Source organism: Rhinatrema bivittatum, chromosome 7 (genome assembly GCF_901001135.1).
Source record: "Rhinatrema bivittatum chromosome 7, aRhiBiv1.1, whole genome shotgun sequence".
NCBI classification, from domain to species: domain Eukaryota; kingdom Metazoa; phylum Chordata; class Amphibia; order Gymnophiona; family Rhinatrematidae; genus Rhinatrema; species Rhinatrema bivittatum.
Genome location: NC_042621.1, coordinates 224,671,576 through 225,825,008, shown reverse-complemented (window position 1 = coordinate 225,825,008; position 1,153,433 = coordinate 224,671,576). Strand labels below are relative to the sequence as shown.

Genomic DNA, 1,153,433 nt, shown 5'->3' with positions numbered 1-1,153,433 from the left:
ATTTGTTGATGTTATTTTATGTGGACTTTATAATGGATTTTATCACTCTCTTTGTTTTTATTCATTTCCTTCCAACTGCTGTAACTTTTGTCACATTAGTTGAAGACCACTATTATAACAGGGATCCCTTGTTTCAGAACTAGAATGAATTATGGGAGTTGATGCCTCCACTAAAAGGGTTTCTAAAGAATGGTTCCACTCCTGAATCTCACTTTCCAAAAAATCAGGAATAAGTGTCTTGAACTTGATGCTAACTCCATCTACGGAACATTTTTAATACTACAGGTATTAAAACCTTATGCTTTGGCAATAATTCAAATCCGGTCTCATATCCAACTTGCAGAAATTCATAAAATGATTTGATAAGGATATTAATTGTGTAGATTTTAAATCAACCCTATCCTGTAAATTAGCTGTGTCATAAATCAGATCCTAGCTATGGCCCTGACTATGTGAGCTGGACTATCAACAATCAGAACATAGCTTACATCACTAAGATACATTATAAAACCCTTAGAAATACCTTGAAGTAAGGAGTCCACATGCATCCCGCTTTATATATTTTAGTGCTAATTCAGATGTTAAGATCAATAACTAATAATTAACTCTCAAAATCTGGAGGTCTATTAACCAGAAGAAAATAGAAGGGCACCTGTCTGTTTACACATACTAATAAACATTCCATCGAGTTCACTAGTCTGCTGTGCATCCATAATAACCATAATGTACCAAAATAGAATATTGCTAGTACCATCCGTTCTACCTCCCCTCCCCCCCCCCCTCAATGAATAAACCTATACACCTTGAGAAATAGATATCCATTTGGGCATACTTGCTGTAAGGTAATGGAATCTCCTTTCTTTACCCATGTTTTCCCAATAAACAACATGTGCAATTTATGCTCCTGAACATAACCTTGTAACAAAGAGAATTTATTTGCAACTGATCTAGCATTTATTAAACAGGAATCCTGCTCTCCATCCAAACTATAATTAGCAGGAATTCTGTTAGTGATTTGGCCTCCATCACCTCCGAATGGAATTGGACAATAGTCCATGTGTTCTGTGAAGACGTATTTCCTTCTGTTACTCTTGAGTCTATCCCATTTTAGCCTCATCTCATGACCTCTTGCTCTAAAACTTCCTTTCCACTGAGAAATGTCTGCTCCTTGTGCATTATTTATACCTTTGAGTTATTCAAATGTCTCTATTTATAATCTTGTAAGCTGAAAAGTGTTTCCTCTTCATACTATTACACAAATCAGGCTTTAAAAGTAAATAGAAAGTTTACAAGCTATCTCCACCACAATGCAACCAGCTCTGCTTTTTACCTTACCATGTAACTATTAAATGAGATATAGGTTCTCAAAGGGATGCTCATTTACATTTTCCCTAAGGGGAATAATAAAATGGACACGAATGAAACTATAACCCATTTACAGAGTCCACAGAATTCTGTAGTGGTCCTTAAATACTTACCCTTATTTTTATGGCACAGGTTTTTCCAAGGTACCAAAGTCATGAAAGGCACATAATTACTGAAATCTGGGGGAACACTGAATCTGATTTGTGAAAGGTTTTTCCCATATAGGAACAGAATGGGAGACTCACACAATCTCCCATGTGCATTTGGTCAGAGTTTCCTTGGGAAATGCTGGCTTGAGAGAAGTCATTTGTTTCTCTGGAAGACAAGTCTCTAGGCCTCTGATGTTTACGTTTAGGTTTCTTATACTACCCAGTTACTCTGAAAAGTAATTAGCCACTGTAGACCATTGCCATGTATCTGCTCATGTGGCCAGTTTATAGATTCAAATGTCTGTACGTGGGAGGCTTTTTTTGTGGTTTTTAATAATCATTTTATTTTTAACAGTCAGACATAGGGGTCATGCATGAATTCTACCTTTGAGACCTAGCTTACTTTCATCATGTTCTAACAAACTGCTGTCTTAAATATATGTACATATTAAAAGAAATGAAACAGAAATATAATGGAACTATTTACTTAACATTTTTAGCAGGATCAAGCCCTTAAGTGAAGGGCGAAGGGTCATTATATCCAAATTTACCACATCTAATATCATATTTACAACTATCATAATTAGAGAAATATCTTCTTATTTTGCCTGGCAGTTTCCTCCTACTCTTTTGACTTCCAGTTCAATGGGAGCTGGGGCTGAGATCTTGGACCATGAACCTTCATTCGCAATTACCCATGGATTTGTTTCCTTGCTTAATAATGTCCCAACACAACTCATCTAGCCCAGTCATGCCAGTGATGGTCCTCGGCCAGGGGCACATACAACCAGTGCTCAGACTCCACTGTATCTTGCTTAGTGTATCTTTTGTTGTCAAACAATAATACATTGAACTTAATAATAATAAATGAATGCACCAGGGCTCCTTTGGAAACCCTGTAATCATGTACCTGAAATCCAGCCACTAGGAGTTGCCATTACATGATGACTTCCTCTCCATCAGAACTGTGAATGCTACCTCTGCAGTATTCTCAGCCCTGGCTGGCCTGGTGAGCAGAAGACTTCGAATCTAGGTCCTATGAATGGCAGTAGTCTTCTTAAATTCTGATAGCATTTTTGCACCTTTTCCATCTGTATTCGGAAGCTGTTTCATGGATTTATCACCCTTTCTATGGCTAAGTTGATGGCTTTCGAGCCACATATACTATATTAAGATAATTTCTTTCTGTAGAAAAGATAGACTGGACTTGTCAAAAACATTATAGCTTCATAAAAATTTGGAAAAAATGATACTCGTGATTTGTGTTTCACTGATCTAATATTGGTAATTATAGGATAATAAACATGAATAAACAGGTCATCTATTGCACAATTCATTAAATGCAGGTATTTGTGCATTATCATAGTGCAGCGCATTCTGGCAGTAGTACAACACTACAGAGGAAGCATTATACAAGCACTGGATGAACATGCCATCAGTGTGGAAATAAAGAGGATGTGTGTCATCCAAATCCATTTGTAGAATAAGCTTGTCAGAGGCCTGCATTATAAATTACAATGTGCTGAGCTATCAAAGACAGAGGGCCTGATTTAAAAAGTTTTTTTTAACCCATAGCTACAAAATAAGAGAAAAGCCTAAGTAAATCAGAGGTAGATGGGTGAAGGGCTTTTTACAGCAAGGACAAACAGGTAGGAAATCTGCCAAAATTTACTCAGGCAAACACTTTTGTGAGGTTAGCCCTAAACTTTGAGAAGGTTGTTTTTTTTTACTAAGTAGAAGAGTTTGTCAGACTGGTCAAACAAGACCACATGTGGCTCCCAATAGTCCTAAAAGTCTAGGGCAACGTCTCCATGGATACTTAGCACAGGGGTAGGCAACTCTGGTCCCGGAGTACCAGAAATAGGTCTTGTGTTTGGGATACCAGCAATGAATATGCATGAGATATAATTGCATATGATAGAGACAATACATGCAACTAATCCTCATGCATATTCATTATAGATATCTTGAAAACCAGACCTGTTTCTGGCACTCCCGGAGCCTGACCTGTTTCTCCAGAGTTATCAATGAAAACATCCCATGACTTTAGTGGGGGAAATTATTTAATAAATCTACCCCTTTGAGTGCTTGCTTAACTTTCTTTTACACAACTATAGTGAAGATGTAGGGCAAGAAATTGCAATTCTGGTGCTATTTAGAGCCAGCACTAAATGGCACCAGATTCAGGTGTTTGGCTTACTTCAGACATATCTCCTACACGTTGTCCCCAGCACAACCTGGCACAAAAGGGGCTCATTATTAAAGCTTTGCAACAGTGAAAAAAACTGCACCAGATTTATCAACAAAAGTATCTTGTTATTTTCAGTGGGGAAACCATTAGCTCAAAACTTTAATAAAGCCTTTTTTGCCGGGGCTAAACTTTGAGTCAAGACCAGTGGTTGTGCAAAAAAAACCCCCCAAACAAACAGCTTCATTTATCCTCCTCATCGAACAGACTGACATATACTATGCAGCCATGTCTCCTTTTTACTAATTCATAGCATAGCATAAGATAAATTATACTTTAACAAGTCCCCAATTCAGCCTCATAGTCCAATTTACAGACAAACATCGGGACCTTAAGCAACTTGATCAGTGATGCAGTGAATGGTGGCAATGGGGCTTCGACCTGTTTCCTGTTTTATAACCAGGCTGCCAGCCCAGCGCCAGGTCCCGATGTAATAAAGCGAAGGGATGACCATTTGTATGTCCAGTGACAGGGGAGGAATCCGAAAAGGCGATCCGTTAGCCTAAGTGGGCAGATCGGAAGCGTTTTTCTTCCTTCTCTCCTGAAAAGGAGTAAGAGTTTTGTTGAGTGACGTGAAACAGATGCCCTTGCCAGCGCATGTGGTGCGAGTCGGATCTGAGGACGCCAGGTTTAGCGCGAAAAGAGCTACGTTCAGAACAGATTAAAGCAGTAACCCAAGCGCGATTCTACGAAACCCCCTCCTGTCCGTTTCTAGACTTTTTGCCTGATTTCTAGGTCTCTTTGTTTTATTCCAATATAGTTGGTGCTTACAAAAGTCTATCAGGCTCATGTCGTATATATATATATATATATATATATATATATATATATTTTTTTTTTTTTTTAAAGCTTCCTTCTCTTCTGTAAGCCCATGCCCCAGTTTACTAGCGTTCTGTTCAGGCTTAGGGGTCAGTATGATGATTGTCTTGGGGTCTCCCATGAGGGTCAGCAGAGTAACTCACTGGCTTCACAAGTATTAGCGGTGCCAGGGACCCTTTAAACAGTAACACGATACCAAGAACGTTAGAAAATTAAAACTTGAACGATTTTTCTGTGCTTTGACTCCCACCTGAAATGTCTAAAGTATTTTACTGCTGCTTTAAATAAATTACAGCTGGAGATGTTTTTTGTGCCGAGTCATTTTGGACTCTGACATGAAAACACCTGCACAAGGCCTTCCGAGTGTCCTTTAATGAAAATATGTTACAGACTGTAACAGCTTGCTTGGATCCATTTGTTTTGTTTTTGCACACCAAATCGAATAATTATTTGCATCCAGCTAAAAAGGGTTTGTTTAGCTTTAGAACCATTCGATTTTCCTTAAATATAGTGCTTACTTTGCAAACAATCACATTTGTCAGGCCACATTTGAAACAGAAATAACCAGCGGCTCTCTGTATGCTTCTGGTCCCTGCTGCTCAGTCGGAGGCTAAAACTGTGAATATTTTCAGTAAAAGGAAAGAACTCTGGAACTAGAAGCCCTCCGATCTGATACAAAATTCAACGGAATGCAACACTGCATGTGAAATCCCAGTTTGCTAAATACTGAACACACATTCTGGTGCACTCGTTTTTCCGAGCAATTAAATATTATAAAACGAATTCAGATGTAAACGTTCCTTTTTAAAATGAGATTTCCTTTGTCTTGCCTTCCTTTCTTTTACATTTTCCTAGGTTCCCCTTTCTCCTCGCACTGTACTATCTGCCAATGATTCACTGTTCTTCTGGTTTGTAAGCTCAGAGCTTTTCACAATCTTGAAACGTGCAAAAAATAAAATCCAGAATGTGGCATCCACGGACCTGAAATTCCGGTTCAGGCAAGAGAGGAAATATAGTCTCCAAATATTTTCCAGCACAATTGGAGAAAATGTTCACTTCAGTTTTTCATGTGCATTGCATTTCTAAAGATAACTTTTGTTAGCGTCCTACCCGATCTGCACTCCGCGAGATGCCAGCTGTCAGATTGTCTAGCAAACACTTTTAAAGCAAAACTGGTTTCAAAACAAGAGGAATTGAAACAAACAACAGAAGTCAATTGCTCGGTACAGTTATTACGAGCGTGCCAAATAGCACAAAACCCTCTGCTTTCACATGTCCGTGAGAAGGAAGATTATTTAATGCGTACCCCACGCCACACACAGCATTGAGAGATCAAACGAAACAGAGGGTCTTTGATGGCAAAGGTTCACTACATCATTTCTTGTCAGAAATATGCTCAGAGTTGTGTGGCGTGATCCAGCTGATGGCAATAGTTTTAGTCAAAACCGATGCTGCCATAGGCTTACCTCTTGAAGGGATGAAGATTTATTTGGGGATTTATAATACTACAGAAATAAAACAGTTGTAGATGGCCTCACGAAGAAGACAATGATATCATTAAATAAAAATAAAAAAAAAGAATGAATTTAAAAAATAGGAAGGCATTTGATCTGGGATTATCCGCTGGCTTTTATATTATCCTCTTTAAGTGAAAAAGAGGCTTTTTCTTTTAATTCTTTCGTTTATTCTATTCCTCTCTGTATTATTATTTTTTTTGTTTTATCGAATACTGCATAGGACCAATCCTTACACCTATATGAAAAGCCTGGACTACAGTTTAATAGTCAAGATTTTGCGGGGCTCGGAAGAAGACATCACTTAATTCTGGAATCGTTGATTCGTAAAGGCTAAATAGCACAGAAAGGATAGGTCGCTGGCAGACAGTTTATTAGTGGGAGATAATTCCACAACACAATTCTGGAAAGATGGCTTAACTCAAGCCGTCACCCGCTTCCGGTCATCCCAAGGCTCTGCCCTTGGCTTCTGTTTAGGTTATGCACACCGTGTCAGGTTAGCTTCTAAAATTCAGGGGTTTTCACCACACTTGCACTACCAACAACCACACACTTCTCGGGGCTCACAATTTCATTACACATCTGCTGTGGAAAACAAATTCTTACCAACTGATAGTAAGATTGTAAAAGCTACGTGCTCTGTGTCCTCCCTACTGTGCAGCCTTGTGCACATTTTGTTTCTATTAATGGGTTATTTCTGGAATCCTGTGAGGTTTGATTTGTTTGCAAGCTGGCTATTTCATGTTGAATCAGCACGTATGACCTTTACAGCACAACTCTGCTCTTGTTTTTAACTGTTTTATCAGGGGATTCAACTTGAAAACGGTTATCATTTAGCAGAAAGACAAACACAAAAAGCACATTTTTGTAAGCAAAACGTTAATGATTGGAAGAATTGCACCAATTTCGGCATGACAGTGTGTGATTAATCTTCTGGTTTATGTACTTATATTTTTAGTCGTTAAGTTCAATGGCCTTTGAAATTCAGATCTCTTTCTAACCTAATACGGTATTGATTTTGTTATTCGGTGTACTTTGACTCTTTAAACAACACTCACTTTTACAGGTTATGGATTTCTGCGTAATATTCGACATCACCTTGGAGTCATCATACGAAAGTCCCTTGGTCTTGTCTTATTCTCTTTTATTTTTTTTTGGGTGGGAGGGGGAAGTAAGAGAGCCCACAAGGCTGATAAGCTTGCAAGTTGAACGTAGGGCTATCGTCCCCGGACAGAAGGCAAACAGAAAGGATCTCTATACCGTTCAACTATACTTCAGGGAGAAAGGTCATTGCGCAGATTTCGGGAATCTTGTTTAAATTGTACCGATACATCAGAGAAGAGGAAAGATGCGCAGTAACCGATTTCTTGGTGGATCTGCGAAAGCTGAGGATGACGGACAAGGAAGAATTAATTGACACAGGGCAATGTACTGCACGTTGCTTTCTATGCCCCTTCTGCCTTCATGGTATTAAAAACATAAAATATAAAAGTCTTGGTTGTATCAGGATATAGTTCTTTAAAATCTCCACTAATTCCTTTGGATTATTATTTTACCTCGCTTACACTGAAACCTGCTCACGTGTACAGCAAATTAGCTTGGGATTTCTGTAAATCACTTATCACTTTCAAAGCGCAAGTCTGAAAAACTGCAAGAACCAAAGCTTTATTTTAAAATGTTAAAATGTGGTTCTTATTTGTTTCTCTTACTGCTTATCGAGTAACTGCAGTATTTGTCCAGTAAAATTGTTTATACCAAGACTACAAGGGCTTCTGTTTCTGCCACTGTCGCAGGGGGGACACCATGACACTGCAATATGAGGTTTTTATTTGATGAGTATTTGTTGTATACCTCATAAACACAGTTTTTCGAGCTTGTACGCTGATCCCATAAATTATTTCGTTTCCTTCCTGTTTTTCATCCCCTTATGTTTGGGGGAGGGTGAATTCTCTGCGGGGTTTGGGCAAATTCAAACGCATCTGCAGGTGGGTTCAGTTTACATTTCAGGTAAACTAAAACACCAAATCAACAATTGGTTGAACTGAAGACACTTTTTCTGCTCGGTTTATTTTTTTCACACTTAAGGGTGGCCGGCCCTTTGGTTTAGCGAGTCCGCAGGCATCGGAGAGGCTCCAGAGCAGTGGTTCCCCCCCACCCAGTCGGGGTTTCAGGATATCCACAACGAGTATGCATGGCAGAAAATGTGCATGTTATGGAGGCAGTGCATGCACATTTTCTCATGCATATTCGTTGTGGATATCCTGAAACCCGACTGGCAGGGCAGGGTTGGGAACCACTGCTCTAGAGCAGGGATGGCAACTCCAGTCCGCCAGGGCCACAAACAGGCCAGGTTTTCAGGATATCCATAATGAATATGCATGAGAAAGATCTGCATGCACTGCCTCCACTGGATGCAAATCTTTCTCATGCGTGCTCATTGTGGAGATCCTGAAAACCTGGCCTGTTTGTGGCCCTCCAGGACTGGAGTTCGCCATCGCTGCTCTAGAGGCTCAACTGGAAGCTGGAAGTCCAGCTCTAGATTCCTTGGACATATCCAGCCTGATCTCTCTAACTGCAGGCGCACCGAATATTTGTGGGAAGTCTAGAACAGCTCAAGAGGTTGGAGACGATCAGCTGCACAGAAGCGCCCGCAATACTGGCAGCTGGGAGCCTGAACTGAGCTCAGTCAGCGCCCACCTCTCCAACTTTGCTGTTCTCTTCCTGGTGGCACTTTTTCGGCGCACAGTCACACTGTGATTCTAAAGGGCACCCATTGTTAATAAAAACTTTCCATGTAAGCCCCACTGTGAAGTGTGGAGATTTGGTGTAATATATATTGTGAAAATCACAATATATTTCAGTCGCAAGCATACATTAGCTCCAAATGGACGGCATGTGTACATTTCTTGTTACCATAGCTGTTCGCAATACAACAGCATTAGTATACGTTTTCATAATAACTTGGCTTATTCGTGATATAGTTTAATTTTGAAATTCTTTCTAAAATAAACTATTTCATGTTGTATTCGTCTTCTCCTGCCATTAAGGAGCATGCATTCTTAAAGCCGATGATGATCTGTTTAATATTTCCATTGTCTGAATCAATATGATGTAAAACTTCCAAACCTTTTTGGATTTTCCTTTGGAAAAACTTGTCCCTACTAAAACTAAATATTTTTATAATAACAATAATAATAATAATAAAAAAAAAACCCAGCAGATAGCTGACTGACATTAAAAACAGACAGAAACAGGAACTGAACCAACAAATCTTTATTGACATGCTTGCTTATAATTTATACTTTCTTATACCTCAGAAGAAAGTTTACTTAAATATTGTTTAATAGCTGAATAATTCTCTCTAGTGAACGCTTAACTGATCGTATTTCTCTTCTATTAACAAGTTGTTTCAACCTTCAAAAGATAAGCAGCAAACGCGCTATTTTAAAGTACATTTTAAAGTAATATTGTTAAAATATTTCAGCAAACACATTGAAGTGAATAGAATTAAGAGATAAACAGTGTTGTTGAATGTGGTCTGATTTTTCCTTAGGTGCTTGCGGAATCTGCATTGCTACAGACTTTCCATTATTTGCAAACTACACCAGACTAATTGAATAAATGATTTAGAGATGGGTTCTGGGTGCTGATTTAGAAGCAGAAAGGAAGTGGTTTCTTTGACAACTGCAGTCCGCATGTTGATTTGATAGCAAGTCCGCGTGAGAAGTAAGATGATTATGGTGATGTATGGAGCTGTTGATTGTTTAATTGGAGGTTGTTTTTTTTTTTAGCTTCACTAGTCAATTACCTGATCTCATTAAGTTCTTTCAAATCACTGAAATAGCTTTTAGACTGAAGCAGCTGCCTCTTGTGACTACATTGTTTCAGGTATTAAGAAAAAGACGTCTTACTAATGATGATTAGTCATTGTAAATATTACAAGATTTTTGCGCACTCCAGCTGTTTGAGTATTAGCCCTTCCATTAACAATGTTTACTGTGTTGGATCCTTGAAGAAAATGATGAGAGTTACACGCAAACTCTATCTGGAACATTTAGCAGCTCTCCTTGTTCTCTCAATCCTGTGCTCATTCTGTCATCCGAGATTGTATTATTTTATTTAGGGGGAAGGTAATTTATAGGAGAACGATGGAGGTCACACTGAAAAGAAATGTTATTTTTGAAAATGTAACCAAACACAGTTTTGGCCTGTAAATAAATACTGACGCGAATGTAAAGCAAGTGACGTGCTACACACAGAATCCAAACACCCTCACCCCTCTCCTTCTCCTGCACTTCTGAAAATAAGCAAAACGATTCTAAATCTACCATAAAAACTCCGAAATTGGACTCAAGGCTGGAAGTCGCTTAAGTGTAATGAAACATCCGAGCACTGGATTTCCGAATCTGTGCAATGAAGAGACCCTATGAGAAGATGTCTTTTTTTTTCCTAAGGAAGATTACTGGATTTCAGATTTAGAAACTCTCTTTTTCTTTATGGTACTTTAAGTAGATTTTATTCTAAAATTTCAACATTCTTCATTTAACTTTATTGCCGTTTCTGTTTATATGCTGACATCTAAAACAATCTCATAATAATAACAACGATAATAATAATAATTATTATTATAAGAGGGATAGAAACGTAGATGTTAACTTGGTATCAATTAGCAGTAAATATCCGGGCGTAGAGGACTTGGAAATAAAGCATTAATTTAAGATCCAAACCTTGAGAAAAGATGATTATTGATGTTGGAAACCGACACAGTACCCAAACCTCATTTTCCTTCTACCCTCTATTTTTGCATTCATTTCTTCAGAAAACATTAATTTTTACACAATTGTTGTAGTGGATGTTTCCTCTGGCAGTAGGAGACCAAAACAAGCTTTGTTTTATTTATTTTTTTAAAGGGATACTAGAAGATAAGATTTGCCATACTGGGTCAGTCCAAAGGTCCATCAAGCCCAGTATCTTATGTCTAATAGTGACCAATCCTAGCAAGAGCCCAAGGGGTAGATAGATTTCAAGCTGCTTATCCCATACACGGTTTATGAACTTTTCCTCAGGAACTGGTCCAAATGATTTCTAAATGCAGCTACACAAATAGCGTTCACCACATCCTCTGACAACAAATTCCAGAGCTTAATTATGCATTGAGTAAAAAAATGTTTTCTCATTAGTTTTATATGTGTCACTTAGTAACTTCATTGTGTATTCACTAGACTTTATACTTATTGGAAAAGTAAACTGATTACCATTTACTTGTTCCATTCCACTCATTATTTTATAAGCGAGGAGTAGCCTAGTGGTCAGGGCAGCAGGCTACAACCCAGGGAAATCAGCCTTCAAACCCCACTGTTGCTCCTTGTGAGCTTGGGTGAATCACTTTACCTTCCATTGCCTCATGTCCAAAATTAGATTGTAAGCCCTGTGGGGATAGGAAATGCCTGTAGTACCTGAATGTAATCTGTGAAGTGCCAAAAAGCAGAATATATATATATATATATATATATATATATATATATAAAACCCCTCTATCCTATCTACTCTCAGCCATCTCTTCTCCAATCTAAAGAGTCCTTCCCTCATAGGGAAATTGTTCCATCCCTTTTATCATTTTGGTAGCCTTTCTCTGTACCTTTTCTATTTCTGCTTTATCTTTCTTGAGATGTGGCAACCAGAACTGCACACAATACACATGGAGCGATACAGAGGCATTATGACATTCTCTGTTTTATTCTCCAGTCCTTTCCTAATAATCCCTAGCATTCTATTTGCTTTCTTGACTGCTTCTGCACACTGAGCAGAAGATTTCAATGTATTTTCAACATTGACACTTAGATCCTTTTCCTGAGTGGTGACTCCTAATATGGGACCTTGCATTATGTAGCTATAATTTGGGTTACTTTTCCCTAAGGGCCGGATTTTAAGATGTATGCGCGGGCGTACATTTGTGTGTGCAACCCAGTGCGCACAAATGTACGCCCGATTTTATAACATGCGTGCGCAGCTGCGTGCATGTAATAAAATCCGGGGTCAGCGAGTGCAAGGGGGTGCACACTAGTGCACCTTGCACATGCCGAGCCCTATGGGAGTCCCGATGGCTTTCCCCTTTCCCTCTGAGGCTGCTCTGAAATTGGAGCGGCCTCGGAGGGAACTTTCCTTCCGCCCCCCCACCTTCCCCTCCCTTCTCCTACCTAACCCAACCCCCAGCCCTACCTAAACACCCCCTAGCCTTTATTTTACAAGTTGTGCCTGCCTCTGGGCAGGCATAGGTTGCATGCACTGGCCAAATGCCAGCGTGCGATCCCCCAGCCTAGCGGCCCCATGGAGGCCTCTGGCCACACCCCTGCAATGCTCCACCCCTTTTTTCAAGCCCCAGGACATACGCACATCCTGGGGCTTTGTGCGCGTCGCCGGGCCTATGCAAAATAGTCTCGGCGCGCGTAAATCCAGCTGGATTTACGAGCATAGGGCTTTTAAAAACTGCCCCTTAGTGCATTACTTTGCACTTGTCCACATTAAATTTCATTTGCCTTTCATTTTATTCTGGGTCCAATTTGGGTCACAAGTTCAGTAAGAAGGCAGGATGATGACACTGCCTTCCCCTTTCGTATTATACATCTTCTCAATCTCAGCTAATAAGCAAAAGAGAGACTGTCCTCAGTTTATGACTCAGATCTTAGATTTGTTTGTTGTTAGTCAAAAAAGCCCAGAAGCTTAAACAAACCAAAACAAGTGATTTATTCCAAGCTCTGTACAAATTAATTGTCAGTGTTTTATCAGTTTCTGTGACATTTTCAGGTTTCTATTTTAGAGTCTTACAGACATGTTAACAACCTGACACTTGAACAAATAACTTGTAAAGGATACCTTTTTTTTACACTAATATTTTTTGAATTGGCAGTTTCCTCCTGCTGCTCCTTTTTATTCCAGCTCATGCAGAACCAGGGCTGGGATCCGGCCCCACAATGCCTTCCTTCAGAGGTACACAGGGATTTTTCTCCTGTTCTACATTTTCCCCAGTATACCTGGTCTGGTCATTATGGTGACAGTTCTGGGCCAGGGGCCAAGCACCATGGCTCCTCAGGAGCCCTGCAATCATGCGCCTTGAATCCGGTCTCTGCACAATGACCATGACTCCCTCCCCTCCAGGGCTGGGAACACTGCACCCACAGCATCTTCAGCTCTGACCCTTTTTTCTATATATTCATGTGGACCGACATCAAACCACTTTATATTTTGAAAAGCAATTGCCAAATAGATGGATGTGTTTGAAGGTTTTCTTGCCGCTTGAACAGCAGCGTTGTTTCTGTGGTCCTAGTATTATGATTCTTTTGGATGTTGGTTCGCACACTGATGCTATCATATTGTGAACCAAGTTTTGCTAGATTCACCTTTAAAGATTGGTGGTTTAGATTACTTTGAATAACATGTAAACTGTCAGACTCAGATTCAAGCTGAGATTGATGAGCAGGTCGCAAGAATGTGAGGGTTGAAAGCAAACCAGCCTGCTTCTTGCAGCCTGGTGTTCAGCTTGTTATATTCTGAGTCGCTGGACTATTTTTACACACATGTGTTGTCAAAACATAACTTCAGTGAACTTTATGCTGTTCCATATAGGAGTTTCATAAGTAAACTGAGCAAGCTTGGGGTGGGCCTACAGGAGGTGCACTGGATTAGAAACTGGCTGGGAGATAGACAATTTAAGCTAATGGGATCTCTAATTCACTCTGGGGAAAGAGAGGTGTTGTTTAGTGGAATTCCCCTAGGATCTGTCCTGCAGCGCATTCTGTTTGATAGTTTTATGAGTAATATTGTGAAGGAGTTAGAAGAAAAAGTTTGCCTTTTTGCAGACGATGCAACAGATTGGACACCCCTGAGAAAGTAGATTGCATGAGAAGTGATCTAAGAAAGCTCAAAGCATGGTTTAATATGTGGCAATTAAGATTCAATGCAAGAAAGTGCAGAGTCTTGCATTTGGTGGGGGGGCAGAAATTCAAGGGAACGGTACACAGTGGTGGGTGAAATATTGATATGCACTAACAAAATTTACTACTGTGGAAAAGCAAGGGCAAATTTTGTCACACTTGGGACAGATTTATAGGCTTCCTCTTTTTAAGAAACTGGTGGAGAAAATACCCTATTTTCTCACTGATCACTAATGTACAGAACCCCCGCCTCTTTTAACTAGTGCCTCAATAATACCTCATAGACAGGACGATACAGTACAATACGCTCCGGCGGAGCGCACTGTTAACCTGCGTTTGGATGTGCGTTTTCGATGTGCTAGCTTTACCCCTTATTCAGTAAGGGGTAATAGTATGTCGAAAATGCACGTCCAACCCCCCCCCCCCCCGAAACTAATAGCGCCCCGCATCATGCAAATGCACGTTGATGGCCCTATTAGTTATTCCTGTGCGATTCAGTAAGTAAAATGTGCAGCCAAGCCGCACATTTTACTTTTAGAAATTAGCGCCTACCCAAAGGTTGGCGTTATTTTCTGCCAGCACCGGGAAAGTGCACAGAAAAGCTTTTCTGTACACCCTCCAACTTAATATCATGGCGATATTAAGTCGGAGGTCCCAAAGTAAAAAATAATTAAAAATTAAAAAAAATTTAAAATCGGCCCGCGGCTTGAAAACCGGATGCTCAATTTTGCTGGCGTCCGGTTTCTGAACCTGTGGCTGTCAGTGGGTTTGAGAACTGATGCTGGCAAAATTGAGCGTCGGCTGTCAAACTCGCTGACAGCTGCCGCTCCTGTCAAAAAAGAGGCGCTAGGGACGCGCTAGTGTCCCTAGCGCCTCTTTTTACCGCGGGCCCTAATTTGAATATTTTGTTTTAGTGAATCGCACGCACAGGAGAGCGGGCGCTCACCTGCTCTCCTGCGAACTTTACTGCATCGGCCTGACAATTAGTTACCTCCTCTCCTGTGAATATGTTTGACACTAAATTTAGCACTGAGGCACACTGAAATACAAAATTGCACCGTGCTTGGCCCCATACTCCCTAGATGTTAATCTAAAGGCAGAAATTTTATGAGGGTTACTACTAAAGGTATTACCTTTCATGCTGGTGCAATTCAAACATTGCCCTGCACTGTGATGGTATTAGTAATTTAGCAATAAGTAATTAATGGGGCACTGGTAATTAAAAAGTCTATGTAAACAGCATCTGATAGAGTCATAGGGGAGAGACTCAGCTAAACAAACATTATATATTTGAACCCTAAAAGCACAAGTCCACTTAGATAAAAAAAAAGTAGAAGTGAAAGTAGAGCAGAAGCACAATGTTCTGAATCTCTCTCTTTATAAATAGACTTGCATTGCCTGTCCAAATCATGCCCTTATTTTTTTCTCACAGGGTACTGTGACAAATAGATCTGGTCAGCAATCAGAAGGATGAGTTCATTATGGCAAATAGAGTTTACATTTTTCCTGCCTCACTTTTATTAAAGAAAAAAAAACAGTTTAGAGGCTAGAATCCAGGCCCTTTAATTGTCTCTTCCTTGCCTCATCAGAATTATAGAGAAAAAACACAAAATATTATCTCAGGGAATTAATTAGATAATTAGTGCAGCAATGTTATTCCTTAACCCTCTATCTCAGGGTCACATTTACAACTGCTAAATCTGACATCCATATTGAAAGGCTAGAGACTGGCTATTCCTTCCAGGTAGCAAATAACCTGTCCCACATACAGAGGAAGCCGCCAAATGCTTTGTTTTCTATCTTTTCTGCCCTTCACTTCCTAAGGACTTTTTAAGGAAGCTGAGAGGCTCACAGTTGGCTTCAATTAAATCACCTGGAGACACTCTTTTACTTATCTTTCTAAGTAGTCAAAGCTAACCAGTTGGCCAAATTAAAAAATGTGACTGTAGTTCATTTTGCCAGCCAAATGAATATTAATTGCATATGCTAATAAACAGTACACTATATCCTCCTCCTGCCCCAGCCATAAAACAAACAAACAAAGCAAACAAGCAGACACATTCTCTCTGCAGGTAAAAAGGTTTAGGTTTCTCAGTGCAGGGTTTATCCAGCCTGTCACATTCCTGCCTCCCACTGAGGGCCTGTTTGGGGCAATATTGATCTCTCCCTTCCCTGGAGAAGAAACTTGCAATAGTGTTCAATCTACCTGCCCGATGTACCTGAAAGGAAAATGGTTGCAGAGCTGGATACCAGTGAAGGATTCTGGCATTGGTATGATCAGTTATCAATGCTAATTGTTTTCCCAAGAAATAATATTTGAGTGTTTCTGCAGGACATGTTATAACCAAATACTCCTTTGCAGAAGTATATTTTTTTTTCTATTGGAAATAACTTTTCACTTAAAAGTAACACCAAGTTGTGAGAAGATGGCTTCTAGCCCTACTTCTGAGGCATCCATCTGTAGGATAACTTCTCATTTTGCAATCCCAATTTCCAGTGCTTAGTTTGCTTACCACTTTCTCAAGGTTGGGCCTTCTCTCTTTCTAAGCTCTGCCAAGCCTTGGCCCTTCCTTTAGGATATACTTTGCTAAGGAAGCCATCTGAGGACCAGCAGAGGGTCTCTCACAGAATCTTTCCTCTTCCCTTGGGTAGTGAGCTGACAGATCCCTCATCTATAATGTTCTTTTACCCTTTTTGGGTTGTATCTGTGGACCATTGGGCTGAGGCAGGACTGGTTCTACCTGCAGCCGGAAACAAAGAGAGGAGCGCTTGAAGCAACAAGCTCTACACGAAGCAGCTGGACCTGTCACTGAAGCAGTGCAGGAAGGACAGAAAAGGCTCTTTATAGGGCTAGCTGTGTGCCATGGGGCTTTTCCTGCCACGGGCCCCTTAAATAGGATGACGTCGTGTGTGCGCCTTTAAGTGGCAGCATGGCAGGTTGGGCTGGTGGCATCCCGCTGCGTAGTGTAACTGTGGTGTCTCGCTGTGTTGGAAGATGGCATCTCGCCGCATGGAGGGCCGCCAGTATTGGTCGCCTCGGAACCAGCGAGGACCTGGCTGGGAAGGTGAGTATGGCAGTTCACGAGGGTAGCCCGTGAGCTGCCGAATGCAACATTTTGCTCATGTCCACACCTAGTACCTCTGCTGGTGGCTGGGGAATCCATAGAAGCAGTAGCAAAATCCTCTCTTTTAAGGAATCTTTCTAGTAGACATAGAACCAGCTCTAGGTTGTGAACTTGTTCAAGGCTCACCAGGTAGCAATTGGGCTGAGGAGGATCCAGACGAGTTCCTCTCTACAATAGCAGTGGCACTTCCTTCCTCTGGTTTGAGCCAGAGTTTAAAGAGTTTGTATAATTGTGTTGTTACAGGTTTCACAGTGTAGCTCTTGGAATTTCTTCCAATAGCTGCTGTCAGTGAGGCTCAGTCATTGACAGATGACAGATTTACTTGCTCATAGTCAGTGCTAACCACAAGGGATAAAAAAGCACAGGCAGTCTGAACCTCCCCAGTCAGGAGAGTTATATGATGTAAAACTAAAACAGCATGATTGTTTAATTGATTAAATGTTTGATTGATTGAAGGGTCGTCATAACACCAGAGCAGTTACTTAGTACAATACTTTTAACAACAAGAAAGATCATGTGTAATCATAGGTTCAAGGGTCTTTTTTTTATAAATTCTTATTCAAAATTTGTGCAAATGTCTTGTAAGATATCAAAAGAACAAACGTCTCCAATACATCCAAAACATATGTAGGATAGAGAGAGCTTACTTGTGTTCAAGACTGGAGTTCCAATGTGCCCGACATGGCACCATGTTTCAAAGAACCTGCTTCAGGGGCTTGAATTAAAAATGTAAAATGTACCAGTCCATGAACCCACACTGATAGCATATGTAAGCTTCCATAACTTGAATATCAAAGAAAGAAACACCAATTTGTGCTCTCTGCAAAATGACATAAAAAATATGTAAGCCAAATTGAACCATTAGAAACATTTAAAATTTGAAATTTAAAATTGAAAGCTTAAAACAGGTGGGAAAAATCACATTTGTCAAAGAAAAATAACTTTGCATGGTGAGATATAGTAAAGATGAATTTACTGTCTTAGGACATGGCATTGATAGCGATCAATGGAGCTTAACTACAGGTGGCTTCCTTCTTTGCCGCCGATGCTCAAAGAATTGCTGGTGAAGTGCAGAGGTTTTTTAAAGATGGCCGTCGGGAAACACCCCTGATGATGTGCATTCAAGATGGCCATCAGGGAATGCCTTGATGATATCATCAAAAACTCTATTAAAGGAAAATGGCCCATTCAATTTCCTTGTTAAGCCCGTTAGGGGCTACTGTGTTTAAATGAAAGACCTAATCTTGTTCTTTTTGTGCAAAAGTGAGAACTCTATCCCCCTTGCCAATTTTATTTCCCATTCTCTAAGAAGGCTCAATGTATATTGGAGAAAATATGATGATGTTCTAAAAATGAACAACTAAAGGCGCTTCCATTTTACTAATATGTTCAGTCAAGTGAGTCAGTAACATGCGTTTAGTTATTCCAACATAAAATAAGCCACATGGACAACTCAGGATATAAACAACAAATGATGCTCTGCAAGAAATATCCCTGATCACAGTAACAGATTTACTAGATTGTAAAGTGATGAATTTGTCTTGAACTTTGAGCATTCACCAAAAACAATCACAATGATTTACTGTGTTCACTTGAGATTCAGGTTGATAGGAAGAAGCTTTGATCACATGATCACGTACATTATGACCCCTTGAAGAGGCAAATCTAATCGGCTCTTGAAACAGCGGATGAATCTGTTGTAAAATTGGCCAATGTTTATGGATTGATCTACAAATTAATGTAGAAATTGTGGAATGTCTTAGAACCAATGTCTGTCTATCAGATAGATCTGGTATACGTGGTTGTAACAAAAGGTCACGATTACTGTACAAAGCACATTGATACCCTAACTATCCCCCAAATTTTTATATTCTTGCTCCTCTGAAGCAGAAGGAATCTCCACATGCCGGCCGGCTGCCGGTGCGTGCTTTCCTGGGACAGCATCGAATGGTGCTAACCTGGCCCGCCCCCACCCCTCCCCTCCCCTCTCCGCCCAGACCATGCCCCCTGGCCCACCTCTTTCTTTGGGCCTGGAACTTCTGCGGCTAACAGGGGTTACACACATGGCCTGCCCTTCCGAAAATGCACACAGTGCCTGCAAGGGCCGGCCATGCACGTAACCCCTGTTATTTACACACATGGCCCTTTGAAAATTCACTTGAATAGGAGCAGTGCTTACCAAACAATGCAAAGTAAATGCCAACCCAGCTCTTCTAAAGGGTTATACTTAGTTAACTATGTCACTGCCTCTAACTTACACATTAATGAGTTAATTTGTTTGCATAAAACTTTCCTAATTGGTTGGCATTATAATTTTATCTTATATATACTAATAAGACTGGATTCTTGTAAGTCATATGATTTCTTGTAAATTGAGCCCAAAAGACAGAAACAAAACTCAATGTTGACTCTTAACATATTTTTTGACCTTTAACATACTTTTAGCGTTTCAGCAGCCTTAGCTATTCCTACAAGTCTGATCAGTGCAATCTCTATTCCTACAAGCTGATTAGCGCAATCTCATTGCTGTAATTAAGTTTATTTCTTCACTGCCACCAAACTAGTCTGGTTTCATAGAAAAACCTTCTGAAAGCACCCTTACAATGCCACACAGAAAACAAAGTTTAAGTGTTTTCTGGCACATTTTATTAAAAAGCAAATCCACTTTTGGAGACTGGGTCCCTGGCCTTTAACTCGGACTTTGCCCTGCTTCCACAGAACCCTACGTAAAGAACCAACAAAAAGCCTTTATCACTTATTTCAGGGAATTAGGAACATCCAGGGCAGCAATAAAGTCCTATAGGGGTCAATTTTCAAACTCCCTGCTGAGGTGCAAAGTAATTTCTGCCTAATGCTAAAAGGGAAAGTATGTATATACTTACATACAGAAAGATGTCCATGGGTACAAAGGACCTGCAGACTTCGCACCTGCTTTTTGTGTGGGGTTAAATTTCATTGGAAGATAATACATATACACTTGAAAACATAATCTGTGTGTATTATTTTCCTCCCCTGACATAAACACACCTTTGCCTCCTTGCAATTCGGTTAAAAGTATGCAAGTAATGAAAGACCACACTTACGTTTAGGCAGATTGTAGGTGTGCAGTTTTCAGATAGCCAACTTACCTGTGTAATGGTTTTGAAATAGCAAAAATTGGCCCATTTATAACAGGATCATGATCACTACAGAAAAGTTTGACATCCTTATTGAAAGGCAGGAAACTGACTATTCCTTCCAGAGAGCAAAACCTGATTTTCTTCTGCCCTTCAGCTCCTAAGGGATTTAAGAAAGCTGACCAGCTCACAATCAGTTCCACTGACCAAGCAGTCATGCATGTCTTCAAGTCAATGTTTTAGGCTTCTTTGAAGACACAGCTGAGATTTAGGTATATACCATCTTATCATGGTGAATGTTACCTAGTGTTGCACATTAATTATGAATTAAAGTCTCCTTTGAACTATAAAAATATAAGACTTTTTAGCCCGGATTTTGAAAGGGCTATACGCATAAATTTCGGGGTTTACGCGTGTGGTTGGGCCTTGCGCACAACTTGCGCATTTTACAACAGGCCCGGCCACACGCGTAAACCCCGGTACGTGCAGAAGTGCCGGCCAAGGGAAAAGGGGCGCCCCAGGGGCGTGGTCTGGGTGGGGAGGGGCGGGGTGGAGGGCAGACCAGGACAGCACCATTAGCCGCTGTCCCAGGGAAGCATGCGCCCGGCACACATAGATTCCTTCTGCTCCAGAGAAACAGTAAGTAGGAAAATAAAAAATCTGGGGATAATTAGGGTAGGTTTAGCAGGCGGGGAGGAGAGAAGAGGGAGGAAGGATAGAGTTAGGGGTAGGAAAGTTCCCTCCCAGTCCGCTCCTTAATTGAAGCGGACTGGGAAGGAACTGGGGGAAGCCCGATTGTGTTGCCATGCATATTTTACTAAAATCCCCCTCCCCCCGCGGGCGAAGCTAGGCACCCGCCCATACATGCGCGCGTGGACATGAAAATCCAGCACACATGTGCGCGCGGGACCCATATTTCATAACACGTGTGCACCGACATGCGCATCGGCGTTTCCATGTGCGCGTGCCAGGAACCGCACATGCATGGATGCGCATGCGCGAGTCTTAAAATCGACCCCTTTATGAATAAAACCACTACTCATGGAAATTCAAAATTTCCAGATTCAGAAAATATCCTTTAATTTTTGTTAGGTATATTTTCTCCATTTAAGGAGCTTATAATTCTATTATTCTTTTAAACTACAATTTTTAGCATGCTGATAAGCAGGAACAAAATCCAGGTAAAGTTAGCTGGATAACGTCAGCCTGATATTCTGTGGCACAGACCCAAATATGGCTTCTGCTGATTCCAACAAGTTAAATTACCCAGATCACCTTATCAGGGCGACTCTAGGACAGGAGTTTTTCTGGACAGACATCCAGCTAACTTTAGCCAGGGAGCACTGAATATCAGCACTCACCAGCTAAAATTTAACTGTATCCCTGTGACACCTCCATCACTGTCTTTTTTTTATCATGCTAAAATTTTAATGGGTAATGAGTTACCTGGACAAATTTTCACCAGACAACGGGGGGAAATATTCAGATCTTGGTTTTGTCCGAGAAACTCAAAAAGCCTTTGATTATCGACTTCCTGGAATACAAATGTAACATGCAATACTTACTCAGCTTGTACTCCTACTGCTGCCTTGCCAATTTAACAACAGATCTCATAAGCACTATCTCTCCTTAATTTCCATTATCATAAAATTACAATTAGTTATAGGCTAGCTCTTGCCATATCTGCCTCTTTATGTGACTGTTTATCTAAAATATCATAGAACTTGACTTTTCCCTAGGAAGGCAATTACCTGCAAACAACTACAGCAGTAAAAAAATTAGCAGCCACTGCAAATGGCTAGAAATTAGAACAAGGCAATGATTTCACTCTGGATGCTTTTTGTTTGCTAATACATTTGCAATGTCAGGCAGAGCTTTGCATGTTGAGCATTAGTTACAAATGGCCATCAGAGCATAAAATAAAGTCCTCATTTTGGCCATTTTAATGAGAGGAAACTCTCTCTCTTTTTTATGTAGGATATAGATTTAATGCAAAACTAAATATTTGGCTCACTATGTTCTAGACTAGTAAATTAGCCAGTGTTTGTCATCTTTTTCAAAACTCGTTGTTTAATGCCTCATTTGACACAGTGCTGCCACTCACAGATAGAAAGCTGATAAACAATCCATTTACTCTCTATTGTAACATAGGATTACGGGTTAAGGATTTATGAAGAGTTCTACTTAAGAGTCATGAGAGGAAGAGTACAGTTTCTCTCTCTCTGCCCCTCTCTTTAGTAAAACTTCAATAAACCTCTCCACATTTCAAGCATAGAAGAGCGCTAATTAAAATCCTGGTGGAAGTCTGAAAATGTTTGAAACATATTATTCTGTGGTTTAGCTCCCATCTTCATCTTATCTGGTCTCATCTGATAGGGATTTTAGTTATTCATCCCTCTCTGAAAAACAAAGGGAGAATAATATTTCAAAATTACCCTCATGCAGGTAATGCCTCTACACACCTAACTTTTACCTCAGAGACAGGTGGCATTCCCGAGGGTTGGGCTTGCATTTACATGCACACTTTTGAATTTTGAAAAGTATTCATTAAGGGGTAGATTTTAATAGAAGCGCGCGAGCGTACATGTGGCGAGCTAACCGGCGCGCACACATGTACGCCTGATTTTATAACTTGCACGCACAGGCGTGCCCAAATTATAAAATCAGGGGTCAGCACGTGCACCTTGCGCCCGCAGACGCCCGCGGGTTTCCCCCGTTCCCTCTCAGGAAGGGAACCTCCCTTTCCCCTAACCTTACCTTCCCACCCCTTCTCCTAACCTTTCCTCCCCCAGACCTACTCTAACCCTCCCCAAAACTTTTGTCCAACCTTTTGCGCCTGCCTGGAGGCAGGCGCAGGTTGCGCACCCCAGCAGCCTGTCAGCACGCGATCCTCCGATACAGCGGAGGATCGCGTGCTGACCCCGGACCGCTCCGCCCATGGACCGTCCCGCCCCCACCCCTTTAGTAAAGCCCCGGGACTTAGACGCATCCCGGGGCTTTATGCGAATCGCCGGGCCTTTTTAAAATAGGCCCGGTGCGCGTAGGCCTTTAAAATCCGGCCCTAAATTTTCTTGGAAAAATTACCCGCACAACATAGCAGCTGTAAACGTATGCAGGCAGCCTTCCTGGGATCATTTTCAAAGGGAAAGTAAGTGCAATACAGGCAATTACACAAATCCCCCCTAATTGTGGCAGAACTCTGTAGATATCTCAAAATATTACATTTGTCTGTTTCTCAACCCACCTGTTCTATTAGCCTTATTCCTAGGCCAACTTTAGCCTTTGTCCAAATAGATTGTTATAAATTTAACATTTTTGAACAAAAGGTGCTCCTGTTATGTCCATCTTACAACCCTAAAATATATTCTTTGAGCCTTAAAACCACCATTTTGGTGTAAACTGACTTCTCAAGGTTATCGGAACAGTAATACCCATTGCTTAAATTCATCACGATGGACTGGTTAAGAAAATCAGCTTTAAAAACCTTTAAATATATATTTGCTCTCAGGGATAGGGTGACAGTCACAAAGTAAAGGCAAATTTTAGAGATGTGGTCTGGTACAATTCAGACTGAATTAATTAACTTAGCATTGCCGCTGTGAGGTGTTCCTGTTCTCCATCAGAAATCTCGCTTTTCTTGTCATACACACCCTCTCCCAAAAGGTAAGCATTTGATTTCGAATTTACATTTTAGGATTTCTTATGCTTTTCTCCTTCTTTGGTTCATTTAAAGTAAAACATTTTCTGTATTTAGGAATAACATTTGAATCGCCGACGAAAGATACCGCAAATTAGATGTTGCCTGTTCTCAAAACAAGAAAGAACGTCAATAGTTTTACTGAAAATGAATCCACATAACCCGCTCCCCCAGTCTTGCTTTTATGTATGGGGTTTCACCTTCTCACCTTGTCTCCCTGCTCTCAGAAGTAAAATAATCACAGCTTACCTTCAAGCAGTAAAATGGAAGCAACATTATGCATGCTGTTGAATTCATGATGGGAAAGGAAGTTCAGGTTGCTCCTGGAAACAAGAAAGGACAGCACAAGGAACTTGGTCCATGGCCTAGAAATGATTCTGTTATCCTAGATTACACTTGGGCCTTGTTACTTCAGGATCTTGGGCGAGGGGTGGGGCAGCTGCAGGGCCTGCCAGAGTGCACACCCTGACAGACCCACTATTGCTGCCACCACCTGAAGATCTCCACCTGGCTTAGGACTAGCCAAGTGAGATGTGAGGGGTGGACTGGAAATGTAGGGGAAGAGGGAAAGCAAAGGAAGCAGCTTTTTAAAAATGACTGGCAGTACTCAACACAATTTACCCCGTCCTGGTCACAGTGAAGGATTTTGCTCAATACTGGAGGTGCTTGAGCACTCACCGCACCCACAGAGCTGGCACCTATGAAGGGGAGAACATGGTAAAGGGCCATAGGGAATGGGTAGGAGTGAGAGGACCCAGGAAGCGGCTTTGGGATTTGGAAAGAGAAAACTAATTCTTATCAAATAAATAAAGAAAATAATGCTGGGTGCTAAAGTTGTTATAAAAGTTGAAAACGATAAATGATCTGAGTTCATTATAATTTATGGGCTCCCTCCCACACAGTCTTTTCGAAACACGGCCCGTGTCGGGGGACTATTGATCTGTTGATGTAAACTATTGACTAGGTGCTGACAATTTGAACTTTTATGCTTGCTTATATACAATAAAAACCGTTCTTGGAACTTTATGGACATTGTAGAATATTTGATGTCCTTCCTCCTTTTTTTGGTTATTCATCTTTGATGGTTGGACTATCACCTATTATTATTATTTGCTCAGTGTATACTGGAACCAACTTTTTATCATGTTAAATTTAATTCTAACATTTCAGTACTTCATTCAGAAGGTATCCTGTTTTTTGTTTTTCTTGATTTGTTTTACATTGTTTGATTAGGCTAGCATAGTGAGTGTGTCATTGCTGATGAAATACAATTTGACAGCGGACATTTTTAAATTTAATGCCTATAGGCACCATAATCTAATTTAAGTCTGGCCCTGACTTAATGGCATGGTTACTGAAGAAATCAATAGGATCATTCTTAGGTGCTCTCTGGTGAAGAGTAGTGGATCCCCAGTGTCCCGGATGGAAGACCTAGCCCCCCTCAGATGGTGTATGGGGCAACAATAATAATATCTCCTTTCACAAATTAGAAGATCTAGGATAATTCCAACCTCTCCATGTTACAGATACTTCACATGGACAAATGGAAAATATAGCAGTGATAATACTATCAGTTCATTCTAGATGTATTTAAATTCAGAGCATATAGGTAAAAATTATTCCAAACTGCTTGTATGATCTGATACTATGCAGATTGTGAATACATATAAAAATAGAAATATAAATAAAACTACTTTAAAATGTCTGTATGCAATTACCAGAAGTCTGAAAAGTAAGACTGGACAGTTATAATCTAATCCTGGGGGAATTCTGTGCAAAAAAATTGAAAATTCTGCAACAACAAAATTGAAAATTCTGTGCACACATTTTCTAAATTCTGCACATTTATTTGTCAAAATAGAACAATATGTTTTGCAAATTATTCTGCATTTCACTGCAATCCAGTATTATCAAGAGAGGAGGTAAACAGGACCAGAAGCAGAGGTCAAAGGAGGTTTCACATCTCCACCAGCTCTAGGCCAGGGGCAGCAACCCATGGCACTGGACAACTGAGCAGACAATGACCACCGCTGCTACCTGAGTCAGAAAGCTAGCTCCAAGCCTCATTGCAGCAGTAGGAGTCGCATTTAACCAAACATCTCCTGCTGCTGTGGGGCTGGTCTCATGCAACAGGAGATGATGTTTGGTTAAACGCAACCTCTGCAGCGGAAGTCAGAGTCCTTTCAGCTGTCCAATGCCAGAGCCCACATGTCAAAGGCTGTAGACCTCTGGCTCAGAACAAATGGAAATATGAGTCCCCCTTCGCCACTGCCCCTGTCCCCATTCATCTGCTTTCCCCTCATACCTTGAGCCCCCATTAGAAACACTCTCTTCCCCTCCCCTCCCCTCTCTCTCTCCCTCCCCTCTCTCCCCCCCTCCAATTTTAGTGTCCTGGCCTTTGCACAGTGCAGCTTGCTAATCTCGTCCTTGCCGCACTGCCTCTGCTCTCCAAGGGGGAACCTCGCTTGCGATGCCTCTGTCCTCTGTGTGTGCGCCCATGCTGCGAGGGTTCTACTCTCCATGCGTGGCGAACCTCGCTCGTGCCGTGATGCATCCAATTTTGCTTCCTCTTCCGGGAGAGCATTTCGAAGGGAGAAGCATTCGACTGCAGAGGATTCTGCGAGGCGAGGGAGGAAGTCTGAGGGAAGAGAGAATTCTGTGCAAATTCTACATTCTGCAGTAGTGCAGAATTCCCCCAGGACTATATAATGTATGGTGCTAAAGGAAGATATAGATATAGTAGTTATCTTGGAGACCTGGTGAAAAGAGGGTAATCAATGGGACACTGTGATATTGGGGTACAAATTATATAGACATGACAGAGCAGATACAATCATGGAGGGGTGGCACTATATATTAAGGATGGCATAGGATAAAGCAAAGTAAAACTTTTAAAGGAAACAAACTGCACTCTGGAATTCTTATGGATAGAAATCCCAAAGGTAAAAGGGAAGAGTATAGTAATGGGGCTATTTTATTACCTGCCTGGCCAAGATGAGGAAACAGATTGCAAAATGTCAACAGAGATTAGACCGAATCTTAAAATGTACAACACATGGGCACTGTTTAAAATTACCATTCTTGAAGCCCAGACAAAATGTATTCTATGCATTAAAAAAGGTTGAAGGAAAACCAAACAACTGCTGGTGTGGTTTAATAGTGAGGTGAAAGAGGCACTTAAAGCCAAAAGGATTTCATTCAAAACAATGGAAAGCAGACTCAAATGAGGAAAATAAGGAAGAGCATAGGCACTAGCAAGTTAAGATGGAAAAAAGTAATTAAGAAGCCTAAGAGAATTTTAAAAGAAGCTTGCCATAGAGATAAAAGCAAGTAATAAAAACTTTTTCAAGTACAATCAAAGCAAAAAACCTGTGAGGGAGTCAGTTGGATTGTTAGATGATGGAAGAGTAAAAGGGGTGGTCAGGGAGAACAAGGAAATAGCTGAAAAGCTAAATTAATTCTATGCCTCTGTCTTTACTGAGGAGTATGTCACGGTCATACCCATACCAGAAACATTTTCTGATGGTGATGACTGAGTGACTAGATGGAATCATTGTGAATCTGGAGGACATAATAACTCAAATTGACAGACTAAAGAATAACAAATCACTGGGACCAGCTGGTATTTGCCCCAGAGTTCTGAAGAAACTAAACATTGACATTTAGACCTGTTTCTAATGATTTCCAGCCTATCACAGTATCAGAAGACTGGAGGGTGGGCAATGTGACACCAATTTTTTAAAAAAGGATCCAGGGGTGATTTGAGAAACTGTAGCCTTCTAAGTCTGATGGTAGTGCTGGGCAAAATGGTTGAGGCTATGCTTAAAAATAAAACTACTGACCACATAAATAAACATGGTTTAATGGGGATAGTCAACATGGTTTTTACAAAGGGAAGCCTTGCCCAGTTTACTAGATTTTTGGTGGGTGACAAATACATGGACAAAGGTGAGTCAGTTGATATAGTGTATTTGGATTTTCAGAAGGCATTTTACAAAGTCCATCATGAGAGACTCTTCAGGAAATTGGGAGGTTATGGGATTGGAGGCCATATCCTATTATGGATTAGTAATTGGATAAGAGACAGGAAACAGAGGGTAGAACAAAATGGTCAGTTTTCCAAATAGAGAAATGTCATTAGTGGAGTTCCTCAGGGGCTGTATTGGGACCTGTGCTATTTAGCATATCATAAATGGTCTGGAGAAAGGAACAAGTGAAGTGACCACATTTGCAGATGATACAAAATTGTTTTAAGATGTTAAAACAGCAATGGATTGTGAAGAGCTGCAGATGGGCCTTGTAAGACTAGGAGACTAGTCTTCTAAATGGTAGATGCAATTTAATGTGGACAAGTGCAAAGTAATGCACATAGGGAAAAATAATCCCAACTACAGGTACTTGATGCTGGGTTCCTTGTTCAGAAAAGAACCTCCGAGTTCTTATAGATAATTCCTTGAAATCTTCAGTTTAGTGCGCAGCAGCGGCAGTAAAAAAAGGCAAATAGAATGTTAGAAGCTATTTAGAATGGAATAGAGAACAAAACTAAGAATATCATGATGCCTTTATATAAATCCATGGTATGACTACATTTTGAGTACTGTGTGCAGTTCTGGTCAGCCCATCTCATAAAAGATATAGAGAAAGGCAAAACAATAATGAAGGGGATAGAAAAGCTCCCTTATGGAGAAATCTGAACAGATTAAGACTCTTTAGATTGGAAAAGAGATGACAGAGGGGATATGATTGAGATTTATAAAATCATGAATGGGGTGGAATGGGTAAATAGGGAACGGTTATTTACCCTTTCAACAAATCGTAGGAAGTATTTTTTTCACTCAATGTATAATCAAACTGTAGAATCTTGCTGGAAAATGTGGTCAAGGCAACTAACATAGTGGGAATTAAAAAGGGGATTGAACAACTTCCCAAAGAAAATAATCCATAAACATTTATTAGCCAGGTATAGTTGTGAAAGCCAGCTCTTATCTCTGGGAATGAGATATATGGAAACTATTGGGGATCTGATGGGTTCTTGTGGCCCAGAATGGCCACTGTTGGAGAAAGAATGCAGGACTCGATTGACCTTGGCTTGATCCAGCATGGCACATCCTATGTTCTTATGTTCTTAAAATTAGTGATTCAGTTTAATATAAAGAATACCATTGGTTGTTATCCGTACAGAAAACAAAGTGACCCATCAGAATTTTGGCACTCTTTAAACTAATTCTTCCCCTGGATTTTGAAGGGACTTGTTCACAAAAAGTCAAATCTTTAATGAGCAGGTCAAAGTATCTATACCACCAGGACTTAAATCAATACAGATCCCTATGCCAAATGCCAATAATTCAGCGGCTAGGTTCATCTATGACACAGCAGTCAATGATAGGACATAAAAAAAGCATGGAGAGATACAGTAAACGCAGGTAAACATTCCCTTTCACTAATTTATCAATCTAACTCAACATAATGCTGCTAGGTTACATAAGGTCAACAATTGGCAAAGCTAAATTCCTTAGTTGTCTGATTGTTAAAACACATTAACAAATAGCCATTGAGCTTCTTTTGATTAATCACCTCAATATGTTTTCTTTGTATAGTGTGCAATGCAAGACAACTGTCATTTGGCTTATGTTTTATAGCAATAGTTTCTAGTTAAGTATCTAATTTTATCTAAAAACTAATCAGTCAAAAAGATACTGTACTTTAATACTTGAACACGATAAAGTAATCATTAACATTTGTATATCTGAAGTATGCATGCATTTTATCATTTGCACTTTCATATGTGTTTTTTTCTGTCAGTGGAGGGAGAGATAGAAGGAAGTGAGGAACATAGAAAAGCCTAACAGTGTAAAAGAAAGCAGCTTTCATTAACGATAATGAAAGTATTGATTTCAAAGCAGGACTACAGATTAATTTTTTAAAATTTTTGTGAAATATATTGCTAGGGGGGAAAGGAAGGCCATTTTCCCCCTATTGGGCTAGCTCTATCATTATCTGGCCAGAAAAGATAACTTATCACCCACATAATTGTCATGGAGAAAGATTTGAGAAATTGAAATAATTCTTTTATATTGAGTTTATTTACATACTGCAATGCTGTGGACTAAAAAAGCTAATAATGCCAGAGTTTGACTTCTAACCAGAAGTCAATCAAAAGAGCCAAAAAAAGTCAAAATTCTCAGCTTTATCTGAATAGCCTTCCAGGTCTTTATTTAGTACAGTGGAGCGCATATTATAGCTACACACAATCTTCACTGAGGAGGATGTAAGAGATACCCATGCCAGGAATGATATTCAAAAGTATTGATTCAGAGGAACTGAAACAAACCTATATATACCTGGAAAATGTAATAGGGAAAATCGACAAACTAAAGAGTAGCAAATATCCTGGAACATTAAGATATACAGCCCAGAATGCTGAAAGAACTGAAAAGTGAAATTGCAGATCTACTATTGGTAATTTGTAAACTATCATTAAAATAATCTTTGGTACCTGAAGACTAGAGGGTTGGCAAAGTAACACCAATTTTTAAAAAGTGATCCAGGAAACTACAGACCAGTGAGTCTGACATCTGTGCCAAACAAAATGGTAGAAATTATTATAATGAACTAAATTACTGAACATATAGAAAGCCAACATAGATTTAGTCAAGGGAAGACTTGCCTCTCTAATCTGCTACATTTTTTTGACAGCATAAATAAACATATCGATAAATGTGAGCCAGTTGATATAATGTATCTGGATTTCCAGAAAGCATTTCATAAAGTCCCACATGAGAGACTTCTTAGGAAATTAAAAAGTCATAGGATAGGAAATAGTATCCTATTGTGGATTGGAAAATGGTTAAAACATAGAAAATAAAAAGTAGGGCTAAATGGTAAATTTTTCCAATGGAGAAAGGTGAATAGTGGAGTGCCCCAAGGATCTGTTCTGGGACTACTACTTTATAACTTATTATAAACAACCTGAAAATGGGAACAATGAGTGAAGAGATCAGATTTGTCAATGACACAAAATTATTCAAAGCTGTTAATCACAAGAGAATTGTGAGAAATTACAAGAAGACCTTGCAAACCTGGGAGACTGGGTATGCAAATGACAAATGAAATTTAATGTGGACAGTGCAAAGTGATGCACTTAGGGAAGAGTAACCCAAATTATAGCTACACAATGCAAGGTTCCACATTAGGAGTCACCACTCAGGAAAAGGGTATCATTGTTGAAAATACATTGAAATCTTCTGCTCAGTGTGCAGAAGCAGCCAAGAAAGCAAATAGAATGCTAGAAATTATTATGAAAGGATTCGAGAATAAAATAGAAAATATCATAATGCCTCTTAACCAATCCATGGTGGGAGCTGGGGGTCCACAACTTTATGGGGGACCACTCAATCTTCCACTGGGGTCCACGCCCTCCTGGGGGACCACTTGATCAGCCACTGGGGTCCACACCTTTGTGCGGTCCGCTTGATCTGCCACTAGGGTCCTTGCCCTCCTGCGGGATGACTCGATCTGCTGCTGGGATCCATGCCTTCTTGGAGGCCCACTCAATCTGCCGCTGGGGTCCCCTTACTCAAGGGGGATGCAGAGTCACTTCCCAATCTGCCACAGGGGTCCCCACTCTCTTGGGGGACTGTTTCATCTCTGGATCTGCCTCTGTCCTTTGGTTCCTCTCCCTTGGTAGGAGGGCTTTTGTTTACAGTCCCACTAGGCACATGGCTTATTTAGCGTTCAATGATTCAGGTCCTTCATGGTCTCAGCTTTTAGTGATTTTAGCTCCACTAAACTCATGGCTAGTCACCCGCTGTTAACCAGCCTGGATGGGTCATTTTCTCTCAGACAAAAGGCCAAGACCAGGCAGGACCACGGAAAAAGAATGTGTGCACACCCTTTCATCCTGCTTGGCTTTTTTATTGTTGTTGTCTGACCCTGGATGGTTACCTTCTCTCAGGCAAAAGGCTGAGAGAAGGTAACCAGGTAGGACTATGAAAAGAGAATGTGTGTATACCCTTCCATCTTGCCTGGCATTTGTTTTTCTCTGCTGTCTGAGAACTGGGTACCCAAGGGTCTGACTCCCCTTGTTAGTCAGGGTGAGAATCTGTTTGTTTTCTAGGACTGTTTTTTCAGTACATTTCTCTCATAAATCCCTCTCATTCAGAATTCTCCAATGTAGGACTTTTCCAGTCATATTTCTGTATGATTTTAAAAGTGATATTTCCTGCAAGTTCACAAGAGTAGTCCAGAGGGCTGTGAAATGCAAATTCCCCTACCTGAGTCTCTGATTCATCTATTCAATGGTCATTTAAGCACCTTCACAGAAAGAGGTCTGGCAACCTTTTCAATCTCATTCTGGGTTTCCTGTTCTGGTGGCTCATGTTACATAGCTGCATTGTCCTCTTTTTTTTTTTCTCTGTTGCAGTTCACTTAAATGGTAGCATGCTCTTTAACCTCCATCTTCCCTGGGAGCGGGGTTTCATGAGGACAGGCAACAGAAATGGCTGTGTTACTAGCAATATCCAATCTAGCCAATTTTAGTGTTGGGACTTCAAGTAAGTTCTTGTTAGTGGAGCGCAAATAACTTGTGGGCTCGTAAAAGTAGTACTCAGCCATTTTGAGGAGTCATTATAAAGTAGATTATGAATATGGGTTAACACTTTATATTGGATTTGCGATTGGAAGCCAATGATGGAAGGCGTAATATGATTTCTAAACCTTGTGCCAGTTAAGATTCCCTATGCAAGTATTTTGCACAATTTACAGTGGACGGATTGCATTTGCGGGGAGATCAAGATATAGTGAATTACAGTAATTGAGATGATTCAGGACCAAAGATTGCAAAACTAAACACAAATCTTGAGGTTTTAACAGTGGCTTCATTCTTTTTAATAAATGCAGTTTTAAGAAAGAAGATTTTGCAACCAAATATGATTTTTCATAAAAAGGTTTGAATCAAGTGTAACACTCAGATTTGTCACTTACTGAACAATTGGAAAATAGTGCTTTGAAAAGTGAAGGTGGTGGGGATCTTATAAAATGGCGATTTAATCCCTGAGAGTAATAGAATTTCAGTTTTAGAGAAATTCTATGAGGTGTTGTTTGTGGGGTAACCAACACCTCATAGAATTTAGGCATATGGTGGCCAGGCTTAAAGTATTGGCCCAAGAAGTGTTATATGGGTCAAGAAATTGTATGTCATCAGCATACATTTTGTAATTCACACCAAGACATGCATAGTAGGGCCAAGTATATAAAGAATAAGTTGGCTGATAATGCGGAGCCTTGGGGAACCCCAGAATATACTGTAAACCAATTGGAGCAAACTGAGCCTATCCTGACTTGCTGTCAATTAGGTATGATGTAAACCACTTTAGGACAGTGCCAGATATTCCAAGACAGTAACCTTGAGAGAAGTATTGTATCATGACTCTTTGCCATAGATCAAATGCTCCATATTTATAATCCTCCAAGACTGCTGCATTCCTCTCAGTGAGGCCTTCTTGAGGTACCTTCTATGTGCCAAATCCATCTTGTGGACTCTTGAGCGCGGATTTTTTTCTGTGGCGAAGCTTGTTCTGTGGAACTAGCATCCCTGAACTAAGGATGGCTGATTACACCAAAAAAGCTGTTGAAGACATTTTTTCCAGCAGGTGTATTATGACTAAGCTGTTCTGTGGAATGATTTACCCATGGAACTAAGGATGGCTGATTGCACTAAAAGTTTTAGGAACATAAATGGCTTTGAAAATTACCTCCAATAAGTAAAAGTGCACCTGAACTACTTTGGTCTATTCTCTTAACCTGCTTCAAAAAGATTCATTTACAGAGGACAAATGAATCTTGATCTAGTTTTTTTGGTTTTTTTTTTAAACAATGCTTGAAGAAAAACACCATAATAATGTTTATAGCAGGGATTAATTTCCTGTTATAACAATGTGGATCACAGAGTCAGGATGTCAGGGTCAGCAAAAGCAGTTCCTGTTTTATTTTTTTCTACATCAGTTTAGCAAGAAGCTTCAGAAAGGAGGAAATGATTGGTCTTCCAAATTAATGTACCAGAAAGGGCTCAAAACCTCCTCAAGATAATCCACTACCCCTCTATCCCTATATTAAAAATCCAAGTCTTTAAGCCCTTACTATTTCAGTGAATGACTTTATAAGAGGCTGGCTGATCTGAACTGTTGCCTCCAGAGATAAACGCCAATCAGAGTTCTCTTTGTACCCCTTTTAGTGAAATATGTTAGATAACAGAAGCTGGAATGAAGGCTTATTCATAGGTCCTACACTGTGTGACAACTCCAAGGGAACTGCACATTATACAGGTTTATTTAGGATTTAGAAAACAGGCTAAACATCGAAACATAATGGCAGAAAGAGACCATAGGACCTATCTAGTCTGCCCATCCACACCAACTATTCAGCTTTATAAATTCCTACAACTCTCAGAGTTCCTCTGTGATAATTGTATGCTTTCTTGAATTCAGATACTGACCTCATCTCTACCACCCCCACGGGGAGGCTGTTCCATGCATCCACTACACTCTCTGTAAAGAAATATTTCCTAGGATTACTCTTGAGTCTACCCCCTTTCACCTTCATCCCATGACCCTTCATTCTAGAGCTTCCGTTCCTTACAAAGAGGCTTTCCTCCTGTGCATGGAAACTTTGCAGGTATATAAATATCTCTATTATATTGGCCCACCCCACCTTTTCTCTAGGGTATTCATATTGTGATGGTTACCATCTACACCAGGAGGGGTTGGGTGAGGAAACCAGCAGGAGAATCTGAGCAAGAAAGAAAACCCAAGTGGATCCTTCAGAGCCAAGGAATCCTCAGGTTAGGAGAAAAACGTCCTCACCTAGAAGACCTGGGGTAGGGGGAGGTTTGGAGAACAAAGAGGGAGTGATCTCATCAAGGAGGAGGGGACTCCCAGGTGTACTGGGAGGAAGGGGAGGAGGCCTGAAGAACAGGCCAGACAGGAACAGGAAGGACCCCTACTAGAGGCAGAGGGCAGTGTTGCCAACCTCGCTTATTTCCTGTGAGTTTGGGCTTTTTTTCTAGTGATTTGCTTCTTTTTTTTTTTTTCCAATTCGCGGGTTGCTTCTTATTGGGCATTTTTTTTCTGCCAATTGCGGTTTTTTGGGCTTGGTGGGTGGGACTTGTGCCCTGCGGTTGCTGTGATTGGCTGCTGTTGCCGATGAGGCAGCCAGCCAGAGCTGCAAAGCTCACAGGAGCATGTAGGCAGATCCCACACGGCAAGTAACAGCGCTGGGTGACCAAGGAAGCTTTTATGCAGCACAGCAGATGTGAATGCTGAAGGGAGAGTAGCATTCAGCTGGCTACAGTCAAAGAGAAGAGGTATCAGGAGGGTAGGAATGAGTGTGCTGGGAGGGGAGAATAATGTGTGGGGCCAGAGATGTGCATGGAGGGGATGGGGAAGGAGGAATGAGTGTGTGGGGCCAGAGATGTGCATGGAGGGGATGGGGAAGGAGGAATGAGTGTGTGGGGCCAGAGATGTGTTTGGAGGGGGAGGGGGAATGAGTGTGAAGGGGCCAGAGATGTACTTGGAGGGGAGAATGAGTGTGAGAGGCTGGTGTTTTTTTATTTTATCTACACCATTTTTTATTTCATCTAATTATTTTTTTTTTATTTCTTCTCCCTGCAGAGAAGAAATAAAAAAAAAAAATGCCTGTCCATACCTGTTGTCTACAGGTAAAAAATAATGTGACATGGAAACCTGTAAAGGCGTTTTTTTAATTTGTTCTACACTTTTGATTTCATCTAATTTTTTTTTTCCATTTCTTCTCCCTGCAGAAGATCACCTTTGTAAGAAAGCCTGTCCATACCTGCTGTTTCTGTCATTGGCTGCTACTTTACTAAGTGGTTTTTATCTACTATGGTTAAAGTAAGGAACAGGGCTAAGTATGGTAAAAGGTACTGCAAAGCATGGGAAGAGGAACGTGAACTAAAAGCATGGATTCAGCCCGTTGTCTGCAATGAGAGTAAGGCTATGTGCAAATTTTGTAAATGCAAAATTGTGTGCATCATGCAGACCTCCTGCAACTTGCTAAAACGGAGAAACATGCAAAAATTTTAATCTCACGTGTTTTGGGCTTGGTTTTTTTTTCGGAAATTAGCACTTGCTTTTTTCATGATAACCTGGCAACCCTGGCAGAGGGGGACATGAAGGTTATGGAGGTAGAGGTGTTGGAGGATCATGAGCCAGACTCAGAGCCAATGGATGTGGGAGACAAATGATGGAAACCCCCTCAAGGAGACCTGGACTGCTAAAGCCATACAGGTTAGAGTCCAGTAGACTAAACTGCTGTGGGTGGTAGTAGTTGTGGTTGGGCAAGGCAGAGTGTATGAGTTTCCCTCTACAAGCTATGGTGGGTGGTGGCAGTGGGGCTTGATTTCTCTCAAACTAAACCCACAAGAACTAGAAGCAGTGCTTGAAAAGACATTTTTGGTCTTGGCGAGAAAGTGTGTTAAGAAACAGAGACTGTGTCTGAAACAGGCAGGGATAAGCCCTGTGGCAGAAGCCAGAGACTGTGTTGGTGCTGGACAGGTGGACGATATACTGTAAAGGGCCACAAAAAAGGTGGCACCAAAAGGCAGAACCCACTGGAGAGACTGACAAATAGGCAGTTTTCTCAGCAAACTGATCTGTGCCAAGAAGGATGGACCTACTTTCTTAAGTCCTGCCAGGAACTGGAATATTAAAGTAGATAGAAGTGCTTTACTCCCTGACTTTGAGCTTCTTGCAGAGATAAACCATCTGCTAAAGCACAGGCTGGGTTTGGAGTTTACCTCACTACATTGAAGAATCCTGCAGAGGAGAACCATTTACTAAAGCATCAGCTGTGTTGGAGAACATTACAATTTAATTTCAACCCACAGAAAGGTTGGGATCAGCACAATGTTTAAATCAGAACTGTAGACAGTATCCCAAATGATATCTCCCTGGAGACTTATACAAGGCAATATCACCTCATTTGTTCTGCTCACCATTCCTTTCCCTTTGCAGCAAAGTAGCTTTCTGGCTTTTGCTGTTGCCTTAGCCATCTGTTTGGCCGCATTAAGGCCATCAGTTATGACATTCCCCATATCCTAGAAGAATTTCAACCCCTGTACTGTACCTCTCCCTTGGATTTTTGCAGGCTAAAGGCATAACTCGGCATTTTTTAAGTATTAAATCTCAGCTGCCAAACGCTAGAACATTCTTTGAGCTTCACTAGATCCCTCTTCATGTTTTCTATAGCTTGCTGGCTGTCTACCCTATTGCATATTTGGTATCATCAGCACAAAGAAAAACCTTTCCCAATAATCATTCCTCAATGTCACTCATGAAAGTGTTAAAACAGAATTGGCCAAGGACTGATCCCTGAGGCACTCTGCTAATAACGCCCCTCTCCTCAGAGCAAACTCCATTTACCACCATCCTTTGTTGCTTGAGCCCTCCTCATGTTTTCTACACCTTCCTGGCTGTCTACCCTGTGGCAGATTTTGGTATCATCAGTGAAAAGATAAACCTTTCCCAGCATTCCTTCTACAATGTCACTCACAAAAATCTTGAAAAGAGCTGGTCCAAAGATCAATCCCTGCAGTAAGAGAGGCAGCCCTCCAGCTGTACCTTGAGCCTTTTCAAACTGTTTGGAGATGGGCATAATGTATATGCATCCTTTGGGCCAGTGCCAGAAGAAGATTGTCTAGTCTGCATGCAGACTTACAGCAGTCAGCCAGCAGGTGACAAGCCACAGTCCAGGCAAGAGGTAGGCAAGAAGTGATACCCAGGCTGAGGTCAAGGCAGGCAGCAGGCAAGGCAAGATCAGGAACAAACCAGGGTCAGGACCAAAGGCCAGAATCCAAGGTGCAAATATTCAAGCCACATAGGAACAGAAGCTGTTGCTCAGGCATCACCCAGCTGAATGAGTAAGCATATACAGGAAGCGTAATGACATCATCAGGGTGTGCCACAGCAACTCCAGGATGCTAGACCGATAAAACCAGGAAGTGAGGAGAGTCTTGAGCATAGCAGGAAGCAAATAAGGAACCAGTGCTCTCACAGGTAGCAGAACTCAACACTGAAACCAGAAACGTGACGCACTGGGTGCTCTTCTGGGACCAGAAGCCCATGGCTGGAGGTATGTTACATGGCATTACCATTAGTAAAGCCCACCTCCTCGAAGTGAACTCAGTTTACCACTACCTTTTGTTGTCTCTCATTCAACCAGTTTCTAAACCAGTCAGTCACTCTAGAGCCCATACCAAGGGCCTTCAATTTATTTACAAGTCACCTATGCAGAACCGTTTCAAAAGCCTTACTGAAATCCAAGTACATTACATTTAGCTCTCTCCCATGATCCAACTCTCTAGACACTCAATCTAAGAAATTGATCAGCTTCATCTGACAAGACCTATCTCTGGTAAAACCATGATGCCTCGGATTTTTCAATTCATTGGATTCCGGAAACTGCACTATCCTCTGTTTAAGCACTGATTCCATTAATTTAAACATAAGTACATAAGAAATTGCCATACTGGGTCAGACCAAGGGTCCATCAAGCCCAGCATCCTGTTTACAACAGAGGCAAAAGCAGGCCACAAGAACCTGGCAAGTATCCAAACACTAAGAAGATCCCATGCTACTGATGTAATTAATAGCAGTGGCTAATATCTAAGTAAACTTGATTAATAGCAGTTAATGGACTTCTCCTCCAAGAACCTTTTTGAACCCAGCTACACTAACTGCACTAACCACATCCTCTGGCATCAAATTCCAGAGCTTAATTGTGCATTGAGTGAAAAAGAATTTTCTCCGATTAGTCTTAAATGTGCTACTTGCTAACTTCATGGAATGCCCCCTGGTCCTTCTATTATCCGAAAGTGTAAATAACCTATTCACATCTACTCGGTCAAGACACCTCATGATCTTAAAGACCTCTATCATATCCCCCCTCATCCATCTCTTCTCCAAGCTGAACAGCCCTAACCTCTTCACCCTTTCCTCATAGGGGAGCTTTCCATTCCCTTTATCATTTTGGTTGCCCCTCTCTGTACCTTCTCCATCGCAACTATATCTTTTTTGAGATGCGGCGACCAGAATTGTACACAGTATTCAAGGTGCAGTCTCACCATGGAGCGATACAGAGGCATTATGACATTTTCCGTTTTATTAACCATTCCCTTCCTAATAATTCCTAACATTCTGTTTGCTTTTTTGACTGCTGCAGCACACTGAGCCGACAATTTCAAAATATTATTCACTATGATGTCTTGATCTTTTTCCTGGGTGGTAACTCCTAATATGGAACCTAACATCGTGTAACTACAGCAAGGGTTATTTTTCCCTATATGCAACACCTTGCACTTGTCCACATTAAATTTCATCTTCCATTTGGATTCCCAATCTTCCAGTCTTGCAAGATCCTCCTGTAATGTAGCACAATCCGCTTGTGATTTAACTACTCTGAATAATTTTGTATCATCCGCAAATTTGATAACCTTGTTCGTCGTATTCCTTTCCAGATCATTTATAAATATATTGAAAAGCACCGGTCCAAGTACAGATCCCTGAGGCTGTTTACCCTTTTCCACTGAGAAAATTGACCATTTAATCTTACTCTCTGTTTCCTGTCTTTAACCAGTTTGTAATCCATGAAAGGACATCGCCTCTTATCCCATGACTTTTTAGTTTCCTTAGAAGCCTCTCATGAGGGACTTTGTCAAACACCGTTTGAAAATCCAAATACACTATATCTACTGGTTCACCTTTATCAACATGTTTATTAACCCCTTCAAAAAAATGAAGCAGATTTGTTAGGCAAGACTTCCCTTGGGTAAATCCATGTTGACTGTTTCCATTAAACCATGTCTGTCTATATGCTCTACGATTTTGCTAATTAGAATAGTTTCCACTATTTTCCCCAGCAATGAAGTCAGGTTCACTGGTCCATAGTTTCCTGGATCACCCTTGGAACCCTTTTTGAATATTGGGGTTACATTGGTCACTCTCCAGTCTTCAGATACAATGGATGATTTTAATGATAAGTTACAAATTTTAACTAATAGATCAGAAATTTCATTTTTTAGTTCCTTCAGTTCCCTAGCATGCATACCATCCGGTCCAGGTGATTTGCTACTCTTTTGTCAATCTGGCCTACTACATCTTCCAGGTTCACAGTGATTTGGTTTAGTTCATCTGACTAATCACCCTTGAAAACCATCTCCGGAACTGGTATCTCCTCAACATCCTCATTAGTAAACACAGAAGCAAAGAATTCATTTAGTCTTTCTGCAATGGCCTTATCTTTCCTAAGAGCCCCTTTAACCCCTCCTTCATCTAATGGTCCAACCCACTCCCTCACAGGTTTCTTGTTTTGGATATATTTTAAAAGGTTTTATTATGAGTTTTTGCCTCTACGGCCAACTTCATTTCAAATTCTCTCTTCACCTGTCTTATCAATGTTTTACATTTAACTTGACAATGCTTATGCTTTATCCTATTTTCTTCAGATGGATCCTTCTTCCAATTTTTAAAGGATGTATTTTTGGCTAAAATAGCCTCTTTCACCTCACCTTTTAACCATGCTGGTAATCGTTTTGCCTTCCTTCCACTTTCCGTAATGCGTGGAATACATCTGGGCTGCGCTTCTAGGATTGTATTTTTGAACAATGTCCATGCCTATTGAACACTTTTAACCTTTACAGCTGCACTTTTCAGTTTTTTCTAACTATTTTCCTCATTTTATCAAAGTTTCCCTTTTGAAAATTTAGTGTTAGAGCTGTAGATTTACTTATTGTCCCCCTTCCAGTTATTTTTTTTTTTTATAATTTATTCTTTATTGATTTTTCATGACATTTACAAAGTAAAATCACATTTCTTTTACATAATACAAGGAAATTATTATAGCAGCCTTATATTCCAATGGATATACCGAATAATACAAACTCAAAAACAACATACTGCTATAATTATCTTATAATGTGGGAGCCCTTTAACCAATAAAAATACCCTACTAATCCAAATCTAGAGAGAGGGAAAGATATTCTACTATCTTATTGGGCTAACATTGATGATACCTCATTTTCCAATTGAACCTGACTCTTATCTCTGAGAAAATTTTCCAAATGAGACGGTTGGGAAAAAATACATTTTTTCCCCTGATAATTAATAAAACATTTACTGGGGTACTTTAAAAAAAAAGTTGCCCCAAGTTCTAATGCTCTATTTTTGAGGGCAAGAAACTGTCTTCTCCTGACCTGAGTTGGTCTGGAGACATCAGGAAAAATATAAACCTTATGCCCAGAAAATAAAATATCCTTATTTTTGAAAAACTTTTCCATAACAATCTCTTTATCTCTTTCTGAAATAAAAGACACAAACATAGTTGCTCTTTTATTTATCAAGTCCACAGATTCCTCTAAAAAGGAAGATATTCCTGGTGAACTTCCTCCCTCCTTCCCAGGAACATCTCCCATTTGAGATGGAAAATAATAAATTTTAGAAATAGCTGGGACCTCGTTCCATGCTAAAACTTCTTTTACGTATTTAGCAAACATCTCAAATGGTGACAATAATCTTGTCAATGGAAAATTTACAATACGCACATTTTTTATATGCATTAGATTTTCCAAATTAGAATGTAAACACTATAATCAGATATATGCATATTTTCCAACTTTTTAACATTTTCCATTTCCATAGTCACATTCTGAACAGATGTTTCTATATTGTTCAAACGGTTCCCTTGTTCCTGTATAAGAATCTTATTTTATTTACTACAGCACCTAAAGAGATATTCATCTGTGATACATTGGAGTTCAATTTAACCATCATCCTCCTCCACAAGTCCCCCATAGTCACATTGGTTGCATCTTCGGCCTCAAGGCTGACGCTATCAATGTTAGGCATCAAAGGTCCCACACCTGTTCCTTGCTGTATTAGCTCTGGACAGGGGGAACATGCAATATTCAGTGGTTGAGAAAAAACTTCAACATCACTTACTATTGCTGACCTTCTGTTGGTTTCTCCTGATGTCTCCAATGGGGGTTGAAGAGGTGTTGACCCTGTGCCAGGGCTTAGGGAAACTTCCAAAGAATCCCTATCACCGTCCCCTTGAGGCGATAACTTGTAGACATGTGCGTCCATAGGCCCTGATCCAAACGGGGCTGGAGAGGATGAAACGATTTTAGCCTTTCTTTTTCGCCCCATAAAATTCAAAGAAGTTCAAATCAAACAATCAAAGCGATCAAAGTCGATCTAAGTCGCGCGCACGCCAAAGGGCGTGCGCGGCTTAGACAATGCGCCGGTGGCTCGGTGCGCCGCAGTCCCGCGGTCTTTTCAGCACAAGGGCGTAGGAGTGATGTCACCGGCAGAGGGTCCACAGCTGTGGTAGGTCTTAATTTCGTCTCCGCCTCCTCTCACTGGGCTGCCTGCGTCGGCTTCTCTCCCTCTCTCCGCTGCTCTCCCGCGGTCTTTTCAGCACACGGGCGCAGGAGTGATGTCACCGGCAGAGGGTCCACAGCTGTGGTAGGTCTTAATTTCGTTTCCGCCTCCTCTCACCGGGCTGCCTGCGTCGGCTTCTCTCCCTCTCTCCGCTGCAATTCAGGCTCCATTCTCCACTGCTTTCCCGTGGTCTTTTCAGCACATGGGCGCAGGAGTGATGTCACCGGCAGAGGGTCCACAGCTGTGGTATTGCCTGTAATTGCCTTAAGTGTGTCTCCCAGTCTCCACTGTAAATGACGATGTCGTCCAGATAGACCATGGCATAACCCTGATGTGGGCGTAGCAAGCGGACTACCAAGCGCTGGAAGGTAGCCAGAGCCCCATGAAGTCCGAACGGCAGGACCGTAAACTGGAAGTGTCCTTTCGGTGTTGAGAAAGCAGTCTTCTCCTTCGCAGTTGGTGCCAGGGGAACTTGCCAGTATCCCTTTGTCAAATCAAGCGTGGAGATGAACTGGGCAGTTCCCAAGCATTCAATGAGTTCATCCATATGGGGCATCGGGTATGCGTCCAGCTTCGAAGCCTCATTGACCTTCCGGAAGTCAATACAGAACCGGATACTACCATCCAGTTTAGGTACCAGTAAAATGGGCGAGGACCAATTGCTATTGGATTCCTCTATGACCCCAAGTCAAAGCATTTCTTTCAACTCAGCTTCTACAACCTGCCTCCTGGCTACAGGAATCCGGTAGGGTCTTTATTTAATTATTACTCCTGGGTTTGTAATAATGTCATGACATGCTAAGTGAGTTCTCCCAGGCATAGTCAAGAAGACATCTTTATTCCGAGTCACCAGTTTATCTAGGTTCACTTTCTGTGTTGTGGAGAGTTGCTCCCCATATGGGATCATCTGGGGCCCGGAAGTTTGTGAAACGTCTGGACCAAAGTCTGCTTCTTGGACCAGACTGCAAGTCGGAGCAACCCATTTTTTTAATAGGTTCACATGGAAGATCTGAGCCTTCTTCCGTATGATGGGTTGGGCCACTTTATAATCCACCGGGCCCATCTTCTCCAGTACCTCATATGGACCTTGCCAACAGGACAGCAATTTACTTTCTGAAGTCTGTAGTAACACTAGTATGCGGTCTCCCGGCTGGAAGACCCGATGAACAGCGGACTGGTTGTATTGCCGGGCTTGGGTAGCCTGGGCCTTTTCCAAGCATAATCGGGCAGCCTCCCCTGCCCTCCATATTCGGTCCTGCATCTGGATCACAGAGTTGGGTTCCTCCTCCCAGATCTCTCGTACTACATCCAGGATTCCCCGTGGTCTTCTTCCATACAATAATTCAAATGGGGAAAACCCAGTCAAACTTTGAGGGACTTCTCGAATGGCGAACAATATATATGGCAAGAGTAAGTCCCAATTCTTGCCATCTTCCGCGATGAACTTCCTCAATATCTGCTTGAGAGTTTTGTTAAAACGCTCCATGAGTCCATCAGTTTGTGGATGGTAAACTGATGTCCGCAGGGTTTTTACCTGCAATAATGTGCAAACTTGCTTCATCACATTAGAGACAAACGGGGTCCCTTGGTCGGTTAATATCTCTTTGGGTAACCCCACCTGGGAAATCACCTCCACCAAGGCTGTGGCTATTGTTTGAGTCTTCTTATCTTGTAGGGGAATAGCTTCGGGATACCTGGTTTCATAGTCGAGAATGACCAGGATATTTGTTTCCGCGGCTAGACTTCTCTAAGGGGCCTACCAAGTCCATAGCGATTCTCTCAAAAGATGTCTCTATAATTGGCATGGACACTAGGGGAGCTATGTGCATTGCTGCCGGTCTGGTCAGCTGACAGGTAGGGCAGGACTGACAGTAGTCCTGAACGTGTTGATACAAGCCAGGCCAATAGAACTGGGCTAAAATCTTTTCTCGTGTTTTCTCTTCCCCTAGGTGGCCCCCCAAAAGATGACTATGGGCAAGCCGCAACACTTGCTGACGATACTGCTGGAGAACCAAAAGCTGCTCAACCGTTTCGCCCTCCAGATTCCCCTTTGCTATTCTGTATACTAGATTTTTCTTGAATACAAAAAAAGGGGGGGGGGGGGGGAGGCTGGCTTTTGACCCTTCACCCCAGAGACTAATTCCCCATCTATCTCCCAGGCCCCTTTTAGTGTCCCATCTTCTTGTTGGGCCCGCCTAAAATTCCTGGGGTTTCCCTCGCCTATCCAGTCTGAGGGAACCTCTATGGGTTGGGGTGCGCCCTCTAACTCTACGACTGCCTCTAATCCTTGGGAATAATTATGCTTTTCTATTCTACGTTGTCTACGAGGCTTGGGTGTTTTAGGATTATTAATATATAAGTCCATGTCTTCTAACTGAAAGACCTCCTGAAATGAGGTCTCTTCCTTGCTGAAGTCATCTGGGCCCCTCATGAGCCGGGCCCAAAGAGTCCCAAAGTCTGGATAATCTTGTCCCAGTATCACCGGATATGGTATCCAGGGGATTACTGCCACTTCTACTGTAGCTTGTCCCACTGGAGTCTTCAACAGGACCTGACTGATTGGGTATTGTCTCTGGTCTCCATGTATGCAAGCGAGGGTAACTGTCTGTTCATAATCAATCTGTGTTCTTTTGACCAGTTCCCTCCGAATGAGAGTTTTTGCACTTCCCAACTCTACTAAGGCTTGGGTCGTGTCACCATCTAGCTCCACCAGAACCATGAAGGTTGAAAACCCCGAGCGGGGAATGTCCACAAACGAGCAGGAGTGAGGGGGCCACCAAATTGACATCCATCAATTCATCCTCCACTTGATAGCAGTCCCGAGCAAAGTGCCCCCTCTCTCCACAGTTGAAGCAGGTCCCTTTGGGCATCACTGTTTCTGGATGTTTACTCCTTCCATCCTCAGGCCCTTCTAATGCGTTATTGGGGTCTTGTGAGGTAGGGAGACTCTCCACTTCTCAGCTGATATAGCGGCTTAGGGTTCTGCCCCTCGATTCTCTCCTTCCTTTCTCCAAGCCCTTTACCCGGAGCTGTTGCTGTCCCTCCACCAGGGCTTGCAGTAGCTGCTCCATTTCTCAGGGAGGTTCCTGCAGAGGCTATTCTGAGCTCCTGCCCCTTCAAGACCGGAAACCTTTCCCCTTCTTCCAAACAAAAGAAAAGCCTGCTTCACCAGCCCTAACTCACTTCTTCTGTTCCCTCCCTCCAGTGGAGCTTCTCTCCTTAGCCGGTACCAACAAACAACAACAACAACAAAAATCATGTGTGGCTGCCGTTGCAGCCAGGCCCCCCCCCCCCCCAATTTTTTTTTCTAGTGTGGGTCCCTGTCTGTGCAGACCCTTAGAACAGGTAATCCTGCTTCTGCCACCATATATGATGCCCTTGGAGCAGTCTAAGACAGGAGAAGGTCGGAGAACAGACCAGGCTGGAGTCTGTTCTCCTTTTCAACAGTTTAATTACAGAACGTTCAGCAAGACAGAATCAAAATGGCTGCTTACCTCAGCAGACTGACAATGCAAGAACAGTTTTTCCAAAAGAGCACAGCACTCCATTACAGCTTCCTTCTTCTCCCTGGGGCCTCTCTAATTCTCTCAGGGCCTCACCTTTGTATCCCTTACCTCAGGGAAACGCCCCCACCCAAAGATTCCTTTCCTGTCTGTCTTAAGGTGGATCGGGCCAGATAGCTGGAGCCGATCCGTTAAGGCAGTCTGAGGCTTTCTGTCATATACTCTATCACAGTCTGTTTTTGTGAAACTTAATAAAAAGATTTAATCATAAAAAATTGTATAGATGGGTTTGCTCAACTTTTACTAAGATATGAAAAGTCTCAGATTCATAATAGTCAAATAATATTAATAAAGATTTATTTTTAATTGTTACTATATTACTCACACAAGTGCTCTTTTTTCCATTCTTTTGGAGTGTACTTTGGTCTGTTTGTTGAGCACCTTATACAGGGTGGCCCATGGAAAAGTAGCCCGCCTCCAATACCAGTGCCGGGAGGCATGTTACTTTTCCATGGGCCACCCTGTATAATTACATATTACCTGGTTTTTTTTTGTGTGGTGTATATATGTGTGTGTGTGTGTGTGTGTGCATATATGTATATGTGTTTATATGAAGTATATTTTTATTTGTAGAAATAATTCAGCAAATAACTTTCTTTTGGAAAATTTGTAGGCCCTGCTAGCCAGGTGACTCTGTGGCAGTGCTGTGCACTGGTATGCAGGGGCACCTGAGTTGAATTCCTGGCTCAGTGCTCCAATTCCCTGGGCTAACAAGGGCTGAGGATGCTGCAGAGGCAGCGTTCATAGCCTGTAGGGAGTGGGACTCTCAGGCATTATTCAAAGTTGACACCTTCTGGCTGGTCTTAGAGTGGCCCCTACAGCAGGCTCTTGAGGGAGCTGCAGTGTGTGTCCCCTGGCCAGGTACTGTCTTTGCAATAGCTGGGCTAGGTGAGTAGGGGAGGAGAAGTTTGAGGAGGAGGTTTCTAAAATCTGGCTGCTTGTGAACAAAGGTCATGGTGTAGTAGCCAATACAGTTTGGATCTGATTGAGCTGGAAACCCAAAGGAGCAGAGGGAAAGCTGCTGGGACAAAAAAAAAAAAATTACAAATATACCAGAAGAATGCTGGAGTCCCACCATATTCTTGATGGAAGTATCTTGCCACAGGGCTTCTTAGATCATTATTTTGGTTGGTACATTGTGTTCTTGGAGCTTGGGGAAAGGCTTATTGAACCAGATCTCTTTCCTTCAGAAATTGAAGGTTGACAGAGAACATTGTTATATTAATTCCTAGAATAGCTAACATTAAACTAGATGTGCAGGTTTCATCATCTTTAGAGGAAAGAGATTGTGGTATAGTTGGGACGGTAGTGGTGGGGGGATTTATTTAGTTTTATTTATTTATTTAAAAGTTTTTATGTACCGCAAAATAGGACAGTAATCTGACCGTCTAAGCGGTTTACAGTAGGACATTCATAGTTAAAAACAAACCAAGCAATCATAAAATACATCACATTTACAATAAATAAACCTAGCCCCTCCTACCCTCCTGCTCTACCTATACTCCCTTGAAGCCACCTTACTCCCTTTACACCCCTTTATGTAGCCCTGCCTCTCACCCCCCCTCCACTACTTCATCCCCTACTTTTGCGTTTTATTAATTTTGTATCACTGTATAATCGCCTTTTAGTTACCACAGGTATTACTTGTGCTCTGCCCTCAGCTGTACACAGCCTTCATTGTATATAGCCTTCAATTGTTCTCATAGTTTGAATTATCTATCCTCTATACTGGGATATGACATTCGCAGTTTTTTATAACCACTTAATCTGGTTTTCAATTGTTTTTCCTTTCTGCGTTCCTAGTATTTCTCTTCTTAATCCCTTCCCCGCCTCCTCCTTTTTCTAGCCTGCCCCCTTCCCCCTTCCTCGTTCATTGTAATTTTCCATTCTTTTCAGTTCATTGTAAACCGGCATGATGAGTTTTACGAACGTCGGTAAATAAAAGTTCATAAATAAATAAATTAATAAATAAATAAATAAATATAGACTGGAAAACGGTCTCCATTATGAGTAAGGGGTCATAATTATTGAATATTGTAAGCGGAAGTAAAAAGGTAGGCTTTCAAAGCTTTCTTAAATTCTTTGGTGTTTGCGGTTAGTCGGATATGTTCAGGGAGGGAGTTCCACAGGGTCGGGCCCGCAACGGAGAAGGCTCGCTTTCGAGTTAATGCTAAACTTGCAATTTTTACTGACGGTATTTCTAGTGTACATTTGTCCATAGATCGAAGTTGTCTAGTAGGTTTGTAGATTCTCAGTAAGGAGCAAAGCCAGATTGAATTAGAGTTGTATAATGGGTTGTGGATGACTGTCAGAATTTTGTAGGTAATACAGTGGGATACTGGTAGCCAGTGAAGCTGTTGCAAAACAGGTGTGATGTGTTCTCTACGAGGTAGGTTAAACAGAATCTGAGCTGTAGCATTTTGGACAATTTGCAAAGGGTGAATAGTGGATGTGGGTAGCCCTAGATTAAACAGAGTATTAAAGCTGTAAATTATTCTTGCACAGGAAATGCTCCTGATTGTCTCTCTGAACATATTTTTAAAGCAGCAGTACCAGCTAGAGTCATCAAAATATCAACTTCCTTGTTTCTAGGCTATTCCTCATTTTGTTATTCATGGATCTCATTTCATTTTTTATTTAATATATTTTCTCATATGTTCCCACATATTTTTTTTAATAAAAGGCTGCACCTGCCCTGCCCTTTATTAAGAAAAAAAATCAGCTTTTTATGCTCTGTTACATATAGGAAGTCAATGAGAAACAACACAGCAGCACTCCCATTTTATTTAGATTCAAAATGATGGAAGAGGAGTTTTCAAATGCTTTAAGCACTGATATTTGAAGGATGAACACAAGAGAGATGTAAAAATGAACAATATGCTTCTCATATTATTCCTCTAAGGGAAGGTTAGATACATTTCTGATGACTGAATATCTTGGTTGATTTGGTTTTGGGTGCTGACCCAAGAAGATAGTATTTTGTGGTCATGAAAGATGCTGTAAGAAACACGGAACTTCTGGACAGACAGCTGAAAGCTGAACATTCTCTTTTGTTCTCCATTTATCCTAACTCTTAATAGTAATACTCTGAATGTTATTATAGCTGAAATGGCCATGAAAATATTCTCTATGTGCCAGGATAGCATGGGTTTATTATATTCAAATAACTGACATATGATATCTATGCTATTTTCCATTAATGTTTGCTTGGGTACATTTTTTAAAGTCTGGAAAGTAGATGGAAAATTATTGCAGTATATGTGTTACATGATTCATTAAGGCTTATTTTTCCAATTCTATTTCTGTAGAAAAAGACCTTGATGTAAAATGTGCACTAAAAGCATGTGTAACTGCACATTATTGCAGTACATTTAATATGCTGGTCCAGGAGTGGCTAACTACTGTCCTAGAGAGCCACAAATAGGCCTGTTTTTTGGAATATCCACAATGAATATGCATGAGATAGATTTGCGAACAGTGGAGACAGTGCATGCACATCTATCTCATACATATTCATTGTGGGTATCCTGAAAACCTGACCTGTTTATGGCTCTCAAGGACTGGAGTTGGCCACCTCTGTGGTAGTCACTAAAGTATTTTACCATAAAAATTTAAAGGAGTAGTTAAAGTTTTGTGTTAATGCGATCTGTGTTGAATTTAAATATGTACAAAATTATACTAATCAAATTATTTAAATTTTAATGAAAAAATCCACCTTAATTCAAAAAATCTCCGTTACTATTAATGCAAATTATTTAACACATGTTAATGTGTGCTAAGTGTTAATGCAGGCATTTAGCGCATGTAAATGCATTAATGTCATGTAGTAAATAGGCTTCCATGTAAATTAAAATAACTCCATGCAATGGTACAGTATTTTTCAGAGAACTGTTTCTAAGCTGTTTGGATATATTGATTTCAACTCATCTGTCTTTGAAAATAAAATATATTGTTATTAATCAATATCCCATTACATATTACATATTATTATTTATTTATAAGCTGTTTTTACTTAGGTCCCAAGTGGCGTACACAAGAACATACACAATCAAATCAAACCGACAACATCCTAAAAAATAGACATCAAAAGAGTTCAGGATGCTGCCAATTTAACTGCAGAGTGATCAACAGTCATCATAAAAATGAAGGTTTGGAAAAAAATGTCTTTGTCATGCTCCTGAACGTCTTAGAGCAGTCCATCAGTCATAATTCTTGCGGCAATGAGTTCCATGAAATGGGGTCTTCTTCAGAAAATGCATGCTACCTCGTATCAATTAGCCGGGCTTGCTGTACAGAAAGAATGTCTAGTAAGCCCTTTTAAGTGGATTGCAAAGTCCTTGTAGGGTTATATATCCGAAGCAGGGCATTCATCCAAGGAAAGACCAGCAGAAATATGTCCATTTTGCAAACCATGCTAAAGCTTAATGTGATATAATCACAACACAGTTAATTAAAGCTCCTAAACTAGCCAAAGTCTTATATCTGTTGACCACTATCTCTGTTCCTCTACCACACAACCCTTACTGGCATTCAAAAATGGGTTCAAAATGAACAGCTTACAAAGTATGAAGCATCAATGTCAACATCCTTATCCTCTGTTTAAGGTCTTTGAAATATTTGCATGGTGTTCTGATGCCTTATTTGCTAAAATGATGAAATGGTAGCAGGGAGGAGACCCTAATGAGGAGAAAAGTAGGAAAAAAAATCATGGAAAAAACATTCCCATAAAAGAAAAAGGCATAACATGTAAATACCCCTCCTGAAGCAAAATAAGTGATCTAAGTACTAGTACTCACATTTAGGGGAGAAGAAGACAAAATCCGTTTCTTAGAATCTATAAATAGTTGTTCAGGAGCAAAAAAGATATAGCAATCAGCATTTAGTTTCACAATATATTTGCAGGGATATCTCAATGTAAATGATGCACCCAAAGACTGAGTTTCCTGACGCAGGGCTAAAAAAACCCTTTCACTGCTCCTGAATGGCTTTAGCAAGGTCAGGAAAAATTTGCACAAACTGACCCAAAAAATTAACCCCCATATTCTGAAAAGAATTGCGCATAACCAAGCCTATGTCTTGTTCATACACAAATGAAACCAGTAATATCGCCCTTTCAGCAATCTCAATAGTTGAGGATTCCAGGAACGCAGTTAACTTCTTCAAATCTGTGGAGATTGCACCTCATTAACTCTGGAAAAATGAAATGGAAGAAAATAGACTTTATTAAAGGAAGGAATATTTTCTGGGGAAATATGTAATATTTCAGGTAAATACTTCCGTAAGGTAATTCTTGGCAATTCTCCAAAACTCTAGGAAAGTTTAAAAAGTGCACATTTAGATGCCTTAAACGGTTTTCAATAAATTCCACTTCGTTCCTGGATCATAATAGCATTAACATTCTGGACACATTTCATGTTGTCTTCCAAAGTTTGAATCCTATTGGTAAGCTGTCAATTGGGAGTTATGATCCTGAGTTAGAGAGTCCAGTTTTAAAGAAATTGAAGAAATCTTGGTAGAGCACTCGTGGAATTCAAAACCCAGTTTGGCTACTAACTCCCAAATGGAGTCCAAAATCACCACGGCTGGCTTGGAAAATGTTGCTACAGACTGTGAATCTCCCGCATGATGTAAAGAAACAGGAGGGCACTGAATCGCCATAGGAACAGATAACATGGACTCACCACCTGAAGAAACACCAGTATGCAAGGTTCCCAGGCGTTCCACTATAGAGCTTACTTCCTCCAATGTCAAAACTGTATTCTAAACATATTCTAAACACTCCATCTGCAGTAGCTCCCTCTGACCAGCTTTGATGAGGTCATCAGTCAGGAATACGAGTGCCATGTCAGGGGAAGAGAAACGTTGCGCTGGTGGTGGTCTGAGATCAAGGGGATTCAAGGATGCTTCCCCAGACGAGATCGACCTCCTTTCGTGAGCCTGTCAATGGGGATCGTGTCCCCTGAAGCAGGAAGTTTGGTAGCAAACTCGACAATGGAACACAGACCTGGGAGAAGCTGGGTGTCGGGGGAAAAACCTAAACTTTCCCTTTTTGCTTAGATGGCATAGTAATATCGAAGGTAATAAAGCCAGTAAGACAGAGCCAATCAGAGCCATGCTACCATCATGCCGCCATCTTAATTTCTTTATTTTTTTTTATTTGTTGAGATCAGTATTGCTGAAAGTAAAATGACTCTCTAGCTATTTTAAAAGAATGTAGCCCATACAATCAGAGAGTTTATTTGGGATATTAATGTTAGACTTGATGCGATGAACGCATACAAACTGACTGAGTTTTTGTGTTGTATGTTTTCCATTATGCTCTGAATCTTTGAGGCTTATACAATAAAAGCATAAAAAAAACTCTGCAAATGCACTGATTACAATTATAGATGCCTTATACAATACAATGTTTAGTATAAGTAACACTTCCTGTTTTTATAAAATTTGTCGGACAGATGTAGCTACACAATAATTGTTCATACTGCCCATCTGACCCTCCTGAAGAAGAGCATTCACTGCTTAGCAAACAAGAGCATAGTTATACCACCCAAGTTAATATTCAGCAATGCATGGCATTCTGTCAGTAAGCAAAAACACCCCTCAAAGGACATCTATATAAATGAAAACTTAAAAAAATATATATAAACTCACCCATCACTGTTTCAGTTCAGTGGGTGGGACTGGACTGAAACTGTAGTTGAGTTGATGTATTACATTTTTTTTTTTTACATTTATCAAGGTGGGCCTGGTCTGGAGTTTTCTCATTGATTAAAGCACTCCCAGTTAATGATTTGTTTGGAACAGAATTCTTGGAGTGCTCTCTATTCCAGACACATTTGATTCAGTCAGTAAGAACAGGATGAACATGTGCTTCATGAAGCTTATTTTCTATGTATTTTTCAGCTATTACCATCAGAACTGAAGGGGAGGATGTTCGAGGCCAGAGAAGTATTTGCTAAGTTGTTTTGTTTCCTTCCTACAGTACAAAAGATAAGCACAAATTTTTGCAAAGAATTGTTGAGGGGAAGTAAAGAAATAAGGAAGGTCTTTCTGCACCAAGGGTCAATTCAGATCTTTGGAGATATGCGGTTTTTGATATGGGCTGTCTCAAGAATTAGTGCAACAACGAGAGTCATGCTGCGTATGAGCTTAGCAGCTGGGAGGTTTCTCAATCATAGGCAGTCCTACATAAAAATTGCATAGAGAGATTTGCCTCCTTAGTTTACTGCATCCTGTCTACCTGCACAAACCTGTATCTATCCTAGCATGGCACCTGCTCCTCCATCAATAGTATCTGAATAGGGAGAAATGATCTCTTGGGCTTCCTATCACAAATCTGATTATGGGCAAAACCATAGATGCAGCAGTCATTAGCAGACAGCTCATCTGCTTCTGTTCACATATATTCACAGCAGTTCTGTAAATCACTTTCTGCTGTGACAGCTGTGCTCTGCATTACTTATGAAACGTTCAAATACTCAAAAATCACGTTTCATTTCCTAACCAAGGAAAGGCAAAAATGTACATGTTTGTATATTTTAAATAATTCACAGATGGGGACGTAACTTTTAAATAGGTGCACACTGCTGAGTGCACGCACATCTACATAGTGTTTAAGTGGGCATGCACGTGTGCCGTCATTGGCCTATTTCCCAGTTCGTTTCCCAGTTCGTTCCCAGTTCACCCAGTTAAGGGGTAAGACTTTCAACCCCCCCAGGTTTAACAGCCTCCTTTCCGCCATTAGCCCTGCCCCTTAAAACCCTGCTGACATGCCTAGATTTCTTTTTTATTACTTTCACGCCATCCATGGCAGAAGTAAAGTTACGCAGCAGGGGTCCCTGGTGCACACTTGTGCGTGTAGGTATTTACGAGCTGCTTTCAATATGAAATCCAGGAATGCTCATGACCAGCCTAGACCATGCCCATGCCTCGCCCCTTTTTGGAAAAAAATATGTGTGAACGCAGCAGGAGATAGGCGCGTATCCGGACAGCATTTAAAGACCTCTCAGCATGAGTCAGCTCGATATATTCGTTTAGCTCCTGGTTTTGGCGTGTATTGGGCTTTTAAGTCACCTTATAGACTTTTCCCATTTAGCAAATTCACAGGGCCATTTATCAACTTGCGTTACGGCGTTTTTGCATGTGAAAAATGCCTTTACGCATGTGATAAGCACTATAATGCATGGTACGATGCAAATTTTTAAAAGGGGAGGGATTTCTGCAAAAGTGGGCTGGCTTTGCAAAGCGATAATGCATGATATCACTGAAAATAAATATACCTTTTTCAATTGCGTTCTCATGCATTATGCTCATAATGCAATTTGTTTGCAAATTATGTTTTGGGCATTTTTGGGCTGGGGAGGGGCCTGAGATGAGGGGGGGAGAGAGAGAGCCTCTTGGGGTGACACCATAGTAAGCACCTATTTATGCTATTATAAAAGAGGCCTACCTAGTAACTCGAGGTAAGGTTTAGGTAGTAGTGTAGGCGTTAGGGGCCACTTTTACATGCAGAGTGAGACGTACGAACAGAACAGTATACTCTTGTGAAGATTTGATGTCCTTCGGAGTGAGGAAACTCACACAATGATGAGATTTATACTATGTTCTCTCATCCTAGCTTGATGTTATCCAGGTAGAGAGTCCATTAAGCTAGGTTGAGAAAACATTGTACAAATCTCACTCCAAAGGCCATCAAATCTTCACAAGAGTGTACTGTTCTGTTCGTACATCTCATTCTGCATGTAAAAGCGGCCCCTAATGCCTACACTACTACCTACACCTCACCTCGAGTTACTAAGTCGGCCTCCTATAGAGATATAAATAGCTAACTACTACAAGGGCCTATTAGTTTCTCTCTCTCTCTCCCCTTCCAACTGCAGAATAATTAAACAATCGATATCCAGCTTCTAGAACCTTTGCATATAATCCAGTTTTTCTATTTTTATGGTACCATCATATTCTGAGGTCAAACAGCTTATACTAAGTCAAAATACCTTAATTTTCTAATCCTAGGTCCACCAGTTTTACAGTAGAATGTTTTGAAAATGTTTTTTTTTTAATTATGAACTAAAAATTGTCCATAAAGTCCTAGCTCCAGACTTATCTTTCTGATAACACTGCACTAAAGACAGTCTTTAAGGCATTTGTCATGCCTGCAGGTAGAAAATGGTGTTACTTCTCTTTATGTTGCTGTTAGTTCATAGTCCAACAGGAGGGGAGAAGCTGCACGGAGAACAGTTGACCAGACAAAACAAGAAGCTATAAGAGAGAGAGACAGAAGAGCCTAGGCTCTGTATTGCATCTTTCTCAGGGCTAGACTAAGGGGACCAAGCTGAAGGCTATAGAGGAGAGTTGCTCTGTTGAACTAAAACTCTGTTATTAAAATTGCAGGTCAGCAAGCTGTTGAATTTTATAGTCCCTGATGCAGATACTGAATCGAAACAATGGACCCATGTCAGGTATTTTTCTTCAAAAATATTTTTTTCTAACTAACTGCTAATACTAGAGGGTATGAATACTGAAGAATGAAGGAATTGGAGTATGAGGTAACCTTAACATTTTCTACCTGTAGGTGTAACAAGTATCTTAAGGACCATCTTTAGTGAAATGTTATCAGAAAGTAGATAAGACTGGAGCTAGGACTTTATGGATAATTTTTAGTGCATAATTAAAAGAAATATTTTCAAAAATTCTACTCCTCCTCATTTTCTTCCTACCTTGTCCTTCCTGAATAAATTGTAGCCTGGTATAACTATGTCCCAGTTGTGGTTGCTAGCCATGGCCACTATATCCAAGTCAGCCTTTTCTATGACTGCTTCTAGTTCTGGGTCTTTATCATCCATATTATGAGCAATAGTGTACATAGCTTTCCAGATGTTCCCCTTTTTTCCCATTTCTCCATCAATGCTTAAAGATTCACTTACCCAAGTACTTATGCTTAAATTAGAGTTTTGTTCACCCATCTCCAATGATCCTCCTCAGTAGGTTTGCCAGTCTACAACATGTCACACTCCTTCTTCAACAGGTGGATCCTATATCTGCTCAGCAGCCCTTGAAACTCATCCCATAGTACAGGAAGCAGAAACGCTCTCATCAATACCATCTATATAGCCTTTCATTTATCTCCAGAATGCAAGGTTCCCTGCCTTGGCCTTTATCCTTGACTGGGAGGATTGAGAATACCACCTGTTCATCTATCTGTTTTATCCTCTCTTCCAGAACCATAAAGTCACTTTTGATATGTTCTGTGTGGTACCTACCAGTATCATTTGTGCCAACTTGGATGAGCAGAATCGGATAGTAGAGTCAGTAGACTTGAGTATCTTCAGCAGTCTCATAATTTGGCATCTGGAAGACAGCACATTTTCCAGGACAACATGTCTGGTTGGCATATGGATGCCTTCTCACCCCTCAGAAATGAGTTACCTATGTTCAGTGGTTGTTAAAACTGAAGCTTTTGGATTTGCAAATTTCAGTTCCTCCTCATCCTAGGATGGTTTCTCCTCCATCAAAAGGGATAATTCCTTCAGCTGAAGGAAATCAGATACTGGCTGTAGTAGTCTGGGTCCAGATGCCATCTTGGGGTCCAGATTCACCTTATCCTTTGCTTGAGTTTTCCCTTTTTGATGCCTCATTGAGCATTTCATTGATGCAATCCTCATTCTCCTGGATGATTCTGTCTTACTTCATTTTTGAGTTCTGCACCTGTTTCCTGAGGGTGTGAACCTGTTCCTCCCTGTGAATCAGGATATCTGTCTTGACAGCATAACTAGTAATAGTGGTGACAGCTTTAGCAATATATTTCCCTGCCATCCTTCGTCTGTTAAGAGCTTCTGGTTCCTGCTGAAAGAAATGAGAAAGACCTACTAAGTCCTAGCCTTTTCCTCAGCTTTCCAGTAAGTAAAATTAGCTAGTCTGTGGAATCTAACTTCTACCTCCACACTCAGAATCTCTGTTTATAGTCCCATTTTCTTGGTTATTTGTTGCTTTGAAGTATGAAGTGCCTTATCTTATCCTTTCAGACTATAATGTATGTTTATATATTTATGAGGTGTGTAGTTTAGTGTAGCTCCTTTTGTAGACTCTTGTTGCTTACCAACTAATTACTACAAAAATCTAATAAGATGCTACCAATCAAACTTCCCCAGGGATTAACTTAATTTTGTGTTCTGTTTGCAGATGACAAAAATATGACCTAAATCACTTACTTATTCTCCCCTTCCTGGTACAAAGCAGTATTTCTCCAACTGATGAGTAGTATTTTTTTCTAATCTGTTTACATATGATCTCTAATAGAGCTACTATGTCTTTTAAATTTTAGTTTGGGTTCATTTTGCACTTGTAAAGCCACCATTTGATATGATTAGATGCAATTATTTCCCCAAGCTCCCTAAATGGGCAGTACTCTATATACCAGTGTTGAGTAAGAATTTATTTTGCACATATTGTTCAAAGGGCTAATTATCTCCTATTATGTAAATCTTCTCCTAGTCCCCTAATTGGGGGGGTCTGTAAATGTCCATTTGAGATGGAGTATGGATGGGTGGAAAAAAACAAGCAAGGTAACAGCTCTGTGACACTAATGAACAGAAATAAATTAACTACAAAGGCACAATTAAGCAAACTAACTTCCTAAGCAGAAAGAAATAAAGTTCAAAGACCAATCAACAAATTTCCTAGCAGAAAGAAATAGTTTAGTTGAATAAATTAAACAGACCCTAATTGTTTAGCCAGAGTCAAGTCCTACTCTCAGCAGCTCCTGCTTAGACAATGTTATAGTGACGGAACAACGATATTGATGTATACACATTGTTTATAATAACGGAACAACGATATTGAAGAATACATTGTAATTAAGATGAAGTGATTAAAATTGGATATGTAAAGTGTCGTATTGATGATATAATTCATTGTTAAAATATTTTGCGATTACAATGTTTGGAGATAACATTTTAACATGTTTTTAGCTGGATGTGAATGAGTGTGTATGTGGTAGTCAGTTTTTATTGTCTAGATAAAGTGAGGTATTCTATGTGAATTAAATAAAGTTTGTACACTGCTTTGAATAGTGTGTGATATTCTCCATAGTTTTGAATGGTTATGTATAAGGGGATATCGTTTGATGGAATAACCCCATGTGTATGATTTACCAAATTTAGACAGCAACTTCCTCAAGACTCATGGTGAAGGAAGCTTAGGAACTGGTGAGGGCTTTCTGTCATTATTTGCTCTCATATAGGCTGAAATCTTTGGTCTGGTACAGTTATTGTGCACTAGTCTCAAGCCTGGGGTTTCCTATTGCCTCTATACAGAAATGGAATTTTGTATTGGGTTGCCACTTCAGTACTGGGGTGACCCATCTGGCCATCATCTTGTATAGTTAACTTACTACTCTTTGAAGTTAAATCTGTATATCACTGAATGTTAATATTACAAGACATTTTACATGCATGTGCCAGTTCTAGTAATGTGACAAAAAGACTACTGAACAGATGGCAAATTTATATTTTAAAATAAGGCTTGACAGCAAAGCTGATTTAAATTCAAGTACACTGTATTAACAGTATGGCTTCTGCAGCTGCAGAAAATGAAATTCATTGAGATGGCTGCTTTTCTGTAGAGATATAACTTTTTTTTTTTTTTACTCTATAATTAATTTTTATAAGAAACAGAAAATAGTTCTCAATTGCATACTGAAAAAGCACTAATGCATATGTTAATTCAGAGATTCACTTGGATTGTTCTTCAGGTTTCAAGAAAAAATAAAGGATGATTGTTACTTTTTTTTACTCTGATACTTTATCCTTGCTGCTTTTTGAAATGACAAAGTGACAGGTAAGTGCAATTTCAATGACCCTTTTATGAAAACATGCAAGTGATGTGCATTTATAGGAGCCTGAGCATACAAGAACTGGCAAACATTAACTGATTTTCAAACTAATAATAAAGCCAAAACATTTTGCATATCTAAATCCATAATCTAAGAGAGTTTTTAATTCAATACTCTAAGGTATGCAGCAAATTCAACTGCCTATTTACATACCATCAAAAAACAGAATTAAAATGGGGCTCTGGTGATACAGGAGTCCAACTAACCAGTATAAGGTGTAATATTCTAGATCATGGGTGGCCAAATCTGGTCTCCCAGAGCAAAAAAAAAAAAGGTCTGGTTTTCAGGATATACACAATGAATGTGCATGACATAGATTTTCATGCACTGTCTCCATTGTAGGCAAATCAGTCTCATGCACATTCATTATATATATCCTGAAAACTAGGCTTGAGGACTGGAGTTGGCCACTCCTGTTCTAGATCAGTATTTCCCAATCTTTTTCTGGAGGTACACTTAACCAGTCTGGTTTTCACCAGATCTGCATCCATTGGGTCTCCATGACATGCAAACCTTTCTGATGCATATTCATTATGGGTATCCTAAAAAGCTGATTGGTTAGGTGTGCCTATAGGACAGGATTGAAAACACTGCTCTAGATAACCTCCATGCATTTCCTATGGCATATGTGCCAACTTGCTCTCCTCCAGCACCCTTACAAATCATTCAACAACTTCAAAATTTCAACCAGGCATCTAACAACATTAAGGGGTAGATTTTAAGACATGCGCGCACACACATGGACATGCAATTTTATAACATGCGGGGGTCGGCACGCACAAGAGGGTGCACAATTGTGCACCTTGCAAAGTAGAAGGAAGCACAGGCTGTCTTTCTCGTCTCGTCTCGTCATAGTAGATAATACATTGAAATCGTCAGCTCAGTGTGCTGCAGCAGTCAAAAAAGCAAATAAAATGTTAGGAATTATTAGGAAGGGAATGGTTAATAAAACGGAAAATGTCATAATGCCTCTATATCGCTCCATGGTGAGACCACACCTTGAATACTGTGTACAATTCTGGTCGCCGTATCTCAAAAAAGATATAGTTGCAATGGAGAAGGTACAGAGAAGGGCAACCAAAATGATAAAGGGGATGGAACAGCTCCCCTATGAGGAAAGACTGAAGAGGTTAGGGCTGTTCAGCTTGGAGAAGAGACGGCTGAGGGGGGATATCATAGAGGTCTTTAAGATCATGAGAGGTCTTGAACGAGTAGATGTGACTCGGTTATTTACACTTTCGAATAATAGAAGGACTAGGGGGCATTCCATGAAGTTAGCAAGTAGCACATTTAAGACTAATCGGAGAAAATTCTTTTTCACTCAACGCACAATAAATCTCTGGAATTTGTTGCCAGAGGATGTGGTTAGTGCAGTTAGTGTAGCTGGGTTCAAAAAAGGTTTGGATAAGTTCTTGGAAGAGAAGTCCATTAACTGCTATTAATCAAGTTTACTTAGGGAATAGTCACTGCTATTAATTGCATCAGTAGCATGGGATCTTCTAGGTGTTTGGGTAATTGCCAGGTTCTTGTGGCCTGGTTTGGCCTCTGTTGGAAACAGGATGCTGGGCTTGATGGACCCTTGGTCTGACCCAGCATGGCAATTTCTTATGTTCTTATGTTCTTAAGGAACAGTAGGGATGTGCATTTGTTGAAACAAGAGTAAAATAAAACACATGAGTCCATTTTGTATTTATTCATGGACTCCTGAAACAAATGGAGGATACCTACAAATTTAAATCAAAATCTTTGTCTGTGTTCCATTGAAGTCTATGGCTGTGCTAAGCATAAAACAAGTGTAGGGGCTAACTGGTGCCTGTGTGACATCACAGCTTCCTGGGAGCCTAGGTGGGACAATTTAGCAAGGAGACCACGCATAAGACAAATAATGAAGTATCTTTTTAACTAGCCTATAGCTGCCATCTGTATCAAGTGATGCTGACATCCTCCCACTGAAAGGTCTGATCATGTGCAAGAACTGCTACAAATCTGGTCAAATGCCAGTATTTTTTTGAAAGTATAAATACATCAGGAAATAACACCAAGACGCTACTTTCCATAGTGAAATGACTAACTAACCTCCTACCTAAACTCACCATATATCCCCCTGCAAATTCTGGTACGAGTCTGTGTGAATCTTTTACAAATATTTTTTCATCTAATATCATTTATTTATTTAATCAGCTTTATATACCGACATTCAAATTAATTTCATGTCGGTTTACAATAACAGAATTTGCTGTAGCAAAATTCAACATAAAACAATTATAATAAACCTATTTATTTATTTAATCAGCTTTATATACCGACATTCAAATTAATTTCATGTCGGTTTACAATAACAGAATTTGCTGTAACAAAATTCATCATGAATCTTTGTGCAAACTCTCCACCATATACTCCTTCTCTTTCTGTTGACTCCTCTTTGTATGATCTTTAGTCAGAATTTGAGTATATATCACAAACTGAAATTCTAAGATAATTAATACATTAAACTTTTGTTGGTGTCCCCTTAATCCATGCTCCACTGGCCTCCTAAAACTTGTTTCCCAGGATATCATTGATCCAGTCTCCAAAATTCTCAACTTGTCTCTATTGTCTAATTATCTCCCCCATAATTTAAAACAAGCCTCTGTACAACCAATTTTGAAAAAGCCCTCTGCTGATCACACTGACACAAGAATTTCCATCCCATTTTATCACTTCCATTTTTATCTAAGATAATTGAATCTGCATTTGTCAAACAACTCACTCAATTTTTTGATGACAACTCAATTCTAGACCAATACCAATTTGATTTTAGAAAGTTCCATAACATGAAAAAGTTACTCCTATCCAGTTTTTGATTCCATATACAGAGGATTTGGTTCTGGCACTTCCTACTTGTTAGTTTAGATGAATAAATCAAGTTATCCATCTAAATGGCAAATGTGGCATGTTCAGCCACTTATCCATCTAAATTATAGCTATAATTTAGCTGGATAAAAAAGGGGCATTTTGGGGGTGTTCCAGAGAGGGGCTGAGATATCTGGTTAACCAAGCCAAATATTGGATATATCCAACTAGGCTTAGCCAGATAATTTTAGACCTGCTTTCTGAGCAAGTCTAAAGTTATCTGGCTTTGTGGGGCAGGATAACATGCAACTTAACCAAATATCTTTAAAAGATATCCAGCTACGGTAAGTAGTGATGCCATTACTTAACAAAATAAAGGTACAGGTGTTGGCTAATCCCTTCCCTTCCCCTGCCCAAAGTGTGATATTAAGGCCCGGTGAGGCTGAATTCTCCTTCCCCTCCAAACCTTTTAAAAAATTGACGAAGTGCCTGGCATTGTATGTTGGGCCCTGGTCCCCAATCCCGATTGTCAAACACATAATCAGGCTGCATCCCTGCCTTCCTCCCCAGCCACCCACAAAAAGAATCCTAGCACCTGCCTCCCCTCCCCCAGATGCTCCCCATCCTGCCCAATTACCTTTTTTATCTGAGCTGGGAGTGACGGACCCTCTGCCCCACTCCTGGCACTTCCAGCGCTGCTCCGACACAGTGCTGGAAGCATAAACTTCAACGTAAGCTATTCTTATCATAAGGATCATCCAAAAGGCACAAAATTTAGGAGTGTTTCTAGACTCTACTTTATCCATGTGAGAGCATGTAAATTTAGTTGTCAAATCATCTTACTTTAAGTTAAAACTCCTCTGCTCCCAGAAACCACTACTTGACTGTCACAACATCAAAACTGAATTTCTGCAATTGAAATACTTACTTCGCTAGACTACTGCAATTCTTTATACATCAGTCTTCCTCAAAATACCTTTAGACAGCTACAAATAGTTCAGAATGCCTCTACGTGCTTACTCTTTGGAACCGATGCACACACAAACTGTATATGTATATGATGTATGCTTATATGATATATTCAAAACAGCATCATATTCAATTAATTAATAATATTAAATAGCTGTTCCCTTGTAGTCTTGTGTCTTCCGTTCAGAGGTAACCTCATAAAACTTTGGCGGGCTTTGCTTCGTTTGCCCTAATTGCCAATCTTATACTCGTGCAGTCGCAAGGTAAGTCTTAGGACCGTCACCGGTTAGTTATAATCATCGGTTACTCTGCGGAAGGACCAACTTTTTTAAAAATATTTTTCATTTTTGTAATCTTTTAGAAACCAGGTTGTATTACCAGTATCCAGGCAGTGCAATTATGCTATATGTAGCAGGATTGGAGCAGCTCAGATATAAAAAATGGCTCTGGCCCGACACGGCTCGTGTTTCTGTTACACTTCCTCAGGGGCCGAGAATTGCCAAATCTAAATTTAAAGAAACAAAGTTTACTTACGAACCACCAGAGGCTGACCATATGAACTGCTATAAGATATATACATACGATTCCACCGTCTGTCCAAGAATCACTTCTGCTACCAGGATGCAGCTTTTACCGGACAACTGGATCCGCCATTTAACTGAGGGCTTTAAACCTGCTGGCTTCTTGAAAAGGAACCAATCAGCGAATGAGGTTAGGTAGACTGGGAGCCAATAGCATGCTAGAAGAGCGAGGACCATTCAACCGTGTCATTGAGTCCATGGGGGGATTCAGAAGCTAATGTAAATATCCACCATTGTTCACGATAGTTTAACAAATAGCCATGGTCACCTACGCGGGGATGCATGACTATTTGTTCCAAAACTGTCCATTGTAATTGATCAAAAGTATGTCCAGCATTCATACAGTAACTCACCATGGAGGCACCCATGGTTCGTAAGTAAACTTTGTTTCTTGCTACCATAATTCATAATCTTCTGAGCAATGTTACATCTCAATGGTTAAGTACAATCCTCAGATTCCATATCCCCTCCAGAATGTGCCACCTCTCAACAGTTTCTCGAAGTTCTGTCTCCATGACTAACTCTGTTTATCTCACACCAGTAGAGGAGTACCAGAAGGCTCATCTGCATACTGCTCCCAGCATCCCCCAGGAGAGGAGTCCAGAGGTCATCGCAAGCGATCCAGGGATTGACTTCCACGCCCCAGCTTCCAGAGGCCCCACAAGGTTTGCAGTAGAGGAGGACCGGAAGGCTCATCTGCATACTGCTCCCAGCATCCCCCAGGAGAGGAGTCCAGAGGTCACCGCAAGCAATCCAGGGATTGACTTCCATGCTCCAGCTTTCAGAGGCCCCGCAAGGTTTGCAGTAGAGGAGGACCGGAAGCAAGCATCTAACGGCGCGCGAATCTCAAATCCCTCCTTTGACTGAGTGAAGATTAATTTAACCGTGGTTTAAGAGGATTGGTAAGTATAGTTTTCAGAAATCTTTGGGCTTATAAAAGTTTGGTGAACGGTGAAATTAAGGGATATATTCTTTAGAGTTTGTGTGTGTCTGAAGTAAAAAGCAAGTTAATTCTAGTGTCTGTCTTTCCCACCCACTCAACCCCTGATTTTTAGGCACAAGACACTTTCTCATTAAAAATCAATCAGGGTCTTATCTAAAACATAATATTGTACCAGCCCTTATTGAAAGTTTAATTATCCCCTTGTAGGACACTAGCTGATTAATTACTAAATTCACCTGTAAATTTAAAGTACTCTCATTCCAACTCCCTTAGTATCCTAAACTTAACTAGGAACTCAATAATACTAAGATGAAGGCAGCAGTCCAGCAGCAAGAGGGGGGCTTTCCAGTGTTTTGCATTGAGTGTCACATGTATGATTTTTTACCCGCCGGTGAGAGATTGTATGTCTGCACTCGGTGCAAAGAGCTCCTGGCTCTCAGGGAACAAGTCCGATCTCTGGAGGCTAGAGTAGCAGACTTGGAGGAGCTGAGGGAGACAGAGAGGTACATTGACGAGACCTTCAGGGACATAGTAGCCAAGTCCCAAATCCATTCTGGCAGCCCCAGTGCTGCCTTGGATCAGAAAGGTCTCCCAGTGGGAGATCATCACCCTGGTGTAGTAGGAAGTGATCCTGTAGCAAGGACCTACTCTCCAGGTGATGTATTGTCCTCTCACACTGAGGACAAATCTCCCAGGGCTACTGCCCAGGAGGGAAGGGTTAGGCCGGCCATCATAGTTGGTGATTCAATTATTAGAAATGTAGATAGCAGGGTGGCTGGTGGACGTGAGGACCGCCTGGTAACTTGCCTGCCTGGTGCGAAGGTGGCAAACCTCACGCGTCACCTAGATAGGATTATAGACAGTGCTGGGGAGGAGCCGGCTGTCGTGGTACATGTGGGCACCAACGACATAGGAAAATGTGGGAGAGAGGTTCTGGAAGCCAAATTTAGGATTTTAGGTAGGAAGCTGAAATCCAGAACCTCCAGGGTGGCATTCTCTGAAATGCTTCCTGTTCCACGTGCAGGTCCCCAGAGGCAGGCAGAGCCCCAGAGTTTCAATGCGTGGATGAGACGATGGTGCAGGGAAGAGGGATTCAGCTTTGTAAGAACTGTGGAAACTTTTGGGGAAAGGGGAGACTTTTCTGAAAGGACGGGCTCCACCTTAACCAGAGTGGAACCAAGCTGCTGGCACTAACTTTCAAAAAGGAGATAGAGCAGCTTTTAAACTAGAAAAAGGGGGAAAGCTGACAGTCACTCAGCAGTACATGGTTCGGAGAAATGTATCCTTGAAGGATACTAATGAAACAGGAGGGTTAGGGCATCCCAACAGAGAGGTTCCATCAAAAGCAAACATAGTTCATATGCCTATATGTAAAAAATCACCAAAGCTAATGATTTCCGAATTATCCCAAACAACTGAAAAGCAGGTTGTTAAAACAAGCAAAAACCACACTTTGAAATGTCTGTATGCCAATGCCAGAAGTCTAAGAAGTAAGATGGGAGAGTTAGAGTGTATAGCAGCAAATGATGAGATTGACATAATTGGCATCACAGAGACTTGGTGGAAGGAGGATAACCAATGGGACAGTGCTATATCAGGGTACAAATTATATCGCAATGATAGGGAGGATCAACTTGGTGGGGGTGTGGCACTTTATGTCTGGGAGGGTATAGAGTCCAACAGGATAAAATCATACAAGAGAGTAAATGCTCAGTAGAGCACATGGGTAGAAATCCCATGTGTGTTGGGTAAGAGTATAGTGATAGGAGTATACTACCGTCCACCTGGACAAAATGGTCAGACAGATGATGAAATGCTAAGAGAAATCAGGGAAGCAAACCAATTTGGCAGTGCAATAATAATGATAGATTTCAATTACCCCAATATTGACTGGGTAAATGTAACATCAGGACTTGCTAGAGACATAAAGTTCCTGGATGTAATAAATGATTGCTTCATGGAGCAATTGGTTCAGGAACCAACAAGAGAGGGAGCTATTTTAGATTTAATTCTTAGTGGAACGCAAGATTTGGTGAAAGAAGTAACGGTGGAGGGACCACTTGGCAACAGTGATCATAACATGATCAAATTTAAACTAATAACTGGAAGGGGGACAATAAGTAAATCTGCAGCTCTAACACTAAATTTTAAAAAGGGAAACTTTGATAAAATGAGGAAAATAGTTAGAAAAAAACTGAAAGGTGCAGCTGCAAAGGTTAATAGTGTTCAACAGGCTTGGACATTGTTTAAAAATACAATCCTAGAGGTGCAGTCCATATGTATTCCGCACATTAAGAAAAGTGGAAGGAAGGCAAAACGATTACTGTCATGGTTAAAAGGTGAGGTGAAAGAGGCTATTTTAACCAAAAAAACATCCTTCAAAAATTGGAAGAAGAATCCATCTGAAGAAAATAGGATAAAACATAAGCATTGTCAAGGTAAGTGTAAAACATTGATAAGACAGGCGAAGAGAGAATTTGAAATGAAGTTGGCCACAGAGGCAAAAACTCATAATAAAAACTTTTTAAAATATATCCAAAGCAAGAAACCTGTGAGGGAGTCGGTTGGACCATTAGATGACAGAGGGGTTAAAGGGGCTCTTAGGGAAGATAAGGCCATTGCAGAAAGACTAAATTAATTCTTTGCCTCCGTGTTTACTAGATGGTTTTCAGGGGTGATGACTCAGATGAACTGAACAAAATCACTGTGAACCTGGAAGATGTAGTAGGCCAGATTGACAAACTAAAGAGTAGCAAATCACCTAGACCGGATGGTATGCATCCTAGGGTTCTGAAGGAACTAAAAAATGAAATTTCTGAACTATTAGTTAAAATTTGTAACCTGTCATTAAAATCATCCATTGTACCTGAAGACTGGAGGGTGGCCAATGTAACCCCAATATTTAAAAAAGGCTCCAGGGGCGATCCGGGTAACTATAGACCAGTGAGCCTGACTTCAGTGCCGAGAAAAATAGTGGAAACTATTCTCAAGATCAAAATCGTAGAGCATATAGAAAGACATGGATTTACCCAAGGGAAGTCTTGCCTCACAAATCTGCTTCATTTTTTTGAAGGGGTTAATAAACATGTGGATAAAGGTGAACCGATAGATGTAGTGTATTTGGATTTTCAGAAGGCATTTGACAAAGTCCCTCATGAGAGGCTTCTACGAAAACTAAAAAGTCATGGGATAGGAGGCGATGTCCTTTCGTGGATTACAAACTGGTTAAAAGACAGGAAACAGAGAGTAGGATTAAATGGTCAATTTTCTCAGTGGAAAAGGGTAAACAGTGGAGTGCCTCAGGGATCTGTACTTGGACCGGTGCTTTTCAATATATATATAAATGATCTGGAAAGGAATACGATGAACAAGGTTATCAAATTTGCGGATGATACAAAATTATTCAGAGTAGTTAAATCACAAGCAGACTGTGATACATTACAGGAGGACCTTGCAAGACTGGAAGATTGGGCATCCAAATGGCAGATGAAATTTAATGTGGACAAGTGCAAGGTGTTGTATATACGGAAAAATAACCCTTGCTGTAGTTACACGATGTTAGGTTCCATATTAGGAGCTACTACCCAGGAGAAAGATCTAGGCATCATAGTGGATAATACTTTAAAATCGTCTGCTTAGTGTGCTGCAGCAGTCAAAAAAGCAAATAGAATGTTAGGAATTATTAGGAAGGGAATGGTTAATAGAACGGAAAATGTCATAATGCCTCTGTATCGCTCCATGGTGAGACCGCACCTTGAATACTGTGTACAATTCTGGTCGCCGCATCTCAAAAAAGATATAGTTGCGATGGAGAAGGTACAGAGAAGGGCAACCAAAATGATAAAGGGGATGGAACAGCTCCCCTATGAGGAAAGGCTGAAGAGGTTAGGGCCGTTCAGCTTGGAGAAGAGACGGCTGAGGGGGGATATGATAGAGGTCTTTAAGATCATGAGAGGTCTTGAATGAGTAGATGTGAGTCGGTTATTTATACTTTCAAATAATAGAAGGACTAGGGGGCATTCCATGAAGTTAGCAAGTAACACATTTAAGACTAATCGGAGAAAATTCTTTTTCACTCAACGTACAATAAAGCTCTGGAATTTGTTGCCAGAGGAGGTGGTTAGTGCAGTTAGTGTAGCTGGGTTCAAAAAAGGTTTGGATAAGTTCTTGGAGGAGAAGTCCATTAACGGCTATTAATCAATTATACTTAGGGAATAGCCACTGCTATTAATTGCATCAGTAGCATGGGTTCTTCTTAGTGTTTGGGTAATTGCCAGGTTCTTGTGGCCTGGTTTTGGCCTCTGTTGGAAACAGAATTGACCAAAAGGCAAAGACAACAGTCCAGAAGTGACGTAATCTAACTAAATTGGGTGTGACTCAGACCTGTGCAAGGTAATCAGAGCAAGGAAGGGAGCCATTGTTAGCCATTGTTGTCCTGAGCACATGCTAAAGGGATTTCTCTGGTGGAACTGTTTACTGCATTGCAAAATCTTCATTCTGGCTAAGTATTTTCTGCTTATTTTTACTTATTTTTGCTTATTGATCTGAAGTTGTGTAGAAAGCTTGTGTAGAAAGCTTCTGTGATTATTTCCTGCCTGTGTTTTAACTTCTTTATAGTCTGTTTCATTTTGTGTAGAAAGCTTGTGTAGAAAGCTTCTGTGATTATTTCCTGTCTGCAAAGCTATCAGCTTTTAAACTGGTAAAATCTCTCTAGTTTGGGGTTAGCTGGCACAAACAAAAAAACTGGGGCATAAAGACTGTTTTTTAAAAAAAGAATTGACCAAAAAGCAAAGACAACAGTCCAGTAGTGCCCTGCTTTACCCAGCTTGTCCCAGGCTAAACTGTTTGACTCCCTCTCACCCTACCCCTCTACCCACCCACCCCTGGGGCTTGTTTCTACTAAAGACTGCCTAGATTACCATTGGCAGCAAGATAAATTAGTACATTGGTTACAGTCAAGGAAATAAAGTCACAAATTACCAAGATGAGGACTATCCAATGTAACTGCTGTGGAGCCTTTATTCTGAGGGAAAGCATCTGGAAACTTAGAGTTTGCCCAATTTGTGCACAACTCTCTTCCTTGAAAATGGAGCTGACTGTGATTAAAGATCAATTAGCTTCAATTAAAAGAATTACACCCACATTGCATTACTCAGAAAATAATTCCCCAATACCACAAACAAACCAGGAGTCAAGAAAAGGAGATCCATTAGGCTCAGGTAGGACCCACAGTCACCCATTCTTGACAGAAGAGCAGCCAACAGGTATACCGCCCCACTCAAACAGGTCATTAGGAAATTCTTTAAAAACCAGGAATACAGTTGGCTCTGGTAGAATTAGACCTGTGATGAGGAGACACACAATGTACCAAATGCAAAAAGAACAACAAGCCTTCTCTAAAATAAAAACTGAAGAAGTTCTTGAGAAAAGCATTGCAGTATTACCAGAAAAGAGAGAGAAAACACAATGCATGCAGTATTTCAAGATCCATAAGCAAAAGAAAAATCTAATTGAGATGGATAACTCTGTCAACAGTGGCACTACCGCAAAAAGAAATAGTGAAGTGAATAACAAATCTCAACAAATATCTCACAAGGAGTCCAGGAAATGCAATAACCGTAAAGAGAGTACCTGGAAGGCTATGACCACAAATGCTCATAGTTTGGGAAATAAAATCCCAGATCTGCAGGCCCTAATGGCTGACGCAGAATTTGACATTGTTGCTATCACAGAAACATGGTTCACAGAATCTCATGAATGGGATACAACAATACCAGGCTACAACTTGTTAAGGAAGGACAGAGAGGATAGAAAAGGGGGAGGTGTGGCTCTTTATGTCAGAAACAACATCCAAGCAACTGAGCTACAAGGAAGTTGGGGTATTGAAGAAGCTCTATGGGTCGACCTAAAAAAAGATGACGGAGCGTCCATTTATATTGGAGTGGTTTACAGGCCTCCAAACCAAAAGGAAGAGCTGGACAGAGATCTGGTTGAAGACATCCATAAGATAGGTAAGAAGGGAGAAGTGGTGATCGTGGGTGACTTTAATATGCCAGATGTAGACTGGAAAATCCCATCTGCAGAAACTAAAAATAGTAGAGCGATAGTGGATGCCATGCAAGTATCTTTGTTCAAACAAATGGTGTTGGAACCCACGAGAGAAGGAGCTATACTCGACTTAGTGCTCACTAATGCAGATAATGTCTCAGATGTCCAGGTGGGCGCCCACCTCAGCAGCAGTGATCATCAAACAGTATGGTTTAATATCACTAAAAGAATAGGGAAAAGAACCACAAAGACCCAAGTTTTACAGTTCAAAAACACAGACTTTGAGGAAATGGGGAACTACCTGGAGGAAGAACTTAAAGGATGGGAGAACGAGAGAGATGTGGATCAGCAGTGGACCAATCTAAAAGGAGCAATCACCAAGGTAACTGCTCTATATGTTAGAAATGTAAAGAAAAGCAAAAGAAAACTGAAACCTATCTGGTTCTCAAAGGAGGTGGCTGACAAAATTAAAGCTAAAAGAACAGCATTCAAGAAATATAAAGGATCCCAAAGGGAGGAGCACAAAGAAGAATATTTGTATCAACTGAGGGAGACAAAGAAATTAATCAAGTTGGCAAAGAGTCAAGCAGAAGAGAGGATTGCCAAGGAGATAAAAAATGGTGACAAAACATTTTTCAGATACATCAGCGAAAAGAGAAAGGTCCAAAGTGGTATAGTAAAATTGAAAGGTGGTAATGATCAATGTGTGGAGAGAGACGAAGAAATGGCAGAAATATTAAACGAATACTTCAGCTCTGTGTTCACTAAAGAAGACCCTGGAGAAGGACCATCTCTAAACAACAAGAAACTGGAGGGAAGGGGAATAGATGAAAATCCTTTTACAGTAGAAAATGTGTGGGAAGAACTAAAGAACCTGAAAGTGGACAAAGCCATGGGGCCTGATGGGATTCATCCAAGGATTTTGAGGGAGCTCAGAGATGTTCTGGCTGGTCCGCTGTGTGACCTGTTCAATAGATCCCTAGAAACGGGAGTGGTGCCGAGTGATTGGAGAAGAGCGGTGGTGGTCCCGCTTCACAAGAGTGGGAACAGGGAAGAGGCAGGCAACTACAGACCGGTTAGCCTCACTTCGGTGGTGGGAAAAGTAATGGAGTCACTGCTGAAAGAGAGAATAGTGAACTATCTACAGTCTGGAGAATTGATGGACCAGAGGCAGCATGGATTCACCAGGGGAAGATCCTGTCAGACAAATTTGATTGACTTTTTTGAATGGGTAACCAAGGAATTGGATCAAGGAAGAGCACTAGATGTCATCTACTTGGATTTCAGCAAAGCTTTTGATACGGTTCCGCACAGGAGACTGGTGAATAAAACGAGAAGCTTGGGAGTGAGTGCCGAGGTGGTGCCCTGGATTGCAAATTGGTTGACGGACAGAAGACAATGTGTGATGGTAAATGGAGCCTTCTCTGAAGAGAGAGCGGTTTTAAGTGGTGTACCGCAAGGATCGGTGTTGGGACCGGTCCTGTTCAATATCTTTGTGAGCGACATTGTGGACGGGATAGAAGGTAAGGTTTGTCTTTTTGCGGATGACACTAAGATCTGCAACAGAGTGGACATGCCGGAAGGAGTGGAGAGAATGAGATGGGATCTAAGGAAACTGGAAGAGTGGTCGAAGATATGGCAGCTGAGATTCAATGCCAAGAAGTGCAAAGTCATGCATATGGGGAGTGGAAATCCGAATGAACTGTACTCGATGGGGGGGGAAAGGCTGATGTGCACGGAGCAGGAGAGGGACCTTGGGGTGATAGTGTCTAATGATGTGAAGACAGCGAAACAATGCGACAAGGCGATAGCAAAAGCCAGAAGAATGCTGGGCTGCATAGAGAGAGGAATATCGAATAAGAAAAGGGAAGTGATTATTCCCTTGTACAGGTCCTTGGTGAGGCCTCACCTGGAGTACTGTGTTCAGTTCTGGAGACCGTATCTACAAAAAGACAAAGACAAGATGGAAGCGGTACAGAGAAGGGCGACCAGGAAGGTGGAGGATCTTCATCAGATGACATACGAGGAGAGATTGAAGAATCTAAATATGTACACCCTGGAGGAAAGGAGGAGCAGAGGTGATATGATACAGACTTTCAGATACTTGAAAGGTTTTAATGATCCAAAAACAACGACAAACCTCTTCCGTAGGAAAATAATCAGCAGAACCAGGGGTCACGATTTGAGGCTCCAGGGAGGAAGATTCAGAACCAATGTCAGGAAGTATTTCTTCACGGAGAGGGTGGTGGATGCCTGGAATGCCCTTCCGGAGGAAGTGGTGAAGACCAGAACTGTGAAAGACTTCAAAGGGGCGTGGGATAAACACTGCGGATCCATAAAGTCAAGAGGCCGCCAATGAAGAGTGGGTGACTCGCCAGAATGATGGCTATTGACACAATACCCTTATTAAATAAACATACACATGCTTACTGTGACTCCTACATCGCTCTAAGCTTCAACAGCAAGAGGTAATGGAAAAAAGGATTTGCACTCACAAAGAGGGGAGTAGCTGGCTTGTTACGGCGGTTACTACCCCAAACCAAATATGCCTGATACTTCACTTTCAATGCATATACAGCATAGCTCTCTGCTTCAATGACAGGGGAGAAGAATAACTGATACTTCACACATCCAGCAGAGCTCTCTGCTACAACGGCAAGGGAGAAGAAAAAGGGTTCGCACTCAAAAAGCGGGGAGTAGCTGGCTTGTTACGGCGGTTACTACCCCAAACCAAATGTGCCTGATACTTCACTTTCCATGCATATCCAGCATGGCTCTCTGCTTCAACGGCAGGGGAGAAGAAAAAAAAACCAACAAGGGCTGTACAACATAGTCTAGGTAAAACAAATAAGCATGGGTGTAGCTTGCTTATCGCGGCGGTTACTGTCCCTACTACCCCTAACTAATCAAGCTAGATATTTCACTTGGATGCAGCTCCATCACTGCTCTCTACATTAATGGTGGGGGTGGAAGGGGAATAGAACCAAGAGCTAAGAGAAACAGATAAGAATGAGAGAAAAAATGTGTGAGGCTTGCTGGGCAGACTGGATGGGCCATTCGGTCTTCTTCTGCCATCATTTCTATGTTTCTATGGATGCTGGGCTTGATGGACTCTTGGTCTGACCCAGCAAGGCAATTTCTTATGTTCTTAATGAAAGAACTCTCTCGATATCTGGTCCACAGTCAAAAAGATCCCAAAGAATTTAAGAACGAATTAGCTGCTTTCAAATGTGGCTCCTTAATCAGCACTACCGTCCTCACTTGCTAAACTGTAATATCATATGCTATGCTCAAGATTTTTATAATCTGTTTTCTCTCGCCCACAGTGGGCCACAGGCAGTAGTCAGCCTTTTGAGCAAATTTCATATAATCATTTATTGCCTCAGGGAAATGATTGCCCTAGATGCCCAGCTCCTGCAGATAGTGGAGAACATAGGCTTTAAGCTGCTGCATATGTTAGCCCCAATTACAAAGTGCCCTCCAGGACTACATTTAGTAGGCAGTTTAGCCCCACCCTGTACAACCAGTGCCTGTTATAAATCTCCTCCTGAAGAGGGAGGAGTTAGCAGTCTGTTATGGAACTCCTCCAGAAGAGGGAGGAATTAGTAATCTGTTATCAATCCGCTGCTGGGAGTTAGCGATCTGTATAAGTCTGCTCTATTAGTGTAAGGAATGAACACTTAATGTAAATTGGTGAATCCCTGGGCCGATGGCAGATGGCAGATGACAGCGCCCCCAGGAGGATATCCTGAGAGGGACCACTGGCTAGGCTGGGGTATGGAGACAAACACAGATAGTTCTTTTATTAGACAGGAAGTAGAACTACCAGAGGTGGCAGTAGTGAGCTGAAGTCCCTCAGATACTGGAATTGCGGTCTCTGGGTTGCTGAGCTGTAGAGAGAGACTATCGGTAGTGAGTAGACAGGGTATGCTGGATACATAACCAGTAGTAGATGATACACTCACAATTGTAGATATCTGAAATGGCTTTTATGCAACAGAGAATCTTCAGTATATTCAGGAACAGGAGCCGTAGGCGAGTGCTGGTTCCTATATGCAGTCTGGAATGAGAACTCACAATATCTGTGTATGAGATGGCTTCTGGAATAGCAGAGAGTCTTTGGAGAGTTGTAGGAACATAGGCCCTCGTGGAGCGAGTACCGATTCCTATCTGCAATCTATAATAGTAATTCACAAGATATAGATATGTGATAGCTTCTGAAATAGAAGAGAGTCTGTAAAGGGTTCTAGGAACATGGGCCCTCGTGGAGCGAGTACCGGTTCCTATCTGCAATCTGAAATAGTAGTAGGGATGTGAATCGGGTTTCGGATGATTGAAAATATCGTACGATATTTTCAAAATCGTCAGAAATCAGGGGCTCCCCCAAAACGATAGGAAAACCCCACGATATTGTTTGTGGGGGTTCTCTTATCGTTTTGGGGGAGGGTGGGAAAAACGGCACACAAAAATAACCCCTAAACCCACCCCGACCCTTTAAAACTAATCCCTTAGCTTCCCCCACCCTCCCGACTCCCCCCAAAAACATTTTACAGGTACCTGGTGGTCCAGTGGGGGTCTCGGGAGCGATCTCCCGCTCCCGGGCCGTCGGCTGCCACTAATCAAAATGGCGCCGATGGCCCTTTGCCCTTACCATGTGACAGGGTATCGGTGCCATTGGCCAGCTCCTGTCACATGGTAGGAGCACTGGATGGCCCGCGCCATTTTTAAAGGCCATCGGCGCCATTTTTATTAGTGGTAGTCGACAGCCCGAGAGCGAGAGATCGCTCCTGGGACCCCCACTGGACCACCAGGTACCTGTAAAATGTTTTTTGGGGGGTCGGGAGGGTGGGGGAAGCTAAGGGATTAGTTTTAAAGGGTCGGGGTGGGTTTTTTGTTTATCGGCTCGGGCGCAGCCGATAAACAAAACCGAGATCGGGCCGGACGAAAAAAAACCCACGATGTGAATCGGAACCGGAATCTGAACCGATTCCGGTTCCGATTCACATCTCTAAATAGTAGTGCACCAGGTATAGGTATGCGATAGCTTCTGAGATAGAAGAGAGTTGAGAAGGGTTTTAGGAGAAGGCTGAGGGGGAATATAATAGAGGTGTTTAAAATCATGAGAGGTCTAGAACAGGGTTTAGACTGTGGCCGACCCGCGGCCCTGGAGATGCCCAGAGGTCTTCCTCCACGGTGGGAGTGCCGCCAAAGCCACACCCCCTGATGTCATCTGGACGTGCGCGGCGACGTCAGTCCTTCAATTAAAGGGTCCAGTGCGGGAAATACCTGGGGCCAGCCCCGGAAGTTCCCCACCCCTGTGGAGTTTTTAAACCTGCTCTCTTTCTCTACTATTTGAGTTAGCAAGGACTTGATTCCGGATATGCTCCGTTCCTGTCTACGCTACTTTGCCGCTTCCGTGCTGCCGCTGGAAGTTCTCTCTCTGTCCTTCGGGGTAACTGCTAACCTGGGTACCCGCTCCTTGGGGGCCCTCTGCTTTATTTCAGGTGGCTTACAGGGAACAGGTACCTCAAGTGCCTGCTCTCCCTGCCTCGGTGCCTGTACTTTCTTCTACAACCTGGTGGAATCGCCTATCTACAGCAAACACCTAGTAAGTACTCTAAATCTCAGTCTATCTCATCCACAGTACTTCCTTGCTGGGAAACCTGCTTCGGAACCTTCAAATACCAACGGGGTGAGAAGGGCTCCCTCTGCCGAGGTCCCTGAGACTGCAACTACCAGACTGCCTCACTACTGCCACCTCTGGTGTCACTCTTCAAGCTGTTTAATAAAGACTAACTGTGTTTGTGCGTTCTGAGTCTAGGCTAGTACTGTGGCTCCTCACGGGACTCCTCCCCATGGGAGTGGTCACATGCCACAGTACCCAAGGACTTTTAAATTGCAACTGTCAAACTTATGACGGATTCTTCTAACGCAATATTTCAAAATACCATCATGTAACTCCGAAGATAGCTCTAGCCTAGTATATTTTTATATTGACAGTGAGACCTCATATATTATGGCGGGCTATTAATCCGTTTGCCCTTGAACGCCAATGTCAATATTATGCGGTGATATAATTTCAGCTTCACCGTATCAAAATGTTATAATCATCGGTCTCTCTGACAATTGTTAGTAGTAAGTCCTTGTGTCAATGTACACCATATTATAAAGGGCAGTGGAAAAGGTGAACACTTATCGTGGCACAGTGTGCAGATGTGCAGCAGGGTTAAAGCTCTGGCGTTGGCCCGACACGGCTCGTGTTTCTGGGAACCTTCTTCAGGGGCCGCAGTATGCCAGTATTTTTCCCAAGACTGCCGGTATGTTCTGCTGTGGGGCTGCCCGAATATCGCTGCAGCCCCACAGCAGAACATACCGGCAGTCTTGGGAAAAATACTGGCATACTGCGGCCCCTGAAGAAGGTTCCCAGAAACACGAGCCGTGTCGGGCCAACGCCAGAGCTTTAACCCTGCTGCACATCTGCACACTGTGCCACGATAAGTGTTCACCTTTTCCACTGCCCTTTATAATATGGTGTACATTGACACAAGGACTTACTACTAACAATTGTCAGAGAGACCGATGATTATAACATTTTGATACGGTGAAGCTGAAATTATATCACCGCATAATATTGACATTGGCGTTCAAGGGCAAACGGATTAATAGCCCGCCATAATATATGAGGTCTCACTGTCAATATAAAAATATACTAGGCTAGAGCTATCTTCGGAGTTACATGACAGTACCCAAGGAGCCACCCAAACACCGCTCATTCATAATACTGTGCTGCACACCTAGGTGATGAATAGCCCTCTATTTGCCATAAGAAAGATGTTGAAGGGATGGTAGCTAGACTAGCGAGGCAGGAGTCTTCAAACAGGTTTCTTTGTGCAGAGAGCAGGAAAAATATAAGGGCAATGGAAAATGGGAGCATTTGGAGAATCCATTACTTTGTATGCTTGCTGTTCCTGGCAGTGATATGCCCTGGGGCTTGGGCCCAAGGACCATAGGAATCCAATCCTGAAGGATCTGATAGGAAGATGCAGGAAAATAGTGAGGCATTTCTATCAAAGTGTGAAGTTGGGGCAGCTTCTCTGTGAGAAGCTGTACGAATTTGGGATGTCTGAGGGGGGATATGATAGAGGTGTTTAAAACCATGAGAGGTCTAGAACAGGTTAATGTGAATCAGTTATTTACTCTTTCTGATAATAGAAAGACTAGGGGACACTCCATGAAGTTAGCATGTAGCACATTTAAAACTAATCGGAGAAAGTTCTTTTTCACTCAACGCACAATTAAACTCTGGAATTTGTTGCCAGAGGATGTGGTTAGTGCAGTTAGTGTAGCTGTGTTTAAAAAAGGATTGGAGAAGTCCATTACCTGCTATTAATTGACTTAGAAAATAGCCACTGCTATTACTAGCAACAGTAGCATGGAATAGACTTAGCTTTTGGGTACTTGCCAGGTTCTTATGGCCTGGATTGGCCACTGTTAGAAACAGGATGCTGGGCTTGATGGACCCTTGGTCTGACCCAGTATGGAATGTTCTTATGTTCTTATGTTCTTAAGAGTCTGATTAGAGATGTTGGCACCTGCTGCAATTCCATCTATCTGATGCTTCAGAGTTTAGTGGAGCAGCAAACAACCCTTCATGATCTGTCTCTAGAAACAGAGATAGGTGTGGATCGCCCATTAGGGCATCATGATTATGTAGTGTTAAGGCAGCTGATAGAAATCCTGAAGCCCTTCAAGGATGCCATGGAGGATGTGAGTTCCAGAAGTGCCATCTTGGACAGGCCATCCCTTTAATAAATATTCTAGAGACAAATTATATATGTATATATAAGAAATAAAAAATTATTAGGGGCTCAGGCTGCGCATGTATGCACGTAACACTCACCTGCTGCAATGGGAGAGGAATCAGGCAGTAGAGCAAGGAGCAGCAGGATCAGCATAGTGGGAATACCGATAGCAGCAGCAAAAAGGCTGGTGGTGTTTCTGAGGCCCCACTAGCAGCAAGGAGCTAATTTCTGAGGTCCAAGGTGGGAAGAATAGAAGGGTAAGAGAAAAGAGAAAGGGAAGAGGGGAGGAGCTAAGAGGAGTGCCAGAGTAGGTGTTGGGGTGGGTGGGGGGGGGGCATCTGAGGGAAGCATTGGGGAACAAAGGGGAAAAGAGTGTATCCACATTCACATAGGGAGGAAAAGGTGGAGGATGGACAAAGTGGAGAATGCAAGGGGGAAAGAGTGTCCCACAAATTCACCTCCCCAACACTCACTCCCTACACACTCTTCCCCACACCTCCCTACAGAGATCTTCTGTGTTTATCCAATGCTTTCTTGAATTCAGGTACTGCTTTTGTCTCCACCAGCTCCACTGGGAGGCTGCTCCATGCATCCACTGCCATCTCTGTAAAGGAGATTTTCTAAGATTACTCCTGAATCCACCCCCTTTATTTATTTTTTATTTCCTGTTTTTTCTAGACCGATGTTGGTATGAACCTTCACACCGGTTTACAATGTTTCTTTACAATAAATTCAGCATAACATACAATAATTCATAAAAACACGGAAAACAATCATAGAACCATAAATCTAACTTAAAACTAAATACACATTAAAATTTTAATTAAGAACTAAACTTTATGCATAACTAATAAAATAACATCTTCCATGATATTTCGTTCTAAAGCCTCCTTTTCATTGAAAGAGGCTCACCTCCTGTGCATGGAAACCTTAGAGATACATAAATGTCTCAAATCATATCTCCCCTATCCTGCTTTTCTTCTAGAGTGTATGTGTTTATATCTTTAAGTCTGTTCCCATATGCTTTAGAATGAGGCCCACTAACCATTTTAGTAGCCATCCTCTGGTCTAACTCCAATTGGTTTATATATTTTTGAAGGTACAGTTTCCAGAATTGTACACAGTATCCCAAATGAGGTCTCACCAGGGACCTGTACTTGTCCCTTAGGTTTTTGTATTCTAATTGCATAACTCTACATTTTTTAGCATTAAATCTTAGCTGCCAGACCCTAGGTCATTCCTCGAGCTTCGCTAGATCCCTCCTCATATTTTCTTCACCTTCTTGAGGGGGAGAAAGGGAAGGGGTAAAAGACTGACACATCCCCTCTCACTTTCCTGACTCACACAACCTCCCCTCAACCCCTACTCAACACATATACAGCCTCTTTCACCCCACCTTCCCACCCAACACATACATACACAAAGTGAGGAAGGAAAGCGGTGGAGGAGAAAGTGACGGGTGTGAGGAGTAGAATCTGCACACACATCCATGGGGGGAATGGTTGCCACCACATCATACTCTCACATCACACACCCCCTCTCAGTTCCCTGACACACACAACCTTCCTTCATCCCTCACCCAACACATACATAACTCTTCTTGCTCCCCACCCCATCCCTATCCAACAATCAACACATATACACACAATCACACACACAGTGGTGAAGGAAAGATTGAGGGAGAAACTGGAGGGTGCAAGGGAAAAAGAATGCACACACATACTTCTGACATACACTCACCCCAACCCCCTGCAAATCACTCATCTCTACTCTGACTCGCATTCACCCCAACCCCACAATACATACCCCATACACATAGAGGGAAGAAGGGGGGAGAGTAAACCACGCAAGGAGGAAAGCATGGACACCCACAACACATCCACTCCCACACATACCCCTCTTACTAACCCCACAGCATACATCCCCCCCCCCCACACTCTCTCTCACATACACATGGGGAGGAGGAGAAAGTGGAGAGCAGGATGGGGAGGACAAAGTGGAGAATGCGAGGCAGAAAATATGTGCATGCATGTACACACACACCCACCCATGGGGAAGAAGGGTTTGCCCCCGAACACACTCACTCAACACGCAGCCCCCCCATCCCACATATACATCACATCACTCACACCAACCCCCATGATACAACCCTCCATCCCCATAAACATTGGAGAAAGGGAGAAAAGGGGAGTATACAAAGAAGAGAGTGCACACATCCTTCCTAAAACACATACACCCCCACTCTCCTCCTGTAACATATACTCCCCACCCTCACCCCCACCCATAGAAAGTAGAGAGGCCAGCAGGAAAAGAGTGTCCACTCCATCCTGTCACCCCCTCTGACACATACACATGCAGACACATACACCTTCTCATCAAATGCACAACCTTACGTGCACACATAGGAGGAGGATAGAAAGTAGAGTGCACATGTATACACACACCACTCCCTTCTTATGCCGCCCACATACTCCACCACAACCATCAAGTGACCCCCCTACTCACCCCCTCACCTCTCTACCCAAACACACGGAGAGGAATGTGGTGGATGAGGGGGAAGCCCCACCCCCACACCAACTTCACACATACACCCCCATCCCTCCCCACCCTTCAGGAGGTAAGGAGTAGGGGGAATAGAGGGATCAGGAGTGAGGAATGATTGATAAGGGTATGCAATCAATATATGTTTGTGTTCTTGTGCCATTTCATCTTTTCATCTTTTCTGATGTTTTGTAATAAAGCTTGCAATAACAAGTATTTTTCATATTAACTAAGATAGTGGTGACATTACTTACCTTTCTATAGGGTTCATTATTGGATATTTTAGTTTAGGTATTCACATATTTTTATCCAAAGGCAGGCGTTAATTTCAGACGGCACCGGGCAAGTATACAGAAAAGCAGAAAAAAGTCGGAGGCCCCCTCCCAAAAAAACAACTTCTTTAAAAAAAAAAAAAAAATCTGCCTGCGGGTTGGAAAACGAACGCTCAAATTTGCCAGTGTGCGTTTTCCGAACCCGTGGCTGTCAGCGGGTTCAACAACCAACGTCGGTAAAATTAAGCGTCAGCTGTCAGACCCGCTGACAGCCGCCGCTTCCGCTAATAAGTAGGCGCTAGGGACGCGCCTTATTAGTGCGGGCCCTAATTTAAATAAAGAACCGCATGCCCAGGAGAGGTGCCTGGGCGCGCGTCGGGAGAGCGGGCGCTGGCCTCGGAGCGCCGGCTCTCCCGCGGAGTTTATTGCATCGGCCTGTTAGATATTAATTGAAATATGCAGTTTGACCAGGTGTGTGTCTATCTATGCATCTATACCTATGTCCTATGTATGTTTATATCTATCTCTCCAGTAGTATCTTATATTTGTAATCACTGGGACCATGGTTGTTCTGGGTAATAGATATCTATATATCGTAGAAGTGCCCCATATATTTTGGTTAATAAACATTCTTCCACATAACGGAATGGAAATGTTTATTGAATACTTGAGAATTTTAAGATGGATGTTTTTCTGACTATTAGAACATGGGCCAAAGTCATCATTTTTTTTCCCATGTAAGGGAATTTTCAGATAAAGGAACTTTGGATATAAGATGTTTTACTACCGTTATATATCTGTATGTGTTCAATGTTTCTCATATTGTCTACATAGATGTTTCTCTTAACCACAGAAATAATTTCTTATGAAAAGATCTGAATAGAGTTGCAATTCAAACAAAATATTATGAGTGTGTACAATTACATAGAAGATTGTCTTGTATACTGAATGAACGTATTCCACAAAAGGATTATTGGTAAAGTATCCCATTTTCTTAGTAGCATACAAATGCTTCCCTTAATGATTTTTTAAGTAGTATTGTATTTGCTTTCTTAAACCAGAGTCACTGACGCACAAGACCCTTCTGTAATTACTGAGTCACATCAGACAAGTATTCTTTCTTTAATCACTAGAGTATGCTGCAAGGCAAAGTTGTTGTAGTTGAAAAAGCAACAATTCAGTCTTACTCAAGATACAGAGGTCAGTATTCAAAGCCATTTAGCTGAATAACTCACAAGTTATCTGGCTGAATGGCAAGTTTGAATATCCCCCTCACTTATCCAATTGAAAGTTAGCCTGATGATCCAGCTAAGATTTACTGAATAAAAAAGGGAGCATATTGGGGATGAATTATCTGAATAACTAATCTTGATAACTCCAATATTTTGAGTTTGCAAGATAAGTTATTTGGCTATCTCCAAACATGCCAGAGAGCATGTCTAAAGTTATCCAGGAACATATTCCTAGATAACTTTGCCCTTCATCAGCTATATTCAAAAGATATAGCCAGTTAAGTGCCAGTTTTTTGTTTTAAAAAAAAAAGAGACTGTTTGAGACCTCCCAGCCCAATCCCTCCACCCCGCCCCCAGTTAAAAGTATACAGGTCCCTGGCTGTCAAGCCCCCACCCCCAAAATCCTCCAAAATAAAGGTCACGGGAGACCATTTAAAAGTGTTTTTTTGGCATGCAGGAGCACAGCAATGTTATTTTTATTTTGAAAAAGATGGTGGTTTTTAATTATTTTTAACCATTACTCCCCTTTGCATTCAAGGCCTACATGAACTTGACAGTTTTAAACCGTCTTTAAGATGTCAGTCTCACTGGCTAGAGATCACTTCATACAATTTATACTTGGAGAATCAAATCAGGGCTGGTAATAGCTTTTTTGCTGCCCTGTGCGAACAATTACTGTGCTGCCCTCCCCCCCCCCCGATTCAGTCTCTGCCCCAGACCCATCAACAAAAGCCCAGCTCCCTCCAGCAATTTTACTTTTTAAATCTGACACCTTCCCCCAAATGGAACCCATGGTCAAGGGAAGGGTATTAGGTACTCTATGCAAACCTTACAGCCTTGCACAAACACACACACCCTCTATAGATACACACACACAATTCAATTATGCAGTTATAATAGATTTTACATGAAAAGGCACATTGAAGAGAACAGTCTTCTGAGGCAAAAATATCACTTACAACATGCACATTATATTTACAAGCACTGCTGTGGTGCCAGCCAGAAAACACTGCAAAAAAGGCACTTAGGACGCCTATGGAATTAGACTTTTTGTAATGCATGCTGGGTGTGGGCTTGGCACGCAGGAAGTCATGAATAAATGGAATTACCATTACAATATTGTAAACCTCCCATACCAAAACAACCCTAACTGCCAGCACTCAAACAGTAACAAGCATATCTATGAAAAGGCAACACTGCACATATTACACCGAGATCTATAACATCAATACACCTTCTATTAGGAAAACAGAACAAATCAGTCTGCTATAGATCCCTACAGATAAATTATATGGTAGCAGAATACCTCACTTCACCAAATAATTAAAACTAATAAGGATTAAAAAATCTCCTGCTCTTCATACTTGGGATCCTTTGATTTCTAGTCACCCTGACATTGTCGTGCATTGGGGGAAGTAGGCCCAAACAAATTTTATCTTCACACACTCACATACACCCACACATATTCATTCTCTCATGCATACTCCATCTCTCATATACATGCCTAAGCTCTCACAACACTCCCTCTCTCTCTCTCACAGACACGTTGTGTGTGTGTGTGTGCATGCCTGTGAGAGCCTAAAAGTGACACAAAGCCTCTCACAGGTACGCACTCACACGTAGGCTCTCACACAGACACATGAACACAAGCTCTGACACAAACAACACAATCAAGCTCTCACACAGACACACACACATGCAAGCTCTGATACAGACTCATACAAGCTCTAACAGACACATGCATACAGCTTCTCACACACACCCACACACACACACACACACACACACACACACACATGGCCTTCTTTTCTCCAGGCTCCTCGCGCGCCCTATCCATTCTCTTCTTCACTTTGGGCCATGGTGGGATGAGCTCCACCACAGCCCTGCCAGCCTCCTTCTCTCTTAAGATCAGACTATGGTGGGATGAGCCCCACCACAGCCCTGCCAGCCTCCTTGTCTCTTAAGATTGGACCATGGTGGGATGAGCTCCACCACAGCCCTGCCAGCCTCCTCTCTTAAGATTGGGGCATGGTGGGATGAACTCCTCCACGACCCCGCAAACTTGTCTTTCCTTCGGCCCCGCTGGCCTTCTTGCGATTGGGGGCAGGGGAAAGGGGCCGGAAAGCTGTGAGCACATGCGCGTGGCTAACAGAGAAAACTGCTGCAGTCTTTCCTCATCACTGTAAACTGTTAACCTGTAAACCGACATGATGTTACTAAACGAATGTCAGTATATAAAAAACTTCAAATAAATACAAAAAAATAAATCATGCCGATGACCCGCCTCTTCTTCCCAGCCTTTTTTAATTTTCATTTGCTGGCGACTTGAGCTCCGCTGGTGGCCCCATATCCTCTCCCAATGCCTCCACCCTCTCAGGTATACCGCCCCATGCAAATGCATGGTGTGCACACCTGGTCGCACCAGGCCTGGATCAAATTATAATAGGTGTTATTCCTTATATTTATGTAACTTAGCCTTTGTGTCACTGGAACCCAAAGCATGCAGAAGTGGCAACAAGATGGAAATCAATTTCTGCTGTATGGCTAGAAGGAGAGCCTAAAGTACTTATCACTAGAGCTTCACATCTAAAACAGGCAGAAGTTAGTTGGAAGGTAGGGAAGAAGAAAACAGGACTAGATAACAAGAATCATGTGGTGACCCAAAGGACAGACTGATTCCTCTTATTTCAATCTTATCTCTCCCTTGAATCTGGAAGTACTGTAGTTCCATTTCTAATGTAGCATCATGGTGATTCAACATATCTACAAATATTTGCAAAACTCATTTAAAATGGGTGCATATGCCAAACTTTGCAAGCTATTTCTCAACTTAGCCCAAGACGCATTTGTGCAGAGATGACTGCATTCCATTACCATGAGTTGAAATAATGAACCCCTGAGGGGGTGGCGGCATCAGGAGAGGAGACGGGGACGCCAGCGGAGCTCAACTCGCTGGTGGCTGAAAATGAGAAAAGGCTGGGAAGAAGAGGTGGGTCGTTGACAGGCTGAGGAAAGGCCGCGGCAGTTTTCTCTGTTCCAATGACACAAAGTGGCTCCTTATTACCCTTAGCCAAAAAGCCTGATACTACACCTCTGATGCAACTCCAACATTGCTCTCTGCTTCAACTGCAGGGGGGGAAAGGAAATTGAACTCAAACAGTAATCAACAAGAGCATGGAGGTAACTTGCTTGATGCGGCGGTTACTAACCTTAACCAAAAGGCTTGATACTACACTTCTGATGCAAATCCAACATTGCTCTCTGCTTCAACGGCGGGGGGGGGGGGGGAAGGAAATTGGACTCAAACAGTAACCAAGAGCCCTGACCTTGGCGGTCTGAGAATCTGATAAGTATGGGAAACTGATAACTATGGGAGCTGCTGGGCAGACTGGATGGGCCATTAGGTCCTCTTCTGCCATCACTTCTATGTTTCTATGAGTGGCATAGTGGTTAGAGCAGTGGACTATGAATAAGGGACACCAGGCTTCAAATCCCACTGCTGCTCCTTGTGACCTTGGGCCTCAGTTATAAACAGAGGGGCTAATGCAATAAAGTGCACACAGGTTTACATACGACTGGATACATGTTTTGGATGCGCTAGACTAGCATCTGATGCAATAAGGAGATTAGCGCATCCAAAACATGCACCCATACAAATGCGTAGCCAAAAGAGACCATCACATGTAAATTCCATGTAAATGAGGCCATTAACTATTACCCCTGATGCAGAAAATCAACAGTGCCAAACGCGGCAAATTTAACTCCAGCCCCAGAGATGGTGTAAAGTCAATCCGCGAGTCAAAGGCTCATGAGAAATTAAAAAGAATACGGTCCTCTGTGGTTCCTCCTCCTTAGTATCATTGTGACACTTAAATTTGCTGCTTGCAGTGTTGAAAAATAAATGAATATTGGCTTGATTTAAAAAAAAAAAATAAATTCTTCTGGATGCACAGTTTAGACACCATAGCAAGGGGCACTTAGCTATGGGCATCTTCATCAACCTCAGCAAAATCGGCCATAAAAAGCGGAAAAGAATGGACACTCATAATGAGCGCCTGTTGCAACTGTGGGCGCCCGATGCATTTGAGTGCTAGGGATGCACGACTCTCCCCTAGCGTGTCCTTTTTTTTTATGCAGCTGCTCATTTAAATACTTCATTGGGTGCCCGGGGATGTGGCTGCATGCGAGTTAGGAAAACGGGTGCTCAGTACAAGTGTCTTATTGCATTGGCCCCTCTAGGGATAGGGAAGTGGCAAAAAGCAAAATAAAGATATGGACCAGACCTCAGGGTAATAGCTACAAAATACGGTGTCATGATTTTTTTCACCTGGCAATTTCCTCCAGCTCTTTTTAGGATTCCAGCTCAATCAGAAGCAGGGTTAGGATCTGGTACCTTGAGCCTTCATTTGCAACTACCTGGGGATATTTCCTCTATTTGATATCATCTTGCAACTTTCTTTAGTCTAGTCATTGCAGTAACAGTGCTCAATTGGGGGCCAGGCAAGCCAGGAAGAAAGTGAAGGCCATTTTGTTTGCCCGAGCTTATCCTCATTGAATGGTATGATTTTTAGATGTTATCAGCTAATGCAGTAGTTATTGATTTTATGTTATTCTATTTCAATGTTGCATATTTTATTATATTGTATTGTATTGTTTTAAATGTTGAATGTGAAGCTGTCAACTGTGATGATTGATTAGAAATTGCAGATTCTAAGAATAATAAAATAAAATGAATGGGCTCGAAATCTGGACATTAGGCGCCACCATTCATGATGACTGGGACTGACTCTTGCTAAGGGCTGTGAATGCTGCCTCTGCAGCATCATCAGCCCCTGCTGACTAGGGGAGTAGAAGATTTGAACCCAGGACCCTCCACATGGCAATGTGTAGAGCTGTCATTGAGCCAGCCCTAAAGTTGATTTGTAAGGGGCTTAGGGAGGGTAATTTTCCAAAGCTATTTACCCACGTAAAAGGGTTTTTTGAAAACTGCCTACCTTTTTTGCAGGTAAAAGCACTTACATAATTCCCCGACCTGTGGTGGTACAGACATTCCTAGGGTGGAGTAAGGTCTAGTTTGGATTTTCACAACTAGGCATGTTGTGTTAATCGGAAAAAGTATCCACAGAAAAGCAGGTTCAAATCTCACAGCTTCCTTTTCCTTTGGCAATTATCAAAAGATGCACAATCAGTGGGTAAAGGTACTTGTGGACTTTTCATCTGCCTGCACTGTTTTGAAACTGCCCCCAAATTCCTGAAGCCAAAGACCTTATTAAGAAGAGGTCACCTTAGGAACCTGTGAGGTGTATTTATTGTTGTGGATCTGCTCTCCCAGATGGGCGGAGTTAGCAATCTGTTGTGGATCTGCTCCCCTGAGGGGGCGGAGTTAGCAATCTGTTGTAAATCACCCCGTCAAAGGGGAGGAGTAACAATCTGTTATAAGTCCGATAGGGAGTTAGCAGTCTGTTATGGATCACCCCGCCAAGGAGAGAAGTTAGAAATCTGTTCAATGCTGCTCCCCCAAGGGGAGGAGTTAGCAAGTTGTAATACTCCGTAGGCGGAGGTAATGATCTGTTGTGGGTTCGCTCCTACAGAGTGGCAGTCTGTATGATACCGCTCAGCAGTGCAAGGAATAAACACTTAATGTAATCTGGTGAATCCCTGGGCCGATGGCAGGTGACAGCGCCCCCCAGGAGGATATCCTGAGAGGGACCACCGGCTAGGCTGGAGTATGGAGACAAACACAGATAGTTCTTTATTAGACAGGAAGTAGAACCACCAGAGGTGTTAGTAGTGAGCTGATGTGCCCGGCAGGGCTGAAGTCCCTCTGATACTGGAATTGTGGTCTCTGGGTTGCTGAGCTGTAGAGAGAGACTATAGGTAGTGAATAGACAGGGTATGCTGGATACATAACCAGTAGTAGATGATACACTCACAATTGTAGATATCAGTAATGGCTTCTATGCAACAGAGAGTCTTCAGTATATTCAGGAACAGGAGCCGTAGGGCTGGCTTGACGCTATGGATCCGCCATGTTCCTGATGACGCTACAGATCCGCCATGTTCCTATATGCAGTCTGGAATAAGAACTCACAATATCTGTGTATGAGATGGCTTCTGGAATAGAAGAGAGTCTTTGGAGGGTTTTAGGAACATAGGCCCTCATGGAGCGAGTACCGGTTCCTATCTGCAATCTGTAATAGTAATTCACAAGGTATAGGTAGATGATAGCTTCTGAAATAGAAGAGAGTCTGTGAAGGGTTTAGGAACATGGGCCCTCGTGGAGCGAGTACCGGTTCCTATCTGCAATATGAAATAGTAATGTACCAGATATAGGTATGCGATAGCTTCTGAGATAGAAGAGAGTTTTTGAAGGGTTTTAGGAACATGGGCCCTCGTGGAGCGAGTACCAGTTCCTATCTATAATAGAACTCACAGTGTTCATGTCTGCGATCGCTTCCAGGCAGTAAGGAGTCTTCTGAGCATTCAGGGACGTAGGCCCTTGAGGAGCGAGTACCGGATCCTTTCTTAGCAATCTGAAATCAAGAAGAGAGAGCGGGGCCCCCGAGGAGTGGGTACCCCTAGGTAAGTTTATAGAGGCAGAGCAGCAGAGAAAGAATTCCCCTTGCTAACTCGATTCGTAGTTGCAAACAAAGACCTTTTAAGTTGGAAGTGGATGACGTCACTACGGGGGGACGCCCCCGAGGTTCGCGCCCTTGCCGGTACAAACTCTGGAGCGTGTGCGCGCGCCTTTACGTCATCAAGAACATGGCGGATCCACAGCTTCAGGCTAGCCCGGGGATTCCAGGAAGAACAGCAAGGAGAAGCCGCGGCAGCATCTGTCCTTCAGACCCGAAGGGAGTCGCCACAATGGTAGAGAGGGTGGAGCGAGGGCGAGAACAGGCACGAACGCAACATTTATCCAGTTTCACCTACTTTCAGACAGCTACTGAAAGTAGAGGAGAGGAGAGGAGGGGGTGGGGGGGGGGAGGGGGGAAGATTGGGCACTGGTCAGACCAGTGCCCATGTGGATTCTGAATGGACTCTGTGATCAGGAGTGGGCCCTGTTCTCCTCCTTTCTCTCCACATACTTCCCTCAAATCTGCTTGTGCTCCTCTTTCTCTTTCCTCAGTAGGAACAGTGATGCTGGGCTGAGGCTCCTCCTTTCTATAGCAGTGCTGTTCGGTGCCTTTTCCTGGCTTCTTCTTCCCACTTTGCTCTGTCGCCTCCACCTTCTACACCGCAGTTCTGATTTTCTTAGGAAAATCAATAGGAAAATCAGAACTACACGCAAAGGACAAAACCAGGAATGGCTCAACAAGTCCTCAGTTGTTGGTGAGTAACCAGGCCAACCATATGCCAGCCATTTGCAACCCTACAAGAGAGTAAGAGAGACAGATTATAGATTGAATTTATAAACTGTCATAAAGTGCACTATTGCCTCTACTATCCCCCTTCATTTTTAGGCATAGAAAAAGTGACATGAGAAGAAAGGGTTCAGATATATTACAAAGGCCATTTGCTCAAATTCTGGGGGAGGGGTGATGTCTGGTTACTCTGAAGGAGGTATCTGCTGATTGAAGAATCTACATAGGAGCTTAGTTCTAAGCACAGGACTTACCTTAGGGGTGCAGGGTGAATCTGCCAGAGCAAGCCCCTGTCAGGGCATAGGTGCCAGTTAAGGGTAACCCCGCCCAGGACAGAAACAGGCTGAACCAAGGGATATTACGTTTCTTCAGGCCTGGGCTGTGCAGGACAAGATCTGCCTGCATCTGCTAGCTTCCCTTCGGGTTCAGCCCACATGTTCTGATGGCAGGCAGGATTTAAGCAGAAAGGTACCAAATGACACCCACTGTGGCAGAGCTGGCTGCAAGGTACTGAAGGTGTCCATAAAAAAAAAACAGGAAACAGGGAATGCCCCATGGGCAGACAGGCTAACAACAAATACAGACAGAACAAAAAGGCCATACACAGGGTAATACATTACAAGACAACCACAAGATACAGCAGCACACAGAACAAGAAGGCCACAATAAAGACCACACACGGAGCAGAAGCTATTAACAGAAAACCAAACAAGAGCTAAGGCAAAGGCACTAGAGTGGCCACAACAAAGAGTAAAGGAGACTCCAAGATGAGGCAGGGAGTAACAATTGAGGCAGGCTTAAAAAAGCATGGCAGTGCTGAGTCATGGAGTCTTCAAGGCATAAACCTTAGCAGCTCAGAGGGCCCTCACAGCTCCTGCATGAGATTGAAGAGCAGACAAGTACCTAGCCTGCCAGCAGGCTGCTGCAACTCCTGGCTCTCTGGCACTCAGGAACAGGAAGTGATGTCAATGGCAGGGCATCTGCACCAGGACCAAGCCCTCCAAAGCACAGGGCCTGAGGCAGTCATCCTGATTCCCCCTTCCCCAAGGATAGCTGTATTTAAGAGAGGCAGCTCTAATAACCCCAGACTGGTACCTTCACCTATTACAGGGGTTCTCAGAAAGGGCTACAAACAGGTCTGGTTTCCAGAATATTCATCAGATGTATTTGCATACATGAGGTACAAGAACAAGGCTAATTTGCATAGCCTAGTTACCCTGAAAACTAAACTTGTTTGTGATCCTTGACCAAAGATGAGAACTCCTGACCTAGCATGACCAAAAAGGGGAAGTAGGAGGAGAAATTGAGAGAGAAATATTAAACAATAAGTATGTGGAAATTTTGACAACTTCTGATGAAGCAAAACAAGTTGTGGTTTCGAGTCTACAGTATATGCCTATTCATGGTTAGAGACAAAGCATAGTGCTGTTACTGGGAATGGAATTTAAATCAGATTAGGATATGCATATATTCTATATAAACACGTACAGTTTCGCTTGAAGATGGTTGTTTCTTGGCCTTTTGGTTGAGATTGAGAACCCATACAATATTGGGGTTAATGCCCTGTCATCTGACCCCATTAGGAAAATGATGTTGTAATGACCATTGCAGAAGTGGGAGGATTAACGCTATTAAAAACAAAAACACACTGCTGTCATGATTGTTACTGTTTTCCTTATTTTGTTTTTCATGTATGATTATGAATATGAATCTTGTGTGCCGCTTAGGGCTGTGTATAAGAGGCATATATGAAATTTTAAATAAGTAATAGACAGACAAAGATGAATTACAAAATAAAATGCTCTAAAGAAATGTAAGTGAGCAGGAAGGGAACCCTTAAACCAGCCCCTTAACTCCTGGTAACTGACCAGGGCCAACCAAACACCAGCTATTTGCAACCCCAAAAGAGAGTGATTAAAAAACCACTTAGAAGTTTGGGAATTCTTGTTTCTGGGCTTTTGCAATGGCCCCTGTGAAACAAAAGCACTTATTTAAGCGCCCAAGTGGTTCCGTTTTAGTTCTGTAGTAATCATGTGGTTTGTTTTTTTTTTCCAGGCCATGGAAAGTGTTATCTCAGGCAGCTTTTGTGCAGGAAGTTCTGTTTATCACTTCCCCTCAGTAGCAGTTTGTCTAGGACTTAAATATGCGATATCAGATTGCATCAAAATGCAGCCCTTTGTGTGCTTAACTCAAAGGAGTGGACCCTCAGGAGTTGGTATCACTTCACTGCATATGCAGTCATGTAGCAAAACAATGTCTATCTAAACAGCACAGACCTATTTCGGTTGCTACTACAGGCAGGCGGAGGACTGTAGGATTGGTATAGTTTCAGGTACCTGCACTGTTTCACTTCTTGTTTTTATATTTACCAGTTTAAAAATTACTATGATTTGCTTGATGTTAAAACTATTATGGGTTGCCTGTGAAAAAGAGAAAACAACCAAACACTTACCTGTTTAAACAAGCGGTTTTCACTTTTCATAATTGGATCCTGTACAGTTTTTCATTGCACTGCAAATGTCTGCAGATTTGTCTGCTTTTACTTCATTGACATCTGCAGAGGGCAGCAATGAGAAACCCTTTGTCTTACATGCCAGGGCCTACAGTGATCAAAGAACATCAGCATTAGCCATCTGAGAGGGATTTTCTTTAGCAATTCATTTTTACATTCTTGTCCTTTTTGGAAGAAATTCATCAAGTTAACAACTGCTCTTGGCTGTTACTGGAAAGTTGTATCTCTCTAAAGTGATTGTTTTCAATTCCTGACTATAGATTTCTCCCTATAGAAATGACTATCCATTGCATGTCTTCTATCAGCTCCCAAGATACATGACTGTTCTGCTCTAACAAGCTAAATAATGCTACTCAGAATACCCCAAAATAGTGAAAAAAAACCCCACCCCAAAGAAAGATGATGCTTTTCTGATTCCCTTTTAAAATTTAAAAGAGATGATTTCAGCTCTGTAGTCAATCACTTTCTAGTAAAAGCTTCAACTCCTGTGCCATAGAGAATGAAGAAAGCAATGTTTTCTGCCTCGCGTGTACCACTAGGAGCTTGTGCTTGCTGCTTGCCAGAACTACCAGTAACAGTATGCAATTGCCCACTGAAACAGTCGCAGAGTCAGCTGTCCATGCTTTAGAGATGTGACCCTCCTACTCGGTAGAAATAATCCCAATAATCTGGACTTCTCAAATGACTTCCCATGGTCTTGTCAGCTTGATTTGCATGCTTGTGTTTTACTTTTGCTGGGAAAATTGTACAAAGGAATTAGAGCACCATTTTTAAAAGTTTTATTTTAATGCAAGTAAATCCACGTAAAAATGGCTTTTGAATATTGTCCCCCTCAATGCATGCACTTTTACCTATAGGGATAAAGGGGCGGGGTTAGGTGGGGAATGAACACAGACATGGCGATTTCATTTAGAAATCACCACGCGTGCTTTCCAGAGTCGACTTCGCACCTTTCCACAGGTCCTGCTGTGTGCATGCCAGGGAATTTGTAAAGGAAAATTCCACAGAGCATTTCCCTTTGAAATTGAACTTGCAAGTTTGCATGCAAGCAGCCTAGGAGTCTGAAACTTGCCCCCTTAAAGTCCTTCTATCAACAGGGCAAGGAGGAGTAGCTTAGTAGTTATAGCATCAGGCTGAGAACCAGGGAAGCCAGGCTTCAAATCACACTGATGCTCCTTGTGACATTGGGTAAGTTACTTCACCCTCCATTGCTTCAGGTACAAACTTATAGGGAGATTCAGCAAGTTGTATTAGAGCTTGTGGGATAGCCAAGCAACTTTCTTAGGCTAGAAGCACAGACTCCAGCCTTTCTCCTTACAGATTACAGCTTTGTTAAACACAGTCAGCATACAACAGTGTACTTCTAGCTTTGCCTTCTGACAGAGAGAGTTCAGGAACTGCCTTCTCCTGGAGATAGGGAGCCTCCTAGTCCCAGCTGGGCTCCACCTCTTATCCTGCCTACCAGGGTCTTGCCTATAGAGCTCTGTCCCTCTATGGAGTTTAAGGTGGACCAAGCTAGATGCTTGGTCCCATACCGGTTAAAGGGGGGCTATAGGGCCACTCTGTTACAGGGATATAATGCATGATAAATGCTGTATATCATGTGATTATAGCCCTATGAAGTGATATCGTGCATATATTTGGCCAGATTCCCATTGTTTTGCATATTATTTGCAAGCATGAATTTTATACCTAATCCTATGTAAATAAAACAGCGTGGCTGACTTAGAATTTTGTCAGCTATGTTATTTTATCTACAGCTTTGGGAAATTCAATAATCTACCATGGGAACATCGAGATCCTAACACGGGTGCCAATGTTCCTATGATAGATTTAAAGGGCCCTGCAGCCCTAAGCAACATTGCCTTGATAAGTTAAAAAATGTCACAGGTGCTCTAACTTGACCTCCTTCCCCATCCCAGGGCCGCCAATTGAGGCAGCCCAGCTAACAAAAAGTAAAAAAAATAGATTAAAGGTTTCACGTGATGGTGAACCCCCTCCTTGCCCAAGCCCATCCTTATAGCTGAAAATCCCCTTAAAAGTTAGTCCCGCAATCTCCGGCCCCCCTTTCCATTAAAATAATAAAGAGGTAGTGTGGCCTCCACACTCCCAACTCCCAAAACATAAAAATGTGATGGTAGAGTTGCCCACGCCCCTAGACCTCCCCCAACACCCCATTACCTTAAATCTAGCACTGGTGGTCAGCGTAAGGGCCTGGGACACCTGCTAACCCTGGGCCTGGTTGGTATCCTGTTCCAAAATGGTGCTGACATGGCCTTGCAACTGTCATATAACAGGACCAAGGTCATGGGACAAGACAGCAGCCATATGGTCATTGTCCAGTCCCCGGACCTTACCCCGTCATGTGATAAGGCAAGGCTTGGTCGGCACCATTTTGGAACTTGGTGCCGACCGAACCAGGGGCTAGGGGATATCCTGGACCCTTACGTGGACCACCAATTCTAGATTTAAGGTAATGAGATGTGAGAGGAGGCCCAGCAGGGTCCAGTGGGGTGGGCAACTATACCATCACAGTCTTTATGAGTTGGGGGTTGGGGAGGGTGGGGTAAGGAGGGCTCTCTACTTCTTTACTACTTTAATGGAAAGGGGGGGCTGAGGGTGGGGGTGCTATCTTTTCGGGGGTTTCAACTATAGGGACAGGGTTGAGCAAGGGCCCCCCCCCCGGTTGTCATCCTGTGAAACATTTAAAGTATTGTTTCACTTTTTTTGGCAGGGCGCCTTGATTGGCAGCCCCCGGGTGGGGAGGAAGGTCAAGTTGGACTCCTGGTGCCATTTTTTTAATTTATTGAGGCAATGGCGCTTTGGGCCACAGGGCCCTTTAAGGTAATGGTGGCCCCATAAGATGGGGGGGCTGCCATTGCATTTTGCCAAAGCGTCTGCCGCATTGTTTTGTCTCACAGACTTTTACTATGAGACAAAACAACGTAGCGATCCTGCTGCAATATTTTATCAGGAAGGGACAAAATATTGTAGGAACACCACTCCTCCCACAATATTAGGCTCCTCCCACGATAAAACATCATGATGCAGTGAATCCAGGCCTTATATTGTAAGTCCTCTGGGGACAAGGAAATACCTACTGTATCTGAATCTAACCTACCTTGAGCTACCAACAAAAAGGCATGAGCTAAATAAGTACAAAATAAATAATTGACCTCTATGAAACAAAATGAATGCATTTATCAGGACAGGCCCAGTGATTGGTGTGATATATCATCAGGAGATCTTGGAGTGATACTGAACATCAAACATCAAATTGAAGCTGGAACCCCTCAGATATTAGCATAGGCAAAATGGGGAGGGACCTGCTTGTGTAGTCACAGAGCATATCCTAGTGACTATGCAAAAGGCAGTGCCCATCACTGATCTAGATCAGTGATTAGCAATTCCAGTCAGGGCCGGTGCAAGGGGATTTGGCGCCCTAGGCGAGCCTTCTCCCTTGCGCCCCCCCCCCCGGTCTCGGCCCCGACCCTTACCTCATTCTCGATCACGCCCGCTGACTGGGGTTTTCTGGGTCGCAAGCAGGTTGGGCACTGCTTGCGGCCTGCCAAACTCCACTCCTCTTTGCCACCACTTGCGGCTCCATATGGCTCGCACCCAGTGGCGCACCAAGGGTCTCCGGCGCCCGGGGGCCAATGCATGTGAGCCTCTCCAGCATCTCCCCCCCTTAATCCTTCTTGTACTAATGCTTAAGGTCACAGAAAATCAGTGACGTCTCTAGACAGAAGAATTGGGGGGGGGGGGGGGGCGCCAAAATGACATTTCCTCATCACCCCCACCTCTATAGCATGGATCCTGCTTTAAAATTGGTTATTAAAAAAAAGTGTTAATAAAAAAGTCCAAAGGGTCCTCTGCGTTATTTTAAAAAGCTGGCCAGTTTCACACTATAAAATTATGTTGATAGCCTCAGTCAACTGATTCTATATGGCTATGAGAGTGAAGTCTGGAATATATAGGAAGGGACAGAATGTCAATATAAATCCTGTACCTCCAGTTCTGTAACTCTGTGCATCCACTGAAATTCCCCCAAACAATGGAGCTTGGATGTTTCCCTTACAGCTCATCATACTGAAAGATATTTTCAAATTCTGGTGTCACCTCACAGTAACAGCAGCACAAACAGCTTCCACTGCCAGGCACGTTGTGAACTAACACAAAACACCACAAAAAAGACACTCAAAATCTATACTGCAATCCCATCATAACATAACAGTAATAACACCAAGGACTCAAACAACAATAACCCTACCTGTGAATAAGCAAGGGTAAATATTACACTGGGTCCTAGAATACCAATACTCCACCTACTGAGGAAACAAAACAAACCCGATTGCTATAGATCCCTATGCTAGCAGAATCTCTCATCATGGTCACACACACAGAGCAGAGACAGACCCTCACCAAATACAGAATACAAAATAAAGGAGCACAAATTAGAAAAAACTGAAATGGAAACCCCAAGAAGCCAGACTCTGTGTATTAACAATGGAAAAACAGAACCACCATTCTTCATAAAACAAATAAAATCAAGAAACATAAAGCATCAGTTATAATAGTAAAACCATACTAATAAAATAATATTTTAAAACTACTGATAAATAGAATTTCTATTAATTAAAATCATATACATTTTTTACAATTTCCTAAAACCAATAAAATATTTCAAAACAGCACATATATCAAATAACACACAATAATTAAAACTAATAAGGATTTTAAAAAGCCCCTGCTGTCCATACATGGGAGCTCTTGATTGAGGTTATCCTCTCTCTCTCACACATACTCACATGTCCATTCTCTCTCACACATACACTGTCACATACTTACACATTCATGCTCTTATACCCAACCATAACCTCTCGCTCTCACAGACACTGACACACTCAGGCTCTAAGGCACTCTCTCCCCCTCCACAAACTCTTACTCCCCTGGATTTTCTCATACACACTCATGCTCTCACTGGCTCCCTCACATACACACAAACACACACTCCCAGGCAAGCTTCCAATCGTTCTCACACAAACACACACACACACACACACAGGCAAGCTCCCAGTCATTCTCACACTGACCCCCAGGCGGGCTCCCATTCATTTTCACACCACTCCCTCCCCATCCCCCAGGCATGCACACATTCATTCTCACACCCAGACCCCCAGGCAGGCACCAATTTATTCTCACACACACACACACATACAGCACAAACAGGCAGGCATCTATTCTCACACATACAAACCCCAGGAAGACACCCATTCATTCTCATACACAGACACACCCTCAGGCAGGCACCCATGCATTCACACACATACACCGCCAGGCAAACTCCCATTCATACACATGCACACACTAAAGGCAGAGACCCCCCTCTCTTTCTTTTGCCAGTAACCTCAGAGCCTCTCTCATTCCTCTGCTGCCACTGTCACTGTTGCTGTATGGCTATTGCGGAGGTGCTGATTGCTACTATTGGCACTGAAGCCCATTCTGCTGCCTCCTCTGTGCAGGCCTCATGGTACATGGTGAGATCCGCATAGAGAAAGTGCTACTCTTGCACATTCCCAAAGATTACATGTTCCAATCAGTAAAAAATAATTTATTTTTTTTTACATTTGCTGTCTGATCTTAGTTTTCTAATCAGTTGGTCACAGGCTTTTTTTTTTTCCACCTTCCCTTTTCTTATTTTTTTGCCAATTCCTTTTATAACATATTTCTTTTCTCTCCATCTGTCTTCTTCCCTCAAACACACAGTCAGGTTCTCATTCTCACATGCTTTCTCTCTCTCTCACACACACACATACACAGGCTCTCACTCTCACATGCTCTCTCTCATACAATCATGTATACACCGTCTCTCTCTTGCACATGCTGTCTGACTCTGGCACACAGGCTCTCTCTCACTCCCACATGCTGTCTTGCTCAAGCACAGGCTCTCATTGTCACATGCTCTCTCTCATACAATCATGTATACACCGTCTCTCTCTTGCACATGCTGTCTGACTCTGGCACACAGGCTCTCTCTCACTCCCACATGCTGTCTTGCTCAAGCACAGGCTCTCACTGTCACATGCTGTCTCTCTCACACACACACACACACAGAGGCTCTCACATGCTGTCTCTGCAAACATTCAGGTCCTCACTCCCACACACAGTCTCTCAACTCATCTCATACACACTGTACAAACCCTCAGTCTCTCTCTCACCTCTGGGCCTCCTCTTCACGGCCGCTGCAGGATGGGCTCTGCAGCGGCCCCGGACTTCTCGAGCCGCGCTGCTCCTCTTCTGTACGCGGCTGATGCTCCTCCTCCTTCCTGCCCGCGCGGCTCCGGCAACATTTTTCTTCCGGGGCCGCGCGGGCAGGAAGGAGGAGAAGCTCCTGCATTGGCTGATGCTCCTCCTCCTTCCTGCCCGCGCGGCTCCGGCAACATTTTTCTTCCGGGGTCGCGCGGGCAGGAAGGAGGAGAAGCTCCTGCATTGGCTGATGATCCTCCTCCTTCCTGCCCGCGCGGCTCCGGCAACATTTTTCTTCCGGGGCCGCGCGGGCAGGAAGGAGCTGGAGCACCAGCATGTTTAGACGCGATTGTTTTCTTCCGGCCGTGGTGACTTGAGCTCCACCACGGCCCTGCCGATCTTCTTGCTGTGTGTATCCGGCGCACAGCGTAGCAGTAGTTCACCGCTCAGCCGCCATTGGGATGACGTCCACCGGCGGCCATTGGCCATCAGCGGCTCGGCGCCCCCTAATGCTCAGCGCCCTAGGCGATCGCCTAGTTCGCCTAGTGCTTCCGCCGGCCCTGATTCCAGTCTTCACAGAACACAAACCCGTCTTTAAAGATTTTAGACACTGGTTTTAAGGATATCCACAATGAGTATGCATATTTGCCTACAATGGAGGGCAGTGCATGCATATATATGTCTTGCACATTGTAGGAACAAGTGGTGATTCTCACAGATCTGGAAGCAGAAATTCAGTCTGACTCCAGCCTTTCATAAAACTTACTCTTTATTTACAGCTTCATTCAGTTGTGCTGCTTCGACTCAGCTCAGTATTTGGACAGTGTGATGCACAGGAGCTGCCTTCCTCTCGGAGACCTGGGCCTGGTCTGGTTTTCCCCCACCTGGATCCAAGCTCTTATTTCCCAGTCTCTGGTTATACCCTCAGAGCCTCACCTGCCCCGCAGGATCTTGCCAATAGAGCATACTCTCCTTAAGGCATTTAAGGTGGACCAGGCATCTAGCCTGGTCCTGCACAGGAAAATAGTGGAACACTAGGGGCGTTGCCTCATACACTCCTCTCCTCAGCTTGGACCCATTGGGCCAAGCATCCCTACTCCCTCCTGGATCCCATCCAGAAGAGTCAAAGACCTCCCAGTCCCTTTCTCTTAGGGTTACCCTTGACCACATCATGACTACCACCAAGTGTGCCATTTGTACAGTGCACATCCCCAGTCCTTTGCTGGCTCTGGGTTCAAATTCCACCCCAATGGAGCTATATGGACTGACTGGGGAACCATCAGTGCTGTTTTCTTTCTTAGCAGCTGCGCCTGCTTCCTGGTTTCTGGTATCTCTCCTTGGCTCCTCTGTATTCTCAGTTTCTGGAGTCTCTACAGCGCCATCCTCTGGGCTCTCTGAGGACTCTTCCTCCAAGTTCTCTGCAGCACCTCCCTCTGGGCTTTCCACAGTTTCCTCCTCTATACACTCTGGCCATTCACCCACGCCGGTTGCTGGCTCCTCCGCAGCCTCACTCGCTGGGGTCTCCACAACACCACCCTCTGAGCTCTGTGACCCCTCTTTCAGGGTTCTTCACAGCTCTCTTCTCTGCACTTCTCACGGAAGAGGTCTCTGAACTCCCGGTAGTGTTTGAGCACCCTACAGGTCTTCCTCAGGACCACCTGTAGCGCCATCCTATGGCCAATTGGGGTTGCAGCCTGCTAGCCACTATGTAGTGTCCCCTTTTGGGCACTCTGGTCGCCACTTCTTTTTTTTTTTATATTAAAGCTTTTATTAGCAAGCATAGAAAAGAACAAGCAGACAGTGTACACTCCTCATAATGACTCATAGCCCCAAGATGCGAACTAGTACACAAGCATGCTATACCCTATCCCACCCCCCAACTACCATACATAGAATAAACATTGAAATTGCATTCATGGAGCAATATGAATCATAAAAATCTCTAGACACTTCAACCATATACTGGGAACGGATCCTCAAAGAAGATCAGCAAAGTAAAAGAAGTAATCATACAATGCAGAACCAAATGATAACAAGAAGTGAGAATGATAATAACGAATGAGAACAAAGAGTGAGAATGTCAAGGGTGCCTGCGAGACCCAGAAACTATTGGGGATCATAAGCGTCATACCACAGATTAAAAGGTTTCCAGACGGCTTGATAGGACGGCAGTTTTTGTCGTCGGATCGCTGTAATATGTTCAAGAATTTGTAATTTATGGAGATGATTAACAATGAGTTTCATGACAGGTAAACCTGTACTTCGCCAGTTGCGGGCCAAGGCTATGCGCGACACTATATAAATCTGCTGACTGAGTCTCTGCAAGGGTGGTGGAATGCCCTCTATCGGTGTCCCAAGGAGTGCATAGGACGGATTCAAGGGCACCTCCCAGTCCACCAGTTTCGATATCCATTTAGTAATCTCGTGCCAAAATGGGATAATAATAGGGCAGCTCCACCATATGTGCAAATATGTCCCAGTTTGTCCACATTTACGCCAACAGTCGGCAGAAGACGTGGGAAACATCTTGGCCAATCGGGAAGGTACATAGTGCCAACGGTAAAGCATCTTGAAACAGTGCTCTTGAAGGAGAGCTGATAAGGAACATCTTCGGGCCCCCAAAAACCGATCCTCCCAGTCTTCCACAGTCCAAGTCAAATTAAGCTCCTCCTCCCAGGCTAGAGAGCATCCAAGTTTCGTCGTGTGCGTGCCCTGCAGTAGGGTATATATTTTTGAGATGGATTTTTGAAGGCCATAGGACGAAAAACAGTAGGATTCAAACATGGTCCTCCCCGGGGTAACCTGTTCAGTTTGTATAAGACAACTAATGAAATGCTGCAGCTGTGCATATTCTAAGAAAGGCAAGTGTACCGTCGGGAATTTAGCTTGGAGAGACAAATAAGATATAAACTTGCCTTCTTGAAGAAGCTCTCCGAGGTGGTGCAAGTCCAAGGATTTCCAAACTGCAAAGGCCTTTGGAGGCAGGCCTGGTGAGAAGTGAGTATTATGGAAAAGGGCCGAGGAAAAATAATACGATCTAGTCCCCACCAGCTTTGGTTTCCAACGATGCCACACTTTTAGGGTGGCAGTGAGTGTGGGAGGAATGATATTCACCGTTCTCCACGTATGTCGAGGTTGCCAAAACATTGCGCTTAAGTTCATTGCGCCCACCAAATACTGTTCGATACTCTGCCAGGGGGTAGCACAGCGTAGTCCCTTATGTATTTGAATTACTGCCCGCAGCTGCGCTGCCGCGAAGTACCACGCCAAGTTCGGTACTCCCAAACCCCCCGTTGCTTTAGTTCGATATAGTACCGCTCTGGCAATCCGGGGTGGTCTCTTCCGCCAGATGAAGTCATATATCTTCCTCTGGAGCTTGCGAAGGATACTATCCGTCAGGTAGATGGGTAACGTATTAAAAAGATACAGCAGACGAGGAAGGACGTTCATTTTGATGATTGCTATTCGTCCGAACCAAGAGTGGGGATCTCGGTACCAGCGAAGTAAATCGTTCTCGATAGCCTTAATTAACGGCGTGTAATTGATGTGGTATAGCTGTTGAATATCCGCCCCCAAGTAAATTCCCAGATATTTTAAAGGCTTGGCAGTCCAGCGAAATGGCAATTGGGCCTGGAGCGCTTGAACAATAGGAATTGGCACGTTGAGATTCAGTATCTCCGACTTCTCTAGGTTGACCTTAAATCCCGACACCGAACTAAATTGCTGAATAGCAGTCAACACAGCAGGCAGAGACGATTGAGGCTGGGTCAGGGTGAAAAGAATGTCATCAGCGAATAGGGTCAGCTTATAGTGAGTAGAACCCAGCTGTACTCCTGTGATAGTTGTTGTCGCTCGAATAACAGCAGTAAAGGGTTCCAAAAAAATCGCAAAGAGCAAGGGCGACAACGGACATCCCTGTCTCGTGCCTCTCTCAATGGGAAAGCTCTCCCCGTAACCGCCATTGACCTTCACTTGGGCCGTGGGATGATGGTACAATTGATGAACCCACTGTAAAAATTGCGCTCCGAACCCCAGTTTAGCTAAGGTGCGAAATAAAAAGGGCCAGTGAACCATGTCGAACGCTTTCTCAGCGTCGACAGCCAGTAGGAGGCTCGGGATCTGTTCAGTGCGTGTCCACCAGATAAGATCTATGGCTCGCCGTACGTTGTCGGAGGCGGAGCGGCCAGGTATGAAGCCCGCCTGGTCAGGGTGGACCAGTGATGGTAGTATGGAATTCAGCCTCATCGCTAATATCCGGGCCAAGAGCTTTAAGTCCAGATTAATGAGGGATATGGGCCTATACGAGCCACATAGAGAAGGATCTTTTCCAGGCTTAGCAATAACCGAGATGCCAGCGGTGTTGGACTGAGGTCCCAGATGTTCTCCAGTTCGCAGGCTATTAAACATTGCTACTAAAGGGGGCGCTAAAGTGTCCGAGAAAGTTTTATAGTACTTGCTAGTGAGACCGTCCAGTCCCGGTGCCTTGCCGGGTTTCAAAAGTTTGATTGCTTGGAGGACCTCCGGTAGTGTGACCGGCCTATCCAGCAGGGCCCGCTGAGGGTCCGTGAGGGCCGGGAGTGTCACCCCATCCAGATAACAGTCTATGTCTTGCAGCTGAATATCCTGTCGAGACGTATAAAGCGCCGCATAGAAACTGGTGAAACTGCGCTGGATGTCCACTGTATCCGTCTGTAATAGACCCTGAGCATTTTTAATTTTGGCAATACTATTATGGAGCAGGACCCCTTTAAGCCTCCGTGCCAACAGGCGGCCAGCCTTGTTACCTCCCTCGAAGTACATTTGCTTCGTGATATTCAAAGCGTGAGCAATCTTCGCGGAGTCTAGCAGATGTAAGGCGTGCCTGGCCTCTGTCAACTTCTTATAAATTGAGGCTGTGGGACGTTGCATATGTTGTTGAGATAGATCTTTGATATCCCGTAACAATTGGATCCGCTGCTCCTCCCTAGACCGCTTGCAATAGGAAGCTCGGGAGATGAACTCACCCCGAATGTAGGCTTTGGAGCTTTCCCAGATGGTCACAGGCGAGGGATCACCAATGTCCTGACGGGGGAAGTAGTCCTGTAGTAACCCCTCTACTTGCTTAGCATATTGAACATCCTCTAATAAGCTCTCATTAAAACGCCAGTATTGGGTGCCCCTAAAGGTGTCGATAACATTAAGCTCCATCCACACCGGCGCGTGGTCGCTCCAGGTTATTGGCTCAATCTCCACTCTATACACTTTATTTTGCAACTGTTTGTCAACAAAAAGATAGTCAATACGCGTGTAGGAAGCATGGGCCTGAGAGTAAAAAGTGTATTGCCGAGATCTAGGGTTCCGTTGCCGCCACACATCAACTACATTCCAAGTCTCCAGGAGAGAAAGAAGGCGACCTCTCGTTGGGCCCTGTGAGGCCGTCATCACAGTGGTGGCGTCTAAGTGGGGCTTCAACGTTAAGTTAAAGTCGCCTCCCACAAGTAACTGGTGGTCTGTTTGAAGCGTAAGGCATTCCTCAAGTCGTTTGAAAAATTGCAATTGTGTCGTGTTGGGGGCATATACATTAACAACCGTTAAAAATGCCCCCCCCAGTCTCAGGGTTACAATCGCTATGCGACCCTCAGGGTCCGCATAAGAGTGCATTACTTCATGTATGACATTCGCTGAGATCAATATAGCAACCCCTGCATATTTAGAGCCCAGAGTACTAGCTGCGTGTATCTGGGTTGGATAGTTTTTATGGTGTAAATACTTCACATGCCTGGGTCTCAAATGCGTCTCCTGAAGCAGCGCTAGGTCTATGTGAAGGGTGCTCAGTTCCTGGAATAGCAACTGTCGCTTTCTATAGGTCTGCAGTCCCTTGACATTCAGAGTTAGCATTTTAAGCATAATACCTTAAAAATCGCTGAGGTAGCGAACCCAAGAACATTCCCAGTAGTTCCCACTGATGCAGCAGTCTCTAGAACTATCAGTTTCCCATATGCTCCATAATGACCAGGGTAGTGTTCCCCCAATTGTCCCCTTACTGAGGTACCGACTGCCATACCAGTCTGGCAGAATACCCTCCCCTTGGGGGCTTTGGCACACCCAGAGACCAACATATGAAAATACGAACTCCCCATAAAACCCCACCCCCTGTAAAATGAACATGGACTAAGAGTGCTATATTCTAAGCAACAAAGAACCGCATAAACATGCAACCTCACTAACTAATACAGTGATCCGGAGCACAACCCTAGAGGCAACGTTCATAAACAGCAGATAATCAACAAAGACTCAATGGTATTTCTATAGGAAACAAAGAATAACAGCTTTATAATTAACAGTCTGTAGGTAGCCAGGTTCAACCCTGATCATCCAGGGCATTATCCTGTGTCGTCGGCTGCCTGCGAAGGCGTCTGCGCCCATTTGATGCTCTTTGCCAGCGAGGGTAATTCTCCCGGGCAGAAGTGCCTGGATGGGTCTTGGGAATGGAGAAATTAACCGCTAGCCCCGCCGACTTCAATGCTTCAGCCGCCTCCGGGAGAGACTTCACTCGATACGATGAGCCCTGGTGCGAGAAGAAAAGACCAAATGGGAAGGTCCACCGGTACCGAATCTGAGCCCCCCTTAGAACGTTAGTAGCCTCCCGCAGTTCAAATCGCTTACGCAATGTGGTGGGGGCCAGATCCTGATAAATTGTGATGTTGTGTCCTTCCCATTTCCAAGCATTTTGCGCTCTAGCTGCTTCATAAATCTGTGTTTTTTGTGTAAAGTCCCGAATACATAAAATGATGTCTCTCGCCTGATTGTCCGCGCGTATCCCAAGAGCTCTATGCGCTCTATCGATGAGAATGTCCGGTGCGGTCGCAGCAGATGCCACAGACTGTGGCATAGTGCCTCCAGATAAAAAGAACGCACAAATCCTGCGGGCAACCGCTGGCACATCTTTATATTCCTCAGACTCGGGGACCCCACGAATACGCAAATTATTGCGGCGCGAGCGGTTCTCGAGGTCCTCGAGTTTATCTTGAATAGCCTGGGTTTCATTATGCAGAGTTAAGTACTGCGTGGTGTGCGACGCCATTTTGTCAGCGTGGCCTTCTATCCTGAGCTCTAACTCGTCTACTCTATGCCCGAGTGCTGCCATGTCCTCCCGCATCTCAGACATCGTTGCGAGGAGCTCCGTTTTAAGTTGTTTCATGTCCTTGCGAATGTCCATGAACCAGCCTCTCAGCTCATCTCGACTAAGAACGTCAGCGATTTGAAGGGCCTGGCCCGGAGCCGCCGGAGTTTCCCCGTCTCCGTCGCCATCTTGGGTTCCAGGAGTCATCGCTTCCCCTTCAGCTGGAGGATCGGGCATTAGTTTTTGGTAGCTAAATTGTTTTAAATCCGCCGTTTTCCGTTTCGCTGCCATAGCGTGTGGTTCCGTGCCGTTTTAACACAGTGTTAGTGTCCAAAAAGCGATCGTTAGCGCATGTATACAGGGGTTAGAGATCTCTCGGTTGGGAGCCCCTCTCTCACACGTCCATCTCGGCGTGCGCTCAACAGCGCCCCTGGTCGCCACTTCTTGACAAGGCCATGCAACTCCATTCCAAATAGAAGTGGACGATGGCCCAGCATGCTTCCTGGCTCCGTTGTTGCTCAGCCCAGGCCTGCTGACTCCTTGTAAGGCTCTCTTGCAAACTATCTCCCTCCTGGAGATTCTGGATCAGGGCCTGCCAGCTTTTTTCCATCATGCTTTCAGACTGCTGCATTTGGGTGCTGCACATTCCTTGCAGAGTGGCTTGCTTGCTGGAAGAGGTCCCCACCCGGCCTCCATTCACTGCACTCTCAGCCTGCTCTGGCAGCTTTTCCTGGGCCACACCCTGTTCAGCACAGCCCTGATGCACCAGTGTTTCTTCCTCTTTTCTTTTTTTTTCAAGGCAAAAAAAAGGTTAAAAAAAAGCCTGCATAACCAGCATTAACTAAATCACTGTTAATTCCCTGGCTATCCTACAGCCGGGCTTCTCCTGTTAGCCGGTACAATCCCTATCACTTCCTGGCTATCCCTGCAACCAGACCCACACAGCTTTCTCTCTACCTGAAACTTTTAAACTTTGGGGTTTTTTTTCTTCAATACAGCTTTTGAGCCACACCCTTTCACACAAGCTACCATGTTGTGTGCAGCCTTGCACTCTATAATTTGTTTTAGAGCAACATGCCTTCTTCACAACTCTTTCTTTACTCCAAACATATACTTTCTTGAAGGTTGGGTTGTTTTTTTCTGTGCAGAGCTTTAGAAAAATCCCACTTCTGACACCATATGTGGGAAAGAGCATTGATTCCCACAGATCTAGAGGCAGAAATTCAGTCTGACTCCAGCCTTTCTTAAAACATACTCTTTATTTACAGCTTCATTCATATAGACAACAGACAACAGATTTTACCTTCAGACAGTGTACTCTTTCTCTACTTACTTGTGCTGCTTTGTCTCAGCTCAGTATTTGGACAGTGTGACACACAGGACATGCCTTCCTCCCGGAGATCTAAGCCTGGTCTGGTTTTCCCCACCTGCATCCAAGCATCTAGCCTGGTCCTGCACAGGAAAATAGGGGTGCTGCCTCACACATATTCATTGATATCCTGAAAACCAGACTGGTTTGTGGCTCTCAAGGACTGGAATTGCCCATCACTGTTCTAGGAGGAGGTTTCAGGTGATGTTTCTGGGACAGTTGAGCAGGGGTGCCCTCAAAGCAAATTGCAAATTATGCTTGATACCTTCCCCTAAATTCCCTACCCTCCTGGCTCAACATGCATATTGCCATAATGTTTTTTCATATGCTTTCATCTTACTGCAGCTGCCTTGGGAGAATTTGTTGTGTGAGCCAAATTAGGAATGAAAGATGGATAGAGAGTTACTAGTTGACATTCCTACAGTGATATAAATAGTTGACTTATAAGAGACCCTTATAAAGAGCCTCTCTCTCTTCTTCCTCTCTCTTCTGTCTCTCTCAAAAATTACCCTAACCATGCCCCCCCCTTTTTTTTTTATCACGAGCGCTATCAATGCGAAAATTATAGCAAAATGATGAATCTAGGCCATAGTAAGTTACAAAGGGAGTGGGCTGGTCAATGGATTTTTTTTCCTCCTTTTCTGCTCATCAGAAGGGAGTAGCAGTTTTAATTTATAAAGTATTACCATTTCAGTTGCATATGGTACTAAAATTTTATTAGCAAATTTATATGCACCAAATAAATATTCCCACAGCTTTTTCTCTTTATTAGTGTCCAAAATCACCGCTTGGACTGATTATAAATATATTATCGGAGGGGATTTCCACATCATGGACAACCTGTTAATAGACTGCAACCCTGCAAAGACCCCCAAGAAAAATCAAAGGGGTATTGGTGTAGGTTTTTTGTCACAGGAGCTTCACCTTGTTGATTCTTGGAGGTATTTGCATGAGAAAGATAAGGAATTTTCTTTTTATTCACATGTGCATCATGTATTCCAGACTGGATTACATTCTCATCTTGGATGTCTGATTTGATAGGATTGTGGCTAGTGATAAGGTTGATGTGCTCTATTCAGATCATTCTGATATAACAGTGCAAATAAAGCTGGTGAACACAGAAAGCTGAAAATTAGGGTGGAGAATGTCATCAATGTTGTACCATGTTAACATTTTTGTTAAGTTTTTGAGACATAAATGGCAAGAATATCAGCAAGAAAATAACACACCTGATATTGATGCCATGACATTGGAATACTGCGAAAGCTGTTCTTAAAGGCCACATAATATCCTATCAAATTGGCAAGTCAAATAAAAGGAATAAATTAATTCTAGATCTCACCCATAAAATAATGCAAATTAAGAGGAAGCATATACATTCACTAAACCCTAGATTACAATACGATTTGAGAATTTTCCGGCAGAACTCAGCAGAAAGCTCATACTAATCTATTATATTACAAATATGAATGCTTCCAATGGGGCAACAAATCTGAAAAATTATTAGCAAACTTGCTAAAAAAAAATTGTAATCCTAGAAACATGATTACCAGACTGACATACAATGGAAGTGGGCATCTGCTACTAATGAAATTTTGGAAATGCTTGCAGGATATAAGAATTTGTATATAGGTGCACAGTCTGCAGAGAATTCCCCTCAGGAATTTTTCAGAGATGCGAACATTCCATGTTTGTCGAGCATTCAAAAGGATGCAGTGGATGCCTCAATTCAAGAAGCTGAAATTAGAAGGGTTATTAGACAACTAAAGCTGGGTAAGGTGCCCGAATTGGATAGATATGGGCCTGAATTGTATAAGATCTTGGAGGATGGCATAATTCAGCCTCTTAAAGACATATATAATCAAGCTAGGGAGAGGGGAAGTTCAAGGCTGGACATAATCTGGCGTCTGTTATTATTTCCAAGCTGGGTAAAGATCCTTTGTTCCCGGATTTTTATAGACCAATATCCTTACTCAATCAAGACGTCTAGATGCTGGCACACAACGGTAAGCACCTCTCATTTTCATTAACTCCTCCCACTTGATTAAATTTTTCAAATTTGCATATGCATCTCGCGATGCGTTATTTATCGCATGCATTATGGCGTTATTATGGGTGATAAATGACCCCCTACGTTTGCTAATTTCTGTTTGGTTAATATTAAACTGTCCTATCCCTTGCAGGAATCTAACTGGAGCTAAGAATCTAAGATTCTGACCTTATCTTTTCTAACTACTGCTTACACAACTTTTATATGGTCCTGTAGATCTCCACATCGCTGTACCTGAGCAGACATGGAGCTGGAATAGAAGGCCTATAGCATGAAACGACCCCAGGGAGATTGATAGCATTACACACCATCATGTTTTCAGGCCAACATGGTGTCATAGGTGCCCATCTTGATTTCTACGCCAGGGGCCCAATCACTGCTAACTATGCCGCTGTAGTAGTCCATTCCGTCTCGTATCCTTCCAGTTGCAAGTAGTCATGATTCAGGAATACACTGAACCCACAATGACATCTCTGATTTCTGTATTAAATAGCTTATGATTGAGACTTAAAAGTCCTAAATATATACCCCCAAAAGAAAGGAGGAAAAAAGAAGAAATAGAAATATTCAAATTCCCCAAAGATATAAATAATGCACAAGAAGCTAGCATTTTCAGTGGGGAGGAAGTTCTAGAAGAAGTCATAAATACAGTGGAGTTCATATTTAGCTGCTGAGTGACTAATTAATTTAGCTGGATACACCTATCCAGCTAACTTAACTGGGATATTCAGGGGCCCAGCGCCACTGAATATGCCCAGAAATTTTAAAGTTAGCTAGATAGGTGTATTTGGCTAACTCTAGACCACCCCTATGGCATGGGTAGAGTTAGCCGGTTAGGTTAACCGAATATTGGAGTTATCCAGTAAACCAAACCGGCTAACTCCGCTCCTCCCAGGAATGCCTATTGCTCACCCCGTAATGCCCCCAACTTAACCGGCTATATTTTAGCTGGGTAACTCTTTATCTGACTGGAATATAGCTGGTTAAGCTTTTTTAAATAGCAGCTTAGTTATTTAGATGGATAACTTTTCAGTTATCCATCTAAATGGCTTTTGTATATCTAACCCAGTATATCTGGCCAAAGAAAACTGAAATACATTCAAAATATCAAAAGGCCAATATTCAAAGGCATTTATCTTGTGAGTTATGTGACTGAATGCCGACTTTTGAATACGTAAGACAGATATCTGGCTAAAATTTAGTCAGATAAGTCATTATCCAGCTAAAACTTAGCCAGATAAAAAAAGAGATATTCCAGGGAGGTTCCAGGATGGAACAAATTTATCCAGTTAACCCCTAGATTCATCATTCTTCTATATTTATATTCTATATTCTGCTATATTCTGCTGACGGCAAAGTACTCTGTTGCCTCGACAGCAGTTCTGTAATTAGCTTATGCTACCAGTGTTGCTGTCAAGAAAACAATTGATGCTTTCATGAACAATAGCTTGTACCATGACCCTGGCAGGTTTTGTCATTTGGAGGTGCTGGACAAGAAGGTAGCGATGAGGTTGGCAGGGGGTAAGAGGAGGGGACCCCTTTTCCAATTAGGCTCATTGAAATCATGAGAGGAGAACCTGATTTGCTTCCTCGGGCCTTTTGGCCTGATTCTTGTTTTAAACATTTTGGGGAGCTTGGAGGCCTGGGGGCATGATCCACTGGCTAAAAGTTGAAATGGTGGGGATGGAACCATGAGTTCCAGACTGGACATTTTTTTTGTGTTTGTTGGCTCTTATGTGGCTATATTCTTCGACTAGCTGCAAAAGCTTAAAGCTATCCAGCTATATTTAGCTAGATAACTCTAAACACAACCAGAAGTATTCAAAGATAGCCAATTAGGTTTAAAGTTATCTGGCTAAATGTAGTTTGGGGATATTCAGAAAGACATTCATCCTGCTGAATATCCTCAATAACTTCTCTGGAAAACTTTCGCCAATAAGTTAGCCGTTTTAGGATTTTTTTGAATATCGAGGCTAAAGGAAATAACATAAAAAGGGCCACCCTTTCCACATTAGTCCTCTAAAAGGAGGCAGGAAAAGAGAAATTACAAAGGGATTAAGAAAATAAGGTCAAGAAAAAGGTACCAAGCATTTATATCCAAGTCACTCCCCCATTACTACTAGAAGTCTCAAGGATAGCTTTAGTGATTTTGAAAGTGCAAAATATGTCACAAATTTGAGTTAGTCCAAGAACTATTTTATCTTAACCAAACCAAGATGGAAGAACAGCAAGGATTTGGGATTTTCCACTATGCTTTAAGACTTGAGAAATGTAGACAGTGCAAAAACAAGGTTATAAACTTTATTTGACAAGGACCCAAACTGTCTACATCTGGCTGTGCCTAAAGAACTCTGACACTGATTGGAAATTGCTTATCTTTAAACATTCCTGAGGCTATGAAATCACATATATAAAGATGAACTCTTAAACTTTTATAAAAATGTGATAATTGTCTGATGAAGAGCTATACTTGGTTGCCATCCCTATGCATGTATTATGACTGCTCATTTCCTATAAATTAAGTGAATGTTGCAGTCGGGCTTGGGGCCTGATTGGGAGAGATTGAACCCTTGGGCCATGGCCCAACCCCAGGACAAGGCTCCAAGGTACAGATATTGAAGATCAAGCGCTCCAATGACTCCTGGAGCAAAGAGCTGGAACAGGAACTCCAGGGGCAAAGCAACTCTTTGTGAAGACAAAGCTGAACTGCAAGAACCTTTTATAGGGCTGGCTGTGAAATGTCGACAGAAAGGACCAAAGGGCTTTTCCCACCACGGTCCTTTTAAATCTCTGGCTGAAGTGTGTGCGTGCACTTAAGGAGTCACCACAAGGGAGAGGCATGTTGGCAGCATCCAGGAAGTTAGCAGTGCTCCAGAGCCACATGGAGACAGCAGCAGCGACCCAGAGAGAGAGGCTACACGGGAGGGAGAGGTGGTGCTGGACGTTATGGTGCTCCAAGGCTGTGCTGGAAGCAGGGAATACGGACGTTGGTATGTGAACTGTTCGCGGGCCTGACCTGCAAGTGGAATCATAACGGTGAAATCCAGGAACAAAGAAAGACTTCATCAAAGCCCGCTGTCATCACTGCACACCATCACCAGAGCAGACTGCATTAGCAATGGCTGTTGACATCCTAAAGTAAATCCTTTCCACTGCTAAGAATCTGTAGTTACACGATGTTAGGTTTCATATTAGGAGCTACCACCCAGGAAAAAGATCTAGGCATCTTAGTGCATAATAGGGGTGTGCATTCATTTGCAACGTATTGGTAATCCGCAACATATAGGGCCATATTCGTTGTATTCATGGGGAAGCGAAACGTATCGTGATTCCCCACGAATACAACGAATCTTCACCGAATTATTCGGCCATCTAAAGGAGCGAATTTAAACAACCCCCCCCACCCTCCTGACCCCCCCCCCCCACCCTCCTGACCCCCCCCCCAAGACTTACCAAAACTCCCTGGTGGTCCGGGACCCATCTATTGCACTCACACCGTCGGCTGCCGGTATTCAAAATGGCGCCAATGGAGGGTCGATCTTTATAAACGAAGGTCTTTCATCCCACTCCACCCCAACCAGCCTTGCGGTACCTTGGACCGACCATCGAGTCATATCATCAATGTTAGAGATCAAGAAGCCTCTTCCCCTAATAACTCAAACAATCAACATATCAGTCAGGAAACAATGCTCAGGAGATCAACTAAGTAAACACCTAGCAAAAGAACTAATAAATCTGGACCTCACTGACGCTAACTCAGCAACCTCATCTTGGCTCAACATCACCTACAAGGTGGCAGATCAAGTGTGTCCCTTGACAACAAAGTCCATCAACCCGGATAAAGACAACAGGAAACCTTGGTTTACCACAGAGTTGAAGTCCCGTAAACACGAGCTTAGAAACAAAGAAAGCCAATGGCGTCAAAGCCCATCTACGACAACCCTCCTCAACTACAAGTCATGCCTCAATACCTACAGAAACGAAATCAACAAAACAAAAAGAGAATTTTTCTCCAAAAAGATACACCATTTCTCATTTGATTCAAGAGCCCTCTTCTCTTATGTTTCAGCCCTCACTAAACCCCCCGGACCAAACATCCCAGACGACCAAGCTCAAAAAAAGCCAGTGAACTTGCCGACTTTTTCGACAACAAAATCACAGCACTCGTAGCCCCCCTCAAAGGACTAACACCATTCACAAGCCTCGCAAACAACCACAACCAGCAATCAACTACATCAACCGCTTTTCAACCCATCACACACACAGCTGTCCTTGAATCTCTTGAACCCACGTCCACCTTAGAAATAGCGAATATCCTAAAGAAGATAAAACCGTCCTCTCACCCCTTAGACCATATACCATCAAACCTGCTGAGTTCAATCCATGACATCATTGCCAAGCCAGTTGCCAATATCATTAACTGCTCCCTCGCCCAAGGCCAAGTTCCGGACCAACTCAAGTCAGCACTGCTCAAACCTCTCCTCAAAAAACCCAACCTTCCCACCACAGATCCGGCCAACTACAGACCTGTAGCTAACCTCCCCATGCTAGCTAAAATTATGGAGAAAGTTGTCAACAGACAACTTGCTGAATTCCTTGAAGAGAACAATATCCTCACCAATAATCAATATGGATTCCGAAAGAAAAAAAGCACCGAATCCTTATTAGCCACACTAGCGGACACCATCATCTTCAATCTCGAAAAAGGCCAACCTTGTCTCCTCGCGCTCCTGGATCTTTCCTCAGCTTTCGACACCGTGAACCACCCTAACCTACTACAACAACTGACAAATATCGGCATCACTGGAGCAGCTTTTAACTGGTTTAAATCCTTCTTAGAGAACAGATCATACAAAGTTAAGATAAACAATAAGGAATCTCACCCCATCCAAGCCAAGATGGGGGTACCACAAGGATCATCACTCTCCCCCACCCTCTTCAACATCTACCTTCTCCCACTCTGTCATCTGCTTACTAACCTCAAACTCACCCATTTCCTATACGCAGATGACATACAAATTCTCATACCTATCACAGAGACCATACACAAAACCATGGATCATTGGAAAAAATGCCTCTCATCCATCAACGATCTTCTAACCAGCCTCAACCTCGTTCTAAACACCAAAAAAACGGAAATCCTCATAATAGCACCAGATAAATCTGCCCCGCCAACATCCAGCAACCCTCCAGACGCCTCAGGATACTCCACAGCACCTCAAGTCAGAGATCTGGGAGTACTACTAGACAACAGACTCAGCCTCAACAAATTCATAAATAACACCACAAAAGAATGCTTCTTTAAATTACAAGTGCTGAAGAAACTAAAGCCCCTTCTACTCTATAGGGACTTCCGCACAGTACTCCAGGCCATCATTCTCACTAAATTAGATTACTGTAATTCACTCCTGCAAGGCCTTCCAGCATACACTACCAAACCACTCCAGATGGTACTGAATGCCACTGCAAGAATACTTACCAATGCCAAAAAAAGGGACCATATCACCCCGATCCTCCAGCATCTCCACTGGCTTCCCATCAAATATAGGATTCAGTTCAAGACCTGCATGATGATTCACAAGGCCCTTCACAACATCTCCCCACTCAACCTAACTTTCCAGCTTCAACTACACTCTTCTAACAAACCAACCAGAACGGCATACCAGAATAGAATGATCACACAACCTGCAAAATCTACCCTGAGAAAACGTGCTCTATCCACAGCGGGCCCGTCTCTCTGGAACTCACTACCACCAGACCTCCGTCTTGAACCATGCCACATTACTTTCAAGGCGAAACTCAAAACTTGGCTATTCCATCAAGCTTTCCCAGAGAGCTAATAGCAATAAGAACAAACATCCAGCCTTGCCTTGCAGCAATGTAATGTTCATCTTGCTTCAGTTACATGTACCAAGTTATTTCCTAAGTTTATTTCAGTTGTTTTAAATTAGATTGTACTTTATTATAGTTTATTCGATATGTTCCATGTTCCATGTATGTTCCATGTAAACCGCCTTCCCGGCGATAGTTTTCTCTGTTAATTGTGAACCGGAGTGATATGTATTGTATACAGGAACTTCCGGTATATAAAAACCTAAAAGTAAAGTAAGTAAAGTATATCACAGGGGCTACCTGTTTCCTGATCTCCTGCATTCCTGAACTCCATTCTTGCCTCGACCAACCTTGTCTTCTAGCCTTTCCTCTTGTCCAGCCTCGCCTTGTCCTGTCTGTGTTGTCCAGTGTATTCTGTATCCTTGTCCACCCTTGGCTTGACTATCCAGATCTTGACCTCTTGCTTGGACATGACCATGCTTAATAGCCACTTGCCCTAACCTTGGCCTGTCTTTGACTCTGTTAGTCTGCTGCTTACCCTGAATCAGGCATGCTTCTGGACTCTAGTTCTCTTCACCACCCTAGGGACCCGCCTAAGTCCTGCTAGAACCCAAGGGCTCAATCTGTGGGGGAGGCAGCTTCTTTAAGCTCCAGACTGTCCTACTACAGGGCGCTTTTGACAGCTGCCGGCATAGGCCTAAGAACATAAGAAATTGCCATACTGGGTTAGACCAGCATCCTGTTTCCAACAGTGGCCAAGCCAGACTACAAGTACCTGGCAAGTACCCAAAAACTAAGTATATCCCATACTACTGATGCTAGTAATAACAGTAGCTATTTTCTAAGTCAACTTGACTAATAATAATAACATTCTGTTTGCTTTTTTGACTGCCGCAGCACACTGAGCTGACGATTTCAATGTATTATCCACTATGACGCCTAGATCTCTTTCCTGGGTGGTAGCTCCTAATATGGAACTTAACATTGTGTAACTACAGCATGAGTTATTTTCCCCTATATGCATCACCTTGCACTTATCCACATTAAATTCCATCTGCCATTTGGATGCCCAATTTTCCAGTCTCACAAGGTCCTCCTGCAATTTATCACAATCTGCTTGTGATTTAACTACTCTGAAAATTTTGTATCATTTATTTACTTATTATTTATTTATTTATTTATTTAAAAACTCTTCTATACCATCGTTAAGATAGATAACCATCACAACTGTTTACAGCAAGGCACGAAAATGAAAATATGAGTGTTATAGATTACAAATTAAACATGTGCCATCATAGTACGGTAACAATTTGGATTCACCCTCAAGGCTGCTATGCCACATCACAAAAGGTTCACACAGCCTTTACAGTTTGCTGATGCCATGAGCTCGGCTTAGCACACTGGCTCCATAGCAGGATCAGCTTAATACTATGGCCAGATATCTATAGGGCATTGCAGCCTGGCCTTCTCTGTCTTCAGCTCTGGTACCCGATATGCAGCCTGTTACTCCCACTGTCCAACTGCCTCTGCCTCCGAGTTATGATGGAAATCCACTAACCTTCTGCTCTCCTCCAGATCTGGGTCCTGCACCAGTAGTAGTCATGGAGGTGGATTGCTTCAAGCTGTCAGCAGCGGAGAAGCAGAGGCACCATAACCTTAACCTATTCTTATATTGCTCTGCATCTGGGCATTTCACAAGTCGCTGGCCAAATAAGTCAGGAAACTCAAAGGACCTAGGCCTGGTGGGAAAGACCACCCTAGGTCATCCCTAACCTCCCCACCACTGCTAATCCCAGTAAGCCTATCTCTTGTTGATGCTCTTGCTTTTTTATATACCGGAGCTAGGGGCAACTTTATCCATGAAGCTCTTGTCCAACACTAATACATACGATGTATCCCTTGGACACCTCACTCAGGATCTCCTCCATTTATGGAGAACCCTAGTCCAAACACGTTACAAAAGCCACACTACCTCTAACCATGCAAACAGGGATCCTGCATGGAGAGCAAATTAGCCTCTACATGTTGCCCAAATTATCTTGGGCCTGCCATGGGCCATGCTACATGAGTCCCACATCAATTAGACTACATTGCAAATTGCCAGATGGAGCCCTAGCTGTCATGAGCAACGCCTTGTCAAAGTCTCACCTGTGGTGCCTGTGGCTCGGACAGTTACTTCTGAGCTTCTGGGTCTGCCACCACAGTATACCAAGTTTGCTGATGTTTTCAGCAAACAGCAGGCAGAGATCCTGCCGCTTCATCGCTCCTAAGATTGTGCTATAGACTTGGTCCTGGGAAAGTTCAGCCTAAAGAGAGAGCACATAAGAACATAAGAAATTGCCATGCTGGGTCAGACCAAGGGTCCATCAAGCTCAGCATCCTGTTTCCAACAGAGGCCAAACTAGGCCACAAGAACCTGGCAATTACCCAAACACTAAGAAGATCCCATGCCACTGATGCAATTAATAGCAGTGGCTATTCCCTAAGTAAATTTGATTAATAGCTGTTAATGGACTTCTTCTCCAATAACTTATCCAAACCTTTTTTGAACCCAGCTACACTAACTGCGCTAACCACATCCTCTGGCAACAAATTCCAGAGCTTTCTGCTCCTGAAACAGAGGCTATGACTAAATATATTAAAGAAAACTTGTCAGAGGCTTCATTTGCCCCTCTTCTTCACCTGCAAGGGCTGGATTCTTTTTTGTAGGGAAGAAGGGGGTCATTACATCCCTGCATTGATTATCATGATCTTAACTTTATTACAAAGAAGAATCACAATCCTCTTCCCTTGATCTTCAAGATCTTTGACTGCCTTCAGCGTGTGCAAATATTTACCAAGTTGGACCTTCGAGGAGCATACAGCCTGATCAGAATCAGAGAGGGCAATGAGTGGAAGATCGCCTTTAACCCCCATGATGGACACTATGAATATCTAGTGATGCCCTTTCGGTTGTGCAAAGCCCCTGCAGTCTTCCAATTTATGATAAATGAGATCTTCTGGAACCTCCTCTACTCCCATGTGGTAGTTTACCGGGATGATATTCTAGTCTTCTCAAAGTCATTGTCAGAGCACCAACATCATGTGAAGCAGGTCCTCCAGAGATTCTGTGAGCATCACTTCTATGTCAAGAACATAAGAACATAAGAACATAAGAAATTGCCATGCTGGGTCAGACCAAGGGTCCATCAAGCCCAGCATCCTGTTTCCAACAGAGGCCAAACCAGGCCACAAGAACCTGGCAATTACCCAAACACCTAGAAGATCCCATGCTACTGATGCAATTAATAGCAGTGACTATTCCCTAAGTAAACTTGATTAATAGCAGTTAATGGACTTCTCTTCCAAGAACTTATCCAAACCTTTTTTGAACCCAGCTACACTAACTGCACTAACCACATCCTCTGGCAACAAATTCCAGAGATTTATTGTGCGTTGAGTGAAAAAGAATTTTCTCCGATTAGTCTTAAATGTGCTACTTGCTAACTTCATGGAATGCCCCCTAGTCCTTCTATTATTCGAAAGTGTAAATAACCGAGTCACATCTACTCGTTCAAGACCTCTCATGATCTTAAAGACCTCTATGATATCCCCCCTCAGCCGTCTCTTCTCCAAGCTGAACAGCCCTAACCTCTTCAGCCTTTCCTCATAGGGGAGCTGTTCCATCCCCTTTATCATTTTGGTTGCCCTTCTCTGTACCTTCTCCATTGCAACTATATCTTTTTTGAGATACGGCGACCAGAATTGTACACAGTATTCAAGGTGTGGTCTCACCATGGAGCGATATAGAGGCATTATGACATTTTCCGTTTTATTAACCATTCCCTTCCTAATAATTCCTAACATTTTATTTGCTTTTTTGACTGCTGCAGCACACTGAGCTGACGATTTCAATGTATTATCTACTATGACGCCTAGATCTCTTTCTTGGGTGGTAGCTCCTAATATGGAACCTAACATCGTGTAACTACAGCTAGGGTTATTTTTCCCTATATGCAACACCTTGCACTTGTCCACATTAAATTTCATCTGCCATTTGGATGCCCAATCTTCCAGTCTTGCAAGGTCCTCCTGTAATGTATCACAGTCTGCTTGTGATTTAACTACTCTGAATAATTTTGTATCATCTGCAAATTTGATAACGTCACTCATCGTATTCCTTTCCAGATCATTGATATATATATTGAAAAGCACCGGTCCAAGTACAGATCCCTGAGGCACTCCACTGTTTACCCTTTTCCACTGAGAAAATTGACCATTTAGTCCTACTCTCTGTTTCCTGTCTTTTAACCAGTTTGTAATCCACGAAAGGACATCGCCTCCTATCCCATGACTTTTTAGTTTTCGTAGAAGCCTCTCATGAGGGACTTTGTCAAACGCCTTCTGAAAATCCAAATACACTACATCTACCGGTTCACCTTTATCCACATGTTTATTAACCCCTTCAAAAAAATGAAGCAGGTTTGTTAGGCAAGACTTCCCTTGGGTAAATCCATGTTGACTGTGTCCCATTAAATCATGTCTTTCTATATGCTCTACAATTTTGATCTTGAGGATAGTTTCCACTATTTTTCCCGGCACTGAAGTTAGGCTCACTGGTCTATAGTTACCCGGATCACCCCTGGAGCCTTTTTTAAATATTGGGGTTACATTGGCCACCCTCCAGTCTTCAGGTACAATGGATGATTTTAATGATAGGTTACAAATTTTAACTAATAGGTCAGAAATTTCATTTTTGAGTTCCTTTAGTACCCTGGGATGCATACCATCCGGTCCAGGTGACTTGCTACTCTTTAGTTTGTCAATCTGGCCTACTACATCTTCCAGGTTGACAGTGCCTCAAGTTAGAGAAGTGTACCTTCAAACAAGAAGAACTTTCCTTCTTGGGATATATTATCTCTTGCCAAGGCCATCGTATGGACCTAGATAAATTAAAAGCATACTGGAATGGCCCTGGCCCTTGGGCCTTAAAGCACTGCAGCAGTTCCTGGGCTTCACAAATTACTTTAGGTAATTTATCCATGATTACTCCTTGGTGGCCCACTCATAGCCCTAACTAGAAAGGGCTCAGACACCAAGAACTGGACCACAGATGCTATCTAAGCTTTTGAGAATCTCAAAGAGGAGTTCATCCTTGATCCATGCCTACACCATCTAGACTTGTTGAAGCCATTCATCCTGGAGGTGGATGCATCTACCCTCAGAGTAGGAGGGGCTGTCCTCCTACAGCATAACCCTAATGGAACACTCTTGACTTGCTTCTACATATACATGTACCATGAATAAGTGTGTGCTAGCACAGCCTTGGGGGTTCTTACAGCAGCTGCCAGCCCCCAAAGACCCCTGGACCCATTTGGCCACTGACTTCATCACTGACCTTCCCCTCTCTGATGCAACACCACCATATGGGTGGTAGGAGATAGATTTTCTAAGATGGCTCATTTGATGTCCCTTCTGGGTCTCCTGCCATGCCTGAACTGCTAAACTCTTTGTCCAACACATCTTCCATCTCATGGGTTCCCCCTTCACTTTCTCTCAGACCGTAGAGTTCAGTTCACAGCCTGCTACTGGAAAGGCTTGTGTAGGAAGTTTGGAATTACATTGGCTTTCACTCAGCTTACCACCCTCAGAGCAATGGACAAATCAAGTGGGTAAATCAAGTCTCAAGGCTTTTTTATGAGCTTTCATGAACCAATGGTAGGATAACTGCACCTCCCTCTTTCCATGGGCAGAATTTTCCCCAAAAAACCATGTGAACAGCTCTTCAGAGTCCTTACCCTTCAACTTCATGTTCAAGCATCATCCCCCTATACCCAGACCTATTCCAATCTCTGACCCTTGCCCAGAAGCTATCCTGATGGGACAGGATCTTCAGCAACTGTGGCAGATTCATCATCTCTTGGAGCAAGTGGCAGAGCGTTTTAAAAAAAATACGCAGAAAGTAATGTTGCCCAGTGCCTCAACTTCACCTGGGAAATTTAGTTTCGCCCAGCACTAAAAATCTACAACTGAAGATGTCATCTCTGAAGTTAGCACTGCGATTTATGGGCCCATTCCCCATTGAACAACAACTGGGCCCTGTGGCTTACAAGCTTAAACTACCACCGTTTTTATGAATTCATAAAGTTTTCCATATCTCATTGTTGAAACCTGCCATTTTCTCTTGGGTGGGCAGATGTCCCCTTCAGACAGGTAACTATGGAAGAAGACACTCAATTCGAGGTCCAGGAGATTTTAGATTCACAAAGAGTCTGAAACCAGTTTCAGTATCTTATCTTCTGGAAGAACTATGGATCCGAGGAGATTTCTTGGGAGCCAGCTTCCAACTTGCAAGCTCCCCAACTCATATCTGAATTCCACAAGAGTTAACCCAGAAAGCCCAACCCCAGAGATGGGGAAGGAGCTTTAGAGGGAAGTGTACTGTTACATTTGGTAACTCACAGGACTGGCCTGCAAGCTGCCACACTCATCCCCACCACTGATGGACACTCCCAGAGGTCCCCTGCCACGGCAGAACACCACCGTTGCCAACCACCGCTGAAACTGTCAGGCTGCCGCAATCCCTAGCGTGCACATAATATAGGCCCCTCGGCAGGAAACCTTGAGTGGCACCTCTCAATGACTTGAGCCAGTCTGGGCTATTTAAACAAGGGTCCTGCAGAATTACCTCGCCTCAGCAAAGGGTTTCCTGCCTAGCAGTACATGTTGCTTGCATGTTCCTGATTCCTGTTCTCCTGCATTCCAGCATTGCCTCATCTAGTCTTGCCTTCCAGCCTTGCCTCATCCAGCCTTGCTTCGTCCAACTTTGTCTTCCAGCCCTGCCTTGTCCTGTCCATATAGTCCAGTGTCTTCTGTGTGCCCTCATCTACTATTGGTCTGACTCTCCGGATACTGACCTCTTGCCTGGGCCTGACCATGATTGTCTGCCATCTGGGCCTGACACTTTGCCTGGATCTGACCATTCTTGCTAGCCGCTTGCCCAACCTTCGCCTGTCTCTGACTCTGCTGCCTGCCCTGACCTCGGTATGCTTCTGGACTCTAGTTCTCTTCACTACCATAGGGACACACCTAAGTCTTTCTGGCAGCCATAACTCAAGGGTTCAACCTGTGGGGGAGGTGGCTGGTATAGCTCCAGGGCTAAAGGGCACATTTGCCAGTTGCTGGCATAGGCCTCGTGGGTTCACCCTTGATGCTTTGTCAACTTCATTGCAGCACAAAGGGCTCACACATCCACTACCCTTCACAATGTGATTTGGATCTTTGCCAACCCCGAAGTGGACTGACCAGGAGGAGAGAGGATTTCTCTTCTTGATAATAGAGGAGACTAAGGAAGCAGTTTTGAAGTGTTTTGTTATTTTGAGACTTCTATTTGCACCAGCTCATACAGAAGGGATCCCCCCCCCCCTCCCAGTATCTCGACAGACTGGATGTGGATATTTTTCTTGCCTCTGGCGAAGGAGTAAAGGAAAAGGTGGAGAGATATAAGATTTTGATCCTTCCAGTAGGAGTGGTTGAAGGGTCTTGAGTTTGAAAGATTAGTTTTTTGGATTTAAGGGATTTTTCCCACCTTTTCCCAGTTTGATACTGGAGTTGCAACGGGGATATTCTATCCTAAGAGGGGAAAGACTACTTGATATGGATGATGATGTAAAGGAACAAAGATCTACAAGGAAGAGAGGCATGGATTCAGGGACTATGGCATTTTGGACACTTATTTTCCTCATATTATTTTTTATATTCATCATCCTGACTTGGATTTTGATTTACAAATTGAAGTCAAATTTTGTTTTGAATACCCAATTGGACTCAAAGCCTTTCTGTTATTCTTGGGCTTAGGATCAGTAAGAAAGGAGAGAGAGAATGTTGAAGTGTTTATTGATTATTATTCTGTGTCTTTTGGCCCCCTCCAGCATCACTTTGGTACCAATTCAGAAGAACACAATGACTGTAAGTGACAATGGACCATTTATTTATTTTATTTTAATATATTTCTATACCGGACTTCATGAATGGGATTCATATCAGGCCGGTTTACATGGAACTTGGGGATTAAGAAGTGTAACCAAACAAGAAGGCCGAAACAAGCAAAGTTACATATAACAAGGGGATTGAACTTGGGGGCTATAGTAGCTAGGAAGTAGACAGAGAGGAATTAACTACATATAAGTAATATATATAAGACGGGTTATGAGATTAGTAAACATCCAATTCCTTGGGCTGAGTCTGACGAGAGATTTTTGAGTTAGGAGAAGGCTTGGAGGAAAAGCCACGTCTTAAGTTTTCTTCGAAAGGTAAGAAGGCAGGGTTCCAGTCTTAGGTCAGTCGGTAGTTTGTTCCAAAGGACTGGGCCTGCTGTGGAGAAGGAACGTTCTTTGGTGGATGTTAGACGGGTGTATTTGGTAGGTACGCCATATGTACACCATGTGTACGCCAAGGGCCCAGGAAGTCAGGCTCCCCCCGCCCCCCTACCCGCACTGGATGAATCCCGGTAACCTAGCACCCTGAGTGTAACCAACCAGCCAAACGGTGATCCTGCTACACAGGGAACCAATATCAGAGGCATAACATTTATTTCCAGCAATTTATATTCCACCTATATCGGGAATCCTTGCTAGGTGGATTACAGGCAAAAAAACAATATAGTAAAATAACACCACTATAAATAGATGTTCCTTTCCTTCTTTCTATATTAACCCTCAGTGCTGCCTCCTTACCTCATAAGCTCTGCAATTCAGTTGCTTTTTTTTTTTTTAATTTAATTTTTATTCATTTCCAACCATTACTTCAAGTACAATCCACAAATAATCAAAATAAATTTACAAAGCATCAAATTTTAACATATGAATTATTCCTCATATTTTCACTTAAATGAATATATAATATTTTAGGAAAAATAAAGTAATTGGGGCTTGTAAAAAGCGGTAAAGGAAATTATTTACGTTTGCTATCCTAGCAACTTAGCTCGCTGGCAATACAGTGGACTCTTTCTACAATGCATCAAACCTATCAGTTATTTCTTACGGGTGGCCTTCCAAAAACTTATGCAAATATGCAGGTTCAAAGAAAATATATCTATTTTCTTTATATGTTAAAATACATTTGCAGGGATATTTAACAAAAAATTTACCGCCTCATCTTTCTACTTCAGATTTCATAAGTATAAATTTCTTCCTCCTCTCTTGCGTAGTTCTTGATAAATCAGGATAGACCCATACCTTGGCACCATGAAGTGTTTAAACACCAACTATGCTATCCGTTATCAAGGTAAATGAGACAAATAATGTTTTTCTCTGTTTAATATCAGTCTCTGAAGGTAATTCTAATAATTGAGTCAGATTCAAATTATCTTGTGTCTGAAACAACTGTTGATCTTGCTGTTTTTTTTCTTCTCTTTCTGGCAAATAGTATATTCAAGTAAATACAGGAAACAATTCTTTTGGTAGACCGAAAATTTGGGTAAAATACTTTTTAAACATTTCAATAGGAGGAATCCACTCTGAATAAGGAAAATTTAAAATACGTAAGTTTGAATATTTTCCTGAATTTTCCAAATTTTCAATCCTCTATATATTTATATCCTCTACTCTAAATATCTCATTTTGATTCACCTCTAACTTTTCCACTCTTGTAGTTAGTTGGTTTGTTTTAATTTGTTGATCTTTAATTGAGGCGTCCATTTTGTGAAATTGCTGGTTTATTTCCAAAGTTATTTTAGTCAAATTGAGAATTACAGCTTCCAAGTCCTTTAGACCTCCCCACAATGAATCTAATGTTATTACTTTGGGTTTTTCCAATTGTGAATAAGATTCCATTAGTTGTTTGGCCTGGTCACCCAGTATATCTGAAAGGTCCCCAATTTTCACCCGCAGATCTCCAACCTTTTCCGTAGCTCCCTCGGAGTCTTTCTCGGAAGAGCCTTCATCAGCGAGCCCGATGGCTCTCTCAGCAGTTGTTCTTATTTTCCTTCTCGCACCACCGTGTTCTACCGAGCATGAGTGCTTCCCTTGGCTGTTCTCGTTCCTTCCTCGTTCTCCTTCCTCTACGATTGAGGATGGGGGGTGGGGTGATTGGTACGCCGGGACTCAATGTGATGTCATCAGCCAGCAGGTCTGGCTTCCGCTCCACGCCATTCTCCGCAGCGGCTCCCTCCACCGGCTTAGGGTCCACAGGCTGGGAAAAGAATGTTCGGGTAAGGGAGATGAAGATTTTGGTTCCCTTACCTGAGCTTTACGTCTTGTATGAGGCATTATAGAAACAGAAATTTTTTCCAAACGAGCACTGAGTCAAAGCGATCCTGCCCAGCTTCTCACCAAGTGGCCACCTTGCCCCAATTCAGTTGCGTTAATATTATTTTTTTTATATAGTGCCATGCCTCCCTTCCTTCCTATCCGGTCTTTCCTGAATAGATGGTAGCCCAGTATAACTTTTGTATATCCCAATCATGGTTTTCTATGTACCACATCTCCGTGACAGCCACTACATCCAAGTCAGCTTCTTTCATGACTGCCTCTAGATTCAGGACTTTATTTCCCATTCTATGATCATCAGTGTACATAGCTTTCCAGATGTTACCCTTTTTTCAACTTTTTATCCAAATATGTTTTACTTTCCTTAGGGTTTTGTTCACCTACCCCCAATGATTCTAGTTTAAAGCCATTTTCAATAGGTTTGCCAGTCTATATTGGAAGACTTGGCACCCCTTCTTTGACAGGTAGACTCTATCTCTGCTCAGCAGTCCTTGAAACATCATCTCATGGTCCAGGAAATTGAAACATGCTTGTGAACTCCATCTACACAGCCATTCATTTATCTCCAGAATGCAAGCTTCCCTGTCTGAGAATTTATCCTCGACTGGGAGGATGGAGGAGACTATTACTTGTGTACCTATCTGCTTTAGCCTCCCTCCCAGAGCCATGAAGTCACTTTTGAAATGATCTGTGTGGTACATAGCAGCATCATTCATGTCCCAAAGAATCCAATCTCACAAGAGCTGTCTAGATAGCACCAAGTGTAACCATTGGGGGCTTGATTAGAGGAGGCAAAGGTGCACCAATCAGCTTGAGTATAATTCCTATTGGATAATCTTGTGAACTCCTTTCTAGAGTCCAATACTCTCCCTTTTGTCAGGTCCTTTCTAGACAGCCATTGTTCCAGAACTCCAAACTGGAGTGACCCTCCCTTTTCTATAACCATGATGCTTGGAGGCATCTCATGCTAGGATTCAGTCTCTCGTGCAGCAAGCTGAATGGCAACGTCATCCAGTGGTACCACTGTATGAAATCTACAGCTGCCTCAGATTGCATCAGTGGTTTGTGGTCAGGGTGGTGTGGGAGGTTCTATATGAAACTTTCTCTTCACGTGGTTTGCTGCTCTTCCAGTCAAAACCACTGTAGAGCCAGGATCCCCCACTTCATTACTGGACAAAAGGCTAGCAAAAAAAAAATATATCCATAATCTATGTCCCAAGAAAACATTTTTCCTTTTATTAAAAAACAGGTGTAAAATCCAACTACAAGTCTGTTCAAAAGCAAATGTAATTAATATGGTAACTCTACTAGGTTTGTCTGTTAAAGAATTGTCCAGAACATCAACTGTTAAAGATGTCCAGAACATCAGTAAGAGTCAGAGTATCCAAAGCAGGTTGTCCCTCCTAGGTTCTAACTCCTCTGAATCACTCTGTTTTATGGGGGGACAATAATATTCCTTACTGATAGGTTGTATATATTTGAACTGAATCTTGAGTATTTCCTCAAAAGTATTTCTAGAATAGATCGATTGGTGCAGAGGTGGAGGTTTTAGAGAAAATAAAAAATCTTAGATTTTGATGCTTGCTCTGGTTTTCTAGAGTTTCCAATTTACAAAGTACCACAAACTTATCTTGAATAAGAGCCAAACTAGTGACTTGTAAGGCATCCAACCTTTGAACCATACCAGTCAATTCTCAAAAATGTTGTCTCACTACTACCTCTTGCTGTTGTATCATGAACCTGGAATTTCTCAAAGATTGTAGAAATCTCCTCCATATGCTTTAAAAGCAACTGCTTGAGTATGGTGGTAGCAGTCCAAAGAACAACTAGAGTCATAATTAGTGAGTTTCTCCATTCCTGTCCAGATACCAATAATGGACTGACAATTCTCTCCAAATCTGGAGAACAAACTTCAGTGCATGTCCCCGCATTTGAGATAATAACACTCAAAGGCAGCAGATCTTCTGGAGCCATGGTTAAGCTGCCATTTCCATTGTGGATTCCCTCAGCCCCTAGAGTGGACTGGGCCATAGGAGAAGCCGAAATGTAATTATCTGGAATGCTGCTCTGGCACCAGTAGAGGGCTGGCACATCTGATAAGTCATCCTTGTGTTACACTTTGAGCATTTATTTATTTATTTATTTAAAATGCTTATAATCTGCTTGTATGACGGTCTTTCCAAGCGGATTACAACAAAAACATAAAAATAAATCATAACAATGCAAATATACTGTATATAAAGTGCAATACAAGTTCATGGCTTTGTAAACAAGCATGATGACTTTAAATCTAATTCATTGCGAGACTGGAAGCCAGTGCAATTGCCTTAACATTAGGGTGACATGATCAAATTGTGCTACTCCAAAAACCAGCTGTGCAGCAGAATTTTGAAAGAGTTGAAAATCCGTATTTGGGATTTTGAAAGACCAATGTACAAAGAATTACAATAGCCAATGGATGAGAGAATAAATGCCTATACAAGATTTTGGAAATTGGCAGTATCTAAAAAAGGCCTCAGATGCCTTAATAACTTTAATTTAAAGTGCCCAGTTGAGATAATCTGACACAACTGCTGAGAATAAGTTAGCTCAGAATCAAACAGGAAACCAAGATTGCAAACATATTTCAGTCTGAAAATTTAATATTTTCGCCATTAAGAGTTAACGTTTCTTAAATCACTGGGTTTCTTTTTCCTTGATATCCAAAGAACTTCAGATTTAGTTAAATTTAGATGTATACTTTATGTTCTCTTTGCCTTTGTGGTCATTGGTTTATTTTGGAAGAAGGACAAATACAGAAGACATGTTCTTAAGCCATCTATTCACACCCTGTTCTACACAAGGAATGAATCGTCTTGCAGTGACACATACAGTAGTTCTCCTAATAGGTTAAAACATAATTGTGATATACCATAGATCTCCTAACCTAGTGGCATTGCCATGTAGTGTTCAGTCAATATATTAAATCCTTCTCTAAAAAAAACCCTACATATGTGAAATAGTAAATATAATCATATGTACATTTCTATGTTTAGGCGCTGGGTGACTTTACTATGCAATCAGAGCAGGTAACTCACATGGTACTGCTATTCTCAGACTTCGATCTGATGTCCTGTCTGGAGTCTCAGCATCTGGAGCTACTGTTGCGATATCATTGTCCATAGCTGGTTGGTTAGAACTGTTGTGGTTTCACTATATTCTCTGGAAAAGAGATATTTTCTTCTGGTCCATTTACACATTTTCTGATACCAACTCATGTACTCATGTATCAGCTATAACTGTGGAGATTGTAGCTTTTCAGTTAGAGCAGTGGCCTGCAAACAAAGGAAGCCAGAGTTCAAATCCAGCTTATCTCACTGCTGCTCCTTGTGACCTTTGGCAAGTCACTTTACCCTCCGTTGCCTCAGGTATAAACTAAGGACCTCGTTTACTAAGGGTTTTTTTCCCTATTCTGTGTCTCTGGGAAAAAAAAAAGTTTAGTAAATGAAGCCCTTAGATTGGAAAACCTCTGAGGCAGAGAACTACCTTCTGTACTTGATTGTAACTTGCCTGGAGCTTGAGTTTGGAAAGGTGAGTAAATTCAAGACCATTTTTCATCTGATCTCTGCATCATCTCTTTGTTTTCCTCCTGTAGACGTGTTAGTAGTTTGATTCTATGACGGCTCATCAATTGTGGGGCAGATAGCCCTTGTCCTTAGTGGTTATATTTCCTGCATAATAATACATAAGTACATACATGCATCTCATCTGATTTCCTCCATCTTTGCATAACCCCCTTCTTGTATCCTCACTACAAAGGGGAAGTACTAGGTAGGATTTTTTTCCAGAGCAGGGACCCAGAAAAACACTCTCCTCCATCAGAAAACATCTTGAGTACAAATGATTTCACGAGCAGTGTGTTTAGTAGGTGAAGAATCTGTAGATTCAATTCATTCATCCAAGTACAGCACTCGGCCAGAATCCCCTTTTGTTGCGCTCAGGGGTGGACCCTTGTCTTGTGGCAGTGGAGATGCACCTCCTGGTAGGGACCAGGAGGCAACTGCCCCCAGGGGGCAGAGCACGAAAGGAGACAGAGGCTAGGAAGAGCTTCACCACTGGACGCCTGAGGTCCCCCCGGGAGGAGTCCGTAGGGACCCGGGCCGCTTGGACTTAGGTGGACCTCACAGGGTCTCCTGGGAGAGTGGAAGTCCGGCGTGCCCACAGACAGAAGGGGAGCGCGGTGAGGTTCGAGACTGGAGATCAGGTGGAACAAGGAGGACCAGAAGAGGGTAGGTGATAACAAGCTAGGAACAGAGTCAGGATCTAGAGATGAGGTCAAGCAGGCAGAGGTCAGAGTCCAGGAGTCAGTCCGAGAAATGGTCAACAAAGCAGAGATCAGGTACCGGAGGTCAAACAAGGTCACAGGCAGGCTGGAGTCAGGAGGCAGGTGGCAGACAGGCAGGTCGAGGTGCAGACTGGAGTCAGAAGGCAGGCAGCAGGCAAGCAGGTTGAGGAACGGACCGGGTTCAGAAGGCAGGCAGGCAGGTAGACAGGTCATGTAGCAAACCGAGGTCAGTACCAGAGAGACAGTCCGGAGGTACTACCTGGGGAGACGAACAGATGAACAGGAACAGGATGACGCTGGAACAAGGAAGCAATTCCAGAATTGGAACAGAAGGATCCTGGAACGAGACTTGGAACAAGACAGGAGCAAGTACAAGCGCGGAGACAATCTAGCCAAGGCAAGGAAGTGCAGGCAGGGACTTCCTTATAACAGAGAATCAATCAGGGCACGCTGCGGAGTTAAGACCCGCCCTTGACCCTACAAGAGGTTTCCAGAAGAGCCCTGATACTCTCTGGCCCAGGATCATCACTGCAGTGATCAGATAGGTACACTGGGGCAGAGGGGAGAATATAAAATAAGGAAAACATTTCCTGGTAACAAAGGCTAATGGTGCCGGGCTCTGCTTGAACTGGAGGCCCCAGAGGAGCAAGAGGAAACTGCTGGGTCAAAAACTCAAAGGTAAAATATTTTGTTCTTGTGAGAAAAAGTGTGTTAAAAAGAAAGAAGGTAACAGAATGCTAAAAGAAGATAAATAATGTGCACATGTGTGTGTGAAAAGAAATGAGCCTCCCTCAAATCCCTTTGCTTTGCCCTCATTTCATTATGAATAGCATTGTACATCTACGAGGACCCTCTCTTCAGAAATACATCAGCAATCCACAGCCATAAAGCATCATTCTCTACCGCAGGGGTTTTCAACCCAGGCCTCAGGGCACACCTGGCTAGTCAGGATATCAAGATATGCACAATGAATATGCATGAGGTAGAGCTGCATGCACTGCCTCTGCTGTATGCAGATCTATCTCATGCATATTCATTGTGGATATCCTCAAATCCTGACTGGCTAGGTATACCCCAAGGACTAGATTGAGAAGCACTGCTCTGCTGTATCCATCCTAGGATAACATACACTGATAAATCTATATAGCACAGTACTGATCAACCTAGCACAGGAAAGGTAGGGAAGGAAGGAAACATGCCAATTCAGGACTACACAAGTGAACATTATTGAATATTGGCGTACAAGTAAAGAAATAAGTGATTGAGGTAAAAATATTTTTTAGAAAATGATTTAATAAATTAATGGAGGTGAATACCTAATAATCACAAACTAATTAGGAAAATACAATGTCAAATTGTATGAACAAGTCATGACAAAAATCATTCAAATCATTCAAAATACAAAGATCATTATTTACAGATAGTGCAATATCATGTTTGTTCTAAATGGTGTACTTGTACACTATCTGTATGTCATTCCTTCTAATCAATATGACCTGTGAACACAGTATGCATTTTGCAATGTCACAATCATTAGATTTTTTTCTGCTATCGATGTGGTCAGCTGCAAGGTTATTAAAACATAGCAATCAGTGAGGGGGGAGAGCCAGAGATGGACTGGGTTTGTGGCATTGCACCAGGAATGAAATTGGGCAAACTAGATAGGCCTAATGGTCCTCATCTGACATTGTATTCTCTGTTTCTATGTGGCTTCCCCTACTGACAATGGCAATGGCAAAGGCTGCAGCACCTATATTACATGCCTTTTTATAATTCCCTCAGCTCATCTGCCCAGAGCAGGGGTTCTCAACTTTCTTCCTATCATGTCACACGTGAGAGATGATGCTCACGTGCATGACACACTGATCACATGACCATCATGGAAGTAAATATAAATATATACTCTCACCCACAAGAGTCCCTTGCTTCCTAGCAATGGGTGCTGAGCAGAACTAAGACATTTCCCTGTACAACTTACCATACAAAAAAGATATTCTGATTCCAGTGTCATCTCAATAACAGCATCACAAGCTCCCTCTACTACCTGGTGCATTGTAAAATACAAAATCTGGAAAAAATATCCCCAAATCCCCACTCTGTACATTTCTTTCAAACCTACCATACTGCAGCAGACTAACTCCAAGAAATGAAACAGAAATAGCCCTACCCATGAAAAGGCAGCAGTTCACCATAAATGCAATATATTGAGAAAATACAATTAAGGCTGATAGAAATCTCTACATGCTAGTAAAGTACCTCATCTCAGTCACATATACAAAGAACACAGACAGACCTGCCTTCACCAAATATAGAATAAAAGATCAGAAATTACAAATGTGGAAACAAACTGGAATGGAAACCTCAAGACCACCTTCTGCATGTAGTGCAAAACTGGAGAACTAGAAACAGAATTATATTTCCTCCTACACTAAGCAAAGTTCAAAGAGAGAAGAAATGTATACTCTCAAAACTGACATAGTACGACTCTTGTACCCAGTCACTCCCCTCCATGCACCCATCACCCATCACTTCTTCCAACTACTCAAACATCCCTTCACATCCTCATATCCCTGTCCAACACTCCTGACTGCCCCCACGCCCGTATCCTCTTCCTTCTGCTCCCTGCCCTTCCCTACCCAGAATACATCTGATCACTTTTTTCCCACCCCTTCCTGCTTAGCATCCCCTGACCTCTCCGCTCCCCCAACCCAGCAGCCCCCACACCTCCATCTCTTCCTCCACTTCCATCTTTTCTCCCTGCCCAGCAGCCCTATTCCCTCCCACCTCCACCTCTCTCTATCCAGCACCCCCAACCTCCTTTCCCTCACCCCTTCCTCCCTATCTTCCCACACCTTCCTGCCCAGCACATTTCCCCCTTCTCTTGCCTCCCAGCCAGCAGAAAAAACATTCAGTCCAATCCATAGTCTCTCTCCCTCTTTACCTGCAGCAGATGAGGGCAAGAAGCATTGAGGAGAGGAAGAAGAAGAAGAGGAGGCAGTGGAAGTCAGCAGTAGATTTATACAGCATGCACCTCTCTCCCTCATTCTCCTGCTTTCATATCCAGGCCCCATGGGATGAAGAGAGCATCAGCAGTCTCATTACCAGGCTAGGCAGGGGAAGATAAAGTTGATGTCCTGCTGGGCCCATATGAACAGGAATTGGTGGGTGAAGAAGGGATCAACTTCCCACTGGGCCAGGAAGAGGAGAAGGAAGCAAGAGCAGCTTCCTGTCATACCCAATAAAGAAGTGAGCCAACCCCTGCCCAGGCTGATGAGGAAAGAGCAGCTTTCTGCTGGCTTTGTGACACATCTCCTGGGACCTTGTGACATGCTAGTTGTCCCGACACACCTGTTGAGAACACCTTGTTCAAAGCAGTACAACACTAAATGGGTCTTTTGGTGACTCCACTTAGTCAGTAAATGGCATCTTTCTCTCACTTTTATTTGTATATAACAATTACATAATGGCCTTACAGGGTCATTCATCAAATCGCGTTAGGGCCATAATGCCGGCATTATTTATCACACCGCAAGCTGAGCATGCAAATTTAAAAAATTTATTCAAATGGGTGGATTTTATGGAGAGAGAGAGCGAGAGCACCTCTGGGAAGGCTTACATCAAATTTCACTTTTTATATCCCTATAAGAGGGGTCAATAATAACTCAGGGTGAGGTTTGGTGGTGAGCTAGGTTTTGGGGTACAGTTTTATATGCACAGTCAGAGGTACAAACAGAACAGTAGACATCAGTAACGATTTAATGTGAATTGGAGTGATAAAAAGGTACAAAAAGATGAGATTTGTACAATGTACTCTCGACCTAGCTTGATGCATTCTCTACCTAGCTGCTATCAAGCTAGTTCAAGAGTACATTGTACAAATCTCATCTTTTTGTACCTTTCATCACTCCAATTCACATTAAATCTTCACTGTTGTTTACTGTTCTGTTTGTAGCTCTGACTGTGCATGTAAAACTGCCCCCAAAACTTAGCCCACCACCAAAAGCTCACCCTGAGGTAATATTGACCCCTCTTATAAGGATATAAATAGCATTCAAAAAATGGAGCCTCTAAAGAGTCTCTCTCTCTCCTCAAATTCAATAAAAACCCATCCTTGCCCCTTTTCCTTATCACAGGCATTAGGCTTGTTACATTTATAGCAAAATGATGAAGCTAGGCTATAGTTTGTAAATAGTTGATCTGCCCCATCTTTGAAAGGAATTAATGAATATGAAGCTTAGGGGTTGGCAATATTGGCTTTGCCATTGAAATCCAGCTATGAGCCACATGATTCGCACAGACTATATGCTCATGCCTCTCCAGATTAGTACAGCAATCCTGTGAGGTTTGAAAACAGTCACGATTCTGGCAATCCAAAGGGAGCATAGTGCCAGGAGGAAAGGTAGCTGGTAGCACATGTACCAGGGATTGTTGACCCTTCATAAAGTTAATGGGTTGTTCATAGATTATGTAGTTATGCCATATACATTTTTCTTTTTTCCAGGTTTTTCAGAAAGACATAGGTGCAGCCAACACCCTTAATTTTGGTGTAGAGCATTGGCTGAGGTTCTTGTCCACATCACTACAGGAAAGATCAGCTAGAAGATGGGAGGGTGTCTCCATGGCAGAAGTATAGGTTGGAAGATAGTATACACTGGATAGACACATGTAGCAGATTAGCATATTCTTTTCTTGTATACTTTGATTGCTTGCATGGTTGTGTATGTATAGATGCTCTGATTATTTTCATGTTATAGGTCTTCCTTTTTAGTGAGAACCATGATCACTCTTTGTGGTGTCATTCATGCTGCAGTCATGTATATAGAATTATCAATGGGTAGAGATTGGAATTTTGGACTCCCTCATGTGGGACAAATGGATGGTGTGTGCTTAACCTTTATAAACTCCTGCCACCATTTCAGGGTGTGGATTCTTAGTTTAATGTTTCCTGAGTTACCCTGCTATGGAACAGCCCTGTCTGTGCAGTCCTCAGTTTTGATTATTTTCCTGGCAAAAGAATCTTGGGGTTCTCTCAGTCAGAGGCCTGGGTAAAGCACTGGGGAACAGAATGCCTTAATCCTATTTTTGGTCCAGTATTTTTGAAGACCTTTTGGTTACTGAAGAAGAAATTTTTTTCATCCTTTCTGTCATTTGTTTTCCCTTTCTGAATAAGATTTTTAATCTATGTTTTCATGGATTGAGCTCCCTACTGCCCAAGGACTCAGGTTTGGGGATCCAGAAGAGGAGGTGTTTTTCACCTAGAAGAAGCAGAGATGTAGGGGTGTCGTCGAGAAGGAATGGACTCCCATCCATTTCCAGTGTGAGGGAGTTAAGAGGAATTGCGTAAGAAGTCTTGCCTGGAATTCAGGGGAGAATCTTTATGGAAGAGAAAAGGTACCAGTGCCCACCTGAGAGTGGAGTGGAGAATGTTGGAAGCCTACAGGAGAGGTTTAAGAACTGGGACTTTTCATGTTAATGATAAATTGTGATAAACTTTCTCATCATTACCATGGAGAAGAGCTGAAGAATAGAGTTTAACCTGACAAGAAATAGGAGGCCAAATCATCCAAGGGATTGGCTGAATTAATTGGAAGATAGGTTGCTGGAAAAGTGCGGTCACAAATTATTAAAAATCAGTTGCACATTTTTTTTCAATTGGAGTTGTAAAGAACCATCAATTCACTTTTACAACCTATCAGTAAAATTGAGTTGAAACCCATATAATTTCCAGAGTGTTTATTGCTACTAATCTGGTTAAGACATTATCAGTGCTGTTTTCAAGGGACTGAGAGAGTGGTTTTTGGAGAAAGCAATGTAAAAGGGCCTTTGATTTAAGCTCCCCTCCTGCAGGAAACCCTAGACACTCAAGAAGAGGTGATATTGGTATGAGAACTGTGTAATTAGGGTCCACAACTGAGATGTGAGCCTTTGGGTTCAGTATCTGGGTTTTCCCATCCAGGGGTATATAAGGTCCTATGAGGTCCATATTTAAATAATTTGTTTGGCAAAGTTCTGAACTTAGCTGGACAAACTGCAGGTTTTGAAAATTCTACTGGTTTCAATGTCCCTGACTTATCCAACTAAGTAGTTAGCCAATTAAAAACATACAGCCCGATCCAGTAAAGTCCGTGGGAGAGTGGACTAACGCCCGCTCTCCCGGCGCGCACACTGGCCCCTCGCCGGTGCGAGCGATCCAGTATTTAAATTAGGCGACGCGGTGCAAACGAGGAAAAGGAGGCGCTAGGGACACTAGCGCGTCCCTAGCGCCTCCTTTTGGCCTGGAGCGGCGGCTGTCAGCGGGTTTGACAGCCGACGCTCAATTTTGCCGGCGTCGGTTCTCGAGCCCGCTGACAGCCACGGGCTCGGAAACCGGACGCCGGCAAAATTGAGCGTCCGGTTTTCGGCCCGACAGCTGCGGGCCGAATTCAAAATTTTTTTATTTTTTTTTTTACTTTTTTTTACTTTTGGGGACCTCCAACTTAATATCGCTATGATATTAAGTCGGAGGGTGCACAGAAAAGCAGTTTTTACTGCTTTTCTGTGCACTTCCCTGGCGCCGGAAGAAATTAGCGCCGACCTTTGGGCGGCGCTAATTTCTTAGAGTAAAATGTGCGGCTTGGCTGCACATTTTACTTACTGGATCGCTCGGGAATACCTAATAGGGCCATCAACATGCATTTGCATGTTGAGGGCGCTATTAGGTGTCGCGGGTGGGCCGCGTGTTTTCCTCCCCTTACTGAATAAGGGGTAAGGGAAAACACGCGTCCAGAGCAGGGTGACAGTGCGCTCCGACGGAGCACACTTTACTGGATCGACCTGAAAGTCAGATAAGTCAGGGGTAATCTGGGGCTAAGCAAATTTATCTGGTTAACTCAGCACTATCCAGTGAAGTTAGCTGGATAAAATTGATTTGGCTACCTTTTAGATAGCCACATATATTCAGCAGTGCACCCATGCTGCTAAATATCTGATACAAGTCAGCTGTAAAGTATATCTAGCTATCTTTGCTGACTCTCTATGGCTGAATTTTGACCCCTATATATTTGTTTTCTTTGTAGTCATGGTATTTCAGGTCTTGTTTCTCTTCCAGTGCCAAATGTAGGTACAATGCATTAGTGATTTCTAAAAAGGATAGCTAGTTATGTTTGGTCTTTACTTCATGGTATGATGCTTGATCCTACAGACAGCATGTTGCTATGATCTCATATTCTTGTATTGTTTCAATTTGATCATATTTCATTACCTGTTTCTGGCTCATCTAATTGCATTACAGGATTTGATGTGGTCAATGTTTGTATCGCAGCCTTTTCATGAAGTTTAATATTCTTGTATAGTAAATTATTTTTTTCTTTATCATATATGGAATAACATCTGCAAGCCCAGAAGGAAGGAAGCAAGAGAGGAACAGAATTCTCCAACACCAACAGGAATCAGTTGGACAGACAATATACCACAGCTCTCTTACTTTCTCCATAGACTAAAAAAAAATGTTGTTGTGCCTTCTTATGTCAGGTGTTTCCTGTTTAGCTCGGTAGAGTCCATAGAAATGCATGTGCGAAGAATCTCTAAGTGTTATAGTTCTTTGCATTCGTGCTAGTTGATAGAGACGTATGTTCGATAGTAAAACTGTTAGAGCTTAATATGTATATATATATCTGCCCTAGGAAACCTTTTGTGTGACTGTTTTATATAAAAGGGCAGGATTTAATATTTGAGTGCCCATAGGCAGAACTAGAGGGTAATGGCAGCAGTACCCTCTCGAAGCTCAGACAGCAGGCGAGATCATCTCCGCAGATTTAAAAGTGGGCAAGGAGGTGTTGGGTCACAGTGCTATGGTGGTGCTTCTTTGAAGAGGCACCAGTGGAGAGCCCTAAAATAAGTGGAGGAAGGTACCTCTACAACTTGGATATTTGGTGCCTTCATTAAATTGGCATTCTAGGCAATTGCCTGCCTATATCTAAATTCAGTCCTGCTCATTGTAATTGTAGAAAGTATAATATGCTGATATGATAATATGAATTTGCATGCATGTAGAAAGTGTATAGAGTTCAAATGTGAATAGGTAACTTGTGGGAGGGTGAAGTAAAGGCAACCAAAATGGTGTGGGATCTGCACTGAAAGACATATGAGATGAGACTTGAGAAGCTAGCAATTTCATCAAGGGTCCTTTAAATGTATTAGTGTATTCACTATGGGGCGGATTTTAAAAGGCCTGCGCGCGCCGGCGCGCCTATTTTGCATAGGCCACTGGCGCACGTAAAGCCCCGGGACGTGCGTAAGTCCCGGGGCTTTCGAAAAGGGGCGGGAGGGGGCGTGTCCAGGGGCGTTCCCGAAATGACGTGGCGTTTCGGGGGCGGGCCCGGGGGCATGGTGCCGGTCCGGGGGCGTGGACGAGGCCTCCGGACCAGCCCCCGGGACTGGAGGACGGAGTGGGGCTGCCGGCCGGCGCGCGCAAAGTTACGCCTGCTTTCAGCAGGCGTAACTTTGCCGACAAAGGTAGGGGGGGGGGGTTTAGATAGGGCCGGGGAGGTGGGTTAGGTAGGGGAAGGGAGGGGAAGGTGGGGGGAGGGCGAAGGAAAGTTCCCTCCGAGGCCGCTCCGAAATCGGAGTGGCCTCGGAGGGAACAGGCAGCGCCGCTGGGCTCAGTGTGTGCAGGTTGCACAAATGTGCACCCCCTTGCGTGCGCCGACCCCGGCTACGCGCGTATCTTATAAAATCCAGCGTACTTTTGTTCTCGCCTGGTGCGCGAACAAAAGTACGCGATCACGTATTTTTTTAAGATCTACCCCAATATGTCTGGTAGTGGCCTACAGGGGAATGATCAAACCCTCAATAAGGTGTGAAGAATTCGTGAAGTGAAGTTAAAAGTCCGATTTTTATTTTTATTTATTTATTTATTTTTTTAGTATGAAAGTGGCACTGGCCTATAAATTAAAGGATGAGCTAGAGGTGGGTGGGAGGAGTTTATTAGCTACCTTAGTGACTATTTAAAGCACAAACACACTACATAATATATCCTAATATCCTAATAGTTTACTTCTCCCCAATACTTAAAAAAAAAAAAAAATCCCAAGCAAAACTTACTGATTCCTTTCTGCCACCAGCATCAGTAGCACGGGATAGACTTAATTTTTGGGTACTTGCCAGGTACTTGTGGCCTGGATTGGCCACTGTTGGAAACAGGATGCTGGGCTTGATGGACTCTTGGTCTGACTCAGTATGGCAATTTCTTATGTTCTTATGTCGTTTACCTGGATTTCAGCAAAGCTTTTGATATAGTCCTGCATATGAAGCTCATGAATAAAAAAAAGCAGCCTAGGAGTGTGCCTCAAGGTAGTGGAATGGATTAGAAATTGGTTGACTGAAAGGAACTCACGTTGAGAAAAGAAGGGTGATTATTAGAATACCTCAGGGATCACTTTTGGGGCCGTGTGAAGTGGTATATACAAGAAAACCCCAGAATACCGTAAAGGACCGGATCCAGAGATCTGGCCCAGGTCCACCTTAAGCCTCAGACAACAGGGAATCCTGGTCTGGACAGAGGCCTCTGGGAAGGGTTACATCTAGACAGGCCCAGGAGGGAAGAGGAGGTCATTCTGTCTGCACACAATACCACAGGCCAGTTCTGTTCAATATCTTTGAGAACAATATTGCAGAAGGGGTTAGAAATTTTTTTTATCTTTTTACAGATGACATTAGAATCTGCAGCAGAGTGGATATCCCTGAAGGGGTAGTCAGGATGAGAAGTGATTGAATATTTGGCAGTTAAAATTCATTGCGAGAAGTGCAGAGTCATGCATTTGGGGGTCAGGGCTGGTGCTTCCTTTAAGAATTAGGCAGTCGCCTAAAGCACCATGATTTTGGGGGCAGCAAAATCCTGCCATTGTGAGGTCCAGAGGGTGCTGTGCCAGAGCCAATACCATCAAAGAAGAGAGCACTGTGCTGGAGCTACTGCTACCAGTAGTTAAGTCAGGGGAGGGGATGAATGAGCAAAGGTTCACCTAAGGCATCCAATATGTTTGCACCAGCCCTGTTTGGGGTGCAAAACTTCAAAGGAGCAATACATGATGGAAGCTAGAGACTGATGTATACAGACTAGGAGAGAGACCTTGGAGTGATAGTATCCGATGATCTGAAGATAGTGAAGCAATGTGAAAAGATGGTGACTAGAGCCAGAGGAATATGGGGCTGTATAGAGAATGGCAAAAACCAGCAGGAAATAGGAGGTGATAATGCCCCTATACAGATCATTGGTGAAATGTTACCTGGATGCCATATCTCAAAAAGAATAGAAATAGGTTAGAAGTAGTCCAGAGAAAGGCAACCAAAATGATCTAGGGTCTACACCAAAAACCATATGAGATGACACTGAAGGACCTAAATACGTTTACCATAGACAAGGGAGATATAATACAAAATTTTAAATAACTAAAAGGTATTAATAATGCACAATAATCAAAGTTTTTTTCCAGGGGGAAAAAAGCTGTAGAATCAACGATCATGACATGAAGCTCCAAGGAGTTATACACAGGAACAACGTCAGGAAATAATGTTTCATGGAAAGTGTGCTGGATGCCTGGAATACCCTACATAAAGAGGTAGTGAAGACAAGAATGGTAACGGAATTCAAAAGGACATGGGTTAAACTCAGATGACCCTTAGTGGCTAGAGGAAGGAAAGGGGGTAACCTGCATGGAGTGGCAGTTACAATCCTAAACAGAAGGAATGGGGGTAATCTGCATGGAGTGGCAGTTACAATCCTAAACAGAAGGAATGGGGGTAACCTGCACGGAGTGGCAGTTACAATCCTAAACAGAAGGCATGGGGGGTAACCTGCATGGAGTGGCACTTACAATCCTAAGCAGAAGAAATGGAGGTAACTTGCATGGAGTGGCTGTTACGATCTTTAATAGAAAGTGTGAGGATGAACTGCACAGAGCAACAATTATAACCTAAACTCCTTAATAGGCAGACTGAACAGATCATTTTGGCCTTTATCTGCCATCATTTATTATGCTAATAAAGATGTTAAAGTAGGAAAGGTTGGTTTAGATTATAATATGGTGAGCATGATGTAGGTGAGATGGTAGACATTAGGGTGGGTCAGAGCAGTTATTAGGCCATATTGTATATCTTTTTTTCTGCTGAATATCTCCTTTTGTTTTTTGATTAAAGCCAAATATTTCCTACTATTTGCCTGCCAGAGGCAAAAATAACTTGGAGGTAAATGGAGATTGTATTGAATATTTCTCTTTTAAATTTAAAAAATCGCATACATATGAGATATAGATATATGAGAAAATATCAAATGTCCCAATTTTTCCTCCATTTGCACCAAAAGGGGGAGAAAAATGCAGAAAAAGTGCCTTAAGACAATTGTAGTCCCTGCAAAGAGATCTAGAGAAAGGTGGCCGAGTCCTTGAACTACATTTCCCATGAGCCTTAGTGAAGGAGGACATGATCATCTGACAGAGAGGTTGGGGATGGGGAAATTAGGTTACTAGGTGAAATTTGATGCACCCAGCAGTCATACAGAGCAAGAGAGGAGTTGGCCATGGGCAGAAGCAGAGCTGAGAACAGCAGTGGAATAGGATAAGGAAGAAAGTATGGAGATTGAACTGCTAGTGGTTTTGCCCTTACCTGAATTGGAATACATAGAGGATATATTAAGGGCTTGGTGTTGTCCCTAAGGGATTAAATAAGAGAACTGTTCATTGTAATACAGTGTTTTAAAAAGTAACTCTGTTCAGGCAGTGGTGGGTGTTGGTAGCATATATGGCTAAAAATTATCCAGTTAAAACCTGGTTTTAGCCAGGTAAATCTTCTGAATATCAAACTCTAAGGAAGTGAGAAAAATAAGGATGGGATGTGATAGGATCATGGATCAATCATATCGTAGAAAAATTTTTAATTGCTTGGAATTCCTCTCATGTTCCCATATCCTCTCTAGTATACACCAAGGAATTCTTGAAGCTTCTCTTCTTTGACTTTGCCTTCCCTGACTACACCATTCATATCCTGAACATCTAATAGTTCTGGTAGTTCTCTTGCAGATTAACTGCTTCTCATTAATTTTAGAAATGTGTATTTGTTTAAAATAAAATCCCAGATCTGCAAGCCCTAATGATAGAGGCGGACTTGGACATTGTTGCTGTCACGGAGACGTGGTTCATGGAATCTCATGATTGGGATATGGCAATACCGGGCTATAACTTGTTAAGGAAGGACAGAAAGGATAGGAAAGGGAGAGGAATGGCTCTTTATATCAGAAAAAATATCCAAGCATCTGAGCTGCAAGGAAGATGGGGCAATGAAGAAGCACTTTGGGCCAACCTAAAAAAAGATGGGACATCCATTTTTATTGGAGTGGTTTACAGGCCTCCAAACCAAAAGGAAGAGCTGGACAGAGATCTGGTTGAAGACATCCAAAAGATGGGAAAGAAGGGAGAAGTGGTGATTGTTGGAGACTTTAATTTGCCTGATGTAGACTGGAGAATCCCATATGCAGAATCTAACAATAGTAGAGAAATAGTGGATGCTCTGCAAGGAGCTTTGTTCAAACAAATGGTAATGGAACCCACAAGGGATGGAGCTATACTCGATTTAGTGCTCACTAATGGAGATAATGTCTCTGATGTCCAGGTGGGCGCCCACCTCAGCACCAGTGATCATCAAACGGTATGGTTTAATATCACAAAAAGGATGGGAAAAGAAGCACACGGACCCGAGTTTTGCAGTTCAAAAACACAGACTTTGATGAAATGGGGAAGTACCTGGAGGAAGAACTAGTAGGCTGGGAGAACGAGAGAGATGTGGAACAACAGTGGACCAAACTAAAAGGAGCAATTACCAAGGCATCTAATCTATATGTTAGAAAAGTAAAGAAAAGCAAAAGAAAAATGAAACCTATCTGGTTCTCCAAGGAGGTGGCTGACAAAATAAAGTCTAAAAGAACAGCGTTCAAGAAATATAAAGGATCCTAAAGGGAGGAGCACAAAGAAGAATATCTGGTAGAACTGAGGGAGATAAAGAAAGTAATCAAGATGGCAAAAAGTCAAGCGGAAGAAAGGATTGCCAAAGAGGTAAAGAGAGGTGACAAAACATTTTTCAGATACATCAGTGACAGGAGAAAAGTTCAAAGTGGTGTAGTGAAATTGAAAGGTGAAAAGGATCAATGTGTGGAGAGACAAAAAAATGGCAGAAATATTAAACGAATACTTCAGTTCTGTGTTCACTAAAGAAGACCCTGGAGAAGGACCGTCGCTAGTTAACAAGAAACTAGAGGGGAATGGAGTAGATTTAACTCCATTTACAGGACAGAATGTATGGGAAGAGCTGGGGAAACTGAAAGTGGACAAAGCTATGGGGCCTGATGAGGTTCACCCCAGGATAATGAGGGAACTTAGAGATGTGCTGGCGGGTCCACTTTGTGACCTGTTCAATAGATCCCTAGAAATGGGAGTGGTGCCGAGTGATTGGAGAAGAGCAGTGGTGATCCCGCTTCACAAGAGTGGAAACAGAGAAGAGGCTGGTAACTACAGACCGGTTAGCCTCACCTTGGTGGTGGGAAAAGTAATGGAGTCACTGTTAATAGAAGGAATAGTGAACTATCTACAGTCGGAAGAATTGCTGGACCAGAGGCTGCATGGATTCACCAGGGGAAGATCCTGTCAGACAAATCTGATAGACTTTTTTGACTGGAGGAAGAGCACTCAATGTCATCTACTTGGACTTCAGCAAAGCTTTTGATACGGTTCCGCACAGTGGACTGGTGAATAAAATAAGCTTAGGAGTGAGTGCCAAAGTGGTGGCCTGGATTGCAAACTGGTTGACGGACAGAAGACAATGTGTGATGGTAAATGGAACTTACTCTGAAGGGAGAGTGGTGTTGAGCAGAGTGCCGCAAGGGTCTGTGTTGGGACCAGTCCTGTTCAATATCTTTGTGAGCGACATTGCAGACGGGATAGAAGGTAAGGTTTGTCTTTTTGCGGATGACACTAAGATCTGCAACAGAGTGGACACGCCAGAAGGAGTGGTGGGAATGAGATGGGATTTAAGGAAATTGGAAGAAAGGTCGAAGATATGGCAGCTGAGTGTTATGGCTGCCGGCCGCGGCAAACCGCGACCGGGGCCGACCGTCATGGCTGCCAGCTGCGGCGGACCGCGGCCGGGACTGGTGACTCACCCGCGACATCGGGGGAACCCGGAAGGCCCTGCTGGTGCAGGGAGCTCCCTCAGACGTTCTTCTCGTGGCCTTGGCTGCTGCCCGGGCCAGCCGCGGAGCCCAGCGGGGCTGAGATGACTCCTCCTCCTTCCTGGCTGACTTAGGGCTGCGCGCACGCGGCTAAAGAATAGATTTAAAGGGGCCACGACAGGAAAAGTCGTGGCTTCCTTCTGAGGCTGCTTCCTCCTTTTCCGGGTATTTAAGGCAAGGTCTGCCTCTCAGACCTTGCCTTGGTATTGAGGCTCAGTTCCTGGTTTCCCGTTTGGTGTGCTGGATTCGCTTCTCATCCCGCTTCTGCTCTGCTCCCCGTTGGATTGATTCTGTGGCTCCTGACCTTGGACTGGTGGTGGTGACTTCTCTGGCTTCGACGTGGACTGGCTCTGGACCCTTCTCCCTCTTGTTCCTGGATTGGCTTCGGACCATTCTCCCGTCTGCCGACCTCTCTCCGGACTTCGACCCTTGGATTGGACTGGGACTATTCTTTAAGTATACTCCCCGATCTCTTACGACCTGCTGGAGGCGCCAGCTGTCTGGAAACCACGACCTGCAGGAGGCGTCTGCATCCAGACCATCTTCATTCTTCAGGGAGTCTCCTAAGTCCCAGCAGCCGGGCCCCTACGGGCTCCTCCTGGGGGGGTCATGAGCTTCCAGGGTGAAGTCTTCAGCTCCACTTCTTCAACAGGCCTTGCCCTCCGACAGTAGAGACCGAGAAGGGTTTACTCCCTTCCCGGTAGCGCTGATTCTACTTCGGAACAGGGGTCCACTTTCCAGATCACCACACTGAGATTCAATGCCAAGAAGTGCAGAGTCATGCATATGGGGGGTGGAAATCCGAAAGAACTGTATTCAATGGGGGGAGAAGGGCTGATGTGCACGGGGCAGGAGAGAGACCTTGGGGTGATAGTGTCTAATGATCTGAAGTCGGTGAAACAATGTGACAGTGCGATAGCTAAAGCCAGAAGAATGCTGGGCTGCATAGAGAGAGGAATATCGAGTAAGAAAAGGGAAGTGATTATCCCCTTGTTCAGCTCCTTGGTGAGGCCTCACCTGGAGTACTGTGTTCAGTTCTGGAGACCGTATCTCCACAGGGACAGAGACAGGATGGAGGCAGTCCAGAGAAGGGCGACCAAAAAGGTGGAGGGTCTTCATCAAATGACTTATGAGGAGAGATTGAAGAATCTAAATATGTACACCCTGGAGGAAAGGAGGAGCAGGGGTGATATGATACAGACTTTCAGATACTTGAAAGGTTTTAATAATCCAAAGACAACGACAAACCTTTTCCGTTGCAAAAAAATCAGCAGAACCAGGGGTCACGATTTAAAACTCCATGGAGGAAGACTCAGAACCAATGTCAGGAAGTATTTCTTCACGGAGAGGGTGGTGGATGCCTGGAACGCCCTTCCGGAGGAAGTGGTGAAGACCAAAGCTGTGAAGGATTCAAAGGGCCGTGGGATAAATACTATGGATCCATAAAGTCTAGAGGAAGTGGATGAAGAGAAGAAGCATGGGGGTGGCTTGCAGGAATGACGGCTACTACCTGGAGATGATTATCCTTATTCAATAAACATACACACAGTTAATGCGACTCCAACATTGCTCTATGCTTCAAAGGCAAGAGGAAATGTGGAAAAAAGGATTTGCATCCATATAAAAGCAGGGGAGTAGCTTGCTTGTTACGGCGGTTACTACCCCAAACCAAAAATGCCTGATACTTCACTTTCAATGCATATCCATCATAGCTCTATGCTTCAACGGCAGGGGGAATGAAGAAAAGATGTTATATATTCAGACATCTACCAACATGGACTGAATTACATAGTCTGGGTAAAACAAATAAGCATGGGTGTAGCTTGATTGTTACGGCGTTTACTACCACAAATCAAGCCTGATACTTCACTTAGAATACATATCCAGCGTAGCTCACAGCTTCAACGGCAGGGGGAATGAAAACAAGAGGATCTATATTCAAACAACCAACATGGACTGAATTATACAGGCTGGGTAAACATGTGTGGGAGTATCTTGCTTATTACGGCGGTTACTACCCCAAACCAATTAGCTGGATACTTCACTTAGATGCAGCTCCAGCACTGCTATCTACGATGGTGGGGGTGGAAGGGAAATATAACCAAAAAAACTATTTAAAGGAACAAGAGTAACAGAAAAGTATGAAAAAAAAAAATGTGAAAGCTTGCTGGGCAGACTGGATGGACCGTTTGGTCTTCTTCTGCCGTCATTTCTTTGTTTCTATTGGTTGTTATAATATTAGCACGACAATATGCGTGCACCACACGGGTCTTAAATTTTACTTCATATTTTATAAAGAATCTTTCTTCTACTGTGGTCTATGACCAGAAAAATGTTTGTTTTAGCTTTTCCTAAAGCTGAAATTACATGTCTGCTCTTTGGTAGCTGCTTTCTTTTCTTTCACTATTTCTGTAGCTGGAAACATTCATTTTATCAACTATTATAGGTAGCCCTCTAACTATCCATATCTATATCAACACTCCAGACTTTGCATAATTTTCTGACATTTTTTCCACACATCTGTGCTGCTCAGTAGCTTGTCTATAATCATTCCCTACCTTCTTTTTAATTTGTAATACTTTTCTTAAATTACCCCTAATCATTAATGTGATTATATTCACCTTTTAACACTGTCCTATACACAAGAAATACATTATTGCCCATATGTAATCATCTGCTTCCATTCAGCCACATAATTATATATGCATTGTTTCATTTGAAACCTTTCTACATAATTTTGGGGACCAAAGGGCTTTTGGTTAACAGTGAGAAACTTACATAGTTTCGTGAAACAAAGATCATTTCCTGAATCTGTATTCATTTTAGAACTTCTGTTTCTACTTTACTTTCTGGAGTTTCAGTATGGCAGTTTTCCTTATATGGCGCATACTTGATTTTCCCCTGAACAACTGAGGCCTCCCTAGGGCCAGCTTAACCATTAGACAAACTAAGTGACTGACTAGGGTGCAGGCTTCTGGAGGGCAGCAAAGTGCACTGCAGTAACAGCAAAAACAAAACAAAAAAACAAAACAAAACCCCAAATAAACAGGTCCTGATAGCCACACAAACTCATAGAGCCAGCAGTGCTTTTAATCACTTTATTACATCTTTCATGTGACCAGATAAACAGCCACACCAAGTAATGCTTTTCACTATGGCTTTGTTATTACGAATTAAGAGGCTAGAATGCAGCCACCTAAAGCGGGGGCGGGCCGAAGGTGAGCAGGAGGCGTTTCCGGGAGGAGCGGAGTTAATCGCATAACATATGCAGCTAAGTCTGGTCAGGCCGTAGGTGAGGTGACTCAGGTGAGGTATTCTGCTAAAGCGTGGAAGGATCACCAACTGTATTCTCCAACCATGAGAATTGTACAAGGCTGGGGAACCTTAGGTGTCCTTGATTGCGAAAGTTATGGAAAAGAAATTATTGTGCTGGCAGTACTTTTAAGCGTCCACTGGATGGCATTGGGATAATGTGGAGCAATGTTGTATTGTGTTCTATGGAGATGTGTTAACCTGACTGTTCATTGAGAGGTAGATCTTAAAAACATACGCGTGCGCAAACAAAAGTCGGGGTCGGCGCACGCAAGGCTGCGCAAAATCGGCAGCCTGTGTGCGTCGAGCTACGCAGCCTGCGTGCGCCGAGATGCGCAGCCTGCCTCCGTTCCCTCCGAGGCCGCTCTGATTTCGGAGCGGCCTCGGAGGGAACTTTCCTTCTGCGTCCCCCCCACCTTCTCCTCCCTTCCCCTATCTACCCCACCCCCCAGCCTACCTAAATCCCCCCCCCCACCTTTGTTGGGCAAGTTACGCCTGCTTGAAGCAGGCGTAACTTGCGCGCGCCGCCTCGGCATCCCTTGGCACAGACCGCAGTGCCGGGGGACTCGGGACCACCCTCCCAGCCCGCCCCTGAACCGTTACCACGCCCCTGAACCCGCCCCAGACCGCCCCCAGACATGCCCTGGGCATGCCCCTCCCGCCCCTTTTATGAAGCCCCGGGACTTGCACGCGCTGGCGCGTGAGTGCTCTGCACGTGTAAATCCGGGAGGATTTACGCACGCAGGGCTTTTAAAATCTAGCCCTAAGAGTTTTGGTGAGGGTTTTCCCTTAAATAAATTAGTAAGTGAGGATTGGTTGGGGGTGGCCTAGGAGGGTATAAATCCTGGGTCAGTCTGGTGGGTATGGCCTTTTCTGAGTATGGAATGAGGAAGAGAGGGACCTCCAGCCTGAATAGCCAGCCAGGAATGGAATGGGGCCCTGCAGGAGCTTTTCCTCTCAAGGGAAGAGGCCCGAGGCCAAAAGTCAGGGGAAGAGGCGATTCCTCCTCCTGAGGAAATGCCAGGAGCTGGAGAACAGGGTTGTTCTAACAAAAAGAGGGGCTGAATTAAAACCAGAGCATGGAGGAAGTCTGGGAGACTTGCATGCTGCTGGAAGGGTGAAGTCAGGATGACCAATGATAAGGATGTGTGGTGAAGGAACCATGAATAAAAATGAGGGGAAACGGTGGGAATGGCCCCCAGGAGTTAGGGATGTGAACCCCATGTTCTACATTGGAGTCTGGTGTTTAAAAGGAAGAAGAATCTGAAGAGTGGGATTCACCCGTACCATAGGTGATGAGGTGGGCCGGTATTGTGGAAAAGAAAAGGGTACCTGCAGAGTGGGGGACTTCTGGGTTCTGGATTATTAAAGAATGTAAGCCCTACATTCTGCTAAATAGTGTTGGAGAAAGGTATGGGAGTAGTGTTTAAAGAAAACATGTTAAAAGAAGGCAAAGATATCCCAAGCTCTGGAATACAAGGTATTACTCATGTTGAATGATTAACTTGAATGTGTATCCCTCTATACATTTTTGTACATAGTGGCTGGCCAGACCTTCCAGAAAATAAAGCAGAGTGTTTGATTGGACCTGGAGTGGCACCCAGTGTTCTAAAGAGTGATGGGATTCATGGAGGGGAGGCTATTGTACAGCTCACTGACTGGTCTAAGTCAAAGCACATATACCACTGCCTCTAGATGGGTCTCATTTTAAAGATTTTTCACTTTGGGAAAGTGTGGGCCACCTCGAGTAGTGGCCCTGGGTCAGCCTTGATGCCCGCTCAACCTCCCCTCTTTGCTGTAATTTTTTTTTTTTTTGATGGCTGCTGCTTTAAATGTGAGGTGGGAGGCCCAGGACCCTAACCCTAACACTTATTCATGCACCCAAATTGCATGCAAAGAAGGTCATTGTAATAGGGGAGGAAACCTGGATGGGGAGATGCAAACTATTGCGTATATCTCATGATATTGCCACGATGATGCTCTATTGTGGCAATATCACGTGATATATACGATATAACATGCTTTAGAGCACTACTGCAGCTTGATGCATCTCCCAGTAAGTTAGCTGAATAAGTTTAGACCTGCTTGTCTGATGTAAATCTGTTCTTTGACATCATCAGAAGTAAGTTTCAGCCATGTTGGCACACTACGTCTGTAAGGCAAAGCTGACTGGGACAAGCCCTTTCCCGGAGCGTGCATTGACACTGACTAGATAACTTGCCACTTATCCAGATATCTTCAAAAAGTATCCGGTAAAATGTCATCCTATTGGACCCCCCCCCACCAAACCGCAGGCCTACAAGCCCTAACCAGCCTGCCTCCTCTCTCCCACCTGAGCCTGTTGCCTTCATCCCAAAGCACCCTGCATTGAATTAAGAACAAAATATAGGGGCCAGGTTCACTGATGGTCTCTCCCCCCCCCCCCCCCCCCCAAACTCTTGCTCCTGTATTTTCATCCTTTCTTTGGAAAATCTCTATTTCCGGGCCCCTCCTACCTTCCCCCATCCCAATCCTTCACCTCCCACCCTTGCTGTACCTTTAATTTCTGTTTCTCTTAAGCCCAGAACACAGTAGCCTCCTGCTACGACCCGGGCCCAATGTTTCTGGCATAGCTAAGCAGTGGCGTAGCGAGGGGTGGGCGGCCGCCCCGGGCGCCGGGTCTAAGGGGGCGCCAAAAAGCTATTTAAATAAAAAAAGAAATTAGTATTTTAAGCCCAGATGTAAGTGTTGTTGAATACTGGCAGATCGTCTTTTTTTTTTGTTTTGTTTTGTTATGAGAGATTTATAGTAATGGTCAGGGGCGGATTGACCTATCAGGGGATCGGGCATCCCCTGGTGGGCCGGTCTACCTGGTCACGTGGTCTCGACCGCGTGGCTCTTCTTCAGCCCAGCCTCAACGCCTTCGCCAAGCCGGCAGGGGCCGAAGAAATACAAATCGAGGCCGGCGGGGGCCGAAGAAAAGAAGATCAGCCAGGTGAGCCAGCGGCGCGCGGGCCGAAGAAAAGAAGATGGGCGCCTCCCAGCCAGCCTCAAGCGGGGGCTGGCTGGGAGGCGCCCATCTTCTTTTCTTCGGCCTCCTCCGGCTTTGATTTTAATTTCTTCGGCCTCCGCCGGAGACAGCCGGCCCCCGAAGGCCGGCAGGGGCCGAATAAATTAAAATCGAGGCCGGCGGCAGCGGAGGCTGAAGCAAAGAAGATGGGCGCCTCCCAGCCAGCCTCAAGCGGGGATCGACTGGGCGGCACCCATCTTCTTTTCTTCGGCCCCCGCCGGCCTCGATTTTAATGTCTTCGGCCCCCGCCGGAGACCAAGAGGGCCGAAGACATTAAAATCGAGGCCGGCGGGGGCCGAAGACATTAAAATTGAGGCCGGCAGGGGCCGAAGAAGTGAACACCGGTCTGCTAACCACCGCCGGAGACCAGCTGTTCAGCCTTGGATCAGAAGGGTGCTTCTGTGTGTATGTGAGAAAGGAGCGGTGTGTGTGTATGAGAAAGGAATGGTGCTTCTGTATGTGTATATACGGTATGTATGTGAGAGAGGAATCTGCCAGTTTAAAAAAAAAATTTGTGCTGGTAGTGCAACTTTTGAAAAGTTGGATGAAAGATTAAATTACTGAATGTTAAGCATCCCTCTTCTAGAAAATAAAATTTAGCAAAGTGGGTAGAGACAAATACTAAAGCAAAAAAAATTAAACTATTTAAAATGTTCATCTCAGCAAAATCACAAATTTAAGATACTGATGCCAGGTTTTGGGTTTTTTTTAGCATAATTTAAGCATGAAGACTAGAATAGTTCCAATCTGAAATGGTTTTGCTATTTTTTTTAAGCCTTTAGAAAATGTATATTTTTAAATGACTAAGACTGGAATCTTGATGGAGGGAGGGGGCACCGAAGAAGTCTCTTGCCCCGGGCGCCAAATTGTCTAGCTACGCCACTGTAGCTAAGTAGCTATAATGGAAGCATGTGCTTCCATTATATCTCCTGAGCGCTACGGTAGAAGCCTGCATTTCCATTATAGCATGCCTGAGTTGCGATAGGAGGCTACCTCAAATCCAGGCTAAAGAGAAACAGAAATTAAAGGTACAGCGAGGATGGGAGGGAGGATTCCGGAGATAGAGATTTTATATATATATATAAAAAAAAAAAAAAAAAGGTATGATGGGTGGGGGAGGGGAGAGACCCTAACTCCTATATTTTGTTCCTAATCTAATGCAGGGTGCTTTGGGAAGGAGGCGGTAGGCCCGGGTGGGAGGGAGGAAGGGGATGTGGTTAGGGTTTATAGGCCCACAATCTTCTTTATTTAAAAAAAAACCAAAAAACTTTGGCACTTAACCGGCTATAGTCTTTTGAATACAGCCGGTTAAGTCTAAATTTATCCGGCTAAGAATAGCTGGATTATTTTATTAACCAGATATTCAATAGAATATCCTGTTATATTTAAAGTTATCCAGCTAAAGTTAATTGGATAACTTTAATCGGGGATATTCAATGGGATGTTTATCCCACTGAATATCCAGGTCATATCCAGCTAACTTTAGCCGGCTTACTGAATATTACCCCCATGATGTCTAATTATGTATTTTTACAGGATTGTTCTGGTAGGGGTGATGGTGGGGGTCTTTATGATGGTTGAGTTCAGCAAAATCTGGGGAGGTGGAGGCTGAAGGTTTGCCTAGGGTGTCTAACACACTTGCACTAGCCTGGGGCCTCTTAGTCTGTTTGTAGCCCTCTACCTTTCTGTTTCTGTACTTGTTTGCTATGTCTGCTGCTAAGATTGTATTTTATGTGAAAGCTGTGACCCGCTTAGCATAACATTGTTATTATTGGCGGAATATAAATATTTAAGTAAATAAATAAGATGTGCCTGGTCCTGCCTTCTGACAAGGTTCTAACAGATCAAGTGTGAAATGATTTCCTTCATCTCCTTTTCCAAAAATAAATTGCTTCACTTTACAGAATATCACCACCAAGACTCAATTTTGCACTTTAGGAGGCTGATGTAAAGGGAACTCTGAGATAATCAGAGGAAGATATCTGACAGTCCAGCTTTAAATGATATAAAATGAGTATCATATGAGGCTCAGATCTTAGGTCAGCCCTTTCTGGCCTCACGCATACCTCCACAGAGTTACTTATTACACACCACTGCTAGCAAGAACCCACATTCATGCAGGCAAAGACACAAACACTAGCCTTGCATTTCTTTTCAGTTTCATAAATTAATTACTAACTCATCACTAGCACAACTACTAAGTTTACAAATTTCAACAAACTGCTTTAGTGATCTGTAAAGTCCCTTCTTGAGTGAATGTCATGCTATTGGACTTTCCCAGTCATCTAATAAATTCTGTTCCCAGAGGACCCTGAACATGAGCAATAGAAATACCATAAACTTTCCGCTGTTAGTTTTTTTAAGCCATTGTACAAAAGAAAAAAATAAATTGCTCATCCAAATTCATACAAGAATTCTAATTTTAACATACCTAAATTTAAATTCAAAACCCACTCACATGTTGAGGACAATACTGCACTAGTAGAATCATTGCTAGAATAATACTGGATGCTGTACCAGTAGGAGGTAACAACAAATCCTCCTGCCAGCTGTTTGGGATCATTTTAGGAAAGGGTTGGGGGTCCTAGTAAGAGGTGGTGGAGATTCAGGGGAATGGGAGGGCTAATATTTTTGCGATGACTGTTGTATTTAGCGGTTTGTAGGCGAACCCCACGAACCACTGCGCTCACCTCCTGTCCAGATCTCGGCCACCATGTCCTAATGCCGGCGTCCCCATGTGGTTGGAGGCCACCAGTCCTGGGCCTCTGGGCTGCCAACTAGCATGGTTGCTGCTTTCTTTGCAGTCTTCATCTTCAGTTCTTGTCTTCTGTAGTCAGTCTTCTGCCCCTATCTTCCTGAGTTCCTGGTCCTTGTTGTCTGTCTCGTCGGTCCCATCCTTCTCTCTGACCCTCATTTCCTTTCTATTGACTTCTGGCTTTGACTTTGGATTGGACCCTGACTCTGATTGAACTCTGCCTGCCACTGACCTCTGCCCGGACACTGTCACTGAGTGAACTCTGCCTGCTTCTGACTTCAACCTGAACCTGACCTTGATTGCCTGCTACCTGCCCTGACCATTGCTGGACTCTGACCTCGCTTCTTGTCTGTGTCCTGACCTGTATTTCTCAACTCGGCAGATCTTCACTTTCACAGAGGCCCACGCCTAAGTCCAGCCAGCCCCAGCACCCAAGGTCTCACCTAAGGAGAATATGGGCTAGTATTGGTGAAGGTCTAGTTGGGCCTCTGCTTCATCCAGTTCCTCCTGCTGATGGTGGGAACCCGCAGGGCCCCTCTCTGCAGGTGGTACCAACTCCATCTCAGCCCAAGAGTCCATGCCCACAGCAATGAGGGAAAGGGGTTATTGAAACTCAGGGAGAGGAATACCATTTCTTTGTTATTGGATGCGGGAGAGGGTTTGTGGTTAGGGAATCTGGCATATATTTATTATTGGAAGCAGACTGGAGTTGGGGAGGGAGCCAGCATTTCTTTGTTTTTGGGGATCATGGCTCAGGCAACACTGGATTTATTTATATTGGGAAGTATAGTTGAGCAGTAGCTGGGCAGATTTAGGCCTGCTGTTGCAGATTTAGCCAGTTATCACTAAATAATGTGCTAACTGGCTAAATTTGAAATATCTACTTCAGGCTGGCCCCTTTTTTACTCAGCTAATTTACTGTAGTTTGCAAATTTGACCAGACAAATTTAAGGGCCAATGCAATACAGTGCAATAGAGGGATTAGCGCCTATTTAATGCATGTCCAACGCAGAGTGAATGAGATAGCGCTCATCACATGCAAATACATGCGAATGAGCCTATTACTCATTCACTCCGAATGCAAAAAGATAAATGTGCGTCTCATATGCACATTTATCACTCAGATATTAACGCCTGCCTGGAGCAGGCATTAATAGCTGAGCGCATTGAAAAGAAGTACAGAAAAGCAGAAAAAAATGCTTTTCTGTACTTCTTTTAAAAATGAAAAAAATAAAATAAAATAACTTGGCAGACTGCCGAGTTATGAAGGCCGACGCCGGTAAACTCGGCGTCGGTTTTCATAACCAGCCATCTGCCAGTAATGAAAATGGCCGCCAATAAACTTGGCAGCCATTTTTATTACTGACAGACAGGCAGGTTATGAAAACCGAGGCCAAGTTTACCAGCGTCGGTCTTTATAACTGGCAGCCGTGGTGGGTCGCGTTAGGAAGGAGGCGCTAGGGTCACGCAAGTGACCCTAGCGCCTCATTCCTAGCGCGACTTCCTAATTTCCATATTGCATGGGCCCCTTGGTAGTTACAGGTGTTGAACCCATATGAGTTGGGAAGAAAACCAGGGTTAGACGCCAAAGTCTTTTCCAAAAACTTTATTGAAGCGGAGACGTATATATTCTAAAGCCCGACTCTGGCCGAATTTCGCCGTTAGCAAACGGCTGCCTCAGGGGCTCAATGTGATAAGGACTCAGGATCAAACCACAGCAATCTTGTATGCCACACTTTTTTAACCAAGTGTAATCCACTGTGTTATTGATTCTCTTTATCTTATGTGAAATTCATAATCTTGTTATTGCAATGTGTTCGTTGGACTCCAACTCTGGCATTGCATTTATTCTGCACTGCGGTTACGAAAGCTTCTGTCTCGCGTTCAACAGCACGTCCCCACAGGGTGGTCCGTGACCAGCCCATTGAGTTCGCCCATGTCGGTGGGCTGTGTAGGGCACCCTGAGAGACAGTGCAAATGTCTGAAACTTCCCAGCTTCTCATCTCGTCCAATGTCTTCCAAGTTCCTCGTCCACATCCAGAGTCTTCTCGTCCACGTCTTGAGTCTTCTGTGTCACAAGGCCTCCTTCTGCCCTCATCCTCAGTCCGGCCTGCTGTTTCTTGCCGATGCCCAGCGGCAGGTCTGAAAGGGCTGGGAACGGTCGGAGGACTGTTCAATAACCAACATAGTGTTGTTGGCTTCCAGAAGCATGCAGGTCCGGCAGAGGGTCAGACTTTGTCTTCACCCATGCTGGGACACGTCTCGCCAACCCTCGTGCTATCTTGGATTTGTCTGGGGTCATGCCAAGGCCCATGGGCACACAACCCCCTCAAGTTGGGATCGCTCTCCTAGTGGTCCTCTCATAACAGGAAAATTGGAATTGACGGCAGAGTACACAAATGGTTCTCTTCATTCCTATCTAACAGGACATTCAAGTAAAATTGGGAAACAATATATCTGACTCCTTCCACATCAATACAAGTGTCCCCCAGAGATCAGCACTATCTGCAACCCTATTCAACATATACATGATCCCACTGTATAAATTACTGACAGATCTAGGATTAACCTTGTTCCTATACAATGACATTCAGTTCTATATTCCATTTGACTCATCATTTGAAAATACAGCATAAATACTCTCAAAACATATAACAAGAACTCCCTAACCTAAAACTAACACGAAACACAAAAAAACACCTGAAGTCATCTGGTTAAGGAGAAACTCTTCCATAGTTAATCCTCCATAGTTAATCATCCATAGTTAACTCCTCCATAGTTAATTTTAATATCACATCCTCAGATCAAATCCGGGACTTAGGAATCCAGATAGATGAAAATGTGGGCTGTGACCCAGGGAAACCAGGGTTCAAATCCCGCTGTCGCTCCTTGTTTCCTTGGGCAAGTTACTTTACCTTCCATTGCCTCAGGTACAAAATTAGATTGTAAACCCTGTGAGGATAGGGAAATACCTATAGTACTTGAATGTAATCCACTTTGATGTACACTTTGAAATGTCAAAAAATGGAATATAAAAATCTAAATAAATAAATAAATAAATAATGTTACTATGAATAGACACATAAAATAATCACAGCAGAATATGCAAAAATGTGCATCGTACATAGATTGAAACCTATGGATGAAGCACTGGCTATGTTTTCAATCCTTCCAATAGCATGGACTCTCCAGAGATTCTCCTTACTGAGACTCCTTCCTCAGATGCCCATCCCTTTCCACACATGTGATACCTCTCAAACACACGCCCTTCCTTAGGTGGATGCAGCTCCTGGTCCTTCTGGAGTTCCTCACAGGCACTACTTCCCCTCACACTTTTTTGACACCTAAATCTTGAAATTTTCCTTTGTAACAGATATCTCAGCCTTTGTCCTTATAAGTTGAATTGAAAACTTAGTAGTATATAGTATCACTATGCCATCTAGTGGTACCCGTGCCACACTTGTGTCCAGCTTTCTTCATGGTGAAGCATAAAGTCTGAGGAGCAATCTCCTGGAGCCCTCACCAACCCCTTTTCCTTGCCAGGTTACAATAGACACTTTTGTTCATTGTCCTTTAAGATCAAGTAAGGCACATCTGCTGCCACAGGGAGAACAGGAAAACAGCCGTGTGGCTAGGGCTATCTACATCATGTAGCCCAGACTTTCATAAGCCTCCTCCTCATAGCTTCGTAAGGCTGTTGCAGCAGATGTCAGATCCAGACTGCTCATTTGGAAGCAGCTGATATTAGGCCATCGAAAAAAGACATTTGTCAACTGGGAGCTCTCCACGTTGTTCTGGGGAATTGGAGATACAGGGCTTGCTGGAGAAGCATGGAGGTTCAGAAGAGGTGAACTGTGGCAAGATTGCATGCAAAGAGAGTTCTGCATGGTGGTTAAGCACTGCAGTTCCATCCTTTTCTCTACCTCCCACCACCCAAAAATCAAATTAGAGGAGCAGCTTGCTTAAGTGAGACCAAAAATCATAATCCTTGACTCTGTCTGGAAAGTCCATGTGTCTCTGGACTGCTCAGTCTCAAAATGGTCCCCTGATATTTTTGCCTTGTCAATTGATTTACAACTTAAGATCCCTGGTTTTGGGAAGACCTTTTCACTTAATACAGCAACGCTGGATAAAGAGGAGCAGCACTGTGAAACTATTAAGGTTTCTATTTGTGCCTTGAGAAAGGTAGAAGTGCTGGAAAACTAGGCTAGATTGCTCAATTTGTGCTTCATTAGCTTCCCCGAGTTGGTTACTGTATCTGCTGCTGGTGTGCATAAGAGATATTTATTGGATATCCTTAAAATTCCATCAGAGACTTTGCCTTCCTATTACCATCAGGGAAGCTTACTGGGCCCAAAGTGGAAGACAACAAGGATGGACTTTCCTTGTATAGTCTGGACCTGATAAGGTTTCTGGAAAGGTCTGCTGAGGAAGATACTAGTAATTTATGTGTTTGAGCAAGAATGTCATAACATCTTAGTTTTTGGTTTTTTTTTCATCAAATCCAGACTTTCTTTCTAGGTCAGAAGATCTGGTTTTCTCAGACCTTTGCAAGGTTACTCAAGATAGAAGAAAGACGTTTTTGCTCCTGCACCTAGAGTCTCGCTATAAGCAGCTGAAATGTTTGTTTAATTTCCCTGTAAATGTCTGCTAAATTTTGAAATGCTAATTATGTTTTTTGAGATTTCACAATTAAAGGCTTTTCTTAATGCTAAGAGGTTGATATCAAAGGCTGTATCTGACCACAATTTTTCTGTTAACTGCAGTATATGAAAATCTGTAAAAAAAAGTAAATAACTTTTGGAGAAACTTGGAAAAACCAGATATTGGAAAATTTCTCTCTGCAGCCCTAGCGAAATTTTGTCCGGTAACTTATTACCTGGACAAAATTTAACAAAATAAAGAGATTATTTTGAAGGTGTTCTGGGGGTGTGGTTAAATTTCAGCCAGTAAGCTCTGATATTCTGGTAAAAATAAATAATACCTACCTAAAGGTATCTGCTAGAGATAGGCATTCTGGAGAAACAAAATAGGAAATGAAACAACATTTCAAACTTGGAATGGATGCCTCTATTTCAAGTAAGAAGAAAGAAGACCTATGAAGAAGATCTCTGAGGTCTGGGCTTGGACCTGGGTACAGACCGAGGCCCCGCTGTCGGAACTGTGTCCGGGATGAGGCCCAATCATTGGGCACCGGTCTCCAGACCGGGCCCCAGGGTCTGGCCTGGGCCTGGACCTAGGCTGAGATGTTGGGTCCAGGCCTCCAAGCCTGGGCCTTGCAGAGGACCTAGGCAGAGGTAGCGATGACCTTTTAAAGCATAGCCTCTGCAAGGCTGAGGATTTGGCCTGGGCCTAGGTGTTGGGACTGGGGTTCGAGGCCTGTTCCAACATCTAGGCTCAGGCCAATGCCTCGGCTTTGTGTTGGTCTAGGCCATGGTAGGTAACTGCAACCTTGGCCTAGCCTTACACAAGGTCCCGACTTTGGCTTGAGTCTGGGCCTAGGCCTCATTTGCGGATCCCCACCAGTCTGGGTAAGTGGGGACTGGGGAGGAACCTGGCCTCGGCATTTTTCTGGGTGGGAAGGATGGGTATGGGGCACCATTTCTTTTTTTGGCTTTTTTTAAAAATTATTTATTAAAAACAAAAAATGAAATTAAATTTTTGCTTCTTCCCACCCCTATTCTCTGGATAACTTTATTTGGGCAATTTTAGCCAGGTATATTCAGTTGCTGACTTTTCCAGACTTTCCATTCACTAGTCCTCTGAATATCAATCTCTAAGAAATTACCCAAATATGAGACACTATAATGCAGAGATGCCTGGCCTTGGAATGGTACTTTTGCAAATTTCTAGGATCTGAATATTATATGGTTTTCTTTCTCAAGTAAATTCTTGTTATAACATTTTGAAACGATATAAATGTAAGACAATTTTAAAAAGCTTTAGCTTAACATCTACTTCCCATCAACAATTTCACCATATTGGTATCCATTGGAAAGAAAAGGAATCTTAGAAAAGAAAAACAGTCCATACATAAGTGTAACTCATGGTTACTAACAGCAATGGTATATTCCATTACCCCCATACTGAAATCAATAATGGTTCAGTTGGTGTGTTTGAATATGTTCCTGTAGAGGGAATTTTCTCTGTTTTCCGGAGTTCTCCAGTTGGAGTGAAAGAAGGAAGATATGCTGCCTGAACTCTGATAACATCATGCAGGCCTAATGCATGCAAGTCTCTGTAGAGCATGCATGAGTTCCAGGGAGGTTAGATCAGAAAAACCTAACTGGATTCCTCCTCAACTAGAGATCGACAGTAAAACTGCATGAAGAAAGTACTTTGTTATAAATCAATGAGAATAAAATGTCCAGATCTAGTAGCATTTAAGCAATGGAGTTTATCACCATATAACCATTAGGGATGTGCTTTCATTTGTCATTTCAATTAGCGTGCACTAATTTTTTAGTGGGCAATAAATCAAGTTAATGCACACTAAAATGTTAAGGGTAGATTTTCAACTGCTTGTGCACGTAAATCCCAGCGTTTACGCGCGTGGCCGGGCCTTGCGCGCACCTGGCGAATTTTCGAAGAGGTCCGGTCACGTGCGTAAATGATTGGTACGCAAATAAGTGCCAGGCCTCTTCGAAGGGGTGGGCCGGGGGATGTGTTCTGGGTGGGGGGATGGGCTGGGACAGCGCCATTGTTCGCGTTCCCAAAGACCTGGCTGAGGTAAGTGCGCATGCAACTTACCTCAGCTCAGGAGCTGAAATAAGTTGTGTAACAAAGAAGAAAAAAAGAAAAAGGTAGGGTTTAGAGGGTGGGGAGGAGAGGGGAAGGGGAAGGGAGGTTAGGTAGGGGGGGAAGGAAGTTCCCTCCCACTCCACTTCTTAATTGGAGCAGACTGGAAAGGAACTGGGGAAGGCCGGAATGCGTTGCCATGCAGAAATTGCAGAAGTCCCCCCCTTTCATGCGCCGCCCGCACATACTCGCATGGATTATAAAATCTGGCACGCATGTGCGCATAGCCCACGGATTTTCCACCATGTGCGTACTAGTGTGCGCATGGTAGAAAATTGGTGCGGCCATGTGTGGGCGCCGGGAAGCGCGCGCACATGGTCACGCATGCACAAATTGGAAAATCTACCCCTTAGTGTGCAGTACATTGAATTAATGCACATTAAATGGGTTTTAGTGCACTAAAAAAATTTAGTGCTTAAAACTGCAATGACAGAAAAAACAAAAAACAAAAATTAAATAAAACAACAAAAACAAACATTTTTGACAGCACACCCATACTATTCATTGAATAAGTTGAAGAGGTTTTGTGAACTGCTAAGTGTTATCCAAGTCTCCTTGACTGTCAAAGTATTTATTTTTTCGAGGCTTTTCTATACCGAAGTTTAGCGGGTTGCCTTCACTCCGGTTTACAAGATAACAACTTATACAAATTGGTAGTAATGGTAACTTATACAAATTATAGAACTTATACAACTTATACAAATTGGTAACAGATTGGTAACAAAATTGGTAACACTGGGGCACCCTACCAAGTACCAAGTACCAAGATTGCGCTTGTGTGTTGGAAAATAAACAAGATGATCAGGACTGAAATGGGATGTCCTTGGTGGTTTATTGAAGCTCACACATTTATGTGAAATATATTGAGATCCATATTCAGAAGCATTTAGCTGGCTAACTCAGAAATTAGCTGACTAAGGCCTGGATTCACTATTCTCTGCGAGAATAGTGAATTGCGCAGTACCGGGGGGGTGTAGTTATTTGGCACGAAACTGGCGGCGATAAGGGTCCTTACCTTTCGCCACCAGCAATGTCTCCGCAGCGTCGGCCCCGGTGCCACCCCGACACCTCCTCTCCAGGGGCCGACTCCGCCCTGATCACCCTATTGCACACGAAAAGGGACTTTTTGCGTGCGAAAGCTATTGAAAATGACCCCCTAAATGATTATTTGGGCTCTTTTCTGGTTAAATTCTAGCTAGCTAATAAATAATTTCTTCTTCTTTCCAATCAGTTTGGGCAGTTGGTAAGCTCTCTTCCAATTGATAGGGCATAGTTTTTTTAGTCAAGTTGATTATATTCAATAAACAAAGTTCCAGTTTCTCTTACCTCTCCTGTAGCTTTTCTTTTGTCCTCTCTCTCCTGCTCTGGTGATACCTGATGGGTACCTGGTTTACTCTTCTTCTCCTGTTGTCTCTTTGAGAAAATAGTGAATGTGAAGATGAGTCCACAAAACCTCCATTTCTCACCTTTACTCCTTCTTCCAGGAATGGATGAAAACCCACTCCTCCACCAGAACTAAATATAGTCCACCCGTGCTCTCTAGCTGAGAGACACTACTCCTCTAAATGTCATATACTGAGCCCCTGGATGAGTAATCAAGCATGTTAGAAAAATAAAATGTCTTAAAAAGGGAAACCAAAAAGAAAGAAAGGAAGGGTGGAACAACTTCCTTCTCAGAACAAAAGGTCTCCAAATGGTCATCTTAAGGTTAGGTGAAGGTAGTACTTTTCCTTTACCCAAGCCTCAGCCCTAGATGTTCCCTAAGTAAAATAAACAAACTGGGAACAGCATAGCAACATGCTGTCCCTTCTAGGGATAACTAAAAAGTCTACATGAAAAAATACTGGTTTGGGTTCATACAGCATGAGAGCAAACCATTTTCAATCTCCCACATGGGGAAGCTATAGGCCCACACTAAATATTCCTTCTTAACACTATTCCTCCCCCCCCCCCCCCCCGCTTTAGGCAAAACCAATTACTTCTATCAGCGATCTCGTAGATGCCCATGCAGAAAGTTACACCCAGTTCCGAACAGGGTATAACTTTCTGCACATGTCTATGCGCGCACTGTGACAACCCACAAATTTTCAAAGCATTTTTCTGCACATAAGTTCACCTTGACAATTTTGGCTAGAGTCTGTGGATACAAAGACTTTCTTGGAAGTCAGCAGCAAAACTCAAGATGAAATGAGAAGAGAACTGAGCATGCTTTTTAATGTGCATATACGGAGAGTCATTTTTCATTATTATAGGTAACTTATGTGCAAATATATGCGTAAGTTACATCAATTTGCAAAGCAGACTTAAGTGGATAAGTTCATTTTGAAAATTAGCCCAGCAATTATACACACAATTACACCTGCTACTTGGTGCTCATAATTTGGCCAAGAGAATTTGCACGCATATTCTTTAAAATGAAAAAGTATGCACAAAAGTTCCTACCCTGCCCATACTTCATCCCCCTGAAATGCTTCTCACCTATGCATGTAAAAGTATGTACATACAGTGTACATGTATGTATTATGCACGTACTGGGGCGCCAAAACAAAAATGTCTTCACTAAATATATTCAACATCAAAAGGGATGCAATGATTCTATCTATCTATACCCAATAAAATTTGAACGTGTATTGCATGATTTCACTAATATTTTTTTTAGAAGTATTAGAAAAATATTTTAAAAAATATTTTATGGGAGGGAAAAAAAGATATTAGAGGCTGACAAGTATACACTTCACTACTTGCACTATTCCAATCACTGGTCTTAGCGCCTTCTCCCTCTCTATTTCAGTTTTATTTGTGATGAGCTATGCATGAAAATTTGAAATTGCTAGCCTCTGAGGTCTTTTTTCCCTCCTATAAAATATTTTTTAATATATTTTTATAATACTTCTAAAAAAGTTAGTAAAATCAAGAATGCATATTCAAATTTTATTGGGAGAAGATAGAAGATAGAATCATTGCATCCCTCTTGTCACTGAATATAATTAGTGAAGAAATTTTTGTTTGGTTCCCAAGTGGATATTTCTTCATTATCCTAAATTTATTTGTATACTTACATGTGTACTGGTCACACAATTTTTTAAAGGGCCATTTCTGCCCTTTGTACCTGTAGACTTTAGTCCTACATGGACTGTTTGAAAATTACCCTCCGTGGGACCTAAGTAATACATTTTTTGCTAAACAAAGTTTGGCCTGGACTCCCAATATTTAGATGGTTATTTTCAAAGGTACTTCTGCAGGTAAAGTAGTATTTTACTAACAAACATGGTCCTTTAGAAAATTGATATGTCTTCTGTGTCAGAAAGGTCTTCAGAGAGTGGTATGAAAAGATATGGCTGGAGTCCGAAGGAAGCATGTAAGAAGGTGACACAGGGAGGAATCTAGATGCCCTGAATTAGAAGACCACCAGTATTTGACTATTCTGTCCTCTACAAAACATCCTGTAGAGTAAGCATTGCATTGGCCATACCACACAATCTGCTACTGCCTCAAAGCTCATAGACATGAGCCTTTCACTCAAACCAAAACAACTGGTGAGCTTCTAGAAGCTTTGGAGGTTTAGACTACTCTTCAGCCTCGCCCTCTGAATGGCCACTGTGGTCTTGGGTCACAGTAACAATGTCAATGACAGTAAAGAACTTTTTTCTCTGGTAAGCTACTGTTTGGACATATATTTGCCTTGTTTAAAGATAGGTGATTTTATTTTTTAAGTGCTGAAATCTATGTCTCTGTGTCTTTTTTGTCATTTCGCTTTCTCTGTCACTCTATCCCTCTCCTCTATGCCAGCCCTGTTCTCTTACTACCCTGGGAAAACTTTCTTTGTATGTTTGACAAGGGGTAAGGATGGAGGGGGGAGGGGGCATTCACTAATCATTTCCCACTTAGGTGAGCTCCCCTGGAAGGAGGCTCCCTGCTTTTGTGACTAGTCAACATGTGGGCCTGTGCTCTCCATCAAAAAGACCCTTAAGGATAGACCTTTTTTTGAATGCTAGCAATTGCCAGAATAACCGTAGCAGTGATCCTAAGAATTATGCAGTACCTTGCAGCCTCTCCTTTTCCATAACAGTATGAAATCTCTGTACCCTGTAGGTTGTGAGGTGTGGAGCAATAAGAGCCTCTGACATATGTCACTGTTTTGATTGAGCACACATAAACAGGAACAGTGAAATCACACTGAGTGATGGTGAAAAATCAACACAAATTGTTCATATATTAAGGGTGTCAGCAAGCCAGGTAAATGTGTAAGACCACCTAAACAGGTACTTGCCTGGACCTCTCTATCATTCACCCTCAGCCTTTAAAGAAGGCCACATTGATAAACAGAATATAGTATACTATATGTTATTACTTTTATATTAAGCACTGTTTTTGTGTATAGTCCTATCTGTTATTGCTTTCTTTTTAAGTACTGTTTTTTATGCAAATAAAAATGCATATAGGCAGCTCAGGGAAATCTACATGATAAAAGAGAAACAGAACCCCACCATCAGCTGGCATTTCAGATCTCCTGCATCAGGGGGACTTATCTTAACCAGAGTGTCTTCTTTTATTCAAACGATCGATCCATTGATCTCCAACAAGTTCAAAGAGAGGCAAACCGACTTGACCACTAAGTGCTTTTAAAGATGGATGTATATCTGGTAGTGATGTGCTTCATCACTGACGTCATTAACTGAAACAGGAGAAAACTTTATTCTTCTGAAACATAGCCACAATGCAGTAAGAATGGAAATATAATAGTTAGAGAAAAATAGTCAAATCCAGCTCTGAGTTAAGTATAACTGGTGACAAGGTATTTAAGTGATGAATCCATTGTTGTTCTATTTGCAAAAGATGTCAGGAAAAATCATCCCCATGCCAATTATGAGGTACCACATCTATTACACAAAAGCGTAATTCTTCAAATGTGTGTTCCAACTCTAGAAAATGTTCAACAAGTGGAGCCAATAATTGGCAGTTTTTTAAGCAGTTTCGATGTTCAATGATATGGGAACAGATAGCCCAAGTGGTTTTATTGCACGGACATCTAATAACGTATACCACACCTTTAGTCTGACTGATTGAAGAGTGGTGGAGGTAAACAAAGGGATTCGCTGATGAAATTTTCACCTTGTCTGTTTACATCAATAATGTGCATACCGAACAATGACCACAAGGGGCATGTACCAGTGAGGAGGCAGTGTATCTTGGCATCTCACATTGAAAATCAAAGTATACTAATCTATCTCAAAGACTGGTCCCTCATGTAAACACAAACCACGGGAAGTCCTGAAAGACAGGATGAAGTTGTAGAAGATGCCAATGTTTACGAATGACTTGACAAGTCGACCCAATCCCTGGAAAGAATGGAAACATATAAGTAAGCTGGTCTGATGGTGATTTATGACGTGGAATTGAATAGCCATTCTCTGTGTGAAAATCTAGCTTGTAAATAGGCTCTCCTAATATAAATCTTCGGATAGCCCTGAACTTCAAAATGTGCTGATAATGCTGCGGCTTGAGTTTTAAAATCCTCCAAGCTAGTATAGACTCTTTGAAGACGAAAAAATTGGCGCACAGGTAAGTTCTTTATGTGCTTGTGTATTTCTTGATCTTTTAGTGTGAAGGGTACATTTGTTTTTATTGGCATTGTATAGTTTTGTATTAATGATATCTCCTGTAATTGTCAGGACAAAGAATAGAGCAAAAAAAACATCTGGGTACAGAATTTTGTGTATTCAACTTTGACTATGTAGTTACGAAAGGTGTTATTTGCTAAGAGTGAAGAGGACAGTAAAGTAGAATTAAAAACAGAAAGAAAAAGGACAGTAAAGTAGAATTAAAAATAGAATGGAAAATGTCATAATGCCTCTGTATTGCTCCATGGTGAGACCGCACCTTGAATACTGTGTACAATTCTGGTCATCGCATCTCAAAAAAGATATAGTTGCAATGGAGAAGGTACAGAGAAGGGCAACCAAAATGATAAAGGGGATGGAACAGCTCCCCTATGAGGAAAGGCTGAAGAGGTTAGGGCTGTTTAGCTTGGAGAAGAGACGGCTGAGGGGGGATATAATAGAGGTCTTTAAGATCATGAGAGGTCATGATTGAGTAGATGTGAATCCGTTATTTACACTTTCGGATAATAGGAGGACTAGGGGGTATTCCATGAAGTTAGCAAGTAAAACATTTAAGACTAATTGGAGAAAATTCTTTTTCACTCAGCGCACCATAAAGCTTTGGAATTTGTTGCCAGAGGATGTAATTAGTGCAGTTAGTGTAGCTGGATTCAAAAAAGGTTTGGATAAGTTCTTGGAGGAGAAGTCCATTAACGACTATTAATCTAGTTTACTTAGGGAAGAGCCACTACTATTAATTGCATCAGTAGCATGGGATCTTCTTAGTGTTTGAGTAATTGCCAGGTTTTTGTGGCCTGGTTTGGCCTCTGTTAGAAACAGGATGCTGGGCTTGGTGGACCCTTGGTCTGACCCAGCATGGCAATTTCTTATGTTCTTATGTTCTTTTTATGACTTGGTGTATGTACGCTGTCAAAGGGTAAATATGAATTAGAGTCTGTAGGCTTCCTTTATAAGGGAGTCTGAAAACCAACAGGGGTTTTGATAACAATCAAGTCCAAGAAAGATAGCAGTAAACCTTAAGTGTGGATCACTATCATTAATCCAAAGAAGAAATGAATCCAACTGTTCTCAAGTGTCCTGCCATAGGAGGAGTATGTCATCTATATATAATTTCCAGAGTAGTATACAGGAAGTAAAAGGTCCATCTATAATCCAGCAGGACTTGAAATTGTCTATATTTCAATATTACACATTAGGTTTAAAGTTATCTGGATTATCCAGATACTTGTACCCAAATAGCTTTAATATTAACCAGTTATATTAAGTACTAAAAAACAAAAATTCTCTGGGCCAGCAGGCCTGATCCCCCATCTCCCCACCCCCAAAATAAAAAATATCCGAAGCCCCCTCAAAACATGTAAATAAATTGGGGGCTGTAATGCCTGAGGAGTCTTCCTACCCCCTCCTCCCATATGGAAAATGTGATGCAGGAGCCAGATCTCTTCCTAGCCCCACTCCACTCCACTTCCCCACCTAACTGCAACCCCTACCCCAAACTTCCTACCCCACCCAGAACCCCCCAAACCCTAAAGGCCACAGGGAAAGGTGTTTATGCTACAGGAAGCCATAGGAAAGTGATTAAAATGATCAGTGTGTGAATGTGGGAGTAGAAGGTGATTAGGAGAGGGGGAGATGGGTTGGGGAATAGAAGGTGATTATGCCAGGGAGATAGTGCTAGGGCCAAGGGGATTCCCCTGTCCCATTACCAGTGTTTGTTGCCTAAGGAGGTGTTCCTGAATTAATTTATTTATTTGTTGAGTTTTATATACCAACATTCGGTGAAGCCATCACATTGTGCCTTAAAGATTAATTGGAAAGCCATGCTGCTTAGAGCACATTCACCTCCTTTCCATCATCCCCCCTTTTCTCCTTGCGGTATGGTGGTGAATGACTTTCCAACTAGTTTTTAATGTACAATCTGTTCATGAGGTGCTTCCCAAGCAATGAACACTGGTAATGGGATAGAGGATCCCCCAGCACAATTTCCCCACTAACAGCAACAACAACAAATATTTATAACAAATTAAACAATATGACAGTAACTTTTAAACAGGCGTGTGGCGCACATCTGTCGGCTCGCACCCAGGGGTGTGGCCATTTTATTACATATGTGTGAACTGCACACAATTTTAAATGGGCGTGTGCCTATCTGGCATATTTTAAAAGCGCTACACACGCCAAAGCAGAGAGATATGCTCGTGACTTGGCCCGGTGCACGCTGCGTGGATTTTAAAAACGACTCAAGTAGGTGTGTATCTCCCGGTACGCACACAAATCAAAAAGTTCAAAAAAGGGGCGGGGTATGGGCAGGCCAAGTCTGTAACATGAAGTCTGCGTGTAAGTATTTATGAGTGCAAGCGAGCGCCGGGGTCCCCTTTATCATGTAATTTTACTTCTGCTATGGATGGCATGTAAGTAATAAAATAACAAAAACTAGGCTGGTCAGCAGGGTTTTAAGGGTTGGGGCTGATAGGATAAAAGGGAGGCAAGTTAGCTAGGGGGTTTAGGAAGTCCTCTCCTTTACTGGGGCGAACTGGGAACAAACTGGGGAAACAGGTAATTGCGGCGGTGCACGTATCTACTAAAATCCCCCCCATTTATGCAGTCGAGGTGGCATTTGCGTGCACATGCTCACGTCAATGTAAAGTCATGTGCACATGTAGCCAATTTTATAACAGACGCGTATATGTCTGTGATGACTTGAGCCAGAGGGGAGTCTCTGTGCTGTAAAACTTTGGGTGGTTTCCTTAAGGGGTGAAGGTTATGTTGCAGGAAGGAAACTACATTTCCCAGATGCCCTGGTGGTCAGCCCCAGGAAGGGTTGGGGGCAGGGAAACAAAGAGGCGGTGTCTTCCTAGGGTGGGGGTAGTCTATCTCACATAAAGAGAAGAACCCTCCAGAAAAGGAGGGGCAATTGAGGAGAGCTCAATGAAAGGCGAGGAGGATGGAGAGGCTGAGGCAGAAGGAGAACGGTGCCCAGGCGCACCTTTATTCTAAAGCTAAGGCAGCTCTAAGAAATCTCTTTCCCTTTTACTTCTGTGCAGCAGTTTGGGTGAATAAGAGTCGCTAGCACTGCTATGGAGTTAATTAGAGGGGCTAGCTCTTATTACTGAAGGAGCACGGCTAGAAGGTTTTATTTAAATGTTGAAAGCACATATTTTGGTGGTGGGGAACCAAGGGGGAAGTGCTGTGAAGTAAAAGAAATGTTTAAGGAGTTAACAGCACTAGGAGCTGGTAGCCGTGCAAAAAGGTTGGTTGCATTAAGCTACGGCAGCTGTTGAGAGTTGTAATTAGGGCCACGTAGCTGGCCTAGGGAGTCTCTCTTCTAATGGGGTCGTTCAGTACTACTTTGTAGCTGGGAGAATTAGGAGTTACGGTTGTATTAAACCAGCTGTGCCTGCAGGTATGTTGAAGGAAAACCTAGTAGAGCACAGGGAAGGAGCTGGTTGTTTTATGTAAACAAATCCTTGGTTTAAAGGGGGGGGGGAACCCAAGGTCATGGGGATTTGGGGAAGTGTATTTCAGGCAATGCTTATATGTTATGTGTGTGTGACTTCTCTTCTGTGAAGTTGATTTCAATAAACTTCAGAGCCTTATATGAAGCTACTGCCTGGGTGTAATATCTTACTTTAAGTTATGGCAAAGGGGTGCTATGCCGGGAAGGTGACTCTGACCTCCAGGAGGGAATGAGTACAGATCAGTCTCAATTCCCCAGCTTTATGAGGGCCTTCCTATATAAGTAGCTTTAACCAATAGCCTCCTTGCCTAAAGGTTACATTGTCAGCATTACTCGCAGGAGAAACTTCAGAGTTGACTTGGCTACAAAGGAATCTGCTGCAGCGGTCCTTGAGAGGAAGCCTCCAAGCCTGAAGTCACCCCCAAGGACCTGCCACTAGGGGCGCCACACGTCACCACAATGTCATAAAATCACTGCGTCCGTGTATGTGAGCCGGAAAACGCGCACGGGTCTTAAAATTCACCTCTATACACGCGCGCTGATGCCATTTTCAGTTTTCCTAGTTCGTTCCCTGTTTGCTCAGATAAGGGAGAGGACTTTCGAACCCTCCTAGTTTAATAGCTTCCTGTTTCCCCTGTTAGCCCCTACTTTTAAACCCGCCAATCTATTGTCTTTATTTTATTACTTACAAATCCACCATAGCAGAAGTAAATTTATGCGGCAGGGGACCTCAGCGTGCGCCTGTGCGCGTAAGTATTTACATGCAAATTTGAAATTGAAATCCAGGAACACCCAAGCCCCGCCCCTTTTATGGAACTTTTAATTTGTGCGCGTAGCGAGAGAGACACGCATAAGCAGGTGGCTTTTACATTCTGCTTGGCGTGCGCTGGACCAACATATTTGCGTATCTCCCGGGTTTGGCGTTCGCTGGGCTTTTAAAATTCATCTTTAAAAATTTACAATCTGCCATATTTTTCTCATGTCCTTCCTCAGAGGAAAGAAGGGATTGGTTGGGGGGCACAATAGAAATGTTCCAATATTTGACAGATTTTAATAAAGTAAGGGAAGGTGAAATCTTCCACAGAAAAGGAAATATTTCATTGCTGAGAGGCTGGTGGATGCCTGGAATACTTTAATCACAGTCAAATGAGCCCAATATGTGTAGCAAAATTAAACTATCTATTCGAAAACAAACACATACTGCAGGTGCAGATTTATCAAATAATCACTAACAAGAATTAACTTATTACTGGGATCATCATAGCGCCCTTTAGGTTTAGAACATAACAATGTTCAAAAGAGACCAGTGGGGTCTTGTATAATCATCAAAAAGGGAAGTAAATATTTGTATACACTTTGGTGGAAGTAACACTATATTTGAAAAAATATCATAACAATTATTTTTAAAATTGCACCGATGATTATACAAGACCTAAACCTAAAGGGTGCTATGATGGTCCCAGTAATAAGTTAATTCTTGTTGGTGATTATTTGATAAATCTGTATCTGCAATATGCTCAGTTCAAAACCAACATGCAGCAGGTCAGTCCTGAAGGAAATCTTTACAAAGATTTTGATGTAACATCACACTGAAAGGAAACACAGGTCATGGTGTTTTATAGGCGTTAGCCTAACTGAGGTGTCTGGCATCACTCAGAAATTTTCCATCAGGTCCCACAAAGCATGTAGTCATCATGGTATCCATCAAGAGAAAAACATCAAGACCTCAATAGCTAGCTGGTACTAAACTTCCTTGCCAAGTTCAATCATAATGATCTGTATCTTCTTTTTGGACCAAATCACCAGCAGTAACATGCTGGCAAGTCACAGTATACGTCTTCCTCTCTTATTTGGGATGACTGTACTCCACATAGTTCATCCTGACGTTTTGCCATAGGTCCATTTATTTACCACATTCTTTACTATTGTATGTAGCTCAGGGTCCTGAGGATCAAATCCTCTGTACCGGTGATCCTTCTATGACATCACTAAAGCTTCCTCCCTAACCCAGTCATCATGATCTCGCTCTACTATCTCCATCAACCAAGTGGGAATATAGGGGTACTGTTCCTTTCAAATATTCCACAACTGTTGCCTCACAATCCTCTCAGCTTTACTGATCTTTGTCAGTGGCTTATTTCTACTCTATTGCCCAGGCTAAATCCAAGATGTTTCATCCCATATATCGGACAGGGATTCTTTACAAAACATATCATCAATATCCTGGTCATCACCCTTATCGCTATGCTCAACTGCACTGACAGAGTCCTTTTCAGATGGTTCCCCCACTGATTTCTGCAACATAGAGGAACTGAAATTGGGCAACAATCAGCTCCTTTGGGGTTCTTTTCGGCCATCCAAACCCTCTACTGGCACCACTCTCACAGGCATCTCGCGTGAAACTCTCCCATCTTCCTGAATAGGAATGAGGGTCAGCTATACTACATACAGAGCAGGCAGGCTTGGACCAGGGGGAAAACCATTGCAATGGCATATCCATTAATGTCATATGAAGACTCTAATTCCTCAGAGTCTCCTTTAGAGATTCCTGCACTGCTTTCCACTCTCCCTGAATATAGGCCCATGGCCTCTGACACATTGCAGTGCTTATCAGAGCCACATGAATTCTGGGCAACTGTAGCCTAGCCTCCACCCTGGGTCCTCCCATTGCAAACTGCTCCACCAATACCTGTGGTCTCCTCAACATAATCTCATTCCCACGCTTACTCCTTGCTGCTCTCTTGGCCGACTCTCCGACAGCCACAATAGACAATATCCCAGCTCTAGGTCACACTGCAGCCGTTTTCCGCCACATGCTACTCCCTCTTTGGCCCTTACCCCCTCTCAGTGCACAATGCTTGGGGTACTCACCACCTCCAGGATAGGCCTCACTGTTTTAGCCTCTGTGACTTCCTCTAACACTAGCTCTGTGAGGGCCTAGTATGCCTCCTCAAAAGGCAGGGGCCTCTCCATGTCTTTGTTCAACAGTGCATCTCAGGTAGCCACCAGCTGTTGAACCTCCACTGCTTTCGCTGACTCCTGCCACTTCTCCAGGCCACATGAACTCCAGACAGAGAGGGGGACTGTATATGCCACAGCTCATTCTCCTCTTCTCTTATCTCCATCCTCTAGTTGTTTTCTTGGGAGGAGAAAACTTCTCTTCTGCTCCTGGCCAAGGACCTCTCCCCTTGAGAAGAAGAGCCCCTGCAGAGCTCACTCCATACTGGAGGGGTCCCTGGGCTCACCAGCCCTTGTGCTAGCCTCTCCAGACTCCCTACATCCTGGAGGTCTCTCTCTTCCTCCAAACCATAACCAAGAGGGCAATTCCCACCAGATTGACCCAAGTTTTATATCCTTGTAGGCCTATACCCTCCTAGGCCATGCCCCCACGAATCCAAACCTCTAACCTTCTTAAAGGGAAATCCATGCTAAAAACCTCAGTGGAAAACAATATAAATATTTGTTCAATACTGCACCAACTGGCATCCAGTAGTCACTTAGTAGTTCTGCCCGCACATAATTTTTTTTCTATATCACTCCCAACCAAAGACAGCTCGGGGTCTCCCCCACTCAAAGCTCCTTGTAAACCAAATTGCAGATGGGGGCAAAACTGGTGACAGCTCCCCCCACCCCACATTGAATAAAGAGACCCTAAAGTATAAATAAAAATGTGCAGACTAAAAGTGAACTGGAATTCGCAAAAATGGAAAAACAGAAACATTATCATTCCTCATAAAATATCAACTAATAAAATCAAGATATATAAAACAATAATAGTAAAACCATACTAATAAAAATATTTCAAAACACCCGACAAACAGAATAACATCCAATAAGTAAAAACTCGTACAAATTTAAAAAATGTTCCAAACACCAAAAAATATTGCAAAACAGCAGACAAATCAAATAATATTCAGTGATTAAAATTAAGAAGGATTAAAAAACTACATGCTCTCCAACCCTCAAAACATTTAGTTTCTAGATGCCCTGAGATTTCATAGATTAGCTGGTTGGGGGGGGAGGGAGGGAATGTTAAGGTGCATAAACATTTTCATCTCTTTCTCATATACCTATATGCACATGCATTCTCTCTCTTTCTTTCTGTCTCTCTCTCTCTCTCTCACACACACACACACGCACACACGCGCGCGTTCTATCCCATACACACTCAGTTCCACAAAGGCTCCCTCCCTCTCCCCCCCGCACACACACAGGCTCCCTTTTACTCAGAGATACACATGCACACATAGGAAGAGACAGAATAAGGACAAATGGCACTCTCCCAAGTATTGGCGCCACTCACCTCCTGGTCTTTTCTTCAGCTGCGGTGGAATGGGACCTGCCATGGCTACGCCGGCCAGTCTTCAGCTGTGGCGGAATGAGATTTCCAGTAGCCATGCTGGGCTTCTCTTATATTGCCACAGTGCTCAGGGCGGCCCTCAATGATGTCGCCTCGGGAGATTGCCCAGCTTGCTTGTGCGTTTTTTAAAATCATTTCGGGCTTCTTTTCGGGGCCCCCTGTGGGAAATTTCATTTTTCCCGCGGTTTGGGTTTTTTTTTGGGAGGGCCCCGAAAAATTCCATTCGTTTTTCGGTTTCCCCAAACCATACTGAATTAGGCAATTTCATTGAAAAACGAATGCACATCTCTAAAAACCAGTGCTGCACACAGGCTCCCCCTCATTTTCAGATACATACACATACACACTATGAGGTTCCTTCTCACTCCCAGATATACATATACAAACATATGCACTGAGACTCTCTCTCACTCTCTGATACACACATACACAAACACACAGGCTCTCTCTCTTTTTCTCATACTCACACAGGCTCCAGCTCTTTTTCATACATATGTAGGCAGCCTCTCTCCTTCATACAGGCTCCTGACCTTTCTCTCACACACAGGCACTCTCACTCCCTCAAACAAGCTCCCTCCCTAACTTGCTCATACATAGACAACCACAAACACACATCCCGGCTCCCTCTCACATCACACACACACACACACACGCGCGCTTCCTCTCATTCTCTCATGCATAGGTACCCTCAAACCCTTATATGGGCTCCTTCTTTCTCTCTCTCACACAGAGACACCATCAATCCTTCATACAGGCTTCCTCTCACTCTCTCACATATAAGCACATAGGTTCTCTTATTTTCTCACTCCAGGCCTCTCCCTGTCTTCTTCTGTGATGGATGGGATAGGCTCCACCCACAGCCCTCCCAAGGCTCTTGCCTTCTGTCTTAGCAGGATGGGCTCTAAACACAGTCTTTCCGGGCCTTCTAGTCTTCGTTCAAGGACCCGTTGGGCTGCTCTCCTTATCTTCAGCTGCAGGCAGGATGGGGTCCACCTTTGGCCCTCTTGAGCCTTCTAATCATCTTCGGCCATGGTCCAACTGAGGTGCTCTGTTCATCTTCAGTAGTGGACAAGATGTGCTCTGTCCCCAGTCCCACAAGGACTTTCTCCTTTTTGTCTTTGGTCTCCAACTAGGGGCACATGCTGGGGTTTTGCTGCCTCCTAAGAAATGCTGCTCTAGGTGACCACTTAGTTCCACCTAATGGAAGTGTCGGCCCTGTCATAAAGAGCATCAGCAGGATTTGAACGCTGGCGTCCCTTATTCTGAGCCTGCTTCTCTAACCACTAGGCTATTTTACTAAATAATTTTAGAAATGAAATTTCATGCTGTATTTGGGTTGATGGTCCCAATGTGCCACTATTAAAGTCATTCTCAAGTGATAAATACCAGAAATAAGACAGAGTAATAGTGTATTCTTGGTCTTTGGAATTTAGGCAATATCTTTTTCATTTTATCAGTTAAAACCACTTTTTAAAATATAGTTGGTTACTCCACAGAAAAGCATGCTGAGGTAGATCTTTAAAAAGTATGCCGGATTTTATAAGATACGCCCATAGCCGTGCGTATCTTATAAAATCCGGGGTCGGCGCGCGCAAGGCTGCGCAAAATCGGCAGCCTGCGCGCGCCGAACCACGCAGCCTGCCTCCGTTCCCTCCGAGGCCGCTCCGAAATCGGAGCGGCCTCGGAGGGAACTTTCCTTCCGCGTCCCCCCCTACCTTTGTTGGGCAAGTTACGCCTGCTTGAAGCAGGCGTAACTTGCGCGTGCCGCCTCGCATCCCCCGGCACAGGCCGCAGTGCCGGGGGACTCGGGACTGCCCTCCCGGCCCACCCCCGGACATGCCCCGTCCCATCCCTTTTATGAAGCCCCGGGACTTACGTGCATCCCGGGGCTTTGTGCGCGCCGGCGGCCTATGCACAATAAGCGCGCTGGCGCGCAGGGCTTTTAAAATCTAGCCCAATATGAAGCCAAAGATATAAATTAAAAAATATTGATGCCTTTAGACAACAAATAATGATTGTTCCAGAAAAGAACATACCATTTAATTCATTTAATTTACTCTCTGCACTAAATGAAAGAATAAAAACATTAATTTTGAAAGCAAACAATGTGGAAGTCATAGAACAGACAGACAGACAGACACACACACACATGTAATCCAGAGGTCTCAGTTTGAAAAAGTGACTTTTTATCATCAGAGGCCTGCTTGAGGATGTTTTGAAGGTTCCATTTCCTGTTTAATTCCATGCCAAAGCAATCTGTCTTAACTCTGTTTGCATGATTACATCCTTCCTCCCAGTAAGCATTAAATAGTGAACTTTTTAAAATCACATAATGAAGATTTGTACTCAGTGAGAACATTGCTCTAAAAATTAACAAAAGGTAACCAAGTCTGGCACCTAACCAAAAAAGGTTTTCAGCTAGTGATTCATTACTTTCTGTAAAAATAGCTATCCTGGTTTAAAGGTACTTCTATCGCAAGAAAAAAAGGCTTTCAGTTACCATAATTCATTTAAAGTGAAGGTTAAACATTTTAACCAGGACAGTGCCCTAATCCAGTGAATCTTATTTATGTCCAAATGTAGTGCTATTGGCAATAAACAGCAATTTAAGAAGTCATAACCCAAGAAAATCATTGTAGAGTGACTTTAGAGCTGCCAATAAATTTCCGCCTGATGACCTAAGCGCCATGTACAACTGCACAGTTAAATATTTGTATTAGGAGCTCCTGCATTTAACAGACTAATTAAAAGATGGAATTCTTTGATTCTATCTCAAATCATTTTACTACTAATCTTTGGTTGGCAGATTCTGCCATATAAATGGAATGAAAAGTATTTCTACTGAATGGGGGGCTTTTTGGTGTTGCAATAAATCCAACCTCTGAGAACTTAAATGTAGCTGAAGTGCTTTTAATGATGCTATTGTGTGGATGTCATGTTATAGCTCCATTACCAGAGAACTTTATTTCACATGTTACATATGCAATAAATAATTGTAGTGGGTGGGCACCATGAAAGAAGTAACCAGCCAAATGAAAGGTATACCCATAATAAGATGAAATACCAAAATCTGTAGTGATTTAAGTGTGAAAGATCTAACTTGTCCACACAAAACCTTACAGATATTTATTGTATATTTAACTTCCTTTGCACCATTGTATTGTGAAGGTTTTTGAACATAGGATATTAAATATTTCTGGTGATGCAATGACTATGATATATTGCTGTAAAAACTATTAGGTCTATTTCTTATTTATTGAGTGTGACCCACAAAGATTTATATGAGGATCTATTTAAGGTACGTATTATATCATCAGTTAATAGGTGGAACCAGTGGGCATAGATTAAAACTGATCAAGGTTCTATTTATTTTGAAATTTAGGGGAGATTTTTTTTTTTTTTTTTTTTTTACAGTCCTGGTGATAAGACCATGGAACAATCTATCAACAAAATTAAATAAAGTCAGTTTCAAACAGAGATTCTCAAGAATAAACTGAATATACTGCTAAAAACAAATGGATGTATGAATAGAAAAAACATAGGACAGCCTATTGTAAAAAGGCTGAACATAGCATAGAAGTTCTAGTGCCAATTTAAATGCTATGGCCCCAATATATGAACATTTTTTTCTCATACAGGTTAAATTGGAAAGAATCCTTCATAAATCACACCCTAAAAACTAAATGTACTGTATGCTACTATTTAGGAAGATTTCAGTGGGAGAGAAAGTAAAGATTCTCACTTTTTCTATCCTCCTATCCTACCTTTCTGAGGCTTTTATTGTGCTTTGATTTTCCTTCTACATTGGCTATATTGTCCCTAATTTTAGCCTGTTTACCATTTCCTGTTCTCCCTTTCTATGCTACTTGAATACTGTCATATTATTATCTCATAGACTTTTAAAAGTTTAGCACAATTATTTTTTTAAACTTCCTTTCTTTGTCTTGGGTTTTGATGAGCTTTATTAACAGATACATTGTGTTTTCATTCAGATCAATAGAAATAACTTGATGAATCTGTATTGTTTGGCTTCACTATAATTCTTTCTACTGTATTATAATGCTTAACTACTCAATCAATCATAACAAAAATGCTAATCCCTTGTAAATCTTATCAGGGCCACTAAAATAATGGGAATTTTGTTTACAAGGTGTCGATTAGGTTTGGAAGCTTTGATAATGACTCCAGACAGTCAATAAATACAGAGTCACTTACATTGCCAGTAGGAGTTTAACTAGAACTATCTAATCTCTGAAATGACAGACAACACAATGAACTCTGAACTTAATCCCCTCAAACACTAACGGGCTGTTCAGTACATAAAGTGCTATGAGGACTGATATAGACGATCCACTTATCAGTCTTTTTAGTTTAGATCCTAAAAAGACTTTTGTTTTAAACACACAGCCCAGACAAAACATTGTGTCTCATTTTTTTTTTAATGTGTACCTACAAATACTCATCTTTAAAGCAAAAGTTTTATAATTTGAGGAAAATGCACCTGATAGGCAAAATCTTTTCATCTGATATGTTTAATGAGGTAGGAAAAGCAATTGAGTCTCCTGCTTGCCCTGAAACTTAGATTATACCCTTAGTTACTTTTAATTATTTTTTATTCCCAGATTTATTGACCGCCTCTCCCATAGGCTACAAAGCAGTGCACAGCACAGACATAAATAATGAAATCAAATAAAGTTACAATATCACACCATATAACACAACTGAAATTAACAAAACAGAACACATTCTATTAATTAGTTAATTCATTAATTAAAAGCTTTGGAGAAGGGCCATGCCTTGCCTTGCTTTCAGAAACATGGCAGAATCTTCTATCATTCTACGAGAGTAGGGCATTAAATTCCAGAGTGAAGAGACCCAAACAAAGGAACGCCCTCTTTTGGTTGCCACTCAATATATATTCCTTGGGACCTTACAGAAAGGTTTTTGGTATTCCTTGGTTTTCCCTCTTTCTCAGAATAGTAGATTCTCATGGAGCTTTTCCTGCTTCACTCTCCTAGGACCTGTTTACATGTTTCATGCTTGTCTCTCAGTTTCTCCCCTTTCAGTTATTCCTCATGCCATAAATACACAAGGTGATTGGCAACATTAAAAACTATAAAAACAGAAGACCACTTCAGAAAATCATGAGCTCAGGAAGACCACACAGCATGGTGACACTAGTAATCTCGAATGTGTATAGGTGAATGTAAAGCAACATTCTTCCTAATAATTCTTGTCCTTTTACAAGGAAATAGGTATTAGGCAAATTAATTTAATCACAACTTCCCATTAGTAGCCTGTCTCTTCCTTGAAAACAACTGATTAATCAGACAACAGTATTATTAAATACTGAAAATTCCATCTTTAAAATCTAAAATGTTTCATTTTTAAGATTTTATTTCGAATGGTGCTAAACATGAGGGTCAAGGAATATGACTCCAAATACCATATTTAGCAGAAGTAGTCTGGCACAGATCTTGCTGGCTGCAGTCTTGTGCATAACATACTTAATGGCATGTGAACTAAATCATGATAAGTAAGGCCAAATTTCACATAATTGATACTGGCTTTCTTTATTGCACACTGAAACAACCACATTATCATAGTATGTACTAAGTTAATTATATGCAAAAATAGCAGACAATTTTCTAATCTTCCTGACCTAGTCAAAAATCAGTGACAGGTCTCTCTCTCTCTCTCTCAATGTGTCCTTGTGACAAGTCAGTGGTCAGGTGTGCAGCAAAATTCACAGATTCATAACAATCTAACAAGCACCATGAGCTCAACACTTCTGGTGTCTCCCTTATAAGTGACTTATTTCTATAGTCTGCCTTTTTCAGTCCCTACGGATCTGAGCTGGATTTGAACTGGTCACCTTGGGTAAAAAGCTCTGTAAAGCTGTGATGGTTTACTAGTCATCCATTCTGAGTGTTAACTCAAAGCATCATAATTTTCACATGATTCAACTAAGATACAATATTTATCACATGTATTCTACAGAGGTGCAATATGTATCATATCTTCTACTGAGCATGCCCAGCAAGAAAGTTTTCATCAGCTACAATCCTTCTTTCTCCTTCCACCAAATAAGTATATAACACACAGGTCAATATAGTAAAGTGCAGCCGCGGTTACCCTGCTCCTAACCCGCTTTCTACTCACTTTTCAGCCGCGTTAGTCCAACCCGCGATACACTATCCCCTTTAACCCATTCTTACCGCCTCTTTAAATCACCGGGTAACCCCTTCCGCCCGCGGCATGTATATTAGATGTAAACGATCGAATTAGCTATTCCCTCCCATACAGTAACACGCGCCCCGACTATCGCTTTTTTAACCTGCCGTTTTGCCGTGCGTTTAACCTGCTAACTTACCGCCTACCCTTACCCCTGCGTTAGAGGCAGGGGTAAGGGTAGGCGGCAAACTTTCCCCCAGCCCCCGCTCACCTGCCCTGGCTGCGTCCATGGGTGCTGGTCTCCGGGGCAGCCCCAGTCCTCTCCTCCCGAAGCAACGAAAGCGGAAAAAAGCGGAAAAAAAAAGTAGCAGCGAAGTGGATGTTGTCCTACGCTCGGGATTGCCAGTCCTCTCTCCCCTCCTCCCGAAGCAAAGCGCGTAAAGCAGCCTTGATTCGGGAGGAGGGGAGAGAGGACTGGCAGTGTAAAGCAACAAAGCGACTTACTCTTCTTGCAGCCCCCCTCCGGAGACGGACATCGGCGGAGACGGAACGCGGCTCCCCTGCCTCCAGCTGCCGGCGAAGATGGATGCCTGCATGGGCGAAAGCGGCCCCTGTGCGTGCAATTGGGCCACTCAAGACGTAACTTCACATGCCGTGACGCCAAACGTCGTGAGGTCATGCCTTGAGCGGCCCAATTGCATGCACAGGGGCCGCTTTCGCTCGTGCAGGCATCCATCTTCGCCGGCAGCTGGAGGCAGGGGAGCCGCGGTCCGTCTCCGCCGATGTCCGTCGATGTCCGTCTCCGGAGGGGGGCTGCAAGAAGAGTAAGTCGCTTCGTTGCTTTACACTGCCAGTCCTATCTCCCCTCCTCCAGAAGCAAGGCTGCTTTACGCGCCTTGCTTTGGGAGGAGGGGAGAGAGGACTGGCAATCCCGAGCGTAGGAGAACTGTCCACTTCCTGGTACCTGTCATTTCAAATGACATTTGAAATGACAGATACCAGCGTGTCCGTGAAGCGTTAGTCCAGCGCACCCCAGGATACTGAATAGCGCTCTATACAGTAAAATGGGTTGCGCGGGCCTAACGCTTCACGGACGGTTCTTGGACGCAGCTTGCATTTGCAAGCTATTTACATACAGTATCGAGCGGTAGGTGAGCCGGACTGTGGATGCGGCAACCGCGGGTGCGCCTGGCACTAACGCAGCTCTTCCTACCGCTCCTTACTGTATCGGCCCGACAGTTCGCTGTGGAAAGGTTTTGTCAGTATTTAGAGGAGGGGGGTGGTAGCTCTGGTCCTTGTCATTGGAAGATTTGGCTGTTTCTTGGTAGATATATCATGATTGTTGACTGCTGTGTCTTGCCCTTTGTCTTTCTATTCCTTCTATTCTCAGGCTTATTTACCACCTTTTTCCACAAAAAGGGTACCCAAAGTGTTTTACAGAAAATGGAATACATCAATATAATGGAACCCAAACAGTGATAATATTAAAAGTTCCTGATGCAGATCTACCCTCTCTCCTACTCTTACTATGAAAAGTGAATAGGCTGCATTACATTAAATCCAAACATTGAAATACAGAGCATATAAAAATATATAATAAAATTTATCATTAAAGCATATTAACATACAATTAAAAAAAATGTAGGGGTTATGTGCACGGAATGGCAGTAACTACCCTTAACAGATGGTGTGTGTGTAGGGCGGGGGAGGATTATAACTTGTATAGTGTGGCAGCTACCACCCTTAACAGAAAACATGAGGGTGAGGGTATAACCTGCAAGGAGTGGCAGTTACTACCCTTAAACAAAACAAACAAAAAAAGCTTCTCAGGCAGACTGGATGGACCATTGGATCTTTTTCTGCTGTCCACATCGTTAGAGTCACGACCAGCCATTCTGGGCCATGTACGCCCTTATCAAATTGCTTGAAGAGAGTGGAATGATACAAATATAGGAATCATACAAAATATCCAACAACCTGTGAAGGTGAATACCTATGCACTTAGAATCTCTAGTTCACCATATATCAATGCTGAGACATTACTCAAATGACCTTCATATACTGCAATTAAAATCACATCTTCAATATTTCTGCTTCCCGAAACTGTTCCAGTGTTTCGTACATCTGCACCAGGGGCTTAGTAGTAGCATCTACTGCATCCTGACTGAACAGAGACGCTGATAGATGAAGTAGATGCTATTACTAAGCCCCTGATGAAGATGTACGAAACACTGGAACAGTGTTGGGCAGCAGAAATATTGAAGATGTGTACACAGTCATTTTAAGATAAGTGATTTTAATTGTAACATAAAAACCTAAAAAAAGGAACTTTTATGGATGACCAGTGATTAACTATGGAAGTGGTCTTGATTCAGACTGTATAAACTCTGCTAATGAGTACAATTAATGACTTTGTCTATATGAAGGTCATTTGAGTAATGTCTCAGCATTGATATATGCTGAAGTAAAGATTCTAAGTATAGGAATCATAGCAAGTCCCAGTGAGTCTGGCCATCACATTCAAGACTTTTCATGTGCTCATCACATATCACTTACACAGTCAGGGATTGTGTTGTGCCCGTCAGTCGCAGGCGACTGCGACCTCTCATGCTCACCTCTTTTTTTTCTTGCACCATCAATCACTGGAAGAATGGCGGCCTCCGCCAACCAACGCTGACCTCCCCGGGATGGCGTGGGCGCTGCCAACCGCCATCTTACTTCCGGAATCACCTAGGCACGCGCACACGCGCAGGGCCTCCTTTTCTATACATCATGTTGGGAACCTCGGGGGTGTCCCCTCCCGATGTCAACCCGCTGGTGTATTTAAGCTGACCAGCCCACTGCTAAGACGAGTTAGCAAGGAGTTCTCTCGTTGTTAAATCCACTCCACGCTTGGATCTCCTGTTCCAGTATCTCCTTGTGGCATTCGGACACTCTGGGTAACCGCTCCACAGGGGCCCTTCCTGCCTTGGACTTCACCTGACCCGCTCCTTGGGTCTCTCTCCTGGAATTTCCTTGTGTGAGTACCTTCTTCAGTTTCCTACGATACCAACATTGCTGAAGTCTCCAAGGTGTACCCCATGCCTCGGGCCACTATCGTTCTTCAGCATTATCGCTTCTACATATCCTGAGCTACAGGGTATTGCTGTAGCTACTCAAGATCCTCTGCCTGGTTCCTGTATTTCAAGACCTCATCTACCTCATCACCTATAGTACAGTCATCCTCGACATACCTCGCACTGCGGGCCACTACTGGTTCTGCACTTCTGAGGTATCTCCACCAGCCTGCAGGAACCTCCTGGTGTACCCCGCACTGCGGGTCACTACCGGACCTTCTCATCTATAGTACCACCCTGGGTATATCTTTGTGCTCAAGAACTGTGTTATTGCATTTCCCGCTCCTCGGGTTATGCCTTATCTTTTCTCTCTAACAAAGTCTCTCTCACAGCTGTGTTCTACGTCGCTGAGACCATGCCCACTGACAGTGAGGCTCACGGGGCTCCTCTCTGTGGGCAGTGACACCTCTCATCTCGGCCCAGGGTTCACAATTTCCTACAAAACCATAACAGATTGAAAGTTCTTCTGATTGCAGTACACCATTTTCGTTACATGAGGTGTTTATGAATTTTAAAAATATTTTATTCCACAAACACCACAAATTATTCTAAGCAGATTACAGTATAAAACACATACCATCTAAATAATAAATAAACAAGACAAACTTCAATAAAAATATTTTAAATATCTTACTCAAAATTGTCCCTCAAAGTAGGTCACAGGGAGAAAAGTGGTGCCTGAGCAACAAATGTATATTCGGTTAAAGCACACATCATGATAGAATGGCTGGCAATGTCACTCAGCAAACTGGATGGAGCATCTTGGTTTTTTAACTGCCATCAAGAGCAGTTCAATCATTAGGTAGGGAGAGGCAGCTGCCTCAGGTGGCAAACTTTTGGGATAGCAGAAAGTGTCCCCCAAAACACCGTTATGACGGCGGCTTCACCCTGCTTCTAAATGGAAAACACAGATGGGGAGCTGGAGGCTGGCGGCAGTGGCACCTAATGATTACATGCTCACAGGGATCCCAGGCCCTGAGGGCACAAAAAAGATACTGCTGGCACCGTCGTTGTCTCAAAATGACAACATGGAGCCCCGCGGGAACAGATGTTCTGTGGTGCCAGCGCCGCCACAAAATGATGAGTTGGATCCCAGGTCCTGCAGGCAAGAAGAAGATGCAGGGTTCCAGTGGGTGAAATGTGAGGGAAGTGAACTGAAGAGAAGTTGGGGGTTGGAGGAGTGAGTGAGAGGGGATGGGAGGGGGTGAGTTAGAAGGGAAAGGGCAAGTGAGCGTCAGAGGAAATGTTGATTGTAAGGGGATGGAAAGGAAGGGGGTGAGTAAGAAGGCAGGAAATGGAGGGAGTGAGTGGAAGGGAAAGGAAGAGAAGAGAAGGGGATGTTTGAGTGAGAAGGAAGAAAAGAAAAGAAGGTGTCAGTGAGATGGAAGAGGGGAGTTAGATGAAAAAAGAGAGGGAGCAAAACTAACTGCAGTTAGTATAGCTATGTTTAAAAAAAAGATTGGATAGGCCGTTCTGCTTGTTCCTGAGGGTCTGCTGGAGTGCGGCCCGTATACATTCTTTGTATCCTCAGAAGCCTCGATTTTGAAGAACCCGCGGACTGTGGTGATTTCCTGGATCCGGGCCTTTGACGGGGACGTCAGGAGGAGGAGCCGGGTAGGCTTTAAAATTGAGCCGCCGCCGGCGTGCGGCTTGTCCCGGCTTAGCCTGGTTTTGAACGGAGATTAACGAACAGAGCGGCCCTAGAGAACATCCCAGCTAAGTACTTTATTTTTTGTTGTTGTCGTGCCTGTTACAATTCTGTTTGGGTAATCAACTCGCTATGCCTCACACCAAGAGGAAAGCGAAGTTAAGAGAAAGTTTATCCTCATCTACTCCAAATAAATTGACACAGCCCAAAATTGTGGATTGTTTCCAGACTGTTACCACACTCACCCCAGAGAGGGCCGCTAATGGATCAGGCCAGGAGCGGGATCTGAATCATTTGGCCAGAGACATCTTTAACTCCTGGGGCCACAGAGAAACCAGACCCACCCTCTACGAAAGCGGATGAAATCCAATCTCTAATAATAGACTCTGTTAATAATTCTGGAGACATTGTGAATGTATCTAAGATTTCTGAAATAGAACTACAGAGTCAAGATAATCTAAGAGTTAATTCTTCCGAACTAGTAGGAGGGAATATTGGGACCTTTGAACAGAATAGAGAGATGGAAAAAGCATTGGGTATTAAAGATATTTCAGTTATTGTTCCTCAAAAGTTTACTATTGAAGAACTAGGTTTTATGATGATTAACATGCAAAAATCTATCAATAATCTTATGTTAACAGTTCAGGATGCTTTGAAAAAAGATATAAATATGCAAGAAAAGATTGAAAAATTGGAGAAAAAATGTAGACACATTTGATAAAAAATTGGGGGATATTCATAAAGTCCAAGTAAACTTAATAAAATCAGTTGAGAAGTATGAAGGGAAAATTGAAATGTTGGAAAATCAAAATAGAAGATTGAATCTCAGGTTATTGAACTTTCCAAAAATCCATCTAGCAACACCAATTGATTTAGTTAACAGTTACTTGAAAAATATTCTAAAATACTCAGAAAATTCTTTACCTGTTATTTTAAAGAGTTACTATTTACAACAATCACAAGAAGGAAAAAAAGAGGAAAATAAAGCGGATTTAAATTTGACGGAGTTTCTTGAAAGATCTTTTGAGTCAAAAATTGACACTAGGGCAACGTTGTTAGTACAATTCTCATCCCCCATAGAGAGAGATACTGTGTTAAGATTACACTTTAAATATCAAAAGCAGACTTCTATGGATATCCCATAAGAATATTCCCAGATGTTGTCCGCACAACTCAGATGCGAAGGAAAAAATTTATAGAAATGCGGAATGAAGTTTTGCCCAATTTAGTTTAAAGTATCCTTGTAAATGTTTTATTAAACATAGGGAAGTTAGATATGTCTTTAATTACCCAGATCAGCTTAGGTTGTATTTAGATACACATTCCTGACCTCTATTTTATCTGTTAAAGGGGGGAAGTGTATAGATAGTGTGGGAAGACAACATCGATTTCCTTTTTGTATATACTTCTTGATTGGCTCCGAATTTGTATTGGCTGTAAATGTTCTCTAGTTTTTCTTTTAATTTCCTAATATAAGGATGGATGTTACCACCCTATTTATTCTTCTTGTTTGTAAACAATGAAATGCAATTAAAAATAAAATTAAAAAAAAAAAAAGGATTGGATAAGTTATTGGAGGAGAAGTCCATTACCTGCTATTAATTAAGTTGACTTAGATAATAACCACTGCTATTACTAGCAACGGTAACATGGAATAGACTTAGTTTTTGGGTACTTGCAGGTTCTTATGGCCTGGATTGGCCACTGTTGGAAACAGGATGCTGGGCTTGATGGACCCTTGGTCTGACCCAGCATGGCATCTTCTTATGTTCTTAACTATTGAGTGTGTGAGTGAGAGTTCAGGGCCAGTGGAAGCACAAGGCGGATTAGATAGCCACCTAAAATGCCACAGTTTTGGGAGTGGTAGGACTGCAAGTTTGTGACTCCTTGTTCTTCCCTCCTGCATGGGCCCAGAAGAGGAAACTGTGTCATCTGGGACTGTGGAAGTGGGAAGAAGAAGATGTAATCACTGTGGCTGAAACGAGTAGGATCACAGTGCCACTTTACAATGCTGCATATATTGAGTGTCAGGCTGAGCCTGATAAAGAGTATCTCTCTCTCACACACCTACTGAGGAGCTATAGCAAAGTTACACTGGCTTATGCTCTGCCACTTTTCCACCTACTTTTTCTGGACGTACATACATGAATCTGTGCATCCTTCCCGGCTATTTAAAATTCACATAGCTCCTGCGCAACCCACTTACGCGCATATATGGCCGTTTTTGCGTGAGCAAGGCTTTTCAAATCTACCTTTGTGTGTATAGGAGAGTGGACAAAGTTTGTGTGCATTCACCTTCCCCCATTAATCTAAGATAATATCATGGGGACTGTAAATGAAAAGTTCCCAGATATGGAAAGCTGGGAACTTGTAATATCCTTATTGGTTTTAATTATTATTGGATGTTATTTGATGTGTCTGGTATTCTGAAATATTGGGGGGGGGGGGGGGGGGGGGGGTTTGGAAGTTTTAAAAATGTATATATGAAACTAACTATAGAATGTTATTCTTTTTATAAGCTATTTTGTCATTTATTTGTTATATTAGAGTGGCTTTGCTGTTATGATTGATGTTTTATATTTCCTGATTTTATTGTTTTATGAGGTTTGGCGAAATTTCTGTTTTTCCATTTTTGTACTGCATACAGAGTTTGGCTTTTTGCAGTTTCCAATTCAGATTTTGTCTGAACATTTCTATTTAAACTTTATGGTCTCTTTATTCTGAGGATCTGTCTATGTTCCACTGTGTCACCAAGGTGAGGCATTCTGCTACTGTGTAGGGATCTATATCAGCCTGGCTTGTTCTGTTTCCCGAATAGGTGTATTTTTGTTTTAGGACCTGGTATATTTGCAGTGTTGCATTTTCATAGGTAGGGTTCTTACTGTTTGAGAGCTGACAGTTAGGGCAATTGTGGTAAGGGATATATTTGATATTGTAATTTGTAGTTCATTTTATTTATGGCTTTCTGAGGGCCAAGCTCCTACCCAATGAACTTTACAATAGACGTATATTGATTTATTTAATTTAAAAGCTTTTGTATACCACTACTTCCAGCTCATTGTTCAGAGTGGATTAAACAATATAGGCTGCAAGTATTTTTTTTGCAGGGTTTCCTTGCTGGCATCACAGCAGTGCATGCAAATATAATGTACATTGTTGTAAGTGGTATTTTTATCTCAGCAGACTGTACTTGGAATGTTCTTTTTCATGTAAAATCAGTTATTAGAAATGCATGGGATGGGAGCACAGGGCTATAAGATTCGCCTAAAGCACCTAATACCCTTGCACTGGCCCTCACCACTCACTCATCTCCCACTTCCCCAGGCTGCAAATGCTGGGGAAGTGTGGGAGGCAGTGGTAGGGTTGCCAGCTTCCTGGAAATATTACCACTGACTCAATCTACTACTCCTCTGAGAACCCTGATCCCTGTCTCCCCCTTTCCCCAGCATTTCAAGTCATCCCCCCTTGATCCCTTCGGTGATTTGACATGCGCCATGCCTTGAAGAGAGGGGGAAGCGCCATCTCATCCCTCGCCTCGGGCACTAGAGTGCCTTGAGCTGCCCCTGTCTGCCATCATTTACTGCATTCCTATGTTTTAATGACCTGCCCAGTATTTTCAGGGCTTGCAACACTTGAGTGAAGCAGCTAGGGAAGGAAGGCTGCTCCATTCCACCTACTACAGCCATAGTGGCTTGAAAAGACTCAGAGGCTATAAAACATATTAAGCTCAAAGTTTAACAAGCCCACGTATAGCCTGATACCTGATGTCAGAGGATAAATTTCATTTTTTATTTCCTCATATAAAGCCCTTACAGTTATGGGGATAAGTTTCAAAGCCATTTATGTGCCTAAAATCCGGTTCTATGCACACAAGTTTGTAAAAGTAGGCGTGTAACTTAGTTTTGCTGCGTTCTTTTATGTGCACTGAGAAGTGTTCTGTGGGGGCAGAGTTGGCACTTATGCGAGTACCTTTTCATTTTAAAGTGTGTAAAAATGCTCTTTGCAGAAGAGCTGTAACTTTACATGAGTGAATGTGTGAGCACACTGTGCCAATTATCTGAGTATATTCAAAACAAACTTATGTAAGTTCACTTTGAAAATTATTGGTAAAATTTGTGTGTACAGCTGTGAGCTAAACCTGTACCTGCAGATTATTCTCTCCCTAAAGATCCTGGGTCTGAGCTACCATGGCCTCAGCCTAACAAGATCCTCTTCCTCCCATCGGCCCAGGTGAGGAAGAACATTCTTGTTTTTCATCCTTTCTGCCCCTGTTATCTCTTTTTCTTTTGTGTCTTCTCCCACAGCTGCCTGCTATCTCTGCTGCTGCATGACCAACCTGTAGCCTGTCGAGTATTTCAGATGTGCTGGATCTGAGAAATAATGCCACTATTTATTTATTTATTATACCAACATTCAATCAGAGATATCACACTGGTTTACATTCAAGTACTGTAAATATTTCCCTATCCCAGAGGGCTTATAATCTAAGTTTGGACCTGAGGCAATGGAGGGTAAAGTGACTTGCCCAAGGTCACAAGGAGTGACAGCAGGACTCGAACCCTGGTCTCCTGGTTCATAGTCCACTGTTCTAACCACTAGGCTACTCCTCCTGGCAAGCAAAATTTAATGACAAATTTATTTATTTGTTTGTTTTTGTATACTGACATTCACTCAGGGTATCATATTGGTTTACATGATGTATTGTTAATTAGGCATTAGTCTATTACATGATCATTATTTATTTTTATTTATTTCTTTATAGTTTTTTATATACCGCGGCACGTAATGCATATCACCTCGGTTTACAGCAAACAGTAATTCAGCCAAAGGCTTAACAATGAACATAAGTGGAAAAAGCAAAGTGCTAATTTAAACAGAAAAACTAGGAGTATACATATCAAATACATATGTGTAACAATATTAACAAAAGTCTGTCTTGAAGGGAGTTATTTGTAAGGAAAAGGACGGTAAGGGAAAGGGGGAATCATAGTAGGGGGGAAGGGAGTCAGACCCGCGCTGCGGGTCTGACTCTCTTATCCCCCCCCCCCCCATGTAAGGGAGGAAGGGGAATCATAGGGGAATGGGAAAGGCAAGGTAGATTATTTATACATGCATATAAAAACATAGTGATATATAAATGATGTTCATAGATAGTAACAAAATAGTTACAGAAAGTAAGGCTAGACAAAATAAATTCCATGATGTAACATTTAAATAAAGGCAGCGTAGAGAGAAACTAGGCTATTGGCTGTGTAGTTTCGTTTGGATGGTCTGTTGCTTTTTGGAGTGGTGAGGAGGGTGGGCTAGGGTTAGGTTTTGAGGTAGGAATGGTGCAGGCGTCGAAGTATTAGGTGTCGGCTGGGTATGCTTTTTTGAAAAGCCATGTTTTTAGTGATTTCTTGAAGTTCTATGGTGAGGGATCTGTTCTGAGAGGTTCTGGTAGTTTGTTCCATAGTGTTGGACCGGCTATTGAGATTGCTCGTTCTCTGGTTGAAACGAGGTGGGACTTTTTGTTGGAGGGGATGGAGCGTAGTCCAGTGTTGCTGGAGCGTAGGTGTCTTTGTGAGGTGTAGGGGTGGAGGGTGTCTTTTAGCCAGTCTGTCTTTTCGCTGTGGATGGACTTGTGTATGAGAGTGAGGGTTTTGTATTGAATTCTATGTGTGATGGGGAGCCAGTGGAGTTCTTTTACTATGGGGGTGATGTGTGTGGAGCGTTTGCTGTTGGTGAGGGATCTGGCTGCTGCGTTTTGGAGGAGTTGGAGGGGCTTGATGGTGTTGTGTGGGAGTCCAAGGAGGATGGAGTTGCAGTAGTCTAGTTTGGAGAATAAGAGGGCTTGTAGTACAGTTCTATAGTCCTGAGTGAGTAGTAGCGGCTTGATTTTTTTGAGGACTTGTAGTTTGTAGTATCCTTCCTTTTTTATGGTGTTGATGTGGTTTTTAAGGTTTAGCTGGGCGGCAAGGGTGACTCCAAGGTTTCTTGCTGATGTGATGAAGTTGTTCGAGCTTGGTATGGGTGGTCCGCTTTGGTAGATCTGTTCTGGGGGTTTGTTAGAGATGTGTAATATTTCTTGTTTTAATACATATTTATTTATTTAGATTTTTATATTCCGCTTTTCGCACTTTCGGTACCTCAAAGCGGATTACATTCAGGTACATATGATGGGAATGCCTAATGACTTCATTATTCCTCATTTGCAGGAAGATTTACATATTTAAATATTACAGCATGATTCTATGCTATTTGCACCAGGCTACATCCGACCTATTTGTCATGCTTGTTTGTGTGATAAACACTTAGAGGTCAGTTGTTAAATGGTATAGGTGCCTCACTTAGGAAATTAGGCACCTAAATAAGTTCCTCTGAAAAATGACTAGGTCCTAGTCCCTAAATTTAGGGATGTATTTTCACTAGACGCCTACATTTAGGTGCTCAAAAAAGTGGGTGACTATGAAGAAAGAGTTACAGTAGAGAAAAATCTTGGGTGCTTACATTAATTTTCAGCACTAAGCGTCTCATTTAGGGGCTTATTCACTAAGCCAGTGGTTCTCAACAGGTATGTCAGGACACACTAGTGTGTCGCGAGCTCATGGAAGGTGTGTCGCAGACCCAGCAGAAGGCTGCTCTTTCCTCATCAATCTGGAGAGGAGTTGGATGATTTCTCTTTTATTGGTTATGAAAGGAAGCTGCTCTTGCTTCCTTCTCCTGTTCCTGACCCAGTAGGAGGTTAACTCATTCTTTTTTACCCAGATCAGAGCAAGATATCACCAACTCCTGTTCATATGGGTCTGGCAGGACACCAACTTTATCTTCCTCTGCCTGGCCTGGCAGTGAGGCTGCTGATGCTCTCTTCACCCTATGGGGCCTGGACATAAAAGGAGGGGCATGATGAAGAGAGGTGCCTCTCTAGAGATCCATTGCTGCTGCCTCATCTTCCTCTCCTCGATGCTTCTTGTTCTCATCTGCTGCTGGAAAAGCAGGAGGGAGACTGGCTTAGGCTGAAGGCTTGTGCTGGCTGGGAACCAAGAGGAGGGGGAAAAGTGCTGGGCAGGAAGGTCTTGGGAGATAGGGAGTCAGGAGTCTGCTGGGTAGGAAGGGGTGGGGGAAAGGAGTTTGGGGTTGCTGGATAGGGAGAGGGTAGAGGAAAGAGGGACTGGGGGCTGCTGGGCAGGGAGGAGAGATGGAAGTGGAGGCAGAGATGGAGGTGTAGGGGCTGCTGGGTTGGGGAGAAGGGAGGTCAGGGAATGCTGAGCAGGAAGGGGTGGGAAAGAGGTGGTCAGAGGTATGTTGGGTAGGGAAGGGGAGAGGCAAGGGAAGGGAGAGACAAGCAGGGGAGAGAGGAGGCACAGGAAAGAGGATGCAGAGGTGGGGGTGTCGGAAATGTTGGACAGGGTAAGAGCATGTGAAGTAGAGATGTGAATCGGAACCGGAATCGGTTCGGATTCCGGTTCACATCGTGTTTTTTTTTTCGTCCAGCCCGATCGCGGTTTTGTTTATTGGCTGTGCCCGAGCCGATAAACAAAAAACCCACCCCGACCCTTTAAAACTAATCCCTTAGCTTCCCCCACCCTCCTGACCCCCCAAAAAACTTTTTACAGGTACCTGGTGGTCCAGTGGGGGTCCCGGGAGCGATCTCCCGCTCTCGGGCCGTCGGCTGCCACTAATAAAAATGGCGCCGATGGCCTTTGCCCTTACCATGTGACAGGGTATCAGTGCCATTGGCCGGCCCCTGTCACATGGTAGGAGCACTGGATGGCTGGCGCCATTTTTAAAGATGGCGCCGGCCATCCAGTGCTCCCTCCATGTGACAGGGGCCGGCCAATGGCACAGATACCCTGTCACATGGTAAGGGCAAAGGGCCATTGGCGCCATTTTGATTAGTGGCAGCCGACGGCCCGGGAGCGGGAGATCGCACCCGGGACCCCCACTGGACCACCAGGTACCTGTAAAATGTTTTATGGGGGGGGGGGGTCGGGAGGGTGGGGGAAGCTAAGGGATTAGTTTTAAAGGGTCGGGGTGGGTTTAGGGGTTATTTTTGTGTGCTGTTTTTCCTGCCCTCCCCCAAAATGATAAGAGAACCCCCACGAACAATTTCGTAGGGTTTTTCTATCGTTTTGGGGGAGCCCCCGATTTCTGACGATTTTGAAAATATCGTACGATATTTTCAATTGTCCGAAGCCCGATTCACATCCCTAATGTGAACGGATGATTGAATAGTTGGGAGAAGAGAGGGATAATGGGGTCATGGAGGAGAATGACGGGGTACAAGAGCCATAATATGTCAGTTTTGAGAATATGCATTTCTATCTTTGAACTCTGCTCACTGTAGGAAGAAATATATTTCTGTTTCTAGCTTTCCAGTTTTGCACTGCATGCGAAGGTCTTCTTGGGGTTTCCATTCCAGTTTTTGTTTTTGCATTTATTTGTGGTATTTTATTCTATATTAGGTGAAGGTAGGTCTATCTGTATTTTGTATGTGTGTGACTGAGATGAGGTACTTTACTTGCAAGTAGGGATTTGATTCAGTCTTATTTGTTGTATTTTCTCAAAATGATACTGCACTGCTGGTGAACTGCTGCCTTTTCATGGATAAGAACATAACATAAGAAATTACCATACTGGGTCAGACTAATGGTCCATCAAGCTCAGCATCTTGTTTCCAACAGTGGCCAAACCAGGCTACAATTACCGTGCAAGTACCCAAACACTAAGTAGATCCCATGCTACTGATGCCGGTAATAGCAGTGGCAATTTCCTAAGCCAACTTGATTAATAGCAGATGATGTACTTCTCGAAAAACTTATCCAAGCCTTTTTTAAATCCAGCTACACTAACTGCACTAACCACAAACTCTAGCAACAAATTCCAGAGCTTAATTGTGCATTGAGTGAAAATTAATTTTCTATGATTAGTTTTAAATGTGCTACTTGCTAACTTCATGGAGTGCCCCCTAGTCTTTCTACTATCTGAAAGAGTAAATAACCGATTCACATTTACCCATTCTAGACCTCTCAAGATTTTAAAGACCTTTATCATATCCCAACTCAGCCATCTCTTCTCCAAGCTGAACAGCCATAACCTCTTTAGCTTTCCTCATAGGGGGGTGACCCTTATCATTTTGGTCACCCCTCTCTGTACCTTCTCCAGTGCAATTATACGTTTTGAAATGTAGTGGTCAGAATTGTACACAGTACTCAAGGTGCGGTCTCACTATGGAGCGATACAGAGGCATTATGACATTTTCCTTTCTATTCACCATTCCCTTCCTAATAATTCCTAACTATAGGGCAGATTTTCAAAGGCTACGTGCGTAACACACACGCATAACCCGAGAAAATCTGCCCCTGCGCGTGCCAAGCCTATTTTGCATAGGCTCGGCGGCGAGCGCAAGCGCCGGGACGCGCATATGTCCTGGGGCTTGCAAAAAGGGGCGGTCCAGGGGCATGGCCGAGGCGTGGCGGCAGTTCGGGGGCAGTCCGGGGGAGCATGATGGCGGTTCGGGGGCGTGGTAGTGGTACGGGGTGGTCCGGGGGCGGGGTCCAGTGCTCCGGCACAGCGGCAGCCTGCGGGCAGGCGTAACTTTTGGAGTAAAGGTAAGGGGAGATTTAATTAGGGATGGAGGGTGGGTTAGATAGGGGAAGGGAGAGGAAGGTGGGGGGGGGGGGGGGGCCAAAAAAAAAGTTCCCTCCAAGGCCGCTCCGATTTCGGAGCGGCCTTGGAGGGAATCAGGAAAGCCATCGGGCTCCCCTCGGGCTTGGCGCGCGCAAGGTGCACATGTGAACACCCCCTTGTGCACGCCGAGCCCGGATTTTATAACATGTTATAAAATCGGGCGTAGATTTTAAGATCTGGCCCATTTTGTTTGTTGTTTTGACTGCCACAACACACTAAGTTAACGATTTCAATATATTATAGAACATATATAACATAACTACTTCTCCATCACACAGGGCACAACATTATTAAATATTGATTTATTTTTTATGTAAACTATTCATTGTTTTAGATTTTTATTTTTATTATATATTTTTGTAATTTTGAGCTTTTATAATTTGATAATCTTTATGTTCTTTTAAATTTAAATCTTTATTTACATTTGTTTTTTTATTTAGTTATGTAAACCGTTTTGATTAAACACTGTTTGTAAAGACGGTATACAAACACTTTTAAATAAATAAATAAATAAATTATCAACCATGACACTTAGGGGGTCACTTTCCAAGCGGATTGTACATGAAAAGTCCCTTATCGTGTGCGATACCAAGATCGGGGCGGAGTCGGGGCGGCGTCATCCCCGGAAGAGGAGGAGTCAGGGCGGCACCGGGGCTGACGTTGCGAAGACTTCGCCGACAGCGAAAGGTACGCGTCTTTTTCGCTGCCAGTTTTGCGACGAATAACTACACCTATTATGGGTGTAGTTATTTGGTGCGACGCCAGCAGCGATTGCACCGCTGAGATGCGATCGCTGCCAGCTATCGCAGGACCACCCCCCTGTTTCACCCCTCATTACCGCGGAATTCAAAGAGCCCGGCGGTATTAGTAAATCCAGCCCTTAGATCTCTTTCCTGGGTGGTAAATCCTAATATCGTGTAACCACAGCAAGGGTTATTTTTCCCTATATGCATCACCTTGCACTTGTCCACATTAAATTTCATCTGCCATTTGGACGCGCAATCTTCCAGCCTCACAAGGGCCTCCTGCAATTTATCACAATCCGCTTATGATTTAACTACTCTGAATAATTTTGTATCATTTGCTAATTTGATTACCTACTCATCACCACAAAAACAACAACTATTAAGAAAACTATTAAGAGACCTTTCAGCACAATGATAATGTTTACTGTAAAATTACTGTAAAGTTACTCCTACTCCCCCAGTTCCAGCAACCCTGTTTTATTGTAACATTTGTTCCTTTCCACTTGTTAAATGCTTAAGGTTATTACACCCCCTGTTACCTGTAAACCGGCATGATATAATTGTATCATGAATGCCGTTATAGAAAAGCTCTAAATAAATAAATAAATATTCAGATCATTTATAAATATATTGAAAAGCACCGGTTCAAGTACAGATCACTGAGGCACTCAACTGTTTACCCCTTTCCACTGAGAAAATTGACCATTTAATCCTACTCTCTGTTTCCTGTCTTTTAACCAGTTTGTAATCCACAAAAGGACATTGCCTCCAATCCCATGACTTTTTAGTTTTCTTAGAAGCCTCTCATGAGGGACTTTGTCAAATGCCTTCTGAAAATCCAAATACACATCTACCGGTTCACCTTTATCCACATTTATTAACCCCTTAAAAAAAAATGAAGCAGATTTGTGAGGCAAGACTTCCATTGAGTAAATCCATGCTGATTGTGTTCCATTAAACCATGTCTTTCTATATGCTCTGTGATTTTGATCTTTTATAATAGTTTCCACTATTTTTCCTGACACTGAAGTCAGGCTCACTGGTCTATAGTTTCCCAGATCGCCCCTAGAGCTCTTTTTAAATATTGGGGTTACATTGGCCACCCTCCAGTCTTCAGGTACAGTGGATGATTTTAATGATAGGTTACAAATTTTAACTAACAGATCTGAAATTTCATTTTTTAATTCCTTCAGAACCCTAGGGTTCATACCATCCGGTCCAGGTGATTTGCTACTCTTTAGCTTGTCAATCTGGCCTATTACATCTTCCAGGTTCACAGTGATTTGGTTCAGTTCATCTGAATCTTCACTCTTGAAAACCATCTTTGGAACCAGTATCTCCCCAACATCCTCATTAGTAAACACAGAAGCAAAGAATTAATTTAGTCTTTCTGCAATGGCCTTATCTTCTCTAAGAGACCCTTTAACCCCTTGGTCATCTAATGGTCCAACTGACTCCCTCACAGATTTCTTGCTTTGGATATATTTTTAAAAGTTTTTATTATGAGTTTTTGCCTCTACGGCCATCTTCCTTTCAAATTCCCTCTTAGCCTGCCTTATCAATGTTTTACACTTAACTTGACAATGTTTATGCTGTTTCCTATTTTCTTCAGATGGATCCTTCTTCCAATTTTTGAAGGATATTTTCTTTTGGCTAAAATGGCCTCTTTTACCTCACCTTTTAACCATGCTGGTAATCGTTTTGCCTTCCTTTCACCTTTCTTAATGCATGGAATACATCTGCACTGCGCTTCTAAGATTGTATTTTTAAACAATGTCCACACCTGTTGTACACTTTTAACCTTTGCAGCTGTACCTTTCAGTTTTTTTCTATTTTCCTCATTTTATCAAAGTTTCCCTTTTGAAAATTTAGTGTTAGAGCTATAGATTTACATATTTTCCCCCTTCCAGTCATTAGTTCAAATCTGATCATGTAATGGTCACTATTGCCAAGTGGCCCCACCACCTTTACCTCTCTCACCAAATCCTGTATTCCACTAAGAATTAAATCTAAAATAGCTCCCTTTCTCTTTAAACTTAGACAGAATTGTGTGATGGAACAATTTTAAACTCCTGAGAGCATTTATTAGTGTAGGGGTGTATTAGATTACATGGAAAGTGGATTTGAAGATATTTCAGTGTAAGCATAGGGATATGTAGCCTCACATTAAATGGAACACTGCCAAAAGAAACACAAGACATTGCTTTACATTAAGCAATTAAGTAGCCTAAACAAAAGTTACTGTAAAGAAATGCTATAGCTTGAATAAAAGAAACAGTTTGCTCACTGTGATAAGGTATTATAGTTTAAAAAGAGATATTTTAGCAAAAGCACAAGAAACTGCTTTTAATATGCATAAGCAGTTGCTTCATTTAGATGAGCCTGAAGAAACATTATTTATTTATTTTAAAGCTTTTATATACTGGTTTTTATAAGAACATCATATCTGTTTACATGGAACTTAAACGCAGTACATGGAACAGGGTGCAAGTAACTTAGAGAGGGTTGAACGGCGAAATTTGATAGGAAAAGTGGATATACATACTTGATAGGGGTAGAGGAAATATACATTACAGTTTAAAGATAAGGAAGGGCCTTGCCTGGAAAGGCAATGATGCAAATAATGTGTATATGACTCAGGCATTGTATCTCCTTATTGGGGGGTATGCGTGTGAGCTGTAAAGAACAAAGAAAATAGGACTACATATGTAAGCCAGATCTGTTTTAGAGAGTGTAAAAAAAAGAAAGCTGTGACATACAAGCATTATAGATGAAGGAGACTCTGAATTAATCTGATTGCGAGTGCTGTGTCCTCAGCCCCAGGAGAGGAAGACTACACCCTACTCTTAGCAGGAATCACTCAAGTTGCCATTCCTGACTGAAAGAGACTGGCAGGAGATCAGAGTTCACCTGATTGCTTGCAGAATAATCACCAAAAACATATCCTTGTAAATACTTTTTTCTCTACCTTGTTTCTTTCTTTCTTTTTCTCTTTTGGGCCATTCTCATAAGTGGCTCTATATAACTACAGTTATGCTTATCAGAATATTACCTTTGCATATATTGTGTTTATGATTGCTTTTACCAGAATACATATGTACTACATATATTCACTTATCTGTGTTTGTGTGTGTCTTATTTCCACTGAGTAACATCAGACAGCACCAAAGAAATATTGTTACAAGGGGTCCTTGACCTTTATTATGAGGTTAGACTTTTCCATAAGATAAGTGATGCAGCTTGCAATACCCTCTAGAAGTGCACAGATGCATACTACCAGCAGGAAGAATCAGATGGACCCTGGAGGTTGGATAGTCTTCTGTTCTGTAAAAGTGAAGGGCAGCCAGGATGGTGGGAGATCTGCTGTTCGAGAGAAAGAGAAGTTGCAATGGGTTCAGGATGGAACTGAAGCCAGTTAGCTTGGCAGGGAAAGATTTTCCCTGAGCTTTTCTCATAGCTAATGAAAGACAACAATTTTTTTGAATGAAATCATGTCTGAAGGCTCTGGAGATATTGATTGATTATAATTATAATAATTTTATGATAGCCACTTTATAGACTATATAACTAGAATCTACTTGTGGGATGGGTTTCTAATATTTTATATATCTATCATTTGTAAGGTTTCCATCTCAGGGCCTCCTCTGGTCATCCGTTAGGCGTTCCCCAGCACACTGTCCACTTCACTCCACTCCACTGCTAGAGCTTCTCCTGCCAGATTCCCCCTGAGGGATCCCTGTAAGGAATATAAGGCCGCCAGCACTCCAACCCAGCACAGAGTTCAATAATCCCGGAAGTCATGGGTAATACCCTGCTAACAATGAGGTTTCTCTCTCAGTTCCTCCTGCTATTGCTTTCCCCAGCCCAGCACTTGAAAGGATAAGGCTCTCAAACACAGTATAATCAAAGCTCAGCTTCCCCAGTACCACTGTCTTTCCAAAGGCAGTACAAGTAGGCTGTGCTTGTTCCTGCACAGCAGAGGGTAACAGCCAATGCTCTAAAACAGAGTTCGGTAACACTTGGCTTTTCTCAGCACAACTGCTTTTCTAAAGGCAGTCCAACTCCTGTTCCAGCCCAGCATACAGTGACAGCCAAAGTTCTAAAACACAGCTCAGCAACACTTGGCCTCTTCCCAGCACAACTGCTTTTCCAAAGGCAGCCCAATCCAACTGTCTGACTTCAGGGTTTAAACTCAGTCCTGGGCACCTTACAGTCCCCTTCCCCCCAGTGCTGCTATGTAGCTGGAGGAGGATTGCTACCACCACACTCTTCCAGGGTACACAAACTGTCGGCTTACCACAAGTTCCTCAGGCTTGTGGCAGTCTGTCCCTGCACCTCCTCTAGCAATCCTAATTCCCAGTGGGCACAAGGTTCAGACTACTGCTGATTACCTGGGTAGCCTCTGCTCAGCCGCTCTCTCTTCTCTCATCCTCCTTCTTTCTGGTTCCAATGCTTTTCTTCCCCCAGTGGCTCCTCCTTCTCCTTAATTAGATCAGTACCTGAGCTTTGCTCCAGTCACTTCCTGCTCTGCAATTCAATTCATACTGCAGGGAGCTGTCAGTTTCCCCTCCCCCAACAGTTTCCTGTCCTGCTTTTAACTTTCTCAGGTCCTTTCCCCCTAAGGGCACCAGGAATGGGATGAACTACCCATTGCACAATACCATTATACTAATACAAACAAAAAATGGCCACTCCCTATCTACAAGATTATGCCTTTTTATTATTCTATTTTATTCAACAAATATTTTTACACAATGTTCTGTTCAAACCAACAAAAGTTTTACCACAATGGAGAATTCCATCTGAAACTATTAAAAATATACCATTCATAGTTATACACCACGCACACTCACAGCCACTACATAAAAACAAACCTAATGTTGCTCCAAAAATGCCTCTAAGGGTAAAGAATTTAATTATGATTTTTACCCATATAAAATGTACAATAAAGTTCTTAAAGCATCTCTTGTAATAATTCAATTCACCAACAAACACAGTCCTGGATTTAATAAGTCTTTTTTTTTGTTATGGACCATTTTTTTAACAGGTCCAAATTTATTGAAAATCCTTAATAGCACGCTTTCCACTCAATAGATGTGTTAAGGCCATTATGTTGATTATGTTGTAAGATCTGCCATTTAAAAATAAATAGCTGTTCCCTACATTTTAATCTTACTGCACAATTTTATATATCCCTATCTATCTATCTATCTATCTATCTATATAAAAAGTCTTGTGCCATGTTGGTCAGTCCATCACACTGTTGTATCTGTATTTGCCCATTAGGTGGTGGCCAGAACAGTGGAAGGGGTATGGTGCAAAGACAATCTGCTCCATATGCAGAGCCCTGTCTCTCTCTCTCTCTCTCACTCACACACACACAAACACACATACACAGATGGATACATAGACAGACACATAGTTACATAGGCTCAAGTAACCTCACAGACATAGACTTTCCTAAACACACACAGGCACATGGCCCCCACACACCCAGGCACACTCACACAGACAACCTGAGCAATGCTGGATACTTTGCATTAATATACTCTATCTATCATGCACCCACATACAGGGTCAGGCAGGCATAGGCACACTCACAGGCATGCACAAGCTCACACAAACACGCACAACTGTACACATGCACACATTAGCTCATACATATAGGTGCACACACATGGGTGCACCCAAACATCCACAAGCTCACACAAGCCCGTTCAAGAGTGCAAAGCTCCCACAAGAACTCACAGGCTTGCACACACAGAGGCTCACAGACAGGTTCCCATTCACATATACATAAATAGAGAGGCCATGTTCCTCAGGTATTGGCAGACCTCTACTTCAGCCACTATGGGATGGGGTCCCACGACAGCCCTCTCTTTCTTTGGCTACCATGGGGTGGGAACTGCTGCAGCCATCCAGCAGATCTCATCTTCTGGTGTCAGGCAGCCCTGATTACATGAGGCTGAGCCCTAAGTGGGTAGGACATGACTCACCGAGGCTCACCTTTGGCTATGTCACTGTTATGGATTGTGAATTCGTTAAAAGACAGGAAACAGAGAGTAGGACTAATTGGTCAGTTCTTTCAATGGAGGATGGTAAATAGTGCAGTGCCCCAGAGATCTATACTGGAGCCAGTACTTTTTCATTTTCCTTTATAACATTAGCAATTTAGTGCTCTCTAGAGTTGGACAATGAGAGATATCTAAAATACTGTCAATGTAATTTATAGAGAGGTTTCCTAAGTTTTTATATGCTACCTGTAACTTAACAAAAGAAAACAATATTTATTGTTTTCACTTTTGTTTGTTTTTAAAATTTATAGCTGTTTATGAACCAGACAACCTGAACGATGCTGGGCCATTTTTGCTTGTATCACCTCTAGCACTGGTTCTGAATCCTATTCTGGGACACAGCTAACCCATCTGGTTGTCAGGAGAGCCATAATAAATAAGCATGAGATAGATTTGCATATACTGGGCCTGAAATGTTTGCAAATCTATCTCATGCATATTCATTGTGGCTCTCCTGAAAACCATAGTGGTTAAGTATATTTGTAGAATAGGGCTGAGAACCCCTAATATATAAACTATAAGAGTCTAAGAAAAATGTGGTCATTCCAGTTAATGGAAACTGATTAGCAAGTGAACATTGAGGAGTATAGTCTAATCTGCTTGCCTACCTCAGTTGCTGCTGGGTTAAATCTGCAAACTGGAGAATCTTGAAATTGTAAATAAGTGAAAAAATACTTGCATTCTGTATGCCTGGTTGAAAGAAATCCCAGAAACGCTGCAGAGGTTAAAAACAGGGAAAGATAGGCTGAGAGAGCCAGCCTGTGTTTTTATCTCATCCATGCCTGATTACCTTCTATGGTTCTGAAAGGGCTGCAAAAAGCAGGTTTCAGCCACGTCAGAAGTCAGAACAGAAAGGATTCAGCTCCTGATATTACAAAGGAAGCAGGACTCACGGAAAATAAAATAAATCACTACAAAAAGAGTGCACTGAGAAGGTTGCAGTTGTATCTTTTGAATCAGCTGGGTCTGCAGGGAAGGGAAAAAGGAAGTGACATCAGCACAGATCTCCAGTACTGTAAATCACTCTGAGAAACCCAGAACAAAAGTATTGAAACCAGTGCCAGCCTAGATGTGAGCAAGCACTGAGCAATCCCTTCATATAATTTTTATTTCAAAACGAAGCTTTAAAAAAAGTTTTAGAAGATAAAGTTGGATGGTGTTTCACAGGAAGCAGTTGGAGCCAATACCAATCTATGGGAGGTCAAAGAGCTGCACCATTCAGCTGGCACCGCAAAGTTCTGCGTGTCAATAGTTCCCCTGTGACAGGCTAATTTGCATGGACGCTGACATTAGCCACAAGAAAGCCTCGCGCTTAGGTTTTTTGTGAAAAGGCTGTGGAAGAATCAAGGAGCTGTGAGTTGACAGTGTTTCATAAAAGTTTAGAATTGTGTTTAACAAAAGTTCTAAATGGATGATATTAATCCTCAGACTTCTGCTATCTTAAGGAGGTTATAAAGGATTCCAATAAGAAGTGTTTAAGGATATATTAGCATTATGTGAGGAATTATTTTCTGTTTTGTGACATCATCCAGGGCAATAATCCTCCTTGTGGAAAAAAAAAGCCATGTGCAGAAAGAGACTGGTCTTGTGCATAAGCAGGGGCTTATTGCTGGAGCTCTGCCTTGGAATCAGGGAAAAATGAGAAAACCCTGTTTGTTTGAGACAGAAATAGTGTGAACAGAGAAAAAATCTTTCATTGTTAAAACCTGAGCAAGTCAAAGAGTGGAGGAGATTGTGAAAATAAGAAAATCCACTGTCCAGGTAAGGAAGAAATACAGACAAAGTTAAAAAAAATAATTAAATGAACAATAATGTGGAATTTACCTGTTTTATTCAGGCGTGATTTACCCAGTTAAAATTTTACTGGGAAAACTGGAAAGTCAAAATTCCAAGCAGAAGGGGACAATGAAGTTGATGATTGCGGCACAGCTCTGAATCCAGTTAGTCCCAGAGTGAAACTTTTCTGCCAGAGAGGACAAAGGGGAACGAACTGGACTGAACCAGTGAGAAGTGACTTTACCCCATTTTGCCTTCTATATACTGAGATGTAATTCCACTGAAGATAAATCAATGTTTTGAGCCAGTGTTAATGCTTGGTGAACAGTCAAAAGACATTAAGCGGGACAATTAAACTGTTTTGGTTTTTTTTACCAATCCAGATAAAAAGCCAAACTTCTAAAGGAGATTCCAAATTTAGACAAACTCCTCTCTGCACAAGGAAGGAGTGGGACATTTTGGAAGAGTGACTGGAAAAATAATTAAAATATTTTCTGTTCCCACAGGAAGAGAAAGGACCAGTAGTTAAGGACAACTGCTTATCCTTTTATTTTATTAGAATTTCAGTACATGGTAGGTTCCCTATTGCACACATAATAGGGCAACATTGTCAGATTGCTGAAAAATAAACGGTGAGAGGCAGATAGATTCTCTTTTTGATTTTCTTAAAGTCAGGCCTGAGGTTCCTGGAAAGAGAAGAGGACCACAGCCACAAAACCAGGAGTGCTTCGCTCTCAATCAGTGCCACAAGGACCTATTTGAAGCATCAGAGACAATGCACCATGCATCCAACAGCCTAGGTCTGGCCAGAAACTAGTGACATTCACTCAAAAACAAAAGAAATACATAACAGAATTACAGGAAAACAATTATACATATATAAGAAAAGATACTGCAAGCTAGAGAGCAGTCCAAAGCATCAAGTTCAGAGAATGCATTGGTGTTAAATAAAATACAGTATAAAGAACAAGAGTGGACAATATTGTGACTTGCCTGAATAAATGTTTTCAATGCATCCTGCTTCTTTTGAGAGAGACTTAGAAGGAAATATTAATTACCATAGTAACTTAGGCCTGGATTCATCATTCATTGCTGAATGATGAATCCAGTGAAAACGGGGCGGGCCTGCGAAAGCCCGCAGCCTTCGCACCACCATGGTGTGCCAGCTGCCGGCTTTCGCACCGAATAGAGCCATCATGAAAGGTGATGCTATTTGGTGTGCTACTGCCGATGATAACGTTGGTAATGTTATCACCGGCAGCAAAGACACCGCTGACTCTGCCCCCTCCCCGCCCTGACTCCTCCCTTCCCCCTAATTTGCATGCTATCGCACGTGAAAAGGGCCTTTTCGCGTGCGATAGAGGCTTATCGCACGTGATACAGCTGTATCACGTGCGATAAGCCTTTGATAAATGACTCCATTGGTTGGTAAAGATTGTTCTGATAACTGTTCTCAAATCTCAATTGCACAAGATTAAAATGAATTGCATTTACTGCTGGTACACAATAGCTGTTGAATCTGGTTTTAATATCGTTGCCAGCTGGTTAAATGTTTTTATTATTTGCATTTCAAAATTGTTACCATAATAAAGTTTTTGTTAATTTTAAACTATTCTTTCCTATATAATATTTTTCTTACTCTCTGCTTCCCCTCCCAACCTCTGGGAGATCCATTGGCTGGGTGAGATTTCCCATTTCTTTTAAATTACCCAGAAGGGAAGGGGGCAACATGTGGAACTCCTTTAGTTGCAACTCGACTCCAGTACCATTGAACTTCCTCACCGCCACTCGGAAACTCAAACCACTGTGCACTGAGAGGAGAGGATCACCTTGCTGGTGGCTGAAAGGAATCAGTAAGCTTTTGCTTGGGACATTGTCTTTTTTAAAAATATTGGGGCAAAGTTAACTATTTGGTAATAATATTTAGTGTGTTTGTGTGTTTGTGCTTTTAATAGTCAGTAAGGCAGCAAAGAAACAGAAGTTAGACTGTTTGTATTTTTAAATAGTCAGTCAGTAAGGCCGCTAGTAAGCAGTAGTTAGTGTGTTTATTTTTAAAAGTCTGTAAGGCAGCTAGTAAGCAGAAGTTAGAGTGTTTGTATACTAAAAAAGTAGCCAGAAGCTAGAAATAAGCTAGGAGCAGTGTATACCTAAGTAAAAAGGTTGAAAAGTTCAGTTCAGTTACTCACCTTGGAAAAGTGTTGAGGAAGTGTGATTTGGTTTGATTAGGTGCCAACATTTGTTAATCAAGAGAGCAGTGAGTCACACTGGCTGAATAACTGAAGTTAGACTGTTTGTTTTTCCCATCCCACCCACCCCTAGCTCATCCATTAATTTATAGGCAGGTACCACTTAAAAAAAAACAAAAAACACAACACCTTATTGATCATTCCCATGTAGGCCACTACCAGACATATAGGGCCAGATTTTCAAAGGGGTACACGTGTAAGATACGCGCGTACCCCCCGAAAACCTGGCCCAAACACCCCTGCGCGCGTAAGTCCCGGGGTTTCCTGGGGGGGGCATGATGGGGGGCGTGTCGCAATCCTTGTGTCATCAAGGGGCGTGTCGGGGAGGCATGATGCGGCTGGCGCGTCATCCAGGGGCAGCGCCGCGGGTTTGGTTTCGGCCCGGGGGCGTTCTGGGGGCATGGCCGCGGCCTGCGGTCCAGTCCCCGGACTGGAACATGTCGCACGGCAGCTGGCCCGGTGCACGCAAACTTACGCCTGTATCTATTGAAATCCTGCGTACTCTTGTTCGCGCCTGGTGCGCGAACAAAAGTACGCATTTGCGCAAGTTTATGAAATCTACCCCATAGTGAATTCACTAATACATTTAAAGGACATTAATTAGACACATTCCTACTCCCATAGCAACCTAAAACTTAAGTAGGAACTGAACAAATTTGAGATGAAGGCAGCAGTCCAGCAGCAAGAGGGGCGCTTCCCAGTCTTTTGCATCGAGTGTCACATGTATGATATTTTTACCCGCCGGTGAGAAATTGTACATGTGCATGAGATGCAAAGAGCTCCTGGCTCTCAGAGAACGAGTCCGATCTCTGGAGGCTAGAGTGGCAGACCTGGAGGAGCTGAGGCAGACAGAGAGATTTATAGACGAGACCTTCAGGGACATAGTAGCCAACTCCCAACTTCAGACTGGCAGCCCTGGTGCTGCCTTGGAGGAAGAAGGTCTCATGATTGGAGAGCATCAACCTGATGCAGCAGGAAAGGAACCTGTAGCAAGGACCTGCTCCCCAGGTGATGCATTGTCCTTTCGCACTGAGGATATCTCCCCAAGGCCTACTGACCAGAAGGGAAGGGTTAGGTCGACAGTCATAGTTGGTGATTCGATTATTAGGAATGTAGACTGCTGGGTGGCTGGTGGGCATGAGGATCACCTGGTAACATGCCTACCTGGTGCGAAGGTGGTGGACCTCTTGCTTCACCTAGATAGGATTTTAGACAGTGCTGGGGAGGAGCCGGCTGTCATGGTACATGTGGGCACCAACGACATAGGAAAATGTGGGAGGGAGGTTCTGGAAGCCAAATTTAGACTCTTAGGTAGAAAGCTTAAATCCAGAACCTCCAGGGTAGCATTCTCTGAAATGCTCCCTGTTCCACGTGCAGGTCACCAGAGGCAGGCAGGCAGAGCTCTGGAGTCTCAATGCTTGGACAAGACGATGGTGCAAAGAAGAGGGATTCAGTTTTGTTAGGAACTGGGGAACCTTTTGGGGAAGGGGGAGTCTCTTCCGAAGGGATGGGCTCCACCTTAACCAGGGTTGAACCAGATTGCTGGCGCTAACTTTTAAAAAGCAGAGAGAGCAGCTTTTAAACTTGAACAAAGGGGAAAGCCAACAGTCGCTCAGCAGCGCATGGTTCGGAGAGAGGTATCTTCAAAGGATACTAATGATGCATTAGAATGAGGGCATCCCGACAGTGAAGTTCCAATTATAAGAAAAGTAGTCCAAGTGCCTGTAACTAACTAAAAACTCAGCTGAGCTAAAAAAATTCTAACTTATCGCTATCAATTAAAAAGCAGAATGAAAATACAAACAGAAAACAAACTTTGAAATGTTTGTATGCTAATGCCAGAAGTCTAAGAAGTAAGATGGGAGAATTAGAATGTATAGCAGTGAATGATGACATAGACTTAATTGGCATCTCAGAGACATGGTGGAAGGAGGACAACCAATGGGACAGTGCTATACTGGGGTACAAATTATATCGCAATGACAGAGAGGAGCACCCGGGAGGCGGTGTGGCACTTTATGTCCGGGATGGCATAGAGTCCAACAGGATAAACATCCTGCATGAGACTAAATGCACAACTGAATCTTTATGGGTAGAAATCCCTTGTGTGTCGGGGAAGACTATAGTGATAGGAATATACTACCGTCCTCCTGGTCAAGACGGTGAGACTCATAGTGAAATGCTAAGAGAAATTAGGGAAGCTAACCAAATTGGTAGTGCGGTAATAATGGGAGACTTCAATTACCCCAATATTGACTGGGTAAATGTATCATCGGTACATGCTAGAGATATAAAGTTCCTGGATGGAATAAATGACATTTTTATGGAGCAATTGGTCCAGGAACCAACACGAGAAGGAGCAATTTTAGATCTAATTCTCAGTGGAGGACAGGATGTGGTGGGGCCACTTGGCAATAGTGATCATAATATGAACAAATTTGAATTAATGACTGGAAGGGGGACAGTAAGCAAATCCATAGCTCTCGTGCTAAACTTTCAAAAGGGAAAATTTGATAAAATGAGAAAAATTGTTAAAAAAAAAACTGAAAGGAGCAGCTACAAAGGTAAAAAGTGTGCAAGAGGCATGGTCATTGTTAAAAAATACCATCCTAGAAGCACAGTCCAGATGTATTCCACACATTAAAAAAGGTGGAAAGAAGGCAAAACAATTACCGGCATGGTTAAAAGGGGAGGTGAAAGAAGCTATTTTAGCCAAAAGATCTTCATTCAAAAATTGGAAGAAGGATCCAACAGAAGAAAATAGGATAATGCATAAGCTTTGGCAAGTTAAATGTAAGACATTGATACGACAGGCTAAGAGAGAATTTGAAAAGAAGTTGGCTGTAGAGGCAAAAACTCACAGTAAAACCTTTTTAAAATATATCCGAAGCAGATAGTCTGTGAGGGAGTCAGTTGGACTGTTAGATGATCGAGGGGTTAAAGGGGCACTTAGAGAAGATAAGGCCATCCCATAAAGATTAAATAATTTCTTTGCTTCGTTGTTTACTAAAGAGTATGTTGGGGAGATACCCGTTCTCGAGAAGGTTTTCATGGGTAATGATTCAGATGGACTGAACCAAATCACAGTGAACCTAGAAGATGTGGTAGGCCTGATTGATAAACTGAAGAGTAGTAAATCACCTGGACCAGATGGTATACACCCCAGGGTTCTGAAGGAACTCAAAAATGAAATTTCAGACCTATTAGTAAAAATTTGTAACCTATCATTAAAATCATCCATTGTTCCTGAAGACTGGAGGATAGCTAATGTAACCCCAATATTTAAAAAGGGCTCCAGGGGTGATCCGGGAAACTACAGACCGGTTAGCCTGACTTCAGTGCCAGGAAAAATAGTGGAAAGTGTTCTAGGCATCAAAATCACAGAACACATAGAAAGACATGATTTAATGGAACAAAGTCAGCATGGCTTTACCCAAGGCAAGTCTTGCCTCACAAATCTGCTTCACTTTTTTGAAGGAGTTAATAAACATGTGGATAAAGGTGAACCGGTAGATGTAATGTACTTGGATTTTCAGAAGGCATTTGATAAGGTTCCGCATGAGAGGCTTCTAGGAAAAGTACAAAGTCATGGTGTAGGTGGCGATGTCCTTTCATGGATTACAAACTGGCTAAAAGACAGGAAACAGAGAATAGGATTAAATGGACAATTATCTCAGTGGAAGGGCATGTGCAGTGCCTCAGGGATCTGTATTGGGACCCTTACTTTTCAATATATTTATAAATGATCTAGAAAGAAATACGACTAGTGAGGTAATCAAATTTGCAGATGATACAAAATTGTTCAGAGTAGTTAAATCACAAGCAGATTGTGATAAATTGCAGGAAGACCTTGTGAGACTGGAAAATTGGGCATCGAAATGTCAGATGAAATTTAATGTGGATAAGTGCAAGGTGATGCATATAGGGAAAAATAACCCATGCTATAGTTACACAAAGTTAGGTTCCATATTAGGTGCTACCACCCAAGAAAGAGATCTAAGCGTCATAGTGGATAACACACTGAAATCGTCGGTTCAGTGTGCTGCAGCAGTCAAAAAAGCAAACAGAATGTTGGGAATTATTAGGAAGGGAATGGTGAATAAAACAGAAAATGTCATAATGCCTCTGTATTGCTCCATGGTGAGACCCCACCTTGAATACTGTGTACAATTCTGGTCGCTGCATCTCAAAAAAGATATAATTGCGATGGAGAAGGTACAGAGAAGGGCGACCAAAATGATAAGGGGAATGGAACAGCTCCCCTATGAGGAAAGACTAAAGAGGTTAGGAATTTTCAGCTTGGAGAAGAGACGGTTGAGGGGGGATATGATAGAGGTGTTTAAAATCATGAGAGGTCTAGAACGGGTAGATGTGAATCGGTTATTTAATCTTTCAGATAATAGAAAGACTAGGGGGCCCTCCATGATGTTAGCATGTGGCACATTTAAAACTAATCGGAGAAAGTTCTTCTTCACTCAACGCACAATTAAACTCTGGAATTTGTTGCCAGAGGATGTGATTAGTTCAGTTAGTATAGCTGTGTTTAAAAAAGGATTGGATAAGTTCTTGGAGGAGAAGTCCATTGCTATTAATCAAGTTGACTTAGAAAATAGCCACTGCTATTACTAGGAACAGTAACATGAAATAGACTTAGTTTTTGGGTACTTGCCAGGTTTCTTATGGCCTGGATTGGCCACTGTTGGAGACAGGATGCTGGGCTTGATGGACCCTTGGTCTGATCCAGTATGGCATGTTCTTATGTAAGAGAGTCGCCATTTCCACCAGTTAGAGCTAGGGGGCACTACAAAATTATTGTTACACATTACTACATATATTGAATGGTGCTTTTCTTCTGGTTTTGTTGTATATCTACTTAAAAGTAAATAAATAGATTGATTGTTTGGAAACAACAAAAAATTGTATGAAATCAAGTTATTTGCTGGTGTTGTGAGGCTGTCCTGTTTCTACACCAGAGGTCCAAGTAGGTATAGCCTCTTTGGTAAAGCAATATTATTTGATCATTACAGGCCGTGAGCCAGCATGCATTAGTATTGGACAGCTGGTGATAATTATGCTAATTATACAAGGAGGTCCAAATGAATGACAGTAAAACGTTTCTCATGTGACTGATCATCTAGCACAGTTTTTTTAAAATAAAAATAGTTGCCATGTCCTTGGACTGATATCTTTAAATAAAGGAAAAAAAGTATACCAGAAAAGAATGAAAATTGCAACTATTGGAAAGATAAAGGAAAAAAAGGAAATTATTTATCAAATTATTAAAATCATAATTTATTTCAGGAGGAAGTAACCTAGGAAATATGACACATGTTTCAGCCAGATAAGAACTCTAGTCATAAGGAGGCTTCCTACTAACCAGCTTCTCTTTCCCACAAAAATATCTGTCTTAGACTAAGAAAATATGTCAGCCTGAGCTATAGCTGGGGTTTGTGGCTTGAAAATTAAGAAGAAAATTACTGTGGTGCAGTTCTAGCTGTCCTGTAGAAAACTCGGATCATAGTAGATTATAATTCTTTTTGCAGTAGTACATGAGCTTTCAAGGCCATATATGTCCCTTCTTCTGTTGTGATGGGCAGCTGTAGTGGGGGTGCTGCAGGATGGCAAGACTGGAACTGAGCATGGACAGTCCATGAGGCTGGAGGAAGAGAAGTGCAGGCTGGGCTGCAGCTCAGGCATGGAGTATAGGCTGGGGCAGAGTGCAGGTCAAGCTGGAGTTCTGGAACATGGTGCAGTCAGGACTGCGCGCAGGTAACAGTGGCTTGAACAACCGGATAAGACTGGATCTGAGAGCAGGTAAGGGTGAACTGGAACAGACTGGATCTGAGTGCAGGAAAGAGTGAACTGGAACAGCCGGAAAAGACTGGATCTGAGTGCAGGTAAGGATGGACCGGAACAACCAGAACAGAGTGGATCTGAGTACACTAAGAGTGAACTGGAACAGACTGGATCTAATCATCTTGGCAAGAAGTTCCTTCCTTGCTGAATCCTGCTGCTCTCTCTACAGACACTGGTTCCAGGTTCCTGCTACTCCTGGGGTGAGACACTCTCGGGTACCTGCACCTCGGGGGCCCTGCTCCTATCTCTGGCTATCCGCTCCTTGGAGGGCCCTGCGCCTCAGACACTGTCTACCAGCTCCCCCGCTTCTCGGGGTTGATCCCGGAACTACTCTACTCGTGGAGACCCAACTTAGGTGTACCCCGCCCTGTGGGCCATTGCCTCACTACTCTGCTTCGTTCAGACTCAGCACTGGTGTACCCCACTCCGCGGGCCATTGCCTTTCGCATGTGACTGAGCCATGCCCCCCGCTCCTCGGGGGTAGCGCATTGTGTACCTTGTGACTGTGCCACGCTTCTCCACTCCTCGGGGCAGCACCTTGTGTATTCCTGTGACTATGCCTCGCTCCTCGGGGTATTTATTTATTTATTTATTTATTTATTTAAACCATTTTATATACCGTTGTGTGGACAAGTCCATCTCAACGGTTCACAAATTTAACACAATAAAAACAAGAAGAATAACTAGAAAAGGAAAAATACATATTATCATACAATTATCTCTAAAAAGCTAAAATTTAAAAATATAAAATTAACAAAAGTTAAAGAATAAAAGTACTACTGATTAAAAAGGATTAAACAGTAAAAAGTTAAGAAACCGCTAAAAAAACAGCCACTGCCTAACAACTCCTATATTCCCTTTACTCATCTGCATATGCTTGCCGAAAAAAACAGGTTTTTAGATCCTTCCGAAATTGTTTCTTATCTTGTTGTACTGCCAGAGACCCCTGGGCTTCCCCGCTCCTCGGGTAAGTCTATGTCATTCCTCCCATGCTGACTCTCTGTGGCTTCGCCCCCTGGGGTCACTCTCTCAGCACTCCTCCTCCATACCCTGCCTGCATTCCCTGCTCCTCAGGGCCTGCTCAACACTTCACCACTAGGAAGACCTATTCTGGCAATCGTTTCCACACCCCAGTCTCCTGCTCTCTCTGTATTCTCTGGGCTGTGTCTCCTATTGCTGTAGACCTCACCTCCCGACAGTGAGGCTCAGTGGGGCTCCTCCCAATGGGCGGTACCCATCCCTCATCTCGGGCCAAGGGCCCACTAAGCTGATCAATTTTTTTTCTTTGAGAATATGAGCAATTTTTTGTGGTACTGCATTCACCAAAAAAATAAGGTGGTTGGTGGTTAGTTAATGATTACAAAAAAATCATATACTGGGTAACCTGGATGGTACCTTGAAAATGAAAGTATGAAACAACCATTGTCCATCACTTCATATTTTTATATGGGTGTTTGAATTTATTAATCAAGCAGTCTTTTTTTCCACAATATCGCTGATCAGCTTTGAATAGGTGGGGCTTATTTTCATCTTTGATTTATTACATAGGTTTACCCACTAAGAGGAGAATCTTTTTTATTTTCATGTTGCTTGGGACCAGGCACACCTCCACAGCCTGGCTGCCCCCATACCGGTCTGGCATGTGGGTCTGTATAATACCTGTTCGCTAATGATCATCCTTAATTTTTCCATTCCATCAACGTGACGCTTGACACTGCATCCTCTCCTCCTTGTTACAGGGTGGGATGATGGCTACATGAGTGCACTCGATAGCACCTAGAACTTTGGGAAAATTAGCTATGGCATAAAAGCCTCTCTTCAATTCCATCAAGTCCTGCCTGTCCTGAGGAAATGCTATGTTGTGATTAATGCAGTCAGATACAACTGTTATGTCCTGGCCCAGACAGTAGGAAAAAAATGGTTTGGGATATTCCCCCGACAACCTCTACTGTCATTAAGAAGGAGCCAAATGCCATGAAATGCAGGGTGGTTAATGATTTAGTGAGGCCCAGTACAGCATGGGACCTTTCCGTGCCCAGATCCCCTCTGATTTCTTCATATAATTCCAGGATAGCCTGAGAGCTGAGGCGATACCTGCTAACTACATAATCTTCTGGCATGCCCAGCAATGAGGTTCGTGGAGGAAAGATGCGCTCCCTGTATCTCCTCTGCAATGGGCACCCCTGGGGGCCAGTGGCTTGGGCTCCAATGCAGGGACTTCCCTAGGAGGGGTTGGAACTTCCCTTGCTTGTTCTTGTGGTGGTGGTTGTTCTTCTTATCTGCGACGAGCATCCTGAAGCAGCCAGTATCCCCTAACAAGTAAACTTTCCACAAACATAATAGGAAGACAGTTCAGGTATGAATAGGTGTTTTTATTGGCCCAGAAGGGCATGGTAAGTGTTTATAATTGTGAATGATAATAACTGCAATCCGCGATATCTCCTCAACGTGAAAAAGAAATTGTAAATTTTACATGCGGTGATGGCCCCCACCCTCAGGCAACCCCCCTCCTCCTCTAGTGTGAATAAAAGTATTGGTGGGTCAGGGTTCCCCTGTCACATGATTTTTACAATTTTTTTTCACTTTGAGGAGTCAGGGACGTCTTGAGTGGTGGCCCTGGGTTGAGCCAGGGGACATCCCTGACCCCCCACTCAACCTTTTGTTTAGCCGCGGCACTTTATTTATTTATTTTTTTTAGGTAGTGGCTCTTTAACTTTGAGGGAAGGACCTAGAGGCCAGAAACTTTAATTATCTGATCTTTGGTGTGGGGGACACAGGATCGGGCCACAAGGCCCTCACAAGGAGATGTATTTTTATGGTAACCACTGCTTAACATTCCCAGATAACTTTAATCTTTCTGCTGCTTATGTCTGCACACAGCCAAATAACTCATTTGGCTAACTCTAAATATTGGAGTTAACTAAATAAGTTATTTGACTATCTCTGCTCCTCTTCAGAATGCCCCCAAAACATCCATACATTATCCATCTAGCCGGTTAATGACTTATCTGGATAAATTTTAAATAGATAAATGCCAGGGATATTCAAAAGTAGGCATTTAGCTGGATAATAACAGAGTTATCCTGATAAATGCCTTTGAATATTAGCCTCTTATAAAAACAATGGGCAGCTGTGAGTATGTTACACCCTACTCTGTATTTGTGATTTATTTTTTACAAAACAGGAAAATGTGCATGATTAAACATAGGGACAGCAGCAGAAGAGGATATTTCATATGAAAATATTGCTGATTACTCTTTCCCTGGAAATCGCCCCCAGCACTGTACTTCCTGCTGAATGAATCAGCAAAGACTGAGACTGCTAATGAAACTGTTAGCTGTTAATGTATAGTACAATGTTGTTTGCTCCTTATCTGAAAAGGCCTTCTTGTGATTGATGATTCACAGAGCTTTTAAATGATGATCTTCTTACCGAAAATAGTTTTTTCCTAATAAATTAACAATCCAGACAGCAGCACATACCATTCCAGCTTTATTACTCAAAGTGAGCCTTGTTGTCAGTATTTATTTAAAAAAAAAAAAAGTAAAATATCTGTATCCTGCAAATCAAAAATTCTACTTATTTTCTTTTTGTATGACAAGACTTTTTCCAAATAAACAGTCATTCAACAAAATGTGTTATGGCGTTATCGCGGGCATTATCGCATCGCAAGATGCATATGCAAATTTTTTAATTTTAGTTAAAGGGGAAGAGTTTGGGCGGGGATTATGAAAATGAGAAGTTTAACATTGAGTGCGATAACGTAACGCATGTTACCGCACGGTTTAACTCTGGAATTAACTACACCTTTTTTCCTGGCGTTAAGTTGTGCGATATGCCCAAAACAGGATTTGCAAGAGGGAGAGGGGAAAGGGAGTGAAGTGCAGCAGGGAATAAAGAGAGAGAGAGAGAGAAAGAAAGACAGCCTCTGCAGTGGCACACATATTAGGCATCTATTTATACCACTATAGGAGGGTCAACTAGTAAATCGAGGTGAGGTTTTGGTGGTGGCTAGGGTTTTGGGGCTTGTTTTACATATACAGTCAGATGTATGAACAGCACAGCACACATCAGTGAAGATTTGATGTGATTTGGAATGAAGAAAGCTACACAAAGATGAGATTTCTACAATGTACTCTCGCCCTAGCTTGATAGTACCCAGGTAGAGAGTGTATCAAGATAGGGCGAGAGTATATTGACCGGCAGCAGCCACCCCCCCCCCTTTTTTTTTTTTTCCTTTTTAAATCGAGCTTAGGTTTTTTCCTAGGCAGATTCTTCCTGCCTGTCTTTGGGGCTCAATTTCCTCTGTGACTCCCAGGAGGACATTGTGAAGTAGAAACAAGTGCCGCCCAGCTGTGGAAGAGGCAGAGGAAGAGGAGAGTTAACCAAACCCTGAAAACAGGCAGGTGATTGGAAAGCTGCCAGGCTGCCACCACTGATTGGCCCTTGGCCTTGTCTGACCGGGTTTTACTTTGTCAGGTTACTTGCAGCCCCCCCCAGACACACATAAATCTGCTTTGAAAATTCTCAAAAAAACTTTCAAACAGCTGTGTGTGCCCTCATATGTGCATGTATAAGGAGTGGAGTCAGGTGGTGCCGCGAGTGGAGCCGCTCATGGCAAAGAGGAGTAGAGATTCGTTGGACCGCAAGCAGCGCGTGCTGCTCGCAGCCCTGAAAAGCATGCAGTAGGTGGTGCGAACAAGGCAGAAGTGGCCTAGGGCACCTACTACCCTTACACCAGCCCTGAGTGAAGTAGTAGCCTAGTGGTCAGAGCAATGGGTCTTGAACCAGAGGAGCCAGTTCTCACTCAGCAATTGCTAAAGGCAAATTATCTCTCCCTGTAGAACAAATAAATATGATGAATACGATCCTTATCCAATAAGCCTTGATACTGTTGATGCAATTCCATCATTGCTCTCTACTTCAAAGGCAGGGGGATAAAGGGAATTAGATTCCTATGCAACCAACCAGGGCCCAGAAACATTGCCTCAGGTACAAACTTACCCCCTCAGTTATCAAAATGTGCTGCCGGTTTTGGTAGTGTGCAGCTGAGAGAGAGAGAGAGAGAGAGAGAGAGAGAGAGAGAGAGAGAGAGAGAGAGAGAGAGAGAGAGAGAGACTGACTAGCCATAATGCCCTCAGACTAGATAGGTATTTATATCTCTATGGGAGGCCCACCTAGTAACTCGAGGTGAGGTTTAGATATTAGTGTAGGGGTTAGGGGCCACTTTGACATTCAATGTGAGACGTACGAACAGAACAGTGCTCTCTCACCCAAAGATGAGATTTATGCAATGTTCTCTCAACCTAGCTTGATGTTACCTAGGTAGAGAGTCCATCAAGCTAGGTTGAGAGAACACTGCACAAATCTCATCTTTGGGTGAGTTTCCTCACTCTGAGGGTCATCAAATCTTCACTAGAGAGCACTGTTCTGTTTGTACGACTCACTTTGAATGTCGGCCTCCCATAGAGATATAAATACATATCTAGTGTGAAGGCATTATGACTAGGTGCTTTCTCTTTCTCTCTCAAACTGCCTATTACCATAAAACACGCCTCTTTTTCTATCGCAGGCGATATTTAGTGCATTTTGATAAATCCAGGCCTTAGATATTAAGCCCTCTGGGCATAGGGAAATACCTACAGTACCTGAATGTAATCCACTTTGAAGCGCTGAAAAAAGTGCAAAAAGCGGAATATAAATCTAAATAAAATAAATAAATATGATATGCACGAGTTATAAAATACATGCAAAACAACATTGCAGTCTGTGCGTATATATTTTTAAAAATGTATGAATAGGGAGGGAGGGGATAAGACATAACGTGATTTGGGTTATAAAACGTTGGCATTGCTGACTATACCGCACTCTGTTAAGATTTATGAATCCACTCTTTTTCTGCTGTATTGTACATGTTTGTGGTGCTTGGTATTGTACTGTTCTTTTCTATTTGTTGGAGTTGCCAATAAAAAAGTGCTTATATACCAAAAAAAAAAAATGTATGAATAAATACTGCACTTTTCAGGATAAGTTACAATTTATCTGGCTAAGTAGCAGCAAAGCACCTACTTAGCCGGATATGCAATGTATGTAACTACTGTTTTAATGTAAACCGATGTGATATGCATTTGCTACATGAACGCTGGTATAGAAAAATTCTAAATTAATTAATTAATTAATTAATTAAAATTTATCTGGATAAGTAGCATGCAACTGCTATGCTCATATATTTTTACATCTAACTTTAAAAATATACACGTGGAGATTCAACTTGTGTAATTTATAAGCATTTACCTCTCCCTCCGCCCATAAATCAGTTTCTACAAGTGTAAGTCGGGAGATTTTCTAAAATGCCTGAGGCAATGAAATTGCCAGTTTTACCAATTAATCTATCAGTTTGCTCAGTCTATCTGGAGGTCATCAAGAACCTTCTAGCTGTTCAGCCGCTCCCCATTTCACCCAGTCAGTATTTCACTTTTAAGATGTTTACTCAAGTAAGTTGATAGTATATAAGTAATTTACACATGTAGATTTGACAGCTTACTCACATATATTTATTCCTGTTCTATATGTGGAGTAAGAAAGCTTTAGAGCTTAGAGCCTCATTTACTAAGCATTTTTCCCATAGACACAGACTGGGAGAAAATACTTAGTATATTTGGCCCTTAGATTGGAGAAGAATTATTTGATGTTTCAGAAACTTTGGTAGACTGGTTCTTTCAGTTAGAATTCTAACTAGATTGGGAAAGTTTTATTTCATGCTGATCCCATTCAGCTGTTCTAATAGCTGGAGGGGTTTTAGAAATGTGAGAAGAAATTATTAGAATGTCATGAGGGAGGATGAGTTGTGTAATTTTATTTATCATGTTAAGATGCCGGTCCCTTCGGCGTTTTTTACGTATTAGACACGGCATTGACTCCGGGCGAATCGATGGTATTAAAAGTATTCAGCAGAAAGAGTTTTTTGGTGACTCTGTGTAAAGCTATGGCGACCAGGTTTAAGTCTTTGGTGTGAGATCTGGTTTCGAAAGCGGGGTCTTTTTGAAAGCAGTATTAAAGTGTGTCTTTCCGGTTGCTGCGTTTTATGAAAAGGCTGAATACTTCAAAACATTTAAAATATATAAAATCATACATCCGATTTTGAGAACGATTCAGATAAGAAAGTTATAGAGTCCAGATCTATGTGCGATTGGTATCCGTACAACACATGACCAACAATTACAAAATTTGACAATTTGGAGCATGAACAAGAAGAAATCAATATCATAAAGATTTCAGCATAAAGGCGTAATTTATGGACATTTATACGCATTTCCCTGAAGAAGCCCATTATATGGGCGAAACGGGTGTCCCGTCGGGTTGTACAAGTATTACACAGATAATGTGTGATTTACAATAATTGTCAATGGTTAAAAATTATTATAGGTATTTACCATATAGAATATACCATTGAAATTTATTATATGCTATATGTTGGGCATGTCAACATTGGGTGGTTATGGTATTGTAGTATACTAATTTTTAGGGGGTATTAGGGGTATATATGGTATGAATGGTGTGACTGGTATGATGTGAGTGATGCGTCGTTGTTGGTTTTAAACTTGTGATGTTTTCAGCACATATAATATAAATATAATATAAATTGTGAAATTCATGTTTGAATAAAAATTTATTATACACTTGATTGGCATTATAAATTGCCAAGTCCTCTGTTTTCTATAGTTTACCAACATTGCTCTCTGCATAAATGGCGGGGGTGGAAGGGAAATAGAACCAAAAGGTTACTAAGGGCCAAGAGTAACAGATAAGTATGAGAAAAAAAAAGTATGAAAGCTTACTGGGCAGACTGGATGGGCTGTTTGGTCTTCTTCTGCGGTCATTTCTATGTTTCTTTGGAGAGAGATCTGTGAAGGGAGCATTCATATATCTTAGAGAAATTTTATTGTCAAGACAGTGGATAACATATTTTACTTCCTTAGAATAGATCTGGCACTGTTAAAGATAGCATTGGAAGAAACAAAAGAATACATCTGAAATTCTTAGGATGGGCAGGGTTGTTCTACTCTGTCTTTCAGCTTTTTATATGTAACCCACTCTGAGATTTTCATTTTTTATACAGATTGGCCTCAAACTATAACTGAAACCTTTTCATCTTGTGCATTTTAGGATTAACACACTCTTTCATAGCCCAGTGCTTTCTTTAAAGTTTCTAACATGAATTATTTAAAATTGCATTTGTGTGACATCTACTGGCTGACTGCTTCCATCACAGGTATGGCGTATACTACAAGTTTTATATGGCATATAGTGGATTGCCATGTGAAGCCTCTTGAATGCATAGAATTAAAGATAAGTAAAAAGTATAAGGTGATGCCTATTTATTGAACTAACAATACACATGAAAACAATCATTGCTATCTACTTACTGCATTTGATTTATTTATTTTGGACACTATTTAATTACCCTTTAAAGGGAAAAGCAATAGCCTACCGTCACAATTTAGCACAGTGTTGCAGTATAGTTTACAGACATTCATGGGACCCTTTTATTATGAGTAATCCTATGTATGCTCACCATTAAAAGAAGACATTACCCTCTTGAACTGTCACACATTTTTTTCAAACATGTTTATCAGTATTCAAAGCAAGGAAATACAACAAACACAAAAAGTAAGAAAGACTGTTTAAATGCACAGACTTCTACAGGAAAACAGAATGTATGTGGATAATTTCCAGGCTGATGATAATAATAAATACATAGAAGTCCAATAGCTTCATCTTCTCCCTCCCCTCTCCCCCACCCAACAGTTAAGTCTATATCCCAGCACAATTCTGGATCAGAATACAGGTAACTTGATCACATAGAAAACAAAATATCTATAAATAAATCATACTCTCATTTCAACCTTCCAAATATTGTCAAACTCGTTTACACAAGGATGAGGATCAATATTATAAGTTGATTATCATGTTGTGGACTGTGAGTGAAAGAAAATCTATAAAATCCTGCCATATATCCAACATCTTGATACATCTTTTATTTGACTCTGTCTTAGCTGAAAAGAATTCAAAAGAAAGGACTTGAATATTTTGGAATGCCAGTGTATTATTTGTGGACTATTTTTTCCTGTCCAGGTAGATAAGATTACTTTTTGCGCAATCAAGCTCACCTTATCTATAAATAATTTTTTGTTTGCTAGGGCCCAACTCTATAGGAGTATCATAAAAAATCCCAAACAGCCTTGAAGTAGAGCTTGATGCTCAGCAGTCTACTGGCAATGAACCTTTGTATCAAGCTGTCGCCTCATCGGACTGTGATGAAAGTTCCTAGAGTTAGGACCATAGCCTGGAAGAAAGCAAGATGTACAAGTGGGAAAGGGGGTGGGTGGGATCGGGAACAGGGGAAAATGCAATGCAGAACTTTGCATCTGATGTATGAGACTTGACCATAATGATAAGGTTTCAACAACTATTTATTAATTACTAATATGTATTGTACAACAGTTCTGTTTTTTGTACTGAATATGAAAAGTTCATAAAATTTAAATTAAAAAAAAAAAATCCCAAACAGCCATATTTTGGGATCTCCAGGGATTGGCTTTTTAAGTACTTTAGTGCCATTTTCCCATACTTGCTGCCAGAACCCAAGAATTTATGGGCAGTTCCAAAAACCATGGAAATAAGTACCTTCCTCCGTACTGCATTTTAAACATATACTAGAGGAACACAACCTGATTTTATAAGCTTTTTCTTGAGATATATAGAATTCCTGTAGAAATTTATATTGTGTTTCCCTTAAGATCATATTTTCCGTTACTTCTTGAATTCTGGTAAAATAATGAGTCGATTTTAAGACCTGCGCACGCGCGTCCACGTGCGTGCTGTTCCTGGTGCGCGCACATGGACGTGGCTATTTTATAACACGTGTGTGTCGGCGCACACGTTATAAAATACGATATCCGCGTGCACATGTGTGGCGGATTTTAACATATGTGCACGCATGTGCGGTGGGTGGCCTCCTCCACACACGGAGGGGAGGGGGGGGGGAATTTTAAAAGGCAACGCGAAGCGAGTAAGGCTTCCCCAGTTCCCTATACCCCAACCTAACCTTCCTACCCTTTCCTCTCCTCCCCGACCCCTAACCCCTTTCTAGCTACTCACGATTTTTTTTGTTAGATTACTCACTGCTCCTCGGGCGCTAATGGCATTGTCCCAGTCTGCCCCCTGCCCCCCCCCTTTTGCAGGGCCCGGCACTTCTGCATGTAACGGGGGTTACACGCATGGCTGGGCCCGTTCTAAAATGCGCGTGACGTGCGCAAGGCTCGGCCATGCGCATAACCCCTGTTTTTTTTTTACACACGTGGCCCTTTTAAAAATCGGGCCATAAGTGAATTCTGGGACAGTTAAGGAGAAGCCTGGCCAATGAGGCCATTTTGTGTGCAATTCTTGGAGTACTTCTGTAAATTTTATACGATTTAGACATCTATTAAATTGTGCCACTGAAGATTTCTTTACCTTATCCACTTCAAAAAGCTTTTAATCTTTCATTGGAAGCTATATCCTTAAAGGGTTCAAGAGAGTTGGAGATGAAATGTCGAAGTTGTAGATAGGCAAAGAAGTCCTTATGGGACAAAGCAAATTTCTTCTGTATTTCTTGGAAACTGTGGATAATACCAGAATTCTCAGTAAATAATTGTTGAACACTTTTAAATTCCCTCCTTACCAGGGCCGGCGGAAGCCCTAGGCGAACTAGGTGATCGCCTAGGGCGCTGAGCATTAGGGGGCGCCGAGCCGCTGACGGCCAATGGCCGCCGGTGGACGTCATCCCAATGGCAGATACACACAGCAAGAAGATCGCAGGGCCGTGGTACAGTCGCGTCTAAACATGCTGGTGCTCCTCCTCCTTCCTGCCCGCGCGGCCCCGGAAGAAAAATGTTGCCGGAGCCGCGCGGGCAGGAAGGAGGAGAAGCAAGGAGGAGGAGCATCAGCCAATGCAGGAACTTCTCCTCCTTCCTGCCCGCGCGGCCCCGGAAGAAAAATGTTGCCGGAGCCGCGCGGGCAGGAAGGAGGAGAAGCAAGGAGGAGGAGCATCAGCCAATGCAGGAACTTCTCCTCCTTCCTGCCCGCGCGGCCCCGGAAGAAAAATGTTGCCGGAGCCGCGCGGGCAGGAAAGAGGAGGAGCATCAGCCGCGTGCCGGAAGGAGGAGGAGCATCTGCCACGTTCAGAAGAGGATCAGCGGCTCGAGAAGACCGGGGCCGCTGCAGAGCCCATCCTGCAGTGGCCCGTGAAGAAGAGGCCCAGAGGTGAGAGAGAGAGACTGAGGGTTTGTACAGTGTGTATGTGTGCGTGTATGAGATGAGTTGAGAGACTGTGTGTGTGTGTGGGAGTGAAGACCTGAATGTTTGCAGAGACAGCATGGGAGAGCCTTTGTGTGTGTGAGAGACAGCATGTGGTAGTGAGAGCCTGTGCTTGAGCAAGACAGCATGTGGGAGTGAGAGAGAGCCTGTGTGTGTGTGTGTGTGAGTCAGCATGTGACAGTGAGAGCCCGTGTGTAGGAATGATTGTATGAGAGAGAGCATGTGACAGTGAGAGCCTGTGCTTGAGCAGGACAGCATGTGGGAGTGAGAGAGAGCCTGTGTGTGTGAGTCAGCATGTGACAGTGAGAGCCTGTGTGTAGGAATGATTGTATGAGAGAGAGCATGTGACAGTGAGAACCTGTGCTTGAGCAAGACAGCATGTGGGAGTGAGAGTTAGACAGCATGTGCAAGAGAGAGACTGTGTATAAATGATTGTATGAGGGACAGCATGTGAGAATGAGTGCCTGTGTATGTGAGAGAGAGAAAGCATGTGAGAATGAGAACCTGACCGTGTGTTTGAGGGAAGCAGACAGATGGAGAGAAAATAAATATGTTATAAAAGGAATTGGCAAAAAAATAAGAAAGGGAAGGTGGAAAAAAAAAAGCCTGTGACCAACCGATTAGAAAACTAAGATCAGACAGCAAATGTAAAAAGAAATAAATTACTTTTTACTGATTGGAACATGTAATCTTTGGGAATGTGCAAGAGTAGCACTTTCTCTATGCGGATCTCACAATGTACGAGATCAGCATAGAGGAACTGGAAGCCCATGGGGCCTGCACAGAGGAGGCAGCAGAATGGGCTTCAGTGCCAATAGCAGCAATCAGCACCTCCGCAATAGCCATACAGCGGCAGTGAAAGTGGCAGCAGAAGAATGAGAGAGGCTCTGAGGTTGCTGGCAAAAGAAAGAGAGGGGGTCTCTGCCTTTAGTGTGTGCATGTGTATGAATGGGAGTCTGCCTGGGGGTGTATGTGTGTGAATGCATGGGTGCCTGCCTGAGGGTGTGTCTGTGAATGAGAATGTATGGGTGTCTTCCTGGGGTTTGTATGTGTGAGAATAGGTGCCTGCCTGTTTGTGGTGTATGGGTGTGTGTGAGAATAAATTGGTGCCTGCCTGGGGGTCTGTGTGTGTGAGAATGAATGTGTGCATGCCTGGGGGATGGGGAGGGAGTGGTGTGAAAATGAATGGGAGCCTGCCTGGGGTTCAGTGTGAGAATGACTAGGAGCTTGCCTGTGTGTGTGTGTGTGTGTGTGAGAACGAGTGGGAGCTTGCCTGGGAGTGTGTGTTTGTGTGTATGTGAGGGAGCCAGTGAGAGTGAGAGCATGAGTGTGTATGAGAAAATCCAGGGGAGTAAGAGTTTGTGTGGGGGTGTGTGTGGAGGGGGAGAGAGTGCCTTAGAGCCTGAGTGTGTCAGTGTCTGTGAGAGCGAGAGGTTATGGTTGGGTATAAGAGCATGAATGTGTATGTATGTGACAGTATATGTGTGAGAGAGAATGGACATGTGAGTATGTGTGAGAGAGAGAGGATAACCTCCTAATCCTCGACAATATCAGGGTGACTGGAAATCAAGAGCTCCCATGTATGGACAGCAGGGGCTTTTTAAAATCCTTATTAATTTTAATTATTGTGTGTTATTTGATATATGTACTGTTTTGAAATATTTTATTGGTGTTTGGGAAATTGTAAAAAATGTATATGATTTTAATTAATAGAAATTCTATTTATCAGTAGTTTTAAAATATTTTATTAGTATGGTTTTACTATTATAACTGATGCTTTGTTTCTTGATTTTATTTGTTTTATGAGGAATGGTGGTTCTGTTTTTCCATTATTAATACACAGAGTCTGGCTTCTTGGGGTTTCCATTCCAGTTTTTGTCTAATTTGTGCTCCTTTATTTTGTATTCTGTATTTGGTGAGGGTCTGTCTCTGCTCTGTGTGTGTGACCACGATGAGAGATTCTGCTAGCATGTAGTGTCTGTATAGGGATCTATAGCAATCGGGTTTGTTTTGTTTCCTCAGTAGGTGGTGTATTGTTATCCCAGGACCCAGTGTAATATTTACCCTTGCTTTTTCACAGGTAGGGTTATTATTGTTTGAATCCTTGGTGTTATTACTGTTATGTTATGATGGGATTGCAGTATAGATTTTGGGTGTCTCTTTTGCGGTGCTTTATGTTAGTTCACAATGTGTCTGGCAGTGGAAGGTGTTTGTGCTGCTGTTCCTGTGAGGTGACACCAGAATTTGAAAATATCTTTTAGTATGATGAGCTGTAAGGGAAACATCCAAGCTCCATTGTTTGGGGGAATTTCAGTGGATGCACAGAGATACAGAACTGGAGGTGCAGGATTTGTATTGACATTCTGTCCCTTCCTATATATTCCAGACTTCATTCTCATAATCATATAGAATTAGTTGAATGAGGCTATCAAATAATTTTATAGTAGTTTTACTAGAAGTGTGAAACTGGCCAGCTTTTTAAAATAATGCAGAGGACCCTTTGGACTTTTTTTAACAACACTTTTTTTTATAACCAATTTTAAAGCAGGATCCATGCTATAGAGGTGGGTGTGATGAAGAAATGTCATTTTGGCTCCCCCCCCACCCAAAACAAATTCTTCTGTCTAGAGATGCCACTGATTTTCTGTGGCACACAAATGCATTGGCCCCTGGGCGCTGGAGACCCTTGGTGCGCCACTGGGTGCGAGCCATATGGGGCCGCAAGTGGTGGCAAAGAGGAGTGGAGATTTGGCGGGCTGCAAGCAGTGCCCAATCTGCTCGCGACCCAGAAAACCCCAGTCAGCGGGCGTGATTGAGAATGAGGTAGGAGTCGGGGCCGAGACCGGGGTGGGGGGGCGCAAGGAAGAAGGCTCGCCTAGGGTGCCAAATCCCCTTGCACCGGCCCTGCTCCTTACCAATTCTTGAAAATAGAATTATCCATTCCAGGGGGCTGTCACACATTTTAAAATGCTGTAGTCTATATTGCCATTTGGTGCATTATTGGTAATGCTTAATGTTGTTGTTTGATTTGCGTGTGATAATATATACTTTATTTGCTACTGCTTTATAATCGTAAAATTAATCCATAACCTGGTTTACCCAATGTTACTTATACTGTCAATTATATGTTGTTGTATTACATTGAATACTTTTGCATTGTTAATTGGGAGTCTTGTAAGCTTGAAAATTTTCAATTAAAAAAAAAGTCAAACCATTCCTATAAAAACAGATTGTGCCAGCGTGTTGAACACGTAATAGGGACGATACTCCCTAAAACAGCTCCCAAATAGACTCCAGTGGGGGTTCAAAGGACAGCCAACAAGTGTTTTATCTAATACAGGCATGACAATTACAGCACGAGTCCTTTATTTGCTCTGTCTAAGGGTGTAGCGTGCTACACAGGTCACAGTATATGTTAGGTTCCTCACTGGGAGCTACTGGTGAGCTGGTGCCTGTACTCATGGAAGGCGCCCCCAGCATGGATGTGCAGGCGCCGCAAATAACGGGGCACCTGCTACATCCCTGGGGGCATCGCTTCTGCCACGCTGACTGTCCTACCTGCGAATGTGGAAGGGAGGATCCCTTCGCCTCCCCCCTTCTCCTCTTCCTTCGGTGGCAGCCGGCAATGGCGCTGGCCATGTGCAATTGGAACGCCTATGGTGCCGGCCTCCTGGGGCTCTGGGAGGCAGTGTTTGTGACGGGCACCCCCGGGTTGGCCCGGCATTGGGCGCAGTGACATCGGGAGAACGCGCCCCTATGCCGGGCCATACAATTGGCTGGGGGAGCGACGCAGTGATGTCGGCCGGGGGGGGGGGGGGGGGGGGAGGGACTGGCGGGAGATTTAAAACTTGCTGGTTCCCTCTCGCCTGGCCTCTTCTTCCTTGGCCCGGTGCGGAGCAGCACATTTTTCGTTTTTGCTCCAGTCTGACTCTCAGTGGGACTTAGACCTCGTCAACCACCGGGTGAGTTGTGCCACTCCTCCTATTTCTTTTTCGAAACAAAAAAATATATATACAATAAAATAGATAAAAGGAATTCTGGTAATTTGAATAAACCCAGCCTTTACCGGACCGTGAGGGCAGTGGACGCAGCGTGCCATGCGCTGGATTACACCCAAGCACCTGGGCTTTGCTCCTTTCTCGATTCCATGCAGTCCCCCTGTTCACACGCTCCCAAAAAAAACAAAAACAATTCCATTGGCTACAAGCTATTAAGTGAAATCTGGCACTCTGAGTTAGAGGTGCTGCCAACATTTGTCATGGATGTCCCTGAAGTCTGACTCCTCGGCTGTGGCTTGGCAGGCCCCAGCACAGTGCGCTGCAGAGGCTTTAGGTACCTCCGTCATTGAGGTGCCAATTGGATTGGGACCTGGGGGTCTCCTTCCCAGGCCCTCCCGCTCGCTAGCGTTTCTGACCAGAGGGGAGCCAGAAGCTGATGGAGAGGAAGTAGGGCATCCAGGCCACCTCAGGGAGCGAAGGCAGGCGTGGTAAGGTCTAGGAAAGATGGCTCAAAGACGGAACAGGCTCAGAAAGGCAAGCAGAACCCAGGTGGTTCCGCACAGATAAAGGGCCGCAAATAACATGCTTCAGCATCCCCTTGCGTGCCCAGCATTACGAGAGGGTGCAGCCCTCAGGCGGAGCTGTGCTACAGGTCTCCATCCTGGCTGGCCTCACGCTCGTCTTCCGAGCATCTCCACAAAAGTCCCGCCCCTTGGCGCAGGTATTACCAAAGTTTCACGGAGTATTTTTACCCCATAAGGGACCTGGGTGGCCTCAAGCATTATTGGACGGACAGGCTTTTTGAGTGGGACTCCTGGTCTATGCGGGAGAGATGGCCCGACTACTCCCCAATGTGTATAGATCCCCCCCCTACTCCTATCAGGATTACTCACCATTCCCCAATAATGGTGGGTAATTGGGAGAGCGCAGCCAATACTGCTTTGGCCGCAACAAGCACAGGCAGGGGCAAAGGGAGCATGGGGGGCTCCTGCAGCGCTTCCACCAAGTCTGCATCTATCGGGTGATGAGGAGACATGCAGTCAATGCCACTGTTATTCATCTGGGCACTCACCCAGATCCTGTAGCAGCAATGCAGATGGCAGACCTCAAACACCAAAGCCTCCAACAGGTAACCCTCGATACAGCGCCGCAGCCAACCAAGGAGCTTGGTAAATCAGCTTCTTTGAGCGCAGATAGGGCTTTGCAGGGAGAGCGCAGGGGAAGGGACAGACACAAACGGGCGAGGTTCAGGCAGTCGATGTCTTCCCCAAGCACTGGGTCTCCCAGCACAATCTCATCTACCTCGGCATCTTCTCATTTCTCCTCAGTGGCAAGTAAGGCAGGTTGGGACGAGGTTGCGCACCCCGCAGAACTGCCCAATGGGGAGCGCGAGCCGTGGAAATCAGTGCCCAGAAATCTTAGGCATTGCTTCAGGCACAGGCACTACATTGACCTGTTCCAATTGCTGGAGGGGCAGAGTAAGCGGGAACAAAAAAGGGAGTTGGAGGCAGGCAAGCCTGCACAGAGGGAAATTGTGAACTGGGTGCGGGCATTCACCAGAATGGCTTCTGTGGTTGTGTTTGCGGAACCTTCTGCTGTGCAGCCTTTGTTGATGTATCTTAGGCACCTACAAGAAGCACAGCGGGTTCGGATGGCTGAACTACGATGAATCCTTTTGGGACAGAATGGCCAGCAAGTCAGCCAGGTCTTGGGGAAGACAGGACGTCAGCCTTCGGCTAACGAAAATGACTGCACGCATCCCTGATGCCAAGCCGGGTGCATGGCTCTTTTGCAGCGAACAGGTGCAGTGTGCACAAGCGAAGCGCCTAAAAATCCCCAGTGACAACTGCTGGAGTTTTAACCGGGGAGTTTGTTCCAATGCGGATTGCAGGTACAAGCAGGTCTGCAATCAATGCGTAACACCACACCAGGGGAACAAATGCCCATGCAAGGATAAGTAAAATGCGGGCTCTGGCTATTGCCCCTACCCCCGTTAAGTGGCAGGCCATGCTTCCATGGTTAGCACGCTACCCAGACAGGGTCAGGGCAAATACTCTGCTGAGTGGTTTCCGAGATGGTTTTCTCATTCCCCATACGGGTCGGTCGCAAACTGCCAGGGTCATTAATGCCTCTTTGGCGTGCAATCTGGCCCACGTCGTCAGGGAGAAACTTGGAAAGGAGGTTCAGCTTGGGAGGATTGCTGGTTCATTCACCGAGCCCCTGCTGGACCACCTTACCTTGTCTTCCCTGGTAGTCATACCAAAAAGCCAGGAAAGTACAGGTTGATACTGTTGAGTTCATGCCTCTTCTCACCCCTCGCTCCACCCTCTCTACCTTGGGAGCGACTCCCTTCGGCTCTGACGGACAGATGCAGCCACGGCTTCTCCCTGCCTCTTGGTCCTGGTGTCCCAGGGCTGCCTTGACGCTACGGATCTGCCATGTTCCTGATGACGTAAGGTGCGTGCATGCACACGCTCCAGACTTTGTACCAGCAAGGGTGCAAACCTCGGGGGCGACCCCCGTAGTGACGTCATCCATTTGCACTTTAAAAGGTCTTTGTTTGATAACCTCTAACGAGTTAGCAAGGAACTCCAACAGGATTTGCTTCGGCAGTCCATGATACTTGCAACAACGATCCGAGCCAGCCAGGGGAATCCTTCCCTTTTCAAACTTACCAGGAGTACCCGCTCCATGGGGGCTTCACTCTCTCTTCTTGATTTCAGATTGCCGGAATACTCAGAAGACTCCTCATTGCCTGGAAGCGATCGCAGACGTGAACACGGTGAGTTCTATTGTAGATAGGAATCGGTACTCGCTTCATGAGGGCCTATGTTCCTATAGCTCTGAAGACTCCCTTCCGTCCAAGACGCTATCGCAGGTACAGAGATTGAGAGTTACATTGGCAAGATTGCAGATAGGAACCGGTACTTGCTCCACTAGGGCCCATGTTCCTAGAATCCTTTACAGACTCTCTTCTACTCTAGAAGCCATCTCAAATACAGCTATTGTGAGTTCTTATTACAGACTGTTAGAGGAACCAGTGCTCGCCTACGGCTCCTGTTCCTGAATATACTGAAGACTCTCTGTGGCATAGAGACCATTGCAGACATCTACTATTGTGAGTGTACCATCTTGTATCCAGTATACCCTGTCTACTCACTACCTCTAGTCTCTCTCTACAGCTCAGCGATCCAGAGATTATATTCCAGTACCAGAAGGACTTCAGCCCTGCCGGACACATCGACTCACTACTGCCATTTCTGGTGGTCCAGCTTCCAGCCTAATAAAGAACTATTGTGTTTATTTCATATTCTAGCCTAGCCGGTGGTTCCTCTCAGGATCTCCTCCTGGGGGCACTGTCATCTGCCATCGGCCCAAGGATTCACCATTTCCTCCAAGTGGTCATTCCTTACACTAATAACACTCTATGGGAGCTAACCACTATAGACCACTAACACCGCATACGGAAGTATTGTATATAGAGCTAACTCCTCATTCTATGGGACTTGCCAGCAGCCTATATTTAACAGATTGCTACGCCGTAGTGGAGGCATGATAGATTGCTATCTCAGTAGCGAAGTACAATATATCTACTGCTAGTGTTACAGTTTTGGCTGCAGTGCAACCGCCTCACCACCAGGGGTCCCTCTAGTGCTGGCTTTCCGGACAGGCCCAGTCCATCTTATCTGTCCACTCTGTGCTCTGGGTGTGTCCTTATAACCCTGCCTGACAGTTGCCTCGGTGCTTCGGCATCGAGCTCACCTGGGCTCCCTGCTCTAGCCCTGCGCGGCCTTCGGGTCTTTCCTTGCCCTGCGCGGCCTTCGGGCCTCCTTCCTCCTTGTTCTCACCTGGCCTGCTTGCTCTGCTTACGGTGTGTGGCCTACGGGCCTTCTGACCTGCCCTGCTCTGCTTATGGTGTGTGGCCTACGGGCCTTCTGTCTGTGTGTGTGGAGCCTACGGGCCTTCTGACCTGCCTTGCCCCGCTTATGGTGTGTGGCCTACGGGCCTTCTGTGTGTGTGTGGCCTACGGGCCTTCTGACCTGCCTTGCCCCGCTTATGGTGTGTGGCCTACGGGCCTTCTGTGTGTGTGTGTGTGGCCTACGGGCCTTCTGACCTGCCTTGCCCTGCTTACTGTGCCCTGACCCAGCCTGAACTTAGACTCTGCTCATTGCCGCCTGCCCTGACCCAGCCTGAACTTAGACTCTGCTCATTGCCGCCTGCCCTGACCCAGCCTGAACTTAGACTCTGCTCCTTGCCACCTGCCCTGACCCAGCCTGAACTTAGACTCTGCTCATTGCCGCCTGCCCTGACCCAGCCTGAACTTAGACTCTGCTCCTTGCCGCCTGCTCTGATCCAGCCTGAACTAGACACTGCTTATTGCTGCCTGCCTTGACCCAGCCTGGAACCAGACACTGTTTCTAGCTTCCTGTCTCTCTCCACCTGGAGCCACCCTGCTGGGTGGTGTTCACGCCTCCTGACAGGAGCCCAAGCGTAACAGTATGCCGAAGCCATCAAATTTCCAGGGGAAGAGATGGTCTGTGTCCTGCAGGTGAGTCAACTTTTTCACTAATTCAAGATGCCTCCTTCTTTAAAGTTTTATACCTGCAATTCCTGTCAGACTTTGAATTATCCAAGCTATCAGAACTGTCTAGCCTGTGAACTTGTTGGTCAGGAACACTGGTCTTGCAATAATTGCAACAAGAAAAATGTCTCTGTCTAACAGGAATGTTTAAACTGTCTGGCTCCTAAACCAGGGTGGTGGAAATGCTCCTGTCTTCCGTGTTTGTTACCACCAGGCAAACCCTGCCCCCGGTGTTCTGCTCTAGGACCAGCTGTGCCATTAAAAAAAGCTATCAGCTCTCCTAACCAGTTTTCTGTTTCTGGCTCAACTAAAACAGACATTTTTGCTGGCAGTTTGTGGATGGAAAAACCCAGGACTTACCTGGCCAAGAAGGCTTCTGTGACACCAGTGCTAGAGCCTCAGGAACAGGTTTCTCTCAAACGGAGAGAGTTGATTAACTCTAGCAGGGCTCTGCTGCCCACAGCTGCTGTTGAGACACTAACGAGCACATTCCCTAGACGTCCTAGAACTGCCTGTGCCTTCTCTAAACTGCTCCTCCAGAAACAAAATAAGGAGCCTCAGAGTGTGGCTCGAGGTATCAAGCCCACAGCAGTGCTACTTGAGTCTTCTATGTGCACTGCTTCAAACCTTGCTGCTCTGCCATCTGAGCCTGTTTCATCACCCCAAGACGGGGCCAAGCCTGCTGCATCGCCCCAAGACGGGGCCAAGCCTGCTGCATCGCCCCAAGACGGGGCCAAGCCTGCTGCCTCGCCCCAGGAGGGGGCCAAGCCTGCTGCCTCGCCCCAGGAGGGGGCCAAGCCTGCTGCCTCGCCCCAGGAGGGGGCCAAGCCTGCTGCATCGCCCCAGGAGGGGGCCAAGCCTGCTGCATCGCCCCAGGAGGGGGCCAAGCCTGCTGCATCGCCCCAAGAGGGGGCCAAGCCTGCTGCATCGCCCCAAGAGGGGGCCAAGCCTGCTACATCGCCCCAAGAGGGGCCAGGCCTGCTGCCTCGCCCCAGGAGGGGGCCAAGCCTGCTGCATCGCCCCAAGAGGGGGCCAAGCCTGCTGCATCGCCCCAAGAGGGGGCCAGGCCTGCTGCCTCGCCCCAGGAGGGGGCCAAGCCTGCTGCATCGCCCCAAGAGGGGGCCAAGCCTGCTACATCGCCCCAAGAGGGGGCCAAGCCTGCTGCCTCGCCCCAAGAGGGGACCAAGCCTGCTGCCTCGCCCCAGGAGGGGGCCAAGCCTGCTGCATCGCCCCAAGAGGGGGCCAAGCCTGCTGCATCGCCCCAAGAGGGGGCCAGGCCTGCTGCCTCGCCCCACGAGGGGGCCAAGCCTGCTGCCTCGCCCCAAGAGGGGGCCAAGCCTGCTGCCTCGCCCGGAGAGGTGTTCCAGCCTGCTGTTTCATCCCGAGAGGGGCCCGAACCTGCTGCACTACCCCGAGAAGAGCCTGCTAAACCGGTCCTGCTGCCACCCCCGGAGGGGCTCAAACTGGTACCACTAACAGACTTTCTAACTCAGCCATCTGAGCCTGTTGAATGGCTCCAGCTGTTGTTGCCCTCGGAGGGGCCAGATCTCATCTTTGAGTACCCCCTGCTAAGATGGGACCCAGGAGGAGGGGGAGGCCTTGAGGAGGGGGTACTGTTACAGTTTTGGCTGCAGTGCAACCGCCTCACCACCAGGGGTCCCTCTAGTGCTGGCTTTCCGGACAGGCCCAGTCCATCTTATCTGTCCACTCTGTGCTCTGGGTGTGTCCTTATAACCCTGCCTGACAGTTGCCTTGGTGCTTCGGCATCGAGCTCACCTGGGCTCCCTGCTCTAGCCCTGCGCGGCCTTCGGGCCTTTCCTTGCCTTGCGCGGCCTTCGGGCCTCCTTCCTCCTTGTTCTCACCTGGCCTACGGGCCTTCTGACCTGCTTGCTCTGCTTACGGTGTGTGGCCTACGGGCCTTCTGTGTGTGTGTGGCCTACGGGCCTTCTGACCTGCCCTGCTCTGCTTATGGTGTGTGGCCTACGGGCCCTTCTGTCTGTGTGTGTGGAGCCTACGGGCCTTCTGACCTGCCTTGCCCCGCTTATGGTGTGTGGCCTACGGGCCTTCTGTGTGTGTGTGGCCTACGGGCCTTCTGACCTGCCCTGCTCTGCTTATGGTGTGTGGCCTACGGGCCTTCTGTCTGTGTGTGTGGAGCCTACGGGCCTTCTGACCTGCCTTGCCCCGCTTATGGTGTGTGGCCTACGGGCCTTCTGTGTGTGTGTGGCCTACGGGCCTTCTGACCTGCCTTGCCCCGCTTATGGTGTGTGGCCTACGGGCCTTCTGTGTGTGTGTGGCCTACGGGCCTTCTGACCTGCCTTGCCCTGCTTACTGTGCCCTGACCCAGCCTGAACTTAGACTCTGCTCATTGCCGCCTGCCCTGACCCAGCCTGAACTTAGACTCTGCTCATTGCCGCCTGCCCTGACCCAGCCTGAACTTAGACTCTGCTCATTGCCGCCTGCCCTGACCCAGCCTGAACTTAGACTCTGCTCCTTGCCGCCTACTCTGATCCAGCCTGAACTAGACACTGCTTATTGCTGCCTGCCTTGACCCAGCCTGGAACCAGACACTGTTTCTAGCTTCCTGTCTCTCTCCACCTGGAGCCACCCTGCTGGGTGGTGTTCACGCCTCCTGACCGGAGCCCAAGCGTAACAGCTAGCTCCTCTCCTCGGAGGAATATCATTGAACAGATTGCCAACTCCTTTTCCTTGGGGAGTTGAACCCTATCAGATTACTAACTCCGCCCTCCTGGCGGATAAGCACTACAGATAGCTAACTCCTCCCTCCTGGTGGAGCAGAGCATGACAGATTGCTAACTCCGCCTTCCTGGCGGAGCAGAGCAATAACAGATTGCTAACTCTGCCCTCCTGGTGGAGCAGAGCAATTACAGATACACAATCTATCCCAGCTGGTGGGGGATTCCGTGAATGACCATATCCCCTCAGAATTCTGCTTGATAACAGTATTCATCCTTTGACACAGCATTAGAGTTGCTGAGGTCATGCAGACAAGGTGCCTTGATGGCAAAGGTGGATATGAAGTCCGCTTTCTGGCTACTCCCAGTTCACCCAAGCAGCTTCCCGTTGCTCTGTTTCACTTTTGAAGGGGGATTAACTTATGACAAGTATCTGCCAATGGGATGCTCGATCTCTTGCGCCTACTTTGAAACATTCAGCACTTTCCTTCATTGGGCTACCACAGAAGTTGCTGGGCTAGTGTTCATAGTTGATGATATCCTGTTCATAGAAAGAGGGTGTATGGCTGAATGCAGCAGGTTATTCAACAAGTTCTACTGTTTGGCGCGCAGGTTTGGCGTCCCATTGGCAGGAGACAAGACCTGGTGATCCCCTTCCCTGGGGTTCAAGCTCGATGCCACACAGATGGAATTTAGACTCCCCAGTGACAAGCTGGCGAGACTGGCCAATATGGTGGCAGTCACCATGCAAAGTGAGAAAGTCACACTGAGGCACATGAGGTCCCTCATAGGCAGTTTGGCCTTCCCAGTGTGAGTTATTCCCATGGGCAGTATCTTTCTACGCCGCTTAATCCAGTACATGGTGGGCCTAGTGCAGGACCACCACCGTCTCATATAGGCAAGGCAATCAACGAAGATCTAGCTTTGGGTCTAAATTCCTCAGGGACTTCAATGGTGTCTCAGCGTGGCTTCCAAGGCCAATTAGCAGCGACAATCTTCAGCTGTACTCTGACACATCAGGAAGCATCGGCTTTGACATGAACTTCAAAGGTGCCTGGTGTGCAGCACAATGGCCAGACAATTGGGTGGCAACTGGCTTAACCAGGAATATCACATTTCTTGAGCTATTCCCCATTGTAGTTGCCTTGCATATCTAGGGCGATGCCCTTAGTTACTAATGGGTGGTTTTATGGTACGACAACACAGCAGTAGTACAGTTGATAAGCAGACCTCCAAGCGCCTCCTGGTGTCAGAGCTGCTGAGGGAGTTCATATTATGCTGCTTGCGAATGAATACTATGGCGTGGTTAAAGCACGTTCCTGGTATGAGCAATGAGACTGACGATTTTCTCTCTCATTGCAAGTGGCCTCTGTTCAGGAAGCTGGGGCCACAAGCAGAGCTGATCGGCAGAGAGGTTCCAGAGCAACTATGGTCCTTCAGAAACCGGACGGCATACAAGATGCTGCAAAGATCACTTGCTCCATCCACCTGTAACGCCTATATCCACAACTACGACAAAGTGAAGGTGTTCCTCACTGCGAGCAGTTGGTCCAGTCGCCAGGTTCCCGAGGACCTATTGATTAGCTACACTGTGTACACCAAGCAGGGTGGGGTATCCAGGAACATGATTCATTCTCACCTGGCTGCCTTCGCGAAGTTGGAAACTGGACAAGCAGAACAGTACTTCGCAGTAAAAAGGGTGTTGCTGAGCTGGGCAAGAGAGAGTCTGCACCTGGACAAGACACACGGAGACTGTTAACCCATAACCTGCTGATGTCGCTGTGGAGCATCATGCCCTCAGTAGCATCCAGCGAGTTTGCGACTGCACTCTTTTGAGTCACTTTTGTGCTTGCATTCTTTGGCGCCCTGCGCGTCAGCGAATTCATTGCACCATTGCAGAACGCATCTCAGATGTGTGGCTTGCTGTGGGAAAACGTCAATGTCTCGAACGGCATGCTACGCCTGACCTTGAGGCAGTCAAAGACTGATCAAGGGATGCACAGTCAAGTCATCACTATGGCAGCAGTCAAGGGTCTGTTAACATGTCTGGTTGCATCTGTGACATCACACCTTGCTTTGTACCCAAAAGTGAATGACCTGTTCTTACTGCACTGGGACAAATCCCCATTAAGCAGATACCAGTTTTCTGCAGTATTCAAGAAAGCGCTGCAAAAAGCTGGGCTTCAAAGTGAATGTTTCGGCACTCACTCATTCTGCATTGAAGCCGCCTCTAGTGCTGCGACCGGCAGCCTGCCGCAGGCTGCCATGCAGCAGATGGTCCAATGGAGGTCCAGGGCATTTACGTCATACATCAGGTGGGATGATGGCTCCCCTGCACTTGTAGTGTGCCAGGTGCATTCCGAGACTTAGGTTTCCTTTCATTTGCAGCTGCCGTCCATCGTCGTTTAGTGTGATTTGTGGGCCACTCATTCATCAACCCTTATGCGTAGAAGGGCCACAAGAGGGAAATTCGGGCTTGACCTGGGGTTGACGAAACAAGCTAGACTATCGAATGGCTGGATCAGGGGGGCAGGCATTGGCACCAGCTCTGACCCATGCTGCAGCCTGAGAGAACCCGCGACACACCACCAGATTTCGTCATCATATACCTTGGCAGTAATGACCTGGGGAGCAGTGCCAGCTTCACAATGCTGAACACGATTAGGGATGACTTGAGCTGCATCACCTCAGCATGGCTGTCTTCCAGAACATGCTGGTCAGAAATCATACCCCGGCAGAAGCTGTTGGGCACTGGATGGTAGGGGGGAGATACCTCGCCAAATTCAACAGTCAGATAGCTAAGGCTTTGCAGTGCCAGGGCGGTCATCACCTAAGCATTGTGTGGATGGAGTGCATCTATCTGACATGGGAAATGATTTGTTTCTGCAAGCCTTACAGAGGGTATTCACAGGCGTAATGCAGGGGCCATAGCCGTTTTGTATGGGGGAGCCCATCCTATGGGGTCGAAGGGGTATTTTTGGCCCACACACAATGGGAACCCAATAGCGGTGGCGACTGAGTCTTGGAAGATTAATGTATTGATGAGTGCTGCATATGAGGCAGGGAGGTGCCGATAAAGATGAGAAGGGCCGAGGGGCTGCCTCTTGGCGACTGGCCATCGAGGACGTATGTCGGGCATGGGGAACAGACCCTGACAATTTTGATGGCCTGGTATATCTGAAAGGGGCCCCGGTGAGGCCTGCTGCATGGTGGCCTGATGGAGTCCCTCTGGTAGCGGCACTCCACCTCTGGACTGGGGGGGGGGGCTCGCAGGGAGCGTGATCCCCCTCTTGCCCCTTCAGATTCCACTAGGGAGGAAGGGGCGGAGTCGCCGGCACCTCCCCTGCAGTTAATAATAGGCCTTGGCACCAAATTTAGATCGCCATTGGGGTGGATGACCCAGCTGGATGGGGGCGGGTTGGAACCCAGGGTGTCGGGGTTGCCTGGTTATGTAGGTAACCAAAGCTGGGAGCAGTATGGGCTGAAGATATTGGTAAGCAGGAACAGGTATTTCAGAAGCCAGCGTTCAGAAGCAGCATAAGCAGGAGTACAGGTGCCTCAGAGGCCAGAGCTCAGGATCAGTATAGATCGAAAGGCAGAGATAGGGCAAACAGAAGTGCAAGTATTCAGAGGCCAGAGTTCAGGGGCAATATAGACTAAAGTGCAGAGATACGGTAAGCAGGAGTTCAAGTTTCTCAGACACCAGAGCTCAGCAGAAACTTAGGCTAAAGTACAGAGATTGGTACATGGACAATGGAGGCTAAGTAGCTTTTCAGTTCCTGGGAACCACTTCTCATCTCTGGCTTGGCCCTGAATACATATGCTGGGCCAATCCATTCCCTTAGGATCATGGTCTCCTGAGTGCTGTTATCAAGTACATAATCTGCGAGTTTCCAGAACAACCAGGCTCATCTGCTATTTCAAAGAATTATATCAGCCTGTTATCACCCGTTGCCCCTAGTTCAAACCCCACTATTGCCACATCTTAAAGTAAGTGATTGTACTACAGTTCTTAAATTGTTCCTTTGTCCAAACTAGTTTGCAAGTATGTTACACAACATTCGCAGGAGGAAGTTCAGTTTAGCTAAAGCTTGGAAGTTAAACTAAACTGCTGCTTAATAACAGCTCCAATAGAGACCTTTTTGTTAACAATCCACTTACATAGCAGATAAAATCTTAGCATCAACTAGATGAGATTGTATCTATAACATGGTCAGAAAATAGGTCATATTTTATTTTATGAAATAATTTTATGAGATTTTTATCTTTAAAGCTTGTTTTGTTTTACTGTCTCAATTGTAATGTTTTAGTTCATGTGCATGTTAATATTACAATCCTTTATTGTGATTTTAGGTGACGATAGTGTATTATATACTTTGTTCCCCATCTAGCATGATCTCATTATAGGTGGGCTATAAAGATGGAAATTAAATAAATATATCATTTAAGTATTTGGTAGGTTTTTGAATGTATGACAATGAGGAAATAAACTTGAAAAACATTCCTATATATGAGTGGAAACCCACAAACCTTCACAAAAATGTTAGTATTGTAAGGTGAAAACTGAAAATATTTACATTCAGGAGAAAAGGGTAACACAGACTGAGGCCAGGCCAGACTACTTTATCAAAATGCCCTGGAAAGATTAGTCCCGATGGGCTACTTTTTTTGGCCCTTCAGTTCCCCAAACTGCCTACTGTAACCATTCCTTAGGTTCTCCTCTCCCCTTTTCCCTACCATCGTCCTCTGCTTCCATTTCTTGAACTTTCCCTCCTTCTCAACTGCCTTTCACCCTGCCATCTCTCCTCAAGCCCTTCCTTCACTTCCTGCCATCTGTCCCCTCCATCTCCCTCTCTTCCCTCCCCCACAGCTGCAGAGGCTTCTTTATCTTGAATTGACTCCTTCTTAGTTGTAGGTCACAGGACCAACATGGCCTCATTCCACCTGTCTATTTCCGCTCAACTAGGGTTGCCAGCTGGCTCCAGATTTTCAGGACAGGTTGATCCAGTCCTGATTTCACCCCATTGCATGCAGGGAATTGTAGTTCTGATTTCTCTATTGACGTTCTTAGAAAAGCTAGGCTACAAATCCCTGCATGCAATGGGGTAAAACCAGGACTGGAACAACTTGTCCTGAAATTCTGGAGCCAGATGGCAATCCTAAACTCAACTCTTCTCCCAGCAGAGGTGGCCTTGAGCACTCTGTCCCCAGAGCTGTGAAAATCAGTGTGACTGGCAGCAGGCAGAAAGGAAGAAGATAGTGGAGGAGAGAAACTATACTCTCACTGTGTCCCCACTCTGCTGACTCCCTTTGCCTTCTGCCAGTCACCCTGAGTTTCATGGCCTGGGCTAGGACTTCAGCACCAGTCTATAGGGGAATTTGCTCGTGTCCTGATGTAGCAGTCTAATGCTACACTGTAGTCATACTGACCTACTATACAACTTTTGCTGGTTAAACACATGTCATTTGCTTCCTGATAGTCTGTACTCTGACAGTTGGCTTCCATCATGTTTACTTCCCTTTTTGTTCCTTTTTATCAATTCATATGACATTTTTGAAAAAAAAAATAAATTTAAACAAAGCTATTGTTCTGTGCTTTATTTCCACTTCTCAATCATATCTGATGGGCAACAGCAAATCAGTTGTCCTTCATTAACAAAGATAACTGGTTTGAGACAGTGTTGCTGAATGATAGCATCATGAACAGAATTGTGGCTACAATTTTCCTGAAACTCTGAAATATCTGGAGGAATAGAAATGTAACCACCTCTAGGTAGGTGGTTATCACATGAAAAACAGTTATATCAAAAGAAAAAAAAACTGCTCACTGAGAGGGAGGGTAACTTTCACAAGGACTTCTGCAGGTAAAATAGGGCTTTACCTGCAGAAACGACCCTCTAGAAAATTGCGCATAAAAATACACATAGCCACACTGCATGTGCCACTTTCAACAGCTAGGGGAGAGGCATTCCAGGTGGTGGAGGCCAGGCAGGGTTGGGACTTATGTGCATACTTTTTGATTTAAATAGCAGGTGTAATTGTGTAATTATGGGCACATAGTTTTGCCAGGATAATTTTCAAAGTGAGCTTATGTGCATTAAAGTCTGATTTGAAAACTGATGTAACTTTTGTGCATATTTGCTGGCTACTTTGTGTCCAGTGTTATAAAATTACCTCCTTAGTGACTGATGCAAATGTGTATGCAGCCAGATGGCTATACTATGGGGATTAATTCACTTAAAAAAAAAAAATCAATAAGATCAGTTGATTAGATTGTATACTTTTGCATATTGCTCATGTACAAAGGTTCGATCAACATTTGGAAAGCTAACAATAAAGGCATAAACATGGTGTCTAGTGAATGGAATTAAAAGCCCTGCCATATGATGCAACATTTGAATGAAGTAAAGAAGGAATCAGTAAATTTAAATGTCCTTTGCATAGGAATTTAGAAAAAGAAATCATACTGTAGAAATCCATGAAGAGAGCAAGATTAACTGTGCTGATACATTGTGTAGGATTCGCACAGGAAGGTGGAGGGTGAGGGTGGTGGTGATTGGTGGTGGTGGGGGGGGGGGGGGAAGGATGGAGGGAGATATCCTTTGTAAAAGGGTCACTGCTCAGTAACACGAGGTTATAGGAGGCACAGTGGATTCATTGCTGGCTTTGCTAACTAGGACTTTTTCTTTAACTTTAGAATAACAAAAAGAAAGCTCTCAGGCAGGACAGTTGGATACTGATCTATCTATTCAACGCCCAGACATGGCAGAAATCTACGTTATGGATGAATGCAAAGAAGATCAAGCACTGGAAAATATCTTTGCTGAAATTGAGTCACTAGAGCTACCCCTTGGAACTACATTAAGGTGGGTAATTTTTTATTTTTTAATATCAGCTTAGTTTAAAAGATTTATGTAGTTCAATGCCAATAGTGTCAGAGCAACATAACTATGGGAATGAGACTGGTTCTTCTATTCCCAAACTCAGCTGTTGGGAATATGGACTTGGCAGGAGAAGTCATGACTGGAATCTGGGACATTGAGCTAGCTCATCACTTCATTTTCTCACTATGTAAGTGGCAGGACTGAGGGTTACGGAAGAGAGAATTAACTTGTCTAAATAACAGCAGTAATCTGTTCTAGCATAACAAGCAACTCTGGTTTCATTTTAACAGTGCCTATAATTCAGCATTAAGGAATGACAAACCTGAAGCAGATAAATGCTGTACCACTTACATATAAAAATAGTAATACAGGAAACCTGTGGCACTTACTTTTACAAAAAAGGAGGCAAATTTCAGATTTTAAGCAACTAAAACTGGAATTTGAGGTAAAAAGCTCACATCAAAATTCATAATACGCAATTTATTAGATGCCTAACTAAATGTTATTGCATGTGGCTAACATCTGAGTTTATTTTATATCCAACATGTTGCAACATATACATTTTTAAGTCATTAAACAGATGTTTAATAAAAAATGTGATTTTATTACTAAAATATTTCATATTCTGCATTAAAATGTCAAAGAATGTAATAGAGGTTGTCCGAAGGCTTAAACAGTTCTTTATGTTTTATTGGTTTGGTAGTTAAGATATTTTGGGAGTGTACATGTTGTAGTTTTCATGTGACTATCTACTGGAAGATCTTACAATGGCATTTTGATATATTTGGCACAAATTCCAAGATTAAACAAACAGATCAATCTGCATTAGAGGTATATATCTATATAATAAACCACAAAGTGAATGACCTTTTCCACCCTCTAACTCACTGGAAAAATCTTTTATAGACAAATGAAGTACCAAATTAAAGTTTTTGACATGATGATTTGCAGAACCGTATTCTCTTTCATGTGTGACCTTTGATCTGACCATAAAATTGACAAAAACATACAATGTATGTGCTCTGTCAGGGAGTACGGCTCTGTCACTGGCATACTTACTGAATATCTGTTTGATTGCATTAGAAAGGCCACAAAAATCACTTGACTCAGATGTTCTGCCGGGTTATTTTTCTTCAGTTCGGGTGGGGAAAATGCATTCAATTCCTGTAACTTCTCGGCACAGCATCGCGTGAAGTGAATGAACTCACCAGCCATTGCATTTTGATCGATGTGCTTAGCGATCGTTACTTTCATACGGCAACATCCAGCCTTGATTTTTGATTATAACTTGATGCCTGCCTACCTTTCAACTTAAGCTTATTCACTAGCTGTGAATTCCATGGATTTCTGACTCTTGTGATCATAATTTTGAAATTAACATGTCAGTTTTCAGTAAGCCAGTCAGTGGCAAAGTTATCCGAATACAGGTACCCAGATAACTTTAGCCAAATATTCAACACAAATCTCCAGCTAATGTTACCTGGTTAAAGTTATCCAGGTAACTTTGTAGCTGGCTGGCTAACTGAGATTTTGTTTTATAAAAGAATAACACAAGTGGCTGAACAGCTGTAGCAGGCCCCCCCCCACCACCATCCAATCCCCTAAAATAATTAATAGTAGCAGGTGAGCAAGCCCCCTCCCTCCTGATCTCCTAAAACAATGAATAGTAGAGGCAAACAGTCCCTCTCCCTCCCGATCACCTAAAATGATGAATAGTAGTGGATGAGCGAGCCCTCCTCCTTTTCCCCAAATCCATGCCCAACACCACCCTCAACTTCCTGCTCAGCCTCTAACCCCCAAAAGTGCCAAGATAAGCCAGGAGAAGGAAGGGGGCAGAGCAGGCTGAGCAACAGTGGTGACAAAACTGTAGGATGCTGATGGCAAACAGTGGGGGGCATTGGTTCAGTGTATCTGTGCACTCAGTCCTGCAACTCTCAAGAAAATTCAGGGAAATCACAGAGGGAGGTTTATCGTAATGAAGACCAACTTTTCCACCAACTCTGGTACTAGCTGTGAACAATGTGGGCTTACAATGCCCCTCAACATTGAGAATATCCATTCATTGGGCATGCTGGTTGGTGGGTGAAGTCTGGCCAAACTGTGATCTTGTGTGTCCAGTATGCCAAGGGGTCTGTGGCTGTGAGCCCCATGGGCTTTGCAAGAATGAAGTTTGCACAGGGTCTCCTTTAGTGGGTTGGGAAACTGCTTTCTAATGCCAACTGTTGAAGCTATGGCCTATGCCAGGAGAGCCCGTCCTGTGGTGGACATGGGGCGTGGCAGCTAAAGGTGGGGGTGGAAGTGGTAACTGACAGGGTGCTGCTGATTCTGACAGTATTGCAAGGGGAGCCCACTCTTTTCCCTGTTGCATCCCCACTGCCTTTTTGTCTCTTGTACTCACATTCCTGCACCTTAGCCACCAGCTTTTCCTTCAGGTAAGTCAAACTTTTGGACTAGAGGTGATACTTCTTTCCAGCCATGAGATACAAAGGGTGGCTAGCAGGTAAGAATCCAACACAGTGAGGGGCTCTGAGCCAATTTTGTAGTTGCAACTGCAAGTAGTCCACGAGCACCAATACCTCTGGCACAATTCTCTGCTCCTGCCATTAACTCTGTAACTTCTCCTCTAGAAGAACCTCACCCAGGGTGAATGCTGATGACCTCGGGGCCTCCACAGCATCCTTGAAGGGGTTCAGGGCATGCACTGCCTGCGTTATATGTAACCAATCATGATGCTCTAGGGGGTGATCCAAACCTATATCGGCATCCACAGGCAACTCATGAAGGGATGTCCGTTGCACCATTAACCTCTGCATTATGAGAGGTGGAATTCCACCTGGTGCCCATACCCTGAATAAGGTGATTTAGAGGTGCCACCACTGCTTTCTGCTTCTGTCATAGTTGCTGCCCACCCTTCACACTCCCGTTAAAATGCCCACTATTTTCCTGCACCTCTCTCCTATAGGACAAAGCTGCTGCCTCCCTTACCTCCCAGTGCAAGGGAATCCCTTACTGCCAGGTGCAGCAAGTGCACAAAGCATCGGATCCCCTTGTAGCCCCCTTTGGCCATTGCCCTGATCATGTTGCTACCACTGATTGTAAAGAAATAAATAGGCCTATTCCTGACTCTCTGGTCTAGCTGCTTTTAAATAATTGTGATTTAAAAACTTTAGTCTGTGCATCAGTGATATCTAGGCTGGATTATTGTAATGTTTTATATTTGAGCCTTACTCTATATTCATTAAGATGGCTACAAATTTTACAAAATATGGCATCCAAGTTGATTTTTGACCTGAAATGTAATGACCATGTAACTCTGCTGTTAAAGAAACTATATTGGCTTCCAATTCTATGTAGGATAAAATTTAAGTTACTCTGTTTAACTTTCAGATCCTTGCATAGAGCTCAACCTGAATATTTTTTAAATTTGCTGGTTCCCTATCTTTCTTCAAGGATGCTCCACTCTTCTCAGCAAGATTTCTTTAGATACCATCTCTGAGATCTACCTAGAGCAGTGTTTCCCAAGTGTGCCACACATAGTGGTGTGCTTTCAAACCTGATCAGATGTGCCACAGAAAAATCACCACTGCCTGATGCTCAGATCCAGGCCAGCATCTGAACTCTGCTCTTAGTACCTCGCAGCAACAAGAGACACCACTGGTGGCTCTCAAATGTATAGGAGCTACTTTGAATATGTGTAATCATGCATGCCTCTTCTTCCTAGCCCCACAATGTGGTTATTAATGGGCATCATGCAAGACATGGATAGCTGGGCCCTACTTTCTGCAGCATACATTTCACACAGCACCTCCTTATCTTCCCCCATTCTGAAGCTCATCCTTTGAATCCTTACAGTCTCTGTCCTACCCTCAGGCTGAAGGAGATGGGTAGAATGTGACTGAAAGTGTTGGCAGCTGCAGCAGTGAAGGAGCTCTGGCAGTCGCATGCTGCTGCCAAGGCAAGACCCCCATCATGCTGAGTTCATGTGTCTCTGTCCCCTTTCTCCCTTTGTTTTAAAATTTAGAAGAGAGGGAAGGAGCTTTCGTGCTTTTCTAGCTCTTCTATTGGCTGTATGAGTTCCTTTCCATGTCCACACTGCCTGCTCCGTGGAAGCTTTTGTAACACACATTTTAATTAATGTAGGTGTGCCTTGGGCTTAAAAAGGATGGGAAACACTGACCTACAATCAACTAGGCAATCTACTTTTTTCTTTTTTAAATCAATATCTCTTTTGTGGAATGTCCTACCATTAGATATTTGATTGGAGCTAAATTATCCCAAATTTAGAAAAACATACAAACATGGCTATTCAAACAGGCCTTTCATGACTGACTTTCTGAGCTATATTATAACTTTGAGTTATGGGTGCTTAGTTTTATTATTTACATATACATTTTAGTTTTGTGTGAACCTTACACATTTCTTGTTGCTATTTATATTTATTTCAAAGGATTGGTTGGTTATTTTGACTACCATATCCTGATATTAATTTTAATGTTTTGATTGCTTGTATTATTTATGTAACACTTTCCTTGGGGTATTCCTGGACTACCAGGGCACACAGTTTCTCCGGGGCCACTTCTCGACCTGGACCTCTGCTTCTCTTTTTTCTCTTTCTCTCCACCCAGTTTTGTACTGGCCCTCCAGGGTACCAGAATCCATTCCTGTAGGGTGGAGGATACACCTCTGGGGCCCTAGGCTCTTAGGGGTAGACACCCACCTTCAGTCTCTTCACTCTGTCAGTACTCACTGTCCGTTGACTCAGATAGTAGATACTTTCTCTTGAAAAAACAGGAAGGACAAGGAAGGGTTTCAAACTTAAAACTTTACTGCAAAAAAAGTAAACAAAGTCCATAGCTCTTCATATAAATGAAAAATCCAGAGTGCCTATTATAATTTGTTCTTTGAGCCAGTATCCTTATGAGGTAGGGATCTTTGAAAAAACCCATACTCCTAGGCTACTAAAAGTGGGCTCCTATCAAAATACCAGATCTGTGTTTATAATGAAAAATCACAATACTCTTGGGATCTTGAGTAGCAAAATCCAAAAATCTCCCCAAGCACAAAAAGCTCTCCAGCCTTCTCTTCATTTCTCTTCTCAAGGGCCACTACACACCCCACTTCAATTGGTAGCAGGGCAGAGCAGCGCTTTATCTGGACTCCGTCAGGCAGGTGGGCTTCTCTCCCGAAAAGACACAGGTCCAGAAAACAAAACCTCTCTTCCAAAAAAACTCCACAATCTCTCTCTTCACTCCTACTATCTTTTCCCTCTATTGTCTAAGCCAAGGGGGGCCTAGAAAGGGATTTCCTACCAAAACTCCACAACTAGCTTCAACAGCAAGAGGAAATGTGGAAAAAAGGATTTGCACTCACAAAGCGGGGAGTAGCTGGCTTGTTACGGCAGTTACTACCCCAAACCAAATAAGCCTGATACTTCACTTTCAATGCATATCCAGCCTAGCTCTCTGCTTCAATGGCAGGGGAGAAGAAAAACTGATACTTCACGCATATCCAGCACAGCTCTCTGCTTCAACAGCAGGGGAGAAGAAAAACTGATACTTCACGCATATCCAGCATAGCTCTCTGCTTCAACTGCAGGGGAGAAGAAAAACAACCAATAAGGGCTGAATAACATAGTCTGGGTAAAACAAATAAGCATGGGTGTAGTTTGCTTATTGCAGTGGTTACTACCCCTACCACCCCTAACTAATCAAGCTTGATATTTCACTCGGATGCAGCTCCATCACTGCTCTCTACATTAATGGCGGGGGTGGAAGGGAAATAGAACCAAAGAGCTAAGAGAAACAGATAAGTCTGAGAAAAAAATGTATGAAGCTTGCTGGGCAGACTGGATGGGCCATTTGGTCTTCTTCTGCCGTCATTTCTATGTTTCTAACTATCCTATCACACTAACTCCAATACCCTCTACTCCCTGAACATGCTCAGCCCCAATATATAGGTCCAAGCTGACCAATCCCAGCCTTGGGAAGACGACACTTCTAGGGATGGTCTAAAAAATCCTTCAAGACTCTTAGTGTTGGTCAAAAAGGGAAAAAAGATTGGTATGTAGTCAAAGTATCTCTTACATTTATTATTTTGTTAACCACTTGATGAAATGAATAAAGGCGGTATATTAAGTCAAAAACTAAATTAGCCAGCCTTCTAAATATATGGGCCAAAATATAGCTCTCATCAGTCACTTGGGTGTGTACCACAGTCTACCTGTACTCTGCTGGTGTGCTCCTGCCTCATCCAGCTGCCACCAGTGTGCTATCAGGGAAAGATAGGTGTGTATAATATTCTAATTGGTTCAGATTTGCTGGTGAAATGGATGCTTCTCCTCATTACCTTGGCCAACTGTGCTAGCATCTGGACATGGTACAGAATGGGGATAATGAGCCTACTGACAATTGTCTTGGAGAACACTTTGTAATTGGGGCCTAATGGGTAGAGCAGTCACTTAAATTCCACATTTACACCCAGCTGCAGGGGAAATCAACCAAAGCAGTCATTTTCTGATGCACCATGTCACCACCTTTGATTCTGCCTGCTTCTTGCCTAGGACAGTGATGGTGTCTTGCTGCGGAAGTGAGGATGGGGGCTGCTGATTGCTGGTCTGTGACCTCACTCGGGGAAGGATCCAGGAGTTCAGCTTTGGAGACTGACTCCCCTTTTCCTGTGGCCTTCCTGTGGAAGAGAGGGCCCGAAGACTATTACCAGCCTCTCCTGAAACCAACACAAACGGGTGTTGCTTTTGGAAATGATACTGTATAGTACTGTTTGAAAGATATTCCTTCAAATAGATCCCTGAGAAAAGCAAGACAAGTCCCTGCATGCAATGGGATAAAACCAGGACTGGATCAGTCTGTCCAGAAAATCTGGAGCCAGCTGGCAACTCTACATGGGTATAGCAGCACAGCAATGCACTGAAGCACTGATAGGCTGACGGCACACTTCCTCTCAAATCTTCTTCTTTTTTTTTTTGTAAACTTGCTCTAGAACTCTTAAATACGAGAAGCTAGGAGTATGTGTGTTGACTCTGAAATCAATCAAATGGGTTGCCCAAAATGAAGCCTATTACATCTTAGCTTTCTGTTTCAACTTCAGATTAAAAACCCCAAACAATTAGGAAAGCCTGCATAGACAGGTTGAAAAACTCTTGCACGTGATTGGTTCTGTTCCTTGCCCCTCCTCCACTGGTTCCAGGCTGTCTGAATCTATGGAAAAATAAATACACTGCTTAATGCTTTCCTCTTAGATTTTAATAGTAAATAAATGAAATGAATTTTTTAGTGGCAGCACTATTTTGGTTAGTTGAAAACCAATCAAAACAAAAACATTTTTGGACATGTTTTTCATTTTGTTTTCAATGCACAACCTACTGACTACTACAGTATGAGGTGAATTTTCAAAGGAGTTAGGCATATAAATGTAACATACTATCTTAGCAATTTTCAAAAGCCATTTACCTGTGTTAAGTGCACTTAACATGGGTAAAACCTATCGGAAATTCAATGGAGAACAGATGGCTGAGGGGGGATATGATAGAGGTCTTTAAGCTCATGAGAGGTCTTGAACAAGTAGATGTGAATCGGTTATTTACACTTTTGGATAATAGAAGGACTAGGGGGCATTCCATGAAGTTAGCAAGTAGCACATTTAAGACTAATCGGAGAAAATTCTTTTTCACTCAATGCACAATTAAGCTCTGGAATTTGTTGCCAGAGGATGTGGTTAGTGCAGTTAGTGTAGCTGAGTTCAAAAAAGGTTTGGATAAGTTCTTGGAGGAAAAGTCCATTAACTGCTATTAATCAAGTTTACTTAGGGAATAGCCACTGCTATTAATTGCATCAGTAGCATGGGATCTTCTTGGGGTTTGGATAATTGCCAAGAACTTGTGGCCTGGTTTGGCCTCTGTTGGAAACAGGATGCTGGGCCCTTGGTCTGACCCAGCATGGCAATTTCTTATGTTCTTATGTAACAGTTTTCAAAAGCCCACTTACATTGATAAAAGTACATTTATACTTGTAAAAGCCAGTTTTAAGTGTGTAAATGCTTTTGAAAATCAGGCTCTATATTATTTACAAGTTGGGAGACACAGGACTGAAAAAGAGAAATCTCCACTAAGTCAATAAGTGTAGTGGAGAAGTAGTCAAGTGATTAGAGCAGCAGGTTGTGAACATGGGCAGCCAGGATTTAAATCCTGATGACATTCCTTATGACCTTGGGCAAGTCACAAGCTTTTTTTTGTTTTCATAAATCATATTTTGTGTGGAAAACATTTTGTGCACATAAGCCATGTTTTCTGTGCATAAAATATGAGTTATGTGCACAAAATATTTTTCCAGTGCAGAAAGCATTTTTATGTGCTAAATCAGTATAGATCCTGGCATTGGAACTCCAACTTCACCTGTAGATTAACATTAGCCCTGGAAACCTTACTCTACCTTAGACTAGGAGTAAAATTTCCAGTGGTATGAAAACATGAGGTAAGCCAGCGTACCTCTCTGCATTAGGAGGTAATTTTTAAAGCCTTCATTTGCATGGAATTTCTATATGAGGGCACTTACTTAAATGCACATTGTTATATGCACATTTCTGGTGTGCAAACTCCTTGATGTAAAGTTGGCAAAGAAAAAATATACACACAACTGAGAGTTAAAGTGTGCAGTCTGCTCAATGCATCTTTTTGCATCAGTTTATTAGATTGTAAGCCTTCTGGGAACAGGGAAATACCTACAGTACCTAAATCTGCCTTGAAGTGTCACAAAAGATTAAATATTAAAAACTATTATTATTAAGTGGAAATTTAGAGAGTGTAATTTTCAAAGACATCTGTGGTTAAAGTAGTGCTTTACCCAAAGAAATGGTCCTTTTAGAAAATTGCATGATTGATATACACGTACAAGTACATGCATACACACACTGTGAAGTGAAATTTCAAAACACAGCATGTGCACGCATAAAATGACATTTACGAGAGTATATGCTATTTTAAAAACTGCAACATACTCACATGTTGGGCACCACAAGTAAATCTGTGCATGTAACAAAGGGGTGGGCTAGGGGCGTTCTTGGGAGGGGCCAACATTTATGCACATAAGTTGCTATTTTACAACGTACCAAAGTGACGCATGTAAGTCTTTTACTTGTGTATATTTACTTCTGCTCAGTATCTGGTGTAAGTGATCATAACATCTCAAAAGTGAAAAAGAAAAAATGACTGGGTGGGAGATCTGAGTGAAATGGGGGGAGTTGAGACTGAGGAGCCATGAAAGTCTCAATGACCTGCAGATAGACTGGATGAACTGGTAGACTAATTGGTAAAAGTGGTAATTTTATTGCCGCGTACGTTATAAAATCCCCTGACTTTTGCATATAAAAGCCAACTTACAGGGAAGGGGGGTGGTAAATGTGTCTAAACACAAATAAAATCTATTTGTGGATCCCTTTAAAATCTGAAGTACAAATATGCGTGCATATAATTTTCACATATGCACTCCTATTTTATAACCTGCGCATATCATTTGCACACAGGTCACAAAATACAGTAATAAATTATTGTGTGCCCATATACATGCGCATGCGAGCAGTTTTGAACGTTATCCTCTCTATGTGCATAAAATGAGGACAGGTGTTTCAGGGGGTGGACAAGGTTAGGTCTTAACATGCATACTTTTTGATTTTAAAAAGTACACATGTAAATTCCCTCAGCAAAGCTATGTGCACCAAATAGCAGGTGTAATTATGTATGCAAAGATTTGCCAGGATAATTTCCAAAGCTGATCTATGCGTGTAAACCTGCTTTGAAAACTGATGTAACTTATGTGCATATTTTTCCAACTAACTTATGCACAATGTTACAAAATTACCCTTTAAATGTGACAACTCCTGGAGACTCCTCTGGAGGAGGAGAACACGAAGTTCACTTTCTTTGTGTCTTTACTACCACAGCCTGATTGTTGAGACTGGATGCTTAAAGTCTCTCTTCACTTCCAGCAAGATTTGTTCTTGTGCTAAAGAATAGAGTTCTACTCAGATATTTGCAAAGCTACTTAAACTAAATTTCGTCGATTCCTTTTCAAAGCCATTTATGCACAAAAAAAACCTGATTTTATGCCCATAAATGGCTGTACTAAAATAGCCTGAGCTAAGTGCATGTAAAAATATGCAAACCCAGTTATGCGTATAATTTGCTATGAACCAAACTGAGCTAAACTCTGGATGCCTACTCAGCCAATTACCCAAATATTTTCAAAGAAAACTCACAGGCCTAGGTTCCCTTCGAAAAGACTCAGCAAAGTCTGTGTGTGTACAATATACAGGTAGACTTTATGGCTTTTGGAAAATTTCCCCCCTTATTCCCCCGTTTTTTATTGTAAAATGCATTGAGTGGTTTTTCTGACAGAAAGGAATGACCCAAACTGAAATTATATTACAAGTTATCCAGATAACGTAGCCTTACCCCCTTCTCATTTATCCATGAAAGTTTTACTCATGTAAACAGTTTCTTGGATAAGTCAGACAAATGTGAGTGTGGTGGGACTTTAAAATCCTGTGGTTTGTCCAGACAGGTTTCAAACTTATAGGGTCATTCATCAAAGTGCGTTATGAACAATAACGCACAGCGCAAATGCAAATATTTTGGAGGGGCGGGATCAGGGAGAAGTTTGGGCAGGATTTAGTAAAATGAGGGGCAATATCGCACTGTACGATAGCATAACGCATGCTAATGCACGGTTTTAACGCTGGAAATCACTACACCTTTTTTCCTGGCGTTAGGCTGTGCGACATGCCTAAAATGACCATAACGCAATTTGTGATAAATTAATTGAAGTGCATTTTGGCCATTTCTGGGCTTGGGAGGGGAGAGGGGAAGAGTGAAGTGGAGAGAGAGAGAGACAGAGAACACCTATTTATATTTCTATAGGAGGGCCATCTAATAGGTCGAGGTGAGGTGTTGGTGGTGGTTTAGGACTTAGGGGCCAATTTCGCATAAAGAGTGAGATGTACGAACAGCACAGTACACCTTGGTGAAGATTTGACATCATTTGGAGTAAGGAAAGTCACCATCAAGCTAGGGTGAGAGAACATAGTACAAAATTTCATCTTTGTGAGACTTTCCTCACTCCAAATGATGTCAAATCTTCACAAAGGTGTACTGTGCTGTTCGTATGTCTCACTCTACATGCGAAACTGGCCCCTAAACACTAAACCACCACCACCACCTCACCCTGACCTACTAGATGGCCCTCCTATAGAGATATAAATACTTCACTACTATGAGGGCCTTGCAGATAGTGTCTCTATCTCACAAATAGTAAACTTATTGCAGGGTGTGCTAAGTTTACGCTTGCCCTTGCTGAAAATAACTTTCCACACATAAACACACAGACATGCTCACCACACATATGCACCAAAACACAGAAACTCAAACATACATAAGTATGTGAACACTCCCCAATTCATATACACACAGACATACACATAACTATAGCAACAAGCAAACACATATATAAACAGGAGAACTAAGGCTGGAGGGGGCTGCTAAGGCTGAGGAGAGGGATGCTGTTTAGGGTGAGGGAGCGAAAAAGGCTAGGGGATAGTCTCCTGAGACTAAGTAAGGAACGTAGCTGCTGGGGGGCTGTCAACTCTGTGGAGACAAGAGAATGAGTTGCTGATTCAGATTGGGGACAGGGGCAAAATAAAAGTTGAAGGGGGGGGGGGGTGACTAAGACTTAGGGAGATGCTGGGGAGGAGCAAAAACACCTGACACAGTCACACAAAGGAGGTAATTTTCAAAGGCATTCCCCACGTAAATGTAACATACTATCGAAGCAATGTTCAAAACTCATTTACTCAAGTAAAGTGCACTTACACAAATAAGTCCCATGGACAATTCAATTGTGCATATTGTAGAAATTTCAAAAGCCCACTTACTCGAGTAAAACCCAGTTTTACACATGTAAATGCTTTTAAAATCAGGCCCCAAGGGGTAGATTTTAAAAAAGTACGCATGTGCATACTTTTGTGCGTGCACCTGGTGCAAACAATAGTAAACTGGATTTTAATAGATACGCCTATAGCCGCGCGTATCTTTTAAAATCCGGGGTCGGCGCACGCAAGGCTGTGCGCGCCAAGCCGCACAGCCTGCCTCCGTTCCCTCCGCCTCCCCCCACCTAACCCATTCCTATCTAAACCCCCCTTACCTTTATTATAAAAGTAACGCCTGCTCGAGGCAGGCGTAACTCGCGCACACCGGACGGCTGCTGGCGTGCGATTCCCCGGCCTGGGAGCAGTTTCGGAGGCCTCGGCCACGCCCCCGGGCTGGGTCCACGCCCCCCGCCCCCTGAACGCCCCCAGATGACGAGCCGACTGCGACACGCCCCGGGACTTATGCGAGTCTGGGGCTTGTGTGCGCCGCCGAGCCTATGCAACATAGGCTCGGCGCGCGCAGGGGGTGGAAGGGGCAGCTTTACGGGGGTTACACGCGTACCCCTTTGAAAATCTGCCCCCAAGTGAATAGAGGACTTTTGGAAATTTTGTATACTCTATAGACTACACCTTTCCAGTCTTGAGATAGAATGGTCTATATGCATACTAAACTGTGGTATTTTCAGATTTTCAAATCCTGTCATTTATGATGGGGATTCTTTTAGATTAAATATTTAAAATCTTGTTTTAAATTCAATTGTTAGGTCTAGATGATGTACAATGTTTCTCCCATTTTGTGTTTACTACTGTACATTTAGTTGTTTCTAGAGTTTGAAGTACTGCAGAAGAGATGAAGGATAACACTAGCAGTTTCCATAACAACAGATTCAACTAAAATATAGTACAAGGGACCTTTTTTTTTTGCCAGAATCTGTAAAAAAACAGTTCACAAAAAATCCATGTTTTAAATATTATCTATGCAAGATAGTTAAGGAGGGAATGACCTGAAGACCCAGTACTGGGACAGAGAGATAATGTAAATAGAAAAGCTCCCCCCACCCCCCAGTAAGGTATGACCAGGTGTACAATGTTGTGGAATATTAGCACACTGCACCTATACTACGTTGAGAGATACAAGGCTTAGGAGTGAAGTGTGTTACTATCCTATTATTGTGTTTATCCTGGAGTGCCTTATGGCAAGGAAATCCCTACTGTACCTGATTTCTAGCATTCCTGGGGCTTGGCTTTGGATGGGTGAGTAATTAAATATAAAATCCAAATAATTGTACTATGTTTGGATCTGATCTGTAATGCCATGTTGAAATATGTCTATGGGTCAGAATGTTCAACTGCCAATCACACACCAGGGATTGTTCCCATCATTTCATAATATTTCTGGCATAAACGTAGGGTATTGGAAGTTATGTAATTATATTTTTATTTATATTCTGCTTTTTGGCACACATGGCTTTTCTACCATTCTGTGTCTATGGGAAAATACCTTGATGAATCAGGCCCTAAGTTTGTATCTGAGGCAATGGAGGATAAAGTGATTTGCCCAAGGTCACAAGGAGCTGCAGTGGGATTTGAACTGTGGTTTGTAGCCTCCTGCTCTAACCACTAGGTTTCTTCTCCTCTCCATAAAGTTAGGGAGCTGGTGTACTTAATATCCCATAAACTTCCATTTAATCAACTGTGAGGTTATGAAAAATAGCCCCATGGGAGAAATGCGAACCATGGTTTTCTGATTAGTCAAAGATCCACACTAAGCTTCTGCCGTTTGGAATTCTTCCTTGGACAACTATTACAGTGGCCACAATTTACTAGTTGGATCAACCACAGTAGAAAATGCTTTGCAATTCATTCTGAGCTATATTTTAAACTATTTTGTAAGGCTTGGACAACCTAGCTGCTGCAAAGTAATTATGGGGCTACTTTGACATCTTTACCATGGCTGCCTATGTGAGAGGCTGCTAAAAATAGACTCTTTCAATGCCTGTGTCCCTTTTGTGTTCAATCTGTCTGCAGATGCAGCAAGTTAGTCCTTTGACAATTACTGTCCACTTCTCAAACAGAAGAATTAAATACAGTATTTATTAAAGTTTTATATGCAAGAAACAAGTTAACATGAATAAAATCCAAATGTGAATGATCACATGCTTGGAAATCTTGTAGTTATATTTTAACATTATGGCTATTCTTATAGGAAATTTAAATACTTCGTACCATAAACTATGTAAAAGAAACAGTTGGTGCCTAAATGCTGTAGAATTAATAAAGGAGAAAGACCCACCAGGGATCTATTCCAGGCAGATCAGCCTAATTTTCCACTCACAGGAAGAAAGGGACCATAGAGAAAAGTTAAATTTTTGGAGTTGAATTATTGGATTGATCATGGATGTAACCCGAAGAAAATGTGTATGGTGCTAACTGATTACTATTGATCACGTCAAACAAACTTTTACTTTTTGAAACACCCCACTGAAGTGTCCAATCCATTTATTTGGCACTGGAAATATTAAAGATTAAAACACTGAGTTTACAATCCTAAATGCAGGTAGTTCACATCAGAAATTTATTTTATTTTTATTTATTTAGATTTTTTATATACCGGCATTCATGAGCAGGTCACATCATGCTGGTTTACATAGAAACAAGGGGTGCATCGAACAGTAGAACTAAACTAGTGCAAGGGGGAAGCAGTTACAAAAAACATGGGTATAATAACTGGGAGAGGAAAGTATATAACTGGGAGAGGAAATGTATATCGTCACAACAAACAGCACATGAATAAAACACAAAAATTAAAATGATAAACAAATCAGCTCTACCAAATAGTCTAATACAAAATCATATACTTGCTGGCTAACAGAATTCCCAATAAATCATATCTAAACAATGTAGGTTAGAATAATCATAAACATCATGTAGCTCTACATTAAAGGCCCAAGGCACCCTTCATAACAAAAACACTAAACTTTAATCCCCTTCACATTCTTCTTAAACTTGAGATAATTGAGTTCAGAAGGAATATCCAGCAGCAGAGCATTCCCACAATAGAGACATTTTGCACAACACCTTGGACTCTGGAAGTATATCCTCCCTCCATCTGGAGAATTCATGCCAGAGTTTGGAGAGACTTTGCCCAGATTAAGCTCTAGTACTAAATATGATCCCTTAGTTTATAGCTACAGATAGTTAGGTTCAATATTGATTATCCAGTAGAGCCAGGGGTAGATTATGGTGTGCAGTAAAATAGTGATGTGTGAGCAAGCATGTGATGTGCTTCTTTTGTAACCAGTTTGCAACTCAACTCACATCTACGTTACATTAACAACTTACAATGGTTATGTGCACAGAGCATGTAATTATACTGCACAAATGATATAAATAATATTGTGAGATCAAGACGTCTGGAGATACAACCAATATGAAGATTGTTACTTTTCCATTGACTGACGCACAATGACAGATGGGATGACCACATTGGCAGCTGGGAAAGCATATCCTACATCAGGGATGGCCGCCTCCGGTCCTCGGGAGCTACAAATAGGCGAGGTTTTCAGGATATCTACAATGAATATGCATGAGATAGATTTGCATACAATGGAAGCAGTGCATATTCATTGTGGACATCTTGAAAATCTGGCCTGTTTGTGGCTCTCGAGGACCCGAGTTGGCCACCCCTGGCCTACATGAAGCTCTAATTTAATTTAAATTGAATGGAATTTACAAATTTATATTCTGCCTTCCATGACCAAAAGGTTGTTCCAAGATAAATTACAACCAATAAAAAGAAATTAGTATTGGGCGGATTTTCAAAGCCCTGCTCGCATAAATCCATGGATAAGGGGGGGGGGGGGGGGTTGGTTAGGTAGGGGAAGGGAGGGGAAGGTGAGGGGAGGGCTGAGGGAACGGAGGCAGGCTGCGCGGCTCGGCGTGCGCCGGCTGCCCAAAATCGGCAGCCTTGTATGCGCCGATTTTACAAGATACGCGCGTAGCCGCGCGTATCTTGTAAAATCCAGCGATCGCGCTTTTTAAAAAAATCTACCCCTATATATCAACCCCACAATTAATAATAATGAAAACATCTGACCTCATGTTCATTAAATGAAACTCAAACCCTATCCCCTATGCATTATGTACAATGAACTCATTAACACATAATATTAAAACTTATCTGTAACCTTCTTTTCAGGGACTGCGGCCACATTTACTTTCAGATCTCCCTCTTCTCACACAAAACAGTCCATTTGCCCTGGGGTACTGGGGCTCATTCTGGCAGGAAGGAGGATAAACCTCCGGGGTCCTAGGCTCACAGGATGGAGACCCACCCACAGTCTTTCAGTCTCTCATTGGATATTGTCACAGGTGTACTCACTATTCCGATGTCCTTGCTTTAGAACACCTTTCACTCTGAAGAAAGATGCTAGACCACCTGTGGAGTGTTCAACAAAACAATCCAACTCCATCTGACTAAACAGCCAAGATTGTCAGTAACCATGAAATACTAAGTGAATTAATTGCCAAGAATATCATACTTGTATCAGTGATTAAGGATGGAGTGTTGTCAGTGCTGCAGTTGACTGAAAACAAGAGAAACATTTTCAATGGCTATGGGTGGCATATTTATGATGAGGATGGAACATTCTCAGTGATGAAGAGAGGCAAGGGCACCTGTTCTTTCTGACACCTCAACCACCAAGTGATGGCTAGGGTGAAGACCAAGAGACTATGCAGGACATATGCAAGACTGAGTGTACCAAGGACATCAACGGTATCAGTGAATGGTGCATGTAAAAAAAGCACAGAATGCTGAGGATGTGCCCTTTCTCTCCCCCCCAAAAAATGATAAGAAAACCACACAAAATTTCATGGGTTTTCCTATTGTTTTGTCGGCCCCCCCGAAATGCAATGAAATAGGAAAATATCATCTTTATTTCCTATTTCGTTGCAAACGAATGCACATCCCTACTTGGTACTAAACAGAAAGAACATAAGAAATTGCCATGCTGGGTCAGACCAAGGGTCCATCAAGTCCAGCATCCTGTTTCCAACAGAGGCCAAACCAGGCCACAAGAACCTGGCATGTACCCAAACACCAAGAAGATCCCATGCTACTGATGCAATTAATAGCAGTGGCTATTCCCCAAGTCAACTTGATTAATAGGAGAAGAAGTCCATTAACTGCAAGAACTTATCCAAACCTTTTCTGAACCCAGCTACACTAACTGCACTAACCAAATCCTCTGGCAACAAATTACAGAGCTTAATTGTGCACATTGAGTGAAAAAGAATTTTCTACAATTAGCCTTAAATGTGCTACTTGCTAACTTCATGGAATGCCCCCTAATCCTTCTATTATCCGAAAGTGTAAATAACCAATTCACATCTACTCGTTCAAGACCTCTCATGATCTTAAAGACCTCTATCATATCCCCCCCTCAGCCGGTTCTTCTCCAAGCTGAACAGCCCTAACCTCTTCAGACTTTCCTCATAGGGGAGCTGTTCCATCCCCTTTATCATTTTGGTTGCCCTTCTCTTTACCTTCTCCATCGCAGCTACATCTTTTTTGAGACTGGCAACCAGAATTGTACACAGTATTCAAGGTGCGGTCTCACCTTGGAGCGATACAGAGGCATTATAACATTTTCTGTTTTATTAACCATTCCCTTCCTAATAATTCCTAACATTCTGTTTGCTTTTTTGACTGCTGCAGCACATTGAGCAGATGATTTCAAAGTATTATCCACTATGATGCCTAGATCTTTTTCCTGGGTGGTAGCTCCTAATATGGAACCTAATTGTGTAACTACAGCAAGGGTTATTTTTCCCTATATGCAACACCTTGAAATTTAATGTGGACAAGTGCATCTGCCATTTGGATGCCCAATCTTATAGTCTTGCAAGGTCCTCCTGTAATGTATCAGCGGGCCTGATTTCAGTCTCTTACAGAAAGACCATGGTCCACCAGATTTTCTTTCCCAATACTTGCCAGAAAGGGTTTATGCTTGACTTCGGATGAAGCTGTTAAGATGAGATACTGAATTTGTGACAAAAGGCAAGGAAATAAACCTTCTCCCTCCTCTGCTAAGATACTCTCTATGCAAAGTTTAGATTACTTAACTCAGTTTTTCAGTTCATGGCTCCTCTGTCCCTTGTTGGGATTTTGTACATAGCTTGGCTATGAAGCAAGAACAGCTGTCTGTCTCTCTATTTCTTCAGAACACAGATGTCTGTCTCTTTCTCTCTTGATATTCCTTCCCCTTGGCTGCAGCAGTTGCAGTCTCTGTAGGGTTGAAACCCCCTTTTTGACAGGTCCAAAACACATCAGACACAGACGCAGCTCAGTTCACATTGTAAGGCTCCAATACATAAGCTTATGGGGGCAGTTTAAAGTAGCTTGTTACACAAGTGAATAAAACATTGTGGACAATTACTAAACAAGTTCCCAGAGGTCCTGATTCACAAATCAAAGGAAGTTGGTCATTCAGACACGTGTTCAGTGAAATCAATGGAATCTCTTCAGCGGGAGTGTTTTTGCTATTCTCTTGAAGAAGACATAGTTTACAATCACTGAGGAGCTGTGTGCAAATAACATGCATAATTTATCATAGCTCCAATTATTGACAATGAAGCCTATTCACTATTAATTTACATTGCACTATAGTAAAAAAACTACAATGTTGTAACATTGCCTAGCAGCATTGCCCTTTTTGTGTGTGAATAAAAAAAATGTTAAGCATCCTGTTTCTGGTGATCATGGTGTGCAATAAACTGGTTGTGTTTGAGCAAGCATGTCATGTGCCTATTTTGTAACCAATTTTCAATTCAGTTCAGTTGCATCTACATTGTATTATTAACCCTCTCCTAGAGGCATACCTAACCAGTCTGATCTTCAGAAAATCCATAATGAATATGCATAAGAAAGAATATGCTATTGCCTCCAGGAGAGCATAGGGAAACACTTACCTACAGGAATGCAATAGCTTGTGTTTAATTCATTATTTGCAGCAGTTCACACATTATGCGGCAGCGGATGGCACTGCAGGTGTCTTAAAGAGATGTCTCAGAAGACATTTAAAAAAATTCAGATAACGCTTACTATTACATTGGATGCCATTACCAGGCATCCCTACATATGTTTACATTATAAGATCCAGTACATTTTGGTTCACCTAAGGCTAATTTCAAATGAGACACGACTACAAACACCACAGTGCATTGGGATGGAAGCTGTAAGAGGCTGGGACAGCAGTTATAGCCCGCTCTCTTCCAACATATGGTGATTCCCTAACCGCTCGCAAGACTGGGAGGCGTCCCGTGCTCATACCTGCGCACAAGTGCAGCCACGGGTCCGTGTAACGCGCGGACGCTCCTCTGCTGACCAGCTCAGGTACTGCACCCACCACCAGCGCCTCTCAGCCGCTGTCGCCGCCCGCTCGTCCCGTGCTGGCAAGATGGCGGAAAACGAGAGTGTAGAAAGCGTCCCCGAGCACGAGCGGATTCTGCAGGAGATCGAGAGCACCGAGACCGCGTGCGTCGGCCCCACCCTCCGGTAAGTAGAGCCCAAGAAGGCGATAACCTGCCTACGAGAAACGTCCGCTTTCTTCCTCTCCCCCCTGGACGGGAAGTGCCTGGGCCCGGCGGCTGCGGACGAAGGTGGGAGCTCCCCGCCCCCTATGTCCTTCCGCTGCCCCGGCAACAGCATCCACGTCCCGCCATCTGGCCTCGCGCTCACTTTTTCACCTCAACCGTCATTTGGCCGCCAGCTCTGTGTGGAGCTCTCCCGGAGCTCTATGCCAGCCCCTCGTGCAGATTTTGGGAGCTGTCACAGGCGGTGGGTGTGGCTGGGTGCGAGTAATGCTGCCCGGACCTGTCTGGTGCTGAATACAAAACAAAAAGAAGTGCCCGGAGCCCATGGAGGAGAATTAATGTGTTCGGGTCGCACTGTGCACTTTTATGTAGAGGATGTTATGTCTGACTAGCCCTGCATTTATCTGTAAAGGAGGTGTACACCTGTATGCAGTTTGTTAAGGTCATCCAGGTGCGCTTAGCGGGGTTTATCTATGGGGTTGGTGGGTATTCCCACTAGGAGAACAGTGGGAGGTTTTGTTGTGTGCTCTTGGTTGCTATATCTTGGAGGGCAAAGAGCTGGAATTCTACCAGAGGAAGATCAAAGCTAAGAAAGGCAAATGAGCAGAAAAGTACAGCGCTACCGGCAAATAAAACAGCATGAGCTGATTAGTAAGTAATGTGCTATAGTTTATTATATAAAATGATAGGAGGAGTCTGTACTTTGGTTGTATAATTTTTTTTTAATAAAATTGTTTTATAATCATAATAAGGCCTCCATGGTGCCCATTCTAAAAAAGATAATTTGCATTTCTCAAGTGATTGAAAGCACAAGGCCTTGCACCTCACATCAGATGTGCTGATATGGCATAACTTCATACAACCGGTTCTAAATGCACAGTTTTGGACTAGCAGTGTGTAGGTAGATGGTGATAGACACAGCAGAGTGAGAATTTAGCCCAAATATTCAAGATCCCACTGGTATATTTGATTTTTTTTCCTTCTTGGTGCCCACCATTACCATAAAATATATCAATAAGATTTTCACTGTTTGTAAATTCACTTAAAGTTAATTTTATTTTAAATGTGGTTGAGATATATAGAAGGAGGCTATAGTTGAAAATAAGCCCTGATAGATATGATGCTACCTCAGAAAAATTCCTGTAATTAAAATCAGGAATATGAGTAGGACCTTGTATGAGATTGTTGTACTATATCACCAAGGCTGTGGTGGGCATGATCAGAGAGTAAGGGTGAGTATACAAGAAGACAGCTGGAGTCATTAGGATTAAATAATAAAAAAATACTTTATTTTTCCAGACTTTCAACTTCAGGGTCTGGTTTTAGCAGAAACATAACTTCCTTATCTTTTCACCTAGATAAGCATCTGAATTAGCCATGCTGTCTGGGTACGTCTTCCGTGCCACTAGACGGCAGAGCTCTCTGTAAGTCTAGTAAAATCTTTCAGCTAGGAGCTCCTTCCTGCATGTTGCCAGTATTGCTTCAGGCTCCTCAGTCAGTTTTTTTTCCGCACCACTGTTAGCCTTGCGGAGCTCCTCTCTCCTGAGAGAAACTGAAATTGTGAGGAAAAAGTTTGACAAAAGTTAAAAGAAAAGATCAGAAAAAGCAACAGTTTTAACATCTCTGAGATCTGCTGAGCTATGCCTCGTCCAGGTTTTAAATTTTGCTCGCGTGGCAAAATTATGTTGGCCTCAGATGGCCACTCATCTTGTTACCTGTGTCTCGGACCTCAACATGATCAAAAGAACTGTGTGGACTGCGGACACATGTCCCCACAGGCTCAAAGACAGCGAGCTGCAAAGATCCAAGACTTACAGTCCAGAGCTTCAGGCTCTTATGCCACTTCTGAGGCCTCTGTTCGCTCCTCTCCAGGTCCTAAGCGAAGGCAGAAGGACCCGTCATCGAGGAGAGTTTCTTCAATTGACCCCCCCCAGGTCAGGACACTGTCCTTTGACCGCTAGCCGAGAATTAGCTCAAGGTGCGGGGGATGCGTCGGTGGCATCGTGGTCGCATGCTTCACTGACGCATTCGACTACATCGACGCTCTGGAGATAGAAGAACTGATGCCATATTGGATTATTGACGCGCTGACACATCGACGCAAACCACATACTGCATCGGAGAACCATCGACCCGACGCACCATCGACATCGACAGGACATTGAGACGCAATTTACTTTGAGCGACGCAACCCACTCCTATCGACGCACCGGGGGTTCCCCCGATGCAGCCGACTCCTAAATTACCAAAGAATCACCATTCTGGTCATAAAGGAAGAAACAAGTTTCAATACCCTTGCCGGTAGAATCCGAGGGCGAGTTATCACCAATACACCTCTAGAACACATCTCTATCACCTGGATCATCGTCTTCTGCTTCTGTATCATCCATTGGTACACAGAGTCCAGGAAATGTTTTGCCTTCACAACCACCATTAATGCCTGCACCATCTCCACAGCCATCTATGTCGGCATTAGCGACCCAAGTAATGTCTCAAATCACTACCATTCTTAATCAGTTTTTACAGTCGGTAGCAACATCAACAGTACCACCCACAGTCTTCCACAACAACCATTATCTGTTCCGGAAGATCCAGCATTACCTAGTATGGCGCCAAAAAACCTCCCACCTTCACAGTTACCAATAACAGAGGACATTTCGGATTCAGATACTACCTCAAACTCCTCAACGGGTTACCCCTCTGATCCACCAGACTTACCTCCATAACCTTCTTCCCCTCCAGAGGACCTCTCATATTCTCAATTTATTGAGAAAGTTGGTCAGATATTGAACGTTGAAACCAAGAGGATCCCGGACCCCCGACAAGAAATGTTGGGCATCCTGAAAATATGTGATGTTCCCAATGAGCCGGTGGCTTTGCTGCAACACCAGGTTTTAACAACCTTAATGGAAAAAGCATGGGACACTCCCTTATCCACCCCTCCAACATCTCGGAAGGTAGACATTAAATACCGGATAAAAGATTCTGCCTTTCATACTGTAGTCCAACTTCCACACCAATCAGTCGTGGTTGAATCTGCGATGCAGAAAGCTCGTAAGGCAAAAATGCATTCTAACACTCCTCCAGCTAAGGAAAATAAGTCCCTAGATGAATTTGCTAAGAGGTCCTTCCAATCTGCAATGCTCAATGCCGGGATACAAAATCATCAGTTTTATATAGCCCAATATTTATTTGAGAGCTTACAGGCATTAAAACCACACCTACAACAAGGATCTCCGGATGACACATTACATATTCCATATTATAACGTGGAAGAAGGGTTAAGACACCTTTTAAGATCGGTGCACGAGGGCTTCGATATATTGGCTAAATCATCAGCAAATGCCTTAGCGGCATGACGTCTTGCGTGGTTACGCTCTAGTGCTATTCGTGATGATGTCCACGACAAGCTCGCAAATTTACCTTGTCACCCGGATAATTTGTTTGGGGACCAATTTACAGCTACTGTTTCAAAACTTAAGGAACAAAAAACTGCGGTCTTTCTTTAACAGCACCTCAACATTCCACCACAACACGACGTTAATACACTACTCCTGCTACTTACAGGAAACCATCCTTCAAATCTTATAAACCATATTATAAACCTCAAACATTTTATCCACCAAGGCAACAACTGTATCACCACCAGCACCTCGTCAGTGTGCAAGAAACTCCCGTCAACCTAGACAGCCAACTGATCCTCAGCCAGCAAAACCCACATCAGGTTTTTAAAGATTGTTCTACCACCACCACCACCAGTAGGGGGGAGATTATCCAATTTTCTTCCAGCCTGGAGCAAGATAACATCGGATCAATGGGTACTATCCATAATACAACACGGATATTCTCTCCATTTTTCCTCCCGTCCTACCCTTCCACATCAAATCCATCAAAAAGCTTTCATATCTCACAAATCTCATCTTCTGCAAGAAATACAACTTCTCTTACAGAACAATTGTATTCAGAAGATACCTTACCTAGAGAAACATCTAGGGTTTTACTCCCAATATTTCCTAATTCCCAAGAAATCAGGAGGACTACGGCCAATCTTAGACCTCCGCTCATTCAACAAATATCTTCAGACAGAGAAATTCAAAATGACTTCTCTCAAATCCATTCTCCCTTTTCTTCAACCCAAAGATTGGATGTGTTCACTGGACCTGAAGGATGCATATGCCCACATACCATTGCATCCCAATTCCAGATGTTACCTGTGTTTCCAGATGGAAAATCAACACTTTCAATACAAAGTCCTTCCATTTGGCCTTTCCTCTGCCCCAAGAGTGTTCACCAAGTGCCTAGCAGTGGTGGTGGCACACCTTCGACTACAGGGGGTGCAGATATTCCGTTATCTAGACGATTGGCTGATTGTCTCATAATAGTGCTTGATTGCCTGCTACTATCTTTTTCGAACGATTTCATGCCTAGACAATCTAGGTCTTCTCATCAACTACGAAAAATCAAATCTGGAACCCACTCAGACTTTACAGTTCATAGGAGCCCTCATAGGCACAGTCCAAGACAAGGCATTCCTGCCGCATCCGAGAGCGTTAACTCTCGCAACACTAGCTACAACTCTTCATCGCACTACGACAGTGCTAGCGCGCCAGGTCTTCCCTGTTCTTGGACATATGGCTGCATCCATTTATGTGGTTCTAAATACACGCCTCCATATGCGCCGTCTCCAATGGGGGTTGAAGCAGCAGTGGGACCAATTTCTCCAAACATTGTCGACCCCCCCCCCCCCCCCCAACATCTCATTAATCAACAGCATGAAACAGGATCTGGAGTGGTGGATACTTCCAGAAACTGCAAGCAAGCTCCCCCTTACGCCCATTACGACATCAGATCATACTAACCACAGATGCATCCCCCACAGGATGGGGAGCACACTTGAACCACTTATAGACACAAGGTCAGTGGACTTCATACGAACGGACACTGCACATAAACCTCTTGGAACTGCGAGCGATACATTACGCCCTTCGAGCCTTTGAAAACTTCCTTCGGGAAAGAATTGTAATGATTCACACGGACAATCAAGTTACAATGTTTTACGTCAACAAAGAAGGAGGGTCCGGTTCATGGAACCTCTGCAAGGAAACGGTTCAGATTCTGAAATAGGCCCACTGCAAGCTCATCTCCCTACAGGCGACTTATCTGCCAGGCATTCACAATTCAAGAGCAGACAGACTCGGTAGGATTTTTCACCCACACGAATGGGAGCTAAACCCAGAAGTGACCAGTCACATATTCTCGATTTGGGGTCTCCCATCCATAGACCTCTTTGCAACAGAAGACAACACAAAACTAAAGACCTTTTTGCTCCATTTACCCGAATCTACACAGACTTGCTCCGGATGCCTTTTTAATCAGTTGGTCACACAATCTATTGTACGCCTTGCCTCCAATACCTCTCATCGCTCAAACGATTCAGAGGTGTATAGAAGACCAAGCGGATCTAATACTCATAGCACCTGCATGGCCAAGGCATCCATGGTACAGCTACCTCCTACGCCTATCAATTTGCAATCTAATGCCTCTGGGGGACAGCGATCGCCTTCTTACACAGGACAACGGATCACTGCTATATCCCCTTCACTCTTCCCTACACCTCATGGCATGGAGATTAAGAAGCTTGCATACTAACTTTTGAATTTCTCTCCTGCTCTCCAGGACATATTACTATCCTCAAGGAAACTTTCCACAAGGCTCAATTACCAAAGAAAATGGACTTGCTATAACTCCTGGTGTTTATCCACAGGAACAGACCCATTAACTTGCTCACCAGAACAACTTCTTTCGTACCTTCATCTGCTATACAGTGATGGACTTGCCACTTCCTCTTTACGGGTACATTTAAGCGCTATCGCAGCTTACCACATCCCTCTTAATGGAGAGCCTATTTCATGTCATTCTTTAGTTTCGATATTCATGAAAGGAGTATTGCGCCTACGTCCACCTTTACAGAAACCACCGGTGCCTTGGGATATTAACACAGTTCTCGAACAGCTCATGCTTCCACCGTTCGAACCTTTAGAAACTTGTCCCTTCGTTACTTCTCATGGAAGGTACTCTTTTTGGTGGCATTAACTTCAGCGAGACGGATAAGTGAACTACAAACCTGATTCATTACCCTCCTTATCTTCAATTTCACCATGACAAAGTGACCTTATGGACACACCCGAAATTTCTTCCAAAGGTGATCTCCAGTTTCCATATTAATCAGACTATCACCTTACCTACATTTCATCTAAAACCTCATCACAATGATAATGATAGGAAATTACATACTCTAGAGTGTAAACGTGCACTGGCTTACTACAAACAGCGCACAGATTCTCCCACTAGGCCATCCCAACTATTCATTTCATTCAATCCAAATTCACAAGGACAGCCAGTAACAGAGAACTTTATCCACATGGATATCCAAATGCATCCAGTTTTGCTATACTCAAATATCACAGACGTTACCTGCAACACCAAAAGCACATCAGGTACGCGCAATAGCAACTTCAATAGCCAACCTCCATGAAGTACCAATCATAGATATCTGTAAACCTGCGACATGGTCCTTGTTACACACTTTCACATCCCCCTATTGTTTGAATAAACAAGCAGTGGATGACTCATTAATGGGATGGACTATCCTTCAGAAGAGCACAAATTCCACTAAAACGAAGCCTTCATAGGAACTGTCCGCCATTACCTCTAGTATTGAGCAAATCAAGCACTCTGGACATAACACAACTGCTCAATACATCAGCTGGGGACTCCCAGACAGCATGGCCAATTCAGATTCTTATCTACGTGAAAAGAGCAAGTTTGCTTACCGTAAACGGTGTTTTACGTAGATAGCAGATCAATTAGTCATGCTGGCCCGGCTGCCTCCCTGGACAGTTCTAAGCTAACTTACTTGCTTTGATACTGACTGAAGAACCTGAGGCAATACTGGCAACATGCAGGAGGGAGCTCCTAGCTGAAAGATTTTACTAGACATAGAGAGAGAGCTCCGCCACCTAGTGGCACGGAAGACGTACCCAGACAGCATGGCTAATTCATCTGCTATCTACGGAAAACACAGTTTACGGTAAGCAAACTTGCTCTTCTTGCTAGAGCAGTCCTTGCACGTGGGATTTCCCCTCCCAGATGCCAGAGACAGAAGACAATTTCCCCACCTGACACACACGCCCACATGCTTGCTCCCCCCTCTCCTGCAATTACACACACACACGCCCACATGCTTGCTCCCCCCTCTCCTGCAATTACACACACACACGCCCACATGCTTGCTCCCCCCTCTCCTGCAATTACACACACACACGCCCACATGCTTGCTCCCCCCTCTCCTGCAATTACACACACACACGCCCACATGCTTGCTCCCCCTCTCCTGCAATTACACACACACACGCACTCTCTCGCTCTCTCCTGCAATTACACTCACACATGCACTCTCTCGCTCTCTCCTGCAATTACCACACATGCACTCTCTCCTGCAATTACACACACACACGCGCGCATTCTCTCGCTCTCTCCTGCAATATCGCACACGCGCGCGCATTCTCTCGCTCTCTCCTGCAATATCGCACACGCGCACGTGCATTCTCTCGCTCTCTCCTGCAACATCACACACACACATGCGCTCTCTCCTGCAGTCGCACATATGCTCACTTTTTCTCCTAGGACAAGCAGGATGGTAGTCGTCACGTGTGTGACATCGGATGGAGCTCGGCACGGAAAACGTTGGTCAAAGTTTCTAGAAGCTTTGACCTGTACACTGAGCATGCCCAGCCTGCTGCTATCCATGCGTCCAAACGAGGTCCCCCTTCAGCCTCTTCTTTTCTGCGATGAAGTTGCCTCACGGATTATGGAGCTCCCAATTTTCTTGTTTTTTCTCGATAATTTTCGGGTTGTTCCCAATTTCCTAGTTGGATCCCCTTCGCGGTCGGTGCCTCCTCCATGTGGTAGGTTGTTTTTGTACCCTTTTTCCAACCTTGAGGTTGATTCCTGACTTCTCGCCTCACGATGACCGCCGGTCATAGACTGCATGCCAGGTGTTTTTTTCATGGCGTCAACCAGTTTTTGTCGGTGCCCCCAGTGCCTGCGGTCCATGTCCATCACGGATCCGCTTGAGGTTTGCATCCTCTGCCTGGGGGCCTCACATGACATCTGTGTGACCAGATGACCCCCAAAGGCCATCAGGTGTGTCTCGATAAGATGGAGAAACCTTTCAGGGCCCCAAAATCTGCTCTTCTACTCCTGCGTCGGCTCCATCAATGCCGAGAAGTCACGGGGAGCCCCTTGACACACTTCCCCTTGCTGTTCCTCTCGCCAGTACCTCCAGGGATCGCGGGAATAGTGTTAGATCCTCGGTTATTTCCCTGCTCTCCCGGATATGAGGATCTTCTGCTTCCTCTGCGCCTGGGAAAGACTGGGCCAAGCACAGAGGGAGATCCCACAAACATCACCAACGGTCGCCATCGATGCAGCCCCATCCTCCAATGCCCCTGGTAGTCTTGGGCGTTCCTCATCGACACCAGTGCTGGGCACTGTGCCGCCTTGGAGACCCGAGGAAGAGCTGGTGACACCTCGTTCCACCTCCCTTAGTCCTGGCCACTCCAGACTTTCAAGAGGAGTTGGACTGCAGAATGCAATCGATGGTGCTTAAAGTTCTCCAAAGCATTGAGCTGCTGGTGACACTGGCCCCCAATGCGGTGCCCGAGCCTCCACCATTGATGCTAGGACCCCTGCTGGAGCATCTGGACTGCCTCCTGGGTGCCCTTATGATGCAGCCGGTGCCCAAGGGACCCGCAGCAGCCACCAATGCCCTGCACCGAAGCAATCCCGGTTCTCGGGGTCCTCCAAGGAGGATGCGGCTGGTACCATGTTCCCTAGGCCACAGTTCCCTGAGCCCTTGCCGGGTCCTTCTGGCCTCCTGCGGCTTCCGGACCCCTCGATGCCAGGGTACATGTCTATTCCCACGATGCCCTCGAGACCTCCGAAGCCATCTGAGTCCAGAACCGATACCCCTGACAGACCTTGCCCATGGCACACTGGTCCCAGTGAGGAGGAAAGGCCTTACGACCCCTGGGGTGATGACTCCCTGGAGTCATCCTCTGTTTATTTGGACGACCCCCTCTCGAAGCCCTCCCCACTGGAGGAGCGGCACCGGTCACCCCCCTGAGGACTTGTCCTTCGCGGGGTTTGAGAGTGCCGTGGCTGAAGCCATTCCCTTTCAGCTGCTTACAGAGGAGGATGCGCGACACAAGATGCTGGAAGTGCTCCTATTTGTCGATGCTCCTAAGAAGATCGTGGCTGTTCCTATTCACATCTTTAAGGACTACCTTCTCTGGATGTGGTAACACTCCATTTGTATCTTCCTTGACAATAGAAAGGCTGATGCTACCTACATGGTGCAGCAGGCCATGTGATTTGAAAAGTGGCACCTCCCCCACGAGTTAGTGGTTGTGGAGTCCGTCCCAAAAAAGGCCCAGCGCTCCTGCACCCTTGCCTCCGCTCTCCCCAGAATGAGAACATAGGGAGCTTGAACGCCCTGGGCAGGAAAGTCTTCCAAGGTGCCATGCTTGTGGCCCGCATTGCCGCCTATCAGTATACATGACCCAGTATAACTTCATTCTCTGGAAACAGGCCTAGGACTTCACAGAGGGCCTGCCCCAGCAACAGCAGGAGGCTTTCTCGGCCATTGTCCTGCTGGGTCTCTAGGCTGGAAAGCATGAGGTGCGGTCACCTATGATGTTTTTGAGACAGCGGCCCGCATAGTTGCGGTGGGCATTGATGCCAGGAGAATGGCATGGCTGAGAGCCTCTGTCTTGGCCGGAGGTCTAAGACAGGCTAGCTAATATCCCCTGCACAGGTGAAAATCTCTTCGGGGATAAAGTCCGGGATGAGGTAGCGCAATTGAAGGACCATCACGACACCCTTCAACAGCTGTCCGCTAGCACTTCTGATGCCCCATCCTCAATCAGGAAGTCCTCTAGTGCAGGATCCCGGAAGCCCTTTTACAGGCAGATGAAATACTACCCTCCAGCCTCCAGGGCTGGAGGGTAGTACCAGCTCCAGGGGCCGCCCTCACCAATAGCGAGCGCCTAGTCCCCAGCCAGCGCCCTAGCAAGCCCTGGCAATGGGCTTTTGACTGGCAGTGAAGGAGCGGAAGTCAGTTAACCGTATCCCTGACATAGGATCCCCCAGTTGGAGGCAGGCTCCTGGGCTTCGCCTATTGCTGGGAAGAGATCACATTGGACTGCTGGGTCCTTTCTGTCCTCTGTCAGGGGTACCATCTAAACTTCAGCCAGCTCCCAGAGACCCATGTCCATCGTGGGGTTTGTCTGCCCAACTGGTCATACTTTAGACTGAACTATCCGCCCTCCTTGTGGGATCAGTAGAACCTGTCCCTCGCCATCAACAAGGCTGAGGGTTTTATTCAAGGTATTTCCTCATTCCAAAGAGGAATGGTGGCTTGCGCCCCATCCTCGACTTCAGGGCATTTGAACAAGTTTCTCGCAAGAGAAAAGTTCAAGATGGTCTCTCTGGGCATGCTGATCCCACTCCTCAGAAGAGGAGACTGGCTTTGCTCCCTCGATCTCAAAGAGGCTTACGCTCACATAGACATCTTCCCGGCCACCGGAAGTACCTCCACTTTGTGGTGGGGAAGGCCCACTATCAGTACAGGGTGCTGCCCTTTGAGCTAGCCTCAGCCCCCTGTGTATTCACCAAATGCCTAGCAGTGATGGCCGCCTATCTCAGGTGTCGGTCAGTACGTGTCTTCCCGTACTTAGATGACTGATTGGTCGAGCGATTCCCGCGCAGGGGCCTTGAGTGCTCTGGCCTTAATGGTGCAGACACTACATACTTTAGGATTTGTTATCAACTACCCCAAGTCTCATCTCTGTCCATCTCCCCAGCTGGACTTCATAGGGGCCAGATTGGATACGGCGCAAGCAAGAGTGTTTCTGCCCAGGGATCAAGCTCTTACCCTCACCTCACTGGCTGCCCTTGTATGGAACAGCTGGCAGGCATCCTCCCGCTTTCTGCTTTGCCTGCTAGGCCACATGGCGGCTTCCGTCCATGTGACCCCTCTCACCCACCTGAGCATGTGGAGGGCTCAGTGGACCCTATGGTCCCAATGGCGACAGGCCTTCCAGGACCTTGAGGCTCGCATTGCAGTCACAGACCCTCTGTGAGTGTCTCTATCCTGGTGGGATCTCCAATTTGGAAAGGGGGGCTGGTCCTCACCACCGATGCCTCTCCTCGGGGCTGGGGGACCCATGTGAATGGCATCCACACTCAGGGTTTCTGGACCGACTCCAAAGCCCAATATCAGATAAACTTCCTGGAACTTCGGGCCATCCGTTACGCCTTATGGGCATTCAGAGACCAATTGACCTGCAGGGAAGTCCTGATTCGATCAGATAGTCAAGTAGCCATGTGGTATATCAACAAGCAGGGTGGCACGGGTTCATTCATGCTCTGTTGGGAGGCAGTGCAAGTGTGGACCTGGTCCCTGTCCCAAGGGATGTCCCTGCGAGCCGTATACCTGCTGGGGCACCTGAATGAGCTGGCGGACTGCCGAAGCCACTCCTTCTAGACTCACGAGTGGTCCTTCAATCTGAAGATAGCTGCCAAACTGTTCCACCGGTGGGGCACACCGGACGTGGATCTGTTCATCTCGCCCCTCAACTGCAAAGTGAGCAAGCTCTGCTCCCTGTGGTTGGGGGGTGGGCTTCCAGCCTGTGATGCCTTCTTCCTTCACTGGGGGAAGGGTCTGCTGTATGCCAACCCTCCTCTACCACTCCTTTTGAAGATGTTACTGAAGCTTCAACAGGACAGAGGGACCATGACACTTGTGGCACCCTTTTGGCCCCGACAGGTCTGGTTTCCGATTTTGCAGGACTTGTTGGCATGGCCACCTGTCCGGCTGGGGATGGTGTATGACCTCATCTCTCAGAATCAGGATGCCATCCGAACCTCCGGGCGTTGGGAGCTGATGGCATGGATGTTGATCCCGTAGTCCTTCAGCCCCTGTCGCTCTCAGACTCTGTCTCCCAGGTACTGGTAGCGTCTTGGAAGCCTTCCGCCAGGAAGTCCTACAGTTTGACGTGGAAAAGGTTTCCCATCTGGTGTAAGAGGCATGACTTGAACCCTTTCTTGTGCCCCTTCCCTAGACTGTTGGACTACCTGTGGCACCTTTCCGAGTCTGGGCTTCAAATCAGCTCAGTCAGGGTCCACCTCAGGACTGTCAGCGCATACCATTGAGGTGTCACTGGCACACCCTTCTCAGTGCAGCCTTTAGTAGGCCATTTCATGCGGGGTCTCCTCCAGCTGAAGCTCCCCTTCGGCCTCTTGTCGCATCCTGGGATCTCAATGTTGTCCTGGCATGACTCATGCCCTTTCCCTTTGAGCCACTGTAGTCCTGCGCTCTGAAGTTCCTCACCCAGAAGGTCATCTTTCTGGTGGCAATTACTTTGGCTCGCAGGGTCAGTGAGCTTCAGGCTCTGCTTATATACCTGCCATACACGATGTTCTTCCACGATCATGTTGTCTTGTGTACGCATCCTAAGTTTCTGTCCACGGTAGTGACTGATTTCTACCTCAGTCTATCGTTTTACTCACCTTTTTTCTGAGGCCTCAGTCTCACTCGGGGGAATGGGCTCTTTGTACATCGGACTGCAAAAGGGCCTTGGCTTTCTACCTGGATCATACAGCCAGCCACAGGCAGTCCACCCAGCTCTTTGTGTCCTTTGATTCCAACTGCATGGGATTGAGTAAACAGACCTTGTTGAACTGGCTGGTGGATTGCATTGCCTTTTCCTATGCGCAGGCAGGCCTCCTGCTAACTGGCAGAATAAAGGCTCACTCTGTGCGGGCTATGGCGATATCGGTGGCTCATTTGCGTTCAGTTCCCGTCGTTGAAATTTGCTGAGCTGCAACCTAGAGTTTCCTTCACACGTTTGCAGCTCATTACTGCTTGGACCAGGATGGGCGCCTGGACAGTACCTTCAGTCAATCCGTCCTGCGCAACCTGTTCCACACCTGAACCCAACTCTTCCTGTCTGTGCTTCTGTGGGAACCAGACAGTCCTCAGCCGACCCACAGCATCGCAGTTGACTTGGGCCTGTTAGCACCTTGTTTGATCTCTGGTCTCTTATGTTATTGAGGACAGTCTGGAGCTTGGTACTCGCCCACATGTGAGGACTACCATCTTGCTTGTCCTAGGAGAAAGAACAGTTGCTTATCTGTAACAGGTGTTCTAGGACAGCAGGATGTTAGTCCTCAGGAATCCCACCCGCCTTCCCCATGGGGGTTGGGTTCTCCCTCCAGTTTGCTGTTTTATTTTTTTTTGCTCATATTTTCATCTATGTTATGAGACTGAAGGGGGACCTCGTGTGGATGCGCAGATAGCAGCAGGCTGGGCATGCTCAGTGTGCTGGTGAAAGCTTCTAGAAACTTTGACAAAAGTTTTCCGTGCCAGGCTCCATTCGATGATGTTGCCCACATGTGAGAACTAACATCCTGCTGTCCTAGGAGAACACCTGTTACAGGTAAGCAACTGTGCTTTCTCACAAACAAAGCCTCACACACGCACACACACTTTCTCTCTTCCACATGCGATCACAAACGCACATGCATGCACACACTTTCTCTTTTCCACATGCGATCACAAACGCCCGTGCGCAATTTCTCTCTCCCACATGCGATCACAAATGCGCGTGGACACACACACACACACTCACTTCCTCTTTCCTTTTTCCTTTCTTCTTTTTCCTTTCTTCCATGGGAGCATTACGTTTTTTTAAAACATTGTGTCCCTGGGGCATTCTCTCTGAACTTTGGCCTTCTGATCCATCAAGCCTTTTATGCTATGCAAAAACCAGGCTCAGAGCCATTACCTGTGCCTCCTAGTACTTTTGACTATAAAATATCACCCCAAAAGCACCCCGGGCATACTGTGAAAGCATTGGGGTCTCCACTCAGACTCTTACACAAGAGTCATTGGAAGCTTCATTATCTGGAAACGATTCTGGTAGATTCATTCCCCTAGGCTCTGCCAAGGAAGGGGAATGTTCTCCGAGTAGGAAGGAGAATCAGTGGTTAGCAGGCTCTTCCTTAGAGATAAACATTAGGCCCTCATTTCCAATATAATCACTACTCTCAAAATTTCAGAGCCTAAGAGGGAGGAACAAATGTAAGAGGACCCGATCCTGTAAGCAATCTGGAAGCCCTTGAAGGCTTTTCTATTGTACCCAACCTTTAGCAGTATTGTCTTAGTGCGGTGGGACATCTCACAAGGGGATTTATTTATTTATTTATTTATTTTTTATTTATTTAATTTTATATACCGGCAACCGTTTGCACATCGTGCCGGTTTACAAGTAACTTACAACAAAATATATATAGGCATAGCCTTTACAGAGAACGGTATATAACATAAACGCAGTAACAGAAAAATTAACTAAATAACTAGGGGAGGGATGGAGGGGGGTAGTCGAGACAAAAGGGGGGCAGGGGGAGGGTGCAAACAGATACATAGGGATAAGATATGAATAGGGATTCGAGGTAGAAATATGTACACTGGTTATATACAAAAATTGTATGAATCTTTAGAGGGGGAGGGTGTTGGGTGTAGGTCCTGAATGGGGGGTGTTGGAGAGAGATGATGGTTGGGCTAGTGTGTTAGTTGGTGAAGATGATGAAGAATCGGGGTATGCTTGGAGGAAAAGCCAAGTTTTGAGTTTCTTTTTGAAAGTAGGTGTGGAGGTTTCGGTGCGTAGGTCAAGAGGCATAGAGTTCCAGAGGGAGGGGCCTGCAAGGGAAAGGGCTCTATTGGTGGTGGAGATGAGTCTAGTGGATTTTATGGAAGGAGGGATAAGAGTTCCACGGAGGGAAGCACGGGTGGGTCTTGTGGAGGTATGAGGGAGGAAGGGTGGGTTTAGCCAGTTGTAGTGTTCGTTAGTAATACTTTTGTGGATGAGGGTAAGGGTCTTGTAAATAATTCGTGAGTGAATGGGAAGCCAGTGGAGATCAATGAGGGTGGGAGTGATGTGGTCTTTCTTGTTGACATTGGTGAGGATGCGAGCAGTAGCGTTTTGGAGGAGTTGTAGAGGTTTGATGTGGGTAGAAGGGAGTCCAAGTAGGAGAGCGTTACAGTAGTCAATTTTCGAAAAAATTATGGATTGGAGTACCGTACGGAAATCGGAAAAGTAGAGAAGGGGTTTGAGTTTTTTGAGGGTTTGTAGTTTGAAATAGCAGCTGCTAAGGATAGATTTGATATATGGTTTGAAGGTTAGTTGGTTATCAAGTATAACACCCAGGTTTCTTGTGTCAGAGAGAAAGTTGGGGGAATGGAGAGTGGAGAGAGTGGGTGTGGCTGCATGTCTAGAGGAGACGAGGAGGAGTTCAGTTTTTTGCGGATTGAGGGCTAGGTGCATGTCAGTGAGGAGCTGGTTTATGGAGGCGAGAATGGTGTTCCAGTTTTGGAGTGCAGTGAGAACAGAGTTTTTGAAAGGGATGAGGATTTGCACATCATCCGCATAGATGAAGTGTGTGATACCAAGGTTGGAGAGGAGGTTTGTAAGGGGGAGCATGTAAATGTTAAATAAGGTGGAAGAGAGGGAGGATCCTTGGGGAACGCCACAGTCGAGATTAACTGGAGGGGATTTAAAATTGTCGGTGAGGACTGTGTAGGTACGGTTTTGGAGGAAGGACTTTATCCAAGAAAGAGCAGTACCTGAAATTTCTATACTGATGAGAGTGTTGATGAGGATGTTGTGATTTACGGTGTCGAAGGCGGCGGAAATATCTAGCATGGCAATGAGGTAGGAGTTACCGGCATCCATTCCTTTGATGATTGTATCTGTAAGGGAGAGGAGTAGGGATTCCGTACTGAGGTGTTTTCGGAAACCGTATTGTGTTGGTAGGAGTATATTGGATTGTTCTAGGTAGTCAGAGAGACGGGAGTTTACTAGTTTCTCAATGACTTTGGAGAGGAAAGGGAGATTGGAGATAGGACGGAGGTTAGATAGATTGGAGGGATCAAGGGAGGGTTTTTTTTAGAATGGGTTTGACCACAGCTTGTTTCAGGGAGTTAGGGACCAGGCCATGTTCCAGGGAGCAGTTCACGATTTTGGAGAGTGTGGTGGCTATTGTTTTAGGAATAGCGAGAAGAAGTTTAGTTGGGATGGTTTCCGAGGGATGGGAGGAAGGTCTCATCTTTTTTAAGATGTTCTCTATTTCTAGAGTTGAGGAGGGTTCAAACGAAGTGAGGATGGTGGGTGTATGTGGGGTGGGGGGGGTTATGCTGTTGGTGTTGGGGGAGGTCTTGGTATTAGGGGTGAACTTGGCAGTGATGTTGGATATTTTGTTCTTAAAGAAGAGGGCAATTTCATTGCATCGGGTCTGTGTGGAGGGGACTTGGGGTGTAGACATGTTGGGTTTGGTGAGATTTGAGACTAGGGTAAATAGTGCCTTTGGGTTGAATTGGAGGTGGTGAATTTTCTTAGGATAATATTCTTTTTTGGTTGTTTGAATGGCGTTTCTATATGTGTGCATGAGTTGGTAATAGATGGTTTTTGTGGCAGGAGAGGGGTGTTTGCGCCAGTGTCTTTCAGCTGCTCTAAGCTGGATTTTTTGGGTTTTGAGCATATGGGTGTACCAGGGTTTTTTGGATGATTTGGTTTGTGTGATTGTTTTTCGAATGATTGGGCATAAGTTGTTGGCGATTTTTAGGGTAGTTTCTGTCCAGGAGGATATGGCACTATCTGCTGTCTCCAGGTCAATGTGATTTGGGATGTTGGAGCATGCTGTTGCTAGGGTGTCTAGGGGGCAGGTTTTACGAAGTTGGAAGGATTTAGGCTGAGGGGGAGAGGAGATGGATGGGGTTTGTAGAGAGAGGGTTGTATTGATAATGGAGTGGTCAGACCAGGGGACAGGGAGGCATGTGGGGGGGTGGATGATGTTGATGAGTGAGTTAGTGAAAATAAGGTCGAGGGTATGACCAGCTTTGTGGGTTGGGGAGTGAATAAGTTGGGTGAGGCCCATTGCGTCTAAGGATGAGATGAAGGCTTCGCATGGTGGGGATTGTGGTGTGGAATCGACATGGAGATTAAAATCACCAAGGATTATCGTGGGGATGTCGGGGGAGAGAGAGACGGTGAGGAATTCGATGAGGGGGGAGGGTCTTTTTCTAGTAGACCAGGAGGGGTATAGATTAGGCAGATTTGTAGAGATTGCGATTTGAACAGGCCTACTTCGTATTGATTGGGAATATTGCAGGTTTGTGAGGTGAGCTTGAATTCTCTTTTAGCCATGAGGAGTAGGCCCCCTCCTCTTTTCTTTTTGCGGGGAATAGAGAAAATGTCATAGGTTTCAGTAGGGAGTTGGTTAATGAGGGGGGTGTCACAGGGTTTAAACCAGGTTTCAGTTATTGCAAAAATTTCTGGTTTGGAGTCAGTTAAAATATCGTGGAGGAGGTGGGTTTTTTGCTTCAGGGATTGGGCGTTAATGAGTAGGAGAGAAATGAGGGAGAGGGTGAGGGCTTGAGAGTTAGGAGATATGGGGATGGGGGTCAGACGCCTTTTTTGAGTGTTGTGTTGGCTGTAGGGGGGGAGGGATAGCTTTGAGGGGTATCTGACTAGGTAATTGGGGGGACAGGTAGGCGGGTGGAGGCATTATTGGGTGGGGGGCTAGTAGATGTGTATTGGGGAGAGAGACAGGTTGTGCGATGCGGGCACAGTAATGCAATTGAACAGATTAATGCAATTGAAAACAGATGATTGCAAGTGATCAGAGAGATGCGGTTGAGCAGAGTAATGCGATTGAGCAGATTAATGCAGTTGAAAACAGCTGAATGCAAGTGAACAGATAAATGTAAGTGAACAGATAAATGCAAGTGAACAGGGAGATGCGGTTGAGCAGATTAATGCAGTTGAAACAGCTGAGTGCAATTGAGCAGATGAATGCAGGTAAGCAGATGAATGCAAGTGAACAGAGAAATGCAATAGTACAGAGTGGGTAGGCAATTAGGTAGAGTAGGTTATGAGATGCGGATACTGTAAAGTCATTTCCCCGAGACAGTCATTTGAAGGAGACGCACTTACGTATTATACGCTTGAGGTGAAGGTAAAGTGTGTTGGAGGATTTATCTGGAGGAGCGGTCTATGTCCTGTCTTTAGTGAGCGTGGTTCTCCTGGGGCGGGTTCTTGTTTCCGAGATGACAGGTGCGGCGGCTCCAGGCTGGGTGCTCTTGGCTTTAGTCACATTGCTGGGTACAGGTTGGGAGGTATGAGAGGATGCTGCTCGGGATGAGCGAGGGTCGAACCAGGCTGATGAGTTAGATTTCTTTTATTTTAGGAAGAGAAGAAGAATCTTAGAGTTCCCAGAGTGGATATCCTGGAGTTAGTGGTTACTCGCAAAATGACTATCCCAGTTGAAGGTCCCCAGGATAGGAAGGTTAAGGCTATTCTGAAACTAGCCTTTTCTACTAATGCTACGGCTTTGCAGGCCTCCATCTGCGGAGGCTGTGTGGCACAGTCAGTAATGCAATGGGTCCAGCAACTACATAGAGTTAAGATATAGCCAGGATAGAGTCTGGTGTGGCCTTTCTGGCCAGCACTAAGTATGATATTATTAGAATGGCATCCTGAGCTGTAGCATCAGGGGTGGCAGTCAGGAGGCTGTTCTGGCTGCGTAATTGGGTGGCAGATGCTGTATCCAAAGCATTCTTTTGAAAACTTCCCTTTAAAGAGGGCCTGCTCTTTGGAGAAGAGCTGGAAAATTTAGTCAAGGACTTGAGAGTCCAAGCCACAGAGACTCCTGGAAGTCAGATCCTGGCCAGGTGCAAAGAACTTAAAACGCTAGCACTTTCATGTAAATATGCACCTCTGCAGTCCAGTAAAGCAAAGCCCCATTCCTTTTTAAGGAGCAAGAAAGGCCAAGGAGGATTCCACCATGTGTGCAGGCTCTGGATGCCCATTTTAGTGACATTCAGTAAGTCTGTCCCACGGTTGAGGCAGGAAAGCATGAGATCAGATCATCTTATGATATCTTTGATACTGCTACTAGGGTATCTGCAGCTGCTATTTTGGCGAGAAGGTGGGCCTGGCTCAAGTCTTCTGACCTTTGCCCTGAGGTACAAGACAGGTTATCCAACCTGCCCTTGTGTAGGAGATAATCTGTTTGGCGAACAGATTCAACGGACAGTGGCGGAACTTAAGGACCATCATGAGACCCTAAGACAGCTCTCTCTGATGCCTTCCGAATATTCTTCTAAACAGCTCTTCAGAAAGTACTCTAAAAAGTCATTCTTCCCCCCAAAGAAGTCCTACCCGCCACCAACCAGATCCCGTGCCATGAGACCTTTTCAAAAAGCACAGTCTCGTCAAACACTTAAACAAAACCCACAAGCAGCTCCTCAACCAGGGCCTGCTTCAGGTTTTTTACTTCCACCTAGAGCAGCAGCCAGCTTCCACTGCCTCACATACCAGTGGGAGGTCGATTGTGCCACTTCCACAACATCTGGCACTCAATCACCTCAGACCAATGGGTCCTGGCGATAATTGCTCAGGGTTACCATCTGAATTTTCTCTCCGTGCCACCGGACTCCCCACCTCTACCGACGTGGAGAACATCCGATCACTCCATCCATTTGGATCAAGAGGTCTCCCTCCTTCTCCAGTCCAAGGCAATAGAACCCGTCCCCTACTCCCAGCATGGCCTAGGGTTCTATTCCCGGTACTTTCTAATCCCCAAAAAATCGGGAGGCGTTCGTCCTATTCTGGACCTACGAGCCCTCAACAAGTACCTCCAGTGAGAGAAGTTCAAGATGATAACCTTAGCCTTGCTTCTTCCTCTTCTACAAAGAGGAGACTGGCTCTGCTTTCTCGACCTCCAGGACGCATACACTCATATTGCGATAACTCCATCTCATTGCAAATACCTGAGGTTTCTAGTAGGCCCCAAGCACTATCAATACCGAGTGCTTCCATTCGGCCTAGCATCTGCGCCACGAGTCTTCACAAAATGCCTCGTAATAGTTGCAGCCTTCCTCAGGACCCAGATGACTGGTTAATCAGTGCTCCCACTCAGCAAGCTGCTCTGTCGTCCCTCAATCTAGCCTTACACACTCTAATTTCATTAGGATTTCTCGTCAACCACGACAAATCCTACTTAGTCCCATCTCAAACCTTGTCATTCATTGGGGCAGACTTGGACACCTTGCAAGCAAAGGCTTTCGTGCCTCGACAGCAAGCCCTCACTCTCGTGTCGCTTGCACACCAGCTGCAGTCTCAGCACTCCGCGACTGCACGCCACTTTCTCATCCTACTGGGACACATGGCGTCCTCAGTTCAGGTCACACCAATGGCCTGTTTGGCCATGAGAGTCATGCAGTGGACTCTGCGGTCTCAATGGACTCAAAGCATTCAGCTCCTGTCGACCTTTGTCCACGTAACAGACTCACTCCGTCAGTCTCTAGCCTGGTGGAAAAATTAGGTCAATCTCCTCCACGGCTTACCCTTTCAGGCTCCAGACCCTCAATTAATTCTCGCCACCGATGCTTCCAACCTCGAATGGGGAGCTCTTGTGACCAATCTGTAGACACAAGGCTCTTGGTCTCCAGAGGAAGCAAAACACCAAATAAATTTCCTGGAGCTTCGAGCAATCAGATATGCTCTCAGGGCATTTCAGGATCACCTCTCAAATCAAGTTATCCTGATCCAGATGGACAACCAGATGGCCAAGTGGTACATCAACAAACAGGGAGACACGGGCTCCTTCTTTCTGTGTCAGGAAGCTGCACAGATATGGGCTGAAGCTCTCTCCCATTCGATGTACCTCAGGACCACCTACTTGCCAGGAGTGGACGATATGTTGGCAGACAAGCTGAGTCGCATCTTTCAACCTCACGAGTGGTCTCTCAACCCCTCGGTAGTGAACTCCATCTTCCCAACAATGGGGATATCTTCAGATAGACCTCTTTGCGTCTCCTCAAAACCGCAAAGTAGAGAATTTCTGCTCTCTCATTCGCAGCAAACACTCTCAGCCCAGAGAAGCATTCTCCCTCTCATGGGCAACCGGTCTACTCTACGCATTCCCTCCACTTCCTCTTCTCTCGAAGACACTCATGAAGTTACGTCAGGACAAGGGAACCATGATCCTGATAGCACCTCACTGGCCATGCCAAGTGTGGTTTCCAATACTGCAGGATCTCTCCATTCGCAGGCACATTTCCCTGGGAAAGGACCCGCTTCTCATTACTCAAAACGACGGGTGCCTCCGCCATCCCAATCTTCACGCCTTGTCCCTGACGACATGGATGTTGAAAGGTTAATCCTTCAGCCACTTAACCTTTCTGAACCAGTTTCCCATGTCTTGATTGCTTCATGGACGCCTTCCACGAGTAAAGCTTACTCTTACAAATGGAACAGGTTCACGTCATGGTGCTCTTCTCAGTCCCTTGACCCCTTTACCTGTCCAATCATGAAGTTTTTGGACTATCTCTGGCATTTATCAGAGTCAGGTCTAAAAACTTCTTCCATCAGAATGCATGTCAGTGCGGTAGCCGCCTTCCATAAAGGTGTCGGGGATGTATCCATATCAGTACAACCCCTTGTAACATGTTTTCTGAAAGGCTTGCTTCACCTCAAGCCTCTTCTGCGTCCTCCGGCCCCTTCTTGGGACCTTAACCTGGTTTTGGGTCGGCTCATGAAACCACCATTCAAGCCTCTTCACTCCTGTGAACTTAGATATCTCACATGGAAAGTGATTTTCCTTTTGGCAATCACTTCAGCTCACAGAGTTAGTGAATTACAGGCTCTAGTTACCTATCCGCCTTACACTAAGTTTCTGCAGGACTGGGCAGTACTCCGCACTCACCCTAAATTCTTACACAAGGTAGTTTCGGATTTTCATTTAAATCAGTCCATACTACCTACCTTTTTTCCCAGGCCCCATTCCAACCCAGGAGAGCAGGTTCTGCATACCCTTGACTGTAAACGGGCTGTAGCATTCTACCTAGACCGTACAGCTGCCCACAGGAAAAGCACTCAATTGTTCATCTCTTTCCATCCTAACAGATTAGGGCAGCCTGTGGGTAGGCAGACTCTCTCCTCCCTGTTAGCGGACTGTATATCCTTTTGCTATCAGCAAGCAGGCATTCCATTTCAAGACCGTGTTAAAGCACACTCTGTGAGGGCCATGGCAACTTCAGTAGCACACCTATGATCGATGCCGCTTCCTGACATTTGCAGGGCTGCCACCTGGAGTTCTCTCCACATCTGTGCAGCCCACTATTGCTTGGACAAAGCCAGAAGACAAGATTCCATCTTCGGCCAGTCTGTCCTTTGTAACCTTTTTGCAATGTGACGTACCAACACCCTTCCGCCTGCCCAGTGGGGTTCAGGATGCCCTCGTCCAAATTTTAACCCAGTCCGAGTGCCTCGCACACCTGGGTACATTTGGTGCATTTCTCAGACATCCTCAGCTCGGTACTCACCCATATGTGAGGACTACCATCCTGCTTGTCCTGTGAGAAAGCAAATGTTGCTTACCTGTAACAGGTGTTCTCCCAGAACAGCAGGATGCTAGTCCTCACGAAACCTGCCCGCCGCCCTGCGGTGTTGGGTTTATGTTTTCTTATTTTATTTTTCGGCACTGCCTGTAGCTTTTAAACAAGACTGTATAAGCAGCAGAAAACTGAAGGAACTCCAGAAGTGACTGTCAGGCCCTTCCTGGTACTCTGTCTTATTTTGCATACCAAATAAATGCTTCTAACCTGACTGAGTACCAAGTCTGTTTATCTGTAAACAAGGAAAAAGAGATTTACTGTGGGCTCAGGTAGGATAAGACCTGTGACCCACAGACACCCATTATTGACAGCTGTGCAGCCCACTCACACAGGGCATTAAGGAACTCAAAAAACAGTCTTATAGTGGGCTCTGGTAGAATTAGACCTGTGATCCGGAGACACACACTGTATCAAGTGCAACAAGTACAAAATGCCTTCTCTGTATTAAATACTGAAGAAGTTCTTGAGAAAAAGATTGAAGTGTTATCTGAAAAAGAAGAAACCCAATGCATACAGAAATTCCAGATCAGAAACCAAAGAAAAAAGCTCACTGTGATGGATGACTCTGTCATCAGAGGCACTAATCTTTTCCCTTGCACAAATGCAAAGGGAAAAGTGGATAACAAATCTCAACTAAAGTGGTCACAAAAGGAGTCCAGGAACAGCAGTAACCTAAACGAGGAAAGCTGGAAAGCTATGAGCACAAATGCTCGTAGTTTGGGCAATAAAACCCCAGATCTGCAAGCCCTAATGGTGGAGACGGACTTGGACGTTGTTGCTGTCACGGAGACATGGTTCACGGAATCTCATGACTGGGATACGGCAATACCAGGCTATAACTTGTTAAGGAAGGACAGAGAGGATAGGAAAGGGGAAGAAGTGGCTCTTTGTCAGAAACAATATCCAAGCATCTGAGCTGCAAGGAAGATGGGGGAATGAAGAAGCATTATGGGCCGACCTAAAAAAAAGATGGGGCATCCATTTTTATTGGAGTGGTTTACAGGCCTCCAAACCAAAAGGAAGAGCTGGACAGAGATCTGGTTGAAGACATCCAAAAGATAGGAAAGAAGGGAGAAGTGGTTATCGTTGGAGACTTTAATATGCCAGATGTAGACTGGAGAATCTCATCTGGAGAATCTAACAATAGTAGAGAAATAGTGGATGCCCTGCAAGTAGCTTTGTTCAAACAAATGGTAATGGAACCCACGAGAGAAGGAGCTATACTCGACTTAGTGCTCACTAATGGAGATAATGTCTCTGATGTCCAGGTGGACGCCCACCTCAGTACCAGTGATCATCAAACAGTATGGTTTAATATCACAAAAAGAATACGGAAAAGAAGCAAAAAGACCCAAGTTTTGCAGTTCAAAAACATAGACTTTGATGAAATGGGGAAGTACCTGGGGAAAGAACTAGTAGGCTGGGAGAACAAGAGAGATGTGGAACAGGTGGACCAATCTAAAAGGAGCAATTACCAAGGCAACTAATCTGTATGTTAGAAAGGTTTCATTTTTCTTTTGCTTTTCTTTACTTATCTGGTTCTCAAAGGAGGTGGCTGACAAAATAAAGGCTAAAAGAACAGCATTCAAGAAATATAAAAGATCCCAAAGGGAGGAGCACAAAGAAGAATATCTGTAGAACTGAGGGAGACAAACAAAGTAATCAAGACAGCAAAAAGTCAAGCGGAAGAGAGGATTGCAAAAGAGGTAAAGAGAGGTGACAAAACATTTTTCAGATACATCAGTGAAAAGAGAAAAGTTCAAAGTGGTATAGTAAAATAGAAAGGTGGAAAGAATCAATGTGTGGAGAGAGATGAAGAAATGGCTGAAATATTAAATGAATACTTCAGTTCTGTGTTCACTAAACAGGACCCTGGAGAAGGACCATCGCTAGTTAACAAGAAACTGGAGGGGAATGGAGTAGAAGTAACTCCATTTACAGTAGAAAATGTATGGGAAGAGCTGGGGAAACTGAAAGTGGACAAAGCCATGGGGCCTGATGAGGTTCATCCCAGGATACTGAGGGAGCTCAGAGATGTGCTGGCGGGTCCGCTGTGTGACCTGTTCAATAGATCCCTAGAAACGGGAGTGGTGCCGAGTGATTGGAGAAGAGCGGTGGTGGTCCCGCTTCACAAGAGAGGGAACAGAGAAGAGGATGGTAACTACAGACCAGTTAGCCTCACTTCGGTGGTGGGAAAAGTAATGGAGTCACTGTTGAAAGAGAGAATAGTGAACTATCTACAGTTGGGAGAATTGCTGGACCAGAGGCAGTATGGATTCACCAGGGGAAGATCCTGTCAGACAAATCTGATTGACTTTTTTGACTGGGTAACCAAGGAATTGGATCAAGGAAGAGCACTCGATGTCATCTACTTGGATTTCAGCAAAGCTTTTGATACAGTCCCGCACAGGAGACTGGTGAATAAAATGAGAAGCTTAGGAGTGAGTGCCGAGGTGGTGGCCTGGATTGCAAACTGGTTGACGGACAGAAGACAATGTGTGATGGTAAATGGAACTCTCTCTGAAGAGAGAGTGGCTTTAAGCGGTGTACCGCAAGGATCGGTGTTGGGACCGGTCCTGTTCAATATCCTTGTGAGCAACATTGCGGATGGGATAGAAGGGAAGGTTTGTCTTTTTGCGGATGACACTAAGAGCTGCAACAGAGTGGACACACCGGAAGGAGTGGAGAGAATGAGACAGGATTTAAAGAAGCTGGAAGAGTGGTCGAAGATATGGCAGCTGAGATTCAATGCCAAGAAGTGCAGAGTCATGCATATGGGGAGTGGAAATCCAAATGAACTGTATTCGATGGGGGGGAGAGGCTGATGTGCACAGAGCAGGAGAGAGACCTTGGGGTGATAGTGTCTAATGATCTGAAGTCGGCGAAACAATGTGACAAGGTGATAGCTAAAGCCAGAAGAATGCTGGGCTGCATAGAGAGGAATATAAAGTAAGAAAAGGGAAGTGATTATCCCCTTGTACAGGTCCTTGGTGAGGCCTCACCTGGAGTACTGTGTTCAGTTCTGGAGACCGTATCTCCAAAGAGACAGAGACAAGATGGAGGCGGTCCAGAGAACGGTGACCAAAAAGGTGGAGGGTCTTTATCAAATGACTTATGAGGAGAGATTGAAGAATCTAAATATGTACACCCTGGAGGAAAGGAGGAGCAGAGGTGATATGATACAGACTGTCAGATACTTGAAAGTTTTTAATGATCCAAAGACAATGACAAACCTTTTTCCGTCAGAAAAAAATCAGCAGAACCAGGGGTCATGAGTTGAAGCTCCAGGAGGAAGACTCAGAACCAATGCCAGGAAGTATTTCTTCACGGAGAGGGTGGTGGATGCCTGGAACGCCCTTCCGGAGGAAGTGTTGAAGACCAAAACTGTGAAGGATTTCAAAGGGGCGTGGGATAAACACTGTGGATCCATAAAGTCTAGAGGATGTGAATTTATTTTATTTATTTATTTATAATTTTTATATACCGACATTCTTGTATAATATACAAATCATACCGGTTTACATTAAAACAGGAAATGCAGGAAATTAGTTACCTTTGTCAAATATATTTAACATTAATAACAATAAAAATTGTTAACAAGGGATAACAACTATGAAAAAAGAGAAAGGTAAACAAAAGTGGAAGAAACATAGAAGTTAAAAAGAAAAAAAAAACAAACGAAAAAAGGTAGCACCAAGGGTTGCACGAAGGGGTGAACAAAGGGGAGTGCCCCTTTGTCGTGCCCCTTCGGCGCGCGACGCCAGGTGGAATGGTGCCGTTTACCGGCTCGACGCTGGGCTGGATGACATCACAAGGGGCAAGACTCATGCTCACTGTTTTTCTTCATAGCGATCTCCATTCACATTTTAAAGCTGAATGAAGAGAAGAGGCATGGGGGTGGCTTGCGGGAATGATGGCTACTACCTGGAGATTAATATCCTTATTGAATAAACATACACATGGTTAATGCGACACCAACATTGCTCTATGCTTCAAAGGCAAGAGGAAATGTGGAAAAAAGGATTTACATCCACAAAAAAGCAGGAGAGTAGCTTGTTTGTTACGGCGGTTACTACCCAGAATCAATTAAGCCTGATACTTCACTTGGAATAAATATCCAGCGCAGCTCACTGCTTCAACGGCAGGGAGAATGAAGAAAAGAGGATTTATATCCAGACAACAACCAATAAGGACTGAATTGCACAGGCTGGGTAAACAAGTGTGGGAGTAGCTTCCTTATTACGGCAGTTACTACCCCTAAACAATTAGCAAGATACTTCACTTAGATGCAGCACCAGCACTGCTATCTATTTTGTTGGCGGGGGTGGAAGGGAAATAGAACCAAAAAGTTACTTATAAGGGCCAAGAGTAACAGCTAAGTATGAAAAAAATAAGTGCGAAAGCTTGCTGGGCAGACTGAATGGGCCGTTTGGTCTTCTTCTGCCATCATTTCTATATTTCTATGTTTCTATCACTGCTGGATGGGGTAGGTGGACAGGTCTATCTGTAGGGAGGGAGGTAGACCATAGGGTATCACTGTTGGCTTGTGGGGGATTTTTGTCAGTGGGGAGGAGGGGGCTCCTTTGGACTTCAGGGGTCTTTTTCTGTCACTCAGTGATGGGAGGTGGTCCGGAGGTCATCACATCCTGCATCAGGCCTTGTGTTAGCCCCTGGAGGCTACTGATGATGTGTTGTTGGTAGTAGTAATGTAGGCATGTTAATTTTGGTGGTATGCATTGACTGTATGTGCTGCAAAACCCCAAGTTTTTAGTGCCTTTGAATTCATTGGGCCTTTAAGGTGGAGTGTTGGTGTTAAGAACATAAGAAATTGTCATGCTGGGTCAGACCAAGGGTCCATCAAGCCCAGCATCCTGTTTCCAACAGAGGCCAAAGCAGGCCACAAGACCTGGCAAGTACCCAAACACCAAGAAGATCCCATGCTACTGATGCCAGTAATAGCAGAGGTGTTAAAACTGTTATTAATGTGGTTTAGTCAAAAAAGTCCAAAAACAGGAAAAGAATAATAACCCTAAATGAAAATAATTATGAAAAATTTCTAAGAATATTGTCCATAAATGTCAAATTTTATGAAGAGTTTTGTAATGGGAATATCCTAACAGTGAGCATTGTAATATATTGCAGTGATCGCAAAGTCGTCATTATTGTCCCAGACAAGCAAAGATCACTTTTTTTTAAAACAGTTTTTAAACAATTTTTTATGCACATAAAATTCACTTAACTTCTTAAACTTGATTGAAAAAACAGTGCTGAGTATGGCTTGAACTGGAAACAAATTTGGTATATTCAAAATCGTTACAAGCAAGTGAAAGCAGAAATATTCTAACACTCACAGAAATTGCCTTCACCACGTTTCTGAAATTTGAAAACCTTGTAATGGTGAATATTATTTAAATGGAGGAAAAAAATCTCAGAACCTGGCATGCACTGTTCTTTCGAAGCAAAGACATGCTATTGGGTAATGTTGTCACAGGTCAGAAAAACCTTCATAACCATCAAAACTTTACGAAAAATATTTAGATTTTAACTATTTTTCTTATTTTTTTCTTTTTTTAAATTAAAACTTATCATGTTATTGTGCTCCTGAATATAAAGAACTTATAAAATTGTGCCAATTAACCATAGTTAAGAAACAGCTTGAGGAAAGCACTTATTTATAATCTTTTACCATAATGAGATTCTCTTATATTTCTATATTTCTATTATGCATATTAAATGTCCCAAATGATAATTTCAGTAGATTAACAATTGTTAATCTTCATATATAATCCACAAGTGCTGACTGAAGTGCTTCTTGGCAATCTTTTAAAAAATACTCACAGTTCCAAGAAGTTTTCAGTGAATCAATGTATGCGCAACAGGAAATAATCACGTGACAAACTTGATGCCAGTGTTTTGGCATTCTAGATGCCTGCTTCAGGGGTGAGTTGCAAAAATTGTATAAAAACATGCCTTGTTGCAGAACAAGCACCAGTCCTTCACATGATAACTCACAGCATATATGTCAAACTTGTGCCTCAATAAAGCAAGATAAAAATGGTAGGATTATCAGATGTTTCTTTTAAAACAAGGGCTGGCTAGAAACCAACCAATCAGAACTAGATCTTCAAGGGCTTCTCTTTTTATATTAATAACATCACTATTACCTTATTACATTAAGGCTGATGTAGTAAGACCCGCACTGAAATCTGCATTTTTTCTGTGCGGATTTTTTTGGCACATGTAGCAAAAGCCAGCGACAGGGTGGGATGTAATAATGACCACATATGCTAATTAGATTTGTGCATAAAATCCATGCACACCAAACAAACGCGCCATAATATGCACAGAAACGAGTGCTCATGGCCCTATGTAGTGAGTTACACAGACATCCGTACAGAAGATTGTGTGGATACCTATTATTTATTTATTTGTTTGTTTGGTTTTCTATACCGATGTTCAACTAGTTCTGCTTCAACAGCAAGGGAGAAACACTGGTACTTCACTTGTTAAGGCGGTTACTACCCCAAACCTAATAAGCCTGATACATCACTTTCAATGCATATCCAGCATAGCTGTCTTCTTCAACGGCAGGGGAGAAAGACTGATACTTCATTTTCAATGCATATCCAACATAGCTCTCTGCTTCAATGGTAGGGGGGAATGAAGAAAAGTGGATCTATATACAGACAACAACCGACAAGGACTGAATTACATAGTTTGGGTAAACAAATAAGCATGGGTGTGGCTTGCTTATTGCGGCGGTTACTACCCCTAACTAATTAAGCTAGATATTCACTTAGATGCAGTTCCAACACTACTCTCTACATTAATGGCGGGGGTGGAAGGGAAATAGAACCAAAAGGTTACTAAGGGCCAAGAGTAATAGATAAGTGTGAGAAAAGAAAAAAAGAGTGCGAAAGCTTGCTGGGCAGACTGGATGGGCCATTTGGTCTTCTTCTGCCATCATTTCTATGTTTCTATGTTAGTTTTATCACACCGGTTTACAGCTTAAAAGTGGAATCTATTGCCATAGATTTTGTATTTTACCTTAAGACATTGAACATGGTTGGCTTTGTAACATGGTTAAACTTTGTAATATGAGTAACTATGTAACAAGTGTAACTTTGTAAAAGGGGTACTTTTGTAACAGAAGTAGTTTGTAGCCAGGGTAACTTTGTAATAGGAGTGGCTTTGTGATAAGAGTAACCACATGGACTGCGGAGAGATTTAAGGAGCATTATGTCATAGAGTGGGAGGAATGCAGTCATTAAAGTTTTGTCTCTATGCCGTAACATAATTTGAAAAGTTGTTGATATAAATTAAGGCTGGAGTGGTGAGGGGTTGTAGTTCGTCACTGGCATGGTGAGGTTATCGCAGCTGTGGTGGGACCAGTATAAATGAGTTACAGATGTGGGGAGATAACTTGATTTGCATTGGGTTGACCAAAATGGGGTTCTGCTGTGGGGAGGGGGGGGGGGGAGATGTGTGATGGTTGAGGTGGGGGCTCATCTTTGTGTGGTTGGTAGTGGGTGATGTATCAGTGTGGGATATGCTTTTTAGAAGAGCCAGGTTTTAAGGCTTTTTTTGAACGAGTGGGTTGTGGGGTCGAGTCTGAGTTGAGGTGGTAGACTGTTCCAGAGTGTTGGACCTGCAACTGATAGGGATCGCTCTCTTGTTGAGGTTAGGTGGGCCACTTTAGGTGGTGGGGTTGAGATGAGTCCTGTGTTGGTGGAGCGGAGGGTTCTCCGCGGGGTTTGGAAGTGGAGGGTAGGGCTCAGCCAGTCAAATGTTTCAGTGTATAGTGTTTTGTGGATGAGTGTAAGGACTTTGTATTGAATCCTGTGTGGGATGGGCAGCCAATGTAGGTTTTTGAGGATTGGTGAGATGTGTTCAGTTCTTTTGCTGTTTGAGATAGATCTTGCCGCTGCGTTTTTCTAGTAGTTGTAGTGGTCATAGCGAGTTGGATGGGAGACCCAGGAATAGGGCGTTGAAGTAGTCGAGTTTGGAAAATATTAGCATGTGAATACCCGTGACTGATTCTCAGGGAGAAAGCCTTTCTTTAAAAAAAAATAAAAAAAAATAAATTTGTGGTCCGGAAGTTGATGTGAAGATGGGTAGAGCAATATCTAACCCCTTCATGCATTCTCTAACCGCCAGCGAGGGCGTGAAATGCGGATTGGTTATTCTGCCTCATTGAGCAGCTGTCTTTCTTTCTACCAGTTCCATCCACCACTTGGCTGACCCGCAAAAGCATTAAAAAAAAAAACTATCTCCACACCGGCGCTTTTACTTAACTCATGCCCTGACTCAGGCGCCACAAAATCCACATTAAAAAACCCGCACTGACCTGATCTCCTTGCTAGTGCGGCTCCCTGTATTGCCCGTGGATAGATAATTGCCCCCTTTGCATGCCATTAGCATTCAATAGCTCAGGAAAAACCATGGGTCAGTAAGTGCGTTTGTCTGTGATTTTTTTCCCGTGCACAAAATCCTTATTACAAACCCATATAGGGCTTTGCGCTGGAAAATGCGCACAAATTTGCAGCAGCTTCAGTGTACTTTATTACATCGGCCTCATTATATGGCAAAATAGTGAAATGCTATGTTACAGCAGAAGAATAAATCTGTGCTTCTCAAGGTATTTAAAAAAGATGATGGATCAAGTCCCTTGTTATAAACCTTGTCATCCAGATAGAATAAAACAATCGGCCATAAGAACTCTCAAGTCGCAGTCATGTGAAGAGGTTAGCCAGTCACCAACCTGAACACTAAACAGGGCTGAGAGCAGGAGAATTTGAAAATGCTTTAACCAAAAAACTGCGTGCAGAGCCATACGTATAGGAAACCAAATTCTTTTAAAGTAACAGAGACCTCATATATAAATATATACAATGGGTGATTTTTGAATTCACTTATTTAAATTAAGTTTAACAAGTTCAAAAAGTGATCCAACACCCTTTCAAATGTCATAATCATAGGTCCCCAGATACTTTTTTGAAAAAATTGTGCTATGAAAACTCTGTTAATACTATTAGACCAAAGACACTTATCTTAATATACTGGCCCGACATGGACCGTGTTTCGGAAGCACTCCTTCCTCAGGGGCCTGAACCAATACGTTTCCAAAATCTAGAATTAGGAAGCTATTGTTATTATATACTAAAACGTAATGACTAACAAAAGTGAAATGAAATAAAATGCATATGTGTCTTGGTACAGATAAACGCCTAATTTTCATAGCGTTGTTCTATAACTGTAGCGTTTCCAAACTAGGACCCGCCATTGTTTAAAGTGGCCAGTAAGAAAGGAGTGTTTTATTGCTTCAAATCAATAACATCCACTCGATATTATCATTCATACCGAGGGGAGAATGTGATGATAGATTATAGATCCATCTTTGTTCCTTATAATTTAAAAGAACTGAGATGTTCCCGCTTCTCTCAGAGATAGTCACCATGTCCAAAATGGTCCAATGAAGTCAATCAAAAGTATGATTATGCTGTTCCTAATGTTTGACGATTGGTGCATCTAACTTCTTAGTGTAGAGTCGGCTTCGATGTTCCCTTAACCGTTTTCTTATAGATCTTGAAGTACGTCCCACATATAGTTGAGGGCATGTACATTGCAACAGATATATCACATTTTTGCGAATTGCAGTCAGTGAGGATATGCAGATATGCTTCTGATAACTGGAACTCCCCTCTCTTTCCTGCTCCTGTCACCAATCTCAATGTTTTCATCTTGAAATGGGGTATCATCCTTTTTAGATCTAATACTGTGCGAAATGTGCTTTCTTTCTTTAAAACTACAAAGTAAAGTGAATAACATCCCCTTCCTGTCTCATGCTTGGTATCAGTGTTACCACTTCCAGGATCAAGCAGCTTCTCTGCTGTAGACTGAATGGCTCCTTTCTTTATTTGGGATCGGCATGGGGACATTAGGTATTTGTTGGGAATAGGGGTGGCCAGTTCAAGGGCATAGCCCTGTCAAATAATCTCTAGAACCCATCTGTTTTTTGTAATATGGATCCACTCCTTGTAAAACTTTGTTAGCCAGCTGCCTACTGGAGGGTATAAGGAGTGGACCCAGAAAACTTCATTTGGAACCTCTGAGAGGTCCCACCACTCGGGAGGCTTTCTCTCTGCTTTCCTTCTGGCTACCTTGAAAACTTGGCCTAACTTAAGTCCTTTCCCCTTCCCCCACTAGCTGGATCTCTGTACCATTGATGTTTACTAGCAATGGTAAGCCTATCTACATACATACTCTGGTTTTGAAGTTCCTGAAAGGCTTGTGTGGAAGATCAGATCTCTGGCTACTAAACTTCTCTTTGGATTCAGAAACAGCTCTACTTGGTGTTACACATCCTTTATATTACTAAACCATCAGTGCCATGAGATCTCAATGCTATCTTGGCATAACTAATGAAGGTACCCTACAAACCATTAGAATCGTCATCCTTAAAAGTTCCTCACCTGGAATGTGGTGTTTCTAGCTGACATCAATTCGGCTAGAAGAGTCAGCTCATTATAAGCATTAATTTCTCTCTGTACCTGCATTTTTCCTCAACAGAACGGTGCTCTGTACGCATCCCAAATTTTGCTAAAAGTATTTTTGGCTTTTCATTTGAATGAAACCATTATTTTGCCATGTTCTTTCCAAGATCCCATGCATATAAAGGGGAAAAGGTCCTTCAGTCATTGGTCTGCAGGAAGGCCTTGGCATATTATCTGAAGAGAACTCTGCTGCATCGCCAGGCTTCTCAACTTTTTGTCTTTTAGAATCCTGACAGCCTGGGAATAGCTATTACCAAGCGCACATTGTCCAACTGGCTAGCAGATTGTATCACTTATTGCTATGCTCTGGTTGGCCTGCAGATTCCAGACTCTGTCAATTAATTTTTTTTTAAATTTAATTTATATTCCGATTTTTCAGGCATTTCACAGCAGATTACATTCAGATACTGTAGGTACTTCTCACAATCAAAGTTTGTACCTGAGGCAATGGAGGGTGACATGACTTGCCCAATGTCACAAGGAGTAGCAGCAGGATTTAAACATTGCTTTACTTGGTTCGCAACCCACTGCTCTAACTGCTAGCTAGCTAGACTATTCCTCCAGTCATCAAGTAAGAGCCATGGCTACCTCAGTGGCTCACCTCAGAGCTATGCCCATTGAAGACATCTGCAAAGCTGCAACTTGGTCATGTGTTTACACTTTCACATCTCATTATTGTCCAGACAAACTGTCAAGTAGTGACAGTAGCCTTGGGTAAGCAGTTTTGTGCAACTGTTCAACCAGTAATCCAGTCTCCAAGTTGGGATTTGGGCTACTTCTCTGCAAATGCTCCACTTCGCAACCTTCAGTTTGGGACTCATTTCATGTCATGGCTAATTGATACCTGCTTGAGAGAGAAAAAGCGAGTTTTCTTTCTGTAAACAGGGCTTTCTATATATAGCAGCATGAATTAGCCATGCTTTATACCCACCCGCCTCCCTGGAGAGTTGACTACCTAGCTAAAAGTAAGAACATAAGAAATTGCCATGCTGAGTCAGACCAAGGGTCCATCAAGCCAAGCATCCTGTTTCCAACAGAGGCCAAACCAGGCCACAAAAACCAAGGGGCTTAGGAGACAGCATGCAGGCACGTGGGAACCTCCTGCACATGTGTAGTGATAAAACCTTTCTGAGCTAGAAAGATGGCTCCTTTTGGCACCATTAGATAACTTCACTCATGTTTCATGGCTAATTCATCCTGCTGCCTACAGAGACCCTAGTTTACGGTAAGCAAACTTGCTGTTCACAGCAGGGCTTAGGTTTCCACCAAGTAGTGTGAATTGTTAATACTAGAGATGTGAATCGGAACCGGAATCTGTTCGGATTCCGGTTCCGATTCAAATGTGGGTTTTTTTTCATCGGGCCCGATCGCGGTTTTGTTTATTGGCTGTGCCCGAGCCGATAAACAAAAAACCCACCCGACCCTTTAAAACGAATCCCTTTGCTTCCCCCACCCTCCCGCCCCCCCCCCCCCCAAAAAAACATTTTACAGGTACCTGGTGGTTCAGTGGGGGTCCCGGGAGTGATCTCCTGCTCTCGGGCTGTCGGCTGCCACTAATAAAAATGGCGCCGATGGCCTTTGCCCTTACCATGTGACAGGGTATCCGTGCCATTGGCCGGCCCCTATCACATGGAGGGAGCACTGGATGGCCAGCGCCATCTTTAAAAATGGCATGGGCCATCCAGTGCTCCTACCATGTGACAGGGGCCGGCCAATGGCACGGATACCCTGTCACATGGTAAGGGCAAAGGGCCATTGGCGCCATTTTGATTAGTGGCAGCCGACAGCCCGGGAGCGGCAGATCACTCCCGGGACCCCCACTGGACCACCAGGTACCTGTGAAATGTTTTTGTGGGGGTCGGGAGGGTGGGGGAAGCAAAGGATTAGTTTTAAAGGGTCGGGGTGGGTTTAGGGGTTATTTTTGTGTGCCGTTTTTCCTGCCCTCCCCCAAAACGATAAGAGAAACCCCACGATCAATATCATGGGGTTTTTCTATCGTTTCAGGGGAGCCCCCGATTTCTGACGATTTTGAAAATATCGACGATATTTTCAATCGTCCGAAGCCCCATTCACATCCCTAGTTAATACTATGCTCACTTTAGTCCCTGTTATTTATGTAGATGCATACAAAGCTATGAATAACTTTTAGTTTCTTTCCAGGTAGGTTGCTATGACTGTTACCTGTGCAGGGCTCTGCCCATGTCTGATTGTAATGCTGTCTGAGAGTAGTGAATTCCTTGCTGTGCAGAGCTGAACAGGAAGACCTTTCCTGCTGCCCATACATTGTGTGAGTGATGAGAGAGCTGCTGTGCTGAACAAGATAAGAAAAACTCAGTCTGAGCCAGGCAGCTTATTACAGTGCCTTCCTTCCCCTGTATACTGAAATCAAAATTAAAGCAGCCTTGAGTTTTTACAATATTTACTTTGATTACTGACTAGCTTTTTTTGTCTTATTGGTAGGAATCTTAGCTTTTATTTCTGTTAACATAGCTTATTTTTCAGATACTTTCATTTTCTTTGGAATAAAAGGTGTGCACCTTTTTATGGCTGGGCCCCTGTTTTTTTTCTTTTTTTTTTTAAAGTCCATTCTCCAACCAGATTTGTATTACAGAGTTATCTATGTTGTCTTGGGGATTCTGATCTGGATTAGCACAGTGGCACCCCAGTTTGCTGATATTCAGAATGGTGGATGCCTGTGAATAAGAGGAAGTTTCAGAATCTTGAAACAATATCATCACTTGAGGTGTGAAATAGAATTTGAATGAAACAGGAGCATCTTAAGCACTTTCTTCATTTTTCATTGCAAACCAAATTGCCTTTTATTTTTTCCTAATGCTATTGTAAGAATTTATGTATTTAGGTATCAGTTAAGAGGAATCCCTTGGTTCCTGGTTCATGGCTTTTACAAGCTCTGCTTTTTACCCACTTCTTAGCTATATACAGAATTTAAAAGGACTCCTGAATAAATAAAATCCTTAGTACTACCAAATAACCTAAGAAGAATGAAATTCATATTTTCTTTATTATTTTTTGTTAGACCAAATCTCAAAGCTGTGAGTTGCACATGACTGAGGTTTTCTGATTCATTTACATAAATGTGATCACATAGCAGACACTTGTATGTTCCCTGGGAATAGGCTGAAAGCATCACAGGTGATAGAAATGTGTGCCTCCTGCTTTTTTCTAAAATTTAGATTTACTCATGAGTGATTAAAACCAGCCCTTTCCCCTGCAGTATCTTTGATCATGGTCCTACAGCTAGAAAAAAATGAATACCCCTTCCCCTAGCCCTTGTTTTACAGTCATTTCATATATCAACAAGTACTGTAACAGCAAAAGCTAGCAGGAAGATACGTCTCTTTGGTCAGTGCTACAAAAACAGGAAGGAGGAAGTCTGTTGCAAATCTGGGGTTCTTTGATTATCAGCTAAGGTTTGACTGCAGAGAGGATGTCCATTACCAAGCCCTGGGGTGTATTATTGGGCATGTCGAAAAGGAACAATGCCTGCTGGAGTGCCACTACAACAGACTATTGACCCTGCTTATAGGAAGTAATGTTAACTAACAAACTGTGTTCAGCCCTTTCCTGCTCATAGAAACAGGATACTATTAATGAGAACAATTCACAGAAATCGCACATACAGGAAAACAAGGCAAGTAAAATATAACAGCAGAACTAAGATTAATAAACTCTTTCCCCTGGTTTGACCTTTGCTTGAGTTGTACATTGTTCTGCTCTAGCTTGTTATTTCTTTTTTTGAAGGTTTGGTGACATATATTTGCATCCCCTGCCAGTGTGGGGAATGGTCACAGTTGAGACTAGTGAGGTGTTAAGAAATGTGCTTACTGGCGTAATGCGTGTTGAATTAAAGGAAGCACCTGGACACATATTTTGTAAAGAATTAGAAGTTTGTCTGCAGGCCACAAGAAATACATTGAGGAGAAAAACACTAGGGACTGTGCAAACAAGCAATATTTATATTGTAAGCCAAGGGGAAGTTGGACCAGTGATTCCCAGGGCATTTCTGTGACACACTTATTCTTTGTTTAATATTCCTCATTTTGGTGAAAAAGCAAGACACCTTTAACAATTGAATGTCCTGTAATTTAATTTGACTTTGTAGCATAAGAAGAAATGAGCATTACATTTCTTTGATGATGCTTCATTTGCTTTAGAAAACTTCTCTACCAAGCAGTTAAACTCCTAATGGTTTAGGCCTTGATTTATCAAACGTTTATGCTGGGGTTAATCTGCTTTTGGGCCCCAAGTGACCAGCTGTGTCTAGGGACACTGCCAACGTGTTCTACGGCTCTCAATTCCTTATGACTTGAGAGATATGGACTGTCCAAAAATATTCAAAACTTTTTTGAAAACTGTTTTATTTAGACAGGCACTTTGCTAACTTTAGCCTTTGCATTGACCTGATTTATATTTTTATCCAGATATTCATTTGTACAAATTTTGTATTTTTACTATTTGTGGACTTACATTTTATGCATTTTATTATGTGTACTTTTCTAAAAGCTGCTTTGGGCCTTGGTATAAGTGGCCTACAAATACAAATTAGTAGATATACCCCTATTTATTTATTTATTTATTTGTTTATTTATTTAAGGTTTTTTTTCCCATTCTGTGTCTACAGAAAAAATGCTTAGTAAATGACCTCCTTAGTTTGACGTTACTCATGCTACTGTCACAGTAAAACCAACTCGATGGCAAAAGCCATAGAGAAGAAGTTGCATCATACTTTCTTAGCCAGGAGAGGTCGCTGCAGTATGTGGACTCTATATGGGAGAATGTTGACAAGACAAGGAAACACCAGAGTCCCCCATGGAGCCTTGACAAACAAATATTGAGCTCCCAGCTATTTGAAACCACTTTGTTTCATGAGATCTTCAGAAACTTAATAATCCTCTGTGTTTCTTCCACCTGTTCAGAATGACACCCTAAGCAATTTAGGGCTCATGGGCTGAACAGAAGGCTCCTCAGAGGCCAAATCTTTTTTTAACTATTCATGTGGCATCTGGGATTGCTCTGCAGAGATAGTAGTTGTTTCACCCCTGATGTTTGAATACCTCATATCCATGATGGACCCATCCCCCACCAGCCCTGTCCACCTAGAGACATTAATCTGATTTTCATGTGTCATTGTGCTATGGGATTGATTCATTAATATCCTTATGCTGCCAACTTTTGCCCTTCTCCCCCATAAAAAATGCTGTGGATTGTTTTTAAGTCTGGAGAAGTTATATGAATTAGCACTCCTAATACTGCAGCAATTCCCTGGTGTGAGATGAGCAATGAACAAAGCTGTGTCTTTTTATCACTTCCTATAAGCGTTATTAGATGAAGCAAAATGTTTTATGTATTTTCATTGTAGTGTTTATCTAAATTTCAACTCTTGTAACACATTTTTGTGATCTCTTGTGTTATTGTGGTAAGAAACTATTTTGTGTAATGAGAAGGTGCCCTCTAGTGGATATCCCTATTTTTTTTCATTTGGCTTTATAATCAAAAGTCCTTGACCATGGAAAGAGTTTGTTTGCATAATTTCAAAGAAGCATGTTTCATCAGATCACGTCTTTATTTCTTCCTCTGTTTTAAGACTAAAGTTAGAATTCTAAATTTAAAGAAAAATTGGTATGAACTGGTTTTGTCATTCTTGTCCATTATTATCTATTTAGTGATTCTCACTTTTTTCTGTTGTAACACACAAATGACAGACTATGTTCATGTGTGTGACATATTACAGACACAAAGATCATGTACACACACTTTTTCTCTTGCACACAGTTGCTATTTTTCAGACAGAATTTGAGGGGGGGAGTAGTAGTGATCTGTAACCATTCTCCATCTCCAATTCCCAGTCCCCACCAGTGCTTAACTTCTAGTTGTTCTCTGCCCACTGGTGCTCAGCCCTCGGGGTCCTTTCTTTCTTGCTATCCTCCTTGTTCCCCAATGGTCCTCCATCCACAGCTCTTTTGTTGATTTCCCCAGTTGTCCTAGAGCCCTTTAGCTGCCTCCTAATCCCCTGCTTACTGATGCTCAGCCCTCGGGGTTTTTTCTTTCTTGCTATCCTCCCCTTTCCCCAGTGTTCCTCCATCCATAGCTCTTTTGTTGATTCCCCCAGTTGTCCTTGAACCCTCCAGCCACCTCCTAATCCCCCCACTGGTACTTGAGTCACAAAATCTAACCCCCCAACTGAATCCCTGGTGGTCTTTGAACCCCAGGGTGGTAACCAATTTCCTTCTTTCCTATTAACAGAAATAAAGAAGCCACCTTTATTTACCCTCTCCAGTAACTCTCCTCCTCCTTTCCCTCCCTGGTGAGTAGCTCATAACAGAAGCAGCACCAGCTGCTGAAGTTCATAGTCCATTTGGGCCTCCTCATAGGAGCCAGAATTGGCCTCTCTCCTCTTCCTCAAAGGGTGGTGAGCAATAGCCTAGTGGTTAGAGCAGTGGACTATGACCCAGGAGACCAGGGTTTGAGTCCTGCTATCGCTCCTTGTGACCTTGGGCAAGTCACTTTACCCTACATTGCCTCAGGTACAAAAACTTAGATTGTAAGCCCTCTGGGGATAGAGAAATACCTACAGTACCTGAATGTAAACCGGTGTGATATCTCAACTGAAATCAAATGTATATAAAAAACAAACCAAAAAATAAATAAATAAAATAGATTGGAGTGTTGGTGAGAGCAGTGGTTCTCAACAGGTGTGTCAAAGTCCCAGTGTGTCACAGAGCCAGCAGAAGACTGGTCTTTCCTCATCAGTCTGGGCAGGAGTTGGATGACTTCTCTCTTATTGGGTGTGACTGAAATCTGCTTTTGTTTCCTTCTCTTCTTGGCCAGTTGATTTTTAAAAAGGGCTCCAGTGGTGATCTGGGAAACTATAGTGAGCCTGACAGTGCTGGGCAAAATGATAGAAGTTCTTAAAAAGAAAGTTATTGGCTGCATAGAAAAACATAGCATAATGGGGAAGAGTTAGCATGGTTTTAGCAGAGGGAATTCTTGCCTTACTAGTTTGTTAGCTTTTTTTTTTTTTGTAGGTGTAAATAAACATGTAGTCTCTCAGGAGAAACTTATCAGGAAATTAAAGACATGAGATAGAAGGCAGTGTCCTGTTGTGAAGTGGTAACTGACTAAAAGACAGGAAACTAATGGGCTGATACAGTAAAATCGGCGGGAGAGCCGTCGCTTCGAGGCGAGTGCCCACTTTCCCAACGCGCGCCCAGGCCACTCTTCTGGGTGCGCGATCCAGAATTTAGATGAGGGCCCACGGTAAAAAGAGGCGCTAGGGACGTGCAGGAGCGGCAGCTGTCAGCGGATTTGACAGCCGACGCTCAGTTTTGTCGGTGTCGGTTCTCAAACCCGCTGACAGCCACGGGTTCTGAAAACGGACGCCGGCATAATTGAGCGTCCGTCTTCTGACCGATTTAAAATTTTTTTTAAATTTTGGGGCCTCCGACTTAATATCACTATGATATTAAGTCGGAGGGTGAACAGAAAAGCAATTTTTTCTGCTTTTCTGTACACTTTCCCGGTGCCGGCAGAAATTAACGCCAGCCTTTGGGCAGGCGTTAATTTCTGAAAGTAAAATGTGCGGCTTGGCTGCACATTTTACTTTCTGTATGGCGCGGGAATAACTAATAGGCCCATCAACATGCATTTGCATGTTGCGGGTGCTATTAGTTTCGGGGGGGAGGGGGGGGGGTTGGCCATGGGTTTTCGACGCGCTATCACCCCTTACTGTATAAGGGATAAGAATAGCGCGTCGAAAACTCACGGCCAATCGCTCAGCCGGAGCGCACTGTACTGTATCGGCCTGTAAGAGAGTAGGATTACTGTAAATGGTCTGTTTTCCAAATGGATCTGTATTGGGATGTAGGTTGTGCAACATATTTATTAATGAACTGGAAAAGACAGCTGGGAGTAAGGTGATCAAATTTGCAGATGATGCCAAATTATTCAAAGATTGTGAGGAATTGCAGAAAGACCTTGCTAATCTAGGAGACTGGGCATCTATTTATTTATTTATTATTTATTTAACACTTTTATATACCAAAGTTCGTATGTACATCACATCGGTTTACATGGAACGTATAAAGAAGAGGAAATGGAAAAGAGCAAGGTAGAAGTTACAATAAACAAAATAATTGGTTGAACAAAATGGCACTAAGAAGGAGGTTGTAATCATAGAAGTTAAAAGGATAATGGAGGAAGGAAAGGTAAAGAAGGGGGAGAAGCAGTAGTTACAACCTAACTGAATCAACATGATAAAAATAACTCAGAGAGGGATTATGTACAGGAGATTTGGGTCACGTGTTAGCTAAGGGAGTGGGGAAGAGATAAGTGAAGGCCTGTTTAAAGAGCCAAGCCTTTAATTTCTTTTTGAATGTTTGAGTGCAGGGCTCAAGTCGTATGTCGGGGGGCATTGAGTTCCAGAGGGAGGGGCCAGCAATGGATAATGCTCTGTCTTTGGTGGAGATAAGGTGTGTGAGTTTAGCGGGGGGAATGAATAAGGTGCCAGTGTAAGCTGATCTGGTGTGTCTGATGGGGGTATGGAAATAAAGAGTGTTGTTTAACCAATGCATGTATGGATTGTGGAGGGTTTTGTGAATTATAGTGAGGGTCTTAAATAGTATTCTGAAGGAGATGGGGAGCCAATGGAGGTCTTTTAGGATAGGAGTGATGTGATTGCGGGAGTTTGTGAGAATATGGGCTGTGGCATTTTGAAGCATTTGAAGGGGTTTGAGGGAAGCAGCAGGGAGGCCAAGTAGGAGTGAATTGCATTTGTTTAATGTGGACAAGTGCAAAGTGATGCATATAGGGAAAAATATTCCCAACTACAAGTATACAATGCTGGCTTCCAAATTACAGATTACCTCCCAGGAAAAGGTCCTTGGGATCATCATGGACAATACTTTGAAAGCCTCAGCTCAATGTGTTGTAGTGGTCAAAAATCGAAATGTGGTGCTGCCCTGATACCATTGACGTCCTTGAGGCCACCGAGGTGTGGGGCCACTGATGTCTCTCGTTACCACCTCGGACTATGTCTAGCTCCACTGACCAGGCACTGGATTTGCCATTGAACACCCTGGTAGTTCCTGAGGCCATCGACTTCCGGGGCTTTTGGAGGCCCCCACGTAACCTTGCAGACCTCAGGTGGCAGGGGTTTTTGACCTTGAATGGATCGAGCACAGGGGTCGCCATCTTCTCGAGGCACCCTAGTACATTGAGGCATCCAAGCACAGTGGTCTCATACCCTCAAGGCTCCTTGGGAGTGACCTCTATAAGGCACTGAGGTGCTCTGTGCTGTGTCTTCATGGCCTATGGCTATTGGACCATGGCTGCCGATACTCTCGGCATTGAAGGCCCCACCGGGATGCATACACCATTGGTGTTAATGGGCGCTAGCAAGGTTCTCATCAGCCTTAGTGCTTGTGAAGTCATCATGCTCTCAGCATTGACACCCTCGGGCGAATAAGTGAGCCGAGGGGAACAGTCGATGGTTCTGGCGGTCATCGGTTCCTTTGAGTCACCGGGCACTCAGTGTCCACGAGTGCCTGTGGTGCTGGTGATGGTGCTATATGCTGTTGAATTGATTATGGTTTGGTTAAGCGCCATTGAAGCCTGAGGTGCAGAGTTGTTGGGCACCCTTGTTGTGGCTTTGCATTGATGAGTGCGAAAACTCCATGGGCCCTACAGGCACCATCAGCGTTCTGGGCACCAGTGGCTGTGGTCAGAGGCTGCAGGACATGACCACAGAACCCCATGGGCACCTTCGGTTGCCAGGGACTTCTCTGCTTTGCTTCCCTGAGGAGATCAAAGGTGTACCATTCCTGTCGCAATTTCAAGGGCTCGCCTCTCGAAGCACTGTCAGGTACTGCAGGGGGCAATATCATAGACTGCCAACCTCCACCTTACCTTACCCAGAGCACCAGTGGTTCTGGGGATGCTGTCGTCACACTGCTCTTCTTCACTCCTCTGGGAGATATAGTGACGTTGGTACGCAGCACGCGTGGTTGGGAAAGGCTAGGTATCTACTCCAAGTGACTCGGGCAATGGCAGGTGGCGTTACCCCTGTCTGTGCAGTCTTCAGCTATGTCAGGATTCTGCCATCGTCCCATTGTGGTCTCAACCTCCTCGTCAGTTCTGCACCGCACAGTGCTGAGGGGCACTGCCGGGAAGGTGTCATCACACACTCTGTGTTTTGTCGCGGGGCAGTATGTAGCCACCAACTCTGGCACGTGATGCTCTGTCCTCGCTGTGCATGGGATTCTACCCATAGGCATGGTGCATGGGATCACAGGTGTGCCACCATCTGCAGAATGGGATACCACTGCATGAATACCACTCAGTGTGCTTTTTCAGCAGGGGCGTGTTCCTCCAGTTGCCCTCTGCCGTTTGGGTGTCTCTGTGTGTGTGCTTTTCCCTCCGGGTGTACACAACTGGTTGTGTTCTATAGCCACAGGATTGACCTAGGACTGCGTCCCTGGACAGAATCTGAAGGGAGTAGACATCGGGAGAGTGGTTCAGGAGTCCTCTTCTCCCTCAGCAGAAGAATGTGTCTTTCGACCTCTCCCATGTCCAAAACCCTTTTTTTTGTGGGGAAGCCCAATAGGCTCCATGGCTGGCAAGTTTTTCTCTGAACTGGGGCCTTAATTCTTTCAATCGGTGTGTCTCCTTGGAGGCCAGGGTTAGGGAATGGCAGTGGCGTTTCGCTGGGGCCCCCACATGGATTATGATGGCGACCTCCCCATCTGAGGTTGGCTGCCTGTGGGGTTTTAGCTGCTTCGGTACCTCAGAAATCAGTGATTGTGCCTCATCTCTCCTCTGGAGAGTTGAAAGGTCTTTTGGGATTGGGAGGCTCCGATCCCATTGCTCCCTCTCTCCTCTGAAAGGGGAGATTCGACTGGGTTCTAGGGCAACCCTTATGGGTTCTCTCCGGATGCCCGATTGTGCATCCCTTTGAGGGGTGTCCCTCGTTTCTCCATTTCTGGAGAAGGGATGGGAGTGCTCTAGCTGGTGCCAGCCCCGAGAATTGGTTGAGGGTAGCGCTCTCTCTGTCGCTCTAAGACGCAGCAGGTCTGTTCCCGAGGGAGCCTGTCCAGTATTGCTCTCCGGTGACCCTCTAGGGTTTCCTTTGTTCACGACTCACTTTGATATCTGCTGGACTCTGTGAGTGTCTTCTCTTAGGGACTACTATCGCCAGTCATTCTTGTCTGCGGGACCCTCCTCTGTGAGGAGAGTTCTAGTCCATCAAATGGATTAGCATGCTTTTCAGCCTTTCGCCATGTCCATGGCTGAGCGGGTTGGGAGCCGAATGATCCTGCAACAGAGGCACTGCTCTTTGCTCATAGTAGCGTGTAGGCTATTATTCCCCTTGCTTTGGGATCACCCTGTCTGCGGACAGAGGAGTCCTACGTCATGCAGCGATTGCCCATTGCTGGACTGTGTGCTTCCTTGGGGGGAAGTATATGCATCATTGGCTGGGTTAGTGAGACATCAGCCGGGTTCTTGGCAGTCTGTTCTGAGATCGCCCTGGGTCTACCCTGGTGGCCTTTGGGTTTCCGGGCTGGTAATGAAATCCTGTTCCACAGAAGTTTGCTCATGCGTTGCACCGGCTTCCCATCTCCTAGTGGAGTTTTCGGGATTTCTTCCCCCTGGGGCATTCGCTCTCAGTTTCTGCTGTTCCTAATAGGCTGAGGGCTATATCTTGGGGGTAACTCCCTGCTGAATTCAGCAGTGAGTTATTCGCTTGGTGTTGATAGACAACCTGGCAACTTGTGCTTGCCCCGGCAGTTTACTGGTCTGCCTCCTTGTGTTCTTCATTCCTTCCGACTTCTGGTGTTTTGTCGGAGGAAGGAGAAGACCAACTAAAGCACTCGTGGTATATCTTCTGTATACCTGCCAGAAAGGATACACCACATTTTTCACCATGCTCTGGCCAACACTGCCTTTAGCTTTTCTCATTTCTCTAGGTTGCGCTTCCTGGTCCTCTGTGCTATTCTTTGACAGGATAGATGAATTTGCTCCTGACAGGTACTCTTGGGTGAGCTTCAGGCCTATCGCATCTCTCTGCTTGGGGGTTTTGGGCTACAGGTCTGTTTTGGGGATTTCCTCTTCATTCCTGGAAACCCTTGCGCTGTCCTGCATGGTCAGCTAGACTGCTGCTTTTGCAAGCAGTGTCTGTCCCAAGCCCTGTTGTGGCTTGCTGTGTGTTTTCCAAGGATTGCTAGAGCTTTTTCTGCCCATTATGCCTACCAGCCATACCTGGGCATTCTTCTGCAGAGACATTCGGTCCTTTGGATGTCAGTGGACCACAATTTCTTCTGGTGGTCTCTTGGGCCACAGTTGTTTTTTGATTATCTTTATCTTTAACACTGAAGGAAACTGTGCGGTCTTTGTTCAAGTCTTTCTCTTGTCTACATCTCTGTGTTCTTCCTATATCCAGGAAGTTCTATACTTACTATTGTCAGGGTTTAATTTTCAGGAACCCTGCTTGTACTGTTTTCCGCGATGCAGAGTTTGCTTCTACTTGCACTTGCATCACTCCTCTCCTTAGGCACCCCCTGCCATGCATGAGGGTTTGGTCTGTCGTCTATGACGTTTCTTTGTAGAACCAAACTCTTCTCCAGCTTGGACCCCTGGTGGGTTGGCTGCCTCTCAGGCAAAAGAGGGAGGTAGTGCTTCAGCACTGTGTAGTTTCCCACTTTGTCCTGCTCAGACACCCCTATAGCTAGGGATTCACTCCATGTATCAGGACTACCATCCTAAGAAACGTGCCATACTGGGCCAGACCAAGGGTCCATCAAGCCCAGCATCCTGTTACCAACAGTGGCCAATCCAGGCCATAAGAACCTGGCAAGTTCCCAAAAACTAAGTCTATCCCATGTTACTGTTGCTAGTTACAGCAGTGGCTATTTTCTAAGTCAACTTAATTAATAGCAGGTAATGGACTTCTCCTCCAAGAACTTATCCATTCCTTTTTTAAACACAGCCACACTAACTGCACTAACCACATCCCCTGGCAACAAATTCCAGAGTTTAATTGTGCGTTGAATGAAAAAGAACTTTCTCCGATTAGTTTTAAATGTGCCACATGCTAACTTCATGGAGTGCCCCTAGTCCTTCTATTATCCGAAAGAGTAAATAACCGATTCACATTTACCTGTTCTAGACCTCTCATGATTTTAAAAACCTCTATCAAATCCCCCCTCAGCCGTCTCTTCTCCAAGCTGCACAGTCCTAACCTATTTAGTCTTTCCTCATAGGGGAGTTGTTCCATCCCCTTTATCATTTTGGTTGCCCTTCTCTGTACCTTCTACATCGCAACTATATCTTTTTTTTTTAGATGCGGTGACCAGAATTGTACATAGTATTCAAGGCGCATTCTCACCATGGAGTGATACAGAGGAATTATGACATTTTCTGTTTTATTCACCATTCCCTTTCTAATAATTCCCAACATTCTGTTTGCTTTTTTAACTGCTGCAACACACTGAACAGACGATTTCAATGTGTTATCCACTATGACGCCTAAATCCCTTTCTTGGGTGGTAGCTCCTAATATGGAACCTAACATTGTGTAACTATAGCATGGGCTATTTTTCCCTATATGCATCACCTTGCACTTATCCTCATCAAATTTCACCTGCCATTTGGATGCCCAGTTTTCCAGTCTCACAAGGTCTTCCTGCAATTTATCACAATCTGCTTGTGAGTTAACTACTCTGAACAATTTTGCATCATCTGCAAATTTGATTACCTCACTTATATTCCTTTCCAGATCATTTATAATATATTGAAAAGTACGGGTCGCAATACAGATCCCTGAGGCACTCCACTGCCCACTCCCTTCCACTGAGAAAATTGTCCATTTAATCCTAATCTCTGTTCCTGTCTTTTAGCCAGTTGGTAATCCACGAAAGGACATCGCTACCTATCCCATGACTTTTTACTTTTCCTAGAAGCCTCTCATGAGGAACTTTGTCAAATGCCTTCTGAAAATCCAAGTACACTACATCTACGGTTCACCTTTATCCACATGTTTATTAACTCCTTCAAAAAAGTGAAGCAGATTTGTGAGGCAAGACTTGCCTTGAGTAAAGCCATGCTGACCTTGTTCCATTAAACCATGTCTTTCTATATGTTCTGTGATTTTGATGTTTAGAACACTTTCCACTATTTTTCCTGGCACTGAAGTCAGGCTAACCGGTCTGTAATTTCCCGGATCTCCCCTGGAGCCCTTTTTAAATATTGGGGTTACATTAGCTATCCTCCAGTCTTCATCCATTGTACCTCCAGGTACAATGGATGATTTTAATGATAGGTTACAAATTTTTACTAATAGGTCTGAAATTTCATTTTTTAGTTCCTTCAGAACTCTGGGGTGTATACCATCCGGTCCAGGTGGTTTACTACTCTTCAGTTTATCAATCAGGTCTACCACATCTTCTAGGTTCACTGTGATTTGGTTCAGTCCATCTGAATCATTACCCATGAAAACCTTCTCCAGTACGGGTACCTCCTGAACATCCTCTTCAGTAAACACCGAACAAAAGAAATCATTTAATCTTTCCGCGATGGCCTTATCTTCTCTAAGTACCCCTTTAACCCCTCGATCATCTAACAGTCCAACTGACTCCCTCACAGGCTTTCTGCTTCGGATATATTTAAAAAGGTTTTTACTGTGAGTTTTTGCCTCTATGGCCAACTTCTTTTCAAATTCTCTCTTAGCTTGTCTTATCAATGTCTTACATTTAACTTGCCAACGTTTATGCATTTTCCTATTTTCCTCTGTTGGATCCTTCTTCCAATTTTTGAATGAAGATCTTTTAGCTAAAATAGCTTCTTTCACCTCCCCTTTTAACCATGCCGGTAATCGTTTTGCCTGCTTTCCACCTTTCTTAATGTGTGGAATACATCTGGATTGTGCATCTAGGATGGTATTTTTTAACAATGACCATGCCTCTTGCACACTTTTTACTTTTGTAGCTGCTCCTTTCAGTTGTTTTCTATTTTTCTCATTTTCTCAAAGTTTCCCTTTTGAAAGTTTAGCACGAGAGCCGTGGATTTGCTTACTGTCCCCCTTCCAGTCGATAATTCAAATTTGATCATATTATGATCACTATTGCCAAGTGGCCCCACCACCGTTACCTCTCTCACCAAATCCTGTGCTCCACTGAGAATTAGATCTAAAATTGCTCGCTCTCTCCTCGGTTCCTGAACCAATTGCTCCATAAAGCTATCATTTATTCCATCCAGGAACGTTATCTCTCTAGCGTGTCCCGATGATAAATTTACCCAGTCAATATTGGGGTAATTGAAGTCTCAAAAAGAACAACAAGTGCAGATCAACTTCTTGGATCCAAAAGTTTATTTGATGTAAACAATTCAATGGCAACTCCACTGTTAAGCTTATTGTATTATTCCAATCATGGGTAGGGGTCCCCCAACACGGACCCCGTGTTTCGCCCACTGGCTGCGTCGGGAGGGACAGCACCATATAATCAATAATCTGTAATAATAAAAGTCAATCATTTACCATGGATCCCTAAGAACAAAGGGTACATACCGACAACTAATCTAATATGATGAAACTTACAACATACCTTCAAGAAGTTCAACATCCAGGTTACAGGGAGTGCATCTCAGATACAGCATAGCAGACATTTAACGCTGAACCGTAGTTTGGCGCAAATACAGTCAACCAATCAGAAGCCGAGAATGGGGAACCAATTAGATCAAGGCAGGTAAGTACTAAGGGAATTGACTCAGGTGAAGAAACTCCATTCCATCTCACAGTTAAGGCCATTGTGGGTCACCGTGTCGAGAATATAGATCCACTTCTGTTCCCTCCGGATTAACAAATCAGAAAAGTTACCCCCCGCATCGAGGGGGTAACTATGGGGGTTGTGTATGTGGTCCTTTGTCCGTGTAAAACATTATACGTGGGTAAAACAAAGTGAATGGTGAAAACACGTTTTATAGAACATAGATCCAATATTAAAAATAAACGGGAAAATGAACCATTAGTTGAAGATTGGATACAGCACTCTATCTATTTATTTATTTATTTATTTATTTATTTATTTATTTATTTATTTAGAGTTTTTCTATACCGGCATTCATGATTAAAAATCACATCATGCCAGTTTGCATATAACAGGGGGTGTGAACACAGAAATGGAACATTAACAAGTGCAAAGAGTTCGTAAAGTTACATTACAACAAGGTTCATATAACTGGGTAGAGAATTAGAGTAAGATAACTGAGCAGTTAGGATTAACTATGAATTGACAGATCTAACTATGAATTGACAGATCTCATGAATTGACAGATCTAAGATTTTTTGTTTTGGATGTGGTCCACCCCCCGGTGCGGGGGGGGGGAGGGATGTGTGTAACTTTTCTGATTTGTTAATCCGGAGGGAACAGAAGTGGATCTATATTCTCGACACGGTGACCCCCAATGGCTTTAACTGTGAGATGGAATGGAGTTTCTTCACCTGAGTCAATTCCCTTAGTACTTACCTGCCTTGATCTGATTGGTTCCCCATTCTCGGCTTCTGATTGGTTGACTGTATTCGCGCCAAACTACGGTTCGGCGTTAAATGTCGGCTATGCTGTATCTGAGATGCTCTCCCTGTAACCTGGATATTGAACTTCTTGAAGGTATGTTGTAAGTTTCATCATATTAGATTAGTTGTCGGTATGTACCCTTTGTTCTTAGGGATCCTGGTAAATGATTGACTTTTATTATTACAGATTATTGATTATATGGTGCTGTCCCTCCCGACGCAGCCAGTGGGCGAAACACGGGGTCCGTGTTGGGGGACCCCTACCCATGATTAGAATAATACAATAAGCTTAACAGTGGAGTTGCCATTGAATTGTTTACATCAAATAAACGTTTGGATCCAAGAAGTTGATCTGCACTTGTTGTTCTTTTTGAGTACCTGTTCAAAGTGCAGAACCAGCCTGTGTGGTGTTTGGGTAATTGAAGTCTCCCATTATTACCGCACTACCAATTTGGTAGGCTTCCCTAATTTCTCTTAGCATTTCACTGTCAGTCTCACCATCTTGACCAGGTGGACGGTAGTATACTCCTATCACTATAGTCTTCCCCGACACTCAAGGGATTTCTACCCATAAAGATTCAGTTGTGCATTTAGTCTCATGCAGAATGTTTATCCTGTTGGACTCTATGCCATTCCGGACATAAAGCGCCACACCGCCTCTCGGGTGCTCCTCTCTGTCATTGCGATATAATTTGTACCCCGTTATAGCACTGTCCCATTGGTTGTCCTCCTTCCACCATGTCTCTGAGATGACAATTAAGTCTGTCATCATTCACCACTATACATTCTAATTCTCCCATCTTACTTCTTAGACTTCTGGCATTAGCATACAAACATTTCAAAGTTTGTTTTTTGTTTGTATTTTCATTCTGTTTTTTAATTGATAGGGATAAGTTAGAATTTTTTAGCTCAGGTGAGTTTTTAGTTACAGGCACTTGGACTACTTTTCTTATTATTGGAACCTCACTGTCGGGATGCCCTAATTCTAATGCATCATTAGTATCCTTTGAAGATACCTCTCTCCGAACCAAGCGCTGCTGAGCGACTGTCTGCTTTTCTCTTTGTTCTAGTTTAAAAGCTGCTCTATCTCCTTTTAAAGGTTAGCGCCAGCAGTCTGGTTCCACCCTGGTTAAGGTGGAGCCCATCCCTTCGGAAGAAACTCCCCCCTTCCCCAAAGGGTTCCCCAGTTCCTAACAAAACTGAATCCCTCTTCCTTGCACCGTCGTCTCATCCACGCATTGAGACTCCGGAGCTCTGCCTGCCTCTGGTGATCTGCGCGTGGAACAGGGAGTATTTCAGAGAATGCTACCCTGGAGGTTCTGGATTTAAGTTTCTACCTAAGAGTCTAAATTTGGCTTCCAGAACCTCCCTCCCACATTTTCCTATGTCGTACGTGCCCACATGTACTACGACAGCCGGCTCCTCCCCAGCACTGTCTAAAATCCTATCTAGGTGACGCGTGAGGTCCACCACCTTCGCAGCAGGTAGGCATGTTACCAGGCAATCCTCACGCCCACCAGCCACCCAGCTGTCTACATTCCTAATAATCGAATCACCTACTATGACGGCCGACCTAACCCTTCCCTCCTGGGCAGTAGGCCTTGGGGAGATATCCTCGGTACGAAAGGATAGTGCATCACCTGGAGAGCAGGTCCTTGCTACAGGATACTTTCCTGCTACACCAGGTTGATGCTTTCCAATCATGAGACCTTCTTCATCCAAGGCAGCACCAGGGCTGCCAGCCTGAAGTTGGGACTTGGCTACTATGTCCCTGAAGGTCTCATCTATATACCTCTCTGTCTGCTTCAGCTCCTCCAGCTCTGCCACTCTAGCCTCCAGAGATCGGACTCGTTCTCTGAGAGCCAGGAGCTCTTTGCATCGCATGCTGACTTTGTTCCATTAAACCATGTCTTTCTATATGTTCTGTGATTTTGATATTTAGAACACTTTTCACTATTTTTCCTGGCACTGAAGTCAGGTTAACTGGTCTGTAGTTTCCTGGATCGCCCCTGGAGCCCTTTTTAAATATGTTGGTTACATTAGCTACGCTCCAGTCTTCAGGTATAATGGATGATTTTAATGATAGGTTACAAATTTTTATTAATAGATCTGAAATTTCATTTTTTAGTTCCTTCAGAAGCCTGGGCTGTACACCATCCGGTCCAGGTGATTTACTACTCTTCAGTTTGTCAATCAGGCCTACCACATCTTCTAGGTTCACCGTGATTTGGTTCAGTCCATCTGAATCATTACCCATGAAAACCTTCTCCGGTACGAGTATCTCCCCAACATCCTCTTAAGTAAACACCTAAGCAAAGAAATCTTTTAATCTTTCCGCATGGCCTTATCGTCTCTAAGTGCCCCTTTAACTCCTCGATCATCTACCGGCCCAACTGTCTCCCTCACAGGCTTTCTGCTTTGGATATATTTAAAATGTTTTTACTGTGAGGTTTTGCCTCTATAGCCAACTTCTTTTCAAATTCTTTCTTAGCCTGTCTTATCAATGTCTTACATTTAACTTGCCAGCACTTATGCATTATCCTATTTTCTTCTGGTGGATCCTTCTTCCAATTTTTGAATGAATATCTTTTGGCTAAAATAGCTTCTTTCATCTCACCTTTTAACCATGCCGGTAATCCTGCTTGTCCTAGGAAAAAGCAGAGTTGCTTACCTGTAACAGGTGTTCTAGGACAGCAGGATATTAGTCCTCTCGAATCCCACCCACCTCCCCTGTGAATTGGTTTCTCCATGCATTAGTTATATCATGGACTGAGGGACTATACCTAGGGGGTACGGTGATGACTACAGCTGCACATGCTCAGTAGTGCATGTTTGAGAGTTCTAGAATCTTTGAGATCAAAGTTCCATGCCAGGCTCAATCCTACGATGTCTCCCATGTGTGAGGACTAACATCCTGCTGTCCTAGGAGAACACCTGTTACAGGTAAGCAACTCTGCTTTAACCTTGTAGCTATTTCTTTTGCAGGCTTTAAACACATATTTTCCCCAACTAACTGGTACTTACAAATTCTGATCATCCACCAGCAAATTCAGCTTCTGCTTTCAGAACTCCATCTGTTGTGGATCAAGTAAATGCTTAGAATCAGTAGCTATGAAGAAAAATCCTTTTTATTAAATTCTACAAATAATATAATAAAATATACCTTATGGAGAGTGAGTGACAGTGCGACACAAATCACCAGTATGGGGGTCTCTCTCAGATGATTTTACTGATAGCAAAGCATTTGTAATGGAGTATATATCTTCTCGCACTGAGGATAGGTCTCCAGGGCCACATGCCCAGGAGGGAAGGGTTAGGATGGCCATTATAGTTGGTGATTCAGTTAGGAAGGCTGATAGCTGGATGGCTGGTGGATATGAGGATTACTTGGTAACTTGCCCACCTGGTGCGAAGGTGGCAGTCCTCGTGCATCGCATAGATAGGATTTTAGATAGTGCTGAGGAAGAGCCAGCTGTCTTGGTGTCATAGAATAGCACAGGAGGGAGGTTCTGGAAGCCAAATTTAGGGTTTTAGGTAGAAAACTGAAATCCAGAACCTCCACAGCGGCATTCTCAGAAGTGTTCCCCATTTCACATGCAGGACCCCAGCGGCAGGCAGAGTTCCAGAGTGTCAATGTGTGGATGAGATGGTGCAGAGAAGAGGGTTTTAGGTTTGTAAGGAACTGGGCTTCATTTTGGGAAAGGGCGGGGGGGGGGTCCTTTTCCAAAAGGATAGGCTCCACCTTAACCAGAGCGGAACCAGACTACTGGCATTAACCTTTAAAAAGGAGATAGCACAGCTTTTAAACTACATGATGGGGGAAAGCCGACAGTTGCTCAGAAGTGCATGGTTTGGAATGATGATTCTTTGAAGGATACTAAGAGAACAGGGAAAATAGGGCATCCCAGTAGAGAGGTTGCAATAAATACCAAAGTGGACCAGGTGCCTTTAAGTAAAGTACAGAAAGATTCTAAATTTCTCCGGTCAAATGATCTGCAGGTTGTTAACCCAAAGAAAAAACATACTTTGAAATGTCTCTGTACAAATGCTAGAAGTCTAAAAAATAAGATAGGAAAGTTAGAGTATATAGCACTGGATGAAAAGGTAGATATAACTGGCATCTCAGAGAGCTGGTGGAAAGAAGATAACCAATGGGACACTGTGATACCAGGGTACAAATTATATTGAAATGATAGGATGGATCAAATTGGTGGAGGGGTGGCACTATATGTTAAAGAGAGCATTGAATCAAACAGGATAAAAGTTCTGCAGGAACAAAATGCAATGTTCAATCTTTATGGATAGAAATTTGAGGTGAAAAACGAAATAAAATAGTAGTTGGGATGTGTTACTTTCCAACTGACCAGAATGAACTAACAGAGAATGAAATTCTAAAATACATTAGGGAAGCTAACAAAATCAGTAGCACAGTAATAATGGGTGATTTCTATTATCCCAGTATTGACTGGGTGAATGTTACATCAGAACATTCTAGAGAAGTAAAATTCCTAGATGAAATAAATGACTGCTTAATGGAGCAGCTGATACAAGAACCAGCAAGAAGGAAAATTATTTTAGACTTAGTCTTTAGTGGAACACAGGATTTGTTGTGAGAGGTAACAGTGTTGGAGCCTCTTAGCAATAATGACAACATTATCAAATTTGACTTAATAACTGGAGGGAGTACAAAAAGAAATCTATTTTCCCATAGATAAGTAGGCTGAATTAGCCATGCTCTCTGTGATGTCCTCCTGGGTGGCCTAACAAGGAATCCTCTCAAAATATACAGAGCTGTGCTCTGTGCGCCTGCATAGCCGTTCCCACGTGAGTCCCCTCCCCCATTTAGTTTTCATTTCTCCCGCACACCTCACGGTCACGCTCCTCTTCTCTCACGCCTTTTTCTCTTTGGCTTTCTTTCTACACACGTTAGTGTACTCCAAAAAAACACTTTTAAGTGCTAATATGCCTCCAAGAACACCTAGATTTAAATTCTGCCAATGTGGCAAAATTATGTCCGTCACTGAAGGACATAATTATTGCTAGATTTGCTTAGGGCTGGATCATGACCAGACATCCTGCTGGGACTGCAGCAGGATGTCCCCGTGGGCCCAACGACAGAGGGCATAAAAGATGAAAAAATTGAGGGGTGGACCCGTCCAGGTCATACGCCCTGACCCACAGATCAATGCAGTTGCTTCCAGTAGAAAAGAAGAAAAAGTTTACCACAACTAGAAGATCTTCGTTGGAATCTCGGCCAAAAAGTAAGTTTTCCAAGGAAGCTATAAAGGATGTGATGGGCTCAGGCGATAAGTCCAAAAGACCCAGATACCTCCAAAAAATCCTTTGGGAGCAGCGTTGGAGGCAATGAGTCAGGGCAAAGACCGGGAAAGAGCGAATGACTGTGCAGACTCGGTCGGCATATCCGGTGCAAAAGGCACGCCCAATGCATGAAGCATTCAACCGGTTGAAGCAGCCCAGCCATCCAATGCATGACATGTCTACTCGCTCGACGCAAGAAGAATAGAGTCACTCAACGCCTGACCCGTCAACGTGTTTGATACATGTAGCGTTGTATTGATCAATGCATGAAGCGCAAAAGCACTTGATGTAAAAACTGCATTGATGCTCAAAGAAAGATGCAATGCATCGGTCGACACACAATGCACCACCAATGAAAATTCCTCCAATTCATATATCTAAGAAAGGAATTTCTTCGACGCAATCAGAGCACCATAAACCTAGGGACCAACCCACAGGAGGTAATCAAGGATGGTGGCGATCAGATCCACAAATAGTGTTTACTCAAGAAGAATTGGAGAGCAGTTCTGATGTAGACGTAGTTTGACTTACTGACAATTCTTCCTCTTAATCATCAAAAGGCATCTTATACTCGGGCATATCACAGGTATCAAAGTATAAATGAGAACAACCCCAGTTGTAGGAACCTCTTGTAAAAAGGCACAAATCCCACTGAGAGCCCCAGGGCCGATTGGGGTCACAGAGAAAACTGGACTCTGCCATCCTACAGGCAGCTCTTCCAAAGAAGGTTCCATCCCATACTAGCCAAATATCCCACCCCAAAGAGAGATCTGCAGCTTCACATGCAATGAATCAAATATCTGATAGTTCCCGTTGATAGGGCTGAATTAGCCATGCTGTCATTCAGGGCCCGGGAGGCGGAGCTTTACCAAGCAGAGGTTAGAATTTTTTGGTCTCTGCGGCTGCGCGTGTATTCCCGCACAGGAAAGTAACAGATTCTCCTCAATCTGTAATTAAGCTTAGGCATAGCCCAATAGATGGTCGACTACCAGGGAGGAGAGTGGGTCAGCATGGCTAATTCATCCTGCTATCTATGGAAACACTGTTTACGGTAAGCAAACTTGCTTTTTCCCATTGATAGCAGGGCTGAATTAGCCATGCTGTCATGGGAGTCCCAAGCTCCCGAGCACGCCAATTATAAGGTCTACATCTCTTGCGTGCTCTAATGGAGGTGGTAATTGACCTGGTTAAGAGGATAGAGACTGCAGGATTGCTTGCCCTATCTTCGCATCAGCAGTTGATTGTTGGTCCAGGCAATAATGGGATGTGAAGGTATGAAGAGAGGACCATGTAGCTGCTTTACATATGTCCGCAGGTTGAACATTTCGGAGATGTGCTATTGACATAGCTACTGCCCTGACCTGGTGAGCAATGGGAACAGAGTTTAAAAGTAATTTCTGTTTGTCATAGCAGAATTGGATACATTGCACTATCCAGCTTGAGATGGTGCGTTTAGCTACTGGGAGGCCAGGTGCGTTCAGGTCGAACAATATGAATAATTGAGAAGCCCGGGAGTCAGCAGATGTTCATTCTTTGTAGTATGCTAACGCCCGTTTGCAGTCTAATGTATGTAGTAAACACTCTCTATCATTAGAATGAGGCTTAGGAAAAAAGGTTGGTAGTTCTATCGTCTGATTCAGGTGGAACTGAGACCCCACCTTTGGAAGAAAAGCTGGGTGAGTCCTGAGAACTGCCTTGTGGTGGTAAAACTGTAAATATGGAGCATAGTGAACCAAGGCTTGTAATTCACTAACGCGACATGCTGATGTCACTGCCATTAGAAATACTACTTTCCATGTGAGGTACTTCATGTGTGCCGAGTCCCTGGGTTCGAATGGGGAGAGCACGAGTTGTTCCAAGACAATATTGAGGTTCCATGGAACCCGTGGTTTAGAGATCGGTGGATGAAAGTGAGTCAATTTGATGAAACGAGAAAGCAAAGGGTGATTGGAGATAGGATGATTGTTGAGTGTCCTATGATATGCTGCTATGGCACTAAGGTGAACTCTTATAGAGGATGTTGCTAGTCCAGACACGTATAATGTATGGAGATAGTTCATGAGCATCTCCGGTGAACAGTCCAACGGTGGAATGCCCTTGGATGTGCACCAGGTCGAGTAACGTTTCCATTTGAAGCTGTAATTTCGCCAAGTTGAGTGTTTTCTGGATTCCAGAAGGATCAATTGGGCTGCAGTAGAAACACCTTGCTCAGTTAAGAGGAGCCACTCAATCTCCACGCTGTCAAATGGAGGGGCGAGTGGAGCGGGTGTAGGAGCGTTCCCTGCTCCTGAAGAAAAAGATCTTCAGGTTTCAAACCCTTCGTACGCTGCTCATAGTAGATGTCTAGAGCACTCCTCCATGTCCTGGAGTGGAGATGGAATGGGCTCTCTAGTAGATGTGAGGAATCCTTTTGTCGCTTGAATGCACTCATATATGTATTGCACCATGTAGAACTGGTGATATTGTATTCGAGCGTTCAACATCGCGTTCTGGTAGATATGTTTTGCAAACTCGTTCAAGCACCATTTGTCTCATCCCGGTGGATTAGAAGCATGTGTTTTTGATTTTTTAGAATGCTGCATAGCGGACTCGACCACTATGGATGCATGTAATAACTGTGGTAGGGTGTAGTGAGAAGATTTCCGCATCCGGAATTTGAGATCGTTTTTTCTTGAAACTGCCGAAAGTGAATGTGGAGTTTCCCAAGACTTTTGCAGAGCACTGTGCAACATCTCTTGCGGGGGAAGAGACTGTTCCCCTGGAGTATCAAAAATCTTTAAAAGACCCATAGTTTCTGCTCTGGGATCAGGAAGCTTTTGTACCTCCAAGCGCAATGTCGCTCCCAACTTTTCCAGAAATTTCGGGTACGACAGGTCTTCGGGTGGGGAATATGGCTCTTGTGGCTGTTCTGGCGGGTCCGAGGGAAATCCCGTTGAAGAGGTTGGTGAAGATTGAGGGGAAATGGATTCCACGGGCGATGTAGTCCTCTGAGCTGGTGAAGTAGGCCGAAGTGGGTTTGGTGATGGTGGAGGCTCCACTGACTGTTCTCTAGGATCGTGTCCTGGTTTTGGAGAAGTGGAGGGTAGCTCAGGAGGTAGAGTAAAGGGTGATTGAAGGCTTTAAAAAAATCCTGATAAAGATTGGGAGAGGTTGAAGAACGCTTGTTGCGTTTGAAGCGGCATTTGTGGTTGAGCAGGCTGCGCTGGAGATGGTAGTGTGCCCCGTGAGTCAGAGTCCGAAGGAATAGGCTTTTTTGCTTTGGGACGAGCATGTTCTCCATGCTTCTTTTTCTTAGGAGACGGTTGAGAGAGACTGCCGTCCGCAGGTCATGAACAAGAGTGTGTCAATTGTCCCGAGACACTACGAGAAGACGATGAAGTATTGGAGAATGTAATTTGTATGACATCGTCCTGAGGTATAGGAGGTTTTTGAAGCTCGTGTGTGGTGTGACGTGTTGGATACAGAGGGGCTTAGGTCCCGTCCATGGGAAGTCTTGTGCGAGTGTGTACGTCTGCTTTCTTGGCGGTGGACATGTCTATGGTGATGAGTAGTAGAGGCTGACCCACTCCTGTCCCGTGAAAGTCGTCTACGCTTAGCGTGTTCATCACTACCCCTTGATGTTGGTGATGGGGGTGTATTGGAATGCACCCGTGTTGTCTCAGCCGAGGTGGAGTGGATTGAATGAGTCGTACTCAGAGTAATGCTTCCTCTTTCCATGTGAATGTGCCTGTTTCTGTGGTTCTTGGAGCAGCTTCTGTATTAACGACAGCTTTTGCGTCGGGTGCGCCGTCTCCTGTGCCACGTGCGTCTTCTCCCATGCCGAAACGGTGTGTTGGCTTCGGCACCATGTGCGCTCGCTCCGGTGTCGACGCTATCAGCACTGATGTCAAGGCTCGGAGTTTTTCTTTGGTGGGCTTAGGCAGACCAGGTCCCTGATCTCTGCCACCAGCCCGAGGACGTTGGGGCTCCCCTGTATCTCCAGGCCTGGAGGTCTTGGGGTCCTACGAGGAGGCCCTCTTTACAGATGGGGCCTGAGTCTTTGCTGGTCCTGGTGAAGAGTGCGCCTCTGAAGGAGGGTTGACTCGCAGAAGTTCCTTAATTTTATGAGCCCGATGTCTTTGGGCTCTGGGTGACATTCGAGCACAATACTCACAGTCACTTTGTTGATGATTCGGTCCAAGGCTTGTAAACCGGATTGATTTGTATTGCATACAGGAATTCCGGTATATAAAAAGTAAAAATAAATAAATAAATAAATAAATAAGGCAGCGGTAACAAAGGCCATGTCCATCCAACACTGTCATGACCTTTCCGCATGGACAGGGTTTAAACCCCGACGGTTTGTTTTGTTTTTTAGACATTCTTTGAAAAATAGAAAAAATACAGTGAAGAGAAAAAAGCTCCGCGTGCGATCCCGCACATGGAAAAAAACAGACTGACTCCGTAAATAGCAGGATGAATTAGCCATGCTAACCCACCCTCTTTCCTGGTAGTCGACCATCTATTGGGCTACACCTAAGCTTAATTACAGACTGAGGAGAATCTGTTACTTTCCTGCACGGGGGCACACACGTAGCCGCAGAGACCAAAAACCTCTAACTTCTGCTTGGTAAAGCTCTGCCTCCCGGGCCCTGAATGACAGTTCCCATGACAGCATGGCTAATTCAGCAATGCTATCTTCGGAAACACCGTTTACGGTAAGCAAACTTGTTTTTCTGAAGAATTTCTTTACATCACTGCCCAGACTTCTCCCACAGGCAGGATTCTTCAAGTGAACCTGAGGATAACATATCTATAAGATCTTTACCATCTTCCCCTCCAGGAGATGAACGGACGGAGGGATCCAAAGGTCATGACCTCAGCTCGGTGGATTTGGAACAGGTCTTAAATGTCCCAGCCTCTCCACCTACGTCTCCAGGTTTATTAACAGGAATTCCTTCAGATCCACCAGAAGGACCACATGAACCATCTTCACCTCCTGAAGACTTGACATACTCTAAATTTATAGAGAAGCTGGGCTCCTTCATCAAGGTTGAAATAAAAAAGATACCAGATCCAAGGTCAGAGGTTCATGGAATATTGAAAATATTCAACATGCCATTAGAACCCAAGGCATTACCCCCTCACACAGTGCTGGATTTCTCCATTTTCTATCCCTACCACTTCTAGGAAAACAGATCTAAAATTTAGATTATGCAAGTTAGCCCACTATGGATCAGTGCAGCTACCACGTGCGTCAATCATTGTTGAGTCAGCAACGAAAGAAGCAAAGAAAACAAGGTTGTACTCAAACCCACCCCCAGGTAAAGACACCAGATATCTGGACGACTTTGGGAAGAAGATGTTTTAAGGTGCTATGCTGAATTCAAGAATACTCTCATGGTTTTTAAATTAAGGAATACCCTCATACCAGGGCTAATGCACACTTCCGCCTACCGGCGTCTTTTACTTTTATGTACAATCGCCAATTTGGCTGCCCATTTCCAAGTGCAATCATAGGGTAACCTATATTTTGTTTAAAACCGTGATGAACATACTGCCGCAAATTTTTTTAGCAGTTTAAATCATTTTTTCATTTTTTTCTTTTTTTTTAATTTTTTTTGTGTATTTTTTCACTTTTTCAAAATATCTTCTCAATAACGCACCAAGTCCAAAAAACTCATTTGCTCTCTTTCATTTCAACTTGAAAAGTGCAGTATCTTTTTTAAGAAAGGCATTTATCTGGCACTTATCTTATTCATTAGAGCCGAAGTCTCAATGCTCTGCAAAAAAAGCCCGACGCCGCTGGTGTTTCGAAGTTACTTCTTCGTCATGGGCTAAACGGGCGTTTCCAAAATGAAATTCACGCGGTAATTTCACTTGGAAATACCGCGTGAATTTCATTTTGGAAATGCCCGTTTAGCCCCTGACAAAGAAGTAACTTCGAAACACCAGCGGCGTTGGGCTTTTTTTGCAGAGCATTGAGACTTCGGCTCTAATGAATAAGATAAGTGCCAGATAAATGCCTTTCTTAAAAAAGATACTGCACTTTTCAAGTTGAAATGAAAGAGAGCAAATGAGTTTTTTGGACTTGGTGCGTTATTGAGAAGATATTTTGAAAAGCAAATGCGTTATTGAGAAGATATTTTGAAAAGTGAAAAAATACACAAAAAAATGTTTAAAAAAAGAAAAAAATGAAAAAATGATTTAAACTGCTAAAAGATTTTGCGGCAGTATGTTCATCACGGTTTTAAACAAAATATAGGTTACCCTATGATTGCACTTGGAAATGGGCAGCCAAATTGGCGATTGTACATAAAAGTAAAAGACGCCGGTAGGCGGAAGTGTGCATTAGCCCTGGTATGAGGGTATTCCTTAATTTAAAAACCATGAGAGTAATGTGACCTGTATTTCTAATAGTATTATTTAGTCGCATTTTTTCCAGTTTTTTCTAATTTTGAATTCAAGAATACAACAGCACCAATTCTGCATTACTGAATACTTATTTGTATGCTTTCAGGGATGGAAACCGGGAAGTCCCTCCACTGCTGATGCTCAAAACACAAGCTCAAATTAAATCAGATATGGAGGAAGGTTTACGCCATCTTATAGGAATGGTTTATGAAACCTTCAACACCTCTGCGAGAATGTCTGCAATGGCTATAGCGGCGCGTAGAATCGCATGGCTTAGAGCAAGTGCCATAAGAGATGTCCATGAAAAACTTGCCGACCTCCCTTGCAAGGGAGACAACCTGTTTGGTGATAGGTTGAGATAGAAGGTTTCACAATTAAAGGAACAAAGTGTAGCAGTCTCATCACTCACATTACCAACAGAGCATTACCCCTCCAAACGTTATTACCTTTCCAAATGACCATTTTACCAATGTCGTCAATATAGACTGTTCATGTCTTATCGCACAGTGGCTTACCAATCTCAGAAACGACAATCTCACCCACCTCAATTAAGAAATCGCCAAAGAATACCACACCAGCAAAAACAGGCACAAGGCCTGAGCCAGAAGCCTCAACAAAATGTTTGAGCAAAGCAAGTCCACAGCCAACACTAGCAGTGGGGGGAAGAATAACTTCAAACTACCAAGAATGGTCCTCCATAACATTGGACCATTGGGTTCTCAGTATTGTGAAGAATGGATATCAACTGAACTTCCATGTAACCCCCCACCTACTTTATCCACAAAGAGATCACACAAACATGGAACTACTTCAAAGGGAAGTACAATCACTTCTGAACCAAAATGCCATTCTAGCTGCTTTCCAGGCAACACAGCTGTAGCTTTTACTACCAGTACTTCCTCATACCTAGAAAGGAGGTGTTCTCAGACCTATATTAGACCTGTGTGCTTTGAACAGGTTTATTCAGAAAGAGAATTTCGAGATGACATCTCTCAAAACCATTCTTCCATTTCTACAACCCAATGATTGGATGTGCTTGTTGGATCTGAAAGATGCATATGCTCACATTTCAATGCATCCGACCTCACACAGGTACCTTTCATTTCAAGTCAAAAAGACACATTATCAATAAACGTACTTCCATTTGGCCTATCCTCAGCACCCAGGGTTTTCACAAAATGTCTAGCAGTGGCTGTGGCCCATCTTCGCAGAAAGGCATCAAGATTTTTCCCTGCCTAAATGACTGGCTTTTAGTTTCCTGAAAACCAAAGATGATACTTTCACACCTATAGCAGACCATACTTTTCTTGAATGAGCTGGGATTCATAATCAACTGCGAAAAGTCGCATCAAGTTCCTACCCAAATCCTCCAGTTCATTGGAGCGTTAAACACCAAGCTCTGCAGAGCCTTCCGTCCACCGGAATGAATTCTGACCTTTCAAGAACTGGCCTTTACAATAAAGACTCATTCTAGTGCCTCAGCTCGACAAATTCTAAAAATGTTGGGTCACATAGTGGCAGTCCTATTTGTGGTACCACACACGTATCTTCACATGCGTTGACTTCAATGGGGACTAAAAGCTCAGTGGTCTTAACACAACCAGTGAATGACTCATCAAGTTATCCTGATTCCCTCAATGACCATGGATATAGATTGGTGGCTCTCACCCTGAGTTCTGCAGATGGGAGCTGCGTTTTGATCACAGGAATATCAAATAACTATGACAACAGATGCATCCACACATGGCTGAGGTGTACATATACTGCACCTGAAAATTCAAGGGTTTTGGTCACTGCAGGAAAAACACCTGCATATAAACCTGTTGGAGTTGAGAGCTATAAGGAATGCAATCCACATCTTTGTTCATATCCTCACTGGGAAGAGAGTAACGGTCTTCATGGACAACCAAGTAACCATGTTTTACATAAACAAAGGAGGGTCAGGTTCGTGGACTCTCTACATGGAAGCAGTGTTGACACTAGAATGGTCATTGAACCACTTCATCCAGCTGCAAGCAACATATCTTCCTGGAATAAGAAACACAGAAGCCGGCAGGCTCAGCAGGATTTTCCACCCCCATGAGTGAGAATTGAATCAAGAAGTAGTGAACAGTCTATTCAGAAAATGGGGAGCGCCCTACATAGACCTCTTCACAACTTAAATGTTGGAAAAGTGGACCCTTAAGCCAAGACGAGGTTGTTGCTACCTCCAGGGGATTGGCCCTGTAGGGCCTCCTTGTCGGGAGGCGGTTCTGGGAGGGAAGACCTAACAGGACCTTCACCTACACCAGCCCTCGTTTCCCGCAGGTTGAGCCCTGGGGTATCGGGGCTGGCAGGACTTAGGCGTGGGTATCCCAAGGATGGAGCCAGAAGACGAAAGGCAGAGGCAGCGTCAGGCGAACCAGGGGTCGAGGCAGGCAGCTGATGAGAGGAACCAGGAACAGACCAGAGGTTGGGGCAGGCGGCAATCGGCAGAGTTGAATACCAGGCGAAGAGTCAGGGCAGGTGGAGATCAAGCAGAGTCGAATTACCAGGCAAGGAGTCAGGGCCAAGAATCCAATCTGAAGGGAAGAGGAGCAAGGCAGGAACCGGAGGCTAGGATCAGGAGCGCTGGGACCAGGAGTCAGGAATGCAGGGATCAGGAATGCAGACAACTCACACTCTCTGAAGAGCAGGACCCATTGCTGAGGTGAAGTGAAAGCAGCAAGGCAGGGTTTAAATACCCGCCTAGCCTGATGTCATCACTCCAGGCCATGGGGAACTTTCCTGCCGCTGGCCCTTTAAATTCTGTGACTCGACATGCGTGCGCACCTGGGGAGATAGCCAGGAGGTCTTGGCGTCGGCGGCATTTGGGTCGCCATGAGAGTAGGCTGCGGGTGAAGGCTGCGAGCGGCGATGGAGAGAGCTGAGCCAGGCCTCCAGCCACCGCAGGTGAGGGGACTCTTGCGGGCTCGCATGGCCAAGGATCCTAACATTAAACTAACACAAAACTACCACGTTTTTGCTCCAGCTACCCCAGCACTTGCAGAATAGCTCAAGTTGCATTTCTACTTCCGTGGATGGAGAACCTGATTTACACTTTCCCACCGATATCCATGTTAGGAAAGGTAGTCCAGAAGTGCATAACAGATAAATCAGATCTCAATCTCATTGCACCAGCATGGCCCAGACAACCATTGTATACCCACCTCCTTCTTTTGACAATTCAAACACTGATACAATTGGGAAGCCAAGAGGACCTTATATCACAGGAGGGGCACACACTATTTCACCTCCTGCAGTCCTCTCTACATCTGACAGCCTGGAGATTGAAAGGAAGGCCTTAAGTCATCTCTCTTCCCCAACAGATAATGAACACATTCTTATTTCTGCTAGAAAACCATCTACACGGAAAATGTATGAGGGAAAATGGAGCAGATGCTCCAGCTGGTGTACTACTACAGCCATAGAGCTCCTTCATAGCTCTCCACAACAAATTATTCAATATCTCCATTTGATGTTTTCCGCTGGACTAGAGGTATCGTCCATTCGAGTACACTTGAGTGCTAAAGCAGCACACCACCTTTCCTTGAATGGAAAATCAATATCTACTCATCTCTTAGTATCTCATTTCATGTGTGGAGCAATAAGACATTAACATAGTTTTAGAAAAACTCATGCACCTGCCATTTGAACCACTACATTCCACCTCAATTAAATTTCTGACGTAGAAAGTATTATTTCTAGCAGCCATCACATCAGCAAGAAGAGTCACTGAGTTACAAGTTTTAATTTACTACTCTCCATACCTACAGTTTTACCATGATAAGGTTACCTTATGAACCAACCCAGAGTTTCTTACTAAAATAGTCTCAGCGTTCCATTTGAACCAAACAATCACCTTACCCACTTTTTTCCCAAAGCCAGATGCTACGGAAAGAGAAAAACCCAATCATACTTGGACTGTAAAAGGGCTTTAGCTTATTATATTCAAAGGACTCAGACTCCAAAATGTAGTTCACAACTGTTTCTTTCCATCAGCCCGAATGCACCAGGTTTGCCAGTCTCTAAGCAAATGTTAGCAACTTGGTTATTCTGTTGTATTAAGTTCTGTTACTCATCGCTTAAGGACAAGCTTCCAGATTCTGTAAAGGCACATGAAATCTGAACCACGGTGACGTCCATTGCTTACCTGAAAGATGTACCGATTTTAGATATCTGCAGAGCAGCCACATGGTCCTCTTTGCACACCTTCATATCACACTACTGTCTTAAACAGCAGACTAAATCAGGTGCAGCAGTAGGAGAAGCAATATTACGCTTTGCAACCAAAATTTAAGCTGTCCACAGACTTCGTTAATTCCTTCACATACAGTCTTCCGATTTATGCAAGACTAGGAACAATTGGAATGAACAGTGTGTTCTAGAATTCACAGCTAGGGACTCCCAGAGAGCATGGTAATTCATCCTGCTATCTACGGAAACACCGTTTACGGTAAGCAAACTTGCTTCTACGACAGCATTTAACTTTCAAAAAGATGATGGGGAAAATTGTTAGGAAAAAACTGAAAGGAGCAATTGCAAAGGTTAAGAGTTTAATTAAGGCATGGATGGTGTTTATAAATACCATCTTGGAAGCCCAGACCAGATGTATTCCATACATTAGAAAAGGTGGAAGGAAGACTAAACGACTGCTGGCATGGTTAAAAAGTGAGGTGAGAGAGGCTATAATATCTAAAAGGGCATCTTTTTCAAGAAATGGAGGAGGGATCCGAATGAAGAAAACAGGAAACAGCATAAGCACTGACAAGTCAGATGCAAAGCATTGATAAGGAAGGAAAAGAAGCTTGCCGTGGAAGCAAAATCTCATAATTAAACCTTTTTCAGGTATATTCAAGGTAAAAAGCCTGCAAGGGAGTCAGTTGGACCATTAGATGATCAAGCGGTAAAAGGGACACTTAGGGATGACAAAACCATAGTAGAGATAATTAATTCTTTGCTTCGGTATTCTTGCCTCACACATTTGCTACATTTTTTTGAGGGCATAGACAAACATGGGTAAAGGTGAGCCAGTTGATAATAACGTAGCTGGATTTTCAGAAAGCATTTGACAAATGCCCTCCTGAGAGACTTCTTAGGAAATTAAAAAGTCATGGGATAGGGGGCAGTGTCCTATTGTGGATTGCCAACTGGTTAAAAGATGGAAAACAGAGAGTAGGGCTAAATGGTAAATTTTCCCAGTGGAGAAAGGTGACTAGTGGAGTTCCCCAGGTATCAGTTCTGGGACCACTGCTTTTTGATATATTTATAAAACAACCTGGAAATGGGAGCAACAAGTGAGATGACACAAAATTACTCAAAGTTGTTGAATCTCAAGAGGATTGTGATAAATTGCAAGAGGACATTGCAAAACTGGGAGACTGGGCATGCAAATGAAATTTAATGTGGACAAGGGCAAAGTGATGCACTTAGGGAAGAGTGAACCCAAATTATAGCTACATAATGCAAGATTCCACATTAAGAGTCACCGCTGAGGAAAAGGATCTAGCTGTCATCGTTGAAAATACATTGAATTGTTCTGCTCAGTGTGCAACCAAGAAAGCAAATAGAATGCTAGGGATTATTAGGAAAGGAATGGAGAATAAAACAGAGAATATCATAATGCCTCTGTTTCACTCCATGGTGTGACCTCATCTTGAGTATTGTGTGCAGTTCTGGTCACCACATCTCATGGACCTGCCATAGTTGGTCAAACATAATCCCTCCATCGATTGCCAGATACTTGAGATTTCTCACTGGGAGGCCCCAGTTTCATTGGGAGTGCCTCACTACAGTTTCTCCACCCATGTCCGTTACCTGAACACCCAAGCCAGCCTTATCCGGATTGCCCACACAGTATGCTTTTTATGCCAATGTCTTTAGCAAGAAGCAAGCGAGGACGCTACCTCCTCATAGAACATACGACTGCGCCATTGTCCTTTTACCTAGCAAACACCCCCTAAGGTCACATCTATCCCTTATCGATGCCAGAAACTGAGGCCATGTTGGCTTATATCAAGGAAAACTTGTAGTAAGGATTCATTCAGCCATCATCCTCGCTGGCAGGGACAGGTTTCTTCTTTGTTTGGAAGAAGGAAGGGTCTCTTTGCCCCTGTATAGATTATCATGGATTGAATGCTATCATATGTAAAAACTGGTACACATTGCCTCTCATATCTGAGCTCTTTGACCAACTGCAGGGGTGAAGATTTTTATGAATTTGGATCTTAAGGATGCCTATAGTCTCATCTGCTTTTGTGCTGGCGATGAGTGGAAAATAGCTATTAATACTCGAGACAGACACTATGAGTATTTCGTTATGCCTTTTGGTTTGTGCAGTGCTCCCATGGTATTCCCAAATATGGCCAATGAGATCTTTCAGGACCTCCTCCAGTCCTGTGTGCTCATCTATTTAGATGACATCCCTATTTTCTCCCAATCTGTTCTCCAAAATTGGATGCAAGTAAGGTTGGTACTGCAGAGGTTCCAAGAGAACCATCTGTACACTAAATTAGAAAAGTGCACATTTGAGCAAGAGGAATTGACTTTCTTAGGTGTTATCAGTTGTCCCAGTGTCTACACATGGATCCAGAGAAGCTAAAGGCGATACAAGACTGGCCTCGACCAGTGGTCCTTAAGGCACTACAAAGATTCTTGGGCGTCACAAATTACTACAGAGAGTTCATATGTAAATACTCCACCTTGGCAGCACCTCTCATGTCTCTTGCCAAGAATGGAGTGGATATCAAATGTTGGCCAGGATTGGTGATTCAGGCCTTTGAACAGCTCAGTGCAGCCTTCCTTGGGGCACCCTAGTTACAGCACCTGCAAAAAACATTAATCCTGGAGGTAGACGCGTCCACCATTGGAGTAGGGGCCATTGTCTCCTAGCATAATAACAATCGGAGTCATGTCCTGCTTCTTTTTCTCAAAGAAGTTCCCACCAGCAGAGAGGAACTACACTATTGGTGATAAGGAGCTCTTCATCATACAACTTTCCCTATAAGAATGGCGTCATCTGTTAGTAGCCTCACACCTAGTCCTCATATACATGGATCACAAAAACCTTCAATATCTCCAGTAGGCGCAATGCTTAAATCCCAGGCAGGCCCGATGGTTCCTATTCTTTAATCGGTTCAACTTTGAACTTAAGTTCTGGTCAGCAGAAGAGAACAGGTGTGGGAATGCTGTCTCCCAATCTGATATCCAGGAGCCACTTTGTCACATTATCGATTCCTGTACCTTCTGGCAAAACAGCCATTTCCAAGAGATATAGAGAGGAGGTTATTCTATGGTCGCATTACTCTCATCTAGCTGGTCACCCAGGCCTCAAGAAAATGCTGGAAATACTCACTTGCCACTACTGGTGGCCCCAAGTCTCTTGGGATGTCCGGCATTGTCGAGTCCTGCCCTAACTGTGTAACTAATAAATCATTGCACGCTCGTCCCTGCGGATTTTACAGCTGTTGCCAGTTCCCTACAAACCTTGGAATCACATAGCCATGGGTTTTGTCACAGATCTTCCTCTCCAGTGGCTGCACTGTGATTTGGGTAGACATGGATCGATTCTTAAAGATGGTGCACATCATCCTTCTTGCTGGATTACCATCTGCTTCCGAGCTGGCTTGTCTCTTCTGTCAACACATCTTCTGCATCCATGGCCTACTGGAATATGTACTTTCAGATCAAGGAGTCCAGTTTACTGCCAAATTCTGGAGGAATCTCTGTCAGAAATACAAGGTCTCCTTAGACTTTTCATCCGCCTACCTCACACGACCAATGACCAAATGGAACGCACTAACCAAATTCTGACAACCTTCTTAAGAGTGTATGTTAATGGCCGGCAGGATGACTGGGCATCCCTACTGGTCTGGGCAGAGTTCTGCTACAACAGTCATGCAAATGAGTCTACAGGGTCTTCACCCTTCTACTTAGGTTTTGGCAGTCACCCGAAAGTTCCCCTTCCATTGACCTTGACAGTTACATGTCCCATAGCTAACACCATAGCCCAACAGCTTGGACTTATTTGGCAAAAAACTTGTCAACGCCTTACCTCAGCCATGGAGAGATACAAAAAACAAGCTGATAGGAAACGCTGCCTTGTGCTAAACTTCAATCCTTGTGACAGAGTATGGCTCAATATGCCTGAAGATGCCATTCTTGAAGTTCACCTGCTACCGATTATGTCAACTACACCAATACCAAGGGCTTACACTCTGACATTTCCATCACAAGGGCCCTTAGCACCTACATCGACGTAACTTGATGTCATCAGACAGTAAAACCATGTAGATATACATAAATATGGAGGTTTTAGGGCTTTCTGTGGCAGAAAAAAATCCAATTATGTATTTAGAAATTTATAGCCCATAGCAGTATAGTTGCCCCAGTGGGCAACTTAAGTCAGCTGAAAAATGGTCAGACCAACACAAAAATAATTAAAAAAAACAAGCTTCCCATTGCCTAACTACACTTCAAGTGTATCCAACACACAATAAAAGTCTAATCGCCAAACAGCCTGCTTCAAATAAAAGACCTAACCTACTTTTGGAACCTCAGAATATCCTTTTCTTGACGAAATTTAAAGATGGTGCGTTTCCAAGAGCTCATAGATTTGTATACAAACATTTCTTTTTCAAATTGATCCCTAAAAAAAAAAAAGACAGTTGATTTTATCTGAATTTATGAATGGAATTTGAGAGAAAAAAGTCTGAAAGTAAAATATGTTGGAGATGGCAGTCTCTCGCAATAAAGTTCTCCTGAAGATGCCTCCTTACAGTGAATAGATATTCTGTACTGTCAATGCAAGTAAACAGTGTTTAGAAAATGCCTTCTTGTGGAGGGGCATTTTGTGATGGCAGACTGCCAAGTAGGTGGCAAAGAAGCTTTGGGGGCATGACATTCTTTCTTACAAACTCACCATCCTTAATTAAACCAAATAGTTTGTGAATAGTTCATGGAAGATTTATATTAAAATTTATGGTAGTAAAACTAAAAAGAAAGAACATCATAACATAAAAATATAAGAATTGCTTTGTTGAGTAGGATCAAGATTCATTGAGCCCAGCATTCTGTCTCGCATAGTTGCTAGTCCAGGTTGCAAGTAGCTTGCAGATCCAATAAAATAGATCTAATTCCTATTACTCACTCCCAGGGATAGCAATAGCTTTCTTTAGTTTAGCTGGCTAATAGCGTGTTATGGACTTTTCTTCCAGGAACTTGTGCAATGCACAGAAAAAAAGATAGTGCCAGTTGACATGAACAGTTAAATCGGGGACAAATTAAAATAGAGATATAATGAGGTCTGTTACCACCATCCTGGATGTAGAATTTGGTAAACTATATGAACTGCTTGAATGCATTAAACTGACAATCACATTTAGCTCTGTCTTACTATTGCCAGGTGCTTCAGTGTGTTTTGGGGACTCTGTTAGTACAGCATCACAATGTGTGGGTCTTTAAGTCCCTTTTGGTTGTTTTGAGACTTCAAATTTTTGGGTGTAGTGAGACCTATAGAAGGTGAAAATATTGTTACTGTGACCAGTTCTCAGGAGGCAGCTAAAAAGGATTAGCACCAGCTATACTAATCTCCTGTTTCACCATGGAAGCTTTCAGCTTCTTTCTGTGCTCCAAGGTATTGGGCCTACTATAAAAACCCTAGGAGGAATATGCAAATGGTCTTTTCCTAGCGTGTAGCAGATGGACTCAAAACAAGTGGGTATAGTGTGCTCGTGCTAGCAGTTGGAGACGGATCTGACGTCAGCACGGGTACATATACTCTCACAGGAAGTGCAGCAATTCAGTAATTTCCGTCTCCAAAGCAGTTTGGAGCTACCCACGCTCGCTGAGCGTTTTTCCAAATTCTAAAGACTAAATTCCTAGACTCGGGGCCGGTAATAGATACACTCCTCCGAGCACGCAAGTTCTCCACATCACTAACATATATAAGGATCTGGAGAGTATTTGAAGCTTGGTGCGAAACTCACAGCACCAATCCACATGCCGCGAAGATCCCTATCATTTTGGATTTCCTACAAGATGGACTTCAGAAGGGTCTGTCCCTCAATTCCATCAAGGTCCAAGTAGCAGCGCTATCCTGCTACGGTCCCTGGAGTGACGGCAACAGCATCACCACACACCCAGATGTTTCACGTTTCCTGAAAGGAATCAAACACATTCGCCCGCCACTGAAGTGACCAGTACCCCTGTGGGACCCCAACCTAGTTTTGGAATTTCTAGCGGGACACGCCTTCAGACCCCTTCGAGGCCTGTCCCTCCGTTTGTTAACCTTGAAGATGGTATTCCTGCTGGCTGTATGCTCAGCACGCCGCATCTCAGAGCTACATGCACTGTCCTGCCGTGATCCGTTTCTCAGAATCACTCCAGAGGCTATCCATCTTTGTACGGTTCCTTCCTTCTTACGCAAAGTGGTCTCACACTTCCACCTCAACCAAACCATATTCTTGCCTACCACGGAAGGTTTGAAGAAGTCGGAAGAAGGTCGAATACTACACCATCTCGACATTGGCAGGCTACTGTCCAGATACCTGGAAATGTCAGAAGCAGTACGAAAGACGGGACCACCTGTTCGTCCTTCACAGCGGGAAGAAGCAAGGGGAAGCGGCCTCACTGGCAACCATCGCCCACTGGATCAAAGAAGTTATCAAGGCAGCCTACGTAGATGCAGGGAAACCACCGCCTCTACGGGTCAAGGCTCACTTTTCCAGAGTGCAAGCAGCCTCTTGGGCAGAAACTAGGATGCTGTCGCCTGCAGAGATATGTAAAGCGGCGATGTGGTCCTCCTCCCTCCATACCTTCTCCAGATTCTACCGTCTGGACGTCCAGGCCAGGGAGGACACATCATTTGCGAGGGCAATCCTGAATGGACCTCGGGCAGCCTCCCGCCCAGTCCGGGAGTAGCTTTTGTACATCCCACTTGTTTTGAGTCCATCTGCTACACGCTAGGAAATGTAGAGATTACTTACCTGATAATCTCCTTTTCCTTAGTGTATGCAGATGGACTCAGCATCCCGCCCGGCTGCCGGTATACAAGGGAATTCACCGACTCATGGTAAGCCATGTTTTTCTCTTATAATAGGGCATCCACCCTGCCGGGTGTCAACGCCTTCCGGTTGAGAACTCTGGCGGTCTCCAGCTACTATCAATCGGTCAGGGTAATCCTTTTCATTTAATCGATCAGTCAGCTACAGCTTTTGCAAGGAAGATTACTGAATTGCTGCACTTCCTGTGAGGGTATATGTACCCGTGCTGACGTCAGATCCATCTCCAGCTGCTAGCACGAGCACACTATACCCACTTGTTTTGAGTCCATCTGCATACACTAAGGAAAAGGAGATTATCAGGTAAGTAATCTCTACAATTTTTCCTCCAAGGAGTATCACCAGATACCACACATGAAGGGCTGAGTAAACCAGAACTGTAACATTAATTGGTATGAGTTGTTTGGGAAGAAAAGTGCAGAAAAATGAAAGTTTGTATTAGCTTGTGGAGATAGGAACTTTAGCCTACTTAGCTGTTAATTTCTCTTAACTGTGATGTAAGTTTGGCATTATTTTATGAGTCTCTAATGACACATGTTTGGAAGAAGTTTTGCTGTTGCTGTTTTGTAGTATAAATGGATGTACTAATTCCCTAGGATATACCTGTGGATGTGGACTCAGTAATAATATCTACTTTTGTAAATAAAATAGACTGTTGAAACATCATCACTGCCTTCAGCTGAATTACTTGTCTAAGAGGTGATCCATCCATGAACAGAGAATTTATAGGGTTCCTGTAAAGTAAATTCTAGGTCTGTGCCAAAAGGGAGCTGTGATGTTTACAGAGAGACCTGGTCAGTCTTCTCCAGTGAAGTATTCACGCTGCTTGTCAACTATACTATCTGCTCAACCACGATGGAAAGAAAGCCAGGTGCCCATGTATTGTGATTTTTCACAACATAGGGTTATACAAAGTACATGCTATCAGATGTATTTATTTATTTATTAGCTTTTTTATAGCGACATTTGTGGGTACATCATGCCGGTTTACAGAATAACTGAAAGGGGGAAAAATACAAAAAACCAGGGGGGGGGAGGGGAGCAGCAAGGAAGATAAAAGAAGCGAGCGCAGTGAGGGAGAAGAGCAAGACAGAGAGAAAAAATAGGAGCAGTACCTGATGGAGAGCAAGGTTCAGAGGGGGAGGAACAACTGAAAAAAATATACATAACATTGCAAAAATATACATTCAACAAGGCACTAAAGTCAACCATTGCAGATTATAAGTTCAAAAGTAAAAAGATATATACCATCTAAAAAGCAAAACTATGTATATTCTATCATTAGCACTAAATGAAAGCAATATACAATATTGCTATCAATAAAGGTAAGAGGTCTAGGAACAGGGGGAGGGTGGGTAAGTAAATTGCAGCAGGGGGGGAGACAAAAAAGGTTACAAGTAAGGAGAAAAGGGGAGGCAAAGTGTACGATAAAAATAGGGTTCTTTCTCTAATAGATTAAAGGGAAAGGAGAAACTAAGTGGGATCTGAATCAGGGTAGGCCAATTTGAAGAGCCATGTCTTGACCCCTTTTTTAAATTTCCGGATGCAAGGTTCTAGTCGGAGCTCAAGTGGCATAGTGTTCCAGAGGGTAGGGCCTGCAATGGATAAGGCTCTTTCTCTGGTGGAGGTGTATGCATGCAAATGAAAAATTATCTGCTAATGAGGACATGGTGTTTTGCTTTAAAGTTAAAATAGAACATTTGAATAATAAATACAGTGGACCCTTCACTTACGAACTCAATTCGTTCCAGAGGGCTGGTTGTAAGTCAAGACTATTTTTTCCATAAGAAATAATGGAAATACCCATAATGTGTTCCGATCCTCCCAAAGCACCCCTTACCTAACATTTTCATAATAAAAAAGGGTTGTATAATGTGCGTAATTACCAGAAACACCTATAATTTTCCAGTGTACTCAACAAAAAGTTATAAAATGTGCCTAGCCTACCAGAAACAACAATTTCATACTGTACTCACCATTTAAGTTGACATCTTTGGCTTGTGGGAAGGGAGGAGGGGGAGGATTCCCCCCTCCCCACCCCCTCAGAACACATCTCTGGCCCCCAAACACTCATTTCCCTCTCCCAGCATACTCATTCCTCCCCTCCTGATACCTTGCTGTAGCCAGCTGAGTGCTACACGCCCTTTCTGCTGCTGCACAGAAGCTTCCTTGGTCACCAGTGATGCTGTTGCTTGCTGCAATGCCGTGCCGGGTCTGCCTATGTGCTCCTGTGAACATTTGTAGCTCTGGGTGCACCTGAGATGGACAGGCCTCATCGGCAGCAGCAGATGTCCCACCCACCAAGCCCAAAAAAAACACGATTGACAGGAAAAAATGCCCAATTAGAAGCAACCGCATGCACGAGCGTATACACATGGCCTTGGCTGGCAATCAGGTTGTAACTCAAGACTTTGGTTATAACTCAAAACTAAAATTTTGGTTGTAACCCAAGTTCTTTGTAAGTCAGGCCGGTTGTAACTCAAGGGTCCACTGTACTCAGAACTGAAGAAACAGATAAAGGAGGCCAAGAATAGGAATTGGTGGAGATCCTAAGATTAATTGTCATCCTTGAAAAGGTGAAAAACATGAACTTGTCTTCATGTGGTAAGATGGCTGCCAGATGCAGTAATAGTGTCTGATGGATCAGCACATATTACAGTTGAGTACATTGTATGGGAGTTCTTAATTGTTTTGTACCGCATCTAGCACCCTGGGTAAGTGTAAGTAATAAATTTGTTTAAATAAATAAATAAATGTGCCTCAGAAATTGCAACTGGAGATGGCAGCATTTTTCATTTTTGCCAACATTGCATATTGAAGCATGAGCGAGCTGAAATATGAAAATTCAGGATTTTTCAGCTAAGGTGTTGGGAAAGAGGTGCACTAGTATGTTCAGAATAAATGAAGAAAAATGTAAAATGTCCTACTTTTCCCTGAAAAAGGAAAAATATTTTTCAGAAGCTGGAAAATGCCAGAATTATTAGAGGAAGCTATTTTTTTTTTTTATATAGAATCTTAGAAAAACCAGGTAATTTGCAGGGGTTAGTTTCCAATCAGTGATGCAAATCTGATGTGCTGTGAGATGTGGTGAGGTTTTATTAGTGTGAGCGGCTTTGTTTGGTTATCTCTACCTCTGCCACTGCCATCCTGTCACTGCTCCTCCTCACCAGCTCACAGCTATGGTCAGAAAGCTCAATATGCGGCATAGGAAGAAGAGATGGCCATTTTGCCTCTTGTTGTTATCTTATATTCCTCTGGAAACTCATGGTTTACTGGCGGCAAAAAGGAAATTGAGAATCAAGGAGATCCAGAGGGTTAAGTTATTTTAGTTGTATGGAACGAACTTGAAAATGCGCTTTGCAGACAGATTTGCACAAACTGTACAGTTCTGACACTACCGTGCTCTTGGGATGAGCAACTGGTAGGACTCTGTACCCGGACTGTGAGGCATGGGTTAAACTATTAGCACTGAAAGAACAATCTGATAGTTCTGTCCTTGTGAGAATCATGTAAGATGTCATCAATCAAATTTTGCACTCTAAATGCAACTAGTATGTACTGTAGTTGCCAATAAAGTGAAAGTAGCTCCTTGTCTTCTGAAAGAAACAAAATACATATATTGAGTTTCTGCAGGAAATGCACTTGGAAGTTGATGAACATGCTAAAGGGACTGCGGTGGATAGGTGTTTCTTTACTTCATATTCTAGGTGCAGTTATACCAACAGCTGACTCTTGCAGCTATGATAAAGAAGGCAGATATGTTATATTCACAGCCTCTGGTTTTCTGTGAAGCTCAGGGGTAGATTGTGCATCAAGAATTAGAAAATTCAAGAGAATATTTGTATGGATATACATTAATTTTGCATATTAAATAATGTAAGTTATTTTGCATAACAATAGACTAACGTTCTAATCTTGTGTGTTTGTATAATTACTTTGTTTTTCAGGGGTTTTATGAGTGGGGAATATCAGGTATTGATATGTGAAGGAAGAGTATCTTGGGGATGGGAATAGAAGAGGAAGAGGAGATCTCAGGGAAGTGCAAAGACAGGGAGAGGAAGAAGAGATCTTAGGTATGGGAAAAAAAGATGGAGAGGATGAGGTCTTAGAGGAAGAAGAGATTTCAAGGATGGAAGAGGAAGGAGGAGGAGGGAAATGACAGAGCAGGTTGAACTGATGATGGTGTGGCACTGATATAGAAACATAGAAATGACGGCAGAAGAAGACCAAACGGCCCATCCAGTCTGCCCAGCAAGTTTCACACTTCTTTTTTTTTTTTTCTCATTCTTATCTGTTACTCTTGGCTCTTAGTAACCTTTTGGTTCTATTTCCCTTCCACCCCCTCCATTAATGTAGAGAGCAGTGTTGGAGTTGCATCTAAGTGAAATATCTAGCTTAATTAGTTAGGGGTAGTAACTGCCGCAATAAGCAATCTACACCCATGCTTATTGTTTACCCAGACTATGTAATTCAGTCCTTGTTGGTTGTTGTCTGGATGGCATAGTATCAAGTAGGTTTATTCAAGAAGAAACAGACTACTCTAAGGACTCTCTACAGATAGACATTGTATGTCTGCAAACACAAGATGCTAGGTCAGACTAAAGTCCATCAAATCCAGCGTTCTGTCTCTGACAATGGCCAGTCTGGGTCACAAATATCTGACAGATTCCCAATAGTTGATTTATTTCTTATAACTCGCGCTTAGGGATAAGTGCTGGCTTTTCCAAGTCTATTTGACTAATAACTGTTTATGGAATATTCCTTCAGGAATTTGGCCTCTTTTGAGAGGTAAGTTTATTAAAATGACTGCTTAAGATTTAGTAGGGCCTGATTCTGACTGTTGCCTTCTCCCTCTCCTTCCCTACCTCATTTTACCTTCACTATTGCATGCCATTATTGCAGTTAAGATAGTATGTGCCAGTCTTGGTAAAATATCTATTTATAACTTATTTTAGAAATATTATTGGCAACATCCAGTTTCACAGTATTTATTTCTTAAAAGGGGGTATTTATTTCACAGATTTATAGTTAACAATTCGCAGAGCATCAATGCGGATAGAATAGGAAACTTGAAAGTTATACCTTTTATTACATCATTTAAAAAAAATTATAGTTAGATTTTGTACATTAGGTATTTGGGGTCTTATAAGTAACTTCAGATTTCTCTGAAGGTATGAGGCACCAAAAATTAATATACAATAACATTGAGCTGGAAAATATTCTGTTTTTTCTTGGATCAGAACAGCAGCAAACATTCTAATCCTTTAAAAGCTTTTTGAAAATGAAGCTTCCACAAGGTGGAGCTCTAGCACCACTTTTTGTTATATATATATCAAAACAAATTTAGGTGTATAGTCTTAACATTTTTTATTTTTTTATTTATTTAGACATTTTATATACTTTTGTTCCATTTATAGAGCACAGTGGTTTACAAAGTGATATTCATAATTATAACTCATCAAACAGACAAGGATTGGTTGCAGAGGCAGTCATTTATATAAGGAGTGGAGGAGTAGCCTAGTGGTTAGAGAAGTAGGCTACAACCCAAGAAAACCAGGGTTCAAATCCCACTGCCATTCCTTGTGACTTTGGGCAAGTCACTTTACCCTCCATTGCCTCAGTTACAAAATTAGATTGCAAGGCCTGTGGGGATAGGGAAATACCTATTGTACCTCAGTGTAATCTGCTTTGATGTATGCTTTGAAGTGCCAAAAAGCAGAATATAAAAATCTAAAATAAAATAAATATCTATCAAGTTAAATTTTCTAGTACATATTAACATTAATCTAGTACATAAAGTAGATGGTACGGATAATGAAAATATGGAATGATGGTTTTCATGTCTTAGTCAGTGAGATGTTTTGAGGATTGTGCATTCTATCGTTTGATTTATTCTTCATGGTTAAGTTATGATATTTTATCCTTCTTGTTTTTGAGGTTCTGGGTATTTTGATTATTTAAGTTAAATTATATATGTTTTTGAATAGCCATGTTTTTAATTCACGTTTAAATATATTTATGTCTGGTAACAATCGCAACACCTCAGGCAGAGAATTCCAGAGCTTTGGACCCACTATGGAAAACATTCAATCTCTTTACAATCATGGTGGCCTTCGGCTGCCATCATCTATTTCAATCTCGTGTCCCTTTTGTTTCATGACAATATATCCACTGTGGGTTTTAATTGGTGCCCCAGTTTTATGAGGACCATGTCTATCATGGATTCCCATGATAGATGTATTCTTTGCCTTAGGACATTCCTCGACATTCAAGGTTGCAGCAAATGTTTCAGGATGACCCCGAAGGGATGCAAGATCCGGCTCGACAAGATGGAGTTCCTCTTTGGGCCAGAGAAGACAGGCCTGTTAACATCGGAGATATCGGCTTTGAGGGACCTCAGAGCCACATTGATGGACACCGAGCCATCAACATCAGCAGGCTGCTGGTTCCATCAAGGTCACTGGCTGAGAGGGACTCCGGAGACTGACCATCATCTGGCTCCTCCAGGTCGAGGATGTCGGGTTCATCATCCTCAGCCTCAGCACCGGGGAAGGACCAAGCTGAGCATCAAGGGAAGCAGAGGAAGCATTCACATTGGTCTGCTGCAATGCCCCTGAAGTGACCCTAGGGTAAGGAAAGCCAGCCCTCCATTGATGCCAGGGATACACCACTGTCTCCATCTGTCCCAAGGCCAGCCACCAATCCTCCTTTCGGTTTCAAAGAGAATCTAGTTATATCTCCTGTGTCCTAGTCTGTCCTGGCATTGGCGATGTTTGAAGAGGAATTGGAGAGCTTGTGCAGCTGGCCATTGAGCAGGTGATGTGCGGCCTCAGCATCACAGCACCATTGGCACCATCTCTCCTTGAGAAGCTGCTGGAATTGCTGCACACACTTATCAGCATGTTTCCGACTTAGCCAGTGTCAGTTCCTAGAGTGGCATTGATGCCTTGCAGGCACCGCTGCTGCCTTCTTCCGATCCGGTTGTTGTCCCTGGTTCCTCGGAGGAGGAAGCCCCTCACAATACTGGAGATAGGACCTGGGCCAAAATGACCAGTTCCACTGGTGCTTGCACCACTGGTTGGGAGCCGAATCCTAGAGCCCCATCACCAGTTGATGACATCATTGACAAGGGCACCTATGATTTCTGGGGGGATGACTCCTACGTGGCTTCCAATGTCGCTTCGGATGGTCTCTCCTCAGATGCTTTTCCTCTAGAAGATCGAAGGTAGTCCCTGACAGAGGACCTCTCCTTTCTCAGGCTTTGTTCAGGTGATGGCGGAGGCCATCCCATATCAGTTGATGATTGAAGAGGATACCAGGCACAAAATGTTAGATATCCTCCAGTTCATGGAGCCTCCCTAGGAGATCGTGGCAGTCCCAATACATGAGATGCTTGTGGAGTTACTGATGAGGATGTGTGAACACCCTCTCACAGTGCCTCCTGTGAAGGCGGTTGTGATTTATCTCGTCTAAAAGGCTCTCAGATTTGACAAGTGTCAGCTGCCCAAGAGCTGGTGGTTGTTGAATTCACTCTGAAGAAGGCCAAATCCTTTCAGATCCATTCCTCTGTGCCCCCAGGGAAGGATCACAGAACGATGGATGCTCTTGGGAGAAAGGTGTTCCAGGGTGCTATGCTTATTGCCCGCATAGCAGCCTACCAGCTCTATATGAGCCAATATATGCGGGACATCTGGAAGAAGTGGCAGGACATTCCTGAACAATTGCTTCAGCAGCAGCAAGACACACTCCTGTCACTGGTGCATAAGGATCTGGAGTGTGGAAAATATGAGGTACCTATGATGATTTCGAGATGGCATCAAGGTTCTCTGCAGTGGGAATTGGCGCCTGCAGGTTCACATGGCTGCGGGCCTCTGATCTCAAACCGGAGGTGCATGATGTGCTATGTATGGGAGAGAATCTCTTCAGAGATAAAGTCAGACATGATAGCCCAAATCCAGGACCACCATGTGACTCTAAAGCATATCTCCACTGGCACTCAGGACCTGCCCTGCTCAACCATGCGGTCACCAAGGTCTGGGCCTAGGAAATCCTTCTTCCTCTCAAGGAAGTACTACCCTCTGCCACCTAGTTCCCGTCAATCACATCAGGTCTCTCGAGGCCGTCCCAGGCAACAAAGAGCCCCAAAGCCCCAGCTGGCACCTCAGTCAACTCCAGGAATGGGGTTTTGACTGGATCACGCGGACATATCCAAGTCACCCGTACCCAGAACCGATAGCCCAGGGTAACCTCAGATCATATCTCTCCATCATTTGCGAGGGGTACAAATTGAATCTGTTGGGTACCCCACCAAATTGCTCCTGGTAGTTTATCAGGAAGTACTAGTAGCATAGCTCTCCTCCCTCTTAATGGTCAGAGCAGTTAAACCCATTCTACCAGGGCTTTAGATTTACTGAAATTCAAAGAAGTTTTGGTATACCTTTCAACTAAAAAATACAATTATACATCATCAGCATAGCATTTAAAACATACATTAAAAGTTTTCAAAAAGAACATAATAATGATAAAAAGTAAATATTAAAAAGCACCGGAGCTAGAATTGAAACTCTGTGGAACTCTCACCCCCATATCAAACCATCTGGAATAAGTAGTATTAACCTTAATCTGCTGTTGTGCAGTATCTAAAATGATTTAAACCACTCGTATACTTGACATTGAATTCTTACATTTCTTAATCTAGATAACAAAATTGTATGATGGACAGAATCTAAGGCAACCAAGATATCTAAATAAACAGCTATTACATCACTCCCAGAATCCAAATTTCGTAATAGGTATCATTAACAGATATTAGAGCGGTCTCTGTACTTTGACCTTGCCTGAAGGTGCACTGATTTTTTTTTTTTGTGTTTAATCTGTTTATTGTTGTCAAAATACAGTTACAATAAAGTAAGCCGAACTGAAGTCGATTTTCAATACTATACAGCAAGAAGGGATCGTATACAGTAAACTCAGTGTGTACGGTGATATAACAACAGAAACAGACACGATCAAAGCAACAATCAACACATCATAACCTTATGTCAGCATACCATCATCATATCTTCATCATCAACATATTCTCTCCCACCCCCCTCCCCGACACAACCGGGTATAACCGTGGTTTATACAGAAGAAAAGGTTGAATGAATCTAAATCACTTGGAAACAGTGAGATAGTAATCTGAATAACCATAGGCTGGTAAACAGTCAGGCATTAACCAGGCAATCATGGAAGCAGGGAAACATATGGGAAAAGTTTGGGTAAAGTATAAAGGATAGTAAGGGTGTATTGGTCAGCCAGAACGCATAGGTTAACAGAGGAGCCTAATTTATCAAGGGAGCACAAGGAGATCAACAACCGAGTGTATACCTGGTCTTCAACAAAGCAATTGAATAAAAGTAGGGTAGTCTTGGGCGTGCCAGTTGGCGGAGTTATTGTTGGATTTGAGCGTCCAGCCAACTCTTATACGGTTCCCAAGTGCTCAGAAATGCCATCAAACGGTCCTGGTGGATAGCAGTTAACCTCCCTAATTGATAGTAGGAATGTATGCGACGTTGAATATCATCCAAGGTTGGCATGTTTGTTTGTTTCCAGTGTGATGCTATCTCTGCCCTGGCTGCAATAAAAACTTGCAACATCAATCTTTGTTTGTCTCTTTGGTATTCTTGTGAAGGGAGACCAAAAGTGTATGCCAAGGTTTTGTGTCTATAGGTGTATGAAGTAAGTGGGTTAGCCACTGAAAAACCGTTTGCCAAAATGTTTGAATTTTAGGGCAGGTCCACCATATATGATTATATGTGAGCAATTCTCCACAATCCTGCCAGCATTGATTTGAAATGGTTGGGAACAATTTATGAAGTGATACCGGAGTATAATGCCACCTGTAAAATAATTTATAGCAGTTTTCTTGCAAACCAGTGAATACAGAACATCTGTGCGCTAAGGAATACACGACATCCCAGTCATGATCTTCCAGGGGCGTCTGAAAGTCTGATTCCCACAGTAACCTATACTTAGTCATACCATCCTTCTTACCTTAAATATGGCGTGTATTTTAGAGATAACACCCTTAATGGAAGAGGCATGTTGAGAAAAGGTTTCAAATAATGATTTGGTTGTCCATAATGACTTCACCCTAATCCCCCTATGAATAAAATGAAAAATCCTGATACAGTAAAATGTCTGACACCACCTGAGTATAAGTCACTAAGGTGTTCCCTAGTTAATACATTTTCCTGCTGTATTACATGTCCCAAACGCAGAATTCCAGCATCAAGCCAACGCTTGGTGATCTTGGAGCAGTCAGAAATCGGTATGACAGTATTTGTGAATAAATGAGACATCAAGGAGTGATGCTCAGGTACCACTAACACGGCTCTACACCTGTGCCAGACCTGAAGAGTATTATGCAGTGGAAATGGAAAATGGTTGAGAGTACCCCATGTTGAACGGGATTACCATGGCATAGCTGAGATTGGGAACTTCCCTAACAAGTCTTGTTCTAGTCATACCCATTGTGGGATATCATGTGTACGGTGAAGGACTATAAGTGTCCTTAATTGGGCAGCAGAGTAATGCCACATTAAGTTAGGTAATTGTAGACCTCCCCTGATTTTAGGTTGAAATAAGATAGCCCTAGCCACTCGGGGTGGTCTTTTGCGCCAAATGAATCCACATATAATTTGCTGCCATTTTTTGAGAATAGAGGTGGGAATGCTAATGGGGATGGTAGTAAAAAAATATAGAAAATGAGGGAGAACATTCATTTTAATTATTGCCAGTCTCCCCACCCATGAATAAGTATGTCTCATCCATTTTCCCAAGTTTTCTTGTATGGAGGCTAATAGTGGTTTGTAATTTAAGTCAAACTGTTTATTCGTGTGTGACCCTAACCGAACCACCAAATATTTGAGAGATGAGGTAGCCCACCTGAAAGGGAAGATTTGCCTAATTTCCTGGACCTCCGTAGATGGCAAGGTTAAATTAAGGAGCTCCGACTTGTCAAAATTTACCTTCATACGAGAGACTGAGGAGAATGTGCGCAGCTCCTCCATTACACCCTGCAAGGATAACTTAGGTTCCGTAATGGTTAACATAACATTGTCTGTAAAAAGAGAGATTTTGGATTGAGTCAATCCCCTGGTTATACCCCTTATATTTTCAGCCCCCCTGATCCTATAAGTAAAGGGTTCTAAAAAAAGCGCAAATAAAAGCGGGGACAGTGGACAGCCTTGTCTCGTCCCCCTTTGTATTGGAAAGGAGGACCCATAACTACCATTAGCTTTTACCCTGGCAAATGGTTGTTCATAGAACTTTCGTATCCAAACTAGGAAAGACTCTCCAAATCCCATGGTCTGTAATGTTTGAAAGAAAAACGCCCAATGGACTAAATCGAACACTTTTTCAGCATCCAATGTGAGTAACACTGCAGGTATTTTGACTTGATGTACTAAATCAATAATGTCCACCATTCTACGGACATTGTCCGCTGCTAGGTGGCCCGGAACGAAACCTACCTGATCGCCGTGTATCAGTGTAGGGAGAATCCCATTCAGCCTAGCCGCTAATATTCTGGCCAGTATTTTCAAATCTATGTTTATTTATTTATTTATTTATTAATTAACTTTTTATTTACCGACATTCATGAAACACATCATGCCGGTTTACAAAGAACTCAGGCGGGAAATACAATAAAACAATATAACAATATAACATTAATAACAGAAACAAAAGCACAATACAAATGAATCAAAGGAGCAATAACAACAGGGGGAGGATGGGGGAGGGAGAGGTGGGGGAGGATAGGCAGGGGGGGGCAGGGCATGGGGAGGGAGGGAGGGTAGGGGGTAGGGGGGGGGGGGGAAGCGGGAGGGGAAAAGGCATAGCTAGATGAAGTATAAAACAAAAATAAAATAGAATAGAGGGAGACTATGTACAGTTGAGGTATGTTTATCAGAGAGATTGGGCGGTATGAACTACATTTAGAGGGGTCTTGACCAGGTTTAGCCAAAATTGTGATGCCTGCTGTGTTTGATTCTTTAGTGAAGGAGGCGTCCCCCAATAAGGAGTTGAATGCTGCAGTCAATGGGCCTACCAATAATAAGGCAAACTTACGATAGTAGGTGCCAGTATACCTGTCCAAGCCTGGGGCCTTCCCAGGCTTTAGTTTTTTAATAGCTGCTAGCACTTCATCAGATTCTATAGGCTTATCTAGGAAGTCTTTTTGTGCAGCAATAAGTGCTGGTAAGTGTACCCCTTGCAGGTAATCAGCAATGTCCCCGTCTTTTATAGAGGAGTCCTGGGAGTAAAGCTGGGAGTAAAACTCTGTGAAGGAGCTGTGAATGCCCTCCGAAGTGGTTATTATCTGCCCCTGGTCACCTTGAATTTTGGCCACTACCATTTGGGCTTGTGCCGAACGAAGTTGTCTGGCGAGGTCTTTTCCCGCCTTGTTACCCCCCTCAAAGAATTGTTTCATTAACATGAGGTGGTGGCTAACAGCAGCGTCGTCCAATGACCGCAACTGATCTTTAACCCTCAAAATTTGCTGGTAAAGCAGCCCTGAGTTGTTACGACTATGGGATTGTGTTAGAGTCTTCAGTTCTGATACCCACTCTTTACGCTGACTCTCGTTCTTTATTGCAATGAGCAGCGCGTGCAATACATTCACCCCTTACCACCGCTTTAGAGCACTCCCAGATCTTTAAAGGAGACATACCTTCCGTTTGATTTTCTGTAAAGTAATCTTTTAAGAAGGTCTCTACCTGCTTAACAAAGACAGAATCTTTAAGCAAACTGTCGTTAAGGCGCCACGGGCAATATCCCAATGCTATATCTTTAAAGAAGCACTTCACCCAGATTGGTGCATGGTTGGACCAGGTTATGCTGTCAATGTCCGTTTTTTGGACCACATTTTGTAGTGACTCAGAAATAAAGAAGTGGTTAATCCTGGTATAAGTTCTATGTGAATTAGAGAAAAATGTATATGATCGGGAGGTAGGGTGTCTATCCCTCCAAATATCCGTGTTACCCCATAAAGATTTGCCATTGTCTGCGTGTTTGTGGGTCAGAAATTTTCCCAGAGCTAGAGTCCTTAAATGGATTTTGTACGAAATTAAAATCTCCTCCCAAGACAATATCTCCCTCTGAGTGTTTCTGCAAAAGGTCATTAAGAGTGTCTATAAAAGAAGTGCGTTGTGTATTGGGGAAATATACATTAATCAAGCTTATAACCTGTTTACCAATTTTTATCTTGACAAGAACATATCTGCCCCTTGGGTCATAAACGTGAGAGAGTTCTTCATGTACAAAGGTCGCCACAAACAAAATACCCACTCCAGCATATTTGTGGTCCTTTGTACTAGCTGCCCAGTGAGTTAATGGGAATTGTGGGAAGTGCAGTAGATGTTCATGATGCTTCCGCACATGCGTTTCCTGAACAAATACAATTCCAGCCTGTTGTCTTTGAAGCTCCCTCTGGAATAACAACTGCTTCCTGGGTGTGTAAGCCCTTTAACATTTAGTGATAATAATTTAGCCGCCATTTAACCCAAGAATAAGAACTCATAAAATTCCCCTGCTTGTGTACAGTTCCCTATCATGGTATTGAGACCTATCATTGCTATCCCGAATATAGAGTCACATGCCCTCCTTATCCATCCCACAGCATATTATTTCCCCCAAGTATCTCTGCGTCCTCCTGCAGAGTCCGCCTCCTCTGGAGGGCTGCAGCCTCCCATGCTGTGTGTACCTTCCCCAACACACTAATTCCCCCCCCCAAGCCCTATATAGCAAAATATTCGTTAAAGATAACAGTAACCCAACTTATTATGAGCACTTGGTGACCTTACTGCCACCCAGAGCACAAGACAGTAAAGAGATTAACTGGTAAAAACAAACCCTCTTCATGGTGTGCTTGAAATTCAATTATGTGGACTCGCCATCTTGGCGCAGTTCAGTTCTTAAAGTTAAAGAGTTTAATCTGAAGGTTGATGCGCTTCATCCATGATCCGGAGTTGTGGGTCTTCGGGTATCTGGTTGTCAACGCAGCCTCTTGCCACCCTTGTCTGCCCGTTGCCATCTGGGTGCGTTGTCCATCTTCTGCTGGACTGGTGCTGATTTGATGGCCTGCAAAGTGATTGGGATTTGTGCCTTGTTGAAGGCCTCAACTGCCTCTTCTATGGTAGTAATCTTGTAGCTGATGCCTTGAATTTGAAAAGTTAACCTGAAAGAATAAGTCCAGCGGTATTTTATGTTCTTATCCCTCAAATGTGCTGTTACTTCCCGGAGATCAAATATTTTCTTTAAAGTGACCGGTGACAGGTCCTGATATATGGATATATTATGATTGTTATGATTGTTCCATTTTACATCTTTCAGCTGGCGGGCCGTAGAATACACACGCTCTTTTACAGGGAAACTTGTGAAGCACAGTACCAAGTCTCTTGGTTTTTTATCCCTTCTGGGGCCGAGGGCGCGATGTGCCTGCTCAAATTTAATCTCAGCAGGCGAGAAATTATGCTCCTGATCACCCTCTTTCCCCTGCATTAGTATATAGGTACATATTTGCGATGCCACTTCGCTCACCTCTGCATACTCTGGGCTTTCCAGAACTCCACGTATGCGAAGATGGTTTCTCCTGCTCCGGTTTTCAAGGACTTCCACCTTATTTTGTAGTTCCTGAATCTCTAAGGAACATAAGAACATAAGAATATGCCATACTGGGTCAGACCAAGGGTCCATCAAGCCCAGCATCCTGTTTCCAACAGTGGCCAATCCAGGCCATAAGAACCTGGCAAGTACCCAAAAACTAAGTCTACCCAGCAAGCAAGAGGTTGCTTGCTGGGTAGACAATGAATTAATAGCATCTCCGTGTCCATCAATGCGATTTTCTGCATCATCAATCCTGTTCCCGAGGGCTGCAATGTCCTCTTTTAAGTCTGCTACTGACGCCATTATTTCTGACCTGTGCTGCTTTAAATCAGCCCTGAGTTCGATGAACCATTGCCTCACTTCGTCTCTTATTTATTTTTATTTATTTATTTATTTAGATTTTTTTTATATACCGGCATTCATGAACAGGTCACATCATGCCGGTTTACATAGAAACAAGGGGTGCATTGAACAGTAGAGCTAAACTAGTGCAAGGGGGAAGCAGTTACAAAAAACCAGGGATAGAATAACTTGGGAGAGAGAAAAAAGAGGAACAGTAAGGAGTAAAAAGAACTGTATGGGGATAAGATAAATAACTTAATGATTATTTACAGTACCAAATGGTAACATTGTTACAGGAGTTGGAGGTGATAATCCTGCAGAGTTATCTGTGAGTTCCAGGGGGCTCGAGGGGTCTGTCATTACTCCTGTCTCCTTCACCTCGGGACTCGCGGTCTCGACGCCATCTTGGTCTGGCGCAGGCGGGCTTTTCTCATACGATAATTGCTTTAAATCTGCATTTTTTTCTCTTGGAATTCATCCAAGGCAATGGTATTTATGTCGGCCGTGTCGTTCGAGTCACCAAGTTTGTGAAGTTTTTAATCTGTTTTGCGGGGTTTAGGGCTGGAGGAGAATCGGAGCTGAGCCTTCACATGTCTGCATGCATCAGATGCCGACAGTACCCCCCAGGTGCACTGATTTTCATGTAACATTTCAATAGAATCCAAAATTTCCTTTATCTGCTTAAACACTATTTTTTTGAAAACTTTCCCATTTAAATTAAATTAGAGATGGGCCTCTAATTAGCAGCCTGATCTTAGAATGTATTATCTCTCTTTAATATAAGATAGACTAAGATAGACTAAAGATTTTTTTAGTCCTCTTAGCACAACTCCTTCAGACAGTGATATGTTCACTAACTGCACAAAATATTCTACAAATTCTTCTTTTAGCATTCAGAACCACCCCTCTCGGAATTAACCGCTCCCATTCAATTCCCAGGACTCCCAACCATAGCAACTTTGATTTTGTTAATATAAAAATCAACAAAATCCTAAACTGTAAGCTCCATCTTTAAATTTTTTGTTCTGATGCATCTAATATCCTATTTACTATATTAAACAACTCCTTAGGGTGATTCAAGGATGACATCAATTGGGAAGAATAATCATTTTGGCAAACTTCTTTGAACAATGCCCTATTCCTTCCTGACATTCAAGAATAAAATCTGATGTTCTGCAGTGGGAAGTTTACACCATCTCCTCTCCGCCTTCCTGAGCTTCCTGTTTCTTCAATTTAAGATCTAAGTTATACCATGGGACCCTCCCATACTTACACTTAATTACTTTCTACCCTAACTGGAACAATTCTTCGTGAAACTAATGTGAAAGGGCCGGATTTTCAAAGCCCTATGCGTGTAAATCCAGAGGATTTATGCGCACCGGGCCTAAAGCCCTGGAATGCGTGTAAGTCCTGGGGCTTGCAAAAAGGGGAGGTCTGGGGGCAGGGCATGGGCAGGGTGGGGCCAGATGCCTCCAATACAGCGGCCATTGCCATTGTGTTGGAGGATCGCGTGCTAGCAGGCTGCCGGCGTATTCAACTTGCGCCTGCCCAAAGGCAGGCACAAAAGGTAAGACAAAGGTCAAGGGGGGGGGGGGAAGGTTAGGGGAAGGGGTGGGAAGGTCAGGCTAGGGGGAAGGGAACGGGGGAAGGCAGCGCAGCTCAGCGCGCACAAGGCACACAATTGTGCACCCCCTTATGTGCACCAATCCCCGATTTTATAACATGCATGCACCTGCTATAAAATTGGGAGTACATGTGTGCGCGCCGGCTAGCGCGCACACATGTACGCCCACGCGTACCTTTTAAAATCTATTCCAAACTTTCTATTAATGATGCAGTTGAGCATTCAGAGGAACTTCTGTCTATATTATATGTGAGGACTGACATACTACTGTCCTCTGAGAACACTTCTTACAGATAAGCAACTCTGCTTTTTTCAATACATGTAGTTTCCTTTTTGACCAGGTTTGGTTTCCCCATTGCTTAGACATTGCTGTGAAAATGTGGCCTGTACCACAGATAGTGGCTGTCTTTTGATACCCCATTACATGTGAACCATGAGTCTGGCCAGTAGGTATAAACTGACTGCTGAGAATCCCTTCTTCTTGCTGGCCTGAAGCACAGGCATTGGGTCTGGGAATTGTAGGTTTCCTGCACGGCAGCACAGAGCATTGCCACTTGATCATCTTTCTAACCTGTATGGTGATATTAACCTTTTCTATAGTGCCTTTCATAAACACAGTTATAGCTGTAACTTTGATTTGGAGTCAAAAATTTGTAAAATTTCTGTAGCTATGTTTCATATATCTTACTATAATTTTTTTATATCACAGGGCTATTCTATTTATTTAATTTATTTTTATTTATTTTTATTTTTTATTTATACATTTTAAACAAAATAAACAGCAATTACAGCTTGTCAATGATAGGGTCAAGAAATAACAAAAACTATAATCATCATATTGGTAAACAATATAACAGTAGATATACAAATCAGTATACCTTAAAAGTAAAAAAAAAAGAAGGAACATTTTTTTTAACCAATACTTTATATTGTAGTAATATTCCCGTTATAAGGAAATTAGGAGATCCAGGAGTTTAACAGAGCACAAATATAAGAAATAACATTTCCTAAAAAAGGATAAATTAGGTTTAAGAGCTATACAGATTCATATAACCCATGAAAGGTGAGATAAGCATATTTATTTAGGCATACGTGCATCAAAAAAATTGCGTAATTCCAAAGGATCTAAGAATACAAATCTTTCATTATTGTACTTGACTACACATTTAGAGGGGTAATACACAACCATCTGAGCCCCGAGGTTTTTTGCCTCCTGGCTCATTTGAAGGAAATTTTTTCTGCAGTATTGTGTAGCCCTAGTATATCTGGAAATATCCAGACTTTTTGAGCTAGGTAAAGCGTATCTCGATTACATAAAAAAAAATCTTATGTATTTTATCTCTATCCAGAGTATGAAGAAATCTTATACAAAGAGTCCCCTGAAATTCAACCTGCTCTTCCATAGATTGTTCCAGGAAATCAGTCAAATTACTCATATTTTGCAATTGAGAACCTCTGTTTTGCCCCTCTAGATTCTTCTTCTTATCAGATGTTACAAAAAAGATCCTAACAATTGGTGGAATATTTTCTGAAGATATTTGTAAATTTTCCACCAAAAACCTTCTGAATTGTTCAAATGGAGAAATAAGTTTTACATTTGGAAAGTTCAAAACTCTCAAGTTGTTATATTTATGTTCATTTTCCATATCTTCTATCTTTTTTGCATTTATCATTTCTCCTTGAATTAATCCGACTTGAACTTTCTTAATCTGGGTGACCTTATTTTCTAAATTTTCCAATTTCTCCGTTTGTATTATTATTGATGGATCTATTTGAGTTATTCGGTTCTGTATTTCGGTAGTGGTTGAATTTAAACTTACTATAGACATTTTCAATTCCAGAAAGAGCGTCCAGATATTTTCCAAAGTTTTATATCCTGTGTTCTTTGTCCACTGGAATCAACCGCTATGCACATTTCACCTTTTGGGTGGCGTTCATGCCTTACAGCTAAGGCTGCCACCGTACCCTCGTTCCTCCCAGGTGTTGAAGTTAACGGTTTTAGGGTCAAGTTCTCTCCGCTGCAAATACCCTCTCCTTCCAGCGGGTCCTTAACTGTTCCCTTTATTCCGCCAGCTTTCGGTCTTGTGCCACATTCCCCGATTTTCACCCCGATGGATACTAGTGCTCCCGGATCCTCCTGAGGCCAAGGATATCGCGAGATTTGGTGGTTCCGGGGTCAAGGGTGCTCCGGGGCTCAGAAGTGTGGAGGTCCAATAGTGTCGGCATGTGCTCAACCCCAATACCAACAGCGGACGCTTCTCCTGGATTTATTACACTCAAAGGTGAGAAGAATCCCTCTATTACTGGCTGAGAAAGGGTAGAACTTGGAGTGGTTGGGGTCTTCATCCTAGTTTTCCCTTTTCTCTTGGTATGTGGCATAATTTTGCTGTATATTGAATAAAGAAATCGGAGTTCTCTCTTCTCCCAACCTACTAGTAGGCAGCCATCTTGGATCTCCTGTTTTTAAATTTTATAACCTCTTCTTCAGTAGCCAACCATTGCAGCAACAGCCCATGCTACCATCTGAACCCTGGTATACATGCATTCTGAGTCTGAGTGGTGGTGGTGCTAAGGAGTGGCTGGGATTCTCTCCCTTCCTGTGGCTGTGATCACAGCTTTCACAGTGTTCCCAGGAATTGAACTTTGGTATCCTGGAGGAGAGCTTTCAAGATGGCGTCCTGAACGGACGTGGCAGAAAGGAGCTCCCGAATCTTTCCTCTAACCTTTTTCCAATATGCCAAATACAAAGTGGAAAGCCAGGGTGCAATGTGGAGAAAGTTCCTCCACACCGACTGAAGCTTCCCAGCCACGGATAGGCAGTTTCTTTGCCACGCTTCCCCCACCAACGCCGGGAGACCAGGTCTCTGCGGGGTCAGTTGAGGAGCGAGGACTTTCCCCTCTGACCGAGTTATCTTTGAGTCCCGGCTCACCGAGGAGACCACCACCGCCGGGCCGTGGAGAAAATCAGAGGCAGTCGGATGCTACCTCCCCCTCCGAGGAGAGCAGCAGAGGGGTAGAGTCGGTAGCACACAGAGAAACAACTTTGGGACTTACCAACATGGAGCAAAGTAACCCGGATCCGAGTGGAGATGGAGAAGGAGTGGGTCTGGAGCTTGCTCTAGGACCCGGCCCGTTGGGAGTGAGCAATGGCGTCGGTGAAGCAGTAAGTGGGGGAAGGGAAGTTGTGGTCCAAGAAGCTAAAAGCATTGTATCAATGTCTCCCCAAGGGGAAATAACGCTTTCCATGATCTGGGCAGCTCTCAAATCTTTGGAGACGGCTATAGTGGGATTGACAAGTAAGGTGCGAGATATTAAAGCTCATACTAAACAAAATGCTACTGAACTGGCTAATCAAAAAGAGAAAATGGGAAAAATAGAAGAACAGATTGATGCTGTTGAGAAAATACAGATACATTTGGTACAGAGTGAAACAGAAGTAAATAAGAGACTGGAAAGGATAGAAAATAATTTAAGAGTTCATAACTTGAGATTTATTAATTTTCTAGTCTTTAGAAATATTTCACCACTGGATCTTTTTAAACTGTATGTTTCTCAGGTATTGAAAATTCCTGAAGAAATTAAGCCTGTTATTACAAAAGCTTATTACTTATTTCCTGGTGGAGCCAATCAAGGCAGTTTGGAAGAAATATCATTACCTGATTTAACAGCCCTTCTGGACTCATCGCAAGAAATGGTGGTCTCCCAAAGGAGGCCACTATTAGTTTCTTTTGCATTTTTAATGGACAAAAATAACGTCTTTAAGCAGTTTTTCCGAAATAACCAAACATTATTCTTTGGACAAAAGATATGGTGCTACCTGGACTTGGTTAAGCAGACACAATAGCAGAGAAAATTATTCCTTAACATGAGAATGGAAGTTCTCCAGAAGGGGGGAACTTTCAAATTACAATTCCCTTGCAAGTGTCACATAACGAGTGGGGAACAGAGATACATATTTTTAGAACCATCTCAGTTAAGATCCTCTTTGGATACTCATACCTACCCCATTTAAGCTTACAGCTTAGGTGTGTGTGAATGTAATAAGGTGGAGGTTTATGCAGGACGACCAATTGTTTTTGTTTGTTTATTTCTGATAGTGTATCGCTCCTTGTTTCCATAGCTCTCCCGTATTTCTTTTATTAATATTGAGTACAGTGAAGCCTATTGGTTAAATGATAATGGAAATTTTCATTTTTCTATTACTTTAATTGTACTTGAGATATTTCTTTGACAAGTGGATGCTTGTATATATTTTTAAAATGCAATAAATAAAAAATTAAAAAAAAAGAACTTTAGTATCCTGCCTGGCAGCACATTTATTTATTTATTATTTTATTTTATTTAAAAATGTTTGTATACTGCTTTTTCAAATAAAAATTTAGTCAAAACGGTTTACAGATTTAAAACATACATAATCGAATAAAAACACTTCAATAAAACAAAAATCTAGACACAAAAAACTAAAAACAAATTCAAGAAACAAATTCGGTACAAACAAACAGAGCACCTCAGAAGAATTAGGAATTAGGAGAGGATCCTAACTTGCTGATCAGTTAGCAAGGAAAGGGGGGGGGGGGAAGGAAAGGAAGCATGGTGTAAACTGATGGTATAGATTGGTATAGAATACTGAAACTAGGATTGAAAAGTAAATAATTAAATGATCAATTTGAAGAGGAAATAGTGAAAGCCTTGTGAAACAGGTTTTTAGGGATTTCTTAAATTGTTGTACAGATGATGGAAGTCACAGGTAATCTGGTAGGGAATTCCATAAGTAGGGTCCAGCCACAGAAAAAGCTCCTTTACGGGTAAATTCAAGCCTTGCAAATTTAACAGTATGTACATTTTAAGAAATTTTTTGAAAGGGATTGCAGTTGCCGAGTTGGTTTGTAAATACGTAGTGTCATACAGAGCCAAGTTGAGGAAGTGTTATAAACGAGAGTGTGAATAATTGTCAAAACTTTATACATAATTCTAAATTTGATAGCAAGCCAGTGAAGGGAGCAAAGGATTGGTGAGATATGATTTCTGCATGTTGAACCAACCAGTATTCTAGCTGCTGTATTTTGCACTAATTGTAATGGATGTATTGAAGAATCAGGCAAGCCAATGTAAAGGGCATTGCAATAATCTAGTCCAGAAAATATCAATGACTGCAGAACTGTACGGAAATCTTGTAGAAATAACAAGGGATGTAAGCGTTTCAGTAAATGAAGTTTGAAAAAAGATTTTTTGATGACCATCGAAATGTGTTTTGTCATGGATAAATCTGAGTTTATGATCACACCTAAACTAGTGACATTATTTTGAATTGGAATGGAAGTACCGTTAAACATTAGATGAGAGGGAGGACTAATTGTGGAACAGGATATGGATGATAAATAGAGTAATTCAGTTTTTGCAGGATTCAATTTGAATCTATTATGGGAAAGCCAAGAACTAACTGTAGATAAATATAATGCTATAGTTGACAAAGTGTCAGACCATGAATTATTGTAAGGGACGATAAATTGAATGTCATCTGCATAAACGCAGAACTGTATATTTAGGGCTGCAAGAATGTGACACAAAGGTAAGAAAATAATGTTAAAAAGAATCGGGGCTAGTGAAGACCCCTGAGGAACACCTGTCAAAACAGAATACTGATCTGATGATTGGTTATGTAAAAAGATTTGTTGAGAACGATTAGCTAAGTAAGATTGAAACCATTTTAAAACTATTGCTGAAATGCCTAAAGATTGCAAACCTGATATGAGAATTTGATGATCCAGCATATCGAACGCCACTGAAATGTCTAAACAAACTAGTATGAAATCGGTATTGGTGTTTGTAAGGAATCAGGTAGGCGAGAATAAGGTAAAAGTAAAATAATATGTTTATTGATATACAATCTTAATAATTCTAAGTATTAAAGGTATACAGTTCTAAGCACTAAAATATACAATTCTAAGCATATACAGTTCTAAGCATTAAAATATACAGTTCTAAACACTAAAGTATACAGTTCTAAGCATATACAGTTCTAAGCATCAAGAACAATTCTAGGCATATTCATCTGTATCCATGCACAATATTCTGGTCAATACTCACAACACCCTTTTCATCAGCCTGACTGAGAGAGAGCCCACCACAGGCAAAAGGGGTCCTGTCACTTCGTACGTCTACAAAGGACACGCAGCACTTTGCATACCAGCAAAGTGAAAGTATGTTTCTCGCTCTCCCCGTTTTGCAGCCATAGCTGTTCGTCCTTTATAGTCCAATGTCAACAAGTGTGCGTGCAGGATAGGATTACTCACTATCCCTGCCAGCAGTTCCAGTCTAAACAATATTCAAGGATAGATAGTCAGGTCATCTTCACTCCAGGCCGAATGTCAGTGCTGCAGCTGATTCTGCAATATCCCTTACAGCGTTGAAACCCCGATGTAGAGTATCCAAACAAGAAAGAAGTGTAGGGTCTCAGTGGAGTGACCTTTACGAAAGCCGTGTTGACCTGGGTGCAGTATATCATGGCCCGCCAAGAAATCTGAAAGTTAACACTGACACTGAGTTACTGGGCTAGTCTCTTTTTTATAGATTGAGTAAATTTGCACAGAAATAAACATACTATTCATATTGTATTTGCTCTTTTAACAGATCTGTATATGATGACCAACCAAATGCATATCAGAAGTTTATGGAAAAATTAGATGCCCGTATTCGTAATCATGACAGAGAGATTGAAAAGATGTGCAACTTTCATCATCAGGGCTTTGTGGATGCTATTACAGAGCTTCTCAAAGTAAGAGTAGATGCAGGAAAGTTAAAGGTAAGGGACAATAAACTTTCTGATTTTATTTAGAATTGTATGGGTTCAGTGAGCGCTAGTGAGTGGTGTGTGTGAGCATCATTTTTCAAGTGGGCTCATAGAAGCCTCATTGCTTACAGTTTGAGTCAGCTCTTTTATGTATGATTTGTACATATTATAGTTTTAGAATATTCCTGTTACTATACAATAAAACATCAAGTTTTGATTAATGATTTTATTTTTAGGTTTAATTTTTCTCAGTTGTTTGCAGCAGATTTTGTAGAAAATCAATTTTTTTACCTGAAATTATTTAGAAAAATAATTATATTGGACAATATTCCATGTGGCATTCTTCTAGTTTAAGTTTAACATTCACTAAGTGACAGGCTGGTTCTTAAGAAAATATAATATAACTAGACTGTCAAAAAGGAGAAAAAAATGCTGACAGATTATTTTCTTCTAGTAGATAGAGGGTATACATTTTGTAAACTAGCAGGCTGATTTTAAAACCCCACTGCGCATAAAAAACAGGGCTTATGTGCGCGGCTGGGCCTTGCACGTGCTGCTCGCATTTTAGAAGAGGCCCAGCCGCGCACGTAACCCATGTTACGCGCACAAGAGCCAGGCCTCTATGATGGGGCGGTCCAGGGGGCGGGGCGGGCTGGGATAGCGCCATTCATCGCTGTCCTGGAGCCTCGAACGCCGGCCAGCATGTGCAAGTTACTTCAGGTCGGACCCTGAAGTAACTTGTCGAAGAAAAGGTAAAACAAAAAAAAGCCATTTCCTAGCATATAGCTGTTATAATTAGTGAGGTTTGGGTGGACCCTTGGACACTGTGGCAGCTGACCACGCCCACGGGGGGGAAGTCCCATGAGGGGCCACATGTCAGGCTCAACTCTGGACATACAAACACAGACAATTCTTTATTTAGACAGTTTGAGAAACCACCAGAGGTGGCAGTAGTGAGTAGATGTTGTAGCCCGGCTGGGCTAGTATTCCCCAGGGCGGTGGAACAGTGGTTTCTCTGGTAGCAGTGCTGTAGTGGAGAGAACTGAGAAAGTGAGTACAATAGAACATTCACAGAGTCCCAATTATGGAGAAGCCCCGAGATAGGAAGAGCTGGCCCTCGAGGAGCGAGTACCAGATCCCTGGAGGTAGAGAAACTTGTTGGCAAAGTATTCACAAGGCGGTTCCACGTAAGAGATGGCACTGGCGCTGGAACGGAGGCAGGCCCTCGAGGAGTGAGTACCTGGTTCCAGTGAGACAGCTCTGAGGAGTAGATGATAGTAGTACTCACTGATGGTGTCTGTAGCAAATTCTTCCAAGTAGAAGAGGAGATAGATGCAGGCAGTGAGTCAGGGAACATGGACCCTCGAGGAGCGAGTACCAGATAGCGACCTGAAAGAAACAATGAGGCCCCCGAGGAGCGGGTACCCCATTAGCAGAAAGAGTCCAATGGAATTGGAAGGCAGAGTAGCTGGGTACGGAGAGCGAATCCCATCCGCAAGATCACCCTTACTAACTCAACGGCTAGCAATAAACAGTAGGCTTAAATATCCGGGCAGCGTGAAGTCATCACAGGGGGACGCCCTTGAGGAACGCGCCAATGAGGAAATAAGAATGAGGGTCGCACGGTGCGCGCACCCTAAGGTACCTGAAGAGCATGGTGGGAGGCAGCGCTCAAGCCGGTCCGGGATGCTGCAGCAGCCAGGCGTCCATGAGGAACAGGAGGAGTCACAAGAACGGAAAGGTAGGCGGAGTGAAGCCGTCGGGAAGTGACTGTCGCAACAGTACCCCCCTTCAAAGGGCAGTTTCCTCTGCTGGTACCAGGTCGTGGTTTCCAAGGATACGAGAGATGAAACTGATGGAGCATCTCTTTGTCAAGGATATTAGCCAGAGGCTCCCAAGAATTTTCTTCGGGGCCAAAACCTTCCCATGAAAGAAGGTATTCCCAAGTCTTGCCTCGTCTTCGGACATCAAGGATGGCTTTGACCTTGTATTCTAGGTTATCTTCTGCATTGATGGGAGATGGTTCCTGAGACTTGGAAGAGAACTCACTGAGAATGAGTGGTTTCAAAAGTGAAACATGAAAGGCATTGTGGATGTTAAATCCAGGTGGTAGCTTCAGACTGTAAGTGATATTGCCAAGACGTCGGAGGATTGGAAATGGTCCAACGTAGCGAGGAGCAACTTCACTCTGAGATGTTTGGTGGATAACCAGACTATGTCACCAGGTTGAAAGATAGGCGCTTTGGAATGGTGAGCATCATAAAACCTTTTGGATCGATCATTCGCTTTGAGTAGCATTTCTTTCGTCTGAGTCCATAATTGCTGGATATCATCAGCAGTGGATTGAGCTGCTGGGGACATCACTGAGAGCTTCATTGGAAGTGGCGGTGGTGGTGAACGTCCATATACCACTTCAAAAGGTATTGATCCAGTGGAAGAAGCTGGATGAGAATTAATGGCGAATTCAGCCCATGGAAACAGTTCGGCCCAGTTATTCTGACGGCAACTCACATAGGCCCGAATGAACTGTTTCAGGGTCCTATTCATCCATTCTGTTTGGCCATTTGATTGAGGATGATAGGCTGATGTATAATCTAGAGAGATGTCGAAAGGCTTGCACACGGCCTTCCAGAATTTTGCCATGAATTGTGATCTTCGATCCGAGGCTATGTGCTACGGTAGGCCGTGAAGGCGAAAGATGTGGGTTATGAAGAGCTTCACAAGCTCCAAGGCTGAAGATAAGCCAGGCAACGCCACGAAGTGGGCCATGTTGCTGAAGCGGTCGACTGTGACCCAAATGGTATTCATACCTCCAGAAAGGGGAAGGTCAACTACAAAGTCAGTAGCGATATGCTTCCAGGGCTGTTCCGGAGCTGGAAGCGGTTGCAGCAATCTCCACGGTTGGCCAAAAGTAGGTTTTGTGCTTGGCACAGTTGGTACAAGATGCTACGTAGGAGAGTGTATCTTCCTTGATAGTTGGCCCCCAATAATACTTCTGGAGCTTCAGCAGGGTACGGCGTTGACCAGGATGGCCAGCCAGCTTGGAATCGTGCGCCAAAAGAGCACTTTCTTCCTGAGGTGTTTAGGCACGATGGTCTTACCAGTGGGCACAGTATGAGTAGCCGCCAAGATGACTTTCTTCGGGTCAATAATATGCTGAGGTTCTACTGGAACATCCTCCAAGAGAAAGGAGCGTGACAGGGCATCAGCTCTGGCATTCTTGTCTCCGGGCAATATGAGGTATATCTTTAAAAAGTACGTGCACGCGTACTTTTATTCGCGCAACTGGCGTGAACAAAAGTATGCCGGATTTTATAAGATACGCGCAGGGCTTTTAAAATCTAGCCCTATTTGAGCACAAAGTCAAAATGGTTAAAAAAATAAGGACAATCTGGCTTGTCTATGGTTAAGACGTTGCTCATGGCGGAGATACTCTAGATTTTTATGGTCTGTAAACACGGTAGTTTGATGTTGAGCGCCTTCGAGCCAAGGCCGACATTCCTCAAATGCCAACTTAATAGCCAGAAGCTCTTTATCTCCGATCCGATAGTTCTTCTCTGCCAAAGAGAAACGTCGCGAGAAGGAGCAGGGACGTAAGGATTTGGAGTCTCCAGTTTGGCTCAATACAGCCCCCACACCGACATCAGAAGCATCGACCTCCACGATGAATGGCTTGTCGGGGTCTGGATGACACAGGCGTGGTTCAGTGGAAAAGGCAGTCTTTAAACCCTCAAACGCGGATATGGCCTCCGCAGACCATTTTAGAAGCATTGGCCCCTTTCTGGGTCATTGCAGTTAAGGGCACAGTTAAAGAAGAATAGTTCTTTATAAAGCTTCTATAGTAATTAGTCTCAGGGCCTTCAGGCTGGTAGGTTGGAACCAATTTTTAATACTCTAGTTTTTGGGGATCCATCTGGAAGCCATCTTTAGACACAATGTAGCCAAGAAAAGGCACAGAGTCCTTATGGAATTCGCACTTGGATAGCTTGGCGTAGAGCCGATGTTCTCGTAGTCTTCGTAGTACTTGTTTGACGTTCTCTAGATGAGTAGACAAGTCCTGAGAAAATATCAGGATATCATCTAGGTACACTGCGACACTCTTGTACAACAGGTCCCACAAGATGTCATTCATCATGTTCTGGAACACAGTGGGTGCGTTGCACAGCTGAAGGGCATTACTAAGTACTCAAAATGACCATCTCGAGTGTTGAAGGCTGTTTTCCATTCGTCACCACTGCGAATGCAAACTAAGTTATAAGCCCCCTTCAGGTCAAGTTTCGAGAATATCTTGGCAGCTTGAAGCCGGTCAAACAGCTCTGAGATTAAAGGCAGGAGATATCAATCTTTGATCGTGATCTCGTTCAGACCTTGATAGGCTATACAAGGACGTAAGGTACCGTCCTTCTTCCCCACAAAGAAGAAGCCTGCACCGGCTGGAGACTTTGATGGTCTAATGAATCTTTTCTGTAAATTCTCCTCGATGTACTCGGACATAGCCTTATTCTCTATTGCAGAGAGTGGATAGACACATCCTTTAGGAGGTTCAGTGTTCGGTTTCAGCCTTATGACACAGTCTTAAGATCTGTGTGGAGGGAAGGATGTCAGCAGCTTCTTTGAAGAGCACATCAGCGAATGATGCGTATTTAGGCGGCAGTCCTGGCATCGCTGGAGTTTTAGGTTTGCAGAGGACAGGAGAAACCTCCTTAAGTCATTTGCCATGACAACCTGGGCCCCAGTTGGAGAGTTCCAAGGCTGATGCGATTGCAACCAGGGTAACCCCAGAACGATAGGGTGCATGGCCTTCTCTAACACAAAGAAGGAAATTGACTCAGTATGGAGGGCTCCGGTGCGGAGGGTTACCGGTTCCGTGCGATGGGTCACGTCACCCGGCAAAGGCTCTCCATGGATAGATGATAAGAGCAGTGGAACTTTCAAAGTGACGAGGGGAATCCTCAAATGTTCCACTAGGCGTCGAAGTATAAAGTTGCCTCCTGCCCCTGAATCCACTAGGGCAAGAGTTTGAATTTCAACAGATCAGGGAGACTGGGAGAGAGAGTGGAGGAGAGGGCGTAGTAAGGCCTAAGAACAGTCCTCCTGCAGGATTTAGGCCCGTCAATTTCCAGGACAAATTGGGCATGTTGGAACATCGTGACCAGCTTGTCCACAGTACATACACAGGCCATGCCTCTTCTGAAGTCTTCTCTCTTTTGTAGTCAGGTGACTGCGACCAAGTTGCTTCGGTTCCTCTCCACTGGTGACAAGTATTGCTGGGATCATCTGAAGTGCAGGTTTAGCAGAAACCTCCTTGTGAACTGGTCCTTTATTAGGCTTGAGTTCTTTCACCTTATCACGAAGCCGGTGGTCAATTCTAGTGGCCAAAGCCACAAGTTCATCCAGTGAGTCAGGTGTCTCACGAGCGGCCAGCTCGTCTTTCAAGCGAGTATCCAGTCCTCTGAAGAAGAGGGTTTTCAGACATTTAGAATTCCAGCACAATTCAGTAGCAAGAGTCTTGAACTCTATTGCAAAATCAGCCAGTGGTCGGTTGCCTTGCTTCAGGTCCACCAGAGCAGAACCAGCAACAGTCACTCGAGCAGGATCATCAAACACGGATTTAAACAAATCCAAAAATCCGTCAATATCCTGCAGAATTGGATCCTTACGTTCCCACAGCATTGAAGCCCAAGACAAGGCCCTTCCATCAAGATAAGATAGAATATAAGTAGTCTTGGCATAAGCTGTGGGGAAGTGAGAAGGCTGTAATGCAAAATGCATGCAGCACTGATTTAGGAAACCTCTAGTTCTTTGAATCTCTCCAGAGAAATGAACTGGAGCAGCCAGAGGTACCATAGTCTTTATAGTTACTTCAGGTAACTGACCTTCATTACTGGAAGCAGCGCTTTGATTCTTCTGTGCGTGCAGCTGATGAAAAGCAGAAGTGAGTTTCTCCAATGCATCCTGTTGTTCAGCAATGCGCAGGGCCAGGCTGGGAATGGCCTGCAAGGCATTGAGCTGTGCCGGATCCATGGAATTAGCAATCTGTTATAGTTAGTAAGGTTTGGGTGGACCCTTAGACACTGTGGCAGCTGACCACGCCCACGGGGGAAGTCCTGTGAGGGGCCACAGGTCAGGCTCAGCTCTGGACACACAAACACAGATAGTTCTTTATTTAGACAGTTTGAGAAACCACCAGAGGTGGCAGTAGTGAGTAGATGTTGTAGCCTGGCTGGGCTAGTATTCCCCAGGGCGCTGGAACAGTGGTTTTTCCAGTAGCAGTGCTGTAGTGGAGAGAACTGAGAAAGTGAGTACAATAGAACATTCACAGAGTCTCAATTATGGAGAAGCCCCGAGATAGGGAGAGCTGGCCCTCGAGGAGCGAGTACCAGATCCCTGGAGGTAGAGAAACTTGTTGGCAAAGTACTCATACAGCGGTTCCACGTAAGAGATGGCCCTGGCACTGGAACGGAGGCAGGCCCTCGAGGAGCGAGTACCTGGTTCCAGTGAGACAGCTCTGAGTAGATGATAGTAGTACTCACTGATGGTGACTGTAGCGAATTCTTCCAAGTAGAAGAGGAGATAGATGCAGGCAGCGAGTCAGGGAACATGGGCCCTCGAGGAGCGAGTACCGGTTACCTGATAGCAACCTGAAAGAAACAATGAGGCCCCCGAGGAGCGGGTACCCCGTTAGCAGAAAGAGTCCAATGGAGTTGGAAGGCAGAGTAGCTGGGCACGGAGAGCGAATCCCATCCGTAAGATCACCCTTGCTAACTCAACGGCTAGCAATAAACAGTAGGCTTAAATATCCGGGCACCGTGACGTCATCACAGGGGGACGTCCCTGAGGAACGCGCCAATGAGGAAATAAGAATGAGGGCTGTGCGGCGTGCGCGCTCTAAGGTACCTGAAGGCATGGCGGGAGGCAGTACCCAAGCCAGTCCGGGAATGCCGGAGAGGATGGCAGGCAGACGCCGCGGCAGCCAGGCGTCCATGAGGAGCAGGAGGAGTCGCAAGAAAGGAAAGGTAGGTGGAGTGAAACCATCGGGACATGATGGTCGCAACAGTAGCAGATGGACTCAGGACCAAAGGGTATAGTGTGCTCCTGATAGCAGTTGGAGACAGTCAGATTTCAATCTGACGTCAGCCCTAGTACATGTACCCCTACAGGAAGCTCTGCTCTTCAGTATTTCTCCGTCTCCATAGCAGTTCGGGACTCTATACATGCTTGCACAGCGCTAGAGTACTCTAACCAAAGAAATCCAAAACAAAGAAGAAATCTTACCTTTACAGATGAGCCCCACTCTCCTGCGGTGATACCTACGGGTCCCTCCCCCAGTTGAGAATTCCTGAGGTTATTTCCGCGATCCCTCAGAGGTAGGCCTCGGTCCGGCAGCGGGTCCCCGGCATGGACTTAGCCCCGACAACAGGTGCGGCTGAGAGGCAGCAGGTGCAACTTCGAGCATGGCGGTGAAGGTACCTTTCCCTTTCCCCCCGCAGCCGGAGACCACCTGGAACAAGACCAGGAAACGCCGAGACAAGGTAAGTAGAAAACTTCCTAAAACTCTCCGGTCTCCGAGGCTCGAAGAGCCGCACAGATCGCCAGCCGGGCTCAGTGCTACCGGGTTGATCAGCCCTATCCGGGCTAGATCTCGGTCTGATACAAAGATCCACCCACGTGGAGACCCTCCCAGGTGGTCACCATATTGCTTGTGTGGTTGCAGTTGCCATTTTCGCTTGATCGCAGCCCTGTCCGCCGATTCGATCCATGTGCACAGAGGCGAGCCGTGCGCACAAAATCAATTGTGTGAGCACAGTGATGTGGACAAGGGTGCCGGGCGCACAGCCACACGCTCAACTGTGCCGGGCGCATAAGTAAACTCCGTACACACAGCGGCATGCGCATCTTATTGTTATGGTTTAGAGGTGTTTGAGTGGATTCTCAGGGTACTGTGGAGATGACCACGCCCACAGGAAGGAGCCCTGTGAGGAGCCACAGTACCAGGCTAGACTCAGGACTCACAAACATAGAGATTTGTCTTTTATTGAACAGCTGATTAGTTCTACCAGAGGTGGCAGTAGCGAGGCAATCCAGAGATAGCAGTCCAGGGATCCTCGGTAGAGGAGACCCGTCTCACAGAAATGGTTAGGGGAGCCTGGTTGCAGATTCCCAGAGCAGCAGACCTGTAGATGAGACAGACTGACAAGTTAGAATACTCACTAAGATGGTAGCTGTGTGGTAGCGATACCAGTAGGCAGAAGTAGATGGTTACAGGCACCGAGGCAGGGAGAGCAGGCCCTCGAGGAGCGAGTACCTGATCCCAGTAAGGCACCTGAAAGAAAGCAAAGGGCCCCCGAGGAGCGGGTACTCAGGTTAGAGAATACCCCAAAGGGCAGAAAAAGCTTCCAGTGGCAGCAAGGAAGCGGCAGAGTAGCATAGACCGGAGGCTTTCCATCCAACACGATCCTTGCTAACTCGATGAGCTAGCAAATAAGGGCAGGCTAAATACCTCCAGGAAGGGGCGGAGACCAGTGGTGGTAGGCCGGCCTTCCTGTGCTGATCTTCTTTAAAAGAAGGGCTGGCTTCGCCGTGCGCGTCTAGAGGACATCGGGGGCGGGGCTTCCACTGCGAAGGCGTCCCGAGCGCAGGGGGAGGCCTTTCGACCTCACGGTAGCCCCTGGGGGTCTGGAGCACGTCGGACTGAAGCCGAAAGGGATAGGCTTGGTCGGCCTCCTCGGCTGACCGGCATAACACTTATTGAGCACGCATCCGACCTACACGCACAACTTCGGCGCACCCAGAGCGCATAACTAAGCTTCGCGGCATACACTTGAACGCACAAACTGGAGGTTTCTGCAATCCTACACGCACAAACCATGCATCACCGGACAAGAAGCTCAAGGCTCAGGCCCCCTGCCCAGCATGCCACATTAGAGCTGCGCAGCACGAAGAGATCACGGCCCTGTGTCTACAGTGTGAGGAGGCTCTGGGTGAATCAGGTCAAGGTCCTCCCCAGCCGGTACTGGGATCCGGATCCACAGACAGTACACCGGACCTCGCTACCCCCAGCGGGAGCCTCCTTCAAACGGGGCTCCCCGGGGATGCAGCGCCTCTCAATTTAGACCCAGCATCTTTCTCCTGGGTAGAATTCTTCAAAGGCCTACATACCTTTGTCCACATGCAATCGGCACCTCCGATGACACAACCACAGCCTCCCCCAGAGGACCCTAACATCCCGGGACCCTCTAAACCCAGAGAAGTGCCTCTCCCGCCCAAAAGCTCCAACATTGGGGACATGGCCACCTCGGACGAGGATCAAGACTCCCTGGAGGAAGGGGAAATCCCTTCAGGAAAGGAAACTTACCGAACCATGAGGCGGTTCTTCGCCAAAGACGAACTTTCAGACTTCGTGGCGCACAGCTTGAAAGAGCTCGCTATCCCAGGTACAAGTGCCACAGGGGAACCTAAGACAAACCCCCTCCTAGAGGGACTCCGTCAGACCTCCCACCATTTCTCTTTGCTGCAAGCCGTCCAACAGCTGATTGAACTGGAATGGGAGGCTCCGGAGGCCACTTTCAAAGGGGGAAGGACCCTGACAGCCATGTATCCCCTGGACCCACTGCCAAAGATCTCCTGGCATTCCCCAAAGTGGATGCCATGGTCTGCGTGGTCTCAAAGCACACTACCATCCCAGTCGAGGGAAGAGCGGCACTCAAGGATGCCCAGGACAGACGTCTGGAATCCATCCTCAAACAGTCATTCGACGTTTCAGCTATGTCACTACAGATCGCGGCCTGCTGTGCCGTGGTGATCGCGCCTGCTTATCAAAGACCAGGAACGCCACCACACCCGTCGAAGCACTAGAACCAGCAGTATCATTCCTCAGGGATGCGACCTCCGACCTGGTGCGCACCGCAGCCAGAGGCGTTTCATCCGTTGTGGCAGCCAGAAGACAATTCTGGCTCCGAAGCTGGTCAGCCAACGCAACGTCCAAGACGAGACTCACGAGAATGCCTTTTAAGGGAAACCCTCCTGTTCGGAAGTGAACTGGAGAAGTTAGCTGACAAATAAGGCAAATCCCCAGTACCACGGCTACCGGAGGACAAGAACAAGAGAAGCCAGCGTCCCTCCCCCCGAACATCTAAGGGCAGGGGATTACAGTGCTTCAAACCGCACAGAAGTAAATATCAAGCATCTCGCCCCGCAGGCAGGGGCCAGTCCTTTCGGAACAAACACAGCAAAAGGGGAGCCGGCACTGGTCCAGGCCCCATCCGCACCCCGCAATGAAGATCAGCCGACCCATCCACAAGAAGAAGCCATAGGGGGCAGGCTTGCCCTATTTTACCAAAGATGGGTCGAGATAACTTCGGACAAGTGGGTCCTAACCATCATTCGAGAGGGATATTATCTGGACTTCCACAGCATCCCTCTGGACAAGTTTGTGAAACCTCCCTGCCACGACCCTTTCAAGAGGACAGCAGTGGAATCCACATTGACCAAATTGCTCGACTTAAAGGCCATACCGCCGGTGCCCACACAACAACAAAATACTGGGCACTATTTGTTATGGTTTTGAGGTGTTTGAGTGGATTCCTGGATAATGTGGGGGATGACCACGTCCACGGAGGCCCTGTGGGGAGCCACAGTATTGGGCTAGACTCGAGACGCACAAACACAGAGTTTTGTCTTTTATTGTACAGCTGATGAATACCCCCAGAGGTGGCAATAGTGAGGTGATCCAGAGGTAGCAGTCCGGGGACCCGTCTCACCGAGATGGTTTAGGAAGATCCAGGTGTAGGTTCCCAGCACAGGAGAGCTGTAGATGAGACAGACTGAGAATAGATTACTCACTAGATGGTAGTTATAAGGTTGATGATTCCACCAGGCAGAAGTAGATGGTTACAGGCACCGAGGCAGGGAGAGCAGGCCCTCAAGGAGCAAGTACCTGATCCCAGTAAGGCACCTGAAAGAAAGCAAAGGGCCCTCGAGGAGCGGGTACCTAAGTTAGAGAATACCCCGAAGGGCAGAGAGAGCTTCCAGTGGCAGCACGGAAGTGGCAGAGTAGCTTAGACTGGACAAGTCCAATCCTTGCTAACTCAATGAGCTAGAAAACAAGCGCAGGCTAAATACCCGGATGGCGGGACGTCACTCGAGAGGGACAGCCCTGAGGTTCCAGCCATGGCGTGGATAAAGACGTGGGTGGCATGCGCGTGCGCACCCTAGGAGGCCCTTAGGAGAAACATGGCATGAGGCTTTGTCATAGGCATTCCGGGGATTCCAGAGAACGCGGCTTGCAGACACAGCAGTAGCCATCTTCCCAAGGTTAGTGGGGAGAGCAGAGAAAAAGGTGAGGCACAAGGGTCGAAGCAGTCTGATACCGATGGACGCAACACTTATTCCATCTATTTTATCGTTCCCAAGAAAGAGGGTATGTTCTGGCCCATCCTGGACCTCAAGTCCGTCAACTGCCACCTGAGGGTCCCTCGCTTCCGCATGGAAACCCTATGCTCGGTCATAAGGGCGATACAGCCGGGAGAATTCCTTATATCCCTGGATCTGTCAGAAGGCTACCTGCACATCCCGGTCCATCACGAGCATCAGCGTTTCCTACGTTTCGCGATCCTGGACCACCACTACCAGTTCCGGGCACTACCGTTCGGGCTAGCCACAGCACCCCGAATGTTCACCAAAATCATGGTTGTAGTGGCGGCAACACTGAGGAAAGAAGGAATCCTCATACACCCATATCTGGACGATTGGCTGATCAGGGCAAAATCCCCAGAGGAAAGTCATCAGGCGACCACCAGAGTCAAAACTCTACTGGAGAACATCGGGTGGGTGGTCATCACAAACAAGAGCTGTCTGCAGCCCTCCCAATCTCTGAATACCTGGGAGTCCGGTTCGACACCAGACAAGACAAGGTCATTCTGACTCCTACAAGGAGAACAAAACTGATGAACCAATTGTGAAACCTGTTAAGCAGACTTCGTCCCTAGGTGTGGGACTACCTCCTAGTCCTAGGTCTCATGACATCCACACTGGAAGTGGTTCCAGGGGCAAGAGCTCATATGCGACTCCTACAGCGTTCCCTACTGTCACGATGGAATCCAATGTCCCAGAACTACTCCGTTTGCCTCCAGCTCCTGGAGGAAGTTTGAACCCAGCTACATTGGTGGCTGCAAGAAGATCATATGAGCAAGGGAGTAAGGCTCTCCCCGCCGACCTGGATCCTGCTCACCATGGATGCGAGCCTACGAGGGTGGCAACTGACTGCCTAGGGGCAGTGGGACAAGGAAGAGTGGGGATGGAACATCAACTGACTGGAAGCACAGGCATTCAGGCTAGCCTGCCTATGGTTCAGTCACAGACTCTGGGATGAATTGGTCAGAGTCATGTCGGACAATGCCACAACAGTTGCTACATCAACCGCCAGGGAGGAACTAGGAGCCAATAGGTGTCCCTGGAAAGACCCCCTAATGGCGTGGGTGTAATCAAACCTACAAGAGATCTCAGCCGCCCACATCGCGGGAAAAGACGTCACTGTGGATTACCTTAGCAGAGAAAGTCTGGACCCAGGGGAATGGAGGCTGTCAGCCACAGCCTTCCAGTTGATAGCAAACTGCTGGGGAACACCAGCCATGGACCTCCTGGCAACCCGGTCCAACACCCAAGTTCCCAACTTCTTCAGTTGCAGATGGGAACTACAATCCCAAGGGATCGATGCCTTCATCCAGGCCTGGCCACAGGAAATCCTGCTATATATGCCTTCCCTTCTACTGGGCGGGAACATCCGCAAGATAGAACACCACAGGGGCCAGTATTTCTAGTGGCCCTGGACTAGCCAAGAAGGCCGTGGTATACAGACATGCGAAGACTACTGACAGGGAGCCCTCTCCCTCTACCTCCACACAGGGATCTGCTCCAACAAGGCCCGATCCTCCACGAAGACCCAACTCAATTCTCTCTTATGGTCTGGCTATTGAGAGGACATGCCTGAAGAAGAGCTGATACTCGGGGGTGGTGATTGACACTCTGCTCCGAGCACGCAAGTTTTCCACATCTCTAACCTACATAAAAATATGGAGAATATTCGAAGCCTGGTGTGAAGACCGCGACATCCTCCTGTGGACAGTCAAAATTCCCACAATTCTGGAATTCCTGCAGAGAACGGCTTACAGAAGGGGTTGTCTCTCAACTCCATCAAGGTGCAGGTGGCCGCGTTGGCCTGCTACAGAGCCAAGGTGGAGAACGGCAGCCTAGCCTCTCACCCGGATGTCTCCCGCTTCCTGAAAGGGGTCAAACAGATCCGACCACCCCTAAAGTGGCTGGTACCTGTCCGAGACTTCCTAGCAGGAGTCTCCTTCCGACCCATCAGCGGTCTGTCCCTCTGACTACTAACATTGAAGACTGCATTTCTAGTGGCAGTCTGTTCGGCCCGTCGCATCTCCGAGCTTCAAGCACTGTCCTGTCGGGAACCGTTCCTCAGGTTCACACCGGGATCCATACAGCTACGCACGGTCCCCTCCTTCCTCCCAAAAGTGGTTTTCACTTCCATCTAAACCAAACCATCTCGCTGCCATTGCCAGACGAGCATAAGGACTCAGAAGAATCTCGCTGCCTTCACCATCTTAACGTCGGCAGACTCCTAGTCCATTACCTGGAAAGGTTGGAATCCGTACAAAAGACGGACCACCTATTCATCCTTCACAGAGGGAAGAAACAAGGGGAAGTGGTCTCATGGGCAACCATAGCCCGCTGGATCAAAGAAGTTATCAAGGCAGCCTACGTAGAGGCAGGCAAGCCTCCACCTCTACAAGTCAAGGCCCATTCCACTAGAGCTCAGGCAGTGTCCTGGGCAGAAACCAAGATGCTGTCACCCGCCGAGATCTGTCGGGTGGCGACATGGTCCTCCATTCACACCTTCTCTAGGTTCTACCGCCTGGATGTTCAGGCTCGGGAGGACACAGCATTCACAAGGGCAGTACTAAGTGGGCCACAGGCAGCCTCCCACCCAGTTCGGGAGTAGCTTTTGTACATCCCATTGGTCCCGAGTCCATCTGCTACACGCTAGGAAATGGAGAAATTACTTACCTGATAATTTCGTTTTCTTTAGTGTAGACAGATGGACTCAGCATCCCGCCCATGGCTGCCGACAAACACGGAAATCTCAGGTGACAATCTCCGAGAGCAAGACAAACACGGGTAAGCCAAGCTTCCCTCTAATTAAGACACCCATACCTACCGGGTGTCGGCGTTTCTCGGTTGAGTGCACTGGCGGTCTACAGCTATAGCCACATCAACCAGTTCAAGTTAACCACGTTAACCAAGTTATTCAAGCTAATCAAAGTTAACCAAGTTAATCAAGTTATTCAGTCACAGATATATCCGCAATTGCTTTTTGAAGAGAATACTGACGAGCAGAGCTTTCTGCAGGGGTATATGTACTAGGGCTGATGTCAGATTGAAATCTGACTCCATCTCCATCTGCTATCAGGAGCACACTATACCCGTTGGTCCTGAGTCCATCTGTCTACACTAAGGAAAACGAAATTAACAGGTAAGTAATTTCTCCAATTTAGAGGGTGGGGAGGAGAGGGGAAGGGAAGTTAGGGCAGGGGGTAGGAAAGTTCCCTTCCAGTCCGCTCCTAAATTGGAGCGGACTGGGAGGGAACTGGGAGAGCCCCGATCTCGTCGTCGCGCAAATTTGCATATTTTTACCGCCCCTTATGCGTGCTGCCCGCACATATGCGCGCAGATTATAAACTCCAGTGCGTATGTGTGCGTGGCCCACATATTTTATAAGATGCGCACGCCAGTGCACGCATGTTATAAAATCAGTGTGCGCCAGGTGGCGTGCACATGGACACACACACACATGCTTTAAAATCAACCCTTAAGCATAATGTGTTTTAAAATTGAGTAAAGTTGAGTAAAACTTTGCAACTTTTTTGCATTGGTATAGCCACATTTTTATTTAAGAATTGTTGTGAATATAAAAATGTTAGATTTATTTTATAGTAAACTTGAGCTGTAGGCTTTAGTCAAATGCCAGCAAGCAAAATAGTGACTGATAAAGTCTTTAGCTTTCTTTATACTTGGAGACAGAATGAGCATAGTTCATTGGGGTTTATGATTAAAAATGCATATTTAAAGGATATTCAGATAACAAGGGACCAAACAGCGTCAATGAGGTCATTGAGCATCTTTGTTCTGAAATTAATGAGATTTTTTAAGTAAACTAGAATGTGCTTCCTTATTATGATGACCTAATGAGTCACTTAGTATGTGGGAAAATCTGAGGTCGAGCTTTGCCTGCACCTGCGGCATTAAAATGTTGCTGTGGTTTGGAGATTTCCATGTTTGATGTTAATCAACTGCTTAGTGTTTGCATTCAGCATAGTATGAATGTTTAATTACCAGAAAATGCACTTGCCATCTCTTGCAGACAGTGAATAGCATACAGAGCTCATTGAGGTCATCAAAACGGGACCAATGGTCAATTGGGTCAGTGATTTGAATTGTTTGACAAACTTCCAGAAAGTAAGATTCAAAAATCTCAAGTAGGTTTGAGTCGTTTTCCACAGAATCTGTTAGAAAGAACTGTCATCAGCAATTAAAGTTAACAAAAGCCCTTTGCGATCAAAAGTTCAAGTTGAAGCTGTGGAGTTAATTTTAATTTGCATCCCTTTGTTCTAAGTTTCTCATGAAGCATGATCTGATTACAGGGGTGAGCAGATACATCAGAATACTTTATGCATATTTGGCTAACAAAGGTGAAATTATTTTTAAGGTTCAAGTTACTGATACCAACCGAAGACTTCAGGAAGCTGGGAAAGAGGTGAGGAGAAAGTCATTCTTTCATATACACACAATGTGGGGATGGTACTGAAGTAAGTTCTACCTACTAACCATACATAAACCATGTATTTTGATATCCAAGGTGATAGCACAAACAGAGGAGAGCATTCGTTGTAGAATTCAGCAGAGGAATATTGCAACTGTAGTGGATAAACTGCAGCTATGCCTTCCAGGTAATTGTAAATATGTCTTGTAACAAAGTAAACAAAGTTTGGCCAATTAAACTGAAGTAACAAAAGGATAAATAGTTGGTCTTTTATTATCAGCACATAATTGTTAATTTGTTTCTATTTATAGTACTGCCTCTACAAAACATAGGCAATTTACAAAATTAGCAATTCTTTTGTGTTTTCCTGGTTTCCTGTAGTTAGAGAGTTAAAGAGGCCCTTCAAGATGTGCTTAGAATTTTTGTGCTTTTTTAAGAATGCAGCTTTAATCTTCATAGATCTTCACTGCATTTTGGTGTTGCTCCTGTAATTCGAAAAATGTTGTTTTCAAGTATAATTTTAATATAGTGCTGCTCACTAGCTAAAGAGCCTTGTAAATTTTGAGGTACCACCAATCAGTGAGGCTGGCCTGCTTGGCTTCCATTGTCATGCTTAGGCTCACAGCACTGGAAGAAACAGGAAATAGATGTGTAATGCCAGAAACTGGGCAGGCATTCGGAACTGAATGAAAGGAGCCTAGAGGCTCTTTACCTGGAACAAGAAAATAGTTTTCAAATTGTTCTTTTGTTTAGTTCTCAAACACTGAGATGAAAATGTCTTAAGACATGAAGATTAAAAGCATTTGTAGAAAAAGTATGATGTACCTCTCTATTTTGTGGTTGAATTTCTAGAATTTAGAAGTGTAGTGTATAAGCTCATAATTTGTACTAAGCTTATAAAATGTAAGCGGATGAATTTATTTTGCATTCTTTTTTAAAATAATTTAGGACTAGATAAAAGAAGAATCAATGAAAAGATAAGAAGCTTTCAGCACTATTAAAATCCCTTGGACAATATCACAGTGACCTAAGTGGTCCTGAAACCTTGTATTTCTTTTTTATTAGCTTTATAAAGGTATCACTTTTACTCAACTGCTATTGGTTTTCTTTTAACCAATTGTTTTTGGGTGGGCTAACATGGGACACCCTTTCTACTTTATCACTGTGGTACTATCAGAAAAACATCTAATGCCAGTTGGGGAAACTTGTAGATTTATTAAATAATAACCAACCATTTATTTATTTATTTATTTGAGTTTTTTTCTATACCGGCATTCACGGAGTTCATATCATGTCGGTTTACATGAAACAAGGGGTGATCAATAAATTATAAACGTACGTAACTATAACATGAGAGTATACATTTACAAATTATAACAAATTATAACAAGTGCGCAGAAAAAGCAGTTACAATAAAACAAGGATGGTTCTAACTGGGAGTAGAAGAAGAGGATGATAGAAGTTTAACAAGAAGTAGAACGTGCAGTGGTTGGTAAGTCTGTGTCAGTTTAATGGGTGATAATCAGTCTTGCTGTATTTGGTGGAAGAGCATCAGTCAGGGTCCGGAAAGGCTTTCTTGAACAGCCATGTCTTAAGTCTCTTTCTGAAGGTTGGAAAACATGGTTCCTGTCGTAATTCTAAGGGGATTGAGTTCCATAGTGGGGGACCTGCTGTAGAGAAGGCCCTGTCTCTCAGTGTTATATGTTGGGTGGTATTGGCGTGTGGTACCTGTAGATATTCTCTGTACGCTTCTCTGATGGGTCTGTTGGAGGAGTGTTTTTTTAGTGCTATTTGTAGATTGAGAGGAGCCAGTCCATGAATATTTTTGAAGATTGTGGTGAGGGATTTATGGATTATTCTGTAGTGGATTGGCAGCCAGTGAAGGTCTTTAAGTACTGGCGTGATGTGATCTCTTCTCCTCTTGTTCGTTAGGATTCTTGCTGCCGTGTTCTGAATCATTTGGAGAGGTTTAGTATGGGATGATGGGAGGCCTAGTAGAATAGCGTTGCAGTAATCTATTTTCGCAAAGATTATTGCTTGGAGCACTGTTCGGTAATCATGGAAATGAAATAGGGGTTTTATTCTTTTTAATGTGTGTAGTTTGTGGAAGCAGTCTTTAGTTGTTTGATTAATAAATGATTTTAGGTTTAGTCGGTTGTCTATCGAAACTCCTAGATCTCTTACTTTTGAGATTTGTAAGTTGGCTGGCGGGTTCGTGGTGATTTTGCAGTTATCTGGAGAGATTAGCAGGAATTCACTTTTTGATTGGTTTAGAATTAGGTTTAAGCTGGATAGGAGGTCATTAATTTCTTGAAAACAGTTTTCCCACAATTCTAGAGTTTTATTGATGGATTCTTTAAGGGGGATCACAATCTGGACGTCGTCGGCATAAATAAGGTGTTTTAGGTTCAATTTGTTTAGAAGTTGGCAATGTTTTAAATAATACTGTGTAGGATCATCCATTTATATTTTCTTTTAAAAACCAGGGAGGTGCCCAGGTATGGAAGAGAGAAGCTTTAGTACACGTAATCCTACTCTTGTTTTAGGTTTGTTGTTCTTTTTAAGGTTATTGTACATTACAGTATTTGCTTTATATCTAAAAAAACAATTGTACAATTTTGTAATCTTTTCAAAATTATCTGAAATTTGAACATGTTGAGCCATTTTGATAATGTTAAGTCCTGTGCTCTGTGTGCTGGATTAATATAGACCCCTGAATGCACAAACTGCCTTACATTTCTTTGTACCCTGGGTAAGAGGGGTAGGCCTTGGCAGCAACACAATCCCTTCGTAAGGCCTCTTGCTATTTCCCAATGCTGGAAGCCATCAAGGAACTGATTGACCTGGAATAGGATGCCCCAGAGGCAAATTTTAAAGGAGGTTGAGCCTTGGAAGCCTTGTACCCTCTGGAACCAGTGACCAAGGAACGCCTGCATTTTCCGAAAGTGGACGCCATGGTCTGCGCCGTCTCAAAGAGAACAACCATTCCTGTTGAGGGAGGGGCGGCACTGAAGGATGCTCAAGATAGGTGATTAGAATCCATCCTTAAGCAAGCCTTCAACGCGATAGCAATGACACTGCAGATCGCCTCTTGCTGCGCACTGGTGGCTTGCTCCTCTCAAAAGAAGCGGATAGTTCCGAAGCGGATGCCAGAGAAGCGATTGAACCTGCTGCAGCCTTCCTGGCGGATGCAAGATCAGACCTGGTACGTACATCAGCCAGAGGAGTAGCCTCGGTAGTGGCGGGAAGAAGGCAGTTATGGTTGCGGAACTGGTCTGCAGACGTGAAATCTAAAGTGAACCTCACAAGAATGCCCTTTAAGGGATCTCTCCTGTTTGGAATTGAATTAGAGAAGTTAGCCAGCAAGTGGGGCCAATCTCCAGTGCCTTGGCTACCAGAGGACAGAGGAAAAAGATCCCAACGTTTCCAACCCTATAGAAATTCGTCGTTCCAGGCACCTCGACCATCCGGGAGGTCTCCGTCCTTTCAGAACCGACAACCTAAGAGAGGAAAAGGTCAGGGAGCGGGATCGACCCGAGCTTCCCAATGAGGATGGGCTGACCCATCCACAGGAGGAGGAAATAGGGGGGTCGACTCTCCCTCTTCTACCAACGATGGGTCGAGATCACGTCAGACAAGTGGGTACTAAACATCATACGAGAAGGCTGCTATCTGGAATTTCGCAGCATTCCTCGAGACAAATTTGATATCACTCTGCCATTCCCACCTCAAGAGACTGGCAGTGGAATCCACACTGAGAAGACTATTCAGTCTGAAGGCTATAACTTCGGTGCCTACACCCCAGCAAAATATGGGGCGTTATTCCAAGTATTTTATTGTGCCCAAGAAAGAGGAGTCATTCTGACCCATCCTGGACCTCAAGAACGTCAACCGTCATCTGCAAATTCTACACTTCCACATGGAAACTATCCGCTCAGTAATAATGGCAGTGCAACTGGGAGAGTTCCTAACCTCTTTGGATCTCTCCAAGGCCTACCTTCACATCCCAGTCCATCAAGACCACCAATGTTTTCTACGTTTTGCAGTACTGGGCCGCTATTACCAGTTCCGGGCACTACCCTTCGACCTGGCAACCGCCCCCAGAACATTCTCCAAAATTATGGTGGTCGTGGCGGCAACACTGAGAATGGAAGGGATCTTTGTACACCCATACTTTGACGACTGGCTGATCAGGGCAAAGTGTTCGGAAGAGAACCTTCAGGTGACCAGCAGAGACAAGAACCTCCTGCAGGAATTTGGTTGGGAAAGTGAACACGATCAAGAGCAGTCTGCAACCCTTTCAGACCTTAGAGTACCTGGGGGCCCATTTTGACACCAAACAGAATAAGGTCTTCCTCCCTCCCCAAGGAGGAGGAAACTGATGGAACAAGTACACCGATTGATGACCACTATGTGCCCCAAAGTATGGGATTACCTTCAGGTCTTCAGTCTCATGGCATCAACTCTGGAAGTAATACCGTGGGCAAGGGCTCACATGCGGCCATTCCAACACTCCTTACTGTCATGCTGGAGCCCCTCTGTCCTAAGACTACTTGATTCACCTCCACCTACCAGCAGAGGTATGTTCTCAGCTTCAGTGGTGGCTACAGGAAAGGCACCTAAGCAGAGGCGAAAGTCTATCCCCACCAAACTGGATCGTGCTCACCACAGATGCGAGCCTCCGAGGGTGGGGAGCTCATTGTCAGGAGCTGACGGCCAAGGAAGAAGCGGAATGGAACATAAACTGCCTGGAAGCTCGAGAAGTCAGGCTAGCGTGCCTGCAGTTCAGCCACAGGCTCCATGGACAAGCAGTTCGAGTGATGTCGGACAACACAACAACAGTTGCTTACATCAACTGCCAGGGAGGAAGCAGGAGTCAGCAGGTGTCTTTAGAAATAGACCCCCTTATGGCATGGGCGGAAGTAAACCTACAAGGGATCTTGGCCTCCCACATTGCAGGGAAGGACGTCTCAGCAGACTTCCTCAGCAGAGAAAGCCTGGACCCGGGGAAGGCACTGTCGACCAGAGGCTTCCAACTGATAGTAAATCGCTGGGGCCTCCCAGCCACGGACCTACTGGCCACATCTCTCAGTGCCCAAGTCTCCAGGCTCTTCAGATGCAGCCGAGAGCTGCACTCCCAAGGGATCGATGCCCTCGTCCAAACCTGGCCAGAGGAAGACTTACTGTATGCCTTCCCCCATGGCCTCTACTGGGCAAGATCATCCGCAAGATAGAACACCACAGGGGACTATTCCTACTAGTGGCCCCGGATTGGCCCAGATGCCCATGGTATGCAGGCATGGAAAGACTCCTTGCGGGGAGCCCTCTGTGTCTCCCCCCACACAGGGACCTACTCCAGCAGGGCCCGATCCTTCACGAAGATCCGTCTCGATTCTCTCTTATGATCTGGCCCTTGAAAGGACTCACCTGAAGAAGCAAGGTTACTTGAAGGCCGTGATCACCACCCTGCTTCATGTGCGGATGTTCTCAACGTCTCTGGCATACATATGGATATGGAGGATATTCAAAGCCTGGTGCAAGGACCGCGGAATACCCCCGTAAACTGTCAAGATTCCCATGATTCTGGAATTTCTACAGGATGGTATGAAGAAAGGATTGTCACTCAACTCCCTCAAGGTTCAGGTAGCAGCCCTCTCCTGCTTCAGAGCTGAAGTGAATGGTATCCATCTGTCAGCTCATCTGGACTTGGCCTGTTTCCTAAAATGGGTTAAGCAACTTCGCCTACCCCTAAAGTGGCCGGTCCCCCTATGGAATCTCAATCTGGTATTGGACTTTCTAGCAGGGTCTTCCTTCAGGCCAATGTGCAGACTGTCACTACTCCTCTTAACCTTGAAGACGGTATACCTGGTGGCAATATGCTCAGCTTGTCGCATCTCAGAGCTACAGGCACTATCCTGTCGGGACCCATTCCTTAGGGTTTACTCCAGGAACAATACACCTTCGCACCGTCCCCTCCTTCCTACCGAAAGTGGTCTCTGGGTTTCACTTGAACCAATCCATCTCCCTGCCATTTCCGGAGGGACATAAGGACTCTGAAGACTCCTGTCTCCTTCACCTTCTAAATGTTGGCAAACTCCTGATATGGTGCCTGGAACAATCAGAACTGGAATGCAAAACGGATCGCTTGTTCGTTCTTCACAGCAGGAAGAAACAAGGCAAAGCGGCCTTGCGAGAGACCATAGCTTGCTGGATCAAGGAAAAAGGCAGCTTACATAGAGGCAGGGAAGTCTTTGCCCCTGCGGGTTAAGGCTCATTCTACTAGGGCCCAGGCAGTATCCTGGGCAGAAGCCAATCTGCAGTCCACCGCTGAGATCTGTCGAACGGCGATGTGATCTACCCTACACACCTTCTCCAGGTTCTACCGCCTGGACGTCCAGGCTCGAGAAGACGCAGCATTCGCAAGGGCAGTACTCAGTGGGCCTCGGGTAGCTTCCCACCCCCATCCGGGAGTAGCTTTTGTATATCCCACTAGTCCTGAGTCCATCTGGCTACACGCTAGGAAATGGAGAAATTACTTACCTGATTGAAAATTTTTTATATGGTTTGTAGGTACATAAGTACCAGATTGGTTAGAAGACAAAGAAGATGACATGAAATGCGGAGATTGATTCAAACATATTCATTCTCCCAGGACAAGCAGGATGGTAGTCCTCACATATGGGTGACATCACTGGAAGGAGCCCTATCATGGAAAACTTTTCTGTCAAAGTTTCTAGAACTTTTGACTGGCACACTGAGCATGCCTAGCATGCCATGATCCCTCGAGCCACAGGGGTCTTCCTTCATTCTCTTTTTTTTCCGCGCTGCAGTTTGCCTCGCGGTTAGGAGCTCTGTGAGACTTCTCACACAAATTTCCTCACAGAAAAATATTAGAATTTCCTTCAGAAAAATATTCCTTCATAGGGGTCTCCCATCGGAATATATTTTCCTTTGGTCAGTGTGTAAAATCACTGTTCCCAGTCGGTACCGTTCCCACAGTTATCTCTGTGTCCGCAGGCTGTCAATGACTTTTTGGGCCTTAGCCTTTGCCATTATGGTAAGAGGCTTCAGAAAATGTCCCGAGTGGCCCCCGAATCATGTCGATTACCGACCCACACGATGTTTGTGTGCTGTGCCTCGATTCAGCACACGACGTCTCAACTTGTCCAAAATGTGCCCAGATGACACCAAAGGGTAGGCGGGCTTGCCTGGACAAAATGGAAACCCTGTTTAAAATACAACTGGTTCCATCAATGTCCACCCAATTGTCACCAGCAGGGGCATCGAAAAAAGTGATCATAAAACCCTGCCGGGAACATCAAGGTAGCGGTGACCGTCCATCACCGACTCTATCCAAGTCATCAACAATATCTACCTCGGCGCTGGGGAAAGACGGGGCTGAGCACCGAGGAAAACACTGACACCGGCACCGATGCGATGCTACTCCCGATGCCGGCACTGACACCACATTGGCCTCGATGGCCTTTGAGCCGCTTGCGAAAAGGACATGGGTAGAGGAGCTGCTTATAGCCTCTACACCGGAACATCCAAGGTGATCCCCACCAATATCGGTGCCAGGTACTGCGCCCCCACAGGGACCTGTGGAGGAGCCAGTTATGCCTAGCCTGCCACCTCCTGTAGCTGCAATACATAGAAACATAGAAATGACGGCAGAAGAAGACCAAACGGCCCATCCAGTCTGCCCAGCAAGCTTCACACATTTTTTTCTCATACTTATCTGTTTCTCTTAGCTCTTTGGTTCTATTTCCCTTCCACCCCCACCATTAATGTAGAGAGCAGTGATGGAGCTGCATCCAAGTGAAATATCAAGCTTGATTAGTTAGGGGTAGTAGGGGAAGTAACCGCCGCAATAAGCAAGCTAATATCAACACCAGATTTCAGGGAGGAACTGGATGGTTTTATCCATCAGGCAGTGCTCAATGCCTTCCGTGAACTACAGCCACTGGTACCGGCCACCATACCAGCATTGCCACCGGAGCCATTGATGTTCGCACCATTGCTTACCAGGCTGGATACACTGATCGGTGCCCTGCCAACACAACTGGTCCACCGATACCGAAGCAACCGATGCAGCCTCCGAAAGACCCGATTCCCATTCCCGGGTCTTCAGACGACGAATGCACCGATTCTAGTCCATTTTCACCAATGCTTCAGCCGATGCCTGGTCCATCAGGGCTCTCAGGACTGAGACGCCCGCGATTTCCATCGATGCCCTTGGTACCACTGATGCTACCATCAATGCCACCGCAACATCCATCGAGGCCATCAATGGATCCATCGGTGCTAGTACGTCCTGCAACTCCAGCTTTCTTCCCTTGTCCAAGATCTCGACCAGAGACCTTCTCTGATACATGGGAAGACGTAGACACTGACTCATCCACAGAGGATATTTTGTCAGAACCATCTCCTCCAGAAGAAAGGAGAAAGTCTTCCTCAGAAGATCTCTCCTTTGTCAACTTCATTAGGGAGATGTCAGAGGTAATTCTCTTTGATCTCATTACAGAAGAAGATACTAGACACAAAACATTGGAAGTACTCCAATTTGTTGACACTCCAAAGGAAGTCGTAGCCATCCCAGTACACGAAGTACTGGTGGATCTACAGCATCGACTCTGGGAACATCCCAGCACTGTTCCTCCAGTAAAAAGAAGAACAGATGCTACTTATATTGTTCAACACATACCTGGATTCCAGAAGCCACAACTGCCACATCAATCAGTGGTTGTGGAGTCAGCACAAAAGAAATCACGGAGACTTCATCAACATTCATCACACCTCCTGGCAAAGATAAAAAACTAATGGACATTTTAGGCCGTAAAATGTTTCAGGGTTCCATGCTGGTGTCAACAATCGCTGCATATCAACTCTGTATGACTCAGTACCAGAGAAACCTTTGGAAACAGGTTCAGGAAGTAGCTGACTCTTTTCCTTAACAGTAGCAGGCCAGTCTTAATGCCATCTTACATAAAGGCCTGGAAGCTGGTAAACATGAAGTTTGTGCTGCCTATGATTCCTTTGAGACAGCTTCTCATATGTCAGCAACAGGGATTAGTGCCAGGAGATGGGCCTGGTTGAAAGCCTGAGACCTGAGGTCCAAGATAGACTGGCGAATTTACCTTGCACCGGTGAGAATCTATTCAGTGAAAAAATCTAAGATGCAGTGACTCAATTGAAGGACCACAATGAGACTCTGCACCAGCTATCAACAATCACTACTGGGGTTCCTTCTTTGGCCAGAAGATCAACCAGAAGAGACCCTAAAAAGCCTTTTTATCGCCCTCGCAGGTATTACCCACCTGCATCTCGGGGGCGCACAACTAGGCCATCTCAGAGAGGACATCCTCGACAGCCTAAAGCATCCAGACCTCAGCCTCCTCCACAAACAGGCCAAGCTTCTGGATTTTGAAGCCTTTCCAGAAAACAGCAGCCCCTCCACAAATCCAAACTCAGATTTGCCAGTAGGAGGTAGAGTTCATCATTTTCTAACCAATTGGCTCAACATTACCACAGACCAATGGGTTATTTCTATCATATCCCAGGGATACCGTCTAAACTTTCTCACATTACCCCAGGATTCACCACCCAACCCACTGTGGATACACAAAGATCACACAACTCTTCTAGAGTCAGAACTATCCATCCTTCTGGGCGCCAGGGCTATGGAACCGGTTCCCCAAGCACAGCAGGGCAGAGGGTTCTACTCCTGCTATTTTCTCATTCCAAAGAAAACCGGAGGCCTCCACCCCATCTTAGACCTCCACAATCTCAACAAATTTCTACAAAAAGAAAAATTCAGAATGGTGTCCCTGGGCACCATGCTTCCCCTCTTACATACAGGAGATTGACTTTGTTCTCTGGATATTCAGTACGCTTATGCTCAAATTCCAATCTTCCCGCCTCATTGCAAATACCTGCGTTTCCTAGTGGGACATCAACACTTTCAATACCGGGTCCTGCTTTTCGGACTTGCCTCGGCACCCCGTGTGTTTACAAAGGGCCTAGCAGTGGCTGTGGCCCATTTACGCAAGAAAAGCATACATGTCTTTCCTTACCTAGATGACTGGCTCATAAAGAGCCAATTCAAGCAAGGAGCGCTCAAGCTCACTATCCATCTGCTACACTCGCTGGGATTTCTCCTCAACTACCAAAAATCCCACCTGACTTCATCTCACCTCCTCACTTTCATCGGAGCAGATTTTGACACCACAGTCGCAAAGGCCTTCCTGCCCAACGACCGCGCAGACACACTCTACAGACTAGCTGTATCTCTGTGCACAAAGAAAACAGCCTCAGCCCATCAATTCTTAACGTTGCTGGGACACATGGCTTCCACGGTCCATGTCACTCCTATGGCCAGGTTGGCCATGAGAATAACACAATGGACTCTAAAATCTCAATGGCTCCAAGCCATTCAACCACTGTCATCTACAATACAGATAACCCACCAGTTACTTTTATCTCTTCTCTGGTGGACAAACACAAACAATTGCTAACAGGTCTACCCTTCCAGCAACCAGTTCCGCAAGTAACTTTAACCACAGATGCATCCACCTTAGGTTGGGGAGCTCATGTGAACGGCTCGAAGCAACATTTCAGATCAACTTCCTAGAGCTTCGAGCTATATGTTATGCTCTCTATGCGTTCAAGGACTGCCTTTCACACAAGACTTTTCTCATACAAACAGACAACACAGTTGCAATGTGGTACCTGAACAAACAAGGAGGCACAGGCTCTTATCTCCTCTGCCAAGAAGCTGCGCAAATCTGGGATTGGGCCCTAACACATTCCATGTTTCTCTGGGCTTCTTATCTGGCAGGCATACAGAATGTACTTGCAGATCGCCTCAGCCGTCAGTTTCATCCCCACGAGTGGTCCCTGGATCCTCTGGTATCGGCCAGAATCTTCCAACGCTGGGGTCAGCCAACAATAGACCTCTTTGTGTCCAAATTGAATCACAAAGTGGACAGATTCTGCTCCCTACACAGGCAGCGAAACAAATTAGCGGATGCCTTTGCTCTCCCCTAGAACTCAGGCTTCCTGTATGCTTATCCCCCGATACCGCTCATAGCCAAAACTCTTGTGAAGCTTCAACAGGACAAAGGATCAATGATACTTATAACCCCGTACTGGCCTCGACAAGTGTGGTTTCCCATGCTTCTCGACCTCTCGATCAGAGAACCACATCGCCCACTCTCATAACGCAGAACCAAGGCAAATTACGCCATCCAAACCTTCAGACCCTATCCCTCACAGCTTGGATGTTGAAAGCTCGATCCTCCAACCACTCAACCTTTCAGCTGATGTCTCTGAAGTGCTTGTAGCTTCACGAAAGCCTTCCACATGAAAATCCTATTGTTCTAAGTGGAATAGATTTACTATATGGTGCACTCAAAAAAGTATAGACCCTTTTTCCTGCCCCACTCCATCTCTATTAGACTATTTCTGGCACCTTTCAGACTCTGGTCTCCAGACCTCTTTGGTGAGGATACACCTGAGTGCCATCTCAGCGTACCATAAGGGAGTAGGGGATGCCCCAGTAACAGTTCAACCCCTTGTGAGTAGGTTTATGAGGGGCCTACTACATCTCAATCCCCCTCTACGGCCACCAGTCACTGAATGGGACCTAAATGTAGTACTTACAAGGCTCCTGTGCTCCCCATTTGAGCCTATAGATTCCTGCGATTTTAAATTTCTTACTTGGAAAGTTCTCTTCCTAGTAGCCATTGCATCTGCTCGAAGGGTTAGTGAGTTACAAGCACTTGTTACATACTCACCCTATACCAGGTTCCTAATTGACCGAGTGGTACTCCTTACTCACCCTAAATTCCTTCCTAAAGTAGTTACTGACTTCCACTTGAATCAGTCTATAGTCTTGCCCACGTTTTTTCCAAGATCTCATGCTCACCAAGGCGAGAGGGTTTTACACAGCTTGGACTGTAAATGTGCACTTGCCTTTTACCTAGACCACACTGCAGTCCATAGAAAATCCACCCAACTCTTTGTTTCTTTTGATAAAAATAAACCAGGAGTTGCAGTGGGCAAACAAACTCTTTCCAATTGGATAGCAGACTGTATTCAATTCTGCTATGACAAGGCAGGCCTTCATCTCCAGGGACGAGTGAAGGCACACTCAGTACAAGCCATGGCAACCTCAGTAGCGCACAATTGTTCAGTGCTGATTGCTTACATCTGTAAAGCTGCAACATGGACCTCTCTTCACCCATTTGCAGCACATTACTGCTTCGACAAGGAAGGACGTCAAGACTCTGCATTTGGCCAATCCGTCTTGAAGAACTTATTTCCATTATAATCCCAACTCCTTCCACACCCAATCTGCTGTGATTTTCAGGTTGCCTCATTTTTCCCAACAGTACACCAGTTGTTGTGCCTGTTGCACAAGTTGTACGCTGTTGGTCCACACAAATATGAGTGAGCCTGTAGCTTGCTAATCACTCACATGTGAGGACTACCATCCTGCTTGTCCTGGGAGAAAGCAGAGATGCTTACCTGTAGCAGGTGTTCTCCCAGGACAGTAGGATGTAGTCCTCAAGAAACCCACCTGCCACCCCGCGGAGTTGGGTCTGAAACATTTTATTATTTTATTTTTTCGCTTGGACCTATTGCTGCAAACGAGACTGAAGGGAGTGTGCCAGTCAAAGGTTCTAGAAACTTTGACAAAAAAGTTTTCCGTGATAGGGCTCCATCCAGTGACGTCACCCACATGTGAGGACTACATCCTTCTGTCCTGGGAGAACACCTGTTACAGGTAAGCAACTCTGCTTTCTCCATGGACAAGCAGGATTATATCAGCAATATAAGTAGAGTGAAGCCTTTTTGAGCATGTGTAGGTCTTTCAGCACAGCTGCTGCCAATCAAGTCTCCTCAGTTTCTTTTCTTCCACTGAAGCAAAAGGATGCATTTTCTCTGTCTCCATAAATCTGCTCATATTTTTTTGGGTCATTATTTTTTGGTGGTCTTCTCATTTATTATTTTTCCAGCCTTTTTTTTTCCATTTTTTCTAAAAAAAAAAATTATTAGAGGTAAATAATTTATTTTCTTCCTATGTTGTTGATCTGTCCTAATCTCTCTTCATCATGTCAAATAAAAAGATCTTTTAAAAGATGTTCAAAATTTGACTTTAACATGTCCAGCCTCTATTTCCATGACTACTGCTTGTACTGCCTCAGCCCTTCATGTGATGTCTCAAATTATGCAGCCTGAAGCTGGACATCTCCTTGGGCTACATTTTTTAAGCTTTTCTCCTGAGAAGAAAAGAGTATCCGAGAGACCAGAACCTAAATCCAACAGTCTTAAGACCAACGCTGAGACTCTCCAAAATCACACTGGGAACACGAGAGAGAAAAAAATCTCCATTGGCACATCAAAACTTCTTCAGTGTACAAGTTATTTGCACTGACCATGTCTTGGTGTCATCCACATATGTTCTTGGATTACTAGCAGATTTTGTTGAAAGTACACAGCAAGAACAAAATACTAATATCCCTATATAGTTCCTTATCTGCCATATTATATGAGATGTCTTATTTTTTTTGTGGGGGCAGGGGGACTAGAATTGATATTTCAATATTTATGCTTAAGATAATACTGGCAGCATCTCAGGTAAAGGCTTAACTTACTGATTGGGTGGTGCTGCTCATATGCTGACTGACACACAGCAAGAAAGAAAATTACTCAAACTACTGGCTCACTAGTAAAAAACAGCACAAACCTCACATATCTGCACTTTACCAGCCTGTAAATTTTGGACTGACACCAAGTGTAAAAGTCAAGCTTCAGTGCCTCACCTTCTTCATTTAGCTGACTATATTTAAGTAATTAAAAGCAGTAACATAATTTGCAATCAAATTACAATTATTTTCTGGTTTCAAAAATACTTTATTCTCTGAAGACAAGATGAATCACCACTCATGCATGTAGATGATGTCATTGCTGCTCTGAGCCAATCAGACATTCCAGAGCTTTCCTTAAGGCATTTTGAAAAACACTTCTGGCATATGCAGTAGATCCCATGCTGTCATGATCACACAGTTGTCCTCAGCTCATTTTTTTTTTCTGCTGGCAAGATTTGATTCTTTTCCTTTCCTAGGAGCAACGTCTCCTGCTGATTTAGTACTTTATTTGGCAGTTTGATTTCAAGCTATTTTTGACTACAGATTTATTCCAGCAAGCTTTCAGAGGCCAGTGCAATAAAGTGCACCAGCGTAGTGCACAGGTTTACTCTCAGTTGGATGCACGTTTTGGACACACTAGAGTAACATCCGATGCAATAAGGGGATTAGCGTGTCCAAAACGCATAGCTAATAGTGCTCATCACATGTAAATTCCATGTAGATGAGGCTTTTAGCTATTACCCTGCAATGCAGAAAATCGCTGGTCACCCAACGCACACTTTTTAACCTGGCAAATTTAATGCCAGCTCCGGGACAGGCATTAAGTTATATGGCAAGTCAAGGGCACATGAAAAAATAAAACATATTGTTCTCTTTTATGGTTCCTCTTAATTAGTATCCTTACGATACTAAGATCTGCTGCTTGCAGTGATTAAAATGTGAGAAAATGCAAGCGTTTGAGAAAAATAAAATTTCTGGCAGCACAATATACACGCACAATCTACATGTTCCTGACCAATTTTACAGCATGTATATTGTGCATGTAAATTATTTGCGGCAGGATAAAATGGATACTCGTATCGAGTGCCAATTTTCCTGGCCCGCACACAGCTATGTCTCCCAGATTCTCAATGCTTTTGAGCACTAGGGATGCACAATTTTAACTGAGTGCTCTTTTTAATGCGGCCGTTCATTAAAATATATCATCGCGAGCCCAGGAGAGGTGGATGTACATGCGTTGAAAAAAGGGGCGCCTAGTTTGAACGCATGTTTTTACACATAATATTGCATTGGCCTGTCATTGTGTGATGTAATATGGTTGGCATTGCAAGAAGTGGCTTTTCGATTTACCCACTGGCTGGCACAATATAATGAGGGGTTATTATGTTTGTTTTATTTCTTCTTTAATAAGTGGTTGTACAGTGTCTTTGTTTTTGTTGCTTTTACTTTTGTATAGATGTTTCTGTGATCTTATTTTTTATTGTATTTTATTATTTTAGCCATTTTTATTAGTTTATGGTATATTCTTATTGTTATTACTGTGTGATTTATTTATTTATAGATGGTATCTTGTAAACTGCTTAGTAAAGGTGATTTTCGGTATAGAAATTTATACAATAAATAAATAAATACCATGGGTTCTTAAATTTTTCTTTAGTTCTTAGTTTTCCTAGTTGGATTTCTGGCAATTTAGTAAGTTTTCTTCTTTCTTTCAATGATCCTGTCAGTGAACCCACAATTTTAAAGCAAAGCTCCATGTGAGTGGCCTCTGATTGGATTTTTATTCTTTGGGTCATCTTTATTTTGGTCAAAATTTCTTCTTTTGATTTCATATCAGTTATTTTTCATGGCATGTATGAAAAGAAGACCAGCAGTTTTAAGTTTTTCCTATGCAGGCAGAAGATGTGCATTTTGTATCATTACCAAGTTTGCTTCAAATGCTTAGGAAAGGAACATGACGCCACCCTTTTTAGCATTTGCTCCAAGATATCACTAATGAGGATAAAATACCACAAGTTTAGGTTGAAACCCTAGCTTGTGAATTCAAATCCCGGCTTCACCAAACTGGCAGTGAACGACCAAGTTAATGCACTGACCATTGGCAGAACAGAAATGCTGAAGGAAATATCTGCTTCTTTGATGCCAAAGGAGAGGCCCCAGAGATGAGAAGAATCTCACTCTTAGCTCATGCTGAACATCTGGCTCTGAGTTCTTGAGCATGGAACTGAGAAGACATGGTGCCAAGAGTCTAGTGAAGGTGTAGAAACATTGGCACCAATCTTCATTAGCGCATTGCTCTTGGAGCCGGGGGATTCTAAAGGCTGCTCAGGAAAAGTGGATGCATCTGGAGGTAGCTCTGCCTCCCTTTTTTTAGGACATGTACCATGTCTGTTTCCAGATATCCAGCTTTAGGCCTTTGGGACCCATCAAAATACTGCAGAAAAAGTCAGTCCCACTGCTTTTTTGGCTGTGCAGTCTTCAAGGAAGAACTTCAAAGGAGAATAATGAAAGTGTAATAGCTTATGAAGAATTCAGAGGAGCAGGCATTGATATACTCTGCTCCACTTAGAATATTGGCTGCCTCCCCTTTGGCACTGATATTAAGTTTTCAGCCCCAAGAGCTGGGCTTGGTAATAGGCATACCAAGTTGGAACCAGACAGGCTCAGAAAAGGAAGCTTTTTGAGCTTCCGTGTGCTAATTGGCCGCAAGGCCCGGATGAGTTGGTATTCAGCACCAAAAGGCAGCTAACCTGAGAGTCAGCGCTCACTCAGACTTCTGGCTATCTCTAAGAGTGAGTTTGAGGTGTCCTGGGAATTCTCTCATAGACCAATAGGTGACTCTTCAGGCCTCATTACTTGACACACCCTTTCTTTAACCTCATAGGTGAAATGTTTGGGGTAGCCTGGAGGATTTTCCCATACTGTATCCAAGACTTGATCAAGTTCTTCATCGAGACCTAGTGTATAGGTAATAACCATAACCTTGATAGTCTAGCGCAAGTAGCTAGTAATGCTATCTGCTAGGGAGTTTCCCCACTGTATGTGGGGAAGTCCCAGAGGCTCTGTGTCCTGGCTCATGGATAACTTGAATATCTGGATACTTCAAGAAAAGTTTGGGGATATTTTTCTACTTTTCTTTTTGGCTGTAACAAAACCATTAGAGATCCAGGAAGGCAGGTCATTGTGAAATGATTGTGCCAAATAATACTACCTGTAATAATCAAAATAGGTCCTAGTTCTTTCTGAGCTTGCTTAAAAGCAAACTATAATGCTGCTATTTTTTCATACTGAGCTATGTGATTACTCAAGAGACAATTTCCATTGTTTCTTGACTTGAAAAGCTGGGGGAAATTTTCCTAATACTATGCCCATTCCAGCAGCATTGTTTTTACTGGAATTAGTGGACGTGATGGCTGTGCCATCTGTGTAAAATACTAACTCATACTCTGTCACTTATCTGAGAAGTATTAAATGTTTGTCTCCTATTGCTTCTTCTGTAGCTTTGGGGAGTGACTGCAGGTTTGGTAGGGTTGAGTCATAATGAAAACCCAATTGTGAATCTTGAAAGAGAGCTAACCACTTCAACCACTGATTTTGCAAGGCCTTTCAATCACAGATCAGTTGGAGTTGCAACCAGGTAGTTGACATTAAGGGAGAGAAGATAAATATCTTTTGCCCCATGCTAGATTTCTCCCCTTCAAGATCCCTTTAAAGATTGCAGCCATTAATCTTTCCACCAGAGTAAATTTTTTTCATCAGGTGAAAATAACCATGATGCAAATTACACCAGTGTTTCAGTATCATGGTTCTGGAAACGTACATATCCACCTGTGTCAGAGATGTATACTACCATACGTAATGCTTGGGCAGGATCATGTTCAGAGAGCACGCCACTTGATTTAAATTATCTGTTGGGGATTTTAAACTTGCTTGTGCGTCTAGAGTCCAATTAACTTGTGGTCTTCCATAAGCATCCTTTAAAATTATATAAAGAGGAGCTGTTTCTTCTGAAAAATCTTGTATAAAACTTCAACCAAAATTTAAAAATCCTAATATAGATTGTAACTGCTTCACTGTGACAGAAGGCCGAAGCTGAAGTAATACCCCAAATCTCCATCATGTCTCACAATGGAAGATTTCTTAAGGGAGACAATATATCCAGTCTCTAAAATTGACCATGCCTTCATTATTTAAATGTTCATTTTCAGTATGATTGATTGATTGATTGATTGATTGATTTATTTATTTATTTATTTATTTAACATTTTTATATACCGAAATTCATGTAGACAATTACACATCACTTCGGTTTACAGTATAACATAAACTAGCATGTAAGAATGCTTTTACATATAACAGGTATAATATAACTTGGAGCCAAGTAACAGGGTCAAAGAACAATAAAATTATAGGCTTTTAAACGAGGGGCCTTCAAATTGGCTGTCTAAAAATCTGAGTGGGATTTGGATAAATTAAGGGTAAAAGGTAAACATGGAGTCCAATTAGACAATGATCATAGATATCATCTACATAAACTGAAACTTTTGGGAGGTGTTTCAATAGGTTTGCCATATCTGCTGACCAAATGGCTAGGGAGTTTAAAAACCCTTAGGGAAAACATGTCCAAACATATTTATTTATTTTTATTTATTTATTTATTTAAACGGTTTTGTATACCGTTGCATGGACAAAATCCATCTCGACGGTTTACATTAATTTTATCATCAAAAAGAAAATGGAGTAAAAATAAAATAACAATCCTTCGTAATAATATCTAAAATCACTAAAGCATAAATTAGTTAAGATTACTACACATTCAATTAATAGCAGTCTAAAAGCCATAAATTACGGTAATAAAAAAGTACAGCATAAAAGGTTCTATACAAAGCTAAAAATAGGTTTCAGCTTTGGACTTAGCTCTCACTCGGGTATGCCTGTTGGAATAGCCATGTTTTTAAATCTTTCCGGAACTTTTTCCTATCAGATTGCAGCCTCAATTCAAGTGGTAATTTATTCCAGTGTTTGGGTCCTGCAATTGAGATGGAACAGTCTCACACTTCACATAAGTGGTCAGTTTTTACAGTGGGTATTGAAAGTAAACCCTTAATTTGATGATCTCAATTCACGCTGCGGTACATGTAATCTGATCGTAGTATTTAGCCAAATCTGTCATTTCTCCATATAATACCTTATGCATAATACATAGGGGTAGATTTTCAAAGGGGTACGCACGTAAGATACGCGCGTACCCCCCCGAAAACCTACCCCAAACCCCCCCTGCGCGCGCCGAGCCTATTTTGCATAGGCTTGGCGGCGCGCGCAAGCCCCGGGATGCGTGTAAGTCCCGGGGCTTACAAAAAGGGGCGGTTGGGGGCGCGGTTAGGGATCAGGGGCATGTCCGGGGGTTGTGTGGGCGGTCCGGGGGCATGGCTGAGTGCCCCGACACAGTGGCCTGTGTCGGGGCCTGCTGCGCCGGCGCGTAAGTTACTACTGCCTGGAGGCAGTAGTAACTTCTCCGATAAAGGTAGGGGGGGGGTCTAGATAGGGCCGGGGGGGTGGGTTAGGTAGGGGAAGGGAAGGTGTGTGTGTGGGGGGGGGTAGAAAGAAAGTTCCCTCCGAGGCCGCTCCGATTTTGGAGCGGCCTCGGAGGGAACAGGCAGCGCGCGCAGGGCTCAGCACGTGCAAGTTGCACAAATGTGCACCCCCTTGCGCGCGCCGACCCCGGATTTTATAAGATACGCGCGGCTATGCGTGTATCTTATAAAATCCAGCGTACTTTTGTTAACGCGCGTATGTTTTTAAAATCTACCTCATAATGTTTTGAATATTATTCTTTGTTCTATGGGTAGCCATGCAATTCTTTCAATACTGGGGTAATGTGTTCTTTCTTTTTTGTGTTAGTAAGAATACGGGCTGCAGTATTTTGTAATATTTGTAGCGGGCGTAGTGTTGCATTTGGGAGCCCTAATAACATTGAATTACAATAATTAGTTCCTGTAAAGAGCATCGCCTGTAATACCGTTCTGAAGTTCTCTTGAGATAATAGAGGTCTAAGGCATCTTAACATGTTTCATTTTGAAAACCTTCCTTTACTTTCTTCGAGATGTGTGATTTACAGTTTAATTCCGTATCTATGTGAAAACCTAAGTTCCTCGTTTCATTCTCTATTTTAATATTTGAGTTGTTATTAGCTGAGATAAGATTTTGTTCTGGGTTAATATGTTTTCTTTCTAGTACAATAAAAACATTTTTATCTAAGTTTAAAATCAATTTCAGTTGTGCCCCCTCCCTAAGTAAAGGCTGTCAGCCACTGGCTGCTATAGCCCAAAACCCATTAGACAAGTCCAATGTAGTTTTATAGGTATACCACTGCAGCTGCAACAAAATACTGTTGGAATGACAATTTTGAATTCCTATCAAGGGTGTGACCCTGTTCACTTCTTGATAATCTAAAACCATTCTCCAGGCCACATCTGGCTTGGGAACTGGAAAAACACTAATATTCATAAGACTGAATTTTTGGATCAAGACCCTTTGTGTGATTAAATCATCAATAACTTTTTATATAACCTGTATGGCTAGGTGATTAACCTTAAATTGTTTTTGTTTCTTAGGTAGCTATTTTCTCACAGGACAAGCAGGATGGTAGTCCTCACATATGGGTGACATCACAGGATGGAGCTCAGTCACGGAAAACTTCTGTCAAAGTTTCCAGAACTTTGACTGGCCCCTACTGGGCATGCCCAGCATGCCACTAACCCTGCAGCCAGCAGGGGTTCCCCTTCAGTCTTCTTTTTGTTCACGCAGCAGTAGCCTCACGGTCAAGGAGCTCTGCAGAGATTCCTGACAGGAATTTTCCTCACGCAATTACTAAAAGTTAATTTGCCCCACAGGGGTCCCTCCTCGAACTTTTTTAAGCCACGGTACTCCGGTAAGTTTTTACCCATTTTCCGTCGATTCCCATCAAGTTTGGCCCTTGCGACCTACTGGCCGTTGACCGTACCGCGGCTCAATTTTTTCCATGGCGTCGTGGTTCCATTGGTGCCCAGACTGTAATTGCACCATGTCCATCACAGACCCCCATAAAGTCTGTGTAATGTGTCTAGGACGTGAGCACGATGTCTTGACCTGCACCAAATGTGCCCTTATGACACCAAAAGGTCGCAAGGCCAGAATGGAGAAGATGGAACTTCTCTTCCATGGTCAAACCCCGACTCCGTCCATTGCATCTACATCATCGGAACTGGCACCGTCAACTTCATGCCAGTATCGTCCACCAACCGGTGACCGTCTGGCATCGACGACACCTCGGCCTTTGACACCCTTTACTCCCCCTCAGGACCGAGGGGATCGTAGAGACAAACATTGCCACCGGCATTGAAAGTCTTGGACTATCGAGGGAGTGAAATCATCGACCTCACCATCGTATGAGCCGCTGTCGAAGAAACCCCGTCCAGAAAAGGCACCGACCTTTTCGGCGACCAGGTCACCGAGGCAACCCTCCCCCAATGGGGCTTTGGGAGTCGCGACTCCGCCTTTAACAGTGGTCCCTCCGGCTATGCCTCTGCCTCCTTTTTTTTTTTTTTTTTTTTTAATTTTTAATTTATTGAAGTTTCAACAATTTACATTGAATACAATGTTAAAGAAAAACAGAAAATTTGTTACAGTTCAAATGCAATCCTTTAAACAATAAAGAAGAAATATTATTTTCTTTATATTATAAGAACACTAGGGGAACTAAATATTAAAGCGGTTTCAAAGAAATTGTATTTCCATTATACTTCTACAGTGAAAACTCTGTGTTGTGGACCTAACTACTTATTGTCCATCTCTCCTAGCTTCTTAGGAGTGAGAGTCCAAGTATTGACGTAACTGTGCAGGCTCGGTGAAGATATATCTATTATTCTGGTATATCAATATGCACCTACAAGGGAACCTCAGATAATATTTAGCTCCACGTGTGGTCGCTTCTCCTTTCATCATTAGGAAATTTTTCCTTTTTTCTTGCATTTTCCTGGTTATGTCCCGAAATATCCTTATTTGATATCCATAAAAAAGCTGGTTCTGATTCCGAAAAGACTTTCTTAGAATATTATCTCTATCAGTAGTTTGGATAAACGTCACTAATAAAGTTGCTCTGGTCTCAGTTTTGCTCTCGAAGGATCTCTCCAAAATTTCAGTTAAATTATCTGGCTCTTCATCATCTCTTTTTTCTTCCTTCTTTTCAGGCAAATAAATAATTTTAGAGAACATGGGGATAGAGGTCTCAGTGTAGTCCAGAATATTTATGAGATAACTTTTAAAGAAATCCTTAGCCAACATCCATGTAGATTTAGGGAAATTCAAAATCTCAAGTTGTTTATCCGAATTTCATTTTCTATAGAATCCATCCGTCTTGACAACATGCTCTCAGATTTAATCAAGTTACACTGAACTTCTTTCGCTCCCATAATCTCAATTTCAACTTTTTGCATGGACTTTTCTACCAAATGGATTCTGTTCTCCAAACCCTGTGATTTATCCATATTTTGCTTTACCACAGTAGTCAAATCACATATCGCCTTGTTCATATTTATAAGCACTTTCCTTATTTCTTCCAAAGTAAGCTTTTCAGCAATCTCCATCAGCCTTCCCACAATCACCTCAATCTTAGTCTCCTTACCTCTCCCTTCTAGGAGGCCAGCTTCGCCATTTTCCGTCTGCCTTGCTTCTTTTTCTCCCTTGGAACCCTCAATCGGGCTCACCGAAGGTGACAATTGTTCTCCGTCCCTTCTCAGGGAGTTAAAGGTCCTTGGAGCTAGGTGTCTCGGCGTTGGATCTAGTTATTCCAGTCCTACTCCTTCTGGGGATCTAAAAGGCGTTGCTGGAATTATTGGAGCCCCGGGGCTCAGCAATGTTTCCTCGGCCTGGGTGTCTGGTGGCTGCTCTCCACTACAGACACCAGCGGCACCGCCTTCCGGGTTCGGGTGCACAAAGCCGAATACCACCTCGATCCGTGGCTGTCATGTAGAAATCGTTGGGGTAGAGGTAAGGTTATCACATATCTTTGCTTTTCTTTTAGTGTGGGGCATGTTGTCTAAGAAATTCGTATATAGCAAAGAAATCAAATTAATTCAAGAAAGCCGCGGATTTGTGTCACAGCCATCTTGGTTCCCCTGCCTCCTACTTCTGTTCCGGAGCCGGGGCTGCTTGCTCCAGGTCTCCAAGAAGAACTGGACCGGATGGTTCAGGAGGCCATCAACAAGGCGATGCAACAACTCCAGGTTCCACCGGTACCGATTGCGGAACCGATCACTGACCCGATTCCGGCAGCGTTGGCACCGCTGCTCTCCAGGATGGAAGCACTCATAGTCGCTTTTCCACCGATGGACCCTGGGTCATCGATGGCGCCGGTGCCCTCCCCACTTACTCTGTCCTTGGGAGGAGAAACACTGTTTCGCATCCCTCCTTCGGGAGTTCTGCCTCAGCCATCGATGCCGATACGTCCATCGCCACTGATCCAACCATCGGTGCCAATACGCCCGTCGGCGCCACCGAGCCATCCATCGATGCCCTCGATGCCTGCGCCGGTGCCTTCGATGCCTTCATCGGTGCCTCCGATTATTCCTTCGATTCCTTCGGAGCCTAGTCCAGGACCTTCAGGTATTCCAACATCCCGTCCCCCTCTACATCCTAGAGGAGCATGTACTGATCCTTTTGATACCTGGACTGATGATTCTTCACCAGACACTGATGATTTGCCTTCACCACCTTCACCCACTGAAAGTAGAAAGCGTTCTCCTCCAGAGGACCTTTCCTTTATAAATTTTGTGAAGGAAATGTCTGAATTGGTTCCCTTCCAATTACAGACTGAACAGGATGATAGGCATCAGATGATGGAGTTGCTCCAATTCTTGGATGCTCCTAAAGAAGAACTGGGAACATCCTGGCTCCATTGCTCCAGTCCACAGGAAAGCTGACACTACCTATTTGGTGCAGTCAGCTCCGGGCTTTCAGAAACCACAATTGGATCACCAATCTGTAGTGGTGGAATCTGCACAGAAGAGAGCAAAGAGATCAAAGCCTCACACTTCTTTTCCCCCTGGCAAGGAACATAAGTTTTTAGATGCCATTGGTCGCCGAGTCTTCCAAGGATCAATGCTTATCTCCCGAATTGCCGCTTATCAGCTCTATGTGACCCAATATAACAGGGTCATTTTTAAGCAGATTCAAGAGTTGACGGACTTCCTGCCTCAGCAATTTCAAGAACAGCTCCAAACCTTAGTAAACAAAGGTTCTGAGGCAGGCAAGCATGAGATCAGATCATCTTATGATATCTTTGATACTGCTAACTAGGATATCTGCAGCTGCTATTTCGGCGAGAAGGTGACCTTCGCCCTGAGGTACAAGACAGGTTGTCCGACCTGCCTTGTGTAGGAGATAATCTGTTTGGCGAACAGATTCAACAGACGGTGGCGGAACTTAAGGACCAACATGAGACCCTAAGACAGCTCTTTCTGATGCCTTCTGACTATTCTTCTAAACAGCCCTTCAGAAAGGACTCTAAAAAATCATTCTTCCGCCCGAAGAAGTCCTACCCGCCACCAACCAGATCCCGTGCCATGAGACCTTTTCAAAAAGCACAGTCTCATCAAACACGTAAATAAAACCACAAGCAGCTCCTCAACCAGGATCTCCTTCAGGTTTTTGACTTCCTCATAGGGAGCAGCAGCCAGATTTCACTGCCTCACATACCAGTGGGAGGTCAGTTGTGCCACTTCCACAACATATGGCACTCAATCACCTCAGATCAATGGATACTGGCGATAATTGCTCAGGGTTACCATCTGAACTTACTCTCCGTGCCACAGGACTCCCCACCTCTACCGATGTGGAGAACATCCGATCACTCCATCCTTCTGGATCAAGAGGTCTCCCTCCTTCTCCAGTCCAAGGCAATAGAACCTGTACCCTACTCTCAGCACGGCGTAGGGTTCTATTCCCGCTACTTTCTAATCCCCAAAGAATCAGGAGGCGTTCGTCCTATTCTGGACCTACGGGCCCTCAACAAGTACCTACAATGAGAGAAGTTCAAGATGGTAACCTTAGGCTCACTTCTTCCTCTTCTACAAAGAGGAGACTGGCTCTGCTCTCTGGACCTCCAGGATGCATACACTCATATTGGGATAACTCCATCTCATCGCAAATACCTGAGGTTTCTAGTAGGCCCCAAGCACTATCAATACAGAGTGCTTCCATTCGGCCTAGCATCTGCACCATGAGTCTTCACAAAATGCCTCGTAGTAGTTGCAGCCTTCCTCAGGACTCAAGGTATTCACGTCTACCCCTATCTAGACGACTGGTTAATCAGGGTCCCACTCAGCAAGCTGCTCTGTTGTCCCTCAATCTAACCTTACACACTCTAATTTCATTAGGATTTCTCGTCAACTACGACAAATCCTACTTAGTCCCATCTCAAACCTTGTTGTTCATTGGGGCAGACTTGGACACCTTACAGGCAAAGGCTTTTCTGCCTAGACAGCAAGCTCTCACTCTCGTGTCTCTTGCACACCAGTTGAAATCTCAGCACTCTGCGACTGCACGCCACTTTCTCATCCTCCTGGGACACATGGCGTCCTCAGTTCAGGTCACACCAATGGCCCATTTGGCCATGAGAGTCATGCAGTGGACTCTAAGGTCACAATGGACTCAAAGTATTCAGCCCCTGTCGACCATTGTCCACGTAACCAACTCACTCCGTCAGTCTCTTGCCTGGTGGAAGAATCAGATCAATCTCCTCTAAGGCTTGACCTTTCAGGCTCCAAACCCTCAATTAATTCTCACCACTGATGCTTCCAACCTCGGATGGGGAGCCCATGTGGCCGATCTGCAGACCACAAGGCTCTTGGTCTCCAGAGGAAGCCAAACACCAAATACATTTCCTGGAGCTTCGAGCAATCAGATATGCTCTCAGGGCATTTCAGGATCACCTCTCAAATCAAGTTATCCTGATCCAGACAGTCAACCAGGTGGCCATGTGGTACATCAACAAACAGGGAGGCACGGGCTCCTTCCTTCTGTGTCAGGAAGCTGCGCAGATTTGGGCAGAAGCTCTCTCCCATTTGATGTACTTCAGGGCCACCTACTTGCCGGGAGTGGACAATGTGTTGGCAGACAAGCTGAGTCACATCTTTCAACCGCACGAGTGGTCTCTCAACCCCTCGGTAGCGAACTCCACCTTCCAACAATGGGGATATCCTCTGATAGACCTCTTTGCGTCTCCTCAAAACCGCAAGTAGAGAAATTCTGCTCTCTCATGCGCAGCAAACACTCTCAGCCCAGAGACGCATTCTCCCTCTCGTGGGAAACCGGACTACTCTACGCATTCCCTCCACTTCCTCTTCTCTCGAAGACTCTCATGAAGTTACGTCAGGACAAGGGAACCATGATCCTGATAGCACCTCACTGGCCATGCCAAGTGTGGTTTCCAATACTGCAGGATCTCTCCATTCGCAGGCACATTCCCTTGGGAAACGACCTGCTTCTGATCACTCAAAACTACGGGTGCCTCCGCCATCCCAATCTTCATGCCTTGTCCCTGACGGCATGGATGTTGAAAGGTTAATCATTCAGCCACTTAACCTTTCTGAACCAGTTTCCCGTGTCTTGATTGCTTCACGGAAGCCTTCCACGAGAAAAGGAATTATTAGGAATTATTAGGAAGGGAATGGTTAATAAAATGGAAAATGTCATAATGCCTCTATATTGCTCCATGGTGAGACCACACCTTGAATACTGTGTACAATTCTGGTCGCCTTATCTCAAAAAAGATATATTTGCAATGGAGAAGGTACAGAGAAGGGCAACCAAAATGATAAAGGGGATGGAACAGCTCCCCTATGAGAAAAGGCTGAAGAGGTTAGGGCTTTTCAGCTTGGAGAAGAGACGGCTGATGGGGGATATAATAGAGGTCTTTAAGATCATGAGAGGTCTTGAACGAGTATATGTGACTCGGTTATTTACACTTTCAAATAATAGAAGGACTAGGGGGCATTCCATGAAGTTAGCAAGTACCACATTTAAGACTAATCGGAGAAAATTATTTTTCACTCAACGCACAATAAAGCTCTGGAATTTGTTGCCAGAGGATGTGGTTAGTGCAGTTAGTGTAGCTGGGTTCAAAAAAGGTTTGGATAAGTTCTTGGAGGAGAAGTCCATTAACTGCTATTAATCAAGTTTACTTAGGGAATAGCCACTGCTATTAATTGTATCAGTAGCATGGGATCTTCTTGGTGTTTGGGTAATTGCCAGGTTCTTGTGGCCTGGTTTGGCCTCTGTTGAAAACAGGATGCTGGGCTTGATGGACCCTTGGTTTGACCCAGCATGGCAATTTCTTATGATCTTATGTTCTTATGTACTCTTACAAATGGAAAAGGTTCACGTCATGGTGCTCTTCTCAGTCCCTTGACCCCTTTTCCTGTCCAATCACAAAGTTTTTGGACTATCTCTGGCATTTATCAGAGTCAGGTTTAAAGGCTTCTTCCATCGGAATGCATGTCAGTGCAGTAGCCGCCTTCCATAAAGGTATTGGGGATGTTCCTATATCAGTACAACACCTTGTAACACGTTTTCTGAAAGGCTTGCTTCACCTCAAGCTTCCACTGCGTTCTTGGGACCTCAGCCTGGTTTTGGGTCGGCTCATGAAATCACCATTCGAGGCTCTTCACTCCTGTGATCTTCACTCCTGTGATCTTAGCTATCTCACATGGAAAGTGATTTTCCTTCTGGCAATCACTACAGCTCGCAGAGTTAGTGAATTACAGGCCCTAGTTATCTGTCCGTCTTACACTAAACGTCTACAGGACCGGGCAGTACTCCGCACTCATCCTAAGTTCTTGCCTAAGGTAGTATCGGAGTTTCACATTAATCAATCCATTATACTACCTACCTTCTTTCCCAGGCCCCATTCCAATCCAGGAGAACAGGCTGTGCATACCCTTGACTGTAAACTGGCTCTAGCATTCTACCTAGACCTTTCAGCTGCCCACAGGGAAAGCACTCAATTGTTTGTCTCTTTCCACCCTAACAAGTTAGGGAGGCCTGTGGGGGTAAGCAGGCTCTCTCCTCCTGGCTGGCGGACTGGATATCCTTTTGCTATCAGCAAGCGGGTATTCCATTTCAAGACCGTGTTAAAGCACACTCTGTGAGGGCCATGGCAACTTCAGTAGCACACCTATGATCGATGCCGCTTCCTGACATTTGCAGGGCTGCCACCTGGAGTTCTCTCCATACCTTTGCAGCCCACTATTGCTTGGACAAAGCCGGAAGGCAAGATTCCATCTTCGGCCAGTCTATCCTTCGTAACCTATTTACAACGTGACTTACCAACACCCTTCCGCCTGCCCGATGGGGTTCAGGATGCCCTCTACCAAATTCCACCCCAGTTTTTGTGCCTGTTGCATTTGGTGCATGTTCGGACATCCTCAGCTCGGTACTCACCCATATGTGAGGACTACCATCCTGCTTGTCCTGTGAGAAAGCAAATGTTGCTTCCTGTAACAGGTGTTCTCACAGGACAGCAGGATGTTAGTCCTCACGAAACCCACCTGCCGCCCCACGGTGTTGGGTTCGTAATGTTTTATTTTATTTTTCGGCACTGCCTGTAGTTTTTAAATAGGACTGAAGGGGGACCCCTGCTGGCTGCAGGGTTAGTGCCATGCTGGCATGCCCAGTAGGGGCCAGTCAAAGTTCTGGAAACTTTGACAGAAGTTTTCCGTGATTGGCTCCATCCTGATGATGTCACCCATATGTGAGGACTAACATCCTGCTGTCCTGTGAGAACACATGTTACAGGTAAGCAACATTATCTTCTGATTATCTTCTACGTATCCCAGAATCTGGTGTCTAAACAAACTGTGTTAAGGTATATCTCGGTACAGTTAGAATCTGATTTTCAAAAGCATTTATCTGCTTGAAAGTGTGTTTTACCCGTGTAAATGCACTTTACCCGTGTAAATGGGCTTTTGAAAATTGCTATTGCTTATTGAATTGTCAATAAGTTTTATCTTTGTTAAATACACTTAACGCGGCTAAATAGCTTTTGAAAATTGCTACAATAATATGTTACATTTACATGTGCAACTCCTTTGCAAATTCACCCGTTAGGTCTTCCTGCTACATAATGATGGTAAACACTATTTCTGTACAGTGCTTTGTTGACAGGTTTATGTGGTGCTTGTTTAATTTGAAGCCTTCTATGAAGTCAAGCGACCTCAGCGTGGTTTTAACAGATCTGATGAAAACCCCTTTTGAGCCTCTGTCCTCTTGTGGGCTAAAGTACTTGATTTGGAATTTCACTGTTTTTGCGGTGATCACTTCAGTCTGAAGAGTCCAAAACTTTAGTCCCTTGTAACTTATCCACCATATACTCAATATGTTCATATCAGTGTGGTATTGTGCACATATTCTAAGTTCCTACTTAAAGTTGTGATCTTCTCCTTGCTAGTGGCTAAAGAGAATCTGTAAATACTGCTTGGGGAAATTTTAGAACTTAAACGTTTTGGGGAGAAGTAAACTATTGGGGTATATTCTTTAGTGTGTTTGTTTTTCTGTATTAAATAGCTGGTCAGAAGGCAAGCAAAAAAGCCAAGAGTTTTGTGTGTTTGTATTAAATCGCTAGTCAAGAAACCCAACCTGAACCCCATGGACCCGGCCAGCTTTCGCCCCATTGCTAACTTGCCTTTTGTCGCCAAACTCTTGGAGAAAATAGTGAACAAGCAACTCTCGGAATACCTAGAGGAACATAAGATTCTAGCTCCTGCCCAATTCTGTTTCCGCAAATCTCTCAACACAGAATCTCTCCTAATCTCTCTGACGGACAGAATCCTTACAGGTCTTGAAAAAAAGACCCCTTACCTGTTGGCATTACTCGATATATCCACAGCTTTTGACACGGTGAAGCACTCCATCCTCATTAACCGCCTCTCAGATATCGGTATATCAGGAACAGCCCTGGACTAGTTCAAGTCATTCCTTGACAATAGGGCATTCAAGGTTAGAATAAACAACAAAGACTCACACCCTGTCAAAGCCACATTCGGAGTCCCTCAAGGATCCTCGCTCTCCCTCACTTTATTTAACATCTACCTTCTCCCCTATGTCAACTTCTCACAAATCTAAAGGTTACTCACTTTATTTACGCTGACGATGTCCAGATCCTGATACCAATCACAGAATCAATCTCTAAAACGTTCAACTTATGGAACAGCTGCCTACAGTCTATAAACATCCTCCTCACCAGCCTTAACTTAGTACTCAATACCTCAAAAACTGAACTTCTGCTTATCACTCAAGAGGACAACGTTCAAGTGATTCACAACCTCCCCTCACCCCTAATGACCTCCACCACTCATGTAAGAGACCTCGGAGTAACTATAGACAACCGGCTGAATTAAAAAAAAATTTGTCAATAACACAACAAAAGAATGTTTTCATAAACTACATATTTTAAAAAATTTGAAATCTCTCCTTCATCTTCAGGATTTCCGTACAGTTCTCCAAGCTATCTTATTTTCAAAAATAGATTACTGCAATTCCCTTCTAATCGGCCTTCCAGCTATCACTACCAGTGCTACAGAATTCCACAGCCAGGATCTTAACCAACACCAGCAGAGGAGAACACATCACTCCTATTCTTATGAACTTACATTGACTCCCCATTAAATTTAGAATTCTGTATAAAGTGCTAACCATGATCCAGAAATCTATCCACTCCCAAACCTCGCTCGAATTAAATTGCCCTCTTCGACATCGCTCAGCATCCAGACCAATTAGAACAATGTACCTAGGTACCCTGTATGTACCCCCTGCAAAGTCATCACTAAAGAAATGTGCCTTCTCGATAGCCGGCCCCATGCACTGGAACACTCTCCCCCCGGAACTTCGCCTAGAATCCTGTCTGCGAACGTTCAAGAAAAAGCTGAAGACTTGGTTCTTCACAAGAGCCTTTACTTAAAGTCTTTACTACCTAATACTACAGCATTGACTGTTATCCGTATTTATGCTCTTATTACTTCATTGGACTAGATCACCCCCGGATCTAAGGTCGCCGGTTAGAACGTCTGTGGCAAAGGCCCAAATATCTACGTGTTCCAGATGATACTCTTTATACTGTTTATACTCTGTGTTTGAGTTGATAGTATGCTTGTTATTATGTTTGGATGTTTTGCCTTTCTTGAGGTTCTCTTTAATCCTTATTATGTATTTCATGTTCAATGTATTCATTCATTTTGTTTGCTGTAATTTCCAATTTTTGGTTCTCTGTAAACCAAAGCGATATGTACCAGTACAGGATCTTCGGTATATAAAAGCCTTTAAATAAAATAAATAAATAGTCAGAAGGTAGGCATAAATCCAGGAGTTTGTGCGTTTTGTAGTAAATAGCTAGTCAGAGGGCAGGCAAAAACCAGGAGTTTGTGTGTTTGTCTTAACTATAACAGCTATTCTCTGAAGACAGGGGAATCACCAGTCACACATTTCCTCTTACTCCCACTCCTTTTCCACCTCTGATTTCTTTGAGATAATTAATAGAACAGACATGCACTAAACTAACACATGCCCAGAAGTATTTTTCAAATACTTTAAGAAAACATCTGATGGTTCAGCAGTGATATCACCCCCATGTGTAATTGCCGATTCCCCTGTCTTCAGAGATCAGCTGTTACAGGTAAGCAAATACGTACTGCTACGGTCGTGGACCCTTGGGCCAGCTGAGACAGTAGATGGTATGCTGCGGAGGCCCACAGCGAGTGTCACAGCCGGGAGGCAGCACGGAAGAGACTCTGAAGAGGCTTCACCACTGGAAGTCCGAGGTCCCCCCAGGAGGAGCCCGTAGGGACCCGGACCTCTTGGACTTAGGTGGGACCCTATGCGACCAAGGATCTGGGCTGCGGCCGAAGAGATGGACGAAGGATGGCTGGGCCCAGGTAGCTGAAGAGTCTTCACCTTCGGAAGCCCGTGGCTCCCCCAGGAGGAGCCCGTGAGAGCCCGAGCCGCTGGGACTTAGGAGAATCCTCTGGGCCAGCAAGTACCGGATACCTGAGGTGATGGAAGAAGCCGAAGTCGGAGTCCAAGAGCGAAGCCCGGTCAGAAGCCAGAAGTCAGAGATCCAAGCCAAAGCCAGGGACGAAAGCAGAAGACAGTCGTGGGATGGAGCTGGGTCAAAGCCAGAAGTCAGAGGATGAACCAAAACCAGGAGCGGAAGCTGAAGATGAAGTCAGGAGGCGAAGCCGGGTCAGAAGCCAGGAGTCAAGAGTCAGCGGAGATGAACCTGAGTCCAATGCAGCAACTAGAGAGACAGAGGAACTGTGTGAACCTTGTTGCAAGGCGTTGAAGGAGTCCAGGTGCAGGGTTTAAATACCCTGATGGCGTCTGACGTCATCCAAGGCAGGGCTAAAGTTTCCTGCGCTGGCCCCTTTAAGAGGGACTCCTCCTCGCGCACGTCTAGGGGGTGGGGCTAGCCGCGGCTGATCGTCTGCGTCTCTCCCGAGGAGGGAGGGACATGCTGGAGGTCCCGCAGGCCAAGGAGGCCTTGAAACGGCCCAGGCCGTCCCCGAGGTAGGTGGAGGGACCGGGGCCCTGCCCGGGACCGCAACAGTACCCCCCTCTACGCCCCCCTTCTCGGGGGTCTGGGCTTAGCCGGGTGGTCCAGATGAAACTGGTGGAGGAGACCTTTGTCCAGGATATGAGACGACAGTTACCAGGAATTCTCCTCTGGACCATAACCCTCCCACGAGAGTAGGTACTCCCACGGGCGACAGTGGAACCGAACGTCCAGGTCATCCTTTACAGTGTAGGTGACATCTGGGTCAGCCGTGGTGGTGGTGGGTTCAGGAGACTTGGCATGAAATGCTGAGAGAACCACCGACTTGAGCAGAGACACGTGCCACTACTCGCTCCACTACCATGAATGGACCAATGTACCTGGGAGCCAGACGCATAGAGGGGGTCTGTAAATGGATGTTCCTGGTACTCAACCATACTTTCTGTCCTGGAAGGAAGGCTGGAGCAGGCCACCTTGACCTGTCCGCATACCTTTTAGCCTTGTCCGCTGTCAGACGAAGTTTCTCCTGGGTGGTTCTCCAGAGGTCGTGCAGCTGTCGCGCCGTAAGTTGAACTGCCGGGGATGGCACCGTCAAAGGCAGTGGCAGAGGAGGCCTTGGGGTCTTCCCATAGACCAATTGGAATGGGGACTGGTTGGTTGCAGAGTGCTTATGCCAGTTATAGGAGAACTCTGCCCACGGTATTAAGGTGACCCAATCGTCCTGGAGGTCCCCCACGAAGGACTGGAAGAATGCCTTTAGGATCCTATTAGTGCGCTCGGCTTGCCCGTTGGCCTGGGGATGGAAGGCGGTAGTCAAGTCGAGTTGCACACCGAACTTCCTGCAAAGAGCCTTCCAATACTTTGCAGTAAACTGCGGGCCGCGGTCAGAGGCTATGTGCGAAGGGAGTCCATGTAGACGGAAGATGTGTTGCGTAAAGAGGGTAGTTAATTCGGGCACCAAAGGCAATTTAGAGAGAGGCACGAAGTGAACCATTTTCGAAAAACGGTCGTCCGTGACCCAGATCACGGTCTTCCCATCTGAAACAGGCAAATCAACAATAAAGTAAGTGGAAAGGTGGGTCCAGGGCTCGGTAGGAATGGGCAGAGGCTGAAGGAGCCCCCAGGGACGTCCGTGCAAGGGCTTCTGCCGGGCACAGGTAGGGCACGACTGAACGTAGAGTCTGACATCCTTCTTGAGCTGCGGCCACCAGTAGAACTCCGACAGAAGTTCCAGGGTCCTGGCTGTTTCTGGATGTCCAGCAGTCAAGGAGTCGTGGGCCCAGGCTAACACGTTCCTGTGGGAACGAGAGGGCACCACGGTCTTCCCCACGGGGGCTACCTCGGATGCTGCCAGAAGAACTTTGGCCGGGTCCAAGATGTACTGAGGCGGGTTGATAATATCCTCTGTCTCCGTCGTGCGGGAGAGGGCATCCGCTTGAACGTTTTTGGACGCCGGTCGGTAACGGAGAGAGAAATTAAAATGGCTGAAGAAGAGTGACCAGCGCGCCTGCCGGGGGGTTAAGGCGCTGCGCGCGACACAAATACTCCAAGTTCTTTTGGTCTGTGTACACGATTACTGGGTGTTGGGCCCCCTCCAACCATTGGCGCCATTCCTCGAAAGCAAGTTTGATGGCCAGTAGCTCCTTATCCCCTATGCCATAGTTCCTCTCGGCGGGGGAGAATTTGCATGAGTAGTAAGAACATGGCAGGGGTTTGCCTCCGTTGGACAACTGGCTCAGAACGGCCTCGACAGCAATGTCGGAGGCGTCGACCTCCACGACGAACTGGCATTGAGGGTCAGGGTGGCGGAGGCAAGTGTCCTGGAGGAACACATTCTTCAAGTCCTGGAAGGCTCGTAGAGCCGCCGGCGGCCAGTTCTTAGCGTTGGTGCCCTTTCTGGTAAGGGCCGTCAACGGGGCCACCATCTGGGAATAGTGAGGAATAAACTGCCGGTAAAAGTTAGCGAACCCCAAGAACCATTGGAGTGCCTTCACTCCCAGTGGTTGTGGCCAATCCTTGATCGCCACGACCTTCTCTGGGTCCATAAGGAAACCTGTGGAGGATACAATGTACCCAAGGAAGGGTAGTGACTCTTGCTCGAAGAGACACTTCTCAAACTTTGGTTATCTCAGAGTTTCTGTAGTACACGGCGAACATCATAGCGATGTGTCTCCAAGTCCTTGGAGTAAATGAGCACATCGTCAAGGTAAACAATTACCGAGGTATGTAACATTTCCCTCAGGACCTCATTCATGAGGTTCTGAAATACTGTCGGGGCATTGCAGAGGCCGAAGGGCATGACCAGGTATTCGTAGTGGCCGTCCCTTGTGTTAAAAGCGGTCTTCCACTCGTCTCCAGGACAGTTGCGCACTAGGTTGTATGACCCACAAAGGTCCAGCTTGGTAAATACCTTGACTCCCTGCAGCCAGTCGAGAAGTTCAGTAATCAAGGGTAACGGATACCGATCCCGCCGAGTGATGCTGTTCAGGCCCCGGTAATCTATGCAGGGTTGAAGGGACCCATTCTTCTTCACTACAAAGAAGAACCCGGCTCCAGCCGGGGACTTGGAGGGTCGAATGAATCCTCGGTCCAGGTTCTCCTGGATATAGGCGGACATGGCTTGCGTCTCTGGAAGGGACAACGGGTATACCCGTCCCTGGGTCGGCATGGTACCTGGAAGCAAATTTATCGCACAGTCGAAGGGGCGATGCTCTGGGAGGATCTCGGCCTTCTCTTTGGAAAAGACATCGAGGTAGTCTTGGTAGTGCGAAGGCAGGGCCAAGGAAGTCGTCAGGAGAGGTATCGGTGGTCGAGGAACCGCAGCCAGACAGGAGTCGAAGCATGATGGTCCCCAGGATGCCACCTGGAGGGAATCCCACGAGATTACAGGCGAGTGCTTCTGAAGCCAAGGTAGCCCCAGGATGACCGGATGCATGGACTTCTCTAGGATAAGGAAAGAGATCTCCTCCTGAGGCAGAATGCCAGCGTGCTACGTGAGGGGCTTGGTGCAGGTAGCGATGGTGCCTGGAAGGAGTTTCCCCTGAATGGAAGACACACAGAGAGGGGGTCTTTGGGGTTGAACCCCAATCTGGAGTTGCTGAACTAAGTCCTTAAGTATGAAGTTCCCCCCGGCTCCAGAGTCAATCAGGGCTTGCGTATCAAACTCCCCATCGGGGAGGAGTAAGGTCACTGGCACGATGCATGGATAGTCAGAGGTGGTGTGACCTAGGGTTAGCTCCCCGACTGTCCCTAGGTTTGAGCGTTTCCTGGACGCTCGCTACAGTGGGCAAGGAAATGGCCCTTGCCACCACAGTACAGGTATAGGCCCAGAGTCCGGCTTCTCCTTCTTTCTTCTTGGGAGATAGGCCTCCGACCCACCTGCATGGGTTCGGTGTCTTGGGCCCCCGGAGAGGCAGACGGAGCACTCCCACTTCGGGAAGGAGTGGTTCCAAAGGTCCAGGTCTATGAGCCGACCTCCTCTCCCAGAACCGATGTTGGATGCGGCGGTTCACGCGGCCCGCTAGATCAATGAGATCATTCATGTCGTCTGGGAGGTCTCTGGCCGCCAATTCATCCTGGAGTCTTGGGGACAGAATTTCCAAAAAGATACCGTGCAAGCTGTCACTTCCCCAGTTCAATTCGGCATCAAGAGTCTGGAAGTCCACGGCGTGTTCCGCCAAAGGTCGTTTACCCTGACGCAGCTGGAGCAGCTCTGATGCGGCAGTGAGTTTGCGGGAGGACTCATCGAAGACCTGCCTAAAGGCAGTGACGAACTGCACCAGGTTGTCCAGGCGGGAGTCCTGGTGCTCCCAGAGGTTGGAGGCCCACGCCAGGGGTCTCCTGTCCAGCAGAGAGAGAATGAAGCTTGTCTTGACCCGGTCTGTTGGAAACTGAAGCGGAGGGAGGTTGAATCGAATATAGCACTGGTTCAGGAACCCTCGGCAAAGCTTCACGTATCCTGAAAACCGCAAAGGTATGGGTGCTGTAGATCTGGAATTGGTCCCAGCTCCGGGTACCGAGGGACTGGCAGCCGTGGCTATGCCAACGCGGTCAGCTAATCCCTGCACCGTCATCATCAGGGCGTCGAGGCAGGTTTGCTGCTGTTGCAGCCTCTGGGCAATACCCGGGATGGCTTTCAGGCCTGCAAGATCCGCCAGGTCCATGGCCTTGCAAACTGTTACGGTCGTGGGCACTTGGGCCGGCTGAGACAGTAGATGGTATGCTGTGGAGGCCCACAGTGAGTGTCACAGCCGGGAGGCAACACGGAAGAGACTCGGAAGACGCTTCACCACTGGAAGTCTGAGGTCCCCCCAGGAGGAGCCCGTAGGGACCCGGACCTCTTGGACTTAGGTGGGACCCTATGTGACCACGGATCCTGGCTGCGGCTGAAGAGATGGACAAAGGATGGCTGGGCCAGGTAGCTGAAGAGTCTTCACCTTCGGAAGCCCATGGCTCCCCCAGGAGGAGCCCGTGTGAGCCTGAGCCGCTGGGACTTAGGAGAATCCTCTGGGCCAGCAAGTACCGGATATCTGAGGTGATGGAAGAAGCTGAAGTCGGAGTCCAAGAGCGAAGCCGGGTCAGAAGCCAGAAGTCAGAGATCCAAACCAAAGCCAGGGATGAAAGCAGAAGACTGAGTCGTGGGACGGAGCCGGGTCAAAGCTGGAAGTCAGAGGACGAACCAAAACCAGGAGCAGAAGCTGAAGACGAAGTCAGGAGGCAAAGCTGGGTCAGAAGCCAGGAGTCAAGAGTCAGCGGAGATGAACCTGAGTCCAATGCAGCAACTAGAGACACAGAGGAACTGTGTGAACCTTGTTGCAAGGCATTGAAGGAGTCCAGGTGCAGGGTTTAAATACCCTGATGGCGTCTGACGTCATCCAAGGCAGGGCTAAGGTTTCCCGCGCTGGCCCCTTTAAGAGGGACTCCTCCTCACGCGCGCGCGTCTAGGGATGGCGGGGCTAGCCGCGGCTGATCGTCGGCGTCTCTCCCGAGGAGGGAGGGATGCGCTGGAGGTCCCGCAGGCCCCGAAACGGCCCGGGATGTCCCTGAGGTAGGTGGAGGGACCAGGGCACAGCCCGGGACCGCAACACGTACTATCCAATGTTGATATTGAAAGAGATTTTATTCACTAGAGCTAGAATTGATCACATTCACTCTGCTTCACTTTCCTTTAGATAACTGTGAGTATAACTTTCAAAACTGCATCAGTGGCATATACGTTTGTATGTGGCCATGCTTAGATTTATTATAGTATTTTGTAACATGTATAATCACATACATGTGCGTTATAAAATATAGCACATATAAGAGGCAAGTGAAGGGTAATTATAAATAATAAGAAAAAAAACCTTCACCAATAAAGTGAACAATCTTTAGGACATAAAAGTTGGCTTATAGCAAAGGAGGAAAAGACCTCAGACATTGGGTATGAACATGTTTTTTTTTTCACAGAATTAGGATAAGATAAAAACAGGCTTTATATTCCAGGAAATGGATCCTTGTATTCCTGAAAAATCATATACCGTATTTTTCGCTCCATAAGACGCACCTAGGATTCAGAGGGGGAAAACAAAAAAAAAAATTTTTGTGCTAAACCGTCTCTGTCCCCGGGCTTCTGTGCGTCTTATGGAGCAAATTAGGGGAGTGCATAACTTTTTTTTTTCTCCTCATTTTGTTTTCGGGTCTGGGGAGGGCCATTTCGGTCCACTCCCCAGATCAGAAAACTTTTCTTTCTCTGGGAACCCCCTCCATCCCAACCCTTTAAATTAATTAACAACCCCCCACCCTCCTGACCCCCCTCCAAGACCTGCCAAATTAATGTACTACAACCCCCCCATCCTCCTGACCCCCCAAGACCTGCCAAAAGTCCCTGGTGGTCCAGCAGCGGTCCAGGAGCGATCTCCTGGGCTTGGGCCGTCAGCTGCCAGTAATCAAAATGGCGCCGACAGCCCTTTGCCCTTACTAAGTCACTGGGGCCGACCAATGGCAGCAGTAGTCCCTGTGACATAGTAAGGGCAAAGGGCCGTCGACCCCATTTTGATTACTGGCAGCCGACGGCCCTTTGCCCTTATTATGTCACAGGGGCTACCACTGCCATTGGTCGGCCCCAGTGACATAGTAAGGGCAAAGGGCCGTCGGCGCCATTTTGGCAGCAGACGGCCCATGCCCAGGAGATTGCTCCTGGACCCCCGCTGGACCACCAGGGACTTTTGGCAGGTCTTGGGGGGGGGGGTCAAGAGGGTGGGGGGTTATAGTAAATTAAGTTGGCAGGTCTTGGGGGAGTCAGGAGGGTGGGGGGGGGGGTTTGTTAGATTTTTATTTTATTTTTTATATTCGTTCCATAAGACGCACATACATTTTCCCCCCACTTTTGGGGGGAAAAAAGTGTGTCTTATGGAGTGAAAAATACGGTAAATGCAAAACATGCACTTATCTGTATATAATCCCGAGTCTCTGCTTTAAAAAAAAACCAAGCTTGATATGAACAGAGCTGTGCGAAGACACAAGTTCTCACTTAGGCACCCATTCACACTCACAGACACAAGCTCTCACTTATTTATTTATTTATTATTTTTTATATGCCTACATTCGATTTGAGATATTGCATCAGTTTACATTCAGGTACTGTAGGTATTTCTCTGTCGAGAGGGCTTAAATCTAAGTGTTGTACCTGAGGCAATGGAGGGTAAAGTGACTTGCCCAAGGTCACAAGGAGCGACAGCGGGACTCGGCACCCATTCACACCCACACACACCATCTCTCACCCAGGCACCCACACACACACACGCACTCTCTCACCCAAGCACTCTTTCTCTCACACACACACACACACACACACACACACACACACACACACACACACACACGCACTCATTCACACACACACTCTCACCCAGGCACTCATTCACACACACACACTCTCAACCCAGGCACTCATTCACACCCACACACACACACACACACACACTCTCACCCAGGCACTCATTCACACACACACACACTCTCAACCCAGGCACTCATTCACACCCACACACACACACACACACACTCTCACCCAGGCACTCATTCACAGACACACTCTCACCCAGGCACTCATTCACACCCACACACACAAACTCTCACCCAGGCACTCATTCACACCCACACACACAAACTCTCACCCAGGCACTCATTCACACCCACACACATAAACTCTAACCGAAAATCTTATCTTCATTCACTTCAGGGTTGGTCACCAGTTCCGCTGTGGCTTTACTCCGGTAGGCCTTCTTTTTTCGCCACCACAGGGATGGGCTCCCGTGGTGGCCTCGGTTGGGGTCAGGTTTCCTCTTCACTGCTACAGGGATGAGCTCCCATGGCGGGCTCGTTGGGGTCTGGTTTCCTCTTCACCCGCCATAGGGATGAGCTCCCGTGGCGGCCTTGCTTCATCGGGATTGGGTTTTCTTCTTCACCACCCACCCCACCTAGGGTTATGTGATGCCTGCCTCACCAGCCAATCAAAGGCTTCCTCCCTTCTTCCTACTCCCACTGGCAGGTAGAAGGGAGGAGGCTTCCGATTAGTCTGCGCGGGGGCAGGCAGAATGAAGAAGGCTTCCCCATTGGGCAGTGGGGGTAGGAAGAAAGGAGGCTTACAATTGGCCCGCGGGGGCTGGAAAAAGGGAGAAGGAAAGTACAATGGGGCAGTGGGACACTGGGAGACGCGACACACCTGCTGGTGCTTGGCAACACACTGGTGTGTTGCGACACACCGGTTGAGAATCGCTGCTTTAGGTATTCTTCCATCTGGATGAAATCATTGTTTCTCTCTTCTCTTTTGACTCTACATGCCTTAATAAGGATATGGTAGGTGTTTTTGGTTGAGATCTTAGAGCATGTTTGTATCTACTTGTTTATTTTCTCCGTTTTGGTTTAAAATATTTTCGTGCAACAGAGGATGCAATGAGGCTTGTCATATTGTAATAGTGAAGTATAAGGGAATGATAATTAGGCTAATATAGATTGAGATTTCCTGTTAATTTAGCTAGGGAAGCTTCTGTAGGTTAGAGTCACTGATTTAGATTCAGAAGGTTGACAATTTAAACCTTCAGGTACCTGATCAGAAAAACCTAATAATTATACCTAAATGGAAAAAAAATAATAATGCATATGTGTACTTTCTTATGTTATTGCCTTAGAGGCCAATTTTCAAAGGGGCAATATTCAAAGCTGAATATCTGTATAAGTTTACCAGGTAAGAGTTATCTGGCTAACTTTCGTGGGACATTCAGCAGCATGTCTGGTATTGAGCAAGTCTCACTATATATTTGAATATTGGCTCCAAGGGGTTTAGCTGCCTAACTTTTGGAGTTAGGTTCCTAAATTAGCCCCTCTAAGAATTGATTTGGCTTAAGTGGGCGAAAGATGTTAGATAAGAATAGAAAGGAGCAGTGTAGATAGAGGAGGCCAAACTAGGTGGAACACTTAAAAAAAAGGATGCAATAAATACAATACAATACATACAATATAATATATAAAAAAGAAAGAAAAGTCCATTAACCATTACTAAGATAGAGTTGCAGAACTTTACTGCTTATTCTTGGGATAAGCAGCTTGGAATCTATCTAACCACTGGGCTCCTGCCAGGTACTTGTGACCTGGACTGGCCGTTGTTGGAAAAAGGATTCTGGGCTTGATGGACCTTTGGTCTGAATCAGTATGGCAAGTTTTATGTTCTAAAATAAATAAAAAATAAAAATATTTAAAAATAGAATAAAAGCATAAATAGTGAAAAAAGGTAGAAAGCAAATAGCAATAAGGTAAAAAGTATGGTGAAAAATAATACAATATAATATAAAAATAAAACTGCAAAATATTTTTATGTTCAAAAATTATAAAAGGCAAGCAAAAAAACCCTATAAATACAAAAAGACCCAACATGACCATGTTTCGATGTGATGCCTGCTTCAGGGGAACAGTTATATAACAAAGATAAACAGTAACTCCTTTTAGTAATATCTATTTTATTGTATTTTTACAATTATTTTATATCTTACCTGTGTCTTTTGTAAGAGATGTTTTTTTTTACCATTTTTATTTATAATTACCGTAGTTATTCATGTAAACCGTTGTGATGGAATCCTCTAAATTATGGTATATAAACCTTACAAATAAAAATAAATAATAAAATAATACCTACAACAAAACCTTATAGTGAATCTAAACATAAATATCATCTAATAAATCATAAAACTGATTAACTACCATATGTACAGGAAAACATATTACTTTAAGGATATGGAAAAGGAGGAACATGTAAAATCTTTTATGATTGAGATTTAGCTGTTTTGCATAGCCTCGCCTTTTTTCAGATGCCAATCAACTTGCCTGTAATGAAATGAGGTCACCGCAGCAGACCTAATTTTTCCTATGATGGTTTTTGCACTTTGAGAAGAGAAAGTGTATGTGGCTTCTGATGTGCAAACAAGGTAGCTGTATTATTTTATTTTGGTTTTTAGTGTTAGAATTTGTTTTTTTGCTTGGTCTGTTAGAGAGAGCACATTATTTTGTATGATGGTATATAAAAGATGAAACACATGGAAGACTAGCATGTAGATATTAATCTGTTATTTACACTTTCGAATAATAGAAGGACTAGGGGGCATTCCATGAAGTTAGCAAGTAGCACATTTAAGACTAATCAGAGAAAATTCTTTTTTACTCAATGCACAATAAAGCTCTGGAATTTGTTGCCAGAGGATGTGGTTAGTGCAGTTAGTGTAGCTGGGTTCAAAAAAGGTTTGATAAGTTCTTGGAGGAGAAGTCCATTAATGGCTATTAATCAAGTTTACTTAGGGAATAGCCACTGCTATTAATTGCATCAGTAGCATGGGATCTTCTTAGTGTTTGGGTAATTGCCAGGCTCTTGTGGCCTGGTTTGGCCTCTGTTTGAAACAGGATGCTGGGCTTGATGGACCCTTGGTCTGACCCAGCATTGCAATTTCTTATGTTCTTATGGACATTTTTTATTTTACTGCATAGATGGTTTGTTAGTGCTTTCTGTCTGTTGTGCTGACTTGTGTTTTGGTCTCAGTGGCTAAGCATTGCTTGCGCCTTATGGTTTTGGTGGAATCTGGAAGAGCAATTATAAAGAGATGTTAGAGAAGTAAGGGAATTATTGTATATATGTTTATTTCATTACTTGATTTTACTTTTGTTTGGATAATTATTTTCCTTGCTCTCTTTCTTTTCCTTTTCTTCCCATTTTCTCTCCTTTACACCCCTTTTCCTGTTTTTCCCCTTCCCCTTCCCCTTCCCCTTCCCCTCCCTTTTTCCTTTTCCTTTTCCCTTTTCCCTTTCCTCTTCTTCCTCCCCTTCCCCTTCCCCCTCTCTCTTCCGCCTCCCTTTCCCTTTCTCCAAGAACAAGCAGAATGGTAGTCCTCACACATGGGTGACATCATCAGATGAAGCCCGACACGGAAAATTTATGTCAAAGTTTCTAGAACTTTGACTTGCCACACTGCGCTTGCCCAGTATGCCCTATACCATGCGACCACGTGGGGTCCCTCTTCGGCCTCTGTTTTTCCGAGGAGCTGCAGTATCGCAGTTTGTGAGCTCTTTTTGGCTTTTTCTGGAAAACTTTTCCCTTTTTGAAGTAACGCAATTTTCTTTATAGTAGCCACCTGTGTTCGAAGCCAGGACCCTCTCGGTCTTCCCCATAGCATTCCTAGTTAAGGGTTTTTGATGTTTCTGGTAAGTTACCTTTCGCGGTCGATTTGCTTCAGTGGTGTATTGGTGAGTGTTGCCAATTGACACTTGTCGCTATAGATTTTGATCTTGCCTTCTGTTTATTTCATCCCGTCATGGCTGTGTCCGGGTTTAAGCGATGTCCTCGGTAACCGAGGATCATGTCCATCACTGATCCTCATGATGAATGTATCCTCTGCCTGGGAGCATCACATGATGTCCGAGGTTGCCACAAGTGCGTCCAGATGACCCTGAAAGGACGTCGTCTTCAACTTGACAAGGACGGAGCGCCTCTTCGAATTATAGACATCCGAGCCATTGACATTGGCATCTGTGGCATCGGCATTGAAGGAGCACGGAACCACACCGATGGACACCGAGCCATTGACTTCGGAAGGACCTTCGGTGATGTTCACTGATAGAGGTGCCGGAGACCGTCCATTGTCTGGCTCCTCCAGGCCAAGGACATCGGGTTCCTTGTCATTGGCTTCGGTGACTGGGGAAAGACCGCATCGAGGGAAGAGAAAGAAGTATCAGCATTGGTTTCTGTTGATGCATGGTGCTGGGCACGGTGATGAGCCAGCTCATGCTGTGATGCCCCCAAAGTGACCCCATGGTGAGGAGTAGCAGTCCATCGGTGCCAGGGGTCCATGATGGTTTCCATTTTTCCAGGTGCCAGCCACCGATCCTCCTCTCTCTTCCGAAGAGGATCTGTTCATCCCTCCTTCCTCCCAGTCGGTGTTAGCATTGGCAATGTCTAAGGAGGAGCTCGAGAGGCGAGTACAACTGGCAGTCAAGCAGGTGATGCAGGACATCAGTTCCATGGCACTGACTGCACCGGAGCTGGCATCGTCTGTCTTGGAGCCACTGTTGGAGAAACTCCATGTGCTCATCGGCACGTTACCGGCCCAGTTGGCATCTGTTCCTGGGTTGGTGCCCGTTAGGGCACCGCAGCATCCCTCGCTGATATAGTGGTCGTGGCTGGTTTCTTGGAGGAGGAAGCTCTGCCTAGGCCAGCCAAGATGCTGAGGCCTACAGCGCCCCATCTAGCTCCGCCGGTGCCTGCACCTCTGGCCAAAGGCTGAGCTCCCAGGGCCCCATCCCCTGTCAGTGTTAGTGAGGATGAGGGCCCCTATGACCCCCTGGGGGGATGACACTACGGAGTCCTCCATCGATGGCCCTGAGGTTCTCCCCTCAGACCTTTCTCCAGAGGAGTGAAGAAGGTCTCTGCTTGAGGACCTAAACTTCACAGGTTTTGTTTGGGTGATGGCGGAGGCCATCCCTTTTTTTTAATTGCTGTCAGAGGAGAATGTCAGATACAAAATGCCTGAAATCCTCCAGTTCATGGAGCCTCCTAAGGGAGGTCATGGCAGTCCTGGTGCGTGACATCCTTAAGTAGTTACTGCTGAGGATGTGGGAACAACCGTTATGGTGCCTCCCATGAATAAGAAGGCGGATGGGGTTTACCCTGACCAAAAGACTCCCAGGTTCAATAAGCGACTGCTTTCCCGGGGATGGATCACAGTGATGAATGCTCTTGTGAGAGGTTTTTCAGGGAGCCATGCTCATTGCCCACATAGCTTCCTACCAGCTCTACATGAGCCAGTACTCGCAGGACATCTGGAAGAAGGGGCAGGAGGCGGCTAGCAGTTGCCTCACAATAGCAGGACACCTTCATGTCGCTAGTGTACAAGTTCCTAGTGTGCGGAAAACACAAGGTCCGAGCAACTTATGATGGTTTTGAAACAGCAGCGAGGTTCTCTGCAGTGGAAATCAGTGCTCACAGAATGGCATGGCTGTGGGCCTCGGATCTCCAACCAGAGGTACAGGAAAATCTTGCTGACATGCCATGTATTGGGGTGAATCTCTTTGGAGATAGGTGAAGGATGTGGTGTCCCAGCTTCGTGATCACTATGAAACCCTCCAATAACTCTCCACCAGCACTCCGGACCCATCCTCCTGTGCTAGGAGATCGGCGAGATCAGGGCAGAAGAAGTCTTTCTTTCTCCAGAGGAAGTACTATCCTCTGCCCCCTCACTCCCATCAGCAGCATCAGATCTCCCGTGGCCATTCCAGGCAGCAGAGAGGTCCCAAAGCCCAGTCGGCACCTCAATCAACTCCAGAGACAGAATTTTGACTGGTTGGTAGGGAGCGTAGTCCAGTTACCCATACCCGGGGTGATGGATCCTCTGTTCGGGGAAAGGCTGCGGTTCTTTGCGAACCAGTGGCCCAGTATAACCTCGGACCAGTGGGTTCTTTCCATCGTCTGTGAAGGGTACTGATTGAATCTATTGATTGCCCCATCAAATTGCCCTCCAGACCTGTTTTGGGGACCGATAGCACATCAGGAGCTACTACTAATGGAGCGTTCCTCCCTCTTAATGGCCAGAGCGGTCAAGCCTGTTCCATCAGGGCAAAGAGAGTGGGAATTTTACTCCAGGTACTTCTGATTCCAAAGAAATCAGGAGGACTCTGTTCCATCCTAGACCTAAGGGCTTTGAACAGATTTATCAAAAAGGAAAAGTTAAAGATGGTTTTCCTGGGCACCTTGATTCCCCTTTTACAAAAAGGGGACTGGCTATGCTCCCTCTGTCTGAAGGACACAAACACCATCATTCAGATCTTCCCAAGTTACCGGAAGTATCCCAGATTTGTGGTGGGAAAACAACACTTCCAGTATTGGGTGTTGCCATTTGGGCTTGCGTCAGCCCCACGTGTCTTTACAAATGCCTTGCCATAGTGGCAGCGCACCTCTGCAGGCTGGGATGCCTGTTTTCCCTTATCTGGATGATTAGCTGGTCAAGAGCACCTCAGACAGGGGCCGTCAAGTCCATGCGCTTAATCATCCGGGTGTTGGAGTCACGGGTACAACATCAACTACCCGAAGTTCCATCTCAGCCCATCACTTCAATCGGACTTCACAGGAGCCCTTCTAGACACGGCTTAGGCCAAAGCCTCCCTGCCTCATCAAAAGGTCATCACCCTGATGAACATTGCAGCAGAGATTCAGCAGAACCAGCAGGTGTCAGCCTGGTACATGTTGAGGTTGTTGGGCTATACGGCTGCAACTGTTCACATCAAACCCTTAGACCGATAGTACATGCACAAAGCCCAATGGACCCTGAGGTTGCTGTGGTGCCAGGACATGTAGAACCTTCAGGATGGTATCTGAATCACCTCGCCCCTCCGGATCTTCTGTCCTCATGGCAGGTACATTCGAATCTAGAATGGGGGATCTCTTTCTAAGGTCCTCCTATCCAAATTGTTGTAACCACAGATGCATCCACCCTGGGCTGGGAAGCTCATGTAGATGGGCTCAGCACCCAGGGGCTCTAGTCTGCGCAGGAATACTGTTACCAAATCAATTTCCTGGAGCTCCAGGCGATCAGGTATGCGCTAAGGGCTTTCAGAGATCAGCTGTCCAACAAAGTTGTCCTGATTCAAACAGACAATCAAGGTGCGATGTTATATGTCAACATGCATGGAGATACGGGGTCATACCTCCTGTTTCAGGAAGCGGTCCAGATCTGGTCTTGGGCCTTGTCCCACAGGATCGTGCTCAGGGCCTATGTACCTGGCTGGAGTGGAGAATGTGTTAGCAGACAGACTGAGTCATGCCTTCAGACCCCATGAGTGGTCTCTGGACCAAGGGATTGTGGATCGGATATTCCGCCCCTGGGGGAGCCCGGATGTGGATCTTTTCGTGTCTCTTTGCAACAAAACGTTTTCTCAGGACAGATGGCAAACAGCCTCAGACTCCCTTGCCCGGCATTGGGGTAAAGGTCTTTTGTACACGTCACCTCCGTTCCCTTAGTAGCAAAGACTGTCTTGAAGCTTCGTGAGGACAAGGGGACAATGATCCTCATAGCCCTTATTGGCTGAGACAGGTCTGGTTACCTCTCCTGTGGGAGTTGTCCATTCGTAGGCCGATCAGTCTGGGGACTTCCCCAGATCTCATCACTCAAGATCGAGGTAAGTTGAGCCATCCCAACCTACAGGCTTTGTCACTCTCAGCCTGGATGTTGAGAGGTCGTTATGCCCATTCTTGGGGGTCATGTCAAGGGTCATTATGTCTGAGCCATGGCAACATTGGTGACCTACTTTGGAGCAGTTCCCACAGAGGAGATTTTCAAAGCTGTGACATGGAGCTCTGTCCACATATTCACATCTCACTATTGCTTGGATAGGGATGGCAGACGCGATAGTAGGTTTGGCCAATCTGTCTTTCAGAATCTGTTTGATGTGTAGAACCCAGCTCTCTCTCACCTAGGGCCCATTGAGTTCAGGCTGTCACCCCCTCTTATTAACACAACACCATTGTTGTTGTGCCCCTTGGCATGTGGTTAAGTATTTGTTGTACAGTATAGTGTATTTTTTGACATTGGAGCATAGCCTCTTAATTCATTATTAAGTTGATGTACAGTTGGTCCCCTTTTTATGTTGGGGGACAGCCTGTAGCTAGGGATTCACCCATGTGTGAGGACTACCATTCTGCTTGTCCTTGGAGAAAGGAGAGTTACTTATCTGTAACAGGTGTTCTCCGAAGATAGCAGGATGTTAGTCCTCACAACCCTTCTCCACCCCATGGAGTTGGGTTTCTCCTGTTTTTTGATATATATCTAAGTCTATGTTATAAGATTGAAGAGGGAGCCCGCGTGGACACATGATATTAGGGCATGCTGGGTATTCTCATTGTGACAAGTCAAAGTTCTAGAAACTTTGCGCTAAGTTCTAGAAACTTTGACATAAGTTTTCTGTCTTGTGGCTTCATCTGATGATGTCATCCATGTGTGAGGACTAACATCTTGCTGTTGGTTACCTGTTACAGGTAAACATTTCTGCTTTCTCCAAGGACAAGCAGGATGGTAGTTATCACACATGGGTGAGTCCCTAGCTACAGGCTGTCCCCAACATAAGGGATCCAGCAAATACCTAACCAGGTGCCAACAGTCACAACAACAATGGTGTTGGTACAAGAGGAGGAGACAGGTAAGCAACTCTGCTTTTCACCTTTCCATTTCTCTCCATTCCCTCTCCTCTGCCCTTTTCTTCTTCCTTTTAACTCCTTTGTCTTTACCCGTTCCTTCCTCCATTGTTTTTCCTTTTATCTCTTTCCTCTCCTTCTTCATCCTCATCTGTTTATATGTATACGTGTGTGTGTGTGTATATATATATATATATATTTTTCATTATCTTGTTTCCTGTAGTTTGAATATTTGAATGATATACTTTTTATTCTTTATTTATTCTTTATCTTTTGTAGGCTTGTGATATGCGGGCCTTGTAGTTATTCCTTTTGGACAAATTTTTTTATTATTTTCTTTTTTACCTGTTGGGTTGAATTACATAGTCTTTGCATATTTACCAGTAGGGGGGCTTTTTTGCACCTCTTTATAGGAGGTATGTTTTTTTTACATTATCTTTTTAATTAACATTTTTTTTCATTTTTATCCTATTTTAAGTTCTGCTTCTTTTTCATATATTATTTCCAAAATGTACGATGTTCTACAAGTAAAATAATGGTTTTACATGCTCTTTCTTTTCCATACTCCTTTCTGTACATATGGTAGTTAATCAGTTTTATGGTTTATTAGTTAATTAGACTCATTGTTGTGTTTTGTTGTAGATATTACTGAAAGGACTTACTGTTTATTTTCTTTATATATCTGTACCCCTGTAGCAGGCATCATGCCTGAAACATGGCCATATTGGGTCTATCAATATGTATTTATAGAGTTTTGTTTGATCTTAAATTTGTTGAACATAATAAAGATATTTGCAAAACAGTTTTATTTTTAGATTATTGGATTATTTTTTACCATATTTTTTTACCTTATTGCTGTTATATGCTTTTTACCTTTTACCTTATTTTCCCATGTTAGATTTTTATTTTATTTCTAAAATTTATTTTATTTTTATTTCATTTCTTTCTTCTTTTTTTATATATTGTTTATATTGTATTTGTTATGTTAGGGAAGCCATGAGAGGCCTTGCATTCTGTTATAGATGGGAACACTGGGAAAGCGACCCCAACTTGAGGGGATAGAGTGCCCTTGAGCCTCGACACAAACCCAGACAAGTCCAAGACAGCACCGAAGGTTGGCGAGGCATGTCCCAGCATGGGAGAAGACAAAGTCTGACCTTCTGCCGGACCTGCATGCTTCTGGAAGCCAACAATATTATGTTGGTTAGTGAACAGTCTTCCGACCGTTCCAGCCCTTTCGGAGCTGCCGCTAGGTATCGGCAAGAAGCAGCAGGCCAGACTGAGGATGAGGGCAGATGGAGGCCTTGTGACACAGAAGACTCGAGACGAGACAAGAAGACACTGGAAGTGATGAGGATCTTGGAAGTCTCTCGACGAGACAAGGAACTTGGAAGACTCTTGGACGAGACGAGAAGCTGGGAAGGTTAGACATTGGCACTGTCTCTCCGGGTGCCCTACACAGTCCACCCGCGGGACTGGTCACGGACCACCCTGTCCCACTGCACGCCCTACACAACCTGAAGAGGCTGATCATGGACCACGGGGAGAGCGGGACAAGCGCAGGAAGGGAATCCAGCTGAGACGAAACTCCAATGACGAAGCTGGTGTCATCTGGAGAACCACAGGAGCTGAAAGGTCAAGAGGACTAGGAAACACAGGAAGAAATCCAGCTGAGACTCCAATGACGAAGTGAAGTGTCATCTGGAGAACCACAGGAGCTGGTGGATCCAGGAGAACTTGAAAGGACAGGGAATGGAACATCAGGAAGTCTGGATTAGGAACCTCGAAACATGAAGACATGGAACATCAGGAAGTCACGGGAAACAATGAAGACACTGGAAGCATGACGAAACATGGAGCTCCAACGAAGACCTGACGGAGCGCTGGAAGACTAGACTTCCAGAGACAAGTAACTCCAATGCGAGGCAAAGCTGAAATGCAGGAGAAGCCCTTTTATAGGGCTGACACAGGAAACCAGGAGAGCTGACTTCCGGCGGGGCAGGTGGACCCCACCTACGCTGCCCCTTTAAGAAGGGGAAGAAGACGTGGGCCTGCCCCTTAGGAAGGGGGCAGGACCTTGGAGAACAGCCATGCTGCCGCTTGAAGATGCTGAAGGAGCTGGAGAGACTGGGCCTGCACGCAGGCAGGCCCCGACGTCTGTGGCGGCTCCTGCCGCTGCCGGAGGACTTGAAAGTGGCTCTGGCCGCCAGGCGAGACCGGGGACTGCGGCCTCCAGCCACAAAGATGATGCTGAAGTCCATGGCTCCTGCCGCGGTGAAGAGGAGTGTGATGGGTGGCCTCCAGGCCGCGAGAGGCGAGCATAGTCCGCGGCTCCTGTCGCGGAGAAGGCCCGACGTCGGCGGTGTCCGGCCGCATCAGGAGATAAGCAGCATGGAAGGTAAGGACCCTGCTCATGGGGAGAAGCTCCGCGGGCAGGATTCATAACAGTATTTATTGCATTCTTGTTTTAAGAGTGTTCCACCTGGTTTGGTCTCCTATGTATATACTACTCCTTGTTAATCTTGTCTTTTTTTTATTGTGGTATTTTGCCTTTCTTTTTCTGTGGAAGGAAGTTATATACCTAGAATTGAATTTCAGTGCTAGCCATCTAACTTGGGCAGACAAATCTAGGTACTGCTAGAACAGCTCTAAATATGGCTGCTGAAATCCTCCCTCCTAGATGCTTTAAAAAAAAAAAAAAAAAAAAAATGAAGTCACGGAGTTCATAGATCCCCTTAGCATCTGCTCTTCTTCCCGTCACTTTAAAAATGTTATCGGAGCAATGCGAGATGGCAAGCTGGGAGGAGGTGAGCCTGTATCCTTCAGGCGGTTTGAGGAAGGCTTCTTGTGGATTTGTGATGGGGGAAGATGATGGGGATGGTCTGCAACACTATCCTTTTCAGTGTGCTGGGAAGGAGGGGGATCCTAGGGGATGGGAATAGAGGAATCTCCTAACTTTTCTAAAGCAGCAGGAGGAAGTGGGATGGCAGGGACCATTGGCTTCCAATTTTACATTTTAATGCAGTGGAGGGAGAAACAGCATCTCCGCTGGCAGTGGGAAGGTTTGAATTAAATAGCTGTTTTCATCCAAGGCTGAGTACCCTAAATCTAGGTTGCAAATTTTGACAAATTTTTGTCTGCAAGTTTGAAAAATGTCCTAAATCTAGGCAGCCAGATTTGGGTACCTCTATTAGGTACTCAAGCTTAGCTGAAAAACTGGCCAGTTGTTGTTTAGCTTTGTTCAGTATTATGTTTGCCTGTTGCCTTTTAAGTGGTCTCTTATCTATGAGCCTTGTTCTCTATGTTATATATTCGCAAGAAAGGATTTTTAAAAAATTGTTATTCAGGATAAGCCCACTGAACTAGAAATGCTCCACTTTTCATGGTTGCCCAAGTATCCTTTGAATTGTAGATGTGCACTAGACCTCACAGTAATAGACGTTTGCCATTTTAATGAGGTTATTCAGAGTGAGGTATAATGTGTATCCTGAGATGTAAATAAATTAGTTTTCTTCATTTCTGTTGCATTGCTTGAAGGTATGTAAAATCATGAAAATTAGCCATCTGTAGTTTAATAGCACAGCTTTTTTATAATTGTCTTCCACAATACAAAGAGTTATAGCTAGTGAGAAAGGCTATTCTCCAAAGACAAGCAGAATGGTAGTCCTCACACATGGGTGATATCATTGGATGGAGCCCAAACCAGAACTTTGATCCCAAAGATTCTATAACTTTCCAACATGCCCTACTGAACATGTGCAACTGTAGTTATCACCCTGCCCTCTAGGCAGAGTCCCTCAGTCTCTTTTTTTCCACGGAAACTTGTGGTCGCAGGAGCTGTGTGTGTCATGGTATTCAGCTTTGCTCTCTCCTCACAGTTTTTGTAATTGATGTTTTCTAAAGCTGCAGCTGTTTTTCTTTCCTTTACCTTACAGTAGTTTTATTTTATTTTCCTTTTTTCCTCTTCTTTCCACTGTCTGCCAGCTGCATGGTGGGCCTTAGTCGCTGTGCAGCCTGGCAGAGTCTAATACTATCCCTTATTAAATAAATACTGCACCTGGTAGTTTAGTATCTGTGTCCTTTCCTTGCTCTGTCTGTTTTTGTACCTTTTGTCAGGTGCTGGCAGGACTGACAGAATGCAGTCCATGGGTGATCTGTGTAGGTTGCTGAGCCTGGGGACTCACCTGAGTTCTACTTGGGCAGGAGTTCCATGTCGTATCAGCATCGATGAAGGTTTGGACAGTGAAGAGATCGAGGACTACACCTTTTTTGTAGGGAGGAGAGCTCATCCTCCCCACATTCAAAGGAACTAGTTTCTGGGATCGTCTCTGTTCACCCTGGTCACCCTCGAGTACATCGACTGCCGGGGCTCCTGAGAGCCCCAAGGTTCACTAAAACCCTCAGGCAACAGGAGTTTTGGCCTTGGACAAACTTGGTGCTGTCAAGCACTGGGTTTGCCATCTAATCAAGGCACCCTGGAGTGCCGTGGCATCCAGGCACAGTGTTCTGGTGCCCCTGAGGCTCTTTTGCAGTATCCAAAAATGGCACCAAGGGGCATTGTACTATCCCATCACTGGCCTACAGCTATCGGGCACCATGGATGCCCATGATCTCAGGGGCCCTGAGCCACTGGGATCGGGGGCATCGGAGGCCCCATCTGGCTTCGTGCACCATCGGTGCTAATGAGCGCTAGGGTTGGTGTCGAGGCTATTGTCAGATAATGCTGCTGGCAAGGGACATCATCGAGCTTGCAGCATTGACACACTGGGACGTATAGGTTAACCGAGGGGAACCATCGATGGCACCGCAGTCATCAGTTCCTTTGGGCACCAATGAGGCATATTGGGCCAGCAAAGCCTCTGCCTGCAGGCACCCCTGGCATCCTCTGTGTCTTCGGGCACTGGGGTCTCTATCAGTGCCGCTGGGCTGTCAATGTCTGCAGGCGCCTGGGATGGCGCTATATACTGTTGAACTGATCAAGACATGGTCAAGCACCATCAATACTCTGGGTGCAGCATTGTTTGGTGTCATTGGTGAGTGTGAGAACACTATGGGCCCTTCGGGTGTCGTCACCATGGTGGGTACAAGTGGAAATGGTCAGATGTCACAGGACACTATCGCAGAGTACCATGAGTACAGTCAGTCGTCATGGACTTTGCTGCTGCCGTTCCATGAGGGAAACTACATTGAGCCATTCCCGACGCAGTTTCCAGGACTGTGTTCAGCCTCTTGGAGCGTTATCAGGTACTTGGGGGTACCCTGGGGGCGACGCCATAGAATGCCACCCACCACCATGTCATAATCAGAGCCCCAGTGGTACTGGGGACGCTATCGTCACACAGTTCCTATTCACTCCATTGGGAGTTAGTGCAACAGTGGAGCGCAGCATGCACGGTCGTGTCCAGCAAGGGTCATTTACTCCAAGCGCCTCGGGCGCTGGCAGGCGGCATTCTCTTCGTCTGTGCAGTACACAGCCATGACAGGGTTCTGCCATTGTCGCATCAAGGTATTAGCCTCCTTGTCTGTTCTACACCATAAGGTGCTAAGGAGCACTGGCAAGGAAGGCACCATTACACACTCTGAGTGCTTTTTGGCAGTGAGCAGCCACTGATTCTTAACAGGTTGTGCTGTGCCATGGGAGTCTACCCAAAAGCATGGTGAGTGGGTTCGTAGGTGTGCCGCCATCTGGGCTACCACTGCAAGAATACTGGACAGCGTGCTTTTACACTGGAGGGCACTATTCTTCCAGTATCTTTCCCTCGTGGCAAGCACAACAGTAGTCGCAGTCACAGGACTGACCTAAGACTGCGTTTCTGGTCAAACCCCTATGGCAGTGGATAACAGGAGGGTAGTGTCAGGAGTCTTTCCCTTCCTCAGAAGAGGATTATGTCTTTTGACCCCTCCCATGTTAGAAAAGCCCTTTTTGGGGGGAAGCCTCTAGAGCTCCGTCCCTTGCAGGTTATCGCTGAACTGGAGCCATGATTCTTTTGAATCGGTGCATCTCCTTATAGGCCTGGACTGGGGGACAGCAGTGACTATCATTGGACTGTTTTTGCTGGGGTTCCTCTGTTGAATACCATGGGGACCTACCCATCTGAGGGTGGCTGCAAGTGGCAGATTTGGTTGCTTCTGACCCTCAGCGATCAGTGACTTTAACCCAACTCTCGCCTGGAGAGTTGGAAGGTTTTTCGGGATCGGGAGGCCCCGATTCCCATTGCTTTCCTGTCCCTTCAGGAAGAAAAGATACAACTGGGTTTCCAGGGCGACTCTTATGGGTCCCCCCTGGACGCCTGGTTGTCCATCCCTACAATGGGTGTCCCTTGTTCTTTGTTTCCTAGAGAAGAAATTTCACTGCTTCTGACTGGTAGTTGCTCTCTGTTCCTCACAGGATTCGAGAGTTGATCAGGTGGTAGCGCTCTCTTTGGTCGTCCTAAGACTCAGCAGGTCTATTTTGCAAGTGGCCATTCCAGATTTGGTCTTCCCGTTGTACTAGGAGTCTCCTCTTTGGGGTAGCTCCCCAGTGAAGATTAGGGCTTTCTTCCATCCAGAAGTCCCCATTCATACCTGCTGAGCTTAATGGGTGTTTTTCGTGGAGGACCACTATTGCCAGTCGTTCTTGCTTGTGGGACCCTACCTCAGTGAGGTGGGTTCTAGTCCATCTAATTGGCAAGTATGCCTTTCAACCTATCACCATATCCATGGCTGAAGGAATTGGGGGACAAGGGACCTCGCAACAGAGGTACTACTCTTTGGTTGCAGTGGCTTGCAAACTATGCTTCCCCATTTTAGAGATAACTCTGTCTGCGGACAGGAGAGCCTGGTTCATGCAATGGTTGTTCCATTTACTGGACTGCATGCTTCCTTGGGGGAAGTATATGTAATCATGGCTGCGATATTAATACTTAAGTAAGGTTGGTGGGCAGTCTGTTCCGAGATCATATTGACCCTGGCCTGGTACCCTTAGGGTTTCCAGGCCGGTGAAGAAATTCTGTTCTTTAGGGGTTTGCACTTGCGGCGCCCCGGCTTCCTGTCTTTTGGTGGAATGTTTCCGGGCCAGACTCCATCTAATAATGTCACCCATGTGTGAGGACTAATATTCTGCTGTCCTCAGAGAACACCTGTTACAGGTAAGCAATTCTGCTTTCTCTTTTAAGAAATATACTTCAATACTTTGTTAGATTACATGGTAATTGTTTATTTCATCCCCTCAATCAGGTCTATAATGTGTTGTGTATTGTAAAATACAGTTCATTTTGATAGATTTTATGATTGTACTTTTATTTTTTAGAAATATTTTTAATTTTGAAATTTAGACTGCTAAAAACAGGCCATTTGTTTACCCCTTATTGTTTATTGCTTGCATTGTTGATGTAAGATCTGAATGTTCTAACATCTTTGTTTTATTCAGCACTGGAAATGTACAGCAAGCTAAAAGAACAAATGGATGTGAAAAGGTAAGTTTATTTCTTATATTGTAAATAAGGACAAATATTTGGGGGGGTTTCTCTGGGTTGAGCATTTTTGATTGTTCTTAAAGGCAATGTTTCTCAAAACATTTTAGATCGTACCTCCCTTTTTCTTCTCTGTAATACTTTTAGTCTCCATTTAGTAATAAATCGCAAAATTAACTATATTTAATACATCAAACCAAAAATGTTGTGCCTTGTCCCTCCCAGGTCCATCCCCAATCATTTCCCTCAGTTTGGGAACAACTTCCTTAAGAAATAGCACTAGCCCAACTTAAGAAAGGGGGATATGAAAGCATGTAGAGCCTTGCAGAGAAGGAACAAAGTTTCCTGGCATATGCCAACTTTGACTTTCATGGGACCTGATGTAATAAGGAGAGCTAATGCATTTGCTCATTTTTTGTGTGCAAACCTTACTCCCAATTTAAGAAGATTTCTGCACAAAAAATGTGTGTACATTGCACTCCTTCATGCAAATCCCATGTTAACCAAGGCATTAATCCCTGATACAGAGAGATTTATTTATTTATTTATTTATTTATTTATTTATTTATTTAATTAATTAAGGTTTTTATATACCGGCATTCATGATACAATCACATCATGCTGGTTTACTTTTAAACAGGGGTGCAATATAGACATCAAATTGGAACTATAGTGCAGAAGAAAGCAGTTACAAATAACAAGGACTGTTGAACTGGGAGTAGAGGGAAATAAAGGAAAAGGAGAAATAAAAATAAAATAAAAATAAAGGAGATGTATAAGGTCTACTCATGTTTTCTGAACGCTTAAAATTTATCAGATTGTTAGAAGTGGAGTAAAGTTTCTGGGGTTAGTGTTAGTCTATGGGACGTTTGTGATGCAGGTGTCCTACAACTGTATGCAAATTTTAGGCTCCCCTGGTCAAATTGTATGTTTCAATGAATCTCTGAATGACCAGACACTGACACAACCTGTACAAGGCGCAAAGTTAAACATGAAATGACATTTGGAAAGATGTCAACACAATGTATATAAATACACAATATCAAAAGGATTTAGTTCCAACAATATATCAATTTTTGACTCTTTGTTGGACTATCATATTAGGCTCTACTGGTCAACTTGACCTTCATTGCTTTGCATATAATCATTGGTCCTTATGTACCAACTTTTTTTGTTTTTGCAAATAAAATTTTTTAAAGCAACTTATTTTATGATATTTTCTTAATGTATTGTAATCCCAAAGTCCTGACACGCGCTGTGTTTCGAAGCCTTTATCTGCCTCAGGGAATTGTGATGTTCAGATGGTGAACGGCTCCTCCATCATTGTTCAGTAATGTATGGTCGAATCAAGTGCTATACGCTACTGAGCAATGATGGAAGAGGCGCTCACTGTCTGTAATTATGAATTTTAGATTTGGGAGATTGGATAGAACTTTTAGGTGGAAGATGTCAGCCCTCTTATTAAAAGATGCTGATTTCAAGGAATATCTAGGTGAAAATTTGGGAAGAGTATGTGTATCATAATGGGCAGAATATGAAGGCATGAAAAGTATTTTTGGAAATGGCCAAAGCAGTGTTGCAAGGCTTTATTAAATCCTATTCTATTAAAAAAAAAAAAAGTAGTATTCGGACAGAGTGGCAATTATGGAAAGCAGAACTAAAATTAGCTGGAAACAAGTCTATAGAGAAAAAGAACTGTTTTTTGCAATACAAAGTAACTTGGATACACTGTTACACCAGTGAACTTCTACTACTTTACTTTTCTAACAGCATAGATTCTTTAAATTTGGTAACAAAATTGGTAAAGGTTTGGCTAAAGTGGTTAAATCTATAGGTGGTACTTGATGTATTCCTGTAGTGAAGGATGGGATTAAGCACAGAGAGAAAAAGGAGATTGCTATGATCTTTCACAATTTTATCAATGTCTTTATACTGCTGGTAAGGTTAGATGTAGTTAAAAGGAGGAGGTTTTTTTTAAAGATTTGCCTTTACCCTTTTCAAGTATAGAATAGTTGGATAGGTTTAATGAACCCTTCACTGAGAAGGAGTTCTCAGGAGTTAGTCAGACCCTTAAAAGCCATAAGATGTCAGAGCCCAATGGCTATCCCGCATAATTTTATAACATTTTGGAAGCTCAAGTATTGGAGCCTCTGCTCAAAATGTTTAATGACTCTGTTTAGTTGGAGCAGCTCCTACTGTTGCTGAAAGAAGCCTTTATTATGGTTTTGCAAAAAAAAAGTAAAAGATCTGGAATTATCCTCAGTTTATAGACCTATCTCATTAATAAACATGGCTGAGAAAATATATTCAAAATTGTTGGCTAATAGACTAATTTTGGTGGTTGCTGGCCATAATATCAAAGGAACAAGTAGGATTTGTGCAAAATAGAAATGCAATGATTAATATTAGGAAGGTTTTGGCTGTAGAGGAGTCGGGCTGTTAATGTCAAAAAGCTTTGACATTGAGAATGCTTTTTATCATCTGTCATGGGATTTCCTCTTTTTTGTATTGGAGTGGCTGGGATTTAGTGGATTATTTGTAGGGCACATTTCAGTGTTATATTAAGGTCCTAAGGCGGTGGTAATGTGTAATGGCATGATCTCTGAGTAATTTCCTTTGTTTAGAGGTACCCACCAGTGTTGCCCTCTGTCTCTGCTTTTGTTCATTTTTTTAAAATTAGATTTTTATTGACCATGTTTGTAATCCAACACATAAGTATATAAACTAACCAACAAACCATTAATATGTACATCCATGGGTATTTTTCCATTCATTACCTCCCCCCCCCCCCCCCCCCCCCCCCCTCTAGTCATGACTATTTCATTTCTGACTTTTGTTTATTTTAAGTATGGAAGTGGTTGCTTGAAAACTTTTGTTGGCTAATTTGGTTAGGGTCATATCATTGGGGATATCAGTGATGAAGATAGCCATGTTTGCAGATGATCTTTTAGTGGGATTATTGCACCCAAGAAGAACTTTACCTAATTTATTGAGGTTGCTGGAAATGTTTGCTATTTTTTCGGGTTTAAGAGTGAACCTTCACAAATCTCTTGCTATGGACTTGTCTGATTTGCTGCAGGGTTCTTGGCAGAGACAATTCCCAGTGGCTTGGGCAGAGGATCACTTTGTTTATTTAGGGTTTACTATTCCCAGAAAATAAGCTAAATGTGGAACCTTTTGCTGAAAGATACAGAGAAATTGCTAGAGAGCTGGCAATACTTACCAGTTTCATTTTATGGTAGAATTCAATTGGTTAAAATGATTGTGTTACCAAAGTGTTTGTATATATTGTAGCATTAACCTGTTTTGTAGAGGAGAATGAGTTGTTCTGATGGAGGAAGGCGGTTTCTAAATTTATTTGGAGGGGTAAGTGGCCGAGGTTGTTGTTCAAGCGATTACAAATCTCTGCCCACAGGAAAAGCACTCAACTGTTTGTCTCTTTCTCACAGGACAAGCAGGATGGTAGTCCTCACATATGGGTGACATCACAGGATGGAGCCCAATCACGGAACACTTTTGTCAAAGTTTCTAGAACTTTGACTGGCACCTACTGGGCATGCCCAGCATGGCACCAAACCTGCAGCCAGCAGGGATCCCCCTTCAGTCTTCTTTTTTCCGCGCAGCAGTAGCCATGCGGGTTAAGGAGCTCCACAGAGATTCCTGACAGGAATTTTCCTCATGGAATTACTAAAAGCTTTCATACCCCACAGTGGTCCCTCCTTTGAATTTTGACTCTGTGGTACTCCGGTAAGTTTTTACCCATTTTCGGTTGATTCCCATGGAGTTTGGCCCTTGCGGCCTACTGGCCGTTGACCTTACTGCAGCTAAATTTTTCAAAGGCCATGGCGTTGGGGGTTTCGTCGGTGCCCGGACTGTACTCGCACCATGTCCATCACAGACGTGCATAAGGTCTGTGTAATGTGTCTCGGGTGCGAGCATGATGTCCTGACTTGCACCAAATGTGCCTTAATGACACCAATAGGTCGCAAGGCCAGAATGGAGAAAATGGAACTTCTCTTCCGTTCTCAGACCCTGATGCCGTCTATTGCATCGACGTCGTCTGAACCGGCCCCGTCCACTTTGCGCCAGTATCGGCCACCAGCCGGTGACCGTCCGGCGTCGACGACTTCTCGGCCTTCTACTACCTCTGCTCCCCCTCAGGACCGAGGGGATTGTAGAGAAAAACATCGACATCGCAAGTCTCGGACCATCTAGGAAGGAAAATCTTCGAACTGGCCATCGTCCAAGCTGCCATCAAAAAGACCCCGTCCAGAAAAGGCACCGACCCTTTCTGCGACTGGGTCACCGAGGCAACACTCACCCGGATGGGTATTGGGAGCCGCGACTGCGCCTCTAATGGTGGTCCCTCCGGCTATTCCTCTGCCTCCTTCTTCCCTTCCGGAGCTGGGGCTGCTTGCTCCAGGTCTCCGTGAAGAACTGGACCGGATGGTTCAGGAAGCCATCGATATGGCGATGCACAGACTCCAAGTTCCTCCGACACCGGTGCCGATTGTGGAACCGACCACTGATCTGATCCCAGCAGCTCTGGCACCGCTGCACTCGAAGATGGAAGTGCTTATAGCCGCTTTTCCACAGATGGATCCTGGATCACCGATGGCTCCGGTACCCTCCCCTCTTACCTTGTCATCAGGAGTGGAAACACCGTTCCGCATTCCTCCATTGGGAGTCCTGCCGCTGCTGCAACCATCGATGCCAATGCGCTCATCAGCGTCACCGATCCATCCATCGATTCCCTCGATGCCTGCACCGGTGCCCTCGATACCTTCATCGGTGCCTCCAACACTTCCCTCGATGCCTTTGGAGCCTAGGCCAGGACCTTCGGGAATACCATCGTCCCATCCTCTTCAGGCTCCTAGAGGGGCAGGTCCTGATCCCTATGACACCTGGACCGATGATTCTTCACAAGATACCAATGACTTGCCATCGCCTCCTTCTCCTACTGAAAGCAGGAAGCGTTCTCCACCAGAGGACCTATCCTTAATAAATTTTGTGAAGGAAATGTCTGAATTGGTTCCCTTCCAATTGCAGACTGAACAAGATGACAGGCATCAAATGATGGAGCTGATACAATTCCTGGATGCTCCCAAGGAAATAACCTCCATCCCTATTCACCAGGTTCTTTTAGATCTCCTGAAAAAGAACTGGGAACACCCTGGTTCTGTTGCTCCAGTCAACAGAAAGGCTGATACCACTTATTTGGTCCAGTCAGCCCCAGGTTTTCATAAACCTCAGCTGGATCACCAATCTGTGGTGGTAGAATCTGCCCAAAAAAGGGCAAAAAGATCAAAACCCCACTCTTCCCTTCCCCCAGGTAAGGAAATAGAAATTCTTGGATGCCATTGGCTGCCGTGTCTTCCAGGGATCGATGCTTATCTCTCGCATCGCTTCCTACCAGCTATATATGACCCAGTACAACAGGGTCTTATTCAAGCAGATTCAAGACTTTGCAGAGCCCCTGCCTCAGCAATTCCAAGAACAACTTCTAACCCTTGTACACAAGGGTTTTGAAGCAGGGAAGCATGAAATAAGATCATCCTATGACATCTTTGACACACTTCCAGGGTATCTGCAACTGCTATTTCGGCAAGAAGATGGGCCTGGCTTAAGTCTTCGGACTTGCGCCCTGAAGTACAGGACAGATTATCTGATCTGCCCTGGATAGGAGACACTCTGTTTGGGGAACAGATTCAACGGATGGTGGCGGAACTCAAGAACTATCATGAGACCCTTCGCCAGCTCTCTCTTATGCCCTCTGAGTATTCCTCCAAACAGCCTTTCAGGAAGGATACTAAAAAGTCATTCTTCCGTCCAAAAAAGACCTATCCACCACAGTCTAGGACTCTTTCCACGAGACCTTTCCAAAAGGCCCAGTCTTGTCAATCTCATAAACAAAAGCCACAAGCAGCTCCTCAGCCGGGCCGTGCTTCCAGTTTTTTACTCCTGCATAGAGAGCAGCAGCCAGTTTCCACTCCGTCAGATACCAGTGGGAGGTCGATTGTGCCATTTCAACAACAGGTGGCACACAGTCACCGCGGACCAGTGGGTCCTTACCATAATCTTTCAAGGTTATCACCTGAACTTTCTCTCCATTCTACCGAACTCCCCACCTCTACCGGCATGGAGAACATCTGACCACTCACTACTCCTGGAGCAGGAGGTCTCCCTCCTCCTCCAGTCCAGAGCAATAGATTCTATTCCCGGTACTTTCTGATCCCCAAAAAATCGGGAGGCGTTCGTCCAATTCTGGACCTACATGCCCTCAACAAGTACCTCCAATGAGAAAAGTTCAAGATGGTAACCTTGGGTTCCCTCATTGCTCTTCTGCAAAGAGGAGACTGGTTCTGCTTTCTCGATCTCCAAGATGCGTACACACACATTGCAATAACTCCATCTCATCGCAGGTTCCTGAGATTTCTAGTGGGCCCCAAGCACTATCAATACGAAGTGCTCCCGTTCGGCCTGGCGTCTGCACCATGAGTCTTTACCAAGTGCCTTGTAGTGGTAGCAGCCTTCCTCAGGACTCAAGGTGTTCACGTCTACCCCTATCTAGACGATTGGTTGATCAGGGCTCCCACTCAGCAGGCTGCTCTGTCGTCCCTACGTCTTACTTTACTCACTCTGATTTCGCTAGGATTTCTCATCAACTACGCAAAATCCTGCTTAGTCCCATCTCAAACTATATCATTCATAGGGGCAGACTTGGACACCTTGCAGGCAAAAGCATCTCTGCCTCGACAGCGAGCTCTCACTCTCATCTCGCTCGCACACCAGCTACAGTCTCAGCGCCATACGACTGCACGCCACTTCCTCATCCTACTAGGACACATGGCGTCCTCAGTACAGGTTACCCCAATGGCCTGCTTGGCCATGAGAGCCATGCAGTGGACTCTAAGGTCACAATGGACTCAAACCATCCAACCTCTATCAACCTCTGTCCACATCACCGACTCACTTCATCAGTCTCTAGCCTGATGGAAAAATCAGGTCAATCTCCTCCAAGGCTTGCCCTTCCAGGCTCCAGACCCTCAAATCATTCTCACCACCTATGCTTCCAACCTCGGCTGGGGAGCCCATGTGGCCGATTTGCAGACGCAAGGAACTTGGTCTCCAGAGGAAGCCAAACACCAGATAAATTTCCTGGAGCTGCGAGCAATCAGATATTCTCTCAGGGTATTTCAAGATCGCCTTTCCAATCAGGTCATCCTGATGGACAACCAGGGGGCCATGTGGTACATCAACAAACAGGGAGGGACGGGCTCCTACCTACTGTGTCAGGAAGCTGCGCAGATATGGGCGGAGGCCCTCTCCCACTCGATGTACCTCAGGGCCACCTATTTTCCGGGGGTGGACAATGTATTGGCGGACAACTTAAGTCACGCTTTCCATCCGCACGAGTGGTCCCTCGACCCCCATAGTAGCGGATGCAATATTCCAGCGGTGGGGTCATACTCGCATAGACCTCTTTGCATCACCTCAAAACCGCAAGGTAGAGAACTTTTGCTCTCACTCGCAGCCAACATTCACAGTCAAGAGATGCGTTCTCCCTCTCATTTATTTATTTATTTATTTATTTGTGTTTTTCTATACCGGCATTCACGGGAGTACGTATCATGTCGGTTTACATAAAACAAGGGGTGATCAATACATTATAACTACATAACTAAAACATAAGAGTATACATTACAGGAGTATAAACAAGTGCACGGAAGAGAAAGTTACAATAAAACAGGGGTTATTCTAACTGGGATTAGAGTTAAAGGAAAGATAAACAAGTTTAACAAGAAGTAAAACATTGTAGTGATTGGTTTGTAGTGTCTGATTCAGTTAGAAGAGAATGTTCAATTAAATAATTGTTCTTTTAAATAAATATTTTATTTGATAGAAAATGTTCAGTATTGCTGTATTTGATTTTGCTGCAATTGATGGAAGTGAATCCTTAAGGGTCTGGAAATGCTTTCATGAACAGCCATGTTTTCAGTCTCTTTCTGAAGGTTAGGAGACATGGTTCTCATGGGCAACCGATGAAGGTTGCCCATGAAGGTTAACCGATGAAGGTTAGGAGACATGGTTCTCATGGGCAACCGATCTCCTATATGCATTCCCTCCACTTCCACTTCTCTCGAAGACTCTCATCAAGCTACGTCAGGACAAGGGAAGCATGATCCTGATAGCACCTCACTGGCTCGACAAGTGTGGTTTCCAATACTTCAGGATCTCTCCATTCGCAGGCACATTCCCTTGGGAACAGACCCGCTTCTGATCACTCAGAATGGCAGATGCCTTCGCCACCCCAATCTTCAAGCTTTGTCCCTGACGGCCTGGATGTTGAAAGGTTAATTCTTCAGCCACTTAACCTTTCGGAGCCAGTCTCCAGTGTCTTCATTGCTTCACGGAAGCCTTCCACGAGAAAGTCTTACCTATACAAATGGAACAGGTTTAAGTCATGGTGTTCTTCTCAATCCCTTGATACCTTTACCTGTTCCACTACAGATGGACATAATTATTGTTACATCTGCCTCGGGCCCGATCACGACCAGGGATCCTGTTGTGATTGTGGACGGATGACCCCCGAGCGTGCCATCAACGAGCGGAATGCATGGACTGGCTCAGGGCATCGGGCTCGTATGCCACAGCTCCGTTGACACAGTCTTCGCCCGGCCGGGAGAAGAAACCGGCGCACCATAAGCAGACCTCCTCCCTTGGACCACTGGTGGAGCCTCGAGACACGGTACAGTTGGGGCCCAGGTATCATACACCTACAGTGCCCAAACAATCAAAAAAGGGGTCGAAGTTAGTTCCCCCTATCGAAAAACAAAGACCGGCTGCGTCTTCTGGATCACAGGGATCTGTCTCCTGCTCTTCGCACCATACAACGCCGTCGCCATTGGACACTATGGCGCATGATCGCCTTACAAAGCATTTGATGCATGCTCCATCCACAATGCCATCGATGCATGTTGAGCTGTCTATGGTGCCTACGACACATCACATGGCACCCACGGCGCCATCGATGCATCTTGCCCCGTTTATGACGCCATCGATGCATTATGCACCGTCTACGACGCCATCGATGCATCAAGTGCAACCCAAAAAGTCATGGACGCATCATGTGCCGTCTAAAAAATCAGCAATGGATACGGTGCCTCCCACGACGCCATCGGCGCAAGGTGCTCCTATGACTCCATTAGCGCCACCACCTTCATTAATTCATAAGGAAAAGAGACATCACCACACACATCTGCAGAAACCACGTAGTTCACACAGTCACCGTATGCATAAGCACAAGTCTACGTCAGCTTCAGTACACTCGGGTCACTGTTCCCATTCCAGAGAATCTCTTTCAGATGTGGATGTGGAGTATCTCTCTGATTCTCTGTCCTCAAGGGCAAGTTCCATATATTCTGATATGTCATCGGTTTCCAAATGGAGGATCCGTTACCTAAAAAACATAAACCTTCTCATGAGTCTCCACCCATAAAAGTTGTATCTCCTGAAGACGTTTTGCTACCAGCAGCACCTACTCGCCCACCTTTAGCAGCAGGTCATACGGTCATGCCAAGTGGAGCTTTGGCATCGAAGGCAATGTCTCGAATCTCTCAAGCATTGTCTACATTCTTTGATGACCTAGAAACCTTGGAAGAAAATAATAATAAAAATCCACCACAAGATTCTCCACCACCATCTTCGCCTCAGGAAACCTCTCCGGTGGATGATCAGGTTCCTACAATACCTATGCCGGATCCGCCTTATGATCCAGAATCACCATTAAGTCGGTCTCGTCACCTAGTTCCTCAACGAGCCTGCCCTCGGACCCGCCGGACACCCTACGAGAGCTCTACTCCCCGCTGGAGGACCTTACATATTCAAAATTTATTGAAAAAGTTGGGGCACTCCTTAATGTGGAAACAGGAAAGGTGTCAGAAATTCCAAGCTCTGAAATGCTTGGAATTTTGAAAATATTTGACATGCCTCATGAACCTACTGCCCTCCACATGCAGTTCTTGAGAATGTTCTTCAAAAAATATGGGAAAAGCCATTTACCACTGCTTCCACCTCTAGGAAAACGGATTTGAAATTCCGCATGAGGAACTCGCTCACATATAACTCAGCCCAGCTTCCTCACAATTCAATAGTTATGGAATCCGCAATGTCAAAAGCAAAGCGACCAAAACTTCACGCTAATACGCCACCAGGTAAAGACAACAGGTATTTGGACGAATTTGGCTGAAAGTCTTACCATTCAGCAATGTTGTCCTCCAAAATTAGTACGCATCAGTTTTATATAACACAATATCTTTTTGAATCCTTACAAAAATTACAGCCTCTCTGCCTTGCAGACGACAATTCTTTACTGCAATCCTTTACCGACATAGAGGAAGGATTGCAGCATTTATTGTGTTCCATCCATGAAAATTTTGAAACTTCTGCAAGAAACTCCTCTGCAGCGATCATGGCTCATCACATAGTTTGGTTGCGTGCAAGCGCTATACTGGACAATGTCCATGAAAAGTTGGCTGATATTCCCTGCAAAGCTCAAAACCTTTTCGGGGATCAATTCGCAGAGATTGTTTCTAAGTTGAAAGAACAAAACTTAGCGGTTCTGTCTCTCACAACACCTACGGAATACCACTCTAACTCCAAAAGGTACAATCCAACTTATCGAAGAAAGTCATACTCAAGAGGTCAATTTCGCCCTTATTCCTCTTTCCAACCGCAACCATTTGCACAACCGAGGTCATCTTCTTCACAAACTTTGATTCCTCGACAACGTTCCCGTCAGCAACGATCAGCCAGACAAGGCTCAACACCCCAGCAAAAATAGCCCCTGGCTTTTTTAAATCGGTCCAACCACCATCACCGCTACAAATTGGAGGACGCCTGCAATACTATCAAAACAATTGGGAATCCATAACTTCAGACCAATGGGTCCTACAAATAATGAGGACCGGTTACCAATTAAACTTCATTACCCCCTCCCCATCTACCTCACTTCTTCAGGGATTTGAAATTAGATTCCATCCTTAAAAACGGAAGTCTCTGAACTTCTCAACTGATCCATACAACTACTGCCGAATCCTCAGAAAGATCAAGGATTCTACTCCCCATACTTCCTCATTCCCAAGAAGTCAGGTGGGTTTCGACCTGTTCTAGATCTTCGGGACCTCAACATACACATCCAGAAGGAGAAATTCAAAATGACCTCTCTAAAGAACGTTCTTCCTCTTCTGCAACAGAACGACTGGATGTGTTCCATCGACCTGAAGGATGCGTACTCTCACATTCCCATGCACCAGTCCTCCTGGCGTTTCCTGTGTTTTCGAGTTCAGAACACTCACTACCAGTACAAAGTACTACCATTTGGCCTCTCCTCGGCGCCCAGAGTATTCACCAATTGTCTAGCGGTAGTGGTGGCCCATCTCAGACAACAATCAATCCAAATCTTCCCTTACCTGGACGATTGGCTGATAGTCGCATCAGACCCAAATACACTCAAGGCGCACACGACCACGACTCTACAATGTCTCCTCAAGCTGGGATTTATAATCAATTACGAAAAATCACATCTTCAGCCCACTCAACTACTCCAATTTATTGGAGCAGTAATTCACACCAGAAACAACAGAGCTTACCTGCCCCAGCTCAGGACTCAAACCCTTTTGAGTCTAGCACAACACTTGCACAATCGAGCAAATTCCTTGGCTCGACATGTCCTACAACTGCTAGGTCACATGGCAGCAGCCATTCATGTGGTCCCTCATACAAGACTCCATATGCGGCAACTACAATGGGGCCTCAAGAGCCAGTGGTGCCAATATAAACAACTTTTATCAACAAGGGTTCGAATTACCTCAATAATGAAACAGGACATTTGATGGTGGCTCTCCCGCTCCTATCTCTCCACGGGAGCACCCTTCAGACTGCCTCCTTATCAGATGATACTCACCACAGACGCCTCCAGGAAAGGTTGGGGGGCACATCTGACCGATTTAAAAACTCAAGGTCTATGGTCACCCAAGGAGTCAAAACTCCACATAAATCTACTCGAACTTCGGGCGATCTGGAATACACTCCAAACCTTCTCCACTCACGTGGCGGGGAAGCGACTAATGATTTACACGGACAACCAAGTTGCCATGTTCTACATAAACAAGGAAGGCGGGTTCGGTTCTTGGACTCTGTCAGGAAGCCCTTCGCATTCTCCATTGCACAGAGGCGATGAACATCTCTCTGCAGGCTACCTACTTACCAGGCCTAGACAATACCACAGCGGACCGTCTCAGCAGAATTTTTCATCCACACGAATGGATGCTCAATCCGCAAGTAGCGACAGATCTCTTCAACAAATGGGGCTATCCACACATAGACCTCTTTGCAACAGAGGACAATCGACAAGTTCTTCGCTTTTGCTCCATTTATCCCAGCAAACTTCGATATGCTCCAGATGCTTTTCTTATTCCATGGACGGAGAGCCTACTATACACATACCCTCCCATTCCTCTTATCTCAAGGACAATTCAGAAGTATATACAGGATGTAGCAGATATGATTCTAATAGCTCCAGCATGGTCACGACAGCCATGGTATGCCCATATCCGGCTATCCATAGCCTCCCCGGTGCCTGTGGGAACCAACCCAGATCTCCTAATGCAGGAAGGAGGAGCTCTACTCCACCCCATGCATCATTCCCTTCACCTAATGGCGTGGAGATTGAAAGGCAAATATTAAGTCATCTTGCACTTCCAACCCACATAGAGGACATCATTATTTCTTCTAGAAAGCCTTCCACCAGACGTAATTACAAGGGGAAGTGGCACACGTATTCTCAGTGGTGCCATCACAGAAACCTTAACCCCTTTTCAGCAGAAGTGACGGACATTCTTCACTACTTACATCACCTGTACCAGTCGGGTCTAGCTACGTCATCTGTTCGTGTCCACATCAGTGCTATTGTGGCTTTCCATGACACGAACAACAGAGTTCCAATTTCGCAGCACCCTTTAATCTCACGATTCATGTGTGGATTTCTCCATTTGTGACCACCAACACTCAAACCACCAATTCTTTGGGACTTGAATGTAGTTTTAGAGCAATTAATGTTATCACCGTTTGAACCCATGGACTCTTCCCATATAAAATACCTGACCTGGAAAACATTCTTCCTAGTGGCGATTACATCGGCACGCAGAGTTAGCGAACTTCAAGCATTAGTTCGCTATCCTCCATACCTTGAATTCTTCCATGACAAAGTAACTCTGCGCCCTCATCCATCCTTCTTGGCCAAGGTGGTATCTGCATTCCATCTGAATCAGACAATCACCCTACCTATTTTCAAGCCAAAACCACATCAATTAGACAGGGACCGTCATTTGCACTCACTGGACTGCAAGCGGGCCCTAGCTTATTATAAACGGAGAACATATTCTAAGACTAGACCTTCTCAACTTTTCCTTTCCTTTAATCCTAATATGCTGGATCAACCAGTTTCAAAAAGAACGATAGCCAACTGGTTATCACAATGCATTCAGTTTTGCTAATCCAAATGTTTCTTAAAACTAGATACAAAACCTAAGGCGCATCAGATTAGAGCCACAGCTACGTCTGTAGCCCACCTCAACAAGGTACCACTATTGGACATTTGCAAAGCAGCGACCTGGCCTTCTTTACACACCTTTACATTACATTACTGTTTGCAACAACAATCTTCTTCGGATGCTGCACTAGGTTCAGCAGTCTTGTCAAACCTCCAACACTGATAAGACTGTCTACTCTCAGACCGATGGATGTCCTAATCTTTCCAAAAAACACTAGCAGGACACCATCAATAGCTTGGGACTCCCATACAGCATGGCTAAATCAGCCTGTTATCGACGGGAAAAAGCAAGTTTGTTTACCGTAAATGGTGTTTCCGTAGATAGCAGATGATTTAGCCATACATCCCCGTCCTCCTCCCTAGACAGTTAAAAAAAAAAAAAAAAAGAGAGCGTGAAAGGACTTAACGACTACGTTCTATCTTGGCTACAAAGAAACTGAGGGAGAGATGGCCGATTCGCGTGAGATCACACCATGCAGATGCACAGAGTTGAAGCTCTGTGACTCACTGAGGGAAGCTCTGCCTACGAAGGTCGCAACGCACTCCCATACAGCATGGCTAAATCATCTGCTATCTACAGAAACACTGTTTACGGTAAGCAAACTTGCTTTTCTAAACAAAATCTTGCCACTGTCCACCCACAGAGAAGAAGCAATCTAATTTTGCTTTCCCCTCTCTGAACTACCCCAATAGAACCAAACAGCCATCTCCTCTTTTTAACAGCTTCCAGAGAGAAAAAATATACAATATCTATTCTAGACCTCAGGCCAGATACAGGGTTTAGTTGAATATTTTGATTCACTATAGTGCCAGTCAAATAGAACCAAATCAATCTTTTTTTTTTATTCCGCTTTTCACACTTTTTTCAGCATTTCAAAGCGGATTACATTCAGGTACTATAGGTATTTCCCTATCCCCAGAGGGCTTACAATCTAAGTTTGTACTAATTATAGTTTCAGTTCTGCTAGGAGGGTTTGATACTCATCCTGTTTATATTTAAGAATATCAACTAGTTGTGGCAGACCACTTTTCTATTTCAGCGCTTTTTGTGTATTTGTATCTGTTGTTGCTGTCAAGTATACCTGGAGGCCTGTCATAGTAACTTTGTATATGTGATCTATTTCTATATGCCCTATACTGCCTTTAGCTCTTGGGATGTACAATCTTGGCAAAGCCACTCCCCTCCTCCCCGTGCAGATCACTGGTGACACCTCATCTGGAGTACAGTGTTCAGTTCTGGAAGTGCTAAGCCAAAAAGAATAGGGAGAGGATAGAAGCAGTTCAGAGAAAGGCAACCAAAATGATGTGAGATTTGCACCAAAAGACATAAGAGATGAGACTTGAGGTCCTAAATATGTATACCCTAAAGCAGGGGTGAGAAGACCTTTTGAGCCTCAGCCCCCCCCTTCCATCCATAAGATTTGTTGGGCCCTCCACCCACCAAAGTTGTGTTACATTGGGTATATAATATATATTTGTGTATGTATGTATATGTATATTTATGTCAGTGTTTCTCACCAACTAATCAGCTGTTGAACTGTTTGCCAAATAGCAGGCACTCATGCTGCCAGCCAGAAGCTCAAAATTCCAGTTTTGATTCTCTTCAGGTTGCTGATATGAGCAATCAGATATACACAAGCCCAAAGAGAGGCAGATACCATACCACATCCAGACAGTCACCTTACAATAGCAGCAGCACAAACTCTTTCCACTGCCAGACACATTGCAAGAAAGACACTCAAAATCTATACTGCAAACTTATAATATAACAGCAGTAACATCAAGAACTCAAACAAACCTAGCTGTGAAAAAGCAGCACTGTAAATATTACATGAGTCCCAGAATACCAATACAATACCTAATGGGGAAACAAAACAAACTCAATTGCTGTAGATCCCTGCACAGACACTACATGCTAGCAAAATCTCTTCCCTTGGTCACATGCACAGAGCAGAGACAGATCCTCACCAAATACAGAATAAAGGATCACAAATTAGAACCAGCAATAAACTGAAATGGAAACTCCAAGAAGCCAGACTCTGACTACAGTGTAACAATGACGGAAGCAGAAATTACCACTTAACTGATAATTTCCTTTCCTTTAGTGAAGGGTAGTAAATCCCAATGAGTGGGTTATTTATTAAGGCTTTTATATACCGACTTTCTTGATACAAATCAAATCAATTCGGTTTACAATGAACTAAGTAGAATATACAATTAACCAATCAACAAGAGAAACAGAGCATACAGTTACATTATAACAAGGAAGCCTTAACTTGGAGTAGGAAAATAAAGAAGGGGTGAACGGAGCAATAAATATATAAAGTGCAATAAAATAGAATAAATACTATATACAGAGGAGGGGGCAAGGAGCCAACCTCTCTTTAATGGATATTATGCATGAGAATTTGGAAAATTTTGTTTACAGAGATGTGTGGTGTACAATTCTAGATCAGGGAATGGAGTTTGTAGTGGGGAAGGCTTGGCTGAACAGCCATGTCTTTAGTTTCTTTTTAAAAGTTGTTAGACAAGTCTCCAGTCTGAGGTCCGGAGGCATGGCGTTCCACATGGAGGGGCCTGCAGTAGAGAATGACCGGTCTCTGATGTTTGCGTGGTGAACTAATTTGATTGTAGGAACGTGTAAAGATCCCTTGTAAGCATCCCTTAAAGGCCTGGCTGTCGAGTGCAGTCTGAGAGGATGAGACAGATCAAGCGGGGTTTGATGGTGGATATTTTTATGAATGATTGTGAGAGATTTATGGAGGATCCGGAAGTTTACTGGGAGCCAGTGGAGATCTTTTAGAATAGGAGAAATATGCTCTCTCCGATTGGTGTTTGTCAGGATCCTTGCCGCTGCATTTTGTAGCAGCTGGAGCGGTTTAATGGTAGAGGCTGGAAGACCATGCAGAATGGAGTTGCAATAGTCGATCTTAGAGAACAGAATGGCTTGGAGGACGGATCTGAAATCGTAGTGGAATAGGAGCGGTTTGAGCTTTTTGAGTACTTGTAACTTGTAAAAGCACTCCTTAGTAGTGTGTTTTATAAAATGCTTTAGGTTCAGGTGACTGTCGATTAGGACTCCAAGATCTCTGGCGTGTGATATATGTGGAATATTTTGTGATTGGAGAAGTATGGGACTACCTTCTGGAGTAATTAGTAAGAGTTCGGTTTTAGAGGTGTTGAGCACAAGGTTGAGGTTGGATAAGTAGTGGTTTATAGTTTGTAGATGAGCGTTCCATAACCTGAGTGTTGAGTCCAATGATTTGGATATAGGGATTAAAATTTGAAGGTCATCTGCGTAAATATAAAATTTGAGTTTGAGGTTTGAAAGTAGGTGGCAGAGGGGGAGAATGTAGATATTAAACAGGGTGGGTGATAGGGAGGAGCCCTGGGGGATGCCAAAAGGAGCATTAGTATAAGGTGATTCCATGTTTTTAATTTTTACCTTATAGCCTCTATTACTGAGGAAAGATTCGAACCATCTGAGGGCTGAGCCTGTAATTCCTATGTCTGAGAGTCGGTTTAGGAGGATGTTGTGATTTACCGTATCAAAAGCCGCAGAGATGTCGAGGAGGGCTAAGAGAAATGACTGTCCTTTATCAAAACCAATATATAGTTGATCCAGTAGGGAGGTGAGGAGGGTTTCCGTATTGTGTTCTTTTCGGAAACCATATTGTGACGTGTGAAGTATATTGTGGTCTTCTAGGTAATTTGAAAGTTGCTTATTTACAATTTTCTCCATGATCTTAGATACAAATGGGAGGTTTGATATGGGACGGTAATTGTTGAGTTCTTCCGGGTCCAGGTTGGATTTTTTGAGTATGGGTTTGAGCGTGGCCAATTTGAGTGCATCCGGGAATGTTCCTTGTGTAAGGGAACAATTGATGATATCAGCTAGATATTTGGATATGTATTCTGGGATGAGAATCAGTAACTTAGAGGGTATTTGGTCCAGAGGGTGGGTCGAAGGTTTCATTCTTTTTATCAGCGATTCCACCTCTAAGGTGTGGGTCGAATCAAAGGAATCCAATCTTATGTCTGAGTTAGGTAGGAGAACTGTGTCTGGAAGAGTAGGATTTGTGTTGACAGGTAATCTGGCTAGGGTATTGGTGATTTTATTTTGAAAGAATAAGGCCAAGTCATTGGCCTTTGATTGAGCTGTATCGTCAGGGATATTAGGAAGAGCTGTTTTGGTAAGTTCCGAAACATAGGAGAAGAGGGCCCTCGCATCATAGAGCATATCGTGGATGCGGTGAGCATAGAAATCTCTTTTTGTTCGAAGTATTGCTGATCTGTACTGGTGGAGAGTAGTTTTGTATATGGAAAGAGTGAGGGGATTAGAATTCTTCCTCCATTCTTTTTCTTTCCGTCTTAGATTTTGCTTCTGAGTGCGGAGTTCATTTGAGAACCACGGTTGCTTATTTTTATGGGAGGGGTTTATAATTTTTTTTGACAGTGGGCATAATTCGTTAGCTATCATTTCAGTGATGTTTTGCCATGAGGTGATAGCTGAATTGGGATTTGAAAGATCCAAGTTTGGGAGATTTCTGATCAGGGATTTGCCAAGATCTTCTGAAGAACAAGTTTTCCTGTAGTATAGAGTTGTAGGCTGATGAGGTGTGGTCAATCCTGTTAATGACCTGAAGGTGGAGTTGATCATAAAATGATCTGACCATGGGACTGGTAGGCATAAGGGGGGTGAGAGTGGGGTGAGATTAGAATTTGTGAAGATAAGATCAAGAGTGTGACCCGCTTTATGTGTTGGTTGGTTAATGTGCTGTTTGAAGCCCATGTCCGTAAGTGCTGATAGGAAAGCATCACAGTTGGTCGATTGAGGACTGGCATCAATGTGGAGGTTAAAATCTCCAATGATTATGGCAGGAGAGTCTAGTTTTAAGTATTTGGCTATAACCTCTATCATGGGAGAGGCATCTTGATCTAAAAGTCCGGGAGGCGCGTAGGTGAGTAAGATTTGAAGTGACTTAGATTTGAATAGGCCTACCTCAAGTTTGGGTATAGTATAGATAGGTTGTTGCTTGAGGTTAAAAAGTTATGCACCTCTGTCAGCAGATGGAGACTGAGCAAAAGCTGACGTCATAGTTTATATAGTCCTGCCCCAACATCAGCCCTCCAGTATTCTCTGGAAAAGCTGAATTGTGGACAAACCTGATTAAACTTGAACATTATTAGTAACAGGCAACCATTCGGATTTCTCAACCAACTGGAACACTGAGCTCAGCCAAAAGGAGCATAACTAGCAAACTAAGAGCTAGAGAAGCCACTTACCAGTTATCAACAAAAGCAGGAATCATATTCTGCATCGCTCGCCTGAAGAAGGCTAACCACAAAATCCAAATCTGGCAGCTGAGGGCGGATCTGGGATTGACCTACCCTTCACTAAAGGAAAGGAAATTGTCAGGTAAGTAGTATTTTCTGCTTCCTTACAGGTCGATACAGTAAAGTGTGCTCCGTCGGAGCGCACTGTCAGCCTGCTCTGGACGCGTGTTTTCCCTTACCCCTTATTCAGTAAGGGGAGGAAAACACGCGGCCCACCCGCGGCACCTAATAGCGCCCTCAACATGCAAATGCATGTTGATGGCCCTATTAGGTATGCGCGCGGGATCCAGTAAGTAAAATGTGCAGCCAAGCCGCACATTTTACTCTAAGAAATTAGCGCCGACCCAAAGGTCGGCGCTAATTTCTTCCGGCGCCAGGAAAGTGCACAGAAAAGCAGTAAAAACTGCTTTTCTGTGCACCCTCCGACTTAATATCATAGCAATATTAAGTCGGAGGTCCCCAAAAGTAAAAAAAAAGTAAAAAAAAAATAAAAATTTGAATTCGGCACGCGGCTATCGGGCCGAAAACCAGACGCTCAATTTTGCCGGCGTCCGGTTTCCGAGCCCGTGGCTGTCAGCGGGCTCGAGAACCGACGCCGGCAAAATTGAGCGTCGGCTGTCAAACCCGCTGACAGCCGCCGCTCCAGGCCAAAAGGAGGCGCTAGGGACGCGCTAGTGTCCCTAGCACCTCCTTTCCCTCGTTGGCACCGCGTCGCCTAATTTGCATGCTGGAGCATACTGGATAGCTCGCACCGGCGAAGGGCCGGTGCGTGCGCCGGGAGAGCGGACGTTCGTACGCTCTCCCGCGGTTTTACAGTATCGGGCTGTTAGTGATCGGGTAGGTCAATCCCAATGATTGGGATTCACAAAAGCTAATCTCGAAAAGGGAAGAAGGCTGCCAGCAGCCCAGTCAAAACTGCCTATGCGAAAGTGGCATCCTCCCTAATCCTAACATCCAAGTGGTAATAATTGGAGAAGGTGTGCAAAAATGACCATGTCACTGCTCGGCAAATTTCAGCAGGCGACAACAAACAAAACTGTCCATGATAGTGCTTGAGCCTTTGTTGAATGTGGTCTAATCTGCTTTGGTAAGGTAACCTCAGCAGCCACATAGGCTGCTGTAATGACCTCCTTAAACCTGCAGGCAATGGTTGCCCAAGTCGCTGGTACTCCCTGCTTACCTCCACCATGGAGCACAAACAGGTGATCAGACTTCCGAACAGTCTTAAGTCACCTTCAAGTAGCAAAGTAAATGACGTTTGACGTCCAAGGAATGCAAAGGGCGGTACTCGGCTTCATCTCTGTCCCTGTCCAAGGCAGGCAGTGAAATGGACTGATTCAAATGGAAGTCTGAAAGCATTTTGGGCAAAAAGGAAGGCACAGTCCGAAGCTGAACTGCACCCAGAGTCATACGGAGAAAAGGCTCAAGGCAGGAAAGAGCCTGCAGCTCAGAGACCCGACGAGCCGAACAGTTTGCTCCCAGTAAAACTGTCTTCAAAGTAAGCAGTTGCAAGAAAAGAGTACACAGCGGTTGAAAAGTTGGACCTGCCAAGAACTTGAGGACCAAGTTAAGATCCCACAAGGCATCAGTAGCCACAAGGGGGATGAAGATGTTTAACTGCCCACAAGAAATGGATGGGAAGACAAAGGCCCTCAACTGAATCTTCCCCTGAAACAAGCCAGTGCTGCAGTTTGAACCTTCAAGGTATTAAAGGCCAAAACCTTAAGCAAGCTGTTCTGTAAAAATACTAAAATCAAAGGAGTTGAGTGCCTCACTCAGAACAGCAGGCCTCAAAGAACTTCCAACGCTAACGTAAGCTAGATAAGTAGAACATTTCCGGGCCCAAAGAAGAGCATAATTTACAGAAGGCGAATATCCATGCTTCAATGGCTAAACTGTAAGACAGAACCAACTTGGATACTCATGTAGAATGGTCCCCTGACTTAACAGATCCGTCTGAGATGGTAGCTGTAGGGGAATGCCCATCAGAAGTCTCTGGAGATTGGCATATCACAGCCTTTGAGCCCAATCTGGAGCCAATAAATAGATGGTGTTTGACTTGCAGCCTTCTATACCAGCCTGCTTATCAAAGGCCAAGATGAGAACGCATACAGCAGGGTGCCATATGGCCACTCCTGAATGAGAACGCTATGTCCATCGCTTTTGGCTCCCATCTGCGACTGAAGAAGCGTGGAACTTTTGCTTCAGGTCTAGATCTGGTAGGCCCCAACAGTCCACCAGGAGCCGAAAGGCCTCATCTGCCAGCTCCTATTTTCCTGGGTTCAAGCTTCTCCTGCTGAGGAAATCAGCTCTAATATTGTCCTTTCCGGAATGTGAGAGGCGAATGTGCTTAGGAGATGCTGCTCCGCCTATACCATGAATGCATCTATCTCCTCCGACACCTGTCAACTCTTGGTTCTACCCTGATGATTGATTTAAGCTACCGTTGTTGCATTGTCGGACATTATCTGGACTGCCCAAGCCTCTCGCCGCTTGGCAAACCACAGGCATGCCAACCGAATCACTCGTGCCTCCAGTCTGTTGATGTTCCACTGCTCCACTGCATTCCAGCGCCCTTGCACCACCAACTCTTGACAGTGAGCTCCTCAGCCCCGGATGCTCACATCATTCATGAGTACCAAACAATCCAGCATCATCAGAGAAATTCCCTTCTTGAGATGGTCCACATGTAACCACCAGTTCAACTGGGATTTCACCTCTAACGGAAGAAGCAGCCTTACCACATAGTTCTGCAATTGTGGACTCCTTCGGGAGAGCAAGGTGCACTGAAGAGGGTGCATATGTGCTGTTGCCTAGGAAACCACTTCTAATGTGGCAGCCATTAACCCCAGAACCTGTAGATGAGACCACACAGTTGGATGAACAGAGTTCTGCAGGGATCAGACGCGCAACATTAAGTGGATCTGAGAGTCCAGCAGAAACACTCTGCCCTCTTTGTATTGAATTGAACCCCGAGATACTGCAGGGTATGAGACGGTTGTAAATTGCTCTTGGCCAGATTCACCACCCAGCCTAGTTCCTGTAGCAAGGAAACCACCCTGCGGGAAACACAAAGACTTTCTTCCAATGTCTTGGCTCGAATCAACCAGTCGTCAAGATAAGGGTGAACTAGAATGCCCTTCTTATGAAGGACTGTTGCTACCACTACCTTGACCTTGGAAAAAGTCCTGGGCGCTATGGCCAGTCCGAAAGGCAAGGCCTTAAACTGGTAATGACGATCCAGGATGGCAAATCGGAGGAAATGCTGATGTTCCTGCTGTATGGGAATTTGCAGGTATGCCTCCATCAGATCCAGAGATGTGAGGTACTCCCCTGCTTGAACCACCATTATGATAGAGCGCATAGTTTCCATCGTGAAATGCGTGACTTGTAGATGTCGGTTGATGCCCTTGAGGTACAGTATAGGCCAAACCGATCCTTCCTTCATGGGCAAGACAAAATAACTAGAATAGAATTTTGCTGAGATTTGGGAACGGGGATCACCGCTTTCAGAATAAACAACCATTGTAATGTTGCTTCCACTTCTACCCTTTTCTGAGGGGACTTGCCTGGAGAGAACATGAAAGCATCCAGAGAAATGTGGAGAAATTCTAGAGCATATCCGTTCTGAACCACTTCAAGAATATATTGATCCGAAGTAATCTGGGCCCATTTGTGATAAAACGGGATAGATGACCACCTATCTCCTGTACCATCAGGTGAGCCCGCAGACCTTCATTGGGAAGACCAAGGAGCTCTGCCTCTGGAGCCTGTATCCTTTCGAGGACTTTAGGGTGAAAGGACTGAGATCTGTGGAAGGGATGGGATCTCTGGGAAAAACCTCCCCTATAAGGCCAAAAATGCCGGTAGTCTCGAGAGCGGCCACTCACCTGAGAAGTTCAGGAACCTGGCTTCTTATCCTCCGGTAAATGCAGAACCTGGGTCTCTCCCCATTTACTTGCCATTTTTTCCAATTTACTGCCAGACAAAAGCAAGCCTTTGAAAGGCAGCATTGTCAGATTGGCCTTTGAAATAGCATCTGTGGACCAGTTACGCAGCCATAGCTCTTGTCTGGCCACAATAACTGAAGCAACTGCTCTGGTGATTGTGCATACCAAGTCACAGTGTGCATCAGCCAAGAAGGCGGCCCCTGGTTCTACCATAGGTCCTCAGTCGGACTTAATGCTACCAGACTCTTGACAAAGCCGCAAAGTAGCCCGAGCTACCAAGGCACAACAAGAATCAGTTTGCAAGTTCATTGTCACTGCCTCAAACACTTGCTTCAGGATAGCCTCAATCATCCTATCCTGAGCATCTTCAGAGCTGCATCTCCCTTTACCAGGATGATGGTACATTTCATTACAGAACACACCCACGATTCACCTTAGGGAAACACAACTTCTTTCTGGCCTGTGGATCCAAGGGGTATAAAACCGCTAAGACATATCCTCCTTTAAAAAATGCTTCTGGCGCATTCCTTTCCAGATTAATCAACTCATGGATTGCATCCAAGAGAGGGAAGAAACAAGAAGCCTTGTGCAGGGTGACCAAAATAGGATCCTTCTTATGCATCTCCAAGGAGTAAGGCCTAGCCACTCTGAAAATCTTAAGGGTCTGAGATAGCAGACCCGGCAACTCATCTCTCTGAAAGAAATGTAGAAGAGTTCTATATGGCTCCAAATCTGGGGGAATTTACCCTTCCTCACCAGGAGAGCCCCCACTGTCATCTGAATCATCCTGATCCACTTTCATTCGAGCTGTTTCAGACTGCACTGTGCTACGGCACTTGACCGTGGAGACAGGCAGCGGGGCATTCGGAGCCCCTGGACCTACCTCAGCAAACCAGTCCTATATAAATATCTGCAATCCCTGGGGCTCTTAGGGAAGATAAGGCCATTGCAGAAAGACTAAATGAATTCCTTACTTCTGAATTTACTAATGAGGATGTTGGGGAGATTCCGGTTCCATAGATGGTTTTCAAGGGTGATGAGTCAGATGAATTGAACCAAATCACTGTGAACCTAGAAGATGTAGTAGGCCAGATAGACAAACTAAAGAGTAGTAAATCACCTGGACCGGATGGTATGCATTCCAGTGTTCTGAAGGAACTCAGAAATGAAATTTCAGATCTATTAGTTAAAATTTGTAACGTATCATTAAAATCATCCATTGTTCCTGAAGACTGGAGGGTGGCCAATGTAACCCCAAAATTTAAAAAGGGCTCCAGGGGTGATCCAGGAAACTACAGAGCAGTGACTTTGACTTCAGTGCTGGGAAAAATAGTGGAAATTATTCTAAAGATCAAAATCAGAGCATATAGAAAGACATGGTTTAATGGAACACAGTCAACATGGATTTACCCAAGGGAAGTCTTGCCTCACAAATCTGCATCATTTTTTGAAGGGGTTAAAAAGCATGTGATAAAGGTGAGCCGGTAGATGTAATGTATTTGGATTTTCAGAAGGCGTTTGACAAAGTCCCTCATGAGAGGCTTCTAAGAAAACTAAAAAGTCATGGGATAGGAGTCAATGTCCTTTCATGGATTACAAACTGGCAAAAAGACCGGAAACAGAGTAGGATTAAATGGTCAATTTTCTGAGTGGAAAAGGGTAAACAGTGGAGTGCCTCAGGGATCTGTACTTGGACCAGTGCTTTTCAATATATTTATAAATGAACTGGAAAGGAATACGACGAGTGAGGTTATAAAATTTGCAGATGATACAAAATTAATCAGAGTAGTTAAATCACAAGCGGATTGTGATAAATTGCAGGAGGACTTTGCGAGACTGGAAGATTGGGCATCCAAATGGCAGATGAAATTTAATGTGGACAAGAGCAAGATGTTGCATATAGGGAAAAATAACCCAGGCTGTAGTTACACGATGTTAGGTTCCATATTAGGAGTTACCACCCAGGAAAAAGATCTAGGCATCATAGTGGATAATACATTGAAATCATCGGCTCAGTGTGCTGTGGCACACAAAAAAGCAAACAGAATGTTAGGAATTATTAGGAAGGGAATGGTGAATAAAATGGAGGATGTCACTTTGACTGTAAGCGTGCACTTGCATTCTATCTAGACGGCACTGTACTCCATAGGAAATCCACCCAACTCTTTGCTTCTTTGACAAAGACAAGCTGCGAGTTCCAGTGGGCAAACAAACAAACTCTGTCCAACTGGCTAGCAGACTGTATCGAATTCTGCTATGAGGACGCAGGCCTTCCTCTCCAGGGGTGAGTTCAGGCACATTTTGTAAGGGCCATGGCAACATCGATAGCACATTATCATTCAGTATCAATTGCCAACATGGAGCTCTCTTCACACATTCGCAGTCCTCTACTTCTTAGATAAGGAAGTCATCAAGACTCTGCCTTTGGCCAATCTGTCTTGGAAAACTTTGTTCCAGTATGATCCCCAACTCCTTCCACAACCACCTGCTGTGATTTCAGGCTACCTCATCATTGCCAATAGCACCCCAATTATTGTGCCTGCTGCACGAGTTGTCTGCTATTGGACTGTTGTAATATGAATCAGCCTGTAGCTTGCTAATCACCCATATGTGAGGACTACCATCCTGCTTGTCCTGGGAGAAAGCAGAGTTGCTTACCTGTAACAGGTGTTCTTCCAGATCAGCAGGATGTAGTCTTCACAAAACCCATACACCACCCCGTGGAGTTGGGTCCAAAACGTTTTATTATTTTATTTTTTCGCTCGCGCTTTTTGCTACAAACGAGACTGAAGGGAGACCCCTGTGGACACAGGGATCATGGCATGCTGGGCATGCTCAGTGTGCCAGTCAAAAGTTCTAGAAACTTTGACAGAAAACTTTTCTGTGATAGGGCTCTATCCAGTGAAAAATGTATGATATATGTTTTACCCTTATGTAAGTACTTGACACTCAACACCATAATTGAACAATTTAGCATGGCTGAATTTTGAGGGCTGCAGCTGTGAGCAGTATTTTTCTGCATAGTGTCTTAACTCCTTACAGAATGACTAGTCTCTTCCTTGTAGCATTGTGATTCTGAGCATTTCAGGAGGCTTATGAAAAAAATGAGAAGCTTGAGAGTGAGCGCCAAGGTTGTGGCGTGGATTACAAACTGGTTGATAGATAGAAGACAGTCTGTAATGGTAAATGGAACCTACTTTGAAGAGAGAACAGTGTTAAGTGGAGTACCACAAGAATCTGTGTTGGGACCGGTCTTGTTCAATATCTTTGTGAGCGACATTGCAAAAGAGATAGAAGGTATAGTTTGTCTATTTGCGATGATACTAAGATCTGCAACTGAGTGGACATGCCAGAAGGAGCAGAGAGAATGAGACATGATTTAAGGAAGCTTGAATGGTGGTTGAAGATATGGCAGCTGAGATTCATTGCCAAGAAGTGCAGAGTCATGCATCTGGGGTGTGGTAGTCCAAAAGAGCTGTATGTGATGTGGGCTGTAGGGTTAATGTAAATGGAGCAAGAGAAGGACCTTGGGTGATAGTCTAGCAATCTGATGACGGCGAAGCAATGTGACAAGATGATAGCTAAAGCCAGAAGAATGCTGGGCTGTATAGAGAAAGGAATAACCAGTAAGAAAAAGGGGGTGATAATCTCCTTGTACAGGTCCTTAGTGAGGCCTCACCTGGAGTATTGTGTTCATTTCTGGAGACCATATCTCAAAAGGACAGAGACAGGATGGAGGTGGTCCAGAGAAGGGCAACAAAAATGGTGGGGGGTCTCCATCAAATGACTTATGAGAAGAGGTTGAAAGACCTAAATATGTATACTTTGCAGGAGAGGAGGTGCAGGGGGGATATGATAGAGACCTTCAGATACCTGAAAGGTTTTAATGATGCACAATTGACAAACCTTTTCCATTAGAAATAAATCAGTAGAACTAGGGGTCACATAATGAAACTCCAGGGCTCAGAACCAATGTCAGGAAATATTTCTTCACGGAGAGGGAGGTGGATGCCTGGAATGTCCTTCCAGAGGAGGTGGTGAAGACAAAAACAGTGAAAGATTTCAAAGGGGCATGGGATAAACACTGAGGATCCCTAAAGGCTAGAGGATGGAAATGAAGAAAAGAGTGTATGGGGGTAACTTGCTGGTGTGGCGGTTACTATCCTTAACCAATAAGCCTTCATACTGTTGATGGAATTCCATTATTGTTCTCTGCTTTAACAGCAGGGGGAAAAGATGTGTGTCCCCGTCGCAGCAGGCCCACGATGGGCTAGCCGCTTGCACTCCCGCACCCCCGCTGCCTCCTCGGCCTCTCTCCCTCTGTGGGCTCCTCTGGTTCTCCCTGTTCTTCCACGGACTCCTCCAGTTTCCGGCAGGTCTCCCCACGTGTGCTGCGGGGAGACGCCGCTGTCCAGCGGCCAGCTTCTTCTTTTAACGGAGCCGCGGTGGGAATCCTACCCGTAGCCCCAGATAATGACATTATTGGGCCCTGCTACTTAAGGCTGGGCCCGCCACTCATTCCTTGCCTTGACAACAAGTCCCCATGCTTGTTGTGTGCTCGTTGCTTGTCCTTGTTCCTGACTTCGTTCCTGATTTCGTTCCTGGTTCCTCCCTAGCCTTGATTGGACTGATTACTGGCTTTGACCCCTGTTACGTTTGGACTATGCTTTGACTGATTACTGGCTTTGATCCTTGCTTCATTGGAACTACGCTCAGGACTGATTACTGGCTTTGACACTTGCTTCATTGGAACTACGCTCAGGACTGATTCCCGTCCTTGGCTCTCGCTCCACTGCACCTTGACTAGCTCTGCCTCCTGCCTCCTGCCTCCAGCCTGCTCTTGACTACATCTTCGGTATCCCTTTGGACTTGGCCCTCTCAGGTTCCGGCCTTCTGCTGTCCAGGCGTCACCTGCTCCTGTGTCTGGCCTTCCTTTGGCACCCGGGCCTCTGGACCCCTGCCTCGTCCGGACCTGCTTCTGTCCCTCCGATACCTCTGCTGGTCCCTGGCTGCCTGCTACAACATCCACTGGGAGTTGTCTCCTGGAGGCTTGCCTAAGAGCAGCCGACCCCGGCTCCCAAGGGCTCAACCTGCGGGGAAGGTGGGCTGCTATTGGCGAAGTTCAGTCTGCCTCCGTCTCCTAGTCTGCTCTGCCTCCTGACGGTGGGGACCCGTGGGGCTTGCCCTAAGGGTAGCGTCAACCCCATCTCGGACCAAGGGTCCACTACCAGTGCAACAAAAGAGGAAAAGGGGAATTAGATTCAGACAGCAACCAACAAGGACATTGAATTTTATGGTCTGGGAAAACAAATAAACATGGGAGGAAAACAAATAAACATGGGGGTAACTTGCTGATATGCTGTTATTACCCTTAACCAATAAGTTTGATACTTTTGATGCAACTCCAACATTGCTCTCTGCTTCAACGTCAAGAGGTAATAGGGAAATGGACTCAGACAGCAACCAACAAGGGCCCTGACTTTGATGGTTTTGGAAACTAAGTATGGGGGTGATCTGTATGGCGTAGCAGATGCTATCATAAGCTTGCTGGGCAGACTGAATGGACCATTTGGACCTTTTCTGCAGTCATTTTCTATGTTTTTATGTTTCTGTGTTTTTTCAGGTATGCTAATGAAAATGAACAGATGTTGCATGAAAAATAAATAAGCTTAATGACTGCTATAAGAAAATAATTTTTAGCTAAATAGTATGAAATTTATTACAAATATCATCAGAGCACATTGATTATGATATTTTAATATATTGTGCCATCTAAAACTATTTAAGGAAGAAGAATAAATGAGATTCATGGGTAGTACAGTTGCAATGGGGAAATAATGATCTTTTCTGAGCTGTTAATATATACTTAATCTATCATAATCCACTATAAATAAAATTTACAGTTCGAACATCAAGGCAGTTATCTTGTATGTCCTTTATGGTGCTTCATATCATCAGTGACTTTCAGTGGGCATGAGGCAGTTATGGATACATTTTCAGTAGTGCACCTAACTGCAAAGATAGGCATGTTAGTTTAAGCCAGTTCAAAAAAAGCTGATTTTGAAAACAAGACTAAAAGTGAAATCCTACACCTTTTAAAGCAATGGTGTAAGTTAGCCATGCTAGTAGCATGCCTACAATGCGCATACTTTGTTGGAGATTAAATGTACATGTGCAACTTTCATACCTGCCTCTGTAATGTTACCCAGTCCCCCCAGAATTCCTCTTTTTTTATGCAGTCAAAAGTACATGCATTATGTAAATTTTCAAGTGGCTAAAATTCATTTACTCAGAGATGGTGTTAACTTTTTTTTAAGTGCATGAAAGGCACATAATTATTTGAAAATTTACCCAATTAATGTGTAGTGTTTTTCCCCTTAATAAATCAATCAAAAACTCTGCACTAGAATCTTTGGAATTTTCACATTTGCTTATTTGGCAGTTTAAATTTTATCAAGCATGTTACACTAATATAATATAGAATCTAACAGGTTCAGAAGCTGCATGATCTTATATAATGGGATTGCAAACTCGTATCGTTGTATAATTCTTGAATTGAGGTACTCTTCACGCATACACTTTCAAGTAGGATTTCTGAGCTTGGAATTCAGTTACTTGTTATGTATGTAAACCGTTGTGATGGTATATAAACTTAATGACAGTATAGAAAAGATTTTAAATAAATAAATATTGGGGAAGGATTGTTGATTTAGTTTGTAGGGTGTAATATATATGCCTTTTTTTCTCCTTTATATAATTTAACAGTTATATATTTTTCCTTTTCATGATGATGGATTGGGGGTTTTACAATGGGGAAAGGTACCTCATCTGTTGACTAGACACCCTTATCAGTGCACTTCTCGTGCCTCACGAACCGATGATACCTCCGAGACCATCTGTTCCTCCACCGGCATCGACCCTGATTCCTCTGTCATTGGGCGATGAAGACCGTGATCCGTCGATGTTGGACCCGATTCCAGGGCCATCGGGTATATTACCAGCCAGACGCCCATCGAAAACATCAATTCCATCAGTGCCTCCACCGGCCTCGGTTCCGCCTCCACCGATTCCATCGGTGCCACCTCCTGATCCGGCTGGATTAGGACTTTTCCCTCCATCGGAAGAACCACAACGTGGAGGAGACCAACCATACAATCCCTGGACTGATGATTCCTCTGACTCCCAGGATTCTGAGGACATTGCATCGGAGCCTTCACCTCCAGAGGAAAGACAATGCTTCCCTCAAGAGGACCTCTCATTTGCAAGCTTTATAAAGGAAATGTCTGAAGCCATCCCTTTTAAGCTGCAAACTGAAGAGGATGCCAGACACAAGATGCTGGAAGTTCTGCAATTCGTGGATGCCCCTAAGGAAGTGATGGCAATTCCAGTCCACGAAGTTCTGCTTGACCTATTGCATCGCACCTGGGAACACCCAGGTACAGTTCCACCGGTGAACAGGAAAACTGATGCTACCTACCTGGTTCAATCAGCTCCAGGATTCCAGAAAATCCAGTTCCCTCACCACTCTGTATTTATTTATTTATTTATTTATTTTTAATTTTTATATACCGAAGTTCTTGTAGGGACTACAAATCACTCCGGTTTACATAGAACAAAGAACTGCTCAACAGAGAGCGGAGCTTTACATGGAACTGTAGAACATATGGAACAGTATAACTGGTAGACAATTTAACATAATGATAACTTAAAATAATAGTTTAACTGGTAATAAATAAAGAATTATATTATTTAATATAAGCAGTATAACTATTTAACGTAGAAATAAATATTAACCAAAGCCAGATATATATATGAGATAAAGTGAATTTTGAACTCAAAGATAGTTGTCCTGTTGCAGGTTCTTAAAAGTTGTACTTGGTACAGTGTCCATAATTAAAGGGATACCTAGTGATAAGGAGGTCTGTCCGTCACAGTAAAATTAAGCGTCAGGGAAAGCTTGTTGGAAGAGAAAAGTTTTCAGTCTTTTTTTGAATTCTTGATGACTGGGTTCTAGTCTAAGATCTGGGGGAAGCATGTTCCACTGGTGTGGGCCTGCTGAGGATAGCGCTCGTTTGCTCAATGTTGATTTTATTTGTGGAGCATGCAGTGTTCCTCTGTATGCGCTTCTGATTGGTCTGGAAGAAGTGTGCAGTTGGAGTTGAGAGCTTAATGTGATGGGAGCTAGTTTGTTTGTCACTTTGTGGATGGTAGTGAGTGCCTTATAGAGTATCCTTTGTTTAATGGGAAGCCAATGTAAGTTCTGAAGGATTGGGGTGATATGATCTTTTTTGTTGGTGCTAGTTAGAATTCTAGCAGCTGAATTCTGTACCATCTGTAATGGTTTGATGGTGTTGGCGGGTATACCTAGTAGCAGGGAGTTGCAATAGTCAAGCTTAGAAAGAATGATGGATTGTAGTACTAGCCTGAAGTCGGAGAAGAAAAGGAGGGGTTTAAGTTTTTTGAGGACTTGCAGTTTGTAAAAGCAGTCCTTTGTGGTATTGTTTACGAACTTTTTTAGGTTTAGATGATTATCAAGCCAAGCTCCAAGGTCTCTGACGTCAGATGAGAACATGTTTTGCGTTGGTAGAGAGAGGCTAGAAGAGATTATGAGTGGATCCTGGGAAACAATGAGCATTTCGGTTTTATTATCATTCAGTACTAGGTTGAGGCTTGAGAGTAGGTTTTTGATGGGCTGTAGGCATTCGTTCCAGTACGTGATGGTTTTTTGAAGGGATTCTGTAATCGGAAGTAGGATTTGTATGTCGTCTGCATAGAGGTAATGGGTAAGCTTAAGGTTTGAGAGTAGATGGCAGAGAGGGAGGAGGTAGATATTGAAGAGAGTGGGTGAAAGTGAGGATCCTTGCGGGACTCCTTACTCAGTAAGGATTGGATGCGATTCTTTGTTGTTTATCCTTACTTTGTAGTGGTTGAATACGCTTTGTAGTGGTTGAATTACTTTGTAGTGGTTGAATACTTACTCTGTAGTGGTTGAATACGCTCAGAAGAAAGCAAAGAGGTCTCGCCCTCATTCTTCTGCCCCTCCTGGCAAGGAGCAGAAATCTTTGGACGCCTTTGGACACAGGGTGTTCCAGGGGTCTATGTTAATGGCACGTATAGCAGCCTACCAGCTATACATGACACACTACTCCAGAAACCTTTGGAAGCAGGTGCAAGATTTCTCCGAATCCCTGCCAGAGGAGTTTCAAGAAGGACTGAATTCCATCCTCCAGAAGGGCCTTGATGCTGGAAAAATTGAGATCAGAGCTGCTTATGATATATTTGAGACTGCCTCCAGAGTGTCAGCAGCAGGCATAAGTGCCAGATGATGGGCATGGTTAAAATCTTCAGACTTGCGTCAAGGTCCAAGACAGGTTGGCAGACCTTCCCTGCATAGGGGACAACTTGTTTGGAGAGAAAATCCAAGAAACAGTTGCGCAACTCAACCATCATGAGACATTGCGCCAACCTTCTGCTGTTCCCTCTGACTTTTTGTCCACTACCAAAAGGCAGTTCAGAAGGGATCCCAGGAGGCTAACCTAAAAAACCCATAGGTATTACCCTCCTCCGTCTTGGACTCGTCCAACCAGACCCTATCAAAAAGGTCAACCTCGTCAGCACAGGCCTCCAAAAACCCAACCAGCTCCGCAGACTGGTCCTGCATCGGGATTTTGACTCCCTTCTAGAGAACAACAGTCAACCCCTGCCTTCAGCAACGTTTCCTGTAGGAGGCCGCTTGTGCCATTTTGAAAACATATGGCACATAATCACAACAGACCAATGGGTCCTTTCTGTGGTTGCCCAAGGTTACCATTTAAATTTCCTCATGCTACCATCGGACTCTCCACCTCGTCTGGTGTGGAGTTTAACCGACCATTCTCCACTTCTTGAAGAGGAACTTTCAACCCTCCTCCAGTCCAATGTCATAGAACTGGTTCCCCGTCTGCAGCGTGGGAAAGGGTTCTATTCCCTATATTTTCTAATTCCAAAAACGTCAGGTGGCATTTGTTCTATATTGGACCTTTGTGCCCTAAACAAACATCTATGCAAGGAAAAGTTCAGGATGGTAACCTTGGGCTCCATGCTCCCTCTCCTCCAAAAGGGAGATTGGCTTTGCTCTCTAGATCTTCAAGAGGCGTATGCCCATATAGCAATAACCCCTTCGCATCGAAAATACCTCAGATTCTTAGTCGGTCACCGGCATTTCCAATACCGAGTGCTACCGTTCGGCCTAGCGTCAGCACCCTGTGTGTTCCAGAGATGCCTAGCAGCAGTAATTGCGGCTTACCTAAGACAACAAAGCATCCACGTCTATCCGTATCTAGACGATTGGTTACTCAGAGGTCCATCCAAGGAGGTAGTACTTCACTCCCTCCATCTCTCTCTACAGCTATTACAATCCTTGGGGTTTCTCATAAACTATCCCAAGTCAAATCTGATTCCATCACGTACCCTCTCCTTCATCGGAGTGGATTTAAACACCATACAAGCCAAAGCATTCCTCCCAAGGGACCGAGCATGCACATTATTAATCTTGGCCAAAGCAGTACAGACTCGCCGAATCACGACAGCTCGTCATCTGCTAACCTTACTAAATCACATGGTGTCCACAGTCCTAGTTACCCCAATGGCTCGTCTAGCCATGAGAGTAACACAATGGACTTTAAAGTCCCAGTGGTCCCAATCATATCAACAATCTCCAGAACCTCAGATTACACTGACAGCAGATGCCTCCAACCTTGGTTGGGGAACTCATGTAAACAACCTGCAAACCCAGGGAACCTGGACCACAGCGGAATCAAAGCACCAGATAAATTTTCTGGAGCTCAGAGCAATACGATAAGCCCTATTTGCTTTCCAGGATTGCCTATCCAACAAGGTAATTCTAATTCAAATAGACAACCAAGTAGCGATGAGGCACCTCAACAAGCAAGGGGGCACAGGCTCTTACCTACTATGCCAGGAGGCTGCGCAGATCTGGGCCTGGGCTCTCTCCCATTCCATGCTACTGAGAGCAACCTATCTGGCAGGCATGGACAATGTGATGGCGGACAATCTCAGCCAGATCTTTCATCCCCACAAATGGTCCCTGGATCCCACTGTAGCAAACAGAATTTTCCATCAGTGGGGCCACCCGCACATAGACTTCTTTGCGTTAATTCACAACCGCAAAGTGGACAACTTCTAATCTCTACATCGCAGCCGCAAGACACCACTGAGGGATGCCTTCTCCCACTAGTGGACAGAGGGTCTTCTGTATACCTACCCTCCACTTCCACTCATCAGTAAGACTCATGTGAAGTTACAACCCGACCGGGGCTCAATGATCCTCATAGCCCCTTACTGGCCATGTCAGGTTTGGTTTCCTATCCTTCGCGACCTCTCAATCCAGCAAACAATTCGCCTGGGCACAGACCCAACTCTGATAATGCAGAACAACGGACTATTGCATCATCCGAACCTCCACTCCCTGTCTTTGACAGCTTGGATGTTGAAAGTTTGATACTGCAATCCCTTAACCTTTCCGACAATGTGTCCCAGGTCCTCGTAGCTTCACGAAAGCCTTCTACTAGGAAATCTTATCGTTCCAAATGGAAAAGATTCTCCTTGTGGTTCCTGCCCCACAACAAGGTTCCTGGACTACCTCTGGTACCTTTCGGAGTCTGGTCTACAAACATCCTCCATCCGTGTGCATGTCAGCGCCATAGCCGCTTACCACAAAGGCACAGGAGATGCCCCAGTCTCAGCGCAACCCCTTGTAGGGCGCTTTATGAGAGGCTTACTACAACTGAAGCCTCCACTGCGTCCTCTGGTTCCAGCATGGGACCTCAATGTGGTACTAGCACGGCTCATGCGACCTCCGTTCGAGCTCCTGCGAGCTACGTCATCTCACTTGGAAAGTGCTCTTTCTACTTACTTTAGCATCAGCTCGCAGGGTCAGTGAGCTACAGGCGCTGGTAACATACCCACCTTACACAAAATTTCTCCACGATCGTGTGGTACTCCGCACTCACCCTAAATTTTTGCCAAAGGTAGTGTCTGATTTCCACTTAAATCAATCTATAATACTACCCACATTTTTTCCGATGCCTCACTCACACCCAGGTGAGCGGGCCCTGCATTCCTTGGACTGTAAACGTGCGCTCGCCTTTTATTTGGACTGCACTACAGCCCATAGGAAGTTCATCCAACTGTTTGTCTCCTTTGATAAAACCAAACTGGGAGTTCCGGTAGGCAAGCAGACCCTGTCCACCTGGCTGGCAGACTGTATTACCTTCTGCTACCAACAAGCAGGCCTGCTGCTACAGGGATGCGTGAAAGCACATTCAGTAAGAGCCATGGCAACATCCGTAGCGCACCTCTGTTCTGTACCTCTTGCTGACATCTGCAGAGCTGCCAGATGGAACTCTCTCCATACCTTTGCAGCTCATTATTGTCTCGACAAGGCTGGCAGGCTTCATTTTTTTGAAGGGGTTAATAAACATGTGGATAAAGGTGAACCGGTAGATGTAATGTATTTGGATTTTCAGAAGGCGTTTGACAAAGTCCCTCATGAGAGGCTTCTATGAAAACTAAAAAGTCATGGGATAGGAGGCGATGTCCTTTCGTGGATTACAAACTGGTTAAAAGACAGGAAACAGAGAGTAGGATTAAATGGTCAATTTTCTCAGTGGAAAAGGGTAAACAGTGGAGTGCCTCAGGGATCTGTACTTGGACCGGTGCTTTTCAATATATATATAAATGATCTGGAAAAGAATACGACGAGTGAGGTTATCAAATTTGCGGATGATACAAAATTATTCAGAATAGTTAAATCACAAGCAGACTGTGATACATTACAGGAGGACCTTGCAAGACTGGAAGATTGGGCATCCAAATGGCTGATGAAATTTAATGTGGACAAGTGCAAGGTGTTGCATATAGGGAAAAATAACCCTTGCTGTAGTTACACGATGTTAGGTTCCATATTAGGAGCCACCACCCAGGAAAAAGATCTAGGCATCATAGTGGATAATACTTTAAAATCGTCTGCTCAGTGTGCTGCAGCAGTCAAAAAAGCAAATAGAATGTTAGGAATTATTAGGAAGGGAATGTTTAATAGAACGGAAAATGTCATAATGCCTCTGTATCGCTCCATGGTGAGACCGCACCTTGAATACTGTGTACAATTCTGGTCGCCGCATCTCAAAAAAGATATAGTTGCGATGGAGAAGGTACAGAGAAGGGCAACCAAAATGATAAAGGGGATGGAACAGCTCCCCGATGAGGAAAGGCTGAAGAGGTTAGGGCTGTTCAGCTTGGAGAAGAGACGGCTGAGGGGGGATATGATAGAGGACTTTAAGATCATGAGATGTCTTGAACGAGTAGATGTGACTCAGTTATTTACACTTTCGAATAATAGAAGGACTAGGGGGCATTCCATGAAGTTAGCAAGTAGCACATTTAAGACTAATAGGAGAAAATTCTTTTTCACTCAATGCACAATAAAGCTCTGGAATTTGTTGCCAGAGGATGTGGTTAGTGCAGTTAGTGTAGCTGGGTTCAAAAAAGGTTTGGACAAGTTCTTGGAGGAGAAGTCCATTAATGGCTATTAATCAATTATACTTAGGCAATAGCCACTGCTATTAACTGCATCAGTAGCATGGGTTCTTCTTAGTGTTTGGGTAATTGCCAGGTTCTTGTGGCCTGGTTTTGGCCTCTGTTGGAAACAGAATGCTGGGCTTGATGGACCCTTGGTCTGACCCAGCATGGCAATCTCTTATGTTCTTATGTTCTAGGCAGGATTCCATCTTTGGCCAGTTTGTCCTGCATAATTTGTTTCCAGTTTAATAACCCAACTTCCTTCCTGCGACACACTGTGAAACTCAGGCTGTCCTCATACCCAAAACCACCCCTGTTGTTGTGCCTGTGGCATGTCAGGTGCTTTTGGTTCACTTTACTCAGGCATGCTGTAGCTCACTATTCACCTATATGTGAGGACTACCATCCTGCTTGTCCTGGGAGAAAGCAGAGTTGCTTACCTGTAACAGGTGTTCTCCCAGGACAGCAGGATGTTAGTCCTCACGAAACCCGCTCGCCACCCCGCGGAGTTGGGTTCACTTATGTTTTATTATTTTATTTTTCGCTCGTACTGTTTGCTACAAACGAGACTGATGGGGGACCACTGCTGGATGCAGGGTTAGTGGCATGCTGAGCATGCTCAGTGTGCCAGTCAAAGTTCTAGAAATTTTGACAAAAGTGTCCATGATTGGGCTCCATCCTGATGATGTCACCCATATGTGAAGACTAACATCCTGCTGTCCTGGGAGAACAGCTGTTCAGGTAAGCAACTCTGCTTTCTCTGCCTAATCTGTGGTTAGCCCCTTAGTTGCTGAAGATCCTTTGTATAGATTAGTCAAAGAGTAAAAGTCTCAGGCTCGAGAGCAGCCAGAGAATTCACTTGATTTCCCTTCTCTCAAGAGAACTGTTTCTTTTTTGGATAATTACCTGCCTGGTGAGACCTGAGTGCCGTACCCGACGTCGGAGGGAGGGGCCAGAGGAGCATTAAGAACAGGCACTCCTGTGGCGCACTGCAGTCGCCGGGGCACCGCGCGCGCCTAAGGGGCACATGGCTTAGCTCGGAGTGGCTTGGAACAATTCTTAGTTGTATCTCATTAGATAGTTAACTTTTTCTCTGGAGCTGAGCAGCAATGGCATAGCATTGAGGAGCATAGTATCAGTACAGTTGAAAGGAATTTGACTGTTAATATGCCACCCAAAAGAAAAGGGAAAATAAGTGTTTTTCCTAGTGAGCCCTTACCTGCATTCACCCAATTGGATATTGATCGCTTCCTCACACAACTGGAAAATGAGGCTGCTGGTGAATCCATTGGAGGAGCCTGTGGAGGAGAACGGGAGTCCATCTCGGAGGAGGCAACCTTAAGCCCCAATGCACGTTTACCGCCTGAACAACGTGGCTCAGGAGAGGAAGTGATCCAACAATTTCCCCAAGAAGAAGGGGAAGTTTGTGGATCAGTAGGAGCACTCTCTGAGATCGCATCTGGGGGGGAATTTTCTGTAGAAGTGGTGAGAGCATCTATGAAAAATTGTTCACCATCTAGAGGGGGAGATAAAGAGCAAGAGTGTGAACAGAAGCCCTCAGAGCAGATAAGTCAACTACCATTTGTTGTTATAAGACCCGAAACAGTAACGCTTGAGACTATATGGGATGTGGTGTCTGGTCTGAGCTCGGCCATTAATAGGCTGGAAAGTAAAATAGATAATGTCTCCTCAAATTTTCAAATAAAGATGAATAATACACAACAACAAATGAATGATATTGTAGTTAAAGTGAATGGAAATGATAAAGCTATAAAAACTTGTCAGAAAATAAGTGCAGTGATAGCGAAAGATTAATTATATTGTTCAAAACGTTTGGAAATAATTGAAAATAGAATTAGACACCGTAACATCAGAATATTAAATTTTCCAAAATTGGCAGGAGAAATTTCCTTTGTAACTTTCAAAAGGCTTTTTAAAGAAGTCTTAGGGGCGGATTTTAAAACCCCTGCGCCGGCACGCCTATTTTGCGTAGGCCGCCGGCGCGTGCAGAGCCCCGGGACACGCGTAAGTCCCGGGGCTTCCTGGCGGGGGCGTGGCGGGGGCGTGGCGGCATGACGCGGCATTTAGGGGGCGGGGCGCGGCATTTAGGGGCGACGACGGGGGCGTGGTTTCGGCCCGGGGGCGTTCCGGGGACGTGGCCGTGGCCTCTGGAACAGCCCCTGGGACCGGACCACGGAGTGGGGCAGCCGGCCGACGCGCGCAAAGTTACGCCTGTTTTCAGCAGGCGTAACTTTGCCGACAAAGGTAAGGGGGGGTTTTAGATAGGGCCGGGGGGGGGGGGGGGGGGTTACGTAGGGGAAGGGAGGGGAAGGTGGGGGGAGGGCGAAGGAAAGTTCCCTCCAAGGCCGCTCCAAAATCGGAGTGGCCTCGGAGGGAACAGGCAGCGCGCGCTGGGCTTGGCGCGTGCAGGTTGCACAGATGTGCACCCCCTTGCGCGCGCTGACCCCGGATTTTATAAGATACGCGCGTATCTTATAAAATCCAGCGTACTTTTGTTCGCGCCTGCTGCGCGAACAAAAGTACACGCTCGCGTAAGTATTTAAAATCTGCCCCTTAATGTTTAATGATTCAGATTTCCTGCCAATTAATACATGTTTTACATTAGAAAGGAAAGGTGTTAATCCTCAAACTATACCTGTTAATTTAACCAGTTTCCTTGAAAGTTCCAGCACAGATGTTCTAGAAAGGAATACATTAATAGTATCGTTTATAACATTACAAGATGTCAATAAAGTTATGCGTAGATACTTTCAGAAATTTCCAATACAGTTTTATGGCCAAACGTTGAAATTGTATCCAGATCTAGCTCCTATAACTAGGACTAGAAGGAAAGAATTTTTAGCTACAAGACAAAAAGTTCAGTCTTAGGGTTATTCATTCCTTCTACGATACCCATGTAAATGCGAGATAAAGAGAGGTGAACAAATTTTATTTTTCTTCAAATAGAACAGCTCCAGCAATTTTTGGAGGCACAAGTACCAGTCACATCATCCCCTATGGTTTCTAATGATTAGGGTATAAATTGGATATACAGTTGTGAGTTATGTAAATGTCTTTCCTTGGATATTTCCAAATATGGCTTTCTCCTTGATGAGTTTCTAAGTATCCAAAAAATTCAGTCTAATTACAATATTTCTTTACAAATGTTATGTTATATTTGAGAAGGAAGATACAGCTGGGAAATGTTTACTTATTTAAGTAACAGGTATTAGTACAGAATGTTTTTAGCAACTAAAGATTCTAAACATTAATAAATAAATGTGCAAAATAGTATCATAGACATTGTCAATGAATAACTACAGCTTTATGTTGAATACAAAATATATGCTGCAATCCTTAAGAACTCAATTTTCATAAGCATTTTTTCAAAATTAATGCCAAGATTCCTTCAACAGTAATATATGTGAAGATGTTAAACTGAAATAGATTAAAATAACTGGCATGGGTTTTAGTCATGCAGTATGCTTCTGAGCCTGAGACTTTTTTTTAAATTCTTTATAAGTTTTTCAAATACAAATGCCATAATTCATTACACATTTTGAAATATTGAAAACATAATCTCATTTCATCAAACATTATATTTTATATCATGTAATACTGTACACATTTTTACAAAATGGAGATACTAAAAAGAATAGAGCAAGGAATTTTACTGTTTTTTTAGCATGATTTGCAATTTAAAAAGCTTTGTTTAGATCTTAAGAGTTCTAAAATCCTTTTCAATACAAGAAGGAATTAGCTGCCTTCATTTCAGAGATTTTATTGTGCTGACTACTTAGCTCTAATGTTAATGTGAATGTTGAACTTTATACAAAGCATTTCCTTGTGTTAATTATAAATAATTACTGGGTTGTAGAGAAAAAAATGAAATTAATCCTTATTCTAAAATAATATGCAAAACCCCAGTAGCTTAAATTCTAACCTGCAGATGACCTTCAAATTAAAAGGCTTCAGTGGTTTTATCATAGCAGATGTTGGAACGGCAAGGTCCTGAGTTCCCCTATATATATATATATATATAATTAGTAAGGGGCTCTAGAATGGGTTTAAAATGGATTATGTTAATTCTGATCTCAGTGACAGCAGTCAGAAAACCTTCCTGATGAAATAACCCCACTCTGATAAACTGATCTATATAATTTTGAATAAAATCATTTATATGTATTGGATGCTAATGTGGATTTAAGCTCTGAGAAAATTCACCCTGCAGTACTCCTGGACATTTGCTGTATTATAAAATAGTATGAGGATATTTCTTATCTAAACACTCCATTGAATAATATTATATTAAATATAAGCAACTTCATTACCATTGTTCACATCTATGAAACACAACAAATTGGCCCAAACACACAGTGTACTCCAGAAACCTTAAATAAAGTACAAAATATAAAAAATGGTTTGCTGGTAACTCTTTATATCAATACAATTGGCCACACCAATATTAATTAAATGTAATACATTTTGTAGTTTTGTAGGACCAATACACAAAGAGTCTGTATGTCAATCAGGCCCACATTACTTTATTTTATATTTAAGCTATTTTTAGAATTTTTTGTATATTATGTCTTAAAATGTTCCATACTGCCACAGGAGACTCAGTGCAAAACAGACTAATAAGCCATTTTGGTCAAATAATCCAGAAGTCAAAACAACCCTAATAAAATATCCATTCAAAAGAACACAGTCACAGTACTTATCTCAAGGTAAGATCCCGACGCGATCGCGTTTTGAACCAACGGTTCTGCTTCAGGGGAAACACCAAATATACGTCTTCTTCAAAGAAATCATCACATCTTGCAGAAACAATCTTCTCTTAGTGGCATAGACAGTGGCTGCTTAAGTCCTACTTCAGCGGTCTGCTTTCTGACCTGCAAAAGTGTTCTCAGAGAAAGCAAATTGGTTGTGCATTCTTTAGTGGAAATGAGCTGCTGTTTTAGATATGCTGTGTCCTGAAATTTTTTTTTAATATTGCCAGTAGAACTTTATATAAGGTACCTGGAGTTTCAAATTCATTACTTTCTTGAAAACTGTTCGGTAAGTTTGAGTTTTATCACACTTTTTTTCCAATATCCTAATATAAGTTTTGTTTTGGCCACTAATAAGGCATCACCCGCTATTCATGGAAATGATAACTTTTAAACAGTTGTGTGGGTATACATGTACGTGTGTATGGTGGCCCATGTAAATGCACGTGGTCATTTTATAACACACCTATGCTCACGTGTGATATAAAATTGGCTGTATGAGCAGTTTTGTATGGACGTATGCTTGTGCGTGCAAATGCTGGCTCTACCTCATGGGGGGGGGGGGATTTTATTAGATACGTGCGCTGATGCAATTACTAGGTTCCCCAGTCTATTCCCAGTTCGCCCAGGTAAAGGTTCCCAACTTCCTAACCTCCCTAATTAACCTTCCTTCTTTTTATCCTATTAGCCCTGACCCTTCGAACCCTGCTGACTAGCCCTGAATTTTTTATTTTAAAATGTACACACTCTTCATAGCCAAAGAAAAGTTATGTGGTAGGGGACCCCGGCATGCTTGTGCATGTAAATACGCGCATTTCAAGTGACCTTCCTGGAATGCTCATGTCCCGCCTATGTGCCACCCAGACCATTTCCATGCCACACTCCTTTTTAAATTTTTTGATTTGTGCACCTACTCAGGCACTTCTTAAAATCTGTGCAGTGTGCACCAGCCCGAGACACGTGTATCTCCTGGCTTCGGTGCACATAGGACTTTTAAAATTCTCCTTAAAGGTGCATTGCCATGTTAATGTGGAAAACGTGCATTATTAGTGAATGGTCGCCATTGAAAATGATGAGGTCTACAGTAAAAGCACCTTGGTAATGCACCTTTGTGAACAGGGATATGTGGTAACTGGAGTGGTAGAGGCTTGGAAACAGCCAGAGGAAAAAGGAGGCAGACTTTGGCTGTTCCTTAAGTACTGTTTATTTACAGTGAAAACCAAACTGAGTGTGAAGCAAAACAAACAAATTAGGCAACCCACCTTGAATTCAAGTATCTTACAATAATGAGTATCACACAAAACAGGTCTTAGCATATTCCTATTTTCTGCCTGCTCCCTGGGGCCTCTCTAACCCTTCTGGGCCCTGCCAACTTATGTTAGGCTGAGGGCATCCTCCCTGGGCCCAGAATCTCTTGCGGGACTGATCCTTAAGGAAGATCCGGCTAGATCTCTGTGTCTGGTCCCTTAAGGTAGTTTGAGGGAGTTTACGATATATTGCTTTTCTTCAGAACAAGAAGGATTTGTTTGGATCATGTAGACTTTCATCTTGTGTCTATGACAAACCTATTTTGAATTGCATTGTAAACATAAATATGAACTTATCTAATAGGTGCTCTGTGCTCATGTTTAACTGGTATGTTACACATACGGATTTGTTCAGTAAACTATGTAAAAACTGGCACATTAATGCACAGTGCTAATACAGTATTTACAAAATAGTAACATGCAAAACATGTCAGAGTGCGCAAATTGCTTATGTTAACAATGATAATGCAAAAGTTAACTGTACTTCTACAGCAGTGGGTTTTGAACCTTTTTTCCTGTTGTTGCACACCAGATGGACAGTGCTCATGTGTGTGGCACACGGCTTACTACAATCCACAGCTGAACTAAACAAAAAAAATAAACCTTGGTATTACTTTATTTTTACAAATGACACAAGGGAAAGATCAGAGTACTCTCTCTGAATACAAAATTACATAATTTTTGTGCAAGCTGCATTCTCTGTCCCTTGTGGGGCAACCGACTTTTTTTCTTCTGCTGTCATTTCTGGGCCCAACAGGAGAAGACAGAATCAGTTATTGCCAGCCTGGAAGAGAAGGAGAATTGTTATTTTGCGCTGGGCTTCTGTCAGGGATGGGAGAACAAGAGCTGTGTCTTGCCAGGCCTAGTGGGGGAAGAAGCCTGCCTTGCAGGGTCGATGTAAGGGTATTAGGTGACCTAGGTGAACCGTATCGCCCACTCCTCGGTTGCAACCTCCCTTTTACACATATAATTAAAAGCTATCGGGTAGATTTTAAAAGGGCCGTAAATTCATCCATAAATGCACGTATCTCGCCATGTGCAGAGATACGCACTATTTTATAAAGTATACACATAATGCGTGTATGTCTGCAGCTTTACGTACATATGGGTGAGAGAGAGAGCTGCATTGTACAAATCAACTCCTTTTCATCACTTATAAAGTCTAAAATTCTTTAATGATGTCAATTTTATAATGATATACTTAGTTTTTGTGTACTTGCCCAGGTACTTGTAGCTTGGATTGGCCACTGTTGGAAACAGTATGCTGGACTTGATGGACCCTTGGACTGACCCAGAATGGCATGTTCTTAATACCTAGGAATGTGTCTGTAACAACACCCCCTTAAACCCAGCCCACCTCCCGAAAATTCACCATTGTAAGTGTCCCCTTACAATGGTCCATATATAAGAGTATCAGACTGAGACTTATAAAGAGTCTTTCCCCCTCTCTCTCGCCCCCCCTTCGATGTTCCGTTGGCTGAGGAAATTTAGGGGCTATGTGCGTCAATGCTGGCTCCACCTCTGGAATGCCCATGTCCTGCCCCTTTTCTGCCTGTTTTTTCTGGGTTTGCATATATGAATGTACGCATGCCCTTCCCAGCTATTTTAAAATTCGTGTAGCTCCTCCGCAGCCCACTTACGCTCATATGTTGCCGTTTTTGTGCTCAAGGTTTTAAAAATCCACCTCTATGCATTTATAATAGATTTTATATGAAAAATGAGGTAAAATATATCATTTACACATATGTTGTATTTACATCCACTGCTATGGTGCCAATGAGAAAACCCACTTGGAACCCTTATGATATACCTCCTGTTAGGAAAGTAGAATAAACTTGGCTGCTATAGATCCCTACACAGAAACTACATGCTAGCAGAATACTTCCCTTCAGTTACATATGCAGAACACAGACAGACCTTCACCAAATGCAGAAGAAAGAGACATAAAGTAAAAGTAGAAATGTCCAGACAAAAACTGAACTGGAAACCACAACACTTCTTGATCTGAATGTTACTCTCAGCCCTGATGTGAGATGAGCCCCCAGTGATACAGTAGAGAGGAAAATGTTTCCTTCTTCCTTAGCTTCGACACCATCTGACACGAGTTTTGAGATGCTGGCAGGGAAAGTTATTGGAGGAGGCTTCTCAGCTGCTGCAGTGTTGATTCCAGAGGAGGACAGACGTTCCTGGGATATGTTACCGCTTTGTCAGCTATTAGCAGGCTTGGGCCTAACTCATTACATCTATGCAGATGGCATTCAGTTTTTGGTTCCAATTCAGGATACCATAGAAAAGGCACTTAAAATAAAGATGCTATTAACTCATATGAAATTGATACTTAACGTTAACAAAACTGAGATTCTATTAATAGAAAGAAAATTGTCCATTAACAAACTCTCGACTTTTAAAATAGAAGATAATCAGATTGAAACTGAATTAGTAAATTATACCAGAGACCTTTGGCATCTACCAGGATAGTGAGCTCAACCTCAAAAAACACATTGCCCTGAAATTTAGAGATGGATATAATAAACTTTTAACCCTCAGGCATCTAAGACATTTCCTAATTGTAAATTTTAGAACCGTATTACAAATATTATTTTTTTCCAATACAGACTACTGTAATTCCATTCTACTAGGCCTTCAGACTTATACCTTGCATCCCTTACAAATTTTATAAAATGCACCCGCAAGAATTTTAACAGGAAAAAAATATTTGATCACATAACTTCTATCTTAATATCACTTCATTGGCTCCCTATTAAACAACAAATTGAGTTTAAAGTTTTATGTCTATTACATAAGATCATTTACGGCGAGCAAACTGACTGGCTAAACGCAGCTATTGATTTACACGTTTCTTCCTTTTAGCCTTTGACTTTTTAATATTGCTTTAATGATCTTATTTTATTCTTTGTCTTTTGTAATAGCATTTTTTGTATCATTTAGTAATTTTATTTCCTATAACATGTTATTTAGCCTGACTCTGTTTTTATTATGTAAACCATTGTGATGGTTCTACTGAATGATGGTATATAAAACCAATAAAGAAATAAATGGTCGTTCCACCTGTATTGGATTCACAGATACTTGGACCTCTAGTTGGGCAAGAAATTCCTGGGCAACTCTGGAATTTACACTTGAGGAGACATGGAAGGCCTTTATTTATTTATTTATTTATTTATTTAGACGTTTTTATATACCGGTATTCGTCGAAACATCATATTGGTTTACATTGAACAGAACATAGAACGTACATAAAACAGGGGTGAAAGGAACTGGGAGGGGAACTTGAACGCACTATATACAAGAGATTCATATATACAAGGATCTAGTCATGTTATGTACAAATGAGAAGAAAAGGGTTGAACCATTATGGGGTTGAGAGAGACCCAGACTGCACTTGTTGGAGACAAGTATTAATACACAGGAGGCCTGGATTGTTGACTTTGGAATTGCCTGGAAATTGTGGAAATTCAGGTTGAACAACATACTGATACTCAGGAGGTTATTATTAAAGATACTTTTTTTTCTCCACTACAAGTTTGAAAATATGGAAATTTTGCTAAGACACTGGAATCTGCATTAGACTGGACCTTGCATCAATCTCTTCTGTAGACATTTTTAAATGTTATTTCGGGGAGGTACTAAAGATTACGTCTCATACAATGCCCCCTTTTATAAGGGGAACGACTAGTGAGGTGATCAAATTTGCAGATGACACAAAATTATTTAGAATTGTTAAATCGCAAGCGGATTGTAATAAATTGCAGGGGAACCTTATGAAACTGGAAGAATGGGCATCCAAATGGCAGATTTATTTATTTATTTAGAAACTTTTATATACCGGTATTTGTGGGGACATCATACCGGTTCACATAGTAACTGAAAGATTGGAAAATACATTGCAACAGGGGAATGTAACTGGGCGGGGGAAGAACAGAAAGGCAGTAGGAAGGATAGGAGAACAAGAAGGTAATAACCAAAACAATTTACAATGAAAGTCTCCTTAATAAGGAGGTTACCTGAAAGGGGACTGCGAGGGGGAGTGGAAGGAGTTATTCTGTGTAAGCATGGTTGAACAGGAGAGTTTTTAATTTCTTTTTGAATTTAAATGCACAGGGTTCAAGTCGCATGTGGACAGGTAGTGTATTCCAGAGAATGTGAACCAAGTGCAAAGTGATGCACATAAGGAAAAGTAGCCTATGTTGTACTTACCTGATGTTAGGATTCATATTAGGAATTATCACCCAGGAAAAAGATCTGGGTGTCATAGTATACAATACATTGAAATCATCGGCTTACTGTGCTGCAGCATTCAAAAAGGAATATAGAATGTTAGGAATTATGAGGTAAGGTATGGTGAATAAAATCTAAAATATCATTGTACCTTTGTATCGCTCCATGATGAGACTGCACCTTGAGTGCTTATGTGCAGTCATACACATTCACTGTCTCACTCATGCATGCATTTGCTCATGCTCGGTTGCACATGTGTTCTCTCACTCATGTTCAGTCACACATGCATGATTTTGCTCTCATGCTCGGTCACATACTCTCATGCTTGGTCATGCATGTACACTAACTCTCAGGCTCAGTCTCTCACATGCTTGGTCACACATTCATGCATGCTCTCTCTCACATGTTTGGTTGTGCACACATGCTCTCTCTCACATGCTCAGTTGCGTATGTGCATGCTCATGCTCACATGCATGCATTCTTTGTCACTTTTGTCTGGAAGCACAAGTGGCAGTCTCTGCCTTCTCTGGCCCCCATGGCCAAAGGAACTCTTCCTCTTTCTTGTGGCCATGGGGGCTGACGCTGCTCTACCTTCTGCTCCTGACCACTAGCCTCTGTTCCTGCTGTTCATTCTCAGTACAGGCATTAAAATAGCATATATTGTAGCAATTTTTAAAACACGATTTACGCTTGTAAAAATTTTTGAAAATTTCCTCCTATTTGTTTCAGGGCAAAGTCCTTGGATACTTTTGCCAGCAAACTTTGCACCAATTTTGAAAGCAAAAATACACACATTTTCACTTTGAAATGTACTGTGTTTACAAATTGTCTAGGAACATTTGCACCTGTTTTTCATGCAGGTACTTTTTTTTTTTTTTTTTACAAATCTCTTTATTGAGGAACATAACGCATAAGAGAAAACAGAACAAAGCAGGCGATTCCATGTAAGAGAGAATCCCTCATCATTTTCTATCAATTTTCCCTTTAGCAACCCTCAATCCCCCCAGCCCGTCCTTCACCAAAACACCTGGAGTCCATAGACCATCAATTATATAATCCTTGGGCAAAATGCAAGACAGTTCACCCAGGGGCAGATTTTAAAACCTGCGCCCGATTTTATAACATTCGCGCGCAGCCTGCGACCTCGACATTAATGTCAGGCCACCGGACATTCCAGTGCGTGCCCTCGTAATTACTCCAAGAGCACACACATCTCTCCTGATCAAAGTTTGACCTCACAGAAGCCACCAGTTAGGTGTGTTTGAACCTCTGGCCTTCACATTACCCGTCACAGCTAGCCATACAGAAATTTTGAGATGTCTGGGTGCTGCAAGGCCCTTGACTGCTATGGCTGACTGATAGTCATGTGGTGCAGTTGTATGTACGTATATATGTACCCAGAAAATATGCTGAGTATTTTGCTTGGAGCAATAGCTATTCTCTCTGAAAGTCCTGTTGCGATCTGTTACCATCCTTAAAGCACATAGGCGAGCACTCCTGCACCAAACAGCTTGCAGATAGCTCCATTTGCAATATTACTCCACACTTTTCTGTGGTTTAATGGTTGCAGGCCCTTTCTCATCCACTTGCCTGTCATAACTTGTGCCTAATGTTGGGTAAGTCACTTTTACAGTTAGTGATGAGCAGGGCAGGTGTACTCCACTGTCAGTGATCTGCTCTGTGTAAAGCATTAAGGCTAGAGAAACTGTTGTCAGCTGATGACTTCATGAGCCTACAAGTTGCCTCAATAGTACATGGCACACAGTGCTGAATGTATAGGCTACTGCTCCCAGAGGTCTCATGTGGTTGGCATGATGGCTGATGGCCTTTCTCTGTTGGTCTCTTGCCAGACACACATTTAGTGCCACCTAAGGCCTTGAGGGGCCCATTCCAGTAGCTCAGACAAAGTTTGTGTCATATATGCCTCTGACAGATGTGTTTTAGGTGGCCAGGTATACATAATCAGTGCTGAGGCAGGATTAGCAATACTTCATTAGCAATTATGGACAAGCGGCCACACACCTCAATGTTATTTGATGACCAACATTCCTGGAACATACGCATTGGGATCTGGATACTACCTGAAGGTCATCCTTACCATATACTTATTTTACAGAACCCCAAGCCACGCCAGTACAGGGGTGCCAACCAGACTCTGGAAGTGTGCCAGGTCCCAAGCAGCAGCAGCTCTCTAGGCCTTTGCTGTTGGCCTGTGGACATTCTCGACACGACAATACTCCTTCACTCCTCCTCCCTAGTTGTCCCACAGTTGCTGACACTCTGTTCCAACTATCAGCAAGTAGACATCATATTTGGTTTATTGTGAAAGGTACAAATGGTTGGGAACAGATAGCCTTTGAGGCATGACACAAGTGATGGGGCTGAAGATCAAGTCTTGTGTTATGATAAGTTCCCCTTAACACCATGCAAGCGGTACATGTACACAATATACTGTGTAGGGCAGCTAGCTACTGTCCATCTCACATATAGGCCCATGTAAGCAGGAGTTAGCTAAGAGTATGCATTGTGAAGAAGGCTATAAGAGGCAATACTAAAGTTCCCAAGTAATAAACTTCTTCTTTACCTCTTGCTGTCTTCTTTATGAGCATACACTATGCGTTCAATTGTATTGCCTAGCCCATATGGTCATGCCTGCCAGATAAGTGGCTACTTGGAATGTGTAAGGGCATTCTAGCATGCAAGGTCATGTGGAGGGCAAATCTTGTACCTAGTGAATCCTGTACTCAAAAACCACACAATGAAAGGAGCCAACCAGTAAGTGGTTTTTTTTTCAAACTAGTGACCACTTTATTAGCGAAGACATGTAGGCCACTGTTTGAAATCAAGTCAAAGTCTTAGGTAATCACAATCTGCAAGGACAAGATAGCAAATAGCACAAAATATTGTTAATTTATATGCAGAGCACATTATGTGTAGTCCTGTGCATACATTGTTTGAAATGGCATCATTACATATACATGCTTAGCATCTTATCCTTTTGGCACAACCATGATTACAACAAAGACTATAGAAAGCATAAGTGGCACCCCCAATAGCTACAGTACAGCTTTAATGTTGGAGCTGATAGTAGCCTTTCTATGTGATGGCTATGAAAAGGCCCCAGACAGTTCATGTTGAAAGAGTGCACTCAAGGGGACAGCCTAAGGGCCAAGGCAGCAGAGTTCAAGTGAAGGCAGCAGGACCAGAGCCAAAGACCACAGCATGTAGGCATGAGGCCCAGGAGAAAACACAGCAGCATGGAGGCAGGAAGCCCAGGAGAAGACTCACCAGCATGGAGGCAGGAGGCCAGGAGAAGACACAGCAGCATGGAGGCAGGTGTCCCAGGAGAAGACACAGCAGCATGGAGATAGTAGCAACATGAGCTGAGATGAGATGAAATAGCATCCTGAGCAGGAGATTAGACATGATGAGAAGAGGCAGCAGCTGGACCATGACTGGCGGGCACATCGAGGACTATGGAATACGGGCAGAACATTGACGAGGGCATTAGAGTTAGGCTGCTGGACCACAATGGCTGACAGTAGACCGTCCCTTCTGCGTGCTGACACAGGAACTCTGTAGTGAGGACGGGCCCAGCAGGCTTCTTCCATCTAGCTGGCTCAGGAACTCTGTAGGGAGGACAGGCCCAGCAGGCTTCTTCCATCTAGCTGGCACAGCAACTTTGTAGAGGGGCCTACCCATGATTGTTGGTACAACTTTTCTTATTTGGCATTCAAAGCCACAACCTTTGGTCCTTTATGGCCCCTTGCAATGTTGTGGTTTGTCACTTGGGGGAGGCCATGTTTTTTTGGGGGGCCTAATCCTCAGGCGTCTGTCAGCCTGGGGACTTCTGTAGGGTGTGGACTCCATTGGCGCTGGGGAAGACTGATGGCTGGTTGGGCATCCTTTGCAGGATCTGCATCAGCACGTTTGTCATAGTGTTGACTGCTGCTGCCAGCGTTGTTACATTCTGCATGTTTGCGGCAGTCTGATCTCGCAGAATATGGTTCTGCCTGTTGACAGCCTTGCTGAAGTGCACTAGCCCTTCCCGCATGTGTTGGAGGTGTACCCCATGCCTCCTTTCCAGCTGGTCCAGCTGCTCGTGCATGGTCTACTCTGTTGGTGGCGGGGATGTTGTTGGTGATAGTGGTGGTGCTGTGATGGTGGTGTGAAGTGCAAGAATTTGGGCCTCAAAATGTTGCTTCTGGGCGGCTCCTGGGGCGAGCTGGCTCGAGGTTGTGACGAGTCTATAGGCTCCCACTCAAGGCTCTGTTCCTTCTTGAAGCCTGAGAGGTTGAGGGGCACATTGAGTGGGCTGGGTAAACCCAGGTGTTGCAGCATTTACAATGGCATCTGAGTCTGTGTCTGTTGCTGCTCTTTCTCCTCCTCCTCCTCACTCACCTGGGTCTGGGTATCCATCAGGAAGGGCCTGTTCACAAAGGGTGCTGCGCTGCTGATCCCTCGGGCTTCCTGGCTGAGACTGGCTGCTTCGTGGGCAAGAACTGTGGAAACAAAACATAAGACATAAGTTCCAGTGGCAGCAAGTATCCTTTTTTCATTTGGCATCATAGGTGCACTTTGCTTCTTAGCATTATAAGCATCTTATGCCAAATGATATGTACACCTGTTGCTGCCTTCCCATTTACAGGTGAAGTGAACTTACCGGCTGCAGCTCATGTGGTGTCCAGCCGCTCAGCCATGCCCTCAAAGACAGCTAGTCTCAGCCTTTGGACGAGGCGCCCCTCCATGGGGGGTCAAGACGATGAGACAATAGGCTCCTCCTCTGGTCTGCCTTATATATTTATTTCTGGTCGTCACCTTGGCTTTCAGCTGCACCTTGATGTCCCAGTACCTGTGGGCCACCTGCTTCATGGTTCGTTAGACTCCACTCTTCCTGGAGATGCCCTGGGCTATGTTTCACCAGATCTGGCCCTTGGCTGCCTTTAAGAACTTGGCCGCCCGGTTGCTAAACAGCAAGGCATAATGCTCCAAGACGCCCCCAATGACCATCTCGTTATCCTGGACGCTGAAATTGATAGCCCTGAGATGAGGGCATCCTGCTGCCTGGCTTCCAGAGAGGTGTCTTCTCTTTTCTCACTCTCCCTTCTATTCCCCTCTCCCCTCCCTTTCTACCCCCCTCCTGCCCGTGCCCTGCCAACTCCCTTCTTCCTACCCTCTCTGTCTATCCCTAGCCAGATGTCCTCCCTCCACCCTCACCTGCCTATCCTCTTCCCCCTCTCACCTTCTATCTCTTCCCTCCTGTCTATCTCTACTCCTGTCCCTTCCCCTACCACTCCTGCCCTCAACTTCCCACATCCTCTCCTCCCTTCCCTTCCCCTCCTCTCCTCTCTCCCCATGCCTCACACTCCATCCTCCTCACCACAAACACCAGTCCACCACCACCACTCCTGCAGTCCTCCACCAGCACCCCTCCATTCCTCAGTCCTCCACCACCACTCCTGCACACCAAAAGATAGACAGACAAACAAACTGGACTAACAAACAAAAACTTTCACTCCAACAAAGAAGACAAAAGACCAAGGCAAAGGGAAACAGATGGCAACAGAAAATAAGACACTATAAAAAACTTCCAACTAGCCACCAACAACTACTACTTACCTCCTCTTTCCAAACTCCTGACACACTCTCAAAGTGGCAGCTGCAGGAAGCCAGGATATATAAACAAAAGGAAACGTACCATGCACTGATTTACGCTAGCTGCATAAAATGATGCGGCACGTGCTGATACAATGCCTGTGCGTTATTTTTTTTTTTGTAATACAATTTTTATTGAGTGATCCTCCGACACAATATGAAACTTTGCCGATAACAGACAAGCAAACATAATACAGCAAACGATATTGATGACACAAATCACAGAACCATGAGGAAACACTCCTCAATTTTCTCTAAAGCCACCCTAGAGAATACTCATGTCGCCAACAAACTAGGAGAGGCTGCACTCTGATACCTCCCCCAGTCTGACATATTGAACAACTATAGCGGGCTAGCTCTGCTTAAACAAGAAGGAACAGAAGTCCAGTATGCTTATCCCCAAACCCTCACCCTCTCCAAACCTCCCCGTCCCGCTTCTCCCCCTTTACCCCCCCTCCCCCCCCCCTTCCCCTACCCAAGGCCTGGCTGACAAACCAGTTGAGACATCCATGTATACTAGAGTCCAATCATAACATTGAAGGCATGGGTCTATCACTAACCCAAAAAACAAAAAAAGAAGAACAAACAAACATCAGGCATTGAGGATCAAGCTGCGAGCCCCTGTGCGTTATTTACCTATGCGATGCAGCAGGCTGAAAATTTGCGGGTGCTATTTTCACTATATTTATAGCAGTGTTTAAAATAAGGGAATCCAGACAAGGTGGGAGTCAGATTAGTTAGATATTGTAAAGTTGGCTGAATCGTGGAATTATCAACCTAAAAAGCCATGCAGGTATGGAAGGAAATTGAGTTTTTTACAGGGAAAAATTAATTTTTAAAACGAGTATATGAATTACACTTAGGAAATTTCTGAGACCAGAAACTGCATTATTTAAAAAAATAGAAGTTGTAGTCTGGACTTATTTAAAAAAAAAAAAAAAAAAACCTGAATAAGGGAAGTCAGGGTAAGAAAGTTTTTGTCCATCGGAGGAGACAAAAGCAGAACACAAATAATCAATCCTTTGGTTTACACAACAGTTAAATAGAAAAAGCAAATAGAAAGCCACCTTTTAAAAGAAAGGGACCCTTATCTGAAATGTATCTGTGAAAGCTTGAGTCTATTGTAATCTACAGTTTCTAAAGTCCTAGGCAATAGAAAAAAAAGTGAGAAAATTTAGCTTGCTATTGTAAATATTTGCTATGAAACTTATTGTGTGTAACCTAAATAAATATTTGCTAGCAAAGAATATTAATGCTTTAAATAAAATTGTTTATCTAATTCCACTCAAAAGGCGAGTCAAGTCCTTAATCCCTGCTTCCCCTAGGAGACTTTACTGGGTGGGTTATGGACCTCTTTCCTTGGTGGGAAACCCAGTAGGGTGGAGGGTATCAGAATGTGCACTTTGAGACAACACCTGAAGATGTTGTTGCCTCAAGATCACAACTACATTCTATAGTCCTCAGCCACAAAGTTGGGAGAGATCTTTTCCACAAAGGGTGCAGTTTAGAAAGATTGGGATTCTCAATAGTTGTTTTTTTGGATCAGAGTGTAATTGAACTACTTGCTTCAGCTTCATTTTAAAGCCCATGGGGACAGCCTTAAAAATCTAAATATGAATATCATAGGGATAGGGGATTTATAATTGAGACATTTAAATACCTCCAAGGTATCAATGCACAAGAAGTGGGTCTCTTTCATTGGAATGGAGGTCATAGGTTGAGGTTGAAAGAGGGTAGACTCATGAGTATTTTAAGGAAGTATTTCTTTATAGAAGGAAAGGTGGATGCATGGAACAGCCTTCCAGTGGAGGTAGTGGAGACGAGGACAGTATCTGAATTCAAGAAAGCATGGGACAAGCACAGGGGATCTCTGAAGGAGTGGTAGGGATTATATAGATGGGCAGTCTAGATAGGCCATATAGTATTTTCTGCCCTTATTTTTTATCAGTTTAATTATTTTTAGATTATAAGGATAGCAGTGGTTTTCCCAGTGACAGTGGGTTGAAATCTTGCTGCTAGGCCAGGATTGTATTGTAGTAATACATATTTTATTATATATTATTTATTATGCATTTTGACTGGATTAATTAGTATATACAATGTTTTTGTATTTTGTTTTTAATGATGCATTTTGTGCTGTTTGCAAACCACATTGGATGGTCCTTTGGTGGATTAGAAGCTGCAGTATATAAAAGCTTTGATTAGATTAGATAATTTTTTTTTTAAAATAATTAGAAAGATTGAGGCCAAAATTCATTAGGCCGTTTAGTGACAAGTTATCCGGCTAAAGTGAGCCAGATGACTTGTCTTGTATGTTCAGTTGGATAAACGTCCTGCTGAATATACTTTCTTAAAGTTATCTAGCTACATGTAGCTGGCTAACTATAAAACATAAATGGCTCAGTTAGGTGGTTAAAGTATCTGGCCTTGGTTGGTCAGATATCTTCAATGGTAAATTTAAGCTTCCAGTGCCGCTTATCAGAAGCAATACGGGAGCTGCCAGGAGTGGGTGAATAAATACTTTTGCTTCCGGCAAGGATAGGTTTTGGCCATCAGGGGAATGGGGTGGAGGACTGGAGGGAGAGGGGTGAGCCTGTTTTTGTGTGTTGCTGTTGGGGGAGAGGATGAAAGTCCAGGGCAGGACAGATTGGAAAATTTTTATTCAAACCAGAGAAAGGTTGCCATAGGGGTGGGGTGGGGTGGGGGGGAGAGGATTTGGTCATGTTTTGGGGCTGAGGGGCACTGGGCCCAACAGGGCTGTTTATATATAAGTGGGGAAGGCTCACATTCGGGGCCATGGGCCCATTGATGTTTTTTTTTTTTTGTGACATTGACAGTGCTATTTATCCGGATATCTTTGAAGATATCCGGTTAAATAGAAACTTACACAAGGCCTGATAACTGTAAGCAACCTCTGAAACAGGTCTAAAGGTATTCAGCTGACATAGCCGGATATACTCTATATTTAGCTATGTTAACCAGATAATTCAATCCCTCCCTGGAATGCCCTTATTTTGTTTATAAGGCTAAGTTATAGATGAATAACTACTTATCTGGCTATAATTTAATCAGATAAATGGCTGAATATGCTAGTTTTGGCATTTAGACAGATAATCTTTAAGTTATCCGTTTTAAACGGCTTTTGAATATCTACTTCATTATAAGAAGAAAACAATGGAATGGCATTTACATTATATGAAATTAATAGCTCTAAAGAGTGATGATGCTTGCTTTTTTAATTTGTCACTGTGAGGTTTTTTAATGTATCTTGATACTGATTTTCCTTTATTGGAAAGATAAGTGCACAATTAAATATGTCTGTGATGTGAAAATGCTAAATTATAGAAAATGTAGTTTTTTGAAGGGTGTTTTCCCTTTCTATATCTTTAAAAATAACTCTTTGAAATATTAACTAGGAAAATTGAATCTTTTACTGACTGGGCTTCTGGAAAATGATCTGCATTATTTCTTAATGCAAGTCCATAAATAGATATACTGTATACAAGCATGCCTTCTGTTTGCTGGCTGAGATGTTCAGCACTAATATAAAAAAAAGTTAGCTTTGAATTGTATATACAGTATATTATATAGCACCTGGCTCTTTCAACAACCATTTTCTTAATTCTAATCATAGACATCATACATTTTGTTTTATGATTTTATAAATACTTTTGTTGTACTTTTATTGTGATTTACATGTTTTAGTATGAATTTTAGGTATTTTATGATTATAATATTGTATTCTATTTGTGTTTTAATTGTGTATTTGACTTATGCTGTAAACTGATGTGATGTTTCCTATGAACGTTGGTATATAAAAACAAATAAATAAATAACGCATCATTTTTTGCTTTCTTTTTTTCCCAGATACTATTCTGCTCTAAAAACTATGGACCAACTAGAAAATATTTACCTTCCCAAGGTTGGCCAATATCGTTTTTGCCAGATAATGGTAGAGAATCTCCCTAAATTGCGAGAAGAGATAAAGGAAATATCCATGTCAGATCTCAAGGACTTTTTAGAGAGTATTCGAAAGCATTCAGACAGAATAGGAGAAACTGCAATGAAACAGGTGAGAGCAAATACAGACTTAATTTTCAGTCCTTTTACTAGATATAAGGTGTCTCCTCCTATGCCTTATGTCATAAAATTTTAAAATAGAGCTGTGAATAAATATTTAAAAAATGCTGTCCCATACCAGCTAAGAGATCCAGAAGGGTTCCAGTGGCTTTCATTCAGCATTGTGTACCACAGTTTGCATCTTCTGCAAGTTGCTTGTGGTGCAGAGGGGCTGAATGTTGGAAGAGAGAGAAGAAGAAAACAAATTGCTAGGAAGGTCAGACAATAAAAAGCACTGACTGAGAGCTGCTGGTACCCTGATAAGGATCATTAGCTGATACATATCATGCATATTAGAATGAGTAAAAAAAGAAATAAAGTGACTACGGGGTAATTTCAAACTGCCAGCATTGGAACAAAGATCACACATACTTTTTACCCATGGATTTTCCACCAGTTTTCATAGCTAATGTATGCATATACTTTTGCTCTGAAATTTGCTGCGTTTAAAAATACTTGCATCTACTCTTTCTGCAAGTAGATATTTGCTGGAAGAGTATGCATGGAGATTTGAAAATGTCATGAATGTGTGTCCTTTTCCTCCCTCAAGGTAAAAATAAACACCATGTTCAATGTGGCGAATAACACGTGGACTTCTAGCCACATTGAAGGAAGGCAGTTTTCAGACAAGCAATGAATGCAGGTAGAACTTTTTACCTGCTTAAATTGTTTTAAAAATTGCCCTCTTTACTTATGTGCAGTGCTGACAAAAGCACAGGTAAGATGTGGTTTGAAAAATATCTTAGCCTCTGGGATCATAGACATACATAGAAACATAGAAATGATGGCAGAAAAGGACCAAACGGTCCATCCAATCTGCCCAGCAAGCTTATGGAGCATCAAAAGTATCAGGGTTATTGGTTAAGGGTAGTAACCGCCATACCAGCAAGTTACCCCCATGCACTTTTTTCTTCATTTCATCCTTTAGTCCTTAGGGATCCACAGTGTTTATCCTATGCCCCTTTGAAATCTTTCACTGTTTTTGTCTTCACCACCTCCGGAAGGGCATTCAAGGAATCCACCGCCCTGTCCGTGAAGAAATATTTCCTGATGTTGGTTCTGAGTCTTCCTCCCTGGAGTTTCATTTTGTGACCCCTAGTTCTACTAATTTCTTTCAAATGGAGATGGTTTGTTGATTGTGCATCATTAAAACCTTTCAGGTATCTGAAGGTCTGTATCATATCTCCCCTGCACCTCCTCTCTTCCAGGGTATAGATATATAGGTCTTTCAACCTCTCCTCATAAGTCATTTGATGGAGACCCCCACCCCCACCACCACCATTTTTGTTGCTCTTCTCTGGACCGCCTCCATCCTGTCAATGTCCCTTTTGAGATACGGTCTTTGGAACTGAACACTTGTACAAGGGCATTATCACCTCCTTTTTCTTAGTCGTTATTCCTTTCTCTATGCAGCCCAGCATTCTTCTGGCTTTAGCTGTCACCTTGTCACATTGCTTTGCTGTCTTCAGATCACTAGACACTATCACTCTAAAGTCCCTCTCGTGCTCCGTGCACAGCAGCCCTTCGCCCCCCATCACATAGAGCTTTTTGGATTACCACACCCCAGATGCATGACTCTGCACTTCTTGGCATTGAATCCCAGCTGCCATATCTTCAACCACTGTTCAAGCTTCTTCAAATCACGTCTCATTCTCTCTACTACTTCCGGCGTGTCCACTCTGTTGCAGATCTTAGTATCATTTGCAAATAGACAAACTTTACCTTCTATCCCTTCTGCAATGTCGCTCACAAAGATATTGAAAAGAACCAGTCCCAACACCAATCCTTGTGGCACACTGCTTAACACTGTTCTCTCTTCAGAGTAGGTTCCATTTACCATCACACGCTGCCTTCTATCCATCAACCAGTTTGTAATCCACTCCAACATCTTGGCGCTCACTCCCAAGCTTCTCATTTTATTCATAAGCCTCTTGTGTGAGACTATATCAAAAGCTTTGCTGAAATACAAATAGATCATATCAAGCTCTCTTCCTTGATCCAATTCTTTAGTCACCCAATCAAAAAATCAATCAGGTTTGTCTGACAGGACCTTCCCCTGGTGAATCCATGTTGCCTCGGGTCGAGCAACCCACTGGATTGTAGATAGTTCACTATCCTTTCTTTCAGCAGGATATCCATTAATTTTCCCACCACTGAGGTGTGAGACTAACCGGCCTGTAGTTTCCAGCCTCCTCTCTGCTCCCACTCTTGTGAAGCAGGACCACCACTGCTCTTCTCCAATCTTGTCGCACCACTCCTGTTTCCAGAGATCTATTGCACAGGTACTTCAGCGGACCCGCTAGCACATCTCTGAGCTCCTTCAGTATCCTGGGATGTACCTCATCTTGGTCCCATGTCTTTGTCCATTTTCAGTTTTCCTAGTTCTTCCCATACATTCTCTTCTGTAAATGGATTTTCGTCTAATCCTCCCCCAACCAGTCTTGTCAACTAGCGTTAGGCCTTCTCCATGGTCTTCTTTAGTGAACACCGAACTAAAGTAATTGTTTAATATTTCATCCATTTCTTTGTTGCTCTCCCCCCATTGATCTTTGTCTCCTTTTAATTTCACTATACCACTTTGGACCTTTTTCGTTTCTCTGATATATCTGAAAAATGTTTTGTCACCTTGCTTTACCTCTTTGGCAATCCTTTCTTCCGCCTGATTTTTTTGCTTTCTTGATTTCTTTCTTCATCTCCCTCAGTTTCACCAGATATTCTTCGCTGTGTTCTTCTTTTTGGAATTCTTTATATTTCTTGAATGCTGTTGTTTTTACTTTTATTTTATCAGCTACCTCCTTTGAAAACCAGATTGGTTTCTTATTTCTCTTACTTTTGTTTAAGTTTCTAGCATATAGATTTGTTGCTCCTTTTATTTTGGCCCACTGTTGTTCCACCTCTCTCATTTTCTCCCAGTCTTCTAGTTCTGCTTTCAGGTACTTCCCCATTTCAACAAAGTCTGTAGTTTTGAAATTTAAAACTCAGGTCTTCCTGTGACTTCTCTGTATCTTATTTGTTATATCAAATCATACCGTTTGATGATCACTAGTGCTGAGGTGGGCATCCACCTGGACATTAGAGACATTATATCCCCATTGTGAGCACTAGGTCGAGTATAAATCCCTCCCTCTGTGGAAGTGGGGGGTTGATGCTTAGGCTGCTGTAAAGTTGGGGAAATTAGGTGACTATTTGTCACATTTCTTGTTCTACCAGAGCCCACTGTATACCATTTTTTCCTGTGTTTCTGTACTCTCTGAGTGAGATGTGTGAGATATTTTGGATGGTTCATGGATCAAAGTAGTAGAGAAGAAAACAAAACTAACAATATAGGGCCTGTGTTCTATAGCTTAGCATGCATATTAAGCCTGTTTCAGACAAATCAATCTCACTCTGCAAAAATAATATACTCCTATTGTTATTTCAAAAAAGTATACTTTGCATGAAACAGACCTCATAAACAAGGGCACCAACCCTGCACCGTGCTCTCCTGGTGTCTTATTTGCTCATATATAAATATGTAGTGCCATACTCTCACCCCAGTAATCCACCCCTCCCCCGCCTCCCCTCTTCATCTTCCCCCCTCCTTTTTAGTTACCTGCTCGCCCTCCCCTGCCTTCCTCTAGTACCCCCCTATTTTTTCGCATTTACTCCCCCTTCTCCCTGCCCCCCCTTTTTTTTTCCTTCTCCCCTCCGAATTGTAGATGATGCTATTTTTAGCACCCTCTGCTACATAACCTCTCTTTATATATATGTTTTCCTTGTATATAATCCTCGGCATTTTAGCCTTGTGTATCAGCCTTGTTTATAACCCTCCTTGTTATACAATCACTGTATAAATTCCTCTGTATTATGAATCCTATGTACTATGAAACCACTAGACCCTTTCACCCTCTACCCCTATCTGGTATCCCTCTTATCTCTACCTTTCTCTGTCTCCTTCCACCTTCTAGTTTTATTGTAACTGTGCTTTCTGCTTCTGTGTTAAGTAACCCGAGTTCTATGTAAACCAATGTGATATGTTTTATGAATGTCAGTATAGAAAAGTTCTAAATAAATAAATAAATATGGTTTATAAAAATTGGTCTGGATAGGATGTAAGTTCTGCAGGATCCTGACTATATTTTTGTAAGACAATTTAGGGGAGATCACGTGATGCAGTGAAGGGAGCATACATCCCTCTCCCTTCTCGGAGCCCTCCATCCTGCGTGTAGCCCCATCCGCTACCAATTAAGTTGCTGAGGCCGGTTTGCTACCTCCAGTCCTGCTTGTGGATACTACTTGGACCCTCCGGCGAGATGAGATGACATCCCGTTTGCAAAAAAGTAAGGAAAAAGACAAAGACAAGGCCCGGCCTACTGATCAGCACGCCAATGCTGGCGAACGGGCCCCTGAGCCTCTGTAGATGGCGGCTTTGGCCGCAATTAAGGTGGTGATGCAGGAATCAATTCGGCCCGAGCTCCTTATAATTTCTTCTAAGCTGTTGGAGCTTTCAGCCTCTCTTTCCACATTTGAAACGTGTTTTACTGACGCAGAGCAGCACATTTCAGATTTACAAGATGGCCAGGTTCACGTCATGGTGCTCTTCTCAATCCCTTGACCCCTTTACCTGTCCAATCATGAAGTTTCTGGACTATCTCTGGCACTTGTCAGAGTCACTTCTAAAAACTTCCTCCATCAGGATGCATGTCAGTGCAGTAGCCACCTTCCATAAAGGTGTTGGGGATGTTCCCATATCAGAACAAACCCTTGTAACATGTTTTTTGAAGGGCTTGCTTCACCTCAAGCCTCTTCTGCGTCCTCCGGCCCCTTCTTGGGACCTCAACCTAGTTTTGTGTCGGCTCATGAAACCACCATTCGAGCCTCTTCAATCCTGTGACCTTCGATATCTCACATGGAAAGTGATTTTCCTTTTGGCAATCACTTCCGCTCGCAGAGTTAGTGAATTACAGGCTCTAGTTACCTATCTTCCTTAAACTAAACTTCTGCAGGACCGGGCAGTACTCTGCACTCACCCTAAATTCTTACCTAAGGTAGTTTCGGAGTTTCATCTCAATCAATCCATTGTACTACCTACCTTTTTTCCCAGGCCCCATTCCAATCCAGGAGAGCAGGTTCTGCATACCCTTGACTGCAAACAGGCTCTAGTGTTCTACCTAGACCATACTGCTGCCCACAGAAAAAGCACTCAACTGTTTGTCTCTTTCTCACAGGACAAGCAGGGTGGTAGTCCTCACATATGGGTGACATCATCAGGATGGAGCCCAATCACGGAACCCTTTTGTCAAAGTTTTTAGAATTTTGACTGGCTCCTACTGGGCATGCCCAGCATGGCACTAACCCTGCAGCCAGCAGGGGTCCCCCTTTAGTCTTCTTTTTTCCGCTCAGCAGTAGCCTCGTGGTTTAGGAGCTCTGAAGAGATTCCTGACAGGAATTTTCCTTACGGAATTACCTACAGTTAAATTGCCTCACAGGGGTCCCTCCTCTAACTTTTTTCTAGCCGCGGTACTCCGGTAAGTTTTTTGACCGTTTTCCATCGATTACCGTCGAGTTTGGCCCTTGTGGCCCACTGGCCATCGACCGCATTGCGGCTCAAATTTTTCTATGGCCATGGCGTCGGGGTTCCATCGGTGCCCGGACTGTACTCGCACCATGTCTATCACAGACCCCCATGGAGTCTGTGTAATGTGTTTAGGCCGTAAGGATGATGTCCTGACTTGCACTAAATGTGCTCTCATGACACCTAAGGGTCGCAAGGCCAGAATGGAGAAGATGGAACTCCTCTTCCGTGCTCAGACCCCGACACCGTCCATCGCATTGACGTCTTCGGAACTGGCACCGTCGACTTCGCGCCAGCATCGACCACCGACCGGTGACCGACCACCATCGATGTCTTCATGGCCGTCGACACCCTCTACTGCCCCACAAGATAGAGGGGATCGCAGGGAAAAACATCGCCATAGACATCGTAAGACTCGGACCGTCGAGGTAGCGAAATCATCGACCTTGCCACCGACCGAGCCACCTTCGAAGAAGCCCCGTCCAGGAAAGGCACCGACCCTTCCTGCGACTGGGTCATCGAGGCCACCCTCATCCGTTTGGGGTTTGGGAGTCACGATTCCGCCTGTAAAGGTGGTCCCTCCGACTGTGCCTCTGCCTCCCTCTTCTGCTCCGGAGCCTGAGCTGCTTGCTCCAGGTTTCCAAGAAGAACTGGACCGGCTGGTTCAGGAGGCCATCGACAAGGCGATGCAACGTCTCAAGGTTCCTCTGGCACAGACACCAGCACCGACTGTGGAACCAGTCAACGACCCGATTCCCGCAGCGCTGGCACCGCACTATCCCGGATGGAGGCGCTGATAGCCGCCCTTCCACCGATGGATCCCGGGTCTCCAATGGCTCCGGTGCCCTCCCCGTTGACAGCTTCATCGGGAGGAGAAACACCGTTCCGCATTCCTCCATCGGGAGTTTTGCCTCAGCCATCGATGCCAATTTGTTCCTCGCCACCGATTCAGCCATCGGTGCTGATACGTCCATCGGCGCCATCGATGCCTTCGATGCCGGCGCCGATACCTTCCATGCCATCATCGGTGCTCCCGTGGATTCTTTCGATTTTCTCGGAGCCTCGCCCAGAGCCTTCAGGTATTCAACCTCCTTCTCGTCCTACAGGTCAGTCTGCTGATCCTTATGATACTTGGGGTGATGATACTTCAACAGACACCGATGACTTACCTTCACCACCTTCTCCCACTGAAAGTAGAAAGCGTTCTCCTCCAGAGGACCTCTCTTTCATAAATTTTGTGAAGGAAATGTCTGAGTTGGTTCCTTTTCAACTTCAGACGGAACAGGATGACAGGCACCAGATGATGGAGTTACTCCAATTCCTGGATGTCCCCAAGGTGATTACATCTATTCCCATTCACCAAGTTCTTCTGGATCTCCTCAAAAAGAACTGGGAAAACCCTGGATCAATTGCTCCAGTACACAGAAAGGCTGACACTACTTACTTAGTGCAATCAGCCCCAGGTTTTCAAATATCCCAGCTCGACCACCATTCAGTTGTAGCAGAGTCGGCTCAAAAGAGGGCAAAAAGGTTGAAACCTCACTCATCTACCCCACCTGCTAAGGAACAAATGTTCCTAGACAACATTGGTCGAAGAGTGTTCCAAGGGGCCATGCTCATCTCCCGAATTGCTGCTTACCAGCTTTATATGACCCAATATAATAGGGTCATCTTCAAGCAGATACAGGACCTTTCTGAGTCCCTCCCTGAACAATTCCAAGACCAGCTACAAACCCTTGTCAACAAAGGATTTGAGGCGGGAAAACATGAGATTCGAACATCTTAGGACATATTTGACACCTCTACTAGAGTGTCTGCAGCTGCCATTTCGGCAAGACGGTGGGCCTGGCTCAAATCTTCTGACCTTCGCCCAGAAGTACAAGACCGGCTTTCTAACCTACCATGTGTAGGAGACAATCTGTTTGGTGAACAGATCCAACGAATGGTGGCTGAATTAAAAGACCATCATGAGACCTTAAACAGCTCTCCTCAATGCCTTCAGACTTCTCCTTAAGACAGCCCTTCAGGAAGGACTCTAAGAAGTCGTTCCACTGGCCAAGGAAGGCCTATCCACCACCAGCAAGGTCCCGTATTACGAGACCTTATCAAAAGCCTCAGCCTCGCCAAGCCCGAAAGCAAAAGCCACAAGCAGCTCCCCAGCCAGGACCTGCTTCCGGTTTTTGACTTCTGCTTGGAGAGCAGCAGCCAGATTCCTCCGCCAAGCATACCAGTGGGAGGTCGACTGTGCCACTTTCACAACATGTGGCAGTCAATCACAACCAACCAATGGGTACTGGCAACCATTGCTCAGGGTTACCACCTGAACTTTCTTGCCTTGCCACCGTACTCTCCATTCTTGTGGATCAAGAGGTCTCCCTCCTTCTCCAGTCAAGAGCAATAGAACCCATTCCGCATTCGCAGCAAGACCTAGGGTTCTATTCCCGGTACTTTCTGATCCCCAAAATTCAGGAGGAGTACATCCAATTCTGGACCTACGTGCTCTCAACAAGTACCTCCAGTGGGAAAAGTTCAAGATGGTAACCTTAGGATTGCTTCTACCTCTTCTACGAAGAGGAGACTGGCTCTGCTCTCTGGACCTCCAGGACGCATACACACACATTGTGATAAATCCATCCCATCGCAAGTACCTGAGGTTTTTAGTAGGCCCCAAGCACTATCAATACCGAGTGCTCCCGTTCGGCCTAGCATCTGCACCACGAGTATTTACCAAATGACTCGTGGTTGTCGCAGCTTTCCTCAGGAAAGCAGGTGTTCACGTCTACCCCTATCTAGACGCCTGGTTAATCAGGGCTCCAACCCAGCAAGCTGCTCGGTCGACCCTCGACTTGACTCTACGTACTCTAATTTCTCTAGGATTTCTCGTCAATTACAAAAAATCCTTTTTAGTCCCATCTCAAACCTTGTCGTTCATTGGGGCAGTCTTGAACACCTTGCAGGCAAAAGCCTTTCTGCCGCAACAACGAGCGCTGACACTCATATCTCTAGCTTACCAGTTGCAGGCTTAGCAAACAGCAACAGCTCGCCAATTCCTTGTCCTTCTGGGACACATGGCGTCCTCAGTCCATGTTATTCCAATGGCCCCGCCTGGCCATGAGACTCATGCATTGGACCCTGAGGTCACAATGGATTCAAGTTGTTCAGCCTCTGTCGACCATTGTCCACATCACCAACCCACTCCGTCTGTCTCTGGCCTGGTGGCAAGATCAGTTTAAACTCCTCCGGGGACTGCCCTTTCAATTACCAGATGCTCAAGTCATTCTCACCACTGATGCTTCCAACCTCGGGTGGGGAGCCCACATGGACGATTTGCAGACACAAGGGTCTTGGTCTCCAGAGGAAGCCAAACACCAAATAAATTTCCTGGAGCTTCGAGCAATGCAATATGCTCTCAGGGCTTTTCAGGATCGCCTATCAAATCACGTCATCCTGATTCAGATGGACAGATGGACAACCAGGTGACCATGTGGTACATCAACAAGCAAGGAGGCACAGGCTCCTTCCTTCTGTGTAAGGAAGCTGCGCAGATTTGGGCGGAAGCTCTATCCCACTTGATGTACCTCAGGGCCACCTACTTGCTGGGAGTGGACAATGTACTGGCAGACAAGCTAAGCCGAGTCTTCCAACCACACGAGTGGTCTCTCAACCCCTCGGTAGCGGCCTCAATCTTCCAACAATGGGGATATCCTCAGACAGATCTCTTTGCGTCCCTTCAGAACCACAAAGTGGACAAATACTGCTCTCTTATTCGCAGCAAAGGCTCTCAGCCCAGAGATGCATTCTCCCTCTCGTGGGCAACTGGTCTACTCTATGCATTCCCTCCACTTCCTCTTCTCTCGAAGATCTTAGTGAAGCTACGTCAGGACAAGGGAACCATGATCCTGATAGCACCTCACTGGCCACGCCAAGTGTGGTTTCCCATACTCCAGGATCTTTCCATCCGCAGGCACATTCCCTTGGGAAAGGACCCGCTCCTGATAACTCAGAACAACGGGTGCCTGCGCCATCCCAATCTTCAGGCCTTGTCTCTGACGGCATGGATGTTGAAAGGTTAATCCTTCAACCTCTTAACCTTTCCAATCCAGTTTCCCGTGTCTTGATTGCTTCACAGAAGCCTTCCACGAGAAAATCTTACTCCTATAAATGGAAAAGGTACACATCATGGTGCACCTCTTGGTCCCTTGATCCCTTTTCCTGTCCAATCCCAAGGTTTTTGGACTATCTCTGGCATTTGTCAGAGTCAGGTCTTAAGACATCTTCCATCAGAATGCATGTCAGTGCACCTTCCATAAGTGTGTCGGGGATGTCCCTATTTCGGTTCAACCCCTCGTAACACACTTTTTGAAGGGCTTGCTTTACATCAAGCCACCTTTACGTCCTCCGGCCCCTTCTTGGGACCTTAACCTGGTTCTTGGTCGGCTCATGAAACCACCATTCGAGCCTCTTCACTCCTGTGACCTAAAATATCTCACATGGAAAGTGATTTTCCTTTTGGCTATCACCTCAGCTTGCAGAGTTAGTGAGTTACAGGCCCTAGTTACTTATCCGCCTTACACTAAACTCCTGCAGGACCGGGCGGTACTCTGCACTCACCCTAAGTTTTTACCTAAGGTAGTTTCAGAGTTTCACATTAATCAATACATCATACTACCTATCTTCTTTCCCAGGCCCCATTCCAATCCAGGGGAACAGTCTCTGCATACCCTTGACTGCAAACGGGCTCTAGCTTTTTATCTAGACTGCACAGTTGCTCACAGGACGAGCACTCAGTTATTCGTCTCGTTCCACACCAACAAATTAGGGCAACCTGTGGGTAAGCAGACTCTCTCCTCCTGGTTGGCAGACTGCATATCATTTTGCTATCAGCAAGCAGGCATTCCTTTTCAAGACCGTGTTAAAGCACATTCTGTGAGGGCCATGGCGACTTCAGTAGCAAACCTTCGATCGGTGCCGCTTCCTGACATTTGTAGGGCTGCCACCTGGAGTTCCCTCCATTCTTTCGCAGCCCACTATTGCTTGGACAAAGCCGGAAGACAGGATTCCATCTTCGGCCAGTCTGTCCTGCGTAACCTGTTTCCAAAGTGACGTACCAACACCCTTCCACCTGCCCGGTGGGGTTCAGGATGCCCTCTACCAAATTCCACCCCAGTTGTTGTGCCTGTTGCACGCCGTTGGGTACATTTGGTGCATGTTCGGACATCCTCAGCTCGGTACTCACCCATATGTGAGGACTACCATCCTGCTTGTCCTGTTAGAAAGCAAATGTTGCTTACCTGTAACAGGTGTTCTCACAAGACAGCAGGATGTTAGTCGTCACGAAACCCGCCCGCCACCCCGCGGTGTTGGGTTTGAAACATTTAATTATTTTATTTTTCAGCACTGCCTGTAGCTTTCATATAAGACTGAAGGGGGACCCCTGTTGGCTGCAGGGTTAGTGCCATGCTGGGCATACCCAGTAGGGGCCAGTCAAAGTTCTGGAAACTTTGACAAAAGTGTTCCGTGATTGGGCTCCATCCTGATGATGTCACCCATATGTGAGGACTAACATCCTGCTGTCCTGTAAAAATACCTGTTACAGGTAAGCAACATTTGCTTTCCATCCTCTCAAATTGGGGCAGCCTGTGGATAAACAGACTCTCTCCTCCTGGTTAGCAGACTGCATTTCTTTTTGCTATCAGCAAGCAGGCATTCCACTTCAAGACTGTGTTAAAGCACACTCTGTGAGGGCCATGGCGACTTCAGTAGCACACCTACGCTCGATGCCGCTTCCTGACATTTGCAGGGCTGCCACCAGGAGTTCTCTCCATACCTTTACAGCCCATTATTGCTTAGACAAAGCCGGAAGACAAGATTCCATCTTCGGCCAGTCTGTCTTGTGCAACCTATTTACAACGTGACGTACCAACACCCTTCCACCTGCCCGGTGGGGTTCAGGATGCCCTCGCCCAAATTTCATCCCAGCCTAATGCCTTGCATGCCTGGGTACATTTGGTGCATACTCGGACATTCTCAGCTCGGTACTCACCCATATGTGAGGACTACCATCCTGTTTGTCCTGTGAGAAAGCAAATGTTACTTACCTGTAACAGGTGTTCTCACAGGACAGCAGGATGTTAGTCCTCACGTAACCTGCCTGCCCCCCGCGGTGTTGGGTTTGTAACGTTTTCTTATTTTCTTTTCGGCACTACCTGTAGCTTTTTAACAAGACGAAGGGGGACCCCTGCTGGCTGCAGAGTTAGTGCCATGCTGGGCATGCCCAGTAGGGGCCAGTCAAAGTTCTAGAAAAAATGTTCCGTGATTGGGCTGCATCCTGTGATGTCACCCATATGTGAAGACTAACATCCTGCTGTCCTGTGAGAACACCTGTTACAGGTAAGCAATATTTGGATGTTTCCCTGAAAGCGACCCCACAATTGGTGTTGTTTGGGATTATTCCGGCCTTGTTGGTAAGAGGGAAGGGGCAAAGGACATTGTTACTGAAGGTCCTGTATGTGGGGGAAAAAGGTCATACTTCTTCAGTGGAGGACCTCTGACCCTCCTTCTTATTGGATGTGGTGGAATCACCTTCACGAAATGCTTCCGATGAACAAAGAGATGGCCAAATCCTTTTGTCAGCAGCGCTAGAGGTTCTTGCAAACATGGGAACCTTGTAGTCTAGCATTGTCGCAAAGATCCAGGGTTTGATACTTAACAATTAATGACTTGGCGAGATGGGGATACTACATCGCTCGTCATCTATCTAGGTCGGATCTTTTTGCGGACCTATAGGCCATGGGGAATTGGGGTTTCAAAGGAGAGGGCAGGGGGAGGCAGGGGAGATGTGTGGGTGGGGGAGGTTTTTGTTATGGGGATACAAAATGAGTGTTCTTTTTGACACTTTGTTGGTATAACTGCCCGTTGTTGCCTGTTTCACTCATTGTTTTGTACTGGTACCACCATTGTTGGTATTTATTCTCATTCATACTCAATAAAAAAGCGTTTGAAAGTAAGACAATTAAAAAAAATGCAAATAAAACATGTCCTTTTTCAAAAAATCATTCTTAATCGAGGAAAGCATAGTAGGGAAAGTATTTATCTTAGGGACTGATGAACTTAAAATCAAAAAAGTGCAGTCTCATCTACAGCCTAAAAGGGCTTGCTGCTGCATTGGCCGGGAATTGAACCTGGGCTTCCTGCTTAGCAGGTGAGAATTCTACCTTTGAACCATCAGTGCTTCAGCAGCATGTACCTGCATTTAAATGAAGAAATGTCACATATTAATTAGATTTTAGTGAGTACCTGGAGATGGAATGATATGCTGTCAGTCCCTAAGATATGTGGTTTGTCTACTTTACTTATCTTGATTAAGATAGATTTTTTTAAAAAGGTCATGTTTTATTTGCATTTTTTAAAAACTTGTCTTAAAAAATATAGTCAGGAACTTGCAGAAATTACTTCCTATCCAGACCAATGATTATAAACCATATGGCACTACATATTTATTTATGAGCAAATAGGCACCAGGAGAACATGGTGCAGAGTTGGTGCCCTTTTTTAATTGGAGTATATTGTTTTTGCAGAATGAGATTGATTTGTCTGTAGTAGGGATGTGAATCGTATTTCTGATGACTGAAAATATCGCACGATATTTTCAAAGTCGTCAGAAATCGGGGGCTCCCCGAAACGTTAGGAAAACCCCACGAAATTGTTCGTGGGGTTCTCTTATCGTTTTGGGGGAGGGCGGGAAAAACGGCACACATAAACAAGCCCTAAACCCACTCCGACCCTTTAAAACTGCTCCCTTTGCTTCCCCCACCCTCCCGAACCCCCCAAACGTTTTAAAATTACCTGGTGATCCAGTGGGGGTCCCGGGAGCGATCTCCCGCTCTCGGGCCATCGGCTGCCACTAATAAAAATGGCGCCGATGGCCCTTTGCCCTTACCATGTGACAGGGTATCCGTGCCATTGGCCAGCCCGTGTCACATGGTAGGAGTAATGGATGGCTGGCGCCCTAGTCTGTAGTAGTGTTTTTTTTCACTCTTGAGGGCTTTATTTGTACTATTAAGCCTGTTTAGCATGCTTAAAATATAGGGGTCGATATTTAAGGCAATTGTCAGGTTAAGTTTGGACTTAGATGGGAATACAGCGGGATTTAAAAATCCCACTGGTTTGACCAGCCCTGATAATGCCGGCTAAAAATTTAGCCAGATAATTTTAGGACTTCCTGAGATCTTTCCTAAAATTAGTGGGATAAACTTATTTGGCTAACTTTTAGATAGGCGGATATTCAGTGGTGTGCCTGCACTGCTGAATATCCAACCAAGGGGGGTCATTCATCAAATCGCATTAGGACCTTATCACAGGCATTAGGGCCCTAATGCCTGCAATAATGCTATAACTCATGTGATAAATAACGTATTGCGAGATATGTATGCAAATTCCAAAACTTTAGTCAAAAGGGAGGAGTTTGGGCAGAGTTTATGAAAATGAGGGATGTTTAATGTTGCATGTGATAGCATAATGCACATTATCGCGTGTTTTAATGCCGGAAATAATTACACCTTTTTCCTGGCGTTATGCTGTGCAATGTGCCCGAAACGGGATTTGCGCTAAATATTGCAAATCCCATTTTGGAGAGGGGAGGGGAGTGGAGTAGAGTAAGAGAGAGAGACTTAACTATTTTGCATAATTTTGTGTCATCCACAAATTTGATGACCTCACTCATACCCCTTTCCAGATCATTTATAAATATATTAACAAGCACTAGTCCAAGTACAGAACCCTGAGGCACTCCACTGCTTATCTTTTTCCACTGTGAAAACAGACCATTTAATCCTACTCTCTGTTTCCTGTGGGAGGAGTTTGGGTGGAGAAAATGGAAATGAGGGCTGTTTAACGTTGCGTGCAGTAATGTAATGCACAATATCGTGGGATTTAATGCCGGAAATAACTACACCCTTTTTCTGAGTGTTGTCACAAATCCCGTTTCGGGAGGGGAGAGGGGAAAGGGAGGAGGGAGAGTGGAGAGTCGAGAGGGAGCAAGAAAGAGAGAGCCTCTGTGCTTGATGCACTCTCTACCTAGCTGCAATCAAGCTAGGTAGAACATGGAACAAATCTACTCTTCTTTCACCTTTCATCACTCCAAGTCACATTAAATCTTCACTGATGGTAACTGCTGTTTGTACATATTTATTTATTTATTTATTTATTTATTTATAGTTTTTTATATACCGATGTTCATCAGAGATATCACCTCTGTTTACAGTATAACAGGAAAACATACGCTTGGAAGCGTTTTACAAAGAACGAAAGTTAGTAACTTAATAATAATAGTTGTGCGTGGGAGGGGGGAAGAGTAAAAAGGATTGAAATAGTAAATATTAACAAAAATTAACAGTAGTATGATAATAACAGATATTAACAATTATATACATTATGGTAAAAAATACAGTATAACATTAAGGACAATAGAAATGGCATGGTGTTTTATGTGATTTCCTGAGGGGTGGGCTGAGGAGGTGTAGAGTGTGGGCGAAATGTGCTGAGAGGTCCTAGGTATATGCTTTAGTGAAGAGCCAAGTCTTGAGATTTTGTTTGAAAGTTTTAAGGCAATCTTCCTGGCGTAACTCCACGGGCATTGTATTCCAGAGATCAGGCCCGGCTACTGAGAGCGCACGGGCACTGGTGGAGGCCAGTTTAGTGGATTTAGGTGAGGGAGTCGGCATGGTAGTGAGGTGTTGGTGTCTGGTGGGCTTAGTGGACTGGTGGAGACGAAAGGAGTCACTTGATCGAGATGAGAATGTATAAAGGGAAATGTTTACAATTGGTGTATAATATTTGACATATGAAATATATGTATGTATTTTAACATGTTAGCAATAGGTATAATATTGTATTAGGGATAGGTGCAATGTTATAACTTGTGGATGAATGTGGTATGAGTGATGAATGTTAGTAGATTTTAGATATATGTGAAATTAAATTATAAATGGTTAATAAAATTTGTGTTTGAAATTTACACAGGTATATGATTGTATATTGATTCAAGCTAAATGTAAGACATTGATAAGACAGGCTAAGAGAGAATTTGAAAAGAAGTTGGCTGTAGAGGCAAAAACTCACAGTAAAAAACTTTTTTAAATATATCCGAAGCAGAAAGCCTGTGAGGGAGTCAGTTGGACCGTTGGATGATCGAGGGGTTAAAGGGGCACTTAGAGAAGATAAGGTCATCGCGGAAAGATTAAATGATTTCTTTGCTTCGGTGTTTACTGAAGAGGATGTTGGGGAGGTACCCGTAATGGAGAAGGATTTCATGGGTAATGATTCAGATGGACTGAATCAAATCACGGTGAACCTAGAAGATGTGGTAGGCCTGATTGACAAATTGAAGAGTAGTAAATCACCTGGACCGGATGGTATACACCCCAGAGTTCTGAAGGAACTAAAAAATGAAATTTCAGACCTATTAGTAAAAATTTGTAACCTATCATTAAAATCATCCATTGTACCTGAAGAATGGAGGATAGCAAATGTAACCCCAATATTTAAAAAGGGCTCCAGGGGCGATCTGGGAAACTTCCACCGGTTAGCCTGACTTCAGTGCCAGGAAAAATAGTGGAAAGTGTTCTAAACATCAAAATCACAGAACATATAGAAAGACATGGTTTAATGGAACAAAGTCAGCATGGCTTTACCCAGGGCAAGTCTTGCCTCACAAATCTGCTTCACTTTTTTGAAGGAGTTAATAAACACGTGGATAAAGGTGAACCGGTAGATGTAGTATACTTGGATTTTCAGAAGGCGTTTGACAAAGTTCCTCATGAGAGGCTTCTAGGAAAAGTAAAAAGTCATGGGATAGGTGGCGATGTCCTTTCGTGGATTGCAAACTGGCTAAAAGACAGGAAACAGAGAGTAGGATTAAATGGACAATTTTCTCAGTGGAAGGGAGTGGACAGTGGAGTGCCTCAGGGATCTGTATTGGGACCCTTACTTTTCAATATATTTATAAATGATCTGGAAAGAAATACGACGAGTGAGATAATCAAATTTGCAGATGATACAAAATTGTTCAGAGTAGTTAAATCACAAGCAGATTGTGATAAATTTCAGGAAGACCTTGTGAGACAGGAAAATTGTGCATCCAAGTGGCAGATGAAATTTAATGTGGATAAGTGCAAGGTGATGCATATAGGGAAAAATAAAACATGCTATAATTACACAATGTTGGTTTCCATATTAGGTGCTACAACCCAAGAAAGAGATCTAGGCGTCATAGTGGATAACACATTGAAATCGTCGGTCAAAAAAGCAAACAGAATGTTGGGAATTATTAGAAAGGGAATGGTGAATAATACAGAAAATGTCATAATGCCTCCGTATCGCTCCATGGTGAGACCGCACCTTGAATACTGGGTACAATTCTGGTCGCCGCATCTCAAAAAAGATATAATTGCAATGGAGAAGGTACAGAGAAGGGCTTCCAAAATGATAAGGGGAATGGAACAGCTCCCCTATGAGGAAAGACTAAAGAGGTTAGGACTTTTCAGCTTGGAGAAGAGACGGCTGAGGGGGGATATGATAGAGATGTTTAAAATTATGAGAGGTCTAGAACAGGTAGATGTGAATCGGTTATTTACTCTTTCGGATAGTAGAAAGACTAGGGGGCACTCCATGAAGTTAGCAAGGGGCACATTTAAAACTAATCGGAGAAAGTTCTTTTTTACTCAACGCACAATTAAACTCTGGAATTTGTTGCCAGAGGATGTGGTAAGTGCAGTTAGTATTGCTGTGTTTAAAAAAGGATTGGATAAGTTCTTGGAGGAGAAGTCCATTACCTGCTATTAAGTTCACTTAGAGAATAGCCACTGCCATTAGCAATGGTAACATGGCATAGACTTAGTTTTTGGGTACTTGCCAGGTTCTTATGGCCTGGATTCGCCACTGTTGGAAACAGGATGCTGGGCTTGATGGACCCTTGGTCTGACCCAGTATGGCATTTTCTTATGTTCTTATGAAAAGAGTGTTGATTAAAACAAAACCAACCACAGTAACAATCATAAAACAGGTGTACATTTTTACCAGATATACTTCCTGGCTTAAACATTGATATTACATTGAATATCTATATCCTGGTCGGTTAAATAATAATAATAAAAAAAGGACACAAAGCATATAATTCTCAAAACCCTAGTACAATGCAATTGGGAGAGAAATCCAATTCAATTTAAGGGAGCCCACTAGGCATATATTTAAAGAAATAAGGAGGGTAACCCATATCTACTTTTTAATGCGAAAACCCCTTAGCTAGTGGTGGTATCTAGTAAACTTTAGCATCCAAAAATGATTTGAGTTCAGAAGGTTCATAATATATATATTTTACATTATTAACCCTCTTAATGCACTTGCAGGGGTATCTTACGGTGATCTGTGCTCCAATTTGTCTCGCCTTAGGGACAAGACACAGGAATTCTTTTCTTCTCTGTTGTGTGCTTTTGACAACATCCGGAAATAACCAGATTTTTTGGCCATAATAACTTTCCTGTCTGTTACGTAAAAACAATTTCAATACTAAATCTCGATCAGAAGGAAATATGAATCTCACTAATAATGTTCCACGTTTAATTACTTGTTCTTCCCCTGTTGATTGTTCCAATATAGCTGTTAAATTCAGGGCCTGAGATTCCTGCATTTCTGCCATATCTGTATATTTCCGTGGTTGCAGCTCTTCTTCTTTATTAAAGGATACATAATAGACCTTTGCTAAAGGTAGTAATGCATTCGGTTCTATTTTTAACGTTCCTTGTAATTATTTCCGAACTTGATCATGTGATGAAATATATTGTATCTGAGGGAAATTTAATACCCTCAAGTTCAGGTATCTAACCTCATTTTCTAGTTTCTTCATTTTCTTTTTCTGTAGATTTTCCTCAGAGATTAAACCTGCTTGAACCTTTTGTATCTCAGTCACTTTTTGCTCCATTTCCTGCAGCTTAACTGTATGTAACTCAGTCTGTTGTTCTGAAATCTGAGTTCGTTTATTAATGAATGTCACCGCTGTTGTCAGTGACACGATCGATTGTTCCAAAGAAGTTAATGCCATCCACACCGAATCCAGTGTTATCACTGCAGGTTCTGAGATGATATTTCCTAAAGCACCACCCGCGTATTTATATTCCTAGTATTTGTCACAGTCCTGTGAGTACTAGGAATATCTCCTCTCACCCGTGGAGTCGACGCCTGAATAACTTCATGGCGTTCTTCCTCACAGCCCAGGGAACTGCTATTGAGGGGATTGGTGTTAAATTTCCTACTTACTTCTTGCTTTGATGTTTCAATTGGGTTTCCCATCTCCTCTGCAACCGCAGGTATGGTTGCCGATATCACCCTTTCCCTGGGCTGGGTCTCTCCAAAAGTTGTTTCGCTAAAGGGTGGGGAGGGGGTAATCGGCGCCTCAGGGCTCAATGATGTCGATGAAGCTATAGATGCCGACATTAGCTCCCTTGTCAGCGTCTCAGCGCTTCCTGCTGGGGTCCTTCCGGGTTCAGCCAAGAAGAAGCTCTCTATTTTCTGTTGCGTTCCAGGCAAAGAAGAAACCGTTTCTCTCAGTTTCCCTTTTCTTTTAGTATGTGGTATCGTTTTGGGGAAAAGTCGCTGAAAAAGTAAGAAATTATTTTGCAAGCAAGAGAGATCTTCCTCCACACGTCTCCTTCACTGCACCATCTTGGATTTCTGTCCCTCATGGATCTTTAATTGTTTTTTTAAAGATATTTACATCTTTTTGCAGTCTAAGTTCCTCAGGTAATGAGTTCCACAATTTTGGCCCTGCTACCGAGATGGCTCGCTCTCTGACTTCTGCTAGATTTATTGTATTTTATTTATTTAACAACTTTTTTATACCGGTATTCGTGTGAACATCATATTGGTTTACATCAAAATTGAGGTTGGAAATTACATAGAACAAGGGTGGGGAGAACTGGGGCAGGGAGGGACTAAGTAATTGGATGAGGAAAGGCAGAAAAGAGAGCAAATAATTAACAATTATATCGTTATATGTAGATGTGCAGTTTTAATTGATGGTACAGATAATAAACATTTATTTGAAGAACAAAGGTTTCTTTGTGGTGTATGCAGATGTAGTAAAGCGTTCAACCATTCAGTTTGTTTATTATTTATAGATTTAAATAAAAATACACAACGATTTATACTCAATTTTTGCTGAATTGGTAAGGAATGTAGTTTGATAAGGGTTGGGGTGATATGATCAAATTTCTTTCCCCCACATAAAACTGTAGCAGCTGCATTTTGGAGCAATTGTAATGGTCTAAGATAAGACCCAGGAGTTCCTAAAAATAATGCATTACAATAGTCAAGTGTAGAAAAAAGCAAAGATTGTAAAACCGTTCTAAAATCATTAAACTCTAACAGAGGTTTGAGCCACTTTAAAATTTGCAACTTAAAAAAGGAGGAGATCGGATGAAAAGCACAGACATTGTTTTAGTAATATTTATGAGAGTAGGGGATCAGGCCTACTTGACTGTTGGTGGAAGGGGGGAGTTTGTGACTTAACCAGCTATATTTTAATATAGCACATTAGATCTAAAGTATTCTGGATAATTTTAGACTTGTTCTGGATCATGACCAGAATATTCCAGATAAAGTTATCCAGGTAGCAGTGGATATCAGTGCTACTTGGCTAAGTTTAAGCTCTGACCCCAGAACGCCTCAATTTTTTTTTTAATCTGGGTAAGTATTATCCTAATAATAAGTTGGCTGGCTAAAACGTATCCAATCAACAAGGGGAGAGGGGTAGGGGTCATGGTTGGGAGGGCTTGGAATATTTAAAATCCCGTTTGTTTGACTAAGTCTCAAACTTTGCAGAACACATTTTTTGAATATGGACTTCATTTATATATGTATTATATAAATATATGTATGTGTGTGTATATATAGGGGCAGATTTTAAAAGGTGCGCTACCCGGCGCCACAAATGTATGCCCGATTTTATAAATGCACGCGCAGCCGTTATCATGTTATAAAATCAGGGGTCAGTGCGCGCAAGGAGGTGCAGACTAGTGCACCTTGGGCTAGATTTTAAAAGCCCTGCGCATGTAAATCCTCCCGGATTTACGCACACAAGGCACTCCCGCACCGGCGCGCCTATTTTGCATAGGCCGCCGGCGAGCGCAAAGCCACGGGACACGCGTAAGTCCCGGGGCTTCGTAAAAGGGGCGGGAGGAGGCGTGTCCGGGGCGTGTCCGGGGGCATGGCGACGGTTTGGGGGCGGGCCAGGAGGGCGGTCCCGAGTCCCCCGGCACTGCGGCCTGTGCCTGGGGTGTGAGGCGGTGCGTGCAAGTTACGCCTGCTTCAAGCAGGCGTAACTTGCCCAACAAAGTTAGGGGGGGGATTTAAGTAGGGCCGGGGGGGGGGGTGGGTTAGGTAGGGGAAGGGAGGGGAAGGTGGGGGGACGCGGAGGGAATGGAGGCAGGCTGCGCGGCTCAGCGCGCACAGGCTGCCAATTTTGCGCAGCCTTGCGCGCGCCGACCCCGGATCTTATAAGATACGCGCGCGCATACTTTTTAAAGATCTACCTCCTTGCGCGCGCCGAGTCCTCAGGGAGACCAGCTGGCTTTCCCCGTTCTCTCCCCCTCCCACCTTCCCCTCCTTGTCCCACCCCCCAGCCCAAAAAAACCAAACAAACCCTGTACCTTTGTTTTGGAAGTTACGTCTGCCAGCTGAGTGCCGTACCAGCGCGCGATCCCCCGGCCGCTGTGCCAGAGTCCTCAGCCACACCTCCCGGTCCACCCTGCCATGCCCTGGACCGCCCAACCACGCCCCTGGACCGTCTGTCATGCCCCCGTCCTGCCCTCTGCCCACCCATTCAGAAAAGCCCTGGGACATACGCGTGTCCCGGGGCTTTACGCAAGTCGCTGGGCCTTTTGAAAATAGGCCCAGCATGTGTAACCCCCCTATGCGTGTAAATCCTCGAAAATCTGCCCCATAATGTTTGTGCATGTGTATATATAAATATATATTTTGTATTTCTCTTTTCTTCTCTGGTAGCATAAAATCACCTTGGTTATGAGTTCTATCTCCAGCATAATTGCCTTAAATCTTATTTTCAGTCCTTGCCAGATGTTAACTTGTTTCATTAGCACTTATCTATTAATGAAGCTCTCTTCCAAAGGCACTGTTGAATAAAGTACACAACTTCTGCTGCTTTCTTGAAGCAGTTTGTTTATCTCCCAGGACAAGCAGGATGGTAGTCCTCACATGTGGGTGACGTCACTGGACGGAGCCCTGTCACAGAAAACTTTTCTATCAAAGTTTCTAGAACTTTTGACTGGCACATTGAGCATGTCCAGCATGCCATAATCCCTGTAGTCTCAGGGGTCTCCCTTCAGTCTCTTTTTTTCAGCGCTGCAGTTTGCCTCATGGTTAGGAGCTCTGTGAGAATTTTCTCACACAATTTTCCTCACGGAAAAAACTTTGTCACGTAGAGGTTGGCAACATCTGGCATGATGGGCGAGCCCATAGCTACCCCATGGATTTGGAGGTAAAATTGATGTTCAAAAGCAAAAAAATTGTTGTTCAAAATAATTTCAGTTAGAGCAACAAGAAAGTCTGATGGAACATGATGTGGTCTCATCCTGCATTCTACTGTCTCTTGGACTAATGAAAGTGCGTCGGATTGCGGGATATTTGTATACAGTGCCTCGATGTCCAAACTGACCAGAAAATGACTGCTGGATGTATGAATGACAGTAGAAAGTTTGTTAAGCATGTCCGAGGTGTCTTGTATGTAAGAAGCAGCATTTTTAACAGGGGCACGAAGAAAAATGTCCATAAATTTGGCTAGGGGTTCCAGAATCGAGCCATTAGCTGAAACGATGGGACGACAGGGTGGATGAACCAAGGTCTTATGGATCTTGGGGACCCCATAGATAACCGGAATACGTGGAGACCCTACATGTAAAAAATTGTATTCTCTTGTGGTAAGAAAGCCTTGTTCATGAGCTTCTTTCAACAGGGTGACAATCTTGGAGTTTAATGCTGGAGTGGGGTCATCTTCAAGTAACCGGTAGTATTTCTGATCAATTGGCGCAGAATTTCTGCGCGGTAGTCCTGTTGATCTAAAATGACGATTGCTCCGCCTTTATCGGCTGGTTTAATAACGATTGTTGCATTGTCTGCTAATGATTTGAGTGCCTTATTCTCTGCAGAAGAGAGATTATAAAAAGTATGATGGTGTCTTGTTTCTATGTCTGATACTTCTTGAAGGACTAGAGTCTGAAATGCTTTAATTTGTTCATCCACCGCCCCCGGAGGAATCCAGCAGGATTTGGCCTTTATAATTGAGTGATCTGGTGTCGCTTCAGGACTTTTAGAGAAAAAGTGTTTGATCATCAGGAGTCTAAAAAATTTGTATAGTTGAATACGGCAAGAAAAGGAATCATGTCTGTTGGTGGGAACGTAAGATAATCCTCGATGTAACACTTGTTCTTCTAATGTCGTAAGATTGTGCCTAGATAAATTAATTATCGACGACTCTCTAGGTTCTGGGACCGTGTGAACGGTTTGTGCCATTGGGCGTCTCCTTCGGGTGGAGGTTGTTGGTGAGTCTTTCTGCCGTATGGTCTTGGAGGGCGGGATGGATAGCGGCGTTTCTCTAAAAAAGCGGACTGTCGTTGTCCGCGGGGAGCCGGTTGGTCTTCGGACCCACTCGAGGAATCTTCTGATGAAGCAAAAGCTACTTTTTTGGGGGCAGGATTTTTATCATCTTTTTTATTAAGCCATGTGTAGATGCTAGCATTGTCATAGTCACTCTTATGTCGTTTAAATTTGGTGACTTTATTACGTTTGATATCTGTTTTAAATTTCTCAATGGTAGTTTGTAAATCCTCCATGGATCGTTGCACCGTATCTGCATCAGTGGAGGCTTTGTATTCGTCTTCAATAACTACGATCTCTGCTTGAATCTCTTCGGTGACTACCTTGGTGTATTCAATGATTAAAAGCATCAAATCCAGTGAGCATTTGTTCAAGATCGCAGCCCACTTGGAAAGGAATTCCGGCCTATCGGTGAACATAAGCGGTGCTTTATTGATGCGTAGTCCTCGGGGGCTGACTTGTTGTTTCACATATTCTATCATGGTTATTCCATGAAGTTCAGCCCGAGTGTTCCTTTTGTGCAAGATCAGCAGATCTCCCAATATATCCGGTGTAATGGTAACAGGTGTGGAATCAGAGAAAAGAGATGTTTCTTGAGCAATATTAGAGACATGTTCAGCTGAATAGCTGAATATGTCCTTCCAGTCTGATGAAGCCATTGTTGTGCCTGAGAATATCTAACCATAGCAACTGTAAAAACTCAGAAATAGCTGAAAACAAGAAACTTTCAAAATAATAAACATTCAGCTGTGAACAAGAACTCAATGTGGGATGTATATTCTTGCAACCGTCATATATAGCCACAGGAGGCTTATGGCTTATAATGTCAAGCCCATGAAGCACTGGGCTTGTCTAATCATAGGTTGCAGAGAATAGTAGGTGCAGGCACTGTGTGAAATTTTACTAATGCTTGCACTTATCTTATTCCACCAAAGAGGGTAATGCTTTCAGTCCTGAAGTGCATGCTCCAATACAGCGGTGTTTCGGAGAATCTGACTCCTTCCTCAGGGAACTTCAGGGAATGGCATGTAAGTCTGTGTGGAAATATAATAGAGAGTTCTAAAAATGCCAAACTGGCTAATGCACCAACACTTGGCTCAAGACTGGAATATTGAAACTTACTGCGAATTAAGATATGGTCAGTCAAAAAGCTGGAAAACGCTTGTTTCAAACGCTGCAAAAAAATGTGACAGTGGTCATAAGTATCAGATTTCCTTCTTATTTGGCAAAGGCAAACGGGCAAACAAAGTCGCTAAGAACAATGTTGAAGACTAGAACTGCAGCAGTGATGATAAATATCACAGTCTCTTGTTGTTTAAGACGATATAACTAGAAAGAAATGCCCAAAAACAGTGTGTACTTATGTGCATTGTGGATATGCAGCCTGACAGCGATTCATTCTGCTAAACTGACAAGAGAACGCGGGCTAAGACGCCGGATTTAAAGGGGAATCTACCGTCTGCAGATCAAACCGGCAGGAAATGACGTCTTTAACACCAAATAAGGTAATGTCCATTTATGGGTAATGACGTTGCAAGGGATAGCCCTACCTTAATTGAAGTCCATAAGAGGGCAATGATGTCATACTGCGTGTGTCAGCAAAAAGTCTCGGCGTGTCACCTCTGACACGCGTGTCATAGGCTAGCCATCACTGCATTATGGCAACAGGTTTCCGAAAGTGTCCAGAATGCCCCCGTACCATGTCGATTACTGACCCACATGATGTCTGTGTGCTGTGCCTCGGCTCATCACACGACGTTTCTCACTGCCGAAGTTGTGCCCAGATGACTCCGAAGGGTAGGCGGGCTCGCCTCGACAAGATGGAGACCCTGTTTAAAATCAAGCTGACTCCATCGACATCCACCCAATCGTCACTGACAGGAGCATCGAAGAAATTAGTCATCAAACCTCGCCGGGAGCACCAGGGCAGCGGTGACCATCCGAAACCGACTCCGTCTAAGGCATCTGTATCATCTTCCTCAGTGCTGGAGAAAGACCAGACCGAGCACCGAGGGAAGCACAGACACCGGCACCGATGCAAATCTACTCCCGGTACCGACACCGCATCAGCCTTGATGGCTATCGAGCCGCTTGCGAAGAGGACACGGGTAGAGGAGCCTTTAACACCCTCTCCACCCGAAAAACCAAGTGATCCCCACCGATATTGGTGCCAGGTACTGAGCCCCCACAAGTCCCTGTGGAGGTGCCAGTAGCGCCTAGCCTGCCTCCCCCTGTGGCTGCGATATCTACACCAACTTTCAGGGAGGAACTGGACGGTTTCATCCGCCAGGCAGTTCTCAATGCTCTCCGAGACTTACAGCCATTGATATTTACATCTTTGCTACTCAGACTGGATGCACTCATCGGTGCCCTTCCGACACAGCCTGGGCCACTGATGCCAAAGCAACCCACAAAGTCTCTGAAAGTCCCGATTACCATTCTGGGATCCTCAGAGGACGAAGGCACGGACTCCAGTCCCCTGTCAACACCGATTCCGGCACCGATTTGTGGTCCATCAGGGCTCTCGGGACCGAGATACCCAAGTTTCCCCTTGATGCCTTCGGTGCCGCCGAAACCCACACCGGTGCCACCGCATCTTCCATCGAGGCCATTGAAGGATCCATTGGTGCCAACACGTCCAACAGTACCAACCTTCTTCCCTCCTTCAGGATCTCAACTAGAGACCTTTTCTGACACATGGGAAGATGTTGACACCGACACATCCACGGAGGACATCTTATCAGAACCATCTCCTCCGGAAGAAAGGAGAAAATCACCCCCAGAAGATCTCTCCTTCGCTAATTTTGTAAGGGAGATGTCAGAGACAATCCCCTTTGACCTGATTACAGAGGAGGACACATGCCACAAAACATTGGAAGTTCTCCAATTTGTTGATGCTTCGAAAGAAGTTATGGCTATCCCTGTCCACGAAGTGCTAGTGGATCTCCAGCATCGACTCTGTGAACATCCTTGTACTGTCCAGCCAGTGAATAAGAGGAGAGATACAGCTTATCTGGTCCAACATGTTCCTGGATTCCAAAAGCCACAACTACCCCATCAATCGGTGGTGGTTGAGTCTGCACAGAAGAAGGCCAGAAGACTGCGACCTCACTCTTCCACACCTCCTGGCAAAGACCAAAAATTCCTTGCTATTTTGGTCGCAAGATGTTTCAGGGCTCTATGTTAGTGACACGCATAGCTGCATACCAACTTTACATGACACAGTATGAAAGGAATCTCTGGAAGCAGGTTCAGTGAATAGCTGACTCTCTTCCCCAACAACAGTAAGATAGTCTCAACACCATATTACAGAAGGGCCTTGAGGCTGGGAAACATGAGGTTCATGCTGCTTATGACTCCTTTGAAACAGCTTCTAGCTTGTCGGCAACGGAAATCAGCGCCAGGAGGTGGGCCTGGCTGAAAGCATCTGACTTGAGACCTGAAGTCCAAGACAAACTTGCTGATTTGCCATGTACCAGTGAAAACCTATTTGGAGACAAGATACAGGACGCAGTGGCTCAACTAAAAGACAACAGTGAGACCCTGTGGCAATTATCTACAGTTACTACTGAGACCCCTTCCTCTGCAAGGAAATCCACCAGAAGTGACCCTAGAAAACCATTTTATCACCCACACAGACACTACCCACCTACATCTCACGTGAGGCCAACCAGGCCGTCCCAGAGAGCACATCCTCGACAGCCTAAGACATCCAGGCCTCAGCCACCACCACAAACTGGCCAAGCCTCTGGATTTTGAGATCTATCCAGAGAACAGCAGCCGCTCCACAAATCCAGATACGGATTTGCCAGTAGGAGGTCGAATTCACCATTTCATAACCAACTGGCTCAACATTACCACAGACCAATGGGTTATATCTATCATAACCAGGGATACCATCAAACTTCCTCATGGTACTCCCGGACTCACCACCCAATCCTCTGTGAATGCAAAAAGATCAGAATTGTCCACCCTTCTGGGCGCCAGGACTGTGGAACCTGTTCCCTGGGCACAGCAGGGCAGAGGGTTCTACTCCTGCTATTTTCTCATTCCAGAGAAATCAGGCAGCCTCCGCCCCATCTTAGACCTCCACAATCTCAACAAATTTCTATAAAAAGAAAAATTCAGGATGGTGTCCCTCGGCACCATGCTTCCCCTTCTGCAAAAAGGAGATTGGCTCTGTTCTCTGGATCTTCAAGATGCTTACGCTCACATTCCAATATTCCCACATCACCACAAGTACCTACGTTTCCTAGTGGGACATCAACACTTTCAGTATCGGGTCCTGCCTTTCGGACTTGCCTCGGCACCCCGTGTATTTACAAAGTGCCTAGCAGTGGCTGCGGCCCATCTACGCAAGAAAAACATACACGTCTTTCCTTACCTGGACGACTGGCTCATCAAGAGCCAATCCAAGCAAGGAGCTCTCGAAGCTCTCAAGCTCACTATCAATCTTCTACACTCGTTGGGATTTCTCATCAACTACCAAAAATCCCACCTGACTCCATCTCACCTCCTGACTTTCATCGGAGCAGATTTGGACACCACAGTAGCAAAAGCCTTCCTGCCCAATGGCCGTGCAGACACACTTTCCAAGCTAGCTACGTCTCTGCGCACAAAACACACAGCTTCAGCCCATCAATTCCTAACGTTGCTGGGCCACATGGCTTCAGCGGTCCACGTCACTCCTATGGCCAGATTGGCCATGAGAATAACTCAATGGACTTTGAAATCTCAGTGGCTCCAAGCCACTCAACCTCTGTCAACTCAGATTTATGTAACCCACCAGCTATATCAGTCACTTCTCTGGACCAACAAAGCCAACTTGCTAACAGGTCTACACTTTCAGCAACCAGTTACACAAGTGACCTTAACTACGGATGCCTCCAACTTGGGTTGGGGAGCTCACGTGAACAATTTTCAAACTCAAGGTACTTGGACGAAACTCGAAGCAACATTTCAGATCAACTTCCTAGAGCTTCGAGCTATACGTTATACCCTATATGCGTTCAAGGACTGCCTTTCACACACGACTGTTCTCATACAATTGGACAACACAGTTGCAATGTGGTACTTGAACAAGCAGGGCGGCACAGGCTCTTATCTCCTCTGCCAAGAAGCTGCACAGATCTGGGCCTGGGCCTGGGCCCTTGCACACTCCATGTATCTCCGGGCCACTTATCTGGCAGGCATACAGATCGTAGTAGCAGATCGCCTCAGCCGACGTTCCATCCCCACGAGTGGTCTCTGGATCCTGTGGTAACGACCAGAATCTTCCAATGCTGGGGTCAACCAATTCGAGTGGAGGAGTAGCCTAGTGGTTAGAGCAGCAGGCTATGAACCAGGAGACCAGGTTTGAGTCCCGCTGTTGCTCCTTGTGACCTTGGGCAAGTCAATTTACCCTCATTGCCTCAGGTACAAACTTAGATTGTAAGCCTCTGGGGATAGGGAACTACCTATAGTACCTGAATGTAATCCACTTTGAAGCGCTGAAAAAAAAAAAGTGCAAAAAGCGGAATATAAAATCATATATATATATAATAGACCTCTTTGCATCTGAACTGAATCACAAAGTGGACAGATTCTGCTCCCTGTACAGGCAACAAAACAAGTTAACCATGGACACCTTCGCTCGCCCCTGGAACACAGGTCTCCTATATGCATATCCCCTGATACCGCTCATAGCCAAAACTCTAGTGAAGCTACAACAGGACAAAGGGTCAATGATACTCATAGCCCCATATTGGCCTTGACAAGTATGGTTTCCCATACTTCTCAACCTCTCGATCAGAGAACCATTCACCTGGGCACTGTGCCCACTCTCATATCTCAGAACCAAGGCATGTTACGCCATCTGAACTTTCAGACCCTCTCCCTCACAGCCTGGATGCTGAAAGCTTGATCCTGCAACCGCTCAATCTTTCAACTGATGTCTCTCAAGTGCTTGTAGCCTCACAAAAGCCTTCCACAAGGAAATCTTATCGTTCTAAGTGGAATAGGTTTACCATATGGTGCATGCAAAAAGGTATCGACCCCTTTTCCTGCCCCACATCTCTATTAGTCTATCTCTGGCATCTTTCAGACTCTGGTCTCCAGACTTCTTCATGGGGGATCACCTGAGTGCCATCTCAGTGGACCACAAGGGAGTTGGGGATGCCCCGGTAACAGCGCAACCCCTTGTAAGTAGGTTTATGAGGGGCCTACTACAACTCAATCCCCCTCTATGGCCACCAGTAGAGGGGGCTTGAGTTGTAGTAGGCCTCTCTAAACATAGTACTTACAAGGCTCATGCGCTCCCTGTTTGAGCCTTTGCAATCCTGCAATGTTAAATTTCTTACATGGAAAATCCTCTTCCTAGTAGCCATTACATCTGCTCGAAGGGTTAGTGAGTTACAAGCACTTGTCACATACTCGACCTATACAAGGTTCCTACATGACCGAGTGGTCCTCCTTACTCACCCTAAATTCCTTCCCAAGGTGGTTACTGACTTTCACTTGAATCAGTCCATAGTTTTGCCCACATTTTTCCCAAGGTCCCACTCTCATCAGGGCGAGAGGGTTTTACACACTGTGGACTGTAAATGTGCACTTGCATTTTACCTAGACCGCACTGCAGTCCATAGGAAATCCACCAAATTCTTTGTTTCTTTCCATAAAAACAAACCAGGAGTTGCAGTGGGCAAACAAACTCTCTCCAATTGGCTAGCAGACTGTATTGAATTCTGCTATGAGAAAGTAGGCCTTTATCTCCAGGGACGAGTGAAGGCGCACTCAGTACGAGCCATGGCAACCTCAGTAGCGCACAATTGTTCAGTACTGATTGCTGACATCTGTAAAGCTGCAACATGGACCTCTCTTCACACATTTGCAGCACATTAGTGCCTGACAAGGAAGGACATCTTTGGCCAATCCTTCTTGAAGAACTTATTTCCAGTATAATCCCAGCTCCTTCCACATCCAATCTGCTGTGATTTTCAGGCTGCCTCATTTTTCCCAACAGTACGCCAGTTGTTGTGCCTGTTGCACAAGTTGTACGCTGTTAGTCCAACAAATGTGAGTCAGCCTGTAGCTTGCTAATCACCCACATGTGAGGGCTACCATCCTGCTTGTCCTGGGAGAAAGCAGAGTTGCTTACCTGTAACAGGTGTTCTCCCAGGACAGCAGGATGTAGTCCTCAGGAAACCCACCTGCCACCCCACGGAATTGGGTCCGAAACGTTTTATTATTTTATTTTTTTGCTTGCACCTTTTGCTACAAACGAGACTGAAGGGAGACCCCTGTGGCTACAGGGATTATGGCATGCTCAGTGTGCCAGTCAAAAGTTCTGGAAACTTTGATAGAAAAGTTTTCCTTGATAGGGCTCCGTCCAGTGATGTCACCCACATGTGAGGACTACATCCTGCTGTCCTGTTACAGGAAAACAACTCTGCTTTCCTTTATATGTTTTGTTTCTTTAGTCTTCAATGACATTTTAAATAAACCAATACCATTTTGTTAAAACAGGCACAGCAGCAGAAAACCTTCAATATTGCTTTGCATAAACAAACTGGTATGAATTACAAGAAGTCTGGGTATGTAGCAAATGACAGCGTTCCAGAAGAAGACCATAGAAGATTAGAGCAAACTACTGATGAAGAGGATGAACCTGAGGAGGTGTCTTCATTTTTTGTAACGTCCAGCTTTTCATTCCTGCTGAGCATTCAATCTGAAAAAGTGGAAATAAAATAACACTTGTCACTTGATTTTAATATGGAAGAAATAATGCAATTCTTCTGAAAATTAGCATTCAGATTCTTATATTGCCATAGATATAATCACTTTAACTTTATGTGCTGTAGGAGCAATTAAATGTGTGTGTGTGTGTGTGTGTGTGTATATGTATATATTATATCTATATATATATATATAGATATATATATACACACACATAGATAGATAGACACACACATATAGATAGATAGATATATAATACATATATACAGGGGATGATTTTTTTTTAATCCAAATTTCAGAGATTACAAGGTCTCTGTGGAACTATTACATAACCCTGCAAAATTTCAGTGTGTAAAATTCACAGCAGTTTTGAGCTAGGCAACTGCAATGATAATATGAAAAATGGTAAAAACACAGGCATTCTTGGAAGCCTCTAAGTTTAATTCTTTTCAAATTTGGCAAAATGAAATGGGAAGGGCAATGTGTGTGCCAATGTTCAAGTAAAAAAGGATTCTATAGGCAACATTGCCAATGAGTGAAAAAATCACAGTTTGACATAGAAATACTATTAGATCCATAGCTATTGTGGCACTACCACATTACCTTGATAAATTATAGGTAAAAATTAACCAATACTTTAAATTTATTTTTATGTATTCGATTCTGCCTTTCAGCCACTTCAAAGTGGATTAAATTCAGTCATTATGGAATTTCACATTTATCTTTCATGCCTATATGAGGGACTGCAAAAAACATGCACACACCCAGAATTGCTTTTCAGTTAATATAATTTGCATACACTTTGAGAGACAATAGAGATATCAAGAATTTGTTTTTAAAGAATTATGAAGGGCTGGCTCAATGGAAAGTGCTGGTTTGGATTCTCAGGTCAGGTCCTTAACTTTCCAGATCAGTGGGTCCTGGGGTTACAATGGAGCCCCTGAATGGAGGGAGTTCTAGTTATTGCACAATGGCAACATTTATTTTATTTATTTATAACTTTTTTTTATACCGAAGTTCAGGTAACAGAATTACTTATCACTCCGGTTTACATTATAACAAGTAGAAAACAATGACAACATATGTCTTACAATGAACAAGGGAGTGAACAACTTGGATAATATAACATAACATAACTAGGAACAGTAGCAGTATGCACTATTAGAGCGAGACTAGCACAACATCTAGTGGCTGAATTTACTGTCCATGATTGCAGAGTTGTGGAGGGAGCCCTGGTGAGTTAGAAGGGGGATTATAAAATAGGTGAAAAATGCATGGTTAGTTGTGAATGAAAGCTCATGATACCATAGCCCAATAAAGATCAGTTCCATTCGAACTGGAAATAAAAAAGGAGCAGGAAGAAACTGCTGAGACAAAGAATAATGATAACTTTTAGATTTGTCGTATGTCTATTCAATAGAGATGTGACATTTTTAACATACCAGGTTGTACTGCATAAAATCTTTATCCCGGTAATCAAGTGACGTTATATAAAGATCTGGTAGATATATAGTATATCATACAATATCAGTAGAATAATGATTGATATTATGTTGTGGTTTAAAGTACTAGTTTAATAATTTGTTTAGCTTTTATTTTTATGGTCAGATATACTCTGTTTTATAAGAAATATCAAATAACATTTTTTTCCCTTTCTTTAGGTTTTAACTGCCCAAGATTTAGTGGATTTTTCCCCTGTTTACAGATGCCTACACATTTATTCAGTTTTGGTATGCATTCATCCTGAAACATATTCTTTAAATGTTTTAGAAAACTTGTTTCTTTTTCCCTTCTTCCATATAATCTTTTATTGATCATCTTGTTTAATTTATACTTGTTTACAAGTATTGCCTAGAATATTTTCTGTGATCGAAATGTAAGTACATGTATGTTATACTGAAATTGAGGGGACTATAATCAAAAGTTTTTACATAGGCAATATATGTTTGCCTGTGTAAAAATGTGGTTTGTTTATTCTGCCTGCCTCCAGCCCCCTACTACTTATAAAAGTATGTGAACAGAATATGCACTTTTACCTTCATAAATAAAGTCAGGGAGTGAAAATATTTTATTCTGAAATCTCCATGTATGGCTACACATGTAATTTGTTCCTGCTTCAGGGCAAGTACAAAAGTACCTATGTTTCACAATGAGTTTCCCTTTGAAAATGAGCTTTCAGATCCACAGGTATAAACCTGCTAGTAGTTCCCTGTGGAGTTTAATTATTGCCCTCATAATTGTAAGTTACCAGTTATGTCAGTGTGTGCACTGTATGCACTTTGCTGTGAACAATGCTGGGACAATCCTGGCTCTTTGCTCCTTTATCTCTTTTCTACTTATATACACTGTTTTCCAATAGGACACACGAGTGGTTCACAGCTTCACAATATACATAGCATAAAATATAGTGTATTTCTCTATACTAACCAGCAAAATGTTAATGTACTGGTTAGCCCTGCAAAAATCTGCTCCCTTACCCCAGCCATGGTACAACAAATTGCTCTGGCCCAATGTCCCAAACTTCTTAGAGGTAAACACAAAGAAATAGATGCCTGGATCTTTTCCAACACTTTATTGATGCAGAGATGTGTCAAATAAAATCGCCCGACTCAGGCCAAGTTTCGCAGCTTTACAGCCACTGCCTCAGGGGCTCCACTCTTCCAATCAGTAAGCTGTTTCATCCAATCAATTAGTATGCCAGCAGTACAAGACCAACTTGTACACGATAATTCCAAATGCAATGCAGCATCAATAAAGTGTTGGAAAAGATCCAGGCATCTATTTCTTTGTGTTTACCTGCTGGTATCATAGATCGCCTACCTCTGTGTTTTCTTGGACCAAACTTCTTAGAGGGCAAGCAGGATGGCAGTCATAAAAACATAAGATATGCCATACTGGATCAGACCAAGGGGCCATCAAGCCCAGTATCCTGTCTCTAACAATGGCCAATCCAAATCGCAAGTACCCAGCATTAACTAGATCCCATGCTACTAATGCCGGTAACAAGCACTAGTCCTCAGACATGGGGTGATATCATCTGGTGGAGCCTGGCATGGAAAACTTATGTCAAAGTTTCTAGAACTTTGAATGAGTCTCTGTGAGTATGCCTGAGCATGCATTATACCACATGCCCACGTGGGGTTCCTTCAGTCTTCTTCTACAGAGCCCGGTGGTTTGTGGTCTGTGGGTCTCTCACTTTTTGTTTCATTTTCAGGTTTTTTCACTGATGGGATTAGTGCCTCGTCAACATGGGGTCTCTTTGTATTATCCCTAGGTACATTTTTTGGTGTTTCTGCTGTTACTTTTTGCTTTCAAATCCCTGGGGCGGTGGTGCAGACGGCTGAGGACTGAGCACTACAAGATCTGTCCCCTGTCGATGACAGTGAGGAGGACCCCCTTTACCCCAGGGAGGGAAGCTTCTCAGAGGCTTCAGCAGTCGAAGCTCTGACCAGTCTCCTCCTGCCAACAGAAGGAAGTTTCCTCCAAAAGACCTCTCCTTTGCATGCTTTGTCTGCTTGATGGTTGAGGCCAACCCATTTAATTTACATATGGAGGAGGATACCTGGCACAAGATGCTGGATATCCTTAAGAGGAACCTCCTAAGGAGATCATGGCAGTCCTAGTGCATGAGATCTTTATGGAGCTGCTGATGAGGATGTGGGAAGGATCTCCTCTCCATGGTTTCCATCAGTAAGAAGGCAGAAATTGGCTTTGTTCTCTGGATCTACAAGATGCTTACGCTCACATTCCAATATTTCCTCCTCATCGCAAGTATCTGCACTTCCTGGTCAATCAATAACATTTCCAGTATAGAGTGCTGCCATTCGGACTTGCCTCAGCTCCCAGAGTGTTCACGAAATGCCTGGCAGTACTAGCAGCACACTTACACAAGGAAAGTGTACACGTTTTCCCCTATCTAGATGACTGGCTCATTAGAAGTCAATCTCAACAAGGAGCTCTAACTTCTCTCAACCGAACAATTACTCTACTTCACTCGATGGGGTTTCTCATCAATTATCAAAAGTCCTATCTCATTCCATCTCACCTGCTTCAATTCATCGGAGCAGAATTGAAAACCATCCTCTCAAAAGCCTTTCTACCCGAGGATCAGGCAGAAACCTTTTCCCTATTGGCAAACTCGCTGCACTCAAAGAAACAAGTTGTTGCATTCATGCCTCTTCTCGCCCCTCGCTCCACCCTCTCTACCTTGGAAGCGACTCCCTTCAGCTCTGATGGACAGATGCAGCCGTGGCTTCTCCCTGCCTCTTGGTCCCGGTGTCCCCGGACTGGCTTGATGCTACGGATCCGCCATGTTCCTGATGACGTAAGGGCGCGCACACGTTCCAGACTTTGTACCAGCAAGGGTGCGAACCTTGGGGGCGTCCCCCCGTAGCGGCGTCATCCATTTTCACTTTAAAAGGTCTTTGTTTGCTAACCCCTAACGAGTTAGCAAGGAACTCCAACAGGACTTGCTTCGGCAGTCCACGATACTTGCAACAACGATTCAAGTCAGCGAGGGGAATCCTTCTCCACTGCTAGGCCTTTTCAAACTTACCAGGAGTACCTGCTCCACGGGGGCTCTGCTTTCTCTTCTTGATTTCAGATTGCCAAGACAGGATCCGGTACTCACTCCTCGAGGGCCTACGTCGAAGACTCCTCATTGCCTGGAAGCGATCGCGGACGTGAACACAGTGAGTTCTGTTGTACATAGGAATTGGTACTTGCTCCACAAGGGCCTGCATTCCTATAGCTCTGAAGACTCACTTCCGTCCAAGACGTTATCGCAGGTATGGAGATCAAGAGTTACAATGGTAAGATTGCAGATAGGAACCGGTACTCGATCCACGAGGGCCCATGTTCCTAGAACCCTTTACAGACTCTCTTCTATTCTAGAAGCCATTTCATATACAACTATTGTGAGTTCTTATTACAGACTGTTTATAGGAATCAGTGCTCACCTATGGCTCCTGTTCCTGAATGTACTGAAGACTCTCTGTGGCATAGAGACCATTGCAGACATCTACTATTGTGAGTGTAGATGTCTACTCACTACTTCTAGTCTCTCTCCACAGCTCAGCAACCCAGAGATTATATTCCAGTATCAGAAGGACTTCAGCGTTGCCAGACACATTGACTCACTACTGCCACCACTGGTGGTCCAGCTTCCAGTATAATAAAGAACTATTTGTGTTTATTTCATATTCTAGGATCTCCTCCTGGGGGCACTGTCATCTGCCATCGGTCCAGGGATTTACCATTTCCTCCAAGTGGTCATTCTTTTCACTATTATCGCTCTGTGGGAGCCAACCACTACTGACCACTACCACCACTTAAGGAAGTATTATATAGATAGCTAACTTCTCTTTCTATGGGACTTGCCAGCAGCCTATATATAACAGATTGCTGCTCCGTAGCGGAGGCATGATAGATTGCTATCTCAGTAGCGAAGTACAATACACCTATTGTTAGCTCCTCTTCTCAGAAGAGTATCATTGAACAGATTGCCAACTCCTCTTCCCTGGAAAGTTGATCTATAACAGATTGCTACCTCCTTCCTTACAGGAGCATCTAACAGCAGTTCACTAACAGATTTACAGATAGCTAACTCCTCCCCTCTGGAGGAGCAGATCATGACAGATTGCTAACTCCTCCCCCTTTCAGGAGAAAAGCAGAACAGATTGCTAACTCCTCCCCTCTGGAGGAGGAGAGCGTAACACAAGCAACAGCTCATCAGTTTCTAATTTTATTAGGCCACATGGCCTCCACAGTTCATGTCAATCCTATGGCAAGATTAGCCATGAGAATAACCCAATGGACATTAAGATCACAATGGATCCAAGCCATTCAACCACTGTCCTCTCCAATTCAAGTAACACATCAGCTACGTTCATCTCTACTTTGTGGGCGAAGAAGGACAACTTGCGCAAGGGCCTGCCCTTTCAACAACCAGTCCCACAGATAACTTAACTACAGATGCATCCACCTTAGGTTGGGGAGTTCAAATAGACAATCTCCAAACCCAGGGTACTTGGACAAAACTCGAAGCAACATTTCAAATCAATTTCCTGGAACTTCGAGCTATATGTTATGCTCTGCATGCGTTCAAGGACTGCCTTTCACACAAGACTGTTCTGATTCAAACGGACAATACTGTAGCCATGTGGTACCTGAACAAACAGGGGGGTACAGGCTCGTATCTCCTTTGTCAAGAAGCCGCTCAGACTTGGGACTGGGCCTTGACACATTCCATGTTTCTACGGGCAATTTATCTAGCGGGCATCCACAAAGTAGTTGCAGATCACCTCAGTCGTCAGTTCCAACCACACGAGTGGTCCCTGGATCCCTTAGTAGCGACCAGGATATTTCAGTGTTTGGGGCAACCAACAATAGACCTCTTTGCATCACACCTGAATCACAAAGTGGACAAGTTCTGCGCTCTGTACAGACAAAAACACCAGCCAGCCAAGGACGCCTCTGCTCGCCCTTGGAACTCAGACCTTCTATACGCATATCCTCCAATACCGCTAATAACCAAAACTCTAGTGAAGCTACAACAGGACAAGGGGTCCATGATACTCATAGCCCCATATTGGCCTCAACAAGTATGGTTTCCCATACTTCTAGACCTCTCGATCAGAGAACCAATTCGCCTGGGTGTAGCTCCCAATCTCATAACTCAGGATCAGGGCAGGTTGCGCCAACCCAACCTTCAGTCCCTATCCCTGACAGCATGGATGTTGAAAGCTTGATCTTACAACCATCAATCTTTCAACCAATGTCTCTCAAGTGCTTATAGCTTCACGTAAACTTTCAACACGAAAGAATTATTCTTCGAAATGGAAAAGGTTTACTTTGTGGTGCACGAAAAAGAACATTGACCCTTTCTCCTGCCCCACAACTTCTCTACCAGGCTATTTATGCCATCTTTCAGACTCTGGTCTCCAGACCTCATCTGTCAGAGTGCACCTTAGTGCAATCTCAGCTTACCATAACAAGATGGGAGATGCACCAATATCCATACAACTTCTTGTCAGTAGATATATGAGAGGTTTAACTCATCTTAAGCCACCAATTCGACCACCTATCACAGAATGGGACGTGAATCTGGTCTTAACAAGGCTCATGTGTTCTCTTTTTGAACCCATGACTTCCTGTGATCCTAAATTTCTCACATGGAAGACTATCTTCCTTATAGCCATTACATCGGCTAGAAGGGTTAGTGAGTTACAAGCACTTGTCACGTACTCACCCTACACAAAATTCCTACATGACAGAGTGGTTCTCCGTACACATCCAAAATTCCTTCCCAAAGTAGTTACGGAATTCCACTTGAACCAATCCATAGTTTTGCCCACATTCTTTCCAAGGCCTCATTCTCACCAAGGGGAACGCGCCTTACATACCTTGGATTGTAAACGTGCGCTAGCATATTACTTAGACCGCACTGCAGTCCATAGGAAATCCACTCAACTCTTTGTATCTTTTGATCCAAAAAAAACCAGGTAATCCAGTGGGCAAACACAATCTTTCCAACTGGCTAGCAGATTACATAGAGTTCTGCTATGAAAAAGCCTGCCTTCCTCTCCAAGGGCGAGTAAAGGCTCATTCAGTAAGCGCAATGTCAACCTCAGTAGCACACTGTTGTTCAGTGCCAGTTCTTGACATATGTAAAGCTGCAACACACTTCACACTTTTGCAGCTCATTACTGTTTGGACAAAGAAGGACGACAAGATTCAGCCTACGGACAATCTCTCTTAAAGAACTTGTTTCCAGTATAATCCCAACTCCTTCTACATCCAACTGACTGTGATTTTCGGCTTCCTCATTTTCACCAACAATACTTCAGTGTTGCTTCACTATAAAATGACTCAGCCTCTAGCTTGCTAATCACCCATATGTGAGGACTAGCATCCTACTTGTCCTGGGATAAAGCAAAATTGCTTACCTTGTAATAGGTGTTATCCCAGGACAGCAGAATGTAGTCCTCACGAAACCCACCCGCCAAGCTGCGGAGTTGGGTCTGATACGTTTTGATATCTCAATTGAGATCGAATGTCGGTATATAAAAATAATAAATAAATAAAAATAAATTAAAAAAATATATATTTTATTTTTGCTAAAGCTTATTGCTATATACGAGACTGAAGGGAGACCCCTGTGGCTGAGAATATCATGGCATGCTGGACATGCTCAGTGGGCTCAGAGTGCCATTCAAAAGTTTCTAGAAACTTTGACAGAAAGTTTTCCGCAATAGGGCTCCATCAATGACGTCACCCATATGTGAGGACTACATCCTGCTGTCCTGGGATAACACCTATTACAAGGTAAGCAATTTTGCTTTCTCTCCATACCTTTACAGCCCATTATTGTTTAGACAAGACTGGAAGACAAGATTACATCTTCGGCCAGTCTGTCTTGCACAACCTATTTGCAACTTGATGTACCAACACCCTTCCGCCTACCCGTTAGGGTTCAGGATGCCCGCTACCAAATTCCACCCCAGTCCTTGTGCCTATTGCACATCTTTGGTACATTTTTTACATTTCTCGGACATCCTCAGCTCAGTACTCACCCATATGTGAGGACTACCATCCTGCTTGTCTTGTGAGAAAGCAGAAGTTGCTTACCTGTAACAGGTATTCTCACAGGACAGCAGGATGTTAGTCCTCATGAAACCTGCCGGCCACCCTGCAGTGTTGGGTTCATTACGTTTTTCTTATTTTATTTTTTGGCACTTACTATAGCTTTTAAACAAGACTGAAGGGAGACCCCTGCTGGTTGCAGGGTTAGTGCCATCCTGGGCATGCCCAGTTGGTGCCAGTCAAAGTTCTAGAAACTGACAAAAGTGTTCCGTGATTGGGCTCCATCCTGTGATGTCACCCATATGTGAGGACTAACATCCTGCTGTCCTGTGAGAACACCTGTTACAGGTAAGCAACTTCTGCTGTATTGGTAGTGCCACAAGGCAAACTTTAAAACTTTGTACTTTTTTACATGATGGATGATTGAGGAATGAGGTATGAATGTGATATGTGTATGTTTGGAGTGTAGTTATTGAGGGGTAAAGCATGTTTGGGTAATTTTAATGGATACATTGAATATATAGATTTAGGATACAGTCCCTGCACATAGTTAACGTTTTTGTAAATTTTGAAAATCATTGGAAATAAAAAGATAATATTGGCATGAATAATTGCCTGAGACCCTCTGATTTTGGATATAGTAAGTAGTGAATATTGGTATTAGCCAGATAATTTATCTGGCTAATGCTGCTCCTCCTCAGAACACCTCCCGCTCACCCCTGGAATACCCCGCTTTTAGCCAGATAAGTGATTGAATATGCCAGTTTTAGCATTTAGACGGATAACTGTAGTTATCCATCTAAATAGCTTTTGAATATCTACCTCAGTATTTACAGTAGGGATGTACAAATCCAATCCTGAAAGGCCACTAAGCAGTTCAGTTTTTAGGGTTACTAGCATATAATCTGTTTTCTAGACCCAATCTATGCAAATATCTCAAGAATAATTATTGTAAATAGCCTGTAAATCAGGCTAGTTTGTCTCCCTTAAGTACTGGATTTGTACATCTCTGATTTAGAATGTATGCTTTCAAATTTTTTTGCATGGAGCTATATATGAAATTATCATAAACCTGTTGAATGTTCTTGATATGTGTGCCTGAGCTTGAGACCAACAAGGAGACGGCAACTGACCCAGAATCCTCTGCTATCTTAGCCTTTCTGGCTATGTGAACTTTAAATGCCCTACTGAGCCTGACCTGGAGGAATTCCAAGGACACCTGGACAATAGTTGAAGCTGGCGACAATTTGTGATGCCTAATTATAAGCGTGTTTGGCGCATATCCACAATGTTCCTTGTAACTCAATATGTTATAATCTCAATGTTCCTTGTAAACCGATATGATGTGTAAACGGTTATCGGTATATAAAAACCACTAAATAAATAAATAACATTCTATACCGAGTACTATGAAGTGCAGCACTAGCAATTATTTGTACTCTAAATCAAAACTAAACGTAACCTAAACTGCATGTAGTTGCTACCATTAAGAAAAATATGGGGTAAACCTGTACGGCGCACCAGATACAAAAAGCTTGCTGGGCAGACTGGATGGACTATTTGGTCCTTTTCTGCTGTCATTACCATGTTACTATGTTAAAACCTGGGATGTAGTTGTATTCTTTTTAACTTATGGCTCCAGTGAGCATGCAGTTTAGGTTAATTATAATTTTTTTAAACAGTTAAAACAATATATTAAGGGCTTTATTTCACATAGAGAAAGAATAGGAAAAAATCTTAGTTAATCAGGCTCTAAGTTTATTACTTTTATAGTTATGCTGGTTTTCTTTAAAATATTAGTTTCACAGCCTTGTTCTCTTTGATTTGAAGAATATAGTTCAAAGTTTACTTTTTTTCTGAGAATTTAGTAATGAAATGCTAAATAAATGTGACCAATGGATAACCTCATGCAGGAAAAACAAAACATTAAAAATGCTAAGCTGCTTTATTCTTCTTGCATACAAATTAGATTACATTCAGTAGGTATAGGAGTCAGTAGTTTCAGCATGTTGGAATGGGCAGATGGTCACCTCTGAATGGATCTCCTTAATAAGAACACCAGGATGTCTCTTGAGCTCCTCACAATGTAATCAGTGGATATAGAGAATATTTTCTTTGCCTATACTCTGAGTTCTCTGATAGAAGCTCAGTTTTCAGCAAGTATTTAGAAAAGGGTAAACAATAGTCTGCTCTCTACATTAATGATGGGGGTGGAAGGGAAATAGAACCAAAAGGTTACTAAGAGCCAAGAGTAACAGATAAGTATGAAAAAAAAAAAAGTGCGAAACTTGCTGGGCAGACTGGTTGGGCTGTTTGGTCTTCTTCTGCCATCTTTTCTCTGTTTCTATATATGTTTCTCTGTTTCTTTTGTGCAGGTAACCTGCTTTGTATTGTATTTTTAAGTGATTTATAGTTCCTTTTTTTAAAATACAAATTAGGTTAATATATTAGATAGAAAAACAAATGATTACTTTTGTAAAGCCCACTGCATTATCAACAACGTTGTGCTCCTTGCCTTAGTAGAAGTTGCAAACAGCAGGGGAATTTTCTGTTTGGAAAATGTTTAAAATTCTTACATCCTTGGGATCACTAAGCTTGTAGCTATCCTGTCAACTCCTCTCTGCTAATGTCAGGATGTATCTCAAGTTACACCTGTGTGTGATATCAGCATGCCATTTTCTTTGCTGCATAACAGCTGCAGTGTTGGTTAGTGTTCCTTCCCTTCTCTTACTGCTCCTTGAAGCCCTCCCATCACTATCTGCTGCCACTTCTCAAGGTTCCCTGACCTCCAGCTGCTGCTGCTCCTCAAGAATCCCTCCAGCCAGTGCTGCTTCTTTGGGTCCCCCAGCCACTGCTATTCCTTGGTACCTTTCCAAACTTCCAGATGTTGCATCTCCTCAGCTCCCCTAACTTACACCATAACTTCCATCTGTAACTGTCTCATCTCTCAGGAACCCTCTCCCATTGTTAGTCATTGCTCCTCAGGCACTATCTCTCATCTCCTACCACTACTACCATGTCTCCTCGGTATCCCATTAGCCAGATGTACTAAGCATTTTTTTCCATAGAGATAAAATGAGGAAAAACCCTGAGGTACATCTGGCCCCTGATCTTCAGCTGCAGTTACTTCCTCTCCTTAGTGGCCCCCAACTTCAATTGCTACTATCTCTGCTGCTCAGATCCTACCCTATCTTGCTGCTACCATCACTCCAGAAAATCAGACTATTCACATTGTTACATAGCTGTTACTGCTTATAATTTTTCCTTGAGCTGGCCCCTTCTTCCTATATCCTGCTGTATCTTCAGTTCTTGAAATCTGCCCAAGCTGGTCTCTCTTGCCTGCTTCATATAAGGAAAGGCTTTCCCAATGGAGGAAAAACACACACACACATGAACTCACCATAGAACCGTTAAATTACTTTTACCCACTAGCTCTTGCAACAGAAAACACAGTGAAACTGATTTACTAAGCTTTTCCACATAGACACAGAATGAGGAAAAATGTCTTAATAAATTAGGCTGAAAGAAACTTATGGACCATGCAATAAACTTTAATGGGTCTGGGAAGACCCTATTGTGCACATTAAAAATAGTGTGCGGTAAGGGAAGGCCTTACCATAAGAACATAAGAAATTGTCATGCTGGGTCAGACCAAGGGTCCATCAAGCCCAGCATCCTGTTTACAACAGAGGCCAAAACCAGGCCACAAGAACCTGGCAATTACCCAAACACTAAGAAGAACCCATGCTACTGATGCAATTAATAGCAGTGGCTATTCCCTAAGTATAATTGATTAATAGCCATTAATGGACTTCTCCTCCAAGAACGTATCCAAACCTTTTTTGAACCCAGCTACACTAACTGCACTAACCACATCCTCTGGCAACAAATTCCAGAGCTTTATTGTGAGTTGAGTGAAAAAGAATTTTCTCCGATTAGTCTTAAATGTGCTACTTGCTAACTTCATGGAATGCCCCCTAATCCTTCTGTTATTCGAAAGTGTAAATAACCGAGTCACATCTACTCGTTCAAGACCTCTCATGATCTTAAAGACCTCTATCATATCCCCCCTCAGCCGTCTCTTCTCCAAGCTGAACAGCCCTAACCTCTTCAGCCTTTCCTCATAGGGGAGCTGTTCCATCCCCTTTATCATTCTCTGTACCTTCTCTGTACCTTCTCTGTACCTTCTCCATCGCAACTATATCTTTTTTTTAGATGCGGCGACCAGAATTGTACACAGTATTCAAGGTGCGGTCTCACCATGGAGCGATATAGAGGCATTATGACATTTTCCATTCTATTAACCATTCCCTTCCTAATAATTCCTAACATTCTATTTGCTTTTTTGACTGCTGCAGCACACTGAGCCGACGATTTTAAAGTATTATCCACTATGATGCCTAGATCTTTTTCCTGGGTGGTAGCTCCTAGTATGGAACCTAACATCGTGTAACTACAGCAAGGGTTATATTTCCCTATATGCAACACCTTGCACTTGTCCACGTTAAATTTCATCTGCCATTTGGATGCCCAATCTTCCAGTCATGTTAAGAGTCTTTACAGACATTTGCATGGGTTTACAAAAATTTGTGTGCCTGTGCATGCAAACAAAGGAATGTTATATGCAAATGATAGTTTTGTGAGCTTATGTTAAATAGCATGTAACCCACCTTTTCTGTCATTCACTCCCTCTTCTCAAGATCTTCCCAGTCCAGCTGGTGTCCTGTGAAAGCTTACTTATTTGAGAGAAGGGTGGAGGGAAAAACTGGAGGGGCTCCATTGGCTAGTTAAGTTTCCCTGAGGGGAGCTTCCTTGCATGAGAGCCTTCCTACTTTTGTGATTATCATGGACAGACATTTAAATGTCAACAGAGGAAAAAGAGGATGAAAGTGCAGCCTGCCATGATCAGCTGCTAATTCTTCTGCAGATGGTTCACTTGTTTGTAACTAAGAATTCTCTGTGCTTATTGCAAGTTTTGAAGAGGGCAGGGGATAAGCACAGAATCCTTATTTAAATGTCCCCAGCAGTTGCTTATATGGGTAACCAGGTCATAACCTCTCCCTGCATCTGCCCTTTTACAACACAGTCCAAATGCAATAAAAGCACACTGGCACCTGAGTGGAATCAAACAGGCCACAGCTTTATTACAGTACATAACCAAGAGCCCAAGCTGGCAGTACATCAAAATGACTAACCCACAGTGAGTATCCGCCACCAACCAGCAAGATGAACACCCCAGGCCACCTGGCCTGCAGGTTACCAATATTTTGATACTGCAGCTCCCACGACCCCACCTCAGCCTAGTAAGAAGCCATGCATGGAACAACTGCACCCAATTATTCCATCCCAGAATTCCAGACATGACCACCGGTCAAGTCAGCAAACCATTCAGCATACCGCTGAACAAAAAACCGGTTCGGGCAACCCACATATATCCCCTGCTGTGTTGATCAAAAACACCCTAACAAATAACATTCAAAGAACATAAGGGCAGGTGGGTTGGATGCAGCTCCAGAGACGACAGCAGGCAAGTAACTTTTCCCCATGGGCTCCACCCCGTTACCCTACAGCCCTAGAGCCCAGCGACCAATTACATTCCTGTCTGACCAAAGTTTACTTTTAAACTAACCAGTGACTCCCTGCCCTATCCGACTGGAATTGCCAGTCATTACTCAACCTCCCCCCCCCCCCCTTCACCTGCTCCAGCCATCCAAGATGAACCTGGCACCCACATTACCCCAGGTGGCCGGGTACAAGACCCATCCTACCTTCTAATCTCACACTGCTCTTTGAAGATTCTTACTGATACAGAAATCAAAGAGTTCTAAACATGGAGTTATGTCAGTTTTCTACTCTCCAGGAGCTCTCCACTCTCCTTTGACCTCTCATCTGAAGTTTAGTAGGACTCCCACTTCTTTTTGCACTGACAAGCCAGCCCTATGTACCAGGCTAACTTGTATATATTTTGAAAGCAAACAGGACGAATCAAGAGGAAAGGAGAACTGAGTATGCTTACACTATTTAGCTTGTCCTCTATGAGTAACAACCTTATGCTATTTAGGTATTGCATGTATTTCCATGCACAGTTATAGCCTGGGTATTCTAGTTTTTTTCACAGTGTTTTGGCTTGACCACGTAAAATCATGTTGCATAGTTCATTATATGACATTAACAGGTCTGTAGAATTTTTTGTGAACCCACGGTAAGTTGGTTTTTTTTCTTGAGTTTTATTGCATCCACCCCTTAGATGGCAATTCATGGGAAAAATTGAAATTAACCCAAAAGCACTTTTCCTAGCTAGGCACTAGCAAATAAAAAATACATTAAAAAAAAAAAAAGAAAGAAAGAAATTCCTGTTAAGAGAACAGCAAAGTACTTGAGAAAACTAAATTTAGTGGTACTTGCTTCTTAATGATGCAAGTTTTTATTATTCCCAGTATCGAAGTTTTGATAGTACTTACATACTAGGAGGCCAATATAATAAGCTGTGCCACACTTTTCAAAGTTAATATGCTGTTTCACTATTGAGCATTATATGTAAATAAGTCCTGTATCTAAATAATGCATGCAGTTTATCTATGGACTTTCTTGCAAATTACTTAAGTACACTTTCTGAGGTATAGTTAAATTTGTTGCTATATAGCATTCAAGAAACAGTTTTTGTGCAAGCAGTTTTAACTGCATTCATAGATAATGAGCTGCTGTACATAATTTTGTATCACAGACTCTCAGCATTAAATTTGCACAAAAACTTGCAAAAGAAAAATTTGCATGTTAAAATCGCTGTTAGTGAAAAAAGTAAAACCATGCATTAAAAGGACATATAGCACATGTCATCCCATTTAGCATGCACTGAGAACAATTTTAGCATGTGAACTTGCCTTTGTGAGTTTTGGTACAGCTTAGTACCTTGACCTTTAAAACAGCACACTGATGAGCTAAAATAACATACATAACTAAGATGACAAAATACCATGCTAACAGATTATTCATCAAAATGCGTTAAGACGTTATCGCGGGCGTTATTTTTGGCATCTCATGATGCATATGCAAATTTTGAAAATTTAGTCAAAAGGGAGGAGTTTGTGCAGGTTTTATGAAAATGAGGGGTGTTTAGCGTTGCCTGCAATAGCGTAAATGCACATTATTGCACATTTTAACACCAGAAATAACTACACCTTTTTTCCTGGCATTAAGATGAGCGATATGCCCAAACTGGGATTTGCGATAAATATCGCAAATCCCATTTTGGGCAGGAGCAGGGAGAGGGAGAGGAGAGTAGAGCAGTGGAGTGGAGAGAGAGCCTCTGGGATGGCACACATTTGTCATCTCTTTATACCACTGTAAGAGGGTCAACTAGTAACTCGAGGTGAGGTTTTGCTGGTAGACTAGGGTTTGGGAGCCAGTTTTACATGCACAGAGGTATGAACAGCACAGTACACATCAGAGAAAACTTTTGTGATTTGGAATGAGGAAAGGTACACAAAGATGAGATTTCCACAATGTACTCTTGCCCTAGCTTGATGCATTCTCTACCTAGGTGCCTTATAGAGTCTCTCTCTCTCTCTTTCTCTCAATCTTTCTCTCTCACCAGAAGCTGCCCAAAACATGGAAATACCTGTCTGTGCACTTCTCAGGTTTTGAAGTGAAAATATCACGGGCATGATAAATTTAACGTGCATTGCGATAATTCATAAATTACCCTAACCACGCCCCTTTTTTATTATGGGCACTATTCATGCAAAGTTTATAGCAAAATGATGAATATAGGCCATAATTAGAGCAAAAGAATAAGGTTTATACATGTAATTATTGCCAACATCAAACTAGCTTACAGCATGTTTTTGAGACTAGGATTTTCCCATAATAATTCATTTATTTAGTACTTGATACGTTACCCATGGAGTTGGCTGCTTTTTGTGTCCAGTACTGCATATTTTTTCCTTTGTGATTACATTTGTCAGTGAGGAAGCTCAAGTGCTATGCAGTGACTGTATCTGGAATTATAGTAAAGATAAATAAGCTCAGAATAAATATAGACAAATAGTTTTATTTTTTGCCAAAGTGTTCTGCACTATAAGGAGGATAATTTTAATTTTGTTTCTTATATTTCAGGGTGATAAAGAAACATTTGAAAGTTATTATAGAAAACAGAGAAGGAAACAGGCAAGATTAGTCTTGCAACCTCAGTCAAGCATGGTAAGTTTCTGCCATGTTTTTTTTATAGTGTGAATATATATGTTTAATTGACGTTTCCAGAATATTATATGTCTGCTTAATTTCTTTTTATCTTTTTCTCACGGAAAGCATGAAACAGTTGATGGCTACAGGCGATATTTCAGTCAAATTGTAGGGTATGTACATGTTAATATAGATGAATTCTACCTTCGTTATTTTTTTTAATTTTTGCATTTCTTTAGCTTCAATAAATTATTATATTGTATGCTTTTCTTCTGTGTTTAATGCAGTCTTTCTCTATATTTTGTTTTAGGTTTTTTGTAGTGGAAGATCACATTTTACATGTTACTCAGGGTTTGGTGACAAGGGCCTTTACTGATGAACTTTGGAATATGGCACTTGCTAAGATCATTGCTGTCCTTCGAACACATTCGGTATGTGAAGTTCAACTCAAATCGTGTGTTAGAAAAGTTGTTTAAAATTGAATAGTGCCAAGGAGAAAAATTATACCTCCATAATTTTTTTTTTTGCAATTTAGAAATTGCTCTGATTTTGAACAAGCCTGCCAAGCTTTTGTTTTCTCTCAGCAGAATCAGGCTGTGAGCCACAGTTGTGTGCTATTTGCATAATCCTCCACTGATTTACAACTGACTGGGGCCTCCAAACATGGTTTTGGTCCAACAATTTAGAATATGCAGAGTTAATCTGCTGTTATTATTGCCATCTATTCTCGTAAGTCTGAACTGGCCTCTTCATTAGATCAGACTGAATACAGCATTGAAAGCACCAGCAGGAAATAGTTCCTGATTATCATTCCAAATACCCTATTTCCAAAATAAACTCTACCAGGAAAATCCTTAGCATTTCCTCTTCAGTATCCCAGTAACATGTGAGGATTTGCAATGTCCTTCTTAACTTAATTCGGAAGTCTGCAGAAATATTAATTCTGTCTCTGACTACACAACTATATATATATATGCTTTGCACCATCTCCTTTTCATATAAAAAACCATGTAGCTCAACTTCTTGCTTGCTTGAAAAATGAATGTTAGCTTATTATTTCACTCAAAAGAGGAGGATGCAATCAGCAATATGCACTAGTTAAAATAAAACCAACATAGTACTTGGGTAGAGAAAATGCCAATGGTTGTTTAAAGATTCAAGCTTTACAGATATTTTTGTTTTAAACATCTTTCCTTGTTTTCAGTTTTACTAATTTTAGAATTAACAAAAATGCTCATTCATAGCATAGGCAGTATGCCCACATTGCTGTTTTATGTTAGTAAATTCATAATGGAACAGCAATATTATTTATTCTTGAGCAAAAACAATCATCCATGTCAGATGATTCAAAAGTTTTGAGATTTGGGTCTTTGTGAACTAAAAGAATATTGAAATTAAGACAGCTCATCACACATTTATTTATTTATTTAAGGTTTTTTTATACCGGCATTCATGAAAAAATTCACATCATGTCGGTTTACATAAAAACAGATGCCACCTGCTGCATAAGTAGATTTAAACCCTGAACTGAATGGCCATTTAGGTAATTTATAGTACTTGCCTTGGTTGACTGACATTACCTCCTGTAAATCAATGCACAAATCAAGTCCTTGAGGGATATAAACAGGTCTGGTTTCTAATCTATTTACAATGTATTTTCATTATATATAATTTACAGATAAATTGCATGTTCTGATTACCCTGAAAACTTGTAACTTGAAGACTGGAGTTGTATACCATTATTCTAATATAAAGGATATTATTTATGTGTTCTTGAAAAGTACATGTAAAATACAATTATATAATTTGCCTTTGGTTTAAGTGTGCTCAAATAAACAATTTCTTTCCAGTCATATTGCACTGATCCTGACCTTGTCCTGGAGCTGAAGAATTTGATTGTTGTTTTCGCTGACACTTTGCAGGTTAGTGTTATATTGTTTTTTTTTTCTACACAAAATTTTAAAGTATATTTAATGTGTAGTAGAAGCATCTTAAAGGACAGGTAAAGTGGTAGTAGCAGTTACTAGTTTTAATTATGTTTTGTTTTTTTATATAAGTATTAGATTTATAGGAATTTAATAATCCATTAGTAGTTAACTTACATATGCATGCTGTCACTTTTATATTACTTTTAAGATTATGTTGGCTGTCGATATCTCAGTGATGTAAATTCAAATGTTTAGTACTGGCCTTTAAGGCAGTGGTTCTCAACCTTTTTTTGGCCGGGACACACCTGACAAATGGTTCTCACATGCGTGACACACTGAACATGTGACCATCACGGGACTAAATGTAAACATGCACTCTGCAGCCACAGGAATCCCCTCAACCCCCAGCAATGAGTGCAGAGCAGATCTAGGGCATTACCCTTTACAACTTGCCATACAAAAAAAGATATTCTGGTTCTGATGACATCTCAGTAAAAGCAAAACAATCTCCTTTTACTACCAGGCACAATAGCCTTCCTTATGAAAAAACAGTAATTTACCACTTATTCATATCCTATTGAGAAAACACAACAAATAAGATTGATACAAATGCCTACATACTAGTAAAATACCTCACCTTGGTCACACACCCAGAACTGACCTTCACCAAGTACAGAAAAATCACAAATTATAAATATGGAGACAGAAAATGGAATGGAAAACCAAAAAAGCCACTCTGCATGCAGTGCGAACCTGGAGAAATGGAAAGAGAAATATAGCACCTAACAGACTCTCAGGATTTGCAATAATGCAGACAAACTAACCCATATAAAGTTACACCTGTATTATGGAACACACTCAAACAGTAACAACCCTATCTAAGAAATACAACTATTAAACCAGGCCCTAAACACTAATACATTTCCTATTGGGAAAACAGAATAAGCCAAGCTGCTATAGAGCCCCACATAGAAATAATTGTAAAGCTATACTAAACATATTACAAAACAGCTGCTGAAGAGAATAATATCCAACAATTAAAAACTCATAAAAATTATTAAAACATGTCCAAATATCAATAAAATATTTCAAAACAGCAGACGTCGCATAATACCCAATAATTAAAATGTCAGTCAATCAAGAAAAATACATTTAAAAAGCCACCTTTACTTACCCTCTCCAGCAACTCTCCTACACCTTTCCCTTCCAGGCTAATAGCACTCACCAGAAGCAGCAAGGGCTGCTGTCCTCACAGTCCTCTTCCTTAGCGCCCACAACCAGTCACTCACACACACATCCCCAATTAGACCCCATGACCAGTCTCGGTCTCTCTCATCTTCCTGACCAGTCTCTCTCTCACATGTGCACACTAGTTATCTTCCTGACCAGTCTCTCTCTCACACAGAAACACATTACCTCGCTAACAGTCTCTCTCTCAATCACACTTATGCTCTCTTATATACAAGCTCTCAATCACACACAAATGCTCTTGCATCCATTCACACCAGCTCTCACCCAGGCCCCCATTCACACCAGCTCTCACCCAGGCTTCCATTCACACCCACACACAAACAAGCTCTCACCCAGGCACCTACACACACAAGCTCTCACCCATTCACACCAACAGAATCAAGCTCTCATCCCTTCACACCCACAGAAACAAGCTCTCACCCAGGCACCCATTCACACCTACAGACACAAGCTCTCACTTAGGCACCCATTCACACCCACAAATACAAGCTCTCACCCATGCATCCATTCACACCCAGAAACACAAGCTGTCATCCAGGCACCCATTCACACCCTCAGACACAAGCTCTCTTCCAGGCACTCATTCACACACAGACACACCATCTCTCACCCAGGCACTCATTCACACACAGACACACAAGCTCTCACCAAAAACTTCTTCTTCCTTCACTGCAGGGATAGGCTCCAGTTCCGCCGTGGCTTTACTCTGCGGGCCTTCTTTTTTCGCTGCCAGGGGGATGGGCTTCCGAGGTGGCCTTGGTCGGTGTCGGGTTTCCTCTTCGCCACCACGGGGATGGGCTCCCGTGGTGGCCTTGCTTGGTCGGGGTCGGATTTCCTCTTCGCCGCCACGGGGATGGGCTCCTGTGGTGGCCTTGCTTCATTGGGGTCAGGTTTTCCTCTTCACCGCCACGGGGGTGGGCTCCCGTGGCAGCCTTGCTTCGTCGGGGTTCGACACTGCCATTCCTCCCACTCCACCCCCGGACTATGCGATGCCTGCCTCACCAGCCAATCAAAGGCTTCCTCCCTTCTTCCTACTCCCCCTGGGAGGTAGAAGGGAGGAGGCTTCCGATTGGCCTGCGTGGGGGCAGGCAGAATGAAGGATGCTTCCCATTGGGCAGTGGGGCTGGGAAGAAAGGAGGCTTCTCACAATAACACGTTGTAAGCAAGATTTTTTCTTCTATGTGCAATATTTCATATAAGTTGATTTATATGTGGGACCATCATAACACCCACGGTATACAAGCAAATTAGCTTATATTTTAACCGCTATGGGTCATGTTTAATCTTCGGTCCAGTCTTTCCTTTAATTAGCAACTATACTTTTTTACTTTTTTTGTTTTTCTAAAATTAATATGGAACGGTACTTCCCTTGTTTATTGTGGGTGCTCCCGCACTTCAGAGGTTCAGTCCTTGTTGGAGGTGCTACCGCGCTTTGAAGATCCAATTCAGCACTACCACGCTTCAATGATTTAGGGAGTCCAGTCCTACCGCACTTTGAAGATCCAATTCAGCGCTACCGCTCTTCAATGATTTAGGGAGTCCAGTCCGACGTACGTTTCGCAAAGCTGCTTCAGGGACTGCAACAAATGAGAATCTCCAGGACTATCCGCTGAGAAGTATCCACACTATTGTTCCACACCGTTCAGTTTCATTCAAACCTTGCCGCCTTTTCCTCTTGTCGGTGTCTGAACGCCGACAAGAGGAAAAGGCGACAAGGTTTGAATGAAACTGAACAATAGTGGGGATACTTCTCAGCTGATAGTACTTCATAGGAGCAGAATTGAAAACCATACTTTCAAATGCTTTTCTACTCGAGGATCAGGCAGACACACTTTCCCTATTGGCAAACTCGCTGCACTCAAAGAAACAAGCAACAGCTCATCAGTTTCTAACTTTACTGGGCCACATGGCCTCCACAGTTCATGTCACTCCTATGGCAACACTAGCCATGAGAATAACCCAATGGACTTTAAAGTCACAATGGATCCAAGCCATTCAACCATTATACTCTCCAATTCAAGTAACCCACCAGGTACGTTTATCTCTACTATGGTGGGCGAACAAGAACAACTTGCGCAAGGGCCTACCCTTCCAACAACCAGTCCCACAGATAACTTTAACTACAGATGCATCCACCTTAGGTTGGGGAGCTCACATAGACAATCTCCAGACCCAAGGTACTTGGACAAAACTCGAAGCGACATTTCAAATCAATTTCCTGGAACTTCGAGCTATTCGTTATGTGCTGCATGCGTTCAAGGACTGCCTTTCACACAAGACTGTTCTGATTCAAAAGGACAACACAGTAGCCATGTGGTACCTGAACAAACAAGAAGCCGCACAGATTTGGGACTGGGCCCTGACACATTCCATGTTTCTCTGAGCCACTTATCTAGCGGGCATCCACAACACAGTTGCAGATCGCTTCAGTCATCAGTTCCAACCACACGAGTGGTCCCTGTATCCCTTAGTAGCGACCAGGATATTTCAACATCGGGGCAACCAACAATAGATCTCTTTGCATCACGTCTGAATCACAAAGTGGACAAGTTCTGCGCTGTGCACAGACAGAAACACCAGCCAGCCAAGGACGCCTTTTCTTGCCCTTGGAACTCAGGCCTTCTATACGCGTATCCTCCAGTACCGCTCATAACCAAAACTCTAGTGAAGCTACAACAGGACAAGGGGTCCATGATACTCATAGCCCCGTATTGGCCTTGACAAGTATGGTTTCCCATACTTCTAGACTTCTCGATCAGAGAACCAATTCGCCTGGGTGTAGCTCCCACTCTCATAACTCAGGATCAGGGTCGGTTGCGCCATCCCAACCTTCAATCCCTATCCCTGACAGCATGGATGTTGAAAGCTTGATTTTACAACCACTCAATCTTTCAATCAATGTCTCTCAAGTGCTTATAACTTCACGTAAACCTTCAACACGAAATAATTATTCTTCGAAATGGAAAAGGTTTACTTTGTGGCGCACGCAAAAGAGTATTGACCCTTTCTCCTGCCCCACAACTTCTCTGCTGGACTATTTATGCCATCTTTCAGACTCTGGTCTCCAGACTTCATCTGTCAGAGTACACCTAAGTGCAATCTCAGCTTACCATAACAAGATGGGAGATGCACCAATATCCATACAACCTCTTGTTAGTAGGTTTATGAGAGGTTTAACTCACCTTAAACCACCAATTTGGCCAACGGTCAAAGAATGGGACCTGAATCTGGTCTTAACAAGGCTCATGTGTTCTCCTTTTGAACCCATGACTTCCTGTGATCCAAAATGTCTCACATGGAAGACTATCTTCCTTATAGCCATTACATCAGCTAGAAGGGTTAGTGAGTTACAAGCACTTGTCACGTACTCACCCTATACAAAATTCCTACGTGACAGAGTGGTTCTCCGTACACATCCAAAATTCCTCTCCAAGGTCGATACGGAATTCCACTTGAACCAATCCATAGTTTTACCCACATTCTTTCCAAGGCCTCATTCTCACCAAGGAGCACTGTAAGCGTGCACTAGCATATTACTTAGACCGCACTGCAGTCCACAGGAAATCCACTCAACTCTTTGTATCTTTTGATCCAAACAAACCGGGTAAAGCAGTGGGTAAACATACTCTCTCCAACTGGCTAGCAGATTGCATACAGTTTTGCTATGAAAAAGCAGGCCTTCCTCTCCAAGGGCGAGTAAAGGCGTATTCAGTAAGAGCAATGTCATCCTTAGTAGCACACTATCGATCAGTGCCAATTCTTGACATATGTAAAGCAGCAACATGGATTTCTCTTCACACCTTTGCAGCTCATTACTGTTTGGACAAAGAAGGACGACAAGATTCAGCCTACGGACAATCTCTCTGAAAGAACTTGTTTCCAGTTTAATCCCAACTTCTTCTACATCCATCCTGCTGTGATCTTCGGCTGCCTCATTTTCACCAACAATACTTCAGTGTTGCTTCACTACAAAATGACTCAGCCTCCAGCTTGCTAATCACCCATATGTGAGGACTAGCATCCTGCTTGTCCTGGGATAAAGCAAAATTGCTTACCTTGTAATAGGTGTTATCCCAGGTCAGCAGGATGTAGTCCTCACGAAACCCAACTGCCACCCCGCGGAGTTGGGTCTGATATGTTTTATTATTTTATTTTTGCTAAAGCTTATTGCTACATACGAGTCTGAAGAGAGACCCCTGTGGCAGAGAATATCATGGCATGCTGGGCATGCTCAGTGAGCTCAGAGTGCCAGTCAAAAGTTTCTAGAAACTTTGTCAGAAAATTTTCTGCAATAGGGCTCCATCAATGATGTCACCTATATGTGATGACTATATCCTGCTGTCCTGGAATAACACCTATTACAAGGTAAGCAATTTTGCTATATGGCATTTAAAATACTGTACATTATTACTACCGCAAGACATTTACCGTATGGTAACCGCTTAACATGACTTGGTAAATGACCCACAATCAGGCCAATGCAATAATGTGTGCTCAGGAGAAATCACTGTTTTCTCCCAGGACAAGCAGGATAGTAGTCCTCACATGTGGGTGACGTCACTGGACGGAGCCCTATCACGGAAACGTTTGACTGGCACACTGAGCATGCCCAGCATGCCGTAATCCCTGTAGCCACAGGGGTCTCCCTTCAGTCTCTGTGAGAATTCTCTCACGATTTTTCCTCATTGAAAAACTTGAAGTTTACTTCACAAAAAAGTTCCCTCATAGGGGACTCCCATCGCGACATTGTTTTTTTGTTGCTCGGTGAGTGAATTCCACTGTCTTCGGTCGTTTCTTGCTCCCCTTTCCTCAGTGTTTGCAGGGCATCGATTGTTTTTGCTGCCCCTTTTTTCCATCATGGATTTTCAAAAATGTCCAGAGTGTCCCCGTACCATGTCGATTACCGACCCGCATGATGTCTGTGTGCTGTGCCTCAGCTCATCACACGACGTTCGTCGATGCCCAAGTTGTGCTCAAGTTGTGCTCAAATGACCCCGAAGGGAAGGAGGGCTCGCCTGGACAAGATGGAGTCTCTTTTCAAAATCAAGATAACTCCATCGACGTCCACCCAGTCGTCACCGGCAGGAACATTGAAAAAATCCATCAACAAACCTCGCCGGGAGCACCAAGGCAGCGGTAATCATCCATCACCGACAACATCTAAGGCATTGGCATCTTCTTCCTCTGTGCCGGAGAAAGACTGGACCGAGCACCGAGGGAAACACCGTCACTAGCACCAACGCGATTCCACTCCCGGTGCCGGCACCAACACCGCATCGGCCTCGATGGCTATCAAGCCAACTGCGAAGAGGACACGGGTAAAGGAGCCTTCAACTTCCTCTCCACCCGAGATACCAAGGTGATCCCCACTGATATTGGTTCCGGGTACTGAGCCCCCATAAATACCTGTGGAGGTGCCAGTAGCACTTAGCCTGCCTCCCCCTGCAGCTGTGTTACCTATACCAGCCTCCAGGGAGGAATTGGACATGCTTGTCCGACAGGCGGTCCTCGATGCCCTCCGGAACCTACAGCCACCATGGATGCCGGCCCCCATACTGGCACCGACACTGGAGCCATCGATATTTACACCGCCTGAACACACTCATCGGTGCCCTTCCAACCCAGCCTGAGCCGTCGATGCCAAAACAACCTATTGAGTCACCGAAACCCCCGATACTCATTCCTGGGTCCTCAGAAGATGAAGGCACGGACTCTAGTCCTCTTCCAGCACCACTTCCACCGATGCCGGAACCAGTTCCTGGTCTGTCGGGGCTCTCAGGACCGAGATGCCCATGATTCCCTTCGATGCCGCCAAAATCTTTATCGGTGCCACCGCATCCTCCATCGAGGCCATCGAGGGATCCATCAATGACAACATGTCCTGCAGTACTAGCTCTTTTCCCTCCTTTGGGATCTCAGCCAGAGACCCCGTATGACCCATGGGAGGATGTTGACACCGACACCTCTACGGAGGACATACTGTCAGAACTATCTCTGGAAGAAAGGAGATGGTCTCCCCCATCCCTTTTGACCTGGTCAAAGTGGAAGACACATTTCATAAAACATTGGAAGTCCTCCAATTTGTTGATGCTCCCAAAGAAATTATGACTATTCCCGACCACGAGGTACTCTTGGATCTCCAACATCGTCTATGGGAGCACCATAGACCACCAGTAAATAGGAAGACAGATGCAACGTATCTTGTCCAGCATACTCCAGGATTCCAAAAGCCACAACTACCCTATCAATCAGTGGTAGTTGAATCTGCACAGAAAAAGACCAGGAGACTGCACCCTCACTCTTCATCTCCCCCTGGAAAACACCAAAAATTACTGGATATTTTAGGTCGAAAAATCTTTCAGGGATCTATGCTAGTGTTACGCATAGCTGCATATCAACTATACATTTATTTATTTATTTGTATTCTTTTTTATACCGAAATATAGCATAGTGCCTTCATTCCGGTTTACAGTGTAACAACAAATTCATACAATGAACAGTTATAAAATTATAAATATAACATCAAACAAAAGATAGAATATATATATATAACATCTCAGCAAAAGCAGATTATAACATGTTAGAATGAAGGTGGTTGTGAAAGGTATATATAGATCATATCATTCTGCGTATGATTGTCTAAACAACCATGTTTTTAGTTCTTTTTTGAAGTTTTTGGGATCTTTGATGGAGCTTAGGTATCCTGGGATAGAGTTCCATTCTTTTGGTCCAGCTATAGAGAAGGCTCTATGTCTCGTAGAGGATAGTTTTGCAGAGGAGAGAAGAGGAATGAATAGTTGTAATTTGTCAGAAGATCTTGAAGAGCGGGGTGATTTGTGAATTGTAATCATGTTGTCCAGGGATGAGTTGTTGTCTTTGTAAATTTCGTTATGTAGGATGGTTAAGGATTTGTATCTTATTCTCTGTGAAATAGGTAACCAGTGAAGGTTTTTTAGGGTTGGAGTGATGTGATCAAACTTCTTTTTTCCGGTTAGTACTCGTGCAGTAGCATTTTGAAGTAATTGTAGTGGTTTTAGGGAGGATTTTGGAAGTCCTAAGAAAATTGCGTTGCAATAATCCAGACTTGAGAAAATGAGGGTCTGAAGAATTGTTCTGAAGTCATTTGGGTATAGTAGTGGTTTGAGATGTTTTAGTATCTGGAGTTTATGAAAGCCTTCTCTTGTTTGTATGGCAATGCAATTCTTAAGGCTCAGGTTATAATCAATCCAAATGCCAAGATCCTTTATAGGATTTTTCATTTGTATTTTGGAGTTGTCGATTTGGATGTATGGAATTTGAGAGGTTTGAGTAGAGAAATTTCTTTTTATTAAGATCCATTCGGTTTTATTCATATTTAAACATAGTTTTAGTTGGTTGAAAGTTTTGATTGAGTTGAGGTATTTTACTGTGAGATATACAGCTTCTTCTATGGTAGATGTTATGGGAATGAGAAGTTGAATATCATCAGCAAAAAGAAAGAAGGTGATGCCCAGATTGGAGATGAAATTACAGAGTGGTAGAAGATAAATATTGAAAAGAATTGCAGATAATGCAGATCCTTGTGGTACTCCTGTATCTAGAGGGTAGGGATCAGAAGAGACGTTATTAAATGTGACTTTGAAAAACCTGTCTTTTAGAAATGATGTAAACCAATCAAGTGTGTTTCCAGTGAGACCTATGTTGGCAAGGCTTGATAATAATAGATTGTGATCCACAGTATCGAAGGCAGCGGATAGATCTAGCATAATTAGTAAATGATTTAGATTGTAATCAAAGCCTCTTATTAATTTGTTGGTTAGGTTTAATAGAAGGGTTTCAGTACTGCGGTTCTTTCTGAATCCATGTTGAGCGGGGTGAAGTATGTTGTTGGTTTCAAGATGTTCATTTAGTTGAAGTAAAGCAGTTTTCTCGATTAATTTAGCAAGTAAAGGAAGGTTTGAGATTGGACGGTAGTTATTTAGATCATTGGGATCTATGTTCTTTTTCTTTGGGATAGGAGTAATAGTTGCAGTTTTCAGATTGGATGGGAGAAGACCTTCTTCAAGTGATTTGTTTATAATTGAGGCAAGTATAGGGGAAATAATATTTGAAATTTCCTTTAGAATTCGGGTAGGGATAGAATCTAGTTCATGTCGAGCAGGGTTTATTTTTTGAAGTATCTTTTCTAATTTATTGCTGGAAATTGGCTCAAACTTTGACCAGGGGGTTGGTGGAGAAGTATTGTGAGGTATCTTGAAATAAGGAGAGTTGTTAAAGGAGTTTGAGATTTTGTCAATTTTGTTTTTAAAGAATTTTGCTAGGTCTTGGCTCAGATTGTTGGTATTAGAGGGTTGTTTGCTAGTATTGTTGCTTGCTATAAGGTTCTTTACTATGTTGAAGAGGGAATTTGATTTATTTGTGGCGTTTTTGATTTTTGTGCCATAATAATCACATTTGGCATTTAGGATTGCTTTCTTGTATTCAGCAAGTTTTGAGCGATATCTTTGAGTGGTAATTTGGCACTTGGATTTGCGCCATTCTTTTTCTAACTTTCTGAGGTTAGATTTTAAATTTGAGAGTTCAGAGTTGAACCAAGGATTGTTTTTTGTTCTGTTATGTTTTATAATTTTTGTTTTCTCTGGATTTATGTTATTAGCAGTTTGTTTTGTTAGATTAAACCAGGTCTGGGTAGCATTGTGGATATTGGATAAGTCTAAATTTGAGAGTTGTTTTCCCAATTCTTGTTTGAGGGAGTTGAGTTGGAAAGGGGGTCTGTATTTGAAAGATGTAGGTGTATTATATTCAGATGAGATGTTTGAGGTGATTTGAGCACTACATTTAATGAGGTAGTGATCAGACCATGGTACGGGTTTGATAGATGTAGTGGGATTATAGAGGTAATGGTTGGTGAAAATTAGATCTAGGGTGTTACCCGCTTTGTGAGTAGGGTTGTTTATGATTTGAATCATGTTGAGGCTGGAGAGCATGTCAAGAAGTGTTTGATAGTTTTGGGGTTTGGGAGAGTTATTGGTGTGGAGATTAAAGTCTCCAAGTATAATGGAATGTTTTTTAATATTGATATTGGTAATGAGGAATTCAATCAGGGTGGAGATCTCTGTGTCAAGGAGTTTTGGGGGGCAATATATCAAGCAGATTTGAAGAGAATTAGATTCTAGTAGAGCAATTTCAAATTTTGAAGGGAGGTTATGATGTATTAGTTTCATGTTATAATGTTTTTTTATAAGGAGTAGAAGTCCGCCGCCTTTGCGTGTTTTTCGTGGTATGGAGAATAAATCGTAATCGTTGTTTGTAAGTTGATTTGTGAGAACCGTATCAGTTTCTTTAAGCCAAGTTTCAGTTATAGCAAAGAAATCGGGGTTCTTTGTGTTTATCAGGTCTGATATGAGCACAAGTTTCTTTGTTAGCGATTGAGCATTTATCAGGAGGAAAGTAAGGAAGAGAAAGTTTTTTGCTTGTTTGAGGAGTGGGATATTTATTAGGTGATTTTTGGATTTTTTGTAGAAGTTGGAGTGATCCATGTTGGATAAGGTTTGATTAGAGAGTTGAATGCGTAGGCTTTCCTCTTACTTGAAGTAGTGTTAGCAGTAGTGGAGATGGTGTCAGCTTGAAGCAAATATGAGCTGGAGTCAGAATGATGATCTATTGAAGAGAGTTGGGAGTTGCAGGAGGTTGAGATCGAATCGAGTGACGATTGCTAGATTTTTGGTATAAGGTTGAGCTGGGTTGAATTAGGATGATGTATGTTGAATGAAGATCAGGAGAAGTAAGCTGGGGTTGAATCAGGTTGAGAGATGATGTATTGTTGAAGGTTGTATGATGAATGTCGGTTGAAAGATGTCCGGATAATGATAGCTGGAAGTTTATTGATATTGAATGGTTCTGAGTGATTGAAAGTTGTTAGAAGAATGAAAGATGTTGATTGCAGATTGGGTAAAGGGTGAAGGTATTTTGATAGGTTTTATCGGTTAAGTCTGAGATGTGTGTGTTAGATATTGTATAAGGCTAATGACACAATATCAGAGGAATCTCTGGAAACAAGTTCAGGGAATAGCTGACACACTTTCCCCAACAACAACAAGATATCTTCAATGCCATACTACGGAAAGGTCTTGAGGCTGGAAAGCATGAAGTAAGGGCTGCTTGCGATTTCTTTGAGACTGCTTCTCACTTATCAGCAATGGGAATCAATGCCAGAAGGTGGGCTTGGCTTAAGGCGTCTGATTTGCGAACTGAAGTCCAAGACAAGCTCGCTGATCTGCCTTGTACCAGAGAAAATCTATTCGGCGACAAGATACAGGATGCAGTGGCTCAACTGAAAGACCATTATGAGACCCTGCATCAGCTGTCCACTGTTTCTATGGAGGCTCCCTCCTCTGCAAGAAGTACCACCAGAAGGGACCTCAAAAGATGGTTTTATCGCTCACGCAGGTACTACCCACCTACATCTCGAGTGAGACCAACCAAACCACCTCAGAGAGGACATCCACGACAGCCCAAACCATCCAGGCCTCAGCCAGTACCACAAACAGGCCAAGCTTCTAGATTTTGAAATCTATCCAGAGGACAGCAGCAATTCCACAAATCCAAAACCAGACTTGCCAAAACCAGACTCACCAGTTCATAACCAACTGGCTCAGCAATACCGCAACAAATGGGTTATATACATCATAACCCAATGATGCCATCTAAACTTCCTCAAGGTACCCATGGATTCACCACCCATTCCACTGTGGATGCAAAAAAATCACACAACCCTTCTAGAGTCAGAACTGTCAACCCTTCTGAATGCCAGGGCTGTGGAAGCCGTTCCCCGGATACAGCAGGGCAGAGGGTTCTACTCCCACTATTTTCTCATTCCAAAGAAATCAGGCGGCCTCTGCCCCATCCTAGACCTCCGCAATCTCAACAAATTTCTACAGAAAGAAAAATTCAGGATGGTGTCCCTGGGCACCATGCTTCCCCTTCTGCAGAAAGGAGATTGGCTCTGTTCTCTGGATCTTCAAGACGCTTATGCTCACATTCCAATATCCCCACAGCACCGCAAATACCTGTGTTTTATAGTGGGACATCAACATTTTCAGTACCGAGTTCTGCCTTTCGGACTTGCCTCGGCACCCCGTGTATTTACAAAGTGCCTAGCAGTGGCTGCGGCCCATCTATGCAAGAACAGCATACACGTGTTTCCTTACCTGGACGACTGGCTGATCAAGAGCCAATCCAAGCAAGGAGCTCTCAACGCTCTCAAGCTCACTATCAATCTACTACACTGGTTGGGATTTCTCATCAACTACCAAAAATCCCACCTGACTCCATCTCACCTCCTTACTTTCATCGGAGCAGATTTGGACACCACAGTCGCAAAGGCATTCCTGCCCAACGACCGCACAGTCACACTCTCCAAGCTAGCTTCGTGTCTGCACACAAAAGAAAAAGCCTCAGCCCATCAATTCCTAATGTTGCTGGGCCACATGGCTTCCACGGTCCATGTCACTCCTATGGCCAGACTGGCCATGAGAAATCTCAGTGGCTCCAAGCCACTCAACCTCTTTCATCCCAGATTCATGTAACCCTCCAGCTACTTTTATCGCTTCTCTGGTGGACAAACAAAGCCAACTTGCTGGCAGGTCTAACCTTCCAGCAACCAATTCCACAAGTGACCTTAACCACAGTCGCATCCAACTTGGGTTGGGGAGCTCATGTGAACAAAGGTACTTGGACACAACTTGAAGCAAAGTATCAAATCAACTTCCTAGAACTTTGAGCCATACGTTATGCTCTTTATGCATTCAAGGACTGCCTCTCATACAAGACTGTTCTTATATAGACAGACAACACAGTTGCAATGTGGTACTTGAACAAACAAGAAGGAACAGGCTCTTATCTCCTCTGCCAAGAAGCCGCGCAGATCTGGGCCTGGGCTCTTGCACATTTCATGAATCTCTGAGCCACTTATCTTCCAGGCATACAAAATGTAGTGGCAGATCACCTGAGTCGACAGTTCCATCCCCACGAGTGGTCCCTGGATCATGTGACAATGAGGAGAATCTTCCAATGCTGGGGTCAACCAACAATCGACCTCTTTGCATCCAAACTGAACCACAAAGTGGACAGATTCTGCTCCCTACACAGGGAACAAAATAAATTAGCCATGGACGCCTTTGCCCGACCCTGGAACACAGGCCCCCTATATGCGTATCTGTTTATAGACTGTTCTTCCAGGAACTTGTCCAAATCCTTTTGAATCTCAGATATACTAGATGCCTTGACCACATACTCTGGCAACAAATTCCACAGCTTAATTGTGCATTGAGGGGTAGATTTTAAAACATGCACGTGCGTCTTTTCACGAGGTTCCCAGCGTGCGCACATGGATGTGTCGAGTTTATAACATGTGCATGTTGCTCCAAATAAGAAGCGGTCTAGGAGGGAACTTTCCTATGCTCCACCCTAGCCTTCCTCCTTTTTCCCCCTATCCTCCCTGACCTCTAAACCCACCCTAACTCCTCCAAAGTTTTTTGTTTCTGAACTTATGTGTTCCTTCGAGCAGCAGTAAGCTCTGCGTGCTGGCCGGCTGCCGACGTTCGCTTCCCTGGGACAGGGCCTAATGGCCGCTGTCCCAGTCGGCCTTCTCCCCTGCCCTGTCCAGACCCTGCCCCTTTCACCAATCCTGACACTTCTGCACGTGGCCGAGCTGTTTTTAAAATGTGCTCGGCACGCGTACGGCCCAGCCAAGCACTTATCCCCCAGTTTTTATGCGTGCCAGGATTTAAAAACTTGGGTGATAATGAAAAAAATTCTTTCTCCAATTTGTTTTAAATCTGCCTATCCATTACTTTCATGGTGTGACCCCTATGCTTTGTATTATCCGAAAGACTAAATAAATGTTCCCTATTTTTTTCACCTCTCTCATGATTTTATAAATCTTAACCCCTCTTAATCATCTATTCTCCAAGTTGAAGACCCCATCTTGTTTAGCTTTTCTTCATAAGAGAGCCATTTAATCTTTATCATTTTTGTTATCCTTTTTTTGAGGTGGGACAACCAGAACTGACCAGTACTCAAGGTGTGGTCATGCCATAGGTCTATACAGAGGCATTATGATGATAACAGTTTTGCTTTGTATTTCTTTCCAAATGATTCCTAGCATTTTATTTGCTTTTATGATCACCACTACACACTGATAAGCTGTTGCTGCAAAATAGTATATTAGACTTAGAATAAATTTGAGGGAATCTGGATATCTGTAGATCATTATTTGGAATGGAGGGGATAGCCTTATGGTTAGAATAGCAGGCTGCAAACTAGGAAAGCCAGAATTTAATTCCTGCCGACACTCTTTGTAACCTTTGCTAAGTCATTTCACCCTCCATTGCCTCAGGACAGGTACAAACAGGGATGGTGACTTTGAAACAGCCGTGCTGGTGCACATATAATGCATTTGCTGGCTCGTGTCCAGAGACGCAGCCATTTTATAACATATGCGCCTATATGCATGCATATTGTAAAATAAGCTGAACATGTGTACACAATTTTAAATGGACATGCGCAAATGCCGCGTCTACTGGGTGAGTAGGGGCATTTTAATAAGGGGTGTGCACCGATCCATACCCTGTTTTCCCAGTTCATTCCCAGTTTGCTTAGTTTAGGGATAGCACTTCCAAACCCCTCTAATTTATTAGCCTCACTTTCCCCTGTTAGCCCCAGCCCTTAAAACCCTGTTGACTAGCCTAGATTTTTTTGTTTTTGTACTTACTCACAATCCATAGCAGTGATAAAGTTATGCGGCAGGGGACCCCGGTTGGCCTTCCCCCAACATGCCCATGCCCTGCCCTGCTCAGACTATGCCCATACCCCTTTTTCTGATCTTTTGACTTGTGTGCGTACCGGGAGATACGTGCATACGCTGGTGCCTTTTAAAATCTGTGTGGTGCACCGGCCCAACTTCTGCGTGTATCTCCTGTTTTTGGTGCACACTGGGCTTTTAAAATCCATTCCTTAGATTGCAAGCCTTCTGGGGACAGGGAAATACCTACTGTACCTGGATGCAATCCGCTTTGAATTGTCACCAAAGACAGAATATAAAGTTATTATGCATCTCAGTGCTCTAAATGCAACCTTTTTTTTGTATCTTTAGATAAACTTTTGGAGGGTGCATACTATAAATATTTTAAATAAATAAACGGTTGTGCAATAAAGTAGAACAGTAGAGTACGTTTTATGCAAAGATTCATTATCTAGAAATTCCCATTATCTGAAAAATTCCTTGTGGCTGGGGCTAAGAACCCTAGGAAGAAGGAGCAAAAATGGCTTCCCCTTTTTCCCCAGTGCTTTTGTCTATCCCCCCTCCTTCCCAATGATGACTGACCCAATCCATCCTCTTCTGCTGCAACCTGACCCAAACCAGCTGGTGAGTGGAGCTGACAGCTCAATGTTTCTTTAACCTACTCCTCCTAAAGCTGGTGCCTCTCTCTCCCATGCAGTTCACAGAATGAAATCAAGGATAGTATTTCCAAACTGGTTTGTTTTGCGCACAGCATGACAGAATTGATCCTCATTCATAAGCCATATGATCTCAGTCTCTCAAATTTACATATTACTTCTGTTCTTGCATTTTGCCAAAGAAACTTTTCTTCTGGAGTCCATAATGGGGTAGATTTTAAAAGGGTTACGTGCATAAGTTATGCGCGTAACCCTATAAAACCCCCCTGCGCGCGCTGAGCCTATTTTGCATAGGCTTGGTGGCGCGCGCAAGCCCCGGGACGCGCGTAAGTCCCGGGGCTTTGCTAGGGCGGCGTGTCGGGGGGCAGCACGATGTTCGGGGTGTTCCGGGGGCGTGGTTCCAGCCCAGGGGCGTTTCGGGGCGTGGCCGAGGCCTCCGAAATCGCTCCCGGGCTGGGGAATCGCGCGGCGGCAGCCGACGGGCAGGCGTAACTTTCGTGATAAAGATAGGGGGGGTGTAGATAGGGCTGGGGGGGTGGGTTAGGTAGGGGAATGGAGGGTAAGGTGGGGGGGAGGCCGAAGGAAAGTTCCCTCCGAGGCCGCTCCGATTTCAGAGCAACCTCGGAGGGAACGGGCAGCGCGAGCAGGGCTCAGCGCGCGCAAGGTGCACAAATGTGCACCCCCTTGCACGCTCCGACCCCGGATTTTATAAGATACGCGCGGCTACGCAATATATATGAGTAGCCGCGCTATTCTTTTATTTTACTCCTTTACCACAATGCCTTTTCTTGCATAAAGTTTTGTATTAGTTGGAATGAGAATGTCCAACTAATAACAACTAGGTAACATATCAACTAGGTAACATATCAAGATGCACCTGGACATTCTTTTTAATCAGGTCTGTGGCACCCAAAACAATTGTAACTTTTTCTGTACATGTCTGTCACATTTTCTTGGTCTCTGATTGAATTATTTGGTACTTGAAGATCCTCTCTCTCCCCATATATTGTACAAAATGGTCGCTTGGAAATGACTTTTCTATTAGCAATGCTATTCTTTTATTTTACTCCTTTACCCCACAATGCCTTTTCTTGCATAAAGTTTTGTATTAGTTGGAATGAGAATGTCCCAGGTGATCACAACTTCTTCATTCACAATTCTGTCAGTGTAGTAATGACATAATATTTATACAGTTTAAAGTAAATAAGCCTTGCTACCTTATTATGCCTTTCTGTACAAACCTTCTGATTTCAGTAGGTTATACCCAGCAACAAGATGTGTAATCATTTTCAGTTTTATTTTACAGAATCTGCCTTTGTTTTTTTTTACTTTTTTATTGAAATTTACAAAATATACATTCAGATAAATAAATAGAAATCAGGTATAGTGATTTTATAAAAAAATACATAGATGTACAAGAAAACAAAGTATACTATTCTCCAACACATCACAGTTATATAACTCACATGGGGGGAAGGAATATTCAATGAGAAAATTAAAGGAAGAGGAAAAGAATCAATCAATTATTTAATAATCTCTTCAAATAACTTGTGGATAGACTTTTCTCCAGCTGGTTAGGAGCATAGAAAACAAACTTTACATCATTTAAACTAATTTCAAACTTGTAAGGGAATTTAAGCACAAAGCTAGCTCCCAAGGCAAGAACCTTTTGCTTATATCTAAGAAAAACTTCCTAATTTGCTGGGTGGCCTTGGGAAAAATATAAATTTGATAATTGAGAAAACTCCTAACCCTTAACCTAAAAAGGTTTTAAATGTTCATTTCTTATCAGCCTCCAAAACAAAGGTGACCAACATTGTTGCAATCAAAGGAGAATCTCCTTGAGGACTAGAAACGGGTAGGCAAATGTCACCAACTTCTGAAACCAACTGATGGGTAAACAATTGGGATATGCATTCCCCTAACAGGTAGATAATAAACTTTAACAAAGGATGGAATCTTATCAGGGGTAACGTTCAAAATTTCAACATATATCATTTATAAAATATCCATAGCAGATATAGAGGAGATCCTAGGGAAGTTCAGAATACACAGGTTAAACTGCCATATAACATTTTCCCTGTTCTCTTCCTTTCTGTGCAAAACTCATTGTCTCTGATTAAGGCCAGGGAAGAATTCTGTAGGGTAAGCACCTGGGATTCAAAACCTTAAATCTTTCTCTGCTGTTCCTGAAACATCTGGGAATGAATATCAGTCTGTTGATGCAGTGATTCAAAAGAAGATAGAGTCCTATGGTGAGACCGCACCTTGAATACTGTGTACAATTCTGGTTGCTGCATCTAAAAAAAGATATAATTGCGATGGAGAAGGTACAGAGAAGGGCAACCAAAATGATAAAGGGGATGGAACAGCTCCCCTATGAGGAAAGGCTGAAAAGGTTAGGGCTGTTCAGCTTGGAGAAGAGATGGCTGAGGGGGGATATGATAGAGGTCTTTAAGATCATGAGAGGTCTTGAATGAGTAGATGTGACTCGGTTATTTACATTTTCAAATAATAGAAGGACTAGGGGGCACTCCATGAAGTTAGCAAGTAGCACATTTAAGACTAATCGGAGAAAATTATTTTACACTCAACGCACAATAAAGCTCTGGAATTTGTTGCCAGAGGATGTGGTTAGTGCAGTTAGTGTAGCTGGGTTCAAAAAAGGTTTGGATAAGTTCTTGGAGAAGTCCATTAATGGCTATTAATCAATTTTACTTAGGGAATAGCCACTGCTATTAATTGCATCAGTAGCATGGGATCTTCTTAGTGTATGGGTAATTGCCAGGTTCTTGTGGCCTGGTTTTGGCCTCTGTTGGAAACAGGATGCTGGGCTTGATGGACCCTTGGTCTGACCCAGCATGGCAATTTCTTATGTTCTTATGTTCTCATCAATCCTGCTTGTTAGAGAAATTTACAAGATAGGAATGCAGTCCACAGTGTCTCTAGGGCAGAGCTTTCCAAACTTTTCATGTTGGTGACACACTTTTTAGACAAACATAATTTCGGGACACAGTAATTCAGTCTACTAGTAAACCAGAGGTTAAAGGTTAAACGAACGAAACATATTTCGACAATTTATGTATGTTTCCTTAAATATATACATAAATAAAATGTTTCACGACACAACCTATCTCATGAAAACCTTAAATTTATATTAAAAATATATATTCCAAGATTCATTTTATTGTTATAATTTATGAGAAACAATAATAAAACAAATTGTCTGTCCCCCACACACTCATCTCTCTCCCCCCCCAGCACATGTCTGTACCCCACACACTCATATCTCTCCCCCTCAAGCACATGTCTGACCCCCACACACTCATTTCTCTCCCCCCAGCACATGTCTGTACCCCACACACTCATATCTCTCCCCCTCAAGCACATGTCTGTCCCCCCAGCACGTTTGCCCACCACTCACTCATCTCTCTCCCCCCAGCACATGTCTGGCCCCCACACTCATGTACCTCGTCTTTTTGATTGTTGCCAGTTAAGTGCTTCACTCCCTTCCATGATCACCAGACACTGCTGCTTGCAGTCAGTACTCTTCATGGCCAGGCCTCATCGGCAGCAGCAGCCAATGCAAGGATGGCTGGGCTCGTTCCACCCACCAAGCCCCCCCCAAAAAACGCGATTGACAGCAAAAATCACCCAATAATAAGCAACCCATAAACTGAAAAAAAAAAAGTGAATCTCTAGAAAAAAAAAAAGCCCAAACTCGCATCAGAGTTGACCAGGCTTGCGCGACACACCTGCACACTGCAGGCGACACACTAACGTGTCCCGACACACAGTTTGGAAAGCTCTGCTCTAGGGTGATGGTAGAAGGCTTTATCAGGGGTGAAGAGGCAGATAGAGGCTGTGTACCAGAATTGCCCCTAATAAAGTTGGGACTGGAACCCTACCCACCAATAGCAGCAGACCTAGGGGTAGATTTTCAGAAAGCGCGATTTGGCGTACTTTTGTTGGCGCATCAGGCGCTGGATTTTAGTAGATACGCGCGTAGCTGCGCGTATCCGCTAAAATCCTGGATCGGCGCGCGCAAGGCTACCGATTCTGTATAGCCGGCGCGCGCCGAGCCGCACAGCCTACCTCCGTTCCCTCCGAGGCCGCTCCGAAATCGGAGCGGCCTCGGAGGGAATTCTCTAACGCCCTCCCCTCACCTTCCCCTCCCTTCCTCTACCTAACCTACCCGCCCGGCCCTGTCTAAACCTCCCCTTACCTTTGTCGGGGGAGGACATCAGGACCCTTGCTCCCTCACAGAGATGTTCCAGGAACTGGCACAGGAATCCCATAGGCAGACTATGCCTTCCTCCTTCCAGTCTCCCCCATTTGCCTTTTTTACCTGATTTTTCTATGCAGGCTGTGAACCATCTTGTCCATAATACATCTTCATGTGCTGTAATCATTCTTTCATCTTCAGCTTTAAGTTCCTCTCCTTAACACATCCTTTGTCAAGTTTTGATCTACTTATGGTTGCAGAGTAACTCTGTATTTCCCACTGTATTTGTGCATTAGTCAATTGTTTTTCCTTGTTCACTGGTCCAACTCTGTAAAGAGTGCTTTTTTCCCCCCTTGCTTAGCAGTTTCTTTTGGCTCTTACTTCATATGATAATAGATTACCAATCATTCCTTTTACTCATCAGAATGATTGAGCTCAGCTTTTTGAACCATGAGTTGCTCCATAAATAATATATAAAGCACTGTATGGTTCAGACACTGATCTGACAATGAACTCTGCAGGAGGGAGAGATACCAGCTGCAGGAGGAGTAGGGTAAAGAAGTACTCTGCTGTCCACGCCACTCAACACCTGGATTGTCTCAAGTTGTGGTGGTGAGAGGCTAGGGAACGGGGAGTCAAACTGGGCCATGGCGAGGAGTGGAGGGGGAACTCCCATTTATCAGAATGACCTTAGTCCCAACCATTTGGATAAAATGTGCTATATTGTAGGATCTTCCCAGATGAATTAATGCTATGATCACCAGTTGTAAATGGAATATAAAAATTATTCCAGAGGAATAACCATGCTAGTCTGTAGTAGCAAAAACAACCCAGAGGCTGGTGGCACCTTATAGGTTAACAGATTTGTTGAGGCATAGGTTTTCAAGCACAAGAGTCCATATGTGTCCGGATACTGTCCTTTTCAAAACATTCAAGTGATAACTGTGAGGAATTACTTTACTTGTTCTATGTTTCTTTTATTTTTGTATTTCAGGGTTATGGCTTTCTTGTCAACCGACTATTTGACCTTTTGTTTGAAATCAGAGATCAGTACAATGAAACTCTTCTTAAGAAATGGGGTGGACTCTTCAGGTTTGTGAAGCTTCACTAATATGAAATGTGGTACCAATGTATAATTCTTATAATAAGTCTTTACAATACAATGTTGCTTTGTGTTTTGTGCACTGCAATGTATTATGTGAAGTAAATGTCTATCAACTAAGCATGGAACCACAAATCACCTCATAAAGCAGTTTTTTCAATTTAAATCTTTTAAATGTGCAATTAAATATCTCAATTGAGTATCTTTTTAGAAAATGTTTTTTTGAAATATTTTTTCAAGTAAATTCTTTTAGAAAAATTTTTTTTTAGCCAGAGAGGAAAGTTTCATATCTTCATTTATCACCAACCTGGTGATATTTCTCTCATGTAATCATGAACAAACCTCCACCAGCCGATTATTTTTTATTTTTTGTAAATATTAGCGTGTATATGTGTAGATTAAAAGTTCAACAGTCTGCCTTATCAATCTGTAAAATTCCTAAATCACCTTCCCAAGAAAGTGTAACTGTACAAACTTGTTTTTAATTGCTTCAAACAACTCCCGCCGATTTATCTACTTCAATTAACGCCGACTTATCTGTCCACCCGTTTTCAGTTCCCAATGTGGCCGTGTTTCAGATCCTCCCAGGAGGTGATTTGTGGTTGCATACTATATATTATACTAGCCGTTAGGCCCGTTAAAACGGGCGATATTCCGTTGGTCAGAGCCGCTCTCTTCTCCTCTCTTCTCCACAACTTCTTACCCTTCCCACTTACTCACTCATATCCTCTTCCCTTTTCCTTCCATCGCCTCTCATTATCCCTTCCACCCTCCTCCGCTCCCTCTTTTTCTCTTCTGCACAACTTCTTACTCTTCCCAATTACTCACTCATCCCTTTTCCTTCCATCCCCTCTCATCTTTCCTTTCCTTCCCCTATCACCTCATCCACAACCCCTTCCCTCTCCCTCAGCCCTCCTCCACTCCCTCTTTTTCTGTTCTGCACAACTTCTTACCCTTCCCACTTACTCACTCATCCCTTTTCCTTCTATCCCCTCTCATCTTCCCTTTCCTTCCACTATCACCTTATCCACAACCCCTTCCCTCTCCCTCAGCCCTCCTCCATTCCCTCTTTTTCTCTTCTACAGGGCCGGCTGGGAGGGACCAGGCTAAAGGAGGAGGCATTTGCTGATGGAACTGCAGCATGTTAACAGCCTGAGCCTGTCCCTCCATCGCCGTCCCTACTTCCTACTCCCTCCTCCATTCCCCGGCAACAGAGGGCCAGGCTCAGGCTGTTAACATGTCTGAGGAGCCTTTTCTTGGAGCGGTGATCTCGCGCATGCCTGACCACCGCGCTTGTTGCTTGCCCGCCCGTCGCTCAGCTTTCACCGCCGTTGCTCCTCCACGCCGCTCTCTGTTGCTGGCCCGACCGATGCTCACATACCGCCACCACTGCTGCAAAACGCCGTGTCTGCTGCTCAGACCGATGTGCTCTCTTGCGGCACGTTGGGTAGAGTTCTTTGTGCCACGCATGCGCAGTAGAGCTGCTCTCTACTGCGCATTTGCGGCACGTCAGTCAAGCCTCATTTATCTAGTTGATTTTGAATCCTTCTTAAACATGTAAGAATTTGAGTGCATTTGATTGTGGTATCAACTAATCATGAACACCTGTTTCCTTTTAATGTTTTTTTTAAATTTATTTTTAATAATGAGAAGATTTTTGTGATTATAAATGTTAGATACTATCCATGCTTGTTGGTGCTAATCACATTAAAAGCTGTTTTCAGGATCAGCCCTCCCATGGAGCTTGCAGGCCTGTGAATGCTTTCAAAGGGAAATTCCCTGCTGAGTTTCTTTGAAAATCCTGGCAGCCAGTGGAAATTTTTTACCTTCCATACTTTGAGTGGGAAAGTATGATGTGAAAATCAGCATAAAGAATGAACCAGGATTTCAAAATGAAATTCTGGTGTGTTCTTTTGGGTGTTTGCCCTAACCTTACCCAGCTCCACTCTTTTTTGTTTTGCAAGGTATGGGGAAGGGGATGTGGTAACTTTCAAAGACTTTTTCCCATAGGTAAACACATATGAAAATTGCCCCATTACATATAAATGTTGTACAATTTCCCATACAACCCTGTAAATGTAAATGCTGGGTATATATTGTAACGCTATTTGTCATTATATACATTGTCATTATTCTTTCTGTTCCACACTTGGTAATTTTCAAAAAGACCTACATACTGAAAACTGGGTTTTACACATGTACTGTAAATATACTTTACCCGTTGGGTGGATTTGGAAAATTGCAATAATATATGCCATTCAATTGTCCATAGGATATTCACGTGTAAGTGCACGTTCAACGTGTAAATGGGCTTTTGAAAATTGCTACGATAACATGTTACATTTACCTCCTATCTTCTCTAATTTCCAATTATGTTCCTTTCTGCTATCTTTGCTTTGTGTCTTGTACATTTCTGTGTACTACATTTTTAAAGCAGGCTTCTTCTTGCCTTCATACCTTTTGCCTCCTTGTCCCCTTCGTGTGGAATATACTTCCACCATTTGTTAATGTACTTTCATTAGTTATCTTCAAAAGAAAATTGAAATATACCTAGTCACTTGGGTCTATTCAAGTGACTAATTCCTCTATTTGCTTTCACAATCTCTTATGTACTCTCATGTGTATGTAGTTGATTAGTTATTGTAAGGTGCCCTAGGAAGGCCACCATATGAATGCATATAAATACATTTATCCCAGGACAAGCAGGATGCTAGTCCTCACATATGGGTGACATCAGTAATGGAGCCCTATCACGGAAAACTTTCTGTCAAAGTTTCTAAAAAGCTTTGACTGGCACACTGAGTGCACTGAGCATGCCCAGCATGCTATGATCCCTGCGTCCACAGGGGTCTCCCTTCAGTCTTCTTTTTTCCGCTCTGCAGTAAGCATAGCGATTAGGAGCTCTGTGAGAAATTCTAACACTTTTTTCCTCACGGAAAGATTTACATTTTTACTTCACAAACACTTTTCCCTGCACCGGTCTCCCTCTGTGTTGGTTTAATTCGACGTTCGGTGAGTACTATGCCATGTTTTTTCAGCAGTTCCTGTCACCTTTCTGGCTGCCAACCGACTGCGGCCTTCCCTCTCCCTATTTTTCAGTTAGTCACACATAGCCTGCAAGTGTCCCTCTGTGACACTCTGCTTAGCTATTAGCGCTAGTGGGACAGGGACTTCCATGGTTATGGGTGCCACCACAGCCTCTGTAGATTCAGGTCCTTTATTTTCCTCGGTACCTTCGTGCAGTCGATACCCCATCGCTACCGTTGGTCCCCCCCTTCAGGCCATCCTGCATTTTTTGATGCCACAGGTACCCCTCCCCCTGCGGTACCCTGATGCCATCCTCCCTACATCATTTCTATCAGTGCCATCTATGTTTTCATCCATGGCAATGATTTTTTCCTTAGCTTTTGTCGGTGCTATCGTTGCCCGGGTGGATACCATCGATGAACACCTTGTCTCGTCGCTGCCATCCATATTCGGGTCAATGTCACTGCTGCCCGGGGCACTTCCATTGCTACTGGGGTCATTTCCATCGATGCCATCCTTAAATTATGGATGCCATCAATGCCCAGGATTTTTTTATCGATTTCCATCGATGGCCATCGATACCAGGTCAATTCCATCGATGGCCATCGATGCCAGATCCATTGCATCGATGGCCATCGATGCCAGGTCCATTCCATCGATCTACATTGATGCCAGGTCCATTCCATTGATCTACATCGATACTGGGGTCCATTCCATTGATGGCCATCGATACTGGGGTCCATTCCATTGATGGACATCGATGCCCAGATGGTTTTCATTGATGGACATCGATGCCCAGATGGTTTCCATCGATGGACATCGATGACAGGTCGATTCCATCGAGGGCCATCGATGCCAGGCTGTTTTCATCAATGGGCATGGATGCCAGGCTGTTTTTATCGATGGGCATCCATGCCAATGCCATTTACATCCATGCCAATGCCAATTCCATAGATGACATTGAAGCCAAAGTGGATTCCACTTATACCAATGTCCATTCCATCGGTGAAATCCATGCCAACATCGATTCCATCGGTGCCCATGTCAGTGCGATCAATGCCCATGTCCGTGGCATAAATGCCATGGACGTCATTGTTGCCCAAGTCGATCCAATCAATACCATCGATGCCCGAGGCCATACCACAGATATTGTCAATGCCCACCTCCATACATCGATGATCTCGACACTCATGTCATTCTCATCGGTATCTTCAATGTTTTTATGGATGCGGTCATTGACTCCGTCAATGCCGGTATCATTTTTTCCGCAACCAGTGATGTTTTTTTGATTTTTCGTTGCCACATCGTTCCCATAGATACCTACACCAATGTCGTCAGTGCTCCGGCACTGTCAACATTGCTGGACGAGTCATCAACATTTTTCATATCCATTTTTACATTACTCTCGAAGCCGTTTTGGCCGCCATCGACACCGTCTATGCCGACATAACACCGCCACATAATGCCCTCCCCTGAACACAGTGCTCCATGCTTTGGGTCCTTATTAAAGCCCCATATCAGGAGCAGAGTAGGCATGCTGACAGTCCGTCATCGATCGCCATCCAGGACAGCGAGGGCTTCCATCTTGGCGCTGGGGAAAGACCAGGTCGAGCACCGTGGCATCCATCGTCACTGCCACGATGGCCGTCCCCCACTGACACCATCCAGCACATTGCTGCTATCCTTCTCAATGCTGGACAATGCTTGGACCGAGCAACATCACCACTGCCTTCGGCACTGTTCTGCACAGTTTGGCAGTCTTTCCTGCTCCAGAAACATTGGATCGAGGTCCGAAGAATTCTGCACTGGCGTCAAGAGACATCGAGCCGCTGCGACAAGGGTCGGGTTCACGAGCTCGTTAATCGGCTCCCCTGTTCCCAGGCATGCCCCACCGACATAGGTGTGGGATTTTGGCCCTCCATTCATTACGGTCTAAGCGCCAGCCACGCCCAGCCTTGTCTCCTCTATACCTGTGCCATCATACCAGGTATCAGAGTTGAGATGGACGTTTACGTCCACAGGCTACCCCTCGAGGACTTCGGAAATCCACGGAGCCAGCAATCTTCACCGACTCGTCCTTCGGCGGTTCACGTCAGATGGTAAGTACCCGCTTCTGCGGCATTCCCATTGAGATGTGTTCTCTGATTCGGGCCACATGGTTCGAAAAGTTCTAGGCCATGAACTGTATTAGTGTCACATATCGCTATGCCAGCTATGTCAGCCACAATACCAGAAGAACCTCTCTTTCTTTTCTTTGGGATTGCATCAGGGCTTCCTCCCTTTTTCTGCAACGGGGCTCTGTACTGATTAATGCTCTAGCTTTTGGTTCCTGTTTCAGAACCAGAGTTCCAGGTGCATTCGCTGTTCTGCTAAACACGAGGTCCAACAAATGCTGCCTCAAGTGCAAGTCCACCTCGAAGCCTGATACAGGTCTCGATGTCTCCTTGTACAGCACTCGGAAATGCGGGTAAAACTTTACCGCTCTCACTCCCGTGGGAGGTTACATGATATCCAGATTACATCAACCCCTCCAGCTGGACACCTCCCGGTTTTCCAACTGGCCGGATACCAGAGCAGCCACCCCACCTTGTACCAACGTTCCCGGTACACTCCCCTACATGCTATAAAGCGCAGAGGGGGGAAGAGGGGGGTTGGGGAGTTTTAATTACATTATTCTTTCAACAGAAAGTAGTTACTCTCCGCCCATCCTGGACCTCAGAAATACCAACTTTCTTCAGAAGGCACAGGTAAAATGATATCTCTCGTTCCCTGTACGTACCTGGATCAGTCCAGACCGTGGGTTATGTCCCCAATCCAGCAGATGGAGTCAGCCAAAACTTTGAGGGGGCGTCACCATAAGTAGAACTACCCCCTCTGCAGGAGTTCAGTATCTTCTGACTCCAGCAGATGCGAGTAGGGAATTTGGAGTGCTCCCAATTCAGCATAAGCTTTTCACTTTGTACTTGGCTGCCTTGTCTTGGGCTATTGCCTTTTTTCTTTGGAATCAAGTTTGAATCAAGTTTGTTTAAAAAAAAAAAAAAAAAAAAAAAAAAAAAAAAAAAAGGAAAGCTCTGATTGAGTTAATTAATTTATTGAGGGGTTCAACTTTGGGGAGGCGTGGCTTACCCTCTGTCTGTGTCTCCCTTGTTTTCTATGCACTACTGACGGGGTAAGTTGCTGTTTCTTTGACTTTTCAGCTCCCCAAACCCCTCTGGTACCTCGCGGAGGCCGACAGCACCGGCCTCTGCGCGCTTGCCACACTGTCAGCGGCCATCTTGAGCGCCTCGTGGGCGGCTCGGCTAGGCAGGCAGGCAGGTTTTTCTTCTTGGCGGGTAGTGTGGCCAGGAGGGCCCCCCCGCGCCTTCGGATTCTTCACGTCGGCGGGCAGTGCAGGCCATCGGGCCCCCCGCGGCGGCGGCGTTTCGGCTCGCGGGACCCCGAGGCTCATTTTTTTATCATTTTTGAGCATTTTCGTTTTTCGCGGTCTTTTTTCGGCACTGCGATGCCGCGGCCGACGCGCTGCGCGGCTTGCGGCGAACCGGGGTCCCGCATCTCCAGGGAGGGCATCTGTGCCCGGTGTCTTCCCGGGGGGGAAGGCACCTCACATCCCGTTGCAGATTTCTCTTTTCTCGCGCCTCTGCCCGGACGCCGGGGGCGGGCCCCTCCCACAGGTCTGGCGGGAACGGCGGCCATCTTGAGCGCTCGCCGCCCCGAGGCACCTCAGGAGAGAGCGAATGACAGGGAGTCGGAGCCAGACTCGCCCCCGACCTTGCTGCCGGAGCAGGGCCCGCAGGGGCAGGAGAGCGCGGACGTGCCCCCCTCCAGAGCCTCCGCGGCGCGACCCGGGTTTTCCCCGGAGTTCGTCCTACTTATGCACACGGCATACCTGCAGGGTCTGGATACACCGGTGGACCCCCCCCCTGCCAAGATATGCCGAACCTCGCCTGCGGCTCAGGCCCCCCCCCGTTGCGGCGGGAGCGGGGGCCCCTCGCCTCCCCGCACGTGCTCGGGTTTCGCCAGCGACAGGGGGAGCGGCGCCGGACCCAGTGGACCCTGACCCGGACTTCATCGACCTGGGGCAAGGGGACGCCACGACGGAGGGGGACGATCCGCGTACGCTGCGCCTTTTCCAGAGGGAAGAGCTGGACGAGCTCATCCCACGCATCATTCAGGAGCTGGACCTGGATCCGCCGCCTGACCCGCCTGCCCCAGTAGCGCCGGCGGTGGTCACATCCTCAAAGAAAGGAGATCCGGTCCTGGCGGCCCTGCGCCCGAGGGCGAGGGCTTTCCCCATTCACGACTCGTTCCTGCAGCTCCTCACGAGGGAATGGGATACCCCCGAATCGACTCTGAAAGTGAGTCGTGCCATGGAACGGCTCTACCCGCTACCTCAAGATTTCCTGGATCTCATCAAGGTTCCGAGAGTTGACTCTGCAGTCTCGGCGGTCACGAAGAGGACGACAATCCCGGTGACAGGGGGCACGGCCCTGCGGGATACGCAAGATCGCAAATTGGAGATCTTCCTGAAAAGAGTCTTCGAGGTCTCCGCGCTGGGTATGAGAGCAGCGATGTGCAGTTCACTCGCCCAGCGGGCAAGCCTCCTGTGGGTTCAACAACTTCTCACCTCCCAGGATCTGCCAGCGGCGGAGGCCGCTCAGGCGGACAGGTTAGAAGCTGCAGTGGCGTACGGGGCAGATGCCTCGTATGACCTGTTCCGCGTCCAGGCGAGAACTATGGTCTCGGTGGTGGCGGCCAGGCGGCTGCTGTGGCTTCGCAATTGGGCGGCAGATACGTCTTCCAAGTCGAGCCTGGGCTCCCTACCCTTCAAGGGTAAGTTCCTCTTTGGAGAGGACCTGGACCAGCTCATCAAGTCGCTGGGGGAAAATGCGGTTCACCGCCTCCCGGAGGATAGATATCGCCCTTCCCGGGCGTTTGCTTCGTCCCGGACTAGAGCCAGGGCGCAGCGGCGTTACAGGAACTACAGGCCGGGGGGCTCCAGGCCGCCTGCTTCCCGGTCCCAGCCCTTTCGCGGCCGCAGGCCCGCGCGCCCCGCTCTCGGGACAGGTAACCCCTCCTCCAAGTCTTCACAATGATGCCAGAGTCGCCCACTCCACCGTCCCCAGGATCGGGGGGCGGCTGAAGTTTTTCTACAGGGAGTGGGCACGGATTACCTCAGACCAGTGGGTCTTAGACACCGTAAAGTTGGGTTACGCTTTGGAATTTGTCCGGCCACCGAAGAATCGTTTCGTATTTTCCCCTTGTGGCTCGGCCCTCAAGCGGCAGGCGGTGCAGTCCACGCTGAACAGGCTTCAGGAGATAGGCGCTATTGCGCCCGTGCCCTTCGGAGAGGTGGGCTTGGGCCACTATTCAATCTACTTCGTGGTGCCAAAGAAGGACGGATCGTTTCGGCCCATTCTGGATCTCAAGGAGGTCAACAAGTCCCTCCGAGTGCTCCGCTTTCGCATGGAAACGCTGCGGTCGGTGATCGCAGCGGTGCATCGGGGGGAGTTCCTTGCCTCCTTGGACCTCACGGAGGCTTACTTACACATCCCCATTCGGCCGGATCAGCACCGCCTTCTGCGATTCAAGATACTGGACCAGCACTTCCAGTTCATAGCTCTCCCGTTCGGACTGGCGACGGCTCCACGCACCTTCACCAAGATTATGGTAGTCGTGGCTGCGGCTCTCCGGAGGGAGGGGATCCTGGTTCATCCCTATCTGGACGATTGGCTCATTCGCGCGAAGTCGTTCACCCTTGGCCAGGCGGCCGTGTCCAGGGTGCTACAGTTTCTGCATTCCCTGGGATGGGTGGTGAACTTCTCCAAGAGCTCCCTCGTACCCTCACAGCGCTTGGATTTCTTGGGGGCGACCTTCGACACCCGGCTGGGCAAAGTCTTCTTGCGACAGGACAAGGCGCTCTCTTTGCGGGAGCACATACGACGTTTCTCTGTGTTACCGGAACCCACCTCATGGGATTACCTGCAACTCCTGGGGGTGATGGGATCCACCATAGATATGGTCCCCTGGGCGTTTGCACATTTCCGGCCCTTGCAGTGGGCGCTCCTCTCCCGTTGGAAACCGGTCTCGCAGGACTACCAGATGATTCTGCCACTTCCTCAGAAGGCCAGGGACAGTCTGGGCTGGTGGTTGGATCCGGCGAACCTAGCCCGAGGCGTGTCCCTCGACTTACCGGATTGGGTGGTGGTAACCACCGATGTCAGTCTAGCGGGCTGGGGCGCTGTCTGCGATCGCAGCGCCACGCAAGGAACGTGGTCGGCGGTGGAGGCGACGTGGTCCATCAACCGTCTGGAGACCAGGGCGGTCAGGCTCGCCCTGCGGCATTTTCTCCCGCTCCTCCGAAACCGCGAGGTCAGAGTGCTATCGGACAATGCGACTACCGTGGCCTACATCAATCGCCAAGGAGGCACGCGCAGTCCACAAGTCGCGCTGGAAGCAGCGCTGCTCATGCAATGGGCGGAGCGTCATCTCGTCCGGCTGGCAGCGTCACACATCGCCGGGGTGGACAATGTTCAAGCGGACTTCCTCAGCCGTCAACGGCTGGATCCCGGGGAGTGGTCTCTGTCCGACGAGGCGACGCAGCTTCTCGTTCATCGGTGGGGGGCTCCCCACCTAGACCTGATGGCATCCGCTCTAAACGCCAAAGCTCCCCGCTTCTTCAGCCGGCGAAGAGAACGCGGTGCCGAGGGGGTGGACGCCCTGGCACTTCCATGGCCGGCACATCTGCTGCTCTACGCTTTTCCACCGTGGCCCCTAGTCGGCCGGATGCTCCGCAGAATAGAAGGACATTCGGGGACGGTGATCTTCGTCGCCCCGGAATGGCCCAGGCGACCCTGGTTCGCGGACCTGCTGCAGCTGGTGGTCGACGGCCCGATCAGGCTGGGGCATCTCCCCTTCCTCCTACACCAGGGCCCGGTATTTTTCGAGCAGGCAGAACTCTTCTGTCTTGCGGCCTGGCTTTTGAGAGGCGACGCCTCCGGCGCAGGGGGTACCCGGAGGCGGTAATATCAACGCTGCTGCGGGCGCGCAAGACGTCCACGTCGGTGGCCTACGTTCGCGTCTGGAAGGTGTTCGAGCGGTGGTGTGCCAGCCAGGACACTAGCCCCACAACGGCTTCGGTCCCTCAGATCCTTCAGTTCCTGCAAGACGGGGTTGACAAGGGATTAGCCTACAACTCGGTGAGAGTCCAAGTTGCCGCTCTTGGTTCGTTGTTGCGGGAGGGGGGTTCTCTCTCGCAGCACACGGACATTGCTCGGTTTCTCAAGGGTGTCAAGCACCTCCGGCCTCCGCTACGGGATCCCTGTCCCTCCTGGAGTCTCAACCTGGTGCTCCGAGCCCTGTCGGGGCCTCCGTTCGAGCCTTTGCGCTCCGCGACACTCAAGGATCTCACCTTCAAGGCGGTATTTCTGGTGGCAATCTGCTCCGCTCGGCGTATATCAGAGTTACAAGCGCTATCGTGCAGGGAACCATACCTCCGGTTCTCCGACTCGGGAGTCTCGATCCGCACCGTTCCTTCCTTCTTACCGAAGGTGGTCTCGGCTTTTCATGTGAACCAGACGGTGGAGTTGCCGTCCTTCTCCGCCTCCGAGCCGAAGTCTCTCCGTCTCCTGGATGTTCAACGCACACTGCGTATATACCTGGGGGTTACCAACGAGTTCCGGACTTCCGACCATCTATTTGTCCTTTGGTCCGGGCCGAAGAAAGGCTCCCAAGCCTCCAAGACGACCATTGTGAGATGGCTGAAGGCGGGTATTGCCGCTTCCTATGTTGGGGCGGGGCGGACGCCTCCGCCTGGCATTGTAGCGCATTCTACAAGGTCTCAGGCGGCCTCCTGGGCGGAGGCGCGCTCGGTCTCATCCCAGGAGATCTGTCGGGCGGCTACCTGGAAGTCGTTGCACACGTTCGCGAGGCATTACCGCCTACACCTCGCCTCTTCAGTCACGGGACATTTTGGTGAACAGGTTCTCCGAGCAGGCCTCGCAGGACCCCACCCTATTTAGGGAAGCTTGGGTACATCCCACGGTCTGGACTGATCCAGGTACGTACAGGGAAAAGAAAATTATTATTTACCTGCTAATTTTCGTTCCTGTAGTACCATGGATCAGTCCAGACGCCCACCGCTTTTGGGTTTTCTACTCCTGCTTCATCTTGCTCGTGGGAACGGTAAGGGTATCTGTACTTCACCACTTGTCAATTTTTCACTGTTGCCCCAGCGTCAGCGCCTCACAAGTTGACGTGTTGTCTGTGTTGCCTCCTACCGGTTGTAGGACGCCCACTGTTAGTTTGTTATTACAGTTACATGGCTTTTTGTTGCCAATTTTCTATAAACTTGATTCCATGAGGGGGTTCGGGTTTTTTCTACTCGGGCTTTGATATACTCGATACTGAACTCCTGCAGAGGGGGTAGTTCTACTTATGGTGACGCCCCCTCAAAGTTTTGGCTGACTCCATCTGCTGGATTGGGGACATAACCCACGGTCTGGACTGATCCATGGTACTACAGGAACGAAAATTAGCAGGTAAATAATAATTTTCTTTTACCATGCTTCCAAAATGCAGTAAGTACATTACCTCTATTCTTTCTATGTGCCTCATGGTGAGTCAACAATATTACAATTCCAAGCTCTGCCAGTGGCACCAACTTCGGCAACTGAGGTATTTCATTGAACCAATATCAGTGACTGCTGTTTCTCTATGGAGTCCGACATCATTCATGCTTTCCTTGCATGGACAGCTGCATAACCACAGTCAGTCCACTATCTAGGATTACTGTCACTGCTATAATTCCCTTATACACTTCTAGACACCACAGTCACAATGACCTTCCTGTCCAGCATCCGTGCAGACATTCTAATACATTCCTACATGTCCCTGCCCGCATATTCCATAACCTTAGCCCCCAAAAAATTTTACATTATCGGGCTCTGAGGTTTTTTCACTTTGCACTTCCCTCATAGAGCAAAACTGCTATGGGTTAGATTCAGTGAAATTCCATTATCAGTGGGTCTAAGCTATTCAACTGCTTTCGTCCCTCTCTATATCACGGATTTAGAACCAAAATCCTAGTCTGATCCTGCTCATGCTTGCATTTACTTCAGGTTGTAAGTTTGATGACAAATCTTCTCAACCCAATATGCGTCTACTCCGCTCCAAGCAGTTCCACATAAAGTTCCTGGATCTTCTACCATGAGTTATACCCTTATGCCTTCCAATACTGCTTCTACAACAATTCTTTGTGCATACAGACAGACAGCATAGGGACAATGTGCTTTCCAACATACAAGCATAAACAACATCTTAGCTGCAATGAAGCTGCACAGCTTTTACCTTGCTCACTCTATGTGTCTTCGGGCCACTGATCTCAGACACTTACTGAACGCACTAGCAGACCTTCTCCAGATAGGTGTCCATCCTCTCGAATGGTCTTGGACATGTGTAGAGAGAAAAATCTTCTAGTGCGGAGGTCAACCGAACTTGCCCTCTGCTTCCAAATCGAACCATACGGTGAACAGATTCTACTACCTACACATGGTTCCAATGCGTTCCCATAGATGCCTTTCTTCCATCAAGGGCCTCCTAAATGTGTATCTTCCGCTATCCCTCATAGCCAGCACTCTTATAATGCTGAACCGGGACGGAGTTCACTGTTCCTCAGGCCCACGTGCTGCCCAAGACCAGTAAGGTAATATATATACAGCTTCCCATACTTCATACCCAAAACTCTCGTGAACCTACAACAGGACAGAGGAACAATACTCCTCTTAGCCCTATACTGACCTCGAAAAGTATGGTTTTTCCATATTCCTCGACCTCTTGATCAGAGACCAATTCGCCTGGGCACAGCGCCCACTCTCGTAACTCAGGATCAGGACAAGTTGTGTCATCCCAGCCTAACAACTCTTGCCCTGACAGCTTGAATGTTGAAATTCTGCAAACACTTAATCTTTCAACACAAGTCTCTAAAGTTCTCGTAGCTTCATGAAAGCCTTCCGCATGTTAACTATACCACTTATAGTGGACTAGATTTACCAAGTGGTGAACACAAACAGGTTTTCACCTTTTTCTTGCCCCACTCCTTCTTTACTAGATTACCTATGCCACCTTTCGGATTCTGGTCTCTGTAAGGGTTCACCTAAGTGCCATAGAGGCATATCACAAGGGAATAGGGGATGCACCAATAACAGCGCAACCCCTAGTAAGTCGGTTTATGAGAGGCTTACTTCACCTTAAGCCTCCCATTCGACCACCAGTCACTGACTGGGACCTAAGTATACTACATTCCTGCGACAAGAAATTTCTTACATAGAAAGTATTTTTCTCAGTAGCCATTACATCGGCTAGAAGGGTCAGTGAGTTGCAATCTCTCGTCACATACTCACCCTACACAAGGTTCCTGCATGACAGGGTAGTCCTTTGCACTCACCCCAAAAGTGGTAACAGATTTTCACTTAATCAGTCAATAGTCTTGCCTACTTTCTTTTGAAGACCTCTCTCTAGCCAGGGAAAGAGAGTCTTATACACCTTAGACTAACAACATGGACTAGCATTTTACCTGAACCGCACGGCGGTCCATAGGACATCCAACCAACTCTTTGTTTCTTTGCACAAAAATAAACCAGGAGTTGTGGTAGTAAAATGGACGCTCTCCAACTGACTAACAGACTGTATTGAATTCTGTTATGAAAAAGCAAAAGTTCCTCTCCAAGGGTGAGTAAAAGCACACGTAGTAACGGCTATGTCTACATCAGTAGCACACTATCGTTTAGTGCCCATTATTCACATATGTAAAGCTGCAACATGGAGTTCCCTTCACACCTTTGCAGCTCATTACTGTTTAGACAAAGAAGGAAGACAAGATTCAGTCTTTAGACAATCTGTCTTACAGAACTTGTTTCCAATATAATCCCAACTCCTTCTACATCCAACCTGCTGTGATTTTGGCTGCCTCATTTTTACCAACAATGTTTTAATGATCCAAAGACAACGACAAACCTTTGTATCATTAAAACCTTTGGATTGACAAAATTTTTGACAAAATTGACAAAAAAATTGTCAATTTTTTGACAATTGACAAAATTGACAAAAAAATTGACAAAAAAAAATAAAAATTGACAAAATTGACAAACCTTTGGATTGACAAACCTTTGTATCATTAAAACCTTTGGATTGACAAACCTTTGGATCATTAAAACAAAGGTTTTAATGATCCAAAGACAACGACAAACCTTTTCCATAGGAAAAAAATCAGCAGAACCAGGGGTCACGATTTGAAGCTCCAGGGAGGAAGATTCAGAACCAATGTCAGGAAGTATTTCTTCACGGAGAGGGTGGTGGATGCCTGGAATGCCCTTCCAGAGGAAGTGGTGAAGTGGTGAACCAGGGGTCACGATTTGAAGCTCCAGGGAGGAAGATTCAGAACCAATGTCAGGAAGTATTTCTTCACGGAGAGGGTGGTGGATGCCTGGAATGCCCTTCCAGAGGAAGTGGTGAAGACCAGAACTGTGAAGGACTTCAAAGGGGCGTGGGATAAACACTGTGGATCCATAAAATCAAGAGGCCGTCAATAAAGAGTGGGTGGCTAGCCAGAATGACGGCTACTGCCTGGAGACAATACCCTTATTCAATAAACATACACATGGTTACTGTGACTCCAACATCGCTCTAAGCTACAACAGCAAGAGGAAATGTGGAAAAAAGGATTTGCACTCACAAAGTGGGGAGTAGCTGGCTTGTTACGGCGGTTACTACCCCAAACCAAATAAGCCTGATACTTCACTTTCAATGCATATCCAGCATAGCTCTCTGCTTCAACGGCAGGGGAGAAGAAACCTGATACTTCACGCATATCCAGCATAGCTCTCTGCTTCAACGGCAGGGGAGAAGAAAAACTGATACTTCACGCATATCCAGCATAGCTCTCTGCTTCAACGGCAGGGGAGAAGAAAAAACTGATACTTCACGCATATCCAGCATAGCTCTCTGCTTCAACGGCAGGGGAGAAGAAAAACTGATACTTCACGCATATCCAGCATAGCTCTCTGCTTCAACAGCAGGGGAGAAGAAAAAAGGATTCGCACTCACAAAGCGGGGAGTAGCTGGCTTGTTACGGCGGTTACTACCCCAAACCAAATAAGCCTGATACTTCACTTTCAATGCATATCCTGCTTCAACGGCAGGGGAGAAGAAAAACTGATACTTCACGCATATCCAGCATAGCTCTCTGCTTCAACGGCAGGGGAGAAGAAAAACTGATACTACAAGCATATCCAGCATAGCTCCCTGCTTCAACAGCAGGGGAGAAGAAAAACAACCAATAAGGGCTGAACAACACAGTCTGGGTAAAACAAATAAGCATGGGTGTAGCTTGCTTATTGCGGCAGTTACTTCCCCTACTACCCATAACTAATCAAGCTTGATATTTCACTTGGTTGCAGCTCCATCACTGCTCTCTACATTAATGGTGGGGGTGGAAGGGAAATAGAACCAAAGAGCTAAGAGAAACAGATAAGTATGAGAAAAAAATGTGAAGCTTGCTGGGCAGACTGGATGGGCCGTTTGGTCTTCTTCTGCCGTCATTTCTATGTTTCTATGTTTCAATACTACAATGTTGATTCACTACAAAATGACTCAGCTATATAGCTTGCTAATCACTCTTATGTGAGGACTAGCATCCTGCTTGTCCTGGGATAAAGCAAAATTGCTTACCTTGTAATAGGTGTTATCCCAGGACAGCAGGATGTAGTCCTCACAGAACCCACCCGCCACCCCGCGGAGTTGGGTCCGATATGTTTTATTTTCTTTTATTTTTTTGCTTATGCATAATGCTACAAATGAGACTGAAGGGAGACCCCTGTGGACGCAGGGATTATAGCATGCCAGGCATGCTCAGTGCACTCAGTGTGCCAGTCAAAGCTTTTTAGAAACTTTGACAGAAAGTTTTCCGTGATAGGGCTCCATTACTGATGTCACCCATATGTGAGGACTAATTCCTGCTGTCCTGGGATATCACCTATTACAAGGTAAGCAATTTTGCTTTCTTATGCATCTCTACCAGCAGATGGAGACTGAGCAAAGTTGACATCATGGTATATATACCTCTGCACTGACAGCCTGCCAGTATTCTCCATCTCCAGCAGATGGTGGACATGCATCTCCCTGCTGGGGATTGCTTAAAGTTTTAAAAGGAGAAAAGAAGGACATTTATTCACCCGGCTCTCCTGTGGTGATATCTTATAGTCCCTCCCTCAGTCGAGAATTCCTGAGGTGATATCTTTGGATCCCTCTAACAGACGAGTGCCTTGGTCTGGTAGCTGGTTTTCAGCCAGCATGGACTTAGCTGTAAAAAAACAAAACAAAAACCCAAATAAAAAAAAAACAGCTGAAAGGCAAGCGAGTGCAGGAAACCAAGCATGGTGGTGAAGGAATATGCCTTCTCCCCCAGCAGCCGGTGACTTAACTCTGTACTCAGCCGAAATGGGCTGAGCTCAGGTAAGGAGTCAAAAAAAAAAAAAAAAGAGTGGTGTAGGGATTACTTCTTCTCTGATCTCCGTGCTTGGCGTGCCAATCCGACATTCATTCCCACCTCTGAGAGAGCTTTAGGGGACATGAGCAGCCTTTTGGCTAGGCCCTGCTCTCAGGCTTTTCTTGTTCCCTGCATGGTAGGCCACGATAGCATTTTGCATGTTTTTTCCTGCTCGTTAGGCTGCCCTCTTCAGTTTGATCAGTCCTTGCTAGTGAGTCCAGTTGTGTGCCTAGTTGGATGCCTACTTGGGCACCTGGTTGGGCATCCAATTAGTTAGGGCCATCTATCTGGGCTTTCACACGCATGTGCTTATCTACGCGCACAATCTGAGCAGCCTCATGGGAGCTCAGTTTTTGGACCTTCATCAGGGCACAGTATTGAGCTTCTAAATTTTGGACATCTAATTTTTGGGCACCTAGTTTTTGCAGCGTCAATATAGCTGGACAAACACCTCTCAGATGTCTGTTAGAGCGTACTGACAGACTGATGGTGCCTATAGCAAAGAAGCCTAAGTGCCTTACCCTCTGTGTTGCTTGTCATATTCAGGCATCTCAGCCTGGCATTCCCTCTAACTTATGTCAGCACTGCTTGGAGGCTCAGGGAAAATTGCCTTTGTCTGATTTCACTAAGCCTGGTTCTTTGCAGCCTAACGTAGGACTGGGAAAAGAGCTGGCAGAAGGGTCACCTGATTTTGGAGCTCCCCTAACTGGTTCATCAGTGGGGGAAGGTAGTTCAGTAGGTAAGGACAGATGCCCCCCTGGTTTTAACATGGATCCTTCTCCCTTTTCTTGGGTAGAATTTTTTCAAGGACTGCTGTCTTTTCTTCAGGTGCAGTCCTTGGCCCCTGCCAATCTTAACAGGTCAGGGTTGCAGACAGTGAAATACCCGCATGCCTGGTATTGCGGGTAAGCGTCAGAGTACACTTAGATTTGCTGCCGGTCTTCCCGATAGGGACCCAGATGGCACGAATGATGAAGCCGATCCTTGTTCCTTGGAGGATGGGGAAATTCCTCTGGGATAATAGTCATATAGAACTATGTTGCGGAATACCGCACACCTCATGTTGCGGGTAAGCATCGGAGTATGCCTGGATTTTCTGCCGGTCTTCCCAATAGGGACCCAGATGGCACGGATGATGAAGCCGATCCTTATTCCCTGGAGGATGGGGAAATTCCTCCAGAATTGGAACCATATAAAACTATATTTCAGTTCTTTCATAGAGATGAGCTACTGGCTCTGATTTCCCAGATATTGAAGATGCTGGGAGTACCTGGAACTGAATCCATGTCTGAGCAAAGAAAGATCTCATTTTGATTTCTTTCCATAAAGCCTCATGTTTCTTCTCTATTATGGAGGCCATTCAAGAATTGTTTGATCTTGAATGAGGTGCCCCGGAAGATAATTTCAAAAGGGGACGAGTCTAGGAACAACTGTACCCCCTGGATCCAGCTGTGAGAGAGCAATTGCGTTTTTTGAAAGTGGATGCGCTTGTGTGTGCCATTACCAAGTGGACGACTATTCCTATAGAAGGGGAAGCAGTTTTGAAGGATGCACAGGATAGGAGAATTGAAGCTATCCTTTGAAGCAATGGCAATGAATTTGCAGATAGCTTCTTGTTGTTCCCTGGTGGCTCACTCTTGTTTACTTCTCTCTCAGGAAGTCAATGAATCTGGTGTGAATTCCAGGGCTGTGATGGAACCAGTAGACACCTTTTTGGCAGATATGGGCTGTGATTTAGTCTGCACTTCAGCCAGAGCGGTGGCTTCGGTAATAGCAGCCAGGCATCAGTTATGGCTGAGAAATTGGTTGGCCGATGCAACCTCCAAGTCTAACCTTTCGAAGTTGCCCTTTAAAGACTCACTCTTGTTTGGGAATGAGCTGGAGAAAATGGCCAATATGTGGGGTGAGTCCCAGGTGCTTCGGTTGCCAGAGGATAAGAAACAGGCACTGCGCTTCTTCAGCATGAGAGGTCATACTAGTGGATCCAAACGTTTTCGACCCTACAGAGGAGCGGCCTTTCGAAGGGCTCGACCTTTGGGTAGGTCTCAGTCCTTTCCTCCCAGGCAGTCCAGACGGGGCGCAGGCTCGGGTGATGGAGCCCCTCTGAGTCTCCCAATGAAAGTGTGCCGACCCACACCGGGAACAGGAGATAGGGGCCGTCTTTCTTTATCGGAGGTGAGTCAAAATCACGTCAGACCAGTGGTTCTGAAGGTGATATGAGATGCTATGTGCTAGAGTTTCGCAGTGTTCCTTGGGATGTGTTCATGGAGTCTCCCTGCAACTCTCCGCAAAAGAGACAGGCAGTGGAGTGTACATTGTCAAAACTCCTCAATCTGCGGGCTGTGGTTCCAGTGCCCACGTCTCAAGAAAATATGGGCCAATGTTCCATTTATTTCATTGCACCCAAGAAGGAGGGCTCATTTCGCCCCATCCTGGATCTCAAGGGAGTCAATAGTCATGTGTGTATGACTCGTTTTCACATGGAAACCTTACATTCAGTGATAATAGCAGTACAGTTGGGGGAGTTTCTGACATCTCTGGATTTCTCCAAAACATACCTGCATATTCCCATCCAGCTAGAGCATCAACGATTTCTGTGTTTCGCGGTTTTGGGGCGTGAACAGTTTCAAGTGCTACCTTTTGGTTTGGCCACCATGCCCAGAACTTTTTCCAAGGTTATGGTGGTGGTGGCGGCAGAGTTGAGAAAGGATGGGATCCTGGTACACCTGTACTTGGATGACTGGCTGATTCAGGCCAAGTGTCTGGAAGGAGAACCTCTGGGTTTTGTGTAAGGTGTTTTTGTTGCAGGAGCTAGGTTGGGTGATGAACCTGACCAAGAGCAATCTTCAGCCATCACAGTCACTAGAGTATCTTGCAGGGTGTTCCTTCCAGAGGGCCTTATTCAGAAGCTGATGGCGCAGGTGCTTCTATTGACGAACATAATATGCCTGACAGTTTGATCCTATCTCAGGTGCTCGTATTGATGACAGTGACATTGGAGGTGGTGCCGTGGGTGAGGGCACATATGCATCGTCTTCAGCGCACTCTGCTGTCTCATTGGAGCCCACAGTCTCAGGACTATTTAATTCAGCTTCACCTACTGATGGAGGTCTGCTCTCACTTGCAGAGGTGATTAAAAGCGGATCTTCTAAGAAAGGGGGTTTCTCCAAGATCACTGGACTGGCTAATACTCACAAAAGATGTGAGCCTCCAGGATTGGGGAGCTCACTGTCAGGAGTTGACAGTGCAAGGACATTTGAGTGCAGAAGAGTCTCTCTGGAATATCAATCGGCTGGAAGCCCGTGCAGTCCAGTTGGCATGCTTGTGGTTCGGCGACCGATTTGCAGGGTCAAGCGGTCCAGATAATAGACAATGCAATGACAGTGGCTTACATCAATCAGCAGGGAGGAACCAAGAGCCAGCAAGAGTTGCAGGAGTAGCCCAACTTATGGAATGGGCAGAAGTGCATCTTCAGGAGATTTCAGCTTCACACATTGCAGGAAAAGATAATGTAAGAGCCAAGTTTCTCAGCAGACAGTCTGGAACCAGGAGAATGGAAATTGTCAAATGAAGCATTTCAGCTAATAATGGATTGCTGGGGCCTTCCATTTCTAGACCTGCTGGTGACTTCTCACAATGCAAAGGTTCCTCACTTCTTCAGTCACAGGAGAGATCCAAAGTCCTTGGGAATCAATGCCCTCAATGTTGGAGTGGCCGGAGGGCAAGGTGTGCTATATGCCTTTTCTCCATGACCCATGTTGGGCAGAATGATTTGGAAGATGGAGAGTCACAGGGATATAGTGCTTCTGGTGGCACAAGATTGGCCCAAGAGACCATGGTATGCAGATTTGCAAAGGCTCCTGGTGGACTCTGCACTCCAGTTTCCAGCACATAGGGATCTGCTATGGCAGGGGCCTGTTCTTCATGAAGATCCAACTCGATTTTGTCGTACGGTATGGCCCTTGAGAGAGCTCGGTTGCTGAAGTGTGGATATTCTACTGCGGTGATTGCCACCTTGCTATGAGAGAGAAAATTCTCCACTTCCTTAGCCTATTTGCGGGTTTGGCATGTATTTGACGCTTGGTGTGAAGATTGAGGGGTTCTTCCTCGTCTGGTTAAGATCCCACTCATTTTGGAATTTTTGCAGGATGGATTGAGTAACGGGTTGGCCCTTAATTCATTAAAGGTACAGGTGGCGGCTCTTGCTTGTTTCTGAGGTCAGGTGAATGGTGGACCCTTATCGGCTCATCCAGATGTCGCCTGTTTCTTGAAAGGAGTGAAGCATCTTGGTCCTCCCTTGTGGGTACTGGTGCCCTTGTGGAGTCTTAATCTAGTTGGATTTTTAGTGGGCCCAACTTTTTGACCGATGCGTAACCTTTCCTTGAGGTTACTGACCTTGAAAATGGTGTGTCTTGTGGCAATTTGTTCTGCATTTTGAGTTAAAAAACTGCAGGCCTTGTCTAGCCAGGGGCCAGTTGTTCAAGTGACTCTGAGGATGATACAGCTGCATATTGTTCCTTCACTTTTGGCAAAAAGGGTCTCGGATTTTCACTTGAATCTGTGCATTTCCCTGCCAACTCTGGACAGGAAAAGAGATTCCTTGTGAAGGAATATCACTTGTTACAGCCCTTGGATGTCAAGTTTTTGTTAGTTTGTCCACAGTCGGCTTTTGCAGAGAATACTGGCAGGCTGATATCAGTGCAGGGGAATATATACCTTAATGTAAGCTTTGCTCCATCTCCATCTGTTGGTAGAGGTGCATAACCCATTGGTTCTGGATCCACTGTCTGTACTAAAGAAAAGGAAATTATCAGGTAAGTAGTAATTTCTCCCTAATGAATAACTAAATAAAACAGAATTGTGATACTGAAATTGGTCCTGGAGGAAATTGGAATTTGTGTAAGTTGCGATGACTTTGTCACATTGGAACCTATGTGATCTTGAAAACATATGACCTGCATCATCTTTTTTATTGATGTAACCTATAAAGATTGCAATATATATTAAAGCCATGTTATTTCAGATTGCATCTATCCTGCACAATCTTCTTTTAGTCTTAATTGTTCTAAATTATGTACCTCATTTACCATGGCTAGGGTATCATTTTGGGCCTGTAGAAAATAAGTCAGGTACTACATGTTCTTACGATTTCTCCAGAATTCTGATCATTAGGCTTATGACTGATATTAAGTGATTTGCTCAGTAGTTGAATTCATGTACACTGTTATTCATTTTTTTCTATTTATCTCTGAAAAGTTCAGATTATGTTGTTTGTCTCTATAGGTTAGACTCAAATCAGGACGAAAAAGAACTTATTTGAAAGACTTGTGACCCAAAAACACCTTGTAATAGAGTATGTAATTAGAAATGTGCCAATTTATAGATCATGATATTTGCCATTCAGGGGCTAGGTACAATTTAGGTATTTTTCAGCAACCTTTATCTGAGTCTTCATCTGTGACTGAAATTTTGTGATCCTAAAATAGGTCCAGGTAAAAATTCAGGTGTCCATATTCAGCTGCTGGTCACCTAACACACCCCTAGATTTATCAAAATGCTATATTTATAGCAGAAATAGCGCCTGTGATTAAAAAGGGGCATGGCTAGGCTAACTGACTTAGTCCTCACTAACCAACTTCCCACACATCTCTACGATATCATATCCCCTTCCCAGACACAAAAAAAAAGGTGGAGGCCTGTTGTTAACAGCCAAAAAAGAATTAAAGTTAACGCTCAACCTATTAACTTCATCTCCACAGCCGAAATAGGCCTCTTCAAATCCTTCCAATTACAAATCTGCCTCATTTACGCCCCCCCCAGGATTGTTGGACAACGACCCCTCTCCCCTCATTGAATGCTTAGCTGATAATCTAAATTTTGACTTCCCAACCATCATTCTCAAAGACTTTAACCTCCATGTTGACAAAATCCCACTATCCCCAAATTGTGAAGCCTTTCTTTCATTCATGTATGTCATGGGATTCAAACAAATTATTTCCAGCCCTACACATAAAATAGGGCACACCCTTGATTTAATTTTTATAAACGCTCTCATCGCCGCTACAGATTTGTTCGCCCGTACCCTGGTTGGATCATTCTCTCATAAAAATCCACCTAACCATTAAAAAACTTAACATCTCCCCTCCCCACAAAGATACTATTCACTTCAGAAAACTCTGCACCCAGGATGACCTCATCTCTTACCTCACCAAGGATATCAACAACCGAGACCTTTCCAATGCCGATTCAGCCCTGTCCTCTTGGAACACTATTACCAACAATATCGCCAATAAAATCTGCCCACTAATGACCAAGGAATTAAACCCCGCCCTTAAGACAAAAAAACCTTGGTATACTCCTGAACTAAAACAAGAACTTAGATCCAAGGAAAAGAAATGGCGCAAGCATCCTTCTGCTGCCCTACAGGCATCATACAAAACTTCCCTCCACATCTACAGAGCCTCTATTCTAAAAACCAAAAGAGACTTCTATGCCCTCAAAATCCATCATTTCCAATATGATGCCAAGACTCTCTTCTCATTTGTCTCCGACCTCATTAAGACTTCTTTGCCTTCTATCTCTGAAAAGGAAGCCAAAGGCAAGTGTGAGGAACTTGCAGCCTTCTTCCAGGTCAAGATCTCCAAGCTCCTGATACGGTTCAGTTCTTCCTCCCCCCTATACCAACCCCAATCTATCGGGAGCCCCCTTTAACTCGTTCGAATCTACATCCTCTCTGGAAATTGAAACCCTCCTAAAGAAAATGAAGCCTGTATCACACCCGTCCGACTCCATCCCTACTAAATTACTCCTGACCTTACCTAATCTAATCGCTAAACCCCTAACTGAAATTATTAACTGCTCCCTCTCCCTTGGACATGTCCCAAAAGCTCTTAAATAAGCTACCCTCAAACCACTATTGAAGAAACCCATCCTGGACCCCGGAGACCTTGCCAACTTTGGCCCATATCAAATCTTCCATTTATAGCTAAACTCCTGGAAAGGGTAGTCAACAACCAATTGACCGATTTTTTTAGAACAACAAAATGTCCTCTAACCCTCCCAATTCGGATTCCGGAAATTCTTTAACACAGAAACCCTCCTATATCCCTCTCTGACACCATCATCAAGGGGCTAGGCAAAGGCCAATCATTCATCCTCGCATTATTGGACATATCATCAGCTTTTGACACAATCAATCACAACATTCTCCTAAATCACCTCACAGAAATAGGCATCTCAGGAAACGCCTACAACTGGTTTCAGTCCTTCCTTAATGAGAGGCACTACAAGGTTAGAATTGGTAATGAAGAATCCACCCCTGTACACCTCAACTGAGGTGTCCCTCAAGGTTCATCCCTCTCACCTACAGTCTTCAATATTTACCTCCTCCCCCTCTGCCAATTCCTATCTAATCTAGGGCTTACCCACTATATATATGCGGACAATGTCCAAATCCTCATCCTCATAACTGAATCCATTACCAAAGCACTTAAGACTTGGGACCACTGCCTCAACTCAATTAACCTGCTCCTTATCAACCTCAATCTTGCTCTCAACCCAGCAAAAACGGAACTTCTTATCATCTCCCCGGACAAAAAGCATCACTTCACCCCTACCCCGTCCAACTGAACACATCGACCACCCAACAAGTAAGGGACATAGGCGACACTCTGGACGATCAGTGGAACCTAAAAAAATTAATTAACACCACTCATCCACTGCAATGACTTTCGGACCGTACTCTAAACCACTCCGTTCTCAAAAAACGATTACTGCAATTCCCTCCTTCTTGGCCTCCCAAAGAACACCATTAAACCCCTCCAAATGCTACAAAACACAGCAGCCAGAATCCTCACCAATACCCGCAAAAAGGAGCACATTACCCCTATCCTCAAGGACCTACACTGGCTCCCTATCCACTTCAGAATAATCCACAAGAGCCTCACTATCATCCACAAGACCCTGCACAATCAACACACTCGCTGGCTTAATGGCTCTTTACACTATAGTATATGTAACAGACCCACCAGGTCCGCCTACAAAGGATCCATCCACACTCCATCCCCCAAGCTATTCCACCTCACCTCTACCAAGGAACGGGCCTTTTCCTTAGCAGGCCCCAAGTTATGAAACTCCATGCCCCCAGATCTGCACCTAGAACACTGTACTGAAGCCTTTAAAAAAAAAACTAAAAACCTGGCTGTTTAAACAAGCCTTCACTTAGCCTTTTCTCAGCCACAGACCTTAAGAGAAAGCATCTTCCTCCTCTTTCCCCCCCCCCAGTATTTCCTCCCCTACCTCCCTTCCTCACCCCCCCCTTTTCCCCCCTCCCCTCCAAGCTGTAGATGATACTGTTTAGCACCCTCTGCCACATAACCACTGTATATATATATATATATATATATATATATATATATATTCCTTGTATATAATCCTCGGCATTTTTAACCTGGTGTATCAACCTTGTATATAACCCTTTTTTTTTGTTTTACAATCACTGTATAAATTCCTCTGTATAATGAAACCATCATACCCTTTCACCCCTACCCCTCTCTGGTACCCCTCTTATCTCTACCTATCTCTGTCTCCTTCCACCTCTTAGTTTTATTGTAACTTTGCTTTCTGCTTCTGTGTTAAGTAACCCGAGTTCTATGAAAACCGATGTGATATGTTTTATGAACGTCGGTATAGAAAAGTTCTAAATAAATAATTTCCCTGCTCCTGCACCTGCGCTAATTTTTACTTCGCACGCGCTGATTAATCCACCGCGGAGGCATTACAATGAAAAGGTTTTTATCACACTTTCCAAGAGACAGAGAGAGACCAATATGACACTTTACTATTTATACCACTGTAAGAGGAGGCACTTTTAATTTGGTTTGGGGGATGGTGTAGGTTTGGGGGGGGGGGCAGTTTTACATACACAGTAGGAAGTACGAACAGCAAAGTTGACATCACTGAAGATTTTCTGCTGTTTGAATCAATGAACGGTATAAGAGGAGTTGATTTGCACAATTCACTCTCTACCTAGCTTGTTTGAAGCTAGGTAAATAGTGCATCTCTCTCTCTCTCTCTCCCCCCCAAAGGCATGTGTGATAAAAAAAAAACCTTTTCACCTGGGAACGCACAGCTAACGCGGCCACATCGCACAGAAAAAAGGTGTAGTTATTTCTGGCATTAAAACCCACGTTGCTATGCATTCTATCATATTTGATGTTAGGAGTCACTCATTACCAATAACTCTGCCCAAACTTCTCCCATTTGATTAGCAGATGTCACATTTGCATGTTAGCACGTGTTGATTTATTTAACGCGTGCGTTACGGAGTTATCGCATGCATTAGGGCCTTAATGCAAAACGTTAAATGACCCCGACAGTTAGGATGATAAACTTGTCTGGCTAACTTCGCAGGGATATTCAGAGGTGTGGGTGCACTGCTAAATATACTCGGCTCTGCTAAAGTTAGCTGGGTAAGTTTATCTAGCTAACTTTAGGGGAGTTCTTCAGCTCTTCTAAGGTTATCCATCTGTGTTAGCAAGATAATGCTGAAAATTGGCATTTATCCGGCTAACATAGCTGGATAGCCAACTCTGCCATGGCCCTGTCCCTGAGTTAGCTGGATAACATTTTAAAATGTTATCCAGCTAACTCAGGGATGTCAGGAGGACCAGCTCCAAGTTATATGGCTAACTTAGATAAAAAGTTAGCCATATAACTTGGAGCTGGTCAGCCTGACATCATTTTTTAACCCTACTATTTGTTCAGCTAAATCCAAAAGTAGCTGGACAATGGGCATTGATTATCGTCCTCTGAGTGACTAATCCAATAGAAGAGGCATGCTGGAAAGTACTCGGTTAACATTCCTTTCCTTTGGTGGATTATCATTGTGATTCATAGAAGTATGATGGCAGTAAAAGACCATTATGCCTATTGAGTCTGCCCAGCCACACCAACTACTCAGCTTTACAATCCCTACCACTCCCTCAGAGATCTTATATTTATCCCCTGCTTTCTTGAATTCAGATATTGTTCTTGTCTCTACCACCTCTATAGGGAGGCTGTTCCATGCATCCACAACTGTCTCTGTAAAAAAAATATTTCCTTAGCTTACTCTTTAGTCTATTGCCTTTTACCCTTATCCCATGAACCCTCATTCTAGAGCCTGTTGTCCTTTGAAAGAGGCCTGCCTTCTCTGCATAGAAAACTTGGAGGTATTTATCTCTCCTATTATGCATTTGTCTATCCCCATATGCTTTAGAATGAAGACCACAAATCATTTTTAGTAGCCACTCTCTGGATCCACTCCAGCTGGTTTATATTTTTTGAAAATGCAGTCTCCAGAACTGAATACAGTATTCTAAATGAAGTCTCACTGCATAAGGTATTCTAAATGAGGGACTTATGCAGAGGCAATATCATCTCTTTTTTATTTTTTGCTGCCCATTCCTCTCCCTAGGCACCCAAGCATCTTTCTGGCTTTTGCCATTGCCTTAGCAACCTGTTTGGCCATCAGATACGATCATCCCAAGATTCAAAACTGACTAGATCTAATCTGAATATTGATGCAGCTAGTTAGCTATCTCAAACATTTTTTTTTTATTTAGACGGGGAGGATGCAGCTTGTTTAATGAATGGTTTACAGTTCTATATGTGCAATTTAGATGTCTGCTGTCTTATATATTATCCCAGGACAAACAGGATGATAGTCCTCACATAAGGGTGACATCATCGATGGAGCCCTGACACGGAAAACTTCTGTCAAAGTTTCTAGAAACTTTTGACTGGCACACTGAGCCCACTGAGCATGCCCAGCATGCCATGATTCTCTCAGCCACATGGGTCTCCCTTCAGTCTCTTTGTTTCCGTGTTGCATGATAGGAGCTCTGTGAGTTTTTCCTCACGGAAAATATAACTTTTCAGTCACAAAATTATCTACTCGGGTCTCCCTTCAACATACCAATTGGTGAGTACTTTTTTGAGTCAGTTTTTGGTCGATTCCGATTACCTTTTTACTCGGTACCCACGAGTCACCGACCGTTACCCGGCCCATTTTTTACCATGGCCTCGGGATTAAAAAAATGTCAGAATTGTACCCGAACAATGTCAATAACCGACCCGCATGATGTTTGCGTTTTATGCCTGGGATCCCAGATGACACCGAAGGGCAATGCGTGCCCGTTTCAATAAAATGGAGGAGCTGTTTAGAAAGATCACTCCATCGTCATCTTCGACATCGTCACCGAAGAAATTATCACCCTCTGTTGAAAAACATTGAGGAAAGAAAAAGGCCGATGACCGTCCGTCACCGGCCCCATCCGGATCTTCAATAGTGTCTTCATCGGTATCCACTAGGGAGCATCGTGAAAAGAGACGCCATCGACACCGTTCTGTCTCCGTTCCATCGGGAGAAACAGTATCCGCATCGGCACTGAAGGACATCGAGCTGATGATGAAGAGGGTCCAGGTACTAGAGCCACCATGCCCCTCTGTACGCGAGACACCGAGGCGCTCTCCACTGGGATCGGTGTCAGAAACTGTGCCACCACGCTCTGTTGTGGAAGTGCCAGTAGCACCAGTCTTACCTTCTGTGACAGTGGACTCAGTCCCAGTCTCCAGGGAACAAGTGACTTCCATGGTTCAACAGGCGATCATCGAGACTTTTCAAAAATTCCAGCCTCCCTTGATGCCAGCACCGGTACAATAGCTGACACTGATGCCAGATCAGTCAATTTTTCAACCTCTTCCAAATAGAATCGACGTCTTAATGGTGCCTTCCCAGCACCGATACCGATTCCATTGCTGGATCTCCCGATGCAACCATTGACACCATCGATGCCTAAACATCCATCGATGATTCCTTCAATTCCTATTCCAGGCTCATCGGAAGACGAGGGAAGAGACTCGGATCCCTTACCAGGGCCATCGGGTCTTCAAAATCCCCGTGCACCTTCATTACCTTCGATGCCACTGCCGGGTCCATCGATGCCTTCACGGCCTGGTCCATCGAGCGATGCTGGCCATCGATTTTACCATCAGTGCCATCAATGCCTTTCGATTCCCCATCGATGCCTTTTCTGTCTCCTTCGATGCCAAGTCAGATTCCAAGATCACCATCGAAGTCTCCTTCTAAAACAAAACATCCTCTTCCAAAAGACAACTTGGATCCCTCTGGATCACATTTTCAGTCTCACTATAATCCTTGGGAGGATGTAGATACTGACACTGATACCGAAGATCTAGAATCAGAACCTTCTCCACCAGAAGAGAGGAGGAAGTCCCCTCCTGAGGACCTGTCCTTTGCAAACTTTATAAAGTAAATGGCAGATACAATGCCCTTTGAATTACTTATTGAAGAGGATACAAGACACAAGACTCTTGAAGTGTTACAATTTGTAGATGCACCAAAGGAGGTGATGGCAATACCCATTCATGAAGTGCTTCTGGAACTTCAGCATCAATTATGGGAGCATCCTTGCTCTGTACCAGCTTTAAACAGAAGAACAGATGTGACATACCTGGTCCAACATACCCCAGGTTTCCAGAAGCCACAATTGCCACACCACTCAATGGTTGTTGAATCGGCTCAGAAAAAGGCTAGAAAGCAAAAACCACATTCTTCTGCTCCACCAGGAAAAGAAAAGAAGTTCTTAGATGGCTTGGGAAGAAAGGTTTTTCAAGGATCCATGCTGGTGTCCAGGATTGCGGCATACCAGCTATATATGATGCGATATCAAAGAAACTTGTGGAAACAAGTTCAAGATATTGCTGATAACCTCCCTCAACAACAGCAGCTGTCACTAAACACTCTGATTGCCAAAGGCCTCAAGTCCAGCAAGCATGAAGTATGGACCGCCTATGACTCTTTTGAAACATTGGCCCGTCTGTCAATCACTGGTATCCGTGCACGGAGGTGGGCTTGGCCTAAAGCCTCGGACCTCAGGTTAGAAGTCCAAGAGAGACTGGCAGATCTCCCATCTACTGGATACAATCTCTTCGGAGAAAAGATTCAGGACACTGTCTCCCAACTAAAAGATCACCACGAGACACTCCGTCAGCTCTCCAGATTGCCATCGGATCAGCCGTCCTCAGTGCGCAAACCCACCAGAAGGGACACCAGGAGGCCCTTCTATAGGCCTAGAAGGTACTATCCACCTGCTTCTTCGGCACCCCCCTACCACCCACCACAAAGAGGACATCCACACCAACCAAAGCAGACAAAAACCCAGCCATCTCCGCAAACCGGACCAGCATCTGGTTTTTGAAGAACAGCAAGAGAACAGAAGCCTCTCCATCAATCCCATGCTCCACCTACCTGTAGGAGGTTGACTCCCTCTTTTCAAAAACCAATGGAGTCTCATCACCAAAGATCAATGTTTGTTAGCCATACTGAATTGGGGATACCGTCTCAAATTCACCACAATACCCCCGCATTTTCCATCCATCCCACTTTGGACATGCACTGTCGTCACATCTCAGCTTCAACTAGAACTCTCAACCCTGCTGACTACCAGGGCTATCGAATCAGTTCCCGTGTCTCAACAAGGCAAAGGGTTCTATTCCCGCTATTTCCTAACTCCAAAGAAAACAGGCGGCCTTCGCCCCATCCTAGACCTCCGCAATTGCAACAAATTTCTTCAAAAGGAAACGTTCTGGATGGTATCTCTGGGAACCATCCTTCCTTTGCTTCAACAAGGAGATTGGCTCTGTTCTCTGAATCTTCAAGACGCCTATACGCACATATCCATTTCCACACAACATCGCAAGTACCTATGATTTGTCATGGGAAAGCATCATTAGCAGTATCTGGTGCTGCCATTCGGACTTGCCTCTGCACCTTGAGTATTCACAAAATGTCTAGCAGTGGCTGCTGCGCATCTAAGAAAAAGCAGCATTCATGTTTTTCCCTACCTGGACAATTGGCTAATCAGGAGTCCATCCAGGCAGGGAGCTCTGTCTGCCTTAAAAAGCACAATAAGACTATTACACTCCCTGGAATTTCTAATCAACTATCAAAAATCCCACATCGAGCTGTCTCAGCTCCTCACGTTCATCAACGCAGACCTCGACACCACAGTGGCAAAAGCTTTTCTTCCAAACAACCGTGCCAAAAATCTAGCACGCTTGGTGAACTCTATAACCCACTGCCAGTTCGCCTCTGCCCATCAACTTCTAGTGCTACTGGGACATATGGCCTCTACAGTACATGTTACCCCTATGGCGAAACTAGTCATGCGAAGAACTCAATGGACTTTGAAATCTCAAGGTTCCAAGCTTTCCAACCACTGTCGTACGAAGTTCAAGTCACCCACCAATTATGACTTTCACTCCACTGGTGGACAAACCAAACTGCCTTGAAAGCTGGTCTACCATTCCAGCAGTCAACTCCGCAAGTCATCTTGACCACGGATGCCTTCAACTTGGGGTGGGGAGCTCACGTCAACAACCTTCAAACACAAGGTATGTGGACTACGCTCGAAATGAAGTGTCAGATAAACTTCTAGAAACTTCAAGTGATACGTTGTGCCCTTTATGCCTTCAAAGACTGCCTCTCAAACATGACTGTGCTGATACAAACAGACAACACAGTAGCAATGTGGTACATAAACAAACAGGGAGGCAAGGGCTCTTATCTGCTTTTTCAAGAAGCAGTACAGATTTGGGCCTGGGCTCTAGAGCACTCCATGCATCTCCGAATAACTTATCTGGCAGGCATACAAAATGTCCTGGCAGACGATCTCCGTTGTCGTTTCCATCCTCACGAATGGTCTCTGGATCCCTGTGTAGCGAGCAAAATCTTTCAATGCTGGGGTCGCCCAACCATAGACCTCTTTGCGTCCAAACTGAATCATAAAGTGGAAAGGTTCTGTTCCCTCCATAGCCATCGGCAGACGTTCCCCAGGGACGCCTTTGCTCGCCCCTGGAACACAGGACTTCTATATGCGTATCCTCTGATTCCGCTCATGTCCAAAACTCTCATGAAGCTACAGCAGGACAGAGGGTCAATGATCCTCATAGCCCCGTACTGGCCTCGACAAGTATGGTTTCCCATATTCCTCAACCTCTCGATCAGAGAACCAATTCGCCTGGGCACAGCACCCACTCTCATAACTCAGAATCAGGGCAAGTTGCGTCATCCCAACCAGCCAGCTCTTGCCCTAACAGCTTGGATGTTGAAAGCTTAATTCTGCAACCACTCAATCTTTCAACTCAAGTCTCTCAAGTTCTCATAGCTTCACGAAAGCCTTTCACACGTAAATCTTGCCACTCTAAGTGGTAAGATTTACCAAGTGGTGCACACAAAAAGGTTTTGACCCTTTCTCCTGCCCCATTCCTTCTTTATTGGACTACCTGTGCCACCTTTTGGATTCTGGTCTCCAGACATCCTCTGTGCGGGTACACCTAAGTGCCATAGCAGCATACCACAAGGGAATAGCGGATGCTCCGATAACAGCGCAACCCCTAGTGGGTCAGTTTATGAGGGGCTTACTCCACCTTAAGCCTCCCATTAGACCACCGGTTATTGAATGGGACCTATATTTAGTGCTAGCGAGGCTCATGTGATCCCCGTTTGAGCCTTTGCACTCATGTGATGAAAAATTTCTTACATGGAAAGTATTTTTCCTAGTAGCCATTACTTCTGCTAGGAGGGTCAGTGAGCTACAAGCGCTTGTCACATACTCACCCTACACAAGATTCCTGCATGACCGAGTGGTCCTTCGCACTCACCCCCAAAAGTGGTAACGGATTTTCACCTCAATCAATCCATAGTCTTGCTTACTTTCTTTCCAAGGCCACACTCTCACCAGGGCGAGAGAGTTTTGCACACCTTAAATTGTAAACGTGCGCTAGCTTTTTACCTGGACCGCACTGCAGTCCATAGAAAATCCACTCAACTCTGTTTCTTTTGACAAAAATAAACCAGGAGTTGCAGTGGGAAAACAAACTCTCTCCAACTGGCTAGCAGACTGTATCGAATTCTGCTATGAAAAAGCAGGAATTCCTCTCCGGGGGCGAGTAAAAGCGCACTCAGTAAGGGCTATGTCAACATCAGTAGCACACTATCGTTCAGTGCCTATTGCTGTAATCTGTAAAGCTGAAACATGGAGTTCGCTTCACACCTTTGCAGCACATTACTGTTTGGACAAGGAAGGACGACAAGATTCAGCCTATGGCCAATCTGTCTTAAAGAACTTGTTCTCAGTTTAATACCCAACTCTTCCACATCCAACCTGCTGTGATTTCAGGCTGCCTCATTTTTTCCAACATCGCACCAGTTGTTGTGCTTGCTGCACAAGTTGTGCGCTGTTGGTCCACAACAAAGATGACTCAGCCTGTAGCTCGCTAATCACCCATATGTGAGGACTATCATCCTGCTTGTCCTGGGATAAAGCAAAATTGCTTACCTGTAATAGGTGTTATCCCAGGACAGCAGGACGTAGTCCTCATGAAACCTACCCGCCACCCCCGCGGAGTTGGGTCCAATTCATTTTATTACTTTATTTTTTTCGCTTGTATTTTTTATTGCTACAAACGAAACTGAAGGGAGACCCCTGTGGCTGAGAGAATCATGGCATGCTGGGCATGCTCAGTGGGCTCAGTGTGCCAGTCAAAAGTTTCTAGAAACTTTGACAGAAGTTTTCCGTGTCAGGGCTCCATCGAGGATATCACCTATAGGTGAGGACTACATCCTGCTGTCCTGGGACAACACCTATTACAGGTAAGCAATTTTGCTTTCTCTGCATTCTGCAGTTAATATTCATTATCTTATTGAATTGATTATAATGAAGTGCAAATAGGTTTATCATATCTCACCAACTCCAAAAAACGTGACCACATCACACCCACCCTGATCGAACTCCACTGGCTGCCTATACAATCCCGTATCCTTTTCAAGACACTCTCACTCATCCACAAAAGCATCAATAATGAAAACACTGACTGGCTCAACCCTCCCTTACTTCTACGCACATCCACTCGACCATCTCGTTCCGTACACCAAGGAACACTCCTTACCCCCTCTATCAAATCAACAAAACTCACCTCCACAATGAACAGTAGAGATGTGAATCGTGTCCTCGATCGTCTTAACGATCGATTTCGTCTGGGAGGGGGAGGGAATCGTATTGTTGCCGTTTGGGTGGGTAAAGTATCGTGAAAATCGTTAAAATCGTGAGCCGGCACACTAAAACCCCCTAAAACCCACCCCAACCCTTTAAATTAAATCCCCCACCCTCCCGAACCCCCCCCCCCCAATGCTTTAAATTACCTGGGGATCCAGCAGCGGTCCGGAACGGCGGCGGTTCGAAACGGCCTCCTGCTATTGAATCGTGTTGTCTTCAGCCGGCGCCATTTTGCAAAATGGCGCCGGCTGAAGCGGTCCAGCGGGGGTCTGGGAGCGATTTCCTGCCGCGAATCGTTTTCCGTACGGAAAATGGCGCCGGCAGGAGATCGACTGCAGGAGGTCGTTCAGCGAGGGTTCTGGACCCCCGCTGAACGACCTCCTGCAGTCGATCTCCTGCCGGTTTTCCTGCCCTCCCCCTTATACCATACCCGTATGGCCGGCGCCATTTTCCGTACAGAAAACGATTCGCGGCAGTAAATCGCTCCAGACCCCCGCTGGACCCCCAGGAACTTTTGGCCAGCTTGGGGGGGCCTCCTGACCCCCACAAGACTTGCCAAAAGTCCAGCGGGGGTCTGGAACGACCTCCTGCAGTCGAATCGTGTTGGTCTATGGCCGCCGCCATTTTGCGGCGGCCATTTTGCAAAATGGCGCCGGCTGAAGACAACACGATTCAATAGCAGGAGGCCGTTTCGGACCGCCGCTCTACCCAGGGTAATTTAAGGCATTGGGGGGGGGGGGGTTCGGGAGGGTGGGGGATTTAATTTAAAGGGTCGGGGGTGGGTTTTAGGGGGTTTTAGTGTGCCGGTTTTCCTGCCCTCCCCCTTCCCCCGATTTAGCTACGGACCGCCGCTGGACCCCAGGGTAATTTTAAGGCATTTGGGGGGGGGGGGTTCGGGAGGGTGGGGGATTTAATTTAAAGGGTCGGGGGTGGGTTTTAGGGGGTTTTAGTGTGCCGGTTTTCCTGCCCTCCCCCTTCCCCCGATTTACAATTTTTTGATGATAAATCGGGGGAATTGGTATTGTATCGTGGCCCTAACGGTTTTTGACGATTTAAAATATATCGGATGGTATTTTAAATAGTCAAAAAACGATTCACATCCCTAATGAACAGAGCCTTTTCTCTAGCCGGTCCCACCCTTTGGAACTCCATGCCACCAGACCTACGCACTGAGTCCTCTACCCCTAAATTTAAAAAAAAACTAAAAACTTAGTTGTTCCTACAAGCCTACCCATCCAACATGAACCTCTCTCCGAATGTTATCTGATCCATCCTCAGTCCCGTCCCCCCCCCCCCGCTCACCTCTCACCCTATCTTCCTATCGTGCTTACTCATCTCTACTTTCCCCCTCCTTTCCCTCCGCTCCTAATGTAATTCCACCTATTGTTTGTCAAATAGTATTATATAATGCCATTCTCAATCTTTATTAAACTTTGTGTAAATATCCTTTTGCCTCCCATTCACCTAAGCAGCACCCCCTCCAGAGGTGCTTGCTCCTTGTAAATTATAGCCATCTTCCTACTCCTTGTAAATTATAGCCATATTTATTTAGTTGTTTTTGTTTCCTTATTATCACAGTTACTGTTCAATGTAAAGGCTTCGCCTAAAGTTATTAAATTACTTGTAAACCGATGCGATGTGCAAACGGATGTCGGTATATAAAAGGTTTTAAATAAATAAAATAAATAAATATCTAACAACTCTATATTTTTTGGTTGAATGTCTTATTATTTAGTTTTTGTTTTGTGATTTTAAAATTATGGATGTTTTATTGAACTCTGTAATGGACAAGCTGTCTTGGAAAGTGTGGAATAAACATGATTTTAAATAAAGTAAAATTAAATAAATAATTATTAATGATGTGCAGACCCGATAATTTCATTTTGGTTTGTTTTTTTCATTTTTCATTTTGTTTAATGTTTTTTTTCTTTTCATTTCTCAAACCAAAAAAGAATATTAGAAAACAAATAAAACCCCAAAACTGCAACTAAAGCAAAACTGGCCTTTCAGAGGCCTTCCAACCCTGCTCCTGCCCTGCCCCTCAACAAAGCCTCAGGGGTCTGGGCCAAGCCCAGCCAGGGCCTGCCTCAGCTATTCCAACCCCATCCCACCCAGCAAAACCACTCAGGTCCTGGGCCTAGCCCGCTGAGATGAGGCGAGCCCAACTGTGGCCTCCCCAGGCCTGTTTGACCCTACCTAGCTTTGTGGGGCTGGGACCAGAGATCTCCCTGGCCCCCAAGTATCCTTTTTATGAGGGGTTGCCTTATGAGGGCAGGAGTGATGGGTGTCACTTCTGCCCCTTTCATGGGCACCCTCTCAACAAAATGGGGAGTGAATGGGGTTTGAGGGACGGGAGGGCTTGAAAGACCTCAAGAAGGCTTTTTTTGTTTTTTATTGTTTTGTTTTGGGTTTTTTTTTACAAAAATGAAATACCCAAATGTTTTGGGGTATTTTTGTGAGAAGAACAAAGTGAAAATGGCTTCATTCTTTCCATTCAGCACTTTCATTTTAAATAGGTCCACATCCCTAGTAATAATAATAAAAAAAAAAAAAAAAGAATCTGTTTTCTGGATTAATCCAACATAAATTATAAATGCTACATTATTTTGCTAAACAACTGCATGTATTCTTATTGTTTTTGTTGTATTTATTTTATTTATATTGACTGATTAATGTAAAGATCTTTTATTTCCTTATTTTTGTAATTGTTATATAGGGAAATATTTGAAGCAGATAATTACAGCCCTATTCCCATAGCAAATGAAGATGAGTACAGAATTGTAATTAGCAAGTTTCCCTTTCAAGATCCAGAACTTGATAAGGTAAGAAGAGCTAGTCCCTATGAAAAACGTTTACTTAAAAAAAACAATGAAATTGGGTAGGATGGTAATGATGCATAACTGAATGACAAGAGAGATTAATGAAGGGAGCCACTTTTTCATGGGTAATTCAACATGTGAAAATACCCATGGAAATGTGAGCAATAAACACACTTGGATCTGAATTATGGTGGCTTTGGAAGTCTGTCATGTAGTTCATAGGAGAAAATAAATTAAATCATTTGTTTAAAATACATTTGTAAAGTTAAAATAGATAATCAGCCAAATGGGGGCTCTATCCCAATAATTTTAATATGCAGTATATTTATACCTTATTTTGCAGTTGTATACCAAAAAATAGTGCCTGCCATCTTCTCACTCCAGCCGATGTATTTGAACTTTGTGTAGCTGGTGTATCATTTCTTTTCTGTTTGAGTCAGTTTTAGTGTAAGAACCTCTGATTTATTTAAAAAAATGCAGTTTAAGGTCAATCTGAGGTATTAGTAATATCTAGTTTACCATTAGTAATATGTTATGACCCTTCTGTTTAGAGCAGTTTTACAAAGTACACTTCTATTGTTCTCTATCTTAAAGTAAGTTTTATAATAACCAAATCAATGCTGCATGAAAGAATGCTTAATTTAAAATTTGTATTTATTTATTCAATAATTTTTTATAACGACATTCATGATACAGATCATATCGTATTGGTTTACGAGAAACAGGGGGTAATATTAACCTTAACCAGCAAAAGAGGATGTACAAGCAAAACAAAAGTTATCAATTTAATTTATCAATTTAATTTATGAAAATCAAATACCTTGTACTACAAGTAGTACCTTGCACAGTAGGAGGATAACTTTCAAATAACTGCACATGGCGGCATATATGTGTATAGGTGGCCATTTGTATTTTTACCATACTATTTTATAACTTGTGCATATCACAAAATAGGTATATGTTTACTCCACAGCATTGATACCACGTATTTCAGTGCTTTGAAATCATGTACTTTACCTACTTATCTTAAAAATATATGCGTGTATATTTTACACACAAAAGTAAAGTAGAACCAACTTATGTTAGTTCCTATTTATGTGCAAAGTTGGTGTATTTTAAAACATGTGAGCATCAGTGAAAATACAAGTTTTACCAATCAGTCCACCAGTTTGCTTGGTCCTTCTCCAGGTTATCGAGATCCTCCTGGTTTTTCAGCCTGTCCTCCCACCCAGTCAATACTATACAATAAACACATTTAATATCACTTAACGCCAGTGTAAAAATATGTGCATAAGTTGAAAGTGGACGTGTGCAGCTATCTTTTAAAATAGCAACATAAGCAGGTAACTGTTGGCCCCTCCTGGGAACGTCCCTAAATTGCCCCTTTTTAATACACTTATGTATTTGTATGAAAGTGAAAATATGCACATATTTTGGACTTTTATAAAATGCAGAGTACACAAGTAGAGGCAACTTAAACGTGTATATTGTTTAAGCGTGTAACGTTTTGAAAATTCACCTTTAAATAATGATGTGACAAGATATGCATTAACATGTTTCACTTCAACAAATAAAAGAATCCACTGGTCAGGATACAAATGATTTCAACAACGAATGAGGAATCCCGTATAAGAAGAACGGCGGGGGCTCTCAAAGAGACCTCATAATAGATGTCAACAATTTAAGCTGACGTAAAAGCTTATAATGGCTCAAGCTTTTCTTTGCTTGTAATCATCGGTCTCTATGAGCATGTGATGCTACTGCAATAGGTAGCTATCTCACGGCACGGTCAGTCTCTATTAGTACTCTGATATAGAGTCTCTTGATATACTTAACTTGCGATTTTCGTGTCCGTAGACAAACCAGTGTTGTTAGAGCAAGTGTAATCCGACGCTGTTCCGACACGGCGTGTTTCGGAGGAAACCCTCCTTCCTCAGGGGCTCGGATGTCACTAATGCTGGTTTTTCACATTATTTGTGCAAGGAAAGTTATGCGGCTGTATTATAGCGTCTCAAATGGTTTTCCAGTGATGCTGAACTAGCATTCATGGAGCCGTGCAAGACAGACGCTGCAAGTCAGCCGTGCAAGACAGACGCTGCAAGTCAGCCGTGCAAGACAGCACCGACAGACGTCTTGCACGGCTCCATGAATGCTAGTTCAGCATCACTGGAAAACCATTTGAGACGCTATAATACAGCCGCATAACTTTCCTTGCACAAATAATGTGAAAAACCGGCATTAGTGACATCCGAGCCCCTGAGGAAGGAGGGTTTCCTCCGAAACACGCCGTGTCGGAACAGCGTCGGATTACACTTGCTCTAACAACACTGGTTTGTCTACGGACACGAAAATCGCAAGTTAAGTATATCAAGAGACTCTATATCAGAGTACTAATAGAGACTGACCGTGCCGTGAGATAGCTACCTATTGCAATAGCATCACATGCTCATAGAGACCGATGATTACAAGCAAAGAAAAGCTTGAGCCATTATAAGCTTTTACGTCAGCTTAAATTGTTGACATCTATTATGAGGTCTCTTTGAGAGCCCCCGCCGTTCTTCTTATACGGGATTCCTCATTCGTTGTTGTTAACATGTTTCACTGCATGGCTTGCGTACATGTTGGAGCACAGCACCCAAGGCCATGTACTTTCATCACTGGGGAAATGCATCAGAATTATTTAATACACACCTTGATGTGAGTCATTTCACTGATAAACTGGATCCAAAAACATAAGTGAAGTTAGTACATATTGGACCCACTTACTCGAGTAAGTGGGCTTTTGAAAACTGCTACAATATTTATTTATTTATTTATTTATTTAAGGTTTTTTTATACCGGCATTCATGAACTCGTTCACATCATGTCGGTTTACAGAAAACAGGGGTGCGGATAATACAACCAAAAAACATAAATAACGTGATGAAGAGAAGCAGTTACAATTAACAAGGGCTAATGAACTGGGAATGTAAGAAATAGAAAGAGATAGAGGAGAATAATTATGTACAATATATGCCATTGAATTCTCCTAGGACAAGCAGGATGGTAGTCCTCACACATGGGTGACATCATTGGATGGAGCCTGGCACAGAAAATTTATGTCAAAGTTTCTAGAACTTTGACCGGGTTCAGGAGCGAAGGAGGTCTTCTCCTGAGGACCTGACCTTCACAGGTTTTGCACGTGAGATGGCTGAGGCCATCCCATTTCAGTTCATGATGGAGAAGGATGCCAGAGACAAGATGCTAGAAATCCTCCAGTTTGTGGAGGCTCCTAAAGAGATCATGGTGGTCCTGGTGCACAAGATCTTTAAGGAATTGCTGTTGAGGATTTGGGAGCACCCCCTCATGGTACCTCCTGTAAATAGGAAGTGGACAGGGTTTACCTCGTCCAACAGGCTATCAGATTCGAAAAGCGTCAGCTGGCACACCAATCTGTTGTGGTCGAATCCACTCTCAAGAAGGCCAAATGCTCTTGGACCCATGTTTCAGTGCCCCCGGGGAAGGATCACAGAGCACTGGATGTTCTTGAGAGGAAGGTCCTTTAGCAGGCGATGCTTATTGCCTATATTGCTTCCTACCAGCTTTATATGATCCAGTACTCTCACAACCTCCAGAAACAGTTGCAGGAGGTGGTGAAGCGACTGCCTCAATAGCAGCAAGACGCCTTTCTGTCGCTGGTGCATCAGGGCCTAGAGTGCGGGAAACATGAGGTGCGTTCCATCTATGATGTTTTCAAAATGGCAGCGAGAGTCTATGCAGCGGGAATTGGCGCCCGCAGAATGGCATGGCTGTGTTCCTCAGATCTCCGACCGGAGGTACAGGAAAGACTCGCTGACCTGCCATGTACTGGAGAGAATCTCTTCGGAGATAAGATGAGGGGCGAGGTGGCCCAGTTGCAGGATCATCATGATACCTTCCAGCATCTCTCCGCCAGCACTTCTGACCCATCCTCCTCAGCCAGGAAGTCTGTAATACAGGGTCAGAGGAGTCTTTCTACCGCCAAAGGAAGATCCTCCGGTTCCTCGCACCTGTTCATAAAGGGTGAGCTCCTGTGGCCATCCCAGGCAGCAGCGAGCTCCCAAATCCCAGCTGGTGCCCCAGCCAAATCCCGGGATAGAGTTTTGACTGGATCATAGGGAGCATAAGCCAGCTGCCCATACTCAATTCGCTGGACACACCCCCTCCCCCCCTGGTTGGGGACAGGCTACGGTTCTTTGTGAACCAGTGGCCCAGTATAACCTCAGACCAGTGGGTTCTGTCCATCATCCTTCAAGGGTACTGATTAAATCTATTGGTTGTACCCATTTTGGGGGCCACTAGTGAATCAGGAGGTACTGTTAAGGGAGATCTCCGCTCTCTTAATGGCCAGAGCAGTCAAACCTGTCCCACCAAGGCAAAGGGAACAGGGATTCTACTCTCAGTACTTCCTGATTCCAAAGAAAACAGGGGAACTCCGTTCCATCCTAGACCCAAGGGCCTTGAACAAGTTTCTAAAAAGAGAAAAGTTCAAAAAAGTTTCCCTGGGCACCCTCATTCCCCTCCTGCAAAAAGGGGACTGGCTATGCTCCCTTGATTTAAAGGACATGTACACCCACATTGAGATCTTCCCAAGTCACAGGAAGTATCTCAGATTTGTGGTGGGAAAACAGCACTTCCAGTACAGAGTGTTGCTGTTCGGGCTGGCATCGGCCCCATGTGTCTTTACAAAGTGCCTGGCCATGATGGGGGCACATCTCTGCAGACTGAGAGTGTATGTTTTCCCCTATCTGGACGATTGGCTGGTCAAGAGCATCTGTCAGTTGGGTGCAGATCGGTCCTTGCACTTGACAATCCAGATGTTGGAGTCACTAGGGTTCGTCATCAACTACCCAAAGTCCCATCTCAGACTGTCACCTTAATTGGACTTCATTAGAGCCCTGCTAGACACTATTCAGGGAAAAGCCTTTCTGCTGCGCTCCAGGGCGATCACTTTGGCATCCATAGTGGAGGTGATGCAACAAAGCCAGCAGGTATTAGCTCGGCATATGTTGAGGCTGTTGGGCCATATGGCCACAACCGTCCATGTTACTCCCTTGGCACATTTACACATGCGCAGAACCCAATGGACCTTGAGATCACAGTGGTACCAGGTCACTCAGGACCTCCATGCTTACATCCGCATTAGACTGTCTCTCTGGGACTCTTTGTTCTGGTGGCGGGTTCCTTCGAATTTGGAGCAGGGAATATCTTTCAAAACTCTGCCTACCCAAATTGTCATTACCATGGATGCGTCCACCTGGGGTGGGGTGTTTATGTAAACGGGCTCTGCACCCAGGGTATGTGGTCCGCCCAGGAAGCACAATGACAAATCAACTTCCTGGAGCTCTAAACGATCAGGTACGCTCTATGGGCTTTCAGAGATCGGCCTTCCAATAAAATTGTCCTGATCCAGACAGACAACCAACTAGAAATGTGGTATGTCAACAAGCAGGGAGGCATAGGGTCATACCTCCTGTATCAGGCAGCGGTCCAGATCTGGTCCTGGGCTTTATCCCATGGGATGGTGCTCTTGGCCATGTATATGGCTGGAATGGAGAATGTGATAGCAGACAGATTGAGTCGAGCCTTCAGGTCCCACAAGGGGTCACTGGACCAGGGGTTGGCAAATTGGCTCTTCCGTCTCTGGGGGAACCCAGACATGGACTTGTTTACATCCCCCTGCAACAGGAAGGTGTCTCAGTTCTGCCCCCTGTACAGGTCAGATGGTAAACCAGCCTTGGTTGCCTTTGCTCACCATTGGGGCAAGGGTCTTCTGTATGCCTGTCCTCCACTTCCTCTAGTAACGAAGACTCTCCTGAAGTTTCGAGAGAACCAAAGGACAATGATCCTTATAGCCCCTCATTGACCGAAAAAAGTCTGGTTTTCAGTCCTCCAGGAGTTGTCCCTCTGGAAATTGATCAGTCTGGGGACCTCCCCAGATCTCATCATGCAGGATCAGAGCAGGCTGCGGCATCCCAACCTGCAGGCCCTGTCACACACAGCCTGAATGTTGAGAAGCTGATTCTGCAGCTGTTGGATCTTTCTGAAAATGTGTCTTGGGTTCTCATAGCTTCTCAAAAGCTTCTACTAGAAAGTCCTATGGACTGAAGTGGAGGAGGTTTTCCATGTGGTGTGAGCAGAAGGCCCTGGATCCTTTCTCCTGCCCCACAAAAAAACTGCATGATCACCTTCTGCACCTATCAGAGACTGGCCTTAAAACCAACTCTGTTTGAGTTTATCTAAGTGCAATTGGAGCAAACCACCAGGGTGTAGATGGTACACCCATCTCTGTACTGCCCATAGTTGTACACTTCATGCGAGGCCTACTTCAGTTGAAGCTTCCCCTGAGGCCTCCCTCTATGTCTTGGGACCTCAACATGGTGCTAGCTCAGCTAAGAGCTCCTTTTGAGCCGCTGCTTAGCTGTTAGGGTCAGTGAGCTCCAGGCCTTAGTGACTTCTCCATCTTATACCAAGTTTTATCATGATAGGGTGGTCTTGCGCACGCACCCGAAGTTCCTGCCTAAGATGGTGACGGATTTCCATCTTAACTAGTCAATCGTCCTGCCAACATTCTTTCCCAGGCCCTATTTGCACCAAGGTGAACAAGCACTGTATACTTTGGATTGCAAGAGAGCCTTAGCCTTCTACCTGGAGCAGACAGAAGCCCATAAACCATCCACCCAACTTTTTATTTCTTTTGACAGAAATAGATTGGGAGTTGCCGTTTCCAAACAGACACTATCCAGTTGGCTAGCAGATTGCATCTCCTTCTATTATGCCTAGGCGAGACTGCATCTTGGGGAGTCATGTCAAGGCTCATTCTGTCAGAGCCATGGCAATATAGGTGGCCTCTTGCAAGAAGTTCCCATGGAGGAGATTTACAAGGCTGTGACGTGGAGTTCCCTCCACACATTTTCATCACACTACTGACTGGATTGGGATGGCCGACATGACAGTAGGTTCAGCCAGTCTGTCCTCAGGAATCTCTTTGAGGTGTAGAACCTAACTTTCCCTGCCTAGGGCCCATTGTTTGGGTTTAGGCTGTCTCCCCCTCTGTTATCAACAGCACTGTGGTTTTTGTGCCCGTTGATACCTGGTTGGTAGTTGTTGGTTCCCTTTTGGGGAGCGGCCTGTAGCTAGGGATTCACCCATGTGTGAGGACTACCATCCTACTTGTCCTAGGAGAAATCAGAGTTGCTTACTTGAAACAGGTATTCTTCTAGGACAGCAGAATGTTAGTCCTCACGAAACCTGCCCGCCACCCCGCGGAGTTGGGTTTCTCCTATTGTTTATTATTTTATCATAATTCTTTGTTATGAGACTGAAGAGGGACCCCGTGTGGATGCGTGCTATAGAGCATGCTGGGCATGCTCAGTGCACCCAGTCAAAGTTCTAGAAACTTTGACATAAGTTTTCCGTGCTGGGCTCCATCAGATGATGTCACCCATGTGTGAGGACTAACATCCTGCTGTCCTAGGAGAACACCTGTTACAGGTAAGCAACTCTGCTTTCTCCTTAAGATTTACCCAAGTAAGCGTACTTTAGTAGAGTAAATTGCTACAATAGTAATTATATTTATGCACATAACTCCTTTTGAAAATTGCCCCCATTGTGATTTCAAGAGGCATTCTGAAAGTTTGTGCACTATGTGGTATATTTTAAAAGCCTTGCATGTGCAGAAACAGCCACATACATGTGTAAGTGGGCCACGCGGGAGCTAAGCAAATTTTAAATAGCTGGGAAGGGTGCGCATACATTGATGTCTCTGCTAGCTGCATTGTACAAATCAACTCCTTTTCATCACTTATAAGGTATAAAATTCTTTAATGATGTCAATTTTCCAATGGATACCTCTGAATGTGTCCTTAACACCACCCCCTAACCCCAACCTACCTCCCGAAAACTTACCCCGAATAGAGTATCAGACTGATCCTTATAAAGAGGTTCTCTCTCTCTCTCTTTCTCCAAGCGCATATAAGATATGTGTGCAGAGCTGCAGACATACGCACATGAAGAGTATTTTATAACCTACACGTATACTTTATAAAATATTACATATCTTTGTGCTCAGTGAGATACACGCATTATGGGCGTACTCGTGGCCCTTTTAAAATCTACCCATATGGGTGCGATTTTTGTTAGGTAGTTTGCTAGTCTATGGGTACTTTTGTACTCACAGACATATAAGCTGAGTTTTGAAGAGAAACTTCTCTCAGTATTTCCCTTTAAAAATCTGACCTGCAAGCTTTGCAGATACAAAAATACTCACTTACTTTGCATCTGGTATTTGTGCAGAGCAGCTTTATGGGGAAAAGTACACATGGAGATTTGAAAATCAAATCCTTGCACATGCTTTCATTCTCTTGTCCAGGGGAATGTCCCTTTTCGCCATAGACATGCATGATAAAGCCAGCCACACAAGTGGGATGATGTCTTTCAACACTGAGATGGAAAACACTCTCAGAGCTCAGAAACAAAGAAGGGTTTACTTTGCATGTGTGACCCTAGCTCACACAGCTGCCTGCCATGTGAATCTGACTTTTTCATCTACTTGTGTGAATGGACATATTTTGTTCTCTGCTTTCAGCCATTTGGTTAAATTTTTTTTGCATGTTCCCTTTATTTTTCTCCTAAGTTAAATTTCTTTCATTTTTCCATTTATTTTATGAGTCTCAAAAAATAAATTAGGTGAGTTTATCAATGTAGTTCAGAATTTTCAATGCCAGGTTTCAAGAGGTGTCCTGTATGGGGGTGGGGGAAGAAGTCCCTAATAGATCAACATGAAGGAGTATGTAAGGTGTTTAGGCCCTGCTCATGATGTGTCAGATTGCACTGCCAATGCTCATATGTCCCACAGGCCAGAAGGTACAGGACCCATACACTTCAGGATTTCCTGAAGTTTTCTCAGACATCAATGGGAAAGAAGAGGGACCACGCCTAAATAAACGCATATACCATTTCCCCTCCAGTACATTGGGGAAGTAAATCACATTATTCATTGCCAAAAGAAACTGGCCCCATTCTGCCACATGGCATTGACACAGAGAAACAAAAGAAGTCTGCTGCAGTACAAGATTCAGAAAAATGATCATCATAGAGAACTGTGCTGTCAGCTGAGTCTTTCTTTGCCGCAGACATTCTATTGGTAATTTGATTAGCAAAGGCTAATGCTGAAATAGTCTTGGCACTGAGACAAAATTTTCAGTATACAAAAGTTGACTTGGAAAAATTTGAAAAGTTTTTGTCTATAAAATAAAAGATTCCATTAACTATTCAAATACTTATCCTGGAATCTGATGATGGTTCTTCAGTGATACCTCCTCCAAAAAAGGAGCAGCATCCTTGTTGAAAATATGTGGCTGGAATTCGTGAAAAAGTATTTTTCAAATATGCCACACTTGTCCATGCCTCCTCCATTTGAAGAGATGTCTCCTATTTTAGACCCAACACGGTATATAATTACACAAAGGGTATATTGAATACAACTCTCTATAATCTTGTCATAAAATTACACAAATTTAGAGAGCCAAATTATATATAGTAAACATACAAAATTTATTTAAATTCACCCACAACCTATGTAGACAATAAAAACTAAGCTAGCACACTCACACATTCATACCAACACATTAAAAAATATGTTCATTGAGATATCACATACAAAATGTAGTCTCTTGCCACGAATATATTGCACATATGTATTTTCTTTACAAACAATCAACAATGTAAATCTTATCTATTGCCATAAGTTTCTTAAACTAAGATGTATAATTCCTGATGTCCGACAAAAGTAGATCACAAGATCTCTTCGTTTCACTCCTCACATGAGGGGCTTCCTCAGGGACCAATGTAATTCACATATATTGCATATGCAGACGCGCTGCAATAAATCAATATAACAGGGATTAACCTCCAACTTAATCCAAAAAACCTTTTTCACCCATAACCAATGAAAATATCTCTTCAATTTTTTAACTCCAAACTTTAACCATTAAAACCCTGCCCAATTCACCATCACCGAACTTAAAAATTATCTCCTAATTCCCTTTATAACCCTATCCTTTAACAATGCCCGTTACAATCAAAACAATGAAAACACAATTTTTTCTTCTTTTTCCTCTTGGCCTATACTGAACCACCTGACAAACTCAGGTCAAATATATATCACGACCACACCTACCTTGAGTTATAAATCATCCAAATGTTTCACTTCATTAAGTTCTTATAAACGCCATCCCTCACAATGTTTTCGATACCTCTGGGGCCATCAATCCAAACACTTCCTTTTTTCACGGCATGTCACGCGGTGTTCCCGCTAATTGTTACAAACTGATACTAACTTCAATCCTTTTCAAGGATCTTATAGGACACACCAACCCGTGCTCTCAAAGAACATATCCTGCAACGATATAACCCACAAATTGTTTCTTATACCTAAAGAACTTGCTTACCATTCACCACCAACTACTACAATGCACAGGAAACCTTCCAATACTCACGTTCAGACCGGAGGTGACGTGCCACGTCGTCACTCACTGATGAATGAAAGTAATGCTTGTTCAAACAACTTTATATGAAGCGAACACAGATAATTGGACGCACTTGCCAATTATCTGATCACAGCCTCAACATAATGTGCAAAAAACAAACCACCCCAGTCCACTTTTATCCTAATCAGAACCCAATAGACCTTGCTGGAACTATTCAACTACCCACCTCTTAATAAAACGCATTCCATTCTATTGGACCATTAAGTCCTAACGGGATCACAGTCTGCCAACTAAAGATAAATTGTTGTTCAATCTTTCTTAACATGAGGGATAAATCTCCCCCATGTTGAAGGGTTACTTGCTTGATCACAAAAAAATGAATATCTTCCACAGTGTGGCTTCTCTCAATCCAATGGCTTACTAAAGGAGCATGTTCCCGCGATGCCTTAATACGGCTCCGATGCTCAACAATACGACAACGAATAGAGCGCGTCGTTTGTCCTATGTAGATTAAATTACACGGACAAATGATAGCGTATACCACTCCACTAGTATTGCAATCAAACAGCCTTGGAATTTTATAGGGAAATTTCAAATGAGGATGACAAAACATTTGACACCGCAGCGTCAAAGGACAAACCGAACACGACCCACAAGGCACTTGTCCATATATCAAACCTGAATCACCTGATATCTTACCCCCCTTAAGTTTATCGTGCAAAGTTTGACGTTTTTTCATGGCGAATACAGGATTCTCCATGAAACAAGGAATAGTTGACAGGATGTGCCAATGGCTTAACACTATATCTTTTATCTGAGTACTCTTCATGGAAAATGGAATGGTACAAACCATCCGGTTTAAAGTCTCTTTTGGATTATAAATCAACAAATTGTCCCTGTTCGAATATAATGCACGTTTGTAGGCTTTTTTTATAACAGACTTAGAATACCCTCTAGCTATAAATCTATCCTGTAACTGAGATGCCTGAATTTTAAACTCGGCAGTGGAAGTACATAAACGGCGATATCGCAAGAATTGACTTATAGGGATGTTATCCTTCAATTGTTTCGGATGAAAACTACGGTAATGTAAAAGTGTATTTCTATCCGTACTTTTCCTGTACACCGTAGTGTCCAACTTCTTTCCATGAACAAAAACCTGCATGTCCAAAAACGTCACAGAATGTTTATGTTTAACCACAGTGAATTTTAAATGTTGATCCCAAGAGTTCAATAAATTCAAAAATATTTCTAACTGTACCCCATTACCACTCCAGATGAAAAATAAATCATCGATATAGCGTTTCCAACATACTATATGTCGAAATGAATCAGATTTATAGACCCATTTACTCTCAAAATTTGCCACATATAACCCCGCTACACTGGGAGCCATCGGCGACCCCATGGGGATACCTTGAGTCTGTAAAAAATAATCCGCCTGAAAACTAAAACAATTCTGGGTTAAAGCAACTTCTGCGATAGTCATCAAAAAATGTATTTTCCTTTGCGGGATATCAAGCTTCACTAACTCCCCTTCAATCACTTGTAAAGCTTCCCTTTGGGGTATACTGGTGTATAACGAGGATATATCCGCAGTAAGTAAAATCCAATTCGATTGTATATCCGGCAGACCTGTCAACTGATTAATAAAATCAGTGGAATCTTTAACGTATGAAGGTACACACTGTACCAGAGGTTTCAAATAATGATCAATCATCTGTGCAAGGGGCTCCAAGACAGTCCCTATTCCCGCCACAATCGGTCGCCCGGGCGGGTTTATCAATGTTTTATGGATCTTTGGTAAAATGTACAGATGGGCCGTGGTAGGAAATGATACCTGCAAAAAGCGATATTCTTTATTGGTGATAATTTTTTCTTATTCGCCTTTTCTAAAATCTCCATAACTTGCTGATGCAACACAGGCGTAGGATTTTCATCCAATTTTCTATATGCCTGTCTATCAGATAATTGACGATGCACTTCATTTTCATAATCCCTCTGATTCATGACTACGACAGCACCCCCCTTATCCGCAGCCATTATCCGTATAGAACTATCTTCCCGCAAAATTTTCATAGCTTGCCACTGTTCCTTCGAGAGATTGTATTTGATAAAATCTCTCTGGCCTTCCATTTGATCTAAATCTCGAAGTACCAAACTTTGAAAAGTTTGAAGCAAGTGGCTAGGGGGAATAGGTGGAATCCATTTTGAAGGTTTGTAAAGCCCATCTCTATTGCTTAATCTTACCTCATCCTTAAAAAACTCCTTAATGTGAAGGCGTCTAAAAAATTTTTGGAGTTCAACCCGGGTCACAAACGAATCATATCGACAGGCAGGACTAAATGAGAAACCTTTATTTAACACCTCTAACATAGGTTTAGTCAAAACTTTATCAGACAAATTAAACACAGAGGTATCACTCATAACACCTGTGCCCTGGTCTATCGACGCAGATTGTAGTTGGCACTGTACGGTCTGTTTTTTTGAAACCTGGACCCCCGTGTTCCCCTGTTTCCTCGGGCCCGCTGCTCTAAAAAATGAGAATCAGTATGTTGATGGGACTCATGACTAGCATTGGAACTTTCCCCCTCTGCAAACCTTACCTGTCGCTTCTCTTTATTTTTCTCTTTTTGTATATCTTCATCTGTGGAATCCTCGGATGAAGAAAAGTCACCCTTTCTTTGGCTGAATCTCTGTTTTCTATTAACTTGCATCCAGTGGTATACATAACCACCATTATAATCCTTCTCGTCTCGATAAAATTTGCTGATTTTTATTTTTCTTGTTTCTTCACGATACTCATCTAATTGTTTTTGTAGCTCACTCATCTGATTAGATAATGTATCTGTTGACAGATCGTTCTGAATTTTTTCCAATTCAAGATCAATATCTTTTGTTAGTTCTTCAAGACTAACCTTAGTGGTTTCGATGATTAAAATCATCAAATCGTGCGAGCATTTATTGAGTATCGAGTTCCATTTCTGGACAAAAATCTCATCATCAGCAAATAGAGAAGGAGATTTATTCACCCTCAACCCCCGCGGGATGCGCTTCACATAACAGTATTCAGCCAAAGTCGAGGCGTGCAATTCCATCCGTATAGCTTTTTTACGATTTTTTGCATAATTCTCCCAATTGCCTGTATCATCATTTTTATTATTCTGTTGTGCCGACTCAAAAAGATGAAACCCTGCAAGAATAGTACTGGCCGCTTGTTCAGTATAGGAATGCATATTATCCATTGAACCCTTAATCTGGTAACCAACACGGTATATAATTACACAAAGGGTATATTGAATACAACTCTCTATAATCTTGTCATAAAATTACACAAATTTAGAGAGCCAATTTATATATAGTAAACATACAAAATTTATTTAAATTCACCCACAACCTATGTAGACAATAAAAACTAAGCTAGCACACTCACACATTCATACCAACACATTAAAAAATATGTTCATTGAGATATCACATACAAAATGTAGTCTCTTGCCACGAATATATTGCACATATGTATTTTCTTTACAAACAATCAACAATGTAAATATTATCTATTGCCATAAGTTTCCTAAACTAAGATGTATAATTCCTGATGTCCGACAAAAGTAGATCAAAAGATCTCTTCGTTTCACTCCTCACATGAGGGGCTTCCTCAGGGACCAATGTAATTCACATATATTGCATATGCAGACGCGCTGCAATAAATCAATATAACAGGGATTGACCTCCAACTTAATCTAAAAAACCTTTTTCACCCATAACCAATGAAAATATCTCTTCAATTTTTAACTCCAAACTTTAACCATTAAAACCCTACCCAATTCACCATCACCGAACTTAAAAAATATCTCCTGATTCCCTTTATAACCCTATCCTTTAACCATGCCCGTTACAATCAAAACAATAAAAACACAATTTTTTCTTCTTTTTCCTCTTAGCCTATACTGAACCTCCTGACAAACTCAGGTCAAATATATATCACGACCACACCTACCTTGAGTTATAAATCATCCAAATGTTTCACTTCATTAAGTTCTTATAAACGCCATCCCTCACAATGTTTTCGATACCTCTGGGGCCATCAATCCAAACACTTCCTTTTTTCACGGCATGTCACGCGGTGTTCCCGCTAATTGTTACAAACTGATACTAACTTCAATCCTTTTCAAGGATCTTATAGGACACACCAACCCGTGCTCTCAAAGAACATATCCTGCAACGATATAACCCACAAATTGTTTCTTATACCTAAAGAACTCGCTTACCATTCACCACCAACTACTACAATGCACAGGAAACCTTCCAATACTCACGTTCAGACCGGAGGTGACGTGCCACGTCGTCACTCACTGATGAATGAAAGTAATGCTTGTTCAAACAACTTTATATGAAGCGAACACAGATGATTGGACACACTTGCCAATTATCTGATCACAGCCTCAACATAATGTGCAAAAAACAAACCACCCCAGTCCACTTTTATCCTAATCAGAACCCAATAGACCTTGCTGGAACTATTCAACTACCCACCTCTTAATAAAACGCATTCCATTCTATTGGACCATTAAGTCCTAACGGGATCACCGTCTGCCAACTAAAGATAAATTGTTGTTCAATCTTTCTTAACATGAGGGATAAATCTCCCCCATGTTGAAGGGTTACTTGCTTGATCACAAAAAAACGAATATCTTCCACAGTGTGGCTTCTCTCAATCCAATGGCTTACTAAAGGAGCATGTTCCCGCGATGCCTTAATACGGCTCCGATGCTCAACAATACGACAACGAATAGAGCGCGTCGTTTGTCCTATGTAGATTAAATTACACGGACAAATGATAGCGTATACCACTCCACTAGTATTGCAATCAAACAGCCTTGGAATTTTATAGGGAAATTTCAAATGAGGATGACAAAACATTTGACACCGCAGCGTCAAAGGACAAACCGAACACGACCCACAAGGCACTTGTCCATATATCAAATCTGAATCACCTGATATCTTACCCCCCTTAAGTTTATCGTGCAAAGTTTGACGTTTTTTCATGGCGAATACAGGATTCTCCATGAAACAAGGAATAGTTGACAGGATGTGCCAATGGCTTAACACTATATCTTTTATCTGAGTACTCTTCATGGAAAATGGAATGGTACAAACCATCCGATTTAAAGTCTCTTTTGGATTATAAATCAACAAATTGTCCCTGTTCGAATATAATGCACGTTTGTAGGCTTTTTTTATAACAGACTTAGAATATCCTCTAGCTATAAATCTATCCTGTAACTGAGATGCCTGAATTTTAAACTCGGCAGTGGAAGTACATAAACGACGATATCGCAAGAATTGACTTATAGGGATGTTATCCTTCAATTGTTTCGGATGAAAACTACGGTAATGTAAAAGTGTATTTCTATCCGTACTTTTCCTGTACACCGTAGTGTCCAACTTCTTACCATGAACAAAAACCTGCATGTCCAAAAACGTCACAGAATGTTTATGTTTAACCACAGTGAATTTTAAATGTTGATCCCAAGAGTTCAATAAATTCAAAAATATTTCTAACTGTACCCCATTACCACTCCAGATGAAAAATAAATCATCGATATAGCGTTTCCAACATACTATATGTCGAAATGAATCAGATTTATAGACCCATTTACTCTCAAAATTTGCCACATATAACCCCGCTACACTGGGAGCCATCGGCGACCCCATGGGGATACCTTGAGTCTGTAAAAAATAATCCGCCTGAAAACTAAAACAATTCTGGGTTAAAGCAACTTCTGCGATAGTCATCAAAAAATGTATTTTCCTTTGCGGTATATCAAGCTTCACTAACTCCCCTTCAATCACTTGTAAAGCTTCCCTTTGGGGTATACTGGTGTATAACGAGGATATATCCGCAGTAAGTAAAATCCAATTCGATTGTATATCCGGCAGACCTGTCAACTGATTAATAAAATCAGTGGAATCTTTAACGTATGAAGGTACACACTGTACCAGAGGTTTCAAATAATGATCAATCATCTGTGCAAGGGGCTCCAAGACAGTCCCTATTCCCGCCTCCAAGTTGGACAGTCAATCCACTATTCTGGCTTATCAGTGTAGAGGACTTGATACTCATGTCTAATTTCAAGCCTACTATTTTCAAAGGATAAGACAACTTCAGAAGACCCTTCAACTGTTCTGTCTGATTCTCAGGAAGGCTCAGAGTTATCTTATACCACCTCTTCATTCATTTGAATGAGGAGGAATCCACTGGTCTGCCATCAGACTTGCAACATTAATACCCCTGGAATACATCTCCTCCTGAGGACATTTCATACCTAGATTTTGTGTAAAGAATGGAAAAAGAAATTCCCTTCAGTCTACAAGAGGAGGCAAAACCCAGAGAAGATGAGTTTTGGTGTACTCAAGTGCATTCAGGATTCAAAGCAAATGATGGTAGTGCCAGTGCACAGCCAGGGTTAGGAAATGGCCGCTCATTAATTGAGCATCCATTCTCCTAACCTGATCACTGGTGACTTTTTTAAAACAATTTTTCCTTACTACTTTTTTCTGTTCCTTCAACTTAATATCACCATGAAATTAAGTCAGAGGAACCGAAAAAAGGAACAGAAAAGCAGTATTTTCTGCTTTTCTGTTAAATTTAGGGGCTCCTCAAGAATTAACGCCTGCTCCGGGGCAGGCATTAATTTTCGTGAGTGCAAATGTGCATGTTGGACGCACTTTTTTTTTTTTTGCATCGGGTGGCGGGGGTGGCATGGGAGGGGTAGTAGCTAATAGTATCATCAACATGAATTACACATGATGAGTGCTATAAGCTATGCGCTGGATAGGATGCTTGTTTTGAATGCGCTAATCCCCTTATTGCATAAGGGGTTTTGGATGTTCGTCCAAGCACATGTTAAGCAGTGTACTTGGCTGAGCGCACTATATTGTATTAGCCTGTAATATGAGCTATTACCTGCCACTAATTCAGGAAGCTGAAGAATGTAGTAAACACCATTCAGGTTGGCCTATTATGCCTACAACACTTCTTCCAGAATCTCAACAGTAGGTATTTGAGTCAGAAGACTAGCATGCCTAAACAATTCGGGTCAATGCAAGACAATCTCTTTAGAGAAAAGGTAAAAGAAACAATGGATATCATTAAGGAGCACTGTACCACCTTCTTTACCTTCTCAATGGTTATGACTGAACAGTCCTCTACTTCCAAGAAAAATCAGCAACAGTCCTACAGAAGATAATGCTAATATTCTAGGAGAAAGTATCAGAATCTTTACTGGTGGTGCTATTTTCAAAAGCAACAACATCAGAGCACTTATAGCCTAAGGCCCTGCAACAAATACAGTCCAAGGCTGATTAAAATGTTTGTCTACAATATCAATATTTTTCCCAATTAGTATTTTCTTCAATACCCTAGTTAAATATTCTAATGTGAAATATGTATCCTTTGTCCCTGGCCAGCTTAGATATTTATTAGACTCTAAGAAGTTTTCTGGTACAAGCCCTGTTATGAAGGAAAGAGTCAATGTTTGAGGTCTATTACTATTAATCCAGTCTTCACCATTTCTTTAGGTTTTTCTTCTGAATCTACTATGTTTTTTCCTTTGTTCTCCCCCTATTGTTTGATGTCTAATTGAAGATTTCTGGGCAATTGAATAATTCTCAAGCTTGTTTTCTGTTATAGTTTATGTAATTTTGTCATCCGACTTGTATTTCTTTGAGAAGGATAAACCTCCTGATTCTACAACTGAAACTATTATAAATAAATAAAAATCTATTATATATAGGCAGCCTTCCAAAAGTAGGGAAGCTGCATTATTTCAAATCAACATGGTCTTTAGTAACAACAGACTAACAAGTAAATTTTAAAAGGTGTGCGCATTTGCCCATAAACGTGCGTATTGGGCATGCGAGCAAAAATACACTCAGTTTTATATTGGGTGTGCAAGTACATGCGTACCATTTAAATTATCCATACCACACACGTGTTGGAGCCTTTATGCACGTACTCACAAGTAACTGGCTGGAGGGGAAAGAGAGAGAGAGCAAGCCTCTTTTATAGGGCCAATCTGACACTATATCTATATATATATCCCACTGTAAGAGGGGCACTTTCAACTCAGGGTGGATTTTGTTGGAGCAGTGTTACAAGGGTCTACAGACCCTTGTGCCCTAGGCAGACAAATGTAAGACCATGCCCCCTAAATCCACCCTGAGTTGAAAGTGCCCCTCTTACAGTATCAGATTGGCCCTTTAAAAGAGGCTCTCTCTCTTGACTTGTGACATATCAGAACCAGTAGTAAAGATACTTGTGTCACTTGGTGCATGTTGTTATAATTAGCCTTGCAAAATTCAGGGGTTACGCACGTATGTCTTTGCCCCACCTCAAACGCCCATTCTCCATCCCTTTTCTGCCTCCTTATTCTTGATGCGTGCATAGGTATGTACATGCGTACTTCACAGCTTCTTAAAATACGCTTTGCTTGCACGCAAGGCCTACATACGTGTGTATGCGGCCGTCTTTGCGCGAGCAACTCTTTTAAAATCTACCTGTAAGGGTTCTAAGGTTCATAAAACATGGATACTGATTACATTTCAAATCTACTCTGAACCATCCTCCAATGAGGTACTCTTTGGATACCAAACAGCTCAGACTCCATTGACAAGAACTATTGTCCCATCTGATGACCAACTCAATAGAAGCAGTCTCACTACTAGAAGGAAAATAAGGGTTCTATTCCATATACTTCCTGATTCCCAAAAAGACAGGTGTTTTTTTTACCTATCTTGGACCTCAGGAATTTCAACAAGTTGCTAAAGAAAGAAATTCAAGATGAAATGTTTGGGTACCATCTTTACTCTGACATCACCAGGGTGATGGCTTAAAGGGCCTGGTGGGCTGCCGGAGAGACACTGACTTCCTGCTGCCTTCAGTTCCCTCCAGCTACCTCAGGAGCCCCCATCCATCAGCCTGATTCGACCCTATTGGGACTTTGCTGTGCTGTGATAGCCATCCGTGCAGCACCACTGTGTCATGTAGATTCTCCTGCCCCGCCCACATCTGACATCACCAGGGCAATGGCTTAAAGGGCTCTCTGGGCCACCAGTGCATCACACGCCGAAGGAGCATGACAAAGTGGTGCGTGCTGAAGGAGCGTGACAAAGGGGCATGCCCCTTTGTGTACCCCTTTGCGCATCCCCTTCACTATTTCTGGGACCTCTGTAACTACTTCTCAGTTAAGTAACCTTTGCCGGATCACCTTTACCTAACTCATTCTTTCACTTGTTCCCTTCCTTCATGCTAGTATTTTTGATCTGAACCCATGATGGAGATTCAGACTGTGACTGGTTATAGTAAATATGGTGATCTTGGCTGCCTCCTATACAAACCAAACTCTGTCTCTAGAAACTCATTAATCTCATTTATATCATCTGTTAAATCTGCTGCCTTAATGCTCACAACCATTTTATTGCTGATATTTAATGTTAAATCTATTAGAAAAAAAGTTCCAATTATTTGTGACTTAATTTCTCTGTACAAACCTGATGGTGTTCTAATTACTGAATCTTGGCTATATGATCACGACATTGTTACCCTCAATAATTTATGTCCATCCTTTTCTCTGAATCCAGACCAAACTATCGAGTTGGAGGATTGCTGGCCATTATGAAGGCTTCCATATACCCGTGTAAGAAACCCTTAATCTAAAAAAATCCTTATGAAATCATGCTAATTTCGTCCTCTATTGCTAATTTCTATGTTATCTATTGCCCCCCTCATTTACTAAATTTCGATTTGTCCCCACTGTTGGAAACCTTGGCAACCCTCCCTGTGGACCTATTACACACTATCCTTGTTGATGATTTCATTCTTTTTGTAAATTCCAATCCTCCTCTTCCCACTGTCTCCTCTTTCTTCAAGGTAATGGCCTGTTTGGGCTAGGAGCAGTTAATTGATAAACCCACACACAAATATGGTCATTCTCTGGATCTTGTCTTCTGTAACCCCCAATTTATACACTTATACTCCGTAAAACTTACACTTGAATCTGTACCATGGTCAGATCACTATTTAATTGCTAACTCAGGCAACACTATTTGCAAAAACCCAAATGCCAATCATAGAAGCAAAACTTTATTTAGTTGAAAAAAGTTAGCCCAGAGCTTTTTCTCGAAAGCCTTCTCCCAAACTTGCCTATCTTCACCATTAACTGTTTGGCTTCTGCCTGGAGCTCTTCAGTTACTCACACTTTAGACATTATTGCCCCCCCAAAACTTTGTCATATCAACCCAAACCCTAGTCCTCCCTGGTTCACTCTACATTTTAAAAAGTTAAAATCTGAGCTCAGATGCCAAGAACGACATTGGCGCAAACTTCCAACACCTGAGTGCAAAAACACTTTTTTTACCTGTCTAGGTAAATATAGGAAACAAATCATTAATGCAAAAATATCTTACTATGTGAATAAAATCCAAGTTCCTAATAGAAACCCCACTACCCTTTTCAATATTGTGAAATCCCTAACCACTCAGAAATCTGACACCTTCGATTATATTGACAATCCTCTTTGTAAATATATCACACAAACTTCAAAGATGAAGTCACAAAACTTTCAGCTGAATTTTCTCACCTGTCTATTCCAAACCCAAATTTACCTCTGGCATCAAGTTACTTGGTCTTCATTTGATGACATTGATCCTATATCTATCGCTTGCCTACTGTCCAAGATGAAAATTTCATCCAGTCCTTTTAATCCATACCCAGGTCATCTTTTAAAGGCTGCACATGAACACCTCTCTCTCCCTTTAGCTCAGCTGGTTAGTCTTTCACTTAACTCTGGTATTTTCCCTGATATACTGAAACAAACTTCCATTTTACCCATCCCCAAGAAGAAGAGCAAAGACCTAACAGATTTCAGCAATTTATGGCCTAACGCATCACTGACTTCACTAGCAAAGATTATTGAATCAGTGGTATTACACCAGTTGACCAACTATATCAATGAAAATGTCATTTTCTACCCAAATCAACATTTATTTATTTATTTGTTTATTTATTTAAAGACTTTTATATACCGAAGATCATGTACTCATACATATCGCTTCGGTTTACAGATAACCAGCATTAGAATTACCATATACATGGTTTACATAGAACAGTAAACAATCAACAGTGCACAGTTAATTAAACAAAGGTATACATTAAAAATGGAAATATTATGAATTAGGCATTGGAATTTTTACAGAGAGCAATTAATGAATGGGTATGCATTGAACATGATGTAATATACAAGTGAAACATTAATGTTTATGGTGTATTATAGGTAGTCTGGTACTTTATAATTAGCATGGGAATTTAAGTGAAGGCTTTGGTGAAGAGCCAGGTTTTCAGATTCTTCTTGAATGTCCGCAGGCATGGTTCTAGGCGCAAGTCCGAAGGCAGATTGTTCCAGTGATAGGGACCTGCAATCGAGAAGGCACGTTTCTTCATTGAGGACTTAGCAGGGGGTATATAAAGGGTGCCTAAATACATTGTTCTAGTTGGTCTGGAGGTAGATTGAGATCGGAGAGGGCAGGTTAATTCGAGTGTGGTTTGTGAGTGGATGGTTTTGTGTATTATAGTTAGCACTTTGTATATAATTCTGAACTTAATGGGGAGCCAGTGAAGACTCTTAAGTATAGGAGTGATGTGTTCCGCTCTGCTGGTTTCAGGAAGGGCCACAGTACAGAACCTTTTACTCTCCTCATTTGATACCATCATACATGGTTTTGACTCAAACACTGACTATATCCTGGTACTGTTGGACATCTCTGCTGCATCTGACACCTTAGATCACAATATCCTGTTAGGCCTTCAAGCGATCGGCTTAACTGACACAGTACTTAAATGGTTCAACTCATTTTTATCTAACCATCCTCAGCAAATAAATATCAGCTCATACAGCTCTCATTGATACACTATTCCCACAGGCGTTCCACAAGGCTCATTGCTTTCTATTTAATATTTACCTACTTCCCCTCTGTCATCTCTTAGCTGGGTTGGGCATAGATTTCAAAGTCTATGCCGACGACATTCTATTTTTCATTCCCTACAGTATTTCTTGGTCTCATACACTATGGGGCAGATTTTCAAAGGAGTACGCGTGTAAGATACGTTCGGGGGCGTTCCGGGGGGCGTGGTGCTGGCCCGGGGGCGTTCTGGGGGCATGGCCGCGGCCTCCGGACCAGCCCCCGGACCGGAACATGGCGCACTAGCAGCCGGCCCGGTGCACGCAAGTTACGCCTGCCTCAGGCAGGCGTAACTTTTGCAACAAAGGTAGGGGTCTTTTTAGATAGGGCTGGGGGGGTGGGTTAGGTAGGGGAGGGGAAGGTGCGGGGGGGGGGGGGGGTGGAAGGAAAGTTCCCTCCGAGGCCGCTCCGATTTCGGAGCGGCCTTGGAGGGAACAGAGGCAGGCTGCGTGGCTCGGCGCGTGCAGGCTGCCAATTTTGCGCAGCCTTGCGCGCGCCGACCCCGGATTTTAAAAGATACGCGTGGCTACATTTGGCTGGCCTGTAATCATCTAACACTCAATTCTGCAAAACTGAAATTTTGCATTTATCCACCATTCCTCAATCTTCATGCCATCCCCCTACCCACCTAACTTTTGACAGGCACTCCTGTCTGACTGACCTCCAATGCTTTTTATCTTGAAGTATGATGCAGCTTATTTGTCTCTTATTTTTGACTTGTTATGTTATGTTCTTTTCATAGCATAATAAATGATGGCAGATAAAAACAAAATTGGTTCATCCAGTCTGCCCAGTATGTTACTTAAGAGACTAATTGCCACTTCGTGCAGGTTAACCCCATGCAGAAATGTTACACCTAAAGATAACATAAGTTACACCATTTCGTCTTTTCCATCTTCTAGCCTCTAGGGATCCAAGGTGTTCATCTCATGCTCTTTTTAATTCCATTACTGTTCTTGTCTTCTACTCTTTTGGCAGGGCATCCCATGCATCCAACACCCTTTCTGAGAAGAAATATTTTCTGTCGGTCCTGAGTTGTCTCCCTTGGTGTTTCATAACATGATCCCTAGTTCTGCAACTTCCTTTCCATTGGAAAAGTTTTGATTTCTGTGCATTAATAACTTTCAGGTATTTGAAAGTCTGTATCATATCTTCCCCTGCCCCTCCTCTCCTCCAGGGTGTATTACATTTAGGTCCTCCAGAAACTTGTAGGTCTAGTGGTGCAAACCCCACACCATTTTGTTTGCCTTTATCTGGACCACTTCTATTTTATCTCTATCCTTTTTTAAAAACAATCTCCAGAACTGAACACATCTATGAGAGGACTCACCAGAGACCTGTACATGTGTATTATCACCTTCTTTTTCTTGCTGGTTATGACTCAACCTAGCATCCTCCTGGCCTTAGTCACCATCACCTCATCACATTGCTTCACTACTTTCAGATCATCAACCACTATCACTCTAAAGTCTGTTTCCTGATCCATGCACATCAGTCTTTTGCCCTCAAGCACATAGATTTTCTTTGAATTACTGTACTCTAAAAGGTGAATTTTAAAAGCTGGACACATGTTAACATCAGTAAATGGGCACACGTCTAGCACTCGCACATGTCCCCCCGATTTTATAAGGTGGCCAGATATGTGCATAAGTGCCAATGCATGATTATCTTGCATTGGCCATAAAGGGGCCGGGCATGGTATTCAGAGCATGCCAAGATATGTGCACCCAAGCAACTACATGCATCCAGGTCCAGGGCCACATACTTTTATTTCTGCTATGGATGAAGTGTAAGTCTGAAAAATAAAATTAACAGGTATCTAGGAAGAGTTTGAGGGGTCTGGGGTAAGTGCAAGCTAATGAACCTGGGGAGTTGGAGGGCCTAGCTGAACACTGTGCTAACTGGTGGATGACTTGGTGAAACTGGTCATTGGCTGGATGCTAGTCTTTTATAAAATACCCTCACTTGTTCGTCCATAAGCCAACTAATGCTGCTGGATTGCGCACAAGCTTAAAACTAGGCGCACATATACGCATACCTAGGCTATTTTATAACGTGTGCGTATGTTATTAAATTACCGTATATCAGGGTGTGTGCCGACACACGTGTATATATACACTCTTGCGCCTGTTTGAAAGTTACTGTTCTTATGCATAACTCTGCACTTCATGGCATTGAATCCCAGCTGCCAAACCTTTAACCCCTCTTCAAACTTTCTTAAATCGCTTCTCATTCACTCTACTCCTTCAGGTGTGTCCACTGTATTTCAGATCTTAATGTCATATGCGAAAAAACAAACTTTTCATTCTAAACCCTTTGCAATATTGGTTCCCAGAACGGATCCTTGAGGAACTCTACCTATCACTCTTTTCTCTTCAGAGTAGATTCCATTTACCATTACTCGCTATTGTCTGTCAGTCAACCAATTTTTAAATCATTCCATGACCTTGGCACTCACTCCCAGGCTTCTCATTTTATTCTCCATCGACGAGCAGGGCTGAATTAGCCATGAATTAGCCCCCAGCCCAGTTACATTCTCCTTGTTGAAATGTATTTTCCAAGCTTTAAGTTATTATGTGAACCGGTATGATGTACCCACTAATGCCGGTATATAAAAGTTTCTAAATAAATAAATAAATAAATAAATGGTACATGGGTGATGTCATCTGACGGTGCCAAACAGACACTTCTCTCTAGGCTCATAGAGCTTTTTTGAGAATTCCTGTATGAGCCTCCTCGGTCTTTTTTCATCTGTGCATCAGCACAGATGTGTACCTTATTCTGGGTGGTACAGGGAATTCTTTGCTAGTTACAGGCCTTTGTGGGACAATTGAGATTGATGGTGATTAACAATGCACTTAAGATCACTGACAAAAGTTGACAATTGTTATATTACTTTTCTTTTTTTTACTTTCTAGGTTTCCTTCCTCCTCTCCCTTCCTTTTATTTGTGGATTTAGAGTAGGACATATCTCTATAATTCTCATTTTAATTGTTAAAATGTGTTTCTATATAATTGTTCCTTGATTTCTGTTTGTTTTCTTTTTCTTTAAACTTAATATTTCCTTGTAATTTTTTGATAATCAATAAAAATATTAATTTAAAAAAGTCCATTGTATTGCCACATTCTTTCCAAGACCACATGCCTATAAGGTTGAGCAGGTTCTTCATACATTGTTTGCAGAAGAGCTTTAGACAGAACAGAATCCCATAAAAAGTCCTCACAACTTTTCTGTTTTTTTTTTTTTTTAGCTCAGTTTAGTAAGGAATTTCAGTTACAAAGAGTGCTTTTTATATTTGGATATCTGATTGCATCACTTATTGCTACAGTCAATCAGGACTGCATCTTCAAAGTAAAAACCTATCAGGTGAAGGTTAAAGCAGCTTCCTTGGCATGTTGTCGGCCTGCTTCCATAGAAAATATCTGCAAAGCTGCTACTTGGTCTTCTATCCATTCTTTTGCTGCTCATTATTGTCTAGAAAATGCATCATATCAAGAAAGCAGTTTTCACCAGGCAATTTTTAAAAAATAAATCTTTCAACTCTTACCTTATCAGCCCATTCAATAACACAGGTTGTATTCAAATACTAGAATTCTTAAACAACAAAATAAGCATATGCAGTCCTCAGCTTGTGACTTGTGGTTGACTTTCTCCTGCTTGTCCATGGAGAAAACTAAGTTGCTAGTCTATAACAGATGTTCTTCATAGACGGCAGAATAAGCAGCCACACAGTCTCTCACATCTCTCCTTAAGAGTTGTAGATTACCCTGTTGGCTATGAAGAACAGGCGAGTCACTTAGCTTTCCTTGAGGTCACAGCATGCTTACGTTTACCCACATTGTAAGTGTGCAGTATTCAAAAGCTCATTTTACAGATGTAACATGTTTATCCACATAAAATTTTTGAAAAATTGCTCTCTATGAGCCACATACATGCGCACATGTATGACGGCTCACCAGTGGACATAGCCATTTTATAACATACATGCATATTTATTTATTTATTTATTTCTAGTTTTTCTATACCGATTTTCCTGCATAAAATGCATATCAAACCGGTTTACAATAAAACTGAATAAGCAGGAAGTGAAATTCCTTAGTGTAATACATTTAAACATCTGTAACGAAATGTTTTGTTTTTTTTTAACAATGCAAAAAATATAATAATAAAGATTAAATTGTTAACCAAAACATATACATACAGTTATGATATAAGGAGCACAAAAGTTAGCACGAAGGGGAGCACAAAGGGGAAAACCCCTTTGTCGCGCCCCTTCGTCGTGCGACGCCCGGCGTGCGACGCCTGGTGTAATAGCGCCGTTAATCGGGTCGCCGCTGGCTGGTCATCGTGACGTGGGGGGGGGGGGGCGGGTCATGTGTAAAATCAGCTGTACGTGCATACATGCTCACTCAATTTTGTATAAACATGGTCATGTGCGCACTAATGCTGTATTAACCATGTAAATTGGGGGGATTTTATAAGGGGTGTGCGCCGAGGTTACCCTTTTCCCAGTTCGTTCTTAGGTCACCCAATGTAGGGATAGGACTTCCTAACCCCCCAAATTTTAAAGGCTCACTTCTCCCCTTATTAGACCCAATCTTTAAAACCCTGCTGAAAAGCCCTGATTTTTCTGTTGTTTGACCTACATGCCAACAGTAGCAGAAGTAAAGTTATGCAGTGGGAACCCCTGGCGCGTGCTTGTGCACATAAGTATTTACACACACATCTCTTGGTCTTCCCCTGACATCCCCACATCCCACCCAGACCCTGCCCCTTTTTTGAACTTTTTAATTTGTGCACATACTGGAAGATATGTGCGAACACGGGCACTTCATAAAATCTGTGCGGCGGATGTCGGCCCGAGACACATTATAGCAGCTGTAGAACTTTTTAAAATCCACCAGTAAGGGTGCTCAACTTTTATATGCATTATAAATAGAAAGACAGATTAAATTATCGCTGTGTTAATAAATTCTGAGTCAAAGATATCAAGAAGGCCATAGTGACAGCAGGATTCGTTCAACAAAAAATTATTTATTATTGATTTATAATAGAACCAACTAGAATGAAGAATGTTTAGCTTGCTCACAGTATTATTTTAAATCAGGTTTACCACATAAAGTTTAAAATAAATAAGTTGGACTCAAAATAATGTATATATTGTTTGGGTTATTTATGTTCATTTAAGCAAGAGAGGCTTATAATCAACTTTGATGTTTTTAAGAAGCAATCATTGAAAAAGAGACCAGCAAATATTTGTATTTTATTAGGGGTTTATTTTACCTGTTAAATTTAATAGTCTTTATTTGTAAGTTATTCTGCTTAAAATATGTTGAAGTGTATGTCTGAAATCTGATTGAGTGTTACTTTCTGTGTTACAATAGCAAACCTTTCCAAAGAAACTGCCGATGTCTCAGTCAGTGCCTCAGATTTACATGCAGGTCAAAGAATTTATTTATGCAAGCCTCAAGTTCTCAGAGTCCCTTCATCGCAGGTAAGCATAACCAATAAAATTTAAGTGCCATTGATTTTTTTCACTAAACTATATTAACACATTTCCATGCAATAAACAGTATCTACCTTGTGGTAAAAAATGTTAGTGCAGCAAAAATGGAAATGCCATTTTACCCCATCTGTGAGGGTATGTGCAGTGGGCAGAAACTATCTTCTCTCACTCCTGCCTCGCTAGCTCCATCTTGGAAAATAGGGCTGGCTGACTTGTAGCTCTCCTTTGCCCTGGCGGGGGATTTTTATTTTTTGCAAAGGGTCAGGGCTAAAAGGTTGGGTGCAGGGTTTGAGAAATGACACTCTCTTATATTTATGGGACAGAGCAAGTGTTGGGAGAGGTCAGCTATCTACGTCATGAACCAGTAGAGACATTTTTTCTAGGCTGGGGAAAATGGGGGACTTTTACTATCACTTGTGGTCTCGTTAACTGGCTGTCCTGGGATGGGGGAATACCATTGTACATTGCCACAGCTGAGATCTCAGGGTTTTCCTGGCTGTGGCAACGTGACTTAAAGAATTGCCACAGGATTTACTAAACTTCAGTACATGGATAACACAGTTTCTCTTTTGACAAGCAGAGCTAAATTAACCATGACATATGGATGATATCATCTGGTGCCACCAAACGGACTTCTCTCTCTTACAGGGTCATTCATCAAAATGCGTTATGGCATTAACGCACATGTTATTGTTTATAATGCATGGCACGAATGCAAATTTTTTGAAGGGGCAGGATGTATGAAAATGTGGGGCAATATCGCAGATGCGATAGCATAACGCATGTTATCGCACGGTTTTAAAGCCAGAAACAACTACACCTTTTTTCCTGGTGTTAGGCTGTGCGATATGCCCAAAATGGTCATAAATCAATTTGTGGTAAATTTTTGGAATTGCATTTTGGCCATTTCTGGGCTTGGGGAGGAGAGGGAGAGGGGAGTGGAGTGGAGTAGAGAGAGAGCCTCTGGGGAGGGCCTCACTGTGTGCACCTATTTATATCTCTATAGGAGGGCCATCTAATAGGTCGAGGTGAGGTGTTGGTAGTGGTTTAGGGGCCAGTTTCGCATGTAGAGTGAGATGTACAAACAACACAGTACACCTTGGTGAAGATTTGATGTCATTTGGAGTGAGGAAAGTCTCACAAAGATGAAATTTTGTTCTATGTTATCTCACCCTAGCTTGATGGTATCCTGTTATAGAGTCCATCAAGCTAGGGTGAGAGAACATAGTAGAAATTTCATCTTTGTGAGAATTTCCTCACTCCAAATGGCGTCAAATCTTCACCAAGGTGTACTGTGCTGTTCATACATCTCACTCTACATGCGAAACTGGCCCCTAAATCCTAAACCACCACCAACACCTCACCTCAACCTGTTAGATGGCCCTCCTATAGAGATATAAATACTTAACAACTATGAGGACCTTGTAGATAGGCTCACTCGCTCTCGCTCTTTCTATCTCTCGCTCTCCCCCCCCCCCAGCGCAAGGTGCAAAAATAGGGTTTATTGCATGGTGCTCTAAGTTACCGCATGGTGCGGTAATTCACAAATTTCCATACACACACCTTTTTGTTATCGCGGCCTTCTCTTTCTTCACATATTGTACATGCTAACAGTTAAACCTTAATTTTATGAGTTATATTTCAGATAAACAGCATTTTGTTAATATTATTTATTTATTTATTTATTTTAGCATTTTTTATATACCGAGGTATAGCAGAGTTGCCTTCACTCCGGTTTACATACAGAACAACATGTTACATTGAACGATGTTTGAAATTTTAAAATATCAAAAATTAACAATGATGAGCAAAGACATAACAAGGAGAATGAGTAACAGGATAACACAGGGTGGAAACCCTGAGTAGGTGAACAGAGATATCTGGGAACATTGAAAAACAGAGGACATCTGCATCATGAAACAGGGAGATTGATTGAAGGAGATATTGAAAGATAGCAGGCTATGTTAATATACTATAAGTTCTTTGAGTGCAGTCTTTAAAAGATTGGCTAGTAGCCAGGATTTTAGGTCTTTTTTGAAGGATTTTAAGTTTTCTTGATTGGTGAGGAAATGAAGTAATGAATTCCAGAGTTTTGGGCCAATAATGGAAAGGGCTCTGTCCTTTTCACATTATGAATTATACCATACAGTGCAGAGCATCTACAAATGATAATGTATTGATTTCCTCCTCCAGGCTTAGAAGTGTCAGTTCATACACTTTACTATAGGAGATGTATAAAACTATAGGGGCAGATTTTTAAAAAATACGCGAGCGCGTACTTTTGTTCGCGCACCAGGCGCAAACAAAAGTACGCTGGATTTTATAAGATACGCGCGTATCTTATAAAATCCGGGGTCGGCGCGCGCAAGGTGCACATTTGTGCAACCTGCACGCGCCGATGCCAGCGCGAGCTGCATGTTCCCTCCGAGGCCGCTCCGATTTCGGAGCGGCCTCGGAGGGAACTTTTCTTCGCCCTCCCCCCACCTTCCCCTCCCTTCCCCTACCTAACCCACCCCCCCGGCCCTATCTAAACCCCCCCTTAACTTTGCGCACGTCGCCGGCAGGGGGTCCTCTGGTCCCGGGGGCTGGTCCGGAGGCCTCGACCACGCCCCTGGGCCGGCGCCACGCCCCCAGGCCCGCCCCCAAAACGCCGGGGCCCGCCCCCAAAATGCCGCGTCGTTTCGGGAACGCCCCCGGACACGCTCCCTCCCTCCCCTTTTCGAAAGCCCCGGGACTTACGCGCATCCCGGGGCTTTATGCGCGCCGGCGGCCTATGCAAAATAGGCTCGCCGGCGCGCGTAAATCCGGAAGGACTTACGCGTGCGGGCCTTTTAAAATCCGCCCCATAATACTTTGAAAAAACACGTTACATGAAATTGACTAAATGAAGAAAACCTACATGAAAGCAGTTATCAGTGCTATATAAAGATACCTTGCAACATTTTAGAGGCAATAATCACACTTTTTACACAAGTAAACACATGTTTTGCTTATTGTCCCATTCCTCACTGCAGGTTAAGTATATTTGCTTAATGCATGCATTAATGCATGCAGGTTAAGTATATTTGCTTAAAGCATGCATACTTTTACCCACATAAAAACAAGAGTGGGGGATAGGTCAGGAAAGGCAAAGTACACACAAAGTCCAAATATTCAAATCTTTAGTCATCATTTATTGTATATACTTTATACCTGAATGGTGGGAACCAGCCAAATTTTCACAGGGAAACTCCCCAAGCAGTTTCCCTTTGAAAATGACCTTTCAGTCCCATGAGTAGACTGCAAGCCCCATGGGGCATTTCAAAATTGCCCTCCCCAAAACTTGCTGGTTTAACTGTTAGCTATCAATGTAAAGTTTCTGCAACCTGTTTAAATTGACTGTTAATTAATTTAATGCTGTTTATTCTAGTTTGAAGTAAAATTAGATTTATTTTAGTCATAATGTATTCATGAGCTACTACTATGTATCATTTCTAATGCACTGCTGTACAGATACACCTAAGAGATAGGGCTTGCTCTAAGGAGCTTGCAGCAGTCAAGACAAATATACATGGACAGCAAGAGTCTGTGGGAAGTATATTAACTTTAGAGGAGTATTTAGGATTTAAAAGTAGCTTCAAAAAGGTGAGTTTTAAGCTGGATTTGAATATGGCTAGAGAAGGAGTATGAGGAAGCCTATTCTGGGCATATGGCATAGCATGATCAGAAAGCAGATGAGCATGTTAGCAGCATGCTTAGAAATGAAGGGATGGACTTTAGCAATGTTATAGAACTAATACCTTAGCAGTGATTTGGATGTGCACAGAGTAGAGAGGTATCAAAGATGATCCCAAAGTTATAGGCCAAGAGAACTGGGAGGATGGAATTGCCATCCACAGAGACAAAAAAGAGGGAAGAAAGGAAGGGGGGGGGGGAGCAAAATAAGAAGTTCTGTCTTGGCCATATTAACTTTAAGGTGGTGATGTGAAATATAGGTGATGTCGGACATACAGGCTTAAATTTGTGACTGGATTTGTGGTGAAATTTCTGGTGTAGAGAGGCAGATGTAGAAGATCAGAACACTGAGTGGAGAAGTGTAGATAGAAAAGAGAAGAGGGCCAGACAAAGCCTTGAAGTACATAGACTGATAGTGGAATAGTGGTGGAGGAACCAGAGGATACAGTAAAAGTATGATGGGAGAGGTAAGAAGAAAATAGGGTAAAACAGAGTCCCACAGTCCAATTAAGTACAGTCTGTCAAGGAGTAGATGGTGATCAACAGTGACAAAAACAGTAGGTAGGTCAAGAAGAATGAGAACTTAGTAAAAGCCATTTGCTGTGGCCACAAAGAAGTCACTGGAAACTTTGGCAAGAACAGTTTCTGTGGAATGTAGAAAGTGAAAGCCAGACTGCAGCAGAGACCACCCGCATGGTCTAAAAACTCTGCTGCGATTTGCTAACCTGTTGGAGATTCCTGGTAGAAAGGTCGCTTGCAGGACAGCTGTTTGAATGCACATTCCTATATCTATCGCCTCCTAGCAAAGAATCCATAATCCTGTGCCTCCTTGTTTGTTCACTTAGAGCATGGCTACTTGGTTGTTGGTTTGAATGGGAATGCTCTTCTCATGGAAGATGTGAGTGAGCATTGTTAGAGCATATCTGATTGCTCTCAATTCTAGGGGGTTGATCTGAATTTGTCTTTATATGAAAGACCAAGTTCCTTGTGTTCTAAAGGGCCCCATGTGGGCCCCCCAACCTTTCATGAGAGGCATTCAACAACAATGTGACTTGAGGAAGTAGACAGAAAGCTGCTCTTTCCTGAAGGATGCAGGGGTCTAGCCACCAGTGCAGATCCTATTTCATTTCCTGTGAAATGTTTGCTTTGGTTGTCAGAGGTTGAGTTAGCTGGTCCCATTGGGTTTGGTCATCCCACTGCAGCAGGCATCAACGTCGAAGTACCTGGCACCATCAGCACATAAGTCCTTGATGCATCATGCCTGAGAACATAGATTTTCAACATCTATGGCCATTAAAGCTATTTCATCATTGAAGCATCATGTTGCAGAGCTCCCAACACAGCTGTACGCTTGCCTTTCACAAATATGAATAGGGGCAGATACCCCTGTTGTCATCAATTACTAGGACACTTTCACCAGCAAAATTAATGGAACAAGGGTTATGTCTGGAGACCCCAGATCTCATTTGTTCTCTGATACTTTTCATGTTAATCAGTCTCCAGTCCAAATATTACAGAACCCAGAAAATGTACAGAATTCTATTAAGTGACAGAAGAGGATGCTCCATTACCCAGCCTCTTGACCAAGTAGGTGAATAATTTCTTTACCTCTTTGGTGGCTAAGGATAAGGAGGATACCTCACAGTATCTCCCTTCCAAGACATCCCAGTATCCCCAGTTCATACAGATACTCCTTCAGAACCCCTGCAAGGTGGTTTGAACCCACAGCATTCACTTGCAGTGGAGGTTCAGCCAGTCAGAGGATGCACATCAGGAGTATATACCTCCAAGACAACCAAGGACTTCTCTCAGTCACTTTCTTCATCACTGATATCCTGAATTAGAATTCCTTCATCTCCAAGCTCGGAAGCGAGATTAATGGGGATCCCCTCCAACCCTCTCCCAGAGTCTCCAGAACACTCATCTCCATTGGAAGAACTTTCCTATTTCATGATTTTGGACAAGTTGGGAAATGTGCTCAGAGTTAATGTGCTAAAGGGCAAAGATCATCAAACAAAGGTATTTGAGCTCCAAACTCTGGACACTGATAGAGCCAGCAGCTCTCCCAGACCATGATATCCTGCAAAAATTGTGAACAAGGCTGTGGAAAAATCCTATTTCTTGTGCCTCGGTTGCAGAGAAGCTAGACCTCAAATATAATCCCCAGTGTTTGGAATAGTGCAATTACCCCATCAGTTGGCTGTGGTAAAGTCTACTCTTACAAGAGCAAAGAAAACAAGGATGTACTCAAATACTTCACCAGAGAAGGAGTCCAGGTTATGAGAAAAATTTGGTAAAAAGATTTCTTACAGGATAAGTAGGATGGTAGTCCTCACATATGGGTGACATCACAGGATGGAGCCCTGTATGGAAAACTTTTCTGTCAAAGTTTCTACAAAGCTTTGACTGATACTGGCACACTGAGTGCACTGAGCATGCTCAGCCTGTATTTATCCTTGTGAGCCACAGGTGTCTCCCTCAGTCTTCTCTTTTCCGCTCTGCAGTAAGCATAGCAGTTAGGAGCTCTGTGAGAAATTCTAACACTTTTTCCACACGGAAACACTTAAACTTTTACTTCACAAACCCTTTTCCCTGCACGGGTCTCCCTTCGCGTACGTTTATTCGACGCTCGGTGAGTACCTTGCCCTGTTTTTTCGGTTGGTTCCTGTTACCTCCCTGGCCTGCCAACCAACTGCGGCCTTCCCTCTCCCTATGTTTTCAGTTAGCCACACATAGCCTGCGAGTGTCCCTCTGTGACACTCTGCCTGGTTATTAGGGCTAGTGGTCCCAAAAAGCATGAAGGTAGGCGGTCTAAGAAAGCCATCGGGATGAAAACAAGGGTTAGACGCCACGGTCTTTTTCAAAACTTTATTGTAGTGGAGACGTATATATTCTTACAGCCCGACTCTGGCCGTGTTTCGCCGTTGACAGAACAGCTGCCTCAGGGGCTCAAATTTGTTGGGACTCAGAGTGAAACAACTGTGATCTTGTATTCCACACTTATTTATCCAAGTGCAATCCGCTGTATCAACTAGTTGGAGAGGGGACGCGCATTTGGATTTGGAGCAGAAGCTTAAGTAGCCACAGTACATGACTCATGCAATGTCTGAGTTGGATTCCCAATAAACGCATCGCATTAAAAAGATTATGAATGTCATATGAAATTAAAAGAACCAATGATGCAGCGGATTGCACTTGGATAAATAAGTGTGGGATATAAGATCACAGTTGTTTCACTCTGAGTCCCAACAAATTTGAGCCCCTGAGGCAGCCGTTCTGTCAACGGTGAAACTCGGCCAGAGTCGGGCTGTAAGAATATATACGTCTCCATTACAATAAAGTTTTGAAAAAGACCGTGGAGTCTAACCCTTGTTTTCATCCTATTAGTGCTAGTGTTTCTGTTGCCGCCAGGGTCCCTGTCGATTTCAGGTCCTTCGATTTCCTCGGTACCCTTGCGCAGTCGATGCCCCCATCACTACCGTCGGTACCCCCTTCAGACCATCCTGGATTCTTAGATGCCATCGGTACCCCTCCCCCCGCGGTACTCTGATGCCATTGTCCCTACATCATTTCTATCAGTGCCATCCATGTTTTTCATCCATTGCACTGATTTTTCCTTGGGTTTCCTCGGTGCCATCATTGCCCAGATGGATGCCATCGATACTCACCTTTGTGTCGTCGGTGCTGTCCATGCCCGGGTCAATGTCATTGTCACCCAGGGAACTTCCATCAATGCCAGGGTCATTTCTATCGGTGCCCAGGACACTTCCATCGATACCCAGGTCCATTCCATCAATGGGCATCGATGCCAGGTCCAGTCCATCAATGGGCATCGATGCCAGGACGATTCCATCAATGGCTATCGATGCCAGGGTCAATTCCATCGATGGACATCGATGCTAATGTCGATTCCATGGGTGGCATCAATGCCAATGTCGATGCCATCGATGCCAAAGTGGATTCCATCGATGCCAATGTCAATTCCATCGATGGCATCCATGCCAACATCGATTCCATCGGTGCCCATGTCTGTGCCATCGATGCCCATGTCTGTGGCATTGATGCCATGGATGCCATTGGTGCCCAAGTCGATCCAATCGATACCGTCAATGCCCATGGCCATGCCATTGATGTCCGTGGCCATGCCACCGATGCCGTCGACACCTGCCTCCATACATCGATACCCTCAATGCCCACGTCATTTCCATCGGTGTCTTCGACATTCCTATCGATGCGGTCATCGACTCTGTCGATGCCGGTATCATTTTTCCGATGCCAACGATGTTTTTTCAATTATTCGATGCCACATCGTTCCCATAGATACCTTCGCCGATGCCATCAGTGCTTCCGTCACTGTCATCATTGCTCTGCCCGAGTCATTGATGTTTTTTCATGTATATATTTTTGACGATATCCTCGAGGCCACTTTGGCCGCCATCGACACCGTCAATACTGACATAGCACCGCCACTTAATACCCTCGCCTGAACACAGTGCTCCATGCTTTGGGTTCTTATTAAAGCCCCGTATTAGCCTATGACACTACATAGTGCCAGGAGTAGTGCAGGCATGCTGACAGTCAGTCATCAGTCACCATCGAAGACAGCGAGGGCATCCATCTCGGTGCTGGGGAAAGACCGGGCTGAGCACCGTGGCATGCATCGTCACCAACACGGTGACCGTCCACTACCGACACCATCCAGCACATAGGTGCTATCCTTCTCAATGCTGGAGAATGCTCGGGCCGAGCAACATCACCACTGCCATCAACACTGTTCCGCACAGTATTGGCAGTCCTTGGTGCTCCAGAAACACCGGAAAGAATTCCGAAGAATTCTGCACTGGTGTCACGAGACATCGAGCACTGCGACGAGGGCCGGGTCCATGAGCTATTAATTGGCTCCCCTGTTCCCGATGTGTGCCCCACTGACATCGGTGCAGGATTGTGGCACTCCACTAATTACGGTGGTAGCGCCAGCCACACTCAGCCTGTCTCCTCTATACCTGCGTCACCATACCAGGCATCAAAGTCCAAACAGGCATCTACTGCCTCGATGACTCCTGAAATCCACGGAGCCAGCAATCGTCACCGGCTCATCCTTTGGCGATCCACGTTGGATGGTAAGTACCCCTTCTGCGGCATTCCCATTGAGATGTGTTCTCTAATTTGAGCCACATGGTTCGAAATGTTCTAGGTCATGTACCTTCCAAGAACCGTATTAGTGTCACATATCACTATGTCAGCCACAATACCAAGAGAACCTCTATATCTTTTCTTTGGGATTGCATCACGACATCCTCCCGTTTTCAGCAACGAGGCTCTATACTGATTAATGCTCTGGCTTCTGGTTCCTGATTCAGAACCAAAGTTCCAAGTGCATTCGCTGATCTGCTAAACACGAGATCCAGCAAATACTGCCTCAAGTGTAAGTCCACCTCGAAGCCTGACGTCAGGTCTCGGTGTCTCCTTGTACAGCACACAGAAATGCGGGTAAGACTTTACCGCTCACGCTCCCGTGGGAGGTTACATGATATCCAGAGTACATCAACCCTCCAGTTGGACACCTCCTGGTCTCCCAACTGGCCGGATATCAGAGCGGCCACCCCACTTTGTTCCAAGGTTCCCGGTAAACTCCCCCAGACGCTACAAAGCGCAGTGGGGGGAGGAGGGGATTGGGGAGTTTTAATTACACTATTCTTTCATTCAACAGAAAGTAGTTACTCTCCGCCCATCCTGGACCTCAGAAATACCAACTTTCTTCAGAAGGCACAGGTAAAATGGTATCTCTCGTCACCATGCTTCCATATCACAGTAAGTAAATTACCTCTAATCTTTCTATGTGCTTCATGGTGAGTCAACAATATTACAATCCCAAGCTCTGCGGGTTGCACCAGCTTCGGCAACTGGGGTATTTCATTGAATCACTATCGGTGACTGATGTTTCTCTATGGAGTGCAACATCATTCACACTTTCCTTGAATGGACAGCTGCATAACCACAGTCAGTCCAGACATGGAGCTCTAACTTCTACATGACTCACTATAAATTACTACCTGGGATTACTGTCACTGCCATAAATCCCTTATACAACACTTCTGGACACCACAGTCACAATGACCTTCCTGTCCAGCAACCACGCAGACATTCTAATAAGTTCTTACATGTCCCTGTGCACATATTCCATAATCTCAGCCCCTCAATTCTTTATTGTCGGGCCATAGGATTTTTTCACTATGCACTGTCCTCATAGATCCAAAACTGCTATGGGATAGATTCAGTGATATTCCATTATCAGTGGGTCTAAGCTGTTCAACCACTTTCGACCCTCATCCATATTGCAGATCTAGAACCAAAACCTAGTCTGCTCCTGCTAATGCTCGCTTTTACTCAGGGTTGTAAAGTTTGACCTAACCTCTTCTCAACCCAATATGCGTCTATTCCGCTGCAGGCACAGTTTCACATGAACTTCCTGGAGCTTTTAGCCATGAGTTATACCCTTATGCCTTCCAATACTGCCTCTGCAACAAATCTTTGTGCATACAGACAGCATAGGGACAATGTGCTTTCCAACACACAAGAACGCACAACCTCTTAGCTGCTCTGCAAGGAAGCTGCACAGCTCTACTCTTGGCCCTTGCTCACTCCATGCATCCTCGGGCCACTTGTCTAAGAGATTTACTAAACACACTAGCAGACCTTCTCCATGTAGGTTTCCATCCTCTCGAATGGTCTCGGACTACATGTGTAGCGGGAAAATCTTCTAACACTGAGGTCAACCGAACTTGTCCTCTGCGTCCAAATCGAACCATACAGTGCACAGATTCTACTCCCTACACATGTTTCCAATGCGTTCCCATAGATGCCTTTCTTTCATCAAGGGCCTCTTAAATGTGTCTCTTCTGCTGCCTCTCATAGCCAGCACTCTTCTAATGTTGAACCGGGACGGGGTTCACTGTTCCTCAGACCCATGTCCTGGCCGAGACCAGTATGCTTCCCATACTTCTCAATCTATCACACCAGTAACCAATTCGCCTTCTCACAAGACAGTCTCAAATCGTAGATTCACTGATGTTCTCAGGTACTGGTAGCGTCACAAAACCTTCCACATATAAATCTAACCATTCAAATGATGCATACAAAAGGATTTTACCCTTTTTCTTTTTTCTACACCACTCTTTTCTCTTGCTCCCTCGGATTCTGCTCCCCAGACATCCTCCACATAGGTACACCTCTGATCCAATTGGTGTATCGTTTGGGAGTGGGGATACCCGATTAACGGTAAACCCCTTCTGAGTCTGCTTACCATGGATTATCCACTGATCAAGCCACCTCTATTTTCTCTAGTCACGGAATGGAACCTATATCTTATCCTTATAAGTCTTATACGTTCTCCGTTCGAGCCTTTCCATTCCTCTCATTTCACAGTTTGACATGGGAAATTCTTTCCCTCATAAATGTCATTTCTGCCAACAGGGTCAGTGAGTTACATACCTTGTTACATACTCATCCGACCCTGTGTTTCTCCGTGACCGAGTGGTTTTACGTATTCAACTTCATATCCTTCTTAAGGTAGACGTTGCATCTCACCTTAATCAGAATATACTCTGCCCATTTTTCCCAACACCTTTCTCTCACCAAAGAGAGAGGGTTTTTCCACTTCTTGGACAGTAATAATGCACTTGCAGTCTATCTAGATCGCACTATATTCCATAGGAATTCCACCTAACTCTTTCCTTCTGTGGCAAGAGTCAAGCTGCGAGTTCCAGTGGGCAAACAGACCTATTCCTCCTAATTGACGGTCTGTATCTCTTTCCTACCAACAAGCAGCCATTTCACTACAATACTGTGTATAACCACACTCTGTTGCATCCGTCCCAGCCTCAATAGCTTCCCCTTGGCCGCTGCTGCTTGTACATATTTATCAAGCTGCAACCTGGAGCTCTCTCCATACCTTCGCAGCCCATTATTGCTTAGATACGACTAGCCGGCATGCTCCGTGTTTGGCCAGTCCGTCTACTCTTATTCTTTTCGGGTTACCTACCCATCATCCTTCCACCAACCCATTACGGGTTTCAGGATGCCCTCCATTCCAAATTCCACCCCCGTCATTGCGCCTCTTGTGTGCATTTGGTGTACTCTCGGGCATCCTCAGCTCAGTACTCACCCTTATGTGAGGACTACCATCCTGCTTGTCCTGTGAGAAAGCAAGTGTTGCTTACCTGTAACAGGTGTTCTCACAGACAGCAGGATGTTAGTCCTCACGAAACCCACCCGACACCCCACGGAGTTGGGTCTGTAAACATTTTTAATTTTATTTTAGTTTCACTTGCGCTTTTAGCTATAAGACTAGACTGAGGGAGACACCTGTGGCTCCAGGGATAATTGCAGGCTGAGCATGCTCAGTGCACTCAGTGTGCCAGTGTCAGTCAAAGCTTTGTAGAAACTTTGACAGAAAAGTATTCCATACAGGGCTCCATCCTGTGATGTCACCCATATGTGATGACTAACATCCTGCTGTCCTGTGAGAACACCTGATACAGGTAAGCAACACTTGCTATTCCAAAACTCCATGCTAAATGCATGGATCACCACTAACCAATTCTACTGGGTTCAATAGTTACACGATTGTTTACAAAAACTGAAGCCTTTTCTTCCACCTGGAGAAGGAAGCATGGCATATTCTTGGCCAGTCGTAGATGTGGAGGAGTGTATACACAGGGCTTAATTTGTGGGGGAAAGGCTTGGTATACAGTTCTGCCACTTCTTTTCAGATTTGAGGCAGAGCAGTAGGGGTTTTCTGTTCCAGCCCCTCTGCTTCAGGCAGCCTGCAGGGAAGAGGAGGAGAGAGGTGAGCCTGGAGCAAACAGCCACTCTACTTCCTAACCCAGCCCCTTCTTTCTTGTTGTTTCCCTTCCCCTTCTCTTCTACAAGGAACAGGAGGAGAAAGAGTGATATTGAAGCAGATGCTGCAGCACAAAACACAGGCACAAAAAGGGTTTGAATTAACACAAGTTTAAAATTTATGAGAAATAATGCTAGTTGTCAAGGCTTCAATTCTGGCCTTGATAAGCCCTTCAGCCCTCAAGTTTCAAACTTGTGGTAATTCAACCCCTTTTTGTGTGTATACCCAGGACTTAATTTTTGGCAGAACAACCAAGAATGGTGTTCTGCCACCTTTTTTCCAGGACCCAAGGAGACTGAGTGAAGCTGGCGGTAAAGAAGTTCTGGCTCCTCCACAGAAATAGTTCTGGCTCCTCCACAGAAATAGGTGGTATGGATCATTTCTGGCCCCCTAGGCACCAAAGAAAGCAGAGCAGATAGTGCTGGAGCTGCTTACCCTGAGACAAGAGCATCTACATGGCCTTGATTTTTGTACCATTTCCTGGAAAGGGTGAAGAGACATGAGGCAAATGCCTGTCAGCTCCATTGCTTCTGCTGGGTGTATTCATGTGTTTGTGTGTGTGTGTATGTGTGTGTAGAGGAACGCTTAGCTCCAACTCCACTCCCTTCTACTCTGCCTCCCTTCTCTCCCGCTTCACATTTCTACTTCCTTTTTATCTACAAATTAAGCCCTGCATATACACTATCTTATTTGATCAATCCACAAAGCATTTGATACTACAGCATACACCTCAAAAGCATTCATCTGAGCATGCCTCATGGTTTGGTTGAGAGCAATTTGCTTAAGCAATGATTTCCATGACAAGTTAGAGGTATTCCATGACAAGGGGATCACCTTGTCTGACAAAAGCTCTGAGGAACAGTTGCTCAAATGAAAGGAACAACATGTAGCAGTCCAGTCCCTCTCTGTAAGGCGCACTTACTACGCTTTTTAAAGACCGTGTTTCCAGAGACGACCCTTCCAGCAATTCTGACAATACCAGATGTTGCCTCTACTTCCACAACAGTAGCAACTTCTAACTCATGCTCCGCAGCATGAGCATAATCAACCTAAGACTGTTGCGGCCCTGGGCCGTGCCCCGGGTCCCCCACCTACCTCGAGGCCGGCCCGGGCCGCCGTGGATCCGATTAGGCCTGCTTGGGCCTCTGCCGCGGCTCTCCCTCCTTGAGGGAGACGCCGGCATTTCGCCGCGGCTGGCCCCACCCCCTAGGCACGCATGCGCGCAGGGGCTGGAGAATTAAAAGGGCCAGCGCGGGAAACCTCAAGACTGCCCCTGGATGACGTCAGACGCCCTGGCTTATTTAAGCCCTGCTTCTTGGTTCTTCCTTTACTTGCAACGAGGTTCCTCAGGTGTTCCTGACTTGTTAGTTGCTGTTTGCGCTTGGATAGCTTCTGTCTTCGACCTGGCTTGCTTCTGACCTGTCTCCTGCTTCCGTCCCTTGATTTTGGTTTCGACGTCCGACTTCTGGCTTCTGACCCGGCTCCATCTCACGACTTCATCTTCGGCTTCTGTTCCTGGCTTGGTATTGTCTTCTGACCTTCTGGCTTCTGACCCGGCTCCGTCCCCGACTCCGTCTCCTGTTTCGTCTCTGGCTCTGGTGTGGATCTCGGACTCCTGGCTCCTGACCCAGCTTCGCTCCTGGACTTTGACTTTGGCTTCTGCCTCATCTCAGGTATCCAGTACTTACTGGCCCAGAGGTTTCTCCTAAATCCCAACGGCTCGGGCTCTCACGGGCTCCTTCCGAGGGAGCCGCTAGCTTCTGAGGGTGAAGTCTCTTCATCCACCTGGGTCCAGTCATTGTCAGTCTCTTCAGCCGTTACCTGGGTCCTTGGTCGCATAGGACTCTACCTAAGTCCAAGAGGTCCGGGTCCCTACGGGCTTCTCCTGGGTGAAGCCTCCTCTGAGTCTCTTCCGAGCCGCCTCCCGGCTGGGACTCTTACTATGGCCTTCCATAGCATACCATCCTCTGTCCCAACCGGCCCAAGGGTCCACGACCATAACAAAGACAATGCAATAAATCCAGCCAAACATTGATCAAGTCTGACTGCTTTTCAAACCCAGCAGGTGGCAGAATCCAGCACTACATGGAGGAATGGTGCAAGATTACCAGAGATCACTGGGTTCTCAAGAATGTGGAGTCTGGAAATTGCTGATGATTCTCCAGGCTTCCCATGCTTCCTCATCATTCAGTTTTCAATCTATATCCATCTCACTTGATGCAGTTTTGCCTGGAGGTAGAGTCACTCATCAAACAGCAGGTGATAGAACCACTTCCACCACATCACCATGCACAGGGGTTCTACTCATGCTATTTCCTGATCTCCAAGAAATCTGGGGGAATGAGATCCATCCTGGATTTAAGAAACCTGAACAAGCATATACTCCGGGAGAAATACAAAATGAATTCCCTCCACACAATTCTCCCCTTTATAAGGGGGGGGGGGGAATGTATGCTCTGGATTTAAAGGAGGTTTATGCTCATAGTCCATTATCCCTCTGATTGGCATCACCTCCCTTTTAAGGTAGACTCTTCCCACTATTAGTATATTGCCCCACTCAATCTGTCACCAGCACCGAGGGTCTTCACCAAATACTTGGCTGTAGTAGTAGTGCATCTGAGGTGTCAGTGCATCAGAGTCTCTTCCCTTACCTGGTTGACTGGCTTGTAATGTCGAGCTCCCAGGTAGATGTACTAAACTATCTGTAAAAATCAATACAACTCCTACAATCGCTAGGGTTTCTGGTGAATTTCAAGAAATCAACTAATTCCTACCCAGAAAAACAAGTTCATTGTAGTTTGGATAGAGTCTCTACAAGAGAAAGAGTTCTTTCCATCAAATCAAGTAAACACTCTCATATCCTTTATTGCAAACTGTTGAAAATGGATCCGTTAATGGCCAGAGACATTATGGTTGTTTTGGCTCACATGACAGCTGCAATTCACAAAATTCCACTAATCCGAGACTCTGTGCTTCTTCAGTGGCTCTGCAGAGTGGTGCCTCTTCTTCAGTGCATGTTGTTTCTGCCTAATTGAGCCTGATGATTCAGCCTCTTCCACCAATGAATGAGGGAGGTATTTTTGAGGAGCATCTGCTCAATAATAATAATAATTCTATGCCCAGCGAGGCAGATGAGGCTGTGCTTTGGGAAGAGGACCAACTGCAGCTTCTGAGAGATTTACGTAGTTCCTCTGTTTTCCAGGCCTTCAATCTTTGGGTACATAGGGGCATCTGTCCACAACTGGAACAGCTGGCTTGGTCATGGTCCAGTCCCAGACAGCAGCAGCTTAGATCATGTCCATTGGTAATGAACATTCTTCTATCATGTACACAATCCTTGAAACCACTGACTTTGCTTTTTTTTGCAAGACATTGTGAAGATACATTTCTTCTACCTTTTCAGTGCTACTTTAAATAAATAAATAAATAAATAAATAAATAAATAAATAAGTAAGTGCTGTTTTGGGGCTGATGAGCCAGTGAGGCAACGTTTGACAAAAAGAAAAATGAGAGAGATAAAAGGTATATGTCTGTGCTGGTACTTGGACACAAAAAGACTGAAGGGGCTCATGAGGCAATTCCTGCGCAATAATTCTCGCACATGATCAATAAAGCAAAAGCTCTACTAATTTATAGCTAGATTAATAAAAAAAAAGTGTTACTAACGCATAGATAATTCTGGATTTCCTTACCAAAGATATTTGTTGTAGTTGAAGTAAAATAAACTGACCTATTGGATATTATTGCTTCAGTATTTACAAATACTATTTACTCTTTATTTAACTTTTATTCACTTTTTAAACTCCTGGATATTGGCCTAAATCACATAAAATAACATTTGAGGATTAGTCTTGAAAGCAGAAGTCTGGGAGCTATTCACAGCTCATCATCCAGTTCCTAATTGTTAATGAATGCAAATGACTGCAATTTCACAGATCCTTAATTGACTCTCTCTACAATTCACACTTACTAACAAGCCTCCTCATTTATCCTCATATCTAAATATTTACTCACAGGAGACAATTACAAATCTTCTTCCTACCTGTAACAGTAGCACACTTCTCTAAATGTGGTGAGTATAATTATCCAAGCTAAAATGAATCAAACAAGTGAGGTTATCTTTAACTCCCCTCAGTTCACCCAGACATCCCACCCAGCCAATAATACACTATAAACAAGTCTGATATCAATTTCATAAGATAATTGGGTGTGAAATTATGCAAGTACGGTGCCAAATGTATGTACGTAAGTCTCTCATAAAATAACAACTTATGCATGTAACTGTTGGCTGCGCCCTGGAAAGCCCCTAGTCTGCCCCTTATTTTTCATGTGTTTGTGTGCACAAAACCAAAAGTACGTACATATGTTTGATGTTTCTAAAATAGTAATGATATGAGTATAGGCTACTTGTGTGCATATATGCTAATTTTTGGGCATGGAACTCTGAAAATTCACCACATAGAGAGCACATCTGAGAAGCCTTTTATCTAGATAAGTACGGATTTACCTGAGTAAATTGGCATGTGAAAATTATCCAGCCCATACCCTTACGTGTGGCTATCAACAATGTGTATACTTTTAAAAAGTAAATGGAGCTTAGGTATGTTTAGGTTAGGGAGGGAAATAATTCACATAGATTACATTTTCAAATCTACATGTGTTGTTTTGTATATATAAACTACCTATAGAAAAAGCAAGTACAAATATTTGTGAGTACTTTTTCCGAGGGAAAGGGAAAGTTTGCTCGTACTTACCCTGTGAAAATTGGTGCAAAGCCTTCCAGAATAAGTACCTTTGCACTTTGCATCTGCATGGGCAGATTTGAAAATTGCCCCCATATGAATTAATTAGAAGGGAGTCCCTTTTAGACTATGCCAGATTTTGTAAATTGAAATAGGAACAGGATATGGTTTTGGATTAGATATATTAATTTTAGTTCACAAAAACCTTGTGACTCTGTTATCCCTCTAGTTTTATCTGTTTTATCTGTTTAATGTTATTTCAATGTTTAATGTTTAATTGTAATTATTGTAATTAACTGTTTAATGTATTTAAGCAGTATTTAAGCCGTAATTAAGCCATGTTTATCTGTTTAATGTAAAAAGCCCCGGCCTATCAAGCCCCGGGCGAGTTGCCGTTACTTGTAAACCGGATTGATTTGTATCTCATACAGGAATTTCGGTATAGAAAAATTAAAAATAAATAAATAGTTCTGACACATTATCAGTAGCTGAGCAAATGGCTTTCAGCTAGGGCAAATTCATTTCTGAATGTTTCATAATATATTAATTAACTCATAGATCTATTTCTTTTCTCCTACTCAGTAGTGTTCCCTTTTATGCTATAGGTTCAGAGTTGTTACACTGTAAAGAACAGTGAATCTCACTTACAAATCTCTCTTTATATATTCCTGGCTCATGGTCTCATCAGGTGATCTGCTAACAGCTGATATTGTGAAAAAAAAAAAAAGAAAACTAGACTTTCGTAGTTGGATGGGTACATCGATAATTGCACTGGTGATGAAGATGCCAAAGGGCAAAAAGAGCATAATTTGATTTTAAAATGCTAAATTGACTTAGGGCCTCATTTTCCAATATCGCATTGGTATCGCATGCGATACCAAAAAGGGGTGTACCTTATGCTAATAAGCATGTGTATCGCGAGTTGCATTATCACCTATGCGAAAGGCTGTTATCACAAGTTGCACTATTAGCCCAATTTGGGCTTCTATATTGCGGTTCACAATGTCTCCTGACAGGCCTGTTTCAGTATGATAGAGAGAGAGAGAGAACATTACCCAAATCTCATCTTGGAGTGAGTTTCCTCACTCCGTAGGTCATCAAATCTTCACAAGAGACCACTGTTCTGTTCGTACGACTCACGTTGAATGTGAAAGTGGCCCCTAACCCCTACACTAATACTTAAACCTCACCTCGAGTTACTAGGTGGGCCTCCCATAGGGATACAAATACCTGTCTAGATAGAAGCTGTAATATACAAAGCATAATTCAACCATCTGTGCCTTCTGTATATGCTCCCATGTATGAGATTGTGTTCAACAGAAAAGGTGAAATCATCTAATACATTAGCATAAATGAATAACTAGTTATCTAATTTTCCTTTCTGTTCATTATTTTTCTCATTGGCATTCACTGATCTCTTTCTCTCTCTTTCCCCGTGTTGTCACTTGTGACTATAATTACTACCCCTGCTCATCTATTTTGTTCCTCTTGTCCTCCTCTATTTTAATTTTGCTGATTTTGCTGTTGTCACAATCATTATTTATTTTGTGGATTAAACAGTTTATTCCTGTCTTTTTCTTCTGTCTTTCTTGTGCCTTCTGTTAGTGTGGTGACAAGCCATGTCTCTAAAGTATACCACAGCTTTGGTTTATGGTTGAGTTTTCTCAAAGAGAGCAAAAAAAAATATTGGTCAGAAAAGCTTATGAATTAAAAAACATACTGCTTTTTAACACATTTTTTTAACTGTGCCACTGAATATATAGACTAAGTTAGCTGGATAAATTTATCTGGCTAGCACAGCAGCTGAATATGGACTTCCTAGAATTCTGGGTGTTGTCATGCTTACTACTGAAACCAAGTTAAAACATTGTAGAAAAATGTAATCATTATGAGAACAATTTTTAAAAGCCATTTACCTGGGTAAATATTGTTCTCACAGGACAAGCAAGATGGTAGTCCTCACATATGGGTGACATCATCAGGATGGAGCCCAATCACGGAAAACTTCTGTCAAAGTTTCCAGAACTTTGACTGGCCCCTACTGGGCATGCCCAGCATGGCACTAACCCTGCAGCCAGCAGGGGTCCCCCTTCAGTCTTCTTTTTTCCGCGCAGCTGTAGCCTCGCGGTTTAGAAGCTCTGAAGAGATTCCTGACAGGAATTTTCCTCACGGAGTTAATTAAAATTAAATTGCCCCACAGGGGTCCCTCTTCTAACTTTTCTCAGGCCGCGGTACTCCGGTAAGTTTTTACCCGTTTTCTGTCGATTACCGTCGAGTTTGGCCCTCGCGGCCTACTAGCCATCCACCGTACCGCGGCTCAATTTTTTTCTATGGCCATGGCGTCGGGGTTTCGTCGGTGCCCAGACTGTACTCGCACCATGTCTATCACAGACCCTCGTGGAGTCTGTGTACTGTGTTTAGGCCGTGAGCATGATGTCCTGACTTGCACCAAATATGCCCTCATGACACCAAAAGGTCGCAAAACCAGAATGGAGAAGATGAGACTCCTCTTCCGTGCTCACACCCCAACACCGTTCATCGCATCGATGTCATCGGAACGGCACCGTCAAAGTCGCACCAGCATCGACCTCTGTCCGGTGACCGTCTGCCATCGACGTCTTCACGGCCATCGACTCCCGTTACTCCCCCTCAAGATCGAGGGGATCGTAGAGAGAATCATCGCCATCGGCATCATAAGTCTTGGACCGTCAAGGGAGCAAAATCATCGACCTCGCCACCGTCCGAGCCACCATCGAAGAAGCCCCGTCCAGAAATGGCATCGACTATTCCTGCGACCGGGACATCGAGGCCACCCTCACCCGATATGGGTTTGGGAGTCGTGATTCTGCCTGTAAAGGTGGTCCCTCCGACTGTGCCTCCATCTCCCTCTTCCGTCTCGGAGCCGGGGCTGCTTGCTCCAGGTCTCCGGGAAGAACTGGATCAGCTGGTCCAGGAGGCCATCGACAAGGCGATGCAATGGCTCCAGGTTCCTCTGGCACCGACACTGGCACCGAGAGTGGAACCGGCCACCGACCCGATGACAGCAGCGCTGGCACCGCTGCTATCCCGGATGGAGGCGCTCATGACCGCCCTTCCACCGGTGATTCCCGGGTCTCCGATGGCTCCGGTGCGCTCCCCGTTAACAGCTTCATTGGGAGGAGAAACACCGTTCCGCATTCCTCCTTCGGGAGTATTGCCTCAGCCATCGATACCATTTCGTCCCTCGCCACCGATTCATTCATCGGGAGCGATATGCACATCGGCGTCATCGATGCCTTCAATACCGGTACTGATGCCTTCCAGGCCGTCCACGGTGCCCCCGGCGATTCCTTAGATTTTCTCAGAACCTCAGCCGGGGCCTTCGGGTATCCAACCCCCTTCTCGCCCTACAGGTTAGTCTGCTGATCCTTATGACACCTGGGGTGATGATACTTCCACAGACACTGATGGCTTACCTTCACTTCCCTCTCCTACTGAAGGTAGAATGGGTTCTCCTCCAGAGGACCTTTCTTTCATTAATTTTGTGAAGGAAATGTCTGAGTTGGTCCCTTTTCAGCTTCAGATGGAGCAGGATGATAGGCACCAGATGATGGAGCTCCTCCAATTCCTGGATGCCCCTAAAGTGATCACTTCTATTCCCGTTCATCAAGTTCTTCTTGACCTCCTCAAAAAGAATTGGGAAAACCCAGGATCCATTGCCCCAGTCCACAGAAAAGCTGACACTACCTATTTAGTACAGTCAGCTCTCGGATTTCAAAAATCTCACCTCGACCACCACTCAGTTGTGGTGGAATCGGCTCAAAAGAAAGCAAAAAGGATGAAGCCTCACTCATCTACCCCTCCTGTTAAGGAACACAATATTGGTCGAAGAGTGTTCCAAGGGGCCATGCTCATTTCCAGACCCAATACAATAGGGTCATTTTCAAGCAGATACAGGACTTCTCTGAAACCCTGCCTGAACAATTCCAACAACAGCTTCAAATCCTTGTCAACAAGGGGTTTGAAGCAGAAAAGCATGAGATAAGAACAGCTTACGATATCTTTGACACCTCTACTAGAGTGTCTGCAGCTGCCATTTCTGCAAGACGATGGGCCTGGCTCAAATCTTTTGACTTTCAGCCAGAAGTACAAGACAGGCTATCTGACCTACCATGTGTAGGAGACAATCTGTTCGGTGAACAGATCCAGCAAATAGTGGCTGAATTAAAGGACCATCATGAGACCCTTAAACAGCTCTCATCGATACCTTCCAACTTCCCCTCAAGACAGCCCTTTAGGAAGGACTCTAAAAAGTCATTCTTCCGTCCAAGGAAGTACTATCCTCCATCAGCAAGGTCCCGAACTATGAAACCTTCTCAAAAACCTCAGCCTCGCCAGCCCTGAAAGCAAAAGCCGCAAGCAGCTCCCCAGCCGGGGCCTGCTTCAGGTTTTTGACTTTCACTTGGAGAGCAGCAGCCTGATTCCTCTGCCAAGCATACCAGTGGGAGGTCGATTGTGCCACTTTCACGGCATGTGGCAATCAATCACAACTGACCAATGGGTGCTAGCAATCATTGCTCAGGGTTACCACCTAAACTTTCTTGCTCTTCCACCGGACTCACCACCTCTGCAAGCATGGAGAGTATCCGACCATTCTGTCCTTCTGGAGCAGGAGGTTTCCCTTCTTCTCCAGTTAAGAGCAATAGAACCCGTCCCACTCTCGCAGCAAGGCCTAGGGTTCTATTCCCGGTACTTTTTGATCCCCAAAAAATCCGGGGGAGTTCGTCCAATTCTGGACCTACGTGCTCTCAGCAAGTACCTACAGCGAGAAACGTTCAAGATGGTAACCTTGGGCTCGCTTCTACCTCTTCTGCAAAGAGGAGACTGGCTCTGCTCTCTGGACCTTCAGGACGCATACACACACATTGCGATAACTCCAGCTCATCGCAAGTACCTCAGGTTCTAAATAGGCCCAAAGCACTATCAATACCGCGTGCTTCTGTTCGGCCTAGCATCGGCACCACGAGCCTTTACCAAATGTCTCGTGGTTGTCGCAGCTTTTCTTAGGAGAGAAGGTGTTCACGTCTACCCCTATCTGGACGACTGGTTAATCAAGGCTCCAACCCAGCAAGCTGCTCGGTCGTCCCTCAATTTGACCCTACACACTCTAATTTCTCTAGGATTTCTCGTCAATTACGAAAAATCCTATTTAGTCCCATCACAAACCTTGTCGTTCATTGGGGCAGACTTGGACACCTTGCATGCAAAAGCCTTTCTCCCTCAACAACGAGCGCTAACTCTCGTGTCTCTCGCTCACCAGTTGCAGTCTCAGCATACAACAACAGCTCGCCAATTCCTCGTCCTTTTAGGACACATGGCGTCCTCAGTCCATGTCACACCAATGGCCCACCTGGCCATGAGATTCATGCATTGGACTCTGAGGTCACAATGGATTCAAGCTGTTCAGCCTCTGTTGACCATTGTCCACATCACCGACTCACTCCGTCTGTCTCTCGCCTGGTGGAAAAATCTCAACAATCTCCTCCAGGGTCTGCCCTTTCAAGTGCCAGATCCTCAACTCATTCTCACCACCGACACTTCCAACCTCGGTGGGGAGCCCACGTGAACAATCTACAGACACAAGGGTCTTGGTCTCCAGAGGAAGCCAAACATCAAATAAACTTCCTAGAACTTCGAGCAATGCGATATGCTCTCAGGGCTTTTCAGGAACGCCTGTCAATTCACGTCATCCTGATTCAGACGGACAACCAGGTGGCCATGTGGTACATCAACAAGCAGGGAGTCACAGGCTCCTTCCTTCTGTGTCAGGAAGCTGCGCAGATTTGGTCGGAAGCGCTCTCCCACTCGATGTACCTCAGGGCCACCTACTTGCCGGGCGTGGACAGTGTCTTGGCAGACAAACTGAATCGTGTCTTCCAGCCACACGAGTGGTCTCTCAACCCCTCGGTAGCGACTTCAATCTTTCGCCAATGGGGATATCCCCAGACAGACCTCTTTGCGTCCCCTCAGAACCACAAAGTGGACAACTACTGCTCCCTCATTCGGAGCGAGTGCTCTCAGCCCAGAGATGCATTTTCCCTCTCGTGGGCAACTGGTCTGCTCTATGCATTCCCTCCACTTCCTCTTCTTTCGAAGACTCTCGTGAAGCTATGTCAGGACAAGGGAACCATGATCCTGATAGCACCTCACTGGCCATGCGAAGTGTGGTTTCCTATATTCCAGGATCTCTCCATCCGCAGGCACATTCCCTTGGGAATGGACCCGCATCTGATCACTCAAAACGACGGATGCCTATGCCATCCCAATCTTCGGGCTTTGTCCCTGACGGCATGGATGTTGAAAGGTTAATCCTTCAACCACTTAACCTTTCAGATTCGGTTTCTCGTGTCCTGATTGCTTCACGAAAGCCTTCCACAAGAAAATCTTATTCCTATAAATGGAAAAGGTACACTTCATGGTGCACTTCGCAGTCCCTTGATCCCTTTTCCTGTCCAATCCCAAGGTTTTTCGACTATCTTTGGCATTTGTCAGAGTCAGGTTTAAAGACATCTTCAATCAGAATGCATGTCAGTGCAGTAGCCGCCTTCCATAAGGGTGTCGGGGATGTTCCTATATCAGTACAACTCCTGGTAACACGCTTTTTAAAGGGCTTGCTCCATGTCAAGCCAGCTTTACGTCCTCCGGCCCCTTCTTGGGACCTTAATCTAGTTCTTGGTCGGCTCATGAAACTACCATTCGAGCCTCTTCACTCCTGTGACCTAAAATATCTCACATGGAAAGTGATTTTCCTTTTGGCTATCACTTCAGCTCGCAGGGTTATTGAGTTACAGGCCCTAGTTACCTATCCGCCTTACACTAAACTCCTGCAGGACCGGGCGGTACTCCGCACTCACCCTAAATTTTTACCTAAGGTAGTTTCGGAGTTTCACATTACTCAATCCATCATACTACCTACCTTCTTTCCCAGACCCCATTCCAGTCCAGGGGAACAGGCTCTGCATACTCTTGACTGTAAACGGGCTCTAGCGTTCTACCTAGACCGTACAGTTGCCCACAGGAAGTTGCCCACAGTTATTCGTCTTTTTCCATCCCAATCAATTAGGGCAACCTGTGGGTAAGCAGACTCTCTCCTCCTGGTTGGCAGACTGCATATCTCTTTGCTATCAGCAAGCAGGCATTCCTTTTCAAGACTGTGTCAAAGCACACTTTGTGAGGACCATGGCGACTTTAGTAGCACAACTCTGATCGGTGCCGCTTCCTGACATTTGCAGGGCTGCCACCTGGATTTCTCTCCACACTTTCGCAGCCCACTATTGCTTGGACAAAGCCGGAAGACAAGATTCCATCTTCGGCCAGTCTGTCCTGCGTAACCTATTTCCAACGTGACGTACCTACACCCTTCCACCTGCCCGGTGGGGTTCAGGATGCCCTCTACCAAATTCCACCCCAGTTGTTGTGCCTGTTGCACGCCGTTGGGTACATTTGGTGCATTTTCGGACATCCTCAGCTCGGTACTCATGTGAGGACTACCATCCTGCTTGTCCTGTGAGAAAGCAAATGTTGCTTACCTGTAACAGGTGTTCTCACAGGACAGCAGGATGTTAGTCCTCACGAAACCCGCCCACCGCCCCGCGGTGTTGGGTTCATAACGTTTTGTTATTTTATTTTTCAGCACTGCCTACAGCTTTCAAATAAGATTGAAGGGGCTGCAGGGTTGGTGCCATGCTGGGCATGCCCAGTAGGGGCCAGTCAAGGTTCTGGAAACTTTGTTTTCCGTGATTGGGCTCCATCCTGATGATGTCACCCATATGTGAGGACTAACATCTTGCTGTCCTGTGAGAACACCTGTTACAGGTAAGCAACATTTGCTATCTATCCTGGTAAAAGAGTCATCAGAAAATTACCCACTCATAACCTGGTTAAAAGTATGCACAAAGTTTCCAGAGCACATACTTTTATCCTGGTTAAGGAGAGGCATTCCTGGGGGCATGTTTTAGGCAGGATTAGGAACTAGCATATGTATGTTGCTATGTCCAAACCAAATTTATCCCCCCACAAAAGAAGGTGCAAAGGCCATAGATAATATTCAAAAGGAAAATACACACAGCCTTTCCCTTTGAAAATGTGTGCAAAGTCTGCGGGTGCAAAGTGCCTGTGCATTTTACATCTGGACAGTCTGCCCCATGTGGACAATTTTCAAACTGTATTGGGTCAAATCAGTTTGTGCTTTTTACCTGCAGGCATTACACCAGTTTTTAAAAGGGAATACACATATGTAATTTCCCTTTGAAAACTGGCAGGTAGACAAAGTATGCACCTACTTTTTTTGTGGGTAGATTTTTGCTGGAATAATGTGTGAAGATATGAAAATGCCACCTATACACATTTTTCTCCTTTCTCAGCCTTTAAGTGGTGTTGGGAGCCCTTCCTCTCAGTGCAGCCAAACGTTCATGCATTTTGGAAAACATAAAGACTTTTATTTGTATTTAGAGAGGCAATTTTCAGATAGCACATTACCATGGGTAAATGCTTTGAAAATGGCCTTCCTGATACCTGGTTAAATAATCCCATCATAAAAATCAAAGGTAAAGCCTGAACGATTTTAAAAGTCCTATGGGCCAGATTTTCGAATGCGCGCATGTTATAAAATCCTGGGTCGCCGCGCAAGGGGGTGCACACTTGTGCATCTTGCGTGCGCCGAGCATAACCCTTTGAAAATCCGCCCCTATATGCGCTGATGCTGGGAGGTACATGCGTGACTTGGTCGGGACGAGCTGTGCGGATTTTAAAAACTGTTGACCGGATTTTAAGAGGTACGTGCAACCCTGCGCGCACAAATGTACGCCCGATTTTATAACATGTGCGTGCAGCTGCACACATGTTATAAAATCCAGGGTTGGCGCATGCAAAGGGGTGCACAATTGTGCAACTTGCGCGTGCTGAGCCGCACAGCCTTCCTCTGTTCCCTCCGAGGCTGCTCCGAAATCGGCATGGCCTCGGAGGGAACTTTCCTTCCGCCCCCCCCCCCCCCCCCCACCTTCCCCTACCTAATCTGCCCCCCAACCCTATCTAACCCCCCCCCACACCTTTATCTTATAAGTTGTGCCTGCCTCCGGGCAGGCATAGGTTGCGCACGCCGGCCAATGGCTGGCCAACGATCCCTAGCACAGCGGCAAATAGCCGCTGTGCCTGGATTCTCCAGCCCCGCCCCTTTTTTCAAGCCCCGGGACATACGCGCGTCCCAGTGATTGCGTGCGTCGCTGGGCCTATGCAAAATAGGCTCGGCGCGCGCAGGAGCAGGGAATCGCGGTTACATGATTCCTCCGTTCCCTCTGAGGCTGCTCCGACATCGGAGGGGCCTCGGAGGGACATAAGAAATTGCCATGCTAGGTCAGATCAAGGGTCCATCAAGCCCAGCATCCTGTTTCCAACAGAGGCCAAACCAGGCCACAAGAACCTGGTAAATACCCAAACACTAAGAAGATCCTTGCCACTGATGCAATTAATAGCAGTGGCTATTCCCTAAGTACATTTGATTAATAGCCATTAATGGACTTCTCCTCCAAGAACTTCTGCCCCCCCCCCCCACCTTCCCCTCCCTTCCCCTATCTAACCCGCCCTCCAGCCCTACCTAAACCCCCTCCCCCTTACCTTTATCTTATAAGTTGTGCCTGCCTCTGGGCCAATGGCCGGCCCGCAATCCCGAGCACTGCAGCAAATGGCCACTGTGCCTGGAGGCTCTGGCCCCACCCTGCGTCACCCCCGGACCATTCCACCACACCCCTTTTTTCAAGCCCTGGGACATACGCGCGTCCCGGGGCTTGCGTGCATCACCGGGCCTATGCAAAATAGGCTCGGCGTGCGCAGGAGCGTGGAATCGCGGTTACGCACGTAATCCTTTTAAAATTCACTCCTGTGCGAGTACGTGCATATCTCTCAGTATGTGCATACAAAAAAGGGTGGGGCATGGCCAGGACATGGGCAGACCGGAACTGCACCATGAAGTCTGTACGTAAGTAGTTACACACACAAGCGCGCGCCAGGGTCCCCTACTGTATAACTTTACTTCTGCTTTGGACAGCATATAAGACGTAACAAAAAAAAAAAAAGGCTAGTCAGCAGGGTTTTAAGGGTCGGGGGTGATAGGGTAAAAGGGAGGCAAGTTAGCAAGTGGATTAGGAAGTTCTCTACTTTACTGGGGTGAACTGGAAGCAAACTGGGAAAAAGGGCTATTGCATCGGTGCACGTAGCTACTAAAATTCCCCCCACTTATGTGCAGTTAGTGTAGCTGGGTTCAAAAAAGGTTTGGATAAGTTCTTGGAGGAGAAGTCCATTAATGGCTATTAATCAATTTTATTTAGGGAAAAGCCACTGCTGTTAATTGCATCAGTAGCATGGGTTCTTCTTAGTGTTTGGGTAATTGCCAGGTTCTTGTGGCCTGGTTTTGGCCTCTGTTGGAAACAGGATGCTGGGCTTGATGGACCCTTGGTCTGACCCAGCATGGCAATTTCTTATGTTCTTATGTTCTTATATATGCATACATATAAAATCATGCACGCATGTTTAGCCGATTTTATAACACGGGCACAAAAACTTGTGTATGTTATAAAATCGCCACGTCCATGTGCCCGCCTGCGCAGAGGTCTTAAGATTCACCTCAGAATATATAACTGCATCCTTTCAAACTGGAGAGAATTCATTGAGACATTTGAGTTAGGGAAGACTGCATGAAAACCCTCCAACACAGTCTGTATTTTGCACTTGTTACCTGTATCAAGGAGGATTAATACTGAAAAGCCTCAATTAGAACTGCAAATCAAAATCATAAAATTTCAATATTTAAAAGCACTGGTCTCCACATTTCCATTGATAGTTCTATTTAAAAAATATAATTTTTTTGCCGTTCTTATGGATTTTTATTGGGCTCCCTTTTGTGCATGTATTTGATCCATTGAGGTTTTTGTTCATGTGACTGGGACGTTGAGGTGCAGGTAGCCAAGCCTACTCTTTATTTTTCAATTTCTTCCAGTATTTTTTTATCAGTAGACCTAGATATTGAAATGCTTTACATTTATTTTCAGTGTTTAAGTCAATAAACCTGTATGTCCTTAGTTCAACAGAAATAGATGACATGCTTAGAAAATCAACAAATCTGCTGCTGACCAGAACATTAAGTGGCTGTTTACAGAACCTCATTAAAAAACCTCACATTGGTTTAACAGAGGTAGGTTGTAAAATACCAACTGTAAAGGTTTCTGCCATTGGACAGTTTTAGTGAAAAGCAATTACAGTGGGCACTTTAATGATATTTATATGAAATGGGTTCATGATATATGACAGTTTAAACTGGAGGGATTGTGCTAACAAAAAGTTTAAATGTCAGTTTGTTTTAAAGACTGTTCTAAACTTTTGACCTCTTAAATAGAGTCTGCAATATCAGTTATAGACAGCCGTCACAGTCTGCTGTTAGAATCTGCAGTTAATTGTATCCTGTAATACAGTAATTACCATGTGTTAATGCAGTTGCTAGAAGCAGTAGCCTTTAAAAAATCAGGTGTCATTGAGCATCTTACCGGATATATTTGTGTTTTGTAGCTGGTGCAAATCATTATAAACACAACACACCTGGAACAAGCCTGTAAATACCTTGAGGACTTTATAACAAACATAACAAATATTTCCCCAGAGACAGTCCATACCACAAGGCTTTATGGGCTTTCTACTTTTAAGGTATGTAAACATTATTGAGGTTACAATGATGAAAATTCACAATTGTTTTAAGTAAACTAATCCACTTTTGAACAGTGGAAGTTAGAAAAATCCTAAGAATAAAGGATTATAATAAGTCTGTAGAGTGCACATGCCAGTTGCTTTTTTATCATTTTTTTTTTTTTAATTTATATTTTTATTATGCATTTCAAAATACAAGACAGCAATACCGCATGTCACAGATTGGGTAAAAATAATATTATAGGCAATTTCCATTCGTATACTATACTATACTCTGTTTGAACCAAGGAAATATATGTAATACAAACTTTTTCCAAAGAGATAATAAAGTTTAGAACAAAACAAAAACTAACTCCCGTTATAAAGTAATGGGAGATCCAGGATGTAATTTGAGCAAATACAAAGCATTTTATACTAAAACATTTAGCAGGTAAGCAGTGTATTTAAACTATTCCCTATAACTGATCTCAGCAAGCTCTAGGTAATTTTGCATCAATAAACTTTCGTAATTCAAGCGGTTCTAAAAACACAAACCTCTCACTTTGGAATTTTACCACACATTTACTGGGGTAATAAATCATAAACTGAGCACCAAGAGTTTTCACTTCTTGGCCCATTGAAAGAAATTTTTTCCTGCGTGTTTGTGTGGTTTTTGTTATGTCAGGGTATGTCCAAACTTTCTGACCCAGAAACTTTTTGTCTCTATTTTTAAGAGATAACCTCAATATTTTATCTCTATCCGCTATGTTTGCAAATTTCACACATAACGCTCCCCGTTGTTCTATTTGATCAGTCATACTCTGTTCGAGAAATGCAGTGATGTTTTCCATTTCTTGCTGTTGTAGTCCATTTTTTTCTTTTTCCCCCTCTTGATCTTTCTTTTCCATTTTTCTTTGGCTTATGAAGAAAATCTTCTCCATTATTGGTATTTCTCCTGGAGTTAACATCAGGACTTCTAATATGTATTTTTTATACATCTCATAGGTGGATATCAGTCTAATACTAGGAAAGTTTAGTATCCTGAGATTTTTATATCTAGCTTGATTTTCCAATGTCTCAATTTTCCTAGAATTTGCATTATTTATTTATTTATTTATTTATTTATTTATTTATTTATTTTTAGATTTTTATATACCGGTGTTCCTATATGAAATAAAGATCACATCGGTTTACATTGAAACAGAACATGAAAATTGCCAAAAGGCATTACATAGAACAAGGTTATGAAACTTGGAACAGAGTACATAAGTTCAAAATTTAACAATAACGTTGTAACATTGATGACCAAAAGATAAAGGAAAGAAAAAGACTTAAACAATTAAGTTGACAGGTCTTATTGAGCATAAAAATTATAACGTATAAGTGAGAAAGTCTCAAGTGTCCTGCAGCAAGAGATTAGATACCGAAGTAGGTAGTGGTATGGAAAATGGGGGTTTGTGAAGAAGATATGCTCTTGCTGGTTGGAGGGGAAAAAATGATGATCATGGTCCTGGAAAAGCTTGGCTAAAGAGCCAGGTTTTAAGTTTTTTTTGAATGAAGAGTGGCAGAGCTCAAGCCGAATGTCTGGTGGGAGCGCATTCCATTGAATGGGGCCTGCTGTAGATATGGCACGTTTATAATGCGAGGATTTTGTTGAAGGTACATAGAGTGTGCCTTTATATGCTCCTCTGATGGGTCTAGAGGAGGAGTGAGGGCGTAGTTGGTTACATAATTGAAGAGGAGAGATATTGTGAATGGATTTATGAATTACGGTGAGTACTTTATATAGGATCCTTTGCTTTATAGGCAGCCAGTGGAGGAGCTTGAGAATGGGGGTGATGTGATCTCTTTTATTCGTATTGGTAAGGATTCTGGCTGCAGAGTTCTGTAGCATTTGGAGGGGTTTGATGGATGAATATGGAAGGCCAAAGAGAAGCGAATTGCAATAGTCGACTTTTGATAGAATAATGGCTTGTAGGACCATCCGAAAATCATTGAAATAAAGAAGAGGCTTCAATTTTTTTAAGACTTGTAACTTATAAAAACAGTCTTTGGTGGTTGTGCTTATGAATTTTTTAAAATTGAGCTGATTGTCTAGCAAGATACCTAGATCTCGAACATGTGGTGAGTGATTTAATATGGGAGTGGATGAGTTGAGTAGGTCAGCTGGGTTTAGAAGTTTGATGTTGATGTCTTGATTGATGATTAGGATCTCAGTTTTGTTATTGTTAAGAATGAGGCAAAGGCTGGAGAGAAGATGATTGATCTGTTGCAAACAATTGTTCCAGTGAGTCAAGGTTTATCTCCACATATCAACCCGACCTGGGCTTTCTCTACAATTTCCACCCGATTTTCAAGGGCTTGGAACTTTATGCGCAGATAGTATCGGATCAATCTGGGTAACGCGATTCTGCATTTCTATCAGCGTTTTATTTGTTATATCAATAGATGACTTTAATTCAACAAGGACTGCCCACACATTTTCCAAAGTAATGCTAGACGTTTGTGGAACGCTTGAAAATAGCTTTTGACTCACTGTTCTCTCCGTGCAGTCTCCATGCCTCTCTCCGGAGGCCTCTGCACATCCTTTGCCTTCCTCCGGTGTTGAAGTTAGAGGGCGTCCATCCCCTCCATTCTTTGGGCTCGCCTCCTCTCTCATCGGACTTCCCTCGAAGGAGTCTGGTAAGTCTGGCAACATCGGCCTGACTTCCGTTCCCAAATCCGGGACCGTGGTGAGTCCTGGAGGCAAAGATGGCGCTTTGCTAGCAGGACGTGCAAGAGGTGAGCTCCCGAGCTGAAAGATTTTCCGCAAAAATAATGCCACATACTAAAAGAAAAGTGAGAGTCAGGGTAGAGACCCCAACAGCCCAGACTCCCACTTCATCTCAGCTCTCAATTGGGAACTTCTTCTTGCCAAGCGGTGTTAATACCCCGGGAGATGTGGCCGTTGTGAGCGCTGACGGTGAGCAAACGCCGACGCCCCCAGGCCCAAACATCTCGTTGAGCCCCGGGGCTCCCTCTAAACCTTTTTATTTAAGCAAATCAAAAAATAAGATTTCAAGAATTAACAACTATCTACAAAGATTAAATGGCAATAACCCTCAATTTAAAAAACTGTTTTCAATGTATGAGGGAAACTGTAAAATACAGTGTTAAATTCTTATTTAATTATTAAAATATCGGGAATTGGTATCAGAGTGTTCAGTGCTGTAATCTCCTGGGCTCTTGCCCACAAGGGCTACAACCCGTCTCATATACACGCACTTATTGAAACGTCATTTACTTCATCCCGTTTAGTATATTTTTTATTTATACTTCATAAGTGAAATCTATTCTAAATATTACCCTTTAAAATACCCTTAAATGAATTCTCTCAATATTTTAATACGACTTTTCTCACAGGACAAGCAGGATGGTAGTCCTCACATATGGGTGACGTCAGTGGACGGAGCCCTGTTACGGAAAATTTTTCTGTCAAAGTTTCTATAAAGCTTTGACTGACACTGGCACACTGAGTGCACTGAGCATGCTCAGCCTGCAATTATCCCTGTGACCACAGGTGTCTCCCCTCAGTCTTCTTTTTTCCTCTCTGCAGTAAGCATAGCGATTAGGAGTTCTGTGAGAAATTCTCACAATTTATCCTCACGGAAACACTTAAACTTTTACTTCACAAACGCTTTTTCCCTGCACGGGTCTCCCTTCATGTACATTTAGTCGACACTCGGTGAGTACTATGCCCTGTTTTTCGGTCGGTTCTTGTCACCTCACTCTGCTTTCCCCGGCCTACCAACCGAATTGCGGCCTTCCCTTTCCCTATGTTTTCACAGTTAGCCCCACATAGCCTGCGAGTGTCCTCCTGTGACCCTCTGCCTGATTATTAACGCTAGTGGATAGGGACTTCCACGGTTACCGTTGCCGCCAGGGCCTCTGTCGAATCCATGCATCCATCGATTACCTCGGTACCTTCGTGCAGTTGATGCCCCCATCGCTACCATTGGTACCCCCATCCAGGCCATCCTGCCTTCTTCGATGCCATTGATACCCCTCCCCCCGCGGTCCATCGATGCCATTGATCCCTGCGTCAATTATTTCAGTGCCATTGATGTTTTCATCCATGGTGCTGATTTTTCCATCGATGCCATCGATGCACACCTTGGTGTCGTTGGTGCCATCGATGCCTGGGTCGATGCCGTTGATGCACAGGTCAGTTTCATCGATGCCCAGGTCGGTTCCATCGATGCCATTGATGCCCGGGTCGGTGCCATTGATGCCCGGGTCGGTGCCATTGATGCCCATGTCAGTGCCTGTGGCCATGCCATCGATGCCCGTGTCCATGCCGCCGATGCCGTCGGCGCCTATCTCTATCTGTCGATGCTGTCGACGCCCATCTCATTTCCATCGGTGTCCTCGTTGTTCCTAACGATGCGGCCATCGATTCTGTCAATGCTGGCATCAATTTCCCAGTGCCATTGATGTCTATTCGATTCTTCGATGCCACATCGTTTCCATCGATAACTATGCCGATGCCATTGGTGCCTTTGTCACTGTTATCATTGCTCTGCCCAGGCCATCGACGTTTTTTCATCTATATTTTTGACGATACCCTCGAGGCCGCTTCTATGCCGCTATCGATACCATCAATACTGACATAGCATCTACATGCAATGCCCTCGCCTAAACACAGTGCTCCATGCTTTGGGTTCTTAACTAAAGCCCCGTATCAGCCTACGACACTACATACTGCCAGGAGCACTGCAAGCATGCTGACAGTCCATCATCATTCGCCATCCAAGACAGGGAGGGCATCCACCTCGGCACTGGGGAAAGACCGTCCGCCACCGACACCATCCAAGACATCGGTGCTATCCTACTCAGTGCTGGAGAATGCCTGGGCCGAGCAACATCACTACTGCCACCGCCACTGTTCCACACAGTGCTGGCAGTCCTCGGTGCTGCAGAATGACCGGACCGAGTTCTGAGGGATTCTACACTGGCGTCACGATACATCGAGCCGCTGCAAAGAGGGCTGGGTTCATGAGTCATAATGGCACCCCTGTACCCGAGGCGTTCCCCACCGACACCGGTGCGGGGTTCTGACCCTCCACAAATTACTGTGGTAGCGCCAGACATGCTCAGCATGTCTCCTCTGCACCTGCACTACCATACCAGGTTACAGAGTTGAGTCGACGTTTACGTCCTTCAGGCTGTCCCTTGATGCCTCCTGAAATCCACGGAGCCATCGATCTTCACCGGCTCATCCTTCTGCAATCCACAACGGATGGTAAGTACTCTGGCATGGGAAATTCTTTCCCTCGTAGTCATCACTTCTGCCAACAGGATCAGTGAGTTCCACACCTTGTTACTTACTCACCCGACCCTGCGTTCCTCCGTGACCGAGTGGTCTTACGTATTCAACTTCATATCCTTCTTAAGGTAGACGCAGCATCTCACCTTACTCAGAATATCCTCTGCCCACTTTTTCCCAACAGTTCTCTCTCACCAGGGCGAGAGGGTTTTCCTCTCCTTGGACTGTAAAAGTGCACTTGCATTCTATCTAGACCACACTACACGCCATAGGAATTACACCTAACTCTTTCCTTCTGTGGCAAAAGCCAAGCTGCGAGTTCCAGTGGGCAAACAGACCTTTTCCTTCTGATTGACGGTCTGTATCTCTTTTTCCTACCAACAAGCAGGCATTTCACTACAACACCGTGTGTAACCATATTCTGTTAGGGCCATACCAGCCTCAAAAGCTCACCTTCGGCCGGTGCCGCTTGTACATATTTGTAAGGCTGCGACCTGGAGCTCTCTCCATACCTTCGCAGCCCATTATTGCTTAGGGAAGACTGGCTGGCATGCTTCCATGTTTGGCCAGTACGTCTACTCTTATTCTTTTCGGGTTACCTACCCAACATCCTTCCACCAACCCGTTACGGGTTTCAGGTTGCCCTCTGTTCCAAATTCCACCCCCGTCATTGCACCTTTCGCGCGTCGTGTGTGCATTTGGTGCACTCTCGGGCATCCTCAGCTCAGTACTCACCCATATGTGAGGACTACCATCCTGCTTGGGCTGTGAGAAAGCAGAGTTGCTTACCTGTAACAGGTGTTCTCACAGAACAGCAGGATGTTAGTCCTCATGAAACCCACCCGCCACCCCGCGGAGTTGGGTCTACATACGTTTTATTATTATTTTAGTTTCGCTTGTGCTTTTTGCTATAAGACGAGACTGAGGGAAGACACCTGTGGTCACAGGCTAATTGGAGGCTGAGTGTGCCAGTGTCAGTCAAAGCTTTATAGAAACTTTGACAGAAAAGTTTTCCATAACAGGGTTCTGTCCACTGATGTCACCCATATGTGAGGACTAACATCCTGCTGTTCTGTGAGAACACCTGTTACAGGTAAGCAACTCTGCTATCTCTTTTCTTTTTTAACTACTATCTCTGATGTCACCTTCTACGTTGCTGCTTCTTATTGTTGCCTGCCCAATATTGACAATGTTTCGGCGTGCGATTCACGCCTGCTTCAGGGGACTTGTCGTTGTTCTTTGTAGCTGATCCTAGCTTAACCCAGCAACTCACACATATTCAAAAAATGGTGCTCTGAGCAATGACAAGTCCCCTAAAGCAGGCGTGAATCGCACGCCGAAACATTTTCATTGTTGGGCAGAGATAAGTCGTATTAAAATATTGAGAGAATTCACTTAAGGGTATTTTAAAGGGTAATATTTAGAACAGATTTCACTTATAAAGTAAAAATAAAAAATATACTAAACAGGATGAAGTAAATGATGTTACAATAAGTGCGTGTATATGAGACAGGTTGTAGCCCTTTGTGGGCAAGCGCCCAGGAGATTGCAGCTCTGAACACTCTGATACCGAGTCCCGATATTTTAATAATTAAATAAGAATTTAACACTGTATTTTACAGTTTCCTTCATACATTGAAAACAGTTTTTGGTAAAAATAAGATTTTATACATTTTTCTTTGTTAGAAGAAAAGATTATTATTTCATTGTCATCCCAACTGATATAAATTCAGTATTACTTGTTTCTTTTCAGTCAATGGCTTTGGCGGAATTGTAGTGTAGATAAATTTCAAACCTACGGAATGCTGTTGCATTATAAACAGTATGTGTTTCTATTTCATACTTGACACCTAGCACATCTTGACTGAAAAATCATACTCTTTAGACCATAATTTTCAGATTATAGGAAAGATCACTTACTGAACTGTGATGACAATTTTACATTTTGGCAGAAAAAAATTGTATTTTTCTGACAACACTTGATTGTATTAAGCATGTTGTGTAAAAAGATGTGGTAAATGAGTTTTTTTGAAATGATAATAAAGGAACTGAAATTACTAAAGTAATACAAACAAAAATAGTGCATGTAGTATAAAGAAGTGGAGAATCATAAGATTCATCAAATATGGATGTAATCAAATATATTGGGCACACCTGTTTTTACAGATGCTCTTTATTTATTAAATCTAAATTTGCTTTAATAATTTTCTGTCTTGTACATTCTGAGTATAATTTTTTTGTCTGGCAGCTTTCTCTTCCTTTTTGGGTTTTCAACTCTATTGGAATTGGCACCTACTTGAGCCTAAGGGGCCGTGATCCTTTCTTTATAGCTATCCAGGATTTTTCTTCTATTTTTAACCCGCTCACCCTCCTACATAGCCAACTATCACAGCTACAGACATTGGTCAGGAGCCACAGCTTGTAGCACCCTTGATAATCTAGTAAATGGGTACTCAGAGACTGGTGAATAGGTGTCTCTGTTATTGTGATATATGCAGCTCTATCCAAGGATGGACTGCTGCCTCTTCAACAACCACAGGCCCTGTTGACCCAAGGACCAGAAACCAGGCTTAGGAATTATACCTGGGTCTCTTTCATGACATAACTGAACTATTAGGTTGGCCCAATACATTAAATTTTGTTTAAACTTGGGACAATTAGTAGAAATCACAAAGGAAACATGGTAGTTTTGCCATGTAAATAAGAACATAAAAAATACCATACTGGATCAGACCAAAGGTCCATCAAGCCCGGCATCCTGTCTCTGATAATGGCCAATCTAGTACTTGGCAAGATTCCAAAGAATAGATGCAATCCTTCTTGCTCACAATTGGATACAAGTATATGGAGGATCCCAAATAGATCAAAACCTTCTTGCTAACACCCAAGGATAAGCAGCAATGTTCCCTCAAATTTTTGAAAGACTGTGAGGCAGATTTTTCAAAAGTACGCCCGCCCGTACTTTTGTTCGCGCAACCGGCGTAAACAAGAGTACGCCAGATTTTAATAGTTATCCCAGGACAAGCAGGATGATAGTCCTCACATATGGGTGACATCATCAGATGGAGCCCTGGTACGGAAAACTTCTGTCAAGAGTTTCTAGAAACTTTTGGCTGGCACTGTGGGCCTACTGAGCATGCCCAGCATGCCATGATATTCTCAGCCACAGGGGTCTCCCTTCAGTCTCTTTTTTTCTGCCTTGCTGAAGCAAAGCAGATCAGGAGCTCTAGAAAAAGAATTCCCTCATATTTCTCAAGGGAAGAAAACTTTTTCAGTCACATTTTCAGTCACATTTTTCTTCATAATTGGGTCTCCCTTCGACATAGTCTTGGTGAGTACATTTTTCAGATAGTTTTTGATCGATTCTGGTCACCTCACTATCGATTCCCGCCGGTCATCAACCATTATTAGGCCACAACTTTCTCATGGCCTCGGGGTTTAAAAAATGTCCGGATTGTAACTGGACTAGGTCTATCACTGACCCACATTATGTATGTGTTCTGTGCCTGGGATCAGGCCACAATGTCTGGGCTTGCTCAACCTGTGCCCAGATGACACCGAAGGGCAGGCGTGCCCGTTTGGATAAGATGGAAGAATTGTTTAAAAAGATTCCATCGTCATCGTCGACGTCGTCCCCAAGAGTAACACCTCCCTCGGTAACTAAACATCGAGGTGAAAAATGAACCGATGACCGTCCGTCACCGGCACCATCAATATCCTCGATAGCATCTTCTTCACCATCAAAGGGTCATCGAGAAAAGAAGCGGCATCGCCACCGATCCATCGACCCAGCGGATGGCAAAGCATCAACGTCAGGATCGAAATCAATCGAACCAATGCCAAAGAAGGTCCATGTACTAGAGCCAACTCCACCGGCTGTACACAAGGAACCGTGGAGCTCTTCACCGGGCTCGGTGTCAGAGAATGTGCCACCACGAATTATCGTGGAAGTGCCAATAGCGCCAGCAGTAACTTCCCCAGTGGCAGTGGACACTGCCACGATTTCAAGGGAATAAGTGACTAATTTAAGCCAACAAGCCATCGTCGAGGCTTTGAGGAATCTACAGCCTCCTACAGTGCCATTGGTACCGACACCGGCATTGGACCAGTCAATTTTTCAGCCTTTGCTGAATAGACTCGATGCCTTAATAGGAGCTTTTCCTCCGACACCGACGGCACCGATTCCAGCGATACAGCCATCGACGCCATCGATGCCGATACACCCGCCGGTGGTTCCAGCCATCCCGATTCCCGGATCATCGGAGGAGGACGGTGGAGACTCTGATTCTGCCCCAGGACCATCGGGGTTTCATCGGCATCGGGTTCTGAAGACACCCTCGATGCCTTTCAAGGATCCATCGATGCCAATACATCCAGGTCCATCGGGGGATACACGGAATCGATTTCCACCGATGCCATTGAGGTCCATTGATTCCCCATTGATGCCTTCACTACCAACGATGCCAAAACCCATACCAACAAAAGCTGTGTTTAAATCAAAGCATCATATGCAACCAGAGGACCCTGACTCAATATACACCTTGGAAGGATGTTGACATGGACACGGAGTCAGAGGAACTGCAATCAGAGCCCTCTCCACCAGAGGAGAGAAAGAAATCACCTCCAGAAGATTTGTCATTTACAAATTTTATTAAAGAAATGGCAGATACAATTCCTTTTGAATTGATCACAGAGGAGGATACCAGACAAAAGGCCCTGGAAGTCCTGCAGTTCGTGGATGCACCGAAGGAAATTATGGCTATCCCAATCCATGAATTTCTTTTGGAAGTACAACAGCGAATGTGGGAACATTCCTGCTCAGTCCCAGCAGTGAATCGGAGAACAGATGCCACTTATTTAGTGCAGCATGCCCCAGGGTACCAGAAACCCCAACTACCTCACCATTCGGTAGTTGTAGAATCGGCTCAGAAGAAGGCCTGAAAACAAAAACCTCATTCCTTTGTCCCACCAGGGAAGGAACAACGCTTCTTGGATACCTTAGGGAAGAAGGTCTATCAAGGTTCCATGCTGGTAGCACGCATTGCAGCATACCAGCTGTATATGACACAATACCAAAGAAACTTGTGGAAATATATACAGGGTATTGTGGATAACCTCCCACAGCAACATCAACTACCTTTGGCTACATTAGTTGAAAAAGGATTAGAATCTGGCAAACACGAGGTGAGAGCAGCTTATGACGTGTTCGAAACATCAACTTTGCCTCTGCAATAAATGCGAGAAGATGGCCTGGCTCAAGGCCTCGGACCTCATACAGGAAGTCCAGGAAAGGCTAGCAGATCTCCCTTGTGTTGGAGACAATCTTTTCGGGGAAAAGATCCAAGCTATGGTATCTCAGTTGAAAGACCATCATGAGACTCTCCGGCAGCTCTCCAAATTCCCAGCAGATCAGCCATCCTCCCTAAGATGGCCAACTCGCATGGACACGAGGCGACCCTTCTACAGACCTAGAAGGTATTACCCACCTGCCTCTTCAACACGTCAGTACCGTCCCTCACAGAGAGGACGTCCACGTCAGCTGAAGCAACAAAAAACCCAGCCACCACCCCAAACTGGACCAGCGGCAGGCTTTTGAACCGAGCAAAGAGAACAGCAGCCTCTTTCTAAACCCTATGCCCTCCCTACCAGTCGGAGGTCGACTTCATTATTTCCAACACCAATGGAGTCTCATCACAAAAGACCAATGGGTATTAGCCATACTAAATCAGGGATATCGCCTAAAATTCAACACGATACCTCCGCATTCTCCTCCCATTCCACTTTGGACAAACATAGTCATCACACCTCAACTCCAAGTAGAACTCTCTACTTTGCTGACCGCCAGGGCCATCGAACCAGTGCCCCGGTCTCAACAAGGGACAGGGTTCTACTCCCGCTATTTCCTCATTCCAAAGAAAACAGGCGGCCTTCGCCCTATCTTAGACCTCCGCAATCTCAACAAATTTCTTCACAAAGAAAAATTTCGAATGGTATTCCTGGCAACCATCCTTCCATTGTTTCAAAAGGGAGATTGGCTCTGTTCTCTGGATCTTCAAGATGCTTATGCTCACATACCAATTTCCATACAACATCGAAAGTACCTACGATTCGTAGTGGGAAAGAATAATTACCAGTATCGAGTCCTTACATTCAGCCTAGCCTCTGCCCCTCGAGTATTCACAAAATGTCTAGCAGTGGTGGCTGCATATCTAAGAAAAAACAGTATTCATGTTTTTCCATACCTAGACGATTAGTTAATCAGGAGTCCATCCAGACAGGGAGCTCTCTCTGCCTTGAAAACCACAATAACACTATTGCACCTTCTGGGATTTCTCATCAATTATCCAAAATCCCACATCGAGCCGTCTCAACTCCTCACATTCATCAGAGCAGACCTCAACACCACAGAGGCGAAAGCTTCTCTTCCAAGCGACCATGCTGACAATCTGGCATGCTTGGCGAACGTTATAATTCATCACCAATTCGCATCCGCCCATCAAATTCTGGTGCTACTAGGACACATGGCCTTGACAGTACATGTCACTCCTATGGCATGAGAAGCCATGAGAAGAACCCAGTGGACTTTGAAATCTCAATGGCTACAAGCTTTCCAACCACTGTTGTACACAATTCAAATTACCCACCAGTTGCGCCTATCGCTCCACTGGTGGACAAATCAAACAGCATTGAAAGCTGGTCTCCCATTCCAACAGGCAAATCCGCAAGTCATCCTGACTACAGATGCCTCCAACCTTGGATGGGGAGCTCATGTCAACAACCTTCAAACACAAGGGACGTGGACTACGCTCGAAAAGCAGTATCAAATAAACTTCTTGGAACTTCGAGCGATGAGATATGCCCTTTATGCCTTCAAAGACTGCCTCTCAAACAAGACTGTGCTGATACAAACAGACAACACAGTAGCAATGTGGTACATAAACAAACAAGGAGGCACAGGCTCTTATATGCTATGCCAGGAAGCAGTACAGATTTGGGTTTGGGCTCTAGAGCATTCCATACATCTCTGAGCAACCTATCTGGTGGGCATCAAAAACATCCTAGTGGATGATCTCAGACGACATTTCAATCCCCATGAATGGTCACTGGAACCACGTGTAGCAAGCAAAATCTTTCAACGCTGGAGTCGCCCAACCATAGACCTCTTTGCGTCTATACTGAACCACAAAGTAGAAAGGTTCTGCTCCCTCCATGGATGTTGACAAACAGTCCCCAGGGACGCATTTGCTCGCCCCTGGAACACAGGTCTTCTATATGCGTATCCTCCAATTCCGCTCATAACGAAAACTCTCGTGAAGCTACAACAGGACAGAGGAACAATGATCCTCATAGCCCCGTACTGGCCTCAACAAGTATGGTTTCCCATACTCCTCGACCTCTCGCTCTCACAACCAATTCGCCTGGGCACAGAGCCCACTCTCATCACTCAGAATCAGGGCAAGTTGCATCATCCCAACCTGACAACTCTTGCCTTAACAGCTTGGATGTTGAAAGCTTAATTCTGCAACCACTCAATCTTTCAACACACGTCTCTCAAGTTCTAGTAGCTTCACGAAAACCTTCCACACGTAAATCCTACCACTTTAAGTGGACTAGATTTACAAAATGGTGCACACAAAAGGGTATAGAACCTTTCTCCTGCCCCACTTCTTCTTTACTAGATTACCTATACCACCTGTCGGATTCTGTTCTCCAGACATCCTCTGTAAGGGTACACCTAAGCGCCATAGCGGCATACCATAAGGGAATAAGGGATGCGCCAATAACAGCACAACCCCTAGTAAGTAGGTTCATGAGAGGCTTACTTCACCTTAAGCCTCCCATTCGACCACCGGTCACTGAATGGGACCTGAATTTAGTACTAACAAGGCTCATGCGCTTACCGTTCGAGCCTCTACACTCTTGTGAAGAAAAATTCCTTACATGGAAGGTGCTTTTCTTAGTAGCCATTACATCGGCTAGAAGGGTCAGCGAGTTGCAAGCTCTCGTCACATACTCACCTTACACAAGGTTCCTGCATGACAGAGTAGCCCTTCGCACTCACCCCAAATTCTTACCAAAAGTAGTGTCAGATTTTCATATCAATCAGTCAATAGTCTTGCCAAGTTCTTTCCACAACCTCACTCTCACTAGGGAGAGTCTTACACACCTTGGACTGTAAACATGCACTAGCTTTTTACCTAAACTGCACGGTGATCCATAGGAAATCCACCCAACTCTTTGTTTCTTTCGACAAAAATAAACCAGGAGTTGCAGTAGGAAAACAGATTCTCTCCAACTGGCTAGCAGACTGTATTGAATTCTGTTATGAAAAAGCAAACATTCCTCTCCAGGGGCGAGTAAAAGCACATTCAGTAAGGGCTATGTCCACATCAGTAGCACACTATCGTTCAGTGCCCATTCTTGACATATGTAAAGCTGCAACATGGAGTTCCCTTCACACCTTTGCAGCCCATTACTGTTTGGATAAAGAAGGACGACAAGATTCAGCCTTTGGACAATCTGTCTTAAAGAACTTATTTCCAGTATAACACCAACTCCTTCTACATCCATCCTGCTGTGATTTCAGGCTGCCTCATTTTTTCCAGCAGTACACCAGTTGTGCTCATTGCACAAGTTGTATGCTTTTGATATAATATAAGAATAACTCAGCCTGTAGCTTGCTAATCACCCATATGTGAGGACTATCATCCTGCTTTTCCTGGGATAAAGCAAAATTGCTTACTTTGTAATAGGTGTTATCCCAGGACAGCAGGATGTAATCATCACAGAACCCACCCACCTCCCCACGGAGTTGGGTCCGATACGTTTTATTATTTTATTTTTTTAGCTCACGCATATTGCTACAAACAAGACTGAGGGGAGACCCCTGTGGCTGAGAATATCATGGCATGCTGGGCATGCTCAGTAGGCCCACAGTGCCAGCCAAAAGTTTCTAAAAACTCTTGACAGAAGTTTTCCGTACCAGGGCTCCATCTGATGTCACCCATATGTGAGGACTACATCCTGCTGTTCTGGGATAACACCTATTACAAGGTAAGCAATTTTGCTATACGCGCGTATCTTTTAAAATCCGGGGTCGGCGCGCGCAAGGCTGCACAAAATCGGCAGCCTGTGCGCACCGAGCCGCGCAGCCTGCCTCCATTCCCTCCCACCCCCCCCCCCCCCAGCCCTATCTAAACCCCCCCTACCTTTGTTTGAAAAGTTATACCTGCGCCGGCCGCGTGATTCCCCAGCCCAGGAGCAGTTTCGGAGGCCGCAGCCATGCCCCTGAAATGCCCCCGGGCTGGAACCATGCCGCGGCCCCCGCCCCCGGATGACGCGCCACGGCGACATGCCCCCCCTGACATGCCCCTGACACGCCCCCCCCCTGGAAAGCCCCGGGATTTATGCGTGGTCCGGGGCTTGTGTGCGTCGCCGAGCCTATTCAACATAGGCTCGACGTGCACAGGGGGAACTTCGGGCAGGTTTTCTGGGGGTATGTGCGTATCTTATGCACGTACCCCTTTGAAAATCTGCCCCGTGTGTGCAAAACTTTTCTTTATATGCTACTTTTTATAAGCCAAGTTCAAATTTGTGTAGTACAAGCCAGTATAATTCATATAATATTGAGATTTCTTATGCGCTCTGTGTTTTGCTGTGTGTGTGGGATTTATGACCTCTGTGTGTGTGCACATCTTAGAGGGAACAGTGAAAAGCAGTAGCTTTTCTAAGTCTATATGGATAATAATGCTTCATGGACTTTTCCTCCAGGAACTTTTCTAAACCCTTCTTAAACACAGCTATGCTCTTTCACCACATCCTCTACCAACGGATTTTACAATTTAATTGTGTGCTGGGTGAAAAATAAAGTAATGGACTATAGATGATACCTTTTTCAGGGTTGTGAATGTTTTAAGATGCAAGTTTTTGGGACTACGAAAGTATGTTCATCTTCAGGAATGGACCTTCATAATAATGAAGCCTGCATCTTAAAATATTTGTTAGCCTAAAGAAGGTACTGTGTGTACTCGACTGTTTGGTTGGTTTTCTTTTAAGAAATTCTAGTTTTGGTGAGCTGACATAGTACTCCTTTTACAGAGTTGTATTACAGGAATATTTAAATTGAAGGAAAAATAAATGAGCACAAAAAAATTGAAAAATGAACTGGTATACAGATAGTCCAGGAAAAACTCATATCTGGTATGGGGACACTATCTTCTTGTCTTGAATTTGCCTGTGTGCTCAGCTTTTCCTTTGGTACATATCTTACAAGTATACTTCACCAGTGAATTCTAAAGCTAGTAACTTAAACACAATAGCTGAGATGTTGAACAGTAGAATAATCCTGGAATTTAACTTGTTTCAGGATAATTGACAACCTGCCCAGACAATCAACATTCTTGAAGCTTCTCCACCCCTTCTTTCAGTCATTTGAAGAAAGCTACAGAGTATTTTCAATCTCAGCTATCTCTCTACTCTGTTGCAGCGCCTCCCCTCACAAACAGCCTGCAAGCAACAGGAAGGGACAGTGATGCTGAGTATGGAGTAGTTGAAAGAAGAGGCATTCTATTGTGTAATCCAGCCCCTCTCCTCCTGTTGTTTCTTCCCCCCCTCCCCCCATCTTCTGTCCTGAAGGGAACAGGAGGGTAGGGGTGAAGTTGGAGGACACAGAGAAAGAGTCAGAATATTTGATTCCTCAAAGAACTCTTAAATAAAACCATTATATAATTCTTTAATATAGTTCTTGGATGGAGTGATGTCCCTTTTGAAGAATTTCATCATATACAAAGTTTCTTGCTCCTGCATATATGGTCAACCATATACCAGCTACAAAGACCTGAATGTGTTTTTGGAAGGCTGCACCTGCAGATGTCTCACAGATGGCATGTAGGGCATTAATTTAAATTCATAGAAGCCTTGATGATTGGCATTACTGGTGACAAATTTCAAACTTGTCTTAATTCAACCCTTTTTATGTGTATGTTACCATGTGCCTAAAATATGTGCACATAATTTTCTGTGTAATTAACAGCATGATAAACTGCTAATGCTGAGGGCATTTTTAACATATATAAGCTTATACACTCCAATAGCTGACAAAAATATAAAAAGTATTGTTGCACTATTTCAATTCAAAACAAAAGTGACCTTTCACAGTTAAGTGTGTAACTTGTATGTCTTATTTTGATAAATTGATTTTTGTACTTGGTACGTTTTATTTGTATATAGTTTAAATATTGTTAAAAACAATGTGAATGGTTTTCAATAAAAATTACTTTTTTTGCATAGTCAGAGGTGTGAATCTTTATGCAAAATTATGCAAGTTTGCCACATAACTGCCACAGAATTTGAAAATCTGCCTCAGGAAACTGGAGGCTCTGTTTATAATTAGTTATTACCCTTCCAATTTTAGGATGCAAGACATGCAGCAGAAGGGGAAATCTACACAAAGCTGAACCAAAAAATTGATGAATTTATTCAGCTTGCTGATTATGACTGGACAATGTCTGAACCTGATGGAAGAGCGAGTGGTTATTTAATGGACCTCATCAATTTTTTAAGAAGCACGTTTCAAGTTTTTACTCACTTGCCGGTAAGTATATTAACTTCACACAGTTATGTTGTAGAGCAAAGCTATTTTTCATTTATAGTAGATTCACTTTTTTTAAGTATTTGGTTTCAGCAAGCCTTTTAAAGTTTCAGATCATTGAAATATGGCCCTTTGTATTTTGCATCTGTAAAAGATTATTAATTTAATTTACAGTATTTACATATTTAGGAAGCATTTACTTGAAAAGACCTACATTTGGATGTTCAAAACATGGCATAACAAATGCCCTCCTTTATTTTAATTTAATTCTTTATTTTCATGATTTTTCACAATTATTTAGCCAAAAACTTGACATAAATGAAATATTGAACAATTATAAGGAAACAGTTATCAATTTGTAAGACAAAACTTATAAGCAATCAGTTCTAATGAGACCTCAAAAAAGGGGACTGTCAATATTAGGGATGTGAATCGTTTATCTGACGATTGAAAATATCGTCCGATATCGGGGGGTCCCCGATAGCGATAGGAAACCCCACAATTAATTTAGTGGGTTTTCTTATCGTTATTGGGGGGGGGGGGGGGGGGAAGAAAGGACACAACCTAAAAACACAACCTGGAACTGTCCTGGCCCGCCCCTCACCACCCAGACCATGGCCTCCCAGCCTGCTCCTTTGGAATAGGCTTGACATTTCGGTGAATACCAGGGTTTATGCGCGACCAGGCCCATTGTAAAATGCACACAGTGCGCACAAGGCCCAGCCACACGCGTAAACCCCAAAATTTCCACACGTAGCCAATTTATAATTTACTTGTAAGTGAAATTCTAAAAGGCTGAAAACACAAAACTTTCCTCCTTAACTATAAAAAAGGAAAAAGGGTGAGACCTGAGAATTAAAGGCAAGTCCATTTCATGTCCATATCTCCCTAAGAATACTGGAGTTTATAAGTACATAAGTAATAAAAAGGTACTAAGGATTGTCAAGCATGGAACTGAGAAAAACAAAACCTGGTTTGTGACAAGGCAATAGCCGAAACCAGAAGAATGCTGGAATGCATTGAGAGAGGAATAACCACTAAACAAAAGGAGGCAGTGATGCCATTGTACAGGTCCTTGGTGAGGCCTCACTTGGAGTACTGGATGGAACATGTATCTTAAAAAGGGCAGAGACAGTCCAAAGAAGGGCAACCAAAATGGTGCGGTGTCTGTATCAGAAGACTTATAAGGAGAGGCTGAAGGATCTGAATATGTACACCCTGGAAGAGAGGAGATGCGTGTGTGTGGGAGGGGGGGGGGGGGGAGTGGAGAGGGGATATAATACAGACTTTCAGATACCTGAAAGTATTTAATATGCACAAACTTTTAACCATTTCCATTGGAAAGGAAAAGTAGAACTAGGGTTCACGAAATGAAAATCCAAGGGAGAAGACTCAGAACCAACATAAGGAAATATTTTTTCACGGAGAGGGTGGAGGTTGCCTAGAAGAGGTGGTGAGGACGAAAATAGTAAACAAATTCAAAAGGGCATGTGATAAACACTGTGGATCCCTAAAGGCTTGAGGATGATCAAGAAAAAAAGGGTACATGGGGTTAACCTGCATGGAGTGGCAGTTAATACACTTAACTAGAAGGCATGGGGGATTATTACCCTTAACCTATTAGTAGTGATGATTTTGACATAACTGCAACATCGTTCTCCACTTTGACAGCAGGGAGGTGAAAAAAGGATATTGGATTCTGAAAACAACCAATGTTGCGCCCCGACTTTTATAGTCTGGAGTACTGATACGCTGACACTGGGGATAAAGCTTCTATGGTCAAGTCCAAAAGCAAAGAACGTTCAAACAGCATTGTCTGAATTATCAGGAAGGCTGCTCTCCATGCAAAAATGTAGCAGTAATTTTGTATGGGTTTGTCAGATGCTTGGTTTTTGCTTATATCTATCCTTAACATAAGGCATGGGGGTAATCTACACAGATTGACAGCTAGGCAGACTGGATGTGTCATTGGGTCTTCATCTGCCAATACTATGTTACTAAGTTATATGTTTGGTTTACTGTGTTACTATGCAAATCCATTCTAATTTTCTTCTGTAGCAAAGTAGCACGCCTTGTTTATATAAGGAAAGATCAACAGTAGCTTTATATCTCAACTTCAATAATGCTTTTAACTCTGTTACACATGATATACTTGTAAACAAACATGACATACTTGTAAAATATAGTCTATACCATACTGCTGTAAGTCAAATGCATAACTACTTGAAAAATATATGCAAGGACAGCTCGTCAATGATTCCATGTCAATTTAAGAGGACATTTCAAGTGGGGTTTCACAGGGTTAGTCCTGAAACTAGTACTACGTTCTTTCGATTTAATCTAGTATTTTATTTAATCTAGTATTAAATCTAATATTTTATTTAATCTAGTATTAAACTAGTATTACGTTCTTTCGATTTAATCCCCTGCTTCTTTTCTATGCTCCAAGTTGTATTACTCCCTTGTTTTATTGTAACTGCATACCTTAGCCTTCTCTTGTTTAATGTTTTATTATTATTATTATTATTATTATTATTATTAAGATAAATATTAGTTTTTACCTTTTTTTGTTACCTATCCACTTGTTAATTGTAAACCGACATGATGCGATATCTATTGTGAATGCCGGTATAGAAAAACTTAAAATAAATAAATAAAAATACTAGTCATCATATTCATTTGTGAGTGATATGAATGTAGCCCCTCCCCAAACATCTGATCCACAAGGGCTCACATGGTGGGGGGAGGAGGGGGTCTTGGTTGTCAGTCCTTTAAGGACCTTAAGGATTTTCATTCTGGAGTTTCTCTACACACAGTCCAGTAAAAAGAACATATTCTACAATGTAGCTATTGGTCAAAAATAAAATCCTTTACTAGTGAATCCGAGCTGCAGCAACACAAAAATCACAATGAATACACTATGGTTTAGTGTATTCATTGTGATTTTTGTGTCCACTAAAGTCCACTAAGCATCACAGTCTTAATCAATAAGCCAGGTTGTGCACCCTGGCAGGTAAATATTCTAGGTCAGACACACCCTTCCGGGGCATTTCTCTTTGTACCTGCTTCTCTGGATGGTTCTCTTTCTTGCTCTGTTTTCCCTCAACATATACAAACAGATGAGTCTCTGACTGATTCCTTTATTTAGATAGCAATTCCTGGGACTTTTCCCCTTTAGGCAGTCTCCCTTTGACTCCCACAAAGTGTGAAGAGAATGGCATGCTGAGAGTCGGCAAAATTCTCTTTCACCAATCTCTGAAGGAATATGTCTTAGTCAGAATAAGGAGTGTCTAGCTGAACTCCCTTCTTCTTAGCAACTTGTTTTTTATGTTCTACCTTTTTATGACACTTCAAAGTAGATTATATTCAGGGATTGTAGGTATTTCTCTATCCCCATTCTAAGTTGTACCTGGGGCAATGGAGGGGGAAGTGCCATGCCCAAAGTCACTAGGTGTGTCAGCAGGATGTAAATCTTGGCTTCCCTGGTTCACAGTCTGCTGCTCAACACACTAGGCTACTTTCCTAAGTTCTCAGCAGATCTCAAGAACGCCTTTTGGACCCAAAGACAAGATTGCCATAGTCCTGAAGGCCTAGACACCCTAACTCCAGGCCCCAGCCACATGTCCAATAAAGGAGACAGATCTCCCCCTTTAAGAGACTACTGTCAAGCACCTCTCTCAGTCTGAGACATACCCTGAAGAGCCCTTAACCACAAGGGATCAGGAGTTTTGTCAGACTCACGACACCTCCTATTGGGAAGCGTCAGACCTCCTCTACCATTCCTACTCTGCTCTGACATCACATGCAGTGTCTGTGGAGACACTCATGCCATTATGTGAAGGGGGGGGGGGGTTTGGGACCCCCCCCCCTTCACATAATGTTGTGAAGAGTTACAAGCAACTTGGAAGAGCATCAAATTAATAATTATTTTGACATACAATCAGAAATAAACATAAAACATTCAACAAAATGCAGAATACTATGCTAAAAAAATATTACATAAATATAAAATGGGGAATGACAAGCCAGACAGTAGTATTAAAGTATTAAAGAAAAGTATCTTCAGGTTATGGTAAATCACAAAATAAATATGGGTTGGCAACAAGTACTATTATTTAAAAATGGCAAATACTGCACTGGAATATATTAACAGGAATATCCTATGTAAGACAAGTAAAGCAATTCTACTTTTCTTAACACTGCTCAGGCATTTCTTGGAGTAATGCATTCAATATAGGCAGATGTAACAAGGAAAGTCTCCTATTTTCAATTAATTTCTAATTAACTTTCTAATTTCTAATTAATTTTACATGGATATTCAACGGCATAGCCATGCCGTTGAATATCCATGTAAAAGTTGCTACTTAGCCAGATAAGTTATATCTGGCTACGTCAAACCTTTTTGATATGGTTGAGCATGATATCTTGATACACCGGCTACATAGTTTAGGTCTCTCAGGCCAGGTTTTAAGATGGTTTCAATCCTATTTACATGACAGAAAGCAACAGTTGTGGAACAAGAGGAAATGTTCTAGGATGTACAATATGTACTCAGGAGTCCCACAGTGGTCAGCCCTATTGGCATATTTATTTAACATCTATTTGGTGCCAATCGGTAAGCTTTTGGCTGGCCTCTGTTAGGGCTTTCGTATATACGCCAATGATATTCAATTTTATTTCTCTTTGGAACATTCTTGGCCTGCAATTTACAGTAGGTAGTCATCATGTATGCATGTGATTACTTCATGGCTATCTGATAATAGACTTGTTTTGAATCTTGCAAGAAGGAGATTATGAGCATCAGTAGTGGGAAGCTAGTGTCGATTCCAGAACATCTCCATATAAATGAAGCTGACAAACAAGTTGTTACTAAGGCAAAAACCCCTGGAGTATTGACCGACTATAAACTTTGTTTCGTTCTACAAATTAAGTCTGTCATGTGGCCAGGCTTTTATAAATTAGGTCTAGCACATCCTTTAAAGAGTTTGCTGAATCCCAGTGACTTTCGTGAGGTAGTTCAGGCTATGATTATGACAATCCTGGATTACTGTAATGTGCTGTATCTAGGTTTGCCTGTATATTTGAAATCACTGCAGCTCTTACTGAATGCTGTTCATCTCATTTCTGGCCGGTCTATCCGAGAGCATATCAAGCCAGTATTATCTAACATTCAATGGCTACCTGATCAATGGAGGGTCAGATATAAAGCAGCTACACTGGTACATAAAATGCTTGGGCATCCTACAACTGTTTGAACTCATGAAAGAGCCAGCAGTCTAACACCAGAGAAAGGGTGGTCCAATGACCCAGTGCCAGAGACAGTCTTGGCCCAATGACCCAGTACAAAGAGAATCTGGCCCAATGACCCAGTGCCAGAGAGAATCTGGCCCAATGGCCCAGCTCCAGCAGGGAGGTGCTGACCCAACAATCCAGTGCCTGAGAGACGCCTTTCCAGAAATCCAGTGCCCAAGTGACCCAAGACCAGCATTCTGGCCTCAGAGAGGCTCCAAACCAGTGGACCAATCTCAGAAAGACGTTGGCACAGCCACCCAGTGCCAGAAAGACTATGATTCAAGATCATTGTTCTAAAGAGATACCAGTTGAGCAACTCTGTACCCAGCATCGATTGCAATCCAAAAAAACGTAGTACCTACTAACCACAGCCCCCATGGCAAATAGGACCCAGGAGGAGGGAGTCTTGAAAGGGAAGGTACTGTCACAGTTTTGCATACTGTGCACATAAGCTTACTCAAAGCTTATGTGCCAAAGAGATCTTTATACTCTTCCCAAACAGTGCTACTAGAGGTTCCATCTCTCCATGAAGCACATTTGGTCGAGACAAGGCATCAGTCCTTTTCAGTGGCAGCTCCCGAAGATGGAATGACTTACCAACTAAAATACAATCTGTGAGCTGCATTAAAAGCTTTTAAAGACTTTTTTTTATTTGAACAAGCTTATGGTGGTTCTATTGTTTGAGTTGATTTTCTACCACTACCTTTGAATTTTATGATTAGATGAATCTCTTACAGTATTATAGGTTTTAGTATAAGTTTTTTTATTTGGTTTTATTCTGTTTTTGTCTACTGTTTAATTACTTTGATCTCTTTTATATTTTGATTGTATTTATTTAATTGACTTGGTACCTTCTTTGTTTGGTTTTAAGAATTGTATAATTCTGATGTTAGCCATCTAGGGCTTTTGCATAGGTGGATTACAAATAAAGCTAACTATAACCATAACCATAACCTGCTCTATGTCAGTTTTGCCTGCTGTGCAGACTCACTCTGTCCTGGCTTTACCTGCTGTGATGCCTCCCCATCAGCAGAGGCTTCCAGTAAGCTTCGCTCACAGTTCTGCCAGTCACAACCTCACTGGTCACACCACACCTCAGCCTCAGTCCTATTTAACTCAGTCTGCTCAATACCTTGGTGCCTCTTCATTGAGTCACCTTGCCACCCTGTCCTTGCTATTGTGCTTTGCCTTGTGGCCTCTCCTGGCCTCCTGCCTTGCCTTTTGGCCTCCCACGCCTCCTTGCCTTGCTTTGTGGCTTCCAAGGCCTCCTTGTCTTGTTCTGTGCCCCCCCCCCCCCCCCCCCCCTGGGCCTCTCTGCCTTACCTTGCAACCTCCGGGTCTGCTAGATTCACTTAGCCAGCCTTGTGCTCCATTAGGCTTACCCATTTACAGTTACCTGTTCTGTCTAGTCCAGCCCTGTCCTGGTCCTTGTCCTGTCTTGATTCTTGTCTTTGCCGTGTATTCCAATATTCCTTCTATGTTATTATTCAGCCCCAGCCAGTCCCTGTAATTGATCTATCTATATCTAGCCCCAGCCGGTCCCTGCATTCAGTTTGTATTTGTATCCAGCCCCAGCCAGTCCCTGCATTCAAGCTGTATCTGTATCCAGTCCCTGCATTCAATCTGTGTCTGTATCCAGTCCCTGCATTCAGTCTGTACTTGTATCCAGTTCTAGTCCATCCCTGCATTCAGTCTGTGTCTGTATCCAGCCCCAGCCAGTTCCAGCATTCAGTCTGTGTCTGTGTCCAGTTGCCAGCTGGTACCCAGGTCCAGCTCCCAGCTGGTACCCAGGTCCAGCTAACAGCCTGCATCACAATGTACAGCTAGAGACAAGCCCTATTGCCCCAGAACCCAAGAGCTCAACCTGCAGGGGAGGAGGTTTGGAGAGGCAGAAGACCAGCTCCATTCCTACCCTGCAGCCCTATACTGCCTCTGTGGGGGTGCTCCCAGACTCCAGCCTGTCATTCTATGACAGAATGAAGAGGCCACATAACCCTCCAGGAGTGGGAGCAGGTTTCCCTACCAACCTGATGAGTACAGAAAAGTATTACATCCTTCAGCTATAGACACTAGCCATTTTGTTTCTGCCTCAGCACCTCTAACCACTCCTGATGCTGTGTGTCATTTTGTTTGTCCTGCCTGCCAAATTTGGAATCTTTCACACTATCTAGAGTGTATTACTTGACATTTCCTAATTTTGAATTATGGGACTGTGCAGAATGCTACTCTGCATCTTTCAACACCTGTAGCAACTGTACAGCACTGTAGCCAGATCCCAAGCTAAGAATTCCATTGCCTGATGCTAAGATTATACCTCAGACTCCTGTGTATTTGAAGTGCAGGAAATGCCCACCAAAAAACTCTCATATATTCCCAGATTTATGGGGTGTGGTTCCCTTTTCCCAATCTGGTGGAGAATGCCAGTGCCTTCCTGAGTATATGCCTCTAGACTGAGCCTGCCCAACTTGCTCAGCAACCAATCCAGCTCCCTTGAAGAACACAGCGCATTCAACCACAGGCAAATTTTACTATAGAAAATTAAAACCAACATCAAGGGAAAGAAAATCTGTTGCAATACCCAGAACATCATCCTTGAAAAACACCACTACTACAGATCCAATTTTCCAAGGAAATTTTAATTCCTTACCTGTAAAAGTATAGCGTGCTTCTAGATTCAGCTCAGACTGTCTGGGATCCCCAGCACATCCAAGCACAACTATAAACAGCCAAAAGAAGTTAAAAGTCAGTTCCTAGAGGGGTAAAAACTGCTTTACAATCTGGCTCCCTTCCTGTTGTTTTACCCCTGGATCAGTTCACTACAGATTTAAAACCTGCTCCTGTGATACACACTTCTGACGTTCACAGCATGAGAGCTCTCTCTCAGCAAATATCTAGCACAGCCTTTCTTAGAAGCACAACTAAGACAGCTACAACTGGCCAAAATAGTTTTAATTCTGTACTTTTAAAGACAAATGCTTTTTCAGAATCCAGCCAGGATAATCCAGAACTCACAAATCATGTTAGATAATCCTGCTCTGATGCCACTGCCTCCCTCTGCAGAAACATTGAGATAGAAAGACTGAATTGACTCTGCCTCTAGAGCCCAGCTGCCCAGTACTTGAGACGCAAGCTCAGTTGTCCCATTCCAGAGAGATGCCAGTACAGTTGCCAAGTGCCAGAGACATGCCAGCCCAGCTGCCCAGTGACAGAGACATGCCAGCCCAGCTGCCCAGTGCCAGAGAGGCATCAGCATGTTATCCAACACCCTAGAGACCCTGAGTCAGTGGTCCAACCACCAAGACTCCCCAAGTCAGCCGTCCAGACACCAAGGGACTCTAAACCAGTAGTCCATCACCTGAGCATTGCAGGCCCAGCCACCCAGCACTCGAGAGATGCGAGCCCAGCCACCCAGTTCCTGAGGGACTCTGAATCAGCCCATTCTCAGAGAGACTCTGATCCTCCAGTCCAGCCACAGAGAGGCTCTGAGCCACCAGTCTAGCCTCTGAAGGGCCCTGAGCCAGCAGTCTAGCACCAGAGAAAGGGTGGTCCAATGACCCAGTGCCAGAGACAGTCTTGGCCCAATGACCCAGTACAAAGAGAATCTGGCCCAATGACCCAGTGCCAGAGAGAATCTGGCCCAATGGCCCAGCTCCAGCAGGAAGGGGCTGACCCAACAATCCAGTGCCTGAGAGACGCCTTTCCAGAAATCCAGTGCCCAAGTGACCCAAGACCAGCATTCTGGCCTCAGAGAGGCTCCAAACCAGTGGATCAACCTCAGAAAGACGTTGGCACAGCCACCCAGTGCCAGAAAGACTATGATTCAAGATCATTGTTCTAAAGAGATACCAGTTGAGCACCTCTGTACCCAGCATCGTTTGCAATCCAAAAAAACCTAGTACCTACTGACCACAGCCCCCATGGTAAATAGGACCCAGGAGGAGGGAGTCTTGAAAGGGAAGGTACTGTCACAGTTTTGCATACTGTGCAGCCTCAGCATACTCTGATTTTACTTGTTATAATGCCTCCCTACCAGCAGAGACCTCCAGCAAGCTTCGCTCACAGTTCTGTCAGTCACATCCTTTCTGATCACACTGCATCTCAGTTTCAGTTCTATTTAACTTAGTCTGCTCAATACCTTGGTGCCTCATCAAGTTACCTTAGCTCCCTGAAATGCCATCCTATCCTTGCAATCCTTTCTTGTTTTGTGGCCTCTTACCTTGCCTTGTGGCCTTCCAGACCTCCTTGCCTTGCTCTGTAACACCCTGGGCCTCTCTGCCTTTCAGCCTCTGGGCCTGCTAGGTTCTCCTAGTCAGCCTTGTGCCCGGTTGGATTTCCCTGTTTATTGTTGCCTGTTTTGTCTAGTCCTTTCCTGTCTTGGTACCTGTCTTTGCCGATATCCTGTACCTAGCCACAGCCAGTCATTGCATTCAGCCTGTGTCTGCATCCAACCCCAACCGGTCCCTCCATTCAGGATGTATCTATATCCAGCCCCAGACAGTCCCTGCATTCAGTCTGTATCTGTATTCAGCCCCAGACAGTTCTACCATTCAGTCTGTGTCCAACTTCCAGCCAGTACCTGTGTCCAGCTTTCAATCGATACTTATATCCAGCTCACAGCCTGCATCATGATATATAGCCAGAAATAAGCCCTACTGAACCCCAGAACCTAAGAGCTCAACCTACAGGGGAGGAGGTTGGATAGGCAGAAGGCCAGCTCCAGTCCTGCCTTGCAGCCCTGTACTGCCTCTGTGGTGGTGCTACCAGATTCCAGATGGCCAGTCCATGACACTCTATGGCAGGTCTAATTTAACTGGATAAGAGTGATCTGCCCACTGCCTGCCCATGACTATCTGGCTATCAATTGAGCTGAATAAGTAACTTATCCAGCTAAATGGCAGCCAATAAGCATAGCTAAGTATTCAGCTTCCGCCACTTAGCCGGATAAGTTATACTTCGCCAGCTAAGTAGCACTAAACATGCTCTGAATATCGGCCTCATTAGTGTTTAACCTGTTTTTTAAAGGACATTTAGGGGACTGGGAAAGGAAGGAGAGCTGAGAGGAAGTGCCAGCAGCCATTCCAGGGGAGCTGAGTCTTTTGGATCCCCAACGGGGCTTACTCGAGGACGGCCCAGCGCTTTGACGACCTCAGCACGGGACTTTTGGAGGGGCCTTAAAAACAGCCCTGCAGCGGCACTGAATCGGGACTGGGAGAGGAGGGAGAGCTGAGAGGAGGTGCCGGCAGCCATTCTGCGGGAGCAGAGTCTTTTGGATCCCCGACGGGGCTTACCCGAGGACGGCCCAGTGCTTTGACCTCATCAGTGAGGGACTTTCAGAGGGGCCTTAAAGCAAAATTGCTTACCTTGTAATAGGTGTTATCCCAGGACAGCAGGATGTAGTCCTCACATATGGGTGATGTCACCGACGGAGCCCAGCGCGAGAAATCTTTCTGTCAAAGTTTCTAGAAACTTTTGACCTGCCGTGTGAGGCCACTGAGCATGCCCAGCTTGCTATGATATTCTCTGCCACAGGTGTCTCTCTTCAGTCTAGTATGTAGCAAAAAAGTTTAGTAATTAAATCATAAAAGGATATGAGCCCAACTCCGCGGGGTGGCGGGTGGGTTCTGTGAGGACTACATCCTGCTGTCCTGGAATAACACCTATTACAAGGAAAGCAATTTTGCTTTATCCCAGGACAAGCAGGATGCTAGTCCTCACATATGGGTGAATAGCAAGCTAGAGGCTAAGTCATTTTGTAGTGTATTGAGATCACAGAAGATTGGATGTGGAAGGAGTTGGGATTAAGCTGGAAACAAATTCTTTAAGACAGATTGTCCGTAGGCCGAATCTTGTCGTCCTTGTTTGTCTAGGCAGTAATGCGCCTTTACTCGCCCTTGGAGAGGAAGGCCTGCTTTTTCATAGCAAAATTGTATGCAATCTTCTAGCCAATTTGATAAAGTATGTTTACCCACTGCTTTACCTGGTTTGTTTGGGTTGTAGGATACAAACAGCTGTGTGGATTGTCTGTGTACTGCAGTGCGGTCTATATAAAAAGCTAGTGCACGCTTACAATCCAAGGTATGCAAGGCTGTTTCTCCTGGATGGGAATGAGGCCTTGGAAAGAATATGGGTAAATTTATGGATTGATTCAAGTGGAATTCCGTAACTACCTCGGGAAGGAATTTTGGATGTGTACGGAGAACCACTTTGTCATGTAGGAACTTAGTATAAGGTGTGTACGTGACAAGTGCTTGTAACTCACTAACCCTTCTAGCTGATGTAATGGCTATAAGGAAGATAGTTTTCCATGTGAGAAATTTAAGATCACAAGAAACTATGGGTTCGAAAGAACGCATGAGTCTTGTTAGTACCAAATTCAGATCCCATTCTGTGACAGGTGGTCGAATTGGTGGCTTAAGGTGAGTTAAACGTCTCATAAATCTGCTTACGAGAGGTTGTGTGGAAATAGGTGCATCTCCTATCTTGTTATGGTATGCAGAGATTGCACTTAAATGTACTCTTACCGATGAAGTCTGGAGACCAGATTCCGAAAGATGGTATAAGTAGTCTAGTAGAGAAGTTGTGGTGCATTTTTCTAGATAAGTTCGAACTTGCAAAGCTTGTGGTTTTTACATTTGTGAGCATTTGTTTGCACATATACAGGTTATAAAATATATTAACAACTTTGCTCGTACCCATATAAACTTGTAAATGGGCAGACATAAGCAGTTTTGAAAGTTTTCCTCTGTGGGGTGAATTTTAAAAGCCCAGCGCATACCTAAGATAGGAGATATGCGCAGAAGTCCGGCTGGTGCACACCACATGAATTTTAAAACATAGAAACATAGAAACATAGAAATGACGGCAGAAGAAGACCAAATGGCCCATCTAGTCTGCCCAGCAAGCTTCACACATTTTTTTCTCTCATACTTATCTTTTTCTCTTAACTCTTGGTTCTATTTCCCTTCCACCCCCACCATTAATGTAGAGAGCAGTGATGGAGCTGCATCCAAGTGAAATACCTAGCTTGATTAGTTAGGGGTAGTAGGGGTAGTAACCGCTGCAATAAGCAAGCTACACCCATGTTTATTCCCTTTACCCAGACTATGTCATACAGCCCCTATTAGTTGTTTTTCCTCTCTCCTGCCGTTGAAGCGGAGAGCCATGCTGGTTATGCATTGAAAGTGAAGTATCAGGCCCTTTTGGTTTAGGGTAGTAACCGCCGTAACAAGCCAGCTACTCCCTGCTTTGTGAGTGCGAATCCTTTTTTTTTTTTTTTTCTTCTCCCCTGCAGTTGAAGCTATTCTGGATATGCGTGAAGCCTCAGCTTTTCTTATTCCCCTGCTGTTGAAGCAGAGAGCTATGCTGGAAATGCTTGATGTATCAGCCTTTCTCCCATGCCATGAAGCAGAGAGCCATGCTGGATATGCATCGAAAGCGAAGTATCAGGCACATTTGGTTTGGGGTAGTAACCGCCGTAATAAGCCAGCTACTCCCCGCTTTGTGAGTGCGAACCCTCTTTTCTTCTCCCCTGCCGTTGAAGCAGAGAACTATGCTGTATATGCTTGGAAAGTGAAGTATTAGGCTTATTTGGTTTGGGGTAGTAACCGCCGTAACAAGCCAGCTACTCCCCTCTTTGTGATTGCAAATCCTTTTTTCCACATTTCCTCTTGCCGTTGAAGCTTAGAGCGATGTTGGAGTCACAGTAAGCATCTGTATGTTTATTTAATAAGGGTATTGTCTCCGGGCAGTAGCCATCGTTCTGGTGAGCCACCCACTCTACATTGGCGGTCTCTTGACTTTATGGATCCACAGTGTTTATCCCATGCCCCTTTGAAGTCCCTCACAGTTCTGGTCTTCACCACTTCCTCCGGAAGGGCATTCCAGGCATCCACCACCCTCTCCGTGAAGAAATACTTCCTGACATTGGTTCTGAATCTTCCTCCCTGGAGCTTCAAATCGTGACCCCTGGTTCTGCTGATTTTCTTCCTACAGAAAAGGTTTGTCGTTGTCTTTGGATCATTAAAACCTTTCAAGTATCTGAAAGTCTGTATCATATCACCTCTGCTCCTCCTCTCCTCCAGGGTGTACATATTTAGATTCTTCAATCTCTCCTCGTACGTCATCCGATGAAGATCCTCCACCTTCCTGGTCGCCCTTCTCTGTACCGCTTCCATCATGTCTTTGTCTTTTTGAAGATATGGTCTCCAGAACTGAACACAGTACTCCAGGTGAGGCCTCACCAAGGACCTGTACAGGGGAATAATCACTTCCATTTTCTTACTCGATATTCCTCTCTCTATGCAGCCCAGCATTCTTCTGGCTTTTGCTATCGCCTTGTCGCATTGTTTCGCAGACTTCATATCATTAGATACTATCACCCCAAGGTCCCTCTCCTGCTCCGTGCACATCAGCCTTCCCCCCCCCATCGAATACATTTCATTCGGATTTCCACTCCCCATATGCATGACTTTGCATTTCTTTGCATTGAATCTCAGCTGCCATGTCTTCGACCACTCTTCCAGTTTCCTTAGATCCCGTCTCATTCTCTCCACTCCTTCCGGCGTGTCCACTCTGTTGCAGATCTTAGTGTCATCCGCAAAGAGACAAACCTTACCTTCAATCCCGTCCGCAATGTCGCTCACAAAGATATTGAACAGGACCGGTCCCAACACCGATCCTTGCGGTACACCACTTATAACCACTCTCTCCTCAGAGAAGGTTCCATTTACCATCACACATTGTCTTCTGTCCGTCAACCAATTTGCAATCCAGGTCACCACATCGGCACTCATTCCCAAGCTTCTCGTTTTATTCACCAGTCTCCTGTGCGGAACCGTATCAAAAGCTTTGCTGAAATCCAAGTATATGATATCGAGTGCTCTTCCTTGATCCAATTCCTTGGTTACCCAGTCAAAAAAGTCAATCAGATTTGTCTGACAGGATCTTCCCCTGGTGAATCCATGTTGCCTCTGGTCCATCGATTCTCCGGACTGTAGATTGTTCACTATTCTCTCTTTCAGCAGTGACTCCATTACTTTTCCCACCACCGAAGTGAGGCTAACTGGTCTGTAGTTTCCAGCCTCCTCTCTGTTGCCACTCTTGTGAAGTGGGACCACCACCGCTCTTCTCCAATCACTCGGCACCACTCCCGTTTCTAGGGATCTATTGAATAGGTCACACAACGGAGCCGCCAGAACATCTCTGAGCTCCCTCAATATCCTTGGATGAATACCATCAGGCCCCATGGCTTTGTCCACTTTCAGGTTCTTTAGCTCTTCCCACACATTTTCTACTGTGAAAGGATTTTCATCTATTCCACTTCCCTCCAGTTTCTTGATGTGTAGAGATGGTCCTTCTCCAGGGTCTTCTTTAGTGAACACAGAGCTGAAGTATTCGTTTAATATTTCTGCCATTTCTTCATCACTCTCCACACATTGATCATTACCACCTTTCAATTTTGCTATACCACTTTGGACCTTTCTCTTTTCGCTGATGTATCTGAAAAATGTTTTGTCACCATTTTTTATCTCCTTGGCAATCCTCTCCTCCGCTTGACTTTTTGCCAACTTGATTAATTTCTTTGTCTCCCTCAGTTGATTCAAATATGCTTCTTTGTGCTCCTCCCTTTGGGATCTTTATATATCTTGAATGCTGTTCTTTTAGCTTTAATTTTGTCAGCCACCTCCTTTGAGAACCAGATAGGTTTCAGTTTCCTTTTGCTTTTCTTTACATTTCTAACATATAGAGTAGTTGCCTTGGTGATTGCTCCTTTTAGATTGGTCCACTACTGATCCACATCTCTCTCGTTCTCCCATCCTTTTAGTTCTTCCTCTAGGTACTTACCCATTTCCTCAAAGTCTGTGTTTTTGAACTGTAAAACTCGGGTCTTTGTGGTTCTTTTCCCTATTCTTTTATTGATATTAAACCATACCGTTTGATGGTCACTGCTGCTGAGGTGGGCGCCCACCTGGACATCTGAGACATTATCTGCATTAGTGAGCACTAAGTCGAGTATAAGAACATAAGAAAATGCCATACTGGGTCAGACCAAGGGTCCATCAAGCCCAGTATCCTGTTTCCAACAGTGGCCAATCCAGGCCATAAGAACCTGGCAAGTACCCAAAAACTAAGTCTATTCCATGTAACCATTGCTAATGGCAGTGGCTATTCTCTAAGTGAACTTAATAGCAGGTAATGGACTTCTCCTCCAAGAACTTATCCAATCCTTTTTTAAACACAGCTATACTAACTGCACGAACCACATTCTCTGGCAACAAATTCCAGAGTTTAATTGTGCATTGAGTAAAAAAGAACTTTCTCCGATTAGTTTTAAATGTGCCCCATGCTAACTTCATGGAGTGTCCCCTAGTCCTTCTACTATCCGAAAGAGTAAATAACCGATTCACATCTACCTGTTCTAGACCTCTCATGATTTTAAACACCTCTATCATATCCCCCCTCAGTCGTCTCTTCTCCAAGCTGAAAAGTCCTAACCTCTTTAGTCTTTCCTCATAGGGGAGTTGTTCCATTCCCCTTATCATTTTGGTAGCCCTTCTCTGTACCTTCTCCATCGCAATTATATCTTTTTTGAGATGCGGCGACCAGAATTGTACACAGTATTCAAGGTGCGGTCTCACCATGGAGCGATACAGAGGCATTATGACATTTTCCGTTTTATTCATCATTCCTTTTCTAATAATTCCCAACATTCTGTTTGCTTTTTTGACTGCCGCAGCACACTGAACCGACGATTTCAATGTGTTATCCACTATGACACCTAGATCTCTTTCTTGGGTTGTAGCACCTAATATGGAACCCAACATCGTGTAATTATAGCATGGGTTATTTTTCCCTATATGCATCACCTTGCACTTATCCACATTAAATTTCATCAGCCATTTGGATGCCCAATTTTCCAGTCTCACAAGGTCTTCCTGCAATTTATCACAATCTGCTTGTGATTTAACTACTCTGCACAATTTTGTGTCATCTGCAAATTTGATTATCTCACTCGTCGTATTTCTTTCCAGATCATTTATAAATATATTGAACAGTAAGGGTCCCAACACAGAACCCTGAGGTACTCCACTGTCCACTCCCTTCCACTGAGAAAATTGCCCATTTAATCCTACTCTCTGTTTCCTGTCTTTTAACCAGTTTGCAATCCACGAAAGGACATCGCCACCTATCCCATGACTTTTTACTTTTCCTAGAAGCCTCTCATGAGGAACTTTGTCAAACGCCTTCTGAAAATCCAAGTATACTATATCTACCGGTTCACCTTTATCCACATGTTTATTAACTCCTTCAAAAAAGTGAAGCAGATTTGTGAGGCAAGACTTGCCCTGGGTAAAGCCATGCTGACTTTGTTCCATTAAACCATGTCTTTCTATATGTTCTGTGATTTTGATGTTTATAACATTTTCCACTATTTTTCCTGGCACTGAAGTCAGGCTAACCGGTCTGTAGTTTCCCGGATCGCCCCTGGAGCCCTTTTTAAATATTGGGGTTACATTTGCTATCCTCCAGTCTTCAGGTACAATGGATGATTTTAATGATAAGTTACAAATTTTTACTAATAGGTCTGAAATTTCATTTTTTAGTTCCTTCAGAACTCTGGGGTGTATACCATCCGGTCCAGGTGATTTACTACTCTTCAGTTTGTCAATCAGGCCTACCACATCTTTTAGGTTCACCGTGATTTGATTCAGTCCATCTGAATCATTACCCATGAAAACCTTCTCCATTACGGGTACCTCCCCAACATCCTCTTCAGTAAACACCGAAGCAAAGAAATCATTTAATCTTTCCGCGATGGCCTTATCTTCTCTAAGTGCCCCTTTAACCCCTCGATCATCTAACGGTCCAACTGACTCCCTCACAGGCTTTCTGCTTCGGATATATTTAAAAAAGTTTTTACTGTGAGTTTTTGCCTCTACAGCCAACTTCTTTTCAAATTCTCTCTTAGCCTGTCTTATCAATGTCTTACATTTAACTTGCCAATGTTTATGCTTTATCCTATTTTCTTCTGTTGGATCCTTCTTCCAATTTTTGAATGAAGATCTTTTGGCTAAAATAGCTTCTTTCACCTCCCCTTTTAACCATGCCGGTAATCGTTTTGCCTTCTTTCCACCTTTCTTAATGTGTGGAATACATCTGGACTGTGCTTCTAGAATGGTATTTTTTAACAATGACCACGCCTCTTGGACATTTTTTACTTTTGTAGCTGCTCCTTTCAGTTTTTTTCTAACAATTTTTCTCATTTTATCAAAGTTTCCCTTTTGAAAGTTTAGCACGAGAGCCTTGGATTTGCACACTGTTCCTTTTCCAGTCATTAAATCAAATTTGATCATATTATGATCACTATTGCCAAGTGGCCCCACCACCGTTACCTCTCTCACCAAGTCCTGTGCTCCACTGAGAATTAGATCTAAAATTGCTCCCTCTCTCGTCGGTTCCTGAACCAATTGCTCCATAAAGCTATCATTTATTCCATCCAGGAACGTTATCTCTCTAGCGTGACCCGATGATACATTTACCCAGTCTATATTGGGGTAATTGAAGTCTCCCATTATTACTGCACTACCAATTTGGTTATAGCTCCTTCTCTCGTGGGTTCCAACACCATTTGTTTGAACAAAGATACTTGCATGGCATCCACTATCGCTCTACTATTTTTAGTTTCTGCAGATGGGATTTTCCAGTCTACATCTGGCATATTAAAGTCACCCACGATCACCACTTCTCCCTTCTTACCTATCTTATGGATGTCTTCAACCAGCTCTCTGTCCAGCTCTTCCTTTTGGTTTGGAGGCCTGTATGAAAAGGTGTATGAGTATGCGTGTATCTCCCTGTATGCACAGAAATAAGTTGATATGTTGCTGTATATAAAAGGTGTATGAGTATGCGTGTATCTCCCTGTATGCACAGAAATAAGTTGATATGTTGCTTCGAGTTTTGTCCAAGTCCCTTGAGTGTGGAGATTGTCTACATGAGCTCCCCATCCCAAGGTGGATGCATCTGTAGTTAAAGTTATCTCTGGGACTGGTTGTTGAAAGGGTAGGCCTTTGCACAGGTTGTCTTTGCTCGTCCACCAAAGTAGAGATGATCTTAGTTGGTGGGTCACTTGAATTGGATAATGTAGTGGTTGAATGGCTTGAATCCATTGTGATCGTAAAGTCCATTGGGCAACTCGCATGGCAAGCCTTGCCATTGGTGTAACGTGAACCGTGGAGGCCATATGACCTAGCAGTATCAGAAACTGATGGGCTGTGGTTTGTGCTAGGGGGTCACAAAATGAAACTCCAGGGAGGACGTCTCAGAACCAATGTCAGAAAATATTTCTTCATGGAGAGAGTGGTGGATGCCTGGAATGCCCTTCCAAAGGAAGTGGTGAAAACCAAAACAGTGAAAGAATTCAAAAGGGCATGGGATAAATATTGTGGATCCCTAAAGGCTAAAGGAGGAAATGAAGGAAAGAGTGCATGGAGTAACTTGCTGGTGCGGAGGTTACTAACCTTTAACCAATAAGCCTTGATACTGTGATACTGTTAATGAACTCCATCGTTGCTCTCTGCTTCAGCGCTGGGAGGAAAAGGGGAATTGGATTCATACAGCGACCAACGAGGGCCCCAACCTTTATGGTCTGGGGAAACATGTATGGGGATAACTTGCTGATATGGTGGTTATTACCCTTAATAAATAAGCCTTGATACTGTTGATGCAACTCAAACATTGCTTTCTGCTTCAACGGCAAGACATAATGGGGAATTGGATTTAAATAGCAACCAATGAGGGCCCTGACTTTTACGGTGTGGGAAACTGATAAGCAAGGGGTAACCTCCAAGGCGCAGTAGATATTACCATAAGCTTACTGAGCAGACTGGATGGACCATTTGTTCCTTTTCTGCCGTCAATTCTATATTTCCAGAATCTTGCAATCATGGACCCTGAATCTGGCAAAGAGGTGTTTCCCTTGGACCATGACCATGAGTCCCCCCACCCAGGACCTTTGAACGCTGCCCCTATTGGATCTCCAGCTCTGGCCTATCTGAGGAGTGGAAGACCTTGTTGCACCGTCGGTCTCAGACGGCTTCGACCTCTGTGCCTCACCTTTCTTCCTTCTCTCTCCTCAAGCCTTGGGAAGATGGCTGCTGCCGCATCTTCATGCTGCTCTCTCCGGCGTACCCATAACGGCAACGGCAACGGTGTTCGCCATTGATTTCCTGAGGGCCTCCTAGGGTGTGCACATGCACACCACCTACGTCTTTATCCACGTCATGGCGGGAACCTCAGGGGCGTCCCCTCCGAGGTATTTAGCCTGCCCTTCGTTTGCTAACAAACTGAGTTAGCAAGGATTGGAATGCCTCCGGTCTAAGCTGCTCTGCTGCTTCCTATCTGCTGCGGGAAGCTCTCTCTCTGCCCTTCGGGGTCATTCATCTCTAACCTAGGTACCAGCTCCTCGGGGGCCCTTATGCTTCTTTCAGGTACCTATCTGGGATACCGGGTACTCGCTCCTCGAGGGCCTGCTCTCCCTACCTTGGTGCCTACAGTTCAACTACTTCTGCCTGCCATGATCTTCATCAATACAGCTATCTTCTTCAGTGAGTAACTAACCTTGTTCAGTCTGTCTCACCTTCAGCTTCAGCGCTGCGAGTCTGCATCCGGGACTTCTCTACTATCTTGTTCAGCCTACCAACTACCTGAGCGTGGGACTGGTCTCCTCTGCTGAGGACCCCTGGACTTCTTCTACTGGGTTACCTCACTGCTGCCGTCCCTGGGCAGTACCACCAAGCTGTATAATAAATACGAATTCTCTGTGTCTGCGTGTATAGAGTCTAGCCTAGTACTGCGGTTCCTCACGGGGCTCCTCCCCGTGGGAGTGGCCATCACTGCAGTACCCAAGAATCCATTCCAACACCTCAAAACCATAACAGACCTAACCCAGAGATTGAACTGGGAAATTTCTGCATGGCATTGCACAGTACTTACCAGTGTGCCAGCCCTTAGTGGCTATTTAGACATTTATTTATTTTTATTTATTTTAACATCTTTTTTATACCGACATTAAAATACACATCATATCGGTTTACATTGTAACGAAAGGTTGAAATTACATGGAACAGGGGGGGAGAACTGGGAGAGGATATATTTGGGACATGCATATATTTGGCAACTTGAGTAATTTTACACATGCTATTTATTTATTTATACAGGATTTATTTTCCGCATCTCCAAAATTTGTTCCGTGCAGATTACAATATTAAAACATTGATTATCTTGCATAATTGATGTCAAACTTGTTTATTATGTATTGTTGACCGGGAGGGAGGTCGGGGTGAATGGGGAGAGTTCAGACTAAGCAAACAAAAGGTCTTGATGACCTGGAAAAGGACTAGGTGAACTGGTTGGTGGGCTACTTGGTAAATAGGTAGTTTCAATTACACGTGCACGTTTTAAAATATACCGCCTTAACGTTTACAAAATGGATTTTATGCGATTAAGTCTATTTTCACATGTAAAATATATACGTGTATATTTTTAAAATAGGTAGGAAAAGTAGCTGTGTTTAGTGCTCGCTTTCAATACATTTGCATGTATTCACACTACGCGCGTGTGGTGGGGTACAGATAATGCGTATTTTATAATATTTATGGATTATAAAATGCTATTTTAGATCTATGCATAGTCATATAGGTCTGTATATGCTGCCCATGGAGTTGTTTGAAAAAGATCATTTATCAGATGAATTTTCAAATGTTGCGTACGTAAAAATGAGCACTTGTGCGCATAAAATATCATATATGCGAATACATGCTATTTACAAAACTGCAACTTGCATGTGTAAATCAATGTCTGCAAATAATTTTGCACGTGTAAGAAAGGGGCGTTCTAGTGTGGGGCCAATATTTATGCAAATAAGTTATTTTAAAACCTGCCAAGGTGACGTGCATATGTCTTTTACTTGTGTATATTTACTTCTGCTCAATATCTGGTGTAAGTGATTGTAAACATTGCTAAAGTGAAAAAAAGATTGGGAAGAGGATCTGGGTGCAATTTGTGGACTTCAGGCTGAAGAACCAGAAGGGTTTTCATGATCTGCAGGTGGACTGGGCAAACTGGTAGACTAATTGATAAAATGTGTTATTTCTTTACTGTGTGCATTTTAAAAAATACCCTGACTTACATGTGTAAAAGGTGATGTACAGGGGGTAAAAGTGTCAAATTAACGCAATTAAAATCTATAGGCCTATCCTTTTAAAATTGGAAGTACAAATAGGTGGTTATATGATTTGCGCACACTTATCCAAGTAATTTTCAACTTATTCAGTTAAGTAGCGCCATTCCCACTACTTGGACAAATTTGAACTTATTTGGATAAGTAGTGGCATTTATCCAGCTATATTCCAATTTATCCAGCTAAGCAACAGCAGACCTACATAGCTGGATAAGTCTGAAAAGCGTTACATGCCTGTGTAAGTAGTGGTTTTCGGACTTATCCAGCTGCGTGCCACTCCTTAGCTGCCATTTTTCTAGATAAGTTCGAACTTGCACAGCTTGTGGTTTTTACATTAGTGAGCATTTGTTTGCACATATACAGGTTATAAAATATATTAACAACTTTGCTCGTACCCATATAAACTTGTAAATGGGCAGACATAAGCAGTTTTGAAAGTTTTCCTCTGTGGGGTGAATTTTAAAAGCCCAGCGCATACCTAAGACAGGAGATATGCACAGAAGTCCGGCTGGTGCACACCGCACAAATTTTAAAAGGTGTATGAGTATGCGTGTATCTCCCTGTATGCACAGAAATAAGTTGAAAAAGGGGCGGGGCATGGTCTGGGCAGGGCATAGGCGTTCTAGGGCTTTAACATGAAATGTGAGCGTAAATTCTTACGCACACAAGTGCATGTTAAGGTCCCCTACAACATAACTTTACTTCTGCGATAGATGCTGTGTAAGTCCAGGAACAAAAAAAAATAGGCTAGTTAGTGGAGTTTTAAGGGTAGGGGCTAGTAGGTTAAAAGGGAGGCTAATTAACTAAAGGGATTAGGAAGTCCTATCCTTTACCTGTACTAATTGGGAACAAACTGGAGAAACTTGTAATTGGGTCGGCACGCGTATCTACTAAAATCCCCCCACTTAACTGGTAGAGCCAGCATTTGCATGCACATGCGTGTATCCATATAGAATTGTGCACACATGTATGCACATACAGCCTATTTTATACCATGTGCACATATTTTGTGTATGCTATAATACGACTGTGTCCATAGGTGTGAGCCGGTATACACGCGTACATGTGTGCCTGCACAGCTGTTTCAAAGTTACCGTTCCTGTGTTTAATTTGTAAATTTTGAGAGCAAAAATCCTTAGGAATAGTGGGGTAGATTTTATAAATTTGCACACACGCGTATTTTTGTTCGCGCGACTTCAATAGATACGCGCGTATCCATTAAAATCCAGGGTCGGCGCACACAAGGCTTCCCAAAATCGGCAGCCTGTGCGCGCCGAGCCGCGCAGCCTGCCTCTGTTCCTTCCGAGGCCGCTCCGAAATCGGAGCGGCCTCGGAGGGAACTTTCTTTCGGCCTCCCCCCACCTTCCCCTCCCTTCCCCTACCTAACCCACCCCCACGGTCCTATCTACACCCCCCTACCTTTGTTGAACAAGTTATGCCTGCTCAAGGCAGGTGTAACTTTGTGCGTGCCGGGTCGGCTGCCGCGCACCATGTTCCGGTCCGGGGGCTGGTCTGGAGGCTGCGGCCATGCCCCCAGAATGCCCCCAGATGATGCGCCGGCCGCAACACGCCCCCCCCCCAACACGCCCCCCAGGAAAGCCCCAGGACTTACGCGCATCCCGGGGCTTTGCGCGCACCGGAAACCTATGCAAGATAAGCTTGGCGCCCGCAGGGGGGGGGTTGGGGTAGGTTTTTCGGGGGTTACGCGCGTAACCCTCTGAAAATCTACCCCAGTATTTCTAGCAACTGTATTGGTCCTAAGTTTTCATATGTCGAAGTATTCTTGTTTTACTGTTCCAACTTGTTCTCATTCTCATATTTTAGTGCTTGTTCAGTCCAAAGCAGAGCAGAATGCATTTGCTATGTTTAACTCAAAACTCAGTTATTTTAGAATCATTGCCCAAGTTTTTTTAAATAAGTGAATAACGGGGCTTGTATATTTCTGCCTCTTCTATAGGAAGGGGTTTTTACTTATTTTCTTGTAATCCAGTAGAGAATGTGTTGCGTCCGTCAGGCTCAGACGACTTCGCCCAACATGCCTCACCTTTCTCTCAGCTTTCTCCACCAGCCTCGGGAGTATGGCATCTGTGGCGTCTCCTTGCCACACCCTCTGGCTTCACGGGAGCGGCTCTGGCGCGGCATTCGGCCATCTTGACCCGAGGTCTCCTAGGGCGCGTGCGCATCCCTACCTTTGTAGCAGTGTTGGCGCGAACCTCAGGGGCGTCCCCCTCGAGTGACATCACTGCTTCCGCATATTTAAGGTTGCCCATTTGCTGACTCTCACTGAGTTAGCAAGGATCGGTATGCCCTGGTCTGAAGCTACTCTGCCGCTTCTATCCACTGGAAGCTATCTTCACCCTTTGGAGTTCTCTAACTTGGGTACCTGCTCCTCGGGGGCCCTCTGCTTATTTCCAGGTGCCTATCCTCTTACAGGTACTTGCTCCTCGAGGGCCTGTGTGTCTATCCTGGTGCCTGCTCCATTCTTCAACCTGCTGGAAATCCATCTATCAGCTACAGAGAGTGAGTACAACTTCTACTAGTCTGTCTCTCATCAGTTCCTTGCTACCTCTCTGCATCAGGCCCTACACTACCATTGTGGAATGGGTTTTCTCTGCCGAGGACCATGGACTGCTAACGCTTATGCTCTCTGCTGCTCATTGGGATTCTCTCTACTCAGCTATGGGAGTGTGTTTAACATCTGTCAGTCTGTCTCTACTACAGTGCCTTATTGGACATCTGCATCGGGGCCTTACACCACCATTGTGGGAAAGGTCTCCCTTGCCAAGGATTATAGACTGCTACCAGCTAACCTGCTCTCTACTGCCACCTCTGGTGGTCATCCTAGCTGTACAATAAAAGAAACTATCTCTGTGTTTGTGCTATTGAGTCTAGCCCGGTGCATCAGTCTCCCTACAGGGCTCCTCCCCGTAGGAGATAACATCACTGTTGCCCCTGAGAATCCACCAAACACCTCAATATCATAACAGAATGTTCATGTTATCCTTATGTTCTCATACTGTAGCGGACTAGTAAGAAAATTTCGTCATTTTACAGATGACATGATCTGCCACAGCTGGAAACTCCAGATGTCATAAAAAAAATGAAGAATGATTTAAGAAAGCTTGAGGTGTGATTGAGAGTTTGGCAACTGAAAAAGTACATTTAAGGAGCTGAAATCCAAGAGTTATGAGGTACTGCTGTACCCCAAACAGGAGTGAAATCTTAGAGTGATAACATCTGTTAATCTCAGAATTGCCAATCTGTTCAAACTTTAAGAAAAGATTATCTATCTTGGTAGAGCAAGCATTTAAGGATTTCCCAAAGCAGAGCAGAATTTCTCAAGGGGAATCCAGTGTCACTACCACTGGCTGTGTGGGAATCACGCTGTTCCTCCTGAAGCAAACCAGGAGAAAATATGCCCTCCACAGCTCCCAATCTTCCAGAGTCTGAAGATACTGAAGAAGGTGAAGAGGACATAGCCAAGTTCTCTCCACCATGATCTTCCGGGAGCAAGGCAGAATCCTGCAACTTGAGCGTGGACATCTCAGCAGCCCCCTCCACCACGGTTGTATCAGCACATCATTGTTGGGAGGCGCAGAGATGCAAGAATAGCCACATCTCTGTATTGGTGGAGGTCGGTGATCAGGTCTCAAAGACATTTCCTCCATAGGCGATCTCATTGCTCTCTCAACATGATGCACATCAGGCTGCTCAACTCCATGCAAAGCTGTGAGCAGGGACGTGTAATTTATCAACTGCTGGTCTAAAGGGTAAGGGGTTTCCTTAAAGTTTGTACAAATGCTTACTAATTATGATGACCAGGTTTCTGCAATTAACACTAAGATCTTGGCCATTAAGGCTAATATCAAGGATATACAGGCTTTTAATTGAGCAACTATGAAAGATCGAAATGTGCTCTCTAGATGGAGACACTTAATTTTTTGTTTTTTAAATGTCCCCAACGTTATTGAGAAAATTCCTTTTGTGACTTAAAAAATAATATTTTCAGGAAGTTCTAAAATTTTCATCTGATCAGTTGCTCTCTATTAATAAGTTGTATTTTCTTTCTACTAGTTCTTCCACTATTTCCCAACAAAATACTAATGTTTCATCTTTTCTAACAATTTTCTTGAGAATTCTGTTGTTGAAATTATTGAGCGCAGTACTATTTTGGTTTCATTTATTTCCTCTCAAGACTTATGTAATGTAAAGCAAAAGTTCTTTAGGAATCTTTATTCTTTATTCTGTGGTCAGATGGTGCGGATTTTCTCTGATTTTGCTCGTGTGACCCAAGAGAGAAAAGACTTTCTTGCCCTTTGGCAAGAAGACACTGCTTTAGGCTACTTTTTCTTACTTCACTATCTTTGTAAATATGTTAGCAAATATAACAGAGTTTTTTATTTAGAACAGCTAAAAGTGTTTTTGGATTTTAGAAGGCCTTTACCATGTGCTCCAGTGTCTATTTAAATTAATAACAGCCTAATTTTTAAACCAATGTACGCGGGGAAAACGGAGATTACGTGCACGGCCGGGCCTTGTGCGCACTGTGCGCATTTTAGAAGGGACCCGGCCACGCGCGTAACTCCTATTATGCACCAAAGTGCCAGGCTGAAGGAAAGGGGCGGTCCAGGGGGCGAGATGGGGTGGTCCAGGGGCAGGGGAGGGATGGGGCTGGAGGTGGCCAGTACAGCAGCCATTTGCAGGGGTTTAAAAATCAGCAGCCATTTGCTGCTATACCAGGGAAGGGAATCCTGGCACGCGTTGAAGCAGTAAGCAACAAAATAAGAAAAAAAAAAAGGTAAGGGAAAGGGTTTAGGGGGTAGGGAGGGGAAGGGAGGCTAGACTAGGGGGTAGGGAAGTTTCCTCCCAGTCCACTCCTTAATTGGAGCGGACTGGGAGGGAACTGGGGAAGGCCGGTATGCATCGCCACACAAAACTTGAATAATTCCCCCCTTGCGCGTGCTGGGGTAGATTTTATAAATTTGCGCACACGCGTACTTTTGTTCGCGCACCAGGTGTGAACAAGAGTATGCGGGATTTCAATAGATACGCGCGTAGCCATTAAAATCCGGGGTCGGCGCGTGCAAGGCTGCCCAAGTGGACAAACAGTTACTTAATAAGCATTATATCACTGGTGAGATTTATCTGGAGTATTGTGTCCAATTCTGGAAACTGTATTTACAAATAGATATTGACGAATTAGAGAACTAGTATAAATGAGAGCTACCATAATGATACAGAGTCTATAATACAAAACTTGTGAGAAGAGACTTAAGGAATTAAGGGGGTCATTTTCCAAGAGGCTTGCACGCAATAAATTGCGTGCAATACCAGGATGGGGGCAGAGTCGGCCCCGGAAGAGGAGGAGTTGGGGTGTCACCGGGGCCAACTTCGCGAAGACGCCGCGGACAATGAAAAGGTAAGGGCCTTTTCGCGTCTGAGTTCGCGCCCAATAGCTACACCTTCTATGGTGGAGCTATTGGGTGCGAAATCCGCAGCGATCGCACCGCGGCGGTACGATCACTGCCAGCTAGCACAGGTCCGCTCCCCCGGGTTGACCCCCCGCCCCTCATTACCTAAAGTATCGCAGGCCTGCGATACTTTAGAAAATGAGGCCCCATATTTGCTCTGGAAGAGAGTACAGAAAGAGAGAGATGATAGATTCAAATACCACAGGTTATAAATGAATAAACGACAAACATTTTTTGAATTGAAGGAAGGGAAAAACCTATAGTACTGAATATATTCCGCTTTGTGCATACTGGGGTAGATTTTTTTAAAAAGCGCGATCGCGTACTTTTGTTTGCGCAGCAGGCGCAAACAAAAGTACACTGGATTTTATAAGATACGAGCATAGCCGCGTGTATCCTCTAAAATCCTGGATCGGTGCGCGCAAGGCTGCCGATTTTGGGCAGCCTGCGCGCGCCGAGCCGCGCAGCCTGCCTCCGTTCCCTTTGAGGCTGCTCTGAAATCGGAGAGGCCTCGGAGAGAACTCTCTTTCGCCCTCCCCTCACCTTCCCCTCCCTTCCTCTACCTAACCCACCCCCCCCCGGCTCTATCTAAACCCCCCCCCCCTTATCTTTGTCCCTAGATTTACACCTGCAAGAAGCAGACGTAAATCTACACGCGCGGGCAGTCCAGTCCCTGCCCCTGAAATGCCGCGCCCCGCCCCCAAAACGCTGCGTCATCCGGTCCCACCCCCGACACGCCCCCTTCGAAAAACCCCGGGACCTACGCGCGTCCCGGGGCTCTGCGCGCGCCGGCGGCCTATGGAAAATAGGCGCGCCGGCTCGCAAGGCCCTGCTCGCGTAAATCCGGGCGGATTTACGCGAGCAGGGCTTTTAAAATCTGCCCGACTTTGAAGTGCCAAATAGCGGAATATAAAAATGTAAATAAATAAATAAATAACATTTCTAGAACGAGATATTATGGAAGGAAGCTGAAAGAGGGTAGGCTCAGGAGTACTGTACAAGAATGTGTCTTTATCTAAAGGGTAATGAATATATGGAACATTTTCCCAGTTGAGGTAGTGGAGCCCAAAACAGAGTTGGAATTGAAGAAAGGATAAGCCCCATAAGATCTGTGAAAGAGTGAAATAAGCCAAAGACTGGATGAAATTTGCAGCATTTTAGCAAGGCGGGGAATGAGTAGACTGAATGGGCCTGGCAGTCATCTCCCATTATATTTTATGTTTTTGTGGTCATTCAAAATTATAGCTGAAATCTTATTTAAATGCTATTTATGTCTAGAACTGATGCATGGTTAAATTCAGACCTCTTCCGTCTGAAAAATATTTTACATTCTATGGATTTATTTGTAGGGAGAGAATAGATTGTTTCTTTTCCTTTTATTGCTGTCAACACTTCTTTTGCAGTTTACTCTTATATTTTTGTTTTGTTTTTGACTGCCTTGATGATTTCCTTCTCAGAGTAACACCAATGACCATGCAGCTATGTCGGTAAGTAGATAAAAAATGAAGAAAAGCATGTGCATTGAAAAAACTGTGAGCTGCCTGCAGGCTTTGCTTCCATTTTTGTTCATTTGAAAAAGTTGACTGAGTGATAGATTACACTGAGGGATTCTTCAGTGCTGTCACTAGTTTATTTAGCAGTGCTTGTAACTCGCATTCTCCATACAATGTTTGGTACGGTTAACAATTTTTACAATCATAATACATAAAACAATACATACAATACTATCAATACTTAATACTAAACAGATCATCATCATGTTTAATTAATAGCTTTATGTTGTCCCAGTGCATACAGTATATAGCACAAGACAATTAAGAATAGACAAGTAATAGAAAAAAATTATGATTTTAATAACTATTTTAGCAACTATGTATTAATACTTAGAAATAGCTCCCTATTTAATTATAGATAGCTGCATGAAATATTACTTTTGTTCAAAGTTTAATTATATATAAATCTTTATAAGTAAATCTGATTGAAACCAGTATTCACAAATTGCAAGTAAACTTCCCATCTAAAAATAAGAATTATTCATTACTTTTCTCTGCATGTGTTCCAGTGAATCATAACATGAAATCTTGAGTTAATGAAAACATCATGCACAAAATTTCTTAGTCATTTTTGTCTGGAAAAATGTAGTTTATTATATTTAAATCTAAACATTTTGTATGCAAAAAAATTATTTGTGTGTGTGTGTATATATATATATTTTTTTTAATAGTATGCTATTTAATTATAATTTTATTTCATTAATGTTTCTTTGTTATTTTATGGAACATAAGAAGGTGTACATCATTATCTGATGGTCAGTTATATTAAAATTAAAGCACTAATAGCAAATAAGATGAAATGATGTAAGAATGTCTCTTTTATAATATTCACTTGCTTGCTAAGTACTTTTCTGGTACATATTTTTCTAACCCTTTATCATATTCCATTGTAAAAGTGAAAACTCTTGTCTGATTGCTGCCTGAACAGTTCCTCTTTCTTTGATTCTCAGTTGAAATGTTGTTGCCTTTTAGGTTTTCAGCTGCCCTGTCTGCAGGAACTTTTGCTGCTACAAGAAAAGACCTGGTTAATACCTCTTGTGAGATTCTACAAGAGATTTAGCTGCCGCATCATTTGGTGCTAAAATTCCTGTAAGACTATTGCCAAAAAGCAACAAGATAGTTATTCCCAGGGAATCAAAGACATTTTTCAGTTTTACAGCATAATGCAAAAACAAATCCTAGCACTGACACCAGAAAAGTCCTTAGCCAAGATACGTTTTTCTACCATGGCTGTATGCTTTCAGTGAACATAGTTTTAATTACCATAGTGATATAAAATCATATCTTAACATTTTTTGCTGGTACTGCACACACTAGTAACATTAGATCCTTCTGATCTGGCCATACATTTCTAGAGTGATATGTCAGATAAACTGTTTGACTAAATCAAGCTAGAGATGCATGTTTTTTGCATGTGCAAGGCCTTATAACCTAAAACAGGGGATGTTCAGTCCCAGCCAGTCTAGTTTTGAGGATATCCACAATGAATATGCATGAGATATATTTACATACAACAGTGAAAATCAGACTGGCTAAGAAATCCTCAAAGACAGAATTGAGGACAACTAAAAATATTTTTAAACAGAATTTGTTTGTGAAGATTTTTAGATCTTTACATATCATGTGTATTTATTTATTTATTTATTTATTTATTTATTTATTTATTTAGGGTTTTTATATACCGGCATTCGAGAACGCAGTCCCATCATGCTGGTTCACATTAAAACAAGTGTGCATCGTAAACAAAACTAAAACAATGGTGCGGAAAAAGGCAGTTACAAATAACAGGGAGATTAGAACTTGGCAGAGAGAGAAGAGAAAGGACAGGTTATTAAATCAAACATGTAACGATAGTGTAAAATAATATAAAATTCAAACATGAAGGTTAGTCATGGTGTAAGTGAGGTAAGGATGTATACCAGGGAAGTTTATTAGATTGCTAGTAATGTTGCTGTTAAGGAACATCTAAATCCCCTTAGGATGGAGTATTTAAAAGAGAATGCAAAATGCTCCCTTATATGAGATGGGCATTCCAGAAAATGAATGATTGAGAGGTAGATTGCTTTTATTTTGCTAATGAATCTGAAGTATAAATCATCATTTCTTATATGGACATTGCTCATTAAAAGGACTGTTTTCAAAGCCATTTACCTGTATAAACTGATCATCTGAAAATTGCCAACCTTCCATTTATTATTTACATTTGATTACCCAGCTTGAATTATAGAACCCCAAAGCAGGTTACAATAAATATTCTACAAGTTAATGTAATACCCACATCCCCAATATTTCACAAGAACTCAAATTAACAGTTCAAACAAAACTTATGAGCAAACAGTATGGGCCAAATTTTAAAAGGTGCGCACGGGCATAGATTTGTTTGTGCAACCCGGCGCAAACAAATCTACGCATGATTTTATAACATGCGCGCGCTGCCGCGCGCATGTTATAAAATCCTGGGTCAGCACGCACAAGGGGGTGCACAATTGTGCAACTTGCGCATGCCGAGCCACGCAGCCTTCCTCCGTTCCCTCCCAGGCCCCTCCGAAATCGGAGCGGCCTCGGAGGGAACTTTCCTTCCGCCTCCCCCCACCTTCCCCTCCCTTTCCCTAACTAACCTGTCCCCCAGCCCTATCTAAAAAAAACCCCCATACCTTTGTTGAAGAACTTACGCACGCCGGCCGATGGCCGGCCCGTGATCCCGGGCACAGCGGCAAATGGCCGCTGAGCCTGGAGGCTCCGGCCCCGCCCCCGGCCCCGGCCCGCCCAGGACCGCCCACACCCCGCCCCTTTTTGGAAGCCCTGGGACATACGCACGTCCTGGGGCTTGCGTGCGCAGGGGCAGCTTGGGACAGCTTTTCGGGGGTTACGCGCGTATCTTATAAAATCCTGGATCGGCGCGCGCAAGGCTGCCGATTTTGGGCAGCTTGCGCGTGCCGAGCCACACAGCCTGCCTCCGTTCCCTCCCCTCACCTTCCCCTCCCTTCCCCTCCCTTCCCCTACCTAACCCACCCCCCCGGCCCTATCTAAACCCCCCCTTACCATTGTCTCTAGATTTACGCCTGCGAGAAGCAGACATAAATCTACGCGCGCCAGCAGACTGCTGGCGCGCCATCATCCGACCCGGGAGCTGGTCCGGAGGCCTGGACCACGCCCCCGGGCCGGCGCCACACCCCGGGTCCCGCACCCGAAACGCCGCATCGTTCGGCCCCGCCCCCAACACGCCCCCTTCAAAAAACCCTGGGACTTACGCGCGTCCCAGGGGCTCTGCGCGCGCCGGCGGCCTACGCAAAATAGGCCGCCGGCGCGTGAGGGCCCTGCTCGCATAAATCCGGACGGATTTATGCGAGCAGGGCTTTTAAAATCCACCCGGTAAATTCTATGGACAATTCAATGGCATATATTGTAGCAATTTTCAAAAGCCCACTTACTCAAGTAAAACCCAGTTTTACTCGAGTAAATGCTTTTTAAAATCAGGTCCTATATGTATACAGAAATATAGAGATCTGCAAATACTTGGGAACTTGGAGATAATTTGTAAACTGAATGTAAGGATCGGTAAGATTGTCTTTGCAAAAGTAATATAATAGGACTTACTGGCAGGCCAAAACTGCTTCTTGTAGATCAGATGGGCAGGGAAATCAGATGGTCAGTTTGCATCCATGTGTGCTCGCTACCTGGCGCGCACACATGGATGCGGGATTTTATAACGTGCACGTGCTAGCTTGCGCATGTTATAAAATGCCAGTTTGGCGCGCATGGGGGGGGTCAACTTTAGCAAATACACACAGCCACGCATTGGGGCCTTCCCCAATTCCCTCCCAGTCCGCTCCCCCTAGCCCTATCCTAACCACCCCAAATTTTCTTATTTTACCTTTTGCTCCTGCCTCAGAGCTGGAGCAAGTTGCGTGTGCTGGCATCACAGCAAATTGCCGTGGTGCCGGCTACCTTTAGCCCCGCCCTACCCCTGGACCGCCCCTTTTTCAAGCCCAGGGACTTACACGCGTCCCGGGGCCATTTGAAAATTGGCCCAGCACGCAAAAGGCCCAGCCACGCACATAAACCCCGGTATTCACGTGCACTGGGGTTTGAAAATCTACCCCAAAATTTGTTTCATGGTGATGCTGAAGTTCCTTTGTCTTCTTTTATGTCATATTTTTTTTGGCAGCGTGTCTATCAGTCATGGGTCATGTTGCATACACTTTGGACAGAGTCATGAAAACTTTCCACCCAGGATATGTTTTGGCTTTATGAAGAGATATTTCTCACAGGACAAGCAGGATGGTTGTCCTCACAAATGGGTGACATCGAGGATGGAGCCCACCACGGAAAACTTCTGTCAAAGTTTAAACAGAACTTTGACTGGCCCCTACTGGGCATGCCCAGCAAGGCACTGACCCTGCAGCCAGCAGGGGTCTCCCTCCAGTCTTCTTTTTTCCGCGCAGCAGCTGCCACGCGGTGAAAGGAGCTCTCTTACCACGTTCCTGACAGGAATTCGGTTTTTTCTTTCCGAAGAAAATTTGCCCCTCAGGGGTCTCCCTTCAACAAATTTTTGTCACCTTCGCGGAATCCGGTAAGTTTTTTGCCGATTTTCATCGACTGCCGTCGATTTTGGCCCTTGAGGTCTGTTGGCACTTACCGTTCCCGCGGCTAAATTTGGCCCTAGGCCATGGCGACGGGGTTCCGTCGTTGTCCGGATTGCACCCGGACTATGTCCATCACAGACCCCCATAGGGTCTGTGTTCTGTGTTTGGGAAGTGAGCATGATGTCCTGACTTGCACTAAATGTGCCCTAATGACACCTAAGGGTCGTAAAGCCAGGATGGAGAAGATGGGGCTCCTCTTCCATGCACCCACCCCAACACCATCGATAGCATCGACGTCATCGGAACTGGCACCGTCGAAGTTGCACCACCACCGTCAACCCTCCGGTGACCGTCCACCACCGATGACTTCTCGGCCGTCGACTCCTGTCCCCTCCCCGGATGGGCGAGGAGATCGGAAGGACAAGCATCGCCATCGGCGGCACAAGTCTCGGCCCGTCGAGGATCCACAGCCATCGACCTCTGAACAGGCCGAGCCACCGACAAAAAAGCCTCGGTCAGACCTTGCACCGTCCACGTCTCGTTCGCAGGCATCGAGGAAACCCTCACCTTCTCGGGGTGTGGGAGCCGTGATCCCACCGGTTACGGTGGTCCCTCCGGCTCTGCCTCAGCCTCCCTCTCCCGTCGAGCCGGGTATCGTTACCCCTGGTCTCCGTGCAGAACTGGACCGGCTGGTCCAGGAGGCCATCGAGAAAGCGATGCAAAGGTTCCAGCCTCCACCGGCACCGTCTCCGGCACCGATTCTGGCACCGCCTCAGGCACCGACCTCGGCACCGACTCCGCCACCGAGGAGGGAACCGACCACCGAGCCTCTAGTGGAAGCGCTGGCACCGCTACTGAATCGTATGGAGGCACTCATGCGGGCCCTTCCATCGGTGATTCCAGTAGCACCGACTACACCATCGTCTCCGGCAGGATTCTCATCGGCAGGAGAAACACCGTTTCGGATTCCCCCGTCCGGAGTAGTCCCATCGGTGCCTTCGCATACCTCTCCACCGATTTATCCCTCGGCTCCATCGATTCCAAGACCTGCACCGATTCCATCGGCAGCCCCGAAGCCCTCGATGCCGTTTACAGTTCCGCTTGCAGCACCGATTCCATCCAGATTTCCATCGATGCCTTTGGATCCTCAACCAGGTCCTTCAGGTCTGCAAGCCCCACATGATCCTTATGATACCTGGGGTGATGATACATCTTCTGATACAGATTTGCCATCCCCACCATCTCCTACAGAGAGTAGAAAACGATCTCCTCCTGAAGATCTCTCCTTTATTAATTTTGTAAAGGAGATGTCAGAAATTGTACCTTTTCAGTTGCAATCTGAAACCGATGACAGGCACCAAATGATGGAACTGCTCCAATTTCTGGATGCCCCAAAAATCATCGCTTCCATCCCCATTCACCAGGTATTTCTGGATCTTTTAAAGAAAAACTGGGAATCTCCTTCATCCGTGTCACCAGTTAATAAGAAAGCTGACTCCACATACCTTGTTCAGTCAGCACCAGGATTTCAGAAGCCTCAACTGGATCATCGCTCTGTTGTAGTTGAGTCTGCACAAAAGAAGGCCAAGCGCCTAAAACCACACTCTTCCACTCCCCCTATCAAGGACAACAAATTCCTAGATAGTGTGGGACGGAAAGTGTATCATGGGGCCATGTTGATATCTCGCATAGCTTCATACCAACTTTACATGACTCAATACAACAGAGCCATCCTTAAACAGATGCAGGACTACGCTGACACGTTACCGGACCAATACCAGCCACAGCTTCAAGCCCTTCTTCACAAAGGATTTGAGGCTGGGAAGCACGAGATCAGAACGGCCTACGATATCTTCGATGCTTCCACAAAAGTCTCAGCTACTGCCATCTCAGCCAGACGTTGGGCTTGGTTAAAGTCATCTAACCTTCGCCCAGAGGTCCAGGATCGTCTAGCCGATTTACCCTGCTTAGGGGACAATCTGTTTGGAGAACAGATTCAACAAATTGTGGCAGAATTGAAGGATCACCACGAGACGTTGAAGCAACTTTCGTCTGTTCCATCTGAGGTATCCTCCAAACCACCACCTAAGAAGGACTCTAAAAAGTCTTTCTTTCGGCCACGTCGTTATTATCCTCCATCGGCTAGGCCTCGTCCGGCTCGATCCTCCACTAGACCTCAGCCACGCCAACCTCGAAAACAAAGACCTGCTGTGGCCCCAGCTCCTGGGCCTGCGGCAGGCCTTTGACTTCCCGGTACGGAGCACATGCCACATCCCACTTCCCGACATCCCTGTGGGGGGTCGTCTGTGCCACTTTTTACAGCATTGGATACAGATTACCTCAGATCAGTGGGTGCTGGCAATTATCACACAGGGTTACCACCTCAACTTCATAACTCTTCCGGCAGACTCCCCGCCTCTTCAAGCATGGAGTCTATCCAGCCACTTGACTCAATTACAACAGGAAGTATCCCTTCTTTTGCAATCAAATGCTATAGAACCCGTCCCTCCCTCTCAACGAGGCAAGGGATTCTACTCCAGGTACTTCCTAATTCCAAAGAAGTCAGGGGGGCTACGTCCCATTTTGGACCTTCGGGCCCTCAACAAGTACCTTCAAAAAGAAAAGTTCAAGATGGTAACCCTGGGTGCGCTACTCCCTCTGCTGCAAAGGGGGGATTGGCTGTGCTCCCTCGACCTAAAGGATGCTTATACCCATATTGCGATAACACAATCCCATCGCAAGTATCTGCGGTTTCTGGTAGGCCGCGACCATTATCAATACCGAGTACTACCTTTCGGTCTGGCATCTGCTCCACGAGTCTTCACCAAATGCCTCGTAGTGGTAGCAGCATTCCTCAGGAAGGAAGGTGTCCACGTCTACCCCTATCTGGACGATTGGCTAATCAGGGCCTCCACCCCTCAGATTGCCCACTCCTCCCTAAAATTGACAATCAACACACTCCTTTCCTTAGGGTTTCTTGTCAATTACGAGAAATCTTGCTTAGTCCCATCTCAAACCTTATCTTTCATTGGGGCAGACTTGGACACCTTACAGGCAAAGGCCTACCTTCCGCTGCAGCGGGTCCAAACTCTCATGTCCCTAGCTCGCCAGCTCCAGTCTCAAGACACGGCCACGGCTCGCCAATTCCTCATTCTCCTAGGACACATGGCATCCTCAGTTCAAGTCACTCCCATGACCCGACTAGCCATGAGAGTAACACAGTGGACTCTGCGACACCAATGGATTCAAGCTTCTCAGTGCCTGTCCTCCATAGTCGCAGTTACACAAGCGCTTCGCCTGTCTTTAACCTGGTGGACGACTCAAATCAATCTCCTTCAGGGCTTACCTTTTCTCCTACCAGATCCACAAGTAATCCTGACCACCGACGCTTCCCACATCGGTTGGGGGCTCATGTGGACGATTTCCAAACCCAAGGGTTATGGTCACCAGAGGAAGCCGAACACCAGATAAATTTTTTGGAACTTCGAGCAATCCGTTACGCGCTCAGAACGTTCAAAGATCGTCTTTCGAATCAGATAATCTTAATCCAGACAGACAACCAAGTGGCCATGTGGTACATAAACAAGCAGGGAGGCACAGGCTCTTTCCTTCTGTGTCAGGAAGCTGCGCAGATTTGGGCAGAAGCCCTCTCCCACTCCATGTACCTCAGGGCCACTTACCTGCCGGGAGTAGACAATGTATTGGCAGATCAGCTGAGCCAGGTCTTCCAACCACACGAGTGGTCACTCGATCCTCTGGTAGCGACCTCTCTATTTCACAAGTGGGGTTCTCCCCACATAGATCTCTTTGCGTCCCCTCAGAACCACAAAGTAGACAATTACTGCTCTCTCATTCGGAGCCACCACTCTCGGCCGAGGGATGCCTTCTCCCTCAAGTGGACATCAGGTCTGCTCTATGCATTCCCTCCACTTCCTCTTCTGTCAAGGACTCTCGTGAAGCTTCGCCAGGACGGAGGAACCATGATCCTGATAGCACCCCACTGGCCACGCCAGGTGTGGTTTCCCATTCTTCAGGATCTCTCCATCCGCAGGCACATCCCTCTGGGAACAGATCCGCATCTGCTCACTCAGAACGACGGATGCCTCCTCCATCCCAACCTCCAAGCCTTGTCCCTGACGGCATGGATGTTGAAAGGTTAGTCCTTCAGCCTTTTAACCTTTCGGATTCGGTTTCTCGTGTCCTGATAGCTTCACGAAAGCCCTCCACCAGAAGATCCTATTCGTATAAATGGAAAAGGTACACATCTTGGTGCACTTCCCAGTCCCTTGATCCCCTTTCCTGTCCAATCTCTAAGTTCTTGGACTATTTATGGCATCTATCGGAATCGGGTCTTAAAACCTCTTCCATTAGGATGCATGTCAGTGCAGTAGCCGCTTTCCATAAAGGCATACAGGGTGTCCCTATTTCAGTACAACCCCTGGTAACACGCTTTCTTAAAGGCTTGCTCCATCTGAAGCCACCCTTACGTCCTCCGGCCCCATCTTGGGACCTTAATCTGGTTCTTGGTCGGCTAATGAAACCACCTTTCGAACCTCTACACTCCTGTGAATTAAAGTATCTCACATGGAAGGTATTATTCCTTTTAGCTGTCACTTCAGCTCGCAGGGTTAGTGAGTTACAGGCCTTAGTCACCTATCCGCCTTACACTAAACTCCTGCAGGACCGGGCGGTACTCCGCACTCACCCTAAATTTTTACCTAAGGTAGTATCGGAGTTTCACATCAATCAATCCATCATACTACCTATCTTTTTTCCCAGGCCCCACTCCAACTCCGGAGAACAGACTCTGCATACCCTAGACTGTAAACGGGCTCTAGCATTCTATCTAGACCGTACAGTTTCTCACAGAAAGAGCACTCAATTATTCGTCTCTTTCCATCCTAACAAGTTAGGACAACCTGTGGGTAAGCAGGCTCTTTCCTCCTGGTTGGCGGACTGCATTTCTTTTTGCTATCAGCAAGCTGGCATTCCTTTTCAAGACCATGTAAAAGCACACTCTGTGAGGGCCATGGCGACTTCGGTGGCACACCTTCGATCGGTGCCGCTTCCTGACATCTGCAAAGCTGCAACCTGGAGTTCTCTCCATACTTTTGCAGCCCACTATTGTTTGGACAAAGCTGGAAGACAGGACTCCATCTTCGGCCAATCTGTCTTGCGTAACCTTTTTCCAACATGATGTACCAACACCCTTCCACCTTCCCGGTAGGGTGCGGATGCCCTTACCAAATTCCACCCCAGTTGTTGTGCCTCTTGCACATCGTTGGGTGCATTTGGTGCAAGTCGGGACATCCTCAGCTCGGTACTCACCCATTTGTGAGGACAACCATCCTGCTTGTCCTGTGAGAAAGCAAATGTTGCTTACCTGATGTAACAGGTGTTCTCACAGGACAGCAGGATGTTAGTCCTCACGAAACCCGCCCGCCACCCCGCGGTGTTGGGTTCCTTTTGTTTTTACTTGTTAGGCACTGCCTGTAGCTTTGAAAATCAGACTGGAGGGAGACCCCTGCTGGCTGCAGGGTCAGTGCCTTGCTGGGCATGCCCAGTAGGGGCCAGTCAAAGTTCTGTTTAAACTTTGACAGAAGTTTTCCGTGGTGGGCTCCATCCTCGATGTCACCCATTTGTGAGGACTAACATCCTGCTGTCCTGTGAGAACACCTGTTACATCAGGTAAGCAAGATTTGCTATCTCTAATTGTTATCCCAGGACAAGCAGGATGCTAGTCCTCACATGTGGGTGACGTCATTGAAGGGAGCCCAGGCAGGAAAACTTTCTGTCAAAGTTTCTAGAAACTTTTGACTGGCCCCAGTAAGGCCACTGAGCATGCCCAGCATGCTATGATATTCTCTGCCACAGGTGTCTCTCTTCAGTCTTCGTTTTTTCCGCGCTGCAGCAGCATCGCGGAATCGGAGCCGTTGAGATTCTCTCAACCTTCTTGTGACTAGAAATAGTCTTAAAAAAGTGATATTCTCTCTCATAAAATCTCTCGGGGTATCTCCTTACCGGCCGGTAAGTAACCCAGTCTTGATTTTTGGTCTGAGACTAGGAAAAAATTTCCCTCAATTCGAATCGACGGCCGTCATTCGAGAAAATGTCGACAGGATTTAAAAAATGTCCTGTTTGTGCTAGAAAAATGTCACTCACAGATCCGCACACCGAATGTGTGATGTGTTTAGGTGACAAGCATGACGTACAAAATTGTCCGCAATGCGCAGAAATGACGCCGAAATCGAGGAAAACCAGGCTTGAAAAAATGGAACATTTGTTCAGCCTGCAGCTGATACCATCCCCGTCGCAGTCGTCGAGGTCGTCTCCGGCTGGAGCGACTAAGCGAGTGATTCTTAAAAAACCTCGCCCGGGACCGTCGGGGGATCATTCCTCTCCTTCCTCGTCTTCGACGTCACCAAAATCATCCGAAAAATCGAAGTCAAAACATTGACATCGACACAGAAGCCCCCCGTTGTCTGACCCTGCTTCCCAGCAACCCTCGACAGCGAAGCGGCCTAGGACACAAGAAACATCGGAGTCTTTGACACCTCAGCCTACCTCGACTCCGTTGATGACGCCAGATCCCATACTACCTACGTGTCAGGAACTGGTACCTCAGCCTGCGCCACCGCCCACAGCCGCTCTGCTTTCAACGGTTGTGCGGCCGGAATTGTCCGAGTTTATCCGGCAAGCGATTTCTCAGGCTTTCAAAGACCAGTTTACAATACCGACTTCATTGTCGATGCCGATGATTTCCACATCGATGCCGGCGAATTTGCCGATGCCGGTGGGCACACCGATGCCGGGGCCATTCTTGACCCCGACGGCACACACAGACTCGACGTCGACGCCAAAGATCATAACGTCATCGATGTCGATAAAAGCGCAAATTCCATCTTCCATGTTACCATCAGCAATAGACTCGACACCAAGGGTACCACCCTCGACAGCTTCATCGAGGACACCCATCCTTCCCGCGACAATACCAGGGCAGGAACATAGTGATGAACAAGAATTGGCACTTTTTCAACGCCTTTTCAAAAAATATCACAAGGATGTCGACACAGCTCCTCAAAAAGCCAAGGAAGTGACTCCACCCACAATATCTATCGATGACCCACTACCTGGACCATCGGGTATTTTTACAAAGAAAATCTCAAGACCTCCTTATCAACAACCTATGGAAGAAGATTCTTGGGATGACCCAGGAACAGATACTTCTTCTGAGGAGTTCATGTCCGAACCATCACCTCCTGAAGAAAGGAAAAGGTCACCACCTGAGGACTTATCTTTCTCAAGTTTTGTCCAAGAGATGGCGGATACAATTCCCTTTAAACTCTCATCTGAAGATGATTCAAGGCAGCATACCTTAGAGGTGCTACAATTCGTGGACCCGCCAAAACAAGTTCTGGCAATCCCCATCCATGAAGTCCTGTTGGATTTACAGCAACGAGTGTGGGAACACCCATGTACTGTCCCAGCAGTCAATAAGCGTCTAGACACTACTTACCTAGTGCAGCAGGCACCAGGTTTTCAAAAGGCACAGCTACCACATCAATCTGTGGTAGTAGAATCTGCCCAGAAAAAATCCAAAAGGATACGTCCACACTCCTCTGCTCCTCCAGGGAAGGATCATCGTTTTCTGGACTCCCTGGGAAAAAAGGTGTACCAAGGTGCACTTTTATCTTCCAGAATCTCGGCCTATCAACTGTACATGACACAGTACCAAAGGGATCTCTGGAAGCAAATGGAGCACTTCACAAATTCTCTCCCAGAACAATTCCAAGAGTCTGCACAATCCATCGTTGCCAAAGGCCTCAAAGCTGGGAAACACGAGGTAAGGGCTGCTTATGACAACTTTGACACAGCCTCAAGAACAGCAGCAGCTGGAATTACAGCAAGAAGATGGGCCTGGCTGAAGGCATCAGATCTCAGGCCTGAAGTACAGGACAAACTTGTAGATCTGCCATGCCGTGGAGATAACTTGTTTGGAGAGAAAGTGCAGGATGCTGTCCAACAACTTAAGGATCATACAGAGACCTTGAGACAGCTATCACAACTGCCTCCAGAACCAACCACCCAGGCCCCTAGACGTTTTCCCCGAAGGGAACCTAGACGCCCATATTACAGGCCAAGAAGGTACTATAATCAGCCTGCCAGACCTAGGCCTTCTAGACCTACCCAGCGCTCTCAGGCCAGACAACAAAGACCAGCCCGTGCTCAGCCTCCTCCACAGACTGGTCCAGCCACGGGTTTTTGAACATGAATCCAGAGATCAGACCCATCCCTCCAAAACCCCATACAACACATACCAGTGGGAGGAAGAATTTCCTATTTCCAATCAAATTGGTAAAACATAACCACAGACCAATGGGTACTCTCCATTGTAGCTCAAGGTTACAAACTAAATTTTCTCACAATTCCTCCAGAATTCCCACCAACTTCCTACCCACAACAGAATTCCCAAATAATTCAGTTACAAATAGAATTATCCACCCTTCTGACAGCCAGGGCCATTCAACCAGTGCCCAGGTCTCAGCAGGGCAGAGGATTCTACTCCAGATATTTCCTCATTCCAAAGAAAACTGGAGGCCTACGTCCCATCCTAGACCTCAGAAATCTCAACAAATTTCTAAAGAAAGAAAGGTTCAGCATGGTTTCCCTAGGCACAATGCTACCGCTTCTTCAAACAGGAGATTGGCTCTGTTCTCTGGATCTTCAAGATGCTTACGCCCATATACCAATATACCCTCCTCATCGCAAATATCTACGCTTCAAGGTGGGCCTTCAACATTACCAATACAGAGTACTGCCATTCGGACTAGCTTCTGCTCCCAGAGTGTTCACCAAATGTCTGGCAGTAATAACAGCACACCTACACAAATAAGGTGTGCACGTTTTCCCATATCTGGACGATTGGCTCCTCAGAAGCCACTCTCAACAAGGAGCAATACAGTCTCTCAACAAAACTATTGCTCTGCTACACTCTATGGGATTTCTCATCAATTATCCAAAATCACATCTAACTCCAAACCATCTCCTACAATTCATAGGAGCAGATTTAAACACCAACCTATCAAGGGCATTTCTACCAGAAGATCGAGCAAACACACTATCTCTACTGGCAAGCTCGATTCACTCCAAGAAACAAGCAACAGCTCATCAGTTTCTCACATTACTAGGCCATATGGCCTCCACAGTTCATGTCACTCCTATGGCAAGATTGGCCATGAGGGTAACTCAATGGACTTTAAGATCACAATGGATCCAAGCCATTCAACCACTGCATTCTCCAATTCAAGTAACCCACCAACTACGCTCTTCTCTACTATGGTAGGTGAACAAGGACAATCTGTGCAAGGGCCTACCCTTTCAACAACCAGTCCCACAAGTAACTCTAACTACAGATGCATCCACCTTGGGTTGGGGAGCTTACATAGGGAATCTCCAAACACAAGGAAAATGGACAAAGCTCGAAGCAACATTTCAAATCAATTTCCTGGAACTTCGAGCCATACGTTACGCTCTACATGCCTTCAAGGACTGCCTTACACACAAGACTGTTCTGATCCAAACGGACAACACAGTAGCCATGTGGTACATCAACAAACAGGGAGGGACAGGTTCGTACCTCCTTTGTCAAGAAGCAGCTCAGATATGGGGTTGGGCCTTGAACAACTCCATGTTTCTCAAGGCCACTTACCTAGCAGGCATTCAAATGTAGTGGCGGACAGACTCAGTCATCAATTCAAACCACACGAATGGTCCCTAGATCCTGCAATAGCAGCCAGGATATTTCACAATTGGGGACAACCAACAGTAGACCTCTTTGCATCACATCTGAATCACAAAGTGGACAACTACTGTTGCCTATACAACCTGAACAACAGGCCATCCAAGGACGCCTTTGCTCGCCCTTGGAACTTAGGCCTCTTATATGCGTATCCTCCGATACCTCTCATAACCAAAACTCTGGTGAAGCTACAACAGGACAGGGGGACAATGATACTCATAGCCCCATATTGGCCTCGACAAGTATGGTTTCCCACACTGTTAGACCTCTCAGTCAGGAATCATATTCGTCTGGGAACAGCTCCCACTCTCATAACTCAGGATCAGGGTCTGTTGCGCCATCCCAACCTTCAATCCCTATCCCTGACAGCTTGGATGTTGAAAGCTTGATCTTACAACCACTCAATCTTTCAACTAACATTTCCCAAGTTCTAATAGCTTCACGTAAACCTTCCACAAGGAAGAACTATGCTTCCAAATGGAAGAGATACACTTTGTGGTGCAGGCAAAAGGACATCAATCCTTTCACTTGCCCCACTAATTCCTTATTGGACTACTTGTACCATCTTTCAGAATCTGGTCTACAGACTTCATCTGTAAGAGTACATTTAAGTGCAATTTCAGCTTACCATAATCAGGTATCAGATGCACCTATCTCTACACAACCTCTTATAAAAAGATTTATGAGAGGTTTAATTCACCTAAAACCACCAATTAGACACCCAGTCACTCAGTGGGATCTAAATTTGGTTCTAACTAGACTCATGCGTTCTCCCTTTGAACCCATTGATTCCAGTGACCTAAAATTTCTTACATGGAAAACTATCTTCCTCATAGCCATTACATCAGCTAGACGGGTTAGTGAGTTACAAGCACTTGTCACGTATGAACCATACACTAAGTTCTTACATGACAGAGTGGTTCTCCGTACTCATCCTAAATTCCTTCCTAAGGTAGTTACGGAATTCCACTTAAACCAATCTATAGTTTTACCCACATTTTTTCCAAGGCCTCATGCTCACCAAGGAGAAAGGGCCTTACATACCTTGGACTGTAAGCGTACTCTGTCTTTCTACTTAAACCACACTGCAGCTCACAGGAAATCCAATCAACTCTTTGTTTCCTATGACCCAAACAAACCAGGTAAACCAGTGGGTAAACATACTCTATCAAACTGGTTAGCAGATTGCATACAGTTTTGCTATGAGAAAGCAGGCCTTCCTCTCCAAGGGCGAGTAAAAGCACATGCAGTTAGGGCAATGTCAACTTCAGTAGCACACTATCGTTCTGTGCCAATAATTGACATATGTAAAGCAGCAACATGGAGTTCTCTTCACACATTTGCAGCTCATTACTGTTTGGACAAACAAGGACGACAAGATTCGGCCTATGGACAATCTGTCTTAAAGAACTTGTTTCCAGTTTAAACCCAACTCCTACTACAACCGAACTGCTATGGTCTTCGGCTGACTCATTCAACAAAAACATTGCACTACACAATGACTCAGCCTCTAGCTCGCTATTCACCCATATGTGAGGACTAGCATCCTGCTTGTCCTGGGATAAAGCAAAATTGCTTACCTTGTAATAGGTGTTATCCCAGGACAGCAGGATGTAGTCCTCACAGAACCCACCCGCCACCCCGCAGAGTTGGGCCTTTTTAATTTCTTATTCTTTTGCTAAAGCTTTTGCTACATACTAGACTGAAGAGAGACACCTGTGGCAGAGAATATCATAGCATGCTGGGCATGCTCAGTGGCCTCACTGGGGCCAGTCAAAAGTTTCTAGAAACTTTGACAGAAAGTTTTCCCGCCTGGGCTCCGTTCAATGACGTCACCCATATGTGAGGACTACATCTTGCTGTCCTGGGATAACACCTATTACAAGGTAAGCAATTTTGCTATTTCCTTCCTCCCCCCCCCCACCTTCACCTCCATTCCCCTACCTAACCCTCCCCCCAGCCCTACCTAAACCCCCCCTTACCTTTAACTTAGAAGTTGCACCTGCCTCCAGGCAGGTGTATTTTGTACGTGCCGGCCGATGGCCGGCCCGCGATCCCAGGGACAGCAGCAAATGGCTGCTGTGCCTGGAGGTTCCGGCCCCGCCCCAGGACCGCCCCCGGACTGCCCCGCCCACGCCCTGTCCCCTTTTTCAAGCCCCGAGACATACGCGTGTCCCAGGGCTTGCGCACGTTGCCGGGCCTATCAAAATAGGCTTGGCGTGCACAGGAGGAGTTTTAAAGGGTTACGATATTACGCACGTAACGTTTATTACACGCGTAACCCTTTTAAAATCCACCCCTTAGTGTCTTTCATGAGACATATATTGAGAGGTAGAGAATTCCAAAGAGTGGGACTAGTATTAGAGAATGAGTGTCTACACATTTTGGATGATCTTGCAAACTTTGCAGAAGGGATGTCAAGTAAGCACTGGCTAGAGGAGCAAGGTGCACAGACAAGGGTATGAATGTGTAATGTAGAATTGATCCTGGGTGAAGATACATTGTTCAAAAGACTGTGTATAATTACTGCTGTTTTATATTGAATTTGCCAGTGATCTGATAACCAATGTAGAGCTTTTAAATGTGTTCCCTCAACCATGTCCCAGTTAATAGTCATGCTGCAGAATTCTGAATGATTTGAAGAGGGCATTAGGGTGTTCTGTGGCAAACCAGATTAGAGAATTTTACAATAATTGATGCAGGGAAGGATCTAATCCTGAAGGACAATCTGGAAATTAACTGGGTGTAGGAGAGGCTTCAAATGTAGTAGTTTTAATTTCACGAAAGAACTCTGAACTCCTGATTTTACTTGAGGTATCATCAAAGCCTTGGGTCAATCCCAAATCTTTAACCTTGGAAGACAGCAAAATAGTATTCTCAACAAACAAAAAAGAGGAGGGAATCGGAACGGGACATGGCTGACCAAGAATGATTACCGGTACTTCAGTTTTCTTAACATTTAATGATATCTTATTGCAATGAAGCCAATTCCTAATTAAACTTAGACATAGGGAAGCGAACTATATAGTGGCAGACTATGACAACTTTAGTGGGAAAACAATTGGATGATGTCAGTATAGAAAAAGCCAAAATTGAGAAAGTAAGTGATATAAAGAAGTGAAATAAACACTGAAGAGTAACCAGATAAGGATGAACCCTGGGGGACCCCAGATGTTTTTGGAAACCATGAGGAGATGGAGTGGTCAGTCTTAATCTGTTAGGAATGATCAAATGGATAGGAGGAGAACCAGGCTAGAACTGAGCCAGCTATCCCAATTTTAGTCAGCCTTGAAAAGAGTATACTATGTTTTAGAGTGTCAAATGCAGTTGTGATATCTAGTAATAGAAGCATGTAACATTAACCTGTATCAACGCCACGATGAACAGCATCCAAATTAGAAATTAATAATGTTTCAGTACTATGAAATTTCTGAAAATCAAAATGGTGTTGATCTGATACAGAATACTTGTCAAAAAATTGGGATAGCTGCCTCAGTCTGTTCATGTTCAGTATGAATATTATGATTTGTGTGTATGGGATATCTTGGGATAGTGACTTTACCTTTATATAGCTGGTCTCCCTAAGATTTAGTCTCTAAAGGATATGATTTTATAGATACTGTGAAAAGAATGAATCTAATTCTTAAATAGGACATGTTAAACATGGAGACCATCTCTCTGCCCAAGCACTATTTAGATACTTGCATTGTACCAAAGAATGCTATTTTCTGGACCACTTAGAGTGTCACTAGTAAATACAGCCATCTGTACCTGATGGCTGAAAGAACTGTTGCATTCTTCATTGTGCCTCAGTGCCTATATTTCTCCCCTCCCCCTTCAATATAGTAAAGTGATCTCTTGAATAAATCATGGTTGTGAGTGGGACATGGAATGGTAATTGTGATGTTAATTCTGGTATTTATTTATTTTAAAGTATTTTGTAACCATCTACCTGGCCCAAACAGGTCACCTAAAGTGGTGTACAATTAAATCTCAGTGCTAACAATACAAAAAACAAACACAATATGTAAGACAAATCCACAAGAAAATCCAGATCAATGCAATGCCTTTTGACTACAACCTATCACCCCTTCTACTTGCTGATATTAACTTTCTAATGGAAACAGCCATGTCTTAAGTTTCTGTCAAAATGACAGTTTTGTTCAGCTGTAATATGAGCAGGGAGGAGCTACAACTGAAAAAGCTCTGCCATGCAGTCTAGATTTCCTCAAAACCTGACAATAATGTACATTGAGAGGATTGTAAATAACATTAGGGAAGCTGATGGGGCAGGAGATGTTTTGCTAATTTTTCTTGACTTATCAGTTACATTTGATATGTTGGATCATGGGTTATTGCTTAAACGACTTGCATATTATGGGCTTGGAGAAAGGATATTGTAATGGTTTGTTCATTTTTTAACATAAGGACAAATTGAGTCCACTGGAATGGAATGGATTCAGAAGCCATACAGATAGTTTGTGGGGTCCTTGGGGATCAGTACTGTCTCTCCTTCTGTTCAGCATATACATGCCCTGCAGGCAGAAATAATTGACCAGTATAGGCTGGCATGTTATGTTCATAGATAATGTACAAATTCTTGTGCACAATGACACTGATCAAATTATGGATATTGACAAAGTCTATTTTTAAGAGAAATAGCCAACTGGCTAGATCAGAAGTGTCTAAAATTTAACCGGGAAAAACAGAAGCCCTGTGAGTGAGCTTGAAGGAATAAGGACCTGTTAGTGAACCCAGAAATATCAGAAGGATTTATCTCATCCAAGGAGACAGTAATCAGTGTGGGGAGAAATTAGACAAGAAGTCACATTAGTGGCATTGAATCTGAACTTAATTTATGTTCTACACATAAGGATGAATTTTAAAAGTTGGATGTATGCCAAAATCGGGAAACGGGCACACATGTAAGACATTTGCATGTCAACCCAATTTTAAAAACTGCCTATATGCGCACACAAATCCCAATGAATGAATATCTCACATCGGAGAAAAAAGGGTGGAATGTGGGCATGGTGGGGGCGGGAGCTAGCCCCAATGGTAAGACCAGAAACCTTTTCACTAGAATCAATTTGGTTGGTGATATAGACTCTTAATAAAAATGTTTCTTTACAAATAAGACCTATTGTAAGGAAAGTGAAAAGCTTGGAGCCTCAAGTTTTAAAATTAAAAGAAGTTCTAGAAAATAAACGGGAAGTTGATATGTTAAAATCAGACATGGGGGAGATGAGAAAGCACTATCAAGGTTTGATAAAGGACAACTTATGTTTTCTGAGGAAATATGAGAACATTAGTAACCAATTAAGAAGTAAAAATTTGAGGTTAATCAATTTTCCCAGGAAAATTACTGTTACCCCAGTTGAAATGTAGACTAAGTTTGCATTGGAAAATTTGAAAATACCTCAAGCTACTTACCCACGAGGAAAAACGTTTCAATTGAAGGTGGAGAAAAGCAAATATTGGAAATCTGAAATCATCAACAGAAGAAGAGGCCCAACCTGCAACTTTGTTAATAACTTTCCTACTGGACTCTGATAGGGATTGGGTACTCAGAGCTTATTTTTGCAATAAAACTGAGGTGTTTTTGGGTATGAGAGTGCAAATATTCCCTGATCTTACAAAAGAAACGCAATTTAGGAGAAAACAATTTTTAGAATTAAGATTAAAAGTAATACAATTGGGTGCGTAGTTCCTTCTCAGATTTCCCTGCAAGTGCCTCATCAAATTCAAAGATTTAAGTTACACTTTTTTTCAGCCTTTCCAACTGGAAAAGTTTATAAATGATAGGATGATTGCAATGACGGAAAGTAGCCCAATCCTAGAGTAAGTGTAACCTCATAGAGGAATAAGTGTTCAGTTAAATTTACAATTCTTCCGTAGAGTTTTCAGCAATAAATTATTGTTATGTATTTTCTATTAATTAAGTCGTCTCATGTGTGGATCTCCCCCCCCCCCCCCCCCCAGTGTATTGAAGGCTAGTGAGATGTATTGATAGTATTTAAGTTGTTTCATGAAATGATATTGGAGTCAATAATGTATACTTTATTATCACAACAACAAACAGGAGCACTTCTGCACGCAGATAATCTCAGCAGACAACAGAAAATGTGCAGGGAAAGATTCAATGTCCACACAAAATTTTTAGTGGTATATTTTTTTCATTTTAGACGGCAACTCCACAGTATATAAGTTACAGCATTCAAAGATGCAGAGCGGGACACGGACCCGTGTTTCGCCGCTAGGCTGCGTTGGGAGGGACAAACAGAATTTTAGTTGTTCTTTGTACACTTCAGAGAGTAGCGTCACTGAAAACACGGGTCCATGCACCTAGGCAATTTTATAACGTACATGTTATAAAATTGCCACGTTATCTTGTTATGCACCAGCACACACGTGGGTGCTGTCTGTGCAACCGGATGACACCCAAAGGGTGTCAGGCACGCCTCAACAAAATGGAGAAATGTTTTGGGACCCCGAAGTCCTCCACGCTTGCGTCAGTCTCTTCAACACCCTAGGATCATGGGGAGCCATCTGAACTGCTCCCTCTCACGACCCCTCTGGCTAGCACCTCCAAGGACCGGGGAGAAGGAGATCGACCCTCGATGACTTCTCCACTCTCCTGGACCTCAGGGTCATTGGCTTCCTCGGTGCCGGGGAAAGAGCGGGCCGAGCACCAGAAGTGGTCCCGTAAGCAAAGGGGACCATACATCAGCTAGCAGTTCCCTGGCAACTGAACCACCAGTCGGCGGCAGTCTCTTCAGCTTCACCTGTCACTGGGAAGAGATAGCATCGGACCATTGGGTCCACTCCATCGTCCACCAAGGGTACCATCTGCATTTCAGCCGGCTCCCAGAGGCCTCTCTCCTATGTCCAGATAATAATGGGAAAATAAGTATGGAAGCTTGCTGGGCAGACTAGATGGGCCGATTGGTCTTTTTCTGCTATCATTTCTATGTTTCTATGAGGTTCATCCACCCATCTGGCTGTCCTTCAAATGGAACTCTCTGCCCTCCTTGCAGTGGGCACAGTGGAACCTGTCCCCTGCTATCAACAGGACCAATGGTTCAACTCGAGGTATTTCCTCATTCCAAAAGGAATGGCGGCTTGCACCCCATTCTCAACCTCAGGGCGTTGAACACGTTTCTCGTAAGAAAAATTCAAGATAGTCTCTCTGAGCACCCTGATCCTGCTCTTCCGAAAAGGAGACTGGCTTTGCTCCCTCAACCTCAAGGAGGCATACGCACATATTGCAATTGTACCCAACCACAGGAAGTACCTCCACTTCGTGGTGGGGAATGCACATTTCCAACACAAAGTGCTGCCCTTTGGGCTTGCATCGGCCCCCCGCATCGTCACCAAATGCTTAGCGGTGGTAGCTGCCTACCTCCAGCATTGCTCGGTCCATGTGTTCCCAAACCTGGACGACTGGCTGGTCAGGTGCAAATCCCACTCTGGGGCCTTGCAAGCTCTGGCCTTGACAGTTCAGACCCTGCAGACCATGGGGTTCATTATCAAATTCCTCAAGTCACACCTCTGTCCGTCCCCTCAGCTGGACTTCATAAGTGCCAGGTTGGACACGGCAAAAGTGAAAGCTTTCCTGCCCAGGGACCGGGCAGTTGCCCTTACCTCGCTGGCTACCCTGAACCACAACAGCAGGAGAGTGCCAGCCCATCTCCTGCTCTGCCTACTGGGGCACATGGCGGCCTCCGTCCATGTGACTCCCTTGGCCTGCCTCCACATGAGAAGCCCACAGTGGGCCTTGCGGTCTCAGTGGCAGCAGGCATCTCAGGATCTAGAGGCTCCAGTCACTGTCATGAATCCTCTCAGAGTATCACTGGCCTGGTGGGAAGCCCTCCCCATTTTGGAACATGGACTTCCCTTCCAGCCCACGCCACCCCAGGTGACCCGATGCTTCTCCTCCGGGGTGGGGAGCTCACACGAGCGGCTTACACATTCAAGGCCTTGGACTGTCACCGAAGCACATTGCCAGTTAAACCTTCTGGAGCTTCAGGCGATACGGTATGCCTTGTGGGCATTCAGAGATCAGTTGTTGCCATGGAAGTTCTGATCAGGATGGACAATCAGGTCGCGATGTGGTACATCAACAAACAAGGCGGCATGGGCTTGTTCATCCTCTGTCAAGAGGCAGTGCAGATCTGGAACTGGGCCCTTTCTCAAGGGATGTATCTGCAGGCGACCTACCTGCCAGGTCCCCTCAGTATGCTGGCGGACACCTTGGCCGGTCCTTCCAACCACATGAATGGTCCCTCAACCCAGTGGTGGCGGCCGATCTGTTCCGCCAATGGGGTATGCCAGATGTGGACCTGTTCACCTCCCCCCTCAATCACAAGGAAGAGCAGATTCTGCTCCTTAGTAGCGGGGAACGGCCATCCAGCCTGTGATGCCTTCTCCCTTCACTGGGGGAAGGGCCTCCTGTATACATACCCCCCTCTTCCGCTTCTCTCGAAGACTCTGTCAAAGCTTCATCAGGATGGGGGGGACCATGATTCTCATGGCACCCTCTTGGCCTTGGCAGGTTTGGTTCCCACTTCTCCAGGACTTGTCGATGCATGAACCCATTCTGCTAGGGATGGCGCCTGGCCTCATTTCACAGAACCAGGGCACCCTGCGCCACCCGAACCTCCGGGCACTGGCCCTCACGGCTTGGATGTTGAGCGCATAATCCTCCAGCCATTACATAGAAACATAGAAACAGAAATGATGGCAGAAAAAGACCAATCGACCTAACTAGTCTGCCCAGCAAGCTCCCACACTTATTTTCCCATATTTATCTGTTTCATCAACCACCAAGTTCAGAGCCCATGTTGGTAATTGTTTGATTCAAATTTCCTGCCATCCCCTGTCATTGATGCAGAGAGTAATGTTGGAGTTGCATCAAAGGTAAGCATAAGGCTTAATGGTTAAGGGTAATAACCTCCGCATCAAGCAAGTTACCCCGATGCTTGTTTACCCAGACTACACAGATCAATGCCTTGTTGGGTGTTGTCTGAATGTAAATCCTGTTTTCCATATTTCCCCCTGCCATTGAAGCAGAGAGCAACGCTGTATATGCATTCAAAGTGATGTATCAGGCTTAATTGGTTTAGGATAGTAACCGCCGTAATAAGCAAGCTACCCCCACGCTTATTTGTTTACCCAGATTATGAAGTTCAGTCCTTGTTGGTTGTTGTCTGAATGCAAATCCTCTTTTCCACATTTCCCCCTGCCACAGAAGCAGAGAGCAACGCTGTATAAGCATTCAAAGTGATGTATCAGGCTTAATTGGTTTAGGGTAGTAACCGCCGTAATAAGCTCTTGGACTGTGTTTCCCGGATTCTGATAGAGTCCCGGAAACCTTCGACTAGGAAGTCCTACAGCTTGAAATGGAAGTGTTTTTTCCATCTGGTGCGCAGAGGGCATGGGTTAGACCTGTTTTCGTGCCCTCTCCCCTGGCTGCTGGATTACCTGTGGCACTTATCTGAGTCTGGGCTCCAGACCAGTTCTGTCAGAATGCACCTCAGTGCTGTCAGCGCATATCGCTGAGGTGTTGTTGGCATGCCCATTTCGATTCAGTTGCTAGTTGGCTGTTTCATGCGGGGTCTCCTCCAACTGAAACCCCCTCTTCGGCCACCGGCAGCATCCTGGGACCTCAACGTTGTCCTGGCAAGACTGATGCAGCCTCCCTTTGAGCCCCTGCAGTCCTGCAGTTCCTTACCTGGAAAGACATATTCCTGGTGGCGATTACTTCTGCTCGCAGGGTCAGTGAGCTTCAGGCCCTGGTTATGTACGCACTGTACACGAAGTTCTTCCACGACCGTGTGGTTCTGCGTAGGCATCCTAAGTTCTCGCCCAAGGTGGTGACTGATTTCCACATCAACCAGTTGATTGTTTTACCCACCTTTTTTCTGAGGCCACATTCCTACCCTAGGGAACGGGCTCCCCACACCCTGGACTATAAATGGGTGTTAGCCTTCTACCTAGAATGCACGGTGATCCACAGACAGTCCACCCAGCTCTTCGTGTTGTTTGATTCCAACAGACTGGGTGCGGCGGTGGGTAAACAGACCTTGTCGAACTGGCTGGCGGATTGCATTGCCTTCTGCTATATGCAGGGAGGCCTTCAGCTAGCTGGCAGAGTAAAGGCTCACTCTGTGCGGGCCATGGTAGCTTCAGTGGCTCATTTGCGTGCAGTCCATGTCGCGGAAATTTGCCGTACTGCAACCTGGAGTTCTCTTCACATTTGCAGCTCATTATTGCCTTGACAGGGACAACTGTCAGGACAGTGCCTTCAGTCAGTTTGTCCTGCGCAACCTGTTCCAGACCTGAACCCAACTCTCTCTGCTGATGCTTCTTGTGTTACCAGACCACCTCCTGTTTCCCACAGTGCCGCAGTTGTGTTGTGCCCATTGGCACCTTGTTCGGCTGCTGTTGGTTTTTTCCAGTCGAATGGGGCAGTCTGGAGCTCTGTATTCACCCACATGTGAGGACTATCATCCTGCTTGTCCTAGAAGAAAGTGCATTTGCTTACCGTAACAGGTGTTCTCCTAGGACAGCAGGATGTTAGTCCTCAGGAATCCCGCCTGCCTCCCCATGATCTTGGGTTCACCTTCGGTTTGTTGTTTTATTTTTTTTTGCTTGTATTTTGCTATGTACGAGTCTGAAGGGGGACCTCGCGTGGACAAGCGGATAGTAACAGGCTGGGTATGCTCAGTCTGCTGGCCAAAGTTTCTAGAAACTTTGACAAAGGTTTTCCGTGCCGGGCTCCATCGGATGATGTCACCCACATATGAGGAGTAACATCCTGCTGTCCTAGGAGAACACCTGTTACAGGTAAGCAACTGTGCTGATTATAACAATCAAGAGGGAGAGAAGTCACACAAAAATCAAGGTTCTGGATTCCAAATATGGAGACTTTGGTAAAATGGCAACGTACCTGAAAGAGGAGCTAGAAGAAGGTAAAAGGTGGTGACAAAACATTTTTCAGATATATCAGAGAAAGGAGGAAAACCAGAAGTGGCATTGTAAGGTTGAAAGGAAACAAGGAGAAAGGTGTGGAGAAAGATGAAGAAATAGAAATTTTAACAAATTGTTGTGAGAGTAACAGTGGACCCTTGAGCCGGCCTGACGGAGAGAGAGGATGATGGGAGAAGGAGTCTCCGTGGAGAGAACACAAGCCAGGAGGCGGATGCTAGCAGAGCGAGACGGAAGTTCTTCACCCTGGAAGCCGGAATCTCCCTGGGTGGAGCCCTTGAGGATCCGAGCTGCTGGGACTTAGGCGACCGAAGAAGATGACTTCACCCTGGAAGCCCGAGGCTCCCCCGGGAAGAGCCCTGTGGGAACCCGGACCGCTGGGACTTAGGCGAACAGCAAGCTGGAAGAGACGGTCCGAGGTCGAGGCAGGCAGCTGGCAAGCAGAGTCGGAGTCAGGCAGAAGTCAGCACTGGATAAGCAAGCCGGAACAAGCAGGGAAGATCCGGAACTGGAACAGAAGCGGAGCAGGAACTGGAGGACGAAGACCTGGGACTGAAACTGAAGCGGGAACTGGAGCAGAAGAGGAAGAACTGGAACTGAAGACGAGGATACAAATCTGGAACTGGAACTGGAAGATAGGATCAGGATTCCAATGGAAGCACAGACAACGTCCAGAGCACACAGCAACACGGATAGCAGGTAACCTTGTTGCAAGGCACTGACTGAGGGCAGACGCCAGCCTTAAATATCTGCCGGCGTCTGACGTCACAAAAGGGGCGGCCCGCGGTCCAGCGGGAAAAGGCCTTTAAATTGCCTTCCCTCTTGTGCACGCGTGCCTAGGAAGGGAGGAGCAATATTCAGAGACCCAGCGGCGTCTCCCTCGTGGAGACGCCGCTGAACAGGCCGCGCAGGCCCACCCAGACATGGCGACTGCTGCCCGAAACCAGACCCGAGGAGCGGTGAACCGGCAGAAGGGTCCTGGACCCGGGACCCCGGAAGGAGAGGTAAGGTCCCGGTTGCCAGTGCTGCGACCGGGATTGCAACACAAATACTTCAGAATGACACTAAGAACTGCAGCAGAGTTGGACACACTGAACTCATCTGAAGGAGTAGAATAAATGAAAAGTGATCTAGGAAAGATTAAGAAGGGCTTAAAGGTTTGGCAGTTGGGATTAAAGCCAAGAAGTGCAGAGTCATGCATTTGAGGTACAGGAATCTGAAAGAGTTGTATGTGTTGGGTGCGAAAGGCTGCTATGGACAAACTGAGAAAGAGACCTCGGGATGATAGTGTCTGATATAATTTGAAGGTGGTAAAGCAACGTGAGAAAGCAATGGCCAAGGCCAAAGGAATGCAGGGCTGCATCAAAAGAGGTATAACCAGCAGGAAAAAGGAGGTAATAATGCTTCTGTTCAGTAATCATACATATTTAGGGACCTTTGTTTTCAGTTTTTATTTTAATTGGGAATTTCAATGTTAGAACAAAAAACAACAAACAGGAAAACATTTTTCCATTGATGTTTTTTTGTTCTAACATTGAATTTTTCAGGAAAGATAAAATAAAAATTGAAAATAAGTCTCTTTCTATATATTTACTTTATTTAAAATCAATTTACAGTATGCATATATCCTATAGTTCATAATAGATCATAACATACATACCACATAGGAATTGAAAGACCAAACTCCAGTCTTTGTTAGTCAGTAAGCATGCGTTAAACACTTTGGCACATGACACACCTAAGATTTGCCATACTGTATCAGACCAAAGGTCTATCAAGCCCAGTATCCTGTTTCCAATAGTGGCCAATCCAGGTCAGAAGTACTTGGCAGGATCCCAAGGGATAGATAGATTCCATGCTGCTTATCCCAGGGATAAGAAGTGGATTTCTACAACTCCACCTTACTAATTGTTTATGTACTTTTCTTCCAGGAACTTGACCAAATTTGTTTTAAACACAGCTATGCCAATATCTGAAGCATTGAGTAGAAGATTTCAACATATGATCAACAATGACACCTAATCCTTTTCCTGAATGGTGACTCTCTTATTAGTTTTAAATGTATCACCTAGTAACTTCATTGTGGTTCTGAACAACTGGAGGGGTTCAGGCCCAGAAGGATGGGCTCTGGACCTTCTTTGTTGGAGAACCTAAGGCCAAATTCTCAAAGCTGTTACCTAAGGCTCAGCTCAAGGACCATAGAACTTCACTAACTGTTGGTAGTCAGAGTATGCTATTACTTTGACCCAGCATGGTACTTCTTATGAGTTGAAGAGGCTTTCAACCTCTTTGCCTCCTCATACTGAGGATAGGCCTAGAGGAGTTGAGAGGAATCTCATTCCTAACCCCCAACCCTTTGAGCTGAGAGTATGCCTCTGATCATTGAGTAAGAATTCAAAAAGAGTCTCTGCCAAGCATTGCAAAAGTGCTTGAAAACAATGACGTGGCTTCTCGACACATGGCTTTAAGAGCCAGGAGTCTCAAGAGGTTTCACACCACCCAAAGCAGCCGAATCTGTAAGTAAATTTTGCCTCAAGCACAGATGCTACTGCATCAGTCTTTAGAGGTCCAGTCAAAAGATTTTGACAGCAACCTTCAAAAAGCAGTGGAAGACATCTAGTGGCCAATTTTCAGAGTTTAGTCTCCCAACCTTTGGAGTTAGTTTCCTAAATTTACCCTTTTGAAAATGAGTTAGGGCTGAGGTTCTAAATTTAGGATCCTAGTTTCATTAGGTTCCTAAATTTAAGAATCCTAAAACGTGGGTGGCTATGGGGTGGAGTTAGGGCAGGGGAAAAAAGTTAGGATCATAGCACTGATTTTCAGAACTAGACATCTAATTTAGGGTCCAAAATATAGGCAAATAAATAGCAGGACTGAATTTAGGGGCCTAACTGTTAGCTTCTTAAATTTATGTGAATTTTTAGCTGAGAATTTAAACACCTAAGTTCGGCTGAAAATACATGCCTTATTTACAGGGTCATTTATCAAAATGTGTTATGGCATTAACATGTGATAGCACCATAACGCATGCAATAGTTATCGCAATGTGCATTGCAAATGCAATATGCCCGAAATTCAATTTGCGATAAATATCACAAATTCTGTTGAGGGAGAGGGAGTGGAATGGAGTGTACAGAGAGAGAGAGAGCGTCTCTGGGGTGGAACACATAGTAGTCAACTATTTATATTGCTGTAGCAGGGTCAGCTGGTAACTCAAAGTGAGGATTTGGTGGTGGTCTAGAGTTTTGGGGCCAGTTTTACATGCAGAGTGAGATGTACGAGCAGTATTATAGACCTCGGTGAAGATTTGACGGATTTGGAGTGAGGAAAGTCACACAAAGATGAGATTTCTACAATGTTCTCTTGCCCTAGCTTGATGGACTCTCTACCAGGGTACTATCAAGCTAGGGAAAGAGAACATTGAAGTAGTCTCATCTTTGTCTGACTTTCCTCACTCCAAATCACATCAAATCTTCACCGAGGTCTACTGTGCTGCTTGTACATCTCACTCTGCATTTAAAACTGGCCCCAAAACCCTAGACCACCACCAAATCCTCACCTCAAGTTACTAGCTGGCCTTCCTATAGTGATATAAATAGTTGACTACTATGAATGCCTTATAAAGAGTATCTCTCTCTCTCTCTCTCTATGTCTTCACCCCCCCCCCCCCCCCCCCCCCCAAGTAAGGAAATGCCTGTCTGGGCACTTTGCAAATAGCAGTGTCAAATATTGTGGAGAATTATTGCATTTTGATAAATCTAGGCCTTAGTACCTAATTCACCATCAAATAAATGTACCCATAAATGTGTGCATTGGGCACATGAGCAAAAATATGCTCTATTTTATATTGTTATGGAGCTGTTTTTGCATGAGCAACGCTTCAAAAATCTACCTGTAAGGATTTTTCCCATAGACACAAAATGGGAAAAAAGCTTTAATGGATCTGGCTCTTAGGACCTAATTTTGAAACCTAAATTTAGGAACTCAGCTTTTTTTGAATATCGGCCCCCTAGTCTCCTACACTACAGGACTGAACCCAGTGCCATCTTCAGCAATTTTCCAGGCAGATCTGAATAGGAGAATTGCTGAGCTGTTTGGCTAAACAGAACAACCATGTCATAGTGTAAACATGAAGCACCTCAGCTTTGCTTAGTGCATCAAGTGATTTACCTCTTGGGAACTTCCCAGCAGTGCTGACACTGATCTGGTAGCCCATGCTTTTCTTGCTACTTTATGTGCTTGGTTTTGAAGCTGGAAGTTTTGGGGATTGGTCAGTTCCTTCTCACCATTTAAAAATCCTTCACCCTGCCCCCCCCCCCCCCCCAAGTTAATTAAATTTAACCTGCTAGCACTAGAATCACCAAGTACACATTTTTGTGCATTCATGAAATATAAATGCTTGCACTAGCGATAAAAATTATCGAAGTAGGTTAAAACTTCAAGACTTCTAATCATTTTTGCTGACCTTCAATTTCTCATAATTTGCACACTCCCTCAGCCCCCTTCAGTTTTCCTCCAAATATTAAAACATTCTAGAACCACCGATTGCACTTTTTTGTGCATGTCTAGCTTATGCTGCACTATTCACTGTATTATGCTGACATCTGGTGTCAGCCTGGGTATCTTATGGTTTAAATTCTCTGCTACCTATACAGATTACTTTTTTCAATTGTCGTGTTTTTGAGCCACTTATCAAGCACCGAGTACATGTTTTCGTGCATTCACAAAATATAAGTGCTTGCACAATCAGTAAAAATTATCACAGCGGGTTGAAACTTCATGATTTTCATAATTTATGCGAACCTTCGATTTCTGATAATTTGACCCCTCCAGATCCTTCAGTTTTCCTCCAAATATTGAAGCACTTTAGAACCACTGAGTACACATTTTTGTGCACATCTAACTTGTAACTGTACTATTTTTTGTATTATGCTGACATTCAGGATCAGCTTGTTATGGCTTAGATTCTCAGCTACTTATACAGATCACTTTTTTGATTGTCATTGTATTTTTGAACCACTTTGAGCCACTTATTAACTGCTGAATGCATGTTTTTGTGCACGTGAGGTTTGTACTATATTATTTACTGTATTATGCTGACATCTGGTGTCAACCTGTGGTATCTTATGGCTTAAATTCTCTGTTACCTATAGGGATTACTTTTTATGATTGTTATTTGGGCTGATTCAGTAAAGTGCGCTGGGCCATGCGTATGGCCTCGTGTTTTTGAGGGGCGTCTATTACCCCTTATACTATAAGGGGTTTAGCGCCTCGAAAACACGCAGCCAAACCCCCATGAAAACTAATAGCGCTCATCACATGCAAATGCATGTTTATGAGCCTATTAGCCATTCACCTGGGATTCAAAAAGTAAAATGTGCGGCCAATCCTAAGGGCAGGCGTTAATTTATGAGCAGCTCGGAAAAGTGTACAGAAAAGCAGAAAATACTGCTTTTCTGTACACCCTCCAATTAATATCCTAGCGATATTAAGTCGGAGGAACCAAAACTGTAAAAAAATTTTACAAATGTGCCATTCGGTTAGGAGAACGGGCGCTCAATTTTACTGGCATCCATTTTCCTAACCGATCACTGTCAGCGAGTTTGGAAAACCGATGCTTGTAAAATTGAGTGTTGGTTTTCTGAACTCTCTGACAGAGCCACCTCTCCTGGGCCAAGGAAGTGCTAGGGGCACATAATCATTCCTAGCGCCTCCTTTTAGCGCGACCCCTTATTTAAATATAGGATCGTACGCCCAGGAGAGGTGGCTGGGCATGCATCGGGAGAGCGGGCGCTCAACACGGAGCGCCCATTCTCCCATGATCTTTTCTGTATCGGCCTGTTTGTGATTTTGGGCCACTTATCTTCTGTTTCCTTTATCTCTTATCTCTTCATATTGTTCTATTGCACAAAAGAATTTCTGGATGTGTATAAGTTTATGCTATGAAATAAAAGTTGATAAGTTTGCTCTGTTTTCAGAGATTAGGAACAGGTTTATTAGAAACATACACATTTTCTACAAAGCTGGCTCACAATTCTTTTTATTTTTATTTACTATTCCACAAGTGGAATACCCTAGAACTGCTGCTGACATGTTTTCGTGCCACTAAAAATTTAAAGGCTTGCAGAATCAGTGTAAATGATCGAAGTGTGTTAAAATTCTGTGAATTTGTAGATTTTCTTGTGAGCTTTGACTTCTAAAAATTTTAAACCCCTGCCCTCTTCAGTGATTGATCCACAAATGGAATACTCTAGAGCTACCACTGGTACAAATTTAAAAGCTTGCAAAATCAGTGTGCATGATTGAGCGGGTTGAAGTTCTGTGAATTTGTAGATTCTTTTTATGAATTTTGATTTCTGAAAATGTGAAGCCCCTTCAGAGCTTGAATCACCAGTGGAATACACTAGAGCTTCCACTGGCATACTTTCATGTCAATGCAAATTTAAAGGCCTGAGGAATCAGTGTGCATGTTTACAGTGGGTTGAAATTCAATGAACATTTTGATTTCTGATAATTTCAACCCCCTATCCCCTTCAGTGTTTGATCCACAAATGGAACACCCTAGAACCACTGACTGGCATGTTTTTGTAGTGATAAATGTTTCTTTTTCCACTTGTCATAATTTGTGGGTAAAATTATCAGAAATCAAAGGTCATATGTAATCCTATTATTAGCAGTAATGACATGCATAAGAACATAAGAATATAAGAAATTGCCATGCTGGGGTCAGACCAAGGGTCCATCAAGCCCAGCATCCTGTTTCCAACAGAGGTCAAACCAGGTCTATGAGCCTGGCAATTACCCAAACACTAAGAAGATCCCATGCCACTGATGCAATTAATAGCAGTGGCTATTCCCTAAGTAAATTTGATTAATAGCTGTTAATGGACTTCTCCTCCAATAACTTATCCAAACCTTTTTTGAACCCAGCTACACTAATTGCACTAACCACATCCTCTGGCAACAAATTCCAGAGCTTTATTGTGCATTGAATGAAAAAGAATTTTCTCTGATTAGTCTTAAATGTGCTATTTGCTAACTTCATGGAATGCCCCCTAGTCCTTCTCTTATTCGAAAGTGTAAATAACTGATTCACATCTACTCGTTCAAGACCTCTCATGATCTTAAAGACCTCTATCATATCCGCCCTCAGCCGTCTCTTCTCCAAGCTGAACAGCCCTAACCTCTTCAGCCTTTCCTCATACGGGAGCTGTTCCATCCCCTTTATCATTTTGGTTGCCCTTCTTTGTACCTTCTCCATAGCAATTATATCTTTTTTGGGATGCGGCGACCAGAATTGTACACAGTATTCCAGGTGCGGTGTCACCATGGAGCGATATAGAGGCATTATGACATTTTCCGTTTTGTTAACCATTCCCTTCCTAATAATTCCTAATATTCTCTTTGCTTTTTTGACTGCTGCAGCACACTGAGCCGACGATTTTAAAGTATTATCCACTATGATGCCTAGATCTTTTTCCTGGGTGGTATCTCCTAATATGGAACCTAACATCGTGTAACTACAGCAAGGGTTCTTTTTCCCTATATGCAACACCTAGCACTTGTCCACATTAAATTTCATCAGCCATTTGGATGCCCAATCGTCCAGTCTTGCAAGGTCTTCCTGTAACCGGCATGATGTGCTTCACGAATGTCGGTAGATAAAAGTTAATAAATAAATAAATAAATAAATAAATAATGTATCACAATCTGCTTGTGATTTAACTACTCTGAATAATTTTGTATCATCTGGAAATTTGGTAACCTCACTCATCGTATTCCTTTCCAGATCATTTATATATATATTGAAAAGCATCGGGCCAAGTACAGATCCCTGAGGCACTCCACTGTTCACCCTTTTCCACTGAGAAAATTGACTATTTAATCCTACTCTCTGTTTCCTGTCTTTTAACCAGTTTGTAATCCACGAAAGGACATCGCCTCCTATCCTATGAACTTTTAGTTAAGAACATAAGAAAATGCCATACTGGGTCAGACCAAGGGTCCATCAAGCCCAGTATCCTGTTTCCAACAGTGGCCAATCCAGGCCATAAGAACCTGGCAAGTACCCAAAAACTAAGTCTATTCCATGTTACCATTGCTAATGGCAGTGGCTATTCTCTAAGTGAACTTAATAGCAGGTAATGGACTTCTCCTCCAAGAACTTATCCAAATCTTTTTTAAACACTGCTATACTAACTGCACTAACCACATCCTCTGGCAACAAATTCCAGAGTTTAATTGTGCATTGAGTAAAAAAGAACTTTCTCAGATTAGTTTTAAATGTGCCCCATGCTAACTTCATGGAGTGCCCCCTAGTCTTTCTACTATCCGAAAGAGTAAATAACCGATTCACATCTACCTGTTCTAGACCTCTCATAATTTTAAACATCTCTGTCATATCTCCCCTCAGCCGTCTCTTCTCCAAGCTGAAAAGTTCTAACCTCTTTAGTCTTTCCTCATAGGGGAGCTGTTCCATTCCCCTTATCATTTTGGTAGCCCTTCTCTGTGCCTTCTCCAATGCAATTATATATTTTATGAGATGCGGCGACCAGAATTGTACACAGTATTCAAGGTGCGGTCTCACCATGGAGTGAAACAAAGGCATTATGACATTTTCCGATTTATTCACCATTCCCTTTCTAATAATTCCCAACATTCTGTTTGCTTTTTTGACTGCCGCAGCACACTGAACAGACGATTTCAATGTGTTATCCACTATGACGCCTAGATCTCTTTCTTGGGTTGTAGCACCTAATATGGAACCCAACATTGTGGGGCGGATTTTAAAAGCCCTGCTCGCGTAAATCCACCCGGATTTACGCGAGCAGGGCCTTGCGCTACGGCACGCCTATTTTCGATAGGCTGCCGGCGCGCGCAGATCCCCGGGACTCGCGTAAGTCCCGGGGATTTCAGTCGGGGGTTGTGTCGAGGGCGTGGCGGGGCGGGGCCGATCGGCGTGGCGTTTTGGGGGCAGGACGCGGCGTTTTGGGGGTGGGCCCGGGGATGTGGTTTCGGGCCGGGGCAGTTCGGGGGCATGGCCGCGCCCTCCGGAACCGCCCCCGGATCGCGTCTCGGCGCGCCAGCAGCCCGCTGGCCCGCGTGGATTTACGTCTCCCTCCGGGAGGCGTAAATCCACGGATAAAGGTGGGGGGGGGTTTAGATAGGGCCGGGGGGGTGGGTTAGGTAGAGGAAGGGAGGGGAAGGTGAGGGGAGGGCGAAAGAGGGTTCCCTCCGAGGCCGCTTCGATTTCGGAGCGGCCTCGGAGGGAACGGAGGCAGGCTGCATGGCTCGGCGCACGCCGGCCCTGGATTTTAGCAGATACGCGCGTAGCCGCGCGTATCTACTAAAATCCAGCGTACTTTTGTTTGCGCTTGGAGCGCGAACAAAAGTACATGAACGCGCCGTTTTTAAAAATCTACCCCTGTGTAATTATTAAATAATTGTAAATAATTATAAATAATTGTGAACAAGTTAGTTCACCCTTGTTTTAATGTAATGCATTCTTATGCGATGGTTATTGTTACAATGTAAACCGAAGTGATTTCTAACTTGTTACAAGAATATCGGTATATAAAATTGCTAAATAAATAAATAAATAAATAAATAATTATAGCATGGGTTATTTTTCCCTATATGCATCACCTTGCACTTATCCACATTAAATTTCATCTGCCATTTGGATGCCCAATTTTCCAGTCTCACAAGGTCTTCCTGCAATTTATCACAATCTGCTTGTGATTTAACTACTCTGAACAATTTTGTGTCATCTGCAAATTTGATTATCTCACTCGTCATATTTCTTTCCAGATCATTTATAAATATATTGAAAAGTAAGGGTCCCAATACAGATCCCTGAGGCACTCCACTGTCCACTCCCTTCCACTGAGAAAATTGTCCATTTAATCCTACTCTCTGTTTCCTGTCTTTTAGCCAGTTTGCAGTCCACGAAAGGACATCGCCACCTATCCCATGACTTTTTACTTTTCCTAGAAGCCTCTCATGAGGAACTTTGTCAAACGTCTTCTGAAAATCCAAGTATACTACATCTAACGAGTCACCTTTATCCACGTGTTTATTAACTCCTTCAAAGAAGTGAAGCAGATTTGTGAGGCAAGTCTTGCCCTGGGTAAAGCCATGCTGACTTTGTTCCATTAAACCATGTCTTTCTATATGTTCTGTGATTTTGATGTTTAGAACACTTTCCACTATTTTTCCTGGCACGGAAGTCAGGCTAACCGGTCTGTAGTTTCCCGGATCGCCCCTGGATCCCTTTTTAAATATCGGGGTTACATTTGCTATCCTCCAGTCTTCAGGTACAATGGATGATTTTAATGATAGGTTACAAATTTTTACTAATAGGTCTGAAATTTCATTTTTTAGTTTCTTCAGAACTCTGGGGTGTATACCATCCGGTCCAGGTGATTTACTACTCTTCAGTTTGTCAATCAGGCCTACCACATCTTCTAGGTTCACCATGATTTGATTCAATCCATCTGAATCATTACCCATGAAAACCTTCTCCATTATGGGTACCTCCCCAACATCCTCTTCAATAAACACCGAAGCAAAGAAATCATTTAATCTTTCTGCGATGGCCTTATCTTCTCTAAGTGCCCCTTTAACCCCTCGATCATCTAACGGTCCAACTGACTCCCTTACAGGCTTTCTGCTTCGGATATATTTTTTAAAGTTTTTACTGTGAGTTTTTGCCTCTACAGCCAACTTCTTTTCAAATTCTCTCTTAGCCTGTCTTATCAATATCTTACATTTAACTTGCCTACGTTTATGCTTTATCCTATTTTCTTCTGTTGGATCCTTCTTCCAATTTTTGAATGAAGATCTTTTGGCTAAAATAGCTTCTTTCACCTCCCCTTTTAACCATGCCGGTAATCGTTTTGCCTTCTTTCCACCTTTCTTAATGTGTGGAATACATCTAGACTGTGCTTCTAGAATAGTATTTTTTAACAATAACCATGCCTCTTGGACATTTTTTACTTTTGTAGCTGCTCCTTTCAGTTTTTTTCTAACAATTTTTCTCATTTTATCAAAGTTTCCCTTTTGAAAGTTTAGCAAGAGAGCCTTGGATTTGCACACTGTTCCTCTTCCAGTCATTAAATCAAATTTGATCATATTATGATCACTATTGCCAAGTGGCCCCACCACCATTACCTCTCTCACCAAGTCCTGTGCTCCACTGAGAATTAGATCTAAAATTGCACCCTCTCTCATTGGTTCCTGAACCAATTGCTCCATAAAGCTATCATTTATTCCATCCAAGAACGTTATCTCTCTAGCGTGTCCCGATGATACATTTACCCATTCAATATTGGGGTAATTGAAGTCTCCCATTATTACTGCACTACCAATTTGGTTAGCTTCCCTAATTTCTCTTAGCATTTCACTGTCCGTCTCACCATCTTGACCAGGTGGACGGTTGTATACCCCTATCACTGTAGTCTTCCCCGACACACAAGGGATTTCTACCCATAAAGATTCAATTTTGTATTTAATCTCATACAGGATGTTTATCCTGTTAGACTCTATGCCATCCCGGACATAAAGCGCCACACCTCCTCCTGGGTGCTCCTCTCTGTCATTGCGATATAATTTGTACCTCGGTATAGCACTGTCCCATTGGTTATCCTCTTTCCACCATGTCTCTGAGATGCCAATTAAGTCTATGTCATCATTCACTGTTATACATTCTAATTCTCCCATCTTACTTCTTAGACTTCTGGCATTAGCATACAAACATTTCAAAGTTTGTTTTTTGTTTGTAATTTCATTCTGCTTTTTAATTGATAGGGATAAGTTTGAATTTTTTTAGCTCAGGTGAGTTTTTAGTTACAGGCACTTGGACTATTTTTCTAATTATTGGAACCTCACTGTCAGGATGCCCTAATTCTAATGCATCATTAGTATCCTTTGAAGATACCTCTCTCCGAACCATGCGTTGCTGAGCGACTGTTGGCTTTCCCCTTTGTTCTAGTTTAAAAGCTGCTCTATCTCCTTTTTAAAGGTTAGCTCCAGCAGTCTGGTTCCACCCTCATTAAGGTAGAGCCCATCTCTTTGGAAGAGACTTCCCCTTCCCCAAAAGGTTCCCCAGTTCCTAACAAAACTGAATCCCTCTCCCTTGCACCATCGTCTCATCCACGCATTGAGACTCCGGAGCTCTGTCTACCTCTGGTGACCTGCGCGTGGAACAGGGAGCATTTCAGAGAATGCTACCCTGGAGGTTCTGGATTTAAGCTTTCTACCTAAGAGCCTAAATTTGGCTTCCAGAACCTCCCTCCCACATTTTCCTATGTCATTGGTGCCCACATGTACCACGACAGCCGGCTCCTCCCCAGCACTGTCTAAAATCCTTTCTAGGTGATGCGAGAGGTCCGCCACCTTCGCACCAGGTAGGAATGTTACCAGGCGATCCTCACGCCCACCAGCCACCCAGCTATCTATATTCCTAATAATCGAATCACCAACTATGACGGCCGACCTAACCCTTCTCTCCTGGGCAGTAGGCCTTGGGGAGATATCCTCAGTGCAAAAGGACAATGCATCACCTGGAGAGCAGGTCCTTGCTACAGGATCCTTTCCTGCTGCACATGGTTGGTGCTCTCCCATCTGCAAAATAGGCTCGGCATGCGCAGGGGGGTTTGGGGTAGGTTTTCGGGGGTTACACGTGTAACCCTTTGAAAATCTACCCCAGATTGTTTGAACCTTTACACTTCTCAGTTGCATAACAATATGCCTGTGGTGGTTCTATTGAAACTGTACTTTGATATGAAAAATATTAAATACCTGTAAAAAAAACAAACTACTTTTAAAATGTGAAAGAAAAATAATTGTATTTGTATTGTAAGTAATTTTTATGCCTTCTTTCAAATATAGGACCTAACACAAAATTGCATATTTTTGTGCCAGCGGCTGATCTATGGTATAAGCTAATTCTGGGTGGGTGTCACAGACTCTGCCATCAAAACTTTGAAATAAATAGACAAAAAGCTCAATTATTGTCTGTGCTTAATACAGAGCATCAATTTGTACACCAAAAACATTTGTTTTCTTTCAGTTATAGAGCCTAAAACATAAGGGGCGGATTTTAAAAGCCCTGCTCGCGTAAATCCGCCCGGATTTACGCGAGCAGGGCCTTGTGCGCCGGCGCGCTTATTTTCCATAGGCCTGCCGGCGCGCGCAGAGCCCTGGGACTCGCGTAAGTCCCGGGAGTTTTTGTCGGGGCGTGTCGGGGGCGTGTCGGGGGCGGGGCCGATCGACACGGCGTTTTGGGGGCGGGACGCGGCGTTTCAGGGGCGGGCCCGGGGGCATGGTTTCGGCCCGGGGCGGTCCGGGGGCATGGCCGCACCCTCTGGAACCGCCCCCGGGTTGTGTCTCGGCACGCCAGCGGCCCGCTGGCGCGCAGGGATTTACTTCTCCCTCCGGGAGGTGTAAATCCCCGGACAAAGGTAGGGGGGGGGTTTAGATAGGGCCAGGGGGGTGGGTTAGGTAGAGGAAGGGAGGGGAAGGTGAGGGGAGGGCGAAAGAGAGTTCCCTCCGAGGCCGCTCCGATTTCGGAGGGACCTCGTAGGGAACGGAGGCAGGCTGCGCGGCTCGGCGCGCACCAGCTGCCCAAAATCGGCAGCCTTGCGCGCGCTGATCCTGGATTTTAGCAGATACGCGCGGCTACGCACGTATCTACTAAAATCCAGCGTACATTTGTTTGCGCCTGGAGCGCGAACAAAAGTACGCGAACGCGCCGTTTTTAAAAATCTACCCCCAAGTGCGCGAAAACGTGCACGTGGCAGTTCTGGCGTGTAGCAATTCCCAGTGGTTTGTAGTACAGTTTTAGATTTTACTGTACAAGCGCAGTCAATATTTTAACCTTTTTGTTTTTAAGGATTTTGTTGGTTATTGCATCTAATTTATGTTCACTTTAAAAACATTTATCAACAAACTAAGCCCCACAATGAATTCCTTTGTTGTAAGTCATATGAAACTAATAGTAAAGAGACCACTGTTACAGACTGTACCATCAAATCTTTGAAATAATTTGACAAAATGCTGTGATCTTGTCTGTACTTATTACAGAGCATCATGTCACAGTTCTAGGTAAATGCTTTTGTTGGTGGTTCTAGTGCTAAATGCATAAATATATATATTTAGCTGGTCAAAAAATCCCAGTGGCATTAATGGGATGTGTTTATGACTTAGCTGGTTAGCACTGTTAATGGAGCACCAACTTGCTAAGTTTCAGCGACTAACCACAGCTGCACAAATAGCAGGCCTAAATCTGGTTCAATTTGGGTGAGTTTTCAGCTTGACTGAAAGTTTTCCTAAAGATAACTAGTTAAAATTAGCCAGTTATCCTTGTTGCTCAGTGACATTTTGAAAATTGACCCCAAAATGTATTGCAGTTGTAGAATTTCTACACAAATTGGGAGTTCAGGTGTTAACCCTACTTGGACTATTGGCTGGTCAAGAGCACATCTTTGACAGGCGCAGATGAATCCATTTAAAGCACCAGTCAGGTGATATGGTCACTAGGGTTCATCTTCAACTACCTTAACTGAAATGTATTAGGTATTTGCTAGAAATGAAATAACTTATGACTTCTGTGCAGCAACAGAGCCACTAACATAATGACCATGGTAGAAGGAGTAAAATTGGAGTCATCAGATTTCCGCTTGGTCCATCTTGAGAATGTTGGGCCTTTTGACATGTACTATGAAGCCTCTATATGAGAAAAACACACAGGACTCTAAATTCCCAGTGGAACAAAGTTACTCAAGGACTTCAGGAAAACATCTGTATCATTGATTCCCTATGTTTGTGGCTCTTCCATTACAATTTGATTTGGTTTTCCCTTTCAAATCTCTCTTCACTGAATTTCTCAACTACACATCTAACCTGCATTGTAAAACTCGCCTAAGAGGATTTTTCATCCAGTGCCCTTGATCCTTCCAGGAAAATAGCTTGCATTTTAACCTTCTGGATCTGTGCGTACTTCTGAATGCTCTAAAGATTTTCTGGAGTCAGGTGACCAACATAATTATTAGTTTCATCCCCCTATGTTGGACAGTTGTCAAAGGTGAAACTAAGGCACAATCAGAGGAGGTGAAAAGCCAAATCAGTAATCCATCTAAGGGATTTGGCATAAACTTGATATGTCCAAAGATTTATGCTGTTCCTGTATAATTTTATTTTATTCATCAAATCACATCAGGGTATCTAAGCATAAGCCTTCACGGTCCCCTGACATGGACCATGTTTAGAAAGACTATGTTGGGATGGACCAATCTGCAAACAGAAGTATAACAAATATTAGAATATAGAACAAATGGAGGCAACCATTGGTAAACAAGGACATCGCTGAAATGTGTAGGGCACAAGAATCATAAATACATACAGAATACCACAAAGAGATCTCACCTTAGAATGCAAACATTTTAGGGTATCAGATGACCTGCATAACAGAATTATAATTAGATACCAAGAGGCAGAGATGACCAAAATAAGCTCATATAGTATCAATCGGTAAATACATACCATCAAAGAAACAAAACAGAGAAACTAAAAATTAGTTAGTAAGCACAGCTATGATAATATGTACAAATATCTCAGATCTTTAGTACAGAGGTTATGAACAATGTACAGGAGGGAATTTATTTTTAAAGGGACAGATAAAGTCTCTCCTTGAGTCTCAAACATGTAGCTAACAGATGAACATCTTACTAGAAAATATTTTTGGTAGCTGTGATTAACTACCAGGTTGTAAAATGTGACAAAAGAAGGTTATATGATCATTCCCATGTCAGTCAAAGAACCATCAGGTCAGAGGCATAACACAAGAACAGAAAACATATATGGGCATGGTGACCATCAGTCTAGAACCAAAACATTAGTTAAAGGAAAATGAACCAGTCTAGTTCTAGATTCAGTCCATGGAGGGAAATTTGTATTTAAAAAGTGAATCCATCTTTGTTAACACTGTAAAAGATATTGAGAGAAATTACCACCCCGTGGTGAGAGAGCACAGACTTCTATGATAAAAAAAAAAATGTTATGGTCATCAAGGGTATGATGTGCTTGGGCCCAGTGTTGTACAAGGGGAGCCTTCTCTCTTCTTAAATGCAAACAGAAGCAATGTCATATATATGAGTTCTGATCATTCGAGAAGTCTTCCTGAAATAGAGCAGAGGGCAAGGGCATTGTATAACATAAATAATTCACTTGGATGAACAATCAGAGGAGATCCTTAGTAGGAACGATTGGCCAAAGGAGGGATGGGTGAAGAGTGATGCTGCTAAGGAAAAGGCACATGCCTTGCAGTGGCCACATGCAATATGGCTGTGATGCGTTATGGAGGAAGGGGAATGGGTGCCTGATTGCAGAAGATACTAAGCATAGATTCTATCTGCGCCAAAAAGCAAATCTGAGAATTTTTTTAAAAACTGGCAAAGGATTTAAACAGGATCAATAGAGGCATATAATATTACAAATGGGGCGGCAAGCCGCTGAATAGGATAAAACAGTGGACCTGTTTTTGAGAAACAAAAGATCCCAACTGACATATAGGGGCGGATTTTCAAAGGGTTACACGCTTAACCCCAAAACCCCGCTCCTGCATGGGCATGAGAAATGGGACATATCAGAAGAAAACAAATACAAAAAGAAAAGACAGACCAAATGCCTAAATAAGAAAAGATTCTAAAATTATAATTACTCAAGACATTGGATTAAAAAGGGGCATAGGAGAAGTGGTTATCACTCTTCTTGCATCAATAAATGCCCTGAGCTGGTCTGGAGAGAGGAAGGCATAAGAATTATTTTGGTATTTCACATAACACTAACAAGGGTAGCGTAATAGAAACGATGCTCCCAAAGCTGTTGTATCTTTCTGAAGGGCAAGGAAGGCTCTTCTTCTCTCTTCTGTTATTTTACACAAATCAGGGTATACTCAAAAAGACTGGCTATGAAAGGAAACATTCATATTTCTAAAGTAAGCAGACATAACCCTACCTGAATTGGATTCAGAAAAAAAGGAAACCAAAAACGTCGTTCTCTCAGTTGCTTTGACCTCAGAAGTTACCAAAAATTGAGTCAAATTTAGTGCTATGGAGGCGGCAGAAGATGAGAAAAAAATTTTATTGACAGGGGAAATAACATCCTGAGAAATGTGAAGACAATCTGATAGGTACCTTTTAAAGGTAATGAGGTATTTCCCCCAAAATGTTTGGAAAGTTCAGAAACCTAAGAATAAGCATCCTTGAGGTATTCTTCAAAAACTTCAACTCTGTGCGATAGAACACATTGATCTTGAATTAGATTTGATTGAATACTCTAGCTTTTCAACATCTTGCTTGATGGGATCAATTTGTAAATCCTGCTCTGCAAATCTGAGATAAAGATTGAAGACTTGAGATTGAATTTTATCGATAAGGGAGTCTAATTTAAGTGAGGAGGCAACCAAATCTTGGCAAAACTTAACAATTAAATCCCAAAGAGAATCCAAAGTTATAGCCGCCGGCTTACCGAAGAACACTGCCCTTCTGAAAACGCTGAAGTCGGACCAGCTTCAACTGAAGCCACATCACCAGCAAAGATCTGTCAAAAGACAACAACCATCCGCGGTGCTCCCACAGAACTTCAACAGATGGTGAAAAGAGAGCGGATCCTTCCCAGGCCTTCTCCAGCGAATCAGCAGATACACGGGCTTCCTGCTGCTCCTTCGCAGCCCCCTAGAAGGCATCAGATCTCTGTAACTTAGACCATCGTACTAGGCATCATCAGAGTGAATGTAATGAAACATTTCTTAGATCTTCTGCCTTATATATAATCATCGGTGTGTTTTGATCTTGGAAAATAATTTTTTATATTTTTGTTGCAAATAAAACATTTTGGATTTTTAATCATCTCTAAATATTCAGTAAGGTTCAAAAAACTTATCTTGTATCATTAGAACATAAGAAATTGCCATGCTGGGTCAGACCAAGGGTCCATCAAGCCCAGTATCCTGTTTCCAACAGAGGCCAAACCAGGCCACAAGAGCCTGGCAATTACCCAAACACTAAGAAGATCCCATGCTACTGATGCAATTAATAGCAGTGGCTATTCCCTAAGTAAACTTGATTAATAGCAGTTAATGGACTTCTCCTCCAAGAACTTATCCAAACCTTTTTGAATCCAGCTACACTAACTGCACTAACCACATCCACTGGCAACAAATTCCAGAGCTTTATTGTGCAGAGTGAAAAAGAATTTTCCCCGATTAGTCTTAAATGTGCTACTTGCTAACTTCATGGAATGCCCCCTAATCCTTCTATTATTCGAAAGTATAAATAACCGATTCACATCTACTCATTCAAGATCTCTCATGTTCTTAAAGAAAACACCAAATAGCCACCACTCAATAATACTGCGACAAACGCCTTAATGTTTCCAGCCTGACACGGGACCATGGTTCAAATCGCAGTTCTTCTTCAGGGTGCTATGAAATCAGTTTGCATAGTGGCATATATTATTGAGTGGTGGCTATTTGGCATTCTTCTGCACTATGACACAAGATACGTTTTTTGAATCTTATTGAATATTTAGAGACAATTAAAAATACAAAATCCACAATTTTTTATTTGCAACAAAAATATCAAAAAATTATTTTCAAAGATGAAAACAGATTGATGATTATATATAAGGCAGAAGATCTAAGAAATGTTTCATTACATTCACTCTGATGACGCCTAGTATCATGGTCTAAGTTGCAGGTATATAATAATTTTTTGATGAGGTGGATTACTTGCATCACTATTTAGGATATCTGCTCACCAGTTGTTTGGTCAATTATTTTTTGAAGTATCAGATCTTGACATTGGTGGCGCGTCTTGATGACGGGGACTGAGAGAAACCTCCTCCCCTGGTTGTTCCAGTGCCTCTCCACTAGCGATGGATGGCCCACACCATTTTTTAAGATGGCGCCGGCCGTCTATTGCTCCTACCATGTGACAGAGGCCGGCCAATGGCACCGATAACCCCTGTCACATGGTAAGAGCGAAGGGCTATCGATGCCATTTTGATTGCTGGCAGCCGATAGCCCGAGAGCAGGAGATTGCTCCTGAGACCCACGCTGGACCACCAGGGACTTTCGGCAAGTTTTGGGGGGGTCGGGAGGGTGGAGAGGGTTGTAATTAATTACATTTGAAGGTTTGGGGTGGGTTTGGGTTTTTCGTTTTGGGGCAGCTGAAAAATAATTGGCCCGAACTGTGGGAAAACAAAATTTCCCACGGCAGGCCGATAACTAAAGCCAAACCACATCTCTAATAGACAGCTGGTGTTGCAGAGTTACTATGTGAGTGTGGTAAAACATATATCCATAGCCCTGAAACACAAACAAGGCAGGTATCCTATGGGCCTCTCTCTCCCTGACAGGATCCGCTGCTCTGAAATACAAATGAAGCCAGTATTCTGCAGGCCCCCTTCCTGACAGAATGTCCTGTACAAAGAGTTTCACATCTCATTCACATTGTGAGTCAGCACAACTATAGATGCCAGGAAATGTAGTGTTTTACTATTAATGCTAAGTTATGCTCTAGAAAACACTGCAGCAAAAGTAGTATAGCAAAGACAATAGTTACAATAATGTAGTACAAATACTTTTCTTACAATTATAAGGAGGGTGGCTGAAGATTCAGGATTCTCTCTCTGTGTCCGTCTCTCTCCTTTCTCCCTCCCATGCCTCTGTGAATTAAACCCTTTTTGTTGCACATGGATGCATGTTTTAAGAAATGTATGCAATTTCTCAAAATATGATATAAAAAAACAACTTTCTCTTATGACCAACTCCCTTACCACAGAGCCTTGTGGTACACTTGTTATACAGTCTCGCTGAGTTCAGTGAGGTCTGCTGTGAAGGGTAGTGGGGGTGTGAGCCCTTTGTTCTGTGGTGTAGTTGATGCAGCCTTGCAGGCGAGCCTATGCCTATGCCAGCAGCTTGTGAATGTGCCCTGTAGCGGGACAGTCTAGAGTTTCACCTATATCAGCCGCCTCCCCCACAGGTTGAGTCCTTGGGTTCTGGTGGCTGGCAGGACTTAGGTGGGTCCCTAGGACAATGAAATTAGTTAAGAGTCCAAAGACACACTGGGGTCAGGGCAAGCAGCAGACTAAGGAAATCAGACAGGCCAAAGTCAGGGCAAGAGGCTAACAAGAATGGTTAGGTCTAAGCAAGAGGTCGGGTCCAGGCAGGAGGAACTCGTAGTCAGATCCAAGCAAGGGTTCAGGTACAGGCAGCAGGCAGGTGTGGTTGGGTCCAAGCAAGAGATCAGGTCCTGGCGGCAGGCAATCATGGTCAAGTGTGTCTATGTCCATCATTGACCTGATTCCAGAGAATCAGGTCAATGATGGACATAGACACACAGAAGACACTGGACAAAACAGATGGAACAAGGTTAAACTAGACAAGGAAGGCAGGATGAGGAAGGCTGGACAAGGCAAGGCTGAAGTGCAGGGCTGGACAAGACAAGGTTGGAAGACCAGGCTGGTTTCAGGAATGTAGAATAACAGGAACCAAGAACTAACAAGCAACATGCACTGTTATGGCAGGAGAGCCGTTGCTAAGACATCTGAGGGGCATCTACAACAGCTTTATATAAAGGTGGCGGCTGTTGTCATCACTGGGTACCTGGGTCGGGATTGCCGTTATGGCTTCTTTAAGTGTAGGTGCGTGCCTAGAGGGAGTCGGAGGAAGGAGGATGATGGTGGGCCTGGGTTTCACTTCAGTGTGCAAGCCATGCGGCGCAGCCCTGGAAGCGAAGAGTGGCGTTGCATGCAAGATCTGGCTGTATTGGGAGTAAGTGAGGCAGCTCTCAGGAAGGCCCCACAAGCCGCACTTCATAACACCTACCTTCTGAATACATCCTAAGCCAGATTGTCAGATTTAGGTGAAGCAATCCCATTACAGCTAACAACTCACTGGTTTGGGAGAGCTGCACAGACTTCCTTTCTTCCTATACCCCAGCCTACATAGATCTACTGTCTATTTACTTCTTGAGCTTAAGTATCTAATGATATATCCACTTTATAAAAAATTTCATCACAGTAGGGTCAGTTGTCCTGCAGCAATATCTCTGGGCCATGTATCCATAAAGATGAAAAGATCCTTCATTCCCTGGATTGCAAAAGAGATGTTGCCTTCTATGTGGAACGAACTAACGCCCATGGAAAGATCATGCAGCTTTTTATTTTTTGACTCGAATAGACCTGAAATAGCATTGACAAAATGCACCATTTCTAACAGAGTACCAGATAGTATCTCTTTCTCTTATGGCAGACCTGACCTTAGAGGTGCATGTCAAGCCACACGATATTAGAATCATGTCATCTTTGGTTAATCATTGAGGAGATCTGAAAAACTGGAATGTCGAGCACAGACATTCACATACCATTACGGTCTAGACATGGCCTTCTGATGTGGTAGTGAGTTTGGACTGCCTGTTGTCCAAAGTAACTTTGAGGAGTAGTGTCCAACTCCAACCTTCCTAGTTCGTATTTTAATGTTATTTTTGGTTGTCTTGCCTGTTGGTCTAGTAGTAGACTTTGTTTTGTTTTTTATTGTTGAAGACAGCCCTTCACTAAGGGGAGTTCTGCTTGTGTAACTTGATGAATCTATTGTCTTCAGAGAAAGCAAAGTAGTTTACCTGTAACAGGTATTCTGTGGAGACAACAGTTTACCAGTCACACAAACTCCATCTCTTGCCCTCTGAAATTATTGTTCTCCCAGTCAAAGGTAAATATTTAGTTTATTTATTTATTTAAAATCATTTTTAGCCCTCTCCTTCCAAAGTTTGAGGCAGGGTACATAAAAACATACATAATAATTATAACAACACTTCGTGGAACTGAGGGGAACTGTATAGTTGCTGCAGCACAAGAACTACCATGCATAGGCAATGAAAGGCTTTTGCCTTTTCCTGAAAGTTCTGAAAGAATCTGTCCATTCTACAGTTAGCATAGTTACATGGTTCACTGTGTGACTGGTGAACTGCTATCTTCAGAGAATATCTGTTATAGGTAAGCAACTTTGCATTTGCTGGACATAACCTTATGTCAAATATTTATCACAGTTCGACTTTGACTAGTTTGTATCAAGTGAACAGCAATTTTTAATGCAATTATATATTTTATTTACTGCAGATATAATATAAACACAATATACTTAATTTTTTGGATTTATTACCCATCTTTTTTTATTAAGAAATGTATCCAAATTAGGGTACAACATATTAGAATAGCTTAATTTGTTATATTTAGTAAAATGTATTTTTTAGTTGCCAGTAATTTTAGACAGATTTGTACAAATGTATAAACAAAGGACATTGCCTTAAAAGGAAATGTAGTGTTGTTTCATTGTTTTTGTGATTGGCAGTAAAAGCCTTATTTCACAGCTTGCAGTGAGAAACTATTGGTTGAACGATGGCTCTGCTATACATGCTGAATTCAAAGACTGTCAATCAAGAGCCCACATAGGCTACTCAGAGAATGGGTTTTCTTACTGATTTCACCAAATGTCGCCTCATGCTGACTTTGATTGGCACAGCCTGGCAGGGAGGATGGATGAATCTGTCACTGACTGGTTAATTGTGTTGCCGGTCGCAGCCTGACATCAGGTCTTTGACTCTTAACTGGCTCAATACAAAACAAATTAGCAGATTGTAGTCATATTTCTCATTCTGTATGCTTTGACTTCGTTGAATGCAGTCCATAAATCATATTGACTGACACTAGTGAATGATGAAAGCTTCTTTTGAGACAGCTTGTATGGATGTAGAAAGCAGTACCATGAAGGTGCCATGGAAGGATGCATATGGTTGACCCTTTGGGAATTTCCTAGGAGCCAAAAGTCTCTGTACTACAATTGTTCTTAAGGGAAAAAAAGCTTTTGCTTTCTACAGAAAGGATTTAATATGTCAGCAGATTCTCTTTTTCAAGCTCCTTTGAAATATAAGAAGTTTGTCTAAGGGTTTTCTTTTTATGCAAACTTGTATTTCAGCAAAATGTGAAAAGTAGGTAAACAATTGATGCCTTTAACATTTGTGGCAGGTGTTTTTACTTTTGAATCCCAGTTTCCTGATGTTTACCTCGGAGGTACACATTTGCAATTATATTATATTAATAAGTTGAGAACAAAAGAAAAAGTAATTACACTGATAAACCTATAAAAGTGTATTTATTTTTAACATTTGTAAAACGTTTTAAAAATAGCCGAATTTTTAGTTGCCTAGGCTGTTTCATATTGACGTTGGTTGATTATGCATATTTAGAGGTTTTGATGAACTCTGGAGGAGGATAATTCATTCTGATAAGATTTATACAGCTGTAAAAGATCCCAAAATATATTGCACAACTATAAAGAGAGATATAGATTTTTTTTTTATTTGAATACTCTAGTTACTAATTTTAAAAGTGTTCAGAACTTTTATGATCTCTTACCATGTTAATTACTTTGTTTTCTAAAAAAATGAATATGAAAAAATTGAATTAAGAATTATGGGCTATATTTAATAGAGATTTTTTTCTATAGGCACAGAATGGGGAAAAGCTTTTTTTGTTGTTTTTTTTTAATAAGGCCAATGTGTTGCAAAATAACAGCTTTAATTGAACAAGTGTCCCTAGCTGAGAATTTAAAAATGAGTTTCAAAACATTTCATAAATGTAACTGGTAATTGTACAATTGATGCATTTAAATAGTATTCTCTGTCTGTGAAACTCATTGAAGGCTCATGTTAATCAAAGGTTTCTCCTAGCCATAATCCTACAACGGTATTCCTGAACTTTTAAAAGTGACATTGTAGTATTTTTTTAAATTAAATTTCATATTTAAACTTCAAGAAACATCTTAAGAAGAAATTTGTGCAAATAGTAGATCTAAGTAATGGAAAAACGCTCATCAAATACTCGTCATCTATCTTTTGCAAATGGAAGTCTGCTCTGAATTGGCTTTTTTTAACAATAGCTCATCAAACCATAAGATCATTCAAGAGTCTGGTATCATATCATTTTGGACTGATATATGGCGCTAAGATTTAGCTTAACAATATACTTTTAAAAAAAAACTTTTAAAATACAATTAAAAGCCTATGGGACAGATTTTAAATGTTACGCGCATGGGGGTAGATTTTATAAATGTACGCGCGGGCGTACTTTTGTTCGTGCACCAAGCGCGAACAAAAGTACACTGGATTTTATAAGATACGCGCGTAGCCGCACGTATCTTATAAAGTCCGGGGTCGGCGCGCGCAAGGGTGTGCACATTTGTGCAACCTGCGCGCGCCGAGCCCAGTGCGCACTGCCTGTTCCTTCCGAGGCCGCTCCGAAATCGGAGGGAACTTTCCTTCCGCCTCCCCTCACCTTCCCCTCCCTTCCCCTACCTAACCCACCCCCCCGGCCCTATCTAAATCCCCCCCCCCCCACCTTTGTTGGCAGATTTACACCTGCGGCAAAGCAGGCGTAAATCTGCGCGCGCCAGCTGGCTGCTGGAGCGCCATCACCCGACCCGGGGGCTGGTCCGGAGGCCTCAACCACGCCCCGGGCCGGTACCACGCCCCCGGGCCCACCCCCAAAACGCTGCGTCACTCGCGGCACGCCCCCGAAACACCGTGTCACTTGCAGCACGCCCCCGACACGCCCCTCCATGCAAGCCCCGGGACTTACGCAAGTCCCGGGGCTTGCGCGCGCCGCCGAGCCTATGCAAAATAAGCTCGGCGCGCGCAGGGGGGGTTTGGGGTAGGTTTTCGGGGGGTACGTGCGTATCGTACGTGCGTACCCTTTTGAAAATCTACCCCATGGGGTACATTTGTGTGCGCTACCCAGCGCGCACAAATGTACACCCAATTTTATAACATGCACGCGCTGCCAGTGCATGCAAGGGGGTGCACACTTGTGTTCCTTGCATGCGCCGAGCCCAAGGGGAGCCCCGATGACTTTCCCGGTTCCATCCAAGGCCAATCTGAAATTGGAGCGGCCTTGGAGGGAACTTTTTTTTCGATCTCCCCCACCTTTCCCTCCCTTCCCCTATCTAACCCACCCCCCAGCCCTAAATTCCCCCCTACATTTTTTTCATGAGTTACGCCTGCCTGAGGCAGGCGAAACTTGTGCGCATCGGCCAGCTGCCAGCACGCTGTGCTGGAGCACTCGGGACTTCTGCCACGCCCCCGGCCCTGCCCGCGGACCACCGCCATGCCCCCAGACCGCCCATTTTGGAAAGCCCCGGGACATACGTGTGTCCCGGGACTTGTGCACCCTGCCAAGCTTATGCAAAATAGGCTCGGCGTGCGCAGGAGTAGGTTTTCGGGGGTTACGCGCATAACCCTTTGAAAAATCTACCCCTATCTGTATGATGCCACTATAGACTTGTCAACTGTAGTCTGCCAATTCATAATCTTGAGGGATGAAAAACCTTGGAAATGTGAACCGATGCTAACGTTTCCAATAAATATCTTCTTCATGGGATGCCATTCACTTGTAACCAGGAGACATCTGTTCTGTAAGCATAAAGGCAAATTTAACAAGCTTTCCAGATTTCCTCTGGGTAAATTTGTGAGGTTTCACCAAATGAAAGTATCTCCTCTCACTGTGTTGTGGCCCCCTGTCCTTCCCAAAGGGTCAACCATATGCATCCTTCCATGGCACCTTCATGGTACTGCTTTCTACATCCATACAAGCTGTCTCAAAAGAAGCTTTCATCATTCACTAGTGTCAGTCAATATGATTTATGGACTTCAGTTCCTCCACTCCAACTGCAATGCTCAATAGAAAACTCATTGGGGTAGATTTTATAACATGGACGCACAGATTTTATAACATATGCGCCGGCGTATGCATGTTATAAAGTCCGTGGGCCGTGAGCACATGCGCACCGGATTTTATAATCTGCGTGCGTATGTGCTGGCAGCGCGCGCAAAGGGGGGTGAGTTTATGCAAACTCCGCACGGTGACGCATTCGGGCCTTCCCAAGTTCTCATTCAGTCCGCTCCAATTAAGGAGCGGACTGGGAAGAACTTCCCTAACCCCCTGCCTAACCTTCCTTCCCCTTCCCCTTTCCTCCTCACCTCCTAAAGCTTACCTACCTGGCCTTAAGTTTTTAATTTTATTGCTTGCTGCTCCTTGGCAGCAGAAGTAATTTATTCATGGCGGCTGGCTGCCAGCATGCGCTTCCCTGGGACAGCGGCTAATTGCTGCTGTCCCAGCCATCCCGCCCCTCCCTACCCAGAACATGCCCCCCAGCTCACCCCTTTTTCAAGGCCAGGAACTTGTGTGCATATTGGTACTTACACGCGTGGCCGGGCACTTTTGAAAATTTGCATGACGCGCGCAGGGCCCAGTCACATGCTGAAGTACCGATTTTTACGCACACCGGGCCTTTAAAATTCAGCCGTTAATTTCCTAGTATCACCACTTCTTCAACCTTCTTCCACTGGTGACTGTTTTTCTCCTTCAGCTCCCCCTGCTTTTGGACTCATGCTCATGTCATCATCCACAGCAGTCTGTCAGGAGCCACACTGGAGGCCCGTGGACTTGCTAGCTGCACTAGAAGGGTTTTTATAATGGAACTCAGTGAAATGTTGAGATCAAAGGGATGAGAAGGCAACATTTATCTTTGCAGACGCCACAGCAATCTTCCTGGAGCTCTTCGGCAGATTGTTCAATGAAAGTGTCAATTGAATTCCTCACTGGAATGAGCCTGGAAACCTCCGAAGACATTCTTGGATACCCCTTCCTCCTCTTTGCAGGTATCCAGTATGAGGTATTTAAATAAGGCAGGCAAAATGGAGGAAAGAGAGCTTCACTGAATATAACTTCTCTCAGGCCAAAATATAATTTATTTTTAATTAATCTAAAAAGCAATGCATAATAGTAATTTTACAAATAATTTTGAAATGGGGCACAGAACATTTCTTTCATTTCCTGTCTAAATTTGTAAATAAAACAATATGGGGCGGATTTTAAGAGCCCTGCTCGCGTAAATCCGCCCGGATTTACGCAAGCAGGGCCCTGCGCGCCGGTGCGCCTATTTTACTTAGGCCTACCGGCGCGCGCAGAGCCCCGGGACTCGCGTAACTCCCGGGGTTTTCCGAGGGGGGCATGTCGGGGGCGGGCCCGATCCGCGCGGCGTTTTTGGGGCGGGATGTAGCGTTGCGGGGGCGGGTCCGGGGGCGTGGTTACGGCCCGGGGCGGTCTGGGGGCGTGGCCGCGCCCTCCGGACCCGCCCCCAGGTCACGTCCCGGCGCGCTAGCGGCCCGCTGGCGCGCGGGGATTTACGTCTCCCTCCGGGAGGCATAAATCCCCTGACAAAGGTAAGGGCGGGGTTTAGACAGGGCCGGGGGGGTGGGTTAGGTAGGGGAAGGGAGGGGAAGGTGAGGGGAGGGCAAAAGAAAGTTCCCTCCGAGGTCGCTCCGATTTCGGAGCGGCCTCGGAGGGAACGGAGGTAGGCTGTGCGGCTCGGCGCGCGCCGTCTATACGGAATCGGTAGCCTTGCGTGCGCCGATCCAGGATTTTAGCGGATACGCGCGTATCTACTAAAATCCAGCGTACTTTTGTTTGCGCCTGATGCGCCAACAAAAGTACGCCAAATCGCGCTTTTTTAAAATCTACCCCTATTTTTTTAATTTAATGTATGAATAGATCTATTATTTTTAAATTTCTGGCAGTTCTATTATAGTATTAATGAGAACAATAAACCTTCTAGTACATAATTGAGAATTATTGAACATAGTTGTCATGTTTGTATTTTCTTTAAATACGAAGTAAACCCAAAGATTATGTTTTAAAATTATTTTCCGGAGGTTGCCCAGGTTTAGTTCCCCTGTCAAGCCAAGCTGGACTTGGGCATGCTATTGACATGATGTGCTCAAGCTGAGGGAGAAAATTAAAATGGCTACTGCTATTTTCGAAGCTTCTGACTGCCATAGAGCAGCACTGAGGATGCACTTAAGAAGAAACTTCTCTCCAGCCATCCAACTGGTGAGGGTTCTCCAGGGTAGGGTCAGCCATGCCCTTTGGAGAGGTGGAGAAAAAGACTAAAACAATAATTTTTTTTGATACTGTAATTATTGGTTAGATCTTTTTAAGATTAGGTCTTTTTTAAGCCATATATTTTAACATTTTATAAGTAGTACTTTCAGCAGAATTGTTTTATATCATATAGTACTATATTATTCCTATTCTTTTCTATTTCTGTTCTGCTGTTGAATGCCAGCATAACAAAGTTGGTGACAACACTACATGTAAAGTGACAGCACTGTTATTTATGATATGTTGCATTAGTATCTTTGCATCTACAATAAATCAAATGCTAGAACTTTTCTTGACAACCTATTAATCTACTTATGTTATTGCATTATCATTGAAGAATACATAGGACAAGAAACTGATTTGATGGAGCCGTACATTAAACTAAAATGCAGTACTTGTACCATTAAATTAAAATGACATTTCTATTTAAGTATCACAAGCCTATTACTTTGTAATTAAATGAACAGTGGTCCATTGATTTCTCTCTCTTTTTCTTCCTCGTTTTTCTCCATTCATATTGATATTATTCTGCTACGGGAACAGAGCCTTCTGTCTTCTAATGTAATTACCATTGGGTTTGGGGGACTTTTTAGCATGCTGTTCTTGCTTTGTTTTTTTACATTCCTTCTCGGCAGTTCATCTGTTTCTGTCAAATATGCTATTTGCTCTTGCTTCATTCTTGAAAGCTTTCAATTAGGAATCTGACATCTTATTTCAGTTATGAAATGCATACTGTTCACGGTATCTTAATATTAAAGACACATTATTGAAGCATGTTTAAACTTTTTTCAACATAGAATCAGACTATGATGTAATATTTAATTTTTTTAATAAAAAGGTAAAGTCATTAATTTAAAACTATTCATATTAAATTGTAAGGATAGCGTATATATCTCATGATGCTAATAATACATAAACCCTACTGTAAGCACGTTTAGTCTTTGCTGAAAATTTTGCACACACACCTACACATAACTAAGTATAAGCATTATTACCAATTCTGTCCAAACAGTGAACACTTCAGTTTATAAGATAAATTCTACCATTAACTAATATTAATTTTATAACATTTTGGAAAATTATAGATTTGAGGATAGAGTATAGTCATGAGAGATAGCTGGGCTTGATTCTGCCAAATCCAATGGAGTATGAAAAATTATGTACATGGATATTTGAAAATAAATTTGCATTCCAAATTTAAAAAATAGGACTTTATATCTCAGCAGATGCATTTAACTAAGGTTTGTGTGATCTCTAAAGCTATTCTTGCTAACAGCCAGTGAATACATCATAGCCTTATTTATTCTGTGCTCCCCTCATTCTTTTTTGAAGATGTGTCACCCTTCTGCATAGAATCATGCAGGTCTAGAACAGAGGTGGAAGGAATCCATTGGGTATGTTCCAACTAAGGTCGTCACCATGGAGGCAAGGCATCTGGGGTATATCCAATCAACGTTTATATGCTTGCCAGGAATTGGACAGACTAATTCTTGAATTGTTTGGGGGTTTCAGTGGCAGCATATAATATGCACTGACTATGGAGGCATCCCTTATAACACTGCCAAATTACTTTGCTGAATATTAGGAAGATCAAGAAAATATGGGGTAAATTTTCAAAGGTCTAGGCAGGACTTTTTCATAAAATAGTCCTGGGGTAGATTTTAAAAGGTGCGCGTGGGCGTACATGTGCGCACGCTACCCAGCGTACTCACATGTACGCCCAATTTTATAACTGGCGCGCGCATGTTTTAGAATCGGGGGTCGTCACACACAAAGGAGTGCACAATTGTGCACCTTGTGCGCGCTGAGCCGCGCTGCCTTCCCCCGTTCCCTTCCCCCTAGCCTGACCTTCCCACCCCTTCCCCTAACCTTCCCCTCCCCCAGCCCTACTCTAACCCCCCCCCCCCCCCCCGACCTTTGTCTTACCTTTTGCGCCTGCTGGCATGCAATCCTCCAGCACAGTGGCAAATGGCCGCTCTGTCGGAGGCCTCTGGTCCCGCCCCTGCCCCGCCCCTTTAGTAAAGCCCCGGGACTTACAGGCATCCCGGGACTTTACACGCATCACCAGGCCTTTTGAAAATAGGCCCGGCATGCGTAACCTTTTTAAAATCCGGCCCTATGTGCGTAACATAGCTTTATGTTTCTCAGTGTGGATTTTCAATGACTTACATTTGTGCACAAAATTTCATTACATGCAGAAATTTACCCACACAAAAAAGGGCATACCAGGGACCTGTTTAGGAAATATGTTAAAGATTTATATGCATAACCAGTATTTTCTAAAGTTATGCATATAAACATGCTATTTACTTGCATAATGGGCAGGTATTTATTTTTAGGGGAAAAAAACTCAAGGCCTGATTGGGCAAATTTTTAGGCCTTGGTATGTTTTTAGATTCAGTGAGTTTTAGGAGATGGCAGGATAATGGGTTGGGCTTTGAGGATGGTTGGGGATTGTTAATGTGTTATATTTTGATTGTACTCAACTACAATCAGTTATTTATTTATGTATTTATTTATTTAACATGTTTTGTATACCGTATATTCGGTTTTGCCATCATAACGGTTTACAGGGCAGGAAAATATTAGGAGAGTAACATTAGAGTTTTAACAAAGAATTTCAAAGATAAAGTTGAGTAACATTGGGGAGGTAATAGGGGGGTAAGTTTATATAGGTAAAAAGTTCTTAGATGTCTATTGTAGAGTTCGAGGTTTTAATGATCCATCCTGGGTTGATAGGGTGGTGTTTCTGTTTTCTTTGGAGTTGTCTGGTTGGGAGTTTGTTGGTGTTGGTGGTTAAGATCATCTGAGAAGGCTCTGGTAAAAAGCCAGGTTTTTAAGTCTTTTTTGAAAGTTTTGGTGTCAAATTGAGTTCTTAGATTGAGGGGTAAGGAGTTCCATAGAGATGGGCTGGCAATGGATATAGCTCTCTCTCGGGTTGATACCAGATTCATGATTTTTGCGTGAGGAATTTTGAGAAGGCCTTTATTCACTGAACGAAGGTTCTTTTTTGGAGCACGTATTTCAATGTGTTCAGATAGCCAATGTTTTTGTTGTCCTGTAATTAATTTGTGGAGGATTGATAAAACTTTATATTCTATTCTGTATTTAATTGGGAGCCAGTGCAAGGAAATGAGAGTAGGTGTAATGTGTTCTTGTTCCTTGTTTCCAGAAAGAATCCTGGTGGCTGCATTCTGCAGTATTTGTAGTGGACGTATGGAGGTAAAAGGGAGGCCAGTCTAGGTTTGTAAATAGTAGTAGTTGCAGAACTGTTCTAAAATCATTTTGAGAGTGGAAGGGTTTGAGAAGTCTGAGTGTCAATAATTTGTGATAACCTTCTTTGATTTTATTTGTAATATGAGTTTTGAAGAATAATTCTTAGTCACTTGTAATTCCGAGGTTTCTGGCATGGTCAATAGGAGAGATTATTGTTTCTGGGTTTTCTGTTTTGAGTGATTGTCTGGGTAAGTCAATGATTTTTTTGTCAAGGATGATTAATTTGGTTTTCTTGGTTTTCTCGATGTTAATTATGAGTTTTAAGTTGGAGAGACATTGCTTAATTTTTGAGAGATAAGAGGTTATTTTATTGTAGGTTTCTTCGAGCGTATTTTGAATTGGGACTAATATTTGAATGTCGTCAGCATAAAGGAAATGTCAGACCCAGATGATCGAGTGTGTGTGTCAATTAGTTAGGAGATAGATGTTAAAAAGTGTTGCTGACAGTGCAGATCCTTGTGGGACTCCTGTATTTAGGTTCACTTTTTTTGATAGGTTGTTGTTGAATATTACTTGGAAACTTCTTTGGGATAAATATGAGGTGAACCATTTTAGAATAGTGCCTGATATTCCAATTTCAGAAAGTCTGTCGAGTAAAATGGGATGGTTGACTGTGTCAAAGGCGGCTGACAAATCCAGGAGTATTAAAATGTAACTTTGTCCTTTGTCGAATCCTCGAAGAACTGTGTCATTAAGTGAAAGGAGTATTGTTTCCATGCTTAAGTTTTTTCTGAAACCAAATTGTGTGGGTTGAAGTATGTTGTTCATTTCCAAGTATTCTGATAGTTGAGAGTAAACGATTTTTTCTATGATTTTTGCAGTGAAAGGTAGATTAGATATGGGTCTGTAGTTTTGGATGTTTTCCGGATCTAGGTTGTTCTTTTTTATTATTGGTTTGATGATTGCAGATTTTAGGCATTCAGGATATATTCCTTCAGTGAGGGAGAGGTTGACTATGTCCGTTAATAATTTTATTATTGAGATATCAAGTAATTTAATTGTTTGTATGGGGATGCTGTCAATGGGGTGGTTTGCTGGGTTCATTTTTCTAATTATTTTTTGGATTTCAAGTGTTGAGGCAAAGTCGAATTCATTCCAGGTTGTTGTTATTTCCAGAGGTGGTATAGGAGATTGGGTGTGTGAAGTGTTGTAGATGTTAGAGTTGTTTAATAGTTTTCTGATTTTTTCAGTATTCAGCAAAGTTGTTGCTTTTACTTGTGTTTGGGGGTGCTCTTGTTTCGTTAGGTGATTTGATGAGGTTTCTTACTATGGTGAAACGCATTCTAGGGTTCTGTTGTATTTGATTATTTTGGTTGAGTAGAATTCTTTCTTTGTATTATGGAGTTTTTTTGTAATTTGCTAAATGGGATCGGTGTGCATTGAGTGATGGAGAGGTTTTATTCTTTTGCCGGAATCTTTCTTTTTTTTCTGAGTTCTCATTTGGCTGATTTTATGGTGTCATTGTACCATTGATTGTTATATTTAGGATTCTTTAAAGTTTTTGTGATGATTGGGTTTGTTCTATCAGCTATGGATTTGGTAATGTTTATCCATGATGTTGTTGCTGTTTCAGTGTTTGTAAGATCAATATTCTTGAATTCATTTTGGAGATTTTGTTGTAGTGTTTTGCTATCAAAGGGAGGGCGATATGAAATGTTTTTTTTTGTAGTTTTCTGTTGTGTTGGGTATGCTGTTCTGAGTAAGGGTGATATGGATGAGGTAATGGTCTGACCATGGGATTTCGGTGATTTTAATGTGATGTGAGTTCCAGCTGTTGGTGTTAATGAAAATTAGGTCAAGAGTGTGACCTGCTTTGTGTGTTGATCCGTTGACTATTTGTTCTACTCCCATTGTTGCAAGAGCATCAGTGATTGTTTTGCATGTGTTTGATAGGGGGTATGTGTCCATGTGTAAGTTAAAGTCGCCAAGGATAATAATTGGTTTATTGAGTATTAGGTTGGCAATCATGAATTCATTAAATGGAGAGCAATTTTGTTCCAAGGTTGCGGGAGTACAGTATACCAGACAGATTTGTAGTTTTGGAACGTCAAATAGGGCTATTTCAAAAGGGGAGCATGACTTAGCTGTGGTAAGTTTCATTTGAAAGCTTTTTTTGATTATTAGCATTAGACAACTGCCTTCTTTTCTTGGTCTGGGGATTGTGAATAATTTGTATGATGAGTCTTCTATTTGGTTAATTAGGACGTTGTCAGAGTCTTTTATCCAGGTTTCAGTGATAGCTATGAAATCTGGGTTGTTATCAGAGAGTAAGTCTGAGATGATACGCATTTTTTAACTGTTGATTGTGCATTAATAAGGATGAATGATAGGAATATGCATTTGGAGTAGATGAATGATAGGACTATGCATTTGGAGTATGTCTTTAGATTTCTTTATGTTGAATTTGAGAGATTGAACACAACTGTTTTCCTGTGAATCCTGGTTTCTTTATTCGAAGTATTTTTAGGAGGTAGCTTGGTGGTTTCCATTTTGGTTAGGTGGAAGGTTGCGAAAAGGTGTATCAACAAGAGGAGTTTCTGGTTTGTGAAATCTTAAGGGGTGCACAAAGGGTTGCACTAAGGGGTGCACAAAGCGCGACAAAGAGTGCCCCTTTGTCACGCTCCTTAGGCTCGCGACACCCAGCGCTTGACACCTAGGTATCACTCTTCTTTTGAATTGTGAGTCTCAGGTGAGAGTGTGGGGCAGTGTTGATGATGTCGGTGGGGGCGGGGCTCCGGGTCGGGTGTTTGTTGGTGCTCCTGCCCTTCTCAATTTCTTTTCTTTCCTTTTGTTTCTTTTCTTTTCCCTTCTTTTTTGAATTAGAAGGGGTCGGGTGCCTGCCGCTGAGCGTCACCATTAGGAGAGCAACTCCTGCTGGTAGAGGGTGTTCGCCGATGTTGATGACATCAGTGGGGGCAGGGCTCCGGGTCGGGTGTTTGTTGGAGCTCCTGCCCTTCTCAATTTCTTTCCTTTCCTTTTGTTTCTTTTCTTTTCCCTTCTTTTTTGAATTAGAAGGGGTCGGGTACCTGCCATTGAGCTCTCTGCGGTGCAGTCACCGTTAGGAGAGCGACTCCTGCTGGTAGAGGGGGTTCGCCAGTGTTGATGACGTCAGTGGGGGCGGGGCTCCGGGTTGGGTGTTTGTTGGTGCTCCTGCCTTTCTCAGTTTCTTTCCTTTCCTTTTGTTTCTTTTCTTTTCCCTTCTTTTTTGAATTAAAGGGGTCGGGTGCCTGCCGCTGAGCTCTCCGCGGTGCAGTCAGACTTAAATAAGAATGAATAAATATATAACTAAGGCCTAGATTCATCATTTTGCTATAAATTTAGCAAAAACAGTGCCCATGGTAAAAAAAAAAAAAAAAAAAAGGGGGGGGGGGGGGCATGTTTAGAGTAATGTGCGGCCAGAGGCAACGCATCGCTAAATATTGCATGCAGCATTGTAGCAATGCATGTGGCGTTGCGTCATCGCGTGGTGAGTTATTTTTTCAGGCTATATATACAGCCTTCCTGCAGTTGCATCTTTGAGGGTGTGTTGAGGCGTGGTTTAGAGGAGAGAAGGTTAGTTGTGGTGGTAGTATTAGGAAAGAATTGATATAGTGATTTCTGAGGTCTTTATTTACTGTTTTTCTTTTTGTTTACATTAATCTTTGTCTTTTGTCTATCTGTGGGTGTGAAAGTTTGTATTGGTTTGTTAATATGTCCATTTGTCATTTTCTGTGGAGTAATGGAGGAGTGAGGAGGAGGTGGTGTGTGGATATTGTGGAGAGGATGGGTGTGAGAGGCGGGAGAGAGGACAGGAGAAGTTTGGGGAGAGAAGAGGGAGGCGGGAGCAGAGAATGGGGGTAGACAAGGGCAAGAGTGCTAGGGGAAGGAGGAATAGGAACAGGGACAGGAGTATAGAGAGGTAGGATACAAGGGATAGGAGGAGGCGGATGGTGGAAGGGGATAGTCAGTCGAGCATGGAGGGAGGAGGACACCAGACTAGAGAGAGAGGGCAGAGGGGAAAGGAGCTGGCAGGGCAGGGGGAGGAAGGGAGAGAGGAGCTGGATGGAGAGTGAGGAAGGGGAGTGAGGAAGGGGAGTGAGGAAGGGGAGGACACCTCTGCGGAAGAGGCCATGGCACCCCCTTCTGGTAGCCAGGCAGCAGGACGCCCTCGTTTCAGGGCCATAGAGTTCAGCGCCATGGAGAACAAAATGGTGATTGAAGGGATCCTGCAAAATTATGCCATGCTGTTTGGCAATCTGGCGGCCAAAACATCCAAGGCAGCCAAGGGCCATATCTGGCAAATCCTAGCCCAGGCCATCACCAGGTGGAGCGGGGTGCCAAGAAGCAGGGAGCAGGTTGCCCATTGGTACAGGGTTATCAAGGCCCAGCTGAAAGCCAAGGTGGCGGCCCGAAACAAGTACCAACCGTGGACCGGATAAGGAGCCCCTTGTCCCATCATCATCACCCACATGGAGGATCAACTCATCCAAAGGCTGGGACCGGATGTATTCAAGGGCATGGATGAGTGGCTGGACACCACGCAAGCTGCAGCAGGTAAATTCACCTTACCTCTAAATAGGCAGGCAGCAATGGGTAACACATCATTTGGCATAAGATGCTCACAATGCAAAGAAGCAAAGTGCACTCTGATGCCAAAAGAAAAAAAGATACTTGCTGCCATTGGTACTTATGTCTTATGTTTTGTTTCCACAGCTCTCACCCACGAAGCTGCCGGTCTCAGCCATGAAACCCCAGGGGCCAGCCAGCCACCACCAGCTTTGACAGGCCTTTCCTCATGGATGCCCAGATACAGATCAGCAAGGAGGAGGAGCAGCCACAGGCTCCAGACCCATTTGCGATGCTGAAACTCCTTGGTTCACCCAGCCAACTAAATGTCTCCCTCAACCTGTCAGGGTTCATGGAGAAGCAGATCCTGGAGTGGGAGCCTCCAGGATCTGCAGAACATCGAGCTAGCACACCACTGTGCCAGCTGGAACCTCCATGACCTCAGCAGGAGGAGGCCACAAGCACGCTTAAGCCTATTTTGCAGCCACAAATCCCAACACCGGCACCAGCACCATCAACATCCCTGCCACTAGAAGAGTCCATGCATGAGCAGCAGCACCAACTGAATAGGAGCCATGAGGAACATCAGAGACATTCCGTTAAAGTTACAAAATAATCAAACAATAATATTAGCAGAAAAAGTATGGAATTTAAGTTTTATAGTAGAAGCAGAGTTAAATTTTAAGCAACATATATATGCGAACGTAAAAGAAGGATATGCAAAACTCATGATACTTAGAATATTGAAACCTTTACCAACTATTCCCAATTTCAGAACAGTACTTCAAGTACTCATATTTACCAGTACCGATTACTGTAATTCTTTGTTGCTAGGATTACCATATTCCTCGATTAGACCATTACAGATTTTGTTAAATTACGCAGCCAGAATCCTTACAGGAAAAAAGAAAATGGATCACATTACTCCAATACTGGCACAATTGCATTGGTTGCCAATTGAACAAAGGATACACTATAAGGCGTTATGTATAGTACATAAATTAATATATAAGGACAAGGTTGAATGGCTTAACACAGCTCTGAGGTTACATACACCACAGAGAAATCTGAGCTCGGCTAATAAGGCTCTTATCAATTCCCTCGATAAGGTCAGCGTGTTTAACACAGGTCAGCGATCGAGCTCTGTCATTGGCAGGCCCCATTCTATGGAATGTAATTCCGCTCGAATTAAGAACCCAGCAAAACCATAAGTTATTTAAAGGATTGCTAAAAACATGGCTCTATAAACAGGCATTCTATAAGGACTAGGAGAGATAAACAATGGCAGGATATGTATGGAATTTTTTGGGTTACACATGTAAATTTTTAGCTAGACATTATTACATCTTTATTACTTGTTTTTTAGATTATGGTAACATTAGGGCAAGAATAATTTTATGTGTTAATACATTGTTAAAGTTTAAGATTCTGATTTATTTTTAATAGTATATTTTATGATTTTGTACTGGATTTTTTATGTTGCACTGTTAATTTCATATTGTAACTTTTGTGCCTGGTTGTAAACCGTTGCGATGGGATAAAATTACCGAACAACGGTCTATAAAAGACTTCAAATAAATAAATAAATAAATAAATAAATAAAAATACAGGCAGAGCTAGTGCACCTAAGGGAGTGCTGTAAACAGAAAAAACAGAATCCTGCAACAGCAAATGGCAGCCCAAACACACAATGAACAGCATCACCAATGTGCTCATTCAGATCCCTCATAGGATGCCACAGCCACCATCTGAGTCATCCCCAAGCATCATTGGACTCCACACTTCACAGCAGTTCCAGCTACATGAGACGCCCAAGGGGTAGGCCCCCCAAATCCATTCCCCTCCCCCCCAGCTGACAAGCCACAACGTGGCAAGGGGCCATGAACAGTGTAACCACCTGGCCTGTAAGTGTGAAGAACCAGACTTATAGGACAAGCCTGGCCAGGCTTCTGCACAGAGTTCCTTTGCCGGCTAGATGGAAGAAGCCTCCTGGGCCTGTCCTCACTACAGAGTTCCTGTGCCGGCTAAATGGAAGAAGCCTGCTGGGCCCATCCTCACTGCAGAGTTCCTGTGCAGGCTAGATGGAAGAAGCCTGCTGGGCCCATCCTCACTACAGAGTTCCTATGCTGGCTAGATGGAAGAAGCCTGCTGGGCCCATCCTCACTAAAGAGTTCTTGTGCCAGCATGCAGAAGGGATATTCAACTTTGAAGTTTTGTCATCCAGCAACCTAACTGTATACCCCTCCTCCATGCTTTGCCTGCATTCCATCCTCCTTCAAAATGCTTCCATTAAAGATGCAGCTGCTGCATCTTCTCATCATCTCCTGCTCTCGATGCTGGTATCTCATCTCATCTCAACTTCTACTGCTGCTGCTGCCTCCATGCTGCTGGGTCTTCATCTGGGCCTCCTGCCTCCATGCTGCTGGGTCTTCACCTGGGGCTCCTGCCTCCATGCTGTGCTCTCCAGTTCCGGTCCTGCTGCCTCCATGCTGAACTCTGCTGCCTTGGCCCTTAGGCTGTTCCCTTTGAGTGCACTCTTTCAACATGGACTGTCTGGTGCTTTTTCATAGCCATTACATAGCAAGGCTGCTATCAGCTCCTACATTAGAGCCGTACTGTAGCTATTAGTGGTACCACTTCCGCTTTCTGTGTTCTTTGTTGTTGTAATCATTATTGTGCCAAAAGGATAAGATGCTAAGTCTCTATATGTAATGATGCCATTTTAAACAATGTATATACATATCTACACAGAATGTGCTGTTTATGTAATTTACAATGTTTTGTGTTATTAGCTATCTTGTTTTTGCAGAATGTGATTACCTAAGACTTTGACTTTGTTTTAAACAGTGGGCTACATGTCTTTGCTAATAAAGTGGTCACTGGTTTGAAAAATTCCCTTCCTAGTTGGCTCCTTTCATTGTGTGGTTTTTGTGTTAATGGTTCACTAGGCACAAGGCCCACATGATCTCGCATGCTAAAATGCCCTTGCACATTCCAACTAGCCACTTATCTAGCAAGCAAGACCATATGGGCTAGGCCATACAACTGAAAGCGCAGTGTATGCTCATAAGGAAGACAGCAAGAGTTGAAGAAGTTTATTATTGGGGACCTTCAGTATTACTTCTTGTTGCCTTCTTCACACTGCATACTCTTAGCTAACTCCTGCTTACTTGGGCCTGTGTGTAAGATGGACAGTAGCTAGCTGCCCAACACAGTATATTGTGTACATATAGAGCTTGTATGGTGTTAAGGGAAAGTTAGAGTCATCAAGTCATCAAGCCCACCCACCACCTTTGGGCGCCCTGCGGCACTTCTCCATCGCCATGGGAACAGAAGAGAAGAAATAAATATCACCTGAAACTGAAAAAGGAAAAAAAAACAGAACTGCAATGTGAGGGAAAGACCCGATCGGAAGCCCCGCTCCCCCCCCCCCCCCCCGACATCACCAGGGGCATCTCGGACCATTGAAAGGTGCCCTGCCACCGGCGCCCTCAAACTGGCAGCCCACCCACCACCTTTGGGTGCCCTGTGGCACTTCTCCATCGCCATGGTAACAGAAGAGAAGAAATAAATATCACCTGAAACTGAAAAAGGAAAAAAAACAGAACTGCAATGTGAGGGTGAGACCCGATCGGAAGCCCCCCCCCCCCCCCCCGACGTCACCAGGGGCAGCTCCGACCATTGAAAGGCTCCCTGCCACCAGGCGCCACACGCTGAAGGGGCGCGACAAAGGGGCCCTTCCCTTTGTGCACCCCTTAGTGCAACCTGTAGTGAAAATGCCAGTTAATATCTTTGCAATTGAATATCTCTCCTTTGTTTAATATACTTTCTGTTATCCCTTTTTGCTCAATTGTTAAAAATCCTGCATTTTGAACTTTTGTAAACCGTTGTGATGGCTTTACCGAATGATGGTATATAAAACTCATTAAATAAATAAATAAATCATCACACAAGACTTGATCTTCGGCCCCCTCACTTGTGTCATGAGTCAAAGGCTATCTGTACCCAATCATTTGACACCTACTTGAGGATAGTTGGAATAGAGTCAGCTGCTGTATGACAAGTAGGGAGGAGGAGTGAGGGAGTGTTGTCGTATTGAGAATGTCCATAGGCCAACAGCAGAAGCCTAGAGGGCTGCTGCTGCTTGGGACCAGGCAGACTTCCACAGACTGGCTGACACCCCTATATTGCCATGGCTTGTGGATCTGTTTAATACGTGTAAGGTAAGCATGACCTTACAGGTAGTATCCAGATCCCGAAGGCAGCCCACTACAGGGATGGCAGACAGTCTTTGGAAGTCTGCCTGGTCCCAAACAGCAGCAGCAGCCCTCTAGGCCCTCTGCTCTTTGCCTGTGGACATTCTCGACAGGAAACTACTTCCTCACTCCTCCTTCCTAGTTGTCACACAGCAGCTCACACTCTGTTCCAACAGTCACCAAGGACACAGTGGTGTCGAAGGGAAAGGTTGGTTAGTGTACAAGTGAGGCACTGAAAGTGCTAAGCAAAACCTGTCCTCTAGATTCTACAGCAGATATGGCTGCACCACCTCTATGTATGCTCAGGAAAGCTATTGACCTACATATGGCAGAAAGAAGGTAGCCCTACCCTGCCAGTGCATACAGAGGACAGAGTGAGTGTCAAATGATGCGGCCTGGGGTGGCCGACTCTATCTACTGTGCATATGATATGATAAACATAGAGGAGGCTAAGGAGACCAGTGACTGGAAAAAGAGACTCTCAAATAGAAGTGCCGCCAGCCTTGGGCACCTGCCAAACAAACCAACTCCCGTTCACACATACACACACACAGCCCCCTGCACTGGTTATCTCACTACATGCTGCCACTAAACCCTCATCCAAATCATTTATCTGAATCAGCCCCAATTGATGCCATTAGATGGTCTTTGCCATTCCACATTCCTGCCATCCCAGCAGACCCACATTCAGTGGACAGCTTCTTAACGCCCACTTTCTCCTTCCCTAACGTGGCAAGCCTCCATGACAGCTTAAGCTCTGGGTAGCCTGAACACCCCCAATTAACTGGACTATTAGACCCACTCCAATTATTAGGAGGAAAAGTCTTTGTGCGGGGGGTGGACGTTGTGCATTACAGGCAAATGTCAACTAATACGCACACTTGTAAGATTGCATATTTGATATGTCATGCTGTCAAGTTTCACACCTCCGCCCCTCTCTCAAAGCTAGGTGTAAACTCTGAGTGGGCTAAAGGAAATGTTTGGAGTACAAGGCCTGAGGACATGCTTTCTGCAGCCCATATGTTCAACTCTGAGGTGCCCTTTCTCAAGAGTGGAAGCACTCAATCACTGCTGTCCAAAAACTGTGTGTACAAAATGAATGCACACACACTACCAGTTCTAGGGTATGGATTGCTATGGTAAGGGAGGGATCTCTGAGGGCAAGAGCACCCCCACAGACAGAGATTGACAGAGGGTAACACAGCACGTCACTCACTGAGTCGCACACTGACATACTTAACTTTTGAATATGGAGTACTTACAGCACTTCGTGCACCTACACATGGGCAATGTGTATGTTCCTGCAATGTTTGCCATCAAACAACATTGATGTCTAGCTGCTTGTCCATAACTGCTAATGAAGTAGTCTGAGTCATTCCTTGGCACCGATAATCTATATCTGGCCACATAAAACACATCTGTCAGAGGCATATATTACACCTACTTTGTCTGAGGTAATGACATGGGCCCCTCAAGGACTTAGGAGGCAGTAAATGCATGTCTGGCAAAAGACCAGCACAGAAAGGCCATCAGCCATCATGCCAACCACATGAGACCTCTGGGAGCAGTAGGCCTATACATTCAGGACTGTGTCCTGTGTACTATAGAGGCAACTTGTAGGCTCATGAAGTCATCAGCTGACAGTTTCTCTAGCCTTAATGCTATACACAGAGCAGATCGTTGAGAGTGTAGGAGCACCTGCCCTGCTCACCACTAACTGTAAAAGTGACTTACACCACACAGGGCTGGTACTAGCTTTTTTGATGCCCTTAGCATGTAGCACATTTAAGACTAATCGGAGAAAGTTCTTTTTTACTCAATGCACAATTAAACTCTGGAATTTTGTTGCCAGAGGATGTGGTTAGTGCAGTTAGTATAGCTGTGTTTAAAAAAGGATTGGATAAGTTCTTGGAGGAGAAGTCCATTACCTGCTATTAAGTTCACCTAGAGAATAGCCACTGCCATTAGCAATGGTAACATGGAATAGATTTAGTTTTTGGGTACTTGCCAGGTTCTTGTGGCCTGGATTGGCCACTGTTGGAAGCAGGATGCTGGGCTTGATGGACCCTTGGTCTGACCCAGTATGGCATTTTCTTATGTTCTTATGTGTGACAATGACTATGCTGCCCCTCCCCCTTTCATTCATTCTCTGTCCCTGGCCCACCAAAAAAAGCCAGCTCCCTTCAGTGATACAAACTTTAAAAACTGACATCACCCCCCCCCCCCCCCCAATCCATGGCTGGTCCAAGTGCGAACCTTATAGCCTTGCACATCGTCCTCCCGACCCACAGTTAAGAGTTATGTATTAATATTTTACTTGAAAAATATCAAAGTACAGTATTCTGTGGTCAAAATATCACTTAATTAGATTTACATGTGCTAGTGTTCTGCCAATCAGCAATCCCTGCAAAAAAGACATTTGGAACCTATATGGTATTAGGCCTATTATGAAGTGTGTTCGGTGTGGGCTTGGCCGTCTGAAAGCCCAAACACAATTCCTATTAGGAAAATCCTCACCTCAGTCACACATTCAGAACATAAACAGACCCTCACCAAATACAGAATAGAGGAACTGTTACGGTCGTGGACCCTTGGGCCGGCTGAGACTGCACTGTGGGGACCCACTCTAGCGTCACAGCCGGGAGGCGGCGCTGAAGAGAGACTCCGGAGAAGATTCACCACAGGAAGTCTGAGGTCCCCCCAGGAGGAGCCCGTAGGGACCCGGACCTCTTAGACTTAGGTGGGACCCTATGCGACCAAGGATCCAGGAAGTGGCCGAAGAGTTGGTCGATGAGGATGGCAGGACCCAGGAGGCTGGAAGAGTCTTCACCCTCGGAAGCCCGCAGCTCCCCCGGGAAGAGCCCGTGAGAGCCCGAGCTGCTGGGACTTAGGAGAATCCCCTGGGCCAGCAAGAACTGGATACCTGAGGAGGTGGAGGAAGCAGAAGTCTGAGACCAGGAACGAAGCCGGGTCAGAAGCCAGAAGTCAGAGGTCCGAAGCCAAAGCCAGGGGCGGAAGCGAAGACGAAATCAAAGGGCGAAGCCGGGTCGGAAGCCAGAAGTAGAAGAGATGATCCAAGATCCAAAGCAGCAACTAGCAACTCAGGGGACTGAGTGAACCTCGTTGCAAGGCGAGGTTTAGGCCCAGCTGCAGGGTTTAAATACCCTGCAGCATCTGACGTCATCCGAGGGCATCCACGGAGATTTCCCGTGTTAGCCCCTTTAAAGCTCCAGCACCCGGGCGCGTGCATGCCTAGGGGGCATGGCCAAGCACGTCAGTTCGGCGGCATCTCCCTCGCACAGGGAGAGCCGCAGCAGGAGGCTGATCGGGCCTACATGGCCGCTGGGACGTTCGTGCGGGCTGGGCCGGCCCCGAGGTAGGAGGAGGGACCGGGACACGGCCGGGTCCCGTAACAGGAACCATCAAATACAAACATGCAGACAAAACAGAACTAGAAACTGCAAGAAGCCACCCACTATATGCAGTGCAACAATGAAAAAACAGAACCATCACCATTCCTCAAACATCAAACAATAAAATCAAGAAATAAAATAAATACATAATCATAATACTAAAAACATTCTAATAATATTATTTAAAACAAATCTGATGACTAAAAGATCAAATAATTAAAAACTCATCTACAAGTTTTTTTTAATGTCCCAAACACCAAAAAAAAAAATTTCCAAACAGCTGACACAGCAAATAACACCTGAAAAATAAAACTAAAAAGGATTTTTTAAAAATCACGATTGCCATACCTGATAACTTTTGATTTCCAGTTACCCTTGGATTGTTGTGGAGTAATGGGAGTGGGATGCACAACATTTCTCCTCTCTTTCTTATATATATAAATATATACACACGCACAAGCTCATACACACATATTCTACCTCTCAGACAAACCCACAGGCATCTCATCTCTTCTTTGGTTGGGATCTACCAGTTGCCCCAGGGCCCTCATCTTAATTTCAGCCGCTGGCAGGGTGGGATCCCTGCAGCCCATTCTCTCTGTCTTTCTCTCTCTCTCTCATACACACACACACTCATCACAGGCAGCCTCCCATTCACTCACACACACACATGCAGACCCAGAAATCAGGGTCCATGGGTCATTCCTCCTCTGCTGCTGCTGCTGCTGCTAGCTTGTTCCTTCTGTGTGGAGGGCAACCATTCTGCAGCAACTCTTCCTGTGCTGCCCCTGAGGTAATTCAACTCTCATGGTGTGAGCACTTTCTGTATTCTCATATTGCACCGTGAGTATTGAATGCCGTGGGGCCAGCACCGGAGGAGGAGCTGCCAAATGGGCTTCCTCTGCTGTGGCCTCCTGCTTCTGCCACTGGTGGCAGCATGGGCTTCTCCTTGCTCCCAACGTCACCCCACCGGGTGTGCCATCCTGTGCAATTGCACGGTTTGCACACCCATTAGTGTCTGCCCTGACGCCACATGAAGCACAGCGTAGAGGACAGCAGCTCTTCCTGATTCCCCACAAGTCATGACAGGCATATGGATCAGCAATGGCCTGCAAACATTAAACTGCTGAAACGTGTGGTGTGACATTGCAAACGGAACTATCTGCAAGCTGTTTCGTGCTGGAATGCTCAGCCGATGTGCTTTAAGGGTGGTCACAGATCGCACCAGGATTGTAAGAGATACTAGCTATTGCTCAAAGCAAAATACTCTGCATATTTTCTGAGTACATAGTAGCTGCATCTCATGACTATTAGTGAACGATAACAGCCAAGGGCCTTGTAGCACCCTGATATCTCAGTATCTCTGTAGGGCTAGCTGTGACGGCTGAGTTGAAGGCAGGAGGTTCAAACATACCTAACCGTTAGCTTCTATGACATCAACCTTTGCTCAGGAGAGATGTGTGCTCTTAAAGTCATTATAAACTATACGGTAAAGCGACATCACAGAGTCAGACATGCATCCTAGTGTATTCTCGCCGAGAAGCTAACCGAACCTACATTATATCACAGTAGCCAAGTCCCTCACCTTCTGTACATTATCATTTACAAATTGCATAGGTAGGTGTAGTACAGTGCATGTTTGGTGGGGTGTATGCAACCACTAAGAGGTATGCTAGCTTGGAAGGACCTGTGCACATTGTGGGAATGGCACCAGGTAGCACAGGCACTTTACCCAAGGCTGTAAGGGAAGGTGTGCTACTAGAGCACTCTGATGTCAGCAGTAGTGTTGCTAACTGCCTCCACTTTTCAGGACAGGTAAATCTTGCCTTGGTTTGGAACACATTACATTCAGGGGTTTCATCAGATTTTCCTATAGCTTTTCCAAGCAAAACCAAGACTATCAATACTTGCATGCATGGGAGTAAGACCAGGATTGGATTAAAATATCCTGGAAATCTGGATCCAGTTGGAAAACCTAGTCAGCAGTGGCTCTGAAACTGGTGATGCAGTGGTGTCAGCTGTTTTGCCACGCCCATGTGACAGTAAGCCGACCCAGAACAGATGTATAACTTCACATGCACACGTTTCTCAGCTCCAGAATGAGGCAATAAAATGGGAAATATGTCATTGAAACCTTTAAAAATCTAACTGTACCTCAAGGCTATGCCTTTATGCTTCAGAGGTATTTGACATTTACTGCATTTCTTGAGCTGTAGCTCAACATGCTCGATCAGCAGCTGGAGTGCCATCACACTTGTCTCACTATCTCATGCACATGTGAGCACTAGGATAAGGTCTGGTGGGGAGGGCTGGCAAGCCCACACGGTGCTAGCTAGGCCACAAACTCTCGTGCCACACATGCCTCTTTTACTGTCACAATCAGATAGAACAGATAATGGCAGCCACATGTATGTGATTTAATATTTACTTTCACATCTTTTTTTCAAGTACAGTCCACTGCTCCATTGTGAAGAGAAATCCAGAGTAGGTGTACATGTTTTCTGCTACACAGTTACTCAGAGAATCAGTGAAAGAAAGAAGATAATAAGGAGAGCAGCACCTCACAGTCTTCTGGACTCCCTTCTCTGGAAGGGGATGTGGTAGGTGAGGGCTATCAGGAAAAGTAAGTTTTGGTGAAGCTGACTGCCACTTAGCGTGGAGTCCCAGGCTCGAGCAAAGACACATGGGGGATCCAGGAGGAGATCCGGATGTATCTCCATTCATAGTCTATGGCGTATAGCGAGATTATGGAAGACGCAGGGAAAGCAGCACTATATCTGCAACTGTGGATGGAGCATACATTAAAGCTTCACCCATCTTGGCCAAACAGCGAAAGCGACTTTTGGGAACTCCGAAGGTGCGTTCAATGACACAGCGGGTAGCACATAAGGTCTCGTTGTACCTCACCTCCGCCAGTGTGTTTGGAATGGCAATGGGGGTGAGAAGCCAGGTCCTGCAACCGTCCCCAGAATCTCCTGCGGCAATGACAGATTAAAGTCATCAATCATAGCATTGTCTCTTGCAGATGTGGCTAGCAAACCACTACATCCTATACGACTGCATAAGGTAGTTTGTACCTTTGGTGGTGCCTTAAAGTCCGATTTGTCTAGCCTAAGTGCATATCACATTGTTGTGGACAACTATATGTGCAGGCTTGCTGTAGCCAAAAGTAGCTCAGCTTTTGAGGACTACTAACTCGCATCTGGGTATTCAAGCAATTGTGTGCCTGGACCTCGCAAGCGAGCTTAAGGCTACTGGTGTGTGGCAGGCCCTCACAAGCGAGCTAAGGCTACTGGTGTGTGGCAGGCTGCCACACTTGTGTTAACTCCAAAAAGGGTACCTCATGATGTGCTTGCAAATGTCCCTGGCGGGTCGCCAGTATGTCCCCCATAGTAAATCATTTATGAGGGCAGACACAGGGAATATGGTACACCACCAACATGCATTGGACACTGCTTCTGGTTGCGGTGTGTGAGGCTCAAGACAAACTGTGACACACAGTCTACATGACGCTTCACTAACCAGTCACACGTGATCATACACTCACAGCAGTTTGGACACTTCAAGCTTGTCATTAATCAGTGAGATTGAAATAGAGCTGAATGAGAGGATAGGCATAGGGCCATATTGAAAATAAACACCTTGAAAGTGTATAGTGCCTGCTCATGCCCCAAGCTTTAGGGCCAGAGCATTGTTTGACATCACAAGATTTTCAGGCCTCTGCAGCATGGGGCAAAAAAGGCAGACCCTGCGCCAATGGCCTTCAGACGTGGTTGTACAAGGCACTTGTCATGGCAGTAATGCTTTTCCTCTCCCCCTGCCACCCCCCATTTGCTTGCGCTTTGCCATAAACAGATAGCCAGAGATGGAATACAGAAAGAAGTGTGTGTCTTACCTACAAGCTAACCATCACCGTACAGCACATCCTCTAAATTTTCTAAGAGGCCCGTTTGCCTAAGTATAAAGGAATCATGCGCGGCTCCCGGGAGTCTGGCCACCATGTCAAGGATGTGCATTCGAGCATCATAGACCACGTGCACGTTGATGGAGTGGAAGAGCTTTATGTTGCAGTATGTCTTCTCCCCCTCACGGGATGGGACGATGGCCAATGAGTGCAGTCGATAGCTCCCAGAACATTGAGAAAGTTTGCAAGGGCATAAATGCCCCTCTTTAAGTCCATCAAGTCCTGCCTGTCGCAAGGAAATGCTATGTAGCAATTAATGCGGTCAGAGACTGCTTCGATGACCTGGTTAAGACAATGTGAAAATGTGGTTTGGGACATTTCCCCCACGACCCCTCCTGTAGTTTGGAAGGAGCCACTTGCCATGAAATGCAGGGCAGCCAGCAGTTTGGTGAGGCTGGGCACAGCATGGGACCTTTCAGTGATGGGATCCAGATCCCCTTGGATTTCTTCTTTTTCACTTAACGTACAATTAAGGTCTGGAATTCGTTGCCAGAGGATGTGGTTAAGGCAGCTAGTGTAACTGGGATTAAAAAAGGGTTGGAGAAGTTCCTGAAGGAGAAGTCCATAAACTGCTATTAATCAATAGGGAACAGCCACTGATTGATGCTGGCATTAGTAGCATGGGATTTGTTTAATGTTTGGGTACTTGCCAGGTACGTGTGACTTGGACTGGCCACTGTTGGAGACAAGATTTTGGGCTTGATGGACCCTTGGTCTGACCCAGTATGGCATATCTTATGTTCTTATGTTCTGCTTAGTGCAGTTAGTGTAGCTGAGTTCAAAAAAGGTTTGGCTAAGTTCTTGGAGGAGAAGTCCATTAACTGCTATTAATTACGGCAGTTACTACCCCAAACCAAATAAGCCTGATACTTCACTTTCAATGCATATCCAGCATAGCTCTCTGCTTCAACGACAGGGGAGAAAGTCTGATACTTCATTTTCAATGCATATCCAGCATAGCTTTCTGCTTCAATGGCAGGGGGGAATGAAGAAAAGTGGATCAATATACAGACAACCAAAAAGGACTGAATTACATAGTCTGGGTAAACAAATAAGCATGGATGTAGCTTGCTTATTGCGGCGGTTACTACTCCTAACTAATTAAGCTAGATATTTCACTTAGATGCAGTTCCAACACTGCTCTCTACATTAATGGCAGGGGGTAGAAGGGAAATAGAACCAAAAGGTTACTAAGGGCCAAGAGTAACAGATAAGTATGAGAAAAAAAAACAAACAAGTGCGAAAGCTTGCTGGGCAGACTGGTTGGGCCGTTTGGTCTTCTTCTGCCGTCGTTTCTATGTTTCTATGTAAGTTTACTTAGGGAATAGCCACTGCTATTAATTGCATCAGTAGCATGGGATCTTCTTGGTGCTTGGGTAGTTGCCAAGTTCTTGTGGCCTGGTTTGGCCTCTGATGGAAACAAGATGCTGGGCTTGATGGACCCTTGGTCTGACCCAGCATGGCAATTTCTTATGTTCTTAATTCCAGGATAGCCTGAGAGCTGAGGCGATACCTGCAAACCACATAGTCCTTTCTCATGCCCAGCAAGGATGTTCATGGAGGAAAGATACGCCCCCTGTATATCCTGCACCTTGGCCATCTGTGTGCTGGGCACTGGGCTGGGCCCCGACCCTGCGGTGAATGTGGCTCTGCCTGCAGTGCAGGAACTTCCCTAGGAGGACTTGGAACTGGCCTTGCCGGTTCTTCAGCTTTTTGTTGTTCTGCTTGTCATCGTCTGTGGATATCCTGCCGACGCAGCCAATATGCCGCAACCATTACACTTGCCACAAAATTATGGCTTTAGGAAGATAGACCAGGTAAGAACAGGTGTTTTTATTGGGCCAGGAAGGCCCGGTAGGTGTGTCCCATTCAACTGTTTTTTTTATTGAGCACAATAGTTGCTGCGATAATACCGCGATCCACGATATCGGCAGCAATAAATACTTTTTTCACCCTACCACAAAAAAATAGGCGTAGTTATTTCCTGCGATAGTGTGTGATACTGTATTGCATGCCGCGCTAGCAGACCCTTATTTCCATTAACCCTGCTCAAACTCCTCCCACTTGACTACTAATTTGACTTTGAATACACATTTTGCAATGTGGTATTTATCATGTGTGTTAGGGCCTTATTGCGTGCGATATGGCCCTAATGTGATTTGATATTTGACCCTCTTAGTATCCCATTTTCTGATGGGGAAAGTTATATGTTTATATTTAACTGATAGCAACTCGGAGGTCCATATTCAGAGGCATTTATTCTTATCTGGTACTTATATGGCTAAATTGTAACTGGATAATTTTTTATCTGGCTAAAATTTGACTGGATAAGTCTGGGGCATAACTAGGAGGAGCTGAGTTAGCCAGCCAACTCTGATAGTCGAAGTTAGTTGGATAACTTATCCAGCTAATTCCAGTAGCCCATACACCTGTCCTAAAGTTAGCTGGAGAAAATTATCCAGCTAACTTTAAGATAGTCTGATATATTCAGCGGCATGGCTGTGCCGCTAAATATATAAACTAAATTAGCTGGATAAGTTTATTCAGCTAACTAGCTGAGCCACCCAGCGGCTGAATATGGAACTCCCGATCTTTTAAGTCAACTTCATTGTGCATTTTATGTTTGAAAATTGGGTTGTATTTTTATACTTGAAATTACATGTGGATATGCAATTAGACACACTACAAAAAAACTTACCGATATATAGTTTGACTAAACCTCCTTCCTCCTCCCCCAAATATATTTTGATCAATTTGACAGAATAGTGTCCTTTGAAAATTCATGCAAAATGCTTAATCAGACATGATGGAAGTTTTATTTTGCAGTTATAATTTTGCTTTTTAATTTGGAATTAGATATGATTATATCTACAAGCATCTTTCTACAGTATCATGAAATTGCTGGATTAAAAATGAGAACACTTTTCGAAGCTGTTTCTGTGGGTAAAATATTTCACCTGCAGAAAAGGGCTTTTTGGAAATAGTTCACCCTATGAAGTAAAATTTAAGACCTGCACGCTTGTGAACATGTGCATATGTATGCTGTCTTGAGGCGACGCAATAGGCCTTTTTACCAGTTCGCTCCCAGTTTGCTCCAGTAAAGGAGAGGACTTCCTAAACCACCTAGCTAATTTGCCTCCCTTTTACCCTATTAGCCTCGAGCCTTAAAACCCCACTGACTAGTCTTGTTTATTTTGTTACACGACCATAGCAGTGGTAAAGTTACACGGTAGGGGACCCTGGCACGCACTTGTACATGTAACTACTCACATGCTGACTTCATGGTGCAGTCCCGGCCAGCCCATGCCCTGCCCAGGTTAAGCACCACCCCTTTTTCAGAAAACTTTTTTTATGCCCATACTGGGAGATAACGCGCGTGGCCGCAGGCCTTTTAAAATCTGCACAGTGCACACAGGTCTGAGTCACGCGCTTATCTCACAGTTTTGGCGCATGAAAGCCTTTGCAAATCGATCAGTATTTGCGGGTAAAATTACAAACATTCAGCTTTCATACTGCAGAGGTTTTCCCACAGATGGGGTAAAGTCAGGGGAAGCAACAACATGTATAGTTTTAATTAGAAAAAATACCTGCAGATAAAGTAGTCGCAAATCTCTAAAGATATGTTTCCCAGGGGCAATAATCAAAGCAAAAATACCTACATAGTTTGGTTATTGGTATAAAGGTCATGGGTAAAAACTCCCCGCAGTTTGGACAGTTTGATTATTGCCCCTTAAATCTCTGTAAAATGTGTATATAATGTTGCAAGGAACACAATACATGAAACTATGTATTTATTAAAGCATTTCTTATTATATGATGGAGGGATCTGCTTTGTTTTGCAAGGGCTTGAGTTAAGTGAATTGAGGAATAACTATATAGTAGAACTAGAAATACATGAGTGGGCATTTAGTTCTGAATGACTAAGAAATCAGCTAGATGACATGGTGAAATGATGCGTAGTTTGCTTTCATCATAATAAGATTTAGAATTGTTGGCAAGGAGGAGTGCATGAAAATAATCTTACCAGTTTTTATTTTGAATTTATTTTCAAAATCAATTGTATCCAGAAATGTATTTCTTTTTCTACATGTTCAAACAAATTCAGGCAATTTGCTAGCATGGCAGAATTGTTTCATTTACTAGCTAAATATTAATTGAAAAACGTGATTTTCATTAGTCGATATGTAATAGGCTACTAAATTTTTTCACATAGATTTTTATTTTTGTTTCATGCCGCTGAAACTCCTATACATTAAATACTTGATGAATGTTAATGCATTAATAAAATGACAAGGACACTCTCATGCTACTTATGTACAGAGGAAACTGCACAGACAACCTGCATTTATAGACAGATAAAAACAATGACTGAGAAATCACCAGTTCATAAAAGATTTATATCATGTCTTACGGATTGTTCCTTTTTCTGTTCTGTCATTTATCAGGGAAAAGTTGCACAAACAGCCTGTATGTCAGCTTGCAAACATCTGTCTACATCTCTCACGCAGATATTACTGGATAGCGAGTTGAAACAAATAAGCATGGGAGCCATCCAGCAGTTTAACTTGGATGTTATACAGTGTGAATGTAAGTACAGTTTGTCTATAGTTTTTGTAATTGGGTAAACAAAACAGCAGCTCATTGTTTCCTAGTTATATTACATGTTTGAGTATGAAGTATGATGTGGTTTGAAATAGGATGCTTTTTAAAAAATGTTCTTTAATATATATGTAACTTTTCTTTGAATGATTTTAATGTTTTTGGCTTATTTAGGTTTTAGTGTATTACGGTTTCTTTTCTTTTATAGCTTTCAGTGTATTATAGTAAAACCTCAAGCTTTAATTTTTTGTGTGCTGTGAAGCTTGCAGAGTAGTGTTTTCAAGCTATTGAAGCAGAGAGAGAAATACATAAGTAAAAATGTTCTATGACGGATGTTTGTATATTAAAAAGGGTAATTATAATTATGCAAAAACTCCAACTCATATAAATGCAGGATTTAAAGGTAAACAACTTTAAGGTGAATTTTAAAAACCGGCACATGTCAAAACCAGTGTGTCCCGAGCAAATTTTAAAAGCCGCTGGAGTACGAGCATACTTAACCTCAACGTGCACGAATGAAAAGTTCCAAAAAAGGGGCTGGGCAGCCATGGGCATTCTTAGATTTCACATTGCCATCTTCATGTAAATACTTACATGCACAGGTGCGCCAGGGTCCTCTACCGCAGAACTTTACTTCTGCAGTGGATAACATGCAAGTTATAAAATAAAGATAAATAGATCGGTAGAATTTTAAATGTTGGGGCTTACAGGGGAGAAGGGAGGCTATTAAACTGGGTGGGGGGGGGGGGGTGATGGAAGTCCTTTTCTTTACCTGGGCGATCTGGTAAAACTGGTAATGGCCTCGGTACGCGTGTCATTTGAAATCCCACCACTTATGCGGTAGAAGCGGGATTTGCACAGTCAGCCTATTTTATAACATGCACGCATATACGTGCCTATATTATAAAATGGCCATGTCCTTGGACGCGAGCTAACGAACACATGCACACGTGTGCCCACACGCCTGTTTAAAAGTTATCATCCCTGGTTTTGTCAGTCTTTTCTAGTTACTGTTAATTTAAATCATTTGTACACTAAGGGGCGGATTTTAAAAGGCCCGCGCACGCCGGTGCGCGTAAAGCCCCAGGACGCGCGTAAGTCCCGGGGCTTTCGAAAAGGGGAGGGAGGGGGCGTGTCCGGGGGCATTCCCGAAACGATGCAGCGTTTTGGGGGCGTGCCGTGGTGGGCCCGGGGGCGTGGCCGGCCCGGGGGCCTCTGGACCAGCCCCCGGGACCGGAGGACGGAGCGGGGCTGGTCCAGAGCGGCCTCGGAGGGAACAGGCAGCTCGCGCTGGGCCCAGGGGGCCCAGCTCGTTCAGGCATGTCCAATCTGTTGCATATCTTGGTATCATCTGCAAATAGAAAACTTTACCTTCTATCCTGTAGGGAGAAGAGTAAAGATTTCCTACTCCAACTCCCTTTTTCATATGTACCTCTTATTTACCAGTGACATTTCCTGTCCATCTGCTTAGAGAATTCCCCAAACTGTTTGTCTGAATAATGCTTTTTCTCACAGGACAAGCAGGATGGTAGTCCTCACATATGGGTGACATCACAGGATGGAGCCCAATCACGGAACACTTTTGTCAAAGTTTCCAGAACTTTGACTGGCCCCTACTGGGCATGCCCAGGATGGCACTAACCCTGCAGCCAGCAGGGGTCCCCCCTTCAGTCTTCTTTTTTCCGTGCAGCAGTAGCCTCGCGGTTAAGGAGCTCTTCAGACATTCCTGACAGGAATTTTCCTCTCGGAATTACTAAAAGTTAATTTGCCCTGCAGGGGTCCCTCCTTTAACTTTTTCAAGCCGCGGTACTCTGGTAAGTTTTTTACCCGTTCTCCGTCGATTACCGTCGAGTTTGGCCCTCGCGGCCTACTGGCCGTCGACTGTACCACTGCTCAATTTTTTCCATGGCCATGGTGTCGGGGTTCTGTCGGTGCCCTGACTGTAATCGCACCATGTTCATCACAGACCCCCATAAAATCTGTGTAATGTATCTTGGACGAGAGCACGATGTCTTGACCTGCACCAAATGTGCCCTAATGACACCAAAAGGTCGCAAGGCCAGAATGGAGAAGATGGAACTTCTCTTCCGTGCTCAAACCCCGACTCCATCCATTGCATCAACGTCATCAGAACCAGTTCAGTCAACTTCACGCCAGCATCGACCACCAGCCGGTGACCGTCCGGCATCGATGACATCTCGGCCTTCGACACCCTCTACTCCCCCTCAGGACCGAGGGGATCGTAGAGACAAACATCGCCATCGACATCGAAAGTCTCGGACCATCGAGGGAGCGAAATCATCGACCTTGCCATTGTCCAAGCCGCCATCAAAGAAACCCAGTCCAGAAAAGGCACTGACTTTTTTGGTGACCGGGTCACCAAGGCAACCCTCACCTAACAGGGTATCGGGAGCTGCGACTCCGCCTTTAACGGTGGTCCCTCCGGCTATGCCTCTGCCTCTTTCTTCTGTTCTGGAGCCGGGGCTGCTTGCTCCAGGTCTCCGAGAAGAACTGGACCGGATGGTTCAGGAGGCCATTGACAAGGTGATGCAACGACTCCAGGTTCCTCCAGCACCAACACCGGTACTGATTGTGGAACCGCCCACCGACCCGATTCTGGCAGCATTGGCACTGCTGCTCTCCAGGATGGAAGTGCTCATTGCCGCTTTTCCACCGATGGACCCCGGGTCGCCAATGGCTTCGGTGCCCTCCCCGCTTACTCTGTCATCAGGAGGAGAATGTTGCGACCATCGCTGCTCAACATCCTCACTCCACCCTCTTTACCTCTGTGGGGACTCCCTCCGGGTCTGATGGACGGCTGGCTGCTGTGGCGACTCCATGCCGTCTACCTCCGGCGTCCCCGGACCGGCTCAACTTTGCAGATCCGCCATGTTGCCTGAAGACCTAGGGCGCGCGTGCGCTCTGATTGAAGTACCAGCAAGAGCGCGAACCTCAGGGGCGTCCCCCTGAGATGACGTCATTCGCTTCCAATATTTAAAGGTCTCTATTTTCACTATCAAACTGAGTTACAAGGGGTTGGATTGGGAAAGTGTCTCGCTACCTACGGACTACTACCCCCAAGCTACTCTGCCTCCTCGGACTTACCAGAGGTACCCGCTTCTCGGGGGCCTCGCTCTTTTTCTTTACTTTCAGATTACAGCTAGGAACCGGTAATCGCGCCTCGAGGGCCCATGTTCCTGGACACTCTGAAGATTCTCTACTGCTTGGAAGCTATCGCTGCGACAAACAATTGTGAGTTACCATCGCTCTCTCAGAGCTTTCCCTGGAACCAGGTACTCGCTCCTCGAGGGCCTAAACCTTTCCAGTTCCTAAGCTTCCTTGAGACCTTATGTGAGTTTTTTCATCTAGTTCTGTTCATGAACTCTGCCTACTCACTTTTCTACAGTTTCTCAACAGCTCAGCCATCCTGGATCGCTTTTCCAGTACCTGAGAGACTACAGCCCTGCCGGGCATATCAGTTCACTACTGCCACCTCTGGTGGTTTCAAAACCTGTTTAATAAAAGAACTAATGTGTGTCTGTCTCCATACTCAAGCCTAGCCAGTGGTCCCTCTCGGGATATCCTCCCGGAGGCGTGGTCATCTGCCACCAGCCCAGGGATCCATCCACAATTATATCAGATTCATTACAGATTGCTACTCCTTAGCAAGACAATATCTGAGACACTACAAGATTCCTGACTCCTCCTCCTTTAGGAGCCAATAATAATAGATTGCTCATTCCGCAGTCTAACAGCAGAATTACATCAGATTGTTAACTCCTCACGGAGTATACTACAGGATGTCCGAGAAATGCACCAAATGTACCCAGGTGTGCAAGGCACTAGGACTGGGATAAAATTTGGCAGAGGGCATCCTGAACCCTAACGGGCAGGCGGAAGGATGTTGGTACGTCACATTGTAAATAGGTTATGAAGGACAGACTGGCCGAAGATGGAATCTTGTCATCCGGCTTTGTCCAAGAAATAGTGGGCTGCAAAGGTGTGGAGAGAACTCCAGGTGGCAGCCCTACAAATGTCAGGAAGCGGCACCAATCGTAGGTGTGCTACTGAAGTCGCCATGGCTCTCACAGAGTGTGCTTTAACACGGTCTTGAAATGGAATGCGCGCTTGCTGATAGCAAAAGGATATGCAGTCCGCCAACCAGGAGGAGAGAGTCTGCTTACCCACAGGCTTCCCTAACTTGTTAGGGTGGAAAGAGACAAACAATTGAGTGCTTTCCCTGTGGGCAGCTGTACAGTCTAGGTAGAATGCTAGAGCCCGTTTACAGTCAAGGGTATGTAGAGCCTGTTCTCCTGGATTGGAATGGGGCCTGGGAAAGAAGGTAGGTAGTATAATGGATTGATTAATGTGAAACTCTGATACTACCTTAGGCAAGAACTTAGGGTGAGTGCGGAGTACCGCACATAAGGTATCAAGGAAGCTCAGGAGCTGGAAAGGTTTGGGCCCTCGAGAAGCGAGTACCTGGTTCCAGGGAAAGCTCTGAGAGAGCGATGGTAATTCACAATTGTTTGTAGCAGCGATAGCTTCCAAGCAGTAGAGAATCTTCAGAGTGTCCAAGAACATGGGCCCTCAAGGAGCGAGTACCGGCTCCTATCTATAATCTGAAAGTAAAGAAAAAGAGCGAGGCCCCTGAGGAGCGGGTACCTTTGGTAAGTCCGAGGAAGCAGAGTAGCTTGGGAGACGTAGCCGAAGCAATCCCCTTGCTAACTCAATTAGATAGTGAAATAGAGACCTTTAAATATTGGAAGCGGATGACGTCATCTTAGGGGGACGCCCCTGAGGTTCGCGCTCTTGCTGGTACTTCAATCAGAGCGCGCGCGCGGGCCTGCAACGTCGAGCTGGTCCAGGGATGCCGGAGATAGACGGCATGGAGACGCTGTGGCAGCCAGCTGTCCATCAGACCCGGAGGGAGTCACCACAGAGGTAAAGAGGGCGGAGTGAGGACGTCGAGCAGTGACAGTCGCAACACATCCTCAGCTCGGTACTCACCCATATGTGAGGACTACCATCCTGCTTGTCCTGTGAGAAAGCAAATGTTGCTTACCTGTAACAGGTTTTCTCACAGGACAGCAGGATGTTAGTCCTCACAAAACCTGCCCGCCGCCCCGCGGTGTTGGGTTTGTTATGTTTTCTTATTTTATTTTTCGGCACTGCCTGTAGCTTTTAAACAAGACTGAAGGGGGACCCCTGCTGGCTGCTGGGTTAGTGCCATGCTGGGCATGCCCAGTAGGGGCTAGTCAAAGTTCTGGAAACTTTGACAAACTTGTTCCGTGATTGGGCTCCATCTTGTGATGTCACCCATATGTGAGGACTAATATCCTGCTGTCCTGTGAGAACACCTGTTACAGGTAAGCAACATTTGCTATTTCTACGTTACACAGGGCTAAGCTTAATACTTCATCAGGAAACACACAAGCAATTAGGGAAACAGAAAATAAGAAAAATGATAGTTACAAAAGCATGCATGACATCTGGTGCTTATTAGATTACAGTTAATTAATGCTAGAGTCACCCCCCCCCCCCCCCCCAGCAGAGACTTGAATGTGAAGTGCTAAAAACCTTAACTTCCTAACCTATTGAATAGGGAATTGAGCCTACAGTTTCTCGCCCTATGGACTTACAACGACACATGCTCTCCTGGTCTGGTCCAGTGGCCTTGTCTCTTCTCAGGTCCTTGATGCAGGAACAGAGAGGACAGCTTTTGCCATGGAAGCAGCAGGCTGTTCAGCTCTCCTGCCTCTGATACCTTGCATTGCTGTGCCTTTGGTCTCCTCAAGTTGCTTCTGCCCAGGATGCCCAGAGACAAGGCAGCGGGGGAGGCAGTAGCACTCTGATGGGTTGTCTTCCTCTTGGGATGGGCATCAAATGATTGACAATGACCCTGAGTGCTTGCACCTCGCTGCTTTTAAGGGCTTACCTATGCATAATTCAGAAGCTTCATGCTTAGTCAGGTAAATGCATAATTAAAGCTTTAATTAGCTGATTTTCCCATTCTTTTCCCATTTTATTTATTTATTTACTTATTTATTTAAAAACATTTCTTACCTGCCCTTCCAGCATTCAGGGCAGAGTACAATAAAAACACACATAATAGATAACAAAAATTACATCACAGTGAAATTAAAATTAAATAAAATAAACATACTTTATAAATCAGTTACTTTGTTTCTTCTCCAGGTTCATCTAGTGATCAGTTTGGGAACTTCCAGTTGTTCATCTCTGAGCCATAAAGAGAGGCCCCTAGTGCTCTGGCTGTGCAGATTCACACAGAACCAATTGTCCTGGTGTTTCTCTTGGCCTCTTTTGACTCCAGCTAGCCTGGAAGGGCCTATAAATCTGTCAGGTTTGATCACGTATACAGCAACTGCAAAGTCTCTGCATTTGACTGCCCATAGTCAAATAGGCTATGTCCATTTTTACTGACGTCAGACAGCCCATCTTAGCTGCTTGTCCTGTTAGCAAGAATTGGGATATTCCCTACAATCCATTCCACAGTGTCGTTCACAAGGATATTGAACAGAGCCAGTCCCAATACTGATCCTTGTGGCACTCTGCTTAACACTATTTTCTCTTCAGAGTAGTAATGGTAAATTACCTGCTATCTCTTGTCAGTCAACCACTTTGTAATCCACTCCACCACCTTGGCACCAACTCCCAACCTTCTCATTTTGTTCACAAGTCTCCTATGTTGGACTGTATCAAAAACTTTGCTGAAATCCAAGTAAATCACATTGAGTGCTCTTCCTCAATCCATTTTAATAGTCATCCAATCAAAAAAATCAATCAGATTTATCTGACAGGATTTTTCCTTGGTGAATCCATGCTGCCTTGGATTCAGCAATATACTGGATTTTAGATAGTTCGCTATTCTTTCTTTCAGGAGAATATCCGTTAATTTTCCCACCACCCAAGGTAAGGCTAACAGGCCTGTAATTCCAGCCTTCTCTCTGCTCCCATTCTTGTGAAGTGGGACCATAACTGCTCTTCTCCAATCTCATGGCACCACTCCCTTTTCCTGGGATCTATTGAACAGGTCTTTCAGTGGACCCACCAGGACATCTCTGATCTCCCATAGTATCCTGGGATGTACCTCATCCAGCCAAATGGCCTTGTCCACATTCAGATTTCCTAGCTTTTCCAATACATTCTCTTCTGTAAAAGGAGTTGTGTCTACCGCATTCCCATCTATGGGTTGTCAACCAGCAACTGTCCTTCTCCAGGGTCTTCTTTAGTGAACACAGAACTGAAGTATTTGTTTAATATTTCTGTCATTTCTTAGTCTGTCTTTACATCTTGCTCCTTGGCACCTTTCAATTTCACTATTTATTTATTTATTATTTTTTATATACCAACATTCAATCTGAGATATCACATCAGTTTACATTCAGGTACTGTAGGTATTTCCCTATCCCCAGAGGGCTTACAATCTAAGTTTATTGTACCTGAGGCAATGGAGGGTAAAGTGACTTGCCCAAGGTCACAAGGAGCGACACCGGGACTTAAACCCTGGTCTCCTGGTTCGTAGCTCACTGCTCTAACCACTAGGCTATTTCTCCCTTAGGAATGAGCTATGCACAATCCTGAGATTATTACATCACTTAGATTAGAAGTGAGTATATTATTTACACATCTTTATCTCTAAGGTTGCCCTCACTATCTCACATTCTCACACACATGATGTAACTTAGGATATCCCTTTCTTCTTTTCCTTCCTAAGAACACGCCATACTGTTCAGACCAAGGATCTACCAAGCCCAGCACCCTGTCTCCAACAATGGTCAACCCAGGCCACAAGAACCCGGCAGGCACCCAAAAACCAAAACTATCCCATGCCACTGCTGCCATTATGGGCCTGCCCTTTTTCTCTGATATATCTGAAAAATGTTTGTCATCTCTCTTTACCTCTTTGGCAATCTTTTTTTCTGCTTGACCTTTTGCTTTCCTGATTTCTTTCTTCATTTCCCTTAGTTTCACCAAGTATTCTTCCCTGTGTTCCTCTTTTTGGGGTCCTTTAGACTTCTTGAGCGCCGTTCTTTTTTCCTTAATTTTTTCAGCCACCTCCTTTGAGAACCAAAATGATTTCTTTTTCCTTGTACTTTTGTTTACTTTTCTAACATATAGATTTGTTGCCTTTGTAATAGGTACTTTTAATTTGGTCCACTGTTGTTCCACCTTGCCCTTTTTCTCCCAGTTTTCTAGTTCTTCCTCCAGATACATCCCCATTTTGTCAAAGTCTGTGTTTTTGAAAATTAGAACATAATGTGCCAGTCTTTCTTTATAAAATAGTATGGTTGCCATATTAGTACATTTGAATACATGGAAATAAAGGTTAAGAAATAAAAACAACATATGTAAGGTGAGACCTTTTTATTAGACTAACAATGCATTTCTTGATTAGCTTTTTGGAGCTTGTTCATTGCTTTGGCTACTCATTGTAAAGCAATAAATTAAATCAATAAACATATTCTCTTTCTCTAGTCAGAATAGAATGAGCAAATGATGATGTTACCAGAAAATATAAATGAATCATAAAAGGCATTCCAGTAATAGTGTGAAGGGGGAAGGGCCAGGAATGTTTGATGAATAATCAGAAACTGAGAGGCAGTATAACTTTATTTATAATAATAGGTTAAGAAACCCAAGTCTTTGTTGAGGAAAATTTAAAATAATCCAGGAACCTAAGACTTTTGAAGTTCAAATGATTAGACACTTCACAACTGAAAAGACTCAGTAAAGATCTGGGTTTCTTAACCCATTATGAGCCATAAAATTATACTGCCTGTCACCATCTGATTGCTCATCCAACCTCCCCTCCCCTTCACATTATCACTGGACTGCCTTTTAGGATTTGCTTACACTTTCTGGTAACATCATCTTTTGCTCATTCTATTCTGACCTGAGGAGAGTATTCTGACCTGAGGAAGAGAGTATTAGCTCTCCAAAGCTAGTCCAGGAATGCATGGAATTATTTCAGTAAAAAGGTGTCATGTTACTTTGTTCAGTGCACTATGTTATCAGGCAGGAGATGTATCCCTTCTGAATATGACAACACATGAGTAACAAATCAATAATTAAGATACATTACGGAATAGAAATGCAACAACTATTGTTCTTTTCTCTATTTGGGCATCATCACATGTGAATAATCACACTTGCACACATACATCTCACTCAAACACCTAACAAATCATGGACAAAGAATGTGTATAGTGTTTCCTGGGTCTGATGAAAGTTCCCTTAACAATTATGGAGTTTTCTGGGACTGGTATAAAACATGAGTGCCTTTTTTTCTAATTTTACTTGCAAAACATGAGAGCGAACCACACTACCATGTTACTTTATGAAAGAAGTTTTTCTCCTAGGACAAGCAGGATGGTAGTCCTCAAAGATCATCAGATGGAGCCCAGCATGCCACTATCTGTGCGTCCATGCGAGCTCCTCCTTCAGTCTCTTTTTCTGTGGCGCAGTTGCCTCGCAGTTTTAGGAACTCTGCTTCTTTTTCGTCTTTGTCTCTGAAATCGGCTTTTTTCCCTGTTCCATTGATGGGTACCCCTTCGCAATTGGTGTCTCTCCTCAGCGCAGTAGGTAGGAACCATTTTTCCATCTTTTTTTCGATTCCCGGCATCCCACTTCTCGGTGGCCATTGACCGCTCGCTGGTTATTTTTCATGGCGTTGTCCAGCTTTCGTCAGTGCCCCAGTGCCCGTGGACCGTGTCCATCACGGATCCACATGACATTTGAATCCTCTGCCTGGGGCCCTCGCACGACATCTGAGGGTGTCAGCTGTGTGACCAGATGATCCCAAGGGCCGTCATGTGCACCTGGTGAAAATGGAGAAGCTTTATGGTTCCAAAATGTCTGCTCCATCCACACCCGCGTCGAAGTCCTTGACACCCAAGGGTCGAGGGGAGCCACTTGATACACTCCCTCTCGCTACTCCTCCGACTACATCTTTGAAGTACTGAGGGGACGGTGAGCGGTTTTCCATGATCTCACCGGTTTCCAGGACATCGGGACCCTCCGCTTCCTTGGCATCGGGGAGCATTGTGGGAGATCACGCAAGCATCAACACCGGTTGCCGTCGGCGCATTTCTCCGGTTCTGGTAGGGTACTGGCGGCTACCGTACCACCACCAAAGCGACCCCATGGTTCGGAGGCCCAATCCTCTGATATTCTTGGGAGAACCAGGCGTTCCCCACCAATAGTGGTACCAGGAACCGTGCCTCCTTGAAGAACCGAGGAAGCAAGCCTTGTCCCCCCTCTCTCACTGGACTTTCAGGAGGAGTTGGACCACAGGGTGCAGAGGGTGGTGCTCTGAGCTCCCTTTGTTTCACCAAGTATTCTTCCCTGTGTTCCTCTTTTTGGGGTCCTTTAGACTTCTTGAGCACCGGCCAGTGCCGGAGCCTCCGCCATCTCTTCTGGTGCCCCTGCTCGAGCATCTGGATGTTCTCCTTGGTGCCCTTCTGATGCAACCAGTGCTCGAGAGACCTTCGGTTCCCCAGTGCCACTGATGCCCCCCTCGGGAGTGATTCTCATTATTGGATCTTCCAAGGAGGAAGATGTGGCCGGTGTCACATTCCCGAGGCCTCGATTCCCTATGCCTTTGCCTGGGCCTTCTGGCCTCCCGCAGCCCCTGGTCCCCCCCCATTACCAGTGGGACTGTCAATTCCCATGGTGCCCTCGGTGCCTTCGTAACCCAGGGCTAGGGTTCTCCACAGACCTCTCTCGCGTAAGCCCCATGATGGCCTTAGTGAAAAAGAAGGCCCTTATGACTCGTGGGGGGATGATTCCTCGGAGTCTTTGTTGAAGACCCTCTCTCTGAGCCTTTCCCACCAGAGGAAAGGCATCGGTCACCCCCCAGAGGACCTATCTTTTGCGGGGTTTGTCAGGGCCATGGCTGAAGCTATTCCCTTTCAGTTTCTTACAATGGAGGATGCACGACATAAGATGTTGGAAGTACTCCAATTTGTCAACGCTGCTACTGAAGACCTAGATAACCCTCTCCCCTTAGCCGAAGTAATATAGTCTGCTAACACCTCTTCCGAAACCAGCCCCCAAGACCAATCATGGTGTGTCGGTTTGGCAAAGTAAGTCACTTTATAATCAAATTTGGATCTATTTTCAGATGCTGCAGGGGGAATTGGTTTGGGGGTTTATTGTTAGGGAGCTTGGTCCACTGCTTCCTGGCATGAAGAATGGGTTGTGGTTGGATCTACCAAGAATATTACTTTTTTGGAGTTATTCCCTATTGTTGTTGTCTTGGTTATTTGGGGTGATAGATTGCGGAAAAGAAGGTGGTATTCTGGTGTGATAAATTGGGAGTGATGCAGGTCATCAATAGTTTATCTGCTAAGTGTGTGTTAGTGACTGATCTTTTATGGGAATTCGTCTTGCGTTTCTTGCATCTGAATTTGGCAGCTTCTGCTTGGCATGTTCTGGGTGTTGATAATAGACTTACCGACTCAATTTCTCATTCAAATTGGATCTATTTTGAAAGCTGGCACCGAATGTGGTTGGATAGGAGCTGTGATTCCCGATTTCCTTTGGCGCTATGGAATCCCGAGGCATGGAAATGTTATGGGCGTCTATGGCAGCATCGACGTGGAATTCCTACCACAGTGGATGCAACAAGGTGTTTCAATTTCTGTTTGCTCATGATTGGTCTTGAGGGCTGGTTTCGGAGGAGGTGTTAGCAGATTAAATTACTTCGGCTGAGGGGAGGGGATTATCTAGGTCTTCAGTAGCAGCCCACATTTCGGGCCTGTCTTTTTTCATTAAGGCCCATGGTTGGAGTAATCCAGCTCACAATTGCATTGTTAAGTGCTTGCTGGCCGGTTGGTTGAGGGGTTTCCCTCTGGCAATTGATGGTAGGTTGCCCATCACACATAATTTGTGGAAGTGCCTGTCTAGAATATGTTTTTCTCCTTTTGAATCTTGTTTGTTTAGGACTGCTTTCGTTCTGTTGTTTTTTGTGGCATTTAGGGTGGGTGAATAGGTGGATTGAGCTGGGAATTGTGGGGATCATTCGGATTTAAGGGTTGAGAATGCTTGTTTGGAGGTAGATAGGGAACGTTTAAAAATTCACCGATCAAGGACATTCTCACAGGACAAGCAGGATGGTAGTCCTCACATATGGGTGACATCACAGGATGGAGCCCAATCACGGAAAACTTCTGTCAAAGTTTCCAGAACTTTGACTGGACCCCACTGGGCATGCCCAGCATGGCACCAACCCTGCAGCCAGCAGGGCTCCCCCTTCAGTCTTCTTTTTTCTGCGCCGCAGTAGCCTCGCGGTAAAGGAGCTCCTGACAGGAATTTTCCTCACGGAATTACTCAGTTTATTTGCCCCACAGGGGTCCCTCCTTTAACTTTTTTCAAGCCGCGGTACTCCGGTAAGTTTTTACCCATTTTCCATCGATTACCGTCGAGTTTGGACCTCGCAGCCTACTGGCCGTCGACCGTACCGCGGCTCAATTTTTTTCTATGGCCATGGCGTCGGGGTTCCATCGGTGCCCGGACTGTACTCGCACCATGTCTATCACAGACCCTCATAAAGTCTGTGTAATGTGTCTTGGATGAGAGCACGATGTCCTAACCTGCACCAAATGTGCCTTAATGACACCAAAAGGTCGCAAGACCAGAATGGAGAAGATGGAACTTCTCTTCCGTGCTCAAACCCCGACTCCGTCCGTTGTATCGATGTCATCAGAACCGGCACTGTCAACTTCTCACCAGTATCAACCACCGGCCGGTGACCATCCAGCATCGACGACATCTCGCCCTTCGACACCTTCTACTCCCCCTCAGGACCAAGGGGATCACAGAGAGAAACATTGCCATCGACATCGTAAGCCTCGGACCATCAAGGGAATGAAGTCATCGACCTCGCCATCGTCCGAGCCACCGTTGAAAAAACCCCGTCCAGAAAAGGCACCGACCTTTTCGGCGACCAGGTCACCGAGGCAACCCTCACCCGACAGGGGATTGGAAGCCGTGACGCCGCCTTTAACGGTGGTCCCTCCGGCTATGCCTCTGCCTCCTTCTTCTGTTCCGGAGCCGGGGCTACTTGCTCCAGGTCTCCGAGAAGAACTGGACTGGATGGTTCAGGAGGCCATCGACAAGGCGATGCAACGACTCCAGGTTCCTCCAGCACCAACACCGACACCGGTACCGATTGTGGAACCGAGCATCAACCCAATTCCAGCAGCATTGGCACCGCTGCTATCCAGGATGGAAGCGCTTATTGCTGCATTTCTACCGATGGACCCTGGGTCACCGATGACTCCGGTGCCCTCTCCACTTACTCTGACATCGGGAGGAGAAACACCATTCCGCATCCCTCCATCCAGAGTCCTGCCTCAGCCATCGATGCTGATACATCCCTCACCACCGATCCAACCATCGGTGCCAATCTGTCCGTCGGCGCCACCGAGCCATCCATCGATGCCCTCAATGCCTGCGCTGGTGCCTTCAATGCCTTCATCGGTGCCTCCGATAATTCTTCTGATTCCACTGCCTTACATACCAGTGGGAGGTCGATTGTGCCACTTCCACAACATATAGCACTCAGTCACCTCAGACCAATGGGTAGTGGCGATTATTGCTCAGGGTTACCATCTGAACTTTCTCTCCGTACCACCGGACTCCCCACCTCTACCGACGTGGAGAACATCCGATCACTCCGTCCTTCTGGATCAAGAGGTCTCCCTCCTTCTCCAGTCCAAGGCAATAGAACCCATAACCTACTCTCAGCAAGGCCTAGGGTTCTATTCCCTGTACTTTCTAATCCCCAAAAAATCGAGAGGCATTCATCCTATCCTGGACCTACGGGCCCTCAACAAGTAACTCCAGTGAGAGAAGTTCAAGATGGTAACCTTAGGCTCGCTTCTTCCTCTTTTACAAAGAGGAGACTGGCTCTGCTCTCTAGACCTCCAGGACGCATACACTCATATTGTGATAACTCGATTTCATTGCAAATAACTGAGGTTTCTAGTAGGCCCCAAGCACTATCAATACCGAGTGCTTCCATTCGGCCTAGCATCTGCGCCACGAGTCTTCACAAAATGCCTTGTAGTAGTTGCAGCCTTCCTCAGGACCCAAGGTGTTCACATCTACCCCTATCTAGATCACTGGTAATCAGGACTCCCACTCAGTAAGCTGCTCTGTCATCCCTCAATCTAACCTTACACACTCTAATTTCATTAGGATTTCTCGTCAACTACGACAAATCCTACTTAGAACATAAGAACATAAGAAAATGCCATACTGGGTCAGACCAAGGGTCCATCAAGCCCAGCATCCTGTTTCCAACAGTGGCCAATCCAGGTCATAGGAACCTGGCAAGTACCCAAAAACTAAGTCTATTCCATGTAACCATTGCTAATGGCAGTGGCTATTCTCTAAGTGAACTTAATAGCAGGTAATGGACTTCTCCTCCAAGAACTTATCCAATCCTTTTTTAAACATAGCTATACTAACTGCACTAACCACATCCCCTGGTAACAAATTCCAGAGTTTAATTGTGCGTTGAGTAAAAAAGAACTTTCTCTGATTAGTTTTAAATGTGCCCCATGCTAACTTCATGGAGTGCCCCCTAGTCTTTCTACTGTCCGAAAGAGTAAATAACCGATTCACATCTACCCGTTCTAGACCTCTCATGATTTTAAACACCTCTATCATATCCCCCCTCAGTCGTCTCTTCTCCAAGCTGAAAAATCCTAACCTCTTTAGTCTTTCCTCGTAGGGAGGCTGTTCCATTCCCCTTATCATTTTGGTAGCCCTTCTCTGTACCTTCTCCATCGCAATTATATCCTTTTTGAGATGCGGCGACCAGAACTGTACACAGTATTCAAGGTGCGGTCTCACCATGGAGCGATACAAAGGCATTATTACATTTTCCGTTTTATTCACCATTCCCTTTCTAATAATTCCCAACATTCTGTTTGCTTTTTTGACTGCCGCAGCACACTGAACCGACGATTTCAATGTGTTATCCACTATGACACCTAGATCTCTTTCTTGGGTTGTAGCACCTAATATGGAACCTAACATTGTGTAATTATAGCATGGGTTATTTTTCCCTATATGCATTACCTTGCACTTATCCACATTAAATTTCATCTGCCATTTGGATGCCCAATTTTCCAGCACACAAGGTCTTCCTGCAATTTATCACAATCTGCTTGTGCTTTAACTACTCTGAACAATTTTGTGTCATCTGCAAATTTGATTATCTCACTCGTCGTATTTCTTTCCAGATCATTTATAAATATATTGAAAAGTAAGGGTCCCAATACAGATCCCTGAGGCACTCCACTGTCCACTCCCTTCCACTGAGAAAATTGTCCATTTAATCCTACTCTCTGTTTCCTGTCTTTTAGCCAGTTTGCAATCCACGAAAGGACATCGCCACCTATCCCATGACTTTTTACTTTTCCTAGAAGCCTCTCATGAGGAACTTTGTCAAACGCCTTCTGAAAATCCAAGTATACTATATCTACCGGTTCACCTTTATCCACATGTTTATTAACTCCTTCAAAAAAGTGAAGCAGATTTGTGAGGCAAGACTTGCCTTGGGTAAAGCCATGCTGACTTTGTTCCATTAAACCATGTCTTTCTATATGTTCTGTGATTTTGTTGTTTAGAACACTTTCCACTATTTTTCCTGGCACTGAAGTGAGGCTAACCGGTCTGTAGTTTCCCGGATCACCCCTGGAGCCCTTTTTAAATATTGGGGTTACATTTGCTATCCTCCAGTCTTCAGGTACAATGGATGATTTTAATGATAAGTTACAAATTTTTACTAATAGGTCTGAAATTTCATTTTTTAGTTCCTTCAGAACTCTGGGGTGTATACCATCCGGTCCAGGTGATTTACTACTCTTCAGTTTGTCAATCAGGCCTACCACATCTTCTAGGTTCACCGTGATTTGATTCAGTCCATCTGAATCTTTACCCATGAAAACCTTCTCCATTACGGGTACCTCCCCAACATCCTCTTCAGTAAACACCGAAGCAAAGAAATCATTTAATCTTTCTGCGATGGCCTTATCTTCCCTAAGTGCCCCTTTAACCCCTCGATCATCTAACGGTCCAACTGACTCCCTCACAGGCTTTCTGCTTCGGATATATTTAAAAAAGTTTTTACTGTGAGTTTTTGCCTCTACTGCCAACTTCTTTTCAAATTCTCTCTTAGCCTGTCTTATCAATGTTTTACATTTAACTTGCCAATGTTTATGCTTTATCCTATTTTCTTCTATTGGATCCTTCTTCCAATTTTTGAATGAAGATCTTTTGGCTAGAATAGTTTCTTTCACCTCCCCTTTTAACCATGCCGGTAATCGTTTTGCCTTTTTTCCACCTTTCTTAATGTGTGGAATACATCTGGACTATGCTTCTAGGATGGTATTTTTTAACAATGACCACGCCTCTTGGACATTTTTTACTTTTGTAGCTGCTCCTTTCAGTTTTTTTCTAACAATTTTTCTCATTTTATCAAAGTTTCCCTTTTGAAAGTTTAGCACGAGAGCTGTGGATTTGCACACTGTTCCTCTTCCAGTCATTAAATCAAATTTGATCATATTATGATCACTATTGCCAAGCGGCCCCACCACCGTTACTTAGTCCCATCTCAAACCTTGTTGTTCATTGGGGCAGACTTGGACACCTTGCAGGCAAAGGCTTTTCTGCCTCAACCGCAAGCGCTCACTCTCGTGTCTCTTGCACACCAGCTGCAGTCTCAGCAGTCCGCGACTGCTTGTCACTTTCTCATCCTTCTGGGACACATGGCGTCCTCAGTGCAAGTCACACCAATGGCACGATTGGCCATGAGAGTCATCCAATGGACTCTACGGTCGCAATGGACTCAAAGCGTTCAGCCCCTGTCGACCATGGTCCACGTAACCGTCTCACTCCATCAGTCTCTTGCCTGGTGGAGTCATCAGACCAATCTTCTCCAAGGCTTGCCCTTTCAGGCCCCAGACCCTCAGATAACTCTTACCATCGATGCTTCCAACCTCGGTTGGGGAACCCATGTGGCCAATATGCAGGCACAAGGCTCTTGGTCTCCAGAGGAAGCCAAAAACCAAATACATTTCCTGGAGCTTCGAGCAAAAGGATATGCTCTCAGGGCATTTCAGGATCGCCTCTAAAATCAAGTTATCCTGATTCAGACGGACAACCAGGTGGCCATGTGGTACATCAACAAACAGGGAGGCACGGGCTCCTTCCTTCTGTGTCAGGAAGCTGCACAGATATGGGCGGAAGCTCTCTCCCATTCGATGTACCTCAGGGGCTCCTACTTGCCAGGAGTGGACAATGGGTTGGCAGACAAGCTGAGTTGCATCTTTCAACCACATGAGTGGTCTCTCAACTCCTCGGTGGCGAACTCCATCTTCCAACAATGGGGATATCCTCAGATGGACCTCTTTGCATCTCCTCAGAACCGCAAAGTAGAGAGCTTGTGCTCTCTTATTCGCAGCAAACACACTCAGCCCAGAAACGCATTCTCCCTCTCGTGTGCAACCGGTCTGCTCTATGCATTACCTCCACTTCCTCTTCTCTCGAAGTATCTCATGAAGTTACGTCAGGACAAGGAAACCATGATCCTCATAACACCTCACTGGCTACGCCAAGTGTGGTTTCCAGTACTGCAGGATCTCTCCATTCGCAGGCGCATTCCCTTAGGGACGGACCAGCTTCTGATCACTCAAAACGACGGATGCCTCCGCCATCCCAATCTTCATGCCTTGTCCCTGACGCATGGATGTTGAAAGGTTAATCCTTCAGCCACTTAACCTTTCTGAACCAGTTTCCCGTGTCTTGATTGCTTCACGGAAGCCTTCCACGAGAAAAGCTTACTCTTACAAATGGAAAGGGTTCACGTCATGCTGCTCTTTTCAGTCCCTTGAACTGTTTTCCTGTCCAATCACGAAGTTTTTGGACTATCTCTGGCATTTATCAGAATCAGGTCTAAAGACTTCTTCCATCAGAATGCATGTCAGTGCGGTAGCCGCCTTCCATAAAGGTTTCAGGGATGTTCCTATATCAGAACAACCCCTTGTAACATGTTTTTTGAAGGGCTTGCTTCACTACGTCCTCTGGCCCCTTCTTGGGACCTTAATCTGGTTTTGGGTCGGCTCATGAAACCACTATTCGAGCCTCTTCACTCTTGTGAACTTCGATATCTCACATGGAAAGTGATTTTCCTTTTGGCAAGCACTTCATCTTGCAGAGTTAGTGAATTACAGGCCCTAGTTACCTATCCGCTTACACTAACTCTGCAGGACCGGGCGGTACTCCGCACTCACCTAAATTCTTACCTAAGGTAGTTTCGGATTTTCACCTCAATCAATCCATCATATTACTTACCTTTATTCCCAGGCCCCATTCCAATCCAGGAGAGCAGGCTCTGCATACCCTTGACTGTAAACGGGCTCTAGCATTTTATATAGACCGTACAGTTGCGCACAGGAAAAGCACTCAATTGTTCGTCTCTTTCCACCATAACAAATTAGGGCAATCTGTGGGTAAGCAGACTCTCTCCTCCTGGTTGGCGGACTGCATATCCTTTTGCTATCAGCAAACGGGCATTCTATTTCAAGACCGTGTTAAAGCACACTCTGTGAGGGCCATGGCGACTTCAGTAGCACACCTGCGATCGGTGCCACTTCCTGACATTTGCAGGGCTGCCACCTGGAGTTCTCGCCATACCTTTGCAGCCCACTATTGCTTGGACAAAGCCAAAAGACAAGATTCCATCTTCAGCCAGTCTGTCCTTCGTAACCTGTTTACAACGTGACATACCAACACCCTTCCGCTTGCCCGGTGGGGTTCAGGATGCCCTCTACCATATTCCACCCCAGTTGTTGTACCTGTTGCACGCCTTTGGGTACATTTGGTGCATGTTCGGACATCCTTAGCTCGGTACTCACCCATATGTGAGGACTACCATTCTGCTTGTCCTGTTAGAAAGGAAATGTTGCTTACCTATAACAGATGTTCTCACAGGACAGCAGGATGTTAGTCCTCATGAAACCCGCCCGCCACCCCGCGGTGTTGGGTTCGTAACATTTTATTATTTTATTTTTTGGCACTGCCTGTAGCTTTTAAATAAGACTGAAGGGGGACCCCTGCTGGCTGCAGGGTTAGTGCCATGCTGGGCATGCCCAGTGGGGGCCAGTCAAAGTTCTGGAAACTTTGACAGAGGTTTTCCGTGATTGGGCTCCATCCTGTGATGTCACCCATATGTGAGGACTACCATCCTGCTTGTCCTGTGAGAAAAAGCACCTTTATTTGAAAGGGGGGGGGGGCTGTTTGGTAGGTTTCGTCTACCATGCCCCTGTGGCGGAAATACCAGAACTATTTTGTGTTGGGGCACTGTTGGGGAATTCGCTAGGTGATGGGTTTCTACGATATTGTGTACCCTGAGTTAATGCATGTGATTGGGTTCAGTCACATAGGGACTCCTTGCTGGGCTGTGGTGGGGGTCCCAGTGAGCCGCGGGATGCTGCTGGCATTTACAGGCCAGGTAGCCTGAGGGGTAGTACATCTTTCTAGGGCGAGGCGGATGTACCCTGGGGTGATTGTATTTGGATTTTTGTTACTCTGGTTAATTATTGTTATGTTAATAAAGCTGTGGCCTTTTTGACATTCCAATTCGTTGTTTGTGTATTATTTCAGAGTGGGTATGTTGTGATGGGAGTCGGGGCAAGGGAGGCAAAGAGTCCTGGTTGCGCATATTGGGGCAGATTTTAAAATGTACGCCCGATTATATAACATGCGCGCACAAAGGGGTACACACTAGTGCATCTTGCGCATGCCAAGCCCTCGGGGAGACCAGCTGGCTTTCTCCATTCCCTCCCCCACCTTCCCCTCCCTTCCCCTAGCTGTCCTGCCCCCCAGCCCGAAAAGAAAAAACCCGTACCTTTATCTCACAAGTTATGCCTGCCGGCCAACTGCCAGCACGTGAACCCCCTGTGCCGGAGTCCTCAGCCATACCTCCCAGACCGCCCCTGGATCGCCTCTCCACGCCCCTGGACCATCAGCCCCGCCCCCTGCCCTCCCATTCAGAAAAGCCCTGGGACATACGTTCACTGCTGGGCCTTTTGAAAATAGGCCCGGCACGCGTAACCCCTCTACGCACGAAAATCCTTGAAAATCTGCCCTATTAAGTGCAGGGCAGGCAGAGCCAGATCTCTGGATGCCCATGATAATGTGAGCACCAGACTTGGCTCTTCCTGAGCGAGACGGTGGTGTTAGGTAGGGCTTAGGCAGACATTAGGGTTGTAACCTTGGTGTACTGGGGTTTGAATAATGCAGGACACTAGGTTCTGATTGGTTAGGCCACAGTGCATCAAGGGAGTGAAACAGAGTCTCCAGGGGCTGCCTTAAAGGCTGGTAACCTGGTCTTGCTGCCTTTTTTCCCCCCTTCAGCGTGACTCTTCGCGTCCTTCCCTCCCACCTTGGTTAATTGCTTTATGGTTGTTGCAGCTTTGGGTTGGCGGAATTACCAGAGCTATTTTGTATTGGGGGACTCTTGGGGAATCCACTAGGTGGCGATTTCTACGATACTGTGCACAACTGTTAATATAAATTGTACATTAGCGCTTATACTTCCAAATACTGGAAGTTTTCTGGTATAAATTTTGAGCATTTTACATTTATTTACACATTGCCTAATTTCTATTAGCTACGATATATATATGTGTTATCCTTTAAGTTTAGAGTCATTGTAATAAAATGTATTTCTGTTGCATCTGATAATTATAATTGGAAGCCTCATAGATTCATCTGTTCTTAATCTGCACAAATGTAGATTTCTGTACCTTCAGTTTTGAGCTTTAGTGATATTCTTTTAGCATATTTATAGAAAGGTTTATAGAAAATAACAAAACAGCAAAACATTAAAGAAGTGATTTATTGCTATGATTTATTTTTTCAATTATCTTGCTCAGTTCCATCAGCCTAATTATATCTTTCACCAATATAAATTAAATTCATACACATCTAAAGCCTAACCACTAACTCCAGTCATAGTTATGACTTGTTAATCGAAATGTTAAGTCTAGTAGCCTTGAACTTGTGTCATCCCTCATTTATTGCAAAATTACACAAGAAAGCTTTTGTGAGAAAAGTAATAGCCTTGAAGTACAGTTTTTGTTCTATAGTTTGGCTCATATTTAATTTTTAACCTTGAAATTAAAATAAGTCATTCATAGGAAATGGTAGGTCATACACACAGATGGTGCTTCCATTAATTAAACCTTCAGAGACTTAACCTCAGAAGCACAATGACAATCAAATCATAACAGCCTGAAACAATAATAATAGGAGCCAATTTAACATTATTAAGCAAAATTTTTAAAACGGAGTATGTAATATAAACAGAATATTTACTGATTGTTATGGTGGTAAGTTTCGAGGTCTAGGTGGGGTGCGGGATGGAGACCGGCCGGGTCAGCAGCCATTAGCCGCTGTCTCAGGGAAGTGTGCGCCAGCAGCCGGCCGGTGTGCGCAAACAACTTCTGCTCTAGGGGAGCAGTACATAGTAAAATTTAAAAAACGTAAGTTGCTGGGGAGGGTTTAGGGGATGGGGAGGAGAGGGGAAGAGGGAAGAGGGAAGAAGTTTAGGCAGGGGGTAGAGAACTGGGGGAGTCTCAATTGCGTCACCGCCTGTAGCTAGCAAAAATTTGCCCCCCTGTGCGCGCCGTGCATGCGCATGGCCATCTGATTTTAGAACATGGGTGCATCCAAGTGCATGTGCCAGGAACTGCACACACATGGAAATGCGCGCATGTTTTAAAATCTACCCCTTTGGTACACATTTTGTATTTTTTCCTTTTTAAGACTTTTTCCCTAAGTTTCAAAGTGAAAGTATACACACATTTTTGCATTGAAACTAGCAGGGAAAACAAAGTCTATTAACTCTTGCACTTGTTTTTTTGTGCATTTACTTTTTCAATGGAAAATAATGTGCCTAGAGTTGAAAATGCATGCTATACGTGTTATTTTTCCCCCAACCAAAACAGGATTTTGAGATCGCCTCCTCCTTAGTGCAGCTCATGTACATACTTTTAGCTGCACTGAGGGAGGGAGTTTTTAGAACAGCTGATTTGCATAGGTAAAATGTATTTTACCAGCATAAATGGCTTTGAAAATTGCCCCTTTACTTACTCTCTTTTAATTTCTCTTCTTTCCATTCATATCACAAATTTCCTCTTTTTTTTGTGTGTAGTTAGAGGTATGGGGATTGAAGAGAAAGTAAATGGACATATATTAAAAGATTAAAGTTTAAAGCTAACTTGGTGCTGATCCCCATGTTTGAAACATCTTTAGTTTTTAAAAACCTGATTTTAGAATCTGAATTGCTTTTCTTCAGAAATTCTTGATATAAAAAATTGTGTCCAATTTAGTTGAAAAGGATTTGAAATCTTTGAAGGCTTGTTCCCCCCCCCCCCCCCCCCTTTAGTTATAAATTTTGATTTCTTGTTTCTTTTCTTATGACTGATTTTCTCCTTTGATGTATTTGGAGGTGGTAGTGATGGTTTCAAGAAAAATCAATAGTGGTTAAAATTTAAAGCTAGCTCAATGCTGACTCCCATTATAAAAGTGTTCTTATTTTTGTGAAAAATCAAAAATTGTATTTGCGATTCTGAATAACCATTCTTCTGAACCTTGATGCACAAATTGGTCCAACATTTAAAAAAAACAAAAATTGTGGGCCTATTCATTTCCCTAAAATAAAAAAATGTGTGGTTTTCATACTTTTCTCCTCAATGTTTTGATACTTGCATTATCCGGGTGGAACGTTTCTGCTTCCTTCCTGATTCAAAAGCTATAATATATTGTAATATATAATTAAATTCTCTTTTGATTGGATCATACATTGTTACATAACCAAAATATTTTACACTTCAGCTCAAGTGGGAAAGAGGAGGGAGTAGGTTGCCGACTATCAGTTAAAATGAAAAATAAAAGAAACAAAAAAATGATACATCTAGAAAAATGTATGTCGGTAAAATGTAATTAATGAATAATGATTAATCAACTCTGGTATCCATGGTACCTGGCTCTAACCCTATGAGGCTGCACTATGTAGGAATTGAGAAATATGCCTCAGTGCATTAATGTTGACATAGACATATACGAAATGACAGAAGAAAAACGTATGTTAATACAAAAGTTAGGTTATTAATAAAAATCTGGCAAACTGTTATTAGTAAAAATAATAAAAATAATTTCATGAAGTGTCTGCTTATTGTGGAAGGGAAGACAAATATTCAGTAGGAAACTGGCTTGCAGACTCATGCATGTTTCATGTCAGCTGGAGGATAGTGTGTGGGTCTGTAATCTAGTTGTTTGTTCCAGGTTTTTCCTCTCTTCCAGGTTTAATGTGTTAGAGGGACATTTTTCAAACTGTCTGTTTTGTCGCAAAATCTGCAAATACATTTGCCGCTGTGTCGGAGGATTGTGTGCTGGCGCGCACAACCTGCACCTGCCCCGAGGCAGGCGCAAAAGGTAGGACAAACTTTTGGGGGGAATTTAGGATAGGGCTAGGGGGCGGGAAGGGGTAGGAAGGTTAGATTAGGGGGTTGGGAAGTTCCCTCCCAGTCCCCTCCGAAATTGGACTGGACTGGGAGGGAACTGATCAAGGCCGCGGGCGTCAACACGCGCAGGATGCACAAGTGTGCACCCCCCATGCGCACGCCGACCCTCTATTTTTTAACATGCACGTATGTTATAAAATTGGGCGTCCATGTGCACACGCCAGGTAGCTTGCACACATGGACCCGCGCGCGCATGTCTTAAAATCTACCCTACTGTTTCTAATTTGGTGCATGCTAATTTGTTAGGACTTATATGCAAATAAACCCCAGAGCAAAATAGCATGCATAGGTTATCTACAGAAGTTTTGGGAAAACGTCAACTACACCTCATTGAGGTTTAATTAATATTTATGTCAAATGGTCCAGCAGACCTAGTTTCCAGAAAACAGTTAGAAGCAAGATAGCTGTCACTGACAGACGCTGAGTCAGAAGATCTCTGTACTTGTGTTACCTGTTCCTCGTTGTACCTCCTCTCTGGATCAGGATAGGTAGGAAAAGATAGGGGAAGCTAGTGGTTCCATCTTATGGTGTTGGTTTTGTGCAGGATCCTATGGATGAGCATGTTTGTTGCCCCAATGCCTGCTGATTGAAGCTGGAGAAGAACTAAGAACAGAGGTCTTGTTTGTTTGTGGAGCCTCATTGAGTCTAAGAATTCTTCCAGTACTAATGACAAATGAGTTGAATGATGGCTGTGCTATTTTCTAAACTCCCCTGGCTAAGAGTGAGACTGGTGCTTCAGAGATCTCTGTGAAGGTTGGCAGGCCTGGTTAGCAGGGAGCCCAAGATAATTCTACTAGTTCTGATTGGCTGGGAACAACAGGACTGGAGAGGTGCACAGACAAGAGTTGAGACCCAGATGGAAGCTATGAGGTGCCAAGGGCGTCATCTTGAGCCCTGCTACAGAAAAGGAGAGATCAGCCAGTGGATTTAATTAGTAGATTATAGTTGTGGCTTGGATCCCACCAGGGACCAGGTTTTTCAGATCATTGGAGAGCCCTTGGGCCTTGGAAGAGTACCGCTGCCAATGGCCTTCTTATCCCAAGAGAGTGGCAGAGGAATTCCTTGGGGCCTCATTCACCTGCCCCTGATGTAACCCTTTTGGATGTCTGGAGGGTGGTCACAAATTCTGAGATAACACTGACTAAATATGTTTACCCAGGAAGCGGTGTCCAAGTTGGGAGAGCACAATAGACAGCTGGGTAAGGTTCAGGATTTAGTATACACTTTGAAAACATTGCAAGTTTCTGAGGTGGCCTATGTCATGGACAGTTTGCTTGTCATAATCAATTGGAGTCCCTGGAGAACATTGCTAGAACTAAAAGCTTGCGATGGTTAAATTTTTCCAGGGTATAAACTGTTTAAAAAACATTTAAGGAATGTGTTAAAATTGTCCCAACAATAAGGATGTTGCTCTCTCCAAGATTTATTATATCCCTGTGTTGAAGAGAGGGTAAATAAGTTGGAGGGGGAGCTTTAGATACCAATTTTTTTGGAGACATCCCAGGATGAAATATCATCAAGTGCCATCCTTGTAGTCTCTTTTTGTTCTGAAAGGGAAAAGGACCTTGTCTCAAATGTTTCTAAAATAAGGATATTTCATTTTGTGATCAAATAGTTTGTTTTTCCTGATGTTTCTTGATCCGGGGTAGTTCTATAATGAGGCAGGGTGAGGTGACTGCCTCAGGTGGCAAACTTTTGGGAGTGGCAGCAAGCATCCCCCAATATACCCCTGCAGTGGCCACCTCACCCTCCCTTTATATTCAGGATGCTAACACCAGCAAGATACCCACGCCCCACTGGCAGAAAGAATGTGGCTCAATAAGATGAGGTACTGGTGGGGTTCCCACTCCCCGCCAGCAATGAAAGGACTCTGTGAGTGCCTCTGGGTGACACACTGGTGGTATTTCCACTCCTACCAGCAAAGGACCCCGCACTGTTAGATGACATGCTGGCTGGAGTTCCCACTCCCTGCCAGCAAAGGACCCCATGTCTCTGGATGACGAATTAGCAGGGATCCCCACTCCCCATCAGTAAAGGACCCTGCGCTGCAGGATAATGCGCAGTTGGGGTTCCAACTTCCCACCAGCAAAAGATCTCACTGGTGCTCTGGATGTAATATTGGTGGGGTTCCCACTCCCTTCCAGCAAGAAGATGACCACGCAGATGCCACTGGAGAAAGACAACTGTGCGGTAGATCTCATTTCAGCGTGGCAGAGGGAGAGCCTGTGTGTCTGAGTAAGAGAGAGAGCCAGCCTGTGTGTGTGGGGGTCAGTCAATTTGCTTATGTCTATGTGAGTAGGAGAGGCAGTTTGTGTGTGTGTGTGTGAGAGAGAGAGAGAGGCAGCTTGTGTGTGTGTGAGAGATAGGCAACTTGCTCGTGTGTGTGTGAAAGATGTAGCATTCTTGTGTGTGTGTGTGACAGGCAGCTTTCTTGTGTGAAAGGTAGTTTGTGTGTGTATGTATGTGTGAGAGAGAGAGCTTATGTGTATGTGTGAGAGAACCTGTGTGTGTGTGTGAGAGAGAGGATAAAGTTTGTGAACCACCCTCCCTCTAATTCTCAACAATCTCAAGGTGACTAGAAATCGAAAAATGGCAGGTATGGAGTGGGAAATTTTTTTTTTATAGTTAAACTTTTAATTGTTGGATGTTATTTGATATGTCTGGTAGAGAGTGCATCAAGATAGGGGGAACATACATTGTAGAAATCTCATTTTTGTGTTCCTTTTCTCATTCCAAATCACATCAAATGTTCACTGATGTATACTGTGCTGTTTGTACCTCTGACTGTGTATGTAAAACTGACCCCCAAACCCTAGACCACCACCAAAACCTCACCTTGAGTTACTTGTTGACCCTCCTACAATGGTATAAATAGATGACTAATGTGTGTGCCATCCCAGAGGCTCTCTCTCTCCCCCCAATCCACGCCGCCACTCTCCTCTCCCTCTCCCTCCCGAAACGGGATTTGCAATATTTATTGCAAATCCCAGTTCAGGCATTTCGCACAGCTTAACGCCAGGAAAAAAGGTGTAGTTATTTCCGGTGTTAAACCGTACAATAACATGCATTACGCTATCACACATAATGCTAAACACCCCTCATTTCATAAACCCCGCCCAAACTCTTCCCCTTTGACTACATTTTCAAAATTTGCATTTGCATCATGAGATGCGAAAAATAATTCCCTAATGTGATTTGAAAAATTACCCTGTTAGTGTGCAAACAGTCTTTGTGCAATTCTGTACACTTTAATATATTGATCTTCATGCTGTTTGCTAATCCTGCCAAAAACATGCCCCCAGGAACACCTCCCTCAAAGCATCTAAAAGTGTGTAACACCATGCAAACTTTCAGCTGGATTGAGGGAGGACAATTTTCAGATAGCCAGTATAACCGAATCACTTGCTGTTTACCCATGCAAATGACATTGAAAGCTGCCCTCTAGATCCAAGAGTTCTTCTTTCCCCAGAAGTCTCTCTCCTTCATGATTGAATTACCTGCTGTGAGTTTTCTATTAACTTTCAAAGGTTGGCTTTGCTTTACACCTAGTTGCTATGATGTAGACATCTACAGTAAGCTGTGCAGCACTCTATTTAGTATAATTCTTCCTGGTAAATTTAGGATTTAATAGAAAATATTAATTACAGATTATAGTGGAAAATTATTACCCTTTGTAGTGACATGTTGTCCAGAATCAGTAAAGCTATGAAAATTTTTAATCCAAAACTAAAATAATCTATTTTCTGATCATTCTCTCAGTTTTGAAAATGCCAGAAGAATTACCTTTACCAGCAGATGTTCCAGAACATTGGGAATAGTGGTATCTTATATATTTCATAATAGAACACCTGTTAAGATGCTTGTTGAGTAAAACTCCTTTCCTATCAAGTGAACACTTCTTTTATGATATTCGTAACCATCATGAAAACCTTTCTTTGTGACATTAGTCATATCTGTTTGACCAGAATTGGTCTGTTGCATCAGTGCATTCCAATTTCTGAGTAATGCTTAAAATTTCTAAAACAAAAGTGTACATTGTTTCCTGGATGTATGTGTAATGGCTGTTCAAATAAATGTGTATATGATAGCTGTGGCTTTTAAAAGCTACTGTGCATACACATAATTTGCTGCTATGAGTCAACACTGCACGCCCACCGACAACTACAGAGCCTGTATTAGAGCCGCAGCAATGCCAAAGGCCTCCTCCACCAGCCGGGAAGCAGACAGGCGACCTCCTCCACCAGACAGGCAGCAGGAGAATGATGGTGGTGCAGAGGGTGTGACAGGTGAGTCCCCCTCTGCCCCTAGCGGGGAGATGCCGGCGCCACGAGGACTTCCACCAATGACTACAGGGCCTGCATTAGAGCCGCAGCAATGCTGAAGGCCTCCTCTACTGGCTGGGAAGCAGACGGGCGACCTACTCCACCAGCTGGGCAGCAGGAGAAGGCGGTGGGGCAGAGGACCCAGTAGGGTGAGCCCCCCTACCCCTAGTGGGGAGATGCCAGCACCACGAGGACTGCTCCCATCCACCGCCTGCCCACCGACAACTACAGGGCCTGCATTAGAGCCGTGGTGATGCCGAACGCTTCCTCTACCGGCCAGGAAGCAGACGAGCGACTTCCTCCACCAGATGGGCTGCAGAAGAACAGCGACAGCACAGAAAACACAGCAGGTGAGCCCCCCACCCCTAGTGGGGAGATGCCAGTGGCACAAAGACTGCCCACTGCCTGCCCACCAATGTCTACAGGGCCTGCAATAGAGCCACGACGACGCTGAAGGCACTTGTGCCATGAAGCGTGCACCCTTGGCACGCACACGAAGGAGCACGACTAAGGAGCTTACCCCTTTTTGCACCTCTTCACAGACCCGAAGTGTAGACCTTAAGTGCTTACTTGGTAGTATTTATTTTATTTATTTATTTATTTATTTATTTAAATTCTTTTAATATACCGATGCTCAAGGCCAAGTCTTATCGTACCAGTTTACAATAAACTAGGGGGTAAACCAGTTAACACTGAAAGCGAAAAAGTTACATTATAACATGGAATGTAGAACAGGGCTGTTAGAAAAAAGGGATAGATTAACAATTTCTAACTGGAGAGCCGTGCATGTAAGCAGAGAGCAGTTGCTTACATGGTAAATTATATACAATTTACACAGAGGAGTTGATTAGGCAATTATATAAGAGCGCAGTTAGCAGAAAACAGTTCCTTTGTGAGGCGGAAAGAGGACACACCAGAGGAGAGTTGGTCCGTGTGGGTTACCATAAGGTTTCTTCAAGGATATGCTTGGGTGAACAGCCATGTTTTTAATTTTTTTCTGAATGTGATATGACAATGTTCCTGGCGGAGATCTGGCGGGAGAGAATTCCAGTGATGCGGACCAGCAGTTGATAGCACTCGTTTTTCAGTGGCTTTATGTATAGCGGATTTGTTCGGGGGAACCTGGAGGGAGTCTTTGTATGCAGATCTGGTTGGTCTTGCTGAGGAGTGTGGTTTGAGGGGTATGGTGAGTTGGAGAGAGGATTGCTGAAATATGGTTTTGTGAATGATGATCAGTGTCTTGAAGAAAATTCTGTAGCGGATGGGTAGCCAGTGAAGTATTTTTAGAATCGGTGTGATGTGGTCCATACGGCCAGAGTTTGTGAGGATCCTGGCTGCAGCATTTTGCAGCATCTGAAGAGGTTTGGTAGAAGAAGCCGGGAGACCAAGCAGAAGCGCATTACAATAATCAATCTTTGAAAATAGTATGGCTTGAAGGACCGAGCGGTAGTCATGGAAGTGAAGGAGAGGTCTTAACTGTTTTAGGACCTGTAGTTTGTAAAAGCCTTCTTTAGTGGTGTTGTTAATGAATTTTTTAAGGTTCATTCTGGAATCTAGGATGGCTCCAAGGTCTCTCACTTGATTTACTAATGGTGTATTAGTAGTGTTGGCTAGTGAGTTATTATCATTGGGGGAGATGACCAGCAGTTCAGTCTTGGACGTATTAAGAACAAGGCTGAGACTTGTGAGAAGAAGATTGATAGCGTGTAGGCAGCTATTCCAATAGTTTAGAGTGTCGGAGATGGGATCCTTGATGGGGATTAGGATCTGCACGTCATCCGCATAAATGAAATAGGTGAGGTTGAGGTTATTGAGTAGTTGGCATAGGGGGAGAAGATATATGTTGAATAGGGTCGGCGAGAGCGAGGAACCTTGGGGATCTCCTTGCTTGGCCGCTACAGGGGGAGACTCTTTGTTGATTATTTTTACTTTGTAATACCTGTCGCTTAGAAAGGATTTTAACCAGAGGAGTGCAGAACCTGAGATGCCTATTTCCATCAGACGGTTGATGAGGATTGTGTGGCTAACTGTGTCGAACACTGCCGAGATGTCTAGCAGAGCTAGCAGGTATGATTGACCTTTGTCGAGGCCCATCAGGATGTTGTCCGTTAATGAGAGTAGGAGAGATTCTGTGTTTCTGTGTTTCCTGAATCCGAATTGTGATGGGTATAGAATGTCGTGGGAGTCGAGGTAGTCTGTGAGTCAAGTATTGACCAGTTTTTCCATTAGCTTGGCTATGAAAGGTAGGTTGGCAATGGGACGGAAATTTATGGGGTTGGATGGGTCCAAGTTAGGGTTTTTTAGTAATGGTTTCAGAGAGGCTGTTTTTCTCACAGGACAAGCAGGATGGTTGTCCTCACAAATGGGTGACATCGAGGATGGAGCCCACCACGGAAAACTTCTGTCAAAGTTTAAACAGAACTTTGACTGGCCCCTACTGGGCATGCCCAGCAAGGCACTGACCCTGCAGCCAGCAGGGGTCTCCCTTCAGTCTTCTTTTTTCCGCGCAGCAGTTGCCACGCGGTGAAAGGAGCTCTCTTACCACGTTCCTGACAGGAATTCGGTATTTTTCTTTCCGAAGAAAATTTGCCCCTCAGGGGTCTCCCTTCGACAAATTTTTGTCACCTCCGCGGAAACCGGTAAGTTTTTTGCCTTTTTTCTTCGACTACCGTCGAATTTGGCCCTCGAGGCCTGTTGGCAATTACCGAGCCCGCGACTAAATTTGGCCTTAAGCCATGGCGACGGGGTTCCGTCGATGCCCGGATTGTACCCGGACTATGTCAATCACAGACCCCCATAGGGTTTGTGTTTTGTGTTTGGGTAGTGAGCATGATGTCCTGACTTGCACCAAATATGCCCTAATGACACCTAAGGGTCGCAAAGCCAGGATGGAGAAGATGGGGCTCCTCTTCCATGCACCCACCCCAACGCCATCGATAGCATCGACGTCATCGGAACCGGCACCGTCGAAGTTGCACCACCATCGTCAACCCTCCGGTGACCGTCCACCATCGATGACTTCTCGGCCGTCGACTCCTGTCCCCTCCCCGGATGGGCGAGGAGACCGGAAGGACAAGCATCGCCATCGACGGCACAAGTCTCGGCCTGTCGAGGATCCACAGTCATCGACCTCTGAACAAGCCGAGCCACCGACTAAGAGGCCTCGTTCAGACTTGGCACCGTCCATGTCTCGTTCGCAGGCATCGAGGAAACCCTCACCCTCTCGGGGTGTGGGAGCCGTGATCCCACCGGTTACGGTGGTCCCTCCGGCTCTGCCTCAGCCTCCCTCTCCCGTCGAGCCGGGTATTGTTACCCCTGGTCTCCGGACAGAACTGGAACGGCTGGTCCAGGAGGCCATCGAGAAAGCGATGCAAAGATTCCAACCTCCATTGGCACCGTCTCCGGCACCGATTCCGGCACCGCCACCGGCATCGACCCCGGCACCGACTCCGCCACCGAGGAAGGAACCGACCACCGAACCTTTGGTGGAAGCGCTGGTACCGCTACTACAACTTGTACATGCCCTCCCATCGATGATTCCAGTAGCACCGACAGCGCCATCGTCTCCGACTGGATTTTCATCGGCGGGAGAAACACCGTTCCTGATTCCCCCTTCCGGGGTGGTCCCATCGGTGCCTTCTCGTATATCTCCACCGATTTATCCTTTGGCTCCATCGGTTCCAAGACCGGCACCGACTCCATCGGCAGCACCGAAACCCTCAATGCCGTTCCCAGTACCGATTGTACCACCGGTTCCTCCAAGGTTTCCTTCGATGCCTTCGGATCCTCAACCAGGTCCATCGGGGCTTCAACCCCCAAGTGATCCCTATGATACCTGGGGTGATGATACATCTTCTGACACAGATTTACCATCACCGCCTTCTCCTACAGACAGTAGAAAAAGATCTCCTCCAGAGGATCTCTCCTTTATTAATTTTGTAAAGGAGATGTCCGAAATTGTACCTTTTCAGCTGCAATCTGAGACCGATGACAGACACCAGATGATGGAACTGCTTCAATTTTTGGACGCTCCAAAAATCATCGCTTCCATCCCCATTCACCAGGTGTTTCTCGATCTCTTAAAGAAAAACTGGGAATCTCCTTCATCTGTATCACCAGTTAACAAGAAGGCTGACTCCACATACCTTGTCCAGTCAGCACCAGGCTTTCAAAAGCCTCAACTGGATCATCGCTCTGTTGTGGTGGAGTCCGCACAAAGAAAAGCCAAGCGTCTCAAGCCACACTCCTCCACTCCGCCGGTCAAGGACAATAAATTCCTAGACATTGTGGGACGGAAAGTGTACCATGGAGCTATGCTGATTTCTCGCATAGCCTCATATCAACTCTACATGACGCAATATAACAGAGCCATCCTTAAATAGATGCAAGGTTTTGCTGACACATTACCTGACCAATACCAGCCACAGCTTCAGGCCCTTCTTAACAAAGGGTTTGAAGCGGGGAAGCACGAGATCAGAACAGCTTATGACATCTTCGATGCCTCCACAAAGGTTTCAGCTACTGCCATCTCGGCCAGACGTTGGGCTTGGTTAAAGTCATCCAACCTTCGCCCAGAGGTCCAGGATCGTTTAGCGGATTTACCCTGCTTAGGGGACAATTTGTTTGGAGAACAAATTCAGCAAATAGTAGCTGAATTGAAAGATCACCACGAGACGTTGAAACAACTTTCTTCTGTTCTGTCTGAGGTTTCCTCCAAACAACCACTTAAGAAGGACTCTAAGAAGTCGTTCTTTCGGCCACGCCGTTACTACCCTCCATCGGCCAGGCCTCGTCCAGCTCGATCCTCTACTAGGCCTCAGCCGCGTCAGCCTAGGAAACAAAGGCCTACTGTAGCCCCTCCTCCTGGGCCTGCGGCTGGCCTTTGACTCCCCTGTAGGGAACACATGCCAAACCCCTCTTCCAGACATTCCTGTAGGAGGTCGACTGTACCATTTTCTACAACCTTGGTTGCAGATCACCTCAGATCAGTGGGTGCTAACAATTATCGCACAGGGTTACCACCTCAACTTCATAACTCTTCCGGCAGACTCCCTGCCTCTTCAAGCGTGGAGTCTATCCACCCATTTGGCTCAATTACAACAGGAAGTGTCTCTTCTTCTGCAATCAAATGCTATAGAACCCGTTCCTCCCTCTCAACGAGGCAAGGGATTCTATTCCAGATACTTCCTAATACCAAAGAAATCAGGGGGACTACGTCCCATTTTGGACCTTCGAGCCCTCAACAAATACCTTCAAAAAGAGAAGTTCAAAATGGTAACCCTAGGCGCGCTGCTCCCTCTGCTACAAAGAGGGGATTGGCTGTGCTCTCTCGACCTCAAGGACGCTTATACCCACATTGCGATCACACAATCCCATCGCAAATATCTGCGGTTTCTCATAGGCCACGACCATTATCAATACCGTGTCCTACCTTTCGGTCTGGCTTCTGCCCCACGAGTCTTTACCAAATGTCTCGTAGTGGTAGCAGCATTCTTAAGGAAGGAAGGTGTCCACGTCTACCCCTACCTGGACGATTGGCTAATCAGGGCCTCCACCCAACAGATAGCTCAATCCTCCCTAAAATTGACAATTCAAACACTCCTTTCCTTAGGGTTTCTTGTCAATTACGAGAAATCTTGCTTAGTCCCGTCTCAAACCTTATTCTTCATTGGAGCAGACTTGGACACCTTACAGGCAAAGGCTTACCTTCCTCTTCAGAGGGTCCACACCCTAATGTCCCTGGCTCGCCAGCTCCAGTCTCAGAACACTGCCACGGCTCGCCAGTTCCTCATTCTCCTAGGACACATGGCATCCTCGGTTCAAGTCACTCCCATGACCCGACTAGCCATGAGAGTAACACAATGGACTCTACGACACCAATGGATTCAAGCTTTTCAGCCTCTGTCCTCCATAGTCACAGTCACACAAGCGCTGCGCCTATCCTTAACCTGGTGGACGACTCAGGTCAACCTCCTTCAGGGCTTACCTTTTCTTCCACCGGATCCGCAAGTAATCCTAACCACCGAGGCTTCTCACATCGGTTGGGGAGCCCATGTGGACGACTTTCAAACCCAAGGGTTATGGTCCAAAGAGGAAGCCGAACACCAGATCAATTTCCTGGAACTTCGAGCAATCCGCTATGCGCTCCGCACTTTCAAAGATCATCTCTTTCATCAGATAATCTTAATCCAGACGGACAACCAAGTGGCCATGTGGTACATAAACAAGCAGGGAGGCACAGGCTCCTTCCTTCTGTGTCAGGAAGCTGCGCAGATCTGGGCGGAAGCCCTCTCCCACTCCATGTACCTCAGGGCCACTTACCTGCCGGGAGTAGACAATGTATTGGCAGACCAGCTGAGCCGTGTCTTCCACCCACACGAGTGGTCACTCGATCCTCTGGTAGCGACCTCTCTGTTTCACAAGTGGGGTTCTCCCCGCATAGACCTCTTTGCGTCCCTTCAGAATCACAAAGTGGACGATTACTGCTCTCTCATTCAGAGCCAGCACTCTCGGCCGAGGGATGCATTCTCCCTCAAGTGGACAACCGGTCTGCTCTATGCATTCCCTCCACTTCCTCTTGTGTCAAAGACTCTCGTGAAGCTACGCCAGGACGGAGGAACCATGATCCTGATAGCACCTTACTGGCCACGCCAAGTATGGTTTCCAATACTCCAGGATCTCTCCATCCGCAGGCACATTCCTCTGGGAAAGGACCCACATCTGCTCACTCAAAACGACGGATGCCTCCTCCATCCCAACCTCCAAGCCTTGTCCCTGACGGCATGGATGTTGAAAGGTTAGTCCTTCAACCATTTAACCTTTCAGATTCCATTTCTCGGGTCCTGATAGCTTCACGAAAGCCTTCCACAAGAAAGTCTTACTCATACAAATGGAAAAGGTACACATCATGGTGCACTTCTCAGTCCCTTGATCCCCTTTGCTGTCCAATCTCCAAATTCTTGGACTATTTATGGCATCTCTCTGAATCAGGTCTTAAAACCTCTTCTATCAGAATGCATGTCAGTGCGGTAGCCGCCTTCCATAAGGGTATTAGGGGTAATCCTATTTCAGTGCAACCCCTAGTAACACGCTTTCTTAAGGGCTTACTCCATCTAAAGCCACCCTTGCGTCCTCCGGCCCCATCCTGGGACCTTAACCTGGTTCTTGGTCGTCTAATGAAACCTCCTTTCGAACCTCTGCACTCCTGTGACTTGAAATATCTCACTTGGAAAGTGTTATTCCTTTTGGCTGTTACTTCAGCTCGCAGGGTTAGTGAATTACAGGCCCTAGTTACCTATCCGCCTTACACTAAGCTCCTGCAGGACCGGGCGGTACTCCGCACTCACCCTAAATTTTTACCTAAGGTAGTTTCGGAGTTTCATATCAATCAATCTATCGTACTACCTATCTTTTTTCCCAGGCCCCACTCAAACTCTGGAGAGCAGACCCTGCATACCCTAGACTGTAAACGGGCTCTAGCTTTTTACCTAGACCGTACAGTTTCCCACAGGAAGAGCACTCAATTATTCGTCTCTTTCCATCCTAATAAGTTGGGACAACCTGTGGGTAAGCAGGCTCTTTCTTCCTGGTTGGCGGACTGCATTTCTTTTTGCTATCAGCAAGCTGGCATTCCTTTTCAAGACCGTGTTAAAGCACACTCTGTGAGGGCCATGGCGACGTCGGTGGCACACCTTCGATCGGTGCCGCTTCCTGACATCTGCAAAGCTGCAACCTGGAGTTCTCTCCATACTTTTGCAGCCCATTATTGTTTGGACAAGGCTGGAAGACAGGACTCCATCTTCGGCCAGTCTGTCTTGCGTAACCTTTTTCCAACCTGATGTACCAACACCCTTCCACCTACCCGGTAGGGTGCGGATGCCCTTTCCCAAATTTCTCCTCAGTTGTTGTGCCTGCTGCACACCGTTGGGTACATTTGGTGCAGGTCGGGACATCCTCAGCTCGGTACTCACCCATTTGTGAGGACAACCATCCTGCTTGTCCTGTGAGAAAGCAAATGTTGCTTACCTGATGTAACAGGTGTTCTCACAGGACAGCAGGATGTTAGTCCTCACGAAACCCGCCCGCCTCCCCGCGGTGTTGGGTTCGTTTTATTTTTACTTTCTAGGCACTGCCTGTAGCTTTGAAAATCAGACTGAAGGGAGACCCCTGCTGGCTGCAGGGTCAGTGCCTTGCTGGGCATGCCCAGTAGGGGCCAGTCAAAGTTCTGTTTAAACTTTGACAGAAGTTTTCCGTGGTGGGCTCCATCCTCGATGTCACCCATTTGTGAGGACTAACATCCTGCTGTCCTGTGAGAACACCTGTTACATCAGGTAAGCAACATTTGCTTTAAAGCGTCTGGGACTGTTCCGTGAGTGAGGGAACAATTTATGATGTCAGCCAGAGGTTTGGCGATGGTGTTTGGGATTGTGAGAAGGAATTTGGTCGGAAATTGGTCTATTGGGTGCGAAGAGGGCTTCATTTTCTTGATGATAGATTTGATTTCCAAGGATGATATAGGATCAAAAGATTCTAGTGACCGTTTGTGTATCGATGGGGTGTGGTTTTGGTCAGGAGGAGGCTGGGTGTTTGGAGTAGAGTTGGAAGATGTCAGCGGAATAAGTACATTTTTTATTTTGTTGTCGAAGAAAGCTGCCAGCTCAGAGGATTTGTTTTGTGCCTCTTCTTCTGGGATGATTGGAGGAATAGGGGTGGTGAGTGCTGCAACATATGAGAATAGTGTTTTTGGGTCGTATAGGAAGCCGTGAATTTTTTTGGTGTAGAAATCCCTTTTGGTACGAAGAATGGTGGCCCTATAGTAGCTCATTGCGGTTTTGTAGGAGGCCAGTGTGGAGGTGGTGGGATCCTTCCGCCAGTTTTGTTCTTTATGTTGTAGGTCTTGTTTGAGTTTTCTTAATTCTGATGAGAACCGGGGTTTTTTGTTAGTACGGGCAGGATTGATGTCTTTGGATGTCAAGGGGCATATTTTATCAGCTGCTGAACGGGTGATAGTTAGCCAAGAGTTCATGGCGGTGTCCGCATTTGTGAGGTCCAGGTTAGTTAGGTCCTTGGTGAGAGTGTTGCTGAGGGCTTCCATGGAGCATGGTTTTCTGAATTGGATCGAGGATTTAGGGATGTTGGTGGTCCGTTTTTTCTTTATGGATAGTTCAGTTTCTATCATCGAGTGATCTGACCATGGGATGGTGGTGGTAGTACCCTGGACTCTACAATAACCATGAATCAGATGTGTTTCATTGAGGCTATTATAGGATGGGGTTGTATGGAGATTTAAGAAGAATCCATAAGAAGCTAAGAAGGATCATAAATTTGATCAGTCTGATGATATCTCTTCCTTGATGTTTAATCTGCTTCTATTACATGCTCAGTCTCTGAAAAAAAAAATCCCTCTGATCAATGACCTGTTAGAGGATTTAAATCCAACTGTTTTCTGCATCTCTGAAACCCGGCTTAATGACAAAGCTAATATTCTCTTAAACCAAATCTTTCATCATAACTATGATGTATTTCATTTCCCTAGGCCTAAACAAAAAGGTGGGGGTTTACTAGTAATTAGTAAAAAATAACTTAAGCTAATACCCTACAAAGTAGAAATTAACCCTCCCTATGATGTGGCAATTCTAAAATCTCCTCAATTAAACATAGGACTGGTCCACTGTCCTCCAGGTATACTACAAAATGTTTGCTCACCACTGATTGAATTATTCACTAAGGTGTTTCCATCACCAGGCTCTACCTTAATTGTAGGAGACTTTAACCTTCATGTAGATAAAACACATAGAACCATAGCCTGTGATATGTTCTTAGAGACAATGAATACCTTGGGGTGGTCCCAATTTGTTTCTAAAGCTACCCATAAAGCAGGATATATTTTAGATCTAATATTTGCTAATACAAATAACTGTCTAATCAATACTTCTCACACTATATTGCCCTGGTCTGACCACCAATTAATAAAGGCGGAAATAATCTTCTTCAACCCCCCTCATAAAAGCATAGATAAAAATCGTACTTTTACCTTCAGGAAAAAGATTGATATTGAGATTCTTTCAAAATCAGTAGGAAATATGCTCCCTGAATAAAATCAAGATACCGTATTTTTTGCTCCATAAGACGCACCTGAACATAAGACGCACCTAGGATTCAGAGGGGGAAAATTAAAAAAATAAATGGTGTGCTAAACTGGCTCTGTTCCCGGGCATCTGTGCGTCTTATGGAGCAAATTAGGGGTATGCATACAAATTTATTTGTCCCCATTTCGTTTTTGGGTCTGGGGAGGGCCATTTCGGTCCACTCCCCGGATCAGAAAACTTTTATCGTTCTCTTTCGTGGAAAACAAACCCACCCCAACCCTTCAAATGTAATTAACTACAACCCCCCCCCAAGACTTGCCAAAAGTCCCTGGTGGTCCAGCGGGGATCCCGGGAGCGATCTCCTGCTCTTGGGCCATCGGCTGCCAGTAATCAAAATGGTGCCAGTGGCCCTTTGCCCTTCCTATGTGACAGGGGCTACCGGTGCCACTGGTCGGCCCCTATCACATGGTAAGAGCAATGGACGACCGGTGCCATCCATGGGCCATCCATAGCTCCTATCATGTGACAGGGGCCGACCAATGGCACCGGTAGCCCCTGTCACATAATAAGGGCAAAGGGCAACTGGCGCCATTTTGATTTCTGGCAGCTGATGGCCTAAGAGAAGGAGATCGCTCCTGGGTCCCCCGCTGGACCACCAGGGACTTTTGGCAAGTCTTGGAGGGGTCAGGAGGGTGGGGGGTTGTAGTTTATTTTCTCACAGGACAAGCAGGATGGTAGTCCTCACATATGGGTGACATCACAGGATGAAGCCCAATCACGGAACACTTTTGCCAAAGTTTCCAAAACTTTGACTGGCCCCTACTGGGCATGCCCAGCATGGCACTAACCCTGCAGCCAGCAGGGGTCCCCCTTCAGTCTTCTTTTTTCTGCGCAGCAGTAGCCACGCGGTTAAGGAGCTCTGCAGAGATTCCCGACAGGAATTTTCCTCACGGAATTACTAAAATTTAATTTACCCCACAGGGGTCCCTCCTTTAACTTTTTCAAGCCGCAGTACTCTGGTAAGTTTTTTACCCATTTTCCGTCGATTACCGTCGAGTTTGGCCCTCACGGCCTACTGGCCGTCGACCGTACCACGCTTAATTTTTTCATGGCCTTGGCATCGGGGTTCCACCGGTGCCCGGACTGTAATCACACCATGTCCATCACAGACCTCCATAAAGTCTGTGTAATGTGTCTTGGATGTGAGCACGATGTCCTAACCTGCACCAAATGTGCCCTAATGACACCAAAAGGTCACAAGGCCAGAATGGAGAAAATGGAACTTCTCTTCCGTGCTCAAACCCCAACGCCGTCAATTGCATCGACGTCGTCAGAGCCGGCACCGTAAACTTTGCGCCAGTATCGACCTCTGGCTGGTGACCATCCAGCATCGACGACTTCTTGGCCTTTAACACCCTCTACTCCCACTCAGAACCGTGGGGATCGTAGAGATAAACATTGCCACCAGCATCGAAAGTCTCGGGCCATCGAGGGAGCGAAATCATCGACCTCGCCATCGTCTGAGCCACCAAAGAAACCCCGTCCAGAAAAGGCACCGACCTTTTCGGCGACTGGGTCACCGAGGCAACCCTCACCCGACAGGGTATTGGGAGCCGCGACGCCGCCTTTTAACGGTGGTCCCTCTGGCTATGCCTCTGCCTCCTTCTTCTGTTCCAGAGCCGGGGCTGCTTGCTCCAGGTCTCTGAGAAGAACTGGACCGGATGGTTCAGGAGGCCATCGACAAGGCGATGCATCGACTCCAAGTTCCTCCGGCACCGACACCGGTACCGATTGTGGAACCGACCACCGACCCGATTCCAGCAGCGTTGGCACCGCTGCTCTCGAGGATGGAAGCGCTCATGTCCGCTTTTCCACCAATGGACCCTGGGTCACCGATGGCTCCAGTGCCCTCCCCGCTTACTTTGTCATCGGGAGGAGAAACACCGTTCCGCATCCCTCCATCGGGAGTTCTGCCGATGCCTCAGCCATCGATGCCGATACATCCGTCGGTGCCACCGATCCATCCATCGATGCCCTCGATGCCTGCACCAGTGCCTTCATTGGTGCCTCCAGTTATTCCTTCGAGTCCTTCAGAGCCTAGACCAGGACTTTCAGGGATCCCACCGCCCTGTCCTCCTCTAGTCCCTAGAGGAGCAGGTGCTGATCCCTATGATACATGGACTGATGATTCTTCACTAGACCCTGATGATTTGCCTTCACCTACTGAAAGCAGAAAGTGTTCTCCTCCAGAGGACATTTCCTTTATAAATTTTGTGAAGGAGATATCTGAATTGGTTCCCTTCCAATTACAGACAGAACAGGACGATAGGCATCAAATGATGGAGTTGCTACAATTCCTGGATGCTCCCAAGGAAATAACCTCCATCCCTATCCACCAGGTTCTTCTGGATCTCCTCAAAAAGAACTGGGAACATCCTGACTTTGTTGCTCCAGTCAACAGAAAAGCTGACACCACCTATCTCATACAGTCAGCTCCAGGCTTTCACAAACCTCAATTGGATCACCAATCTGTGGTTGTAGAATCTGCCCAGAAAAGAGCAAGGAGATCAAAACCTCACACTTCCTTTCCCCCAGGCAAGGAACAGAATTTTCTAGGTGCCATTGGTCACCGTGTCTTCCAGGGATCAATGCTCACCTTCAGAATTGCCTCTCATCAGCTCTATGTGACCCGATATAATAGGGTCTTATTTAAGCAGATACAAGTCTTGACAGACTCCCTGCCTCAGCAATTTCAAGATCAACTCCAAACCCTAGTAAACAAGGGTTTTGAGGCAGGCAAGCATGAGATCAGATCATCTTATGATATCTTTGACACTGCTACCAGGGTATCTGCAGCTGCTATCTCGGCAAGACGATGGGCCTGGCTCAAGTCTTCCGACCTTCGCCCTGAAGTACAAGACAGATTATCCGACCTGCCTTGTGTAGGAGATAATCTGTTTGGCGAGCAGATTCAATGAACGGTGGCGGAACTCAAGGACCATCATGAGACCCTAAGACAGCTCTCTCTGATGCCTTCTGAGTACTCTTCAAAACAGCCCTTCCGAAAGGACTCTAAGAAGTCATTCTTCCGCCCGAAGAAATCCTACCCGCCACCAGCTAGAACCCGTTCTACGAGACCGTTTCAAAAAACCCAGTCTCATCAGATACGAAAACAAAAACTGCAAGCAGCTCCTCAACCAGGTCCTGCTTCCAATTTTTGACTCCTGCATAGAGAGCAGCAGGCAGCTTCCATTGCCCCACATACCAGTGGGAGGTCGATTGTGCCATTTCAACAATAGGTGGCACTCGATCACCTCAGACCAGTGGGTCCTGGCGATAATTGCTCAGGGTTATCATCTGAACTTTCTCTCCATTCCACTGGACTCCCCACCTCTACCGACGTGGAGAACATCTGATCACTCCATCCTTCTTGAACAGGAAGTCTCCCTCCTCCTCCAGTCCAAAGCAATAGAACCAGTACCCTGCTCTCAGCACGGCCTAGGGTTCTATTCCCGGTACTTTCTAATCCCCAGAAAATCGGGGGATGTTCGTCCAATTCTGGACCTACGTGCCCTCAACAAGTACCTCCAGCGAGAGAAGTTCAAAATGGTAACCTTGGGCTCTCTTCTACAAAGAGGAGACTGGCTCTGCTCTCTTGGCTCTGCTCTCTAGACGCATACACTGATATCGCGATAATTCCATCCCATCGCAAATACCTGAGGTTTCTAGTAGGCCCCAAGGAATATCAGTCCTGAGTGCTTCCATTCGGCCTCGTGTCTGCACCACGAGTCTTCACAAAATGCCTCGTCGTAGTTGCAGCCTTCCTCAGGACTCAAGGTGTTCACGTCTACCCCTATCTAGACGATTTGTTAATCAGGGCTCCCACTCAGCAAGCTGCTCTGTCGTCCCTACATCTTACCTTACATACTCTAATTTCGCTCGGATTTCTCGTCAACTACAACAAATCCTACTTAGTCCCATCTCAAACCTTATCGTTCATTGGGGCAGACTTGGACACCTTGCAGGCAAAGGCTTTTCTGCCTCGACAGCGAGCTCTCACTCTTGTGTCTCTTGCACACCAGCTGCAGTCTCAGCAGTCCATGACTGCACACCACTTTCTCATCCTCCTAGGACACATGGCGTCCTCAGTTCAGGTCACCCCAATGGCCCGCTTGACCATGAGAGTCATGCAGTGGATTCTAAGGTCACAATGGACTCAATCCATTCAGCCCCTGTCGACCATGGTCCACGTAACTGACTCACTCCATCAGTCTCTCGCCTGGTGGAGAAATCAAGTCAATCTCCTCCAAGGCTTGCCCTTTCAGGCTCCAGACCCTCAAATAACTCTCACCTCTGATGCATCTAACCTCGGCTGGAGAGCCCACTTGGCCGATCTGCAGACACAAGGACCTTGGTCTCCAGAGGAAGCCAAACACCAAATAAATTTCCTGGAGCTTCGAGCAATCAGATATGCTCTCAGGGTTTTTCAGGATCGCCTCTCCAATCAAGTCATCCTGATCCAGACGGACAACCAGGTGGCCATGTGATACATCAACAAACAGGGAGGGACAGGCTCCTACCTTCTGTGTCAGGAAGCTGCACAGATATGGGTGGAGGCCCTCTCCCACTCGATGTACCTCAGGGCCACCTACTTTCCGGGAGTGGACAATGTGTTGGCAGACAAGCTGAGTTGCACCTTTCAACCGCACGAGTGGTCTCTCAACCCCTCAGTAGCAAACTCGATCTTCCAACAATGGGGTTATACTCAAATAGACCTCTTTGCGTCACCTCAAAATCACAAAGTAGACAACTTCTGCTCTTTCACTTGCAGCCAACACTGTCAGCCAAGAGATGCGTTCTCCCTCTCAGGAACAACCAGTCTCCTATATGCATTCCCTCCACTTCCACTTCTCTCCAAGACTCTCATGAAGTTACATCAGGACAAGGGAACCATGATCTCGATAGCACCTCACTGGCCGCACCGTGTGTTTTCCAATACTTTAGGATCTCTCCATTCACAGGCACATTCCCTTGGGAAAGGACCTGCTTCTAATCACTCAAAACAGCGGGTGCCTACGCCACCCCAATCTTCAAGCCTTGTCCCTGACGGCATGGATGTTGAAAGGTTAATCCTTCAGCCACTTAACCTTTCTGAACCAGTTTCCCATGTCCTGATTGCTTCACGGAAGCCTTCCACGAGAAAATCGTATTCTTACAAATGGACCAGGTTTACGTCATGGTGCTCTTCTCAGTCCCTTGACCCCTTTACCTGTCCAATCACGAAGTTTATGGACTATCTCTGGCACTTGTCAGAGTCAGGTCTAAAAACTTCCTCCATTAGGATGTATGTCAGTGCGGTAGCCGCCTTCCATAAAGGTGTCGGGGATGTTCCCATATCAGTACAACCCCTTGTAACCCGTTTTTTGAAGGGCTTGCTTCACCTCAAGCCTCCTCTGCGTCCTCTGGCCCCTTCTTGGGACTTCAACCTAGTTTTGGGTCGGCTCATGAAACCACCATTCGAGCCTCTTCAATCCTGTGACCTTTGATATCTCACACGGAAAGTGATTTTCCTTTTGGCAATCACTTCCGCTCGCAGAGTTAGTGAAGTGCAGGCTCTAGTTACCTATCCGCCTTACACTAAACTTCTGAAGGACTGGGCAGTACTCCACACTCACCCTAAATTCTTGCCTAAGGTAGTTTTGGAGTTTCATCTCAATCAATCCATTATACTACCTACCTTTTTTCCCAGGCCCGATTCCAATCCAGGAAAACAGTCTCTGCATACCCTTGACTGCAAACGGGCTCTAGCGTTCTACCTAGACCGTACAGCTGCCCACGGGAAAAGCACTCAATTGTTTGTCTCTTTCCATCCTATCAAATTGGGGCAGCCTGTGGGTAAACAGACTCTCTCCTCCTGGTTGGCGGACTGCATATCCTTTTGCTATCAGCAAACGGGCATTCCACTTCAAGACCGTGTTAAAGCATACTCTGTGAGGGCCATGGCAACTTCAGTAGCACACCTATGCTCTGTGCCGGTTCCTGACATTTGCAGGGCTGCCACCTGGAGTTCTCTCCATACCTTTAAAGCCCATTATTGCTTAGACAAAGCCGGAAGGCAAGATTCCATCTTTGGCCATTCTGTCTTGCGCAACCTATTTACAACGTGACATACCAACACCCTTCTGCCTGCCCGGTAGGGTTCAGGATGCCCTCGGCCAAATTTCATCCCAGGCCTAGTGTCTTGCATGCCTGAGTACATTTGGTGCATACTCGGACATCCTCAGCTCGGTTCTCACCCATATGTGAGGACTACCGTCCTGCGTGTCCTGTGAGAAAGCAAATGTTGCTTACCAGTAACAGGTGTTCTCAGAGGACAGCAGGATGTTAGTCCTCACGAAACCCGCCCGCCGCCCCGCGGTGTTGGGTTCGTAACGTTTTCTTATTTTATTTTCGGCACTACCTGTAGCTTTTTAACAAGACTGAAGGGGGGACCCCTGCTGGCTGCAGGGTTAGTGCCATGCTGGGCATGCCCAGTAGGGGCCAGTCAAAGTTCTGGAAACTTTGACAAAAGTGTTCCGTGATTGGGCTTCATCCTGTGATTTCACCCATACCTGAGGACTAACATCCTGCTGTCCTGTGAGAACACCTGTTACAGGTAAGCAACATTTGCTTTATTTTTTTATTTTTATATTTGCTCCATAAGACGTACAGACATTTTCCCCCCACTTTTGGGGGAAAAAAAGTGTGTCTTATGGAGCAAAAAATACAGCAATGCTGCTTAGCCATTTAATTCCTGGGATCATATTGTCAATGACATAGCTGAAAACTTAAGTCCAGTCCAGACAAAAACTATTAATAAAGAAATGAATACTTCCAAACACAAGAAGCCATGGTACAATGATAACTTAAGACGTCCCAAACAGACCCTCAGGAAATTGGAGAAACAATGGAGAAAATGTAAGTCTACTGAATCCCTAGGAAAATATAGATCCCTTCTAACAAAATACCATGCATTAACTAATAAAGCAAAAAAGGATTATTATGCTAAACAGATTCATGGTGCAATATTCAATTCTAAACTACACTTCACTGTCATTAAAACAATTAATTAAGGACCCGTTATTGTCCTTCCTGAGAAATTATAACTTCTCAAATGCTGCTTGCAGTGAGTATGCTATATCTTTTTTAATTAAAATTAATGCGTTGAAAACTCACCTCCCTGTCTGTTCTCACTGTTGCGGTCTCTGCCGCTTCCCCTTCGCTAGGTCTGAACAGTGCCTACCTCCGCTGCTGGAAACGCCGCGTTCCGCGTGGCTGGGACCCCGGCGGCGCTGCCTGCTTCACGTGGCGGCCGCCATTGCTTGCCCGTCACCCCGCTGCCTCACGCGTGCGCGAGGACGCCCACTTTGTGAGCACAGCTCCCGGAAGTCTGGCCCCGCCTCTGCTGATGACGCCACGCCCTAAGCCCGATATAACCGGCCTCCGGTCTCCTTCTCCTTGCCTTGCAACGAGGTTCACTACTGCCTAGTAGTTCTGAGTTGCGCTTCGTCTGTTCCTCGTTCCTGACTTGACCTTTGGACTGCCTTTGACTTCGCTTCAGCCTGCCGCCTGCCTCTGACCTCGGTTCGTTCCCGACTTCGCTTCAGCCTGCTACAGACTCCATTCCAGTCTACAGCCTTCTTCAGTCCACAGCCTGCTACAGACTCCATTCCAGTCTACCGCCTGCTTCAGTCCACAGCCTGCTACAGACTCCATTCCAGTCTACAGCCTGCTTCAGTCCACAGCCTGCTACAGACTCCATTCCAGTCTACAGCCTGCTCCAGTCCACAGCCTGCTACAGACTCCATTCCAGTCTACAGCCTGCTTCAGTCCACAGCCTGCTACAGACTCCATTCCAGTCTTCGGCCTGCTTCAGTTCCAGCTTTCTACAGACTCTGCTTCAGTATCCGGTTAGCTACAGTTCCTGCTGCTGCCCGCTGTCCTGTCATCAGCAAGCCCTCGGCCTGTACAGCCGGTTCCTTGCCTACCGAGTACCATTGGACTTCCTTACGCTACAGTCCCAGCCTAAGGCCATCCCTACCTCCGGACTCTCTGCCTGTTTACTACAAACTCTGCTTCAGTCCACAGCTTGCTTCAGCCTCCGGTTAGCTACAGTCTCCGCTGTCGCCCACTGCCCTGTCATCAGCTGGCCCTCGGCCTGTACAGCCGGTTCCCTGTTTACCAAGTACTTTTGGACTTCCTTTTGCTACAGTCCCGGCCTAAGGCCTTCCCTGCCACTGGACATTCAGCCTATTTCCCAAGTCCCAAGGTTCCAGGACCCTACGGGCTCCTCCTGGGGGGTTCCTGGTTCCCGGGTGAACACTGCTAGCCTGTGGTTCCGCCTCCCGGCCTACCCTGTCATCCTAGGTGGGCCGGCCCAAGGGTCCACTACCTCGCCTGCAGTATCCGACTGCAACAGATTGCAAGGCCATGGACTCTGTGGACGTACCCGAAGACCAGGGCCGTAGCACACTTGCCCTGCTTAGTTCCTTGCGACGGGCCGTGGACCTCATCGACACCAGTCCCTTCCCTATGGACGTCCCTGGTTCTTCCGGGCCCCAGTACGATCTGGAACTACGCTTCCAGCAGCAACAGCACTGTATCGACACGCTTACTGCTACTGTGGAACAGCTGGTGTCCCGTCTAGAGGTCTCTCCTTCGGAACCGCCCCCAGTCCCTTTCTCGGCACTAGCACTCAGCCCAGCCCCTGTGACTCAGTTGCCCAGGCCTATCCGGTATGCCAGAGATCCCAAGACTTGCCGTGGCTTTTTAACTCAGTGCTACATGCACTTTGCTCTCCAGCCCGTGCAGTTTCTCTCAGACGCAGTTAAAGTAGCCTTCATCATCTCGTTACTGGATGGTAAGGTCCTCGACTGGGCTTCTCCCATGTGGGAGCGTCAGGATCCATTACTACAGAATCTACAGGAATTTGTCCTTAACTTCCGTCTTGCTTTCGATGACCCTGCGCACCTAACCACCGCTGCTTCGGAGCTCTTGCATCTCAGGCAAGGGACACGCCCGGTGGCTGACTACACCATAGACTTCCGTACGCTGGCCATGAAAGTGGGCTGGCAAGATGACTGCCTATGGGGGATTTTCCTTGAGGGACTTGCTAGTCGCATCAAGGATGAGTTGGCAGGTCGGGACCTCCCGGAAAGCTTAAATGATCTGATCGACGTCGCTGGCCGGGTGGATCGTCGCCTTCAGCAGCGGGACAAAGAGGCCCGCACCTATCGGAAGGCGTCACCACAGTCAATCTCTGCCTCCAGAACCCTGGCTCCCAAGGCTCCTTCGGCTTTTGTAGACAGTGAGGAACCCATGCAGTTGGGTAGATCTCCACTGACTCCTGAAGAAAGGAGAAAACGCCGCTCGTTAGGCCTTTGTCTCTATTGCGGAGACAAGGGTCACTTCCTCGCCTCGTGCCCGGAATGTCCGGGACAACGACCGTGCCTAGGCTATACCGAGGAGCGACACCTAGGTGCTACAGGATCCGCTCCTCTAAGTACTCTACCAGTGACTCTGAAATACCCCGGTGGGGAACTCCAGACCCGTGCCTTCATTGACTCCGGCGCTGAGGGGAATTTTATTGTGGCCGATCTGGTGACTCAGCTTTCCCTTCCGACCTTTCAGAGGGTCCCTCCGCTACGGATCTCCTCGATCCGAGGCACCCTGCTTCCTGGGGTCATTACCTGCTCCACGGCCCCATTGACACTGCAAACAGGCCAGTTCCACTCGGAGGAGATCTCCCTGCTCGTCTTGGAGTGAGCGGTGCACCCGTTGGTTTTGGGACTTCCCTGGTTACGTCAGCACTCGCCTGTAATACAGTGGGATGATTTTCAACTGACCCGTTGGAGTCCCTTCTGCTTTGAGCACTGCCTACAGCTCCCATGACCACCTAAACCCTTGCACATCTGCTCCTCGCATCTGCTGCCCGAGACTACTGCCAAGTCCCAATACGTGACGGAGAACCTTGCCAAGGACTTCATTCGCCCTTCTCGCTCACCTGCCGGAGCCGGTCTTGTCTTTGTGGCCAAGGATCTCCGCGCTAATGCTCTCTCCAGAACTTTTTTCCCCGAGAAGGACCAAGAACCTCCGCACTATATTCCTAACCCAAGTAAGGTTTGCCTGTCCACCTTGACGGTCCTCTCACGCTATCACCGCAAACCTCCGGACCCGTCAGCTACCGCCATCGACGACAACCCCACCTACCAGGTGCGTGAGGTCTTGGACGTCCGCTTCCACAACCGTAGGTGGGAATACCTACTGTCGTGGGAGGGCTGCGGCGATGAAGATAACACCTGGGAACCCAGCCGCAATATTCTTGACAAGAACTTATTGCAGCAGTTCCATCAGGACCACCCAGGAAAACCGGGGCCTCTCAAGAGGGGCCGTAAAGGGGGGGGTACTGTTGCGGTCTCTGCCGCTTCCCCTTCGCTAGGTCTGAACAGTGCCTACCTCCGCTGCTGGAAATGCCGCGTTCCGCGTGACTGGGACCCCGGCGGCGCTGCCTGCTTCACGTGGCGGCCGCCATTGCTTGCCCGTCTCCCGACTGCCTCGCGCGTGTGCGAGGACGCCCACTTTGTGCGCACAGCTCCCGGAAGTCTGGCCCCGCCTCTGCTGATGACGCCACGCCCTAAGCCCGATATAACCGGCCTCCGGTCTCCTTCTCCTTGCCTTGCAACGAGGTTCACTACTGCCTAGTAGTTCTGAGTTGCTCTTCGTCTGTTCCTCATTCCTGACTTGACCTTTGGACTGCCTTTGACTTCGCTTCAGCCTGCCGCCTGCCTCTGACCTTGGTTCGTTCTCGACTTCGCTTCAGCCTGCTACACACTCCATTCCAGTCTACAGCCTGCTTCAGTCCACAGCCTGCTACAGACTCCATTCCAGTCTACAGCCTGCTTCAGTCCACAGCCTGCTACAGACTCCATTCCAGTCTACAGCCTGCTTCAGTCCACAGCCTGCTACAGACTCCATTCCAGTCTACAGCCTGCTCCAGTCCACAGCCTGCTACAGACTCCATTCCAGTCTACAGCCTGCTTCAGTCCACAGCCTGCTACAGACTCCATTCCAGTCTTCAGCCTGCTTCAGTTCCAGCTTTCTACAGACTCTGCTTCAGTATCCAGTTAGCTACAGTTCCCGCTGCCGCCCGCTGTCCTGTCATCAGCTAGCCCTCGGCCTGTACAGCCGGTTCCTTGCCTACCGAGTACCCTTGGACTTCCTTACGCTACAGTCCCAGCCTAAGGCCATCCCTACCTCCGGACTCTCTGCCTGTTTACTACAAACTCTGCTTCAGTCCACAGCTTGCTTCAGCCTCCGGTTAGCTACAGTCTCCGCTGTCGCCCACTGCCCTGTCATCAGCTGGCCCTCGGCCTGTACAGCCGGTTCCTTGTTTACCAAGTACTTTTGGACTTCCTTTTGCTACAGTCCCGGCCTAAGGCCTTCCCTGCCACTGGACATTCAGCCTATTTCCCAAGTCCCAAGGTTCCAGGACCCTACGGGCTCCTCCTGGGGGGTTCCTGGTTCCCGGGTGAACACCGCTAGCCTGTGGTTCCGCCTCCCGGCCTACCCTGTCATTCTAGGTGGGCCGGCCCAAGGGTCCACTACCTCACCTGCAGTATCCGACTGCAACACTCACACAAGAGCCCCTGAAGATTCACATGCCCTGGTTAAATTCACTACGTTTGACAGAGTAACTAATCTTGAAATTAGCCAAATTATTGCCAAAATTAAGCCTGCTATTCGCCCACATGATCTGATTTCAGCCAGTTCCTTGAAACAAATACACAATGTAATCACTCTGACAATCACAACCTTAATTAATCTCTTTCTCTCAGAAGGAATTGTACCATCTGGACTAAAGCAAGCTGTGATAAAGCCGATTCTGAAAAATAAAACTGGTAGAATCGATGACTGGGACAATGACAGGCCCAAATCCAACTTGTCTTTTCTCTCAAAAGTCCTGGAAAAAGCTGTGTCAATTTGGATTTAAGAAACATCATTCAACTGAGACTTTACTCCTCTTCTTAATGGTCTCTATTTTACGAGGGTTTGATTCTGATGAATCTTATTTTCTTATGCTAATCAATTTAACAGCCACATTTGACACTGTGGACCATACCCTGTTATGCCATCAGCTGAGCAAAATTGGGATCGAAAGTAGTGATTTCAGATGGTTCTTTTCCTTCCTTTCTAATAGGACATTCCAAGTCAAACTGGGCAATCACATATCTGATACTTTCCAAATTGATACAGGTGCCCCTCAAGGTTCAGCCGTATCGGCAACACTATTCAATATTTATATGCTCCCACTGTGCAAATTACTGATGGAATTAGGAATTTCTTTATTCTTGTATGCTGATGACTTACAATTTTACATACCATTCTCTAAATCATTTGAAAATACAGCATCGACTCTATCAACCTATATGTTCTTATGTCTTTATGAAAGCAATACAGGAAGAACTAACTCATCTTAAACTAACATTAAACCCTAGAAAGACTGAAATCATTTTGTTAAGTAGAAATCCTTTTAAAGTTAAACCTCCAGTTCTACATAGTAACATGGTAATGATGGCAGAAAAAGACCAGAATGGTCCATCTAATCTGCCCAGCAAGCTTCCCAAGGTAGTAACTGCTGCTCCGCGCAGGTTACCCCCATGTTTCTCTCTGGGGTAGTAACTGCCACTCCATGCCGGTTAAGCTATTTTATTTATTCCCATCATCTAGCCTTTTAGGGATCCACAGTGTTTATCTCATGTCCCTTTGAAATCCTTCACAGTTTTAGTCTTCACCACTTCCTCTAGAAGGGCATTCCAGGCATCCACCACCCTCTCAGTGAAGAAATATTTCCTGACATTGGTTCTAAGTCTTCCTCCCTGGAGTTTCATTTCGTGACATCTAGTTCTACTAAATTGTTTCCTATGGAAAAGGTTTGTTGACGACCATGGATCATTAAGACCTTTCAAGTATCTGAAGGTCTGTATCATCTCACCCCTGCTCCTTCAGTCCTCTAGAGTACACATATTCAGGTTCTTCAACCTCTCCTCATATGTCATTCGATGGAGACCACCCACCATATTGGTCACCTTTCTCTGGACCGCCTCCATCCTATCTCTGTCTCCTTTGAGATACAGTCGCCAGAACTGAACACAGTACTCCAGGTGAGGCCTCACCAAGGACCTGTACAAGGGGATTATCACTTCCCTTTTCTTACTAGATATTTCTCGCTCTATGCAGCCCAGCATTCTTCTGGCTTTGGCTATCGCCGTGTCACACTGCTTTGTCGACTTCAGGTCATTAGATATTATCACCCCAAGGTCTCTCTCCTGCTCCGTGCACATCAGACCTTCACCCCCCAACGCATATAGTTCTTTTGGATTACCACACCCCAGATGCATGTCTCTGCATTTCTTGGCATTGAATCCCAGCTGCCATATCTTCAACCACTCTTCCAGCTTCCTTAAATCCCGTCTCATTCTCTGTACTCCTTCTGGCATCCACTCTGTTGTAGATCTTAGTATCATCTGCAAATAGACAAACTTTGCCTTCTATCCCTTCCGCAATGTCACTCATGAAGATGTTTAACAGAACCGGTTCCAACACCGATCCCTGTGGCACTCCACTTAACACCATTCTCTCTTCAGAGTCGGTTCCATGTACCATCACCATTCTCTTCTATCTGTCAACTAGTTTGTAATCCACGCCAACACCTTGGAGCTGACTCCCAAGCTTCTCTTTTTGTTGATGAGTCTTCTGTGTGGGACCATATCAAAAGCTTTACTAAAATCCAAGTAAATTACATCGGGCTTTCTTCCCTGATACAGTTTTCTAGTCACCCCATCAAAGAAATCAATTAGATTCATCTGACAGGACCTTCCCCTGGTGAATCCATTCTGCTTCTGATCGAGCAACCCACCGGATTGTAGTTAGTTCACTATCCTTTCCTTCAGCAGAATCTCCATTAATTTTCCCACCACCGAGGTGATGCTAGCCGGCCTGTAGTTTCCAGCCTCTTCTCTGTTCCCATTCTTGTGAAGCGGGACCATTACTGCTCTTCTCCAGTCACTAGGCACTACACCCTTTTCCAAAGATTTATTGAGCAGGTCACACAGAGGACCCACCAGCACATCTCTGAGTTCCCTCAGTATTCTGGGGTGAACCTCATCAGGCCCCATGGCTTTGTCCACTTTCAGTTTTCTTAGCTCTTCCCATACATTATCTTCCATAAATGGAGTTTTGTCTACTCCATTTATGGAAGATGGTCCTTCTCCAGGGTCTTCTTTTGTGAACACTGAACTGAAGTATTTATTTAATATTTCTGTTAATTCATCATCTCTCTCCACCCATTGATCCTTATCCCCGTTCAGTTTCACTATACCACTATGTACCTTTCTCTGATATTTCTGAAAAATGTTTTGTCACCTCACTTTATCTCCTTGGCAATCCTTTCCTCTGCCTGACTTTTTGCTTTCTTGATTACTTTTTTCAACTCCCTCAGTTTCCCCAGATAAATCTCCCTCTGTTCCACTTTTTGGGATTCTTTATATCTCTTAAAAGCTGCTTTTTTTGCTTTTAATACATCAGCCACTTCCTTTGTGAACCAGATTGAATTCTTATTTCTCTTACTTTTGCTTACTTTTCTAACATACAGATTTGTTGCTTTTGTAATTGCTCCTTTTAGTTTGACCCACTGTTATTCAACCTCTCCCATTTTCTCCCAGTCTTCAAGTTCTGCCTCCAGGTATTTCCCCATTTCGACAAAGTCTGTTTTTTGGAAGTTCAAAACTTTGGTCTTTGTGACACTTCTCCGGATCCTATTTGCAATATCAAACCATACTGTTTGATGATCACTGGTGCTGAGGTGGGCACCCACCTGGACATTAGAGACATTATCCCCATTAGTGAACACTAGTCAAGACTTCTGTACTGTATTGCAAACTCTTATTTTCTCAGATATAGACTACTGTAACTCTCTATTACTTGGTCTTCCCACTTGTTTCTTGAAATCATTACAACTATTACAAAATGCATCAGCTAGACTTTTATTAGGAACTAGGAAATTTGATCACATTACACCATCACTGATCTTGCTGCACTGGCTGCCTGTACAATCCCAAATCTATTACAAAGTATTAACATTAATATTCAGAATCATTCATTCTAGTAACACTGGTATGATCGGCATTACATTACAACCATACACATCTCGGCGAACACTAAGATCTCAAAATAAAGGACTATTGACTGTTCTGACTACATCTGACGCAAGTAAGATATCTTGTGTTTTCCATAGCGGGTCCAAACTTTGAAATTCTCTACCTTAGATGTTATGTATGATACCAGATAGAAAGAGATTTAAATGTGAGCTAAAAACATGGCTATTGAAAAATGCATATAACCTAACTTAACAACATCAGAATATAAAGAAATATAATAACAAGATAAGACAAGTGATATTAATTGAAGCAAGAGGAATAAAACATTATGGGGTAGATTTTCAAAACTAGCGCGTGCGTGTCCATGTGCGCGCGCTACCCAGCGCACACACATGGATGCCCAATTTTATAACATGCGTGCGCTGGCGCACGCATTTTATAAAATCAGGGGTCGGCACACACAAAGAGGTGCACAATTGTGCAACTTGCGCGCACCGACGCCTGCAGCCTTCCCCTGTTCCTTCCAATTTCGGAGCGGCCTGGGAGGGAACTACCCAACCCCCTAACCTAACCCCCTTCCGCTTTCCCTAACACTCCTGCCCCTTAGCCCTAATTTAGACCCCTCCTGGACCTTTGTCCTACCTGTTGCGTCTGCCAGCAGCCTGCCGGCACACGATTGCCACTGTGCCGGGAGCCTCTGACCCTTCCCCACCCCCCGACCGCCCCGCCCCCGGACCACCTGTTGCGACTGTCGCTGCTCGATGTCCTCACTCCGCCCTATTTACCTCTGTGGCGTCTTCCTCCGGGTCTGATGGACGGCTGGCTGCCATGGCGTCTCCATGCTGTCTCTCTCCGCGACCCGGACCGGCTTGACGTTGCAGATCCGCCATGTTGCCTGAAGACCTAGGGCGCGCGCGCGCGCTCTGATTGAAGTACCAGCAAGAGCGCGAACCTCAGGGGCGTCCTCCTGAGATGACGTCATCCACTTCCAATATTTAAAGGTCTCCATTTCACTATCTAATTGAGTTAGCAAGGGGTTGTGTATGGGAATGTGTCTCGCTACCTATGGACTACTCCCCCCAAGCTACTCTGCCTCCTCGGACTTACCAGAGGAACCCGCTCCTCGGGGGCCTCGCTCGTTTTCTTTACTTTCAGATTATAGCTAGGAACCGGTACTCGCTCCTCGAGGACCCATGTTCCTGGACACTCTGAAGATTCTCTACTGCTTGGAAGCTATCGCTGCGACAAACAATTGTGAGTTACCATCGCTCTCTCAGAGCTTTTCCTGGAACCAAGTACTCGCTCCTCGAGGGCCTAAAGCTTTCCAGCTCCTGAGCTTCCTTGAGACCTTATGTGAGTTTTGTCATCTAGTTCTGTCCATGAACTCTGCCTACTCTGTCTACTCACTTTCTAAATTTCTCAACAGCTCAGCCATCCTGGATCGCTGTTCCAGTACCTGAGGGACTACAGCCCTGCCGGGCATATCAGCTCACTACTGCCACCTCTGGTGGTTTCAAAAACCTGTTTTATTTATTTATTTATTTATTTATTTATTTTAAATCTTTTTTATACCGTCATTAAGCTAGCTGCCGACACAGCATTCACAATAAGGCACATAATTTCATGTTGCTTAAATGTGTTAACTAAACAGGTGCCATCAATACTGTAACATTGTTTCATATTAAATATTACTTAGTGGTTGTGATAAGTTATGTCTACTTCTATCTAAATCAGATATAAGATAAATTAATACTTAAATCTAGTCTTATGTTGTTGCAATATAATAAAAATAAAAACACACAATTTGAGTAAGCTGGTGTGTGTGTGTGTGTTGGAGTTCTGCTGACCGCATCCTACATTTCCCTGGATTCTACTCTCCATTCTCTTTGTGGTATGCTTGCTTAAATAGCCATGTTTTTAAACTTTTTCTGAATGTTTTGATGTCTCTTTGCATTCTGATTTCTAAAGGCATGGTGTTCCATATTATAGGTCCGTCTAGGGATAGGGCCCTATCCCTTACTTCAGTTAGTCTAGCTGTTTTTAATAAAATAACTAATGTGTGTCTGTCTCCATACTCAAGCCTAGCCGGTGGTCCCTCTCGGGATATCCTCCCGGGGGCGTAGTCATCTGCCACCGGCCCAGGGATCCACCCACAACTATATCAGATTCATTACAGATTGCTAACGCCGCCTACGGAATACATCAGATTGCTACTCCTATCTGATTGCTCCTCCCACCAACATAGTGGATTACGACACCACCCCACCCCCTCCTGCCCCTTTTTCGAGGTCCCAGAACATACATGTGTCCCGGGACTTTACACGCATCACCGGGCCTTTCTAAAATAGGCCTGGCGCGTGTAGGCTTTTTAAAATCTACCCCTATGAGTGAACCTGAGAATCGTATAACAAGGTACAGACTATTATGTGAAATTTGTTATATTATTCTCCTGTATACTTGCCTTAAGTCATAGATCTTTAGTAAGCTATATAATATGTTTTGGAACATATTTTATTTGAGATATGTTAATCACTGCTAATGAATACTACCTAGGTAAACCGTCACGATTTCTTGATTAATAGTTATGAATGTTACCTCTGTAAACAGTTGTGATCATTATATGGAATGATGATATATTAAATGTTTAAATAAATAAATTTGACTAGATTATTAGCTCCCTGGAGAAGGAACCTTCTCTTGTGTGTATCTGTACAGTGCTGCATATGTCTAGTGCTTTATAAATAATAAATAGTTGTAGTAATAGCTTGAGTGCCTGAAATCTACCCATTCATTCAAAAGTGATGTAAAAGATGTATATTCCTTTTGAAATTCATATATGCCATTTGTATAGTTCATTTTTCTTCCAGACAAATGAAGTGCATAAAATACATTTAGGATGTCTTTGTGGGCCTGATTTTCAAAGCTCTTTATGCACATAAAACCAAGTTTTATGCATGTAAATGGTTGGTACAAAACAGCCCCATACCCAGTGGGGTAGATTTTAAAAGGGTTACGTGCATAAGTTATGCGCGTAACCCTTTAAAACCCCCCCTGCACGCGCCGAGTCTGTTTTGAAAAGGCTCGGCAGTGCGTGCAAGCCCCGGGATGCGCGTAAGTCCAGGGGCTTTCCTGGGGACGTGTCAGGGGGTGTGTCGCGGCGGTGCGTCGTCTGGGGGCATGGCCGCGGGTGTGTTCCGGCCCGGGGCGTTCCAGGGGCATGGCCGCGGCCTCCGGACCATCCCCCGGACCGGAACCTGGTGCGCGGGCAGACGGCCCCGAGCAGGCGTAACTTTGTCGACAAAGGTAGGGGGGGTGTAGATAGGGCTGGGGGGGTGGGTTAGGGAGGGGAAGGGAGGGGAAGGTGGGGGGAGGCCGAAGGAAAGTTCGAGGCCGCTCCGATTTTGGAGCGGCCTCGGAGGGAACGGGCAGCGCGCGCAAGGCCGCTCGTATCTTATAAAATCTGGCGTACTTTTGTTTGCACCTGGTGCGTGAACAAAAGTATGCGCAGGCGCACTTTTATAAAATCTACCCCAGTGTGTGTAACCTGGTTTCACATGAACTGTGAATAGGCATTCCAGAAGACAGTGTTCCAGTTGGACTATGATTTAACCCGCATACTTTTGTATTTTCGAAAGTATGCATATAAGTTACTATGCACAAGTTACATCCTGCTTGGAGCAGCTGTAACTTTGTGAATGGACAATTCATTCATAATCGACCAAGTAAAGAAGGATTTCATACAGACTTTATCACTATGCAGAGATTTATAAAATTACCTTGCCTTTCTTTAGATTTTTTGAAGTCTTAAGGTACCAAAATATGCCCTACTTTAATTAAAGTTAAATTTTGTTTCTATATTAAATTAAAGTTTTCATCTAGTAATGTGGGACTAAAGAGGAAATGGGTAAAAGAGAAAAATTCTACATATGGAGAAGAAGAAATAAACTCTTTGAATTAATCTAGTGCTGAATAATTTGTATACTGCTGTTACATAGTTAATAAAGCAGTGTTTTTCATGATCTTATGATCAGAATACTGAAAGGAAAATTCAAAACTATCCAAGAATATAAAACATTTGAAACTGAAACAGAGACTTCAAAACAAACATAAAAGGGCTTAATGGGGACATGAGTTTCCTCACCCATTAACACACCTAATTCTGCTGTATCCCTGTCAGTCTTCTCGCCATGTTGCTAACACATTCCCCCAACAGCCTTTGCCCCCTTTCTCCCTTCCCCTTACCATTGTAATTTAATCTGTGAATCACTTATATATTCAGGCAACATTGTCCTTTAATTTTACTGGCTCATTCTGAGCCTGATGTAATAAGACATGGGTAAAAAGTGTGTGTTGAAGTTCAAAACACATTTTTTTATGCATGTGCTAAAAGGGACGTTTACTTATAATGCAGGAAACTAATAGTATGCAAATGCATTAGAAGTTAAAAAAAAAATGAAAACGTGTAAAGTGAAAAAGAAAGAATAGTGTGTACAAGCCATGATTTGGGAGCATAACCCATGTTTTATAAGTATAAAATAACTGAAAAGGTCCGCTAGACAGGAGGAGTTCATCGGCCTGCACCCAGGGACGTGGACATTTTACAACATACACGCATATATGCACACATGTTATAAAATAGCCTATGTGCACATGTGCGTGCAGTTTTAAGTGGGTGCGCACCTGTGCACACAACTGCCTCTTCTACCGTAAAGTGGGGGGATTTTAAATGACACGCTCATGGACGCCTTTGCCAGTTTTCCCAGTTTGTTCCCAGTTCACCCAGTTAAAAGGTATTAAACTTCCAAACCCCCTAGTGTAATACCCTTTCTTCCCCCCTGATAGGCTCGACCCTTAAAACCCTGCTGATCTGCCTAGATTTTTTTTTGTTTTATAACTTACACACCAGGGGACCTCAATGCACAACAGTGCATGTAAGTATTTACAAGCTAATTTCAAGTTTAAATCCAGGATTGCCCATGTCCTGACCGTTTTTTGAACTTTTCATTTGTGGGCGCAGCATCAAGTATGAGGTATATCCAGGCAGCTTTTAAATTCCACTCATCGTGCGTCAGCTCAATATATTTACTAATTTCAGCACGTGTTGGGCTTTTAAATTTCACCTTATAATGTGGAAACTCAGACGTTAATGTTTTGCTGATTTACTGCATCAGGGCTTTTCAAGACAATTCTTCAGAGAGAAAAGCAGTTGAAAAAAATGCACTTACAGAAATAACTATTTTTATAATAGTAAGCATACTTACTAAACAATCCTTCACAAACAAAAATGTTTTCCCGTGGAATACACCCTTTTAAAATGTTAAATGATTAGCATAATCATTAGCGTAGTGCTTATAAAAAGCAAGCAGATGTCACATGATTTCCAAGTGAGTCAACAGATGACAAGTCCTTTAAATTTGTAATTAATCCCAGATGAGAAAAGAACCAAATAATCTTTGGACGAAATAACACTCAATCACATTTACACCAATTATGGCTCCTGAATCACTGCAATTTTTTAATAATAATGTTCCTCTACTGGATTCATCATTTGTTAATATCAATCTCTGCTCAAATTGATATAAATTTTGTCATGATCACCTCCACGAACATTAGATGGTATAGAATCTATAGTCAAACATCTAAGCATGTCAAAAATGTACTTCGGTTCAATACAATGTTGTTCTATCGGAGCCTCCATTCTTCAATGGCCTCAATTGGTAGGCCTTAAAGCCTTACAGCAGTTCCTAGGCTTCTGCAATTATTACTGCCAATTTATTCACAAGTACTCTTCATTGGCAGTACTACTCACAGCTCTCACCAAGAAGGGAGCCAATGTGAGAAACTGGCCTGAAGATGCTGTGCAAGCTTTCACCCATCAAAAAAGGACCTTCTTCAACACCTCCAGGCCCTTTGTGATAGAGATAGATGCCTCTGCCTTTGGGGTAGAGGCTGTCTTCTCCCAGTACAACAAGGGCATCTTGATGCCTTACGTCTTCTCCAAGAAGTTCTTTCCAGCTGAGAAAAATTACACTATCGGTGACAGAGAATTGCTGAAAGTAAAACCAGCATTAAAGGAATGGCTCCACTTGCTTGAGGGAGCTACACACCTTATAACTATCTGCACAGACCATAAGAATTTACAGTACCTACAGTAGACTCAATGTTAAACCCCCACCAAACCTGTTAGTCATTATTCGTTAACCACTTTGAGCTTGAGATAAAGTACCAGCCAGCGGAAAAGAACCAATGCTGACACCTTCACTCATTTGAAGCTGAAGACATCCTGGATCTACCATGCTATATCATAGATCCAGCAAAGATCCTCATAGTTGCAACCTTCTCGTTACCTCCAGGAAAAACTATTGTTCCTAAATGCCTCTGGGAAAAGGTAGTATGATGGACACATGATTCTCAACTGGCTGGCCATCTAGGGATTCGAAAAACTATGTCATTATCATGCCATTATTGGTGGCTGCAAGTGAAGCACAATGTACAGAACTGCATACAATCTTGCCCGACCTGTGTGGCTCATAAACCTTCATATGCCCGTCCCTGGGGCTTATTGCAACCAGTACCGATTCCAGATGAATCATAGACCCAGATAGCCATGGATTTAATGATGAACCTTCCATTGTCTGATGGATGCACTGTCCTTTGGGTAGTGGTAGACCGCTTCTCCAAGATGGCCTACTGCATCCCACTGCCCAGATTGCCTGTGGCGCAAGAATTAGCGCAACTCTTCCTACTACATGTCTTCTGACTCCATGGTCTACTGCAGAGAATTATGTCCGATTGATGAACACAATTTACTTCAAAATTTTGGAGACATCTGTATAACAAGTTTAATATTTCCATGGACTTCACCTTGGCTTATCACCCCCAAACCAATGGACAAACAGAATGGACAAATCAAGTTCTTAAGGGCTTTTGATGAGCCTATGTGAATGAGTGGTAGGACAATTGGGCACCATTGCTACCTTGGGCAGAATTTTTCCATAACAATCATATACGTGAAGAAACTGGGGTCGCACCCTTTCGAATAGTCTATGGCAGGCACCTTCACCTGCCGTTACCACTCCCACTGGTTGAACCATCCCCAGCAGTAGATGCCATGGGTCAATATCAAGGAGAGTTATGGAAAGAAACTAAATGACTCCTAGCCGTAGCTGTGGATAAATATAAGAAGCAAGCGGATAAAAAACATCCGGCACCCAACTTCAAACCCAGAGACAGAGTCTGGTTAAGCACCGCAACTTCAGACTGAAGCTACCATCCATGAAATTCGCACCCCAATACATTGGCCCATTCCCAATCCTCTGTCAAGTGGGTTCTATGTCCTATCTATTGAAATTGCTTCCTATTATCAAAATCCATAATGTCTTCTATGCCTCTCTTCTCAAGCCATTAATTTTGTTTTGTCCATTTCACACCATCCCTGACTGTACCAAGAGAGTCACGGAAGAAGATACAGAATATGAGGTGGAGGCCATCTTAACTTCAAAGTGCATCCAAGGCAAGTTATACTACATCATATCATGGCGAGGTTTCGGTCCTGAGGAAAATACCTGGGAGCCTACATCAAATGTTAATGCACCTCAGCTAACCAGGAAATTTCATAGCCTTTATTCCTATAAACCCAAGCCAAGGGGCCTAGGGAGGAAGCTTAGAAGGGGGGGGGGAGTACTGTAACACTCCTCATCTCTGATCTAAAGCAACTCTGGCAAAGCCTCCAGCAACATACTGCTCCAAGGACCCTGGCTAGAACTTTCTGTAGCTCTGAGCTTTCTTTATATGGCCTTCCTGTGGCCCTAGCTGATGACATCACATCCTGCACAAGTATATTAGGAAGGCAAGCTTGGAGAGACTCCATGTGACCCACAGTCTCTTAAAGGAGGCTTGCAATCTGTTGGAGCTATTCCTACTGTTGTTGGACTCATAACGCCAAGCCTGGTATTGCCTGAGCTGTTGAAGAGTCTGCTGAGCTCATGGCCTCAGCAGTCTATCATGGTTGGTGAGCCTTTGAGACTGAGGTATGATTGACGTAGCCTAGTAAGTGAACCCACTAGGCCCAAGCCATCAGTAGGCAGACACACTTGGGAATTGGGTCTGGATTTCAACTTGATCAATCCCCATTCCCCACAGGTTGAGCCCTTGGGTTCAGGGGCCAGCAGGACTTAGGTGAAATCCCAATGAGTGAAGGAAATACAGGCACAGGCCAATGGTCAGGGCAAACAGCAAATGAATGAAGTCGGATACCAGGCCAAAGTCAGTGTAGGTGGCATGCAAGCAGAGTCAAATACCAGACAGAATTCGAGGTAGGTGGTGTTCAGAGAGAGTCAGATAACAGGCCAAGATCAAGCAAGAAAGATCAGTCTGAGAGGAAGCAAGGAGAAAAGGGAGGTAAGAGCAAGGCAAGGACAGGAGCAGGATACTCAGACAGAAGCAGGAATACAAAATGCACATATAGGATCAGGAACAGCAGAATAGCAACACGCACTACAGAGCAGGAGGACCTGTTGCTGAGGCACTGGCTGGTCACAGGTGACTTTCTATTATATTCATGCAGGATATGATGTCATCAGCCAGAGCCACAGGAAGACCGGGCTGAAAGATCTATAAAGGAAGTTCAGAGCTACATAAAGTTCTAGCCATGGTCCTTGGAGCAGCATGTTGCCAGAGGCTTTGCCAGAGTTGCTTCAGATAAGAGATGAGGAGCGTTACTATCTCCAAATGACAAGAAAATGATCATTGATTTGAAAAATCAAGGTATTTCCATTTGCATTAAAGAAAGTTTCCTTTGGCTGTAAGGGCTTTCCACAGTCTTAGAAGCTCTGTGGGCAAATCCAAGTTTGCCTCATAATTCTATGTTAGCAAAAGCACTTATCAAAATTATACCTAATCTGCAATTTCCTAGTGTGTTGAGCAGAACTATTATACTCTATTTTCTGAATACTATTAGCTTGTGTTTAATGTCAGGATGTTTTATGATGATGATACAAATGAATGCTACTGCTAAAACCCTTGTTGCTGCTTTCAGTACTGCTTTCAGTACCTCTCACCATTCAATCCAGTCATATAAAAACAAGTAACATAATTATCCTTTCTTTATTTTTTTCCTCAGAATCAAAAGGAAATAAAGACCATCTTAATTTTATTGCTTTTTGTCTTTGTCTCATAATGTCAGGAAAACAGCCTTTAAGTCCTGTGGGATGTACGGCCACAAAATGGCAGCAGTAAATTACCTCAATTTTTGCTTGAGATGTCGACCCACTAAAGAAGGATTTAAACCAGATTTTTACTTTTCCCCCAATAGCTGAACAGAAGAAATAGCATGCAGGGTCACACTCAGGTTCATCAAGCCCACCATCCTGTCTCCAACAGCGGCCACTTCAGGGTGCAAGTACCTGGTAGATCCCATAAAGTAGATCTATTTCCTGTAACTCACAGGTATAGCAATAGCTTTCCCTAATGTTCCTGGTTAATAATATTTTATGGACTTTTCCTCTAGGAACTTGTCCAAAACTGCCACAAACAACGCCCTCCTCCCCCATGGGTAAATTTTAAAAGACCAATTATGCATGTAAATCCTTTTGAAAATTACCCCCTAAAAGTGTATCGTGTACAGCAGTGGAATTAGTTTCTCTGTTGATATATTGTATATATTTTTGGTATCTATTCTTTTTGGACATTTTTTTTTACTCTCTGGGTTTGAAACCCTTTTTTGAACTGTTTAACTTTTTAAAGAACAAAAAATTCCATGATCAGAAAACTTGTTAAAAGACAAGAACAGACATTCCACTCCCATTCTAACTGTGGCACTTAGAGCTTTCCACCTGTTGTCTGCATGTTAAGCTAACCTCCACCCTAGTGTCTGTTGTTAATTGCTGCTTGGCTAGAGGTAGGATTTTTATTGAACAGATGCTATTACAAAAGCAGATGTTTAAAAATATGTTGACAGCTATGGAACTGGTATCCTTTGACATGTTTCTGTAATCATTCACCTGAGGGCAAAAGAAAAAAAAAAAGGAAATTGCTCACATGATTGCAGCATATTATAACTTTTTGAACTTTCTGCAGGATAATCTCTCTGAGTGTATTGTAATTAAGGCTTATAGTGGTTAAACGTCTGATTAAGAATAGATAATTATTAGCATAGTTGAGGTAGTAGGTGAGCATAATATTCCAAACAATGTGAATTAATATGTGTAAACTTTTTAACTGATTTGTTTTTTTAGAATACAAAGAATATAGAGAGCAATTTTTAAAGTGTTTTACTCTTTAATCAATTGCCTTCCCTCAATGCGGCTAAACATCTGCATGCTGTTCCATAATGGTATTTTTAGCCACATTGAAAGAAAGCATTCCCATGGGCAAGTTTAGGTTGGGGGTAGGAAAAGTACATGCATAGCTTACATTTTCATCCCTATACAAGTACTTTTCCAGCAAAATTATACCCACAAAAAAGAAGATGCAAATAAATATGCATACTTTGTACCCATGCTAGCTTTAAAGCAAAAATATGCACATTCTTTCATTTTGAGAACTGGTGCAAAATCTGCAAGTAAGAAGTACTTTGTCACAATGTGGACCCCATATTTTCTAATTTTCCTTTATAGCAATTTGATCTTGTAATGAATAGATATGCATGTGGCAATTTGAATTTGGAAAAATTATTGAAATTTCAAGAGGTTTTAAAAGTATGGCTATTTAAGCAGACATATAAGGAAGAGTGAATATAATTGTTCTTTTAACTTATTCATACTTTTATAGTTTTGTTAAGATATTTTAATTTGTTTGTCAATGTATATTGATTATCTTGTTTTTATTTCACTTTTGTGTATTTTATATATAATTGTATTGTAAGCTGCTCTGATTGATTTGTTCATGGAAATGGGATGTATCAAATGAATAAATAATCTATTTTTTAAATTTGAAAACATTTTCTTCATCAAATTAATTTTTTAATTTAATTTTTACTCAGTGTTTGCCAGTTCTGACCCTGTGCCAGGATTTCAAGGGGATACTCTGCAGTTGGCATTCATCGACCTCAGACAAGTAAGACAGTTTTCTTTTATTATTCCTCTTTTATCCTAGATTAGTTTAGTTTGTTTATTTATTTTTCACAGGACAAGCAGGATGGTAGTCCTCACATATGGGTGACATCACAGGATGGAGCCCTGTACGGAAAACTTTTCTGTCAAAGTTTCTATAAAGCTTTGACTGACACTGGCACACTGAGTGCACTGAGCATGCTCAGCCTGCAATTATCCCTGTGACCACAGGTGTCTCCCTCAGTCTTCTTTTTTCCGCTCTGCAGTAAGCATAGCACTTAGGAGCTCAGTGAGAAATTCAAACACTTTTTCCACACAGAAACACTTAAACTTTTACTTCACAAACACTTTTTCCCTGCACGAGTCTCCCTTCGCGTACATTTATTCGATGCTCGGTGAGTACTATGCCCTGTTTTTTGGTCAGTTCCTGTCACCTCCCTGGCCTGCCAACTGACTGCAGCCTTCCCTCTCCCTATGTTTTCATAGTTAGCCACACATAGCCTGCGAGTGTCCCTCTGTGACACTCTGCCTGTTTATTAGTGCTAGTGGGACAGGGACTTCCATGGTTTCCATTACCACCAGGGCCTCTGTCGAATCCAGGTCCTTCTATTTCTTCAGTACCCTCGTGCAGTCAATGCCCCCATTACTACCATCAGTACCCCCTTCCAGACCATTCTGCATTCTTCGAAACCATCGGTACCCCTCCCCCGCGGTACATTGATGCCATCATTCCCTGCATCGATTCTATCAGTGCCATCCACGTTTTTCATCCATGGCACTGATTTTTCCCTGGGTTTCATCAATGCCATCATTGCTTGACTGGATGCCATCGATGCACACCCTTGTGTCGTCGATGCCATCGATACCCGGGTCAATGCCATCATCTCCCAGGGCACTTCCATCGATGCCAGAGTCATTTCCATCGATGCCATCATTTATTTTATCAGTGTCATCGATGCCCAGAACACTTCCATTGATGCCATCGTCGATTCCATCGGTGCCATCAATGCCCAGGTCGGTTCCATCGATGCCCAGGTCAATTCCATCGGTGGCATCGATGCCTGGATCGAATCCTTCGATGCCATCAATGCCTGGGTCAATTCTATCGATGCCCAGATTGATGCCATTGATTCACAGGTCGATTCCATCGATAGCATCGATGCCAATGCCGATGGCATCGATGCTAATGTCGATGCCATTGATGGCATTGATGCCAATGTCAATGCCATCGGTGCCCATGTCAGTCCCATTGATGCCCATGCTGGTACCATCGATGCCATCAACGCCATTGGTGCCGAAGTCAATCCCATCAATGCCGTCGACGCCCATGGCCATGCCGTTGATGCCGTCAGCGACCGACTCCATACATCGATGCCATTGACATCCACATCGTATCCATCGATGTCTTCGACATTCCTATTGATGCGGTCATTGACTCTGTCAATACCAGCATCATTTTTTCCGATGCCAACGATGTTTTTCAATTTCTTGATGCCACATCGTTTCCATAGATACCTACGTCGATGCCATCAGTGCTTTCGTCACTGTTATCCTTGCTCTGCCCGGGTCATCGACATTTTTCATATATATATTTTTGACGATGCCCTCGAGGCTGCTTCAGCCACCACCAACACCGTCAATACTGACATAGCACTGTTATGAATCAGCTCCTGTGGAAGGAGGAGTTAACAATCTGTTATGGAACAGGCTCCTGTGGAAGGAGGAGTTAGCAATCTGTTATGCTCTACTCCTCAAGAAGGGAGGAGTTAGCAAACTGTAATGAATCTACTCCTGTGGAAGGAGGAGTTAGCAATCTGATATGCTCAGCTCCTGTAGAGGGAGTAGTTAACAATCCATTAAGGTATAGACTGCGGAGTTGCAATCTGTTATGAATCTGTTGCTGAAGACTCCTGATGGGGAAGGAGTAGCAATCTGTTACCAGTGGAGTGCTTGGAGAAGGGCACTCAGCTGTAGAGGAATGTAGATAGGTGGATCCTTGGGCCGATGGCAGATGACTACGCCCCCAGGAGGATATCCTGAGAGGGACCACCGGCTAGGCTTGGGTATGGAGACAGACACAGATAATTCTTTTATTAGACAGGTTAGTAGAACCACCAGAGGTGGCAATAGTGAGCTGATATGCTCGGCAGGGCTGAAGTCCCTCGGGTACTGGAACAGCGATCCCAGGGTTGCTGAGCTGTAGAGAAACTATAGATAGTGAGTAGACAGGGTATGCTGTGTTCATAGCCAGAACTGGATGACAAAACTCACATAAGGTCTTTAAGGAAGCTCAGTAGCTGGAAAGGGTTAGGCCCTTGAGGAGCAACTACCTGGTTCCAGGGAAAGCTCTGAGAGAGTGATGGTAACTCACAAATGTCTGTATCTGCGATAGCTTCCAGGCAGTAGAAAATCTTCAGAGTGTTCAGGAACATGGGCCCTCGAGGAGCGAGTACCGGTTCCTATCTGCAATCTGAAATAAAGAAAAGAGAGCGAGGCCCCCAAGGAGCGGGTACCCCTGATAAGTCCAAGAAGGCAGAATAGCTTGGGAGTAAAGCCGAAGCAATCCCCTTGCTAACTGGATTCGTTAGCGAATACTGAGACCTTTTATATTGGAAGCGGATGATGTCACCTCAGAGGGACACCCCCAAGGTTCGCGCCCTTGCTGGTACATCAATAGGAGCGCGCGCACGTGTGTGCCCTACGTCATCAGGCAACATGGCGGATCCACAGCATCGTGCCGGTCCGGGGACGCAGGAGGGAGACGGCAAGAAGACGCCGCAGCAGCTAACCGTCCATCAGAACTGGAGGGAGTCGCCACAGAGGTAAAGATGGCAGAGTGAGGGCGTCGAGCAGCGACGGACGCAACAGTACCCCCCTTCAAAGGGCTATCTCCTCTTCGGGTACCAGGCTTGGGTTTCAAAGGATGCGCGAGGTGAAACTGATGAAGCATCTCTTTAACCAAGATATTGGTCTGAGGCTCCCAAGTGATCAAATTGGGCCAAAGCCTTCCTAAATCAGAAGATATTCAACAGTCTTGCCTCTGTAGTGAACATCCAGAATCTCTTTGATCTTGATTTCTAATTTGTCTTCTGCAATGGTGACAGATGGATCTTGAGATTTGGAAGAATCTTTCAGAGTGTTATTGATGATATCAGCAGCAATGGATAGAGCTGCTCTGGACGTCACTGAGGAATTCAGTGGAAGTAGTGATGTAGAAGGAATGTCCAAAATCCACTTCCAAAGATGACTCTCCAGTAAATGATGCTGGATGAGAGATGGTAGTATTTAGCAGCAATAGCTAACTGCTAGAGACGCCACTGAGACTTCAACAGAAGTGGCGATGTTGGGGTACGTCCAACCTCACTTCTAAAGGTAACTCTTCAGTAAGTAACGGGATGAGGTGTTGAATTCAGCAGCAATAGCTCAGCTGCTATAACGTCACTGAACCTTCAGTGGAAGGGGCGATGTTGGGGTATGTCCAACCCCTCTTCTAAGGGTAACTTCTTCAGTAATGTAACTGGATGAGGTGTTGAATTCAGCAGCAATGGCTTAGCTGCTTTAACGTCACTAAACCTTCAGTGGAAGTGTCAATTTTGGGGTACGTCCAACCCACTTCTGGATAACTCTTCCGCAGATTAAGCTGGAAGAGAGATGGTGGCAGCACCAGCAAATCAAACAGGCTGGTAGCTAGAGATATCTTCTTTGGATCTAATTGTGCTGTAGTACTTCAGACATGACTTCTGAGTGAAACGAGCGTAGCAGATATCTCTAAGTTATAGTCCGTGAAGACGGTAAAGATGTAAAGCGCCATCTAGCCATGGCGAACATAGCAACCGCTATGGATATCAGCAGCCAGGAGTAGAACTGCTGTGGATGTCATTAAGATCCTCAAGAGACGTGGCGATGTAAAGGAACATCCAAAGCCCACTTCAAATTGTGATGCAATAATGGATCTTCTAATTTGACGAAGGGACTCCTCAGGTCTTCCACAAGACGCCTGAGAATAAGGTTGCCTCCTGCCCCTGAGTCCAACAGGGCAGGGGTCCGAACCGTTGCTGGTTCAGAGGTCACAGAGACTGAACGAGAGAGCGGAGGAGATAACGCAGTATGGCCCAAGAACAGTCCTCCCACGGGACTTAGGCCCATCCGTTTCCCGTACGAATGGGGCATGTAGAGACATCATGGCCGGGCTGACCACAGTACATGCACAGGCCGCGTTTCTTCCGAAATCTTCTCTCCTTTGAGGTCAAGTGACCATGACCAAGTTGCATCGGTTCATCTTTATCAACAGCAGGAATTGCTGGACCCATCCGAGGTGCAGAAGTTCTGGCCTCTTTCAACCCAGTTAATACCTTAGGCCGGAGTTCCTTCACCTTGTCTTGGAGCTGACAATCAATCCGAGTAGCTAAGGCTATCAGTTCTTCCAGCTAGTCATGTGTCTGTCGAGCGGCCAGCTCGTCGTTCAATTGGGTATCCAGGCCTATGCAGAAGAGAGTCTTGAGACATCTGGGGTCCCAGCGAAGTTCCGCTGCAAGAGTCTTGAATTCTATGGCAAATCCAGCCAATGATCTGTTGCCTTGCTTCAAGTCCACTAAAGCAAATGCGGCAACAGACATATGAGCAGGGTCATCAAAAACGGATTTAAACAAGTCCATAAATCCTTCTATGTCCCACAAGGTAGATGCCCACAACAAGGCTCTCCCATCCCAAGTATGACAGGATGTAGGTGGTCTTAGAGAGGCCTGTGGGAAACAATGAAGGCTGTAAGGTGAAATGCATGCTGCACTGGTTCAAAAAGCCCCGCGTCTTCTGGAGTTCTCCGGAGAAGCGAATAGGATCAGCCAGTGGAACAGCAGTCTTTAAAGTTACCTCCTGTAACTGACCTTCTTGGGTAGGAGCTGTGCCTTGTATCTGCTGTGTGTGACGCTGATGGAATGCTGCAGTAAATTTCTCCAAGGTTTCTTGCTGTTCTGAGATGCGTTGAGCCAGGCCCGGTATAGCCTGCAAAGCAGAGAGGTGTGCCAGGTCCATGGGGTTACTGACACCCCATACCTTAAGCTGGATTCCCAGGAGTACTGCTTCTCCAATTTAAAGCCGGATCCACTGGAGTTAGCAATCTGTTATGAATTGGCTCCTGTGGAAGGAGGAGTTAGCAATCTGTTATGCTCTACTCTTCAAGAAGGAAGGAGTTAGCAATCTGAGGTGAATCTGCTCCTGTGGAAGGAGGAGTTAGCAATCTGATATGCTCAGCTCCTGTAGAGGGAGTAGTTAACAATCCGTTAAAGTATAGACTGCGGAGTTGCAATCTGTTATGAATCTGTTGCTGAAGGCTCTTGATGGGGAAGGAGTAGCAATCTGTTACCAGCGGAGTGCTTGGAGAGGGCACTCAGCTGTAGAGGAATGTAGATAGGTGGCTCCTTGGGCCGATGGCAGATGACTACGCCCCCAGGAGGATATCCTGAGAGGGACCACCGGCTAGGCCTGGGTATGGAGACAGACACAGATAATTATTTTATTAGAAGGTTAGTAGAACCACCAGAGGTGGCAGTAGTGAGCTGATATGCCTGGCAGGGCTGAAGTCCCTCAGGTACTGGAACAGCGATCCCAGGGTTGCTGAGTTGTAGAGAAACTATAGTTAGAGTGTAGACAGGGTATGCTGTGTTCATTGCCAGAACTGGATGACAAAACTCACATAAGGTCTTTAAGGAAGCTCAGTAGCTGGAAATGGTTAGGCCCTCGAGGAGCGAGTTCCTGGTTCCAGGGAAAGCTCTGAGAGAGTGATGGTAATTCACAAATGTCTGTACCTGCGATAGCTTCCAGGCAGTCGAGAATCTTCAGAGTGTTCAGGAACATGGCCCTCGAGGAGCGAGTACCGGTTCCTATCTGCAATCTGACCTTTTATATTGGAAGCGGATGACGTCATCCCAGGGGGACGCCCCTGAGGTTTGCGCCCTTGCTGGTACATCATTTGGAGTGCGTGCGCGCCCTACATCATCAGGCAACATGGCGGATCCACGGCGTCGTGCCGGTCCGGGGACACCGGAGGGAGACGGCAAGAAGGCGCTGCGGCAGCTAACCGTCCATCAGACCCGGAGGGAGTTGCCACAGAGGTAGAGAGGGCAGAGTGAGGGTGTCGAGCAGCGACGGACGCAACAAACACCTCCACGTAATGCCTCGCCTAAACACAGTGCTCCATGCTTTGGGTTCTTATTAAAGCTCCATATTAGCCTACGACACTACATAGTGCCAGGAGCAGTGCAGGCATGCTGACAGTCCGTCAACATTCGCCATCCAAGACAGCGAGGGCATCCACCGGCGCTGGGGAAAGACCGGGCCGAGCACTGTGGCACTCATTGTCACCGGCACGGTGACCATCCGCCACCGACGCCATCCAACACATCGGTGCTATCCATCTCGGTGCTGGAGAATGCCCGGGCCAAGCAGCATCACCACTGCCATCGCCACTGTTCCGCACAGTGCTGGCAGTCCTTGGTGCTACAGAAACACCGGAACGAGTTATGAAGAATTCTGGACTGGCGTCACGACACATCGAGCCGCTGGAACGAGGGCCAGGTTCACAAGTCATAATGGCTCCCCTGTACCCCTGTACCCGAGGCGTGCCCCACCGACATCGGTGTGGGATTGTGGCCCTCCACAAATTACTGTGGCAGCGCCAGCCACGCTCGGCCTGTTTCCTCTAAAGCTGCGCTACCATACTAGGTTTCAGAGTTGAGACGGATGTTACGTCCGACAGGCTACCCCTCGATGACTCCTGAAATCCACGGAGCCATCAATCTTCACCGACTCGTCCTTCGGCGATCCACGTCGGATGGTAAGTAATCTAATCCCACTTCAGCGGCATTCCCACTGAGATCTGTTCTCTAATTCGGGCCACATGGTTCGAAAGGTTCTAGGTCATCTGTCTTCCAAGAACTGTATTAGTGTCACATATCGCTATTGCCAGCTATGTCAGACACCATACCAAAAGAACCTCTCTACCATTTATTTGGGATTGTATCAGGACATCCTCCCGTTGTCAGCAACGGGACCCTGTACTGATTAATACTCTGGCTTCTGGTTCCTAATTCAGGACCGAAGTTCCAGATGGATTCGCTGATCTGCTAAACACGAGATCCAGCAAATACTGCCTCAAGTGCAAGTCCACCTCGAAACCTGGCGACAGGTCTCGACGTTTTCTTGTACAGCACACAAATGCGGGTAAGACTTTACCGTTCACTCTCCCTTGGGAGGTTACATGATATCCAGGTTACATCAGCCCCGCCAGTTGGACACCTCCGGGTCTCTCAACTTGCTGGATGTCAGAGCGGCCACCCCTCTCTGTACCAAGATTCAAGGTACACTCCCCCGGACGCTATAAAGCGCAGGAGAGAGGGGGGATTGGGGAGTTTTAATTTCACTATTCTTTCTTTCAACAGAAAGTAGTTACTCTCCGCCCATCCTGGACCTCAGAAATACCAACTTTCTTCAGAAGGCACAGGTAAAATGGTATCTCTCGTCACCATGCTTCCATATCGCAGTAAGTAGATTGCCTCTATGTGCTTCATGGTGAGTCAACAATAATACAATCCCAAGCTCTGCCGGTTGCACCAGCTTCAGCAACTGGGGTATTTCATTAAATCACTATCGGTGACTGTTTCTCTACGGAGTACAACATCTTTCACGCTTTTCCTTGCATGAACAGCTGCATAACCACAGTCAATCCAAGCAAGGAGCTCTAGCTTCTTCATGACTCACTATAAATCTACTACCTGGGATTGCTGTCACTGCCATAAATCCCTTAAAAAACACTTCTGGACACCACAGTCACAACGACCTTCCTGTCCAGCAACTGCGCAGACATTCTAACAAATTCCTATATGTCCCTGCGCGCATATTCCATAACTTCAGCCTCTCAATTCTTTCTTTGTTGGGCCATAGGATTTTTTCACTATGCACTTTCCTCATAGATCCAAAATTGCTATGGGTTAGGTTCAGTGAAATTTTATTATCAGTGGGTCTAAGCTGTTCATCCGCTTTCGTCCCTCATCCATATTGCAGATATAGAACCAAAACCTAGTCTGCTCCTGCTAATGCTTGCATTTACTCAGGGTTGTAAAGTTTGACCTAACATCTTCTCAACCCAATATGTGTCTATTCCGCTCCAGGCACAGTTTCACATGAACTTCCTGGAGCTTGTAGCCATGAGTTATGCCCTTATACCTTCCAATACTGCCTCTGCAACAAATCTTTGTACATACAGACAGACAGCATAGGGACAATGTGCTTTTCTATCACACAAGCACGCATAACCTCTTAGCTGCTCTGCTAGTAAGCTCCGCAGCTCTACCCTTGTCCCTTGATCGCTCCATGCATCCTCGGGCCACTTACCTGACAGACTTACTGAACGCACTAACAGATCTTCTCCATATAGGTTTCCGTCCTCTTGAATGGTCTCGGACTACATGTGTAGCGAGAAAAATCTTCTTGCGCCGAGGACAACCTAACTTGCCCTCTGCGTCCGCATCGAACCATACAGTGCACGGATTCTCCTCCCTACACATGTTTCCAATGCATTCCCATAGGCGCCTTTGTTCCATCAAGGCCCTCGTATATGTGTCTCTTCCGCTGCCTCTCATAGCCAGCACTCTTCTAATGTTGAACCGGGACGGGGTTCACTGTTCCTCAGACCCACATCTTGGCCGAGACTAGTATGCTTCCCATACTTCTCGGTCTATCACACCAGTAACCAATTCGCCTTCTCACAAGTCAGTCTCATATCATAGACTCACTGATGTTCTCAGGTACTGGTAGTGTCACAAAAACCTTTCCACACCCATATCCTACCATTCAAAATGGCATGATTTACCACATGACACTTACAAAAGGGGTTTACCCTTTTTCTTTTTTCTACACCACTCTTTTTTTCTTACTCCCTCAGATTCTGCTCCCCAGATATCCTTCACATGGGTACACCTCGGTTCCAATTGGTGTACCACTTGGGAGTGGGGATACCCGTTTAACGGTCAACCCATTCTGATTCAGCTTACCATGGATTATCCACTATTCAAGCCGCCTCTGTTTTCACTAGTCACGGAATGGGACATGTAATTCGTGCATACAAGACTCATACGTTCTCCGTTCGAGCCTTTCCATTCCTCTCACTTAACAGTCTGCCATGGGGAACTCTTTCCTCATAGACATCACTTCTACCAACAGGGTCAGTGAGTTACACACCTTGTTACATACTTACCCGACCCTGCGTTCCTCCGTGACCGAGTGGTTTTACGTTTTCAACTTCATATCCTTTTTAAGGTAGAAGTTGCATCTCACCTTACTCAGAATATACTCTGCCCACTTTCCCAACACCTCTCTCTCATCAAAGCGAGAGGGTTTTTCCACTCCTTGGACTGTAATAGTGCACTTGCATTCTATCTAGACTGCACTACACTCCATAGGAATTGCACCTAACTCTTTCCTTCTGTGGCAAGAGCCAAGCTGTGAGTTCCAGTGGGCAAACAGACCTATTCCTCCTAATTGACGGTCTGTATCTCATTTTCCTACCAACAAGCAGGCATTTCACTATAACACTGTGTGTAACCACACTCTGTTCTGTCCGTCCCAGCCTCCATAGCTTACCTTCGGCCGGTGCTGCTTGTATATATTTATCAGGCTGCAACCTGGAGCTCTCTCCATACCTTCGCAGCCATTATTGCTTAGATACGACTAGCCAAAATGCTTCATGTTTGGCCAGTCTGTCTACTCCTATTCTTTTCGGTTTAACTACCCAATATCTTTCCACCAACCTGTTAAGGGTTTCAGGATGCCCTCCATTCCAAATTCCACCCCCGTCATTGCACCTCTTGCGCGTCTTGGGTGCATTTGGTGCACTCTCTGGCATCTTCAGCTCGGTACTCACCCATATGTGAGGACTAACATCCTGCTTGTCCTGTGAGAAAGCAAACGTTGCTTACCTGTAACAAGTGTTCTCACAGGACAGCAGGATGTTAGTCCTCACGAAACCCACCCACCACCCCGCGGAGTTGGATCTGTATTCGTTTTTACTTTTATTTTAGTTTCGCTTGTGCTTTTTGCTATAAGACGAGACTGAGGGAGACACCTGTGGTCACAGGGATAATTGCGGGCTGAGCATGCTCAGTGCACTCAGTGTGCTAGTGTCAGTCACAGCTTTATAGAAACTTTGACAGAAAAGTTTTCCGTACAGGGCTCCATCCTGTGATGTCACCCATATGTGAGGACTAACATCCTGCTGTCCTGTGAGAACACCTGTTACAGGTAAGCAACATTTGCTTTATTTAATGAATCACTGTTTCTTACTAAGGCAAATCACTAGTGATGTACAATAAAACATTACAATGTGCATGAAATAAAACAAATCAGAATAAAACAAAAAAACAGGTTGTGTGCATACCGTATGTTCCGGTGTATAAGCTGCATGTTTTTTCTGCGATTTCAATGACTGCGGCTTATATACCGGTGCGACCTATATATTATCATATTCTGACCAGCAAAATTAAAAAAAGAAAACAAACCCCCTTCAATCTCACTCCTGCCCATGTTTTGGAAAGCCACGTGACCCAAGGCCCATGCTTGTGCTCCTGGCTGCAATGTCGCAGTAATTGGTAACGTAACCAACAACATTTGGACCTTTAAAAGTTGTTGTTTACGTTACCAGTGCTGCTGCTGCGGGCGGCTCTTGTTTGCACTCTTTAAACCTGACAACATGCGCCACCTCCAACGCTGCACAGCCACCCCAAGTAAAAATAGAAGGAATATTGATACAAATAAATATAAATAAAAGCAGCGTCCCCCTCACATGCTCTGTTTCTGGCCACTCATTCTTAACCTTGGCCCGGGACATCCTCGGAGTTGCGATGTGCGGGAGCGCTCACTATAGAGCCATTGCATGCCCCTCAGATCTCTCTCTCTCTCTGCCATTGCACACCCCTCGGATTTCTCGCTCTCTCTCTCTGCCATCGTACACCCCTCGGATCTCTCCTCTCTCTGCCATCGTACGCCCCTCGGATCTCTCCTCTCTCTGCCATCGCACACCCCTTGGATCTCTCACTCTCTTTCTGCATTGCACGCCCCTCTAATCTCTCACTCTCTTTCTGCCATTGCATGCCCCTTATATCTCTCTCTCGCTCTCGTCACAGATGTACAGTCTTCACTGTGCATTCTCCGCACCAGAACTGTGCCTCCACATGCCGACCACATGCTGGCTGTCCTTCTGGATATCGGCTGCTTCTGCAAGACACAAAACTTAATGCTCAACACTATAGTTATCTGTCAGGCATTCATGATAAACTCGCTTGCCAAAAACTGGTTAGTGCAGCATCTTCAAGAAACAATACTTAATATACACCGCCATAGTAGTGATCGTTCAGACTGTGGTAATAATTTCACTTGGTAAAAAGTGATCAGTGCAGCATCTTCAAGAGACAAAACTTTATACACATCTCTTTAGTGATCATTCAGGCTGTAGTGATAGCCTTGCTTGTCAAAAAGTGGTCAGTTCAGCTTCTTCAAGAGACAAAACTTTATATACACCATGTAGTGATCATTCAGGCTGTAGTGATAATGTCACTTGGCAAAAAGTAGTTAGTGCTAGTCATATACACTACACAACTAGCAATTAAAGCACCGTTACTTTTGCAAAATTGCCACAAACTGCAACACATAAAAGCGGGCTCGCTTTTATGTGTTGCAGTTTGTGGCAATTTTGTGGCAATTTCCGTTTTCTGCCGCATATACAACAGCACGCAACTTGAAAAGTTGCGTGCTGTTGTATATGCGGCAGAAAACGGAAATCGGGAAGCAGGCAGACACTTCATCAGTGAGAAAATAATCTGCGACTGGCGCAAAGCTGAAAACATGATCAGATCAATGAAGAAAACAAAGAAAGCAGATCATGGAAAGAAAGCGCGCTGGCCACAGCTGGAGGATTGTCTGCACAGGTGGGTCCTGTAGCATCTAGCAGAAGGCAGATTATTATCGACAATACAGATACGTCTGAAGGCCCAGATACTAGCAAAAGAAATGAATGTAGTCGGCTTTCCAGCTGGTCCATCTTGGTGCTTTAGCTTCATGAAACAAAAGCAGTTGACAATCAGAGCACATGCAACAATGTGTCAAAAACTGCCAGATGACTTCCAGCAAAAAGTTGACATTTTTTCAGGAGTTTGTCCAGAAAGAAATACATGAGCATGACATCAGTAGCAATCATATTGTCAACATGGATGAAGTACCACTCATGTTCAGTATACCCGTGGGAAGAAGCGTAAGCGAGAAAGGTGAGAGGTCAGTCACAGTGAGGACAACGGGCCACGAGAAATCTCACTTTACCGTTGTGCTGACCTGCTGCACTGATGGATCAAAATTGCCACTTATGATAATATTCAAATGAAAGACAATGCTGAGAGATCCCTTTCCACCTGGAGTTGCTCTGCAGGCAAATGTTAAAAGCTGGATGGACGAAAATATGATGAGTGTCTGGCTTAATAGATGCTTCTCTCACCGACCAAATTGATTTTTTCACAAAAAGAAAGGTCTCCTGGTAATGGACAGCATGAAGGCTCATATCACAGATTTCATCAAGAAAAGAATCAAGACAACAAACTGCATCCCAGTCATTATTCTTGGCGGCATGACAAAGATGCTACAGCCACTAGACATTGCCATCAACTGTAGCTTCAAAGCTGTGCTGCAACATCTATGGGTGGGAATCCTGGATGACAGACGGCGAGCACAGCTCACCATAACAGGGTGCATGAAACACGTGTCATTTGGCGAGTTGGCCTAATGGATCAGTGAGGCGCGGAATTCGATTTCTGTGACAACCATAACAATAGTCTTTAAGAAAGCTGGTCTCATCTTGTCTGCTTCTGGGAGTGATGGTGGCGATACATTAGACAACAGCAGTGAGTCAGACAACGATGGTGACATCTCGATGACACTGACATCTGAGATAGCTGGACTCTTTCTGAGTGACACAGAAGATGAAGACTTTGATGGCTTTGCCTCACAAATTGAATCTGATTAGGCAGTGATTTCCAGGTTAGTTTAGGAAAATTTCAAAAAATTACCTTACAGTTTAAAATGTTTTAAATAAACAATTACCTTATAGTTTAAAATATGTATTACAAAATGTTTTTACAAATAAATGTTACTTTAGTACTTTTTTGTTTTCCAAACTTTTTATTGACAAAGTTCAAATATAAAAATACAATAATTGATATTTCAATTTTTTCACAAATTTCAAATATTTTCAATCTTGACCCTTCCATCACCCCACCCCTCCCACCCTGAGTACAATCTGAAAGGATAACAATAATGAAAACTTCCTTCAGATTACATGTTGATTTATTTTTGTATTGGAAAAAATAGCATAAACGAAAAAGACTCTGTACAAACAGCTGCATCTTATAAAAAGGTGCAACTTATCTACCAAATTTTTCATTACAATGGCTGTTTATAGAGGGGTACAACCTATAAGCCAGTGCAACATATACACCTGAAAATATGGTAATAAAATACACTTAAACAGATACATTTCTTCCTTTTAAAATAATCAATATAATATTAAAGAACAATAAAATCACATCCAGGAAACACAAAAAAAATGAAACTAAATGTAGTCCTAAAACTGTTGGATAAAGAGAAATGCTTTTAGAACTTTCTTAAATTTCATGTAATCTTTCTCTAAATGTACACTAAGAGGTAAAGAATTCCAAATGTTAGAGCCAAGAAAGGCAAAACAACTGTCTCTGGATGTTTTTAGTCTAATTTTTTTGTGGGAAGGAAGAGTTGGTAGTTCCAGTTGCTGGAACATAAAGTAGGACTAGGATGATAAAGAGTAATAAGAGTGGAGAGATAAGGAGGGGAGCTAAATCTGAAGGCTTTAAAAGTCAGAGTGGCTGGTTTGAATGTATTCCATGCTAAAATGGATAGCCAGTGAAGCTCAATAAGAAGCAGAGCGACATGATCAAATCGTTTTTTCTTTCAAAAATAAGTTTGGCTGATATATTTTGAATGACTTGAAGTCTTCAAATAATGACTGAAGGCAGACTATGAAGGAAAGCATTACAGTAGTCAGGTCTACTGAGAATAAATGCATGTACTAAAGTTTTAAGATCTTGATAGTCTAGGAAGGGCTGCAACTTCCAGATTAATCCAAGAAAAAAAGAAGTTTGCATGAGATGAGAGATGTGTGCTGAAAATTTTAAATCTTTATCAAGACTAACCCCTAGAGCAGTGATTCTCAACTTTTTTTCTGTCAGGACACACCTGGCAGATGGTTCTCACATGCGTGACACACTGAACACTTGACCATCATAGGGCTAAATGTAAAAGTACAGTTTGCATCCACAGGAACCCCCCTGACCTACAATTATGGATGTAAAGCAGAATTATGACATTCCCCGTACATCTCACCTTACAAAAAATATATTCTGGTTCTAGTGTCATCTCAGTAACAGCAACACAAACTCCAACTACCAGGCTCAATAGCCCTACTTATGAAAAGACAGCAGTTTATCACTAATGCATGTTGTCTTGAGAAAATACAACAAATAAGACTGATACAGTAAAATACCTAACCTCTGTCACATACACAGAACCGACGTAAGATACTCTCAGGATCTGCAGTAATGCATATAAACTAATCCGCACACAGTTACACTTGTATTATGGAATGCACTCAAACAGTAACAACCCTACCTATGAAAAGGCAACACTACAAATATTAAATCAGGCCCTAAACACCAATACACCTCCTATTAGGAAAACAGAACTAGCCAAGCAGCTATAGATCCCAACACAGAAATAATTGTATAACTATACTAATAAGCAGACTAAATGTTTCACAACAACTATGAACAGAATAATATCCAACAATTAAAAACTCATAAAAATGATATAAAATTCTCTAAACACCAATAAAATATTTCAAAACAGCAGACACATCACATAATATTCAGTAATTAAAATGGCAGTCAATCAAGAAAAATAAACTTTAAAAGCCACCTTTACTAACCCCCCTCCAGCAGCTCTCCTACTCTTCTTCCATACAGGCCAGTAGCACACACCAGAAGCAGTAGTGGCTGAAGCTCTGTACTCATGGTCCTCTTCCTTAGTGCCCACTACCAGTCTCTCTGTCTCTCACACACACGCATACCAGTTACACCCCAATGACCAGTTTCTGTCTTTCACACACCAATCATCTCCCGATCAGTCTTTCTCTTACATACACACCAGTCACCTTCCCGAACAGTCTCTCTCTCTCCTACACACACACACACACAGGCTTCCCACTCCCATGTTCTATCTTACATATACAGGTTTCTCACTCCCATGCTGTGTCTCACACACACCCATTTCTCACGCCTATGCTAGCTCTCTCCACATGCACAGGCTTCTCATTCCCATAATCACTTTCTTTCTCTCTCACACACACACACATTCCAGTCACACTCACATACCAGTTTCTGTCTCTCACACACCAATCATCTCCTGACCAGTCTTTTTCTTACACACACACACACACACACCAGTCACCTTCCCGAACAGTCTCTCTCTCTCATGCACACACAACACAGGGTTCCCACTCCCATGTTCTATCTTACATATACAGGCTTCTCACTCCCATGCTGTGTCTCACACACACCCATTTCTCACTCCTATGCTAGTTCTCTCCACATACACAGGCTTCTCATTCCCACAATCACTTTCTCTCTCACACACACACACTCCAGTCATCACCCTGACCAGTCACTTCCATTGTCTCTCCTATATACACACATCACCTCTCTGACCAGTTTCTCTCAATCACACACATGCTCTCTCTCACACACTTTACATAGATGATCTCAATCAAATGATCTCGCTTCCACACAGGCTCTCACTCACAGTTACATGCACACTCTCAATCACACATACATTCTCTCACTTACAGACAGGATGGCTGGTTTTCTCTCTCATTTCCTGCCCTTCCCCCCCCCCCCCCCCCCCCCCCCGAGCACAAATGGTAGCTGCTGCAGCCTCCTCCTCTAGCCCCCGCAGGCCAAGAAAGAAGAATCCCATCAGCTACGGGAGGCTAATTCTGCTGTCTCCTGTGCCGATTTCTGGCTGCTTCTGATTTTGCTTCGGGCCCACGCTACTGCTCGCGGCCGCCGCTACTGCTGCTACTTTTTCATGCATCATGCCTCTTTCTTCTTCCCGCGCACCCCACTGCACATCACTTCCTGTTCTGGGGCAGGTGTGGGAAGAAGAGAAGGCCCAGCCGCAGTTGCCAGCCTCCACTAACACTGCTGCCGTTCCCATCCAGGCTTGAACGTGCTGATAGCCCGGGCAGCAACGGTAGCAGTGGAAGATAGCCTGCCTCTCGCTCAGTGAAGGAAGAGGGGGGAAGAGCAGCGGGAGACCGGTAGCACGCAACACACCTGCCACTGCTTGGCGACACAGTGGGTGAGAAGCACTGCCCTAGAGCATTGAATACCTTTTCCTTTGCATCCTTTCGCCCAACGTGCTGAGCAGTGCCAAAGCCAGTATGAAATTTAACAACTTTGGGAAGATTTTTGTGTTCCCTTATCTTCACATACTGTGAATAACAGGACCATTCATTTTGGAATTATCTGTAATCAATAGAAAAATGCACTCTTCCTGTTGTGCTTCAAATAGAAGGTTTGCTAAAATATTTTCTAATTTTTACCTTTTAAGTTTTACTATGTGCATACTTTCATCAAGAATGACCTTTGCCCTCTCTCAAATTACATTTGAGCTGTTGATATGGCTAGTACTAGCTGACATAATGATCTTAATACTGTTATATATGCTGTTACCATAAGCACATGCCATATCATGATTTGGTCATTTTTAAGTGTGAATATATGTCTTTTGGGTTTTACTGGTTAAGGGATCCAGAACTGAAAAAATCTCAGACACTAAGGGCTGGATTTTCAAAACGTTATGTTCATAACCAGACCTAAGCACGCCAGGCCTATTTTAAAAAGGCCCAGCAACGCGCGTAAAGCCCCAGGATGCGTCTAAGTCCCAGGGCTTTCAAAAAGGGGCGGGGTGGGATGGGGTCAGAGGCTTCCAGCACAGCGGCCATTTGCTGCTGTGCCGGGCGAATGCGCACCAGCAGTTGGCCAGCGAACGCAACTTGCACCTGCCCGAGGCAGGCGCAACAGGGTAGGAGAATGTTTTTGGGGGGTTTAGCTTGGGGTGGGGGAGTTAGGGGAAGGGAAGGTGGGGGGGTAGGGAACGGGGAAAGACAGCATGGCTCAGTGTGGGCTCGGCGTGTGCAAAGTGCACAATTGTGCACCCTCTTGCGTGCGCGGATCCCCGATTTTATAACATGTGCGCACCGGGTGGCGCATGCACATGGACGTGCTCATGCATGTTTGAAAATCTACCCCTAAGTCACCTGGTCACCTTTAGAGCTTTGTGCCATCCCTCCCCTGATGGGAGCTTCTGCTGCTGCTGCTAGTCCAAACCAGATGATAGGGGATGCTACTGTTGCTGCCTCCACTGTCTTGGACCTGGGAAGAGAGGCTACTGGTACTGTCTCCATCAACTGAGGCCTAGGAAGAGAGGCTTCTGCTGCTGCCTCTGCTGCCCAGGCTGAGCAAACAGAAAAAACTGCTGCTGCCATCTGCTCAGGCCAGTGAAAAAGCTGATGAAATAGGAGAGAGGGTGAGGTATAGACAACTTAGTGGGAAAACAAAGGCAAAAATAAAAAAAAAAAATGAGCAAAATAAAAAACATACAAAATTTTAAAAAGACAAATTGTAAACAAAACATAATAGTAAAATATGAAAAAAGTTCAGGGAAATTTGTCATTATTCAGGTTTTCAAAAATATATAGCTGATACCCAACCTTTCAGATAACAATTTCACCTCTACTGGTTCTAATATTGGCAGTACATCAGACTTTAACATCTGATGTATTAAGATAATATGCAGAATGTGACAGTGTTACAATGGCTGCTTTCCCTGGACCCTAGGGTTGACTGCTCCATTTTGTTCTCTTGAGCAAACAATTCCCATTTTGTTGCGATCCTGCCCGTGAGGAGCGCTTACAGGCTCTTACCTCCATGCGGCCAGTCGGGCCGCTGACGCTGCTGCCTCCACGGCAGCTCTGCTGCAGTGTCCGGGCTCCTCCCCGGCTGCCTCCAACCCTACGCTGCAGGGTCTGCCCACCGGGAGCCTTCCCATGTGGCTGAGTCAGCTGTGTCAGCCCCTGTGTCTCCCCAACGCGTCTCTGCCGATCCCGGGGCTTTCAGCCAGCAGGGAGGCCGTCCCTGCTTGTGCCTGCTTCTGCCCGGGTCCTCGACCGGCAGGGAGCCGTCCCTGCTGGTGCCTGCAGTTTCCCACAGCTCCCTGCAGCCAGCACTTCTCTCTCTCTGCTTCAGTCCTGGCGGCTGGGAGCCGCTCCAGCGACCTGCCTTCACCCAGCTCTAGCCCAGGGCTGCCCCGCTGCTTCCCTGGGTTTTCCACGTGGCTGAGGACACCACCAGCTTCCAGCACTCATCTCTCCAGCTTCCTAGGGCGCGAGCACGCACCTCTCGTCTGTTCTTCAAGGGCCAGCCAGGTGTGGCCCCTGCTGGCTCCTCCCTGGGCGTTGTCCACCTCAGCTCTACAAAGGGATTCAACGTTCAGTTTGTCTTTGCCTTCGCAAGGAGTTGGTCACTCCTGAGATCTTCGTTCCAGGAGCTGCCTTGTGTTCCAGCCTTCTGCAAGGTCCAGTGTTCCATGTTTTCCGTTGAAGCTTCTTGTCCTGTGTTCCAGTCCTGATGTCTCTAGTGGTTCCAGTCCTGATGTCTTCAGTTGTTCCAGTCCTGATGTTCGCTTGTTCCTGTTCCTGGCTTGAGGTTCGATTCCTATCCAGTACCCATGATCCAGTCCAGATATTACAAGCCTTGCACCTGTTCCTGAAACCCGCCTGAAAGCTAAGTACCTTGCCTTGAATCTTCTGAAAGCTAGCACCTTGATCCTGTGTCCTCCAATGTCCTGGTACCTCGCGGCAAGCCACGCCATGGTCCGTGACCAACCCTCAGGGCGGGCTGGTTAGGGCCATCTGTGATGCAAGCCATGTACCTCGTTTCTAAGTCTCTGAGAAGTCCTTGTACCTTGATCCTGAAACTTGCCTGAAAGCTAAATACCTTGCCTAGAATCTCCTGAAAGCTAGCACCTTGATCCTGTGTCCTCCAATGTCCTGGTACCTCGCGGCAAGCCACGCCGTGGTCCGTGACCAACCCTCGGGGCGGGCTGGTTAGGGCCATCTGTGATGCAAGCCATGTACCTCGTTTCCAAGTCCCTGAGATGTCCTTGTTCCTGACCCTGTATCCTGCCTTGGCTGCCGGTGCGCAGCAATCCAGCTTCTCCCCTGTGACTTTGATGTCGGTGCCAGATCCAGTTCCTGATCCAGTCCTATATGTGCTGCCCTTCGTCTTTGTCTGGTTCCTGAGCCTTCTGGCCTGTTGGGCCCTGGAGTGGCCAACAGGTGGGATTCGTCCCTGCGCTTTGGAGCTTCTGCCCTGCCAGCCGACGGGGCTTCGGATGTCAGTATCCCAGCATCAGGTTCGCGTCGCCTGGTTCTCTCCTGCATTATCCCGTTCTCAGCGTGGTCCGTGACCTGCCCTCCAAGGCAGTGTTGGGGATGCGTGGGACAGGGTGGCCCTTGACTCAGTCCCAGGAGTGGTCTGAGCAGGGTGCCCTGAGGGACTGTGCTCATGTCTTCCTTCAGTCCTTTTTCCTGAGTCTACATCTGCACCTTCAGTACCTCACTTCTGAACCTACCCCTGCATCTTCAGTACCTCGCTTCTGAATCTACCTCTGCACCTTCAGTACCTTGCTTCTGAGTCTACGTCAGCATGCCCAGTATCTTGTCTCTGAGTCTTCGTCTGCACTTCCAGTATCTTGCTTCTGAGTCTACGTCAGCACGTCCAGTACCTTGCTTCTGAGTCTACGTCTGCACTCCCAGTACACTGCTTCTGAGTCTACGTCTGCACTTCCAGTACCCTGTTCCTGAGTCTCGTCTGAATCTATGTTCCAGTCTTCGCTGTCCTGGCCTCCATCCGGCCTGCCGCTTCGTGCCGTACCCTGCGGCAGGTTTGAAAGGGCTGGGAACGGTCGGAGGACTGTTCACAAGACCAGCATTGCGCTATTGGGTCTTCCGAAGCATGCAGGTCCGGAGGAGGGTCTGTCTCCTGGTCATCACTCCAGTCTTGCTTCCGTCCAGCCCATGCTCGGGCATGCCACGCCTCCCGTGGCACTTCTTCAGAGTCCTCTGGGGTCGAGCCGCGGCCCAAGGACACACCTCACTCAGGAAGTGGGATCGCTCTCCGAGCACTCCGCAACACATTTAGTTAAGAAAAGATTATTGAACTGATGCTGCTTCTTTATTCCTATTAACTAGGGGGTAGATTTTCAAAGGGGCACGCGCGTACCCCCCGAAAACCTACCCCAACCCCCCCTGCACGCGCCGAGCCTATTTTGCATAGGCTCGGCGGCGCGCACATGCCCCGGGACACGCGTAAGTCCCGGGGCTTGATTGGAGGGGTGTGTCGGGGGGCCCCTCCATGAGTGACGTGGCGTTTTGGGGGCGGGCCGCGAGTGACGCAGCATTTCGGAGGCGGCGCCGCGGGTATGGTTTCGGCCCGGGGGTGTTCCGGGGGCGTGGCTGCGGCCTCCGGACCAGCCCCCGGACCGGAACTCGGAGCGCAGCAGCCGGCCTGGCGTGCACAAGGTTACGCCTGCTTCCAGTTTTGGGCAGCCTTGCGCGCGCGCCGACCCTGGATTTTAATGGATACGCGCGGCTACGCGAGTATCTATTGAAATCCTGCGTACTCTTGTTCGTGCCTGGTGCGCAAACAAAAGTACGCGTGTGCGCAGATTTATAAAATCTGCCTCTAGGCATACAAGCTTGCCTTGGTTCCCTCCTGCAGTGAATCATTTATGAAGCGCTGAATGTACAATATGCAAAATATTTGGAAAAGTCAATAAAATGTGATGTATGAAAAATAAAATTATGTAAGTGGTGTTACAAAATTGAAATTCTTTAGTTTTATGGAAATTATATATATATATAGAGAGAGAGAGAGAAAATAAGACCTTCAGATTGCCTCTGTTTATAGATGGAATCTAGAGTCAATATATTAGGAAAAGGGTACATTCCATGATGGAGATTGTGCATGGCATCATGATATTCATTGCCACAGTCAATAATAAAAGTTAAGTGGGCATTATTGTGGGCACAAGCACATATATAGTTTGGAAAATAGGACTCTTAAATTTTATGGATATTGAAAACTGTAGAATCTATCTGGAAAGCAGGGGGCCATACAGAGAAGAAAGAATAATTTCAATAAAAATATTTCAAAGCCCTATTGTCTAACCCCCTAAGTACCAGGTTAAAACATTTCAAAGCCCTAATGTCTAACCCGCTAAGGTGTGATTTTGTATCAGTGCTTCATTAAAATTAATTCTGTGCCCCCCCCTCAAAAAAAATTACATTGTTCTGTTTTGTCTGTAGTGTACTTGTACATTGGATTTAAAAAGTTCATATTGTCTGTTTTGCTTTGGACCCACAGATTTTAGAAGTAATAACCAAATACTTGCAGGTAGCAAAGAGTTTAAGTAGCTCTCTTTTATGTAAATCTTAAGCTTCATTAACAAACTGTGTGCAAAAGGTAATGGGAATCAAGCCATGAACCAGGAGAATGTAAGAAATTCTAAAGTTTTCTCTGCTTATATTGGCTACCATTTAACTTTGGACAAGTTTTATAAACTTCACTGTTTGATTTTGTTTTCCTTTCTCCCTATGCACAAACTTTAGTAACTTGATCAGCTATTGATGTTCGTCTCTCTAGTTTTCTTGCTCAGTTTAGCAACCAGTGTTTACTTTTTTTTTTTTTTTATTAATATGACTAATGTGATGCCAAAATCTGATTAATAATATAAATATTTCAATTTGTAGATCCAGGAAATTGTGAAAGAAAACCTGTTTTAGGGTATTAATTGACTTAAGCTTTTTTCTCTTTCTTATGTGATGTCCAAAATACAGGATGGCCATGCTTATATATCTATATTTTTTTATTTCACACTGATTTCTCTTTCTGGCGCTACTTCTTCTCTTTTTTCTTTTTTTTTTTTTGTCAGCCTTTCCATTTTAATAGGCTGGATGACAGTTCTTTTCAAGCATACTTAGAAAAGCAAAGAACCTTTTTCAGAGAGTTCTCATAAGGGGTCATGCTGCTGTTTTTTAGTTTGAATTTGATCCTGCTCCATGATTTGAAGGATATGAAAGATTAGGAAGTAGGTCCAATGGTCATGCATTACCTGCCCACCCGGACTGTGCCCTGAGGTCAAAGTCCTGATACTTGCTGTGGTCTACAGAGAAGCTGATGAAAGGTGGGAGCTGATACCAGGGAAAGCTTGAACCATATCAAAGCTAAAAGTCAGGAGAACTGGGACTAAATGAGAGACACTAGCTAAAAGATGGATCAACAGGATTGCCCTTTTTTTAAAAAGTAGCTGACCTGTGAGTGAACAGGCTTGATCTTTCTGCCAATCATGTACTTGCTAATGGAAGCCAGTTATCTCAACAATGTCTTCCTCCCATAGTCCCATATCAAACCAGTATGTAGGATTAAGGTTAGAGAAGTGTAGTTTGAGAATATACCTCAGAAAACAAATCTGTTGTCCATGCATCTTAAATATACTTTAAATAAAATGGAAATAGTATACTTGATGTGAAAGGACTCTACCATAAATAATAAAGTTAGATTGTCTGATTTTGGTTTATAGCCATATACTGAAATAATAGACCTAGGCTCTGAAGGATGGGGTTACTCCTTTTGCTTCACTTAACATATTTTTGTTGCTTCATTACGTGGGGAAAAGAAAATGAAGCAGAGGCATTAAGTAACCGGTTTGGTTTTTTTCTCAGAATATGCACAGAAATTTAATATTAATTGGTAATACAAAGCATTTGCAATGGTTAAAATGCTTTTCCAAGCCTTTTACAACTTTTCATTGTCATTTACAGTACAGCACTAAATATGTACAGATTTTAGCCACAGTATTAACAATTCTTGCTGTGCTTCACTAACACTGTAGAGCTCTAAATGCATGGCACGCATTGTAATATGATACACCAAGACTCCAATTATATCATATTTATATAAAACACATTTGGAAAACAAGTCTAAAAGCTAAAAAAAAAAACAACCCCAAAAAAACACAAGACATCAATTTATTATCAACATCTTTTCTCATCTATTTTTGTTTCACATTTTGCCACCACTCATGCTATTAATATAGATATTTTTTGTTTTGGGGTAGGGGGGTTGGTCTGGTAATCTTCATCCTGCTGCTTTAGGCTTTCAGCTCAATCAGAGCCAGACTTTATTGGGCTACAATGCCATGAGTCTTTAGGCATAACTACGCAGTGGATTTTCCTCTATTTTTATATCTCCCTCCCAAATCAGCCTAGCCATCACAGTGACAGTCCTCAACTAGGGGCCAAAAACTATACTTCCCTCCATAATACACCTGCATCCTAAGGTCTGGTCTGTAGATGTCACAACTGTGTAATGACAGAACCTCCTTCCTCTCAGGCTATAAAAGCTGCTTCCATAGCATTTCCAGTCAAGGTCAGCTTGGGGGCAGTAGCTGGGCCCCTGGGAAAAGATGTAAGTCCTCACAGCTGAGTGATGATATCCAACAGAGCACAGGTCGGTGAAGTTTTTTGTCATTCTCCGATAAGTATGAGCATGTCGTCCTGCATAATGAGTGTTGCGAGAGGCCCCTTCAATTCTGATTTTTCCATAGAGTCCAATGGTCACATTCATTTTTCTCTGTGGAGAACTTTTCAATTATCATATCATTTTTAACTGGCCCTCACAGTTCATCTTATCTGTGTCCTCTTAGGATCATTTGATATGGATTTTTTGGCCATTTTTACACTTTCTTACTTTTTCCATGGCCACTGTATACTTTGGTATCAGTGCATTGGGTTGCATTAGTCAGTTATTTTATAAAACTGTGAGTTATATTACCTTAGTAATTTTTGACCAATGACCCAAAAAGAGAAGAGGACTGAGGTTTCAACAAGCCCATCTGGTGCAGTCACATCATGTGGTTTTCATGAGGTCTCTCCAACTCAAGCTACTAGACTGACTGAGGCTTGTGATAGGGCATTTTCAGTGGCCAGACCTGCCCTCTGTAATTCTCTTCCAGAGTTTTTGAGAACAACTACATATAGTCAGACATTTAAACACCAGTTGAAGGCATAACTTTTTAGACAAGCTTTTGAATTGTAATTTGTTGCCTTTATTATTCTGGACAGATGAGTAGTAACCTAGGTTGGAATGTCTTTTTCATTTTATGTTTTAAGATTGTGAATATTTTTATGTAACTCACTTTGACTATTGGATAGGGCAGGCATAAATCTTTTTAAATAATCAAATGTATGTCATGGATAACTCAAGGGATGGAAGGAAAGGGGTGAGGGAGAAGAAATAGGAGGGAGAAGAGGAAAGAGACTGGAGAGTGAAGGAGTGGGAAGAGAAGAAGGGAAAGTGGGAAGAGAGTAGGTAAATGAATGAGGAGGGAAGAGAATGCAGGTGAGAGAGGAGAGAAAGGAGTGGGTTGTGAATGAGAGGGAAAGAAAGGAAAAGTGCTGTTCGTGAGGTGTGAAGTAGAGAGGGAGGGGTTTTGAGTGTGAGAGAGTGCAGGGCCAATGGAAGGATTAGTTGGTTACCAAGATTGCTAGTTTTAGGGGTGGCACAATAGTGGCAGAACTGCAGTGATTGTGACTCTCTTCTTCGCCCCAGTATGGGCCCAGAAGAAGACATTGCACATGAGCCTGCGCAGGTGGAAAGAAGGAGGTCTTAGAGACCTGTAGAGGGATAATATTATTTCCTGCTTTCTACTAGAGATACATCTCTTTATGCACACAACTATACTATTAGCTTTCCTAACTGCTTTGTTACTGAATTACTACCTGGAGGTCATCAAAGGTGATGATCCCTAGGTATTCTTCCTGTATGGTGACTGCTAGTTGTTCACCTTCAAAATAGATTTGGCCCTAGGATTTCTGCATCCTAAATGAATGATTTTGCTTTTTCTTAGGATTAAATTGTAGTTGCTGTATCTTTGGTAATTTTTGCAATCTTTTAAACTTATATTCTATATATTATTTACCCCCTCTAACATGTCTACTCTGTTCCAAATTTTATATCATTTGCAAATAAATGTTCCCTTCTAATCCTTCCCTAATTTACTTAGAAAGACATTGAAGAAGACTGGATTTATCACTGATTCTTGTGGTACCCCAGTGGTCAGTTTCCTATCATGAGAATGGATTCCATTGACAGTTCTATTGCTCAGTCAATTTTTCTCCCAATTTTATATATTTATTCCAATTCCTATATTGGTTAGCTTGCTCACCAGTATTCCATGTGGAACAATGTCAAAGGCTTTTACTGAAATCCAGATGAACCACATCTACTGCATACCCTTACCCCTGATCTTCTACTCTGGTCAGATTATGAAAGAAATCAATTAAATGTATTTGGCAAAATTTTGTCCTTGTGGAACAATGTTGCCTGTTGTCACAGGATGGTCTTTCTGAGTCAGCTTTTCAGGGAAGGAACTCAGAGTTTCTACCCAGAGATAAGGCTTTTGTATTGTTTTACACACTTTAGGCCGCATTTTTAATGGCCCGCGCATGTAAAACACAGGGGTTATGCGCATGGCTGGGTCTTGCGCACACTGCGCATATTTTAAAAGGGGCCTGGCCACGTGTGTAACCCCTGTTAAGCACACAAGAATCGGGCCTCAGCAATGGGGCGGTCCGGGGGTTGGGGTGGAGCTAGAGGCGCCTGGTACAGCGGACATTTCCCATTTGCAGGAGCAAAAAGTAAGTTAAAAAAAATGGGGGGGGGGGGCTAGGATAGGGATAGGGGGCTGATAGGATAGGGGAAGGAGAAGGGAGTGTTGCGGAAGTGGTGGACCCTTGGCCCAAGGTGGAGTTGGCACTGCCCGTCGGGGGATTCCCCACGGGTCCCCATCGTCGGGAGGCGGAGCTGAATGGGACGTGGAGGCCGACTGGAGCTTCCCAATACCAGCCCTCATTCTCTGCAGGTTGAGCCCTTGGGTACCAGGACCGGCTGGTCTTAGGCGGGCCTCCGCGTGGATGATCCCGAGGAGTGTGTCCAAGGCAGAGGCTAGGTAGGGTACAGCGGAGGAAAGGTCGAAGCCAGAAATCAGTCCTGAGCGTAGTCCAATGGAGCAAGGGTCAAGCCAGTAATCAGTCAAAGGCAAAGGCTAGGTAGGAACCAGGAACAAAGTCAGGAACAAGGACGAGCAATGAAGCACACGACTAGCGTGGAGACCTGTTGCCAAGGCAAGTTCTGACTGTCAGAGCTTGCCTTAAATAGTCCCAGGCCAATAACATCACCGAAAAGGGCTGATAGCCCTAGCCTGCTGTGGGCCCTTTAAATGAACAAGAGAGGCGCGCGCGCGCCTAGGGGACAGGATGCGAAGAGCAGACGTGGCGGTGCCTCCACCGCGTTCCAAGGCCCACCAGCGGCGAGCAGGGCCGCGAAAAGCAGAGTAGTGCTGGAGGCACCCCCTCCACATTGTCTGAGAGCCGGGACTTACCCCTGGCGAGGCGGCGCAATGCCAGATAAGGAAGGCCGGTTGCAGACTCTGCGGCCGACCAAGGTAACAGTACCCCCTCCTCTAAGCCCCCCTTCTGAGGGTCTGAGTGGCCAGGGCACTGAATGTCCCCTAGGTCATGCAGATCCGTGAACTGAAGTCCCACTTAACACAGAAGGGTAAACATTTCAGAGTTGCCTCAAGCAACAACCGGGGCCCCAGATGGGGTGGAGAGAGCCTTTTTCCCTTCTCTTGTTGCAGAAGGGCATGCAGACTCTGGATCTCTTCTTCCTTGAAGGCCAAAAGAGACACGAATCCTTTCATGGCTCGATTGTGTTCCTTTACAAAGACTTCATGTTCGGCTGTTCTCTGTGTTAGCTGTTCCTTCAGCTGGGTAAAGACAGTCCTCAGGATGTTCTTCCGGAGGGAACAAGGGTTAGTCTGGGTCTCCTGAGACCTTTTACTCGGGAGAAAAAGGTTAGGGAGAGCGGTAGCCGCAATCAGAGACCTGGGAGACTCTACCAGTTCTAGACAAGATTCTGAGCACCGTAGCCCCCACTGAATCAGATCAGCCATTGCCTAGTCAAATTGCAGCTGATGCTTCCGCAACTATGGCAGGCCCAGGATAACTGTTCACGGCCATAGGAAGGACGTAGAAAGAGATGAGTTCTGAGTGATCAGGCCCAATTTTCAGCGTAAGGGGCCGTGTAGTCCGAGTCATCAAACCAGGGAGGAAGTCTCCATGAACTGAGGAAAGAGCCAACGGTGGTGTCAAGGGACACCACCGTTGACGCTATTGTACATATGGCTATTGTCGCTATTGTAAATATACTGTACATTACTTTTATTAATATTGTTTAACTTGTCCATTGTAATATCTGTTACTATACTTTACTGTTTATTTTTAGTTTCTGTTCCATGTAAAGGCATTGCCTACTAGTTCTGAGTTAAATGTTCACCGATACAATGTGCAAACGGCTATCGGTATATAAAAAATGTTAAATAAATAAATAAAATAAATAAATTTGGTACTGGTACACGAGATCCTGCTGAATAAAATTTCCCCCGGCGCCGGAGTCCACTAGGACCTGGGTGGCAAAACAGGTGGGGGGTTGTTCCAAGGAGACTGGCAATAGAAATAAGGGTGATGCCTTAGCCAGACTGAAGGTTACTGATTCTGATGTCTTCCGGCGTGGGCACTGAGACAGCAGGTGACATGAGTTCCCACAATAAAGGCAAAAGCCTAATTTGCGATGATGAGACTTCTTAGTATTCATGAGATGAATACGGCCCAGTTGCATCAGTTGCTCTAAGGAATTCCACGAAGGCGAGGGGTGGTCGCAGCCAGAGAGGAGTGGTTTCCTGGCTGAGAATTGCTGAGAATTGCTCAACCCCCTTCTGGGTTGAGCAATTCTCCTGGACCTGCTCTTGGAGTCATCGATCGAACTTCCCCGTGGAAGTCCCAGGCCGATGAGATCATCAGAAAGTGCGGCAGCCCTAGCCTGCTGCGGGCCCTTTAAATGAACAAGAGAGGTCCACCGGTTGCGAGTAGAGCTGTGAAGAGGAGCGTAACACCGGAGGCACCCCCTTCGCATCGTCAGAGAGCCGGGACCCACACCTGGCGAGGTGGCGTGATGCTGGGTAAGGAAAACCGGTTGCGGGCTCCATGGCCGACCGATGTAAGAGGGAGGTTAGGATAGGGGATACAGAAGTTCCCTCCCTGTCCGCTCCTTAATTAGAGCGGACTGGGAGGGTACTGGGGAAGCCCAACAATGTGTCGCTGCGTGAATTCACTAAATTATACCCCCTTGCGCGCGTCGACTGGAATTTCATAAAATTACGCATCCATATGTGCGTGCTGGGTAGCGCGCACACATGGACTCGCGCGTGTTCTTTTTAAAAATCTACCCCTTTATTTTCAGTCACAAGTACATGCTTCACAACTTGTTTTCAGTTAGGGTCTTTGACTGCCAGGAACATATTCTGTTTATGACTTAACACAATAGGGCATTTACACAGATACTTAAAGACACAGTTCTAGGCTAGTCTAACTCTACACTGCAGAACTAAGCTCTTGCTGTTTAGCCTGTCCATTGCTAGCTTTTCAACAGCTGATTGCCCCTTGACTATCAAGTAAATAAAGAAACCCTCCAGTACAGTTTATACTTGGGCTGCTAGCACTGACCAAGGCTTTGTCCTTCCAGATATCCTAAGCTTGCTTCCTCTTCTCTCTCTCGCTCTATGAGCAGTTTGGCTTTTTACTCTAGCTGTAGCTTCAGATAGCTTCAGGTGACTAATTACCTCTAACTGGTTTTTCAGCTCAAACTGACTGATAATTAGGAAGCTTTTCTCAAATATGAGCTTGTATCCTGTCAACTTAGAATATTTACAGACTATATCTCCTAGGAGGGTTCTTTTAACTATGAGTGCACTTTCTGTCTGGTCTCCAGTATGCGCTCTTGAGGTCTCCTTGGTAGCAAACTGTTGTAAATCGTGACAGGCCGCCTAGTTTATCACACTATAATCCTGTAACCCATTAGCTTGAAGATTCTGCACTATTCTGTCCTTAAGTAATGCTTCAAGTACCTTAACCACCACTGATATTAATCTAACTGTAGATATGTAGTTTCTGCTTCCTCCTTGTTCCCACCTCTGTGGAGCAATACTACATCTTTTCTCCAGTCTTTTGGAACCTTTTCTATTTCATAGACAGTGGAGACCTGCTGGATCCACATATGGAGAATAGATGGGTGCTTAGAGAGAGAGGGAGCAGAGAAATTGCGTTCTGAATGTACTGTTTTATTATTTGTCTAATCTTTCACTCTTTCCCTTTGAAGTAGCATGTTTAGTGTCAGTTGATGCTCTCTAGCCTGTTCAATAAAGACATGCTTTTCCAGAGGGTATGCAAACTCTTCTGCTTTTTTGGTCAGAAAAGAGAGTTTTACTTTCTCTTGCTCAATACCCCAGTGAATTATGGTCATTCTTAGAAGGGCTCAATTACAAACAGATAATTTTCCTGCATGATTCAAGTGCTGTAACCTTATTTTGAAAAAGAATATTTTTATCTTCATTGCTTTTGTTTTTATTTTGGAAAAAAAAGTCATTGTTTACATTGCTTTTCTATTTGCTAGGTTATTACTGCTTAGTTTATAGGAAGGAATTTTAGAAAGAAAAGGGCTGCTTTACTGTTAGGTTTTTGTTTTCTTCTTTTGCCTTTAATTCACTCCCCACACCTTCAACTTCCACCCACCCCAACTTCCATTCTAATTTTATAGACCAGCCCACTAAATAAACTACACACCAGATAAAAATAAAGATACATGTTATAAACTAAAAAGGGGTTTGGCACAGTTGTTTAAAATAGTATTCATTAGTGACCTTACACAAATAAGTGCAATTGAAACCCTGACCAAAATTAAAAGAAATGGGTCTATTAGAGATCATAGATAAACAGATTAGAATCATAGATTAGAATAAATTGCTAGTCATCTGTTGAAGAAAATACTACTTTATATCAGGAGGCTAAGAGATAGCAAGTGATTTAGGTCAAATTTTTGTTATTTGAAAATAGAAAAAAATTGTTTGATTTCTGGGGGGAGCTTTATTGGTAGCATATTAGATCTTTGTGGTAATTATTAACAGTTGGTCTGATTTACTTTTATACCCTAAGCAATAATATTCTGCAACAGGAACTACGCTAAACTAAACATCACAGAATTATAATGTTAGCTTTTGTAGGTTTCGTGGACCCTTTGCCCGAGGTGGAAGTTGACTCTCCCTGAGGGATTGAGCCCCACAAGGCCCCACCATCGGGAGGCGAGGTGGAATGGAGCATAGGCAACTGAACCACTGCTGTGGGCCAGGAGAAAGGAGGCGTAGACGAGTTCTCTGCGTCACAGCCACGTGATTGCAGACACCTGCACTGAAGCAATACTGCGGGGTGCTGCAAGGAGCTGGGTATGAGAGAAACAGTTCCAAGGTATTTCAGTGCTGGGCAGGTTAGGAGATAGGATAACCAGAGGAAAGATCTCCAAGGCAGAGATGCACAGAGCAGGCCTGAGGAGAGGGGAAGCGGGGAGACAGAATCTCAGGAGTAGTAACGCTGAGGCTACCCCAAGGAGCGGGGAAGCATAGAGACAGGATCTCTGGAGTTAGTAGCGCTGAAGCTGCCTCGAAGAGAGAGGAAGCATAGAGACAGAATGTCCGGTGAGGAAACGCTGATGCTACCCCGTGGAGCAGGGAAGCGTGGCAAAAGGATCTCTGGCGTAGTAGTGCTGAGGCTATCCCGAGGAGCGGGGCAGCGCAAGACAGAGTCCCAGAACTAGAAGTGCAGAGCAGGCCGCCAAGGAGCTGGTACCCAGAGCCAGATTCCAAGGTTGGAAAGCAGGGATCCAAGGCAGGAACTGCAGTTCAGGAGAACAGGAACAAGCACCAGAGAAGCTCAGGGAACGCGATGCCAAGTCGGTTAGCATAGGCCAAAGGAGTGGCTTAAATATCTCAGGTTTGTGATGTCATCCACCGGGGACGCCCCTGGAGTTCCCGCCATTGGGCCTTTAAAGAGAGGCCTGGTGGCGCACGCGCGCGCTTAGGGAGGCCCAGAGTCGGAGAGTAGGTCGGCAGCATCCCAGCCACCACGTGGAGTCTTGAGAGCCAGGATGAACACGGCGGTAGCGGCTAGCCACAGCCGCGAGTTCACTAGGAGTGGAGAGCAGAGTATGACATGATGTGAGTTGGGTCATAACAGTACCCCCCTTCCTAAGCCTCCCCCCCCCCCCCCCGGGGGTTTGGGTTTCATAGGATGTGTGGCATGGAATTGCTTGATGAGATCCTTATCAAGGATATTGGTGGCAGGCTCCCACTGTTATCTTCTGGCCCAAAGCCCTCCCAAGTCAGGAGGTACTCCCACTTCTTTCCACGTTTCCTCACATCAAGAACATCTTGCACTCGGTTTGTCATGTCCGCTTTGGATGACAGTAGTTGAGGATCTGATGGTTTTTTGGAGAAGCCGGACAATACCAAGTGATATGTGGAAGGCGTTGTGGATCTTGAGAGAGGAGGAAAGCCAGAGACTGGACCCAAACTGCGGAGCACCGGGAAAGGACCAATGTACCTGGGAGCAAAGCGAGCCGAAGGCAGCTTGAGTTGGATAAACCGGATGCTGAGCCACACCTTGTCACCCGGTTTAAACTGGGGAGCTTCACGGTGATGTGCATGAAAAAAACTTTTTAGCTCTTGGGCTGCTTGTTTATCAACTGCTTCATGCTGTTCCAGAGTCGATGCAACTCCTGGGCGGTCGACTGGGCCGCTGGTGAGGGAATAGATAATGGAAGCAGTAGCGACGGCAGAGGCTGACGTCCATAGACCACCTGAAAAGGTGACGAACCGGTGGATGAAGATGGATGTGAATTCAAGGCGAACTCAGCTCAGGGAAGGAGGTCGGCCCAATCATTCTGCTGGAGATTAACGTAGGCCTGAAGAAATTGTTTAAGAGTCCTGTTAGTTTTCTCTGCTTGCCTGTTGGCTTGGGGGTGATAAGCAGAGGTGAAGTCTTAAGAGTCATTGAACGTTTTGCAAAGGGACCTCCAGAATAGGGCAGTAAACTGGACTCCGCGGTCTGAGAGGATATGTTTTGGAAGACCGTGGAGCTGAAACACATAGCGAATAAATCGGGTAAAAAAGAGGGCCCAATGGGCCTGATGATGTTTCAGGCATTGAGCACGGTGTAAATACTCAAGGTATTTGTGGTTGGTATACACTGTGATCTGATGCTGGGCTCCCTCGAGCCAGGGATGCCATTTTCTCAAATGCTAGCTTAATAGCCAGCAGCTCCTTATCCCCTATTGCGTAGTTCTGCTCCGCAGGGGAGAAGCGTCTGGAAAAGAAGGAGCATGGATGTAAGGTATGGGTAGTCGAGTACTGGCTTAGGAACACCCATACTCCCATGTCAGAGGCATCGACCTCGACAATGAAGGGGCGTATGGGATCCAGATGACGGAGACATGGCTCACGGAGGAAGGCGATCTTGAGATCCTGGAAGGCGGTCATGGCCTCGGGTGACCAATGGGAAGGATTGACCCCCCTTGCGAGTCATGGCCATGAGTGGAACAGTCAGAGTGGAGTAATGATGAATGAAGGACCGGTAGTAAATGGCAAAGCCAAGGAATCTCTGTAAGGATCGGAGGCCCGTAGGCTGAGGCCAATCACGAATGCTTCTTAACTTCTGGGGGTCCATTCTGAACCCTTGACTGGAAACTACATAGCTGAGGAAGGGGACGGTCTCCTGCTCAAAAGAACAGTTTTCGAGTGTGGCATAGAGCTGGAGGACGAGAGAGACATTGTGGCAGTGGCTTTGTAGGCCTTGGAGAATACTAAGATGTCGCCGAGATACACCACAACACACTGGTATAACATATCCCTGAAGACCTCGTTCATCAAATTCTGGAAGACAGCAGGGGCATTACAAAGGCCAAATGGCATCACAAGGTACTCAAAGTGGGCGTCTTGAGTATTAAAAGCTGTCTTCCATTCATCTCCTTTGTGGATTCGAACTAAATTACAGGCTCCCCTGAAGTCCAATTTGGAGAAGATTTTCGCTCCCTGAAGCCTGTCAAAAAGTTCAGAAATCAAAGGTAGTGGATAACGGTCTTTTAGGGTGATCTCGTTCAGACCCCAGTAGTCGATGCAGGGATGGAGCGAGCCATCTTTTTTTCCCCACAAAGAAAAAACCCACTCCAGTGGGAGACTTGGAGGGTTGAATGAAGCCCTTAGCCAGGTTCTTGCGGATTTACTCCAACATGGCCTGAGTCTCTGTGAGCGACAATGGGTAGATTCTACCCAAGGAGGCTCCGTGTTAGGTAACAAGTTGATTGCGCAATCATAGGTACGATGCAGAGGCAGAGTGACCACAGCCTTCTTGAAGAACACATATGCATATGATGAGTATAGCGGGGGAAGGCCAGGAGGAGAAAGTGAAGTACTCAGGCAGGGCAGAGGCGAGACGGGCTCCAGACAGTTGGCGTGACAGGAAGAACCTCAAGGGAACGTTGTAAGGTGGCCCAGTCAAACTGTGGGATGTGCGGTTGTAACCACAGCAGTCCTAAGACCACAGGATATATGGCCTTGTCCAGAATGTGGAAAGAGATGGACTCCACGTGCAGGGACCCCATGCGGAGCTGAATAGGAGCTGTGGTGTGGGTGACCTGACCAGGTAGTGGCTCTCTGTGGATGGATGAAAGGAGTAAAGGACCCACAAAACAGTACGGTAAGCAGTTAAGAAAAGACACGGATGTGAAAAAACAAAGCTAGACCGGAGCCTTGGAAAGATTTATTAGTTGGTTATATACAGCCCAACTCTGGCCAAAGTTTTGCCTTTTTTTTAAGGATGCATCAGGGGCTCTTAATTCAAGCTAAATAAAGAGTACATCTCCGGGCACCATATATAGTTATGGAATGTATACACTTGTTTAATTACTTGTTGTGTAGGTTAGTGGCTAGACCTTCAAAATACATTTGAAAGACCAACTGCAGTGTTCTCCAATCAATAGTAGCAAGTATACTATGAGAGAAACAGTTCCAAGGTATTGCAGAGTGGGGCAGGTTAGGAGATAGGATAACCAGAGGAAGGATCTCCAAGGCAGAGACGCACAGAGCAAGCCCAAGGAGCGGGGAAGTGTAGAGACAGGATCTCTGGAGTAGTAGTGCTGAAGCTGCGCCGAAGAGAGAGGAAGCATAGAGACAGGAACTCCAGTGAGGAAATGCTGAGGCTACCCCGAGGAGTGGGGAAGCATGGCGAAAGGATCTCTGGCGAAGTAGCGCTGAGGCTACCTCGAGGAGCGAGGCAGCACAAGACAGAGTCCCGGAATGGGAAGCGCAGAGCAGGCCCCTGAGGAGCGGGTACCCAGAACCAGAGTCCAAGTTTAGGGAGCAGGAATCCAAGGCAGGAACTGCAGGTCCGGAGAACAGGAACAAGTACGAGAGGAGCTCAGGGAACTCGATGCCAAGTCGGTTATCGTAGGCCAAAGGAGGTGCTTAAATATCTCAGGCTTGTGATGTGATCAGCCGGGGACACCCCTGGAGTTCCTGCCTTTGGGCCTTTAAAGAGAGGCCTGGTGGCGCGCGCGCGCATGCCTAGGGAGACCCAGAGTCGTAGAGTAAGTCGGCGGTGTCCCAGCCGCCATGTGGAGTCTTAAGAGCCAGGAGGAACGTGGCGATAGTGGCTAGCCACAGCTGCGGGTTCACCTGGAATGGAGAGCATGACATGACTTGAATTGGGTCGCCCACGGCCGCCAAAATCATAACATATAAATATATAAAGTGGTTTGTGAAAGTATTCAACCACCTAAAAAGTCAGCAAATTTGTGTGAATTACAAATTACATTTACACAGATTTTTTCAGATGGTATGTTTATTGCAAACCAGTATACTCTTAAAATGCATTTTCATAAAGTGTATTTTCAAAGTCACAATTCATTATTTCTCTGCAATTTTTGTAAAATAAAATTAAAAACTGAAAGATTCCACTTTACTTGTAAAACAAATCAGCTTTACAACATGCAAACTGCTTATCTCCAGCACTATAACTCACAGCACTTGCTTTACCTTAGGACAGAGATAAGTCAGGAGCTGTCTTCTCCTGGAAACCTAGGGAATGTTTGTTCTCAACTGGGCCCACAGTTGTATTCCTCTCTGAGGTGATCCGCCTACAGAGCTCTCTCTTTTTCTTTGGCTTTTAAGGTGGACCAGGCTAGATGCCTAATCTCACGCAGGTTAAGGAGGGGTTAGATACTCCTTCACAGGATGAAATTCTTCTAAGCATGAAAGAACAGCAGGATCTGGGAGTGATTATACTTGATGGTATTAAGGTGACCAACGAGGCGGATAAGGTGACAGAGAAAGCCAGAAGCATGCTTGGCTGAGAAGAATGATCAGCAGAAAAAAGGAGGTGGTATTGCCCCTGTATAAGTCCCTGGTGAGAACTCATTTGGAATTCTGTGTACAGTTTTTGAGACTGCACCTTTAAAATGAAATAAACAGGTTGGAGTCATTCTAGAGGGTGGCCACTAAAATGGTCAGTGGTCTTTGTTGTAAAGCATATGGGGACAGACATAAAGATCTAAACATATATACCCTTAAACGAACGAAATGTATTTCGACAATTTACGTATGTTTCCTTAAATATATACATAATTAAATATTTCACGACTCAACCTATCTTGTGAAAACCTTTCATTTATATTAAAAATATATAATATTCCAAGATTAATATTATTTTTATAATTTATGAATAACAATAATAAAACAAAGTTATTGTGTTATTCAATTTACCTCTTTAATGAGATATATGAGCTTGATGGGATGAACACAGCTTTTGAATATTTGGTGTTAATAAAGTCCAAAGGGTCTTCTGCGTAATTTTAAAAAGCTGGCCAGTTTCACACTATAAAATTATTGATAGCCTCATTCAACTAATTATATATGGCTATGAGAGTGAAGTCTGGAATTAATAGGAAGGGACAGAATGTCAATATAAATCCTGCACCTCCAGTTCTGTAACTCTGTGCATCCACTGAAATTCCCCCAAACAATGGAGCTTGGATGTTTCCCTTACAGCTCATCATACTAAAAGATATTTTCAAATGCTGGTGTCACCTCACAGTAACAGCAGCACAAACACCTTCCACTGCCAGGCACATTGTGAAGTAACACAAAACCTCGCAAAAAAGACACTCAAAATCTATACTGCAATCCCATTGTAACATAACAGTAATAACACCAAGGACTCAAACAACAATAACCCTACCTGTGAAAAAGCAAGGGTAAATATTACACTGGGTCCTAGAATACCAATACACCACCTACTGAGGAAACAAAACAAACCAGATTGCTATAGATCCCTATGTTAGCAGAATCTCTCATAATGGTCACACACACAGAGCAGAGACAGACCCTCACCAAATACAGAATACAAAATAAAGGAGCACAAATTAGACAAAAACTGAAATGGAAACCCCAAGAAGCCAGACTCTGTGTGTTAACAATGGAAAAACAGAACCACCATCCTACCTAATAAACGAAGCTTGACCGACGTGCCGCAAATGCGCAGTAGAGAGCAGCTCTACTGCGCATGTGCGGGCGAGCACGTCGTTCTTAGGCAGCGTCAAAAAAAAACAAAACATGGCGGCGGTAGCGGCAGCGGGCGGCGGTGGTAGCGGTAGCGGGCGGCGGCGGCACCTGCGGTAGCGGCGGCGGCGGTAGCGATAGCGGGCGGCGGCAGCAGCGATAGCGGCAGCGGGCGGCGGTAGCGTCAGCGGGCGGTAGCGGCGGCGGGCGGCAGCGGTAGCAGCAGCGGGCGGCGGCGGCGGTAGCGGTAGCGGGCGGCAGCGGTAGCGGCGGCGGCGGCGGTAGCGGTAGCGGCGGTGGCGGGCGGTAGCGGTAGCGGCAGGTAGCGGTAGCGGCAGCGGCCAGGAGAGAGGGAGGGACTGAGTGAGAGGGAGGGATTGAGTGAGGGGGAGGGGCTGGGAGGGAGGGATTGAGTGAGGGGCTGGGAGGGAGGGATTGAGTGAGGGGGAGGGGCTGTGAGGGAGGGACTGAGTGAGAGGGAGGGGCTGGGAGGGAGGGACTGAGTGAGGGGAGAGTGAGAATGAGGGAGAAGTGAGAGTCAGGGCCGCAGCGGCGAAGACGGGCGGCAGCAGTGAGGGAGGAGAGAGAGAGGGAGGGACTGAGTGAGAGGGGAGGAGAGAGAGGGAGAGGGAGTGGGACTGAGTGAGAGGGAGGGAGTGGGAGTGTGAGAGGGGGGGGAGGGAGGGAGTGGGACTGAGGGAGGGAGTGGGACTGAGAGGGAGGGAGGGAGGGAGTGGAACTGAGTGAGAGGGATAGAGGAGGGAGGGAGAGAGGGGGGTGGGAGTGAGTGAGACTGAGTGGGAGGGAGGGACTGAGTGGGAGGAGAGGGAGGGTGGGGAGGAGTGGGTGAGTGTGAGGGAGGGAGGTAGGGGGTGGTGAAGAGTGAGGGGAGAGAGAATGAGGGGGAGGTGAGAGACAGAGGGATGTAGCCCGTTTTAACGGGCTAAACGGCTTGTTCCTCATAAAACAAATAAAATCAAGAAACATAAAGCAAAAGTTATAATAGTAAAACCATACTAATAAAAGAATATTTTAAAACTACTGATAAATAGAATTTCTATTAATTAAAATCATATACATTTTTTACAATTTCCCAAACACCAATAAAATATTTCAAAACAGCACATATATCAAATAACACCCAATAATTAAATCTAATAAGGATTTTAAAAAGCCCCTGCTGTCCATACGTGGGAGCTCTTGATTTCCAGTCACCCTGATATTGTCCAGGATTAAGAGGTTATCCTCTCTCACACAGACTCACATGTCCATTCTCTCTCACACATACACTGTCATATACATACACATTCATGCTCTTATACCCACCATAACCTCTCGCTCTCACAGACACTGACACACTCTCAGGCTCTAAGACACTCTCTCTCCCTCCACACCCCCCCCCCCCACCCCCACACACACACAAACTCTTACTCCCCTGGATTTTCTCATACACACTCTCTCTGGCTCCCTCACATACACACAAACACACCCACCCAGGCAAGTTCCCAATCATTCTCACACAAACACACACACCCAGGCAAGCTTTCAATCATTCTCACACACTGAAACTGACACCCAGGCAAGCTTCCAGTCATTCTCACACACTGAAACTGACCCCCAGGCAGGCTCCCATTCATTTTCACACCACTCCCTCACCATCCCCCAGGCATGCACACATTCATTCTCACACACACAGACCCCCAGGCAGGCACCAATTCATTCTCACACACACACATATTCTACACACAGGCCGGCACCTATTCTCACACATACAAACCCCAGGAAGACACCCATACATTCTCATACACAGACACACCCTCAGGCAGGCACCCATGCATTCACACACATACACCCCCAGGCAGACTCCCATTCATACATATGCACACACTAAAGGCAGACCCCCTTTCTTTCTTTTGCCAGCAACCTCGGAGCCTCTCTCATTCTTCTGCTGCCACTGTCACTGATGCCGCATGGCTATTGGGGAGGCGCTGATTGCTGCTATTGGCACTGAAGCCCATTCTGCTGCCTCCTCTGTGCAGGCCCCGTGGGTTTCCACTTCCTCCATGTTGATCTCGTACATTGTGAGATCCGCATAGAGAAAGTGCTACTCTTGCACATTACCAAAGATTACATGTGCCAATCAGTAAAAAGTAATTTATTTCTTTTTTTTTTACCTTTGCTGTCTGATCTTAGTTTTCTAATTGGTTGGTCACAGGCTTTTTTGTTCTACCTCCCCTTTCTTATTTTTTTGCCAATTCCTTTCATATTGTCTTTTTTTTCTATTTCTTTTCTCTCCATCTATCTTCTTCCCTCAAACATTCAGTCAGGTTCTCATTCTCACATGCTTTCTCTCTCTCTCTCTCTCTCTCTCACATACACACAGGCTCTCACTCTCACATGCTCTCTCTCATACAATCATTCATACAGTCTCTCTCTTGCACATGCTGTCTGACTCTCACACACCCAGGCTCTCTCTCACTCCCACATGCTGTCTTGCTCAAGCACAGGCTCTCACTGTCACATGCTCTCTCTCATACAATCATTCATACACAGTCTCTCTCTTGCACATGCTGTCTGACGCTCACACACCCAGGCTCTCTCTCACTCCCACATGCTGTCTTGCTCAAGCACAGGCTCTCACTATCACATGCTGTCTCTCTCACACACATACAGGTTCTCACATGCTGTCTCTGCAAACATTCAGGTCCTCACTCCCACACCCAATCTCTCAACTCACCTCATACACATACCCAATCTCTCAACTCACCTCATACACGCACCCAATCTCTCAACTCACCTTATACACGCACACAATCTCTCAACTCATCTCATACCCACACTCTGCGGGCCCTCAGCCTCTCTCTTACCTCTGGGTCTCCTCTTCACGGGTCGCTGTAGGACGGGCTCTGCAGCGGCCCTGATCTTCTTGGGCCGATCGCAGTGGCGGCGGCCCTGATCTTTTCGGACCGATCCGCGGTGAGGGCCCTGCTACCGGGCCTCCTCCTCTTCTTGCACGCTGTAACAACGCTGCTCCTCTTCTGCACGCGGATGATGCTCCTCCCCCTTTCTGCCCGTGCGGCTCCGGCAACATTTTCCTTCCGGGGCCGCGTGGGCAGGAAGAAGGAGGAGCATCTGCACGTTTCGACGTGACCTTGTTCTTCGGGCCGTGGTGAGGTGAGCTCCACCACAGTCCTACCGATCTTCCTGCTGTGTGTCTGCGGCACACAGCACAGCGATTCTTTACTGCTCAGCCGCCAGTGGGATGAGGTCCACCGGCGGCCACATTGGCTCCCGCTTGCCGGTGTGTCATGTGCACCGGGCTTGCGCGACACACTAAAGTGTCGCGACACACACTTTGGAAAGCTCTGCTCTAAAAGGTCAGCATTTTTCAGTTTTTTATTTTATTTTACAAAAATGCAGAGAAATAATGAATTGTTCCTTTGAAAATTTAATTTAAGAACATACTGGTTTGCAATAAATATACTGTCTGGAACAATTTGTGTAAATGTCATTTGTAATCCACACAAATCTGCTGATTTTTACGGGTTCTAATACTTTTGCAAGCCGCTGTAAAAAAGACATGGCTTAATGGGACACAGCCAGCATGGATTTTCATAAGAGAAGTCTTGCCTCATCTATCTGCTATATTTTTTTAAGAAGTTAAACGTGGATAATGTTGAATCAGTGGATAATAGTGTATTTGGAGTTTTGGAAGGCATTTGACAAAGTTCCATATGAGAGATTCCTGAGAAAAGTAAAAGTCAATGTTATATTATGGATTACAAACCGGTTAAAAGATAGGAAACAGAGAGCAGAACTAAATGGTCAGTGTTCTCAGTGAAGTTTAAACAATGGAATGCTTCAGGGATCTGTACTGGCATTGGTGCTTTTTTTTAATTTTATTTATTTAATTTTAAATCTTTTCTATACCATCGTTTGGTGGGGATCATCACAACGGTTTACATTAAGGCGCATAAAAGTAATGATATTATTCTGTTTCTGTTTTTGATGTATTTATTGCACCCCTGTTTATTTGTAAACCAGCATGATGTGATCATTTCATGAATGCCGGTATATAAAAACCTTAAATAAATAAAATAAATAAATATTACAATTTGTCCGTTTACATAGGTGCCATATCACTTTCACCACTTTACATATTCTTTATGACTACGTTCCCTGTATCACCAGTGCATTCCCGGAAAGCTAAAACTTGTTGAAGAGTCAGCCGCTATCTACATCACTTTACATTCTCTTTATGACGGTGTACCCAGTATCACCTTCTCAAACCCAGAATGTACATAGTTTTTTACACCCTGCCTCAGTTTACCTTGTTCATGAACGTTCTCCCTTAAGTTCTATGTCAACATGTTATAATGTATTCCGCCCCTGAGGCGACAGTTCAGTTCCATGTAAACCGGTGCGATATGTATTGTATACAGGAACATCGGTATAGAAAAAATAAAAATAAATAATAAATATAAGGTTCGGTAACATAGTTTGTGATCAATGTTCGTTGTTAAAATGTGATGAATCATGTCCCTGTCTTTCTTTCTCAGTTTTAAGTACAGAACTAACTTTACAATTGTAACTTGTCCTTTAGTGATGATGCGCTATATATTAAAAACTACACACTTAGTGAATTTCTGCAGTGTGTTTGGTTGTTTAATTATTCATGCTTTGCCCATCCCTGGCTTCTATTCTTCCTTCTCTTTTTGGAAAGCTTGTTTAAATAGCCAGGTTTTCAAACTTTTTCTAAAGGTTTTGATGTCTCTTTGTAATCTTAAATCCAAGTGCATGGAGTTTCATAGTATGGGCCCTGCCAATGATAGCGCCCTCTCTCTTACTTGTGTTAGTCTTGCCGTTTTGACTGATGGAATAGTTAGGAGAGCTTTGTTTGCGGACCTTAGGTTTCTGTTAGGGACGTGTACTCAAAGGGCTGTATTTAACCAGTTTGTGTTTTCGTTATGTATTAACTTATGTATGGTGCACAATGTTTTGTATTGGTTTTTTTGTTCGATAGGAAGCCAGTGTAGTTCGGCCAGTGTTTCTGTGATGTGTTCTCTTTTACTTTTGCCAGTTAAAACTCTTGCAGCTGTGTTTTGCAAAACTTGCAGTGGTCTTAGTGAGGTGTATGGTAGACCTAGTAGAAGTGCATTACAATAATCAGTGCTTGCAAATATCAACACTTGTAGTACTGATTGAAAGTTAGCAGTTGTTAGGAGTGGTTTGAGTCTTCTGAGGACCATAATTTTGGCATATCCTTCCTTTACTTTTAGAGATATGTGTTGTTTTAAGCTTAGTTCAGTGTCAATTATTACTCCTAGATTCCATACTTTCTCTGCTAGTAATATTTGTGGTTGTTTTTGAGTGTGATTGGGTTTTGTTTGATTTCCATATTTTTTCGTTCTAAGTGTAGGAATTCTGTCTTTTCTATATTAATTATTAATTCCATTTGGTTTAGTAGCTGTTTGATGATATCTAGATACATGTTGGCAATGTTTAATGTTTTCTCAATTGTATCGTCAATGGGTAAGATTAATTGGATATCGTCGGCATATATATAGTGTGTGATTCCTAGACCAGCTAGCAGGTAGCATAGTGGTAGCAGGTATATGTTGAAAAGTGTAGCAGAAAGGGCGGATCCCTGTGGTACTCCCGTTTGAAGGTTTATTTTCTCTAATGTAGCGCCTTTAATTTGTACTTGATAATATCTATTATTTATTTATTTGTTTATTTTTAATTTTTCTATACCGATGTTCCTGTATACAATACATATCGCACCGGTTTACAAGGAACTGAACTGTCGCCTCAGGGGTGTAATACATTGTAACATGTTAACATAGAACTTTGAGGGAGAACATTCAAAAAACAAAATAACTGAGGTAGGGTATAAAAACTAGGTACAGAATCAGGGTATAAACAGGTGCTACAGGGTGCACAATCAAAAAGTGTATGTACGGTGATATGGATACCGTCTGTCTCTTCATCAAGTTTTAGATCTTAGGGAAGGCTTGGGTGAATAGCCTTATCGAATGGACTCTCTACCTGGGTAACATCAAGCTAGGTTGAGAGAACATTGGACAAATCTCATCTTGGAGTGAGTTTCCTCACTCTGAAGGCCAGCAAATCTTCACAAGAGACCACTATTCTGTTCATAGGTGTCACGTAGAATGTCAAAGTGGCCCCTAACCCCCTACACTCTTACCTAAACCCCACCTCAAGTTAGTAGGTGGGCCTACCATAGGGATACAAATACCTCCCTATGGGCCATGATATTATGGCCAGTGTCTCTCTCTCTCTCTCTCTCTCCCCCCTCCCCCCCCCCCAAGGCTCTGGACCCGTCAATTCACCCGAAATAGGACTTATGGGAGACATTGCAAATGGCAATGAAACCTTACCACATGGTCACGGCAGCTATCACACAGCCTAACGCAATCCAAAGAGGTGTAGTTAAAATCGGCGTTATGGCTGTGTGATAGCTCTTCGCAGACAGGCTAACCCAGCCCACTCTCCGCCCCTAACTCCTCCTATTTTCTGAATTTGCATCACACCATATGATATGGTGCGATCACATGCGTTAAAGGCCTATCGCATGCGTTAACGGGGCTTTTCGCATGCGATAAGCCCTTAACGCATGCGAAAACGCCTTATCACATTTTGAAAAATGACCCCCATAGTTCTGAGGGGGGATATGATAGAGGTGGGATATGATAGAGGGGGGATATGATAGAGGTGTTTAAAATCATGAGAGGTCTAGAACGGGTAGATGTGAATCGGTTATTTACTCTTTCAGATAGTAGAAGGACTAGGGGACACTCCATGAAGTTAGCATGGGGCACATTTAAAACTAATCGGAGAAAGTTCTTTTTTACTCAACGCACAATTAAACTCTGGAATTTGTTGCCAGAGAATGTGGTTCGTGCAGGTAGTATAGCTGTGTTTAAAAAAGGATTGGATAAGTTCTTGGAGGAGAAGTCCATTACCTGCTATTAGGTTCACTTAGAGAATAGCCACTGCCATTAGCAATGGTTACATGGAATAGACTTAGTTTTTGGGTACTTGCCAGGTTCTTATGGCCTGGATTGGCCACTGTTGGAAACAGGATGCTGGGCTTGATGGACCCTTGGTCTGACCCAGTATGGCATTTTCTTATGTTCTTATGTTCTTATGTTCTTTATCTATATCTTTATTTCAGATATATGAATCACCTAAAGCCAAGGTATTTTATTATGTATAGAGTAAAATATACCCAAAATAAATCAAATAATACCTTATGGGCACAAAATCAAATACTAAACAAAATAAATTAGATGGTTCCAGATATCATCTAAAAGAGATAATTCAGTTCACCCTCAAAACAGCTTAAAAGAAACACAATTAAATAGGGCTTAATGCTAGCAGAGTAGAAGGTGTCCACTTTGTCATAAGGGGCCTATAAATAAGCCTATTTAAACAAAAATGTTTTTAAAGATGTTTTAAATATCTTTGTACTAGGTGTTGCATAACCTTTGCCTCTCACCCATCCCTAGCGCTCCACTGGATTATCTCACTAATATAATTTTTGTATCATTTTGTTGGCCATTCAGTTTGGAATTTAACAGTGCCTTACATGTTACTTAAATTTATTATTTATTTATTTAGATTTTTATATTCCACTTTTCAGCACTTTACAGTGTACATTAAAGTGGATTACATTCAGGTGCTATAGGTATTTCCCTATCCCCACAGGGCTTACAATCTAGTTTTGTACCTGAGGGAACGGAGGGTAAAGTGACTTACCCAAGGTCACAAGGAGCAACAACAGGATTTGTACCCTGATTTCTCTGGGTCTTAGCCCACTGCTCTAACCACTAGGCTGCTATTCCACTCCTAGCCTGAATGTACGATAGTGAAAAACAGCATCAGATTGACTGTTTTAAGTGTATTGCATTTTGTGAGGTGTGTAATGATGGAGCAACTGTTATTACAAAAAAAGTGGATTGCTGAAAAATTAAGTCGAAGCGAAAGCTGGGTTCAGAGGAAATGGGGTAAGACTGCTGATGAATGTTTTACAGAATTTGGTGATAGTCAACCACTAAAATTGTTTTAAAAAATAATTAAATTCCAGCAACAAGCAGAAAAAAAAAATTGTTACCAGGTGGCACAAACGATTTTGGATGAGAGAAGGAAAAATGTTGATAGTAGAATAGTTTATAATTATCGATTCAGGGCTGGTATCCATGCATTTCATGTTATTTTGCAACTATTGAAAACTGAAACTCATATCCAAGATAGGCTCTGGCTGATGAATTGGTTATAAAATTGGGATAAAGAGGACTTCCTTCATTTAGTATCTTCCAATGGATTTTTCTTTTGGTCAATTTGAAAAACAAATTTTCGAAATGATTGCGTTTGGTCAAAAACTTTGAATGAAATTAGTGATGAGGAATATTATCGCCAAATTGTCAGAAACCCTGCTTGCATTGGTCTTTTTGTCATGTTCACAGTGTTATGGGGAATCAAAGAACATGGGTAATCTTGGAATGGCACCTATTTTCAGAATATGATTTTAGCCAAAAATGTTATCCCATTTTTGAGTGATCTGGAAAAATTTTGTAGTAGGCAAACCTACTTTTCTCCATGATAAGACACCATGCATGCGAGCCAATGCTATTCAATAGCTGCTTAAAGAAAATAGCATTGATTTTTGGGGTAACAACATTTGTCCAGGGAACTCTCTAGACTTGAACGCTGCTGAAAACATAGGTGCCATTATTAAGGATGAGGTGAAGAGTTTAATGTTGAAGGAGAGTGGTCAGGGATGTTATATCACCAAAACTTTGCATCGAAATTTGGAATCGGTCTTATTAAATTTGGAAAATGATACCAATTTATTCCAAAGTTTGTTGTGTTCATATCCTGCTCATTTAAAAGCTGTTTTGCAAGCTAACAGTGGGCATACCAACTATTAATTATATGTTGTTTAATTCCATTTTGAATGCTCACCAAAGATATATATTGCATGTTTCTGTCAGATTTCTGGTTGCTGCTGCAATGGGAGAGGCAAAGGTTATGCAACACCCGATACACCATAAAACTCTGTTGTTCCAGAAGCAAGTTCCACAAAGATGTGCAGCCATGGAAAAAACTCTATCTAATTTCTCTGAGATGAGCCTGTTTTGGGTGATAGAATGTCTAGCAAGCCTCTTTTACTAGACCGCAAGTTACTAGAGGAGAATTCCATAAACCGTTGTTAATCAGTTAGACTGGGAAAAATCCACTAATTATCCCTGGGGTTTAGCAGCATGGGATCTGTCTAATGTTTGGGATCTTACCAGGTACTTGTGACCTGGATGGGCCACTGTTGGAAACAGGATACTGGGCCTGATAGATCCTTGGTCTAACCCAGTATGGCAATTCTTATGTTCTTAATTCAGATCATCCCAGTGGTTCTGGAGATCTAAGCACTTGAATTTCCTCCCATTCATTTCCTATGGGGAACATTTTTCACTTTGCCTCTCTTCTATGACTCCATCACTCCCAAACTTTGAAAACAAGAAAAGTCAGATATCCCATCAGGAACCTATCTCCAGACAACCTTTGGTTCAGCTCATAGCTGTTTATTAGTGGGGGCCACACACACAGACACACATATACATATTTTTAGCATAATCTGATAAACCTCTTTGTTCATATAGAACCAAAGCTAATAAAGCAAAGTTAGTTCCTGATTCAAGATGTTAATTAAGAATGATGAAAGGAACTTTGATATAACAATTTTTTGCACTGTAATTAAAGCATTGTATTGTTTGTGCAATATTGTTGTAAAGGATATGTGGTCTACTTGTTAATACTTGTTAGTATAACTGTTCCATAGAAAGTCTTTTGAAATTTTAAATCCTTCCTGCTGAAGTGTACTTGTATTTTTTTTAACAAATCTGATATGAAGAAATTGTTTTCTAGTTGCAGTGACAAAAAAGAAAGCTTGTTCATGCAATTCTAGACATACGCACTTTTCCACATATATGGGCCGGGTCACATAAGAACATAAGAAATGTCATGCTGGGTCAGACCAAGGTCCATTGAGCCTAGCATTCTGTGTACAACAGTGGCCAGTTGATGTCACAAGTACCCAGCAGATGCAAAAAACTAGATCTATTTCTTGTTCCTCACTCCCAGGGATAGCATTGACTTTTCCTAGTTTACCTGGCCAATAATGTTTTATGGACTTTTCTTCCAAGAACTTGACCAAACATCTTTTAAACCCTGCTATGCTAGTTGCTTGACCACAACCTCTGGTGACCGATTCCTCAGCTTATGTGTTGAATGAAAAAATACCTTCTATGATTTATTTTAAATTTGCTGGTTGTTATTTTTATGGAGTGCCCCCTTGTTTTAGCAGTATTTGAAAAGGTAAATAGCTTTCCTTTATTTACCCATTTATTTACCCTTTATTTACCCTAGTATTTGAAAAAGTAAATAGTGTACTTTATTTACCCATTCAACCCCACTCATGATTTTATAAATGTCTATCATATATACCCTCAGCCATCTCTTTTCCAGGCTGAAGATCCCTAATCTGTGTATATGACAGGGGAGATGTTCCTACCCTTTATCATTTTTTTGTATACTCATGTGCACCTTTTCTAGTTCCACTATGCCTTTTTTCAGATGAGGCAACCAGAACTGCACACAGTACTCAAGGTTTGGTCGCACCATGGATATATACAGAGACAAAATGATACTGTTTGTGTTATTTTCTATTCCTCTTCAGATCATTCCTAAAATTTGATTTGCTTTTTTGACCACTGTCATACACTGAGCTGAGGATTTCAATGTTTGTCCACAAGGACTCCAAGGTCCTTTTTCTGGCTAGTAATTCCTGATATGGACCCCAGCATCGTGTACCTGTAGTTGGGATTATTTTCCCGATGCACATCACTTTGCATTTTTCCACATTAAATGTAATCTGCCACTCAGATGCCCAGTAGCACAAAGTCCTTCTGCAGTTCCTTACAATTCACTGCTGTTTTAACAAATCTGAATAATTTTGTATCATCTGCAGATTTGCCTACCTCACTCCGTTTTCCAGATCATTTATGAATATGTTAAATAGCACAGGTCCCGATACTGATTCTTGGGGTACTACACTAATGACCTTTCTCCATTTGGAAAACTGACCATTTAGTCCTACTCTCTTCCTTTCTTTTAACATGCTACAACTCCATAATAGGACACTGCCTCCTATCTTGTCTTTTTAATTTCCTGAGGAATCTTCATGGGGAACTGTCAGATGCCTTCTGAAAATTCAAATACATTATATCATCCAGCTCACCTTTCTCTACATGTTTATTTGCACCTTCAAAAAGTCTAATAGATTTGTAAGGCAAAATTTCCCTTAGCTTAAACCATGTTGACTCTTCACATTAAGCCATGTCTACCTATATAGCCAGTAATTTTGCTTTTTAGAATAGCTTCTACCATTATACTCGGCACCAGTGCCAGGCTTACTAGTCTATAATTTCTTGGATCACGCCTGGAGACCTTTTTAAAAATTGGCATTCCATTTGGACCCTCTACAATCTGAAGATATTGTGGCTGTTTTAAATACTAGATTACAAGTTATTAATATGTTTGCAGTTTCATATTTGAATTCTCTCAGGACTTTGAGTGAAAATCATCCAGTCATGGTGATTTGTTACATTTTCAGTTTCGGTTTGATCTATTACATCCTCCATTATCACAGAGATTTTTTTTAATTGCTCAGAATCGCCACCATCAAAGAATGTTTCTGCCATGGATTTGCTTAGTAAAGACCGAGGCAAAGAATTCAGTCAGATTTTCTGCTACTTCCTTGTCTTCCCTGAGCACCCCTTTTACCCCAAGTCATCTAGTGGACAAAATGACTGCCTCACAAGCTTTTAGTTTCAAATGTACTTGAAAACATTTTTGTTTGGCACATGCATGTCAAAAAATTAGTACATGTATCTGGCTTCACTTAACAAGGTCAGGCAAATTAAAAAATTTACATAAAGGATCAAATTTTAGCAAGTATTTTGCCCTTTGGGAGAATTTAAATTTCAGACTTTAACCAGAGCACAAAAATCTAATGACTTTTATTCATAACAGATCAACAAATCCCTCTGTGAAACTGTTGTCATAACACCTGGGAGTTAACATTCTGTACACTTACAGAAGTATGAGGTTAGTGACAATGTAGCTTCAGTTGTGGACAGAAGTATCAAACAAATATTAAAATTAGCAGCATTACAAACATACTAAAAACTGAAGTTTTTGCTTTTCTTTAAAGTGCTTGAATATGTTTACAATTATCTTTTAGCACAAGTGGTATGTGAGGGAGTCTATAGAAAACTCCCTTAGACTACCTAAAGGAACTGGGCACAGCTGTCTTGCCTAGTCCTTAAGATCCAGACTCACAGGGAATCCTGGATGAAGGGAGAGCCCTTCACCAGAGTATAAGAACTCAGGGCCAAGAAGGGATAAGTAGGCCCTGGGGAGCAGGCAGAGAACACTGTACATCAAGACCTGTTACGTTTAAGGACTGTTACCTGACATTAAGATGAGCTGCACTGATTGTTTTGATTTTGGATTTTCCACTAAAAATAAACTGCACCTAAGGAACACCTCCTTATTTCTCTAGCTGTTTCCAAGCTGCTATTGCCCAAGTTACCACATAGTAATAAAAATGTTGTCTTAAATAATGATTTTAATTGTTGCAATAAGAGTATCCATGCAGGAAAAAAGACAATCTATTTCATAATCTATTTCAAAATAGTAAAAATGAACTGAGATGTTAAAAAAGAAAATCAGCGATGTGAAGACCCCCCCCCCCCCCCCGACGTCATGACGACCAGCCAGCGGTGACCCGATTAACGGTGCGATTCCCCCAGGCGCTGTTATAGAGGGGCAGCCCACTACCATCGGGCACTTAAAGAAAACTACATCTTGTGAGAAAAAGACACAAAAAAATAGTAAAAATGAACTGAGATGTTAAAAGAGAAAATCAGCGATGTGAAGACCCATCCCCCCCCCCCCCCCCCCCCCCGACGTCATGACGACCAGCCAGCGGCGACCCGATTTACGGCGCGATTACACCAGGCGTCGCGCAACGAAAGGGTTTTCCCCTTTGTGCTCCCCTTCGTGCTAACCTTTGTGCTCCTTCTAATATAATTATATTTATGTTTATGTTAATAATTTAACTTTTATTAATGTTATTTAGCTTTTTGCTTTGTTTAAAATTATTTCATTATTGACGTTTAAATGTATTAGACTAAGGAATTTTACTTCCTGCTTATTCTGTTTCATTGTAAACCGGTTTGATATGCATTTTATGCAGGAAAATCGGTATAAAAAAACTAAAAATAAATAAATAAATAAATAAATAAATAAAAATAATCTTTCATTCAGCTGTACTTTTTGCAAAAAGTGTAATATAACAAGTCAGTTACTTATGAGAATGACTGTAAGCACCAAACAAGCTATACAACCAATATAGCAGATTAAATAATTTTCCCAGCTAAAAGGAATAAGTATATATACAAATGACCTAGTAATAAGCAGTCACTTTCCTATAAGAGCGTCCTCTCTCTCTCCCCAGATGGTGACGGCAAGTGGTTTCTTGATTGAGTTCTGAATGGTACCATGAAATTCCTGGTCTTTGCAGGGTTGGTCATGCTGACCTTGTCAGGTTCAGGTCTCTGCTGGAATTCCATCCAGTCTCTTATGTATTCTTCTTTTAAGCTCTTGGCCTTGCACATGCATATAAGCCAGCCTAGTTTTCTGTCTTTGTCTTTGAAGCCTCAGCCTGGTTTCCTGTCCCTGAAGTTCTCAGCATTGCACCTGTAAATGTCAACTACTTGCTTGCCATGTAGCCATGCAATGGAGTCTAAATTGTTGTTTTCGCTGACATCCTGTTCCATCATTTTACAGCAGTGGTGTAGCCAAAACTTAATTTTTTCTTTTTTTTTTGGGGGGGGGGGGGGGGGGGCAAGGTTAACATGCATGGTCTAGGCCCTACTAGTGGTACTCTTATCGATAAATAATGCCTTAGCATGCACTGTACAAAGGATTTCTGATTAGTTTGCAACAGCCATCATACATGAGTGACATTTCAAAATATTTTAATTCTATTAGTTCAAGCACTTACCAACATTAAACATGACTTATTAATCTATATTGATTTATTTTATATTTATTGCTGCTTATAAATACACAATATCATGTAAAAATGTGGGAGATCACGTGAGCCAGCAGGGGAGGCGGATGTGGGTGCTCTAGCTCCGAATCTCAGCCTGACATCCAGCCCCATCCTCTGCACATTATAGCCAAATTTATAATTTGATTAATTGTAGCGTTATTGCCGCACTATCAGGATCCCCGACAAATTCGCCATGGCGACGCGCATGATCTGGAAAGACAAGGAGAAGGAGCGCGACAAAAACCGAGGCCAAGATCCGCCATCTTCTCCCAATGCTTTGCCAGAGGGGATGGCTTCTGCTGGCCCAGACCTGGAACACATCAAAACGGCGGTAGCCGCAGTGATTGGCCCGGAATTAAAAGCAATTGCCAAACAGCTAGCTGAACTAACGCAGACCCTCAGTGGCTATGAGACCCGGTTCGTTGAAGTGGAAACCCAGTGTTGGAGATGCAGGATGACCTCGTGGCAGTGCGGTGGGACATTGCGACTCTCCAGGCCTTGATGGCACAACAGGTACGGCGTGTCGAGGACCTGGAGAACCGGTCCCGCCGCTCAAATATTGTTTGATCGGCTTACCGGAGACTATTCGCGACCCAGATCTACCGGCGCTGCTGAAAAAATGGCTGCCGGAACAGTTGAATCTCCCGACTACCAACAGGCCTCTGCGGGTGGAAAGATTCCACTGATTAGGCCCGAAACAGACTGAAGCAACCCGACCTAGGCCCATCATTGCTAAGCTTCTCAACTACGCACATAAAATAGATATTCTCAGAGCACTCCGAGGAGGTCGCTCACTAAATTATGACGGGCAGAAGGTCTTGCTTTTTCAAGACTTTTCAGCGGGAGTTTCTGCACAACGGCATGCAATGGCCCCTCACTGTTCTCATTTGATAAATCTGGGCCTCCGTGCAACACTCATTTATCCAGCCCGATTGCGAGTGGCAATCCCCGAGGGGGTGAAATGGCTGGACACTCCGGAGGCCGCTCAAGCCTTGTTGCGGAATATAAAACCCGGGGATCTGGTACCTCCAAGTAACTATCTGAGACCTAACATTGGTCGGGAGGAGGACCATATATTGGATTCAGTCCCGTTTTGTTTGATGGTTATGAAGCCTTAAGAGATTTCCGCCAGTCCCTTATCAGTAGAGGTGCTTGCTAGTACCTCACACGTGGAAGACCATAGGAGCTTTAAGGCGCTCACCTCCGGCGCTTCGACTAAACTCTCCTTCGGGTCTGGATCTTTTTTTTGACTGATATGGGACAGCGGTTTGGAGGATACCCCTGCATGTGAGTGATCCTGGTTCCGGCTGCCTGCTTGCATCGGACAGCCACCTCTTACGAGCAGAGGCATGACATGTGCTATAATTCGCTCTCCTAGTCCCTCGGATTCGGAGCGGTGGGACTGGGCAGTTCATTCCGTCCCGATTATAATGCCTGCTACGTTGCCCATTCTGCTGAGCCAAGGAGTGCTGTTAGAAGGGATACCGACAGCCTTGGGAATGAGTATGGATGTTATTATATACCCTAGACTTCATCTTTCATGCTTATCCCATTTCTTTGGGCTGGAGTCCTCAGTAAACAAGATAAACTGTAACTCCTATGTTTATTAATCTCGCGGCTCAGTGTTGGGGGCTCCTGTTCCTCGGAGCTGCTCACACATTGCATTTTTTTTCTCGATCCACCATTATTTTTTTATCAGTGGAACTCGCGGACCTCTTGAGATTCCATGAACAGCTAATATTATGTAGTGGGAAGTGAGTTGTTGCCAGCTTGGGAAATTAGTATAGCTGCGGGGGATGTCATGCCGAGACGATCACTTGTCATGCGGGGAATGATTTTCTTCGCTGTTGTATTATGTTAAAATTCCTCTTAGCCGATATATAAAGGCACTAACGGCCACCATTGTTGTTTTTATATGTGGTATTCCTGCTTCTTTACACTGCGGATGGGTTCTGTATTCACGCTTTTTTTCTGTTGTTTTCTTAATAACACATGGAGGGTTGGGGCTGGATGGGGGAATGGGTGGGAGGGGAAGTATGCCTATTCTCTGCTTAGGTGGTGGTATCGTGATCTCCTCTTATTTTCAGATTAAGGTGGGGAAATGGGGGAAGTTATGGGGGGTTCTTTGCAAATGGGAAGGGGGGGAAGGATAGGGTGGGGTGGGAGGCAGAGACTACAGGGAAGCGGGGTAATGGGGACCCTAATATGTTGATGATTATGTGTTTCATTCACTCAGTGATGGTTCAGTTCCGTCCTCTATGTCTCAGACTTATTAGATTCCGAGTCTGGACCCCGGCTGGGAGGGTTCAGGCTCGAATACTGGTGAAAGATCAGCTTCGCATGCTTTGGTCTTACAGACGCCTCTAATAATTACAGACGCATAGTTTCTTGGAATGTATGCAGAATTCATTCACCTATCAAACGTACAAAGATTCTAACTCATTTAAAACGGAAAGGTGCAGTTGTAGGCTTTTTACAAGAAACGCACCTCTCTGATTTGGAACATGATAAATTATGCAAATATTGGGTAGGCAGTCTCTCTTATGCATCCGCAACAATGCGCTCTGCAGGAGTGGCAATTTTGTTTCATAAAGACCTGCCGATTCAAGTTTGTTATGCTCAGGCTTGTGAACCCTTGGACCAATGGGAGGATGGTATACCTTAGAAGGTGGATCCGTAGGTTCTCCCGTCAGGTGGCGAGGCTGAACAGAAGATGCGACCAGCTGATCCTCGGCACTGGAGACTGAGACGAATGTGGAGATAGACGAAGAGTCATGACGTCAAGGATAGGAACTGTGTCTTCGCCACTGGAAGCCCGAGGTCCCCCCAGGAGGAGCCCGTAGGGACCCGGGCCACTGGGACTTAGCTGGACCTTTGAGAGGTCAAGGCATTGAGAGATCGGTGCAAGGGCTAACTAGAGCTTCACCCCTGGAAACCCGCGGTCCCCCCAGGAGGAGCCCTTAGGGACCCGGGTCACTGGGACTTAGGTGGGCCCTTGGAGACGAGGGTCCAGAAGAAGTCCGAGGTCAAGTGCCAGAGGGTCGTCGCTTACCAGTCCGAGGTCACACACCAATGGATCGCCACTTGCCAGTCCGAAGTCACACACCAGGAATCACCGCTTGCCAGTCCGAAGTCACACACCAGGAATCACCACTTGCCAGTCCGAAGTCAGGAACCAAGAATCACTGAGAAGAGACAGGAGCCAAGGATCCAAAGTATAAGAACTCACCGAAGCAAGCAGACTTGACTATGTGGAACGTTGCCAAGTCAAGGAATGAGCAGAGGAAGCCTCCTTTTATACTTCCTCTGCTCTGGCTCATTGGAGACAGCTGAAAGTAGTTAAAGGGATCAGGTCCCTTTAAATCTGGTGAGGAGGCGTGGCCTCGCGTCTAAGATGGCAGCGGCCATCTTGGATTCCGGCCGTGGGGGAAAAGCTGCCTGATGCCGCGCGGGAGGAGCAGGGACGGCTCCCAGCCCAGCGGTCACCCCAGGGGCCCGCGCCAATGCGCGAGAACAACAGGCACCGGACCACGGCTCTTCTCCCGATGCTGCTGCGGCAGGTCGCCATCGCGGTCAGGTAGGGGGCCGCAGACGACCGTGGGCATGGAACACAACAGTACCCCCCCTCTTTAGGGCGCCTCCCTGGAGGCCTGGGTTTAGACGGATGGTCTCTGTGGAATTGCTCAAGCAAGCCCTGGTCTAGTATGTTCCATAGTAGGTTCCACCTTCCAAAACCTTTCAGCATATAACTCTCAGAGACAGGGCATTCTCCACGGCAGGACCTACTCTATGGAACTCCATCCCACCAGATCTGAGACAGGAACCCTGCCTTCCAACATTTAGGAAAAGACTTAAAACCTTGTTATTTATGAAAGCCTTTCCAGACGCCAACTGAACCTTTATTCACCTTTAAACAACTCTGATCACCCAACAGGGTAATCAACAACTTTGCCAATTCCATAACTTTACAATCTCCTTTTAATTGGCAAGTTTTTTCTCTTTGTTAAATTACTATCGCCTCTTCACCGGTCCAAGTTGTATTTTGTCCCTGTTTTATTGTAACTGCTACTTTTCTTTCAGCACCTGTTAATGTTCTTATTATATTCCTTTTGTCACAACTTGTTAATTGTAAACCGGCATGATGCGATTCTCATCGCGAATGCCGACATAGAAAAACTCAAAATAAATAAATAAATGTTGGCCAATGGCTCCCAGGTATTTTCTTCAGGGCTGAACCCTTCCCAGGTGAGCAGATACTCCCATTTCTTTCTTGCTTCCGCACGTCCAACACCTCCCGGACTTGATAGGTGAGGTCATCTTCGGAGGCAAAAGGTTGGGGAGTCAGAGGCGTACTGGAAGACCAAGATAACACCAGGGGCTTCAAGAGGGAGACATAGAACGTGTTGTGTATCTTGAGTGAAGGCGGTAGATGAAGCTGATAAGATACTGCACCAACCTGTCGAATGTTGGGAAATGGCCCAATAAATCGAGGGGTCAATCGCGCTGATAGCAGCTTCAAGCGGATGAACTGGGTGCTCAGCCATACCTTTTGACCCAGCCTCAGAGGCGGGTAGGGTCTTTGTCGCTGATCGGCATGCCTTTTTCCTACCTGACTGGCTTTGATCAATGCGCGCTGTGTGGAAGTCCACAGGCGATGTAGCTCATCTGCAGAGAGTTGGGCTACCGGGGATGTGACTGAAATGGGAACTGGCAGCGGCGGGCGTGGATGCTTCCCATAGACTATCTGGAATGGCGAGGATCCGGTAGCCGTGGAAAGATGAGAATTGAGTGCAAATTCTGCCCATGGCAGCAGACTTGCCCAGTCGTCTTGTTTCTCATTTACATAGATATGGAAGAACTGCTTTAATGTTTGGTTTGTTCTCTCCGCAAGACGGTTGGTCTGCAGGTGGTAAGCAGAAGTATAGTCCAGTGTGACGTCGAACTTCTGGCAGAGGGCCCGCCAGAATCGGGCAGTAAATTGAGGACCTCGGTCCTAGAGGATACTTCTTGGTAGACCATGTAGTCTAAAAATGTGCTGGACAAACCTGGGAAACCTGGGAAACCCTGGGAGTGGCACAAAGTGTGCCATTTTACTAAATCGGTCGATGACCACCCATATCACCGTGTTCCCACTGGATGATGGCAGATCAACCACGAAGTCCGTCGCAAGATGGGTCCATGGTTCCGAGGGAGCTGGTAAAGGCTGAAGCAAGCCTGGTGTCGAACCTGGGATCCTCTTATGACAGGCACATGACTGGCAGGACTCTATGTCTACTACTACTACTGGTGGCCTAAGGTCTTTGTTGACCTTAGGCCACCAGTAGTATTGGCGCAGAGTCTGTAAGGTCCAAGATTGTCCTGGATGACCAGAGCAACGGGAGTCATAAGCCCACGCCAGGACTTGTTTCCGCAGGTGCGGCGGAACCAGAGTTTTCCCGGGGGGGGGGGGGGGGAGGAGTCGTGGTGGAGGATAGTAGGACACGTGACGGCTCAATGATGAACTGAGGGTCATCAGACGTCTCTGTAGTCTCAAAGACACGTGATAAGGCATCGGCCTTGATATTCTTCCCGGCAGGTCTATAACGTAGAACAAAGTTGAATCGTGTGAAGAATAACGCCCAGCGTGCCTGTCGAGGACTGAGTCGTCGTGCCCGATGCAAGTACTCAAGATTTTTATGGTCTGTGTAGACCGTAAACTGGTGTTGTGCCCCCTCTAGCCAAGGACGCCATTCTTCTAGGGCCACCTTTATGGCTAAGAGCTCTTTGTCGCCAATGGCATAGTTCCGCTCTGCCGGACAGAACTGACGAGAGAGGAAGGCACACGGGCATAACTTGTGATTTTTGGAAGTCTGGCTCAGAACGGCTCCTATGCCTTCTGAGGACGCGTCCACTTCGATGACAATCAGCCGTTGCGGATCCGGATGGCGTAGGCACAGCTGTTGCAGAAACGCCTCCTTGAGGCGATGGAAGGCGGCCTCCATTCCCAGAGGCCAGTTCTTGGGATCCACGCCTTTCCAGGTCAGGGCTGTCATCAGGGCTATGATGGATGCATAATGAGGGTTGAAAGATCAGTAATAATTGGCGAAACCCAAAAACCGTTGGAGTGCCTTTAATCCAGACGGCTGCGGCCGTTCCCGAATGGCTTTTAGCTTCTGGGGATCCATACGGAAACCCTCACTGGAGACAATATACCCCAGAAAGGGAAGGGACTCTCGCTCAAAAAGGCACTTTTCCAGTTTCACATACAGTCTATGTTCTCTTAGGCGTTGCAATACTTGGACGACGTGCTGACGGTGAGTGGTCAGAGAATCTGAGAATATCAAAATGTCGTCCAGAATATCTCGTTCATGGTGTTCTAGAACACCGCTGGAGCATTACAGAGCCTGAACGGCATCACTAAATACTCATAGTGGCCATCTCGGGTGTTGAAGGCTGTCTTCCATTCGTCACCCTCCTTGATGCGGATCAGGTTATAGGTCCCTCGGAAATCCAACTTGGAGAAGATCCTCGCACCTTGCAGCTGATTGAAGAGCTCGGAGATGAGGGGCAAGGGGGTAGCGGTCCTTGATCGTTATTGCATTCAGTCCCTGGTAGTCGATGCAAGGGTGAAGGATTCCGTCCTTCTTTCCAACAAAGAGGAACCCAGCCCCCGCTGGGGACGTGGACTTCCGAATGAAGCCCCTCTCCAGACTCCCTTTGATATACTGTGTCATGGCCTGCGTCTCCGCAGGCGAGAGGGCATAGGTGCACCCCTGAGGGGGCTCAGTGCCAGGGAGGAGATTGATGGTGCAATCGAATGGTCTGTGCCCCAAACACTTTCAATTTTAAGTACTACCAGGTTCTATACCAACATTTACTTCCATATTTAGCAGATACAATTATAATAGGTGGCGACTTTAATACTATTCGAGACCCTCAGGTTGATACTTCACAGACTAGACGTCGGGAACCTGGGATGGGGAAGGGACCCACTTTTTTGGAGAACACATTACACCTAGTGAATGCCTGGCGCACTCTTCACCCAGGGGAAAAGGAGTTTACTCATCTTTCACGGGCCCATTGTACATACTCCCGCCTTGACTACTTCCTCATCAGTGAACATGCTTTCCATATGGTGAGTGAGGCCGGCATTGAAAATATTGTGATCTCTGATCATGCCCCTGTGTGGCTTGATTTGCAACTCACAGGGGATAGGGTGTGGCGGTTTCCCTACTATTTAGCGGAAGACCAGGCATTTCAGAAATATTTGTTAGAATGGTGGTCTGACTACAAAGCTTTAAACAAGGAGCATAAAGATAATCCCATCCTATACTGGTATACGGCGAAGGCGGTGTTAAGGGGAGAAATCATCTCTTATGTAGCGCATTGTCGTAAAGTCTTAAATAAACAAGTCCTCCAACTTACTGATCAGTTATGGAAAGTGAAAATCCGCCTTCTTCAGCACAATACTGGCCCATTGCGGGATCATTATCACTCCCTACAGTGTACACTTAACACGGTACTCCACAAACGAGCAAAAAAAAGTATGTTTTATTATCAATTTAAATTACATCAATATAGCAATAAAGCAGGGAAGCTGATGCCTCAACTGATCCGATCCTCTCGTGGGGCCCGTTATGTGAATGGCTTACAGAACGAGGCTGGTCATGTAGAGACTCACATGAAGACTATATTGAGACTCTTTCGGGAGTATTATATGGGGCTTTACCGGGCGGAGAGCTGGTCGGAGGAACACTGTGCCCGTTTTTGTAATTCCTTAGTCATACCACCTTTTTGGTACAGAGAAGAACGACCAAAAAGGTGGAGGGTCTTCATCGGATGTCATATGAAGACAGATTGAAGAATCTAAATATGTACACCCTGGAGGAAAGGAGGAACAGGGGTGATATGATTCAGACCTTCAGATACTTGAAAAACTTTAACGATCCAAAGACAATGACAAACCTTTTCCGTCAGAAAAAAATCAGCAGTACCAGAGGTCACGAGCTGAGGCTCCAGGGAGGAAGACTAAGAACCAATGTCAGGAAATATTTCTTCACGGAGAGAGTGGTGGATGCCTGGAATGCCCTTCTGGAGGAAGTGGTGAAGTCCAAAACTGTGAAGGACTTCAAAGGGGCGTGGGATAAACACTGTGGATCCATCAGGTCTAGAGGAAGTGTATAAAGAGGAGGCAGCAAAACACTGCATGGAGCGGCAGTAGCCACAGAGGCATTCACGGAGTGGAATGCCAGTGGCCAGTGGTTGGTGTTCCACCTTCACGGAGCGGAAGGATGGAGGCCTGCCATCTCCATATTTAAAAAAAAAAAACAAAAACGGGGTGGGCAAGAGTATGTAAAATTAACGAAGAGTTCATAAGTTATAGGTATTACCAATTATTAGGCTTATTCAATATTTGTTGATAGATAATGTGGCTTTCAATGCATACTTCACTTTCAATACATATCCAACATAGCTCTCTGCTTCAACAGCAGGGGAGAAGAAAAACTAATACTTCACGCATATACAGCATAGCTCTCTGCTTCAACGGCAGGGGAGAAGTAAAACTAATACTTCACGCATATCCAGCATTGCTCTCTGCTTCAACGGCAGGGGAGAAGTAAAACTAATAGTTCACGCATATCCAGCATAGCTCTCTGCTTCAACGGCAGGGGAGAAGTAAAACTAATAGTTCACGCTTATCCAGCATAGCTCTCTGCTACAACGGCAGGGGAGAAGAAAAACAACCAATAAGGGCTGAATAACATAGTCTGGGTAAATAAATAAGTATGTGTGTAGCTTGCTTATTGCGGCGGTTACTACCCCTAACTAATCAAGCTTGATATTTCACTTGGATGCAGCTCCATCACTGCTCTCTGCATTAATGGTGGGGGTGAAAGGGAAATAGAACCAAAGGTTACTAGGAGCCAAGAGAAACAGATAAGTATGAGAAAAAAAGAAGTGTGAGGCTTGCTGGGCAGACTGGATGGGCCGATTGGTCTTCTTCTGCCGTCATTTCTCTGTTTCTATGTTTCTATACCTTGTCTCATGCCAGAACAACAGCAGACTCTCAACACCCTCATCTCAGCCTCCGAAATTAAACTAACCATTTCTCATTCCAAAAGATTGAAAGCCCCGGGCCTGGATGGCTTCTCAGAGGAATTTTATCGCTGTTTGTTGGATAAAGTGGCCGAACCGCTGGAGGCTTTATTCTCGGATCTTATTAGGACAGGCAGCTTCCCGCCAAAGATGAATCATGCACATATTTCTGTCATCCCAAAGCAAGGAAAGGACTCTCAGATGCCAGACTTGTACCGGCCGATCTCCTTGCTCAACTATGATCACAAGCTATTGGCCAAAATTTTGGCTGATCGCCTGGTGCTGTTTCTGCCGTCATTGTTGGGTCAGCACCAAGTAGGTTTCGTGCGTAAACGATATGTTCTTTCTAATATCAGGTGGGTGCTTGCGGCAATGGAAATGTGTCGGTGTACTCAAACCCCCTATCTTACTATAAGTTTTGATGCAGAAAAAGTGTTTGATAGGGTGGAATGGCCGTATTTATTTTATATCTTACGAACTATGGGGTTTGGCGGGTTCTTCTATGAAGCAGTCCATTTGCTTTACACAGATCCACAGGCCACAAATATTGTAAATGGAGAACGGTCTGCTCCCTTTTCAATTTCGCGGGGTACACGTCAGGGATGTCCCCTATCTTCTTTACTTTTTCTTTTACAATTGGAACCCCTGCTTTTGGCAATACAGAAGGAACCTAAAATTCGGGGAATTCGTTTTCAAGATATGATATTTAAAAGTGCTGCTTTCGCGAATGACCTGTTAGTCTTTCTCACGAATCCCTATTCGTCTCTTTTTCCCCTGTTGGAGTTGATAGACAGCTTTGGAGGATTTTCCAGATTTCAGCTGAATAGGGGTAAATCATCGGCACTGGCTTTCCCAGATACTCTCCGGGAGAGATGGCGAGATTCCTTCCCATTGCAGTGGGCGGAAACTGCGATTCGTTACCTGGGGGTCAATTTATCGGCGGATCCTGTGCAGGTGTATCAATTGAATGTCCCCCATCTTTTACAACAAACACGGGATATGCTTTACAGATGGCGGCCTCTCCCGCTGACTCTGAGCGGTAGGGTACACATATAAAATGGTAGTGCTCCCGAAGTGGCTCTACCTCATTCAAAATCTACCCCTTCAGCTTAAGCGTAAGGATATGCTGTTGATGGACCGTCTCGTGTGCCAATTTCTTTGGAAGGGAGGGAAAGCGCACTTGCCATTAGAATGGTTACAGGAGTGTTGGGGTGCTGGTGGTCTGGGAGTGCCCAATTTGATGCTGTATAATCTGGCAAGTAGTATGCGCATAATTAGACAATGGATATTGGTCACGGCCACATACACCAATCTAGAAGCCGACCAGGCCCTTTCTGCCCCGATCACACTCACCTATGCCCTTCAGGCGGAACCGACCAAGCTCCCGTTTTTTTTCTCTCAATCCACTAATATTCGCCCAATACTACAGGCCTGGATTATTATTACTAAGAGATTGCAAATCCCCCGAGTGTGTGCTTATTTATTGCCAGTGGTTGGCAATACTGAGTTCTCCCCAGGATCTCAGCAACTGGTTTTTCCGGACATGGCAGACTTTGGGCATTACTCATTTGGGGCATCTGTTAATTCAAGAAGGAAATCCGCTTCCCTTTGCAGAATTTTGTGAGTCCTATGGACTGGGCAGTGCCTCCACTTTCCCTTACCTTCAAATTGCTCACTATTTGAAATCCATACCACAGGCCTTTTTGCAATGTCGTACATTCCAGAAACTAGAGGAGGCTTTGCTCTTGTTGGACAACAAGGTGCCTTCCTTATCCTTTTATTATAAACACTTACGAGCAGAGAGACGTTTGGAGATTTTTGCTATACTGGCTGATCGTTGGACCGGAGATGGCGACTTTGTAGTGACTGCATCTATGATACATATATGTTTTGGGGGAGTGGCCAGGATCTCGTGTAATAGTTATTATCGAGAGCTGCAATATAAATTTCTGGGAATAGCCTATATCTTACCACAGATGGCATTTCGTCAACATTTTGCCACCTCCGCCTTCTGTATACGATGCCCGGAGGTCTTGGGCACTTTGGCCCATGCTTTCTGGTCATGTCTGGCTATCAGGGGTTTTTGGGCTCAAATTGCGAAATATTTGGCCATTATTCTGAGGATTTCCATACCAATTGTTCCTTCCTGGTTACTGTTTAGATATATACCCTCATTGCGGCTTCGGGATCCTGGTACCCGCCTTTTAGTTCAAAAGGCGTGTTTAGTTGGGAAACGAGTCATATTAATGGGATGGCGAGAGGTGGATCTTCCCTCCTTTTGGGTTTGGAGAAATCTCTTTTATTCCCTAATGCATATGGAATCCCTTTCCTCTCAAGGATCCCCTCGGAAGCAGAAACAGTTCCTTGCTGTGTGGAAACCCTACATCCAATCGCTACCACATAAAGCCCGGAGCAGAATACTGAATGCTTGAACTTTCCTGTGCACGTGGCAAATTCTGCCACAACCCGGATTACTCTATTGTCATAGAGGAGTGGACTTGTATGTAATCATTAGGGACTCAGGGGTGGGATGCTAGAAGGTGGGGAGGGGAGGGATACTGGGAGTCATATCGCTTGTTTGTTCTTTTCTGTATTGGCTAGTAGGGGTTGAAGGAACCACCGACTCCTAGATGTTTGTAGTTACATTTGCAAATACCAATAAAAATTGTTTAACCATATCATGTAAAAACATAAACAAAGAATACTTCAGAAACATAAGATCCAATCATCTAATAAAACAAATATCAATATATTCTTTTATGAATCCTTTTTCCAAAAATGCATAAAACTACAATAAAACAGCAATGATCATCATAAAAAGATTTGCAACAGGTGCACAAGAGAACTAGGACATGAAAAAAAAATTCAAATTCTGGTGTCATCTCAGTGACAGCAAAACAAATTCCTTTCACTGCCAAACATTTTGTGAATTAGCACAAACCCTGCAAAAGATAAATACATAACTAGAATCTTACCATACCATAACAGCAGTAAGTCTCAGGACTCAAACAGCAGCAACCTTATCTATGAAAAGGCAGCAAGGCAAACATTACACCAGACCCTAGAACACTAATACACTACCTATTGGGCAAATAGAACAAACTAGACTGCTACAAATCCGTACAGAGAAACTAGATGCTAGTCAAAATACTGCATCTCTGTCATACATGTGCAACACAGATAGACCCTTACCTAAGAGAGAATAAAGGACTACAAATTGGAAACAAACATGCAGACAAAACTGAAATGGAAAGTCTGAGAAACCAGACTGTGAACACTGGAAGAAAAAGCAAAATACAAATATATAACAAAATACACATTCCCAAAGATGAGATATTCCAATCGCTGAAAGGCAAAATAAATTTTTTTTTTACCTTTCTTGTCTGATCTTATTTTTCTAAATGACAGATGACAGATAAAAGACAGATAAATGGCAGATGAAATTTAATGTGGACAAGTGCAAGGTGTTGCATATAGGGAAAAATAACCATTGCTGTAGTTACACGATGTTAGGTTCCATATTAGGAGCTACCACCCAGGAAAAAGATCTAAGCATCATAGTGGATAATACTTTAAAATCGTCAGCTCAGTGTGCTGCAGCAGTCAAAAAAGCAAATATAATGTTAGGAATTATTAAGAAGGGAACGGTTAATAGAACGGAAAAATGTCATAATGCCTCTATATCGCTCCATGGTGAGACCACACCTTAAATACTGTGTACAATTCTGGTCGCCGCATCTCAAAAAAGATATAGTTGCGATGGAGAAGGTACAAAGAAGGGCAACCAAGATGATAAAGGGGATGGAACAGCTTCCCTATGAGGAAAGGCTGAAAAGGTTAGGGCTGTTCAGCTTGGAAAAGAGACGGCTGGGGGGGATATGATAGAGGTCTTTAAGATCATGAGAGGTCTTGAACGAGTAGATGTGACTCGGTTATTTTCAGTTTCGAATAATAGAAGGACTAGAGGGCATTCTATGAAGTTAGCAAGTAGCACATTTAAGACTAATCGGAGAAAATTCTTTTTCACTCAACGCACAATAAAGCTCTGGAATTTGTTGCCAGAGGATGTGGTTAGTGCAGTTAGTGTAGCTGGGTTCAAAAAAGGTTTGGATAAGTTCTTGGAGGAGAAGTCCATTAATGGCTATTAATCAATTTTACTTAAGGAATAGCCACTGCTATTAATTGCATCAGTAGCATGGGATCTTCTTAGTGTTTGGGTAATTGCCAGGTTCTTGTGGCCTGGTTTTGGCCTCTGTTGGAAACAGGATGCTGGGCTTGATGGACCCTTGGTCTGACCCAGCATGGCAATTTCTTATGTTCTAATCAGTTGGTCCCAGTCTCTTTTTCCCCCTTGTCTATCTTTTCCTTGTTCCTTTTTCAGGGCCTCTTTTATTCTGTCTGTCTTCTTTCCTTCCTCCTTCATACACATACTCACATAATCTCTCTCTCACACATGTTCTCTCTCACACATACACTTTCTCTCAGACAGGATCCCACTCTTCCATGCTCTCTCTCACAGACACACAGGTTCCCACTACCACAAACACAACATACAGGCTCTCATTCTCACATGCAGGCTCCTGCTCCCACTTCCATACACACGTACACACACAGGCTTTCACTCTTATATGGAGGCTCCCACTTCCACATCCTCTCTCTCTCTCACACCACCCCTCAGGTAGACTCTCATTCACATCCCCCCCACGCAGGCTTCCATTCTCAAACACACACACACAACCAGGCAGGTTTCCATTAATGCCCACACCCAGACAGGCTACCATTCACATATACACACACATACATACCCAGACAGGCTACCATTCATACACACACAGTCCCCCACACCCAGGAAGGCTAACATCCACATTCACACCCACCCACCCCCACCTCTAGGCAGGCTGCCATTCACATACTCCCACCCCCAGACAGGCTACCATTCACTCACCCCCACCCCCAGGCAGGCTAACATTCACACACATACTCAGGCAGGCTAACATTCACACACACACAGGCAGGCTACCATTCACATACACCCGGGCAGGCTGTCATTAACATACACAAACACAAAACACAGGCAGGCTCCCCATCAGTAGCAAAAGGGAAGGCCTGTTCTGCTGCTGCTCCTTGTGTGCCTGCCCATGGTATTCAAAACTTGCATGACTAACACTCCTCTATACTAATCTCACAATGCACGAGATCAACATAGAGCACTTACTGGCTGCATGGGTTTTGAATGTGTAGGGCAAGCATGGAGCAGGAGAATGGGCATCTTCGAGTGAGGTGGTTTTTTTTTCTTTGACTGCCAGCCTCCCAATCCTACTTCTCTTCTTGGCAGCGTCATGGGCCTCTTCTAGGCCGCCGGTGGGATGAGGTTTACAAGCGGCCTCATGGGCCTCTTCCTCATTTTGGCTGTGGTGAGATAGGATCCACTAGTGGCCTTGCGGACCTCTTCCTCCTCTCGCCCAATGTGTCTGCTGTGGCCATGTGACAGGGTCTGTCCTCTTGGATCACTGGGCAATGCTGATTGGGTGGACCTGAGCCCAAAGGTTGGCAGGCCAGGGCCCACCCAGGCCCACCTGTTGCTATGCCACTGTTTTATACAAATGGGGCCTATCTGTCTCTCACATGTACTTTGAAAAAGCTTCACGTCCACTTTCTCCTAACCTAATACAGTTTATTGCAGTCATCTATGCAAATATAGTAATGGGCATGCTAATGGAGACTTATTGACTAACATATAGCCTATGTTGATGCGCTTGCTACAGCCGCAGGGCAGCGAAGAAATGCATGAGAGCCAGGAAATAAAGAACAGATTGAGAGCCCTCAACAAGCATCATTGCAAGGAAAGCCACATAGGCAGTGTAGAGTTAGATTTTCCAGGCCCTAGGACAAGGCTGGGACAAGTTATTTTTGTACCCAATGCAAAGTTTGAAAATTGTGCCCCTTCCTCCCCTTCTCCTCCTCCATTATTTAAAATGTATATGTTAAAATAAAAAGTACAGCATTACAATGCTCCTTTTCTTGGGGTTATTTTGGACCTGACACTTTCCTCCTACTCCTGTCATTTTGGTGACAATCTTGGACTGGAGGCCATGCACCAAGGTTCCTTTTTGAACCCTGCAATCATGGGCCCTGACTCCAATGACCATGACTCCCACCCCCTGGAGGCTGTGAGTGCTGTTTCTGCAGCATCCCCAGCCAATCTGAGGAGCAGAAGACCTGATTTGGGGATCGAACCGGGGAGCTTTTACATGGCAGTGCACAGCATTTCCATGTGAGCCATTAGAACAGCTTACTTTTTTGTTATAATAGCTGCAGATTCATCTATTATATCATAATAATTGATACTTTAATCAGTCATATATTCAATTGAAAGAGTGGCCAAATTGAACATTAGAACTACCATACTAGGTCAGATCAAGGGCCAATCAAGCCCAGTATCCTGTTTTCAAAAGTAGCCAGTCCAGGTCTCAAGTACCTGGCAGGATCCCAGATAGTAGATAGATTCCATGATGCTTACACCCAGGGATAAGCAATGACTTTCCTCAAATCTACCTGGTTAATAATGGACTTTTCCTCCAGAAACTTATCCAAACAATTTTTAAACTCAGCTACATTATCTGCTTTTACCACATTATCCATCACTGAATTCCAGATCTCAATTGTGTGTTGAATGAAAAAGTATTTTCTTTGATTTGTTTTAAATGTGCTACTTAGTAACTTCATGGAGTATCTCCTAGTCTTTTTATTTTTTAAAAGAGTAAACAACTGATTTGCATTTACCCATTCCACTCTATTCATGATTTATAGTACTCTATCGTATCTCCCCTCAGCCATCTCTTCTCCAAGCTGAAGAGCCGTAACCTCTTTAACCTTTCCTTATAAGGGAATCGTTCCATTCCCTTTATCATTTTGGTCACCCTTCTCTGAACCTTTTCCAGTTCTACTATATCTTTTTTGAGATTTGACGACTAGAATTACATAGAATACTCTAGATATTGTCGCACCATGGAGCAATAGAGAGGTATTATGATTAGGGCTTCTAATTCTAGGGGTTTATAAAATATAAATTTAGGATTATTTTTCATGCAATTATGGGGATTTTGTTGGGTACTAAAAATAGGTGTGTGTTGGTGTTTTCACCACGCAAATTAAAATATTTTAGTGTGTTTCTTAGGTGGATTCAATTTACTAAGGCATAAATAAATGTTACATGCTATATTTTATGCTTTATATATATATATGGCTAGTATGAGGGTGGTAAGGTGTGCGTCTGTGGCTGAAGTGGATTGGATTTTTGCATTTTTTTAACCAGGTTCTTGTTTTGGTATTTGTATTGTACAGAATCTTTGTCTTTGTTTTATTGTTTGATATGATGTTATTATTGTTATTTTTGTGAGTTGCTTAGGGCTGGTGCATAATGCAGCATATAAATAAATGAAATGAGATAAGGGTGGCTGGAGGTGGGGAGGGGTGGCAAGGTGTGTGTGTGTGGCTAGAGGGAGTAGCAGGGTGTGTGTGTACATGCTGGAATGAGTGGCAGGGAGTATGTATATATGACTGGAAGGAGTGGCAGGAAGTGTGCGTATATGGCTGGAAGGGGTGGAATGGTGTGCATGTAAGTGGCTGGAGGGTGGTGGCAGGGTTATGTCTGTGGCTCAAGGGTGACTCTAGGCAATCTGCTGCCTGAGGAGAGGAAAGAGATGGCACAGGTCAATTCAGCAAGAGGGCATAGAGGGGGCTCCCTCTTAGAGTCTGGCCCTTTTGGCGATTTGAAATGCTAGGGAAGGGAGAGGCAAGGGCCATGATTCCCAAAGGAGTGGCATATAGAGTATCAGTCATAATATTTCTAGAAAGCTGGCAACCCTGCTACACTCCAGGCAATCCTACCACCTGTCTTCCACCCTTCTCCATCATTTCCCCTCTTAGGAAGTGAGAGATGGGTGAATGGTGGGAGTCTGTGTGTGATGCATTATTTCTGGGCCAGTGCAAGGATATTAGGTACCCTAGGTAAACCTTACAATCTTGTGCCCTCACCCCCATCCATGGGCCTCATTTAAACACGCAATTACAAATTTTGTATTTATAGTATAAGACTTTACATGAAAAATGGCATTAAAAGTACAGTCTTCTGAAGAAAAAATATCACATAATATATTTACATGTACTGCTGTAGTGCCAACCAGAAAACCTTGCAAAAAAAGACACTTGGAGCCCATATGGTACTAAGCCTATTATTGTAAGGCGTGTTGGGTGTGGGCTTGGCCCTCAGAAAACCATGAGTAAACTAAATTAAATTATATTTAGTAAACTTCCCACACCAAAACAAAACTAATTGCCTACATTCAAACAATAGCAACCCTACCTACAAAGAGCCAACACTGTAGATATTACACTAGGCTCTAAAACACCAATACACTTCCTATTAGGAAAACAGAACAAGCCAGGCTGCTGTAGATCCCTACAAAGAGACTACATGATAGCAGAATACCTCACCTTGGTCCCACATAGAAACAAAGCCAGAGCCTCACCAAATACAGAATAAAGGGGGTCATTTATCAAAATGTGATAAGGCATTTTCGCATGCGTTAAGGACTTATCGCATGCGAAAAGTTTTAAATGTATTAGATAGTAACTTCATTGTGTGCCCCCTGGTCTTTATACTTTTCAAAAGGGTAAACAACTGATAAACGTTTACTCGTTCCATTCCACTCATTATTTTATAGACCTCTATCATATCTCACCTCAGCCGTCTCTTCTTCAAATTGAAGAGTCCTAACCTTTTTAGCCTTTCTTCATAGGAGAATTGTTCCATCCCCTTTATCATCTTGGTCGCCCTTCTCTGTACCTTTTTAAATTCTGCTATATCTTTCTTGAGATGTGGTGACCAGAACTGCACCCATTACTCAAGATAAGGTTGCACCATAGAGTGATACAGAGGCATTATGATATTCTCTGTTTTATTCTCCATTCCTTTTCTAATAATTTATAGCATTGTAGTTGCTTTCTTGGCTGCTGCTGCACACTGAGCAGAAGATTTCAACATATTATCAACGATGATACTTAGATCCTTTTCCTGAATGGTGACTCCTAATGTGGAACCTTGCATTGTGTAACTATAATTTGGGTTACTCTTCCCTCACTGCATCACTTTAACCTTGTCTACATTAAATTTCATTTGACATTTGCATGCCCAGTCCCCTAGTTTTGCAAGGTCTTCTTGCAATTCCTCACGATCCTCTTGCGATATGACAACTTTGAATAACTGTGTCATTAGCAAGTTTGATCACCTCACTTGCTGTTCCCATTTCCAGGTCATTTATAAATATATTAAAAAGCAGTGGTCCTAGAACAGATCCCTGGAGCACTCCACTCTTCACCTTTCTCCATTGGAAAAATTCACCATTTACTTCTTAGTGTTTGGGTAATTGCCAGGTTCTTGTGGCCTGGTTTGGCCTCTGTTGGAAACAGGATGCTGGGCTTGATGGACACTTGGTCTGACCCAGCATGGCAATTTCTTATGTTCTTATGTTCTGTTTTCTATCCTTTAACCAGTTGGCAATCCACAATAGGACACTGCCCCCTATCCCCCCAATCCTGGTATTACTTAGTCCAAGTGATTCCTTACCCATCTGACAAATGTGGAGGAAAGATACCCAGCAAGTATCCACCAGAGGAGAAAGATCAGCCCCCATCCAGTATCCAGAGGAGAATCAAGGTGGCACCTAACCGGTACAATAGAGAGGAGTGAGGACAGGAAAAGGTATGAGAATTCAAGATCAAGCTTTGGGATCCCAGGTACGCCATATTTTACAGGACCCAAGGAGGCTTCACATAGAAACATAGAAATGATGGCAGAAGAAGACCAAACGGCCCATCCAGTCTGCCCAGCAAGCTTTCACACTTGTTTTTTTCTCATACTTAACTGTTACTCTTTGGCCCTTAGTAACCTTTTGGTTGCAATTCCCTTCCACCCCCGCCATTAATGTAGAGAGCAGTGCTGGAGCTGCATCTAAGTGAAGTATCAAGCTTGATTGGTTAGGGGTAGTAACTGCCTCAACAAGCATGCTACTCCCACGCTTATTTCTTTACCCAGCCTGTGCAATTCAGTCATTGTTGGTTGTTGTCTGAATATAAATCCACTTTTCTTCATTCCCCCTGCCGTTGAAGCAGAGAGCTACGCTGGATATGCATTGAAGTGAAGTATCAGGCTTAATTGATTCGGGGTAGTAACCGCCATAACAAGCAAGCTACAGCCATGCTTATTTGTTTACCCAGACTATGTAATTCAGTCCTTGGTTGTTGTCTGAATATAAATCATCTTTTCATTCATTCCCCCCTGCCATTGAAGCAGAGAGCTACGCTGGATAAGCAGAGAGCTACGTAGGATATGCATTGAAAGTGAAGTATCTAACCAAGAATAAAGAAGGGATGTCAAGAGTTAGATCGAGGGATTACAGATTCATAGATTTACCATTTTGACTTGGTTTATGGAGATAGTACAAATCTCTTTCAGTCAATGTACCATGTTTCATCAGTCAGAAGATATGCCTCCAGAAGGAAGAACGTCCAAATGCACGTATAAATGAGAATGGGCGCGCACCGACGGTCTGCAGCAAAAAAGCATGCAAAGTACCCTGTAGCGTACCATGTGCCAAAATGTGAGAAGCCTGGAAGCTGTCAAATGACTGCCCAACCCGCCATCCTTGCCATACCTCCTCATCTCACAGAACTCCCCAGAGACGTGAGCGGGACAGCCGAATGCCGAGGAAACAGACCCTTCTCCTGCTGTCTTCCCATCGCTGAGTTGGTTTTTTGGGGGTTTTTTTTTTAAGTTAAAAACTTTTACCTGAGCTCAGCCCTCCCTGGCTGAGAGCATGAACGGGTCCCAGCTATTGGGGGGGGGGGGGGGTGTGGAGAGAGGACTAAAGCCTTCACCGCCGAGCCTCTCTCAGACTGCAACCACTAATTTAGGTCCACATCAGACAAGGCTACCAGACGGAGGGACCGCATGGATTCATCTCAGGAGGCAAGCACTGCTGTAGACATCTCCTTTCCAACTTTTTTTTTTTTTTTTTTTTGTTACTCACAGGAAATCCCCCGAAGGGAAATGTATGTCCAACATCTGCTGGAGACAGAATACTGGTGGGCTGTTGACGGGGCGGGGCTATATAGCCATGACGTCAGATTTTGCTCTGACTCCATCTGCTAGCAGAGATGCATAACCCCACCCAATGGGACTGAGCTACTTGAAAGCTAAGGAAGCAGTATTTGATTGATGGACGTCTTTCCAAATGCTGCAGGAGTATTTCCATTGTTACTTTGGATCATTTACATAGGTTTCAACAGAATTTATGCACTGGCAAACTGAAATTCTCTCTTACTTTTTAACAGTTAATATTTCCCATTTTTTTCACTATTTTATACCCTTCTTCCCAGACAGGCCTGGGCACCCACCTGCTCCCTCACTGGTAAAAAGCTAAAGGTGTGTTACCTCAGATACTGAACCTCTCAATGCTATCTTTCACCAGTAGGAGTCAATATAGTGGCAGCTGTTGCTTTCCCTTCCTCCTATTTGATACCCAAGTATTTAACCTTTGCGATAGACCAGAGCATTATTGGACAGAAAATTCAAACCAGGATCTCATGCATGCAATGTTGAAATTGAAATGATGAAATTCAGTCACCAAAGCCCTATTTTTACTTTAAGTAATTTGTATCCAAACTGCTGTTTTTGAATATGCTCCTGCTTTGTTGAGATAGCCAGTTCAATGCTTCATCTTCCTCCAGTTTCTTTCAGCTGACAGTTCAAACAGAACTAGCTTCTTCTGGGCTGTGACACCATGAACCTTCATTCATATCTATTTTCCATTTTTAAGCTACAGCCCTCTCCTCACCCAGTTATTTTAGCAGAAGTCCTCAGCTAGGGGACACAGACTGCAGCTCCATCTGGAACTAGATATATCTTCATCCTAAGTCTGGCTTCTAGGTACAAAAAACAGAAGCTAGATTTAGAAATCAAATTCACCTCTCCCATATGGCAATACAATTGTCACCAAGTCATTGGACTAGCTTAGCTCCATGCTTCATTTTGATGGCTGCTAAAGTCTTATGTTTACTATTTTATATCCATGTTTAGCAGCCTTGTCTTCTCCTGTCATTTCCTGGTGATTTCCATTAGGGTTCAGGTTTGTTCAGAAATTCTCAAGTTCCTTGTGATATCACAAGATGCTGCAAGGAAGTAAGAAAATGCAACTTTTCTTTCAAAATATTAGTTCGTTAAATCTATAAACAAAATGTTAAAAGCTGGAAATTTGCATAGGGAGGTTATGAGGTAGATTTTAAAAGCCTTGCGCATGCAAAAACAGCCACATACACGCGTAAGTGGGTCGCGCGGGAGCTATGCAAATTTTAAATAGCTGGGAAGGGTACGCATACATCGGTGTACACTTGCCCAGGAAAAGGGGCAGGGCATGGGTGTTCCAGAGGCAGCTCCTCGGTAGGCTCAGGAGTCCAGTGAACATCAGGGGGAGAGAGAGACTATAAGGCTCAATCTGATACTCTATATATGAACCATTGTAAAGGGGCACTTTGATTCGGGGTGCGTTTTCGGGAGGTGGGTTGTGGGGGTGTTACAGACACATTCAGATGTATCCATTGTAAAATTGACATCAGTAAAGAATTTTTGACCTTATAAGTGATGAAAATTCTAACAAGAGGAGTTGATTTGTACACTGCAGTGTCTGCTAGCTGCATGTACAAATCAACTCCTTTTCATCACTTATGAGTTCTTGTGTATAATATGTTGGTCATGTTTTGATCAAAATTTGTGATCAGTTTTCACCCTGAATTGGTGAAATTGAATTGAAATCGAAATAATTATATTGGTTTATAATGTTTTGCCATTTATGTTCTGTCTAATTTGCCTAGATTAGTGGTTCTCAACCAAGTCACATTTTCAGGATATGCACATTGATTATGCATGAGATGGAGGCAGTGCATGCAAATCTCTATCATGCATATTCATTGTGCTTATCCTGAAAACCTGACTGACTAGGTACATCCTAAGGACTGGGTTGAGAACTCCTGGCCTAAGTCTTGCCTCTTATTTCCAACTTTGATTTATTTAATGGCTTTTTTCCCTTCTCATTTCTGCTCTGCCTGCTCATTATTGATGATGGTTGAAATCTCCCAACTGTCTACTTAGCTATGAAGCAGAGGGAATACTGGTATATTGGTGTCTGATCAAATTCTCAAGCAGTACAACCAAAAACAGAATGTTGTAAAAATGTAAAGAAATAGCAACAAAAGGTAACATGCAAAAAAGCATTAAAAAAAAAAGAAAAGAAATTGGAAAATTACAGACGTTACAATTTTATTTTGTGTCATCTGTCTCTATTCATTTTTTGTCCATCCCAGATTATGGGTCAAGCAGAATACAGGAAACCATACATTAATTTATAGCAAAATGATTTATTGAAGAACAGAAAGGGGTAGATTTTAAAAAAGTACGCGAGTGCGTACTTTTGTTCACGCACCAGGCGCAAACAAGAGTACGCCGGATTTTAATAGATACGCGCGTAGCCACGCGTATCTTTTAAAATCCGGGGTTGGCGCACGCAAGACTGCGCAAAATCAGCAGCCTGCGCGCGCTGAGCCGTGCAGCCTGCTTCCGTTCCCTCCGAGGCCGCTCCGAAATCGGAGCGGCCTCGGAGGGAACTTTCCTTCCACCTCCCCCCACCTTCCCCTCCCTTCCCCTACCTAACCCACCCCCCCGGCCCTAACTAATTCCCCCCCTACCTTTATTTCAAAAGTTAGGCCTGCCCGTGGCAGGTGTAACTTGTGCGCGCCGGGCCGGCTGCCGGCGCGCCATGTTCCGGTCCGGAGGCCGTGGCCCCGCCCCAGAACGTCCCCGATGACGCGCCGTCCATGACACGCCCCCCCCAACACGCCCCCCCCAGGGAAGCCCCGGGGCTTACCCGCAATATAGGCTTACACGCAACATAGGCTCGGCGCTCACAGGGGGAGCTTGGGGCAGGTTTTCGGGGGTACGCATGTATCTTATGCGTGTACCCCTTTGAAAATCTGCCCCAAAGTGCATATTTCATTTACAAAAGGGGATGGTCATAATTCTCTCTAATATTTATTAACCAGATATTTCACTCTCAATCTTGCTGATCACATAGAAGAATAAGAAATATCTTATTACTATGTGACCTTCAAAAATGTTAAGATGCTGACTGCATGCTATGAAGTGTGACCAGTGTATCAATTCAGGCATCTGTTTTTTTAATCATAGATCATATTACATATTTTTTGTAATACAAATAAAATATTGAACACTTATCTTCATTGGAAATGTGTTCTATACAATTCAATATGACTATTCTTGGCCTCGGAAGGAGGGAGAAAACCAGAGATTCTGTAAGACTTGGCACAATAGCCAGACACAAATGGACAGATTGGGTGGGCCAAGTGATATTTGTCTGCTGACATCAAACTTTCTATGGTCGCACCCCTGATTTCCTGTGAATCTACAGAATCTGGGTTAACCAGAAAACCAAGGGGCATGCCAACAGAAAAGGGAGTTGAGCTGGGAGTGTGCAAATGCACATGAAGCCTCTTTTCCTTCTTCCTCAAATGTGGATCCTCACTGTTTCTCTGTAGCACTGATTCTTCTTCCTATGCTGCCTGCCTAGTCAATACTCCCTCTCACTAACCACCAGTCAATCTAATCTTTTTCTCCCTCCTACTCACTGACAGTACAAGGATAGTGATACTTGTGTTATAAGGATGTTAATTTTATTTATTATGTATTATCATACTATGTATATTATGTTTTTAATGTTTGTTGGTAACTTGCATTGAACACTTTTGAATTTGGAAAAGGGGAATATAAATAAATCAAATCAAACCTGATCATGCCACTGGCCTTAGAAAACGTACCTTTAAGAGGGGAAAAAAGATGGGCTGTAATGTGAGAAGATGTGACAAGAGAGAAAAGGATAAAACAGAAAATAAGAGAGAAGGGAGAAAGGAATTCAAATCAAAAAGAGGTTAAGATTGAAATGGAGAAAGGAATGAAAGAAAATCAAAAAAGAAGAAAAGAAAATATCCAGACACACAAGAACGTTTATAAAACTACTTATGCGGAAGAAATTTTTCAAAGCTTTTTATTTTTACATTTTTAAAACAGCACTTTGAAAATTTTGTATGCAGCTAAAATTACACATGGACTACAACAGGCATACTTTTAAGCTGCAGAGCCAGGGATGGTGAAAGTCAACTACACATGGGGATTTCATTTTGAAATCCCTGCAAGTACTTTGGATTTGCACTAAAGCAAGTGCAAACTACATGGTCACAAAAATATCAATGTTCTTTGCAGGCCCTATCTTTCACAGAAAAATTCCATGATGTGCTGAGAGGCTACCTACAGTTATTTGTAATTTTCAGGTCACATTTCTACCACAAAGTTTTCTGAATTTTCCATACAGAATACAAAAATTGCTGGCTTATTTATTCGTACATTTATTCTCAGTAAGTTCTCATGGCAACGTGGACTGTTTAAAGAATTCTAAGCTATTTACTGATCATGTGTCGTGGGATAAGCTCCTCCAGATTTGATGTGATGGTGAATAGAAGGTAGAACAATAGAACAGACCTGGCTATCACCTGCTGTGAGAGAAACCCAATATATATTTCTTCAAATTTGGTCAAGAATCATGTTAGATATTTTATATATATTTTAAAACATAATGAATGCAAAATGCATTTTGGCTTCATTTCTATTTGCTTTACACTTCAAACTACTTTATTTTGAAACAAGGATGTCTCATATGCTAAACAGTTTATTAACCCCTAATCATCCAGTTAATTCTAGACCTGATTGTATGTGTAATTACCTTTTTTTCAGGTACAATTTGCCTTATAAACTTGTCAGAACACTTGCTGTTAGTCTGTTTCAACAAATAAATGCTGTCTTTCCACAGCCTAGAGGCATAATTAACAGAGAAAAAAGGCAGTTATAAAAACACATAGAAGCTGATTCACTAAGGGGAGCGCAAAGAGAAATCCCCACCTGACCTCTGGGTAACCCAAGCAGGAGATTAGGCAATTTCCAAGCAAAGCAGGCTGTCATACTGTTAGGCCAATTGCTTCTATTGACACTCTGCATAAACATCTTACACAGGGTGAACAGAAAGGCCCGTCATGCCATTAACGTTTCTTATTATTTTTGTACCTAAGCTTTAAGGAATAAAGGAGATTTTTTTTTGTTACGGATAACAAAAAGGTCAAAAGGTGAACGCATTCTATTAGGCACAGGCAAAGAAGGACCAGATTTAATCACTGCAAGGTACAAATTATAACATTTTCAGCATTTTCTCAAAATTGTAATATATGCTATATAATCTGAAAAGCTGAAAGTACCTGCTTTATTGACTTTTATTAAATATTTAACAAAAATGTTTATATATGCTAGACATTTTCAGTTTTCATTTGTATTTATATCTAAAAATGGAAATACACTTTATGGATAAGGTTGAACTCTTAACGTTGAAAACTGAGCAATAAAACTGTACCAGTGTATGACTGCCAACAATTGATCTGTTTGATTTGTTTTCTGTAAGAAGCAGCACTCACAAAATAAATGCACACTGACCAATCTTATCTAGAGTCACAGGTTTTCACCAGAAATGCAGAGTCTGTATCATACATAAATTTACAAAATACATAAATATAAATTTTATTTTCCTTAATGTTATATTTGATCACAGATTCAAATAACCTCTTGCATGGTATAAGCTTCTTGCTGTGAATGGTAGACTTTCAGATTTTTATGATTAACTTTGATCTTTATGATTAAGAAAGTCAAAACAAAATGAATGATGCATCATTCTTGAGAAACCAAGTCAGATCTGAATCCATTTGACAGGTTAAATATATTAACTTGAACAATGGATGAGGTATTTATTTGGAATTTTTATATACCAACATTAGTGTACACACATCATACCTGTTTACATTGTAACTAAAAGCTGGAAAGTACAAAGAACAGGGGAAGGGGGAAGAGGGAGAACAAGAGGATGCAGGAGGAAGTTGCAGAAGAATGCAAAAGTGGCAACGGTGATAACTAGAGATGTGAATCTGATTCCGGTTCTGATTCACATCGTTAATTTTTTTTCGGGCGGCCCGATCGCGGTTTTGTTTATCGGCTGCGCCCGAGCCGATAAACAAAAAACCCACCCCGACCCTTTAAAACTGATCCCTTAGCTTCCCCCACCCTCCCGAACCACCGGCCATCCATTACTCCTACCATGTGACAGGGACCGGCCAATGGCACGGATACCCTATCACATGGTAAGGGCAAAGGGCCATCGGCACCATTTTGATTAGTGGCAGCCGAGAGCGGGAGATCGCTCCCGGGACTTCCACTGGACCACCAGGTACTTGTAAAAAGTTTTGGGGGGGTTTGGGAGGGTGGGGGAAGCTAAGGGATCAGTTTTAAAGGGTCGGGGTGGGTTTAGGGATTGTTTTGGTGTGCCGTTTTTCCCACCCTCCCCCAAAACGATAAGAGAACCCCACAAACAATTTTGTGGGGTTTTCCTATCGGTTTCGGGGAGCCCCCGATTTCTGACGACTTTGAAAATATCATACGATATTTTCAATCGTCAGAAGCACGATTCACATCCCTAGTGATAACTTTATACAGGAGAGTAACTTATATACAAAGAGCTTAATGGAGTATATGGGAGGTGCATTGCAAGGTTGAAGTTTTGGCTAGTGTCCGGGGTGTGTGCTGGCGTGTATTAAAGGCGGAGAAAGGGGCTACAAGCACAGTCTATTCTGGGTAGGCTTGCCGGAAGAGCCAAGTCTTTAGTTTCTTCCTAAATTTAGAGTAGCATGGTTCGAGTCTGAGAATTGTCGGGAGGGAGTATTGCCTAACCAAGAAATCTGTGCTATAACTAAAAACACAGGATGGCCAATTTCCAAAACGATTTCTGCAAGTAAAAAGCATTTTACCAGCATAAAGTGACTGTTTGAGAATTGTCTACCCTCAATTGGCCCGATTAAAAGAAAACACGCAGAGTTTTAGCCATGTTGAGAGGAGGCGTTCCCGGAGGAAGGTTTAGGTTAGGAGAAGAAAAGCATGTGCATAGGTTGCATTTTAAATATATGCATGTGTTGTTCAAGAAAAATTCTTCCCATAGAAAAAGTAGGAGCAAGTGACCATATATCCTTTGTACTGGCACTAATTTTCAAATTGAAAGTACATGTGCACTTTCTCTTTGAATATTCTGATTTCCTTTTTTTAACCGCCTAGAAATTTTGATAGAGTGGAATACAAATATTTAAATAGAATAAATAAATAATACTGGTGCAAAGAGTAAAAAGTATATGTGGCCTTTGTCATAATGTTGACACTTTGAAAATTGTTCCCTGCATGTTTCAACATATTTTTTTTTACTGATTCTTTTCAAATTAACATATACCATTAGTGTATTTCAAAGAAGATATACAAAGGAAGTATACAAAAAAAACTAGAGCTTTCTCTTATCTTAAAAAAATACAAATGTCTGGCCTTGCAGAAAAAAATAAATAAATTCAGCATTATTAAATATTGGTCAATACACAAAATATCTATAGGCCTGGCTATCAATATATTATTTTATTTTCACAATTTGCATAACATAAGAACATAAGATATGCCGTACTGGGACAGACCAAGGGTCCATCAAGCCCAGTATCCTGTCTCTAACAGTAGCCAATCCAAGTCACAAGTACCTGGCAAGTACCGACATTAAATAGATCCCATGCTACGAATGCTGGCAACAAGCAGTGGCTATTCCCTATTGATTAATAGGAGTTTATGGATTTCTCCTTCAAGAACTTATCCAAACCTTTTTTAAACCCAGCTACACTAGCTGCCTTAACCACATCCTCTGGCAACAAGTTCCAAAATGTTGCGACTGTCGGTCGCAGACGGCTGCGACCGCTCTGCCTCGCCTCTTTTTTTGCCTTTCTCCACCACCATGGGCAAGATGGCTGCCTCCGGAGCCGAATGCCGAAACCCTCAGCGTCTCCAACTCAGCATGGGCGTCCCCATCCGCCATGCTCATTCCCGTGGTCTCCTAGGGAGCGCACGCACGCTGCCTACGCTTATCTACAGGTCATGGCGGGAACCTCAGGGACGTCCCCACCGCATGACGTCAATACCTCCGGGTATTTCAGCCTCCATTCAGCTCCTAACAAATGAGTTACCAAGGACTTCGGTTTAGCTACTCTGACCGCTTCTAAGCTGCTCGCTTAGAATCCTCGCTACCCTCCGGGGTATCTCGCTCCTGAAGAAGCTCTGGGCACCCACTCCTCGGGGGCCTCTTGCTTCCAGCTACCCTTCGGAGTTTCTCCACTACTAACTAGACAACCGCTCCTCGGGGGTCTCTCTCTCTTCTTACAGGATCATCTGAGCCTCCAGGTACTCGCTCTTCGAGGGCCTATCCTGCACAGAGTTTCCTGCATCACGGACATCGAGTCCCAACTTCACCACCTACCAAGAGGAGTCCTGCACTACTCTTCTGTGAGTACTTCTATGATCCAGCTCTCCACTTCCACCCACCAGGTTCGGCTTATCCTGCTCTGCGGAACACTACCAACCTTGTACATCTGGATGAGTCTGCTCCATCTGAGGCTGTCTGAACGTATTGGCACCTTGCTGGACTACAATGCCTGCTCTTCCTGCGCTAATACCATCTATCTACAGCAGTACAATAAAGCTTTCCATCATCAGTGTCTGCTCTCTGAGTCTAGCCTATCGCTGTGGTTCCCCATGGGGCCCCTCCCCGTGGGAGGAGTCATCACCACTGCGACTAAGAGTCCACACTATGCCACAAACCCAACATGAAGTTTAATTATGTGTTGAGTTTCTTTGATTTATTTTAAATGTGCTACTTGCTAACTTCATAGAGTGCCCCCTAGTCCTTGTATTCTCAGAAAGAGTAAATAACTATTTCACTTTTACCTGTTCAAGTCCTTTCATGGTTTTGTAGACTTCTATCATATCCCTCCTCAGTCATCTCTTCTCCAAGCTGAACATCCCTAACCTCTTTAGCCTTTCCTCATAGGGGAGCTGTTCCATGTCCTTTATCATTTTGGTCGCCCTTCTCTATACTTTCTCCAGTGCAATTATATCTTTTTTGATATGCAGCGACCAGAATTGCTTACAGATGCGGTCTAACCATCAAGCAATACAAAGGCATCTGGTTTTGTTTTGGTTTTTTTTATTCAGTTATATCATATTACACAATGAAACAGTACAAGAAAAAGAATTAATATAATACATAAAGAATGGAATACTTCCAAAACTATACCCATAAATTCCAAAATACTAGCCCAAATCAATGGAAGAAAGAGAAATGAAAAGGAAAAAATTGTAGAATCATGAGGAAATCAACTAACTTATTATACAGCCATTATCACCCTACTAAGAGCACCAGGAATTCCCAGTGTCTTAGCCCTTAAGAAGTAATCTATATGTAAAGGATCCAGAAAAGCAAATTTGTTATTTTGGCAGGTTACTAAACATTTGCATGGGAATTAAAAAAAAAAAACTTGTTCCAATATCTAGAACTTTTTGCTTGAAAGAAAGAAAATGTTTCCTCCAGACTTGAGTAGTCCTTCAAACATCGGGAAAGATTTGGATTTTTTGACTATAGAAAGACAAATCTTTACATCAGTATTTATAAAAAAGCAGGTGTTTATCTTGTTTTAGAGAGAAAGAAACTAATAAAGTAGCTCTAGTTGAAATGTTATCAACTGAATCTTCTAGAAAGGTGGAAATCCCTGGACTATCCAGGACATCCATTTCCCCTTCCTTATCAATTACCACTTTTCTCTTAAGGCCGGATTTTAAAAACCCGGCGTGCTTGAAAACCAGGAGATATGCGCATGGCTTTTCAAACGCCTGTGGCCATGTGCATATCTCCTGGTACATGTAGAAGTACGGATTTGGGAAAAATGGGCGGGCCAGGGGTGGGGTCTGGGCATGGGTGGGCCGAGATAGAGCCATTAGGCACTGTCCCACTGAAACGCGCACCGGCAGCCAACCACCCGCGCAACCTGCTACTGCTCCAGAGAGCAGGTAGGTTATAAAACAAAAAAAAAATAGGTTAGTTAGTGGGGTTTTAGGGGTTGGGATTAGTAGAGGAAAAGGGAGGCAGGTTAGGTAGGGGGTTTTGCAAGTTCCCTCCCAGTCCACTCCTTTACTGGAACGGACTGGGAGGGAATAGGGCTTATCGTGTCACTGCACGCATATTGTGAAATCCCCCCATTTGGCACTCGGCGCACATATGCGCGCCCGTTGATATAAAATCGTGCGGGCGGGGAGTGGATTTTATAACGTATGCATTGACACACGCATATTATAAAATCTGTGCATCTGTGTGCACGGGCCAGGAACTGCGCGCACATGGATACCCGCACGTGGGTTTAAAAGTTACCGTCCCTGGAAAGTAATACAATTTAGATAGAACAGGCACCTTAACCTCCTCACAGGATAGTACCTCACAAATATACTTCTTAAATAATTCCCTTATTATTTATAAGATTTAATTTTCTTTAAAAATATTTCTTTTTTCCTTTTCTGATAAGTCATTTTGTTTTCTGAGGTAAGATATTGTCTTGCCTGAATTGATGAAATTAATAAACATAAAATTAAAAAAAAAAGTTTCCCTTTTGAAAGTTCAGTGCTAGAGTTTACTTATAGTTCCCCTTCCAGTCATTAATTCAAATTTGATCATGTTATGATCTCTATTGCCAAGCACCCGCACCATTGTTACCTTTCTCACCAAATCTTGCGCTCCACTAAGAATTAGATCTAAAAAAGCTCCCTCTCTCGGTTGCTGAACCAATTGCTCCATAAAGCTGTCATTTTTTCCATCCAGGAGTTTTATCTCTGTAGCATGTCTTGATTGTTACATTTACCCAGTCAATATTGGGGTAATTGAAATCTACCACTATAAAGGAACAGTTAATTGCTTAAGTGCAACGAGCTACACTTGTCTCCACACCAAAACGTTGCAAGCTACACATTTTTTCTTTTTTGTGCATTTATTTATTTAAAGCTGTGGGACCATCATAACACGCCGCACAAGTAAGGAAATACCGTTCTTTACTAATTAAATACCGTCACTTATTAAAATTTTACATATATAAAAAAAGAAGAAAAAATTGTTTAAACTCATCAATAAAATAGTATTTCAAGGACTTTAATGGACCGATGATTAAACATGACCCGTAGTGGTTGAGAGCCTGGCTTACTGCCAAACAAACCGCGGGTGTTATGATGGTCCCACAGCTTTAAATAAATAAATGCACAAAAAAGAAAAAATTTGTAGCTTGCAACGTTTTGGTGTGGAGGTAATTGAAATCTCCCATTATTACTGCATTACAAATTTGGTTAGCTTTCCTAATTTCTCTTAGCATTTCTTCATCCGTCTCATCATTTTGGCCAGGCGGATGGTAGTATACTCCTATCACTATACTCTTCCCTGATACACGAGATTTCTACTCTTAAAGATTCTATTGTGCATTTAGTCTCTTACAGGATCCTTATCCTGTATTAAGAGCCTGTTTTTCAGTTGGCAGGGATCATTTGGAATCTTTAGCTCAAGTGATTATTTACTTATAGGCACAAGGACTACTTTTGCTTTTATTGAAACCTCTCTGCTGGGATGCCCTAACTATTGCTTCATTAGTATCTTTCGAAAATACCTCTCTCGTACCATGCGCTGCTAAGCAACTGTCAGCTTTCCACTTTGTTCTAGTTTAAAAGCTGCTCTATCTCCTTTTTTAAGGTTAGCGCCATCAGCCTGGTTCCACCCTGTTTAAGGTGGAGCCCATCCCTTTGAAAAAGACTTCCCCAGAAGGTTCCCCAGTTCCTTACAAAACTGAATCCCTCTTCCTTGCACTATTATCTCATCCACGCATTGAGAGACTCCAGAGCTCTACCTGCCTCTAGGGACCTGCGCATGGAACAGGGAGCATTTCAGAGAATGCTACCCTGGAAGTTCTGGATTTCATCATTCTACCTAAGAGCCTCAATTTGGCTTCCAGAACCTCCCTCCCACATTTTCCTAAGTCATTGGTGCCCACATGTACCATGACAGCCAGCTCCTCCCCAGCAATGTCTAAAATATTTTCTAGGTGATGCGTGAGGTCTGCCACCTTCACACAAGGCAGGCATGTTACTAGGCAATCTTCACACCCACCAACCACCAAGCTATCTACATTCCTAGTAATCGAATCACCAACTATGACGGTTGACGAAACCCTTCCCTCCTGGGCAGTAGCCTTGGGAGACAAATCCTCGGTGTGAGAGGACAATGGATCATCTGGCATCTAGTGTCTTAGCCACCACTGAGCAACACCCTGCTTCATGCCAAAATACCCTCCTTCTCCTGTACCATTATCTTATTATAAAACACACCCTCTCCATCAGAATCCCCCACCTTAACATTGACTACCACTAGAATTAAGAAAGTAGTGCTAGTTTTAAAAAGGGTTCCAGAGATGATCCAGAAAACTATAGATTGGTGAGCCTGATATTGGTGATGGGCAAAATAGTAAAAGCTATTCTTAAAAACAAAATTACTGACCACATAGACAGACATGGTTTAATGGAGGAGAGTCAACATGGGTTTTTGCAATGGGAAGTCTTGCCTACCTATTTACTAGATGTTTTTGAAGGTGTAAAAAAACATGCGGATAAACGTGAGACAGTTGATATAGTGGGGTAGACATTCAAAGCCGGCCATGTAAGTAACTTAGCCAGTTAGAACTTATCTGGCTAAGTTACGATGTATATTCAGCAGCACAGCGAAGCCGCTGAATATACGCATATATGTGTATAGATATATAGATATTTATTTATTTTTTATTTATTTTTTATTTTTATATACCGACATTCTTGTATAATATACAACTCATACCGGTTTACATTAAAACAGGAGATGTTCCAAAAAATTGAAGAGTGACGAGGCTCAAAGTTTTCAACTAACACTCTTTCCATAAGCCATCCTAGTCAACCACCAGAATATTTTCTTTTGTAATATACTCCCAAGCGTGTTTCTTTCAGCGTTCACCGGTTTCAAAAGACGTTTTTCCACAGCTCGTTGAAAGAAACAATTTCTTGTCCATTTCTGAGGTAATCTTCAAACTCATTGTTTACATGTGGCTCATAGCTCTATTGTAGAGCGTTTGTGATATCAGGAGCATCTTACAAGTAGCCCAATACAGCCGAAGAGATTGGTCTTGCCAGTAAACACACGGGTTTGGGAAACGTGAATTGTGTTTACAATTGAAGCTGATTGATTGAGCCATGAGGCAATATTGAACCCGGTGATTTTTCTGACTCATTCCTTGAGGATAAGGTGGGAGTGAATTCAGATTTTTAAGAATCAATCATTTGGGGTGATTTACTGGCTGTTGATTGTTCCTTTTGAAAAGTTCCCCTGAAGAAGCCGTGAAGGTGAAACAAGGGCCTTGTTGGGAAAGGATTTAACATAATCAGGAACACCACAGATGGGAATTGAACCACTTGTTACATCTTGAATATTCGCATGATAATTTATGAATTATAAAGCGAGGGATACAATGATATATTGTATTTCTGAATGAATGTTGATAATACAATTATCATGGGGATATGATGATCAATGAAGAGTTTGATTTAGTTTATGATGTTCATCAATAGTGATTAATATTGCAAGGTTTAGAAGGAGATACACAATTATTGAGGGTCAACTTGAGCTTAGTAGCAGCATAGAGGTGAGGGCTGTGAACAGTTTTGCACACATTCAATATATGTTAAACTATTGTTTTACATAAAGTAATAATTGGATCATATTAAAAGATTGTGATAAATATTGGATATCAGAATGTTTTTATAAAATGTATAATTGAAATAATAAAAGTTTTTGTATATAACCAATGAAAAAGTTTTGATGCATGGTATTTATAACACTATAGATTGAAGTGCTTTTTTCCATTCTCCATTTGGGGGTAATTTTGTGTGTGTGTGTATACATATATACACGCACTTAACCGGATAAGTCTAGCTGGCTAAGTTTACACCTGCTCCGAATATTGGTAGTTAGCAGTATAAGTTATATGGCTAATTCGCTCCACCCCCAATCTGCACAGTATTACTTCTTGTGAGTGTAACGTTTAGCTGAATAAGGGACTTATACAGCTAAATCGTGACTGCTAAACATAGGCGCATATTCAGCAGCCTCTACTTAGCCATATAAGTCCTGCTTATCCAGCTAAATAGCACTGAATGTGCTTTAAAGATCAGACCCAGGGGTAGATTTTTTTAAAAAGCGCATTCGCGTACTTTTGTTTGCGCACCAGGCGCAAACAAAGGTATGCTGGATTTTATAAGATACGCGCATAGCCTATAAAATCCTGGATCGGCGCGCGCAAGGCTGCCGATTTGGGGCAGCCGGCGGCGGCGCACGCCAAGCCGCACAGCCTGTCTCCGTTCCCTCCGAGGCCGCTCCGAAATCGGAGCGGAGGGAACTCTCTTTCGCCCTCCCCTCACCTTCCCTTCCCTTCCTCTACCTAACCCACCCCCCGGCCCTATCTAAACCCCCCCCTTACCTTTGTCCGTAGATTTACGCCTGCGAGAAGCAGGCTATTTAATTATTCTGATCGGAAACCTTTCTTGATGTGCCATTCAAAATGTATCTTTAAGCATATAAGTATTAGTAAGTTATTTAATATTTATTTTTTCTTTATTTGATATTTATTTTTTCTTTATTGTTCATTCTGTAGAGAGAGGCCTGGGCCTCTCTCTACAGTTGCTGAGGCCTGTGAAATTTAGATCTGAACCTCTTCTTTTCTCCCGTAACTCCATGGTGTAACACCCCCTGTTGGTCATAAAAAATATATTGCCTTGTTACCTTCTGATCACCCATCAAACCCCCCTCACCACTTGCTCTTAAACCCAACCCCATTCACCTTTACCTTATCATTGGAATGCTTTGTATGATTCACTTATGGCAACCACACTCCTTTATATTTCCTGATAACGTCATCTTTTGCTTATTTGAATTCTGACCTGAAGAAGAGAATATCTCTTGAAAGCTAGTCAAGAAATGTATTGTTAGTCCAATAAAATGGTATCACCTTATATATTTAAAACTAATCTCCGATTAGTTTTAAATGTAACCACATGCTAACTTCATGGAGTGCCCCCTAGTCTTTCTATTATCCAAAAGAGTAAATAACCGATTCACATCTACCCGTTCTAGACCTCTCATGGTTTTAAACACCTCTATCATATCCCCCCTCAACCATCTCTTCTCCAAGCTGAAAAGTCCTAACCTCTTTAGTCTTTCCTCATAGGGGAGCTGTTCCATTCCCTTTATCATTTTGGTAGCCCTTCTCTGTACCTTCTCCATCGCAATTATATCTTTTTTGAGATTCGGCGACCAGAATTGTACACAGTATTCAAGGTGCAAACTCACCATGGAGCGATACAGAGGCATTATGACATTTTCCGTTTTATTCACCATTCCCTTTCTAATAATTCCCAACATTCTGTTTGCTTTTTTGACTGCCGCAGCACACTGAACTGACGATTTCAATGTGTTATCCACTATGATGCCTAGATCTCTTTCTTGGGTTGCAGCACCTAATATGGAACCTAACATTGTGTAACTATAGCATGGGTTATTTTTCCCTATATGCATCACCTTGCACTTATCCACATTAAATTTCATCTGCCATTTTGATGCCCAGTTTTCCAGTCTCACAAGGTCTTCCTGCAATTTATCACAATCTGCTTGGGATTTAACGATGAACAATTTTGTATCATCTGCAAATTTGATTATCTCACTCATCATATTTCTTTCCAGATCATTTATAAATATACTGAAAAGTAAGGGTCCTAATACAGATCCCTGAGGCACTCCACTGCCCACTCCCTTCCACTGAGAAAATTGTCCATTTAATCCTACTCTCTGTTTCCTGTCTTTTAGCCAGTTTGTAATCCATGAAAGGACATCGCCACCTATCCCATGACTTTTTACTTTTCCTAGAAGCCTCTCATGAGGAATTTTGTCAAACGCCTTCTGAAAATCCAAGTACACTACATCTACCAGTTCACCTTTATCCACATGTTTATTAACTCCTTCAAAAAAGTGAAGCAGATTTGTGAGGCAAGACTTGCCTTGGGTAAAGCCATGCTGACTCTGTTCCTTTAAACCATGTCTTTCTATATGTTCTGTGATTTTGATGCTTAGAACACTTTCCACTATTTTCCTGGAACTGAAGTCATGCTAACTGGTCTGTAGTTTCCCGGATTGCCCCTGGAGCCCTTTTTAAATATTGGGGTTACATTAGCTATCCTCCAGTCTTCAGGTACAATGGATGATTTTAATGATAGGTTACAAATTTTTACTAATAGGTCTGAAATTTCATTTTTTAGTTCCTTCAGAACTCTGGGGTGTATACCATCCGGTCCAGGTGATTTACTTCTCTTCAGTTTGTCAATCAGGTTTACCACATCTTCTAGGTTCACCGTGATTTGGATCAGTCCATCTGAATCATTACCCATGAAAACTTTCTCCAGTACGGATACCACCCCAACATCCTCTTCAGTAAACACCGAAGCAAATAAATCATTTAATCTTTCCGCGATGGCCTTATCTTCTCTAAGTGCCCCTTTAACTCCTCGATCATCTAACGGTCCAACTGACTCCCTCACAGGTTTTCTGCTTCGGATATATTTTTAAAAGTTTTTACTGCGAGTTTTTGCCTCTACGGCCAACTTCCTTTCAAATTCTCTCTTAGTCTGTCTTATCAATGTCTTACATTTAACTTGCCAACGTTTATGCATTATCCTATTTTCTTCTGCTGGATCCTTCTTCCAATTTTTGAATGAAGAGCTTTTGGCTAAAATAGCTTCTTTCACCTCCCCTTTTTTTTTTAAATTTATTTATTTATTCGATTTTACAATAATTTATCAAGTACATACTTGAATTGACATAGCAAAAAAAGAAAGAGAAAAAATTAACAATTCTAATCCAATATAAAATATTATGAGCTTGTAAAAACAAACTCCTAAATATTTCCACAAACATCTATATATGGAATATAAACAAAATGTTTATGTTAATTACATTGCCCAAGCCCACTTGGGGATCCAAGATTTCTCAATCTCAGAAGAAATATATAACAAAATCCATATTAATGGTAATAACCGGGAACACCATATTACTCTTAAGGTACCTAAACACAATTATGGAGTTACTGGGCTCACGTTAACAGAGGAACTTAAGACATTTTTCTTTTTATTAGATAAGAAAGCAATTAGTTGAGATGGCTGAAAAAAAAGGAAGGATACTCCCTGATGTTTAACAAGACATTTACATGGGTGTTTTAACATGAATAATGAACCTATCTCTAATACTTGTGGTCTTAATAATAAAAATTGTTGTCTCCTTTTCTGAGTATTTTTTGATAGATCTGGAAATATCTGCACTTTGTGCTTCAGAAAAAGTTCATTACGATGTTGAAAGTATCGTTTGAAGATCCATTCCTTATCCGTGTCTAGCAAAAAGTTATTACTAATGTTGAAGTTTCTGCCAATTCTTCTTCAGATTGCTCTAATATTTCTGATAAGTCCATTTTGGGGGTCTCCCTTGGTGTCAAACTTGAAAGTTGTTATTAACTATTTGTCCTTTCTTTTTTGGTAGTATATAATAAGCTTTAGCAATTATAGGTAGCGTTTCTTATGTAACCTTTAATACTTCAAGCATATATCTTCTCCATAAATCCTTTGGGGTTACGTATGGTAGCTTTGGAAAATTAATACATCTTAAATTCTTTGCTCGAAACTGGTTTTCTAAATTCTCCAACTTAAGTTGGAGAACCTGGTTTTCCTTCATTAATTCTTGTTGGAGATTTATACTACTTTGAATCTTTACCTCAGAAACTTGCAGAAGCTGTTTATTCTCCACAAGTTCTGATTCCACTTTGTCAAGGCGTTTGTCTAAAAGCATTACTGTTCCAGAAAGGTTAGTTATTTTAGTAGTAACGTTGGTAATTAGTATTTGAATAGCCTCCCAAATGGTTTCAAGAGAAAAAACTTGAGGCCTTACCAGTTTTTGCAAAGAGTCAGTTTTCAGCTCAAGTCCTCCTTTCCGTTGAAGCTGTTCCTCTTCCTTTGTGTTTAGTCCCGATTCCCTCTCAAGATGACTTAAGGCAGAGACGCTTTCCCCAGCCAAAGCCGGCTTCGGAGAAGGGTTCCACACTGCACCCGTTCCTGGTGCTTCCGTTTCCCCTCTGCTTTGCTGGTCGCGTCTCATCGCGGGATTTTCAGGTGGTGACCTTTCCTCCGGGGATAGAGATGTGCAAAGTTCAGGGCCGAGTTCGGGCTCTTCTTCCCCCCGAACTGCGGTCAGCGAACCCTCAACCGGAGGGATTCTTCCCCGGGTGATGTGGGCGTCCATCGGACCCACTGTAGGCTGAACTAGGGAGAGTTCCGAAGCCTGGCTCTCCCTTGCCCTCCTTTTCCGCGCCGAATGCGGCATATCAGGTAATTCAGATGTAAAGGTAAGAGCGACGCTCACACACGTCTTACCATGTCGCCATCTTGGATCAGTCTCCTCTTGTCCTTTCACCTCCCCTTTTAACCATGTCGGTAATCATTTTGCCTTCTTTCCACCTTTCTTAATGTATGGAATACATCTGGACTGTGCTTCTAGGATGGTATTTTTTAACAATGACCACGCTTCTTGCACACTTTTTACTTTTGTTTCTGCTCCTTTCAGGTTTTTTTTTAACAATTTTTCTCATTTTGTCAAAGTTTCCCTTTTGAAAGTTTAGCACGAGAGCCGTGGATTTGCTTCCAGTCATTAATTCAAATTTGATCATATTATGATCACTATTGCCAAGCGGCCCCACCACCATTACCTCTCTCACCAAATCCTGTGCTCCACTGAGAATTAGATCTAAAATTGCTCCCTCTCTCATCTGTTCCTGAACCAATTGCTCCATAAGGCTATCATTTATTCCATCCAGGAACTTTATCTCTCTAGCGTGTCCCGATGATACATTTACCCAGTCAATATTGGGGTAATTGTACACATAAGATGATACTGATTATGGGTCCCTCCCGATGCAGCGACCGCGAAACACGGACCGTGTCGGGGGACTTGAATAACTGTGTTTGAAGTTGTGTGGAGTTGCCATCACGAATACTGAAAACTTCAGAATAAAAAACTATTATAAACTTCACGGTGGACTTTGCCTACCTGTTCCTTGCATATTGTATTTGTGGGTAATTGAAGTCTCCCATTATTACCACACTACCAATTTGGTTAGCTTCCCTAATTTCTCTTAGCATTTCACTGTCCATCTCACTATCTTGACCAGGTGGACGGTAGTATATTCCTATCACTATAGTCTTCCCCGACACACATGGGATTTCTACCCATAAAGATTCAATTGTGCATTTAGTCTCATGCAGGATGTTTATCCTGTTGGACTCTATGCCATCCTGGACATAAAGCGCCACACCGCCTCCCGGGTGCTCTTCTCTGTCATTGCGATATAATTTGTACCCCGGTATAGCACTGTCCCATTGGTTGTCCACCTTCCACCATGTCTCTCAGAGATGCTAATTAAGTCTATGTCATCATTCACTGCTATACATTCTAATTCTCCCATCTTACTTCTTAGACTTCTGGCATTAGCATACAAGCATTTCAAAGTTTGTTTTTTGTTTGTATTTTCATTCTGCTTTTTAATTGATAGGGATAAGTTAGAATTTTTTAGCTCAGGTGAGTTTTTAGTTACAGCACTTGGACTACTTTTCTTTTTGGAACCTCACTGTCGGGATGCCCTAATTCTAATGCATCATTAGTATCCTTTGAAGATACCTCTCTCCGAACAATGCGCTGCTGAGTGACTGTTGGCTTTCCCCTTTGTTCTAGTTTAAAAGCTGCTCTATCTCCTTTTTAAAGGTTAGCGCCAGCAGTCTGGTTCCACCCTAGTTAAGGTGGAGCCCATCCCTTCGGAAGAGACTCCCCCTTCCCCAAAAGGTTCCCTAGTTCCTAACAAAACTGAATCCATCTTCCTTGCACCATCGTCTCATCCACGCATTGAGACTCCGGAGCTCTGCCTGCCTCTGGTGACCTTCGCATGGAACAGGGAGCATTTCAGAGAATGCTACCCTGGAGGTTCTGGATTTAAGCTTTCTACCTAAGAGCCTAAATTTGGCTTCCAGAACCTCCCTCCCACATTTTCCTATGTCATTTATGCCCACATGTACCATGACAGCCGGCTCCTCCCCACCACTGTCTAAAATCCTATGTAGGTGACATGTGAGATCCGCCACCTTCGCATCAGGTAGGCATGTTACCAGGCGATCCTCACGCCCAACAGCCACCCAGCTATCTACATTCCTAATAATCGAATCACCAACTCTGACGGCCGACTTAACCCTTCCCTCCTGGGCATAATTGCCACTATTGCTAAAACCCTAGGAGCTTGCCCATCTCATTCATTCCCCACATTGAGATGGTGTCTCATAAGTTAGGAATTCCTATTCACTGGCCAAAGGTTAAGCTAGATACTGCTGTCTATCACAGTTGGATGGACTTTCTTGCATCCCATGTCATTCTTGATCCACTCCAATCTGTCTTCCTCCCTCTGTATTCCACTGAGACGGCCCTTGCCAAAGTTTCCAGTGACCTCTACATGGCCAAGCTCAGTGACTACTAAGTTCTCATCCTCCTTGACCTATCTGCTGTTTTTGACACTGTTAATCACCATCTTCTCCTAAATATACTGTCCATTCTTTCTTGAGAGTGAAAGAGACACACGTCCATATACACTTTGTCTTGAGAGAGTGTATGTGTGTGGGTATCTTTCAGGGGCGGATTGGCCTATCAGGGGATCGGGCATCCCCTGGTGGGCCGGTCGCTCCAGTCATGTGGTCTGCCGTGCGCGGCCGTGACAGAGCCTCGCTCGGCAGACCACGTGATGTGTCCTCGGCCGGCTTGGGCGGCAAATACCCGGGCCGGTCGTCCTCGGGAATCCACCGCTGGTATCTTTCTCTCTGACACAGACACACACCCATACTCTGTGTTTGGGTATGACTTTGTGTCTGAGAGAGAGGGTATGAATCCTTGCGGGTGTCAGTGTGTATGTGCCAATAAAGTTTCTGCAATCTAAAAATCTATTTGTGTCTGAGCGTGTGTGTGTCTGACCATGGCTGGCAGTGTCATTACTTGCAACTGGTTCAAGAGCCAGCCTGGGAATCCAGGATATATCTCTATAAGAGATATAAGCAGATGTGTAGGGGGACCAACCAATTTGCATTGGTTGGTTTCCCTACACAGCAGATATGCTGAGCCTTGGTGTAGAATGTGGTCAACTACTTAGTTATTTAGGAAAGATGAAATTTATTTTAGAGATATTTTGACTCAATTCCTCCAGATTCCAGAATCGACTTGACATGCTTTTGAGAGCTGTTGACACATGTGCTGCAGGGAAGATTCTGAGAAGGATTGACTCATCATCCAGGCTTTCTGAGATGCTGCCGTAACACTTGAAGGTTAAATATCTTCTCACAGGACAAGCAGGATGGTAGTCCTCACATATGGGTGACATCACAGGATGGAGTCCTGTATGGAAAACTTTTCTATCAAAGTTTCTGCAAAGCTTTGACTGACACTGGCACACTGAGTGCACTGAGCATGCTCAGCCTGCAATTATCCCTGTGAACCACAGGTGTCTCCCTCAGTCTTCTTTTTTTCCACTCTGCAGTAAACATAGCGGTTAGGAGCTCTGTGAGAAATTCTAATACTTTTCCCTGCATGGAACACTTAAACTTTTACTTCATAAACACTTTTACCTGCACGGGTCTCCCTTCGCATATGTTTATTTGACGCTCAGTGAGTACTATGCCCTGTTTTTTCAGTCGGTTCCTGTCACCTCCCTGGCCTGCCAACCGACTGCGGCCTTCCCTCTCCCTATGTTTTCAGTTAGCCGCACATAGCCTGCGAATGTCCCTCTGTGATACTCTGCCTGGTTATTAGCACTAGTGGGACAGGGACTTCCACGGTTTCCGTTGCCGCCAGGGCCCCTGTCGATTTCAGGTCCTTCGATTTCCTCGGTACCCTCGCGCAGTCGATGCCCCCATCGCTACCGTCGGTACCCCCTTTAGACCATCCTGGATTCTACGATGCCATCGGTACCCCTCCCTCCGTGATACACTGATGCCATCGGTCCCTGCATCGTTTCTATCAGTGCTATCCATGTTTTTCATCCATGGCACTGATTTTTCCTTGGGTTTCATCGGTGCCATCATTGCCCGGATGGATGCCATTGACGCACATCTTTGTCTCGGCAGTGCCATCCATGCCCGGGTCGATGTCACCATCGCCCAGGGCACTTCCATCGATGCCAGGGTCATTTCCATCAATGCCATCCTTTATTTTATCGATGTCATCGATGCCCAGGATATTTCCATCGATGCCATGGATATTTCCATCGATGCCATTGTCCATGGCATCGATGCCCAGGTCAATTCCTTCAATGGCATCCATGCCAGGATCGATTCCATCAATGGATTCAATGCCCAGGTTGATGGCATCGATGCCCAGGTCAGTGGCATCGATGTCTGGATCGATTCCATCGGTGGCATCAATGCCCAGGTCGGTGGCATGGGTGCCAGGGTCAATTCCATCAATGCAATCGATACCAATGTCGATGCCATCGATGCCAATGTCAATTCCATCGATGCCATCAATGCCAATGTTGATTCCACCAGTGGCATCGATGCCAATGTCAATTCCATCGATGGCATCCATGCCAACATCAATCCCATCGGTGCCCATGTTGGTGCCATCGATGACCATGTTAGTGGCATCGATGCTATCGACGCCATTGGTGCCTGAGTCGATCCAGTTGATACCATCGATGCCCGTGGCCATGCCGTCGATGCCTGTGGCCGTGCCACTGATGCCGTCAGCACCCGCCTCCATACATTGATGACCTCAATGCCCGCATCATTTCCATCGGTGTCTTCCACGTTCCTATCGATGCGGTCATCGACTCCGACGATGCCGGTATCATTTTTCCGATGCCAACAATGTTTTTTCGATTATTCGATGCCACATCATTTCCATAGATACCTACGCCGATGCCGTCAGTGCTCCGTCATTGTCATCATTGCTCTGCCCGGGTCATCGACGTTTTTTCATATATATTTTTGACGATACCCTCTAGGCCACCGAGGCCACCATCGACACCGTCAATACCGACATAGCACCTCCACCTAATGCCCTCACCTAAACATAGTGCTTCATGCTTTGGGTTCTTATTAAAGCCCCGTATTAGCCCTCAACACTATAAAGTGCCAGGAGCAGTGCAGGCATGCTGACAGTCCGTCATCAGTCGCCATCCAAGACAGCGAGAGCATCCATCTCGGCGCTGGGGAAAGACCGGGCCGAGCACCGTGGCACGCATCGTCACCGACACGGTGACTGTCCGCCATCCAGCACATTGGTGCTATCCTTCTCAGTGCTGGAGAACACCTGGGCCGAGCAACATCACCACTGCCATCGCCACTGTTCCGCACAGTGCTGGCAATCCTTGGCGCTCCAGAAACACCAATGCGAGTTCTGAAGAATTCTGCACTGGTGTCACGAGACATCGAGCCGCTGCGATGAGGGCTGGGTTCTCAAGCCAAAGATGGCTCCCCTGTACCTGAGGCGTGCCCCACCGACATCGGTGCGGGATTGTGACCCTCCACAAAATTACTGTGGTAGCGCCAGCCACACTCAGCCTGTCTCCTCTATACCTGCGCCACCATACCAGGCATCAGAGTTGAGATGGGCATCTACGTCCGACAGGCTACCCCCGATGACTCCTAAAATCCATGGAGCCAGCAATCTTCACCGGCTCGTCCTTCAGCGATCCACGTCGGATGGTAAGTACCCGCTTCTGCGGCATTCCCATTGAGATGTGTTCTCTAATTCGGGCCACATGGTTCGAAAAGTTCTAGGTCATGTACCTTTCAAGAACCGTATTAGTGTCACATATCGCTATGCCAGCTATGTCAGCCACAATACCAAGAGAACCTCTCTATCATTTCTTTGGGATTACATTAGGACATCCTCCCATTTTCAGCAACGGGGCTCTGTACTGATTAATACTCTGGCTTCTGGTTCCTAATTCAGAACCAGAGTTCCAGATGCATTTGCTGATCTGCTAAACACGAGATCCAGCAAATACTACCTCAAGTGCAAGTCCACCTCGAAGCCTGACAACAGGTCTCGATGTCTCCTTGTACAGTCACAGAAATGCAGATTAGACTTTACCACTCACGCTCCCGTGGGAGGTTACATGATATCCAGATTACATCAGCCCCTCCAGTAGGACACCTCCTGGTCTCCCAACTGGCCGGATATCAGAGCGGCCACCCCATTTTGTACCAAGGTTCCCGGTATACTCCCCCAGACGCTACAGAGCGCAGGGGGGGTGGGGTTGGGGAGTTTTAATTACATTATTCTTTCTTTTAACAGAAAGTAGTTACTCTCCGCCCATCCTGGACCTCATAAATACCAACTTTCTTCAGAAGGCACAGGTAAATGGTATCTCTCGTCACCATGCTTCCATATCGCAGTAAGTACATTACCTCTAATCTTTCTATGAGCTTCATGGTGAGTCAACAATATTACAATCCCAAGCTCTGCCAGTTGCACCATCTTCGTCAACTGGGGTATTTCATTCAATCACTATCAGTGACTGCTGTTTCTCTATGGAGTTCAACATCATTCACGCTTTCCTTGCATGGACAGCTGCATAACCACAGTCAGTCCACGCAACGAGTTCTAATTTCTTCATGACTCACTATAAATGTACTATCTGGGATTACTGTCACTGCCATAAATCCCTTATACAACACTTCTAGACACCACAGTCTAGACACCAGCAACCATGCAGACATTCAAATAAATTCCTACATGTCCCTGCGCGCATATTCCATAACCTCAGCCCCTCAATTCTTCATTGTCGGGCTATGGAGTTTTTTCACTATGCACTTTCCTCATAAATCCAAAACTGCTATGGGTTAGATTCAGTAAAATTCCATTATCAGTAGGTCTAAGCTGTTCAGCCGCTTTCGTCCCTCATCTATATTGCAGATCTAGAACCAAAACCTAGTCTGATCCTGCTCATGCTCGCATTTACTCAGGGTTGTAAGTTTGACCTAAAATCTTCTCAACCCAATATGCGTCTATTCCGCTCCAGACACAGCTTCACATAAACTTCCTGGAGCTTCTACCCTTGAGTTATACCCTTATGCCTTCCAATACTGCCTCTGCAACAAATCTTTGTGCATACAGACAGACAGCATAGGGACAATGTGCTTTCCAACACACAAGCACACACACCCTCTTAGCTGCTCTGCAAGGAAGCTGCGCAGCTCTACCCTTGGCCCTTGCTCACTCAGGGGTAGATTTTCAAAAACGGCGCATTGGCGTACTTTTGTTGGCGCTCCAGGCGCAAACAAAAGTACGCGGGATTTTAGTAGATACGCGCGTAGCCGCGCAAATCCTGGATCGGCGCGCGCAAGGCTACCGATTTCGTGTAGCCGGCGCGCGCCGAGCTGCGCAGCCTACCTCCATTGCCTCCCAGGCCGCTCCGAAATCGGAGCGGCCTCGGAGGGAATTCGCTAACGCCCTCCCCTCACCTTCCCCTCCCTTCCTCTACCTAACCCACCCCCCCGGCCCTGTCTAAACCCCCCCCTACCTTTGTTGGGGGATTTACGCCTCCCAGAGGGAGAAGTAAATCCCCGCGCGCCAGCGGGCCGCTGGCGCGCCTAGACGCAACCCAGGGGCGGTTCCGGAGGGCGCGGCCATGCCCCCGGACCGCCCCGGGCCAAAACCACGCCCCCGGGCCCGCCCCCGAAAAGGCGCGCCGCTCGGCCCGGCCCCCCGACACGCCCCCCTCGGAAAACCCCAGGACTTACGCGAGTCCCGGGGCTCTGCACGCGCCGGTAGGCCTATTGAACATAGGCACACCGGCGAGCAGGGCTCTTAAAATCCGCCCCTCAATGCATTCTCGGGCCACTTATCCAAGAGACTTACTGAACGCACTAACAAACCTTCTCCATATAGGTTCCATCCTCTCGAATGGTCTCGGACTACATGTATGGTGAGAAAAATCTTCTAGCGCTGAGGTCATCTGAACTTGCCCTGTGCGTCCGAATCGAACCATACAGTGCACAGATTCTACTCCTTACACATGTTTCCAATGCGTTCCCATAGACGCCTTTCTTCCATCAAGGGCCTCTAAAATGTGTCTCTTCCGCTGTCTCTCATAGCCAGCACTCTTCTAATGCTGATCCGGGATGGGGTTCACTGTTCCTCAGACCCACGTCCTGGCCGAGACCAATATGCTTCCCATACTTCTCAATCTATCACACCAGTAACCAATTTGCCTTCTCACCAGTCAGTCACAAATCGTAGACTCACTGATGTTCTCAGGTACTGGTAGCGTCACAAAACTTTCCACACATAAATCCTACCATTCAAAATGGCATGATTTACCACATGACGCATACAAAAGGGTATTACCCTTTTTCTTTTTTCTACACCACTCTTTTCTCTTGCTCCCTCGGATTCTGCTCCCCAGACATCCTCCACAAAGGTACACCTCTGTTCCAATTGGTGTATCGTTTGGGAGTGGGGATACCCGATTAACGGTAAACCCCTTCTGAGTCAGCTTACCATGGATTATCCACTGATCAAGCCACCTCTATTTTCACTAGTCACGGAATAGAACCTATATTTCATGCTTATAAGTCTCATATGTTCTCCATTCAAGCCTTTCCATTCCTCTCATTTCACAGTTTGGCATGGGAAAGTCTTTCCCTCATAAATGTCATTTCTGCCAACAGGTTCAGTGAGTTACACACCTTGTTACATACTCATCCGAACCTGCGTTCCTCCGTGACCGATGGTTTTACATATTCAACTTCATATCCTTCTTAAGATAGATGTTGCATCTCACCTTACTCAGAATATACTCTGCCCATTTTTCCCACCACCTCTCTCTCACCAAAGTGAGAGGGTTTTTCCATTCCTTGGTCAGTAATAGTGCACTTGCATTCTATCTAGATTGCACTACACTCCATAGGATTTCCACCTAACTCTTTCCTTCTGTGGCAAGAATCAAGCTGCGAGCTCCAGTGGGAAAACAGACCTGTTCCTCCTAATTGATGGTCTGTATCTCTTTTCCTACCAACAAGCAGGCATTTCACTACAACACTGTGTGTAACCACACTCTGTTGTGTCGTCCCAGCCTCAATAGCTTCCCCTCGGCCGCTGCTGCTTGTACATATTTATCAGGCTGCAACCTGGAGCTCTCTCCATACCTTCGCAGCCCATTATTGCTTAGATACGACTAGCCGGCATGCTCCATGTTTGGCCAGTCTGTCTACTCTTATTCTTTTCGGTTTAACTACCCAACATCCTTCCACCAACATCCTTCCATCCTTCAGGATGCCCTCCGTTCCAAATTCCACCCCCGTCATTGCGCCTTTTGCGCATCTTGGATGCATTTGTGCACTCTCAGGCATCCTTAGCTCGGTACTCACCCTTCTCACAGGACAAGCAGGATGGTAGTCCTCACATATAGGTGACATCATCAGGATGGAGCCCAATCACAGAAAACTTCTGTCAAAGTTTCCAGAACTTTGACTGGCCCCTACTGGGCATGCCCAACATGGCACTAACCCTGCAGCCAGCAGGGGTCCCCCTTCAGTCTTCTTTTTTTCCGCACAGCAGTAGCCTTGCAGTAAAGGAGCTCTGAAGAGATTCCTGACAGGAATTTTCCTCACAGAATTACTAAAAGTTAAATAGCTCCACACTGGTCCCTCCTCTACCTTTTATAAGTCCGTGGTACTCCAGTAAGTTTTTACCCGTTTCCCGTCGATTACCGTTGAGTTTGGCCTTCGCAGCCTACTGGCCGTCGACCGTACCGCGGCTAAATTTTTTCCATGGCATCGGGGTTTCGTCGGTGCCCGGACTGTACCTGCACCATGTCTATCACAGACCCTCATAAAGTCTGTGTAATGTGTTTAGGACGCGAGCATGATGTCTTGACCTGCACCAAATGTGCCCTAATGACACCGAAGGGTCGTAAGGCCAGAATGGAGAAGATGGAACTTCTGTTCCGTGCTCAAACCCCAACTCCGTCCATTGCATCAACGTCTTCAGAACCGGCACTGTCGACTTCGCGCCAGCATCGACCACCGACTGGTGACCGACCAGCATCGACGACTTCTCGGCCATCGACACCCTCTACTCCCCTTCAGGATCGAGGGGATCACAAGGAGAAACATCACCATTGGCACCATAAGACTCAGACCATCGAGGGAGCGAAATCATCGACCTCACCGTTGTCCGAGCCGCTGTCGAAAAAGCCCCGTCCAGGAAAGGCACTGACCATTCCTGCGGCCGGGTCTCCGAGGTGACCCTCACGCGATCGGGGATCGGGAGCTGCGACTGATCATCGACCCGATTCCGGCAGCGCTGGCACAGCTGCTATCCAGGATGGAAGCCCCGATGGCCGCCTTTCCATTGATGGATCTCGGGTCTCCGATGGCTCTGATGCCCTCCCCATTGACAGCATCATCGGGAGGAGAAACACCGTTCCACATTCCTCCATCCGGAGTTATGCCTCAGCCATCGATGCCTATACGACCCTCGACATAGAAACAACCATGGATGCCGATACGTCCATCGGTGCCACCGAGCCATCCATCGATGCCCTCGATGCCTATACCAGTGCCTTCGATGCCATCGTCGGTGCCTCCGATAATTCCTCCAATTCCTTCGGAGCCTAGACCTGGACCTTCAGGTATCCAACCACCCTGTCCCCCTCTACTTCCTAGAGGAAAGGGTGTTGATCCTTATGATACCTGGGGAGATGATACCTCATCAGACACCGATGACTTACCTTCACCACCTTCACCCACTGAGAGTAGAAAGCGTTCTCCTCCAGAGGACCTCTCATTCATAAATTTTGTGAAGGAAATAGCTGAATTGGTTCCTTTTCAATTGCAGACGGAACAGGATGATAGGCACCAGATGATGGAGTTGCTCCAATTCCTGGATGCCCCCAAGGTAATAACCTGTATTCCCAGCCACCAGGTTCTTCTTGATCTCCTCAAAAAGAACTGGGAAAATCCAGGAACAATTGCTCCAATTTAGTACAGTCAGCCCCAGGTTTTCACAAGTCACAGCTTGATCACCACTCGGTCGTGGTAGAGTCTGCACAAAAGAGGGCAAAAAGGTCAAAACCTCACTCGTCTACCCGTCCTGGTAAGGAACCAAAATACCTAGACAACATTGGTCGCCGAGTATTCCAAGGGGCCATGCTCATCTCCCGAATTGCTGCCTATCATCTTTATATGACCCAATATAACAGGGTCATCTTTAAGCAGATACAGGACTTCTCAGACTCCCTGCCTCAGCAATTCCAAGACCAACTACAAACCCTTGTAAGCAAAGGTTTTGAGGCAGGCAAGCATGAGATCAGAACATCTTATGACATTTTTTACACCTCTACCAGAGTGTCTGCAGCTGCTATTTTGGCGAGACAGTGGGCCTGTCTAAAGTCTTCTGACCTTCGCCCAGAAGTACAAGACCGGTTGTCCAACCTGCCTTGTGTTGGAGATAATCTGTTCGACGAACAGATCCAACGGACAGTGGCCAAATTAAAAGACCATCATGAGACCCTAAAACAGCTCTCTTTGATGCCTTCTGACTTCTCCTCAAAGCAGCCCTTTAGAAAGGACTCTAAGAAGTCATTCTACCGACCAAGAAAGTTCTACCCGCCACTAGCCAGATCCCGTGCTATGAGACCTTATCAAAAACCTCAGTCTCGCCAAACCCGAAAACAAAAACCACAAGCAGCTCCCCAGCCGGGGCCTGCTTCAGGTTTTTGACTTCCACTTGGAGAGCAGCAGCCAGATTCCTCTGTTGCACATACCAGTGGGAGGTCGACTGTGCTACTTCCACAACATGTGGCATTCAATCACATCTGACCAATGGGTATCGGCAATCATTGCTCAGGGTTACCATCTGAACTTTCTCGCCCTGCCACCGGACTCCCCACCTCTGCAGACGTGGAGAACGTCCGACCACTCCATTCTTCTGGATCAAGAGGTCTCCCTCCTTCTCCAGTCAAGAGCAATAGAACCCGTTCCACGCTCTCAGCAAGGCCTAGGGTTCTATTCCTGGTACTTCCTAATCCCCAAAAAATCGGGAGGCATCCATCCTATTCTAGATCTACGGGCCCTCAACAAGTACCTCCAGTGAGAAAAGTTCAAGATGGTCACCTTGGGCTCGCTTCTACCTCTTCTACAAAGAGGAGACTGGCTCTGCTCTCTGGACCTCCAGGACGCATACACCCATATTGTGATAAGTCCAGCTCATCGCAAATATCTGAGATTCCTAGTAGGCCTCAAAAACAATACCGAGTGCTTCCATTCGGCCTAGCGTCTGCTCCACTAGTCTTTATAAAATGCCACGTAGTCATCACAGCATTCCTCAGGACACAAGGTGTTCACGTCTAACCCTATCTGGATGACTGGTTAATCAGGGCTTCCACTCAGCAAGCTGCTCTGTCGTCCCTCAATCTAACCTTACACACTCTAATTTTGTTAGGGTTTCTCGTCAATTACGACAAATCCTACTTAGTCCTATCTCAAACCTTATCGTTCATTGGGGCAGACTTGGACACCTTACAGGCAAAAGCGTTCCTGCCTCGACAACGAGCACTGACTCTCGTGTCTCTTGCTCACCAACTGCTGTCTCAACATGCTGCGACTGCACGCCAATTTCTCGTCCTCCTGGGACACATGGTGTCCTCAGTCCATGTCACACCAATGGCCCGCTTGGCCATGAGGCTTATGCATTGGACTCTGAGGTGTCATTGGATTCAAGCTATTCAGCCTCTGTCGACAATTGTCCACGTCTCTGACTCACTCCATCTGTCCCTCGCCTGGTGGAAGAATCAGCCCAATCTCCTCCAGGGATTACCCTTCCATGTTCCAAATCCTCAAATCAATCTCACCACCGACGCTTCCAACCTCGGGTGGGGAGCTCAAGTAGCCGATCTGCAGACACAAGGCTCTTGGTCTCCAGAGGAAGCCAAAGACCAAATAAATTTCCTGGAGCTTCGAGCAATAAGATATGCTCTCAGGACCTTTCAGGATCGCCTGTCAAATCAGGTCATCCTAATTCAGATGGACAACCAGGTGGCCATGTGGTACATCTAAAAGCAGGGAGGCACAGGCTCCTTCCTTCTGTGTCAGGAAGCTGTGCAGATTTGGGCAGAAGCCCTATTCCATTCGATGTACCTCAGGGCCACCTACTTGCCGGGAGTGGACAATGTGCTGGCAGACCAGCTGAGTCGCGTCTTTCAACTGCACGAGTGGTCTCTCAACCCCTCGGTAGCGAACTCCATCTTCCAACAATGGGGATGTCCTCAGATAGACCTCTTTGCGTCCCCTCAGAACCACAAAGTGGACAACTACTGTTCCCTCATTCGCAGCGAACACTCTCAGCCCAGAGACGCATTCTCCCTCTCATGGGCAACCGGTCTGCTTTATGCATTCCCTCCACTTCCTTTTCTCTCGAGGACTCTCGTGAAGTTACGTCAGGACAAGGGAACCATGATCCTGATAGCACCTCACTGGCCACGCCAAGTGTAGTTTCCAGTACTTCAGGATCTCTCCATCCGCAGGCACATTCCCTTGGGAAAGGACCCGCTCCTGATCACTCAAAACGGCGGGTGTCTACGCCATCCCAATCTTCAAGCCTTGTCCCTGATGGCATGGATGTTGAAAGGTTAATCCTTCAACCACTTAACCTTTCAGATCCAGTTTCCCATGTCTTGATTGCTTCATGAAAGCCTTCCACGAGAAAATCTTACTCTTACAAATGGAAAAGTTTCACGTCATGGTGTTTTTCTCAGTCTCTTGACCCCTTTTCCTGTCCAATCCTGAAGTTTCTGGACTATCTTTGGCATTTGTCAGAATCAGGTCTAAAGACCTCTTCCATCAGAATGCATGTCAGTGCAGTAGCCGCCTTCCATAAAGGTATCGGGGATGTCCCTTTATCAGTACAACCCCTTGTAACACGCTTTTTAAAAGGCTTGCTCCACATCAAGCCTCCATTACATCCTCCGGCCCTTTAATCTGGTTGTCGGTCGGTTCATGAAACCACCTTTCGAGCCTCTTCACTCTTGTGAACTTCGATATCTCACAAGAAAGTGATTTTCCTTTTGGCAATCACTTCAGCTCTCAGAGTTAGTGAATTGCAGGCTCTAGTTATGTATCCGCCTTACACTAAACTTCTGCAGGACTGGGCGGTACTCCGCACTCACCCTAAATTCTTACCTAAGGTAGTCTCAGATTTTCATCTAAACCAATCCATCATACTACCTACCTTTTTTCCCAGACCCCATGCCAACCTAGGAGAACAGGCTCTGCATACCCTTGACTGTAAACGGGCTCTAGCATTTTACCTAGACCGTACAGCAGCCCACAGGGAAAGCACTCAATTGTTCATCTCTTTCCACCCTAACAAGTTAGGGAAGCCTGTGGGTAAGCAGATTCTCTCCTCCTGGTTGGCGGATTGCATATCCTTTTGCTATCAGCAAGTGGGCATTCCATTTCAAGACCGTGTTAAAGCACATTCTTTGAGGGCCATGGCGACTTCAGTAGCACACCTACGATCGGTGCTACTTCCTGAAATTTGCAGGGCTGCAACCTGGAGTTCTCTCCACACCTTTGCAGCCCACTATTGCTTGGAGAAAGCTGGAAGACAAGATTCCATCCTCGGCCAGTCTGTCCTTCGCAACCTATTTACAACGTGACGTACCTACACCCTTCCGCCTGCCCGGTGGAAGGGTGTAGGTACATCAAATTCCACCCCAGTTGTTGTGCCTGTTGCACGCCTTTGGGTACATTTGGTGCATGTTTGGACATCCTCAGCTCGGTACTCACCCATATGTGAGGACTACCATCCTGTTTGTCCTGTGAGAAAGCAAATGTTGCTTACCTGTAACAGGTGTTCTCACAGGACAGCAGGATGTTAGTCCTCACAAAATCCGCCCGGCGGTGTTGGGTTCATAACGTTTTGTTGTTTTATTTTTCGGCACTGCCTGTAGCTTTCAAATAAGACTGAAGGGGGACACCTGCTGGCTGCAGGGTTAGTGCCATGCTGGGCATGCCCAGTAGGGGCCAGTCAAAGTTCTGGAAACTTTGACAGAAGTTTTCCGTGATTGGGCTCCATCCTGATGATGTCACCCATATGTGAGGACTAACATCCTGCTGTCCTGTGAGAACACCTGTTACAGGTAAGCAACATTTGCTATATGTGAGGACTACCATCCTGCTTGTCCTGTGAGAAAGCAAGTGTTGCTTACCTGTAACAGGTGCTCTCACAGGACAGCAGGATGTTAGTCCTCACGAATCCCACCCGCCACCCCGCGGAGTTGGGTCTGTATATGTTTTTACTTTTATTTTAGTTTCGCTTGCGCTTTTAGCTATAAGACGAGACTGAGGGAGACACCTGTGGCTCACAGGGATAATTGCAGGCTGAGCATGCTCAGTGCACTCAGTGTGCCAGTGTCAGTCAAAGCTTTGTAGAAACTTTGACAGAAAAGTTTTCCGTACAGGGCTCTATCCTGTGATGTCACCCATATGTGAGGACTAACATCCTGCTGTCCTGTGAGAGCACCTGTTACAGGTAAGCAACACTTGCTTTCTGCCTCTTGCAAACTCCATACTTCAATCTCCTCTTGCCAAGACAGACAGTTAGGGACATTTGTTAATGGTTGCATGCTATGCTTGGAGTTGGAGGCAGAAGTATCTTGTGACTACTTCCTTTTATGACAATTACAACACTAAATATTTCCTGCTATTCACTCTCCAGAGGCTAAAAGAAATTTGAGTGAATTGAGTCCTAAGAATCTTATTGAGACTGATATAATATGTAAAAGCAAATTAAGTGCTGTAAAAAAGGTCAAATCAACAATCTGATTTAAATTTTGATAGGGTTTGCTCCAGTTTTAATTTATAGCGCAAACATTGTGAACTCCTTCCCTTGACTGGCATAAACCATCTGTTTAAAACACCACAGGACTGGAGTCTTCCATTCCTAGAATATCTCTACTGAATGAAGTATAAAAGCCTTGTTCAGCAAAGAGTTTTCTCATAGCACAAGAAAATAACATGTTGTATAATACTTTATTGGACTTCCAAACAACTTTTCATATTTAAGCTTTTGGATCTTTGTGAGAGTTCCTTCAGATGTGGCATTTTGTAGGGATCTGAAAACATGTTTAAAGAAGACGCAAATGTGCGAGCGTTTGCTGGCATGTGCACATGGATGCGCCGATTTTATAACATGTGAGTGTATATGTGCACATGTTATAAAATCTGCTACCCACACGCACATGCACGATTTTATATCGACACGCACATATGCGTTCGAATGCCATCATGCATAAGTGGAGGAATTTTAGATGTGTGTGGCGACGCATTAGGGCCTATTTCCTTGTTCCCTACCAGTTTGCTTCTCTAAAGGAGTGGACTTCCTAAACCCTCTACCTAACCTGCCTCCCTTTTACCCTTCTAGCCCCGACCCCTAAAACACCGCTGACTACCCTAAATTGTTTTATTTTACTACTTACCCGCAGTCCATAGCAAGTTACACGGGCGTTGGATCCCAGCACGTGCTTCTGCATGACTCACTTAATGGCACTGTCCTAGCCTGCCCATGCTCCGCTCATACCCCACCTACACCTCACCCCTGGCCCGCCCCTTTTTACAAAATCCTTTCCAATGTGTGTACCAGAAGATACGCACGTGGTTGCAGACCTCTTAAAATCTGCGCATCCCAGTCACACGCATATCTTCCAGATTTGCCATGCATAGGGCTTTTAAAATTCGCCCTTAAGTGAGTAGATTACTAAAGGGTCAATTTTAAAAAGACCGCGCGCGCGTCCATGTGCGTGCGGTTCCCGGTGCGTGCATATGGACGCGCTGATTATATAACATGTGCGTGCATATTATAAACTCCATGTCCGTGTGCACATGCATGCTGGATTTTAACATCCATGCCACGTGCGGGTGGACTGCAACTCCGACGTGCAGAGGGGAGGGAATTTTCAAATTACACAAGGCGACGAGATCACCCTTTTTTCCAGTTCCCTAACACCCCCCCCCCCCCCCGCCTAACCTTCCTTCCCTTTCCCCTCTCCATCCTGACCCCTAACCCCTCCCTACCTACCCCAAATGTTCTTATTTCACTACTTACTGCTCCTCCGGAGCAGAAGTAATTTCCAAGCGCTGGCCGGCTGCTGGCGTATGCTTCCCTGGGACAGCGGTTAATGGCTGCTTTCTCGGCTGGCCGGCCTCCATCCTGCCCCGCCCTCCAGCCCACTCCTTTTTCAGGGCCTGGCATTTGTGCGCGTATCGGTGATTACGCACGTAGCAGGACCCTTTAGAAAATGCGTGCAGCGCGTGCAGGGCCCAGCCATGCACATAACGCTGGTATTTGCACGCACAGGTCTTTGAAAATATGGCCTTAAGGGCTTAGAATTTCAAATATATGTACATGGAAATAGTGGTGCCCTTTATGTTCTCTAGATTCGCAATTAGATCTTTTCAGTATAACCAGAATGAATATATATGAGATGTATTTGCCTGTATTAAGTTTAAGAACCTGGTTAATTTACATAATTTTGTTTAAAAAATAGACCTAGTAAAGGGGTCTGAGGATCAAATTTGGGAACCACTAAATAAATTATATTGGACCAGCCCAGTTGCTCAGTGGCAATGTTTTGTGGACGACCTGGGTTTGACTCTTGGGTCAGGTCTCTGGACCATCTGGGGATGCTGTGGATGCCATTTCACAATAGCGACATTTAGGTCCAGATTTGTAATCTGTCTCTGCACGGTTCTGGAAAGAGCTCTGGTGCAAGATCCCTGGTCGAGGACTACAATGATTGTGCTAAATCATATGGGATGGAATATAAAATAGGAGAAAAATCCCCAGGTAACTGTGAATGAAGACTCGTAGCACCAGATCACAACCCCTATTTCCAACTGAGCTAGAAGCCCAGGAGGAGAATGCTCCCTGCCCTCTCCCCACCTCCTCAAAAATAAAAGAAATGCTATCAGTATTAAAAGCTATTGGCAGTCTTAGGTTTTAATTCCACATTCAGAACAATTCTTTAGACCCCTTTTCTGAAGCATGTTTCTCCTAGGTACAGACTGGAAAGAAAAACACTCACTGACTAGGGCCTAATGAGTTTTGCCCTGAGCAAACCATTGGAAAAAATCAGATATCAGAAGCAATTTTTGCCTTTATTTTGAAGTTCCATGTGCAAGGTACAGCTGGTAAATTTATTTTTCTGAGAATTAATCAATAAAGGTTTTAGTTGAATATGTAATCTAAATTATAAACATACTGATGGAGGTGAGTGTGGTCTTACCCATGTTATATGAAAACAAATGCGTATGGTAACATGTTAAACTAAAAAAACAAGGCAGGATGACTTAAAAGCAAACCCTCTAATTGAATGAAGGTGGTAAGTAAAGTATTTAAATGTCTGAAACAATTAAAACCTAGATAGGAAGTAGGTTTTAAATGGCTTAGAAAGGATTATGGTGTTAAGAGTTGAATAAGGGGTGTGCTGTTTCAGTTTAGACCACATTAGCTTTTAAAAGATTACTTTCCATATTGGACAGCAAACCAAAGACTTTAGAACATAATACTGCTGGTAATAAGAAGATACATTTTACTTTGTATTTTAGCAAAGAAAAATTGCTGAGAAAAAGCAATCCTGAAAAATCCTAGTTTCCCAGTATGACTGTGGACCTGACAGGGCTTGCTGAATGTTCTTAATTAAGTTAATGTGAAGTTTCGGTTGTAATTACTGTGCATGTATTCTAGTTAGCAACATTATTTGAACAATAATAGCCGTTACATTTATAACATTTCTAGTAACAAAACAAAATCTAAAACTTTATTGTCTTTCTATATTCAGTAGACTAAAGATATTATTTTGTTGGGATAACTTTACTGGATTTGTTATCTTGCATTAGTTAAAACTGCAATCCTGTAAGTGAAAAGGAAGACTGCAATGTCTAAATTTAAAAATAAAATAAAAGTGTTGCTGACGGGCCTTCAGAACAAAGAAAATTATGCTTCTGTGTTCTTTTCATTTCATGTACTATTTGATATAGCTCAGCCAAAAAAGGAAAGAATGCATTGGTATTTTGTTTAATTGGTTAAAAGCAGTTACAAATCCTTTCATGCTTACACACTCTTATGTAATCACATTACAAAAGTATATCTCTAAAATGTTGCCTCGCACTAATTTCCTTCTGTTTTTTTGAAAGAAGCTCTTATCTGATGAACCAAATGGTGGCGGTGGTAACGGTTATTCTGCTTTGTATTGGCTCTTTTTCCCTTAGCTGCTTGATCTCTTCATGGTCTGGGACTGGTCTACCTATCTTGCTGATTATGGACAACCAACTTCTAAGTATCTGAGAGTGAATCCAAGCACAGCTCTAACTCTCCTGGAGAAGTGAGTATACTGTAAGAACAGACCATCTTATAAATGTATCCTTTATATCTTCTGAGATTTCCTCTTAATTTCAATGGCAGACATAACTGAGCTTAAAAGTGTTTAACTGCTTCAGTTTTTCTTTCTGCTGACAAGCAGCTGTTTTTTAACTCCATTTTACTCTTCTATTAGGATATACATTTTCAAAATAAGTAAATAAATGTAAAAATCTTATGGCTTTTTTTTTGTACAAACAATGCAGGAGTTTCTGCCATCAACATTTATGTATGTTCATAGATTTTTATTTAATTCCCAAGAAATGTTTATACAGAAGTGAAGAAGCTCTCACATAATGGCTAATAGTCTGGACTGGTAGGTATCCAAGAGAGAACTCATTCCAGCAAGAGCTGCCTATTGCATAATTTCTTCATTATGGGAAATATGACTTGCCTGAAATAAATCTAGGGCACTTTTAGTCACTGTCCCATTTTTGTGGAACAAATTACCTCTCCAACAGGTAAACTGGCTTTTTGAAAAAAGTAAAGGCTTTTTATTTCTAGCCTAAGATCAACAACTCTGTAGTAACTTATGGTTGAGCATTTATTAGTTTTGTGTACGTCAGTGTTAATAAGTTTATTATTGTTTCTGGAATTTTGTATTTAATTATTTGTTTTTATTGTTTTGTATATTGTATGCACCACTTCATGCAATTAGATGAAGCCAACATGAACTCAGCTAACAGGGTACTACACCATACGGGGGGATTTTAAATCCCCGGCGCATGCTAATACCGGCAGATACATGCGTGCCAAGCACATTTTCAGAGCAGCCCGACCACGCACGTATCTCCCGGTATGCGCGGAAGTGCTGGGTATCTGAAAAGGGGCTAGCTGGAGCTGGGGGCTAGGTGGGGGTGGGGTGGGGCCTGGTCAGGACAGCAGCCAGCCAGCACGTGGAACTTACTTCTGCTCCTTAGAGCAGGTAAGTTCAAAAACAAAAAAACGTTGCTGAGTTAGGGTGGGTTTAGGGGTCGGAGAGGAGAGGGGAAAAGGGAGGAAGGATAGGTAGGGAATTAAGGAAGGCCCGATCACATCCCTGCACATGTATTGCAAAATTGCCCCCTTGCGCACGCAAGTCAGCACCCGCGTGCATGTTATAAAATTGGGAATCGCACAAATATGGATGCCTGTGCCCTGCTTTGAAAATTTACCCCATATTGTACAACATATTTTATACAACAACATTTTAGTATCATTAATCAACATACACCACCATGCCTTTTTTTATTTCTGCAATTGAATCCTCCCAGAAAAAGCTATAAATTGTAAAATTATCATAGAGAAAACATGTATTCCAAAGACCTATAAGAGGAATCTGTTATTGAGCCTTTTATTTCCATATTCTTCATTTCCCTAAAAAGACTTTATTTCCTCCCAGCATGTCTAAAACAGTATTTTAACACTAAAACGTTTCTCCCATTCTGTGTCTATGGGAAAATACCTTGACAAATTAAGACCTGTATAGTGGAAGCTGTCATTAAAAAAAAAAAAGTTCACTTCCCTTTTCTCTTTGACTCACTCACTTTCCAGTATCTCCATCTCACTTATTCCAGCTATTTTCTGCATTTTTCCTTCCTTGTAAACATATATCCTTTCATATAATACCATTAATTTTAGCAAGCATACAGGGCCAGATTTTAAAACTTAGGCGTGGGCGTAGATTTGTGCGTGCAACCTGGCGCGCACAAATTACGCCTGATTTTATAACATGCGCACGCAGCCGCGCACATGTTATAAAATCCAGGGTCGGCGCACGCAAGGGGGTGCACACTTGTGCACCTTGCGTGCGCCGAGCCCTAGGGGAGCCCCGGTGGCTTTCCCTGTTCCCTCCGAAGTCGCTCCGAAATCGGAGCGGCCTCAGAGGGAACTTTCTTTCCACTACCCCCCTTACCTTTATTCGCGAAGTTGTGCACGCCGACGACGGCCGGCCCACAATCCCAGGCAGAGCGGCAAATGGCCGCTGTGCCTGGAGGCTCCAGACCGCCCACGCCCTGTCCCCTTTTTCAAGCCCCGGGTCATACACGCGTCCCAGGGCTTGCGCGTGTCGCCAAGCCTATGCAAAATAGGCTTGGCGCGCACAGGAGGTTTTTAAAAGGGTTACGTGCGTAACTCTTTTAAAATCCGCCCCACAGTGTACATGCCCCACTTCCCATACTCACTACCCTGAATCAGTTCCATGCCATTCTCCGAGGCAAACATAAAAAACAGTTGTCAACTTCAAACTGAGACTGTATCAACCCTCACAAACATCGCAGCATTTCAGCACATCTCAGTAACTAATTTATTACATTCACTTTACCCCATCAATATTACAAATATTTTATGTTCCTCTAAGAATTTCTTAGATTAAACTTCTAGATTACCCAGTACTATCCTCCTTATGTTATCTAAGACCTCTACATACATTTCTAAAATCTCTATAATACCCCTTTATAATGAAAACAGCATACTCCCAAAGATAATCTACTTTATTTAATGCATTCTCATGTCTTCATCTCCAAATTTTCTATTAAAGCTGCATGTTAATTCACATGTAAAGTTAAATGAAGCACTGAGTGTAGATTACTACCATGAATTCTCCACATGTCCATTCTCAGGTACTTGCAGATTTAATCAAGAATCTTACTGGCCTGGTGTCTCAGGTGGCAAATACCATGCACTTGGATCTTCTGCTCCCTGAGTCCTTGGGGGCTGGGGATGCTGCAGAGGCAGTGTTCACAGTCCCTGGAGGGAAGGAAGTGATGGACATTGCTTATGGATGATGCCTGGTGACTGGATTCAGGACCTATGATTGCAGAGTTTTGGAAGGGGCCCTGGTACATGGTCTGTGTTCCAGGAAAATCATTACAGTGACCAGACTAGGTATATTAAGGGCAGGGGGGATATGAAATAGGGAAAAATTCCCCGGGTAGTCAATTAAGGCTAATGGTGCCAAATCCCAGCCTTAGTTCTGGTTGAACTGAAAGTACAAGGGAGCAGGAGAAAATTACCAGCTCATAACTTCCATATATGATCCCTACTACGTTATGCATTTTAAGCCCTCTCTTCTAAATTCTACAAATAAAACCATGGTCATTAATGAAGTTCAGTGCATTGTATTTAAAGCCAAGATGTCAAACGCCACATGTTTACTGAATTTCCCAGGAATTCTCTCTGCACCTTTCTACCTTGAAAACTAAGCATCTGGATATTTTTCTTGTTTGTACTGTTAAATTTACATACATTGTAGTTTTTCTTAGTCTCTGGCACAGATTCATCAACAGTCACAAACTTATGAATCATAGCATCACACAATGCACAACAGTTCTTCCAATGATTCCTACATTACATAAGACTTGCTGGACGTCTGTACAATTCTCTGATTGCCTCTTTTTCTTCTGTGTATAAACCACCACCTCTTAATAATGGTTTACCCCAATTAAGTTTGTCACTTTTAGGTCAATGAACACATTCTCACACCCTTTATAATGAAAACAACATACTCCCAAAGATAATCTACTTTATTTCATGCATTCTTATGTCATCTCCAAATTTTCTATTAAAGCTGTAGGTTAATTCACATGTAAAGTTTAATAAAGCACTGAGTGTAGATTACTACCATGAATGCTCCACATGCCCATTCTCAGGTACTTGCAGATTTAATCAAGAATCTTACTTAAATCCAAACTCATATAAAGACTCTTGTTTGTGCTTATAATAGTGCGGATAGCCTGGAGTAAAGAATATAAAAATACACTGTCTTATCCTAATAGTCTCCATTTGTCTTCTCCTCCTGCATATATTAATTATCAAGTCTCCATTTTTTTTTTTGAAAGAATGTCAATATAACCTTGTAGTACTTCAGAATCTTCAAATGTTTTGGTCTTCTTATTCACAGTAATTCTAATCGTCATTGGTAAAAGAATCTGAACTTTGCTTACAAATTTCTTAGTTGCTTCATTCATTGCCAGAAAATGTGATGAAAGCTGTTACTGTAGCTGCATTTAAAAAAGGTTTAGAAAGCTCCTGGAGGAAAAGTCCATAAACCACAATTAAGATGGGGTTGCAGAAATCCACTGCTTATCCACTATCTATCCTTTGGGATTCTGACAGGTACTTGTGACCTGGATTGGACACTGTTGGAAACAGAATACTGAGCTTGATGGACCTTTTGTCTGACTCAATATGAGAATTTTGTATTCTTATTGCCAGAAACTTCTTCCTTTTAGAAACATAGAAACATGACAGCAGGAAAAGACCATATGGTCCATCAAGTCTGCCCATCCACCCAATTTATCTAGCCTTACAATTCCCATCACTCCCTCAGAGATCCCCTGAATTTATCCCATGCCCTCTTGTATTCAGATACCATTTTTTGTCTCAACCACCTCTACTGGGAAGTCATTCCGTACATCCACTACCCTCTCTGTAAAGAAATATTTCACAAGATTACTCCTGAGTCTACCCCATTTCACCCTTACCCCATGACCACTCGTTCTAGAGCCTACTTTTCGTTGAAAGAGACTTGCCTCCTGTGCATGGAAACTTGGTGATATTTAAATTTCTCTATCGTAACTCCCCTATCTCGCCTTTCCTTTTGGGTATTTATCTTTAGATCTTTAAGTCTAGCCCCATATGCTTTAGAAAGAAGACCACTGATCATTTTAGTAGCCACCATATGGTCTGATTTCAACCGGTTTAAATCCTTTTGAAGGTGTGGGCTTCAGAATTGTTCACAGTATTCCAAATGAGTTCTCACCAGGGACCTATACAGGGGCAATATCACCTCCCTTTTTCTGCTGGCCATTCTTCTCCCTATGCAGCCAAGCTTCTTTCTGGATTTTGCTATCATTTTATTCCCTTGTTTGGCCAACTTAAGATCATCAGATACAGTCATCCCCAGATCCCGCTCTTCTTTTAGGCTTAGAATTTCAAATCCAATACTATATAACTCCCCTAGGATTTGCATTCTAAATGCATTACTCTGAATTTTTTAGCCAGTCTCTAGACCTCGAGCTTCACTAGATCCATTCATATTTTCCACACCTTCTTGGCTGTTGCAGATTTTGGTATCATCAGCAAAATGACAAACCTCTCCTGACAATCCTCCTGCTATGTCGCTTACTAAAATGTTGAAAAGAACCAGACTCAGAACCAATCCCTGAAGCACACTGCTAGTAATGCTGCCCTCCTCAGAGTAAACACCATTTATCACTACCCTTTATTGCCTCCCACTCAGCCAGTTTCTAACCCAGTCAGTCACTCTAGGTTCCATACCCAAAGCGCTCAATGTATTTATAAGTCTTCTGTGTGGAACTGTGTCAAAGGCTTTACTGAAATCCAAGTACACTATAGCCCAAATTTTCAAAGCCCGGCGTGCACAAAAACCGAGGGATACGCGCATGGATGGACCATGCACATGCCAAGCACATTTTAAAAACAGCCCAGCTATGTATGTATCTCCTGATATGCGTTGAAGTGCCGGGTTCCTTGAAAGGGGTGGGCTACAGGGCAGGGGCGGGATGGGACAGCAGCCATAAGACTCTGTTCTGGGGAAGTGCGCGCCAGCAGCCAACGCCAGCCAGCGCACGGAACTTACTCCTGCTCAGAGGAACGGGTAAATTCTAAAACAAAAAAAAATTATGATAGGGTAGGTTTAGGGCTCAGGGAAAAGGGAAAAGGGAGGAAAGCTAGGTAGGGGGTTAGGAAAGTTCCTTCCCAGTTCGCTCCTTAATTGGAGCAGACTAGGAGGGAACTGGTGTAGGCCCGATCGTGTTGCCGCGCATTATTTTGTAAAATCCCCCCTTGTGTGCACGACATGCCACCCGCCCGCACATGCACACACCAGTATTAACATCGGGTGTGCATATGTGCGTGTGAATCATATTTTATAACATGCACGGCAACGCACACATGTTGTAAAATCACCACTTCCATGTGTGCGTGCCATGAACCGCGCGCACATGGACACACACACCGGCCTTTGAAAATCTACCCCTGTGTTTAGCACTTTCCCTTGTTCCAACTCTCTGGTCACGCAATCAGAGAAATTGATCAGGTTCGTCTGGCAAGATTTGCCTCTAGTAAAAGCATGCTGTCTCAGGTCATGCAATCCATTGGATTCCAGAAACTGCACTATCCTCTGTTTTAGCAGTGATTCCATTAATTTGCTCACTACTGAGGTCAGACTAACCGGCCTGTAGTTTGTAGCCTCCTCCTTACTTCTACTTTCATGAATAGGAACATCTGCCCATCTCCAATCTTCTGGAACTACTTCTGACTCTAAAAAATCATTGAAATGGTCAGCTAGTAGAGCTGCCAGGACTTCTCTAAGTTCCTTCAATACCCTTGGATGTATCCCATCTGGCCCCATCGCCTTATCTACTTTATTTATTTATGTGTTTATTTATTTACAATAATTTATATTCCACCTATTAGCAGGCCCTGTTCTAGGTAGATTCCAAGACATGTAATACAAATAGACATAAAATAAGCAACTATATACACTAAAACAGTAAATAATACTTAAGTAATTGTGACAATATTAATGTTTAACAAATGCAGAAAACATAACCTAAAATCACTTCATAAACAATTTAAAACTGAATTGAAAGTAAGATTAAAATCAATCAAAATAGGCAAAGCCCTCTTTGTAGGTTTTTAAAAGCTGCCTAAAACTTTTGTATTCATCAATCCTGCAGATAAATAGGGGGAGACTATTCCTTAGGCCAGGAGCCACCAAGAAAAAAGCACAATGACTGGTTTCTTTTAATCAAATTTTAGTCACATTCGGTTCAGTTTAAGTTTAGTTAGCTCCTCATGAACACACTGTTCTGAAAATCAATTGGTTTTTTTACCTCACTTCCAGTCTTATTTGTGTCCACTTTATGTGGTCCTGCTCCAGCCCTTCCATAGTGAACATCAAACAGAAATATTTGTTAAGCAATTTTGCTTTTCTTCATCAACCTCTACATTTTCCTCCCCTTCACTTCTGAGTCTCACAATGCCACTTTTGAACTTTCTTCTATTACTAGCATATCTAAAATAAGTTGTCCCCCCATTTTACAGTATTTGCTATTTCTTCTTCCATTTGAATTTTTGCATTCCTTACTAGAAAATGCCAAATCCGCACTCTACCCCCTGTCCCAAGGCGTTCCCCAAGGCTCCTCTCTCTCCTCCACCTTATTCAATATTTACCTTACACCCCTCTGTCAGCTCCTCACAGACCTTGGCCTCAAATTTGCACGTCGTCTACGCAGACGACGTGCAAATCCTCATCCCCATTCAAAATTCCCTCACCGACGCCCTTGCTTTTTGGGACTCATGTCTTGCCACCATAAATGATTTCCTCACTAACATCCACCTTGCCTTAAACTCATCCAAAACAGAGCTGCTCCTTCTATCTCAGCACCTACCCCCTAAACCCCCGATCTCCAATGATCCAGCTTTCAACACCATATCTTCCCATCTCTGTGTAAGAGATCTTGGGGTATTTCTAGACCAACAACTCAATCTAAAAAAACAGATCAATTCCATCCTCAAAGAAGGTTTCTTCAAGCTCAATGTTATAAAGAAACTTAAACCCCTCCTCCACTCTCAGGACTTCCGCACTGTCATCCAAGCTACTCTTTCCTCAAAGCTTGACTACTGCAATGCCCTCCTCCTCGGACTACCCGCCTCCACCATGAAACCCCTGCAAATGTTCCAAAACGCCATGGCCAGGATCATCACTAATTCACTGAAATCTGATCATATCACTCCCATACTCAAAGACCTTCACTGGCTCCCCATAGCATTCCGCATCCTCTTTAAAACCCTAACCATAATTCACAAATCCATCTACTCCCACAACTCTAACTGGCTCGACGAACCATTTTGCCCCACACACTCTGACAGACCCATACGCTCTATCAACAAAGGCACACTACAAATCCCACCCATCAAAAAAGCCCACCTATCCGCCACAAAGGGACCGTGCACTCTCCATTGCAGGTCCTAAGCAATGGAACTCCCTCCCGACTATACTGAGACTTGAGCCATGCTACTCTAAGTTCAAAAAGAAACTAAAGACTTGGCTCTTCCAACAGGCCTACCCAGAATAACCGACTCTACCCTCTTCCTCTCCTTTAATCCTGTAAGTAGTACTTAAATTGTATATCCTGTAAATAGTACATAAATTGTATATAGACTTTCGTTTGCCTTCCTGTCACCGTTCAAAGTTGATGTTTGCTCTCTTCCTCCTTACTGTCTGCACTTGTATTCATGCGCCCTGTTTTACCCTGCCCTGTTAATTGTATTTTCAGTCTGTTAGTTATGATGTAAACCGGCATGATGTTTGCATACTAATGCCGGTATATAAAAGTTCTAAATAAATAATAAATAAATACTTTCCCAACTTCTCTTAGCTTTTCCAGATTTGTCACCTGTCTTCCACTTTCTGTGATCTCTTGTAGTTTATAAATGCTAACCTTTTCTCCCTTACCTTTTCAGTTACTTTACAAAACCATAGTGGCCTCTTTTTCCTCTTTTCTTTATTTACTTTCCTAACAAAAATGTTAGTTGCACTTATAATATCTCCTTTTAATTTTGCTCACTGTTCTTTTACTTCTCCTAGATTTTCCATACCAGCTAATGACTCCCCTATTTTGACAAATTTAGACCTAGATTTATCATTTTGCTATAAATTTGACAAGAATAGCACCCATGATAAAAAGAGGCATGGTTAGGGTAATTTTCAAGATACTGAAAATTATGCGTGCTATTTTACTGCATCGCATAAGTATTTTAGCACAACGCATGTTAAATTTATCACACCTGTGATATTTATTTATTTATTTATTTATTTATTTAAAAGTGTTTGTATACCGCTTTTACAAACTATGTTTAATCAAACGGTTTACATAAAAATCATTTCTAAAAATAATTAAATTAAAAATCAAAGAAAAGAGAAAAATAGGGAGAAAAATTATACAAATTACAAAAAATATATTATGAAATAAAATAAAATATTAAAAAAACTAATTTTCACATCTTTATAAGGCTCTCGTATAAGTAAACTATTTTTACCACTGTAGGAGGGGCAACTAGTAACTTGGGGTGAGGTTTTAGTGGTGGCCTAGGTTTTGGGAGGCACTTTTACATGCACAGTCAAAGGTATGAACAGCTCAGTATACATCAGTGAAGATTTGATGTGATTTGGAGTAATGACAGGTACACAAAGATGAGATTTCTACATTGTACTCTCTACCTAGCTTGATAGCAACTAGGTAGAAAGTGCATCAAACTAAATTGAGAGCACATTGTACAAATCTCGTCTTTGTGTACCTTTCCTCACTCCAAATCACTTCAGATCTTCACTGATATGTACTGTGCTGTTCATACCTCTGACTGTGCATGTGAATCTGCCCGCCAAAACCTAGGCCATCACCAAAACCTCACCCCGAGTTACTGCTTGCCCCCCTACAGTGGTATAAAAAGTTGAAAAATGTGTGCCTCCCCAGAGGCTCTAGCTCACTATCTCTTTCTCTCTCTCGCTCTCTCTCTTACCCTTTCCTCCCCCTCTCCTGCTCCTGTAGTTATTTCCAGCATTAAAACCCAAGATAACGTGTGTTATGCTATCACACACAATGCTAAGCACTCCTCATTTTAATTTACTCTTCCCTAAATTCACCCAAACTCCTCCCATTTGGAAAATGTTTTAAAATTGTGTATGCATATCGCGATACATTATTTATCACAGGCATTAGAGCCCTAACGCGATTTGATAAATGACCCTGTTAGTTTTCTGAAGTCCAGGACCCTTGCCTTTGAATGAACCTTCATCTCTTGTGCTCTAAGAACATAAGAACATGCCATACTGGGTCAGACCAAGGGTTCATCAAGCCCAGCATCCTGTTTCCAACAGTGGCCAATCCAGGCCCTAAGAACCTGGCAGGTACCCAAAAACTAAGTCTATTCCGTGATACCATTGCTAGTAATAGCAGTTGCTATTTTCTAAGTCAACTTAATTAATATCAGGTAATGGACTTCTCCTCTAAGAACTTATCCAATCCTTTTTTAAACACAGCTATACTAACTGCACTAACCACATCCTCTGGCAACAAATTCCAGAGTTTAATTGTGCGTTGAGTAAAAAAGAACTTTCTCCGATTAGTTTTAAATGTGCCACATACTAACTTCATGGAGTGCCCCCTAGTCTTTCTGTTATCTGAAAGAGTAAATAACCGATTCACATCTACCTGTTCTGGACCTCTCATGATTTTAAACATCTCTATCATATCCCCCTCATCCGTCTCTTCTCCAAGCTGAAAAGTCCTAACCTCTTTAGTCCTTCCTCATAGGGGAACTGTTCCATTCCCCTTATCATTTTAGTAGCCCTTCTCTGTACCTTCTCCATCGCAATTATATCTTTTTTGAGATGCGGCGACCAGAATTGTACACAGTATTCAAGATGCCTCACCCTGCTATCCATCTTATTTTGAGAACCCAGCCCCATTGTACCTCCACTTGGACCAGTCTCCTTAACACCATTATCAGCTATTGGTCCTGATAACCCACCCATCCCAGCTGCCATATATGATTCCCCAAATCCCTATTCTAGATGGGGTGAGTGGATGAGTCCTTGTGATAACTTTCACCCATTTTTTACCCTGCCTCCCTGGACTTTTCACCATTATCAAATTGAGCTTGAACTCCTGTAGTGGGCCAGAGGAAAGTCCTCCTAGATATCCCCCCCTCCTCTTCTGTCCCCTTCCTAGGAGCTTTCAATATTTAAAACAAAGCTTAAGAAATATATTTTGATATTTTAACTGCAGTCTAATCTTTATGTGAGATATTTCCTTTTCATGGTGATAAATGAATATTTTGCAGAGTCCACAGATGGGGAGGTGTAAGTTAAGAATTGCATTTTTCTATATTTTGCATTGCAATTCCATATTAATTTAAAATGAAATCACTATTACTTGTAGGTTAAAACTGTATTCAGAAGAAATATATAGATATATGTGCTATAACAACACTTGCATTTAATATAGAAATGTGACTGCAGAAAAAGACCAAATGGCCTATCTAGTGTGCCCATCCACCCTACTAGTTTAGTTTCACAGTTCCCATCACTCCCCCAGAGATATCTTGTCAAAGTAGGTATTTACTGAAAAAGTTATAAGAAAGATTAATAAGAATGCAATTTTTTGAACTATTTTTCCAAGTATTTATAACAATTATAGTCATTCTGAATTAGGACAAATTGTGACAATAAATTTAACATAACAAGATTAAATTTTCTGGCTTTTCTTCCTATCTGAATTGCTTCACTGATATGCATTATTATATGTATTTTTGGTTGTGTGTTTTTTCCAGAATGAAGGATACAAGCAAAAAGAACAACATATTTGCTCAGTTCAGGAAGAATGATCGTGACAAACAAAAGCTGATAGAGACAGTGGTAAAACAACTTAGAAGTTTAGTGAATGGTATGTCTCAGCATACCTAGACTTGCTTCGTCTTTCGTCAGTCCAAGGTGTAATATTTAGCCAGCATTTCTGCATAAAAACAAGAACTCTTTTTTTGCCGAAAAATGCAGTAGAAGAAAAGAATTCTTATTGATTACCTGCTTCAGAAGACTTTAGTAAATTGTCCTTTGTATTTTTAATTGAATGCTATTTTGTATATTTTAAACTAATGATGATTTTATGAGCTTGATAATACAAGGGAATGTATAAAATAAAAGTGCAGATCATTTGAAAATTGTATAAGAGATAAATGGCTTGTAAATATCATATTTAAACATTTTGTTGACTTGGAGTGTACAGAATTTTGTTCCATTCAAAAAACTGCTTTATCAGGATTGCTCTGCAATAGTGGTTACCGTTTTCAGGATAATATTGGCTTTTCTTTATAAAACTGAACATGCCTGTTTTCTATATTTTTATTTTCTGTATTATCAGCCTTAATAAATTGACCCAAAATAGTGTTAGATGTCAGACTGCAATCCTCTGGTGGATAGGGAAAAACAAATCCCCTTATTTTGGGAACATTTAAACATCCTGTCATCCAGAGGTAATGTTTATTCCAGTTTTGTCCTACTCTTTGTTGAACCAAGATGTTTTAATATTAAGTTCATAAATGTAGCTAATTACCAATAAAGTCTCTGCAATGCTGTTTCCCATTAGGGCTTACATTTCTGACCACACTTTTGTTGCTGATTGCATTGTACTTTCCCCCAAATTCTAACAGAAGAGTTGGAGAGTAATGGTAAAACCTTTTAATGCCAGTTTCTGTGTTTTGTTTTTGTTGCAATTGCCATGGGGGTTTCATCACAAAAGTTATTGGCCACTATAGCATTCTTCTGATTTCAACAAAAATAGAAAATAATGTAAAATGGATGATCAAATGGATTATAGAAACATGCATTAGAAAGTGCTTTTTTATTTGTAGTCTTTCGCTGGTCAGTACAAGATAAAGCAGTAATTTGTACATCAAATTAAATTGTTCTGTTCCATGTTTTTAAATAAACTGCAGTTCTGTTGGTAAGAGAAAATGTAACCAATCGTCGCTGCATTCCTTAACCTTTGTGATCCCAATAGTGTAACAGTGGAAAAAATAAATTGTCATAAATATAATGATCTTTCCACAATCAGATTTTGTATTTTCTTGTGGAAACAGAAGTACATATACTTTATTTTCCTGTGCAGATAGTGGTAGGATATCTGAACAATATGCCATCAGCATTGGCGGTGCTGTCGGCTGATTGGGATCCAAAGCTATGGGTATTGAATAGTGTTTTGTTTGAAGAGCTGAATTACTGAGTCTGCAGAGCAGAATTGCGATCTTACGCAATCATTTTGATGTCAGACGATATTATTTGTCATATATTTCATTCTTCCAGCATCAAAGGATATGCAGTAAACATATAATAGGATCTTGTCTTCAAAAGACTTTTTCTGGCAGATATTTAAAAATATAAGACCCACACCTTTGAAATAATGTTTTATTTTGCAATTCGTTGTTAAGAAATTGCGGTAGAATGTTTCATTTGCAAAGTCACACGCATGTCTTTGTTTAAAAACTTGCAACAAAGCTCAGTTCTTTGTTCATCATTCTCTGCCCTTACTCTCTTCCTTTATGAGGTCCGGCAAGCCCATAGATAAACATTACAGGCAAAGTTGATCTGAGTGATGAATGAAAATACTTTAAAAAGTCATTTAAATATACATTGTTTCTATTCCACGATTTATCAGATCCTACAAAATGAATGATTCTATTATGATTTCTGTGAGTATTAGAGAAACTCCCAAGGGAATCATATACCCTTCTGTACAAAGCCAATAACTTGTAAAATGTTGTTTTCAAGTAATATGCAAAAATCCAACTGTCTCTGGTGTTTGTAAAGTGGAAATAACTGTTTTTCTGCTGTTACATGGAAAAGTGATAGCACAATTACAGCCATACTTTTTGTGGTGACATGTTACATTTATGCTTTTAATAGAGAAACAGATAAAGGCAACTAAATCAAACCACATTTTAATGAAATATTAAAATATCAAAGAAGGTTATTCTTTTCTAGCATACTAAGCAAACTGCGTGGAGAACTGTACAAATTTAAGAGGTGACACGTGCAATGTTTTAATGCTGCTGCTCTTCTGGCTCAGAGTGCTGTATATCTTTCTTTGGGACAAATATTTTTCACCCTTATGTGAAATCATTTTATATTTTATCCTTGACTTAGTTCACATCCCCTACAACACTTGAGTAGTTTTATGTATTTATCCATCTCATGTTTGCATGAAACGTGTTATGGATTTAAATACATTTTTAAATGAGCTTATCCATATTTAGGATGTAATCTGCAGCTCAACCCGGACATTTTTAAAGGTTTTTAATCCTTTTTTGTACATTTGTAGGTCTCTTTTGTGAGTAGTATATTTTGCTAAAACTGCAAAAGTTAAATCCTGAATCGTTTTATGTTCAAAATCGAATAAAGATTTTGTTGGTAAAAATGTTGAATTTTTAAGACCTGGGAGGCGATTGCTCTAATGTGATGTAAATAAATTACACTGATTTGAAAGTAGTGCCATCAGAAAATAAGGGATTATTCGGGCTGTAGCACGGAGCCGATGTCCTGCAAGGAGACAATTCTCTCCAGAGGCCTTTCTATTGTAGAGGAGGCAAGTCCACATTTTCGTAGCTAAACTAACTACAACAGGTGTTTCCTGTAGCACAGCCTCAAAGGATACATTGCACCTGAAATTAAACTGAAGGAAGCTAAAAAGAAAGAAAGAAAGAAACAAACAAAAAACCTTTGATTTTGAAAAGGGCATATCTTCAGCCTCAAATAAGCAGGCAATTCAGTTCCCTTCTGAAGCCCAAAGAAATAGTTGCAGGCTGTAGCATCTATGAGTTGGTCACGAGTAATTTGTGTTGTGAGAAGCTGCTCCTGTACTGAAAATGAAGATCAGTGAAAGTAAACAATTAGTGTACTGTACAGAACGCAATTTATCTGAAATCTCTTAGGGAAAAACTTATCTTTTAAACTGATTACCACCAGAGAATAGCCACAAATTGAGATTTAGTGTTTAGGACCCCATTACATAAAATATTACACACATTTTGTGTCCTATTAAAATAAAATTGAAACTTACAGATCAAAAGCGTTATCAGAAACTGCCGAAATGATATATAATTTATTAGTTTCATCGTACCTTTTTCGGTGTTTATGTAGTAATCAATGTTCCTTACAGAGAAAGTAGAGAAACATAATTTCCATCTCAACTGTATTTAGCTTGAGAAATCAAACGGTGTTCATATGTTTTATGTTCTATTAAGAATTAGGAGTGACATAAGTCTTACTTATTTTTGTATAAACCAATACAAAATATTGAAAAATAGGTAGATGATATTGCAGTTGAAATATAATTCACGCAGACAACTTCACATCCTGGCATTCTAAGTACATTTAATGGCTCGAATTAAAAAGAAATTTTGTCTTCTCTTATTTGGCCTGGGCTATATTAATTACTGATCTTTTCCTTTCTGTGTTTTAAAACAAACTTTTTTTTAGGTCTTAAGTACACGAACATCTTGAAACGAGATAAATCTAAAAGAGCAATTATTAAAATAGACTCATAAAGTTGTGAATCTGCATAAAATGATGTCGCCTCAGATTCAATGTCAGAGTTAAAACTGAAAAAAACAAGTTTTTTGAATTGCAAATATCCGCTTATAATATAAACGCTATTTATTATTGGAATATATGGGGTTTGGTGTACCTTTGCCCAAAACTGAAGGGGAAAAATCCGTTTTAAATATTGTATTCATGTATCATTTAATCATTTGAAGAATAACCACTGAATGAAACCATTGGTTTGCAGCTAACTGAATTTGCACCAGTCTTTCTGGGCAGTAAGCAAAAGACAAAATTAGAAGTATGCAGAGATCGTGTTATACATTGAAGCACAGGATTTTATTGTCTCTTAAAAATATGAGCAACAATTTCTGTTGATATCCGCTTATGTAACTGATTCAGCGGTCAGGGTAGGGGGATGGCAAAGAGGGTTCCTGTTCTTAAAGGTAGGTATGAAAGTTAAGCTCTGGATTTGTAATCATTTGTTACCTGCTTCCTCAGAACACACAGCAACTCATGCCACCCCCACCCTGCAGATCTGTCACAACAGTCCTCTACCCTCCCCGGCTGCCCACATTCTTTCAATCAATACCAGCACTTCCCACCGCCTCCAATCATTGTAGTTTGTCAGGCTCTTTAAATATGCAGGACAAGACGTCATTTGCTAAGGTGGCTCATATATATATATAAATATATATATACAAAGCCGATATAAACACAAATTCAGTCAAGGCAGCGAATAGTTAAAAAATGAAATAGTTGTATTTTGGATATGATGCTGCTCCTGCAGGTATAAATCGCTCCGTTTGTCGAAAAAAATATTTGAAGAACTGGTAAGTATCTTGTCTATGTTTATCTGTCCCTAAAACTGCTAGAATTGGAAGGCACCTGTTAAAAAAACATGAGCTTGTAGTGTTGTTTTATTTTTGATGCTATCTCCAATAGAAGAAACGATACAGTTGCATGAATTGTTTCCCTTAATAAACAAGCTCTGACGTTTTTGCTGAACATCCTGCCACCGAGCTGCATGCTGTACCTGTGGAAATGTTCACGTGTCCCTTTCTTAAAACAAACCAACAAAATATAAAACATACATTTCTAGCGGTAAAATTAAATTGCTGCTACAACTTAAAGCTTTTATACGAGTATAATTTGAAATAAATGGTTTCTGATGTATGCAGGCAGATCTAGGTTTTAGAGAATGAAATACGACAGCTGTGTGTCTAATGCTGCCTTCCGTGTGTTAGGATAGAATACATCATCGTTCTTCCAAGCTATTTTTAATTAAATAAATGGCATGTCTAAGAGATTGATTTATCTGCATAGCAAACATATCCAAAATCTGTCAAGTTTTAAAGTGAAATATTTTCTTGGGATCCATACTAGAGATATCCGACAATAGTGCCTTTTTTGGGGTGTTTATCGTTCATGAACATGTTCTTACCCAGAATCCTTAAAGCATCATATAGTTCAGAAAAGTGAAATTACGAAAAAGGGAGCCTGATTTTTCCTCCTCTTTCCTGGATAGCCAAAGAAGAAAGACATGTGCTAAGCCTGTTTCACCAGCAGCGCTGATGTTCAGTACCGAGGAGCCCTTGTAATTTAGCTGGCAGACGATGTTTTTTTATCCGCTGCTGAAGTAGTCACAGCAAAGCGCACCTGCGAAAGCGGATTACTGAAGACTGGAAAATGTTCTTCTTAGAGATCAATTACTTATCCATCTTTGAAGCTGCTGTAACTTCCATCCTGTCTCTAGTGCTACTCCTGGCTGTCTCTCGTCACTTGTGGACTCTCAGGTGGAAGAGAAGCAGGGACAGGAGGAAGAGTTTGCCTCTCCCCAAAGGATCTATGGGCTGGCCATTCTTTGGGGAAACTCTACACTGGCTTATTCAGGTAAATTAAACTAAATCCGCTTACATTTACATAAAGGAGACTTTAGTCCAAAAAATTCCTATGACTGCAAAGTTGACACCGTGAAGTACTTACATCATTTCTCCTATAATATTTTTGGACTTGTTTTATTCCTCACGTTTGATGATTAATTAAATTGCTCTCATAAATGGATCTTCTTTAATCCCCAAAATAAAGCTGTAGATAATTTTAATACCACTTTTTGGCCCTTCATGAAACGATTGGTCAAGTAAGTTATCATTTGCAAGACAGCTACAAAAAATACGCTGCATCCTTTTGTTGTTTTGTTTTTTTTAATCTAAAGATTTTCATGAAGACTTTTGGAGAAATAGTGCTTGTGCTCTTCCATACTCCAGTATCCCCACCCCTAACGCACGTTTTCAAAAATGCGCGGATGCAGCACATTAGTTACAGTTAGGTTTCAGGCAATCCTATCGTGGGCCGAGACTGTAATATCGCCTTTGTCGGCTCTGGGTGTGTGTTTTATTGCAGGGCTCGGATTTCCACAGCTCCAGGAGAGAGAAGTATGGCAATGTGTTCAAAACTCACCTTCTAGGGAAACCTGTCATTCGAGTAACGGGAGCAGAAAACATTCGCAAGATCTTGCTAGGAGAGCATCACCTTGTCCGGACTCAGTGGCCCCAAAGCATCCAGATTATCCTGGGCTCCAACGCCCTGGTGAACTCCATGGGAGAGCTCCACCGGCAGCGAAGAAAGGTAAGTAGAGCTCGGGCCATCTTAGGAAACTTTAGGATGGAAAAGGATGAGGTCTCATAGCGCAGTGCATGAACCATACGAGAAATGAGTTGCTCCGACTTGTATCATTTGATTTTAAATGGAACTTTCCTAAGGTGTACCTACGAAAACAATTATTTGCTCTGGGCAGAACATTGTCAACGTGTAAAATGTACCCTGGAGACCTAGGTAAGAAGAAAAATGTTTGCTTTGTGTGATACAGAAATTAAAAATCAAATCTTCTTCCTTTGGGTTGATTTGCTCTTTACTGATTAAACAACTCAGTACTTTTCCTAAAAGGTTGGACAAACTGATTTAAAAACGAGCATGCGACTAGGACAAGAAGAAGATGTGCCAGTACAAACTTGGTTGTATTTCAAAGGAAACATTTTATTCTATATGAATTGAGAAATCCTGCAATGGATGACTGGAACGGCTTTCTAATTTCCTTTCATTCACATGCAAGCCAGAAATCCGATGGATTGAAACGGGGAAATCAGCAAACTGCCAATACAGAATCGCCCAGTGTGTCAGCACAGCTTAGAAGTGCAACTGATCTTAAAATGCAATTTTAGGAAAAGAAATTCCTAAGAGCGGTGTCCACAACAGAATCTCGTCTCCAAAACGTTATTTGACCAATTTCCTTTAACGGTGATCTTAATGTTTCGGTCTCTTCCCCCGTTTAGATTATGTCCAGAGTGTTCAGTCACTCTGCGCTGGAAAGCTACATCCCCAGAATCCAGGAGGCAGTGAGCCGGGAGCTGCAGAGCTGGTGCAGGGAGCCCGGAGCTGTGGCCGTCTACTCTGCAGCCAAGGTCCTGACTTTCCGCATCGCAGCTCGCATCCTACTGGGGCCGAATCTGGAGGAGAAACAGCTCAAACACCTGGCCCAGACGTTTGAACAGCTGGTGGAAAACCTCTTCTCTTTGCCCCTCGATATTCCGTTCAGTGGGCTACGTAAGGTACCGGAAGATAAGCTTATCTTTTTTTTTTCTTTTTTCGCCTTTCTTAGCTGCCCACAGGAATCGGGGCGCTATCCCAACCCTTTCGTAACAGCGCCTCCAGCAGAGCAGCATTGCAATTCCAGCCTGCCTGCCAGGCAATGATTATTACCTGGAGAGAGAGCATTGCTAGAAATGCCAGAGGAAGTGCAAATATCCATCGCTTAGCAGAATCTTTCTCCGCTTTACTAATGAACACATCCACCAAGGCTGTAACGAGTTTCTAATTATCAGTGAAAGTCATCAATAACTTCAGATAAAGTAACATTTCCAATCAGGAATAATCTTGTGTACCTAAGTCCTAGAGTCAGTGAAATAAGAATAATGGGCTAACGCCAACTATATGATTCCATCGACACACATAAAAGAGGTTAAGCCATACAAAAATCTCAAATGTCTGTGAAACGCCTGACCTGTGATGGTCATATGATTGTGGGAAAAGGTTACAGACCTGTTTCTTATATACAGGTGAGTGCAAAATAAGCCAGGCAGCTGCCAGTTAAAGACGTGTGTGTCGGTGGAATTGAAAACATAGTAACAGAGAGCTCTAGAAATATTCAGTTGAACGGTGTAACAAATCGGTTATCACTGATTTGGGTAAATGGATTATGTATAGATAGTAATACAGCGCATCAAATCTTCCCCAGGACCAAAATGCCTACTACAACTGCTACACTACTAATTTCAGTTTTATGGAGTACATTATAAGACTGAAATACGGATTAATCTTTTGTTACAGCAATACATTCCATACATACATCACGTGGCTAATTATATTGCGCAAGAATTTCATTAGCACAATGATTCATATTGAAAAAGTATTTGTTATGCTTCAGTGACATAGAACTGTTACCATGCTCATGCCTCATAACTGCTTCTGTCATGGCAAACTGTGGCACTTTGCACAATTCACGTCAGTTACAGTCTAAGGGTATAATGGCATGGGGACCATGTGAGGTACCTGTGAGCTGTTATCATCTGACGAATTCATTTGTTGGTTATTAACTTACAGTGAAAATATTCGAATAAGCCAGCCACGAGCTCTAAGGAATTGGTTTTTGCTTGTTAAAAAAAAAAAAAAGTCTGCAAAGTGAAGCAAACCCCATTTTCTGTGAATTTGTTACACACTACTGCAGGAATAAAAAAGATGAATACTTTCCAAATTATTTTCATAATAAACACGAGAGTAAAACTGAAAGATTGGGAATTGAAATGACTGATAAATATCAAATGTGCGAGGCGCGCAGTCAGTGGATGGAATGAATGCTAGGAGGCTCTCACAAAATAACACGGGACATAGTTTAGGATATGTGATTTCCCTGTGTCTGTTTCTTTAAGAGAAATTAGTAAAATGAACTTCTAAATCTTTTACTAAGCCTGATGTTTTTTGGGGGCTTTTTTTTTTTTTATATATAATAGCATAAAATTGACTTACAGAGTACGCCATTCAACTTTTAAATCCACCAAAGAGATTTCATGATTTCTGGCGTTAACAGGATCCCATTTTATCTAGGAAAACGTCCTCCCTCTTTTAGATATTCGCAAGATAGAGCAAACAGTCTCAAATTCCAGACCTGCGTTGAAAACAATTAGGAGAGCCAGTGTGGCACATAAACCCGCTGCCTGCTGAGAGCTGGTCTCAAGCGGGTTCTGCTAGACAGGCTTCCGCCAAGTCAGGCGAGTCTCAGGTTACTTGGCTGGAAAGGCGTACAAAAGACGGAGCTTAATGGCAGCACAGCCTTTAAACCCAAGTGCACTGAAGGCAAAAGCCGCGGTTCCTGTTGCTTCATGCATCTGATTCTAGGACAGGCTTTTTGGAAAGTTGCCTCTTTAAAGTGGAGGAATCTCCATTGTTATCTCTACCCCCTCCTTCCTCTCTCTCCCCCCTTCACTTTTTTTGTTTTTTTGTTTTTGCTTAACCAGAGTTTAGGGGTCGTTCTCAGCTCTGCATAGATGCCCACCTCTGTCAGCACCTTTTTTTTTGATTGATTGTCCTTCCAAAAAGGGGAAAGAATGTGTGAGAACTGAGTGTGAGCCTCTAATAATCTGAACATTTTAAAAGCAGTAACGAGATGAGGCCAGCCCTTTGAGAAAGGCTTCCTGGGCAGGTTGTTGATATAAGTTACATAGTCTTCCTTTCAGTTAAAGGATGTTAAGGAAGTCAGCCATTTAATTGTGCCCGCGTCTATAGACGGGCATAGTTGCCGCCTGTCCACACAAGCACTATTAATTAAACTGGAACACTAAGTGGTAAATTATATCTGCTCCTCCGTTTTTCCTAGGGAATCAAAGCCCGCGATACACTGCATGAGCATATGGAGAAAGCTATAACAGAAAAACTGCAGAAAAGGGAGTCGGAAGGTGCTGGAGATGCTCTGGATTTCATAATAAACAGCGCTAAAGAACATGGCAAGGAATTCAGTATGCAAGAGCTGAAGGTAAGGAAGCCTTCTGTTTGTTTATCTCCACAAAATGTGCGATCAGCCATGTGGATTCGCGCTATTCTCGACGCAAAAATGAGCTTGGCGCAGAGTAACACCGCGCATTAAACTGCCCTTCACAAGCCAGAATAAGGCAAGCCACCCAGAGAGAGGCAACATAATGTATTTATGTCATTAATAGCATCAGATTACCCGCATTCCCCTCTATTATGTAGTCGTCTGCTTTCAGTAACCGGTTAGAGCCCTGTTCCCTCCCACACCACATCCTGTAGGCGCAATACGGAAGACAACCTGCGGACAATAGCTCAAGGGCTGCGGTGGGGGTTTGGGCCATCTAAGGAAGAAGGAGAATGCCACTGAAAGAGTTTTATTCGTTGCATGCCTGTTTATTAGAAAAGGAAACCGTAAACGTCGAAAGGGAGGCAGCGAGCGGACCCCGCGCTAACCCGCTCCTTATGTGGATGGAGGACTGAAACTGGAGGCGTGGAGCGAGGGCTTTGAAATATTCTCACGTGTATCGATCGTGTCTTGCAGGAATCAGCAGTTGAACTCATCTTCGCTGCCTTTTCCACCACGGCCAGCGCTAGCACTTCCCTGATCCTCCTGCTGCTGAAGCACCCGGCAGCCCTGTGCAAGATTAGGCAGGAAATGGACTCGCAGGGAATGGGCAAGCAGTGCCGCTGCCTCCTTTCCCCAGCCACGCCCGATAGGCGCCAGCACCTCGGGTCCGCCGTCCGGGAGGAGGAGGAGGAGAAAGGTAGGGAGGGCCATCGGCCGCTACTTCTCGCCAGGCCCAAAGTGGCTCAGAAGAAGCAACGAGCACCCCCTGGCAGAAGCTTCGGAGCCGAGGTGCAGGGCAGCCCTCTCCTGCAGCCTCCCTGGCGCGGGGACCTCGCGTTGGCCGAAGGGACCCAGGAGGGTCGGAACCGCGCGAGCCACCCTTGCGCGATCCCCAGTCCAGATGTATCAAGACAGGCAGCAGAGCTGGCCGGAGACAGGGGGAAGGTGGGTGCAGCCTGCGCGCGCCCAGCCGTGCTGAGCCTGGAGAGGCTGAACTGCCTGCGCTACTTGGACTGTGTGGTGAAGGAAGTGCTGCGACTACTGCCACCGGTGTCCGGGGGCTACAGGACCGCGCTGCAAACCTTTGAACTAGACGTAAGTGACAAGTATGTTTCAACTATCCTGTCCCCCTGAGGTTTCAAAACCACTTTTTGGGGGTTTTTTTTGCAGCAACAAAAGAGGGGAAAATAATCTAGTTAAAGGTCAGGCAGCTTCACCTGGAACTCTTACACCACTTTCTCTATTCTGGGTTAGAATTATCACAGAAAAAGTCAGATCCTATTCAGGGCCGGTGCTAGCTTTTTTGCTGCCCTGTGGGAATAATTACTGTGCTCCCCCTCCCCCTCCCCCCCTTACATTCATTCTCTGTCCCAGGATCACCAAAGAATGCCCAGCTCCCTTCAATGATACAAACTTTAAAAACTAATACCATTGGCTGGTGCAAGGGTATTAGGTGCCCCAGGTGAACCTTATAGACTTGCACAACGCCCCCTGTCCCATTCCACACACACAGTTAAGAGTTATGCATTTATATTATACATGAAAAATATCAAAGTACAGTATTCTGCAGTAAAAATAGCACTTACATTATATTTACATGCACTGCTGTGAAGTGCCAACCAGAAATCCCTGCAGAAAAGACTCTTGGAACCCATATGCTATTAGGCCTATTGTGATGTATGTTGGATGTGTACATGACCCTCTGAAAGCCTTAAAACACTAATACACTTCCTATTAGGAGAATGCCTCACCTCAGTCACTCATGCAGAACATAAACAAACCCTTACCAAATACAGAATAGAGCAACCATAAAGTAGAAATACAAATGCGCAGACAAAAACTGAACTGGAAACCTCAAGAAGTCAGACCTCTATGCAGTGAAACAATGAAGAAACAGAACCATCACCATTCTTCAATTATCAAACAAGTAAAATCAAGAAATAAAATAAAAACAATCAAAATTCTAAAAACATACTAATAATATTTCAAAAAAAGGTGATGAATAAAAGATCAAATAATTTAAATCTCATATTCAAGCTTTTTTAAATGTCTCAAGCACCAATAAAATATTTCAAAACAGCAGGGACAGCAAATAACATCTGAAAAAAAACTAAACATTTTTTTAAAAATTCACGCTTTCCATACCTAGGAACTTTGATTTCAGTTCATCCTGAGATTGTCATGGATTAGTGGAAGAGGAATGTACAAACTTTCTCCTCTCTTTCTTATATATACACACACACATACAAGCTCATACACACATATGCTCCCTCTCAGACAAACCTGCAGGCATCTCCACCTTTTCTTTGGTTGGGATCTACCAACAGTGTCAGGCCCTCATCTTCATTTCAGCCTCTGGCAGGTTGGAATTCATTTGCAGCACTCATTCACGCACGCACACATACACACATCCCATTCATACACATGCACACACTGAAGGCAGACCCCCCTCTCTTTCTTTTGCCAGCAACCTCAGAGCCTCTCTCGTTCCTCTGCTGCCGCTGTCACTGCTGCCGCGTGGCTTCTGGGGAGGCACCGATCACTGCTACTGGAACTGAAGCCCATTCTGCTGCCTCCTCTGTGCAGGCCCCCTCGGTATTAAAAATTTGCAGGGCTTCCAGTTCCTCCATGCTGATCTCATACATATGCCAATCACTAAAAATTCAAAAATTATTATTATTATATTTTTACCTTTGCTGTCTGATCTTAGTTTTCTAATTGGTTGGTCACAGGCTTTTTTTTTCCACCTTCCCTTTCTTGCTCTTTTGCCAATTCCTTTCACAGGGTCTCTTTTTTTTTTTTTTTGTTTGTTTTTTTCTCTATCCACCTGTCTTCTTCTTTTCTTCCTTCAAACACACTCAGGCTTTAATTCTCACATGCTCTCTCTCGCACACACTCTCACACTCACATGCTGTCTCACACACACAGCTCTCACTCTCAAATGCTCTTTCTCATACATAAATACATATGGTCTCTCTTTCACATGCTATCTCTCTCTCACACACACAGGCCCTCTCACTCTCACATGCTGTCTCACACAGAGGCATACCTAGTGTATTTGGCACCTGGGGCAGGTAATTCTTTAGCAACCCCCCCCCCAAATATATAATTTTACAATTTCCTAAACATTGATAACATATTTCAAAACAGCAGACACATCAAATAACACCCAATAATTAAAACTAAGGATTTAAAAAATCACCTGCTCTCCACATCTGTTATCCTAAGATTGTTGTAGACTGGAGACATGCATGCATACACACACACTTCCTCTGTGTGTGTGCCTCTCTCTCACATGTACACATGTAGACAAAAACTGAACTGGAAACCACAAACTAGATTCTGTAGGCAGTGCAACAATGGAAAGCAAAAAATCACTATTCTCAAAACAATACAATCAAGAAATATAAATCAATCAGAATAGTAAAACCATACTAAAAAATATACATTTCAAAACAGCTGATAAATAGAATAATATTCAATGATTAGAAGCTCCTGTAAAAACTTTTAAAAATTTCTTAAACATCAATAAAATATTTCAAAACAGCAGACATCAAATAACACCCAGTAATTTAAAACCAATAAGGATTTTAAAAATCCCCCACTCTCCATACCTTTCATCCTGAGATAGTTGTAAGCTGGAGGTACAGACACACACAGAGACACAAACAAAATATGCTCCCTCTTTCTTTCACACACATATATATGCTTTGTGAGAGACAGAGGGAGCTTGACTGTGTGTGTGAAAGAGACAGCACACACGCTTCCTCCATCTCTCTCTCACACATATATGCTTCCTCTTTATCTCTCACACACGATTCCTGTCTCACACACACACACTCACATACACATGCTTGCTTCCTCTCTCTCACCCCCACCCCCGCACACAGGCACACACATACTCACTCTTCTATACACACACCGTCTCATATAGGCATCCTCTCATATACACACACACACACATATATACACCCTCATACGCACACCCACACACCTCCTCCTACACACACCCTCATACACTGGCACTTACTCTCACAGGACCAGTCTCTCCCTTTTTCAGCTGCCAGTGGCACTGCAGGGCCTCTTTTTCTGCCGCCAGCCCTGTTTTGTCACTGCACCGGCTCCAGGAAATGCTGGCAGTGCTGCTGGCCTCTTGTGTTTGCTGGTGGGGTTTCCCCTGTCACATCACTGTTCCGTGCTGCCTCAGAACCTTCCTGCCGGAGGCAATGGCACCTCTCCCCCTGTTGCCACCAGGAGCGGACCTCCCCCCCTTGCCCCCCCCCCCAGCACGCCTATGCAAACACACACACACAGGCTCTCACATGCTGTCTGTCCAATCATACAGGCTCTCACTCCCACACACAGTCTCTCAACTCGCTCTCTCTCACAATCTCTCAATTCACATACACACACACACGCTACAGTGCCTCAGCCTCTCTCTCACCTCTTGGCCTCCTCTTTGTGGGTCACCGCAAGATGGGCTCCACAGCGGCCCTGATCTTCTTGGGCCACTGCAAAGTGGGATCCGCAGCGGCCCTGCTACAATCTCTACTGCTCCTCTGCATGTGGCTCCTCCTCCTTCCTGCCCGCGTGGCTCCGGCAACGTTTTTCTGCCAAGGTTTCACAAGCAGGAAGGAGGAGGGGCACCTGGACGTGAATTTTTCTTTGGACCATGGTGGAATGAGCTGCACCACAGCCCCGTCGATCAAAGTGACGTGCCCCCACCAGTACAAAACTGCTTCCTGCTTTTTCTGCCGCTGTAGATCTGATCCCACCAGCGGCAGAAAAAGCAAAAATCTGCTGCTGGTAGCATCTGATCTACCGATGGCAACATGGGCTTCTCCCTGTTCCCGACACCGCCCCAGTGGGTATGCCGCCCTGTGCAATTGCACGGTTTGCACACCTAGTAGTGCCAAGCTTGATCCTATTACTTCCTCTCTGTAAAGCTTTTATCATTCAGAGCCTTGAAGGATTTAAATCTATCTATATTTCTCTGTGTAACAAAAATTGCAGGTGTGAAAATGCAAGGATGGATGTGCCTAGTTATAACACTCATAGATGCCCTACAGTCCAATTTAGAACTGTTTTTACTGGGGTTTTTTTTTACTTTTCCTGTTTTAATCACCCTCCATCTTTGACACCCTTCACCCTGCCGCCAGTATGTTTAGGAGTATCTGGGTTTCCTTCCAGGCCCAAAGGCTGCCTTCTCCACCCTCACTGCCACTGATTGGTCAGCATAGGCTGCAGTCATCACCCTTCCCTCCCCAGGCTACCACCATGGTGTGTCTAGTACTGGCTGGCTCTAAATGATGGCCATTTTGATCTTGGATGCTCCACATCACAGTACACCAGGCTGTGAGTTGAGCGAAGGGACCAGCCTGGTTATTTTACTTTTATGCTAATATTTTGCATCTTACATGGTGATGTACATAACCTGTCCAAAGCATGGTAAGATTTTTCATTCATCTTTTTTCCTCCTTGTATTTTCAGATGTGCAGCGGGATTATTTGTGCATTATTTGAAGGACTCTCCATCCAAATCTAGATTTGTTTAAGCAAGTTAAAACCTATGAAAATTCATAAAAGGATTGCTGTGTCTCTCCACCTCTTTGACAGCCATGGCTGACCCTTCCCACCCACAGGTCTGTGTCTGTAACTCCTCCCTGCTCCTCCAACATTCTCTGTTTTGGATGCTGTCTAGATCTCTATCTGCCTCTCCTTTTCTCACCCTCCTCCCTGCTCTTCCCAGTGAGTAATTTGCATTATGCCAAGGCTCCATTTTCCTTTCCATCTCTTATTCCATGCTATCCAAGTCCTTCTTGATGTCTCTGTCTCTTACCACTCATTTCTTTAAATGGTCTCTCTGTTAATCACTTAATCTTCTTTCTGCTCCCTTCTTCCTCTTGTACCCCAACTCTTCCTCACCAATCAGAACCACATGCACAAGAGCTCCATGCCCACTGCTCTGTTGGCTCCAGAGACCCAGTTGGCATTTCACTCCTTAGTGGACTATTGGCCATGCCACAGCATTATGTCCTGTTGATTTTTAGGCCAGCATGGGATCTCACTAACTCTTCTTTATATTTCTGTGCATGGTGGGCACTAGGGAAGGAGGCTTCAGTAGGATTAACATTTGCCAGCCATCGTGGGCCCAGACTGGGTGGTTCTTGTCTTGTTGCCAGGTAGAGATGGGGAGAAGGGCCATACCTTTAGCATCTGTTGTCAATTAGCAGAGGCCTAGTGCTGCTGCTTCTTCTGTAGGATGGCAGGGGAGGAGGCTGCAATGGCCTCTTCTCTTTTTGGCAGGTGGAGGGCCTGTAGCAGCTGCTTTATGTCTTGTGGGACCAGTTTTCACTTTGACACCGCCTGCTATACTTGTACCGTTGGGTCAGGTGGCACTATAGCATCCACAGCACCGAGCTTTTCTTTTTTGCTTCGTTTTTGGAATGTGTGTGATTTTTCGAGAAATTATTTTCTTTTTTTTTTTTTTTTTGCAAAATAATTTTTATTGGAAAAAGGAATGAGGTTACGTTCCGCAAATATGGCAAGACAGGACATGAGCTATAACATCGCAAATACAAAAAAGGCACAGCAGTACAGCCGTAACAAACGAATACACAAAGACTAGAAAGCACATTCCCTTTCCGCTTTGTAGTTTCACTTTAAACCTTCCCCACTCTCTAAACCCATCTCACCCCCACCCCCATTCAGTGATACCCCCTCCCTATCTTTCCCTAAACCCCTTGAACCCTATCCAGTAGGAGATACAAACCCCCCAGTGTACATATTGGCAGTATATAAACCTGCAAAAAGAAAAGCTATCATAGAACATTTCATAAGGTGCCAAGATTGTATCTCCCCCCCTTAAAACTGCTATTGTGAGGACCTACACCAGGCTATCCTGATGGTCCTGGGAGAAATGATTTTCTGACAAACTGTGTCATCTTCTTTAGACTTCCCAACCATGTATCTATCACAGAGAGAATTGGGCTAACATTGCGTTCCATTTCACTTAATTTATTGCTTATATATCACTGAACTAGATCCTAAGATCTGCTCAACACACACAATTCTAAGGTCTGCTCCACACAAAATCAGAGTTCACCATTAGGATATATATTTAATTATGCTTAATTTTCAAAGACCATTCCTCTAATTTTCCCCTCTTCTGGCAGTGTAAACTTATTTCTGCCTTTGACTTCTTTTAACAACAATGACAGGAAGGAATTGATGGCGTTACCCTGCCCATCCATCCAGTATGCCCTTTTCTCTTAGCCATTGCAAAAGCTCACATTATTCTTGATCTCCAGTTGTGCCCTAACTTTCCTGCTGCTAAGGATCTTTTATGCCTCTGTTATGCCTTTTTAAAATTCCCATAATTATTTTATTAATTTTTGTATAAACATTTGCTTTTCTGCCTTTTCCCCAAGAATGTCTCAAGGCAGATTACAATCAAAGTTACAGTTGCATTATAACTCACAATCATTTTGGGAGCATTGACCACAAGGGAGGGGGAATATTACCAGCTGTGATTAGAGATATGATATAAATCAGCGGTCCCCAAACCTCTCCTGGAGGACCCCCAGTCAGTTGGGTTTTCAGGATATCACCATGAATATACATGAAATGAATTTGCATGCACTGCCTCCATAGCATGCAGATTTAATCTCATGCATATTCATAGTGGATATCCTGAAAGCCTGACTGGATGCAGGCCCCCCCCCGCCCCCAGGACAGATTTGGGAACCACTGATGTAGGTTAATGTGGTCATCAAGGATGTAGCAGAGCAGGTGCTAAATCATTGTCTGCTTGAAAGATTAGAGGGTAGATGTAGAGTCAGGCATGGGTGGCTCAGGTGCATAAGCAAATGGCAGGCACTGGGATAGAATCGAAGAGTGGTTAGATGAGAAAGTCTTACGGGGTTAATATGGTGATCTCATGATTGGGAGCTCAGGTAATCATTATAGAAAAAAAAGTCTCCGTCATGGAATCTAAGAGAAGGCCTGACAAAATAACCAAGCCTTAATCTGCTTCCCCAAGAAAATGTGGCTAGCTTCAAGGTGAAGGGGAAGCTACCATCACTTCGACTGAAGGTTGTTCCATGCCTTACCATCTTTTGCCCGACATTTGCACATTGGTGCACACTACTCAAAAACTGTTCCATGCTTAAATAATGCTTTCATTTTGCTCTCTTGGATGGAATAACTTTTTAATAGTCAAATACTGAAAGGAAAATTTTTGCATGCTCATTCATTTTGTATCTATTTAATGGTACAAACAAATATAGGAGGTGCACAACTATTTGATATTTAATTTTGCACTAACATATTAAAATATTGAATTATTGAATTAAAGCCCCGTCCTATTAATTTCCAACAGGAAGTCTGGAGATGCAGAAAAATTGCTTCAGCTAATGTGATATGTATGAGTAAACTGTACAAAGACTTCCCCTTGATATCACATTGGTGATGACAGCCATACTCAGCAATGTTCCATGTTTAAAGACTGCCTGTATTGTGTCCATTTGGAGGGTTAAAACATCCAAGAATGAACTCAGACAGAGTATCTTCAAGTTAGCACATTTCTGGGCATATGTTTTACACATTCTTTCATTAAAGATCTATTCTTATCATATGGGCAGTGCTGGTTATACTACGTATTAATGTCCAACTTCTGGAGCTATGTTATGGTGCCTGGTGTGATTGCATGAATGTTGGACATATGCCCTGCAGAAAACTGAAGGGGGCAATCAATAACAATATATTCCATTGTTTGACTTTTATTGACTCAATTGCAACTAGGACTTGATTTCTTTCCATCAGTATAAAAGATAACCATTGGTCCATGTATTGTTCAAGGTTGTTGATATCTTGTATGGAAGATCTAGCGCACTGGTTTTATATTTGACTTTAGTGTTATTACATTGAGATCTTCACTTTTCCTGGTTATTAAATAATCTATTGTTTAAAATGGCAAATGACAAACTTCATGTGGTGCTCCCATTGAGCATTTTTGGAAAGTGCTATGAAGTCACATTCAAGAAATCAATGCATACCATCACCAATTATCATTGACTTATTAACTTTAAAGATTGTTCATATTTACTTCTTGGTGGAGACAACATTTGCCACACTGATTATTTTCACCTAATTTGCACCTGATTTGCTTTTAGGAAAGCAATGCATATAGATTAGGGATGTGCATTCATTTAAAATTAAAATGTTAAACGTGACAAATAAGGCTAATTATTCATCTGAATCCGCCCCCCCCCCCCCCCCCCATGAAATGAACCTTATTCATTTGTTTCATTTTAAACAATGCATTGGGACTAGGTCTAGGCCCGAAGCCAGCGCCTCGCCTAAGGCATAGGCTGAGGCCCAAAGCAGGGACCATGGCCTAGGCCTGAGTGTGATGCCAGGGTCTTGACTGAGGTACGGGCCGATACTAGGGGCTAGTCCGAGACACCAAAAAACACCCCCCCCCCCCCCAAACTTACCTTCTCTGTCAAAGGCTGGGTCCCATCGCCAGGGCCTAGGCCCAGACACAGGCCCAGGGCTGGCACGTCCCAAAAGGTGAACTAGATGGTCACCTAGGGTGCCGGCCATTAGGGGATGGTAAAGAGTGGCCATGTGGGGCCGTGAACAGAGCCCATCACACTCACGGCCGAGAGCAGTAGAGACTCGGCGGGCCATGTACAGCACTCATCCTGCTCGCAGCTGAGAAATGCAGATACTCGGCAGACTGTGAGCAGCGCCCATCCTGCTCGTGGCCGAGAGAAGCAGACACTTGGTGAGCCGCAAGCAGCGCCCATCCTGCTCGTGGCCGAGAGAAGCAGAGTCTTGGCGGGCCATAAGCAGCGCCTCTGTTTGTGTGTATGTGTGTGTACGAGAGAGCAATGGTGTTAGTGAGAGAGAGGGAGGGAGTCTGTGTAAGGGTGCGTGTGTGAATGAGACAAGGAACCTAAGTGTGTGTAAGAGAAGGGGGCCTGTCTGAGTGAATGAGGGCGGGGCCGGAGATGGAACCTGGAGGGGGGTTGAGCACAAGGCAGAAGGTTCACCTAGGGCACCTAATACTCTTGCACTGGTCCTGCTCAGTCAGGTCCAGATGCCTGGGTCTCAGCCTTGGCCTAGGCTGGGGCCCAAGCTTGGACCCGACGCCGCAACCTGACCTGGAGGCCAGATCCTGACGCTGGGTCCTTGGCCTGGAATCTGATTCCCAATGCCTGGGCCTCTGCCCAGGGTCAGGCCCAGGCCTCGGTATCCAAGTATCCGAGCTTGGACCTCAGTCTAGACAAAGGCCCAGGTGTTGGGACCTGGCCTCCAGGCCGGATCGTGGCATCGGGCCTGTGTCCAGGCTAAGATCCTGGCCTCGGGACCTGGCCTCCAGATCAGGTTACAGCATTGAGCCTGGGTCTGTGCTGAGGCCTGCTTTCAGGCTCTACCAAGCCGTGGTGACATACTGTGGCCTCTGCCTTCGAAAATCCGTGGCTTCGGCCTAGTCACTGCTAATGGATCCCTACCGGACCATGTAAGTGGGGACCAGGGGTTCCTGGCCCCAGCATTTTTCTGGTGGCAGGGGGTGGGAGGAAGGCCTAGTTTTTGTTTTTTGACCGTTTTGGGTTGTCTTTTTTTTTTAATTGCTTGATTTGTTTTTCTCACAGGAATTCAAACGAATCAAGCAATCCACGAACTGAAATTCGTGGGGAAATAACCTCCTGAAAATGAACTAAATAACAAAAACACATTTTTTTTCCTGCACATCCCTAACACAGATGAACATTCTTAAGAAAAAAAACCATCATAGGTGGAAGGGTTGTGAAAGAGTATTGGACATTATGGAAGAGAGGGTCAGATGAAGAGCAGAACATTCAACAACGTTACAGCTGTGAGGCATGAAAACAGCAACCATGGAATTTATTTTGTGCCAGCACAAAACATAAGGGAGCGGATTTTCAGAGCCCTGCTCGCGTAAATCCGCCCAAAACCGGGCGGATTTACGCGAGCAGGGCCCTGCGCGCCGGGAAGCCTATTTTACATAGGCCTCCCGGCGCACGCAAAGCCCCGGGACTCGCGTAAGTCCCGGGGTTCTCCGAGGGGGGCGTGTCGGGGGCGGGCCCGGTCGTCGCGGCGTTTCGGGGGCGTGTTGGCAGCGTTTTGGGGGCGGGTACGGGGGCATGGCTACGGCCCGGGGCAGTCCGGGGGCATGGCCGCGCCCTCCGTACCCGCCCCCAGGTCGTGGCCCGGCGCGCAGGAGGCCCGCTGGCGCGCGGGGATTTACGCCTCCCGGAGGGAGGCGTAAATCCCCCGACAAAGGTAAGGGGGGGGGTTTAGACAGGGCCGGGCGGGTGGGTTAGGTAGGGGAAGGGAGGGGAAGGTGAGGGGAGGGCAAAGGAAAGTTCCCTCCGAGGCCGCTCCGATTTCGGAGCGGCCTTGGAGGGAACGGGGGTAGGCTGCGCGGCTCGGCGCGCGCCGGCTATACAAAATCCATAGCCTTGCGCGCGCCGATCCAGGATTTTAGCAGATACGCGCGGCTCCGCGCGTATCTACTAAAATCCAGCGTACTTTTGTTTGCGCCTGGAGCGCAAACAAAAGTAGGCTATTCGCGCGCCTTTTAAAATCCGCCCCAAGATGTGCAGCCCCTCAAAATAGCTCAAAATATTTGCCCTGCAATTTATGAAAGGTATGCGATAGATAAAACCATGTGCCAAAAACTGAAACTTTATGCAGTACTTTGGATCATAAGCAATGAAATCCCTAACTGCTAGACTTAACTCTTTATAGTTTGCAGTCATACAGATGAATATGTGCTTAATATTCACTGTGCACACAGACAATTTATTGTATTTCATTTGTTGTTTGTTTCATGTTTTTAAAACAAAAGAGAAGCTAAGTTTTAAAAATAGAAAAGCAAAACATAAAACAGGTCAACCTCCCTGCTAAGATAACCCCACTCCTGGGTACTTCCCCTCTAGGCCTCAGCCCCTCCTCTACCCCTAGACAATCTTACCCTCTTCCTGAAGACTTCTTCATGGGGCAGGAGGGAGCCCCAGCTGCTGCTGTTACAGATAGAGCTGGCAGACTGAGACTGACACCACTGTAAATTATTGTCCTTCAAAATGACATCAGCTAGGCCAAAGCCCAGATGGCCACCATTTTGAACAGCAAAAATTGACAATGGAACCAGTTTTAGTCTACCAGTACCATTTGCTATAGCAGTAGCTGCAGGACAGAAGCAACTGGCGATCACTCCTGCGCCATGAAGACATTTTCAAGAAGAAGATAAGAAGGTCTGTGATAGGGCTGAGGAAGACTCGGGAAAACCCAGGAGTGGGGCAGGTTTGGTGATGGGGACAACTTTTCTCTAAATGGAAAATGAAGGAAAACAAAATTGTTTTTTTTTTTCATGTTAAAAAAAACAACTAAATGAAACAGAAAATGTTAACATTTCCCAGTTTGTTTCAATGGAAGCACATTGCTGCTTAATATCAATGGTATTCGGAAGAAGTGGATGTACTAAATTGTCCTTTCATTTCTTTATAAATTTAGGGATGCAACTATCAAATGCTGCTTAGTTTAAAGGCATTTTATTAGAGTTCTTTTTTAAAATGGAGATTCAGTAAAGTTTGAACAAGGTTCATCAGGAATTCTTGATTTAATGTTGTTTGATCGCCCTCTGTTGGTTAAACGTCATGCATCTTTACTTCCAAGTTTCAAACATACTTAATAAATGTGAAGTTTAGCTACAAAATCTATTGTCTCCAAACAGAAAAGTAAAGCAGCACAAATCTAGTATTTATTATTTAAGGGGCAATTTTCCAAGTCTCTATTTGGGAAAAAGTCTGCAAAGTCTGTGGTCTTTGCATCAATTTTCAAAGAGAAAGTGCACACATAATTTTGCCTTGAAACTTGCTGTGAGTATAGTCTGTGTGGTCCCCAGCTTTTTCTGTGGGTAGATTTATGCTGGAAAAATACATGCAAAGATTTGAAAATGCCATCTACTGTCCCTCGCCCAACCTAAACACACTCTGGGAATGCCTTTCCCACTCAAAAAAAACTTTGGAAATTGTCTTCAAATAATTGCAAGTTGAAGACATTATTGCTTTGTGCACAACTTATATCATGATTTTATGTTGTTATGTTTTTTAAAGTCTCTTAATTCCACACACATACTGAGCATCAAACCTCAAACAGTATTCCAAAACACAAAAGAAAATATTCAAGAAAGATCTTAATTTTTAAACAATCTTCCCTCAGGAAATGGTAACACTGCAAGCACATTTAAATCTGACACAATTTTCTGTAGGAAGATTGTTTGTTTAAAATTAAGATTTAAATTTAAAATAAAGACTCTAAATAAAAAAAAAATAAAAATAAAGATTTATCTTGAATATTTTCTTTTGTGCTTTAACATTTCTTTGCACATCCATGCTTTTCAAATTTTATCTCAAAATCAAACCACCAGGATGCAAAGAGTTTCAGTTTTCAATAGACTTCAGGGAGAGGGATAGAGATACCTCCGAACGTGTTAAATACGTAGCCATTCAAATCTCTAATTTATATAGAGAGAAGATGAGGTAAGTACCATATCCTATACATCTTATGGCTCCTCTATCTTTGGCAGTGAGAGTTCTGTTTCTAAGAATCCTGTTTTCCCTCAAATGAAAGCACATCTGGCAAATTGGTCACAGAGATTGAGCACAGGGAGATTTATTCATGGGCAAAGTGATAAGAGGGACATGAAAGTCAGTATCCTAATTCCACTTTTTTTGGGTTCTAGATATTATGCCTGCTGACAGAGATCTAATCCATGTCTCTCTTTGCTTCTAGAGCAGCTTGGAAAGAAGGATACTAAATGAGCAACTGCTCTAAAACTGACCTGTATGTAAAACTAAAAAAATCCAGAAAGCTGCATCCCTTGTTGATATTCTCCTCTTCCTTTCTCTAGGGCTGCCAGATTCCCAAAGGCTGGAGTGTGATGTACAGCATCCGAGATACCCACGAAACAGCTGCAGTTTACCAAAATTCAGACCTGTTCGATCCAGACCGTTTTAGCTCCGAAAGAGATGAGAGCAAATGGAGTCGATTCAATTACATCCCTTTTGGAGGTGGTGTCAGAAGCTGCATTGGCAAAGAGCTGGCCAGAGTCATTCTTAAGACGCTAGCCATTGAGCTGGTTGGTACTGCTACATGGGAGCTGGCCACTCCTAGCTTTCCCAAGATGCAGACTGTACCGATTGTGCATCCTGCTGATGGACTTCAGCTGTACTTTCACTTCTTAGCTCCCTGTACTGGTAGCAATGTGCAACAAAATGCATGATAAAAGCCTTTTCTTTTTTTTTTTTCTAAACATAAAGCAATAGGAAGAATTACTTTAACAATTTTGGATTTGTTAATGTTAAGTTATGGTGCAGAAAAGTTAAATATAGTTTCCTGAATGTTTCTGAAAACTGCAGGGAAATTATAGAATTTTACAACCAGATATTTACGTTGACTGTTTAAAAACTGATAATGGCAGCCCCTCTACTTTCCAAAACACACCTACCCGAAGAAGGAAGTGTAATTCGGATTTTGAGTTTGTGCAACTACTGTCTGTGCAATACCATATGAACGTTCTCCCCTAACAAACAGACCCTACAGAGCACATTTTAAGTCTGTTGTAAATAAAATATAAATAAGCTTAAAACAGTATTTTTATGATAGCAGGTTCTGAATGAATGGAAAACATGAATATATAAAAAAGAAATTGTGTGATAAATAAATAGGCCAAGTAGATAATAGGACTTAGCAGCTGTTTCCCAATGCCATTTTCCTGGATAATGCTGTTTTTTTTAATTAAAATGTTCTAAGTGATACTTGCACACTGTGCTGTAGCATTAAGTGCTATTAGAAAGCAGAATAGTCAGTTATAACTGAAATCCCAAGTTTTCTACAGTTCTGCAGTTAAACAAATGAATCACAGAATTCATATACCACTGACTTTGCTCTCTGGTACAAAATCTCTCTTTTCTAACATTTTCATGTCAAAACCCCTATGTTTTTACGATAATAACTGAGGCAAAGGAAACAAAATACTAAGAAGTTGATCAAAATCTTCTGAGAAAACTAATTCAACACTGCATCCACCCCGTTTAGCACAGCTCTAAAGAGGCTGAGCAGGCAGACTCCTCAGTCAGTATTATCTTAACAAGGTGGAAGAATCTCGTTCCTTCCATAAAAGAAGGAGACCGATTAATACATTTAAATGCCTGCCAAGAAAGTAAATGATGAAAAAACAAGACTTAAACTTAAGTATTCTTTAATATGAATAAACAAACCATTAACACTAACTGAATGTGGACATTCTGCTCTTCATAGGATTTGCATTTAAATAGTATGTTAAACAACTTTCTCACAATACACACTTAGCAAAACAGGGGCAGGACAAAGTTCAATAAAATCCAGTGATTAGATTACCTATAAATATGGCCTCCTGTTTCCTGTTACACTGGAGCTGCAACGACTACCATATAATTACATTTATTGCCCCAGAATCATGACAGGCTAGGCCAGATCTGCTGACTACTCCCCCTCGATGGCTATCCATCCCCAAGCCAGGCTGACTGCCCTATAGGCTATTCCTCCCAACACTTAAGCTTTTTTCCTCTTCTCTGAATCAAGCCAGCTGGCAGTGCTTCCTGCTTCATTCCCGGCTGCTACTTTCTGGCCCCTCAACCCTCCTCCTCCATCTTGTTGCCAGTGCCCTGTGGCAGTTTAGTGTTAGGTACTTGTTGCTGTCACTTAATCCTCCATAGCTTCAGGTACAAACTTTAGATTGTAAGCCCTCCAGGGCAGGAAGATACAGTATGTACTGTGCTTGATTTTAACTCAGATTGAGCTCTGATAAAAGGCAAATAATCAGATCTAAAATCCATGTAGAACACTGGCACATTTTCTTCCTGGATATTGATCTCTATAACATAACATTGCCATACATATCAATATACGTGACATCACTATGAATGATAAAAGAAATAGCGTACTGCTATACACCCTACCAGTAATTATTACTGATGATGTGTCACTATAGATGTTAATATCAGCAATATTGCTTACTCAAGAATTATGGAGAGCAAGGATACCGTACGTGCTGAGGCAAAGCTCCTCCAGACATGGCATCAAGAGCTGTTAATGACCTTATCTTCAGTGTGTAGCAGGGTGGCTATATTGATGCAGTTGTTCATAGTGATACAACATCATTATGAATATAGACACCATCACTTACTGCTGATGTACACAGAAGTACGGTACAGCCATGGATATGGATGCCAGTACTGACCATGTGTATGTTCATAGCAGTAGAGTGGAATTATAGAAACAGGCTAATCCAGTAAGTAGGTATCACTATCAACACTACAATGGACACTAATACTGAAACCATTCTGATGTTCAGAGCAACACAGGAACAAACACGATCTCTTAGTGCAATTACGTATGGTACATTCGTATGGCTGTGCAGATCAAATGTGGATGCTCAACTAACAACTCCCCACCTCTATCCTCCCCTAGCAATCAATCCAGTGGGAGCACTGAGAGGAGAGGATCACCTTGCTGGTGGCTGAAGGAATCAGTAAGTTTTTGCTTGGGACATTTTCTTTTTTAAAAGTATTGGGGTGAAGTTAACTATTTGGGAATATTATTTAGTGTGTTTGAATTTGTGCTTTTAATAGTAAGGCAGCGAATAAACAGAAGTTAGACTGTTTATATTTTTAAATAGTCAGTCAGCAAGGCAGCTAGTAAGCAATAGTTAGTGTGTTTATTTTTAATAGTCTGCAAGGCAGCTAGTAAGCAGAAGTTAGAGTGTTTGTATATTAAAAACAACAAAAACAAAAGAAAAAAGTAGCCAGAAGCTAGAAATAAGCTAGGAGCAGTATATACCTAAGTAAAAAGGTTGAAAAGTTCAGTTAAGTTACTCACCTTGGAAAGGTGTAAAGGTAGTGTGATTTGGTTTGATTAGGTACCAACATTTGTTAATCAAGAGAGCAGTGAGTCACTTTGGCTGACTAACTGAAGTTAGACTGTTTGTATTTCCCAACCCTCCCAACCCTCACCCACCCACCAGTAGCTCATCCTTTAATTTATAGGCAGGTGCCACTTTAAAAAAACCCACCTTATTGAGAGTTTGATCGTTCCCCTGTAGGCCACTACCATATAGTGAATTCACTAATACATTTAAAGGACATTAGATACATTGCTGCTCCCATAGCAACCTAAAACTTAAGTAGGAACTGAACAAATTTGAGATGAAGGCAGCAGTCCAGCAGCAAGAGGGGGGCTTCCCAGTCTTTTGCGTCAAGTGTCACATGCATGATTTTTTACCCGCCGGTGAGAAATTGTACATGTGCATGCGATGCAAAGAGCTCCTGACTCTCAGAGAACGAGTCCAATCTCTGGAGGCTAGAGTGGCAGACCTGGAGGAGCTGAGGCAAACAGAGAGGTATATAGATGAGACCTTCAGGGACATAGTAGCCAAGTCCCAACTTCAGACTGGCAGCCCTGGTGCTGCCTTGGAGGAAGAAGGTCTCATGATTGGAGAACATCAACCTGGTATAAAAGGAAAGGATACTGTAGCAAGGATCTGCTCTCCAGGTGGTTCATTGTCCTTTTGCACCGAGGATTTCTCCCCAAGGTCTACTGCCCAGGAGGGAAGGGTTAGGTCGGCTGTCATAGTTGGTGATTCGATTATTAGGAATATAGACAGCTGGGTGGCTGGTGGGCATGAGGATCGCCTGGTAACATGCCTACCTGGTGCGAAGGTGGTGGACCTCACACGTCACCTAGGATTGTAGACAGTGCTGGGGAGGAGCTGGCTGTCGTGGTACATGTGGGCACCAACGACATAGGAAAAGGTGGGAGGGAGGTTCTGGAAGCAAAATTTAGGCTCTTAGGTAGAAAGCTTAAATCCTGAACCTCCAGAATAACATTCTCTGAAATGCTCCCTGTTCCACGCGAAGGTCACCAGAGGCAGGCAGAGCTCCGGAGTCTCAATGAGTTGATGAGACAATGGTGCAAGGAAGAGGGATTCAGTTTTGTAAGGAACTGGGAACCTTTTGGAGAAGCGGGAGTCTCTTCCAAAGGGATGGGCTCCACCTTAACCAGTGTGGAACCAGACTGCTGGCGCTAACCTTTAAAAAGGAGATAGAGCAGCTTTTAAACTAGAACAAAGAGAAAATCCGACAGTTGCTCAGCAGTGCATGTTTCGGAGAAAGGTATCTTCAAAGGATACTAATGATACATTAGAATTAGGGCATCCCTACAGTGAGGTTCCAATAATAAGAAAAATAGTCCAACTATTCCTATCAATTAAAAAGCAGAATGAAAATACAAACAAAAAACAAACTTTGAAATGTTTGCATGCTAATACCAGAAGTCTAAGAAGTAAAATGGGAGAATTAGAATGTATAGCAGTGAATGATGACATAGACTTAATTGGCATCTCAGAGACATGGTGGAAGGAGGACAACCAATGGGACAGTGCTATACCGGGGTACAAATTATATCGCAGTGAGAGAGAGGAGCACCCAGGAGACGGTGTAGCGCTTTATGTCCGGGATGGCATAGAGTCCAACAAGATAAACATCCTGCATGAGACTAAATGCACAATTGAATCTTTATGGGTAGAAATCCCTTGTGTGTCGGGGAAGACTATAGTGATAGGATTATACCACCGTCCACCAGGTCAAGATGGTGAGACGGACAGTGAAATGCTAAGAAAAATTAGGGAAGCTAACCAAATTGATAGTGCGGTAATAATGGGAGATTTCAATTACCATCCACCAAAAATATCCAAATTTTGTACAAAATACAACGATAAAGTAAACACTGCTATCAGAAACGTTGTATAAATAATATTTCAAAATTAATGTGTGTATTTTTTTCATAATTCTTTTACTACATTATTATGGACCATCATACCACCCGTGACATGCATGCATTTGATGCCTGTGTTTTCAGTCACATTGGGTCATCTTTAATCATCGGTCCTATAAAAGTTTTAAATGGAAGCAGTCTTTTTGCTTTTTTTACTTTTTTTAAACTTTTTTCTCAAATTAGTGTGTGGAGTAGTTTTTACTTTCATGCAAATTTGCATGAAAGTAAAAACTACTCCACACACTAATTTGAGAAAAAAGTTTAAAAAAAGTAAAAAAAGCAAAAAGACTGCTTCCATTTAAAACTTTTATAGGACCGATGATTAAAGATGACCCAATGTGACTGAAAACACAGGCATCAAATGCATGCATGTCACGGGTGGTATGATGGTCCATAATAATGTAGTAAAAGAATTATGAAAAAAATACACACATTAATTTTGAAATATTATTTATACAACGTTTCTGATAGCAGATTTCAATTACCCCAATATTGACTGGATAAATGTATCATCGGTACATGCTAGAGATATAAAGTTCCTGGATGGAATAAATGACAGTTTTATGGAGCAATTGGTTCAGGAACCGACAAGAAAGGGAGCAATTTTAGATCTAATTCTCAGTGGAGCACAGGATTGGGTGAGAGCGGTAACAGTGGTGGGGCCACTTGGCAATAGTGAACATAATATGATCAAATTTGAATTAATGATGGGAAGAGGGACAGTAAGCAAATCCATGGTTCTCTTGCTAAACTTTCAAAAGGCAAACTTTGATAAAATGAGAAAAATAGTTGGAAAAAAACCTGAAAGGAACAGCTACAAAGGTAAAAAGTGTGCAAGAGGCGTAGTCATTGTTAAAAAATACCATCCTAAAAGCACAGTCCAGCTGTATTCCACACATTAAGAAAGGTGGAAAGAAGGCAAAATGATTACCGGCAAGGTTAAAAGGGGAGGTGAAAGAAACTATTTTAGCCAAAAGATCTTCATTCAAAAATTGGAAGAAGGATCCAACAGAAGAAAATAGGATAATGCATAAGCATTGGCAAGTTAAATGTAAGACATTGATAAGACAGGCTAAGAGAGAATTTGAAAAGAAGTTGGCCATAGAATCAAAAACTCACAGTAAAAACTTTTAAAAATATATTCAAAGCAGAAAGCCTGTGAGGGAGTCAGTTGGACCGTTAGATGAACGAGGGGTTAAAGGGGCACTTAGAGAAGATAAGGCCATCGCGGAAAGATTAAATGATTTTTTTGCTTCGGTGTTTACTGAAGAGGATGTGGGGAGGTACCCGTACCGGAGAAGGTTTTCATGGGTAATGATTCAGATGGACTGAACCAAATCATGGTGAACCTAGAAGATGTGGTAGACCTGATTGACAAACTAAAGAGTAATAAATCACCTGGACAGGATGGTATATACCCCAGAATTCTGAAGGAACTCAAAAATGAAATTTCAGTCCTATTAGTAAAAATTTGTAACCTATCACTAAAATCATCCATTGTACCTGACGACTGAGGATAGCTAATGTAACCCCAATATTTAAAAAGGGCTCCAGGGGCGATCCGGAAAACTACAGACTGGTTAGCCTGACTTCAGTGCCAGGAAAAATAGTGGAAAGTGTTCTAAATAAAATATCAAAATCACAGAACATATAGAAAGCATGGTTTAATGGAACAAAGTCATCAAAGCTTTACCCAAGGCAAGTCTTGCCTCACAAATCTGCTTCACTTTTTTGAAGGAATTAATAAACATGTGGATAAAGGTGAACCAGAGGATGTAGTGTACTTGGATTTTCAGAAGGCGTTTGACAAAGTTCCTCATGAGAGGCTTCTAGGAAAAGTAAAAAGTCATGGGATAGATGGCAATGTCCTTTCGTGGATTACAAACTGGCTAAAAGAAAGGAAACAGAGTAGGATTAAATGAACAATTTTCTCAGTGGAAGGGAGTGGGCAGTGGAGTGCCTCAGGGATCTGTATTGGGACCCTTATTTTTCAATATGTTTATAAATGATCTGGAAAGAAAACAAGTGAGGTAATCAAATTTGCAGATGATACAAAATTGTTCAGAGTAGTTAAATCACAAGCAGATTGTGATAAATTGCAGGAAGACCTTGTGAGACTGGAAAATTGGCCATACAAATGGAGATGAAATTTAATGTGGATAAGTGCAAGGTGATGCATATAGGGAAAAATAACCCATGCTATAGTTACACCCAAGAAAAAGATCTAGGCGTCATAATGGATAACACATTGAAATTGTCGGTTCAGTGTGCTGTGGCAGTCAAAAAAGCAAACAGAATGTTGGGAATTATTAGAAAGGGAATGGTGAATAAAACGGAAAATGTCATAATGCCTTTGTATCGCTCCATGGTGAGACCGCACCTTGAATACTGTGTACAATTCTTGTTGCCGCATCTCAAAAAAGATATAGTTGCGAAGGAGAAGGTACGAGAAGGGCGTCCAAAACTGAGAAGGGGAATGGAACAGCTCCCCTATGAGGAAAGACTAAAGAGGTTAGGACTTTTCAGCTTGGAGAAGAGACGGCTGAGGGGGGGGGGGGGGGAGGGATATGATAGAAATGTTTAAAATCATGAGAGGTCTAGAATGGGTAGATGTGAACTGGTTATTTACTCTTTCAGATAATAGAAAGACTAGGGGGCACTCCATGAAGTTAGCATGGGGCACATTTAAAACTAATCGGAGAAAGTTCTTTTTCACTCAATGCACAATTAAACTCTGGAATTTGTTGCCAGAGGATGTGGTTAGTGCAGTTAGTATAGCGGTGTTTAAAAAAGGATTGGATTAGTTCTTGGAGGAGAAGTCCATTACCTGCTATTAATTAAGTTGACTTAGAAAATAGCCACTGCTATTACTAGCAACAGTAACATGGAATAGACTTAGTTTTTGGGAACTTGCCAGGTTCTTATGGCCTGGTTTGGCCATTGTTGGAGACAGGATGCTGGGCTTGATGGACCCTTTGTCTGACCAAGTATGGCATGTTCTTATGTTCTTATAATGCAAACAACTTTCAGGCCGATACAGTACAGTGCGCTCCGGCGAAGCGCACTGTTAACCCGTGATTGGACACGCATTTTCGATGCGCTAGCTTTACCCCTTATTTAGTAAGGGGTAATAGCGCGTCCAAAACGCGCGTCCAACCCCCCCGAACCTAATAGCGCCCGCAACATGCAAATGCATGTTGATGGCCCTATTATGTATTCCCGCGCGATTCTGAAAGCAAAATGTGCACATTTTACTTTCAGAAATTAGCGCCTAGCCAAAGGTAGGCGTTAATTTCTTTGGGCACCAGGAAAGTGCACAAAAAGCAGTAAAAACTGCTTTTCTGTGCACCTTCCAACTTAATATCATGGCGATATTAAGTCGGAGGTCCCGAAAGTTAAAAAAAAGTTAAAAAAAAAATTTGAAATTGGCCCGCGGCTCGCGGGTTGAAAACCAGATGCTCAATTTTGCCGGCGTCCGGTTTCCGAACCCGTGGCTGTCAGCGGGTTTGAGAATCGACGCCGGCAAAATTGAGCGTCGGCTGTCAAACCCTCTGACAGCCGCTGCTCCTGTCCAAAAAGAAGCACTAGGGACGCACTAGTGTCCCTAGCGCCTCTTTTTGCCACGGGCCCTCATTTGAATACAGAATCGCGCGCACAGGAGGGCGGGCATTTGCCCGCTCTCCCGCAACTTTTACTGTATCGGCCCGTTTGTGAGTAGCATTATAGAAGAGGAGAGTAATTTTCAAAGCTTTTTATGTGGGTACAAAGGCGTTAACCTGCATAGAAAGGAACTTTTAAAATCCCCCCCCCGCATACAAACAAATGTGAGTAAAAAGTACCCATACTCATCACAGCATGAGGAGGTGGTGAAGTTCAGGTAAGGGGAGGCAAAGTACACACGGGGATTTCATTTTGAATTCCTCATGCTTACTTTCATATGGATAGAAAGTACCCATGTTTCCCTGCAGCCCGAATTTTCAAACCTAGCTTGCAGCCCTGCAAATCCCATGGGCACTTTGTTTGTCTCGTTAATGTAATTCAAAATTGGGGTCACAACTAACAAATTTAACTCAGCACCTTTCTGCACAGTCATTACATGGTATATAGTAACATTTCACAATGATATGAAAATACAGAAAGTTCCAGGTTTTATCCCAGTTAAAAGTAGCTTACATGAGTTGTTTTCTGTGCCCTTGCCAATACAAAACACAGCTAATACCAGACAGCACTTCATCAGGAATGTGCTTACAATTATGTGGAGATTATGAGAAGTGTGTGCAGACTTAAACGTATATGATAAGTAGTGAATTAAATAAGAACATATGTTTCCACTTTAACAATTTAAACTTAACTAATAGGACATGCCACTGAGCAGTAGTAATAGTAGATGAGGATTTTTGCTACTGCACCAACTAGACTATATCTGTCAAACACATGGTTAAAATGACACTGGATAGCACTTGTGTTTATACAGGAGTACATGCTAGACACAGGGAGGCCAATATTGAAATGGTACTTACCCAGATAAGTGTGACTTATCTGGCTAAGTGGTGACCGCTGAACATAGCCAGATATTCAATGGCCTCCACTTAGCCAGATAAGTCACTTATCCGATTAAGTAGATAGCCGGATAGTCAATGGGCGAGGAATGGGTGGTTCAAGGTGGAATCACTTATCTGATTAACTTAACAAGATAAGTACTGTGCTGCTGAATATTCTTTGTAAATTATCTGGATAAGTATTATCTGGGTAACTTAGATTACTGGATATCTTTGAATACTGGGCCCACAGTATCTATACATGGAATAAATAAGGCTGGAGAGGGGTACTCCATGGAGTGCACATATTTTCAAAGACATTCTTGATACTGAGCCCAAATCCAATATACTGTAAGTTGGCAGTCATAATTCATAACTTGCTACATAAATGGCCTGATTTTAAAAAGGTCATGGTGCACACATTTTTGGAAGGTCCCGGCCATGCGCATAACTCCTGTCACGCGCCAAAGTACCTGGCTTCTCCAAAGGGGGAGGCTAGGGGCTATGGTTTGGGCAGGGCGGGGCGGGAGCAGGCCGGGACAGCGCCATTAGCCACTGTCCCGGGGAAGCGCGTGCCGGCAGCCGGCCAGTACATGGAAGATACTGTTCCTCCGGAGCAGAAGTAATTATGGAAAAAAAAAAAAAGGAGTTAGGTAGGGATAGTTTAGGGGTCAGGGAGAAGAAGGGAAGAGGGAGGAAGGTAGGGTTAGGAATGTTCACTCCCAGTCCGCTCCTTAACTGGAGCGGACTGGGAGAGCTGGGAAAGGCCTACCTGCGTCGCCGCGCGTATTTTTTTAAGATCTCTTCTCATTGTGCGCGACAGACATCCGTCCATGGATGCACACGCCAATATCGTATTTTATAACATGCACGCGCCAACATGCACGTGTTATAAAATAGCTGTGTCTATGTGCGTGTGCCGGGAACTGCACGCACATGGGACATCCACGCGTTTTTTAAAAAAGCAACCTCGATGTTACCTCTCCTGGGATTTCTGCTACACTAAAAATCTACATTTCACCACATACCCTCCACGCATGTAATTAGAATCTTGACATTCCATACCTAATGTCACCCACCTGTCCAAGACCCGCAAAAGGCCTTTTCAACAGCGGGCCCAACCTGTGGAATTCTCTACCCTTCGAGAGATATGCAAAATGAAAGACACTCTAAAGCCTTCAGAGAGCATAAGAACATAAGATATGCCATACTGGGTCAGACCTATTTATTTATTTATTTATTTGTTTTTATATACCGATGTTCGATCTGGCATATCACAACGGTTTACATTACAACAGAGGTTCCAATAAGAGTTAGGCTTCTTATTTTACATTGTAACTTTGAATCGTCTGTAACAATATAGTTTAGGATAAAAACAGGAGCAACAGCATGACTTGGCATCAGACAGGAGTAACAATATTTTTAACAGTATAAAGCAGAAACATAGAAAGTACAAGTTTTTACAATTTGATGTAGGGTAGGGTGTGCAAGTTTGAAATAGATTCAGTGGATAGCATAGACTCTGGGGGGAACATTGATGGGTTGAGATTGGGAATTACGATGAATATTAGTCGAATTGATAGTGTGTGGGGGGAAGGCATTGATATGTGAATTTAGTGGAGAGTAGCTTGTGGTGAAAGGAGGACCAAGGGGGGGGGGGGGGGGGGGGAAGGGGTTGGCTTAGATAGGGAGAGGGGAGGAGGAAGAGGAGGGGAAAGTTTATTTTTTGAAGGGTGGCTGGTAGGATGGGATTAGGTAGCAGATGGGAATGCTTTTTTAAAAAGCCATGTTTTTTTTTTGTTTTTTTTTTTGAAGGAGTGAGTTGTGGGATCCAGTCTTAGTTGAGACGGTAAGCTGTTCCAGAGCGAGAGGCCTGCTATCGTTAGAGCGCGATCCCGTGTTGTGGTCAGATGTGCCATGTTTGGAGATGGTATTTGGATGAGCCCGGTGTTCTTGGATCAGAGGTTTCTTTGAGGGATGTGGAAATGGAATGCCATGCTCAGCCAGTCAAACTCATCGTGGTATAGTGCTTTGTGGATGAGAGTTAGAACTTTATATTGCATTCTGTGTGGGATGGGTAGCCAGTGTAGGTTTTGAGTATTGGTGAGGTATGATCAGATCTTTTGGAGTTTGTGAGTGATGGTGCCACAGCGTTCTGTAGTAATTGCAGTGGTCTAAGGGAGATGGATGGGAGGCCCAGAAGTAGGGCATTGCAGTAGTCGAATTTGGAGAACAGTAACGCTTGAAGGACAGTTCAGTAGTCATGGGTCCATCAAGCCTGGCAAATACCCACACATTAAGTACATCTCAAGCTACTATTCCTTATTGATTAATAGCAGTTTATGGATTTTTCCTCTAGGAACTTATCCAAAGGGGCAGATTTTTAAAAAGTACGCGCGCGCGCACTTTTGTTCACACACCCAGCGCAAACAAGAGTACACCAGATTTTAATAGATACGTGCGTATCTTTTAAAATCCGGGGTTGGCGTGCGCAAGGCTGTGCAATATCGGCAGCCTGCGCACGCCGAGCCATGCAGCCTGCCTCCGTTCCCTCCGAGGCCGCTCAGAAATCGGAGCGGCCTCGGAGGGAACTTTCTTTCCGGCGCCCCCCACCTTCCCCTCCCTTCCCTTCCCCTCCCTATCCCACCCCCCCCAGCCCTATGTAAACCCCCCTACCTTTATTATAAAAGTTACGCCTGCACCGGCTGGCTGCCGGCGCGCGATTCCCCGGCCCGGGAGCAGTTTCGAAGGCATTGGCCATGCCCCTGAAATGCTCCTGGGCTGGAACCACGCCCAAGGCCCCGCCTACAGAATGCCCCAATGATGCGCCACCATGACACGCCTCCGGCACGCCCCCCCAGAAAAGCCCCGGGACTTATGCGCGTTCCAGGGCTTGCACGTGCCACCGAGCCTATGCAACATAGGCTAAGCGCACGCAGGGGGAGCTTGGGGCAGGTTTTCGGGGGTTATGCGTGTACCCCTTTGAAAATCTGCCCCAAACCTTTTTAAACCCAATTACACTAATTGCCGTAACCACATCCTCTGGCAATGAATTCCAGAGCTTAACTATGCTCTGAGTGAAAAAGAATTTTCTTCGATTTGTTTTAAATGAGCTACTTGCTAACTTCATGTAGTGCCCCCTAGTCCTTCTATTTTCTGAGAGAGTAAATAATCGATTTACATTAACCTGTTCAAGTCCTTTCATGATTTTGTAGACCTCTATCATATCCCTCCTCAGTCGACCCTTCTCCAAACTGAACAGCCCTAACTTCTTTAGCCTTTCTTCACAGGGGAGCCATTTCATGCCCCTTATCATTTTGGTTGCCTTTCTCTGCATTTTCTCCAGTGCAACTATATCTCTTTTGAGATATGGTGACCAGAATTGCACACAGTATTCAAAGTGCGGTTTTACCATGGAGTGATACAAAGGCATTGTGACATCCACTGTTTTATTTTCCTTTTCCTTCCTAATAATTCTTAACCTTCCATTTGCTTTTTTGACTGCCATAGCACAACGAGCAGACAATTTTAATGTATTATCCACTATGACACCTTGTCACCTTGCTCTCTTTCCTGGGTGGTAACTTCTAAGATAGAACCTAACATTGTGTACCTACTATAAGGGTTAGTTTTCCCTATATGCATCATCTTGCACTTGTCCACATTAAATTTCATCTGCCATTTGGAAGCCCAATCTTCCAGTCTCACAAGGTCCTCCTTCAATTTATCACAATCCCGCTTGAATGTAACTACTCTGCATAATTTTGTGTCATCAGCAAATTTGATCACCTCATTTGTCGTACCCCTTTCCAGATCATTTATAAATATATTAAAAAGCACCGGTCCAAGTACAGATCCCTGAAGCACTCCACTGTTTATCTTTTTCCACTGTGAAAACAGGCCATTTAATCCTATTCTGTTTCTTGTCTTTTAACTAGTTGCAATCCACAAAAGAACATCACCTCCTACCCCATGACTTTTTAGCTTTCTTATAAGCCTCTAATGAGGGACTTTGATGAATATCTTCTGAAATCCAAATATACCACATCTACTGGTTCACCTTTGTCCACATGTTTATTCACCCCTTCAAATAAATGTGGGAGATTTTTGAGACAAGACATCCCTTGGGTAAATCCATGCTGGCTGTGTCCCATTAAACCACATCTATCTAAATGTTCTGGATCAGGTAAACATCCGTGTTTGCTATCCAGGCAGTTAAACTTTCTCTCCAATCAGTCCTCAAGACAAAGATTCTGTAAGCTTGAAATTATTTATTGTACAGGTAAATTATACTTACAATTGTTGCATTTCAAACGTGAGCTCCTAGGCAAAGATCTTTGGTAACTGGAGACGAGGTAGGAGAAGGGGGAAGGGAGTCTCTTGTGTTGCAGGAGTTGGTTTATGGTAGAGGTAGGAAGCATGAGGAATATGAGGCTGATTTAGTCCGTAGAAGAAGGCAGTAAGAGAGAAGGTAAAAAACCTGATCGTGAGCGCTGCTGGCTCAGAAGTAAGCATGGAGTAAACTGAGCTCCCGTCTAGAGCTGCTAAAGGAAAATGCTCCCACAAGCAGGAAGCAGGGGACAGGGTCCAATGTCAGCGAGCCTGAGAACCATGTAACACAGGGGGAGCATGAAGGGCAGTCCTTTGAACCTATAAGGCACCTAGGAAGACTCAAGTTAGATTGAGGGAGATTCAAGCTCTTCTGATGGTGAGAGAAAGTGGAGGGGGGAGGGAGCTTCTCTTAAAGGCAAAGGCTCTTCTTAAAGGCAAAGGCTCACAGATTTTTATCATGGGTTACAAACACTGTTTCAGTATTAAGAATCCTCAGAAGGAAGGACTGCACTAAACACAGTTAAACTACAATATATATACAGATACAAACATGTACCCACTGCTGGGGACAGAATACTAAATATTTTGTGATTTTATTCTTTATAACAGTTTCCATGAGTTTTCCCAGCACTGAAGTCAGGCTCACTGGTCTATAGTTTCCCGGATCATCTCTGGAGCCCTTTTTAAATATTGGGGTTACATTGGCTACCTTCCAGTCTTTCAGGTACAATGGATGATTTTAATGATAGGTTACAAATTAATTGAAATAGGTCTGAAATTTCATTTTTTAGTTCTTTCAGAACCCTGGAGTGTATACCATCTGATCCAGGTGATTTACTACTCTTCAGTTTGTCAATCTGGTCCACCACATCTTCCAGGTTCACCATGATTTGGTGTAGCTCATCTGAATAATCTCCCTTGAAAACAGTCTCTGGAATGGATAACTCCCCAATTTTCTCTTCAGTAAACACCGAAGCAAAGAATTTGTTTAGTATTTCCGTGATGGCCTTATCTTCACTAAGTGTCCCTTTAATCCCTCGATCATCTAACGGTCAAACTGACACCCTCACAGGCTTTCTGCTTTGGATATATTTTAAAAAGTTTTTATTATGATTTTTGCCTCTATGGCCAACTTCTTTTCAAATTCTCTCTTAGCTGTCTATCTTATCAATGTCTTACATTTAACTTGAAGAAGGGATGGTCCCAAAAGACAACGCAGAAGACATTCTAACAAAGCCAGTAAGAAAACAGCACAAGGAATAGACCAGTCTCCTTAGATGTAGGGATGCTTTTATTCACTGTGCAACTTGACAGGAAGGGAGCACATACATCAAAATTTACAGGACAGAATCATATATACCCAACTCAGACCAAGTTTCATCCAAACAAATTGGCTGCATAAAGGGCTGAAAAACATATAATAACATATCAAATTGAACAGAAATCATAAATGCAAAATTAGTAAAATATATTAACAAATCAACAAATAAACAAAGATAAACATAAAAATATACATTATAAAACGTTATAAAATGGAAATTTGATAATAAAAAATATAAATAAAAGTAAAAAATAGAAAAGTAGAAATATATATTGATAATAGAAAAAATATATATAGAGCAAATATAAGCATATTCGCAAATAAGAGCATTAATCATTGAATAACACAACTTATTGTTATAGATATGGTACTTGTGTGGCCAATGAAAGTGCGATCTATGTATATTTTATAAAATCTTAAATGGATGCATACATCAATTATAGTTAAAATATGTGTGTGTTGAATAATGCAGATAATCACCTATTTGATTAATATGTACCAATACTATAAAGGTGAAAAACAATGACCTCCCCAAACTGTATCACCATAAATAATAAGTATGGCTGTGCTCATATGGATTGCGGTGAGCAATGATTGTTGCTTTGCTAAAAACAAAATCATTGAAAGGACAACACAAAATAATAAAATACAAGTATAATCAATAGCATGTAAACAACTATGGATCTTTATATACATACATGTGACTTCCTCTACCTTACAAAGATACATGGTCATTCATCAAATCATGATGGGCCGTGATCACATCGCAATTTCAAAATGCAAATTAGGGAAAGAGGGAGTTTGGGCAGGGTTTAGGCAAAGTAGGGGGCTGTAGTGCTGTGGGCGATAATGTATCGCACATTATATTTGAGTAACACAGCCATTTTTAAATGTCATGGCATCTTTCCACTCTCTTTAATGTTATTTTTCACTTAAATCTTTTCCACATTTTAATTTAATGTTTCACTTTCTGGCAGTATTTGTGACTTATTCCCTCCAGTGGACCTACAACGTCTTTTGCTAGAGAAATGCCGCTATAATTTTTTAGTTATGTAAAGAAATAAATAATGATTTGGTCCACCTTTCATTTTTTTAAACACATTCAGTGTTTTAATAATTATCCCCTAGATCAGTGATGACGAACTCCAGTCCTCGAGTGCCACAAACAGGCCAGGTTTTCAGGTTATCCACAATGAATATTCATGAGATAGAATAGAGGCAGTGCATGCAAATCTTTCTCATGCATATTCATTGTAGATATCCTGAAAAGCTGGCCTGTTTGTGGCACTCGAGGACTGGAGTTCGCCATCACTGCCCTAGATTCATCATTCCGTTATAAATGAAAGGAGCGCCAAACCATTATTTATTTCTTTACATAACTCAGTTAAAAATTATAGCAGCATTTCTCTAGCAAAAGACGTATTTGGTCCACTGGAGGGAATAAGTCAGAAATACTGCCAGAAAGTGAAACATTTAAATTAAAAAGTGAAAAATAACATTAAGGAGAGTGGAAAGATGCCATGACATTTAAAAATGGCTGTGTTGCTCAAATATTTACAAGTATGAGTATAGTGCAATACCACTGTGTATCACTAATAGAACTTAAATATTAAAGCTATAATAATGTCAGTGTAATATGGAGAACACAAAGCACTAAGGGAGTCATTTTCAATAGTTTTCACGTGTGATAGGGTGATCGGGGCGGAGTCGGCCCCAGAAGGGTCGGGGTGGCACCGGGGCTGACGCTGTGGAGACATCGCTGGCGGCGAAAGGTAAGGACCCTTATCGCCGCCAGTTTCGCACCGAATAACTACACCTTTTATGGTGTAATTATTCGGTGCGAAAGCCAGCAGCCAGTGCACCGCAATGGTGCAATGGCTGCCGGCTTTCGCAGGCCCGCTCCCCGGTACCGCGCGATTCACTATTCTCTGCGAGAATAGTGAATGCGAGAATAGTGAATCCAGGCCAAAGCTTGTCATAATAAATAAAGATAATGGGATGACAATGGTTACGATACCATAGACAGCATGTTGACAGTAAAATACTATATGGAGATAACCTACTTAAACTATAGTTTAACGATAAGCACAGGGTGTTGTCCGTAAAATGTAACTGTCAAAGAAAAAATCATTGTAAAAATGGCAGAAAATTTTTTTTAAAGAAAAAAATTAAGATAATTAAGGAGCAGTTTACCTTTGTATGTGCTTGCGTTCAAACTTGCAACAGAGTCTTCCCTAGCAAAGACGATTGTAGGCATGCAGGAAGTGTTTAAAAGGACAAAGAAAAGGCGCCAAAATAATCTTTTAATTACATCACTTTGCTTGGACTTGCTAAAACTCCTCTTTAAGAAAAAGCATGGAAAATACTCCTTGAAATAACAAACTCTGGGCTGGATTCATTATTCTTCGCAGAATGATGAATCCCGCGAAAAGGGGGGGCAGGCCTGCGAAAGTCCGCGGCTGTTCACATGGCAGCGGTGCGATTTCGCTGGTCCAGTCGGCTGCGGCCTTTCATGCGAATAGCACCCTTTTCATGTGCGATAGGGGTTTATCGCGTGCATTAGGGCCTTATTGCGTGTGATACTACCGCGACACACGCTGAAACAGGCTATCGCAAATTGTGTATGCAAATGCAAAAATTGATATTCAAGTGGGAGGAGTTGGGGCGGGATAAATGTAAAGTAAGGGGCGGTAGTGCCGTGTGCGATAGCTATCGCACGTTATGGTGGGTCAGTAAAGCGGGTAACACCTCCACCTTTTTTCTTGGTGGCACAGTCTGAAAAGTTTTTATCGCAGGCGGTATCACGGACCGTGCTATTATCACGCGCGATAAAAACTCAAAACAATACCGCCACACCTACCAAGCATTCCTGGACCAATAAACGGCCTGTTTTTTACCAGGTCTACATTCCTAAAAGCATTTTGTGAATGATAAGTGTACTTGTACGTGCATACTTCATGCTTCATCAGGCTCGCCGCAGACAATAAGACATGGAAGAAGGCCACTTCCAAGACATCCGAAGGAAGTACCAGCAGCGCAGGCAGGGGCTCCACTGCTGCGGGCTCATGCCCTGGCCCAGCGACTGGCACACGGGTGGCCATGGCTCGGGAGATACAGGGCGCATATGTTTCCTCCATGAACATTCTTGGTGGCCATGCCTGAGGATTGTGTGGTTAGCAGGTATCGCCTCAGCTCTCGGGCAATCCTGGAATTAAATGAAGACCGAGGGGATCTGGATTCGGTCATCCATAGATCCCACGCTGTGCCTGGCCTCACCGAACTCTTGGCCGCCCTCCATTTCACGGAAAGCGGCTCCTTCCAAACCACAGAAGGGGTTGTGGCTAATAGCACCCAAAGGGGGAGGGGGTGGGGGGCTGAGGGGGAAGACACGAGCAGTGGCACGACAACTGCCTTGTGCGGTCATGTATGCAGGGCATTGGCCAAGGCCATGCCTTTTTCTGCCCAGGTTTCAGAGGCCTGACAAATTAGTGTGGGCAAACCACGCACGGGACCTACAGGTTGATGAGTGAGGAGCCACTATACGCGTTGCATGTCTTTATTACCTTAAAGGCACCTTTCCTATCCTCTCCTTGGGAGCTGTTACAATGTCTTAGGTGAATCCGAAGCTTGCACTGTCCACACAGCCAGCACAGCACCATTACGTGTGTGCTGTAATAAAGTGTCAGGAAGATAGTTGCATACAGTTTCTGTACAGCCTCACACACCTGAACCACGAGTAGTCTGCAGTGCATGTTGCTCGCCTGCCATATTGCCTATGTGTGGGCTCACTAATGGGTTTCTGTGGAGGACAGACTGCACAGCTGCCACGGACATTTGCCTGAACAGAATTAGGTATGGCATTTGCTGCTAGCACAGGTATGTCACCTCTAATGTATTTCTTCAACGGGGGCAGGCAGCTATACACCAGTAGCCTTTGCTGGATTGCGAGGGCCTGTCATACAATACTTCCAATAGCCACATCAGATGTAGTAGTCATGAATAGATGAGCTCCTGTTGGCAACAGCTTGCCTGTGCATATAGTGGCCAACAACAATGTTAAACGCTATTAGGCAATGCTAATCAGGCTTCAAGGCTCAGCAAAGGTACAGGCAACCTTAATCAGTCTTACTGGATTCTGTGGTCAGCCACTCACATTTGCAAGTCACAATGCTATCGTTCACGCCTTTCTTCTGTCATTGCCACAGGAGTCTCAGGGTATGGTTGCAGGCCCTGGCTTCTCACCCCCATACACTTGCCAAACACGCCAGCAGAGACGAGATACAACAAGACCTTATGTGCTACCTGCATAGAATGCACCTTTGGCCTTCTGAAAAGTCGCTTTCGCTGTTTGGACAAGATGGGTGGAGCTTTAATGTATGCCCCACCCAACGTTGCAAAGATTGTGCTGCGTATTCCATAAAGTGGCTGTACACCACGGACTACCAATAGACATACATCCCGATCTCCCCCTGGATCTCCCATGTCTCCCTGCATGAGTCCAGGAGACCATGCTGAGTGGCAGCCAGATTCGGCAAAACCTTATACAAGCACACTTTGCCTGCTAGGCCTCACGTACCACTTCCCCTTCCGGGGAGGTCTGCCTCAAGCCTGTTAGCTGTTAATCTACTCGATATCCCTTTTCTTTCTCTAACTTCTTGGTTGTGTAGGTCACCGTGTAGCATAAAACACGTATGGCTGCTCAGGATTTGTCTTGGCAATGCATCTTTAGAGTGCACTTGAAATAAAGTTTTCACACTAAACATTACTCGATAGACATGTCGCTACCAACATGTGCTCTGCCTGATAGTCACAATAAAAGAGGCACATGTGGTATTATACTTAGTGGCCTACCTAGCACGGTGTGGCTTGCGAGCCCTCAGTAGTGGCCCTCATTCTTCTGCTCACATGTGGATGACATAGTGGCATAAGTGTGCTGGTGCTCCACAAGGTCCTCCACCCTGGATAGCTACACCTATACAAATGCTGTAAATCCCAAATAGCACTGAAGGTGCAACACGCATGGCAAACTAACAAGGACCCACTTAAATGTTGGACTGCCAGATTGCATCATTCGGAAGTGCTTAAAGGTGTGCAGGTGAAGTAATACCTCTGTAATGAGTGTGCTTACAGTCACAAGGGCATTCCCAGACCAACATCCCACCAGTGCCTGAGCACTTAAAGAGTCAGTGTACACTAGGATTTATAACTGCATACCGCTTTGCAGCATATGTACATCTAGTTATTGTCTAACTGCCATGCCTGCAGATATAGAGAGTCTTGGTTTTGTTTCCATTACATTTAGGGAGATCTGATAAAATGGCAGCATGTACACACTTCTAATTCAGGACAGGTGGTCACCATACTGCACACATCACACTGGTTTGGGATCACACCTTCCATTACAGCTGGCTGAAAGCGACTGTGCTATCTGGTGCAGTTTTTAGTATATGCACAGGTCCTTCGAAGGTAACATTCCGGTTTCTCACTGCATGCACCTCTACACGCATGCACCCTACTACAGCAAGCTAGGCAATTTATCACAATTTATGTGCAAAAGGTGAGGGCCTTGCCTGTCAGTGTGTCATGTAGGTGGCGTTGCCTTCTGGGCAAAACTACAGGGAGGTGAGTGAAGGCAGGACTGTGATCTCTGACATGTCACTGTGACAGTATAGTTTATAACCACTCTTACCACAGCCACATCTATCCTCATCAAACGTTCACATCACACAGGCCAAGGGTTTACATGCCTTAAACTGCTGTGTCACACATATGCTCACTGTGATCTGGAGAAGGCAGGTTGCTGGAAGGTCATAGTGCGTTATGCGTCACAGATAGTCATGTGGAGCAGCAGTATGCACATATGTTTCAACTCTCAACATATGCACAATCTTCACCTTTAACCTACACCTACCATCTGTAACACTGCTGGCGTGATCTCAGAGGTCTGGTAAAGCACATTGGCTCAGCACTTCCGCCCAAAACACTTTGCAACATCAGGCACATATTTCCATGCTTTCATGGTTGAATGCCATTGCTGATGCATATGCGTGGCACCAAATCTGTGGACTGCTGACCAGCTGCTATGCTGTAGGGTCAGCAGTAAGTGGTGTTACATAATTCTTCTGTTATTTGTGAGGTGGCCTGCTCTGGTCCTACACAGTCCACGTGGTTCTCTGTGTTGAGTTAATGTGGTCAGCTGAAAAGGTTATGAGCGTACAGGCTGACTCCAGAGTAACCGCCACTCCATGCTCATTGTATAGGCCTTCCGCTCCCACACATGTCATATGGTTGCCATGATTGATGGTGGCCTTTATGTGTTGCCATCTTCACTGACAACCATTTTGTGCCACCTAAGCCCATGTCAGAATCATGCACTAAGTATGGGTGATATACGCCTGTCACAGAAGTGTTACCTATGGGCAGCTAGAGATAATGTTTGTGGAGGAAGGACTCACACAAACTCATTAGCTGTTAGAGCCAGCTGCCACACACCTCTTTTTTGTTTAATGGCAAGCATTGCTGGAACATAGGCCTTGCACATGTGTACGTGCAGGAACTGTATGTGCTGACATAAGTGAGTGTTTGACTCAGTGACTGATGTGCTGTGAGTGTGGCTTGCTCACTCGGGGTGTGAGGGTGGTATTGCATTCAGAGGTTGCTCCCTTGGGCCTGCCTTCCAATACCCCTTAGCAGGCAGTGTGTGTTCCTAAATTGAGCACAGACACCTTTTGCATAGCTTTGATGGAGTGGGTGCCGCCTCTGACAGGGCAGCATATGGACAGCGGTAGGAATGGTCTTACTCCTTTAATTGCTCATTTTCACCAAGTACTCACACAGTTTATATGTAGTGTTCACTGAGGGGGCAGAGGTGTGCAGGTGGCCTTGGTGGCACCTCCAGTGTGCTGTACAACTTGAATGTTATACTGAACATTTGACTGGTTTTCTCACTGTGGACTCCCGCCCCCGCACACCGAGGTTTTACCAGCAAGTAATTGGAGTAGGCCGAATAATGCAGTTATTATGGGGTGTGCTGCCTACCCCCAGCTAGGCCTGGCACAGAGCCTTGGAAAGTCATGGAGGGAGGTTGTGCTGCTTAAGAAACTGCCCAGTGAATGTGGGAAGGCTGTGATGCATGGAACAGGCACTGTAAAGGAGTATGTTCTGCTCTGCCTATAGAGCCAATTCAGAAGAGTGCTTACCGTCGTGCAGCTGTACACGCAGCATGCACTGAGAAACCTGGTGCATGGGTCTGGGGGTGGGGGGAGCTGGTGCTTGGCTTGCCACGTCACACAGGCGTTGGGAACATCCTATTACAGAATCACATTTTTGTGTCACTGTTGTCTGTCAGCATCTCTCCATACTTCATATCATGCACAGTTCACATAGAGGTTGCCACACCAGGTCCCCTTTTTTTTTTTTTTATCATTGCCTCTGTGCTGTCTACCCTCTTTCGCCCCTATGAACGATACCTTTTCTGTACAACGCTGCATGTGGAGCGCCTATATCTGCCTACAAAGGGAGGGGCCGTTTCCGTACACTGTAGGAGCTTCACTTGTACAGTAACCAAACCCTTCAGTTCCACTACGCTGTGTACTTGGTGACTCTTGCTACACAGTGTCAGCTGCAGTGTGACAAGTAGGGAGGAGGAGTGAGTGAGCCCTGTGTGGTACAGAATCTGCACAGGGGCAGAGAGACAGGACGTAGAGGGGTGCTGCTGGTGCTGGGGACCAGGCAGAGTGCCACAGACTGCCTGCCATGCCTGTAGTGGCCTGCCTTTGGGATCTGGATGCTCCCTGTAAGGTCAGCCTTACCTTACACATATTATAGAGCCTCCCAAGCCAGGCCAGTATAGGGGTGGGAGCCACAGTGTGGAAGGCAGCCTGGTCCCCAGCACCAGCTTCACCTTTCTAGGCCCTCTGGTGGTTGCCCGTGGATATTGTACAGCACATGGTGCTCCCTCACTCCTCATCCCTACTTGTGAGCCAGCAGCTGAGAATGTGTACCAACTCTCAGTAAGTACACCTCGTATTTGGTTTCCAGTGTAAGTGACAAATATATCTGGTCACATACCCTTGCACTCCAGGCGGAAGTAATGGTGTAGAAATTAAACTTATGGGCTATGATGACTCCAAGTTCACCCTTTATACCACCCAAGCTGTACATGCACACTCTATAATGTGTTCACCATGAAGGTACATAGCAGGGCACATACAGGCCTATGTAAGCAGGAGTTAGCAAACAGTATGGTATATGAAGAAGGCAAAAGAGGCAATAGTGAAGGGCCACAGTAAGGAGCTCTGCCTGTCTTGCTTACCAGCATGCACCTAGCTTTCATTGTAATGCCGTAGCCCATATGGTCTTGCATGCTCGATAACTGCACATCTGGAGTGAGGCAGGGCACTGTAGCATGCAATGTCAGGTGGAGATCAAAACGTTTGCCTTTGTTACCATAAACACAAAAGCCACACAATGAAAGGACACAACCAGAAATAATTTTTTTCTAAACAGTGACCACTTTATTAGCAAACACATGTAGTGGCGTGTTTGAAATAAAGGCAATATCTTAGGTAATCACAATCTGTCAGGACAAGATACCAAATAGAAAAATACAATGTACATTTCATGAGCATTCAGTGAACACCTGTACATTAACAGATTGAAATAGCATCATTACATACACAGGCATTACATCTTATCCTTTAGGCACAATCATGATTACAACTAAGAATACAGAAAGAGGAAGTGGCACCCTAAAAGCTATAGCAGTGCTATAAAGCAATGGTCCCAAACCCCGTCCTGGGCGCCCACAATGAATATTCATTGTGGATATCCTGAAAACCCGACTGGCTGGTTGGACCCCAGGACAGGGTTGGGAGCCACTGCTATAAGGTAACAGCTACATGCAGCACTACTATGTGCTGTCAAAACCAAGGCCCCAGACAGTCCATGTTGAAAGAGTGAACTCAAAGAGGACAGCCTAAGGGCCACAGCACCACAGTTCAGCACGAAGGCAGCAGGAGTAGGACCGCAGAGTGCAGCATCACAGGACCCAGCAGCATGGAGGCAGGAGGCCCAGGAGGAGACCCAGCAGCACAAGATCACCAGATGGGACAGCATGACTAGAGGCAGTAGCTGCAAAGTGATTGTAGGCTACTTAAATTAGGCCGTAATAGGGGCAGAGCCTGAAGGACAGATTCTTAGTTAGTGTGCTGCCAGAAAATGCTTCAGAGAACACCATCCATTGTGCGTGGTGGCACAGCTGCTCTGTAGTGAGGACGGCCCAGCAGGCTTCTTCCATATAGATGGCACAGCTGCTCTGTAGTGAGGACAGGCCCAGCAGGCTTCTTCCATATAGATGGCACAGCTGCTCTGTAGTGAGGACGGGCCCAGCAGGCTCCTTCCATATAGATGGCACAGCTGCTCTGTAGTGAGGACGGCCCAGCAGGCTCCTTCCATATAGATGGCACAGCTGCTCTGTAGTGAGGACGGGCCCAGCAGGCTCCTTCCATATAGATGGCACAGCTGCTCTGTAGTGAGGACAGGCCCAGCAGGCTTCTTCCATATAGATGGCACAGCTGCTCTGTAGTGAGGACAGGCCCAGCAGGCTTCTTCCATATAGATGGCACAGCTGCTCTGTAGTGAGGACGGGCCCAGCAGGCTTCTTCCATCCAGCCAGCACAGGAACTCTGTAGTGAGGACGGCCCAGCAGGCTTCTTCCATATAGATGGCACAGCTGCTCTGTAGTTGGGATGGGCCCAGAAGGCTTCTTCCATCTAGCCGGCACAGGAGCTCTGTAGTGAGGATGGCCCAGCAGGCTTCTTCCATATAGATGGCACAGCTGCTCTGTAGTGAGGACGGCCCAGCAGGCTTCTTCCATATAGATGGCACAGCTGCTCTGTAGTGAGGACGGCCCAGCAGGCTTCTTCCATATAGATGGCACAGCTGCTCTGTAGTGAGGACGGGCCCAGAAGGCTTCTTCCATCTAGCCGGCACAGGAACTCTGTAGTGAGGACGGGCCCAGCAGGCTTCTTCCATATAGATGGCACAGCTGCTCTGTAGTTGGGATGGGCCCAGCAGGTTTCTTCCATCTAGCCGGCACAGGAGCTCTGTAGTGAGGACGGGCCCAGCAGGCTTCTTCCATATAGATGACACAGCTGCTCTGTAGTGAGGACAGGCCCAGCAGGTTTCTTCCATCTAGCCAGCACAGGAACTCTGTAGTGAGGACGGCCCAGCAGGCTTCTTCCATATAGATGGCACAGCAACTCTGTGAAGAGGCCGACCCAGTCTTCTTGGAAATGTTGTCTTCTTGCCCTTTACTGACCAGTTTATCAAATCATTCAAGGCCCTTTGCCACACCATGCCTTCCCACTTGGGGGGGCATATCTATTCAGGGCCTACCCCTGCGGCCTCTTGAACCTGTAGTGCTGCAGGATGTAGACTCTAGGGATGGAGCAGAGGACTCCGAACGCTGCTCCGGCATGCAGTGAAGAATTTGCATTAGCACGTTGGTGAGGTTGCTGATGGCAGCAACAACAGTGTTTGCATTTTGTGTGTTGGTAGCCATAGTTTGTTGCAAGATCCTGTTCTGCCGGTCCACTGATCTCCTCAGGACACGTCCCTCGCCCCATAAGTACCGCGGTTCACCTGCAGACATGCTTGCTGCAGATGCTGGTGCTAGTGCCGGTCCTGGTGGCGGTGTCGCTGGCAGTGTCGGTGAAGGTGCTGAAGTCGCTTGTGGTGTCTGAGGATGCAACCTGGGCATAGGTGGGCTTGTGCCCACCATGTGGCCTGGTGATAGTGAGTCCACAGGCTGGCGTGGGGTGCTGGTTCCTGCTAAATTCTTGTCTGAAGGTTGCCGGTCCAGATTGCCTGCCTCCATTAATGTGGACAGATCGAGGTCCACGTGAAGTGGGATTCTTGAGCCTTGGCGCTGGAGCAAGAACATTGGCTGCTGCTGCTTCTCCTCCTCCTCCCACTGTGTCTCGGCATCTAACTATTTTCCTCATTTTATCAAAGTTTCCCTTTTGAAAGTTTAGTGTTAGAGCTGCAGATTTACTTATTGTCCCCCTTCCAGTTATTAGTTTAAATTTGATCATGTTATGATCACTATTGCCAAGTGGTCCCACCACTGTTACCACTCTCACTCAATCCTGTGTTTCACTAAGAATTAAATCTAAAATTGCTCCCTCTCTCATTGGTTCCTGAGCCAAATGCTCCATGAAGCAGTCATTTATTACATCCAGGAACTTTATGTCTCTAGCAAGTCCTGATGTTACATTTACCCAGTCAATATTGGGGTAATTAAAATCTCCCATTATTATTACACTGCCAAATTGATTAGCTTCCCTGATTTCTCTTAGCATTTTATCATCTGGCTGATCATTTTGTCCAGGTGGAAGGTAGTATACTCCTCTCACTATACTCTTACCCAACACACATGGGATTTCTACCCCTATAGATTCTACTGAGCATTTAGTCTCTTGTATGATCTTAATCCTGTTGAACTCTATACCCTCCTTGACATAAAGTGCCACACCCCCACCAAGTTGATCCTCCCTATCATTGCGATATAATTTGTACCCTGATATAGTGCTATCCCATTGGTTTTCCTCCTTCCATCAGGTCTCTGTGATGCCAATTATGTCAATCTCATCATTTACTGCTATGCATTCTAACTCTCCCATCTTACTTCTTAGACTTCTGGCATTGACATATAGACATTTCAAAGTGTGTTTTTTGTTTGTATTAACAACCTGCTTTTCAGTTGATAGGGATAATTTGGAATTCTTTAGCTCAGATGATTCTTTACTTATAGGCACATGGACTACATTTGCTGTAATTGGAACATAAGAACATAAGAACATAAGAACATAAGAAAATGCCATACTGGGTCAGACCAAGGGTCCATCAAGCCCAGCATCCTGTTTCCAACAGTGGCCAATCCAGGCCATAAGAACCTGGCAAGTACCCAAAAACTAAGTCTATTCCATGTAACCATTGCTAATGGCAGTGGCTATTCTCTAAGTGAACTTAATAGCAGGTAATGGACTTCTCCTCCAAGAACTTATCCAATCCTTTTTTAAACACAGCTATACTAACTGCACGAACCACATTCTCTGGCAACAAATTCCAGAGTTTAATTGTGCGTTGAGTAAAAAAGAACTTTCTCCGATTAGTTTTAAATGTGCCCCATGCTAACTTCATGGAGTGTCCCCTAGTCCTTCTACTATCCGAAAGTAAATAACCGATTCACATCTACCCGTTCTAGACCTCTCATGATTTTAAACACCTCTATCATATCCCCCCTCAGTCGTCTCTTCTCCAAGCTGAAAAGTCCTAACCTCTTTAGTCTTTCCTCATAGGGGAGTTGTTCCATTCCCCTTATCATTTTGGTAGCCCTTCTCTGTACCTTCTCCACCGCAATTATATCTTTTTTGAGATGCGGCGACCAGAATTGTACACAGTATTCAAGGTGCGGTCTCACCATGGAGCGATACAGAGGCATTATGACATTTTCCGTTTTATTCATCATTCCTTTTCTAATAATTCCCAACATTCTGTTTGCTTTTTTGACTGCCGCAGCACACTGAACCGACGATTTCAATGTGTTATCCACTATGACACCTAGATCTCTTTCTTGGGTTGTAGCACCTAATATGGAACCCAACATCGTGTAATTATAGCATGGGTTATTTTTCCCTATATGCATCACCTTGCACTTATCCACATTAAATTTCATCTGCCATTTGGATGCCCAATTTTCCAGTCTCACAAGGTCTTCCTGCAATTTATCACAATCTGCTTGTGATTTAACTACTCTGCACAATTTTGTGTCATCTGCAAATTTGATTATCTCACTCGTCGTATTTCTTTCCAGATCATTTATAAATATATTGAACAGTAAGGGTCCCAATACAGATCCCTGAGGCACTCCACTGTCCACTCCCTTCCACTGAGAAAATTGCCCATTTAATCCTACTCTCTGTTTCCTGTCTTTTAGCCAGTTTGCAATCCACGAAAGGACATCGCCACCTATCCCATGACTTTTTACTTTTCCTAGAAGCCTCTCATGAGGAACTTTGTCAAACGCCTTCTGAAAATCCAAGTATACTATATCTACCGGTTCACCTTTATCCACATGTTTATTAACTCCTTCAAAAAAGTGAAGCAGATTTGTGAGGCAAGACTTGCCCTGGGTAAAGCCATGCTGACTTTGTTCCATTAAACCATGTCTTTCTATATGTTCTGTGATTTTGATGTTTAGAACACTTTCCACTATTTTTCCTGGCACTGAAGTCAGGCTAACCGGTCTGTAGTTTCCCGGATCGCCCCTGGAGCCCTTTTTAAATATTGGGGTTACATTTGCTATCCTCCAGTCTTCAGGTACAATGGATGATTTTAATGATAAGTTACAAATTTTTACTAATAGGTCTGAAATTTCATTTTTTAGTTCCTTCAGAACTCTGGGGTGTATACCATCCGGTCCAGGTGATTTACTACTCTTCAGTTTGTCAATCAGGCCTACCACATCTTCTAGGTTCACCGTGATTTGATTCAGTCCATCTGAATCATTACCCATGAAAACCTTCTCCATTACGGGTACCTCCCCAACATCCTCTTCAGTAAACACCGAAGCAAAGAAATCATTTAATCTTTCCGCGATGGCCTTATCTTCTCTAAGTGCCTCTTTAACCCCTCGATCATCTAACGGTCCAACTGACTCCCTCACAGGCTTTCTGCTTCGGATATATTTAAAAAAGTTTTTACTGTGAGTTTTTGCCTCTACAGCCAACTTCTTTTCAAATTCTCTCTTAGCCTGTCTTATCAATGTCTTACATTTAACTTGCCAATGAGAACGAGTCCGTTCTGTTGGGGTGCCCTAACTTATCCTTCAAAGATACATTCCTCCAAACCATGCATTGCTGAGTGATTGTCGATTTTTTCCCTTGTACTAGTTTAAAAGCTGCTCTATCTCCTTTTTAACAGTTAGAGCCAGAAACCTGGTTCCACTCTGGTTAAAGTGGAGCCCGTTCCTTCCCCAAAAGGTTGTCCAGTTCCTTACAAAACTGAATCACTCTTCCCTGCACCATCGTCTCATCCGTGCATTGAGACTCCGGAGCTCTGCCTGCCTATGGGGACCTGCACATGGAACAGGGAGCATTTCAGAAAATGCCAGCCTGGTTCTGGATTTCAGCTTTCTACCTAAAATCCTAAATTTGGCCTGCAGAACTTCACTCCCACATTTTCCTATGTCATTGGTGCCCACATGTACCACGACAGCTAACTCCTCCCCAGCACTATCTATAATCCTATCTAGGTGATGCGTGAGGTCTACCACCTTCGCACCAGGCAGGCAACTTACCAGGCAGTCCTCACTTCCACCAGCCATCCAGCTATCTACATTTCTAATAATCAAATCACCAGCTATGATGGCTGACCTAACACTTCCCTCATGGGCAGTTGCCCTGGGAGACTTGTTCTCAGTGCGAGAGGACAACACATAACCTGGAGAGCAGGTCCTTGCTAAGGTTAATTTCCTGCTACACCAGGGTGAGGCCTCCAACCAGGAGACCTTTCTAATCCAAAGCAGCACTGGGGCTGCCAGACTGGATTTGGCATTGGCTACTATGTACCTCTCTGTCTTTCTCAGCTCCTCCAGGTCTGTCACTCAAGCCTCCAGAGATCGGACTCGTTCTCTAAGAGCCAGGAGCTCTTTGCACTTGGTGTTCACATACAATCTCTCACTGGTGGGTAAAAAATCATACATGTGACACTTGATGCAAAAGACTGGAAAGCTCCCCTTTTGCTGCTGGACTGCTGCCTTCATCTTAATTTTGTTGAGTTCCTAGTTACGTTTAAGTTGTTAAGGGAGTTGGAATTAGAGTACTTTAAATTTATAGGTGTATTCACTAATTAATCTGCTAGTGACCTACAAGGGGATGATTAAACTCTTAATAAGGGCTGGTGCAATAGTATGATTTAGATGAGAGCCTGATTCATTTTTAATGAGAAAGTGTCTCTTGCCTAAAAATCAAGGGTTGAGCTAGTGGTAGGTGGGAGGGAAAGACAGACACAAGAATTGACTTCCTCTGGTTTGCTTATTATCTCAGATACACATAAACTCTAAAGAATATATCCCACTATTTCACCTCTCTCCAAACTTTTTTAAGTCCTAAGATTTCCCAAAGCTATACTTACCAATCCTCTTCAACCACCATTAAGTTGATCTTCACCCAAATGATTGAGAGGTTTGAGATTTGCATACCATTAGGCGTACTCTTCCGGTCCTCTTCTACTGCAAAGGATGCAGGGCCTCTGGAAGCTGGGGCTGTGAATTCAAAGCCTGGATTCCTCACTATGACCTCTGGAGTCCTCTCCCGGGGAGTGCTGGGAACAGTATGCAGATGAGCCTTCCAGTCGTCTTCTTCCGGTCCTCTTCTACATTATACTTGGCTCCTATGGGGTCACCACTAACCCCTTGTGAGGAACCATTTAAGAAACTCCGTCAGAACACTTTAAAGGACCGGCTACAGTTACTTGTACAGGTCCTCCTTAACTCCCAATCCATCAAGGGATTCTGGGCTATGGTGGAGCACTGCAAGCGGGGATAAATTGCAGGGGCCCAAGGGCTGAGGGAGGAACCAAAGAGAGAAGGAAGCCTCGAGAAAATGAACTGTAAGCTACCATTATTTTTGTTGAACTGGACAAACCAACTAAATTGTTTTGTTTATTATATTATTGTTCATCAATAAAGAAGCTTATAAAGATTTTGCCAGAGTCCAGTCTGAAGTCTGTTCTCTGGCTAGTCCTAAATGCTCAGCATCACACTCCTATAAGATTAATTCAAATAGCTTCCTGGTGAAACAACTTGCTTGCACTGAAATAAACTGTAGGAAATGGGATTTCCATGGCAGCATCACCATTAAATATTAACCTCAATAAATACATCACTACTGCTCACTGCATTCTGATTTAGTTTCTCCTGAACTTAAAGCAGAAGTAAGGTTGCTAAAAATGCCTTTAAATAATTTGTGTAAAGGAGTGCCCCTTTTTAGCCTGAGGAAAGTGGCTTTAGCTGGCCTGAGTGCCCTCAATGTGACTTAGGTCTCACCAAACCCTTCCTATTTAGTGATGTCAGCTTACCTAGGGGTAGTAAGAAGGAGCACATTTCCCCATTGTGAGGGGTAAAATAGTGGTATAAAACCCCTGCTTCTAAGTGAGTAGGGGAGTCATGCATCTGGGGTGCAGTCATCCAAAAGAGTTGTATGTGATGGGGGGTGAAAGACTAATGTGCATGGACTGGAAGAGGGACCTTGGTGTAATAATGTCTTGTTATCTGAAAGCAGCAAAACAATGTGACAAGTTGATAGTTAAAGCCAGAAGAATGCTGGGCTACATAGAGAAAGGAATAACCAGTAAGAAAAAAAAAAAGGTGATAATGCCCTTGTAGAGATCCTTGGTGAGGCCTCACCTGGAGTACTGCATTCAGTACTGTTGCCCATATCTCAAAAAGGATAAAGACAGGATAGAGGCAGTCCAAAGAAGAACGATCAAATTGGTGTGGGGTCAGCATCAGAAGTCTTATGAGGAGAGGCTGAAGGATCTGAATATGTATACCCTGGAAGAGAGGAGGTGCAGGGGAGATATGATAGGTTTTAATGATGCACAATTGTCAATCCTTTTCCATTGGAAAGAAATCAATAGAACTAGAGGTCATGAATGAAACTCCAGGGAGGACGATTCAGAACCAATGTCAGGAAATATTTCTTCACAGAGAGGGTGGTGAATGCCTGGAATGCCCTTCAGGAGGAGGTGCTGAAGACAAAAACAGTGAAGGAATTCAAAGGGGCATGGGATAAACACTGTGGATCCCTAAAGGCTAGAGGATGGAAATAAAGAAAAGAGTGCATGGGGTAACTGGGGGTAACTTGTGGTGTGGCGGTTGCTAACCTTCCAAATAAGTGTTGCGACCGTCAGTCTTTGACGGCTTCGCCCTGCCTACCTCTCACTACTTGCGGCTCCTCCCGCTCACCTCGGACTACTGGCTGCTGCGGCGTCTGTTTGCCGTCCTCTCCGACGTCCCCAGACCGGCTTTGGTGCTGCCTCCCGCCATCTCCTCCAAGGTACCTTAGGGCGCGCGCACGCACGCCGCCCTCATCTTTATTTCCACGTTGGCGCAAACCTCAGGGGCGTCCCCCTGATATGACATCACGCTGCCTGGATATTTAAGCCTGCAGTATTTGCTAGCTCATCGAGTTAGCAACGGTAACTCTACGGATGGGATTTGCTCTCCATACCGAAGCTGCTATGCCACTCCAGCGCTATCTGGAACTCTTACACCCTTCAGGGTTGCTGACGGGGTACCCGCTCCTCGGGGGCCTCTTCTGCTTCTTTCAGGTGCTATCAGGAAACCGGTACTCGCTCCTCGAGGGCCCATGTTCCCTGAGTCGCTGCCTGCATCTTCAAACCTTTCTACTTGGAAGACTTCACTAACAGTTTCCATCTGTGAATACAACTACCATCTATTCCACAGTACTGCTTCACTGGAACCAGGCACTCGCTCCTCAAGGTCCTGCCCTCTGTTCCGGTGCCAGACCTCTCGTCTAGTGAAATCTCTGTTACTGCTACGTGAGTACAATACAACTGAGTCTCTCTGCTCTAAGGGATTAGGTACCCGCTCCTCGGGGGCCTCTTCTGCTTCTTTCAGGTGCTATCAGGAAACCGGTACTCGCTCCTCGAGGGCCCATGTTCCCTGAGTCACTGCCTGCATCTTCAAACCTTTCTACTTGGAAGACTTCACTAACAGTTTCCATCTGTGAGTACAACTACCTTCTGTTCCACAGTACTGCTTCACTGGAACCAGGCACTCGCTCCTCGAGGGCCTGCTCTCTGCTCCAGTGCCAGACCTCTCGTCTAGTGGAATCTCTGTTCTGCTACGTGAGTACAATACAACTGAGTCTCTCTGCTCTAAGGGATCAGGTACTCGCACCTCAAGTACCTGTCTCGGAGCTTCTCCTAATTCTACCTGGGACTCTGAATGCTTCTTATTGTGTACTCATAACTCTCAGTCTCTTTCCATTACAGCACAGCCTAGCAGAGGATTCGCTGTTCTAGCGTTCTGTGGGAGACCTGCCCAGCCAGGCTCAACATCCACTACTCACTACTGCCACCTCTTGTGGCTTCCAAAACTGTTTAATAAAAGATTCAAATCTGTGTTTGTGTGTCCAGAGTCTAGCCTGACCCTGTGGTCCCTCACTGGACTGCCCCCCCCCCCCGTGGGCATGGCCAGCTGCCACAGTGTCCAAGGATCCACCCAAACATCAATAACCATAACAATAAGCCTTGAAACTGTTAATGCAACTCCATCAATTCCCTCTGCTTCAACAGCAGAGGGAAAAGGGGAATTTGATTCAGACAGCAACCAATCAGGCCGATACAGAAAGAAACGCTGGAGAGCGGGCGAGCGCCCGCTCTCCCGGCATGCGCACAAGCCAGTGTCCTGTGCGCGCAATACAGTAAATAAAAATATGCTAATTAGGGCCTGCGGTAAAAGGAGACACTTGGGATACTAGAGTGTCCCTAGTGCCTCCTTTTTGACAGGAGCGGCAGCTGTCAGCGGGTTTGACAGCCGACGCTCAATTTTGTTGGTGTCGGTTCTCAAATCCGCTGACAGCCATGGGTTCGGTGTCCGGTTTTCAACCCGCGAGCTGCGGGTCGATTTTTAAATTTTTTTTTTAAATTTTTGATTATTTTTAACCTTTGGGACCTCCGACTTAATATCGCCATGATAATAAGTCGGAGGGTGAACAGAAAAGCAGTTTTTTGCTGCTTTTCTGTGCACTTTCCTGGTGCCGAGAGTGTCTTTTTTTTTGCACGATATTAAGTGACACCAAGATGAAATTCCTCATTATCCTGTGTCCTTCACAAACTTGTTTTCATGTGTCCTTCACAAACTTAACGGAGTCTATTTGGAATAAAGGAGGTTACACCACCTGCCAGAATACCTAAACAATTGCAACGGTTGAAAATTAAAGACGCTAAGTCTGTCCCATGGAGGAGACCATGGCAGCAATATCCACCTGTTTCTGGGAACATTCTCTCCCACGTCTAGGAATCTGCTGAAGCCAGCCAGAGAAGCCTGCACACTATAGGGTGGTATTCTGTGCAGGCAGGCACATTAAGGACTGCTATTATTGACAGGTTCAGCAATGGGAACTGCTGTGACAAAGACATCTCTGGTGCTGGAGATTCTTACTTGCATTCCTCCGCAACAATGAAATAACGCAGGAGCTGGGAGAGCAGAAGGCCAGCTCTCATCAACAGAAAAGACATCACACATCCTTAGGAGGGCACTCTCTCTCCTCTGGGCCCCCTTCCCTAATCCCTTGTGCCAGTGTGTTAAGGCCCTCAAGGGAATCCCCTGAAAATGTGCCATTGTGCTTAGCCTTTGTCTCCGTGGGCTCCAACTGGGGTAATGATACTAGGAAATTGCAGGTAGTTCTAAACTGTACCCCTTATAAAATACTTATAGACCTTTGGCAAAAATTAAATCTCTGAAATACAATATCGAGCCAGAAGTAATTATCCTTTACAGATGAATCCTGCACCGCTGGTACTGCTGCCATGGTGGCCTTACGAGAGTCATCAAGATCCAAAACATGTCCCTCGGGTCAATGGATGCCCAGTACTGTGGCAGCCATGGTGGCCAAAAGGCACCATGGGAACAAAACAATCCAGCCCCTCAGGGCTATGGGAGAACGACCAAATCCCCCAGCACTGCAGCAGCCATGGTGGCCACAAAGCGACTGCAGAATCCATAATATGCCCTTCAGGACTAATGGACAGAGGCTCTAGTGAAGAGAAATCTCTGAAGCTAAAAGCTCCTTTCCTCTTCTAAGCTGGCCTGCATCTTACCCTGGGCTCCAGGGTGAGATACAGGCCAGCTGCATAGAGAAAGGAATAACCAATAAGAAAAAAAAAGAGGTGATAGTGCTCTTGTACAGGGTCCTTGGTGAGGCCTCACTTGGAGTACGGTGTTCAGTTCTAGAGTCCAGAGAAGGGTGAGCAAATTGGTATGAGGAGTGACTGAAGGATCTGAATTTATATACCCTAGAAGAGCGGAGGTGCAGGGGAGATGTGATGCAGGCATTCAGATACCTGAATGGTTTTAATGATGCATGTTCCTCGAACCTTTTTTGGAGGAAAGCAACTAGGGGGTCACGATATGAAACTTTAGGGCAGTCAACTTAGAACCAATGTCAGGAATTATTTCTTCACAAAGAGGGTGGTGAATGCCTGGAATGCCCTTCTGGAATGTGAGGGCAAAAACAATAAACAAATTCAAAAAGGCATGGGATAAACACTGTGGATCCTTAAAGGTCAGAGTTGTAAATTAAGAAAAGGGCACTTGGGGGTAGCCATCATGGAGCGGCAGCTACTACCTCTAACAGAAGACATGGGGATTACTACCCTTAACCAATTAGCATACATGATTTTGATGCAACTGCGGCATCACTCTCTGCTTCAACAGCAGGGGGGAGGGGTTTGAAAAGGGGAATTCACTGTCTAGGGTACTAATATGCAGACAGTAGAGAAAACGTGCAGGACTACTTCTACGGCCAAGTTCAAAAGCAAACCATGTTCAAACAGCAACAATGCATGAATTATCAGGAAGGCTGCTCATTCAGTAAAAATGTTGCTAGCAGTAATTTTGTTATGGATTTGACAGTTGCCTGGTTTTGATTTTTAATATTATTAACCTGAATGGAGTGGCAGTTACTATTCTTAACAGAAATATGGGGCTAACCTGCACAGAGCGGAAGTTACTACCATAAGAAGCTTGCTGGGAGACTGAATGGACCATCTGGTCTTCTCCTGCTGTTATTACTATCGGGCCGATTCAGTACGGGGTAATAGCGCGTCCAAAACGCGCGTCCAACCCCCCAGAACCTAATAGAACCCGCAACATGCAAATGCATGTTGATGGCCCTATTAGGTATTCCCGCGCGATTCAGAAAGCAAAATGTGCAGCCAAGCTGCACATTTTGCTTTCAGAAATTAGCGCCTACCCAAAGGTAGGCGCTAATTTCTCCGGGCACCGGGAAAGTGCACAGAGAAGCAGTAAAAACTGCTTTTCTGCGCACCCTCCGACTTAATATCATGAGTCAAAAACCGGATGCTCAATTTTGCCAGCATCCGGTTTCTGAGCCCATGGCTGTCAGCGGGCTCGAGAACCGACGCCGGCAAAATTGAGAGTCGGCTGTCAAACCCGCTGACAGCCGCCACTTCCGTCAAAAAAGAGGCGCTAGGAACGCGCTAGTGTCCCTAAAGCCTCTTTTTACCGCCGGGCCTAATTTAAATAAATTAAGATACTGTATCGCACGCACAGGAGAGTGGCCTGTGCACGCGCCGGGAGAGCCGTGTTTTTACTGTATCGGCCCGTATGTTATTATGTAATAATTGATCAAATAAAGGTGAATATATACACATTCATATACTACTCACCTTCAAAGCATCCTTATTTAAGCAATATTTATAGGTTAAATATTACTCACATGCAGCAAAAGTTGGAAAAAATCCTTTATTTTTCTGATGCTACCATTATACATATTGTCATATGACAAGAAACAATAGCATAACAGTCTTGCTGGAGAAAATTCATTAGTTCACAATCACTTGCTATATTGTAGTTTGGAAAGTAAGTAGCATTGGTAAGCATATGAAGGATGTCAACATAAGTTTCGGATGGGATAATTATACGTTAATTGTTCATATGTAAATGGCACCAGGCCTCACGGGAGAGAAGTGCTCTGAAGTTATCGGTACCATTAAATATCAATACTGCACTCTGTAGGAGGAATGGAGAAGTCTGCAAACGTGGGCATAATCAGATTTCCAGAGCAGGGCTGTTACACTTGTTAACACAGATTCAGAAAAAAAAAAAAAAGAAAATTATAATAATGTTCATGGCAAAAAAACATTTTAGTAGGACAAAATAATTCCGTTTTGATTATTTTTGGTTTGATATAAATATGCCATTTTGATGTAATTTTTGTAATGACTGCATTTAATAGTTTAATAAAATACTTCTTAGCTTTTCATATTTTTTGGAATGTAAGGTAAGTGCCTTTAATTACGATCTCAGCCATTTTTTTTAAATCTCCTGCCCAGAGTTCAGGCTTGTTGTTTATACAATATTTTTGCTGAGAAATGTCAGTGCGATGTCGCCATAAGGTTCTGGCAAGAATACAGGGGCACAGAAGACCTAATTTACATTCATAATTAAAGAAATAGTAAAAATGGAAAGGGCTTTCAAAAACTTTGAAACTTAATATCGTTGCTGATTTGAAATATAGAGCAGAACGAAAATACAGGATTTTGATGGCGACTTCTACTATTTACGTCTATTTTCAAGGTGCTGTTGTTACTTTTAAGCGGATTCAAGACCACATTACCCGCCTGTCCACTAACCCCACAAATTTGGACTTGGAAGAAGAGTTTCTTGTTTCCTTAATTCAACGAATCCTCTAACAGTTCATTTCAGCTCGTGCAGTTACTACCTCTTTAAGGAATGCTATTTTTCGTTGGAAAATGAGCTAAACAGAAAATATTAAGGAAAACAGTTTCGGAAAGCTTAAATCTAGAATTTAAGAATATAGTTTAACCATCACCTCTAATGATATCTGGCATAATAATGGACATCAGATGTTACATCCATCCAAAACTCACCTGGATAACTATTACGCATTTAAAAAAACAAAACAAAACAAAAAAACAGCCCAGTATTATTTCCTCCTATTCAACAGAATGAACAGTTAATAGTGGCACCTACCTACGGTATAAACACGGTCATCAGATGTGACAGGTCAGATCTGGAAAAGGTTGGACTAACGCTCTGAGTTTAAGTGTTAATGGCAGGTTGACCCTTTAGTGAACCAGAAGCCTCTGCCCTCCTGACCTTGTCTTTAAGGTGAATCTTTGTGGTAAACGAAGGGAAAAGCAGTAGGCGGTGGGTACAAGTGTCAATGACTAACTTTAATTAGTAAAGCAACTGAACTGATCCATCCAAACTCTCTTGACTCTTTTGAAAAAACCGCATAACAATTTTTCATCGAGAAACTCCGATACTGCGAGGGACTTCATCTGTTTTGTTTCATACCCATGCCAGGAATTAACACATAGGTAGAGTGGTTAGAGCCGATGAAGACACAATAGCCGTGCACATTTGTGTGTAATCCTAAAGAGAATTAATCCTGACCAGAATTTCTTTTTAGAAAAACAAAGACAAAGTTATTGGAAGAATTGCAAACTGAATCGGCAATTTGGCATATCATAAAGGTTTTTAAACTGAGTTTGCTTTCTAATAAACATTTACCAGTGAAGTATAATAATTATTATTACTTGCAAAGATTTTTTTTTTCATATCAGACTATCAAAAGGCTGTTAATGCCTTGACCCTCTTCCAAGCTGTCTTTAATTATGCCTTTCACTCTTTACCCTTCGATTCTTTTTCCTCAGTCACGACAGTGGAATAGATTGCTGCGAAGATAATAAAGGTTTCCTGTGGCAATTATCGGTGCTCAGACCACCGTATCTTGTTATTTGATGGACAGTGAACTTGGCGAAGTTGCTGGCAGAGTTCATTCAGATGTCACGGTCCGTGCTGTAGGTCACAAGCAGGTCAGCCCCTGGGAATGGGAAAAAAGACGCCTTGGGGGTCGCGCCACTGCTTGCCTGCCGCCCAATGCACTGACGCGCTGCGGACGCGGCCGAGTGGACCGGCCCCGCTCCGCTCCCTCATTGGCCACAGAGGAAGACGCGAACAACAGACCCTGGTTTCCCGAGGCATTCGCTTATTCGGTGCCTAGGAAGGGAAAATAGGACCCCGGAGCCTTACCCAAACTACAGATTGGCATGTAGGAAGGGGTTGGGGGTTGAGAAAATGGAAGAAACAGAGGTAAGGAGAAAACAAGCAAACAAATACAGTCGTCACAAGAGTACGTGGGAAATATTACAGTGATGAAATATCGCAGAAACTTTGAGACTATAGTTTCTACAATTTGAGGTTTGCTCTACAATATGAATGCAGCCATGATCGTCCAAGAAGCTCGGTTTTAAACACAATGGGGCTCGTGTATTCAAATTTTGCAACAGTTATTTCCCCACATTAAATAATGTGCTTGATAAATCCTGAGCATGATTTACACCGGAGCAAAATTAACAAAAATTGAAAACATGGTGTGTGTGAGAAATCTAAACATTTTTAGTACATGATAAAGATAAAAAAACAAACCAGAAGGATCTATTTGCTTTAGATTTACTGTGGGTGCTTCTATATGGAGAATTTAACAGGAAAAGACTTGCACAGCAATTGGTATGGGTATTTATTTTCCTAAAATACCCTATGATTTTAAACCCTGCCTCGGGTGGGGAAGGGGGGCAATTGAAATTTTGGAGTGGGGGGAGGGAGTTCCGGCTGTGCTGTGTACTCCTGCTCCTTGGGAGTGATGCTGGGGCTGAAGGCATAGCAAGCCTGTGCAGGGAGACATCTGTGCCAGGCCCCCCTCCCCCACTCTTCAGTTTCAGGGGGGTCCCCTGTCTGCTCTTCAGGATCTCAGGGGAGGAGGGGCAGGGGCTCTGCTGATACTGAATCGCCCCAAGCCACACACCCTCAGGGCAAGGTCCTAGTCCAGACTTAAACTGACATTTATTCTGTAAGAATTTTTCTGAATAAGATGTTCTTGGAATTCTAATTTTACCTACTAATTTATGAGGAGGAAGTCTACTGATGCTGGGTGAGTTGAGAAACTATTGGATTTAAAGGCAGATGATTCTTCCCCCCCCCCCCTTCCTATTTGGGCTAAATTCACAAATTTTGTGAGAAAATGTGGTTTCAGATCCCAGCTTTAAACTGATTCTCTCAGAAGGACCCAGTGGAAAAAATTCACTCAATGCCCATGATCCATACAATAATATCTTCTGAACTGAGTATTCATAAACTAAAGATAGCGAGCAATAACTGTTAATTATAACCACGTCAAGTAATAAGTAAATTAGACATTGATGTTACTTAGAAACCATTGTAGACACCACAGATATGGTAAAATATGATCAGGTTATTTCACTTACATTTAATATAATGGCTAAACCTGTCTGTTCCTAGTGATCTACTTGAAACTTGGTTCAAAAGATGAAAAAAGTGCTGCCAATATACTAGGTCTGTTCTACCCCTTTCTCACTCTCTCTTATTCACCTTACTCTCTCTTCCCACTGCTCATTCTCTCACCATTGCTTACTCACTCCTTTCCTAGCCATAGTTGCTCACTCTCACCCTCCTCCCCATACATTCTTGCCAGGGTCGGATTTCCCATAAGGCCAACCTAGGTCATGGCCTAGGGCGCAGCAGTCAGGGGGGTATATATACAGCAGAAATAACAATCAAACATTTACAAATTTTTCAGTATTATTTTGCAAAGGCCATATAAAATGCTGTTTTTTAAATTTACATCCATATACTTTAAATAAATTGAGTGGTACATTTACGTTGGCCATCTCTACAGTTTGCGCTGTCTTGCTCAGTCACAGGGAAAAAGCATTTGCTATTTCTCTCTCACACACTCAGCGTAAAGCACGTGTTAAAGGAAAATTCCAGATCTGGCGTTACAAATCAATAGTGATTCCAAGTGATTCATTACGCTCATATCGCTTGTCTTCTACATATCTACTGATAATAGGTACGTAAAATATATCGTTACTACTTTTATATACTGTTTTGTTAACTCAGGGCTGAAAGCGGTAAACAGAAAAAGTTGACGGGGGTGTTCGCCAAATTACAAGGAGGCTGCGATTTTTATTACAAAAGATGAAATATACACAACTTATGGCTTGTTTATGCAGCATCATTTAATGTGGTGTAATGTAAGTTTCACACAAAATGCAAAACGTTTCAATAAAATTCTATAATGTCAGATGAGAATCGATGTAAATCTTCTGCGTTTTATGTCAATTTTATTCGCTGTTTTTTGTATCTAATACGCCATCTGGCCCAAAGCACAAATCTGCACCCCCCTCCCCTTCCAAAAATTGGTTTATAATTTTCAATTTAATATGAGTTACGAATAATGAGTAAATTGAACTAACCAAAGAAGTAATCGTCGTACCTCGTATGGGTTATATAGGCAGACGCCTGCATTTTGCGGGCTGGGTCGGGTTCAAAATATCTCAGCGCGGGTCAGGACAGACAGAAGAACTTCCGCGGGGTGATGCGGGTAGTTTTGAATTCAAAATATATGGTTCAAAGATTATAAAGATTGTATTAAGTGCTTACATGTTTCAAAAATAAACTATTCCATATTAAATTGAAAATTATAAATCAACTTTTGAGGGGGGAAGGGGCGCAGAATTGTGCTTTAGCCGAGGGTGAAGACGTGTGTAAATACGGCCCTGATTCTCGCAGACTGTATAGCGTACATAGGCTTCCTTCAAACCCCGCAGAACAGCTGGAATTGATGCAGGGAGGGGAACAGGGCTGCAACCCAATTACGGGCATGCTGTGACCCAGTAGTGGGTCCTAACCCTGAGTTTGAAAACCACTGACCTAAAACAAGAGTGGCAACTCCAATCTTTGAGGGCAGCAAGGTTTGGTTTTCAAGGTTACCAAGCATTCAAATGAAACTTGTTCTTTGACCATATGTGTGTAAATAGTCTGATCAATGTTACTCACCGATATTCTGAAAACCAGAACTGTTTCCTGCCCTCTCTGAGAATTCCCGACCTAAAAGTCTTATAAATAAGGGTTTATAAAGGGTAAAGCAATAGCTGTGGTGCTAAATCAGTGACTGAGTTTACAATCCAGTACCACACTATTACAGGGCAGGGAATAAAAATCTATTTAAAAAAGAGCCACAACTTGCAATCTATGCACTTGATTTTAATTCTGAAATCGTTGTGCATAAATTAGGCAGGCTGCATCCTAATATTAAAAAAAAACAAACCCAAAAAAACTGTGTAGTGTATTTTACACTCCAAACGTACTGCAATTTGGTCACAGAAAATTAAAAAATGTCCTTCAATTTACTTTTCAAAGTTTAAAGTTTGCCCTACAAAGAAAATAATTTTCCAAGAAACCTGTAATCTGTGGAACTGAAACTGTTACCGGCATCAAACCCAACTCCTTTTAATTAGACTCAGTACCGGTGCATATGTGACTATATCTGATGATAAATTTAGACCTTGGAGCACGCCGGCACAAAACCGCCCTGCCTTGTGCTGCTTTTGCAAAAGAGGTTTTTTTTTTTGTTTGTTTTTAACTTAAAGGCTTGCTCCAAGTTTATCAACGAAAACAGCCTATTTTAAAAGGAGAAAACGGCGCCACAAAATTGGCGCAATTTTTGCATCGGAGCAGTTTTAATAAATGAGTCCCCTGGCATCTAGGCGTTTATGGTTGCAAAGCCTGGCGGGTATTGTGCCTTCTGGGGCTCCCTAAAATTCTACAGTAAAGAGTGGGGAAAGGGTTTCATTCAAATTGCAGTTTAGTGGGGAACCACTGGATATTTTTTTTCTTTTACTTGACAAGCAGGGGACTTGTAGGGCAGGAATTTCTTGACAGCATACCCAATGCTTTAACCCGCAGACTTACAGTGCCTTATGAAGTATCAGGAGGATTCATCAACATGCTTTTATATAGCAGAGGTGGAGTGTTTCGCGTTATGATTTAAACGCAAACGTCTTAACATCTGCTTGGAGTTGAAGAAAACCACTGCACAGCCAAGGAGGACTTCCGAACTTTCTCCTAACACATTCCCCACCAGTTCAAGCCTATGACCACTACGGAGATATTACCAAAATAAATGTTTGCTGATGCCTTTCATTTGGAGTACTAAAACAAACTGCACATTTATAATGTACGGTGGGCGGGTATTGAGGGATTTTAAGGAACACTCTCTCTCTCGGTCTGGTTTAAAGTGCTCCTGCATAGGACTGAAGGCTCTCTCGTGGGTCCGAACTGGTGTTTATAATTAGCAACTAACAGGAAAATTGCATTATTATTTACCAGTTCGCTTCTAATTTTAAGACCAAACATTTCAGCAATCAGAATTTTAGAACAAAATGAGTTGCACGAATTCTTACAATCAGACACAGGCTGAAGCCAGTCTCGTTCCCCAGGCTCGTGTTGTTCTTCAGGGCGCATTGCACTTACGACCAGCTCTGCTGCTATAATCCATAATTATGAGTCTATAGAGAGCAGGTAGGTGGCACCAGTCTGGGTATGGACCTGCTGATAGAATTACGCTCTCGCTTACTTGCGTTTGAACTTGCGATTAGTATAATAAATTGCTTCATAAGTTAGTTGGCCAATGCTTTTTCCTCTGAGGATCCTGCATGTAAATACGGTGTGGCTGGAGGGTGAATCATGCTCTAATATCAGAGGGATGTGATATTTCCTCAGCGGAGGATTAGACTTCAGTTCCGTTAGCCAAATGGCATTACTTATATTTTTAAACTGAAGACTTGGTTCTAGTCCCTTATAGTTCACGATTTGGAAGCTCAGTAATGGACGAAGAGAAGCATTTATATATATATGCATGAGTGTAAAATCCATCTTTGCTTGCGCTGGCAGCTTTCACACAAAGAAATCTCAGATCCACCAACTCAGGTCTCCTCTCCATCCCAACTCTTAAAAATGCTCACCTCAATACAACACGCAAACGAGCCATTACAATAGCTGGCCCTACCCTCTGGAACTCCCTCCCCCCACAGCTCAGAAACGAACCCTCACCGCAAGTCTTTAAAAAACAGCTCAAAACATGGCTGTTCTTGAAAGCATTCCCTCCTGAACCCCAACATCCTATAATAAACGCTCTTGAAAGCCTTACCGCATAACTTCTACTCTGCATGAACGCATAACCCCTCCCCCCATCTCTATCCTCCCTTTTCCCTGTCCCCCACCCTTCTCGTAACCTCCCTTTTCCCTGTCCCCCCCCCCTACTCATAACCAAGTCATATTGTACATATTGTATATAGGCTATATGCCATTTCTATATACCCACATCTAATATTTAATTTTAATTTTATTCATATGTTACAATGTTCCTTATATTTATTGTTTAATCAACTGTTCTCTTGTTACAATGTAAAATAGGGCAGTTCCGGCTCTATTCAACCTGTTTTCTGGAAACCGATGTGATATCTCGATCGAATGTCGGTATACAAAAGAAATAAATAAATAAATAAATAAATCCCAGTCAACTGTCACGGATCAGAAATGGCTAACTCAATGTCAAATACATAAAAGTGAGAATCTTCATCGCAACTGTTTGGGAATTGTTTTTTGTTTGGTTTGTATTATCGAAATGAAAAAAAAAAACAAACCCAACAACAATATAGAACAGTAAAATCTAAAGAAGGCATTGTTATAATAAATAATCATTCTATCATACAGCCTTCATCAGAAAAAAAATGTAAACAATGTTAATAATCTATCACAATTATATATTTGACTTCAAAATCTTAAAAAGACCCCATAGCATCAATAAATATATCAACTCATTCAAATATAACAAACCACATCACTCAGTCAAACACACTTATTCTACAACACACATCTCTCATTCACCTTCATACAACCTGCACCAAAAAACATATAGCTAATATCAATCAAAAGTTATCAATGAGCAATGCAAGTGTGTACTGGCACAGTCCTGGAATATTCAGTGTCCAGAACAAACAATACCATTCAAAAATGTTGTAGGTTTATGTAGCATGAGCGTTTAACGTTATGTTCTCTTCCAGTGTTTATAGATGACCCAGCAATGTGATGCTATGGGGGTCATTTTAAGAGATTTTGAAGTCAAATGTATATCGTGATAGATTATTAACATTGTTTACATTTTTTTCCTGATGAATAAATATATGAAGGCTGTATGGTAGAGTGATTATTTGTTATAACAAATTCTTCTTTAGGTTTTACTGTTCTATATTGGGTTGGTTTTTTTTTTCATTTTTATCATTAAATAGAACTGGTTTGCACTAGTGGTTTGTATTATCAAAAGTGCTTTTTACGCTACGATTCTTTGAGACAAACACAGACGCTTTATTTAATTTGCATAAACCGATCACTGGGGAAATACATGATAGTAATGCCAGACAAGCATATGCCAAACTGCGCAGTTTGTGTAAAGGCGATGACAGAGCAAGATTATTTCACTTCTTTGCTACGTGTATTTAAATTTTTGCATCATGTTCTGACCGCTTTCTTTAAATTATTTTACTAAAGCCATCATTCTTGTCCTCTAGCCCTACTTTCTTGAATTCCCCAGCGATGAATAAAAGTCTCTTCTGGATTACAGCTGTAAACAGAAAAAACACGGATCCTTTAAGAAGACGAGGAGGCACCAATCGCCCTCTGCGCCGTCCCATTGTGCTGGGGAAATTAACACCTTTTCAGAGTAAAATCTTCTGATTGTCTGAAGCTCGCTGGAGGTGGTAGGAGAGAGTCCAAACGGTTAAAGATTTTGGCCAAGCGCCGATCTGATGGGAGGGGCCCCAGCGCCGTGGCACAATCTGCAATTAAAGATGAACTTTGTGTGAACTAATTTATCTGACCAAGGTAGGAAAAAAAAAAAAAAAAGAGGGGTGGGGGGCAGAGATCAGAGCTAGAATATAAAAAGGAGGCGGCATGGGGCGGCTTTCTGCCTTTCCTAGCGGTTTAGCGCACCTCAGGTAGAGAGCGCGAGAGAGAGAGCGCGCGCACTCACCGGGTGCCATGGGCTTGTACACCTTGTTCGCCAGTGCCCTTTGCACGCTGGTGCTGCCCCTGCTGCTCTTCCTGGCAGCAGTGAAGCTCTGGGAGTTTTACTGGGTGAGTGGTCGGGACCCCGGCTCTCGGGCTCCTCTGCCACCGGGAACCATGGGGCTCCCTTTTTTCGGAGAAACCCTTCAGATGGTCCTGCAGGTAGGCTCGCCTCTTCTCCTTATGCTCTTAATAAACCTTGATTGGAGTGGCAGGAGGTGGGAGGGTTTGCTAGGGCACCGATTTTTGTAATTAAGACTCTGGTTGGGGGCGCAAGCTGATGAGCTCCGTACGGGTGACCACCGCAGAATATTTCCAATTTTGGCTGGGATTTCCAGTCAGTTTGGAAATAACTATACCTAGAAATTCCAGATTTTCAACATGAAATCGATGTTTAAGAAAAAAGGATGCGGGTTAAAATGCAGGATTTGGAACTGATCTTTAACTGGGGACGTTATTCTTTGACTTTCGCCCTCTTTTATTGTAGAGACGGAAGTTTCTCCAGATGAAACGCAGGAAGTACGGGTTTATTTACAAGACGCATCTATTTGGGAGACCCACCGTGAGGATCATGGGGGCAGAAAACGTGCGGCAGATCTTGCTGGGCGAGCACAAGCTGGTGGCCGTGCGGTGGCCGGCCTCGGTGAGGACCATCCTGGGCTCGGGCTGCCTCTCCAACCTGCACGACTCCCGGCACAAGAACAGGAAGAAAGTAAGTAGGGGGCTCCCTGGCGCCAGCGGCTCCAGTCCAAGAAGAGCGCAACCCCGGGCACCGCCGCCTCCACTCCCCCTCTACTGCACTGTTGTTGACTTCTGGCGAGCGCCCTTTAGTGAAAATAAGAGGCACGCTGTGATCGCTTTCATTCGGTGCCTGCGATCTTTCGTGATCGCTTTCGTTCGCTATTCCGACATCCGATTAAAGTTGTTTCGGTAGACGTGATGCGTCGCCAAACGATGTTTAGGGAGTGAATTACCCAGGCGCTTGTCACCCACCCAAGTGAAGAAATCCAGATTCGCAGCGACCTCCCTTGTCTGATGTGTTTTATGCCTGCGACTTCGTCATGATTTCTGTTTTTGGGTTTTTTTTAATGTTGTATGTAGCTGTTTCTTGGAACGTGGAAGTTTTTGCACAAGCGATTTCGGGATGAGGGTTTTCTTGATTCTTCTTTTAATGAGCAGCAGCAACAAAACTGCAGGCGCTTGCGCCCGAAACCTGCTCGCTTGACCCGCCCTGTAAATGTCTTGCTTGCTGGCGTAGGTGATCATGAAGGCGTTCTCGCGGGAAGCCCTGGAGAACTACATCCCCGCGATAGAGGAGGAGATCGCTCGCTCGGTGGCCCAGTGGCTGGCCGGCGGCTCCTGCGTGCTGGTCTACCCGGAGGTGAAGCGCCTCATGTTCCGCATTGCCATCCGCATCCTGCTCGGCTTTGAGCCCCGCCAGAGCGACCGAGACACCGAGCAACAGCTGGTGGAAGCCTTCGAGGAAATGGTCCGCAACTTGTTCTCCCTGCCCATCGACGTCCCCTTCAGCGGGCTCTACAGGGTAACTCTCTCTCTCTCTCTTTCCACGCTGCTTTACCGAGGTGGGATCGGGATGCTGGGCTGCCGGCGACGATTGCCCGCCACTGGGGGAATTCGTTGTCCGGTGGCAGGAGGATGATGGTTGGGCAGGAATTTTGAAAGGCTTTCTTTAAACCCCTCCCCCCCACACACAAAACCCATATCCAGTAATAATACCCCCTTGAATTGTTTTATTACCTCCCCCCTCCCCACTATTAGGGTCTGAAGGCTAGGAATGTAATCCACGCGAAAATAGAAGAGAATATCAAGGCGAAAATGGCAAAGGATTCGGATACCAGATACAAGGATGCTTTGCGACTACTGATGGAGCATACGCAGAAGAATGGGGAGCAGCTAAACATGCAGGTAAAACCCCCCGTGCTCCTCACTAAAATGGTGGGCTCAGTCGTTTTCCTTTCTGGTGGTAAATGGCACACTTTGATCAGATTTACCCATGTCTAGAAATATAATCAACTGTCATTAAAAAGCTAGTTTTGACTATTGGATTCAAGTAAAAGTGGCATCCAATAGACAGCTTTTTTTTCTTTTATGACGACATTTTCTGGCCATCAACAAAATCAATACATGATCTAAAAACTGTGAAACAAAGTTAAATCAGGAGCAGCCTACAGCGTTGGAGTAATCCCAGTTCATGTAAATATTCACTGTTCTGTATACAACCTGTAACAGCTAACTCTGCATGACAAGAATTGAATTTTAAGAATTGACAATCCCTGTGCTTAAATCAAGGGAAGCTTTGGAAAATGGGTCAAGGTTTTATAGAAACATAAAAATGACTGCAGAAAAAGACCAATCTGCTCAGCAAGCTTCCACACATTTCCCCATACTTATCTGGTTTCACCAACCACCAACTTCAGGGCTCTTGTTGGTAACTTTTGATTCAAATTTCCTGTCATTGGTGCAGAGAGTAATGTTGGAGTTGCATCAAAGGTGAGCCATAAGGCTTATGGTTAAGGGTTGTAACCCCTGCATCAAGCAAATTACCCCGATGCTTGTTTACCCAGATTGCACAAATCAATGCCTTGTTGGATGATGTCTGAATGTAAATCCTGTTTTTCTCACTTCCCCCTACCGTGCTGAATATGCTTTCAAAGTGATGTATCAGGCTTAATTGGTTTAGGGTTGTAACAGCCGTAATAAGCAAGCTACCCCCACGCTTATTTGTTTACCCAGATTATGAAGTTCAGCCCTTGTTTATACCATTAAAGTTCCATGGTTTGGTTTTTTCAAATTACCTCTGCCTCCTCTTTTTTTTTTTTTTTTTAAGCTAAACTTTCCTAACTGTATATAGTTTTTAATAGCAGTGACCATAATGATGCGTTTCCCCTCTCTAGGAGCTGAAAGAGTCTGCAACTGAACTTTTGTTTGGGGGTCACGAAACCACAGCCAGTGCCGCTACCTCTTTAATTACTTTCTTGGGGCTCCACTATGATGTGCTGCAGAAAGTGAGAAAGGAGCTCAAAGCTAAGGTACAGTTTCCTATAAAGCTACTTGTATGACATTTTTTCATTGTATTCAGGTTTTGAGGATATTTATTTGGTAGGTCATTTACATAGCATTTGACTGTGGTTGGGGGAAAAGCCATATATTAGACATTTTCTAATTTTTATATATGTTTTTGTTAACTGAATAATTGAAACTTTGTCCCCTAAAATGTAGCATTAGCACTATTTTGCTTTTGGCAAACATTTAATTGTTTTTAAAAGAAATTGACACCTTAGTAAAAGTATTAAAATGTTTTAACAGAATTTACTTAAATATGCTACTAAAATTCCTTTGAAACTTAAGGAATGCATTTCAGAACCATTTGAGAGACAGTTATACATGGATTGGATAGTAGGCATGTATATTTGTTTCATTTTGTTAAATCCAAAACAAATAAATTGGCCTCATAACCACCCTAAACTTTGTTTCATTTATTACGGAGAATAGCACACACTTGGGGCAATCTTCAAAATGATTTACATCATAGCATTTTTCAAAATCCCATTTATTTGCTTAAAGTACCCTCATACACACAAACTATTGGTAATTCAAAATAACATGTATCAGCAATTTTCAAAAGCCCATTTGTGTTTAAAGTGCATTTAAGCACAAATCCTTTTGAAAAATTATCCCCACTATTTGTAAATAGTTAATGTTTTTTCCCAACATGAAATTAAATGAACCCCTGAAATGAAATTAAAAAAAATCCAACAGATACAATTTTGGCTATGAACAATCTAATCAGTGTTTCAGAGCCTGAAAGAAACCTTTGCAGAGCTCTAGCTGACCCTTTCCATAAATTAAGACTGATTAAATTTTAATCTATTTTCAAAGGGTTTATTATGTAGCAACAATCAAGACAACAACCAACTGAACATTGAAGTCCTTGAGCATCTAAAGTATATAGGAAGTGTCATTAAAGAAACTCTCAGGCTTTGTCCTCCGGTCCCTGGAGGCTTTCGTGTTGCACTCAAAACCTTTGAGCTAAATGTAAGTCAGTTTTTACACTTTCCTCTGTTCCACTTCTTTAAAAGCTCCGCCTTTGTACATGGTGTGCGATCTAATCTGTGTATTGAGATGAAGGGTTGAAATGTTTACTTAGCACAATATTCATTATTTTGGTAAGGTAAATATGAACGTAAAGTGGAACTCAGCACAAGGAAAAAAGAATATCAAATGCTTATAAAAATTCATACAATTGAAAACCTTTGAATGGGATAGGATTTCCTAGGTGGTTTTTAGGCTTGCATGCCATTGAATTGTGGATAAAGAGAACGTCCTCTCTGACATATCAGAAAAGAATTTAGGCCAGGCTAGATCTGATGCCACTTCTTTAGAACCAAAATATCAAACTGACTTTACAGCATTCTAAAGAAAGCAATAGTACTACAGTGAACAAGCCAAGGAATTTTTTTTTAAACAAATTCTGGTTCTTTGTTCTGGTTCTGAAGCTTTGGGTTACTGTTTTCACAGAAGTGCATGTTTTCTAGTAACCAGTATACAAAACTGAACCAAAATTGGAGAACTACCTGCAGAATCTTTTATTGAGAAAAGTAGTCTTTACTTTGGGGAGCTCCTCTTCATTGGTGACCACACCCACATTAGTGGCGTATTGCTCTGTCCTGTGCAGCTTGTTCCAACTACGCAGTAAATAAATTTATAATTTTATGGGTTTACAAAAAATGGCGGCTGCACGAAAGGGAAGTTTTCTTAAAGAATGAACCCCCAAACATCTCTTTGAATCAGAAGACTCTTGCATCTTGAATCTTCATGCCCCCCCCCCCCCTTCCATGGGCTCAAACTCTGATATAGATACTTGAACGTAGGTCTACACGCCACTGTACAAGAAAACAATGGCCATGGAGGCACAGGGCATTCTAAAGATGCTTGCATTGGTCATGCCGAACATATTTGTTTTAATCTAAAATTCCCATGGTTAGAGGGATCATATATATGGGAATTTTAGATTAAGAATTGCTGATAAAAAAAAAATGTTGGGCATGACCAATGCAAGTATCTTTAGAATGCCCTGTGCCTTCATGGCCATTGTGTTCTTGTACACTGGAGTGTAGATCCACGTTCAAGTGTATATGTATGTATAATCTTCTGTCTCAATCAGAAGTAATTCTATGATAAGTATACATAATTTTAATGGCAAAAAAATTCCTTGTTAAAAGGTATAACAAATTAAGCTGCTCTGCTTCTGGATTCAGATAACAGAATCAAGGTTTTAAAGTTTATCACAGAAGGTGCATGTGAATGCCTCAAGTGCTATAGTAAATGTCCAAGTATTAAATAGATTTGGTTTTGCTATCCAGGTTTATAATTTGAGGGAGACGATGAAGATTTTGCCCAGGAAATCTGTAGGGCAGAATCTATATTTGTTATATTCTTATTGCTAATAGCATTGAATCAGTCTGAGCAGAGTAAGTTCACAAGGTCATTTACAGCAGCACATGATAACATCTGACAATTTGCAGACAATTTCATGCTTGTCAATTGGCACAGCCCCCTAATGGGTATGGTTTTCATTGGTTTTAGAGCATCCTGCGCTAGAAGTCTGTATGTTTCTTACTGGACTTTGAAGTGTTTGGTTTCATTAGTTCTTGGCTGTTTAAATTTCATCATCTTCTTTATTTTATAGGGCTATCAGATTCCTAAAGGCTGGAATGTTATTTACAGTATCTGTGATACTCATGATGTTGCAGAACTCATTCCCAACAAGGAGGACTTTAACCCAGATCGATTTATGTCACCTCACCCAGAAGATTCCTCGCGATTCAGTTTCATTCCATTTGGTGGTGGTCTAAGAAGTTGTGTGGGCAAAGAGTTTGCAAAAATTCTTCTCAAAATATTTACAGTGCAATTGGCCAGAAATTGTGATTGGCAACTCTTGAATGGACCTCCAACAATGAAAACTGGACCCACTGTCTATCCAGTGGACAATCTCCCTACCAGATTCACAAGTTTCAATGGCATAGCTTAAGTATTTAATATATCGTGTTTTAAAATGTCTTAGCTTTTTATAGTAATCTTTATCTGATGTATTTTAAAGTTTTAACTTGTAAAGGTATAACGTGCTAGTCTTATTTATAAACCTTTATAAATATTTTTGTAAAGCTGCTACATATTTCTACATTTCAAGCACTAGAGTAATGGGTCCTTGATCTATAGTCTTATCTATTTGTATAGAAATTTTTAACCTTTCAAAAATAAATATGAATTGGAGAAAAAGCATAGACTGGGATTATAGGTGTAGTTACGGTGGTGGCCGATGCAATATCGGGAGCTGAGCTCAGCACACCACTAAATGGGTGGCTGGACAGGCTAGACATACGCCTAATGCAATATTGGGATTAGTGTGTCCATACCGGTGCGTAGCTAATAGCACTCATCACATGCAAATACCATGTTGAGGCTATTAGCTAGTGTACGCCCGATGCACACATTTAACCCTTAACACCAGCTCTGGGCTGGCATTAATTTTTAAGTTTTGAGGCATCCCAAGCCAGGTGCAGAAGAGCAAAAAAAAAGCTTTTCTGTGGTTCCTCCTACTTAACATTGTTGTGATACTAAGCAGGAGGAACCACAGACAGTTGCAACATGGAAAAAAATAAGCTTGATAGTGGTTAGGAAAAGGGAAGCTCAACTTAAACTGTCTATTTTACTAACCCATGGCTAAGCACAGGTTAGGAAAATCAGACCCTCAAACTTGAGTCTGTTTTTCCTTACCTGTGCGCAGCCACTTCTCCTGCATGCTCAATGCCATGGACACATCCCTTTTTAGGTTGCCAGCTCATTTGAGTATTACATCGAGTGTTCGAGCGTGTTAAAAAAAACAAACCATGCATCCAGGTTGGAAGCACATTTTTGTGCTCATGATATTGCGTCGGCTGCCTTGTGTTAATCTTTCTATTTTATCTGATCTTTAAGAAAGTCATGCCAAACTTAGCTTTAGTCTACAATTTTTTGCTTCTTGTAGAGGATAAATCAAACAAACCACCTACTGCATGATTAAACAAATTTTAAGTTTCATCAAAGCCAAAACAAAGAATGTCTCTCATTAGCCATGATCTCAATTATTCTTAACTGTTCCCATATTCAGTTTTAGTTGAGAAAATCTATCTTTTTTTTTAGACAATTAGTCACAATATACAGATTTAGCACTTGTAAAGTCTTAAAACTGCTGCTAAATATGTATCAATACTGCCAAAAACTTAGGGGTAGATTTGCAAAGGGTTACGCGCGTAGATTGCATAGGCTTGGTGGCGCGTGCAAGCCCCGGGACACGCATAAGTCGTGGGGCTTTCCTGGGGGGGGGGGGGGGTGTCATGCGGGGGCAGGGCCATGCATGTGGTTCCAGCCCAGGGCTGTGGCCGAGGCCTCCAAAACAGCTCCTGGGCCGGGGAATCACGCGCTAGCTGGCCGGCGCACATGGGTGGGTTAGGTAGGGGAAGGCGTGGGGGGTGGAAGGAAGTTCCCTCCGAGGCTGCTCTGATTTTGGGCAGCCTTGGGCGGGCCGTCCCTTGATTTTAAAGGATACGTGCGTATCTATTAAAATCTGGCGTACTTTATAAAATCTACCCCTTAATCTTTACACAAAATTGGCAGTAGATGATGAAACTGATGACCACATTATAATCAGATTCCTTGATTTGATGTCCTAACAGCAAAACAGAATATCTTTATTAAGAAAACGGCATGAGTGGTAGATGCAGTGCTGTGCCCGGGGCAGGTATTCAGAATTATGCCACCACTCCTTTAGTTTACCAGTGGCTGCTCTGGCACAGTGCTTCTTCCTTCAGTGGCAAAGGCACAGCTCCAGCAAAGTATCCCCTTTTTTTTTCTCTTCCCACACCCTTTGTCTAAAATCTCCTCGCTTGCCTTCCACTTTCTCTCTCCCCAAACTATTGTGTCCTGCATCGTCCTTCCCCTTCATCTCCCCTCTCTCACTTGCATTCCACTCCATGCTTTGCATCCCTCTATCTCCCCCCTCCACTATTTGCCCTTCATTATCTCTCTTTCTGCCTATCTTAAAAAGCCTTCATTGGCTGCCAGTGCACTTCAGAATTCTCTACAAATCCATCTCCATTATCTACAAAATCATTCATCAACATACTTCTATCGACCTGCAAATTCCTCTCCTCTTATACAATTCTTCAAGACCCACCAGAGATGCATATAGAGGTTCACTCCAGGTTCCTCCAACCAAAGCCACTAGACATATTACCTTGAGAGATCGGACCCTCTCTACCGCCGGTCCCCCTTTATGGAATTCCATCCCCCTAGACCTAAGACAGGAACCCTACCTCCCAACCTTCAGGAAGAGACTTAAGACTTGGCTCTTCAAACAAGCTTTCCCGGACTCCAGCTAATGTCCTTCAAGTTCTATAACACAACCAGCTCATTTAACTGTTCGTTGTAAATATTTAAAATGCTATTAACCTTTTCTTTTCCTTCCTCTCCCAGTTTAAGCTTCCCTGTTTTTTGTAACTGCTTTCTTCCGCACTACAGTTCCAGTTTTTTTTTCTTTCTATGCACCACTGTTTTAATGTAAACCAGCATGATGTGATTTTATCATGAATGCCGGTATATAAAAACCTTAAATAAATAAATACCTAACACTTGTCCTTGGTCCCCATCTTCTCCCCTCCCCTAATTACTTGCCCTGCAATCCTATTTCACCAACTCCTTGCCCTGCATCCTCCTCTCCCTACCCCACCAATCCATGTCCAACTGTATACCTCCTCTCTTCCACCCTTCCCATGTCCAGCAGCAGCCCCTCTCCCTTTTTCCCTCTTGTCTTCTTCCTCCTATGCTCCTCGGGCTGCACTGCTATACTTCTTTCTGTAATGGCAGCACTACTAGCTGTAGAAACTTAAAATAAAATTAGTTATAGGGCCCATGAGCCCTCATCCATCCCCAAACCCTGAGGCAGCTCTGATTCTTCTCCTACTCAAGCAAAACTACTTCCCTAGCTCCTCCAGGCCCGTAGGTGCTCGCCCCTCCCACCCCCCAAGATGTTGATAATTAAACTCAGTAATCAGTCTCCATTACAAGCCTATAGAATCATTTAATTGGATAGCATGGAGATAGCTATTGAGCCACTGTGTGGCTCAGCTACGTAGCTGGATAACTTTCACCCTGCTAACTTAAGTTTGTGTCTTTAGTGGCATGGCTGTGGCATTGAATAAACCTAGCTATCTTAAAGTTAGATACGTTTATCTGCCTAGTGTAAGACAGTCCTATGACCCAGATGGACGTAGCCAGAAAAAGTTACCTGGCTAAGTCTGTTCTTCGTGGAACACCCTCACCCTGTCCGGTACTTAGCTGGCTAATTATTTATCCAGCTAGGCTAGCTCTTTAGCTGCTGCCACTTACCCGGAAAAGTCCTAACTTATCCAGCTAAGTGACACTGACTATTGCCCTCCATATTTTTATAAAAATTAAATTGTTTTTTGTGTGTGTGTGTGTGTGTGTATATATATACACACACAATACAACTGTGTTTCAGAAATTGTCACAGTTTCTGATGAATGTAGTATCTGTGATTTTTGGAGTCAGACAAAAAAAAAATCCTATGAAATACCTACACTTATCAATTAAAAATAATTCATTCTACATTGGTCGAATGGAATCTCTGAAATGGCTGGCTGAGCTGGCATTACTTCCCATTACCACTAGCCATAAGAAAAACATTCAAATTATGTTGTCACTTTAGTAAAAAAGGTATCAGGCCCTTTGTGAAGTAACACGAAACTCTACTAAAAGCCACTCAGAACCGATACAGCAAATTAGCCACACCGACCAAAATAGCATGAACTGCCAGAACACAAACTTCAACAACCCTGTATGAAAAGACAACATTGAAGACTAGCCTAGTGGTGACAGAGGAGGCCAAAAACCACCATTTGGAATTCCCTTGTGGAAGTTTTGTGCTTGATGGACTGTTTGAAAACATTCAAATCAATGTTAAACACTTTTTTTTATTCAAACAGGCATTTGACTAAGGAAACTGAACTTTGATATCACCTAACGCTTGGTGCATCTGCAGATTTCAGTACTGTTGTTGTTTCTGTTTGTAGACTATTATGCATGTGACATTATAATTATCACTTAGGATTTTAAGCAATAGTTAAAATAAAAGCAGGGAAAGTCATTGCCTCAGCTACAACCTTAAAGGGCATGTGTACTAATGGTTTCCTCCCATCTTGTGTCTGTGGGAAAAATGCTTAGTAAATAGGGTCCCTAGATTGTAAGCCCTCTGAGAAAGGGGAAAGACTGGAAGATTGGGCATCCAAATGGCAGATGAAATTTAATGTGGACAAGTGCAAGGTGCTGCATATAGGGAAAAATAACCCATGCTATAATTACACGATGTTGGGTTCCATATTAGGAGCTACCACCCAGGAAAAAGATCTAGGCATCATAGTGGATAATACTTTAAAATCGTCGGCTCAGTGTGCTGCAGCAGTCAAAAAAGCAAACAGAATGTTAGGAATTATTAGGAAGAGAATGGTGAATAAAACGGAAAATGTCATAATGCCTCTGTATCACTCCATAGTGAGACCGCACCTTGAATACTGTGTACAATTCTGGTCGCTGCATCTCAAAAAAGATATAGTTGCGATAGAGAAGGTACAGAGAAGGGCTACCAAAATGATAAGGGGAATGGAACAACTCCCCTATGAGGAAAGGCTGAAGAGGTTAGGGCTGTTCAGCTTGGCGAAGAGACGGCTGAGGGGGGATATGATAGAGGTCTTTAAGATCATGAGAGGTCTTGAACGAGTAGATGTGAATTGGTTATTTACACTTTCGAATAATAGAAGGACTAGGGGGCATTCCATGAAGTTAGCAAGTAGCCCATTTAAGACTAATTGGAGAAAATTCTTTTTCACTCAACACACAATAAAGCTCTGGAATTTGTTGCCAGAGGATGTGGTTAGTGCAGTTAGTGTAGCTGGGTTCAAGAAAGGTTTGGATAAGTTCTTGGAGGAGAAGTCCATTAATGGCTATTAATCAAGTTTACTTACGGAATAGCCACTGCTATTAATTGCATCAGTAGCATGGGATCTTCTTAGTGTTTAGGTAATTGCCAGGTTCTTATGGCCTGGTTTGGCTTCTGTTGGAAACAGCATGCTGGGCTTGATAGACCCTCGGTCTGACCCAGCATAGCAATTTCTTATGTTCAATTTCTTATCTACTGTATTTGAATGTAACTTGCCTTGAGCTACCAATGAAAAGGCATGAGCTAAATTTTGAAAACTTATTCCATCTGGCCCTAAAACACCTAACTATGGCCTAGATTTATCAAAATCGGTAAGTATTGCATGTGATAGCAAAAGGGGTGTGGTTTATGCAAATATTCAGTTTATTGAATTTGTGCTAATTACCTATGTGAAGAGCTAAGTTAGTGCAAATTGTGATAACATTATCAGACTTTGCAATAGGTGCCAGACCTGTTGTATTTCCTGCACACAACGAGAGACAGAGAGTGTGAGAGAGAGCGAGTGAGAACGAGCCTGGCTATAATGTCATCTCCCTAGATAGGTATTTGTATCCCTATGGTAGGCCCACCTAGTAGCTCGAGGTGAGGGTTAGGTATTAGTGTAGGAGGTTAGGGGCCACTTTGACATTCCAAGTGAGAATTACGAACAGAACAGTGGTCTCTTGTGAAGATTTGATGACCTTCGGAGTGAGGAAACTCACTCCAAGATGAGATTTGGGCAATGTTCTCTCAACCTAGGGTACCATCAAGCTAGGTTGAGAGAACATTGCATGAAACTCATCTTTGGGTGAGTTTCCTCACTCCGAAGGTCATCAAATCTTCACAAGAGACCCCCTACACTAATACCTAACCCTCACCTCAAGCTACTAGGTGGGTCTACCATAGGGATACAAATACCTATCTAGGGAGCGGGGGCAGCCAGCCGACGCGGGCAGATTTACGTCTGCTTTTCGCAGGCGTAAATCGTGCGATAAAGGTAAGGGGGGGGGGTTAGATAGGGCCGGGGGGTGGGTAAGGGAGGGGAAGGTGGGAGGAGGTTGAAGGAAAGTTCCCTCCGAGGCCGCTCCGATTTTGGAGCGGCCTTGGAGGGAACAGGCAGCGCGCGCTGGGCTCAGCGCGCGCAAGTTGCACAAATGTGCACCCCCTTGCGCGCGCCGACCCCGGATTTTATAAGATACGCGCAGCTACGCACGTAGCTTATAAAATCCAGCGTACTTTTGTTTGCGCCTGGTGCGCAAACAAAAGTACGCGATCGCGCAATTTTTTAAAATCTACCCTACTATGCACAAGTGCAAACTCCTCTTCAACCCCGCCCTTGGGATCCCCTTCCCACTGGGGTAAACTTTCGCATGTACAGGCCTTGCGCATGTAAGTTTATCCAAACATAGCATGGACAATTTTGTAACAAGGCCATTTTTGTGAGTTAAAGCACTGTTTTACCTATGGAAACGGATTGTAAAATGACCTTCTTAGCGGGTCATTTTAAAAATGTCTGCATTGATTCAAAGTTTTCAAAATGAAAGTATGGGCCTAATTTCCCTTTGGAAATGAACCCAGGAAAGTAACCTGCACACATTTACAGCTGCCAATTTGCATGAGTAGATTTCTGAGAAAAAAATATGCATCTACTTTTGAAAATTCTAAAGTATGCATGCAAATGGAAGCCCCTCTCCAACCTCATCCTGCAGGTAAAAAGTATGTGCACAGAAGTCCTATGGGTGTACTTTTATATGCATAGAGAGAACAATTTTCTCAAAGCCCATTTCCATGGGTAAAGCACTGTTTCACCCACAGAAATGGCCTTGAAAGTTACCCTCCCGGAGACCAGTCTCTGGCCTTTCGGTTGGCTACGTGTTGTCTGAAGACTAGCTTTAACTATTTCTTGAGTAAATGTGTTGGCACACCTCTTGTGTTATCAACTGGCATTAGAAAGTTTGAATCTCCATGGAATTCATAAGCTAGAAAACAAAAATGTCTGGTACCTGTAAGAGACTTGATACCGGCTTGTTATTTAGGTATGAGTTAGAATTAATTATTTGAAAGTGAAATAATACCAAGATAAATGCTAGCCTTACCTTTTGGTTGAAATCACTGCTGCTTTCTCATAAAAAGGAAGAACACAAGGGATTACAAAATATGCTCTGCTATTGTATACCAACTGCACAAGATCAAAATTCATTTCCCCCCAGCTAACTTTCCAGAAAGCTAATAGAAAATTATAGTGAATCATTTCTAAGCAGACCTGTTTTCAGATTTTTAGGAGCTTGGATGCTATTTCTGGTCAGGTACAGTGAAACATACCTCAGATTTTTTCTGATTTCCAGCTTAAATTCTTTTGGGCTGGACTGGGCGCTGTCTGCTGATTTTGAGAGTTTCTCAGTGCTGATAAATTCAGCATTGTAAGAAAATACAACTTGGGGTGCACATATTTAGAAAATAACTGGTTCATATCTGCCATATTACGAAAATGCTGGGGGGATCATAGTAAGCATCCAGTAAAAAAAACTTGTATTGATATGTAATATTCTTTTGGCTTGTGATAACATTTCATTGACTTTCTTCTTATTCTTCACATTAAAATGCTTTTTATCCACACAGTTCCAGGAAATATACTTGTGAAAGCTGATTTTATTTTTAATCCCTAAGCACTAAGAGGATAACTTTAAAACAGTTGGGTGAGTTCCCAAATAAGCGTGAATACGGGCGCACAGTAATCTATTTCAGTATTTTATAACTTGCGCATATATGATATGCACGGGTTATAAAATATGTGCAATTGCATCCAGCTACTTGTGTGCATACGTAAAAAAATGCCTGAGTGACATTGCTTTAATCTTTACATGAGACGAGCTTGGTCTGCATTTAACTCGTTTCCAGAGCCTTTATGATTTGCATTCATCCTTTGTCTACCCGAGTTAAATTTTGAGGTATTATTCCTGTCATCATGATGTCTCCGTGCTGAAATATTTATACTGTTCCATTATGCTGTAATGATATTTGCATACACCTTCTCTTTATAACCTTTTTTAAAGCTACAGCTGTAACCTCTATGTGAGACCAGTTTGGTCCGAATCAAACCAGTCACTTGTGCTTGCTACGCTTATGTACCCATCTTTTATCTACTTGAGTCGCTTTTAAGGTATTATTCCTGATACGGCAATGTTCCCATCTGAAGTGTTCACGCTGTTCTATTTAGCAGCTTTCTGCTGCAGGATTATCCATACGCTATATATATGAGTTCCACGGCACCTTGAATCACTGCCCTGAAACGTGCTACTTTTCAGATTTTTGGAAGATATGGTCCCCCTGATGCAGACCTGATGCGAAACACGGCCATGTCGGGGTTCTTGTTTGTACACCACAATTGAATTGTATATATAAAATGATGCACAATTGATGTGTGCGTATTTATTAATAAAAAAGTTTTGTTAACAGCTATTGTCCAGTATATTGCTTGCCACACATTGCTCTCATTGTAATTCTCTATATGTGTGTGTTGTTTATTCCGCCCTTGTTTTGTGAAAAAATGTTCAAATACATATTGCACTTATCCAGATAAATTTTGACTTAAATATAGTGCTACTTATCCGGATAAGTAGCTGTATTTAAGACTTATCCATCTCTCTTATTTACAGGGCCATTTATTATTTCGTGTTAGGGCCTACTTAGCTTGTTTGAAGCTAGGTAGAGAGTGCATTGTACAAATCAGCTCCTCTTGTACCTTTCATCAATTTAAATGACAGAAAATCTTCAGTGATGTCACCTTTACTGTTTGTACCTCCTACTGTATATGTAACCCCCCCCCCCCCAGCCCACTCCAAGTTAAAAGTGCCCCCCTCTTACAGTGGTATACAGAGGTGCTCTCTCACTCTCTCTCTCTCCAGGGAAATTATTCTAACCATGCCCCCTTTTTTTTTTATCGCAGGCGCTATTTCCACTATATTTATAGCATTTTGATAAATCTAGGGGTTAGTTGGATAAATAGATCTATTTGAGACTTACCGTCTATCTGATTTATCTGGATAAGTATCACTTTTAAGACTTATCCAGATAAGCATGGCAAACCTGCTACTTAGCCGGATAAATCGGACTTTATAAGAGGCACGCAACTACTATACCCGCATATTTTTATTTTGAACTTTAAAAATATGTGTGGGAGATTTTACCTGCAGAATTTACAAGCATTTACCCCGTCAGGTTTTACATGTGTAAGTTGGAAGATTTTCTAACATGTGCGTGGCAAAGAAATTAACAGTGTTACCAATTAGTCTACCAGTTTGCCCAGTCCATCTGCAGGTCATCGAGACCTTCCTGGCTGTTCAGCCTCAGTTCCCTCATTTCAACCAGACTCCCCACCTAGTCAGTATTTCACTTTTAAGATGTTTATGATCAGTTATTCTAGATAAAGGGCTGCTGTAAATATAAGCAAGTTTGTTGTCAAATCTACACACATAGATCTCTTATAAAATAGCAACTTACACAATTAAATGTTGTCTTCACCTGGGACCGTTCCTGAATTGTCCCTTTTTTACACCTATAGATGTGTTCGGGCATTCTTACATACGCATATCTATTTCAGGTTTCTAAAATTGCATGAATGTGAGTATATGCTGTTTACTCACATATATGTTCATTTTTATGCATGCAACCTTTGAAAATTCAACTTAATGGGCTTAGAGAAGTTAAGATATGGAAGGAAAATATCTCAATAAATTTGGGTTTTCAAATACCAACTGCAATAAGAGGGGATAGTGGGGAGATATTGGAAGTGGTTATGAAGCTGCAGTATTTATCAGGATGTAAAAAGATATTTAGGGAACACAGAAGAAAAAGTCACCATAGATGCTCTCCTAAATCCCTCAGACACAATTATATTTACTTCTGCCTCAGCCTGGAATATCTCTGGGTCAGAACACTGCCATAGCCGTACTGCTACCATTATTGTCAAAGTAAGTGATTTTAACACTTTTGGGTTTATTTTGATCTTCTTTCATCCCATGCCATTTTACTCAACCACATGTTATCATCAGAAGGAAACATTTTCCTATTTAAACACACTACCTACCTTTTCCCTGCAAAAGCCACTTGTTAAGGGACATTTCCTTTTTTCCCCCTGCAGATCATAGCACTCATGTCTTAAAATGTTCTTGATATTGACCATAACATCATTTTCAATACCTTTCACAATATGAATACCATCTCTAATACCCTAACCTAAATGTATTGTTGATTTGGCTTTACTGTTGAACTTTCTCACACACATGCATCTCCACATCTCCACTTACTAGCTCATCATTCAAATCTCACCTTTCATAGTACCATACAACACAGCTCATGCATGAAATAATAACAGACACAAGAAATAAACTAAATGTAAATATAACTGAAGAATGGAAACAATGTGAAGACCTTAATCATGTGACTGAGGCCACTGTCAGAGCCCCAGAGCAAGATACAAATTTATACCAATAAAGATTGGAACAGGCAATCCAATTTATACAGATATAGTAAACAATATAAACATCCAATGTGTCAAACATGGTGCCCCTTAGAGCTTGGGGCCAAAGGCAGTTACCTTGCTCATGCCACTCACCAGCCCTTAAGACTGCTTTTGCCCCTTCAGAGAAGAAAAAGTTCACAATGGAAGAGGTAGAAGCTGGAAACAGGAAGCAAGAAAGGAAGAATAATGCAAGTCATCACTACAAAGTGTAAACAGTGTAACTTCCCAAAGCCTCTCTTTATCCAAAAATGGAAATAAAACATTGCAACATCTGTGATAGCAGAACACTGACTGAATGTAACAGTCAACAGACGGACATGGAAAGAATCAGGATTATACCCAGAGTCCCCGGTGTTCAAGATTCAGCCACAAGAGTTAGCACATTCTATGGCAAATCTGTGCATAATTTTGCATATCGTTGCAATTTAATTAATGTAATTCTTTTTTCCCTTTATAAAAATAAAGTTGCTTTCTGATAATTTTGTGTCCACTTAATTTATGTGATTCTTTTTTTTAGAGGAAAACAGGTCTTAGTGATTGGTGCTGGAGGGGAAGGAGAAAGCATCTGGAGATGTGGAGAGAGAGGATCTCAAAAAGAGGGGAATGAAGAAGGGATCTAAGGCAGGAGGGTTGGAGGGATAAGGGATGGAGGAGGACAGAGACATAGATGGAGGAGAGGATGGGGGTATCAGGGGAAAGGAATGAGAGGCAAGGAGGGATGAGGGTTTGAGGAAAGGGGAAGGAAAAAGAGGGGATCTGAAAGGGGGATCTAGGGTCAGGAGAGGAAGAAATGATCTACTCACACCACTCCCCCAGACATCAATCCCCTCACTCACACCCCACATCCTGTCGCAACATAAAGGGAAGCCCAGTCCTCTGAGCCAGCACCTGAGCAACAGGTTCTCTTCCCTTCTTCCTGGGATAGTACTTGGTCCAGTTGCTGTTTCCTGGTTTTGACCCTGCCTGACCACGACTCTGCTTCTGTTTGCTGCCCGTCCTTCCTCTTGCCTGTACACAAATTCCATCTGCCCTAACCTTGCCTGCCCCACCTTGCTCTGTCTCACGATTTGGTACTGTTTCTTAGCCTGACAGTCAGCATCCTCAGGGTCCCCCCTCCCCCCCTCCCAAGCCCATGACACATCCTTGACCTTCACTCACTTTCCTTCAATCCTCCTGCACCCCCATTCATGCTCCCTTACCCCACAACTTCTCAGATCCCTTCACTATTCTTTCTCCTCTCCCACCCACCCCTCAATTACTCTTACCCCGGAAATCTCACTCACGGTCCCCCTCCTTGCAATCCCTCAGATCCCTGCAACCCCAGATCCCCTCACTCACTCTTCCTCCGCTCCCATGTGCACTCCTCACTCACTCTTGCCCCCATACCTCGCACTCTCCCTATCCCTGACATTCCTCAGATTTCCTCACTTACTCTTTCCTCCCTCTCTCCCCCTCACTCATTCTTCCTCCCTCTCCCTCACTCATTGTTACCCCCCCCCCCCATTTCCTCTACCTCACATAGTGGCAGTGCAATGCCTCAGGCTGCATCCTTCTGCCTGGGGTCAGGGTCACATTCTGAATTGTGCAGGACACCACAGTGCTGCTGGGGCCAGGTAGCAGAGGAGGAGGACATTGCTTGAAGCAACTGCACTGCTCTTCCTCTTCCTACAAGCCAAGATCCAAATGGGATGGGGCGGGCCAGAGGGGAAGAATTAGGGAGGTTCCACTTATCTTTAAGATCTTGAAATGAAACAATACCCACGGAGTCACTAGAAATATATTTCCATAGATTGTCATTTCCCCTATTATTCCATTCATGAAACAAACCATGCTTTGATCCTGGGATAAAATAAACATTATCCATTAACTGAATGCAAGCTGAGATTAAGAGGCACAAATTAAGAAACCTGGTGTCCAAACCAAGCAAATATTAAAGACTTAAAAGTTTTACTGAAAGGCAAAATTCTGGAAAATTGCAAATCTTTATAGTGTCACATATTAATTAAATGAACAATACCTAGCAAATCAGAGGTCTTAAGGCAAATTCTATGCCAAACTATAAATTTATTTATAACACACTCTGTTACAACAATCATTTACAAGAATTATTTTATAGCATCCAGTGGACCACTCCCCTATCCTATTAATTCCCATTACATTCCATAGCTAAAAATGCTCTATTATCACACTCACTCTTGCTTTACCCTCCAATCACCACAATCATACCATACGTATATCTCACACACTCATACATTCATCCATATATAAAACCATAATCACATTAAAACTTTGATTATACTAGAATGATGATAAAGCTTGCAATATACTTAAGGAGCTTCAAATATAATGATTTTATTTTATTTATTTATTTTTAATTTTTATATACCGAAGTTCCTGTAGGAAATACAAATCACTGCGGTTTACAAGGAACAGAAAAATGCCAAAGGCCTTAAATAAACGCCCAAGGCTTTACATAAAACAGTTAAACAGAACATCTCCAAAAAACAATTAAGCAGTAAATCTCTCCGGGTTTTACATACATGCCCAAAGGCTTTAAATAGAACAATTAAAACAATTAAAATAGAACAATTAAAACAATTATACAGAAAAACGCAACGGTTTTACGTAAACAATTGAACAATGTAATGATGCTGTTCTTAACGCACTATATATCATTTCCTTTCCAAAAGAATATTGTTTTTTACAATGAAAATTCTCTTTTATATCTCTCAAGCAACATAATACTATCATCAGATGTTCTTTTTATCAGGATCCTCCCTTTTCAAAAGAGTATTGTTTTTACAATGAAAATACTCTTTTATATCTTTCACACAACACAATACTATCAGCAGATATTCTTTTTGTGTCAGTCCAGTCCAATGAGAGCCTCGTTTCACCCTGCTGCTCAGGGCTTCTTCAGGGATATCACTTTTTAACTTTCCAATGTGATATTCTTTAGTTGCCTAAGTTGTCTTATTTTTTTTTTAATTCTTTATTTATAGGTTTTCAATATACAAATAAAAAGCAAATACATCTAAGTAGAGTCTTACATTAAATGTAATTAACAATTGCCCGTAAGAAATTAATAAGAAACATATACTAATTTCACTTTTTCTCTTATATTCGAAATTATTAAACAGCATAAGTCAATATTCCTCTACTTATATGAACTTATATATATTCCAACCCATAGAACATAAAGGGGGGCAAGTGAAATCAAAATGAGAGATTTTATAGAAATTCCTTATCTTTACAGTGGCCTTAACATAAAGTATAACTGGAACATCATATTTATAACCCTTACTTAATTAACCGGGGAAGAGGTGGTTGGTCTTCTGGCATCTATAAATTGACGATGTTGCTCTGACTGAAAAAAAATAAAACAGTCATCCCCTTTCTTAATTATACACTTACATGGATATCGAAGCCAAGACTTACCAAGAGAAACAACATCCTGTCTTAAAGATAGAAATTCTCTCCATCTTATTTGTGTAATTGGAGCTAGATCTGGATATATTCTTACCTAAGTTGTCTTATTAAATCGATGTATGGTGGTCCACCATATGGTGCAGTAATCATGTCAAAATCTACAATGTAATGAACATAATTAATCATAGCTATTTGTACATAATAATGCTCAGTATTATAACTTATAATGTATCTAATATGATTATCATTAACAGATAGTACTGGAGTAAACGTTACTAAATGTTTAGCTCACATGTTTTCATTCACCACTTTTCCATTCACAACATTTTCATACCAAACTGATTGCATCCCTCTGCTGAATCCTGTGCTTAATATCTTCACTTTTGCCCGGTGTATTTCCAAATCTTGTTACTTGCTATTGTTCCTTCATAATCCACTTTGTTTCCTTCCCAAACCTGCAAGTATGTTATATCCCCATCATTATAGCAATTAACGCAAACTATATGTATTATACCATCAATTTCTTTTTATAACATCTATTTCTCGATGTCAAGAATTAAGCATCCTAAAGTGTAAACTTACTGCGTCAATATATGAACTGCACGCCACTGTAATACTTCAACTCACAAGCGATTCACTCGCGCTTATCCAGTCTTGTATCTTCTTATCGGGCCATAGCCCCAATATTGCGTATGTGTACGTAACCCGCCTAGTTCTATGCTTTTAAATTCACTTTAGCCAATTACTGCCCTGTATTCCCTGTGACATCAACCCTACATCCAGGCTCTTTCATTAAACTTTATCACTGTCTCCATTGCTATAATCATGGGCTTGTATATACTCATCCGGGGATCTTCAATAGACTTTGTTAGCTTGGAGTCTGTCAATAAACTAGTGACTTACTATAATAAAACATCTTTACCCCCGATAACATGACCTATCCACTATTGTCTGCCAATACTAATAAAAACCTAATTCTTCAAGGCTTGAACAAAGGATTACATATAGACCCAATTCTACAAAAAAAAAAAAAAAAAAATGTTTGTGCCTCCCACAGTCATTCCAAGGAATATCACAACAAAATGATTTAAGGCAGTCACAACAAAATGAATTAAGACAGTAATCTTACACCATATCATATCTCTCCCTATATTTTTCACTCAGATGAATTACTAAAGCATTCCACAAACTCTCAATACTTTAAATTATGTTGCTATAAAAAGTCTAACGCGGGCAATTGGATGCTATAAAATAATTCTTGTAAACGATTGTTGTAACAGAGTTTGTTATAAATAAATTTATAGTTTGGCATAGAGTTTGCCTTAAGACCTCTGATTTGCTAGGTATTTTTCACTGAGTTTTCAGAGGGATATGCATGTAGTTGTTTAACATATTAATTAAAGACACCCCTGTATCAGGCCCCATGCATAAGAGGTATAACATTATATTTGTTTAAGTCCAATATCAAATCTACTATAAGCCTAAACTTGCAGGCCACATTATGCCACTGCAAGTCTGGCAAATTCAGCCCATCTGTCAGCCTGCCCAGTGAGAGCTTGGCATAAATAATTCTTGCAGCTTCCCCTTTCTATATGAAGTTCATAGCAACTAACTTAAGGAATGGAATATGTGTTTGTTTTACCCAGTGAGGATTCATTTGAAGAAGATACAATATTTTAGACAACTTCAGCCTCTGGATTAAAGCAGGCAACAGTAAATGTTCTAAAAGCTTGTGAAATTCATTGCCCAGTCCATCAGGACCAGACGTCCTTGCCAATAAGATTTTTGTCTGAATTTCTGTTTCAGATACTGGTCTGTTGATAATTTAGAATTCGATCAGGAGATAGGTGAGGAAGATGTAATTTTCGAAAGAAGGAATTCCTGTTTGGAGAAGTACAAGGTTTAATAACATCAAGCCAGGGCCGGTGCAAGGGTATTAGGTGCCCTAGGCGAACCTTACAGCTTTGCCGCCCCTCCCTCCCCCCCCCCCCAAGACCTTCTACAAAAAATAAAAAAAGTATTCATGTACAAAAACAGATTTTAATGAAAAAGGACATTCTGAGGTAAAAAAAAATAGCTGTTCCATGATGTATATTATATTTGTATGCACTACTGTGGAACAAAAAGGATGTTTGGACCCAATGTGGGATTAGGCCTATTTTAACACATGTTGGATGTGGGCTTGGCCCTCAGAAAACCATGAGTAACCTGAATTACAATTACAATATAATAAACCTCTCATACTAAAATAACACTAGCTGCCATCATTCAAACAGTAACAGACCTACTTATGAAAAGGCAATACTGCAAATATTACACAAGGCCCTAAAACACCAATATGCCTCCTATTAGGAAAACAGAACAAGCTAGGCTACTATAGATCACCTACATAGAAAGTATGCGCTAGCAGAATATTTCACCTTGGTCACACACGCAAAACACAGACCTTCACCAAATACAGAATAAAGAGACTATAAAGTATAAACAAAAATGTGCAGACAAAAACTAAAGTAGAAACGACAAGATGACAGACTCAATAGGCAGTGCAACAATGGAAAAACAGAACAATTACCATTCCTCATGAAAATCAAACAATAAAATCAAGAAATATAAAACATCAATCATAATAGTGAAAGCATACTAATAAAAATAAATGTTTCAAAACTGATGAGTAGAACATCCAATAATTAAAAACTCATATACAAATATTGTAAACTTTTCCAAACAGTAATAAAATGCTTTAAAAAGCAGACACATCAAATAACATCCAACGATTAAAATTAATAAGGATAAAAAATCCACCATTCCATACCTGGGAAATTTTGATTTCCAGTCACCCTGCAATTGTCATGATTTAGTTGGGGGAAGGAGGAGGCCATAAACTCTCTCATCTCTCTCATCTACACATACTTCCTAACACTCATGTGCACCCACCCACACACCCTCACACACCCACACACGCCTACAAAAACATGCACATTCAGAGACAGCAGAAAACATTTTGCTTGGAGGCCCAAATAAAACAACTACCACTCCTGCCTCCCCACGTGCCCTACTCGCTGATGCAAGTGGGGTAAAAAGTTGGTATGGCCATGACCCTATTTTGCTCCCTATTCATACACACACGTGCCCAAAGACACACATATAGTCATTCACAGACATATCCACACACATGCACATTTTCTCTCTCTTTCTCTCTCTCTCACACACACACACACACACACACACACACACACACACAAATGCATATACTCATTCACACACACTTGTTCACAGACACACACGCATTCATTCACACATGTATGCACACATACACACACACACACACACTCACAAACAGATGCTCATTCACAAACATGTCCGCACATATACACTCATTCACACAATGCCCACACACACACACAGATGCTCATTCACACACGCATGCCTACGCACACACACACACACACACACACACACTCATACTTTTTTCTCGCTCTAGAACAAGCAGCAGTAGCCTCCTCCTTGGCACCCTCTGCTACTGGGACACCTCTGTCTTTCCTGCGGGGGTAACACGGCTCCTGCCTTCACCTGCGCGCCTGGTTGACAATGTTGCCGCTTCTGATCATTCAGGCTGCGCGGCACAGCCAGCATCGTTCTGCCTCCTGAAGCCTATTTTTTTCGGGCTGCAGGGGCCCAACTGCTGCTGCTGCTACATCTTCTGTGTGGCAGCCGGCCCCGCAGATTCTAGTCTGCCGTACTGCCCCCTTCCTCTTTTCAGCCTCGCGAGCCAGCTGACGCTCCTGCTGCTTCTTGGGATTGTGTGGTCATTAGTGATGCTCTGCCTCCTATCTTCTAGATTTTGCTGCTTCTTTCTTCAGATGCGCAGCCTGCTGACACTGCTGCTTCTGCTCCTTTGGGCCTTCTTCTTTCTTTGGAGTCAGAGCAGTGGCCAGAAGGAGCAGAAGCAGTAGCACTAGGCAGCCACCCCCAGATCTGTGGCGCCCTAGGCGGCTGTCTAGTCTTCCTAGTGCTTCCACTGGCCCTGCAAAAAGCACCCAGAAAAACCTTAGATATTTATTCCAGTTGGTTAAATCTTTACCTTTCTTTAGATTTAATTGCTGAAACACACTTTGTCCCAAACAGTGTAGTTTGAAAATTGCTCCCATTATGTCTAGAATTCATATATATTTTCATAGCTAGCAAGAGCCATGCAGAAATGGAAACTGAAAAGCTGCATGTTTCCCCTGGCTCAGTCAGATATATGTATTTTATCAGCATGACCATGCTTCTTAAATAATGAACAGGGGAAGGTAAAAGATGACTCTAGGAAGAGCCAGTCCATAGAGAGTTCATTGGGAGAATAATTTATTAACATTGCAATTAAGTTATATGGCAGCTACTAGTATGTTACTTCCATTTTCAAAGAGAACTTATGCACATAAGTTCACTCTGAAAAGTATCCCTAAGAATGTGCACAACAAACTAACCCACACATAACTACACCTGCTTTTTGCAGGGTATAACTTATGCAGGTTAATTTATGTGCATTTTCCTAAATCTCAACTCTGCCCCCTGGAATGCTTATTTTTTGTGTGCATCAAAGACTGTGCAAAATCGGGGTAAGCACATCTTTTTATGTGTGCAACCCCTGCACAGTTCTAAAAGAAGCCAATAACGCACATAAACCTGTGTTTTATGCACATAAATGACTTTGAAAATGGATGATTCCCTTTCATTTTTTTTTCCTCTGCTGTTAATTATGGTTAATTGTATTGATCTGCTTTGACATAGTGACAAATCTCATGTTTTTGTTTCCTATACTATTGTCCTTGACACTATGTAATATAAGACTTTGGAGCTGGTGCTGATAAAATATTTATTCTAATATCTAACTACTTGATATTTGTTTTAAATTAGAAATACTTTGCTATTTAATGATTTTTGCGACATATTTAGCAGGAGGTTTCTGTTCTGCCTTTTATATAGTTTCTGTTATGATTGTTTTATGTTTGCTTATGTGATTGTGTATGTTTTTATTATGCAATCTGCCTTGAACCCTTGTGTTTGAAGAGTGCGGATAATACATTTTAATAAATAGAAAGAGAAATAAAGAGAGCAGGAACCTTATTTCCCCCTTAAATTACAAGACTGGTAGAGCAATAGTTCTGCTTGTTTGACTTTCTTTGTTTCTGCTTTTTTTTCTGTCCATGTAACCCAGGCTGATGGTACAGAATGCAGGGTTGGGGAGGGATTGGGGAAGTAACACTGGCCCTGAGATGTTCATTTCTAGGTTTTGATTCTCATAGTGCTTTGACTTGTGTATTATTTTTTATGTTACTTCTTTCATGTAAGTTTATTGTAAATGAATAAAACAGATTTAAACATAAAATAACACATAAAGAGAATATGAAGGTTGTGGGATATTCTCACAATAGAGAAATTAACATGGGACAAAAATGAGACAGCTGGAAAACATTTTTGGATTATACAGAAGACCTAGCTGGGAAAATGGGATAGCCTTACATATTAATATGTTTTAATACTTTGTGAAGAGTAGCTTTAGTGATAGAAAGTGAACATGTGATTACCTGAAAATATATTTGGAACAGAATATGTTTCAGTATGTACAAATGCATTATATAAGTGAATGAGAAACTGATTTTTGGCAAAAGTGTATACTTTATTTTGTAATCTCCATCCAGATGTGTATACTGTAAAATGTGTATGATGGTTGTCTCTTACTGAATATTCAAAGTTGCAATAGAAAAGAAAATAATTAAAAAAAAAAATCCCTAGAGTAATACACAGTGAGAGTCAGAATTTCTCACAACCATTCTTTCATCGAGGTTCTGAGACCCTCAGCTCCGCTCTGTCGTCTGCAATAACTGCAGCAAAGTAAGATCCAACAGCAGCAGTAACAGCTTTTTCCAAGGCCTAGCATCAAGTTCTTCAAAAGCAGCAGATGGTTCTCCTTTTTTCGTTCATAAAGTTTAAATCATGAGACAGAATGTTGAGTTTCTTGAGGAGTGGAGATCACCAGAGAAAGGAAATACCTCAAAAGAGCAGAGATAACATCACAGGCTTGGCTGGAGGAACAGGTGCAGACTGAAAAGCGTAACCAACTCCCAGAGCCGCTAGAAGATATACAGGCAGCAAATACTAAACTTGTCCCCCTCCCCTTCTGACCTTGGTCACCTTTTTCTTTGATAACAAATACATGCTTTGTCTTAGTCTAAAGCACGGTTCAGATAGGGGTTTTTGTTTTGATAATCCGTGCGTTTAGCTTTGAAAAACCTCCTAATTCTGGGTTATAGTCAAGCACTTGCATACCACAAACTTAAAAGCTGTAAATTCAAGGGAGTCATCTGCATATCCCCTTATTTCTCCAAAGACAAAATGAAATCCTCCTGTTGAGATTAGTGGATGTTCTTTTCTTTTTGGGTTCATGAGGTAATAATTCATCAGTTTAGGTAATCATCTGCAAAGCAGGGAAATACTGTGACACTGTAAAAAGTTAAAACATTTCTTTACGTTGTAATAGGAATCACTACTTCTGTCTGCCTTGAGTACCCTTTGCTCACAATTACTTAATCAAAGACAAGAAATTATGATCAGTGCCTTGGCGATAAGCATGTATTATTAGATGGTCAAGAAATTTGGGAAATGCCAGGAGCTTAATAAAGATCTTGTTCAAATGATACATTTGGTTTATGAAACTGGAAACTAAAACTTGAGTGCGCCTTAATAAAATGTGCATAGCTTTTATTCCAAGAAATATACAATTATAAGAAAAAAACATGTATCTCTGAATAAGACCAAAGACAGGGGTAATATAGACAAGAAACCAGTAATTCAATATTTTGAAGATTTTGAAAACTGTTCGCTGTACACCATTTGCGCACAAGTGGGTGCACAGAGATTTATGCAAATATGTTATAAACTGTGCGGTGGGAGTTGCACAGTTTATAAATTACCATGTAATTTTGCCCTGAAAATATGTGCATAAATTTGTAATGCAAGGAAATGCATACTTTCTCTACCCATTTCATAAAAGTAGGATTGCATATTTTACATGTGTAATAATTGTAACTTAAAGGTGAATTTTCAGAGTTGCGCACATAAAAATCAGCACATGTGTGTGTACATAGCATATCCATCACCATGCTCCACTCAACCTACAAATCCCATTCAGAAAACATATCTCCACCAGACCCATCAGAGAGGCTTATAGAGAATCTCTACAAGTACCACACACCAAAACTGCTCAACATATAACCTTAGAGACCGGGCCTTCTCTACCGCAGGACCACCACTATGGAACTCCAGCCCACCGGATCTTCGACAGGAACCATGCCTGCTAACATTCAAAAACCACAGTCAGACATTCTTAGAACATTGAAAACAATTGCTCTTCTGTTAAATTCCTCTCGCCTTTTTCTCCTTCTCCCAGTTTTAAACATCCCTGTTTTATTGTAACTTCAGAGCTTCTCCTCATTTGTTACAGTTCTATGTTATTTTCATTTTACACCCCTTGTTAAATGTAAACCAGAATGATGTGAACTTTTTCGCGAATGCCGGTATATAAAGACACTAAATAAATAAATAAATAAATATACTTTCATATATGATATTGTAAAGCTTCAGAATTTGCACATAAGTAAATGTCCATGTGTAAATTTGCACATGTAGATAAAGGACAGGTTGGGATGTTCCGGGGAAGGCAAGCTTTTACGCGTTTAAGTTGTCATTTTATAAGCAAGCTACACATGTAAATTTGGCAGCTTACTCGTGTATATTTGCACCTGCTCTATATCTGGAGTAAATGATAGTAAAGGTCTTAAAAGTGAAATACTGACTGGGTGGGAGGTCTCGATGAAATTGGGGGAGTTGAGGCTGAAGAGCTAGAAGGTTCTTGATGACCGGTATATAAGAACATAAGAACACAAGAAGTTGTCTTACTGGATCAGACCGAGGATTCAACAAGCCCAGCATCCTGTTTCCAACAGTGGCCAATTCAGGTTACAAGTACCTGGAAAGAACCTATACATTAAATAGATCTCATGTTACTGATGCTGGTAATAAGTAGTGCCTATTCCCTGAGGGCCGGATTTTAAATCACTTACATGTGTCCTGGGGATTTATGCGCATGGCCAAGCCCTTTGAAAATTGGCCTGGCACCCGTAAGGCCCGGCCATGCGCATAAACCCCCGGGAAGCATGTAAGTCCCGGAGTTAGTGAAAGGGGTGGTCCGGGGGGCAGCCCAGGGGGCAGGGTGTGGCATGGCTAGAGGTGTCCGGCAAAGCAGCCATTTGCTGCTGTGCTGGGGGATCGTATGCCAGCAGGGTGGCGGCACATGCAACTTGCTCCTTCTTAGAAGCAGGAACAAAAGGTAAGACAACGCATTTGGGGGGATTTAGGATAGGGATGGGGGAGGGCAGGCTAGGGGAAGGGGAAGGGAGGTCAGGCTAGGGGGTAGGGAAGTTCCTTCCTAGTCCGCCCTTAAATGGAGTAGACTAGTAGGGAACTATGGAAAGCCCCGATGCATCGCCACGCATAACTGCATATGTTTTCTCCCCCTTGCGCGTGCCAACCTGGCATTTTATAACATGTGCGCGCCAGCGCACATGTTATAAAATGAACCCAAATCCCTAAACCACCACCAAAATCTCAACTTGAGTTATTATCTGTCCCTCCTATAGTGATTATATAGTTGACTTGTTGCGTCTGAGGTGGACCCTTGGGCCGAGGTGGGGTTAGCGCAGCCCATAGGCAGGGACCTACGGGTCCCCACCGTCGGCAGGCAGAGCGGGCTGATGAATGGAGGCCAGCTGGTGCTTCACCAACACCAGGCCTCATTCCCCGTGGGTTGAGCCTTTGGGTGCCGGCAGGACTTTGGGGCTGGCAGGACTTAGGTGGGCCTCGGTGTAGAGTCACAGTAAAGTCTGATGCAGCCCAGAGACAGCAGGTAGAGGATGGTACAGTCTTACTTTGAACAAGGCAATGTCCTGGAAACCCAAGTGCCAATGGAATGAGAGCAGACAGGGGGCGCTCGAGCAAGAGCAGGCCGAAGCCTAAATAAACCATGTCCAGGGAGTAAGCTGAAGAGGTGTCGAAAAATAGGCTTGAGTCTGAAATGGTGGCAATCCAAAGTCTGTGGCAAGCAAGTTGAGATCTGATCACGAAGATAGTCAAGCGAAGTCAGGAAAAGCAGGTCTGGGTTTGGAGATAGGCAATATCGTAGTCAGGCGAAGCAGAGGTCTGGGTCTGGAGATAGGCAATAGCGTAGTCAGGTGAAGCAGAGATCCGGGCTTGGAGAGAGTCAATGGCATGGTCAAGCAAAGCGGAGGTCCAGGCTTGGAGAGAGTCAATGGGGTGGTCAGGCAAAACGGAGGTCTGGGCTTGGAGAGAGTCAATGGCGTGGTCAGGCAAAGCGGAGGTCCGGGCTTGGAGAGAGTCAATAGGGTGGTCAGGCAAAACGGAGGTCTGGGCTTGGAGAGAGTCATTGGCGTGGTCAGGAAAAGCGGAGGTCCGGGCTTGGAGAGAGTCAATGGCGTGGTCAGGCAAAGCAAAGGTCCGGGCTTGGAGAGAATCAATGGCGTGGTCAGGCAAAGCAGAGACAGGTCTGTGTAGTGAATCCAGAGAATGGGAAGAGGTAGGAATGAGGAAACAGAAACCAGGAACAAGCGAGGAACAGGAAAGCAGAGATGAGATGAATCTCAGGAAGCAATGAGTACTCGACCAGCGAGGAGACTTGTTGCAAAGGCAATGCTTGGGAGCGGAGTCTGAGCTTAAATACTATAGCAGTGTAGATGTCATCATCCAGGGCAGCGGCTAGGTTCCCGCCGTGATCCCTACTTAACCTTCAGTGGTGCACGCCCATGCGCCTAGGGAGGGGCGCAGCGCGAATAACAGTCTCTCCACAGGCCACGCGGAGAGGCCCAACAAGAAGTGGCAACAGGACCGGGGACGCCAGGAACCATGGCAGGGCCGGAGGCACCGGGGGAGGCCCGAGGATGGAGCTGACGGCCCACCATCGCCAGCGAGGAGGAACCAGGAGCTGGAGTCGTTGAAGAAAGGTGAGGGGGCCTGTTGCAGGTCTGCTGCAGATGGCACGCGTAACATGACTACTATGAAGCCCTTATAAAGAGTCTTTCTCTCTCTCTCCCTCTCTCCAGATAAGACTAAAAAAGTGCTAGTTATCTGGCTATCTAACTTATTGACTTATCTGGCTATCTTACTAGGTCAGATAAGTAGTGTTTTAAGACTTATCCGGCTAAGTAGTGATTTTGTCACTGCATAGCTAGTTAATTTGGAATTTATCTGAATAAGTGCCACTACTTAGCTGAATAAAATATAATTTATCCAGATACATATGATATGTAGTTGCACGATATTTTCACATGAGCACGCATGTTGCAGGGTGCATTTATGCGTATTATATAACATGTGTATATCATATACAAGCAGGTTACAAAATATTGGAGATTTTTGCATGTCCATATACATGTGTAAATGAGTGTGCGTGCAGCTGTTTGAAAGTTATCCTCATTGTGTGTAATAACCCAGAATTAAACATGGAGGCAGGTATTTTATAATGTATGCACATTTGTTGCTTATAAAAATTCTTACTTGTGCTTGTATATGAATCACCTGTTTGCTGATATCTCCACTATTTCACCCAATTCCTACAATGCATCCCCTTAAATCTCCATCAGTTCATCTAGACCTCCCACCCAAAAACTACAGACAAAATACAAGTGCAATTTCAATTATGCAAGTCATTTAGTATATGGACAAGTTCAGTAATGTATATGTGTGTACTGCTTACAAATTAGCAACTTATGGGGCGGATTTCAAGAGCCCTGCTCGCCTAAATCAGCCCAAAACCGGGTGGATTTAGGCGAGCAGGGCCCTGCGCGCCGGTAAGCCTATTTTACATAGGCCTACCGGCGCGCGCAGAGCCCCGGGACTCGCGTAAGTCCCGGGGTTCTCCGAGGGGGGCATGTCGGGGGCGGGCCCGGTCGTCACGGCGTTTCGGGGGCGTGTCGGCAGCATTTTGGGGGCGGGTACAGGGGTGTGGCTACGGCCCGGGGCGGTCCGGGGGCGTGGCCGCGCCCTCCGTACCCGTCCCCAGGTCGCAGCCCGGCGCGCAAGAGGCCCGCTGGCGCGCGGGGATTTACGCCTCCCTCCGGGAGGCGTAAATCCCCGACAAAGGTAAGGGGGGGGTTTAGACAGGGCCGGGTGGGTGGGTTAGGTAGGGGAAGGGAGGGGAAGGTGAGGGGAGGGCAAAGGAAAGTTCCCTCCGAGGCCGCTCCGATTTCGGAGCGGCCTGGGAGGGAACGAGGGTAGGCTGCGCGACTCGGCGCGCGCCGGCTATACAAAATCCATAGCCTTGCGTGCGCCGATCCAGGTTTTTAGTAGATACGCGTGGCTCCGCGCGTATCTACTAAAATCCAGCGTACTTTTGTTTGCGCCTGGAGCGCAAACAAAAGTAGGCTATTCGCGCTCCTTTTAAAATCCGCCCCTATGTGTGTATATCTGAATCCCACCCAGAACACCCTTAAACCTTCCCTTTTTTTGCTGTAAACTTTTACGTGTGATACTGTAATTCCACATATATTCTCAATGTTTATGAAATAGCATATATATGCATACTTGCTACATAGATGCAAAATGTATGCATGCAACCTCCACATAGCTCTTTGAAAATTACCTTCTTTATTTGTACTAATTTAAAGGGATTTTGCGGTCTCATATTTAACTTGAATAAGCAGTGTGGAGACTCAGGGTGGGACACTAGCTGATAATCCTGGTAAAAGAATTCAAGATGGAGCATGATGAAGAAAGGAAGACAAAATCAAAGCAAAGGCTACACTGATGGGAGATGAACAATGATTGACCAAGGTTGTTTTTTTTTTTTTTGTGATGAAAAGTCATGAACAATTTTTGTGATGTTGTACTAAAAGAAATTTACAAATTAACAAAGGCCTCTATAGGGGAGGGCAAAGGAAGAAACATATTGAAGATTATTCGAATAAAGAAAGACTGGGGGGGCCATCTGGAGATGACTTCACATATAAAATTGAATAAGAAGGGAAGGTTGCTATGGCCAAGAGCAATAACAAGCTTGCTTTTGGACATATGAAGTTTTAAGTGGTACAGGACAGGTGATGGCACAGATAAACTTATTGACTCAGATATAGATGGGATGATAACAGTCAGAAGAGATGTGAATCGTGTCCTCGATCATCTTAACGATCGATTTCGGCTGGGAGGGGGAGGGAATCGTATTGTTGCCGTTTGGGTGTGTAAAGTATCATGAAAATCGTTAAAATCGTGAGCCGGCACACTAAAATCCCCTAAAACCAACCCCCGACCCTTTAAATTAAATCCCCCACCCTCCCGAACCCCCCCCCCAAATGCTTTAAATTACCCTGGGGTCCAGCGGCGGTCCGTAGCTAAATCGGGGGAAGGGGGAGGGCAGGAAAACCGTCACACTAAAACCCCTAAAACCCACCCCCGACCCTTTAAATTAAATCCCCCCCCCCAAATGCCTTAAATTACCCTGGGGTAGAGCGGCGGTCCGAAACGGCCTCCTGCTATTGAATCGTGTCGTCTTCAGCCGGTGCCATTTTGCAAAATGGCCACCGCAAAATGGCGGCGGCCATAGACCAACATGATTCGACTGCTGGAGGTCGTTCCGGACCCCTCTGGACTTTTGGCAAGTCTTATGGGGGTCAGGAGGCCCCCCCAAGCTGGCCAAAAGTTCCTGGGGGTCCAGCGGGGGTCCGTGAGAGATTTCCTGCCGCGAATCATTTTCCGTACGGATAATGGCGTCGGCCATACGCGTATGGCCGGCGCCATTTTCCATACGGAAAATGGCACCGGCAGGAGATCGACTGCAGGAGGTCGTTCAACGAGGGTTCCATACGCGTATGGCCGGCACCATTATCCGTACGGAAAACGATTCGCGGCAGGAAATCGCTCACGGACCCCCGCTGGACCCCCAGGAACTTTTGGCCAGCTTGGGGGGGCTTCCTGACCCCCCCAAGACTTGCCAAAAGTCCAGCGGGGGTCCAGAACGACCTCCAGCAGTCGAATCGTGTTGGTCTATGGCCGCCGCCATTTTGCGGCGGCCATTTTGCAAAATGGCGCCGGCTGAAGACGACGCGATTCAATAGCAGGAGGCCGTTTCGGACCGCCGCTCTACCCCAGGGTAATTTAAGGCATTTGGGGGGGGGGGGTTCGGGAGGGTGGGGGATTTAATTTAAAGGGTCGGGGTGGGTTTTAGGGGGTTTTAATGTGCCGGTTTTCCTGCCCTCCCCCTTCCCCCGATTTACGATTTTTTGACGATAAATCGGGGGAATTGGTATTGTATCGTGGCCCTAACGGTTTTTGACGATTTAAAATATATCGGATGATATTTTAAATCGTCAAAAAACGATTCACATCCCTATGGAGCACTGTCTTATTTATTTCTCTCTTTTCCTTTTATCTTTGCTAATAAAGCAATGCTTCTGCAGGCTGGCCTAGTCCAGCAGAGTACTACTGTAAACTGTTTTGTCTGTATTTTTAGTCCTGAATATTAATGGTACTAAATTATGAGTTTATGGATACTGATTCGTGAAGTCCTACTAGAATTTTATTGGAGATCAGAAATTAGTGAAATAGACTTTTTGAGCTGTGTACTGGATCACTCAAATTTAGTTTTGTGGGCTAAATAATATGCCTCTGACTAGCAAATTTACACATAGCTCATCGTTATAATTCTCAACAGAGAGATTTTTGGACCCTAATCATTTTCTCTTGGCACAACGAGAGTAAGGGACTGGGATTCTATTTATTTATTTATTAAAAAAATGTTTGTGTACCGCTTTTACAATTGGAAATTAATCAAAACGGTTAACAATTCTAAAAACACACATAATCTGTAGAAAACAATAAAACCACAATTAAGCAAGACTTAAACACTTCACAGTACAAACTCTGGGGGATGCGGGGAGATGGGGCTTTGGTATGGAGTGGCACCGGAATCCATTCCCATACACAAAGGTAAAGACAAGAAAACTCTATAAACACCATTTGAGATCTTTAAACATGGGAATCTTTGCGTTGGCTTTGGACCCAATCTGAAATGTACGCAGCAGCATTCCTCAGGCACAAAATGAAAGGCCAAAAATATCTGTATCGGGGTACAAGTCACTAAATGACTTGAGAATGATTTCTTTTACTGGCTCTCATTTCAGTACTGCTGCCTCTGAAGCTGAGGGTGTTGGTGCAAACTCTGAACGCATTGCTTATTTTGTATTTGTTTTATTGCAGTTCAGTTTGGGTGCAGAATGTACCTAAGGCAGCTAACCATTTTTTAAAAAGAGAATAGGGCATACATTTCTAAAGGAATAAGTATTTCCTTTATAATACATAAGCTCCAAGACAGCAGACACTGAAAGCACAACCATAAGCAAACAACAACAACAACAAGATTATTTGCAGAGTAAACTTGTTGCCCCTGCCTTTCTTGGTGTAGATTGTGCATCTGTGTGTTTGCAACTGTGCAATACTGGGTGAGAAGACAGACAAGAATAAAAAGAGGGGAAAGTAACCGAGGCTCAGAGAGGAAAGGAAATCTGGATTGTAAAATGGCCTCACAGCCCAGAGCCTTATGGTGGTCTGTGGGTCATTACACTCTTCACCTTTTATTAACCTGAGAAGAAATCAGTCACTGAAGACTTACAAGGGAACCGTATGGCACAACACACTATCCTGATAATGAGGTCACAAAAGGGGGACATGTCCTAAGCACAACCTCAGGGAAAATAAAACCCCCCACTCTGAAGGCAGTTACACTAGATTGCCATTGCACTACACCAGCAGCGGCTTGATTTACTGTATCAGCTCTGCTGCTGACACCTTAATGTCTCTCCCTCCTATCCCAGCAAGCCACATAAGACACAGTTCATGATAGATGCTGGTGAACTTTTCCTCTGATCACCTTCTGAAGAACTTTCCCATAAACTATTGTTTTCTAGCACAGTGGAAAACTAAACAACTTTTTTTTCTTGACTTTCAGTTACCAGCTATTTTGCCCCAACTTTGCAGCAATGTACTGAATTTATTACATCAGTGTGAAAGAAGTTTAAAACTCTTGTCTCTTTATCCTACTCACTGAACTGAACATGGTCCAGAGTAAATCAACGTAATGGCTGTTGGACTTACATTGTTGGGGGAATGTTTTATATTCTATGTTGTCAGTTATTTAGAACAGTTAATTTAAATTTCCAAGGTAAAAAGAGTAAAGCTACAGTTAACCTCTTAACTTTTTGTGCCTTAGTGCACTCAGTCTGCCTATGGATAACATTATGCTTAATGTAAGACCCGAAAGTGGTTAGAAGACTGTGCAAAAGGACATCCCTATTCAATCAACGAAAGCTTTTCCTTTACTTAACAATATGAAAGTACCAGCGCACACATTCTTGAGTGAATTCACATGAGGGCTTTTTTTTTACATCTGAGCCAGACAGAAAGCAGTGACATTCATGAAATGTTTCATTAAATACTTCAAATCACAAATCTGAATGCAAAAAAAAAAAAGACCATTAATATGTTCCTAAATTTTCTTTTATCCCTTACAAAAAATACATTTAAATCTGCCACAACTGACATTCTTGATACTGATTTGGCGCCAATCCATGTAGAAAGAGTAAGGCAAATCAGTGGCATAGCCAGAACTGATTTTTTTGGGTGGGCACAAAGCTAACATGAGTGGGCTGTAGGCATAGGTCTCAGACCTACTAGTTGTATTCTTATTGATAAATAATGCCATATACCGCACTCTACAGTAGCTTTCTAAGTAGTGTGCAACAGCTATAATGCATCATGTGTGAAACTTTAAAATATTTTACCTCAATTATTTCAAGCACTTACCAGAATTAAACATTCCTTATTAATCTGATATTAATTTATTTTATATTTATTGCAGTTCATAAATGCACAAGTATATCATGTAAAAAGCAAAGAAAACAAACAGATCCAATCATGTAATAAAACAAAAATTAATGTATTCTTTGATTTTTTTTCATGAATTCTCTTTGCAGAAAGCTGGAAATCATCATAATTATAGTAAAATAGCATTAATCATCAGAACAGATGCAGAGCAGAGCTAGGACAATTCACATTACAATCAACATGAAAAAAAAAATTCAAATTCTGGTGTCACTTCAGTAAAAAATATCCCTCCATTGCTATTTTGTGAAGTAACACAAACTCTTGCAAAGAAAGAGACGTCTAGAACCTTGCCATACAGTCACAGCACGGACTCTCAGGAATCAAATAACAGCAAACTTATGAAAAAACAGCAATGCAAATACTACACCAGGCCCTAGAACATTAATACATCACCTACTGGAATAACAGAACAAGCTGGACTACTACTACTACAGAGAAACTACACGCTAGCAGAAATACTGCACTTCAGTCACACACAGGCAACAAAGAGACCAACTACAAATTAGAAACAGAAACATGCAGACAAAACTGAAATAGAAAGCCTGAGAAACTAGACTCTGAACAGTGGAATACTGAAGAAAGAGCAAAATACAAAACTATAAGAAATGCACATTCCCAAAGATGGTATATTCAAATTGCTAAAATCTCAATTTTTTTTTTTTACCTTTGTTGTCTGATCTTTGAATTTTTCTAATCAGTTGGTCCTGGTCTTTTTTTCTGACTTTTCCTTTTTTTTACCTTTGTTGTCTGATCTTTGAATTTTTCTAATCAGTTGGTCCTGGTCTTTTTTTCTGACTTTTCCCTTGTTGGTAATTTCCCAATTCATTTTCAGGGTATCTCTTCTCCTACTGTCTTCTTCTCTTCCTCCCTCTCTTCCTCTCTCTCTCTCACACACACACACACACACACACACACACACACACACACACACAAAGAAGCTCATGCTCTCACAGACTCTCACACATATAAGCTCTCATTCTCATATGTTCTTCCCTCCCCCCCAACAAACTCACATTCTCTACACATACACACAAGCTCTCACTCTCTCACCTCCCCCCCCCCCCCAGGATTGTATTTTTAAACACACACAGATGCACACAGGCTCCAATTCTTATACACAGATGCACACTCAGGCTCCCATTCTTACCCACACTGGCTCACATTCTTACTCTCATGCACACATGCCCAAGCTCCCATTCTCACCTCCCCATACACACACCCACAGTCTCTTACAGTCTGAAGCTACCACCTGGATTAAACATCCACAATGCTTTTCATGTTTCACTTTTGAAACCACTAATTCTCAGTGAGTTTTCTTCCAAGTCTCAGGAACCATCTCCTATCAATGCAGAAGATGACCTAGAATATAAGGTCGAAGCTATCCTTGATGTACGAAGACAAGGCAAGACTTGGGAATACCTTCTTTCTTGTGAAGGTTTTGGCCCCGAAGAAAATTCTTAGGAGCCTCTGGCTAATATCCTTGACAAAGAGATGCTCCATCAGTTCATCTCTCATATCCTTGGAATCCAAAACCTGGTACCTGCAGAGGAGACCGCCCTTTGAAGGTGGGTACTGTTGCGACCATCGCTGCCCAACGGATTCACTCCACCTACCTTTCCTTTCCTGCGACTCCTCCTGCTCCTCATGGATGCTTGGCTGCTGCGGCATCCATCTGCTGTCCTCTCTGGCGTCCCCGGACCGGCTTGGGCGCTGCCTCGGCTATGCTCTCCAGGTACCTTAGGGCGCGCGCACCGCAGCGCCCTAAGGCTAAATATCCAGCAGCGTGATGATGTCACGCTGCTGGATATTTAAACCTACTGTTTAGTGCTAGCCATTGAGTTAGCAAGGGTGATCTTACGGATGGGATTCGCTCTCCATACCCAGCTACTCTGCCTTCCATCTCCTATTGGACACTTTCTGCTAATGGGGTACCCACTTCTCGGGGGCCTCATTGTTTCTTTCAGGTCGCTATTAGGTAACCGGTACTTGCTCTTTGAGGGCCCATGTTCCCTGACTCGCTGCCTGCACCTATCTCCTTCTACTTGGAAGAATTCGCTACAGACACCATCAGTGAGTACTATTATCATCTGCTCCTCAGAGCTGACTCCCTGGAACCAGGTACTCGCTCCTCAAGGGCCTGCCTTCGTTCCAGCACCAGTGCCATCTCCTACATGGAACCGCTGTGTGAGTACTTTGCCAACAAGTCTCTCTACCTCCAGGGATCTGGGACTCGCTCCTCGAGGGCCAGTTCTCCCTATCTCGGGGCTTCTCCATATTTGGGACTCTGTGAATGTTCTATTGTACTCTGTTCTCTTACATTTTCTAGCTTCACGATGATTTGTTTCAGTTCTTCTGAATCATTGCTATTTCTGGCATGGGTATCTCCTCAACAACCTCTTCAGTAAACACCTAAGCAAAGAATTCATTTATTATTTCAGTGATTGCTTTGTTTTCCTAAATGCCCCTTTAACCTCCTCGATCATCTAACGGGCCAACCAACTCTCTCACAAGCTTCCTGCTTTGGATATATTTAAAAATGTTTTTGTTACAAGTTTTTGCCTCTACAGCAAGCTTCTTTTCAAATTGTCTTTTAATCTGCTTTATCAATTTTTTATATCTAACTTGCCAATGCTTATGCTTTTTCTTATTTTCTTCAGATGGATCCTTTTTTCAATTTTTTAAAGTTCTTTAGGATAAAACAGCCTCTTTCATCTCACCTTTTAACCATGCTAGCAGTCATTTGGTTTTCCTTCTGTTGTGAAATTTAACCAGTCAATATTGGAGTAATTGAAATCTTCCATTATTACCAAGTTGCCAAATTTGTTAACGACTCTTATTTCTATTAGCATTTCATCATTCGTTTTTTTCATTTTGGCCAGGTGGATGATAATATACCCCATTGCACATGGGATTTCCACGCATACGAATTCTACTGTGCATTTAGTCTCCTGTAGGATCTTTATCTTGTAGGACTATATGCCATCCCTAACATAAAGCACCATACCCTCACCAAATTGGTCAAACTATCATTGTGATATAATTTGTTTCCGGATATAGTACTGTCCCATTGTTAATCATTTTTCTACCAGGTATCTGAGATGCCAATTATGTCTATCTCTTCATTCAGATCTACACATTTTAATTCTCCCATCCAACTTTTTAGGCTTCTGGCATTAGCACACAGATATTTCAAAGTATGTTTTCTGTTTTTATTAACAACCTGCTTTTCAGTGACAGGGTTAATTTGGAATCTAACTCAGTTACTTCTTTACTTACAAACACATGGGCTACTATTTCTTTTATTGGAACCTCTCTGTCAGGGTGCTCTAACTCCGTTATTCATATTTATTTATTTTAAAAAGTCCTACATTCTGCTACTTACATGATACAAATCAGTCCAGTGCAGTTTACGTCTAAAAATATCCATAATTACAGAAACTCTTTTCTTTAGTATCCTTAGAAAATATCTTCCTCCAAACCATGCACTGATGAGAGACTGTCAGCTTTCCCCCATGTTCTAGTTTAAAAACTGCTCCATTTCCTTTTCAAAGGTTAGCACAAGCAGCCTGGTTCCACTCTAGTTAAGGTGGAGCCTATCCTTTCAGAATAGGTTCTCCCTTCCCCCAAATGTTGCCCAGTTCCTAAGAAAACTAAAGCCATTTTCCCTGCACCATCATCCCATCCACGCATTTAGACTCCAGAGCTCTGCCTGCTTCTGGAGTCCTGCGTGTGGAACAGGGAGCATTTCAGAGAATGCTACCCAGGAGGTTCTGGATTTCAACTTACTACTTATCCTAAATTTGGCTTTCATATACTCCCTTCCACACCTTCCTGTCATTGGTGCCCTCATGTAACAAGACAGCCAGCTCCTCCCCAGCACTGTCTATTAACCTATCTAGGTGAAGCATGTGGTCTGCCGCCTTTACACAGGCAGGCAAGTTATCAAGCAATCCTCATGTCCTCCAGCCATCCAGCTAGTTCCATTCCTAATGATTGAATCACCAACTATAAAGGCTGATCTAACCCTTCCCTCCTGGTCACTAGCCCTTGGAGACTCATCCTCAAAGCGAGAGAATAATGTAACACCTTGAGATCAGGGTCCAATGGCATAGCCAGAGGTGGGCCAGGGTGGGCCATGGCTCACCCATTTTGTGCTCAGGCCCACCCAATCAGCAATGCCCAGTGGCCCAAAAAGAGAGGCCCTGTCACATGACTGCCACCAACACACCTGGGTGTGTATACCCAGGTGAGCAGTGGTACAGGAGAGGAGGAGGTCCAGTAGATTTCAGGTGGAGCCCATCCCTCTGGCAGCCGAAGAAAGAAGAAGCTACCGAGGACCCCATCCCCTCTCCCAGTGGCCGAGATGAGGAGGAGACCCGGAATGCCACCAGAGGATCCCATCCCACCAACAGTCAAAGAGAAGACACTGGGAGGGAACCCATTCTTCTGCTTCTCCAAGTGTGCCGGCTCTGTGGCATTCAAAACACATGCAAAGTAGGTGCTCTATGCTGATCTCATGATGCATAAGATCAGCTTAGAGGAAGTACTAGCTCTGTTAGATTTGAATAACACGAGGCCAGCACACAAGGAAGAGCAGCAGAATAGGCACCCCCTTCTGCTCGCAATAGGGAACTTGACTGTGCTTTGTGTTTGTGTGTGTGTGTGAATGGGAGCCTGCAGAGCAGAGTGTGTGCATTTATGAGTGAATGGGAGCCTGACTTGGGAGTGTTTTGTGTGAATTAGAGCCTGTCTGGCTGTGTGTGTGTGCTTGAATGGGAGTCTGCCTGTGTGTGTGTGTGTGTCTGTGTGTGTGTGTGTGTGTATGAGAGAAATAGAGAGCATGTGGGAATTGAAGCCTGTATGTGTGTTAAGAAGCATATGTGTGTGTGTGTGAGTAGGAGCCTACATGTGAGAGGTCTGTGTGTGTGTGTCTATATATATATATATATGTATGGGAGAGGGAGCCTGCATGTGAGAAACTATGTGAGAGTGGGGGTCTCTGTGTGAGTGTTAGAAACATGAGTGGCAGCCTGCATGTCAGAATGAGAGCCTGTGTATGTGTGTGTCTAAGTGTGTATTGAAGTGGGAGCCTGCACGTGAGAGAGAGAGAGAGCATGTGAGAGCCTGAATGTGTGTGTGTGTGTGGAGAAATGTGAACCCTCATGTGAGAGAGCATATAAGAGTGACAACTGTATGTGTGTGTGTTTGTTACGATCCCCCCTGTTGCTGCGCTACAGGTGGTATTTCACCTTCCACTGGAGGCCGCTTTGAAGCCAGGGCCTCGCCTGTGTACCATCCAGGATTTGCTCCAGAGCCTGGGAGGCCTAGCTGTTCCTGAGGCTTGCTTGGCTGCGTTTGGACTTCCTGGTTGGCCACGCCTTTTTCTCTAGGGGCTGGCCCGCAGCTCTCCACCTCAGTTATAGGGCCAGCAAGGGGCGGTCCAGGTAAACTCCTCCCAGGGAGTTGCCCACATCAGCTGTATAAAAGGACTTCCTCTTCAGTTCCACTTGGCCTTTGGATTGAGTTCTACAGTCGTCTGTACCTCTTCCTCGATCCAGGTCCTCCGTGGTCTTGCTTGCTTTGATGGCTCCTTGTCCTGTCTCTGCCTTGATGTCTGTTCCTGATGTTGCCCTGATGTCTGTTCCTGATCCAGTGCCTGATCCAGTTCCTGCTTTTCCTTCCTGCTTTAGGCTGCCAGGAGTGCAGCAAACCCCGCTTTAGGCTGCCAGGAGTGCAGCAAACCCCGCTTTAGGCTGCCAGGAGTGCAGCAAATCCTGCTTTAGGCTGCCAGGAGTGCAGCAACCTACCCTGCCTTGACTGCTAGGAGTTCAGTAACCCACCGCTTCCTCTTCCCTGCACGTGTCCGCTCCCGCGATTGTAGGACAGGGTGGTCCGTGACCAGTCCAGCCGTGCTGGCTGTGTAGGGCGCCCTGAGAGACAGTGCCCGTATCCTGCTTCAGCCCTTGCCTTGTTTCAGCCCTGTCTTGGATGTCTGCTTCAGCCCCCGTCTGATGTCTTCAGTTCTAAGGACTCTGTTTGCCCTCGCCTCTGTCCGGCCTGCCGCCCTATGCCGTACCCAGCGGCAGGTCCAAAAGGGCTTGGAACAGTCGGAGGACCGTTCATCAATCAACATCCCAGTGTTGGTTGCCATGGGCGTGCAGGTCCGGCTGAGGGTCAGACTCCGCTCCTTATCCCCTGCTTCTGTTCCTGCCTGCCTCACCATGCCTGCACCGGCTCACCTCCCACGGTGTGGCTTGGGGCTCCTCCTTGAGTCCTGCCGTGGCCCAAGGGCTCACCACCTGCTATAGAAGCGACCGCGTTCCGCACGCTCGGTAACAGTGTTAGCGATCACCTCGCCAAGGGGGCGGAGTTAGCAATCTGTTATTGATCTGCTCCCCCAGAGGGGAGGAATTAGCAACTGTTATGCTTTGTTTCTGTAGAAAGATGAGCCAGCAACCTGTATGATCCCCACGGGGAGTTAGCTATCTGATATGGATCAGTTTCTGCAGAGAGAGGAGTAATGGTCTGATGTGGGTTGGCTCCCACAGAGTGGCAGATGATAATACCACTCGATTAGTGTAATGAGTAACACTTAGTAGAAATAGTGAATCCCTGGGCTGATGGCAGATGACAGCCCCTCAAGTGGAGATCCTGAGAGGGACCATCGGCTAGGCTGGAGTATTGAGACAAACACAGATAGTTTTTTATTATACTGGAAGTAGAACCACAAGAGGTAGCAGTAGTGAGCTGATGTGCCCAGCAAGGCTGAAGTCCCTCAGACACTGGAACTACGATCTCTGAGTTGCTGAGCTGTAAGGAGAGACGATAGGTAGTGAGTAGACAGGGTATGCTGGACATAATCAGTGGTAGATGATACACTCACAATTGTAGATATCTGTAATGTCTTCTTATGCAACAGAGAGTCCTCAGTGTTCAGGAGCAGGAGCCGCAGGCGAGTACTGGTTCCTATAGGCAGTTTGAAATAGAACTCACAATAACTGTGTATGGGATGGCTTCTGGAATAGAAGAGAGGCTAGGAGAGATTTAGGAACATAGGCCCTCATGGAGCGAGTACTGGTTCCTATCTGCAATCTGCAATGGTAAATCACGATCTCAGCACCTGCGATAATGTCTTAGACTGAAGGGAGTCTTAGAGATTAGGAACAAGGGCCCTCGTGGAGCGAGTACCAGTTCCTGTCTGTAATAGGACTCACTGTATTCATGTCTGCGATCGCCTCCAGGCAATAGGAGTCTTCTGAGTATTCGGGAACATAGGCCCTCGAGGAGTGAGTACCGGATCCCGTCTAGCAATCTGAAATCAAGAAGAAAGAGAACGAAGCCCCCAAGGAGCGGGTACTCCTGGTAGGTTTGAAAAGGCCGAGCGGTGGAGAAATATTTCCCCTTGCTGACTCGGATCGTTGTTGCAAGTAGTGTGGACTGCCGAAGCAAGTCCCGTTGGAGTTCCTTGCTAACTCGTTTGTAGTTAGCAAACAAAGACTTTTAAATTGAAAATGGATGACGTCACTACGGGGGAACGCCCCCGAGGTTCGCGCCCTTGCTGGTACAAAATCTGGAGCTCGCGTCATCAGGAACATGGCGGATCCGTAGCGTCAAGCCAGCCCGGGGATACCGGGACCAAGAGGCGGGGAGAAGCCGCAGCAGCATCTGTTCGTCTGAGCCGAAGGGAGTCACCACAAAGGTAGAGAGGGTGGAGCGAGGGCAAGAATAGGCATGAACGCAACAGTGTGGGTCAGTGGAAGGAATGGGAGCCTGTGTATGAGAGAGAGAATGTGAGTGAGCAAGCCTGAATGTATGGGAATGGGAGCCTGCATGTGAGAGAGAGCATATGAGAATGAGCATGGGAGAAAAAGCCTGTGTGTGTGTTTGTGGGAATGGGAACCTGTGTGTAAGAGCATGTGAGATTAAGAGCCTATGGGGTAGATTTTCAAAGGGATACTCTTGTACCCCCCGAAAACCTACCCCAAACCCCCCTGCGCGCGCCAAGCCTATTTTGCATAGGCTCGGCGGTGCGCGCAAGCCCCGGGACGTGTGTAAGTCCCGGGGCTTGCAAAAAGGGGCGGTTGGGGGCGAGGCCAGGGGGCACGGTTAGGGATCGGGGGAGTGTCCGGGGGCGTGTGGGCGGTCCGGGGGCATGGCTGAGTGCCTCGACACAGCGGCCTGTGTCGGGGCCTGCTGCGCTGGCGCTCGTAAGTTACTACTACCCGGAGGCAGTAGTAACTTCTCCGATAAAGGTAGGGGGGGTGTCTAGATAGGGCAGAGGGGGGGGAGGGTGGGTTAGGTAGGGGAAGGGAAGGTGTGGGGGGGGGGGGTATAAAGGGAATGGGCAGCGCGCACAGGGCTCGGCGCGCGCAAGTTGCACAAATGTGCACCCCCTTGCGCGCGCCGACCCCAGATTTTATAAGATACGCGTGGCTAAGCGCGTATCTTATAAAATCCAGTGTACTTTTGTTTGCGCCTGGTGCGCGAACAAAAGTATGTGCACGCATATGTTTTTAAAATCTACCTCAATGTGTGTATGTGTGTGTGTGTGGAAGGGGGAGCCGTGGTGTGAGAGACAACATGTGAGAGCAAGAGCATTGCTTCTGTGTTTACTAATGAAGATGTTGGGGAGATACCAATTCTGGAGATGGTTTTCAAGGGTCATGAGTCAGATGAACTGAACCAAATCACTGTGAACCTGGAAGATGAATTAAGCCAGATTGATAAACTAAAGACCGGATGGTATGCACCCCAGGGTTCTGAAGGAACTAAAAAATGAAATTTCAGATCTATTTTACTTAAAATTTGTAACCTATCATTAAAATCATCCATTGTACCTGAAGACTGGAGGGTGGCCAATGTAACCCCAATATTTAAAAAGGGATCCAGGGGTGATCTGAAACCATAGACCAGTGTGCCAGAGTTCAATGCCAGGAAAAACAGTGGAAACTATTGTAAAGATCAAAATCATAGAGCATATAGAAAGACATGGGCTAATGGAACACAATCAGCATGGATTTACCCAGGAGAAGTCTTCGCTCACAAATCTGCTTCATTTTTTTGAAGCGGTTAATAAACATGTGGATAAAGGTGAACCAATAGATGTAGTGTATTTGGATTTTCAGAAGGCATTTGGCAAAGTCCCTCATGAGAGGCATCTAAGAAAACTAAAAAGACATGGGATAGAGGCAATATCCTTTTGTGGATTACAAACTGGTTAAAAGTAAGGAAGCAGAGAGTAGAATTAAATGTTCAATTTTCTCAGTGGAAAAGGGTAAACAGTGGAGTGCCTCAGGGATCTGTACTTGGACCGATGTTTTTCAATATATTTATAAATGATCTGGAAAGGAATACGATGAGTGAGGTAATCAAATTTGCAGATGATACAAAATTATTTAGAGTAATTAAATCACAAGTGGATTGTGATAAATTGCAGGAGGACCTTGGGAGACTGGAAAGTTGGGCATCCAAATGGCAAATGAAATTTAATGTGGACAAGTCCAAGGTGATGCATATAGGGAAAAATAATCCATGTACATTGTAAGTACACGATGTTAGGTTCTATAATAGGAGCTACCACCATGGAAAAAGATCTAGGCGTCATAGTGGATAATGCATTGAAATCGTTTGGCTCAGTGTGCTGCAGCAGTCAAAAAAGCAAACAGAATGTTAGCAATTATTAGTAAGGGAATGGTGAATGAACGGAAAATGTCATAATGCCTCTGTATTGCTCCATGGTGAGACCACAACTTGAGTACTTGTACAATTCTGGTCGCTGCATCTCAAAAAAAAAAGATATAGCTGCACTGAAGAAGGTACAGAGAAGGGGACAAAAATGATAAAGGAGTTGGAACAGCTCCCCTATGAGGAAAGACTAAAGAGGTTAGGACTTTTCAGCTTGGAGACGAGACAGCTGATATGATAGAGGTGTTTAAAATTATGAGAGGTCTAGAATGGGTAGATGTGAATCTGTTTTTTACTCTTTCGGATAATAGAAAGACTAGGGGGCACTCCATTAAGTTAGCATGTGGCACATTTAAAACTAATTGGAGAAAATTATTTTTCCATTCAACGCACAATTAAGCACTGGAATTTGTTGCCGAAGATGTGATTAGTGCAGTTAGTATAGCTGGGTTTAAAAAAGGTTTGGATAAGTTCTTGGAGGAGAAATCCATTAACTGCTATTAATCAAGTTGACTTAGGAAATAGCCTCTGCTATTATTTATTTGTATGGTTTATTTATGGGTTTTTTTATATACTGACGTTCGTTTGCACATCACATCGGTTTACATTACAAGTGAGAAAAAAATTTGATACATTATAACAAGTGAGAAATTTGGTACATTAAAAAAAGTGAGAAACTTGAAAACTTACAGCAAGTGAGAGAAACTAAATTCATGTAACTGGCAAAAGTAGAGGAATTATAAAACAGAGAACTTTCAAGGTGCTCTAATATTGGAGGCAGTTAGGTAGGATATATAAGGACAAGAGAAGTTAATATGAGAAAATGTGGAAAGAAAGAGGGGAGGGAGAAGGATTGTCTATATACAGAGGGTATTGAAGCGATAATTGGGGTAATGGGTGAATGATTAGGAATGTGTGTGTGTTATGTGAAGGCTTGTTTAAACAGCCAGGTTTTTAGCTTTTTTTTTTTTTTTTAATTTGTGGTGTTTGACTCCAGTCTTAGTTGAGGAGGCATAGAGTTCCAGATGGGTGGGCTGGCTATGGATAGTGCTCGATCACGAGTTGAGTTTAGGCATGTGGCTTTGTGGGAGGATCTTATCAGTAATCCGTTATTGGTGGATCTGGTAGTTCTGCTTGGGGTTTGAAAAAGGAAGGGGTTGTTTAGCCAGTAAATGTTTTGGTTATGTAGGGACTTATGATTTAGTGTTAGGCTCTTGAAGAGGATTCTGGATTGGATCGGTAACCAGTGGAAGTCTTTTAGGATGGGGGTGTTGTGTTCTTTTTTTCGTGTGTTTGTGAGGACTCTGGCGGTGGCATTTTGTAGCAGTTGAAGGGGTTTGAGAGTTGATGCGGGGAGTCCCAGGAGGATAGTGTTGCAGTAGTCTACTTTCGAGAAGATTAACGCCTGAAGGATGGTTCTGAAGTCGTTGTGATGAAGGAAGGGTCTTAATTTTTTTAGTACATGTAGTTTGATATAGCAGTTTTTAATGGTAGTGTTAATTAATTTCTTTAGGTTTAGCTCACTATCTAAGGTTGTGCCTAGGTCTCTGGCTTCTTGGGTGAATGGGTGAGTCGATTGGATGGAGGTAATGTCTAATAAGGTCTTGTCATTTGGTCTGAGGGAAATTATTACGAGTTCAGTTTTGTCAGTATTGAGTGCTAAATTCATTTGAGTGAGGGGTTGGTTTATGGTGGCAAGATGGGTTTCCCAGAGTTGTAGGGTTTTAGTTATGGATTCAATGATGGGGATTAGGATTTGGATGTCGTCTGCATAGATGAAGTGTATGAGTCCAAGATCAGTCAGTAGTTTGCATATTAGGAGCATATATATATATTAAAGAGTGTGGATGATAGGGAGGAACCCTGGGGAACACCTTGGGATAGTTTGATAGGTTCTGATTCACTTTTGACAATTTTTACTTTAGAATGTCTGTCTTCAAGGTAGGATTTGAACCATTGTAGTGCAGAGCTGGATAGGCCAATTTCAATTCATCTGTCTATGAGAATCTTGTGACTAATGGTGTCGAAGGCTGCAGAGATATCTAACAGTGCAAGCATATTGGACTGGCCTTTATCAAGTCCTCTTAGTATTGTGTCAGTGAGTGAGATTAGTAGGGTTTCCGTACTGAAAAACTTGCGGAACCCAAATTGGAATGGGTATAGGATTTTGTGATTCTCTAGGTGGTCAGATAGTTGCTGGTTAACTACTTTTTGAAGCAGTTTGGCTAAAAAGGGGAGAATGGAGGTAGGTTGGTAATTGGCGGGATCTGAGGGGTCTAGATGAGGTTTCTTTAGTATGGGTTTGACCATGGTGCCTTTTAGGGTGGCAGGTACAATACCCTGTGATAAGGAGCTGTGTTATGATGGGAGGGTTTATTTCCTTGATTATTATCAAGCAGTAATTGTTGGCAAAATTGTTTGTAATGGTGTTCCATGATGCAAGGGGGAGACTCTGTGTTTTTTAAATCTAGGTTGTTTAGTGAGGTGGGGAGTGAATCTATCAGGACTTCTGGATTGCAGGTTTTTCTGAATTGTATTGTTGATGTGAGATTTGGGGAAGGGTTGTCTAATTTGTTTATGGAGAGATTTTGTTGTATGAGAGTGTGATCAGATCATGGGACAGGGGTACATGTGGGAGGTGTGGAGAATTGTATGAGTGAGTTTATGAAGATAAGGTCTAGTGTATGTCCTGCTTTATGAGTGGGGGAGTCTATGATCTGTTTGAAGCCCATGGCATTTAGGGTGGTCAGGAGGGTTTCACAGCTTGGGGTTAAGGGGAGAGAGTCTACGTGTAGATCGAAGCCTCCAAGTATGATGGCAGGAGTGTTTATGTTGATGTTTTCGGTGATGAATTCTATTAGGGGTGAGGAGTTGCATTCAAGGAGACCTGGGGGGGTGGGGTGGGGGGGGTGTATACCAGGCATATTTGGAGTTGGTTTGATTGAAAGAAACTAATTTCAAATTGCGGTGCTGTGTGTGTGCCGTGGAGCTTAAATCCATGTGCTTTCTTGGCTGCTAGAATAAGGCCACCTCCTCTTTTATGATCCTAAGGACAGATTATGATGTTGTACAGATGAGTTGGTAGTTGATTGATTAGGACTTTATCTGTCTTTTTGAGCCATGTTTCAGTTATTGCACATATGTCTGGACTTTGGTCTATTAAGATGTCATTTATGATAGGGGTTTTTTTTTCTAGAGATTGAGCGTTTAGTAGAATTAGTGAAAAGACTGAGAGGCCAAGCATCTGGGTCAAAGGGGAAGTCAAAATAGGGATTAGTGATCTTGGGTGGATGGCTAGTCTTTTGGTGACAGGCTTCTTTTGTCTGTGGAATGGTGTTATGTATTTGGGAATGGGGTATGTTTCCATGTTTGCTTGAGGCCAAAGCAGGATGCAAATGTGGTGGAGAGGGTAGTGGTCTTGATGTTAGGGCATTTGGGTGGTATGTCAAAGGGGAGGGCTTAAAAAATAGGAGCAGGCTGATTAGCTGGGGGAGTCTGTTGAGTAGAAGCAGGGTTTCAGCAAGTAGGGGGTGGTTAGGGATGTTGTATAGAGGTTCGGAGGGGGGATAGTTAAGGGGTGAAAAAAAATGTTATCAGAACGGGGGAACTGTGGTCAGAGTGGGCGGGGGAGGGGGCTATTTTGAGAGGAGGGAAAGTTGAAGGTTGCAAGGGGGGTACAAAGGGGGCGGCACAAAGGGGTGCACCAAGGGGCAGGCCCCTTTGGTTGCGCTCCTTCGGCGCGCGATGCCAGGCGCTCGACGCCTAAGGTTGACGCCTTACTTTTGAAGATTTTCCTGTCGCTCATGTGACGCCGTTCGACAGGCAGTCCTCTTTGCCCGTGAGGGGGGGAGGCCTCAAAACGAAAAAGGCTCCAGGAGCTGAGATCGGGATCGGGCGGGCTCCTGGCATCAATAACATGGGATCTACTTAGTGTTTGAGTACTTGCCAGGTACTAGTAGCCTGGATTGGCCACTCTTGGAAACAGGATACTGGACTTGGTCTGACCCAGTATGGCAATTTCTTATGTTCTTATGTTCTTGTGTGTGAGTGTTTGTTGGAATGGGACCCTGCGTATAAGAGCTTGTGAGAATGAGAACTTGTGTGTATGAGTGTTTGGGAGTGGGAACCTGCATGTGAGAGAGATTATGAAAGAGTGAGAACCTGGGTATAAGAGAGAGCATATGAGAGTGGGAGCCTGTTTTTGGGAGAAGGAGCCTGGGTGTATGTGAGAGAGAGTATGTAAAAGTGGGAGCCTAAGTGAGAGAATGTGTGTGCGAGAGAGCACATGTGAGAGAGAGAGCCTGTGAATGTGTATGAAGGAGAAAGGAAAGAAGACAGGAGGAGAGAGAAGAAACAGAAAGAATAAAAGAGACTTAAAGGAATTAGGAAAAGACAGACAAGGGGAAAAAAGAGACTTGGACTAACTGATTAGAAAAATAAGATCAAACAACAAAAGTAAAAAAATTATTTTGACTTTCAATAATTGGAATATGCCATATTTGGGAATGTGCATTTCTTATTTATTTGTATTTTGCTTTTTCTTCAGTATTCCAGTGTTCACAGAGTCTGGTTTCTTGGGCTTTCCATTTCAGTTTTGCCTGCATGTTTCTGTTTTTAATTTGTAGTCCCTTATTCTGTATTAGCTAAGGGTCTGTCTGTGTTACGCATGTATGACAGAGGCCCAGTATTTCAGCTAGTGTGTAGTTTCTCTGTAGGGATTTGTAGCATTCTGGCTTGTTTTGGTTGCCCAGTAGGTGGTGTATTAGTGTTCTACACCTGGTGTAACGTTTGCCTTGCTGCCTTTTCATAGATTAGGTTGCTGCTGTTTGAGTCCTGAGAGTTACAGCTATTATGGTATGGGATGGCAAGGTTCTAGGTGGTTTTTCTTTCTTTTTTTTTGTAAGGGTTTGTGCTACTTCACAAAAGGGCAGATTTTAAAAAAGTACGTGCGCGCGTACTTTTGTTCGCGCAACCGGTGCAAACAAAAGTACGCTGGATTTTAAAAGATACACGCATATCTTTTAAAATCCGGGGTTGGCGCACCCAAGGCTGCACAAAATTGGCAGCCTACGCACGCTGAGCCGCGCAGCCTATCTCTGTTCCCTCCAAGGCCGCTCTGAAATCAGAGCGGCCTAGGAGGGAACTTTCTTTCCGGCGCCCCCCACCTTCCCTTTCCTTCCCCTAACTAACCTGCCCCCTGGCCCTAACTAATTCCCCCCTACCTTTATTTCAAAATTTACGCGCGCCGTGTTCCGGTCTGGGGACTGGTCTGGAGGCCGCGTCCATGCCCCTGGAACGCCCCTGGGCCAGAACCACGCCTGCGGCCCCGCCCCTGGAACGCCCCCAACACGCCCCCCAGGAAAGCCCCAGGACTTACGTGCATCCCGGGGCTTGTGCGCGCCGCCAAGCCTATGCAACATAGGCTCGGTACGCGCAGGGGGTGGAAGGGGCAGCTTTTCGGGGATTACGCATGTATCTTATGCGTGTACCCCTTTGAAAATCTGCCCCAAAGTGTTTGGCAGTAGAGGAATTTGTTTTGATGCCAATGAGGTGACACCAGAAGTTTTATATATATATATATATTTTGCATGTCCGACTTCTGTTTTACACTCATTGCAAATTCTTATGATTCTTATGATTATTGCTGTTTTATTGTAGTTATGATATTCTCTGCATTTTTGGAAAGAGGATTTATAAAAGAATACGTTGATATTCATTTTATTATGTGATTGGATCTGATGTTTCTGTTAAGTGTTCTTTGTTTACATTTTACATGATATTATTGTGTATTTATAAACTGCAATAAATATAAAATAAATTAATAGAGATTAGTAAGGCATTTTTAATGTTGGTAAGTACTTGAAATAATAGAATTAAAATATGTTAAAGTGCCACTCATGATACATGAGGGCTGTTGCAGACCATTTAAAAATCCATTATCAGATGAACTCTAAGGCATTATTTATCGATTTGAGTACAGCTAGTAGGGCCTAGACCTGTATGTTATTGCAATGCTCACTCATAATAACCTTGGGTCCCTTCAAAAAATTCAGTTATAGCTATGCCATTGTGAGGTCCTTTCTACAGGATCACTTCCTGCTACACCAAGTTGATGTTCTCCAATCAGGTGACCTTGCTCCTCCAAGGCAGGACAGGGGCTGTCAGACTGGAGTTGGGACTTGCTACTATGTCCCTGAAGATCTCCTCTATATATCTCTCTGTCTGCCTCAGCTTCCTGTCTGCCACTCCAGCCTCCAGAGATCATACTCGTTCTCTGAGAGCACCGGGCGCACACATACAACCTCTTACCAGCAGTTAGATAATCATATATGTGGCACTCGGTACAAAAGACTGGAAAGCCCCCATCTCATTGCTTGAGAACTACTGGTATAGAGAAGCCTTTGTACATCTGTTTTGCAATGGTGTACAGATTTGTTTTGTTTATATAAACATCTCAATAAAAGTTGTTGAAACAAACAAAAAAAAAAAAGATAATGATTATGCTTTACCTGAGAAAGTAAAATTTAACAATAAGGAAATGTTCCACCTAATTCATGTGTTCCCCCTATGTTAATGATTCTCAGCCCTGTCCTAGATACACAACTAAATGGTTTGGTTTTCAGCATATCCATAATGAATATGCATGAGATAAATTTGCATAAATTGGAAACCCAGTGTATGTAAATATATTGTAGTATATTCAATATGAATGAAGGCATGGACTAGTGGTTTGAACAACAGACTGAGAATCAGGGATTGAATCATATATTTTGGGCAAGTCACTTTACCACCCGTTGTCTCAGGTACCCACTTAAAGCTGAATTTTAAAAAGTTACACCCTTAAAAATCAGCATATATGTGTATAAAGTGCATATACTCATTATATACTATTTTGGAAACCTACAACATGTGGATGCAAGGATGCGCAAGTAAATCTATATTTGTAAAAACGGAGCAATCCAGGGCATTCCCGGACTGGGCCAACATTTATGCGTGTAAATTGCTATTTTGTAAGAAATTTAGGTGTGTAGATCTGGCAGTTTACTTGCCTGTATTTACACCTGCTCTTTATCTGGAGTAAGTGATTGTAAAAGTCTTAAAAGCGAAATGCTGACTAGGTGGGGGGTCTGGGTGAAATGGGGGAAGCTGAGGTTGAAGATCCAGGAGGGTCTCGATGACCTGCAGATGGACTGGACAAACTGGTTGAATAATTGGTAACACTGATAATTTCATTGCCATGCGCATGTTAGAAAATCTCCCAACTTACACACGTAAAACCCAATTTATAGGGGGTTAATACATGGAAATTACATGGGTAAAATCTACATGCACATATTTTTAAAGTTAGGAGTAAAAATATGCGCGTATAGTAGTTATATGCCACTTATCCGGATAAGTTCCAATTTATCCAGCTAAGTAGCGGCTTTGCTGCTACTTAGTCGGATAAATCTTAAAGTGCTACTTATCCGGATATGCCAGATAATTGGATAAGTCTGAAAAGTGTTAGTTATCCAGCTAGAGGGGGGTCATTTAGTAAAGGGTTTCTCCCATTCTGTGTCTATGGGAAAAATCCTTAGTAAATCAGGTCTTAAGTCAGATAGCTGGAGTGGTTCACAACCTTTTTTCGGCCAGGACACACCTGACAGATGGTTCTCACATGCATGACACACTGAACATATATGACCGTCACGGGGCTATATGTAAACATACACTCTGAATCCACGGTAACCCCCTTGACCCCTAACAATGGATGCAAAGCAGAACTAGGGCATTACCCATAGAATTCACCATGCAAAAAAAAGATATTCTGGTTCTGATGACATCTCAGTAAAAGCAAAACAAACTCCCTTTACTACCAGGCACAATAGCCCTCTTTATGAAAAGGCAATAATTTACCACTAATGCATATCCTATTGAGAAAACACAACAAATAAGATTGATACAATTGCCTACATGCTAGTAAAATACCTCCTCGGACACACACACAGAACCTACCTTCACCAAGTACAAAAAGACCACACATTATAAATATGGAGACAAACTGGAATGGAAAACAAAAAAAGGCCACTCTGCATGCAGTGCAAACTTGGAGAAATGGAAAGAGAAATACAGCACCTAATGCAGTCCCAGGATCTGCAATAATGCACAGAAACTAATTTGCACAAAGTTACACCTGCATTATGGAACACATAACAACCCTATCTATGAAAAGGCAACACTACAAATATTAAATCAGGTACTACACACTAATACACCTCCTATTAGGAAAACAGAACAAGCCAAGCTGCTATAGATCCCCCCACAGAAATAACTGTAAAACTATATTAATAAATGTTTCAAAACAGCTGATGAACAGAATAACGTCAAACAATTAAAACTCATAAAAAGTATTAAAAATTGTCCAAATATCAATAAAATATTTCAAAACAGCAGACACATCACATAATACTCAATAATTAAAATAGCAGTCAATCAAGAAAAATAAACTTAAAATGCCACCTTTACTTACCCTCTCCATCAACTCTCCTACTCCTTTCCCTTGAAAGCATATACCAGGAGCAGCAGCGGCTGCTGAAGCTCTGTCCTCACAGTCCTCTTCTTTAGGGCCCACAAGTCACTCACACACACACACACACACCCCAATTAAACCCTACGACCAGTCTCTGTCTCACACACAGATGTTACCAGCGGAGTGCTTGGAGAGGGCACTCAGCTGTAGAGGAATGTAGATAGGTGGATCCTTGGGCCGATGGCAGATGACTGCGCCCCCAGGAGGATATCCTGAGAGGGACCGCCAGCTAGGCTTGGGTATGGAGTCAAACACAGATAATTCTTTTATTAGACAGGTTAGTAGAACCACCAGAGGTGGCAGTAGTGAGCTGTTATGCCCGGCAGGGCTGAAGTCCCTCAGGTACTGGAACAGCGATCCCAGGGTTGCTGAGCTGTAGAGAAACTATAGATAGTGAGTAGACAGGGTATGCTGTGTTCATAGCCAGAACTGGATGATAAAACTCACATAAGGTCTCAAGGAAGCTCAGTAGCTGGAAAGGGTTAGGCCCTCGAGGAGCGAGTACCTGGTTCCAGGGAAAGCTCTGAAAGAGCGATGGTAACTCACAAATGTCTGTATCTGCGATAGCTTCCAGGCAGTATAGAATCTTCAGAGTATTCAGGAATATGGGCTCTCGAGGAGCGAGTATTGGTTCCTATCTGCAATCTGAAATAAAGAAAAGAGAGCGAGGCCCCCAAGGAGCGGGTACCCCTGGTAAGTCCAAGGAGGCAGAGTAGCTTGGGAGAAAAGCTGAAGCAATCCCCTTGCTACCTCGATTCATTAGCGAATATTGAGACCTTTTATATTGGAAGTGGATGACGTCATCCCAGGGGGACGCCCTGAGGTTCGAGCCCTTGCTAGTACATCAATCGGAGCGCGTGCGTGCCCTACGTCATCAGGCAACATGGCAGATCTGCAGCATCGTGCCGGTCCGGGGATGCCGGGAGACGGCAAGAAGACGCCGCAGCAGCTAACCGTCCATCAGAGTCGCCACAGAGGTAAAGAGGGCGGAGTGAGGGCGTCGAGCAGCGACAGACGCAACAGTACCCCCCTTCAAAAGGCGATTTCCTCTTCGGGTCCCATGCTTGGGTTTCAAAGGATGCGCGACGTGAAACTGATGAAGCATCTCTATATCCAAGATATTGGTCTGAGGCTTCCAAGTGATCAAATCAGGGCCAAAGCCTTCTCAAATCAGAAGGTATTCAACAATCTTGCCTCTGTAGCGAATATCCAGAATCTCTTTGATCTCGATTTCTAATTCATCTTCTGCAATGGAGACAGATGGATCTTGAGATTTGGAAGAATCTTTCAGAGTGTTATTGATGATATCAGCAGCAATGGGTAGAGCTGCTGTGGACATCACTGAGGAATTCAGTGGAAGTGGTGATGTTGAAGGAATGTCAAAATTCCACTTCTAAAGATAACTCTCCAGTAGATGATGCTGGATGAGAGATGGTAGTATTTAGCAGCAATAGCTAACTGCTATAGACGCCACTGAGACTTCAATGGAAGTGGCGATGTTGGGGTACGTCCAACCTCACTTCTAAAGGTAACTCTTCAGTAATGTAACTGGATGAGGTGTTGACTTCAGCAGCAATAGCTTAGCTGCTATAGACGTTACAGAACCTTCAACAGAAGTGGCAATGTTGGGGTACTTCCAACCCCACTTCTAAGGGTAGTTCTTCAGTAATGTAACTAGTTGAGGTGTTGACTTCAGCAGCAATAGCTTAGCTGCTATAACGTCACTGAATCCTCCAAAACCACTTCTGGATAACTCTTCCGTAAATGAAGCTGGAAGAGAGATGGTGGCGGCACCAGCAAATCAAACAGGCTGGTAGCTAGAGATATCTTCTTCAGATCTAATTGTGCTGTAGTACTTCAGACACGACTTCCGAGAAACAAGCGTAGCAGATATCTCTAAGTTATAGACCGTGAAGACGGTAAAGATGTAGAGCGCCATCTAGCCATGGCGAACATAACAACCGCTATGAATATCAGCAGCCAGGAGTAGAACTGCTGTGGATGTCATTAAGATCCTCAAGAGAAGTGGCGATGTAAAGGAACGTCCAAAGCCCACTTCAAGTTGTGATGCAATAATGGATCTTCTAATTTGACGAAGGGACTCCTCAGGTCTTCCACAAAACATCTGACAATAAGGTTGCCTCCTGCCCCTGAGTCCAACAGGGCAGGGGTCTGAACCATAGCTAGTTCAGAGGTCACAGAGACTGAGTGAGAGAGTGGAGGAGATAACACAGTATGGCCCAAGAGCAGTCCTCCCGTGGGACTTAGGCCCGTCCGTTTCCCAGACGAATGGGGCATGTAGAGACATCATGGCCGGGCTGACCACAGTACATGCACAGGCCGCATTTCTTCTGAAATCTTCTCTCCTTTGAGGTCAAGTGACCAGGACCAAGTTGCATCGGTTCATCTTTATCAACAGCAGGAATTGCTGGACCCATCCGAGGTGCAGGGGTACTGGCTTGTTTAATCCCAGTTAACACTTAGGCCGGAGTTCCTTCACCTTGTCTCGAAGCCAATCAATCCGAGTACCTAAGGCTATCAATTCTTCCAGCGAGTCAGGTGTCTGGCGAGCAGCCAGCTCGTCTTTCAAGCGGGTATCCAGGCCTCTGCAGAAGAGAGTCTTGAGACATCTGGGGTTCCAGCGAAGTTCCGTTGCAAGAGTCTTGAATTCTATGGCAAGTCCACTAAAGCAAACCCGGCAACAGACATACGAGCAGGGTCATCAAAAATGGATTTAAACAAGTCCATACATCCGTCTATATCCTGTAAAATAGGGTCCTTCGTTCCCACAGGGTAGATGCCCACGACAAGGCTCTCCCATCCAAGATTGACAGGATGTAGGTGGTCTTAGAGAGACCCATGGGAAACAATGAAGGCTGTAAGGTGAAATATATGGTGCACTGGTTTAAAAAGTCCCGGTCTTCTGGAGTTCTCCGGAGAAGCAAATAGGAGCAGCCAGTGGAGCAGCAGTCTTTAAAGTTACTTCCTGTAACTGACCTTCTTGTGTAGAAGCTGTGCCTTGTATCTTCTGTGTGTGAAGCTGATGGAATGCAGCAGTAAGTTTCTCCAGGGTTTCTTGCTGTTCTGAGATGCGTTGAGCCAGGCCCGGTATAACCTGCAAGGCGGAGAGGTGTGCCAGGTCCATGGGGTTACTGACATCCCATACCTTAAGCTGGATTCCCAGGAGTACTGCTTCTCTAATTTAAAGCCAGATCCACTGGAGTTAGCAATCTGTTACGAATCGGCTCCTGTAGAGGGAGGAGTAGGCAATCTGTTATGAACTGGCTCCTGTGGAAGGAGGAGTTAGCAATCTGTTATGCTGTACTCCTCAAGAAGGGAGGAGTTAACAATCTGTTATGAATCGGCTCCTGTGGAAGGAGGAGTTTGCAATCTGATATGCTCAGCTCCTGTAGAGGGAGTAGTTAATAATCTGTTAAGGCAGCGCTTCTCAACCGGTGTATCGTGACACACCAGTGTGTTGCCAAGCACTGGCAGGGGTGTCACGTGCTCCCGGTCTCTCCCGCTGCTCTTCCTTCCCTGCTGCCATTGCCACCGGGCTATCAGTATGTTCAAGCCCAGTGGAACAGCAGCAGTGGAAGAAGAAGCAGTGGCACCTATGGCTGGCCTTTTCTTCTTCCCGCGCCCCGCCCCCCCCCCCCGTGACCCGGAACAGGAAGTGATACGCGGTGCGCGGGAAGGAGAAAGAGCAGTGCCGCGTGAAAAATAGCAGCGGCGTCAGCAGCATCGGCCCCTGAGCAATCGAAGCAGCCGGTAATCGGGAAAGAGACAGCAGCATGAGCTTCCCACGGGCCGATTGGATTCTTCTTTCTTGGCCTGCGGGGGCTGGAGGAGGAGGCTGCTGCAGCTACCATTTGTGCTGGGGGGGTGGGGGGTGGGGAAGGAAGGATGGAAGTGAGAGAAAGAGAGAGAAGCAGCCAGCCAGCCTGTGTGATTGAGAGTATGTGTGATTGAGAGAAACTGGTCAGAGAGCTGATGTGTGTATATGTGAGAGACAATAAAAGTGAATGCTCAGGGGGATGACTGATGTGTATGTGAGAGTGTGAGGCATTAGTCAGGGAGGTGACTGATGTGTGTGTGTGTGAGAGAGAAAAAGCATGGAAGTGAGAAATCTGGGTATGTGAGAAAGCTTGGGCGTAAGAAGCCTGGTGTTGTTTGTGTGTGTGTGTGTGTGTGGTGTGTGTGTGTGTGTGGGGTGTGTGTGGGGTGTGTGTGTGTGAAAGAAAGCATGGGTGTGAGAAGCCTGATTATGTGAGAGCGAGCATGGGAGTGGGAAGCCTGTGTGTGTGTGTGCATGCATGAGTGAGAGAGACTGGTTGGTAAGGTGATAGTGTGTGTGAGAGAAAAAGACTGGTGTGTGTGAATGTGAGAGAAAGAATGCGATTCAGAGAATGAGAAGCCTGTGCACGTGGAAAGCTAGCATGGAAATGAGAGAGAGACTGGTGTGTGTGTAACAGAGAGAAAGTGATTATGGGAATGAGAAGCCTGTGCATATGAAGAGAGTGAGCAATGGATTGAGAAACCTAGGTGTGTGTGAGACACAGCATGGGAGCGAGAAGCCTGCATATCTGAAAGAGAACATGGGAGTGGGAAGCCTGTGTGTGTGTATTGCATGAGAGAAACTGTTCAGGAAGGTGACTGGTGTGTGTGTGTCAAAGACTGTTTGGGAGATGATTGGTGTATGAAAGACAGAAACTGGTCATGGGGGCATGACTGGTATGGTGTGTGTGTGTGAGAGACATGGGCACTAAGGAAGAGGACCATGTGTATAGAGCTTAGCTTTTACTGCTGCTTCTGGTGAGTGCCATGGCCTGCATGGAAGGGGAGTAGGAGAGCTGCTGGAGGGGATAAGTAAAGGTGGCTTTTTAAGTTTATTTTCTTGATTGACTGCCATTTTAATTATTTAATATTATGTGATGTCTGCTTTTCTGAAATATTTTATTGGGTTTTGGAGAATGTTTAATAGTTTTTATGAGTTTTAATTGTTGGATGTTATTCTGTTCATGGCTGTTTTGAAACATTTATTCTGCTTATTAGTATAGTTTTACAATTATTTCTGTGTGGGGATCTATAGCTGTTTGCTAGTTCTGTTTTCCTAATAAAGAGGTTTATTGGTTTTTAGGGCCCTGATTTAATATTTGTAGTGTTGCCTTTTCATAGATAGGGTTGCTTCTGTTCGAGTGTATTCCATAATACAGGTATAACTGTGTGCGGATTAGTTTATGTGCATTACGACAGATCCTGGGAGTATGTTAGGTCGGTTCTGTGTCTGTTACCGAGATGAGATATCTTAATAGCATGTAAGCATTTGTATCAGTCTTATTTGTTGTGTTTTCTCAAGAGGAAATGCATTGGTGGTAAACTGCTGTGTTTTCATAAGTAGGGCTTTTGAGCCTGGAAGTAGAAGGGGTTTGAGTTGCTGTTACTGAGATGACACCAGAACCAGAATATCTTTTTTGTAGCGTGAGTTGTATGGGGAATGTCATAATTCTGCTTTACATCCATTATTGTGGGTCAGGGGGGGTTCCCGTGGATGCAAACTGTACTTTTACATCTAGCCCCGTGACGATCATGGGTCAGTGTGTCATGCATGTGAGAACCATCTGTCAGGAGTGTCCCGACAAAAAAAAGGTTGAGAACCACTGTGTTAAGGTATAGACTGTGGAGTTAGCAATCTGTTATGAATCTGTTGCTGAAGGCTCCTGATGGGGAAGGAGTAGCAATCTGTTACCAGCGGAGTGCTTGGAGAGGGCACTCAGCTGTAGAGGAATGTAGATAGGTGGATCCTTGGGCCGATGGCAGATGACTGCGCCCCCAGGAGGATATCCTGAGAGGGACCACCAGCTAGGCTTGGGTATGGAGTCAAACACAGATAATTCTTTTATTAGACAGGTTAGTAGAACCACCAGAGGTGGCAGTAGTGAGCTGATATGCCTGGCAGGGCTGAAGTCCCTCAGGTACTGGAACAGCGATCCCAGGGTTGCTGAGCTGTAGAGAAACTATAGATAGTGAGTGGACAGGGTATGCTGTGATCATAGCCAGAACTGGATGACAAAACTCACATAAGGTCTCAAGGAAGCTCAGTAGCTGGAAAGGGTTAGGCCCTCGAGGAGCGAGTACCTGGTTCCAAAGAAAGCTCTGAAAGAGCAATGGTAACTCACAAATGTCTGTATCTGCGATAGCTTCCAGGCAGTAGAGAATCATCAGAGTATTCAGGAACATGGACCCTCGAGGAGCGAGTACCGGTTCCTATCTGCAATCTGAAATAAAGAAAAGAGAGCGAGGTCCCCAAGGAGCAGGTACCCCTGGTAAGTCCGAGGAGGCAGAGTAGCTTGGGAGAAAAGTCGAAGTAATCCCCTTGCTAACTCGATTCGTTAGCGAATACTGAGACCTTTTATATTGGAAGCGGATGACGTCATCCCAGGGGGACACCCCTGAGGTTCGAGCCCTTGCTGGTACATCAATCGGAGCGCCGCGTGCCCTACGTCATCAGGCAACATGGTAGATCCGCAGCGTCATGCCGATCTGGGGACGCCGGAGGGAGACGGCAAGAAGACGCCACGGCAGCTAACCGTCCATCAGACCTGGAGGGAGTCGCCACAGAGGTAAAGAGGGCGGAGTGAGGGCGTCGAGCAGCGACGGACGCAACACCTGCCCAGTCTCTCTCTCTCACACACACCCGTCACCTCCCTGCCCAGTCTCTGTCTCTCACATACACCCCAGTCACCTCCCTGCCCAGTCTCTGTCTCTCACACACACTTTGCTTAGAGCCCCAATGCTGTGTTCCCCTTTAATTTCGCAGTGGCAGATTTCCCAGTGCTGCCGCTGCCTTCTCAGCCGCACTGAAGCAGCAAACATTTATTTTAGAAAAATATGCCACAGCACTCAAGCCTTTCTTCTGGCTGTAGGGATATCCCATGGCCTCCCCCATCTGCCTGCTTTTACGGCCGCTGGGAGCTCCAATTGCTCCATCGGTAATTAGCATGGCAGAGTGCCACTTTTACTTTTAACCGCGCTCACTGTTGCATCGGGGAGGGGGGGGGGGGGAATTCCCGGAGCAACCAGCCTCTTCCTGCTTGTGACTCACTGCTGTATTGTGGAATCCCTACTCTATCGCGGTTCCTGGCGTGGCTGGCCTCTTTTCTTTGTGGCTTGCTGCTGTGTTTAATTTCAGTACTTCCAGCCCATGACGGCCACAGGGGCGGGCCTCTTCGCCGCCACTGGTCTGGACACTGTCACTCCTCCCAGCCCCCCTCAAACCACCCCACCCCCAGGCTATGAGATGCCCCCCTTCTTCCTGCCCCACCGTCCAATCAGAGGCTTCCTCCTCCCACTGGCAGGAAGAACAGAGGAGGCTTTCGATTGGCCCGCGGGGGCAGGAAGAACGGAGAAGGCTTCCAATTGACCCGTGGGGGCAGGAAGAAGGGCAGAGGTTTCCATTTGGCCCGCGGGGGCAGGAAAAAGGTGAAGGGAAGTATAACTGGGGATGTGGGACACTGGGAGCCGCGACATAGCAGCTGGTGATTGGCGACACATTGGTGTGTCGTGACACACCGGTTGAGAATCGCTGAGGGTCATTCTTCAAAATGTGTTATGGCGTTAATGCAATAGAAAATGAGGGGCATTATCATATGTTTTTAACACCAGAAATAACTACACCTTTTTTGCTGGTTTAAGCTGTGTGATATGCCTGATTAAGATTGCAAATTGCATTTTGGCCATTTCTGGGCTTGGAGGGAGAGAGGGAGAGGCCTTCACAGTATTCAACTATTTATATCACTATAGGAGGGTCATCTAGTAACTCAAGGTGAGATTTTGGTGGTGGCTTAGGGTTTTGGGGCCAGTTTGACATGCAGAGTGAGATGTACGAACAGCACAGCACACTTCAGTGAAGATTTGACATCATTTGGAGTGAGGAAAGTCTCACAAAGATGAGATTTCTACAATGTTCTCTCGCCCTAGCTTGCTAGTACCCTGTTATAGAGTCCATCAAGCCTGTCTAGTAGTGCAGAGTACATTTGTGCATATTTTAATCTTTTTGCGGTAGGGACTTATTGTACCTGGATACTAATAATGTTTTAAGCTGCCTTGAGCATTATTTGGAAAGACAGGCTAAAAATCAAAATTATATATCCTGAAAACCAGACCAGTTAGATGTGCCTCCAGGATAGAGCTGAGAACTGCCCTATCTGATGACTGCTTCTGCTCAGGGAGCCAAGACTTTGTTTACATGTACTAATTACATTTAGATGTCTAGTAAAGTTGATATCTTAGATTTTCCTTTTTTCCTTGTCATTTAGTTTGGTAGATAAAAGAGCAAAATGGGATAAATAACGAACAAAAAAATATATTATTTAGTTTGATATTATTACAATCACCAGTCTGTACATAGTTTTTCATGAATGCCAGACTACCAGAAACAAGAGTGCTTGTAGCCAGCTATTAAGAGATGCTTTTGCCAGGAATCTGGCCCTCCTGCTCTCCCCCATCTATAAACTCTACTGCTACAACACCTCTAGCCCCAGCCGAACTGAGGAATCAAACCTAAGCTTCTCACAGGACAGTTTGCAACACTGCTGTTGAGCCATCAAGCTAGTCAAAGAATTAAGGCTTTTAAAATAATTCTTTTACTTTGCCTCGCCTACCATTATTAATCAAAGTAAATCTGTGTACTGCTATGCTGATCCACATGAACCCCATGCAGGCCTCATACTGACCATGTAGAGCACCCCTGTAGCATGAGCAACTAAGAGTGGATTCTGGGAATGTGATATTTTAAAACAGGGGTTATGTTCATAATAGAAAGCTAGATGCATTTTATTCCAGAAAAGTATGACATTTAAGAAAACATATTTTAAGACACGAAAAAATGACACCTCTGAATAAAACCAAAGAAGACAGACAGACTGTCAGCTACCAATGATAGGCATGCTGAGCCTTGGGACTGCATCCGAAAGAAATGAGAAGACAATGCATACTGCTTAAAGTTGGTGCCAACCATCAACAACTGACAGAGACAGGATGCGGAGCTTCATAAATGGCATGTCTTATGTCCTTATTAAGTTTGCAGAAAATTAAGCCAGCTTTTGCAAAGGCCAGTTGTAAATACATTTTTTGCTTATTATTGGCTCCCAATGCTTTGCTACTTGTAAATTCTGATTTGTCTGTAAGCTTCTGTTCATTTAAATTTATTGTAATCTGCCTTCAGACCTTCTTTGGGATAAGGCAGAATATCAAATGTTCATAAATAAATAAGAATTAATAATAGTATCTTTCTGCACAGTGATAATGAATGCAGAAGCCTTTAAACTGCCCTTTTTATGGATAAGAGCATTTCAGTCTGAAATGGCCCCTTTAAAGCTCACAGGTTGCTGACTTGTATCTTCTTGGCTCTCTTTCTCCCTCTATTGATCTTCTGTTTACAACCATCTTTTTATTTTCTTCATTTATGCATTTTAGTTCATATAGTTTTATTTTTAAATGAATGGTATATACCTTACTGCTGTGCCCTACTAATTTTAAACATTTTTTTTTCACTAAGGCTAGGTATTTGTCATGTATTCATATTTTATGCATCACATATGTCTAAGAATGATCAGCAAACAGCATCTTATTTACTCTGAGCTACAGAAAAGCATCTTAAAATAACTCTTACTTTGTAAGAATAAGATAACAATTTGAAATAAAAGGAGTATCTCCATAGTGTTGTTTGTTATAGTTCTTTATTTATTTTACAGCCAGAAAGGAAGGTGGATAGCTATTCAGGAAGGCCAGGGGAACACAAACATTGGCTATTCAAAGCTGAAGCAGTGGCCAAATAGGAGTGACTAAGGTGATAATGGTTGCATAATGAAACATTTTGGGTCCTTCCTGTTCCAAACCCTAGAATGCATTAGCTGCTTCATTTCCTTATGCAGGAGCCTCATTATCTATTTTCAGGCTTGTAAAGTTGCTCAAGTGGTATTGGTGCCTTTTAGAAAAAGGCAGCAAAACCATACTGCTCAGTCTGTAATGTCAATGTGATCTAAAAACATGAAGTTAAAAATGGCTGCCCCTGCTTCACTCTCTACACAACCTCATACCTGTAGTCTATGAAACACTTATTCAACCTGACTTCATAGGATCGACAAGGAAAACCACACACATGAAAAAAAAAAAATCCCACTCCATGTCAGAAACAAACCATAAATGCTTTAGCAAGCTACAGGGCAAGTGGAACTGCTGGCATACAAGGCCAGGATATGTCCAAATGAAAAAAATCCCACATGCTTGTTCCTATCTGCACACACTTTATTCTGCATCCTTCAAACACAGCTATCCTCTCTATGAAAGGTCAGCATTGACAGGACACACACCATGCAGTCCTCCATCCCTGCATTGCTGTTATGATTTTATAATCTCACTAGCCCCAGCTTCCATACAGACCAGCAAGGCCCAGCATCACAGGGTGTCATCCCCCCCCCCCCCAACCAACCAGCTTTCTTACTGTGTTCCTCACAGCTCCTTTGTGCAGGATAAGGTTATACTAGTGCAGCAAGGTACTATAAACCAGGGTCCTGCCCCCACGAGCTTATCATGTGTTGGAGCCTTACAATGTGGACCGAGCTGCATCTGGATCTGAGTGATGTGTTTTGGACCTGTCGAAAAGGGGCTTTCAACCCTCACAAACTTTATCCTCTCTCTCTCTCACACATACTATATTTATTTATTTATTTTTATTTATTTGTGTTTTTCTATACTGGCATTCACGGAAGTTCGTATCATGTCGGTTTACATAAAACAAGGGGTGAGCAATACATTATAACGTACATAGCTAAAACGTAAGAGTATACATTACAAAAGTATAACAAGTGCATAGAAGAAAAAGTTACAATAAAACAGGGGTTATTCTAACTGGGATTAGAGTTAGAGGAGAGATAAAAAGTTTAACAAGAAGTAAAACATTGTAGTGATTGGTTGGTATTGTCTGTTTCAGTTTAATAGAAGATGCTCAGTGTTGCTGCATTTGATGGAAGTGAATCATTAAGGGTCCGGACTCACCTTGGTCACACATGCAGAACAAAGACGGACCAACACCAAATACAGAATAAAGTATAAACAGAAATGTGTAGACAAGATGTTTTTGTAGTCAAGATGGTGTCCTGAGCGAAGCCACATAAAGCTGCTGCTCATATTTCTGGTTTCTTGTTTGGATTCTTCTTCAGAAAGGCACCTAAAAGAAAGGGCAAGGTGAGGAGTTTTCCTCAATTCCCTCTCACCTTGATGAGCAGCCGCTGATAACATCATACATGACTTCAGGAACTACCGTTTCAGAGGAAGTTATCCCCATTGTGAGATCCGGTGAAGGAGTGTCGCTCTCACCAAGGAAGGATGTTTCTCTCTTGATCTGCGAGCTCTGCCAGCACAGAGGAATGGTCACCTAAGCAAGCTGTCGGCATCACAATCAATTGAGGTCACCAATGTGATGCCAGTGGAATGGGCCCATGAAACTGCAAGGATGGAACCGCGAGTCTTGCCATCTTTGTCGGAAAGAGGATGGCCTGGAAAAGCGACTGATGGATCAACTTCTCTGGTATTGCCTGGAATGGCTGGTGTGAGTGCAGAAGGATCTCTTTCTATGTCTGCCCCTCACACGGAGCGATACCAACTTCTTGGTGAGTTTCAGCATTCATCTATTAAGCTGGATGTGGTGACCCTGGACGCGTTATGGGAGTTAATGGTTGGGCTTGGGCAGGCCATTAAAGATTGTACTCTGAAAATAGATTCACTTACTAACAGACTGGAACCAGTATGAAGAGGCACGAAGATGAGATACAGAGATTACAAACAACGATTCAAACTTTAGGAACTGATACCAAGAATATTCAAAGCTTTAATGCTGTCATGGTCACAGATAGGAATTCTCTTTCCAGGAGAACTCTTGAAGAATTGAAATCAGGGGGAACTGCCTTATATAAATTTGAAAAAATATTTCCTTAAAGTGTCACTTATTTCAGAAGATCAGATTCCTTCAATTAATAAAGTTTTCTTTTTACCAACTCCACCTCGTAAAGATTCTTGACCACCTGAGGTTTCTCCTGATTTATTTAATCTTACCAATTTTCTTGAAAATTCTGGGCCTGAAGCTATAGAATGCAGCGCTTTGTTCATTTCCTTTGCTGTAGTGTTGCAGTTGGGTGCTGCAGGCAGGATAGTGGACCCTTGGGCCGGTCTACCCAGGGAGACAGGGTAGGCCGGGAGGCGGAGCCACAGGCTGGCGGTGTTCACCCGGGAACCAGGAGCCCCCCAGGAGGAGCCCGTAGGGTCCTGGAACCTTGGGACTTGGGATATCAGCTCAGAGTCAAATAGCAGATAAAGCCTGGGCAGGGAGTGTAGTAAGAAAAGTCCAAAGAGTGAAAGATAGTCTGTAGGCCGGCAGTGCAGGTCGAGGGCCAGCTGATGACAGGACAGCGGGCGGCAGCGATACCTGTAGCAAGCCGGACCGTGAGGCAGGGTTTGTAGAATACTGGACCGGGAACAGGCTGAAGGCTGAGGTAGAATCGATAGCAGACTGTGGACTGGAACAGGCTGTAGACTGGAAGGGAGTCTGCAGCTGGCTGTGGACTGGAGCAGGCTGTAGACTGGAAGGGAGTCTGCAGCTGGCTGTGGACTGGAGCAGGCTGTAGACTGGAACGGAGTCTGTAGCTGGCTGTGAACTGAAGCAGGCTGTAGCGGAGTCGGGAACGGACCAAGGACAGAGGCAGGCGGCAGGCTGAAGCGAAGTGAGGAACGGACCAAGGTCGGAGGCAGGCGGCAGGCTGAAGCAAAGTGAGGAACGGACCAAGGTCGGAGGCAGGCGGCAAGCTGAAGCGAAGTCAAAGGCAATCCAAAGGTCAAGTCAGGAGCGAGGAACAGACGAAGCACAACTCAGAACTACTAGGCAGTAGTGAACCTCGTTGCAAGGCAAAGAGAAGGCGTCCGGACGCGGGTTATATCAGGTTTAGGGCGTGGCGTCATTAGCACAGGCGGGGCCAGACTTTCGGGAGCTGTGCGCACATAGTGTGCGTCCTCACGCGCGCGCGAGGCAGCGGGGAGACGGGCAAGCAATGGCGGCCGCCACGTGGAACCGGCAGAGCCGCAGGAGTCCCGGGCATGCGGAACGCGGCGTTTCCAGCAGCGGAGATGAGCACTGTTCAGAGCTAAAGAAGGGGAAGCGGTGGAGACTGCAACATGTAGAACAAGAACTCCCATTTCTACAGACAGCCTGTGAGAATGTTTCCTGATATTTCTAAGCTTACAGAAGAAAGGAGAAGAGGCTTTCTTGTTCTGAGACAGGAAACTATTGCTATAGGTGCCTCTTCCTTGTTTTGTGACAGGAAACTATTGATATAGGTGTCTCTTTCATATTACGCTATCCATATAAATGCACTGTTAAGATGAATAATGACTGTTATATTTTTTTTTTGCCCCTGAACAACTAAGAACTTTTTTGGATGCTAGGAGACAGACATTTGACTCACGAACCTCCAGTTAGTATGGTTCAGATATAAATTTGTTTCGTAGTTCTGTCAGGTTAAGTTTTTTTCTTCAGTTTTTTTCTCTTTTCATTTTTATCTCCTTTGAAATTTCACCTCCTCAGTCTCCTGCTTTTTGAGATGTTAAGGTCGTCAATTTCATTTAAATATTTCTTTGGTTAGTTAAATAGATTTATTTATCTTTTTCTTTTGGCACCTAAATTGTTACTTATACAAGGTGGTTTTTGCTTTGTATGTTTGTGAAACATAAATAAATACTGAAAAAAAAGAAATGTGCAGACAAAAACTGAACTGGAAACTGCAAAAAGCAGTGCAATAATGGAAAAACAGAAATTCCATAACTCCTCATAAAGCAATAATAAAATCAAGAAATATAACACAATCAAACTAGTAAAATTATACCAATAAATAGAATAAATATTTTAAAAGTTGATGAGCAGAACATCATTCAATAATTAAACTAAAAATGTTTTTAAAACGTTCTTATAAAACAATAAAATATTTCAAAACAACAGACACATCAAATAACACCCAACAATTAAAACTAAGAATTTAAAAAATTCCTCTCTCTCCATATCTGGGATCTTTTATTTCCAGTCATCCTGAAATTGTCATGGTTTTGAGGGGTGGGGGGGGCCTCACAAACTTTATCCTCTCTCTCTCTCACACATACATATTTACACATGCCTTCTCTCATATACACACACCCATGATCTCACACACACTCCCTCCCTCTCATATAGACAGGCTATCTCTTTCCCTTACACACACACACTCTCTCTCTCGCGCGCACACACACACACTGACACACGGGCTCTCACTCATACCCTCTCTTCTATACACAGGCACTCACACACATACACATTCACCCTCTCTCACACATACAAACATGCACACAGGCTCTCTCTCTCTCTCGCACAGACACACACACACATGGGCACAGGCTCTCACTCACACAATCTCTCCCTTTTTCTCACACTCACACACAAACACAGGCTCTCACTCACTCCTGTACTCAGGTCTGGATTTCCCAATAGGCACACTAGGCCTATGCCTAGGACAGCAAAAATCTGGGGGGAGGCAGCAGGCCCTCATAAGATTTGCTGTCTCCCAGCTGTGCTGAATCTTACTAATCAGAAAACAGCTTTCTGCTTCCTCCTGCAGAGAACTGGGAGAGGAGGGATGAAGCTGGAAGAAACAGAGCAAAAACAAACTGCTCTATTCCCTATTTTATCCCATCCCATCCTGGTGTCTACAGTGAACAGGAAGAGAAGGATGAGGCCACAGTAGACAGCAGAGAGCAAAGAAAAGCCATTCTATTCCCTAATCCCATCCCTTCCACCACCCCCCCCCCCCCCCCCACACACACACATACACCTCTCCTCTTATTTAGGAACATGAGGGGAGGAGTAAGCCTAAAGCAGATAGAACAAAGCAAAAAAGCTTGTGCCTTATTCTGCTCTATTATTCCTTGTTGGGTGTGTGTGTGTGTGTGTGTGTGTGTGTGTGTGTGTGTGTGTGTGTGAAAGGGATTGAGGGTGGCAAGGGATGTCAGTACCATCAGTGCCTAAGGGCATCAAAATCCTAAATCCATCACTGCCCAAACTCACACTCACAGGCACTCATAACACACATACTCACATGCATACACACATACCCTCTCTCTTGCACACATACATACATACATACATACACAAACACACACACACACATATTTGCATACAGGCTCCCTCATTCATACACATTTGCACACAGGTACTAACTTACACTCTCTCTCTCTCACACATACATATACACTCATACTTGCACAAAGGCTCTCAAACCTACACACACTCTCTCTTCTCCACACACACACACACACACACACACACAGGCTCTCTCTCTCTCACACACACACAGATATCTACACACACACACACACACACACAGGGCCTCTCCGGGCCATGGTGGGATGGAGTCTACTGCGGCCCCGCTGATTCTTTCTTCGTCCATGGTGGGACCTGGTCTTCTGCAGCCAAGTTAGGCCTGTCTTTGGCTATGGGCACTTCAGTAGTCTGTGGGAAGATGAGGTGGTCGCTGGAGAATTTTTGCCACCCCCAAAATTTTGCTGCCTGAAGCAGCCACCTCACCTTCCCTAATGATAATCCATGGGCCACCCTCAAATTCATGGGCTTATGCTATTCAAACTTCCTCTACTGATGTCCAGAGTTCCCTACCAGGGGGGAGATTATCTCCAAGGCCCTGAATGTTGTTCAACCAATAATTAGACCTCACTGTCTTTTGAACACATCAGTAGTAATCATGCTGGAAGTTGAAAGTGATGTCCAACATACTTAAGTGATAAATGATTGAAAATTCATGAAGCGATTCTTTTACAAATCTTTGGTCATGTACAATCCATTTATACTGTTAGTCTCCAATAAATCTATGACTTGATAATTCAAGTTAATTTGTTCAGTTATTTGAGTTAAATTGTTCTTTTATTCCTGATCCTTTCCAACTGTTGGGGTGGTTGTAAATATTTCTCTCTAGATAGGATACTTAAACCAAATTTAGTTGGCAAAAAAAAAAAAAAAGTCCCATAGGTTATACCTTTTGTCCAGATGCTCCAGAATGTACTTCTTAATTCTTATCCATTCTCATTACTATCCTCTTCCCTCACTTCAATATCCAGTTAATATCACAGTGGTTAACACAGAAGGGGGTTCTGCCTTCAGATACTGAACTCCTGCAAGCATCCTTCATCATACATACTGGTTGTTGTAGTGCCTTCTATGCTAGGGTGACCTGCACAGCTTTTCCTGTCACTGCCCTGACCAGGGATGCAAGTCAGTACACTTGGAGGTAGCCATGCCATGAACAAACAAATGGACACATCTGGAGGCCCTTATGAATATCTTTGTGAAATTTTGAAAACTCACTAAATAGCTGTTTAATAACCCCATTTTACAATAGTAGATAGTAGATTTTGTGGAAATTCATCTCCAGGAGGCCAAAATCAAACCCTGAATTTGAAAGAAACGCCTTGGCACAGTTGTATAACTATTATACATTTCTAGCATGGTGGCTGCTTTGCTGAGGTGCTAGGCATCCCTTCTTTAAAATGCTATTGTAGTTAGGCAGGTTATACATTAACAAATAAATACAATTTCATTAAATAAAATGTAATTGGGTGCCAAATTTATTGGCTGTAATAACCCCAAAAAAAGGAACAGTTGTATCAAATTTTCATTTTGACAGGCGCAATGTTGCCAGGTTCTTATTAACCTGGGCTTGTCACTTTACAACCTGGTTTCCTTTGGCCATTCTATTACTCCATATTTCAGCAATTAGGGAACAGCATGATTTCTGCCTTTAAACATGTCCTAATGTACAAAACATTTTAAATAGGTTTTAAAGTTTACAGTTATCAGATATTGTGAGAGACACATAAAACACCGAGACTGCACCGGTTGGTTGGTAAGTTTTACGTTTGACTTCAGGATAAATAGAAAAAAACCTAAATAACACGATTTAGGAAAAAAAAAACACATTTCCTAGATGTTTGCTAACTGTAAGAATTTATTTTCTCCCATGAGTAGAAAATACTAGAAAAAGTGCTAAATAATAGCTGAGAGGATTGGTTGCTGAAGGGTTCGGGAATCAACTTGAGTTTCCAACATCTGGTTTTGAAAGAGCTGCCCCACCTGTGTTGCATTAAAGATGAGAGCAGGAGAATGCTGCAGGAAGGAAGTACAGTATGTAGAAGCAAAACGTGCAGGGTGAGGTAATGCCTTGTATCCCTCAGGTCAAACAAGAGGCTGTTTGTAAATGACCCTTTTTGAGACAGGCATATAATGGCTTCTCAAGATTTGAGCATGCTACAAAGGGATGCATAAATAGCCATTGCTCACAGCAAGGGTTATACTATATGGCTATTAGTGTGAATGCAAGCAGCTTAATTCTTCCCAATGACAGGAAATAAGGTCAAGAGATGATAGCAGGTCTTCGAATTAAAGAGGTTTTCAAAATAAATATTAGCCTTTTGCCTTCAGCTCAGAAGTGAAATTTTAGATGGGAAAAAAAGAAAAAAAAATGCCTTGATTCAGACATTTTTGGTCAGGTCTTATTCCAGAGAAATGAGAATAAAAAAAAAAAAAAAGAAGATATTTGAGAGAACGTCCACCCTTTTGCCTCCTTCTATGTAGCCTGTTATTTGCAGTCAGCCTTGTCTGCTCTAATTGCAAGTTCGGATGGCTAAGAAAGGTGCCAGTTTGAAAGTAAATATGGCTGTGTTTTAACAGTGCAGCCGAGGTAAGAAATGCCTCAGTCCCGGAAAAAGGTATTTCGGCTATTGATTCGCGACATATGTTCTCGTTGCCACAGTACTACTTGAACTTCTCTTTATGTTTTTTAATTTTCAAAGATAAGAGATCACAATTAATCTACTGGCGACTGATGATCCAACACTTGAAAATCTTTAGTACCTTACGGGATCACGACTTTTTCTTTTTAATATGCTTTTTGCAGACAGTTGACGACAATGTTCAAGTCTGTTCCATTGATGCAAGGTGGAAGGAAACCTCCGGGGAATAAGGTCCTCAAATCAACACTGAACAGAAAAACCAGAATTTAAAAAATCATCATATTTCCTTCCCACATGTAACATAAGAAAGTGAAAATGATGTTATATCCTTCACAGGTGCTTCAAAACACAATTAGGCATCCTTTCAGAATATTCCTCAATCAAGGGCAATTTCCTTTCAGCAATGACCACTCCAAGCTTTTCATAGGGATGTGAAAATGACCCATGTCAATGGATCTGTTGTAGGATAAGGGGAAACTGGTTTGTGCACACACAGAAGTTTTCTTTCTAACACACAGTAAACCTTCCTAAAATGTCTTGCAAAGATACTTCCACTTGAAATTTGCATACTGTGATAAAATAGCTGTCCATTATGTGCTGTTGTATTATTTCTTTAATTTATTTACTTTGGTTACCTTTCGTTCCCTAGTAAAGGGGAAACTATCAGCAAGCTAAAATCAAGGATTTTTAAAAAGAGTTATATCAGTAATAAGAGCAAGAGAGAGACAGGGAATGAAATTGGTTTGCTTCCAGTGAATCCTCAGGAGAGAAAAAAATACAGTTTAATGCATTCAAAGTATGAATTTATTCAAAGTATTAATTTATTCTTAACGTCCAAGAAATTGTGTGTTTGTGTGTGTGTGTGTGTGTGTGTGTGCGTGAGTGTGGGCAGGAGGAACCGATGCCATCCTGAATGTGCTGATCTAGTCTCATATAATCTAGAGCAGTGGTTCTCAACCAGTGTGTCACCAAGCATACGCAGGTGTGTCGCCACACTTCCCCTGGTGACCCTGCTCCCCCTGCCCCAGCGAAATAGGAATTCATCCTCCGCCCGGGCTTAAAATGTTGATAGCCCGGGTGGAACGCAGCAGGAGAGCTGCAGTCAGCGGCACCAGCATGGTCTCTTCTTCCCGCCACCCAGAAGAGGAAGTGGTATGCAGTGGCCGCGCCCACGGGAAGAAGAGAGCACGCTAGTGTGGGCAGCAATGGCCTGGAGAAGAGAGGCGTGGCCCAAAGAAGAGCAGCCTGGCTCAGAGCAAAGTCATCCCCTGTGGGGGATGGGAGTCCTTTCTCCAGGCCGCAAGGGCTGAAAGTGGAGGAGGCTGCTGCTGCCACTAGTTCAGTGTTGGGGGGGGGGGAGAGAGAGTGAGTGAGCAAGCATATGTGTTTTAGATCCTGTGTGTGTGTGTGTGTTTGTGTGAGAGACAGACAGCATGTATGTAAGAGAGTGATTGAGAGCCTGTATGTGTAAGTATGTGAATGAAAACCTGATTGTGAGAGAGCCTGTCTATGATTGAGATCCTGTGTTGTGAGAGAGATAGCATGAATGTAAGTGTATGATTGAGAACCTGTATGTGTAAGTGAGAGAGATCATGTATATGTATGATTAAGAGCTTGTGTGTATAAATAAGAGAGAGAGCATGTGTGTCTGTGTGATTGAAAACCGGTGTAGATGAGAGAGCATGTGAGTATGTAATTGAGAGCCTGTATGTAAGTGAGAGAAATAGAGAGCATATGTGCAAGTGTATGAATGAGAGTCTGTGTGTGTGAGAGAAAAAGACAACATGTATGTAAGTGTGTGATTGAAAGCCTGTGTGTGTGTAAGTGTGAAAAGACAGCCAGCATGTGTGTAAATGTGTGATTAAGAGCCTATATAAGTGAGAGAGAAAAAGCATGTGTATATGTGCATGACTGAGAGCCAGTGTGAGAGAGAGAGCTTGTGTGTGACAGAGAGAGGAGAAAGTTGCAAGCGAATCAACCCTCCTCCGCAAATTCAAAACAATCTCAGAGCACCTGGATAACAAATGTTCCCAGGTATGCAGAGCAAAGCAATTTTTTATCCTTATTTTTCATTATTGGGTGTTTGTGTCTACTATTTTGAAATATTTTATTGGTATCTAGAACTTTTTGATATGAGATTTTAGTTATTGGATATTCCAGTCACTAGCAATTTCAAAATAATCTGTTCTTTTTATTATTATGGTTTTACTGCTATTGATTTTATATTTCTTGATTTATTTTATGAGGACTGGTGAAATTTCTCTTTTTCCTTTTTTACACTGCACACAGTTTCTCTGGCTTGTTGTGGTTTCCAGTTCAGTTTTGGTCTGCATGTTTCTATTTATGCTTTATGGTCTCTTTATTCTTTGTTAGTTGAGGGTGAAGTGAGGTATTCTGCTGGCATGTAGTTTCTGTGTAGTGCTCTATAGCAGCCTGGCTTGTTCCGTTTTCCTAATAGGAGGAGTATTGGTGTCCTATGGCCTGGTGTAATATTTTCAGTGTTGCCTTTACTTAGGTAAGATGGTTACTGTTTGAGTGCTGGAAATTAGTGTTTTAGTATGGGATGTTTACTATTTATGCAATTTCTGTTCAGAGTACTTATATTTCCCTTGTGTCACTCTTTTTAATAAAAATAATACTGGACCTTTATTTTTGATTACCGCAGTAAATTGTAATGAGCAGTGTGTCACAATGGGAAAAATACTGAGAACCACTGATCTAGAGGTAACGAAAAGATAGGCATAAATCCTGCACAGTCAGATTGTTTTTCTAGAAAATCAGAATTGGGACTATGAAGCACAATTAGTAGCTTCAAGAACAACGCTGAAGTCAGCACAGTCCCAGGGTGACCTGGCAATGAAACAGGCAGCTGTGGCTGTTCAAGGCTCTGCGGCATCATGCTTAAGTCCTTGAACAATGCATGCAACAGGGGTTACAGGTATCTATGGCAAAGGTGGCTGCTATTATTAGGGAGGATGCCCCAGCTGCAAGCCCCGATATCTGGAAGATGTGTGATAGTGACTACGAGGAGGCAGACAAGGAAGCGTTGTAGGGGTTATGCCCTTTGGTGGTTATCAAACATTCAAAGGATGAGTCAGTTGAGTCTGATGAGTAGGATGGGCCCCAGGGTGAGAATAAGAATGAGAGTCTGTATAAGAAAAAAGGGGAAAAGGGGGGGGGGGGGTAAGATGGTCACATGTCAGACGATAATCACATCATATATGGCAGAACAGTTGGCTCTGATAGCAGATACACTTAAACAAAAAGATAAGGAAAATATAGGGGACTGTTGGTTCACCTCGTAGACCAGGGTGGTGCTTCAATACAGCTTAATGAGGAAGAAATTGCACTTATGGGACCCATATGTAAGCAGCACTTCATCCACGGGCACTCCAAGCAATTAGTAGACACGGTATCTGACAATACCCCTCTCCCATGTTTGCTTAATATCATAGGTACGGCTTATGAAGTAAGTAAAGGGAACCCGGGAGATTGGCCTAACCCTCGACGGCCGAACAATGGAAAACTATTTCTGAAGGGACAAGGGTCCTGAGAAAGCTTGGGCTTCAATTAGCCATGCATAAGAACATGCCTCTTGACAAGTATGAAGATATTCAGCTCACACGTTGAGATAGGAAGCCTTTTGTACAAACTACCAGGCCAGCATGGGCAGGTTTGGCTTTATCTTTAGTACGGGAGGTGGCAGATCTGAATAACAGAAACACAATTAAAGAACTGATTTCTAAATTGGAAGACTTATATGCACTGGGTTTAGATGATGACACAGGAGACAGTCACGAAGAAGGGCAAGTCCAAAAAGGCATTTTTTCCTTTGGAGACGGGGGATTTGCATAGACAGGCCTCCCCCCCCCCCCCTTCTACTTATTCCATGCAGGTTTATTCATGTAAGCCACCCTTCCAGTCCCTTTAGGGTAAAATCTGGTGTAACCTCACCCATATGGCTGTTGATAAAAATTATATGGATGGGTTACCCACTGAACAACTGATGTAGATGTTACTGGACAAGCAAGAGTCTTCAGGTATCGGGGTCCCTAGCCCCTTGACTCCCGGACTCAGCTAACCTCTGGTAGGAAATTGGCCAACCCTCTGTTGTCACATTAAAACATTTCTCCCCCACAGGTGATCAATGGTCCCATATGAATGTAACTGTTTCATGGAAAGGGAGAAATAGGCAACAGATTAATCCAGTGGTTCTCAACCTTTGTTTGGCCGGGACACACCTGACAGATGGTTCTCACATGCGTGACACACTGAACATGTGACCATCACGGGGCTAAATATAAACATGCACTCTGCATCCACAGGAATCCCCTCAACCCCCAGCAATGAGTGCAGAGCAGATCTAGGGCATTACCCTGTACAACTCACCATACAAAAAATATAATCTGGTTCTGAGGACATCCCAGTAAAAGCAAAACAAACTCCCTTTACTATCAGGCACAATAACCTTCCTTATGAAAAGACAGTAATTTACCACTAATGCATATCCTATTGAGAAAACACAACAAATAAGATTGATACAAATGCCTACATGCTAGTTAAATACCTCACCTCGGTCACACACTCTTCACCAAGTACAGAAAAACCACAAATTATAAATATGGAGACAGAAACTGGAATGGAAAACCAAAAAAGCCACCCTGCATGCAGTGCGAACCTGGAGAAATGGAAAGAGAAATATAGCATAGGAATGTGAATTGGGCTTCGGACGATTGAAAATATCGGACGATATTTTCAAATCGTCAGAAATCGGGGGCTCCCCGAAAACGATAGGAAAACCCCACGATATTGATCGTGGGGGTTTTCTTATCATTTTGGGGGAGGGCGGGAAAAACGGCACACAAAAATAACCCCTAAACCCACCCTGACCCTTTAAAACTAATACCTTAGCTTCCCCCACCCTCCCGACCCCCCCAAAAAACATTTTACAGGTATCTGGTGGTCCAGTGGGGGTCCCTGGAGTGATCTCCTGCTCCCGGGCCATCGGCTGCCACTAATCAAAATGGCGCCGATGGCCCTTTACCCTTACCATGTGACAGGGTATCTGTGCCATTGGTCGGACCCTGTCACATGGTAGGAGCACTGGATGGCCAGCGCCATCTTGTGCTCCTATCATGTGACAGGGGCTGACCAATGGCACCGGTAGCCCCTGTGACATAGTAAGGGCAAAGGCTATCGGTACCATTTTGAATACTGGCAGCCGACGGTCTGAGTGCAGGAGGTTGCTCCCGGACCCCTGCTGGACTTTTGGCAAGTCTTATGGGGGTCAGGAGGGTCCCCCAAGACTTGCCAAAAGCCCCTGGTGGTCCAGCGGGGGTCCGGGAGCGATCTCCTGCACTCAGGCCATCGGCTGCCAGTAATCAAAATGGCCCCGATAGCCTTTGCCTTTACTATGTCACAGGGGCTACCGGTGCCATTGGTCAGCCCCTGTCACATGGCACCGGGGGGGTCTGGAGGGTGGGGGAAGCTAAGGTATTAGTTTTAAAGGGTCAGGGTGGGTTTTTTGTTTATCAGCTCGGGCACAGCCGATAAACAAAACCGCGATCGGGCCCGATGAAAAAAAAACCACATGTGAATCGGAACCGGAATCCGAACCGATTCTGGTTCCGATTCACATCTCTAATATAGCACCTAACAGACTTTCAGGATTTGCAATAATGCACACAAACTAACCCGCACAAAGTTACACCTGTATTATGGAACACAAATGTCAGTAAAAAAACCCAAAACTTTAAATAAATAAATAAATAAATAAATAAAGTAACAATCCTATCTAAGAAATACAACTATTAAACCGGGCCCTAAACACTAATACATTTCCTATTGGGAAAACAGAATAAGCCAAGCTGCTATAGAGCCCCACACAGAAATAATTGTAAAGCTATACTAAAAATGTTGCAAAACAGCTGCTGAACAGAATAATATCCAACAATTAAAAACTCATAAAAATTATTAAAACATGTCCAAATATCAATAAAATATTTCAAAACAGCAGACATCGCATAACACCCAATAATTAAAATGGCAGTCAATCAAGAAAAATAAATTTAAAAAGCAACCTTTACTTACCCTCTCCAGCAACTTTCCTACTCCTTTCCCTTCCAGGCCAATAGCACTCACCAGAAGCAGCAAGGGCTGCTGAAGCTCTGTCCTCACAGTCCTCTTCCTTAGCGCCCACAACCAGTCACTCATACACACACCTCCAATTAGACCCCATGACCAGTGTGTGTGTGTGTGTGTGTGTGTTTGTGTGAGGACAAGTGAAAGCTTGTGTGTATGTGTGGGAAAGTATGTGAGAGCTTTTGTGTATATATGGGACAGCATTTAAGAGTGAGAGCTTGTGTGTGTATATGGGATAGCATGTGAGAGTGAGAGCTTGTATGTGTATGTATGTGTGTGTATTTGGGAAAGTATGTGAGAGTGTGAGCTTGTGTGTATGTATGTGTGTGTATTAGAGAGCTGGTGAAAGTTAGAGCTTGTGTGTGTATGGGAGATCAAGTGAGAGTGAGAGCTTTCATGTGTGTATGGGAGAGCATAAGAGAATGAGATCTTGTGTGTGTAAGAGAGCTTATGAACTTGTGTATGTGGGGGAGAGCATATGAAAGCTTATGTGTGGGAGAAAGCATGTGACTGAGAGCTTGTGTGTGCGTGTGTGTATGTGAGACCATGTATGAGTGAGATCTTGTGTTTGTGTGTGCATGGGATAGCTTGTGAGAGAAAGCTAGTGTGTGTGCTTGTGTGAGGGAGGAAGGGAAGAAGAAGGGAGGAGAGAGAAGAAACAGAAAGAGAAGAGAGACAATGATAAAGGAATTAGGAAAAGAACAACAAGGAGAAAGTAGAATAAAGAAACTTGGATCAACCGATTGAAAAAATTAGATCAGAAAACAAAGGTAAAAAAAAATTATTTTGAGTTTTTAGCAATTATTTGCAATCTTTGGGAATGTGAATTTCTTATATTTTTTGTAGTTTACTCTTTCTTTAAAGTTCCACTGTTCAGAGTATGGTTTCTTAGGCTTTCTGTTTTGGTTTTGTCTACATGTTTCTGTTTCTAATTGTAGTCCCTTATTTCTGTATTAGATAAGGGTTAGTGTTCTGCCTGTGTGTGACTGAGATATAATTTTTCTGTAGAGATTTGTAGCAGTCCAGGTTGTTCCGTTTGGCCAATAGGTACTGTAGTATATTAGTGTTCCAGGGCTTGGTGTAATATTTGTTTTGCTGCCTTTGCTGTTGTTTGAGTCCTGAGACTTATTGCTGTGATTATATATACAGGTCGATACAGTAAAGTGTGCTCCGTCGGAGCGCACTGTCAGCCTGCTCTGGACGCGTGTTTTCCCTTACCCCTTATTCAGTAAGGGGAGGAAAACACGCGGCCCACCCGCGGCACCTAATAGCGCCCTCAACATGCAAATGCATGTTGATGGCCCTATTAGGTATGCGCGCGTGATCCAGTAAGTAAAATGTGCAGTCAAGCCGCACATTTTACTCTAAGAAATTAGCGCCGACCTTTGGGTCGGCGCTAATTTCTTCCAGCGCCAGGACTTAATATCATAGCGATATTAAGTCGGAGGTCCCCAAAAGTAAAAAAAAGTAAAAAAAAAAATAAAAAAATTTGAATTCGGCCCGCGGCTGTCGGGCCGAAAACCGGACGCTCAATTTTGCCGGCGTCCGGTTTCCGAGCCCGTGGCTGTCAGCGGGCTCGAGAACCGACGCCGGCAAAATTGAGCGTCGGCTGTCAAACCCGCTGACAGCCGCCGCTCCTGACAAAAAGGAGGCGCTAGGGACGCGCTAGTGTCCCTAGCGCCTCCTTTTCCCCGTTTTTCCCGCGTCACCTCATTTAAATACTGAATCGCCCGCACCGGCGAAGGGCTGGTGCGCACGCCGGGAGAGCGGGCGTTCGTCCGCTCTCCCGCGGTCTTACAGTATCGACCTGATAGTATGGTAAGGTTCTAATTGTCTTTTTTTTTTTTGCAGGGGTTTGTGTTACTTCATAAAATGTTTGGCAGTAGAGGGAGTTTGTTTTGCTGAGGTAACACTGGAATTAGAAAAAATATATAAGGTATATATAATATTTTTTTTTGCTTGTTTGGTTGTATTATTGTTGTGTCCGTCGGTGCCTGACGCCCTCTCTCCGCCCTCCTTACCTCTCTGGCGCCTCCCTCTCCGACCGCGGAAAGATTGGCTGCTGCGGCGTTCTTCTGCCACAAGTCCTCAGGCGTTCCCGACCAGCTCGACGCTGCTATCCACCATGTTCCTGGAGGCCTAGGGGTGCACGCACGCTGCACGGCCCCGACTGAAGTACCGGCGATGGCGCGAACCTTGGGGGCGTCCCCCCGAAGATGACATCACCCGCGACGGATATTTAAGGTCTCAGTATTTGCTAACAGATCGAGTTAGCAAGGAATGTCATCAGACTCACTCCTACTTCCTAGCTACTCTGCCTCCTCAGACTTATTGAGGGTTTCGCTACCTAAGCTACTCTGCCTCCTTGGACTTACCAGAGGTACCCGCTCCTCGGGGGCCTCGCTCTCTCTCCTTTGTTTTTCAGGTGACAGTCTGGAAGTGGTACTCGCTCCTCGAGGGCCCTTGTTCCCAGACTTGCTCCGTATGCTCTTTTTCCTGGAAGTCAGCACTACTAACTATATCAGCTACATCAGTGAGTTACCATCGTTCTCTCTGAGCTTTCCCTGGAACCAGCTTTCCCTGGAACCAGCTCCTGGGCTTCATTGGGACATTGTGTGAGTGTTACCATCTGCATACCCTGCCTACTCACTATATCTCAGTTTCTCTACAGCTCAGCCTCCAGGGATTGCTGTTCCAGTATCTGAGGGACTACAGCCCAGCCGGGCTTTCCAGCTCACTACTGCCATCTCTGGTGGTTCAGTATACTGTCCAATAAAAGAACTAGTGTGTGTTTGTCTCCTAACTCTGATCCTGACCGGTGGTCCCTCTCGGAATCTTTCCCCGGGAGCGTGGTCATCTGCCACCGGCCCAAGGATCCACCCACAACACTCCTATCTGATTGCTCTGCCCATCAGGCAATAGATCCTGAACAATTGTGAACTGTCCTAATTCTGCTTTGTACCAATTCTTATGATTATTGCTATTTTATTGTAGTTATGATGATCTCTGCCTTTCTGGAAAAAGAATTAATGAAAGAATCCATGAATCCTATTACATGATTGGATCTGATGTTTCTGTTATATGTTCTTTGTTTGCTTTTTACATGATATTCTACTTGTGTATTTATAAACTGCATTAAATATAAAATAAATTAATATACATTAATAAGGAATTGTTACTGTTGGTATGTGCTTGAAATAAGTGAGTTAAAAAACTTTTAAGGTTCTCTCATGATGCAGACTACTTAGAAATCCATTGTCAGGTGCACTCTAAGGCATTATTAATAAGAGTACAACTAGTAGGGTTCAGACCTATATGCCTATTGCCTACCCATGTTAACCTTGGACCCACCCAAAAAATCAGTTTTGGCTTCTCCACTGGTATGAGAGAGAGAGAGAGAGAGACCCTGCATATGTGTATGAGAGAGAGTGAGGCCTGTATGTTTGTGTGAAAGCCTGCATTTGTATATGAGAGAGAGAACGAATCTGGGTGTGTGTGTGCATATATGAGAGTGAGCCTTCATGTATATGAGAAAGAGAGAGAGAGAGCCTACATGTATGTGTGTGAAAGCCTTCATGTGCAGGGGCGGATTGCAGGAAAATATCGGCCCGGGGGGGGAGTTTTTCAAAACTGGCCCATGGGGTATCTAATGCCCTCATGCAGTTTCCCTGCAGCACATGTGTCAACAGCTCCCAAAAGTAAGAAATGTATAAAACAAATAAATAGATGTTTTACATTAAAGTTTTATGCCTAGAGTACATAAAATAGTACAACAACGAGAGAGTAAGCCTAAGACAGGGCTGATATAATTCTCTTGGACTAGCATCTCAAAATAGTTGTTTTTCAGTCACATTGCTGCAGCAAATGTTTTGTTGCACCATTAACATTAAGAGATTGTAAAACAAAAACTGGACTTCTATAGATACCTACACAGAACAAATATGCCAGCAGATTATCTAATCTCGGTCACACATGCAAAGCATAGATAGACCCTACCAAATGAAGAATAAGTAACCACAAATTAGAAATATAAATATGCCAACAAAAACTGAACTGGAAACCCCAAAAAGCCAGAACCTTCCTGCAGTGCAATACTGGAGAAAGAAACTTGAATTTCCTCCTGTACTGTGCAAAATATAAAGATATCAGATGAATGTTTTTCAGAACTGACAGAGAAAAATGAAACACTTCCCAAAAGAGAATGAGCAAACACTCCTGGGAGAACATAACGGCATTCACATTTATATACCTTCTTCCTCATTGAAGGAGACCCAAGGCATTCTACAATGAGAAAATAAATACAATGATAAGCATAAAATCTCTAGGAATGCACCAGCAGAATTTATCTAACAAAAACCATCTTTATTCCAAAAGTGCAGCCATCTTCTATACAAAAACAAGAGAAACAATAGTTCTAGCAACAAAATATGCTGAATCCTGCCACTAGGCCAGAAATGTGATCTGATTAGATGCAATAAAGACCAGCACCAGAACATGGCGCGGGCCATCCATTGCTCCTACCATGTGATAGGAGCCAGCCAATGGCACCGATAGCCCCTGTCACATGGTAAGGGCAAAGAGCCATCGGCGCCATTTTGATTAGTGGCAGCCGACGGCCCGAGAGTGGGAGATCGCTCCTGGGACGCCCGCTGAACCACCAGGTACTTTAGGAAAGTTTTTTTTTGGGGGGGGGTCGGGAGGGTGGGGGATTTAAATAATTAGATTTAAAGGGTCGGGATGGGTTTGGGGTTTTTTTTTCTGTGTGCCCTTTCTTCCCCCCCCCCAAAACAATAAGAAAATCATACAAAAATTTCATGGGGTTTTCCTATTGCTTTCAGGGACCCCCTCGATACTTGACGGATTAGAAAATATCATACGATATTTTCATCCAGGGGCGGATTGTGGGAAAATAGTGGCCCGGGGGATTTTTCTCCATACTGGCCCATGGGTAACCAATTACATATACAATATAATTTACATATATAATTTACATATAATTTACATATATATGTACACACCCCTATATTTCAGTATGGTCCTCCCATATCAACACAGTACTATTTGCCAACACTCAAAGAATAACAACCCCACCTATGAAAAAGAATACCACAAATATTACACCAGAATCTAAAATATCAATACACCCCCTATCAGGAAAACAGAACAGGCCAAGATACTACAGATCCCTACAGAGAAACCACATGCTAAAAGAATGCTTCATCTCAGTCTTTGCATGCAGAACACAAACTCTCACCAAATACAGAATACAAAATGAAGGAGCACAAATGACAAAAACTGAAATGGAAACTCCAAGAAGCCAGACTCCATGTATTAACAATAGAAAAATAGAACCACCATTCCTCATAAAACAAATATAATCAAGAAACATAAAGCATCAGTTATAATAGTAAAACCATAATAAAAGAATATTTTAAAACTACTGATAAATAGAATTTCTAATAATTAAAATCATATACATTTTTTACAATGTCCCAAACACTAATAAAATATTTCAAAACAGCACATATATCAAATAACATTCAATAATTAAAACTAATAAGGATTTTTAAAAGCCCCTGCTGTCCCCTTCTGTGGGAGCTCTTTATTTCCAGTCACCCTGATATTGTCGAGGATTAGGGGATTAGGAGGTTATCCTCTCTCTCACACACATACTCACATGTCCATTCTCTCTCACACATACACTGTCACATACATACACATTCATGCTCTTATACCCACCATAACCTCTCACTCTCACTGACACTGACACACTCTCGGGCTCTAAGACACTCTCCCTCCACACACCCCCCCCCCCCCCCCACACACACACAAACACTTATTCCCTTGGATTTTCTCATACACACTCATGCTCTCACACTCACACACACACACACACAGACCCCCAGGCAGGCACCTATACATTCACACACATACACCCACAGGCAGAGTGCCATTCATACACATGCACACACTAAAGGCAGACCCCCTCTCTTTCTTTTGCCAACAACCTTGGAACCTCTCTCATTCCTCTGCTGCCACTGTCACTGCTGCCGCATGGCTATTGGGGAGGCGCCGATTGCTTCTACTGACACTGAAGCCCATTCTGCTGCCTCCTCTGTGCAGGCCCCGTGGGCTTCCACTTTCTCCATGCTGATTCTCATACATTGTGAGATCCGCATAGAGAAAGTGCTATTTTTGCACATTCCCAAAGATTACATGTGCCAATCACTAAAAAGTAATTTTTTTTTTTTTTTTTTACCTTTGCTGGCTGATCTTAGTTTTCTAATCGTTGGTCACAGGCTTTTTTTTTCCACCTTCCCTTTCTTATTTTTTTTGTCAATTCCTTTTATATTGACTTTTTTTTCTATTTCTTTTCTCTCCATTTTCTTCCCTCAAATTCACACTCAGGTTCTCATTCTCACATGCTTTCTCTCTCTTCTCACACACACACACACACACACACACACAGCCTCTCACTGTCACATGCTGTCTCTCATACAATCATTCATACACACAGGCTCTCACTGTCACATGCTCTCTCTCATACAATCATTCATACACACAGTCTCTCACTGGCACATGCTAACTCTCACACACAGGCTCTCTCTCACTCCCACATGCTGTCTTACTCAAGCACAGGCTCTCACTGTCACATGCTCTCTCTCATACAATCATTCATATACACACACACAGGCTCTCACTCTCACATGCTGTCTCTCACACACACAGAGGCTCTCACATGCTGTCTCTGCAAACATTCAGATCCTCACTCCCACACACAATTTCTCAACTCATCTCATACACGCACACACACACACTACAGACCCTCAGTCTCTCTCTCACCTCTGGGCCTCCTCTTTGCGGGTCACCGCAGGATGGGCTCTTCAGTGGCCCTGATTTTCTCAGGCCGCGGCGGCCCTGCTACCGGGCCTCTTCCTCTTCTCGGGCCGCTGCGGCCCTGCTACCGGGCCCCTTCCTCTTCTCGGGCCTCTTCCTCTTCCTCTTCTCAGGCCGCCGCGGCCCTGCTACCGGGCCTCTTCCTCTTCTCAGGCCGCTGCAATGATTCACGGCGGCCCATAAACGCTGCTCCTCTTCTGCACGCGCTGATACCCCTCCTCCTTCCTGCCCACGCGGCTCCGGCAACGTTTACTTCTGGGGCCGCACAGGCAGGAAGGAGGAGGAGCATCAGCGCGTTTAAATACGATCTTTTTCTTCGGGCCGTGGTGACGTGAGCCTCACTACAGCCCTGCCGATCTGCCTGCTATATACGTGTTTCTGCTCAGCGGCCGCATGAGCCTCCTTGCACCCGGGGGCATTGGCTCCCCTCGGGATACCACTACTCGCGGCACCCCCTAATACTTTGATTGGAAATTTTATAATACAAAAAAAAAATCACGTGACAGGAGTGACCGGCCCACCGGGGGAAGCCCGATCCCCCGATAGGTCAATCCGCCCCTATTTTCATCCTTCAGAAAAACGATGCACATCCCTACCCACACCTGCTCCAACAAATAGTCCCCGGACTTAGCCCATAGTATGTAACCCATGACTGCTTCTTCTCCCGCCGCGCCTCTGCTCCATTCTTTAAACCGCAAAAATTCCATCAATGCCATATGCCCCACAATATATGCTGCCCAAGTGTTAGGTGCTACCAACTTTTTTATTAGAGTCCACTCTTCTTCTTTCCTAGCTCCCAAAGGTATTCCAGACACTGCTGCCCATTCAAATGCGCTCCTGGTGCCAACGATCTGAAGACCTCCCACTTAAAACGAGAAAGGGCATCAGCTATAACATTTTCCACTCCTGGAACATCCTTTGTGGTAACACTCACGTTCAGCCTCAAACACAAGCCTACTAGTACATGCAACAACACCGAAACCATCAAGCATTTTGCTGACAACTGATTGATTACCTGTACCACCCCCGGGTTATCACACCAGAAAACAACCCGCTTATTGATAAGCTCCGCACCCCAAATTTCCAGAGCCACAACTATGGGAAATAACTCTAGGAAGGTAATATTCTTTGTAATGCACTCTGCCACCCAGTCCTCGTGCCATGGCTTCCCTATCAGTTACTTCCTGATCTGGCATTATGCGTATCCCGTTGAAATCCTCCAAAAATACCTCCCTTACCTTCAATTCGTCCTTGATAGCCCGCGTTACCCTAATAAAGTGATGAGGCAATCTAACTCCGGCAGTAGCAGTAGATAACCTCCTAATGAATGCCCTCCCCATTGGTATAACCCTACACGCGAACGTCAAAACCCCTATTAAGGACTGCATTTTTTGCAAACTAATCTTTTTGGACTTCCCCACTTCTCTCACTAAAGTCCTTAACTTAAATACCTTATCTAGAGGCATTCTGGACTCCAATGCCTCCGTGTCTAATTCTATACCCAGAAAAGTTAACTTTGTAGTTGGCCCTTCCATTTTCTCCTGTGCTATAGGCATTCCCATCCTATGCGTGACTTCCAGAAACCCTTCCAACTGCCTACTACACTGTTCTGACTTTTCTCTTCCTATAAAAAGGAAATCATCTAAATAGTTCAGCATACTATATTCGCCCATCTCATGTTCTGTCTCCCACTGTAAAAAAGAACTGAAAACCTCGAAATAAGCACAGGATATAGCACAACCCATTGGCAAATACCGGTCCACAAAAATTTTCCCTTCAATTGAAAACCCCAACAAAGGCAAACTGTCTGGGTGAATCGGAAGTAATCTAAAAGCTGACTCTGTGTCCACCTTAGCTAACAACACCCCTTTCCCAGCCTTTTTAACCAGTGCTAAAGCATATTCGAATGACATATACTTCACTGAACACTCGCTCCCGGGAGTAAAATCATTTACAGATGCACCTTTAGGGTAAGACAAATTCAGAATCAGCCTGAATTTTCCCGGAACCCTTTTAGGGATAATCGCTAAAGGGGATAAATGCATCTTATCAAAAGGCGGATCGTTATACGGACCAGCTATGCGCCCCAACTCTATCTCTTCTTGAAATTTTTTAGCCGCCAACTCCCCTCAAATGTACTACTGACCTAGCATTTCTTACTCTACCCCCTTCCCCTGGACCCATATACGGAATTTGAAAACCTTCTGAAAAATCTCTAGCTAATAAATTTGCTGCCTTTTTGTTTGGATATGCTTTTAAACCCGCAAAAGTTCTGTTAGAACTATTGGAGATGCAGCCTTTTCTAACCTCACCTCATTGCTTGCCCCCCCTACGTGGCACACTTTGGCTCGAAGGGCACTTGACTTCTGGGTGTGCTCCATTGCAGGTTGCACAAGCATGCCTGAACTTGCAGTCAGGGAATAAACAGCTGGCTTTATTAAACCGCCAGCACACATCTGCCCCACTCCCGCTAGGTTTACCTGTTGCCCCCCCCCCCCTTTTGCTGAACTCCCTACACCATGAAAGAAACTCACTCCTCCCGCCATACTGCTCACCCCGCCTCCATTACCCAAGCCCTTAGGGGCGCCAGCACCTTTATTTGTCATCTGGTACAGCCACAAGTTAATGTCTTGTGTCCCCCACGACATATGCCTATTGCCTTCCATTTTATCTCGGAACCTCTCGTCGTAGTTGAGCCAAGCCCAACCTTCATAATCTTTAAATGCTCCCAAGATACTGTCGGCATAAGCCAACAACGACCTATGCTGCTGAGGTTTGAAGTGCCCTATCACGCTGGCCAGCCTCAGAAATCCTCTAGTCCAATTTAAAATATTTTTGGAAACTTTGGGACCTATCTCCCTATCTTTTCCCTTTCTCTTAATCTTCTTCTTCTCCTTCCGCCCTCTCCTTCTACCTTCGAGCAATTTGAATATATTTACATATTTAAGTTTCCTAATTCCCCTGTGCATTCTTCACGGCACTTCCTCCCAAAGTTCCGTTAAGGAAGCTAAAGCTGGGTGCCCCATGTCCTGCCTGGGGCCTGCTGAGGGACCTGGCCTCCTCTCTAATCCTGGCTCACTAGAAGACGAGGATGATGAATCCTCCGAACTACTGTCTGACTCAGAATTTGATTTTTCATCTCTCTTTTTCTTCTTTCCTTTGCCCTTCTTACGCTTAAAACATGTTTTTTCCTTTAACTCACCCAAATTCTCTCCATAAAAGGGAACTTCCAGCTCTGCCGCTGCCCTGTCTCTCTGCAGCCAACTTCCTCTCCCAGTCCTCGCGTCCATGCATGAAAAAGCTTTGTCCCTCCAGGCTTCTTGCTGGGAAGTTCCAGGGTACTCATTTGCATCTGCCTCTGTGGGGGTAGAAGAAAAGCCAGCAGAACTGCCCATACCTCTAGCATCGGTAATCCCTGACCTTTCCTCTCCTCAGTACTTGGTAATGCCCTCCTTACCTGCATCATATCTGCCCTATTGCCCATACCAAACCCCCAATCCATCGAATGCTTAGGAGGGGCCTCCAGCTCTTCCAGCTCATCTTCCACCTCAACCCTACACTCTCTATCCCTTCTACCTGACGCACCTCCCCTTTCTTCGCCCAGATCAGCAGAAAAACTTGGCCGCTACGAGCCTATATCACTTTCAATGCTTGAACCAGCAGTCCTTCCCCTTGCCAGCCTACCTACTGATTGCTTACGCTGCACACTTGCGCTACCAATAGTACCCAGCCCCGCAGCCACAAAATGCATCCTCCAAAGTGGCAACTTGCTGCTTCTTACCAATCTGAGAAACCTTACTGGAGCCTTTCTCTAAATGCATCCCATATTCTGGACCAGGGACTTCCTCCTGCACCTGGAACCTAACTCGTCTACCCCTGGCCTGGGCACCTTTCGCTTGCGCTGCCCGACGTTGAGCCAGTACCTTCCTATTGTTCCTCCCCTTGGCAGACGGGAGCCCAGAAGCCTCGACTCCCTTTTCCATAACCTTCCCTTTCTTATCCTTTCCAAAAGGAGTCACCAGACCTACTGCGGGGAGGGGGGGGGGGGTGAAATATTCAACAAATTCCCTGAGACTAGTAATGATATTTCTGGGATGTCAATGTCCTCAGAACTATAAATCTGAGACGGGGAAGGGGTAGGTTCCGCTTCCGGTCTGCTCTCACCCGAGGCAGAATAAGGGGAATGGGGGGAGGGTGAAAATTGCGGGGGCAATGTGAATACTGGACTTGCCTGCATGGTTGGCTCCATGGATTCTTGGAGCCTCCCTGTGGCCGGCGTTCTCCTGCTCCCCGCTCTCTGCTGAGCGTCACCTGCCAGCTGGGCACTCCTCTCTCTGCCCTTCCTATTCATCGCAGCCACTGCTAAATCACTATCCCCACAGTAAACCTGAAATACTTTGGAAGGAATACTCTCTGTGGTAAAGTAAAAATTATTATTTTTTTTTACACCGGGCCCAGCTTAACTAGCACGGGAGACACTGAACTAACTGCCCCGGGCGCTCAGTTAAGAATTTTGACTCAACTGGGACTGACCAGAACAGCCAAAAAAACCCCGCACAGCCGCTCCGATCGCCAGCCACTCCATCTGCCAGGCAAGCACCACGGCATCAGCCGTTGCTTGCCTGTTCCCACCAATAGCGCCGCCGCGATTCAAATTGCTGGTGCTGCGCTATTGGTTCGCCTCTCCTCCCATCTCCCCCCTCGCGACAACCCCCCCGCCCCCTTCCCCAGCAGACTTCTCCGCCACGCGACTCTCCCTGCGTTATTGCGAGCGGGACGGGACCAGGCCACGCTGCCGCTCATTTATGTTTATTTAGGTGCCTCTTCCAATTTTTTTCTGTAATATTAATTGAAGTAAGATTAGAATAAATCATTTTTTTCTTGGGATTAGAGTCATTTTTTCCAGAGACTTGTGCAGTAAATAGTATGTCAGTAAGGGATCAATCTAATAGTGAAAGTCCAACATGCCTGGTTGCAGTATTTCTGAACACACTGAAATGGTTGTTTGGAAATGAACAAGGCTTCACAGGGTTGCCTTGAAGACATTAGACACAGAACACCTCTGTGTTCTTGAATGTGAACTGATGAACAAACCTGTCATGTTAAGGATTCTTTCCCTACAATAAAATGCCATTTTTCTCAGACATCAAACCTTTATGAAACATTGTAAATCTATAGGAAGAATAGCTGATGAGCATCGAGAAATTATATCTGTTTAAAAGTCTACCCAAAAAAATGTAATCACAAAACAACAATAAATTAGTTAGCTAATGATACATCTATAAGTTTAAAAAATGAGGAAAGAAGAAAGTTTTAAGGCATATTCATATCCTTTCCTTAGGCACACTTTTAAATGAAGGCAAAAATTCTGTAATTTGGTACAGCATCCTGGAAATAAACCTTAAAAATATTTTCTTGTACACATTGGAGAGAGGTTAATAGTTCTATAACTGTAATTCTAAACAGCAAGGGCAGAACACTTGTATTTTATGTACAATACTATATCATATGAATCCTAATTTTTACCCATTGCAAATAATATCAGTGCACAAGGTCCATTATACATTTGGAGGATAATTTTCAAGTGGACTTCTGTGAGTAAAATAGTATTTTACCCACAGAAATGGCCTTTTTCAAAATTACCCACTCAATATGCAGGTAAACTTACAGGTGTACAAATGTTCTCGTATACATTTACAAGAACTTCTGGTGGCAGCAGTGAGAAAGGGTTTGGAGTTTGACACATTTTTTGGATTTTAAAAAATATGCACATACATTTTTCATAAAAATATCCCTGCAGGTGGTTTAGCAGGTGCATCTTGTGCAGATAGATTTGGTAGGATAATTTTCATGTTCCCTTTTGAAAACTGGCATAATTCATTTATGTAACTAGTTGCCAACTTTTTAATGCCTGATGTTCCAAAATCGCCCCTAAAAAAAAAGCTTCATCTTCTGTACACTATGCAATGTTTTAGAAGTACACATGGCACCTAGCAATACTCATGAGAATCAAAAATAAATTTTTTTTCAAACTTCTTGAAGTTGCTCCTCTGCAGTTTCATTGCTTTCTGTAAAAGTAGTTATATGTGATGATCCTTTAGTCAGTTTTCTGAAACTCTCTTCAGCAAGACTCTCAGTGCCTGCCATCTATTGCTATTACAGTATCACCTCCATATCCCTTTAAAAACTAATATGTTTCTGTGTAGCTGGGTTTAAAAAAGGTCTGGATAAGTTCTTGGAGGAGAAGTCCATTAACTGCTATTAATCAAGTTGACTTAGGGAATGGCCTCTGCTATTACTGGCGTCCGTAGCATGGGATCTTCTTAGTGTTTGGGTAATTGCCAGGTTCTTGCCTGGTTTTGGCCTCTGTTGGAAACAGGATGCTGGGCTTAATGGACCCTTGGTCTGACCCAGCATGGCAATTTCTTATGTTCTTATGTTACCAGTGATTAAAAGGATGGGTGGGGGAGAGGGGGAGAGAATAGGCAGAAGCAAGCTAAACGGAAACCCAACCCTTTCACAGCAAGAAAAGAATCCATTTTGGTAAAAAAAAAAGCAGTCCAAAGTCATTCTGGCACACACATCATTCTAAGAGAATATTTTGAGTAATTTTCTAATTTCAGTAATTAGTCACCGGTGTTTCCAATACATCTCATGGTTACTTATTGATTTGTTGTCTTTAACCATTTTTCCCCTCCCTACTCACGTTTTCTTTTCATTGAGTATACATGGCTGGTTCCTTCCCCTCCCCATACCAACACTGAAAGACTTATGGGCTCAATCAATCCTTGTTTTCTTTTTCCTACTTTATCTGCATTATGGGTGCACTGAGGAGCATTTAGACTGGAAATTGTTTAAAATATGAATAATTTGATTCCTTGTAGCTTATGTAAACTTTTCAAAATGAGGAAAGTAGAAACTGCTCCAGTAGGTGTCATTAAAATCAGGATAGGCTATCGAAGATGTCTTGTGAACATCTTAATTACTACTTTTGGCACAAACTCGGCAGAAAGCGTTAGCTGCCATATAAGAAACAGATTAAACCAACATCCATTAAGGCGAAAGATAAAGATTACTTGTATCAGACAACACCTGTTTCTGGAGCATTCCTGAATTCAGTTACAGTGAGGACACTCTGAAACTTCCCACTGAATTTCACATTTGACAGTTGCCCAGGGCAATTATGTCGGAAACAACTTTACCTCTGTTTTTGTTTATGGTCTTTTTGGGGGAGGGTAGTGGAGAGGGTAAGGACATTCAGCTAGAGAAACAATAGACATGAAAAGTAAAACACCAGCAGAGTGGAAAATAAACAACTAAGACAGTTCAGGAAGAAATCACAGTTATTACATCTTGAAAATGTTTATAAACAGGTCAGGAAAGCTTATGATCTAACTGCATGGCCATGTCTTGACACTTGACACATGATTTCTTCCATTGCAAGCACTGTAAGGAGTAAAATAGTAAGCATGGGATAGATGAAGAGGTCTAGCGGTCATACTGGTCCTGGAGAAAAAATGTTATTGCACCAACATAACAATTATCCAGACATATTGTTGTTCATGAACCTTCATGACTAGAGAGGTCTCCTCACCAGATATCAACAAGGGTCCTATGTGGTCCTAAAGGCTGCTGCACATCATCACATTTGGATTAATTTATGCTGGGCCAATAAAATGTAGCACAACCTGCAGAGAATGCAGTATTGACTAGGGACATGCTTTCACTGAAATGAAATGGGACATTTTAATGAAATTTCCCAATTCATTTCGTTTTAAAACAAAATGAAAGAAAAATGAGCAAAATGTTGTTCTTTTCTGTTCATTTCTTTAAAAAAAAAAGGTCATCACCATTGCCAAAACCCCCCACTCATAGGTTCTCCTCTGATTCCCCTTAACCTTCTCCCTTACACCCAGACTCTTCTTGAAAATGTCTTCCTGGAGAAGGAGTAATCCCTAGTCGCTACTGCCTGACAGCTCGTTATTACAAATGGCACTGGCAGACCGATGATGGTGCCACCCTCCATTTTTTCCATACAAAATGGCGCCGGCCTGGGCCTTAACCAGACTGGTGCCTTTTTGTATGACAAACATTTACGCCACCAGCCTCAGTCTGTTGACATCATTTGCAATAGTGGCAGTTGTGGTAAAGGAGTGACTGCGGATCATTCCTGCCTCAGGAAGAAATTTTCAAGAAAAGGGTGGGAGGATGATTATTCTTCTAGGCCCTGTGCACTACTTTAAGTCAAATCCCACTTTACATTCCCTTGCATGCAGTACTAATGATCTTTTAATTGTAAGTCTCCGTGATTGCATTAATCATACTGGAGACTATTGTGGTTTTTCAACATAACTTTTACTATTGAGTTATATAGTTGATGGAAAAGTTCTTTACAGCTTTAGTTAATCCCAGAACATGATGTACAAGTTTTAAGGTTTTCTTATAGCACATTTATCTCTACTTCAATCAATTGCTTCTGATTTCATTAAATGCCAATTGTCAAATTTAGTTGGTCTCCTGTCTAATCAGGTGGCAAAGGCAATTTCCTCCCAATTGATAGGAATTTGGTGTATTCCATGGAAAAATCTCCACTTTCTTACTTCTCCTGTAGTTCTTTTCTCCCCTCATCCTTCCTGCTGGTGGTACTTGAGGGGTACCAGTCTTATTCCTCTTATCCCATTATCTCTTTGAGGATAGTGAACCTCAGAATGGGCCCACAAAGGCTCTTTCTCTCCCATTTTACTCCTATTTTCCATGGATGACTGCTATGTCATCCCTCCTGGAGGATACTGGTGACCTTATGGTCCTCTCTCAGTGAAAGGTATTCGTCCCTCTTGATGTAGAACAAAAAGGAAAAATATCCGAGTCCCTGGATCCTGGGCTACTCAATAAAAATAAAAAATGGACAATCTATACTCAATTAAGGAAACCAATGAACTGAGGTGGGAAAGGTGGAAAAACTGCCCCACAGATAAAAAAAAAGGTCTCCAAAAACATGGTGCCTCAAGAGGGTAAAGCACTCTGGCTCCATTTCTAACCCAGGGTCTCAACCACAAAGTCCTTTCCCAGCAAAAATAAAGAAATCAAGGAACAGCAAGAAACATTTCTGCCCTGGAAGGGTCAGCTCAGGCATCCATGCCTTAAAATGGTGGCGGGGGTGGGGGGGTGTTATCTGCTGGGACAGTGGTTCTCAACCTTTTTTCTGTTGGGACACACCTGACAGATGATGCTCACGTGCATAACACAGTAAACACATGACCGTCACAGGGCTAACTGTAAACATATACTCTGCATTAAGAGAAACCCCCTTGACCCCCAACAATGGGTGCAGAGCAGAGCTAGGATATTGCCCCATACAACTTATCATACAAAAAAGATATTCCGATTCTGGTGTTATCTCAGTAACAGCAAGACAAACTCTTTGACTGAGCAATGTTATTGCAGAGGCAAGACTACAGGGGAGAAGACTTAAAAATGGAGGTAGGTACAAATGAAGGCTCATGGGACCTAGACCCAGTAGGGGCAATTTCTGATTTAATTGGAAACTCAAAAGAGGAGAAGGAAACTTTTGGGTGAAATAATTAAAAGAAAGGTTTCAGAACTTGCAAAGAAAATGAAGGTTAGAAGCAAATTAAAAACCTATTACGGTATTGTGAACTCAGTAAATCCAATTTAGTGTCACTTCTAATTTTTCCCCCACCTAAATGCTTTTATTTATTTTGAGAGTGTAATGCAAACATCTCTCTCTCTCCATTCAGTGTAGTAGGGCTGGTGCCATCTTGAGATTTAGTAGGCCATGAACTTGACTTCTAGTTTCTGAATTCTTGGCAAAAAGTGAAAAAAAAAACCCCAACCCATGCAACGTATAATTTCACATTTTCATCCAGAAAAGAATCAGAAAAGTAAAACTGAGCTCTGAAATGAGAATTAAGAATTTAAAAATGTGCATGACTCGGATGAGAGGAGTGACAGGGGAGAAATGATAGAATCGGGCAGAATGAGCTTGGTCTTGTGGTCCTTATTTGTTGTATTATTCTGTTTTTATATTCTGATACGTCCCGAGAATGCCAAAGATACTAGTTAAATAAGAATACAGTGGTCACTCAAGGGTATAATGATTACTGCTGTATATGAATAACAGACCTGTAGAAGAAATTAGAGAACAAGACTGACAAACACACCTGCTCAGATCTTATTTAAAATAAAACTCCACAAAACAAATATTGAATAAACATTTGCTACATAAGTCTAAAATTCTGGTAAAAATGAATTTAATTTGCAAGTAGCCCAATAGAAAACAAGACATAGACTGATATTTTAAGGAATTGTAAAAGTTAGCAAATGAGCTATGTAAAAAAAAAAAAAAAGAAATCAGAAATCTCTTTCTGTGAACTCCTAGCCCCGGAGCATTTGAAATAAGATAGGAAGCTTCAGTCCTGTCGCAAATGCTGCTACAACTTGTCTTGGGGAAGCCTTCATCATGGGGTCAGGTAAAGTTCAATGAACTAGCAAACCAACACTATTTCAGAAAATGTAAAGGTGTTCTTTTCCCTCATCTCTCCTCTCTCTCTCTCTGCCTGTTATTAAACCACTGCTTTTTACAACATCAATAAAGAACCTTCCGACTCTATTGCCCTAGACAAAGACCCGAAAAGCTAGGTTTAAACTAGGAAAACTTTTGTGTTGGGTTCATTAGCTTGTTTTGCTGTGTCACATACCCACTTGAGTTCAAAAGTTCAGATGAACCATGAACTTTGTCATTTCACAGCAGGCAGTTCCACAAATATATCCCAAAAGTGAAAAACCATATAATATTCATTTCAAACTTGCCAATTTCTGTATCACATCTGAATTCACAAGATTTTTTTTATCTTGGATCAACACAGTAGAAAAGGAAGGCGAACCCTCTCCTCCCCCAAAATTAAATAACATATTTCCTTGATCCCTGACCTTTTCAGCTTTCAAAACCAACACATTTTCAGCGATTAGCTGTTAGTGCGCAAACCAAACTCAACTAATCTTCTTAATAAATTGTGAAGTCTTGTATGCCTTACCGTTTCTGTGGTGGCTTTTCTCCCTGTCTGGAACAGCAAGGAATAACAAAACAATTGGGTCATGACTTTATGTATTTGTTTAAAGTCAGAATACATGTCAGCTTCTAATGCAGACTTGACCAGGTTATACAAGCGAAGGCTGATCCTCAGATTTGTAGGAATGAAAACAAACATCTGCTTCCTTCATGCACTTGCATTCTGAATACAGAGAATACACAGATAAATCAAGTCACAGGTCTTGCAATGCATTTACTTATGCATTTTTATTTTTGGAAGAAATTACTGAGTAGTGAACTTCAGAAAAGTTATAGACAGAAATCCTATTGACATACAAAAAACCATTCCTTCTGTTATAAGAATAGTCATTTAGGATTTGATTTGCCCAGATTTGGAAGTTGGAAACATTTATGGCAGGAAGTTATTTGGCTTCTTCGACAAATAAAAATCACATCCTATGTCAGATAACTCAGCTTAGAAATCCTGGGTATCTTGAGAAGACACAAAACTCCATGCTATGTGGGTTTTAGGCTGATTCTCTCCCTGTACAATGATCCTTATTCCTTTCCCAAATTCAGATTCACTCTCCTGACATCCTGAACATCAAATTCCTCTGGAATTGGGCAGAGGAAACCCAACAAGCATGCTCCTGCTCAGATGTCAACTTAAACCATAGGAGCCAACTTTTGGAAATGATTGGGGGTACTGAACCCAATGCAAATGACAGCGCCCCAGCAAAAAAAGAAACAAAACACAGTGGGTTGTGAGTGTGACAGACCAGCCTGTATGTAAATGTCCAGAGAGGAGCAGGTAATGTGGGCATGGGAAGACTTGTGTGGCTAAAACAAAAGTTGGGGACGCACTCAGTTCCACTTGTCATTCTTCTCCCCAACTCCAGTTCATCCCCGCCAGTCTCCTCCCTCCTGCTCCATTCCTCCCCCCAGCAGCCCATCCATACCACAATCTCTTCCCCACCCTCACTTGCCACCACTACTCTCTCTCATTCCCCCTTTTTTCTCTCCTTCTCCTAATCTCCTCATCTTTTCCTTTTTAAACTGTCTTCTTCTTATTCCCACTGCACTTTTAATTCTCCCACCTTGCATGAGCATATTTGGAATTTTATGTTTGTGGAGAGGGCGGTTTAATACCCCTCTTCTAGCTCCACGCCCTACATCCCTTAGTCTGCTCTACTATCCTTCTCTATTCCCCTGCCAGTTCCTCTTCCCATCCCTGCACTCCCCAGCAGGTTCCCTCCTTAGCCAACTGCCCTCCTCTGCAGGCTTGGTTCACCCATCCCGTCGCTGATTCCCACCCTTCATCAGCATGTTAGGCTTCCCTTTCATTGGCAGGCCCCGCTCACCTTTCAGTTTGTGATTCCCTCTCATCCACAGGCTTGGATCACTTCCCTGCACTGCACTCCCTGAATCCAGGCACTGTTTTTTGTATTTTAGAACTGCTCCTGCTTCCCCATCTCCTGCAGCTCTTCTCCCAGCCCTCACAGTCTCCAGGCCAGAGACAGTCCCATGCTTGCAAAGTCCACATAAGACGCACAGCTACCTTCCTTGGGTTCTGTTGCTCCTATGTGAACTCATTTTGCCCCTTGGTTTACGAATGAAATAAGAGAAGTCAAGCAAAAGTTAAGATCTTGTGAATGAGGATAGAGAAAGACTAAATGCAATACTGATTCAGTGAGATATTTGGGCACTTTCAAAGAATTTAGACTTTGAGTCGATAAGCTTAAGAAAGATTATTTTGCTTCTCAAATAAATAATTCTGTCAATAGATCCCATGACTTGTCTTCTACCATTAGATCATTGACTTCTTCTGCTATTCAGGCTCAGAAATGTGAGACAATACCGCAATATTTTTAATAAGAAAGCAAACTCTATATCGCTTCAGTTTTCAAATAATTCTTGTATTGGCGATATTGTGGAAATAGATGATAGTAGAAAATGGGATTCTTTTGAGGATGTCTCATCAAATGAGTTTACTCAATTGGTTGCAGATATGAATTTAATTTTTTGTCCTTTCAGAAACTGCTCTACTGCAGTATTTAAGATACTAAAATATGATATCTCTAACGCCATTGCCAAGTTCGTGAATTTATCATTTCTTTCTGGATATGTTCTGGATATATTTTTTTTTCAGTTTTTACTTTATTAAATTTTTCATCAAATTACATGACATAAAAACTAAAGATTATAAGAAACTAACAAAATTCCGTCTTAATCATATTCAATCAAATCCAGAAATCTTAACAAGTCCACATTTCATAACCAAGTAATAAATAACAAACTTCCCTGTCCATTCCATCACTGGGACTTATCAGCAATAAATGTTTGCAAATGGACAGGGTCCAAAAAAATAAACTTATTCCCCTGGACATTTTACAAGGAAATTTTAGAAAAAACGTTGTCCCTAGAGTAAATACCTGCTGTTTCAACTGCAAGAAGGATTTCTTTTTTGCTTGTGTCTCCATAGAGATATCGGGGAAAATTCAGACTTTTTGACAACAAAAAAGTGAATCTTTATATTTAATAAACTGCTGAAATATGAGATCTCTATTTCCAAAGAAAATGATACAACCAGAGTAGTCCTAGATGTAATCCTGAAGAAACTGGGAAAAATCAGAGCTTGATATGGGAGCAAATACAATACATCTGAAGCTCCCTCACAAGTCTCAGGGGCTCTCTTCATATTAGGTAAATAGTAATATTATAAGGAAAACCTTATCAGCCAAAGATTGAAGCACTTCAATAACATAATATTTGTAGAGTTCCACCCCAGAAAACAACCTGGATTTTGGAAAGGTTAATATCCTTAAATTCTTAAATCTAAGTCAGTTTTCGAACAATTTAGATTGATAATGTGTATTCAAATTATCTTTAACCATGAGCAACATGCATTTTGTATTGATGTAATTGATGATTGGTATGATGTTAACATCCCTGATAAGTGGATAATTGAAACTCAAGAGATCCCACCCTAGAATCTAAGGCCTGGATTTATCAAAATGCACTAAATATTGCATGTGATAGAAAAAGGGGTATGTTTTATGGTAATAGGCAGTTTGTGCTAATACCTATCGGGCCGATACAGTAAAAACGCGGGAGAGCGGGCGAACGCCCAGGCCACTCTCCTGTGATGCGATACAGTATCTTAATTTATTTAAATTAGGCCCAGCGGTAAAAAGAGGTGCTAGGGACACTAGCGCGTCCCTAGCGTCTCTTTTTTGATGGAAGTGGCGGCTGTCAGCGGGTTTGACAGCCGATGCTCAATTTTGCCGGTGTCAGTTCTCGAGCCCGCTGACAGCCACGGGCTCGGAAACCAGATGCCGGCAAAATTGAGCATCCGGTTTTCGACCCGACAGTCGCGGGCCCATTAAAAAAAATTTTTTTTAAGTTTTTTAAATTTTCAGGTCTTCCGACTTAATATCGCCATGATATTAAGTCAGAAGGTGCACAGAAAAGCAGTTTTTACTGCTTTTCTGTGCACTTTCCCAGTGCCGGCAGAAACTAGCGCCTACCTTTGGGTAGGTGCTAATTTCTGAAAGCAAAATGTGCGGCTTAGCTGCACATTTTGCTTACTGAATTGCGTGGGAATACCTAATAGGGCCATCAACATGGTAGAGATTCCATCAAGCTAGGTTGAGAGAACATTGCACAAATCTCATCTTTGTGTGAGTTTCCTCACTCCGAAGGTCATCAAATCTTCACAAGAGAGCACTGTTCTGTTCGTACATCTCACTTTGAATGTCAAAGTGGCCCCTAACTCCCTACACTAATACCTCGAGTTACTAGGTAGGCCTCCCATAGAGATATAAATACCTATCTAGGGTGAAGGTATTATGGCTAGTCTCTCTCTCTCTCCCTCCCTCCCTCCCACTCATAGCTAGGCTGGCTCTCTAAGAACTTCAAAACAACCAAAACCAGCATGGGCAGCAACATGCAACAAAGGCTTAACACTATCAAAAAAAGTATAGCTAAAAGCCATGCAATAGGGCTTTACTAAATGGTAAGTCCACTCCTCCTCTTTTTCTGATTTGCATCGCACCATATGTTATGGTGCTATCGCATGCATTAAAGGCATTTTCACATGCATTAATGACACTTTTCACATGCGATAAGCCCTTAACCCATGCAAAAACGCCTTAGGCATTTTGATAAATGACCCTATCAATTTGATAATTTGATAGCTGTTCCCTATGAGAAGGAACACAAATCATTCACCAATTTTACTAAGGAATTATCAATTCTATTAACAATTCTCCAAATGTCTTTCAATGAAATATCTTCAGGTTCTTTGTTTAAAGAAATTCCAGACTCCAGTTAGTCAGCGGAGCAAGGAGCCACAGGGATAGGGACTGCTACCAGTAATCCCTGTGGATTTCTTGAAGCAAAATTAGATGTATCATTTGAAATAAGAGAAACATCTGAAGCTGGGGTACTCACATTTTCTAAGGAAACAATAGGCCCAGTCGACTCATGTCCAAGAAATAATACAGGCAATACAAAAAGTGCAGTTGTTAATCCCTTAGATTATTGAATTAAAGATGGCATCAAAGGGGGACGGGGTCTAGGCACCAGACCCAAAGAAGTCTCCCAATACTCATATCTACTTGCAGTTGTGGGTGACGTCAAATAGTATGGCTGTCCATAAGTCTTCTTGCAGATGCTGATGACAAGGGGTTGAAGGAAGGCTCTTCCCCTTCCTTTTCCTTCCCATTATAGCCGCAAAGAGAAACAAATTTCCCCAAGGGGCACATACCTTTGGCGCGTGTCTTAGGCACACTGGCAGCAGCTGTGCGCCATCATGTGCTGGCTCTTATTCCTCTGGAGGAGCCTCGCAGCTGCTGCCTCCAGGACTGGGCTTTCCTCCACTTTGCCTGTAGCACATCCTCATCTCAATCCTCCGGTCTGGCAAAGCTGATGGAAAGCTCCCCAGTCAGGATCTCAATAACATTGGGCACTGGCTCTTATTCCTCTGGAGGGGGCCTTGCAGCTGCAGGCCCAGAATTAGGCTGTCTTCCACTTGGTCCACAGTGCATTCTCATCTCACTCCTCCGGTCTGGCCAAGCTGATGGTAAGCTCCCCAGTCAGGATCTCAATAGCGCTGGCTCTTATTTCTCCAGAGGGGCTTTGCAGCTGCTGCCTCTGGGATCAGGTTATCCTCTACTTTGTCCTCAGTGTGTCCTCTTTTCAATTTTATGATCTGGCCAAGCCAATGAGGACTGAGGCCATGGAGCCTTGGCTTAGTATTTATCCTAGGGAGGGAGCTGCGAGGGTAGTCAGGGAGGGATTTTCAGTAGGTTTCAAATCCCCTATACGGGTTTTCTTGATCAGTGTCAGGTAAGGTGTTCCGCTGCTGCGGGAGTTAAATGGAAGGAAGTGATTGCCAAGAAGCTGACGACTGAGCTATCACTGGGGAAAATATCAAGACCTTTTGAGGAGCCTCCATTTGCGAGGATGATTCTTTCCCCATTGGCGGCGGTTCCAAAAAAGGAACCGAGCAAATTTCACCTTATACACAATTTGTCTTTCCCCACTGGCAACTCAGCCAATGATTTTGTACCTTGGGAGCTTTGTACGGTGTCATATGCCTCTTGACTTGGCAGTCCGGATACTTACCCAGTGTGGACCAGGGGCGCTTATGGCTAAAGCAGATATTGAGTCGGCTTTTCGCCTATTACCCATACATCCTGATAGTTTCCTACTATTGGGTTTTCAGTTTTTGGGGAAGTTTTACTTTGATAAGTGCTTGCCCATGGGTTGTTCCATCTCCTGCACCTACTTTGAGTTGTTTAGTACTTTTGTGCATTGGGTAGTGGAGCAGAGATTGGGTTTTTCCAATATAGTGCACTATCTGGATGATTTTTTGTTTATTGGACCAAAAAATTCAGAAACTTATTGGGAATTACTGGATTGTTTTCTGAGGATGGCCTAGGAATCTGGTATCCCAGTGGCGTCTCAAAAGATGGAAGGGCCCGGTACTTCACTGACATTCCTAGTAGGGATGTGCAGAGCAAAAGTTTATGTTCATAAGTCCATAAGTCGAAAGGGGGGGTCATTTGCGGTCAATATGGACATATGGAGAATTCCATAAGTTGAGTCTATGTCCATATGTGCAAATAAAAATTTAAACCCCTCACCCTCCTTAATCCCCCCCCTAAGACTTAACAAAACTCCCTGGTGGTCCAGCGGGGTCAGGACGCCATTTCTGACCTCCTTTGCAAGGAGCACGTGACGTCGGCGCCACGTCGGAGTGATGCGGCGTCACGTGATTCCCCGTGGGTTCACTCCGGGACACTCGTTGGGCCCAAAAGGAACTTTTGGCCAACTTGGGGGGGCCTCCTGACCCCCCCAAGTTCAAAACGAATGCACACCCCTAATTCCTAGGGATTGAGTTGGACTCCGTGAATATGGTGTCAAGACTGCTGGATAAAAAGCTTGGCAAGATGAAGGAGATGGTAGAAGGAGCTTGTGGGTGTTGAAAATTAACTTTACAACAAGTACAGTCGTTGGTTGGGAGCTTGAACTTTGCATGCAGAGTTATTCCCATGGCAAGAGTCTTTTTGAGGAGGCTGTCCTGAGCAATGGCAGGGATATGCAGGCCTACGCACCGGATCAGAATTTCCAGAGGCATGAAGAAGGATTTAACTCACGTCCGATAGCAGGTTAAACAGTACGCTCGGCTGAGCACACTGTATTACATCGGCCCCTTTTACAGCTCAGAACTGCTTTAACATAGGAATGGTAGTGGAATTGGGAAATCCATGGTCATCTGCCTCACATAACACAGCTATCCTCAGTCTTCATCAGTCTATAACCTGAAAATCAACACCATAGGAGAGATATATTAAAAACTGGACTGTTACAGTACATACACACATACCACTCTGACCTAGATGCCAGGGCAGAGGCTAAAAGGCCAAACATTTTATTTTTTAATAAACCTTGTGTTCATGCCTTGTGTTTGTTATTTCATACATGGTCAGTTTGCTTTAGTGCTACACATGACAGAAAAAATGTGAGGTGAACTATCAGTGTGGTATATGTGGTTTGAAGGAAGAAGTGAGTTATTTGTGTGCTGTAACATTTGTTAGGAATTTCACATTGATATGATAAACATTTGTGACTGAGATTAAGATAGATTTGCCTTAAGAACAGAAGTGCAAATAATAATAATAATAATAATGATATCAGAAGGATTTATACTGTGCTTTTCTTCTTAATAACATCCCTACAATTACAAAGAGAAGCCTTCATGTACCTGAATGTAGGTGGTTGTGGAATCGCTGCCCTATCAATTTTAGTCTGGATTTCTACTACCAAAGATCCCCACTGTTCTAGCTTCTGAAAGTCATATTTAATTATTTATTTATTTATTTTATTTTATTTATTTGTTATATTTTATATACCGATATTCTGTACACAATCATAACAGTTTACAATATAAATAAATAAAATGCAAGCAAATTAAAAATATAATAAAATCAGATAAAAGAAAAACAATTCAAATAAAATGCTTAATAAAAATGAACTACTTCAAAACAAAGACTTAAAATAAACAACACAATTATAGAATCAATAAGCAAATTCAAGAAGCCTCAATTAATCTTGATGTTAATCCAACAATCAGCTCTGTCATAGATTTATTTTACATCCGCATATACTTGTTTAAAAAGCTAGGTTTTTAGATCTTTTTAAAAATATTAACAAATCTTCCTGCAGTCTCAACTCAACTGGCATTGAATTCCATAATTTGGACCCTGCAATTGATATGGCTCTATCCCTGACTTTACTTAGATATACTGTTCGAACAGAAGATATAGTTAGCAAGCCTTTATTTGCCAACCTTAGGTTCTGTTGGGGCGTGTGAAAATGTATTGAGGCATTGAACCATTCTATTTTATCATTGTAAATTGTTTTATGTACTAAACAAAGAACTTTATAGTCTATCCTGTATTTTATTGGTAACCAATGCGGGTCAATCAAAGTTGGGGTTATATGATCATAGTTCCTTCTCCCCATTAAAAATCTAGCTGTTGCATTTTATAGAAGCTGCAGTGGTCTTAGAGTGCTAGCACGTAAACCCAAGAGGAGGGCATTGCAATAATCGAAATTTGAAAAGATTAATGTTTGAAGGACTGTTAAAAAAGCATTGATATTAAGGAGTGGTTTTAGTTTTTTTAATATATACAATTTATAATACCCATCTCTGATCTGATTTATATGTTTTTTCATATTGAGCTCATCATCAATAATAATTCCAATGTCCTTAGCAGAATTAGTCAATATAATGTCGGTAAGAACATAGGAACATAAAAACATGCCATACTGGGTCAGACAAAGGGTCCATCAAACCCAGCATCCTGTTTCCAACAGGGGCCAATCCAGGCCATAAGAACCTGGCAAGTACCCAAAAACTAAGTCTATTCCATGTTACCATTGCTGGTAATAGCAGTGGCTATTTTCTAAGTCAACTCAATTAATAGCAGGTAATAGACTTCTCCTCCAAGAACTTATCCAATCCTTTTTTAAACACAGCTATGCTAACTGCACTAACTACATCCTCTGGCAACAAATTCCAGAGTTTAATTGTGCGTTGAGTAAAAAAGAACTTTCTCTGATTAGTTTTAAATGTGCCACACGCTAACTTCATGATACCACTGGCTTTGTAAACAAAAGGCATACTCGGAGTCACTTTGTGATTAACTAAAAGTATTTTTGTCTTTCTATTATTCAAAACTAATTTCATTGAGTTAAGAGTCTTTGAATAGTGGTCATGTAAATATCCACTAACTTTAAAGTCTTCTCTGCACAATCAGTGACAAGCATTAACAGTTGAATATCATCTGCATAAACATAATGATTGATGCTTAGTCCCAATAAAAATTTTTCACAAAGGTAACATGTATATGTTGAAGAGAGTAGCTGATAAAGAGGATCCCTCTGGTACCCTTGAATCTAGGGTTAATTTGTGAGATTTGGAATTACCTATCTTTACTACAAAAGTGCGGTCTTGAAGATAAGACAAAACCCATTGCAATATCTTCCCTTCAAATCCAGTTTCAGAAAGTCTATTAATTAAAACTGCATGATCCAGTGTATTGAAGGCTACTGAGATGTCTAATAAAATTAATAAATATGATTGACCCAAATCCATACCTCTACGAACTGTATCGGATAACGCTAATAAAAGAGTTTCAGTATGATAAAACTTTCTGAAGTCAAATTGTGATGGATATAAAATATCATTATCTTCTAAAAACTCAGCTAGTTGTGTTTGTACAACCTTCTTAATGATCTTTGCCAAAAATGGTAAATTAAATATGTGCCTATAATTGTTTAAAACATGAGGATTGGAAGTTCTATTTTTTTTAAATCGTCTTGACTACTGCACATTTTAAGCAGTCATAGAGAAAAAGGAACACTATTTTATATACTGAAGAAGGATAAAGGTTGAATGTTATTATTATTATTATTACCATGATTTGTCTTATGCTGTCAAATAACTAAAAGAGAGACTGATGGTTTGAATTTAGGGCACTTTTTATATTCTCTCACATTTCCTCTTTATAACCTCCTCTCCCCAAATGGCATGCCCAGGTGACAAACGATTCCTTGATGGCCAAGGGCAGGCAGTAAGCCTCCTTTCAGATTCTTTCAGCTTTGCTCCTGTGCCTCCAAGAACTGCCTTTGGTCTCTCTCTGGAGCTCAAGCATGGCACACTTGAGTCCATCCAGCCCCCTGTACCACAGGCTGGAACCTGAATCACTTACCTCTTCCACAGTGCACAGCTCTATAGTTAAACATCAGATTGTTACAAAATTGGGGCAGTTTTAAATAATAATATTGTGAATATTGCATAGTCATCAAAAACATGTATTAAAGTGATCCTCCATTAATAAATATTGCAATAATCAGACTGCAGACCTTAGGAAGAGTATTTCAGGAACTGGTATCAATTAGAAAGTAGAATGATAATGATATTGGCTATTGAAAAAGTCACCCCAAATTAACAAATACATTTTGCTATGCATGAAGTGTTTATAAAAAGTGATTATTAGGGATGTGAATCGTTTTAGGACGATTAAAATTATCGTCCGATAATTTTAATATCGTCTTAAACCGTTATGGAACACAATACAATAGAGATTCTAACGATTTATCGTTATAAATCGTTAGAATCGTGAGCCGGCACACTAAAACCCCCTAAAACCCACCCCCGACCCTTTAAATTAAATCCCCCACCCTCCCGAACCCCCCCCAAATGACTTAAATAACCTGCGGGTCCAGCGGCGGTCCGGAACGGCAGCGGTCCGGAACGGGCTCCTGCTCCTGAATCTTGTTGTCTTCAGCCGGCGCCATTTTCCAAAATGGCGCCGAAAAATGGCGGCGGCCATAGACGAACACGATTGGACAGCAGGAGGTCCTTCCGGACCCCCGCTGGACTTTTGGCAAGTCTCGTGGGGGTCAGGAGGCCCCCACAAGCTGGCCAAAAGTTCCTGGAGGTCCAGCGGGGGTCAGGGAGCGATTTCCCGCCGCGAATCGTTTTCGTACGGAAAATGGCGCCGGCAGGAGATCGACTGCAGGAGGTTGTTCAGCGAGGCGCCGGAACCCTCGCTGAACGACCTCCTGCAGTCGATCTCCTGCCGGCGCCATTTTCCGTACGAAAACGATTCGCGGCGGGAAATCGCTCCCTGACCCCCGCTGGACCTCCAGGAACTTTTGGCCAGCTTGTGGGGGGCCTCCTGACCCCCACGAGACTTGCCAAAAGTCCAGCGGGGGTCCAGAATAGTCTCACGCAAACAAAAATATCTAAATCAAAGCAAAAACTAGAAACAAAACAGCAACAATATTCATTTTCCTCCCTAGAGTAAAATGTTATTGCCAACAAAATATATTCCATTTTAGCTAACTGACTATGTATTTACTGACCCAAAACTTCCAAATCCTATTAAATCTAATGGAGTTTGAATTATGAGTTGACTTTTTCTTGGTAGATTTAGTACAAGTGGTCATTCTGTTAGTGTAGGTAAAAGCAACTTGCTGGTGTCCTGTGTACAGACTGTTGGTCATATTTTATGCAGAGTATTTTCGAGGGACCAAATCTTTTATTCTCCCTCACATTCATTTCTTTGCCCCTCCAAAGGCTGCAGGGAGATAATGTAAGACAGACCTCAAAAGATGCCTTACATTGCATTGTTAAGTCTGTTCAAACAGCCCATGGAGGATTAATGGACTTCAGTAATAGGCCTAAAACTTGGTACAGCCTGCAGGAATTGTTACCCTTCGTTTATTAGACACTAATTGCTGCTAAAGGCTCCAGTGTTGAGATCTGGCTAGAGTCAATGAGTCTACATCAGTCTATGTCTGTGCAAGAGGTGGAGGAAAAGGGAAGAGACAGACAGAAACAGTAAAAGATTTACAATAATACAGAAAGAATTAAAATTATGAGAACATAATTCATTTAATTTGTAATAGAAAATAATATTGTTCTCTCTTGTGCCCAAATGGATATAAAAGATCTTTTGATACAATAATAATTTGTTTAGTTTAAATGTCTTCTTGAAAAATATTTTACAGTTCTTGAGTGTGAGTTTCTGATTTCTTTGTTGATATTAACACTACCTTAACAGGCTGAGCATGGTAGCTGAATGGCAGTGCTGTATATTGCTAGGACCTGGGTTTGATTCCTGGGTCAAGCCTTCTGCTGCATGGGTTGGTCAGGACTGGGAATGCTGTAGAGGCAGTGTTCACTTGAAAGGGGGGGGGGGGGGGCGGGTCTTAGTCATTGTGTAGTGATGACATCTAGTGGCCAGCCTAGATGTGGCCCCTGCCTAAGGACTGTTGCTCTAATTGCCGGGTGAGGAAAAGGATTTATAAATGTCACTATATATGGTCTTATGTCACTATATATGGTCCTTGGAGAAACTCTGGTTAGGGAAGACCCATAATTTTTGAGATGTTGGTGATGATAGTTGGATGATATCTAAAATAATTGCAAACGTCTTGGTATTTGGGAACCATATTGTTGGAAGAAGTAAGAGACTATGGAAAGTATTCTGAAGAAATAATAAGGGAATCTTTTCTTAAGAATCCTTCAATACTTAGTCGTGACTGCACAAGGTCCGGCGAAATACTGGCCAATTGTTGGAGACTACGAGCAGTTTATGTGGAGAATCATTTTTAAGCCATTAATCGATTCAAGCAGCATTACAATAAGATAAGAAATGGTTCATCATTGCATTGCTTTGCCAGTAAAAGTTCAGTATACTGATGAAGAGTCTATTGTGGTCTAAAGTTAGAATGATATAGTAAAGCAATGGACATTGAATAACACAATACTACTGCTTCGTTGTTCCTGTAAAAAGAATCCAATGACTAAGGAATAATCAACGTGCATAGAAAATTATTTCATGCAAAAATTATATTTCAAAAGGAGGATTTTATGACTAATGATTGAACATTACCAGGATGACTATTTAGTTAGCCCTTCTGGTATCTGAAGTTTCTTCCTCCTATATATAAATAAAAAATAAAAAATAAATAATAAAAAACAACTTATAAAAATTTATAAAAGTTTAATGAAAAATGTGATAAATATTTTTTGCATTTTTATTTGGCCCCTCCCCAACCTTTATGGTTGGGGGAACCAAATAAACCAATCTCTTCCCCTGCCTCATCCAAGTGCCCTATTTGCTGATGCCAAGTGGGGCAAAGGTTGGTAGCTCCATGACATCAGTGGCCCATGAGTACCTATGGGTGGTTTATTGGGGTGTAAGCTTGAGGTGCCTGGGAATCCCTTGCACAGTTTTTGGGTACTTGCCAGGTTCTTTTGGCCTGGATTGGCCACTGTTGGAAACAGGATGCTGGGCTTGATGGACCCTTGGTCTGACCCAGTATGGCATTTTCTTATGTTCTTAGTAACATAGTAAATGATGACAGGAAAAGACCAACAGTATATCCAGTCTGCACAGCAAGCTTTTTTTTTTTTTTTTTTTTTTAATTTAGGGTAGTAACTTCCACTCCGTGCAGGTTACCCCAGTTAACACAGGTTACCCCTTTTTTTCATGTCCATCCTATAGTCATTAGGGATCCTCTGCATTTATCCCATGCTCTTTTGAATTCCATAAACATTCTCATCTTTAATTCCTCTTCCAGGAGGGCATTCCATGCATCCATCATGTTGAGAAGGAATCCAGAGCCTGTCTGAGAAGGATATCAAGATGCATTATTTGGTAAGACAAGTTATACTTCTTTCAAGTGGGAGAGTAAGAAGGTATATGGGAAGTGAGCACTCAGAGAAATGTAGTTTTGAACTGAATTGGAGAATGCTTTTAGTAATTTTCCTAGAAAGGATAAGAAGTATATAGAGGGAAAGAAACATTTTGTTCCTGATTTTATGTGTTGTGGGGAAGCTGATGTAGCCTTGCTGTACAAACCTATGAACCCTGATCAAATCAGTGTCTTTTAAATATGTTGTAATCTCTGATTGCTAGCAACCCCCAGAAAAAAAAAGTTTGCTGGTTAAAGATATTTTTCTGTACAAGTTCCTGCTTTATTCCAAAGTGTGGAGTTCATCAGAGGTGGGTATCAATACTGATGGAATGGAGAAGCAGTCGGGGGAGGGAGGTGCGGGGGACGGATTTTCCTTTCCAACTTGGTAAATATTGCCCTTGCCTCTGTGGCAGGTCCACTACACCATCTCTTTGACTATTATTTTAAGTGAGCTAGTGCTCAGCTAAAAAACGGGCATCAGACCAGGGCTGGTAGATACAGTAGGTGGGTAGGCAGTGGCCTAGGGGGCTGGAAGTGAGTGGAGCGGCAGAGCATCCTGTAAGGGTGGTAGTTTTGAAAGGACAAATGAGAGGAGAAGTGGTGCAGGTGAGCGTCAGAACTGGAAGGTGTTTTCCATTTTTGGGTATGTATATCTTTGAAGATCTGGGGTCATTTGTCATGTGGAGGGAGAGAGAGAAGGAGAAATAGAGAGAGAGATATCACATGACGTCATCACCACCTAGGGCAGCTGGACACTTTTTCACCAGCACTGCATCACACACTTCTCTTACTTTATGTAAGGGAGTTACATAATATAGGGGACCTCATGAGTAAAGGTTCATGGCACCATAGCTAACAAAGGCTGGTTCTGATTGAGCTGGAAGGACAAAGGAGCAAGAGGAAAGTATCAAGCTAGGAGAAAACCCCCATTAACTTAACATATCTATTGTATTCCAAAAATGTTTCATTTATTGCTAATGTTGATGATGTCACTCTAATCAGGAGGTTATAATAAATTACCAAATATAATTTTTGTTGTTTGGCTATATCTGAGGTGTGGGACACCATACTTGTGACTCTATCTGTCAGCATTAATCTGTTTTCTTTGTTTGTTCCTATATCTAATGAAAGACTAAATCAAAATGAGAAAAGTTGAGATTTACAATTTACGCAGGAACTATGATTGGATTGACTATTGGCCCTTTTTGCAGCTCTTTTCTGCCAACTGCGTTAGAATGGTCATCATGCAGGGCCAACTTTTGGGTAGGGCAAGCAGGGTAGTCATCCGGGCATGCTGTTCTACAAGGGGTGCACTGGCCCCGGATCACCTCCAACCCTGCCCTGGGATGTGGGATGTGTGCATGTGCGGTCAAGAAGGTTTTATTTAAGCCGGGATGCATGCCGCACCTTAGGCCATGAAGACTTAGTCTCAGGGGAATATAAAAGAAGCAGTGGAAACTCTTGCCACCAGTGCCACTGTTCCTTCCCATCTGTGCTGATCCTGTGATAAGTTCAAAGCTCGTGGACTGGCACTTACGGTATGTGATCTTCTGCTTTGCAAGATGCGGAAGAACAGCAATTACAGAAAGGGCCAGCTCACAAGACTTGCAGGCAGTGCTGGATTTAGGATTTTGCCATTCTGGGCACTATTAGTGTTGTCACCCCACCAGAGAGCAGGATATAGAAAGTCGAAGGCTTAGCCTCACAGTTTTATATATATATATATTTGCATTTTCACAAAACAAGGCAAAACACGCTTGTCACAGAATCAGGGTTAGATACAAGAAAATAAACATGCAGAAAAATTATGATAAATCATCAAACAGAAGAATCATTAACCCCAAGTACGAGAGAACCAAGGGTCATCAATGAGCACAATATCACTACGAGGCAATAGGGAAAAAGCAATAAAGAAAGAGGGATCAATTCTTTATCCATTTACCATAACTAAGGGCAGGATTCACCATTCCTCACGGAATGATGAATCCCGCAAAAAAGGGGGCAGGGGGGTGAAGGGGAGGGGGTGAGAATGTTCCTCCCATTATTGCCGGCAGCAGTGCTGCAGCCGACTCCTCCTCCTCCCTGCCCCAACTCCTCCCCTTCCAGTCATTTACATCCTATCGCGAGTGATAAGACCCTAACGCACGCGATAAACCTTTAGAAAATAACCCCCTAACATGGGGCCGGCGCCATCTTTAAAAATGGCGCAGGCCATCCAGTGCACCTACCATGTGACAGGGGCCGACCAATGGCAACGATAGCCCCTGTCACATGGTAAGAGCAAAGGGCCATCGGCGCCATTTTGATTAGTGGCAGCTGACAGCCCGAGCGCGGGAGAATGCTCCCGGGACCCCCGCTGGACCACCAGGTATTTAAAATTTTGGGGGGGATCCGGAGGGTGGGGGGATACTAAGAAACTCATTTTAAAGGGTCAGGTTGTGTCCTTTCTTCCCGCCCCCCCCATAATGATAAGAAAATCCACTAAATTAATCGTGGGGTTTCCTATCACTATCGGGGACCCCCCCCCTGATATCTGACGATAATGAAAATATCAGACAATATTTTCAATCGTCAGATAAACGATTCACATCCCTAGTTTATGGATTTCTCCTCCAGGAACTTGTCCAAACCTTTTTTAAACCCAGCTATGCTACCTGCCTTAATCACTTCCTCTGGCAACGAATTCCAGAGCTTAATTGTGCATTGAGTGAAAAAGAATCTTCTCTGATTTGTTTTAATTATGCTACTTGCTAACTTCACAGAATGACCCCTAGTCCTTGTATTATCTAAAAGAGTAAACAACCAATTCACATTTACCTGTTCTAGTCCTCTCATGAATTTGTAGACCTCCATCATATCCCTCCTTAGCCATCTCTTCTCCAAGCTGAACAACCCTAACCTCTTTAGCCTTTCTTGATAAGGGAGCTGTTCCATTCCCTTTATCATTTTGGTTGCCCTTCTCAATACTTTCTCCAGTGCAATATCTTTTTTGAGATGCAGCAACCAGAACTGAACACAGTACCCAAGGTGCGAGTCTCACAATGGAGAGATACTGTTGCGTCCGTCAGTCTTCGACGGCTTCGCCCCACTTGTTGCACCCCTATCTCGGCTCCTCCCGCTTACCTGGGCAAGATGGCTACCGCAGCATCATCAAGCCGACCTCTCTGGCATCCTCGGAATGGCTATGGTGCTGCCATATGCCATTGCTCCTCCCAGGTACCTGCTAGGGTGCGCACGCACACGCAACCCACATCTAAGTACGCCCAGTGGTGTGAACCTCGAGGGCATTCCCTCATCTGTCGTCACACCAATCCGGGTATATCTACTTCTCAAGATTGCTAGCTCATTGAGTTGGCAAAGGCTCGAATAGACTCGTATGGACACGAACTATTCCTGTCTGCGCTACTCTGCTGCTTCCCTGCTGCCTGCAGGAAGCTTTCCTTCTGCCCTTCGGGGTTTGCTACTAACTTGGGTACCTGCTCCTCGGGGGCCCTCTGTTCTATTTTCAGGTGCCATTCAGGGAACAGGTATTCGCTCCTCGAGGGCCTGCTCTCCCTGCCTCAGTGCCTGTACCTACGACAACTATCTGGTGGAATCACATCCATAACAGCTAACACCGAGTGAGTACTCTAATATCTCATCTGTCTCATCCACAGTAACTCCTTGCTGCTGAACCTCCTGACGTCATCTAGGAGAGAAGGGCTCCCTCTGCCGAGGTCCCTGAGACTTCAACTTACCATTGCCACCTGGTGACTATCTTCAAGCTGTATAATAAAAGAGTTCAATTCCTGTGTTTTGTGTATAGAGTCTAGCCCAGTGCTGTGGCTCCTCATGGGGCTCCTCCCCGTGGGTGTGGTCATCTCCACAGCACCCAAGGATCCACTAAAACACACGTAATAACAACAGATACAGAGGCATTATGACATTTTCTGTTTTATTCACCATTCCTTTCCTATTAATTTCTAACATTCTGTTTGCTATTTTGACCACCATAGCACATTCAGCCAACAAATTCAATGTATTTTCCACTATGACACCTACATCTGTTTCCTGAGTGGTAAATCCTAACATGAAACCCAAAATTGTGTAATTACAACCTGAGTTATATTTACCTATATGCATTACCTTGAACTTGTCCACATTAAATTTATCTGCCATTTGGACACTCAGTCACCTAGTCTTGCAAGGTGCTCCTGCAATTTATCACAATCTGCTTGTGATTTAACTATCCTGAATAATTTTGTGTTATATGCAAATTTGATCACCTTACTCGTCGTTCCCCTTTCTAGATCATTTATAAATATATAGATCCTTACACAAAAAATTACACGCTAGCAGAATACTTCACCTCAGTTACACATGCAGAACATAGCCAGATCCTCACCAAATACAGAATAGGAAGGTCATAAACTTTAAATAGAAACATGCAGACAAAAACTGAACTGGAAACCACAACAAAGCCAGACAAGCAGTACAAAAATGGAAAAAGAAAAACATCACCATTCTTTATAAAACATAGAACAATAAAAACACAAAATATAAATTATAATACTAAAATCATACTAATATAAAGAATATTTCAAAACAGCTGATGAATAGAGCATCCAATAATCAAAAATTGAAAAAGTTTTAAAAATTTCCTAACACCTATAAAATATTTTAAAACAGCAGACACATGAAATACCATCCAATAATTAAAAAGAATAAAGGATTTAAAAAAATTATCCTGCTCGCCATACCTAGGAACTGTTGATTTCAGTCACCCTGAGATTGTTGTGAATTAGTCAGATGTGGTGACCTGCACAAACTTTTTTCTCTCTTTCCTATACAGACACTCTGTAACACATGCTCATTCTTATACACACTCTCTCATATGCTCACTCACAAATGGTCCCTGATACTCACACCTGCTGACTCACTGACTTGCTCTCACACATACACTCACTGCTCGCATACATGCTCTCACGCCCATACACATACATTTCACTAACTTTCACATATACTCTCTCTCTCTCATACTTTCAAACTGACTCTCACACACACTCACTTGTTCACTGACATGTACTGTCATGCTCACATACATGCTCACAGTTGCACATGCTCATTGACTCATGCATTCTCACAGCACTCACTGACACACACACACTTACTCTCAGTCAAAAGCACACATTCATTAACTCAGGTGTTTTCTCTCTCTCTCTCTGAATAAATACAAAAAATAGTTTTTACTTACATTGGTGTTCAGGGGGACCCAGACAGGGTCCCAAGATCCAGGCTGCGAAGGGGAGTCAGTGACAGTGTTGGGCCTGCCACAAGGAGAATGACAGCAAGAGTGGCAGGGGTGATGGTGGCCAGAGGAGGCAGCGGCACTCCGGCTGCGAAGGGGCAGGCTGCATTGACAGTGACTCCAACCGCGGGCCAGAGAGCAACCAAGCTGCGACCCACCGACAGAAGGTCAGAGGCTGCTTGCGGGTTTGTGTCACAGCTGCACTCCACTGCAAAGGGGCAGGCCGCATTAGCAGCAACTCCAACTGTGGGCTGGGGAGCAACCAAGCTGGCGTCCCACCAGCAGAAGGTGAGAGGGCACTCGCGATCTTGTTCCGCAGTGGCACTCCCCCGCAAAGGGGCAGGCCACATCAGCAGCGGCTTTGACTGCGGGCCGTGGAGCAACCAAACTAGTGTCCCACTGGCAGAAGGTGAGATGCCGCTTGCGGGCTTGTCCCACAACGGCAGTGCAACAATGGCCCAGTGGTTGAGAGCAGGTTTGGGCTTCTCACTGCCTCCCGTCGGCTGCTGGCAGAAATTTGTCAGCAGCGCTGCCTGTTGATAAGTCTGAAGGCTGGGTGAGGTGGCAATTTGTCCCACCTCACAATTTTGCCGCCTGTAGTGGCTGCCTCTCCCTGCCTCATTATAGAACCGCCCCTGCCAGAAGGAGTTGACCTGTTGATGAGACACTGGAGGGGTCTCAGCCTCTGTCCTTTATAGAACTGGAATGAAGATGTCATCAGGAGGTGCCTCTGTGGAGTTCACACCCTTTACATTTATGGTGGTCTTCGCGCACGTGCCCTAGGAAAGGCAGGGCCCCGAGGTCTTGGCAGCATCCTGCCGCATAAGAGAGCAGCCAGCTGAAGTGGCACAACAAAATTTACAGCTGTGTTCTGAGGAGGACCCGATGGCACTTAGCGGGAGTTCGGAGCAGGCGCAGTGGACAGCTGCGTCTTACTGGGGAGACATGGCATTGGGAGGCTGTGAGAGCAGTGGTCCACGGGATGGACCCGCAGACATCCAATCACAACAGGGAGGTGGGGACCTGGAACCTAAATTTGTTTTTTTGCTTTCGGGGTAGGGGTGGATATGGGACAGGGGGGCTGGGACTCTATTTTTATTTTTTAGTTCTCGGGGAGCAGGGTGGAGGATCTTGGACATTGTTTTGGACTTGGGGGATGGGGTTGTCAAGGGACAGGGAAACATATTTATTTATGGTCTTTGGAAGGGGGCCATCACTGCACAGCCTTATTTATACTTATTTTTTCCATTGGGGGAGTCGGGACCATCTCGAGTAGTGGCCCTGTGTTGAGGTGGGGGTTAGCACTGTCCCCGCTCAACTTCCCCATTTGGTGGTACATTTTTTTTTTTGGGGGGGGGGGGGGGTCCCAGCAGCCCTTTAAGGCCAGGGCGATCCCTTGAGGTTGGAGCTGCCATTGAGTTAAAATCCGCTAGGCGCTTTCTTTTGCCCTGCGGTGTTTGGCCATGAGACAAAAGAACAGGCCAGAGAACCACTATGGTTTTTTTTAGAGGATGGGCCCCACTATCATCATTTAGTGCATCTAGGGCTAACTTTAACATACATGGCTATATTCAATAGTGCAGCTAAACTATTAAATACATCTCCAAAATTTGCTGGATAAGTTTATCCGACTAACTTTGCTATCCAGACTGACTGAATATGGACCTCACACTTATTTACTAAATTAGTTTGCATTTCCTCTTGTTATTTTGAGCACAAGATGGCGCCGATGGCCATGTGGCGGGGGCTGACCGGTGGCACCGGTGGCCCCTGTGACATGGTGGGTCGAGGGCTGTCGGCGCCATGGTTGGGCCGGCGCCGGGGGTGTGGGGGTGCGGGGGATGGCTCCCGGAACCCCCGCTGGACCACCAGGGAATTTTGGTGGGTCTTGGGTGGGGGCGTCAGTAGGGTGGGGGGTTTGTTTAAATTGATTTATTTAGGCGGCCAAATAATTCGGCGAAGATTCGTGTATTCATGGGGAATCGTGATACGTTTCGCTTCCCCACAAATACAACGAATATGGCAACATCCGTTGTGGATTGCCAATACGTAGGGATTGAATGCACACCCCTACTACCTGGGTAACATCAAGCTATTAGCAACAGTAGCATGGGATAGACTTAGTTTTTGGGTACTTGCCAGGTTCATATGGCCTGGATTGGCCACTGTTGGAAACAGGATGCTGGGTTTGATGGACCCTTGGTCTGACCCGGTATGGCATGTTCTTATGTTCTTATATATATAACACCACAGGTGTTCAAACCTTTGGGCTCGAGAGCCACATTGGGGTTCCAGTCCATTTGTGGGGATACTAATGAGGATCCAAGAGAGGGGAGAATTGATGGGTCCCTCCCCAAAATCTGATGAAAGCAGTCCCGACCCCGCAACCCCAGAGTCTGAATATTGGGGGACAACAGGGGAACAAGTGTATGGAGTTTGAAGAGTAGTTTTCCGGCATGATGTGACATGCTGTAACCACTGTAATCCAGGACCCAACTCACCTCCACGGATGGATGCAGCCCATGGGCCATAGTTTCCCAAATAAACTGAATACTGTAGAAAGAATTCAGTACATTACAGTATTGGATGTTTCAGTGTGCACTAGTGCTCAGTATTTTTCCAGAACAAATCACATATTTGAGTCAGCTCTAAGGGAGTCATTTATCAAAGTGCTATATGGCGTTTTCACATGCAAAAAATTCCTAAATTAGAAAAAGGGGAGGAGTTTGAGGCCAAGTTTCATAATTTATGAAGCCATATTGCATGCCTTTAATGCGTATTTTAACTACACCTTTTTCATTTGTGTAAAGCTTTGTGATAGGTCTTTATTGTAAATCCTGTTTTTAGCTGCTGGTGATCTGGTCTAGATATATATGAGAGTTTAACATACATACATGTAATCCATCAAGTTAGGTTGAGAGAACATTGCACAAATCTCATCTTTGGGTGAGTTTCCTCACTCTGAAGGTCATCAAATCTTCACAAGAGAGCACTGTTCTGTTCGTACGTCTCACTTTGAATGTCAAAGTAGTCCCTAACCCCTACACTAATACCTAACCCTCACCTCGAGTGTCTAGGTAGGCCTCATATAGAGGTTTAAATACCTACCTGGTATGCAGGCATTATGGCTGTGTTCTCTCTCTCTCAACCCCTCTCTCTCTCTTTCTCAAACAGTCCCCCCAGTAGTTGCATGTAGGAAATAAACAATTCTGGTACTAATTACAAAGTGTGAAAAAGTTTGCACAAACTGCCTATTACCATAAAACATGCCCTTTTTCCTATCACATACAATATTTAGTGCATTTTGAATAATCCAGGCCTAAGAAAAGATCCTTGGTCACCTAGCAAAGGGTTTTGATGAAATATAATTGGTGTCAAATAACTGAATGATGTGTTGATGTGATTCAGTAGTAGTCACCTGAAATTCTGCTAGTTTTTCTCTGGACTAGACTGTCTACAGAAGAACAAAAAAGTTGCAGTTGATCCCCATGCCAAATAAACATAACAAGTGGCATTCAACATTGCAGTACACATTAACGATTTACATTTTTAATGAGCCATTCCTGCAAAAATGTATTAAAAAGAAGGCATATTCTAAAAGCCACAAACAGATGTCTTCTGAAATACAGAGAACAGTCAATAATATTGTCTCAGAGAAGGATATGCTCACATCAGATGAACTTCTTGCTTTCCTTGATATTTCTCTCTTGCCCAGTTTCAACTCCTTACAGATTTAGAGAGATAAATGTTAGAAATTTAGAAAATTCATAATTTATACTGTCAGTATGAGGACATATTAGATCTTTCTTTTAGAGCTGCATTTCTGTCATAATCATTCAGAAACTGAGTCGCTATTTAAATAAATAAAAAATGTGCAAAAAGTGCACCAAGTAATGCTATCCATATGAGTGATGATTTACTAGGAGACAAAGCTTATTTTCCTGCATATTTATGAAGAAATGCCATGCATATGTTATAAGCTCAAATTATTATTTTTGACTCCGTAGTTCTGCTTGTCTCCTTTAATTTCCAGCTCACTCAGACCCAGTGCTGGGAACCATGAGCCTTCACTGAACTACCTGAGGATTTTTCCCTTATTTTAATAGAGCTTCCTTTTCCCTCTCATTGTTCCAAGTCAGTCATTGCAGCAAAAGTCGTGAGGTCAGAAGTCATGCACCAGGGCTCCTTCCGCAACCCTGTATCATGGGCTCTAAATCAAACAACCAAGTGTTACCCTAAATGATGACCATGACTCCCCTCCCCTCTCCCCAAGGACTGTGAATACTGCCTCCACAGCATTCCCAGCCCACCCAGATTGCAGAAGACCTGATCCAGGAATTGAACCAGTGTCCTACAAAAAGGCAGCATTCAGCAGCAATGCCACTGAGCCACTGGACCCATAACCTCAGTTATAATGAATTTTAGTCTCTCTCCAGACTGAGAGGAATGCAGCAGTTTCATGACAAGGAGAAAAAAAAATCGTGACTTTGACTAGCTCCCTAAATCTGTACAGTGATATATTTCCCAACAAATTGCATTTATAGAGAAATGGAGTTATATGATTGTATATATATTTTTGTCAGAGAAAGATTAGCTTCTTCTAGTTAACTATTGCTACTTAATTGTATAATATGGCACCACATAATTCCATATCCGTATGGAATTATCCAACTTTAATTAAATGTGTCTAATGCTGGTGCAAACATTGTCACTAAGAAGATTCCATAACCTAATTTCTATAACGATAAAATAAATCATTGGTAAAGTTCACTATCAAATGATATAATATGAAAAAAAAGAAGCTAAGATCGTGTTTCATTGCAATTCATATTTCAAGGCAAAAATGAGATCATGAATAGACTTGTTACAAGGTCAGACAAAAAGAATTTGATTGTTGTTAACTTGAATTACAGATCTGCCAAAATATTTCACCCCTACTCATGAAGACAGGGAGAAAAATAGATATTGAGTAAGTCAGGAATAAGGCTAAAGAGACATTTGCTAAGGAAAGAGAGTATGATGCAGTGGGAGTAAGGAGATCTTGCTGCTGGGATTAGTGAGTGTAACGGATCCTACGATCACTTTACCAGTAGCCCTGGACATGTGCATAACCCAGTCAGAACAGTATAGGTTAGGGAGGGGGAGGATACCATGCAAATACAGCACCCTCCCCTTGAGGGTGCTGGGATGGTCATCCCCCTGATGATATTTAAGCAGCTTCCTAGAGGGAGTCATCCCTTTTGGTTTTGCCAAGGTTAGGAGGTACTAAGGAGCTGTTTTGTTTAAATATATTTTTATTTATGCATTTTTAGATTACATTCAAGAAAAGAGAAAATCTTGAAAAGGAAAAGGGAAAGAAAAGATTAACAATCATGATCAATACAATTACAGGAAAAGTATATAGAAAAATCTTCTTTTCCACAAGTCCACAATATGGAGTCCAAGATAAAGAAAATGAAAGAAAATGCCCAATCATGCTAAAAGGAAATTATTGCAGAGCATAATTAAACAGCAGATACAAAACTGAATATAGGGTTCTCAATTATCTAATGGAGGGACAGGCTGATCAAGATTACAATTCTCAGAAGGTACAACCAGTTTATTACTTAAAAGGAAACTAACTGAGAAGGAATAAAAAAAAACCCCCAAAAGATAAACTTTTATATTTAATTAGATATTTACAGAGGAATTTCAAAATAAAAAGTGCACCGATCTGAGAAACCCTAAATCTTATCAAGAACCCTAGATCTTATCAATCAAGAAATTGACTTCTCCTTTTTTGTGTTTATTTGGAGACATCAGGATAAACTCTGATAGTGAAATGAAGAAAAACATCCAAACGATGCTTAAAAAAAAAAGGCGAAGTATCCAAGAATTGAGATAAATCCTGCTGAGGAGTGAGAAAATCCAGTCCTTGGGCACTTTCTTGACTTTCTTTTTTCTTGAAAGACGGTAAATAGTAAACCTTAGACAATGGAGGTATAGCAGCCTCAGGAACTTTAACAATTTCCAGAAGATATTTTTTAAACATTTCTTTAGCAGATACATGTAGAAGTTTGGGAAAATTAATAAAGTGGAAATTTTTCCCAGAATAGTATTTTACAAATTTTCCAGTTTATTGTGAAGTAACTGGTTTTCTTTAATCAGCTGGTTATGAAGAAGCTTCACACTTTGAATCTCATTGGTAACTTCAGATAATTGATTTTGCAAGGAAGCTTGAGATTTTCCACAAAATTAACTCTATTATCGATAATAACTCTGCCCACTATAGGATTTAATTGCTGAGTAATGGAAGCTCCCAGGTTTACTATAACCTCCCAGATAGAATCCAAGGTCTTACCGGAGCAAAAGCAGGAAAAGTCACCAAAAGAGAAGGAGTGGGAGTAGATACAAGTTCAGCTTGGGTCAAAGACCCTCCAGAAGTCGATGAGCTGGCAATGCCCTGAACAGAGCCATCCTCAGCCTCACCTTCAGTTAGGGATGTGCAGAGGGATGCCATACATTGCATTCAGGATTCGTATTCCTCGGGGGGGGCGGCAGATACATTGCATTTGGCAAGGGGTCCCCCGATACGTTCATGCGTTCATTCTTATTCATTTTCCGGCTAAAATTGAATTAACTACAAACCCCCACCCTCCTGACCCCCCCAAGCCTTACCAAAACTCCCTGGTGGTCCAGCGGGGGGTCCGGGAGTGACCTCCTGCACTCGGGCCGTCGGCTGCCAGTATTCAAAATGGCGCCGATAGCCTTTGCCCTTACTATGTCACAGGGGCTTCTGGCGCCATTTTGAATACCGGCAGCCGAGGGCGTGTGTGCAGGAGATGGCTCCCGGTCCCCCCACTGGACCACCAGGGAGTTTTGGTAAATCTTGGGGGGGGGGGGGGGTCAGAGGGTGGGGGGTTTGTTTAAATTCACTCCTTTAGATGGCCGAATAATTTGGCAAAGATTCATTGTATTCGTGGGGAATCGCGATACATTTCGCTTCCCCACGAATACAATGAATTTGGCCCTATACGTTGTGGATTACCAATACATTGGAAACGAATGCACACCCCTACCTTCGGTACTTGCAGGGCCTCCAGACCCTGCTTGGGAGCACAAAGCGTTAACATGAGAAGCTCTAATTCCTTCCAACAGTGTGTCCTGTGCACGGGAGGAAGCCAGGTTTGCTGGAGGAACCCTGGCAATCGGGAAGACAGAGGTCAAAAGGTCCTGGGAAGAAGCTGAGGAAACCTCTTCGGTAGCATACCCCAAAGACATGGCTCCCAATTGAATGATCTGCTGGATGTGAGCTAGGGATGTGAATCGTTTTAGGACGATTAAAATTATCGTCCGATAATTTTAATATCGTCTTAAACCGTTATGGAACACAATACAATAGAGATTCTAACGATTTATCGTTATAAATCGTTAGAATCGTGAGCCGGCACACTAAAACCCCCTAAAACCCACCCCCGACCCTTTAAATTAAATCCCCCACCCTCCCGAACCCCCCCCCAAATGACTTAAATAACCTGCGGGTCCAGCGGCGGTCCGGAACGGCAGCGGTCCGGAACGGGCTCCTGCTCCTCAATCTTGTTGTCTTCAGCCGGCGCCATTTTCCAAAATGGCGCCGAAAAATGGCGGCGGCCATAGACGAACACGATTGGACGGCAGGAGGTCCTTCCGGACCCCCGCTGGACTTTTGGCAAGTCTCGTGGGGGTCAGGAGGCCCCCCACAAGCTGGCCAAAAGTTCCTGGAGGTCCAGCGGGGGTCAGGGAGCGATTTCCCGCCGTGAATCGTTTTCGTACGGAAAATGGCGCCGGCAGGAGATCGACTGCAGGAGGTTGTTCAGCGAGGTCGCCGGAACCCTCGCTGAACGACCTCCTGCAGTCGATCTCCTGCCGGCGCCATTTTCCGTACGAAAACGATTCGTGGCGGGAAATCACTCCCTGACCCCCGCTGGACCTCCAGGAACTTTTGGCCAGCTTGTGGGGGGCCTCCTGACCCCCACGAGACTTGCCAAAAGTCCAGCGGGGGTCCGGAAGGACCTCCTGCCGTCCAATCGTGTTCGTCTATGGCCGCCGCCATTTTTCGGCGCCATTTTGGAAAATGGCGCCGGCTGAAGACAACAAGATTGAGGAGCAGGAGCCCGTTCCGGACCGCTGCCGTTCCGGACCGCCGCTGGACCCGCAGGTTATTTAAGTCATTTGGGGGGGGTTCGGGAGGGTGGGGGATTTAATTTAAAGGGTCGGGGTGGGTTTTAGGGGGTTTTAATGTGCCGGTTTTGTGATTTTTAGATTTTTCACGATTTTTCACGATTTTTCACGATTTTTCACGATTTTTCACGATATTTTACCCCCCCAAACGGCAACAATACGATTCCCTCCCCCTCCCAGCCGAAATCGATCGTTAAGACGATCGAGGACACGATTCACATCCCTAATGTGAGCATCCATGGGACCTGAGGTAGGGAAATCAGGAAGGACCACAGGGCATGTCCTTTCCTTAGCCCTGCGTTTACAGGCTGAATGCAGCATTGAAACAAAGCAAAGTAAGACAAAACTTAGAGGAAAAACACCGAAGCTCACTCTGTATGCTCAGCGGTGGCCATCTTGGATCCCCTGCAAAGATTTTCCAGGAGCTGTTTTGTTTCTTTTGGCTTTTCAGGCCCATTCAGTGGAACCAAGCTCAATCAGCCTGGGGATCCTGATAAGGGCCGAGAGGGTATTCCTTCCAGACCACTCCCAAGCTGATTGGGATTTCTCTCTGAGTTGTTTTCTGGGTTTTGTATATCCTGATTTGTAGGAAGCCTGGTGAAACCCTTGCACCTCCTGGACTCAGGGAATGGTAAACCCTGTTTTTGGGGCTGCATAGGTTAGGGAGGACCTGTCCCTCTACAACTTTGAAGAGAATGGATGAGGTGGTGAACCTGTGCTAGGACCTTCTGGTTGTAGCTTCATTTGGAAGGGGAAAGGCTTTATTTTGAGATCAGGAGGAAGAGTTTGGTTGCCCCTTCCTACCTGGGAGGAACACCATGAGCTGCTGTTCCTGTGAGGATCCCTCCCATCCGGGATCCAGAGGACAAATAAAAGAACAAGGAACTAATCATACTGTGAGTAAGAACCTTTCTTGCCATCCACGAGGACACCCACTCAGAGTCTTCACCCCTGGAGAGAGAGAGATAAATTTCAACTTTCTGTGCCAAGTCTGGTTTTGCCCATTGTTATCCAGGGCTGGAGGGGAAACCCTGCTAAACTAAAAAGGTATCTTGTCTATTAGGGACTTCATCTTCCACACCCTGGAGGATGGAGATACCCCGGGTCCCTGAAAGGAACATTCCTGCACAGATTGAGAGAAGGAACTGTTGTCAAGTCACTTTCCTGTGGTGCTAAGGACCAAGTTGTTTGTGTCGTTTCAAAACTGATTGTCTATCAATAAACTTTATATTTAGACACTACTCAGAGTCTGGAGTGATTTTTGGCACTTATAGTCCACAGTGCGATTCATACAAGTGTGTACCCCTCTTCCAGGGATATAAAGATCTGCAAATCACCCTTAGCACTTGGGGCTCTGAAAGGAAACTTTCTCTCCACTCCATACAGTACTCATACCTTGGGGAGAAAAGAGACTGTGGTTCAGCTAGACAGGGTTCCAGCCCCAAAGAAACAGCAAATTATTTTATGGCCCCACTGGATGCAGCCCACTCTCGGAGGTGGGGTTACATAAAATGGCACCCTGGAATGTGCAGCTTGGACGAGTGTGGAGGTGTGAAAAGTGCCCAACTAGGACTTAAAAATCACTGTGGTGCAACTTTTTCTCATTGCCGGACGCTTGGAGAAAAAAACCATGAAACTCCGAGAAATGGCCGTCATTCCCACTGAAACCACAAGCGCCAAATAAATTTGCACCAAAAGAAGTGGGAAAGGTGGTGCATCAGTCAGTGTCTGACATCAACAGGCATAGTGACACATCAACAACGTCCCCATGGAAAGGGTCATCTGGCACGAGGCACGGCCTGTGCGTAGCAGTCCTGCAAGTGGTGATGCAGCAGAGACAACAACTGTATCTAAGACCAAGAGAATAAAGGATGGACCCTTTCTACGTAAACACTTCCACAGTCTCTATATACCTCTTCCTTTCTCCATGGATAGCTTTAATCTCTGAGGTCAGGATCCCAGTTGTGGGGATGAAAATAGCTCTTATACCCTGCTTCTTTACAATCAAGCCCTGTCTCTCGCAGCACTGCCAATTTTAAAGGGTCAGCGCAGCCAAAAAAAAAGGCTCGGCACAGCTGATAAAAAAAAAAATTTCCCGATAGTCCATGAAACGCTGCGCGTGTCAGCAAAAACGTCTCAGCGTGTCACCTCTGACACGTGTGTCATAGGTTAGCCATCACTGCCTTAGGCAGTGCCTGGTGGGCACTTCTCACTCCCTCATGTAAAACTTCCCTCAATAGCAACAATGTTCTTGTTACATTTATGTTGACTCTTCTTTGTTTCTCCTGGCAGTGCACTTTACTGGGATCTCTTGCCGTAGATTAAATTTGTATCCTTCTGTATTTTTCTGGATGAAAGACTTCCCTCATCCAAAGGTTTAGTATACTGACCCCTAGGTTCCATGGGTTATCTCCATGTAGAAAAAATATTAGAATGAACCCAAAACGGGGGGAAAATCAAGCAAGAAGTAGGAAGTGTGGAATAACACTTCCTTGCCTCCAAACAGAGAAGATAGTGCAAAAAGTTAATGCAAAAATATAATTCCTCTGCATTGGGTCACCAGACAGCTTAAATCCTCTGAAGGAGAAACAAAAGACTGCCAGAATCTTCCCTTACACATGATCTAACCTTACACAGCAAAAGCCCCAATCCAGTGCAAAGGGGTACCAAGTCTCTCACAGAGAATGCTCAGAAGTTGGCTTAAAATAGTCCAAAACAATCTTTAAAAGGAGGCAGATGAGTCAACTGTAGGCTGACCCCTAAAGGGAATTTCCTTACTCCTTTCCCTTAAATTAGGAGAAAAAATTGGAAGCCACAGGACAGGCTGCTCCTGCCTCCTCGAAAGTCTAAGAGAAAATCCACAATCTGTTAACTCAAGTCCCAAACTAAAAATCCATGAGGATAGCAGGTGCTATGGGATGATAAACAGCTAAGACACCCCATCTGCATGTTTCCAAATCCCCTCAATTATCTCTGCACAGAACCTCCCCAGTCAATTGGTACACTCTGGTAGTAAGAAAAAGACAAAGGTCCCTTACATGTCCCTTGCTATCCTGAATTCAGATATAATTTTAACCTTTACCATTTCCTCTAGGAAAATGTTCTTTTTTTTTTATTCCAAAATAATTTTTATTGAAAGCACAATATCATGGGACCCCAATGGGCCGCAACAGTACAAAGTAGTATTAGAAGAACAATCAAACAAAAAACAGATAAATCATGGGAATACAGGTGTAAACGCAATATTACGGTACAGTAAGCAAACAAGCAAGCAAAACCCCTGAACCTGGAAGAACATCTGCATGTAGATATGAGAAAACCCCCTTCTCTTTTCCTGTATTTTCCTTGCCACCATGAAATACACTCCTGCCCCCCCCCCAATACAATAACATCCATGCTTCACTCATACAGCCCCAGTCAACCAAGCCCTCCAATCCAAATCCCTCTACTCCTTACCCACCCCCAATCTCAAAAGCTTGTCCCTGCCCCCCTCCCCATATCATCACAGTTCAGCCCAACAAGGATAAGACTCTGGAACAGAAAGTAGACTAATCCCGCCAAGACTACCGATCCATCCCCTAAAGTTATGTGTACAGAGAAAATGAAAACCACCGTAACCCCGTGATAACAGATCTTGTATGCCTAGGTCAGTGATGTCCGGCCCCCTAGTTGGGAACCTCTTACTAGGCTTTTCCATTGAATTTCATAACCTGCATTCAGCAGTCCACTCTGAATGTCCGTGGGTACTAGCTTGAAAAAAGTCACCCATGCAGTGCAGTATATCTCATCAGGCTTTCTTCTGCCCAACTTTGTGTCCAACCATTCCATCTACATTGTCAAAGCCATTCTATGGAGCCAAGATCCAGAAGAGGGTGGGGCCACTCTGTCCACATCACCAGAATGCATTTGTATGCTATTAGGAAGGCTAGTTGTGCAAATCTATCTCTTGATGTACGCTTGCTGAGTGGCCCTTCTACCACCCCTCATAGGAGAATCCAACCTTTTTTTGAAACCGCTATCCCAGTGCACCAACAAACAGCTGGCAGCACTGCATTCCAAAACACATCCAGGCTTTTACAGTACAGAAAACGATGAATTAAGGAGCCGGCCTCTTTTCCACATTTAGTACACAGTGGGGTAGAAGCCAGACCCATTCGATGTCTCCTCACATCATCAAGATAAGCATGGTGCAGCAGTTTAAACTGCAATTCCTGCAAACTAGAATCAGGGTTATGGCAATGCAGCCGGACAAGTAATCAGCAGAAATAGACTCCTGGGCCTGCATTCTCTTTTTACACAATTTGTGCCAACCAGCAATAGAGTTTCTCAATACTGCCGTGTCCTGGAGAACATTAGCAAAGGAAACTTCCAGTGGAAAAGAACCAGGCTCCCATTTAAAAGAATTCAAATAATGCCAAGCATGGTAATAAGCAGAAAATTGCCTAGGAGGAATCTTAAAAGTTTGACACAGCATACCAAAAGACACTACATCATGCTTACTCTCTTCATATAAGTGTAGGATATACTTGATTCCCAATTTAGCCCAATCCTGGAAAACAGAAGCATACTCCACACCCAGGAAAAAACCTGAGTTACCCAATAGCGGGAGTAGCAAAGACTAATATGCCTTTAAATCCCATTTATTCCTTAACCATCTCCAAGCCTGTACCCAAGGATACACCAGGGTCCCGGGGAATGCCAATTTTTATAGTTCCCTTTGCGAGGCCTAAATTAAATACAGTGGGGACCTAGGTAGTTTACATGCTATCAAGTAACCCAGCTTTACAGCAGGTATATTTACCAGTAATCCACTCACCTACAAATCACAATTGTCAGGCTGCATTATATATTCACAAATCGGGAAGATCCAGACTCCCCGCCTCTTTGGATCATGCACGTTTAGTTTGACTTATCCACTCTCTTTTACCATTCCATATGAAAGTTAAAAATGCTGAAGCAACTTATTGAGATCCCATACTGTGAGCCAGCACAGTAGCATTTGTAACTTATATATTATCTTTGGGACGATCACCATTTTTAGGAGCGAACATCTGCCAAAGAGCGACAAAGGGAGGGATTGCCATGCCCTCAATTGCGACTGTATGTGTAAAATAACATCCTTAATGTTCAGCTCATACAAAGAGCCTAAGTCCCTGGGCATCCACACTCCCAAATACTTAATTTTATTTGAAGCCCAAACAAGAGGAAAAGGACTCTCCCATGTTTCCTCCAACCGTGGATCAAGTGCCAGGGTCTCAGACTTAGAGAAGTTAATTTTCTGCTGATATTGCGTAAAATTATGTATAATGGCAGGTATGCTCTGCCAAGGTTGACCTACAAACAAAAGGATATCATCCGCGAACATGGCAATTTTAAGAAATATTTGCTCATGTGAAGGCTCTTGAATTCAGCATCTTGTCCCGCTAGCGGCTCTATCGCCAAGACAAACAAAGCAAGAGAGGTCACCCCTGGTGGACTCCACATTGTAATGCGAATGGCTCTGAAAGGGCACCATTAATTAGGAAGCGGGCACTAAGGTTGCTATACATAACTTTCAGCCATCCCAGCAACCTGTCTGAGAAACCAAACTGGGTTAGTGCCCAAAACATGTATTCCCTCAAGAGCAAATCAAACGCCTTTTCCGCATCTAAGCTAAGGACAACCAACTCAGCTGTTGAAGTTTGACTCAACTCAGCGATTAGCCTACGTATATTCTTTACTCCTTGCCTTCCCTTTACAAATCCTGATTGATCAGTTCTAATTACTGGAGGGAGAACACTAATCAGTCTGTTGGTTACGACTGCAGCTAAAATTTTCATAACAACATTAATCAAAGAAATAGGGCGGTAGGATCCCACCTCCAGGGGTCCTTACCTGCCTTAGGAAAAACAACTATTATGGACTAATTCATATCCAGGGATAAAAAGCCCATGGATACCAGATCATTATAAAATTGAGATAGCACCGGAAGCACTGAGAATTTCAGGATTTTGTAAAATTCTGTTCCCAAACCATCTGTCCCCACAGATTTCCCCAGATTCAGGCCCTGGACCACTGAGACTATTTCACATCTCTAATAGGGGCATTGAGCTTCTCCCCTGTTGTTTGCAACAAACTGGGCCATGGAAGGTCCTGAAGAAAGGAGTCAGGGGCGTCCATGTTCATCTTTTTACGGCTATAGAGATCATTGCAGTACTCCAAAAAACATGCATGAGAGTGTTTGTGAATACCCAAGCCATCCCTAATGTTTACTATGCAGGATTTGTTTT

At 44.0% G+C, this 1,153,433-nt stretch overlaps 3 protein-coding genes across 14 annotated transcripts; all 3 read left to right on the top strand.

Moving 5' to 3' along the window:
• Positions 1-221,304: 221,304 nt before the first annotated feature.
• Positions 221,305-955,651, top strand: EXOC6 (exocyst complex component 6). 11 transcript variants are annotated; one of them, XM_029609910.1, is made up of 24 exons: positions 221,305-221,343; positions 239,368-239,536; positions 354,834-355,005; positions 370,775-370,822; positions 370,925-371,015; positions 426,172-426,217; positions 482,529-482,733; positions 513,502-513,651; positions 515,373-515,441; positions 530,410-530,493; positions 530,602-530,648; positions 530,786-530,906; positions 532,326-532,397; positions 553,313-553,410; positions 589,824-589,929; positions 617,841-617,950; positions 646,433-646,544; positions 646,916-647,050; positions 663,748-663,927; positions 692,382-692,411; positions 769,870-769,948; positions 834,173-834,246; positions 942,902-943,014; positions 954,390-955,651. In XM_029609910.1, the coding sequence occupies exons 2-24, from the start codon at positions 239,433-239,435 to the stop codon at positions 954,520-954,522; spliced, it is 2,379 nt and encodes a 792-aa protein (XP_029465770.1). In that variant the 5' UTR covers positions 221,305-221,343; positions 239,368-239,432; the 3' UTR covers positions 954,523-955,651. The 11 variants fall into 11 exon arrangements, with proteins under 11 accessions (XP_029465770.1, XP_029465765.1, XP_029465772.1 ...); XM_029609905.1 differs by having other exon boundaries at positions 769,807-769,948; XM_029609912.1 differs by lacking the exon at positions 692,382-692,411.
• Positions 955,652-959,841: 4,190 nt separating this feature from the next.
• LOC115095775 (cytochrome P450 26C1) lies at positions 959,842-980,107 on the top strand. The gene is made up of 7 exons (XM_029609904.1): positions 959,842-960,045; positions 960,556-960,780; positions 961,485-961,760; positions 964,082-964,237; positions 964,775-964,941; positions 965,239-965,395; positions 978,245-980,107. Exons 1-7 carry the CDS (start codon positions 959,842-959,844, stop codon positions 978,614-978,616), a joined length of 1,557 nt encoding a protein of 518 aa, XP_029465764.1. The 3' UTR covers positions 978,617-980,107.
• Positions 980,108-1,023,985: 43,878 nt separating this feature from the next.
• Positions 1,023,986-1,031,352, top strand: LOC115095774 (cytochrome P450 26A1). 2 transcript variants are annotated; one of them, XM_029609903.1, is made up of 7 exons: positions 1,023,986-1,024,003; positions 1,024,674-1,024,898; positions 1,025,445-1,025,729; positions 1,025,966-1,026,112; positions 1,027,102-1,027,236; positions 1,028,087-1,028,242; positions 1,029,897-1,031,352. In XM_029609903.1, exons 2-7 carry the CDS (start codon positions 1,024,692-1,024,694, stop codon positions 1,030,236-1,030,238), a joined length of 1,272 nt encoding a protein of 423 aa, XP_029465763.1. In that variant the 5' UTR covers positions 1,023,986-1,024,003; positions 1,024,674-1,024,691; the 3' UTR covers positions 1,030,239-1,031,352. The 2 variants fall into 2 exon arrangements, with proteins under 2 accessions (XP_029465763.1, XP_029465762.1); XM_029609902.1 differs by lacking the exon at positions 1,023,986-1,024,003 and adding an exon at positions 1,024,100-1,024,348.
• The last annotated feature ends 122,081 nt before the right edge of the window (positions 1,031,353-1,153,433 follow it).

What these genes read in the sequence shown, in the direction of transcription:
- EXOC6 (XM_029609905.1), top strand. Translation starts at nt 239,433, where the DNA reads ATGGCAGAAATCTACGTTATGGATGAATGCAAAGAAGATCAAGCACTG. An exon ending in TTTTCGCTGACACTTTGCAG is followed by an intron (nt 532,398 to 553,312) that starts GTTAGTGTTATA and finishes TTTGTATTTCAG; the next exon opens with GGTTATGGCTTTCTTGTCAA. An exon ending in CATTCATCGACCTCAGACAA is followed by an intron (nt 834,247 to 942,901) that starts GTAAGACAGTTT and finishes TTTTTCCCTTAG; the next exon opens with CTGCTTGATCTCTTCATGGT.
- LOC115095775 (XM_029609904.1), top strand. Translation starts at nt 959,842, where the DNA reads ATGTTCTTCTTAGAGATCAATTACTTATCCATCTTTGAAGCTGCTGTA. An exon ending in TCCACCGGCAGCGAAGAAAG is followed by an intron (nt 960,781 to 961,484) that starts GTAAGTAGAGCT and finishes TCCCCCGTTTAG; the next exon opens with ATTATGTCCAGAGTGTTCAG. An exon ending in TCAGTATGCAAGAGCTGAAG is followed by an intron (nt 964,238 to 964,774) that starts GTAAGGAAGCCT and finishes CGTGTCTTGCAG; the next exon opens with GAATCAGCAGTTGAACTCAT.
- LOC115095774 (XM_029609902.1), top strand. Translation starts at nt 1,024,160, where the DNA reads ATGGGCTTGTACACCTTGTTCGCCAGTGCCCTTTGCACGCTGGTGCTG. An exon ending in CCCTTCAGATGGTCCTGCAG is followed by an intron (nt 1,024,349 to 1,024,673) that starts GTAGGCTCGCCT and finishes CTTTTATTGTAG; the next exon opens with AGACGGAAGTTTCTCCAGAT. An exon ending in GAAAGGAGCTCAAAGCTAAG is followed by an intron (nt 1,027,237 to 1,028,086) that starts GTACAGTTTCCT and finishes CTATTTTCAAAG; the next exon opens with GGTTTATTATGTAGCAACAA.